The sequence below is a fragment of the Diachasmimorpha longicaudata genome, chromosome 9 (assembly GCF_034640455.1).
Source record: "Diachasmimorpha longicaudata isolate KC_UGA_2023 chromosome 9, iyDiaLong2, whole genome shotgun sequence".
NCBI lineage: Eukaryota > Metazoa > Arthropoda > Insecta > Hymenoptera > Braconidae > Diachasmimorpha > Diachasmimorpha longicaudata.
The window spans coordinates 2,764,350-3,850,396 of record NC_087233.1 but is presented as its reverse complement, the minus strand read 5'-3'; the positions used below and the strand labels follow the sequence as shown (position 1 = coordinate 3,850,396).

The 1,086,047-nt window shown below is 36.4% G+C and overlaps 111 protein-coding genes, 12 long non-coding RNA genes and 1 pseudogene across 297 annotated transcripts; 63 read left to right on the top strand and 61 right to left on the bottom strand.

Annotated features, from left to right (window-relative positions):
- Positions 1-1,767: 1,767 nt before the first annotated feature.
- LOC135165989 (polycomb protein EED-like) lies at positions 1,768-3,138 on the top strand. The gene has a single exon (XM_064127857.1). The coding sequence runs from the start codon at positions 1,768-1,770 to the stop codon at positions 3,043-3,045; it is 1,278 nt and encodes a 425-aa protein (XP_063983927.1). The 3' UTR covers positions 3,046-3,138.
- A 152-nt stretch (positions 3,139-3,290) lies between these two features.
- On the top strand, positions 3,291-6,793 carry LOC135165987 (vacuolar fusion protein CCZ1 homolog). 3 transcript variants are annotated; one of them, XR_010299611.1, is made up of 10 exons: positions 3,291-3,887; positions 3,980-4,077; positions 4,161-4,254; positions 4,685-5,076; positions 5,137-5,280; positions 5,493-5,638; positions 5,711-6,103; positions 6,207-6,304; positions 6,527-6,584; positions 6,657-6,793. XR_010299611.1 is itself a non-coding variant. In XM_064127848.1 (9 exons), exons 1-8 carry the CDS (start codon positions 3,813-3,815, stop codon positions 6,257-6,259), a joined length of 1,395 nt encoding a protein of 464 aa, XP_063983918.1. In that variant the 5' UTR covers positions 3,291-3,812; the 3' UTR covers positions 6,260-6,304; positions 6,527-6,660. The 3 variants fall into 3 exon arrangements, 1 of the variants encoding a protein (XP_063983918.1); XR_010299612.1 differs by lacking the exon at positions 3,980-4,077; XM_064127848.1 differs by having other exon boundaries at positions 6,527-6,660.
- LOC135165983 (probable 28S rRNA (cytosine(4447)-C(5))-methyltransferase) lies at positions 6,464-9,003 on the bottom strand. Its single transcript, XM_064127845.1, has 4 exons — positions 8,804-9,003; positions 8,571-8,719; positions 7,547-8,255; positions 6,464-7,376 (listed from the first exon to the last, which is right to left on the bottom strand). Exons 1-4 carry the CDS (start codon positions 8,901-8,903, stop codon positions 6,640-6,642), a joined length of 1,695 nt encoding a protein of 564 aa, XP_063983915.1. The 5' UTR covers positions 8,904-9,003; the 3' UTR covers positions 6,464-6,639.
- Positions 9,004-9,056: 53 nt separating this feature from the next.
- Positions 9,057-13,541, top strand: Ebo (ellipsoid body open). Of its 2 annotated transcripts, XM_064127835.1 has the most exons (6): positions 9,057-9,227; positions 9,452-10,004; positions 10,278-10,698; positions 10,762-12,277; positions 12,354-12,869; positions 13,281-13,541. In XM_064127835.1, the coding sequence occupies exons 1-6, from the start codon at positions 9,225-9,227 to the stop codon at positions 13,356-13,358; spliced, it is 3,087 nt and encodes a 1,028-aa protein (XP_063983905.1). In that variant the 5' UTR covers positions 9,057-9,224; the 3' UTR covers positions 13,359-13,541. The 2 variants fall into 2 exon arrangements, with proteins under 2 accessions (XP_063983905.1, XP_063983904.1); XM_064127834.1 differs by lacking the exon at positions 9,057-9,227 and having other exon boundaries at positions 9,443-10,004.
- A 20-nt stretch (positions 13,542-13,561) lies between these two features.
- Positions 13,562-16,146, top strand: LOC135165984 (putative aldehyde dehydrogenase family 7 member A1 homolog). Its single transcript, XM_064127846.1, has 7 exons — positions 13,562-13,852; positions 13,994-14,398; positions 14,465-14,664; positions 14,746-14,861; positions 15,120-15,358; positions 15,476-15,736; positions 15,833-16,146. Exons 1-7 carry the CDS (start codon positions 13,700-13,702, stop codon positions 16,043-16,045), a joined length of 1,587 nt encoding a protein of 528 aa, XP_063983916.1. The 5' UTR covers positions 13,562-13,699; the 3' UTR covers positions 16,046-16,146.
- A 38-nt stretch (positions 16,147-16,184) lies between these two features.
- LOC135165991 (rRNA N6-adenosine-methyltransferase METTL5) lies at positions 16,185-16,877 on the bottom strand. The gene is made up of 2 exons (XM_064127859.1): positions 16,538-16,877; positions 16,185-16,480 (listed from the first exon to the last, which is right to left on the bottom strand). The coding sequence occupies exons 1-2, from the start codon at positions 16,875-16,877 to the stop codon at positions 16,185-16,187; spliced, it is 636 nt and encodes a 211-aa protein (XP_063983929.1).
- A 77-nt stretch (positions 16,878-16,954) lies between these two features.
- LOC135165993 (uncharacterized protein) lies at positions 16,955-17,868 on the bottom strand. The gene is made up of 3 exons (XM_064127863.1): positions 17,720-17,868; positions 17,531-17,655; positions 16,955-17,107 (listed from the first exon to the last, which is right to left on the bottom strand). Exons 1-3 carry the CDS (start codon positions 17,760-17,762, stop codon positions 16,955-16,957), a joined length of 321 nt encoding a protein of 106 aa, XP_063983933.1. The 5' UTR covers positions 17,763-17,868.
- Positions 17,869-18,025: 157 nt separating this feature from the next.
- LOC135165981 (sorting nexin-29) lies at positions 18,026-22,474 on the bottom strand. Its single transcript, XM_064127838.1, has 5 exons — positions 22,074-22,474; positions 21,645-21,898; positions 19,128-20,736; positions 18,524-18,804; positions 18,026-18,245 (listed from the first exon to the last, which is right to left on the bottom strand). The coding sequence occupies exons 1-5, from the start codon at positions 22,074-22,076 to the stop codon at positions 18,164-18,166; spliced, it is 2,229 nt and encodes a 742-aa protein (XP_063983908.1). The 5' UTR covers positions 22,077-22,474; the 3' UTR covers positions 18,026-18,163.
- Positions 22,475-24,575: 2,101 nt separating this feature from the next.
- Positions 24,576-27,636, top strand: LOC135166297 (kinetochore protein Nuf2-like). Its single transcript, XM_064128423.1, has 3 exons — positions 24,576-24,863; positions 25,844-26,167; positions 26,515-27,636. The coding sequence occupies exons 1-3, from the start codon at positions 24,702-24,704 to the stop codon at positions 27,322-27,324; spliced, it is 1,296 nt and encodes a 431-aa protein (XP_063984493.1). The 5' UTR covers positions 24,576-24,701; the 3' UTR covers positions 27,325-27,636.
- Positions 27,637-28,365: 729 nt separating this feature from the next.
- On the bottom strand, positions 28,366-33,475 carry LOC135166296 (hyccin). Of its 3 annotated transcripts, none has more exons than XM_064128421.1 (8): positions 33,288-33,472; positions 33,008-33,197; positions 32,787-32,921; positions 32,357-32,482; positions 31,431-31,648; positions 31,096-31,370; positions 30,867-30,983; positions 28,366-29,363 (listed from the first exon to the last, which is right to left on the bottom strand). In XM_064128421.1, exons 2-8 carry the CDS (start codon positions 33,155-33,157, stop codon positions 28,885-28,887), a joined length of 1,500 nt encoding a protein of 499 aa, XP_063984491.1. In that variant the 5' UTR covers positions 33,158-33,197; positions 33,288-33,472; the 3' UTR covers positions 28,366-28,884. The 3 variants fall into 3 exon arrangements, with proteins under 3 accessions (XP_063984491.1, XP_063984490.1, XP_063984492.1); XM_064128422.1 differs by adding an exon at positions 29,806-30,208 and having other exon boundaries at positions 29,230-29,363; positions 33,008-33,475; XM_064128420.1 differs by having other exon boundaries at positions 33,008-33,473.
- Positions 33,476-34,357: 882 nt separating this feature from the next.
- LOC135166062 (MIF4G domain-containing protein) lies at positions 34,358-40,452 on the top strand. 10 transcript variants are annotated; one of them, XM_064128015.1, is made up of 11 exons: positions 34,358-34,469; positions 34,570-35,691; positions 35,953-36,009; positions 36,581-36,662; positions 36,736-36,817; positions 37,279-37,459; positions 37,797-38,046; positions 38,536-38,654; positions 38,987-39,130; positions 39,360-39,488; positions 39,876-40,452. In XM_064128015.1, the coding sequence occupies exons 4-11, from the start codon at positions 36,581-36,583 to the stop codon at positions 40,104-40,106; spliced, it is 1,218 nt and encodes a 405-aa protein (XP_063984085.1). In that variant the 5' UTR covers positions 34,358-34,469; positions 34,570-35,691; positions 35,953-36,009; the 3' UTR covers positions 40,107-40,452. The 10 variants fall into 10 exon arrangements, with proteins under 10 accessions (XP_063984085.1, XP_063984086.1, XP_063984084.1 ...); XM_064128012.1 differs by having other exon boundaries at positions 34,359-34,469; positions 36,724-36,817; XM_064128010.1 differs by lacking the exon at positions 35,953-36,009 and having other exon boundaries at positions 34,455-34,469; positions 34,570-34,897; positions 35,041-35,691; positions 36,724-36,817.
- Positions 40,453-41,316: 864 nt separating this feature from the next.
- Duox (Dual oxidase) lies at positions 41,317-51,743 on the top strand. The gene is made up of 13 exons (XM_064127986.1): positions 41,317-41,838; positions 42,271-42,351; positions 42,954-43,115; positions 43,195-43,590; positions 44,064-45,115; positions 45,920-46,717; positions 47,207-47,410; positions 47,485-47,797; positions 48,204-48,578; positions 48,982-49,199; positions 49,790-50,251; positions 51,173-51,328; positions 51,408-51,743. The coding sequence occupies exons 1-13, from the start codon at positions 41,763-41,765 to the stop codon at positions 51,663-51,665; spliced, it is 4,551 nt and encodes a 1,516-aa protein (XP_063984056.1). The 5' UTR covers positions 41,317-41,762; the 3' UTR covers positions 51,666-51,743.
- Positions 51,744-52,816: 1,073 nt separating this feature from the next.
- On the bottom strand, positions 52,817-57,342 carry Mol (moladietz). The gene is made up of 7 exons (XM_064128018.1): positions 55,359-57,342; positions 55,109-55,285; positions 54,968-55,025; positions 54,737-54,871; positions 54,450-54,675; positions 53,144-53,557; positions 52,817-53,065 (listed from the first exon to the last, which is right to left on the bottom strand). The coding sequence occupies exons 2-7, from the start codon at positions 55,271-55,273 to the stop codon at positions 52,909-52,911; spliced, it is 1,155 nt and encodes a 384-aa protein (XP_063984088.1). The 5' UTR covers positions 55,274-55,285; positions 55,359-57,342; the 3' UTR covers positions 52,817-52,908.
- A 33-nt stretch (positions 57,343-57,375) lies between these two features.
- Positions 57,376-63,289, top strand: LOC135166057 (uncharacterized). Of its 2 annotated transcripts, XM_064127987.1 has the most exons (4): positions 57,427-57,683; positions 58,395-58,437; positions 59,642-59,764; positions 59,848-63,289. In XM_064127987.1, the coding sequence occupies exons 1-4, from the start codon at positions 57,507-57,509 to the stop codon at positions 63,096-63,098; spliced, it is 3,594 nt and encodes a 1,197-aa protein (XP_063984057.1). In that variant the 5' UTR covers positions 57,427-57,506; the 3' UTR covers positions 63,099-63,289. The 2 variants fall into 2 exon arrangements, with proteins under 2 accessions (XP_063984058.1, XP_063984057.1); XM_064127988.1 differs by lacking the exon at positions 58,395-58,437 and having other exon boundaries at positions 57,376-57,683.
- Positions 63,290-63,548: 259 nt separating this feature from the next.
- On the top strand, positions 63,549-64,587 carry LOC135166090 (smoothelin-like protein 1). The gene is made up of 4 exons (XM_064128063.1): positions 63,549-63,610; positions 63,676-63,811; positions 64,180-64,331; positions 64,464-64,587. Exons 1-4 carry the CDS (start codon positions 63,549-63,551, stop codon positions 64,585-64,587), a joined length of 474 nt encoding a protein of 157 aa, XP_063984133.1.
- On the bottom strand, positions 64,333-66,055 carry LOC135166063 (geminin). Its single transcript, XM_064128017.1, has 4 exons — positions 65,858-66,055; positions 65,659-65,774; positions 65,097-65,397; positions 64,333-65,018 (listed from the first exon to the last, which is right to left on the bottom strand). Exons 1-4 carry the CDS (start codon positions 65,909-65,911, stop codon positions 64,959-64,961), a joined length of 531 nt encoding a protein of 176 aa, XP_063984087.1. The 5' UTR covers positions 65,912-66,055; the 3' UTR covers positions 64,333-64,958.
- A 172-nt stretch (positions 66,056-66,227) lies between these two features.
- Positions 66,228-73,974, top strand: Myo31df (Myosin 31DF). 3 transcript variants are annotated; one of them, XM_064127991.1, is made up of 11 exons: positions 66,228-66,399; positions 66,497-66,677; positions 67,917-68,023; positions 68,106-68,301; positions 68,381-68,600; positions 68,974-69,381; positions 70,221-70,595; positions 71,427-72,428; positions 72,527-72,717; positions 72,791-73,039; positions 73,104-73,974. In XM_064127991.1, exons 2-11 carry the CDS (start codon positions 66,589-66,591, stop codon positions 73,306-73,308), a joined length of 3,042 nt encoding a protein of 1,013 aa, XP_063984061.1. In that variant the 5' UTR covers positions 66,228-66,399; positions 66,497-66,588; the 3' UTR covers positions 73,309-73,974. The 3 variants fall into 3 exon arrangements, with proteins under 3 accessions (XP_063984061.1, XP_063984059.1, XP_063984060.1); XM_064127989.1 differs by having other exon boundaries at positions 66,228-66,406; XM_064127990.1 differs by lacking the exon at positions 66,228-66,399 and having other exon boundaries at positions 66,413-66,677.
- On the bottom strand, positions 73,731-76,469 carry LOC135166060 (uncharacterized). Of its 2 annotated transcripts, none has more exons than XM_064128004.1 (2): positions 75,809-76,469; positions 73,731-75,388 (listed from the first exon to the last, which is right to left on the bottom strand). In XM_064128004.1, exons 1-2 carry the CDS (start codon positions 76,146-76,148, stop codon positions 74,085-74,087), a joined length of 1,644 nt encoding a protein of 547 aa, XP_063984074.1. In that variant the 5' UTR covers positions 76,149-76,469; the 3' UTR covers positions 73,731-74,084. The 2 variants fall into 2 exon arrangements, with proteins under 2 accessions (XP_063984074.1, XP_063984075.1); XM_064128005.1 differs by having other exon boundaries at positions 73,731-75,385.
- On the bottom strand, positions 76,324-87,933 carry LOC135166059 (uncharacterized protein). Of its 10 annotated transcripts, none has more exons than XM_064128003.1 (14): positions 87,915-87,933; positions 85,565-85,878; positions 83,568-83,665; positions 82,695-82,868; positions 81,329-81,451; positions 80,568-80,807; positions 79,924-80,052; positions 79,723-79,852; positions 78,835-78,957; positions 78,659-78,748; positions 77,966-78,089; positions 77,667-77,885; positions 77,235-77,326; positions 76,324-76,616 (listed from the first exon to the last, which is right to left on the bottom strand). In XM_064128003.1, exons 2-14 carry the CDS (start codon positions 85,826-85,828, stop codon positions 76,476-76,478), a joined length of 1,947 nt encoding a protein of 648 aa, XP_063984073.1. In that variant the 5' UTR covers positions 85,829-85,878; positions 87,915-87,933; the 3' UTR covers positions 76,324-76,475. The 10 variants fall into 10 exon arrangements, with proteins under 10 accessions (XP_063984073.1, XP_063984067.1, XP_063984068.1 ...); XM_064127997.1 differs by lacking the exon at positions 87,915-87,933 and adding an exon at positions 87,721-87,908 and having other exon boundaries at positions 85,565-85,976; XM_064127998.1 differs by lacking the exon at positions 87,915-87,933 and adding an exon at positions 87,721-87,908 and having other exon boundaries at positions 85,565-85,934.
- A 338-nt stretch (positions 87,934-88,271) lies between these two features.
- On the bottom strand, positions 88,272-99,189 carry LOC135166294 (sodium- and chloride-dependent GABA transporter ine). Its single transcript, XM_064128418.1, has 11 exons — positions 97,805-99,189; positions 96,014-96,201; positions 93,552-93,686; positions 93,042-93,261; positions 92,011-92,278; positions 91,665-91,893; positions 90,814-90,926; positions 90,608-90,748; positions 89,955-90,155; positions 89,251-89,427; positions 88,272-88,487 (listed from the first exon to the last, which is right to left on the bottom strand). Exons 1-11 carry the CDS (start codon positions 98,542-98,544, stop codon positions 88,311-88,313), a joined length of 2,589 nt encoding a protein of 862 aa, XP_063984488.1. The 5' UTR covers positions 98,545-99,189; the 3' UTR covers positions 88,272-88,310.
- A 3,373-nt stretch (positions 99,190-102,562) lies between these two features.
- LOC135166295 (pupal cuticle protein-like) lies at positions 102,563-104,071 on the top strand. Its single transcript, XM_064128419.1, has 2 exons — positions 102,563-102,832; positions 103,541-104,071. Exons 1-2 carry the CDS (start codon positions 102,578-102,580, stop codon positions 104,015-104,017), a joined length of 732 nt encoding a protein of 243 aa, XP_063984489.1. The 5' UTR covers positions 102,563-102,577; the 3' UTR covers positions 104,018-104,071.
- A 5,880-nt stretch (positions 104,072-109,951) lies between these two features.
- On the top strand, positions 109,952-112,374 carry LOC135166283 (cuticle protein CP14.6-like). The gene is made up of 2 exons (XM_064128398.1): positions 109,952-110,062; positions 111,065-112,374. Exons 1-2 carry the CDS (start codon positions 110,048-110,050, stop codon positions 111,470-111,472), a joined length of 423 nt encoding a protein of 140 aa, XP_063984468.1. The 5' UTR covers positions 109,952-110,047; the 3' UTR covers positions 111,473-112,374.
- Positions 112,375-113,964: 1,590 nt separating this feature from the next.
- LOC135165896 (endocuticle structural glycoprotein SgAbd-8-like) lies at positions 113,965-116,070 on the top strand. 2 transcript variants are annotated; one of them, XM_064127689.1, is made up of 3 exons: positions 113,965-114,108; positions 115,047-115,440; positions 115,836-116,070. In XM_064127689.1, the coding sequence occupies exons 1-2, from the start codon at positions 114,094-114,096 to the stop codon at positions 115,410-115,412; spliced, it is 381 nt and encodes a 126-aa protein (XP_063983759.1). In that variant the 5' UTR covers positions 113,965-114,093; the 3' UTR covers positions 115,413-115,440; positions 115,836-116,070. The 2 variants fall into 2 exon arrangements, with proteins under 2 accessions (XP_063983759.1, XP_063983758.1); XM_064127688.1 differs by having other exon boundaries at positions 115,829-116,070.
- Positions 116,071-117,803: 1,733 nt separating this feature from the next.
- Positions 117,804-119,511, bottom strand: LOC135165819 (endocuticle structural glycoprotein SgAbd-3-like). The gene is made up of 4 exons (XM_064127518.1): positions 119,359-119,511; positions 119,000-119,142; positions 118,288-118,568; positions 117,804-118,197 (listed from the first exon to the last, which is right to left on the bottom strand). Exons 1-4 carry the CDS (start codon positions 119,371-119,373, stop codon positions 118,193-118,195), a joined length of 444 nt encoding a protein of 147 aa, XP_063983588.1. The 5' UTR covers positions 119,374-119,511; the 3' UTR covers positions 117,804-118,192.
- A 6,842-nt stretch (positions 119,512-126,353) lies between these two features.
- On the bottom strand, positions 126,354-131,076 carry Slim (scruin like at the midline). Of its 3 annotated transcripts, none has more exons than XM_064128302.1 (4): positions 130,438-131,076; positions 129,478-130,137; positions 128,153-128,488; positions 126,354-127,135 (listed from the first exon to the last, which is right to left on the bottom strand). In XM_064128302.1, the coding sequence occupies exons 2-4, from the start codon at positions 130,048-130,050 to the stop codon at positions 126,971-126,973; spliced, it is 1,074 nt and encodes a 357-aa protein (XP_063984372.1). In that variant the 5' UTR covers positions 130,051-130,137; positions 130,438-131,076; the 3' UTR covers positions 126,354-126,970. The 3 variants fall into 3 exon arrangements, with proteins under 3 accessions (XP_063984372.1, XP_063984373.1, XP_063984371.1); XM_064128303.1 differs by having other exon boundaries at positions 130,886-131,076; XM_064128301.1 differs by having other exon boundaries at positions 129,478-131,076.
- A 541-nt stretch (positions 131,077-131,617) lies between these two features.
- On the bottom strand, positions 131,618-141,975 carry LOC135166223 (BUB3-interacting and GLEBS motif-containing protein ZNF207). The gene is made up of 6 exons (XM_064128300.1): positions 141,750-141,975; positions 140,850-140,976; positions 140,035-140,396; positions 139,186-139,483; positions 138,596-139,013; positions 131,618-135,522 (listed from the first exon to the last, which is right to left on the bottom strand). Exons 1-6 carry the CDS (start codon positions 141,788-141,790, stop codon positions 135,413-135,415), a joined length of 1,356 nt encoding a protein of 451 aa, XP_063984370.1. The 5' UTR covers positions 141,791-141,975; the 3' UTR covers positions 131,618-135,412.
- Positions 141,976-143,722: 1,747 nt separating this feature from the next.
- Positions 143,723-158,059, top strand: LOC135166222 (uncharacterized). 4 transcript variants are annotated; one of them, XM_064128295.1, is made up of 11 exons: positions 146,961-147,544; positions 147,760-147,859; positions 149,772-149,892; positions 150,384-150,594; positions 150,890-151,297; positions 151,823-152,170; positions 152,493-152,720; positions 152,890-153,105; positions 153,560-154,377; positions 155,523-155,767; positions 156,929-158,059. In XM_064128295.1, exons 1-9 carry the CDS (start codon positions 147,436-147,438, stop codon positions 153,709-153,711), a joined length of 1,893 nt encoding a protein of 630 aa, XP_063984365.1. In that variant the 5' UTR covers positions 146,961-147,435; the 3' UTR covers positions 153,712-154,377; positions 155,523-155,767; positions 156,929-158,059. The 4 variants fall into 4 exon arrangements, with proteins under 4 accessions (XP_063984368.1, XP_063984365.1, XP_063984367.1 ...); XM_064128297.1 differs by lacking the exon at positions 156,929-158,059 and having other exon boundaries at positions 153,560-154,205; positions 154,282-154,377; positions 155,523-155,664; XM_064128298.1 differs by lacking the exons at positions 146,961-147,544; positions 156,929-158,059 and adding an exon at positions 143,723-143,920 and having other exon boundaries at positions 155,523-155,664.
- A 402-nt stretch (positions 158,060-158,461) lies between these two features.
- Positions 158,462-165,238, top strand: LOC135166221 (sodium- and chloride-dependent GABA transporter 2-like). The gene is made up of 10 exons (XM_064128294.1): positions 158,462-158,600; positions 160,200-160,650; positions 161,010-161,138; positions 161,417-161,525; positions 162,183-162,554; positions 162,989-163,205; positions 163,748-163,900; positions 163,977-164,180; positions 164,309-164,479; positions 164,556-165,238. The coding sequence occupies exons 2-10, from the start codon at positions 160,209-160,211 to the stop codon at positions 164,691-164,693; spliced, it is 1,935 nt and encodes a 644-aa protein (XP_063984364.1). The 5' UTR covers positions 158,462-158,600; positions 160,200-160,208; the 3' UTR covers positions 164,694-165,238.
- Positions 165,239-167,004: 1,766 nt separating this feature from the next.
- On the top strand, positions 167,005-184,208 carry LOC135165688 (insulin-like growth factor-binding protein complex acid labile subunit). 3 transcript variants are annotated; one of them, XM_064127213.1, is made up of 8 exons: positions 167,005-167,227; positions 176,699-177,198; positions 177,689-177,911; positions 177,984-178,123; positions 179,032-179,184; positions 179,303-179,483; positions 179,552-179,691; positions 180,378-184,208. In XM_064127213.1, the coding sequence occupies exons 2-8, from the start codon at positions 176,844-176,846 to the stop codon at positions 180,650-180,652; spliced, it is 1,467 nt and encodes a 488-aa protein (XP_063983283.1). In that variant the 5' UTR covers positions 167,005-167,227; positions 176,699-176,843; the 3' UTR covers positions 180,653-184,208. The 3 variants fall into 3 exon arrangements, with proteins under 3 accessions (XP_063983283.1, XP_063983285.1, XP_063983284.1); XM_064127215.1 differs by lacking the exon at positions 167,005-167,227 and adding an exon at positions 175,138-175,157; XM_064127214.1 differs by lacking the exon at positions 167,005-167,227 and adding an exon at positions 175,172-175,470.
- Positions 184,209-185,232: 1,024 nt separating this feature from the next.
- Positions 185,233-189,093, top strand: LOC135165719 (uncharacterized). Its single transcript, XM_064127290.1, has 3 exons — positions 185,233-185,594; positions 185,689-185,990; positions 187,183-189,093. The coding sequence occupies exons 1-3, from the start codon at positions 185,591-185,593 to the stop codon at positions 188,845-188,847; spliced, it is 1,971 nt and encodes a 656-aa protein (XP_063983360.1). The 5' UTR covers positions 185,233-185,590; the 3' UTR covers positions 188,848-189,093.
- A 2,426-nt stretch (positions 189,094-191,519) lies between these two features.
- LOC135165763 (troponin C, isoallergen Bla g 6.0201-like) lies at positions 191,520-194,074 on the top strand. Of its 2 annotated transcripts, none has more exons than XM_064127364.1 (5): positions 191,520-191,668; positions 191,749-191,782; positions 192,541-192,687; positions 193,608-193,862; positions 193,935-194,074. In XM_064127364.1, the coding sequence occupies exons 1-5, from the start codon at positions 191,666-191,668 to the stop codon at positions 193,958-193,960; spliced, it is 465 nt and encodes a 154-aa protein (XP_063983434.1). In that variant the 5' UTR covers positions 191,520-191,665; the 3' UTR covers positions 193,961-194,074. The 2 variants fall into 2 exon arrangements, with proteins under 2 accessions (XP_063983434.1, XP_063983435.1); XM_064127365.1 differs by having other exon boundaries at positions 191,567-191,668; positions 191,749-191,786.
- Positions 194,075-195,461: 1,387 nt separating this feature from the next.
- On the top strand, positions 195,462-197,761 carry LOC135165764 (troponin C, isoallergen Bla g 6.0101-like). The gene is made up of 5 exons (XM_064127366.1): positions 195,462-195,609; positions 195,707-195,734; positions 195,946-196,089; positions 196,626-196,877; positions 197,498-197,761. Exons 1-5 carry the CDS (start codon positions 195,607-195,609, stop codon positions 197,530-197,532), a joined length of 462 nt encoding a protein of 153 aa, XP_063983436.1. The 5' UTR covers positions 195,462-195,606; the 3' UTR covers positions 197,533-197,761.
- A 33,036-nt stretch (positions 197,762-230,797) lies between these two features.
- LOC135166247 (uncharacterized) lies at positions 230,798-254,744 on the top strand. Its single transcript, XM_064128332.1, has 9 exons — positions 230,798-231,313; positions 249,690-250,062; positions 250,186-250,470; positions 250,712-250,985; positions 251,102-251,491; positions 251,739-251,934; positions 252,369-252,581; positions 253,354-253,584; positions 253,674-254,744. The coding sequence occupies exons 1-9, from the start codon at positions 231,220-231,222 to the stop codon at positions 253,844-253,846; spliced, it is 2,229 nt and encodes a 742-aa protein (XP_063984402.1). The 5' UTR covers positions 230,798-231,219; the 3' UTR covers positions 253,847-254,744.
- On the bottom strand, positions 241,873-244,968 carry LOC135165821 (uncharacterized). 2 transcript variants are annotated; one of them, XR_010299584.1, is made up of 5 exons: positions 244,675-244,968; positions 244,385-244,553; positions 243,606-243,868; positions 243,297-243,421; positions 241,875-243,050 (listed from the first exon to the last, which is right to left on the bottom strand). XR_010299584.1 is itself a non-coding variant. In XM_064127521.1 (4 exons), the coding sequence occupies exons 1-4, from the start codon at positions 244,743-244,745 to the stop codon at positions 243,044-243,046; spliced, it is 510 nt and encodes a 169-aa protein (XP_063983591.1). In that variant the 5' UTR covers positions 244,746-244,968; the 3' UTR covers positions 241,873-243,043. The 2 variants fall into 2 exon arrangements, 1 of the variants encoding a protein (XP_063983591.1); XM_064127521.1 differs by lacking the exon at positions 243,297-243,421 and having other exon boundaries at positions 241,873-243,050.
- Positions 254,745-254,858: 114 nt separating the features above from the next.
- LOC135166250 (chymotrypsin-2-like) lies at positions 254,859-257,376 on the top strand. Its single transcript, XM_064128337.1, has 5 exons — positions 254,859-255,016; positions 255,083-255,233; positions 256,156-256,405; positions 256,488-256,625; positions 257,120-257,376. Exons 1-5 carry the CDS (start codon positions 254,962-254,964, stop codon positions 257,270-257,272), a joined length of 747 nt encoding a protein of 248 aa, XP_063984407.1. The 5' UTR covers positions 254,859-254,961; the 3' UTR covers positions 257,273-257,376.
- Positions 257,273-259,829, bottom strand: LOC135166249 (uncharacterized). Its single transcript, XM_064128336.1, has 4 exons — positions 259,688-259,829; positions 259,108-259,578; positions 258,216-258,317; positions 257,273-257,776 (listed from the first exon to the last, which is right to left on the bottom strand). The coding sequence occupies exons 1-4, from the start codon at positions 259,727-259,729 to the stop codon at positions 257,552-257,554; spliced, it is 840 nt and encodes a 279-aa protein (XP_063984406.1). The 5' UTR covers positions 259,730-259,829; the 3' UTR covers positions 257,273-257,551.
- A 323-nt stretch (positions 259,830-260,152) lies between these two features.
- Positions 260,153-261,327, top strand: LOC135166251 (coenzyme Q-binding protein COQ10 homolog B, mitochondrial). The gene is made up of 2 exons (XM_064128338.1): positions 260,153-260,301; positions 260,824-261,327. The coding sequence occupies exons 1-2, from the start codon at positions 260,153-260,155 to the stop codon at positions 261,266-261,268; spliced, it is 594 nt and encodes a 197-aa protein (XP_063984408.1). The 3' UTR covers positions 261,269-261,327.
- On the bottom strand, positions 260,157-266,290 carry LOC135166248 (D-glucuronyl C5-epimerase B). 2 transcript variants are annotated; one of them, XM_064128334.1, is made up of 4 exons: positions 266,035-266,290; positions 265,797-265,932; positions 265,254-265,385; positions 260,157-265,170 (listed from the first exon to the last, which is right to left on the bottom strand). In XM_064128334.1, the coding sequence occupies exons 1-4, from the start codon at positions 266,061-266,063 to the stop codon at positions 263,731-263,733; spliced, it is 1,737 nt and encodes a 578-aa protein (XP_063984404.1). In that variant the 5' UTR covers positions 266,064-266,290; the 3' UTR covers positions 260,157-263,730. The 2 variants fall into 2 exon arrangements, with proteins under 2 accessions (XP_063984404.1, XP_063984403.1); XM_064128333.1 differs by having other exon boundaries at positions 265,254-265,388; positions 266,035-266,289.
- A 498-nt stretch (positions 266,291-266,788) lies between these two features.
- Positions 266,789-268,587, top strand: LOC135166293 (lys-63-specific deubiquitinase BRCC36-like). The gene is made up of 6 exons (XM_064128417.1): positions 266,789-267,029; positions 267,115-267,242; positions 267,317-267,521; positions 267,581-267,669; positions 267,755-267,859; positions 268,286-268,587. Exons 2-6 carry the CDS (start codon positions 267,126-267,128, stop codon positions 268,532-268,534), a joined length of 765 nt encoding a protein of 254 aa, XP_063984487.1. The 5' UTR covers positions 266,789-267,029; positions 267,115-267,125; the 3' UTR covers positions 268,535-268,587.
- Positions 268,588-268,729: 142 nt separating this feature from the next.
- LOC135166292 (kinase suppressor of Ras 2) lies at positions 268,730-274,233 on the bottom strand. The gene is made up of 5 exons (XM_064128415.1): positions 271,537-274,233; positions 270,692-270,825; positions 270,477-270,614; positions 270,139-270,268; positions 268,730-270,052 (listed from the first exon to the last, which is right to left on the bottom strand). The coding sequence occupies exons 1-5, from the start codon at positions 273,784-273,786 to the stop codon at positions 269,900-269,902; spliced, it is 2,805 nt and encodes a 934-aa protein (XP_063984485.1). The 5' UTR covers positions 273,787-274,233; the 3' UTR covers positions 268,730-269,899.
- A 2,016-nt stretch (positions 274,234-276,249) lies between these two features.
- On the top strand, positions 276,250-281,197 carry LOC135166266 (ankyrin repeat domain-containing protein 13D). 3 transcript variants are annotated; one of them, XM_064128373.1, is made up of 10 exons: positions 276,250-276,634; positions 276,990-277,125; positions 277,233-277,395; positions 277,790-277,933; positions 278,060-278,131; positions 278,259-278,439; positions 278,741-279,246; positions 279,458-279,720; positions 280,243-280,331; positions 280,819-281,197. In XM_064128373.1, the coding sequence occupies exons 2-10, from the start codon at positions 277,114-277,116 to the stop codon at positions 281,048-281,050; spliced, it is 1,662 nt and encodes a 553-aa protein (XP_063984443.1). In that variant the 5' UTR covers positions 276,250-276,634; positions 276,990-277,113; the 3' UTR covers positions 281,051-281,197. The 3 variants fall into 3 exon arrangements, with proteins under 3 accessions (XP_063984443.1, XP_063984440.1, XP_063984442.1); XM_064128370.1 differs by having other exon boundaries at positions 277,225-277,395; XM_064128372.1 differs by lacking the exon at positions 278,060-278,131 and having other exon boundaries at positions 276,251-276,634; positions 277,225-277,395.
- On the bottom strand, positions 281,149-283,988 carry LOC135166269 (protein lin-37 homolog). Its single transcript, XM_064128381.1, has 6 exons — positions 283,758-283,988; positions 283,550-283,682; positions 282,654-282,857; positions 281,877-282,060; positions 281,658-281,806; positions 281,149-281,448 (listed from the first exon to the last, which is right to left on the bottom strand). The coding sequence occupies exons 1-6, from the start codon at positions 283,825-283,827 to the stop codon at positions 281,427-281,429; spliced, it is 762 nt and encodes a 253-aa protein (XP_063984451.1). The 5' UTR covers positions 283,828-283,988; the 3' UTR covers positions 281,149-281,426.
- A 617-nt stretch (positions 283,989-284,605) lies between these two features.
- Positions 284,606-296,660, top strand: LOC135166267 (uncharacterized). 7 transcript variants are annotated; one of them, XM_064128379.1, is made up of 5 exons: positions 284,606-284,932; positions 285,675-286,088; positions 287,891-287,987; positions 288,362-288,535; positions 289,648-296,659. In XM_064128379.1, exons 2-5 carry the CDS (start codon positions 286,077-286,079, stop codon positions 290,931-290,933), a joined length of 1,569 nt encoding a protein of 522 aa, XP_063984449.1. In that variant the 5' UTR covers positions 284,606-284,932; positions 285,675-286,076; the 3' UTR covers positions 290,934-296,659. The 7 variants fall into 7 exon arrangements, with proteins under 7 accessions (XP_063984449.1, XP_063984448.1, XP_063984446.1 ...); XM_064128378.1 differs by having other exon boundaries at positions 284,606-285,170; XM_064128376.1 differs by having other exon boundaries at positions 284,606-285,244.
- A 1,976-nt stretch (positions 296,661-298,636) lies between these two features.
- Positions 298,637-354,491, top strand: Mmd (mind-meld). 20 transcript variants are annotated; one of them, XM_064127429.1, is made up of 26 exons: positions 298,637-299,068; positions 299,187-299,421; positions 329,773-329,823; positions 334,456-334,604; positions 335,114-335,170; positions 335,470-335,549; positions 335,810-335,879; positions 336,358-336,504; positions 337,074-337,280; positions 337,562-337,636; positions 337,748-337,920; positions 338,283-338,452; positions 339,212-339,375; positions 339,468-339,632; positions 339,715-340,019; positions 340,087-340,206; positions 340,288-340,369; positions 340,456-340,551; positions 340,675-340,843; positions 344,108-344,246; positions 347,743-347,895; positions 348,783-348,851; positions 349,854-350,002; positions 350,220-350,664; positions 352,510-352,713; positions 353,708-354,491. In XM_064127429.1, exons 2-26 carry the CDS (start codon positions 299,337-299,339, stop codon positions 354,186-354,188), a joined length of 4,005 nt encoding a protein of 1,334 aa, XP_063983499.1. In that variant the 5' UTR covers positions 298,637-299,068; positions 299,187-299,336; the 3' UTR covers positions 354,189-354,491. The 20 variants fall into 20 exon arrangements, with proteins under 20 accessions (XP_063983499.1, XP_063983513.1, XP_063983512.1 ...); XM_064127443.1 differs by having other exon boundaries at positions 298,637-299,421; positions 349,854-349,903; positions 350,220-350,327; positions 350,412-350,664; XM_064127442.1 differs by having other exon boundaries at positions 298,637-299,421; positions 349,854-349,903; positions 350,220-350,327; positions 350,397-350,664.
- A 1,407-nt stretch (positions 354,492-355,898) lies between these two features.
- Positions 355,899-362,575, top strand: LOC135165807 (GTP-binding protein 128up). Of its 3 annotated transcripts, none has more exons than XR_010299578.1 (8): positions 355,899-356,084; positions 356,203-356,499; positions 357,013-357,252; positions 357,517-357,685; positions 357,762-357,891; positions 358,103-358,225; positions 358,594-361,772; positions 362,220-362,575. XR_010299578.1 is itself a non-coding variant. In XM_064127495.1 (7 exons), exons 1-7 carry the CDS (start codon positions 356,043-356,045, stop codon positions 358,694-358,696), a joined length of 1,104 nt encoding a protein of 367 aa, XP_063983565.1. In that variant the 5' UTR covers positions 355,899-356,042; the 3' UTR covers positions 358,697-362,575. The 3 variants fall into 3 exon arrangements, 1 of the variants encoding a protein (XP_063983565.1); XR_010299577.1 differs by having other exon boundaries at positions 362,183-362,575; XM_064127495.1 differs by having other exon boundaries at positions 358,594-362,575.
- Positions 358,709-362,109, bottom strand: LOC135165802 (centrosomal protein of 131 kDa-like). 2 transcript variants are annotated; one of them, XM_064127485.1, is made up of 8 exons: positions 361,705-362,109; positions 361,374-361,555; positions 360,854-361,295; positions 359,972-360,349; positions 359,651-359,907; positions 359,414-359,585; positions 359,180-359,343; positions 358,709-359,117 (listed from the first exon to the last, which is right to left on the bottom strand). In XM_064127485.1, the coding sequence occupies exons 1-8, from the start codon at positions 362,107-362,109 to the stop codon at positions 358,979-358,981; spliced, it is 2,139 nt and encodes a 712-aa protein (XP_063983555.1). In that variant the 3' UTR covers positions 358,709-358,978. The 2 variants fall into 2 exon arrangements, with proteins under 2 accessions (XP_063983555.1, XP_063983556.1); XM_064127486.1 differs by having other exon boundaries at positions 360,854-361,289.
- On the top strand, positions 362,434-363,663 carry LOC135165815 (B-cell CLL/lymphoma 7 protein family member B). 2 transcript variants are annotated; one of them, XM_064127516.1, is made up of 4 exons: positions 362,434-362,571; positions 362,655-362,730; positions 362,831-362,933; positions 363,149-363,663. In XM_064127516.1, the coding sequence occupies exons 1-4, from the start codon at positions 362,480-362,482 to the stop codon at positions 363,265-363,267; spliced, it is 390 nt and encodes a 129-aa protein (XP_063983586.1). In that variant the 5' UTR covers positions 362,434-362,479; the 3' UTR covers positions 363,268-363,663. The 2 variants fall into 2 exon arrangements, with proteins under 2 accessions (XP_063983586.1, XP_063983585.1); XM_064127515.1 differs by having other exon boundaries at positions 363,075-363,663.
- A 222-nt stretch (positions 363,664-363,885) lies between these two features.
- Positions 363,886-366,515, bottom strand: LOC135165809 (C-signal). Its single transcript, XM_064127501.1, has 4 exons — positions 366,381-366,515; positions 365,406-365,648; positions 365,004-365,147; positions 363,886-364,881 (listed from the first exon to the last, which is right to left on the bottom strand). The coding sequence occupies exons 1-4, from the start codon at positions 366,504-366,506 to the stop codon at positions 364,657-364,659; spliced, it is 738 nt and encodes a 245-aa protein (XP_063983571.1). The 5' UTR covers positions 366,507-366,515; the 3' UTR covers positions 363,886-364,656.
- On the top strand, positions 365,977-369,883 carry LOC135165803 (thioredoxin reductase 1, mitochondrial). 2 transcript variants are annotated; one of them, XM_064127490.1, is made up of 6 exons: positions 365,977-366,239; positions 367,128-367,712; positions 368,538-368,752; positions 368,854-369,036; positions 369,191-369,549; positions 369,633-369,883. In XM_064127490.1, the coding sequence occupies exons 1-6, from the start codon at positions 366,227-366,229 to the stop codon at positions 369,760-369,762; spliced, it is 1,485 nt and encodes a 494-aa protein (XP_063983560.1). In that variant the 5' UTR covers positions 365,977-366,226; the 3' UTR covers positions 369,763-369,883. The 2 variants fall into 2 exon arrangements, with proteins under 2 accessions (XP_063983560.1, XP_063983559.1); XM_064127489.1 differs by lacking the exon at positions 365,977-366,239 and adding an exon at positions 366,732-366,879.
- Positions 369,884-369,924: 41 nt separating this feature from the next.
- LOC135165792 (uncharacterized) lies at positions 369,925-376,995 on the bottom strand. 2 transcript variants are annotated; one of them, XM_064127426.1, is made up of 3 exons: positions 376,804-376,995; positions 371,339-376,439; positions 371,123-371,258 (listed from the first exon to the last, which is right to left on the bottom strand). In XM_064127426.1, coding segments are annotated over exons 2-3 (5,070 nt in total). In that variant the 5' UTR covers positions 376,408-376,439; positions 376,804-376,995; the 3' UTR covers positions 371,123-371,257. The 2 variants fall into 2 exon arrangements, with proteins under 2 accessions (XP_063983495.1, XP_063983496.1); XM_064127425.1 differs by having other exon boundaries at positions 369,925-376,439.
- A 291-nt stretch (positions 376,996-377,286) lies between these two features.
- Positions 377,287-382,445, top strand: LOC135165800 (CCR4-NOT transcription complex subunit 3). Of its 4 annotated transcripts, none has more exons than XM_064127483.1 (9): positions 377,287-377,332; positions 378,362-378,642; positions 378,754-378,909; positions 379,051-379,230; positions 379,329-379,616; positions 379,698-379,974; positions 380,668-381,560; positions 381,918-382,127; positions 382,209-382,445. In XM_064127483.1, exons 3-9 carry the CDS (start codon positions 378,757-378,759, stop codon positions 382,305-382,307), a joined length of 2,100 nt encoding a protein of 699 aa, XP_063983553.1. In that variant the 5' UTR covers positions 377,287-377,332; positions 378,362-378,642; positions 378,754-378,756; the 3' UTR covers positions 382,308-382,445. The 4 variants fall into 4 exon arrangements, with proteins under 4 accessions (XP_063983553.1, XP_063983550.1, XP_063983551.1 ...); XM_064127480.1 differs by having other exon boundaries at positions 377,321-377,997; positions 378,410-378,642; XM_064127481.1 differs by having other exon boundaries at positions 377,322-377,997; positions 378,410-378,642; positions 379,713-379,974.
- A 687-nt stretch (positions 382,446-383,132) lies between these two features.
- Positions 383,133-385,949, bottom strand: LOC135165804 (ATP-dependent RNA helicase DDX47). Its single transcript, XM_064127491.1, has 7 exons — positions 385,581-385,949; positions 385,400-385,493; positions 385,171-385,335; positions 384,679-385,082; positions 384,075-384,298; positions 383,736-383,997; positions 383,133-383,652 (listed from the first exon to the last, which is right to left on the bottom strand). Exons 1-7 carry the CDS (start codon positions 385,656-385,658, stop codon positions 383,515-383,517), a joined length of 1,365 nt encoding a protein of 454 aa, XP_063983561.1. The 5' UTR covers positions 385,659-385,949; the 3' UTR covers positions 383,133-383,514.
- Positions 385,950-385,993: 44 nt separating this feature from the next.
- LOC135165801 (uncharacterized) lies at positions 385,994-389,709 on the top strand. Its single transcript, XM_064127484.1, has 3 exons — positions 385,994-386,048; positions 386,326-386,461; positions 387,326-389,709. Exons 2-3 carry the CDS (start codon positions 386,335-386,337, stop codon positions 389,419-389,421), a joined length of 2,223 nt encoding a protein of 740 aa, XP_063983554.1. The 5' UTR covers positions 385,994-386,048; positions 386,326-386,334; the 3' UTR covers positions 389,422-389,709.
- Positions 389,710-390,085: 376 nt separating this feature from the next.
- LOC135165796 (FACT complex subunit spt16) lies at positions 390,086-395,827 on the top strand. Of its 2 annotated transcripts, XM_064127461.1 has the most exons (6): positions 390,086-390,407; positions 390,620-391,042; positions 391,417-394,079; positions 394,711-394,776; positions 394,850-394,960; positions 395,486-395,827. In XM_064127461.1, the coding sequence occupies exons 1-6, from the start codon at positions 390,339-390,341 to the stop codon at positions 395,490-395,492; spliced, it is 3,339 nt and encodes a 1,112-aa protein (XP_063983531.1). In that variant the 5' UTR covers positions 390,086-390,338; the 3' UTR covers positions 395,493-395,827. The 2 variants fall into 2 exon arrangements, with proteins under 2 accessions (XP_063983531.1, XP_063983532.1); XM_064127462.1 differs by lacking the exon at positions 394,711-394,776.
- Positions 395,828-396,424: 597 nt separating this feature from the next.
- On the bottom strand, positions 396,425-397,327 carry LOC135165816 (uncharacterized). The gene is made up of 2 exons (XM_064127517.1): positions 397,188-397,327; positions 396,425-396,835 (listed from the first exon to the last, which is right to left on the bottom strand). The coding sequence occupies exon 2, from the start codon at positions 396,833-396,835 to the stop codon at positions 396,542-396,544; it is 294 nt and encodes a 97-aa protein (XP_063983587.1). The 5' UTR covers positions 397,188-397,327; the 3' UTR covers positions 396,425-396,541.
- Positions 397,328-397,504: 177 nt separating this feature from the next.
- Positions 397,505-406,013, bottom strand: Ptpmeg (Protein tyrosine phosphatase Meg). 7 transcript variants are annotated; one of them, XM_064127475.1, is made up of 11 exons: positions 405,357-406,013; positions 405,056-405,251; positions 402,996-403,333; positions 402,858-402,906; positions 402,004-402,292; positions 401,832-401,913; positions 401,030-401,583; positions 400,268-400,445; positions 399,967-400,134; positions 398,897-399,901; positions 397,505-398,630 (listed from the first exon to the last, which is right to left on the bottom strand). In XM_064127475.1, the coding sequence occupies exons 2-11, from the start codon at positions 405,096-405,098 to the stop codon at positions 398,547-398,549; spliced, it is 2,790 nt and encodes a 929-aa protein (XP_063983545.1). In that variant the 5' UTR covers positions 405,099-405,251; positions 405,357-406,013; the 3' UTR covers positions 397,505-398,546. The 7 variants fall into 7 exon arrangements, with proteins under 7 accessions (XP_063983545.1, XP_063983542.1, XP_063983546.1 ...); XM_064127472.1 differs by having other exon boundaries at positions 397,506-398,630; positions 401,826-401,913; XM_064127476.1 differs by having other exon boundaries at positions 397,506-398,630; positions 400,268-400,421; positions 401,826-401,913.
- A 136-nt stretch (positions 406,014-406,149) lies between these two features.
- Positions 406,150-412,131, top strand: LOC135165812 (protein RER1). Of its 5 annotated transcripts, XM_064127508.1 has the most exons (9): positions 406,150-406,294; positions 406,679-407,004; positions 407,736-407,841; positions 408,054-408,083; positions 409,274-409,356; positions 409,991-410,095; positions 410,163-410,259; positions 411,291-411,523; positions 411,858-412,131. In XM_064127508.1, the coding sequence occupies exons 5-9, from the start codon at positions 409,282-409,284 to the stop codon at positions 411,951-411,953; spliced, it is 606 nt and encodes a 201-aa protein (XP_063983578.1). In that variant the 5' UTR covers positions 406,150-406,294; positions 406,679-407,004; positions 407,736-407,841; positions 408,054-408,083; positions 409,274-409,281; the 3' UTR covers positions 411,954-412,131. The 5 variants fall into 5 exon arrangements, with proteins under 5 accessions (XP_063983578.1, XP_063983579.1, XP_063983577.1 ...); XM_064127509.1 differs by lacking the exon at positions 406,679-407,004 and having other exon boundaries at positions 406,152-406,294; XM_064127507.1 differs by lacking the exons at positions 406,150-406,294; positions 406,679-407,004; positions 407,736-407,841; positions 408,054-408,083 and adding an exon at positions 408,675-408,996.
- On the bottom strand, positions 411,817-421,302 carry LOC135165805 (diuretic hormone receptor). 2 transcript variants are annotated; one of them, XM_064127493.1, is made up of 10 exons: positions 421,179-421,302; positions 419,884-420,313; positions 415,662-415,848; positions 415,380-415,473; positions 415,207-415,300; positions 414,245-414,325; positions 414,079-414,152; positions 413,697-414,002; positions 413,356-413,507; positions 411,817-413,277 (listed from the first exon to the last, which is right to left on the bottom strand). In XM_064127493.1, exons 2-10 carry the CDS (start codon positions 420,155-420,157, stop codon positions 413,211-413,213), a joined length of 1,329 nt encoding a protein of 442 aa, XP_063983563.1. In that variant the 5' UTR covers positions 420,158-420,313; positions 421,179-421,302; the 3' UTR covers positions 411,817-413,210. The 2 variants fall into 2 exon arrangements, with proteins under 2 accessions (XP_063983563.1, XP_063983562.1); XM_064127492.1 differs by having other exon boundaries at positions 411,817-413,257.
- Positions 421,303-421,442: 140 nt separating this feature from the next.
- Positions 421,443-440,754, bottom strand: LOC135165795 (protein retinal degeneration B). 17 transcript variants are annotated; one of them, XR_010299571.1, is made up of 14 exons: positions 434,358-434,902; positions 433,229-433,341; positions 432,664-433,140; positions 430,509-431,029; positions 430,241-430,416; positions 430,055-430,087; positions 429,054-429,909; positions 428,702-428,985; positions 428,409-428,561; positions 428,063-428,325; positions 427,121-427,992; positions 426,605-426,760; positions 425,002-425,184; positions 422,972-423,108 (listed from the first exon to the last, which is right to left on the bottom strand). XR_010299571.1 is itself a non-coding variant. In XM_064127449.1 (13 exons), the coding sequence occupies exons 3-13, from the start codon at positions 433,304-433,306 to the stop codon at positions 422,961-422,963; spliced, it is 3,861 nt and encodes a 1,286-aa protein (XP_063983519.1). In that variant the 5' UTR covers positions 433,307-433,341; positions 434,358-434,915; positions 440,613-440,754; the 3' UTR covers positions 421,443-422,960. The 17 variants fall into 17 exon arrangements, 10 of the variants coding, with proteins under 10 accessions (XP_063983519.1, XP_063983525.1, XP_063983521.1 ...); XR_010299573.1 differs by having other exon boundaries at positions 426,605-426,732; XR_010299572.1 differs by having other exon boundaries at positions 426,605-426,721.
- Positions 440,755-442,755: 2,001 nt separating this feature from the next.
- On the top strand, positions 442,756-449,765 carry LOC135165808 (cell adhesion molecule DSCAML1). 4 transcript variants are annotated; one of them, XM_064127500.1, is made up of 6 exons: positions 442,759-443,046; positions 443,415-443,705; positions 444,520-444,710; positions 444,786-444,915; positions 445,413-445,535; positions 446,363-446,528. In XM_064127500.1, exons 1-6 carry the CDS (start codon positions 443,004-443,006, stop codon positions 446,383-446,385), a joined length of 801 nt encoding a protein of 266 aa, XP_063983570.1. In that variant the 5' UTR covers positions 442,759-443,003; the 3' UTR covers positions 446,386-446,528. The 4 variants fall into 4 exon arrangements, with proteins under 4 accessions (XP_063983569.1, XP_063983570.1, XP_063983567.1 ...); XM_064127497.1 differs by having other exon boundaries at positions 442,760-443,046; positions 445,413-445,553; positions 446,358-449,765; XM_064127498.1 differs by having other exon boundaries at positions 442,766-443,046; positions 445,413-445,553.
- A 1,338-nt stretch (positions 449,766-451,103) lies between these two features.
- LOC135165811 (sugar transporter SWEET1) lies at positions 451,104-455,458 on the bottom strand. The gene is made up of 6 exons (XM_064127506.1): positions 455,127-455,458; positions 454,594-454,671; positions 452,608-452,731; positions 452,112-452,267; positions 451,518-451,637; positions 451,104-451,418 (listed from the first exon to the last, which is right to left on the bottom strand). The coding sequence occupies exons 1-6, from the start codon at positions 455,201-455,203 to the stop codon at positions 451,314-451,316; spliced, it is 660 nt and encodes a 219-aa protein (XP_063983576.1). The 5' UTR covers positions 455,204-455,458; the 3' UTR covers positions 451,104-451,313.
- Positions 455,459-456,167: 709 nt separating this feature from the next.
- Positions 456,168-467,456, top strand: LOC135165798 (serine/arginine repetitive matrix protein 2). 7 transcript variants are annotated; one of them, XM_064127464.1, is made up of 9 exons: positions 456,168-456,757; positions 456,879-456,983; positions 459,752-460,036; positions 461,870-461,995; positions 462,134-462,206; positions 463,084-463,136; positions 463,225-464,829; positions 465,300-465,470; positions 467,300-467,456. In XM_064127464.1, the coding sequence occupies exons 1-9, from the start codon at positions 456,531-456,533 to the stop codon at positions 467,448-467,450; spliced, it is 2,796 nt and encodes a 931-aa protein (XP_063983534.1). In that variant the 5' UTR covers positions 456,168-456,530; the 3' UTR covers positions 467,451-467,456. The 7 variants fall into 7 exon arrangements, with proteins under 7 accessions (XP_063983534.1, XP_063983536.1, XP_063983539.1 ...); XM_064127466.1 differs by lacking the exon at positions 467,300-467,456 and adding an exon at positions 465,607-466,062 and having other exon boundaries at positions 456,169-456,757; XM_064127469.1 differs by lacking the exon at positions 456,168-456,757 and adding an exon at positions 461,340-461,364.
- A 558-nt stretch (positions 467,457-468,014) lies between these two features.
- On the bottom strand, positions 468,015-469,512 carry LOC135165813 (PXMP2/4 family protein 3). The gene is made up of 5 exons (XM_064127512.1): positions 469,199-469,512; positions 468,832-468,927; positions 468,618-468,765; positions 468,300-468,419; positions 468,015-468,234 (listed from the first exon to the last, which is right to left on the bottom strand). Exons 1-5 carry the CDS (start codon positions 469,294-469,296, stop codon positions 468,142-468,144), a joined length of 555 nt encoding a protein of 184 aa, XP_063983582.1. The 5' UTR covers positions 469,297-469,512; the 3' UTR covers positions 468,015-468,141.
- Positions 469,513-469,769: 257 nt separating this feature from the next.
- Positions 469,770-470,996, top strand: LOC135165814 (PRKR-interacting protein 1 homolog). The gene is made up of 4 exons (XM_064127513.1): positions 469,770-469,919; positions 469,994-470,134; positions 470,222-470,401; positions 470,529-470,996. The coding sequence occupies exons 2-4, from the start codon at positions 470,021-470,023 to the stop codon at positions 470,778-470,780; spliced, it is 546 nt and encodes a 181-aa protein (XP_063983583.1). The 5' UTR covers positions 469,770-469,919; positions 469,994-470,020; the 3' UTR covers positions 470,781-470,996.
- A 34-nt stretch (positions 470,997-471,030) lies between these two features.
- LOC135165797 (HEAT repeat-containing protein 6) lies at positions 471,031-476,011 on the bottom strand. The gene is made up of 4 exons (XM_064127463.1): positions 475,277-476,011; positions 472,826-474,772; positions 471,843-472,442; positions 471,031-471,546 (listed from the first exon to the last, which is right to left on the bottom strand). The coding sequence occupies exons 1-4, from the start codon at positions 475,484-475,486 to the stop codon at positions 471,106-471,108; spliced, it is 3,198 nt and encodes a 1,065-aa protein (XP_063983533.1). The 5' UTR covers positions 475,487-476,011; the 3' UTR covers positions 471,031-471,105.
- Positions 475,985-480,064, top strand: LOC135165810 (ubiquitin-conjugating enzyme E2 J2). Of its 3 annotated transcripts, none has more exons than XM_064127504.1 (5): positions 475,985-476,129; positions 476,544-476,689; positions 476,760-476,994; positions 478,674-478,802; positions 478,886-480,064. In XM_064127504.1, the coding sequence occupies exons 2-5, from the start codon at positions 476,574-476,576 to the stop codon at positions 479,096-479,098; spliced, it is 693 nt and encodes a 230-aa protein (XP_063983574.1). In that variant the 5' UTR covers positions 475,985-476,129; positions 476,544-476,573; the 3' UTR covers positions 479,099-480,064. The 3 variants fall into 3 exon arrangements, with proteins under 3 accessions (XP_063983574.1, XP_063983573.1, XP_063983572.1); XM_064127503.1 differs by having other exon boundaries at positions 476,082-476,353; XM_064127502.1 differs by having other exon boundaries at positions 476,082-476,689.
- A 1,493-nt stretch (positions 480,065-481,557) lies between these two features.
- LOC135165806 (protein dimmed-like) lies at positions 481,558-486,821 on the bottom strand. Its single transcript, XM_064127494.1, has 2 exons — positions 485,560-486,821; positions 481,558-484,872 (listed from the first exon to the last, which is right to left on the bottom strand). The coding sequence occupies exons 1-2, from the start codon at positions 486,581-486,583 to the stop codon at positions 484,763-484,765; spliced, it is 1,134 nt and encodes a 377-aa protein (XP_063983564.1). The 5' UTR covers positions 486,584-486,821; the 3' UTR covers positions 481,558-484,762.
- Positions 486,038-490,340, top strand: LOC135165818 (uncharacterized). Of its 2 annotated transcripts, XR_010299583.1 has the most exons (4): positions 486,038-486,178; positions 486,289-486,593; positions 486,768-489,465; positions 490,212-490,340. It is a non-coding gene; the product is annotated as an uncharacterized LOC135165818 (long non-coding RNA). The 2 variants fall into 2 exon arrangements; XR_010299582.1 differs by lacking the exon at positions 490,212-490,340 and having other exon boundaries at positions 486,768-489,988.
- On the bottom strand, positions 487,326-495,404 carry LOC135165817 (uncharacterized). Of its 3 annotated transcripts, XR_010299581.1 has the most exons (6): positions 495,016-495,404; positions 494,874-494,902; positions 493,255-493,384; positions 490,336-490,509; positions 487,850-487,999; positions 487,326-487,792 (listed from the first exon to the last, which is right to left on the bottom strand). It is a non-coding gene; the product is annotated as an uncharacterized LOC135165817 (long non-coding RNA). The 3 variants fall into 3 exon arrangements; XR_010299580.1 differs by having other exon boundaries at positions 487,326-487,999; positions 490,310-490,509; XR_010299579.1 differs by having other exon boundaries at positions 487,326-487,999.
- A 5,818-nt stretch (positions 495,405-501,222) lies between these two features.
- Positions 501,223-506,773, bottom strand: LOC135166010 (protein brambleberry-like). Of its 2 annotated transcripts, XM_064127914.1 has the most exons (10): positions 506,582-506,773; positions 505,596-505,995; positions 505,054-505,239; positions 504,763-504,985; positions 503,962-504,258; positions 503,675-503,887; positions 502,870-503,100; positions 501,868-502,156; positions 501,611-501,763; positions 501,223-501,501 (listed from the first exon to the last, which is right to left on the bottom strand). In XM_064127914.1, exons 2-9 carry the CDS (start codon positions 505,953-505,955, stop codon positions 501,622-501,624), a joined length of 1,941 nt encoding a protein of 646 aa, XP_063983984.1. In that variant the 5' UTR covers positions 505,956-505,995; positions 506,582-506,773; the 3' UTR covers positions 501,223-501,501; positions 501,611-501,621. The 2 variants fall into 2 exon arrangements, with proteins under 2 accessions (XP_063983984.1, XP_063983985.1); XM_064127915.1 differs by lacking the exons at positions 505,596-505,995; positions 506,582-506,773 and adding an exon at positions 505,367-505,481 and having other exon boundaries at positions 501,223-501,763.
- Positions 506,774-506,912: 139 nt separating this feature from the next.
- Positions 506,913-510,868, bottom strand: LOC135166008 (nonsense-mediated mRNA decay factor SMG8). Its single transcript, XM_064127910.1, has 6 exons — positions 509,137-510,868; positions 508,952-509,064; positions 508,575-508,679; positions 507,975-508,497; positions 507,499-507,890; positions 506,913-507,180 (listed from the first exon to the last, which is right to left on the bottom strand). Exons 1-5 carry the CDS (start codon positions 510,717-510,719, stop codon positions 507,587-507,589), a joined length of 2,628 nt encoding a protein of 875 aa, XP_063983980.1. The 5' UTR covers positions 510,720-510,868; the 3' UTR covers positions 506,913-507,180; positions 507,499-507,586.
- Positions 510,869-511,546: 678 nt separating this feature from the next.
- On the top strand, positions 511,547-516,394 carry LOC135166011 (transmembrane protein 209). The gene is made up of 8 exons (XM_064127916.1): positions 511,547-511,743; positions 511,849-511,974; positions 513,225-513,517; positions 513,728-514,054; positions 514,226-514,359; positions 514,446-514,766; positions 515,501-515,722; positions 516,137-516,394. The coding sequence occupies exons 1-8, from the start codon at positions 511,697-511,699 to the stop codon at positions 516,263-516,265; spliced, it is 1,599 nt and encodes a 532-aa protein (XP_063983986.1). The 5' UTR covers positions 511,547-511,696; the 3' UTR covers positions 516,266-516,394.
- Positions 516,395-516,902: 508 nt separating this feature from the next.
- LOC135166018 (odorant receptor 22a-like) lies at positions 516,903-522,273 on the bottom strand. Its single transcript, XM_064127929.1, has 9 exons — positions 522,143-522,273; positions 521,807-521,932; positions 521,634-521,751; positions 520,225-520,486; positions 520,011-520,133; positions 518,718-518,808; positions 518,195-518,331; positions 517,677-517,917; positions 516,903-517,231 (listed from the first exon to the last, which is right to left on the bottom strand). The coding sequence occupies exons 2-9, from the start codon at positions 521,885-521,887 to the stop codon at positions 517,181-517,183; spliced, it is 1,104 nt and encodes a 367-aa protein (XP_063983999.1). The 5' UTR covers positions 521,888-521,932; positions 522,143-522,273; the 3' UTR covers positions 516,903-517,180.
- LOC135166016 (actin-related protein 6) lies at positions 522,236-536,045 on the bottom strand. Of its 6 annotated transcripts, none has more exons than XM_064127924.1 (4): positions 535,819-536,045; positions 533,644-534,601; positions 530,732-531,841; positions 522,236-522,364 (listed from the first exon to the last, which is right to left on the bottom strand). In XM_064127924.1, the coding sequence occupies exons 2-3, from the start codon at positions 533,706-533,708 to the stop codon at positions 530,734-530,736; spliced, it is 1,173 nt and encodes a 390-aa protein (XP_063983994.1). In that variant the 5' UTR covers positions 533,709-534,601; positions 535,819-536,045; the 3' UTR covers positions 522,236-522,364; positions 530,732-530,733. The 6 variants fall into 6 exon arrangements, with proteins under 6 accessions (XP_063983994.1, XP_063983996.1, XP_063983993.1 ...); XM_064127926.1 differs by having other exon boundaries at positions 533,644-533,733; XM_064127923.1 differs by lacking the exon at positions 535,819-536,045 and having other exon boundaries at positions 533,644-534,404; positions 534,475-535,287.
- Positions 524,910-530,666, bottom strand: LOC135166017 (odorant receptor 46a-like). Its single transcript, XM_064127928.1, has 5 exons — positions 529,652-530,666; positions 528,275-528,661; positions 528,001-528,205; positions 526,624-526,779; positions 524,910-525,350 (listed from the first exon to the last, which is right to left on the bottom strand). The coding sequence occupies exons 1-5, from the start codon at positions 530,011-530,013 to the stop codon at positions 525,303-525,305; spliced, it is 1,158 nt and encodes a 385-aa protein (XP_063983998.1). The 5' UTR covers positions 530,014-530,666; the 3' UTR covers positions 524,910-525,302.
- LOC135166021 (uncharacterized) lies at positions 527,017-529,311 on the top strand. Its single transcript, XR_010299615.1, has 3 exons — positions 527,017-527,218; positions 528,316-528,507; positions 528,624-529,311. It is a non-coding gene; the product is annotated as an uncharacterized LOC135166021 (long non-coding RNA).
- Positions 536,046-536,170: 125 nt separating the features above from the next.
- Positions 536,171-546,496, top strand: LOC135166013 (lissencephaly-1 homolog). 2 transcript variants are annotated; one of them, XM_064127919.1, is made up of 7 exons: positions 536,184-536,323; positions 536,990-537,103; positions 538,660-538,826; positions 541,816-542,176; positions 543,333-543,743; positions 544,024-544,372; positions 544,889-546,496. In XM_064127919.1, exons 3-7 carry the CDS (start codon positions 538,789-538,791, stop codon positions 544,960-544,962), a joined length of 1,233 nt encoding a protein of 410 aa, XP_063983989.1. In that variant the 5' UTR covers positions 536,184-536,323; positions 536,990-537,103; positions 538,660-538,788; the 3' UTR covers positions 544,963-546,496. The 2 variants fall into 2 exon arrangements, with proteins under 2 accessions (XP_063983988.1, XP_063983989.1); XM_064127918.1 differs by lacking the exon at positions 536,990-537,103 and having other exon boundaries at positions 536,171-536,323.
- Positions 546,497-546,846: 350 nt separating this feature from the next.
- LOC135166006 (splicing factor 3B subunit 1) lies at positions 546,847-553,461 on the bottom strand. Of its 3 annotated transcripts, XM_064127907.1 has the most exons (7): positions 553,212-553,461; positions 552,794-552,972; positions 552,626-552,712; positions 552,261-552,387; positions 551,027-551,106; positions 550,770-550,937; positions 546,847-550,254 (listed from the first exon to the last, which is right to left on the bottom strand). In XM_064127907.1, the coding sequence occupies exons 1-7, from the start codon at positions 553,237-553,239 to the stop codon at positions 546,976-546,978; spliced, it is 3,948 nt and encodes a 1,315-aa protein (XP_063983977.1). In that variant the 5' UTR covers positions 553,240-553,461; the 3' UTR covers positions 546,847-546,975. The 3 variants fall into 3 exon arrangements, with proteins under 3 accessions (XP_063983977.1, XP_063983979.1, XP_063983978.1); XM_064127909.1 differs by lacking the exons at positions 552,626-552,712; positions 552,794-552,972; positions 553,212-553,461 and adding an exon at positions 551,633-551,714 and having other exon boundaries at positions 552,261-552,303; XM_064127908.1 differs by lacking the exons at positions 552,261-552,387; positions 552,626-552,712; positions 552,794-552,972; positions 553,212-553,461 and adding exons at positions 551,633-551,714; positions 551,965-552,233.
- A 670-nt stretch (positions 553,462-554,131) lies between these two features.
- LOC135166019 (uncharacterized) lies at positions 554,132-557,458 on the bottom strand. Its single transcript, XM_064127930.1, has 2 exons — positions 557,124-557,458; positions 554,132-554,700 (listed from the first exon to the last, which is right to left on the bottom strand). Exons 1-2 carry the CDS (start codon positions 557,317-557,319, stop codon positions 554,354-554,356), a joined length of 543 nt encoding a protein of 180 aa, XP_063984000.1. The 5' UTR covers positions 557,320-557,458; the 3' UTR covers positions 554,132-554,353.
- Positions 557,459-557,502: 44 nt separating this feature from the next.
- Positions 557,503-563,366, top strand: LOC135166009 (serine/threonine-protein kinase unc-51). 2 transcript variants are annotated; one of them, XM_064127913.1, is made up of 8 exons: positions 557,503-557,628; positions 557,734-558,001; positions 558,146-558,238; positions 558,308-558,358; positions 558,483-558,552; positions 558,621-560,365; positions 562,553-562,688; positions 563,019-563,366. In XM_064127913.1, exons 2-8 carry the CDS (start codon positions 557,912-557,914, stop codon positions 563,090-563,092), a joined length of 2,259 nt encoding a protein of 752 aa, XP_063983983.1. In that variant the 5' UTR covers positions 557,503-557,628; positions 557,734-557,911; the 3' UTR covers positions 563,093-563,366. The 2 variants fall into 2 exon arrangements, with proteins under 2 accessions (XP_063983983.1, XP_063983981.1); XM_064127911.1 differs by having other exon boundaries at positions 557,516-557,675.
- LOC135166020 (translocator protein) lies at positions 563,303-564,363 on the bottom strand. Its single transcript, XM_064127931.1, has 3 exons — positions 564,222-564,363; positions 563,792-564,004; positions 563,303-563,682 (listed from the first exon to the last, which is right to left on the bottom strand). Exons 1-3 carry the CDS (start codon positions 564,327-564,329, stop codon positions 563,494-563,496), a joined length of 510 nt encoding a protein of 169 aa, XP_063984001.1. The 5' UTR covers positions 564,330-564,363; the 3' UTR covers positions 563,303-563,493.
- A 265-nt stretch (positions 564,364-564,628) lies between these two features.
- On the top strand, positions 564,629-569,153 carry LOC135166014 (GATOR1 complex protein NPRL2). The gene is made up of 6 exons (XM_064127920.1): positions 564,629-564,839; positions 564,894-564,985; positions 566,204-566,360; positions 566,438-566,924; positions 568,169-568,338; positions 568,652-569,153. Exons 1-6 carry the CDS (start codon positions 564,705-564,707, stop codon positions 568,838-568,840), a joined length of 1,230 nt encoding a protein of 409 aa, XP_063983990.1. The 5' UTR covers positions 564,629-564,704; the 3' UTR covers positions 568,841-569,153.
- LOC135166012 (cilia- and flagella-associated protein 45-like) lies at positions 569,028-572,806 on the bottom strand. Its single transcript, XM_064127917.1, has 3 exons — positions 572,334-572,806; positions 571,128-571,912; positions 569,028-569,790 (listed from the first exon to the last, which is right to left on the bottom strand). Exons 1-3 carry the CDS (start codon positions 572,481-572,483, stop codon positions 569,166-569,168), a joined length of 1,560 nt encoding a protein of 519 aa, XP_063983987.1. The 5' UTR covers positions 572,484-572,806; the 3' UTR covers positions 569,028-569,165.
- Positions 572,807-578,120: 5,314 nt separating this feature from the next.
- Positions 578,121-580,647, bottom strand: LOC135165898 (uncharacterized). The gene is made up of 3 exons (XR_010299592.1): positions 579,991-580,647; positions 578,476-579,344; positions 578,121-578,207 (listed from the first exon to the last, which is right to left on the bottom strand). It is a non-coding gene; the product is annotated as an uncharacterized LOC135165898 (long non-coding RNA).
- Positions 580,648-580,804: 157 nt separating this feature from the next.
- On the top strand, positions 580,805-592,132 carry LOC135166067 (uncharacterized). The gene is made up of 4 exons (XM_064128022.1): positions 580,805-580,953; positions 585,697-585,793; positions 587,207-589,497; positions 589,755-592,132. The coding sequence occupies exons 2-4, from the start codon at positions 585,763-585,765 to the stop codon at positions 590,625-590,627; spliced, it is 3,195 nt and encodes a 1,064-aa protein (XP_063984092.1). The 5' UTR covers positions 580,805-580,953; positions 585,697-585,762; the 3' UTR covers positions 590,628-592,132.
- LOC135166069 (uncharacterized) lies at positions 592,132-594,803 on the bottom strand. The gene is made up of 3 exons (XM_064128026.1): positions 594,343-594,803; positions 593,665-593,820; positions 592,132-593,597 (listed from the first exon to the last, which is right to left on the bottom strand). Exons 1-3 carry the CDS (start codon positions 594,412-594,414, stop codon positions 592,170-592,172), a joined length of 1,656 nt encoding a protein of 551 aa, XP_063984096.1. The 5' UTR covers positions 594,415-594,803; the 3' UTR covers positions 592,132-592,169.
- Positions 594,804-595,626: 823 nt separating this feature from the next.
- LOC135166071 (large ribosomal subunit protein mL50) lies at positions 595,627-598,841 on the bottom strand. The gene is made up of 4 exons (XM_064128030.1): positions 598,684-598,841; positions 598,420-598,526; positions 597,191-597,393; positions 595,627-595,926 (listed from the first exon to the last, which is right to left on the bottom strand). Exons 1-4 carry the CDS (start codon positions 598,753-598,755, stop codon positions 595,679-595,681), a joined length of 630 nt encoding a protein of 209 aa, XP_063984100.1. The 5' UTR covers positions 598,756-598,841; the 3' UTR covers positions 595,627-595,678.
- Positions 598,827-618,623, top strand: LOC135166066 (mediator of RNA polymerase II transcription subunit 13). 3 transcript variants are annotated; one of them, XM_064128020.1, is made up of 11 exons: positions 598,827-599,563; positions 603,368-603,683; positions 606,865-607,033; positions 607,121-607,263; positions 607,546-607,984; positions 608,493-608,645; positions 609,141-609,729; positions 610,590-614,063; positions 615,011-615,295; positions 615,392-615,663; positions 616,864-618,623. In XM_064128020.1, exons 1-11 carry the CDS (start codon positions 599,495-599,497, stop codon positions 616,994-616,996), a joined length of 6,042 nt encoding a protein of 2,013 aa, XP_063984090.1. In that variant the 5' UTR covers positions 598,827-599,494; the 3' UTR covers positions 616,997-618,623. The 3 variants fall into 3 exon arrangements, with proteins under 3 accessions (XP_063984090.1, XP_063984089.1, XP_063984091.1); XM_064128019.1 differs by having other exon boundaries at positions 607,118-607,263; XM_064128021.1 differs by lacking the exon at positions 608,493-608,645 and having other exon boundaries at positions 607,118-607,263.
- On the bottom strand, positions 617,364-626,734 carry LOC135166070 (glycoprotein-N-acetylgalactosamine 3-beta-galactosyltransferase 1). 3 transcript variants are annotated; one of them, XM_064128028.1, is made up of 6 exons: positions 626,492-626,734; positions 624,106-624,277; positions 623,296-623,471; positions 621,246-621,453; positions 620,990-621,128; positions 617,364-619,740 (listed from the first exon to the last, which is right to left on the bottom strand). In XM_064128028.1, the coding sequence occupies exons 2-6, from the start codon at positions 624,134-624,136 to the stop codon at positions 619,200-619,202; spliced, it is 1,095 nt and encodes a 364-aa protein (XP_063984098.1). In that variant the 5' UTR covers positions 624,137-624,277; positions 626,492-626,734; the 3' UTR covers positions 617,364-619,199. The 3 variants fall into 3 exon arrangements, with proteins under 3 accessions (XP_063984098.1, XP_063984097.1, XP_063984099.1); XM_064128027.1 differs by having other exon boundaries at positions 624,106-624,262; XM_064128029.1 differs by lacking the exon at positions 626,492-626,734 and adding an exon at positions 624,380-624,536 and having other exon boundaries at positions 624,106-624,262.
- A 1,012-nt stretch (positions 626,735-627,746) lies between these two features.
- Positions 627,747-633,262, bottom strand: Dnalig1 (DNA ligase 1). 2 transcript variants are annotated; one of them, XM_064128025.1, is made up of 5 exons: positions 633,220-633,262; positions 633,105-633,155; positions 632,870-632,962; positions 632,049-632,280; positions 627,747-630,377 (listed from the first exon to the last, which is right to left on the bottom strand). In XM_064128025.1, exons 1-5 carry the CDS (start codon positions 633,237-633,239, stop codon positions 628,053-628,055), a joined length of 2,721 nt encoding a protein of 906 aa, XP_063984095.1. In that variant the 5' UTR covers positions 633,240-633,262; the 3' UTR covers positions 627,747-628,052. The 2 variants fall into 2 exon arrangements, with proteins under 2 accessions (XP_063984095.1, XP_063984094.1); XM_064128024.1 differs by lacking the exons at positions 633,105-633,155; positions 633,220-633,262 and having other exon boundaries at positions 632,870-633,096.
- A 140-nt stretch (positions 633,263-633,402) lies between these two features.
- Positions 633,403-639,442, bottom strand: LOC135166076 (ubiquitin-like modifier-activating enzyme 1). Its single transcript, XM_064128037.1, has 2 exons — positions 637,301-639,442; positions 633,403-635,509 (listed from the first exon to the last, which is right to left on the bottom strand). Exons 1-2 carry the CDS (start codon positions 639,104-639,106, stop codon positions 634,169-634,171), a joined length of 3,147 nt encoding a protein of 1,048 aa, XP_063984107.1. The 5' UTR covers positions 639,107-639,442; the 3' UTR covers positions 633,403-634,168.
- A 135-nt stretch (positions 639,443-639,577) lies between these two features.
- On the top strand, positions 639,578-642,969 carry LOC135166081 (uncharacterized). Its single transcript, XR_010299625.1, has 3 exons — positions 639,578-640,185; positions 640,265-642,221; positions 642,780-642,969. It is a non-coding gene; the product is annotated as an uncharacterized LOC135166081 (long non-coding RNA).
- Positions 641,407-662,101, bottom strand: LOC135166078 (kinesin-like protein KIF12). 7 transcript variants are annotated; one of them, XM_064128044.1, is made up of 14 exons: positions 661,963-662,101; positions 660,196-660,279; positions 657,976-658,181; positions 654,956-655,157; positions 653,902-654,086; positions 648,404-648,785; positions 646,321-646,600; positions 645,631-645,725; positions 645,409-645,550; positions 644,477-644,595; positions 642,963-643,420; positions 642,754-642,892; positions 641,972-642,183; positions 641,407-641,861 (listed from the first exon to the last, which is right to left on the bottom strand). In XM_064128044.1, exons 3-14 carry the CDS (start codon positions 658,017-658,019, stop codon positions 641,534-641,536), a joined length of 2,586 nt encoding a protein of 861 aa, XP_063984114.1. In that variant the 5' UTR covers positions 658,020-658,181; positions 660,196-660,279; positions 661,963-662,101; the 3' UTR covers positions 641,407-641,533. The 7 variants fall into 7 exon arrangements, with proteins under 7 accessions (XP_063984114.1, XP_063984113.1, XP_063984115.1 ...); XM_064128043.1 differs by having other exon boundaries at positions 660,200-660,279; XM_064128045.1 differs by having other exon boundaries at positions 641,407-641,855; positions 660,200-660,279.
- Positions 660,306-676,206, bottom strand: LOC135166080 (uncharacterized). 5 transcript variants are annotated; one of them, XM_064128053.1, is made up of 3 exons: positions 676,065-676,206; positions 675,544-675,717; positions 660,306-660,447 (listed from the first exon to the last, which is right to left on the bottom strand). In XM_064128053.1, exons 1-2 carry the CDS (start codon positions 676,162-676,164, stop codon positions 675,545-675,547), a joined length of 273 nt encoding a protein of 90 aa, XP_063984123.1. In that variant the 5' UTR covers positions 676,165-676,206; the 3' UTR covers positions 660,306-660,447; position 675,544. The 5 variants fall into 5 exon arrangements, with proteins under 5 accessions (XP_063984123.1, XP_063984122.1, XP_063984121.1 ...); XM_064128052.1 differs by lacking the exon at positions 660,306-660,447 and adding an exon at positions 664,257-664,398; XM_064128051.1 differs by lacking the exon at positions 660,306-660,447 and adding an exon at positions 667,110-667,246.
- LOC135166077 (unconventional myosin IC) lies at positions 662,032-680,385 on the top strand. 5 transcript variants are annotated; one of them, XM_064128042.1, is made up of 17 exons: positions 662,032-662,170; positions 662,457-662,771; positions 664,119-664,371; positions 665,528-665,917; positions 667,509-667,768; positions 667,837-668,161; positions 669,329-669,611; positions 669,695-669,926; positions 671,152-671,542; positions 672,876-673,121; positions 673,188-673,403; positions 673,990-674,090; positions 675,079-675,181; positions 675,268-675,829; positions 676,020-676,801; positions 679,925-679,971; positions 680,056-680,385. In XM_064128042.1, the coding sequence occupies exons 1-14, from the start codon at positions 662,166-662,168 to the stop codon at positions 675,280-675,282; spliced, it is 3,135 nt and encodes a 1,044-aa protein (XP_063984112.1). In that variant the 5' UTR covers positions 662,032-662,165; the 3' UTR covers positions 675,283-675,829; positions 676,020-676,801; positions 679,925-679,971; positions 680,056-680,385. The 5 variants fall into 5 exon arrangements, with proteins under 5 accessions (XP_063984112.1, XP_063984110.1, XP_063984109.1 ...); XM_064128040.1 differs by having other exon boundaries at positions 675,079-675,829; positions 676,020-676,378; positions 676,598-676,801; XM_064128039.1 differs by having other exon boundaries at positions 675,079-675,829; positions 676,020-676,438; positions 676,598-676,801.
- Positions 680,386-682,290: 1,905 nt separating this feature from the next.
- LOC135166041 (F-box/LRR-repeat protein 20) lies at positions 682,291-706,988 on the top strand. 4 transcript variants are annotated; one of them, XR_010299616.1, is made up of 9 exons: positions 682,291-682,532; positions 694,178-694,375; positions 694,533-694,600; positions 696,520-696,649; positions 698,025-698,486; positions 699,860-700,051; positions 701,067-701,168; positions 702,681-702,979; positions 703,825-706,988. XR_010299616.1 is itself a non-coding variant. In XM_064127955.1 (9 exons), exons 1-9 carry the CDS (start codon positions 682,503-682,505, stop codon positions 703,930-703,932), a joined length of 1,506 nt encoding a protein of 501 aa, XP_063984025.1. In that variant the 5' UTR covers positions 682,294-682,502; the 3' UTR covers positions 703,933-706,988. The 4 variants fall into 4 exon arrangements, 3 of the variants coding, with proteins under 3 accessions (XP_063984025.1, XP_063984028.1, XP_063984027.1); XM_064127955.1 differs by having other exon boundaries at positions 682,294-682,532; positions 702,681-702,896; XM_064127957.1 differs by lacking the exon at positions 682,291-682,532 and adding an exon at positions 693,791-693,811 and having other exon boundaries at positions 702,681-702,896.
- Positions 688,355-699,534, bottom strand: LOC135166044 (uncharacterized). The gene is made up of 3 exons (XR_010299621.1): positions 699,393-699,534; positions 692,008-692,352; positions 688,355-691,895 (listed from the first exon to the last, which is right to left on the bottom strand). It is a non-coding gene; the product is annotated as an uncharacterized LOC135166044 (long non-coding RNA).
- Positions 706,989-707,185: 197 nt separating the features above from the next.
- On the bottom strand, positions 707,186-716,777 carry LOC135166040 (zinc finger protein 184-like). Of its 2 annotated transcripts, XM_064127954.1 has the most exons (4): positions 716,172-716,777; positions 713,629-713,693; positions 711,164-711,784; positions 707,186-711,061 (listed from the first exon to the last, which is right to left on the bottom strand). In XM_064127954.1, the coding sequence occupies exons 1-4, from the start codon at positions 716,221-716,223 to the stop codon at positions 709,352-709,354; spliced, it is 2,448 nt and encodes an 815-aa protein (XP_063984024.1). In that variant the 5' UTR covers positions 716,224-716,777; the 3' UTR covers positions 707,186-709,351. The 2 variants fall into 2 exon arrangements, with proteins under 2 accessions (XP_063984024.1, XP_063984023.1); XM_064127953.1 differs by having other exon boundaries at positions 707,186-711,784; positions 716,172-716,774.
- On the top strand, positions 715,028-718,934 carry LOC135166043 (uncharacterized). Of its 4 annotated transcripts, XR_010299619.1 has the most exons (3): positions 715,408-715,589; positions 717,323-717,377; positions 718,482-718,934. It is a non-coding gene; the product is annotated as an uncharacterized LOC135166043 (long non-coding RNA). The 4 variants fall into 4 exon arrangements; XR_010299618.1 differs by lacking the exons at positions 715,408-715,589; positions 717,323-717,377 and adding an exon at positions 715,028-715,392; XR_010299620.1 differs by lacking the exon at positions 717,323-717,377.
- Positions 718,935-722,662: 3,728 nt separating this feature from the next.
- LOC135166042 (neuroguidin) lies at positions 722,663-730,087 on the bottom strand. 2 transcript variants are annotated; one of them, XM_064127959.1, is made up of 4 exons: positions 729,913-730,087; positions 728,601-729,132; positions 727,106-727,450; positions 722,663-726,368 (listed from the first exon to the last, which is right to left on the bottom strand). In XM_064127959.1, exons 1-4 carry the CDS (start codon positions 729,919-729,921, stop codon positions 726,343-726,345), a joined length of 912 nt encoding a protein of 303 aa, XP_063984029.1. In that variant the 5' UTR covers positions 729,922-730,087; the 3' UTR covers positions 722,663-726,342. The 2 variants fall into 2 exon arrangements, with proteins under 2 accessions (XP_063984029.1, XP_063984030.1); XM_064127960.1 differs by lacking the exon at positions 729,913-730,087 and adding an exon at positions 729,406-729,886.
- Positions 730,088-732,186: 2,099 nt separating this feature from the next.
- LOC135166089 (pleiotropic regulator 1-like) lies at positions 732,187-733,791 on the top strand (the record flags this gene model as incomplete). Its single annotated transcript, XM_064128062.1, has 2 exons — positions 732,187-732,576; positions 732,701-733,791. Coding segments are annotated over 2 exons (1,128 nt in total), but the record flags the coding sequence as incomplete, so codon positions are not given.
- A 2,641-nt stretch (positions 733,792-736,432) lies between these two features.
- LOC135165937 (pleiotropic regulator 1-like) lies at positions 736,433-738,138 on the top strand. Its single transcript, XM_064127753.1, has one exon. The coding sequence runs from the start codon at positions 736,883-736,885 to the stop codon at positions 737,873-737,875; it is 993 nt and encodes a 330-aa protein (XP_063983823.1). The 5' UTR covers positions 736,433-736,882; the 3' UTR covers positions 737,876-738,138.
- A 51-nt stretch (positions 738,139-738,189) lies between these two features.
- Positions 738,190-751,464, top strand: LOC135165938 (uncharacterized). Of its 5 annotated transcripts, none has more exons than XM_064127757.1 (5): positions 746,961-747,121; positions 748,357-748,456; positions 749,148-749,429; positions 749,758-749,928; positions 750,718-751,432. In XM_064127757.1, the coding sequence occupies exons 2-5, from the start codon at positions 748,454-748,456 to the stop codon at positions 750,988-750,990; spliced, it is 729 nt and encodes a 242-aa protein (XP_063983827.1). In that variant the 5' UTR covers positions 746,961-747,121; positions 748,357-748,453; the 3' UTR covers positions 750,991-751,432. The 5 variants fall into 5 exon arrangements, with proteins under 5 accessions (XP_063983824.1, XP_063983828.1, XP_063983827.1 ...); XM_064127756.1 differs by having other exon boundaries at positions 748,298-748,456; XM_064127754.1 differs by lacking the exons at positions 746,961-747,121; positions 748,357-748,456 and adding an exon at positions 738,190-738,612 and having other exon boundaries at positions 750,718-751,464.
- On the bottom strand, positions 739,141-815,580 carry LOC135165929 (filamin-A). 6 transcript variants are annotated; one of them, XM_064127736.1, is made up of 29 exons: positions 815,228-815,560; positions 814,974-815,137; positions 800,902-801,282; positions 794,888-795,012; positions 794,663-794,793; positions 792,838-793,051; positions 792,446-792,751; positions 790,915-791,070; positions 789,235-789,731; positions 786,913-788,252; positions 786,290-786,505; positions 785,044-785,211; positions 772,013-772,159; positions 771,698-771,925; positions 768,660-768,974; positions 765,524-765,742; positions 764,723-765,043; positions 763,649-763,870; positions 761,543-761,730; positions 759,605-759,809; positions 759,384-759,521; positions 757,837-758,391; positions 755,905-756,822; positions 753,193-753,336; positions 752,614-752,772; positions 744,480-745,043; positions 741,851-742,473; positions 739,745-740,047; positions 739,141-739,330 (listed from the first exon to the last, which is right to left on the bottom strand). In XM_064127736.1, exons 3-29 carry the CDS (start codon positions 801,269-801,271, stop codon positions 739,262-739,264), a joined length of 8,841 nt encoding a protein of 2,946 aa, XP_063983806.1. In that variant the 5' UTR covers positions 801,272-801,282; positions 814,974-815,137; positions 815,228-815,560; the 3' UTR covers positions 739,141-739,261. The 6 variants fall into 6 exon arrangements, 5 of the variants coding, with proteins under 5 accessions (XP_063983806.1, XP_063983805.1, XP_063983808.1 ...); XM_064127735.1 differs by lacking the exon at positions 814,974-815,137; XM_064127738.1 differs by lacking the exons at positions 785,044-785,211; positions 786,290-786,505; positions 786,913-788,252; ... (7 more) ...; positions 814,974-815,137; positions 815,228-815,560 and adding exons at positions 772,446-772,512; positions 772,608-772,835.
- On the top strand, positions 802,183-814,560 carry LOC135165943 (uncharacterized). Of its 5 annotated transcripts, XR_010299606.1 has the most exons (7): positions 802,188-802,579; positions 803,954-804,196; positions 804,267-804,363; positions 807,522-807,715; positions 807,830-807,937; positions 808,173-809,534; positions 809,602-814,559. It is a non-coding gene; the product is annotated as an uncharacterized LOC135165943 (long non-coding RNA). The 5 variants fall into 5 exon arrangements; XR_010299607.1 differs by having other exon boundaries at positions 802,183-802,579; positions 807,824-809,534; positions 809,602-814,560; XR_010299604.1 differs by having other exon boundaries at positions 802,187-802,579; positions 807,522-807,937.
- Positions 815,581-820,406: 4,826 nt separating the features above from the next.
- Positions 820,407-834,110, top strand: LOC135165931 (gamma-tubulin complex component 5). Its single transcript, XM_064127744.1, has 6 exons — positions 820,407-820,627; positions 822,778-825,187; positions 826,449-826,649; positions 827,353-827,435; positions 828,565-828,724; positions 833,033-834,110. The coding sequence occupies exons 1-6, from the start codon at positions 820,541-820,543 to the stop codon at positions 833,059-833,061; spliced, it is 2,970 nt and encodes a 989-aa protein (XP_063983814.1). The 5' UTR covers positions 820,407-820,540; the 3' UTR covers positions 833,062-834,110.
- Positions 833,882-840,963, bottom strand: LOC135165933 (ras-related GTP-binding protein C). Of its 4 annotated transcripts, none has more exons than XM_064127746.1 (3): positions 840,823-840,963; positions 839,230-839,378; positions 833,882-837,198 (listed from the first exon to the last, which is right to left on the bottom strand). In XM_064127746.1, exons 1-3 carry the CDS (start codon positions 840,823-840,825, stop codon positions 836,175-836,177), a joined length of 1,176 nt encoding a protein of 391 aa, XP_063983816.1. In that variant the 5' UTR covers positions 840,826-840,963; the 3' UTR covers positions 833,882-836,174. The 4 variants fall into 4 exon arrangements, with proteins under 4 accessions (XP_063983816.1, XP_063983815.1, XP_063983817.1 ...); XM_064127745.1 differs by lacking the exon at positions 840,823-840,963 and adding an exon at positions 840,661-840,768; XM_064127747.1 differs by lacking the exon at positions 840,823-840,963 and having other exon boundaries at positions 839,174-839,314.
- A 4,790-nt stretch (positions 840,964-845,753) lies between these two features.
- Positions 845,754-847,057, top strand: LOC135165935 (pleiotropic regulator 1-like). The gene has a single exon (XM_064127751.1). It carries the CDS (start codon positions 845,806-845,808, stop codon positions 846,883-846,885), a length of 1,080 nt encoding a protein of 359 aa, XP_063983821.1. The 5' UTR covers positions 845,754-845,805; the 3' UTR covers positions 846,886-847,057.
- Positions 847,058-849,053: 1,996 nt separating this feature from the next.
- LOC135165940 (protein BUD31 homolog) lies at positions 849,054-872,552 on the bottom strand. Its single transcript, XM_064127759.1, has 4 exons — positions 872,429-872,552; positions 850,159-850,362; positions 849,572-849,694; positions 849,054-849,401 (listed from the first exon to the last, which is right to left on the bottom strand). Exons 2-4 carry the CDS (start codon positions 850,250-850,252, stop codon positions 849,184-849,186), a joined length of 435 nt encoding a protein of 144 aa, XP_063983829.1. The 5' UTR covers positions 850,253-850,362; positions 872,429-872,552; the 3' UTR covers positions 849,054-849,183.
- LOC135165936 (pleiotropic regulator 1-like) lies at positions 853,731-856,038 on the bottom strand. The gene has a single exon (XM_064127752.1). The coding sequence runs from the start codon at positions 855,067-855,069 to the stop codon at positions 854,077-854,079; it is 993 nt and encodes a 330-aa protein (XP_063983822.1). The 5' UTR covers positions 855,070-856,038; the 3' UTR covers positions 853,731-854,076.
- LOC135166088 (pleiotropic regulator 1-like) lies at positions 858,379-859,860 on the top strand (the record flags this gene model as incomplete). The annotated part of the gene is made up of 2 exons (XM_064128061.1): positions 858,379-858,415; positions 858,556-859,860. Coding segments are annotated over 2 exons (1,116 nt in total), but the record flags the coding sequence as incomplete, so codon positions are not given.
- Positions 863,715-864,230, bottom strand: LOC135166087 (pleiotropic regulator 1-like). Its single transcript, XM_064128060.1, has one exon. It carries the CDS (start codon positions 864,228-864,230, stop codon positions 863,715-863,717), a length of 516 nt encoding a protein of 171 aa, XP_063984130.1.
- LOC135165941 (protein BUD31 homolog) lies at positions 867,293-868,879 on the top strand. Its single transcript, XM_064127760.1, has 3 exons — positions 867,293-867,589; positions 868,057-868,179; positions 868,351-868,879. Exons 1-3 carry the CDS (start codon positions 867,496-867,498, stop codon positions 868,566-868,568), a joined length of 435 nt encoding a protein of 144 aa, XP_063983830.1. The 5' UTR covers positions 867,293-867,495; the 3' UTR covers positions 868,569-868,879.
- Positions 870,348-872,512, bottom strand: LOC135166086 (pleiotropic regulator 1-like; the record flags this gene model as incomplete). The annotated part of the gene is made up of 3 exons (XM_064128058.1): positions 870,348-871,597; positions 871,738-871,855; positions 872,429-872,512. Coding segments are annotated over 3 exons (1,281 nt in total), but the record flags the coding sequence as incomplete, so codon positions are not given.
- On the bottom strand, positions 872,376-883,826 carry LOC135165930 (uncharacterized). The gene is made up of 3 exons (XM_064127743.1): positions 883,586-883,826; positions 876,833-878,556; positions 872,376-876,772 (listed from the first exon to the last, which is right to left on the bottom strand). Exons 2-3 carry the CDS (start codon positions 878,415-878,417, stop codon positions 872,664-872,666), a joined length of 5,694 nt encoding a protein of 1,897 aa, XP_063983813.1. The 5' UTR covers positions 878,418-878,556; positions 883,586-883,826; the 3' UTR covers positions 872,376-872,663.
- On the top strand, positions 880,188-882,428 carry LOC135165942 (uncharacterized). 4 transcript variants are annotated; one of them, XR_010299602.1, is made up of 4 exons: positions 881,279-881,293; positions 881,411-881,451; positions 881,523-882,082; positions 882,162-882,428. It is a non-coding gene; the product is annotated as an uncharacterized LOC135165942 (long non-coding RNA). The 4 variants fall into 4 exon arrangements; XR_010299600.1 differs by having other exon boundaries at positions 881,411-882,082; XR_010299601.1 differs by lacking the exon at positions 881,279-881,293 and having other exon boundaries at positions 881,377-881,451.
- Positions 883,827-886,023: 2,197 nt separating the features above from the next.
- Positions 886,024-889,380, bottom strand: LOC135165934 (pleiotropic regulator 1-like). The gene is made up of 2 exons (XM_064127750.1): positions 889,340-889,380; positions 886,024-887,472 (listed from the first exon to the last, which is right to left on the bottom strand). Exons 1-2 carry the CDS (start codon positions 889,365-889,367, stop codon positions 886,385-886,387), a joined length of 1,116 nt encoding a protein of 371 aa, XP_063983820.1. The 5' UTR covers positions 889,368-889,380; the 3' UTR covers positions 886,024-886,384.
- A 246-nt stretch (positions 889,381-889,626) lies between these two features.
- LOC135165932 (ribosome biogenesis protein BMS1 homolog) lies at positions 889,627-892,328 on the bottom strand (annotated as a pseudogene).
- A 2,192-nt stretch (positions 892,329-894,520) lies between these two features.
- LOC135165897 (uncharacterized) lies at positions 894,521-897,182 on the top strand. Its single transcript, XM_064127690.1, has 2 exons — positions 894,521-894,711; positions 895,130-897,182. Exon 2 carries the CDS (start codon positions 895,131-895,133, stop codon positions 896,586-896,588), a length of 1,458 nt encoding a protein of 485 aa, XP_063983760.1. The 5' UTR covers positions 894,521-894,711; position 895,130; the 3' UTR covers positions 896,589-897,182.
- A 26,296-nt stretch (positions 897,183-923,478) lies between these two features.
- LOC135165718 (uncharacterized) lies at positions 923,479-925,928 on the top strand. Its single transcript, XR_010299559.1, has 3 exons — positions 923,479-924,052; positions 924,163-924,270; positions 924,527-925,928. It is a non-coding gene; the product is annotated as an uncharacterized LOC135165718 (long non-coding RNA).
- A 6,708-nt stretch (positions 925,929-932,636) lies between these two features.
- LOC135165903 (uncharacterized) lies at positions 932,637-935,611 on the top strand. Its single transcript, XR_010299593.1, has 3 exons — positions 932,637-933,080; positions 933,156-933,282; positions 933,489-935,611. It is a non-coding gene; the product is annotated as an uncharacterized LOC135165903 (long non-coding RNA).
- A 4,065-nt stretch (positions 935,612-939,676) lies between these two features.
- On the top strand, positions 939,677-949,835 carry LOC135165902 (hairy/enhancer-of-split related with YRPW motif protein-like). The gene is made up of 3 exons (XM_064127695.1): positions 939,677-940,930; positions 942,552-942,766; positions 948,521-949,835. The coding sequence occupies exons 1-3, from the start codon at positions 940,395-940,397 to the stop codon at positions 948,904-948,906; spliced, it is 1,137 nt and encodes a 378-aa protein (XP_063983765.1). The 5' UTR covers positions 939,677-940,394; the 3' UTR covers positions 948,907-949,835.
- A 7,551-nt stretch (positions 949,836-957,386) lies between these two features.
- On the bottom strand, positions 957,387-958,988 carry LOC135166285 (uncharacterized). The gene is made up of 3 exons (XR_010299648.1): positions 958,691-958,988; positions 958,456-958,584; positions 957,387-957,526 (listed from the first exon to the last, which is right to left on the bottom strand). It is a non-coding gene; the product is annotated as an uncharacterized LOC135166285 (long non-coding RNA).
- Positions 958,989-984,884: 25,896 nt separating this feature from the next.
- Positions 984,885-1,084,340, top strand: LOC135166286 (metabotropic glutamate receptor). Of its 3 annotated transcripts, XM_064128407.1 has the most exons (8): positions 984,885-987,092; positions 1,001,588-1,002,420; positions 1,023,279-1,023,494; positions 1,031,085-1,031,748; positions 1,047,448-1,047,560; positions 1,051,662-1,052,215; positions 1,066,224-1,066,801; positions 1,078,139-1,084,340. In XM_064128407.1, exons 2-8 carry the CDS (start codon positions 1,001,950-1,001,952, stop codon positions 1,078,291-1,078,293), a joined length of 2,751 nt encoding a protein of 916 aa, XP_063984477.1. In that variant the 5' UTR covers positions 984,885-987,092; positions 1,001,588-1,001,949; the 3' UTR covers positions 1,078,294-1,084,340. The 3 variants fall into 3 exon arrangements, with proteins under 3 accessions (XP_063984477.1, XP_063984479.1, XP_063984478.1); XM_064128408.1 differs by lacking the exons at positions 984,885-987,092; positions 1,001,588-1,002,420 and adding an exon at positions 1,008,339-1,008,494; XM_064128409.1 differs by lacking the exons at positions 1,066,224-1,066,801; positions 1,078,139-1,084,340 and having other exon boundaries at positions 1,051,666-1,051,854.
- The last annotated feature ends 1,707 nt before the right edge of the window (positions 1,084,341-1,086,047 follow it).

The following is a 1,086,047-nucleotide window of genomic DNA, read 5'->3' as shown; positions in this document are numbered from 1 at the left end:
AAAAAGAAATCCAGTTATCCCTTCATACTGCCCGCCCTCCCTAGATTGTCGCTCTCTGGGCCTCATGAGTGTCCGCCCAAATTTGAAACGATGGCGGGAGTCCTGAGAAGTTGCAGCGGTGTTCGTCTGAGCGACTCAACAATTTCTTTCCTCGTAAGACAAATTATCAATTAAAATCCTCATTAACTCCTGAAAACACAGGTCCAAATCTGTCGCTTCATTTGTGTCGTTTTGTCTGATCTCCAGGTCGTTGCCAGCAGTGATCTCTGCGAAAAAATATCCGAGTCCCTTCACTTCGTCGCTAATGATCGAAAATGTCGGCTTGTGGTGCACCAGTGTGAGTCGGTTTCGCAGGTAGTGAAGCCCAGAACGAATTTGGCTGTCGATTTCATTGTTTTTGCGATTGATGGACAAGTGACGCATTCCATATCAGAGGTTAGTTGTACATTAATTCCATTGAAACATATTGTTGGTGATTTTCTCGATTCTGGAGCTACCCCTGGGGGATTGTCAACAAGTGCCTGGGGCTGTCAACAAAAACATAACCTTTAGAGGCTCTTGGAGAATGTATTAAATGAGTTTTTTTATCTATTTCTCAGGTAGAGTCCAACATCAATTGCATTGATGAAAATTACGTGGTGACTGGGGCTGTCTGTCTTGTGTATTGCCACAACAGCTCTGGGACCTTTGGTATGACCTACCACAAAGCCAAGGAACTCTCCAGTAAATACTGCCTTCGTAAATTTTTGAATGCTGACATTCAGGTGAGTGGAATTTCCGAGAGATAAAACGAAATAAAGATATTTCAATCTTAATTATCTGAGGACCCAACGATGCGATTTGGACGGGTCTGATCTCATTTTGAAGATTGAAAAAATATCTTGAAAACAACGTTAAATATCTTGAATTTGACTCTACCGGTTCCGAGATATTGCCGATTAAAACCGGCTCATTCTGCCTAGCTCTGCCACCTATTAACCAAATTTCCTAGAGTTTTTCGCAAATATCTCTAAACCCGTGACAGTTGGCGCAATTCTTGCCTGGATCATTATTGTAGAGAATTTGAACCCCCATAAAAAACGTCATGGGAGTAATCTCGCCATCTCACTCGGATTCAGAGAAATTGCTCAAAAACCACTTGACACCTGCCATTCACTGCATAATCGTTTGTTTCAGGACCCTGAAAATTGTCTGCTACTTGCTGAGCGTCTCCTGACCCTCTCCGAAGAAGGTCTAGGTCTGAAAACAGGTTTTCCCCTCTGCAACGTGTGAACACCCCCAGAAAGCTATCAAACTACCAGAAGTAAGTGCTTGAAGCGGACTATTCATTCCATATCTCCGAAAATCCTCCACATGAACTCCACTGATTCCTCCCTCAATCTTCCAGGACTAGAGTCCCTCAAAAGCTCTATCACGAAGTCCGTGAGAATGTCCTCGTAAGTACCCCGAGTAAATTAGAGAAAAAAAAATTATCAAAACTCTTTGATCCCCCATTTCATCTCTAAATATTCTTTATCAACAATATTATCCCCAAAAAAATCTTACGAATCGAAATGTTATCAGCTAATTTCGTTCATCATCCTGAGGACTTCCTGATCATTTGATTTGTGTTTTTAAAAATAATATCTTCAGTTATTATTTTCCTCAATTTAATTCCTTCAATTTTTGTTTTCATTTTGGTGTTAAAATTACATTAAAGTAATCATTTAAACAATTTACCCAGGTAACCTCCGATTGTATCATCATCATCGTGCCCACCCCTTTGTCATGAAGAAGTCAACACCAAAAACATATGCCTCCTCCCACGAGGATTCCGACAACTCCAGTGACGAGACAGAATGCAGCATCGGTAGTAACTCAACAGCAGGTACCCACCGTTCAGACACCCCAACCCGATCCGCTCGTTATCGGAAGAAAGGCCGTCGACGTAGTAAAACAGCAAAATCAAAGCCATGCAATGATAAGCCCTTGTACAAGTACTGTTGCAGCATCAAAGAGGATCACGGTCAACCCCTGTTTGGTGTCCAATTCAATCATCACCTGAAAGAGGGTGAACCCATGATTTTTGCGTCAGTGGGTAGCAACCGCGTGAGCATCTACGAGTGCCCGGAGGGTGCCAACATTCGTCTTCGTCAGTGTTACGCAGATCCAGATCCAGAGGAGAATTTCTACACATGTGCCTGGACATACGACGAGTCTGGAAAGCCACTGTTGGCAGTTGCTGGCTCCAGAGGTGTCATCAGAGTCATCAGTCCAGTGACAATGACGTGTGTCAAGCACTACATCGGTCATGGGCATGCCATCAACGAGCTGAAGATCCATCCCAAGGATCCCAACATCCTGTTGTCAGCCTCCAAGGATCATGCACTGAGACTTTGGAATATCAAATCAGACGTGTGCATCGCCATTTTTGGGGGTGTTGAGGGACACAGGGATGAGGTCCTCAGTGCTGATTTTGATATGAAGGGACAGAGAATTATATCCTGTGGAATGGATCATGCCCTGAAGCTCTGGAATCTCGATAAACCAGACATGCACGAGGCCATCAAACAGAGCTACTTCTGCAATCCAACGAGAAATGGACGCCCCTTTGACTCTGTTCTCCAGCATTTTCCTGATTTTACCACCCGAGATGTTCACAGAAATTACGTTGACTGTGTCAAGTGGTATGGGGATTTCATTCTCAGCAAGAGCTGTGAGAACTGCATCGTCTGCTGGAAGCCAGGAAGACTCGAGGATCTTCAGCTGAGGAACAATGAGACCAGTGCCACGGTTCTGCACCGATTTGAGTTCAAGGAGTGTGACATCTGGTTTATCAGGTTCTCCATGGATTTCTGGCAGAAGACCATTGCCCTGGGAAACCAGGTGGGCAGGACCTATGTCTGGGATCTTGAGGTGGATGAGCCAGGATTGGCGAGGTGCTTCTCACTTCAGCATCCGAGGTGCACAGCACCCATCAGGCAAACCAGCCTCAGCAGGGATGGCAGTGTGCTCCTGTGTGTCTGTGATGATGCCACTATCTGGAGGTGGAATCGGGATCACTAGATCTTCTGTGGGTTTATGGGGATGTTGAAATTTTCTGGGAATTTTTTTATTTTAGGATTTTTTAGGAATAAAGACGATAAGACGATAACAAAACCCTTTTTGGGAGTTTTTACTCTTTGGTGTGAGGGCGTTTATTTCGATCTATTGTTTGATATTGGTTTTTAAAATATGGCTTTTGTCTTCAAGTCATTAATTAATAGTTCTTTTGTTAATGTAGTTTAATTTAAAAATCTATATGGTAGGAGTCATGGTTTTTTTGCAGCTTATGCATTAGAGGGTTGGGATGTAAAAGTGAGGTTAGAATGCACCATCCTCATAAAAAAAATACCAATCAATATTTTTCGATATTTGATTTAGATAGGTATTGTTTTCGAATTTTAGTTATGCAATTAATTGGCAAGTGAACAGATTCAAATGCCTCGGACTCGGTTAGTAGAATACCGACCTGGGGAAGAGCTAACAGAGCATACCATTGACAGATAAATAAGACTCTAATTTCTTCCTAATTTTGATTATTTTACAAAAGCTAATCTCTCAGACTATTGATACCAAAATCATAAATTACGTAAAATTTTCTTCGCAAAAAAGTTTTAAAATCAAATAGTCAAATATCCTTCTGCTAGATAGCGTAACGAGATGTTTCCCAATCCTAACCCCTCCACCCCCCGGAAAAGCATCGCCACAAGGAGTTTGAGTACTCGAGGTTAGCTGTCAAAATGGAATTAAATTCTCAACGTGATGACAGAAGTTAAATAATAAACTCAACCATGACGTCTAAGCCTGACATAACCTTGGACCATTTTTACATATTCAATGGTACCTACGCGAAGAAGGAAGGAGAGGTAAACCGAAATCAATCGCTCACCAGGTGTACAAAGCAGTTGAATAATCCCCCAATGACAGTTACTCGATGTGATTATTTGTTTCCCCCCAGGAACACAAAAAAATTCTGTATTATTACCCTGAGAAAACCGATGTGGACACGAAGATCAAGAACATCGGTCTCAGCGAGGCCATCATCAAGTTCACAGAGTATTCATCACGATGTTTTAATTGCTGAACCAAGAATGGACGGTTAATCAATTCGATTGAATTAATCATGCATTTATTTTCAGGTCTTTCAACCCAGGCCAGACATGTGATTACTGCCACACTCATAAAACCAGACAGATTTATTATCAGCCAGAGCCAGATTTCTGGATGGTGATGGTAATTACTTCGAGTTGCCAGGGGCTAGCTGAATGACGATGATGAATCGAGTATTAGTGACAATTTTTTCAACTGTTAGAATTCTTGAAAAATCATTCGGAAAAATTTCTTGATCTTAACCTCATTTTTTTTCGAGAGAAGTTGAACGATGAATTTAGGTCAAAACACTTTTTCCTGGGATCAGTTGTCCTGGTGGGACGATTGCTTATGGCTTCAGACGATTCTCCAATCAATCAGACAATTGTTCGATCCATAACCCCAGCCCCAGACTCGTTTGAGCTCAATTAGAACCAAAAATGAGGTTAACTTTTCAGTTCGGGTCAACTAGTCCCTCCTGCTCGTCAATGCGAAACCATCTTCAGGGTGGTCTTCCCCATAAAAACCCCAGAATCATACTCATTGTTCCCTTCAAGCCCCAAACGAATTCCAGATCGTCGGTGTTCCTTACTTGGTGAAAACAAAAGATGGCAACGACTACACAGAGTATCAGCACGACGAGGTTTCGAGTCCAGTGTGCTTGGCGATAATGAAGCAGGCCTACACGAGATTCCGACTGTTCATGGGTTCGTTCGAGACTATTCTGAAGGATCCAGGCTGTGGTTCGGTGACCCTCCTCCAACACAAACTGGATTACTTCTTTTCCGAGCACTTGTTGACGTTGAAACTCAATCACCGAGACATTCTGGACATATTCCAAGGCCTCCAGTTCCTCCCCCTGGACAAGGGGACCTTCCTGAGGGTTCAGTGTTTCATGAATCTGATTGAAGCCACATTCCCACACGTCAAATACACAGCATTCCTGTACAACGATCAACTCGTCTGGTAATTTATCCACAAATTTTCTGATTGTGACATCTTTGAATGATTTTCGTGGACTTTTAGGAGCGGGTTGGAACCTGAGGACATGCAGGTGGTCTATAATTACCTTGTTAGCACGTTATTACCAGCTCACATGGAGAAGGAGCTGCATGGGGGGTCGATGCCAAGGAATTCAGTATCTCCATTCACGAGTTCTCATTATGGAAAGTATGGAAATTAATTTTTCTGGAAATAATTATTAAAAAGAATCAAAATTGTCATTTTTGGGAGTGAGACCTACTAGTGAACGATATAGAGTCCTAAATAGTTATTTAGAACTTCTCCTGGTCCACCAGGTGTTCAAAGTACTCCAAAAACTGTATGTTCCCCAAGAAAAATGTCGTCAATTGACGAAAAATATTTTTTCAATTAAAAATCAGATTTGTCACTGGCGCCTCGAGCATCAACGAGTCGATTGGAATAGCAAAGTCTCCAATAGTCTTCATAAACTACTCGACAACCCCTACGTCCTTGTACCTGGTGGTGTACAGTGCCTTGAGTGCAACAATCTGTTTGTTCATCGACAGTGAGTGATCTGCCTTTTTGTCCCCATTGAAGGAATCAATTGATATTCAGAATGATTTTCTTCTCTCTGGAGGCTCCACAGGTCTGCTGATCGACTACCTGAAGAGTCTCGACGCCTTTCTGGGCCCCCAGCTCACGACGTTAGTCAGCTCAGTAGCTGATCAGTGCTCGAAGCACGTCCCAGACATGGGAGAGTCAACCCCCAAATACTTATACTTCAACAGACTGAATTTAGCATACAAGAGCACCATTCACCTTGACAACAGACGTGTCTCCAACATCCTCACGACACCAGAAGTCCTCAGGATAATCACTGATATTCACAGTGATACTAACAAGCTCAAGGAGGCGGGGGAGGTCGTCATCAAGACCATGAGTGATTATTGGGTGGTGGGGAAACTTTCAAATCTGCGAGAGTTCTTCGTTGTCATTCAACAGAAGAATGCCAACATCATTGAGATTGATGGTGAGAACTAACATAAGAAATTTTATGAGCAGGTTTCCACCTGTAGATTTTATTTTTGAATCAATGATGTTTCTCTCTCTCCTGAAATTGCAATTATTTTTAGATGAAGTGAAACGTCTTTGTGAGAAGCAGCTGAAGAGCATCTTCTTCCACTGAATTCCCAGAACAAACCTTTATGTACAGCACGCCGATGTAAAAAATGTAATAAATTCACTGACTCAGTAATGTACTCAGTATTCCCTTCATTAATTGATTCTCTTGGCCAATCATCGAGTTTCCAACTGATTGATTTTATTTTTCAGAAAAATAGATTCACAAAATTCCTCATTTTTAGGTTAGAACTGAAAAAAATAAACAATATCCACCACAAAATTTTATTACAAAACAACTGGATCATTATCATAAAATCAAAATTATTTCTAGACAAGATGAAACGTCTCTGCGAGAAGCAGCTGGAGGTGATCTTCCCCTGATTCCCCAGGTAAAATTCTTATGTACAGCAAGACGACGTAAAAAAATGCAATTAATCCAATAAATCATTCATTTTCCTCAGTAACCTCTCCCTCCTTCTCTCCCCTGTCCCTCTTGGGGATGATATTGGAGAATTTCTTTAGTTTGGCGACGAAGAAGCCGTCCATATTGTGCACATGAGGATAGAATCTCCTGGTGAGCTTCAGTGATGGATGAAACCTGTGTTGTCTGTAATTTGTGAATCCTTCTTCCCCAAATTCAAGTCCAGTCGATATTACCTTGACGTCCCTCTTCTTCAATGCATAATCAACGATCCACTCGTTCTCCTCAGGGAGTATCGAGCAAGTTGAGTAAACAATGATACCACCAGACTCAGATTTGGCATTGACAGAGTCAATGGCAGCCAGTAACAATTCTCTCTGAAGTGTACAGCACCTCTGGACATCCACCTCGTCCTTATTCGTCTTGACACTTGGATCTTTGGCGACAACCCCTGTGCCAGTGCAGGGGGCGTCCAGGAGTACCCTGTCGAAGCCCTTGATGATCCCTGGTATCTTTCGACCATCGTGACTACAGATAACTGAGTTGACGATTCCCAGCCTGTGGAAATTACCAATGACAGCCTTCACTCGATCCTGATTGACGTCGTTTGAGAATAGGACACCTGTGTTTTTCATCAGGGCTGCGATGTGAGAAGACTTGCCACCTGGAGCTGCACACATGTCCAAGATCCTCTCGTTTTCCTTGGGATCCAGAGACATCACTGGCAGGAAACTCGATGCACCCTGGAGGATGTAGTGACCTGGTTTTTGAAATTGTTTAGAATCATTAGTAATTGTTTTTGAGGTTATGTTCATTATTCAATGTTTTTGGAGTTTTTATCGGTGATAATGTCATGTTTTTCAACCATTAAGAAATAAACTGCTTCAAGATGATGAAGACAATAGATATAATTAATTTACCGACTTTTACCTGCGAGATATTCTGGAGTTGCCCCCATGGGCACTTGTGATGAGTAAACAACGAGTCCAACTTTCGTCCACTTCCCAATGGGGTCCAGGTTGACCCCGCGATTTATCAGGGCCTGTGCAAGGTCCCTCCTGCGGGTTCTGAGGGTGTTTGTTCTGAGGGTCATGGGTCGCTGGACCTCCGAGGCCTCGAGGAACTCCACGAGTTCAGACAGCGGGAAAATTTGCATTAGTTTTTCCATCAAGAAGGTGTTGTAGCTGTAGTAGGCGCAGAGATCGGATTTCAGGAGAGCCAGGTACTCTGATCGGGGTCTGCTAGGATCACGGAAGCGTTTGAAATCATTCAGGACCATGATCACGTCCTTTATTCGAGCCTGAATGTCCTTTATGCTCGTGACCTCCTGCAATTCGGATTCAGTGGGAAATTCAAAGACAAATTGGGAGGCCATTTCCTCGGTCTCGGCTGCATCCAGGGCTGCGTCGATCTTCGTCTGACGTTTGAGCTTCTTGGCTTGACGCTCGATGGGAAGCAGATCGTCATCGTCATCCTGATTGTCGTCATCGTCGTCAGAGGTTTCTTGGTTTTGGGATTTTTCCTCTTCCTCGTCCTCTGATGATGATTCAGAGTCTGATCCCCTGGGTTTACGCAGGACGAAGGAACCTGGCTTTGTGGTTTCTTCAGCTACTCCAGAGTCGTCGTCATCTTCACTCAACTAGCAACAGAAGGTTCAATCATTAATAGAAGTCGTTGATTAATTGGACAAGTCACTGGAGGATTCTAAATCATATTTCTTAACCCATCGATATTTCGTGAACCCACGATGCGATTTCAATTTATCAAACGTCATTTTAAAGCACGAAAAAAGATCTTTAAAATGAAAAAAAAATCAACAAATTTCACTCTGCGAATCTCTAGCTGTTAACAATGAAAGCCGATTAATTTGACGCAATGTTCCTGACCCAAATTTCGTTCTAAGGTTTCAAGTCCTGGTCCAATCCCTGGAGATGATTTAAAAAATTAGCCTTACCTCCTCAGACTCATTCTCAACAATCTCCTCGACCTTCCTCGGCTTCTTTGCCCTAGGTTCACTCTTCTTCCGCTCCTTCTCAACTTTTTTCGCTTCTCTTTTGCGTGCTCTCTGCCTCTGCTTATGACTGAGTTGCTTTTCCTCGTTTTCTACAAAATAAAATCTCAAAATAGTCTTTCCTCCTCATACAGGCGGTACGTCTAACCTCTCTACTAACATTAAAATTCACTCACCGATTAATTCCTTCGGAAAAGTCGGATCTTTTTGTTTTTTCGACTTTCTCCCAGGACCACTGGGGACTACACCTCCATCAAACTTCGCTTTTCGTCCCATATTTTCAACAAATAACAAAAATCACTTGATCTCAGATGAATTTTATTGACACGAAACCCACATGGTCTGGGCCTCGACTACAAAGGAATCCACGTTACCCACCGAGCGATGGCCGTAGCTTCCTAACCTCAAAAATTGCGAATGTGCTCGTACGGTAAAAAAGAAATTCTGCATTTTGACATCTGCCAAGACTCATCAGATGTAACCGTCCCTCGACTGGCCACAGTATTTCAACTATCTTAAGGGTGTTTTAAATAGTATTAATGATTTTACCAGTGCATTTATTATAAATACATTCAGTAGCTGTGGTTCTCAGCTAAAATGGTAAGTTAACAAGTCTCCACGACTCCCTTGATTCAGACATTGTCTTTCCCATCGAATCTCAGTGAAAATGTAGGCCTGTGGATGTTTTCGTACACAATTTCCACAACAACCCTCAGGAAGTGCATCACAAATCCCCCAAGAACATTCCAAAATCATCCCCCTAAGTTTTAACCATAACCTCACCACAAAGAAAAATAAAAAAAAGATTAAATGGAATGCTCCAGGACGATGCAGTTGCCCTGCAGAGGCTCGAGCACCTGATGACTGAATTTTTCTCATCGAATACGACAAACGAACGAATACGTACGATCGAGCAGAGCCTCCACGAGTTCACAGCCCAGATAAACTCGTGGAGGCCCTGTCTGCACTTCCTCTCATCCACAAGCAATCACTTTGTCAGTATGTTTGCACTGACAACCCTGGAGACGACAATTGGAAGACGATGGCCAATTCTACCGTGGGAGGATAGAGCTTTGATAAGATCGACCCTGTATACGCTGTCACTGGAGCACGGGGTGGCTCCATATGTCAGGAATAAAATTGTAAAGCTGGTGGTGGACATCGCCAAGCATGACTGGCCACACTTCTATCCTGATTTTTACTCGAATATTCTCCAGCTGTTGGGGCACAAGCAGACGAGACTCTTGGGACTTATTTACCTCAGGACTGCTTCCGAGGAGCTAGCGACACCCAGGGAGGATCTACCTATTCAGAGGAAGACTGAATTGATCAGGCTGTTGAGTGCTCAGGTAGCCACCACCCTGGACACACTCACAGGTGAGTGAGTAGATGTAATATTAATTCTGGTGATGTTTTTGGGCCTCAGAAGGTCTTGTTTTCGTGGTGGAAACGTCAGGAATGACTTGAAATCATGTGACAACTTGAATCTAGGTTCGTGTATTAAATTGTTTTTTTTTTCGAAATTCAGCGGCACGTATTAATTAAAAGAATTCTCGTGTGCAGAGTCTGTGTGTCTTAAATTTAGGTCACGTATCAAATTCATGTTTCCACCTTAAACCCCCCAAAAATTAAATTTTCATTATGTTACAGCCCTCCTGACTGAAACAATTAAATCCCAGGCTCGTTCAGGCACAGTGACACCTCCACCCTCTCCAACCGGTGGCCAGGGCGTTCCTCCAGCCCGCTCAGTCCTTGACGTTGATGGTCTAGCAATAGGCAGCAACGACATATGCATCGCTACCCTGGAAGTCCTCGCACATCTATTCAGCTGGATTATCCCCACTGACCATATATCCTCGAATCTCCTAGACGCCGTTTTCTCGTGTGCCAGGTACTACGAATCCATGAATGGACGCCAGGTGGAGATGGTGGTGCAAGCCATGACCACAATTAATGAGCTTCTCTATCGTCCGTGTTCTCCAAGCACGAGCGAGACACTTCTCCTCCAGATTTTCGATAATGGAGTTACGTTGTTCCAGGTGATGGAGCGATTGGACAGCATCGACGAGAGGTAAGGCCCAAGTTTCAGGTGAATGTCTTAATGTAATACCTGAAATGAATGGATACTTTTTAGTTATCTGGAGAAGACAACGGAGTTCCTCCAGCTGTTTGTGACAAATCACCTGAAGAGGGTAGAGTCCTGTCCGAAATTCCCGGTACCGACGTTCCTGGAGGTCCTCTATCATCACACCTTTCAACAGAATACATCAATCTCCGGGTACCTTCGGTGTCTGGAGGTTTGGAGTATTCTCCTGGAGTCCACGCAGTCCAGGTACTCCACAGTGGCCCTGGCCTTTGCTGAGAGAGTCCTCAATCGTATGTCCTTCAAGGTGGAGGGGAGAAATCTCAAGGATTTGGATACCGAGACACTAGATGACAATGAGGAGACTGAGTGGCAGCACTTTCTCAGGTGCAACATCGAGTGCTTGGCGAGGGTCGCTGATATTTCACCCCTGCCAGTTTTTAATCTACTGTACAGGTCCTGGAGGGCTGACCTGACAATCTACGGAGAACTCGGTTCAGCCCTGTCCCGAGGTCAAGTGACAATACTCTCCGAGTCAGACGCAACGACAGTTCATTCACACCTCCGGGACTTGGCATCAACGACGCAAGCCCTAGCTCGCCTCTACTCCCTATTCGCTGATCCCCAGGACAATACCTCGAACTCCCCTGTGGAGGATCTGGTGAATCAGACCCTCGATGCCTGCACATTCGCCCAGAACAATCACCTCTTCCATCCACCTCTGCAACCTCCAGCGATTGTTGTGGATCTTGTCGAGGTTCACTCGCAGTTCCTGGCGTCCTTGCAGGCATGGTGTCACTGGATGGCAAAGCAACCGGACAAATTCCGGGATAACTTCACACAGAGATCCATCCAAGTCTCCATCTGGGCATTGTCTCAACCCAGACCTTCAGAACCATTAATTCCGGTTAATCTCGTTCATTCCGCTGCACATCTTCTCCAGAGTGTCACCGCCATTTTACGGCCCAATCTCTGGGACCACCAAGACTTCAGGGACCTCGTCACCACGCATAACTACCCCTCGATGAGGCCGGATACAGTCAAAGTTCTGAGGCGAGCTCTTGTCAACGGAATTATCCTGGTGCCTGGTGATGCTGCTGTTAGGCAACGATTACTCTCATCAATGATATCAACGTTATCGTCGTCATTGGGGGCTCTTGGCCACCAGATTCCCTCGGAGACAAGTGTCAATACATCCACGACACATCTGAAACAACTCGTCGAGGACTGTTGCTCGTCGTCCACGAGCATCAAGAAAATGCTTCATGAGTGTATTCAGGAAACCATCAACAGGATTTTGGAGCTACTTCCTCATCTAGTCAGGTCACAAGCTTGTGAGGGTCTCATGAATTTTTTACACGCTGTCTTTCATGTTCTCCAACAGCAATTGGGAGCTGATTTTATTCAGAGAGCTGTCCAGGGGATGCTGCAGATTTACAGCGCTGAGAATATAAACTCTGGAGCTGCTCTAGATCAACTACTGGAGATTATGATTCTCGTTGTCTCAGCACCTAGTGCTGCTTTCAAAGCTTTTGTTCCTGCTATAACTGGACTTTGTCTTAGGCAGGTGAGTCTTCAGGTGATCCTGGTGATAATGGAGATCGTGGAGATGGTCTCAGTTGAAATTGCTTTTTGTCTGACAGGTGTGGCCAGCTGTTGGTGGAGATCTCAGTGCTCATCCAGACACTACTCTTGTTCTTTTGCGACTTTTTCATGGTATTTTGATGCATAGGTGGCAGTATTTTTACGGATCTGGGGTACTCAGGAACTTTGGGGGACCGTTGGAGGAGCATGTCGAGCACAAGGACGAACTCGTTGCCATTCTCGAGGCTTTTGGACAAGCACTGCTGCAGCCTGATGTCAACATATTCAGGCAGAGCCTCCAGAGCCTTGAGGTCCTCAACTCCAGATGGAGATTGTACCAGAAGGAGGTGTTCAAGAGCCATCTCCTCGAGAGGTTTCTCATGGCGCTGTTTACAGTTTTAATTCACAGGTCGCATAATCTTCTTGCGGATGATATTGCTGTGGCTATTCATAATTTAGCTGGGGTTGACATCAACTGGTTCTTCAGTCACTTTCTACCGACATTCTTGGCCGGCTGCGAGGGCCTCGATGATGTGCAGAGGGCGACGTTGTTGGAGAACTTCGATAAATCAACCGTGAGTTTTTTAAAGATTATTTTGAGAGTTAATTCATAATTCTAAGGGTTTTGGGACTTAATTTATAATTTTATTGGTCTCGGGACTTGATTCGTGATATTACGATTCTGGATTTTAAGATCACTTTCCGGCCCAACCCTGGGTCCCTCTGTCAGTCTTAATCGTCGGGTCATGGAGACCCTAATTTAAGACAATTCAAGCCTTGATTGGAACAAGAAAATTCAGATTGTTTTTTGTAAATATCTCAGAATCTATCAAAGATAGCAAAATTTTTTTCATTAACTTTTTTATAGATAATTTCAAGGGCTACAGAAAAGGTCTAGATGAAAATGACTCTATCTCTCGTCGAATTGACGGTATTCCCAAAAACCTGAATTACAGAAAGACTTCAATAAAAAATATTATTTCTAGGATCAACCAACTCTGACGAGATCAGTGCTTCGTATCGTCTCGGACCTCCGTTGTTATCAGATGTGCAGACCCGTGTAAATACCAATCTTCATTAGATAAAATGAAATGCCCAAGTCCCCCTGGGATTCAATCGAGAATTTTGACTTTTTAAAAAAATCATGTAATTAACCGAAGACGAAAATTAATCATTCGTCATTCGTCACTGCCGATTAATTATGTATAATGAATTGTGAATAATGAATTCCCACTTTTAATAATAAAAGATTTTTTAAATATCCAGTGGCTTTTGTTACTGAGAGGGAACGGTGAGTGGGAGAGTGATAACGGTACCCTAAGGAGATAAAGAGTGAACTTGATAACCCAAGTATTTTCCAGTTCTTCGTTGAAGAGATGAACAGAGCTTACTGTTGAGCCTTACGATGTCGCGACAATTGCTCAGTACAGTTCACAGATTCTCCAGGAACATGGAGAGGAATTTAGTCACGGACTCGAGGTATGGATTCCTGAGGCAGTTGGGGCTGACACAGGAGAATTCTGGATTATTTGATGGCAGATGGGGTGGTTCGGGTCAGGTATTTATGAAAACAAAATCCTAGAATCGTTTCCTGACATTGAGTAGTTTGATCTGGTCCACGGGTCTGATTGTGAACGGCTAAACATGAGTGGGAAGACACCAGGAAGTCAAGAGCTCAATGATTTAATTTCATCTTTAGTTGATCGACTCGATATGCCCCTCGTCTGGAAGGACAATCGCCAAAATCCGTGAGTCCACTCCCCAGGAGGCCAGCAATGCGGTGACAGAGGCCAGGAAGGCCTGGCCCCAGTGGGCATCCCTACCACCCCCAGCACGAGGTGAAATTGTCCGTCAGATTGGAGACGAACTTCGGAAAAATCTTCGACCACTGGGGCAATTGGTCTCCCTCGAAATGGGAAAGATCCTCGCTGAGGGCATTGGTGAGGTCCAGGAGTACATCGACATCTGTGATTATGCTGTCGGCCTCTCCAGAATGCTCCCAGGGAGCATATTTCCTTCTGAGAGGAAGGATCACGCTCTTCTCGAGAAGTGGAATCCTCTTGGGGTCATTGGAGTCATATCAGCATTTAATTTCCCCATTGCTGTGAGTCCAGGATAGTGAGGTATTCTCAGGATATCAGTCAGGGAGTTTCACTGATTTTTTCAACAGGTTTATGGGTGGAACAGTGCCATTGCTATGGTTTGTGGTGATGCTGTTGTGTGGAAAGGCTCTCCAACGACTCCACTAGTCTCTATAGCAACAACAAAAATTATCGCCAGTGTTCTTGAACGAAATGGTGTACCAGGGTCTGTTGCTGCACTGGTGACTGGTGGAGCTGATGTTGGAGAAGTTCTGGTGAATGATAAACGGTAAAGTCGATTTCATTTTTTATACAAAAATGGCGACTCTTACTTGACATGTGAAAAGACATTTTTGGATGTTTTTTGTAGTCTACCTTTGGTCAGCTTCACCGGAAGCACTAAAGTGGGACGAGAGGTCGCCCTCAAGGTCCAAGAACGCTTTGGAAAGGCTCTTCTTGAACTCGGAGGCAACAATGCACTTATTGGTGAGTAATTATGCTTTTTTTGAAAATTTTGAGGTTATGGAGTGATAGAAAATGTTAAAGACATTCTCCAATTTCATGCGCGGTCATTTAAATTTATAATTAATTAATATAACTTGTGTAGTGTTGATTACTATTGACTAATGATTCATTCATGAATGATTTGAATGATTGATCAACAATTAATTCTCAAGGAAATGTCTCGAATGCCAAACGCAAACGAAAGAGGAAATTATTGTTAAACTTTTGAATGATCTTCAGTTTCTCATGACGCCGACCTGGAAATGGCTGTACGTGCAGCTGTCTTCTCCTGCGTTGGAACAGCTGGACAACGCTGTACCACCACCAGGAGACTGATACTGCACTCAAATATCAAAGATGATTTCGTTGGGAGATTGAAAATAGCCTTCAAAAGTATTTTGGCCAGAGTTGGGGATCCACTGGAGGACAGTACGTTGTACGGACCCCTCCACAGTCAGCATGCCGTCGACAACTATAAAGTAAGTGAAGAAGGTCATTTAAAGAATTGATGATTCAGACCAAAACTCAGGAGAACTGATCTCCAGCCTTCCAATAAAAGAAATTTAAGATCAACAGAATAAAAAGTATATTCCCAGGCAACAGTAGCTGAAGCTGTGGCTGCTGGTGGTACAATTGAGTTTGGTGGCAAGCAGATGGATCGTCCAGGCTTCTACGTGGAGCCAACGATAATATCCGGCCTTCCAAACGACGCCGAGGTCGTTCAATCTGAGACATTTGCTCCTATTGTCTACATTCTTGAGGCCAATTCCATCGAGGACGCCATTGCTCAGAATAATAACGCTGAACAGGGACTCAGTAGCTCACTCTTCACCAAGAACCTCTCCAACGTCTTCCAGGTACATAAACGTTGATGAAATTGAGTCCAAGAGTGCAACGATTAAATTTTTTTTATTCAATATGAAAAATGTTTTTTACAAATTTTGTATTTACAGTGGATTGGTCCACACGGTTCAGACTGTGGAATAGTTAATGTGAACATAGGAACGAGTGGAGCTGAAATTGGAGGAGCGTTTGGAGGTGAGAAGGCAACTGGTGGCGGTCGAGAGAGTGGAAGTGATGCTTGGAAGCAGTACATGAGACGATCAACAGTCACTATCAATTATGGGAGTGAATTGCCACTGTCACAGGGCATTAAATTCGAGTGATAATTCATTAACTGATCATTTCCATCATCATCATCGTCACATCCTGCCCCTTGTGATGCCTCGTATTATAAAAATAATGATAATAAAAGAAACGAAGAGTCTGAAGTGATTTGTGAATGCAACGAAATGCCTCACGAAGTTATTTATCGATGGAGAACCTGATGAAGTCCACCTGAATGTCAACAGACGATTTTTTGTGGAATTTGTACACTTGAGGTAGATCATAACGAAGTTCAGCGATAACAGTGCCTTTAACCCCCAGCTTTTGTCCCATTTTCATAACATGATTTCGCGTTGATGTTTTGTGGAGTGAGTAGACAGTGGTTTTGGCTAATTTTGTGGCTATCTCCAGGAATTTCATGTCAATTCCAGCATTTTTCTTTGTTCCAAAGGGGGGATTCATGATGACAGTGTCAAAAGCCTTTTCAAATCTCCCTGGAAAACGGAAAAATCGTCATCTTCGGCTCATTTTCTCATGAATTCTTTCCTAACCTGGCAAACACTGGAGAATATCACACTGAACAGCCTCCACACTCAGTTCAATGTCCTCACAGTTCCTGGTGAGTATCTCCAGGGCGTCGGGGTCGATCTCAAAGCCCACGACGTAACTCGCCCCTAGCATTCTAGCTCCCAGGGACAGCACCCCACATCCAGCCCCTAAATCGGCAATTCCCTTTCCCTCGATGTCGTCGAATTGTGTTTGAGCTGTGTACAACAGGTGGGCACCGATGTGGGCGCTGGTGGGGTACTGTTCCAGGAGGACTTTTGGATTATCGAAGACGTCCAACTGCTGGAGGTACTGTTCCAGCTCTTTCATTCGTAGGGAAGCCATTTGTGGAGGGAATTTTGGAACGAGAGGCTAGGGATTTTAGGTTAGGGGACAGAATGATTGGTGTGAGGGGTCAATCCTTACTTGGGATCGAATCGAGGGAGCACTGGGAGTATCAGATTCCCGAAGGATGAGTCCTGGGTGACGAAGTAGCCGAATGAAGCTGCGTGAGCACTGTTTAGGGCATTTCGTTGAACTGCTGTCATCGATCCCTCACTGGAGGCTGATGTGGACTGGAGAAAATTGAGAATTTTTTTTTTTATATTTTGAAGAAGACCCTGAGGTCGTTGCTGAGGTGAGAATGAATTGTCATGTCAATGAAATTACGACCAAAAGGGGATTATCCACTTGCTTCTTTGTGTCTATCACATGTTCTGAGAATTTTCCTCTAAAAAAAAGTCTAGATTTATCTTTAATTCACTCAGTAGCTCATTAACTACTGACTTCGGTAGAAAATTTCAAAAAGTTGTTGTCATTTAAGTTTACTCTTCACAAAAAAAGATCTGAAGTTTTTGGCTCCATCCAGCAATCAACGACATGGTTCAACAATTCAATCGTGATGTGACACAAAGCAGTGGACATCCCTTAGTTGACTCTGCAATTATTCAATTCCTCGTTCATTCCCCCTCATAATTAATTCCAAATCTATTTCTTACTGGATTAGCTGCAGATGATGTAGACGGTAGATTGAGGGAACTCGACAGTGTGGGAGCGACTCCCTGTTTGAGGAGCATCTGCTTCTTCAGCTGCAGTTCCTCCAAAATCTTCTTATTTTGCAGATCTAAAAAAAAGTTAAGAATAAACATCTCCAATGACAAAAATAACAATTAATTTCTTTAATTTACCTCTGGAATTTTGTTGTGAAAAAGCCATTAAATTCCTCCGCATCAAAATAGAGGTTATATTTTTGTCAGCTGGAGAATCCTCACATCCGTGGATCCCTATCAGAAGTATTCATGGCATGTTACCGACCGAGTAAGCCCTGATTTGTTCATAAAATTCTCTCGTTTAGGCTTTCGAAAATCTCCAAGAAACTCAATTTTAATATCAAATTCTTTACAAAATAAAATAGCGAATTTCATGGGATTATTATTATCAATAATAATAATAATAGCATAATGGAATGTGTGAATAATTGATGCATGAGTAAATATATATTATCTCTCTTTTATCGTAAACGTCGTAAACTGAACTCCCAATGGGAATAATAATGAGTATGTACATAATACATTAAATTGTAACTAATCTATTTACAATGCCAACAATTTTTATCTAAAATTCCATTAGAGTTATAATCCCATGTACTGAGGTGACGATGAAAAGTTATTCCTCACGGAGTTGCTTTTCTTGGAGTCCTCGTTGGGATGATCACTGGAAGATGAACAAAAATTTCAGAAAAAGTTTCATTTGTCCAATTAAATTAAAGTTTTTTTTTTACAGATCTAAGAAATAATTCTGGGGGAGAAGGACAACAAATTGAACCAGAGGAAGATGATAGCAGCTGGACAATGGTACATCACCTCTGGGGGTCAATACAGAAATTTAAAAGCTAAAAAAAAATCTGATGGCATTAAAAAAAAATTTTAACACAGAAAGAGCCATTTTTTGAGGTTAAGTTTTCTTGTCAGTGATGATTATTGAACCCTCACCCGAAGAAGGGCATCAGCGAGATGAGGGTCTGCTTGCTGGGACGCATGATAAATGCTGGTGAGCACTGAGCTAGCCTGCCAACGACTCGTCTCAGCCACTGCTGCAGCTTCTGCCTCCTGTTCTCAACGAATTTGGCGTCTTTATTGCCGATTGTTTTCTTAGGTGGAAATTCAAATGTCGTTACTATTGCATCGTGCTTCTTCAGGTCGCGATGGAGGGTGTGGAATTGAGCGTAACGACGATAGATGTTCCACTCGATGTCTCGGATTCTCACATATATCTGAGGAAATTGAAAAAAAAATTTTTAATGATGTTGATGACTCCCCAGGTCAGAGGTGAGAAGATAACTTCAATGCAAAGGTCAATTTTATTTAATTACTTAGTAAAAAGTCAATTAGATAATTAATTAGTGAAAACCGAATGAACTGATTGCGAATGAAAAAGATTGAGGCCAAGAACCCCTCAAATGATTAAATAAACAATTCCAACCTCATCTGTTCTGATCACCACTAAAAATGAATTAACCCTTCCCCAGAAGACCCTTCGAAAAAGTTTCAGGGCAATAGTAACCCCATAAATCGCCATTTCCCCCACAAATCAAACCTGATAAACATGATGAACATCAGAACTTTGTCCTGTCAGGAACGCGCTGGGGATCCAGATGTGAATGAGACACCCTTCACCCTCTCCCTCTTCGTAACTGTCATTGAGAGGACCCCTGAGGCACTCCAGTTCAGCCTGAAGCCTCTTCACCAGGTTCTCCCTGTGTCCCAGCTGCATAGTCAATCGATTATTGAACTCCATGAGCTCAGCATGCATCTCCGCAACCTGGACAAGCTTCTCCTGATACTGTTGCGCCTCAAAATGATAATCCAGCCCCCTCTCGCCATCCTCCTCACTCCCCTCCTGCACAGAATCCGAATCACGTCTGAGCATTTGAACAGCAGTCACGTACTTCCTCAACTGTTGCCTCAGGAGTTCATTTTCCCTGTTTAACGCCTGCACCTGGAGCTCGTGCCTCTCAAGATAGTTCTGATGCTGCCTCTGAAGTCTTGCAAGCTGAACTCGACTGGTGATAGCGTCCTCTCGACAATTTTCGAGGACCTCACCCATTGCTAGGAGCCTCGTCCTGAGGGACTCGACGTCCAATTCCCCAGGATCAAGATGAGGATCAAGCCCGAGGGGTTCAGTTGCCTCGATTGCAGGCTCTGGATCTAGAAGATCGGACTTGAGGGACTCCTGGAGGGATTCAAGATAATTCGATGAGACAAAATCGTCGAGAGTTTGGTCCAGGGGAGACACTGGGAGAAGACCTCCCAGGCTACCCACATCTGTGAGGGGAGTAAGTACTCTATCATCTTGAGGATCTCCAGGTGGACCAGGAGATGAAACACCTTCGGATTCCCCAATTTCTCTGATTTTCCCTGGAGATGGGGTCGATGAACTCGATATTTTCGAGGTGTCTAGGGGCACTGAGGCACCTGAGGATGTCGTCTGATCCTGGTGGTGCTCTCCACCTGTGCCACTGGATGGAGACACCATGGAGGTACTCAAATTTCCTGGAGATGACGTTTTTTGGTGTTGAACACGGTCAGCTGCGTCTCCAGGTGCGACAACACCTACAGGATCACTTCCTGAGAATTGATTATCTGGTCCTGGGGAATTTAGACACGTGGGGGGAGCACTCAGGGACACACAGCCAGTAATACTGTCGTTATCAGACTCAATTTCGTCGTCAAATGAGATAATATGCGTCGGAATTCGTCTTTTGCTGCGTCCAGAGCCCTCGGGATTGTTGATTACCGAGGAGGAGATTATGGGCTCGCTCTGGGACGTACCATTGCGCCGGTCTGAACTCCAGGACCTGTCGTCCAGGTCCTCGTTGTCGATTCTGATGGCGAAGACGATTGTACCCAGACCAGCTGCTACGTTTGGTAATACCTGGCTTCGCTCCTGGTCAAGGAGGAAGGACCACTCCTCGTAGAAGGGGCTCAGGGTGTCTGAGTTTATTATCGAGTGGAGATGACGCTCCAGGGAACGCTCGTTTAGGGCTGCCCGCAGCCAGGCCCTTCCCCTTCCAAAGTCTGTGTGCACTTTTTTCAAAATGCTGAAGCGCTCCTGCTCGTGCCATGTCAACTGCTCCTTGATGCATGGCCAGAATGCTGGGTCTGGGGAAGTCTTTGATGTGCCTGACACCAGGTCTGACACGTGACTAAAATGACAGAATTTTGTAAATTATTTTTATTGTCATTTTCAGTTATTTAAATTTGTTAAACGACAGGAATCTCTTCTGATTGTTGACCGTTTTTGATGAATATCTCGGAATCGAGGGGTGGTACCAAAATTTTTGTTGGTACCTTTTTTGTAGAGCGAAATGAGCGCTACAATTAATGTTTCTACTAAAATTACGATATTTCGCTTAGATTCGGCGATATCACTGAAAAACGACTCTTTTCTTCATTTCGCATTGGAATTTTGAGGTTATGTCAACATAACAATCGTTCAGGTTGTAATCATGAAACTTAAGTTATTACATAGCTTCAATACATGGTGATGTATTCCAGCTACGTACTACTTGCAAAAGCAATAAAGCAATAAAGTTGAAATGCTGATGTCCTGGTCTCGAAAGTGACTCTTATCTTAAAAATACTTTTACTCTTATCGTTTTGCTAAAATTGTTCTAATCACATTCTTCTTCAATCATTCGCTAATGAGTTAATGGATTAAATTGTCTTCTGTTTCAGGTCCAGATATGGGTGCAAAAAATCTCTCGTTGTGAATTAAATTAGAGAAATGGATCATTTTTCTCCATATTTTTTTAAAGGATTAATTGGCCAGGTAATACTCCAAAAAAAGTCTCAAAATCATGGAATGAGTTCCGAAAATGGCGTCATACCTTCAGCTATTTGATTACATACAAACAAAGAGGAAAATAATGACGATAGAGCCCTTCACAAAGAGTTATGTACCTCGTAAACTTAATTGTTTTCTAAAAAAAAATCATAACCTTCAGAATTGAAAAAAATGTGGAAGAACAATTGTTCACTCTCTCCCTTGAAAAATCGATCTCCAATTGATTGATTCAATTGAGAACAATTTATGTAAGTTCAATAATTGTACCGGAGTGCCAGGTTGAGCTTGTCAATTCCCTTGGTCTTCAATCCATGACGGAATATCGCCTCGAATGAGTGACACAACCTGGAGACACACTGATCTGACTCAGTCGCCAATTCCATACGACCACCGAACCTCACATGACAGCATTTCGCTGCTGCGAGAAGCTCCTCCTGGAGTTTTTCACGATCACCCGGGTGATTCACCTCCGGTGGAAGGTCCGAAGGACTGGGGACAATCGCAGACATCATCCGGAGCGCCTGGAGAAATCAACGTTGGAGATTAGATTTTTTTTACAAAATTTGCAGAGGGAAATCGAACTCCAGGTAAACAATCAAAATTAATCGATTTTTCAGTTGATTTCAATGCACCCGACATGAAAAAGCAAAATCTCTCGCATTTTGTCAGCACAAAAATCAGAAATATTTTTTTTACCATTTGTGGCAATCGAATGTCGATAGCAATTGTCCTTGTGATGCCAGAGTCTGACTTCTAATCAAAGGCCATGTGCTCCCACATCCGTTCTCCGTCCCGTTTTCCCCCAGATTATCCAATAAATACGCAACTGATTTTTACACTCAGTGATCCAGGGGGAAACTATTTTCCACGAATTACTTGTATCGAGATCAATAGGACATGAACAATTATCGTTTTTCCCGATTATTTTCACTTTCTCTTCACTCGTTCCTCAGTTCAAGGTTCTGAGACCGTCCGGACAATCGGTTAATCAGCGATTTTCACGGGATTATCGAGACACTGACTATTTTCCATTGACAAATCACAACTATTGACAATGAGGAATGATTTTCCTCTGACGTTTGACAAAAATATACACAATGAAAATCGTGATAAATTTTTTTGCCACCGGAGGAGACACTGATGACTAGTTTTCAATGCTGACACAAGATGGCGGTTATTTATGTTATTGTTCATTTACTTTTATTGTGTTAAATAATTTTTTTCAAGTACACTTCGATTTTTGTCATTGAAACCATTTTATTTGTTTAAAACTATTTTTTTATCATTTTTCAGTTTTATTTTATTTAAATTGTTAATAATATTTTATTAACTTATTATTATTTTTTAGTACTAACAATCGCAAAGAACGAGTACAAGTATTTTTAAATTTTTTATAAACATTATTACAATTTTGTTCTGGTTATCCACTACTTAATAATGCTTTTTTTAATTAAAAACAATTTTTTATCAAATTCTAAACAATTGTTTATTTAAATAAATTATTCTCTTGTTTCAGGAGTCGTCATAAGGAAGAGATTTTTTTTTAATTAGTTGTATCGTTTATTGAATCAGTAAAAAAATATTTCAAAATTTTGCTGATTTATTTATTTATTTATTTATTTATTATTTATTTATTTATTTATTTATTTATTATTTAAAGTTAAAAAATGTATTTACATTGTTATTAACAATTCAGCGACTCTATCTAATAATTTCTACAATCATCAATAACTTATTGTGAATATTTAACAACATTTTACAATAAATAAATAAATTTATGTTCAATTGTACCGATTATTTATTTTATTCCCCTCAAAACAATTAATTTTCATAAATTATTTAATGTAGTCAACGTAATTAGCAATGACCAGTAATAGCCGGTGGTCCAACATTAGTGAATTCAGTCCTCAGGACGTCCCTCAGGCATTTGAAGTCATCAAAATGCCACTTTGATGTTCGAAAACTCACGAATTGTATCCGGAGAGCATGATCAGTGAGTAGGTGGCACGGATAGTCTGGGATACCTCCTCGGCTATTCTATTCTCCTGATCGAAATGGCAGTTCCGAGTCAGAAATAAGGCGTTCCGGCGCGTTTCGATCGCTCACTTTGGATTAAAAGTTACCACCCACTTCTCTATGGCTCCATGTGCGCGGTAACACTTAGTTATCAGGAGCATATGATAAGTACGCAAGTGGCACTGCGCAGAGGGGATACCTCCTTTACCATTCTATTCTCCTAATCCAATCATACAATTTCTAGCCCGAAATAAGGCGTTCCGGCGCGTTTTATTGGCGCTTTCGGGGTTAAATGTCACCACCCATTTTTCTATGTACTCATGTGCGCAACAACACCCAGGTATCAGGATACTATAACCCATGAGCAAGCGGCACGGCGCAACGCGTGCCACCTCTTTTATCATTCTATTCTCCTGATCCAAATGGACAATTTCGAACTCGAAATAAGGCGTTCCGGCGTGTTTGCATCCATTTTCCCATGTACTCAGGCGCGCGACGACATCGATGTATCCGGGGAGCATACCCACTGTGAAAGTGGCACGCTACATTATATGCCACCTCCTCGGCTATCCTATTGTCCTGATACAATCGGGCGGTTTCTAGCCCGAAATATGGCGTTCCAACGTGTTTTATTCGCGCATTCGGGGTTAAATGCCATTGGCCATACCCCAAGCTTCGAGCATCTCCGGGGGTTGTCGGATTTCGAGCCCTCCCATTGGTGAAAATCCATCAAAAATACCACCCACAAAGCGGAATGCATGTTAGCGCGGGAATACCAACTCTCATGGATCAGGAGCACATGTCTCGCGCGCAAGTGGCATAGCGCATGGGCTGTGACCCCCTCCTCATCTACCGTCTACCATTGGGTCAGCCATTTTGTATCCGACAATATGGCCGCTCCGACTCCTTCATAAATGGCGCCTACACTACCATTCCGCCATGTTTTCATGCGCGCGAAAACTCGGGGGTATCAGGAGAGCATGCCCATTGCGCAAGTGGCACGGCGCAGTCGGGGATAGCTCTTCGGCTGTTCTATTCTCCTGATGCAATCGGGGGGTATCTAGCCCGAAATATGGCGTTCCGGCGCGTTTTCTGGCGCATTCGGGGTTAATTTTCATTGGCTGAGACCTCAACCTCGGGGATTCTCGGGAATTTTCGGTTTTTGGGGCATGTAGTGGTTAAAATTCGTTTGAAAATTACAACGGAAAATAGGAGAGTCAATGGTGGCGTGAGGAAGACAACTGGAGAAGTGTTTTTTGGTCCTGGTGAAGTGTTTTTGTGTTTTTGGAGATCTTTTTGGTGGACATCATGGACAATACTGATAGCATTGAGGCCATGCACACCCTTCTGGAGCATGTGGACCTCCCTGCCACTTTGGAACAGATAAAATGCCCCACTGAGGACTTCATGGTGAACCTCATCTCAGCTTTTTTTGAACATTGTCACATTGATGTTGCTACGATTAAGCAGGTAAGGGTTATCGATCAGTCGTAACTAATTAATCGACTATTTATAATTGGATTTTCATGAACTGGAGGTCATCTGGGAGCTGAGAATTGCTACAAAGTGGCAGTAGTCATGAGCACAATTAATTAATTAGTGACTTCCTGACTAATACTCAAATTGTGACTGAGTGACATTAACTAATATATTAATGAAGAAAATTAACTAATTAAGGTACCATAATTGTTATTCAATTATTTATTAAATATTTGTTAAAATGTCAGAGGTCTAATTTGTATTAATAATAAACAATTTTTTTGTCAAATCAAAATGATCAAAAGAAAATTTACGATTATTTTTACTGAAATAATTGATCTGATTGGGAATTCATCTTCTTGTTTGCAATTTCATATTTTTTCTGATTAATTAATTCTGTTTGCAATTAGATAAATTCATAGATTTCCAAATCATTTTTTTAATTCCATTTCACGTTTTTTTTTACTTATCAACAATTGATGAAAAATCTATCTCTCATGTCTCCACTAATTGACGAAATAAATTAATCAATAGAGCTATCGAAATTGTTATTGAATCATTTTTACGTTGTTTTAAAGGTTTTTAATATCGATTACTTGCAATTAATTAACTTTCTCCCACTGACCATTAATTTTGTTAGTTACAATTGCTCATTTGTTCCAACAGATTGATTTGTTTATGATTAATCAATTTTTTACTTATCAACAATTGATAAAAAATCGGTCTTTTTTGTCTGAATTGATTAACGAAGTAATTAATACATTACCATAATGAGTAATTTACTAATAATGTATTAATAAATTATCAATTAATACTTATCAATAGTCGATTAAAAAATTCACCTCTCCTATCTCAAATGTTACTTACTAAATCCCCAACCTGTTTTCGTTGGGCCCTTCACTTACCTTCGGAGATGTCCCTCAAGACTCTCTCCACCAGCCATCCCTGACCACGTCCGAATGATTTTAAAGCTGACGCCGAGCCAGCTGAACGCCCTGGAACTGACGAATCCTGAGAACGCCTCGATCGCCCCTATCGTGAACCTCCGGGAGGCGATGGCAACAGTAGGAAATGAGATATTCCTGAAGGACTTCCAGATAACGGACATTACATCCCCACGACACATCAGGGCAAAAAAGCAGCTCAGGGTAATGGGAAATTTCCTACTCTACGCTAACAACAAGAACTATCATATGAGGGAGAGGATTGACATGGTTTTCTCCAGAGGAGAGAAAATTCAGACGCTTCGGACCCAGAAGCAGGAGATCATGGAGAAGATGAACAAGCAAGCGATGGTGGGTATTATCGTTTAATTAAATTTATAGAAGAATAAATTACTTAAGGATCTGTTTAGTTGATTAATATATTTTGCTTGAACTTATCAATGGGATTTTAGATGATATGTCAGGAAAACGTGGCACGTTATTTAATTAATTAATAATGTGCCTCCAAATCATTCGATTGAGTTTAACAATATAATCCTAGATGATAGCTCAGGAAAAGTTGTCACATTATTCGTTTAATTAATAACGTGTCCAAATTATTCCCTCTCTTAACGAAATAGTTAGACAACTCATCAACTGTCACCTCATTAAATTAATCAATCACCTCTCCGAATAATCACTTAACAAAATAATTTCAGGTGACAGCTCAGAAGAAAGTGGAACTCAAGAAGATTCAGCAGGAAATCCTCGATTACGAAGCGAAAATTTCCCAGAATAAAATCAAAATCGCAAAAGACGACAAAATCCTAAAAGAAAAGGAGGAGTTAAAAGCCCAGAAGATGGCGAGGAACCAAGCCAAGAGGGCAGATCTCCAGAAGCGTCAGGAGGTCCTGGACGAGTTGAACGCAAGAATCGTAAGGTCCCCTGAAAAATTAAAAACCAAACTCAGGGATCTCACTGAAGCCAGGAAAAATCAGGAAGAGAAACGGGAGAACATCCAGAAAACTATCCTCCATAAGAAAACTCTTCTCCAGAATTTCGAGGCTGCCCTGACGCTCATCCAGAAGGAGCACACCAAATTGAAAGACGTTATCGAGGATCAGAAGAAGCTCATAGCTGCCAAAAAGGAGTGCGACAGACTCAGGGGCGATGTCGAGGAAGCACAGAGGACTATCAGTCTCGCTGAGAATCTGGACAATCAGGAAGAGCATCAGGTGATCGCTGGAGCTATTCAGGAGTGCGAGAAACAGTGCCAGGAGAGGATTCTTAAGGCTAAGAAGAGCTTCATGGAGATGGACGCCGAGAAAAAATCCTTAGAGAGAAAGAGGGAGAATCTGGAGATCAGGTGCACTGAGTTGGCCTCGGAGAATTTAAAAGTCCGGAGAATGGTGGAGGATGTGGAAATGGATATTGAGAGATTTTTTAAGGATATCCAGATGTTACATTCCTCGGAGATCGCCAAGGTGGAAAGGTTACACTCGGCTGTTATCCCTAGGGTAGAGAATTAGTTAATTATGATTTATTACATGTGTGATTCTCAGTAGTTCATACATTTTTAATATTCGAAATAAATTGATATTTTTACAGTTATTTTAATATTTAATTTTCACCCTTTTCTGATGAGTTGAACGTTTTAATTTGTTTTTAAAATACTTCTGAAATTTGGAATTTATGGAGTGAGAAAATTTTTAAAAAGTCAAGATATTCATCTTTTTTTTGTTAAATACGTTCTTTGATGTCTCAATAAATACCTAATTAATCTCTGATAATGAGGGATTGATAACTATTAAATTATCGACCGGCGACAATATAGGAAAATTTTAAGAAATTATTCTCATTGCCATTCAGTAGTGGAGTAATGCAAGTTCAGTCACATTTGACTTACATTCAGATTTTAATTAATATCTCGAAATCCAGGGGAGATAGAAAAATTTTCGATAGGACCTTTTTCATAGAGCGAGTTGAGATTTACAATAAATAATCTGACAAAAAAATCGCTATCTCCCTTAGATTCGGCGGTATTACTGATAAAAATGAATGCAAGTATATTTTAAACGGAATTTTTTCGAAACTTCAAAAAGATTATTTATGAAAAATTATTAATTATTTGACTTTCTTAATTTTTCATTGACCACTCCATAAACAATATTTCGTTGAAGAGCCAAAAAAACGTTCTGCGTAATTATTAAATAATAACAATCTGTCACTGACGATTTAAGTACTATTTTGGCTCCTGTCAACTTCAAAAAATTGAAAATTTGTTATATACACGTTTGAGATGTCACATTAATTCTATAACACTGAAAAGGCCAACTTTTTGTAGTTAACATTAGGTGGAGACGATTTGATTCTGAAGAGTAAATAGTACATGAATAAACTCGACGTATTTACATAATATGAACAGACTCAACGGTTCGTTAAAGGCGCATCTAACTAGTGACTAATTCCCCTCAATGTCCTAACAAACTATTATTTGAACAAAATTTACAACGTGCAACAAGTTAAATCTGAATATATACATCGATAACTAGAGTCAGGCGAACGCTTCCAACAATTCCCTAAATTTTCCTACAAATTCCGAGACAATTATCGAAAAAAAAAGGTGGAAAAAAAATTGTCAAACGTAGAAAATTCGATAAAAAACAGATTCGAAAGTCAATAGTAAAGTGATAAATGAGATAAGGTGACTTATCTCTGAGTTTCTGAGCAATATCTCCGGGTCTGAATGACAGCAGTTTTTGTCATGACATTAATTGCAGCTCTCAAACCTGCTCCACAAAAAGATCATAACAAAAATCTCCCTATCGCTCATAGATTCTGAGCTATCCCTGAAAAACTGATCGACAGTGAAAAGTGACACACTCATTTTACCACTGCGCTATTGAACTGATATCATCACTTTAAAAAATATCCAATCATCTCATCTACGTCTAATTAACGTTGAGGTGGCAGTGATATCATAGACAGTTAAAAAATCCAGATAAATTCAACGAATCGACGTCAATTGATCCCTAGGACTCGATAAACAAAACTCGAGTGAAATTTAATAACTGAAAAAAAAAAATTTCTCAAACAGAACTGACTTGCACTGACGACTGAATATTTTCAGGCTCGTGCCTGTGGCCAATCGCTGGCTCGAGTTCAACAGACTCAGACATATCAGCTGACAGATGTTTCTCATGTTCAACAGTTGAGTTGTTATCGTTATCATTTTTCTTTTTACTATTGACAGCTCCATTGGCGTCCACATCGTCGCTGTTGAGCATAGCTCGACTGCCCCTCACACTCTCCCTCGAGGACATCTGCCCAGAGGACTTTCTCTCCTTCTCAGACCCCTGGACATAGCCATTTTTCGCTGACTTCCCCTCCTTGTCCTTCGGTTTCTTCGATAAACTGAAATTCGAGATTTTCGATCCACTCTTTCCTGTCGATTGACGAATGGATCCCGTCCTGGAGGGATCCCCGCCCTCTCCCTCCTCAGTTATCGACACCAGGTTTGCCTTCGCGTCCCCGCTGCCCTCCTCCTTCGCTATTATCGGAATGTCATCTGGAAAAAAAGAAAAATCACGATTAAATCACGATTTAACAATTTTTTCTCCTTGAAGACGTTTCTCGTCCCTCAATCAACCTCAAATAAATCCTAAAAAATAATCTCACTTGTACACGTCCCTGTACGACACTCTTTTCATCCTCTGCAAGTAGTGAAAGCGATAAAGCGTTTTTAAGGTGCATTTTTTTAAATTTTTCTAATGATAAAAATCGTCTCAAATTCATCGACACGTCTCATCTGCCTCTTCAGACCGGTGACTGCCGCCTCCTGGGGGCCTTATCAGCGAAGCCAAAACACCGAGTGCACGAAATTAAATGAAAAAAGAGTGCAGTGACCATTGAAGTCAATCAATGGTTTTTAATAAATTTTTACACTTTTTTTTTTGTTGCATTTTTGGCATTTTTGCACAATCACTTGATTATTTTTTGATTCTACATACAAAGTGTCGATTGACGCTATTATTTTCTCTCCCAGTGCTTGTTCCTCGAGGACCCTGTACAGTCTAGCACCAGCACTCAGACGACTCTCACTACCTGGTGATGAATTTTTGTCTTTACGACGTCGATGGACTTCCTCGTCAATTTTTTTCTCCTTTGATTTTTGCTTTGGAGAGGTTCGATTTGGAGAACTGTGACTGCTGGCTAAGCTCTCACGTCGAGAGGTATCCACTGACGAGCCACCACTACGGGGTGGATTAACCTCGTCATCATCGAGGGAGTGCTGGGGGTGTTTTCGTAGCCAGGCACGACGTTTTGTTGATAGAACTGGTGGGGCTGAGGACGAGTGATTGGACTCCAACGGTTTTGGCTCGATTGGCTCGAATAAATTGGCGTCGAGATCGTCTAATCGAAATTCCAGGTTCATACGGGAGATATTTAAAGATTCTCAGGGTCAAGACCACAGAAATATTTCTGAGTTAGCCGAAAGGTGATTATTTTGTACAGAAAGGAGATGATCGACTTTTATGTATTTTTTTAGTGAGTTGTCGAGTGTTGTTGTGGTTTCTTTCACTTTTTTTGTTTTAATTAATGTAATTTAATTATGAAATTGAAAAATTAATTAATAAATTCATCATTGCCATTGCTTATTTAATTAATTGTTCAATTATCCGATTATTAAATTTTCCTGACGTGAATTTTTGATGCATTTTGTTGCAAAAATCAGAAATATCCCTCTCTTATGTTAAAAAATATGTATCAAGTTCATGGAGGGTTTTGAACTCTAAATATTATAAAACAATAATATTGAGGTAAAAAGTATTACAACAAAATATTATATGATATAATACAGGGTAATCATTTTTATACAAAAACGATTTGTTGATAAAAACGAAAGCACGATGATTGTATTTTTTTAAATAAACGATAAAGTCGAAAATATTATTACTAATATTTTCTCTGAGCAAAAAAACGTCGTAATATAACAATTATTCAATATTTTAAGCCGTAATCCTTTTTACCGTCATATTTACATAGTAAATGTCATAATGTAAAACTCTACCTGGTAATTTCTTCGTTCTGAAAGAAGCATTCGTGATCATCGACTTAGATATCGTTGGCGTTGCTGTTGCTGGGGATAGGGCGACACCTGTGCCCATGGCGCTGTCTCCAGGTTGTCCTGAAGTTAATTAAATTCATAGTAAATAATTTAATCAATTTATCAATGTAAAACATATTAATAAAGTACTCGAAGCTATCCAAGAATGAAAAACATGAAAAAAAGCCCTCACCAGAAGGCCCAGAGCTGCTGGAATTTCTGATAGCGTTTGTCACCAGCATGACATCAGGGTATGTGTCATAACACGCCCTATTGTGCACATCTTCCACTGCCTGGCATCCTACGTACCAGCAATCATTGTACATTGCAAAATAAATTCCATGAAGGAACTCCAACAAAAATTGATTGGACACTGGAATACGTGGGAGGAGACGAGGAACAAAACTCGATTCACTGTAAGACGAGCGCTGATGATGACCTGGTTTCATGAAGCCCTGGGTGACGAGTCTAAAAGGACAATGAGATTGTTAATATGTCGGGAAATGCCGAGGGTCTTGAGGCACTCACTTTGTCGCCACTTTGCACAATTGCTCCAGCGCTGATTTATTTATGTAACTCAGCTGCTGATTATAAATAAACAGGAGTGCTGTCATGACCTTCAGACGATTCTGGGCGTTGAGGGTCTCCACTTGCTGGAGTGGACCCCAGCTCACTAATTTTGAGTTGCACTCCTCGAAACGACGAACTGCACTTTCTGTCAGGGATGCTGGGGCCAAGCTTGAGGGCTGAATGTTAATTAAAAATAAAATTGTTATTATTAATTCAGTGGTGACGGGATAAAACGAGATAAGTTGACTTTTTTATGCGTCGATTTTTTGAGCTGTATCTTCGAATCTGAGGGAGATAGCGGAATTTTTGTCATGACATTTGTTGGAGAGTTCAATTCGCTCCACAAAAAACGTTTTGATAAAAATTTTGTCATCTTTCCTAGACTTCTCGATATTCATTAAAAACGGCTTGATAAGCCAAAGGAACTTATCTGGCTTTATCAGTTCGTTATTGAATTATATCTGGGATCAAAAAAAATTTTTTTGTGACTGATTTGAGGGTCTTGAAGGGGTGTGGCAGAAGATAATTTATGATAAAGAGTCAAAATGCACCAATATTGATAAACAATTGCTTAAAAAAAAATTTGTTTACGGAATTGAATCACAGAAACAAATTAATGTCTTGAAAAATTTGAAATGGTAAACGAAAATGTAATAAATATAGTATAAGGAAAAAAATGAACTATGTAATAGAATATACATATGATAATACATATGATGTTTATTGAACATAAAACTTAGGAACGACACTTCCTTAGAAAAATTGAAAGAAACCCATTTTTTTCCTTTCGACAAAAAAATGTCCGACAAAAATATTCCAGACAATTGACTCACGAAAAAAATACAAAAAACCTTTTCTTGATTAATAATTGGTATTCTACTCACCTCATGATAAATAGACAGCATAGCCAGCGATGGGAGTCTGAAAGATACGGACTTGGGCTCGCCATTCTTGTCCACCACTTCCAAATTGTAAAGGCCAATGAGCAGTGTCTCGACAGATCGGCAATTCTGCAATAAAAATCGAATAAATCCTCCATCACCTCTTTCTATAAACTCTCCGGTGTCATTCTGACGTCTCTAATCATCAAGATGACACGAGCAAATCGAGGCCTTACATAACGAGGGCTGATCTCACCGAATGATTGACGTTTTTTGTTTCTTCGGCGCAAAAAATTTCATAATTCTCATCAATATTCCCTCCGAAGTGAAACAAAAACAGATGATCTCAAGGGGAATCCTGCTTTTTTTCTCAATTGTCCCCAGGAGATCGTTCCAAAATAATAAATAACTGTCTGTGCATTCCCTCCCTCACCTTGATATCACCATGTGCCACCGAGTTTAGGTAAATGAAGATGAGCGTTGGAACAAACTGGAGTGTGAACCTCTGGAGTTCGATCTCCCGTGATCGATAGAAATCGAACAGCTGATTGCAGACAGTGTCCACCAGCTGAAGTAAAAAATGAACATTATTCAGGATCTGTTGATGTGCCTGATGCACCTGGAGACGTCCAGGTTGATCTAGTGGACATTTACCTCGTTGTATTTGCTCCTCTCCTCCAAGAGAACGTAGAGAGCCCGAACAATTTCACTGTCCTGGGCTAAAGTACTTGCAAAGCTCTTCAATTCACTGGCTGAATAATCAGCACAGTCGATCAACCACTCATTGATCAGACTCTCAGTCATGATGGAGTCGATATATCCTCCCAAAAATTGATCTGAAGAACTGTGGCAATTGCCATGTGCAAAATCAATCACGAGCTATTGATGTTTCCCCAGCTGATTGGTAATATTTTTTTTATCACTAATGACTCACGAGTTGTTTATCTGGATTTCCGGAATTGACGAGGGGTTTTCGTCGGACACCACATGGTACCACCCACTGGGTATCGACAAACAATCACCAAATTGGTGGCTACAATTTTTTTATTGACGAGAAGTCGATTGACTGGACAATAAATGTGTGCGTCATGAGGTGCGGAACGATAATGAGAGGCGACAGGCGTTAATTTTCACGTATATTAACTGCACGAATCTGCTTTACCGACGAATGGATGGAGCGTTGCGCAGAAGCGTGACAATTGCCTGAATTTGAAACAAAATGGGACTGAAATTCGGTCGATGTTTATTTATTTTTGTTAATAAAATATTCTTGATTGATGTTTATCGGGAATTGACTAGATTTTTTTTGAGGTTAGAATGGCATTAGTGAAATAGATGTTGTGACAATATTTATACGAATTGTTTACTTGGGTTTTCGGATTTAAAACGAAGGGTTTTTGTCTGACACATGGTATCATCCATTGGGTATCAAAAAAACAATAAAAATTGATGGCTACAATTTTTTTATTGGCGAGAGTTTATTTACAGAGGTGACCCACGTTAATTTTCATATATACCAGCCCCAGGAATCTGCTTTACCGACGGATCGGTGGAGCGTTACAGAGAAGCGGGTGAATGACTTGAATTTGAATGGAGTCTTCTGCAATTGTGTCGATTTTATTTATTTTGATAAAACGAATATTTTTTATGTTTGTTAGAAAAAGACTGAATTTTAATTTTTTTGAGGTTAGAATACCATCAGTGAAGTAGATATTATCAAAATACTAATGGCAATTGATTGATTTTTAAATGCTTGACAAAAGTCGAGTCGACAACAGAAATGATGTCCAAAGAATTGTTTGAAATTAAGTGAACGATGTGATTGAAAATTGAGAAATTGTGAGGCTTCCACTGGAAACAAAAAACTAAAGACTCGACAGATCCAGTTAGAGAGAGGTTCAGAGGATTCAAAATTGGGTTACACGATCTCCATTTGTCATTCTTCGAGTCATCAGACCTCCTAAGGTGAGGGTCTCAATTTAATTGACTTCAGGCTCAGGTCAGAGAACATCAGCATAAAATCATGAAACTTGTTGTCCAATGGATGATGAATTGGTGAGTCGCGCGCAGAAGCGTGTGGAATTATTCGAATGGAGGAAGTTATGGAGGATTTGCGGTGGGCTACAATCCCTTCAATATTTATTTATTTTGGTTAATGGAATATTCTTGATGTTTGTCAGGATTTGATTGAATTTTAATTTTTTTTTTGAGGTTAGGATGCCATCAGGGAAATGGATGTTGTCAGAATACTAATGGCGATTAATTGTTTTTTAAATGCTTCGAAGAATTCGAATAAAAAATCGAAATGACGTCCAAACAAACGTTTAAAATGAAATGAAAAGAATAATTGAGAAGATATAGAGCTTTCCATCGAAGTCAACAAAAACACGACTGGAGACATTCAGCTAGCAGAGGTACGTCTGTGGATAGTAATCTAAGACATCCGGAAACTGGGTCCCAGGATCACCACTCGTTATTTTTCGAGTCTCCACACCTCCTAAGGGTCAGGAGGGCCTGAATTCAGTAACGAAGTGGTAAAACGAGGTAAAATCACTCTTTTCAGACCAGTTTTTGATCGATATCTCTGAATCTAACAGAGATATCAGAATTTTTGTTGGGACATTAATTGTCGCCCTCAATTAGCTCCATAAAAAATGTCATAACAAAAATTTCCCTATCTCCCCTAGACTTCGAGATATCCATTAAAAACTGATCAGTAGTCCAAAATGACATCTCAATTTACCACTTCGTCACCGGACTTAATTGACTCCTGGCTTTGGCCAGAGCAGAGCATCAGCATAAAACCATAAAAATTCTTGCCCAACTGACAGTGAAAGACCAGGAGTACGTCAACTGCATCCGTAGGTGTGAGGAAACGACGAATTTGGAGATGCATATTTCAACATATTTATTCAATGTTATATTCCCTCAGCTTTCTAGACTCATCGCCCACAGCAGCAGTTTGCTTGAATATATTTTTTCATGTACAGTGCACACAGTGTTAGTGGCAAAGAGCTCGCTATTATTAGTTCCTAGTCATCGGACGTCCCTCCTTGTTCCCCCCAATGTGGATTGAAATAAGCGCTGAAAACTTGTACGAATATACTCTGGGTGAGAAGAGCAACCAAATACTTCAATAAGAAGTTCAAAAAATTATTTATATTTTTTTACAATTATCTTTTTAATCGTTGGAATGAAGTGTTGTCTCGGTAATCAGTTTCTACCTCTTTCCTCGTTGTTCTGAATGTTTTTACATCAGCATTTTGCCAGTCAAATTGTGCGTGAAGTACGTAATATTGTATTGATGTGAGCATGAGTCTTGTCGCGCAGTTGTCATTGTAAGTATGCGAAGGCATGTTCCCTTTGTATTTTTTTTCATTAAATTTAATGTTTTTTTATGGAGCTTCATTTGATTTTTTATTCGAATTTTATTCTGTGTGGAATGGGTTTCGATGCTGATCGCTAGGATAATTATTTTCTAACAATTAGAGGGTCTTTGGAATTATCTTGGCACTTGTAACCGGCGCGATGACTCGATTCAATTAACTTTTTTGTTAATTAATTAAAATAATGTGTCAAAATTTTGGGAAAATTTGCAGGAATTTGTACAAGTGTGAGGGTTGGTAGACGTGAACGGAGGACTTCGACCCCACTTGGTATTTTTAAACAATTGTTTAAATTATTTATTGTATTCAGATTATCCTGAACGTGCTTCATCAGCTTTTTGTAAAGTGAACAATTTTTTTGAACTATTTAAAAAACTTTTCTGTTCAGTTTTGACTGAGAATTTCCGCCGCAATTTTTTCCCTCACATTTTCCCAGTTTTTAAATTATCTTTCATAGTTCTGAGAGTTACAAAAATTACGGAGAGGAAATTAATGGCAATTAACCAATAACAATTAATAAATTAATGCTTAATCAACTCTGGAGAATGGAATAATTTTGACGAGTTTTAAAAAATACGAGAGAGTTGGAAGATGTGGATGCATGCGACAGCGACCCAACTGTTAAATACTTTTAAACAATTATAAAAATTATTTATCATCTTCAGATTATCCTTAACCTGCCTCCCCCGCTTTCTATGAATTGAAAAATTTTTAAAAACCGTTTTTTTATTTTTTGCACGAAATTGTCGCTCAAATTTCTCTTTTAAAAAATTTTTGACGTCTCTTAGAATTCTAGAATTGTGAACAATAGAATTAATTTTATAATTACGATCTTTGGCAGATGAGGGATGCAGTTGTCCAAAAACGTAGTAATAGTGTAGCTCAACGTGGAAAACCCAGCATCGAAATTTACAGACCACCAGGTAATGATTTATAATAATTACTCAATTGCGTTAATGAATTTTCATGGTACTATATCCCCAGGCGGAAGATCAGACGGCACCACGGCGAACCCACAGCTGAACGTTCACGCCAAGGAATTCACATTAAAGCAGATCGAAATGCACAATAATTCAAAGTGAGACTAGACTGTACAAGAAAATTATTTTTTTTATTGATCATTTTTTGATGAATATCTCGAAATTTAGGGGAAATAGGCAAATTTTTATAATGACCTTTTTTGTAGAGCAAATCGAGTTCTTCAAAAAATGTGATGACAAAAATTTCGCTATCTCTCTTAGATACGGAGATACAGCTCAAAAAATCGACTTAGAAGTCAGGAGAAGTCAAATTACCTCGTTTTATAATTTCGTAATTGAATTCTGCAATTTTCCTTTTTAAAATAATTCGTTCAAGCTTTAGAATTTCCCGCTCTCTTTAAATCGCCGGAATTTCAACATCTCTTCATCAGAGAATGCCTCAATAAAAATAATTACTTCATTAAACTTCAGAATGAAACATGATTCACTGAAATTGCACGACCGCATCGCTAATTAATTCGCGGAAAATGAAAAAGTGAGTGTTGATTTTTTTCCGCAGACACAATCACAATGAGAATCGATCGAGTTACTACAATCTCCAGCAGAGTAAGTCCAGTGGGAACGTCCACAGGTACATGTACCAACAGCATCAGGGCCAGCAGATGAATTATCATCATGGGCCTGTCTTGAAACAAGCGCACACGTTGAACACTTCTGCCTCGAGTGGAAATATTCTGCATGTAATTAAATCCCGTGAAAGTATTCTTATTTCTAGATGATCGATAAGATCCGTAAGAGAAATATAGGAAAATTTAGTCGAGATTCTCTGGAAAAATTAATTTAAAAAACCGCAAGAAAGATAAAAATTTAAAAAACAAATTTGCAGAAAGTAATTTTAAAATTTTTAAATTCAAAAGTCTAAATAATTTTTAAAATTGATCACTCAATTGAATTTCTATTTATGTGTATCCATTATTCAATCAATTATCAATCAATTGAAAAATAATCAAGACGTCATCGATTAATGAAAGTTTAAGATCAAAATTCAATTTTCGTAAACAGAATGTTTTTTTTTAGTCTGGAGGCCAGAACAGTCGAGTTCACTTCAATGTCGTGAATGCAAGCGACCCAAAGCCCACCGGAAATTCAATGAAACCGGGAAAATTAACAAAATCTTTGTCGTTCGTATCGTCTTACGGCCTGAAACGTTCAAAGAGCTTCAATAATTCTGATGCTCTTGCCTACAAAGCCAACAATATCCTCGACGCAGCCGAGCTGGGGAGGTTTCCGGTTCCGGTTCAGGATGTTTTAATCAAGGCCATAGAAGGTACCTCAACATTCTCCAATGACGTAATTTGGATTAATTAAGGGGAGACTATGAGTCAAAGATTTATCCAGAAACGAATAATTGGAGCAAAAAATTGTATGCGGCATTTGCCTATAAAAACCATCAAAATCTGTAAAATCTCTAAATGTTATGAACACCAGGTCAGATCTCCTAATGACCAAATTAACCCAAATTAATTGATTGATTCTTTTTTTCCAATTTATTAAGGGATTTTTTCATTCAAAAAAGAAATCTTGTAATTGTTATTCTACACATTTTTTCATAAATTTGGAGAAAAACAATTTTGTTGGTTTGTTTATGGGCAAATAAACAATCCTTTTTTTTTAACATTTAATTATTGTTTTATTTGATGTTTATCTTATGGAAACAATTTTTTTCTCCAAATTATTCATTTTAAAACGCAATTTTGACAAATCACAGCCGCATTTCAATGAATTGATTTAAATTAATTCCGTTTGAGTGTTACAGATCCAAATACTCTGAACTCTAGAGCATTAATGGATCTGGTCAGGCACATTCTTGGAAGAATCGTCGAAAACAAACGTTATGCCGAGCCTGCGGCTAAAGTCTGCATAAAAATTATCGAGGTATAAATACAATAACGTTGAAACGATGATGAATATTCACGAGTTGTTTTGAAGATTCAGAGATACTTTAATCAATAAAAAACATCGCCTAAAATTCCTCAAATTACCAATGAATTCACAATGATTATTATTATTGAATAAACAATAACAAAAATTCCGGAACAACTTTTAAAAATTCCATCATCTCAAATAAATATGAGGCGACATTTTCCATCCGGAAAATTACGGAAAACCTTCGCGATTGCAATCGAATATTTTTTATGTGAATTAATTCTTTAATTACCCTAGACTATATTTTTTTTTTTATTAATTATTCCTTTTGGGTATGACAGAAAGAAGTGAAAGAGACTTTCCTGGAATCCCTCCTGAACATGTGCCAGCAGTGGTACCAGGACCAGAGGCGATCAATTGACGACACCTCATCGGGCCACAAATTTGCGGCATTCATGACATTCCTCAATGAGATGTACTGTCAGGTATTGATCTTCATTAATTAATTAACTCCCCCACACACCAGCATTCGATCGCCCGTAAAAAAACGCAGCAATTGATCGACGATTTTTTGAATAGATATCAAATATATCTCGTATATATTTTTTATTTACTTTTAAAATATACATAACATTATTATTTCAATTATTTCTATTTCTATTATTATTTCAAATAATTAATTTTTAAATATCTGTTTTCATTGTGATTGCGCAGCTGAAAAGACGTCAATTACAACTGAAAACGCAGCAGGAGGGAGTTCCCCCGGGTCGAGTCCTCCTGACGCTCCTCTGGAAGTGCTGTCAGGACTGCCTCCAGCCGTCATTCATTAACGCCCTCCCAGAGGTAATACAACAGCATTTTTTCAGGCCCAACGTCTGCTTGATCCGTCGCCCAATGGCCACCACGCAGTGCTCCTCATTTTGATTTTTTTTCCCGCCAACTCGTTGTGCAAAAAATTCAAAAAAAATTGACGTTGTTGTTGAACATCTCCTCTAAATCACTGCATTTTTTAAATCACCATTTTCCGTCAAAATGACGGAGATATACGCATAATACTGCGGAACGGAAAATTCTGCGTTATACGAACGCGTCTGGCGTGCGCAGTTGCCAAAATTCGCTCGACGCGTCGAGGCCGCGACGAGTGAATTCGGCAACGTCGCGTCCGGCGTTCCGCGCGACTGTTCCGCATGAAGGCATCACGGATGTATTAACAGCTCTTTTATTTCCTAGACGAACTCCCTATTTTTTATTCTGACGTGCATCGGCAAGGATTTGGACAACGAACTGCCAGTTCAACTGGAGCAGCTGTTGGCCTGCGTTCGCGACGCATTTCTCGCGGAAAATTCTACTCTCCCGGCGGTGAGAAAGGTTCTCCTGCAGATAATTGAACTGCACGCGGCTCATTGGCAACTACCGGCACCAGCGCTCGTTTATTATTACCCTGGATCCACCAAGTCCTAGCGGCGATGATTACTTAATGATTACGAAAAAATAACTAAGACTACGAGAATTCAGTCCATCGTGACGGGATTCACCAGACTTCTAGGCGTCGACATCCGGTAGCCTTGAGGCCACTGCACATGAAATTTGAAATCAATAGTTTTTTATGAAATTATCGGCTGACGAGAAAATCAATTACTGATGTCTTAACAAAGTTGAACGTAGGAAAATTGAATTTCCATATTTAATTTCCTCTGCACTGATGACGAGCGCTACCGGTGTTTGGTTTTAATACCTCTTTGTTTAATTATTAAAAATAAAGATGAAAAAAAAAATGAAATAAACGTGAGATGATTTACAATGTCAAGAGTGACCTTGCTTGAAGAGGTAATTAAGATCACCCTTGATCTCGTTTTTTTTCCAGGTCGTTGTGATGAAAATAAAATAATGAAATTTAAATTTTTGCATTATTTTCCCTATCCGAAAATCTCCCTGATTTATCACTCATTTTTTCATGAATTTAGTAATTGTTTTTTAATTTATTTAATGGGGGTTTCCCGTCCTTGGGGGGATTCATTTATTTTAATTATTTAATTTTAATTTATGGCGCTCTACTTTCGTCTTTTATATTGAATTAAATTAGATTATGATTGATAAATAGAAATGATCTAGATTGAATGACGAAATGAGTCTGTCATAAAAAAATCAATTAAACAATTAACCTTTTGCTTCTTCATCATCGACGATGAGCAAAAATCCTTTTCAATATTTTCACTTCTTTTCGCCAGTTTCATCAGAAAAAATCAGAATCACTGACAAAACGTTTTTTAAATACTTTACTAACACAACTGAATTGGTAAATCAATTATCAAATTACTTATAATGATGATTACTGTTATTACGATTGAATTGGAAGATCGATCGACCCCAAAAATGAAGGACAACTTAATTTCAGTTTTTAGTAAAAGAAATTTATTTTCTAACTCCTGCAAAAAATTATGAAATTATAATTTTTTTAGTACTGCAAAATCCCCACTGACTCTTTATTTATTGTTGTTTTTTGATAACATGTAACGAAAAACCCAGCGATTAAAAAAACCTATCAAATAAATATAGTTTAGTAATGCAATGATGACGAAAAATTAGAGACGAATTGAAAATTCACCTGAAGAGGGGACAACACTGAATTACGCACGTAGAGGTGAGCCCAGGAGAGTTCTCTCGAGTAACCAGGCAAAAGTTTGAAGAAGGAGATATCATTAAAATCCCTCCAACGTGTGTGAGAGAGACAGAGCAAAATAGGCCGACGACTTTCACCTCACAGGTTGGCGGAATCGTTGTGCTCTTGGCCCACCAACCCGCAACTATACGGTTTTGTTACCGCCTCACGGACCTCACTGACGTTCCTCTTGGAAGTGGGGTACATCCAAAGGCAACTTTATTCACATTTAACACACGAGGAGTAGTCGGTCTCTGGTGAACGTGTCAAAACGATTTTTTCTTTCATCACTCTCCCTGTGAGAGAGGTCTCCCTGGCTGGGGGGATTATTTATTTAATTTTATTAATTAATGATGAGGATTCTGGAGTTTGTCTGGAGCTGTGGGAGACGAGTGAAGGATTGAGTCAGAAAATTTTGGGAATTTTTTTTAAATTTTTTTCCACCGGAATTTAATAAAATGTGGGAGATTATCTGGAGGTGGATTTCCAGTGCTGCAATGGGATTTTTAATTGTCCTCGTGTTCTCCAGCTCTGGTGAGTGTTTAATTGATAAATAGGTATTCCAGTGATTTGTATGGGGCATTTGGGGTCTGAGGGCCCCGATTTTCACGTTTGCTTGCCGCTCACGTGAGAGTGAAAGCTACGCGTGTCACATACGAGTTTCCTCCAGAAGTTTGGAGAGAAAAATTTCATAAATTCTTCGGTGAAAAAAAAATATTTTCCATTTCTTTGTCAGTGGTAATGATTATTGGGTAATGAGCAAGGGATTACGTTACTCACGTGAGTGAAATTGCAAGGACATGGGACTGGATGATTTAAACATGACAGCTCGATAATTATCTCGGCACTTTAAAATCAATGCTCCGGTGAATCACTGACACTTGAATCAAGATTACAGTGCGATGGGGATTATTAATATTTATGGGGTGAATTTTGTGGGTGTGTAATTGTATTTTAATATTGCAGATGCCAATGGGAGATACAGTGACAAGCAGAGGTACGACGGATGGTACAATAATCTCGCGCATCCGGATTGGGGATCTGTTGGTACTTAAAAAAAATAATCAGATTGGAGGAAATTCCCGAATTTTTTTGGGGAAATGTCTATTGATTTTTGGATAGGGAGTACGATGATTCGAGTGGGGGAATTCAGAGGAGGCGGTCCACTGGCAGATTAACTTATAGACGATTTTATGAGGATATTGGATGATATTTTGATGACAGGATTTCAATTATTATTGAAGAATTAAATTCGAAAATAATCGGAGAGGAACGATATGCGAAATTAAAAAAATTGCAAATTGACGAAGAACAAAATATTTAAAATCATTTCCCTTGAACATTTTTTAGAATTATTTTTTCATATCTGTATCGATCGAAGTTTTAGAATCACATTTTTTTACCCAATTCCACTTCGAATTCCACATTTTAATGAAAAACAGAAAAAAAATTGGAGACAAAAAATTTTATCCCCTCAACAAAATCCAATAAACAATAATTCCTGATGGAATTAATTTTATAATTATGTTCTGGCATTCTTCAATAACATCCCCGAGACTAAAAATCAATAGAATCCTCCCTCCCAAAGAAGTAAATGATTTTTTTTCTAAATTATTATTAAATTTTTCACGCCGTTTAATTTTGTATAGAAAGCCGGTTGATAAGAAAAGCTCCAGCGGCTTATTCAGACGGTGTCTACATGATGGCGGGTCAGGACAGAGCATCACCGAGAAAATTAAGTGATTTGTTCATGCGAGGAGCCGACGGAATAGCCTCTGTCAAGAACAAAACCGCATTGTTCGCATTTTTCGGTAATAAATCCCAAAAATCCCCGATCACCGCATCGATCCACCCCAGGAACCCCGGAAATAATTTTTTAAAAAATTCCAGGACAACTCGTAACCGCGGAAATAGTAATGGCGAGCGAGAGCGGATGTCCCCTGGAGTTCCATCGAATAGACGTGGAGAAATGTGACAGGATGTTCGACAAAGATTGCCAGGGGAACAAGTACATTCCGTTCCTGCGGGCGGACTACGACAGGAAGACTGGACACAGTCCTAATAGTCCTCGGGAGCAGGTGAATAAGGTGACCAGTTGGATAGACGGGAGTTTCGTGTACTCCAGCAGTGAGGCCTGGGCGAACACCATGAGATCCTTCGTCGATGGGAGTTTTCTCATAGAACCAATCAGACAATTTCCAGTCAGGAACACGATGAGGGCACCGCTGTTCAATCACGCTGTGCCCAGTGTTATGAGGACAATGCTGAGTCCTGAAAGACTTTTTCGTGCGTTGAAAAATTAATTGAATTAATTAACTAGATATTTTTATTCAGTAAAGTAATTAAATTATTGAATTAATGGATTAGTTTCTGTAATTCAGGGAATTGATTTGAGGAATTCAGACGATTAGATCGAGTGAAGAATTCATTTAAGTTGTCGATTAGTTAAATAATTTTGTTCACTAAATTAATTGAATAACTTATTTAATTGTAATAATTTAGGTGATGAAATTGATAAATTCAGAGGACAATTAGCATCAAACGAAGAATCAATTCAATTAATCAATCGACCAAATAACTTCAAACCCAAATTCAATTAAATAATCCAGTTAATTAATGTTCATACAACTCAGAGAACAATTTCTATCAAACGAAGAATGAATTAATGGTCTAGATAATTTAATTCCCTAATTTCCTCAATTAAATTAATGGATTAATTTCAATAATTTGATGGTTTAATTTAATGAAATAATTTCCAGTTCTCGGTGATCCCCGATCGAATCAGCACCCAGCTCTCCTGGCATTTGGAATAATTTTCTACCGCTGGCACAATGTCATGGCATCCAGGGTCAAGGCCCAGAATCCCGAGATGACCGATGAGGAGGTCTTCCAAAGGTCGAGAAGAATCGTCGTCGGAACAATTCAGAACATAATAATGTACGAGTATCTTCCGGAACTCCTGGGGGAACAGCTGCCAGTCTACACTGGCTACAAGCCCGACCTTCATCCAGGAATTTCCCACATGTTCCAGAGTGCGGCCTTTCGATTTGGCCACACGATGATCCCCCCGGGGATCTACCGGAGGGACGAGAGCTGCAATTTTCGGGAGACCAGGAGCAACAAACGTGCCATCAGGCTCTGCACCACCTGGTGGAACTCCAATCAAATTCTGGCGAACTCGACGGTCGAGGAGCTGATGATGGGAATGACGTCACAGTTGGCGGAGAGGGAGGATAATTTACTGAGCAACGACATCAGGAATAATTTGTTTGGGCCCCTGGAGTTCTCCCGGAGGGACCTGGGGGCCCTCAACATCATGAGGGGACGGGACAATGGACTACCGGACTATAACACCGCGAGGGTCCACTTCAAACTGCCCAGGAGGACCTCCTGGAACGATATAAATCCTGAACTCTTCAATAAAAATCCAGAGCTGCTGAGGAATCTGATGGAGATTCACTCGAATAACCTGGACAACATCGATGTTTATGTCGGGGGAATGCTCGAGTCCACGGATGGACCTGGTGAATTGTTCTCAGCTGTCATCAGGGAACAATTCCTGAGGCTCAGGGACTCCGATAGATTCTGGTTTGAAAATATCGATAATGGAATTTTCACGAAGAACGAGATCGAGGAGATCAAGAGGGTCACACTGTGGGATGTCATCATGAACTCAACGACAATCAGCGATAAGGGAATTCAGAGGAATGTTTTTGTCTGGAAGGATGGAGATCCTTGTCCACAGCCGGAACAACTCACTGGGGAAATGCTCGATCCTTGCGTTCCTCTCAGGAGATACGATTATTTTGAGGTATATATTAGGGGACATTAGGGAGACATTTCTAATATTTTTTTACTAATCCACTGAATGTTTTTTATTATGAGTTCTCTGGACACGGACCATAGGCAAATATTTAGATTTAAAAAAAACTAAAAGCTTTGAAAATTGTTTACTAACTTGCAAATTTGCGTTTCACTCCTGAAATCTGAAATTTCATAATTTTTCAACTTCTAAATCGCGTTCTAAAAATTTATAATTTACTGTTCATAAATTTAATTTTCTCAAGTTATCACTCAGATAATTCTGTTCCACAATTTCCTCTTCAAAAAGATGAACCCACGAAAATTTCACATTTAATATCATCTGTTCATCCAATTTAATTCCCAAAAGTCTGAAATCTCATGACTTCTCACCCTCTAAATTCGCATTCAGCACCACCGCCCTAAAACCCTCACCCAACCCCCCATAAAATTCAATTTCCCCCTTAAATATTAAATATTCCCCCTTAAATCCATATGTTCATCCCCCTCAACTTCTAAAATCCCGAAATTTCCTCACATTTCACCCCCCAAATCATCTCCAGCGCCACCTCCCTGATCATCCTCCCTCACCTGTCCCTGACATTGATTTTTCAATCAATTTTTTTTCCAACAATAGAACAACTCCATTCCACAATTCCCCCTCCCCCCCCCACTAAAATACCCCACAAAACCCTCCACAAATGTTCAATGAAAAAAAAAAAAAAAATTCCGCACGTTTAAGGACATCCGATCATTGCTCATGCGTTCATAAAAATGGTAATAAATGCACCGTAATATTTTTTTATAATTTCAGGGAAGCGAATTGGCTTACATTTACGCCTGCGTCTGTCTCGGTTTTATACCGATATTATGCGCCGGAGCCGGATACGGCCTTGTCAAACTTCAGAATCGTCGAAGACGTCGTTTGAGAATCGTTCAGGAGGCGATTAAAAAGCGAAGTGGTGCTGGTCATGTTGCGTCAGCCACTGGACACGGAAGAATATCCGTTGACAAGATGATAGTCAGGGAGTGGCTTCACGCCAATCACAAGCGACTGGTCAAGGTCAAATTTGGGCCGGAGGCAGCGCTCTACATTGTCGACAGAAAGGGCGACAACCTGAGGACATTTGATTTTGGGGGTGTCAATGTCGTTGGGGTTGAGGAGTCCCAGGGGGGTGACAGTGGTAAAGCAATGATTCTTCTCAGAATTCCTCGTGATTATGATCTCGTCCTTGAGCTGGATTCCCTGAGCTCTCGTGCCAAGTTTATCGCCAAATTGGAAACATTTCTCACGTCTCATAAAAAACACCTGTCGATTGTTCAGACGAATCGGGATATTATGATTGCTAAGGCGGAGACGAAGGAGAGGAGGCAGAAAAAATTGGAGCAGTTCTTCCGGGAGGCGTATGCACTCACATTTGGACTGCGACCTGGGGAGAGGAGACGGAGGAGATCGGAGGATAGCGACGGGGGAGAAGTCGTCACTGTCATGAGGACTTCGCTGTCGAAGAGCGAATTTGCGAGTGCTTTGGGCATGAGGCCCGATGCGGTGTTCGTTAAGAAGATGTTTAATATTGTTGACAAGGATGGCGATGGGAGGATATCCTTTCAGGTGGGTCTTGGAGGTCCTCCGAGGGCCGAAGTGGAAAAATGCGATGAGATGAGATTTTTTTGGTCGAGTTTTCGGGCGATATCTCCGAATCTATGGGAGATAGCGGAACTCTTGTCATTACGTTTTCTATAGTACTCAATTTGCTCGACAAAAAAGGTTATGATAACAATTTTGATATCTCCCGTAGATTCGCAGATATTTCTAAAATTAATATTTTTTTCCATTTTTTTTCATTAATTATTTAGAAATCGTTGAATAATTGGATTCAAACGATTTTTGTCGATTTCTTTTGATTAAATTGGGAATTATATACTCAATTGATGAAGAATATGATCAAGTTTAATCAAATCAACAAAATAATGAACTACTAATGACAGAAAAAAATAACCAAATTGGAAAAATTTTGAAAGTTCGAAAACCCAACGAGAAAAAAAATCTAAAAAAATCGGAACAAAAATGACGAAATGTTCACTGTGGCTCGTTTTTCAGGAATTTTTGGACACCGTATTACTCTTCTCCCGCGGAAAAACCGAGGACAAATTACGAATTATCTTCGACATGTGTGATAAAGACAGTAACGGAGTTATCGACAAAGAGGAGCTCTCGGAAATGCTGCGTTCACTAGTGGAAATAGCCAGGACAACTTCGTTGTCAGACGATCACGTAACCGAGTTAATAGACGGAATGTTTCAGGTAATGACGCCCTCCCATTCACAGAGTCAATAAATTCGATTATTCACGGTGAGACTGACGAATGATTATTCTAGGACGCAGGACTCGAGCGCAAGGATTACCTCACGTACAATGATTTCAAGCTAATGATGAATGAGTACAAAGGGGACTTTGTGGCAATAGGATTGGATTGCAAGGGAGCAAAGCAAAATTTTCTTGACACATCTACTAATGTCGCGAGGATGACGACTTTTCATATTGACCAATTGCCACCAGAGACGACAAAGAACTGGGCGAGAAAGCAGTGGGACGGGATCTCCACATTTTTGGAGGAAAATAGACAAAATATTTTTTATTTGTTTATATTTTATGTGATTACCATTGCCCTCTTCGTGGAGCGATTCATTCGTAAGATTTTTCTAAAAATATTCACAATAATTATATTATTATTTATTATTAATTAACTACTTGATTACTAGGATGACTAGTTACTATACATTATCGTAAACCACATGTAATCCTTAATAATCAATCATTAGGGCTTAATTAATTAATTACGAAGGTATGAATTCAGCAGCGAATCAAGTTGATTACAACTACCGCTCAGTTTTTTATAAATATCTCAGAATCTAAGGGAAATATTGAAAAAGTTGTCGGAATCTTTCTTATAGATATAATCAACACCCACAAGAATGATCTGATGAAAATTTTTCGTATCTCCCTCAGATATCGAGATATTGATGAAAAATCGATTGAAAGCCAGAATCAACGCGAGTTGGGCAATTTGTTAATTTATGGATTTATTTATTTATAGATTACTCCTTCATGACAGAGCACGTAGACCTCCGTCACATAATGGGAGTGGGAATCGCCATCACTCGGGGGTCAGCGGCTGCCCTGTCTTTCTGCTACAGTCTGTTACTACTTACGATGTCCCGAAATTTACTCACAAAATTGAAGGAATTCTCTATACAACAGTACATTCCCCTCGATTCGCACATACAATTTCATAAGATAGCTGCGTGTACAGCCCTGTTCTTCTCCATTCTGCATACACTGGGTCACCTGGTGAACTTTTACCACGTGTCCACCCAACCAGTGTCACACCTGAGGTGCCTCACCAGTGAAATGAGCTTTCCCAGTGATGCCAGGCTCACTATTTCGTTTTGGCTGTTTCAAACTGTCACAGGTTGGTATATGGAACATTGTTTTAAGTAAAAATTATTTAATTGTTGAATGAAAAAATTTAATTTCATCAATCGTAGGGGGATCATGAAATTCTAGGGATTTTTCAATTACTTAAATGATATGAAATTTCAGAGGAAATGAAATTGCTACCGATTCGTATACGTGAAAGGGTTTGAAGGAGAGATTTTTACATTGTTATAAACAAAAAAGTTATGGAAATTACTGCATTTGGTTGATAGCTTTCAACACGAAAATCGTTCAAAAAATATTAATATATAATAATATATTATGTTAAGATTTTATATTGATTTAAATTATATAAAGTAATGATATGTTAATTAATGTACGACCAGGGCCAACAAGGCCCTTGTTATTAATTTTTCATTGGTTTTAATGTGTTCCAGGAGTCACCGGAATACTTCTCGTTATTGTGATGACGATTATCTTCGTATTCGCGCATCCCACCATCAGGCAAAAAGCCTACAAATTTTTCTGGTCAACTCACAGTCTTTATATCGCACTTTACGCACTGTGTCTTATTCACGGACTCGCTAGGCTCACTGGAGAACCGCGCTTCTGGATATTTTTCATTGGACCTGCCATTGTATATTCCCTCGATAAAGTGAGCACAGGTTTAAAACAAATTTATTAACGTTGTCTAATTTAATTATGGAAGTTGAAGAAAAGTTGTGGTGCACCGAAAATTCTATTTGACTTAAATACAAATTTTATTTCAAACTTTAGTTAAAATTTTCCAGAATTTTTACTAGAAATTCGGAGAAATTCTACTTTAACAACAAAAATGGATTTACAAATTTTTTAATTACGAAAATATTTAATTAAGTTCAAATTTCATCAATCCTATCCTTCAAAACACTTTCGAAATTCAGAAATTGTTAATTTTTATAGTATTCACATTGGAATTCAATAACGACGATAAACCGCGATAAGTTCCCCACTCTTCCAGTTGACTTTTTGAGCGATATCTCCAAAACTAAACAGATAGCGAAATTTTTGTCATAACAGTTTTTGAAGAACACAATTCGCTCCACAAAAAAGGTTATAACAAAATTTTCTCCATCTCCCTTAGATTCCGAGATATCTCAAGAAACAAACCAACAATCAAAATGGACTTATTAAGGTTCCCTTCTTCGCTACCAAATTTTCTCTCCAAAATATCTCATCCAACAATAAATTTATTTATTTTTTCAGGTCGTTAGTCTCAGAACGAAATATATGTCACTGGACATAATAGAAACGGAACTGCTCCCTTCAGATGTGATAAAAATAAAGTTCTACCGCCCACCGAATCTGAAGTATCTCTCGGGCCAGTGGATTCGGCTGGCGTGCACAGCTTTCAAATCGAATGAGTTTCACTCGTTCACGTTAACGTCAGCACCGCACGAGAATTTTTTATCGTGTCATATTAAGGCTCAAGGGCCCTGGACCTGGAAATTGCGAAATTACTTCGATCCTTGTAATTACGGTACTGAGCATGAGCACCCGAAAATTAGGATCGAGGGGCCCTTTGGTGGGGGAAATCAGGACTGGTATAAGTTCGAAGTGGCTGTTATGGTGGGAGGGGGTATCGGGGTCACCCCCTATGCCTCCATGCTCAATGATCTTGTCTTTGGAACTTCTACGAATAGATATTCAGGGGTTGCCTGCAAGAAGGTACTGAAAGGGCGAGAGGGAGAGCTCTTAAGGGAAAATGGAACTTGCTTGTCTGCCTGAATTCAATTTAAATTGACATTAAATAATATCAATATCATTAATTTTAATTAATACTCGATTCATGAATTCATTTGTTTTCTCAATTTCAATATTTAAACATTTTTTGTCCAGCGGAAGTTTAACAAAAATTTAAAATGATTGATTGGGTGAAATGATCATTTGGATACTCGCCACATAATTAGAATAATTTTTCTTCGATTCGATTTAATTAAGTAGGGATAATAATGACGAGGATGAGTCAATTAATTTTTAATGGCCAAATTTGGAATTCAGATGAACAATCATTAAAAAAATTAATTATGCTTGACAGAAGGAAAAGATGTGTTAAAATTGATTTATTAGCAAAAATAATGAGCTTTATCAACTCCATCATTTCATTGTTAACTTAACGAAATATCATGAATAAACAATAATGATTGCAGGAAAAATCGCGATTCTAGACGTTTAGACAGATGCAGGAGTTCCGTTTCCTCTTGAGAGGTCTTGGGAGTGACCAATAAATTCTACAATTTTTCAAGAATTCTGATCCACAAATTCTGAGCAAAAAAATCAAAGAAAAAATCCTAAAAATTGATTAATTTCACATAAAGACGTTGAAATTAGTTTACAATAATCTGAAGTGAATAAATAATTTTTTTTATTCATTTTTTTTACCATTCAATGTTTTAAGATGATTTAAAAAAATGTTTTCAATGATAAAAAGATTTTTTTAGTGATAAAAATGTTTTTTTTCATAATTTTTTATACTAAAAAAATTGTTTATCGTCACTTGAGACTGCTCACCCCTGCCCTTAACCTATAACAATGTTGTTCTTCCCAAAGAAAAAAAACAAACAATAATACTCAATTTTTCCTCTTCAGGTTTATTTCCTGTGGATTTGTCCCTCTCACAAGCACTTCGAGTGGTTCATAGACGTTCTGAGAGACGTTGAACGAAAAGATGTGACGGACGTCCTCGAAATTCACATATTCATCACTCAATTCTTCCACAAATTTGATCTCCGAACTACGATGCTTGTGAGTTAATCCCCGAGATTAATAATCTTTAGAGTCTGAATAAAAATGCAAAAACACTAATTTTGATTTTCTTCTGCAGTATATCTGTGAGAATCACTTTCAAAGGCTATCGAAAAAGAGTATATTCACAGGACTCAAAGCGATTAATCACTTTGGACGTCCAGACATGACGTCATTCCTGAAATTCGTACAGAAAAAACACAGTTATGTCAGCAAAATAGGTGTCTTCAGTTGTGGACCGAGACCTCTGACTAAGAGCGTTATGTCCGCCTGTGATCAGGTCAACAAAGGCCGCAGGCTGCCATATTTCATCCATCATTTCGAGAATTTTGGATGATACGAGCTTCTCAACTCGATATTTAATTGAAAATTTGTATATAAAATTTTGTTAAATAGATTTTTTATGATATTTGGTACAAAATTGACTTCTTTATTGACTCCCCTGATCGAACCCATTCACAAACTACGAGAAGAAACTCTGAGGAACATTTTTTCACGTCTGAGTTCAGGAAAAAGCATTTTCCTACTTCATCATAAAAAAAATGTTCTTAGATGTCAAATGGAGATTATTCAGTCGATTTGATTCACAATCTTTTGCCTTTTTCTGGTGAAGTCATTATGGCATCACTGCAGACCTTCTGCGGTTTCCGATCAAAAAACTGCGATAAGTAATTATCACAGGCGTTTCTTGAGGTTCGTTTCACACCATTAACAGAGCTCTTCAGGGACGGAAAGGAGGGATATCTGATGGTGCGAGAGCAGGACTGTAAAGCGAAGGGATTAAAAATTCCCAGCGAAATTCTCTCAATTTTTGACGAGTAGTCAAAGACGTGTGAGGTCTGACATTGTCGTGAGTGAAGACGACACCTTTTCTATTGATCAATTCTGGTCGCTCCTTCTCGATTGTTTGGCGTAATCGTTCCATCTGCTGACAGAAGAGGTGATAATTAATCGACTGACCGGGTGGTGGTAGTTCACAGTGAATAATTCCTCTCCAATCCCACCAACCACAGCATCACTTTTTTTCCATCAATTTTGCCTTCGCCAGGGCTCGTGGAGCTTCACCAGCTTTGCCGATCATTTTCGTTCATCATTCCAGTACATGATCCACTTTCCATCAGCCGTTACGAGTCCTTTGAAAAATGGTTCGATTTCGCTTCGGTTCAACAGCGATCCACAGGTGGACATTCGATCCATCAACTTTTCCAGTGTCAAATCCAGTGGTGCCCAAACGTGAAGTACATTCTTGCAACCAGTCCTCTTCAAATGGTTTAAAACAGTTTTGGGGTGAATGTCTAGGTCTTCAGCAGCACCATGACTGCCAGTTCGCTGATCTTCCTCGATTTTCTGCAAGACTTCATCCACTTATCCACTTATTGTCCGACCAATGCGCGATGTATCATTGACTCCGAAATTTCCAGACCGAAAACGTTGGGATGAAATTTGTCTCAAGTTCGCGAAAAATACGAAATAAACTTTCTCCCCAACTCAGAAAATTTTAAATAAAATTTATTCAACAGATCCTTCAATTATATTTGGTATGCAATAAATTTATTTAATTTAATAACCACATCTACACATCAGTCGTTGATCCTGCGAGACACTGGGGGGAAAGGATAGGCCCAATTTTTTCCTGCTGCTGTGTCGCTCTCATTTCGATTATAATCCGGCGGATCGTATCCTTGATTAACGATCCCTCGACTACTCGACTGATCGCTCCCCATCTTCGATAATTTGCTGAAAGTCAAACGTCATTCATCAGCAATTGTTCACCATCTCCATAAAAAAAATCATAAAACCGCGATATTCAATTACCTCATGATGATCCTTCCCTCAAGGTCGTCGTCCACGATCTTGGGTAATTTATTTCCAACATTTCTCGTGTCGAAACTCTCCTCGATTATTACGTGCCTGTCGTACGGCGTATCGTAATCAACTTCGAGAATCGTTGAGAATTGATGGGGGAATATCAGATCAATTACGGCTATCACTGTTCCACCGAGGACACAGACGACACCGGCTGCGAGTAGCAGCCAGTAGTTCCAGCCGAAATTGAATATTAAAATTGAACCGTCAATGTGGGCCACCAATGGCTCCGAAGGCAATAGAGACCAGTACGTGAGGTTCGTTAGGAGCATTAAAGTCCCCGTGAATATCATACCGTAGGCACCGTATCGTGGCACCACTACTAGGAGGAGATTCGTTATCATCCAGGCGGCAAAGGAGGTCCTTTGATCATAAAAAAAATTATGATAAAGATTTCAGCAGGAAAGTGGTAAACGGAGATAAGTCGGTTTCGAGAACTCATCAGTTTTCCGTGAATATCCCGATAACTAGGGGAGATAGGGGATTTTTTGTCAGGACCTTTTTTATGGAGCGAATTGAGTACTACAATTAATGTCATGACAAAGATTTCGCTAACTCTCTTAGATTCGGAGATATCACGCAAAAACTCGATTAGAAAAAGTCAAGTTATTTGATTCTACCACTTCGCGCCTGATTTTTTATTTTATTAATCATTATTTATTATTTATATTACTGTTATTTACTATTTATATTAGTATTATTAATTTTTTCAATTGTTCAATATATGCCAGTCCTAGTGAGAGAGATTTTGTTGTCTTACTTGGGGATTTTCAATCAAAGAAGTTACAAAAAAAATATAAACATTAGAATTCAACATAAAACAGAGTTATGCGATATTATGACTCGCATAAGTAATATCAATAAAAAATGGTGTTGCGATTCTCTCCAATTACATCTTTCCCATAATCTCTTCGCCTCCATAATTTCTACCAGAATAATCACACGGTAATGCCCATTTAATAGCCTCAATTGAGCAACACATACGTCAAAATCCTTCAAAATCATCATAAAAAATGTAATATTTACCCACCAGAAACATTTTTCAACAATTACACTCGCGATTCCATCTAATCATCGGATTCCCATAATTTCTCTCTGACCAACATAAGTCTTCTCTAACTAATAACCAGATAAGGCCCCAATTGCGCAACACTTTGCTTAATTCTCATGGGCATTCGCCTTTCCCGATCCCAATCAACAATAACTTTTCCGCTTTCCCCAATGAATCTATTAATTATCCACTTATTTTTATTACCAGAGGATGATGGACGCCCAGTGCCCAGCCTCTCTGTACCTCGTCCCCCAGGAAAAGCCCTCCTGATGAAGGCTGAAATACTCAGCCAATGAAATAATGGGAAAGGGCGTACCCCTCTGTAGTGAACTCTTGAAGGCATCACTCATCTCCGTGGGACTTCTCCACCAGAATCTCTCGTTGAATTCAATATCACCCCCGTCCTGACTCTCCTCTCTATTTCCTACCACTGATGGCATCCAAATGATAGTAAATAAATAAATTACATGAGTCATATTATTTATACTGACATTTGTATGTGATGTTGATGTGCATGAGACCGATGTAGCCACCGATTTCTGCATGAGTTCTGTGCCTGGAGAAGACACTGTAAGTGCTGACTATTTGGGACGAGGTCGTGTGCCAAGTCGAGCCGTATTGGGCAACTGTAAGCACGATAATTTCATTAATTACTCTCCCCCAACATAATTAACTCATTAATTCGGTGATTTATGAGGAATGTCGGGGCCTGTTCCACTGACCTTGAATGCTGGCCCCCACGAAGAGGCTCAGGGTCACCGTAAAAAATGTCGTTACTCTCTAAAAAAAAAAAAAAAAGACAATAATAATAATAATTGGGCCCAATTGACAATGATGAGGGGACGTAGTGAGTGTTTACTTGCCTCTTTGCGAATTCCTGGGAATATTATCAGAAAAGCAGCGAAAATTGTGCAAAAAATAATGAAAATCGTTATGAGATGAACGTCACCAGTGACAGGTGTCCGATTACTGTAGCTGTACAGTGTTGGGCCCCCATCATTTCTAAATGCATCGAACCACCCTTTCATTGTCGTTGAATTCTGATAAAATAATATTGAACGTGAACTTTCTAAATTCACATTTTAGACAATCACTTTTAATCATTTGAATCACCTCGTCACCACGTGATTGAGTCAATGCCACAGATTAACGATTCAGATGACTTTGTTGTTCCTCTTTGTACCCGGATACGAGGTTTTTTGTCCCCTGGACATCGTCATCGCGGGGGATACGTTCGCCGATCGCCAAATTTGGGGGATAGAAATGTTTTTTATCTTTTGTTGAATGAGGACTTGGGGGGGATAAATGGGGAAAATTGAGAATCGATGATCCTTTGGCTAAAGTAGCTCAAAGACTGATTCAAGTGGGTTAACAGGTAGTACAGAGAGGGGAAAGTGGCCTCTACCGATGCCAGCCGATGACACCCGACTTGGAACTCGCCTCGGAAGAGATCTACGTGAGAAGTTCCCCGTCTGTATTCAATACCAATTCTTGATGATGTATTTTTTGACACTTGTCACGCATTTTCGGGGGTTATTGGTGGGGGAGGGTAGGGGGTAGGTCTTGTCATACCGAGGATTGGATCCTGGTTGAAATAGTTCAGAATAATTTGATCCTGGGCAGAACTCGGTAGCGAAATGAACGAAAGACAATAGCTAATGCATCTGTCAGTCGAGTTTTTGTGGAATATCTCTGAATCTAAAGGAGATGGACATTTTTTTGTGATAACACTTTTTGTAGCACTCAATTCGCTGCATAAAAAAGGTTATTATAAAAAAATTTCTATCTGTCTTGAGTTCAGAGATATCTATTAAAAACTGGTGATATAAAATTTCAGTAGTGAAATGGCAAAACGAGATGAGTTGACTATTTTCTAATTAAGTTTTTGAGCGAGATCTCCAAATGTAAGGGAGATAGAGAATTTTTGTCGGGACGTTTTTTGGAGATTACACTTCACTCGACAAAAAAGGTCATGATAAAAATTATGCCATCTCCCCTAGATTCCGAGATATGCCCCATAAATTTATTAACTGTCAAAGGGACTTAGCCGTTTATCACTTCGGTACTGAATTCGCCTGATTTCTTCCTACCACTGTCTCCCAGAATCAACAATGGTCATCTAGATGGAGAGACGTCTATTAAATCAAATGAATTTATTGCATATCAAATATAATTAACTTATTCAATAAATTTTATTTAGAAATCTACAATTATTTATAGTGAAGTGCTAAAACTGGCGAAACTCACTCATCTCCAGTCCATCTTTTTCATAAATATTTCTAAATCTACAAGCGATGGAAAAATTTCCATCAAAACTTTTTTGTAGCATTTAACTTTCTCTCCAAAAAGGCTCTCACAAGATTCCCAGCATTTCCCATAATTTTTTACATATTCCTCCAAAAACCGAAGATAGATCCGTTAATTTTTGTTCCAGGAAAAAACTCTCGGGATTTCAATCTCATCAACTCAAAAAATCACTAAAAAACCCCCTAAATCAGAGCTAAAAAAAATAAACAGTAGTTTCCACAGATGACCTCACCATGTGTCAAAAAAAAATTGTAATGTCAATGAAAATAAATAAGAAGCGTCATCAGAAACATCTTTTGACTTAGAAATTTTCCCAATCAGAATTAAATTGTTCATTATTTTTTTTCTACTCCATTAAATAAGTTGTCACCTGTCCAGGAGCCCCTCGATACATTCGATAACTTTTTTCAACCATCCGAAGGCGTCTGCCAATCAGACTGAGAAAAAAGGAACAGCGCTAATTGAATGGAAAATTGATTTTCCGGTCCATTACACTGGACCACATCTCCAAAAATAAACCCACAGATTCAATAACAAAGATTGCGGCTTTTTAGGTCACAAGACTGAGCATCTGGAGTTGTTTGTCTATTAAAAATCTCTCCCACTTCCGGATTGTACGATTTCTTCTCTAATTGCGCGCAAAAAAAAAACTCGGACAGACGAAGGCAAATGGCCTGAATTTTCCAGCTCCTGGACATGACTCCCCCTCAGCCTCCCCCCTTTCCCCAGCATCAAAACGCAAAAAGTTTCCCCGGAGGCATTTCCACCGGGATATCCCCTGACGATCGACCTCTCCCCGGTGATTTTTTATTTTTTTTTTCTTCTCCGATAAATTTGAGAAAAAATCCGTGAATTTTAACGTTGCAATAACTAAGTAACTCGTACGTCTATTTTGAGTGTATCTAATTTTGTCCCGGGTGATGGCATACGATCGCACACAAATAAAGAATTTTCATGTGTGCGTGTATACGTGTGATACAAGAGAACTCCGATGGAAAAAGCATTTTAACATCCTCAGGTCGCGCGCAGTCGCTTATACACATCGGCACAGCCCAAATACTATCGTTAAATTCAACATTCGTCAACTGCCACTGGCTTCCCACATCTCCTCATCCTCCAATAAACCAGCAGGTAAGCCCGAAAAAAAAATAGGCCCAGAGAAAAAAAAAATTGATTAAAAGATAAAAATAATAAAAACACAAACACGTGATATTTTTTTGAATTTTTCGCTGGAATTTTTCGCCGGGAAAAGAATAATTCTCGTGACGCGATGATACGAAATGGTCTGGCTGCTTGCATTGATAAATAATTGATTTAGTTGAATAATTAATTCAATTAATTAATTTTTTGTCTCCTTGAATTTTTAATGCAATGACAATTTGTTTTATCGCTCGTTGATGGCTTCAAAAGAATTGTAAGTTTATACTGGTTTGAGTTTGATGATTTTGGCTCGTCAAGAAAACGCTTCTTCCCACCACCCCGAGAGTCCGTGACTTGTGTTATTCGTCGGACCGTAAAAGGCGACGTTCGACAAATACTCTATATATTTGAGTTCATGCCATTTGATTTTTTGTTAATTAAATTGAGGTAAATTTTTTTTTAAACTAAAAAATTTACCGCTTATTTCCCACGTCGCTTGTAAATCTGCATCACTTCACGCTTTGCTGAGTCAATAGTTCATTGTTAGAGTGTTTCGCTAATTTTTGAAATTATTTTGTGCGCAATATTAACGCTGAATCACTTGTTTCATGTGGACATGAGAGTTACTCACGTACTTTGTTGATATTTTCGGTGTCATTGAGTGGTAAAATTGTATTTCTTATTTTTCATGAAATACTGCAGCCGGTTCATCGTGTTTTTCGCTTCATCATGTCGGAAACTCAAGGTCAGTTTTGTCCGCCACCTCCTCACGTCCTCCATTGGGTCGGGGAAAAAGTTTTTTTTCGTATTTCGGCGATAAAAAGAAACTTTTTAGCGGTAAAATTACGAGCATTGAATCGAAGATATTTCCGGTTTGTCCATCACGTTGATGATTTATCAGGTGAAGTCATTATGGCTTCAGTGCAGACCTTCTAGGGTTTTCTGATCGAAAAACTGCGATAAGTAATTTTCACAATCGTCTCTTGAAGTTCCTTTCACACCATTAAGAGAGCTCTATAGGGATGGAAATAAGGGATATCTGATGGTGCGAGAGCAGGACTATAAAGCGAAAGGGTTAAAAATTCCCAGCGAAATTCTCTCAATTTTTGACGAGTAGTCAAAGACGTGTGAGGTCTGGCATTGTCGTGATTGAAGACGACACCTTTTCTATTGATCAATTCTGGTCGCTCCTTCTCGATTGTTTGGCGTAATCGTTCCATCTGCTGACAGAAGAGGTGATAATTAATCGACTGACCGGGTGGTGGTAGTTCACAGTGAATAATTCCTCTCCAATCCCACCAACCACAGCATCACTTTTTTTCCATCAATTTTGCCTTCGCCAGGGCTCGTGGAGCTTCACCAGCTTTGCCGATCATTTTCGTTCATCATTCCAGTACATGATCCACTTTCCATCAGCCGTTACGAGTCCTTTGAAAAATGGTTCGATTTCCCTTCGGTTCAACATCGATCCACAGGTGGACATTCGATCCATCAGCTTTTCCAGTGTCAAATCCAGTGGTGCCCAAACGTGAAGTACCTTCTTGCAACCAGTCCTCTTCAGATGGTTTAAAACACTTTTGGGGTGAATGTCTAGGTCCTCAGCAGCACCATGTCTGCCAGTTCGCTGATCCTCCTCGATTTTCTGCAAGACTTCATCCACTTATTCACTTATTATCCGACCAGTGCAAGATGCATCACTGACTTCAAAGTTTCCAGACTAAAAACACTTGAACTAAACTCTCCTTCAGTTCCATTCTCCCCCTTTTCTTATTGAATCTCCGAAAGACATCGAAATTCCTCCTCATTTGTCACCTCCACTCATCGCGATTAAATACGAAACGAACTTTTTCCCCAATCCATCACAATCCTAACTCCGTGATGCCGGAATTATTGACACAAAAAACTCCCAAATCACCCCCTGAAAAATCATAATTTCATTTGCCTTTCAGGCTCGCCAGTAAGTGACCCGACAAATGAGGATAAAAATGAACTAGCCCCGCCTGAACCTGAATCAAAAACCGAGAAGGATGCGACAAAGGCCAAAGAGGAACAAAAAATCGAATCACCAGAAGGTACCCCTCCCCCCCCCCATCCTCCATAAACCCAAAAGTTCCTCCTAAATAATTAATGAACCAACAAATTTCTCAATTTTCAGAAACGATGCTTGAAAATATCACCGATAAATTAACGGATTCGCGGACCGAGGGTAGTGACAAAACCCTCCCGAAATCCCCATCGAGCTCCGAACCAAGAAGACAACCCGGTGAGTGCAGATTATTGCCCGTATTAGTAGATTTGCGCTCAAGCCTCGAGACGAATACCAATTCATGTACAACGATGTCGCGACAGAGCGCTGATTTATCACCAATAACCGAGGGCTCAGTTGAGCCAAAACTAGACATAAATTATTTCCAAGATTTATGTACATCTGATTTGAAGACAGCCCTATCACGTCTTGAGGATACCCTGAAGAGAGTGGACATAAATGCACTGACAAAGTACTCACTGACCCTCGAGCCATCCGACAAATACCACCTTCTGCAGTTGATTTCGACCCTCGTATCGAACCTGAAGAAAGCGAAGATAGACGAAGAGGCTGAATTAGGACTGTCGCCATCGCCTCCCCCGGTGCCGCCGTTGACGCGTCGCCCCCGAAAACGGGGGAACAGACACACAATTGGGGTGAGCAGTGAGGAACTGGCCAGTGCCAGAAGATGGCTTGAGCAGGAGAGAGGACCTGCTGCTGTAAAAATCATCGTCAAACCTCTGCCACCAGTCAAATCAGCAGAATCAGCTCCTGTTTCGGTCAGCCAGGTGGACTCCAGGGTGTCAGATTGCTGGGGTTCACCAGACGTCAATCTTCCGCGAACATGTGACAAACACATCAAGGACGCCATCAACCAGAAACAGTCCCTCCAGCACAAGATCAAGGACAATGATTCGGGTATAAATATACCATCTGTGGTATCACCACCTGGTGACTCTGGGGAAGAATCCTGGGAGGGTCTGGAGGCCCTCAGTCCCGATGACGACAGATTGTCGTACAAATTCAATTATATGCAGGGGAATTCTCACGATCACGTATTGTTCAATGGAAATTCCAAGTCAAATAAATATTCAGTCAAAAAAACGAAGATCAAACGCGCCAATACCATCGATATTCCCAATTACCTGAAGATGCAGGCGGAAAAGCATAAGATGCAGTCAGGTAATGGCCTGAGACGACCCATCGACATAAGTGATAAAGTCGCTTGGAATCAGTTTTGCGGGCCCCAATCGATGAATCCCCCCCCGGCAATTCCCTCCTTCCAACCCAAGACTGAAAATGACAAGAAGTTCCTGGCGCTCATCAACAGGAACACCGACAGCCACAGGAGTTCCTGGAAGGACATTCCCCCGTCGAGTGCTCCCTTCAAGAGCTTCAACTACCGTCAGAGTAATTCAATCGCCGATAAGAACTGGAAGAGCAGGTTCTCGAACATCAAAACAACATTCGACAAGCCCCAGTCCAACTCCTCGTCCGTTTCGTCTTCCCCAGCGTCCTCAGTGTTTTCTGGGGCTTTTCCATCCCGAAGGAATTCCCGGGAGCTTCACGGCTTCCTCAAGCATCACGAGGACGAACCGCCGAAATTCGAGCTTAGAAATTTCCCGAAGCACTTGGAGGAAAATGGAGATCGAGTTGCGATGGCATCGCGCAGGTTTTCAGCTGCTACGAGCATTGAAAATATTCCAGAGACGAGATTTCCACAGCCACCACCGAGGAATCCAGTCTTCAGTCACGCAGCTACGTCTCCCTTCAAGAAATTCCCCTCGTCGTTAAAAAGTGATGGCAGAGGAGAAAGAGCTTCGATGGGATCCAGTGATGATAGACCAGTGCCCTCGAGTTATTTGCCTGCGTGCGCTACTGGAGGTCTTCTCAAAGCCAAAGTCAAGATGTTCGATCAGGTGCAGTCGCAGGTGCCAATAAATTCCCAGAGCAATTCGTTCGGTCATCAGAAGTCCCAGAGCAATTCTTTTGGTCATCAGAAGCCCCAGAACAATTGTTTTGGTCATCAGAAGCCCTTGAATGCCCTCAATCGAGGTCGTCCGTTCAATCAGGAGGAGCACCTGGATAAATCCAGAGCTATCCAGAAGATCGAGCATCTCTACTCAAACAACGACAACCGGACGAACGGTCCTGGCAAGTGGACGAACGGCCAGAACGTTCACGAGAAGGAAGTTCAAGTTGATGTTCATCGGAATGATCATCTCAACAATAATTACCAGAGTGTGGCTGTTCAGACGAGTGCAAGGTCGACCCCCAAGCCGATAACTCCTGAAACCGAGGTATTTCCCGTTCAGGATTTCTACAAGCCATTTTATTCTGCATCAGAGAATCCAATTTACGTGCCCCCAGCGTTGAAGGACGTGAATTACCTACAGGAGAGAAAATACGAGGATTACAAGTCTGATCAGTTGCCTCAGCTACCACTGGTGCCTCCAGATCTTCCAAACGAAGAGATCGTTGAGAATCAGGACATCACACCTGATAAAATTGTCACGAGGTACACGGCCGCGATAGCGACAGTCGCGAGATCCCCGTCTCCAGAGCCCCAGAGGCACCAGACAGTCCCGAGTAAGGCCCCAGCTCCCTTGATCCTCCAGGACGATATGCATCACATACTAAATTCAGTCCCCCTGAAGCCAGGGCAGCCGATTGTCCTTCAAGACGACATTCAGAGGCACAACATGCTCCAGCTGAGTCTCATCAAGAGGATTCAGGGAAACGAGGAGCCACCAGAGCCGATCATAGAGATCAACAACACTCAGGACAAGATCAATATCTTCGAGGAGAAGTCCCATCCAGTACCAAAGATCAACGTCACCAGTCCCACCAAATCTTCGAACCCCCTGTCCTTCCCAGGAAATCAAAAATCCACTACAATTCCCATTGACTCCAGTGATGAATATCTGGTGTCCTGTTCTAATCGTCCTAATAGATCAATTGTCCTGTCTAAATCGGAGTCCTGGCATCAACTTGCTCTGACAGGTGCTAACAAACCTCTGCAGCATCTCCAGGTGCCGACAACACACTCACATAAACCACCAAAGTCCAGCTCTCCAATGTCTCAGAGACACTCCAGGAATCTTGAAACATCGGGGAGTAATCCTAACGTTGCACTAAAAAAAATGGAGGAAAAGGTGCAGAGATATTTCAACAACTCTCGTGGATCCAGCGGTAGTTTGGATTGTCATCAACAATCATCGAATATTAAACGCGAGTCCAGGAGATCTTTTTCACCGAAAAAAATGCCCAATAATCTTGCGAGGAGTCACACAATGCCACATCTGTTCGATGATACCTACGATGTTGATAAGGCTTTTGATAACCTCTTCGAAGAGACAACGAGGGACAATCGATACTAAATTTATCAACAATCAGAGCTATGAATTTGTAATTTTGTATAATTTTTTTTTTTTCCAAACGAAGAGGAAATCGAGATTTGTTTGTAACGTCTGTGAAGACAATTTGATATTTTATATGATTTGTGATTGAAGGAATGTATAAACTGAGAAAAATTACTTTGAGAGATTTAATAAAATAATTTGATGTAAAATTTTTATTGTTAGAAATGGCTTTTGGGCATTTTCATTGCGTCAAAATGGGTCTCGAGTAAGTCTTTGGTACAATAAAATTATTTTTATTATACTTACCCCATAGAGGAGATCAATACAATTTGCCTTTAGTCGTAACGTCCAGATAAACGTAATGCCCGATAGATTATGCATGAAATTAATTTTTTTTTTCAATTAATAATTGACACTTTTCGTTTTGTCTATTATAAAACGTTTGTATTTGCAGCAGTGAAAAAGCCCATGTCACCGTTTGCCAAGTTCAGGCAGCTAGATCGTCAAAACAGTCTACCTAGTTCGCCAAGGTAATTATTTATTTTGATCGTCAGTGATATTGGAGATTTATACGATAAGAAAACTTTCGATTTAGCTCGCCGAGGACACCCGGAACTCCAGGAAGCAAAGCATTTTCATTCAAGTTTACTGATCCTAAGGTCCAGCATAATGTCGTGCAGATTAAGGAACGAATGCTTGCATGGTGTCGAGCAAAAACTAAGGAGTACGAGGTGAGCGTCACCATCACTCTTAATTTAATTAGAATGCGCATAATCATGATTTTCAATAATCGTGAGATTAAACACCTCATTTTTAAGGGATAGATGAGTTTAGAAGAAAAAATGAAATAAATTGAACGACTAAAATGTTAATGGAGCAATTAAATGTCGTTTAAAATACGAAAATTTGCTCGAAAATTACAATTAAATTTGGATACTAAGCATTTTCAATTGTTCTAACATTAGAACGCTAATTATAACCAATTAGATTAGATCTAATTAGAATTTCTTGGAGATGAAAAATTTCAGAAAAAAATAATGGAGCGACTAAAATGTTAATATAATCATTGAATTACGTTTAAAAGTTAATTTCTCCCCAGAATGTCCAAATCGAAAATTTCTCAACGAGTTGGAACAACGGATTGGCCTTTTGCGCCCTTCTACATCACTTTCGGCCAGAGGCCTTCGACTACAACGCCTTGAACCCCAGGAATAGAAGAGCCAACTTCGAATTGGCATTTACCAAAGCTGAGTAAGAGCTCATATCAATATTTATTCGTTCATCTGTGTATTATTGTCACCCACAAACGTCTCATCAATATAAAAAATCACTTAATAATTATGAAATGCCTCTATTAAGATTAATTCATTAATTTTCTTTTAGAGAAATCGCTGACATCACGCCATTGCTCGACGTTGATGACATGGTAATGATGCAGCGACCAGACTGGAAATGTGTCTTCACATACGTTCAATCGATATATCGTCGTTTCAAAGACGAAGATTAGATCGTTCGATAATTACCAATGATCGTTATGTATTTCAGTACTGAGAAAAATTTTTCATAACCTCAAAAAAAATTTTTACATCAAACTGTTACCACATAAATTGGAAACAACTTTTTCTTTCATATTGTGATAGTGAACGTTGCAATTTTTTTTTTAATTTGTGCATTTAACACCGGTGATAATCGATATATCTCTAAGCTTGAGTCGTTGAGCTCTATAAACTTATCAAAAAGTCAAAGTATTTCTCTTACAATAATTATTTTCTCACTCTTTTTTTTTATGAAAAAGTTTACGTCAGTCTGTTGGTATCTCTAAGTATTAAGAAATTAATAAAAAATATTGTACTTAAGTATTGACTAACTAGATGTCTATCAGAGTACACTATCGTCCAGGGAGTTGTTGATGTCAGGACGATCCTCTCCAATCATCTCCTATCAGCGAAAAAAAAAAATCGTTTGAGTATTTGTAAAATATGAATAAATGTCGATTTGTGAAAAATTCTAGTTTACCTGGAGCACCTCGACGAGGGCTCTTGTCTCGTCCAGCATCTCCTTGTAGGTTTTATTCTCCTCCTCAAGTGTCTCGACACGTCTGGAGAGCTCTTTGTTCTCCTCCAGGGCATCATCGAGAGCTATTCTCCGTCTCTCAGCAAGTACCTGCCAGTAGTTCTCACTAGGGCCAGCATCAGATGTCAAATCCTCAACCTCTATCTTAATTTTATCACCTCTGGCAGTTTGGCATGCCTTGTCTTTGTGAGTTATCTTTTTAATCTTCTTGCCAGTGTCTGGTTTTGGTTTTGCTGACATCTCACTGTTCATAACATTTTTAAATAATTATTATCACCTCTGTGACTCGACAAATAACAAAATTGAATAAAGAAAAATGACGAGAGACATGGAAGACATCTTGTTTTTATTTTGTCATTAAAAATGTCTCTACTAGGCCATAACCCCAAATAAAAGTAATAATTCATCTCTTTCCATCAGCCCTCGACGCAAAACCATCGTTAAAATTTTTTTTTGCTCGTCAAGGGCTGTTTGGATATCCCAAGAGTATCAACATGTAACTTACTCCTTGGGTGTGACTTTGCCAGTCACACCAGACCTCAGGACCCTCCCTGCACCGACTAAATTCTCCTTATCAGTGGCAGCTGGTTGAAGATTGTGCAAAGTCTTTCTAGATTTATCCTGAAAGCGAAAAACCCGACGATTATCATCGAAAATAGCAAACGACTAATGGCGTTGATAACCGTAACATTCGAAATCCTAACCTCGTGTTGTGTAGATTGGGGAATGGCAACTTGTGTGGCACCTCCCGGTTTCATGTTAAATCCTTTCAACGTCTGAAGCCTTCAAAAATCCTCCAAACCACTTTAAAAACTCGATTTCCTCTTGAATTATTGTTCCGGCGTCTTCTGATCGACTAAACAGTCTGTAATTCCGTAAATAAATCGTGGTCCAACCGCCAGAAACAACGGAATTGGCGCGAATCCGGTGGATGTGTGAGGGAGGGAAGCGGTCGCAAGATGGCGGCTTTACTTACTGCGCGTGCGCACAAGGTGCACGACGTTTGTGATCCTCGTGGATTGTTTAGGAAATGTTTGTTAAGAATCTTGTGACCCTCGTGGGCCAGCTTAAAACCACCGGCCAGTCGTGGGGAAGCCGATGAGCGCCGAAGAATCAGTCGGTCGTTGGCTGCCAGTTGTTGAATAAAATTCTGTGCATGTGTGATCGGGGACGTGTGCGTGTACAACGATAAACACAGCGAAATCACCGGAGTACAGACACTCTGGTTACTGGTTACCGTTGAGACGTGAGTGGTGAGTCAGCCAGGTGGCACACATGCATTGAAAGTCAAATGCAACCGTTAAGTCTTCGTTGTCGATAATAAGTTTTTTTTATTTTACAAGTCTGTGGTAGTTTGAGTGTCAACAAGTGTTCCACATTTATTTGTCCGAGTTAACGAGGGATTTAACGGAGTCCAAGGGCTTCACTGGTGACCATGGCAGCCCACCCTGAAGTTGGAATCGGAGATTTCGTTCTACTCGATGAAATCAGCATTGAAAATGTCGTGAAAAACCTCAAAACAAGGTCAGAATTTGCTCTTCAAAGCGACATTTTTTTACTACAAGTTTATGACATTCACATGACAGGATTTATGAACCACTACCAGTCATTGTTTATCGTAAAAGTAGAGAGAAATTGCAGTTAGTTTAATGACAGGTAATTTTGATAACTGGACTGGCTCAGTTATCGGTGCAAAAAAAATTCTTAAATCCTCTGTTTCAATACGTTTATTGGAATTGGAGATTCCCTCGGAAACAAGGGGTTGTTGAAAATTAGTTGACTCTCAGGGGGAAAAAACATTCAAATTTTTTTCTAACGCCGGATTAATCACTCCATAGGCGAAGTAATTGTCCAATGGGACTTGACAGAGCTGGTAATCAACATTGGCGGGCGTGGCTAAGACTCCGGGGGAAGATTTTGTTTTTTAAATAAATTTTCAATCCACTTGCATTGATGTTCTACTTTTACTTCTGTTCTTGAGAGTCAAGTGGGATGAACATAGGGAAATGAGTCATTCAGGGACACTTGCAGACTTCTTATTTACTCATCCTTTATGTTATGATTTTTTTTTAGATAGAATTGAAGCGCTATATCGATCCGTGACATCATATTTATGTCATTGATTTGATTTCAACGTTTCTAGGCTATCAATTTTTAGCGACATTTTCTTTCGTCTTTTTTCCTGGCACAAATAACCTTTGGTGATAAGGTTTATCAAATCGACGAGTCACAAGTACCGGTGATAAGTCACTGATAAAAGACCGGAATTTTTATTTTATCGGCGGAATGATTTTTAATTAGAGAATTTAATGAGTGGGGGATTTTTCGCGGTTTTGGAGTTGACTGGGAAATTTTGGACATTTTTGGGGGAAATTTGGGTGGAGAAATTGGGGATTTTTTAGGGCGTGTGGAAATGAATTGAGTGAGTCAAAGGAAGACATAAATCTTGGTAATTGAACTGTAATGACTCATTGCGGGGAGAGAAGTATCTGTACTCCGGATAAAATTATGATGTCACGTCTTGAAAAATTTCTTTGAAATTCATTTAAAATTCATAAATTGATTCTGAAAATGATGAAATGCCACCAATACTTTCCCAAACATTTTTATCTTCCTGAAAAAACCAGTAAGAATTCATAAAAAATCGTCGACTATTTTCAAATTCACCAAAAATTCCCCCAAAAAAATCCTTAAAATCCTAAAAAAGAAAATTAATTGGCTTTCGAAACAAATTCAGATCTTTCTGCCCCAATTTTTCAACAGATTTTCCGGTGGAAAATTTTACACGTACATCGGTGAAGTATGCGTGAGTGTAAATCCCTACAGGACAACCCACAACTACGAGACAGATCAAATAAACAAGTACAAAGGTAACGGAGTCCACCACCATCGAATATTGATTAAATAAAAATAATCTTAAACACCACCTTTTTCTCTATAAATCAATTGCAGGGAGGGAACTCTTTGAGAATCCACCTCACATATTCGCGATTGCCGATGCTGTCCATCGCGAAATGAAGCAACAAGGACGTGACACATGCATTGTCATAAGTGGCGAGTCTGGTTCGGGTAAAACCGAGGCCAGTAAAATAATTATGAAGTACATTGCTGCCATCACTAATCTATCTGGTCAACAGGAGATTGAAAGGTTTAAATTGCTTACTAATATCGATTAATTGCTTGTCAGTTGTTGAATGTGTAAGGATAACGGAGCCTGAAATTTTTAGGGTGAAGAACGTACTTATTCAGTCGAATTCCATTTTGGAGGCATTTGGTAATGCCAAGACCAATAGAAATGACAATTCCTCGCGGTTTGGGAAATACATGGATATTAATTTTGACTTCAAGGGAGATCCTGTTGGCGGACATGTGACAAATTATCTTCTTGAAAAGTCCAGAGTTGTTTATCAGCAAAAAGGAGAGAGAAATTTTCATTGTTTTTATCAGGTACATAAAACATTTTATCGTTAGAAAATTCCATTCTTTGCTTAGAAACAATTTGTTTATTTTTAAGGCAGACATTCTGTTTTAATCAGCTGTCCTGTGATGGGGTAAAACGGATTTTATAATCTTTTAATGATAGTTAAGCAATAAAATTTTTTCTCATTTCAAAGCTCGAAAATAGAACTTTAAAATTAAAGGAAAATTATTGAATTTCAATCAATCAATCCCAAGTTATCGACGATGGAAAACGTTTCCTTTTGCTCCACTATAAATAAGACGTGACTCATTAACATCGCAATCGTTCTTAATTAAATCATTCCGTTTTACCCCACCTCTTTCGCCGATCCCTCCAATTCATTCTGAATGGTTTTTGCAGCTATTGAACGGCTGTAGTGAAACAGAACTGAACACACGCGGTCTTATATCAGACCCGAGTGTCTATTACTACATAAGTCATGGAAAAAACGTAACAACTGATAGGAGTGAATTCAAAGCAGTTAATTCTGCACTGGGTACCCTCAGATTCACGTCCAACGATATTAACACAATTTGGAATGTTATCGCGGGTATACTTCACTTGGGTAACGTGAGATTTACACTCGAGGATGAAAAATTGGTGATTGAAAATAAAAAAGCACTGAACGATGCAGCGAAACTCTTTGGAATTCATTCTAATGAGTTGGGGAAGGCTCTGTCGGAACGGGTTATTGCAGCTGGGGGAGAAATTATGCAGAAGAGCCACGGGCTCATGGAGGCTGAGTATGGACGCGATGCCCTTGCAAAAGTATATATATATATTTTTTTCTATTTATTCATATAATTTAGGGACAAATTTAATTGGAGAATTGGAGATATCGAAAACTCTTTAATTTATCGAATTAGTTAAATTAATTAGTTGTCTCCTTTGTTTCCTGGTAACTTGATTGAAGATATATTTTGTTGGAGGAGTCAGCGATGTTATTATTCTTTATTGCTGAATTGGAATGATTTTTATTCGTCGAATTGCATGAGATTTCGTAATTACAGGAGTTGTGGTAACCTATTGGCAATAATTTGTATTGTTGCCGTTGTTCAAGTTGCAAAAGGTCGATGTTTAGCAACTATTCTTGCCGCACAATTTTTACATCCGAATGGTAGCGTTTTAATTGTGTAAATTGAAGGTCTATCCACGGATATAAATTAAAATTCATCTTCACATTAATTATTCGGGGATTAATTATTCTATTAATTATATAAAATTATTAAATGATTTCACCTTAGTTTTTAGTCCATTCATTAATTTTTTCAAATTATGATTGAAAATAGATCTTATTAATGAGCTCCGTCCGATGATAATTAACTGAAAAACAAAAGTTTCAAACGACTGGTATTTGCAGTTCATTCACTTACAAATAAATTATTTTTTTCATTAAATTAGAAATTAATTAATTAATTAATCAATTTGAAAATTTTCAATTAAATACAAAAAAATCATTCCAATTTTTAAAATAATATTTTGACATTTTTCTCTTATTTAATAACAATTTTCTATTCTTCTGAAATTTTTTTCAACTTTCTGAGGTTAAAAATGAATTTCCATTTATTATCATTTATCGAGTTCTAAATATATATTTATTTATTCAGGCAATATACGATAGACTATTTTCCTGGATAGTATCACGTATCAACGCTTGTATAAACGTCAACGATGACGACGGTTTCTACAAACGTTACCGAGGGACTGTCATTGGTGTACTCGACATCTACGGCTTTGAGATATTCGAGGCAAATAGCTTTGAGCAATTTTGCATCAACTATTGCAATGAGAAGCTGCAACAGTTGTTTATAGAATTAGTACTCAAACGTGAACAGGAGGAGTATCAGAGAGAGGGGATTGCCTGGCAGGCGATTGAGTACTTCAATAATCAAATTATATGCGATCTTGTTGAACAGAACCACAAGGGCATATTGGCAATAATGGACGAAGCCTGTTTGAACGTTGGCAAGATCACGGACGAGGTGAATTTTCAGGGTTATTATTTTTTCCGGTAGCTGCAGAGTTCCTTCTTTGGTTTATCTGCCCTAGTTATTCTTCCTTTTCTATTAACTGTACATCATATTTACTCAGTGGAAAATTCATTAATTGAATTAACAAATTACGACTGATTTGTTTAATTTTGAGAATTTTTCGTTGAGTTATGAATGTTTTTAGATGGAAAACATGAAGTTTCGATTGAGTGGATTTTTTACGCCTCCATGGGACCTAGAGTAAGATTTTTCGACATCATTTTGAAAAGAATTGAAAGTTCTTTGAAACAGTATATGAATAGTGAGGCTTTATGTACTTGTTACATTTTTTTTAGATTTTTTATCGAAAAAATCGAAATGCACATCATTTATTTCTCTCATAAATTAGTGAAAAAATAGATAAAAAGCTTACGTAACCTGATTCTTAATAATACATGAGCAATAACTATATATGATAATTAGTCAGGAAAACATACTAGAACAGGAAGGAAATATAAAAGAAATTGAAAATATTGAAGGGAAATTTACAACTTCTAAACACGAGATAAGTCTCTTTTGACTATTGACCAATTTTGCATGAATATCTCGAAATCTAAGAGAGATAGCAAAATTGTTTTCAGAACTGTTTTGTAGGACGAATCAATTGCTACAACCAATGTTATAACAAAAATTGCATTATCTCCCTTATATTTCGAGGTATCGTTAAAAAAACTCGAGTCAAAATGAGTCAACTACTATCGTTTTACCACATCGTCACAGAAATACTGATTACATAAAAAAAATTAATTTAAAAAATCAATTACTGACGAACTGATCCTCCAGATGCTGCTTGAAGCTATGGACAAGAAGCTATCCAATCACAAGCACTACACCTCCCGCCAGCTGAGCCCAATGGACAAGCAACTGGAGCACAGAAAACAATTCCGAATAAAGCACTACGCGGGCGATGTTGTGTACAACATCAACGGTTTTCTGGATAAAAACAAAGATACATTGTTCCAAGATTTCAAGCGGTTAATGTACAACAGTAACAGTAAAATAGTAAGTGAAATGTGGCCAGAAGGTTCAGATGCAATAACGAAAACAACGAAGAGGCCGTTAACCGCTGGCACATTATTTCGGAATTCAATGGTTGCTCTTGTGAAGAATTTAACGAGTAAAGAGCCATTTTACGTACGTTGTATAAAACCCAACGAGGTCAAGTCACCCGTGATATTCGACGACGAGAGGGTTGAGCACCAGGTACGATACCTCGGATTGCTGGAGAATATTCTCGTGAGGAGGGCGGGTTTTGTTTATCGACAGCGATATGATAAATTCCTGAAACGTTATAAAATGATCTCCCAGTACACGTGGCCCAATTTCCGAGGTGGTAGTGACAAGGATGGGGTCAGGACACTCCTCGAGGAGAAGGGCTTCGCTCATGATGTCAAATATGGACATACCAAGGTCTTCATTCGATCCCCCAAGACTCTGTTTGCACTGGAGAAAGCGAGAAGTGATTTAATTCCCGGAATCGTTGTTCTTCTGCAAAAGCAGTGGCGAGGGTACCTGTGCAGGATGATGTACAAGAAGATGAAGGCTGCGATGGTCATGATGGAGTGCTACAGGAGGATGAAGAGACGTCGTTATATCTGTGAACTGGAGAGAACCTTTAGGGATGCGAAAAATCTGCATAATTATGGGAAGAACCTGCAGTGGCCCCAGGAAAATTATTATGTGAAACACGTTGTGCCTTCCCTGAGGATGATGTTTGCTAGGTGGTATGCCTGGATGATCTTGAGGAAGATCCCCAGGGAGGAGTGGCCACAGCTGAGGCTCAAGGTAATTTTTTTTTACTGAAAGTCAATTTGTTTAATTGATTCAATGATTTTTTGGAGAAATAGATATTTTACGTGTTGACGTTTTTTTTTGGCTTTCAGATGACCGCGGGGGCTGTCCTCAGGCCCAAAAGACAGTACTGGGGGCAGGAGAGACGCTGGGAGGGCAATTATCTCTCCAGGCCAGAGGAAAATCCTCATTATGATGCCTTCAACGCTTCCATAAACAATTTAAAAAATTCGGATCACTTTAAAACAGTTTTATTCAGTGGATTTATCAGGAAAACAAATCGGTAAATATTTGATATATTACAGATACATTATAATATACACACATACATTCAATCAACATTCTTATTTCGATAGATTCGATAAACAGGCGGATCGTGTGCTCGTTATTACAGAGCACGCAATTTACAAATTGGAGAGTTCGAAATTTAAGACTATGAAAAAAGGAATTCCGATAACTGAAATCACTGGTATCAGTGTATCACCAGGAGTTGATCAGTTGGTCACCATTCATTCCAACAGAGGAAATGATTTTATTTTCTCCATCACTGCCAAGGATAATAGGGTGGGGGAGGTCGTTGGGGTGTTGTGTACGAGATACTATCAGTACGTAATTATTTAGATTTTTTTTTTTTGTTGATCATCTGTTGATTTTTGATTTTTTATTCAGACTCAGGGGAAGTGATCTTCATGTGACTGTTGATACGCGATTCAAGTGCATGGTTGGAAACAAAAGTCGATTGTTGAGGGTCGAGGTGAGATCAGACGTGTCTACTCCGTCGTTTTTCAAAGATGGAGATCAAATTGTTCATGCATTACCACCGTCTGTTAGTATTATTGATGCTGGCGTCAACGGTAGGCAGAGTATCCGGTGAATAAAATAAATCTATTGATATGGTAATATTATAAATAATTGGGAGTACAAAAAATTGTGTACTTAAAATTTGTTGTTACAATTGGATTACAAAAATGTGGCCTGAGTAACGTAATTAGTGATAAAAATACAATTTGTACTACTGATTGATCAAAAATCCGCTGGGCGATTTGTTTATTCTCTCAATTTATTTTATAATATATAATATATGGATGTTGTATACTTCTTTCGTCTTGAAAGTGTATTTTTATACAATTTTTATCACGTTTAATGAGTAATATTACATGAACGAAAAATATTTTTTTGTGCCATGCCAGAGTAGCAAATGATTTCTTTATTTTACGAAGATATAAATTTGATACTCTGTGCAATAGACTTGTGAATAATGAGAGATAAAATCGGTAAAATTAAATTAAACAAATGTTGAGTCTTCACTTATTTATCAATGTCTTTCGATACGCTGGACTGCGTATAAACAATTAATATTCTTGGCAATAGACTCGTGAACAATTAAGAAATTCAATAAAATGGCTTTCAACAGGTTTCAAGACTCCATTTGTTTATCAAAATTAATTTAATACATAAACCTGTATAAAAAAAATTGATATCTTTGGTAACAGACTTGTCAAAGATGAGAGAAAAATTGAATAAAATTAATTTAAACAGATCTTGACTCTCCACTTGTTTTTATTTTTTTTTATGCAGCCGGCTGTATAAAAAAATTCAGGACTCGACAAAAAATTAATGAAAAACGTGAGACAACACAATACAACAGAATTAAACAGAAGTCGAATCTTCGCTGTCTGATTCACAATCAATACCATAAAGTCTACAAAGTTCAGTTTCCGATATATTAGAGCTAACAGCGACTTCGTACTTATTTTCCCCAAGATTCCTGGACGATTTTACTCGAATCGTGGTGTCTTTGCCCTGAGGAGTATCCCTCACTTCCTTCTCCTCCTTTCCCTCTCTCTTCTTCACCTTTCCCGGGGAAGCAGCGCCAGGCGATGTTTTCTTTCCTGGTGAAGTTTTATTTTTCTGATTGATCCTCATCGTCTCCTCCATCTTCTTGTCCCCCTCCAGGCACTTCTTCATCCACTTTGGTGGCTCGCTGGAGTAGACGTGTGTCTTCTTCATGTACTTGGGACTGCTCAGGATCATTGGTATCTCAGTTTCGATAACCGTCGTGATGATTTGCTCGTTCTCGTCGAAGTTGCTCTCGAGGTACTTCTTCCTCGGTTTTCCAGCCATCAACTTCCCAATCACTCGTTTGGCCTCTTCTTTGGTGTCGTATGTGTAGGAATAATGTTTCTGAATGTGTTTAGGCATGAGTTTGACTTCGGAATCGTCTCCCTCGGTGACCGGTGGCTCGACGATGACGTTCTTGGTCTTCTCCTTCGTCTCTGATTTTTCCTCGGATATTTCGGTGATTGTCACACCCTCTGGTGCATCGAGACCCTCTGGACACTTTTCAATGCTCATCAGACTCTGACGAAATGTCGAAATGCTGTGCCTCTGGCGACTTGGTGGATCCAGAAGTCTTCTAAGACTGGAGTTCCTTATCTCAGGAACTGACATTCGTTCACGTGACACCACTGGCGTTGGTGGAGGTGCTGTCACAGGTTTCGAGTGGAATATGGGGACCAGGAATTGCCTCTCTGATGATGGCAGCAGAGGTGTTGCCGAGGCGATGATGACACCCTCTAGACCATCGCTTGGGGCAATCGTTCTGTCGTCCTTCGTCTGGTGTTCGGATATTGGAGAGGGTAAGAGACGTCGGGCTCGTGTTCCGTCGGGATTTAACTGGCTGTCAAGGCTGAACCTCTGCTTCGGCGTTCCTGCGATCAACTTCAACTCGTTCTGACTCTCCAGCTCTGGGATCGAAAAACGGTCCCGGATTTTTGTGTCCTTTGGTTTGTACTTGGAACCGAAGTCCAGGGCGGAGAGACGATCTCGTTGGCTCACCTTTATCTTCGATGGACCCAAACGCTTTTGCTTTATGGGAGAGTGAAGCGTCGTTGGGCGCTCGTTCCAGGTGTGAAGACAGGGGTAGGACAACCGCTGATGGTGAATTCGACCTGCTGGAGGGCAGCGAGAGTCATTACATTAGGAAAATTGGTTTTGGAAACGTTGGGAGGTCGAGAAATTTTGGAGAGAAATTAAGGGACAAACATTATCTGGAAATGGTGGAATTAGATAAGTCCTTTTGGACGATCGACCAGTTTTTGGGAAATATCTTGGAATCTAGGGGAGATAGGAAAATTTTTGTTATGACCTTTTTTGTAGAGTAAATTGAGTATTGTAAATAATGTAATAACTAAAACTTCGCTATCTCCCTTAGTTTCGTAGATACAGCTCAAAAACTCCGCTCAAATAAGTCAGTTCATTTAATTTCCCCACTTCAATGCTGAAATCATATTTTTGGAATCTACCCCCCGACCAATGGCCTTCGATAACTCCAATAATTGAACAATCTCCCAAACCTCAATGCACTCACTGACCTGGATAATAATCCCCAGTGACCAAGGTCGGTTGAGACAGTCTATCCCTCTTCGCCGTTGGCCCAAAAAGTAGCCTGGAGGGTGAGACATGTTGGCCACTCAATTTTCTTCCAAAATTGCCTGCCTCCAGGTACGAGTGAACATTCGGCGTCGACAGTCTGTCCTCCTTGATCTGATAACTCATGGAGACATCCCCTGATGTGCGTAGACTATTGTATGAAAATTTGGACCCCACAAAATTAAATCCAGAGAAACTAGAGTTGAGAGTTGGCTGGGACATTCTGTATCTCCTGTCCGGGGATGCACTTGACCTCGAGTTATCGCTGTTATAGGGGATCATGAGAGTGGGGAGGTTTGGCTGGGAGTATCGAGACCTCTGGCTCGCTGGTGAGTAGCTGGGAGGTAATGGAGTGGTTGATCGAGTGTTCTCGGTGATGTTTGAGTCCTGCGAGTCTATTGACGATTGAGATTGAGGGGCTGGTGGTTTGACCGGATTAATGTGGAGATTGGGCTGGGACAGCCGAGTCTTCTTCGGATGTCCAGGTGTCAGGCCCGGTCGCTTCAGGTGATCTATCAGGTTCGGCTGGGACAGGCGGATGCATGGGTTTGGACGTAGTGGCCCCTGTCGGTTTAGGTACCAGAGATCCCGACGGGAGTAGGGCTCACATCAGAGTGACTCCTCCTCCCGCAGACGACGCATGAAGACCGGGCGAACGTCTTCGAAGAACGTGGGAAGATCCAGCTCCGTCGCTCGGGCTATACCACCGTCCTTGCATTCTAGCCAGTAGGTGTCCATCAGGCCCTTACCCTGGAAGACAATCCATATTGATTGTTTTGATGCAAATTGTCCTTTTTTGGAAAATTTTTAATTTGTTATTTTATTGTGGATCTGTTTGGGGGAACATCGTTAGCGAAGTAGGAAAACTAGATTAAACACGTTTGACGGCTGACCAGTTTTTGGGGAATAACTCGGAATCTAGAGGAGATAGCAGAATTTTTATTATTACCTTTTTTGTAGAGAGAATGGAGTACTACAAAAAGTGTAGTTACAAAAATATCACTATCTCTCTTAGATTTCGAGATATTACTCAAAAACTCGAGGAGGAAAAACTCAAATTATCACGCTTTAGCGCTTCGCTACAAAAATTGTGTTCCTAGTTTTTGATGATTATCTCGAAATTTAGGGGAGATACCTGAATTTTCATTATGATCTTTTTTGTAGAGCTAATTGGAAACTACAAAAAATGTTATGACAAAAATTTCGACATCTCCCTTAGATTCGGAAATACAGTTCAAAAATTCGACTCAAAGTCAAGTCAACTCATCTCGTTTTATCACTTCGCTACAGAAGAATAAAAAATCGAGAAAATTCATGTCGTAAAATTTTGAAAAAATCTATTAATTAAAAGAAATGATTTATTATTACCTTGACATCTACGAGCCCTCGATGCACTATCTTGAACCCCCCGACAGCCTCTAGGGCCTTTTTCATCTCCAGGCTTATGTGAATACGCAGAGCTGTAATACAATTTCCAAAGGCTAGACCCAACAGAGTGATTTATTCAGCCAAAAAAATCGTCTACTCGTGAAATTGGAAAGTTCACACTTCATTTATCGTTTTTTCAAATCCACAAGGACAAACCTCGAGGATAAAAATTTCCCATCGTAAAAAAATTGATGAAAGATCGATTAAAGTGACGAAAGTAGTGAGAACAGTTTGATAAATATCATTAGTAACTATAAACCTTGGAAAGTGAAATTTATGTGCCCAAAATTTTGTGAAAAATTTCCAACAGAAAAAATGAAGAAATAGAAATAAAATCGACAAAAATTCCAGCGCATTTCACAATTTGTTTACCTTCTCCTGTCGACTCCATTCTACTCGCTGTGTTCACTGTGTCCCCGAAGAGACAATACCGGGGCATTTTGGTCCCAACAATGCCAGCAACAACTGGCCCAGTGTGTGCTCCACTGCGAATTTGCAGGCGTTCACCAGGTCGCTTTGGTACTTGAAACACCGATGACGCAGCCAACAGGTCCAGGGCCATTGTCGCTATCTCAGACACGTGTTTATCGCCTGAAAAATAGACATCTCGTGTCTGACATATTTACGATTATTACATATTTTATGGGAATGGGAAAACCGTGGATTTTTACCGTTTCGAACAGGCAATCCGGACGCAACCATGTAGGAATCCCCGATAGTTTCCACTTTGTAAACATCGTAGCACTCGATTCTCGCGTCGAACAGTTTGTAAATTGAGTTCAAGAACGTCACCACCTGGAAAGAATAAAAAAAATAAATAAATCGTAATATTTGAAAAAAATTTGTGGAATTTTTTTCACTCGATAAAATAAAGAAGGAATTCTCTGCGAAAAGAATCGGAATTTAATATTTGTTAATATAATTCATCGCAACAATGGATGGCAAGTTTACAGAAATTGTAAGAAATATTTTTTTGTATCTTACGAAGCAAAAAATTAAATTTGAAATTCCACTGAGAGAAAAATAATTACGCGATATTTTTTATTTCCGCGGAAATAATTGCCAGACAATTTTAAACTTTATTAGGGAATAAATTGAGAATTCCCTACAAATTTCAATTTTTTTCCCTTTCGTTTAATAAAAACAAAAAGAAAAATTAAAATGTTATAGAGAAAAAAAATGAATTTAAAATTCCAGAGAGAGACAAATATTTATGCGACCATTTCATATTTTATTCGGTGATTCGGTGATGAATCTGAAAATTTCCTGAAGAGTTCTATTTTTTTCGTCCATTCAAAAAAAACATAAAAAAAGAGATTTTTCTGTACTTTTTACTTAATTCCTTTCTCGATGGAATAAATTACCTCGAGTGGTGTATTTTCTGCGGCTATTTCCACAAAGCCAACGATGTCACTGAAATACACAGTGACAGCCTCGTAATATTCCGCGGGCACCTTAAAATCGAAAAAATAAATATTTCATCAGAAATTGGATATGAAACGTTCGAGATTAAGTGTTTAGCATGCATACGCATTTCAACCTGCTGCGTCTGCTTGAGTTGTTGGGCAACGGATGGTGGAAGCATTTGAAATAATAGAGTGTCACTTTTCCTCTTCTCACGTTTCAGTTCCCTTGCCTTTTGGGCGAGATTCGCTGCGTATACCTGTTGAGGCGTAAAGTCAATGAAAATTTTCCTGAAAAATTTCAGAATTTTCGCTGAAAAAAAATATAATGCAGCTGAAAAATCCTAGCGCTGCTATAATAAAATTATACCGGACATGTGATCAAATTTCTGTGAATTAGACAATATTTGTAAAATTTTTTTACAGAATTTTCCAGAGAAAAAAAACTATTCAGTAGCGAAGTCGTTAAAGAAGGTGAGTAAACTTATTTCTTAGTCGAGTTTTTGAAGAATATTTTCAAATCTAAGGGAGATAGCGAAATTTTTGTCAGGACATTTATTGGAGTACTCAAGTCCCTTTACAAAAAAGGTCATAATGAAAATTCGGCTACCTCCGCTAGATTTCGAGATATTTATCAAAGCATCTGGTAAAATAAAACTTCAATAGCGAAATGATGAAATGAGATTGAATTTTTTCTAGTCGAGTTTTTGACTAATATCTTCGAATCTAAGTGAAATATCGAAATTTTCGTTATAACATTTTCTGTAGCACTCAATTCGCTTGATAAAAAAGTTCATAATAAAAATCTCGTTATCTCGATTACCTTTCGAGATATTCATAAAACACTGGCCAGTAGTCAAAACTAGCTCATCTCGTTTTACTACTTCGCTACTAAATTTGCATTTGCGAATAAAATTTTCAGTGCCAGTGGTAGAATTGAAAAAATAACATTTTTGCGTGCAGAAGTTGATGGAATACATTCCCCGGAAATTAACTCGGATTTTAGATAAATTCCCTGCGATTACCTGAATCGTTGCGACGGCATTTCGCACAAGAACAATAATAATCGGCGAAATGACGAGAACAAGTGCGACAATGGCTATTCCGGCGACTTGCTTGTTGCTTGCCTTCTGAAGCGTTGAATTGACGTATTCTCTGTCGATAATACCAAGCATCAGTGATCAAAGGATCGTCGAGCTGGTGAACGTGAAAGATAATTTAATTACCGTATCATGTGACGCAATGCTGTTTGTATTTTTCTCAATTCATCGACATAAACTGCCATGGAGTCGAAATAATCAATGGCGTCCTCGACACTCGGTTGCCGGTCGTTGTTGCGTAAAATCTCATCTCGCCTGAGGGAAAAAACATACAGATTAATCATTAATTCGGTAAGGAAGTGGTAAAACAAGATAAATTGCCTTATCTCTGAGGCGACTTTTTGAGCGATATCTCCGAATCTAAGCCAGATACCGAAATTTTTGTTATAACATTTCTTGTAGCATTCGATTCGCTTGACAAAAAAGGTCATGATCAAAATTTTCCTATCTCCCCTAGATTCCGAGATATTTCTCAAAAGCCGATAGCATAAAATTTCAGTAGCAAAGTGAGAACAGGAGATACGACTCATCTTTCAGTTCAGTTTTTGAATAATATCTCTTAATCTAAGCAAGATAACGAAATTTGTGTTAAGACATTTTTTGTAGTACTCAATCTGCTTCATAAAAATGGTCATAATAAAAATTTCGGTATCTCCCCTAGATTTTGAGATATTCATCAAAAACTCAATACTCAAGAGTGAGTTATTTAGTTCTACCATCTCGCTAGTACTTTTTTCTTAATATTTTTTATCACCGGATGCTGTATTTACCTTGACTTTATTTTACCGTACTCCGGCATTGTTCGAGTGAGATCGGCGTACAGTGCCTTGAGGTCCGGTACATACGACAGAGATCCATTGAGAAGATCTTTTCCGAGTGCCTCGTGACGGATATAACTAACGTAGTTCTCTCGGAGGAGAACTCCCCGTCCGAAATAATTGATCCCGTATACCGAGGCTATCCCTATACTCTCAATGCTCCGTAATAGATTCTTAAAGGCGATTAAATATCTGCAATCAATATTTCATCAATCGAGGGAGTGGAGCGATGAAGAGGGATTTTTTTCCCAGAGGAAAAAATTTATATTTTAAAAAATTCTACAAAACTTCTGAAGTTTCATCTGAATTGTTTAATATAGTAATATTCCATAGAAATATATATCTGATATATTCATTAAAAAGTTTATTTAATTATCTTTAAAATGTCACCCAATTTGTAAATTCTAATTATTTTTTATTTACTTCTGATACTGTTAAACGAAAAGACAATTTTTTCACAGATGATCCCAATGAATTAATTGATTCAATTGGTTTTTCGATTTTTATTTTGATTCATAAATCGATATCTATCGATCTAACATCGTCTAAGGACCATCATCAGTATATAAAAAATATATAGCATACTTATCTATATAAATAAAATTCTTTTTCATGTATTTCTCATATTTTTAAGAAATTACGAATATAAATAGAATTTTCCGGAATTAAATGTTAAAAAATTTTTTTTTTACGGGGATTTTTCCCCGAGTTACCTCCAGACTCCGCTGTTATCAGTCTCCTTGATCTGATTGGTCAGTATATTCAGCATTTCTGCATTAACATTCTCGTACCAAGCCATAACTTCCGATATACTGCTCTCTTCGTTGATTTTCTGCCTGAGAATTAACGATAATATTAATATATAATATAAAATATTTAATATTCAATATATAATATACACATAATACATACAATATATTATATATAATATATATACTCTGGTATGCGTCCAAAAACACTGACAAAAAACCTTGTATGCGTTTTTTTTTAATGGATCGATTTTTCCCTTCAGCCCTCACGACAATAAAATTACTTTGACAATGTAAAATTGATTGAATTGATCAGGACTCCATTTACTCCTGCATATGTAACATTTAGGTACTCCAAATGATCGGTGGTGCGGTCATCCGTATGACGTGCGCGCGCGCTACCCTAGATGCTCTGCTTTGAGCGAATTTATTACGCCGACCTGAATGCCTATATTGGTCATTGAGTGATTGTTGGGTTGAAATAAAAAAAAATCTTTGTACGTCGATACTTCATTCATACGATCAATACATGTGCCATGTGGCAGGCTCCGAAAATTAAATACGCGAGGGACTTCCGGTGATTGTTTTATTTATTTTAAGATTTTTTAGGCGTTTGATTTTTCCGCATCAGCTGTTCCCGAGAAGGGAATCATTCGAATTTAAAATTTATTTGAGGGGATGGAATTTACGTAAAGTATTAGGTAATTATTTGAATTGAAAAAATTAATTATCCGATTGTAAAAATCGATTTCTATTTTTGGAGGGAAAGACTAGCGATACATTCGATTTCTAGTCTTTTTTTTAATGGAATAAATTAATATAAATATTAATGAAAGTGAATAATCTTATAAATAATGTTTTCACTTTTTAGATGAGTTGAGTATTTAAGAAATAAAAAACAAATTGTTTTTCTCAATTTCTATCCATTTGAACCGCATTTTATCGTTGTTATCTCAGGACTTGGAATTAATTACTGGAACGACTACTTAATTAATTGATATGACTGAATTAATTATTTATTTGTAATCAATTCCTTTCTTTGAATAATCAAAAATCCTCCAGACACTGACAGAAATTGAAAATTGTCAAGTAATTAACGTTCAAAAAAATTGCATTAATTGATGAATAAAAATCTATTTTTTGCAGTATAAAACTACGTAATTATTATTATTTATTATTCGCAAATGAAATCGTTGAACGATTCATAATTAGTATTATTATAATAAGACTCTAATAAATTTTTTCCCATCATTTTTAACTAAAAACTTTTGTGTTGTCGCTCACCAGCGGTTTTTCCTAAGTAAATTAATGTTTAAACAAATGGACTAACCTGAAGTCATCCAATCGAGCTTGAAATGCCTCTCTATTGACAACATCGTAGGTCTGAGTTTTAGCTTCGTCGGTTGGAACAGTCACCAATGGCCAAGTTGTCAAATTTCTCAAGGTCTCATCAGTCATCGCATATCTCTGGGTCAAGTTGAATTTTGGATAGTCGTACTGGCCACTATCACCACCCCAAGTGCATAATATTAATTCTTAATGAGGTCCTCAGGGTGAGGAAATAGTCAGACGTAACTCACTCCCCTTATTTCTCTTTTACATTGATACCAAATCAGCTGTTATCGATTATTGTCCCTTTAAATTGTTCACCCACTTGAGTTCAGTGAATTGCGTCTTCTGGTTTGTTTACATTCATCGGTATCTTGGTAGGATTTTTCGCTCGAAGGAAATGGGGTGTCGGCCATGTCCTAGATAAACTTGGGGAACTGGCGATTGTATACGCATCGCGATATCAATGACAAGGTGATGGGAAAAATTGACAACAGCTGATTGATTTTTTTTTTTATGAAAAAAAATTGTTAATTATTTTTGGAGCAATCTAATGCAGCTGAACATTGATAGAGTCACAAGTGATAATAACTCTTGGGTCGAGTTCGATATTTTTTAATTCATTTTGAAATTTTTAATTCATTTTTTTTTTGTTTTTTTTTGGTGAAATGAAAAATCCACAACAGCTGATTTATCTTTTTTTACTAAAAAAAATAGTCAATTATTTTTGGAGATACATAATGTAGCTGGATATTGATAGAATCACAGGTGACAAGAATTTTCGGATCAGGATCGATATTTTTTGATTCATTTTGAATTAAAAAAATTAATTTTCCTGAATTTTTTGGAGGCGCACGATTTTATTTAAACATACCTCAATCTGCTGCCATTGGTGTATATAAAAAATGCCACTTCAGATCTCTCGAGCTGCAGACGTGTCACAACGACCCCCAGATCCGTAGCTATAGTCACCTAATTATTTAATTTTAATTTAAATAATTGGATTTTATGAATTTTTCTGAATTTAGTAGCGAGATCAGTCATCCTTATCTCCTGCCCAGTTTTTGATGAATATCTCGAAATCAACGCGAGGCAGCAAAATTTCCATTAGAACCTTTTTTCTGGAGAAAATTGAGGGCTAAAATAAATGTTATAACAAAAACTGCGCTATCTCCCTTAGATTCGGAGATATCGTTCAAGAACTACCCTAAGAGATAAGTCAACTTTTCCTCCTTCACCACTTCGCTTCTGAATGACTAAAAACCGTAAGTTCCCTATAAAAATCACGTTCAATTTTCCATAAAATTATTTATAATATTTCGGAGAATCCTTTCAAAACGTACTGCTACCCAAAGGCATTTTTTTTATTTCTAAAGGGGGCAATCTTTTGTGCTGCACGAGTGCATTGAAACCATGTAAATGACTGGTGCTGTGTGCATTTGGTTTTATTCTCCTGCAGGAAAGAGTGGTATAATAAAAAGGTACATGGGTGCGTTTAATACATATTTGTACGACACTCATTCCACTACTCGACGGCATATAACTCATCCCATCGATCGTACATAAAAAAATAAAAGGGAGAGAAGGTACACATCTGCGACGGTTTTATGAAAGTATAACGACATCATCGTCTTGAGAAAAAGGGGTTGATACTGTGACACTATTTTTTTTTCAATGGGTCAATTAATATCGTAGTTGTAGTTGACGCAATGGCACTTTGATGGAGGGTTTCCTCGGTAAATTATTATTTCTGTGGTGACGACGAGGGGAGATGAGGTAATTATACCATTTCAAGGAACTCAAGTTATTTTTTTCTTGAAAAAAATGTGTAGGTGATTCTTATTACGATGGAATTTTCTATTTTTGGATTTTTCATGTTCTTTTCGCGTACCTAAAACCCCTCCTTAGCATTTATTTCAATGGAAAAAAAGTTGAAGAGAAAAAATGTGAGATAACATTTTTTTCTCGTCCTAGTGAGAAAATGTAGTTTTATCACTCGTTTTTAATTTTTTTTTCGGCTGAAAAGGACTGGCCTTAGGTCTCGTATTACTATTGTGCAACTTGATAAATAACTATCTTTCATGATGGGGGAGGGATAAAAAATTTTATTGGACTGTACGAAAAAGTAACTTTTTAGGCGCGAGTCAGGTGATAGCGCGCGATGAAAAATCGTTTGATACTCGCGGGGAGTGTGTTATATAAATCACTCGCGAGTCCAAAAACTTTTTTGCATTCGTAATAAAATGTACTATTTTGCGTCAAAATTCTCTTAATATCACTGCTAACTTTTTCTGTTTATTGTGAAAAAAAAAAACGGAAAAATCGTGGGAATAATAATTAACCTTTTTCTTAGTGCTGACAAATGAGCAAAAAGACCCAAAAATTTATAGAAATACAAAATAAATAAATGACTAAAAATACCACAAAAAACACGAGAAAACAATCGCTTCCGGGCGGATGCAAAAAGTGATAAATTTAATACGACAATTAAAGACCCTCTTATCCTATACATATCAACAAATGGAAACAAATAAAAACAATATGAAACAATATGAATTGGGAAACAAATGAAAAATAAACACAATACCAAAATTGTTTGAAATAAATATAGAAAAATAGTTTTTTCAAATCGGAAAATTTTCTCTCAAATTGGCTTTCACTTGACAGCAGAAATTGTCAAGGGAGCCTCTTCCAAAATCTCCTAAAAATCCTGTTGTCGAAAAACACTAAAAATTTTTCCGCGCGAAAAATTTTCTATTTCAAATTTGCTTCCACTTGAAAGCAAAAATTGTTAAAATAGTCAAGGAGGATCTTCCAAAATCTAAAAATCCTGTTCTCCTCAAACAATAAATACATAATTCGATTATTTACCTGGCTCTCAATGTCGGACACTTCTTGACGATAAATGAGAATATCGTGTAGTGTATTTGCCGTCTGTACAATTAGGGCAAGTATCGGTATAAATGGTAATACAAGCATCTGCAGCAATTGGATACGTCTACCACGACGATGAGCTGGATCTGTAGCGCGCGCCCAACATGATTTGCTCCTGGATTTTGTTGCTGACACATCGTCCGATGATAAACTACGTACTGAACTCGATTCTGCCATGCAAGAGCCGTTATGGGGTGACATTTTACACTTTTTTACGTCCCTTCCAAGGAGATTAAATCCTTTTACTGTTACTGAATCAACAAAATAATATTTCATCGCCGGTTCTTCGACTCCGGGCACCGCAATTCTGGATTATTTGATTTAGTCAGCCAATAGCCACCAAATAAAACTGTACCCCAAACTTTATCAGTAACCAGTACCAAATAAATCGTACAATCGAACGATCCCGCTCTCATTCCAAACAAAGAACTAATAAATGCGTCGATCTGTCGGTAACTTACCAAAAAAAAAATAAATAACATTCCAAAAGTCATCCAAACGTTTTTCGTTATATCCGTCAGTTTTATTTGACATTTAAATTTTATTCGACGTTGTTAAAAGACGGAGGACGCGTGAATGAAATTCTTTTTAACTTCTACACAATAACATCCCCCTCCCCCTCGACCCCGTCGCAGCCAATCAAAACGGGCCTCTATTACGATTCATTTAATCGTTGTTAAGCGCTTTCTTGACGTGCCTTCATCGCGTCTCTGCGTCAACGATCCACTCTACTGCTATGACACGTTTAATATGACAAAGAGTGAAAAAAATATCTCAACGTGATGTTGATTTTTTTATCTCTCTCTCTCTCTTTCTTGCAGCTTCATTTTCCACGAACGTATATGTATACCCGACGGTTTTATTATTGAACATGTCTCGATCGTCCCTGACCCTACACCCTCCCCGCAATTTTCCCTCGACTGCATTCTTGCTATGGGAAATCCATGCAACCCTGGAGTGCACCTCTTTATCGGGAAAAATTCATCAGACGAAATAAGGAATATTTAGTTTAGAAAATATGTTTTTGGCGAGTTTCGGGGAACTAAGGGCCTTCGGGGAGTATAACGTTAATTTTTTGAAATTTTTTGTAGTGAGTTGAGGGTTTTTTCGCTGGAAATTTCAGGGAAATTGGTGACGTTGTTGACATTGAAAATTTTAAGTTTCGGAGAAAACGAAAAAAAAAGGAAAATCTGTTTTATTTTTTGTTAAGAATGAATAGATGAGCGAGATTTTTAATTTGATTGGATTGGATTTTTAATATTTTGACTCTTAGGTTTTTCAATTTTTAGATTAGATTTGATTTTGGATTTGAAATATTAAAAATTCACGTAACTTTGTCGGATTATCGAGTGTTTTATGATAATAATCGATTATTAAAATATTTTTATAAATTAGATAATTTATAGATCGTTACTTATGATGTTATACTAAACTTTTTAATTATCATTTATGTATGAAAAAAATTACGGCCAATTTACTAATCATGAAATGATGTATTTAATTTTATATTTTGTTCCTTTTTTATGCGAAATTTCAATGAAATCTTAGTGCAACAATCCGTACGAACAAATTGATTTTAAAAAAATTAATAAAATATATATCTGACATATATACCTACATATTTATCCACTTCATATATTTTTCGTCATTTAAATAAATACCGACTCAGAATATCCCCATTTTTTCATCAATTCTATCCCGAAATAACATTTATTTTTTCTCTTTAAATCCCCTAATTTATTTATCCCCCCAAATTATTCACCTACATTCCCCCCATCTCTCTCCCCACTGATAAACACTAACCCCCATAATCCCCAATTCCGCCTCTCCCCCACCGACCTCACCCTCCCGATAACTACAAATTCCCGTCTGTCCCACACGCTCCGCAACTACTTGCTCTCCCGTAAAAGCGCGAATCATCGCGCAACAAATTCAAGTATTTCCCAGTATTCAACAGATTGTTTCCGCACGTGTCAACGCAACAAGTGCTCGTGCTCGTCTCTCACTCCCTCATTTAATCCTCACGACTACAAAAACCTAAAAAAAAAATTCCAACTCCGAGAATTCGCTACCGATTACAACAATTCTCTTACACAGGTGGGAAAAAACATCCGAGGACAGCGGAAAAAAAAAAATTTAATTATCACAGTTTGTTGTCTCGATCGATCCAGTGACGAGCTTTTTATCGTCTGATGTATTTTGTTCCCCTCTCGACTGAATAAATTTTTTTTAGGCAGCTGATTGTGCCACTGGCACGCACGATCGTCTACTGAACGTTGGTACCCACCTCTCTCAGTACTGAAGCTCCCAATACACCAGAGAAAGCTCCTCTCCTCTCCCTCTGTACTGGCGCGCAACCCCTATTGTGGCCCTCTACATCATCCTCCCCCCCCTGGCCCCCTCACCACAACTCCGCGCGTGCCCACCCCCCCATCACGAATTTTCATCGTTCTCTGTCCACGTCATGGCAAAACTACCCCTCCAGCATGAACAGGTAAGTGAGTTAGCATTTACTCATCCCCTGGCCCATTGAAACAAGAGCTCCAGTGGCTTTTATCGAAGCATTCGATTACATTGCAACGAGTCAATGATTTTTTTGACGGATTTTTTGAAAATTCAAGAGAGAAATCGGTGGAAACGAGGATTAAGGGATGAAATTTTTTTATTCAAAATTATCGGGGAACTACAGCTGGGGCTTTACGGGGATGAAATTTACTTGATTCGGGTGAATCAGACTGTTTAGCTCGTGGAGGGGCTCTTTTAACACCTCGTCATCGGTACTGTGGAGTGGATCCGTACAGTATTCCTCACCGCAGAGCTTGCAAGCCTCGAAGTGAGGCCTAACTGCATTACGAAGTTTCTGAAAAATTTAATGAACAGTGCGGTGAGCTTTGTTGGAAGTTGATGGCATTGTAAGGGATTTATTTTGTGGGAAAGGGTGAAGGGGGATGGGGGGAGGGGAGGTATTGAATTATTTTGACGTATTTTTAGTAGAATTTTTGAATTTTTTTTTCTGAGATCTTTTGCTGTTTGAAAAACATTGAAGAACTTGGAAATTAATCGAGCTTTATTTAAATTTGATTCAATTGTAAAGGATTTATTTTGTATGTGTATGGGGGGGAGGGGGCTATTGAATTATGTTGAGTTATTTTTAATAGAATTTTTGAAAATTTTTTTGGGATCTTTTGCTGCTTGAAAAAAATTGAGGAATTTTGAAATTATTCGAGCTTTGTTTAAACTTGATTCCATTGCAAGTGATTTATTTTGTATGTGTATAGGGGGGGGGGGGGTATTTAATTATTTTGAGATATTTTTAATAGAATTTTGAAATTTTTTTTTCGGGGGTTTTTTGGAGCTTTTTCTGGTAGAAAAATCAAGAAAATTGTCGGATAGTCCAGCTTTATCGAAATTTATCTCAATTGTAAGGGATTTATTTTGCGGGGGCGGGGGGGTTATTGAATTATTTGAGAAAGTTTTAATAAAATTGTAGAATTTTTTCTTTCTAGAGCTTTACCACTTACAAAATGACGAATGTAAAGATAAGTCGACACCTGTTTCATTATCGTCACTTGAAGGAAAAATAATTTCTTTAGGATAATTTGTTGTATGTATTTGTTAAATACCTCGGTAAAATTAATTCCATCCGATCGTATAAGAACGTAGACAGCGAATGCTGGAATGCAAATTAGAGATAGCGATGCTATACCCCAACCAAGTGCTTCTGCCCACAGGGGATACATATACGCTCCATTTCCGTACGTAGGTGGCTCGTAATCGATCAGACTGAACACCCACACTGCCTAAACAATCCAAATTAATAACAAATAATAACTAACAAGTGGATTATTTCTACTGTTTCCATATGCTATGGTGTTTCCTCCTGATAAATCGATAATTGGGTTCGAAATGTTCATTCTGTATTTTGCATTTTATTTTTGGAACGAAATTACGGATTTAGTTTAGTTTATTTTTCCATATTTACCCTTTAGGGTTGTTATATTTTGTTTCCATCCCTAACCCCTATAATAACGTCTTTATTTTTAGTGATTTATTTATTATTTAAATTCTTTTAATGTGATATAGGCTTCACCATGATGTTATTGATATAGTTATCCTTTATGTATTATTTATAACATATAATATTTGTCTATTATATATTATTCTTATTATATATATTATATTATTGTACATTGTATATTATGTATTATAATATGTATAGAATATAAGAGTGTATGGCATAATAAAAGTAATAAAAAAATAATAATTAGAAATAATAAGATCCCAGAATTAATTAATTTCCTCTCGTCCTGAGATTGATTATCCTTACCATTATGAGTAGAGGAGCTGCGATGAGCCAGCAGAATCTGAAATACAGGGACGGCATTCGTCCAGTCATTTCTTTGACGTTATTTGATAGCCTTCGAACACCGTAAAACCAGGATATGGCTATTACTTCGAAAAACGCCAGGAACATTATCGAGATTGATGCCGCGTAGTGATCTATCAGTTGGAAAAAAAATATTCCTCCCTGAAAATATTTCATTTTTTATTTATGATCAAGTTCATTTTTACGATTTTCAACATGAGACAGTTATTCCAAACTTTGTGGTACGCAATTAAAATTTTTATTGGAGCCCAGGGACGAGGCAACTGTTTATAATAATGAAGGTTTAATAATTGTCATTGAAAAAATTTATTACAGAAATATATGTGTTTTTTCGAGAACCATCGGACAGTTTATTCAATACACTTGTAAAATATTATTTATTCGTTGGATTTTTTATTGTAAATTCAATTGGTTTTTAATTTTCTTTTAATTGTTGACGAAATAAACGAAATTTTTATCAAATTGCACCAAAATTATTACTAGAAAGTAGATGGCAATTATGTAATAAGATAATTTAATTATTATATTGTTATATTGTTATATTGTTATATTATTATATTATTATATTATTATATTAATTATTTAATAAATACCTGCGATACGTTTGGAAGACCAAACAAAAATGACACTGTGCATATAATGAGAACAAGCATTTCGTGACAGAGAAGATTACTCTTCACCCAGTTTGGAAAGCCATCCTGAATGGACGTTACCACAACCTCGACAATAGCAAACTGTAAATAATAATTTAATCGTAAGCTTGGTACATTTATTGTGGTTATTTTAATGATTTACGTACTTGGCTGTTCAACGAGAGGCAAACGAGCATGAAGAAGAATAACACAGCCCACAATTGTGACGCGGGCATTTTCGCCATTGCCTGGGGATACACGACGAATACGAGACCGGGACCTGGACAAAGTGTCTCATTAAATCCACTTTGTTTAAAAAAATTAGGAAAGAGCGCACGTGTGTAGGTGGAAAGGAGCCGTGAGCAATTGTTCAATTTGATGAAGTAATTTTTTTATGTTAATTATCGTGAACAAAATCGAGGAAAATATATTATATATAATGCATATATGAGGATTATGTATATGATCGTATATATTTACCTGTACATAGCGCTAGGATATGGAGAGATAATTAAATTGAATAATTAATTCAATTTTAATTTAGATCAAAGTGAAGAAGGAAAACGAGAGGAGTTGACTTTTCTATCAGTCGAGTTTTTAAACGATATCTCGAAATCTAAGAGAGATAGAGAAATTTTTGTTATAACATTTATTGTAGTACTCTATTTCCCCTACAAAAAAGGTATCAATAAAAATTTTGCCATCTCCCTTAGAATCCGAGATATTCATAAAAAAACTGGGCAATAGTCAAAGGTGACTTATTTCGTTTTACGACTCCCCTCCTGAGGTAACAAAAAAAATATTACGATCAGAAAAATGTAGTATTATATATACTATTGATATATATAATATGCATTATATGCTATATTATATATTTACCTACACATATTGATAAAATAATATTAAGAAATGCTTGAAGTGAAGAATAAATTCAATTTTCCCTGTCCTAATGTGATTTCAAGTTGGAACATCATTTGTTTAACTTAAGGAGAAGCAATTAAGGCAGTTAATTAATCACCATCCGTCAGGACAGCCTCCACAGACATATTCTGTTCCTGCGCGATATTTCCAATCGTTGCGAATGCAAATATTCCGACTAAAAGGCTTGTGAATGCGTTTATCAGGGACACAGCTACTGTATCAACGAGGATATTGTTATGAAATTTGTTGTAACTAGCGAAACATATCATCGAACCAAACGCTATTCCCACTGAGTTAAATATTTGCGCAGCTGCGTTGACCCAAACCTGCGGATAAAAAAAATTTCCTAATTAAATTATAATTTTTTATGGTCAACAATTGCTACTGTCCCATTATTGGACGAGGTGGGCCTTTGAATTGGTGTGAGAGGGGGTCTACTGTACCTTGGCGTCGGCGAGGAGGTGCCACCTGGGGCGAAAGAAAAACTGCAAACCCTTTTCGGCGCCCTCGAGGGTCAGGGAGCGCGTCAGGAAGACGAAGATCAGGAGGAAGGGCAACGTCGCCGTCAGGTACCTCACTTGGGCTGATGATTTTATCGATTTCCAGATGGAAAAGTACACCAACACCCACGCAGCTACCAGACATGCCACTATCTCCCATCGGAGGATTCCTGGCTCCTCTATTCCGGAGCTTATCTGCAGGACTTTGTTGCTGTGTATTTTAAATAAAATATTATTTGCAGGAAAAATTGTAGTTCATGATATTATTGAAATTCATAATTATATTAGAACGGGTCACGTAACATTGTAATTTTGAAAATTATTAAAATTATTAATTACATTAATGCGACAGAATTTTTTAACTCCAATTGACATATTTTGTCTTTTTGTAGAGCATTTCATCAAAATAAAATAATATTTGAAGATTAATGTCAAATATGTTGCGAATATCATTTTATAAAAATTACATAATCAATATTTACTGTACTCTAAACATGACTTTACAGAATTTTTTCACTGCATTTTACCAAAATTTACTAATAAAGATCGATTTCCAATTTTAGGGAGCACTAAATCAATTAAAAATTTCCTTTTGTTTTTCTTTCAATTGTCATAATCCTTTTCTCATCATTACTATCATTATCCCCTCATTATATTAACCAAGACAAAAGCACTGAAAGCGCATTAACGAATGAAAATTAAAAAACTAATTAAAGTAATTGGAATTTTTGAAATTATCGATTGAGCACTGAGATAATCCAAATTAATAAATACACAAATCTATATGAAGGATATAATTCCATCTAATATGGATAAAAGCACAGGACCATAAATGCAAATAATTGAAATTAGATTAATCACCCTTCCCCCTCCCTAATTAGTAATTATCATTAGACATTAAAATTGTTATTTTTATATTTTTGAATAGCACTAACGAAATTCATTTTAGTGATAGTTTTATTATCCAAGTTTACTCGAAAAATTCCTCGGACGGTGTTCTCGATGTGTTCAACCTCGTTCGATCGTGCGTTGAGTCGAGGGTCCAGCAGGCGGGTGTGTTCCAGGAGTTATTGCAACCTGACCAAGGTGGATCGGCCTTGAATGCCGTGAAAAAATAATATATAGCATAGGCTATTATCACATTGTGGTATGTTGACATCAGGAATGATATCACCACCGAGGACAAGCCCGCACCTGATTGCAACAATTTCCTTTAAATTTCAGTTGTTAATCGCCAACAAAATTGAGAGAAAAAAAATGTTCCGCTATCCGCGTTATTTTTATTATCAAATAGACTGAAAAATTGTGGAAAGTGCGATTCTCCGATATTTCCAGGCGAGTTCACGAGATTTATTAAATTAAATTTATTCGAGCGAGGAGTAACAGAAAAACGAAATGTGAAGAATGAAAAAATTTTTTTTTGGTCGCTATTTTTTGTCTCTCATTTTTTGAACAGTTTTATTTGTTTATTTCTGTGCAAATACCTTTGAACAGCGGACATATTTGTCCGAGAGCACCGATTGGACCTCGTCGGGTGAATTGTCCAATTGCTAGCTCCATGTACAGCAGTGGGACTCCGCAGACTATGAGGATCAAAAAATATGGGACCAAAAATACTCCTAAAAGAAAATTAAACGAAATTAGGTTCTTTCAATTCAAAAAGGCGCACCAATATCTCATAAATAAACTGCTTAAACTATCTCATGAACAGATGACCCATTACAATTGTTAATTAACTTCAGGAATCAATATTTCTAAACCTTAAAATCAATTTAAAAATGAGGAAAAAATATTATCGCCTGAAAAACAATTGTTTAATAAGGAAAATCTTGAAATATTTAAAACAAAAATAATTATTCATTTTTATCTCGACGAGCTGTTTATGGACGAGTGGTTGGAGCAGTTAAAACGGAAAAAATCCTGGAAAAAAATATTCTCTCATCAAAAATTTAAAAAACTCAGGTTTAATAATATTCTTGAATAATTAAAAATATTTTTGAAGCGCGGAAAATATTTTAAACTATATTAAAAAATAGTTTTAAACCTCGGGGCTCTCGACTAACGGTTTAAGCTTGAAATAAATAAAATCCATTTGGTAAAACGGATATAACGAGAGCCGTAGGAAATGGGTCAATCATATTTAATTAACTACCCAGTTACAAAAGTACCTCCACGAAGGATTCATTTACTCAAATATTCGCCTCTAGTTCCGTACGAACGCTGGTCTTGTCGCGTGCATTGCGTCACACGAGCACCTGATCACCGTCAATTGTTAAACAAACAATGCCTCCCCGGTTATTATGTCCATTTTTGTAGTTTTAACAAATGCGGAAGAACTCGTGATCGTTCATTCAATTTCTCGCTAAAAAAAAATATGAAGCGCCACAGGGGATTTATTAATCTCATCTAGTCCTCGCGGAAAGTTAATATCCCTCAGTTTACCCGGTAAATTGATTTGTGCATGGACAAGAGCACCGAGACCCTCGCGTAATCTTCATAATGGCTCCGGTAATTTTCTTTCCGAAGGATAATTACGAAGTTAATTGGCAAACTGGAATAACTGCATTTTTTACCTCTCCCTTATCGGTGGATATCTCGAGAACGGCGTGAGATAGCGAAATTTTCATAGAAACCTTTTTTGTAGAGCGATATGCGAGCTACAAAAAAGGTCTTGACAAAAATTTTGATATCTCGCTTCGTTCAGGAGATATTTATCGATGATTGCGGACAAATAGAATGGGATTATTCTGACTCAACTATTCACTTCGGAATTTTCTTTTTCTTCTTTAGTTCGGTCATTTTTTCGGAGATTTTTTTGGGAGAACTTTTCCCTCTGTCAGAGGACCCTAACAGTTCATGATCCTTCAACCCCTAAATCGCCCTTGCCGTCCCCACAGCCCTTGACATTTAATTTATTTTCTTTAGAAGTTTCTTTCGCTCGTTCGGAAATTTCCGAGTGCAGTCGTGTTAACGCATGTTCTAACGAATGTCGCGCAATAGTTGGCCTCATCTAACGCCGGCAACTTGATACATGACCCTGAATCCAAAGAATATCCCTTCACAGCCCGGGATACACGAGATGCAACGATCTATCAAGTTACTCTCAATAATTATTTCACCGCAAGTCCCTACAGCGCTCGCTGTGAATAAATGAAGGTACATTAATGTGACCTTGAATTGTTTAAATGACGAGCCTAACACTATTATGCTGCAATTGGACAGATGCGTTGATTAGGACGAATGAGAAAAGAGGTGACTTCCTCAGTTTGATTTTGGCCGAAAGGACCTCGTACACTTGATTTATCGTTTTTACGGAAAGAAAATATTCTGTAGAAATTATGTTTAGTCGCTGGAATTTCGAAGATGAATGAGGTTTAGGTGAAATGATGTGCGTAGTTTATTTATATATTTTTTTCTTATTTTTTAAAATTTAGATTTCAGGAGTGAAGTGGTAAAACGAGATGAGTTGAGATTTCCCTGGGTTTTTGGGCTATATCTCGGGATCTGAAGGAGCTAGAGGAATTTTTGTTATTACATTTGTTGTAGTACTGAATTCCCTCGATAAAAAAGGTTATTACAAAAATTTTTCCATCTCCCCTAGATCCCGAGATATTTATGAAAAACTACCAACAAAATTTCAGTAGCGAAGCAATAAACCGAGATAAATTCACATTTTGTAATCCAGTTTTTTGCAAATATCTTTGAATCCAAGCAAGATACCAACATTTTTGTCATAACATTTATTGCAGTACTCAATCCCCCCCACAAAAAAGGTTATAATGACAATTTTGCTATCTCCCATACATTCCGAGATATTCAACAAAAAGTGGGGAACAGCCAAAAGTGACGTCTGGTTTTACCACTTCGCCATTCAATTTTTAAAATTTTCATTGTTGCAGAAGAGGAAAAAAAATTGTCTTCGTTCAGGTGAAATAATTTTACTCACCTCCTCCACTCTTGTAACACAGATACGGAAATCTCCAGACATTTCCGAGGCCCACAGAGTAGCCGATGCAAGCGAGGACGAATTGAACTTTATTCGCCCAGTGGGGCCTCTTCGGTTGTCGATAATCTCGCGAATCCTCCTCGATACCATCGTCGTAACTGTCACACGTTGACATGTCATCGACTGGCCTGAAGACACGGAAATACATGAAAACTGTCGGCGCTTTTCTCAGGGCTTTGGAAACACCAGTGCAGTATCGACTGATATCCATTCCACAAATGTTGAATTCAAAACAAGTTGTTTGGGGCGCATCTGTATTTGCATGCTAAAATACATATTTGAAATGACGCGAGGATTCTAACGGATCCCATGGTCAGTGGTAAATTTAGTTCTTCAAATGCGCCGAGAGAAATTTTCAATTAAAATTATTCCACTATTATTACGGAGGCGGAAAAGCGCGCGGAGAATTTTTTTTTAAGTCCAGTTTGAGTGGAAATTTCACTGGACGATTTCTTAGAATTTTTTTCTGACGATCGTTGGGATTTTGGGGGGTGGTAATTTTTTACAGAATGTCCTGGGGTTGATTAGCGAGAATAAATGGAATTGGTGGAGGTAATTAATCTTGTGTGGCGGAGAAACATTGACGGATGTTCTTTTGACGAAAAGCAGAGAATTTTTCTGTGTCGGAATTTCCGTCTGATTTCCCGGGGAAAATTACGATATCGTCAGTTGAATTTTGTTAAATATGTGTGTGAGTGAAGGATTTTACTACTGAGTTGGTGGAATAATTATTCATTCATTTTTTATTTATTGAATTGGAAATTTTCTGATAAGATGAAGTTGAAATATTCCCAAGTTCAGCACAAAGTCGATTTCCATTAACATGAGAGGAAAATCGAATTTGTATGAATTCATTAATTGATTAAAGTTTAATTTTAATCGGTTGAAATAATTGTCTGTTTCATCTCATTTAAATTTAGTGGAATCTATGTAGATTTGGAGTTGGATTTTTAATGATTTAACCTGATTTCCAATCCATTGAGATATAAATCTAATTTAATTTAATTTTAAATTTGAATCGGTGTTTTGATTTTTGTAAATTTCATTTCATTCGAACTTCGTTTTTTTAAATTTATCTAGAATATTAATCTGTCCAATATAAATGATTGAAATTGGGATCAAGTATCGATTGGACTGTAAGGACTTCTGACTGTCAATTATTTCACCAAAATCTTTCAAATTAATTACCTCTTTCTATACAAATTCATCAATTTTTAAAAAATTCATCTAAAAATTACGAAACGCTCCGAAAAAATTCTGTAAAATTTCCTAGACTCCATTTCCCATCCCTAGACTCAAAAATCCCATCAAACACCCCCACTTCCTCAAACACGTCTCTCCCTCTACCGATTCCGTAAATGAATAACAAAATTAAATTATCAATATTCCAATTTTCCCCACCGAATTCACTAAAAATTCCCGAAAAAAAAATTCTGTAAATTTCCTGAACCCCATTTTCGCTCAAAAATCCCCTTAAAAGCCCTAATCACCCCAACTATCTCCCCCCTCTACCAATTCCGCGCCGACGAAAAAGTAATCATCGATTAATCCTACAATTTTCCCCACAAAATTAAATAAAAAAACCCCAGACCACAAAATAAACCCCCTAAAAATATCCCACCCCCCCCCTCCCAAACCCCATAAAAAAAACCCATAATTACAATTAAAAATCTCTCTCCGCATCGCCCCCAAAAACCTCCCCCTCGCCCCTAAAAAATTCATAAAACTCACGTCGGTGGATGAACCATATTCAGTAACTCCGAGGGGGAAGTGGGTACCCTCCGAATGGTAAGTTTCCGACCGTCGGAGGACCCCATACCAATCGACGCAAGTGATCGAATGGACACAGAATCCGGAAATCCGTTGGTGTTTCGTGTGTGTCCCGTTGCATCCGGAAACACAATAGACGCCCATCCCCCACCAGGTGGTTGATAAACACTCTGCAGATGAAGATGATGTTCATCGCCACCAGCGCTTGACTTGAGGGATCTCATGCTGGAGTACTTGTACCTACCACCGGACAATTCCATTCCCCGGCTCAATCGTCCCCCGTTATTACCGTAATCCCGATAAAATTTTGGGGTTGAATCATGACAATCTGCGTTACCACCACATCCAGCCGACGACGATGGTTTAACCGATTTCTCCCGAACGCTCTCGCTGCTGCAACTGGATCTCTTCAATCCTCCGTTGCTTCCCGATGATGCCACAATTTTCCGACTTCCGGAGCTCAATAATCTCCCCCTCTCCCTACTCCCCCCCTCGTCTCTCTCGCTGGCGGTGTCATCGGGGTCCGAGAGGGTCGAATTACTCATCCGATCCTCCATTTCCACGTCCTCCGAGCCCTCCTCCGTCATTGTACTCATTTTACGAACATTTTTTGATTTTATCATACCACCACGAGAATTCGTAACGATCGATTGCACTGGCACATTCACACGATTCGATTCAATGACACACGCACCCTCCATTATCACTAGTGTTTGTCTTACCGATTTACACGAGTATGTCACCTTTTGATCGGTTAATTTATAATTGAGTAGCTACAATGTAGGTCAATTAACTCAGTGTACAGACGCGCACATGAGAGATCGGCTGTGTTGATGACACTCACGGATTTGAATTTTTCACGCATACCGATTTCTCCCGACCATCGATTCGCGCATTTTCCCAGCAATTTCGACGATTCCGACGATTTTTCCGATCAATTATTCGCTTTCCTCGATCGATCTATCCTCACCCCTGTCGTCCATCTCCATTTTTCAAGGCCACACGATCGAACGAACAATTTTACTGGCCATTTTGGAAAATCGGGAGCGATAAAACACGTGCAATCGCCAACACTTTTCGCGTCTTTCGATGGGAGAAAAAAAAATACGGCGAACAGGTGATCGCAGGGGGCACCGGCGCGATCGTCGCGATCTACACATTCGACAGATCGATGTGTTGGTGGTGTCGTTGAGTCACTCGATTCGATTTTAATTTTTTTTAGTGGATTATTGACGGGGGTGAGGGGGTTTTGGGGGATCGATCGATTGGGATTATCGATTTGGGGGGGTTTTTTAGGGTATAATCGGTTCCGGGAGATTATGGGGGAGACCGTGCGGGTTTCACAGGGGAAATGGAACTTGTGAGCCGAGACAAGCCGAACAACACCGAGAGACAGTGATTACTGACGTGTGTTGGCGGCCCACCTCTGTATCATGTTCGCGCTCTTTCAGAGATATCATGTGTTATGTACAATAGGAACGGGCGTACAGGGCATGTAGATCATTGAGAATATGACTGAGGCGCTTGTTATTGGTGGGTCGAAGTCAGTTTTAATTCGTTGGCCTCTCGAACTCGAAATATGAAACTATCGAGATGGGGAAGTTGGCGGTTTTTCTTGGGAGGAGACGCACGCGGATTATTCTGTTTAATTATATTTAATTATATTAATAATATTTACGGGGGATGGAATTTATGTTGTGATATCATAGGATGTGGTATCGCTGGATTAATGGGAGCATTATTTTTTGTGGGATTAAGTGATGAACGAGAGTTTGATTAGATTGAATTAGGAAATTGAGTGGATGGTCGTTTTTGACTGCTGATCCCACTTTTGGGCGAATATGTCGGAATCTAGGGGAGATGGAAATTATTTTGTAGAACCTTTTTTGTCGGGGGAATCGAGTACTACAATAAGTGTTATGACAAAAATATCGATATCGGTCGCGGATTCAGAGATATCGCTGGGAAAGTCGACTAAGTTAACATCGAATTATCAGTTTGCTACTGAAATTTTTTTTAGTGGGTTTTTATTAATATCTCGGAATGTAGGGGAGATGGCAAATTTTTTGTTATTACGTTTTTTATGGAGAAAGTTGAGTTCTACAATTAATGTTCTTATGAAAATTTCGATATCTGGCTTAGATTCGCGAAAATGATCGAAAAACTAAGGTGAAGGAATAGTCAACTTCGCTGATGAATTGATTCAGTATTTTTTTTCAATCAACATTCAATTGTTAATTAAGTTATTCTCTGAATTGTTCTTATCTTTCATTCGAGTTTTAGGATCCTTCTTCAATTTTGTAATCCACCTTTAGAGCGCTCCTTATTTTCTATAAAATACTCCTCCCGATTCACTAGAGTTTGATTTTGCTCAACTAAAAAAATCGCAGAAACTTATCCAATAATCACTTAATTAATTATTTAAAATCCCTAATACCTAATATACCCATTGGTAACCTAATCTAATCACCAATGTTTCGAATAATTAAGATCAATAATCTCTTTACTTTAACAAATTGCTAATTGAGAAAAAAAATCATGAAATTATTTCATTTTTTTCCTCATTAAATTCTCGATTTTTATTTGTTATTAATTTTAAAAAATTAGTTGCTGTGTTTTCCCTTGATATTTGATACCAGCCGATAGTGATGATCACACACGACGGTTTAACCTTTTCCCCATAGATGGCCTAAACAACCGCGTTCTTGAGCGATTGATTTATTGGATCTTCAGCGGGTGGGGGAGGGAAAAGAAGGGGAATACTTTTGGGTTTGTCTCGGTTCTTCCCGTGAATCACTTTCAAATGTTGCACAATCGGGGTAATTTATGCACATTAATTCGAAGTACGTCGGATGAAGTTTTCGGCGACGGGAGGAGTCGCTCAAGGATTTTTTAAAATGTTTTTTTTTTTCTTTGAAATTCTAACGCAACGGACGCTTTTGCAATCGAGACGAGTAATTGCGGAGAATTGTCGGTGATCAATGGCAATGGAACACTGAAATTCATTGATAAATTCATTTTATAATAAATAATATATTGAGTGTGATAATTCGTTGAGTCGTTGGGACAACAAATGAATGAATCCACTTTTAAAAATTGTTTAATAATTTTTTTAAATGTCTCTTGCGCTTGTCACGTGATATGATGTAATGAGTAATGAGTCTCTACTTTACCGACCATGTCATCCCTCAAGATGTTTACATGCGGGTGTTGGAGAAGGAGAGGGAATGGGAGGAGGGGTTTGAGAAGCTGAGGGTGGGTTATTTAATATAAAGTTTCCGAGAAAAAATTAATTGCAGTAATTAATTAGTCCCATTAATTATTGGATTACTGGGGTAATGGGTTGATGATAATTTAAAAAGTAATTTACTCCCGTAATTCAATTAATTACCTTTTGAATTCACTTTCTAATTCTTCTTCGCGCCCTTTGAATTTCAATACAATTTCAATAATTAAATAATAATAACTTTAAATGATAATTTTTATAAATTTGTGTTTATTACTTTTTTGTAAGTGGCAGGAAGGGTAATAAATTTTAAAATCCAAAAAGGCTCATGCTGTACTGATAAAAATACAAAAACATATCTATTTTATTAACATAATTTTGATTATCATTCCAATTTTTGGAAAATATTGCTAATATCATCTTAGTAACGACGCTATAAAACATCCTTATCTACTTTATCTACTGCAACTTGTGCCACCAACCATTTGAATATTTGTTCATAAATAACTATCCGTCGATGGAAATCCCGAACTTCTGGTGATCAATTACCCAAAAAACATTAAAATTAAAATAAAATATTACTATTTCATATTATTTTGGAAACAAAGGGAAACAATAGGAGTTAAAAACACAAAAAATCAAAACGGGAAAAGCGTCGGAGAAAACGCAGCCGAGTCTCCCCCTAAAATATTATCAAGAAAAAAAGAAAAATAAACGAAATTAAAAAGATTTATTCATCAAATAAAAATAATAAAAATAAAAAAATATCCTTCTAAATAAATTATTTCAATCCTAAAATCAGATCTGAATCCCCCTTCCCTCCAGCTTACGGTTTCCCCTAAAATATCCTCGAGAATAGAATAATAAAAATAAAATTAAAAAAATATGGGTTCATCCAATTAAAATACTTCTCTCAACTCATTAAAAAAAAAAAAAAAAAAAAATGTTTCTGCTGCAATCCAGTATAAGAAGAGTATATTATATTATATCATATTATATTATATATTAGAGCATTAATAGAAATGTAAAAAGCCTAATCTGCTATATTTTTCAACTTTAAATAAATAATTCCCTCAATTCAGAACTCAGTCCTCAGCTCTGAATTATTTTCACCCCAGAATAAATTCAATTGTGCATTACGGTGAAGAGGTACAGGTCTTATCTCCAGGTACTGTCTCAATACACCGGGGATCATGGGCCAAGGCTCTTGCATTTCCATCAGAGTCGTACATTTCCCACGGAGTTAATAGGAGTGTGCAGATAATACACGTTCGACATTTGTCGAGGAATATATCGATTGCGAATCACTGTGCAATTTTCAATGGTTAATCTCATTAACATATTACCCATGTACACGAAAAAATTATTCCATTAATTTACCGATCACCGATTCCTGGGAATTGTCCGGGTGGCTGAGGGGGGACATGAAGGGTGTCTAGGTGATGATGATGATGACGCGCGACGACTGGGGTTGCGTTGTATATTCTATATAAAGCCGAAATAGATAGATGTACTTTCCCGGGTTATGTAAAAGCCTAGAGTCTGGAGCGGTTGGCGCAGGTATAAAGGTCGGCTGTACCCTCGACGGCCTAAGAGTTGCTCGCGAACTTCACTCCGACAACCATCGCAGTGATATTTTATATGGGCCAGCTGTGTTGCACTTTCTCGAGGCATTAACATTAAAAAAATATATATTTATCGTGTATCAGTGGAACAAGCGGCCACCAGTTGCAGCTCAATTCGGCATCACGATGAGGACAATAGTAAGTAGAGGAGATGAGTCAGGTCTGATTGTGAATCTGTTTTTTATGAATAGCTGGGAATCTTGGGGAGATGGGAGAATATTTGTTACGACCTTTTTTGTGGAGGGGATTGAGTACTACAATAAAGGGTATGATAAACATTTTTTTATCTCCGTTAGATTCGGAGATATGATTCAACAACAAATGGGAGATGAGCCAACTAATCTCGTTTTACCACTTCGCTACTGAAATTTTGTACTGACAGTTCTTTTAGGAATATCTCGGAATCTAGGGGAGATGGAAGGATTCTTGTTATGACCTTTTTTGTAGAGCGAATCGAGTACTACAATAAAGGTTATATCGAACATTTCGCCATCTCCTTTAGATTCGGAGATATCCCCGAAAAACTTGACTCAGGCATGAGTCAACTTACCTTGTTTTATCACTTCGCTGCTGAAATTTTATATCACCAGTTTTTTATGAATATCTCGTTATCTAGGGCAGATAGCAGAATTGTTATTATAACCTTTTTTGTGCAGCAAATCAAAGGCTACAACAAACATTTCAACAAAAATTTTGCAATCTCCCTTAGATTCCGAGATATTACTCAAAAACTAGTCTATAAAAAAGTCATCCTACCTCGCTCTACCTCTTCCCCCTGAATTGATATCCAAGGTCTGCCGGTAAACAAGGTCTCCTTGCTGATAAAGCTAATCATTACCATTACAGATTATTGCGGTGGCTGTCGTGGGGATCGTCAGTGGCCAGGATCTTTATTTTCGCGAACCCGAAAAATTGAAAAGCGAGTCGAAGAATTTCGGCGACACACTCGGTACTTATGCAGTCGCTTATGAGACCGAGGGTGGAATTTTGCAGCAGGAAATTGGATCGCGAAAATACGCTGGCACCCCTGATGAGGCACAACTGATCCAGGGATCAGTTCAGTACAATGCCCCCGATGGAACCCCAATTTCCCTAAGTTGGACCGCTGACGAATATGGAACGCAAGTGTCCGGTTCCCATTTGCCAACTTCACCCCCTATTCCACCGGCGATTCAGAGAGCACTCGATTGGATTAGCAAACAGCCAACCACTGAGGAACCTGATTATGATAATGGAGAAGGACGTCCAGCTCAGGTCAAAGCGAGTGCACCCAAAGCGATAGCTTCCAAGGATCCCAAGTTCAGAAGTCAAAAGAAGTTCTAATTTATTTTTCCATTTTTTATATTTTTGTAATTTAATAAATGTGCGCTGGAGTTATGTATTGGACTTTATTTTATTTCTCATTCCTTCCTGCGGATTAGACTATAATTATTTCATTGATTATCATTTTTTAAACATTTTTTTAATTGATGAAAACACTGTAAAAGACAAAAAAGTCGTTGAGAGGAACAAAGAGTAATAAATTAATTAGATTAATTGATTACTAAATCAATTTTAATTAGTCGTTTGGGATATTTTGTGTCATTTCCGGTCGTGTTTTTATAATTAGATTAATATCGCTCAATTAATTCCTATTGTTAATATTTTTATTTTCAGTTAAAGAAAGAAAAATGGAAAATACAAAAGAGGGGAAGAGAAAAAAATTGTTTTCTAAGGTAATTAAGTCAAAATAAAATAATTATTCAATGTCTTCAGACAGTTCTGTCATTAATCCATTTATTTAAATAATAAAAAACTCCCTGGGGTCATTTTTATCGTAATAAATAATTGTTATTATCATCCTCATTCTCTCCCAGTCAATCGACAGAACTCTTTGCAAAATATCTAGACTCCGCATTGAAATTCCCATTAATAATACTTTATAGCATTTTATCCTCCGCCTTTTGCGCAAGACTGCGATACGCACAATGCGCAAAATAATAATGGATGCCAAAATAAAAAAAAATTGCGCAAACAATGCGTGAGCCTCCGAGATCTATGAATATGCAGAGTGCAATCGCCCACGATAATTTTTGATGAATGATAAATTTTTAGGCGTCAACTATTGTCATTCACCCACAGTGTCATCATCGAAATGAATAAAAAAATTAATTAATACGACCTGACATCGATACACTGCTACTAATGACAAGTATTTTCCGTGATGAATTGCCCAGTGACGGGAATCATTGCGAATAATATTTTCTCCTCTGCAAATGATTACAAGCTTTTAAATCAGGTTGGGGTCGTCGTTATTACTAAATTTTTCCGAGTCTCGTTCTCCTTGAAAAATTATTTGCGCATCTTCAGTGACAAGTCTGTCATTTCATGTGCCTTCGGTATCAAGCGAAAATATATGTTAGACGTCATGTGGATGGGTATTGGGCAGTTTAAATGGTGTTGTAATATCCTTGAGAGGTTGGATGTATCCTTGGGGATATCTCTGAAATGACGGAACTCAAAATCGATTACTCGGGGAATTTTTATTTCGTTTTTATTAATTCATCATTTGCATTGAGAGGAGAAAATAATATTTTTTAAACCGAAGAGAATTAATCTATGAATTTTGCATTTATTTTGTTTGCATTTGTTTATTTATTACAATTTATTTATCAATTGTGTACGACAACATTCAAACTCTTGAACTTTTAGAGTAAATTCGACTTCAATTCATGTTTCATTATTTATTTATTTTAAATAATCTACTTATTCATATGAATCCTCTCAGCATTTGGCCCATGGAATGAATGATTTGTTTATTACATAAATTTATTATGTATTTTCATTTGCATTTGAACTTTAATTTAATTCAAATGGAATGAGTTTGAATTCATAGTAATTAAGTCTTCATTTTAATGCAATTTTCCATTAAATGCCTCTTTCAATTTATATTCCTTTATTTTGTATAATTTTTAGACCTCATTTGCGAAACTAATGAGTTATTGATTGGATGCATTTATTGATTATTTCTTTATTTATTTAATGGAATTTTATGTTCATTTACGTAATTTTTTATTAGTTGTTCATTTTTAATTAGTTACATTCATTTAAATACAAGCTTTCATTCCATTCAAACAACTCTTTAATTATTAAAATTTGGCCAATGAACTTTACCACAGGTTTTATTCGATTAAATTTTACAATTAAATTCCCCGTGAAATTCATTATTCTTTGATTTCTACTGAATTTCCCGAACTCATCAGCACGATTCCTAAATTATTTATACCAAATTTTGTTATTTATTTTTTAAACTCATTTCAAGCTACCAAACAAACCCTATTAGACGTTTTCCACATTTATTATTTATTTAATTAATTAGATTCATTTAAATGCATCTGTTAGCTCAAATCAATCAACGTCGATCGACTAAAATTGATTAATAAATTTAATTTAAACCAAGTGAACAAAATGAGGTAATCAATTAATTGAATTCATTAATTCGTTTTAGTTCAGGTTTTATTTCAGTAAGTTTTATGGTTAAATTCCTCTTTAAATTTGTTATTCCTTTATTTATGTAATTTCTACACCTCGTATGTGGAATCAATGAAATATTATCTTCCACGGAAGAAAGTATAATAACAATGACGAGACAATGTTACGTAACACAATCAGCATTCGGTATGTCGTGGCCAATCGTGTCGGCATGACTGCCAGGTATGGCCAGGATGAGCCTCAAGCATCATCTTTTTATAACGACCGTTAAAGCTTGTAATCACCAAGAAACTGGTCAGTCAGGGTCACCGTATCAAATTAATGATTATTCACCGGGGATATAAATTTTCGATAACTATTCAAACGCATGTGATCCACAGTATTTGCATTACTCAATGAGATAATCACTGTAATGAGAATGAATGATGTCTCTGATGTGCAATATATTTTCGGCAAAGTTAATTCAATTATCTGTCTACATTATTTTATTTATTTATATTTTTTAATTTTTTAGTTGTCGGAGACGGAGGTCATACTCACTGACTATAACCCAAATACTAAGAATCAAGATTTTTACTTTCACGCGGCAGATACTCTTCGGGCAAATAATATACAATAATATCGGCTCGTCTTGCGTTTGCGTTGACGCGAAATGACTTTGAGGAATTTTCACGAGGATCTGGGGATACCTGGGACACCCGGGGGTGGAGGCGGGTGATTTTTGGCTCCCGGCGATGGTTCCGCAAGAGAGTCTTGGAAAATTACTCGAATTACTCCTGATTTCGTGGGAAAAATGTCGATGTTTTGGAGGAGAATCATTTGAGTTTTCGAAATATTTTCGAATTTTTTTTAACCGGGGAATTTGTGGGGGGGGGGGGTGGTATTGAGAACCCCTCTTGTGACTGAATATATTTTTTTTTTATTTCTAATTTGTTTCAATGATTTAAATTCTTTGAAAGATTTATGAAAATTTTTTTGTATTTTTTTTTTCTCAACTTTAATGTCGAATCGTAATTTTTTTTATTTTCGGGGACGTCATTATTTTTGAAAAAGAAGATTTTCCCCTCAGATACAGGAAGACAAAAAAATTTGTTTAATGCAATTTTCTTTACGAAAATATTTAGTTTTGATTCATTGAGTAAAACGAGATAAGTTGATTTTTTTTATTAGAGTTTTTGTGTAATACCTCTGAATCCAAGAGAGATAGCGAAATTTTTCTCATGACATTTTTCGTAGTATTCAATCCCCTCCACACAAAAGGTCATAACAAAAATTGTTCTCCTTCCTCTAGACTCCGAGATATTCCCCAAAAACCGTTAACGTAAAATTTCCATCATGAATTAGTGAAACGAGATCAATTGATTTTTTCCTAACCGCGTTGTTGAGGCATATCTCCGAATCTAAGAGAGATAGCGACATGTTCATCATAACATATTTTATACTCCTCTCTCCCCTCCACAAAAAAGGTCATAACAAAAATTATCCCATCTCCCCTCGATTCCGAGATATTCCCCAAAAACTGCCGTCATTGAAAAGTCCCTCATCCCAATTTACGTCAAATCTTTCCTGATGTCCAAAAACTCCTCTTGAAAATTCAAACGCACCTGTTCCGACTTCTCAAAAAAACATCCAACACCTGAGACTCACTCTCCGACCTCCCTGACTGCTGTCATAACGCTCCTTCGATTCATCGTTACTAAATCAAATCTCATTCCATTTTACAACTCATTAATCGACTACAGTTCCACGTGTTTTTCATATGTCAGTGTGAAAATTTATTCACTATTTCGTGACAGTAGTATGAGTCCGTTGGAGCGTACAGTTTGCTTCGTTGACCTTTGCTACCTGCTTACACATAACATGTGTAGTCATCAAAATAATGAGCTAACGAAACAAATTTTTTGATAATCCCATGATTAGTCTCTTCAGCGAGCTTCTTCAATCGTTCTCTCCTTGCAGCAATTCTCTCGTCCTTGATGCCATCAGCCTCTGTCAAATTGACTAGCATTAACTGTTTTAATGGCTCCCACCCGAGACCCGACAAGACAACGAATTTATCGAGGTGTTACCAAAGAAAAGAGGATGTAATTAGAAAGTTATTGAATTATTGCGAGATTATTCATTTGTGGAAAATCAGTTGCATGAGAAATGTCAAAATTCATTTCATCATTGAGCATTTATTTCTCACATAATGAGAAAAATTACCACGATATTGTAATAATCGTAAATTTTCACCGTGAAATTAACGCCCTTTTCTTTTTATTATCAAAATTTATAGTTCATTCATCCGCACGTTATTAACTATAATTCATTCACCGAGAATTACTGAATTATAATGATGATTCATATCCTAGGAAGTGTCTCATCGCTCCCAGGATCTCCACCATTTAATTGGTCGTATCAGTGAATTTATATTGAGGGACACGTGATCCGATTGAATGAAAAAATATTAATTCACCGATGAATAGACACGTCTGTTCGCTGATAAATATGCTAAATGTATTTGTAATCCACCAGACGAGAGGAAACCTGTTTACCATAATATAAATTCGTGACGAAATTTCATACGAATTGTCAATAGACGAAATCGAGTGTGAGGATTGAGTTAAAAAAAGATTTTGTCTATCTGATTGGAAACTCCACGACTCTCTTCGCGATTTCAAAAGCGAAACGAAGCAGATGACTCATCGGTTTTTAAATAAAATTTCTAAAGTCTTTATTTATAAGATTTATGTGATTTAAAAATCAGAATTACAAAGATCTATTAACAGTATGTTATCCGTTTTATTGTGGTGGGATTTTTTATGATTTTTTCACGTTGTTTTATCGTTTTTTAGATTTTTTTCGAACTTGAAATTTTTTCGCGCGTAAAAAAACGGTTTTTAGGACGCAGTGCGGAAAAGTGGCTTTTCAGACATTACTAGAGTGAAAGTGATCATTTCAGCCCTTGTGAGAAAAAGGTGGGCAAGGCCAGGGGAAAGTATCACTCGGCTTCTGCTCGCGCCGTAAAGTGCGAACGAAAAATATATTTTCCGCACTCGTAAAAAAATGTACCATAGTCTTACTATTTTTTTTCGACTAGTCAGGGCTGACCTAAAGGCTCCTGTGACTACTATTCAGCTGAATAAACAACTATAATTTTTATTATATTACATTTTCATCCAGAAAGACGCAAAACGATCTTTTTATCACGCAGTACAGAAAAGTAATTTTTTACACCCGTCGGAAAATTCTGGTAAAAAAAAATTATTTAATACTAAGGAAAGTCCTGTCATCCCCTAGAATCATATCACTCGTTCTCGCCTCGTGCTGTCAACCCCCGCGACCGAAAAAAAATTATTTCCGCACTCGTCAAAAAAAACCCTATTTTGCGGTGTACCAAAGCATAAAAAATCTCTCAGAACTCAAGAAGAATTTTAAATTCCCAAAAATTTCAAAGAGCAATGCAGACGAATTTAACAAAATCCCCCGTCATTTTTACCCAAATCCAAAAATCCCTGACCGTAATTTCCGTAATTTTTCTCGGCCATTTCCGCCCGAAAAATCTGAAGATTCACCGAATCGAATCCACGGTACAAGTGAAAAAAAAAATGCCGAATTGAGGCCCCCCACCTGCGGTCATAGGTTAACACCCACACAAACACGAGGATTGACGAAATCATTGGGCCCCTCTGGCGTGTACATACGTCTAATCGAAAAGAGGGAGCTGAGTCGATGTGTACGGATGCTGCGTGTACACTCGACACCTCCGCCATGTATAACTTTTGGCGATGGGTATAAAAGCCCGGTGGTACCACCGAAAATTCAGTTCCACAATAAGCGTTCCCATAAAAACATTAAAAAATCTCACCGTTATTTTTTTTTTATCATTATTAACCCACCATGATCTTCGCAGCGGTAAGTATGGTAATCGAGAGGTGAATATTATCGACGAGTCAATCTCGCGTATTCACTAAATTATTATCAAATGTTTCCGTGATTGAGCGTCGGAACCTGTTTGTCAGTTTAAAAATTCAACTCGTTGAGGATTAAATTTCGTATTTCGCGTGTGAATGGCTATTGCGCGGAGTGAGGTAATTTTTTTATTTAATTCGCTGCGTCGAACTCTACAGAATTGATGTTCAATCCGGTATTTACGGTACATACAAAGTAATTATTGGAAAGGGAAGAGGGTGAGAGGAAAAGTTTCATGAAAATTACGAGTTCTTCGGGGACTTTTCGTTTCAGTTTTGTCTAGATTAAAAATCGATGGATCGAGATGTTAAAAATAGGGCGATTAATGTAATAAATTGATCCGTTGATCATCAAATAACGGTCATAAATAATTACTAGTGATTAATATTTATAATGAATTTAATATTATTTTACTTCGATATAAAAACGTAATTATGCATAAGAAAAATTAAATAAAAATTGTGATATTCTGTTAGTTTGAGAAATTGTTATAAAAAATATACGAAACACCCGTTCACCTGGTTATTAACAATTTACTCGCGATTATAAATATTCGATAAGGATTTAATTTTAATAGTAAATTAGAAATTTAAAATGAGGAATTAAAAATTTCTAAAAATATTTTTTTCAATTGAAAATGATTATCAATAATTAACAATATGTCTCATACATTTATTATTCATATTTTATTTCACTTTGTTGGATAAACTATTTCAAAAATATTTTGAAAAATAAAATTCACTAATTATTAATCATTTACTCGCAATTATAAATATTAAATCAACATTTAATTCGAATATTAAACAAGAATATTCGAATGTAGAATAAAAAGTGCCTAAATTAATCAATTAAACAAATTAAAAATAATTTAAATTCTCTCAAAAATTTTACCCAACGTTTTTCACTGTTTACGACGTCATAATTAATTATCTTTTCATTAATCAGAAATTCGTAGCGATTGCGGCTCTCGTGGCCCTCGTATCATCTGCCCCGGCGGGCAACGAGCCGAATGCCCCGGAAGTTACCATCGTGAAGCAGAGTCAGGACGGCCCTAATCCAGACGGCTCATACGCATACAGCTACGAGGCCTCCAACGGCATCAACGTCGAGGAACAGGGCTCCCTCCAGCCGGCCACCAATCCCGACGCTGAAAATAAAGAAGCCATGAGTGTTCAGGGCAGTTATTCCTACCCCGATGACAATGGCAACATCATCCACGTGAACTACAAGGCCGACGAAAATGGCTTCCAACCAGAGGGTGCACACCTCCCAGTCGCAGCCCCAATACCAGAAGCCATTCTCAGGGCCCTCGAGTGGATCGCTGCACACCCTGAGGAGGATAAAGCCCAGTAAATCGATCTGAATCGATTGACTCGATTGACTCGACTGTCAGTCAATCTCAATTGCTCAAGCTGCGTCTAGTGTTTTTTTTTGTTTTTATTTTTATACGAAGCAAGCGCGAGGCTGAATGGACAGTTCGGGGGTTTATCAGGCGAATGGAGAGAAAAATTCAAAGAATTAATTACCAGGAAAAATTATCGAATTTGGGAAAATTAAGGAAAATTTTGTGAAATCAATTTTAATTACATTTGGAGTTGGAAATTAAATTGGAAGACTTGCTACGAATTTTTATGATTTTTTTTTTCATCATGACACTGGGAAAATTAATTATTAATTAGTAGTCGATGATAATTAATTATTAAATGATTAATAATTCCGTCAATTGATTTTTTTTATGAGAATTTACAGAGTTTTTCCGATAGGAAATTTCAAGCACTCGGTTGATCGCAATTGATATTATTAATTAATAACGAATGATGATTATTAATGGATAATTGATATTTATTGATAATTTGTTATTGATTAATTAATAATTCGGCGAGTCAATTTTTTCACAAGAAATTCAAGCGATTTTTCGAATGGAAATTGCAGATTTTCGATGGCAAAAACGAATACGATTGACGAAATTATTATTCTTGTCTCGATGCAACAATCACTTTCTTAACTGTATTATTCCATTAAAAAATTAATAATTTCTCGGAATTGTTAACTCACATGAAAAAATTGTGAAAGTTTTCAAACTCTCATTAAATCACTCGAATTACTCCGTAATTATTACCGAATATTTCTCTCCATCTTAAAAAATCATTTCGAATCTCCATTTTGCCCCACGTGCCCCCACCTCTAGCACATGTAATTAAGCCGTCGAATACATATCTTTCGATAATAAAGACACGAATTTATGAACCTAAAAATCCTCTCTTTTTTCCTCTCAATATTTTTTATTACATATATTTAAGTACATAATACATAATATTATGTTTGTAACAAAACAATATTAAGTAAGCAACATAAATTGCTTAATTAAGTTTATACAAATTGATATTGATTTTTTTTTTCATTTATTTTTGAATTGCATCACTGTAATTGAGGATTTCATTCATTTTCCATAAAAAATTCATTTCAAAAATGTTTTTAATTTCATAAATTATTGTAGCATTAAATTATTTGCAAATTTATCTACTTAATCACTGATGATCGGTGACCATGAATAAAATACCCAATAAATTTTCATACACTCACATGTTGCCATCGAAATGCAGTGGATGCATTATTGCATCGAGAGGGGGAAAAAATAGCGCAACATTAAGAGAAGATGCTTAAGGCAGAGGATACGACCTTGACATATAAGTCAACCGTATGAATCGTGGAGGGCTAGTTTATTGATGATCATTGCAAGTGGTATTACGGTAAAAGCATTAATTGATAACTTGAATGAAAGAATGTGATGACAATTTTTATATCAGAAGGCCATCACCTTGGAAATGACACAAAGGAGTAATTGTCAACTTTCAGTTGGATATTCCAAGGGAGAAAATTAATTTATTTATGATAATAACGATTTTTACGACACACTTTCTCACTAATAACGTGAAATATTATTTCCGTCTTCACATGAATTACAACTATAATTAATTATAATTAGTATTATGTCAAGGAAATTTTAAAAAATCATTAAGGGATGTTCGATTAAAAAAATCATTAGCATACCTTTAATTGTATTTAATAAACAATTTATTTTTAAGTTTCTCCAGCAAGTTTGTCAATTAATAAATATATTTTTCAAAAGAGAGAACATTAATTAATTAAAATTTTATCCTCAAACTTTCCTAAATAATTTTTTTGAATGGGAAAAGTGGAAAATGTAGACGGAAAATTCTAACAAAATTAATCTACAACAATAAACACTCGTGATTGGAATAATTGCATTAATCAATGAATATTTTTAATCACATAATTGTTATCTTCTGCTGGATACTATTATCCACAAAAATAGGTGAATAATTACATAAGTAAATAAAGAAACATATGAATAAATAATTTTGTCGCACCTTTGAAGGCAAATGAAGTGGTTGTTTCTCATCTGAAAAAATGATAAAAAAATTATCAGAATTGTTAAGAGCGTGAAAGCGGTTAAAGGAAATTATGACAATTGAGTAAGCGTCCTTAAACGTCGTCGACTCCTTGGTTGGTGCTTCTGCACGGGGACCCGATGACATTTAACGTTTTATACACATCGTAGAGCTGCCGCCACCGCGGCGACACGGTGATCCCGCACTCTCTTGTTTAAAAAAAAAAATAAACGATGAATAAAGAATAAAAAAAAGGATGGCATCTCAAGCCCCCGTACCTACAGCCATACCCATGATGTACAGATTTCGTATTATATTTTAACTTGTATTGGAGAATCCTCTCGTCTATCCAACAACGTGTACACATATATTAGTATTCTAATGTATGTGACGTATGTCTTGTTTAAACATTGGCCTGCAGAACCGTTTGTCGCAGGGGAAAACGAGTAATGGGTATTGGCTTTTTGTGTATTGGTGGTAGAACATCCAGGGGGGTATATATGCCACACGGTACAGGGAGACGATAAACACTCCAACATTTGGAATTACAGACGATACAACATGAGAACGTCGGTGGTAAGAGTTTAATTGGGGCTTTGCATGACATTTTTTTTCGTGTTTATTATTAAATTTTAGTGAAAATTATTTGGTAGAGGGAGATCAATTTTTTATGTAACCCCCGTTGGGGCGTTTGGTGGTTCTGGGGGAGGATATAGAGGACATTCAGGGTGGGAAATCCTTAAGTGAAACTGAATTTTTTGGTGTTGGGGAAAAATTGGAGAAATTTCACGAAATTTATGACATTTTTTTCGAGATCGTCGGAAAACTCAAAATCATTTTGTGATTTTTATTGAAATTCTCTGTCCGTGTATTTTTTGTTAATTGTTTCAATAGTTAATACTGATGGTCTCTTGATTACTGATTTTCCGGGGGGAAACAAAAATCGGTTCTAATTTTTTACATCAAATTTTCAATTTCCAATTCAGTAGAGAAGTGAAACGAGACGAGCTGACTTATGTTTTCGTTCAGTTTTTGAGCGATATCTCAGAATGTAAGAGGCTTACAGAAATTTTGGTTATAACATTAATTGTAGGGCTTGATTTGCTCTACAAAAAATGTTCTAATCAAAATTTTGCCATCTCCCCTAGATTTCGAGATATCAATCAAAAACTGGTCAACACTCAAAAGTGACTAATCTCCTTTTCGCTACCGAATGATTTTCGCAACTGGTCCCTCGGGAGTTCTCCTATTTTTCCATTAAACACCCCTCACACCTTTCAAACCCCAAAGAAAACATCCCCCAATTCAAAAATCAAAAACCCCATTAATTACATTGAACCCCAAAAAAAATCCGCGATTTTAAATTCCAGAAAAGTGGCCGTTAAAAAAGTGCGATTGAATATTAAAAAAAAACACAAAAAACAATAAATAAATACCAGAAATGACCCGGATTACATAACAACCCCATATTAAATAATTAAGTGCCGTTAAAAAAATTCTCTCGTGTTGTGCAGATTATTGTGTTCGGCCTGGTAGTGGCGGTATGTGCAGCAGCGGATGAGCCGATAGCCATTGTCAGTCAGACTCAGGACGGTCCGAATCCCGACGGATCCTACAAATTCGCATTCGAAACGGCCAACGGAATAAAAGGGGAGGAATCGGGCTCGGTGACAGGTGAGGGTGAGAATGCCGCGCTCCAGGTACAGGGATCATCATCCTACAAATCATCGGATGGACAGGACATATCGTTGACCTATACCGCTAACGAGGAGGGATTCAAGCCAGAGGGGGCGCATTTACCCACCCCCCCACCGATACCGGACCTCATCAAAAAGGCACTCGAGTGGATCGAGGCACATCCCTCCAAAGAGAATCAGTAATTGGAGAAAATTACTCGCATGGAAAATGGTATATCCGTAAAATATAAACACCACTTGAAACGATTATAATGATATTATCACCCCCTGATAAAATAATATAATTATATCGATTCAATAATAATTAATTTTAATTATTATTTGATACTGAATGGAATTGATAGATTTTTTTTAACAATGGAAATCGATGAAATTGAATAAATAGGTCAAATATAATTATATTATGTAATTATATGATATATTATATAATTATATGGTATATTATATGATTATATATTGTATAATTATATATTTGATGATTATAATATAATTAATTTACCACCTCCGGACAAAATAATATAATTATATTATATATTCTGGAAAAATTCAGTATATCAGATATAATCATATATTATATATTATATATCTTTGTTTGTGAGGACACAGCATCAAGATGACTGTTGGGTACACCTTCTGGAGGCGATACGCAAGGGCTATTTCTCTGGTGTGATTTTCTTCAATTTTTTTGGACTCTCACGTCTCGTTGATTATTGATTTTGTTGTTACCTGTCCCACCTATATATTTATTGTTATTGTTGTGTTGTTGACGTCGTGATTAAGGCGTCGAGCATGAAAAATGTTGTATTTTAAAAAATGAAAAAAATATACAAATGTGCAATTATTCGCCTGATCGATTTTTATTTCATTTGTCTGGGGAAAATTGTTTATCCAGTCGTGAGGACTGGAAATTTACTGAAATTTACTGATTTGCTGATTTACTGTGCTGGAAAATTTAGGGAAATTAGTGAATAGGTTACTTGCAGTAAATTAAGTGAATTTATCAGTTTAAATTATTTTTTCACACCGAAAGTGAAAAAATTGTGGGAATTTGTTGTAGGAAATTCAGGATTTGGTCGTCAGAGCGGATTCACTGGAAAATTACTATTATTTCTGGTTATGTTTATCTGTTCTTTTTAATGAAATTCCGTTTGCGTATTTGCGTTGCAAATTTTTTATAAGAGAAGACCGGAGGTTTTAAATATATTTCCTTGAGATTCTGAGAAGATAATCAGGAAATATTCTGAGTGTATTCGTATAACTACTCACATCTGCTGTACAGGAGAATTGAAGAATTAAAAATTAATAATGTTTATTAAAAATATTAATATCGGTCATTATGTTAATATGGATCAATGATAGATGGGGAGGGGGAGGGAGGGAGCACAGTTTCCTCGGAGAAATTGCGATTGATTTATTAAATTAATGTCTTTCAGGAAATATCAATTTCATTCCTTCTAAATTAGTTTTGAAATTTCAACTACGCAATTCCGAAATTTATGACGATCAATTTACATGGGATTTCCATTAATTCGTTGATTTACCATTGATTTGTTATGTCGATTCATCAATAGCACATAAATCAAGCGATTTGTTGGAAAATTTAGTGGAATTTAATTTTTCACTTTTAGTGAAAATAAAAATGACTGAAAATCGTGAAAATTCAGGAATTTCTCCTTTAGATTTTTCAATTTTGTGATGGAAAATCCAATTAATCATTGAAAATTCCCGAAACTGAATTGAATGCCCAACCATTCAAAATTCAACCGCACCTGTTTGTTAAATGACTAAACATTTTTGGAAATTACACAAAAATTCTAAATAATCTGAACGCTAGTCCTATTTATTCGTTTGAATGCCCTCTCAAATGTAGCAGCATATTTTCCCGATGAATTGGCGTATTCCACCTCTCGAACCAGGATGACGTGTACCAGTAATGATCATCGGCATTCCCGCGCGTGGCAGCCTTGCCAGGGTCGCCTCAGAAATATTCATCTTAAGAGTAAATACATCGGAATAACAAGAAAGGTCGCTGGGAATCGCACCTGAGGGCAAACGAGATTGTAATTCCCTGGAAGTTGGACTGGCAAAACCCTCACTCACTATCACTCAATTACTCCTGTCAATAATTAAAAAAAAAATTCAAACCAATCCATTTTATCTCAGATAAAAAAACAATGATATTAAAATCGTATAAATAATTACAAAATAAAAGATTTCTCATTCTCATTTTTTATTTACTCAAAAGTATGTGTGGAATTTACAAAAAAAATTCCAAACGTCTCAAAAGAATTTTTAAATGCCGATAAAACGCGAAAAATTTGTTTTTCTTTAAGATAAAAAATCTTATTAAAATTGATTAAATAATCAGAGAATCCAGATCTTCACACTACGATAATTTATTAACACAAAAATATGTGTACAAATGTGTTACATAAAAATGTGTAATTCATTCCCAAAAAAATTCCAAACGTCTCAAAAAAAATGTTTAAAATGTAAAAACCGAGAATAATTTGTTTTTTTGTCAGATAAAAAAAATCTCATTAGAATGGACTAAATAATTATAAAATCAAAGTCTTCACATTCAGATTCTTTATTTACACAAAAATATGTTATGTATGTATATCAGGTAATATATTAAAATATGAGAAATCACAAAGCGACATATTGTGCAATTACCGCTGATTTCCACGAGGAGAAGTTTTCCCTCTCCTCGCTGAAACCGGCTCGTCATCGGCCAAATCAACTGGCCTTTGACAAATCTCTAAGATTCACCTTTTTCATATAAAAAAAAAATCTGTCGCTTGATTGCGATATTTATCCTTTTCTTTTTTTTATTCGTTTAACAAAATCGTTGGATTTTCACGTGCGGGTCAGGTCGATTTTATCCGTATAACACAGGCCGGCTTGTTCTTTTGGTTAACGCGATCGATTGGTATTCAATGTCTGGATGTCACTGGAGCTGATTAACCTGGTGACAAGGGAAATTCTCATTAGCATCCCCGTCCCAACCATCACCCCCATTATCCACAATTTTCGTCATTAATCGAGAGATATCAACCTCTTCCGGGTGGTCTGTTGGGCTGATCGCCACCGTCTTCCTCGGGGTGAGCTGCGTTGTACTCGAGGGCCTGCTGGATCGCCGCTGGAATTGGTGGTGGTGTTGGCAGGTGGGAACCCTGCGCTTGGAAGCCATTCTCATCTGCTGTCCACGTCAAACTGATCTGCTGACCATCTGGAGCCACCCAAGCCTCTGCACCCTGAGATACTACGGCTGTCTCACCCTCAATCTGCTTCGGGGCACCCGACTCCTGGTGGCTGATGCCGTTGCTCGTCTCAAAGCTTTTTGTGAGATAAACATATTTTTTAAAATTAATTTTTCCATTTTTTTCCTCAGTTAAAACAAATTTTTTAAAATTATTTTTCTGTGTGACATTTACTCTTTTGCGTTCCTCCACAAATTTTCGCTAAAACTCATGCGCTCACCTAAATGCCCTCAAATTGCAGAAATAAAATATCCAACAAAAAATGTTTTTTTCCAATTGTTCTAACGAGAACAGAAATTCAATTAATTAATTTTTATTTTGAATCAATTGAACAAATGAAAAACATTTTCAGTCAATTTTAATTTCAAGATTTTTTTTTATTTATGAAAAATCCAAAATTTTTTTTTTTTCGTAGCTCATTTGAAATGTCTGCCTGAGTTGCACCGTACGATCGACTATTCTACTCATAAACCCCCTCATCAAATTTTGTAATCACTTTTTACTCACTTGTTTACGTAATTTCCGTCGAAATTAACTTCGAGCTGCTGCGACGTTATTACTGCATCTTTATCTGCACCACCACCACCACCACTACTCCTCTGCGGGGCTCCCCATGTCGTGGTTGCGCATATTGCGACCAGTAATAGTGTCTGGGTATTGCAGCAATGGGTGTAAAAATTTATGAATAAATAATGTCGCATCACAGAGCAGAACAATGTGGCCCTCAGAGGCGGTAAAAAATTTGAAAAAAAATTTGATGAATCTGGGACTATTGGTGATGTCCATGGGCAGGAGGTGACTTCCAGGTGTTCGAGACCCTTTGGCGGAAGACCTTATGACGATTATTGTAATAATCATCGACTTACCTTAAACGTATACATAATATGTCACACTTGATAGGTGTACTCCACCAAAGAGATTGAGACGAAGATGAGATGGGTACTTGTGTCTCTTGGTCATGAGGCGAGGCTCTTTATATACACCGGTGCCTCCAGTGTGTCAGCAACGCGGCTACAGTGAAAGGGGTCATCCCTGCTATTGCTTGCTGATGCATCTGCGTGCATCTCATTTTTTTTCACATTTTTCATATTCTTAATTTCAAATTACTCGTTTATTTTCATTTCATGTCAAATCCACGATTCATCATGCATCGCTTTACCTACAGCAATTCAACTTATTGAATGATTCTGGTGGCTGATTTCACTGGGGATGAATTACCTGAAACACAAGATATCTTTCAGTTTTTGTGATTTTGGGTGAAAAGAGGGGAAGAGTTGTTTTCAAATTATTTGAAAAAATGTTATTTTTTAATTAGTGATTGATTGAATGATTGATTTATTTATTTGTTTATTTATTTATTTGTTTTATCCAGAAGTTTTACTGTGACAAGAATAGAATTTGTGACAGTCAGAGGATCATTTTGATTTTTATGATTGTGATATTTTTTGTGGACTTTTAAGGTTTTATTTTCATAGATTATTATTTTATTTTGATGTTTATTTCATTGATTGATTGATTCAATTTGATTTTTGGAGAGAATTGGCTTTCGTAGGTGGGAGAAATTTTTATCTGGATTAAAGAGTCAGAGTCAATTTCAGAATAAAAATTCTACTGGTCGTCGCCGGTGGCTGCAGGCGATTAAGAAAACTTCGGGGAAATTGAAACGCGATAAAATTTCTGGGATTTAATAAGGAAAATCGATGGAAATTGTTCAATAGTTGAGTTAGTGCTTTTGTGTTACAGTTTCAGTGTCAGCAGACTCCAGCTGAATGTGGTGTATGCACTGAAAGGGAGAGGGCAACATAAAGTAAAGATCTGAAAGGGAAATAAGGGAAAATAAATTATATTGCAAAAGGGGAGAATTAACAATTTGTGTCTGGATTTTTCGTCTTGAATTAGGGTCATTTTTGTCGTGTAGCAATTTCTCTGACAGTTCAGGACAGCTTGCCACTGGAAAATTAATAATTTTGCGAGTCCTTGAGTCGCGTTCAGCCCCGTCCTGAAAATTCTAGGGCATCAGTTCCTCAATTTCCAGTTTTCCAATGATTAAATCTTTATTAATAGTTAATAATAAATTTACGATTTCAAACGATTATCTCTCGAAACTGTAATTTCTCACTTTTCATCCCTGAATCGGGCTCATCCCCATTCCTGGATTTTATCCTGCTTCCGTCCCTGGAATAATCAGTATTTCAACGATTTAGTCTCCATAAATGTCCAACAAAACAGTACCATTTTTAATAATTATCCCTGGAACCTAAAATTTCCTGCTTTAAACCCCTGAATTTCGTTCAGTCATAACCCTGAAACTTCTCCTGCCCCCATCCCTGACACAATCAGTAGTTCCACAATTTACTCTGCATAAATCCAATTAAAATCCACCAAAAAATTAAAATTTCAAATGATCATCTCTCGCACCTGAAAGTACTCGCTTTCAAGGCCTGAACCGCGTTCAGCCCCAGTTTTAAAACTTCTCCTGCAACCCATCCCTGAATCAATCTTTTACCTACCGATTTAGACTTTATGAACACCCAACAAAATTTTAATTTCAAATAATTATTCCTGAAACCTAAAATCTCCTGCTTTTACCCCCTGAATCCCTTTCATCCCGTCCTGAATCATCCCTTACGTCCGTCCCATTACCAACCACGTTTCTAACTATTTACTCTCCATAAATACTCAAAGAAAAATTATACTTTCAATCAATTATCCCTGAAACCTATAATTTCCCGCTTTAAACTCCTGAACCGCATTCAACCCCAGTCCTGAACCTTCTCCTGCACCCATCCCTAAACTAATCAATTACCTAACAACTCGGTCCTCATAACCCCTCCCCCCAGAAAATCATAATTTCACATAATCATCCCTGAATCCTACAATTTCACGATTTTCACCTCTGAATCCCGTTAACCCCGCCCTGAAAATCCCCCCCCAACGTCCCTGAATTTTATTTTTTTCCATAAATCCACCACTGGACGTATGACGTACCTATCCGTTATATCAAAGGACATCAACGAACATCAGTGAACTTACCAACGTACACTGAAACAACTAATACGTAATCTTACCATCGATGCACAGAGTATTCAACATGGAAAACAGCAATGTCTAGGTCACGTTACCGAGCATTGCTATTATCCATCGGAGGAGGCCGATCGCCACAGTTGTTATTCATCCGGATATGCCTGATTAATCACCGATCAGGTACGTTGTAATGCGGCGTCTCTGTTCCTTCCTCGTTTCTCATCTTGAAAATAAAAAAATATATTCGAGGAATTGTCTGGAGGCGAAAATATTTGAACAGTTCATCGCTATTAGAAAGGCCACATGACAAGTGAATTGACGATCCATCACTCTCGACGACAATTTCTAATTGCATTAATGAAGATATTAACATATTGTTATGGGTGGGGACATGGCTGAGTGCATTGCATTGTGATTTTAATGGCCAAAGGTGGACCTGATGAGCTGATCTGAGTCTTGGGGAGCTCTTGGGGTATGGTAAATAAACTTGGGTTTATGTGTCATAGTAATCTACGTTTCTTCAGCATTTTTCGTGATTGCATAATCGCATATTTAATAACTTACCACTGGGACATGGCTCGGGGCCTCTCGTGGCTTTATTACGACTCCCTCAGATTATGGGGCATTATCATGGTGTTTTTTTTTCACCTTCGGAGCCACTTTGGAGGAATTAAGGCAGCTAGGGCATCACTTTGGGATTTTACTGATCGGATGAGAGGCTTTTTTGGATTTTTAGGGGAGACTTTTTCGAGTAATTGCAGAAGGAAAATTCGAAAAAAATTCGTACGGCGTCAGGATTGTCTTAATTACGTTACGGAAAGTGGTGATATTTTTTTTAACATTTTCTTCTTATAAATAAATGATAGAACTTGTTTCACAAGCGGTGGAGTATCTTTTAGAAAGTGTCAACAAATTCCTGGATTTCTTTTACGGTTTATGAGTAAAAATTTAGGTTTTAATCCTTGACTACAACGGAGATGATGATTTCCAATAAGACGTTGTCTTAAGTTCTGGTTTTTAAGTTTTTTTTTGAGCAGAAACGATAATTTAATTGAGGAAAAAATTAAGATTCTAAATATGATTGAATTTTTTAATGATTTTATGCAGTTCTTGATCATCTTTGAATCCTGTTGCAAACAGGAGAAACATCGAGACTATCGATATCTCGAAAGTCAGTCACCCTTATTCCTCATTGGTTCAGTCGTGTGAGCCGGTTAATTTGAATTAAAAGCTTATTTAATTGGAAAATTATTAATTATGATTTTTATCGTTCCAGCGTGCCTTTAGTCTCGTTTCCTGAAAGGAGCTACTTTAAGGTACATTAGGTCGGTATGTTACCGACCGGATACCCAGTTTTTGAATATTTTCAGGGTCTAAATTTTCCGAGTAATTGCGGGAAGAAAATTCGAAAAAATTCGTACGGTGTCAGCATTATCTTAATTGAATTTCGAAAAGTGCTGATATTTTTTTAAACATTTCCTTCTTATAAACAACTATGAGAACTGGTTTCTCAGACGATGGATTATTTTTTACGAACTGTCAAACAATTTCACTCCAACAAAAATGTTTCAGGTTTTTATTTTTTTAAACAAAAATTGTAGTCCAAGTGTGATATTATTTTTCAATAATTTATTGTAAAAGGCCAGAACGATTTAAAATCCAATTGTTTAACAAATTGTATCGGAAAATCATTAGAAGTTTGAGATAACGTCGGCTAGTGGTATTTCAAACGACATTTATTTGAAAATTTACGGTTTACTGGAGGGAAAACTGGTTATCTGACTCGTCATTAATTTAATATCAACATTTCTTTCACTCGATGACCACCGATGAGAGAAAAAAAAATTCCGCTCGGATGACACAGTTGGAAAATTGTAGTTTACGACCCTCTGATAGATTAGTGGCCAGGGATTGCCCGGTGATAATCACTTGACTTCATTTATTCCCCACCCCACCCCCACCCCCCACGTTCCAATTGCCGACCCATTCACCCTGTCCGTGGCCTTGTCTATGCGCTCACGTACACCTTTTCGAGGTGTAATTTTCATCTACGTACTGTCATTTTCCATTGAGCGAAAAACATCCGGGATTTATGACCTTGTTAATTTTTCACTATTGGTCATCCATCAAATCCAACTGACTCCTCGGTACAACTTGTTATTATCCTTTGCCTCATCGTTTAATTAGAAATCACCATTTAAGGGTGTTTTTTTTTCTATTGAGCGTTAAAATTTTTTCTTCGAGTGTTTAAAATTTTTTATAACTTTAAAAAATCATGAGAAATCCCTTGCAAAATACTAGAATGTGCCAATCGGAGAACATAATTAATTATTATAAATTTTTAAATACTGCAATTTTTTTTTAACGTTCAAACAATTTGTTTAGGACGCAAAATTTTTTTTTAACGTCTAAACAAATTTTTTTAGAGCACCTATTGATTTTTAATGTTAAATAAATTATTTGAAGGTTTTGAATTGTTTTTATGACCTTATGAAATTTTTTCTAAGGCTCTAAATTATTCTTTAAACGTTAAAAAAAATTTTGAAGACGTTAAATTTTTGTAAAACCTTTCAACAAATTTATTTAAGGCCCCAAATTATTTTTAAAAAATTTTATTAAATTTTTTTGGACATTGATTTTTTTTTAAACTTCCAATAAATTGGATTAACCCTTCGAATTGACTTGAAAATATATTGTTTTTGGAAATTACTCTCATTATTTAAAGAAAAAATAGCAAAAAAAATAGTCGTGGCACATTGCAGATGAGACAACCTTTCGGTTCGTGGTTATGTAAACCTTGGGACTCTAATTGACCTTTAGGTTGGTTCACGGTATGCGGCATTTACGTACCTACCAACGATTACCCCCCTATAGATAGTTTAAACCCATTGGTGAAGTAGTCGATGTACGTATTTACCATGTGGTTGTCCCTCTCTTATTGAAGAATTGCAGATTATTGTTGTTGCCAGTTGCTTTGACTGTGACGGCGTGCCTTTCCCTTTGCATTTCCTTTTCAAACCCATCCTTTTGTTTATTGGCGTTGTGTTTGTCCCTTTACATTAAAGTTCATTCAATTATCCCTCTCCCATTGATGGAATTTCTTGAGGTATTTTCATTTACCCAATCGACACTGAATGTCGTCGAGGGGAACTGCCATTATTTGAATTGTCGAACGGAGTCAATCGGTTCACCAAACCCCTCACCTTTTAAATTGTTTTTAATGAGAGAATAAGTTTATTGGCGAGGGGAGAATATTTCGGAGGGACAGAAATATTTGGTAGAAAATTATTGAAGATTTTACGTTATTTTGCAGGAAAAAGTCTTCTTTGACGGGTAATTTGCAATTTATTACGCCGCGAAAATATAAAATTATTGATATTCCAATCATTTCTAAATTTGGAGGTGTTAAAAGGACAATTTAAGACAATCAATAAATGGAGAGAAGGTTTTAGATTTATTTTTTTTTTAATCCTGAAAAATTTTATCTGACGAGTAGATTTGTTTGGCTATAAAAATAGTCTTATATTTTTATTTCAAACGGGAGAAATTTTTAAGGGACAGTGACAGAATATTTACGTAATTTTGGCAGAAAAATTTAAATTTTACGGATAATTCCGGATTTATTGTGCAGTGAAAATATAAAATTATTTAACGTTCAGTAATTTTTAATTAAATAAAATTAAGACAATATTTAGAACAATTTTTGAAATAAATCAAGGAAGAGAAGGTTTCAAATTTAATTTTTGCTAAAAACCCCCAGAAATTTTATTTTAACAGGAGTCCATTCGTTTTGCGATAAGAAGTACTTTGAAAATTATTATTTACGACGGTAGAAATATTCATATCGCGAATTAATTCATATCGCGAAAAGAAATCACCTTTTGGCTATCAATATGTGAATATTTTTGTCGCCGTCAGCCGCCACGATCGACAGTGGCTCCTTCTAAGGCCGGGGTCATAACTACCATTGGCCTGAGCTCCACCTAATGCTATTTCCCTTTCCCAAAATAGTAAACAAGTACCTCAGGACGCCGTACGCGGCGCTGTGTACCTGGTCAAACTGACCGCTGCGCTACCTCGTACCGTCTGAGAGAACGTCTCCCATCGCATGTGCTCCTGTTACTCTCCACGATTTTTCGTGACTAAATACCAGGCCCCAGACGATCGAAGTACCTAAGCACTCGCAGGAGGTAACCTCTTCGTCTCGCCTGCTCTCCCAATACATTCCATAAGTTTTAGAACTGAATTGAAGCTTTAATAAATAGATCCAACGACAATTTTCGAACCAGAATATCGTCATGTGTACCAGGAGTCCAGGAGGTATCAGGAGGCAAACGGCGCCAACAGTCGGTGACCTCCTCGTGTCTCCTGTTCTCCTGATACTTTCTATGCGTCTCAGACTCGAAGTCAAGTCTCAACAAGCGGCCGGAGTCGTTGGCGCTCAGGGAAATCGGCGTTTATGGAATTATTATCAGACGGAAAAATGTCTGGGACCGTATCCTAAGGTCACGATCCACCTCAAGGGGAAATTCTTGGGTTAGGGGGTGAGTTTATTTATTGAATTAGGGGTAGTTCATTTGGTGATTTCAACAAAATAAACAGGATAATGTGTTTGAAAATGAGCCGGACTACATTTTGCAAAGGTTAGTGCAATTATTCAATCTTCAAAAAGATTAGAATTCAATCCAAAAAGTGGATTTAAACAATAAATTTAGAAACTTTATTGATTCTAATTTGTTTTTAAGTTTAAAAATAAGAACTTAACGCATTGTCGTACGTGAAAATCAATATTTCGATTTGCAAATATTAATACTAAATAAATGAAGTTGGATGGAACTTATATTTAATAATTTTTTTATTAAAAAAATAATGTACATATGCCATAATCATGAAAAGCACAACTGTAACATGATTTTAAAAATTGTTTCGAGTGCTTGCATCGAGCAAAATTCAGGAATTAATACTAATTAATATTATTTATGTTCATCCCTCGGGGAGTAACAATAACTGTAATCACTCAATTACTTTTTTTTCTATTATCGCTAGACTATCTCTGTATATTAAATAGTTAGATACAAGACTTAAGTTAATTTCTCAGTTCAAAATTGTTTAAAACAGCAGTAAACACGTCCCCTCATATTTTGTCAATTTACAATAATTTAAAAAACAAAAGTAAACGCTCTCTCATTTTTTTATTGACAGAGAGATGGAGAAAACGAATACTCAACGCTAAGGGCTTCATTAATAAATCGATACATTCACAAATTAATTAACGAATGATCTCAATGATGAATTATGAATGTAACAGTAATGGTAACAACCTCAGACAATATCGTCGTATTGCAATTTGAACACAAAAAATTAAAAATAAATTAATCATGCAAACGATGAGTTAATGAAATAATTACTATGATCTTATTTTGCTCTAGATTTTTTTTATTGCGGTGACTGTTATTAATCTACTAATCTCTTTATGTACTTAATGGGTATTCCCATGTCGAAGAGTTCGTCCTTGCTTTTAGTTCTGAGTTCGTAGTAGTGGTTCACAGCCTCCCAACATATTTCAGAGAGACTGGGGATCATCAGCCAAGCGGAGTGAACGTCACTGGTCCTTATCGTCTATTAACAATGGTAAAAATCATTAATTGAATGATTAATTGCGGAGGAATTTTTCATTAAAAAATAATCAAATGCAATCAAGATGCACGAAAGGCCACGATTCAATTATCATTAGAGGGAATGTGAAGAAATCAGTTCCTGAAAAAATTTGGAAATGAAAATTGTTTACGCCAATCGATTTTTCAGAGAAAGTCATACTCGTAAATCATAAAAACGGTATTTTTTTATCACATTCATCTAATTCAGTTCTCAGGAATTCACCAAAAACATTGACAATGAGATCTCTTCGGGAATGACTTCTTAAAGAGATCCTCTCAATAGAAAAAAATAATTTTATCAAAAGAGTTTCATTTGGAGAAACTATCGTTCATTTGAAAAATTTTCAACTGAAGTGATTCGACAATGAATATCAGTTATCTTTTTTCTTAAATTGATTTGACTGAAAGAAGTAGAACTTCTCTAGAATTGAAGTTCCTTTCATTCATCGGCGTAACAAGAGTATTCGATTTTTTATCAACCACAAGTTTAATTTTTTCCGGTAATTCTTTGATGCACTTGAGAACCAAAATTATCTTTACAATTGAATAGTTGATTATAGTAATCAATACATTTTTACGTTTTTATCAACTTAACTATAATCGAATCGAGAAATTCATATGGTGAATCAGAGAGGCTATTGTTACGTGGAAAAAAACCTTCGAGATTGTGATGAGATATCGTCAACTTTATATTTCTTTTTTTCTTTCTGTATAATTGCGGTAATCACCGATAATGGCAATTATACATAAATTTGAATACAACAAAATTCGTTCAATGTAATATATGAGAAGATCAGTTCAATGATTAACAATCAATTTACTCATCGAATTATTTATATCGTGAGTACAAACTTTTTATCAATTCAGGTGAGTGATAAATTTCTCATATCGAGATCTCATTAAATTGAAAAAATCAGCTTTTTTATTCCTGTGGTGAATACATATGACCTGAGAAAAATAATTAAACTTAATAGCTCACCATTGCATTTCGCTTGTCGACTACTCCCCCAAACGTGTACATTTTTCCAGCCGGCGTTATCGCGACAGAGTGGAAGTGAAGTGGTGTAGGCAACCAGCACTTGACGATCCTGGTCCATTGGAGACTCATGAGATTGAGCCTCCAGACGTCCTTATATGCGAAATTCCCGCAGACGCCCCCTGATATGATCACATTAATACTCTCAGACTCGGCGTCGAGATACTGAACAGCCCCATGACACCTCCTGGGGTCTGGGTACCGAGGCTGATACTCCCCGTCTCCGTGAGTGTGGACAATACTCCACCTGTTTGTCTCCACATCGTACACCGAAATGTCCTGCAATCAGAGGAATTTTATCAGCAAATTCCGGAGATTCTCAAGTTCCTGATGATTGGGAGGAGTTAAATTGCAATCGTCACGTTGGCAGGATTTTTTGTGAGGGGTTTCAGGGTCATGTGGAATAGAGGTAATTAAGAGGATCAAAATCCCTTAAGGGATTACTCTCATGTGATCACTTCGAAAAATCGATTTTTTTTTATTTTAATATTTTGACAGTAAAACCTATTGAAAACATGCTGTGAAAAATTCAGACCGAAATTCGTAGTATTTGATAAGTTACAGCTCATAGTCGCTGACGTGTCGTAAGCGACTGTCTACCAGGCTTTAAACTTTAAACGCATTTTTCTCGAATCATCATTTTCTGAAACTGTCATGGTCCGAGAAAAAAAAGTATTCAACCGATTGTTTTAAAATTTACATATGTTCTTCTACTCATATATAGTTATCGTCCCTACCAGAATTGTTTATTTTCGAAAATATTTTCATATTTTTTTAAAACGATTTTTAACGAAAAGCAACAAGATTTTCGTGATTTTTTGTTGAAGTTCGATATTTTTTTTTTATGAAATTGTTTATATTTGGTAGGGACGATAGCCGCAGATCTACTGAATAATAATCCATTCGATTTTGTTATCTCAGACAACATGAACAGCCGCTATCACCATGACCAGTGAACTACCTTTTTTTGTTGGGGACTACTTTGACTTAAAAAAAATATATGTTAAAAATGTAAAAAACGAAAAAAAAAATTGTTTTTGTACATTTCAAAATACAAATAAAAATATATTAAAAAATTTAAATGATTGAATTTTGTTGTCGCATAAAAAAAATTTCCTAAAAAGTGGTAAAATGTATCCGTTCACATGAGACTAACCCCTTAAATAATTCGCCACCCTGGCCTCTGCGACTCGCCACTTCCCCAACTCATCCCCAAACCCCCCTGAACACCCCCAAATATTAACAAATTCCATTTTTTCATTACTAACCGAGAATCCAAAGCTGTCTGTACTGGTGCCTCCCCCGAGGACAAATATCCTTCGTCCATCAAAGGCCAGTTCATGCCTGTACCTCCCAGGAGGTTCCATAGGATCTCCCCCAGAGCAGATGTACATACTCTCCCACAAACCCGTCCTGAGATCATATCGATGAACATCACATGTGTAGTCATATCCCGTTGTACCCCCCACTGTATAAATATAATTATTTGTCGTAACCAGTGCTTGTCCGTACTGTGGATCCGGCAGATTACCCAATGCTGGCAGCTCCTGGACACTGTCATTGTCAAGGTCACAGGCGTATAATTTGTTGCTACAGCTTTCGCCGAAGGGTACGGCGGTGCCCCCATAGACAATTAATTTTTGCTGAAATAAAAGAACAGCAGTTGATGCCAGCTCTATGGGGAGATTTTTCTGGCCCCGATAGCGCTCCCATGTTTTCGTTGCCAGGTTGAATCGCCAGAGCTCCTTGAACAGTGGCTTACTCTCTCTCCAGACCTCGTCTTTTGACATTTCGGGGTCATCAGCGGGAACAGAGGGGTTGAAACCCCCTATTGAGTACATGTACTTCTCGTTGCAGACGATTCGGTGGCCACTGCGGTCACGCGGTCGTCGGTTCGTCGAAGGATTCAGAAGTTCGAAGGTAAAAGGCTTGAATTTGTACATTTTTTTTTGTTAGATTGTCAGCGGTTTTGAGGTTATGATTGAAATTATTTGAGGACTTTGGAGGTTATTGGAGATTAATATTTTTGAGATTAGTCGTGAGTTTCGAAAGTTTCGTTCGCCTGCGAGAGATAATTTGAGATTATTGTAGTCCTTTGTTCTTTCTTTCAAGCTTTTTAAGACGAATTAACTGATTTTTTAGGTTAACTTGAACTCGAGGAAGGATTTATGAGGGTTGTCAGGGGCTTGAAGGAGTTGGAGATGTCGTTTAGGATTTAAAGGTATTACTTGAATAATTTTAAGGTTAATAGAAAGTCACCACGTTTTGTACAATTTTTTTGAGACGCAACTGAAGGCGATTTGGTCTTGATGTTGACGAATGAGATGAGACTGAGGAGGTTATGAGGGGATTTTAATGTTTTCTTCAGGTTCCCCAGAAAATTCGAGGAGTTTTTCGAACGATTTGGAATCAATATTAAGGGAAGGAGAAGTTCAGGAGGTTATGAACGAATATTATGCCTTTTTTGGTTTGATTTGGGAATTAGAAACTTCGAGAAGTTGAAGGTATGAGATTCTACAAGTTTATTAGCTAAAACTTTAATTAGTCCATTTTTTGGACCATCGGAGATCCATTTCACAGGGAAGACAAATTTTGCAGAGGATGTGGATATCTCAACACTTTTTTCATGTAATTGTCCTTCCTTTTTCGTCAGTTCTGATGATATTTAACACTCACAACTCTTTTATAAAAGATCACACACTTTTTTTTTACTTCTGGAGGCACTCAGGGAGAATTTAAGACACATTTTTTTCAATAACTGAGGGTGGAAACACTTTTTCTTGCATATTGTAACAGTTTTTGCAATTATCGTTGGACAATTGGCATAAGTTGTCTTGTTTTGATGGAACCTGAACGTTGAAGGGAGTGGAGGGACCTCTGGTGGCATTAACTTGAAGCTAATTTCAATGAGTAATTTTTTAATTTATTTGCAGAGCTTCTGTTATTTATTAGTCATCATAATTCACTGAATGAGTAACGAAGAAGCTTTTTTTGTACTCTTCGACATCATAATCCAGTAACGAAGTGACAAAACGCAAGAAGTTGGGTCTCTTAGTCAAGTTTTTCGTTGATATCTCCCAAGTTAAGCCAGATAGCGAATTTTTTGTCAGAAACTTTATTGTAGCTCTTAATTAGCTCCACAAAAAAGGGTTCAATGAAAATTTTGCTATCTTTCTTAGATTCCGAGATATTGATCAAGAACTGGCCAATGAGCATTCATTACATGTACGTTTTTAGGTGTTCAATAAATAAAAAAGATCGTTTTGCTGGTAACTTTGTCAATTATTTATTCATTGTTCAATATGGAAATTGTCAATTAATTTGATGAAATCTGTCTTCTTCTCCTACAGCTGAAACAAATAAAATAATTGGGATTTCGTTGCGACGAATAAATGAAAGAAAACACCATTTCCAGTTTAAAATTCCTATTTTATTGAAATTCAATTGAAATATTTGCATAAAATGTGAGATAATCATATTGTATTACACACAGAGCCAGCTAAGCATTCACCAAACGAATTTAATAAGCTGAGTACCATCACCCACTCATGCCCGGCGTCAAGGACAGTGTGAAGATGATTGTCTCATCTTTCTTGTAAATGAGAAAAAAAAAATATGAAGAAAGGGAAAAACAAATCGTGAGATCTCAATCGGTTAATTACGAATTTCGAATTATTAACCGATATCATTGTATTATTTTTATTGTTTCTCGGTCCAGCCACACGTCCACTCATGTCGAGGGTGAGCTCGAGCCCCGGGGAATTGCCGAAATGTTTTATTGCAGCATAACATTTTTTTTCATTTAATTAATAGTTAATTTGAAATATTTTCTCTGGGGTTTTCACCAGCTTCACTCGACATTGTGATGACGGTAGGTCCAAACAATCGCCTGCCTGTGGGGCAAGGGACCGAGGTGGTCCAACAGCACTTCTCAGCTGTGATTGGTTGAAACAATAATTGGCTGTCCAGAAATTTTGGGAATTTTTCACGAGGAAAAGACTTCTCTGAATAAAAAAAAAAACTTTCAAGTCCATTTAATTGCTCTGAATTTATCCCAAAATTTTGGACTATCGCCTGATATTTATTTCATACTGTTTTGCAGAATATTTCCACAGAACTCCTTTATTGCAGGATCAAGAAAAAAAAATGAAAAAAAAAATATATATTTTGATAATTATGACACTCAATGAAATAGTAACAGAACTTTCTACATGTTCAGATTCTGCATGAGATTGTCCCGCCGAATAATTATTTTTACAGTGATTATTAGGTAAATAAACGGAGAACATTTGAAATAATTTAATTCGACAATGATACATTCATCGATTGTTGATAAATAATTGACGATTATTTACGCAAATGCTGAGTGAAAAATCTTAAAAATACATTCAGAAAGACAATCTCGGGAAAATTAAATAATTAACAATGCGTAGATTTTGATACGTACACGTGTTCACAGCACGATTATTGATGTTTATCAATCTTTTTTCGCACTTAATCTCTTTAAATTTCATCAACATTTCCTCCATACTCATCGCATTAACTTCACTGATTATTCACTTGAAAATGAAAATTAATGAAAATGAAGAGTAGAGACGAAGAAATAAGCAAAGCCGAGGATTTAGTGCTCATTACTATTGTTTATAAATTTATAATTTTCTTTAATTGATTGATAAATCTGATCGTAGTGAGGATCAATAGATTCCAAAGATAATTGTATCATTGTTTATGACTAAACGTCGATGAGTCAAAGAGGACATTTTTCATTGCGAGATTATCTCGTTAATCAATCACGTCATATCTAACCCACCGACGTTTTCCCAGTAATTCAATCAATTATCTTAGAAATAAACAAAGAAAATTCTTGAATTTTAAAAATAAATCTGGTGTTTTTGTCATTCGATCACTAAAATTCCCCCACGATCGCTGAATTGATATAGAAATGCTCAACGAATCAAGAGATGACAAAATAATGTGGAAAATAATTGAATACAGATCGAACGGATGATCACTAGTACACGAATAAATTCATCATTAATCACTAAATCACCTCATATTTTTCACATCGCTCTTTAAAATTTGTGAGTACCCTCAGTACTTACCACTCACTCATGCGTAGCCATAACGTTCCTTGCAAGGAAATCATCCCAATTAATTCGCAGAGCTGATGCCATCAATTTCTCATCAAAGAATTTAAAAAGCCCGCCCTCAGATCCATAATTTACCGATCGATCGCGTTGCTTTTGACTATTTTCATTGGCCAAATTTTGCAACTAATTGCACGATAAAAAATTGAAAAAGAAATCATGTGCAGTCAGTATTTCCTTTCGATAAACAAATAATTTTCCTTGAATTTCCTTGATTTTTTTCGCGTCTAATGTTCAAAAATGTAGATGTTTATTTTTTACTACAACGAAAATGTTGATTCTCCCATAAGACACTGTATGAAGTCCTAGTTTTTCACATTTTTTCCAAAAACGAATGATAATGAAATCGAAGAAAAATTACGACTTCAAATACGATCGAATTGTCTGATTTTCTTTGATAGTTTTTCAAAATCTAGGAATTTACAAAAAGGGTAGATTTGCTTCAACAAATTGCAGGGCAATATGGACCATTTAGTTTTCAACTCTTAGATTCTTTCCGATCCATGAAGTGAGGTCACAATGGATCCCTTTAACGGTCATCATCTGTGCGAATCAATTCAGCAGTACTTGTACAAAATAAAAATTACGACTGACTAACCTGAGGCAGCCAATCTCCACGCTGCTGCTAATTTCCTAAACCCCCTCTCCAAAAGACTTCTGAAGGAGTTACTGCCAATATCGTCTTATTTTCCAAATTTTTTGTAAATTTATGAGATCTAGATTGGATCTAGGAATAGATCATTTCTGTGAAAAATGTTCACAGTGGTTGATCTGATTTTATAAATTTTTGATAAAGTTTTGTGAATTATTGCAATTGTTTTGTGACAAGGTATGCTAAGTATCCATTAAATAATAATAGGCCTTAGAAGCTGTATTTTTTTCATGTCTATTGATCAGTTTTTAATGAGTATCTCGAAATCTAGGAGAGATAGCGAAATTTTTATCGGAATCTTTTTTGCGGGGCGAATCAAGTTCTACAAAAATTGTCATAACAAAAATTCCGCTATCTCTCTTCGATTCGGAGATTTCGCCCACAAACTGGGTGAGAAGAAATCGACTCATCTCTTTTCAGCCCTTCCACACTAAATTTTATCAATCATTCCTCAAACATTCGTAAAATACTCGAAAAATGATATGATATCGGCAATAACCCCTCGACAATTACCCACGATGCACCTCAAACCGCTCATTTAACATTTCATCAACGACAATTTTTTATAAATCAGCACGAAAGGCCCAGAGCAATCAATTAACTCATGACATACCTCTCACATTTTCACGATCAAACGTGTGAAATAATAAAATTATCGCTGAAAAAAAAAGTAATAAACGAGCGCCTCAATCGTACATCATCGTTAATTATCCTGTTTCATTAAAAATATATTAATAATTTATTATTGATCAGTAGCAGCGTAAAGTTGCCACCTGTCTGCGCGCATTGTGTGTCTCACCACGATAACATCCCAGTGGATTATCGACAGCCTAGAAAGAATTTCATTCGTGTCATTAACCACGGAGGGGGAAATGATTTCCAGGCTTAATCTATCACTTACGCTAAACTGATTAATCAATTAATCGTTAACATCAATTTTTCTACTTTCCACATCATCAAGTCACGTCTAGTCGTTTCATTGTCGTTGTGGGACGACTGACGATCCCACTCATCCGAACAAAAACTTCCCATTTCGTCCCATCATTTTAGAAATTCCATCAAAAAGAGAAAAGAAATCGCAATTTAATTTTTCTTTCGGTGTTTAACAACTAATGGGGCAAAATGGATTGTCTGTCGATAGGGGCCGCAAGCCACCCTTGTGCCTCCATTCTAATTAAATGTTAATTGATTAATTAATCAATCAATTAAAATTATTAATAAAAAAACGAATATTTTTTTTGCTAACTTTTGAGTGAATCGTTTAAATCCTCTTGAGACATTTTGTTTTTAATTATCTTGTGTTTTTTTTTTTGTTTAATGGAGGGTGGGGGGTGGTGGGTGGGGCTAAGGCCGGGCCCAGAGCACGAAGTGCAGCGGTGGATTGGACCCGTCCATCGGAGGCGATCATCTGAAGCGTGGATGCATCATGGGTGCTAGCATTGGTGCACCTGGAAAACCCATTGGGGCAGCAAATGCTGGATGCATTGCACCCGGTGGCAATGCACCTATCATTCCTGTAAATTTTAAAAAAAGAAAATTGTAAATTCTTATTTTTGGCATTTTATTCTAACACACTTTTACTTCAATAATTGTGTGATATTTTAATTTATTTTTATTCGATGAATGTGGCATGAGTTATTAGGACTCTGGGGCACGTGGAGTCCCCAGGAGCATCCCGAATATTTATAAAAATTAAAAATAATTTTTTAGTCCTATTTTTAATTTTTTAAAGGTTTTTTTTCAATTTCCGACGATTTCAAGAATTTTTTTTTGGGACTTACGGCGTTTTGTACTTACGGCTCTTCGGGGGTAGGGGACAGGTGGTCCGAGGGAGGGGGACAGTCATTCGTATTTTTTGGATTTTTTTTTTCATTCATTCGTATCGTTCATTCGGGTAATTTTTACTGTTGATTTTTGTGAATTTTTTTTTTAATTTTCATGATAAGGGTCGCGAGACCCGGGGTGACAGCCATGATCTAATGTTTTTTATCTGATCTTTGACAGTATTCGGTCGGTGGAGGATGATATTTTGGGATCAACAATGACGTAAAGTTAATTGTTGATTTATTTAAAAATTAATTCATTGGATTGTACTGATAGTAAGCTAGTAATGACGCATGAGACGGTACCAACATGCAAAACATGTGCTGGCATAAACATTGACAATTCCACAGCAAACCGATCAAGTGCTACCACACCAATAAACAATAATTAAATTAATAATTGAATAATTGATAAATAAATTATAATTCTAGAGTTATCGCCTTCTAATTGGCTATTTTGTGTTTGGGGGATCACTCGGCTGTCACCCGAGTTTACTGAATCGTCTCATTAGCATTGGTTTTAATTGGTGAAAGTAAAAAATAAATAATTAAGAATAATTACCCATCACATATTACTTGAATTCCGTGGAGATATGGTGGTACGTGATCAGCGCATTTGTGATTCATTTTGATTATAGAAATTTCAAGTTGATGAGTGAGTTCAGGAGAAAATGCAAGAATGTTAATGATTGAATTGAATTATCAGTTGAAAATTTGCTGACACCTTTCCCTGGACTCAATACATAATGCAAAATAATATCATAATTGATTAAGAACATAAATTAATTTTTATGAACTGTGAAACCCCAGTTAATCCCTCTTTAATTTGTCAATTATCTTCGGAACCGTTAACTTCACGAAAAAATATCATGAGACTTTTTTGTAGCTGACAAAAATTCCCACAAAAAATCCCTGAAACATTTTTCTCTAAAACTCACTCGTTGTCTCGAAAATTCCTCCCCAAAAAGGAACATTAAAAAATCTGTCACTCACCACTTCACCACAGAATTAAAATCAAATATTAATTAATGAATAAACTGTTAAAATGAATTTACTTACTGTAAACACGATTAGCCTCAACTTATCTAAATAAATTCTTTGTGTAACACATAACATAACTAGAGCTATCAAGTGTGAAAAAATACGTTCAAATAATAATTTTTCATCTATTCTCAATGAATCTCTCTCATTTAATAAACTTAATTATTTTTCATTCCTTGCAAAACGTACCGTCCACATCCCTTCTCAATTGTTAATTAAACTCATTAGTCTGTTTATCCGGTGCTTATAACTGTACGAATGCGCCTGGGAAGTTGACTGATTGTTAATAAATGAAAAGAAATAATAAAAAATTAATAAAATCAGTAACGAAATGGTAAAACGAGATGAGTTGACTTTTTGTCGTTGAGGTTTTTAGCGATATCTTTGAATCTAAGAGAGATAGCAAAATTTTTGTTATGACATTTGTTGCAGAACTGAATTCGGTCTACAAAAAACGTCATGACAAAAATTTTCCTATCTCCGCGAGATTCCGAGATATTCATAAAAAACTGACACTTCGTTACTGAAACAAAAAAAACATAATCTAAGGACTAGACGTTGATTTTGTGACCCACTGACTCGATTATTTCCGTTAAACCAATAGTTTGATGAGGAATTAAGCATGAAGGAACCACTAGAGACTCTCAATACCAGAAAATTCATACTAATTATCAGAATAAATTGTTCATAACATTTTACAATGAGCGATATGAGTGCATCATCCTTCAAACGATGAAAAACAAATTTTTTAATGATTATAATTATGATTATGTGACTCGATAATTAATCAATAGAAATAATCAGACTAATATCGCAATTAAGCAATGATTAATTGATCAATGAATTAGAAAACCTGTTCCCAACAATAAAATCATCAATAATTTAAATTAAAGTAAGTGATTTATGTGATAATAATATAAAATAGGCCAAGTCACCGCATGCTAATTGCTAAGGACCAACCTTGTTTCATTATAATCTGTAATTTTCTCATTAAAACACGTTTTTCAATTAACCAGACTGGGGAGTTGCCCTGTAAACGCACCGTTAAAACGTCAACAATGACTTCAACAATTAATTAGCAATTTCTTGCTGAATTCCAATGAGATAAAAATAAATTGAGCTTCAGGATAGCTGAATGAAAGGCATCAGGAGGCCATCGTCTAGATCGAAAAATGAGCTAAATTAAAAAAAGACAGCCCATTTTACTCCATTAATTATCGATGTAATTGGAATTAACGATATTGAGACAATTTCGTTTTAGATATAATTCGAGAAGTACTGGTGCAAAATGAATAGTTTTTTTTTTTGAGAGTAATTTTTCGGATCCAAATAATGTGATTGAAGATATCAAGGATTCAGTAGAGGGTCATTCATGAAAAAAATGATTCAACATTTTTTTGTGGGGAAAGGGAAGAGGATTCATTGAAAGGAAATATTTTCCAAAGGAGAAAAAAATCATGAAGATCTTGACAAAAAAATTCTTCTCTCCCGATTTTTTTCAATTTTCTTTGGAACACCGAAAGAAAAATCTATAAAAAAATTTTCAACAAAATTATCACATTTTTAAATCACCGAAGAATGATTTGTAAATGATCTCCATAATTTTTCGACTGAGGAAAGTGAAAGTATGAATATAGAGTGAGAGAAGTCATTCTAAATAATAAAAATTTGATTAAAAAAAAACGAAAAATTAATTCGATTATTTGAGGATGAGAACACTTACCTGGTGGCAGGCCCATGGGGGGCGGTCTCATCATGTTACCTCCGTGAATGAGTGCAGGAGCAGCTAATGTCATGGTGGGTCTCATGAGAGGTGCCATGAGAGCAACTGATGAAACCGGAATAGCTGCTGATGCAGGTACCATCATCTGAGGTGGCCTCTGGAATCTCTGAGGTTGTTGTTGTTGTTGTTGCTGTTGGAGAGCACTGAGGGCAGCATGTTGACGCTGCTGTTGATCCTGGAAGGCAGCTTGAGCACTAGCCACTGCAGCTGCTTGCTGTTGCTGCTGAGCCTGTTGTTGTTGATGATTTTGTTGGGCCTGTTGATGGACAGACTGATGATTCTGACCATCGTGGGACCGTCTGCCAGAATCGTCTGGCTGTTTCCTCTGGTATTTGGGTAATCTCGCTCTTATTTCCTCCTGGAAAAGCATCATAATAATTACTTATTAAAATTAATGATCGTTACTGTGTGGTCCCAGTCTTGTAGAATGAATTAATTAATGAATTCATAGTCGTCCTCATTGTGGTTAATTAATTAAGGCCCCTCTCGTGATAATTGTCCCTAATTCCAATGAAAATTATCATACTCACGAGACTGAGATCCTCCTGTGGATGAATAATTTTACTAGTAGCACCAGTCGTTGCTATGAGATTAACTTTATGATCACTAGTAGAATTACTGTTGGCAGTGGCATTACTGTCACCACCATAAGCCGGAAATGTTGGCTTAATGGGACCTATTGAACTTCCAGCTATCGATGTTACAGTTGTACCCATTGACGTTACATTACCAGCTGATGACATTGCTGTCGAGACAGCTGGAAATAGTGGTCTTGGGGGCATTGAGGCACCTGAAACTGGGGGCATTCCTGGCATTCCCTGCATCATCCTGAAAATTCCAAAATCATTGAGCAAATTAAAGGAAGAATGATAATGACGATTTCTGTCGTTGTGTCCACTTCATTTCTTCAAAAATTCACAGTAAAACTACACATTCTCTCCCATTATTGTAAAGTTATGAAACAAATAGGGAAGAACTTCTCTTTGGTGAACACTATGAGTTAACAATCCTTTTTCATAATTTTTTCATTATATCAATGAGCTTTTAGCATTTCAAATGATTGTTGGCTTCTGAAAGGAACCGTTAGAATTCCAGATTGAAAAGAAAATTTAAGGTTTTTAATTTGAATTAATTAAGGAAGAATTCTTCAATTATTCTCGAGAAGTAATGAATATTTTCGAGATCATTTCCGACCAATTTTTGAGATCTTGGTTTCATGAGTTAAAATTTCAGATTTTTTGCAACAAAATATATTGTCTCCATACTGAAACTTCCAAAAATTAATCTTCAAAATGTCGGTATTTAGAATAGAATGGAGTAGAATTCGGTTTCTTATAAACTTGTAGATATATTTATGGTGTCATTGTGATTATTTTTACCCTGGTCCCATGAACGGAGGCCCAACGTGTCCTAAATGAGGCATCATGTGCATTCCAGGTGGAAACTGATGTCCCATAGGCATACCAGGATGTCCCTGCATTCCAGGTATTACTCCTGGTATTATTCCTGATGGTGTGGGTACAGCACCAGGAGCTGAGCCCAAAAGACCTTCGGGCTTCAACTTCTTCTGAGCTGGCTCGTCCTCACCTGAGGATGGTGAGCCTGGTCTACCTCCGTTCCTCTGCTTTTCATGCTCCTTGGCGTCGTTAGGGGGAATTCCCTCCATTCCGTATATTTCGATTTCTATATTGCTACGATTTGGCAACGAGTTTGGTACTTTGTCTATCGCCTCCTTATGAACCTGAAAAGAAAACAATTTTTTTATTTTAAAAAATATTGTGAATTCTACTCTCAGGTCGATATTATTGAAATTAAATTTTGGAACAACAAATGATTTTTTTGAAGTTTCTCGATTTTTGTTATATCTAACGATAAAAAATTAATATTCTAATCTTTGATTGAGTTAAGTAGTGATTTTTTAACTTTTTTTGAAAAACAAATGATAATAAATTTGAAGAAAACACTGCGAATTCAAATGTGATGGAGTTTTCGAAAAACTTTGTGTAGCTAATCTTTGAGTTCACTAAAAGGGGAGGTACTTTAATCAGAATAATTTGTTGAGGTTATGTTCAGTGTCCTCTAGAGGTTTTGGGGTTCAGTGAGGCTTACGGGGCTGGGGAAAATCACCTCGGGGCACTGATCTGTTATTGAATTACCTCGACGATTAGGTGAAGTGGTAAATAAATTCAATTACCTGCATACAATGTATACTAAGTCCAGGCCCTGTATACAACTTCTTATGGCAAATGTGACATTTGAAGTGTTTCGCCTTCTGATGCTGAATAAGAATTTTTTCGTCATCGAATTCTCTGTTGCAGTACCTTCACACGATTATTTCGTTAAGGAAAAAATTATTCCAACGCCTAAGAACATCTAGAAGCTCTGACAAATGAATTAATTTCACGGTCACAGACCCTTGCAGTCTCGTATCACGTGAAAAATAATTGTTGATTTACCAATCAGTAGTGAAATGGTAAAAGGAAATAAGTTCACTCATCTGATCTGACGATTTGACCCATATCTTCGAATCTAAGACATATAGCGAAATTTTTGACATGACATTTTTTTGAGATCTCAATTTCCTCCACAAAAAAGCTCATAATAAAAATTTTCCTAACCCCCTTAGATTCCAAGATATTCATCAAAAACTAGTCACCAGTGAAAAGTGACCTTTTTCTTTTTACCATTTCCCTACTGAAATATCTTCAGGACTGATTTCCGAGCAACGTGACTCCAATTTTTTTTTGGCTGACGAAAAACTCCACGAAAAGTATCACCTGACACCTCCCAAACCTACCCCTCACCCGAATAAATCGACATGAAACCAGATGACGAACAAATTCCAATTATCTCTCTCAATCTTTCACAATCTCTTGCTCAACTTCATTATTCTTGACCATTAGTCATGGAATTTTTCACAATCAACGTAAACAACCCCCTGTACATTGACAATAAAACTCTCGATGCAACAACCCTGTACTCCCGTCAGCCAAAAAAACCACAACAATAAATTTCTGAAAAAAAAAATTCCCTTATCGTTACGTAAATGGCTTGATGTGGTCTAAAACAAATACATGTTGTGTGAAAAGGATACCAGCACCAGGGCCTCGACTGCTTCTTCTTCTTACGTCCCATTGTTATTAATTAACGTATAAAAATACTAATGGGCGTGTGAACTGATGGATCTCGATATGAACACGAACTGGCACTTCAATTGCCGATGATTATTCCAATGATTAACCTTTTTTATTGAAAATTACTGAGTGTTGACGGAATCACTGAAAGGTGGAACGCACATTACTGCACTAATACACATGCACTGAGCCATGATGCAAAATGGCGGAGGTGTGAGGTATGCGGAAGTGGTGTGGGACGCCATCTTGACTGAGCGACTTCCGGTTTTTATTCAAATATGAATTTCATTGATTCTTTTCAGTGATTAATTAGCGCTGCAGCACTCAAAGTAGATCTTGTTATACAATAAAAATGTCATAGAAAAATAGAGTTATGATATTAGTTCTAAGAATCACACCTTTAACCCTAATAAAACCCATAAAGCTGTACATAGACTGAAATTAATAATGAGAAAGAAGAAATGTATAATGTAATACTGATAATAAAATAATGATAAATGTAAATGAACAGGCAAATAAATAATAATAAAATTGTAATAAATATAAATGTAAGGGTAAATAAAACAATTAATAATAATGAAATAATAATAATAGTAATGTACAATATAATATAATAATAATTGCTATATTGTTATAATTTTTATGATTATGAAATTTGTTTTTATAATTCTACATTTCTATAATTCTTTAAGTCAAGTTCATAGTTTCTTAGGTTTATAACTTTATAACTAACTTACCAGATATAAATTATACCAGGGGAAACAGGGAAGGGATCAAAATGGAAAATCCCGAAAGGGTATATATATTAAATAAAATATATATATTGGATTATGAACAGGAATTAACTAAATAATATTAAAACAATTCGACTATGAAATTTAATCCTTTATTTATCACAAGTGGAACGTATATCTTTCTCCTATGATGTCTCCAGAGGAACTAACTCTTTTCTGTTTCTCCTCAGGTTCTGTTTATTAAAACTATTCTAAACAGTTCGGTAGTGGTCGAAGAAAAACTATAACACAATTACATGGACTGAACAGAGCTACAGACGATTAATATTTGTCCACACGTACCGAGCACTTTCAATCTGTATGATACTATCATTGTTATGTAATTATTTGTAATGTGGGGAAGGAGAATGCACTTGAACTTCACCTGATGGTGCACCACTAATTTTGAGTAACTTATGTGGGAAATATTTGGACGTTGGGCTTTTTATGACCTAAACAATCCAACACGTGGGCAACCCAATAGACAAAAGGGTCTTGTCTTTGCGTCAGACCTTTCAGCCTGGGCGATCCGAGGGGCAGGACACTCTCCAACGAGTCCAACGGTCTCTCGAGTACACCACATGGGATATTCAACGCAGGTAATTTTACATCGAGTCTTTCCCTAAAATCGCATATGTTCAAAATCGAAATTAAGATCGTGTCATATAATTAAATAGTGGAAGATATTAATTTCTTACATTTAACTTACTCGAAGACTTTAAATTCACATCAGCATATTTTGTTGCCTTACCTGAAGATCGTAAAGTAAGAGTAGTCAAACATTTCTCTTTGAATGATTAAGAAGTCATTTTAAAGGATCGTTCATCATCGCACCTTCTCATCATTCCCCACGATTATCAGAATTTACTGTTGACTTGTATGAAGGCCTCATCTTTTTGAAATCAGAGCTGCTGTTCACTTTAAAATGATGATTCTTGAATTTTCTATTTGTCCATCAGTTCACCGAATTTGTTAATATCTTATAACAATCCAGGATAATGTCAGTCCCTTCGAGAAGGGAATAAATGAGGATTAATGTCGCTCTATCTTCTCTCTATTTACTTTCATCTTTTTTTTGCTCCTCGGATATTTCATGTTTTTTTTTGCTCAAATCAAACGGGAATCCACTCTCTCTTCCTGGCAATGAACTTGCTGGAGAATAACTAGTATCGCCGCGACTACCACACCGGTTACTTCTTCGCGTTCTGTGACTTGTCATTAATCCAAAAGAGATTTGGCCTTTTGTCTTTTTGATAGTGAAATATCTCGTGTTATCGTTACAATGTTTTTCAGAATCGCTATTTTCATTGGTCTCGGGTCAGTTGTTGCCACAATAATTTATTTGACACCGATACCAGGTGATTTTAACAATCGAGAATATTCATTAATTATTATAACAAATATATAATGGGTTCAATATCATTAATTTCTCTCGTCCGGATGTTGCGATATTTTTTCAGTTTGATCTTTCGACTTTTAGCGAAATCCATATTATTTATTTCGTCGTGTCACTGATTATTTAAAATAAAATAAAATTACATGGAATAAAATGAACAAATAATAATATTTATTAATATATTTTTATTTATTTTTAATAAAATTTTATTAGAGATAAAAATAGAGTTCGTATGTGCGAAATAAAAATTAGATATTAAATGGAAATAACTTTGAAAAATAATGATTTTATTAATTAAAAATTACAGTTCGTATGTTCGAAATAAAAATAAGAGTTCGTATGTGAATTTTGTTGTTACCGATACCGTTAGCGTCTCTCCATCGCCGACGCTGGATTTTTTTTTCAATTTTCCGGCTTAATTTTCCCGGATATTGAGAAATTTTTAATTCGAAATTTTCCAACAATTTTTATTTGTTATTTAAATTCATCCGCAAGTCATTGGGCATTAGGTGAAAGTTGGGGTTGAGATACTGCTCGGTAATGGCTGTTACTCACACATTCATTGCGCCGATATGAGTGCGGAAATGTGCATGTACAGACGTATCACCGGTTCGTTGATCTTTGTATACGAACTTCTGCAGATGCACATGAATATTTACTATTATTGGGACTCATGTATCCGGGGGACTCGCAACGTACGGTCCTGCATTGAGGGAAAAGTCATTTTTGTTTTTAATTCTGAACAAAATTTTCGGAAATTGAGTCATTGGAATTTGATCTGATTAAAGCCATCGAATTTATTAGGGTCATTATATATATTAGATTATATAATAATAATGAGCGTGAATTTTTTTATTGAGTAGAAAAGGTCGCGCGCGTCTGGCTCGCTCTTGTGGCGTCAGTCGAAGGCATAATTAAAAGTCGAAATTGATGAGAATAGGTCAATCCAATAATCGATCGTTCTCTCTAATAGTTGATTTTCTCTTTCATAAAAAAATCCCTTTTTTTTATTAAGAAGATAATAAAAATAAATGTTTCTCATTTTCATGTGTTTTATATGAGTATATAATGTATGAATAATAGTTTATGTATGATATATGTAATATATAATTATGTTAAGTATAATAGACATAAATATTAAAATGAAAATTATAAAATAGTCAATAAAGTCATATACTTAACATAATTATAATATTTAACATTTTATTTTATAATTATGTTAAGTATAACAGACATACATTATACTTAACATGATATATAATTATATGTTGTATATGTTATATATTATATGTGTTATATATGTTAGATATTTAATTTCTGTAACACTTATCCTCTAATAAAAAAATAATGAAACGAAATCGATCGTTGACAGGGGGATGAATGTCATAGAAGTTGAACATCTAATTTTTATATTTTTAATTAATCAATTAATTCGGTATATTGATTACAGAGAGATATATTTCGTAAATTTTTTCTTTTGAATGAAAATATTTTTATCGTGATTTATTTCGATTTACTAATTTTCTTTGCAAATCCTTAGATATTTGAACTATTTTCCAAAAATCATTTATAGATTTTTCGTTTGTGTGTGGGTATGTGTGTGCAGGCTTGTGGTTATTTATCCAGAACTGTCCTCATTACTCGAAAACGGTGGTCGCAACGACGCGGAAATTTTGCCTGTCAATTAGTGCTTGCATTGGTGAAATTTTGAGAGGGAATTGAAATTCATTCGTTGAGTGGTTCCGGAGATATAGCGATTTCTCGAAAATCGTTTTTCTCCGATATCTCTTTAATCGTTTGACCGATTCCATTAGTTTTTTAAGTACTCGTCGCGACGGCGTCTGTACAACTGAATCGAGAGAAGACCATTTCACCTGCGGTAATTCAGTTTTATCCTCGTTTTTTCAGTTTTTTTAAAATGGCTCGTGGGCGCCATAACTTGAAAAATGAGCGGAATAAAAATTTGAAATCCCTATGTATCAAATCTTAGGTCAATAATTTCGCTATTTTATCCATCAGTAATTACTTTATTATTCTTATAGTTCACGAAAAGGTGAATTTCGTCGGATCCATTCGGAAGCTCATCGCCAATATGACCAAAAGAAATTAAAATACAAACAAATATATAAATACAGATATCTCTCAATTCAAGATATTCTTTCATAAATTTCTGAAAATACCAAATCCCAATCTTCCCCCAAATTTGCCCCTCCCTCATCCCTAACAATCCCCTCTCCAGAAAATGTCTAAAAAACCATTTTCGTTTTTTAAGACAAGAAATTTAAAAAACCAAATTTTTTTCTTACATAAATCTCTGAATCTACAAAATCCAAACCCCCAATTTTTCCCCTCCCCCACACCCCACAACCCCCCTCTCAAAAATTTCTAAAAAACATTTTCGTCATGAAAAACAACTAATTTAAAAACCCAAATTTTTTTCTTTTATAAATCTCTGAACCTACAAAATCCAAACCCCCATTTTTCCCCTCCCCCACACCCCACAACCCCCTCTCTCAAAAATTTCTAAAAAAACATTTTCTCCACTTAAAACCACAACTCTAAAACCCAAATTTTTTTCTCCCCAAAATCACGTCCCCTCTCACCACAAAAAAACTCTGAATAGTACCTGCTTTCTATCCTTCCAATTACGCGACGAATAAACCCGGAGTTGTGAGCGAAAGCAAAATTATTTCAAGTTCAAAAACGTAATTCGAGAGGTAATAAGGAAAGTCCGGCGAATGAAAGTTTACCAATGGCTAAGAAAGAGAAGCAGTGAGAGCAACGAATATATATTTTTTTTCTTCCTGAGAGGCCATCGAGGTCCGGGACTGCCAGACAACTTTCACCATTTTCATTTCATTTTACATCCAGCCTTTCTTAAAATCATCTTCCTTCTCCTTTCATCGCGGATAAAAAAAAATCCAATGGAACAGAACATTTAATGGGGACTAGTCAAAAATACGAGTGTCTAAGGGGCCGTCATTCGGGGGACTATTCACCTTTACTTTCATTTGTAGTCGTCGGTTCGATATTACGGCAACTGCTACAGCTAAGGCCCCTGTCATCAGTTATATAGTTATAGTTAGTACTCCGTGAGATTGTGTTTCCGCAAGTCGAATCGCACGTGTGTGGTAAAGCGAAACTTAATCAGAGACTGAATTGAATATTTTAATAAAAATCAGTTTTCCAATTTTACGCGCCCGGCGGCGAGTGAACAAATCATTTCCCGCGCAAAATAAATAATTATGATAAAATTATAATTAGCAGTTGAGAAAGTGATGGACTGAGGTGATGTTGATGATGCGAGGGCGATTTGATCGATCGAGGAAGAAGAAATAATCGATATTCGGTCGATTAAACAATAAATCGCGGACTTGAGGTCGATCGAGTGTTGACAAGTGATTTCGGTGATTGTTCGACTGATTCGACTGCGATAAAAAATTAAATAACATAAATTTTGGATTTTGGAGGGTTAATATGACCGACCGCCAGATGATTTCGAAAAAATTCCTCCAACGAATCGCGGTTGTAGTCGTCGTGAGTTTATTGGCAGCGAGTTTTTTACATTTTTGCAATTACAGGCCTAGTAAGTGTTGATTGTTCCTAGTTCCTTGTGAGAGGGAAATAAACATTGCCAGCACATTGTTTACGGGGACCCACAAGAAGTGGAGAAATTTTCCGGATGTCGGAAGAGTTTTTTTTATTCTGAAATCATTATTTTAACGTCCTGCGAGTCGAGAGAATTAATGTTTTCAGGTGGAAATCGGAGAGTTTCGTAGTTATTATTTTTTTTATTTACAGAACAAACATTCTTGTCATGTGATCGGCCCTGTCATCACCTGGACTGGCCGATGATCTGTCGGGTGAAGTTGACATTAGAACCCTTTCATTCTCTCAGCAAGTACGATTCTATTTTATTACTCATGTGCATACCCTCTCGGGTTTTTTCATTTCCTTTTCCTTTTCTCTAGTCCCTTTTAGTACATGTCTCGTTACATATAATTACAATTGTTTGCACACGTCAAATCTCATTACTACAGAGTACTCTTAATGGTAATTTGGCGGTGGAATGTTGGAATTTTTTTAGTATCATAGAGAACAGATGAATAGAAAAAAAAATAAACGAAAATTAAACAAACGAACACAACCAAAACAAACAAATATTTTTAAACTTAATTTTGAGAGTAGGGGGTAATTCAAGTCTACATTTAAATGGCCCAGTTCATGACCTTTTTTCGATATGATTTTTTTGGGAATTATTAGATTATGGATAAGGATTTTTTTAGAAGGGCATGGGCATATGACATTTTTAGTTCTTTATTATAAATATTCACTAAAAAAAAAATATTTTATACGATAACGTCCTTAAGGGTAGGGTAAATAACCCGAGGCTATGGGTCAGAGTACTTGAAAACGATGAAAAAACCTTAAGGTTGTTCTCGCGTGACAGTCTTTGTCAAAAATTTATGCGGCGCGAAAACGTTCAGATTAAAACATAGCCTTTTGATAGTATGTAGTTTCATTTTATTGATTAGGTATGACAGCTCATATATAACTATATTTATCCTATTGTAACTATAATTAATTATGTGAATTTATGAATTTTCTGAAATTATTTCTCGGAAACACAACGATCAATCGATTTAATTTTTCTTCGCTGTATTCAATGATGTGGCTTCTACTTAAAAAAAAATAGTTAAATAAGTATCAAACTGTTGATTTAAAAAAAATTATAATCCGTGATGCGCCATTTTAACCCGTGCAAAGGTACCAAAATTTCTGAAATTTTTGTCTCAATTTCAGAACAAACAATCGATTCAATTTTTTAAATCTGTATTCAATGTTATGACTTTTACATAAAAAACAATTTACTTGAAAAATTATCGACTCGTTAATTTTATAAAAATTATAATTCGTGACGCTTTATTTTATTCCCTGAAAAAATATTCCAAATTTCAAAAATTTCTGTCTCAAGTTCCAAACGGATAATTTTGAAAAGAAAGTGACCATTTTGCAGCTTTTTCTTTAAACTATTCATAATAACAAATTCAACAATAACTGTATAGTAAATATTTCGCGCACCGCAAGAAATTTTAGGTAAAAATTGGGCCTTTTCTGGGGACGAAACGAGGAACGAAGATTAGTTTTATCTAAAAAAATGGACCTCCCAACTCTAATTTTTCCACAAAATTTGGACCTAAAAAGTGGTTGATTGTCACTTCTCCCTCTACAGATGTATTTGTTATCCAAAATTTCTGTCTGTGCACGACAACAGCCTTAACAAAATAAACACCCGAGAAAGATTCAAAATTTCATTCGGATCTCGAGAATACGACAAAATATATATTGCATCATTATTACCGTAATAGTATGTGAAGGTAGTGCAAGCAATAAGTATATTTATAGATATACATATGAGAATGTGCACTTGGAACATGTGTTAGTTCACCAATTGCATCATTGATCGTTACGTAACGAAACTGGAGATAGTTCAGGTATAAAACATAATCATTTCTCAGCAGGCGGTGTGAATTTATGTGAATTTCAATTTTCAAATGCTTTATTTTCCGGATTAATGACCTGCGTTCACTGCCAATGGGAATCGTCCCCCCTCCCCTCATTCCTAAATCAAATTTCCCTGCGGATATTGTTAATAAATCCAGAGAGTACAGAACTGAAACAAATAAAAATGCAAAATGCATCATAAAAATTCAAATCCATGTGATTATTTAAATGAATAATTCTTACAACCAATTTTCCATTGAATCTTTCATTCTGCAAATAAATAATTATTATAAAAATTAATATTTTAGGGCTTGTGGTAATTGTTTGGTGAATGAAACCTCGTGTTTATCGAAACATTGCGTTTCTGTCGATGGACATCGGCGAGGAATACTGACAGCCAATCGGCAATTACCAGGGCCCAGTATTCAGGTACAGTCAGTGCTAAAATTATCAATCAATTATTTACAAAATATTTTTTTTCCACATATTTCAAAATATAATTTTTTTTAATATAAATTTTTCTCAGATCTCAGGAAATGACTTTTTCTTTTGTGTTAAATATTATTAATCACTAATTAGTTAAATCACTATTAATTACTGACAGCCGTTCTTATTGATTACAGCTACAGTCAGTCCTAAAATTATCAATCAATTATTTTCAAAATATGTTTTTTCCACATCTTTCAAAATATAATTTTTTTAATATAAATTTTTCTCAGATTTCAGAAAATGACATTTTCTTTTGTGACATATAATAATTTTTAATATTCATCTCAGTTAAATATTATTAATTACTAATTAGTTAAGTCACTATTAATAACTACTGACTACCGTTCTTATTGATTACAATTGATTAATTTAGATATTATTATAATAAATTATGTAATTATAGTCAATGTTCTACTGTAAATTTTTTTCAGGTCTGTGAGAATGACATTTTGGTTGTTGACATTGTCAATCGATTGCCCGGAAGAGCGGCGGCTATGCATTGGCGGGGCCAAAATCAAATCGAAACTCCTTCAATGGACGGAGTTCCTCTGGTCACCCAGTGTCCAATACCAAGTTATACAACTTTTCAATATAAATTCCGAGCCTCCGTACCAGGAACCCATCTCTGGCACTCTCATTCAGGTACTAATTGCCCTTCCTCCAGGGACAGAAAAATTCAGTAGAAATTACTGAATTTACCCCATGAGATTCTATTAATAAAATTAACATTTTCTATCAGCGTACAGTAATTTTCCCGAGAAAAATAGAATGCTGTCCAATAAGTCTCATAAATAATACAATAATAATCATAATGACGATATTTTGCTTGACGATAATTATTTGTAACACAGGAAATACTATTTAAATCCCACCAACACTTCTTCACTTCAAATATGTACTCCACGAACACATTTAAATTTGAGAAATAATTTTCCAGCGTCTGACATCGCCAACGGAATTTTTGGTTCCTTAATCGTCAGACAAGCGGACGTAAGGGAGCCCCATCGTAACTTATACGACATAGACGATCCTAGTCATGTAATACTCATCTCCCAATGGCACCATTCAGTTCAATCTGATGACGTCACCACTGACCACGGGGTATCCAAAAAATCGGCGTTACTACTCATCAACGGAAAGGGCCGACAGCCGCACGATTCGAAAATGCCCTTATCAGTCTTTACCGTTATACCCGGCAAAAGGCATCGATTCAGGATAGCTCATGCCGGTGGAGCTGGCATATGCCCAGTTACATTTTTAATTCATCGACACTCGATCCTCCTCATCGCCCTGGATGGTCATCCCGTTAAACCACTACCAGTCCAGGAGATAACACTTGCCAATGGTACGTTAAGAAGTCGAGATGACGAGTAAACGTGTTAAGGTAGTCGGCGCACGACAGTCACTGCAAAAAGTTTTTTACCGGTGCGATACCACGTGGGAGACCAGGGTTCGATTCCCGGGTGGGTTAAAGCGGAATTTTTTTCTCTCTAATTCTCCTCGAATTTTTTTTTGTTGTCAAGTTTTTGCAGGGACTGTCGCACGACAACAACCTTATTGGAAATGGGATAATGGTTCAATAATCAAACGTGTGAATTCAGTTTTATCGCTTTTATTTTATACGCTGGAAAGGCACAACCGCTCTGCTTCGTTTCCTGAAACGAACTAACTACCCTAACAGGAGATGTGAATGGCCGACAGTGGGCCGACATTCGGCCAATGCTGGCCGACAGTCGGCCGACTATCGGCCATTCCTCATCTGCTGTTAGGGTAAACCTTAATCCCCAAATCGTGTTCTACGGGAGTGGACTTGACGGTATTCTACCGCTGTATACGATTTTATTTTCACCGTGACAACGGACTTTTGCAGGTGAAAGAGCCGATTTCATTTTGGAAACGAGAGGGAGAAATAACGATCAGTACAATATTACGGTGAAAACCATAAAATCGTGCAGAACGGGTTCAACCAGTGGCTCGGCCATATTGAAATATGAAACGCCAAATTATTTGAACGAAATTGATGAATCGACGATGACGAAATCAGCGAGTAAAAGAAAGATGACGACGAATCCCGCGGAGAAGTGTCAGACAACTGAAAATGTTTGTGTTACAGAAGTCAAGGCACTGAAAGCATTGCCATTGGCACTCAGCGAACCCAAAACCCAAATCACAATTTATCTGCCAATTAATCAGCAAACACTGGTGTCCAATATTGCAGGTATGTAAAGAAATAGTATATTTTAGGACGAGTGTCATAGGTATTTTTTAAGCCACATTTTCGGTTCACCTGTGGAAGGTGGGGTAATACCACCCCTTTCGGCACTTGTCAACCAGAATGTAAGACAATGCCGCACTTTCGGCTCGCTTTTGGCTCGCCAAGAAGCCCCGAAGTGCGACAAAATCCAGATCTGCCAACAATCTGAAGCCTTTCCCTTGTCCAGGAATCGGCATTGGCCCTTCCTCGACCTTGAAAAAGGGCGAATCACTACGGAAAATCATTGATTTGTCCAGATTTTGATTTTTCCGTTACCGTTTTTTAGGGGAAGATATGAAGCGGCTGAGTATGAATAACGCAAGCTTCATATACCCTTCGTCACCCCTGCTAACTCAGGGCGCTGATGTCCCAGAGGATATCCTGTGCTCTGGCAGCGATCCTAATCTGTCGAATCACTGCAAAAAACAGGAAAGCGGAGGGACTGAGTGCGAATGTGTCCATTTGAAGCGCATTCCATTGGGCGCAACTGTGGAAATTATTCTCTTAGATCAAGGTATTTATCTCACTATTTAGGAAATTCTAATGATTTGGAAAATCGATGAATTATTTTGTGAATAAACAAATAGTGTGACACAGGTGGGACGGTGGTCGTATGATAGTTATGGTAGTCTTTATATTTTTGGATACAAAGGATTTTTTATGAATTATAAATAATATTTCAGCTGGCCGAGACGATCTTATCTATCACCTTCACGGCTATCACTTTTACATCGTTGGTGCCAGGTATTTTGGTAAAAGCGAAAGCCTCGACCACATCAAAGAAATGGATAAAAATGATGCTCTATTTACTCGTAATTTGGCTTGCCCACCACTGAAGGACACGGTGATAGTTCCAAAGTTCGGAGCAGTGGCGATTCGATTCAAAGCTGATAATCCAGGTGAATAATAAATTTTAATTAAAGTTGTTGCTGTAAAAACTTCCTGCGATGGGAAATCGCACAGATTGAAGCACAATCATTTAACAGTATACAATAGTTTCACTGGATTAATCGCATTGTATATAGACAGATAAAATATAATTATATTTTTTCCATAGTAATTATTCTTAATTATGTGAATTTATGAATTGTCGGTAATTTTTTTATCTAAAACAAAACGGTTAATCGTTTAATTTTTTTCGACTTTATTCAATGATACGGTTTCTACCCTCCATAATTTTTATTTTAAAAACTGTGGAGCCGTTGATTTGTTAAACAATTTTAATCCCTTGAACTTTTTTAAACTATTCATCATAAAAATTTAAACCAAAACTGCCGAGTAAATATTTTACACGACAACAGCCTCAATCCCTCCCCAATTTCGTTGATTGTAATTAATAATAATCCTTTGAAGGCTATTGGATGCTTCGTGATGAGCACGCACCCGAGTGGACCCGAGGGTTGGACGTGATTCTTCAGGTGGGGGATGCAACTGACATGGTACCAGCCCCCCAGGACTTTCCAAAATGCGGATCGTTCGTTGGGCCCGACTATTTCCTCATTTAACTACTCCCTACGACGGAAAAATTTATGAAAAATATATAAACCCCATGACACCCACATTTTCCATATTTTTCAAACTCCAAATTTTTCCGTGTCTTCACTATCAAAAAGAAAATCCTGTATATAATGTTTTTGTACATATTATTAAGAATAATTCGAAAAAACAAAAAGTATTTTTTTATTTCATTCCATTTTTTTTTCATTTCATTTCAATTTTGTGTTTCACTTTTTTTACGGTGGAATGTGCTTGACAGGAAGGGTTAGGCCTTATCATGTCTTATTTCCTAGATGTGATAGGGGCATTATTAATCCCCCGTGAAGTATTTATCCTCCAGCACCGAGTCCTCCGGGAATACGGAAAAACGGCTGTTGGGCCTGATTTTGTCCACACTTTCCCGTCATTTCTGGTCCTGGCCGCCCTCGTCGTCGTCGTCAGGAGAAAATTCAACGTTAAATACCTCAACATCACTCACAAGTCGTTGGAAAAAATACTTCAAGTAAAATAATCGACTTAAGGGCTCAGTTATCTAAAATCTCAATGTCAATAACACAATTTTTCGCTGATAAATCAAGATTTTCGTCAAGTGGATTGTCATCAGCTCTGGCCTTTGGTACTGGCTGATCTTTCAGAGAATACTCTACTGCAGCATATGGTCGTACTGGAAGCACGTTAGTAACGATCAGCATCAGCTCATGTTTTATTCATTACGAATATATTTTTTGTTCAATTCAGTTTATTTCCTTTGATGCTACAAATGTTTTTTCTGGCTCCCCGACCCGAAAGTGCGGTCTTCCCGGCGCGATTTCGCTCCGGGAACAAGGCCTTTTGTGGCCTGCGTTACCCATATGTTTTTTCTGGCTCCCCGACCCGAAAGTGCGGTCTTCCCGAGGACTGTTGCGAGGACTGTACACAAATGTGACAGGTTCTCTGTTAGAATATAGCCTCAGTTTTCTGAGAATTAATTTTATGATTTAGTTTTACTAACATGCATCACGAACCTGAAAATATTTGATATTAATTCAGTAATTATTTGATGGATTAACGTCATTGTTTCGTTCGACTCTACTTGAATTCCAATGAATTTAAGTTCTAAACGAGAACATTTGGTTAAGTACATGATGCACCTCATGAAGTACATGATATTCCCATTGTTTGAAGAATGTAAAATGAAATTGAAATTATGTACGCGCATTAATTTAACCAATATCTGCAAGAGAATTTTCAGTCCCTGAACGACGTATAAGATTGTAACAAAGACATATCATAAAGAAAAATGAGAAAAAAAAATATTAGTAAAATTGCCTGACAATTTTACTAATATTTTTTTAGTATTTCTCGATGTGATTGTGATAAGGAGAATAATTAGCAAAATAAATGAAAAAATCATATATATTTATAAATAGTCATTTTCTGGATTTCACTTTTTCTGCAGCAATTATAGGAAATTTTTTGAATGCAATTCTCACTTTTCGCCCGCCCCGACCAGCAAAACCTCGGCTTCGCCTCGGTTTTGCAAAAGTCGGGCGGGCTCCCATTGATTGTGTTACCACTTATTAAATATTAAGATATTTATGGTCTACCGCACTTTCGGGTGGGGAGCAAGAAAAATAGTATACGACACACGGCCAGGAAGTCGGATTCACTGGCGTACGTGCTATGCGGGCCTCGGCTTCGCCTCGGCCCTCTATCACGCACGCCAGGAAATCCAACTTTCTGGCCTTGTGTCGTAATATACTATTCTTTGTTTTACGTCAACTTCTGTCAGTTCTTTGTGTTAAATATATTTTTCATTTTTTTAAATATTTGTTTTTAGGAAATTGAACTCCAATATTCTCACGTCCTGTGGTGGCAACGGGTCTGGCAGTCGCTTTACCCACCACCAGCATCACCACCTCCCATTTCTGCCAGTTTTGTCAGTTGGATTCTGTCAATGATCATCAGTGGAGGGATTTTTTACTGCTCCCTGCACCTTCAGAGTCTGACAAAAAAATTCCAGAAGGCGATTTTCCTACTGATAGCGCATGTTAAATTAGAGATAAAAAATATGCAGAGGGGCAGGTACCGTAGAACGTAAAAATTGTTATTCATGAAGTGGAAAAAATTGCTGTTTCTAAATATTAATTTACTTTGGAGAAGTAGTTAATTTTTTAATAATGGATTTCTGTGGTCGATTACTAGATAGTTCTGATTACGTTTGAATTTTTGTTGATTGTTTTGTAATACAAAATTGTAATGTCGGTTATAGTCTTGGGTGAAGTCTTCCCATAATTATTAAAAATCATTAATTGATTTTCTTTAAAATTCCATCCAACGTAGTGAATCTTAAGGATAATAAGATTGTCCTCGTTGAAGCTTAATTAGGCTCCTCTGCGGTGATGGATAAAATTGATTTTATCAAGAAAATTTCATTTCATTAACTATCATTGGGTTAACGATTTTTAAATGAAGTTTATTCTAGAATGAATTGACTGAAAGGAATAGAATTTCTATAGAATTGAAATTTCTTTCATTTATCGGAATAACAAGAGCATTCGATTTCTTGTCAATCACAAGTTTTATTTTTTTCATCAATTCTTTGGTGCCATTGAGAACCAAAATTATTATTATAATTAAATACGTCGTTATAGTAATCAACAAGTTTTTACGTTTTTCATCAAGTTAATTATAACTGAACAGAAAAATTCATATTGTGAATCAGAGAGGATATTGTTATTGTCAAGTTGGGAGAAATTTATATTTCTTCCCCAGAACAACAACATATTCATTTACAATAGCGTAATCACAAATTTGCATATTAAAAAATTCGTTTAATTTGATGTTTGAGAAATTCAATTCAATGATTGTCATAATTTCAAGAAATAACAATCAAATTACTCATCGAAGTATTTATTTCATGAGAACAAACTTTTTATCAATTCAGGAGAGTGAAAATTTCTCACCTGGAGATCACTTTGAGTTTTAAAAAATTATATTTATTGATTTGCTCGTAAGGTCTTATCTTCTTCACATCAATTCCAGTAATTGATATTTGTTTCAAGAAAAAAAATTCCAATAGAAATATTTTTTTCTGGTAGTGTGGGGCTCAATTAAAAGAATATAATCCTACGAACAGAATTACTTCTCTCGAGTAAATGAATATTTGGTAAAAAAAATGTTTTTCCTCAGTTTTTTTATTCATTCATCACTGAAATGAACTGCAACAATTATTTTTATTGACAGACCCCGGGAAATTCATTTCTCATCACACGAAGACAGGGAATTAATTCCAGAAGCTCCTGACAAAAGTGAAATCAGCTCTTTTTGCGACGAATGCCACTCGAATATTTCAGCTGAAGGTCTAGAACAAAATGAAATGTCTCAGAGACCATTCGCAATTAGTAGTAGAGGTCAATCAGCGTTCCACACCGATTCTCACAAAATAATGAAGACTAATTCTAATTATGTTGCTGATGAATCGACGCATCATCGCAGGAGTTTATTCACCATAATTTCCAATAACTCGAATGAAAAGTTTTGATAATTTTTGAAATATCCAGGATTGTATGTAATTTACGTAATTTGATAATAATTTCTATTAATAGACTCGAAAAAATTATTTCATTCCCCCATGAGGACAGCACCTAATTGCACTATTCGACCAACAATAATCTCGCAACTCGTTAATAATAATATCGAGTGAAATTTCTAGATAATTTCCGACGATCCCCGGCAAATGCTCACGACATTTTGCGCATCAACCCCTAACCAACCCCTTCAGTTATGAAACCAAAGAAAAAATTAGAAAAAAATGTTTTCGAATGCCCATATTTAGGATGAACTCTCAAAAATTTATAAATAAATTTGAAAAATTGTCACAGTCACTCAGATATCAGTTCAACCCCCGTAAATTTATTTACAACCCGATTGCATCAACGAAACCCCGAGGCAATTAATTTACTCCCCCATGAGGACAGCACTTAATCGCACTATTTTATCACTAACAATCTCACGGTTCGGTAACAATGATATCGAGTGAAATTTCTAGATAATTTCAGACAACCCCTAATAAATAATGACGACATTTTGCACATCAACCACTAACCAACCCCTTCAGTTATAAAAACAAAGAAAAAATTGGAAAAAAATCTTTTCGAATGCCCATATTTAGGATGAACTCTCAAAAAGTTATAAATAAATTTTAAAAATTGTCACAGTCACTCAGATATCAGTTCAACCCCCGTAAATTTATTTACAACCCGATTTCATCAACGAAACCCCGAGGAAATTAATTTACTCCCCCACGAGGACAGCACTTAATCGCACTATTTTATCAACAACAATCTCACGATTCGTTGACAATAATATCGAGTGAAACTTCTAGATAATTCCAGACAATCCCCGATAACTACCGACGACATTTTGCGCATCAACCCCTGACCAACCCTTCACTTCCAAAACCACTGAAAAAAATCGGAAAAAAATCTTTTCTATCGCCCACATTTGAAATAAACTCTAAAAATTCACAAATAAATTTTTAAAAATGTCGCATTAACCCCTAAATGAGTTCAACCCTTGTAAATTTATTTACAACACGATTTTATCGAAGAAAAAAAAATCTCAGTACTGTATATACAATTAAGACCCTCAACTCCCCGTTGCGCATGCGTTACCCCGCAGGGGTTGCAACCAACTTCCCTCAAATATTCTCCCTGCGATTGTATTCAATACCGACAACTCTTGTGGGGTAGGTCGCAGGAGTGTGCACTTCCAAAATGAATACGCAGTATTACCAAATATTCGAAAGAATTATCAAAGTTTAAACTTAAATTCGAAAATATCGCAAATTTTGCCCCTCACCCGCCCCTAAATTAATTGTTCTCATCCTACTAATTAGACCAGCGATACATGAACGGTAAAAAAATAAATATTTGAAAGATCAGTGAGTGATTGCGTTATCTGTGAGATTATTTCCATTTTCAAGTGAAAATTAAAATTGTTCATTAGTCGCGTTTTGGACAATCGAGTGGATTAATTTAATGGGAAGAGCGTTAGGCGCCAGCTGCTGATTTCTCGAAGCGATTATTTAATTAATTTCGCGTCTTTATCGCGTCTATTGGATGTTGAGAGATTATATTGTGATGGGGAATCAATGGTATCAATGGTATCAATCGTATCAATGGAATCAGTGGCGTCTGGGGAATAAATAGGGAATGGGGTAATGTCAGTGGTCGGAATTTTGCGGTTTTAATCGGTGGAATACCACGTGAGTTGGGTAATATTGTTTGGTATAAAGCGAAACGTGACTATTGATTTTACAGTTTCAGCATCCCTGTAGGACACACACGAGCTCCTGACATCTCATACACACGCTCTCGGCGCTCAACTACTCATTTAACTGTTGGTTTTTGAATATCTTGCGCAATATGTGTCCAGAGCCTGTGGGAAATATTTTTTTTATGTGGAAAAAAATAGGTTGAACTGAGTTGGTGATCGTGGAGGAGGAGGGAGAGGAGTTTTTGATTTTTTAATTTTTTTTGGGGGTTGGAAAAGCGGTTTTGGTCCAATTGGTCTTATTTATTTACTACGTTTTTGGGGGGATATTTATTTTATTTAGAATATTTGGAAAATATTTGCTGGATAGTTTTGGAAGCTTGGGATATTTTTCGTGGGTTTAAATGAAATGTCAGGGATTTAAATTTTTGGAAAACCAATGGTTGGATTTTTTTTTTTTCAAATAAACATTGTTAGGGATAGAAACCGCTTCGCTGAAAACTGATGAAAAAATTGAATCGATTGACCGTTTTGAGATTGAAATGAAAATTTTTGAAATCTGGGGAATTTTTCACCTGTCGGAGATTAGAATTTTTCAAAAATCGACGTCTCGATATTTCTTCAAACAAAAATTGTTTTAGGGCGAAACCGCATCATTGAATACAATCAAAAAAAAAAAAAATTAAATCGAATGGCCGTTTTGAAATTGAAAGAGAAATTTTTGAAACTTCAATAACTTCTCACGTGTTAGAGATTAGAATTTTAAAAAAATCGACGTCTCGATATTTCTTCAAACAAAAATTGTTTTAGGTAGAAACCGCATCCTTGAATACAGTCAGAAAAAATTGAATCGAATGACAATTTTGAAATTGAGATAGAAATTTTTGAAACTTCCATAACTGTTCACATGTTATAGATTAAAATTTTTGAAAAATCGACGACTCGATATTTCTTCAAATAAAAATTATTGGAGGGAAAAACCACATCATTGAATACAGTAAACTAAAATTAACTCGATTTCCCCTTTATCATTTACGACGCATAATTACCAAACTTCCTTTTTCCAACCCTGTACCACGAGAACAACCTTAAACCCCTCCAGAAAACGATAATTGCCTGTCCAACAAAACTAAAAAAAAGACATGACGATGAAATTTAAACTTATTAAATGGAAAAAATCCCCGATGACATTGTCACTCCCCAAATTAAACTCAGCAACACTAATTCCTCTGTCATTTAGAGAAAAATCATGACGGAGAAAATGTATTATTGGGGTGAGGAGCGTGATCCGGTCGATCCCGACCAGGCATTCATAGAGTTCAAGGCAAAGGTAATATCGGCAACTGGGGGTGAATCGTCGCGTGCAACGTCGAGAAAAAATCCAACATCGGCAACAATTCAACAACGTGAAAATACTGAAATTGAGGCTCGTCGAGATGACGACGAGCGCGGGGGGTGGGATAACAAGTTAGATTTTCTCTTCTCATGCATAAGTGTATCAGTGGGTTTGGGTAATGTCTGGAGATTTCCGTACTTGTGCTATAAAAATGGAGGAGGTGCATTTCTGGTAACCTATGGAATTGCCATGATATTTTGTGGTATTCCAATATTTTTCCAAGAAGTTGCCATTGGACAGTATCTGGGAGCTGGGGGTATGACATTGGTCGGCCAACTGTGCCCTCTCTTGCAAGGTAACACCCCTGAAAATTATAAAAATATTATTAACAAATACCTCGACACGAAAAGAATCATTTTTGGAAAATAATATTTCTTGAAAAAAAAATTTTTTCAATTGTTATTATTATTCGTTGTAATTACGTTCGTTTTTGTTGCATTCGTTTAGATATTTCATCTATATATTTACATTATTATATTACTATATGATTATAGTTATATACCTCATTATACCATCATTATATAATATATAATGATGTAATGATATAATGGGGATTATATATTTTATAATGATATAATTATAATGATGTAGTTACATCATTATAAAATTTTGTGAATTATTTTAATATTGAAGATGTTTTTTTCATGTGACCAGGCGTTGGATATGCAACAATGACAATTGTTTTTTACCTGGACGTCTACTACTGTATCATAATAGCGTGGACTCTATTCTACCTCATAAGTACATTTACGAAATTGCCTGGTTTACCCTGGAGTGATTGCGGTAATGTCAAGCCCACATGGCTAATTTTTTATTTTTTAAGATAAAAAAAAATACTGGTAAAAAATTCGAGAGAGAAAAAAAATTAAAAATCACATTTTTTTAAGGAAAAAAATATATAATATGTCCTTACGTGATTTAATATATTAAATATTATGTGAACAGCTTAACTATAAAATCAAAACAGCTGATAAAAAAACGCCACGTGCTTTTTTTAAGGATATAAAAATAATGGGGGTGTGAAATATCATATTCATTCGAATTAATTTTATTTTTTACAGGAAATTCGTGGAACACTGAGAGTTGTCACGGAGCTAGCATGAATAAATCCAATCGCAGCGAGTATGTTAATTCCAGCCACTCCACATCCCCTGTTGAAGAATATTGGGAGTAAGTTTTTGATGGCTAGGGGGAGGGTGGGGTAGAATCAGTACATTTGATTGAAAAAAAATTGTGTCTATTGTTTGATGAGAGGGGTCATTCATTTGGATAATTTTGTGCAATTGTTTATGTGATTATCAGTTTATGTGATTATCAGTTTTAATTCTAATTATTGAAAATTTGTTTTATTTATTCAACTGAGATACAAATTCTATAAATTAATTAAATATTTTTATAATTCCTCTTTTTATCTCTCCCTTCAATCTTCAGATATTTTACGCATTAAACACTGACCAACCCCTTCAGCTTTTAAACCAAAGAAAAAATTGGAAAAAAATTGGTTGGAATCCCCCTATTTGGGACAAACCCTCAAAAATTCATAAATAAATTTAAAAAATTGTCCCATTCACCCCGATATCAATTCATCAATATTTTTATAATTTTTATTCTTATCTCTCCCCTCAACCCTCAGGTAAAACGTTAATAAAAATATTTTATTTACCAATTAATGCATAAAAAATTGACACGAGCCACAAAATGGCCGCGATATGGCTGATGATCGTCGGAACAAACTCGTCGCAGAATTTTTGAATGAACGGTCCCTCGATGCAAATGAACTTTTCCACTCACTCGATCAATTTTTCTTCTACCGAATATTTTATTCAGGCGTCGAGTCCTCGGTATAACATCTGGAATTGATCATCTCGGGGGAATCCAATGGGAGTTATTGGGCTGCTTGATCCTCGGCTGGCTCCTAATATATTTCATAATAAGACGTGGCCTCCATCAGAGTGGTAAGATCATATGGTTCTCAGCGCTATTTCCCTACGTCGTTCTTTTCATTCTTTTGGCAAGGGCTGTCACCCTGGAGGGTGCCAGTGAAGGGCTGCTTTATTACGTTACACCGAGATGGGAGAAATTATTATCACCTGCGCCATGGATTGACGGGGCAACTCAAATATTCTTCGCTTACAGCATTGGCACTGGAGCACTGCCTGCATTGGGATCGTACAATAAATTTCATCACAATTGTTACAAGTAAATGAAAAAAAAAATCTTTTCTTTGAAAAAATCCAGAGAAAAAAATTGAAAAAAATTATATTTCAAATAATATTATAAAGTAATGCTTTCGAACATTTTAAGTTGGCCGAATTTATATTTTTAAAAAATATAGAATGTTTTTTTAATAAATTCTTTGAGGGCCGTTTGAATGACACTTTCTATCGATGTTTTTTTTTTAATTCTTTTCTTCGAGAAAATCCAGAGAAAAAAATTGAGAAAAATTTATATGTCAAATAATATTATTAAGTAATACTTTGAAACATTTTAAGTCGATCGAATTTATGTTTAAAAAAAAATATCGAATGTTTTTTTATAAATTTAGAATCAATTATGTCATTGGCCCGATTTAGATATTTTTTAATGAATTCTTCGAGGGCCGTTTGAATGTCACTCTCTATTGATTTTCTTAGGGATGCACTGATAACCTGTGTCGTCAACACATTGACCTGCTTGATTGCCGGTTGTGTGACATTTTCCATTTTGGGACATATTGCGTTGGAACAAAATACTAAAGTCTCGGAAGTAGTGAAGAGCGGGCCTGGTCTTGTCTTCTTAACTTATCCTGAAGTTGTACTCAAATTACCTGGTGCACCATTGTGGGCTGGTATATTCTTCGTTATGCTCATTGTGAGTTAATTTTCTTTTCTTAATTATAGAATGCATTTAAAAAATGTTTTTTTTTTCTTTTTTCTTCTTTTTATTTATTTATTTATTTATTTATTTTATTTTTTTTCCTCCCTTGTTTGCTTGGGTCTAACGCTTAAACACGTTGGCCTCAGAAACAAAGCGTTTCAGAAGCGAGCGTTCAAATCCCGATGATGGACAATTTTTTTTTGTATTAAAATGAAATCATAGCCTGTGAAGTGAGTTATAAATTAACCAGAGGAAATTAGGCTGAGGTACCGCGCAGGTACTGGGACGGACTAGTAAAAGGCCGTAAGGTCATACCATCTGGCACCACCCAATTGAATTTTTTAAAATCATCGTTTTACTGTGTCGTTTTTAAAATTAAAGTAGATAGTATTCTTTTCATAATTACTGGGAACAAAAAATTATAGCACATGCGAAAATTCCTAGACCTGATTTTCCATCGCTTGATGACGTCATAATTCCCATAAACCCTAAATAATTAGTCCAGTTTATTAAAAAATAAAAAAATGTCTCTTTAGATTCTGGGAATTGACAGTGAATTTTGCATTGTCGAATCTTTCATAACTGGAGTTGTTGATAACTGGTCTGACTCACTGAGACCGCATAGAAATAAATTTACAATAGCCATTTGTACCTTGATGTTCTTCCTGGGAATTCCAATGGTCTCTCACGTGAGTGGTTTTCACAATAAAAATTTCACTGCGATATTGATTCTAAACGATAAATGGTGATTGAATTCAATTGCAGGGCGGTGTTTATATTTTTCAACTGATGGATTTTTATTCTGCAAGTGGTATGTCAATACTCTGGGTTTGTTTCTTCCAAACTATCGCAATATCCTGGATTTTTGGTGCTCAAAAATTTTGTGACTGCATACACCAAATGATGGGAATTAAACTTCATCGATTTTGGTACATTTGTTGGGTATTTTTCGCTCCCATTATTATGGCAGTAAGTAATCATCTATTAATTAAAATTTTTCTGCATTATCTATTCAATATATATATAATATATTATGTATTATTTATCTAATTTTTATTGCAAGAAAAAATGATAAAACCACATTTGACTGATTTCAGTTCATTTTTGTCTTCCAATGTGTTCAATATAAACCACTGAAATACGGAAGTCAATATGAATATCCCACATGGGCAGAAATTATTGGTTTCTGTCTGAGTTTTTCATCGATGATTTGGATACCAGCTTATGCAATTTACTATCTCATTGCAACACCCGGATCGATAAAGGAGGTAATTTAGCAAATCACTATCTTAAATTAATTCCTGGATTTATTGAATAATATCGATTACTTTTTTTTCCCCCCAGAATTTCCTCAAGGGACTAAAGCCAAATGTCAAGTCACGAACTAAAATACCATCTGGTGAAAAAACAGCTGTTATACCATTGTCCGAGAGTAGTGCCGGATTAATTACTAAAAATAATAGTTTTCTCAGTCAAACATGATTCGAGTATAGTTTCATCATTATAAAATTTAAATAAATCGAGTATAAAAAATATATCTACTATCAGAGTACACATGAGATGTTGTGTAATTAGATGAATTATATTTTCTACGAGACAGCTTTTTTCTTGTTTTGTAATTCTCCATTTGTTGGTTTATTCTTCCGTTGAAAATGAAAATTAAAACGAATTTTTTAAATAACAGACAGATTAAATCGTGAGGGCCTACGTTCTGTAAAGCTGGAGGAATGATTGATTGTAAATGTTGAAAGGAGGTGATTATCGTAATTTAGTAGCAGTTGTTGAATCGATTAGACGAAGAAACGAACCTCCATTCATTGCGCATTTATTTATTGTTAATTAACAACTGTACGTTAGTCGGGAAAACGCCGCGAGAGAGAAAATAAAAATGATAAAATGAGTGGAGAGTAACGATTTTATTTCCAATGCACATTTAATTATTTGAGTGGATTTAATAATGTTTGTATAAAATTAGGGAAATCAATACGCAAAGCTAATTATATTTGAATAAAGAGAGGTAAAATATACTTTAGTAGAGTTTTTTCTATTTCCAATATTTCGTGAAGGTGAATTCCTCTAGAATTAATTTTATGCAAATGTGGTAGTGACGAAATAAAAATCTCATTGTTGTTCATTCGAGAACGTGTGAGTGACGATTCAGTTTTATTATGTACCTCCCCATTCGGTGTATTTTTAATGAATATTGTCAAGGGTTAATTGTATGCATTTTTAAAAATGATTGTTTATCTCCTGCGCTGAGATTTTGTAATTGAAATTTATTTTTTTGTAAAACAGTTTATTTATTTAGTGCGGGGGGATCTGGGATTTATTCACTGGGATAATTAAATAAAAGAGGTGTCTTCTTATATTAATGGAATAAATTATTTTTATCTAGAGAATTTCATTTGGAGTAACTATCATTAGGTTGATTAGGGTTTTCAAATTAAGTGATTATCGAGTTAACGTCTGCTATCTCTTCACTGAGATTGATTTGATTGAAAGGAATAGAAATTCTCTAGAATTGAAGTGCCTGTCATTTACCGGAATAACAAGAGCATTTGATTTGTTGTCAATCACAAGTTTTATTTTTTTCAGTAATTCTTTTGTGCACGAGAGAACCAAAATTATTTTTATAATTAAATAGGTCGTTATAGTAATGAACACGTTTTTACGTTTTTTATCAAGTTAATTATAATTGAACAGAATTGTGAATCAGAGAGGATATTGTTATTATCAAGTTGGGAGAAATTTATATTTCTTCCCCAGAACAACAACATATTCATTTACAATAACGTAATCACAAATTTGAATATTACAAAATTCGTTTAATGTGATGTTTGAGAAATTCAATTCAATGATTCTCATCATTTCAAAAAACAACAATCAATTTACTCATCGAAGCATTTATTTCATGAGCATAAACTTTATATCAACTCCGAAGAGTCAAAGTTTGTCATCTGGAGATCACATTACGTTTAAAAAGACCTCATTCATTCGATTCAATTAACTGTAACTCCCAAAAAAATCCTCAAGATCTCACGTATCAAATTAACTCCACTAATTGATTATTCTCCCCCCACCTAAATATCTCAATAAAAACCAAACAATGACCAGCAACAAAAAATTCAAACCATCAATCAACATAATCCCAAAATCTTCAAAATTCTTTTCCAAAAAAAAATATTTTTCTTCCCCCCCCCCCTCAATCCTTTACCCCATTGTACCCCTAACACTCAAATAACTGGTATTGAATTTCATCTGGACTAGAATAATAAAAATAAAGGGCGTAACGTTCTCAGGCAGATGTCAATTGGCAAGGACAACACCAAGGGAACGAAGGAAAGTAAGTACCGGTAAAAAAAAAACTCAGTATTGACCCAGTTTACGGCGCCTACGCCGATGGCTAGACACCCTCTTCCCCGCCCTGGCCAAGACCCCAGCAATATTCCCACCTAATATCCTCCGGCATGAGCATTCACAAATTTTCTCCAAAATTCATCCAAACGCAACTACCTCCAGTCTATTTACCGAGACTACCCGGTGAAATTACATGGCACAGGGGGATGAAAATGACAATATTGAACCTGGGGATGATTACACCCGTTAATATTTATCATCTTATTCATCTGTACGTTCTCTTTGGGATTTTCTTTCTTCATAATGCATCACTCAAGAACGCGAATGGGGCGATTTTTTCCTTCTCTTTCACCCCGAGAGCGCATGTCCAGGGGGTGAAATGCGCCGGCGCCGGTTAATCGCGCGCTCCATCCCTACTATTTCACCCTCAGCGGTTCGCTGACTACTTCGATGCTCGATGTACAACTAGTGCACGAGTGTAGAACCTGGGAAATAGAGTAGAATATAATTGTGGGTGACAACAGGACGAGGGATAAAACAGGGGGAGGTCCTTTGTGATTTTTGTGTTTCGGCAGTAATTTTTTTTTCATTTATTTTTTTTTTATAATCGACGGGAGGAACTGCCGGAGCGAAATTATTTTGGAAAAGCGGCGACAAAGGTCAGTTGAATATCAATAATTTCCGATAATTTCAGGCGGAATTTTGTCTGTAAAAAAAGACTTTCACTGGATGACGTGTTAAATATTAATATACGAGAGTTCGATTTTTTCCGGCTTTTTTTAACGATCCAGTTCGGGGAAATGTCTGATTGGATTTTTTTTTTTGCTGTGGATTTTTTTACTTTCGTTAGGTTTTTTGGATTCACATGGTTCGACGCATATCGCACTTCATCCGATTAATTTACAGTCGATTGGTTGATTTTTCAGGCCTCGAGGATTAAAACAAATTTTTTTTTTCATTTCCTTTGCGGAGAATATTTCGAGGAATCGATCAATATTAACTGTGAATTGGTAATTACTGGTAAAATGTCTGGGGTAGAGGACATATATGCGTAACAAGTGGTCTCTACCGTGAATATGTAAATAAGTCTCGACATTTTAATTGGTCTGCGTTGAATTTTTACGCGAAAATTATCGTGAAACGAAAGCACCAAATTATCGTTCGTCGAAGGAATAAATTTCCTGACTTTGTTCCATCGATTATTGACACTTCTGGAGGTGATGGGGACTCTAACTCGTGGGGAAAATTACGTTTAAAAAATCTACAAAATATACGAGGCATAAATATATTTTATATATTTTTTATGAATTCCTAGATCACAAATATAAAAAATATATAAAACAATAAAATTAAACTAAATAAGTAAAGAAATAAAAGAAGAAATTACTTAATTAAATCAAATGAAATTTTATAATAGAAATTAACATTTCAAGTAAATTTTTTCATTGAAATCAAGTGAATCAGGATTACAGTACATTCTTCAACATAAATATGAAAAATCTATAAAACAATTAAATTCACATGAATAAATAAAGAAATCAATAAGAAAATTCGTCAATTAAATTAAACGAAATCTCATAACGAAAATTTATATTTTAGATAATTTTTTTCAGAGAAATCGGGTTAATCCCAACTAAATTTTTATTTAAATATTTGATTTTTTGGTACCTCCCAATGTACTGAATGTAATACAATACGAGACTTTCATAAAGACATTAAATGCTTCAGCCGCTCGATGGATTACCTATTTCCCAATGTTTACTTATCCTTTACCAGGTGTTAACTTCATAATGCTTAGACCACAATGTGCAATTTTTCAATTCACTTTTATCACTCCATATAATTATTTAAACTGTTCATTTAATATCTTAGAAAGTGCTACTGTGCCATTGTTTTTTCGGCCGGATAGTTTCTCCAAATTAAATTTATCAAGATAATTGACGTCAGAAGAAAAATAAAAAAGAGTCGACGAGTTTGGATGTCACGAGAGAAGAAATCAACTTCTAAAGGCTACCTGTAGATTCTTCGTCAAAAGCGTCGCGTTTTTCTTTGTTTTCCAATATTTTTCCTCGCCAACAATTAATGTTCAACAAATTCCCTTCAAAATTCAAATTTTTGTTGCCATCCGACGAAGATAATTGATTATAACAACGAATATTTCGCTTATTCATTCACCTGTTCATTTGTTTATTTAATTTCATATTTATTTATTTATTTAGTAATGTATTTATTTATTCATTAGTTCATTAGTTTAGATCCATCGACATCACATTAATTAGCGACTATTTACAGCAAAAAAAAAAATCAATCAATTAATAAACTTCCGAAGAGCGATTGAAAGGGTATAAAAAATTCATAATAAATCATTAAATGAATAAATAAAAAATTTGGTTAATTTTTAAGTTTGTGGCCAGATTTTATTGCGGGAATATTCGATTTTAGGGGAGCACTCGTTAATATGGGATTATTATAAACTCATTCATAATAAATAAAGGAGTGGAGAGAACTGTTAATAATGTTGTTCTGACAGTTGATGAGATTTCGACGATTATTCACTGAAATTTTGATCCGATGTGGATTCAAGCTTTTACGCATGTAACTATGGGGACAAAAATCGATGAAATGCCCAGCCGAGCTGACGAAAGTGCTAACGCTACGGAAATCTTAGGGGAAAAAAATACGTTTCCAAGTTTATAATGTGGGAAAAGTTTGTTTTTCATTCTTTCATTTATTAATTTTCTATTCAACTCGGTATTTCAGAATAAGTAGATTCATTACATGCGTTGTGTGATTGTGTCTGCAGACGAAAGTTTTTTTTTTGTTTTTGAATAACGAGAAGGATTGTGATGGTTTTTTTAATTGTTATGAACAAATGGGGAATAGTTTGGGAGGTCAATTTGATAAATTTGGAGGTCGAAGGGATGAGGGGATGATGTCGATAAAATGTTGACACGTGTTGGGTCGAATGTCATTGATAGGAGGAACGATGGGCGTGGGATATGTTGAGAGAGAAAATGATAAGTAAATAAATAATGCGGAAAATGAGATATAACGTTTGGGGGAAAGAAATGGTTTTAGGGGGATTTTCGAAAATTAGTGATGGGGATTTTTTTTGGTTTTGATACAGGTGATGGAGTGGTAATTAAGGGTGTTGTTCGGTTAAATATATGCTGGACTGTTTTTGTTTAAATTTATGGGGTGAAGAGTTCAAAAAAGTCTCTGCGAAATTATCAATTTTTGGTGGAGATCGTCTGTTTTGAAATTGAGATGACAATTTTTGAAATTTGGGAAATTTTTGAGGTGTTCATTTTCAGAGCTTTAGGGCTGAGAATTTTTTTTTTAATCAATGGCTTGGTAGTTTTTTCAATAAAAATTATTTGGAGTAGAAACCGTATCCTTGAATATAGACAAAAAAAATTGAATTGATTGTTTATTTTAAAATTTTGATAAAAAATTCACGGATCTAAATAGAGCGTTAGAAATAGGAATTTTTTGAAAATCAACAAATCTATAGTTGTTGAAATAAGAGTTATCTAAAGTGGATGCCATATCATTGCATACAGACAAAAAAAATTGAATTGATTGTTTATTTTAAAATTGAGATAAAAATTCTGACAATTTGGACAAATTTTCACGTGTTCAAATAGAGCTTTACAGATAGGAATTTTTTGAAAATCAACAGATCTGTAGTTGTTGAAATAAAAATTATTTAAAGTAGACGCCATATCATTGAATACAGAAAAAAAAATTAAATCGATTGTCTGTTTTGATGTTCAGATAAAAATTCTGGAAATTTGAGTAGCTTTTCACGTGTTTAAATCGAGTATCATAAATGACCTTAAAAGCAACGGCTCGAATTAGTTTTTCAAGCAAAATTATTTGCGGTAGAAACCGTATCATTCAATACAGTCAAAAAAATTTTATTCTATCAACCGTTTTGAAATTGAGATAGAAATGTTTGAAATTCGAACAACTTGTCATGTGTTTAAATAGAACGCAACAAATGAGAATTTTTTTCTAATCAACGGCTCCATAAATTTTCAAATAAAAATTATTTGAGATAGGAGCTGCATCATTTAATACAGCAAAAATGATTAAATCAATTGATGATGTTAGTTTCGACAAATAATTCCAGAAAGTTCATAAATTTACATAATTAGGAATAGTTTCAATGAAACATAGAACAATTATATTTTTCATTTTCATATTTGCAATGCAATCGATCAAGTAATCGAACCGTTTTGGAATGCATAAACTTTTTGCAGAAATGTTCGCACGAACATTAAAAAAATTTCTGAACCCCCCAAAAAGCAATTAACAATGCCTGGGTACCTGTATTCAATTAAATTCAGTAGGAATATGTAGACTGTCCAATGCTACGGAATTTATTATAGAATTTATCTTTGAAAATAGAATGCAGCTCCAACTCGGAACGAATATCTCTTTAATAAGTTGTGAAACATACTGTACGTGATAACGTGCTCATTCACGCTCTAGGACTCCGTATTGTTGTCTAGAACGGGTCCAGGGCCGCGAATATCACTGATAAGAACACAGTAATTGAATAACATGACATAACAACAGTATTTGATTGAAACTGCAAACTTTGGAACTCATTTGCAAAATTTAAAATTATTTCTAAATTTAATTAAAAGTCATAAAAATCATTCCCTGAAAAGTAAGGTAAATTTGCAAATTTTGACTGACTGGAAATTAAGAATTCTTTGATTCTTTCAAATTTATAATAAAATATAAATATTTTAGGTAAGATGTACTGACATTTCCATGAAAACTCAGAAATTTATTATTATTTTCTGCCTCAATCGTATTTGGGTCACTGTCCTCGTAATTTTTCATGGGGTTTTCCCTCCGTGAAAATGTTTACCAGAAATTTCAATTCTTCTGTTCATTTCCAGAGAAAACTGGAGAGGAAATTTACATTTAAATTTAACTTTAATTTGATTTTTCCACAAACTTCTGAATTTTTAATGCAGCAAAAATTTCCGAGATTCACCGCAAAAACTGAGGAAACAAAGTTTTTAACAGCTTTGATATCACGAATTGTATCGCATAAAATCTTCAAAATGACAAGAGAATGCAATCAATACAATGGGCAACAGGGTCGAAATATGTGGACAATTGAGAGGCGGAATGAAACTCGAAAATTGCTGGTGAAACTGGAGTGAATCGTGTAAAATTTCCATCGAGCGAATCTTTTTTTATGGTTTCATGTATACGTGTCTTTTTTCCACTTTCCGTTGTTCTCGAGGCAAAAAAAAAACAACGTAATGGGTGGGTATGTATCGAGGAAGAGCAGCAACCCGCTGAAAATCAATGGGAAATGTTTGGAGTTGTCGGATACGACTGACAAGCTCTCATGAAAAAATTTATAAAAAAAATAGGGGTAACTATTTCATGAAAAAAAAGTTATTTTGTTTATGATAGCTATTACAACTACCAAAGATTTCGTAATGATTTTCGTCCCACAATTTTAATTGATGATGATAATGATGATGATTTTATATAAATTTCCTCTTTATTCCCATACGATAATTAATTGACTGAATATTTATTTCAAAGTTAATATTCCTTTTTCGTGTATGATAAAGTGAACACGAGTCTGAATATTATTATAAAAAAACCTTCACGAGATAACTATTTATTTATTATGGCTATAAATTAGTTCAAAGATATTTATGAATTGTTTTTTGGGTTTAAAAAAATGAAATAACGAGGAGTAGAATTCTTATTTCGTGGAGTTCACGTCAAAATGTCAAATTAAAGGAAAATGTTAAAAAAAAATTAATTAATGTGGGGGTGTATCGAAGAAGACTAGTAACCGACTGAAAATCAATGAGGAATATTTGGAATTGTTAGATACGACTGACGAAATAGTGATTTTCATCATGACAGGTATTAAAAGTACCGAAAGCATAGTAATGATTTCTGCCACAAACTTTAATTGATGATGATGACTTTATATAAATTTCCTCTTTATTCCCATACGATAATTAACTGACTGAATATTTATTTCAAAATTGATATTCTCTTTTCGTGCACGATAAAGTGAGCACAATTCCGAATATTATTATAAAATAACATCCACGAGATAATTATTTATTTTCTCCATTTTTGTCTGCATAAATTAGTTCACAGATATTTACGAAATTGTTTTTTTTGTATAAAAAAAAGAAATAATGCAGAGCAGAATTATTATTTCGTGGAGTTGGAGTCCAAATGTAAAATGAAAGGTAAATGTGTGGAAAAAAATTAATTTATCGTAACTAAAAATATTCAGAGTATAAATAACCTAGAGCTATTGGTCACAGCACTTCCAAATTCACGAAAAAATAACAGAAAACATTTTACTCACTAGAGAGAGAGAGAGATAACACGCGAAAAATGCTGATGAAAATAAAATAAAAAGAGAGTAAAATTTTCATCGAGGGAATCTTTTTTTTATGGCTCCACCTATATATCTCTATTTATTCGTATCTTTTTATTACATTACATCAAAGACCGAGCATAGTGGGCGTATCTATACATATATGAAAATCAATGAAAACTATTTGGAAATGTCGAGTGACGTATAAAATTGACCTGTTAATAAATTCCCAGTGTAAAATAAATTTTACTTCTGCTACGAAATGAGACTAAACGATTGTTTAATAATGGAGATAATTATTGTTGCTAAGGTTTATCGCGCACGGTGGGAGGGACTCGGTACTATCAGGATATAAAATTCACGGAAAAAAACTCTGCATATTTTGTATAAAATAAATCTTTGATACTGGAGTTCATTTAAATGAAAATAGTTGGAGATTTTTAACATCATTCGTGACACGTATATCCGCTCTACTTCAGCCCCTTTTTATAGAGTCACGTTTCACGCGATCCCACCTTTTCATTTTCACCCTTCTTCGTGTATCTTACCATTTCTTGGAACTTACTTTTAGCTAATATTAACGTTAAATATTAGGAGTTCTGTAATTTTCTGTGAGTCAATACGAAGATGTCGGATCAGTTCATTAAGTCTGTCGTGTGAAATATTCACTAGACGGTTTTTTTATACTTTTATAATAAATAGTCTATGAAAGTAGAAGCAAAGTGATTACTTTGTGTTTGAAATTGTCAGTTTCGAAATTGAGAGGGAAATTTTTGAAATTTGGGGACCTTTTTTGTGTTTAAATGGAACGTTGCGGATTAGAATTTTATAATAATTAAGGGCTGGGTAGTTTTTCAAATAATAATCGTCTGGGGTTGAAGTCATATCATTTAATACAGCCAAAAAAATTTAATCGATTGACAGTTTGGAAATTGAGATAGAAATGTTAGAAATTTTTTCAAATAAGAATTTTTTTAAAAATAACAACTCAATATTTTTTAAAATAAAGACTATTTAGGATAGAAGTCATATGATTGGGTGCTACCAAATAAAATGAAACCGATTGACTTTTTTAAAATTGAGATAGATTTTTTTGAAATTGGAATAATTTTTCATGAATTTAAATCGACGGTTGGAGATTAGAATATTTAAAAAATCAATAGCTGGACAGTTTTTTCAATTAAAAACTGTTTGCGGTACAAGTCACATCATTCGATACAGCTTAAAAAATTAAATCAATTAATCTTTTTGAAATTGAGACAGAAATTTTCAAAATTTCGATAACTTTTCACGGGTTTATATGGAGTATCACGGATTCGATTATTTTTTAAATAAAAAGCCGGAACGTTTTTTAAATAGAAATTAGTTGGGGTAGAAGCCACATCATTGAATTCTGTAAAAAAAAAATCAATTCACCGTTTGGCAATTTAATTACTTTTGAAAACTATTGAAATTTGGGTAATTTTTCATGTCTTTAAATGAAGCGTCCGGAGGTAGAATTGTTCAAAAATCAATAGCTTGATGGTTTTTTAAAGACAAATTGATGACAGTAGAACTCACATCATTGAATACTGGAAAAAAAATTAAATCGATTGACCGTTTTACTTTTGAGAAATAATTCCAGAAAGTTCATAAATTTACATAATCGAGAATAGTCACAATATAAAATATACAATCATATTAGAGCCATTAATCAATGCAATTAATCAACTGATCCCATATCCTGTCATCAGATTACGCCTTACTCTCAGCCATCGATCAGCCCACAAACTTTTTACCGAGACTGTCCCGCAACAACGACCTTAAATGAACCCACGAAGACAAACGTTTATTTCATATTTTCCATTCTCAATAAAAATATTAATTACGAACCAAAATAATCCATTCCCGGACATCTACTCTCATACATTTCCCCACTCATTAACATTTTAAATTATAATTGTTTTTCATGAACCTATTTACTAAAAAAATTAAATATTCTGTTTCCATTGTATCTCCTCTAAATTTAAAAAATTTTCTCGAACAAGAAAAGAAATGAGAAAAGTTTTGGATAAGTCTATTTATTCGATAACTCGATGTTCAACTCCCATCATTCCCCAAAACCGGAAGCTGCCCATTAGGGTGCCCACAAGAGAATGGATGATGCGAACCAAGACTTGAGCTGCACAACACGGACCACCGGGTTAAAGCGCATAAAGCTAACAGTACAAATTCAATTCCCTAAATAAAATAAATAGTTTAATTTAAATAATTAATTACCGCCGTAATATCAAAGGATTTATTTTACGCGAAAATTGGCATTGCCCAATGATCAAACAATTCGTTAATTGTGCTTTATCAGTGTGTGGTGTATCGTGCTGATATATTGAACTGGTGAAATTGAAAAATATTGAGGAAGTGGATGGGGATTAATTGAACGCGTGGGATGGATTCTCCGTCAAAATTTGAAAATTATGAATTCGAATGATGGACATTTGAATTATCTCATTGTCACAGCTCTTCTGACAAATACTATGAGTATATATATATATATATATATACTACGAGTGCATATTTGCGTTTAATTTGAATATCATATCCATTAACGTCAAACTGACGTCCCATTCGTCAATCATGTGAAAACATATTGATCATCAGTTGCGCATTTATTTTCTCCTCTCAATTATAATTTTTCATTCTTGATTTACGCATCAGGATAAATTGAAATTCAATTCAGTTATTAACGTTTTATATTGTTTACGAATGGAGGGATTCCTATTGTAATGTATTTCCATATGCTAATTTTGGATGGAAATGCTTAAACATGTGAGCTCATTTCCAAAAATCATGGTTTTAAAAATAGTCTGTATGTGTGTGCAGACTTGTGGTCATTTGTCCAGAACTGTCCTCATTACTCGAAAACGATGGTCGCAACGACGCGGAAATTTCGCCTGGCAATTAGTGCCTTCATTAGTGAAATTTTGAGATTAAATTCAGATTCATTCGCTGAGCGGTTCCGGAAATAAAGCGATTTCTCAAAAATCGTTTTTCGCCGATGTCTCCTTAATCGTTTGACCGATTCCATTATTTTTTTTAATACTCGTCGCGACGATGGCTATACAACTGAGTAGAGAGAAGACCATTTCACCTGCCGTAATTCAGTTTCATTCTCGTTTTTAAATTTTTTTCTTAAAATTGTTTGTGTGTGCCATAACTTAAAAAATAATCGAGCTGAAAATTTGAAATTTCGTACGCTTTTAGGTCTCATCTTAACAAACTTTTATTGAAGATAAACGAAATCGATTCCACTTATTTTTTTTAATGTTGATTTTAATTTTTTAATGTTCATCTTACTGTCGTCTATGTAGACCCAATCAAATATGAACATCCTCCCCCCCCCCTCTATTGAAAAATTCAGAGATATCCCCATTTTCCTATTTTTTAGTTAAAATTTACTTTTCGATATTTTAACACGTGGCTAAACTTCGGAGCGAACATCTAAACCAACGAACAGCAGTTTAAATTCTCAACTTATACTCATTCATTAAATACTAGACCAATACCTCTAGTATTTTATTTATCTATAATTTGTTTATTAATGTCATAATTTAAGAGAACATGAATTTGATCGAATCCCTTCCAAAACTTCCTACCAATTCAATTAAAAATTTTTTTTTATATTTATCCATGAAAATGATTCATCTAATGATCACTTTAATCAATTAATCAAAATAATTAACCAATTTGTCTTCGTTCGTTGTTACAGAGAAGTGAGCAATATGGACATAATCAAGACTAACCACAAGTAGTTCATTGTACACCGGAAAAAAAATTGAAACAAAAAGAACAAATAAATCAATCCCTCGGAAGTTAACGACGTCTGACACTCGTAATAAAAGCTGACGGAAACAATGAAAACAAATATGAGAATATGCAGTCATCTCTGGCTTTTGTGGACAGTGATGGGTGTTGTCAAAGCCCAAACGGCCCAGCATTGTCCACCACCAGCGTCAATAAAACCCTGTTGGTGTTCAGTTAAAAAACTCGGTCTCGATATAATATGCGAATACACCGATCACACGCACATAAGTACAGCCATGACAGCTCTGAAAAGCCAGCAAAATACGATAATATTTTACTTGAAGCTGCGACACAATAATTTACCGAAACTTCAGGGATTTATTTTTCTGGGACTAATTGTTCAACATCTTACGATACACAACAGCACATTGGCGACGGTTGAAGAAACTTCTCTAAGTTCTATCGGTAAATTTTGCAATTTTCCATTAAAACATTTCTTTAAAAAAAAATATGATGTGGAAATTTTTCCCCATTTTACTACATTTATAACGATAATTTATTTCCTTGCACATATACTTTAATATAATATATCTTACTTATGAATATCCGTACACATATGTATTTGTTTATTTAAAAATGCATTTTCTATATATTTTTTCATCAATTTTCAATTTTTTTTTCACTTAGAAATTTTTTATATATTCTCTATCGTATGTGATAAATTTATAACGATATTTCATTTCCTTCCATACATAATTTGCTTAATTGTTGAAGTATAAAATATATATATATATGTAATTATATATATATTATATACATATTTAAAAATACATTTTCTACATTTTTAAAATTCAATTTTCAATTTTTTTCTTCACTTACAATTTTTTTTCGAATATATTAATACATTCAGATAAATAAAAAATGTGTATAACCGATTATTTAAACAAATTTACAGGTAAACGACTAACACAGCTGGACCTCTCGCAAAATTCACTGGTGGCTGTACCATCAGCAGCTTTAGCCAATCTCCATTCACTGATGATTCTCAATTTAAATAGAAATAAAATAAAAGATCTTCGCAGTAGATCATTTGCTGGATTAGATACATTGGAAATGTTGAATCTGTACGAAAACAAAATCAGCAACATTGAGCAGGACGCATTCACTGGCCTTGACGAGTAAAGGGATTTCATAATATTTTATGTGCAGTCGATGATCAATAAATTAAATTCTGAATTCTTTTTTTCTAGCCGTAAGCTAAAACGCTTGAACTTGGGTGGAAATCTATTGACAGCTGTTCCAACCGTAGCTTTAGCTTCACTCGATGTTTTGAAGAAGTTGGAAATGCAGGAGAATAAAATTACGTCGATTACAGAAGGAAATTTCGCTGGTATGAACAAAAATTAATTATTTAATTATGTTGTCAGTTACAATATGATGAATTTTTTTGTTAATTTCAAATTAAATATGAAGAAAATTAAATGTGTGAGGAGTTGTGATGATTGGGAACAAAATTTAGTTTCTCATTTGGAGGATTAAATTTAATAAGAAAAATACTTAAGGTCGGTGTGGTGGGACAGTCACTGTAGAAAGTTTATGCGGGGTTAAATGGGCCAGATTGGAGCACAATCGTGTGACAGTCTGTAGTCTCACTTAATTGATTACTGTGTGCAAGGGCATCTAAAGTATTAATTAAATTAGTAATGAGTTGATTTATTGTGAGCATTTTTAATTATTTAAATTTATTAATTTTCTATAATTATTTCTCGCAAAATAAAACGGGCCATCGATTCAATTTTTTTTATCTGGATTCAATAATATGTCTTCAACCTCAAATAATTTTTACTTGAAAAACTATCGAGTGATTGATTTTTAAATAAATAAAATATAATTCGTGAAATGAAATGAATTATAAGTCATGACACTCCATTTAAAGACTTGAAAAGTTACTCGAATTTAAAAAATTACAAACTCAAATTCAAAACTGTCGATCGATTCAATTTTTTTTTACTGTATTCAATGATATGTTGTCAACCCCAAATAATTTTTACTCGAAAAACTATTGAACCGTTAGTTTTAAAAAAATTCTAATCCGTGACGCTTCATTTAAATACATGAAAAGTTACCTAAATTTAAAAAATTGGTATCTCAAATTCAAAACAGACAACGTCACCCAAAAAGTGATAATTTTGCAGCTACTTCTTTGAACTATTCATCATAAAAATTTGACCAAAAACTATCCAATACATATTGTACACCCTAATCACCTTAAATACTAACCACACGTCGATTTTACAGGTCTGAAGGGATTGGATTCATTGGTATTAGCGCACAACCAAATACGTGAGGTACCTGCGCGTGTATTTTCACACCTGACACAATTAAACTCTCTGGAACTAGATGGAAATCTTATCACTCACGTTGATCCTGACGCATTCATCGGTTTAGAGGGTGAGAAATCGTTTCCCTCGTCCGCTAGATCACTCGCTCGCCCCTTTCAGTCCCAAACTGCCTTTAACGTCCAATAAAATCTCAAAAAATGCCTAAACTGGGTAAAATTTTTTTGCAGAAAATCTTCAATACCTGCGACTCGGAGAAAATAATTTACACGCTGTACCCAGTGACGCGTTGCGGAGACTCCATCGTCTACGACACTTAGACCTGAGATCGAATAACATCACAGTTTTGCCTGAAGATGCGTTCACCGGTTACGGCGACTCAATAACTTTCCTGAATCTCCAGAGAAATTTGTAAGCGACTCTATAAATTTTTATAAACTAAAAACACTCCAATTTTAACCCAACATTTTTTGTTCCAGAATTAAACATTTGCCTCCTATGATTTTTGAAAATTTAAATTCCCTTCAAACACTAAATCTGCAAAATAATAAATTGACCCACATACCGGAAGAAATTACGGAGACAGTCATCGATACGTTGATAATGCTCGACATAACTGGTAAGTTGATAGATTGTTAAAAATAAATAAACAAGAATGATAATAAGTTCATCAGAAACCCAATACGATGGGCTAGAAATTGTCTACTTTCTTCTTCATCCCAGTTATCAATTCCTGGATGATGAAAAATAAATATTATCGTACACTATTATTATTATTGTTCTCTCAAAAATACGATTATTATTAAAAATAATAGGCAACATACTAATTAATAAGCCCCTGTTTAAATTGCAAATACTGTTCTGCCTTTTTTCCTCGTGTTAAGCAAAACAATTTTTAAAAATTAAAAATTGCAAAAAAAAAATATATAATAGATATTATATAATATATTATATATAATATATAATATATAATATATATTATATATAATAAATTAATATATTATATATAATATATTATATCTAATATATGACAATGATATGCGAAACCAGTGTATCTTTCTAGTGAATTTGATAAACGGGTAAATTAGGTCCCTGTACTATCGACCGACCCTACGGTCAGGGTTTTCCATGGTTTCCGTCAGTCCCCGTGCAAATGTCGTATAGTTGAGGGAAAGTCAGTTCCCTGGGGCCCCAGGGGAGGGAAATGACGTGTGAAAAAATCCCGACGAATAATAATATTAAAAACTGATTTTTAAATTCAGAAAATTTTCGATTTAATCCAAAATCATTTCAATGAAATTCTAGATAATCCGCTGATTTGCACGTGCGATCTGCAATGGTTCTCGGGGTGGTTGAAGAATCTGAAGGACAAGGATGACGACATAATGTCTAAAAAAAGGACTGTGTGTACAATGGTCCAGGACAATCGGGAGTATGCGGTGCAAAATATTCCACTGGCAAAAATGGGCTGCGTTGGTAAAAATGCTGGGCGAGTCTCGTCGTCCGGATTTGTGTCCTTCCACCCTTATTTGGAGGTCATTCAAGTGTTTATGACCGTTGGAATTTTAATTCTCTTGTAATTTTTGATTCCCCCATTGACGAATTATTTTTAGTTCTCTTGTTTTTGATTTTGTTAATTTTGTTTCATTTCTCTATCGATATCGCATGACTCGTCTGTTTTTCATTGAAACTTTGACAATCGAAAGCCACATAAGTTATCGAATTTTTTGATAAATTTTGTTGATGGATTTTTTTATTGGTAAACAACAGTGGCTATGTGATAAAAATAATGAAAGATGCGTCGATGGTTGACTCATCCCGAGAGCGACGGGACATGGGCAATCATTGAGATTGGATGAGAGAAAAAGGAAAAAGGAAAAAGGTTTTTCCCATTTATTCAAAAACGATACATATCATGATCGTTGGTAATACGTATTTATGGATATGATTATACATTTTTCCCCCTTTCGATCTTCCACTGGTATTATATTTAGATATATTTACACCGGTTTATTGGTCACCGGGGGATAAGTACGAATTTCAGAGACATATCACAAAAGCGCGTTCCAACTTCCTCGTTTATCAGTCAAATTGAAAGAAAAAACGAGTTAATTGTCAAGCTTTCAAGTTGAATTGAAGTATTTTCCATAATGATGCCTCAAAGATAACAATAAATTTTATATATTTTTAAAAATATACAAAAATGACGGTAGATAAGTTTGCAAATAATTTTTTTTTAATTTAAAATATAAAATTTTTTTTTGTTTGCGGTGTGGAGACCACTTTATGGGCTATTGATAGTGCCAGTGTATTAAAGTGATTAATTTTCTGTGAGTCTAAGTGTGACATGCATGGAGGAATGAAACTGGAGAGTACCTTAAGGTTCTTGTCGCGCTACAGTCTCGGTAGAAAATAATTTTCTGTAATTATTTCTCGAAAACAAAGTGGTCAATCAATTTAATTTTTTCCACTGTATTCAATGATGCGACTTCCACTAAACAATTTTTATTTAAAAATTTACCCCATCGTTAATTTTTAAACAATTCTAATTCGTCAAATTCCATTTAAACACCTGAACATTTTCTTAAACTTCAAAAAATTCAATTTCAATTTCAAAATGAACAATGTCAACCTGAAATGATAATTCCACGACTACTTTTTGCAACAATTCACCCTAAAAATTAAACCAAAAATTATCCAACAAACATTTTTCCAAATAACAACTTTAACCGTAAATTACGTTCATCGAACTGTAATTTACGTTCACGTTTTTCCGTACAGCGATAAATATTAAAATTTGTAGGGCCGCGTTGCCTTCGCCTTGGATCGCGTTTCCTTTACTTATAATACCGAATGGAAATTACATAATGACACAGCTTGATGAAACGTAATACACTGAACCGGAAGTGAACACTTTGTGCAAAGCAACAATTCAAAGACTCCAATTTTATTCTTTCCTGCTGTCCCCTGACTCCCCAAAAGTTTTTGCATTCCCCACAATAAAAATTCCACCCCATTTCCCCTCAATTTCCTCCCAACCCACAACTTAAACATTAATTTTACGGCACTGTGGAAAATATTTCATCACCACGTCAACAATAAACAATCCCGAGGAAGTTGAAAATGTGATGAAAATCACCGAAGAGTCTATTGACCCAAAAAAAAATATATAAACGCACTCGTTTCAACTACATATCATATTAGTCTTAAATAATCCATTTTACCAAAGCTATGTGTTTACTAAATTTAATTAATTAATTAGTGTAAATTTACTTTCAAAAGCAATTGTAGTGCGAAAAATTTCTACCAAAAACCACCAACAACAACATGAAATTAATCTATGAAAGTAAAAAATATATTTATGATATATTCGATATATATCATACTTTATTATATTATTATTGATGTAAAATTTTAAGGTGAATTTAGGATCTCGTGGCCATAAAAATCATATACATATCTCGTGAATTCCCAAACTTTTTTTTTTGGGAAATCAATAGTGATCGAATCAGAATATTATACATAAATAAAAAATACAACTTTAAGATTTTTTGAAAGTACCCTATTCGTTGAAAAAAAATGAACTATTGACGTCATGTTTATATTAGAAGAAAAAAATTATTGTTGAGGATGGAATAGGCGCCATTGTAATAGACTAGACTATCACGCATGTCCATATATTATTATTATTCCTATTATTTTAATAATTATTTATGGATAAGGGAAAGGGGTTCGCCGATTAGTTAACGATCGACATAAAAATTCACTCGAGTCAGGAGAAATTTTCTTCGTAATTTTCAGTGGAGGAAAAATAATCGACTTTCCCTTTGCGATGATATACTAAATACCATTCTATAATGGCCCTATATATTAATATAGAATACGTAAAAAGTATATCATCGCTTTCCCCTCCAGTCAGTTCAAAAATATTTTTTTAATCATTTAAGCGACGATAGAATTTTTTTTAGTTAAAAAAACGTGTCTCTCCCATCGAGGGGTTGTCAACAATTTTAAAAGTTATTTAACGCATACTTTACGACAATTGGGGTAACTATTCATCGGCTATGAATTAAGGATCGAATTAAATTTGTAAAATCACAGCACACGACACACGACACAATCGAATTGATAATTAATTTCGAGAAAGACTTTGGACAAAAAATTTCTGTCATTAACGAGACTAGAGTAATAGTACGTTAACATCCCCCTGAGTTTTTTTTATTTCAAGTTAATCACGTTGAGACATATCGACTTGCTGGTGACGTCGTAGCTGGACGTGCGCCTGTTATCTAATCAATAAAAGACTAATTAAATTAGTGAACGTGTATTTTTGTACAGGTGGCTAACAGCTATCAACGAAAAAAAATGATACGAATGGATAACCTCCCCTGACCTACACTGATAAATATTTAGATATTCTGGAGGCGATTTACAAAAACTCGTCGGTATTTTTAATGTTGATAATCCTCACCCCTCACCTCCTCACCTGTCCCATAAATAAAACGAAAAAACTAGCGAAAAAAAAAAATATTAATCTCGAGTTTTCCATTCTTCCATTATCCCACTGTCGAGGGAGACGAGAAAATATATACATAATATATATAAATATATATGTACGTTTTTTTAGATGGTAAATGAAAAAATAGTTCAGCAGATATCACGCGAATATCGCAATCGCACGATTCACGCGTTTGTAACGACAATTGGACGTAGAAATAAATTTTCATTATTTTTACGAATTTATTGTGAAGCGATAAATTGTATCGAATATTTAAAACTATTGTGTAAACAATATTATACATTCAGAGGGTGAAAAATCGTGCATTTGTGGTTCATACCTATTATATGTCTATAAACAATATATTATATGAAGTTATAACAACATTTTTCTCGTAATTTGACGAAATTACATCGTAGAAACGTTAGAGAATGAAAAAAATATCAATTACTCCAATTTTTCAGATCGAAGATATTTATAATTAGTTGGAAACACTAGTTCCTCGAAGAGAATCTATATGTATTCATGATTATTTATAAATTTTCGAAATTTATGGGATTATAACAGTTGTAACTATGATTATTGTTATGGTGAATACTTACTTCCAGGAGACGTGATTAATAAATATTAGAAACGATTGTTTTGTTGTTTAAAATAATTTTTTTATCCCTTTTCTACTGATCAATTTTGTTTTTTTATTATCAGGCGATGGAGTATGAGCTTTTTAAATGTTTTTGGGAATCAAAACGTTCCTTTTTCTAACTCATACTATGTTCCGAGTATTGATTGGAAAGTAATATTAATTATTTTCCAATTAATACTCGAAAAAAAATTATTTTCGAGTTTTTTAAGGGGAAAAAAATGAGGATTTTATTCAATAAAATTACATTTTTTTTGTTATTAAAATGGAATGAATACATAATATAAATTTAAAAATATCGAGGATATTTTGTAACTGATATATGGTATATCGCCACTGATCGCCTCATAAATCTCAATAACTATCAAAAAAGGTGAATTTTGGAGCCGGAGTGACCATAAAAATGGAAATATTCTACGATAATTCGATCGTAATTCAATGAAATTGGATTTATCATCCATCATTTTGAAAAACTATTAACACAATTCAAAATGGTCTAGAAATATATCGACAGAGTTTACGAAAAGGTTCGGAAAATCAGACGAAAGTGACTGATTCAAATGAAACTTGAAAATTGGTTTTTAGTTTCAAACTCTCATGAGTCAATTAAAAATCATCAGAATGACACGCCCTAGGTGTCATTTTGAAGCTTATTTAATGAGCTTTCCAATCACTACATCATGTGAATTTTTTATGCCATGAAAAGATGGATTTGACCCGAAAAATAAAAAAAAAACTTCGTTAAGAACACGAATCGTTAGATAGTGGAACCTCAGAATTGATTTTTCGTTTAAAAGTCTCATAAGTCAATGAAAAATGATCGGAATTAGACGCCCTAGGCGCCATTTTGAAGCTTATTCAATGACCTTTCGAATCACTGTATCATTTGAATTTTTTCACAACATGGGAAGATAGATTTGTTCCTAAAAATAAAAAAAAACTTCATTAAGGACGCGAACAGTTATTTTTTTTTTGTGTAAAACTCTCATAAGTCAATGAAAAATCATTAGAATTACATGTGTTGGGCACCATTTTGAAGCTTATTTAATCGCCTTTCTAATCACTGTATCATTTAAATTTTTTCATACCATAGAAGGATGGATTTAAACCTAGAAACCAATGGAAAACCTTCGGGTTCTAGACGCGAATCGTTATGCAATGGATTATTCATCAATTCTTATCGTAAATTAAAAAAAAATAATTAATCCCTTGCGTATTCAAAAAGACAAGATAACACTCATCGAAACATGTGGCACACCCTGACCACGATTATACATATACCAAATGCAGTAGTTTCTGCACTTCGTGCTGATATGAAATCCCGTGAATGTAAAATGCACGAGTTTTAATAACAAAACTGTTGCCAAATGCATATGTAGAATGAGTAAGTCCCACTATTGATTACAATTGTTCAGTTGGCCTTAACATTCTTTCCGAAACGTAATAACAATAATTATTTTCCATTTACATTCTATTAGGCAAGAAAATGAAATTGCCAGTAACAGCAGTGGTTGCAGTCATGGGAATTATCGAGGGTTTTGTCAGTCGCGTTTCCACAAATTTCAGTGAAATAAATTTTCAAAAATCTGACAATTTCAGCGACGAATGGGAACAGATGAACGAGTCAATCCCGGAATTTTATGGCTCCCTGAATTCGGAGTTTGGGAATTTGTCGGATTATTGTGACGTTCGGGAATGCAGAGGGATCACTTGCCGGGATATTCCCGAAGGGAGAGACGTCGGAGTAATCGTATCCGGATTTATATCCTCCACTTTTCACGTAAATAATAATTTTGAATGTCCCATAAACATTTTTGTATGGCTATATTTTTTTTTTATTTTAGGTCCTATGAATTTAATTGATAGGGAGCTTCCGAATGGGAGATTCGATCAAATTCATGTTCTCTTAAACTATGACATTAATAAACAAATTATAGATAAATAAAATACTAGGGGTATTGGTCTAGTATTTAATGAATGAGTATAAGTTGAGAATTTAAACTGCTGTTCGTTGGTTTAGATGTTCGCCCCGACGTTTAGCCACGTGTTAAAATATCGAAAAGTAAATTTTAACTGAAAAATAGGAAAATGAGGATATCTCTGAATTTTTCAATAGAGGGGGGGGGGAGGATGTTCATATTTGATTGGGTCTACATAGACGACAGTAAGATGAACATTAAAAAATTAAAATTAACATTAAAAAAAATAAGTGGAATCGATTTCGTTTATCTTCAATAAAAGTTTGTTAAGATGAGACCTAAAAGCGTACGAAATTTCAAATTTTCAGCTCCATTATTTTTTAAGTTATGGCACACACAAACAATTTTAAGAAAAAAATTTAAAAACGAGAATGAAACTGACTTACGGCAGGTGAAATAGTCTTCTCTCTACTCAGTTGTGTAGGCGTCGTCGCGACGAGTATTAAAAAAAATAATGGAATCGGTCAAACGATTAAAGAGACATCGGCGAAAAACGATTTTTGAGAAATCGCTTTATTTCCGGAACCGCTCAGCGAATGAATCTGAATTTAATCTCAAAATTTCACTAATGAAGGCACTAATTGCCAGGCGAAATTTCCGCGTCGTTGCGACCATCGTTTTCGAGTAATGAGGACAGTTCTAGACAAATGACCACAAGTCTGCACACACATACAGACTATTTTTAAAACCATGATTTTTCGAAAGTAGTTCACACGTTCAAACATTTCCACTAAAAATTAGCAAATCAAAATAAATCATCATTAATATTCTTCCATTCGAAAGCAAAAACATAAAATCGTATATTTCAGGACGAGGGTCCTAGGGATTTAATCACGTGACGTTGGACAACGCCTCGCGACTAAATTCCCTAGATCACTAGTCATGAATGCAATTTCCCCTAGTGATTTTCTCTTCTTCAAGTTCGAGGAAAGGCCGTTGCCAATTCTTGAACGAGAAAGACCAAAAATTACTCCCAAAATCAATTTTTTACAGGTGCAGTGCCCACACGAGACTCAAATTTCCTCTCTGAGGCTGAAAAATTGCAGTTTTTCCGGTGGAAAATTGAACTCCCATTGGCTCACAACACAATATTCCGTCATTGACTTGACTTTTGAAGACTGTGGCTTCACTAATATCGAGAGTAACGCATTTTCATCAGCATTTGAAGCCACTAAACGTCTCGCGATGATAAATACAGGTGTCAAGAAATTACGGAAACACATGTTTCAAGGCTTTGGCAGTTTGGCAAGCTTGACGATTCGCAACTGCCCAGTGGACGAGGCGGACTACAATTTACTCGAAAACGTCGCTGACGTATTGGAAAATATCGAGTTGAACGAATCGATAAATGACGTCGGAGTCCTAAAAAACATAACGAGTGGACGTAAATTATCGAACGTTCAATTGATATCGATGCGGGGAAACACTATATCGAAATTGTCGTCCGAAATTCTCAGCGGATTTCCGAACGTCAGGTCGATTTATTTAGACTCATCGAAGATTAAAAGTATCGATGCCGACGCGTTTCAATCGTTTAATTCACTTGAACAAATTTATCTGAACAATAATTCTCTCTCGACTCTCCCAGCGAACACCTTCGACACGATCATATCGATTAATCGAAATCTGAGGGTTATAATGAGCGATAATCCCTGGAACTGCAGTTGTTCGTTCGTGTGGATCCAGATGATGATCCGAAATCGACCGAATTTGTTCGAAAATATTCCGAAGTGCACGACACCCGAGAGAAATTCTGGATTAAATTTTTTGGACGCCGATTTTTGTGGAGAAATCGAATCGACAAGTGTTACCAACCCTCCGGAATCATCGATAAAAAAAATCGATTGTCCTGCGATAATCGATAATCGAAACTCATCTTCGATATATCGAAACTATCGATTGTCAGCGAAAATCGGAGGATTTTACGTCGAGTATTGCAATAATGGAAGTGTCCTCGTTCACGTCGAGCCCTCCAACAACCCCCAATCACTCATTTGGTTCAGGAACTCCCGCAGAAATAATTCGATTATTATCGATTGTTTGATTGTCAATAATTCGATAATTTTGGGCAACGTCCAGAGGCATTTGGCGTACACCGTGTGCCTCCTGGAGGAGACGAGGGGTCTGTCACCCCTGAATTGTCTGGCTATGACACCGGGACTCGCTGTCAAGAGGGGGTGGCTCGGGGTTGATGACAAGCCAGCTGCGATCGTCATCGTTTTGGCGATCACCAGCTTGGCATTTGTCATTGGGGGTGTCTTCTCATTTTTAATTGTTCTCAAGAATCCTCACCTGATCAGGGGAAGTCACAGGGTGATTATGGTCAAGCGTGGACGGGTGGACGCCATGATCCTGCCCAAGGGGGTGTTATGGCATGAGGTAGACAAAGAAAAGGGCTCAAGCGACGGCGGGAAATTTGAAAATAATCTTCGATCTGAATATTTGACGCCGATAAGTCGATCGAGAAGTCTAATATTTCAGGGGAATTATTATGATACGATTAAAAAATCGTTCTCTCGAGAACGTAGGGGTGGAATTCAACCGCAGGCGCCAGTCGAGAGGGGGTGGAAGGCCCAAAATTCGGAAAGTTACGATGTTCCGCCGCCATTGCCGCCCTATCCCAGGCGGGAGAGAGAATTTTCCACGAATTTTCCGTAATTATTATTTAATTAAATTTATTTTATCTTCTTCTTTCTCGATTTTCATTGACATTTACATTAATTTCATTCATTATTGAATTAATTGTAGATTTTTTATGATCAATTGTTATTTTGCTTTTATGATTGTAATTGTAAATGGAAAATAAACAAAGGATCAAAGGGAATCCTTGTACATATATTTGATAATTGGTCGACGATTGGATTTTTTCCTTAAAAATAAAATTTATTCGATACAAAGCAATTGAAAAAAATCAAAAATTCGGTTGGGAAGAGCGACATTATTGATATATAATAATAATAATAATAATACAATATGTATTTGGTAATTTCGTAATGAGAGAAGATAACACTTAATGACAGATGTGTTTGGATTTTTTTTTATTAAAAATCCTTTTTTTTGAGACGTCCAGAAGGTGTTCGATGTTAAATAACCCAGTCCTTGATCCGGACCCCTTCAAAAATTAATGGCGATTTTTTTAGTGAAAAACGTATATGAAATCTTATCTCCAAAATTTTTTCAGATTTTTTAACTAATCCACTACAGAGATATGATTTTTTAAAAGTATTTTTGGTTTTTCTAGCATAACTACTGTACTATTCAACCGATTTTAATAAATAAAAAAAGAAAATCTTCGTCTCTTCGTAGCCCATTGATATATATTTTTTAAACATTTTGAAATTTGCTACCTGACACATAAAACATCGAAATTCTAAAAAAAAAGATGGAAAAATTGAAATATTTCTAAACAAGACTGAATCAGTTTTTATTTAGATTTATTTCAGTTTTAATTTTTTAATGGTTCAATTTGTGATGACATTGACTGCTTTAAAAGCTCAAGATGCCATAAAATACTTTCAACATTAGTAGAAAATTAACTGAAATCCTCATCAAAAACTTCTCAAGTAGATTTTTCACTTAATTTCATTTTTTCTTTCGCTATTTTTCGTTCGTTTTCTTATCATTAATGGATTCTGACTCGATATTCCCCCTCCCCCCTTTTTTTTGAGTTCTTCTTCTGTGTTGAAGATGATGGAGACTGCGATTTACTCAAATTGGAGAACCTTCTGGTTGAAAAATGAAAGAAAAATCGAAATTTATAACGAATTTAGTCGTCGAACAGAGAAAATCTTTTCAGATAAAAATAAACTGACTATTGGCTATGGCCAGTCAATAAAATCCGTTTGCCCATCATCACGTGAACTGAGATAATTAGAGATAAATATCGCCAGATAATGATCACTAAGTGCATACCTAGAAGGTATAAAATCATCTTCTCTGACTGATGATTATTTTTAGTTGGCTAGAGGAGATATCCAAGAGCAAGAGCAGCTGCTGACAAGTCTCTACTTGGTGGAAGTGGAGTTGAGTTGAGGCAGATGTTTATCATGTTAGACGTGTGTATCGATATTTCATCTCATTGGGCAAACGTTTAAAAGTGTGTTTTTAGGTCTCGTGCGGGGTGACTACCAGGGGCCAATTACAACATTGGCAGAGGATTTAAAATGGAAGGAAGGGGGCATGTGTCATTTTGGCAATGAGCTAGATTAGTCGAATGGTATATTCACTAATCCTAAAATACTGTAATGTTAAATGAGTACACGAATTTAGTTAAGGATCCACGATTGGAAGTATTCGGTAAAAATGACTGAGAAATTGACGAAAATTTTTGCACGTGGGGAGAGAAAAAAATGGGAAACTTTCGAGGAATTTTCCGCTTCATTTATTTATAGTTGAGGAAATGACAAATGATTTATGGGATGAAATTTCACTAAATGGAAAATATGGAATATTGTTGTATTGTAAGTTCATTAATTGTTATATTGAAAATTCATAATGGATTCATGAAAAATTCATAACAAATTCATTATTATTAAATTCATTGATATCTTCATTAGAGGTTCTTAATCAATTTATTAAATAGAAATTATATGATGGAAATACGCGAGGAAAAAAAAGTTCGGGGAATTTTTCGCGTCATTTATTTATAATTGAGGGAATGACAAATGATTTTTGGAATGAAATTTCATTAAATGGAAAATATAAAATATTGTTGTATTGTAAGTTCATTAATTGTTGTATTGAAAATTCATAATGGATTCAATAAAAATGAATTCCTTCATTAAATAAAACATATGGAATATTTTTGTATTGAAAAGTTATCGATGGGTTCGTTAAAAAATCATAACAAATTATTATAAAATTCATTGATATCTTCATTAGAAGTTTTTAATCAATTCATTAAATAAAAATTATATAATTTAAATACGCGAGAAAAAAAAAGTTCAGGGAATTTTTCGCGTCATTTATTTATAATTAAGGGAATGACAAATGATTTTTGTGGTGAGAAAATTCATTAGTTGTTTCGTTGGAAATTAATAATCAATTCATTACAAACTAATTACTTCATTAAATGATGAGTTATGTGAGGGAATATGATACAGAAAATAATGCATTTTAGGATTTATAACAAATCGATTAATGACAATAGACGCAGTGGACCCACCCCAAATAACAATAAATATTGCGTCAATCAACCTAGACCTTTTTGTCAATCGATCTCAAATCAATCTTGGAACGACGTACACTGTATCGGCGTTTATTTAAATAGAAACAATGCAATCTGTTGCCAAGACTGAGACCAGTGATTGGTGTAATGATTAGTAATTAATTTAACATTCACATTCGATCAAAAAATCGTCGAGTCTTAGTCTAGTGGCGCATCGTTCATCGTCAAACGCTGATCGAACTGCCTCCTGAAGACAAATTGTTTGTGGTGTTTTTAATTAATTTGTTATTAATTCAGTGATTATCAAAAATGGTAAGATATTGTGAGATCAAGTGCTTGAGTGGCGAAGCCAATACTTGGGGGAATTATCTAATTATTTGTAACTTTTTTAGGAGCCCGGACAGTTGAGTAAAGATCAACGAAAACGTGCGTGAGGATTTTTTAAAATTGTTTTAAACTTGTCGTCTTGTAAAATATTTACTGGACAGTTTTTTTTCCAATTTTTATTGTGAATAGTTTAAAAAAAGTGGTTTACAATGATCAATTTCTGGTTGAGATTGTCCGTGTTGCACTTGAGACATTTGACAACTTTTGAAATTTGGGGAAATTATCATGAGTTTAAATGGAGCTTTAAGGGTTTTATTTTTTTTTTAATCAACGGCTAGGTTGTTTTTCATATAAAAATCTTTTGGAATAGTATCCGCATTATTGAGTACAACCAAAAAAAATTAAATCGATTGATTGTTTTGAAATTACGATAAAAGACAAAATTGATTAATTGCTTTGAAGTTACGATAGAATTTTTTTTTCATTCGGGAGAATTTTCTGAGTTTACGTCGATCTTCACAGATTGAATGTTTATTTAATCAACGCTTAAATAGTTTTTTAAATAAAAATTGTTTGGATTAGTATTCGGATCATTGGATACAGCAAAAAAAATTTAATCGATTAACCCCTTTTGTTTGGGAAAATAAATATTGAAAATTCATAAATTAACATAATGGAGAATAATTATAATCGAAATTATGTAATTATTTTTGAGCTGTCCACACCCTATGCAATCAACCAATTAAGGTGATAGACTGTCGTAAACATAAACTTTTGAAAGCAACTGTCGCGCGACAACAAACTTAACGCACCGAACGATCGATTATCAACACTAATTCATCAATTTTCGTTATTAGAACTGAAAATGGCCTTTGATACCTTCGACAAAGAGAAGAAGGGAGTTATTAAAACGTCCGAAGTCCAGACTATCTTGGACATGCTGGGAGTTGAAGCAGATGCAATGGCCGAATTGGATGATGCGATTAACGAAGTCGACACTTTCGGTGAATTTAATTATTTATTCAACAACCCTTATTCATTTATCCACAAATTTCTCATGTGCTCCATTATCCCAAGCCTTCACATGCTGTCCTAATAAAGGAATGTAATTTTATCAATTATATTCTTCTCGAATTTGCTTACAAATCTCTGTTCAAAAATTCCTTTGAATTCTCCTGCCAGAAGAATATTTCATGGACAAAATTAAATACTTTTTTTTGCGTGTTAGGAATATCATCCAATACAATTTGTCACACATAGTCTGCTAGAAATTTCTGAGGAAATGGGACAGTAATCGCAGGAAGTGACATTGAATTAATTTTTTTCACGGACAGAATTATTATTCGAAAAATCCGTGTCATTCTGATTCCCTAAGCTGACACTTTCAGCTCTCCAAACCGCCCATTTTTCTACTATACATATGACATACATGACATATGATATATACATATCATATAAATACATAATCACAACAATAATATTTTTTTTTAATTTTTTTTTCATGGAAATAATAATTATTTGTTATATATAGGAAATATCATTTAACCCCATTTTTTTTACTGTATATTTTTGCTATATACTATTACTACAGATATTTACTATATATATATACTTATATTTTAGTATATACTATTGACTATTTTTAGTGCGAAAGTTACCTCCAATGAGAGAGAATCGAGCTGAGCACAAAATTTTAAATCTAAAAACAAAATTGAAAATTAAAAAATCTGGCAAATTAAAAAAAAAAATTCCAGAGCTGATATGACTGTCATATAATTTAATAAATCATCCCCAATAACATCCATGATTTGATATCCCCTCGTCTCAAAGAAAACCCCCAAGGAAGGAAAAGATCCTGCGCACATTCGCCTACTCTCACGACATCATCAAATATTTACGATTAATCTCGAGTTTCGTTCCGAAGGAAGTGGAGAGCTCAAGTACGAGGACTTTTGCACAGTAGCAGCTAAATTTATGGAGGAAGACGTTGACGTTGAAGCACTTAAATCGGAATTGAAGGAGGCATTCAGGCTGTATGACAGAGAGGGCAATGGATACATAACAACAGACACATTTCGCGAGATTTTATGTGAAATTGATGAAAATTTGACTGACGAGCAATTGGACATGATCATCGAGGAGATTGATGCTGATGGTTCTGGGACATTGGATTTTGAAGGTTTTTCCCTTCCAATTGCAGTTTTTTTTCCGCATCGCCCTTTCATTTTAATTGTATTAATTTTATTTTCAGAATTTGTGGAAGCTATGACGCATTAATGTGTTCTGTTCACTGCCAAAACCAAATGGAAAAGTGGAGAGTCGAAAAGTGAAAAGAGGAATGAAAAAAAAAAATGTACTTTTAATAAATGAATTAACTATGAATTTCTCACATTTGTTGGAGTAATATTCGTTTTTAATATTCTATCTACCATATAATATATAATATATCACTCTACACAAAAAGTGAATGAAAAATCCTTTTCCACTAATGTCCCATTTTACCCACCTGTCCTGTTTCACCCGGGTCCTCCCATATTGACGATATTATACTCGAAAAATAGAACTCTTTCCGCACGATTGAACCCACTGGAAAATCGTAAAAACTCTGGAGTGATGAAATATAAAGATCCATCAAGGAGAAATAAATATTAAGGTCAGTGAGATATCTCTGATTAAGATTCCATTAGTCCAATTGACTATAACACAATGACATAAGACAGCAGCCTTTATCGAAAGGGGATATCAAAAGATAAAGCCTTCCCTAAGGCATTTTCATATGAATAAAAAAATGTTGTGCAATCAATTCGTCCATTCTCGCACTAACGTTGCGTCATAACGTTAACAAGTGACCCGCTCCCCCCCCCCTCCGCGCCGCAGTGCATTTTTTGTGCGTTTGAAAAAATAAAAAAAACTGATTTTATTGTGGTCGTGGCGGTGGAGCGATCCATCTGAAGATTGGAAGGGGAGAAATTTGACATTTTAGTTAAGAGATAAATATTTCATGTTTTATTATTTTTTCGAAATAAATAATTAGGAACAATCGCGCGTATATTTTATGGCATCTGGTGAAAGAAAGAAAGGAGAGAAAAAGATAATCATAAAATATATATTTTGTATATTAAATTAAGCAAAAAACTTTAATAAAATTTATTTCAATTCCAAGAATTTAGTTATAAAATTAAATTGAATTAAAAATGTTCTAATTTATTTTAGAAATGTCTAAATTTTTAATTATAATGCAAATAAATTTTATTGAATGATCAGTTTAACGTATATTTTATATCTTCATATACATATATTATGTATAGTAGACATATATATAATAGAGTGCATACATAATACGTCATATGTGTATAGATTTAATTCAATTAAATTTGATAAAACATTTAATGTATATTGATAATATTATATATAATTTTACGCAATATTATCTCATATATAATATTTATACATAAATATTTAATTTCTTTGAAAAAGGTATTTTATATTATGCCATACCTAAAAAAAATAAAAAATTTCGTTTTGTAATAGAAAAAAATACGTTCTGCTTGAAAAATTATTATTTAAATTATTTTATACATAAAATTATATATTATATATTATATATAACCCAGCGACTCCCGGATACTATTTAATAGAGGATTACAAGAACTACCTAACCGAGGATTAAAGCGTATAATATGTGCCCTCGTATGAATCTGTAAACTACTAGAACGAAATTGAATCGAAACGGAATTCTTGCATTCGATTTGTAGGCATTTGCCAGAATAACATTTTAAACCACGGAAAACGTTTAAAAACGATGCATCTCGCCAGTTAACTCCGCATATTGCCAACTCCCATCGGCAACTGTCTCCGCAGTTGATAATTACTCTCATCCGGGTTTTTACCGTCGGGGTATTTAATTAAAATTCACACTCAATATGGTAAACGATTAATACGATTATTACGATTAATAATGTCTGAGTGATTGAAATAATTGTTCAATAATTTTTTGGATTACATCGTATCTCTGTTTTTCAGGATGAATTGACGAAGGATCAGATAGCGTGTGAGTTATGAAAATCTATGTTTATTAAATAAAAATTTAATGATGCAATAGTGATATCATAATAGGTAGAAGAAAATGTAATATTATGAACATAGAAAATATGTATTTATATAATTTTTTCTCGATGAGTTACCACAATTGAAGATTTTCAAACGTATTTTTGAAGATTTAAAGTTTTTCTTCTGCTTTAAAAATTATTTACCCTTTTTAGTGCTTAAAAAGGCTTTCGATGCTTTCGATCAGGCTAAAAAAGGGTGCATCGGTACTGATATGGTTGGAACCATTTTGGCTATGCTTGGATATGAATTGAGCGAAGAAACATTGGCTGAAATTATCGCTGAGGTCGACGAAGATGGTACGTTAATTTAATTTAATTATTTCACCACTTTAATTGTTATAATTCAATAAATGCGAAAATGGTACATCATTTTTATTGACTACTTTTTCTGCTTTAGTAATAATAATTCTGTAAACACCAAAATAGCTCATCAATTTACTTTAATTATTTTTTCTACTTTAACAATAATAATTCTGTAAACTTGAAAGTGATACGTTAATTTAATTTCATTATTTTTCCACTTCAATTCTGATAATTTTATAAATAATTCTATAGATTCATAGGTAGTCTATCAATGAGATTCAACTCTTCTTTTTACTTTGATAATAATAATGCTGTCAATTCTAAGGTGATACATTAATTTAATTTAATTAATTTTGCACTTGAATTATGATAATTCTATAAAAAATTCTATAAATGCAAAAATGGTCCATCAATGAGATTGAATTGTGTTTTTTATTTTCATAAGAATAATTTTCTGAACTCGAAGGTGATACATTAATTTCATTGATATTTTTAATAATGATAATTCTCTAATGTTTATTTATTGACAGGCTCTGGAGAGCTTGAATTTGAAGAATTTTGCACCCTCGCTGCCCGATTTTTGGTTGAAGAAGACACCGAGGCAATGCAGCAAGAATTACGCGAGGCCTTTCGTCTTTACGACAAAGAAGGCAATGGTTACATAACAACCGATGTATTCCGCGATATTTTACACGAACTCGACGATAAATTAACTAATGAAGAGTTAGATCTCATGATCGAGGAAATCGACGCCGATGGCTCTGGAACCCTTGATTTTGATGGTAATAATTACAATAAAAATTTTGATAAAAATCCATTTTTACACAGAGGGGGATACCATTAAATAGAAATTACCGTACCATTTGGTAATCGTCTTGTGTTTTGACCCTTCGGAAAAAATTATCGTACTGATTATTAATATTTATCGAGGCCATGGGAAAAATTACTTGACCATTTGAGAAAAATTACCTGACAGTTCGTTAATTTTTTGCGAAGGGCTCCATAATTATTACTGAACAGTTGACAAATTTTATCAAATAAATTACCGATGCGGTAATTTTCCAAAACGAACGAAACCCAACGCAATTACCAAATGGTCCGGTAATTTTTGACGAATTTTTCTCTTCGTTTAGATTTTTGATTTTAGAATTTTTTTTTACTTTGTAAAAAATATTAGTGTACGTTAAAAAAGGGAGAAAAATGTGGTCGGGGAGAGAAACAACTTGCGTCCGTTACTACTGATTTGCTTTGAAAATCAGTAGTAACAGACGGGAGTAGAAAAGGGTCAGACCAAAAGTGGTGAGACCTGTGTCATTATTCTACCGAAATTTCGTCAAATTTTATTCTGGAGCGGATGGAACACAATTTTCCCAAAACTTTCTAATGAATTATGTCATTTCAGAATTCATGGAAGTTATGACAGGCGGCGATGACTGAATATTACAATTATTCTAGTTCACAACCAGGAAGCATAAAAATTTGCACGAAACCGATGGAAACTTGGAAAGTTTATATGACGTTTTCCATTGCATTGGATCGTTACTTCAGATTTTATTCTAAATTATCATAATTTCATCGATATTCCACTCACACACATGCACACACATACATATAAACGTCGACACAGGGCAGAAACAAGTGGAAATAAAATGTAATTTTCAAGTGAGTTCTTGTATTTTTTATCCCTCGGTCCCCGCTCTGACGGTATTTCATGTGATTACAGTGATTGTTGGTGTCGTAAACATTGAGATAAATAATATAACCTGATGTAAACAATTTGGGACCTGCAATATTGATTTTTATATATAAAAAAATAAAATATAAAATTTTTATTGAGAAAATTGTTATTATTTCATGATGAAATCAATTGCAATTTGAATAAATTGTAATTTGAAGGACAAAATTTATATTTATGAAAAATGGAACAATCCAGTGACCGACATTAAAGTCGCTCCCTCAGATCGGTATTTTACCGACCGCGTGCGCTAATTTTGATTATTTTCAATTGGTAAATTTTCTAATTAATTGCAAAGTACCCAAATTAACTTCCGGAACGTGTTGATATTTTTTTAAACAACTCCTTCTTATAAACAAATAATAGAACTTGTTTGTTAAACGGTGGATTATTTTTTACGAAGTCTCCAAAAATTTGTTGATTTTTTTCACGTCTAATAATCAAAAAATGAGATTTTTTGTATGTTAAGCTCTGATTTTTTAACTTTTTAAAAAATAGAATACGAAATATGATCGAATTTTCAAAAAAAGGTTTGTGTAATTTTTGATAACCCTATAAATTTCCAAAAGACCAGAGATACCTAAAAACCGGCCGCATTCGCCCATAAAAAAGAAAACAAACATCTTTCCGTTTTATTCTCGAAATTTTATTTCTAATTACGAGGAAACACTTGTCACGTTTGACGGCTACAACGTGCGTGAGTATCCGCGGACGTCTACACGAGGAAGTGAAAGTCAAGTGTCACCTCTTTTTTCCTCTTTTTTTTTTTCTTCATTCGTTTCTTTTTACCCGTTTTTCCCTCAGTCAAATTAGCGAAACGATTGGATTTGTACGAAAATTCTCATTATTTACATCCCACACGGAGAATAATAGTCAATAAAAATTACGGAGCTCCCACTTCACTTGGCGATTGTGAAATTTAATGGGAAAATTTAATTCAAATTACAGTACAGTAATTTTTTTACTGACGATTGGGGGAGAAATTACTGAACCGTTGGAAAAGTTTCGTCGAATAAAATTCAATTGTTACAATTTTTCAAATTAAAAATTACAACTCGTTTATAATATATAATATTTAATGTATAATATATAATATATGATATATATAATATACAATACAATATAATATATATAATATAACATATAATATCTGGGGCACAAAAATTTTGATAAAAAAAAGTCATAACTTTTTCTTTTCCTGGAACTGAAAAATAATTAATTTAAGGAATTTTTTGTTTATTATGTGATCGTTTCTATAATCACATATCGCGCCAGAATTACGACGATAAATAATTTTTACGGAAATATTTCTTTCCGTGCAACTAGTCATAAATTAACTTCCTCAATTCCTTCCGTTAAATACTAAAATTGTTAACTATTTGAATTTTTTTTCTCCCGTTCAATTGTCAAGATTATGTACACTTCCTTCTCTTGTACATGCATGTATCCCCGCCCAGTGTGATTATTCACACAGTACATGCATCATAAGGATAATTCCTGTCTTCAGTAAAGACAGATCAACGTCAACATGTCACGCGTCTTCCATCAAATCAACGGCTCGCGAAAACGCGAGCCCTCCTCCTGTTATTCACCTCCTCCAGACACTGACTAACTTAAATCCACATTATATTTACTTATTGAGTTATTATCATTATCTCATGAATATTTACGATTTTAAATGGCCTTTTAAAAAGTAATAAAAAGGGGGGAAATTAACAGTAATTGCAATGGTGAAGTCATGAAGTCCATCAATCTATCAAAAATAAATCAGAGAATATTAAACTTGATTATAAACGCTCCAATTGATGGGAAAAGTGACTGCAATTATCTTGCAAAATTAAAATTGTAATTGCTCACTGTTATTTTTCGTTTTAATTTACATTGGATAGAAGTGAAATTTCATTTTTATTAATAATTTATTTACTAATTTCATATATAAATAGTTTTGTTTCATAGGAATTATATTAAATATGAAATTAAAATAACTTCAGGACCTTTCGATGGTCGACTGAAATTATATTCATTAATTAATAGATGCATCCTAATGGTGTAATTATAATTAAAATAATAATTTTAAGATATTCTTTGAATGAAAGTGGTATCGAAAAACTGGAAAAAAAAATTTTATATGTCTACAGCACATAAAACATAAAATAATTAAAATATTCTTATATTCCATTACAATATTTTTCATTACGTTTTATTCTTTTATATTCAATATGAAATATTCTTAAAAGTAATATATAAATTATATAAATAATATTTACATATATATTCAATTATAATTCAATTATTAATTAGATTCTAATGAAAGTCTAACTCTCTCAATACCGAAATATTGAATATTTAATATTTTTAGTCCATTTTATTTTGCACACATATGAATTTAAACAAAACAACACCTATAACCCGCCATTAAGTTGAATAATGATGATTTACAGGTGATATATTCAGGCGAACGAGTGATTTCATTGCATAAATCTCAAACTGCTTCTAACACTCAACGTAATTCTACAAAAATGTAAATATTATATAATTGAAATACCTGAAGAATGTTCACTGCAATCTCAGCAGTGAAATCGGAAGTAACTTGTACGTCATTTATTTATTTATGTAATAACCTGTAAATAATATATGTAATGACGAGTAAGTAGTTGCAAAATTTTGAATCAACCTGTGAATTATATTTACCCTCGAGCCTCACAATGCACCCCATTGAGATTTGCGAATCCCCACATTACTAGACACAACCAACAGTTGAGTCCCAATTTTCTCGACTGGTTTAATTATATATATCTTACATTCGTGGATACTTTCTCCATCAATTAACCACCTGAGCTTCGTTAAATGATCAACTACTATGTGATTTCATTGAGACGAGAATAAATTGTAACGAGATTCATTGATTTACTTGAATTATTAATTGACTCGTTATTGTTGTACATGTCTGCATGTGGAAAAATTATTTAATCTTTGGAATGGTGATGAAAAAGGAGATAATTATTACTCAGTGTTATATTAGCTAATCTTATTTGTCAATCAATGAGAGAACCCATTATGCGGAAATTTCTGTGCAATTAAGAAAGACTTGGAAAAAAAAATTTTCCAGATGAAAATATTTCACAATTCATTAGTAATTCCTGGTATTGGCACTTTCCTATCGATATATAATTTGATAAATTATTAAAACTCAAGTCAGTGTTTCATTGAAGAACAATATACTTTTTGATGTTTATTTTCTTTTCAAATAAAATCGTCTGGTATTCAATTTTATATATTACATAAATGGATCGATGACAAAAAAAAGTTGAATTTTTTTTTAGTGGGTAGATTAATCATCGTTATCATACTAATTTATTAGAAAAAAAAATTCCATAATCCTTCTATGCGTCCCTGTTATGTTAGATTCAACGTAGAAATTTTAGTGCAAAAAAAACTCCACGGATTTCTTTCATGTTTAATTAAAATCGGATAAACTCCGTAAAGGTAAAAAGCAATGTTACTGACCACAAAGAGAAAAGAACGCTGAGAGGGACAAATGAATTTCAACGGTTGATTGAATAATTTCAACACGCGCGCAACTTCATTGTATTTCGGTGTTTATAACAGTCTACTTGAGAAACCAACCTCGACAAATCAACAGCTATCCATATAGAGATATTATATTTCTGTAACCCTTTTATATACACATTTTTTCACTGTCTAAAAATTCCCTGGAATTTAGAATACGATATCACTCATAGATCACCGATATCATTTTTTATTTTCTCTATTAATCGATCTAAAACAGGAGATTTAATTTCTCCAAAAAAATGAAAGTGAAAATTATTAAAAATAATGTTCCAAATTCCATGCGATGACTTAATTAAAAAAATATCGAGCTCTTGAATGATAAATAAGTAGTAACAAACCGATAGCAAAACAAGTCAGACCAAACTTTTCACATAAATAATTGAATGAATGAATAACAAAACGAATGAATCAAGAAATAACTAAACAAATAATTCTGTCCAAATAGAAAAATTTTATTTTATTTCATTTTAATTTCGATTGTTCCTTTCTGTTAATTTATATTTTTCATTTTATTTATTATCCACGCTTAGCTAATAACCACCTCCACTGCGTTGCAATTCGAGTCAATCGACAGAACCCTTCACCTACTCTCCACTTATAAAGAACATTTTAACATGTATTTATGGAAATCTCCCAACATTTTGTGTCACCGTATAAACAATCCTCAAAACAAGTGTAAATTTCTCGATTATTTCTCCACCTCCGACAGTTGTCGCATATAAACGAGTAAATACTCCTGAAAATCGCCATTTATAACTGATTAATTGACGTGAAATATAATAATCCTAACGTTGTTTATTTTTTTTTAACGCTAGCATTATTCCAAGGGAGGGAAGTTAACTTTGCTATTACAGAATATTAGAGCGTGATGTGTTTGTTAACAAGAGAATATTATATGGATAAAGGGAGAAGAGAGAAATAGTACATACCGCGCAAACGATTACGCACCATAAAACATCTGTGGGAACGTGTAACGCTTGGAATTTCAATCGATTGCCACTCTGGCGTGCCACTTGAGTTATACACATTTTTTTTCAACTTATTCTTTCCCTCCCTCTCCCTCACCCCTCACCCACCATCCCACCATCTCCCCCTGTGAGCTGAAAACATTGAGAAATTATGTATCAATTTTTTTATCCAGAAGAAACTATGATAATACAACTATTTCACATACATATTTTCAGCGATATATGTATATAAAATATAATATATATAAAAAAATATAAAAATGAAACAAAAATATTCTACATTACATAATATTCCATTTTTTATGTTATAAATTAGTGTAATGTCACTTGGTACGAAAATTATATAATATAAAAATTAATAATAAAATGTTAATAGAATGTACGAGATAATTTGAATTAATGTTGTGATATTAAATGAGATTAAGATTATAAAATTAATTATTAATGTTATTATTAATATTGGTGTTTATATGGTATGTTAGTGTAATATAAGAATCATGTGAGATGTTCACATTATTAACTGATCACGATGTCAATTAATTTTAATTAATATGGATGGGAATGATAGGAAATTGATTCAGTTGAGGGACAATTAAACAGAATAAATGTAAAGAGTAATGAAATAAAATCAACTCGATTATTGTGTAGCAATGACGTAATACATTTTACTCTAGTTTCAGATATCTTAGAAAGGAAAACGTCCAATTGATTGATATTCAAGTGGGACCTGTGACTGCCATAAAGACCTCATCGAAAATTGTTGGGAAAAAAAAATAAGAGCGTTTAAAATATTATCTAAAATGAGTGAAAAACATGAGTGGTAAATAATCGAGAGCGAAACTTATTCGCCAATTGAGAAAATCAATAGATTATATATAATATATAAGATATATTAATAATGTTACTTGTTATGAAAATTATTTAATATAAAAATTAATAAGTAAATGTTAATAGAATATACAATATAATTCAAGTTAATCCTATGATATTAATTAACGTCAGGACTATAATATTAATTTATATATTATATACTATATTCTATATATTATATATTATATATTATATATTATATATTATATATTATATATTATATATTATATATTATATATTATATATTATATTATAAGCTCAGAATTCACTCAATTGTAAAACTATTTCACTTTGATCCGGTGATGGTTTAGGAATTTGAAATTCAATGTGGCGTGTGGTTTTTATTGAAAAAAATACGTCATCAATACGCAGCCAGTGAAAGGAGAGCGAATTGTATCGTGATGACGAGTCTTAGATCATTTGTAACATCACAATCTCATTCTTTTTTTTTTTTTTTCCTGTCAAAGACCTTCGAATTTTACTGCTCGAATTGAAGTCCAATTTTTTCTTTAACAAATCGAACGAAAAAAAATTACTGGTAATTTTGTTTTGTCAAAAACCAGCTCTTTGCATTCCTCTAAAAAATTCCAAATCTGTTCTACTTATTTATAGTCTATTGGCAATTTTTTTTCAACTCCAGGTGGAAGGTAAAATAATTTTTTACTCCCAACATGTCTTTTAATTTAGTTCTCCGCTGATTGTACACCGGGCATTGCCCATAGAATGTGGTCTTGTGATTCTGTGGCCCATAAACAACTGGGGTCATTGTATTATCGATTGCGTGTGTCTTTAAGTCTCGACGACAACGAAAAAAAATCGATAGCTTAATTCAATTAGATAAAAGGTGAGTGAAAAAATTCAATGAAAAGTAAATAAACAGTTGAATTAACAAACTACGTAGAACGTAAATAAAAAAACTGAACAAAATGTTAATAAAGAAATGGAATAAAAGGTAAATGAAAAAAATAAGTAAAACGTAAGTGAGGGAATTAAATGAAAGGTAAATAAAGAAATTAATGAAAAAGTAAATTAAAATATTAAATTAAGTATGAATACTCAGCCCCGGACCTCTCTATAAACGAGACGAAGGGGAGGGTTTGAGTCACCCACTGAGCGCGTCTCCAGGTGGCGGATAGGAGGGGACCGAAGTATGAGTGGCACCTTGGGACCGGAGACAGGAGGCTGGAAAGAGCACCTGAATCTGGATTTCCGGGGTACACTTCGGATATCGGTCTGCGATGGCCATAACGTCGACCTACGGGAGTAAAGACCCGTCAGGAAGACCAAAAGCATCGCCGCGGACCAGACTCCCCAAGCCAAGGTGGAAGTAATCGTGCCGAGGGCTGAATGGCACTGGGGTACAGTGTCTCTAACGATACCCTTGGGGAACCAGGCAGCACCCCATTGTATGCATGCCTTACCTCCGCATCCAGGCTCTGCGGGGGTGGACCGTTTTTCCTGGACACTCGTGGGAATCACATGGACCCAACATTTAATAAAAATTTTAACGCCGATGACGGTGCCCTCACTGAGGGAACGGCAAAGGCTTCCAGGGCAAAGGAGGTGACGATCTGCGCTAGGGCTCCGGAAGGGGAACAAGCGCAGATTCGAATGGAAGTGGAGGAGGAGTCAGCCTCAGAGGGGCCTACCAGTGGTGGGCCCGCTGTCGCTGACCCTACCCAGGGGAAGAGGAGAAAGGGTAGGACGGGTGCGGAGAAGCGCCGGGCCCGCCAGGCTAGGCTGAAAGCCGAGGCCTCGCGGGATCAGCAATCTCCGCAGGCAGAGACCGCGTCGGGGGATAAGGAGGAACAGGGGACAGGGCCCAAGAGGCCCAGGTCCTCCGGATCCACTCCCCCCGATGTGGCCATGCCCAAGAAAAAGGCAAGGGCTATGGAAGGGCTAGGGGCAACCTCCTTCAAAGAGGCGGCGAAGGGTGGCGGCAGGGTGGCCATAGTGCCAACTGGCCATCCTGAGCTGTCCCTGACGAGGGAGCAGGCCTACCTGGTTCAGGAGGCGCTAGTGGCGGCAATGTTTGGGACTGACCTAGACGGTCAGCTCCCGAGTTTTGATGGCCACTGGTTTGACGATGGCGTGCTATGGGTGGCATGCACGGACAGTCAGTCGAGAGAATGGCTGAAAACCGTGGTGCCCACCTTGGTACCCTGGGAGGGGGCCTCCCTTATCCTGGTGGATAAGGAAGCGCTCCAAAAGCTGATCAGGGTTACGGCCTTTCTCCCGGGAAAACCCGTGGGGGCGGCTGTGGCCCTCGAGAGGCTGAGAAGGCAGAACAGGGCCCTCACCACAGGTAAGTGGAGGGTCTGGGACTGCCGGAGCGGGGAGGAGGGGCTCAACCTGGTGTTGGGTGTGGACCCCCAGTCCCTAGAGGTTCTGAAAGGTCTGGGGATGGCCCCTTTCTACTGCCTCGGCCGGGCTCGTTTTTATGAGACCCAGCGGAGAGCGGCGGGAGGAAAGGCGCCCCGGGCGCAGACAGGCCCAGTGGACGCGGTCGCTGACCAAGGGGGGTCGGGGATCGCCGAGGATGGGGGAGGGCGGGAGGGAGCACCAAAGGGCCCAAGTGGCCTGGAGAGTGCCCCAGTAACTGCCGGGGAAGGCGCCCGCGAGGGTGAGGAAAAGGAGAGCGAGGAAGGCTCCCTCTTACAGAGGGACCCCCTTGCCCCTGCAAAGCCTCCGCTGAGCGGACGGAGTAAAGGCCGGAGAGGAAGGCCGCCTCTGGTGAGAGGGGGCGCGGCGGGAACTGGGCGAGGGTCTCAAGGGACCCTCAACTGGGCCCTGCCGGGCTCATCACACTCGGGGCAGGGTAGGGCACCACCAGGCGGCCCTGCCTAACGGCCCACCAATGGCCAGGGGGACAAGGGGAGAAGGAGCAGAGGGCAATATGCGGGGAGACGGCTTAGGCTCTCTGCTAGTCCACTGCTCCCAGATTAACTTGCAGCACTGCAAGGCTGCGACTGCCCTGCTGAGTCGCAGCCTAGCAGTAGAGCATACAGACATATGCCTTATACAAGAGCCCTGGCAACACGGAGGCTCGGTAAAAGGCCTATCTGGAGGCGAAGTGGAGCTATTCTATGCTCGGGGCGACCTGGGCCCCAGGGCCTGCATTGCTGTCAAAAGAGCGTGCGGAGCCAGGGGAATGGCCAACTTCTGCCACAGAGACTTGGTGGCGATTGTCGTGAGACTTCGGGGGGAGACCGGTGCGGAGGACATAGTTTTCTGCTCGGCTTACTTCCCACATGACTCGCCGACACCACCACCTACCAATGAGCTGCGTGATCTGGTGAATCACTGCAGAGCTAGAAAGTTGCCACTCATCATAGGTTGTGACGCAAACGCGCAGAACGTGGTGTGGGGTAGCGAAAGATGTAATGACAGGGGCACTGCTCTCCTGGAATTTATGGCAGACGTGGACCTGGAGATCCTAAACAGGGGCTCGAGGCCCACGTTCGTCACTTCTCGCTGTCAATGTATCATTGACGTAACCATGTGCACCCGCCGGCTGGCGAGGCGATGCAGGGACTGGAGGGTGGACCGAGAGGACACACTCTCTGACCATCGACGCATCAGATTTAGCATAGAGGGCTGTGCCCAACCGCAGCAGGACCGCCTGCGCAGAAACCCAAGGGCCACCGACTGGGACTCCTTCGAGAGGAACCTGGAGGAAAGGCTCGGGGTTGGACGCGTTAGGCCCTGCAGGGAGGACCGGTTAGAGGACGAGGTGGAAAGAATCCACGTTGCCCTAACTGAGTCTTTTGAGACGGCATGCCCGGCTAGACGTTGCAGGAAGGGTAACAAAGTGCCTTGGTGGAGCCGTGAGTTGGACAGGCTGAGAAGCCAGTCCAGGAGGCTCGGAAACCGAGCGCACAAATCGAAGAGGGCCGAAGACTGGACTCTGTACAGAAATGTGCAGAGAGAGTACAAGAGGCTCATAAAACGATCAAAGGAGCTCACCTGGAGGACATACTGTGAGGAACTGGAGGCGCTTTCAGGCATCTCCAGGCTTCGCAGGGTCTTCTCGGGGGGCCCTTCACAACGGCTGGGTGGAATCACGCTGGAAAGCGGAGAGACCATCACAGAACCGCGAGAGGTCCTTGAGCATCTGGTTCGCGCGCACTTCCCGGACTCTATTATAGAGCTTCCAGGAGAGTGCCTGGAAGTGGACTGGAAGCGAACAGGAAGCGGCGATCCCGACTGGGAGCTAGCCGCACGAATAGTAACGCTGGACAGGCTGCAATGGGCGGTGGACTCCTTCGAAATGTACAAGAGTCCAGGTCCGGATGGGATACATCCGGCCCTCTTGCGAAGAGGGGGGCCATTGCTCCTGCGCAGACTGATACCGGCATTCAGGGCCTGCCTAGCATTGGGCTATGTGCCAGGCAGGTGGCGGGAAGTCAGGGTTGTCTTTATCCCCAAACCGGGTAAATGCAGCTACGACAACGCGAAAGCCTACAGACCGATCAGCCTGAGCTCCTTCTTACTGAAGACGCTGGAAAGGCTGGTCGATAGGCACATTAAGGAGGGGGCACTGAGGATTAATCAGATATGCCCCTCACAACATGCTTACCAAGCTGGCAGATCGACTGAGACTGCGCTGCACCACTTGGTAGGCACAATAGAAAATGCGAAGGAAAGGGGGGAGGACACCCTTGGCGTCTTTATCGACATCGAAGGGGCCTTCGACAATACCGCCTTTGATACAATGGAGAAAGCTGCGGCAGCGTTTGGGATCGAGAATTCGATCATCAAATGGATAGCCGCCATGCTCCGAACAAGAGTTGTCCACTCCACCCTTGGGGACAGTGAGGTAAGGGCTGCGGTAGGGAGGGGCTGCCCGCAGGGGGGGGTTATCTCTCCTCTGCTATGGCTCCTCGTAGTTGACGGCCTCCTCACTGGACTCGAGGAACTGGGGGTAAGGACAGTCGCATATGCGGATGATGTGGCACTGCTGGTAACTAGCAGGAACACGAGCATGCTGCACAGCAAGATGCAAAAGGCGCTGGACTATGTTCAGCAGTGGTGCACATCGAAGGGCCTAAGGGTAAACCCAGGCAAAACGGAGATGGTGCACTTCACACGTAGAAGGAGGGGTGCTGTTAAGGCTCCCTCCATTTACAACACAATGCTGAAATTCTCGAGTGAGGTCAAATACTTAGGTATTTGGCTCGACGAGAAGCTCAGCTGGAAAAAGCACATCGCCATGCAGACTAGCAAGGTCACCATGACTTACTGGGCATGTAGGCGAATGTTTGGAAGCACATGGGGTCTAAGGCCGAAGATGGTCAAATGGATCTACACGGCCATTATGACCCCACAGCTAACATACGCAGCCGCAGTGTGGTGGACAGCCTTGAACAAGGCCTGCCACAGGAAAGCGGTGGACAAAATAGGCAGGCTTGCGATGCTGGGCATAACAGGGGCCCTCAGAACGACCCCCAGCTCAGCGTTGGAGGCTCTGCTCTTTATGCAACCTCCACACCTAATTATAAGGGAAGAGGCAACAAGAGCGGCCGCAAGACTGCGGCTACAGGGAACATGGAAGGGAGCTAGGAATGGGCATGCTAGTGTCCTCTGCGCGGACAGAGAGCTGGAAGGGCTACTGTCGCGCGGTGCTGACGCCTGCAGACCCCGATGGCACTTTCGCAGAAAGTTCTCGGTCAATCTTGGATGGGGGGAAACCCCGTCAGGAAAGGATGCGGACTGGGTGCCGCCCCGTGGACTAGTCTGGTATACGGACGGATCACGGGTGAGCGGACGGGCAGGTGCGGGGGTCTGGTCAGAGGGGCCCGCAATAGCGAGGACCATTGGGCTGGACTCACACGCAACCGTGCTCCAGACCGAGCTAGCTGCCCTAAGGGCCTGCGCCAGGATGATCCTGGAGAGGGGGGACAAGGGCAAAAAGATCTTCATCTACTCAGATAGCAAGCGCGCGCTGAGAGCAATACTCAGGTATGAGTGTTGTTCTAAGCTGGTGAGTGAATGCGTCGAGCTGATGGAGGAAATTGCCGTAAATAATTGGCTCGAGGTGGCCTGGATTCCGGGACACGCTGGCATCAAAGGCAACGAAAAAGCCGATGAGCTAGCAAAGAACGGTAGTTGCAGGGGCTTTCAGGGAGAGGTGGAGCACGTAGGCGTGCACACCGATTTTGTGAAGGACCTGGTCAAGGAACGTGCGGATAGGAGGATCGTGGAGAGATGGGACTCGGAGACGGGTGCCAAGCACACGAAATCCCTCCTAGGAGAACCCACTAGGAAGTTGGCAGAGACCCTGTTGGGCCTAAACAGGGTTAAGCTCCGTACTATGGTGGGGCTTATCACTGGACACTGGCCCCTGGCTCTGTACTTATCAAGGATAGGCAAGGGGACTGACCCCCTATGCAAAAGATGCGGGCTGACAGAGGAGGATCCTCTTCACCTATGCACAAGATGCAGCGGACTCGATGAAGCCAGATGGAATGTCTTCGGGTCTACTTGCATAGATATACATGTCGACAGGGACGGGATCAAGGGGCTCTATGAGTTAGCTCGTAGGGCACAAATACTCGATACCAGCGACTAGACGGCTGCCTGAGGGCAGGGTGTAAAATGGCCGAGAGGCTGGTTGCACCTCTGGACAGGACCGTCTAAATATGATAAGTGATAAGTGAAGTATGAATAAATAATTTTGCAAGAGTTACAGATATTTCGCCAGTGATTTACATTCCGTCAAAAACATTATTTATCGTATTTTCAATTTTCCTCTCACTCTCACTGATCCGGAAATGAGAGCGAGATGGGGAGATTTGTTAATTAGCAATCATATCCATATCTCGTCATTAGGGAAAGTAGGTGAAACCCATGTGTGGCCGGACCCAACAGCTAGGCTGACTGCAGAGAGAGGTAGAGACGCCGATGTTTAACATATTGCCAGGATTATGGAAATAAAAAAAAAAATTTAATTATGAAAAAAAGGTGCACCTAATGATCGTCGTCGATGAATAAATCTTCCGTCGGTGCAAACAACTAATGGCAAAAACCAATTGTACGGATTATACCGCATTGCGGATTGTATATAAACACGATTATGTGTTAGTCAGTTGTACATGAGACTCAACTGACAGTTTCACGCACGTTATTTCTTACTATAAAACATTTGGGACAACATTCCAGGAAATCTCTCCATTGATTAAATGGAAATACGGTGGAAAAAAATGACTCATTGATTTACAGACATCATTAGTTGTTTTAATTGTTTTCGTTTATTTGGTATGTGCATGGGGATTACTCCGGGACTGAAATAAGATTAAAACCAATGACGATAATTTCTCGTCAATGAGAACCGTAAATGTAAAAATATTCAACGTAAACGGAACGAGTGAGGTTCACCTATCGTAAGTACACGTCAGACATCGAATAAACTTTCTCTATGGTTAAAAAATACATTGATATAACTCATGCAATGATAATATATATGTATATGCTGTTGTACGTAGGTACTCGTAACTGAGTTGAGCGTAACGTATTGTAATAGTATTCGGTCGTTAAATTGGCATAGGCTCGTATCTCGATGGTCCTTTCGATTGTGATTATTATTTTAGAGGCGATGCAGAATGCGTGCAGTAAACGCTGCTAAAATAGATTTTTCACTTTCAGCACTTTCGAATGGAAGGCCAGGTATAGCGTGCACTCAGGGATTTTTTTTTGATATTTCACATTTTTTTCGATAGAAAAAAATTGACTGAATTTCAAAATTGTTATTTTTTAGGTGAAATTTTAAGGTTCAGCAACGAAGGGGATGCATTGTTTTTCCTTTGATTGTTTATTATTGAACTATAACATCATTTTTACATTTTTGTGAAATTCTGTTTTCAAACAAAAAAACATTTCACTAAATTTTAATATTTTTATTTTTTAGATGAAATTTTAAGGTTCAGTTATGAATGGGATTTATTGATTTTTATTTAATTGTTTATTTAGAACTGTAATATCATTTTTACTTGTTTAAAACAATTTTTGGGTCAATTAAAAACTATACATGATTTTTGTTAATTTTCAGATTTTTTTCGAGAGTTGAAATGATGAGATAAATTTATGAATTCAGTTTAATATTTTTTATTCAATTATTTATTATTAAAATGCAAGATAAATTCCACATTTTTATAAAATCCATATCTCCATTCCCTAACATTTCACAATTAATTTCTCCATCTGATTTACTGTTTTTGTCTCATTATCAATTATTAAAACTCAGTATAATTTCCATTAACGAGCGAAATTGTCTACCAAAAATTGAAAAAAACAAAACAAAATAATTTCGGCCCCTAATAATAAAATATTCCTCACCGGTAATAACTTCGGCTCGTTGTCAATCTAAGTGAGGGTGACTAATGCCTCACTTAGAGAAGACAAATTAATGACAAGACAAGATGAAACTACTAACTTGGAGATGCCGGTGCAATGATCCTCACTGAGAGTAGAGGCTGTTACATCATGAATGAGTCTGGTTGAGAATGGGTAGGAGGTATACGATTGCCATGGCCGTGGATGATGCAAGTCGTTGGTTATACGAAGCCCAGACCATCCATGAACTTGAAAAAAAAAATGATCTGAGAAGGTCAGCCTCATCTCGTTGCGTTTACGAGTTTCTTAACCACATTTTTTTCTCCATCTGCGACTTGATTTCCAGGGGGTGAAAAATATTCAACAAAAATTAGGGAATTTCAACATTATATTAACTTATTATTTAAAAAAAAAACTCAGAATTATTACCACTGTTAAAAAAAACTATTATTATTATTAATTATTATTCAAACATTTCGTCCATAAAAATTATTTGACATTAAGGTTGCGCTGGTGGGACAGTCCGTGTAAAAAGTTTGTGCGGTGTTTACCGGACTAGGTTAAAACGTAATTTGTTAATAGTGTATAGTCTTATTTGATTAATTGTATTATGTATAGATAATAAAACATAAATTTATATTTTCTGTTTGGAAATATTCTTAATTTTGTAGTTTATGAATTTTCTGAAATTATTACTGGAGAACGAATCAGTCGATTGACTCAATTTTTTTTAACGTATTCAAGGACATGGCTCTTACCCCGTCCAATTTTTATATTAAAAAATATCGAGCCGTTTATGTTTAAAAAAATTGAAGGCTTCAATTAAATACGTGAAACGTTCTCCGAATTTCAGAAATTTCTGTCTGAAGTTTGAAACGGACGATTTCCACCTAAAAGTGATGATTTTGCAGCTACTTTCTTCAGCTATTTAACATAACATTTTAAACAAAAATTGTTTGGTGAATATGAGACACGACAGCAACCTTAAACAATTTTTTCATCTCCGAAATAAATGAGAAATTTTCTGTAAAATTTCCCGATAATTTTTCCGGTATTTTAACTGAATGTTTCTCACCTCGTGACATTCCACTCGAGAATGTCACACCTATTCCCATAGTTTAAACAATTCTCCAATTCCCCTGTCGTTAATGCAAAATCTTGACCTTCAGGATTTTAATGAAAGAATTCAGTGTTTCGACAGTTACCCGCTGATTACAGGTTATTGATATTATGCACTATTGCGAGTGTAAAAATCATTGTATCTATTATGCACACTCGGCATGTGCCACACCCACTTTATAAGCAAACTGTTACTGGGGGGTGTGTGCTACACCGATGACGTATACATTTTCAAAAGTAAAAGTGAACGAGAAAAATATTCAATAAAAATTAGGTTTTTTCTGTAATTTTGTAGCAAAATTTCGTTGCGAGAAATTTTTCGAAATACTTCGCTTTTTTATGTAAATTACGTGAAAAAAAATTACGACATTATCGGGTAATTCAATCAAAATTAGATATTTTTATTGGGATATTGGTAACAGTAGATAAATAAATGTAGCAACACAATCAATTACTTCAACTTGAACTCGTCATTATTGGCACGAGGAAGGCACAACTGACCTGGGGGACCGGTGTCCAGAGACTGAAATTCTTATTATTTGAAAAACCTTTACTAAGGGAAAAGACAGGAGAACGTTTATGACTCCAGAGGACAGAGTTTCCTTTGAATACCACATGTGGTAAGGATTGCAACGCTCTCAAGTTCGGAGCACAACAGATCATAAATTAGTCCTTTTCTGGAGACTCTTTCAAACACGTCATAAACCTTGTCGAGTGATTTTTGAAGATAAACAGAAGAACTGTGTTCTAATTTTCCAACATTTTTTTTTTTGCATTTCGGTAGTAAAGTATCGTCACAGGAAATTTTCCTGAACTATCACAGCAAATTTTTGGAACGTACCGCTCTTTTTATCTGAATTATCTAAAAAATAATTACGATATTATGTCGTAATTTAATAACTATTTCCTATTTTTTCTATAATTGAATGGTGAAGTGCCGTCGCAGGAAATTTTCCTGAACTGTTATAGAAATTTTTTTTAATATTTTTAATATTTTTATCTGAATTATCTGAAAAATAATTACGTTATTATGTCGTAATTAAAAAAAAATTAGATATTTTTTCGGTATTCCACTAGCCAAGTGCCATCACAGGAAATTTTTCTGAACTGTCCCAGAAATTTCCTGAAACATTCCGTAATTTTGATTTAAATTATCTGAAGAAAATTACGATATTGTCTTCGTAGGCGGGTACTTTCCTTCCTTCATCCAAGTTCTTCCGGAGAATTAGGAAAATACAGAAAATGTGAATTGAAATATTGGGGTATACGACATCCCAGGCAATGAATTACCGGGGAATCAGGAAATCACAGCAGAACTGTTCCTCGTTTTTTAGTTTTTTCTTTTTAGAGATTTCAGAAAGTAGATTTCACATACGTGAACCTTACAACTGAGGTCCTTCGTATTATTGAGTGCAACGTATATTATTTAACGAATTTTTTTTTTGTCTGCAAAAGGTGTAAAACCATACAGTTGAAATAAAACAACAACAACTCGTTTGTGAGTGTTTTACACAGAAAGAAATTTTCGATAAAAATTAGACCTCCATCAGGCGAATCGTGGGACGAACTAAAATTTCACCACTTGTTACCTTAAGGCTCCATTAAGGAGGATCACGTGATCATAAATCGTGAACATGAATAAATATTTTCATTTTATTCAAATAAAACATAATTACCAGCCAACGAAAATGATAAACGAAGCACGATAATTGGGTTTGGTAATTATCAAATAATTATTTTAGTTGCAAACGGTAATAGCAGTTTGAGATTATCCATCGATTTTCGAATAACTCCACCCGGACCTCAAATTTCTTCAGAAAAATTAAACTCAAGAGTCTAATTGTACCACAAAATTAACATTCGCCCTCTGAAGATATAATTTTTTATCGAAAGTCTCTTTCCGTGTATCGATTCCACCGTCCGTTCGGCTCCAATTATTATTGATTATTGTATTTCTCTGAATAATTGAAATAACGATGACGATTCCACTTATCAAAGACACATTAATCGATCGAGAAGTTGGAAAAACCGAAAAATACGAGAAACAGCTTTCGCAATATTAATCCGATTGCTGTCGTTATTTGGAAAATTAATGGCCAGTAATAGTGGTAACAGTTCAAATATGTATGTTATATCATGCAGTTTATACGTGCCTTGTTATATAGGTGGAAACACGCAGGTATATATCGTACAGTGATATCGTAATACTCGCAAACCGGTCGGTCCGAATATACATATTTGCATTAGACATTTATTTTTCCTCCGCGTTCGTATCAGTTTCACGAGCCTACGAGATTTAAATGGATCAGTGCATTAATTAGTGCATGCAAGTGCTCGTGTTAGAGCTTTCAACAATTTTTTTTATTCTAGTAGTGTGACCTATTGAAGACATTCAAGTGCTGTTGATATTCCATTTTAACTAAATTTATTAAGTAATTTATTTATTGATTTATTGAGATTTTATTGTACACTTAAGGTTGTTATTGGGTAAATTATTTACTTGACAATCGTATTCGGTTGCTGTCTATAACCTTTCATTATTAAAAAAATCTGTTATTGATATATTAGTTTATTCTGAAGGTTGTTAACATGTTAAATATTTAGTTGATGATTTTTGTTTAAATTTTAATGGGGAATAGTCTTGAAAAAAAGCTGCAAAATGATCATTTTTGGTTGAGATTGTCTGTTTTGAAAATGAGATAGAATTTTTTGAAATTTCGGGGACTTTTCAGGGATTTAAATGGAGCGTCTGGGATTACATTTTTTTTCAAATCAACGGCTTCGGAATTTTTTGTATAAAAATTAGTTGGGATAGAAGCCACATCACGGAATATACAAAAAAAAAATTAAATCGATTGACCGTTTGGTTTTCGAGAAATAATTACAGAAAATTCTGCTGGAATCCGATCCCTTCAACACCGGATAAACTTTCTGCAGAGACTGTAGCGCGACGACCTTAAATTCCATTTTAATCCCGACCCCGAATAGTGGAAAACATTTCCATAACTCAAAGAGTAATTTACCAATTAAAAATGGCCTATTTGCAAAAATTACAACAATAGCCACTAAATAATTTGAAATTAATAAATTTCTCCCATAAAAATTGTTTGTTCCGCATCCTAAAAAAATTATTTACATTCATAACATTAATAACAACGCCCAATCATCCCCACTTATTACCCAATTACCCGCGCCCCCTCTCCCCCTGCCTCTGAATGAATAATTAATTAAAAAATAATCCTCCATTTTCAAATTAATTCGTGAAGAACAAACAACAATGTAAGTTAACAATTTACTATTAGATCACCAGTGTAGATAAATCTTGTACACAAATTTCAACACTTAAATAATAAAAAAACAAAGCGATCCCCAACAGAGAACAAATCAATCCGAAACACTAACGACAACTCAATTATTCCCAGCTCGGTAATCACGTGAATTTTACCTTTTCACTTATTATTATTGCGTCGAGTAGAAGAAAGTTTGTAGCATAAAAAGAGCCACATGTTGTTGTTAAAAAATCAACAAGTATGATTTCAGGGATTGTTATGGGCAAAAATCAGTGGTGCGACTGTAATAGCGGAGCAAGATTTTTGCGTGTGATACAATACCGTTTGCAATTAGAACTTTTGATTTAATTATGATGGCGCATCCGTGCATTATCACTTTTATTACCAAGTTTTTTTCACATAGACCTTGGATTATTTTACTACATCATGAAAACATTATTTACACACACACAGTCACTTCATTGTTATTTCAATAACACAAATGACGGTGAAATTTTCTTTAATTATTCGTTCCTTTAGAAAAAAAAAAAGTCACATTTTTTTTGGCGCAAATATACAATATATTACCTATTATATGCAATATATTATGTACATGTAGTATATATATAATGTATTATATATTACATATTATATATAATATTAAACGTTGCAGAATAAATGATTTTTGTGGACCCAATTAATTGATTTAAAATAATGAATTATTATTATTATCATTATTATATTATATTATTATATTATATATTATATATTATATATTATATATTAGAGTGCACCTCATACGGTAATCAACAAAAAAAAAATTCTCAAGATATTCTCACTTCCGATAAAAACCCCTTTCCCCCCGGCCCTGAGTTTCCGGATACATTTGATTAATCGATAGTACGACCGATTGCGATATTTATAAATAATTTGCCCCGCACAAGGGCGTTACTCACAGCTGTATAACAAACAAGGTCTTTTGGTCATCAAAAAGTGAGAGTGACATAATAAATTATCTATTAGACAGAACCATTATGTATTTTTTACTCTCATACATTAATCGCCGTTTGGATATGAATGAGAAAAAATGACAACCTAAAATGTCCGATAGAAAAAAAAAAATGACTCGGTATTTCTTTTCAATTTAGAAGAAGTCCATTGAGCAACCTTTACTGAAAACAGCTCGTAAAGAACAATTGGCAAACATTATTATTGCCCTGATTGAGTCATGCCACTTGTTATTTCTGTTCTAAATTCATAAAATTGTGGCTGTTGAGACTAAAATGAGGTTTTTTTTTATTACTCGGGATTAAAAATAAGGGCCCGTCTGGTGGGGCCTCATCGATTATAATGAATATTTACAATTGAATTAAATTATCCAACTCCCCGAGCTATTGAATTTTTTTTCAATTCAAAGTCAATGGAGGGAGTGTGCATGCAACGGTTATTCAACGAGTCACTTGATTCGAAGTTGAAATTGTAATTCGTGAGTTATGAATCATAATTTTTTTTTTCGCAGCGGAGATACAGAACTCGTATTGACGGAGACCTGTTGTGACCGGAGGCTCGTCATCTCCTTTACTCCACTTTCGTGACTTAAGTTTTACTGTGTAATTAGGAAATTTTCCGCTGACCGGAGCTATTACAATGTCAGCTGTTTAATGTAATATTGACAAATTTCATAATACTTGAAAAAAAAAAACAATGTGACGGAATCGATATTTTTTAGGATCAGTTCCAGTTCCCGAACGCACGACGTCGTTTGTCTCCTATATTTTTTATTTCATTAAGAGACTTTTTTTAATGCAAAAAAATGTTGGTTTGAATTTTTTTTTCATATTTTGAATGTTTACTTTTACTTTTCAAAAACGCAGTGAGCACTATAATTTTTTTTTGTCACATTAATAACCTTAGGGCAGTTGCTATTAAAATGAAAGGTATAAGGAAACTTAATTCAATCAATTTTCTCATATTTTAAATTTTTATTTTACAAAAATGTAATAAAATGCTCTAAAAATATTACAAAAATGTCATAAATGGTCCAATTTTTTTATTTATCATAATAACAATAACATTTACGCCGTTACTATCAAAGCGAAACTAATTGAGAAAATAATAATCGAGCAACAATTATTACATTCTTAATTTTTACATCATAAAATTGTCATAACATCTCATAAAAATTTGAAAACATTCTGAACGATCTATTTTTTATTCATAATAATAATAATAATAATATTTATGCCGTTACTATTAAAGTAAAACAAAACGACAAAATATGAATCGAAACATTTTTTTTATATTTCAAATTTTTACATCACAAAAATGTTATAAACATATGAAAATGTCGTGAACGATCTAATTTTACGTTTCTCATAATAATCATAATACTCAGGCAGTCACTAATAAAATGAAAGGAATTGGGAAAATAATCAGGGACACATTGCAAAATTATTCCCCTCTAGAATTTTTCATTCACAACACCTGCCCCCCCCCCTCCCCCCTAGATATTCATCCGTACATATCAAATACCTCTACATATGTATATCCGATCGCGTGCAATTGCCATTGCACACGTATTGAGACACGTAATCATAAAATATCAGTAAATTTTTCATCTCAAATTAAATCAAACCCATTTAATTCATTTATCAACAAACTTAAATAAAAAATATTCCCAGAATAATGTACATATAATCCCATACCATTGCATATTATTACATCATTATGTACATGCTATGACTAATTATAAACTTGAAAAAAAAAAGAATTAATTAAAAAAAAAATCAAATAACTTACTTATGAGTACTCATTGAAAATGTAATGCACACGCGCGTAAATACAACCGTGAAAATTGTATGAAATAAAATTAAGTGAGTCATTATGCAAGGCACGACAGGAACTAATCAACTATCGATAAAAATACCAATGTGTGGACTATTCACTTTCTACATTCGTATCGAGTTTTACAAGTCTGGATGATTTAAAAAATAAAATTTGGTCATCAAGAGCTGGTGTTGTTGCATCAGTGGATTTTTATTCGCTCGTTGATACTGCGTCCCACGATATTAAATCGAATATTATTTTAAATAATAATAATAATTATTATTTATTGACAAAATAATGACATTTTAAGGGAATTTTTAAAATTTTTTTTGCCTAAAAAAATGATATTACGTTTTATTAAATTTTCCGACTCTACTACCCATAATATTTATATATAAATGTTCATATGTCATATACAATATATAGATTATATATTATATATTTAAGGTTGATGCATAAATAATAAAAGTGGAGTAGAGAATTTAAATAAATTTAAATAGAAGATGAAGAAATTTTTTGTGAAAAAAAAAATCAGTGACTTTCACATAAAAAAGACGTGAAATTTCCGGAAATTTTTCGCAGCTCCATTTTACCCCTCAATGATAAAACCAAATCTGCCATTTAATATTAAATACATGTTTATTTACATGCAAATTGCTTGCAACTTTGGAGATATGTATTTCAGAATGTCATGCAAAAATGTTATTCTCACTTTATGCAATTCAAATTGGTAACATTCTAAATTGACCAATAACTGACGTGGACTAGTTTCTTTACGCAATTTACGTCAGGGGTAAAAAAAATAATTTATAATAACGGATAAAACCTGAATTTATAGGATTATGAATATCATTAAGCGGCGCTAGTGGACTTGTAAAATTTCTGTTTATCGTGGAAATTATGCGGGAGTTGGTATGGAGAATGAAAAATTAATGGGGAGGGAATTCACTTGATGGAGAGAATATAAATAGTGTGTGTGTATGTGTGTGTGTGTGAAACTGGTGTATTGTTCTTATTCTTCGTTTGAAATTAAAACTTTCACCGTCTCGAGTATTCGCAGTGTCACTGGGAGACAAGAGTCTTGATGATCTGATGGCCAGAGCAATTGTCCGTCAATGGCACTCAATCATACCAATCAAGGTCGAGCTTCAATGGGTTATGGGGAATGGGGTAAATATATGAGTGACTCATTTCACGGTCATGAGGTGGAAAAATGACTGTGGGGAAGAAAAAAATTAATTTTATGGAGGGAAATTTGTTTGGAGGAACTACTATTGGGTTGAACATTTTTTAAAGAATTTTAGAATTGTAATATATATATATAATAATATTATAATATAGATTATAATTATAAAATTATTAAATTGCAGTTTTGGAATTAATATGAGTTATAACAAGAGCATTTGATTTGTTGTCAATCACAAGTTTTATTTTTTTGGTTATTCTTTTGTGCTGGAGAGAATCAAAATTATTGTTTATGTATGTATGTATAAGTTTATGTAGTTAATTATGATTGAAGGAAGAAATTCATATGATGAATTAGAAAGGATATTTTTGCATGGAAAAACAACTTTGAGAGTAATGTAATTAATGTAATTTACAATAACGTAATCACAGATTACGACAATTATTTTTAGATTCGAACAACAATCAATTTACTCATCGAAGTATTGATTTCATGAGCATAAACTTTTTATTATTCAGGAAAGTGAAAAATTTCTCAGCTGGAGCTCACCTTAACTTTTGAAAAATCAACTTTTTCAGTCTTGTGGAGACTACATACGACTTGACTCCAGGATGATTCAACTAAATATAACTCGCAGAGAAATTACTAATATTCCCCATAAGACCTAACGTACCTCAAATTAATTTACCAGTGTGGAAATTTCCACTGAAAAATCCGAGAGAAAATGACAAAAATTAAATTATCAAAATGAAGGAAATTATTTCTCTGTTCATTCCCTAAAATTCAAATTTACATCTACCCCTACAACAAAAATATTAATTTCCCCATAAAGACACTATTTTACGTTCTCCTTCTTCAACTAATTTATTTTAAAATCAACGACAATTAATTTCCCCAAAAAATCAATTCCACTTGTCTGGACTTTTCTAATGATTTATCTCTAGTTTCTCATGATCTTTAAATTTCCTAAAACACTAGAGTTACTAGAAATTATATTTTCCTTCGGAATATAATTTTAACACTTTATTTTCCCCTTCTTATTCAATCATCCCCCCCCCCTCCTCCCTCATAAATAATATACATCGTCTCCAGGAAAAGACGAAAGTCTCCGCCGAAAAAGTGCAATTTACCGCCCTGAATGTCCGTCTCATTACTCCCCCCCCCCTCCCCCATTTTATTCCTCCTCAACGTATTTAGAATTATTTCCTTTGTGAAATTTCTTCCAATCGTCACGCATCAGGAATGCGCTCCGGTTGCCAGCATGCGAATCACTACCTTTTCTATTCAGCCTCTGCCTTGAAAAAAAAAACCAAGCAATTTACAGTACATTCACTTTTATATGTCCTTCGATAGAAAATCATTAAAATTCAAAATATAATAGCCCTAATAAATTTGTAAATTTCCAATAATTTTATGAACAACTTGTACGTTACGTTGAACATAAAAATTCAACTGATTGGCAAAAAAATATCTTCATCGCGATAAATACAACCGTGAAAAATGGCAATTTCTCTCCGACAATTACAAAATTTTCATCTCAAATATTTCTGTACAATCGTTTCGCACTAACTTTCCCAACTCCTTTCCTGACCTCTCTGTGTGGTTTGATAATTACCTTACACAATTGTAATACTTAGAAAGGGATTAAAAATGCACACGGTGAACGGACTAATTTTTTTTTTATTTATGTCAATTTACAATCACGATATTTCACTATTATATAATCAATATTTGCGAATATGATATATTTAAAACTATGAAAAATTCTATAAAATACATTATAACCAATAATAATAATAATATATAATATATAATATATAGAATTTAATATAGAAAATAATCAAACATAATATAATAATAATAATATAATATTCCAATCACCTAATTGTTACTTCCATTTATGTAACAATTTTCATTGTGCATTCAGTAAAAAAAAGTCCATTAAATGTTGTAAATTCACTGCATTATAATTATAAACTTTGTTAGTGTGCAGAAAATAAAATTTCATCGTGTTGAATTAATTATTCGCAGGAAGAATGAAAAGAAATGAGGAATTTAGAACATTTTTTTTTACTTCGATTGTTTGGAATTCAGGGTTTCCCCATTGGCCTGTCGAATGTGGGAGGTAATTCTAGCGTATGATTTGCGAATAAAAACGAAGGGGGATATTGCATGGACTGGGAAATTAAGCACTCGTGGCTCATATTGGGTTCAATCGTGCGCAAAGACTGGTCGTTTTTGTCATGACAACAAAACATTTGCTCATTTACATTTACCGATAGAAAGTTAATCAGGAGCTGAATCGCAGGTATAAATCAAATGAAAAATATGGGGCTCGGGGCAATGGACCAGAAAAATTATATCATTTTTTATGGTCGAGTCTGGTATGAGAGAGAATTTTCGGAAGAATTTGGGGGAAAAAAATTTGTTTGAACGTCCGAGGATTTTTTGGAGAATGGTTAAGGTGGTTGCGCGACAGTCTGTGCAAAAAGTTTGAGTTCTGTGAAGGGACTAGAGTAAAGCAGAATATTGTCTATGAACAGCTGATTATAATTTATAATTTTATATTTTTCATTGTAACTGTTGTTGATTATTGACATTTTTGAAGTTTCTGTAATTATTTCTCGGAAATGAAACAGTCAATCGACTTAATTTTTTTTGGATGGATTTAGTGATGCGGTTTTTACTCCAAAGAATTTTTATTTGAAAAAATATTGAGTCGTTCATTAAAAAAAAAAATTAATCCGTGATACCTGATTAAAATACTTAAAATATAACCCAAATTTCAAAAATTTGTGTGTCAGGTTCAAGACGGAGAATTTCAACCAAAAAGTGATAATTTGTCACCTGCTTTTCCCAACAACTGACTACAAAAATTTGAAGAGAAACTGTCCAGGGAATATTTGATACGACAACCTTAAGGACAATCTCTGTAGAAAGTTTATGTCCTCTAAAACGGTCCAGATTAAAGTACAATTTTTTAACAGTACCTAGTCTTATTCGATTAATCCCATTGTCGGTGATTAGCTAAAATATAATTATATTTTCCATTATAACTATTCCCAATTCCATAAATTAATAAACTTTCTTTAATTATTCCTCTAAAACAAAACGATCGATCAACCAAATTTTTATTGACTCTATCAACTGATGCGGATTCCACCCCAAACGATTTATATAAAAAAAAACTATCTAGTGATTAATTAAAAAAAAATCTAATCACCAAAGGGTCATTAAAACCCCTCAAAAATTTCCCAAATTTCAAAAATTTCCATCTCCACTTTAAAACGGATAATCTCAACCAAAAAGTGATCATTTCTCAACCACTTTTTCTAAAAATTTATTACGAAAATTCACCCAAAACCGCTAAATAAATATTTTACCCCCCAACAACCTTCACCAACCATCAGCAATCAATTTTAATCCAATTATTGTCCACGTAATCGGCACCTTGTCGACAAATTTTCTGCCATTGTTGCTGTAATAGAACAAAGAGTGCTAAAATAAGAGAATATTAAGATTGCTGGCTGGTGCCGATGCTGTTTCCGAGTTGAGTGAAATGGACGTGGCACGCGACGCATTCTAATGCCCCAGTTTTATCTTATGTAGCCAGTCTTGGGCCTGTCTTTTCACCCAGATTGGGCCCGAGTTCGCTCCCACGCGGGCATTATGTACGTTTCGAGTGGACGAGGCATTTTACCTCGAATGATATTGAAATAGTCGTTGGTATCATGTATTCCTCGTTCGACGATTTTTTAAACTTTTAATTTTTTCCCTCACTCCAGCTCTGTCTGTCTCGATTAAAGACATCGCGATAGAAAAAGAGAATGGGGTACTTTGAAATCGAGAGGAGAATCCATTAGAGCAGTGAGCGAAAGCAATGCAAATTGAGATACAGTTGAGCCGGGATTGGAGTCGATGTCGTTTCAACTCTAATGTAATCCATTGAAACTGAAAATTTTTATCGGAAATCGATAGTTTATGGGCGGAAATTTTTTAAAACATAAATGAAAAAAAATCTAGAGGAAGTGGAAACCTGATGAGATAAGTTATTTATTATCTCGGGCAAATGTACACATTTTTATCTACTAAATATATAATATTTGTAAATTAATTAATTTATTGACCCTTTTGTTTTTTTACATTTTGTCTCCCCTTCCCTTTAATCCTTATTAGTACAGTCTCGTTTTGTCTCATTCTCATATATTATTTATAAAGCTAATTTTACATTGGCTCGTGTTTGAGTTCGTGGAGATATACAGGTATAGACAGATATAATTTTTGTATATATAATATTATTAATTAAATTCCTTCATTTATTTTTTTTATATTCGTATTTTTTAATATTTTTAAATATTCGTTTCTGGATTTTCTTGGTAAATATGGAAGATATTTACGAAAAATTTTTGTTGTCTATATTTATTTGATATATATGCATGTATTAAATGTATACATGTATAAATGTATATGGAAATGCACTTGATGTATATATATAGATATATTTGATTGAAGGAAATTATCCTGTTAATTATTTTTAATATATATTCACTTAAGAACCGGCAATTCGGTGAGTGCTCATTCGATCTAATGCACTAATTGACTCCCCGCACTTTCTATTTTACAATAAAAATGTGGAGTACGTTGAAACAATAGTTATAACGATTCCTGATATGTTAATCGAACGTCTGAATACAGATTGAAGATTAATTTTCATAATTGCGTGCACAGCAATCACTGACGGTTTCTTATCTCAGTTATTCGTTCATTTATTATTTACAGAAAATTGCACATTTGTTGGTTATTCATCGGACTTGAACCCCAATTTTTAATTTTTCCAAAATGATAAATAAAAATGAATTTAAAAAAATAAAAATACATTTCTTAAACATTAAAAAATCATTGTTTAATAGTAAATAAGATTAATTGCAATAAATATTGCATCAAAATTTTAATAACAATTTCTTTAAACTTCATTCAACGAAATTCCAAAGAAAGTCATCTTCGAAAAAAAACTCTTTCTCTCATCATCGGAATCGAGTGTAATAAATCTTTAATGAGTGAAATCGTATAATTACTATTAATAGTTGATAATGACATTCAATATCTTCAACTTTCGTTCATCCAGACTCACCTTCATATAAAAAAAATCACCAAAAAACGGTAAAAAATCGGCATAAAAAATATTTCACCAAATTTTCCGCAATTTTTTTCCAACTTTTTATTTTCATTCCAATGAAAAACGGGTGCCAAAGCCCCGACGACGAAAAAATCCCTTATTTTTCGACTTTGTCAATTACAAAATCGCATCTGCAGGTGGTCAATAAAAACAATTAATTCCATCCATCATTTCATCGATTTTTCATGCTGAAATTGACTTTTGCACGGTAGATTTACATCGGTCAACCGATTCCAACAGCACTTTAACGTTCCTTCAATGAGTTACAGACTCTGCAGCAGTATCGATAGCTATATGCTATCCTAACTCAAGCGAAACCATATGCACACGCTAACGAAATAAAAAAAAAATATAATAATAATAAAACTCCGAGTGAGAGTGCGTTGAAAAAGCCACAGATTGGACTCTTAGTTTAGTTCCGTTCACTCAAGTTTCTAGTCTTATTTTTCCTATACATAAATCCTACGTGGTTACATTGTGGCCTTCATCTTTATTCTATATACACATAGATACATACATATATATATACACAATACATATGTGCATGTAGTCCGCACCAGCCATTTCTAATTAATGGATAAAAAAATTGATGAAACAACATTATTGTTTATTGCGTACAGATGATTATCATCGACTGCTGAGATCGTTTGTTGTTAATAAAATCAGTCTAAAGTGTTTCGATCTTGTTTGTAATGTTGTCTGACAAACGGTCTGTCTATTGCGGTTTTTTTCCACTATTTATCCCTTCAAAATCCCTTCACTCGAGCCCGTTCTTATATAAAACGACATTGAGGGAAAAATCTGATGAGTAAATAGAGTAAGTCGTGGGGCTCGTGAGGTTTTTATTCTTCAGTCGTTGAAAATGCACATGAGAGAGATGATAATGGCCAGATAGCAATCACTGAAAGGAAAAGAGAGAAAAAAATGCAGGTGAAGTCTGGAAGGAAAGTTCGAGATGTTTATCGGGACATTTTGACGTTTTTATCCGGTGACAGAGAGAAAAATGTAGGTTTTCGGGGTGAGAGGGGGAGGGGGAGGGAAATAGCGTGATTTTTCGAAAATCAATGCGACGATTTCACCTCGACAAATGCGATTTTTTTTTTTGTTGTTGGTAATTGTTGAGATTTTAAAGACTTCACAGTCATTATCGTCTTTGAGACGTGTAAAAGTCGTCGTCAATTGGGAGAGATGAGCTTGAAAAATAGTCAAGGTGAAAAGTGAAAGCTTATGTTATTCTGTGAATGATAGGAGTCTTGATAGATAGACAATAGCCAATACAATTTTGTTTGTAGTTTAGGGTTGTGGTGGGGGGAATATTTGGGGGAATTTTTATGGGGAAGTGATTGAAAAAGTTGTGGTAAAGTGATCACTTTCAAATTTTTTAAGTTGGGAAACTTTTGACGTTTTTGAGGAATTTTTTTTTCAATTGATGGGTTTATTTGTTTATTAACTGGATGGATTTATTAATTAATTATTTTGTTAATCAATGGTTTTTTGAAAGAAAAGTGGATGGGGTAGGAACCGTGGTGCTGAATATAGAGGAGGAAATTGGGAATTGGGGCGATTCAGAGAGGGTAAACTTTTTGCATAGACTGTCGCACAATGACCTTAAGGTGGTTTTAGAGCGCATAAACTCTTTGCAGAGACTGTCTCTGTCGCGCAGAGACTGACGACCTTAAGGTTCTAATCGTGTAAAATATTTTCTCGAGAGTTTATTTAAATTTTTATAGTAAATCCTGTTATAAAGAGGACAAATATCGAGACTATCGATATATCGAAAGTCAGTCACGTTTAGTCCTCTTAATCCTAACGACCAATTGAATTATATTTTACTAAGATGTGTTCACACTTTGGGAGCAGTCGCCGAACCAACAGACGATCTCGAAGTCTCAAAAACCAAATCATCGGCATCATGGTTCCTTTCTTTCCATAAACAGAGATTTATGTATGTTATTTATTAAACATTCATTAGAGTTTTTGTCGTAAGACCACACAGACGGCCTCTCCATAAATAACGACCTCATAGGATAATAAATACAAACTTATATAGGTCTGTAATATGATCGTATTGTTTTTGCTCTTTTCAATAATCGGTGCTATCGATATCTCGAAACTCTATCACGTTTAGTCCTCATTGGTTCTGTCATATGATGCGGCTAACTTTAATTCAAAACCCATTTAATTTTGGAATATTCAATCATCCGTTTTGAACTTGACATAGAATTTTTTAAAATATTGCGTTACTTTACACATTTTCTAATGAAGTTTCAGAGATTAAAATTTTTGAAAAATCGACGACTCCATAATTTATCAAATAAAAATTATTTACAGTACAAAACGTGCAGTTGAATACAGTTAAGTAAAAATAAAATCAATTCGCAGTTGAGTTCTCCAGCAATAATTACAGAAAGTTCATAAATTTTCATAATTAAGACTATTTGCAAGGAAAAATATATAGTTTATATTTTAGCTGTCCACACACAATGCAATCAATCAACTGAGACTGTAAACTATTAAAAATCTGTTCTCCAATCTGAGCCGTTTTACGCTGCACAAACTTTTTGCAGAGACTGTCCGGCGACAGGAACCTTAATGTCGATAAATAACGAGAAGCAACACGAGAAATTTCCCAATAATTAATCTTCTAATAAGACGACATTGCATAAACCGTCAGTTGAAATTTAACTGTTTGTAAAAACCACATGTGAGATAAAATGCCGTTTAAATCTATCGCAGAGAATGCAGTGAGTTTTATGTCCATGGCGAGACTAATGACCGGGTTATTTTCTTGCTCGGTAATGCTCAGCTCATTCTGTGATCCATGTATTCAACTATTCTTGTGGATAATTCCACCAGAGTTAATGCTTTGAAAAGTGAAATAATATATGAATACGAAAATACCGTGTGTGCTATCAACTCAAAATTTCATTTCAATACAATGTAAATAATAATTGCATGTTGGTGATGGGAGAAAGGTTCTGAACTAAATGATTCGTGAAAATAATCATTTCTTAAACCACAGTCGAGCAATTTGTAGTAATGTGGAGGATATGCTGTGGTGCATAAGTGAGAGACATCTCAGTGCTGGGGTAATTCCTTTTAGAAAAAAATTACGAGCAGGAGGAGATGAAGATAATTAAATTGGAGATAATTTCTAATAAATATGGAGTTTTTTTTAATGAGAGAAACAGTTTATACGAAATGTGAACTGATAGAGATCATGATTTTTAGGGCTTGTTGAGACAAGTATCAAATATTAGAATTAATTTGAATAATTTTTCTGCGAGTTGGATTTATTTGAATTGAATAAAAGAGGTATTCACCAGAAGAATAAAAAGTTGATTGTTTTTTAAACTGATGTGATGTTTAGGTGAGGGATTTTTCACGTACCTGAATTGATAAAAAAGTTTGGACTCATGAAATCGACTCTTCGATGAGTAAATTAATTAATTGTCATTTTAAAAAATAAGAGGAAGAATCAGAACGTAAGACAGTGTCTTATGGAGAAATTAATATTTTGGTATTTCGGGAGAAGATTAATAGGTGAATTTTAGGGAATGAAAAGAACAATAAATTCCTTCATTTTTAAACATTAATTTTTGTCAATGTTTCGTGGATAATTCACTGGAAATTTCCAGACTGATGGATAAAGTGATTTTTATTGAGATATTTTTTTTTTAATAAAAATAAACGAGAGGGTTAGTTTCGAGGTACTTGAGAATGAAAAAGTTGATTTTTTTTAACATAATCTGATCTCCAGCTGAGATATTTCACTCTCCGGAATTTATAAAAAGTTTGTACTCATTAAATAAATACTTTGATGAGTAAATTAACTGTTTTTTCTTAGAATGATGAAAATCATTCAGTTGAACTTCTCACAGATGACAGTGAACACATTTTGTAATGTCCAAATTTGTGTATAAGTGCCCTAATCTGTGATTACATTATTATAAATGTTGTTGTCCTGAGGAAGAAATATAAACTTCGCCCAACCTGACGATATTTCATTACAATTTCAAAGTTCTTTTTTGACGTAACAATATCCTCTCATAAGAATAATTTTAGTTCAAGGTCAATTAAAAATAAATCTACACTTTCATTAAGATCTAATGAAAAATCAAATGCTTTTGTTACTCCGCTAAATAAAAGGAACGTCAATTCCAAAGAAGTTCGATTTCATTAAATCAAATCAATCTCAGAGAAGAAATAATTGCTTTTCATTCTAGACTCACTTTCATTTGAAAATTTTCACCCCAACGATAGTTGATGCAAATAAAATTCTCGTGATAGAATCAATTTTTTCAATCAGTGGCACGTAATACACATTCACTGCTCGAGCAAAAAAATCCGGAAACCGGAAGGAATGCAAACTGACAGTTTAACAAATGCACTTCAGCAATAATTCGTCTGATTAAAAGTCCCTTCACCACTTTTTCGGTGAGAACATCACTATTCAATGACTATTGTCGATCTTTCTACCCGCAGGATATATTCACACCTTCGAACAAGACCTTATCACCTTAAATATCTGGGAACAACTCCCTCGCTATTTGCGATTAAATTGGAGCATTGTTAATAACTCCGATGGCATCGGAGGAGAAAAGAATTTTCCCAATAGAGTAACAGCAATTATGTGATTAAAAAAAATCTGAACTTTCATTAAGATCTAATAAATAGATAAAATTTGAATGAAATATCTTAAAACATAATTGATTACCTTATTTTAAGTATAAAATAATTTAAATAATAATTTTTTAGACACCAGAGATAGTTATTTTATTATTTTATATTTTAAGTTTTATTTATACTCAGAAAAAAATCTATTTCACTTCTAACATGACATTGAAACAGAGGAAGACTGATTTTGTTATTTCATATGGATTATGATTTATATTAAACAATTTTTTCATCAAATCGAAGATCCCAGTAAATAAAACTATAAAAACTCTGATTGTAGAAAATTATTTCCAACGAAATTCGGTCGATTATGCAATTACAAATTATGAAATATTTATATCATATTCATCTAATCGAATGATCGAATGTTGATTTTGTTACTTTCAAAATACGATAAGAAAATTAATTAAAATTAACTCCATTAAAAAATAATTATTCAAATGATTTTATATACAAAACGAAATACAAATAAATAAAATAACATAAACACCAGCTCTAAAAAATTAATTTCAATGAAATTCCACCGATTATGTAATTACAAATTCACATGAAATATTCATGTCCTATTCATCCAATCAAATCACCAGACGTTGATTTTGTTAGTTTTAAAATACAATATTGAAATAATTATTCAAATACTTCTATACAAAACAAGATCGAAGATTCCAGTAAATAAAATAACAAAAATTTCACTTAAAAAAATTATTCCCAATGAAATTCCCCAATTACGCAACAACAAATTATCAACTATTAATTAGTACGATTAAATTCCCCTAATGGCACCGTCACCTCCTCGAAACGCACCACATCCCCCCCTCAAATTTCCAAATATCATATTCATCTAATCGAATAATCGAACGTCGGTGAATGGTACCATAGCTCTCGTACGATTGGTACCCACCTGAAATTGGGGCAGAAATCAATGGTATTGGTAGAGCGAGCTGGACCGATAACTATTAAATAGGTGTGCAATACAATCACAAATACTGAGTTCAATCATAACTCTGCCTGCACCTTCCTCCTCAGGTGCCAGAATAATTTATAATTAAAAATTAATAATAATGAGTCGATGAGATTCTTTTTTGATTTTGACAACTGGAAAATTCGTTGATTCTCGGCTCCACGAAGGTGAGGATTTTTTTAGTGATTGAGTGCTAAATACTGAGGATTATAAGGGCACGCGTAAGGCCCCTAATAAGAAGCAAGTTTTATCCACAACGGACGTAGGAGAAAAGTGACAGTACCTGATGGTGTGGCTTGAGGAAGCCTAAGTCAGTCGCTGCTGAGACGGTGACTGAGAAGCACAGCACCAAGTACCATTCGATTTATCAGGAAATATAATAAAAAAATTTTTAATATTTTTAACGTTGTTGGAAAATTTTTGTTAATGTAAAATGAGATTTACGATCGTTACGTTGTGCCTCGTCCTCGGGGTGGTGAACCTGTGCAGTGGTACACGAGTTCAGTCCAGCACTAAAAGAAAGAAGGGTGAGTTGAGAATTTTTTTTAGATCTCTCTCTTTTGATTTTTTTCCGCTTCTTTCGGCTTTCCCGTTTCACCTCCGCGCATCCGGTTTTATCGGTTATGAGTGCAGTCAACGATCGCTAGGGCTATTAGTGTCCTGTTACAAGTTTTATTGTACTTAAATGGCCGAGAGAAATTTAACGGAAAATATGTGATTTCGAGGATTTTTTTGGAGATTTTTTTGGGGGGAAAATTGGGGGAGAAGAATTGTGGGGGACGGTGGTTTATGGTTTTTATGGGGTGTTTTTGAGGGGGTGGATACAGTAAATAAATTTTAGGGTATTTTTAATAAATGTGATGGGGTGATTCAATTTTTTTTAATTAATAGACGAATTGTTCGAGAAAAAAATTGAAGAGACGTCAGTTTTTGATATTTTTATATATTATTTTTGTATGAAGTGGATTCATTCGATAAATCTTTCGATATATTATAAAAAATATAGAATTTTTCGAGGGATTTCATATTGTTTTTAAATTATAGAAAAATTCTAAATATCTCTTGTTGTATTTTTTTAAAAATATCCAATTTTTAGGACAATTCCTTATATTGTTAAATTATGCCAACAAATTTATGCAAAATACGTCTCATTTTTTAAAAATATCTTCATATATTATTTTTATATGAACTAAATTTAATCGGAATAATTATTAATATATTTACATAATATATAGTTTTTCTCTTATGAACGAAGCCTTTGACTTCTCCTGCGTTTCCCATCCCATTCTCGGTAATTTCCCCGACTCGCGAAATTCCTAGTGAGAAAATACATGATGGAGACAAATGTGTCATTTTATGAGAACAATTTCTCTTTCTCCAATACACTTCTTTACTCCCTCGGTGATTTTTTTTTCTCCTCGAACGAACAAGAATCAGACACCGTGAAGTTTGTGCTTTCCTTCCAATTTTATTGCCATTTATTGTGTTACTCAACAAATTTTATTAACTCAGCAGTGAAATGAGGGATGTGAGGTTGAGGGGAGTTACAGAAATTTTCTGAGATGAGGTATCATTCTGGTACTATTTTGGAAATAACTATTTTGCGAGGAAACAGTCGGATAAGTTGAGTGACCTGAATTGAATGGGTCCTGAATGACAAGCACTATTCCATCGAGTAATAAAAAAAAACCAGTTTCCTTCGTTTTAACGGTTTTTTTAACTCTCCAAAAGGTGAGAGAAAAAATAAATAAAATATTTGCGATTTTTGTAAGTTAAATTAGGTTTAGGACAAGATGTGCTATTTTAGTAAAAAAAAAATCTTTAATAAATCAAAACTGTCGTGATTTGGATGGAAAAAATTTTAAACATTTGGGATTTTTGTAAGTTGAATTATATTAAGAGGAAAATATTCTTAACTGCGATTTTTCTATTTAAAAAAACCTTTAAAAAAATGAAAACGTTCGTGATTTTTTAACTCTGCGAAGTTGACACTAAAAAATAAATAAATCTCTTGCGATTTTTATAAATTAAATTATGTCGAAGATAAAATATTCTGGACTTCGATTTTTATTAAATAAAAACCTCAAAAAAATCCAAATATTTATGACGTTGAAAAAATTAAATCAAATTTTTTTCAACTTTGCAAAGTTGAGAGAAAAAAATCAATAAAAATTTTTGTAATTTTTATAAATTAAATTATATTTAAGACAACACATTCTTGATTGCAATCTTTCTATAAAAAAAAATTTTCTAATGAAAACTTTCGTGATTTGAATTAAATAAAAAATTAAACGTAGAAAAGCCAGTGATGACTGCAATTATTCTTCTTCATTGAATCGACTTTTTATTATCGACAGGGAAAATAGTGATTTCTCTCGGATGTGTGTTCGGTTATTTGTTATAGTAGTCCAGGAATAGTAGCAATAAAATAGATTTAGCCTCAACGATAATTGTCAGAAAATTATTTGATTTGTTGCAGTAAAATGCTAACCTCCATATCGTACCATTTGCTTTCACATTACGATAGTCTCTGCCACTGATTTTCATCTCTCAATTTTTTATCCACAACTTCGGGAGCCAAAAACGACACTCAATCGATCACTTTCAAATTATTTTTCACCCACTCCTGCACTATTAGATATTAAAGTGTGAAAGTGTATCAAACGACTTACATCGAACTGTGAAAGAAAAATTATCTGGAACACGTGAATAAATTCCAGAAGCTCAACAATTTTCTTCGGCGCATTATTCAATCACAAATAATTTTAAACTAAAATCCTCTACCCAAAAATAATTTCATAGAATATTTATAAATAATTATGTCTATCTTAACTAAATTTATCATACAATTAAATGTTCGGAAAAATCGATCTGATGATTTTCTGATCAAATAAAAATCGACTTTTACGCATCGAAAAATGTTCCTCTCAATTTAATTTATAATGAAATTGAATTTTCTGAACAATTGATCTAATGCTTCGCTCGAAATTTTCTCCGATCTTTCTCCCGTCGAAAAATGTCTCATATAAATTTATAATCAAATGAAATTTTCTGAAAAATTAACCTAATGACGCGCCGAAGCTGTTTCCGATTTAAGAACATCGACTTTCACATATCGAAAAATGTCTCTCCCAACTAAATTTATTATAAAATTAAATTTCCCAAAAAAAACCACTTTCCAACGTCAAAAAATGTTTCAAAGAAATTTGTAATAAAATAAAACATTTTTAATAATTGATCTCGCTCGAATTTTTATCCGATTAAAAAAGATCGGTTTGACATGACGAAAAATGTCTCAAATAACTTTATACTCAAACGGCATGTTCTGAAAAATTGATCAATCGCTCGCTCTAATTTTTCTCCGCTATAAAAAATCGACTTTCACATATCGAAAAATGTCTCAAATAACTTCATAATCAAATGACATTTTCTGAAAAATTGATCTATCCCCCGCTCTCATTTTTCCGGTCTCAAAAATCGATTTTCCCACATCGAAAAATATCTATCTCTCTAAATTTATACCAAAATTAAATGTTCGACAAAATTGATCTAATACCTCTCTCGAACTGTTCTCCAACAAAAAAAAAATCGACTTTCCCACGTCAAAAAATCTCTCTCCCCCGCGGCCCATAACCACAGCCCCCCAAAAGCGATAATAACAAAATAAAAATAAAACCCAAAAAATGAGTATTTTTTCCTTATTCAGCGCCCGCCATATTAGGAAGTTAATACGTAACACACCCACTGCGGGTCACACAAAAGACCACTCACCTTGAGTTCTCTTTAAAAAACCCGCTTGAGCTTCCATAGACACTCATTAAAGTCTCCTAAGAAAGCGAAAGTGTATTTCGGATAATGCATTGAAGCCGGGTAGGAGAGACAAAAAAAAAATCACAAAAAATATGTATGTCAATTTGTGATGTGCAAGGGAGAGGAAAAAAAAAATTGTAGTTGGAAATTTTTTTTTTACACCGCAGTATTAATTATATTCCGACTGACTCTGTCGAGTTGTGTGGGAATAGAGTCCTCGTAGAGTCATACTAGACATTTCGCCAAGTGTATCTTGCCACACTTCCGGCATTTAATGGGCCACAAGTTGTCCCTCTTTCCTGTTGTCCTTTCGTTGCGATGATTATGGTACAATTGCAGAATATTCCATCATTAATTTGCGTCCCAGCGGTGAGTTCACTAGATCAAATGATTTTGTGAGTACAAAAATGCAAAAAAAAATTACCTGCCATCTCAAACCTCTCGCATATTAAACACTGTAATGATGAAATATAAAACGGAAAGAAAAAAAAGAAAAAAAAAATTGTAATCGTGACACAGTCGAGGTCGGGAAAGTGTAGACCCGTTATTCCATATTGGCATCTATTCACAACATTCTAGTTGGTCCACACCCTTTTTTGTCCCCATTTGATTTTTATTTGTTATTCAGTGAATTTAGCGGCTGACTTATTGATTAAAAAATAGTCATTTGCCGTTTTCGGGGTGAAAATTTCATCAATTATTTATAATAAAGATGACACAAGCATAGACTTTCCCACCGTCAGGTGTGACGTAAGGTGATGGCAAAGGGGGAAACTGAGATATTTATTTTCACGCGTTTGGATTAATTAATTTTTAAATTTAGTGAGACATTTATAACCGCATTGTACAACAAAAAATATTCGTTGATTCGTGAGAAATTTATCAATTTTTTGCGCCTCGGCGGTGATTCAGTAGCGAAAGGGTAATAACAGATGAGGGAACTTATCTCTGAGTTGAGTTTTAGAAATATCTCGGAATCGGAGAGAGATAGCGTGATTTTTGTTATGACATTTGTTGTAGTACTTGATTAGATCTACAAAAAAGGTTATCATCAAAGTTTTGCCTTCTTTCTTAGATTTCGAGATATTTATCAAAAACTGGTGATAGAAAATTTCAGTAGTGAAGTAGTAAAACGAGACAAGTTGACTTTTCTTAATCGAATTTTTGAGTGTTATCTTCGAATCTAAGCCATCTAACACGATTTTTGTTATGACATGTATTGTAGTACTTGATTAGATCTACAAAAAAGGTTATCATCAAAGTTTGGCCCTCTTTATTAGATTTCGAGATATTTATCATAAACTGGTGATATAACATTTCAGTGGCCAAGTTTTTGAGCGATATCTCCGAATTTAAGGGAGACAGCGCAATTTTTATCATAACATTTATTGTAGTACGTAATTACCTCCACAAAAAAGGTTATTACAACAATTCTCCCATCTCCCCTAGATTCCAAGATTTTCATCAAAAACTGGTTGATAGTCAAAAGTGACTTATCTCGTTTTACCACTTCGCTACTGAATTTATCTAACACCAGGATATATTTCTCCTCTTTTTATCTGAATAGTACAAATGCACGTGCACACGATGATACACTGCCTGTGCCAAATGGCAAGTAATTTTCATTCGAGAAAAGTCAAGAGAGAAAACGCATATTTTCACCTGCTTTTACGTTCCCATTTGTCTCCGCGATTAGAAAAAGGACTAAATTATCTTTTTTTCTCCTCAAAATCCTCGAAGAAAATTAATGAATTTAGAACGTCAGCTGACAGTACAAATTTTGCAAAAAGAAATGGCAAAATTCCAGGGGAAATGAATAAACAAAACTGGGGAAATTACGTTATCGTTGTACATACGCAAGTGCTCCTTGAGTCGTCTCGTCTATTTCCTTTTTCACTTTTTTTTTTATCGCAACACACGTACGAACTAAACCACCAGGTCAGCTTTCTTCTTCCGATGCTCATGAAAACATTAAAACTTTGTACGGTTTCTTGGCAGCAGTGGAAGAAAAAAATACTCGCGGTTATGTGGATATGGCGATTTGCATTTAATCGCATAATCAAGCCTCGTAGATCAATCGATGCGATTAAAAAATATAATTAAAGGGGAAGAATTAATTCAATTTGAAATTGAAAAATGAAACAAATGAGATATTATACACTATTAATAATATTAACATTCGACTGCACTACTTGGCGTGCTACACTGGTACCATTTCCCCTGCGTGAGGCGCACGCAATTGGCCGACGGTGGACACCATTTAAATGGTTATTTCATTGCTGATTTTATTTTATATTTAAACTAATTACTTTACGGAAAATTGGGGTTTAAATCACTGACGGAAAATGGATTTTCGGTTAAAATTCAAATGAAATTGATTTCAAGTCAATTTCATTTGAAAAATTAAATGAAACGAAATTGAACTGATTTGTTTTTTCAATTTTAATAATAATATCCTTTGTAAAATAATCAATTAACGAGATTCAAATGAAATAGAAATTGATTTCAATCGACCTTCAATTGAATTCCAAATGAAAAATAAAATGAAACAAAATTGAACCGTTTTGTTTTTTCATTTTCGAAAATATCCCTTAAATTTCCTTCAAGAAAAAGTTATTGCAGACATTTGAAAATATTCAATTAATAAGAGAAATTTTATGAGTAATTAGACAAGTATTAAACACGTCTCTAAAATGATTAATAAATTGAATAATAAAAAATATTTATTTCTGACTATCATCATAGAATTGACATTTTGACAATCATTACCCCATAAAAAACTGAAAATATTTCACTCTCAATAATTTATTACACAAGAATTAGAAAACATTTCTCATCTAATCAACAAATTACCCCTCAATCATTTATTTTTGATTTAATTATTGACTGATTCACTTCCACGTTTACAGTCAACAATTCCTCATCGATTCGACACTAACCGACTGTGGCCACCTCGATAATAATTGACAACATAATTAAAAATCCTGAAACATTATTAGTCATTAATTAAATTAATTAATTAAAAAAAGAATTCGAGGCACTCTCGTAAATAATTTATTCTCGGTTGTCAATCAGCTGAGCCGACTCGGTTGATGTCCACTTATCATTGACGTAATACAATAATAATATATGCGTCGGATGAAACGGACCTCGAACTTGGCCTCGTGAACACCTGACGCCGCCAAAAGTCTCCAGGGGAATGACCATCGTGTGTATACCCTTGATACTATAAAATCAGCGGGTAAAACGAGTTTCAAACTAGGTACATCGAACCGAGGTCGACTTGTATTTCATCGTGCATTCCAAAATACCTCACTAACCCACATATTCCCCGGTCTGTCATCCATTTTTTTCCTCCATTAAAAAAAAAAAATAGGGTAACTTTTTTTGTCACCGATCCATTTCTACTAAATATACCTACAATACGTATACAGTATAGTACCTGAAAAGGGTCGGTATATATGTATAATAGAATATTTGATATGTAATGTATGATGTCATGAGCGAAGTGGCAAAACGAGATGAGTGACTTTTGCCTATTGATTAGTTTTTGCATAATATCTCGGAAACTAGTGGAGATAGCAAAATTATTACCATTACCTGTTTTGTAGAGTTAATTAATTGCTATAATAAAGGTTCAGGCAGTAATTCTGCTATCTCCCTTAGATTCGAAGATATCGGACTGTTTCGTCTCCAACGAATCTATTTTTATTTATGGTCTGATTGTGTTTAATTATAATTTATTATCCACGAGAACAGGAAAATTTTATAAATTGTCGCACGTTTTGGAGAGTGAGAGAAGAAAGAGGACGCGAATAAGTTCAATTTTAATCCTCTTTTTCATCCGTCGAATCCGGCAATTCCAGAGAAAATCACGACCTAGTAGTTTGGACAAATGTGCTGGTCACCTGCGAAAAATCTTGTTCCCCAAAACTCATCAGCTTTTCAGCAATTCACTATTTTGTCAACCCTAGAACCGCGCGCGAAGACCAACAACCTCCGAACGCATCATTTATGATGGGAAACTCCCCAACGTTACTAGCACCCACACGCTGAACGCACTGTCAGAAGGATCTGCCCCCCCCCCCTTATGAAATTCAGAAATTTTTGAAGACCTTAGATCAAAAAATGACACTACTAATTGATTCCTTTTTCATCTCATGTAAAATGGCTATTTAAAAGACTATAAAACCTATTTAATGTTGTACTAATATCCTAGTTTATAATTACCGAGTTTGTAAATGAAAAAATTGTTTTCTGTAGCAGAATAAACCGTACGGTTTGAATGCATTAAATAAAAAAAAATGAAGGATCTGGGCAGGAATTTATGGCTTCGAAAATGTCAAATTTCTGTCGTTCTTCAAATCACACTCTCTCTACTCCCACCATCAATAGATCACACCAATGATTTTCGAAGGTTCTTGGACCACCAATCAAAGAAACGATAAATAATTGTTGTATAGCAAATTTCCTCCTCTTTCTTCGGACACTCTCACGAAGAAAAAAAAAGATCAAGTGAGTTCGTTTTTGGAAGTGAAGTTGGAGTGAAATCTTAAGTTTTTGTATTTATTGTATGCAAAAGTCGTGATCAATAAAAAATAGCAAATAGAGATTTGGGCAACCCAGGGTCAGTGTAATGTGATTATTAGTTTCCCTAATCAACTAACTTTCCTCTCACGCAGTTCTTGTTAATCGAGTGATAAACCACCCGGAGAGAAAAAATGTGAAAAGTGATTTTTTCAGTGAAAAAAATCACATCTCGAGTGATATTAATTTGGTAGTTTGAGTGTATCAAGTCTGATTTGATCCACAGACTTTGAGCAATCTTGTCAGACGCATGACTCTCAATAATACAGCGAGATTCTTCAGAACCAGAGAACAAAGTGTTGCTCAAGAAATATTAGAAAACCTTCACGCCCAAGAGAACAAAGGAGGGTTTGGGCTGAAGCCCAGGTCACTCCAGAGGAAGCAGCTATCAAGCCGGAATCAGCCAATGAATCCAGAAACTTGTTTAGAGAGACAATGGAAAACAAGTACAGAATGGCAAGGGATATTGCTGATCACTTGGAGGATCCAGTGGGAAGAGCAGCAATGGGAGCCAGATTGGCTGGACACAGAGGACAGCGAGAGCAGGACCTTGAGGAGTTAGTCCCCATCGAGGAGAGGCTTTCTCATGCCCCATCTTCAGCTCACATGAGAAGAAGAGGAGAATATGGAAATAAACTGAATTAACTGGTGACCCGGATCGGTTTTGAATAATTAGGATCTCTTCTATTTTGGATGATTCGTATTATCCTGTCTTTGTGATCCTTTCTGCACTAATTAATTTGACTGTAATCTTTTTTATAGAGTGAATCAAGTGCTACAATAAATGGTATTACAACATTTCCGCTATCTCCTTTAGATTTGGAGTTATTGTGCAAAAACTAGTCTCAGAGATAAATCAAATTAGTACGTTTTACAACTTCACTACTAATAAATACTAAATAAATAAATAAATAAATAAATAAATAAATAAATAAATAAATAAATAAATACTAAATAAATGGACAGACATACAAAGACTTTTAAGTCCTCATGATGAGATTGATGATGAGAAAAAAAAATAAAAATCCAAAAAACTGGACTGGATGCTCCGATAATTCTAACACGAGAGAATATGAAATTAATTACTGGGTAAACTTGAGCAGTTTAAAAATGAAGGACGGCACACTATCCACTTCCGACCTAAACAGTGTGAACAACAACTTGACTAGTCAGTGAATGCTTTGCAGATACTCATGAATCCGTGTCACGCTTTCTGCATCGTTTGGCGCTCACGGCTGTAGATGCATCTACAACCCTCTCAGACATGAGGAAACCAGTTGATAAAATGTTAATAAATTAAACGTGAATGGAGCGCAATTTCCCCGAGGAAAATATTTATATTTTTTTTTCGTCTAAAAAATAGTTTACACTGACCCAATTGGCCTTAAGGTTGATCTCGTGGGAAGTACTCACTCAACACTTTTTGTTTAAATTTCTATGATGAATAGCTCAGAAAGTAGTTGCAAAATTATCACTTTGTGGTCGTAATTGTCAGCTTTGAACTTGGGAATTTTTAAATTTTGCCCAATTTTTGACGTCTTAAAATAGAGTGACAGGAATTAAAATTTTTTCTTAATGGACAAGTCTATAAATTTTCAAATAAACAATAATTTAGGGCAGAAGGCTAATCATTAAATGCAGAAAACAGAAATTAAATCGACTGATTGTTTTGTTTTCCAGGAATAATTACAGGAATTTCATAAATTTACATAAGAATAATTACATAATACAATACATAATCAATCAAGTGACTAAATACTGTCAAAAGATTGTCCTTCAATCTGGGCCATTTAACGCCACATAAATTTTTGACAGAGACTGTCACGCACCAACAACCTTAAACGTCAACGGAGTTCACAGAATTCTCCAGAGAGAAATATTTATATTTTATAAAATAAATAAATAGTTGATACTGATCAAATTTGTCTCAAAAAATTTCGAAACTTTATTTCGTACTTTAAAGACTTGAATCTCAAAATAAATCCAAATTTTTATTGACTTTCTACCCAATAACAAAGTCAAAATAAAAACTAATGTTAATATCACGTTTATAAATTTTTATTATTATCCCTAATATATCCATGTTATATTATATACTTATATATTATATTATATACGCATATGAAATATCTGGCACAAATAAATTCTAAAAATTTCCACAAAGCATTTTTCATAATACAAATAATTATTAATTAATCAATTAATTTTAATCATTCAAAAATCTCGTTTTTTTTTCAATTAAAAAAAGTTTGCATAATATCGTATTACCTTATCGTTCAATCAGGGCAATCATAATATTTCATTTTCCTCATACTTTCTCACCCGTCGGCCTTTGGGCAGTTATCACAAGTCTCCCCAGAGGAATAGGTCATCGGATTATAAAATACACACATTGTCTTATTCGTCGTATACATGTTTAAGACATGTAAACGTTTGAAGTCGTCACAGTAGCTGAAATAATTGATATTACCCGTGGACTTGCCATACCCGTAATACGATGATGACTACCCACCTGGTGATAAATTACAAAAGCAAAGCAGTCATGACTGCCCAACACTTATGTATTCGCATTTATAAATTGATGGAATGGGGAGTTTTCTTGGGATGACGACCCTTCAATTTTATTCATACAAATACATTTGGGGGTAGAATGGTAGGATAACGCATTTTTAATATTACGAGATCGTCCGCGCGTGCTACGCACGCGCCATCTTTTCCAAATCATAAGAATTGAAAACTCTAGAAAATGAATGCTCTTATTCTATCTTCGAAGTTAAAATTAAAACTCATGGAAAAAGACAATTGGGAAAATCTTAATATATTTCGATTGCTCTAAGATTGCATATACTATACAGTGCGAGGCAGCATACGGTATACAGAATCGAGAACATTTCCGCAAATTCGAGATTTAGCTATAATAGCGACAGCAATCAGTCAAGTCAGGAAGAGGGCGTTCTTAGTCTCATAATAATCTAATCTAATAATTAAAGATTTTCTAATTATTTGTGAACATCAAATTATGCGATTGAGATTATTTATTCCCTTCACATAACCAAGAACATCGCTGCTTGCGAATTTTTTTTCGTGAGTAGTAGTGCAGGAGACATTGTTGCCGCACTAAGGTGTATACCTGCGACTTACAACCGTAGGGAAGGTTCAAACTGAATGTCTGCAAAAAAATCGCGTTTTAAATTTTTATTAATGAAACCATTAACTCCAAACCTATGCCACTTGCGTTCAATAAACATTTACAGGAGTGGGACGGATTTTGAAATGAAAACAAAAATAATGTTCCAACAATTATAATTGACATTACAACATATGTTAAGAACTATGAACAAACATTAACATGAATACATCCTTTGTATCACTTATCTGTGATTCCGGAGAGCTTTATCTACTTTAATCATAAAATTAATTAGTCTTCAGTTTTCTCTGTTATATATAAAAAATACAAATGTTTAGTAATACTTTTTCTTCAAAAACAGGGCCATATATTGAAATAAATTCTGAATAAATACTAATGTTCATGAATAGATTATTATAATTCCATCTGTTTTGGTTGTTAAAGCTAAATGAGTATTAACGTTACTGCTATGAAGTTGGCAGTCTTTAAAAGTAAAAAATCAGATTCTTAAAGAGCTCAAGCTTGTCAATGTTTCATTTTTGTGTAAAAAAATAACAGTATTAAACTTGTTATAGAATTCAATTTTTGCGTAAAAAAATAACAGTGTTAAACTTGTTATAGAACTCAATTTTTGTGTGAAAAAATAACAGTTTAGAACTTGTTATAGAAAAAATTTTCAATTTTGCAATTGAACTTCCAGAGTAAATAGCCCGTCATTAAAGCTATTCAGCTTTCAGTTTCTGAAACAAAAAAGATTATCTGTTCTTAATAACTGTTTAATGAATGATTCAATGCATTTTCATTTATATTTCCATAGAAAATTTTTTTTATTAATGTTCTAATGAAAATATTATACTGAATTCTGCTTGAAACTAAGCCAACATTAGATGAAAATATTGCAATATTCTCTTGCATTGAAGGGAGAATAGTGAAAAATTAAAAGTAATTAAATTTGGATAACCATAACCATTAATAAAAAAAAGTACCTTATTCGCGACGTCCATCGCCTCTCCAGATGCAGATTCAGCTGCCCCTCGTTTGAGAATGAGAGGAGGTGCTTCGACAGCATCATCCAACTCATCTTCATTGAGGGCTACATCCTCAGTCAGGACTGCAATGTCATCCATGCTGTTAATATTCAGAACAAAACCATCCCCACGACAATCAACTCGACCTTTAATGGTCATTTTGATTCCCTCGATCAAATCTTCTCTCGGGATGTATGTTACCACATGAATGGTCATGCGATGAACCCTTGTACAAAACATGCCAGATCCATAACTCGAACCACTTACCGTGGTAATGCTTCTGAATGGCTCTTTGAGCCATCCAGTGATCTGGACTGGCCCGCGAGCAGCACAAACGTTCTCCATCTCAATTTTTTATATGAGATGACCTTCGACCTTCCATTGTCAGCTCCATTCGTAATGTTAAATGTGCCAAAGATGTCGAAAGTGCTCCTACGTGCAAATTGAAATTCTTTGTCGCTCACAGTGTCCGTTGATCGCCGATACTGTGGATTGGCCGCTTTAATAATCCCTCCAGTGATTTTTATTATCTAAAAAGTAAAATTTCAAATTTTTCATATATTCTCATAGATATTCATACAGATATTCGCATAGATATTCATATAGATATTCATTTTGTTTCCAAAACAGAAAACTGACCTAGAAAACTGAACTGGGCATTTATGTTATTTATTCGTTGATATTTTTTTTCCCTCAAGGTTCCCTACAAATAAATAACGTACGTTCTTACGTTCATTTGTTTGCAACGAACCTATCGGGAAATATTCGATAATTTCGGAGCTCTTGTGGTATTATATGCGATAATTTTTTCATAATTCTGCGGGTAGGCTATATATAAAAAAAACAAACGATAACTTAACCAAATAAACCTCCCTTCATTTCATGGCACAATTCTCTTTGCCGAAATTTGGATAGGAAAAATAATCTCCTGAATACCACTCGAGCTTCAACATTATCGAGTATTTCCCTCTAGGTTCCCTACCACTCTTGTGGTATTATATGTGACAATTTCACTTTTTTTCTTTTTGAATGGAAATCACCTGTACCTGATACATCTTGATCTCATCCTTGTATTTGAGAGCATCATCCCCCGAGCAAAGTATGCGAACCCTTCTGCCATCATTGTTATTTAAAATGCACTTGTAAATCCACTTAGATGGAGACTTTGGCAACTCTCTCAGGCCTTCAATGCAGTCGACGTAGCCGATGATTTTCCTAAGAAAAAAAAAATGAAATTACTCTCCGAACACGTGTCAATGATAGGTTATGATGATTGAATGCATAATAAATTTTTGAAATATGTTCATTTTTTAAAAATAATAATAGGAATACTTACATGAGTGTAGCTGCAACATTGAAATGATCAATGGCTCTGTTGGTCGTATATTTAATAGGTGGAGATGTCATGATGTTTCACGATTATAAATTATCTCCTTTTTATAATAGGATAAAAACACTCAAACACTTTGCCAAATGTGATGGTTTTTACCGGTTCATTTGTTCCAGCCCAATGTGCGACTAATATAATCGACAGATGTCGCTTCGGTTTCTGTCTTACGCTTACGCATTTTCGAGATATTTCTTCGAGAAATATCGATATCGATCTGTACACGGGTCTCCTTTTTATAATAGGATGCATTACATTGTTTCAGTACTGTTTTCGATTTTGAACACTTTGGAGTCGTAAAGTCTAGAGTTCTGACCTACACTGAACAGTATTTACAATTCCTCCCACACGTCGAATTTTTTTTTGTTTAGCTAGTTGTTGTGACGAGAGGAATTCGTTGAATGAAGGAACAAAAAGTCTAATTTGTTATTAAAGTTGATGTGCAATTTGAGGAAATTGATAATTGATGAAATATTTTTTGTATTTTTGTTGACTTGGTCGTACAATTTTTAAAAGATATTCGTGATTTCTGCGATAATATGTTGCATAATAATAGAGAAGAGGGGGGGGGGAGGGGAAAATTGTTGCGAGGGAAATTTGAGAAGGAGAAAATATATAGAAATAAAAAATCGAGAAAATAAGAGGTGGAAAATTAATAGAAAAATGCATAGGCACATTGACCTTTCAGATCCATCTCAGTCCCATCACTGACTGTCTGGTGAAAGATATATTCATGCACGAGTAATAATCCTAATCCTTGTGGCAAGTTCAAGGTCTATGATTACAATTTACAGTGATACGTCGACAGAAAAAAAAAATTTGATCAAGAGAATTTAATTTGGAGGAACTAGCGATAGTTTGAAAATTTTGAAACTGCAGTAATTAGTGAATTAAATTAATTCTATAAATTGATACTAAAAAATGTCTCAATGAAAACGATTTTTTTATCAGTGATAGAGGAAGAGGATGAGCATGAGGATGAGGATGAGTGGAGCCGATTGAATTTTTCCATTAGATTATTTTATTCATATTTTCATTGCGAAGATGACTGGAGGCTGAGGCCAAGTTCGTCCTGGATTAGTAATGCCAGTGTAAAATATTCCAGTTGTATTTGTGCTGTGCATAACTGAACTGATGGTTATGCAACGACCAGCATAACAACTGGTACTCATCTAAATCAAGCCATTTTGTTGTTTTATATTTTTTTCTCCTTTCCCGGACGTATTTACGAGCTTCCAGTTGTTGAGTGGACTTTCCTCGGTGGTTTAGACTGATTTTTTTACCCTCCATTTGAGAGAAATATATACAGGGACACTTTCAACTTCTCCCATGATCACTTCAACTCTCCCCTGACCTTTTGTCTAACCAAAGGCCTTCTCCTGACTTCTGGGAAGAATCAGGGAGCCTCATCGTTCGATGTTAAAGATCATGAATTGCAAAAAAGGTCACTCTGATTCACGAACAAGATTTCAGGTATTTTCATCTAAATTCCGTTTCACATTGGGATAGGAATTTATAAATAAACTGTTTTTAATTATGTGAACATGAATGAATGAAAGTGTTTATTGTTTTGAGATTGATATTTTCATATTTTTGTCTGTGAGTGGAAGTATTGTTGTCGTGATTTATTTCAAGCTGCTAATTTTTTCTGGAGGGGCTTAGGCAAGTGGACTACTTTCCAAAAATCAGGTTTCGAAAGGCTCCGTGTGTGGGTGCACACTTGTGGTCATTTGTTTAGAACTGTCATTATTAGTCGAGAACGGTGGGTGCAACGACGCGGAAATTTTGCCTGTCCATTAGTGAAATTTTGAAACTAAATTCAGATTCATTGGCTGAGCGGTTCCGACGATACAGCGATTTCTCAAAAATCATTTTTGTCTCCTTAACCGTTAAACCGATTCCATTGATTTTTTTAAACACTCGTCGCGACAACATTTACTCAACTGAGTCGAGAGAAGAACATTTCACCTGCCGTAATTCTTTTTTATTCTGTTTTTTTCATTTTTTCCTTAAAATTGATTGTGTGTACCATAACTCAAAAAATTATGAAGATAAAAATTTGAAATTTCGCAGGTTTTTACGTCTCACGATAAAAAAGTTTGGTATTGAAGATGAACGAAATCGAATCATTAGTTTCTAAAATATTCCACTTTATATGTAAAACTTTGTTCTTCTTTATCTCAAAAATTACCGGTCCGATCTCTCTTTTTAATGTTCGTCTTAATGTCGCCTATGTAAATCCAATCAAATATGAACACCCCCCCCCCTTTCCATTGAAAAGTTCAGAGAAATCCTCATTTTTGTATTTTTTATTTAATTTTACTTGTGGAACGAACACTAATGCGAGTCGTCAATTTATATTTTTACATTAAATACCCGGCCATTTTCTTTCCTATTTTGTTTGTGTTATTTGTTTATTAGTATCACAGTTCATGAGAATATGCATTGGGTCAAATCCACGCATAAGAACCTGCCAATGTAATTCATATAAATTAAAATATAAAAAAAATATATATACAAAGGCTGTCATATCAATTCAATTCAATTAGATTCAATCTCTATTCGATTACGCAGACGGGAAAATCTAACAAAATTACATTTAAACCTAAACTATAAAATATCCATTCACTTTCCCCCCTCCCGCCCCTCTGACTTCAACAAAATCCGGCTAAAAAATTCGAGATAAAATTTTCCATGAAATTAACTTGAAAAAAATTGAGAGAACTCGAAAAATTACATTCAAATATGTAATATGAAATGCCCATTCCATGTTTCTCCTCTCACTTCAACAAAATGCATTTCAAAAGCCGACTAAAAAACCCGACATAAAAATTCTCACCAGGTTAATATAGTCTAATAAAATAACAACAATAATTCCACTGGAAATATAAATAATATAGCGTAAAAAAATCCAACGAGTCGGTTAGATTTTCCACCGATATCAATTGGCAAATGACATATCTCGTGTTCACAATCACAATCACCCATTATTACGCCACATATTCACGTTTATTTTATAACACCCGGACCTACGTGTCACAGAAACCTTACGAACACTTTCATTCAGCACCCACTTATGCATCATAGTCATTTTCTTTTCCGCTCCGCTGAACACACTCCTTTATCACATACCTAAACACACACTCAGGGTAAAAAATACTTCTCCCAAATATCCATTTACTACGGGAAATATTTATGCTGTCAATCCTTTACATCTGAAATCGAGTCCCCTGACAACTCCAATTAGGATTGAATAGCGTGAATTACATTGTTCTAGAACATGATCATGTTAATTACAATCTCAAGTAAATTGCAGTAATTATGAGCATTAAATAATTCATCGAAATTTTTCCCTCACGAAAATCATAAATTTAAAAGAACCAAATAATTGTTAATGGAGCTCACTCAAATTGACAGATAAAATCCTCACCTCTAAAGTAATATCATTATGATAATTTAACCATGACTCGATCCTCCTTGGACGTAATTATCCCAAAGAAATACAATTTTGACATTTGACAATAAATAATTTTTTTCCTTCGTATAATACAACAAACCCCCCGGTGTATTTCATTTTATTTCCACATATTTGCCCTTTCGGCCCTTTAGTTCCCTTCCCCCCGGTGCCATGGAACCGACATTTTCCCCAACTGCACCGCACCTGCCCATGGGCTAACGGAAACTATCGAATACCCCAACCACATTTAACCGACGTCCGTAGCCGAAGTGGCCAGGCGTTGGCCTATGGTGCGGAAAGTTGAGTTCAAATCCCAACGGATGCAAATTATTCACAACCCGAGGCTCCAACGAGCAGAAGCCTATCGGTAAGGCAGTCGCCTGTACCGGTATGAATTTTTCCTGTGGTTTCCCATGCCAACTCCCTGTTCTATAAGAGTGAATACGGTGCAGTGTAGAATCCCCAGCCGCATGCAAACTATTGGAAACGGGTTATAAGAAATAAGAACAATTCAATAAGTGATTTAAACTATTTTATTCTTTATATTTCAAGTCGAATAATTATGCTCGGAAGACACGTCACTCTACACCGATTTCTTAGACGAACTGACCAGGTCTACAAAGGGAAACAACACCCTGGACCTTCCAACCACATGTTCTCAAAGAGTCCTATTCATCCCACTTTGTCTTCATACTTACTAGCGACCCGCCCCGGCTTCACACGGGTGCAATCCTGATAGAAAAACTGTGAACGTTGTATATAAAAACACAGCGGCTCGCTCCGGCAAAAAAAAGTTATTGTGGGTTATCCATAGGAGATAGACATATACCATCACGGACTTTTCTGTAGACCTTTTCAATGTGTACAATACTTAGTACATTATTTTGATAAAACTCGTTGGGTTCAGCCTGCGTTTGCAATGTAAGCGGAAAAAATGTAATTATTTACGACATCACATTAGAAACCTCAAAAATAACAGTACTTCTCCACTATTTAGTGGATGTTATTATACATATAAACCTTCCTCTTGAATCACTCTATCTATTTAAAAAAACCGCATCAAAATCCGTTGCGTAGTTTCAAAGATTAAAGCGTACAAAGGGACAAAGGGACAGAAAAAGCGACTTTGCTTTATACTATGTAGTGATAAACAAGCCTAAACGTCATACCTCACACTTCTCAGAATTCGAACCCATAAACATGTCTCTCAACACTCAGAAGAGAATAAGATTGACTTTTGTTCTCTATTTATTTTATGAAAATCCAACACAAACGCCCATTAGCCGAAAGACAACGAAAAGGCCGGAATCGGCCGGTCGCGCGGGGTCTTAGCGTAGGCTCCCGTCCCACTGACTAGAAGAACTCACTGAGTCTCTCGCGCCCATGTCCACAACTCAACAATTTTCTGAGCGAACGGTGTTCCCAAGCGGTCACCCATCCAAGTACTAACCCAACGAAACATTCCGTAACTCCACTCATTACTGACTGGTCAATGTAAAATGTCCAGATGCATCTCCAGCGACAGATCAAACAGCTGCCTCGTCCTTCTGGAGTCCAGCGATAAAAACCGGAAATGTCTTCAGTCAGGACGACACCTCGAATTTCTTTTCGTCTGCGCACAGTCTTGTACAGACACATCCGTCATCCAGTGGAACATTTCAAAGTGGTTTCGGTGGTATTGACAATCTTGGCAGTTTAGGAATTACTGTCAGGCCACCGAGAACACGACCACTCGATTACAGTGAACGTGCGACAGCTGAACTCCGAAGGAATTCGGCGTTATCGGCGCCTGATGAGTGCGCCAGGGCCTGCAGAGAGGGTGAACCACCCCGAATATGTTACTATCATTTCACCCTTGAATATTACACGGTTCTGGGAGCGTAAGTTAACAGTGATAATTTTCTCTAATAATATTACATTCAATTAAAAAAAATAACACTGTGATTCAACAAACTGTTGAATCGGAATAATTTCACCCCTCAATACGAATGAAATTACTTCAGGGCCTGTCAGGTCTGCACACCGAACACAACAAACACTGTCTGGAGTCACTGTCAGTGTGTCCTTGCGGACGGTGTCGAGCGGGGTATATTAACTGCCAATCGGATGATCCCTGGACCGAGTATTCAAGTCTGTGAGGGTGATAAAGTCGTCATTGATGTTGAAAATCACATGGAGGGGATGGAAGCCACTCTCCATTGGCACGGTATTTGGCAGAGAGGATCGCAATACTATGATGGGGTGCCTTACGTTACGCAATGCCCTATTCAAGAGGGTAATACATTTAGGTAAAGTTATTCTTAGTAATTATGTTAATAATTAATTAATTCTCTGACTAATAAATTAATTAATGTCAGCATAAATTTTCCTGTACTGACCGATTGATGGATTGATTTGTTTACTTGTTTATCTCTTCATTTATTCATTTATTTGTCTATTCTCTTATTGATTCATTTATTTGTTTGTACTGACATTCGTCCTGTGAACGTATTAATTAATAATTAATTTTTTTAATTCAATGCTCATCAGATATCAATGGACAGCGTCAAATGCTGGGACTCACTTTTGGCACGCCCATACGGGACTTCAAAAAATGGATGGACTTTACGGAAGTATTGTCATACGTCAACCCCCGAATAAAGATCCGAATAGTAATCTATACGATTACGATCTTACCACTCATGTCGTCCTTATCAGCGATTGGATGCACGAGGATGCAGCCGAACGCTATCCGGGAAGACTCGCTGTAAATACCGGACAAGATCCTGAGACAGTCCTGATCAATGGAAAGGGTCAATTCCGGGTAAGTCGGGTCACTCCATCAAATCGTCTTTCATCGAAAATTTGACGCTTTCCCCTTGAACCCCCGAAGATTCGTTACTGAACTCATTAATTAACGATACAACGTGATTTCCTCAGGATCCCAATACCGGTTTTATGACCAACACCCCCCTGGAAGTATTTACGATAACTCCGGGCCGTCGTTACCGCTTCCGATTGATCAACTCCTTTGGATCAGTGTGTCCCGCTCAGATAACGTTCCAAGGTCACGCGTTAAACCTGATTGCGACCGATGGTGAGCCCGTGCAACCAGTGTCGGTGGATACGATCATATCCTTCTCCGGGGAGCGGTACGATTTCGTTATAAATGCTGACCAGCCAGTGGGTGCTTATTGGATTCAGCTTCGCGGTCTCGGTGAGTGCGGTATCAAAAGGGCCCAACAACTGGCGATTCTCAGGTATGCCCGGGGCCCTTATCAACCTGCGTCGCAACCACCGACGTACGATCTTGGTTTACCGCAAGGTGTTGTAAGTATTTTTGAATTAATTAAAAATTGAGGGAAATTGATGAATGAATTGATGAATTGATAAATTAATTGACCAATTCATGAATGAATTGATGAGTTTATAAATGAATTGATGAGTGAATTAATGAATTGATGTATGAATCAATGAATTTATCAATGGATTGATGCATTGATTAATTAAATTGAATTGATTGGATTGATTGAAGTGATTCCCGCACTCGTAATTTACCACTTGTCTTACCACTCAGGTACTCAACCCCCTCGACGCCATCTGTAATATGCCGAGAGACGATGCTGTCTGTATAAATCAATTGAAAAATGCCCGTCACATTGATGAGGGAATACTTCAGGCACGACCTGATGTTAAAATTTTCCTGCCCTTCAGGTTCCTCTTTTATCGACCTGAAGAGGTTTTCCAGCCCAATACGTACAACCGATTCTTGGGTATGTCATGAGAATTTTAATAATCTTTATCAGCTCGTGTAGAAAAATTTATGTCGATCGAAGATCTTTCAGAAATCTTCGGAAAAATCGCCCGGAAATCTTGGGAAGATCTACCTGGTAACCCAGAAGATTCTCTCACAGATCTTTGGAAGGGGATTTTAATTAGAGATTTTTTTTCGAAGAGATATTTTGGAGAATTTTTTCCAAATTAAGTTCGGAACATTTTCCGATGGGAGCAGTTCCTTTCGAAAATATTGGAAAGAATTTTTCACAGGCGCCGGGAAGATTTTTCGATGATCTTTCGGTGATTCTCCTGATGAATTCTGGAAGATCTTCCGCAGATAATAATTTTTTTATGCGGGAAACATTTTTTTTCTGTGCTAATGATTTTCTCTCGTTTGTTTGGGCCTTAAAAATGTGAATAAATAATGCAGTTGCACCAACGGGCGATCATGTAATATCCCTCGTTGATGAGATTTCATTCACATTCCCACCGGCTCCACCTCTCTCGCAAATTGATGATATACCACCCGAGCAGTTTTGTAATGGGGATAATAGACCGGCAGATTGTGGGGCTAATTGCATGTGTACCCATAAGGTTGATATTCCGCACAATGCTATTGTCGAAGTGGTACTCGTTGACGAAGGTATTTCAATTTTTTTTTTCTTCTTGATGTGGATACGTCTATGGCTTCAATGAGAGGTCAGTCGGCGAAAAAAACCTCATGCAGCCGCGCCATCTACTGGAATTCTGGATAATTGTAGACACTTCGAGGAAATTCCAGAGGTTTTCTTAAGGTTTTTGTCATGTGGAATATTCACTTGATAGTTTATCAAATTTTTGGGATAAATAAATGAAAGAGTTGGAAAATTATCAATTTCTGTTGGAAATTGTCTGTTTTGAAATTGAGAAGAAAATTTTTGAAATTCGAGGAGCTTTGAAATGTTTAAATAGAGCGTCACGAATTATAATATTTTAAAAATTTTAATCTAATATAATTATGTATAATAGAATTATTAAAAACAGCGCGATAAATTTTCAAATAATAATTGCTTCGGATAGAAAACGTGCCAATGAATGCAGCCACAAAAAATTAAATCAATTTACCGTTTTGTTTTCGTGAAATCATTACAGAAATTTCATAAATTTATACAATTAAAAATAGTTATAATAAAAAACTGCATAAACTTTTTAGAGAGACTGTCGCGCGACAACAACCTTAAGGTTCCAAACAACTCCAACGTTTCAAAACGTCTTAAAAAATTCCAAACAATTGAAAATAAAATCATAAAAAATACCAGAACCTTCTGAAAAAATCGACGAACAAGCAATTGACGTATCCACCCATTAAAAACAAATTCTCCACAACTACTTCACGAATAAATATTTATTCCCCACTAATGACCTTTAAATAACAGTACAACAACCGAATTTGTCGCATCCATTCCATCTCCACGGATACGCCTTCAACGTCATTGGAATGGGTCGATCACCTGACAAAAATGTCAAGAAAATAAACCTGAAACACGCGCTGGATCTGGACAGACGAGGTCTACTCCACCGAGAATTCAATTTACCACCGTCTAAGGATACAATAGCAGTGCCTAACAACGGCTACGTTGTTTTCAGATTTAGAGCGGACAATCCCGGTGAGTTGATCGTACTTTATTATCCACAACAAAGAAATACTTTCTCCATACATTTGCTAACAATTTTTTTTTCCCTGGTTATTTCACAGGATATTGGCTATTCCATTGTCACTTCCTCTTCCACATAGTGATTGGTATGAATTTAATTTTACATGTCGGTACGCACGCCGATTTACCGCCAATACCACCAAATTTCCCAACATGTGGTGATCATTTGCCACCAATAACTCCACCACTTCCACTGGAGCATTCATTTCCCTGATAAAAAAAAAAGTATTGAATGTACTGTCGCACAATCACACGATAAATAATCCTAGAACAATTTTTACTTCTCCTGTAACATAAATTAAAAAAATGAGGACAGAGAAACTACTCTTCTCTCGTGTGATTTGTTTTTAAATAATTAACTGAACAAATCACGTAATCCTTATTATCCTAGAGTAACTCTTGACTGACAACCAACAAAGAGCAGCTCAACAATATTTATTGAAAAAGTCTCAAATATTAATTATTAAGTCTCTCTACAATATTCTTTTTTTATTTAGTCGATAATGAGACTTCAACGTTAACTAACAATTATATCATTTTTTTTTTGTAAATAATATTAAATGTAGAGAGATACATTTATTGTACATTTATTATTTGTTATATTGTTTGGGGTGTAGATGGATTCAATAATCAATGGATTGTGGAAAATTTTTAAGACCGAAATATACAATAAACATTAGATAGACACTAACATAATCATGGTGCCTCTGTAAACAATTAGTGTACATGTGTGTGAGTGTGAATTAATTTGTAAGTTTATTTTTTCATTTATTGTGTGAGTGATTTTTTATAGTAAAATATCGAGTGTAAGAGGCTAATGTCAAAAATAAAAATCAAATATTAATAGTTGGAGACGAGGAAAATGTTGTGCGTTAAACAATGGAGATTTTTTTACATTCCAAATTTATCTGTATATTTTTTTTATAACATTCGTGTTCTTGATGGATGGAATCAAGATTTTTTTTGTCAATCAATCATTGCGTTGCGATCTGTGTCTTTTGTTCTCCGTTATTGATCGCTCTCCATCATTTCTCTGCTCTCTGCTATTGCTGAGAAACCATGTATTTTTTCCATATTAATAATAATAATAAAGTTGTTGAAAAAAAAGGGAATGTGCTGTCTAAATGATTGACAATGTGACTTTAATTGAGAAAGAAAGATATTCGTGTTGATGATGCGCAGTGGAGCATGAGATAAAAATAATCAGAACGCATTGTTATCGATAAATCAGTCCGATAAACAATCTAATGATAATCAAGGAACAGTCCAGTTTTATATAAACTCCTGGGGAATCAAAGAGGAGCGGATCGTGCGTTGTTGGGGTTTAAAATGGATATTTGGAGGATTTTTGTGGCCATCGCTGCAGTTGTGGCGCTCAGCTCTGGTATTATAAAATAAATAATTAATTATTGAATTAATTGAATGTTAAGTTACTTGGATTATGTCATAGGAGCGACGATTGAGCGAATAGTGGGGGGCAGGGACGCTCCTGCGGGGAAATATCCTTATCAAGTGTCTCTGCAGAAAAATAATCGTCATTTTTGCGGTGGGAGTATAATTAATAAACGATGGATTCTCACTGCAGCTCACTGTCTTCGAGGGTAAGACATAGTTTAGTTAATTTTATTAGGACAATATAATTTTTATTGCTTATAAATTAGATTAGGGAATGCTTCCGAATGGATTCGAAGTAAATAACATATAAATAAAATACTAAAAATATTGGCCTAGTGTTTGACAAATTGAACTATTTTCCGTTGGTTCAAATGTTCGCCCCGATGTTCAGCCGTATTAAAATATTAAAAAGTAAATTTTAATTGAAAAATAGAAAAATGAGGATATTTGTGAACTTTAAATTGAGGAAGGTTTCGTGTTTGATTTACATAGGCAATATTAAGACGAACATTAAAAAAAGAAATCGAACCGGTAGTTTTCGTCATAATGAAGAACAAAATTTTACATATAAAGTGGAATATTTCAGAAACTAATGAGTCGATTTCGTTCATCTTCAAGACCAAACTTTTTTATCGTGAGACGTAAAAACCTACAAAATTTCAAATTTTTACCTCCATTATTTTTTGAGTTATGGCGCACGCAAGAAATTTTAAGGAAAAAATGGAATAATGAGAATAAATCTTAATGACGGCAGGTGAAATGATTTTCTCTCAACTCAGTTGTATAGGCGTCATCACAACGAAAAATGATTTTAGGGAAATCGTTATAGCTCCGGAACCGCTCAACGAATGAGTCTGAATTTAATCTCAATATTTCCCTAATGGAGGCACTAATTGACCGGCAAATTATCCACATAGTTGCGCCCACACACATACAAGCAACCTTTAACAACGTGATTTTTAATTAAACGGCTTTACATGTCTAAGTATTTTCAATGAAAGTTAACAAATCGAAAAAATGACGATGACAACGCTCTCAATTCAGAATAAAAAATAAACTAATATAAATTGGATTAATCTACATGAATTTATAAGGAACAGAAAAAAATATGCAATCGTTTGTGTCCAGGCAATCTCCTTCGGCTATAAGAGTACTCGTTGGCACCAATTCACTGTCAAATGGAACCCAATATTATCAATGTGGATTTTTAAAATGGCATGAAAAATTCACTCCTATCCTCATTCATAACGACATTGCTGTACTTCAAGTTACGCAAGATATTGAGTTCAATGTGAATGTTCAAGCCGTTAAATTACCAAAGAAGAATTTTAATGAAATTGACACTCCTGCCACACTGACGGGCTGGGGCACAACTGTGGTAAATATTAAATAAATAATGCTGCGTGAATGGAGTGCTCTCCTTTCAATCTAGTTTAATAGTCTCTCGCACTGTTTCGAAGCTCAACGGACGTGTTCCCGATAAGCTTCAATGGCTCCAAGTTAAGGTCATATCACAGTTGAAATGTAAGTTGAGACATTGGCTCCTAACGAGCTCTCAGATTTGTACATTGACCAAACGCGGCGAGGGCGCCTGTCACGTAAGTCATCCAACAAATAAAAAAAATATCTTGATCTGAGATTTTTTTTCACCAAAAGTTCGTTTACTGGACTGAATTTCGATTAATTGCCCTTAATTGATAATTCATTAATAACTTGAATTGATTCAATTAACCTATTTGACGACTTTAATTACTAATTAATAGCATTAATCAGAAAAAAACATTTTCATTAATAAATATTTGGAAATAAAAATTGTGTATCAATTGAGGGATCAATTGATCGATTGTATGTACGAAATTAATTCTAGGGAGAATTTTTTTCACTAAATGTTTATTTACTCGAGAGAATTTCGATCAATTTCCTATTAATTAATTAATTGAATTGATTAAAGTAACTTATTTAATCAATTTAATGCATGATCAGTGGAATTAATCGAAAAACACTTTTTTTTGTGTAATAAATATTTGGGGAAAAGAATTCTGAGTCAACTGAGGAATTAATTGATCGTTTATATCCACGAAATTAATTCTAGGGAGATTCTGGTGGGCCTCTGGTGTCAAAGGGCTACCAAATAGGGATTGTATCTTATGGTCTTCCATGCGCCCTAGGGAGTCCCGATGTATTCACGAGGGTTTACAGTTTTGTCGACTGGATAAACTCAACTATCAAAGAAAATACCCTGTAATCGAGATAAATCAGATTTTATTCATCCACTGATCAATAAATATTACATTATTCTACGTTGACGGCGCAGGGCCACAAGTGAAATAAAAAAAATAATTTCAATAATTATGTAATTTTACTTGAAGACAAAGTGGATGAAAAACTACGAAATATTCACCCCAACTAGCCTCCGTTCAATGCTCTTTACATTATTATTAAATTATTGTTACTCATATCACTGAGAAAGTGAAAATTCCGTCAAAAATTGTAGATCGTCTACATAACTTTATTACGTTGCGACTCAGTTGTGCAGCGCTGTGGTATTGAGACCCGGTTTGTCCTTCTGAATGACGTTGCCAAGTAATTTCTTAATCTCTGCTATTGCTTTACCAGGATTGAGGCCTTTCGGGCATGTTCTAGTGCAATTCATAATAGTGTGGCATCGATACACTGAGAATGGATCACGTAATTTGTCCAATCGCTCCTTAGTCTGAGTGTCCCGAGAGTCAATGATCCACCTGTATGCCTGGGAGAGTAAATAAAATCCGAGTGAATACGTGAAACTATCGAAAATTTGCATTTCTCATAACTTAAGGCAACTCTGCCCTCAGGTCGGTTTACCGACCACATAAACTGCTTTTGAAAATTTTCTGTTGTTCAATACTTCAACTAATTGCTGAGTAAAATTCTAACAAAATCATTCATAGTCAGTATTAACTAAATTAAATTTTTGAGATGATTGATATTTTTAAAAATATTTCCTCATAAGCAAATAATAGAACTTGTTTGTCAAACCGTGGATTATCTTTTACGAAGTGTCAAACAATTCCACAATTTTTTTTACGTATATTGATCAGAAATTCAGATTTCAATCTTTGACTACAACGAAAAGATTGATTTTTTCATAAGACAGTGGTCTGGTTTTTTAACTTTAAATAAATTGTGATTTAATTATGTTGAATCACCTGCATGAGCACAGCTGGTCCAAGATATTTATCTCCATTCCACCAGTAGCTGGGGCACGAGGTACTGCAGCAAGCGCACAGAATGCACTCGTAGAGACCATCCTAGAATAAATTACACTGATTATTACCTAAATTATATTATATTGATTTATTTAAAATTTTTTTGAGGATGAATTGGATTACATCGAGTGGATTTTACTCTCGTCACAAAAATAGAAATAATGGGAATGATTTTAGTATTTTTTAGGGTGAAATTTTGAGATTAATAATAATTATTTTGTTTTGTTTTTCTTAATTTAAAAAAAGATTTAAAGAAATTGTTTCAAAAATACGAACAACGATGAGGAGAATCTTTCAGAAAAGTCACGTGACTAAATTGATATTTTTAATTACAGCCGACGTATTTTTAAAATTTTAATGATAATCCACTACATTTCGGAATTAGGGATTTACCATAATTAAAAAATCATATCATAGGCGATTAGAGGAGTCAATATAATCACGTGAGCCTTCAGAAAGGCGACCCTCAATACTGTCACTGCCATCTTGGAACTTGACTAAGAGGACATTCAGACAATTTTTCACAGCATTTTAAACATTTTTTCAGTTATGGTGGAACCAATTCTCTGAAAAAAGGTATTAGTGAATCACATTTTTGTTTACGCCAACCAATACGGCACCATCAAACTTACATTTGCAAGAAAAAAGATTTGATCTCATTCATTTTTGACCGGACAATTCAAGAAAAACGTTGAAAAAACTTTGAAAAATTGTATTTTTGGAGTTTTTGAGTTTCAAAATATCCAAAATTTCGTTGTGAACGCTTATAATCCTTCCCTTCAGCAGCAAAAATGTAGATGAAAAATAACTTAAGAATAAACCAACAACAAACCAATTTTTTCCGATCATCAACACTCTGCAGATACTGTTGTGTCCCAACTTTCTTTCCATCACTACGTTGAAGCCATGGCTGAATGCTTTTGTACTGATTGTAGAAGTTGTTCATATCAGGAACAAGATCCTTAACGATGTACATATGCGGTAGAGGATAAATTTTGCTCGTGTTCTTGACATCGCTGTCGATTTTGCTGATGCAAGCCAACGTATTGGTTCCCCCAATGTTCATGGCACAAGACCCACAAATGCCCTCTCTGCACGATCTTCTGAATGTCAGAGACGGATCAATTTCATTCTTAATTTTAATCAGAGCATCCAGAACCATTGGACCACAGGTAGTGAGATCAACACTGTAATCCTGCATGTACGGTTTCTCATCAGGTTTATCAGGATTCCACCGATATATTGAGAAGGTCTTGAGTCTGGCCTCAGCATTTTGAGCCGACGAGAGGTGAAAACACCTCACCTGCAAATTTTTATTACATGATTTTGTGCAATTTACCGGAGGCACCTGTCAGTGACGATTCTCAATGACAAATTGTCAAGTTCAACGATCAATTTTAATTGTCACTTACTTGTTTTAAACAATGCCTCCAAGCTGGTCTCAGATTTGCCATCTTGAGAGTAATAACAAGAACAAAAAATACACCTTTCACTTTTTTTCCTTCTCAATGCGGTATCAATTTCTTTGAATTCCCCCTCAGCTGAGCAACTTGGTTATGTAATGGCTATATACAATGCCAAATGGGGAGCATTTCTATGAAAAAAAAACGCTATTTTCCCGGCACTCCGAGATTGCAAAAGGAAATTAATATTTCACCTTAAAATTTATGTTTAAAAAATCTCACAAATTCACTCGACAATCGGCTTTTTTTGTCTACAAATTACAGTCGTTTTCTCCCAAGAGTTTATTCTACCAGTTGCCGGTACACAACTGAATAAAAAACACGCATGACTGCACATGCGCAGGATACAGTAATGGCGAGAACATTTTTTTGCCACTTCTCAGACATTATGAAGTGTTTTTTAAACAATTGTTCATGATGCTGTATTACAGGAGTGTTTATTCAAGAGAAAAATATATTTTACAAAAATGGGGATGTCTGTGGGAACAGTGGAGGCGACTGTTTACGACTCCACAAGAGAAACGTAACAGAACGAGAGAATATGAGGGTCGAAAATTAATCGGGTAAAAATTCTTATGCTCACAATGACATGTCGTTTATAAATTATTTAATAATTAATTAACCGAGGGTAACAGGACCAGTGAACAGTATGTACCAGTGAATAAACAAAAGAAGTCTGATCTTCCATTTTGGAAATATTACCGACTGGACCAGAGTAATTTTGTACTTTAAATTAATGAAAAAAAAAAAATTGAAAACATTACAAAACATTTTGGTCAAGAAGAACCTTTTTCAAGTAAAAAAAAAGAAAAATATGATTCTAACCTCAAAAAGTGACTATTTAACTTACAAAACATTTGTCTAGTAATAAAAAAAAAATTACATGTAATATTTAGGTTTTAAACAGGTCTTCAGATATGTTGAATTGCTCTTGTAATATCAATTCTCTCATTGACAAATCATTTGTTAATTCATTGGTATCGTCACCCCATCGTGACGAGGGTAATGTTCATCAACATATCGACAATATTTTTGACGAGAAAAAAATTATCGAAAAGAAAAGAAAATAATATTATTGTTTCTAGGTTTTCAATGGAGCAAATTTACACAGTCGTAGCTGATATCGAGAATTACAAAAAATTCGTGCCATTTTGTAAAAAATCAGACATATTATGGCGTGGTGATGATGCTGTCAATGCTAGTCTATCAATTGGATTTCCACCCCTCAACGAGAGTTACACATCACACGTTACAATGCACAAACCCTACTTTGTCAAGGCTGTATGTACAGATGGTAAATTATTCAATCACTTGAATACTCTCTGGATATTCAGTCCAGGATTGAAAAATAATGTCAACACATGTGTCATTGATTTTTCCCTGTCATTTGAATTTAAATCAGTGCTGCATTCTCAACTGTCAAATTTATTCTTCAACGAGATAGTGAGACAGATGGAGAATGCATTTCTCGACGAGGCTCACAACAGATATGGTAGGCCATGTATCAAGACAGTCAGACTGGAAAGATAGTCAATAGAGTATTGTTGATTTTAAATAAATTCTCATCACATTCAGTGGATAAATTTCAATCACTTTTTTTTCGTATATTTTCTCGTCTCATTTTCCTAGAAAACTAATAACACTTGATTGTAATTTTCATATCAACACACTTATCGTATGATTCATACCTCACATACTGTTATCAAACTACGTTAAATTACATATTTTCATTTATCATTCTAAATTACGAGTGAAAATAAATGTCGAATTACATGATTATTAAGTATGAATTCATAAGTTATATTCTAATTGGCATTTTAATCACAAAGCTTGGTTTTCCAAAAGCATATTGTATTATACAAGGCGCCGATACCAAGCATTTACAACCTGTAAATGAAACTGATTTTTCCATTGAAAATGAAAAATTAACAAAAAATGTTGATCTCGCAATATCGTACTAATTACGTTACTTTTGAGCTTTCAACTGTCTAGTGAAGATTCAGCTCGTCTTCTACAGGACTTCATATGTATATGTATAGTAAAAAAGTAGATATACTCTAATTGACGAACAGAAAAATGGCGACATATTTATTTATGAATTTTTCCATGTCACAATTTTTTTTTTCGTCTCACAAAAATACGAAAATCAATACGAAATATTATTTTACCATAAAGCACCGACATTATCAATTCTAATAAGCAGATGAACCTTGCACAGCAAAGTCTTTACAAAGAGTGATATGAATTTTGTATTGAATTTTTTTTTCATTATTTTTGTTCACAGTATTGTCGTACGTCATAAAAGGGAGGTATTATCTCTATTGTTGTAGACAAAAGTCAATTTAAATTTAATTGAATTTTCTAACGCTCCTGAGATCCTCTTTGTCACTCTAAATGATGAATTGTCGAAGTCACTGGAGTTTAAAATGGTTATTTTCACATTAAGTAACCGATAAATGTGATTTTTTTTTTGTACAAAAACTAATGGAATGTTCAACTCGATTTATGCGTTCGATATGTAAATGTATTAAAACAATTCTCTTCCATAAAATATTTTAAATAAAGAATATTTATGTATGCAGAGGTGGATTGAAGACACTGGTACGAGCTACGCTTCTACCCTGTACATTATTATGAATTAACCCTCGCTTCCCACTCATTCATTAATTAATTCTATTATCTACAATTGCCAGTGTTGCTGCACAAAATAGGATAGACTGTTTTTCCCCGAGATGTGACGAATAAATAGTGGCACATGATCACAATGCCTTACAAAAAATTTACTCCTATCAATGGGAGTCTCATTTATCATTGAAATTGACACAATTATTAATCTGAATGTTTGGAGGTAGGACTAAGTAACATTTTGAATGATTTACTTCCGAATGGAGATGTTCTGATTGTTCAAACTTAGCTGCCTAAATTTTTATGATATTTCCAGTTGTTTTTTCAGGACAAACTGAACAAATTAAATCACATGAGGATAACCGATGCAATTATTAGTCGACATGGAATGTAAATACGATAATAATTGTAGAAAAAAACCTATAATCCATTCGGAATTAATTCAGCGGGGAAACGGTTTCAGTCGATTTTTTTAGAAATTAATTTCTTTCATGTTAATAGACTGTTGAACACATAATGTATTTGTTGCATAAACAATGTGAGTCTTGCAACAAGTACAGTGACTTTTTTTGGACTAAATAAGGCGAGTTGAGTCGTGATTTTGCACTGAATGAATTTTCAAAGAGCTGTGTCGACATAGCCCGACAAAAAGTGATTCAAAAAAACAGATAAGTCGACTTATTCACTCTTATAACGCATATTTTATTGAATTGGGGAGTTTCTATAGAAGAATTGAATTTTTAAGCTCGATTTCACGTGATCGAAAGTCTACACAAAGTTTAGGGATTTATTAAATCAACTTCCCTACATTAACAAGGACAGTTGGGCCTTTTATAAAAAACTACCCACTAATGAGCGACCTCTAGCTGACTCAGACATTTTTTCGTCTGACGATGATTCCATGAACGCAGACTCCGCTGATAAATATCAAAATTTAATCGGTTATCGTTCATGTCTCGAAAGGAATCTCCTCGCTTTAGTCAAACAATTTGTTTATTCTTATTTTATCCCTGTGATTCCCCCTAGAATTGCCCCTACCTAAAAATATCACTATATCGATTGTCCACAGTAAAAGAAATTTTATAAAAATTCCCCACCAATCAATTTTTTAGTTACAAAACGTTTTTCGTCGACAAGTGCTTCAAATCGACAATAATTCCATTAAACTTGAAGAGCACAAGAGCTCAGTCGACTTGATCATTTGATTCTGCCCAAATTCTCGAGCTAAATTAATAAAATAAAATGAATCATCATCCAGAATAGGTGAAACTGTCATTTAAATTACGATTGACTCTCAACTTTTCCGACTTAAACCGTTCCCCTTCGCTCCTGAATTACCAACACCCAGTGCACCCACACAAAAAATATTAATTATGAGCAGCTCTTTTTCCATTCATATACCCAATCCATCTCTCTGCAGTGACCCCAAACAACTGATCACTGTCAATGGTACTGAGCAAAAGCAGCTGATTAATATGAGTAGAATGATAATCCCACCTGGCGAGATTAGGTGCTGTTTTCAAGGTAAAATGTCGTAGATCATAAGTAGTTCCATACCCAGTGTCATAGAGTGTCAGCATATTTTTAAGTGACATCATGCCTTTGTCAAACAGTTCAGCAGCCTCCTCAGCATCCTTACCAGTAGCGATTGACTTCAAATCGTACAATCCAATGAGTGAGTAGATAAAACCATTCAGAATAAACGAAGAAGGGCTCGTTGGATACTCCTCGTACCAGACAAATTTATCAAAAAAACTGGCAGCAACACCTCCTTTATTAGAAGCCACCCGAAAGGGCCTGAGTGCCCTGACAGCAGCCTGAAGATACTTATCATCCTGCGAGTGATAATAAGCCCTCGACAGAACCGAAATTCCATGTCCCTGTCCCATTGCTGAGTACCAACCGGGCTCCAGTGTTCCCATACCACTGGCAACTTTTCTCCTGACTGGATTGGCCCAACCACCAGACGTCACATTCTGATTATTGACAAACCACTTGGCAGAGTCGTAAAACTGCTCCATATGTTCACTCGTTGACAGTGTGACATTGTCAATTTTTCCGGAGCCATTCAGGATGATCCTCAGAACTTTTAATTTAGATCTGGAGAGTTTTTTATACTTTCCTTTCTCATTGAAGGTCAAACCCTTCTGCAAATCAACCACCAAATCCCTCGTGAGTCTTCTCCATTGATTATTTGTACTTCCAATTCCGTAATAAATATGATTGTTGATTGAATCGAGGACGATACTCGTGGTCACGTAATGTAAATAGTAAGAGTCCTTTCTATCTCGATGCTGCATGACAACGGTGATGCTGCCATTGTCCTTTATACTGAGATCCAATTTCAGTACAAACGAGAGGACATGATCTAAATTGAGGAAAATTCCACTGGACGTGCTGGTCTCAGGGGAGGCATATTTCAATACGTAACTGTTTGTTTTAATGTCGTAGGGACGTGACATGACAGATCCCTGTGGTACAATCCAATTTTGTTTATTTCTCTCACCATCTTCAATGATTTTTTTGTGAGGCTCTGGCTCCGTCAGATTTTTGCTGTAATGGGACAGACCAAATTGGGCGATTTGTGTTGGATAATAGTAGCCCTGACTCTCCCACTGAGTTGACATTGGCACACCGTCCAGGCCAGTGACACATTTAACTCTGTCACGTACTTCGACGTTATAATTTTCAAATGTCATGAAAACACCTCGGGAATCGTATTTACCCTTGGGACTGACTATTTTCGAGTAACTGTGGAGCCAGTCGAATCTCTCGAGACCATCGTATGTCACCAGTTTGCCATAAACCTGAATAAAAATATTTTTAATAGCGAGTCGTTGGTGGTGATCGAATTATTGATATTTATTTCATGATGTTGATTTATTGTTACCTCAAAGTACTTGTGAATGAAGGAGAAGGGAATGTAGACTTCAACTCCTTCACGTCGACAACTTATTAAGTATCCGCCGTTGATATTGCAGTCAATTTCTTGATAGTCTGGTTCCACATTCGCAAGACGATCCTTCTTGAAGAATATTTTTATTGTTAAGATCATGTTGGGGGAGGGGGTGACTTCAGCACAAATTCTTCTCATAATTTTTTCGAAGAAGGAACACAGGGTTCTTTCGTTGGGTGACGGTTTTTTGTCTTTGGGAGTAGCTTTCAGAGATCATATAAATTAATTCTAGTAATTAATACTTATTTGAAGAAAAAAATATCTCGATAAAAATCGTGTTTTCCATCAGTGTAGAGCACAGACGTTTCTTTCATGTGTCTTTTTAAACAATAAAACAGTCCAAATGGTGTTAATTTATAAATTAAAAAACACTAATTCAGAAAGGCTGTTATAATTGTTTTCATCGAAAGAAATCAATCGAGAAGAAATTGTGGAGTTACAACACTAAAAAAATTCTTAAATTCTAGTAATCCATACCCTGTGTTGAAAATGGCCATTTCTCAAAAAATAACCCGTCCCACAGCCATTCCATGATGTCAATATTGAGCTCAAAACTGCGACAATCAATACAATCAGGATCGTCTTGAAGTTAATCCTCATCATCATGTAGAACCTACATTGTAAAAAATCAATTCCACGTTAATAAATGAATAACCGTCTGTGTGTACTCAAAATTTACTACTGAAAATCAAGACACTGTAAATATGTTTCTCACATGGCAATTGATTCCTGTCTCTCGCCCATCAATTCCTGTTGCTATCCATCGTCACTTCACTTTTGTGCACGTCTCGCCTCACATTTTGCTCACTCGAGATTAACTCAGTATTATTTAGTATTATTAATTAATTTAGGATATCAGGGTATTTTTTAAAAACACAGGAATGTTCTTGCGACGCTCTGACACTTTTCTCCCCCTTTCGTTTATCAACTCAACGTCAACACAGCTGACTCGGCAGAGTCAACGAACGGAAGGTGCATGGAACCGACGTCACATCAAATCGAACGCCATTAAATTATTTACATTGAGTTGGATGTTGAGATGTTGCCGACATAAAAACAGGAGACAAGTACCCCGGAACGCCGGGCGCGGCGCTGTACACAGTATTCTCCCATGCGCGCGTCGCCCGCCATTGAGCAATTTAGGCGCCAAGCGTTCAAATCCCGCTGGAGTAGATTAATTTTATTTTCAATTTTTCTGATAAAAAAATGTGTAATTGACAGAAAAAAGTATTTATCGATTTTTGCTTCGCATAAAGGCCAATAATTCGCAGAAATGAGCGATTGTAGCAGAAGATCGCAGCGGAGGGGAAAGTAAATAAAACAAGAATTAAGAATAATTTTTGCTTTTGTTCATTTCCTTTATTTTCTCATTTTTTTTAGTACATTTGACATTTTTTCTCAATTTACTGATCATTTCTATTATTTTTCCCTCAAATTTTATATTCACAGGGCGATAGTGGCGCCGCAGACGAGACAAAACTTCACGATAAAAACGAAATGATAAAATCAAACGATAAAACCAACAGATTCAATGAAAAACATTGAAAAGTCGTGAGTTTTTCCTCGAAGTTCACTACAATGTAACAATTTCTTTTAACAAAACCAAATATTTTTCAATTGCAACAACATTTATTGCAATTCACATTCCAAAGTCACCATAACCAAACTTAAAATAGTGTTTTCAATTCATCTGTTGTTGTCTGTCAAAAGGTAAACATCGAAGTCTCTTGTTGACGTGTAGAGTTACGTGTTTAACCTCAAAATATCAGAGCTGATGTCACGATTATTTTTCCAGCATAAAAATACATGAAGATGAACAGTTCCCTGAAGAGGGTTGAGTTACAAGCGGACGTGTATATGACGTGTTTGCAACATGCATTGTCCACTGAGAATTACGAGGTCATGGGATTGCTGATTGGAACCGTAAGTGCATTCATCCAGTGAATGAACGATGGCATTTGGTGGTAGGAAAATGTGATTTCCAATGGGGTTTTCAGATGATCGAAGATGTTGCGCAGATTTCTGCTGTAATAATTCTTCGACGACTCGATAAGAAGAAAGACAGAGTTGAAATATCACCTGAGCAGCTGATGAAAGCCACTGCTGAAGCTGAGAGGTTTGCTAGTGAGTCTGGACTTCCCATCAGGGTCATTGGATGGTATCACAGCCATCCACATATTACAGTTTGTCCTTCTCACGTTGGTAAGTTTAATATTTCGGGGAGATGGGGGTAAAATGGGTGATGACTGGGTTATTTGCAGACGTGGGAACACAGGCAACATATCAAATGATGGATTCAGGATTCGTTGGACTCATTTTTTCGGTTTTCTCAGAGGTTAAGGACACAAAGGTCAGTTAAACCGTTGGTATTTTTCATTTGTCATTGATTGATGGAGTTTTGTTATGAAAAAACATTGACAATGATTCTGGTGCAGGAGCAAGAGGTCTTCTTGGCGTGTTTTCAATCGCAGAATAATGAAGCTGTTGAAATTCCTCTGCAAATTGTTTACACCAGTGAAATATCCGATCGATGTCTCAAAGTGAGTAATATGCGGGTTATTATATGCAAACAGTTGTTGACGCTGACATTGTCAATAATTAACAGCGATTTTTTTCGTGATGAATCAGAAAGGAAGAGCAAAAATCTGAAATATATATCGCAATAGGTCAGGAAGAGACGAACATTTTCTTTTTTTATTTATTAATCTCGGTTCAGTAGTGCGATAGTTAAGTTAGAAAAATAAAAAAAAAAATAGTTAAAAATCATATCTCTGTAGTGGATCATTAGAAGAATCTTTAAAAAATTAAGGGGGGGAGGTTTTCATGTACCTCTGTCACTGAAAAATAATCGCCGTTAATTTTCGAAGAGGCCAGGGCCAACAACTGGCCGATTCCCCACGGAATACCTCATATCCTTCAATTTTTAGTGGATACCGAGGATATTAATCATCAATAATTCCTTCCAGACTATGATTCAACTTCCAAGAATCCTCGACCAAGAAGAGGAGAACGCAGCAGACTCGTGTGTAAATAATACAGATCCACTAGCAACAATTTACAACGATGCTGTAAAAACTCGTCAATTTGCTCACATAACCGACATCATCACTCGACCCCTGATACTATCCCTGGAATCGAGAATCGAGATGAATCGAATTCGTGTCAATCAACTTCGAAAAGAACTCGCCGTACTGCAAAACATTCAGATTCATTGATCAATCGTACTCCTATCGATCTTCACGTTGAATAAATTATCTGCTGAAATTTTCGTAATGATTTTATCACAACTATTTATTCAATCATTTCCATCAAGTTAAGTTTCCTCCATCTGTTCTTTTATTAACATCGATACAAGAAAAATCGAATAATGCTTTGAGAGTGGTACATCGATGAACAACAATTGTACATTATTTTTTTATTTGATTTATCTCTTTGCTGATTTTTTTTTTCAATTTCTTTTTCAATTTGCACTTCAACTTCAAAACGTCTTTTTGATATTTGCAAAATCAACGTTGTTGTTGTTTCTTTTCACGATTTTTCACTCGATAAGTGAAATACTTTCTTTCCCAGAATTTACAATTCTATTTTATAGTTACAGTTTATCGTTTACATTGCTTATTTATTTAAGTTCAATGAGATCTTTTTCTTTACAGTAATAATTGAAGAAAATTTTCAATTCACTCACTTTCACGATTCAATAATCAACATTCATTCACAGCATACAGATTTATAGATTAAAAAAAAACAAAATTGACTAGTATTATTCAATTAAAATTTGAAACCTTGAATTATTAATATTATTTTTTAGAAAAATTTAATTTTAATACTCGAGGTGAATACTTTTTAATATTTTTTGTTTTTTTTTTGTAGTGTGTTCTCTGTACAAATAAAATATCCAATTAACCTTTATCTGTTAATTTGTAAATTTCCAGTGATTTTTGCATTCCCTCTGACGTCGATATAATACAACAGAGAGATTCAACTACACATACGTGAAGAGAACAAAAGTACATACATAAATACTTAGAGGTAATGAAAATTTCAATGTAATATTATCAATATCTACAGTTTTACATGAAGATTGTTGTCGTGTAAAATATTAAATTGAATATTTATTTAAATTTTTATGGTGAACAGTTGAAAAAAGTATCTGTCATAAGATTACCGGGCATTTGAGATTTTTCATTTTGAACTTCAGACGTAAATTTGGAAAATTTGGGTAAATTGTCATGTGTTTTAACGGAGCATCATGAATTAAAATTTTTAACAAATTAACGACTCACCAGTTTTTCAAATAAAAATTATTTGGGCTGAAAAACACGTCATTGAATGAAGAAAAAAAAATTGAATCGATCGACCGTTTTGTTTTCGAGAAACAATTCCAGAAAGTTCCTCAATTTACATAAATTGAGAATAATTACAGCGGAAAAAATATATTTATATTTTAGTTGTTCATAAACTGTGTGAACAATCATCTGAGCTGTTTTACAGTCAATAAAATTGCTCATAAACCTGACAACAACCTTAATGATCAGATTTGTGCCAATGAAAATGTTATCAATTCGATAACTCGATAAAATTTAAAAGACAGATTCTGCTGAACGTGACAAGTGAATTGGATGCGATGGACTCCGGGCTAGTCTTTTGCGAGGTAATTTCTCCAGTGTTGTCAATAATTTTGAAAAATCCGGCCGACTGGCGGAGTGATATGACCAACAGAGCATGAGAATATCCTGTAATTAATAAATTACCTGTTAATTATGCCAATCAGGGGAAGGAATGATGATAATAAGCGAATAATTGAATACGGAATAAATACTTTGACTTCACGAGACGCTTGAAGATTCGCCAATGTCTGTTTCATCCCCTTGCCAACTTGCCAGATTATAGCCTCAGGTGGTTGTCCCTTGAAGGGCCATTCGCCGCACAGCAATTCATACCACACGGTACTGATAAAAATCCAAAAATATACATCAACTTCTTGTCAAATTATCAGGTCATCAAGCATATTTTTTGTTATTTGTTTATTTAAATTTTATTTATCGCATTTTGTGTTTTCGTAAAAATTTTTAGACTGTCTTACTGACCCTGGGATTAGAGTTTTTTTTTTCATTTTAGTTTTAATTTGAATTCATCATTTTTAGAAATTATTCTCACCCAAATGCGTAGACATCTGATGCCTCAGTGAAGGGCAATTCCTCTTGATCTCTGGTCTGTTGTGGTCGCAATCGGGCAACAATTTCGGGCGCCAAATAACAGAGCCAACCGGGTGGTATACTCAACCCATTGCTCTTTCTGTTTCATTAAAAATTGATGTAAAATCGGGGGGAGAGTATTTTTTTGAGAATTATTCAGTGGAGAGATTAATTTACCTGTTTCCATAACAAAGTTTTGTTACACTGAACAGACCAAAATCAGTGATAACGACTTTTCCATTTTCGAGAAATATATTTTTGCTTTTGAGATCCTTGTGGATGATGCCACGCGCGTGGAGATATCCCATTCCCTGAAACATTGGAGACACATTAATGAGCATAATTTTGAGAATAAATTGGATGAGAAAAATATATTAAAAATGAGGAGTGGGACAGAGGATTGTGACGATGGTCATATCACGGTTATCCTTTGCATATATTTTTATCTATTTTTTTCCTGTTTTAATTCCTATGGATTGGCAAATTCATATTATATTTATATAATGAAATATCTCGGAAACTAATGATTCGATTTCGTTCATCTTCAATAGCAAACTTTGTTTATCGTGAGACGTAAAAACCTACGAAATTAAAAATTTTTATCTCGATTATTTTTTGAGTTATGGTGCACACAATGAATTTCAAGTAAAAAATGAGAAAAAGAAAATAAAACTGAATTACGGCAGGTGAAATGTTGTTCTCTCGACTCAGTTGTATAAACGTCGTCGCGACGAGTATTTAAACAAAAATAATAAAATCGGTGAAACAGTTAAGGAGTCATCGGCCAAAAACGGTATTTGCAAAATTTCACCAATGACAGGAGAAAATTTCGCATCGTTGTGACCACCGTTCTCGAGTAATAAGCACAGTTCTGGACAAATGACCACAAATCTGAACACACATACAGACAATCTTTGAAAGTATGATTTTTGGTACGTAGTTGACACGTCTAAACATTTCCAGCGAAAATTATCACGATAACAACACTTCCATTAAGAACAAAAAATACCAAGATATATCACCTGTGAAATTTGCTGAGCTATGATTGTTGTTTTATTCATATTAAATTTATCCTTTCGCAAATGAATATGCGTATAAAGTGTCATTCCCTTGCTCAAGCTGGTGACAATAGCCAGATGAGGTTGTTTCATACAAGCTCCCATAAACAGCACCAAATTTTCATGTCTAGTTTTTCGAAATGTAGCAACTTCCAATTTAAAAGCTTCAAGTGTCTTGTCATCATCCGAATAATAATCCATATTGAGTACTTTAATAGCAACATCACCATGCCAATTGCCTCTGTAAACAGTACCAAATCGTCCAGTACCAATGGGATCACCAATTTTGAGTTCATCATAGGGTATTTCCCACTCTCTCATCGACAGACTATTCTGCCTCGGCCAACGACTGTCTCCAGGCTCACCATCAGACACCTGAGAGTCCTGCGAATCAACTCTGACAGGTGTTCTCTCTGAATCAGTGCTAACAGATCCAGATCCAGACACAGAAATTGTCCTGTCGCTGTCAGTCGATATGTTAGTGCTGTCCAACCTCAAACTGTGATCCATGGACAAGACACTTTTGTCATTGAGTGTAACATCAGGAAAATGAAATTGTTGTTTACTCGCAGTTGTCACAATAGTCGTGATCATCGTCGTGGTGATGGCTGACGTTGTGGACGTGACTGTTGCTGTTGTTGTCAAGGCCAAAACATGTGGCTGACTAGCACCTGGCAGAAGAGCTGGACTCGATGGTGTTGAGCTGTTGCAGCTGGAGGTGTTAGAGCTGGAATCAGCTCCCTGAAAGGGAATATTCATCGATGTATGTGGATGTGAGTGTTTACGATATCGTCTGTCCAATGAACTCAGTAAATTCGAGCTGTGATGATTTGGTGAGGTTATGCTGCTCGGTTTGCCCAACACTGGTGATGCATTAACCATTCCATCAGCCTGAAGTGTCCTCTTGAATTCGTTAAATAACTCCTGTGGTAAACCACATGATGGTGGTACCTTTGATTCACAATCTCTGTGACACTTGTATTTGCACTCTTTACATTTTAATCCAGTACCAATGAACATTTGTTTATCACAGTAATCACATGTTGTCATCATCTTGAATGTTTTGGTGAAACGATGAGCTATTATGTGACCCATACCACGTGTTACTGTTGGTGTTCTTGGTGATTTTGGCACTTGAAGATTTGCTTGAACTTTTCCACTGTTGTCATCACTCTCAGCACTTGAATAGGGTGGTGATTTAATTGGACTATTTGTCGTAATCATTGAATTACCATCATACTGACCACTACCAGCTGATGTATCAGGATTAACACATGATAAAACAGCTTCAGATGGTTGTCGTGATCGTCTTGATGACGAATCATTGACAGTTGATGAATTTGTCGATCCATTACCATCGCCATTTTCAATTCTACTAGCTAATTGGGATTCGTGAGACTTTGATTTTGTCAGTGGATATATGTCAGGCTGTGGAGATAGTGCTGCGTTATGACGTTTACTTGGTGGTGGTGTTGTTGGATATTTAACAGCTGCCTGACGTAACAATACTGGTGTCGATGGTGGACTCGTTGCTAGACTCATTATCGACGAGGCCTCCTCCAGTGTTTCACTGGCAAAATTATTATTATCGTTATTATTATTATTGTTGTTGTAGGGAATACTGTCATCAGAGGGTATGGATCTTCTCGTTGTTCGTGATCTTGCTGGCCTGGGGGATGTACCACTTCGGAGGTGATGCCTGTCCCAGGAGTCCCAGTAGAGATTCATCATCTCACCAGTCTCATCACCACCATCACGTTGAAGAAGTACATCAATGTAACGACGTAAATTGTGAAGTGCTCGACACAATCTTCTTAACTCCTCCTCGTGTCGCGTTGTATTTTCACCAAGCATTGTCCCAAGTTCGTGCTCTGATTTCTCTTTTAGGGCCTCAAGGGTCTGGGCCTTCGTGCAAACATTTCTTATTGATTCAGGTGTCAAACCAACAACTCGAAGCCACTGGTGGAGCGATGGATACTGACGCATTTCAGGTGGTAGTGAGTCAACTGGAAGCTTTGATTTTTCCACCAGCTGTTCTGAGTATAATTTTATCAATTTTCCCTCGAGTGTGCGTATCTCTTGTTGGGTTAGTTCAGCACTCGTTGAGCATTTTGTTCGGAGGCCCTCGAGACGATCAGCTGAAATGTCAATCATCGATTGTACGACGTAAAGGGCACGTCGGGAATCCTGTTCAGGCTCTTCTGTCTCTGCCATTTTTGGTGAGGTGAGGTTTTGGGTGATTTTTTTATGCTCCTGGAGGTTATGGTGTGTCGATTTTTGAAGGACTCCCTTTCGTGTCACGCTCTCGTTGTCATTTATGGAATTTATTTTCACTCCTGTTTGCTCATCTCTCTGATTATCATACTCACCCCATTCATCATCCCCCACCCGCCCTTAATTTGTTTAAACTTGGGAAACACTGGGATTTTAATGATTTTTGGGGCTTTTTGATGACTTTTATAGGAATTGACTGGCGTTTATTCTGAATCAATTGAGGACTTTTTTTACCCCTCAACACTAGTAACCAAACCACTTATCAACATCGACAACCATCTTGGCGGCCTAATCAGTGACGTCAAGCGCAATCAGTAAATCAGTGTGTTAGGGAAGGACGTGAGGGGTGACTGTGTGTGTAGGTGAGTGTAGAACTAGGGAAAATCCTGCGGGCGAATTTCTATGAGTGTGACCGCCATTTTGGGGGGGACAGGAATAGATTTTTGGGTGAATCTATGGCCTTTATCATGCCTGGAAAAATTGTGAAAGGCGATGACTGTCGGCCATTTTGTTGTTGCTCGGTAATTATTTAAGGATGGTGTCTTGAATATAATGGCATCTAGAAATTTTTCATGCATAGGAACCTTTATTAGGATAGCTAGTGCATCCGACGTTGTGAGGCCATTGACAATTAAATTTTCTGCAATTTTTTTAATCAGGTTGACGCCTCTTTCGTATTTTCAATTTATTTAGTTAATTGTTGCACAAGTCCTCTCGCATATTTTGATTAATTAAAATGGCTATTGTACTGGGAGTTGAGTTTTTTTTGATGAAAAACAATTCCCTGTCCTCATTTTAATTAATTAAAATTATTGTTATTATTTTAGTCAGAATTATCTTATTTTCACTCGAAAAATCTTCTCTCCCCCATTTTGAATTGTTAACATGATTTTTATATTGAAAAAGGACTTTTTTAAGGTCAAAAGTGCCGCCATTTTTCTTCTGTGGCGATTGAAAATCAATAAAATGTTAATAAAACTGAAAGTTGATTTTTTCAATTTCAAAACTCCCGCCATTTTTCCGCTGCCGCCATTAAAATTCAATAAAATGTTTATAAAACTGAAAATTGATTTTTTTTATTTCAAAATTCCCGCCGTTTTTCCGCTGCCGCCATTAAAATTCAATAAAATGTTTATAAAACTGAAAATTGATTTTTTTTATTTCAAAACTCCCGCCAGTTTTCCCATGATCCCATGTACACAGGTCTTTTTAAAATTCACGACCACTATTTGAATTGAATTTTATCCCGCGTTATAATTTAATACAAATTCTCACCACCAGGTGGAAACCGCCCCAAGGTATCTGGTGTTCGCATACCTCCGCGCAACTCATGTGATCCCGTTACATCATGCGATTTTTCGAAACTAAATACCAGACCCACAAGACGAATATCTCTATGTATTAGCTCTCCGTGTCTCCTACTCTCCTGATACCCCCCGGACGTTCCAGAACCGAATTCAAGCCGCAATAAATGCATTTACCGACCATTTCCGAGCGAAAATATTTTCAAGAGTATCAGGAGTATAGAAATGGGGAGGAGGTAGCCACGTCCAGTAGAGACCGCCTCCTTGGGCGTGATGCTCTCCTGATCCGCCCTCACCGTCCCAGGACTGAATTCACGCCCCAATAAATGAATTTACTGACAATTTTCGAGTGAAAATATTTTGAGGAATACTAGGAGTCAAGAAAGTGGGAGGAGGCATACGCTCTCAGTTGGAAATACCTCTTCACATGTGATATTCTCCGGATACATATCCGACATTTCAAACTCGCATTCAGGCTTTGATAGATAGACCCCGTGACAATTTTCGAGCCAGAATATTTTCAAGTGTATCAGGAGTCCAGAATGTACGAGCAGGTCTACCTCCCCGTTGCTGACACTCCTGGGGTATCATGTTCTCCTGATACTTCGAAGTCACCGCGGGACCGAAATCAAGCCTCAATAAATGGATTTACCGACAATTTTCGAGCGAAATAATTTTCGGAGGTATTAGGAGCCCAGAAACTATGAGTAGGTACACCTCTTCCAGTTGATGTTACCTCTTGCTATGTAATGTTCGCCTGATACCTCCTAGTCACTGCAGGACCGAAATCAAGCCCCAATAAATGGATTTACCGGCAATTTCCGAGCCAAGAAATTTTCAAGGGTATCAGGAGTGCAGAAGGTAACAGCAAGCAGCCCTCGGCGGTCGATAACACCTCTTCAAACATGATATTCTCCTGATACCTACCATACGTTTCAAGCCCGAAATCAAGTCTCAATAAGCGGCCGTCGAGTCGATGCTCCACCCTTTCACAATCGATTAACCCCAATATCGATAATCGAAATCGAATTTTCAAAAATCGATTATTATCATGAAATCCGCCATGTTCGATTAGTGACCCGTGTCGGTTTTTTTTACGTAGGTAGACACGGAAGAGAGAAAAATAAATTAGTCAGTAATATGATAAACCACTAACCGCAGTGGTAAATCCCAGTTACTTACAGACACAGTAACACCGATGAAAACTGTTCAGTTCCTGATGTCATGTATTCGTATGATAAGGATCTTGTAAATTCAAAAAAACTACGCAACAATCAATTCATTTGCAACATTTATCGATAACATATGAGGTGATTTGAAGTAATAAATTTATTATTTATTGGCCAAAACATTCGAGTGTCGAATAAACAGTGAAATTTGTGACAATGGTGAATATTGATAGAATTAAAGAGCTTTATCCTCTGCACTGGCTGGTGTGGAACAACGATCATGTTGAGTTGAATAGCCTGTTATCAACAAATCAGGTAAAATTATTAATTATCATTAATTGTCATCACAATTTGTCGTTTTTACAAATGACAGGGGAGTTCGCATTGGGCGACATTTTCATCTGAAGTTTCTGAATGATTACCAAATAATTGACTGGCTGTTGTTTACTGATAAATAATTTATAAAAATGGGGGGTTAATTAGGGTAATTCAATAACATAATGAGGGGCATGGATGACCCTTTGACGAGGGCAAAAGGAAGCCCTAGGAGTTGGTACGAAGCCCTAGGACTGCGACCCAAGCTCTTGCCTCACGTTTCGTTGACACTAATTTATTATGTTAATTTAAATTGCGTGAGTGAATTTTAATTAACGTCGATTTTAATTTTCAGCATAACAAAGAACAACACGACAATCGAGGAAGAACACCTCTGATGTTGGCTGTGACCCTTGGGTACAAGGAATCCATTCAAGTACTCCTCGACAACGACGTGAACGTTTACACGGAAAATAAAGATGGATGGAGTGGTAAAGATATTAATTACTCTTTAATGGGCTAATTGTTGATAGTGGTATCCTGGAGTTGTTGGGGAAGTTGATGAAGTTTTTAAAATTAATTTATTAAAGTCGTCCAGGAGGCAACTGGCACTGGAAATCCAGAAATCCTGCAAATTGTGTTGGCAAGACGAGACTACCAGAGGCACTGCAACCGCGTCGATGGAATTCCTGAGCTTCTCCAGAAGCTCAAGCAGGCGCCTGATTTCTACGTCGAGATGAAATGGGAATTCACAAGTTGGGGTGATGATTATTTTCGTAATTAAGCCCTAATTGGCTGCAATAATATGTGATTATGAAGCGAAGTGGTAGAAGGCGTGAGGCACTTTTAAGTATCGACCAAGTGTTGGTGAATATCTCCGGATCTGGGGGAGATAGGAAAATTTTCATTAGAACCTTTTTTGTTAAGCAAATTGTGTACTACAATAAATGTCTAGTCGAAAATTTCGCCATCTCCCTCAGATTCCGAGATATTCGTCAAAAACTCGACTAGAAAAGACTGAACTCATCTTGTTTTACCACATTAAACATAACCTTAAAGTCTCCAAATTTACATTTCAAAACGGCGTTTTTTTTAATAATAAAATTAAAATTAAGAAGCAAAAACTTATCTACTATAAATAAAATTGTTTTGCAGTCCCACTGGCTTCCAGGATGTGTCCCAGTGACACATACAAAGTGTACAAACAGGGCAGCAACGTACGAATAGACACAACTCTTCTAGGTTTTGACCACACAAATTGGCAGCGTGGAAATTTGAGTTACGTTTTCAAAGGACAAAGTGCGTAAAACAATTTCATTTCTCGTTCTCTAATTAACTGCATGTGCGATCCTTTCTATTCACTCTCGTCTCTTTGTTTTCTCTCCTCTGTCTTGCAAAATTATTTTTTTTAATAAATATGGGAAGATGTGCCAAGCACACCAGTGCCAATAAGATGTCAGAGAAGTTATGTGTTCAGCATGGTGGGAGAAAGACCAGGTGATATAATAAATTGGCTAGAAAAGAGATAATGCATGTGTTACTAGTCCATGGCTTAAATATTTTGAAACACAGACTAATGTCAAAAAACATTGAAAAAAGAGAATGAAAAAAATATTCATTGCAGATGACGGTGCAACGATGATGGAGGTCGATCACGAGACACGAAGAGTTTACGTGGAGCATATGAAGTTAATTGACGACGAAAACGTGCAATTAATGGCACCATCTGAGGAGGGAATCCTGGCACGATTGACGAATCCAATAGTTACGACTTACGTTGATACAGATAAAATTAGTTTTGAACGGTAATTATTGTTATTGAATTTTTTCAATTGCGAGGAATCATTTTTTCAACTTGTTTCTCCAACTTTTGACTGTTGACCAGTTTTTGATGAATATCTCGGAATCTAATGGAGATAAAAAAAATGTTATTAGGACCTTTTTTGTAGAGTGAATTGAGTTTTCCAATAGATGTCAAAACAAAAATTCCATTATCTCTCTTAGATTCTGAGATATCACTCAAAAACAGAACGCAGAAAATCTATTCATCTCCTTTCACTCCTTCCTTACTGAATAAGTTAATCAATTAATTAATTAATTACCTAGAAATAAAGCTGGACTGTGGGGCTGGCGTTCGGACAAGAGTGAAGTGATAAACGGCCACGAGTGTAAAGTATTTAGTGCGAGTAATGTCGAATTGATAACGAAAACTCGTTTAGAACATTTGTCAGATGCTGATAAAAATATTGCTAGAAGTGCTCGTACACCGTTGCAATCGTTTCTGGGTATTGCTGAACAACAGCAGGAGGAAAATAGTGGTGCAACGAGTAGTGAAGAATTTTCCCACATCGGTAATCCCTCTAATATAACGCCTGAAGAGTATTTTGATCCCGATTTTGAGTTGAATGGACGAGACATCGGAAGACCAAAGGAAGTCACCACAAAAATTCAAAAATTTCGAGCTACTCTCTGGCTCTCTGAGGATTATCCTCTGAGTCTCCAGGAGCAAATAATGCCGATTGTCGATCTCATGGCCATCTCTAGTACTCACTTCGCCAAACTCAAGGATTTCATCCAAATGCAACTGCCATCTGGATTTCCAGTTAAAATAGGTGACGATTTATCTCTTTTAATCATTAACTTGTGTTAATATTTAATGTATCAAATGAATTATTTATTAATTTGAATTATTAATTAATGTATTGAAGACAGTACATTAATACGCAAATTAATAATTTCACGAAAAATTAATGAATCGAAGAGTTTATGTACTAGGTTCAATGATTTATGATAATATTGTTAATATTAATTTTCCCCTTGCAGAAATCCCTCTCTTCCATGTACTAAATGCGAGAATAACTTTTGGAAATATTTTTGGTATGGATCAGGAAGTGGAACACGTTAAAAAAATTCAAGACGGAACGAGAACTGTCTGTGTCGTTGATGATATTTGTTTTGATGCACCAGTTGGTTATGCCAAGCTGGGAGCTCTAGATCGAACACAATTCAGTATTGAGGAGGAGGACGACCTTTTGCAATTTGCCATTCAACAGAGTTTGCTCGAGGCCGGTAGCGAAAAAGACGAGGTTTGATTTTTTAATAATTATTCTTTTAAAAATTCACTAGCGATATGATAAATCGAGATGACTCACGTTTAGCTATTGACCGGTTTTTGACGATTATCTCGGAATCTAGGGGGAATAGAAAATTTTTTATTATGAGCTTTTTTGTGGAGCAAATTGAGACCTCCAAAAAATGTCCTAATGAAAATTTCGCTGTCTGCCTTAGATTTAGAGATATTCCTCAAACTCAAACCCGACTGAAAAATGAAACAACTCATGCCATTTTTTCACGTCGGTTTAAAATTTTATGTTCCCAGTTTTTGATAAATATCTCGAAATTTCAGAGAGGTAGATAAAATTTTATTATGACCTTTTCGTGGAACGGATTGAGGTTTCGAAAAATCTCATGATAAAAATTTCGCTTTTATATTTGAAGATATTGCTCAAAAGCTCGACTGCAAGATAAATCCACTCAGTTTGTTTACAACTTTGCTACTAAATTGTCCACTGAATTTTTTTTAAACTCTCGTCGAATAAAATTCATAGGTAGATATTTGGGAAGCCCTGAGAGCGCAAAAACCATCCAGGCCAACGACCCCCAATATGGCGACTGATGAAGAGAGGCAACTGCAGAGGTATAAAAATTATTTCTATTTTTTTTTTCTAGTTAATGCATGGTCAAGTTTATAACTGTTTCTCTCGTAATTTTTTTTTCTCGCATGTTTTATATGTTTCACTCGTTTGCGCTCAGTCAGGTGCGTTGAATCACTCACAAATGTGTCGTTTAATAATTTTTTTCTTTTGGTAGCGTACAATATCACTAGCAAAATATTAAAGCGAGATAAATCACTTCAAACTATCGACCAGTGTTTTATGAATATCTCGAAATCTCGAGGCCATAGCAAAATTTGGGTTATAACCTTTTTTGTGGAGCGAATTGAGTTCTCCAAAAAATCTACTAACAAAAATTTCGCTATTCCCCTTAGATTCAGAGATATTGCTGCAAAAGTGGCCTGGAAAAAAGTTAATTTATGTCGTTTTACTACTTCGTTACTGATATTATTGGTAGAATTGAATTTAAAAATTATTTCGATAATGTAAATCTACGTTTTTGATATAAAGGGCCATTCAAGAGAGCTTGGAGCTTTACCAAGCGAGAGTGGAGTTTCGGGACGATGGGGATAGCCACAGAACTACTAATAATCAGGACGAAAGTTCCATTGAAGATACAGCTGAACAGCTCAGAATTGCACTGCGATTGTCTGAACAGCAGCAGATTGAAGACGAACAGCGTAGATTACTCGAAGAAGAAACATTCCGACAGGTTCTTGAGCTATCACTAACAGATAAATGAAATTAATATTGAAGTGTTAAAAGGATTATAATGAAATGCAAAATTAACGTGAAATCTTGCTTCAATGGAATCGCAGGATATAAACTCAGTTGCAGTGCTTTTCGTGAACTGTTTTATATTTGAAATAAATTAATTAAAAAAAAGAAACACCTGAATTTGAAGAAATCAATGATATAACTTATTCATTCACTTGTTTTCTATTAACATGTGAATGAGTGGTGAAAAAAAATAACGTTTGAATTGTTGAAAAAAAGTCATCTGTGGTCCGGATTTCCTTCCAAAAATCATCATTATTCATCTGAGGATTCGTCAATCATTTCATTGTGATTATATCATTTTACTTGGCGTTTTCATTAATCAATGCTGCGGTGAATATTTATTCGAATTCAGACTGTGCCCTGAAAAATTAAAAAAGAAAAAATTATCAATTTGTTTACGATAAAATTAATAATATTGAAATAATAATTAAAATTAATTTTAATTATTTAATAATAAATATTTTTTAATATTAATGTAATTAAATTTGTTAATTATCATCAATACTATCGGTATTTATGAAATTAGATGATTATTGATAATTAATTACAATTAATATTAATAGTACTACCTCTTAAATATAGTGCTCAATATGTAAGCACTCTTGGCAAATCGCTGTTCATTTTTGTGAGTCTGCTGATGCCATTTCCTTCTGACCTGTCCCCAGTGCATCCTGTGTTCCTTCATGAGGACCTCACGCGATTTTAAGGTCTGTCCATCCTGGAAGAATCAAAACTTTAGCGTTGGAAATTCCTTTTCTCTTCTGTTCTATTTAAATTCATTGACCTACATAATCCAGATTGAGTTTCTCTTTCGGCAGAGGAATAGGCGATGGTATTCGATTCTTGGGGAAGATTTCCTGGCGCTGCTGGGGGGCGGGTAAGTTGTAGACATCACGGAGTTCACCATTTTCATCGAGCAGAAGATTATCCGAGTGCACTTCATTCACTATTTCCGGACTGGGACTGCGAATTCTGACAGCAAAAAAAGTCAAATACAAAAATATTTTCGTTGAAAAAATTTGAAAACTTATTGAGATTAGGATATTCATTGGTTTATCTAAATTAAATTATATAATTATCTGTAAATTTGGATATACAGTGAACTATATATTGAAATTTAACTATCCACAATCAGAATAATTCAGAAAATGATTCTGATGACAGACAGTTAAATAAAAATGATGAAAAATCAATAATATATCATTTGAACTGATACGAGTGATTAATGATAATTAACAAAGAGATATAGAAGTGTATAATTTGGATTCGTGTTTTTGAATTTTTAGTCGAAGCTTTGCAAATTTTGAAAAATGAAATGACGAAATTGTTGTGCCAACATAATTCTGATGTAACAATCCGGAAATTTTACTTTTTTTTGCAATTTTTCTATGAGAGAAAAGTTTTACTGAATCAAGTCATCATAAATTGTCTTGAAAGTATTTTAACATTTCTTCGGAAGTTAAGTTCGGATCGGAAATGAATAAAATGAAGGTCATGGTGCATTTGAAGAAAATGGAAATGGTGAAAGGGGAAAAAACTAAATTATACAGTTGTTTGACACTTACTTTGGCACAAGATTGGGATTTCTGGGTTGATTAGCCATCCACGCACGACAAATTGGATACAGCGGTGTATCTTCCCGAAATTGTGCTAAATCAACACTCCTATCGAAAAGTTTCATGACATACGTGTGATGGAACAATTGTTCATTGGGCAGGGGTCGACGACGTCGGATTTTTGGCTTTGGAGACGAATAGTTCGGTTTCTGACTAAAATTAAATGAATTAACAGACAATATAATTAACTTCGTGAGTAACAATTGACAATGGCACAGTAAGAACAAATTTTTCAATTTAATTTACCTTTTGTCGATATTTTTTAAGTATTAAAAAACGTCAGAAAAAGTAGATGCGAAGGAATAAACCGAGATGAGTCATTTTTCATTATTGACCAGCTTTGGTCAATATCTCGGAATCTAGGGAAGATGGCTAAATCTTTATTATGACCTTTTTTGTAGAGAAAATTGAGAACTACAATAAACGTCATAACAAAAATTCCACTACCTCGCTTAGAGTCACAGATATCGCTATAAAACTCGACGAGAAAAAAGTCAACTCATCTCGTTTTACCACATTCCGACTGAGATTTCATATTATTAGTTCTTGGTGAATATCTCGAAATTTAAAGGAGATACGAAAATTCTTATCATAACCTTTTTTGTAGAGCGAGCCAAGGTCTTCAAAAGATGTTATAACAAAAACTCCGCTACCTCCCTTAGATTTCGAGATATCGCACAAAAACTCGATTGGAACCTATCTTGTTGTAGTACTTCGTCACTGCAATGACAATCAATTAATTAATTAATCATCCTGCTCAGCGCTAATGAAATTGTCCTAGCTATCAAACATCCACAAAAGGTATCTCCACACATTCGTTCCATCATCCCTCGTTCTCAACTTACACTCTTTTACCCGCTTTGTAGTCCGGGGGTGGGCTTTCATCACTCGATTCTGACGAAGCCGATTCGCTGTGATGTTTGAGCTCTCGAAGGGCACCTTTGAAACGATGTCGAGCCACATCGACTTCATTGTCAGCTACGATTAACAATTAACAAAGTTAAATCGACAATCTGGCCAGTCATTAATACATTTGCTACAATTTTTACTCACGAGCTTCGTCTTTAACCTCAATCTTCACTTTATTCTGCGTCGACGACTGCAAACTTCGTCTTTTCCCCATCTGGATTGAGTTATCAATTATTATACACAACTCTGAGACCCCGAAATCGATTGTTTATGCCTAATTATCCCTGTAGATTGATATTTACAGCGGCAATAAAATTGTCTACGTCTTTGTTCACTGTTTACTAATTGTTGTGGAGCAAAAATTTCTGCACCGACTGCAAGTGGCGCCCTCTGCAGTAGCGCGCGAACTTCTTCTCATTCAAAACTGTAACAACAATTTAACACTCCAATTATACCATAAATAATAAATAAAATTAATAAATATTATTAGCAGTAAAATAAAACAACGTTTGAAAAAAATTATTACTCGTGAATTTCACTACTGAATAATCATAAAAAACATTTTTTTAATGGAAAAATTAAATTGTTTAATTCCTCTTTTGTTGAATAAAATTAATTGTCATTCGGATCCCCTTCACATCGGTGAAATGAACTGTTTAAATTAATTAAATAAAATAAAATTGTCGTACAATCGTCAATTGTCCACGTGCTAACAATGAAAAAATGTAAATAAATAATTGTAACCGGAATAAACAAAAAAATAATTTAAACAATAATTTTGGGAAGAATAATCACAAGTGTTCGATGAAAAAAATTATTTACACAATTTTATTCAAGTCCTCCTGATCCAGTCTGACAAAATCCTCCATTTCCTACCCCAAGAAACATCCCCCTGTCTTCACCTCCTACATTCATGTGCGGTAACGGTTCGTGCGCCCCCGGTGAGATCGATCTGTAGAAATTTCCCGGATTCGTCGCAGTAAGTACCACCGGCACAGTTACCTCAGTTTTACACCACAGAATCGTGTGATAAAATCCGATAAATTAACGATAAATAAATTTTCCCAGTCACCCCATTGTTGCATTAAAAATAACGGGAAATGATAACCCGAGACGTGATAGCAAATTAATAATTAGATGGAGTGAAACGACAAAAATGAAGAAGCACCAGTTAAAATCAGGGAATGAAAGTCGAAAAAAATTGGCAAAACATTAGTGTCAACATTGGCAAACGGTCGGTTGGGGATCGATGAAAAATTCACCAACAGAAGTTGACAATTCTGATGATAAATCATTAGACATGTCTGCGACATCCCCAAGTATGTGAAATTCTCCCCCCGTCAGTGGAATTCCTCGAGTGAGCGGAGGCTGAGCTTTTTTTTTCTGAAAAAAGCTCGTACACGAGATAAAAATATTTCGAATATAAATAAAAAATAAATAAATAAGGAAAAAGTGGAGAGAAAACGAGTGAAAAAGCTGAAGGGGGCGCTGATATCAAGACTCAGTCGTTGCTTTCACTCGTTATCACACACGACGCACGAACGTCGTCGACGGAGGGTTCGTCGGTTGAGTTGTGGTGGAGGGGTGCGGTGGTGGTGGCATCGAAAAAATTCCCGAATAACGTCCCAAAAGTGAAGATAAAATTTTCCTGAAAAAAAAAATTTATATTTCAATTTTTAGTTTACAATTCAGGGGGTGAGGGAGGCTGGAGTGCCGCCCTGTGGGTGAAGGGAAGGGGGAGGAGGAGATTTCGACAGAAGAGAGAAAGAAAAAAAAAGGAAAAACGACAGCAGCTTCTCTCACCTCTGCTGCTATTGCCGGGGGTGGACGGTGGTGGCGGTAGTGGATAGAGGGGTTGCTGGGCAAAATCTTTCAATTTCTCCTCAGAAAAATCCCCCCTCCGTCCCCCAAATATCACCCAAAATTACGTCGCAGTGTCGTACAATCCCCCATTTCACCCTCCACCCCCTCACTGTCAACTTTAATTCAGTACATGTGCGTCTGTCTGTCTGTGTGTGAGTGACTGAGCATTAAATTTAATTTGTCGAATTTATTTTCCAGGTTTCCCCTTCCAACCCCCAAGTATCATCCCCATTATTCAATGATTTTCGACAGACTGTTCTCTAGAAATAGACCTGTGATTAGTTAACTATGTGTGCAGTGGCATTGCGGGTGGCGTTGTCGTCGGTATTTCATTAAAAAAAAAAGAAGGGGTAGTGAGACTCCCTCTTTTTGGTCTATAATCACCCCCGAGTATTGTTAATTCACCCAACTTAACCGTCAAGTGATAAATATTGAAAAATCATCACAACCCCCACCGAATAATGATAATCCGGGGGATGAAAAATCATCGAAAAAAACCTAACTAACAAATAATGACATCACCGGGGTTAAATAACATTTTTCATAACTAATAACGTGCCAAAGTGGGACGGTCCCTTGGCCCTCCTGGGATATGACGTAATGGCAAGAGAGGTAATAAATTAAATGAATTATTTATTTTATTATTATTTTTTAAAAAGTATTATTCGCCGATTGAGGAAATTTTCAGTGTCATTTTACCAGTCAATTGGGGTAATTCATCGAAGGGGTGGGAATCATATACACCGGATATACACCCTGTTCCAAATATTCAACGTGACCCAGTTTTACTCGCCTGGTAGATGACCCCGTGACACGGCGGCTGTTCGAGTTCCCTGATTGAACGGAAGGGGATGGAGAGGGGATAAATGAGGGTGTGGGTGGCCTAGGATATCGGGGACAGCAACCTCCTTCGGTCTGTGGCCCTTGTCTCTCTTCTTCTGCTACTGCAATATCTATATACATAATCATATATACATACATGATACATATGTACTCACACATGCACATATATATCATACCTATGCATATATACACACATCCATATGCATATATGTTACATTTATGTATGTCCATGTGTACCTATGTATCCATATATGTACATATGTGCATATGTACATAAGTGTGTATATACATATATGTGCGCACCCCTCCATTTTTTGCGAGAACAAAAAAATTCACATCCGTAAAAAAAAATTTTTTTTTTTCATAATTTCCCACCCCCACCCTCACACCACCCCTTCCACGTATTTCTTGAGATGCATAATGAACGGAGATAATTAAAACGGTCACTTGCTATGGGACATTTTTATCAGTGGCATCTTACAATTTACCGGGGCTTGCTGTTCCTTTCAAGAATGATTGAATTAGGTCAGTGTTTTCGACCATAAGTTGCGGCTACGCATGCGCACAAGGTACCTTACCGCCGCCCTGTTAAAAAACGTGGACCGAGCCAAACATAATTCCCATCCCCAACGGGTGTATTTATTCATTTAACTCCCGAGTCCAGTGATTTTTAGCTGATATTTACTGATTACGCGGCGAAGGGGGAGGGAGGAGGAGTGAAGTTCAGATGATAATTCGGTGTATCGACGACGATGGAGTGGTAAAATTCAGTTGTTGATGACGGAATTAATTGAATCAAGTGCATAACTTGATGATTAGTCAGTGAAAATTGGGATTATCATCAAGGGGTTGGGGAGGGTTTTTTTATTGAATTTTTATCGGAATTGTGATGGGTTAAAGAGAGTGAAAAAGTGGTTAAGGTCGTGGTGCAAGGAGAGGGTGTCAACCTATTGTCAGACAAGTGGCTTCGCGCCGTTGGGAGGGTCAACAAGTTCACACAATTATCCAATCATTAAGGCGGAATATAAATAAAAAATGAAAACGTGGAGAATTATTTGTGGTCCACAATGTTCCGACAAATCCTGCCAATAATTATTGATCTTTAATTACTGTCAACATTCAATTTTTTAAATTTTCAATTCTTTACTCGAATAATTATTCAAGTAAAGTGATTGCGCTGTCCCAAGTAATTTCCCTATTCGAGTAATTATCCGAAACGTATAATTATGCGGAGAAATTTTATTCATAAATATTATTGCCGAGACGTTGAATGAAAAACATAATTAACATTTTTTTATCTGCAATGTTTTTTGCAAGCGCATATGACCGCATAATTGTGAAAGTGCACAGGCAATATCGACTAGTACGCGTTGAGGATTCAGGGTAAATTAACTTTCCGTTGACCTGCTATCAACACTCCATTTAACACATCGGCCGATTATCTGATACCGCTGGTCTCGTGCTCGTTGTTATTCTCAGACCAAGGACATTTTTTTAATATTATTATTATCAATTGTCTTTTTAGTTTATTACGTTCAATATTAGATTATACTGATGTCATTATTTTTAAGGAGTTACGGAACAAAAGACCTTTCAAGATATGGGACAGCTGGCGTAATGTGAGGAAGGGTCTCGTTGTTGGCAATTTCGAGGAACTTGTACACAGAGGTAAAATTTAAGGGTTTCTTTTTTACATTAAAAGATATTTTTCAAAAAAATTTTATTCAAATTTTTCGATAGATAATTGTTGTGAATTTTTTTAAATTACGAATTGTCTGGTTTCACTGAAATTTAATGTCTAGATTATGTGGGCTGGGGTATTACATATTATATATTATATATTATATATTATATATTGTATATTATATATTATATGTGGCTTGTTTGATATCGAAGATTTCGATGATTTAAATTGTACACAAACCAATTGTTTATAACTAAAAATGAAGGGACACCCGAAGGTTGTTGGTACATTTCGTAAATTCTAGTTTTAAATAAGAAAATCTAGGGGAAAAAATGATATATATAGTGACTGTTGACAGGTAAGGAGAAATTGGGCGTGCCGCAGAATGAGAACGTGAGCCTGGTATTGGAGTCTGATGGAACGCAGGTCGAGGACGGTGAATACTTCAAGACCCTAGCTAATAATACAATACTATTGCTCCTGAGGCACGGCGAGAGATGGTGTCCAACTGGGGTGGACATTATTCGCGCAGGTACACGATTTTATTTGTTTAAAAAATATCGTAACGAAATAAACGAGAGGTGCGGAGGGATATTGATACGTTAAGGTGTCAGGGTTCATTGAGTAGTTTGATTTCGGGTCGGTGGGGTCTGTTGAGGGTAAATTAATTTCAAGAAGGTATGCAAATGGTAGTGGGATACCATTGAGGTAGCTCTGGTCTTTTTGTAAATTCGGAGATTATCGATTATTATAAAAAATCGTTGGAATCGTAGGTTTTTTTAAATAAAATCAACATTTGCGTTGTAGTCGAATATTAAAATCGGAATGTTCAGTCGTTGGAAGTAAAAACAACGAGGATTTTTTTGACATTTGTAGAAAATTATCCATAGGTTGGAAAACAAATTCTATTTTTGTTTATAAGAAGTTTAATTGAGATAATTTTCACTGTGTATGAATTTTTTCGAATTTTACTTAACAATCAGTTGTCAAATTTGATAGTTAAAAATTTTTAAAACCATCATATCCGGTCGGTAAACTACTCACCTGAGGGTAGACCTACTTTAATTGTTCAAGAGTAAAATTAAATGAGAGAAAAAGCGCAATAATTAATTAATAACTCACGCAATTTTATTTTCCCTAAATTTCAAACTTTTTCAATGCTGATCAATTGCATCATTTATTTAGTAAACATCCAATCCCTAAAATCATTTTTTAAGTAGCTCTACCCTTTTAGAAAATTCAAAGATTGTCGAAAACTCCCCAGAATTTCTAAAAAATTCGATCGTGCCTGGAATCGTAATTATCTCCTCAATTTAATTATCGTTTCTATTTATCAAACAAAAATTAAAGAATCACAACTCAACACAGTGCCTTTTGACAGAACCACCAATTTCCTCATTCAAACTGAAAAATTCAAATTTTGGATCCTCAGAATTATGAAAATCACAGAATTTTTCAAAAATTCGTAAAATACAATCAACGGTTCGGCAAACAATTTCTATTATTTCTCAACAAGAAATAAATGTGTTAAAAAATCACTAATTCTCTAAATAAAATAAACCCAAAGGTCAAAATAACCCAGAGGTAGACCAACTTGACCCATCCTAAAAAAAACCAATGACAATGATTTCCTCTAAATTTCAGCCATATCGGCAATACCGAAAATAGTCTGTGAAACAATTCATGCATTAGAATTGCACGATGAGACACCCTCGTGGAAGATCATGGACAACAAGGGACGTATTACCGTGGTACTCCATTGGGACCAGCGTTCCACAAATGCAAGCCATCATACCCAATCCCAGCCCCAACAGGCAACAGTACAACAGCAAAAAGGTGATCCAGTAAGTTCAAAATATTCACCAACAAAAAAAAACGATTTAAGTAATCAACGTCCATCACTGGTGATACAGACAAGTCTGGATAAATTGAGTTACGATAAATCAAGCCACGGTGAGCTACTAGCACCACGTTACAGTAGTCCCCAAATAACTGTGATAAATCATGACGACATAGTGCCAAAGAGATTCACTAGTCAGAGTAATAGTTCCTACGGATCAATAACAACACAATTACCATCATCACAGCAACAGCAACAGCAGCAACAACCGCAACAACAACAACATCATGGAATGACAAGGGGTCTTGTCAAACAGGGAACTAATTCATTCGAAAGTACCACCATTCATATCCACACACCAGAATGCTCAAATCGTATCCATCAACCAATACGAAATGGTAGTCCAGTTAATGGTGCTGATGATGGTCCAAGTGAATGTGATTTTCACTGCTGTGCACTCCACGAAGAAGGACGTAGAATTGCGGTACACAAATCCGTAGCAACATCACCAATTCAGGATCAACATGCTGCCCAGCGTGATCAACATCAGCAACAAACCCAGACACAAACACCATCACCACAGCCACCATCATCATTATCAGATGGCACCAGACGTCCGGGTATGGTGAAGGGACACGTTAGATTTCGTGATACAACTGATGAAGAATCATCACCACGTAATTCAACATTTCACATGCAGCATCACAATCATTATCAGGAGCATGATAGTTCGGAATCTGAAACTGAGAATACAATTATGGAGGATGAATTTGAGACATCGGAAAAATTTTTATTACTCATTGATCAGTTAAATGTTAATCAAAAACATCACTTAAGTATCAAAGACATTGGAATTATATTGGAGAGATTGAGCTCCAAAATACTTGATGTTGAGAGACTCGATCGTGAAAGTGAGAGCGAGGAATGTTACAATTGGACCATCAAAGCTATTATACGAGGTGATGTGCTGACCGAAGTCGGAATTAGTTACAATGATAGTTATTACGTTATGAGTGAGCATCCGGGATATAAAGAAGAGTCTGACGAAAATAATGAGGATAACGAGGAGGAGGAAGAGAATAGACTTTAATAATTATCGTTTTTAAAGAGTAAAAAAATAAATAAACAATAAAACAAATTAGCTAGCATTGTAACATTGTTTCATCTTGCCTCCAACTTTCTACTCGATCATTAAAAATTGAAAGAAAACACTGATTAATGTTTGTGATGATTTTTAATCGAAGTTGGAGCAGAGCAAATGAGCATAAATAATTCTCTGTTGTTGTTTTGATTTATCATTTGCATTTTTTTAAAGGGAAAACGTAGAATGATATTGCAACCTCTGTTACTAGGAATTTTTCACGAGTCAGGAGTTGATAACAATTCATCATAATAAAGTAAATACGATAAACATGAGATGATGAGGAAAAAACATTATAAACATTAGATCTAAAGACGGTTGTTGAATATGTACTTATTGAATAGTATGTATACTTGTAGGAAACATTTTTTGGGATACGGATGCTCTCCGTAACCGTCCACGACACTGCCCTATCTTAAAAGAGAGATTAAAAAAATAATAAATAGCTAACAATTAATGGAAAATTGTGAAACAAAAAATTAGACAACGGATTGTGAGGATAAATAATGAAGCGTTAGAAGAGAGAAGTGAGATGATGATAGTGGATTCAATCATCATTTGATTTGTCATCGGGGTTGGAACGAGTATCGAATCAATTACGTATATCATAGAGATCACATTGAATCACAATTCATTGGAAAATCACCTCCTCACGAACATGTGATTGTTTTTGAATTTATGATTTCACTGCGTTGACGTACACCGATGGAGAAAATTAATTTTATTGAGAGAATTTTACTTGAGTTGACTATTGTGGCGTTGAAAGTTTTTAATGAGTCATCAATGAACAGTAGTTATGGCTTATCTCAAATTGATTTGATTAAAAGAAATTGAAGTTCTTCAGAATTGAAATTTTATCGCTTTTATTTATTGGGATGACGAGAGCATTTGATTTGTTAACAAGATTTATTTTTTCTGGTAATTCCTTGGTGCACTTTTTTCTTATTGTTTAAAGTGCTCAAATCTACATGATTTATTTACACTGTGAATTTACTTATACGAGATGTTTAATTACATTGAATGGGACTATATATTGCCCTGTCTTTATAACTAATTTGTGTCAGGTTCTGAGTACTTTTGAGTTTGTTAATTTTAACAGAGTGGACTGTTATTTGGTATTTTGAGTTTCCATAATTCTGTCAAGAGTATTGACCTCTCATTGTTCAATTTGGGGCAGAATCAGAGGATGTGCTCACTGTCTTGTGTTTGTTAATTTACAGTTAATTTACTCATTGATGTATTTATTTCATGAGTATAAACTTTTTATTAATTTAAAAGAGTAAAAAATTGTTTAGGCCGACATCACATTACGTTAAAAAAAATCAACTTTTTTATTTTCTTGATGAATACATATGACTCGTCTCCAAGAGCTGTTTTATCTGATTCAAGTCATTATAAGTCATAGACAAATTATTGATATCCCCGATAATAACTTATATTTTTCAATTTAATTTTAGTAATTGATGCAACTTCTCAAAAAAAATATCTCAATAATTATTGACCTTCTCCATAGGATCCCATAAATTTCAAAATAATTTTAGTAATTGATAATTGCTCTCAAGAAACGATATCTCAATAAAAATAATTATTTCTGTCAATGTACGTCAATCGAAACTCATAATGGGTAAAGCAGAGAATTATCGTAAATGTAATTGGGCCCGGAATGTGCGATAACTTGTTGAAATGGAGGCGAGCATTTCATAATAGTTGATTAAAAAAATTTTTAATAATGTTTTTTCACATGCGTTTTGGAAAAAAAAATGATTGCATACGATTTCAACTCAATGTTAACGCAACGCGTCGCATCACATTTTGTTGTTGGATGTGAACGAATGAGATATTTATATATGAACTATGTCACATAAATAGATTTAATCCCCTGTAACGAGATAAATGAACTATCGCGAGTCAACGACTCGTCAGACATTTGTCTCCGAAGATATTGTTTCTGTTTAAAACTTTATGGGATAAATTTTATTGTTTGTTAATTTTTAGAGAGGAGAGAGTGTACGAAGGAATTATTTTTCCAGTCTTATGGGACCCTTCGTTATTTTGTTAAATTCATTCTAATTAAATTCCTCTCTGGGGCGACAAGGGCGTGATAAAATGAGGAAAAATCGATGATAATTTATGAACTCGATTGATTGGTAATGTCGGTGACGAAATCGAAGAGCCTTCGCGGCCCTCTGAAACTAATGAACAATTGCTGATGGGAAATATGACCGAAGAACGAAATATAATATTACCAGTGGCAAGTATGAAAAGTTTGCAATTTTAATAAATTTCTATTTCTAAATATTGTACGCGTATTATCCTAGTAGCAATTCACTGTCAGTTGATGGGTCTGAGGGGTAAAAGAGGACGATGAGGGAGATAATGACGGGATAAATGACATCAACGGTTTAAAATGTATTTAAAATTGAAATATGAGTGCCAAGAAATCAAGTGATAGAAACTCAAGACGTAGAGAATCATTATGTGCCAACAATGCATTTTAAAGTCTTCGAGAGATTCCGGTAAAAATTACCGATAATTTTTTTTAAACGAGTGGAACAAGTCAACGCGATGGGAGACGCGAGAAATTTCATTTAATTTTCTTTAGTGAACTGAAAAAAAATCTCTGTTCATTCGAAAATAATCTGAGATGTGGAGAATCATTATGTGTCAATAATACATTTCCAAGTCTTTGAAAATTGATGTTAATTTTTTTGAAACGAGTGGAACAAGTCAACGTCACGGGAGACGCAATAAATTTTCTTTAATTTTTTTTAATGAATTGAAAAAAAATTCTATTCATTCAAAAATAATCTCAGATATGGAGAACCATTATGTGTCAATAATACATTTCCACGTCTTTGAAAATTGGCGTTGGTTTTTTTTTAAAGTGAAACAAGTCAACGTTACGCGAGACACGAGTTAATTTTTTCAATTACTGATCTGAAAAAAAATTCTTCGTTCATTCGAAAATAATCTGAGACTTGAAAAATCGTTATGTGTCAAATATGCATTTGCAAGTCTTCGAAAATGGTCGATGTTTAAAAAAAAAAAGTGGAATAAGTCAACGCGTCGGGCGACACGAGTTATTTTCCTCAGTTACAGAACTGAAACGACATTCTCGGTTCATTTGAAAATAATCTGAGTCTTTTCTAACATCGTCCCTTCCTCAATCGTGCACATTGTTGCATCAGCACTGAGAGAAACTAAAAAATCCAGGGACGCACTGAATTTTCAAAAGAAAAAAATTCAATGTCCGCATTTATTTTCTGTTGTACATCTGCGTAAGAACAAATCACGTTCGAAGAATGAATACATAGGAGAGTGAAGCCAGTACATAGATAAAATATTGCCAATTCTGTACATCAAAGACAAAAAAAGGTATAAGTGGGGCGAGGAGCGTTGAAAAACGAGTGAATGCATGTCATGGAATTTTTTAAATTAAGGTTGTTGTCTTGTAAAAAATTCACTCGACAGTTTTTGTTGAAATTTTTACAGTGAATATTTTTCAAAATAGCCGGAAGTGTATAAAATCACTCTCCGTTTGAAATGGTCTGTCTTGAACTTGAGACAGAATTTTTTTTTTTATTTGAGGCCCTTTTCAAATATTTAAATGGAGCCTCACGAATTAGAATTTTTTAAAAATCAACGGCTCGATAGTTTTAAAAATTTTTTGTTTAGGGTAGAACCCATATCATCGAAGACAGAAAAATAAATTGACCGTTGGTCAATTGACCGTTTTGTTCCTCCGAAATAATTACAGAAATTTCATAAATTAACATAATTGAAAATAGTTACAATGGAAAATATACATTCCACCCAATCAATTAATTACTAGACACAATCAATCACCTAATGAACACAATCAACTATAAAAACATTATGCATTAAGCCCCTCAACATCGCATAAACTTTCTACAGAGACTGTCGCATGACAACAACCTTAAAACCTCAAGCTCTAATTACCGATGATAATCATCTGGGTGTGATGCTCAACAATTATTAACGACGAAAATTACCATTTTAATTTCCATCAATTATCCATTCTATTGTTGCATCCCTCACTGATATACTCATTAACATCAGACACGTAATAAGCTAGTGTGAGGCGTTCAGAAATGGAATAAAAAAAAAAATGAACAAGTAACGCACACCTAAAGGCGCGAGAACACAGACGTTGTCATCGCGCACTTTGTTAGTAGGTAGTACTGAATAATAATAATAATTAACGGAAAATAAATAATGAATAGGTGATAATGAAAGACAGCTGATAAGGGAATAAAAAAATCTGGAAAATAACAACAAATTAAAATGCGTATTTATATCGAGAGCACGTGCATCTGCGGCGATATTAAGGGAGTTGTAAGAACTAGGTGCAATTCGAGGCGGATTTTTCAATCATTTAGCCGATTAAGAGTTTATAAGAACTAAATAAAACGTAATAATAAACAGGATGAATAAAAAAAAAATGGATAGATGTTAGCCAAGAAATTATACATTAATCGATCCCTAGATAAGACTAGCCTTGAACAATTAATAATCGATCATCGAAACAAGCTCGATGATCGTTCTTAAATTAATTTGAAAAAAAAAAACGTAAAGCGTTGATCCTAACGAATAAAAAAAAATATTTTTCCATTATTTCCCTTGATTGAGAGTGAATTTTTCAATTAGATTTTCTCAGTGGACTTTCAGTAAACGATTATTCCATTAATATTTTATTGAGATGGATCGTTCCTTTCAGCAAACCCGTGTACATAAATTTTCACATTTTCTTTTTCTACTAACAAAAGAAAAATGGTACATTAAAAAAAAAAAAAATCTTCAATAACGATGCGAAGATGGAGGCAGAGGTAATTTGGGTGAAGAGGAATAGTTGTAAGATTTTTCGAACGTTGCTCACACGTCACACACTTGATATATATCTATTTATATGCTAGCCACATTAACTCGATCGGATCTCACCCTTGAAGGAAAAAAAAATGAAATGAATTTGCGAGCGTGAGTGACTGACGTATGTATGAGTGTGTCAGCGAGTGTTATGGAAAAGTTTATGTAAGTTGAAAGAAAGAGAAAGGAAAACAAAATAAATACAATAAATTAAAATAAAAAATTGGTAAAGGGTAAATTTTATCGGGGGACGACGACTCGGTGAGTAAAATAAATATAGTTGATATGGATAAATAGAGTTGATATGAAGAAAGATATTCCATAGGGGTATTTTGAAAAATATAAATAAAGGAATTCGTTCGGGAAAATTTATATTAAAAAATATAGTTTGATTGGCACGTCGACTCCTCTATCACTCGAGTTTTTCGATAATATCTCCGGATCTAAGGCAGATAGCGAAATTTTTGTAATAACATTTTTTGTAGTACTAAAGTTTGTCTACAAAAAAGGTTCTATCAAAACTTTTCGCATCTTGCTTGGATTCCGAGATATTTATTAAAAACTGATCGATGGTCGAAACTGACTCATCTCGGGTTACCCCTTCGCCACTAATATTTGTTAAATAAATTTATTCGTTGGGGAAAACACTCAATTTTCTCTTGAATTTTCAATATGTTGAACATTCGATGATGGTTCCTCCTGAAAAATTATTTAATTGATTAATTAGCTTCATTGAGTTCCCAAGATGAATCGAAAATTCAATTGGCCCAATTTCCATTCCCAAAAATAAATAATATATATATAATATTCATTTATATTTTCTATATATTTTTCATAAACTTAAAAGCAATTTAGTTCAAAACTTAATTAAAATTCTGAGCATTGAAAGTCTCATTACATCAGTTAAATAAAAAAAAATCCCATCAAAACAATCGGACTCAAATAACTCCACTTCCGATCCCCTATTTTCACTGAATTTTCAACAAATAAATTTCCCCTTCTCATCCCCCGAATGTTTATCAATATTTTCCCCACATGCTCAATTAATTATTATTATTCCCACAATTCTGGATTTTTCCCGACGAAGATCCCCCGGAGGTACGTAAAATTCTCCTCCCGTAATTTACCAAACGAAAAATAAATAAAAAATCTGCGAGTGAATAAATTAACAAACAAATAAACCCCCCGGGGTTCCAGAAACGCCAGTCTAACAGTCCTGACCACTCCTGGAGGTCCGACAAATTCCCTAGACAACCAGAAATTCCCCAGGACGTAAACTCCCAGTTCTCCCCCGACGATCCGCCAAGGGGTGCAACCCAAGAACATCAATTTCTTTTTTTATCCCCCCGGTGGTACACGATTACGCAAGTTGTGCTACGAGTGACGAGAGACGACGGGGAGAAGCGACGGGAAGACGTCATTGGAGAGGAAATCCCCAGCATCAGACGAAGTGAATTCAGTCAATTCCACTGTCGACTACCTTCAGAGGGCGGTTTTATTGATTCCCCGAGTTGGTTGTGTTGGCAATAGCCGGGTGAGGCTTGGCTGACATAAGAGAGATAGATGAAAATCGAGTACATACATGTACACATAGACCAGGCTGGGGCAAAATGGACCACCCAAGAAAATTAATATTTTCCCAATTTTTTTCATATTTCATATTTCGTATTTGAATTTTCCCGACTTCTCCATAACTGAGGGGCGAAGGGGGTAAAGGGGTGGCGATTGGGGGATGAACAACATCCGCAGCAGCTGCCCAGGAACATAATTTCCAATTTTTTCCATGAATTCACACCATCACACAATTTTTTCGATTTCTAAACAAAAACCAAAATAATTAAATTTCAAATTCCCCTATAAAAATCTGTAAATTTCCTCATTTAAACGATTAAAAAACTAACTAACAAATACATCTAATTAATTTGCTCCTTCCCAAAGCAAAACATGAATATTCATCTCAAAATTATTCAGAATTTTGAATTAATACTCAAATGGAATAAAAATTTAATTGAATTTTTCTTCTGTCTAATCATTTCACCATAAAAATTCACCTTCTCCTCCGTTCTCCCTCACCCTCCCCCTCACCCCATCCTCTCAATCACCGAATAAATTCGAAAGAGAAAAAGCTAATAATAATTTTTCCATTTTTTTTTTTAATGATCCATTCTGCCCCCCGGTCAATCCCCCCCTAACCCCTCCTCCTCTTCCTCCGCCCCCTCCTCCTCCTCCTCTTCCTCCTTCTCCTCCTCCTCATCCTCTCCTCCTCCTCCTCCTCATCCTCTCCTCCTCCTCCTCCTCTTCTTCCTTCTCGCCGCCACCGCTCGCTCCGCAGCGGCAAAATGGCGGAGAAATCGATAAGGGTGGTGAACGGTGGGTGGTGGCCTGTGTGTTAAAGTGTCAGTCGGTACGTGTGGCTCGGTCTCGCGCTTGCGGCCACGGTAACACAGGAGATGAGGGGCTGGAGCGTAAGAGGGATGAAAATCGGCGCCGCGAGAAGGCCAGGAACTAGGGTGGGTGGTGGGGGTGGTGAGGGGTTGGGATGGAAGAGGGGTAAATTCAGCACAACAGCAATGTACCACGAGCCTGGATCCTAGGCTCAACTCTCGTCTCCCCCCTCCCCCGCGGCAGCTGCTTGTCCTCACAAACTCACCCCCCCCCCCATCCCCTTGGCCGCCCCTTGTCTGTCCCACCCCCCACCCGACGCGATTGTCCACGGGGGTAGGGATATATCCCGCAAATATTTTCATACTTTAGACATCCACCGGAGGAAGAAGATGGCAGCCGTGGCGTGAATAATTATTTCGCGAAATTTTTTTTTTTATTGATAAATCTTATTTGATAACGATAAGATACATCGAAATTGCATTCGTAACGAAGTTATCGTATCCGTTTACAGCTGCTACTTCTTCTTCATGCGACGTTGATAACTCGTGAATAACCAATAACAGTTTGTTAAACGCGATAAACTAATAATTTTTTTTTTCATTCCCTGCGGTAAAGGAACTGATTTTTCAGTAAATTTTTGTCAGTCGAAAATTTAAAAAATGGGACATTCCGGGCTCGTGCCGGCGATGGGCCGTTCGAGGAAGTTTGTAAAAATTTGAAAAACATATTGACGTGGTTAAAGGACATTTGAATCGATAAATTGAATGATAAAATATCGGATAAATAATTTTGTCGTCTGTTTTCATCGTTAAATGGTAAAATGAAAAATTGAGAATAAAATGGAATAATAAAGAAGGACCAAAAGTTTTTTATTATGCGGTTCACGGTATTCGTGGAAGATCATCATCATCATTGTCATTGTCATTGTCACAGATGGCATCGTGCTCATACTAATTCAAAGTTGACAGGAGATATTTATAATAAATTAATCGATACTGTCCAACTGGACAATAAATGTTGTAACGTCAGTGATTAACGCTCGTTATGTAATATGGAATTGAACAATGTTGTTAAGACATAAACATGTTTTGGGTACATTGTGGACTTTTTGTTCTCGTGATTGCCGTACCTGGATTTATTAGCACCACTGACAGTACGTCCAAGCGAGGTAATTATTAATTTAACAATTTTCAATATATTTGTGTCGTTAGAGTTAAGGATTCAGGTCGTGGCTCTCAATGAGGAAAATATTGTGGGGCCCGAGGGGAGACGGGGCCTTTTTTGGTGCCCAGGGGACTTGGTTCGCCGCTCGAGGAGGTGAAATATATTTTCAGGGGCCTTCGGAGGTTTTTTTTTTCAAGAAAATAATGGAAATTTTGAGGCGACAGGAGACGGAGTGAGCTCGAGGAAAAGAAGGGATATATTCGATAATCGCGCAGCCCCGGGACGCCCGGCTGTTCAGGGAAACGATTGCATATGTATCAGACTGACCAAGATGAAAATCAACGTGATATTTGACATTTCTCATCGCTCGCGAAAATGAATATTCAATAAAAACTATAAATCACTAATTTTTTAGGATTTGTTCACCGGCAAATCTTTTTTTCAGTCCGTTATTTGTTTTTTTTTGTATTAATTTTGGCAAAATAAATATTTTCATAAATTTGTTTTATTATTTACTTTCAATTTTCATGTTAGAGAATTTTTTTATTATTATGGATTCATGGGACTTTAACTGAAATTAAGTCTTTGGTGAAACATATTGGTCCGGAGTTCAATATTTAGTGAAAATACCGTAGCATCAATTTTTTTATTGTTACTAATTTATTTGCTAAAATTATGTCGTTTTCACTTGACGACGAAATTTTCGCTGGATATTTTTCGCTATTTGGGAGGACAATTATACGAAAAATCGTCTGAATGACGCACTTTCTACGCAATTTCAACTCTTGAGAATATAACTATTAGAAGAAAAAAAATTTAGGGCACTTTTTAAAAATATTTCTTAATGGTAAATTAATTACGTTTATTTTCCAACGTTCCAAGGAGATTAAGCCTTTGGGGAACCATATTGCTTAAGGACTCTCCAATATTTAATGAAAATCCCGCATCACTAATGTACTATTATTACTAATATTTTATTTCTTAAAATTTCGTCATTTTCACCTGACGACGACATTCTCCCCGCATATTTTTCGCTCTTCGCGTTGATAATTACAGGAGAAATCGTCTGACTAATGGACTTATCATACAACTTTAATTCTTGAGAATATAAATATTAAAAGACAAAATGTTCGAACATTTGTTTTCAATTTTTTTTAATGTTTATTTAATTTCATGTACTTTCCAAAATTTAATGGAGATCAAATCTTTGGTGAATGATATTGCTCACAGACTCCAATATTTAATAAAATTCCCGTATTATCAATATGTTATTAGTACCAATAATTTATTAAACTCCTAAATTTCCGTAATTTTTACTTAATCACGAGATTTTCCTGGCATTTTTTTTGCTGTTCGCATCGATAATTACAGGAAAAATCGTCTAAATGACGCTCTTTATATAGAACTTTAATTGTTGGGAATATAAATATTAGATGAAAAAAATGTGGAATATTTAAAAAAAAGTTTTTTATTTATTTTCCAAGATTGAATGGAGATGGAACTGCTGTTGAAACACATTGCACTCGAATTGAATGCCTTATTTTCCACATCCTCCTTCGACTTTACCTGTGCTCATCCTCAGTTGGCATCCGGTAATCCTCGTGTCGTAAAAATGCATCTCTCTCGAGGGCCGAAAACCCCCTCGGAGGTATCGTAGGGCTGAAGCTTGGAAAGGTATTCAATCCCGATGGGGTAGAGACGAGAAGAAAAGGGTGGCTACCAGTGAGAAAGAGAAACAGAATAGATATATGGGTTACTCGGCGAACCGCATGAGAGCTTTTGGCCGAAACCAATCCCTGTACGTGTGTTATAACCCTTACTGAGGATTACTGCGAGTGGATTTTTTTTTTTTCGAGGGGTATTGTTTTTTTAGAGCATTTGAAATATCGGAGAAATGGGGGAGTTTTCGGGTATTTTCGTCTAACGGTTGACTGATGAATTAATTGCCCTGGTGGTAATTTTTTTTACCGAAAGTGAAAAATGTATTTTGACTTTATCTATGTGTAGGTTAAAATAAGAATTATTATTAAATTTATATTGAAATGATAACACGGATGGAAATTTTCTTAAATCTTTGTTAGGAAAATTCTGGAGAATCAATTAGTGAAAATTTAGTAGTTAATTTCGTTTGGTAAAATATTTTAATTCATTAACGAACACTTTTTTGATTAATTTTTGACAATGTAGAAATTTAATTTGTTAACTGAAAAATTTTATCTGATTAACTAACGATTTTTTGATTAATTTTTGACAATTTAGAACTTGAACTGTTTAACTAAAACATTTTATTTTATTAAGTAACGTTTTTTCGATTAATTACTAAAAAAATTGAAATTTGAAATCTTTGAATGAATGATTTTAGTTTATTAAATTTATTAATTTTTCAAGTTAATTACTATCGACTTGGAATCTGTATTTTCTCAATGAAAAATTTTAATTTATTAAGGAACATTTGTTCGGTCAATTATAAAAAATTGAAAATCATTTCAATTGAAATTTCCCGGATAATTCTGACCATCTCTGGCTATTCCATTTGCAACGGTGAATTGAGATCTCGACATCTTCCCCAGAATTCACCAGATTGAAATGGCAGAGCGCCAGTTCTTCCTTCTAACGAATGTAATCCCTCGTTTTTTTCAACCAAAAAATACAAAAAACTTCACTGGTTGCAATGAAATTTCGACGTAACGAATATACAAATATTGAGGGAGAACTTGACCAGTGGGGGATCGACACAATATTCTCACTGCAACACTACTACACTACTACATTCATCGAAAAAAATATTACCAAGAGAATTTCATTTAGACCATCTGTCATTAGTTTCTTAATTTTCTGACTAAAGTGATTCTGCAATGAACACCAGTTATCACTTTCCTGAGATTGATTTCATCGAAAGAAATAGAACTTCTTCAGAATTGAAGTTCCTATCATTCATCGGAATAACAAGAATATTTAATTTCTTCTCGACTTCAAATTTGGTACCATTGACCACCAAAATTATTCTTACGATTAAATACGCGGTTATAGTAATCAACGTGTGATCACGTTTTTTATCAAGTTGATTATAATTGAACGGAGAACTTCCTGTATCGAATCAGAGAGGATATTGTTACGTGGGAAGGAAACTGTGAAATTAATGTAATAAGATATCGTCAAGTTGAGAGATTTTTATATTTTTTTCTCCAGATCAACAACATATTTATTTACAATAACGTAATCACAAATTTGGATGTTACAAAATGCGTTCAATGTGATGTATGAGAAGTTCAATTCAATAATTTTCATCATTCTAATAAAAAACAGTTAATTTACTCGTCGAAGTATTTATTTAATGAGTACAAACTTTTTATCAATTCAAAAGAGTAAAAAATTTCTCAACTGGAGATCAGATTATGTTAAAACAAATCAACTTTTCTGAGCTGTTTTGTTTAATTCAATTCAATATAATTCACCCAGAAATTATTGATATTCCAGTAATTAATATTTAAAAAAAAATCTCATTAAAAATCATATTTTCTGTCAGTCTAATTGAAGCGGTAATATTTTTTCCATTTTTCAAATGCTAATAAACGGCTTAATTGGTCTTAAATTATTGCAAGCGCACGCATATCTCGACCCCAGCGCAACCTCCGGAAATGTATAAAACACGAGCGTATCATTAATCACCGGCTCTTATGGAATTTTTCCTAATGCCAAATGATTCGTCGTTTCGTACGAGTGCTAGTAAAAAAAATGTACAACTTGTATTCATTTTTATTTTCATCCCTCCAATTTTCGGTGGCCACAAAATATTCAAGAGTTCAAATGAGAGTCAATTTTTCATACCGATGTTACAACTGAGGGGAGGATGAAAAAGGGGGATGAGAAAGACCACAGTGAAACTGTCCGGAGAGAGTAGCAAAAAAAAATCGATGGATACCATCCGTCACTATTGTACACCCCCGGGGAAAAAATAAAAAAATCATTGCCTAGCTATTCACAAACGCCTCACAAATCAGTCAAGCAATTCATTCGGATTTTCGGAAAAGGGAGAACGAGATATAAGAAAAAAATATTGAAAGGTCGGTTAAATATTTTCAATTTACCGGAATATAAAAATTGACATTTTTACGATATCCGATGAATAAATGAAGCGATTCAACAATTTTTTTTAATCGATGATCGGTTATTAAAATTAGAACTGATTAATTTATCAAAATGATGGTATCAGTGGGTCGTTGGTGAAAGTGGTGAGAAGCGTTTTCTTTTTACGACTATTCGGTGAAAAATTAGCCAGTAAATTTGCATAAGTATTTCCACGAGACTCGCTAATGCCAAGTGAATTTTCTTGGCAGAAGAATTTTTTTTTCGTCGGGTGGTATTTAATTTGATTACGATTAACGCGTCTGAAATTTTGAATTAAAAAAAGAGAATTCGTCGAAGGGGTGACCCCCTTTTATTTATTAATTTTTATTTCAATCAGATATGTCGGTAAATTTCTAAATCCACATTTGTATTACCAGTCGAAAAGATGCGATTATTATTATCGAAATATCGACTTTCGATTTTCGAAAATCGATTGTTTTTCAATCGATTTATGAGAATAATCGATGTTGATCGAATCGAGGATGATGTTCATATCCGATCTCAGTTCGAGAGCGCTTGACGAGAGAGGTCACCTCATTATATTAGTTTATATTACGAAAAGAGAAATTACGGTATCATCGAATTTCGAAAATCCGTTGATTCTATATCGATTTATGAAAATAATCGATATTCATCACGTCACATCCGGTCTAACCTATCCACATTACTAAAGGAGACGATACCGTATTCTCGAATTATCGAATTCCGATATTCGAGAATCGATTATTTTTTGATCGATTCATGAAAATAATCGATAGTTATCACGTCACATCCGGTCTAGCCTTCAATTGCGTAGCGTGCAACGCGAGCCTTCAACCCCCACTAAATACCGACATTCGAGATTCGACAATCGATTACCTCTCCAATCGATTGATATTAATTTTCAATAAACAAGAAAATGAAAGACCAATTCAAGTGAGAAGCCCCTTCGTTATCACACCCCTGGAGCGTCGGTATAGTCGGTAAAACAGACTCATATTTTCCATTAAAGTCGGAAAATCCGCGTCTCGATTGCAGCATCCGATTGTGTAAAAATCCCCGAGTTTAACGTTTCCATCTGACCAAACAAATGGCGAACATGAACAAACAATGGCAAATGACTGAACAACCGAAAAATCCTCAAATTACCCCAGCCCCGGACACACACCCCCAGTAATGTTTATTTCTTCTTTCATTGACTCGTTACTCTGAAAGCGAGTGCCAACGAGGCCAGTGGAAAAAAAAATGTTAAAGAAAATATAACATCACTCTATATGTACAGTTAAAAGCCGATCCATTGTCGGCATCAGCCAGTGTTTCGAATTGCAACGCAGGTATATGATGGAAAAGCACCTGATGGCATGACAGATACACATATACACACACACACACACACACCCATATGATTGCGACATTTTAACCGTTGCACATTGACGATTGTAACGTCCGATTCCCATGGAAATTCAATGAATGATTAAAGGCATAATTACAATAGCCATGCAAACCCCCAACACTGATGTTCTATTTTTCTTTCTCCGTTAAATTATTTTTTTATCAGACGAGAGTATAATGGGTTGAGAAATAAAAAATATAAACGTTAAACAATTTTTTTAAAGCAAAAATGATCAGAAAAAAATTCTAAAAATTTTAATATATCATATATCATATATTATATATCATAATAATAATCATATATATAATATATATTATATATTATAATATATGATATACAATATATGATATATAATATATAATATTTGATATATAATATATGATATATAATATATAATATATGATATATGGACTCAAGATGGCAACGAATTCATCTCCTGTCGACAACGATTCGTTTTTCATTCTTCATCATAATTTTTTTCTTACTTTCTCTCTCTTTTCCTCTCACCCAGTAACTTTCCACCGCTTCTCACCCTCGACTCTCAACTTTTCTCGGTAGAGTATAAAAAGAGTGGAGGGCGTTAATAGCACGGTGAAGCAAGTATGGGAGGAAAAAAAAGTCTTTGACTTCCGGAGGGTAAATTTCATAACGAGAGGTGATGATAAGGCGAAGAAGCCACGACTTAACGTCCTTGCCGGTCACCAAAGTGTATCGCGACAAAACTTTTGCTAAAGTTATCGCTCCACCGGATGTGTAATTTCCACAGCCAATGCCAATAGTATTTTTTTATTGGGGAGCATTGGCTCGACACATTACGGACTCTTTTTCCTTGAATCAGAGTCAGGGGATTTTAAAGGAGAATTCCATCATTCTTGGGGGATTTTGGGGGGTTGTTGGTCTCAATAATTTTTCTGCATCTTTTAGTTTTTTTAAATGGAAAATTCAGGATCAAATCCGTGCGGGGGGGCCAACGAATTGATTCTGCAAATGTGATGGGAAAAATGATCTGGTTTGTTGGAAAAATCAGAGAAGTGAACGAAGAGAAAATTTTTTACAAAAAATTCAGATAAACATTACTGGAAATTCTGTCCTGTCGCACGAAGCTACAATTGTTCACCAAAAATTGAGATATAAATTACTGAACACTCCACAATTACGAAAAGTAATGCCATAATAAAATAATTCCGTAAAAAAATTTTATTGAACTTTTCTCTACGTGCAATTTTCCTTGAAACTTTGTCTGATCATTATCGGATTTTTCCCCTCAAAAATTATCATTCCCTCCGATTTTCTGCAAATCTAATAGTAAAAATTCTCTCATGTTAAAAAGAAATGGAGAATTGCACGACGAGATAATTATTCCCAAAAAATTACAAAACACCCCAGAATTACGTAAATTAATTCCATAATTAAATAATTCCGTAAAAATTATTTATTGAACTTTTCTCTGCGTGCAATTCGCCTTTAAACTCCCTCCCACCCTCGTCGGACTTTCCCCCCAAAAAATTCCCATTCCCCCCGATTTTTCCCCCCTGAATTTCGCGACGGGGAGAACTAAACCGGTTGGGACGACTAAAATTACATTTCCGTACAGTTAACCCCGGGTCAAAACACAGTTATTCAGGGATCTGATAAAAGTACATGTAAAATTATGAAGAGACGGAGGAGAAAAAAAAATGGCAAAGACTAGTGAAATCGTGGAGAGGGTGGCCTCCATCGTGAAGAAATCGAGCATGCAGTTCACCCCCTACCACTTCCTCATTGCCGCGTAGGATTCAGTGCAGTGAAGTGAGCAAAGTGTGCCAGGATCGAGAGGGAGGGGGGGAATGCTCATTCTCCAACCCCCTCAGAAAAAAATTTTTTTTTTTTCTCATCGCTATACAGAAAGTGCGAAGAGCGAATTACAGGGGATGACAGGTCATTTTTATTGTCGCGTGTCCTCCTAAATCGTGCAGGCTGGATGAAAAATTATCTCGCCTGCTGTACACCATTCAAGCACTTTCACCACGAGGGCGAATGTATTTAGAGTTTTGCCCACACGAAATAACGTGCTAATGATCGAGAGTTGTGAGCCTCGATAAATCGCGGTACAGAGGCGTTGTATTTGTTTTAGAATTCCTACGCTTTACCTGGTGATTTTTAAAATGGCAAAGCGTTTGAAATCTGAACCGAATGCGCGCAAATATTCAACGTTTTGCTGCATAATTTATAATCAACGATTGATGAGTGGGGGTGTGGCCCTGTTGGCAGTAAAATCCCTTCAGAAAAATCGCCAAATTGCGAGTGGAATTTATACAGATGATAATTAGAATTTTATGAAAAAATTTGTCTCTATTTGTCCTGTCGTTTATTTCAAGTCGAACCAATTATTCGGTACTTTATCGGTTATTTACATCAATATATCGATTTTAAAACTATTCAGGAAGGGTGGAAAATTAATTTTTGTATGCGAATTTTTTTTTTTCATTCACTTTTATGGATTTTCGAGATTTTTTTTTCGGTGAAATATTTTGATGAAAGGAATTGTTGAATTCAAAACGATAATTGGATGTTGTAACATGTGAGTTGAGAGAATAGAAACAAATATCGGGGACAATAAAATTAATTAAATTATGAAAACAGATATAAATTGAAGATAACAATGTTATAAATTAGTCGAACTTCAAGTGTTTTGGATTCCGAAGTTTTTGAGTAATATCTCCGGATCTACGGTAGATAGCGAAATTTTTGTTATAACCTTTCTTGTAGTACTCAATTCTCTCCTCAAAAAAGCTCATAATAAAAATTTTTCCATCTCCCTTAGATTTCGAGATATTTATCAAAAACGGTATCATAAAATTTCACTAGCAAAGTAGTGAAACCAGATAAGTATCCTAGTTTTCCCGTTCAGTTTCCGGCCAATATCTTCGAATCTAAAGCAGATAGCAAAATATTTATGATAACATTTTTTGTAGTCCTCAATTCACTCCACAAAAAAGGTCCCAATAAAAATTTTCCCATCTCCCCTAGATTCCAAGAAATCCATCAAAATCCGTCAATAGTCATAAGTGACTCATCTCATTTTACCACTTCGCATCCGAATAAAAAATCGCTGTATTTTACACTGGAAAAATTCCAAATCTCGCAGGTTCAGTCCCCTCCTCGATTCACCCCTCTACCATCGCCATTACTATAAAAAAAAAATACTCGAGCCTTCTAAACACCGCTGTTATTTACGTATTCACCAACCGCACACGCATGACGAATTACAAATTGATCCCCGATGGGGAGAAATTTATACGAAATCAATTCAACATCGGATTGGTTTATTCTCACGAGAGAGTCAATACATCATGTATCCTTATTAAGGTGAAAAGAAAGCCTATTATAGAGACAATGAAAATTTCCTTACTCTACCTTTGCCCGGCGGCGACAACGAGGGAGAAAAAAAAATGATTGAGTGGAAGAGGAGCTATGCAATTGAGAGAGAAGGATCCAGAATGAAGGGAAAAAAACAGGCCACAGATTTTGTGGGGCAAGGCTCGAATCGAGGGGGTTGGTTGGCGGATGCGGTTCCGTGATTAAAAAAAAAAAAGAAGAAGGGAGTTTGTGATGGTTGGGAGCTGCTGGGTTAGACGGATCGCTGGGTAAGAGAGGACAGAGATGGTGAACAATGAGTACGTGCGGCGGGGGGACAAAGAAATATCGACCTATAAGGTCCTCATGGCTACCGGACTCAATTAGACTCATACATAGGCCCCGCTATTCACAGGGACTTCTGCTCTTGTGTTAGTTCACCACTGCTACACTCCTCAGAAACTGGGAGAAGAGAAGAATTACCTCTCTTCGGTTTATCCGGGAAAAATCAGTTTTTTTTTTTTAATTAAAGTAGCTCGACCCGAAGAGGTCGGTATTTTACCGACCGGATACGCTGCTTCTGAATATTTTGAGGTGAATTTAGCAAGTGGCTCCCAGGTAGGAATCGCCAAGCTTCACGCCCGGGTCAACCGTAGGTTAGGCCCGGCTGACGAAGCTTTCGTAGTTCTAGACTCGAACAGGTTTGGTATCTTAGTCACATCAGAGACAGCCCAGGCTTGGATCCTTCCCGGGTATCAAAGCTGGGTACCATGCTTGTGCCAAGCCTGGGAAATATCTGATTCATTGAGCCTTGCTTCATAACCTCTCGACCAGTCCTGGGCCCAGACTGACGAACTGCCTGAAATTTATTTCTTTTTAACTAGGCGATGTGCTGATTTTACTTACACGTGAAGCCAAAGGCTGGCAATGTCCTATGGTATTGTTATATCCAGTGAAGAATAAAGACGACACAGGTTGGTAAATGTTTGGGGCGGTTTATTAATTACAAGAAGTATTACGATGTGTCATGTAAGAGCTCCGAAGAGAGACCCACCAAGACTAATGTTATCCAAAAGACAGTCGTCCTTTTTACCAAGTTCAGATCATAGACAAATGAATGAGTATTCGAAGGGGGACACGTAACAGTATTATGCCTAATTGTTAACCCCATATTGTTACATAAGGGTAAAGTAAGTTTTCGAATGGCACAGGGTATCTGGTTCATTTGTAATTTATCTGGATATGTTCAGTACTATAAACTGTTTGAATAAAGCCTAGGGATTTTTTAATATATGAGCCTGGGACGGCGCTGGTTCGAAGGCCTGGAGCAGCCTTAATAAGTTGGCTTGGGCCAGCCCTCGTTACCAGGCCTGACCCCACGTTACATTCCAAAGCTCATCCACTAGTTTTCTGGGAATTTTGGGGAGATCTTGAGCATGTTTAAATTTAATGAAAGGGCAGAGGTACTTTAAGGCGAGGCCACAGGACAAAAATAACGAGCGCAGGAGCAAAAGCAATTGCGCGAAAAAAAATTGTCGATTAGAATTGTAGGAAACAAATGTTAACTTTTTCGTTATGCAAAAATCTAACGAAGTGGAGGTAAAATTTCGTGAATTTTAGCGTGTGAAATTTCTGGGGATTTTTAGACAATGTTGCGTTTAAAGTTGTTATCGTGCAAAATATATATTCGACTGTTTTTTATATAATTTTAGTGGTAAATAGTTTGAAAATGCAATTGCAAAATTATCAGTATTTGATTCAGATGGCCCGTTCTGAAGATGAGACAAGAATCTTTGAACTTTGGGACATTTTTTTCAAGTGTTGAGACGGTTTGTTATGGATAACAATTTTGAAAAAACCAACAGCTTCGGTGTTTTTGAAAAAAAATTGTTTGGGGTAGAAGTCGCATCATTGAATACAGTAAAAAATTGAATCGATTGACGGTTAGATTTTCCAGAAATAATTACATAAAGTACATATACATTCATATAATTAAAGACAGTCTCATTTGAAAATGGCACTTTCCTCCATTCGTACCAAATAATTAAATAATATATAAACATAATAACTCCCCCGATAAATCGCAAAGTTAAAAATATATTATCTAAAAATATATTCAATCTAATCTATTTACTGCTCCAGACACGAGACTAATTAATACTCCAATAGCTATTACACTAATTGGCTAATTAAATCGATAAATTACAACTTTTCCGATAAAAAAAATCTCCATAAAATAAAAAAAACTCCATCGCTGGCTCTGGTAATATTACTAGTAAAAAAATATGAATTTCCCCCCCATTTCCCTGAAACTATCCCAGAAATTTCAAAATTGAATCGTAAGAATTGAGGTGCAATGAAATGTTCCATAAAAATTCTGAAATTTCCCATGAAATTTTGCAATAATCATTCGCCAGTTGTCGACTCACCGGTGATGGATTTAGCCAGTCAGGTGAGCAATAAAAATACGTGAATGATTCATCGTCCAGCCGACGGCGGCTCGTCAAAGTGAATATCCATTATGGATATTTATCAGTTCACTTGGAAAGAGGTTAAATCGAATTTCAACCAATTACTCGTGTTAATTATGATCGATGTGAAAGGCTAGCATTGCCATACAATAAATCACGTCCTTCACCCCCTCCCCCCGGCCCCCAACCCGCCCCTGAACACGAATCTTGCCCCTTCCACTCTATTACCCACCCCGAAAACGAAGCTGTCGTGGCTGTCACTGTAAGTAATTAATGGTGTCTAAACGTGGCTGTTGGAGGCAAATAGAAAAAAAAAATCATCAGCGAACACCAAATTCAAAGCCTACACCTGCCATTATTTTTTTTCATCCAGTGGAGTGATTTTTTTAAGGTTCTTGGCATGCGACAGTCTCTGCAAAAAGTTTATGAGGTGTAACAGGGGCGAGATTAGAGAACAATTTTTTGACAGTTGGCAGTCTCAATTGATGGACTACATTGGGTATGGGAAGGCAAAATTTAACTTTATATTTTTGATTGTAATTATTTTTAATTATGGAAATGTGCGAATTTTCGGGAATTATTACGCGGAAATAAAAGGGTCGATTGATGCAATTTTTTTGACTGAATTCGATGGCACGACTTCTAGGTGAAATAGCTTTTGTTTGAAAAACTATCGAGTTGTTGATTTTTCGAAAATTGAACCCGTGACGCTCCATTGAAACACGAGAAAATTGATCCAGATTTGAAAAATTTCTATCTCAAGTTCAAAACGACCAATTTTCGACAGAGGATGATCATTTTGGAGTTATTTTGTTGGAGTATTCATCATGAAAATTTAAACGAAAAATGAAGAGTAAATATTTTGTACGAGAAACAACGGTAAGCAGTTAATATAAATAATAAATATTTTTTCAATAGAAAAATGATTTTTAAAAATTCTCCCCAAAGTGACCGATGATTTTTCAAGAAATCGATAAAATATATCGAATTGTTTGACATATTTCAAGAGGGATTTTTTATAAATTTGGGAAAAATAAAAAATCAGCTGAAATTCTTTAAATATTTTACTGTACACTTTTGCCATTACTTTTATTCATTTTTCAGTAGTGATACCCCAAGACCTTCAAAAATATCCGATTAATTTTGAAGGTCGAGGGCTATTTGGCCGGAGTATTTCTTTCATTCCAATTTCAAGCAATTAAATGTATGGTATTTCCTGACATATGGTATTATTTTTCACTCATAGTTGTGGCTTCCAACGTATATTTTCTGTCTCCACAAAACGCAGAAAATTGTTTCCAAATTATGGCTTTTGTCTTCACCGTATTATTAAGAACATTTTTTTTTTAATTTCCCATCAATAATGTCCAAGGATTCTCCTCCAAATCAGCTCATGTCGAGGTAAAGTCCTTGAACTTGATTTTTTCTAATGACAGTTCTGGGGTTTGAAACACATAAAAATTGTTTATCGAACATTTTCATTGATCAGCAACAAACAGAGAAATCTCCGAAAAATATCCGAAGTAAAACCGTTTCACTTGTACCACATGAGGGTAAATGCCACCATTTGATTGGTTGAAATTGGGATAAAAAAAATAATCCGTAATAATTCTATTTATTCTATTCTATTCTATTCTCTTTTTATTTTATTCTACTTTTTTTTTATTTTTCACATTTTATACACCAAAAATTTTATTAACATTATTTGACCTTATAATTGACCTTCCGCTTCAGAAACTCCGTAGAATAACTATAAAATGCAATAAATAAACCGAGAAACGTACGAACGGAAAAAGGGAGAAGAAATCACATGAAATATTGAGTGAAGGCCTATTTATGAAGGCGTTTTTCGGAGGATGTGGAGGATATAACCAGCAGTTGGAACTCCATTTCCACCTGGGGGGCCCTGGGTAAACGGATTTGGCCCGCGTGAGAGCCACAAACACCGGACTAGTCGTGCCCGCAACCATTCTATCCCGGAACCTTCGTAAATTCTTCGATTCGACTTCGGCCAAACTACTGAGTGTACTTTCCAATATTCTACCTCCCCTCCCCCATCCACCATTTACCTCCATGTACTTCTCAGAATATCTCAATTTAACTCTCAAAGAAACTCATTTCAAATTCAATTTAATTCTGCTTATAAGGACGATGAAAATGGCTATAATTATCGGCGGCAAACTATCGAGCTGGTGGATGATAATTGGAAAATTTCATGGGAAATTTCTGGCTTGAGGGAGGAATATTGAAACTAATTTGTGATTTAATGTGGAAATTTAACGGCATTTTAATTAGCATTTAAGACTGTTGTCGTATAAAATATTTAGTGTAGTTTTTTGTTTACATTTTTATGGGGAATAGTTTAAAAATGGAGTGGTAGAGTGGTTACTTTCTGTTTGATATTCTCTGTTTTGAAAATGACAGAGAAATTTTTTTGACATTTGGGTAACTTTTGGGGGGTTTAATTGAAGCGTTATGGATTGTATTTTTTTTTAATCAAGGGCTTAAGGGTTTTTGAGTAAAAAAATAAAATAAATAAATAAAATAAAAATAGAGTAAAAATTGTTTGGGGGAGAAGCCCAAAAAATTGCGATGGATAATATGTTGTTATATTTGAGCTGTTCGTAAACAATGTAAATAATCAAGTGATAATGTGTACTGACAAACTATGTACATATATATATATATATCCATATGTCTTCCAATTTCAATGGCAAAACAAGATCGAATGGTAAAAATGGCCAAATTGTATAATTTTTCAGAGCCTCCGGCCAAAATTTCCGTCATTTTCTAACTTTGACTATTTTTTATAAATTTTCTTACGTTTATCTATTGAAAAAATGTTTTCAAAATCCATAACAATTAGATAATATTTTTAACAACGACTTTTCAATCATTATTTCAACTACAAATTATTCCCAGCAGCTTTAAAAAAATAGCAAATTACCCAAAAATTAAATTCAATAAGAAAAAATTTTTTAATTAAAAAAAAAATGAATGAAATTGATTTTTTCAATATTTATCTGGTACAAATGGAAACATTTGGCGCACGAACTTGTACTTCTTAATGTACGTTCATTCATTTGACTTGGATTGGATTCGACGACAGTCCGACTAAACCTGTACCTTCATCACTCGTATAAATTGAAAAAATTGTCTCGAACGCCTCGTCCATCTTCCTTTGACAAAGGGAGACAATTTTATGATCGTCCGAAGTATCTGGGGGATACGAAATGGCGTAAAGCTTGCGGAGAACCCACTCGAAGGGAGAACTACCCCGAGGAGAGCTAATTTCGTGGATTTCACCTAGATGAAAGAAGCACGATATTCCCCTTCGGCATTCCACCTTAACCCTATTTCCGGGATTTTCCCCTTGTTTATCCAACTGCTGCCGAGAGTGAGATAAAACAGAGGGGGTGAATAATAATGCGATTCAATAATTACGTGAAGGCTAAATCCATTTGATTTTGCTCAAGGGGATGAGAGGGATGAACTTGGGAAATCGAAAAGCCCATAAAATCCGAGATTTTATATAAATAATTACCTTTACCTTTTTTGTAATCAATGATTAAAACCCCCCAATCATCACATTTCAAGTAGTACAAACATAATTTAGACCCGACGATTAGAGCTTCCCAATTCCTAATTAAAAAAGCCTCTCTCGTTGACAAAAAAAATTATTTCAAATATGCGGTTATCACTTGATATTTTTAAAATGTATTTTTCGGAAACTTGTTGAACTAATTGATTTTCATTCGATGCCCTCACCGCATGAATCAATAGAATGCTGCGGTGAGAATTATTTTGTCCCCAGAAATCTACAGGCGAATGTGCCCTTTGATTTTCCCCCGGTGCGAGTGGAAAACTCATTATTCCTGCGGCATGTGGTCATACGTGCTTCACACATGGAGCAGCATTCACTCGTATTATAGGTCACCATTCACAACCCGTCTAAATCAACAATACTGCAGTCATTGGAAAATTGAAGCGAAGAGAATAATTGAAATTTTTTTTAATCGCAACTGGACTCGTAGAAAAAGACTTAATATTACAATTTTTGAAAAATTGATATTTTCCATAATTAATTATTAGGATGATATTTTTATGCATTTGATTATTAAAAAAAATTCCATTCGGCTGCAAAATTATTTTCATTCCGGTGTATTCGAAGCGACTTCAAATTTTCCCGGTCGACATGACAAGTATTAATAATAAATCTAAAAGAAATTGAAACCAAAAATCTTTAATTTATTTTTTTTTATCGCGAATGAGTTCACTGAACAACTTTCTAACTTATTAATATTTGCATATTTTTAGTTTATTCTATTCATTGTTATTGCAAAGCCCCCCCCCTCCCCTCCACCACGAGAGGGGCCCAGCGGAGGAAAAATGAAACCCCATAATGTGTTAAAACAAAATTGATGGGCAAAGTACCTGGGGAGAAGGGAGTGATCGAGGCCAATGGGGGGGCTGTGCCCCTATGTACGAGAAAAATTGACAGGCAGTTTACTGGAAGGGGAAGTGAACGTGGGGCACAACCCCGCCCCGAGGGTCGTTGACAAGTCGAGCGAGTAGGGGCACATCCTACTCGCAAGAGGACGAGCGAGCGAGGGGCCAAGCCCCCTGCAGCATTTAACGAGCACAACGAATAGAGGGCGCCTTCCTCTATGTGTGAAAAAAATAATGGACGGATTGCAAGAGAGGCTGGGAGGATGAGCAAGGGAGGGGCAAAGCCCCCTTCGGCGGCTGGTCACTGAATTGAATAGGGGGCGCACCCCCCTATGTGTCAAAATTCATGACGGATGGACGGCAAGAGGGGCGGGAGGGGGGGGGACAAGTAAGCCAGCCCTGGCAGGAGATGAGTAATTGCCGACAGTGGGCCGACATTTGGCCAATGCTGGCCGACAGTCGGCCGACTGTCGGCATTCCTCATCTCCTGTTAGGGCAGGGGGCGTGTGTTCCTCTGTATGTGAAAAAAATACGGATGACAGGTAAGAGGGGAGAGGGACAAGCGAGCGAGGGCGAAGCCCTCTCCGGTGGTTGACAGGTGAAAATAAATGACAGACGGATGGCAAGAGGGGGCACAGCGGGGTGGGGAGGGGGCAAGCCTTCCCAGGGAATTCAAAAGCGCTGTAATTAGGGGAGGGGGGCATAACCCCTAGTAGGGGGGGGGGCAAGTCCACTAATTGCCCCCCTCACTCCCCCCGCCCCTCCGGGAAATTGAAAAGCTCTGCAATTAGGGAGAGGGGCATAGCCCCCTAGTGGGGGGGGGGGCTATTAGTGGACTTGCCTACCCCCCCCGGAATTCAAAAGTGCTACAATCAGGGGGGGGGGCATAGCCCCCTAGTTATATAATAATTAAAATCACAAGTAAAAAATGATCCTCAGTTGTAAATTCATAAATAAAAAACCGTTGAAAATTCTTAACCGCGTAATTGCAGAAGTCATAAGCATTAACTCTCATTACCCCCCAACCCTCGGTTTTGGAAACCAAAGGTAATAGAGCGTGCACTTGTTGTAGCGAGAAACCCGGTTTATTATGGACGGAGAGGTGGAGTGACGGCTGTGTGAATGACTTGCACACGCTCGGGTGTATAACGACTGGATATTCCTGGAAATCTCGATACGCTAAACCTCTCTACCCCCCTCCCCCCCCCCAACCCCCTGCCTTGTCGCCCTCCCTCCACCACCGCCCATCAGCCTCAATCAATCAATATACAAAATCCCTGGGCTTCTGGCTATGTATTATAGCCACGACAAAGTGTATTTGCGATAAACATTGATTAAACTCCAAACTATACGACAAGGGGCGTTTCAGTATTATAATGTAACTCGGTAACAGCTAGAATTAATCAGCAAATTTGCCGTCCTATTGACGTAAAATAGCGCATGTACAAGTCAACTACAGGTCTCTTGATTGAGTTATTATTATTTTTTGTTTATTTATTTAAGATTCCGCTGTTGGTGGTGATTGTAAGGTCCAACGAAAATGTATATATTTGCAGAAAAAATTTTAGAGGAATTTTTATTTTGTTTTACGAGTTTGAATCTATCGGTTCACTCCGAAAATTATAATGATTATTATTATGGGGATTTTTCGTGGTGAATAAACTTTCGAAATGTAATTTTTCATGTTTTTACGGAATTATTTTTTATGGAATTTTTTTCCTCCACACGATGACATTAATTCAGTAAAAATGAGGGAGTCATTGGCAATGCGAATTAATTGGCAGATAATTGTTTATGAAATTCCCTACTTTTTTACGAATAAATAAATTCCCGACGAATATTTCCGACTGGTTGCGAAGTTAAAATTAAAGATTTTTTCTTCAACTGGAATTTTCGGTTTTTTGCACATCATTTTGATTGAATTATAAATTACATATAGAGATGAAAAAAGGTGACTAATATTTCTCGAACATCATAAAGTTGAATAGATCAAGAATAATAATTTTCCAATTCCGGTGGAATATTTCCAATTCATTCCAACTTTAAAATTCAGATTTTCGCTGAAACTATAATTTGTTCCTTTTTCAAAATAATTTTCCATAACTCAAAATTCAGAAAAAGACTTGAGATGTCGACCAACATTCCTCAAAAATCATTTGAAAAAATGATTAACTTACTGAGACTACCTGACGATTCCAAAAACGTTATTTCATCAGAAAGAAAAATGAATGAGTAGAAAATCCCCGCTGTGTCAGACAGGTGAAATTCTCTATGATTAATATTTCTCCAATACCATAAAAACTTGAATAAACAAATAACAACAACATTTAAATTCCCATAGAATATTTCCAACCCACTCCAACTTCAAAATCCAATATTTCACTCGAACAATACTTTTTTCCTTTTAAACCAATTTTCCATCACTGAAAAACCACAAAAACCTTAAAATATCCATAAATATTCCTCAACAATCATCTTACAAAATGATTAACTTAACAAGACTACCTAGCAGTTCCCAAAATATTATTTTATCCAAAGGCGAAATGAATGAGTAGAAAATGCCCGGTGTGTCAGACCGGTGGAGTTCTCTCTGGGAATCCCCGGGGCATGTACCTCCGCCTACAACCACCATCGACTCACCGAATCGGTCACGTGATACATCTCGACGATCTCCTACAATTCTCGGGAGTCATCCCCATATATTTTTTTTTTCTCCACCTCTTCATCATTTTCCGTCTTTTCCCCTCTGCTTCTCATTTCTCTGGGAGAAATGAATCTGCGAGTTGAAAATCTGTGTCAGTGGAAAATCGACGCTGATAAAGTATCCGGAATTCATCAATAACATCGACGACGAAAATAATACGAAAAATAAGAAAAAATAATAATAACAATAATAATAATAATAATAAAACGATTATCGACGGTAGATCATTTGTTCTCTCCTTTATATGTCAAAATGGTACAGCGCATAATCCTTGGCGTGCGTTTGACGTCACTCTTACCTCATTTTCCCCCACTCGAATGAAAAGGAAAATAAGATTTCCGAGTATCGGGTAGTCGTACCAGGAAGCCGATAATAACTCCCTCATCTCAGGGCTGCTTACATTTTTGTACGTCATAAGTTCATATTATTCAACGGATTAAATTTTATTCGATTCCAGATAACTACATAATAATTAATTTTATCCTTAAGGTCGTTGTCCTGAAGAATATTTGGTGAAGAGATTTTGTTAAATTTTTTATGGGCCTTAGTTTAAAAAATCAGTTGGAGAATTATGATTTTTTGGATGAGATTGTGCGTTTTGAAGTTGATAGAAATTTGCTAAATGTTGGGAAAGGGGTCGTGGGTTCACAGGAGGTCCGCCCTGAGGTCGGTACATTACCGACGGAATGTGATACTTTTGAATGTCGTGTGTTCAAGTTCTGGAGTAAAATTAGGTTTATTTGGCGAAGGGTGGATTGTAGTTTGGAAGGGGGAGAAAGGAGTGGGATTTTTTTATGTATGATGATCGGACTTTGAGATTTTGGGGATTGACTACAACGGAAATAACTTTTTCCACTGACTGTCGTGCGATAACAAAGTTAATGGGTAACGGAACCCGTTTGCGGTCTCTACGATTGTTGATTTTTATCTGTGAAATGACATTATCGACTTGTCAATTGTAGGACTGAGTCGACAAATAGTTTTATAAATGGAAAATAATAATTGAATTAGTAAACATGACTGTAAGACTATATATATTCGCATAAATCCATTAAAAAATTATCTTTAATGATTTTTCGATTTTTAAATTTGAAAAGAATTATAATGAGATTTTTTAGCTCAAGTTAGATTTGTCAGGGACTTAATTTGATATTCCAAAGTTTCTGATTGAAGCTTTTGGACAGTCTAACCCCAGGAATTTTTACAATATATCTAAACAATCGATGAAACTTTGAAAATCAATAATTAATTTCTATCAGACCTCTCATTCGTATTAGAAATTAATTATAATCCCAATATTATAAACATCACGATTATTGTTCTTCACGAAATCAATCGAAAATTTTAGTAAAAACCTTCAAGTCCCAAATCGAGACTTCCGAAAGTCCTAATTCAATTGTAAGACCCAATTTAAATCTCAATTACAAATCTCAATTTTTTTTTTATTCACTAAATGTCAAGTTAAAATAAGATTTTTTGACTGTTCACGATTTCATTCTAAATCAAAACCACTAATTAACTCTTCTCAAACATGTCATCATTATTAGAAATTAATAACAATCACAATATTATAACTATCACAATTATTTTTCTTCACTAAATCATAATTTTTTCTTTCAAAAATTTTAATTAAGACATCCAAATCCCACTTCGAAAATCCCGAAACTCCTAATGTACTTTTAAGACCCAATTTAAGATCAAATATTATGTTTTGTTTATTTAATAAATTTCGAGGTGAAAGATTATTTTTTTGAGTGTTCAGGGTTGCGTTTTAAATCGAATTGTAATTTTTTTTCTGGAAAAATTGATTGAATTTTTCCCAGTCATACAGAGAATCATTTAGGTATCTGGAGATCACCCCCAGTCATTGCTTTGACCAGCGGTAGTTCCTTGTGGCCGACAAACAAGATAAATTCGGAAATCCCAAACAGCCTTACAAGAGCCTCCCCTTGCAGTGAATTATCCTAATACAAGGGCGCTCTATGTACAACTGAAATAGCTTCCTGAGGGTGGTGAACCATTTCAGGGAGATCCCAGTACAGAAGACCCTGTGTTCTCAGTTAGAACATTGGAACCACTTGAACCCGTTGCTTTAACGAGTTACGTCGTCGCCTTGGGCTGCGTAATCGACTCCTCCCTTTGCTCCTCAAAGGGCATCAGTCAGTGAACGATATACAATAAAAATATTCAATCAAAGAGAAACGTATTAATTAGGGTGGGCAATTTAATCTGTGAATGAAGAAAATTAAATTTGAATATAACTGAAAGGTCTATTCGTTCCGCAATTTTTTTAAAAGCAAAGAAATGAAAATAAACAATTGTTGAACGATGAGAAATTTTTTGTTCTAAAAACAAATTGCAAAGTCTGCAATTTGGTCTGTGATAAATTGTTGGAAATTGGGAAATTTGGCGGAACGAAGGGGAAAAATAATTAACAAATGAAAGTGTTGTTGATGGAGGGGAATTTTTGGTTTTAAAAGAAGGATAAATGGGAAATTGTCCTTCGGAAAAATAAGATCGCAGTTTTTGTATCTCAGGAGCCGGGAAATACCGGAAAATGATTCGTCATTGCAGGATAAAAATTGGGGGAAGAAAGACATGAGCTACACGGTGAGAGATTGTTTATGAAAATGGTAGTATGAGTACTCAAGAAAATTGGAATTGAAATAAAATATCTCAGGATTTTCGGTCAAGTTTTTGGGGATTTTTCCACGATTTTCCCATCAATTCAGAAAAAATCTGGGTTTGAACTAATAAAGTTTCCAATTCCGGCACCAGAATTTTCCCCGGAAATTCCTGTCTACAATATGTTCCAGTGCCAGCACCAGAATTTTTTTCAAAAATTTCTATCCATGTAAATGTTCAGTGCCGGTACCAGAATTTCTTTCAAAAATTTTTGTCCTTCTATTCCAGTGCCAACACCAGAATTTTTCCAAAAGATTTATCTCCTCGTAACTTTGCAGCTACGGCACCAGAATTTTTCATCGATATCTCTCTTCATGTAAATTTCCAGTGTCAGCACCAGAATTTTTTTCAAAAAATCATTTCCATGTCCATCTCCAGTGTTGACACCAGAATTTTTCTCGAAAAATTATCTCCATGTCCATCTCCAGTGTTGGCACCAGAATTTTTCTCAAAAAAATATCTCCATGTCCATCTTTAGTGTTGACACGAGATTTTTTATCAAAAAATTATCTTCATGTCAATCCCCAATGTGACACCAGAATTTTCCTCAAAAAATTATCTCCATGTCAATCTCCAGTATTGGCACCAGAATTTTTCTCAAAAAATTATCTCCATGTCCATCTCCAGTGCTGACACCAGAATTTTTCATAGAAATCTCTCTTCATGTAAATTTCCAGTGTCAGCACCAGAATTTTTCCTCAAAAATTTATCTCCATGTCCATCCCCAATGCTAACACCAGAATTTTTTTCAAAAAATTATCTCCATGTCCATCTCCACTCTTCACACCAGAATTTTTCTCAAAAAATTATCTCCATGTCAATCTCCAGTGCTGGCACCAGAATATTTCCCCCAAATATCTCTCCTCGTAAATTTCCCCTTCCACCACCAGAATTTCTCCGAAATCTCTGCCCATATAAACTTCCCCTACCAGCACCAGAATTTTCCCCAAAAATTTCTGTCCCCACATTGCGATACCATCGTAAACAAAACTAAAAATCACCTGATGAGGGAAAATTCGCGGGTTCATTAGGGCTACGAACGTGAAGGTACCGAGGGTTGTCATCGAAACGATCTCCCTCGGACCGAGACCTCCAGCCGTGCCACCCCATACGTCTCAACGTTTGACATCGTTCGGTAGTGTCCGACAAATTTGTTTCCGCCACGGGGTGAAAACTACCCCACCCCCCCTTTCCCACCTCGACAGCATCACAACAGGGGAAAGGGATGTTGAGATGGAGGAAAAGCAATCAATCTTTGAGAGGCAGATGAGTACGAAGTTGAAATATAGGGCAACACAAATTTAGTCTGGCCGCGTCCACGTCTCCACGTGTTGAGACGTGAACGCGCAACCGCCCCGGTTGTAATCGATATTGCCCGACAAGGTACCACGCCCTGCACCTGCGAGATGTGCGGGATGCAACGCCGATGGCTCTACCACCCTCTACACCTCACAACTCTTGTCTTTCTCTCCCCTTGTTCCGATCTTTCTCCAATTTTTAATGCGATACCTGTTGCCATTTAGGGAATTCAATTGATATGTTATTCAATTCGAGGCGCTTTACAGCTGCTCAATCCTTTTACTAAAATCTGCGAGCTTTTACCCCGCAGTTTTATTTGCAATGTGCAAGAAATATTTAATAAAATGGCGAAAACAAACAAACGATTTTCGGAAATTTTTGAAGAAACCACGAGAAAATGGGGAGATTTTTTTTTTTATTTCAAATCCTTTGGGTGCGGAAAAATTTACTGCTGTTGAGCTAAAATTTCTCAGAATTTGGGAAAATGTTCACTGAAGTTCGGGGAAAATTTAGGGGTAAGCCGATAAATTTACCGAAATTTTCTTTAGAAATTTCTACGCAGAAAATTCTCGTTTTTTTGTGCTTAAAAACTGAAAAATTCATCAACGTTCTCCAATTATTTTAAAGCTCATAAAATTTCTCAATCGCCGGGAAAAGTTACTGCATAATTCGTAGAATTAATCATTTTATTTCCAACTAAATAAATTATAAATTTAGTGCATAAATAAAATCGTTGATTCCACGAATAATTATAATTGTAGTCAATCGCAAATCGCCTTAAAAATCATTTTTCCTCAAATTTTCCTTGAACTTCTCTCTCCCCGTAAATTTTCCCGACAAATCCAGCGAGAAATTCCCGGGCTTTTGCGCCAAAAAATCGACTGAACAAACAAACCAAAAAAAATCTCCCCCTACCCGAGCTGGGATTTAAAAAAAAATATCCCCCCCCCCTAATGTGACTTTTTCCAGGATAAAAAAAAAACGAGAACTGGCTGGGACTGGATGACGTCTGGTCATGGACACGAGTTCATGATAGAACCAACGGGCAATCCCGGGGTTGGTTACACAAGGTCGATTCATTGATTAATCCGGGAAATGAGAGTTAGAGCAGGGAAAATCCGGACAACAGTCTTCCATTGTCCATGAGCTATTCCCAATGCTGTCCTTATCGTGATAATGATAATTCACTGATCGCTCTCGTTCCCCCCAACAAAATCCCATTCCAACGTGAGTAAGATGTTACTGATGTATTTGATGGTATAATTATCTCAGCGATGAGTAAAAGCCAGAGCACTGCATTTCCCCCAAATGAATGGGAATTTTCCTTGAAATAATGTTACGAAATATTTTTTTTTTTCATGAAAATTTCCCATTGCAGACTCATCGTGTTAACAAAATGCCAATATTTTGTCTTCATTTCGTAAGTCATTTCAGTTGTGATAAATATTTATAGCGTATAGATACTCTTGATTAATCCACCCCCCATCCCCCCTGCCCCTCTGGTTCCCCTCGATCCCACCCTCGGTCCCTCCCACCCCTTGAGCAATCAGGCGAAGCCATGAATAGCGAATCAATTGCGTGACTGGCAGTTTTCTTTATCTCTTCGCTCACTTCACCCGTACAACAACGAAGAAATATTGTATAGGAAGAAATGAACCTTGGTGATTATATACCATCATCTTCTTAATGGTATTATTCTCTCCCTCGTACGCAAGCAAAAGATAATTTTTTATTAATTAATTATTTGCTTTACAGTGGAATATTTGTGATCGAGGGCTGATTTAAACTGGCAATTTAGTGCTGATTTTTGTGGGTTGAAAAATGTTGATATTTTTTGGTGTTTATTTGGGGGTGATTTTGGGCGCGGTTGGCGACCCATTTATTTGAATATTCCAGGATTTTTGAGGCCCGGATTTACCGCGGAAATTATTCAGGTGGGAATTAGGGGAAAATGAAAATCGAAAAATTGGGAAAATTTTTTTAATTCATTTTTAATCGACCGAAAATTTTAGGGAATTTATGGGGTCGTGTTTGGGGTGGGGATGATCAGATTGTTAGGGAAGATTTAATTGTTGAGCGAATTTTCAGTCAGTAAAAATTTAATTTTATGGATTTTTGGACAGGGGTGAGTTCATGTGGAAATTTTTGAGGAAAAATATTGATATTTTGAGACTAATAATTTATGGAACTTTTCCATCGGTTTTGGTAATTACTTTATTTGAATATTCTATGAATTTTTAACGCCCCGAGTTATCGGGGAAATTATTCAACTTCAAGTGAAAATAAAAACGTCAAAATTCAGGCGATTTTTCAGTTTTTAATCTTTTGAAAAATTAAAAAAATTATCGCATGTAATACCACAAGAGCTCCGAAATTATCGGATATTTCCCGATAGGTTCGTTGCAAACAAATGAACGTGTCAAGTTTTCCAGTTTAAAAATCACGAGCGCGAAGCGCGAGTGATTTTTCTGGAAAACTTGACGAGCTTATTTGTTTGCAGGGAACCTTGAGGGAAATATCAGATAATTTCGAAGTTCGAGTGGTATTCGGGGGATTATTTTTTGCATCCAAATCTTGGCCGATAGAATTGCACCATGAGACATAATTTTCAACGAGTTGCCATTTAATCTGTCAGATACAATTGAGGGTTACTTCAACATTTGTTTTTTTTTATATATATCAACATGCAAAATTTCCAGTGAAATTTTCAAGAATATCCGCTGAAATACCGTGTTGACTATACAAAATAACGTCGAATGGTGCAATCCTATTGGCCAAGATTTGGATGGGAAAAATAATCAGATGTAAACGTTCATTTAAAAAAAATTCGAATTTTCAAAAATTTCGTATAAGAAATCTTGAAATTATCAACGAACAAAAAAATTGCGCAAATCTCCATTCACTGTATTGTTTAAAAACCGCTCAATTGTTCTAAATCATCAAAAAAATTACTCCCTCCAATTAAAATAGAAAAAAAATTATTGAAAAACTTAAAAATTTTCCCATTTCCTTTTTCTAAATTTTCACTCTCTCGAAATAGTGAAATAAACATAAAAACAATGGATAATTAATCCGGAAGGGCATCGTTAATTACTCAGGAACATCATTTAGAGCCATTTAGAAAAAATCCAATCATCCGCTTGTTTTTATTCTGCGTCGTATTGGGGTCAAAGAAATGAGGCGAAATTACGTACACCCTGAGCCAGGACATATAGACAAAGAGGAGAATAAAAATTCAGCCCTCGTGCGTCTTGTCGACTGACTCCCCAGCATTTCCAAACATTGTTTGAAGAGCCCCATGGTATAAAACGGACAACTGGGCCCTTGGGAGATGGCGTGCCACAGGGCTATACACTTGAAAAAGCCACTCAGTCTGCATTTTTGTACATCAACCCCACTCAACATTAGGGCTATAACATTTTGGTGGCACTTTTACCCGTTTTTCTCAGCGAGAGGGTGTGTCCATTTTGTTTTTATGTTACCAGGGGGTAAAGGGAAGGGGGTAATGAGATGATAGTTTCGTTGCTCCCAGTGAAGCTGATATTTAAAGGAAGATTTTTCAACATCTCCGGGAGGTGAATCTTTGAAAATAATTGTATCGCTGAAACAAAAAATTCTTGATGTTGTTAATTAACAATTTTCAAGGGGGAATTTGTTGTGAACGTCGAGGGGGTTTTGGGGAAATTGTCGACGAGAGTTTCGAGAAATTTCATCTGGAAAAATTTGATAAATTTCCCGGTCTGGACTATCCATTTTTTCAGTAATTTTTCTTGCAAAAATTATATGGAGAATTATCCTGTTCCTCTTCCTACCTCATCCAAATCCTCTCCAACGACTCCTTTGACGTCACAACAAAGATGTGGAACGCTATATAAACTTCCCTCCTATGATGTCAAATCATAGGAGGTTTATCAAATTTTTCCAGGGACTTCCAGGGATTTTCCTAAAAATCTTTTTAGGATTTTCCTAGAAATCTTTTTAGGAAAATGCCCAGAAAATCGAAAATTTATCAAATTATTCCAGGGAAATTCAGGGGAATTTACTCGTAATTTTCGATTTTCTGGGAATTTTTCTAAAAAGATTTTTGGAACTGTAATTTTTTCAACTTTTGATAAACCCTGCGGTTCTATTCATATTTATGTGCTTAAATTTCTCGATTTTCCCTGAAAATATTTATGGGAAATTGATGACAAAATGTCAACAAAAAATTTTGAGAAATTTCATCTCCAAAAATTTATAATTTTGTTCCCGGACATTATTCCAGAAAAATTCATGGAAATCTCCCCTTAACTTCTCGATTTCCCTGAATTTTTTCTGAAACAAAACTCTGAAACAAAAAATTTTTCCAAGTGTTGAAAAAAAAACCATTTTCTTCATATTTATGCACTAGAATTTCCCAATTTCCCCAACATTCCTCAGAAACTTCAAACCAGTAAAAATCTCTCCTTCAGAATTTCACCAAATTTCATCTCCAAAAAATTTAAATTCCATTCCAGCAAATAACCCCCCAAAAATCACTAAAAAATGAGAAAACTTCCTGAGACTTTCCATTCCAACTCTCTATTTCCCCTCACCTCCCCCAAAAATCCCAGCATCCACACACTCTTTCATCCATTTAAAAAAAAAAACCCCACTCTTCTCATATTACGCCCCATAATTTTCCGGATTGTCCCCAAAAATATTTCTCCCCCATAAAGAAATAAGAATGTATCTCTCCATCCCCTCAAACTCCCACTAACTGAAAAGATTTCTATCCAAAAATATAGCTCACCGGTAGAAAGAATATTACGACTCAGCTCATCTCTTGGATTGTTGCTACGTTGCGTGATAAAAAACCATCTAAAAATTCCGCAAAATAAATAAATAAATAAATGATACTGTTGTGCGAGGAAAAACAATAATAATCGACGAACGCTACCAACATTCAATCTTTATCTCTCGATCTTTGAGGAGAATGAAACGTGACCCGATAAGCCTCAACACACCGGCGAAAGGGGTTGAACGTCTGAGGGTGGAGCGGGCGACGAGGAGGGCGGGGAGGGGGGGGGGTAGGAGGGCGGTGGCTATTATTCACAGACGAAATGAACAAAGGGTGTCGAGCCGAGCAATTAATCAAGCCACTTTCATCCTCTCCCCTTGGGGATGAATCTTAGATCTGTGTCATTTTTTTTTTTTTCTCGCGTGCATTAGTTTTATTTATCCTCTCCCCCCCCCCCCCAGGGGATGATGCTCAGTGTGTTCTTTATCTCCATATTCAGATGGATTGAGCCGCTAGTTTCACCCCGAGATAACAGAACTCTTTATTTTTGTTGAATGAAGACACAACCCCCGGCATTACCATGCGTTAGTGCGCCATTAGAAGAAAAAAAAAAACGATTTTTCAGGGTGAAAAGCCCGGAACATTAGCTACATCTGTTCGCCCTTCATTAATCCACCATCAAAGTCAACAGGAGAGGTTGAAAGAAAATGTGGGGGGGAGGGAAAAAATCAGATAATTAGATGACAATGTCCATCACGCAATCGCGGCATCATTACGCTTGCTCTCTCGCTCAGCGTAATTAATCCGGTATCGATCCCCCTCCGTGTCTTCTCGTCAACACCCGGGTATTGACGAGCTTTTGCCAAAATTTGATCAAATGTCGGGGGGAGGGGGGAGGTGGGTATGGCTCGTCCATTTTCACAGCGGAGCCCGTAAAATCATGTTTCATAAATCACGGAGACGATCTCTAGATGAAAAACTTTCGTTACTCGAGTACAGAGATGGAGAGAAAAAAAAGGGGTGGAAAAAGCGATTCTCCCCGTCGCACTAATGAAACTTTCCCGTCAACTTTTCCTCACACATAAGAGAGAGAGAGGGAGAGTGTGTATCGATTTGTTTTGTTATTTTTTTCAGTTCCAATTTCATTATCGGGAGAATTACTTGAATAGTTGTGGATATGTAGCGGAAGATATAGGGGTTGAAATTTTCGAAATTTGAGGAGTTGGATGACGAGACGTGCAAATGAGTTTTTTTTCGTTTTTTTAAGAAAAGTTTTGTAGGTTGAGTTTCTTTGGGGTAATTATTGAGAGGTGGATGTGGTAAGATAGAGGAGAGTTAGAAATTTGATGAATTAAATGACCTGTTCGGGGTTTTTTTATTTTAGTGTCAATAATAGTGTCTGAATTTGGGGGGCTTTGAAGTGATTGCTGAGTGGTGAATGGGGTGAACACAATTATTGAAATGTTATACATTTGATAGATTAGATAACTCGTCTCTAAATAAAAAGAATGTGAGCTTTTTTTTCTCTTTTATAAAAAATACTTTCTCAGTTTCGGGGGATTTGAGGTGAGTGCTCAGAGGTGAATGAGTTACAATAATTGAAATACTATAAATTTGATAGATTAGATAACTCGTTTCTAAATAAAAAAATGTCTGAACTTTTTTTTCTCTCTTATAAAAAATACTTTCTCAGGTTCATGTGATTTGAGGTGATTGCTAAGAGGTTAATGAGTTACAACAATTGAAATGTTGTATGTTTCATAGATTAGATAACTCGTCCCTGAATAAAAAAAAATCTGAGCTTTTTTTGTTCTCTCTTATAAAAAATACTTTCTCAATTTTGAATGATTTGAGGTAATTGCTGAGAGATGAATGAGATAAAACAACTATTGAAATGTTATAAATTAGATAAATTAGATAACTCATCTCTAAATAAAAAAATGTCTGAGCTTTTTTTGTTTTCTCTTATAAAAAATACGTTCCCAATTTCGAATGATTTGATTTAATTGCTGAGAGATGAATAAGATAAAACAACAATCGAAATGTTATAAATTAAATAAATTAGATAACTCCTCCCTAAATAAACAAATGTCTAATCTTTCTTGTTTCCCATTCCAAAAAACATTTTTAGTTTCCCTTGTTTTCATTTACACGAAAAGTCAAAAAGATCCAGCAATTGAATTTTTATGAATTTGATGCACTACGCCCTTTCCACCCGCCATTTTTTGAGAAACCCTTTCCGATGAGCTTTTCCACATGAGAGGTTAGACTGCAGAAAAGAATCATAAAATAAAGTTGTGGTATTGGTGAGCAGTTGGCCAGGGTGTGAGAAGTATGAGTGAGAAATTCCCATCACGTGCCAGAACGTTCGAGGTGAGAAAAAAGCCGACGTGAAGAGAAAAAAAAAGAGTGGCCGGGGGGCGGGGATGATTATTCAGAAGAGGGTCTGCATGCCAAGTGTACCAGCCGGCGTTTCATCAGTTGCGAGTTGTCGAGGTGTGAGATTCACCCTTTTCCGACTAAACTGTCGAAATTTGGTAGCAAATTTATGGGGTTAAATTTTCCCAAAATGTAAATTGAAGTTACCAATGGCGCCGTATGGGGAGAAAAATTCTACCCCTTTCGTAATCTTCCGTTCAAAACTAGTGTTCAGTAAAAATTACGGAAAAGTTACGGAATTTTTTGACTGACCCTTCCATTCAGGAAAATAAATTTTGGATAAAAATTGACACTCAACAATTTTTCCGGACAAGTTTTACAGTAGAAATGAGAATTAAAAAGCTAATTTTTGTGATAAAACTAACCTTCGTCCCTTCTTTCACCCCCTAGAGCTTTAATTTCTCCCTAAAATTTATTCCCGTGTCCTTTCCCTGAAACTTTCTCCTGAAAATCCCTAAATATTCCTCATTTTCACCGAATATTATTCTGACTGTCAGATTACGAAACCCGCACGTAATTTAAAAAACTCCCTCACGAGTACAATGAAGGGAGTGAAAAATTAATCTTCAAAAATGACAATAGCCGAGCTCGAAAAATGTTATTGATAACAGCGAGACCCCCACGAACCTATAAAAGGACCGTTCGATCAATAATCTCTCAACTTTTTTCTCATTTCTCTTCTTTTTCTTTACGTCTTTATTTTTCTGTTACAGAGGCCGACTATACCTTGGACGATTCCTTTTGGAATGAAGAGACTCCCGCCGGTGAGTAAAAGAAAAATAAAGGGATAAGGTAAAAAAAAAAAAAAATGTTCAAGGAAAATAAAAAAAAATATATAAAAAAAAAAAGTAGTAGAAGTAGCTGAAAGAAGACGCGAAAGGAGTAAAAAAGAGAACTCGAGACTCGTAACTAGTCTTCGTCTGCTTTTACATGCGCATAACCCGCACCCCATATTGCCTTCTGGCTACATTCCCTCCCTTCCGCCCCCCCCCCCCCCCTCCTCATCCTCCTCACCCAACCCAACCGTCCCCGCGCCCTTTTTCTCCGCACCTAGCGGGCACCACATATTCTCCACTCTGCGCAACACATTATGTACAGGGTACATGTATGGGAAAAATACAGAAACACTGGAGGAGCTATTTGCACCGAGAAGATGTGGGTCGTCACGATTCTCCGCTTTGAAGATTTGTAACAACCCGTTTTTCCTTCATTTCACTTCTACCATTCGTGTTTTCTTCGCACGCTGGTTGAACCCATCCTGGCATTTTGAATTATTGTTCTTGAGGGACTTCAGAATTTATCGATGTCTTGTTCAGTGGCAGCAGGGGTGGCTGGGAGGGCTGGCAGCGAATGAGAAGTCCAAAAATTGTCGGAAGATCCAGGGAACGTCGACGGAAGTTCTGGAAATTTCAAGGAAGTTTGGGGATTTTTGCAGGAGTTGAGGAAAGGGTTTTGGGTTTGAAAAAAATTTGGTTGATCGTGAATTGAAGTGGTTGGTTAGAGAAGTTCTGTGATGGGAGGTATGCAGGGAGAGATATAGGTGTTTTTGAAAATTGTGTAGTTTCTCGAAAAGTTCGGAAATTTTGGGGGAAGTTTTGAGAAATTTCTGGGAAGTTTGTGGAAGGGCTAGGAATTTCGTAGATTTTTTTTTAATTATTAAACACTTTTAGTTTTGAAAAATGTTTGATATTAAATTAAATTATTTGATTGAAGAATTTCTTTAATATGAACTATAAAGATGAAAGCATTTTGGAAAATTTGGAAATTTACTGAAAACTTTTGGAAATTCTAGGGAGACTTTGAGAAAATTCCCCGAACTTCCTTGAAAGTTCTCGAAATTTCTTCCTTTTTTTAACAAATTAAATAAATACTTTATTTGATCACAATGTTTGACATCAAATTAAATTTTTTTAATTAACTAATTTTTTTCTCATAAATTAAAAAGATGAAAATATTTTTAAAAATCCTGCAATTCCTCCCAAAAAACTAAAAAACGTGTGAAAATTCTCAGACAATCTCGAGACTTTCCGCGAATGTTCTACAAATTCCTCAAATTTTGTCAAAATTAAAAAAAAGTTTACTACACTAAAAAAATTTTCTGTTCCTTAAAAAAAAATGAAAAAAACATAAAACCATTTAGTACATTCACACTAAACAAAACTAAACAATTCCCACCAACAATAATTAAATTAATTTTTTCTAAATCCAAAAAAATTTCAAAAAATCTACAATTTCCAAAAAAAATCCTGCCAACTCTCTAGAAGTTTTCCCCCTTTAAATTTATTTCATCTCCATTTTAATAAACCCCTCCATTATTCTCCTCAATATCGAAAAACATCTCGAGTTATCGAACTCCAAAATGATCCGCCATCCGATCGGATTGAAAGCTGATTTAAAAAAAAAACCTGACTCATCCCATCAATTTCACTCATCTATTGATTCGTCTGTTCCCCCTCTCAACGGTAAAATTCAAAGTTGTTTTATGCTGTCGGGTAGTCGTGTTTCTCCCCGAGCCCTCAATTTCGAGAGCAAACACTCGATGAGATTATCGTTCTCTTCTCTCACTCTGTTTCTTCCCCCTATGGTTTTGAGATCAATCGTCCCCTCTCCATAAAGTGCCGTATGATCGTGGCAAAATCTGTCCGGATGTCGAGTACATAGGAATGCCAGAGACTGCAATGGCCCTCGGGCCTTTCAAAGGTGGACCCCACAAGATATATTGTCCCTCTTATCGACTAGATAAAAAAAAAAGGCCAAAAGAAGGTAAACGGCAGGGAGTGATTAATGTCGACGACACTCGACACTGCGACCCCTACACCAATTCCCCGACACTATATTTTTAGTGTACAGGACCGATCGGGTGAGTCAATCGACTTGGAAAGGGTCTTTACAAAATCCACTCTCAGGGTCATGCAATTTCATGTCAATGGGTCACCACTGATAGATAAATATCTTCATTTGATTTGGCTTCCTCCAAAGAGAGTCCACTTCCCAATTTTTATTTAACTATCAAAACGCAATTTTTGTTTATTTTTGTTTATTTTTTTAATTATTTTAATTGCATTAGCGAAGTGGTGAGAGGAAATAAGACACTTTAACCGGTTTTTAGCGAATATCTCGAAATCTACGGGAGCTGGCAAAATTTTTACTCTGACTTTTTTTATGCAGCGAGAAGAGTTCTATAACAAATGTCATGACAAAAATGTCGCTATCTGTCTTAGATGCAGAGATAGTCATGAAAATGTTGACTGCGACGCGAGGCAAATGATGTCAGGTTCCCATTTCAGTACTGAAATTTTGTGTTATCGGTTTTTGATAAATATTTCGAAATCTAAGGGAGATAGGTGAAATTTTATCATGACTTCTTTTATTGAGTGAATTGAGGTCTACAACAAATGTTATTACAAAAATTTTGCTATCTCGATTAGATTAAGCGATATTGCTCAAAAACTGGATTCACGGATGAGTCACTTTCGTTTTACCACTTCGTTAGTGAATTCGTTTCCTATTTTCGAAATTTTCGTTTTATTATTCTTGTTTTTTTTTATTGTGCCATTTTGTAAATCGTTATGAGAATTGCCTCATATTTGTATGTCTTAGGGCGCAAGGACAACATTTTTCCCCCATAATTAATTATGCGGAAAATTTGAGAAAGTTATTTCGAAGAATTTACACAAAATTCTAATGTTTTTTATGCAAAAAAATTTGTTTTTAATCCACACACCTACATACATAGAGAGACCATTTGAACATATCTTATGATATCTTTTGAGACCCGGTAAAATTTTATTTCAATTTAAATAAGAGATGTCCTTGAATTTTCACGACTTCCAGAAATTTTGAATCTCCTAAAAATGAAATTTCTTTAAACACAAAATCACCAAAAATTTCCATTAAATTATCCGTCGGTGGGGAACTATCGGAACGCCTCATTTCAAATTTTAAGAGCCATTTTCTGACGGTAAACCCCGCCCCACAAATTTCATAAGTTTAATTTCGAGCGATTGTAAATTTACCGTTTACGATAAAAAAAAAAAACAATTTACCAGAAGTATCCCACGCACGTAAAAAATTTCCCAGCACTGGGGATTCGATATCTCGCGGCCCGATCAAAGGCAACACTACCGATCGATCGATGATCCCCTCCCGCCACTCATCGCAATAATGATAAAAGAAAACTGATAGAGGGTGAGAGGGATTTGAGGGTGAAAATTTTTCCTTTGGGGAGTGAAAGACCCTCCGAAGGTCCGCCAGAATGTGCCAACTTTCATCCCCGGCTGTTCATTTTGCAAATAAAAAAGAAGGAGGGTTAAAATGGGGCCAAGTCACTAACGAATCGTTTGAGTTTGATGCCTCTGCGGTATCATCCCGAGAATGAGAAAAGAACATTACGTACCTCAGGGACTCGCTGAGCGTGAAAAATTATTCACGAAATATTCTACTTAAGGTTGTTGTCGCGCGTCAGTCTCTCTAAAAAGTTAATGCGCCGTAAAACGTCCGAGTCTCACTTAATAGGACTACATATTTTCCATTGCCACTAATCTTAATTATGTAAATTTACAATTTTTTTCTAATTATTCCTCGACGACAAAACAGCCAATTGATTTAATTACTTTTGGCTACATTCAACGATATGACTTCTAGACCCAAATAATTTTTATGTGAAAAACTATCGCGACATTAACTTTAAAAAAATTCTAATCCACGAGGCTCTTTTTGAAACTGAAAAGTTGACCGAATTTCAAAAATTTCTGTCTCAATTTTAAAACGAACAATTCCAAACAAAAAGTGATACTTTTATAGTTATTCTTCGGTACTGTTTACCGTTAAAATTAAAACAAAAACTGTCGAGTAAATATATTACACGTCACCCTTAAGGACAGTCTCTGTAAAAAATTAATTCGCTGTAAAATCGCCGAGATTGAACTACTATTTTTTGACAGTATAAAGTCACATTTGATAGATAGCATTGTTTACCAACAGCTAAACTATAACTATCTATTTTCTATTGTAAATATTCTCAATTAAATTTATGAATCTTCAGTAATTATTCCATGAAAACAAAACAGTCAATTGATTTAATTATTTTTGGCTATATTCAACGATGCAACTTCTACCTCCAACAATTTTAACGAGAAAACCTATCGAATGATTAACTTTTAATAAATTCTAATCCACAAGGCTCTCATTAAACCTAAAAAATCACCAAAATTTTAAAAATTTCTGTCTCAATTTTCAAAGGGACAATTTCAAACAGAAAATGATACTCTGGCAACTACTTTTCGAAACTATTTGACAGAAATTTGACCGAAAACTCGATTAAATATTTTACACGACAACAACCTTAATAATTTAGTCTCTCATTTTCATTATTATTATGAAATAATAATTTCTAGGCGAGGTTGAACGACTGTTGCGAGAGTATCGTCAGAATCAGGAGTTAGTACGCGATATTGGTGCTCACAATTACCAGATTATTTATCCGGTGCAGTTGCGGCACCACGAGAAAATGGGGATATCCACGAGAGAGGCAGGCTTTCCGAAGGTGAGAGCACTTGTGCGAAAACGACAAGAATAAATATGGCGAGAACCGCGTCATTTTCAATCGTCAATAATTTCAGAAAAAAGACTGAAAAATTCGCTATTTTTTCTGTTGACACAAATCAAAAAGTTCAAGGAAATTTACCAGAAAAAAAATGACAAACAATTAATAAAATCAAAATTAATTAGTTTTGATTAAAAAATCTGGAAAAATAAAAACATGGAAACTCTAACAATCATTTAAAAATTATAACAATTGTCGTACGTCTAAAAATTTAATTTTCACAGGTTTTTTCAAATTTCATTTTCTTCTTGATTTGGAATATTTATCTTCAGGATTTTTTAAAACGAGACAACTTCAGAAGTTATTTAATTTGATGAGAAAATATTGACGATTGAAGAAGTACTAAATATTAAATATTAAAATATTCAAAATTTTCTTGAAGAAATATTCTATAAACAGTATTTATATTAGTAAATATATTTGAAGTATATGTTTGTTTAAATAAACAGTATCCACAGAGAAGTGGCTACTCGGACAGCTATCAAAATGCGAGAGGAAGATCGAGAGTGAGTATTTCTTCCAAAAATAATCCCCAACCTGTCAATTCGTTAAAAATTCCATCAAAAATAATATTTAATGTCTACAGTCATTATCAAACTTCAACCCGTCATTAAAAATTTATTCCCCAATTTATTATCATAATAAAACAATTTTTTTAAACATGCGCAATCAATTCAAAAATTAAATTAAACTGCCCAAATCCGAGAATCCAACTGCACCTGTCCTTTCACAATAAAAAAATTATTCCCACCCCCCACCCCCTGATTTATTATAATTACTCAATTGTCCCTCTTTCCATTCACAGGCCGGGAAACACTTTCACCGTACATCCCTCTTGATCAAAGCCTTCAACCACAAATTCCGCCTAGACTTAGAATTAAATACGTAAGTACAACTGTCATTAAAAAAAAATTAATTTCCGAACAAGAAATTTAAAAACTCTTGAAACGCGTCATTGACCCCTGAAAAAAATGGCCCCAATTCATTCTCCACACATTAATTCAACATTATTTTATCTCCCACCAAAAAATCTGAAACAGATACATCACCATTTATCCGATACTATCCATCACTCACTGGAAAACTTCTCGAAAGATAATGATCCATTGTTGGAAATCTCTTCACCATCTTTTCTCATATTTCAGACAACTTTTAGCACCGAATCTCATGCAAAAGGACTTTTTGAGTCACGATGCTGAGCAGGTATCCAAGCAGGTAATAAATTAGTCCCTCATTCACCCAGAAAATTAATTATTTTTATCGAAATATTGACTATCGAGAATTATTTGTTTTCATAATCATATTTACTCAATTTATCCATTGCCAATATTCCCTAATTAATTGTGAATAATTAAATAATTATTTATTATTAATAACTAATGAATTAGAGCTCGGACTTTTTAATTAATTAAATTAAAAAATGATTCATTGAAATAATTCAATTAATTTAATAAAATGAGAGAAAAATCAATTTGTCAGAAATTACTCATTTTTTGGAGAGAAAAAGTTCCATAAAGTTCTAAATATTCATAATTGTTTAAATAAATATAATACACGTCTGATAATTTATCAACTGAAGAAATAAAGAATTCTTGGAAGCAAACATTTGGGGAAAAAAACATTTTCTCTCAGTGAATTATTTTCTTTTTGAATTTCCCGTGAAAGCTCTCTTTACAAATTTTCTCCCCTTCAGGAAATTGAACATTGCTATTATCACGGCACTGTGAGAGATTACCCAGGTGCTAGTGCGGCATTTCACACGTGCAACGGCGTAAGCGGTGTCATTCATCTTGGCAACGAGACCTTCGTCATTCAGCCGTTCTACGGTGGTGACTTGTCGGTCAGTTAAAACTGTTCAAAAATATCACTCATCCCTGAACCCAATGCGAAACTGAAAAAAATTTTCTATAAAAAGTGTAGTAAAATTATTGGAAAAATTCACAAGCCCTTCGTTACAAAAAAAAAATTGTCAAAGTAAAATTTATCGAGATTTCTGATTAAATTAAATCTTAATGCCAGGAAAAATTCTGAGCAGCTCAGCCAGTAAAGGGCTTAAAGTGGATTTTTCCTTTTCTAATTTTTTCTCATTTTTTTTCTCATTTTTCTAATTTTCTAATTTTTTTTTCTTCCCCAAAAATTATGTTAATTTTCGTCAACTCAGATGGATTTTTTTTCTGGTCACCATTGGTCCCGGGCCGGAGTCATAATTTTTCTTAAAACTGATTCCCTGTGCAGAGAAAAAAATAATAAATAATTTTAACAAATTCTATTCTCTGAAAATAAAATGTGGTTTCGCGTTTGATGTCTTCCGACGAGAAAAATGAAGGACAAAAAAGCACATCGAGGCTGTGAAACAGCAAATGAAGGAGGTTATCGTAAATCAATCTATATGCATACCCTCTCCTTTAGCAGAGACATCCTCACGTTATATTTGAGGCTCGAACAAAAGCGAACAAAGGCTGCGGCATCGCCAGTAATATTGAACGTCGTCTTACGAAGAACCGACGACAGAAGCATGTACTCGGCCTATCTGAGACAATTGGTGATCGATACAAGCGAGACGTACGTGAGGCAACAAAATACATCGAAACTGCCATGGTCATCGACAAAGCTATGGTAATTTCACATTCATTAATCACCTAAAAATAAATCCGACATAATTTTTCGTCTTCGATTTTTGTTAACAATTTTTTCCAACCGATTATTCTTCTCCAATAATTTTTCAAATCCTATAAAAACTACCAACAATCGGAAATCAAGTGAAAATGTTGATTATTTTGTTTGTCTCGGTCCCAAAAAAAATATTCTATGAAAAATAAAATTATTAATCGATGGAATTAAATTGCTGTAGCCCTCATCGTCCCATAATTAACTCGATTTTCATCCTGATCTAACAGTTTGATAAGAGAAATGGTAGTAGCAGAGCAGAAGTAGTCCACGATGCCATCCAAGTCGCCAATATAGCAGATTTGGTGAGACGTTATTTAATTTATCAAAAAAAAAAAATTAGGAAATATTTCTCGAAAGCTGACAATTTTCCTAATTTTTCTCATATTTAATTCGATAATTTTCCTGTCCACTAGTACTTCCGTACGTTAAACACAAGGGTATCAGTAGTATACATCGAGACATGGTCAGGCGGCAATCAGGCGCAAATAGAATCAGGAATGGAGATAAATCGTGCAATACAAAATTTCAACGATTACATCGTTCGAAAAATGTATAAATCCACCCAGGACACGATTCAAATGCTGACGTACGTATTTATTTAATTCACCAAACTATTATTTTTCATGGAAATCAATTTGCCATCGGAAAGGGAAACGAAAAGGGAAACGCTAAAGGACAAATAGAAAAATAAAATGAAGACAAATATGAGAGGAAGAAGATCAGAAATGTCTAGAGTTGTTGTGGGGAGACTAGAAGCAGCTGTCGAGTTGTTTCCCCTCTTTAACTCGAGCGAGAGGAAATGGCGTCCCCTTGACAAATATCACCTCCTATTTTTATTTTCACCAAGTGTTACTATTTTTATTCACCTATTAACAGGCGTTATTTTTTTCCTTTACTTTTCCCCATGTTGGGGTGGAAAATAATGTGACATTTTTTTTTTTTCGTCAGGGGTGAGACATTTCAGGGTGGTGAGTCTGGTGTTGCTGCTCATGCCACTGTTTGCAGTCCAAAATCAGTGGGTATTAGTGTAGATTTGAATACTTATGAGCCACATTTACTTGCTGGTACAATGGCTCACATGATCGGCCACAATATTGGAATGCAGCACGACGACGGAAGTGAGTGAATTTAGAGTATTTTCATTTTTCACATTCGAATGGATATTTTGATGATTCGCTTCAATTTTTTTTAATAAATTAAATTGGGTGATGAGAGACGGTATGACCTCACGGTTTTAATTCTTTGTGCCCTCATGTGAGATGAAAAACGGGCCCAGTGGCGGCAGTAGAGGCCCAACACTCGGCCAACCATGGGTTAACACTAGCTCAGTCCGACAACAAAAAATATTTCCACGACCGGTTTTTGTTTACGACATTAACGCTTTTTTAAGGAAATGGAGCCATTATAATTTCTAAAATTTTCCCAAAATGAATTATCACTTCCTATTTAATTGAAGAGAAGACAAACAAATCCATTAAAAAAACGGTTGAATAAAAAAAATAAATAAAAATATTGCGATGAAAACCGTCAATTGATTCAGAAATGAAAAACTCAGTTGAAAAATATATTCAATTGAATATCGTTGTACAATTTTTTAAATTTTCTCGAAATGAATATTCGCTCCCTATTTAATTGAAGAGAAGACAAACAAATCCATTAACAAAACGGTTGAATAAAAAATAAAATAAAAATATTGCGATGAAAATGGTCAATTGATTCAGAAATGAAAAACTCAGTTGAAAAATACATTCAATTGAACATCGTTGAATAATAAATAAAATATTACGTAAAACAAACATTCGAAAGTATATGAAAATTTAATGACATGCGATTCGCTAAACATCTTCCATTTATTATGATCTGTTCACTAAAAATAGGAGAAAATTGCTACTGTCGTGATTGGCACGGGTGTATCATGGCCCAGTCGATAGTAGGTGCTGACAATGTTCAGCCCTACAAATTCTCGGAGTGCAGCAAAGCCGATTATGAGGAGGCTTTGAAAGCAGCACACGGTATTTGTCTGTTTAACAAGCCAAACGAGGTGAGAATATACTTGTTGATTTATCACTGTCAAGTCCTTATTTGTACCCAGAGAATGTCCCGAGGATTCACTTAAAATTACTGAATTTCCAGTTGGAGACTAGATTATGCGGTAACAGGGTCATTGATGCCGATGAAGAATGTGATTGTGGTACACTCGATGATTGTCCCGATATCGATCCCTGTTGTGATCCAATAACTTGCAAGCTCAAGGCCGAAGCCGAGTGTGCATCAGGTCCGTGCTGCAACGAGTGCAAAGTAAGAATTTAATGTTCCATTTAATTTATAATGAATAATTAACGAAGGCACTTCATACCGGATGTTTTTCACCACCAAACAGTTGCTCCCGAGGGGCTCGATTTGCCGTGAATCATCAAACGAATGTGATTTGCCTGAAGTTTGCACTGGTGAGAGTGGTCAATGTCCGGTTGATCTCTACAAGAAGAATGGAAAGCCCTGCGCCAACAACGAGAGCTTCTGCTTCAGCGGTTTTTGTCCTGATCTCAATGTCCAATGTACCCAAGTCTGGGGGGATCAGGGAAAGGCCGGGGATATGCAGTGCTTCGAGCAATTTAACTCCAAGGGCTCGATAAATGGACACTGCGGTACAGATTCAGCTGGTCATTTCGTTAAATGCGAGTCTGGGTGGGTATCACACGTCCAGCACTTTTTCCTTGAAAAGCGTCTGATTCATTTTTTTTTCTTGTTGAAGAAATGTACGATGTGGTTCTCTTCAATGTCAAGACGGAAGTGAACAGCCGGTGATCGATGGTATGGACCCATCTTGGTCCAGAACCATCATATCAATCAGGGGAAAGGAGTACGAGTGCAAGTCAGTTTATCTTCTAATTTTTTTCCCATCAGTCTGTTATCCTTTCAATATTGACATTACTCATATTTTTCTCCCTTGCAGAGCTACCAGTGGTAAAGTGGAAGGTAAAGATCTTCCAGGAATGGGATTAGTTCACGATGGTACATCTTGCGGTGATAATTTGGTACTTAAATATTTTCATGTTTAAAAATATCTCGAAAAAATTACGAAGAACAATTTCTCTGATAAATTTATATTCTTTCACTGCAGATATGCGTCAATCAAACATGCACCAATGTATTTCCATACATAGACCAAGGAAAATGTCCAAGTAATCAGCACGACTTGGAATGCTCAGGAAACGGGGTAAGATAATAATCTGATGCATTATCATGTCATTCCGTCCGTCAGCCTCGAAATCCATTCAAACATAAGACAAATGTATTTGCAATTGTAAATTTAACTTGAAAAACCACGTGATGGTACCAGGTGTGCACAAATGTGAACAAATGTCACTGCGAGCCCGGTTGGAGTGGTCCTGACTGTTCAATACAGAGTTACATACCAACACCAAAACCAACAACAACAAGCACTGAAGCACCAGCTGGTAAACCAACTGAATCAGCAAATAAACACCAGAAGAAAGAGACCCCCTACGGTAAGTGTCAACTTTTTCCCTTAATTTACCCCTAGACAATTGAATATCTAGTGAAATTAACGAAATACAGAATGATTCTTCTAGCTGGCCAAGTGCTAACATCATCAACACCCCTGATGATCATTTATTATTTAAAAAAACTACCACATTAGGTATAAAATGGAGAAAGTAATGTGAGGGAGGAGCGAAGTGTCGAGTCTATAGTGAATGAATCGATAAAAAAATTGTGATAACAATTCGTAAAAATATTTGTGGAGAGTCTGGAGGGTGTTGGTGGTATTCTACTACTCTAGGACTCTCTAGTTCTCTCTCCCCCTTAAAAGCTTCCCCAGGAAATCAATTCCTTCGTTTATCCAAATTGACACAGCGTCGCAATCAAGATATACTACCGAGATATCCGGTATATCGTTTCGTTATTTCAAATAAATTTCGTAGAGAATTGAATTTTTTTTTTATTCATAAACACACTCATTACTCCGATGGATCTTTACTGTTTACCATTACGAAATTGATTCTCCTCGTGAATCAGGCGTCAGGATTATGGATTTAATTATTGAATTCGTAATTTTGGGGAAAAACCTGGCACTTCTCCCTCAGCTCCAGGCACTTCTCCGATGATAAACGTCTGTTTAATGAAATTAATATATGATTAATCCTGTTATTGTTGAACAACGGGCGCTTGAGTATTCTTAGGGCCATACTATCAGCTGTGCACATAGATTAATGTTAAATATAATAAATAAACATGATTTTTTTACGCGTATAACGTAAGCCAGGTGGTGTAGCAGTGGCTGGTGATTGTTCCAACGACATATTAATCAATAATAAATATATAAATTATTATTAATAAATACAAGTTGTCCAGCCGAGGAGTGGACATCCGTTGGGGATTAACTGATGAGAATAAACACAACTTAGAAATCAATTTCGGTAAAAAAAACTAGGATTGATATGTTTTCAGAGGAGAACAGCCCGCAGAGTCTTAGTCGAATGGCAATGGTATTAATCCTGCTGAGTGTCGTGAAAGGGGTCTTCATTTGTTTTGCACTAATGGCTCTTTGCTACAGGTACAGTAGCAAATAATAAGAAAGAGAAAAGTAATTATGACTGGAAAAATTACGTACGATCTTCACTCGATCTCCACCCAATCACTCAAAATTATTTTCAATGTTTCGGTTAATGAATTATTATTTTTTAAATAATACAATCGAGGGAAACGTGCGTAGTTTTTTCTTTTGTAATTAAGTGAAAGCAACGCCTGTCGTCGTCGTCGTCGTCGTCAAGTAATATCGTGCCTAGCTGGATGATGAAGGAGGCATCGCACGCGGCCAACACGTTTTTTTTACATATACAATTGCCCTCGTTTATTCAATTTAATTAACAATTTGCAACTCCATGGAAAAATTTATCTAGAAATATGTGAGTTGGGTCGATTTACTTTCTTTTAATTCGTGAAAAATGTATAAACTAATATCGGAGGGATATATTTTATATATTTTTTGCCATGTGAGGTGGGCCAGTTGAATATGCTTTTTAGGGAAAGTAAGGGAAAATGAAAAATATTTTTTTTGCCCTTTACAAAGTACCGGAAAATCTATTCATTGAAAATTACGTGAATTGTCCCGTAATTATTTCCGCTGTAGAAATTTAATTTCATTTATTCGGTTCTATGAGGAAAATTAACAGGTGAAAAATAGTGAGGTCTATGTCGTGTCCTCTTATGAATTATAATATAATTAATATATATATTATATTATAATATAGTATAAATTTTTCCCTGTGAGTATATAACATAAAAGTGATTTATTGTTCTCCACGACTACCAAAAAAACAGCAAATTATTAATTGAATTATACGTATTGTCGTATATTTAATTAGCGTATTTGATGTTTATTTCTGATCTACCGAATCCCATTCTCTTCTCTCAATTATGGTCTATCGTTGTACTATTGTTTATTCTACAGAAAAATATTTTTTTACTACTAAAACATTTGAAAGAGTAAAAAATAGAAAATCACTCGGTACATCTTCGTATCGAGGATTTTTTTGGGGGATGAAAATAAATCATAAACCGCTTTAACTCGGTGAATCGTGAAAGAGGATCGACTATTGACAGTGTAAACATCTGCAAAAATATTTTTTACTCTACTCTATTTGCATTTTCTTTGTCGATTTTTGTGTACGATAGGGCCTGGACAAATCTGTATACAGTACCGGGGAATTTGTCATCGACTTTGAATATCACAAGATCGAAAATTGACGGAAAAAAGTGAAATAAAAAGTCATTTTGAATAGTAGAGATACGACTTGAAATCACGTCAGTAGAAAATTAACCGATCGATCTCACCTGGCCCATGTCACCATTCTTCAACTATCCTTCTTCATTTCTGTGACCCTTTCCACCCACATTTTTCACGTCTTTTCACATCCAGGGAGATCGATCGGTGGAGAAATATTTTTTTTCTAACAAAGTTGAACGAAAAAAAAATTCCAATGGAATCTCACTCTTTCCATTAAATCAGTATTTAATTTTAATGGATCTTTTAATTTATCATTCATACGTTTATTTGTCTATATGGAACCTAACATGGTGGTCACGCGAATGTGCCAGCTGCTTGTATGCCCTTAATCATAAATCTCACTGACAGAATTTGACACCCAAAATGTACCATAAACGAAAAAAAAAATGGGAAAAAAACTTGTCATCAAATTTTTGATCTGTCATTCTCTTGAATGTTTCCCTCTCATCAATTCGTCGACTTCAATCCCCATTAATGAAGCGCCATTCACCCCCGATGATTAACCTCAGTGGCGAATTAATAACTAATCACTGAATAACGGCCCATTAGTCACTCAAATTTCCGAAAAATGGAATTTCCGAGAGTTCAAAATTGATTAAAAAATTCCTCCAATTGCCAAAGAATACTCCAGATGCCGAAGGCTATTATCTAGACATAAGGATTCCCCCCTTAACTCCCTCAACCCCTTCAATTTAAAATTAAAAAAATTGTGACAATATGAGATTATAAAAAAATCTTGATGGTCGTGTATAAATGTGCTGATATTGGCTTCTCTGTTTTCTGTCTGTTTCTGTCTGTCACTGCCATCTCTGTCTGTCTGCATGCTGTGGGACGCTCGGATGAAAAAACTAATAATATACATACGTACTAAAACCACCCCCTCAACCCCGATGGACAATAAAATTTGAAACGGTGAAAAAAAAATTTCTAAAAATATTGCACTCAACATTATTTATTAAATCAGAGAACTACCACGGCTCTAACACAGTATTTTTAGTTGGTATGCTCATGTCGGTGGTAGGGGGTGTTTTCGTAGTATTTGCTCTGATGGCTCTCTGCTACAGGTCAGTCGTAGTACATAAAAACTTCTCCCTCTGTCTCAGGTTAGTGTGCAGATACATACACGTAGAACTTTCTTTCTATATCCTCATGTATAATTTCAAATATCATTTTATTTACCATTAATTTCTTCCTATTATTTGTCCCAACTATAATATATATTTCTTTTCAATTTAAGTGTATATGTATATATATTTATATACGAACTGTACGTTACATGTCATCTCATCAATATATTAATTTGCTCGAATGACAATTATCAATGATTTTAGTCAGGTTCAAAGCGTCATTTACGGGTCCATAAAATATTACATGTGGTACATATTTATTGGGTTTTTTTTCTCCCCGTTAATCGTGATTGTGATTATTCGCAAATAACATTGTGCCTGCACTCTGACAGAATTTTAAAAAATTTAATAAATCACTTGAAACACGTGATAGCACATATATGCGTATACTCTAATCGCTCACTATTCGCTTGCGCTTTTATCCTCATTTATAAATAATTTATTATTTCAATGCCACTTGCTCAAGTATCGCGATAAATTATCATCGATTGTTTAACAATTGTTTGAGTAATTGAGAATTTAATCCCGAATTTGGAGGTTTTTTTACATTTTTTTTGCTCAGTAAACGATCAAAACTACAAAAAACAATTTAAAATTGAATTTAAGCAATTGATAATTAAATTATGAGGATTGTTAAACAATGAAGACTCAAATTATAATTGACATTGCTAAATTATTGCTAATTGAGTATTCCTCAACCCCTGAATATTTTTTGAACGAGTTTAGAATTTTTTTTTGTAGAAAAATCCGTAAAAAATTTAATCGCCAATTTGGAAAAATCCGTTAATTAAATGTTTAAAAAAATCAAGATTGTAGGGGTTGAATGAGTATCTTGTTATCGATGTAAATCGAAAGTAATGAAATTCAGTGGCCAAATAGCCACTGTTTGAGGCTTTATTTCAAGTGTTAACAATTTTGCGGTTGTATTAACGAATTATTAATTTTCATGTTTACCGAGGGCGCCATTTTGCGGCCTCATTTGCTATCCACACTGGCCGTGATACGTGTAAATTAATTGACACTTGAATTATCAAATTTTGAATTACAATTTCACCGAATAACAGCCAATTGTCACCGAGTGATGATCCCCATACGTTTGTACATTGCTCATTATTCAAAATATAGCGCATACTTTCACCGTAAATATGAATAATCCAAGATGTTTTCATGGCTCTCCGCATAGCAATCATTCTCATGCTTTTGCAAAAAAAAAAAACCAAACCAAAACAAAACTATCGTTATTCCCCTGGAATGGAATCGTCTTTTGATAATGAGGTGAATATGATTTTTCCTCTCGTTTATTTTTCATGTTTTTGTTTAATTATCTCGCTGGTGAGTGGAGAAGACAAAAAAAAAATTGTGAGAGGCACTCTATCTGGACCAAGAGAGCGCAAGCGCATATCGGAGCCATGAGAAGCCGCAAAAATAAGAGCAGCATGACGCAAAACGGGGTAAAATCGATGCAGCCGTGACGGAATTTTTGCACGGTTCTCCTGCAAAAAAAAAAAAAAGTATAATTTTTTGAGAGAATGAAAAAAATTACTTGAAAAAAAATTCAACGCATTCGAAGTAATTAAATCTCTCACGAGAATTTTCTTTCATGAATTAAAACATCCCCTCCTCAGTACTCCCTCTATTTCCATTAATTTTTTTCCATATCCTTTGTGAATCACAGGGTGTAAGTCACGAAGGTTACTGAAAACTTTTTTGACAAGCTTCAACAAGCTTCCGACTTAAAAAATTATCCCATCAATCTACACGCCAACTTAACGACTTTTATCCGGTCTCACTTCCCTTTTGCCACTCGTCAAGTTGTAAAATGCTCAGGAGGTCTTGGTTGTAACCCCACCTCCACCAGACTCATCCAAAAGTTACTGCACTATTCATTCTCTCTCGAAGAACATCCCCATCCCCCTCACCCCTAGCCCGTTCCACCAACCGTCCAATAATCTCGTCACGGCTAACGATGTCAGCAGTCAAAAGTCACATAATTAGAAAGGCAAACAGTGATTTTCCGACTGGCGATATGATAAAATTATTTTACCCAAGAAAAATACTGAATCCTCAACTTTAACTGATTATCTGGTAGTAAAAAATATTTCTTAACGCAAGGGGAATTAGTAAATCAATTGATTATTCAGCAATGATTAACGTACACTGACGAGAAAAAATTAACACTTTAGTATTCCCTCAAAAAAAAAAAAAAAAAAACTCAAGGGATTTTTATGGGATATTTCACTCGCGTCAGTTGTGATGTTCTAGATAATGACTATTTTAACCTCCACTAGTAATTAACATTTGAATAAATTACAAGAAAGTTGAAAAAAAAATTGGGAAAAATTTTTTTTTCCCAAAAAATTGGGAAAATTTGTTTTCTTCATAAAAAATAAATAATTGTTAGTGGAATTCACGTGAGATCATCTGCAGTCGTCGAAATTGGAGACTAATCAATTAATTAATAAACGAAACTCCTCTACAAAATTTCTTTAAAAAAATAACCGAATAATATCTAATTAATTCCCGTAATTTATATACAATTAATCGTACATGAGATACCACAAACAATTCAAGACAAATAAATTCCAAACTCGAGATCCAGAAAAATTTTTTTCTCTACCAGATTACCAGTGTCATTCTCACGCCACAATTTCCAATAATAAAAAAAATTTTCTCGCCAGCAATTAATTCCACCAAGACCGAAAACCACAGACTGTACCATCAACTACTCAAATATTTCTCTGTTTAATTTATTCCTATTCGATTTGGTTGACGGGTGCTGCGGGGAGAACCGAAGGGAGAAAGTCCAAAAGTGATTGCGTTAAAAGCGAAAATGCAGTGAAAAGGAAAAAAAAAACCGCAAATCACAAACGAGTGACTAAAAAAAAATCGAGGCCAGCTGCGGGTGTACCATTTGACTGGTTGAATGTTTATGCCAGGAGAGAAATAAAATTACATTAAAAAAAAAAAGAGAGAGCGAGAGAGAGAGAGAGAGAAAATTCGCATGCAACAAGCCGTGATTAGATGGTAGCCCCGATAGCTAAAGTGCCATGAATCCGACCGTGCATAGAAAATCTCAGCATTTTATTTATAAATTTTTTTTTTTCTCAATTTCATTGATTCGACGTATCTGAGAATCGTCGAGTCTGCCATCCAATTTGTCCGCCTCGAGTTAAAAAAAAAAAAAATGACCCGAGTAACGACTGTAGTTGAATTGATTTCCAATGCTTTCACGTAGACTCGAGACGCGACAATATAAAGCCCCCAATGCACTCTGATAAATATTATAAATTAATTTATTTATCCATTAATTTACATAACAGTTGTTATCCTTAGCGTGCATGCGCTTCGTTGTCCCATGCGTTTTTTACATATTTTTTTTAACTGCATTATGATACCAAAAGTAATACTAAGACTATTATCGATAATAACGAATGGTTTAATTTTAATGATTACTCAATGAAATATCCCGCAGACGAAAGAGTACAACAATCCAGAAATGCGATCCACCGTACCAGAGAAATCCAAAACCAAAAACATATACAACAATACCGGCAAATCATCCACCTGAGAGTGCTGCACTGGATGGCAACAAGATATTGGCATTTGACAGTATGGCTCCGTATAGGTGAGAATATATTTTTTTTTCAATCATTATCGTAGGAAAATAATGAGGATAAATTGACAATTTGACCAATTGATTGATGGAGGATTTGAGAATAAAGAGCCCTCTCCATTTTTGTAAATTGTATACAATTTTTCCTTTCTCCATTTGTTGGATCTTGAAGTCTCTAGAAAATTTTGGAAGTCAAATTCAATTTTTTTTTTTCAGTACAATGTTTTTGCTTCATATTTTTTTTCAAATAAAATTTGATGATTCTTTCCATTTTTATAAGTTGAATAAAATTTTTTCTGTCATGTTCAATTCTCTAAAAAATTGTAGACTTCAAATTCAATTATTATGTCTGTCGATAGTACTTTTCTTTGTGTGAATTGATTTACAATAAAAATAAATATCCCTCTACAGTTTTATAAATTGTACACAATTTTTCTTCTCGTCTGAACATCTAGAAAATTCTGTAATACAAATTGAAACATTTTCCTGTCTATCATTTTTTTATCTCAATTTTTTCATAAATATGAAGATCCCTCTCTATTTTTATAAATTATCTCAATTTTCCTTCTCTCTATTTCTTTCGTCTTGACTTTTCCGTAAAATCCAGAAATTCAACTTTCAATATTTTTCCTCCACGATTTATCATTCGAATTTTTCTATTCATTTAAAATCCTTCGGACTCTTTCCTGCTGATTCTTGAATTTTTGAGAACATGAATAAAATCCTTTCCAAGCAAAACTAGAGAAAAGAAAAATATGAGAATCCCAAAGCTTTCATTCGCAACTCTCTGAACAAAAATAAATAACCGTAACAATAATTAATTTATCCTCATCGTTTTTACGTGCACTTTATCGTCAAAACGAGGGGGAAAAAACTCATAATGTTTTAATGCTGCCTAGTTCTGATGCCCAACGCGTGCTGTTTCAATCCCAGAATAACGTCGGAACTCCGGATGGGCCACGTCTGAAGTAAGTCACGTTTATAGAGTCTTCCAAAGATAAATACAAGTAGAAAGGAAATTTACCAATTTCTTTCATTCCCCGTTTTTCCAAAGAGACAAACCAACGGTTAAAAAAAAAAATGTTAAAAACAAGTGGGAGCCACTGCGTTTAATTATTCATCGTTCCGCCCCAGGAAAAACCAACAAGAGCTCTGTACACTTTCTTTAAACTTCTCAGCGCTAAAAAAGAGAATTTCTAAAAAAATATTTAGGCTAAAGTACACCGAACAAAAATTTCTAAGGAACATTCTGGTACTAGGACGCGAAAAGAGGCGCAAAATATTGGCCAAAAAAAAAATTTCAATGCAAGCACTGGAATTATTAATAACTCAAATATAATTTTTTCCTGAAATTCGACGAAAATTTTATCCATAAAATTTTGAGTTTCGAGAATCGATGGTTTTTTAATCGATTTATGAAAAAAGGCATCGACACTATCAATATCTAAAAAGTTTGTCACGCTTAATCATTGGCTCAGCCGTCTGAGGCAGTTAATTTCAATTTAAAACTCACTTAATTACGAAAAATTCAATGATAATTTTTATAATAACAGCGCGCGTTCGGTGCCGCATTAAAAATTTAATTCAAGAAGTTCTCTAGGATTTTATTACAAAATCCTGTAAAAACTTTGATAGACTTTTTATAGAAAATCTTTTCTCATATATAACAACGAAATTGAGGGCTAGAATGTACCACATAAATATCATAATCTAACCCCAATCTCCCTTGATCTCTAAAAATTCGGCATAAAAACGTATGTCCAACCGTAAAATCCCATTAATTCGTCATCTGAAAAGTAGAGCAATTTTCCACACTAAAATTAACGAAGCCCTCCCCCCCAGGCTAATTGGCCATTTATTTATTACCGTACCTCACACTGACAACTACCCCCAAGAAAAAATTCTCCCTCCCCCACCTCCTCTCTCTAATCAAAATGAAATTTCCCACCTTTCACACGATAATTTTTCAGGGATCACAAATCACAACCGAAGAGGCTGGGTATGGAGGACGAGGATGGAGGTACGGGAGCCGAGGATGTTGTCTCTTTCATTGATCTCCCACCGAACAGTCTGACAAAGTTGCCTGAGAAGGGAATTTTAAAGAAACATGGTGGTTACGGTATTGTAATACCAGAATAGTCTGTAGTTGAAAAGAAAAATCAAGCGATCGAACCAACAATTTTCCTCTCTCTTGACTTTAAAAAAAAAATCCCAAAAAAAAAAAACGATTTAAGAATTTTCCAAAAGATTCATTCATCACGGATCTGCCTAAGGAGCAGTAAACTGCAAATAAATAAATAAATTAATCTGTAATAAATTTTTTCAATGAACAACAGCAGGTCTCGAGGACGGACGAATGGTGGAGATGCAGCGAACCCTGAACAGTCTGAATGGTTATCACGGTGAACTGATGCAAGCACTGAGAACAGCAGCAAGACATCACGGTATGTCACGTGTACCATCGGGTTCTGGTAATATTATGGATGACGAAACACTGACAAAATCATTGGCAGAGTGTAAATATCCAGATTCATACCGTAAAGTATCGATTGACAATGGACAAGACAACATTGATAATCAAGATGACGATGACGAGGATGATGTACCACCAACATGTGGCCCAATACGTATACGTACACTTGAGGATATAATACGTCAACTTGAGGTACATTCAGCACGTCACAATAGTCCCAGTGGATCCGAGGACATGAGGATATCGGAGGGTGAGGGTGAACGACACTACAGAATGGATTCTTCAGTATGCAGTGAATCCTCACAGGGGTAAGTTCAATTTATCATACAAATATAACAATTTAAATTTCAACGATGTTGAAATTATCAACAATTTGAATTTTTAAGAACGTATATTTTATAAATATCTATATATATCTATATTATCTTGGCAGTTTTGGCCGCCTGGCTTTGGCCCTTGTATGAAACGGCTTATGTATGACGATTAAAAAAACAAATTTTATTATTAGTTGTCAACGCTTTGATGCTATTACTACTATATTATTCACTATTACTCATTATATATTTTATTGTTGAGTGGAATAATTTCGAACCACTCGGTTATGTCGAATTTCATTGAGGTACAATATATAAACGCTTTTTAGACAATTTTTAGTTTATTTACGTGAGATATGCGTTAATTGTTAACACTCGGGTCCCCCCACCCTACCGGTTTTAGCAACGTGTGCGCTTAATCCATTGACGGCCATTAACGCAAAAAAAAATTGAATCGTCCGGGTCTTTGATGTACCTGTAGTTGGACGTGGATACGAAGTTTTTTTTTCTCCTGGAAGTCTTTGTGCGCCTGGAAATTGTCAAGAAAATCATCGACATTCTCAGAAATTTTTTAAAAATTTTTGGAAATCAGTGGAATTTGTTTACAAATTTCTAGAATTTTTTGCGAAATTTTTAGATAGTTCTAAGAATTTTATAGAATTTCTATGAATTTTCTCTGACATTCTAGAGAGTTTCTAAATTTTCTGGAACTTCCTAGAGAATTCTTGGGTTTTTCATGAATTTAGGAGGAATCTCCTGTCTTGTGAAATATCTAGGAATTTCTCAGGTCGGTATGGATTTTCTAGACAGTCCCTAAATTCCCCTGAAACTTCTAGGAATCCTCTGAGCTCTTCCGAAATTCCAGAGAACTGGAGTTTCGATAAGATTTTGAATAAATCCTAGATTTTCCCCCAAACTTCTAGTCCCCGAAGTTCTCCAAACCTTCTAGAAAATTCCCTCAACTCTTTCAACGTTTCTGGGAACTTCAGGATCCCCGCAAGATTCCTAGGAAATCCTAAAATTCCATAAAAATAACTAGAAAGTTTCTGAACTTCTCCAAAAACTTTTGGAAGTTCCTCTAACTCTCTCAGAACGACTGCTAACTCATAGAATTCCGCCAAATTTCCTAGGAAATCTTGAAATTTCCCATAACTTCTAGAAATTCCCTGAGCTTTCTCAACATTTGTTGGGAAATTTGTTCAGGGACTTCCCATAATTCTCTCAAGATTCCTAAGAAATTCTGGAATTTTCTAAAAATGGCTGGAAAGTCCCTAAATTTCCCATAAACTCCAAAAAAATTCCCTGCCCTCTGTCCACCCATCTGAAAAATTCTGGAACTCCCTCAAAATCCCCCAAAATCTCCCAAAAAATCCCAAAACTTCCCCAAAAATTCTGAAAAATCCTTGAATCCCCTTAACCCCTCCCCAACCTTCTGCAAATCCCTGAATTTCCCCCCAGCTCCTAAAATCCCCTCTGACTTCCCCGAAAATTCCCAAATGCTCCAGTCCCCCTGAACCTCCACAAAATATTTTCGAACGTCCACCCTACACACGTATCCACGTCAAAATTGACAGCGCTCAATCGAACCCTCCCCTCACCCGAAATAACTCAATCCCCCATTGAACTTATTTCACCTCCAAATAATCAATCACCTCTACATTATCCCCTACACTAAAAACCTAAAAATGACAAAATTGGAAAATCGAACCAGTACAAATCTTCCAAAAATCAAAATCTATAAAAACCAAAAATTCCTAATGCCATGTACGTCAATGGGTTAATGGAGATTGATGCTGACAAAAGGGAAAACGAAATTATGAATATAATCCTCCTGCGTAGAAGCAGAAGGTGCAGCCGCGTTCGCGACGATGATCCTAGACTTGTCTATGGTAGATATCGTCAGCCTGCATCGCGAAGCCCGTACGGCACACATCAGCATACCCATCAGCATTCACATCAAATGCACGAGGAGGAGGGAATCTATGAAACTGCCGATCCTGACAGAGGCTCAAACACTAGGGGTGAAACACCCGATAGCGAAAGGTATCGGTCGTCAATTATCAATCCAAAAAGCACACGATGAAAAAATGACATCATAAACAGAAGCAGATTTTTTACGAAAAAAAAAAAAACAAATTTTTAAATCAAATCTTCTGCTGTTAAATAAAATCTCCCCCGCCCTTCCCCCAAGTCAACATAAATAAAATAATAATAATAATTCAAGCCACTGGGAAGCAATGGCCAGTGATCCCAGAGGCTTGGAGATATCATAGCGGAGGCTTTAGAAAATTTATAATAATTTTGCTGTTGAAGGTAAAGCGAAAGATTTTCAAAGTTTTCTATAACCCGACTAACAAACGTCGGACCTTGCATACCACATGTCCTCGAAAATAATTGAAAGCTCTTTAAAAAAATGGAATGAACAATTTTAGTTCAGTGATGTCAGTTTTGTATTTTCCTTTTGCATTCAATTATTCACGAGTAACATGTCTAGCCGATGATAAATAAATATTGGAACGAAAAAACAAGATTGTTTTGAATGGAAAAAAAATATTGAAGGCGATTGTATTTTTAATACATCTGCCACTGTACGTGGATACGTCCAAGGTCGTTTATTGTTTCAAATATTCTAGAAACGTTTGGAATTCCCTCGAATTGTCTAAACATTTGTATAATTCCAAAAGATGGCGGAGCTGCATAAGCATTTATTATTTACCGAGGGAAACCACAGACATATCCACGTGACAAAGAATAAAAACTTGTGAAGAAAAAATCACATCGGAAAATATTTCAATAAAAATTACCAATATTTTCTCATTATGAAAATTTCAACGGAACTGAAATGAAATTTATCCGGAATATTCTGTAACTTTTATCTCTTCAAATTGATTTTGCAATTGATAATTACCATAATTTTCATTGAATATTTTCTCAGTGAGAAAAAATGTCTCTGGGCATGCTTGCAATTTTTTTTTAGACGTCCGTGTTAAAAATAAAAATCCATCGGGGGCTTGGTCATAGTCTTGTTATTTTCTAGTGATGCATTTATTCAAGCTCAACAACCATTAGCCCGGTGGACGAGTGAGGAGAGGATAGAGCGTCGACCACCCCAGCAGCCACCACCAATATCTTCATCAATGGCATTACCATCAACAGCAGTAACAACTGATAAAAATCAAGAATTAATAAATCATCAACAACTGCCGGATGATAAACTGCCATTAAACAAATGTGGCTACTATCCATTTTCATTTACCACTGACAATGGTCATGATAATGATACTAAGATCATCAAAAATGCTCAATCCCAACAACAATTAAAATTAATATGCCCCGAATTACGTGGTATCGATGTGAATCACACGCCTAATAATAAAAAATGCCCACTAGACGATAACAATAGTCTAGATTGTAACATAAATAATGGTAATCCAAATGAATTAAATACAAACAACACTAGTGATAATGAAAATACTGCCCTACTAACCCCTACGCATTTTCCTGAGTACAAGCATTGATAATTATTAAATCGATGACAGATAGTGTCCACATGACGAATGGATTCAAAAATCATTATTACTAACTCGATTCAACAAGAGCATCATGAGAAATAAAAAAAACATGATTAAGGATGAAAAACAATACTAACATAGTGGTGTGATTTAATCTCGAACTCGCATTTTATACTGAATAGTGTAAATAACGATTTGAAAGAAAAATAATGAAAAAAAGACCTACAATTGCGACAGCAGGTATTTAAAATTATAATGAACTAAAAATAATCTATATGAAATGTTTATTAATAAACATTAGGAAAATTATTGACTCCGTGGATTTTTTATTGCACCCCCATCCCCAATACGATAACAATTTTATGGTAAATTATTTTTTAATGAAAAATGTGGGAGTTATTGAATTTTTTAGCTCAATTACTCATTTGGAGTTGTTCATTTGTCACTTTTATTATTTTCATGGAAGACTCGAATGAGAAATAATTCATTTAATTGATTATTGATTTCATTGGTAATTAATTTGTTTGAATGGGTCGTTTGACAGCTTATTAACTTTTTACAGAAACTGTCGCGTGACAACCTTAAGGGAGCTCTACCCTCAGGTCGGCATATTACCGACCAGACAGGAGACTGTTAAATATTTAGTTACCAAGTTTTTCAACTAATTTCATGATGAAAATTCGAAAAAATTCGTCCACAGTCAGTATTATCTAAATTAAATTTAAGAAAGTATTGGTTTTTTTTAAACACTTCCTTTTTATGAATAAATAATAGAACTTGGTTCCTGAATGGCGGATTATCTTTTGCCACATGTCCGAAAATTCCATAATTTTTTTACGTTCAATGAACGAAAAATTCATCTTTTAATGTTCGACTACAATTGAAATATTGATTTTCCCATAAGACACTGTGTTAAGTCCCAATTTTTCAACTTTTTAAAAAAAGAAACGATCATTAAATTGTAAAAAAAATTACGATTCCAAATGTGATCGAGATTTTTTAAAATTTAGTGTAGTTTTTTACAATTTTGGAATTTCCTCAAAGGGTCCAACTACCTTAAGGAGAGTCTGCCGAAAGCATCATGTGATCAAGTACATTTTTCTAATTACAAACAAAATAATTATTTAATTCCCATGAAAGCCCCATTCCAACATGCAATAACGATACCCACAAATCGAAAATTGAGTTTCATGAAAATAACAAAATTATCTTATCCGTAATTACAAAATTCGATCACGTGATCCCTCTTTCCCTTGCAATTTTCTGAAATAAAAGAAAAATCGTCATGAAAATTGACGAGACCACCCAATCGCCAATAAAGCATCGATATGTCCTAAAATTCTCCAACAAACCTTTAAAACATCCGAAATAATGCAACAAACAATTCAGATAAACTTTATAATCAATGTTTACCGGTCTCCCGAGACAAAAACAAACCGGCATTAACGTTCCAAACATGGCGTCCCTCTTATTCCGATCTCATTGTCTTTCTCGATCCATTGTTCCAACTGATTAATTCCCCCTCCTCCTCATCTCTTATAAATCACAGATTTGCCGACAAATCCGATATATTCGACTTACCCCCAAATTCCGGGGCTGCAAAACATCCAAATCTTCCGAGATCCACCTCCAGATCCCAACGGCTGTGTCAGGTCGGTCCATTCGCCATTGACCGCTACGTTCACTCGACTATGCGCTACGCAGCCAACTTCAGACTAGTGTGCTGTGGTCGTTCTGCACGTGTCATAACTCAAACTCTCCATATTTTTGGATTATGCTTATTCCCTGAGTGAATTAAAATAAAAATCAGTCATTTCAACAGATTAATTTCCCCGGATTGTTCACCAGACATCAGGAAAAATGAGTACGATACTGGAAAAAATCGCCGCCATCGAGCAGGAGGTAACCTCTCAAACACTTTTACAAATCAAAATTCAGACTTCGATTGGAATAAAACTAAAAGTGATGGAATCAGTAACTCCAGAGGATGATGTACTAATGGAATATTTATTGGATACAGATGGGCCGGACCCAGAAGAACAAAGCAACTTCTGGCCACTTAGCTATGCTTAAAGCAAAACTAGCTAAACTTCGACGTGAATTAATTACCCCAAAAGGAGGTGGTGGTGGTGGTGAGCAGGGTTTTGAAGTGGCTAAAACAGGTGATGCTAGAATAGGTTTTGTCGGCTTTCCATCTGTGGGGAAGTCAACTTTACTCAGTACTTTGGCTGGAGTTTATTCCGAAGTTGCTGCTTATGAATTTACAACGCTAACGACAGTTCCTGGATGTATTAAGTATAAGGGGGCTAAAATTCAGGTGAGAATTAGTAATTAGGTGGTAATTGAGGAACGTCTTTCAAAGGGATCACACGACAAAACGATTTTTTTATACTTAAAGTCGAAATCAAGTAATTATTTTGTTTTTAATTAGGATAGATAATATGTTCATATGACCTTCCTGGGAGTCTCCCCTTAAAGTAGCTCTACCCTTTGAGGAAAATTCAAAAATTACCAAAAACTACACAAAATTTTTAGAAAATTCGATCGCATCTGGAATCGTATTTTTTTCCCTAATTTACGTAGCATTTCTGTTGCCAACAAAATGAGAAATTAGAATTTGCCAGAGTAATGTAGATGATACGGGTTATGTATGAATTTTCGTTGAGTTTTGTTCATGCAATTAGTTGGAAAATTTGGTAATTGAAAGTCTTCAAAAACAGCGTATCAAGTTGGTAAAATATGGCTCTGGGGATAGAGCTACTTTAATTGAGATACAAATCAGCAAATCCAAATCGATTTAGGAGAAATAAAAAAAATCATTGTCCGTTAGTTACTCGATCTTCCTGGAATTATCGAAGGTGCTAAGGATGGAAAGGGTCGAGGACGACAAGTTATCGCTGTTGCAAGAACTTGCAGTCTGATATTCATTGTCCTCGATGTATTGAAGCCTCTGGGACATAAACGACTTATAGAGCACGAGTTGGAGGGCTTTGGACTTCGGTTGAACAAGCAGCCACCCAACATTAATTTTCGGAAGAAAGACAAGGGTGGAATCAACCTCCAGACGATGGTGAGTCCTTTCAAGTGCTTAACATCCTTTGAATCTTCCTGAAGGATGAAAAAAGTATATTTTGCTGAAAATCGTTATTATGTCAATCATTTTCTATCTCATTCTATTGTCTACTTATGTCATATTTCATTAATTAGAGAAAAAAAGTGTTTCCAGAGACTAAAAAATTTTTTTCTTCATTTCAATAGTGAAAATAGATGAACTCAATTGTTACGTTAATTAATTTATTATCATATTTTGTGAATACCCCGTTATTTTCATCAGTGTGCCCAATCAGAATTGGATTTAGAGACAGTCAAGACTGTTCTAGCCGAGTACAGAATTCACAATGCGGATATAACGTTGAGATACGACGCAACAGCGGACGATCTCATAGACGTCATCGAGGGAAATCGTGTCTACGTTCCCTGCATTTATTTACTCAATAAAATCGGTAACTATTTTTCCCGCATCATCCAGAGTTTCTGGAGACATTTAACGTACAATTTATCTTTGATCTTCAATTGCAGATCAGATAAGCATCGAGGAACTGGACATTATTTACAAGATCCCCCACTGTGTCCCAATTTCCGCCCATCATAAGTGGAACTTTGACGATTTACTGGAGAAAATGTGGGATTATCTTCAGTTAGTTAGAATGTAAGTGGTGCATTAATTTTAATTTTCAATATTTTTGAATGAATAAATGATCATGAAGATGAAAGGAAATTGAAATAACATTAGAGCCCGGTTGGATTAAATTAAAATAAAATTAGGGTCTGGGGGGATTAGATTAAACTATCATTTACATCAAAGGAAACTAAAATTAAAACCTTATTAAAATTAATTATGATCGTCGATTTATTTTCAGCTACACAAAACCAAAGGGTCAATTGCCAGATTATAATTCGCCTGTGGTACTCAATACAGATCGAAGAACAGTAGAAGATTTTTGCAACAAGCTCCATCGATCGATCGCTAAGGAATTCAAATAGTAAGACCCCTCCATATTTAAATTGCATGGAATAGATCGCAAATCTATGATTTTTGTTTTGTGCCAAAAATTTGGGAAACAAAGATCAGAAAAATTTTCCGATGACACATTAATTTTTTTATAAAATCAGAAAACTTGATTTTATTATTAGAATCTCTCATGGGGCTATGAAAAAGACCAATAGTTGGATTATTCAGGGATCAAATCCCGGGTAATTTAATCAATTACCATTTCAAACAGAATAATTCAGCAAAATTAAAATAGAAATTTCGAAATTTTTATGTTTAACAGTAAAAATGTGAAATTTTCAAAGCGTCTTATGGTAAATTCACAATTAAAGTTCTCAAAACACTTTTCATTATTTCCAGCGCTCTCGTATGGGGATCGTCCGTGAAACATCAGCCCCAGAAAGTCGGAAAGGATCACGTCCTGTCCGATGAAGATGTCGTGCAAATAGTGAAGAAAGTTTGATTAAACACTGTGTTTATCTTTTGGATTTTAATAACCAAGACAGAGAGGTTGAATTATGATATTCGATGAATAAAAGGTACAGTGGATTCTTTTATACGAACTTCATAAAAAAAAGAACTGCATTCGGACTTATCGACGAACTGAGGTTTCGAGTAGTTCGCAAATTTCATTGTAATATACTTATGAGAATAAAGTGGATAATTGAACGCGTTCATCGAGTGTAAAAAAGTCAGCACTACGACTATTATTAATCTTTCAAATCCTTGAATTATTTATTCGAGTTCACAAGGACTTGAGAACGTAGTCCTTTCTCTGTTGATCCAACAATTTCTCCAGGTGATTGCACCTGTTTTTGGATTCATCAGCTTCTTTGCATATTTTGGTGATCACCAAGTCCTTCTGCGTCATTATTAACTTGACCCTATGAAAAAAAAAATTGGTAAAATTGATTGAATTATGGGTAAGAATATAAAAAAAATTCACCTGCTGTACACCTGAGCCATGTGGGACTCTTGGTTGCTGTTTATCTCTGATATTTCTCGGTATAAAGAGGATATTCTCTCCTCCAGCTCTCGTTTCTCGTACTCAATCTCCTGTCTAGCTAAATTCCTTGCGTGATCCTTCTCTCTAGTCAATTTTTCCACCATCTGGGGACGAATAAACAATTATTGAATCAACCTCTCAATGTTAGGAATCGAAATATTAAAGGATAATTACGCGATTGGATTCATTCAAATCAGCCAAGGATTTTCCCAGTTTAGTTTCTATTTTTTCGATGTCAATTTGAAGATTTTCAAGTTTCTCCTCGGTTTTCATCAATTTTTCTCTCGTCAGTTTCTCGTTTTCCTGCCAAATCTCTAAATCAGCTTCGTATTTTTCCTTCATACATCTAGAATGAAAAACATCTTCATAAATAGTAAATAATGAATAATAAATAATAAATAATGACCAAACCTTAATTTATTATCAGCACATTTTTGCATATTAGTCTTCATTTCTCTCGTTTCCCTCTCCAATCTCTCGATAACGAGTTCAATCTGTCTGTCCCTCTCTCGATCGCACTCATCACGAATCCTAGCCTCTGACATCTCAAATTTCACCAGCTGTTGCCTCTTGAAATTCTCCATCAACGTGTCTCGCTCAGCGCTGACTGTCTCCTTTAAATTCTGTTTTTCAATCTCATTCTGCTTCATCAATTTGGCAATTTTCTCCTGCGGAAAAAAACCATTAGGCTCCCTCCAGTCATCTCCAGTTGCATCAATAGAATCATCAAACCTGAGATTCATCAGAGATGCAGCGGACAGCAGCTTCGTGATCTTTAGTTTTTCTCGCAAGTTCCTCAGAAAATTCCTCTTTCTCTTTCTGGAGTTGCTCGAAGTACTTTCTCTGCTGGATCTGCATGAGCCTCTCCTGCTCGTCAAACTTCTCCTGGAACCTCGCCCTGAGGGCCTCCCTCTCCTGAGCAGCGAGCTTGTCGTGACTCTCTGTTAATTCTAATCGCAGTTGCTCCAGTTGTTGATTTGATCTGCGAATAGTTCTCAGCTCCACGTCCTGGAGTTCCTTCATGTGAGCACTTCTGATGTCCTGGATTTCCTGCTGGTGCTGGTCCACCATTGAACGCAACTCTGGCTCCAGACCTTTGACAGTCATCTCCTGTCAACAGAATTAAGTAACCGCGTTGTCAATTGGGTAGCAAAGTGGTAAAACGAGATATGTCAGTTTTGACTATTGAAGATGTTTTGATGAATATCTTGGAATCTAGAGGAGATAGGAAAATTTGTGTCATGACCTTTTTTGCAGAGCGAAGTGAGTACTACAAAAAATGTAATAACGAAAATGTCGCTAATTCACTTAGATTAGGAGATATCGTTCCAAAACTCAACGAGGAAAAAATCGATTGATCTCGTTTACCATTTTGCAACTGAAATTTTATGTTAATAGTTTTTGGTAAATATCTAGAAATCTAGGGGCGAGCGCATTGAGAACTATAAACAATTTTTGTAGAGCCCATTGTGAACTATAAACAATTTCGCTATCTCTCTTAAATTTGAAAATATCACTGAACAACTTGACTCAGAAATAAGTCAACTGATCTCGTCTCGCCACTTCGCTCCTGACTTTTTCTTTTTGTTATTGTTTTTTATAAAAATAATTCACTTTGATTTTGGATGTCTTGGATTCCAGCCACCGTTCCCTACGAATTTTCTCCGAGGCCATGCACATTTCCCTGGCCCTCTGCACCTCCACGCCGTGTCTCTCCCCGACGATCTTCAAATCCTTCTGGAATTTCGTCTCCATATCTTTGATTTTATGCGCCAAAACGTTGCACTTCTCCGTCAGCTCTCTCTTCTCTCGGATCAACTGTTCGATGAACTTTTGGTGTCGCTTTATGACATTCTGATATTTATTTTTCTGCGTCTGCATCTCTTCCCGATGGCTTTTGCTGTCATCATTCAGTTTATCACATGCAATTTTCCTCTCGTTCCTCAGCTCCTCTTTCAAAACCTTTATCGTCGCCTCTCGATCTTCAAGTTTTAAACGTATTGTCGCTAATTCCTCTCTCACCACTTCCGAAGGCATTTTAGAATCATCTCTGTTCCTAGGAGCATTGAGTCATTAAATTCTCTGGGTACAAAGTTGATCATTAAAATAGAAAAATCCATTCGTTAATGAGTACCTCAAAATTGTTCGCTCGCAGATGATTTGGCTCTCATTAAATAACTCCTGAATGTCTCCATCGTTTAGAGAATGATCAGGAATAATGCAATCGGTTTCCAAGGTTCCCAAAAATGTCATGATGTCGTCGTACGTTGAACGAGAGAATGGTCTCGTTTGCGAGTCATCTCTTTCTGGTAAAACCTTTCGAATAAATAATTAGTTATTCCATGATGTTCATCATTCCCTCATTAAAAAAATACATCGATACATTCTTATTTCATCAATTTCATCATTAAAAATAAAATATATCAATTAAAAAAATCCAGAGACAGTCAGAGACTGAATATCACCTGATCTGGAACATTAACACGAGCAGAAACCGAGGCCTCTTCAACGGGGATGAACGCTGTCTGGACAGGTAAGACTTCACATTCCTGTCCTAAATTCATCTCCAAATCATCGATCATACTGCAGAGCTGTTCGAAAGAACAGGCATCCGTTTCGATCACATTTTGATTACAATCAGAGGAACAATCGATTCCCCGTTTGGTGTCCCCCGAGTCAATGAACTGGGACTTCAAATCATCCTGAGAGCAATCCAGGCATTTATCTCTCTCATTTTTTCGATTATTTTCCTTGACCACCTTGGACGCATCCCTCGATGTGCTCCTGCCCTTCCTGGATGTCTTCTTAACCCCGAATAATTTATTTATCGGTGGCTTTCCACTAACTTTCGGATGTTCGATGTTAATCATCGCACAGTCACTCGTTTTTTTCTGTTATTTCTAGTCTAATGACTTTTTTATTTGTTTCTTGATGAGAAAATAGAATCGATGGATGATTAATCGCGTCTAAATGTTGCCAGGGGCGACCGCGGTAAGTTCAAATGCTTCTGACAACGCGGGGCGTGTTTACATTGCAAAATAGTCAGCGACACGAAACGAATATCGTTGCCATGATGGATTTGGGAAGCGCTCCAATGGCTCCAATGCCTTCAGTTCGTTTGCTTCTGTCACTTTTGTTGCCCTATCCTAACCTATGAGCTTCGAGGGAGTTTGAAAAAATAGTTAATACTAGGGGCAACACATTTTAAATAATTAAAAATTTAGTGGAAAGATATTTATCATGATGTCGCGATCGGTGAGAGCTGAGACTCGGAGTCGTGCCAAAGATGACATTAAACGTGTTATGCAGGTCGTCGACAAGGTTCGACATTGGTAAGCAACAATTACATTATTATTCAACAAAGTTGTGAATTAAATTGTTAAATTTATTTGGTGAAAAACACTCGATTTCGCAGGGAAAAAAAATGGGTCACGATAGGAGAGACGACAATGAAAATTTACAAATGGGTTCCTATATCTACACTAGAACAGGTACCAATTTTCGTGGTTTATTTGCTTAACTAATTGTGAGATTATCACAGTGACGAGGTTGTTTTAATCATTTGTTTGGACTTTGTTGGGTTTTTTGTAGAAAAAAAAATCGAAATCACTCGCTGAAAAAGAAAATGGCATTCCCAGAAAAGGCATCGACTCGTCAAACTCCAATTTTGGTCTCACGGAAGATTCGAACACTTGTGAGTTATCATTTCAGTATAAAAAATTATATTTAATGAGTGGGTGGGGTAAAACGGTCCTGTCAAATATTTTTTTCATTCAAAAAATTGTTTGGGCGGAAAATCTGTTCCATATGAATTAATTCAATGATTTGTGGACAGTGAAACGAAATAAGAGGATCTGTTTCGCCCCACTGACAGTGACAATAGTTCTGAGATTTTGTTTTGGGTCCCAGGTTTTTCTACAGTTAGTGACTCCCAAGGAATCACCGATTTCTCAACACATTTGAATTTCTCTGAAGACTCGAATTCCCAAAACAGTGAACCAACGCCAAAAGTACTCAAGACTGACTGAACAGATGTTTGTATAAATACCGGGATTTATATATTAAATCGAATAAAACTGCAATTTCCAATAAATAATTTTATTCATGACGAAGTACCAGTAAAATGCATAACATTTTAGAGGTTAAATCAACTGAATCATCGAAGGGCAAATGAAGGGAGTCGAATTCAATGTTTTTCCAATTCGATATCTCAATTCGTGCTCTGTTTATAAATAACTGGATTTAATTGTGAACTTATGTGCTAGCAGTGACGTGAACTTTCAATATGTTAGACCTGTCGTTATGTAAGGAAAAATAATTATATTATAGGATATTTTTTTCTATTTCCAAAATGAAAGACGCTCTCCTCATTTCATATACTTAATTAATAAAATTGTAAAAATAAATACACAATTTTCTTTAAACATTGACTGATTTGCACAAATCTCTTTCCTTTTCTCATTTATTTATTTAAATTGAAGCTCGAGGTATTACAATTAATTTCTAGGTAATTATGTTTCATTTCAAATTACATATTCATTTATTTCGGGAATTTTAAGCGGTGAAACAATTGATTTGTGTCCATCAATCGTGCAATGTTGTAAGCTATCGAAAAAGATACTCGATAAAATAAAACACTAGGTAAATACCATGATTTATATATTTTATTCGGTAAAAAACACAATCCCCTGAATATAAGACTTTGCTCCCTGTTCCAAAATAAAAAAATGTTTATACTTTGTGTTATGTTACGTTTAATACTCTTTCCCATTCCCAAAAGTGATAACTGATTTCCTAGTGGCCGCTCTAAATATCCAGTAAAAAATATCCAGTCCGGAAGATTCAAGTCTGAATGATCCATTTGCCAAAAAATCAAAAATAAAATGTCTGTGAACATGAAGGCCAGCCCCAAAATATCCAAAGACATTCATTCATTCAATTTTGTTAGTATTTAATCTTCTATTATATTCAACACTGCCAATATCCTTTTTTAGTCATTGATGTGTTGATTTAAGTGTCATGTGATATGTTTGTTCCTCCTCGTACAATACAAATTGTACAATTATTTTGTTAATATTTTTCTTTTTTTTGAGTTTTTGGGCATTTCAGCAACAAAGTGGTAGTTGACTAATCTCTGAATCTAGTTTTTGAACAATAACTTCAAATCTAAAAAAAGATAATGACAAAAAATTACGTTACCTTTTCTAGATTTTCAGATAATCATCAGAAACTAATCAGTAGTCAAAACACAGCTCGTCTTGTCACTTCGTTCGCTATTGTTTTTAGTTCTCGATTTTTTCTAGTTAGACATTTTAGAAGTTTTACCGTGGGATATTTTGATTGAATACTAGTCCTTAATTTACGGAATCAACGAAATGATTTTTTCCTGAAAAAATCGTTCTCCAGTTTTTCAAAGTCTACCACGGCAGGAATTTTCCATCGTGCTGTAGGAACTTTCCGTTGTGGGACTCGTTGAGGCCCTGAATAGTCCTGACCATGTCTGAAACAGAAGTCTCGACGTCCATCGGTGCATTTGCGCCCCCCATGTCAGTCCTGACCCATCCAGGATGCATGCAAGCAACGAGAATCCCATCGTCGAGTAAATCAATGCTCATGGATTTCGTTGCTGCATTCAGAGCGGTCTAAAACAATTTTTTAAAATTACTTTTGAATATAAAAAAATATAAAATACTATGGTATTTAATAATAACTGATTTTTTATATTTAATATAAATATTTGATATTTTAAGAGAGAAGTAGAGACCTTGCTGCATCGATAAGGATAGAATCCTCCCATCGTGTTGTCCTCAATGCTCCCTATGATCGAGGTCATGTTGATGACAGCAGCTCGCTGGACTCCCATCCCCTGCTTCTTACTGGCAGCTTTCTTCAGTAAAGGTAGGAATGCCTAGTGTTGAAATCAGTAGTTAATAATGTGATGTCAAAATGACGATCACAATTGTCTTTAATATTTGTTATTCCGGATCAAATCCATGGATTTACTTGGACGACAGTTAGCTTTTGTGTACATTTATAATACTTCTAATGAAAATGAGCAAATAGGAAAAAGTCCCAAATAAGATACTTCAATTGTTAAGCAAACACACAATAATAATTCAGACTATCCCTTTAAGGCTCTCCAATATCTCCTAAACATTGTCTTCACCTTTGTAAGCATAATCGGCACGACAGTGTTGACAAAATAAACGTCAGTCAGCTGTTCCTCTTTGACCATTCCAATTCTCGTGTATTTAGCAGCAATCCCAGCGTTGTTGAACAGTACGTTAAGACCAGCATCTCCAACGTTCTTCCCAACCGTATCGACAATTTCCGCATACCTGTGAGTGTCCTTCAGGTCGACCTCGATGATGTGAACGTTCTTGGACTCATCAGCAATTTTTCGGAGCTCCTGAAAAGAACAAAACATTTGTTAGCCCCACTGGTCTCCTATTATTCATTAAACTAACAATCAACAATTTTAGGTGACTTTGCAAACAATATCTGAACAATGTCCAACAACTTGTCCTTCATCAGCTTTGACTTCTCATCAGTAACATCCACTTAAAATCGGTATCACATATTTATCAACGAGATAAAACGATAATCATCACAATCATATCGATCATTCCATCAATTGTCACCCAGTCGATCGATGACTTATCTCTGAAAATTAAAAAATTCTTCATCCTCATTCAGTGAACGTCCATGCAGAGGGCAGCACCTACAAGGTCTCCTTCACACACATCAACCTACACCACCTCCCCATCGTCGACAATTTCCTACCGAACTCCGTTCAAAAAGACTCATACAATCCAACTCGAAGTCAACATAGTCCAGACCTACCACCTCCAGTTGGAAACCATTAAATCCTCATCGGCCTTAAAACGTCAATTTCCTCTCATCAGCCCGAATTTCTCATTCGGGAGTCGTTGTGAACTGAATCCACCCCATCTCTAGAAGCCGGTGAATTCTCGAAGCTTATCCAACATGGCACCAATCGGTGAGTAACCAGTGCACCAAATACCTCAAGATTAATATGTGCACAACATTACGCAAATCGATCCATTTTAATATAATCGAGAGTTAATTATCGTACACCCCCACTTCGCACCCAAAAGCCGACCATTCCCCAGTGATTTACCTGTGCCTTGGTGATGTCACGACAAGTGGCGAATATTTTTTCCGGTGGATTTGGCAGTTGCGTCAGATGTTGAACAAGCCCCAAACCCAATCCGCGATTGCATCCAGTGATCAAAATCGAGTTCATGATTTCCAATGGTCAAAAATTTATCGATTAATCCCTATCTCTCGATAACCATAACTTCACAACGTCGTTGAGCACTTTTACAGTGTTGTAGAGTGTCGTATTGCTCGGTAAACGTGATATTGCAGCTGGAGAAAAAATAATCCCATTCTGCAGCGTCATACAAACTGTCTATCCTCATCGTGGTGACGTCATCACGCCATTCAACACTGAGAGATCAACACAACGATGGCGACTAGAACATTTTGTTTCCGTGTTTCGTCATTTCGAACGTGCGTTCGTCATTTTTCAACGGGATTGTTTAGTAACTCGAGAATAAATAAACAAGGAAAAATCGTGGGAATGACTAATAGAACTCTTGTGGCATGTCTCTGCAGTGAGTTCCTATCGTTATTCAATGACAAATCAGTAAATCATCAGTTGTTCGTTCGATAATCCATGAGACTAAAGCAATTAAATCCCTCGTTTCGTTGATTGATAGAAATTCCTAACCTCAAAACATCAATATTTCTCTCATGAATCCAAATCCTGGAATATTTTCACTCGTTTCATTAGCTCTGATCAGTTATATATTTAAGGGCAAACTGATGAACCTGTCGTTGATGTTTTTCCCCTCGATTTCAGCTAAATCTCAGTACGACTATCACCTGGTGGTGATTGGCGGTGGTTCTGGTGGTCTTGCAGCGGCCAAAGAAGCTGTGGAACTCGGTGCCACTGCTGCTGTCTTTGATTATGTTACACCATCACCTCAGGGTACCAAATGGGGACTTGGTGGCACTTGTGTCAATGTCGGATGCATTCCGAAGAAGTTGATGCATCAGGCTGCACTTTTGGGTGAAGCTGTTCATGAGGCAACGGCTTTTGGCTGGCAAATACCTGAGCCCAAGGCCATTGGTAATGACTGGGAGGCACTTACCACTGCTGTACAGAATCATGTCAAATCCGTTAACTGGGTCACCAGGGTTGAATTGAGGAACAAAAAAGTGGAGTATATCAATGCCAATGGATACTTCAAGGACGCACATACTGTTGTTGGGGTCGATAAATCTGGAAAGGAGAAGGTCGTCACGGCTGATAAAATTTTAATCGCTGTTGGGGGCAGACCGAGGTACCCGGATATTCCTGGGGCACTGGAGTATGGAATTACTAGTGATGATATCTTCAGCTTGAAGAGGGCACCGGGGAAAACGCTGGTCGTTGGAGCTGGATGTAAGTATGGACAGACTATTTTTTTTTTAGAGCTTCCAGGGGAAGACCTGTGATCGTTCACAACTGAATGTAAATTCTCTTTGAGGCTTATTCTTGGAACAAATTGAATTTTCAGTGGCTCATAACATTTTCTTTATTTTTACTTTTTTGCTTCACAATGGAAGAATTCTAGTCGTGATTTTTGGCGATTTGGGGGCAATTAGTGTGCCCATTATTGAAAATTTTAGATTCAATTCAGTTTCATTCATTAAGCGGTTCCGGAGATACAGCGATTACTCAATAATCGATTATCCCACATGCCGCCATTCTGTTTTATTCTCGTTTTTTCATTTTCTTCTTAAAAATGCTGGTGAGCGCCATAACTCAAAAAATTATCGTCATGAAAATTTAAAATTTCGTGCGCTCTTAGGTCTCACGATAATAAAAATTGACATTGAAGATGAACAAAATCGGATTATTAATATCTAAGATATTCCACGTTATATGTAAAACTTTGGTCTTAATGTCGTCTTGTAGATTCAATCGAACATGATTTGATTTGATTTTTATTTTCTTGCAATCATCAAATTTGTAATGATTTCCTTTAAATATGATGTCTGGACCACATGACCATTTAACAGACATTATAATTAACACTAACGACTCCAACGTTTTTCAACAGTCGTACATAACAGATTTACATAACAATCCTCTCAAAAATTTAAAAAACCAAGTGAATTTAAAATTCTCAATGTCAATTGAATTTTATTCTTCGCGCTGAATCACGCAATTAGCCATCACTAATCATCACCGAGTTCTTAACATCTTGTTGATCATATTAATTAGATATCGGCCTTGAATGCGCTGGATTTCTCAATGGTCTGGGTTACGATGCAACGATAATGGTGCGATCGATAGTCCTTCGTGGTTTCGACCAACAAATGGCGACTCTCGTGGCCGAGGAAATGGAACAACGTGGAGTTCATTTTATTTACCAAGCAAAGCCCAAAGCTGTTGAGAAACAAGCGGACGGTAGATTATTAGTCCACTGGGTCGACAAGGTGAGTGATAATGAATAAAAAAAGTCATCAAAATTGCCCTAATTATTAAGCCATTTTTTACCCATTTTTAATCACTTTTTTATTTGTTTTTTAATTAATAGAATGGAGAGGTGCATCAGGACGTCTACGATACGGTATTATTTGCCATTGGAAGACAGGCCTTGACGGAGCAGTTAAAACTAGACAATGCTGGAGTGAAAGTTGTCCCCGAGACCCTGAAGATCGACGCTCTGAACGAACAAACCAATGTGGAGAATATTTATGCCGTTGGCGACGTTCTCCATGTGAGTTTATGAATCTAAAGTTGATAAATTAACTCGAGCACTTGAAAATGTTTAAAAATTACAGCTAGCAAAATTATTAGTAAAATTGTAATTATACCCAAAAGTAAAATTATCAAAATTCTCATCGGAATAAATGAAATTTCAATTGTTTCAGAAACGACCGGAGCTCACCCCAGTGGCAATTCACGCTGGTAAATTGTTAGCAAGACGTCTCTTCGGTAATTCACAGGAGAAAATGGACTACCACAACGTAGCAACAACTGTTTTCAGCCCTCTGGAGTACGGATGCGTGGGATTGGGCGAGGAGGAGGCACTTGCTCTCTACGGGGAGGATAATATCGAGATCTATCATGCCTTTTACAAGCCCACTGAATTTTTCATTCCACAAAAAAATATGTCCCATTGTTACGTCAAAGTTGTTGCACTTAAAGGCGATGATCAGAGAATTTTGGGGATGCATTTTATTGGGCCACATGCTGGAGAAGTTATCCAAGGATTCTCTGCAGCAATGAAGTAAGTGAAATAATTTGTTTCATCCGTTAAAAACGAATGACTAATTGATTTTATAAAATTTAATTTTTTTTTCGCCTTTCAAGATGCAACATTACATTCCCACAACTGAAATCAACAGTCGGAATTCATCCAACGAGTGCTGAAGAGTTCACACGTGTTTTTATAACAAAAAGCTCGGGATTGGATCCAACGCCCCAGAGCTGCTGTAGCTAGGAAATTAACAGATGGATAATGAGTTTTAATAAATTAATATTTCTCATTAAAACCGTCACAAAAAAAGTATTGAAAGGAAATTCTTTATTCTGTAAAATTAAAGATTTTTTTTTCTCCTTCACTTTGTTTCTTCTCTTTTGCTGAATTTTGACAGAATTTCAATTATATATTTTTATATGCATTGTGTCTTTAGAACTGTACAATAGTTTTAGATAATTAGAACTGGAGAGTACGATGAAGAAGTTGTTGTTGGGTTTATGAGAAAAATTTTCTGATACATCAGGTTTACTATTCTCTCGTCTGAGAAATATTATCATTCGTCTATGTTTGCTATCTTACACCTTTATTACAAATTCGAGAATAATAAAAACCTAATGTCATTATAAATTTTAATTTATTTCAATGGTTAAAATTTAAATAGGTACTAGGATTCCGTCAATCATTAGTTACCGACAAATACAATGAAATTCGTCTATGTACATGTATATTTGTACATGCAATGAATTATATTTCACATATTGATGAACGTAAAAGCAGTAGTAATTGAATAAAATGTGAAATTTGTGCTAAATATTATAATTATAAAACAGTAAATGGCGAACCAATGAAAATTGATAGGGAGGAAATAATAACACTGCCAGCAGTGTAGACAATACGTACTTAAAGAGCCAAATGAGAACAAAAATTAAATACACTTTCCTTACAATGTTTTAAAAAAGCAACTTCAAATTCCATCGAGGATCAACTAAAATTTCGATGAAAATAATAAGAACGAGAAGTAAATACGAAAAAAAAACTGTTTTTGTCGATTTCTTTTCATTTTGTTTTAGTCATATTTTGTTTTCTTTTTACATGAAAATAAAACTAAAAAATCATCTCAAATCTTGGCATAGTAAATTCTACAATCAATCGTTAATATTTACACATATATACAAACACTTTTTTTTATGATTTGAGAGATATACATATCTATATGTACTCGATAAAAAAATGGAATTGGTTCAAATGAATTTGTTCTTCAACTAAAAAAAGGGCGAGAGGATGCTAGGAAGAGGTGAAATAAAATATTATGTACTGAATATGTTCGGTATAACTACCAACGAAAAAAAAAAGCAATTTTGTTAAATTTTAGATGATACTGGGAAAACATCAGTCAATGAAATCGTCATTTTTAAGTGTAGGATCTTCCTTACGACAATCCGGACAGTACCATTTGCCCTTTGGTGGTACCATAATACCAACACACTCAAAATGAAACCACTCAATCTTACAGTGATCTCCATCACAGGCAATCATCTCCGAAACTTCGTCATATGGGCACTGACAATAGCAATAAAGATGTTTTTTATCACCACCAACAGCTGGTCCTGGTATTGTAACATTATTCTCCTGTCTCTTGTGTGGTTGACAATCAACTGATGGTTGTTCTGCAACTGGTTGCTCAACATCAGATCCACTGGACTCGCTACTCGTATCATCCACACCCTCTTCAGTATCTGTGACAGATGCACCAAGTGTACTGGGTGCTGTTTCATTATTATAAACCACAAAATTTGCCTGCGGTTCGGCATTATACCATTTTGATTGAAGTGATGGGCCAAAATTTTGCTTGATCGTTATGGTTGGCACATACTGATGTCCCTGTTGTCCAGCCTGACCTCCAACAATACCAGAATTATTTTCAATTCTCCTCCACTTTGGATACTGATTAGGTTGTTCATCATCACTCGAGTCACCATAAAATTTCTTTGGAATACGTTTTCTCTTGGATGCCCTCTTGCTCTCACTGCCGGGTGTTTCGGTACCAGAAGCACCAGATGCCCCTGAATAGCCCCCGGACATCTGACTTCCCTGAACAAATGTTGAATTATTCATCGAATACTCGGCAGACTGACATGTTGAATTAGCTGGTGGTACCATCGATGAAAAACGTATTTTCGAATGTTTTTGACGATCATATTTTTGCTTTGGAATGTTTATCTTGATCGGTGGCTCGTCATGATCAGCAGCTACCACCTGAGCACCTGGATACTTGGATCGTCTTCCTCTGGTGCCACGAGCCCCTCTAGCTGCTCTTGCCCCTCTTCTGCTGTCGCTTGTTTTCTTCCTCTTTTTTACTTTAATTTTTTTTCTACTACTCGTCTGACTCTGAATCTCCATATTATCAACTACTCCATTTTTCACTGATGTTTCTGATGGTACAGAAACATTTGCAAGATGTAACAATTGATTTCTCTTCTCCACCAGCAATTTATTGGCCAGCTCCTGAGGATGTTCATCATAAAAATCTTCATCGGTTTCCGTTTCATCAGTTTCAAGATCAGATTCTCGCATTACATTGCGTCTCTCAACATGTGGTACATCTGGTGTTGGTAAATTATACTGCTCTTGAACATCGATAACACTGGGCTCATCAATTGTGTGAACATTAATAAGTTCTTCCTCAGGATTAATTTCATTAATCGCATTGTTAACAGTCTCCTCATTCTCAAAATTGTCCTCCTTCAAGCGTTTATGCTGACTATTTTTAACCCTTTTGCGTTCTCTCTTTCGGCCTTCCAACTGTTTCTTAGGTGATGATTCAGATCCTGAGCTATCTGAATCAGATGAACTGCTTGACGATGACGACGAATCAGACGATGAACTGCTACAGCTGCAGTTTGTACCACAGGAGCAACTGCTGGAGTCTGAATCACTGGAGGAATCACTCGAGGATGAGTTGCTGTTTACCTTCTTCTTCGGCGATTTTTCTTTCTTCTTCTCAACGTCACTCTCAACAGTGGGAATTGAAACCTCGTTCACCTCGTTGATGGTAACTTCAGTGAGAAAAGCTTGATCAGTTTCATTCACAGTATCAGTTATGTTGACTCCATTCTCCCCTAGATCAGCAGTTTTTGGTGAATTTTGTGTCTCCTCTGGCTCCTCCTCCATCTTGGAATCACCATAAACAACACAATAATCGTGATCCGCTGTTATTATACTAACAAGCTCCTTTTGCTTGGCCTCAATGATCTTTTCCTCACTCTTAGCCAACTCCTCGAGATTAGTTTCAGTCGTCGTAGCATATGACTTGAAATTATCCCATATTCCATTCATAATATCAACCTGTTGCTCCTGATGTTCGTCAATCTGTTCTGATTCACTGGCACCAGCAACGGAGGGATTTACAGTATCATCACCAGCTCTACTCTCCTCCCCCTCTTTCATCTCCACCTCATTATCATCCTTTTTCTCATCATTTCTGCTCACTCCCTCTGCCTCATCATTCTCATCATCAGAATCACTGTCTGAAAGATTCAAAGGCGGTAAATCATAGACATCTACAACCTTCCTCACTGGCTCCACAGACATTTTCTGGGATTCAGACAGTCCCTCAGGTATTCCTAAAGCACCACTAGGACTACCTCCAGAAACCTGACTCTGTGCTGCACTTGCTGGACGTGATGAAGCCCCAGTTGTCGGTCCCTCGTTCCCCAATCCCTCGCCTCCACATTTCTGATGATTACCATCACCACCCTCATCCTGCTGTCCATCAGCATCACCATTATCCCCACAATGATCATCAGCCAGTGCTGGTATCTCTGGTACTTCTGGTGGTGGCCTGTGTATCTCCACTTCATGTCTCATCAACAATTTTTTCGATATAAATCTCATTTTACAATCAGCACAAGCATATGGCTCCTCCTTGGTATGAATTCTCTTGTGAACCTTTAGGGCAACAGCTCTTGAAAAACTCACATTACACTCGTCACAGATAAAAGCAGTTGGCGGTATGCAAAAGTGATAAATATGCGGCCATTTTTTTTGCAAACATTTTTTACAAAGTACACTCTCAGTTCCATGTTTCCAAAATAAATGTTTCGTTATATCCGGTTTATTTCTGTATGCAATACCACATCTGTAACACAAATGCTGAAGTTTATGCTTCCAAACGTGATTTGACAGCCTCTGCTGATTACCATTAAGCTCAAGACAAACGTCACATGCATGATGACGTTTTCTAAGATGTACCATAAGTCTGAATGCCGATGGTAATGGATCAATTGTACATATACAACAACGATATTTAATACTTGGATTTAATATCGATGATGTCAATGACTGCGTTGACATGTCTGTTTCCATTGATAAATAAATACCAGGACAAAGATGACAGAGTAATTCACTGTAACTGTAGAATGTTGATTTACACATAACACATATTAATATCGTCTTCTGATGCATCTTACGATTGTGTAAGTAAAGATCTTTGTGTACATGAGAGACAACACGACAATTGAAGCACTCGTACATGCGAATCGTTGGTACATTGTAAGTACCAATGTCACTGTCATAACTGTCAGCATTGAAGTAATGGCCATCCAGCTGATCAATGAATTTTTTAACTCTATTGATGAATTGTTCGGGTTGAATTATAATAGCAGGATGTTGTGGTTGAAATCTGTGCTCAGTGAGCATGTGGAGGGCCAGTTGTTTGCCATTTACAGCGATGTGTCTTGCGTGATTACAGTACACACAGGTGGGACTGGCAGCCTCGATGCAGCCCTTTAAGAGATCAACTATCTGGAGATTCTCGAGGAGATCGTTGACATTGAGATCGATACTGGGTGCATCATCACCAGCAAGCTGAATGCCATCCTCAGTGGTAGGTTTTTCTGATGCTTCTTTAACCTCAAAATTATCAGCATTAGATTTAGATTCTTCATTTTCCTGGGGGATCTTGTCGGTCTCCTCGAGGGACTTTTCAACGTTATCAACATCTCCTGGTGTCCCTTGATCGTCATCCCCCACGAATTCGTTGTAACTCGAGGGTTCTGCATCGTCTTGAATTCTGTTGCTCTCGTCATTCAGGGCAACTGTCAACCTGTCGTTATCGGAGTCACTGTCGTTATTGTTATCCTCTGATTCGTCAACACCGTTCATATTTGGAGTGCTGACAGAGTAATGAGAATTTTTATTTGTACAAATTTTAATCACCAGACTACCTTTGGTCCTATTAACTCTACTGACTGACATTGGTGTCGATTCTAATTTTTTCAGGCTCTCTTCATCGTCGTCGGGATCATCAGAAGACGAGTCATCCCTCTTGTCGACGTCCTCAGGTGTCTCTGATTGATGTACCTCATCCACCATCATCTCCTGGTCATTATGTTCTAGTCTATTTTCTTCACAATCACTGCTGATTTTTTCGGTCTCTGATTGTTCAGAATTTTCAAAACGTGATACCCTCATTATGGTCTCCGTCACACTGTCCCAATTATTTCTATCCACTTCCTCACGATTTTCCACATCCTCAGGTGATTTCAACTGTTTATCATCAGTATCTTCAGCTTCTGGTGATGGAGGCATTGGAGATATCTCTTTGGGATCGTCAGACAGCTTGGAGACCTGCAGAATAGTCTCAGCGACAGTATCCCGGGACAAATTCGAGGATTCTGGCCTCTCCGAGATCTGGGGAATTTCGAGATTAACACAAACATCACTGACAACAACAGGTTCACTTGGTGCAGAGTCCAAAGACGCTCTCTCTGTCTTCAGTGTCATTTTTCTTTCATAAAGTTGTGTCAATTTTTTCTGATAAGACGACAGCATGTGTTTCTCACTTTTCTTCACTCGATGATTTTTTGATCTGGGGAGGAGCCCTTTAGACCCAATTTTCACTCCACTTTTACCCGAACTATTTCCCTCCACTTGACGTTGGCACGTAGCAGCATGTGATCCAACTTGCCGACATACAGAGCAAATATCCTCCTCCTGCTCAGGTGATTTATCATCACTGAGGGATGTGGGACAGAAGTGATTGTAAAAATTATCAGTCTCGGAGAAGGTTTTTTCACACGAACAGCATATTAAATAACAAGAGCCCTTAAAAGCATTGTAAAAATCCTCAACTGTACTGAATGGCGTCTCAGCAACACTGTGTTTTTTCTCAAGATGATGAGATAACCTCTCAGCCTGTCCAAACATTCCCAAACAAAATAGACAAATGTGTCGTTTATGTATCTCCCTCATGTGAAGAAATAGATTCCAATTTTCAAAATATGTACCACAAGCAGCGCACAGATAAACTTTTCTCGTTATCCTGAAGTTATTTGTTAATTTCGAAGTACTAGGATGATTATCACTGAAAACTGATGATGATGACGATGATGATGATGTTTCTGGTGTTGTAACAGCCACTTGTGATTGACACAAACACTCATCCCTTCCCTGATTACGATGACTATTCGTGACATTGCACTTTGAGCATTTATTGTACTTTGCTGCTGGCTGGAGACCCAAATACTGAGCGTACTCAGTTATTTTACCTCTTCTGGAGGTTAGGCTTCTTTTCTCATCACTGGCCGCTTCTCCAGTCTCCTCTACTGCTTTATCGGATATCACACGCTTCTTGAATCCCTTGAATACAGGATGTGACACTGGATTTGGCAGACGTGTTGGAAAATTCTCTGGATATATTTCCTCCTCCTCCTCCTCCTCCTCATCGTCGTCATCGCCACCACCAACATCATTCTTCTCCGTTTCTTTCTCATCGTCCGACAAATCCGATGATTCGGTCGTTGAATTGTGATGAATTTTTAATGATTCACTGTCTGTTAGCACTTGTGATTCTGTATTTGAACCCTCACCGTCGTCATCTTCCATAATAAACGTCGATCCAATAACTTTATGAGAATCTGGTCACAAACAAACAAATTTCATTGATTAGAATCTTCGTGAGGTAGAGGGAAAAAAAAAATTTGAAACAAAGGAAGGATTGAGTATCGGTGATTTTTTGTCATCCACACGTTTTACTCAAGTCTTTTTTTACCATTCAGAAATATTCGAGAGCAATTGCGAACGAGGAATATCTAATATTGTATTCGACCACACGTTAGGAGAGGTGGGCGATGCTTGGAGACTCCACGTTTTCACGTTTTTTTTTCTTTCGTTCGTACAACGCGATTGTAGTATATAAAAATGCCCGGGTAAGCCACTGGAGGCTTTTCGTTCGTCTTCTGGTGTAAAACACTGCTTTGATTCAGTGGCGTCATTACTCACCCTCAATGTGGCGATCAATTCACCAAAAATAATGATGAAATAATTTGTTGACGATGTTAATAAATTTGATGAGATATTTCGTTGATGGTGACTACAGTGCACGTTTGAAGAGCGATTAGTACTCGTCCCGGATTAACCCTGGCGACTGCTTCGTCGCTCTCCGCGCCGAAAAGGTTAGTAAAATGGCGTCGTATCGTCGCCTGTTTGAGGCTAGAACTTGGCAACGCCATGAAGATGGCAGAGTGGGGGGGAGAAAATATTTTTATGGGGGAGGGGGGATACCAATCCCTGTAACTGACTAATTTACCGACTGATTTTTTCGCCAATGAAAAATGACAAAATTTTTAGAAATTATGTTTATTGTAATTATTGTTGAATGAAAAGTCAATTGTTCAGGATAATTGAACATTTTTAATTCCTAAAAAACAACATTTTTGCCTTAAAAACTGACGAAATTCTGACCCAGTGCAGGAGAGTCTTTCTCATCATCTGCTTTCCGGAACTTCGCACACATGTGAACAATGTCTGTGTGAGTGCTTCATGAGTGTAGCGTCGATAGAGAAAAGCATTAAAAAAAATTCATCGACAATTCGATAAAAATTTGCAGATCAGCTAATTAAATTCTCCCCTAAAGTGGTCATAGTTATTGCTGGCAAAATAAATACCACTAGCCTCCGTGATATTGAATCAATAATCTGTATTTTATTCACTAAATACAAAAATAGTCCATCGAGTACAACAATCAGTTGCAAGTGAGGTTAAAGTGTGACTAACGAGTGGGAAAGAATAGTATTAGAATTAGATTTTAAAGTAATAATCCGGTAACTTTAGCCTGAATAACAGTGTGAAGATTATTCAGGATAAATAATAAAAGATAATACATAATATTTCATAAAAAAAATTAGGGGGAAACCAGTTAATGGTCTGTGCTGCTGCCTATACAGTTCGTTGTCATTTGAAAACGGAAGCCATCTTGTGGCTGAGTCTCCCATATTATAGTCTCATAGGGGTGAACCAAAGAGAATATCATCAAACTTGATTCCTGATAAATAATCACAAATACTGATTAAAATTAATTTAAATAAATAAACCTGAAAAGCACTCTGTCGATACAATAATTGTTTAATTCGGACTATGAATAAATCATTTGGCCATATGTTTACATAGCCATGGCTGCGACGAGAAAGTTGCAAGGTAAAATTTATTTTATCAATCTACAGCGTGTTTACATTTTTGCCTAAAATTCATAAACCACTCCACATCATTATCGTATTTAATCGTTATTAACTGGGATGGGGCCATTGTTATTGTTCCCCTATATTGTCCTGAATTATCATCCAGTAATGATAAATGTTTGTGTTAGAATTGTAGTATTAATTTTTGTTGAGGGGGTTAAACTGTGTTGTTCAGTGATAACTGATGAAAAAATTTTTTTTACATAATTATTATTGATATACAATGGATAAATCAACGAAGGAGTGGAGATTAATCATGATAATATCCACAAATGACATCTTTATAACGTGATACATTATCAAATGGATTTGAATATTTACAGCCAGTGAATTAGTTAAGTTAACCAATAAATTTTTGGCTAATCTCGTAGGTGAAATAGACCGGTGCCTTAAAAAAGTGACCGAGGGTGTTGATACATTTGAGGATATTTGGCAAAAGGTTCACAATGCGACAAACAGCAATCAGAAAGAAAAATACGAGGCCGATCTCAAGAAGGAGATCAAAAAATTACAGAGGTTACGTGATCAGATCAAAAGTTGGATTGCCTCCGGGGAAATTAAGGACAAAAGCACGTTACTCGACTACAGAAAGTTGATTGAAACGGTTCGTTAATATTGACAAAAAAAAAAACAAAAAAACAAAACACACACACATATTGTTTAATTAATGATTTATGTTTACCCGACTGACGATGAATTTTTGGATAACAAACAGCAAATGGAGAGATTCAAAGTTGTCGAGAGGGAAACTAAGACAAAGGCGTACTCCAAGGAGGGCCTTGGAGCAGCGCAGAAACTCGATCCAGCGCAGAAGGAGCGCGAGGAAGTTAGCAATTGGCTTGCTAATTCTATTGACTCTTTAAATCTTCAGGTAAAATTTAAATTTGAGACGAGGACAGTCAGCGGGTAATATCAACCATTGATAAATGGTTTATCCTACCTCACTTTTATCTATTCATGTTCTCCCAAAAAAACGAGAGAGGTCTGAATTTGGCTTTAAATGTATTTTCAGCTGGACACATTTGAATCCGAAATAGAGTCCCTCCTTGCTGGTAAGAAAAAACGATTGGACAAGGATAAACAGGATAGAATGGATGAGTTGAAGGGTAAATTGGAGAAACATCGTTATCACATTCGTAAATTAGAAACACTCCTCAGAATGCTGGATAATATGTCGGTGGAAGTTAATACAGTACGTGATAAATTCATTATTATTTATCTCTGTATCCAGTGATAGCAGTGAAAAGTCTAATGATGAGCATAAAAAAATATAATCTAATCGTTATTTAGATAAAGAGGATAAAGGACGACGTTGAGTATTACATTGAGTCATCACAGGAGCCTGATTTTGAAGAAAATGAATACATTTACGACGATATTATTGGTCTCGACGAAGTGGAATTGTCGGGTGTTGGTATTCCATCATCAGCAACAACTGATAGTAATAATAGTAATGAAACTGGTGGTACACCAACATCAACAAATTCAGGAACATCACCAATACCATCACCACCATTGAGTTCAACGATGCACAATCATTCGAGTGATAGTTCAACTGACACGGATAAAAAGACAAAAGTATGAAATAAAATACCTTGATCAGTAGTATTAATCGTAAAGTGAGAAACAAAAAAAAAACTTGATCTTAATTCATCAAAGGATGAATTGTTACAGCCGGTGAAACCAACAGCAGTACGACCCCTTATGAATACGTCACAGACGAGCATTCCAGCAGCAGGCACCACTGCCATCCAGAAATCACCAATGTTAACAAGCAGTACACCAAGTAAAATCATTCCCATGACATCGAGCCACAGTTCACCGATATCAACATCAACGAATCACGTAACGACAAGTAACGCCGGTAATTTTGCAACGGTTGCTGCATCGCACACCAATTCTCAAGCAATTCACTCTACCTCCACTAAAATTTCATGTGCGTACCATACTCATCGTAACCCCTCCTCTCATTACCATTTAACAACATCATGATTATTCACTAGATATTAGGATTTTGGTAGTGGGAATAATTAATCTCATGGGCAGTTCATTTCGACAATTTATCGTACAATTTTTCGTCGAATAAGTTGCTAAAATTAAAATTGATTTATATGCTGTAGGATCTTCGGCCAAATAATTCGGAAAATTAATATTCAGTGGCGAAGTGGTAAAACCAGATATCTTGACTTATCTCTGAGTCGAGTTTTTGAACAATATCTCCAAATCTAATATAGATAGCGGAATTTCTGCAATAATGTTTGTTGTAGCACACTAATTACTCTCAACAAACAGTTATTATGAACATTTCTCTATCTGCTCTAGATTTTGAGATATTCATCAAAAACTGGTCACTTGTCTAAAGTGACTTATCTAGTTTAACCATTTCACAACTGAATTGATCGATTTTTGTTAATTATTCATATTGAGTTCTTCAAGTACTAAATAATCGAAGATTTCCATTCAAATAATTCTTAAAATTAAAATCGATTGATTGAGTTATTTAAATACTGAATTGTTTGTACGATGACTTCTCCAAACGAAATGAATTCCCCACGAGATTGACAGTTACAAACACTTCAGTATACAATATCCAATCAATGATAATCCACGAAGAATTTTTTGACTTTAGCCCACAGTAGTGAAAATGGCTTGTCGTGTTTAATGACAACGAGCACACCAACATCATCGCAGAACATCTCCCAAGTGCAGTCGCAGATTCAATTACAGACGAGTCAACAGCAGATTCAGGCAGAGGAGTTTCGACGAGTTCAGCAGCAAATTACACCAATTCAGCCACCAGTACAGTCACCCCCGCAGTCCCAGACACCAATTCAACCACAGGCAATTCAGCCAGTCCAGCATGTTCAGCATCAGTCCTCGACGCCACAGCCTATGCCCCAAATTCTTCAAAATTCATCCCAAATCGCACAGCAACAGCAGCAACAACAGCAACAGGTTCCAGTATCTCAAAATCCATCTCACCAGATGTCTAATTCCTCGATACCAGTCTCCACAACGACAATGCCAACGGGTCTTATCCTGGTTCACAATCAGAGTCAAAATCACAACAGCACCACCAGCGATGATATGACAACACCAGTTCATCCATCAGCATCACCTCAGTCATCAATGAGCAGCAGATCATCACCAATACCGGCCAATTCGTGTTCACCAGCGCCATCTACTGCCAATGGATTAATAACAAAACTTCCTGATGGCATGACATCGTTGAAAATTATTGCCCAAAATGCCATTGATCGTGCTGGACTTGAAATACCACCAGGTGATACCAGTAGAAATATATTTGACAGTTCGAAGACTAATACAGCAACATCAGAGGCACATATTCCACCTCTACTTGGTGTTGCACCATTGGGACCTGTTCCATTGCAGAAGGAGCATCAAATGCAGTTCCAGATGATGGAGGCAGCGTATTATCATATGCCTCATCCGTCGGATTCTGAGAGACTCAGGTCGTATTTACCGAGGAATTTATGCCAGACACCACCGTATTATCAGCAGGTGATTATCTTATTTTTCATTAATTTTTTTCTGAGTGGATGAATTGGAATTGATTTTTTTTATTTTATAATTTTCATTGAAAATGTTTAGATGTTTTGACTTTTGATATTCAATTAGTGCTAACATTAATTAATTTTTTAATTAATTAATTAATTAATTTTTTAGACCAAATTCAGATTCATTCATTGAGCCGTTCCGCAGATCTAGAGATTTCTCGAAAATTGTTTAACTGTCACTGTCACAAGCCTCTCCGCCCTGATTTTTTAAAATTAAGGAATTTATTTTTATAAATTTTAAAAATTAATTGAATGCATTGAGTTTGTTACTTAGTAATTAAATGAATTTTTTCTTCCTCAGGTTCCTCTGCCGCACTCAGATACCGTCGAATTTTTCCAACGACTATCAACGGAAACTCTATTCTTCATATTTTATTATATGGAAGGGTCGAAGGGACAGTACTTGGCAGCCAAAGCTTTGAAAAAACAATCGTGGAGGTTTCATACTAAGTATATGATGTGGTTCCAGAGGCATGAGGAGCCAAAAGTTATTAATGAAGAATACGAGCAGGTGAGTAGTTCCTTCTACTGTTCGTTCATTAAATAAAAATATTCAATTAAATAATTGTAATATTTTTTTCGTTGTTAATAGGGTACATACATCTACTTTGACTACGAAAAGTGGGGTCAGCGTAAGAAGGAGGGCTTCACATTTGAGTACAAGTACTTAGAAGACAGAGATCTTAACTGAATGAGAAAAATTAATTGCCAAGAAAATTTCCAACGTATAAAAAACACTGCACTAATTCTGTATCGGTATTAAACAATGAGAACACGTGAACTCTCAAAGTCGTTAGAGAAAGTCAAAGAGGGGAAAAAAAAACAAAAATCACAATGGACAGGAGAAAATTGTTGTTTTCAAGAATTTCACATAATTTTCATCGTACAATTAATTAATTCGTATAACAGTTACAATTTATTCCGATACAAATATCCTCGTGTATGTAAAATACTGATTTCTTCAGTGCTTTGGTCTTTTTCTCCGGTTATCGTGAACAGAATATTATTTATAATTTTAATGTCCATGAGATTTGAAATGATAAATAATACCAGGGTAGAGGCGATTATTGGAATGGAGACAGACGGAATTAAGACGACGACGATGACGATATTGAGACGAAGAAAGTGCGTACTTGGCGCAATAAAATGAAGATAATGGAGGGAAAAAAAATTTGAACACCGTGAAACGACAGTTTAGAGATCAATGGATAATACGGTGTGTGATAAAAATGAAATAAAAAACTGAGATGAATGAAGAACATGAAATAACAATGATGAATAAAAGGTATATACTCGCTGGCGACTGACTCTGTAATACCAGTACAAAATACATATGAGGTGCGATCGAACCCACCAGTTATTGTTTTTTTTTGCATTTTTTTTCTTCGCTAAAATGGAAGAAAAAGGAGAGAAAATCACAATTGCAGGGGAGAAAGAATTTGGAAAAAATAAGGGTGGTGGGAACTCAACTCATTGCTATGTGGTTATGTCTTTAAAAAAGTGAATAGATAATAAGTAGCCTTTTTGTATAAAGTTTAATTAAATCCTTTCAATTGATGAAAAAACAATGAAATTTACTGTACAGAATGTGTAGAAATAGTTGATAATATTATTATGGAATATACACATCATTTTATTTCTCAGAAAAAAAGCAAAAAAACATTTATTTTCCACCTGAACAAATTGAAAAAAAAAAAACAAATGTAAAGTAAAATTCTTAGAATTTAAATATTTCATGAGCAGTTATTTTTGACTTATTTTCTTACTGTCATTCTCGTGTACATAAAAATACTTAAGAGCCCTCGACCGGCGTTTATTTAAAATGTAAACGTAATTTTCATGTTTTATTATTTTTTTCTAACTTCATTTTGTGATATTTTTATTTTTTTTTAATATTATTATTTACGTTTACCCTTAAATTTAGATTTTACACGTTTACGTACACCAGATGATTGTTCTGTGTCATCCTCGTCGTCGACATTCTGTCCTTTCTTACGTTTTCCTGTTTTTTTTGCATCTTCCATATCCTTCATCTCCTAGAAATGATAGAAAACTTTTAAAATAATATTTGACGTAGTTGATAAGAAGAAAATAAATGAATTTTCAACATAACAAGTACCATTTTAACTATCCTTTGAGCCTCTGAAACCCTCTCCTGAAGTACCATCACCTCTTCCTCCTCAGTGTTGTAACGCGGGAGAGTTTTCGATATTAATTGTTCAATTCTCTGATACAATTCAACATCGTATTGAGTTACGAATGTTATGGAACGCCCAGAACGTCCGGCACGTGCAGTTCTTCCAACTCTGTGAATGTAGTCCTTACTGTGTGTCGGAATATCAAAATTTATCACCACGTCTACGTGGGGGATATCCAGACCTCTGAAAAATACACCAGTAATTAATTTATAGAAAAATTAAGCGAGAAACGGGGGAGAAAAATTTATGATGATATTTACCTGCTGGCAACGTCAGTGGAAATGAGGATGGATCTGTTTTTCGCCTTGAATTTTGTCAGTGCAGCCAGTCTTTTGTTCTGGGTCATCTGGCCGTGCAGAGGAACAGCCATGAAGCCCAGATTACGAAGCAGTAGTGCTGTACGCATTGTATTATTACAGGTACCACAGAAAATCATGAAACTGTTGCCTGCGAGCTCGTTGAGGATGTGGACCAGATATACGTCCTGGAAAAATGACAATTTTTTCATATTGTAACAATCAATACACTTAATGAAATGAATTAAATAAATGAATGAATTAATGAAATTAATGAAATAAATGAAATTAATCGGGAGCAAAGTGGTAAAACGCGATAAGTTGACTCTTCTCTGAATTGTTTTTGGGGAATCTCTCCGAATCTAAGAGAGATAGCGAAATTATTGTTATAACATTTATTTACTATAGTTAATTCGCTCTGCAAAAAAGGTAATAATGAAAATTTTTTCATCTCCACTAGATTTCGAGATATTTATTAAAAACTAGTCAACAGTCAAACGTGACTTATCTTATTTCTCCACCTGAAATAAATAAAATAAGATGAATAAAATAAATAAAATAAATTTACTTTGAATTTCGTGGGGATGAAAATGTAGTATTGCTGAAGTTTCTCCACAGTTTGATATTTCGTTGACACTTCGACCTTCACAGGATTCTTCAGCGATGCCCTCTGCAATTTCTGGACCTTCTTCGTCATCGTCGCTGAGAAGAGGAGTGTCCTACGTTCACGAGGTATCACACGCAATATTTTATCAACTTCAACCTCAAAATCCATGTTGAGAATTCTGTCTGCCTCGTCCATGACAAGAAATTTAAGGGAACGCAGGTTGAAGCCCTTTGTATTCTCCAGGTGATCCACCAATCGTCCTGGGGTGGCTATGAGAATGTGGGGCTTTTTCGCGAGGATCAGGGCTTGGGACATCATGTCCATTCCACCCACGATAACCGCACATTTCACTCCAATCGTGGATCCTGAGAGGATGAATAAAGGATCAATTGGTTAGTGGTGTCGATAGTTGGTGTGTTTTAGGGTTAATTGACCTGAGGGAATGATAATTACCCAGTGCTTCGAACTGCTCTGATATCTGGAAGGCCAATTCTCTGGTTGGTGTCAGGATCAGGGCGAAGTACCTCTGGGGATTCTCCAGAAGGGCCTGAAGAATTGGCAGGGCGAAGGCTGCAGTCTTACCAGAACCTGTTTCAGCTAATCCAATCACATCTTTACCTGTTGGACATTAATGTTTGGAATTAATTCCTGGAGTTTGGTTTGGGGTGGGCGAGGAACTTACCTTGGAGAGTTAGGGGGATGGCTTCTCTCTGGATTTTAGTAGGAGATTTCCACTTGAGATCCTCACATGCTTGACATAACGAGTCGACGATTCCCTGGGAATTGTTTCAAGTTCAGTTGATGAGGACAATGTAAAAATAATTTAAAAGCAATTAAATTTAAAATTATTCGAGGGGTATTACCAGGTCCTTCCACGTTACTTCCTTGTCCTCGTCGACTTCAACTGTCTCTGGAATTTCTGAATCACTTTGATCAGTCATTTTTGACTGGACAACACGTGTAGTGGAGATTCAGTCCACAAAAACAACTGCCTTAACCTCAAATTTTGGGGATGGTCAGGGCTGTGGTGCTCGGTCAATAGGGTAGGTTTCTGCAATACCCTCGGTGCTGATGGACGTTTATCGATATTGCCTTTCGCAAAATGAACTAATTCTATCGTTCGTATTAGATTTGTACCCGTTTGTACTGGGCTCAACTATTTCTTTACTAGTTTCTTAATTGTTAAATAAGTAATTAAATATCCAATATGGCTTCCGTCTCTGGCACACAGAGGTCACTTAGCTCACCAATGTTAGTAAGGATCCTGACTGTGGGCGGCGCCATCGTCGGTTAGCCAGCTGCGAACTTCAAAAACCATCTTCGTTTATGAGGTAAATTTTTACTCCAAATACTGACACTTTTATCGTAAATATTTACAAAGCCTTGAGCATCCAATGACAAGGTCACAAAATTGGTGTATTCAATAATTATCGTGCGATTGATTAATTTCGTGGACTGAATATTTACGGTGTCTTCACTTCAACTTAAATATTAATTGATGGAAATGCTGAATTTTTATGGAATAGTATCGAGCACGTACTGCATCCAATTTACTTTATAATTTTGGAGTTCGCTCTTCCAGAATAGTGACAATTTTAACAGCAACAGTGTATTTCCATGAGCAACTCGGCCGATGCAGACGTGAGGGACAAACCACTTATCATTCCGACAACTACACTCAAGGAGTATTACACAAAATATTTTCCAATTGATGCTTTTTGGGATTGGCTGCATCCTAAAAATGGTACGTTCATAAACTGATTAAAAAATTCAATCAAATTATTTATGCGTATTTATATATTATTCAATGGTTAATATGTCCATATGTCTGTGCACTGATAGAAAAATAATTTTTAATGAGATATTTTTTTGGTGAGACAAATATCAATCACTAGAACTAATTTGAAGTACATAACATCTTGCGAGGAGTATCAATGATTTCTCTGCCAGTTATATTTACTTGAATTAAGTAAAACAGCTCTTGGAGTCAAATCATATGTAGTGAACACAAGAATCGAGAAGTTGATTGTTTTAACCCAATATGATCTCCAGGTGAGAAATTTTTCAGTATTTTGGATTGATGAAGAGTTTGTACTGGTGGAATGAATGCTTCGCTGAATAAATTAGATGTTCTTTCTTGGAATGATAACAATTATTGAATTTTGTAATATCCAAATTAGTGTGTAATTGCCGTAATCTATGATTACATTTTTCTAAATGAAAATATTGTGATTCTGGGGAGGAAATATAAACTTCTCCAAATTTGACGATATCTTATTACAATCTCAAAGTTTCGTCCACGTAACAATATCCTCTCTGATTCATCACATGAATTTCTTCGTTCAATTATAATTTAATTTTTAAGAAACGTAGAAACGTGTTAATTAGTGTATTAATCGCAGAATTATTACTTCTGCGATTAATTTGTGATTAATCGCAGAGAAGAAGTAACTGATTTTCATTATAGAATCACTTCCATTTACAAATTTCCAAATGATAATGATTGACTCAAATGTAATTTTCTTTATAAAATTAATAATCAAATAATAGTTATTGTCTATCACTCTAGTGAAAAAAAATCTTAAAATATTGAGTTTTTGATTTTCAGAAGACAATCGCTGGCCACGAGAGTTCAGCTTCACATGCTTAGATCGATGGTATCGATTTGAGTTTTTCGAAGACAAACATCAATTTCGCAATGCCCTGATTACGAGGTGTCCCCAGAGAATCGACGTGGGTGCGACGTACAGACTCACCCACCGACCAGATACATCAAAAGTGATTGAAAAAAATTTTCCCATAGACCACGAATTAATCCTCGATATCGACGCCAGTGATTTTGACGATGTGAGAACATGTTGCGAAGGCCCAAATATCTGCGAAAAATGCTGGAAGTTGATGGCAATTGCCTGTGAAATACTCGATGAAAGCCTGCGAACAGATTTCAATTTCGAATACATTCTCTGGACATTCTCAGGAAGACGAGGAATCCACGCATGGGTTTGCGATGAAAACGCCCGGAGTTGTACCAGCAAAAACAGGAAATTTGTTGCCAAAATCGTCGATACACGAACATGCGGTTCCATGAAGTTGGGCTTTCCTCCGCGACTACAGAGGGCCATCAACATCATCAAGCCTCACTTTGAAGAGATCCTCGTGGAGCAGATGATTCTGGATACTCCAGAAGGCACCAACAATTTGCTGAAGCCACTGCCACCGAACGTTCGTGATGACATCAACCGCATTTTCGTGTCGTGCACCAATTCCCCAGAGAAACTGGCAGCCCTCCAGAGTTTTATCGATCAAATAAAAATAAAAGAACAGTGTTACTTCCTCGAAGAGATTATGATTGGCTGCTGTTATCCCAGGATAGATGTCCAAGTAACCGCCCAGATCAGTCATCTACTGAAAGCACCTTTTTCAGTTCATCCTGGCACTGGGAGAATTTCCATTCCTTTTCGTCCTGACAATGTTTGGGAGTTTAAAATTCCAGATGTTCCTGTAGTCAGTGCTGTTGTAGGAGAGTCTTGTGAGTCTATCGAAAACAAGGAGATCATGATGAAGAACTTCAACGAGGCCAGGTTGCACTTTGAAAACTTTGTTAAGGGAATTATGTCGATGGAGAAGAGCATGGAGAGGGTTGGAACGGGTTGGAAACTGAGGACTAAACCTGATAGAATGAGACTTTCTCACTGGCTTGCCAAATTGCCTGGACCCAATGGCCTCCAGAAGACCTTTACAAGTCGATCAATTGAATCTTTTGAGAAATCAGAGGATATAAACGATTTCAGAACTTTGGAGAGTCATGATGACAACAATTTAAATGCCCAAAAATGCAATGTTCAGGTTATGCCGGTTGATAACCGTCAGGTTTTCATGAACTTGGAAGAATGGCAAGGGAACATGGTTCCAAGTAGTGAGTCTGGAGCAGAGGATCGAGCGAGAAAAAATGGTCAATCCAATTCGAAGTCTGGATGGACACATCACGTCATGGACAAGGTTTCAAGAGAACAAGAGATTCCAGAAGTTTATGACGTTATAGATATCTGCGAATCGTCTCCAGAAACATCAAGAGTCTCAGAGGATCGAGAGAGCCAGGACATCAGAGAGTCTGCAATGGGTTGGGAGGAAAGGACTGATGCCGGCGAGTTGGCTTTAGACAAGTGCAACGCTGATGGACAAAGTTCTGAAGATCAAAGATCAATTTTGGAGGATGATAGAACATCACCGATGGCAGCTGGAACTGCTGGGTCTTCTGAGGTAGCCTTAGCAGCAGGGGATGAAGTGATTAGGTCTGAAGACACTGCTGACAATTCAAGTGAACAGTCTTTCACGTCTGGAACTTCAGTTGAAGAAATTGATGACGTTCCATCGGAGCAACAGACTCAACAACCCTTTGAAGTCATGAACGTCTTCACATCATCTGATGATAGCCTCGTTGAGCAGATTACGTTTTCTGCCAGTTTGGAAGTCGATAGCCCACCGGTTAAAAATGAATTTGAGTCTTTTACTGCAGGTCCAGGAAGAATTAATCGATGTCCTAGCAAGAGATCAGTTTCTCCTCTGACTTGTACGAGATATTCACCCAAGAGAAGACTGTTAGATTCCCCGGAGAGTCATGAAGTTGCCGGGAGTGATCGATCTTGTCGATCAACTTTAGAAGAAACGTCCAATTTCCAATGGGGGGTAAATCCCTTATTATGAGACGTGGAGGAATAAAATGAGATTTTGTAAATAGCACATGGCAAGACAAAAATTGTGAAGACATGAGAAATTTATCATGAAAATCGTCTGCGAATTTTAATTCATCAAATGGAGAAATATAGCCTGATCATATACACCTTTATTTATATACAAATAACTAGAAATAAGTTCATATTCAAGTTTGTAATAAAATTGTTAATCAAATATCCCTTTTATTTTGCTCATAATTTTCTAATTAAAAAATCCTAATAGTTTGCACAATTATCATTGTCTTCAGGAAGAAATAGGTTATGAGCGATGTTGATTAATTAATAATTCAATATTTACATACACGAAATTTCATTCTCATAATTATTGTATTATTCAAGGAAAGTGTCCCAAGCTTCTTTCGTGACAACATTGACTCCTCTCATTAGACCTTAAAAATATTTTTTTGATTTCCATGACACCACAATTACGAAATGCAGTTATGATGCCCACATGTCGTAACCTGGGCCAACTGGGGTTAATAAAATTTAAGAAAATTATGTTTGTTGCTTGGAAGAGTGAATTTCATCGCGTGACCGGTCTACAAGACATCACCATCTCTGACCATTTGAATTTTGTAGACGAACCTAACCTCTCTCTTTCCACACTCCCGTTTCCCTCTCGTCCCCCTGGCGGAGTAATTGTTCGCGCCATCTCACCTCAGTAAACGGCTTTTTCGTCCACTTTTTTTCTCAATCACGTACAGCAAGCGTCCTGAGATTATTCCAATTATTCCATAAGAATAACTATTAAGAAAATGTAAACGAGTGATTATCACGTGAACATTCAACAGTTTTACGCGTTAGGAGATATTAAATAGAGTGAATATAGATTTTTTATTTTTACATTTTGTATCGGCGTATCAATAGTGGACTAACCTCCAAACAACTATGGCGAACGTTGTTCTGGACAAGGAGACCTTCTTTCGGCGAATGAAACGTCTTTACACAGCATGGAAGGTATAATTACAATTTATAAGTTAATATCTAGAGAACTGGAGAGTCAATTATTAGAGTCTGTGATTTATTTTTTACGATTAATTATCGAACATGGAAATGAGGATTGAATGATGATCGACTCACTAGTTCGGGAAATATTGAATATTAGAAAAAGTTCAGTTAGTTTTTGTCGATTGTCGATGGATTCTCATGGTTTGGGCCATTGTTAACAGGAAGGCGATGTGGGGACAGACGACAGCTTCAGCAAGATGGACTGTCTGGTATCAGCAGTGGGTACCGACGAGGACATTGTCTACAGCAAATCCATGGCTCTTCAGACTTGGCTGTTTAGTTATGAACTAACAGACACGATCATGATTCTCGCTGATGATTCGATTAATTTTCTCGCCAGCAAGAAGAAGATCGAATTTCTTAGGAAGGTGGAGAGTGGCAAGACAGAGGAGACCGGGGTGCCTCCAGTGAAGCTCTTTGTCAGGGACAAGAGCGACGAGGATAAAGCGAATTTTGCCAAGTTGATTGATGTTATCAAGGGCAGCAAGAAGGGAAAGACCCTGGGGGTTTTCTCGAAGGAGAATTATCCTGGAGCATTCATGGATGCCTGGAGGACTGCCATAAAACCAGAGAGTTTTGATACTGTAAGAATGAAAAATACTCATGATATTTCTACAAATGGGAGAAAATGTTGAAAATTATGACGATTATTTTTTCGATTTTTCTTTCTGCAACAAATTAAATAGCACTGCAGGTCAATCTTATTATGAAATAGAAATGTTACAGAAATATTATGTTATTATTGTGGCTCTATTTACGTTTGTGCGACTTTATGATGTACACAAATCCCAATATTATCTGAGAATCGATGAGTGAATCTCAATACAAATGAAATCCGAAACAAATGACGACTCCTTTGCGATTTTAATAATGAAAAATATAAAAAATCTATACATAGATTCACATTAGTTGAAATATCACGAATAGGAGTTTTTGATTTGTTCCTTCTGATTTTCAGGTGGATGTGAGTGCATCCTGTGCCTACGTCATGTGCCCAAAGGAGGAAATTGAAATTCTAACAGTGAAGAAAGCGTGCCTCGTATCAGTAGACGTATTCACAAAATACCTGAAAGACCAAATAATGGAGATCATTGATTCAGATAAAAAAGTGAAGCACTCAAAATTAGCAGATGGTGTTGATCAAGCCCTGACCAATAAGAAGTACGTGACTGGTGTGGATGTTTCCCAAGTGGATAATTGTTACCCAGCGATCATTCAATCTGGAGGGAATTACACTCTGAAATTCTCAGTGGTATCGGACAAAAATAATCTTCACTTTGGTGTTATAATCTGTTCGTTGGGAGCTCGTTACAAATCTTACTGCTCTAATATCGTGAGAACTCTTCTAGTTAATCCTACGAAATCCATTGAAGACAATTACAACTTCCTCCTGAATCTCGAAGAGGAAATTCTGAAGAAACTCACAGCAGGTGTTAAAATAAGTTCTGTCTATGACACTGGAATTAAATACGTGAAGAGTGAAAAACCGGAGATGATAGATCACTTGACGAAGAACTTTGGTTTTGCCATGGGAATTGAATTTCGAGAATCGTCACTCCTGATCGGTCCCAAAACTCATGCAGTCGCCAAGAAGGGAATGGTATTCAATGTCAACGTTGGTTTATCAAATTTATCAAATTCTGAAGCAACCGATAAGGAAGGCAAGAACTACGCCCTCTTCATAGGTGATACCGTTGTTGTCAACGAGTCAAGTCCAGCTACTGTTCTGACGACATCGAAAAAAAAGATGAAGAATATTGGGATTTACGTGAAGGACGACGAGGAAGAGGAGGAAGAGGAATCGGGAAAGGAGAATGAGCCAAAGCCTGAGATCTTAGGACGGGGTAAACGCAGTGCTGTTATTGAATCCAAACTCAGGACTGAACACAGCTCTGAGGAGAAGAGGAAACAGCATCAGAAGGAACTTGCACAGCAGTTGAATGAAATAGCGAAAGCAAGATTAGCTCAACAGTCGGGTGGTAAAGAGCAGGAAAAAATTAGAAAATCAACTGTGTCTTACAAGAGTCTCAATCACATGCCCAGAGAGACTGAAGTGAAGGAATTGAAGCTCTACGTTGATAAGAAATATGAAACCGTGATACTGCCGATTTTTGGTACACCAGTGCCCTTTCATATTTCTACAATTAAAAATATTTCTCAATCTGTTGAGGGAGATTACACTTACCTGAGGATAAATTTTTTCCATCCTGGAGCAACAATGGGAAGAAATGAGGGAGGCAGCTATCCCCAGCCTGACGCTACATTTGTCAAAGAAGTCACTTACAGATCTACCAATACTAAGGAACCTGGTGAGATATCAGCACCATCCTCCAATCTCAATACCGCATTTAGATTGATCAAAGAGGTCCAGAAGAAATTCAAGAATAGAGAGGCTGAGGAGAGGGAGAAAGAGGATCTTGTTAAACAAGACACACTCGTTCTTTCCCAGAATAAGGGAAATCCCAAACTCAAGGATCTCTACATCAGACCGAATATTGTCACCAAGAGAATGACTGGTGGACTTGAGGCTCATACCAATGGATTCAGATACACTTCTGTTAGAGGGGACAAAGTCGACATTCTTTACAACAATATTAAGAATGCATTCTTTCAACCTGGTGATGGTGAGATGATCATACTTCTGCATTTCCACCTGAAACATGCCATTATGTTTGGAAAGAAGAAACACGTTGATGTACAATTTTATACCGAAGTTGGAGAAATAACTACTGATCTGGGAAAGCATCAGCACATGCATGATAGAGATGATTTAGCTGCTGAACAGTCTGAGAGAGAGCTCAGGCATAAATTGAAAACAGCTTTTAAGTCGTTTTGTGAGAAGGTGGAATCAATGACAAAGCAGGAAATTGAGTTTGATACACCTTTCAGGGATCTTGGATTTCCAGGTGCACCTTTCAGAAGTACTGTACTCCTTCAACCGACATCTGGATGTCTCGTCAATCTGACGGAATGGCCACCATTTGTTATTACTCTTGAGGATGTTGAACTTGTGCACTTCGAGAGAGTTCAGTTTCATCTCAAGAATTTCGATATGATATTTGTTTTTAAGGATTATCAAAAGAGAGTAGCTATGGTCAATGCCATTCCCATGCACATGCTGGATCATGTGAAGGAGTGGCTCAACTCATGTGACATTCGTTACTCGGAGGGTGTTCAGAGCTTGAACTGGGCTAAGATCATGAAGACAATCACTGAGGATCCTGAGGGATTCTTTGAGAGTGGTGGCTGGACATTTTTGGATCCTGAGAGTGATGCTGAGAATGAGGAAGTCGATGATGAGGAGGAGGAGGAGGATGATGCTTATGAGCCAACGGATATTGAGAGCGAAGAGGAGAGCGACGATGACTCGGAGTATTCGGAGGCGTCTGAAGACTCGGAGAGTGATGAGGAGGAGTTGGGTAGCTCCGAGGAGTCTGGTAAGGATTGGAGTGACTTGGAGAGGGAGGCTGCTGAAGAGGATAAGGAGAGGGGAGATGGGAGCTTTGGAAGAAATGAATTTCCCAAAAAGAAGTCTGAACCCTCGAGATCGAAGGATAAACACAGACACTCGGGGAGCTCCAAGGGAAAGGGATCTTCATCTTCGTCGAGGGATAAACACAGGTAATTTATGATTTTTTAATTAGTATTTGTATAAATTAATGAGGAAAATTTGTTTCGTGGAAGAAAAGGTATTTAAAGTTGCTCTAACCGGTTAGAATATTCAAAAATTATGGAAAACTACAGGAAATTATGAGGAAATTCGACCACTTTTGACATTGTCTTTGTTTTATGAAATTAATTATTCTTTCTGTTCGAGAAAATAAAATAAACAGGCAAAGCTTGAGGTAGAGTCTTATGGAAAATTAATATTTCTATTACTTTCAAAGATTAAAAGTTGAATTTTTAATCATTGAGATGTAAAAAAAGTCAAGGAATTTTTCTGCGCTTCGTAGATGATTTCCAATATGGGGAACAAGTTCTATTATTTCTTTATAAGAAGGAAATGTTTTTTATGAATATCAATACTTTCGAAAATTTAATTTAGATAATGCTGACTATGAAGAAACTTTTTAGAATTTTATACCCTCAATTAGTTGGAAAATTTGGCAACAAAAAGTATTCAAAACCGGCGTATGCGGTCGGTAAGACACCGACGTGAGGGTAGAGCTACTTTAAATCAACGAATATGTTGTTTTTGTGATTAAAATAGTTGATAGTTAATGTGGATGGGGAATTTTGTTAATCGTTAAAGAACGGATCGAACGAGGAGTGGGGGTTCACATAGAAAAGTGTCTCCTTCCAAGTCATCCAAACACAGGTGATTAACCAGTTTTGTTAAATACTCATAACTGATGTGTTATTAATTTTTTCTATAAATATTTTCGCAACAGCCCGAAGAAGAGTGACAGACACGACAAACATCGATCGTCACATTCATCATCTTCCAGTAAGAAACGATCCAGGGAGGACAGCGGAGAACGCAGAAGCCCCAAAAAATCCAGGTAAATAAATATTTAGAAAATTTGAAAATTTTATAAGTTTCGAGGAAATTAATTGATTTTGGGTTCAAAGTTTGTTTTTATATTTTATTTTTATTTTTTACAAGAATATGTCAAGTCAATCTAAATATTCAAACCAACAAGTTTATGAATCAAACTTGAGTTTATAATTCAGTGGCAAAACGGATTAACTGGGAAAAGACAAATTTTAAAGGAGATTTGAAAAAATGGTTGTGGTTTTTCTGTTCTGAGTTTATTCAATGTCAATTGCAAATTTCACTACGTGATAAATCACGTTAAATTTTGATGTTAAACTAAGTCCAAAACTCAAATGGTTTCTGCAGTAAAGGAATTCCGTCTTCATGAGTCGATTAACATAAAAAAACAATTTCAGTAACAATCGACTAAAACCGTTGGACCATTTCACTATTGAATTGCTAATTTCTTATGTTTTTATCATTTAAATAATGAGGATAATTCACTGGTTTAGCCGATTATTCCATTATCATTTTTACAATCTTGTTTCAGGAAATAATGCGGCATGGAGACTTTCTCAGTTCGAGCGCCATCAGGATCATTGCAACAGTCTCCAGTCAAAGAGTTGATCAGGAGCCCAATAAGCTGTACACATTCATTCAAATCGAAAACAATTAATATCCCAAAAAAGTTGATTAATCGAGTAGCAAGTCAATCAGTTGGATAATTTATTGCTCTCAGTTTAATGTACAAAATAATATTTCGCTATCATTTTTTTTACAATCACTTACGACGAAGTAATTATTGTAAGCTGAGTTAAATGGATAATTCATTCTCATGAAATTTTGGTCTTAATTGTATTATCAATAAATTTAATAAGTTTTTCAAACCAAATGGGAATTTTATTTCTACGCTGTCATTGCCTGTGGACGACTAAACGTACGAAATTTCATTGACACTATTTGCCCTTTAAATATTATTTATGGACCATAAATTAATTTTGAAATTATATGATTATTTAAACATCGAATATTCCTTATTATCTAATATTGGGAACCTTTCGAAAATGTGACAACCGAAAATTTGCTTAATTTTTAAGAAATATCGTCAGATTAATGAAAAATAGATTTTGACTCTAGATACTCAGTAATTTTTCAAGATTACCGCATTTTTGTAATTTTTTAGCTATAAAATTTTTAGCAAAATTTTTAGTTGCCGAATTTCACAATTTCAATGGTCTCGAAATTTTCATTAAAAAAAAACTCATTCTTCATGAATTACGTATTCGCAAAGTAGGAAGTGAAAGTTCCGTTCGTTCAACTTTCTCCGCCTCATCGTGCCCCAGGCGGCATAATATGTTTTATAAACCCCTCAGGTGCAAAAATAAACCTGAAGTTTTCACCCATCATTCACGTTTTAACACTCTCGCGTCCCCCTTTTTTACGGGTGAAAGTGTGACTCACTGAGGCCCCAAATGAACAACAATATTCATAAAAAAAAACTTTTTATTAGAAATATATGTAAAACATCTGGGAAGTAAAAAAATTCAAAATCTAGATGAATCGCTTCATCGTCGTCACTAATTAATTAAATTTCCTTTTCCATAAGTTAATGACGCCCAATTAGGTCGACCTGTTGCTGAAGATTGTTGATGACCTCTGGGGGCACCTGACCCTTCAAAATCTCGAAGAGATTGATCTTGTGATCGCCCGGGATCGACTCGTAAGCTCCCACTTCAATTCCTTCTTGGACTTTATGAATTATCGCATCTGGGGGAAGGAGATAACTATTCTGTGCCTGTTTTATGGCTTCAGAACTGAAAAGGTCACCGTCTTTTTGCCGGGGGAAGGCTGTTACTACTCCCAGGAGTAGCAGTGCAACTGCTAACGTGCACACTTTCATCTAAAACAGGAAAATACAGTCTTCATCGATTAAATAAAATAATCGCATACTCTTTAAAAAAAAAAACACACATTGAAATACACAAAATTGTTAAAACATTTTCGAAATCTTCTAAAATCACTTTGTATTATCCAGGGAAAACCACTTTCCAACGCTCAAAAAATAATTTTCCAGTAAAAAAGTTTTTTCAACTGAAAACTTCCCAAATAACTCATTAGATCAGTGACAAAAAAATAATTAGAGCATTCAATGACTCGTAATTAATTAAAAATGTAACGAAAAAAACATTAAGTGTTGAAATAGCAATTAGGAACCGCGAAACCAATTAACAAAAAATAATTAAATTGCTTACGATTGTGGTGATGTTTATAGCGTTGCACAAACAAGACTAAATAATCCAAAGTTGTCTGATGTCTTTTATACCGAAAGAGAGGTAGAAGCTGACAGATGGACACGTGTAGTGAATCCTCTTACTCTCATGTTCCCCCCAATTTTCCGTCAAGCATCCACTGGTAGGGGAAGGGACGACCCCAATAATTACTATTCCTAATGCAATGTATTACAGAAAACAAAAATAAGACGAAAAATGTTTCATCAGAAAGACGAAAAATTCATAAACAAAGTGATAATCTATTGTGCAAGGCTTTAAATTTATAGTAATAACACATAAACTCATCATTTTTATTATAAAATGATTTATTTATTCTTTCATGATAGTCAAAATACAAATTAAACTCGACTAGACAGCTATTAATACGTCCATATTGATTTCCTTAATCTCTAATTTTTCACTTGAAAAATATCAAACTGGGATGAATTTTGAATAATTTATATTGTTAAAAAAATAAAATTGACACGAATTAATTATGACTATCGTTAAGTATAAAAAATTTGAGGTTTTACGTTTAATTGTAGCTCTGGACGATTTATCAGTTGTTAGCTACCGATGAATTTGTGGCACAGATTTATATAATTGGTAAAAATACTATTCTACGTATATCTACGATATTTACATAAATTAATTATAAAAATTCTCCGCATCGCATAAATAATTTCCAATCACTTGAGTTTTGGAAGGACAACATGCAAAAATTACTGTAAATTACTATTAGATTGGAATTTTTCGTTCCTCTCCATCCATTTATTAATGAAAAATACTTGATTAATTGAAAACTCCTCGATATCAAATTTATCACACGCCCAGGTAGCATATACCTGGATAAGTTAATTAACTTTATGTTTGAGGACAAAACAGTGTCTTCAGGTTTTTTTACAACTGCTATTAAATGTCTATATAATAATTAGGGAGGTTTCATCATAACGCGGGTTATTGTCACTTATGTAAAAATTATCTATAATCGTTTCGCAAACATTAAAAAAATACTAATCCAGTGGAAAAATGGTAAAACGTATTAGTTTCATCAGACGTAAATGACAGTTTTTATGACAAACATTGCCCTGACGTAAAACTACTGATTTCCATGATATTTATCTCCAAATAAAATTATAAATTAATATAATATAATTATAATTATGTTTTTGAGGCTCAACGTTTTTACATCTTGTCAATTATTGTGTAATTATCTGACTAACAAGAGGATTTGAGAAATAACGTTGCAAAGTATATTTTCTCGATAAATCTATTCGTTCTCGAGATAATTCTAATTAACATAAATTTAAATTCCAAATTTGAAGATTTCACCACTTGATCTTATCTGGAAAATTCCAATAATGGTTTTGCTATGCCCTCCGTGTAGGCTTTGTGAACAGCGTCACAGACGAATTTGTACTGACTCTGCAACAACATAAAAATATTGTTTGTCATTATTACTTAAGAACAAGTCATTTTACACTTAAAATTTTGAAGGCTTTTCGAACGACTTTTCCTTAATTAAAAAATTCACGTCACATTCGGTATCACCTTATTAATTTGCTATGTAATATGTTATTTATGCACTATATATGTATAATATATAAGCACTAGATATGCAACTTATCGTTCAATGAATTTACTTTAATTATAATTAAAATACTACTATATTGATAAAAAAAATAACTCACAGCATTTTGAATCATCATAGCCCTCTGATCCCTCATAGCCCTGACAATATCCAGAGGATAAACAGGTTGATTAGCCTCGATAAGGCACAGAGCAGTCTCCATAAGCACTAATACCCCTGTCCTTCCAATTCCCGCACTACAATGAACAACAGCAGGTTCCACCATACCAGTCCTAGCAGCCCTGACCTTCTCAGTGAATACCGTAAATTGTCTCCAATCCCCAGGTACCTCATGATCAGGCCATCCGCAGTACTGCATATGGGTGATATCCCTCTCCTCTCCAGTATTCGTATCCCTTACCACAAATTCTCGAAAGACAAAAAAGTCCTCAGTCTTCTCTGACATCGAGGTAAGTGTCAGATTTCTAAGAGTGAGAGTCTCATCGACATTTGGCCAGTACTGATGACACTTGGTTCTGCCTTTCTCCACGAGTGTCGTCAGCATGACAACGAGAGTACTTCCAGCTTCCAAAACCATCTGCCAGAAATCAGCAACTGTTGATGCCAGTGGACCTTGTGTTGCAATATACCTGTTGATGATTCCAGACCCTGGGATCTCCATATTCACGTAGTTGGCATTGATGTAGTCACCATTGTTGGAACCCATGAGGATGACTCGAGTCACGTCATAAGGAGAAATATCCCTGTACCTATTTTTGTTTTGATTCTCTGTTTTTTTCGACTCAGAGGACGTTAGCTCGGGATTTTTCCTGTAGAGTTGCTCATACTGGGCGATAAGGGCCCCACTGGCGAGACCATCGGCCAGTAGAAGCATTGACTGAGCTAAAGCGTCTGATCCCACAGTGACATGGGGTACGTCTGGCACATATCTGTATGGGGTTTCCTCTTCTGTCGTATCTTCTGTGCCAGCTAGGGCATTGTAAAGAACGTTAGGACGAACTGTCAGGCCCAATTCACCATTTCCAGTGTCTCGAGACTGACGAATTAGGTTTACAACGTGCTCGTGAAGCATACCAGATACGTCAATTCCGTTTATATAGACGACCTGATAAAATTGACAAATTTATTTGTGATATTTACAGGAAAAATCTTGAATATTTCATCATTTACCTGATCTCCTTCATTCAATTTTGGATAACAACGATCAGCTGGTGTATTGGGAGCCACTCTAGACACCAAAATTGGCATATCAAGGTCCAGACCTCCTTTCACGTTGAAACCAAAACGTCCTTGGTCGTCGGGAGTGAGAGCAATCGTTACCAGACCCTCATCTGGTACCTAAAATCAAGTTTTTTTAAATGATTAACAAATAATTCAAATAATTTGGAGTAATTGAATCCTCAACGCATAATTTAATTCGTCAACTGTTTTCGTTAATAGAAATAATGAAATAAGGCGCTTCTTTAAATACCGGTGGAGCTGGCGAACTGGTGGGTTCACTATAATCAGGTATGTCATAAATATTCCTCTCAACAGCCGTATCATCGTCCACATAACTGAGAATTTTTGACCCTAAAACCGGTGAGAAAGCTCCTCCCTGGGGATGTAGTCCATTGATCTCTTCTCTGAGGGACAAAAAACCACCCTCACTGTGTGAAACCAGAAAAGAACATGCAACATAGAGAGCAAAGAATATATGAAAATGTTTTTCAAAATCATGGTGCCATTTTCCATTGGAATGGGTTTTTTTAGTTAAAAAAATGACTTTTGGCATCGAAAACTTGTGAGTTGATTATTATTTTTATACTAATAAATATTTTATTGGAGTTGTGTACTATACGAAAGTCCACGGTAAATATCTGCCACAAAAAAAAATTCTTTAATGTCTATCAAAATATCTCTTTGTCAAAAAAATCTCCATTGAAAACCAACACAAACGAAAAACGATTTTTTTATCAATTAAAACGATTTCTCCATTAAACTATTGAATTCCGTTACCAATCAAAAAAGGCTCCTATTAGAACAATTATTTCAATAGACGCAAAATATTAATGTTTTTGGTGGCTGATTTTTCGAGAAAAAGTTATCACAAAAATTAAAATTTAAAAAATTGTGGAAAACTCGTTTTTTTTTGTATAAAAGTTATTAATAAAAAAGGTCTAGTATTTAAGGAATGAGGTTTTTTTGACGTGCTTTCCCACATAAAACCGAAAATTTATCGTGCGTTACTCACTCATCACTTGGATTTCCTTCTCCCCAGGCCTGTCGTGGTTCCCTGGATCCCAGGGACTGAACTTTATTGTCATAAGGTCTTGGAGGTCGTGCAGGTGCTACAGCAACTTTTCCCTTCTCCTCGACAACTGGTGCCTGTACACCGTGCACCACACGTTTACTCGGCGATCTAATGAATGTTCTCTCAACCCTCGCTCTGTATTTTCCATCCTCAACAGTCTGATACTCAGTTCTGCCTGAGTATGTGAATCTGCTGCTGAGGGTAAGGGGAAATCTCCTAGGCCTCATTTTTGGACTGTGAAGTCTGAAGAAAGTGTGATGCTCGACACACGCTTTCCAGAGGTTCTTCGAACTTCTGTATGTTTGCATGTTGAATCCAAGGAGGGTGTCATAGCTCTCAGACTGTTCTCTTCTCAATTGAATGAAAAATTGTTTTCTCTTGAAGGATATTTTCACAATTTTGGACCAGGAGAATACATTTATCCTTATGCTGTTTTGAAACACAACCAGACCTATTGACGTTACTCCTAACTGGATCTCCTTGTTTGTTGAATCCTGAGAGAGAAAATTTTTTTATTAAAAAATCCAGAGCAAAATTCATTTGAAAGCTTTTAAAATTTGAATTGTCCGACAGAAAAATTGTGAAACGAGCTCCATTATTTTTTGAATTATTGGGTCATTCTTAGAATGAAGCTGAGAAGGAAAATTAAAAATTGAAATCAAGAGAAGAAAAAATAAAAGTTGGTCCCCAATTTTGTTTTTCATTCTCAAACGCGAACAACAATTAATGTGCATACCCTTGCCTTGTGTAACTCTACGCCATACATGTCCAAGCGTTTCGCATGATCCAGGAAATTAAATTCAGCATCAGCAGGTAGTTGTCCTCTGGCACGTAAAAATGACAAAATTCATAATCAGAATGAATTTCCTCAAAAGAACATAATTTATCATAAAGGAAAATAAATAAATAACTACTTGTGGAGCTTGTGCAGTTCACAAATCTTTTTCTCCATTTCTTCAGTCTGTCCAGGAATGAGTTGCAGTCTGGACAGATAGCCTGGCCCATGCTCCTCAGGATGATAATCTCCCAGTTCTGATTGAACTGTGTAACTGGCAATCAGACAGGCAGTGCTCACAGGCAGTTGTAGCTTTCCCTGCATAATATCCTTTCTTATTTGGAGATAAAATTGATACCTGGTGTACTCCTCCTGGAGTTTACTGGGATCTGATACGTAGAACTTAACACGGAAGAAGAATTGTCCGCCTGGAAAATCCAAACCATTTTTTAAAATAAATTTTTTCGAGGCAATCCAGTAGTGAAGTAAAAACAGGAAAAAAATTGTCTTCAGTTTTCATGTGAATATCTGTCAATCTCGTGGATATTCGACGAGTGTTGTGAATACCTTTCTTTTAGCTCTTAAAATTGTTTATAATATAGGTTATACATAAAATTGTCGTACACCAACTGGATTGCGAGAGATTCAACAAAATGTGATTAAAAAATTCAGTGGCGAAGTGGTGAAATGGGATAAGTTGACTTATCTCGAAATCGAGTTTTTGATCGATATCTCTGAATCTGATGGGGATAACGAAATTTCGATCCTGACATTTGTTGTAGCTGTGGATTTTCTCCACAAAAAAGTGATAATCAAAATTTTGCTCTCTTCCAGATTTTGAGATATTCATTAAAAACTGGTCAATAATCAGAAGTGATACATCTCGTTTTACCACTTCCTTACTGACTTGATTACAATGAAGATTAATTCTTCTTGTTTTCTAATTTCGCTAATGAATTTAATTATCCGGTGTTAATGAAGCCTGATCTTTACCCTTACTTCTTATCTGCTTTTTCACGGGCTTAGCAGGATCCAACCACCGCTGAAATGAATAATAAATTCTCATATAAACTCATAAATAAACAAATAATCCAAATGAAGTTGTCATTTGTCAATAATTTTCATACTCACCATAACATCAGAACTATTCGCCGAATTACTTCCGTTCTCAGCGTACTGCAGTCCAAAGTAGTCTTTCTCAATGAGCTCCAGATGATGGAAGACAAGGTCAAGGAGTGCTTGACCCTTGGCCCGTTTGTCCAGTTGGAATATGTGCTGGGTATCATCGAGGAAGACAACAGTGGCTGATAGAGATTTTAATCTTCTGTCGCGCGCCAGCTCGGCTCCTCGAACGTGGTAGCTCCCACTGGAGCCACTCAGCGCTCGTCTAGATACACTCTCGATCATATCAACGAAATGATGGTGAGTCAACCACCCTCGTGGCACCGTAGGACATCCCCATCGATAGCCTTCACAGAATTACAAATTCATTTATCAAAGACATTCTATGACAGGTACAATCACGTATTCTATGGTATGTGGCGAAAGAAAAATGAATATATACAATTGTTTTTACTTAATAATGTTAATTCAATTTAATTATTACTTAGATAATTAATTGAATTCTCTTTTCATTTCATTTTGAATTAAGAATTTGTTGTTCAATGAAATTACGAAAGTTAATGAAAAGAGTGGATGTTTCGGCTTTAAACAAACATATTCTGTAGTTTGGAAATTATCTATTGAATTTGCAAATATCATGCAATGGTTATATTATAAAAACCAAATTTCATAATAACAATTATGGGAAAGTCTGTTGAAAGCAACGGAAACAGCAATTCAAATAATGTCATTTGAAATATGATTATTGTCAAAAAGCATTGAAAGTTACAATTTGAATTGATATTTTAATTATCTGGGACCTTCAATCCATATTTTCTGTGAAGTTAACAAAGGAGAAAGAGATAAATAAATCGTAAAGTACATATTTTACATATGTTATATCTACATATAGTATAGAACGAATATATGATATACAGATTTAATCCAATTTAATTCAATTAAATTGAATGACACATTTAATGTATATTGATATTATACATATACGTATATACATATTATATCACAATATTTAATTTTTTTGAAAAAAGTATTATATTGTATGCTTTGACAAAATAGCACGATAACACAAAACATTACGTTTTTTAATTGAGGAATTTAAAAATTAGGTTTCCACGAGTGATAATTAGAAGTGAAATTAAAAATTACATCTCATTTCAACTTTTGGATAACGAAATGGGAAATTTTGGGTGACAGTTGACTGAGGGCACTAGAAAAAACAAATCATGCTCGAGATATATTTAAGCATTTGGAAATGAGCACTGGGTAATTTGCGTATATTATTCAGGATTTGGGAGAATTTAGTTGATTCCAAATAAAAATTGTAATGTAATTATTTTTATTACATTCCATTTCCGTTGTTTCACTTGTCAAAGGAAACTTCATCAACACTTGAATATCACGATACCCAGAATTAATCGCACAGAACGTGTGCTTAATTATTTAATTGAATATTCTCATTGACACTATTACGTGACAATCATTTTTATTCAAAGAAGGGGAACTTTCGGTTTATATTAAAAACAATAGAGTAAACTGAATTAATTAAAAATTCTCATTCTACTGAAATTAGACTCTCGAATCGCATCAATTATTGGACTCATGAACAAGAAAAATGTTAAAACTCTTGAAAACACTTGGGGAATGTTCTCTCGTGAATGAAAAATAAAGACTGCTGATTTCAACAGTAATGAGAATTAGACACTTGACTGAACATTGCAATGTCACTGACAATTTCGTAATTTTGAAATTACCAGGTTCATAATTAAATCAATTTATTATGCCCTCACGATTTATCGTAATCGAAAATTGAAAATATTGCACGAAAACTCAACTTTCCTCGGAATTATATAATTGTTAATGCCCCAGGTATTTGGCATTAGAGCCAGAATAATGTGGAATGGGGGATTCTCAAAATAGTTACAACCCCCCTCCTCTTCAATCCTCCCAAATTCACATGTTTATCTCAAACAAATGGATCAGAACGAGATTTTAGAAAATGAAAATGGAAAAAATTGTCGAGAGGGCGAGGTGAAAGGGATCTTCTCCGTAAATCATCATTATCTTCAGACCTGATGATGCGATATGAATAAGTGACGTCTCATTGTAAAACATAAAGAGAAATCTTCAATCTGCCATAAAAACAAAATTCTTTCACTCTGCCGATTTCGAGATATCAATGATTAAAAAGTCCTCAATTCCAAACTGTTTTGCAAACGAGATTTTTTTGACTAAAGCCATTGTTACTCTCCAAAGCTTGAAAAATACCTTAAAAATAAAAAATAAAAATTTGTCAATTGGATTGATTCGGTCGCGAGATATTGAAAGAGAGACGTACAATTTTTTGGCATTTTAGAAAAATCATTTACTCACATTCATAACCCGTTTCACAGAAATTCCAAAGTACCGTGCCACTTCAAAATTTCCACCACCTCCAGAATCCCCAGTGGTATCACTTCCCCTGAGATCCACAAAAAAAAATATCGCACAACTTCACCAAATCGACCTCAATTGTGTCAATTAACTTTGAGTGCCTCGGGGCGTTGAAAAATTAATTCTACAATTTTTTTTTCTCCTCCGGCGTCAAAAAACACTCCACGTTAGCCCCAATGCAATCCCCAATGAATTTTCATCCCTGAAAAACCTCGACAATTGGGTGCTCGGCAGTCAAATGACCTTTTTGTCAGGTGAAAGTTATTACTGATGACGATTTAACACACTGAAATAACAGTAGGAACTACTAAATTAATTCCGCGAGACTCCAATAAGCAATAACCATTCCAAAACGTTTTGTTTCATTGCTATCCCCACTCCAAAGCACTTCAACCACTTGCGGATCTATTGGACTATTGAAAAAAAAAACACAATTCGTCACAAGGAGTTTGGACTTATCCCCAGCATCACCACTACTCAATGAATAACTCAAGTAGCAATTAAATTACTAATTCATTTCTCGATTAATTCTCTCCAAATGAAATAAAAAAACAGGAGAATGAAATTGTTGAGCCGGACCAAACGATTGTTTTGTGAGATCACCGTCAGAGGGCAGGAGTGCCTCGATTCATGCGCAGATTGATGCGCTGTAGACGAGCGCCGCCATGTTGCAAGGTGTCATGCGCCCGTCGGCAATGATCGCCAGTGTCTGGTGTATTCGTTCGAATGGTGATAAGGCATCAGCGGCGAGTTCGAACTTCTTCTGGTGGACGAGAACTTTATGATTTTTCTCGTTGATTTGGGAGATTACGAGTGATTTTTGAGAGGATTTCTGATGGAGGAATCGCCATTTTGTCACACTCAGCTACTGAGGGCAGGTTGGTACGAAATTGTGGCAACAGGACTTCATTTTAATACTAACAAAGACGAAAATAACATCGAAGAGCTTTTACAAAAAGTTGGGTCATTTTCTTTGAATAAACGGACATTGTCTAACGATATCCAAACGAAAATCTTAACTTTGTTGTCTAAATCACCGTTTTGTTGGATAAAGCGCCATTTTTCTTGGGTAAGCTGGTATTCTGTTGTTAATTAAGTGGCAGTTAAGTGTCGAGAATTGAGACAAGGGCATTGAAAAGTAAAAATAAATAGTGTATGGCTAGCCTAGTCGTGAAAAAACATGAACTTTTCCAAAAATGGATCTCAGAGGAGAGTAATGTGTTTTTGACGACGCAAATTCAACAAAAGTTTTTCATCCGCAGGTCTTGGAAGACGTAGTTTTTTGGACGCGAGAAACTATCGGTGAGAACAACTTAGGACGTGCTAATCTTGTTGTTGGTAAACTGACTCCCTGAAGAAATAGCCTACGAAAAAACAGATCCACAGAAAATAATCGAAAAACAGACCCACAGAGTTCTATGATCTTTAGGCTATTGTGCTCGGACATATTATGTTATGGGGCATTTCTTCTGCCTCGTCGTGTTAATCTCGTAATTAATACACTAGTCGGTTAATCGTGGTACTTCTTAAGGATGCTGGGACACCTGATGTGTGGCATGAGTGTACGAGCGTTTGGGAAGTGTTACAGGTAATGCAAAAAACAAAATTGTTCTTTTTATTCAACAGTTAGAGAATAATTCGGTGGTGAAGTGTTCGCCTCTGTATTAGCAAATCATTTTTTCCTCTTTTCTTTTTCTTTTCTTCTTTTTGTAAGAAATAAATATCTCTCACTATTTAATTACACAACACGATCTTTGTTCAGTTTTTAACATATGCGTTTGAATGAAAGACTCGATATAATTGTTGCTGGGATGATAATCCGATGTGGTTTACTCAAGAGACCGTTCGAGAGTGTCCCTAGGCCTCAGTTAGTGCAGGGTGAGAGGTCTGACCCAAAGACCCTTTTCTCTATGGGGTTGTCTACGTATTGGGTTGTTTAGGGCATAAACGGTCGAAGTATTTGCAGTAGTTCCCGATGACGTTTACGATGGGCCACTTGTTGCTAATGTCAAAATATTCCCCCGATTTTCAAAGAAGTTAGTGCCGATATCTTGTCATTTTTCATGATTGCATTTATGGAAAATCATGGATTAGATGGAGAGGAAAAAAAAATAGGTTTTTGTTTTGTTTACATTGTGGCGGTGCGCGGTGTAAATACGAGCGGTTTTGTTGACGTTTTGGCAGGCCCGGTCTGTGTGTGTGTGTGCGTGTGTGTATATGTAAGGCCTTCGGCGCAGATGTGTGTTTAAATGTGATGAAAACTTCTTTGTCGGGTTTAAGCCAAATTAATGTGCGTGTTTTTAACTCACTTTGTTTTAGAGTTTTCTTGGTGATGGTTGGAGAGGACTGGGTGATATAAATCTAGGCGGAGAGGTGGCTTTGCTGATGGATACGCTGGTTAAGTGAAGGGGTGCTCTATTCAACGGTAAATATCTTGGAATTTTAGCGAAATTTACGGCAGATTTTCCCGGAATTTAAGGTAATTTATGGTGTGGATATAAGGCAGCGCCACATTAACACCAAAAATTAACTTAAATTGACACTACGAAGTATTCTATTAACAATTATTTATCTACACTTTTCCTTTTACAGAGAATAATTGACACAAAAAAATTTTTGTTTTGTTTTTGATTACAGGTTCTTCGGAGGGGAGCGCCTCCAGCACTGGTGAGTTTGAAAATAAATCTCACTGCATGGTATTTTTCGAAATGACTAAATCAATCTAATTTCTCGATCTTTTAAACAATTGTCCAATAATTGTTCACGCGGATATTTGCGGAGACCTTTACATTTTTCGATCGATAAAAATAAAAGGCAATAAAAAATTCTTCTGATCAAAATTGATTGAGAGATCAATTATTTGCTGTAAGTTTTGTTCCTCGATATTTTCAACAATTAGTCAATAATTGTTCACGCGGATAATTGCGGTGACCTTTAAATTTTTCGATCGACCAAAATGAACTGAAATAAAAAAATTTCTTATCAAAATTGATTGAGAAATCAATTATTCGTTTTAGATTCAATTCCTCGTTATTTTCGACAATTATTCAATAATCGTTCACTCAGATGATTATGATGACTTTTATATAGTTCGATCGATCAAAATGAAATAGAATGAAATTTGTTTTCTTATCAAAATGGATTGACAATATCCACCGGGCAATTCTTTGATATTTTTGAATATCCACCGACGGAAATAGTGTCGTGTTCGTTGAAAATGCTGCCTCAAGAGTTATTCACCTATCTTTATCATCCAAGTAAGTACCCACGGTCACACACCAAATTTTTTTCATCAATTTCCTCCAATCGTATTCGTTTACGAACGGAAATGACCCAATGATAACCAGCCAACGTTAGCAGACATGAACTGATGACAACTTGAAATATCTCAGAGCCTTCATTCTAATTTACCTTCGATAAGTCCCAAGGACACACCAAGTTGGAGCTCAAGTATATAGTGTACATGTGTGCCTGGAGTGTCATTAATGTTGTGACGTGTATATATAATTTCATGATTTAACGGTTTTAATTGGGCGTTTGCAGTAGATATTAGTAGCCAGTTTTGTCCAGGGGGTAACAGGTAATTGTCTGGCCCTTTTTTTTCATTCTGAAGTCATTTTTGGTAGACAATTGGGAAAGAGAAAAGACAGGTTAACTCGAGGCTCCATTATATTACTCTCTACCTGAAGGTATTTTATCTCTTACGGAACTGATAAGATGTCGTTTATACATGAGCATTCAGGTTGATGTACATAACCTCAAAGTCAACCTGATTTTTTGGAAACTTTCCATGGAATTTCTGGGAAAGACGGGGATAGTTTGTGGTTGAGATAATTAGGTGATTGTGAATGTTTTAGGTGAAAAAATGATGCAAGATGAAGATCTGGGAGGTCCTGCTAGGAAAAATGTATTTTTCCAGGGTGCGACGAGACTGTCACAGGTGGGAATTTTAGCTTCAGATATAGCTGAGGACTTATTTCCGATATTTCCTCATTTTTCATGTTTCTTGTAAATATTTGGGTGACCCCGGATGAGATTGACATAAAAAAATATATATTTTTAGGTTTTATCATTATTTATTTTCAGTCTCGTGTTTATTATTATAAATTTTGGAGAAGTTTCGTGAATTTTTTCAAAATTTTAATGGAACCGTAGGAACATTCTTTCGCGTTGGTGAAACGTCATGAGACATTGAATAATAATAAAACTTACAAATGGTATATTTTTTTACGTAAATCTTATTAACAATTTCTCAGAAATTGGTAAAAATACTTGAAAAATGAGAAAACATTGGAGATGTTGATGGTGTTCAAGTACTTTGACATTTTTTTTTTTAATGAAATGAAATGTCTAAAGAAAGTCAGTATTTATTTATTTTCCATTAACAGAAAACATTTAATTGCGAATGTTAACAATCTTCACCTGTCAAAAAGTGGGGGAAGATTCATTATTTGTAAAATGTTTGAGGAGTGATACAATTTCAGTTTTAATTGTTTTACTGTCAGAATTACTTGAACATTTTTAATGACGAATGTTTAGTATAGAATATTTAATTATGAGTTCATTTGTTGTAGATATACCAGAGTTACCTAGATCTATGGACACCTCATGTTGTGTCGAGATGGATATTCTCAGCTGCACTTTTAGTCACATTTGTATTACGTATCTTCATTTCACAGGTGAAATGAATAATTAAGTGATATTTTAATAATATCAATATGTTTGCTAATTGATTGTATGTTCTAGGGTTGGTACATTATTATGTATGGACTGGGAATATACCATCTGAATCTGTTCATAGCATTCCTTACACCGAGGAGCGATCCAGCGATGGATTTTGATGGTAAAATCGTGGGTTAAAACAGTCGTGAATGAGTCATTATTTCAATGTCAGTGAATTTTGATTTAGTTTGACGACATGAGACATTGGAGAAAAAATATGTGGCCGTCTGCGTAAAAAGGGCTTACTTTGTCGATCTTTAGTTTACGAAATATTCAGGTTGTCTGGGGTCTAACTAGAACTTGAATAATAACGCACGTGCTCGGGAGTAATTAGCGCGGTAGCGCTGCAAGTCAATCTCCTCACGAAATAAAAATATCAGAACAATTATTCTTATTGCTGTTTGAATGTATCAGAGAAGAACAGAATTATGATATTCACGTGTGTTCTAAAATATTGAGGTGTGTGGTGAAATGACGGGCAAATAGAAATTTCTAAAATTAACGTTTTAGTGTAAGACATGCCGATTCGTTCATGATGGTCACGTGATCATCATATAATAATGGTGATCATTCTGTGATAGATCATGTGCTCCTCTTTTCCCAATCAGAGATGACATTTTTATTAGATGAACGAGGCTTGACTTTTTCAATTAATTTAGAAGAGCCTTTTAATTGTTTATGGGAATTTAATTCTAATTTTAATGGAACCATTCGTTTTTTTCTTATGTTGAAGAAGGATTATTTCCAGTCATTAACTTTCTTGGGGGTTTTATTTTAATGACTCATATGATTCAAATCGTAATATGATTATTTTCGGTGCAGAAAGTAATGAAACTTCAGTTCTCCTTTTTGCAAAATTCTGTTTTTCGAATCATTCACTTTAAATTTCGATAACTCCTCGATTATTAAACTTCGACTGTCCCAATCGGCCTTCAAATATCGCCGATATGACACATGCAGACGGCCACATATAAAAACGTATAGTTTATTAAGTTTATTTCTTAACAAAAAAATTATGGTGCGATTCTACCGTAAATCTAATTGTTCGTGGGGTAAATTTGAATTCAATAACATAGAAAATGACTCATTTCACTTCTCCCCGTCGATGTTTATGTGGTGAAATCAACTCTTGCATACGAAGGTAAAATGTAGTTTCATATTTTTTAGATGGAGACGGCCCGGAACTTCCGACAAGATCAAACGAAGAATTCCGACCGTTCATCAGACGACTACCGGAATTTAAATTCTGGTATTCTCTATCAAAATCCACAGTTATTGCTCTCGTGTGCACCATGTTCAATTGCCTCAATATTCCCGTGTTTTGGCCGATTCTCGTTATGTATTTCATTACACTCTTCTGCATTACGATGAAACGCCAGATTAAGGTAAAAATAATTAATAAAAATATTTGATAAACGTTTTTTATCGTCTTGGACCACAGCAATACCATCGATTTTTTAGGATAAAAGACAATCATTAATTTTTTTTTAATCAGGAAAAGAGTATTTTTCAAGGGAAATGCAATATTTCCGTCAAAATTAAAATTTTGAATTGTTATAAATTTTTTATTGTCATAAAATTTTTTATCGTCTTTGAAAAGTATTGAAATTATTTCAATGATGATGGTATTGATGTAAAATTAGGATCACAAGTTCTGCAGGGAAAAAAAATTCAATAATTCTCGTTGTCAACGAATAATGCATTTTATTTTATTTTCAGCATATGATTAAGTACAGATATTTACCATTCACCCACGGCAAACCCAGGTACCAAAACCACGACGATGTGTCGAGATTAACGTCAGCAAATCATTAACTATATTTATACGTGATTGAAGGGGGTGCAACGTGGAAGAATAAGAAGAAAAAATCAAGTTTGTATGTTCGTTTGATTGAAAATGTGTAAATGTGTAGATTTGATTGATTATTTAACATGTAAACAATTGAAACATTCTTTTTTTTTGTCATTGAAATACAGATGAATGAGTTATGGACGTAATTGTTTGATTAATTAAAAACTATAATTTTTACGTTTGTTTTTCTTGAACGTAATTTTTACTTTTTTTCTATCGAATTAGCGCGTTCCAATCGTATGATTTTTCTGCTGTTAAAAATTATATAGAGCGACAGGAAATTTGAAAATACAAAAAGAAATACCGCTTTGGAGTGAGGAATTCTCCAAAAATTGACTATTTTATTGCCGGAGGCCACTGAGAACTCACCCTTAATTTATTAGCAACAAAAAATATTTATATCCGAGATTTTGAATTTGTCTTCCCCGAGAAATATTTTTTCTGCAAATTTTCCTCTTTCCTTATCTTGTCTATTTATTCCGCCAACATTTGCACGTCAGGTGCAATGATAAAGTGGCGCTATACATGTCACATTGATTACAGCACCTATTTATTTAATTACACTTTTATATGAATAATATCATAGTTAATTACTCAACCACTTCGACATTAAAATCTTAAAAACCATGATATTTAATTAAATTGAATGATAATATTTTAGTGGTCACATTCTCTATTAAAAGATAAAAACAGAAATTTTTTAATTGACTGTTTTAATTGACGGTCTACCCGCTAGAAATTCATTCATTTATTTATGACATCATATCGATAATTTATCATCCAAGCAATTAATTTATTAATTAATTGGTGAAGCAGTTGGTTGGCCATTCGATTAATGCATATACTCATGTGAACTATTTTATTAATTAAATAGTTTATTAATGGCTTTATTAGTAGCCTGATAAATTAATGGATTAAGTAATTGCCTCTAAGCAAGATGAAGATTCTAGCAAAAAAATTATTAACCATAAATACATTAAAAATAACAATTTTCAAATATTGAGTAAAATTGATGAAAAGGACATGAGAAAATTCAATTTTTGTCCTGTAAATATTCCACGAGGCCCGAATTACTCATTAAAAAAATTTCCCTGTTTAATTGAATCGTCCTCAGAAGTTCATTTATTCATTAATTCATTAAGTCTTGGAAATAAGCCTCGTTCTATCTCAAATAGCTGGTGTTGGTTTGACACCTAGTAGAGTCGCTGTCGTTGTTGCACTCACAGTGGATTCCCTTTTGCCATGTGGGTTTGTTTGTTGTGAGAGCCTGGAAATTTGGCCGATAAACTGGTCATTGGCAACAGTGACAATATTCATTTGGCAAAATCTTAAATCGCGGGAATTAATGATTTGGAACTATTTTACCTTAAACTCTCGGTTCGAGAACGAGGCGACCAGTTTTTATATTTTCGATTTGTACCAATACTCCGGGCGGTTTTCCAACGGGACAAATGATGGCTGACGGTATTTTGGACTTCTGAGTTTAGGAAACAGTAGAATAGTGCTACTGAGAGGCCCTGAAGATGATAGTTTGATCGATTTAGCTCGAGAATGTGTACATCATGAAAGGGTCAAGTCGATTTAGCTCTTATGTTGGCAAAAATGGGGCTCAAAGAGAAGTCAACTTATTTCGTTTGACCTCTTCGCTACTGAAATAACTCAAAATCTATATTTTTCATTATTGCAAAATAATCGTTTGTACATACTTGGGAAGACAGGAGTGCTGCTCGGACATAGGCAAATAAATCCGCCATTGGTCCCTCAGTGGGTCCAGTCAGAACTAGCACGTAGGTTATCCCCAATAATGGTATCAGAACAAGAAGTGCTTTGGTTGCCTTGCGATACTGCTGTGTCTCTGCTGATGTTGTTGATCTCAATTTGGTGATCAATACCCACATAATCATGAAGAGAAAACCAACGTTGATGACTAAGACAGTGATAGCAGGCACCTGGTACAGTAAATCGTAGGCATTGTTCACCATCCAGGGACAGTGTTTGTACAGAGCGACGTTCTGGAACATAAAAATTGTTCTCTCGAGAATTTTGGTAAACAAAATAATTGGAGGACGGGGTGGAGGGGTTTATCACCTGAAAACTTTGATCCACAGTAGTTGTCAATGATTTAGCTATTCCCCATACTATAACCACCAATGATGGAGCCCCTATTGACGGAAAAGCGTGTCCTGAGTCGGTGCTATTGATCGACTGATTGATTTCATCAAATTTTTAGGCTTTGGACAAATTTATAACTCACCCCATCCTATGAAAAGGCACATTCTCAGCTTTATGTTGTCACCACTGAAGGTCTTCACGACCAACAGGTACAGATAAAGTCCTGTATCGGGATCAAGGTATTGAGTTAATTGGAGATTGGTAATTTATTCATTGAATTGGGCTCTGAGTTTTGGTCGATAACAGAGATGTTCAAGGACTTCATAAGGGGAAAACACTTCTGCGCGTTACTTTCATCGATAATTTGAGAGGTTGTGTGGCTGAATGTCACACGTAGGGTTGTCATCCAGAATTATCAACTGCATCAGTTGGTAGATCACCGAAGATAATTCTGGATGGCCTCGTTGTCATCAAGTGAAAAGAAACGGAATTGGATTGAGATAATCGAAAACTACACAAAATGCTTCGATAACTCGATTACGTTGGAATCGTAATTTTATTGGTAATTTAATTATCGTTTTTCCAGTGGAAAAGTTGACAAAATGAGAAGCTGACGCAGTGAGTTATGGGGAGATCGACATTTTGATTTGGGTTAACGATTAAAATCTGAATTTTTTGATCATTCCTTCATTAAAAAAACTCACGCAACGCTTTGCGTCACTGTTTTATTTTGCTAAGGTATCATATAGTAAATGTATATATGTATTTATATAAATTAAATATGCAATAAAGGTATCATTCAATTTAATAGAATTGCATTGAGTAAAATCTATATATCATATATTATTTATATACTGTATATGTAATTTATAGTATAATCATTGCAGTCCTTCAATTATCTCTGTTTTGAAAACTCCCATTGTAATAATTAATTGAGCGATTAGTTAATTAAATATTAAGAATGTCTTTTTTTTTGGGAAATCGTCTGCTGGAGGACATTCTTCCTGGAGAGAGATTTTTTGGAGAACAAATCTGCGAAAAGCGCACTAACTCTGTTACATATTTTTCCTAGAATTTAATCAATAGATTGAAATAATTAATTACCCTCTAAAAACATCCAGAAGAAACTTGTTAAATGAAAATAATGAAGTAGCGCGAATAATACAACACAGGTGGACATGTCCGTTTGCATCGAGGCCTGATGGAGAAACAATAAGTTATCATTTTAAGATTTAATGGGACAGTTGACCATTGATTGATTGATTTTCGGTTTTCACCTGCATACCAGTCGCCAATATCCACATGAGATCAGTGAGCATGTACGTAAACATGAGATTCGTATGAATGTTATTCCTTAAACATTTCAGCTCTCTGAAAGCGAAAGGGTAAAAGGAATTTAATAAAATATTTACAAGGTAAGGGTTGCAACTGGGGTTAATCTGGTTGAATGCTCTCGGGTTCTGAGAGAATTTTTATTAATTCGAATCTTCGAATATCAATAATTCTGAAATTGTTGTTAGCGACAATTTTAATGATTCGACAATTTTCTGGGGACCTACTTGAAGTATAAAAATATTGCCACAGCTACAATGAGGGTTGACAGTGACAGTGTGTAACCAACAAAGTACAGGGTTGTTGTTATCTCGACCCCAGACTCGATTATGTTGATTTTTAACTCCTGACATTGCGAGTAGTTTGTGTACTCGTCCCAAGTTCCATTTAGCCAACACCATCTGCTTGCATTCTCTAGGGAAAATAATCAGAAAAACGTTTTAATGGATTTTCTCTGCTGTTAGAATATTGTGAAATTGACATTATAAAAATTGAAAATTGAATTAGAAAATTTTTTCTCGTCAAATTCTGCAATAATTCTCCTTCATCACGTGGAAAGATGAATTTTATGGATGAAAGACGTGCTTATATTTCTCTGAATATTATAAAACTATGTTAAGAATTTTTTCATACAAAAAAACAGAGACAGTATTATAATAAAAAAATAAATAGAGACAGAGTTACTGGGAGAAAGCAAAATTTAAATTATTCAGTAACAAAGTGAGTCTAGTTTTTCAGCAATAACTCTAACTCTAAGAGAGATAGCGGAATTTTTGTAATAACATTTATTGTAGCCCTCACTTCACTCCACAAAAAAGTTCATACTGAAAAATTTTCTATCTTCCCGGGATTTCGAGATATTTATTAAAAACTAATAAATAGTCTAAAGTGACTTATCTCGTCTAATCGATTCCATTTTTTTAAATATTCGTCCGTATGACGTCCAACTCACTTTTACTTCCTTATTTCATTTTTTTCTTAAAATTGTTTGTATGCGGTATAACTCAAAAAATAATCGAGATGAAAATTTGAAATTTCCTACCTTTTTAGCTCTCACTAAAATAAAGTTTAGTATTGATGACAAACAAAAGCGGATCATTAGTTTCCTTTGATATTCCACTTTATATGTTAAACTTTCTGTTCATCATCTCAGAAACTACTGATCCGATTTCGATTCTTTAGTGTTTGTCTTAATGTCCAATCAAACATCAATACCCCCCTCCCCCCCTCCCCCTGAAAAATTCAGGAATATCCTCACTTTTCTATTTGTCATTTAAAATTTACTTTTTAATATTTTAATACGACTAAAAGTCGGGACAAATATCTAAACTAACGCATAATAGTTCGAGTTGTCAAGTTATATTGATATATTAAATACTAGCCCAATATTTGTAATGTTTTAATTGAGTATAATTTGTTTATTAATGTAATAGTTTATGAGATGATGAATTTGGCCGAATCTATTGGGAACACATGTACACTATCAACGTAATTGGTAAAAATTAGAATAGAAAAAATAGATCTGTGTATTGTATACATACATACATGTACATATATACAAAGGGTAACTGTTATATGGTACCGTGACAAGGCTCTATTCCACTGATATTTTTTAATTCATGACAGACAATTTGCCAAGCTCGATCGCTCTCCATCCACCGGTACCTCATCGCAAAAGATAATCTTGTCATTTCAATATTGATTAATCAGCCGCCAGGATATTAACTAAATTTCTAATCAACTAATTTTCCAGTTTAATTTAATCTTGTCGCCGTCATATTCGTTCAAAATTTATTTACGTGGCCCTCGTCGCACAAAGAAAATAATATTGAAATTCCGGTGAAACGGTAATTGAATGTTTGAGCGACAGTTTCGTGATTGAATTTCTCTCGCTTTTATATTTATTGGCAATTTTTTTCCCGTAGTCACTGAAGGAAAATGGAGACTGTGTCGTAGGGAACAATTCCAGAAGATGAATTGCCAAAAAAGAGAAATTTTTCTCTTTCGAAAAATTCCGATATTATTGTTTGTTTATTTTTGCTTCATTTTATGAACTTGAAATTTTTTTTTATTGAAAATTTTTAATTAATATCACTTGCTCTAGGGTTAAGTGATGATCTCCAACAATATTTTTGTATCGTTTACAATTTTACGCTGTGTTATGGATGACAATTTTTTCAATTATTTTTTTTGTTGTCTAGTTGTCATTAAAGTTAAGGTTGTTGTCGCAGAACAGTCTCTATAAAAAGTTTGTGTGCGATGATTTATTGCATTGCATATAACAGTTAAAATATAATTATATAATCTCTATTATTACTATTTTTAATAACATAAATTCATGAACTTTCTGTAATTATTCTTTGAAGACAAAACGATCAATCGATTTATTCTTTCGGAACATATTCAATGATACGGCTTCTGCCTCACACAATTGTTATTCCAAAAATTATCGAACCGTTGATCTAAAAAGAAAATCTAATTCGTAACGCTCCTTATGAAGAAGAGATAAATTACCGAAATTTCAAAAATTTATATCTCTAGTTCAAAACAGACAATTTTCTAAAATTTTTCATTATAAAAATTTCACGAAAAACTCAATTTTACACAATTAACAATATTAACCACAGTGAGTGCAGTTATTTACTAAACTTTCTATATATTTTATAATATAGATATGTATTATATATTATCTATGATATATAATATATGATATATTATATATTATCTAGTATACAGTATATATATGAACTTTTTTATGGAAAAAAGTAAAATCTAGTCTTTCTTATTTGAAATTGCGTAGATTAATGTAAAATTGTAAAGACAAAAACAATCAGTGATAAATCCTTTAATGAGTGTATCCTTCGTGTCTCCTAACACCTTGCAGGAGGGTATTGTGGCACTTACAACCCCATGAAAGGTCTATTTTTAACGCGACAGACCCTCTGTGGAATCGTAAATTTCCACCAACGTTTATTCGATATTACCTCGTATAATGGGTGATAATTAATGCCACTAATTAATGGAACCATTTGAAATCAATATTTATCATTGAACCTACACCCGATCAATAAATTCATTTCGAGAACGAATAACATAGAATATATCCATGTTAAATACTTTTTCAAGATCGCGATTGTTCAATTTTCACGTTTTCGTATTAGTAATGACATTCACAATGACAAGAGTTTCATTGTATTTTTTTGTTTAAGGGAATATGCGACATTTTTTCAATCGGTTTTCTTGTTTTTTGTTTGATAAGTCGCAAAAGATCAGGAGAAAATTGTGTTGAAGGGGGTAGGACATTCTTGAAGGAATTTTTCATTCATAAAAACAATATCTTTGCCCCATAAATGAATGAGGAATCCCTAAAATGTATTTTACATTCCTTTTGTTGTAATTTCAAATTGTGGATATTGTTCAAATGGAGGGTAATTATCGCATGTAATACCACAAGAGCTCCGAAATTATCGGATATTTCCCGATAGGTTCGTTGCAAACAAATGAACGTGTCAAGTTTTCCAGTTTAAAAATCACGAGCGCGAAGCGCGAGTGATTTTTCTGGAAAACTTGACGAGCTTATTTGTTTGTAGGGAACCTTGAGGGAAATATCAGATAATTTCGAAGTTCGAGTGGTATTCGGGGGATTATTTTTTGCATCCAAATCTTGGCCGATAGAATTGCACCATGAGACATAATTTTCAACGAATTGCCATTAATCTGTCAGATACAATTGAGGGTTACTTCAACATTTGTTTTTTTTATATATATCAACATGCAAAATTTCCAGTGAAATTTCCAAGAATATCCGCTGAAATACCGTGTTGACTATACAAAATAACGTCGAATGGTGCAATCCTATTGGCCAAGATTTGGATGGGAAAAATAATCCAGTTAAATCACCAGTAGATGGGGAGAAATTTGTTCTTTAAATTACGTGTCTATTCTGTCATTTACCAGTCAAAACAAGATTCAGTGAAAATTAGGGAACTGTTACGCAATTTTTGAGTGACAGTTTGAGTTTCAGTAAAAAGTATGGAACTTTTAAGAGAAAGTATGGGAAAAATTCAGTGAAAAAATTCGTAATTTTTACTGAAGCCTATTTTGATTAGCAGATTGCGGAACAGCGACGTAATTTTTGAAAAATTTTTCTCCCCGTCTACTGATTTTTAACTGGATAATTAGCCTCCATTTGAATAATGTCCACAATTTGAAATTATGACAAGGGGAATGTGAACAAGTCTGAACATTGACAATGAAAATTAACAAATTTTAGAGAAGCAAAAATCAGCAAAAACTACGTAATTTAGGAAAAATTATTAATTTAAAAAAATACGTAATTTAGGAAAAGTTACTAATTAAAAAAAATACGTAATTTAGGAAAAATTATTAATTTTAAAAAAATACTCAATTTAGAAAAAATTAATCATTAAAAAAAGTCCAGCAACTTACGTGAGCTGTCATACGGAACTCCGTGCAATTCCTCAAAACACGATTGTTTCACCAGAGTCCCTGGGGGTGAGGCAGGCCAGCAAAGCAAAGAGTCCCAATCAACTTCGCATACGCTCTCACTCACCCCTCTATCAAGCTGATAAGAATTTTTAGTTTCAAAACACTCCAAGGCTTTTATCAGGAGTGAGTTGTTAAGATCTTCAATGTGATTCAATGTATTGAAAATGTAGTTGTCGGCGAAGTCATTAATTTCATTCGATAAATTTCCAACCATCACTTGTCCGATTTCGTTGATAAAAATATCAACAGGACACTTGGAGGGTTCCAGTTGAGACGAGTGCGGACCAACGACTGCTGGCCCGACTGCCGGAGCTTTTATTTTTGCTGTCGGTGTCTTTGCGCCGTCTCAATATATCCAGTCAATCACTTCCTATTAATGAGCAATTTCTTCTTATTTTGTTTTTCCCTGTTCATTGAATCTCATTTTGCCCATCAGTTGATATTAATTACAATAATTATTCAAAGTAAATTTTTAGGGAAAAATAAATTGGACGTTCAATTGCTGGACAATTAGGGATCATTAGGATTATTTCTCAATTGATTTCTGATTTTTTCTTTGTCGTTTGAATCTCATTTTACCCCCAGTTAGCGTTAATTAAAATAATGTTTTAGAACAGTAAATTTGGCCGGCAATCGATGAACAATTAGCGGTCATTAAGTGAATTTATACGTTAACTTTTGCTTTCCTCTCTGTGGTTTGAGTCTCATTTAACCCCCGGTTACCAGTAATTAATGTAATTATTCAACGTAATTTTTTAGAAATAAGTAAATTCGACCTTCAACTGATGGCCTATTGCTGATGATTACAATAATTTCTAAATTGATTTTTGCTTTCTCCTTTGTGGTTTAAATGTCATTTTACCCTTTAGTTAACACTTAGTAAAATAATCATTCAAATTTTTTTTCAGAAACGTAAATTCGATCTTCAATAAGGGCTCATTAGAGTGAGCAAATTAGTGAACAAATTTGAGTCATATTTTTTCGCTAATGAGGAAAATAATGGCTCTCACGTTATCCGAGAAATTTCTCTCCATTTTGACATTTTTTGTCCTTTCACACTCACTTATAACATTTCAAAAGAATGAAAAATCAACTCTACATACATTTTAATGTGCCCTAAAATTTAATATCGCCCAATTAATATAATTGTAATTAAGAAATGTTTTAAAATATCTTCATCCATTTAATTGCCTGAATTAAATAAATAGTCCATTTTCTTCAAAATTTTCACTTACCCTCAATTCACTACACGATAATTAAACTTAAAAATAATCAAAAATTTTTCCTAATGAACCGAAAAAATATGTCTACTATCCGTACGATATCGAAGACACTGCAGAGTTGAAAACAAGATTTCACAATTGTACTACCGTTGGATGTTAATGTCAATGCTAATAGAACTTATCTACATTAAATATTTGTCTTCTTAACGTTGCTATCTTCATAACAAATCGGTTATTAAGGACAAGAGAATAAAAATGAATAACTCAGTAAGAAAATTAACATCAATGATTCATTTATTTTTATATATTTTCGCTTGTTATCTTCACACATTTTTTTTGCACTTTTTATTCACTTTTATGTCGAAAGAATAAAATTTGACATTCAGGGATTAATCACACGCTAGATAAATCAACATGAGTCAACGATTTGTCCCCAAAAAATCGTGAATTAAATTTTAATTTGATAATTTTTACGGATAAAATTATTTCAATTCATGAATTTTTGGAGATTTATGATTTAGATAATTATCAATTACATGCGTATATTTACATATACACAACAAATTTCAACGTCGATCCATAGTATCAATGAATTCATCTCTCAATGATTGACTAACAAAAATATGACTTATTTTTAAAATAAATATATATCTATATTTCATATCTCTTATTACATAAAATATTTAACGACGTAAAATAGTTTGTTATTTATTTATACGTTGATCACTTCCATTTACAATTATCATACATATTACAACAATACAAACGGTCAATATGTATTCATTAATTTATATATTACTTGATAACATCATTCCAATCAATTATGAAGTTATTTGTCCGCGTGCGATGACTCAATTCAATTGTAAAATAGTATTCAAAAAGCATTAAAAAATGAATGTTCAATGAAAATAATTATTAATCTCATTTTTCTATTATTTTAAAAAATAAATCGTCCAGTATATTCAACATTAAAAATCATACAATACCCATTTGTTATTCCCATGCAGTTGTTTTCCTCAACATTCAGTAACAGCCTTGAACAATTAGTTTCCTGGTAACAATTAATTAATATTTTTAAGTGTTTTGTTAAATAATCAAGAGAGACGTTGACTCAAGTATGATTTCGATAAAATATATTATCGAGACCGGTAACTCGATGGAATGTCAAATAAATGAACTTAGTAATTTGGGGCATAATGAATCAACCATAAATTGCACTGAATGATTTTCCTATCAGTTGAGTATTTTTACATTTTTCTGACCCGAAATTTATTGCCGGTATAATTTCCAAAATGAGAAGAAGTTATTTCTAATCACATGATATATCCTGTAGCCCTAAAAACCTAATTTAAAAAGGCAATTGAAAGACATTTTTTGTCTTTAAATTTTGTTCGTTTTTTATACCAATGTGTGTTAAAGTGTTGATTAGAAATAACAGCCACCCCCTACTCCCATCCCCTCCCCCCAAATTTGTTTTTCCTTATTAACACACCAGAAATACTCGACAAGTTCGTATTTCCCTTCCTGATGAGTGAGAGAAAGGTATTTTCCACTCTAGAGTGGAAAATCTTTACGTTTTTCTTATTCATTTGGAAGTTAAATACAAACTTTCTTTTACTGACGAGTTAAAAAAATTCTTAACAATCGCAGACTTGTCACTGGAAAAAAAAGTCACTTCTTTTTGGAGCAATTGTTAATGTGCACTCAACTTTTTCTATAAATTTATGTTGTAACATGTTGTTAATGATTTTCCGGCTGCCGTGATTCGAAAAATGAACGGCAGCGAGCAAAACGTCATAATTTATCCGGTGCTGTTGATTTTGTTGGTGGTGCTGATCTCGGTGCACCATGTGGCCCAACACTCGTACTCCTCTCGAGGACCTCTGGTTTACCACCAAATGCCATCGGTTGCGAAATAGCGCGTTTTGTCGTTCTATAAGAACTGTAATTCAATTGATACTTTGATCGATTAATGAAAATTGGTGGAGATAATTAATTTTTATGGGAAATAAAAATGAAGAATGAGGGTTAACTCTAGACATGGAACTGTTGATTTATTGTTTTTTTTATGAAAATGAGAAAATTCAAGGAGATTTTCATCCGTTGAATTTGTTGAGTAATGTGAGGCATTGACAAAAGCAGCTGTGCATCATTGTTTATCGCTGTTGGGCTGTCAAATACTCTCAACACTCTCCCATAAATAACAACAAATAAAGCGTGGGTGGCATTGATGCTATTGAAGGGGAGATCGGAGCTTCAGAGGGTACCCGGGGCACGATGAGGTCCCCCAAAGTTATTCAAGATTTTGTAAAACCGTTTTTTCATTAATTATACCGGCGCAGTACCCGAAAAAAATACCTTCGCATTTATTTAAATATTTGTAACGCTGAGGAGCTCAAAAATAAAGAAATGAAAAATGAAAAAAATTGGATAGAACGAAAAAAATTTTTTAATTGGATAATATTAATTACATCAGTAGCGAAGTGGTAAACTATAATAAATTGGATTGAATTTTTCTTTAATTGAGCATTTATCTCCGAAACGCGAGATGTCATAAGAAAATGTCAAGAACCTTTTTCGTAGGAAATTTCATCAGCTGCAAAAAAGATCTGTTGACATTTTCTCCTTAATACACTCGTTTATGAGATAAATTCATAATTGTCGAAAATTTCGGGGTTCATTTATTATTGTTCAGCCCTTAGCTACTACAATAAATTCTGAATAAATTATCGTTAAATCTCGCAAATCATTGAAAACAATTTAGACATAAAAAAACATTCTAAGTGTATAAATAAATATACATGAGCAAAGAACACAAAATATTTTTTTTCATGGGTTCTGGGACCCCATTGGGCCTTAGATTGAATTATCAATACATTCGAATCTCTGTATTGATTGAAAACTCGTTTTTTTTATCATATTTCGAACAATTAAAACTCAAAAACGGGAAAAAATTGAATTGAGTCGAACAAAAGAGAGTTGGACATTATGGATAAACTTTAGGTAGCCCGTTATGCCCCGGCCTCCCCTACTGAAGTGTCACTGGAAGGCTGCAAATATTGTTTTGTTAATGAAAAAAATTCAATTCAATGAAGCAACGTTTAGATCCTGCAAATGCGTGAAATAACAAAATTCAAATTTTTTAATGAAAAATAAATATTCAATCTCCATTGGGAATTTCAGAATTTCCTGATTGTTATTCCACACAATTAGCGAGTCATTAAAGCAGAAAAATGTCAAAAGCACAAGCTGAAATGGCACAATGTCATCGTATCGAAGGTATTAATTATTTTAAGTGTTGAAACTGGGTGAACAATTGCATTTTTTGTTGCTCTGAGGGGAAATTCACAGCAACATTGTATCCATTGAGTGGGAAATTATCATTTTAAAGGGGCTATTTTTGTCAATTATCTCATTCACATCTATGTGCTGGTCGTGCATTGAAGACAATAGGACATTTTTGGAAGAAACGTTTAATATTAATTTCATTATCGTGCATAGCTTGCAGCACAGCAGAATTTTCTTCTTCATTCCTGCTTATTTCAAGGCTTTTTATTAATTTTTTTTTTTCATTTTTCGGGATTTGAGCTCTCATTTACATTCCCCTAGACACTGAAAGGAACAATCAATACATCTAGAAACCTAAATAATTTTAAGAAGATCCAAATTAGTGGTTAAAATAGCATTAGTTATTTGTGCAGAAAGGAATATTCATAGACAGTTCGTGAATATTGAATAATTTTTAAGACTGAGCAAGACATTTTTTTAATGGATCTCCTTAATGAAAAAAATAATTTCCACATTTCTTTCCATTTGTTGCAACGCGATAATTTACCTGCAAATCGATATTAATCCACGTTTTTTTTTTCGATATATTTTTTTTTATCTCAAAATTGTGATAAGACGAGGTTCATCAGGAAGCGAATGATTGATAATACTAAACAGTCTCGCCAACAGCCATTTACGATTATTATTTAAATCGATACACTAGACTCCGACATATCCTCATAGCAGGTACCTGTAATTAAATAATGTTTTTTTTTTCTATGTACATGACAAGCTATTCAACATACCTTCAACTAATTCAGGAGTTAGACTAGAATTATCGGAATGCTCTCAGTTCCGGTGGATTTTTTATTATTTGGAAAGGGGGTGGGGGGGTGAGGGGTTGCTACCACGTTCTCTTCTATTTATTATCTAGGAATAATGGTCCAGGTTTGTGTTGTGATAATGGGAGGCAAATCATTTGAGGGCCATTAGTATCTTGAATTTCATTTGTTTATATTCATTAGCAATCAAGTGACTGAAAATTTAGGGAAAGTTGAAACGCGCAATCTGGGGAAGATGGAGGAGAATATATGGTATTTTTGCAGAAAAACAATCCCTTAGCAATAAAAATTGGTCCCTTTTAAATGAACATTTATAGCATATTTAATACTTCCTATGGTCGATTAATTTTTTTAAATCAGTAGTTCATTTTTTAACACCTGGGGCATGCGTTGAAACATTAGTTATTCTACTGTTAATAATAAATGGAAAACAAATCATTTGCGAGAAAAAAGTACTTGTCATATTTTACTCAATGTCCTCGGTGCATTTTGTATGCAGTCATAAACAATTAAATTATCTTGATCTTGATACATTTTTCGTGAAATTGCTTGTGATTGTTCGAAAATAATAATAGTGTAGTCTTTATGTTCGATTGGTTCACTTCATCCTCAACCAAAATCCCTTTGAGAACAATTTTTTTAAACGAGAAGAACGTTATCTCAAAAAAATATGGAAACTCTTTTGATTCGTTAACAAAATGGTGTGAAGAGATATAAATATAAATGAATTTAGAAACGTTCTGTTCAATTAGAAAAAAATATATTATAAACTATTTAATCCGTAGTTTTGCACCGACTACGAAAATCATACGATTCATTAATAGTTATTTGCAAAGATATTCATTAATATTTGTGTGCCACATCGTTTTCCTTTTTTTTTGTTCACTTCGACTGAAGAACGTTCCCAATGGATGTTATTATTTTCGTAGAAGATGTGTTTCTTAATTTTTCACAAATTAATAAAGTTTCATGATACCTGGCTACATTTTCGCACTCCGTCTTGTGCAATCTTTTCATTTTTGCCCTAAGAACGCGCATTAAAATGACAATTTTCAATAATTTATTGTATTTAATATATCTAAGAATGTCCAAAAGCATTTTTTTTTAATTCCACTCCATTTTTATATCTCACCTAAACATTTTTAAAATGTGAATCTGGTTGTTTCAACTCCCATAAATTCAACAATGATTGATCGATAATTATGAACAAATACAAAATTCCAGAATCTAATGCTCATTCATATTTGAGTGCGTAAAAAAATTAAAATTATTCAAGTCTCTATATCAGGGAACAACAGAGAACGATAGAGACAGGTGATAGATAATTACCAATGTGAGTGATTTAATTGTAGGTAGATAATAGACGTGTGTTAGATGTGGGTAAGGTAGACTTTCCGCTTTAGATACACACTGTTGCGAGCTGGTGAGTTGACAGCTGTCTCGTTACTGGAACAGAGCTGATGCTCGTATTTTTCGCGTATTTTACTGAAAATTAATAGAGAAAAAAAAACCAAGGGATGCTACCCTAGTGACAAACAATTCTATCTCCGAATGAAAAATCATAGAGATGATGTACGATATTTCATGGACAATCAATGACACACGTAATCACAATGATCATCATGATAACTAGTAATCAGTATGTCAACTACGATTATTTAAAGTAAACGTCTAGAGAATCTACAACAGAAAATGAGAGATAGACGATATTTTTCTGGACGAATGAATGATCACTGTGAGGGAAAGAAAACATGGAAATAATTTCTTGATTAAATGAAACGAAAAATGAGAAAAAGCACTTTCAAGATAGCACGATGAAACATTGAAAACACTGAAGACAACTACCTTCTGCGTCTTAGGGATGAGTTGAGTCCAGGCAGACCAAATTGTCCTCTTGGTATCACCATTCGAGCATTTCCTTGAGCTGGCCTTGAGCCACCGTGTGATTGTAGCTGACTCAGATGAGCTGCATAACCCTCAACAAGAACAGTGCACAATGCCTGTTGTTTTTTCGATACTTTGCCAACAATAATAATCTGCTTTGGCTTCAAATTAATGGCCGTATACACAGTTATGTCTTTAGAGCTTCCATAAGCCTGATGAATAACAACACCATGATTCTCAACGAGATTATTGAGATAAGCTGCTTTGTGGCCAAGGGGATCAGTGGACAATCCATCGGCAAATGATACGAGACCATGTGGAAAATTGTGCTGTGATAACCAGGACACGACCTTTTGTTGCTGCATATCAGGACGTGCTGTTATGTAGATTATCAAGTACCCCAGTTCCTGCCAATGTCTAACTACATCAACAGCTCCTGCTCTCACTTTAGGATCTCTCCCAGTGACTGACATACTTGCTGTGAAGGAACCATCAATGCTGAACACAACGCATTCTGTGTTGGGAGGTATCACTGCCATGAAGAAATCAACAGACGTGTGATCACCTCGAACAACCATTTTAATGGGGTACAGTCCGAAGGAGAGGGCTTTATCATCGGGAATTCTGTACGTTATTCTTCCAGTCTTGTCTGTTATCTCGGTTGACAAGTATGTCCATTCACCAGCTGGTGCATTCTTCATCACGTGAATGTCGACCTTTTCTCCGGTGAGGGCTATCACATCAATGGGACTGTACATGAATCTGGCGATTAAAACCTGTGGTGTACCTTCTTTCACTATTACGTCATTTGCTCGATGATTGGCTGCAACATTCTACAATTACAATGGTTATTATTATTATTTAATTAAATAATGGGAAATGGTGATCATCTTGAACACGTACTTTGAGCTTAACTGATGTTCGTTTTCTATTCCATTTCTCTCTGGGCTGACCTGGACGGAAACAAGTGAGTTCTTTCTCCTCACCACCCAACATTGGCAGATCAAATCTGCCAATTTGCCTGAGAATAAAGGCAATGACATCGGAAGACTCCCAGTAACTGGCGTGAAATAAATGTGGTAGTGCATTTGTTGGAAAATTTGCAAGACCCTCGGGACAGTACAGGGCGTAATCAATTCTTTTGTTACCCCACCATTTCTGTGTCACTGAAAGAGATAATAATAGTTGTGAATAACAGTTGTCCCTGTGGTAATGCTTGTCACATTTTACATTATCATTGAATACTCACGTGATGAAACAGCCTGAAGAGGTACATTATCAATCAGGCCAGACATTGTACTCTGAATCGATATATCGGATAATCGACGGAGATGTTGAAGAGGCGTCGTCGGGGCATTCAATCCCTCCGCGAAGAGCTGGGGATTCGTTTGAATGGCTTCCACTAATCAAAGAAGATATTAATAATTGTTAGAGAGGTCGGAGATTGAACAAAAATCGTTGCTTCTATTTTTGAAAATTAGAGCGAGGACAGAAAATCATTGAGATTTTTTATAAAATTATTATGATAAAACTCGTTCTTACGTAAGTGATAAGGTTGTCCATTCCCTAGTGGATATTTCTGGTACCTGGCGACATTGACTGGAGGTAAAAGTGAACAACGTGCTGAGATAAGGGGCTCCAATCGTGCAGCAACAGGATCAGTTGGATGGAAGAGATTGTAGACTTGATTGACCATTGGCCTCTGTATATGACTTTTTTCACCAGTTGACGAGATCTTTCTGTAAGCGAGAACTAGGGCCAGGGGACTACCGAACATGAAGAATTCACTTATCTCAAATTCCAGTTTGCAGTGGCTGGAGTTGTCACTGGATAAAATCAAATGACGAAATTAATACGTAAACGCTCTCATAATCTTGAAAATATTCATAATTACCTTGTGGATGATGATCTTCTTCTTGGTGTTGGGGCAGACAAATGTCGGCCATCCTCAACACATCCATTCTCCCCTGTCTGATTGTCATTATCGAGAATACTGTTCTCACTTCCATGTCTCGATTGATACTGCCCTGTTCGACAGAGTGCGTCATACGCGAGAATTGAACCAACAGAATCACCAACGAAGGACACCTGTCCCGCAAATCCTTTTCCCTCGTCACTCCTGATGAACTCTTGATACACCTGATTAGCTCCGATCACCACCTTGGACACAGCCTCCTGATACTCAGGAGATGAACTAGCTAGCAATGGTATAGCTCCTATGGGAATTGTATCGTGAGTGACTTGGGGTGTGTCAGTGCAGCTTGGTGACACGTCAAATGAGTAAGGACTTAAGCTGGAGAGAATTCCTAGACCATCAGTGCATATTGACGGACAGGAGACAAATCTCACAGCAATGTGACCCACCATGCTTGGATAATGCTGTCTCATGACTGATTCAAATGCACCTCTGAATGTCGTTATGTCCGATTTTTTCGCTGTCAAGTCGACATTTGCATCTAAAACACTCCCAGCATGCATGACAATCAATAGAACTGTCATACGACATGGCTGATGTGTTGGTGAGTGACTTGGAGATGGTGGACAGGAGATGTCTATACTCGCTGACGTTTTCACTGGATGCAGTCTTTTGGGGTTACCCTCGCTTGTTACTCGTTGCAAATACGAATGAGAAAAAATACTGTCTTGGTATTTGTCTGAAGCAGGTGCTGTTGGTGACGTTGAGTCGTCCTTCTCAGCCAGAAGATCCATCGAACTCCATTTTGCTAGCGATGGATTGTCCCCAAAATCCTCTACAAAAACATCATTCAATTGTCAATAAACCGAAACCCAAGAATTTCCAGTGTAATGGCTTTGTCAAAGAGGTTCAATGTTAAATTACTGGATTAAGCTTTCTCCTTGAGCTATATGACTATGATTATCCTTTCTCTATCCTACCTCTTCGAATGATGGGTATGAGCATCCCAGCAGCTTTGAGTGTGCACAAAAACAATCATTCTAATAACAATGAAATGAAAATAAAATTTCAAATGAAAGAATATCACTCGATGCATGAAATTAAATTGCTTATTCATTCGAGAGTCTAATAATGTCGTGCAGTTTATTTAAAAAATTTTATTGTACCTTGACAATCGAAGAACTCATCCTCACTTCCTGATTCAGATTCACGAACAATACTCTCCATTCTCCAATTAGCTATTTGTATATCGAAGGATTTTGCTGAACTTGGGGATTGGATTGTTTGTGTTGTACGTTTCCAAGGTTTCTTGGCTTCTGATTTGTCTTCTGGTGCTTTCGAACTGTTGAAAAAATCGCTTGATATTGGCATGTGTCATAAGTCAATGGACAATACCCACGAGTCCAGAGAAAGTGATAATTACGAGATCATTACCTTGATTGTTGATGCTGAGTTGGTGAATCATCGGGTGTGGCATCACCCTCAGAACTCACATTAGTATTAATAATAGGAATGTCAGATGGTTTTCTGATGGACGGTGGACTCTGAGGATCTTCATTCTTTTCAATACTACCGAGTGCAGCAGCTAATGTCTTGGCAACATCGGTCTCCTGTGGTGTTGCAACAGAATTGCTCTTACTGTCATCATCGTAGTTTTCATCCTCGTAGGTCTCCACTGATTCACCTCTTTCAGCAGCTTCAAGGGCTGCCATTTTTTTCTTGAGTGCTTCTTGCGTTTGTCTCTCGATTTCTCGAATGTCCTCCATCGTCAGACCTATCCACTCGTCCTGCCAGGCCCATGCCTGTATGTGGGCCCTTACCATCGTTTTCCGGAGAGCTACATCGTGAATGAACTTTTCGAGCTTTGTTTGCATACCCCAATAACGAAACTCAACTCTGCATAATTTATAGGCACACATTAGTGCTTTCCCTGATGGCGTTGGTTGGCTCTTGCCCTTGAACAATGAAAGTTAAAGATAATTAGTGGTTGAAATACCTGGATGTTGATTTCATTATTTTCAGAATGGCTTCAAGAGAATATAATTAGTAGAGAGATCATTTTCATCGTCTTAAAAGGAGAGGAAATTGATCTTTTATTGGTAATAGGGTAGATTAGCACTTGGTGTGATTTCTTGGTTGTTGAAGGTAAATAATAGATTTTTTGAGTTAATCTCGAAGAAATTAATTCCTTATGTGTGGGAACATCGTTGCTTTTTAATTAACACAGCTCCTGTGAGATATAAAAATTATTTCCATGAATTTCCCTTTTAAATTTATGAAGCTACGTAATTTTGTTCTCCTTGTTGATCAATTTATTAAATCAATCTTGTTATGGAACAAAAATATCATGGAAAAATGAAGTTAATATATTGTTATTGTTATGTGATCGTAATTTGTAATGTGGGGGAGAAGATTGCACTTGTGTTGCACCTGATGGTGCACTACTGATTTTGAGTAAAATTAACTCACTCGGTGATCTTGTACTAAATCAAGATTTTAAATTTACATCAGTTTATCTTGTTGACTTACCTGAAGATTCGAAATCTAAGAGCAGTCAACTATTTCTCTTTACATGATTAAGGGGCTATTTTGAAGAATTTTTCATTATCGCACCTTCTCATCATTTCAAATTCATTATTAGAATTTAATGCTAATTTGTATAAAAGGTTCATCCTCTTGAAATCAGAACTGTTGTTCCTCTGGTTTGAATCACTTTTCACTATTTCCATTAAATTAGGAGTAGCTGTTAATTGCTTAATGGCATTTAATTCTAATTTGAGTAGAGGTAGATTTATATGAAGATTTTCATTCCTTCGTATTTAAAATGAAGCCCCAAAGAAAGTAAAGAATTCTGGAAAGAATTCTTCTTTAATATCGAGAAAAAACGAATGTCTTTGTATAAATTAGAATTTAATTCCCGTAAACAATTAAAAGGTTCTTCTAAGTTAATCAACACAGTCAATCCTCATTCATATAACAAAAACATCATCTCTGCCTGCAGAAAGAGTACATGATCCATCATATAATCATCATCATCATTATATGATGATTAAGTGACCATCTTGAACGAACCCTAATTTCTCATCCACTAAAATTTAAATTTTTGAAATTTCTATTTGCCCATCATTTCATACAATCTGTCAATATTTGATAACAAATGTGGATGATATCATAATTTCATTTGTCTGCAGTACTTTCACACTCTAGTTAAAATAATTTCCCTGTTATTTTTATTCCGTAACAATCTTAACTACTTTTCCCTACGTTTTATCATCAATTATCAAAGGTATTCAAGGTATCGTGAAGCACCTCATTTAAAAGGCATCGAGCCTCATCAACCCTTGGCATTACCCAGGGTCTGCGACGGGGAGGCAGTTGGTAGGAACCTCACAAAGGTCATACCACCGCGAACCCCCCTTCAATTCATTTCACCTAATTGAGCCCGACTCAATTCTACTATTTATTCCAATTAGAACTGACGATGAACAACGAAATAGGGCAGTTGCAACCGAAAAATTTCGTGGAGTTACTGTAAGTGCTCGTTACCGATAGAAATTAATTAGTAAATTTGTTATTGACAATTGATTACCTTGACATCTGACCAGTAATCCTCGAGCCATGTCTCGCCCAGGGGACCTCGACCACTTTTATCCGAAACATATAACTTTGGATCCTCTTCTTTTACGTAATCAGCACCAACCAACTGATCCTTGACAATATCAATGATATCAACAATTCTATTACGTAAGTCACTTCCAGTGAGTTTGAAGACATTTTCTTGGTGTCCCTTGTCGGGATAATAGTAGGTTTCAATCTCAACAGAGAATTTTTCAACGAATGGACACGTGTAACGTGTTTTGGTGTAGGGATAAGCATTCCAGGCTTCTTCTTTGGTGGTTAGGGCTGATTTTGGTAACAGGCTTTTGAACCAACCGGGTAGATGAGAACCGACGTGATAAATTTTGTGAGTGTACTGCCCATTACCACCAGGACCATCTGTATAGGGCTTGTTCTCGATTATCTCAACACCACTACCCACTCCTTTGCTTTCTTCTCGAGATTTTTTCTGAATATAAAATCGATTTTTAGTGATTTTGATGGGCTTGATGGGTAGAGATCCAAGAAGTTGATGATTTATCTTTTGTTATATTTACCGCTATCATGTACAACTGAGCTATTCTGTATTCCTCCACCGTCAGTGGCAGTGGTATCCTGTACTCCTTGATCAGCATCTTGGCTGTCGATCAGATCTGCAGTAGAATCATCTCTGCAATTTCAGTTATAAAAATCAATTTCAGGTACTTTAAGTCGTAATCAACTGGACATTGATTAATAAAATTGATTTTGTCGAGAGAAATTTCATTTGGGTGAATTGTTATGAGGTTGGAGGTGATTATTTTGTGGTTGGAAATTTTTAAACAAAAGTGATTCTATAGTGAACATCAGTTATTTCTTCTCTGCGATTGATTTGTTTGAAAGATATTGAACTTCTGTAGAATTGAAGTTTCTTTCAGTTATCGGAATAACAAGAATAGCCGATTTTTTGTCAATTACAAGTTTTATTTTTCTGGTAATTTTCTGGTGCACTTGAGAAATAATAATTATTTTTATGGGTCAATGCGTGATATACTAATTAACAGGTTTCTACGTTGTAAAAAAATTAAATTATAATTGAATGGAGAAATTCATATGGTGAATCAGAGAGGATATTACGTAGAAAAAAAGACTGCGAGGTATCGTCAAATTAGGAGAAGTTTATATTTCTTCCCCAAAACAACAAAATATTCATTTACAATAACGAAATCACAGATAACGATAATTATACTCAAATTTAGATATTACAAAATTCGTTTAATGTAATGTATGAGAAGCTCAATTCAATGATTATCATCATTCCAAGAAACAACAATTAAATTACTCATCGAAGTATTTATTTCATTACCACAAACGTTTAATCAATTCACGAAAGTAAAAAAATTCTCCCCTGGACATCATATTAAGTTAAAACAATTAACTTTGTCATTCTTGTGTTCACAACATATGACTTGACTTCAAGACCTGTTTTATTTCATTCAAATAAATATAACTCCATAAGACCTCCTCCTCACGTATTTCCAATTAATTAAATAATTGATACTCATCTCACCAAAAAAACATCTCAATAAAATAATTTTTTCGACCACTCTGCACCATATGAAATGAAAGTCACTTCTATTCATTAAAATTTCTATTTAATTTAAAAAAGAAGACCTACAACTTCTGTCCCAGAAAAAAATATCTCACCTTGTCCCTAAACCGTTGAATTACCCCCGCCCTCTGGATAAATCCCAGTTATCAGTGGTTACTTTATAAAATTTCAAACAACTGTCAACACTGAAATTACAATTTTTCTTGATTAATCACAGGGCTCATTAGATCACAGACATTTATCTTCACTTGGATAATCCCACATTGTCGGACTTCACGTCAGCGAAGTACTGAAAGTGCCATCACCACCATCACTATTTTTCTAATATTTTTTTCTTTTAAAACAAAAAAACCTTACGCCTGCGCTGATGAAATCCCCACTGCGTTTTTTTTTTTCAATTTAATGACTGGATGACAAACTACGTAGTTGGAATTGTTGAATGGCTCATTAGCCCAGTGTTTTCTTCAGGAAAAAATGAGGGTCGTGGAGTTGCTGAGACAGTGGAGGAGGTTTAATGCCCACCGGCAGTTGGGTACACAGTGGGTTACTATCATCCCCGATGATACTTCTAGGCTCAAACTATTCCGAATATTGATCGTTGTACGTGGAGACGAGGCGCGCAGATGCACGTTATATCAAGGTGTCGCCAGGTACTGCACTCAACAAATGGTAAACAAATGATGAATAAATACTTTGGATAATATTATTAATGTCCCGACAGACTGGGACATCATTGATTGACAAGGACATTATTTTGGTCCAGCTCTTCAGAGATGAAAGCTCACGGGAATTGTTCAGGCGTCAACAGGGAACGAAGGGACCAGAGATTGACAGTCTAATATTTATTCGCAGTGGAGTACATGATTTATTGGTGATGGGATTTTTTTTTTTTAATTTGAGTCGAAGGGATCCGGGACCTCGTAGCCATCGGGAGGAATTGGGTTGCGCTCGGGATTGTGGAATAATCCGTGGTTACCATCGCCCCAGGGAAAACGCTTTATTCGGATAATTAATTATTTTATTTGGGTGATTTATATGGGGGTGGGGGTGTGACGTTTGTCTTTAAATTTTTTCGTGAGGGGAAATCAATATGACGTCTTCCATCGTTGTCATTTTGAGTCTTTTCTTCCGTATTTTTGATATTTTTTTTTTTGTATTTTTGGTTTTTCATTATTTAGAGTTCGCTGTTTGCGGTATTTGATGAATGTGATGTTAATGATGAGGATAAAGTGTTATAAGAGAGTACAGAATGTTGATGGGAAGGAGACATTGGAGGAGAAGGTAAAATTGTAAAAGTGGGGTCCATTAAATAAATTTTATTCTATTTTTATAATTTTCTCAAATTGTTTTTTAACATTGAAGGAAATAATTTGAAAGTAAAGGAAATCAAAGGAAGGAATGGACCAATTGTCAGTAAAGATTTCAAAATAATAATCCCAAAAGAATTTAGTAGTAAAGTGGGAAATCGAGACAAGAGAACTCATATCTGAGTTGAGTTTTTGAGTGATATCTCCGGATCTAAGAGAGATAACGCAATTTTTGTTATCACATTTATTAAAGGATTCAGTTTGCTCCACAAAAAAGGTCCTGAAGAAAATTTTTCTATCTCTACTAGATTCCGAGATATTCACCGATAACTGAACGATAGTCGAAAGTGATTTATCTCGTTTTACCACTTCGCTACTCAATTGGAGGTGGAGAACAATTACCGGTGATAATGAAAAAATAGAGCTGCGGGAAAAGTTTCAGTAAAAATTCCGAAACTCAGAGTTCACTCTCACCGATTACGGAATCGACTGGGTAATTTTACGTGACCGTATCATAATTTTTCACGCCTTTTCACGTAAAAATGACGGAACGTCCACGAAAAATTACGTTAAATTTCCTACAAAATTACTTTCTTCTGGAATTTCGGAAATTTTTACTGATTATTTTCGGTTTTGGGGGATTACGGAATCAACTGGAAAACTTTACGTGATGGCATCATAATTATTCAAATAAAAATGACGGAAAGTTCAGGCAAAGTCCGTGAAAATTCCGTCAAATTTCGTACAGTCGACATTTTCCTCCAGAAAACATCCGTAATTTTTATTAAATATTAGGTTTTGGAAGAAGTGCACTTAGTGATTACAATTTACATAATTAATGTTGTAGCCATTGAGCAACTGCAGGCTCTCTCACATTGACTATAATCCCAGAGAATTAATTATTCAATTCCATATTAATTCAAAGGAATACCTTAGTCCTCTTGTACATGTACTCCATAGGTTTGTATGGAGGTCTTGGTCGTTGGTGCTCCTTTTCAAGATTAATCATGGTTATCGTTATCATAATCAGAATGCCAGGAAGAGCTCCAAACAGAGTAGCAAATTTCCAGAATTTTACTTTAGCGTCGAGTGCTAATTGAAGTTGGTTGATTGAACGTAATTAATTGCAATACCGAAGATCGATTTTTGGGTGAATAATTTGATGGGATTTTGGATGGGAAAGTACCGTCAGTGGTCGGACAAATTGGTGAGGGTGGTGGTGGCCGGGGACAGGTTGGCTCCTTTGGGGGACAAGGACACGGCGGTGGGCATTGTGTCTCGCAGGAATTTTTATCTCTAAATCCTCTGGTTTGAAAATTCTTAAAATATTTCGACGACGACCACAGTTTCATTCTCATCATAATTCCGATAATCCGTTAATTGTTAAGTACCTGTAACTGCTATTTAATTCGATGCAGTGGGTGATGATGAGATTTTACATTTTTCCAAATTTAAGGAGAAATACTTCATCTGTTTATTTATTTTCATTTTGTTATTTTACTGAAGTGAAGTCAGGGATATTGCGAGACCTTCGAAGTGTCGGGTTCGACAGATACAGAGGGAATGGCGATAGGGAAAATAGTAGCAGGAAGCCTGCTAAATGTTTGTTTATTTCTATTTGTGGAATTTTATGCCAGTCACTACAGGCCAATGTTCTATTTTTAATGTAATATTTAGGAAAATATAAATAAACACGTAAAGTCCTTTTTTAGTTTTTTAAAAATGTATATCCATTGGTATTATGTATTAAAAATGTAAATAATTGGCTCGAGGTGTTCGGGCAATGATCAGTCACAAGTCCTCGCAAGAGCTTGCAACAAATTTCGTTAACAATATAAAAAGTAATATTTAATAAAACATCATCTCGTTGGGGCCAAGAATTTAAAAAACACGATTCATTATTTTGTTGATAGCTAGATGAATCGACAAGTAATCATCTAATTTTTTCTATTTATAACGAAATTTGTTGCAATCTCTCGCACGAATTTGGAACAAATTTTTCGTTAAAAATATAAAAATGGGTAGTTAATAAAATACTGTTTTTCTGGAGCCAAAAACTTAAAAAACACGAGTGATTACATTGTTTATAACTCGATGAATCGACAACAAATCATCCAATTTTTTTCTATTTATAACGAAATTTGTTGCAATCTCTCGCACGAGTTTGCAACAAATTTTTCGTTAAAAATATAAAACTGGATATTTAATAAAATTCTCTCCGTTTCGGTGAAGAAGCTAAAAAGACAACCGATTATGTTATTTATAGCTATTGAGGAAAATGTCAGGTCTCCATATTTTTTCCAAAAGATATCATAAATGTCAGAATTTTGATCCACCAAAGGGTACAATTGACTTTGCCTTGCGCGTCAACCTTTGACATTTCATCGAGTGGATCGAAGCGAGGAGTGATAGCAGCTCCCTATTTAATCGTCTCCTAATCAAACGTTCCTCAATCCTAAAATCAGACGACTGGGCCTATCTCCCTTCAGCATGTCATAAAAGGAGAATAATTTTAAAAAATTGTTATTATAGTCTGGAGGGAGTTGCATAAAGGTCGTGCAAGTTCTCTCGGGGCTTTTAGCTAGATCGATTTCCCCTGGAACTTGGTTCTTCTCTACTCTCGCCTTTCCGTAGGGTAGAAAGACTGACGCAATTCATGACGTCATTACGAAGGAAAGAGGCAGAGAGACAGTGTTTCGTGACGTAAACTCCTCGCAAAATTTTTTTTCTCCATTTTGCGGAGGACAAAATCGTTGGATAGTGGAAAGATAAAAGGACATGACAACTTTCTTGTATCGTATCAGAAAAATGTTAGAATGATGATAGAAGAGTTTTTTTTATAAAAAAAAAAACATTTGATGGAGGAGAACTATTTTTAAAAACGTCAGGCTGTTCTGATGTTAAAAAACGGGTTATCTAGAATTTATTACTAGTGAGGGATAGACAACAAATAAATAAATCGCTCAGTTTATAATCTGTGGGATTATAATGTTGATGATTTGGCGGTGAGAATACCAACGGAATTTTAAAGTAAATTTTCATCCCGACGTAAAGAAAAAACAAACAGTTCAGACACTATCTCGTGTCTTATCAGTCATATCTGTCCTGCATTACGCTGATAGAAAAAATCATTTTTATTGAGAAATTTTTTCTTAAGTATCAATTACTAGAACTAATTTGAAATACATAAGACTTTAAGGGGAATCTAAATAATTCCTCTGCGAGTTATAGTTATTTGAATCAAGTAAAACAGGTCTTTGAGTCAAGTCATATGTATTCACCACGAGAATGAAAAAGTTGATGTTTTTTAACTTAATATTATCTCCAGCTGACAAGTTTTTCACTTGAGTGAATTGATAAAAAGTTTGTACTCATGAAATAAATACTTCGATGAGTAAATTAATTGTTGGTTCTTGGAATGATGACAATCATTGAATTGAGCTTCTCATGCATTACATTGAACGAATTTTGTAATATCCAAATTTGTGGATAATTGTCGTTATCAGTGATTCTGTTATTGCAAATGAATGTTGTTGTTCTGCAGGAGAAATATAAACTTCTCCCAACACGACGATATCTCATCACAATTAAAGTTTTTTTGGCACGTTAAAATATCCTCTCTGATTCACCATATGAAATTCCCCTCTCAATTATTATTTAATTGACAAAAACGTATAAATGAGTTAATCACTATAATCACGTATTGAATGATAATAATAATTTTGGTTCGCACGTGCACCAAAGAATTACCGGAAAAACTAAAACTTGAGATCGACAAGAAACAAAATATTCTTGGAAAGTTTAATAGATAATTGTAATTAATTTTATAATCACTTTCCTTCGAAAATTTTTAACCCAACGCGGCCCCATCGGGCGTTTTGCCCGCGTATTTTATGGTACGTGTCGAAAGAACAAGGAGCATGAAATTGTTGTTAGACAAACAATTAAGAATTAGTTGTTCACGAAATTACACAGCCGAAAAAAAATTACATGTCTTGATTTTAAAAAACATATTCTACAGTTTTCAATTTTTCTACTGAATTTAAAAATATTATGCAATCATTACATTATACAAATCAAATTTCATAATAATAATAATTATATACCAGCGTGTTGCAAGTAGTGGACACAACAATTTGAGTATAATGTTATTTGAAATATGATTATTGCCAAAAAGCATTGAAAATTAAAATTTGAATTGATATTTTAATTATCTGGGGCCTTCAATCCATATTTTCTGTGACGTTAACAAAAGAGAAAAAGATAAATAAATCATAAAATGTATATATAGTATATAAATAATATATGATACATAAATTTAATTCAATTAAATTGAATTACACATTCAATCTACATTTATATTATATATATATACATACATATATATCTATTATATCTTGACATTTAATTTTTTTTGGAAAAGGTAATACATTATATACTTTAACAAAATAAAACGGTGCCACAAAATCTCACGTCAGTTTTGCAATAAAAAAAAATCGTTGGTCCAACGATTATTTCTCAATTCCCTCGATAAAATCAATTCTTTCTATCACTGTAAATATCAAATCCAAGAATTTCTACTATTTAATAGAGTAACTCACCAAGTGAAGCTACACCGATTGTGTACATCTAAATATACGAAGAGTTTACAGAAGCATGAAACATGAACATTGTAAACACGTGGATTACGTTTTAAATTTAGTACACCGCTTCTCCACCTTTAAATCCGAATGTACTTGGCTGAGTGTCAAGGACGTGTTGAGAAATGAAAAAAACGTGACAGAAGCCGGTCTAATTACTATAAAATACCGCTCATACCATCCCCTATCGATAATCTTCAACCGGTAATTTCTGGTATCATTTCCGCAGTGAGAATCGATGTGAAATATTTTAGAAGAAAAAAAAAAATTCTTGAACTGTGTAAAGTCCATTTGGACCTTTCCATTAAGTCAGACCGTCATTTATCGAGCGTTGTACATGATAATAGGAGAGATTCAATGTAGTTATGCTCAAATCACAAATTCAAAACACCGGAATACGCACCAATTGCTGATGATTTCATTGGACACTTCCTCTTGATTGTTTTTAATGACAAACACAGTGTTATTATCACATTGCTATGACTGCACGTTCATCCAAACAACGTTAGCCTCCAGTGGTATGTGAGTATTTCAGTGCAGACGAGACATTGGGAAATGTAATATATATCTATATATATATATGTACATATATACATACACACATGTATCCATATCTACATATATATATGTATTCGTACGCCTCCGCATATCGTACCTCGTGTGAGTAGTAAATGTTGGTAAAGTAGATTACCATTTATTAATTATCCCTTGACCATTACGATATTTATTTATCATTAATTAACGTAATTAACAAGTTTGCTGATCTCCATTAAACATTATCAAGTGTAAAAAATGATGAAATTTAGAAAAAAAGTTTTACGAAATTATTGAGAATTTTTTTTTTTATTATTCGTATAAAAACTGCATTACTTTTTTCATTTACATTAATTATTTATAGCTATGGAATTTATATATATACACATATATACATATATATATGTACATATGTCCGGAAGTGAAAGAAGGGGGATTATTTATATATTTTTACCGCTTGTGCAGACGTTGAATTGATAGTGACATCAAAGAAAAAAAAATCTAATCTGTTTAATTACATTAATTTCAACGGGGGGAGGGGGAGGTCTTGAATGACCTTTAACATGTTCCATTGATTGTTTGGGGAATGAAAAAAAAATTTTCAAACTCTCGTTTCCGCGCGTTGTTCAAGTTTTGTTTCTCGAATTTAAATATTCAATTGTTAATAATAAAAAAGTGAGGTGCATAGGCGGAGTATTTATTATCTCCTGAAGAGGTCACCACCCACCAACACCTGTACGTATTATCAGGTGCTAACTTTGATGTCGCCGATATCAAACAGGGGACAAGTACCCCTGAACTCCCCCCGCGGCGCTGGGCATCGCCTCCCCTCGCTGGCCATTCGTCCCCACCATTCAGCAGTTTCACGCGCCAAACGCTCAAATCCCCAGTGGAGTACATTATTTTTTTTTAATCCCTCTGAATAAAATAGGCGTAATTGACAAAAAAACGAAACGTTCAATAGTTTGAAGTCCATTCAACATACAAAATCAATTCAATCATTACTATTAACTAAACACTCATTTAATGCTCATTATTATTGAAGTAGTTCACTCAAGGTTATCACCAACATGAACATGTTCTATCACCATTCAACTACCATAATTCAAAATTAATGAGTAGTTCTACTGCAATGACTGTCTTGGAGAAATACAATTTAAGAAAAATAAATACTTCTCTGAAGAGATATTGGAGCATATCATCCAGTCCAAGACACTGAGGAAAAGGCTAAAGGTGAAGAATGAAGACTGGTGGAATAAATGTTGGAGGGGCAGTAGCAGAAGTCATCGAAGGGGGAGATGAAGGTTCTGCTAAGGGTACCACCAGACAGGAAAATGTGTGACAGGCTGGGGAGAATGGAGAAGGTCCTCAAGCAGCTAAAATAGAAAAAAAAAGAAGAAAGTAAAGGACAGGCAAAGGTGGCAGGTGCACATAAATTAATTAATAAATAAATAATAATAATAATAACAATAATAGTAATAAAAGGGAAAAGAGGGGAAAGAATAGAGGAACAAAGGGTACTAGTAAACATACTAAGAAAAGATTAAGAGGAAGGACAGAAGGGACATATAGGTCTAAACAAATGTATCAATAGAATAAACATATGATAATAAATATACCAAATGTAACTGGATAGACTGTAAAGATGAATAGAAGAAACAGAGGGATGGGCAGGAGTCGATGTTAAACAAAGAAAACATCTGTAACATCAAAGGAATAAAATGAATTAAATAAACACTTATCTCAAGTAAATGAATGTTTAGCAAAAACAATTTTGTCTGTCACTGCTGGTACGTTTAGCCCGTGTCGAAAAGTAACATCATTAACAAGAATGGGTGTGATTGGCAGCCCTCGAGCCGCCATCTTCACAATCGTTATCACCCCATCGCACTTGTATCGAAATATATTATTTTCTTGGCGAAGTGGCGGTTAGAAGTTGAGGGGAAGGTCGAGACGACCGCGGCGCCACCTCGCGGCACATCTGAGAACTTGTCCCCTGTTTCTGGCTTCATATTACCTCCCTATATCATACCTTACCCTTACGCGTGAGACTATCGGGGCGGGGGCAGGCGAATCCCCCCAAAAAGTGACGTGACTCAGTGCTCCAATACACAATGTGTGTTTGACAGCCGGAGATTCTCATGTTAAATGAATAATTGAGGCATCACTTGGCAAGTCAAGCATGCCCAATGGTGTAGAAAAATAATAAAAATCGAAAGAGTAATTAAGATTAAGTGATAATTAAAATTAATATGGGAGAATGGTTATACACGGGATTATTTATCTACTCCTCGTACTGCCAGGTAAGTTAAACATGGAATCAAGGATTCTCCACTTGTCTTTGGCGATCGATCCTTCATATCTGATCTGCTTCAATATATTTTTCCCTCTTATTCAGAATTTTTTACCTGAAATTTTGAATCATCCTGTGCCCTCCGTTGAGCTTAGTTTGTTTAATAAAATAATCTTTTTGGAGTCATATTTTTTTAGTGAGATTTTTTAGTCCGGATGTTATGTCATGATTGGGGAACAATTTCAGTTCTTTCAGGCGATAGTCATGCAGGCTCGTTCTTGATAAGCCAGTGATTGTTATTTTGTTGTTCATTGTTGTTAATGATTGGCGAGTTCGGGTGTGTTGTTACCCAACGTGAAATGTTTATTTATGATACAGGATGGCAGGTGGCACTGGGGCTGGAAGAAATTAGGACTGTTGAAGTTGACATTGGACAGAATTTAACTGTTGCCTGTGCTAATGACGATGTGTCACAGCATCCTGGCAATAATACCAACGTCATGTGGGTCAGAGAGGGAAGGGAGGACAAACAGTTTCAGAGAATGAAAATCGGGTCTAATAAGGCCTTGCAACTGGTCAATGTCAGCGCTGAGGATACTGGAAATTATTTTTGCACACTGGATAATGACAGTGGAGCGAAGAAGATGAGGATCAGTTTACAAGTTAAAAGTAATTATCGATTTTAGATATTTAATTGATAGTTTTATTTTTTTAACAGAGAACTACTAAAAAAAGGTGTAAAAATCATCACTTCCTGGTTGAGACTGATCCTTCTGAACTTGAGATATATTTTTCAGAAATTTTGGGAAATTATCATGCGGTAAAATGGGGCGTTTAGGAGTAGAATTTCTTGATAAATTAACGGTTTGATAATTTTTTTTATATAAAAATTGATTCAGATGTACTACTAATTTCATGAGTAAAATTCGAGGAAATTCCTACATTGTGTTATCTCCATTAACTTTCAGAAAGCATTGATAGTTTTTAAACGTCTTTTTCTTATCAAAATAATGGAAATCATTTCTCTGATGGTGGATTATCTTCTTCACAAAGTGCCGAAAAATTTCTTGATTTTTTTACGTCTAATTCACATTTCCATCTTTGATTACAAGGGAAATGTTGATTTGTGCATAACATATTATGTCAAGTTCTGATTATTAAACTTTAAAAAAACAGAAATTATAATTAAATTGAGGAAAAAAATGACGAATTTCCGGAAAATAATGCATAGTTTTCATTATTCTCAAAATTTCCTGAGAACTTAAACCTACTTTAAGGATCAGCACAAGGCCCTTAAGTACCCAATTATATTGTTGGTTTTTCATATTATTTTTACCAATCGACGTAGTTAAAAAAATTAATAATTATAAAAATTGCAGGATATTATTACACACATTAAATTTTTTTAAATGTGGAGATTTATTTCGTTTTGAATAGTGTCAATATGACCATTGATAATTGACAATTTTCCCTTATTTTTTAGCCCCACCACCAGCCCTCCACAACGTATGGGTCAAGCCATCCACAATATTGGCCAATATTCTCTGGGAGGTGAACGGAACTGGTGGTTACCCAATTATTGACTTCACTGCCGAATACCGTTTAAAGCCACCCCCGGGGAGAGAGCCTGAGAATTGGAAACCTATTATTCCAACGCACATACCACCGAACTCTGTATGCACCAGCAGAATAAAATACTGGCCCTTCAAGAGAATTCGTTGATTAAATTTTGGCCTGTTTTATTTTCAGAGACAAATCGATGTTTACCATTTGGAGCCAAATACAACGTATTTATTTCGCGTTTGGGCGACCAACCGGCTTGGTCGTGGTAAAATTGTCGAGGTCGAGGGACACACACATTATTCAGACGAGGATAAAGGTAAGTGATTCAATTATCTAATTATTTTATTCTGCACCTTGGAGACATTTAGAGAAAACTGAGCCCTCAGAACAATATTTTTATTTGTAAAAACACATTTGAAACTACAACTATCAATAAATTGCTGTAAATATGTGGATAATTGTTTTTTTTATCTGTACATTGACGACCAACTGATTTACCGGAGAGGATTTTCCAGTAATTGAAATAATTATTGAAAAATACCTCATGTTTTGAATGCTTTATTAATATTAGTTATCCTTCTACAGTTTGTCCCTAACTCACCCAATTAATTTTCACCAAAATGAATGAATTTTTGAAATGATCTTTCAAACGTTTTACACGTCCTTTTGATTGAAAATTAATTTTGCATTAATTTTTCAAATATATCGTTTAATTTAATCTATTATTTCCCTCGAAAAATCTGACTGGTTCACATCGGAAGTATAAATATAAATAAAACTAGTGGAGAATGAGGTGAATATGAATGATTCCAGAGCTTGCCAAGCATCTTTTGGCAGGAGTTGAAAATTTCGACACTCGAATATGGGTAGCAGCTGTAGCTATTGTTATGGGAACACTAATGGTCCTCGGTTTAGGTACCTGTTATCTCCTATATCGTGAGTGGAAAATACCCTGTAAGCATTCTCTTATTAACTGTTGAATTAAGGGCTTTTTGCTTCTACTCTGTCTCTTTTGATGCCCTTACTTGAATTTTAAATTCGTGTAAATTTGCTAGCTGCATGGAAGACTCTAGTGGGATATTGAGGGGATGATAATTGCATTGGTGGACTGATTAATGAAGAATATATTGTGATAAATGCAGTACAATTTAAGCAGGGGCATTTTCCTAGTCATTTCTAGTGCCTTATCTATGGCCCTAATCTCTAGCTTCACTCCTCGACTTTATTAACAAATGGATATACATTTTCATCACTTTATACTATTTCCCAGCTGCAAGCTAATCAAGGTAGATTACTAATTACTAATAATAAATTATTTCATTGATTAAAATTATTAATTTTATGTCACCACTTTTTATTCTCTCGCACTTGACATTATTTTTACGATATATTTTAAGTAAATTTATCAAACTAGGTATCAATTTGTGAAATAAAGCACCAGTTTATCTGCAAAATATTATTCATTTAATTAGTGTAAATTTAATAATTCATTGATTTATTGTTCTGGTATGAGAATGGGTCTAGTGTATAGAGAGATCTTGTGGAAATTATAGAGTTGAAATTATAATGAATTAGAGCATTGAGGCCTTAGATAAAGGATTGATAGAGAATTTTTTAATTGTTGTATTATTCAAAATTTCATTGGATTATCGAATAATTATGGTAAATTAGTTGTCGGGGAGAGAGGGTAGAAGCCGATGTAATATGGCTCATCGCCCGGGCTAATGAAAATTAATTCGCTCCGGTGGACATTTTCAGCGCAGCTGGAGGAACAGGAAGTCATTGAACTCGTACCAAATATCATATTAAATCCGGGATTTTTTGACGAAAGAAGTGAGCGCATACCACAGGATGAAAATTATAACACCCACACAACAACTCGATTGAATAATAATACTGTTATTCTCCCGAGACGTCTCTAGCGATCATTTGTTCGAACGAAATAGCTCGTTGTTGCGATTTAACTGAACGAATAATTTTCAGTTAATAACAATTGAGTAATAATGTTTTTAATTCATGGGCCCTCGACGATGGGGAGAACGAAGGAGGGCAATTTTTTAATGAATTGCTGATTGTTTTAACAATCAAAGTGTTCAAAAAATTTGGGAAAAACAAGACTTTTTGCTAATTGACGTCGATTTTTTTATTTTGATAAAAAAAGATAACACAAATGTTGATCAACGGTCGCTTACGGCGGGGGGAGAATCGACCAGTTTGTTGATTGTCGACTGCATTTTTTAATTGATATAAATATGTTTATGGTTATTGTGAAAATTGTGTGGAAGAGGAGGGTGGGATTTTTCGGGGGAAAATTCATTGAGAAAGACTGCAAGTGTTTAAGGATTTTGGAGATCATCTGAGGATAAAATTAATCGGATATTTATCGAGTATACTCAATTTTTCCATGACATTAACTCAATGTTTTTTTTATTGAATCAAATAAATTCAAAATGCTGGATATGGGGTTAATCGAGTATGCGCTTTTGCTCTCGTCATTGGACAGGAATTAATATTGGAGGGAAATAATGTCTGAGGACATTTAATGAAATCCATTTAGACACAAAATGATGGCTGATTTTCCAATAATTTTGAGTGTTTATTCATCAATTAGTTTATAAAATTATTCAAATTTCCCTGTGATGGAAGGAGCATCAATATTTTTGTTACCTCAATTTTTTCTATCGTCAAGATATTTCTGTAGATGCTGTCACAAAATTTTAATCACGAATCACTCACAAGAAAATATTTTCAACGTGAAAAGGGGAAACAAAAATTAAATTCATAATTTTTCATTGATTTTCCTTGAATGAAGAGTTAATTATAAAAATCTATTCGACAAGAATCGATTAATTAGTTTGAGTATTAACGAATTAATAAAGAAATAAAATGCTTCAAAACCGAGTAGAATAATTCTACACACTTCCATGCTTGTTATCAGTTTAAAAAATAAGAAAGATTGCCATTAAAATGCTTTTAACGCAGCCTTAAGGAAGCACTAAGAGCTAATAAACGAATGCCTGCACAATTTCATGTTATTAACGAGTTGATATTCAATAATAATAATAATATCTAAGGAAACTGCATTTTGCTTGATAAATGTGAAGAGTAATCACAGTATTCAGACCATTTATGGGAAACGAAGGTATTTTTGATGGAATTTGATTCTGGGTGGGGCATATCAAAATGGCTCAGTTCGAAAACATTTCAATCACAATAAAAAAAAAGTAAGAGAACATTTCTAAATAAATATTAACGTGAGTGACGTCTGGAGGTGTGCAGAGTTCGAAGACATGTTAAACACGAGAACAAATTTTTTTTTTGTATTTGTTAGCCCTCACAAGACATTCCTAGGATTTTGTTATATTTTTCTACGTTTTTTTTTTGTTGAAATTTTATTTGATAGACTCCAAAGACTAGTTTAATTTCGGTATCTAATAGCTTTATAAGTAAATAAACCGATGAATCAATTTTTACATGGTTGTAACGAAAAATTGGTTGTTTTAGAAGCTTAAGAAAATAGTTGAGGCAATTAATGAGAGGGAATTTAAGCTTCGTACTGTGCACTCTGTGTTGTGAATGGTATTTAGCACTTGGCTAATTCGTTAAAAATAAGAATTTGAGGTGCATTGAATGAGTAATAAATCATTGATGATAATAACAACATAAATTAATCTATATTTATATAGTCGAAGGAATATCGTAATATTTTAGTGATAAGAAAAAAAATGGACAATTTTTTATATACGAAATTGATGGAAATAACAAATTATATATAACACTGGTGCAATATTTATCTACATTTATTATGAAATTTCGAGTGTATCAGGTGTATTTGGAGAGAAATATTTGTGCTTGGTAGTCATTGCTTTGAAAGGCCCGTTATTATCACTGTTCACTGTGGAGGATGTTATCGATCGTTTTATCGAGTCTTCAGTATTTCTATTGTTATTCTTTTTGATGGTGGGAATTCAGGAAAATCTCAATAACAAAGAGAATTGACAAATTATTCTGGACTCGGAGAAAAGAAAAATATGAATAATGCGTAGAATTTTTTTTTCCGTGACTCAGCATAAACTTTAAAATTGATCCAATGGGTTGAGCTAATTGACCAAATTCAATAGCGAAGTGGTAAAATTAGATAAGTCTACTTCTTACTAGCGAAATGGTAAAACGAGATAAGTTGACTCATCTCTGACTTGGGTTTCTTAACGATATCTTCGAATCTTACAGAGATAGCGGAATTGTTGTCAGACCATTTGTCGTAAATCGCAATTCGCTCTATAAAAAAGGTACTATATAACATTTGGCTATCTCTCCCAGATTCTGAGATATTCATCAGAAACCGGTCAGTAGTCAGGAGTGACTTATCTCGTTTTACCACTTTGCTCATGTTGGTTCTGAGTTTTTGAACAATATCTTCGAATCTAACAGAAATAGCGAAATTTTTGTCACTACATTTCTTATAGTACTCAATTCGCTCCACAAAAAAGGTTCCAATAAACATTTCGCTATCTCCCTTAGATTCTGAGATATTCATGAAAAACTGGTCAATAGTCAAAAGTGACTTATCTCGTTTTATCACTTCGCTACTGAATTTATTCGGTTATTTCTTTGGCATAGCGTTCGAATTATATTGGGCTTATATTCTTGTATTACATTTGACATTCCCAAATTTTATTAGTGAGACCGTAATATCCAAGTTCGTACCTGGAGTTCTACCGATTGATTTCCTTAGATAATCATTTAGTTAACTATTAATCCATTTTTTTATGATTGAGGTGATATTTTGCGACATTATTCCAGATTTTAGTGGCTACGATTTACTATTTGCTTGATTTATCCTGTGAATAAATTGTAGGCACATATCAGAAATTGCTAAAAAACATGATAAATTAAAAAACAGGAAACAAACAATGTCATGTGTGTCGTAAGAAGAATAGCCTCAGCGCGATAGCCCGGTTGTGACGTTGCAACGCAGATTAATGAGGAAAAATCACTGAGTAATTGAGGAGTTGTTTAATGGCAATATTAGTTGAATCCCTGAGTTGTGAGTAGTCGATAATGTAAGTGTGATTAATTGTTAAGTCTACTATTTACACTGTATTAATGTAGCATTGTATACAGCCAGTGTATTTTTAATGATATTAAAGAAATGGTAATACTCGATATAGTGAATAAGCTGTTTTATGATTTACAAAACAAATTTAAAAAATACTGACATTGATAAGTGAGAGAGTGAAATTCAAAGTTCGTGATGTATTAATTTTAGAGTGATTTTTTCAGCCATCACAATTAATTCTAAGGTTGTTGTATAAAATATTTGGTGAACACTTTTTGGTCAAATTTTTATGGTGAATAGTTTTAAAAAGACACTGCAAAATAATCACTTTCTGCTTGTGATTGTCAATTGTGAGTGAAGCTTTCTAAATACTCCAATGATTTTTCGTAGTTTGTTGGAATTGAATTTCGAAATAAATCTGAAGTTGACATTCCCGTTCAAATTGGAAAATCAACCCTTACATAATTTAATTCATTTATTGGATAATTTTAATTGGAAAATCCTGAAGAGTTATCGGTTGAATTTTTCAATTAAAATTGATTTGAATAATCGCAGAAAATTATTCAAAACTTCTAAACACATTTTACATTGAGAGAAAAATTTAGTAAATGGATGGAGTATTTTTTATTTAAACACTCGTTGTTTTTCAATGCGGCCAGTGGAATAAGCCTTTGACAATACGAAATATCTGATCACTTTTAATGGATTTTTGGACTCCCTGAACGTTTCATCGCATTTAAATAGTGATGTGAATGTACCGCATTCTGGCTTTGTAAAGATTTATTTGCAATAAGATATTTTCCATGGAATAATTACTCATTATTTACGTTCTATAGGAAACCCACTAGCAAAACTAGAATTTAAAATGTTGAAAGAATGGAATTCTATTTTCATATGCAATAACATACATTCAACAAATATATTCCCTAGAATCTACGATTTTTTCTCTCAGTGTAGCGATCAGCAGTTTTGCAAATACCACATCTCCAATTCGTACGTCTGGCAGATGACGTTTGCTTGCACCTTTGAATCCTAGATAGGAAAAGGAGGGGGAGTTACTCAGATGCACCAATATCTGCTTTAAATAATCTCCGGTTTTTTTGGTCAAGTAAAAAAATCCACGATCTAACGATCAGAGTTCGTATCTGAGGGTTTTTTTGGCCCTTACGGTAAAATCTATCTGCCTACGCTCACTGAGAGGAAAATATCGTAGATTCTATCAAATATATATTGTTGAATACATATTCTTTAATATCAATAGAGAATTCCATTGTTTCAATATTTTAAATGTAATTTTGTGGTTTTATTGAAAAATTCAGGTATCATATGTTAATTTATCGATTCCATCATTCATCATTGCGCCCCCCTATCCCTGGACATTGATTGAAGACGACCTATCGATAGATCCCGATACGTCACACCTAATAATAATTTAAAACCAAACGTTCATTTGTCGACAGTCAAATTTATTTTGTTAAAATTGCATTTACAAAAAGTCTATTTACATTGCTCAATTTCTACTCAATTATAAAAATATTTTTGTCCAAGTTGTCTAGAGAAGAATATTCTTTTAAAAAAACAATCAATAAATGATCGATTGGAATGCATAATAACATTCTGGAATGGAACGTTAAAGTCTTTTTAATTGACAAATTTCATTGAATTTTCTTCTCCGGTTTGTCAGATGCAGGTTTCGATGGATATATTACGAAAAGGGAGAGCTGGATGATGTAGAGCCCAATTCCCACGACATTTTGTAGCTAAAATTGAAATGAAAAATTTTAATTGACATTAAAATTGTTGGAATGATTGTCTTATTGATTTTGATTGTCTTGATGATTAGTCTTATCGATACTTACGATGATGAATGAATTGTCGATAATTACTCCGTACAACAGCCATAAAGCAGACACCAAAGTGCCCATTGCTATCATAGGGAATGGAAGGACCTCTGTACTTTTCGTTCTTATCACTTGTCCCTGAAAAAATAAATGTCAAAAAAATGTATTGAGGGTTCGCAATAACTTCACCCTTTTAGTCAATTAAAAAAATTATAAATAACTGCACAACATTTTTCGAAATCTCGATCACATTTGAAATCGTATTTTTTTTCTCAATTGAATTATCGTTTCAATTAAAAACAAATTGAAAAATCAAAACAAATCAATATGTCTGGTGTAGTCAAAGACTAACTTTTGAATTTCTGATCATTAGACGTAAAAAAATGAAAGAATTCGTTGGTACTTTCTAAAATACAATCCACCATTTGAGGGACAAGTTCTATTATTTATTTATAACAAGAAACTGTTGAAAAAAATATTAATCCAATTGAAAATTTGCAATTGAAATTTGCAATTGAAAATAGTCAAGAGCAACATATCCACTCAGTAAAGTACCGACTTGAAGTATTATTATCGATTAAAATAATAACTTTAATGATTTTTTTAACTTACGAGATTAGCCAGTGGTGCAGCTATCAGCATAAAAAGTGCAAGAGTCGTTAGAATCCCCCATCTGAACTCGAGAACTACTGGATTCTCCATTTTTGCATATATCATAAGTGTTCCGACTACGCTGAGCATTTTTACTATCGTCGTGGAAATTTCATTCTAAAGACATCACAAAGTCGTACATATGATGAACACCAACGATAATAATGTCATTAGGTTCAGAGTGAGTGACAATTTAAGACATTTAAAGTTGTTGTCGTCACAAAATATTTACTATGCAGTTTTTAATTGAATTCTTCTGCTGAATAATTAAAAAGGTAGCTGCATAATGATCACTTTCCGAAATCGTCCATTTAGAACACGAAACAGAATTTTTAGAAATTTAGATAAATTTTGACGTGTTAAGTGATTTTACAGCCTATTAACTTTCTACAGAGACTGCTCGACAACAACCTTGACAATTCATAAATCAATTATCACAAATGAATAGATAACCCACCTTCTTTGATGAATAAATATAAAATACCACGACATAAATTATACTAGTCGCCAAACCAAAGATATTGACGCTCAGCATAGCTGGATCCTTGAGAATGAAGGAATACTGGAGCATGAGGAATCCCCTGAAAGATAAATTGTACTCTAAAGGTATAACAACAGTGAATGCGACTGAAAATGCTAAAATCCTCATCAGTAACACGTCATTAAACTCTAGAAACGTTTCGTATATGTCATTCTCAAATGTAATTGCAGTTTTATTACGCAACAAGTGCGGTAAAGGTTTTGTCCGAGTGTCAAAAAAAACGAAAAATTGTCTTGTCCGAGTGTGAAAAAATTGTCACACGTGTCACGAAATTTATACCGCACGTATTTAGTAGGGGAGATTCTGGGGAAATGGGACATTCAGGCAAAATGGGACACTGGGGAAAGAGCATTTTTTTTTTAAGTAGCTGCGTCCTCGGGTCGGTGGGGTAATAACCGACAACTCACCGGAAATTCAATGAAATCGGGTTTATCATACATGATTTTGAAGAACTATTAACAGGCTCCAAAATTGTTTATACAGATTGCTGCAGAGTTCACATATGACTTGGAAAATTAATATATATTTGGATGTGGGTAAAAGGAGATAAATAAATGCAGCGATACAATCAATTACTTGAACTCATTATCATAGAACTCTCATCATTGTAGAACTCTATTGCTGGTATGAGGAAGGCACGACTGACCTAGAGGACCGGTGTCCAGAGACGAACTTCTTACTATATGATAAACATTTACTAAGGGAAAAAGAAGAGAAGGTTTATGAGTCTAGAGGACAGAGTTTCCTTTGAATACGACTTCTGGTAAGGATTATAATCCTCTCAAGTTCGGAGCACAACAGATCGTAAATTAGTCCTTTGGAGACTCTTTCAAACACGTCATAAACGTTGTCGAGTGATTATTGAAGGTAAACCGAAGAACTAATTCTAATTTTCCAATAATATCAAAGTGACTGTTTCAACCGAAACCTTAAAATTAATTTTTCGCTTAAAACTTTCATAAATCGGTGAAAAATTATCAGAATTGCGTACGATGGGGGTCATATTGGAGCTTATTCATTGAGCTTTTCAACGAGTATGTCGCGTAGCATAGGAAGATGGATTTGAGTCTACACAGAGAGAAAAATGTAGTAAAAGGAACAAATTATTTTTTGATTCAAATACTCAATATTTTTGAAAAGTGTTGATAGAATCCGTCCTTGACGATACCAAATATTTGGAAACATTTAATCGATTGTGTGATTATAGCGTATACTTGAATCGTTGATTCTGAGGGCTCTCAACAGAAATCTCATGATTCGATCATATAGGGTTGAAATCTATTGAATATTCCTGTGGTTTCCCTGAATATTTCGTCGCAACTCGCATGCAATAAGATATTTTCAGTGGAATAATTACTCATGTTAAACGAATATATTATTATCTACCCTCTATAGGGAACTCACTGATAAAATGAAGATTTTAAATGTTGAAACAGTGGAATTCTCTTTTCATATGAAAAAACATTCATCCAATAAAATATCTTCCATAGAATCTACAATATATTTTTCTGTGTAGAAAGCGAAGAAAAACCCTTCGTTACCCAGACGGATCATTATTTAATGAAAAACATTAAAATATATTGAGGAATTAAACTCTTGTCCTCAGTCAATTGTAATAAAATTCTGGAAACACAAAAATGTCGACAGACTCCCTCCTCTTCCATTGAATTTCCTGATTGATTTTATCCATTTTATCCGCCTCCCATTTTGCCAAACGTCCTATTATGCCCGGATCTCTCCTAAATTTTACCCATTTGCCATGTCATTACATACAACGTGCCTATTAATTCATCATTTACTAAACAGAATAACGTAAAAAATAAAAACGAAAATTCTAACTGAATTACATCAGCGAAATCCTGGACTTCCTAATGAAATTCACCGACCCCTTATGATACTTACATTGCAATTCCCCCGATAAACGGCATTGGATCGGATCCATCGGAGGTGCCCTTGAGGTAAATATTCCAACAAACTAATCTGAAAAAAATTAATCGTTAAATTACGATTAATCCGTAAACTCACATAATGACAATATCCTGACGATAGCGTGAGATAAGTAAAGAGAGTTGTTCAACGATAATAATCAGTAGAATTTATGTGGAATTTTAGGTAATTAGCAAGGGAAACAACTCCGTAAAATCAATCAACTGTTCGTTCAGGAACGAATATTTTCTGCCAAACCTTCGACCACAAGGACAATAAGATAAGATTTTCGAATCGTGAGAAATCGGTAATTCTAAGAGATAATTCAATAACTTAAGTTTCCAATGTCAAGTGACTTTCAAGATTTGATTACGAACATTGGAATGAGAGATCGATTTAGAGGAAAATATGAAGAAAATAATATAAATATTATTTAAGCCCATCCACGTGAGAAAATTTTCAAATAATCAAATCACTTTCGGTCATTTAATTATTATTCTAGGACTTACGTTCCAGATAGCATGTGAGCCATCGTACATATTGCAGCTGAATTCCCCACGAGTTGCTTATAATCTTGCAAACCCATCGTAAATTCCCAAAAAAAAATCAATCAAATTAATGAAAAATTGCAAGTGTTCAATATTTTTGGCGCACTACGTTGAAGTGAACGTTCCTGTTTTTTTCTGTTATTTTTTTTGGAGCTCCAGTTTCATTGGCTGCGTGACTGTTCAACTCTCAAGTTCAACTAACCGGTAAATCGCTCCTGACAATTGAATGCGTGACGTAACATTGCTAGATGCCAACGCATATCAATCAGTTGAAAAAAGGTAATGGAAATAACGACAAATAATTGGTTGGATTGCTGGTCTGTCGTATCAAGGGGATTGACTACTACCAAAGATAATAGACTAAAGTAGAGGTTCAGATCCTGGGGGTCAGGCGACCCCCTGGGCAACGGTAGTAATGACCCCGATGATGAGAGACGCCACTGTCGAGTCTGAAGAGGCGTCCGAAAGTTCGCCTGCTCATTAAATAAATTATATCTCTCTTCCTAATGAATATTAAGGGATGAAACCAACGCTATTGAAAAGAGAATTAAATTCTCTTCGACGAGGCCAAGTTTCGTCCCTTAATCTCGGTAATTAAAAATTAAAATCCCCGAGGAAAGTCGAAGTGCGGTGGCAACCCCATTGGAATCTTGACAAAGAGACTGCCCTTCGACCTTCCTCGTCGTTTTTAATTTTTATTTCTCGAGATTAAGGGATGAAACCTGGCCCGATCGAGGAGAATGTAAATCTCCTCCGAACAGCGTAGCTTTCATTCCTTAATATTCATTAGAAGCCAAGATACAATTTTTTTAATGAACATGGCGCCCCATCCGGCCGCCAGAATCTCACGGTGACGCTTCCCCCCGGACGGAGTCATAATTATTTTGGTGCATTCGGTTGCTAGAGGGAGGATTTTAGCTCTTCGCCGTCAGATATCGCCACACTGGCATTCCTACTCACATATACATAGAGTTACATATATTATGACTGAATAGCCTGGTTAGCTTCTTCCATTCCGGTCGGCGGGAGGGGGAACAGTTGAAGACCTTTACCGGGATATTTACCCTCTACTCTCGTTGTAAAGTGCGTAAAACACTTGAGAATTGCCTCGTAAACTATTCTAATCATACATATAGTCAAACAAATTGCAAAAAAAATTGTCATCGAAGAAGGAATATCAGTACAAGGAAGTAGTTCTTGCATTCCTGGCGGGTCAGACCGGATCGATACGTGTGTTTGGGCGCTCATAACCTCAAATTCGTTGATCAATTCAATTCATTAAACATTTTCAATTGATAATCAGGTATGATTTAAAGTTGATCTAGCTTTGCGTATTTTGTTTTGTTTTGTTGAAACTTCTGGAAGATGTACAATGGAATTGGACTCCAGACCCCCAGGGGGTCAGGTACCAATGGCCATGTACAACGTAATTGGGCGATTGTTCGGAAGACTAAAGACAGAGTTGACTATAAAAGTGAAGAAAAGGGAGATCAGTTGAATAAACAACCGAATCAAGAAATTCTTGATCACGTTAGGAAGAGAAAGGTTGAGGTTAAGTGTGCAGAGTTGATGGACATCTTGGAAGAACAAGGGTATGTAGTCAATATTCTCATTAACGTTGAGTTATCTATTTGATTAAGTGAAAACTTTAATTGACTGACCTAGTTTTGAGGTGTTTTTTTTTATGTTGACTTTTTTCTGGTTTTCCGACAGATTAACAACTGAAGAGATTAAATCCAAGGTTTCCACGTACAGAGAAATGTTGATGGGGAGTGATGCCAGGCCTCAAATGCCTACTGATGAATTTGGTCGTGTAAAGTAAGTGAAAATAATTAATTAAAGTCCCTTTTTTAGTGGGCCCACTAGTGTTTCTTGAAAAAAAGGGAAAATTGAGAATTTTATTTGAGTAATTGTTATTTTATTTGAGTAATTCAGAGGGGGCGGAATAAAAATTAATGATTTTTCCATTTGAAGATAATTTGACATATCTTATCACGAAATTTAATTAATAGAAATAGTGTTTTTGAAGGAAAAGCCATTAAAAGTTCAAGAAAATCCATTTTCTCATTCAGCTTTCCACGATTTTTGAAAAAGTTTAGCTGCAAATTTTCATTTCTCAATTATTAACAAAGAAATTCAAGTAAGTACTTCCATGCTACATTGAGCTGATATTCCACTCGACAAAAAATTTCTGCAAATTAATTTTTTAAAAAAGGGCATTTTTTCGATCCATCAACCTCTGCAAGAATAAAAAAAATTCCCAGAATCATTTTTTCCAACGGAAAAAAAACTGTCTGCAATATTTTCCGCATTTAAATTATACCACAACCCTTCCAGGAATCTCCCTGAAGCCCCAGAGATTCCATCCAACCGTAAATCCGTGTACTCGGCCCCGATATTGACTTCCTCTCGAGCGCCGGCGCCTCGGAAGTCCCCTTTGAAAATGATGAAAACATCCACTCGCGCATTTAGTGGGTGGAGTTACCTCAAAATTCATCCCCGATGAAATTTCTTCAGCATCCAGAGGCTCTCACGGAAATTCTTAGTATTGCAATGGACCGGCGTCCAAACGCATCTGGGAGTCCAGATATTGGGGATTTGAGATAAATAAAATCGTAAAAATGTAGTCTAGGGGTTGTGCAAGAGTTTTCATACTCGTAAAATCACATAAGTCTTCCATTAGATCTAATAATTACTATTAAAACCATAAATTAATGATAATTAATATGAAACACTATCTCATAAATTTATAACGAGTTAATTTTAATATTAAACTAAAATAATAAATTGCTGTTAGTGTGCCTCATCCAACGTCTTCCAAGCATACTAATTAAATAAAATCTATATTATTAATTATTAAAAGTACACAATTACCAATTTAAACGCGGAATAATACAAAATTTTGTGGAGGAATAATTAGCAAATCATCAGCGCAATTGAGCTTTTCCATAATTGTGAGAGGATTTGAGACATCAGCGAATCGAAATATTTATTTCATGTGCTACGAGTGCCTCCAAGTGTTCGGAAATTATACACTCGATCCCAGAAACTCTCTTAATTAATCGATTATAATGATGTTGAATTAATTGAATTATATGATTTAATTTTAAACACAAATGACGATGTCGGCGTTTATACCGAAAACAGCGCGTGGTCGGGGCCCACCTGACGGCCGAGCCTTTTTTGAGCGCCTCTGGAGGGGCAATTTTTTTCTCGATAGACAGAAAGTCATGAAGAGATCCAGAAAACGTAAATTAAATACCGCTAATAGTAAAAAAAAAATGATGATTAAACATTGCTGCTGCTGTCAGAGAATTCAACTGCATTTGCTAGCGGGGAAGAGAACTAGTATTAAATCAGTTGTGAGGTAATTCGAGATGTTACCCCTAAAATAATTTTTTAAAAATTATCATGAAAGGGAAAAATAAAAAAAATTATTTTCCATTTTTATTCCTCGTGATTAATATTGTTGCACGTTATTTAACATTTAAAAAATCATGTGATCATTCGAAATCGAAATTTGTTTCGTATTTTCGTCATTATAACTAGACAATTTGATAATTCGATTGAACTAATTTGAAATTGGGTCAAAAAATGCTTCTCACATTTCCAAAATTATTAAAAAACCTAATATCTAGGTAACAACTAATACATTTTTTTTAAATTGACATTGAATTTGAGCAACAAAAGACTTTTACAGTAATTGGAAATTTCGTACGACGATTTTGAAATAATATTCAGGTTTTTTTCATAATTCTCATATAAAATTCTGTTTTGTAGCATGTGGTACTTTATTTATTCCAGTTTTATTGAACTTAATCGTATTAGAGATTTCTCGAGGGGTGGAAGTATGAGGGAACGATATAAAAAGACAACGGTAAGGGGGGGAATTGGTATTGATCGAACAGCTAGGGCGGAACGAAATAAGAGGGGGAGGGTTGGAACGATATGCCCCGGCTTCAGTCATTCCTGGGGTGGCTTATATGACAACTGTGTCGCAAGAGCTCGTGTTATGTCATTATTCTCCTCAGTTTTCATAGTAATATCTCCATAAAAAATTCATTAAACTGTAAATTCATCAATTTCCTGTGAACGATGACAGTTAAACTAACAAATCGGTTCGTTATTTTATTTGTTTTTAATAAATATATCAGCATAATAATAGATATGCGTGAGGTCTATAAGTTCCCTAAACGCTTATCTATTATCAAGTTGGTGATAAATATATTTTTTCTAATTTGTATCTTGACATTTCAGTAGCGAAGCGGTAAAACGAGATAAGTCATTTTCGACAGGGGACCAATTTTTAATGAATATCTCGAAATCGAAGGGAGATAGCAAAATTTTGATCGAAACCTTTTTTGTGGAGATAATTGAGGGCTACAATAAATGTTCTAACAAAAATTTTGCTATCTCTCTTAGATACGGAGATATCAGTCGAAAACTCGACTCAGAAATAAATCAATTCATCTTTTATTGCCCCTTCACTGCTGATTTATCGTTAATTATTTATTTGTGTGTAATTGATTGTTAATTATTTAGCTATATGTAATTTATCGTTAATTTGGTTATTTCATTGATTAAAGCGTTCGAGAAACACACCAAGTGGCTGAGGCACAACAAGAGAAAAATGCTAAGCTGAGACAAGCTTTTGGTATATCTGAATATTTCGTTGAAGGCAGTAGTCTGGATCCTGAAAGACATGCCAGAGAAGCTGAAGCCAGGGCTGCTGCTAGTAAAGTTTATGAGCTTGTGCACAGTCCCAGTCCACCGCCCATTGAAGAAACACCAGCACCTGAGAAGAAAAACAAAAGAAAGAGATCGGCCAGCAGTACCAAAAAGAAAAAGGGGAAGAAACATAAGAGGGACAGGTATACCACTGTGTGAATGATCAGGTGTCTCTGGAGGCTCGAGTCGTTGAGGTTGCTCTATCATTGATATTTTCATAAAATCTCATTTTTTTAAACTGTGGTTTCCATGCGAGGCTTTCAATGTGAAGGTATTCAATGATTTTTTATGATTTTCTAGCCAAATGTGAATGTCCTCAGCTGAAAGAGATTTGTTTCCCCTGAAAATTCAAGTCGCTACGATAAAGTCTTAATATGTTCGTTAAAAAATTGATAAAATGCGGGGAATTAAATGCTAAATTATGTTCAAATATAATTTTAACAGTGGAATGTGTTTGGGCCTTAGGTGAAAGCGATACATCTGCCTCAAGAATTCAAATCTCTACCATAGAAAGTCTGAGAATATCCAGAAGAAATAGATAAAATGAGGGGAATTAAATGCTAAATTCTCTTCGAAATACATTTTCATTGAAAACATAACAATTCCACAAAAGCTGTAAACCTTTACAATAACCTACGCCAGTTAGAATCATAAAAATCAACCTGTCACATCATATTTCTCACATGTCCACAGTTTTTTTCTGGTCAGAAAAAAATAAACTGGGTTAAACCGCAACATCAATACGTAATTCGATAATCATAGCAACCAATGAATCGTCTCGAGGCTCCAAGACCCCCCGTGAATGCTGAAAAAAATCTCCCCTCAGTAGTGTTGAATAAAAAGTTCTCCTCTCATCGATCGATCTTTATTCACTGTTACTTTTTCCATGTTTTGCCAAGAGTTCCACATACTCATACGCTTTCCACACATCAACGAATATTAAAAAAACAATACAATTGTATTCCTCAATTAATTACATTGGGTTTTCATTTGATTTTTTACAAAAAAAAAAATGGACAAATTATCCATGAAGAAAATCCACTGTCTCATGCCCCGTACACCTTTCTCTGTTTCAAACAGAACTAAGGAGGACTGAGTGCCTATTCAATAGGCTCAGTAGGTAAGTGTGGCCGTCGTCGGGATTTTATTTTTGCGAGAAATGAAAACAGTCACTTTATTGTCAATGATTATTTTCATATTATTTCATTATTATTCATTGATAATTTTAATTTTATATACGAAATGAGGGTCTGCGAGGTCTTTTTCATCGTAAATGTTTGCTTAGAGTTGCTAAAATTCATTATTATTTTATAATTTTCTAATCAACCTTTGCTTAACGTCTAGATTTTTTATTATTGTGTGAGAAAAAAAAAAGTAAATACTCAATTTGTTGTTGTAACGATGAAGCCTGTTGTTAATGTCATCTCTCTATTTTTTTCTGACAAGTCCGTCCCTATCGATGGTTATCAAGGTAATGCTAATCCCATATTATATCAATAATCCTCACAATTTAACGTGTATTGTCTTCTCTCGTTTTGTTCTTCCATCTTTACGTTGCATTCGATATTTATTTAGTTATTAATAATTCAATAATTTTGTGAATCGTCATTAATTCACCAAATTATCGAAGAAATTATTTACTTTTGTCGTTGAATTTACGAATTTTTAGTCCATTATCTAGAGTATTTAATCCCCCGAGTGTTGAATTATTACTTAAATAATTCAATTGTATGTGTTACCTAATGAGATAAAAAGGAAAAAAAATGAATTTCTTTTATTATCAGCACAAGATGATATGCACTTGATGGCAGGAAGACGTCCACTGCAACAATTAGATATTCAATATAAATAATGCAATATCATTTTTTCATCCGTAATTTCATCTGATGATAAAAAAATTTTTCAATATTATTGTTCATTGTTTTACTCCTATTAATTTTTTTATATTTTGTTTTTTTTGGGAACAATTGCTGTAGGTCCGAATCACCGAAAAGTAGTAAGAAGAGAGATAAAGCCAAGAAAAAGAAGAAGGAGAAGAAACACAAGAAGGAAGTTACAACTAGTGACAGTGAATCGTCGAATGAGGATTCTGATAATAGCAGGTGAATGTCACTAGTAAATTAAATAAATAAATATCGTATCATTTTTTTAAACAAATTTGTTCTCCTGCAAAATGAATATTTATATTCGCACGAATATAATTGGTTATTAATTAATTATAAACTTTATTCAATTTTTAGTTCCTCTGAGGCTGAAGTTAAGAAAAAGAAACGAAAGAAGAAGAAGAAGTCAAAAGTTGAGAGCAAACACGAGGTAAAATATGCATTGAAAAATTGTACAATATTTTTGAATAATCATTATATATTTATGGCACGAAATGACTGGCATGTGACACTGCTATTTATTTCATTGAAATTATCATAGTTATATTTATACTTTCACATATCTCATCTACATCAGTCCATCATCTATCAATTGTTTGAAATTTTTATACAAATATTCAACATACTCATGCATGCAATTCTGCCTGTTGCTGTTTATAAAAACAATGATGAAACAATTGTCTGAGCATCGAAAATAGGCCTTTCGATTATCAAAAATTATTAATCGTTGAGGGGTTTTAGATATATTTTTGATGATTCAAATAGTCTGAGAAGCTCAGATACATTCACTTTTATTTTACAATAGTCTGTACAATCACCTCAGAACTAAATTTTTAAAACAATTCATTATTTCAAAGTGTAAATCTCAGTATTGTTTGTAATTATCAGCGCCATTTGACAGGATACATTCCCTGAGTGAGTACCCGACATGCCGCTACTCAATGTAATAAATAATTTTCGTTAATTAATTATTATCATAAACGAGTTTGCGACTGTTGTATGGATCACTTGTTGTGTTTGTGGATAAAGCACTATTCAACACGTTTTTTGCTATTAAATATGTTCAAATAACGAAAATTTTGCGATTAATTTGAAGATGAAAAAGTTATATTGACTCATTCAGAGAAATAAATGGGTTTTTAATTTTTTAATGAAAATTAAAAACTCTTCTGAGTGGAAAAGTTTAATTGTGGATACAAATTAATCCCCTGAAAAATTTATGCATGACGAAGTTAATGTTGTATTAATTAAAATCCTTCCTTTAATATTTTTTATGATTAACGTGTGACATTACATAATTATTTTAGAAAAAAAAGTTGACCAAGAGGAAGCGTCAAAGTTCATCGAGTTCCTCTGCCTCGTGAGTATTAAAAAAAATAATGATTCAATTTTTTCTGCCTCCGTCGGAAGAAAAATGAATATTAAAAATATTCTAATAATCATTTCAGCTCTCCAGAGCGCCCTAAGAAGCATCCAAAGACTCCCGAAAGACCTTCAGCCCCTAGTCTTCGTGTTGAGAAAAATCGAGTTACGAGTCCTCTCCAGAAAGCCCGAGAGACCGATCGAGAAAGAAAAAAATCAAAAACTCCTCAGAAGAACTACTCAACATCCTCTCACATCTCTCGACGCAATCGTTCTCCCTCACGAACCCATGGAGATCGCAGCAGAAGCTCAAGATCACCAAGGAGAGTCTCAAGGCAGTCAAGATCGAGAAGAGTTTCCCCATCTCCCAGGAGACGAAGGGGTGTGTCTAGATCCCCAAGGCGACCCTCTCGCTATTCTCGTTCTCGCAGCAGGAGTCACTCCAGGTACTCCAGGTACGCCAAACGTTACACCCCACCCTCAACAAGCTATCGACGTCATAATTCACGATCAAGAAGACATGCATCAAGGTCGCCGATAAGAAGAAATAGACGGGAAAGTTCCAGAGAGAGAAGGAAAAGTAGATCCAGATCTAGATCACAGTTGAAAAGATCTATGAGCCGATCCAGAAGATCGAGGAGCCATTCGAGACGCTCGAGTCTTTCTTATTCCCCAATCAGAAGACATCCTGATCGTTATCGAGATGTTTTGGATGATAGAAAACGACGTAAGACGTCAGAAAAACCAAAGGCTAAATCCAGATCTCCATCGAAGCAAAATAAACCGAGAATCATCACCCCTAGGGTGTCGCTGAGATCCTCCAGTGAAGATGATGCTGATCCTGGTGATGATGAGCCAAGGCTTGAGGATGAGGAGAGAATCAAAGAGCTCAATACTTTGAAGCAGTTGCAAAGTGGTTTAGCAGCTAAAGCACGTGAATCACTTGGTAAGAAAATAATTTCTCCAATAAAAATCAAGACGGAGAGGGAAGAAGAGGATGAAGAGGAACAGGAGCAAATCCTGAATATTGCTCTGCCCACGGAGCCTCCAAGGGTTCAAAATATTCTGAATGAGATGAGCAAATCACCGAATTGCGATGCAAAGATGGAGGAGAAAAGTAAAAAAGAGTTGGGGAAAGTTTCTGGGAGATCTGTCGAATCGAGCAGATCTCCATCTCCTGCACTACCTCTTACGAGAGAGGAAGCACAGGGGGTAGAAAGTGGATTTGGTAAGATGGACATGGCGATTCAATTGAGATCACCATCGGAGTCACCACCCCCGGTATCCAGATCTCCTGCGAAAAAATCATACTCGAGATCAAGATCAAGGTCTTCTTCAAGATCGTTATCGAGGGATAAGGTGTCCAGGTCAAGGGATAAATCTGTTTCCCCTTCAAAAAGATCGACAAGTGGATCTAGGGGAGCTAAAACTGGATCTGTTGTATCTCCAACGAGATCCAAGACCTCCAGGAGATCTAGAAGTTCATCAGGTTCGAAGAGATCTGTCTCGAGATCACGATCTGTGTCGTTGAAGAAAATAAGAAGCCGCAGCAGGTCCAGTCGAAGTGAGGGGAAAAAATCGAGGAGTCGATCAGTTACCAAGTCTAGGAGCAGGTCCAGATCGGTCTCTAGGGGCAGTAGGGACAAGGGAAAGAGGAGTCGAAGTAGGAGTAGCTCAGCATCTTCGAGGAGGTGAGGGCTTTTTTTTCGTTGAGAATTAAATGGGTTATTAGTCACGGCTTGACTTCAATTCAATAATTAGCGAAAACTTCATAAAATTTTTAGAAAAGTCCATCACATTTGGAATCGTAATTTTCTTCTCAATTTCATCATTGTTTTTCTTTCTAAAAAAAAATTTTAAATCAAAACTTGAGACAGTGACTTATAAATCAACATTTTGAATGTAGTTGAAGATTCAATTCTGAATTTTTGATTATTAAACGTAAATCAAGAAATTTTTTGACACTTCGTTGAAGGGAATCTACTGTTTGGGGAACAAGTGGTATTATTTCTTTATAAGAAGAGACGGTTACAAAAATATTAGTACTAATACCTTCCGAAATGTAATTAAAATAGTACAGACTATTTATTTGAAAAAGTGAAGATTATAATGATTCCATTAGAAAGCGAAAGGAACAAATTGATAATGTTTTTTGATTTAGTTCTAGACACAGCAGAAGGAGTTTCTCATCATCATCTCGCTCTTCAAGTAGTGGCTCAAGTCGTTCCTCCAGGTCGTCATCAAGCTCATCAGGCTCATCAAGGTCTAGATCTCCATCAATTCCACGTCGTCATGGCTCTCCGAGTTTCCTTGATAGACGACGTATCACCAGGTAAAAAAATTTCGCAATTACCCCTAGAATTTTCTGCACTCGATATCTTTATTTACCTTTTATAGCTAAATATTATTAGAAATTTATGTTCAGTTGATTTTACGTTTTTATCTCCTCTTGTTTTTGTATGGAGCAGAGACAGATCAAAGGGCAGAGCTAGAAGATGAATCCTCGACATCAATTACCATGAATTTTTTTTGCCAATTTCTTCAGACACAAGAACAAATTAGTGATTTTATTTTTTTTGCGATCATTATTTCAGTTTCGTAACGAGTGATTGTTTTTTTGTTTTTTTTTTTTTACGAGTGAAAAATTATTTTCACTGGTGCTTTTGTGACGAATAGACATCACGGTATTTTCACAATTTATGCATTAATTATAGCATGAGTGGTCTAATGTAGTTGATGTGGATATGGAGTGATGACGATAATAATCAGATATTATTATTCAGTAGAAATAAATAAACTAGTTTTCCTGAAATAGAAATCACTTAAAATTGATAAAAATCATGTCCGACTCATCTCCATCATCCACTGAATCAGAAACCTGTAAGTTATTACTGTAATAAAGTATTGATGTACATCCTGCAAGACTTCACCACTTTTTATGATTTATTATACACATTTTGTACTCGTGAAAAGCCCATAAAAATGACAAGAGCAACAAATTTTTATGGTAAGTATTGATTTATTAATTTTGCATGACTGATCGTAAGACCTGCTTGCTCATCGAATGAAGTATATTTAATGCCTGATAACAAGATTGAATTCTAGATTAGATGATGTCACTAATTTTAAAGTTAAGAGGCTGCCATGGGAGAGAAAAATCCGCAAACTAGTGCAGAAAGGAATTGCTTTTTTTAACTGATAGAAAAAATTAATTTTATCAAGAGAATTATCATTTGGATCCACTGTCACTGTCATTGAAAATTTTCAAACGAAAGAGATTCGATAATGAACTTTAGTTATCTCCTCTCTGAAATTGATGCTCAAGTGCAACCAATTCTTAGGTGCACTTGAGAACCAAAAATTATTCCTATGATTAAAGACGTGATTATAGTAATCAACACGTTTCTACGTTTTTTATCGAGTAAATTATAATTGAATGGAGAAATTCATATGGTGAATCAGAGAGGATATTGTTACCTGAAAAAAAATATTGAGATTGTAATGAGTTATCGTCGAGTTGGAAGAAGTTTATGTTTCTTCCCCAAAACATCGACATATTCATTTACAATAACGTAATCACAGTTTACGACGATTACACACTAATTCGGATGTTACAAAATTCGTTCAATGTGATGTATGAGAAGATCAATTCAATGATTGTCATCATTCCAACAAGCAACAATCAATTTATTCATCGAAGTATTTATTTAATGAGTGCAAACTTATCATCAATTGAGAAAAGTAAAAAATTTCTCTCAAAGAAAATCAACATTTTCATTATTGTGGTGAGTACAAATGAACTGACTCCAAGATCTATTTCATTTGACTCCAGTAAATATAACTTCCAGAGAACTAACTGACATTCTCCATAAAATTTTTCAATTTTTTTCTATCAGCGTCCGACAAATGATAAATCGTTTTAACGAATGTGAAGTGACCATTTACTTGTGGACTCCCTCCTGGTATGTTCACACACTTTCCATCATTTATTAAAATTATTTATCCGCTTTCCACAAAAAAAAAACAATTCTTATAAATTATTTTGCAATTATTTCCCTCCCCATCGGACTGTGAATTTACAGTCCAAAGGTTCCTCAGCAGCCTCGTAACTAGTGTTGGTGAATGGATGGGGTGTTTTTTGACTAATACAATTAATTATAGCGCTAGAAAACGGCCGATACCGTATCATCGACCAACACCATCACCCCCATCGTCTCCCAGCACGAGTGTGTCCTCGAGAAATTCCGATTGGTCGAGTCCAAGTAGAAGATCCAGTCATTCACCAACTCGAAGCCCATCTTATACACGTTGATGTGTACGTAATGCAATTATTCTTCGTTTTCTTTTATTAACAAATTATTGAATGAAATTATCCACATTTTTTTCTAGATAAAAAAAAATCATAATTATCTCTCTAATGTCTTCTTGTTCATGAGAAATGTCTCTTCATTATTTTCTCGCTTATTTGAGAGAATTCTAGTCAAATTAGAATGACGTTGAAAAATGATCTGATGACCAAAATTGAGGTGAATTTATTGTGATCTTAACGATATTTATTAGTGCAATGTTGAATTACCATCTGTTTTTTCCATTTGTAAATATAGATTATTTGTACTAATTATTGATCAATATTTTACGAGTTTTATTAATCAACAATCGATAAATTGATTAATTAAGTAAGAATTATCTAGTCATTAATTTATTTAACACGAATTTTGAAAAGAAAAAGGAACGAAAGTATTCGTAGGCAATTATTTATTTTAATTGCACGTAATTAAATTAATTCGTGATGTATTAATGAAACAGAAATGTTAATAATCTCTGATTTAACTGTAAGATACTCTGTATTGTTGTTGTGTGATTAAAAAAACCAAGCTTAACGATAATAAAGAAAATCCATTGAAAATTTATTATTCTCTGATTTCATAACAATTGTAAATACAAAAAAGTCTGGAATGTAATGCTCATTTTTTTGATCACTTGTTTATAGAATCGATCATTGACTAATCTCTCCGTTTGTTTGAGGCCTTAGAACGAGCACTCGTTAGGTAAATTGCCCATAGAAATCCAATCAAATTCACCACCAGAACTCGCAACTGGAAGGGACAACAAGTTAATTAATGATAAAAAATATTTTTTTTAAGTAGAACTAGCTAATTACCATTGGTGGGACGAAGCGAATGTTGATGAATTGCAGAAGAGTCAGATATTTGTAATTTGCGAGTAAAATTGGCAGATAAAGCTTCTGCATATTCTTGTAGGAGTCTTCGTGAGATTTTCCCTGTGGAGGATCCGGAATTATGGATCAAAAACTTTGTACCAATAGAGTAAAGTTCATATATTTGTTTTTTTTTTTAATTCTAAAGGATTTTTAGTTTCCCAAAAAAATGTGTTGTCAAAGTTTTAATGCTAATTGGTCTCGAAAAAATTGCATAATTAGACAAATTGAAGAAAGAAAATTATAAATTAATCCTGTTACCTCGAGTCTAGCGAGCATATATAGGGCGAATCCTTGAAAAAGTGGGGCATAGATCAATCTCTCAACGAGTAAAATTCTCAGAGGATGCCTCGTTACAAAAGGAATATATTGATAGAAATAATGGGGCACTGGTCCTCCAAACAATAATCTAAAACGATAAAAAATGATGAATTTTTCAAAAAAAAATTCCAATGTCCTTAATCTCCATAATTACCCGAATAATCCGAAGGCGAGGATGCTATCATGATTGATCTCCTTAACTCCTGCAATTCTCTGAGATATATAATTTCCAGTTACAGCCAATAAACAACTTTAAACAAAAATAAAATACAACTTAATTCATAACTTCGTGTTTGTTGCTTTCATTGATTGGTGACTTTAATTTATCATAATTTCTTCTTATTATTACTAATCAAAATAGAATAATAATGTAATAATGTTCTTCGTTACAATGATGAGACAATAATCAACTAATTGTCGTAATTAAAAGAAAATTGGTTTTCCAACGTAATAGAATTTTATTGATGTTTTCCTTTGACATTGAGAAATCATTAGTTTTTTTTCAAATAATCCATAATTACCTAGTAACGGCCTTTGTCCTGATGGGATTTGTGTACAAATTACTTAAATAAGTGCCCACGAAGTCCAGGAGGATCTGGGATGGCTTTGACAGTGACATTGCAGATGTATTTCTGTTAAAATATATTTACACCAGTGGATGTACTTAACTTTCCAGGAAATAAACGATTGGATTATTGATAATGTTATCGTTGGGGCATAGCAGTCTCTTCTATCTTGATAAACTGTAGGATTTTATCAAGTCACTGTCAAATCCCTGTCAAAACACTACGGGGCGCTGCTGGTGGGCTTCGGGGATGCGCTATCTGTTGTTAATGATAGATAAGTGGCGTGTTGTTAGATTCGTATTCGCAAAATTAACAAAATTGCATCGTTTGTGATAGGTTTGTCCCCGTTTGTGCTGAGGTTGAAATGTTTCGTTCGTGTCTCATTTATTTTCAAATGAACAATGAGAAATTGAAGATGAGTTTGGCCGAACAGTTCAGTGACAATTGATATTTTTCAATAGTTTCACTCCTTCATATCGATAGAGAAATCGCAACTAGAGGCATAGGGGCTCCGACTGTGGCTCAAAAAGGTCGCTTACCCTCAAGGTCGACCTTAGAAAAAATGATCTAGGAGGGCAAAATCATGTGTCTGGTTAACCTGTATTGTTGTACCCACCATCGGTCAAACAGACGCTAGCGATTGCCACAAAGAGGTCATTACAGCTAGACCAAAGAGGTTAGGTTATTCTCGTTGGATTAAAAAAATAAATAAAAGATTTTCATTTAAAAAATTCGCTTTACAATCGTCAGTGAATTAATTTCCACGACTCGATAGAAATGTCGAAGGCTAAAAAAGAAGAAAAGGATGACAAGGAAGTGGAGAAACCTGTGGTTGCTAAGACAATTGTTGATGTGCAGAGGTTAAAGCTGATGAAGCTTATGAAAAATCCGGTGAGTTGGCTCCTAAAATTGTTCATTGATTTTTAAAATAATATTTTTGAATTTTTTTGTACTGATCAATCGGTTAATGCGATTCAGGATAAGCCAGTGTTGCTTCCGGAACGACCAAAGTCCAAGACGACTCCCGCAGTTCCTGAATTTGTGAGGAATGTTATGGGCAGCAGTGCTGGTGCAGGAAGTGGCGAGTTTCATGTCTACAGGCATCTCAGGAGAAAGGAATATGCTAGACAAAAGTTCATACAGGAAAAGAGTAAAAAGGTGATAATTTTTTTCGTTTCCCAAACAAGAATTGGAGATGTAGAAGTCAATTTTGAAGATATTCACTGAATAATTTGTTCGTAATGCATCAAATACCTCAGTATCATTTTAACGCATTGTTTTTTAGGAACTCCTTGATGAAGAATACCACCAAAAACTTGAGGACAACAAAAAGAAAGCTGATGAATTGACAGCAAAAAAGAGAGCAAAACGATTAAAGAAAAAACAGAAGCAGCAAAAGAGACAGAAAATTACAAAAACCAAGGATGAAAATGATGGAAGTGAGATTGTCAATGATGAAGAAGATGATAGTGACGATGAGAAAGAATCTGGAGATGCCGAAAGTTCACAAAAAAATCAAGAGTGTGAAAATAGTTAAAATGCTTTACAAAAAATTGAAAATTCAGGGAAATCCACAAATCGTCACTAAATCATGAAATTTCCACACACAAATCATAGAAAAGTCCTGGAGAAAACGATTCAAATGATGCAGAACCATCAAATTAACATTTCCCCAGACTTATTTATATATTGTAAATAAACCGTATCAATAATTTTATACTAATTAAATTAAAATAATCATATTATTCGTCAATTTGCATTGAAAAAATTCTTCAATAGTATAAATATTCAATTTTATCTTTACAATTTTTTATTAAGGCATTAATTTAATGCAATGTGATTATTTCCTACTTCATTCTCGATTATAAACCGATTTCCCGACAGTCTTCATAAAAATTGCTGCACTTGAACATGTTCCCCAGAACTTCAGCGATATATCTCTCATTAGAATCCAATGACATCGTCTGTGAGTAATTTTTCAGGACAGTTTTGGCTGTAATGAAGTCATCAGTCTTCTCAGGCAATGCCCTCTCCCGAAAGTTTCTCATGTAGCCCTCGATCTCGTTCACGTGGTCCTTGATATCTGGCCAAAGAATCTGCAGATCACTCGGCGCAGTACTGGCCGCAACGTGGCCCAGAGTGAGACACAATTGTTGCAGTAAACTCTCCCGGTGATTGTATTCCACAAAATTTGGCACATGTTGAGAATTCTCCAAAGCTAGAACAATACTTTTCCACAGAAATGGCACGTATTTGCCATAGGATTTGCAGGAGCCGAGGGCCCAGGCCGCGTTCGTTCTCACCTGAATGAAGAAGAGCAAAAAGTTGGTCAGTAAAATGATCAATTGAATGTTAATCAGAAAAAGAAAAATGTATGAACTTTAGTCATTTATTTATATGATGTCAACTTGTCAATACTAATGCAAATCATTTGTTCTACTTTTTTGCAATAATTCAAGAACCAAAAAGGGAAAATTATGAACGGGAAATTATGATTTTTTTTCGCAATTCGTAACAAATTTAGAAATTAATTAATTTATGAAAATTTTTGCCAATGCAGAATTCATATAGATTACTAAATAATAGTTAATTAATGAACCTTAAAATTGGGGCTATAGCAAATGAGGTCGCACAATGCAGGAATGACTTCATCTCTCCAGTTCTGGGGGAATATGTCATCAGGATGATGATGTATGGCGAATCCCAGAGCTCTACAGGCATTCCACCGAACCTTCATGTCATTTCCAGAAGTGGCGCAGGAGATGAAAATATCCAGGGCGAGTTGAACATCCCCCAGAATATTTTTTCCCTGAGATAGTTGAAGAACATTTCCAACTGCTCTCAGTGCATTGCACTTGACCTTATTGTTGTCCTGGGCTGCTTTGACGCTGGTCTTGTAGAGATTAGGGAGCATCAAGTCTAGGGGAAAAGGCTCGACATTGTCATTGAGAACTTGCTTGATGAGACAATCTGTCAAGTTGGCTAAGGCCCAGGCGGATTTTACTCTGACCCCTAAATTCTCATCATTCAGTGACGTGCAAACCATTTCGGTGAGATCCCCCAGGAAGCCCGTGTCCTCCTCGAGGGACGGAAGGGTTATCAGCATTCCCAGGGCACGAAGACCTGCGGCTCGTATTGCGGACTCGGGGTCCCTGCAGGCCCCGAACAGGGTAGTCTTGATTATTATCGATTTGTCAAGCTGAAAGTTCAAATTTATTTTTATTTTTTATCTGAATTATTAAATTAGTTATTTAACTTATCTCAATTTCCATTCAGTTTGTTCGCTCTATATCTTATGGGGTTTATATGGAAGTTCTTTTTTTAATTGATTCTATTTTTTGTTGTCTCAACAAATTATGGGGTAAAATTGGTTTGTTTTCATTTACATTACAAGTGATTTCAGTAGCAAAATAGTAAAACAGATTAAAGTCCGGTTAGATCTTCTGAACTATCTAGAATAAATAGTCTTTTTGTTTTTCTATTGCATCTCAAAAGTATCTATTACAGATAATTCAGTGGATCCAACTGGGCCTTAACTAGAAAAAGTAACCGACGAACATGATTTAAATAATTTCTACTCACAGACAATTGTGTGAACACGTCATTGTTGATAGTTGCGAAGCAATCGCATGCGACTTCCCTCAGTCCGGTTTCACTACTCTGAGAAATGTTGAGAATAGTAGCAAAAATATTATTCCAAAAAATTGCAAGTCCATTTTCTCTGACAGGATCTCTCCTACTCAGTTTTGAACTGATAGTTTCCAGGATTCTACAAGCGTGAAGTACAACCTGAACATCACCTTCGTTAGTGGCCTCAATAAGATGTCTAGCGATGACTTCAACATCCAAAATGTCCTCGAAAATCCTCTCCCGGCTGTTGATAACAGCACCGAGGAGTTTGAACGATTGCAATCTCACAGGTATATGAACTATTTTATCTGAAATATTGTTCAGACATATTTGAACGATAAATGGTGAATCTCCATCGAAGCTTTGAAGTACAGTTGAAGTACAGTCTTGCTCACTAGGTACAGTTGCAGGATCATTCAAAGATATTTCGAGATCAGAACAATCGATCTCTTCGTCAATTTCCAGATTATTTTGAGCCTGTGATGGGGATATTTGGAGACTTTGGAGGTGTTTTGAGAGATTTGTATCGGCAGATTTCCTGAAGAGAACTTCCAGGATCTCTGGGGTCATATTGTCAACATTAGCAAAAGCCTCGAAGACGGAGAGGGCGACAACTCGGACAGTTGGGTCCTTGTGGAGTAGAAAGTATCTGCAATGTCTCCCTAGCTTTCCAGCAAGTCCTCTCTTCATCCTGCCATAAGGTGTCACCTGAACAACAGCAGTTGAACACTTCAACGCCTGTGTAAGGACTGCCAAATTACCCTCACTACTGAGTATGAGTCCCAATCCCATATGTATCTCCCTGAGCATGCCCCCCACAGTCCCAAAAATAGTGCCAAAGCTGGAGCCCTCAGTGTCGTCAGCATGTGCCAGAAACATTCTCGCATCGATTATAGCATCAGCTAATATTCCCAAAGCACTTGCCCTGATCCTGGACAACGGGTCCTTCATGACAACTCTCAACAATCCCCTGCTCTCCCCAGACTTCTCACTCTTCGCCACAATTTGCGACCAAAAGCCAAAAATCTCCTTGTTCGTCATAATTCTCATGACTTTTTGAAGTACCTGAAGTGCCTGATACCGAATACGACCTTGAATCTTCTCCTGAGAGTGCTTTTCTCCATCAGATGTCTCAGAATCACTAGATCTTCCAATTTTTCTGTCCAATTCCACCGATACTCTCTCTTTTTCATTCTTCTTGCTGAGTTTTCTGCTCTTGTTCTGTTTTGATTTTGTTAGCGGTCTGGCATTTCGACCCCTGGGGGGCAGGTGGACTCTCTCAGGGAGATTCATGACGGCGGGATGAAGCTCCTCAGGTCTAATGAGAGGCACCTCAGGAACACCCAGGAATAAATAGACCTGAGTAATGCCCAGAACTTCTCCTGGAACTTCTGGACATTTTGAGGTTAGTTCAGGGGAAAGTAAATTCGTGAGGAGGTTCAAGGAAGTCAGAATGATTTTCAAGTGGTGAATGGAAAGCTCTTGACATCTGGGTATCGACGAGAGACTTGAGATGACGGAATTTTTAATGGTTTTTAGGTGATGTAGGGGGAAAACTGAATTTGTTTCCCTGATTTTAAGCAAAAGCGTATTCAGGAGGATCAGAGTGAGATTCTGAGTTTCTAGAGGTTTCGAAGGAGTAAGCAACTTGGGGATGAGACCCTCAGGGGAGAAGAGCACATCCAAGTCTTGGGGGGTGGACTCCCAGGAGGGAGTCATTGAAATCAGTTTTTCCAGGGCGACGAGAGCTGGGATTGAAGCTGCATCGGATGAAAACTCCAAGATCTGGTGGAGCCACTTCTTGAGGGTCGAAAGGGTCCTACCGGTGAGGGGGGCAACGTGAGGGAGCAGACCACTGAGGAACATGCAGTAGCTGCAGACTAGGTTGATCTCCTGTGCCTGAGAAGAGGAAAAACGTCGTTAATTACGTCATTTGGATATAAAGATGGTGATTGATGGTGGTATGGTCGATCATGTACTTCTCTTTTCGTGGTCAAAGATGATGTTATTATATGAACTAAATTTCACCATTTCAACTAATTTGGAAGAACCTTTTAATTGTTTATGGGGATTCGATTCTAATTTACACAAAGACATTCGTTTTTCCCTACGTTGAAGATGAATTTTGTCCAGAATCATTTACTTTCTTGGGGATGCATTGAAAAACATTGGAATAGAAATGAAAATAAATGTCCAACCTCTTGCTCTTTTAATAATAATAAATTTTACAGAGTAAAAATAATAAATACTTATGGAATTTATTTGACTAGTTTTTAAGTTATTAATAATTGAAAATGGAACACTAAATTTTTAACTTCTCTATTTCGAGATCACGAGATCGTTTGTGTTATGATTTTTTAAGTTTAATTAATTCCAGACATTAATTTTCAGTTGAGGATTTACCTGAATGTTCAAGCACAATCTGTTGATAAGTAATTTGACAGCGGTGTCATCCTGAATGACGAACCTCTCATAATTCAGGATATTCAATTCACTCAGGCAAAGATCAAGGGTTCTCCTGTCGGTTACCCTGTTTTGGGTTAACGTCAGTAGTTTCTTTGTTATTGCCACGAACTTTTTTTTTAAAACATCCATTGGTGGATGGAGTTCCATTGTTAACAAGTGTTTAACAAATATTCAACTGATCTGACTAGAATATTAAGTTGTTTAACGCTCGCCCTCGCCCTGTAGGCGACTACTAAATATTTTCATGCCGCCAAATTATGGCAGACCCCAAAGCCACATGAGCACTGTCAAATTTGTACGATCGGTAACAACGATGGGGTCTTGATGGTGCCATCGTCGGCTAAACAGAAATCTTAGTTACATGAGATTCCATCACAGGGACCTCACACAGCTGCCACAATCGACGGTGGTGCCTTCCACCGCTGGGGTCGTAACTAAATTGACGTAGTCGCCTCATCCTCGGAACCTGAGTCTCTATTTAGTCTTTTCCCTTTGAGCAATTATTATCATTAAAAATACAAGTAGTTACATATTATGGCCGCCATGACTCTCACTTTGTTTTTCGCATTCTCTCGATCCTCTCGACATCAAGAAGTTGTTCATAATTAACATAGATGGCAGCAGAGAGGAACTCAACTGAGAGAGGAACAAAGATGACAATACACGTTGTTCTTGTCGCATCCATTGAAAAATCGTCTAATCCACCTGGTCCCATTTAGTTGCTGAATTGGTCAGAAAAACTGGCTAATTATTTATTGCGATTTACTTACTTTTTTGTGTCATTCACTTGGTACGATGATATATCAAATCTCACCTATAAAATATAAATTTAACACCACAATTTTTTATGGCAATGCTATGGTTGACTGAAAAGTAATAATTATCTTATAAAAGAAAAACAATTACAAAATATCGCTGGGTGAAATTGTTTTCTCGTCTGTGGCAGTCTGACATCTGACGTTACACTTAACCTCCCAACGATAGCACTTGGAAAGTAGTCATACCTAGTGTGTAGTGAGTACCAAACGTTCATGAACAGTATCAAATCAAAGTTATATTAAAACCTTGATTTTCGATCTTTGAGTTCAGTATGCAATAGCTTCCGCTCACTGTCAGTTGCAAATTAATAGATTCGTACATTGTTGAGGTTATGAGTGATTTATTGACAATTTTCATTTGAATTATTTGTAAATTGTTTATTGAGACCTGCATTCGTGTGACAAAACTGACGAAAATGGCTAGAAAAACAAACAGTGCTGTTCAGAGACTAAAGCAGGATTATATGAGACTGAAAAGAGATCCAGTGCCGTATGTTATTGCTGAACCGAATCCATCGAATATTCTCGAATGGTGCGTTGTACAATATTCAGGAGGCTTCTTAAATATTGCATATGGCTTTCAATGATTATTTATTTTTCAGGCATTATTGTGTTAAGGGACCAGAGAATACTCCATATGAAGGTGGTTTTTATCATGGTAAATTGATATTTCCTCGCGAATTTCCTTTTCTACCACCGAGTATCTACATGACAACGCCTAATGGTAGATTCAAAGTCAATACTAGATTATGCTTATCCATCTCTGATTTTCATCCTGACACGTGGAATCCAGCGTGGAGTGTTGCAACAATTTTAACTGGTTTACTAAGTTTTATGGTAAGAAATTACACACTGATAGAAAAACATTATTTCCCAGAATATATTTACTTACCACGAGTTAATCCACATCAATATTCATTCCCATAAGATATATTAATGCGGAGTAAATTTTCTTGTAGCTAATAAATATTCTTGGCACAAGATATTTTGTTTCTCAGTGCATTAACGCTGTTCAGGCGATGACGAAATGTAGGAGGTGAAGCGGAGGGGAGTCTATGGTATTTTTGCAGAAAACTAATTCCTGAATGAGCGATCAGAATTCGCCCATTTCGAATGAATGTCTGGCGCATATTTAATACTTTCTATGGTGAAATAATCTTTCTTTATTACTAGTCAATTTTTTAGAAATGAGACGCATTAAATTATTCTTCATTTCACTGTTAATAATTAATAGAAAATAATTCATTTGGAAGAAAAATTGGCAACGCCAGGTCGGTGCCATATTTTCATTTGCAGATTTCCGCAGCTTGTCATATTTTACTCAACGTACTCGGTCTATCTCTCATGCAATTGTAAACAGTTGAATTATTTTGACCTCGACACATTCTTAGTGAAATTGCTGGTGATTGTTGGAAAATAATAAACGATACGTAGAAGGGAATGACAGCCCTGCGGGGCCAGCACACAACAATAATTGGCCGACTCAGCTTTGCAAAACAAACTCGTGCTGATCATGTGATTATTAGGAGGACGGGTGGCCGCGCGGAAAACACTTCTGGTAAAAAATTTTGATTTTTCAAAAAAAAGTGGGACTGGGAGTTGGAAAATTTGGGACTGGAAAACCAAGAGAATAATCCATTGAAGCCGGAAAGTTTAGCAGGAATGAAACATTAGGGAGACGACAAGGGAATGAATGTTGAACTCTGCGCATGCAAAATATGGGGTAATATCGAGGGTAGTTTTATGCTCGATTGGTTCCACTTCACCTCAATCCAAAAACCCGATGAGAACTATATTCTTTTGAAATGGGTAGCGCGTTATCCCAAAGAGATATGAAAAATGATGTGAAGAGACGTAAATATAAATGAATTTAGAAATGTTCTGCTCGTCGTTTTGCATCGATTATGAATACCTTACAATTTTTATTAATGGCTATTTGCGAACATATTCATTAATATTTATTTGCCTCACAGTTTTCAGATATTAAAATCCACGATATCGTTTAGAGAATTTTTGAATATACCGTGGATTGTCCCTACTCAACAGTTAAGTGCAATGCTGTCGCGATTTGGCGCTGTGCGAGTAGAAAATTAACTTTGTTATGGTTTTGTGTTAACTATGATTGGAAAACGTTCTCAATGGATGTTGATACTTTCGTAAAATAATTTCTAATGAATTAATGAAGTTTCATTATATTGGCAGCATTTTTACACTCGGTCTGTGCATTTTTTCACTTTGGCCGGGAGAACGTGGGTTAAAACGGCTGTTTACAATAATCTATTGTAGTCGAACTGCCTCAAGAACTCTTCAGGGATCTGAAACTCCGCACAAAGCGTCAGGATATACCTAAGAATGTCCAAAAAGGTTTTTTTTTACTTTGACTGCATTTTTATAAATCGCCTGAACATCGTTAAGAAGAAAACCAAAAATTCCAGATATCACTTACATTATATACATTATTATCACCTATATAAGACTATGTTTTATTGACGTTATGTACATTATTATATTCTTAGATTGAGAAGAGCCCCACTCTCGGCAGTATCAACACAACCGATTGGGAAAAACGACAATATGCAAGCCAGAGTTTAGAATTTAATTTAAGAGATAAAATATTTTGTGAACTATTTCCAGATACAGTAGTAGTGAGTAATGAATTTGTATTTATTAAAATTGAGTGACTGTAGAAATCAAATCAAATATTGAACGATAATTATTGGTGTTTCAGGAAATTAATGTAGAATTAGAACGAAGGAAAAAATTGGATCAACAAAGTAGACAGCAATCAACAACATCTGACATGTCATCGTTGGTCCTAGAACAATCCCAGAGAGATCAGAGTCCTTTGAATGGCGCTATGACAAATTTAGCAATAATTGTTGGTTTTGCAGCATTTGCCTATACTGTTAAATATGTCCTCCGAAATATTGCATGGGAATAAATACAATTCTACTAACATAATTTAGCAATAGTAATAGAATCTGCGCCAAGTATTGAATTTGCAAAAGGTGTTTCACTCTACTAATTACTATAGAGCGCTCCTCTGGTTATTTATCCCCAGTTGAGGTTTTAATTCTTCATATTAATTTCAACGATTTTTCAATTCAATTGATATTCCATGTTATAAGATCGTTTTGTCAAATATTCGGTTTAATTTAAATTTAATTGATCTGAGCCTTTCAGAGAATCACGGAACCAGATCAACTTTTGCAATTACAGTCAATTTTGTCACGTGAACCAGCGGAAGACGGCTCTCTAAGGATTATTGCTGATATGTTCTCATTTTTCAAGTTTATTTGATTTGCAAAAGTTTAGCAAAACTTTAGAAAAATTGACAGACGCCCATGAAAATTTGAGAGTCATTGAATCATGACAAAACATAAAAAATGTTTTTTTATGTTGATGGGATCCGTGCGGTTGCCCAGAAATAAAAAAAACACGAAATATGAGAAGGTATTGGCTGTAACTCCTTAAGGTAATCAATAATCTAATTGCATACGAAGTGAATAATTCATCATTTGGTAACCAGAGTATAAGAAAAATTCTTTCCAAATTTTAATGGGAAATAAATCAAGAATATTAGGTATTGTCGTGTCACTGGGTATTAACTGCAAATTGTATAGTAAGCTCTTCCACACGAACCGGTTTACCAAAGATAAGAGCCTCGCGTATTTCTTGAAGCTTATACCGATTATTTCATTCATGTTTTTTTTCATTTTTTGTTTTCTTCCTTCAATGAGAAGAATTACTTGTGGAGATAGCATATTATAAGTATTTCATCTACGTTAACTAAGATTTGTTCTGTAAAAATCAAGCCAATATTATGTTTTTTAATAATGTTATTTCATCGAATGTCAACATATTAATGAAAAAAATATATTTTAATTAATGAATTCAATTTACATAATTGTTTTGGTACCAGTCTTGATTATTAAAATTTGCATGAGATCATAGGAACCTAATTAACCCCTTATTATCAAATGAACAAGAGTTTTGACATTTCGTTCGATTTTCATGTCGATAATCGTCTCGCAAACGTAAGTAAACGTAAGTACAGACACTAACACTCGCGGTTACGAACAATTAGTGCTACGGCGCTGAAAATTAGTGTTGTTATGGAATAATAATGTCATAGAAAAACGGAGTTATGGTATTATCATTGTTATGTGATTGTTCTTTGTAATGTGGGGAAGAAGAATACACTTGAGTTGCACCTGATGGTGCACTACTGATTTTGAGTAAAATTAACTCATGCGGTGGTCTTGTTGCAAATGAAGACTTTAAATTAACATCAGTATATTTTGTTGATTTACCTGAAAATAATAAATGTAAGAGCAGTCAAACATTTATTTTTGAACGATTGAGAGACTATTTTGAAGGATTGTTCATCATCGCACCTTCTCAGCACTTAAAATCCATTACTAGAATTTAATGAGTTGTTTCAAGGGCTCATATTGTTGAAATCGGAGCTGTTGTTCTCTTTTTTGAATCGCTTTCCACTTTTTCCATTAAATGAGAAGTAGCTTTTAATTAGTGATTAAAATTTAATTATAATTTTGGTTGAGATAGATTTATATAAAGATATTCAGTCCTTCGTAATTAAAATGAATTCCTCAAGAAAGTAAATAATTCCAGAAAGAATTTCTCTTCAATTTCAAGAACAAACGAATCTCTTCATATAAATTAGAATTGAATTCCCATAAACAATTAACAAGTACTTCCCAGTTCATCGAAACACCATCATCATACGACGATCATGTAGCCATTCGGAATGAATCGTAATTTATGTCCCCCTAAAATATTAACTTTTAAAATTTCTATTTGTCCATTATCTCATACAACATGTCAATATTTTATAACAAACGTGGATAATGTCGTAATTCCATATTTCCGTGATACTTTCAAACAGTAATAAAAATAATTTTTCTCTAATATTTTTATTCCCTAACAACATTAACTCCCAGCGCTAATTGATCGTAAACGCACGCGTTATTCTCTACTTTCTAATTATTTACAGGATAAAACATTTCAACTACGTATTTCCCCGCAAAAACACATCAACAGATTAAATTTGACAATGAATAAAGCGTTGTATGTGTGCATTCAGTGTGAAAGATGCCTCTGCTCGGATTCAATTATATACACGGATAGAGGATGATCCAATTCCATTCGATTTCTATGCATTCGTCACACGTACTCCTATTTATAAAAAATCATCCTGACATTTTTTTTATTAATCTCACGACATCACCAATGCAGAGACAGCGAAGCAAGATACTATAATTCATGAAAAAATAATAGTTATGAAAATGCTCATAATTTGGAAAAATATACTGAACGAGGAAACTGTAATTTATTCAACCGCTGAATAACCAGAAAGTTTCCCCTGAATTCAGAAGACACTTGAACCGGTCACACACTAGAAGGCCATCCCCTTCCACATCCTCAACACGCCTACCGATGTATAAATCACCGAGATGCAGGCGCCAGAAGACAACTATGGGTCTGCTGAAGCCGCCCTGTCCAAATAAGATACACGTGTGTACCGAAAAGGGAGCCTACGACTTGGATTCCTTTTTTTTTATTAAACACTCCGTAATTTTAAACTGATTGAATCTCCATTTTTTCTTTTACATATATAAATAAATATGTTTGTATATGTCGTCAAATTAATTTTTCATTGTCTTGGTATTTTGCAAGTGAAACGTACATTAACATTAACCTAAAAAAAAACACTGAAAATAAAAATTTTATGCCAAATATTTAATTACTTGAAAGAAGTATTTATTTGTCCAAAATTATATTTCTTGGGTTGCGTCAGCCTCAGAGGAGCCTAATTAGCTTCTAAGAACGACAATCTTATTGATCTTGAGAATGACTATGTTGCAGGGAAGTTGAAATGAAATCCGTTTAATTTTTCATTTTTCTAAATTTGATTTTCTGGAGGGAAGAATTTCTAGAAATTTGTTATGCTCATAATTATTTAAGGAGTTCGTTCAAGGCTATTGCTAACATAATCATGTTCTAAAATAATACAATAAGCATAATTCAAATCTAATGAGTGCTGCTGTTGTAATAATTTTACTGAAGAAATATAATATTAAAAAAATAAATACTTCTCTGAAGCAAATGAATATTCGGCAAAAAGAATTTTTTCTTAGTGTATTTCTGGTCGTGAGGAGAAGAAAAAATGGCGATGGGTGAGTACGTCCGGTATGAATAAATGCTTCGGAAATTTTATTCTGGCACACATATAGGGGAAAAATATAACATTTTCCACAGAATGTGAAAAATCTATTATATATTTTGCAATTTAAAATGTCTCCCCACAAATGTTATTAATTAATTATCCACTATGAATAATTATCTTCTCTTTGGAGGTCACCTCGTTGCAACAATTAATGCACTTCCGTGTGAAAAATATATCAAATGATGTTATACAACGAGCTGAAAATATATCTCGTATAAATTAAAAAAGAACAATGAAAGCACCGGTTTGTGTTCACCACGTTTACGTTAAATTGTTTCCCTTAAATTTTCGAAAGAACAATGTAAAACTCTCCAGTAGACATTGTTATACAATCGATTACTATTTATAGTTGAATTTGGATAGTATTTTTGGCGCAATGGAGAATTAGCAAGGATTATTCCGACAGATTACTCGGGAAGTTTGATTTGACTGAACCTTTCACATCAATCAAAACAAAACTTTACCACAGATTCATCAAAGCAATATGGCTGATACATAAATTATTTGTAAATGCTTGTATATTATGCTGTGTAGTAATTTTAACAAACATAATACAAAATTGAATAATACATTTCAGTTGATATATACACATTTTTCCGATTTATTGTAAATTTGATAATGTATCAAAAATACTGTACAATTTCTTTCGTCATTTTTTCTTATAAAATCCTGTTCACGATCTTCAAAAGGAATGGCAAAGAATATTCTTAATATTATATAAACGTAAACTACATGCTACTTTTTTTACAAATATCTACATATATCTATATACAAGATGGTATTTTTTTTAAATTTTCATTTGGATAATTGTTCATTACTCCAAATAAGTTATTGCCACATCCAATATTCTTGCTGTGGAGAATTGGAATATTTTCTTACACGCGAATTGTTATTATGTGCCCCATCAGAATTTGATGTTTAGGTCTAATTGAGAAACAGATAATTATTAGTTGGAAAAATATTTGACATCTTTGGTAAATTAACTGCATGATTCAAGGCATTATTAGGCACTTGAGATGTTTAAGCTAACACAAAAATGACTTTATAATAAATAATAAACTCCTTCATAAGATCAGTTAGAAAATATTTTCTATCACGCGTGTGTTTCATACAAAAATCAGCAGCGAAATGGTAAAAGATAACTGAATTTTGATTCTGATTTTTCACTGTTTTTGATGATTCTCTCAAAATCTAGGACAGATAGCAAATTTTTCATTATCACCTTTTTTATCGCGCGAGTTGAGTGCTACAACAAATGTCATTATCAAAATTTCGGTAGCTCTGTTAAATTCAGAGATATTGTTGAAAAACTCAGCTCACTGACACGTCAATTTATCTCGTTCTGCTACTTCGTCATTGAAATGCTTTCTCTATCTATCGAATAGAACGTCTTAAAATATGATAATTATTTTCGAAAAGTACAGCTCAAGCAATGTCCTCTATTATTTAAACATTGTTGTCAAATTTATGGCACGATCAACAGAATTTATCATTTTGACAATGTTTTTTTAAAAATACATGTGTCAGTCATTTAACATTTTCGCCATATTCATGAAATAACATACGAATGTTTATAATAAAGTTTCTGAACTATTCTCTGAAAATGTCTGAATCATAAAAATAAATTAAAATTGGAAATATTCACACGATTCTCTGGCCCTCAGGTCTTGAAGATTGACGCGAGTGTGAATGAAAGAAGAGACAAGAGAATAACAAGAAAAAAAAAATTTGAATACCAAAACCTCACTATGCGTAACGGAGAGGGCAAAAGGCAGACGGCCGTCTATGCTCACAGGCAGTCATCTTGAGAAAAAATAATATTTTGCTCACACGATATATACCCGTCGAAAGCATCTCTCGGTTCTGTTGAAATTTTTCGTTTTTTTTTTCCTTCCATTTTCTCTCTATTGGTAAATTCTTACGGTAATACAAAGTAAAACGTGAATACCCTATTTCTCATAAAAATGCTCTTCCCCCGACACCATTGGCTTCCTCTTTTTTTGGGTAATTCTCAGTCTCTAGTTTTTTGTTCTTGATTTACAATGAGGGTGCCAGAAGGCTCTTCACAAAAGCCCAAGAATAATCGCGTCTATTATTACAGAGTACCCTAAGTTTGTCAGTATCGGCAAATTTCTCCACTTGATTAGGATCCCAAGATGCGCCACGAGTTTGCCACTTGACTCAACAACGAAAATATTTCATTTTCAAGCACAATTATGATACTTTCGGTCCAGCGAAAATAAAAAATTGCGCGAAATATATTTATTTGTGATTCTTCTTGAATTAATTAATTTTACCTCGAAGATTGTTCTTTCGTTCGACGTATAATTAACTTTTAGTTTAAAAAATACTTATTTAGAGATTCGCGTTCCATTCACTTTCCACTCGCCACATGCTGAAGGCGTGCGAAAGCCGTTCGTGGATAACGTAACTGCATGCTGTCGAGCCTCCTCCGATCGTTTGACCTATCAACAAGAAAAATCTGAAATTAAATAACAATTTAACACAGTTCCGCTCTATAAGTATGAAACAAATAAAAATGGAATAATCGTGGACTATTCAATTATTTTTAATTTTTGCATATTTTCCATTTCTTCTGTGCTCCAAAAATATTTCTAGTTTTGTTCTTTGAACATGAAGAGAAATCTTTATTAAAAAATGCGGAATCGACAGTTCATTCAACGATTACGAAGTCGACTAGGAAATTTTACAATTGACAATTTGGATAAAATATTGGAGGGAATATGGAGCAATTTTTATTAAATATTTCTCTCCGCGAAGGCAAAAGAAGAAATTATGAAGAAAATGGAATGGAGTTGCCACAGATGCTTGCAATGCCAAACCGTCTGATCGATTTGCCACAAAAAATAAACAAAGAATAACCACAAAAAGTAAAGAAGAATAAGTAGATGAATAATGCGGTTTCCACAGGGAACTGGGATCATTTGACCGTTCAATAAAAATCTTTGATGTGCAAATACTATTTTCAGCGAAAGATTCAGGCTCATTCCATCAACCGTCTGCACATAATCTCTTGCTCTTCAAAATGAGTGTGAAAAACGGGAATAAAGGTCCACCTCACAGATCGAATTGTCATTTAACCCACCAAAATTAACATGAATAAACGAATATTATTAAAATATGATTCTTACTGTTTTCTTCAACACTACCACGATGATTTTCAAGGGCTTCGATGGGACAGCGTGCGATGAGCTGATTGAGAAAATCAATATATCGTGTTGCAAGTCTCAAAGTTTGTATTTTACTTAATTTGTCACTAGGCAAAGTGGGTATGATTTTTCTTAAATTTGTAAAAGCTTCATTCAAACTCTGTGTCCTCTGTCTCTCCCTGACATTGGCCATAACTCTCTGTGTCTGAAGATCCTCGAAGCTTCCCGTATTTTTCCGTCGTATTTTAACCTTCGATGCTGTCGACGATTCGATACTCTCACATTCCGAATCATTACCAGTATCACAACTAATTTTTCTCTTTCTTTTTCCATTAGTCTTTTGCAATTTAATACCGTTATAATTTCTCATTGTCACCGATGTTTCTCCTCCATTGGATAACACAGAATCCTGTACAAGTTCTTTGTGAATAGCCCTGGATGAGCTCATGTGAAATTCACTGTGGATTGTCGGTTTATACTCAATCGAAGATTCACTCGTTTGTTCAAATATCGTGAGTCTCGGTGACTGACTCGAGGATATCTTGTTGCCCCTGGAGCCTGGTGATTGATAAATACCGGGGGTTGGTGATGAAGCAGCGAGGTAAATATTGTGTTCATTCTCACGACTGTGCTCGGATAAAAAACTCGGTGAATTTCTGTCGTAATCAAACGTCGACATATTTTTTTCGTACGGATTGTACTTCTGTTCAGGCTGTTGTACATCATGAAATCTCTTCTCCTCATCGTAATTCTCGTAGAACTGATAATTATTTGCCAGTGGCTGATATGCTTGGAGTGTATGCTGAGATCGTGTGAACTCGGGTAAGCCACGATGATCCGACGGACTGCTGAGATCCATAAGATTGTTTGGTGAATAACGTTCGTAATGATTCGGTGAATTGCTTGCTGAGCTGCCAGCACTATGAGGAATTCCAGAGCTATCAGCAAGAACGTAGAGATTCTGAACGGCTAGTTGGCCAGAGCTTACTTGCTGTGCTTGCATCATGCCGATGATGGTGAGATATTTATCACTTATTTGCACTTTTACAGATAAATACACCGATCAATTCACTTGTTTTATTTTGTTTTTGCTAGTTTGCACTCCTGATTGAGGGGGTTTTGCTACCTGTGTGGTACTCTGTGTCTGTTCACGGTCCAGCATCCGACTCATCTGATCGTTTTGGTTATAGGGACATCCATCGACTTGACAGAGTGATGCTCCATCCAGCCGAACCCGCCTCTTTGCCACGATGTCTTAGGCCCCACCCCGGCATTTTCTTTTCTTTCCGTTTACTGTCAGCGCGTCTCCACCCACGCACGCCAGTGTGGAGCCTCAGGGCGAGATGAAACGGCCAACAAGATGCTTCCATCAACAACGGGAGAAGGGGAGATAGCATTGGATTGTGTTATGGAATCGAGGTTTTTTTGCTATCAATTTTTTGGCGAATTTTTCAACAAGTACGAAACACCCTTTTCTTTTATGAAAATCTCTCACGAGGGAATAAAAAATGGGGATTATTGGATAATTTAGGGGTTCAGTTAAGGGTAATCCAATATATTTTCATATCAGACTGAACGATTCACTAAAATTGAACGGAAATGGGAATTTTCGTGTTTAAGAGGAGAAAAGAAAAATTGTCAACTGTGACGTGATAAAACTCACACATTGTTGCTTATAATATTGATCTTAATCGATGGATCTAAGGTGGTCTAAGATGTCAATTTGAAGATCTCGATGGGATCTTGAATCTGATATATGGTATATTCCCACTGGTTGAATCTACAATCTCAATAATTGGCAAAAACTATCATTTTTCAATTGTGATATAACGTAACAAATGGAAATAACGTACAATAACTCGACGGAAATCCAATGAAAGTGGATTTATCGTACACCATTTTGCAGAACTATTAACACACTTCAAAATGGTCTATAGATAGATTTCCCCCACGTATGGGTTTTACATCTTATACAACAGCGGTTTGAGTCCTAGTTTGCTAATACATACTTTATACATCTGTCACACTATTTTTAAAAAAAACTATCCACTGATGCATAATTTTTCGAGAACGTATTGTATAGAAGACGAACAGTAAGCGATTGCAATAGAGATAAATCCTTTCAATATTCCATTTCTCGATCACTAGGGAACCATCTCCGTAAGGTTTTCCGTCCTCGACTGAGATTTAGTTCTATCGTATCTCGTAACTTATCCTGTAACATGACTTGATCACAATTTCAGATGTTTTCAGAGGCCTCTGGCTGCCATACCTGCCCTCCCCCGCTGCTTATCATGTTTGGTGAACCCTCTGATATAGTTGTGCATTGCCACCTCGGGTGGCCAAATGGTCTGCAGATATATTTGCAGAGATTAAGTAGAACTTCGAAGAATTATGTCAAAGTGACTGTGTCCAGCGAAACCTGAAAATTAATTTTTTGCTTAAGACTCTCATCTCTCTTATATTTATTATATTATAATATTTAATTTTTTGAAAAAGGTATATTATGTGGATATTATATGGTACACGAAGAGAAAAATTCTTTGAAAATTGCGTACCTCATCGGTAATTTGCCAGCAAAAATAATATTCGGTAAAAATTACGGAGTAGTTAGACATTTTTTCAATGAACTTTCAGAAAAAGTTCAGTTCAAGTTCATTCAGGGAAAAAATGTGTATCTGTTCCGTAATTTTGATTGAATACTATTTTGTCTGACAGAGTAGGAAACAAATACATAATTTTGAACGAATTTTTCTGTCCGTGAACCAAAGCAAAATATCACGATGACACAAAACGTTAGATGAGTTTTTTAATGAAGGATTGGAATTCATCAATTTTTATAATTTTTCATTTCAATGGAAAATTAATCATAATATCAGTGGCTGTGAATAATGTCTATAAATAATGAATAATAAAGTTTGCATTGAGTCGGGTAATGAAATTAATCGGGATATTCGGTATAATGAGAATTTTCACTTTGATCAGTCCAATAATAATGATTGTTATTTATGATCTATGGTAGAACCAGATTGAGAACTTGATATTGGAGTTCAGCCAACTCCCTTTTACCCGTCATCATCCTATCAACTCGTCTGGGAATCAACAACTTCAACTTTCTTTATTTATAGAAATATTTTTCTCGTCAAGTCAATAATAAAATATTTGGGGAAAAATTTTTGTTCTCTTCGAAATTCAGGTATATTTCGGCAAGATGGTCCCCAGTGAGGATGAATGAACCACCAGCAAGGCAATTATTACCTGGGCGGGAAGTGGATGTAATAAAAGGCCGGCATTGTCGTTGTCAATACTCTCAAAACCGTGGGGGAATTCCCAGAAATTCAATGGCACCAAACGCAGTGGATTAGTGGATAAATCCAAAGACATTTAATTAATAAATAAGAAAAAAGCTAAATCGCAGAAAAAAATGGAGCTTTTTGCAATGAGAACAGACAGGTTTGGCATAGGTTCCAAGATCCTCAGCCAATTTTGCATTGGATTCGCAGGCAAATCTAATGAAATTCAATCGATCAACGAAAACGGAAGAAATTCCCAGACAAAAAAAACGCCGCTCTTTGCAATGAGAACTGCAAGGTTTGGCAAGATCTCCAAAATCCTGAGAAAATTTTCACCATGTGTTGAACACACGGTAGCCAGGGGGTCCTCCATAGGTACAGCAAGATTGTTATGTCCTCGGCCAATCCGCATCGTCTTCAACTGCGTCTGCCACTTGTGAGGCAGGACATTATTTGCCACTTTCCAACATGTGTCGCTCACCAGCAACTTTTATGTGTTTACAGCACCCACCCAAAATTTTCATTTACAACCGTTTCAACTTTAGCACATGTGTTCGGAAAAAATATTTTCAGTCCAACATTTTGCTTCAGAAAGGTAAAAAAAAGTTTAAATAACATATACTCAAAAACGATAAATTTTCGAATTAAATTGCTGATTTCTTCGATTGGTTCGCCTAAGGGCTGATGATTAATTGTTTCATAAAATTTTATACATATTTTGTATTAAAAAATAATGATTTTCAGGCGTCAAGGGATAAGTGAGAAGAGTAACCTATGGTTTTCAATGCCAATATTTTTCCAAGTCATCTATTCTTTTCCTCCCTCAGCGATTATCACATTTGACTTTTGGTGCGAACCGGATTAACAACTGGATTTTCCAAAATTTTCTAAGCTGCTACCGTTGGTTCACGTGGAGCAGTTGACAACTCATATATTTGAGTTGAGGATAAGCTGGGATTGACAAAGTCTCTCCGTGGGTTTATTTTTTCTTTTGTTTTTCGTCCGAGAGTGTTGATCAGCATATGCTCCAAGCAAAATGTCTTTTTTCCCAGAAAAAAAAAGTTTTTTCTGTTTTCCCTTTAAAAAAAGCATGTAACGTTTTCTGTCAGCTCTCTTGGGGGCGTAGCTAAGCTATCTACATGACAATATATATTAAACATTCTACATTACACTAAAAATCTCATTTAACTTTCCAATTTAAACAATTAAGTTTCTATTCTCTTCTCTCTTGGATTTTCTATTGGTAATTTCTTCATACTCTAGTCATTAGAACACAACACATTGACACTGGAAATCATAGAAAGTAAGAGCAATGTTAATCTAATTTTTTCTACTTTTTAGTTGTATTGATATTGGAAAAACAAAGACAAGAACTCCTGTGTTGAAGAAGAAACGAAAAAAGAGGAGCATTCAACAATAAAGGACTGGACACGTGCTACCTGTATTTGCGTGAAGGGCTGCATACCTCTCCTGTCGACCAGATTTTGCCAGAACTGGTCACCATATGTGCGCCATACTTCGCGAGGAATTTGACAAACACGTGATGGAGACCAAATGGTACGGAGTGCAGGTTTAATGGGATTCTGGTCACGTCAAGTAATCTTCAGTGAACGACGATATGTTTCCCTCGTCTATTATTCTAGTGAAAAAATGTTTGTTAAGATTAAATAGAATCACTGTGTCTATATTTTCGTATTTCTAGGACTGTTGTTTTGTTTGTAATTATTATTTTGTTGAGTTACCCCAGGATACAGCGCACGTAAAGTGATGAGGTGAAAGCGATTGTTCAATTTGAATTTAATTTAAGTTAACATCTTGTTTGGTATGAAGTAAACTAAATAGTAAATGGGAACATCTTCAAACCGTTTCTATGTTCGAATTAATTTTTTTTCAATTAATAGATATATCGTAGTGATTAATAAATTATTTGGATAAAAATTTGATCGAAAAACTGGAAAGAATTTCTTTCTATGCTTATAAAAGCTTAGAAGATAAAATAATAATCAACAATATACTTGGATAGTTGTTATGTGTATATAAAATAATTTAAATAATAATGTTTGCATACATATTTAATTTTAAATCATTTTTTGATTATTTTATAATGAATGTCCAAGTCTATGTATGCTGGGCGAAATAGATCGCTAACGCGAAATGTGACAGTGCTTTTTTTGATTGGAACAAACTACTTAATTAAATGACGATAAAATAATTACGTAGATTAAGAAGTCCTGACACCGTTTTAACCAAAATTCAAGTTTTAAAATTTTTTTCTGGACAATTATCAGACGGATGCAAAAATGTAACGTTGTTTAGCCCTTTGTCATTATTTAATGTCTCGCGAAGTTTCGTGGTGGTGCGATCAGTTTCACGCGTTTTTTTCCTGGATTTGCGATTGTTTTTAAAAGTTTAGGAAAAATTCACGAAAATATTCGCACCCCCATGAAACTGGAATCGTTGGAGAAAGATGTAAAGAAATACAAAAATGTTTTTTTCACGTCAATCCCATCGTAAATTTGCCAGAACAATTTGTAAAAAAACGTAAATTTTGGGGGAAAAGGGTTTAGATCATTTTTTAAATGAATAACTGTTCAAAAAAATTCTGGTCAATTGTCCAAAATGTACAAAAGTATTGCATGTCCCCTCCACAGGGTACAATGAAGCAAATACGAATATAATGAAGTGTTATGGTGTTATCGTATTAATTGAGATAATTGTTTTATCATTGAGATAATTTTCAAAAAAACTGTTCTCACAATCAATCGAGAAAAATGTTGAACTTGATTTGTTTATTACCGCGATGCCTAAGTGGGGAAAATTCGTTGAAAGAAATAAGGGGAAAGGGAGGGAATATTATTCGACAAATCGTGCTGGTACTTGGCCGCACGTGTTAGCGTAGGTAATGTCGTATACCTGCCACTTGCCGTAAAATTTGAGGACCACTTGGATGGATTATAGACTTTATTGGCCGGGTAATCCACAGGAGAGCGGCTGGGACCAGTCGACGTTTTTCCCCACCGTCCTCTCTTTACATTTGTATTATTTTAACCACCCCCAGGCCCAACGGTACAAACTAAATAGCCCTTTCAACTGAACCCACAGTTGCAAATGTTGTTCTTTTGATTTTTTCAATGACGCATATTTTTCAAATTAAAAAACAACCCAAATGAACGGGTTGTTTTTAATTAAAATTCTTATTATAAAAACAGCAAGGGATATTAGGTTTGTTTTGATATTTATTTTGACGATTTTCCCTCAAACATAATAACAACGATCGCGCTTACGAACAATTAGTGCTGTAGCAGTTGAAAATCAATCCTGTTGTGGAACAAAAAAACATTAAAAAACGGAGGGATAATATTATCCCCGTTATGCGATCGTTATTTGTAAAGTGGGGATGACGAATGCACTTGAGTTGCAACTTAAGGTGAACCACTGATTGTGAGAAAACTTAATTTACTTGGTGGTCGTCTATTAACTGAAGACTTTAAATGCACATTAGTATATTTTGTTGACTTACCTGACGACACTAATTGTAAGAGCAGTCAAACATTTCTCTTGGAGTGATTAAGAGACCCTTTTTTATAGGATTGTTCATTATCACACCTTCTCATCATTTCAAATCCATTATTAGAATTTAATCCTGATTTGTGTAAAGGACTTATCTTTTTGAAATCAGTGGTGTTGTTCTCCTTGGTTGAATAGCTTTCCACTTTTTCCATTAAATTAGGAGTAGTTTTTAATTACTTATTGGAATTCAATTATAATTTTGGTTGAGATCGATTTATGTAGAGATTTTCAGTCCTTCGTAATTAAAAGGAATTCCTCAAGAAAGTGAATGATTCCAGGAAAACTCTTCTTTAATTTAGGGAACAAACGAATGTCTTCATGTAAATTAGAATTGAATTCTCATAAACAATTAAGGGTCCTTCTAAGTTCTAATTCATGTAACAAAAACATCATCTGACCTGTGAAAAGAGGAGTATATGATCTATCATATAATGATCACCATCGTTATATGATGATCATGATACCATCTTGAACGAATCGTAATTTCTTATCCACTAAAATGGAAATTTTTTAAATTTCCATTCACCCATCATTTTATACAATCTGTGAATATTTTATAACAAATGTGGATAATATCATAATCCCATTCTCCTGTGCGTCAAACAGTGATAAAAATAATTTAGCTGCGATAATTTTATTCCATTATAATGTTGACTTGCACCGCCAATTAGTCATCAAAGCGCGCAAGGCACGTGTTATTATTCTATCATAAATTTAAGAGAGAAAATGAATTACGATGGCAATAGAACAAGTTGCCGGTACAATAAGAAATACATGGGGAACTCCCCGACTGAACAGGTAAGCGGGTACTTACCTACAATTGTCCGAGGTCCAGCTCTCCAGACCTATAGTTCTCTTGCTGGTGGCTGCACCTCAAAACACCGCAGGTTGTTATTGACAGAATGATTTCGAAAGTGGTTTCCCCTGGTGTTCGTGTCTCACTCCTAGAATTCAACGCACGTCGATAAAGTAATAAAGTAATAAATAAGCAAATTCGTCAATTAAAATCAGTACTTAATATAAATTATGCAAAATTCAATTTTAATTCTAAAATCAAAACAATAGACTTATCATAGTGAATAATAAATTAGTTGGATATAAATGCTATTGAAAAACTGGACAGAACTTCTCCATATATTATATCATGTATATATATCTATACATATATATACAGAAATTATACATATATGCATTAAAATATTAAATAATAATGTTGGCATGTATATTCAATTGAAATTAATTTTTTTAATGAAGTCAGGCAACGCAAAATCAGTTCATTCAGTACATTTGAAACTTCTGCGCAATGAGATTTGAGAAATTAATTATTAATATCTCCAATAACGATTACAAAACCACATTTGTCTGTATTTATACCCTCAATCAAGTCCATTCGACAAATAGTTTGCTAAATTTTGCGCTACCAGCCCAACACGTAGGAATCAGCCTCTATTTTACTAATTCATAACTAAAAATGAATTGCTAATTTTATTATTATTATTATAGTTTTCTTTGTTGTATTATAATATAAATATCCATCTCAGCTGTTAAGACAGGTAATTAATCTTACTTGAGTTAACGTTTGTACTGGATTTTCTTAATTAATTTTTTTATTATATTCTAATGAATATCTTAGTCTATCATAAACGCCAGATTGCTGACCCAAAATGTTATATTGTTTTGTTGTATAAAAATTTGTTTATTATTGTCGTTGTATTAACTGGTGTTTATTATTATATTTAAATACGTCGGCACGTTGAAAAAATATTAGCCAGGGTGGTCTCCAAACTCCTTTGGCACCCCCAAAAGGTTTTTTCCTCTAAAAAGGGATGAAAGGCGTAAAAAAGGAAATGATAGAATCAAATAAACATTTAACGAAAAGCTTTCACCACATTTCCGCCGTTGTCGTGCTACTTGTATATTGTTTCAATTCACTGGGGTATTATCCAATCGTTTTACACAAGGAAATTGTCTAAATGTCTTGTCATCGAAGTTTTTTTTATGATCTCTGCGGCAACATGTGCACACCAGATTATAACTCTCATAGCGAATTGTGATTTCAGTGTAAACTCGACTGTCATAAAAGCACTGAGACTAAGTTGACATCGTGCCGCTAGTTTTGTCCATTGATTAATTTAGTGAAATCAAGTGAGTTTAATTTGTGTTATATAGGTACGTTGGGGATATTTATACTGCGTTCTGATGTAGGATCTCGTAGACATATGACATTGGTCAAGAATGAGGTTCAATTTGTTTCAGGAGAATTTTGTTGTTAGTGGGCTCAGTCAGTCCTCGATTGGGTGGATTTTAGTGCGTTTGAGGGATCTGTGAAATCAATAGTTAATTGCAGATCCAAGAAGCTGGATTGGAGTCTTAAGTAAAAATTTGTCTAACTGCCACGAAGATCTCATTAAACAAACTAGAAAAAAAACTTACTGAATTTTGAAATCACTGTTCAATTGTAGCTGCAAGAAGGTGGATGAAGTCTTCAGTAAAAATTAGTTCCACTTCCACGACAATCCGATTGAATAAACTAGGTTATAAATACACGTTAATTATGATATTATTGATAACTCACATGAAACTTCAAAGAACAAGAGTTTTCGGTGACAAACGATCTCCTGCAAAGTGAATAATTTACAACATACATATGTATTATAAATATTGTAATCCATTTCTACTCTGAGACGTTTGGTAATTTGACTGTAGTATTCGTAAGTGGGATTTTTCCACACTCTGAACCTGCAGGGTAATATAGTATTCATTTTCTTTGTTCTGTTATTGGGCTCGACAAGACGTTCACATCCGGGAGACAGAAAACAACGAAAGAGTCTTTTCATTTTATTTGCAAGAAGACGAACAAAGAAGTAAAAAAAGCAATTTCCATATGATCTGTAGTTCTCCACGAATTCGTGTAGCATTTCACTTCTGTATCGACATATGCTTGAGATGATTTTTTTAATTATCCAGAGAAATATCGATAATTATGGGATCTTTAATTTTCAGTGAAAATATGCCAAACAGTTAATAAATGAGAAGGAAATGAATTATCGGAGGACAAGACCAAATGCTCTTAATGACACCCGTTTGCGTAAAGAAACCCCCCGCTGAGTTTGACGGGGCCTCAACCGACGACGACGAGCTGTGTGAGGCCCGTTTTTTTCTCTCGAAAGTGAACCCTCATGCGTATAATCCCCTCCTGTCCCCGTTCAAGGCTTTTTGGACATAAATTCTAGGAACACTCACTGAGAGAAAAGAGCAATATGGAGCCCTGTGATTTTTCAGGGACCTCCACGATATCCGTGGTGGGTCCAGTGACGAAAGATTCATGAGTAATTGGGAAAATTTAATGTCATCAGTAAGTTATGCACAAAATTTTTTATCGTAATGTGTGGAAAACACGTATGAAAAACCTAAATTAAGGCCCTTGAAACGTGATATAATATTGATAATAAAATCATAGTTAAGAATGATTTCTCATTTGACGAGCGAAGTAATTCATATTAATCATTAGATCATTAATTTATATTAATTTATAATTTGTTCTCTGTTTTGTTATCCCTTCCAGCCATTTTTTGTCAGAAGATGTTGGGAGCGAATGAGCTGCTGTGAGGCATCATTTAACGCTGGATTGGTCCAGCGTCTGAACAGGTACTGAACTGGTGAAAAAGGTGACTACGCCTCCTCCTGCATCTGCTTCTGTTCCATCCACGTGACGAAACCCGAGTTTTTTGGTGAGCACGAGTAATAAAAAAATTCAATACACCGACTTGTAAATAATAATTAAAACGAAGATGACTGATTTTTTGTTGATTTTGTAAACCAGGAAATCTTCTGAGGGTTTTTATGTTCTACTCTGGAATGAGTTTTGAAACTCCGGAGTGCGGCTTCCTTGATCCTAACGAGCCAACGATCTCATGTGACACTTCCGGTTATTCCTTCGAAAGACAAATTAAAATTTTTCATTCTTCTTTTTCAAATTTTCGAAAACACTCGTATTGTAACACTATTGCCTTCGTTTTCATTTCTGCCACTTATCATAGTTGAAGCAGTTGAGTACATTAATAAAAAAAATTGTTTTTACCGAATGTTCATTTGCTTGAAAGAAGTATTTATATTTTTAGTATTATATGTCTCCAGTGAAGTCAGTACAATAGTTACGTTAATTAGATTGTTCTGAAATCTGATGATGTTTCCTGACCTTGAGTGCACTACTTCAATAATTATGATCATTAAAAAATTCCTTGAAATTCTTCCCTCTAGAAAATCGGAAAAATAAAAAATCATTAACAGATTCCACTTAAAGTTCCCTGCAACATGGTTTTACTCAATAACAATAATATTGTCATTATTGAAAGCTAATTAAGCTCCTCTGGGAATGAGTCAATCCAAGTAATATAATTTTTAAAAAGTAAATACTTCCCTCAATTAAATAACTATTTGACAAGAATATTTTTTTTTTTCAGTGTATATACACATATAAATAATTCACATAATAATATTCGTATACAGATTCCATATTAATTAAATTTTTCATTATATCCTTCTGTAATTTCAAATCTATCCTAGAAAATAGCAAAACGTTCAACTGCTTTTCCTAACAGAGGATTATGAATAATTGTATTCAGTGAACAACAACTATGAAGAGTTCCAATATTATTATAGAATGATCATCTTACCCTAGATTTATAAACAATTGTGATCTTAAGTATATTATTATCACAATTATTGCAATTCACAAAGAATTTCAAAAGCAATTATTGTCTGTCATAATTCAGTGATTCGTTGATTTCGATTATTCAAAAATTGATCGCCACTTCAACAAAATGTAACGCAGTAAAAGTAAAATAATAATAATATTAGTAATAGTAATTTTTTTAACAATAATAATGGCATATCTATGGCGTTTTCCGTTTCTCATAAATCTTTCTCTCTATTTTTTGGGCGCGACTGTTTTCTAAAATGCGCACGCGTTATTACCTACCACGCTACAGGAATAGGTTTTTTTTCTCAAATTTTTTGTTACATATAAGTATATATATGCACTTGGCAGTCCTGGCGAGAATCATTGAGTGGCGGGTGAGAGTTTTTTATCGACAATAATTCATATTCGCATGTGTTGAATGCTCGTATTTACGTTGAGTAAAGGAATTTACAATTTCTCAAAACAATTTTATGACGAGAAAGACATTTACGTAGAATTTTTGGAATTTTGTATCCAGGGTGAATATTTTATTGTTATAAAGAGAAAAATTACAAAAAACAAAAATAATTACATTTAGTAAACATTACGGAATTTATTTAGTTTCATGGATCACGGAAGAGTAATTTATCGCTGAAATAGAGTAAGTTAAATTGCTTAAAATTCTTAAATTAAAAAAATCATTGATAATTCAGATAATAATTACGTTTAAGTTTTTTAGCAAAAATGACGCGATAGTTTCGGAAAATTTCCTACAGCTGCATTTCGTTTCAGAATTACAGAAAATGTACGGAGGGAAAAAAATATTCCTGTCAAATATTTATTTATTTGAGAAAAGTATTTATTTCTCAAAAATTATATTTCTTGGGTTGAGTCATTCCCGGAGGACTTTAATTAGCGTTCAATAATGATAATCTTATTGCTCTTGAGCATGACCATGTTGCACAGAAATTTAAAGAAAATCCGTTAATGGTTTTTAATTTATCTAAATTTCTGATTTTCTGGAGGGAAGAATTTCAAGGATTTTTTAAGGCTCATAATTATTGAAGTCGTTCATTCAAGATTATTGCTAACACGATGATGCTCTGGAACAATCTAATTAACATAATTCAAACCTAATGAGTATTGCTATTGTAAGGACTTCACTGGAGACTTATAATATTGAAAATTAAATACTTTTCTCAAATAAATACTATTTTTTACCACGAGGAAGTTCGTAATTGTAATTTTTTGACTTCGAAAAGGGGGAAAGTCTTCCCTAAATCAAAACCAAAAAAATATTAATTGGTAGTCGAGCACTTTGACACGCAGCATGTTTTTTACTCATGTGTGAATAGAAATATGGACTCTAGCCACTTCATGCACATCTTTGTTTGGTTTCAAAGTATTTTACCGAATCCATTTTATCAGTTTAGGATCTTCATCTATATTTGAAAATGATATAAATAAATCCGAGAAAACTATAATGCGTTTTGGAAACGGAAATTGGTGAGTGACAAGGGGGTCAAATTTTTAATTACCAAACCAGCGGAAGTACGAATCATTTCCTCAAACTTCCGTTCACAATCTCAATGCCGAAACCCGACGTCGAAGTCTCAACATTTGATATATAAATTTTTTTAGTAAACATAAATACCCCATACGTTAATGGAATAACACTAGCTATAAACTATATATCGATATTCATTATTAGAATTAATCGTTACAATCGTTACAATGAATTAACTCTAAATATAAATTTTTCTTTTGCAAGTTGTTAGGGCCAGCGAGATTAAAGCACTAGCAACAAGTCTAGATGTATATATGTACATGAGTGTATACACATATATATGTATACATAACATGCCGCAGCTGCCAGTTAAATCCGGTTCACATGACGTCTCGGGTCACTTCCTCCTCTTGTCATACTCTTCGCGCCATTCCTCTTTTCTTCCTTTTGTCACGTTCATTACCTTTTTTTCCTCTTCAGTATATATTTTTTACTGTCCCGGCTGAATTAAGTTTGAACTCAGTCTCATCTTATGTAAAAGAGAAAATAAAATCAATCAAATCTGGTCATTTCAATGCTCCATGGACCTCGGGTCCTGGGATATTTCCCACCAGATGAAGTACATATATTTTGGAAATCTGTCAAAAAAAGAATCCACCTGCTGAGTAATTTGATTAATTAATCTAATTTTAAAGTCTAAATCTGGAATAAATTTCTGTATGCTCGAAAAACAAATGAATTTTTGTCAAAAGTACAGTAAGAAAAAATTTTGTGTAAGAATTTTGTGTAAAAAAAATTAGAAATAAATAAAATTCAACTATTTTGTTCATCATGGAGAACTTTTATTTGACGTTTTTTTATGTTGTTTATTTTGTTTATTTTTTTTAATTCAGGGCAACTCACTACACAAAACGTTTTGTTGGTGAATTTTTTAAAAAAATTTATTCTGATTTTTGTGAGCAAAAAAAAAAGTTTTTATTCAATTCAATTAAATAAAATTGATTTCCCATTCGACTTTTTTGAATGTTTGCAACACATGCAAATCCACTGGTATTACTTCAATCTCGCACGAACATTTGGGCCTCCCATTCAGGTGGGTCAGTGCTGCCAACGCCAGGAATTGATCTTGACAATTTGACAACGTGAAATCGTGAGAATGTGAATATGGAACCGTTGCTATGCCCATATTTCCTTACCCATCGACCCAAAAAATATGAAAGATGTGCCATTGAAAAGCACATAGACGATTTATATAGTGTAACTAAGAACAATATTCTAATTCATCGTCTCCCCCTCGAGATAATTATTAAAAATCATTTAGACCTAGTGGAGCGGATAGTGGTGTTGTCTACGGGTACCCGGTAGCACTCACTCTGAGTCGGTCATGAGGAATCGACCGGGGATCTCTACATAACTATCCACTACTATTGTTAATCAACACTATAAACTTTTTGTTTGTCACTATTCTCTTACTATAACTTTTTATGTCGTACATTGTTGCATAAACCCGTCGGTTTGGATAATCTTAAATAAAAAAACATATCTGGTCATTTACAAGAAAGAGGTGGAGAAAAATAAAGCATTAACCGGACACATAGTTAAAATGAAAAACACTGCTTTCATTCATCACTCTACTCGACCTGACCCATATTCGCAGAATCGACTAGTCTGACCTGGTATTCGATACAATTTTTTATTTCTTTCCCACGCATTCCCTAAACATAACACAGGACTCCTCTTTTTATTTTTCAACTCACCGACAAAGACCAATAGCCATTTTTTACCAAAAATTTTCCATAATTTTTTTCTCGTTTTTCCTTTTTTCAAAATAAAGCTCGCAAACGGTTGACTAACTTTCCAACTCCAAAAATAGTGTTAGATTGTAGAGTATTGGAGGGGAAACTGAAGAAGTAGCGCGACGACAAACCAACACTTTCTTTATTTTTTTATGTCCTCCCCCTTTGTCCTCTCCCTCGTATCTTTGTATGCACCCGAACAGCGAGCAGCGTATCCCTTGACAGGGCTTTCATGCCCTGACGTTTGTCGGCAGTTTATCTGTGCTCTTTAGACTTTGTATTATATTTTATATTCAAAACCATAAGCTGGAGCTGCCACTTTACATATTGTCCCATTAATTTTGGACCAAAATTTTTCAAGAATTTTAAATACTTCTTAATGAATTAATGAACATCTCGAAATGATTTCATTCTCACGAATGAGCGATTGAGGGAACGACTCAAAATATTCGAATCGGAATTTCATTTATTTAATTCAGTAGCGAAGTGGTAAAACAATATAAGTGAACTTCTGTCTGATTCAAGTTTTTGAGTAATATCTCCGAATCTAAGAGAGATAGCGTAATTTTCGTTATATCATTTGTTGGAGCTCTTAATTATCTCCACAAAAAAGGTTCTATTAACAATTTTGATATCTTGCCCAGGTCCCGAGATATTCACCAAAACCTGTCAATAGTCAAAACTTTGTCATGTTTTGCCATTTCACGCAATTAATTGCCCTTGTTCTATCAAATAATTAATTAAATGACGACAATTGAAGATTTTTCGAGAAAAGGATAAAAGACAGTATAGCAGGAATGAGTGAGAACGTCATTAACTCATTTATTTTTGTATAAATCACGTTTTTTTCCACAGACATTTGCAAAAATACAATGCAACAAATTATTATACATTAATTATAAAGTAATTATATAGCGATAAAATGTATTGTTCTAATAAATAAATACATAGTAGCAAATGAAATGAAATTGGAATGTTTATAATATACTACAATTTATGATGCTCGCAGACGTAGAGCAACAGAATGATTTTGGATAATTTTTGTTTAATAAATTAGTGAGAATGATTCAATTTATTCTGGAAGTATTAGTTATTCATCATTTTATTTTTCTATGGTCTGGTTTTTACGTCACTTTGGCCCAGCCATAAGAGTAAAGAATTATGAAAAATAAAAAAAAATCCTTACGTGAGGGCGGTTTAATCATCCAAGATGGATGAGCCATCACTGTGGCGGCCGCAAAAATATCGGCCTGGTTGTGCACGAGAACGACACTTGGCACCCGTCTTTGTCAAAGCACAGCACAGCGTCCGTGAGGAAGCCGCAGAATTAGGCGTAACACTTAAATAGAAAACATAAATAATTTCCATTAGTACGTTGTCTTTTTTAACACCATTCGAACGAATAATCCGAAAATATTTGTCCTTCATCGTAGTATTAAATACCTTCTGGATGGACTAGCACTGTAATTACGCGGTGATTTGTAGAGCATACGGTATCTCAATTGATTCGCATCCTGTAACTCATCCGTGTGACCGGTATCATTGGCATATGAATGCGAATAATCATTCATATCGTCAGATAAAATACTCGAATGTTGTCCCCTGTTGTAGCCCATTGCTAGATCCTCTCGGGGAAGTTGAGCGGGCAGGTATGAGCATGAAAGTTCTTCAACTGGCGATGTATTGGTACAACACCAGGAGGATGCAGACTGAAGGATAAGGCCGATTTTTTCTGTTAAAAAAGAAAATCAGAGAGTGAAGAAAAAAGAAGTAAAATATGGAGCATTTTATGTGAATTCAGGCAGCTGATTTTTTTTGTATTCCAAAAGTCGTCATTGATATGTTCAGTATCAAGTCTTATAGTCATAAAGAATTTTCGTTAATTTTAAGAAATTTTTGGAAATAGGTCAATTAAAAAAAATTATCTGGCGAACGAGCGGAATTCAAACGAAGTTATTGATTTGTAATAAGAAAATGTTATAAAAAATATCAATGCGTTTCGAAATTTGATTTAGATAACACTGACTACGAATGATTTTTTTTCGAATTTTACTCATCCAATTAGTTGGAAAATTTGATGACTGAAAATATTAAAAAACGTTGGATCCCATCAGTAAAATACGGACCTGAGCGTAAAGTTATTTTATGTTATTTCCGAACGAACAAACTGCTGTACCCTCGGAGGTTTTAATTAACAAATTTTTCAAATTTTCAAATTAATTTTTTGCCTCGGGGTCCTGTGGAAATTTATGAATGGGTTCATTTTCTGATCATGAATCAGACTACAGATTTTCCACGCAATTGAAAAATGGAATATTGTAATTTGATTACCGTTTTAACAATAAATATTCCATAAATGAAATGGTTTGTACCTCACTGAACGATTTGATTAATTTAATTTTTCAGTTACTATTGTATTTTGTTTTTCTATAATCATAAGATTACCTTTCAAATGCACGAACGACTGTATAAGAATATCATAGACTCCATTGATATTTTTCATCAATCGAACTGTATAATTTATCTTTGAAATTACTCCAGGCACAGGTGTTGATGTACGTTGTGGGTTGTAGCTGGTGGTTGACGAGTGCTTTTTCGAGTTAATATCGGCAGTGGCCTGTATGCCTTTAGTATCACTCACAAATAGCTGCTGAATTCCAAGCATAACATAGTGCACTAAAAATATAGAAATTTTCAAACGCTTTTTCTTATTACTGTTTTTACCAAATATTCATTTACTTCAGAGAAGTATTTTTTTTCAATTTTATATTTCTCCAGTGAAGTCATTACAATAGCAATCCTCATTACGTCTGAATTATATTAATTAATCTGATCTAGAATAGTTTAAATGCTCATAATTATTAAAGTAGTTATGAGCATTGAAAGTTTCGGAAAATCCGAAATTTCCAAAAATGAAAAGTCATTAACGGATTCTATTTGAAGTTCGATGGAACACAATCATACTCAAGAGCAATAATGTTGTCGTAATTGAAAGCTAATTAAACACCTCTGGGATGACTCAATCCGAGAAATATAATTTTTGAAAAATAAATACTTTTTTTAAGTAAATGAATATTTGAAAGAAATATTTTTTTCTCAATTTTCTCGTTTTTATAATAAGATGCAAATGGCCGAAAGGTTGATTGCACTTCTGGACTAATGAGGACCGTCTAGAGGCAATAAAAGTCAAAAGTCAACATAAATTGCAAATGATGAATGTGGAGAAAAATATGAGATTGCAAAAACTTACTCGCTGTAATGAAGAAAATTAAAATAGTAATCGATGTGAAGTCAAGACAAGCGTTCATTCCGTGTTTTAAATAAGTAATTAAATTCAGTGGAATGAATCCCATGATTGTAGCCCTAGTCAAAAATGGAGCATTGAGAAAGGCAGCGACTATCATTGCTCCTACCAAATAAATCACGTGCAATGAGATACGGTACATCCTTTGCAAGTGTTCACCTGTGAAATACGATTTTTTGATTTAAGTAATTTCCGGTACGAAATATAAAATGTATTGAATGAATAAAATTTACCTGTATTGCCAATATGTTCAGTAATCCATCCCAATTTCCCATCAATTTCTTGGCGCATTGATTCTGTTATATTCGATATGAAATGGATAGTATTGTTTATTTTCTCCAATTTTTCAAACGTCTGTTCGTACTGTGCTACAGCATCAGCATTTTTTTCTACTATTCGTTTCGTACTCTCTTCAATTTTTTTCCAAATTAATTCCGACTTTTCCTGAATATCCATCAAGTCCTTCAGGATTTCCTGATGATTCTTTTGACGGTCTGACGCTTGAGCCTCAAGATCTTCATTGGTTTTTTCTAAAAAAAAAAATTTTATTGTACATTTTGCAATTTGATAAAAATGAGACTTCATTTGGAGATAAAAATAGATAAGTGAGTTATCGGTCTAGTTAAGTTTTTTGGTAGTTTTCAAACATTTTTCTTCAGTTATCGTAGACCAACTAATTTTCAGAAACTGTTGAAAAAAATAATAAGTAAAACGAATTTGCGTTGACGCATATAAAGAGAACTCCATAAAAACTGCAAAAAAAAAGATTTAATTCCCGTTATTTTTGGCCGAAGAATTCAATAAAAACTGTTGACATTTTTTTATTTATACATTGACTGACAAATGTAGTAAAGTTGACAGATCAATCTGTCAGTGTACATACACACACACTCCCTCGTACAGGAACGTCTTAAAAATTGTATTTTGTAACTTTTGGGATCACATTAAGTTGATATAACGAAGAAAATTCAAAACTTCATTTTAGGTGATTATAATGCTTCCATTCGGAAGCAAAAATAAAAAAACCATCTTACCCAGACGCTTTCGAATGTCTTCCGTCATGGAGGCCAGGAGAGTGTGTCCACTACGAATCAAATACTTTTCGTTTGTCAATTGTCGAAGGTTATTTACCACTAATCTGTGAGATTGTGACTGGGAATCCTCCAGGTGCTTTTGCTGTTCCATAAGGACCTCATTGCCCTTTGACAATGATGACAATGCATCAATAGTACGCATTTCCAGTCGCTCGTGACTTTCCTGAAGGAAAATAAAAAAAAATGGTTTAAGGATGAAAATAACAAAAAAATGAAATATGAGACACTTACCTGTAAGGAGCCCAGTGCTTCAATTTGCGAACGAGCACTATGCATAAGTTTATTAACTGTCAATTCCGTGAGTGCTCTGAACTGAATATTCCGAACTGCATAGCAAACAGCTCGTGCTCTGTTGCTCATCAAGTGATAAGCATTCCACATATCTGCATCCATCTCAGTTGTACATTGTTTAAGAGACTGAAAGAAGCAAAAATAACAAAAATAATTAGTTAATCTAAACTGAAAACTTTAGAAATTACGAGAAAACTGAATTAAAGCATCTGAATTTGAGAAATTTTCAATAAAAAAAATACTAAAAATCTACTTTAACATTCAGACGCTTGATTGCAGAAGCTTATTAAAGTGATGGACAATGAGTGAACTGAAAAAAACTGAAGGGTGAACTGGTAATAATTCTCAGAGGAGGTCGACTTTCAGTCACCCAGTGGGGGACAAATATGTGCAAGTTCAGACAGGCACGAAACACCCCTCCATGCAAAAACTTCAAACTTCGCTTGAATGACATTGCCAACGGTTAAAATTTTAAATCATACCATTTGTTCAGTGCAGGGAAATATTTTCCTCCCCTCTACAGCCGACTGACAATTCAACAAGTTGACACCAAGTTTTGCGAGCTCTTCTTCACTCAGCTGACTGCAAGAACTTTGTATTTTCATGATGATTTTGTGCTGACAAAGTTGGAGAGGTGATGACACCTGAATGTCGGTAAATTTTGCTGCTTCCTGAAGAAACTTCTCATCATCTGTCATTGATTCATATGGAATGGCTATCAGTGGCACGCCATTGGTGACTAGAACGTCAGGTTCCTCAGGGGATTTACCCCACATCCAATTTAGAATTGACGAAGCCTCGACGCAAGTCAACGCCAAAATAATGAATAATGGAATCTCCATTTTTTTAGTTATTGTCAATCGAATATTCCTTTCCTTGTAACTGCGCAGAAATTATTGAAAAACAAATAAAAATAAAAACATCATATACACTGAGAATAAAAATTATTTTTGTCAAATATTCATTGACTTGAGATAAGTATTTATTTGTTAAAATTATATTTCTTGGATTGTCATTCCCAGAGAAGCTTAATTAACTTTCAAAGATGACAATCTTATGGTTCTTAAGTATGACTATGTTGCACAGAAGTTTAAATGAAATTCCTTAATGATTTTTAATGGTTCTAAACTGTTAATTGTCTGGAGGAACAAATTTCGAGGAATTTTTTAATGCTCATAATTATTGAAGCAGTTCACTCAAGTTATTACTAACATCATCATGTTCTAGACCAATCTAATTAACATAATCAACACCTAATGAATATTGCTATTGTAATGATTTTACTGGAGAACTCTAATATTGAAAAAATAAATACTTCTCTGAAGCAAATGAATATTTGCCAAAAACAATTTTTTTCTCAGTGTGGTCAGCATTTTTTCTTTTAAATCTTCCATCAGATCAGCCAATACTCGATAATTATACTAATAAGACATTAATTATTCACTAGGATACATGACAGATGACCAACCTTTTCAATAGCAAATATCAAAATTCCCCCTAATGTCATTATTTTCGAGGTTCACATATACATTTTTCAGATGTCTTTCAGTTTTTCTTGACTCCAACACACTTTTCAATTTTCTTATTATTCTTTTTAAACAAAATTCATTAACTTTCGTTCTGCGAAACAAGTCAGAACATGTTCAAACTTGCTGACAAACGTATATTCTCCATCTCTCTTACACTTCACAAGGTTCATCCAGTAAAAAAACGGTTATTCGCGCGGTAGCTTCACTGCATGTGCTGCCACTTATTCAAACTCACTCCACTCAATATTTATACGATTAATAAACACTCAATCATATTGATCATTAATGTTTTATTGTGGACATATTTATATATGTACATTTTTTTTTCTCCACCTTTAACTTCAAATTATAAAACAAATCAGGAATGAGAATAAAAACGGTGAGGAAATTGCGAACTAATTAGGGCAGTACAGCTGCCAAACAGGATAGAGTAAATAGTGGCTCAGATCCCGGCGATCAGACGACTCCACGCCAATGTTAGTGGTGACCCCGGCCGTGAGCTGCGCCAGCGTCGATTCAGGCGGCTGGATGAGGCGCCCTGATTATGAAAAAATTATACTGTCCTTAATTAATCTAAAAGAATGAAACCAACGATGTTCGAAGGAGAATTAAATTCTCCTCGATCGAGCCAAGTTTCATCCCTTAATTTCAGTAAATAAAAATTACAAACACCGAATTCTTCAGGGTTGAGTTTTGGCGTCGAAGTGCTCACGCAAAAGGTGATAACTGAGATTAATTAATTAATAACACAATAGCAACATAAAAAAAGTAAAAAAAAAAACATAAATTCATTATTCTTTTCTTTATAAAGAAAATAAATATAATGAGAATGAGGAGATTGTACCCTGAGACTTACCCTCACTCCACTCAATCCCCCCTACAATTCTTGTCTCCCATCTCTGAGACCCAGAGGGTACAGTCTCCTCAGCTCCGTACATCAAGATTTATTTTTTTTCAGGCACAACTGCACTGATTCCGTACATCCCAGCAAGCAATCGACCATGTGATATCGGCATGGGTCGTTTTGGTGCTAAATAGGGGCCTTTTTCGTCCACGTAAACATAAGGCAGTCTCAACACCCAATAAGCACTTTGTGATAATCTGATGGGTTCTTCTTCACACCCAGGAATGAAAATTGGTGTTGGTGGAGGACCAGGTTGAACTCTTGGATTCAATGTCACATGAACAGGTGCCTTTGGTGTGACAACGTGAATTCTCATTAGTTGGGCAATCAAAGGAGATATTGCTCTATCAAAAAGAAAAAAAAATGAATGTCATCGTTTTTGTTTTCACATACATTTTGCTGATAGGTTTAAAAGATGAAATAATTACCTGCACGAGCAGGGAAAATAAAGTGGCATATCGGCTGTACTGGATGTTACTTTGTTTCCACTGTCCTTGACAATTCCACTTCCCGTTGCTTTCAAAATTTTATCAGGTGCTGCAGCCATGAATCGATGACCCCTTGGACACTCGTACTCAACTCCAACAAAAATTTTAACAACAAATTCCTTTCCACCTTTAAATTTTCTACACTTCAAAGCATTTGAATTTTGAAAACTCTTTCCACGAGAGCCAAGTCCATGAGTCGATTGATCACCAACAATTGGCCAAAATGTTCCTCGATCTTTTTGCTGTTCAAGCCGTACAGTCACGTCCCAGGGTAAAAGAAAAGCAGAATTTGGTAAAATACCAGTTTGATGTTGTAATCCTAAATTATGAGAATAAAGACTGCTTGGACCCAGACAAACTAATGACCAACTGGAGAACTGTGGCAAAAGTCCAGATGGTGATCCAGTGTGCAACATGCCTGGTAAATACTCGGTTGTTGATGGCTGTCGTACCAATGATTTTTCTACAATAAATAATTAATAATGTTAAAAGGCAATAACCATTATACTAAGATTAAAAATCATTTAATATGTTGTTTACCCTTCAAGTTGTCAGAATTATCGTCAGAGACCTGTATAACAACTTTCTGATGATCATCTCCACTGGGCTCGTTAGCCGATTGAGATTGTCCACCACTTCCATAACCTTTAACATTATGACTATGATTATTGGGAGAGAAAATGAGAAAATATCTGATTTTTTTTTAATTAAAAAATTATGAGATTAGCTTAGTGGGGAACCACAGACAGCCATTTTCAAAAAAATTTATATTTTTTACATTTCAGACCCCTTTACGTTGTTTTCATGAAAAATGAGACCTTTGCTTTTGGGTCGGGATTGGACAATTACAAGGGTTCCATTTGGAAGCAACAAATAATAAATAATCGACAAACAAAAGGTTATTAATTATCAATTACCATGTAGAGTTCCATCAGCTAAGCTGCACGCCTGTGTTTGTCCCTGTGGAGTTGACAAATCGACTCGACCAAAGGAATCTTTTCTCTTTGTTCCGGGAAAAAGTTGGGCTGCCCTAAAAAATTGATGAATAAAAAATCAATTGATGCCAAGATATCTCAATTAATTTTTTTTCGTAGTCACATACCTGTAATTATGGGTGCTGGGTTGGAAAACAGGAAATTGAACAGTTTCCAACTGAGAGCAGCCACATTGCTTCGCCATAACTTGAAACCAGTCATAATTAGCATTTTTAACATTGAAAGGATCATCTCTAGGCCCTTGCCAACGTCCACAATTGCATGAACAATTATATCTAACACCAGAGCAGTGTTCCATAGGAGGTAGATCATTATCTTCTTTCCTTTCATCAGTATGTTCTCCACCACCAGCTCCTTCACTGCCTCCACTGTGCAGAGGATTTGTACAAGGATTTCCAGTTAGAGACAATACCTCACACATTTGTCGTCCAGTTTTCCAGTGATTATCACACTCACTTTGTAATTTTTCTGCAAATTCATCGAACAAAGGTCCACGTGCATGTGCCTTGAATACCGACATCGCATGACGGAGTTTATTTTCATGATAATTCCGTTCATAATGCTGAGGTAAATTGTCTTGATACGTCTGAAGGGCTCGTGGCAAGGCCTTATTGCATATAATTTTACTGAATTTAACATCAATATCTAACAATCCATGAAGATTTGTCAACTCTTTATCTCGTGAATTGATAAAAAAATCATAAATAGCATTGACGGTTTGACTGAATGCAGCAACCGTGGGAATTTCGAAGTGAGCTGGGGTCGAATGACGACCTACATTATCATCAAAACCTTTGGCAAATGCTAGTTTGATGTGCTGCTGGAGAAAAGCAGTGAAAGACCTTTCACTCTTCGAATAAACATTATCAGTAAAATTTTTGTTATTTACTGGATTGACTTTACAGCTATTCATTAATTTTTCAAACATATAGCCAAGCATATCACTTGACTCAGTTGATCCAGTATTAACATAAACGAATTCTTGATTTGCTGGAATGGCAAATAATGAATTGGCACTGACATTGGTGACGATGCGATGCTTTCGTAACAAGTGATAAATTTGATCTTCCAGAGAGTGTTCCAATTTCTTGATGTTTTTTATTGTTCCAGGACAGGTCTCGAAGTAGAATAAAATCCTGGGGGAGCAGGGACGACTATTGGTGTACCAACTCTTCGGTAGTCCTGTGATTGATGTCAATAAAGTGGAAATTTGCCCCAATGTTTTTTGCCTGATTACGTCCAAAGCTCTGAATAAGTGAACGTAGCTGTAGTCAAATGTGTGCGTTGGATGACTGAGGATAATGATGTGAGAGATGTGAAATAATACAAGTAAAGCCCTGGCATATCGTTCACGCATATGGGCCCAGGCACTGAGAAAGTCATTGCACTTGAATTTCTTCATGAAATTATCGTATTCATTGACCAATGTGTCGGTGTCAAAGAGCCCTCGTAAATGAAGATAAATTGTTTTCTCTTGATGACTGTAATATCCCTCAATTTCACTGATAGAATCAGGATCAACTGAGGGATGATTAATCAAATCAACGAGCAGATGTGGCCCAACCATCTCCGTCTTGCTGCCTTTTGCGCGGTATTGGGATTTTCCAATTACCGAGACGATTACCACTTTTTTTTCTGTGTGTGTGAAACTTTCGGGGCTGCATGGTAATGAGAATTTCTTCACTTGCATAAGACTAATTTGTGAGGATTACTACAACTTTTTTTCCCTTTTTACGAGTTTTATGAACTAGATAAACAAAGAAAATGCACACAAAATAGGTTATGTTGTTCGAGACTAGGGGATTTCATTGTCTTCAAGTTCCAAATAAGTTTTGCTTGTAATTTATGATTTAGCACGTTGCACAATCTACCGCCTGAAGTTTGGCGGAGGTGACATTATTATGCCTGAGATGATAGAGCAATGACTGAAGTAGAGGCTTAGTTCTGGGGGTTTGAGTGACCCCAGCGGCATCGTGGTGCACACCCCAGAAGAGGTAGGTCGCCACACACAAGGCTGGGATGTCTATTCGTCAGCCAACTCAACCATTCCTCAGTAGCAGTCCCATCCACTGTCAGAGGGACTAATTAAAAATGGAGGTTTAGTCCTCTGCGTCACCGAAATGCTTTTGTTCCATTGAAGTAGACAAGATTAGGATGAGCAGAAAAGAGGATATGAGGATGCTTCAGTTAAAATTAAGGAGATTGGCAAAGCGTCATTCCAAACAGAGATCATGATCTCTATTCCAAACCCTACTATCGGGTTGGGTTCTACCATTATTTTTTCAACTTTTTGACTGAATAATCGACTGATTTCTTGATTTGGGATTACAAAGAAACTTTGAAAATGCGAATTCTCTGTAGTTAGATAGGAATTAATAATTACTTGCAATTAAAAACAGGCAGGAACCCCAGCATTGCGTGTGGCGCCCTGTTTCTTCTGGGGTGAGGTACTACGATTCCACTGGGGTCACTAAAACCCCCAGAACTGAGCCTCTACTTCAATCAATCCTCTTTGGTCTCGACTGTCCATAATAGATTAGTTTATTCTCTTTGACAACAACTATTAACGATATTAGTAGCATGAATTCTTCGTGTCATAAATAAAACAAGAAGCAAGGATTAAATCAAAAAATTGAATCGGTTGAACTCGAGTCACAATTCATTGCAATGGGCGACTTCAACTCACCCCTGCGATATATTTCACCAAACTCCAGGTAATTGTTCAAATCGAAATCGTGGTTCATCCCGGTTTCCCTCCATTTCTCATTGAGAATATTGACTGTAATATGTATTTATTATCGAATATTTACGAATTCCAGAATTTTGACATCAAGACCACAGGTTCAGCAAACTCTCAACCTGCGTCAAACCCAAATAAAAGCCAAATCAAGCATCACATGGTTTTTCATCAACGGATTATTGCTTGGAGTTCTCGTATTTGACATGTGAGTGAAACTTTATTACTCAATGGTCTTGTAAAATATGAGAAAAAGATTTTTGATTGAAGATTTATTGGCAAATTAGTCTAGGAAAATAACATGGCCTTGAATTTAACTGTAGAAGTGATACACAAATGGACCAACAACTCAAGAGTTCTATATTAAATTATATTTATTATGTTATATTTAAGTCGAGTAAATATAAATGGAAAATCGTCAAGAGAAAATAGAGGTACCTTGCACATCCCAACAGGTGTCGGCTAAAGCTTCAACAACAACAAGTCTATATTATATTTATTATATTATATTTACATTTAATGTAATTCGTTATAAGATGTAACTGTCGATTGCCCCAAGTCCTTTGCCAATGAATAACATGCAATTGTTTATATTATACATTTTCTGCTTGCTATATATACATAGGACGTGTTTTTTGTTTAGTTTTAATCGTTGAGATTTTACATGATATTTGGTGTGATGGAAGTGAGACGCAATTAAAAATAAATCGCTGGATTCGAGGTACAGCGAAGAACCGGTTACTCTCGACCATATGATAATTCTCCCCAGGAGTTGGCCCAGTTCTGTTTGATTTGTCTCAACTCATCCAAGAGAGCATGTCGGGGACATTTATACTGGGTTCTGATGTTAGGATCACGTATATGACATTGGTCGAGAATATAGTCCACTTTGTTTACGCAGAATTTTGTTGTTAATGTCTTGAGTCAGTCCGCGATTGGTTAGATTTTAGTGTGTGCATATATGACTGTGTTTGATGGATTGTGGGCTGTCTGGGTGTCTTACCTTGGTCATTTTCCTCAGGGTGGATCTTCCAGTTGTGTTGATATTTTTTTGGGTACCGAGTTTTGCGAATAGGAGGAGTAGATGGTCGTAGTGTAGAATTGGACCACAAATGATTTTATATATTTTGCTGATATGATGGATCTTCAGAGCTCGTTTATATTTATTACCAGATTAGCACGTGCTTTAAAGTTTTAATTATAATCCATTTCTACTCCGAGATACCTGGCACTGCACACAGGAAGATGGGGAGTTATATATTTTCGCGAAAAGTGCATTCATTGAATTAAGATTCGATTTGATGTGTTGTCCTGGAGTTGCCTATAACTGCTGATTATCTGCTGGGTCCAACATCAACGATATTGTTCTTTACAGGCTTACAAACAATTTACAAATGCGTTAGTAATGATGCCAGTCAAACTATTAGAGAAACTACTATAGACTTTTTTTGATTTCAGTGTTTATGGAGGAGCAGGATACAAACCATTTTTGTGGTTTGAGTGGATTCTAACTGTGATTTTCGGATTGAATGCTCTGTATCATATCATCTCCTACTGTTACGCAACATTGAATCTCCAGCCAATTGTTCTGAGTCCGCGTCAGAAGACGCTGCTGGGTATAAACAAGGGTGATCCGTTGTTTCAGACTGGGAGTGCTACTCCAAAAACACCTGAACCAGATTCTCCTAACAGTTTACCATCTCTGAACCTCAGTCGACGATCGTTGGGCTCGCCAGGGCTCAACGAGAGCAGTAAGTAGATTTCCAAAATGATAACATGAAAAGTGTCGAGTTGAAACATTTGATCATCACAACATTTTTGATGCTACGAAGGAACAAGTTGTCAAGTCATCGCATATTTTACCCTGTCATCTTTAACGTAGAAGCACAGGATAAATTGATCCAACGTATTTCATACATAATCACCACTTTTATGCGGAATTTATTTCATTTTTCTTTCAGAAACTTACGCAGCTAGTCCTTTTTCCAAGTATAAGGGCCCATCGTCCCCAAGAACGTTGAATACTAGTTCCAATACGTCATTTAATAAATCTTTGAATGCTTCCATCAATGGTAGTTTTACTGGCGAAGGTATGATTCAAGATGAAACAGATTTGGAAAATTATTTAAAAGATATCTCTGAGCGAGAGAGGAAAACCACTCTCTCTACTAATGTGGATCAGCCTTCGAACCTTTTGAGCAGTTTCTGGTCACATCCTGCAACAAGAAATCCTGGGGAAGTGTCACCAATGCTGAGGAGATGTGCTTATCAATTAGCTCCAACAGTTGGTAAATTTTCTTTTATAAACTCCATTTGATATCTGCATAGACTTGATATAGTTGAGGAAAATAGCTGCCAAAGTTGTCATGCTGTTAAAACTTTGGCGATCATAAAATGTTTTGTTGTTTATTGGCTTCTGCACTGAAAAAAAAATTATTGTATTTGTTGGACATTTCTAGATAAAACAACATCTACGAGTCCTGGTGCTGAAGAGGGTATATCACCACGAGGATTTTTCGGTACCCCTGACATCTGGAGAAAGTACAGAATTGATCCTAACAGGGTTAATCAATGGACTGCGAATCTAAGAATGGTAATATTATCGGAATTAATGAAAAATAAGGAGAACATGCATGAGCTGATGAACATATTTCAAAATTTATCAATTTTCCATTGCAGTGGATCAGCAAAACTGTTGTTGAACGCATATCAATGGAAATTGACAACGTGTGTTCAGCGCTCGTTCGTCATGGCTTGACAGACTCTCAACCTGGTTACGTAGGCCTTGACAGACTTAGAAAGCTCGCTCAATCTCAATCCTTCGCAATTCCCACTCTTCCAACACTGGTTCAATTTCTAGAATTATCTAATAATCAAGATTATTTGGTGAAGAGAATAAAACTGTTGGCGAAGGGTGGATCCATGAGTGAATTTAAATGGAATAGTGGAGGATCGCATAATGGGAAACCGTGGGATCCTAGCTTACCGACAGATGCAGCCGTAAGTGTAAAAATTTGTTATAAAATTTTCAATTAAATGTTGAAGGATGTGGTGTCACCACCAAAGTAACACTCACTCACATGCACATCACTTTGTTCTATCTTTTTTTATTAATTTGTATTAATCAACGTTGATTTATTAGCAGTCGGTAGCCTTTAAAGGGTAGTGATGTGGATAATGCAATTTTTGTTTACTTAGACCGAGTACTTTCGATATTGTCGAGTCGAGAATAAATGTTATTCCAGAATCGTCTAGTCCAGAGAGTTTAGATTTTCTCTAGGAATTGGGCACACAGAAGATGAAAAATATACCAATCGATAGATTGGTGTTCCATTAGGAACAATTTCAAACGTGAATGCTAATTTTTATTCGCAAAATTTATAATAAATTATCAACAATCGAAGTTTTGATTGTTGATAATTTATGACAATGGTGACTCGGACTCAGATCTTTCCCATCTGCAACATCTAATCGTGAAAGAGAAAAAATTGTATTTTGTAGCTTGTAAATTTTTCTATCATATGAAGTCGAGATGTTGTAGCAAAAAATGGGCAATTAATTGATAATAAATTTAACAAGTGATTTTGGCGTAACCTATATCAAAGCATTCGCTGATCCTTCCACCGATTTGGGAATGAAATGGCCCTGAGTCACGTTATCTCGCTGCATTCATTGTGCATTACAGGCATAAAACAAATTAATTTCCATTTGAATTTATAATTGCTTTTTAACAGATTGTGATGCATCTAGTGTCGTCGTATATGGACACGCAATTAGAGGCGCCCTTGGATCAACCGGACGCTCGCCCCTTCACATCCAGATACACGGGAAAAAGTGGGATAGAGTTGCCAAGAAGTAAAGGCCCAATCATTGTTTGTCAATCAACAGATCCGCCACGTTATTGTCTGGCTCTCAGTGGCATCTCTTCACCTGTTGAATATGAAGAAATTCCAAGGGTAATTTACAATAATAGATAATCATAAACGTACATCCAAATATTTTTTAACGACCCCAGATCGAAACCCACGATCTATGAAGCTTTAAACTTTTGAGTAAAGTCAATCCATCATTGAAAAAAAATCAATTTGCAAAATTCAAGTTTTTCCACTTTTTGTTCTGGATAGATCCTTTTTTGAAGTCTTAGAAATTGAAAAAAAAAATGCTAAAAATCTATTTTAGGGGTGGAAAGTAACTTTGCTTTCCTAATAATGAGAGTTGGGTAAATAGTAGTCGACTTATAGAACAAAATGAAAAAACCATACCCCAAACGAGCAAAAAAAATTAAACGAATTTTTGAAGAACTTCTGAAGACCGTCAATTCAATTCAGGTAATTCCAATCAGGCCTTAACGTGATTGTATTTTTCCTCAGGGACGAAACAACCTGTTCCACACTCTCTTGCTATTCCTATACAACATAAAAAATCGAGAGTATGGAATGCTTGGACGAGTCAACCTAGGAAAATCAGGAGTAAATGTTCTCTGGGTCATCGACAGCTAAGAATCACTACCTTTCATACATGCTTCATCCACATTACCTGTGTTATATACATCAATTCACAAATTTATAATTATTTTTGTATCAAAACTAATTGTTTCCATAAAGAGCTGGATTGAATTTTCTCCCATAGCGAAAATATTCTTCTTGTTAACCCTGAATCGATGTTCCTTCGCAATCCTCCACCATTGACTGGCAATCGAGGAGCCATCCACTGCCTGTCGACTAGCACTCAACCATCGATTGACTGATCATCATCTAGTCTAGTAAAACCATTGTAATTTCCTTGTTTATCACTCCTTCCAATTCATGTAGACCTTCATACCCTTGATATATGTATAATTGGAGAGCATCAAGACAAGCGAAACAGCAAACTTTACTTTGAGTTGTCCATCAATTGTTTTCCCGGACACAACTTCATTTCTTCCAAAATCGAGGATGTTGGCAGTAAATGGAACACGAAAGAGCATCATATGATAATTTCATAATGAGATAAAGAGGGAACCATGATTACGATAGACAAAAATGATTATACGCGATAATTGCAAAAAAAATCCACTCTCTTAGTTCCACTCTTTCTGTCAATTGTCCCTTCCAGGTGGTATTTAACATTCAATGCAGCCGTATTATTCACCCTCGATAATATAATTGAAATTTAATACTATCATTTCAGGAGTTTCATTACAAATTTCATTTAGAAAATGAGATCATGTGTCGTGTGCTGTCAAATGCGTTACGGTAGCTAATCCAACTGACTGACATTTTGCTGACAATACTACATCGAATGGGGCAAGACGCAGCCATCGAAGGGTGAACTTTGCAACCTGACAGCAACAATTTTGATGAATATTATGCACGATACATTCAAGATATTATGTAGATTAATTCTTCCATAGCATCGTAGATATCGTAATTCCATTATTTCATTGATTGGAAAAGGGTAAAGTACGATATGGCGGCTCTCATGGCCTGGAAAAAATAACCAATATGAGAACAAGATGATTGATAACATTTTAATGAAACTCTAGGTAAATTATTTGACTGCAAGAAATCGAAACTGAAATTAAATTCAAAAATCGTCTGATATTCCTGACAGATCGTTCATTAGCAGGATGGAGCTGTGCATCCAGTTAAGTATTAGTCGATCTCTGATTAATTGACTCAATCGATCGATTCAATTGATCTTCGACCAATGGAGCAGAGAATTGATCCACTTGATATCAACCAGCACTTAACCATCAATTGATTGATCATCCCCTAGTCATCGATTAAGGATCAACCAGCTATTGAACAAGTGCTCAAGTCGATCTCCAATCGACCCACTATCAGTTGTCGTTAAATGATCCCCCGGGGTAACGTCACAATACCGTTGACAAAACGATACATTCACCTACGTCTCACAAACGACCCTGACCTTCAATTCAATCGGAGAACAAAGGTTTGGACAGTGTAACAGACGATTTGTTGAACGTAATTCAAGGTTTAATTTTTCTGTGATTCCTGCAGACATCGTTGGCCTCACCATTCCAAAAGTTGTCAGGGTCATAGGAAACAAGTGAGCAGCCGTTAATTCGCAGGGTTTTATACTCTTTGCCATGACTGGTAATAGCATTCGTTGGACTCGGCAAGGTAACTTGTACCAGTCATTTTGATAACTGTAACGAAAATCGTCTTTCTGAGTATAATTAACACGATAATTATCTTAATGTCGCTTTTTAGGGATTAGAATTCAGTGTTCGAAGCCTCATTTTATTTACTGTCAATCAAGATTGAATAGGGAATTTTCTGTTATAATGTGTAAAAGGTTTAGAAATTATTTTCTAAGCCCTTTTCATGAAGGTTGGGGACGAGCGTATCACGTGTCGTAGGAAATTCCTAATGTTCAGCTTGAAATAAAGGTCGGCAGTTTGTCCGGCTGCCTGTGATACTTACGCTGCTATGAAAATACTTTCACCTTGTTTTAAAATTAAATGTCCTTGCCAACAGTTATAAAAAAAGTGAATAATAGCTCCATAATTGAAGAGAAATAATCTTATAACTCCCCAAAAGTCCGGATGATTCAATATACCCTAGCAAAAAAGTTTATATTTACCTCCTATAATAATCCATCATCTTGATATTTGGTAAATCAGAGAATATTATATTTCGATACAAGTACGACGGGGTGGGGACGAGTGGGAAGTTGGCGACCCGAGGTGAAGCCGAGGTAAAGCCCCCGTTGCACCTGTATGCGAACTATACTTTTTGTGAGAGATGGTACGTTCAGCGAATGGTGAACTGTACGATTTTTCGTTTATTAGTAAACGAAACGGCTTTTCGTTTGCAAGTTTTGACCTTTCGCTTGCAACTTTTGACTTTTCGTCTGCTAGTAAAGAAAAAGGGACTTTTCGACACAGGCTGAACGTGGTAACAATGACAAAAAAAGGGGAAAAAGAGGAAAAAATGAATTACTCACTCCAACTCCACAAGCTGTTATAATCAAGGTATTCCCTGCTCCAACCATGAGCATTATCATTTGATCCCAAATTTCCACGACATCCAGAAACCTTTCGTGATACCAACAAAAAATGTTATTCTTGTAATAAAAATTATTGGGTAATGTATCCACTTTAAATCCAATACTTCGAGAGATAATCGCCCTCGGAACGATTTCCTTCTTATAGTAAACCCTTTTGCCAACACACGATAGAATTTGGAATTTTATCCTGCGCTGAGAAAAAAAATTTTTTTCGATACTGAGGCCCGATAGGCCGCACTTACTGGACCTTTATTGCGAGGAGAGTAAATGGTATTTAAGATTGCACTTCTGTAATCGGTGCTGCAAGAACAGTAAGGTGAATCTCACTTACTCATCTGAGTTCTGAGGAACGATAAGCGGAAGTCACAATGAACCCTGAGTGCCCTGAGACCAAAGAGGATTCACTGAAGTAGAGGCTCAGTTCTGGGGGTTTGAGTGACCCCAGTGGCATCGTAGTACCTCACCCCAGAAGAAACACGGCGCCACACGCAATACTGGATTGTCTACCCGTTTTTAATTGCAAATAATTCTTAATCCCTATCTTACTACACAGAATTCTCATTGTCAGAGTTTCTTTGTAACCCCGAATCAAGAAACCATTCGATTGCTCTGCCAAAAAATTGGTAGAACCGATCCCGGTAGTTGGGTTTCCAATGACGCCTTTGCAATCTCCTTAATTTTAAATGAAGCATCCTCATATCCTCCTTTGTGCTCATCCTAATGTTATCTAATTTCAATGGAACAAAAGCATTTCGGTGACGCAGAGGACTACGCCTCCATTTTTAACTAGTCCCTGTGCCAGGGACTGCTACTGAAGAATTGTTGAGTTGGCTGACGAACAGACATCCCAGCCTTGCGTGTGGCGACCTGCCTCTTCTGGAGTGAGGTACTATGACGCCCCTGGGGTCACTCAAACCCCCAGAACTGAGCCTCCACTTCAGTCAATCTTCTATCCGACACATCACGCTTGTTTATGGGATAGCTCAGGTGATTCTGGCACACAAAACCGTCTTTGTTTCGACTCTAAGAAAATGCCTGTCATGACAATCCGGAAAAATTTCCCCCACACATTTTACTTCCATAATGTTATAAGTCAAAACTTAAATAGAGTCTCGCAGAGCACACGAGCTCATCAAATTTGTTGTTCTAACACTTCGGAGCAGCTGCACTACTTCTACTCCTTTGGGAGGTGAAATTCAGGATTTAACAATAATCAAAACTGTTATTTACTCGAAAATTCGATTATGCGTCTGAAGACAATAGACTATTTCTTGAATAGCTCTCTCCTCTGCTGTCGTTACGTTCTTTCCATCATTGGTCAGCAAAGTGTTATGCAGATTCTGTAAATGTAGTCTGAAAATAAAATAGTGTGACGTACTAATAATGTATTTGATAAAATATATATGTAGAGTATCGTGGCATAGGACATCATCATTGTACGTACTTCAATATTTCGAACATTCCACAGGCATGATGAATGAACATGGCGCACATTTGGTCAAATGAAACGAGACATGTGACAGACACCGATATCGCTAGATACGCATGCAATTGGATAGGATAATAATACTCATTCTGATCTACGAAGTACTCCGTGTGATACAGATACAGATGCGGTCGAGATTCATTCAAGGGAAGTATAATATTCAAGACGATTGGAACAAAAGGTGTAACAAAATAAACTGCAGTCGTTCCATATATTCCAACTACATAATTATAAATATTGTTGATTGTAACGTATATAAGACTAAGGCTTAATTACATGTGCCAGGCTCTTGTGCACATTTAATTAAGGTGAATTAAGGTGAGGTGAAAAAAATTGGATTTTACTGAAAAGTAGTGCTCACAGGTGTGGAGGCTGTTTATAATCTGGTGGAAAAATTTTATGGTCTAGGGACAGTCGAGGCGTAATGCGGCACCGAAGATCATAAAGTGCTTGAGTCAGAATCATCTTTTTGGATGGAAAGATGGAACAATGATGGGATGTCTGGTCTGGTCTGGTGAAGATGGGAGAAAGAGGTGAATGAAAGGAAATGTATTTGGTGGTTTGGAAATTAAAGATATTTTCTTCATTTCTAAATTAATAAAACATTAGGTTCATTGAAATAAAGGAAGAGTTGATTGTTTGAAAATATTAACAGTTATGATGTTATTTCATGTCATTCAATCTTCTAAAACTAGTGGGAAGAAATGATATTAAAAATTGCTGAATACAGTACCCTGTTGTAATGTTATGCTAGACAATGTACATGATCTCAGACCTTCTTTCATTTTTTTTTGTTTATCCTAAACTTGTTAAAGGTTTCCTGAAACCTAAAGGTTTATAAGGCTACAAACATGTATTAACAGAAGTAATTTGGAATTGGCGAATTTAGTTTTTTGTTATCATATGTTCAGGAGTTGAGTGGATTGAGACATCCCCAAACGGCAGAATGTATCAATCCTTGACGTTTGAGGGAGGAGGCCAGATGGTCATGTTACCTCCTGTCATTGATGCCATCGATAAATTTCTCAAAGATTGTACCTCAAAATCTAAGCAACCGATACAGTCCCGACATTAATTCTATATATTTGCAATTTATAGGTGATAAACTTTGTAAATAAGTTTCAAATGCTTAACATAAAAAAATTGTGTTGTCTGTCAGGCCTCCAATACTCCTCTAATGCCAGGCCAAGTCTCATGTAAGGCTGATTGCATCGTCCGTCAGTTTCGTTTCTAACTGGGACAGATTTTTTCAGTTCCACATAATTTTACCTGAACCATCATGCCCCGGCTCTCCCCACCATAAAACCAATTTTTTTTTTTGCAAACTGTGCATGATAAGGTTAGCATCTAAAAGGGTCAATCCATACTTGCATAAGCGGTGAATAAACTTCTATCAGGATGACAGAACTTGTCCAATACGCTTGAATCAGATTCGTTCTTTAAATTATTCCAGTCGTATTGCATGTGATTCAGTAACTGCACCACCTGCGATATAATTCCGTGAATGAAATGGGTACTGCTTGAATGATTCCATATTTACCTTTCTTCGGTGATAGCTCCAATTCAGAAATTTGGATATTCCTGCAAAATGTAGTCCCAGCATTGGTAAGCAATCCATCATGTTGTATATATTGTCTCGTAATTCGCAAAATTTGATTACCTATTTGTGTGAAATTCATGATCATCACTATTGGAAAATACTAACTATCATGAATCATCATCTATGATAGAACTGTTGGAAAATACTATCATGAATGATGATTCATGATGATGAATGATGATGAATGATGATTCATGATAGTTAGTATTTTCCAACAGTTTAGGAGTAAATAATTGTGATTATTTTTCTAACTACCGACGGTATGAATATACTAATCATAAGTGATATCGCCACGAATCTTCGAATATAGTCCGTCATCTTGGACTGACCCGGCCATTGACCCAGCCATTTTATGAGCTGTATGTCAGAGTAAAAATCCGATCGTTTGAAAATGTCATCCATATTTGATCCTCAGCTGCTCCGCCGTTTGGGCCTCAAACCAAGTTCTTATCGCTCGTTCCCACTCACTTGTTTGAGCAATTTCATCCGGTGTCAATCCTAGAAGATCAGAAGAAATATTAGGAACATGTAACAGATCAGTTGCGTCTTAATAGGGTACAATGAATATCAAATTATCCTAAGTAATTATTGAGTTACTCGAACATTATTCCGAGTCACCCGAGGGTCTGCATAAACATAAACAATATTTTCCAAGGAAGACAGAACAGAGCCTTTCAGAGGACTTTCTTTATGTGATGAAATTCAAAAACATTTCCAACTCCCAGTTCACATTAATTTTATATTACAATCATTGAAATTATCGGCTATCAAAGCTAGTGATGAAATTCTAAAAAACTGCAAGTTAGAAATTCAATAATCAAAGTATAAAAAATGTAAAAAATCATGTGACCAATTTTGTAATTATCTCAACGTAATAAACACTAAACCGATTTCGACACTTTTAATTAAAAAACAATAAATTATATGCCAAATTCTTTTTTGCTCTTTTTAATTAGCTTTCAGTCTCTTGTAGAGACCTGTTCAGTACAGACATTTCTTCTTCGTGACATCTAACAATAAATCAGAGAAATTAAGTTTAATCCACTGTATTTAGTATTCATTTACATATTCCATTTCCAGTAGATAGAATTTTCGATTAAGTACGAAGGGACCCAGGATTAATTTCAATGTATTTTTTTTTTTTTTTTTTATTTTATTTTCACATGTATACCCTCTCGGGTCTTTACATTTTGCTCCCTTCCCCTGCGGTGCCATGGGACCGGCTTTTTCCCCAACTGTACTGCATTTGCACAAGAGTAGAGGGAAACCATGGAAAACCTCTACCGTACAGTCGGCCGATAGTGCAGGGTCCCAGTGTACCCTTCCGTCACACTGAGTCTCCACACCCGTACCTTCCGTGCAGTAATTTTTGAGCGAGCAAACGGTGTTCCTAAGCGGTCACCCATCCAAGTAGTGTCCCAGTGGAACGCTGCTTAGCATCGATGATCGCCGGAGCAACACCGCACTCGCCCAACCATTACAGTCGGTGATTAATTTCCATGTAATTTTACAATAAAATTTTACTGAAATCCCGAAAATTACAAAATTTCCAATCACAACCTCCAGTTCAGTGAGCGAATTGTACTTATGCATTTCATCAGGAATCAATGGAAAAGTTCTGATAGTTATATTAAATCTAAAAGACCTACCGGAGTTCAAACTGCCTCACGTCAAGGGAACGTTGGGTACGACTGCAAGACGCCTCCTCTGTCAAAGGGATCCAATCGATGATGCCTTTCTTTTGATGTATTCTTTTCCGTATAATTTCAGTCTTTTAATTTGCTGCCCCTAATTACAAGACCTGTCCACCTACTGTTTTCATTAACTATTCACTGCTTTGGTTCGAATCAATAGGAAACCGTAACTCAGTTTTTCTGGTTTAACAGACAGATTCTTTCATGATACCATCGAGTACATTATGGCACAGTGAAAATGTCAGACAGTTCGACCAATGTTGTTTTTTATTCCTAATATTGGTGCGAAGAAACGACTAGCAGATTCACGGACTGCGAAAACTTGCAATAAATATGGAGACGTAGGAGCTATTCCTGGAGGGACGACTGGAAAACTCCAACTACTCAATGAATTTGGATTTAAAGTTTGGATAACTTACATGATACATTTGTCTGATAGTGTTGTATAGGTATTATAATTTGAATTTACATTTGAAGAATAATGATATCAGATGCATCTGTCATGTGTCATTAATTATCGTACACTACCATACACCAATTTAATCAAATGTGCTTGGAACAGGAGCGATTATGTAGAAACCAAACCAGATGGATTTGCAAATTCCGTTAATCAAGAAATATGGAAAATAATTGGAAGGCCTTAAAATAGGATTTTCTGGGGACTTCATGAGGAGAAAAATAAGGAAACGTATGAATGCTGATGATGTAGGGGGAGTGGAGTGATGGAGATATAGAAATAAGTTGGAAGAATATAAAGAATAGGAAGAATTTAGACGATTTAGGCGATGAAGAATATAAGGAATATGAAGGGTTTGGAAGTCTATAAAGAATAGGAAGATTTTGAAAGAATACAAAGAATGGAAAGAATTTGGAAGAATATAAAGGATACAAAGAATATGAAGGGTTTGGACAAATATCGAGAATTCGAAAAAATTGTGAAGAATATAAAAAATACGAAGAATTTGGAAGGATTCAAAGAATAGAAACAATTGGGAAGAATATAAAGGATATAAAGAATTTAGATGACTATAAAGAATATAAAGAATACGAAGAGTTTGGAAGAATACAAAGAATATGAAGAATTTAGATGACTATAAAGAATATACAAAATATAAAGACTTTGGAAGACTATAAAGAATACGAAAAATTTGGAAGGATACAAAGAATACGAAGAATTCGGAAGAATACAACCAACAAGAAGAATCCGGAAGAATACGAAGAATTTAGAAGAATACAAAAAATAGAAAGACTTCTTCCCGATCACTCCAATCCATACTTCTACTTTCTATTCTGAATTTCCAACATTTTGGAGACAACATACGACACCGGGATCACGATTCTAAGTTTATGATTCTTGTAATTATCTGCTTCTCCTTTGTGTTGTTAGAACCTATAATAACATTTAGATTAGTTAAATACATCCGTCCAGTGAGCTTTGTGATAAATAATTTTCCAATGACAGATGATCTCGTTCGATGAAAGATTTTTTCTTCCCAACGCATTACTTGGAAACTGCATCCTTTCCCATAATTGGATTGTAAACACATGGAATCGAATAAAACCATCAAGTTTTCTACTTCACAATCAGTTCAAGGTGTAATATTTTCGTCATAAACAAATCGAGGCGCCATTTCAAGTCGCTTCAATATTTGGTGACAATGATGCAAATAATCAGAATGTATTGATGATATGCGCTATATTCATTTCGCTGGAACTGCAAAGATGTCTGTCTCTTTTGTTGTTTAAGTTTGTTGAAGAACATTAAATGCCGTATAGGAGAGTTTCATAATCTATAAAGAAAGAACAACAATCTGATATTAGAGGAGCTCTCCTTTTTTAGAGCTGGGATCAGTGATCGCTAATGAATACAAGTTTATCTGGACAATTTTATTTTTTGTGAGTTTTCATGTTTTTCATTTATTTGACCTTATGATGATTATCATTGAGTGATATAGATGGATTAATTAATGAGTGATATTAAGCTGACCAGGAATCCTTCTCCTGGACAATTTAGAGGTTATAAAAAAAAAAAAAAAAAAAAAGTTGCTTCCTAAGCATCACTAAGTGAACCTTTAGACTGTCCTGTACCTTGTCTATTTTTATCATCAAGACGGGAAGTTTATATAGCGTTCCACATTTCTTGTGACGTCAAAGGAAATCGTTGGATAGGATTTTGGATGAGGTAGGAAGGGGAACAGGATAATTCTCCATATAATTTTTGCAAGAAAAATTACTGAAAAAATGGATTGCATACCAGCATTTGTTTTGTCTCATTCATCGACTGGCTCTTTTTGCTGTTCTAGGTTTGTCCACATAAATACTAGCAATAATTTTGCTGTAATGTTTATTTATCCTCGTATCCTCATGTGAGAACACCCGTGGACCTACATTTTTGAGTGGGCTCCAAACCACTAATTTAGAGGTTACTATTACTGATTTGAGTGTTTATGCTACTAGAAAAAAGCCCGACAGTGTAAAGTTATAGATACATTGACGGAATATGGAATTGAACCATCGAATCGCATTTTAGTCGATCAGCGATGATGTACACTCGTACCTCCCCTACTTCTCCGAGGTCTTCCATGGGTGCGATGTCGGTACTTTGCAAAAGTCTTGTGATCGTAGGTAAAACTCCTTCAGCTTCCTGGCAGATCTGGATCTTTCCAACACCGAAGAGACCCTACACTGGTTTCCTGAACTTTTCTGAAAACTACAACCCGCACCATTCGTCTCACATACGGATTGCGATAAGCGAGTGCAAACAGCACAAGCGAACGCTCGTTTCATCCAAAACTGCACTTTATCGCGAGCTTTCATCGGTGGGATTCGCTTCCGCTCTACAGTACAGACGTCTGTCTTTCCTCAGTACACTAGTCCCAGTGTAGTTTCAAAGGTTTTTCGATCCGTAACGGAAAAATCTCGGTACAACTTTGAGATGATACTCAAGCGTGTCATAAAATGCACTTCAGTGGAAACAGATGAAATGTGCTCATATTGTTAGATGACAATAGTGAATAAAATCAATGATTCGGACTACAATCATGATATATGCTTTTGAAGTACCCCTTTGAATGATTCCACCGAGAGTATGATGATCTTTCCACTCGTAAACACAATTGGATGTGTCGTCCGGTTCATAATCATGATCAGATCTTTCTGGACTGATGTATTTAAATCCGTCCAGGTCATTTGATAAAGCGACTCACCAATACTTGAACTCTGAACAGAAAAAAAATGATTGAATATGTAGTATCCGGGAAATATTGTCGGGGAATCCCCCGTGTAAAAATGGTAGTCTGTCAAATCTGGTAGACAGTTGTATTGAAGTGGTTCGCCGCGGGTCTGTGTTTGGTCTGTTTACCAATCGGAATAGGGACGACCATAGAACATTCTCGAAGGGACTAATTTATTTTCTTTCTCCCTCTCCGGGTGGCTCTCGGCTCTCGAGAGCTTTGTTCCTCGGGTCAGTCTGGCGTAAAACGCTGCATTGAAAAGTCGTGCTAAGTTTTTCTTTTTTGTATCATACGCGTTGACCCACCCGGTCTACGAGTACCACTCACGTAATAATAAAGGGGACATTAATTAATAGTGATAACATGTCCAATATTTATTGACCTTCGTCTAACCGTTGTTCTCCTCTCCTCATTGATCATAGGAGGTAAATCGATGACTTTAACAAGATGTCCACGGTATTCGAGGTCTATATCAAGTATTTTCGTTACTGAGACGCGGAAAGCACTTTCTACCCGACGGCTTTGAGGACGATAGGTTAAATGTTATAAGACGGGACTCCACCGAAATACATTACAGCTCTTAGGAGTATAGGTGCTTACCTACCCTCCGCTAAACGCGATCTACTATGCTTCTAACGGAGACTGTTGAAACTTCGGAGTGACATGACAGTTGGGCGTTATTCATTTTTTAGTATTTCGATTAAGATTCCACCCCTTCGCCCACTCACCATAGGTCGTCGTAACGAAAAATAGATTATGGCATGAGGACGATGAGGTCGGATTGTAAGTCGTGTGAAGCTTGCAGCGTTCGGTGCAAGCGTCACACATATCACATTATAGCTTCATATTATTTCTCTAGATATTCTTCTATTCTATTCTCCAACAACGGTATAATCAAGATCACCCATTACAATTAATATTCACATGGAAATATTCCAAATTACCGAAAAAATACGAGAACGGTTCCAAATTCAATAAATAAATTCTTCCTTATGGTTTATAACTTTTTCGTACTGATCTTCACTTTTCCTCGCCCGGGTATTGGCATCGGCCCTTCCTCGAACTCGAAACCGTGAAAATCCCTAGAGGAAAAATCGTCTGAGACTAGTGCCCTAGGGATTTTTCGTTGCATAGGATTGTCAATCGAGCCTGAGGCGAGGAAAAATCCCTATGGTACTCGTCCTGAAAGGTACATTTGGAATCATACCTCGAGAATCACTTCATTACCGTACCAGCAGAAATAAAATATCTGCGTAGTCATGCACAGTAAGTAAAAAACGGTAAATGGATATTCAGGATTCGTGACTTCCATCTGCGCCACTCTGTAAACACTGATGCACAGAACGTAGCAGCTGATTGCATATTGGATGAATATTATAGTCGAGAACAAATCATTGGCTGTAGTGGCAAATCTATAACAATAGTAGCAATTAATTGTTTATCCGCGCAAGAACAATTGACGAATTTGTATCAAAGGTTACTTGAGAATGGTTTTATGATGGTAAATGATTTCGTTGAGCAGTTGCCTCTGGAGCGTATTGTCGTCCAAGTTCTGCTCTTTCCTGATCTCTTCCAGAACACGAGGCAAATTCTCCTGTCTATGCTTCAATATTTGCAATTGTGCACAAGTGAGGAGCATCATTCCAGCCACAAGAGTATCATTGCCAATGGCAATTGTGGATTGGAACCCATGACCAACAATAACTTGTTGAAGGTAAAGACACCAATATGCCAATTCCGAATTATTATAATACGGTACCCAAACTCTGAACGGTAAGGTACGTTCTGGAATATTTTCAAATATTGATGATACTGTTGATGTCATAACAGCAGTCTCAACGATGCAGAAGAAGAAGAGAAAATTGATCCTAGGTTGATTAAGTGAGTTAATCCCCAAAACAAAGGCATTATGGGATTGTGGTAAAATATTGAAGAGAAAGTAACGGGGTAACAGGGACCGACGACGATGGCCGAAAAATGACACAGTTCGTGTTGGAATATTAAGTACTTTCATTGTCCTACAAAAATCACTCGACACCTCTTTTTGTTTCTCTGGGAGACAGCTCTACTAAGGGACTAATTTACGATCGGTTGTACTCCCCTTTCGAGACGGTTTGAGCCTAAACATATGCTGAATGTTTATTCGAGTCATAAAATTGTTTTTCTTTTCCCTGAGAGCGTTTTCCCTTTGATATAGTTTTCAGCAGCCCTCGGCTTTGCCATGGGCCGCCATCTTCACACTCGTTGCCACCCCGTCGCACTTGTATCGAAATATACTAGTCCCATGCCACGGTTTTCCATGGTTTTCCTCGGTTACCAGGAGAGTCTGTACATGGTGCACAACTCCTGGGGTAAATGCGACACAGTTGGCGAGGATGTCGGCCCATGACACCGGAAAATACAATGTAAAAACTCGAGTGGGGTATACATGGAATAAATAAATAAAAGTGACGGTGTAACAACGTAATTCTACTCATACAAACTAATCTTGAATAATAATGCACTTCATTGAATCGAACAGATTGTTTACCAAAAAAGAGTTCCCCACGACAATAAAATAGTTTCCTTCTCCTTCTTTACCTACCCTGGCGGATCGCTCGATGGCCATTCGATGAGTAGTCGATTGGATATCGACTTGAGCACTCGAATCATATCTGGTTTATCATTATTTAATGACAAAGTGACGACCAATCAGTCTAGGGTTGAGTACTGGTCGATAGACAGTCGATTGCTATTCGATTGCCAGTCGATCCTCAGTCGATCAAATGAGCAGAGATCGACTAGTACTTAATTGGGTCCACAACCCCATCTCGCCATCGAGTGCTCCATCAGGGTGATATATTACCACAACAACTTACTTGACACGTCGACCACATTCAGCTTGAATAAGATCCTCGTGTCCACTTCGGCTTCGACACAAATTATTATCAAGTATCGATAGCAGCTCAATGAGCTGATCTCTCTTTATCAATAAATTGGCGGTCTTACAAGATGTGTTGATAACAGAGACAAGCATAAAAGATGCATTGATGAATTCACTGATTTCATCCAATGATCTAATAGTGTCAGCGAACTCCATCAATCCGTAGGAGTACAGACACGATACAACAAAAATACTATAAAAATCGTAGATGACTTTTTTCCATCCAGTTGACCAGCTCAATGGCCGCCATACACCGCAAAAGGTGAAGAGGCCAAAACTGAAGGGTAATACCTTCATCGTTACTCGAAATTATTCGACGGGGTTGGAGAGTCAACAGAAAATGTCTAGCGAGAATAAAACGAAAGGCGACCGGAGGGACACAGCGTAGGGACACTTTAATATTCAATGAGACAACACACCACTTACGGATCCGTTTATCTAGAGAACATTGCCAGGAAATTATAGACTGTAGTAACAAAAACAGAGAGTCATTATCGAAAATAAGTCGGTAAGAAAATGCTTTCGTGGAAAAAGAAAATTGATAGGACATCCGGAGTTTCGGTAATGGTGCACTGGACGGTAAATGCGAAGAGGAGAAAGACTTCTTTGTTTGAGTTATGTCAGAAGGATTTTCAAGACGTGGAACTTCGAGGTCTCTGACTTTATTCATTTGACTCTAATAATTCTGGTGTTGAAATGCCAAAATGCCGGTATTGACTTGAAAAAATATTTTTGTTTCACGTTTCATGGAATTCTAGACGATTTGCAATCAAAATCAGACAAAAACATTTCCACAATTACAAGTCTTCTAAGCAAAAGTAAAATAAATTTTTCGAAGGGTTGGATCTACCCCCATTTTTGAAAAATGTATTCCTCATAGTTATTTTCATTTATGATTATGCTTCCTGACAAAGAATATTCTGTAAACTACTTAATCAACGAATAATGCTCTTGACTGAAAATTTAAAGAAAAAACTCAGTGCAAACGGTGATCATAAAAAAATTTATTACATACCATTAAATACATCCACTGAATTTTTCACAGCACAAAGCAGGTCCTTCCTCTTCATACTCCTCCCTCGTCGCTAAGAATGTTTTCAACGACGGATCACTCGCAAATAATTTACCGCCCTCCCACGAATAAGTCTCAGGATTGTCAGCCAGGAAGACATTAATTTTGAACTCATCAGGTGACAAACTTCTCAAATCCTTATAAACCCTGTCCTGAAAGCCGTTGAACTTGCAGTTACCCCCTGTGAGCATGATATTAGCTAGGAGATGTGGCCATGTCTCCTCTCCACACGCCTTGACAGAATCCACAATAGCTTCAGGAATTCCCATCTGCCTGATTCCAACGTCCGAGGGGTTGAAAAGGATCTCGGGGATGGCAAATCGTTCATTATTCAATCTCAATGTTTGATGTTCACTCTGTGGCTCCAGTTCTTTGAGGAAACCCCTTCTCAATGATGTATAATCAGGTAGAACGTAGTCCTTAGCAATCATATTGTTCTCTACTTTGTTTTTCGCCCTCTCCATGTCCTTGAAATAATCCTGAGAAACAAAGCACGAGTCCTCCTTCACCTGATTAATTACATAGGTCTCGTCCATGACGTGTAGCTGACGATAAGAAATAATTTCTTTGAGATGATTGGTGAGCAATTTACCCCCAACATCGATCCTCCTTATGCCATCCTTCACTTTGACACCATTGACGTACGGAACGATGTGGGTAAAACTGTAGCCAGAGTCCACGACTAAGCAGGCTTTGCTCTCAGGATGTAGGCTCTTGTAGTGATGATAGGACAGGCTAGTTGCGTTCACCAGGAGCATACTTGGACATTCGTATTCCTCAAAAAATATCTCAACCATAGCCTCCTGAATTGGGGCGAAGTTAAAGAGAGGTTCTGTTATGATCGTTGGACAGTGATTGAGGGAAGCTGAGAGACAGTCCTTCGAGAATATGTAGTCCCAGACGGTCTTCTGGATGTCCCAGTTGACGAGGTAGCCTTTGTGATAGGGCAGCATGTAAAACAGCCCTGATGCATCACGACAGTCCTCTATTTGGTTACCGATGAATGGTCGACGACGCTCGCTTTTCGCTTTCATTATGCAGTTGGGTATGATCCTGCATTGTGAAATTATAGTGGTCACCCAATGTTCCGTACGGAAATTTTTGGTAGTTGGTTTCTTCTAGTTTGGTTAGCAAATATTAAGTGATTAATAATTTTAGTTCATTATTGTCTTTAATTTTGTTTGAATACGAAAGGAGAAATAACATCTCATCAATAGTTGAATTTTAACTTAACAAATCCAACCATAAATCCAACTTGACATTTTTATATTTTACTCATTTTTTTTAGCCATCCAGAATGTAACGGTTGAATAAGACGTGAAAGACCCATAAACCATCCACAATCGCCTCACTGTTCCAAATTTTAACTGCAGTAATTGTTCCCTCAATTGTTTCAGTCGAAAATCTAACAAAATAACTATCCAGAGTCACGTTCACTCCAAACGAAAACACATGACCCTTTTTGTTCCTGTTTTCTCAAATATTGGAACGAAGGGTCTTACCCATTTTTTTGCTTCAAACTCGGACACATCTGACTTAACTCCGACTTCAATTTGATGCACCAATAGGATCCACAATTCATAAGACCAATGCATATACTTAGAGACACTATTCAAAGGGCACTCAAGTTAGTCCACGTGCAATCGTCAAGGAAATAAGTCTTCCACCTCTTAATCAACCGAATCAACAAATGTAGACGAATGTAGACGAAATGTCAACGAATATGTGTGTGAATTTGAATAAAATATTCGGCCCTCTTTAATTAACAAATCGTGAGTGATTTTATGGTGAGTAAACCTTCAAAAAAAATAAAAACTCAATCATTGAGTCACTCAGGTGAATAGGTAGCCTGGGAAGCCACTTGGTGGCAACACCCAAAGCTCTTGCTGATCACAGGACAATTGATAATAGGGAAAAGGTACGAGACAACTTCTCACAGGACAATTGATCACAGGACAATTATATTGTAAAGACAATTTTTCACGTGATATTCTATCAAGAAAGTTTCAGAATTTTGTAAAAATTATAATCAAAGAACCTTGTTTGGACCAAAGCTTTGTCATTTTTAGATTTGTACTCTACTCATCTGCAGATGATACTCTTCGTTGAAACATCACAATGTTTATTAAGGATATAGCATTGGTATACAACATTTATTGCACCCCCGACTGAAAATCAAATGTGAAGAGATGGTATACAGTTACATTCTCACCACGCCACAACTGAACAACTGAAACCGAGAAATGGGTAATAAAAAATAATAATAATAATGAGAGTAATAATTTCAGCGTGTAGAGTAGGATTTCACTTACGATAATATAGTCGTCACCTCTCTCCCTTTATTGAACGTTAAATTTCACGTATTTACCAGTTAATTAACGACACAAAACAGCGATTGAGAAATAGATAATCGAAAATAATAAATCCCTCCCCTCGAATGACAACTTATTAGGTACTACAATAGTAAATGTCAACGTGTGTTATATACTACAATAGGAAGTGTGAAAATGACTTATGATAACAGGTGATGAATTGTCGATGTCATCAAATATCTGATGATTTGTCCAGTGAGCAATTGTGGTGATAACGTTTTCGCATCTTAGGGAAAACCACCCTTAACGTTTTTTGGAGGACATTGTTGATATTTTTTTTGGAAGTTTGCATCAACTAATTTCGTGAGAACATCAACGGAAACTGTTAATACGACTTGAATTAGGGGATGATGGGGCAAAAGTTGTTTATTTTGTAGTATTCTTTGGTGGAATGGGATATTTTAACTGGTGTCACACTTCACCCTACCATCCCCTATATTCATGTTTAGACAGATTCTATTGTGAAATAGGATTAATACTTACAGGGGTGAAGCATTAGAGAAACCAGCTTTGGCGGTATATGCCCCATTATCCAATATAAACGCCATATTGTATTTGTTTACACGTGAATTTCTACATACAATGGTCAAAACAAGATATTTTGTTTATATAAATGAGGCGGGAGAATTTCAGCCCATCAGCCGATGTAAACACTTGTTTCTAACCTCAAAATTTGTATTTTAAGATTATCCTTTCATTGATGATTGACAACAATTAGCGATTTTTGGAGAATCGATGTCGCTATTTGAGTTTGCAATAACAGATTAATTTCGTACGTTACACTACAAAACTTGAACACTTTCAATTCAATTGTCTTTTTTACTAGACCATGGTGCAAGGTTAAAAGCAAAGAGGATTGACTGAAGTAGAGGCTCAGTTCTGGGACTTTGGGTGACGCCAGCGGCATCGTAGTACCTCACCCCAGAAGAGGTACGTCGCCACACGCAATGCTGGGATGTCTGTTCATCAGTCGACTCAACAATTCTTCAGTAGCAGTCCTGCTGTCACAGGGATTACTCAAAAATTGAGATGTAGTCCTCTGCATCACCGAAAGGATTTTTCCCATTGAAATTAGATAACATTAGAATGAACAGAGAGGATAATATGAGGATGCTTCAGTTAAATTTAAGGAGATTGGTAAGGCGTCATTCCAACCCCTACTACCGGCTTCGGTTCTACCATTTTTTTTTAACTTTTTGACAGAACAATCGAATGGTTTCTTGGTTCGCAGTTTCAAAGACACTCTGAAAGGGAAAATTCTGCGTATTAAAATAAGGATTAAGAATTATTTTGCAATTAAAAACGAGCACGCACCCCAACATTGCGTGTGGCGCCTTCCACCTTCTGGGGTGAGGTACTATGATGCCGCTGGCGTCACTCAAACCTCCAGAACTGAGGCTCTACTTGAGTCAATTTTCTTTGTTCATTGGCACGTGGATAGCTAACAGATCGTTTTGTTTAGAAAAATGAACTAGTTCTGTCGTTTGTACTAGGTTTGTACCCGTTTGTACTGATCATAAACTGTTTTGTTAGTCACTCATTTATTTTTAAATAAATATTATAAATGGTGACCTCTGTATGCGGCAGGAGGAACCCGCATACCGACAGGGTGTTTGCAAGTAGCGACACCTTTGTGTGCCACAGGCGGAAGGTGAGATCTACATTTGACCCACAGTGTGTACAGCAGTACAGGTCAACCATGCGCATGAGTGGGCTCTTCTAAATAATTTTTGACGATACGTCGCGACCGCTGTGCGCTGCAGACGGAACCTTAATCGCTACTATTTCTCTATCGATATGGCGTAAAATACTATTGAAAAATATCAAAATATTTACTAATCTGCCGACCAACGAAATTTCATTTTTAATTACCTACTTAAAAATAAATAAGAAATTAACCAAAGATTTCAAGCTCAGCACGAATGGATATCAACCTAGAACATACCATACAATTAGTTGATTGTGTGATAACCAAAATCCTGTCAGCTATCTGCATACAAATTATTTTTTACTCGAAACTAAATGTCATGATATAATAGATATGTAATGTATATATGTATATGTATAGCCATAATAAAAATATTCATTAAATGTATTTAAAGATATTGATTTAATTGAATTGAATTGAATCAAATCTACACATCATAAACATTTATATCATTCATAAACTACATATACAATACATATAAAATATATACTATACATTACACTCATTAATGCTTCAGAAACATTTATTCTAATTGTAATTGGAAATTTATAGATTTATAAAATAAATTAAATATGTATTTAATTCACTTCAATGTCATAATTAAATTTATAATTATAATAAAGTTATCTGAATCTCAAATTCAATACCTGAATACATATTTTATTATATTTTTTTCGCTTTTGTTAACTTCACAGAAAATATGGGTTGAAAGCTTCAGATAACTAAACTATCAATTCACCTGAATACACCCAAAAATTGTAATTTTCAGTGCTTTTTCGCAATAATCATATCTTAAATAAAATTATCCTCGAATTGCTATTTCCATTGCTTTCAACAGACTTGTCTACAATTGTCATTATTAAATTTACATGACATTTGTAAGTTTAAACAATATAAAAATTGAAAACTATAGAACATGTTTTTTAATCCGAAAAAGCTCTCTTGTTTACCTGTCGAATTTTATCGAACGACAAACTCTCAATTATTTGTCTAAAAACAATTCCACTCCTTTTTCTTTCACCACACACCATAAACTACGCTCGCGACTGTATCAACTGAGCTAAAAAAAGGGAAAGGGATAACAAAAGGTCATCCTCCGGTCGCGGCCCCGGTGACTAGTGGAATATAAACTGAATATATGTTTTCAATAAAATATTCTCTTCTCTTCTCCAAACAATTCAGACATTTGGAATTCTCGTTTGACTCTCGATTAGTCCGATCCACCGAACCTGATAAAACCTCGATAGTCGTACCATGAATCGTCGATACTCCGCTTCATATCGACTATTCCTACGCTGTCGTTCACTCGTCGTCAGTCCGATCGCAGTAGTGATCCCATAAAGTCACAGTTTCTCGTTATCCGTATTTTTTTTCGGTGAAGAAAAAAAACCCATCCCCGGGGGGGGTTCCATTGATTTCGGTGGACACCACATTACACGTTGACGAGGCATAAACGTAAGTCATTGAATTACAGTAGAAATATGAGATATTGAAATTTTGTGCAAGAGTCAGACGTGACGGCTCAGGAGCAAAATGGCCGTGCGAGTTTTACAACAAAAACCGTTTTGAGGTGCATCCTCGTTTCAGGGATAACGAGTCGAGCTGATGATGTTGGGGTCCAGGGGATTCTGGGGGGTTTTCCAGAGGGAATTTATCTGGACAGAGGGTTTTGAGGGAATTCGGGGGATTGAGGAGGACATTGATTTTTTTTGACAGCCTCTGGAGAAGGGAAGACTCGGTTTAGTCTTCAAGGGTTCCATCGGGATATTTTTCACGTAGATATATATTTTTTTTTTATCATTTTTGTTTGGTTTTTGCAGAGTGGAGAGCAAGAGGCTTGTCACAGGAGCAAGTTCGAGTTGAGAAATTGAAAACTACAATTTTTTTGGTAGTTTGTGGTAGATAAATTCGATTTACAAGTCTGAATCTGAATTTAAGTTTCGGCTTGAATTTTGAGACATTTGTTTTTTATTTGGAGAAATGCACGGTTGAGTGACATTTGGATTTTGGAAAATTGATGGGGCAATGGACTCGATTTTGGTTGAATGATGCAGAAGTCACCGCAATTAATTGCGGAGATTTTAACGTGTTTCACTTTTTGGAGTGATTTTTGGATTTTAGGAGGTGGTGACGATTTTCTTAGGAAGTTTAAGGGTTTCTTGAGGGCCAGGGCGGATCAGGGTCAGCTGTTCGGTTGTCAGTGTGTTCTGTGAATGGTCGACGTCAGAGATTGGAGTGAGTTCATTATAGTTTGGTAGTTGTCATTTTCAAGGGTTAAACACATAAAAATGGAGAATGTCAGTGAGATGGTTTATTCCTACGATTTGAGCTCAAGAAATTGAGTGAATATCTGGGGAAAATTTGTGAACATGCTTGACAGACGTTAATTTCTGTCCAGGAAACGTCTGGCGACAGTCGTTCGCCAATGTATTTGTTAAAAACCTCATTGAGTCATCCATTTTACATTAAAAAAATTTTTTTCAATTTCTTTCTTTCCTATTTTCAATTTTATAATTATTCTAAACTCCAGGAAATCTGGGGGGAAACTGTCACTAGAATTTCAAGTGATAATTAAATTTCCCCCATAAAATCCCTTCGGATGATTCCATAAATCAACTCATTAACTAAATATTAAATCCATTCACGCGACATTCGAAATAAATTTCCACTTGGGAATGAGAATTTCTCTAAAGTAAATTACATTTTTTAGAAAACTTTAATTTCCTGCAAAAAACCGGTCGATGTCTTCTCGAAATGGAAACTCCTTGAGAAGATAATTAAATCGTTCGCTCGTTAACGTATGAAGTGGTGGTTAAAGAATTTTTCACCTGTCTTCGAGCAGATTAGCATACCCTCACGTTCAGAGACTGAGATCAATGCCTAGAACTGAGGGATTAATTGCTCTTCCAGCTCCTGCCTATTATTTTGTTGTGGGAGATCCCAAGTTGTTACCGACGTTCCCATGTGTTGATAATTCTCAGGATGTGTTAAGGATCATTTAAGTCGTCATTAGAGCTCCACGAGTGTTTTAGCATTTTCTAAACCTAGTGCAAAACCTTTTTGCCTCTAAGAAACGTGTTTTGAACGTCATTAAGATGCAAAAAACAATAAATCAGTAGCAAAGTGGTCAAACGAGACAAATTCGCTCATTTCTGAATCGAGTTTTTGAGCGATATCTCGGAAATTAAGAGAGATAGGGTAATTTTTGTCATAACATTTATTGTAGCACTTAATTCGCTCCATAAAAAAGGTGGTAATGAAAATCTTCCTCCCTCCCCTAGATTTCGAGATATTCATCAAAAACTGATTAACAGTCAAAAGTGAGTGATCTCGTTTTACTACTTCGCCATTAAAATACACCCTAAGGACCTCGTAGACAGCTCAGTTTTTAATTCAGAGGATTTTTGCAGTCGCAAGTAAAGTTATTTTGTCAAAAAAAATTATTCAATGGGGAAAAAATTCTGAAATTGTTAAAATTTATTTTTGAAGTGCAGTGGAATGTATTTCATTGTGCGATTTCTCGTAATAAATATTTCAATGGATTCAAAGCCGGTGAATACGTACATAGACGGCCGGCCGGTCGGTCTTGAGGGGGTGAGTGAGGAATCACCCAAGGATATCGATTTCACACTGGGGTTGCATGCACGCATCGTCACAAAAACTGTCTGCTCTCCCCCCATGTGCTCTAAAATGTCTTCTAGTCGATTGTCAAGGTCTCTTCCTGGACAAGAGAGTCCTGCTCATCTATTAATAAACAATTTTCTAATTTTGTCAATTTGTTTTTATTGCAGGGGCTCCTGATGGCGACGAACTGAACATTCTTGTCTCGACCTCGAGGGAATCATCAAATTTTTTCGATATTTTTTTTAATCTGAAAGAGAAATAAAACAGGGAAAAATAGTTGTGCCACGTTGAGGATCATGAAAATGGTGTTGTCACAACGGCAGCGGGAGGAGTTGTGAGTTCATAATTATTTTAAATATTTTGTTTTTTTTTTGGTTGGATTGTGGTCCATTTTCCAAATTTTTGTTACAATTTTGGGGTTTACGCCTTTTCTGAAGATTTTATGACAGAAACTATTTTTGTTATGATGTGAAAAAATCATGAGAAGACAGTTTTTGAGGTCTCAAAGATGGCAGAAAAGATTTTTGTGGGTCTAAACAATTTTTTTTCCGTTAAATTTGCGGGAAATAATTTTTTTGAGCTCTCGAATTGTTGAAAAAAATTTTCAACTCATTGTCGTGAATTCTGGGGGAACAATAATGTCATAACTAGCGTAAAATAAATAATAAGTTGAGAGAAAGTTCTGGGGGGAGGTCGTCATGTTTGAAAGGTGCATCATTTTGTCGTGATACAGAAGCCAGGAAAATTATAATAGACCACGTTGTCGCGAGAATGAAAGAATATTCTACGTTGCAGATAATTTAGTTGGGATTTTTTAGCTCTAGTCATGCAATGGGGTTGCGGAGGTCTCTGCGCCGGTCAGAGTTAGGGGTGGTTTTTCGAGCAAGCGCGAATGCTACAATCGATAGACCAACGGAATTACGTATGATGAGAGAGATCAATGGAGCCCCTGCTAGCCGTTTCCGAGCTTATTTCGTCTTCACGTGGGTTTCCACTCGTTGAGGGACAGTTTTTAATGAGAGAGAATGTCGTCAACGATTGAATTATGGATGATGCCAATTAGAATTTGATATTTTTTCATGAGAATTTCAATTTAATTTGGCTTAAACTGAGAAAATAGCAGTTTTTAATTTTTTAGTTTTTGTTAGAGAGTTTCTTTCGGAGAATTTACTGAAAAAGAAAGAAATTTGATGTTTTCTGATGAGCATTGTAATAAAATTTCGATTGAATCTGAGAAAATATGACTTTTTGATTTTTAATTTTTTGTTAAATATTGGGATATGGATAAAAGGTATAAATAAATGTAGTGATTTAATTAATCATAAAACTCTTTATTCAACTTGCACGAGGAAGGCACGACCGATCTAGAGGACTGGTGTCCAGAGACTAACCTACTTCTTATAATATGAAAAATCTATACTAGGACAAAAACAATAGAACCTTTATGTTTCTTCAGGACAGAGTCTCCTTTGAATACCACTTGTGGTAAGGATCACTGTGCTCTCAAGTCCAGAGCACAACAGATCATAAATCAGTCCCTTTTCTGTAAACTATAGTTAAACATATACTAAACCTAGTCGAGTGATTTTTGAAGAACAGAAGAGCTGTGTTCTAATTTTCCAACATTAAACAATTGTTTTTGGGCAATTTACTAAGAAAGAAAGAAATTTGATATTTTTTACTGAAAATTTCCGTGAAATCTCCATTGAAGCCGAGAAAATAGCACATCTTGATGTTCTAATGTCTGTGAGAGTTTTTTTCCGCCAATTTACTGAAAAAGAAAGAAATTTGATCTTTTCTGATGAACATTAGAGTAAAATTTTCCTTGAAACCGAAATAATAGGATTTTTTTTATTTTATATTTTTTGTTAATCAACATATTATTCTTTCGGCAAAACATGATACCTCTTGCATGAATAATGCAATTCAGTCCAGAAAACGCGTATAAATTCGTCTCATGCCATTGGCAACTCTATCCAAATGACTCAGTTGATTTTCAGCTTTCATAAATCTTAAAAACCTTAATTGATCCATAAATATTTCATCGTGCGCCTATCCAAACGACCTAAAGAACGTGACCCATGGTGTAGGTGCCTTTCACCCCGAGATCTCGTCCGACTTTCCGTCTTGCTCCCACTTTCTCGAAAAGTCAATTTTTCCCCTGAAATCCTTCAGGAAAAAGGACGAAAAAAAAACGTTCTATTCTCTCGACAGCCCCAGGGGGTCTAATAATTCAAAATAATAGGAAGCAAATTCACAGAGCGAGGGGGGAGAGTATTACTCCACCTATTCACCACCTGCAGAACATTCTCACGATTACAGAAACGCCTTCTCCTTGTTGTGACGGTGATAGGGCTATTTGCGAAAAGAATAGACAATGAATTGTATTTTTAATGCCGTTAGAAAGGGCTTGACCCTTTGAAGTTGTAATTATAACTGAAGAAGTTTTGTTTACGGGATTTTTAATGGAGAGAACACGAGAGTCCCACGAGCTATCGATCATCAGAGATAATGAGATGAACCTCTTGTTGATGAGATAATCGAGTTCTGATTGTCTTCGGAAATTCAGGGAAGAACCAGAATCTCCAAGAAAATGTATTTTTCTTGAATAAAATCTCCCAAAACATCAAATGAAAGTAGAGCGACTCGGAAATTTTCATATTAAATAAAAACAATTCGCTCCAGTCAATTTTGAAATATTCCAGGTAATCATTTTACAGTAAAAATTGAATATCTCTGAGACTAATCGTTCAATTAAGTTTATTTTCAATTCGTTGTGGTGATGGCAGGAAGATCTTGTTCGATTTTTAAGTTAATAACTCGATTTTGGCGGGGGGGGGGGGGGGAGGGCGAACAAATTTTTTTTCAAAAATAAAAGTGACAATGACTTTGATTTCTTCCAGGATTCACTTTCCAATTTTCGATTAATTCCGGTAGATCCAGTCATGACGAAGAAGATGAAAAGAAAATAAAGTGGAGAGATTACTCAGTTTTGGAGATATTCTAAAAAAATGGTTTATAAACAAATAACGATTCTTCAAGAAAGACTTGACCGATGGAACTAAATCCGGGTCCAGAGTTAGCCTCGAGCCTTATTTACAATCTGACGAGATTTCAGATTTTTTGCAATTTATTTACCGAACATTTTTGTGTATTTACATTTCGGACAATTCTACATCGTTTCCCAGCAAAATTAGATTTTTTGGGGATTTTTTGTCGGCTTTGGACGATTGCTTCGATTCGGAAGCAGAAATAATGGATTGATATCGTAGAAAAAAGTAATTCACGCGACGAAAGAGCTAAAAAAAATTTTTTGTCATCAGAAATAAGGCGATTGCGGATTACCTCAGTACTAATGGATACCAGGATGCCCTGGAAGCATTTAAGAAGGAAGCGGACATGCCTGGTGAGGTCGAGCGTAAGTACGGCGGTCTTCTCGAGAAGAAATGGACATCTGTCATTCGACTCCAGAAGAAAGTTATGGAATTGGAGTCAAAGTTGTCAGAGGCGGAGAAAGAATTTATCGAGGGTGCGCCAACGAGGGGCAAACGCTCGTCATCAGAGTGGATACCAAGGCCACCAGAGAAACACTGTCTCACTGGTCACAGGGCTCCAATAAACAGAGTCATCTTTCATCCAGTGTTCAGTCTAATTGTTTCTGCTAGTGAAGATGCAACAATTAAGGTGAATTTACCGGGAATGTTGATTATTTATTAACCAGCGAACAATAGTGAAGTATCAGAGAAGAACGGAATTATGATATTATCAGCGTTTGTTAAAAAATATTGACGTGTTGGATGAAATGACAGGCAAATACAAATTTCAAAATTCGACATTTTTGTCAGTAAGAAATTTTGATTCGTTGAAAAGGGTCACATGATCATCATGTAATAATGGTCATCATTATGTGATGGATCATGTACCCCTCGTTTCGCCGCCACAGATGTTTTTATTATATAAATTAGGTTTCACTGTTTCAATTAACTTGGAAGAATTTTTTAATTGCTTATGGGAATTCAATTCTAATTTATATGAAGACATTCGTTTTTTTCCTATATTGGAAAAGGATTATGTCCAGAATCATTTACTTTCTTGGGAGCTTCACGTTAATTACGAATAAATGAAAATCTTCCTAAATTAGAATGAAATTCCAATAAGCAATTAAAAGCTACTCCTAATTTAATGGAAAAAGTGGAAAGCGATTGATACAAAGAGAACAACAGTTCTGATTTAAAAAATATGAGTCTTGTACAAGTCAGCATTAAATTCTGATAATTTATTTGCAATAATGAGAAGGTGCGATAATGGACAGTTCTTTAAAATAGTCTCTTAATCATTCAAAAATCAATGTTTGACTGCTTTTACATTTATTATCTTCAGGTAAATCAACAAAATATACTGATGTGAATTTAAAGTCTTCATTTGCCGCAAAACTACCGAATGAGTTAATTTTACTCGAAATCAGTGGTGCACCATCAAGTGCAACTCAAGTACATTCTTGTTCCCCACATTACGAACAACGGTCACATAACAAGGATAATATCATAACTCCGTTTTTTATAACAGTTTGATTCCATAACAAGATTGATTTTGATGATTTTAAAGACTGATTGACGCGAGCGTTATTGTGCGTCTATTAACGTTTGATGGAAATCATCGAAAATAAAATTGAAAGAAATCCCAAACCTCTCGTTCGTTGTATTATCATGTAATTAATTAATTAATGAACGCATAAATCCATAAATTATTTATTAAATTCAGTACCATACTGATTGATTAATTAATAAATATCTCGATTCCTAGATAATTGTACACGTCAATATTTCAATTAAAATTAAAGGTCTGGGATTTCGAGTCTGGCGAATTCGAAAGGACTCTTAAGGGCCACACAGACAGTGTCCAGGACGTGGCATTCGACACAACAGGCAAACTCCTCGTCTCATGCAGCGCTGACATGTCGATAAAACTATGGGACTTTCATCAATCCTTCGCATGTGTCAAAACAATGCATGGACACGATCACAATGTCAACTCTGTGTCATTCGTACCAGGAGGTGACTTAGTGGTCAGTGCATCCAGAGACAAAACCATCAAGATTTGGGAAGTTGCGACTGGTTATTGCGTAAAAACATTGACAGGACACAGAGAGTGGGTAAGGATGGCTAGGGTCAGCCCATGTGGAGAACTAATTGCCAGTTGCTCTAATGATCAGACTGTTCGTGTGTGGCATATGGTGTCGAAGGAAACCAAAGTGAGTAGTTCTAGCATTTTAATTAGATATTGAATTTGTTTTAAAAATACGTAAATTTTTAATTATTAATAAAACACAGGTTATTGAATGATACATTTAATGTATATTTATATTATATATAGATATACATATATGTATATCTGTATATTGTATATGATGTTTAATTTTTTCGAAAAAGGTATTACATTATGTGATATTTTAGCAATAGAGAACGATGACACAAAACGATACGTGAGTTTTTTAATTAAGAATAATTTAATGATTTTTTTCTAATCGACAGGTTGAATTGAGAGACCACGAACATGTAGTTGAATGCATTGCTTGGGCACCAGACAGTGCAAGAGCTACAATAAATGCAGCTGCTGGAGCTGACAATAAGGGAGCACACGAGGGCCCCTTTTTGGCGTCAGGTTCACGTGATAAAACAATTCGCGTTTGGGATGTTGGAGCTGGTGTGTGTTTATTCACACTTCATGGCCATGACAACTGGGTGCGGGGTATTGTCTTCCATCCCGGTGGTAAATTTATCGTCAGTGTGTCCGATGATAAAACATTACGAGTATGGGACACTCGCAATAAGAGAGCTATGAAGACACTCGAGGCGCATGTACATTTTTGCACCTCAGTTGGTGAGTTTTATTGAAAATATCGTTCTTAAAAATTTTTGAATATTGAATTTTTGAAACTTTACTATTTTAGTGAATTTAAAAATTATGGAAAACTCGACAAAATCTTTAGAAAACTCGATCACAGTTGAAATCGTAATTTTTTCGCGATGTAATGATCATTTGTTTTAAATATAAAAAGCAAAAAAATCATGTCTTAACCCAATTGCTTATAGAAAAATTAAAATTTCTGTTGTAGGCAAAAATTAAAATTTGAATTTTGAACATTAGCCGTAAAAAAATCACGGAATTTTTCGATACTTCGTAAAAGATAATCCCACTCACAGGAAAGTGTAATTGTTTGTTTATGAGAAGGAAATGTTAAAAAAAAAATATCAATACCTGACCCGAGGTTAGAGTTACTTTGAATAATTTGAAGGATAAATCATTGATGAAACATAAATCTACCATTTGAACATATTATGAAAGTAAAAACCGCAACTCACCATTTAAATAAATAAATATAATTTTATTTTCCAGATTTTCACAAGAGTCACCCCTACGTTGTAACAGGTAGCGTCGACCAGACAGTGAAGATTTGGGAATGTCGCTAGTCACCGAGCTTTCAAATTTACATAACATTCTTCACAAATTAATATTTCTCTCGCCATTATTTTTGTCCTCATGGAAAATCTCACACCACCGAGAAAATAACTGAAAAATAAACTTCAAACCAAATTATAATTTCAAAATTACTCTAGACGACGGAATGTGAATGAAAAAAATCCTCCACTAGTTGAATAAAATCCATACGAGAGATAGAAAGAGAGAGAGAGAGAGAAAGAGAAACAGAAGTAAATGGACCGAATTGTAATCTGCAAATGAACGGAAAAACATTTAAAAAAATATAAAAAAAGCTATCGTAAATGCTACTACTTATAACTATAAACAAAAAAAAATGATAAAAGGATTTTAAAAAATCACATAAACACGTAATCATAAGCTCTTTAATTAATTTATAATAAAGAATAGTAATTATTATCAGTAAATATCGTTTCACGGTAATCAGCTACATCACCTTAAGATTTAAAAAATGAAACAAAAACCAGAAAACAGAATTGAGAGATGTTAATGGGGCACGATGAGAGGAGGACGTGAAAAAATTATGAAAATTTTTTCAAGCTTTCTTGACGGCGCACTGGACACTCGACCTTTCAGATCCTGTAAATATCTTGAAAAAAAAAATCATAATCAAGAGATAATAATAAATCATCGAGTGTGGGCCACACGATGAATTCCATTCTTCCTGATCCTCATATTTTATTTTCTATTTTTTTAATTAAATAAAAAATAACGAATGAATGATGAAACCTTGAGTTAGTCCTCCTCGTGCTCCTAACTCAGATTGAAATAACATTATTGAATAATTAATAATGACAAAGTAGTTATTTTAATGAATTCGATATGTACTTTTCCCTCAATTGTTTAATTATTGCATGAAACGAGAAACTTTTTACTGTATCCAAATGAGTAATTTACGAATAAACTGGATCTCACAAATTTTTGCGCAATTCTTTTGGTGAAATTAATAATTTATGATAATTATTGTTTTGTGGTGAAGAGATGCATAACGAATTCGTTAAAATTTATTAAAAACATTAGGATGGAGTCGAACGAGTGAAGATTTTATTGATCACTCTCAAGTAATCGTAAAGTACTTGTATTTGTGGGGAAAACAATTGAAGAATGAAATTAGTACAATGTAGCCACTTGATTTTGAGATGGTATTCGATTGAATGATTGATGGCAATTTTTAGGTACTACAGTAATTAAAGTTGAATTATTTTAGTCAAGTAGAGCCACATTTAACCGTAGACTGGCGGCAGTTTAACACTGAAAATATCAAGGGATTAAGGTAATCAAGAGAGTGACTTAATTTCAAATTAATCCGAGGAACAAATTATATGATATAGAATCGATTTTTGTTGATATTTATTCACATTTGTATTTTATGATTAACGATTTATCAAGGAGATGAACCTGCCGTTGGCTCTCGGAAATACGAGTTAAACGTATGTCATTTTTTTTTTATTTATCGATGTGGTTCTTTCATTTTTGCTGAACATAATAAAATTATGATGTCACTGAGGGGTTGAGTTTTTTTATTTGGTGATTCGGAGAAAAAATTTAACTCATTAAAAAAACCCTCATTTTATTCAACTAAATCCGCATCCACCAATTTGTTTGTTTGACTTCAGTGAAATTACGTTTTTCATTTTTTAGTGACAAATTAGAGCTTCATCTGCCATCATTTAACAACAAGATGGACAAATTTACTTTAAAAAATTATAATAACTGGATTTAAAAAAATAACGGATTGAAACATTTCACAGAGAAAATTTTTCCAAATACTAAAATACCCAAAAAATATTCGCAAACTCGTCAGAGATCCTGAAAAAATCCGGATGAAAGGTGAAATAAAAAATCCGAAAGCAGTGTTACATATAGATCAATTATATTAAACATAAAATCCACAAGAACATTTCTAAATATATTGTTTAAAGAATAAGAAACTATTATTCGTGATTACTCTCCTCAGACGTCAGCTTTGAGAAAGAAATCCCCAATTACAGCACATAATCGAGTTCATACCGAATATACTGGTTCTTGGGATCATTGAGAATCCTGGGGTACCCAGCGACGAGTGCATCCTGTCCACCGATATAAAGTGAATTATATATTTTCCAGTAAACATCGCGAACTTTCCTAGCGGGATGAAACAGTCCCTGCAGCGTGTACTGAAGTATTTTAATCGGTCCCAGAGCGACCCTGAGCCCATCAACAGCGTCCATAAAGGCCTGAACGAGATGTGGTGATGTCTCAAAGACATTCGGCCACACATGATTCAGAAGATGAATAAGAGCGTCCTCACATCCAAATCCATACACCCCAAGTGCCATATGTTTAATGGCAGCACAAGCTGTCTGACGATGTACCAAATCCCTGTCCATAAGAGCGTCCTCCAGGAGTGGACTAACAGCATAAATATAATCCTTCCCCATCTCTCCAATATATTCAAACAAAAAGCTCAGTGACTTGAGCACACCATTCTGAACATTGAGTTCAGGAACTCTGTATTCATTCATCAGAGCTGGGAGAACGGTAAAAGGGCTGCAGGTCTCAGCAACAATGGCAATGGCAACAGTCGTACAGACCCTGTTCTGTCTCTCCTGAACCTTAAGATTATTCAGAAGTGTAGCAAGAACATCATGAGGACCGATGGCTTTGGCGATGTATCCAAAAGTGTTGACCGTAGCTCTCCTGATGGCCTTTTTATGAGCCTTCAAAAGCTCCAACAATTCAAAGCAGATCCTCATCCACTCCCTTGCAGAGACGTACTCAGGTCCCCTATCGGCAATTCTTCCCACGAGGTCGATACAATTCTCCTGAACTTTCTCATGACGATTTTTAAGAATTGGCGTGAGCCTGGGGAGTAGATCCTTGATTGGTGGTGTCATCTTGGTCATTCCAATGACGTTGACAATGGCCTTTAACGCTCCTAAGATGCTACCAAGTACCTCTGGATACTCTTCCCCAAGGTATTCGTACAATACAACACCCAAATGCCCCATGAGTTTCTCCTCCTGACAGGTCTTCATGACAACAGCAATTCTGGATATCAAGTCAGCCGCCTGTTGTCTGACCTTTGCCGATTTATTATTCAATCTCCAAAGGATTGTACCGCAGATTTGTGGAAGATATGCCTTCACCCTCTTTCCAAGTGTATTAACAATAGTTCCAAATCCATTCAACATGACCACATCCTCAGTTGTCTGTTCCTGAAAAGCGTAAAGAATTCCATCGATGAGCTGTTCCTCGAGTCTCGAATCAACATCAGCAGCTCCTAAATTTCCCATTATCTTCTCAATCGTCTCCATCACCATTTTTCTGTACTGTTCATTTTCATCCTTGAGATCATCCACAACTCGATTGATAATTTCCGAAGCCCCGACCTTATTAGCAATCTCCACAGTTGTATCCACCAACTGTCGATAATTTCTTCTGTCAAGAGCCATCCGATGATTCCAAAAGTGCTTGAAAAAGTGCGGAAGAATCTCATCCTTGATGTACTGTGCTTCAACACCATCAGTACCACAGCACTGTTTCACCACCTTCAGGACAATTTTCTTCATCTCCTCATCGGGAGATTGAAATTCTCTGATGAGAATCAGCATGACTTCTCTGGTATAATAATTAGCGTATTCTGCATCCATAAGGGGTATGAGATATCCAATGGCCTTGAGAAAAGCAGCAAGACCCTTGCCCCGATGGGTCCTGATACCCTTCCACAGTGGCTTGAGAACAGAATCAAAGCTCTCAATACCATAAGGTGTTGCTGCCTCAGCAAGTGCAGCAATAGCCAAAGCTGTTATTGTCCTAACTTTTTGCTGTTCATCAACCAATCCATGTTCGATGATCTCCACAAGACTCTTCAGATGTGGAAGAATAGCACAGCCCATGAGAATAGCTATTTGCTGGACAATTTTAATACCCGTATGTCTCGCTTGCCAGGATTTTTTACTCCTGCAGACGGCTTTCAGGAAGGGAAGTAATGAGGGAATTCCCAGGGCTGATGCAACAACAGCAAAAGCTCTGGCCGTTGTATTTCTAACGTACTCATCGATATTATCAATGTCCGGTCGCATCGTGGATATCATAGTGGCGAGACCCGCTGCTTTAGCAAGATTCGAGATGATTTCACGGCCCTCAACTCTAGCATAATAATCTTCGTCGATCAGCAAGGGTTCAATGACAACGAGAATTTTGTGTACATAGGGTCGCACAAGATCGTCCAACTTGTAGAGAATTCTGTCTATCACCTTGACAAGAAGATGACGCTCCTGGTCCTCCAATGTTGGTGACATCAGCAGAGGCAGTATCTGATTGAACAGAGGACCTGCACCGAATTCTCTGGCTTTATCAGTTATTTGTCTCAGGGCTGCTTTTCTCATCGGTGGGGTTCCATTTTTTATTTTTAGGAGAAGTTTCATGATCTTCCGTTCCTTCTGCTCCTCAGGGCTCAGTGACTCCTCGTCAACGTCCACCAGGAGTTTGTCGAAGTACTGAGCGTCCTCGGGTTTCATAAAAGGAAGATTTCCCTTCGGTTGATTGTCCACAAACTTAGCAGATTTATCCTCAGTCTGGATGAAGAAACCCTGAGGAGTGCCAGCGATGGGGGTGGGGGTTGCTGTGAGTTTTCTAGCTGGTGTTCTTATTGGTATGTAGCCAGCTGGTGGCTGGAGGACCTTGTAACCAGGTGGAAATAGGGCGTCAAGTTCGTCGTCAGAGAGGGGACGATTTCTCTCATCGATTTCACGCTCCCAACGATACGCCTGCAGTTGTTCAGGTGTCATTGACATCAAGTGACCAGGGGTTGGGGTTGCTAAGCCCATGGCCTTCGGTCCTGTTGGGGTGACAGCACTGGGTGTCATCATTGTTTGATGGGGAGTTGTTAGAGGTGTTGCTGGTGTCTGAGGTGTCATTGATCCTGGGGTTTGATTCGATGGTGTTTCATCCCATCTTGAACGACGTTTTGATGCTGATGGGGTTGGAGTCTCTTGAATTAGATCACCTGCTACTCGATCAGTTCGTGGTGTCTCTGCCCAACCGCTGTTGTGACCCGGAGTTTCACGCTCGGTTTTCGGTGTTTCATCCCAACGATTTCTTCGGCTTGTTATAACTTTATCGTGAGAAGGGGTTTCACGGCCTGGGGTTACTGCTCCGGGGGTTGCGTGACCGGGAGTCGAGTCCCACATGCGCGTGGAAACACCTGGAGTTGCTCCTGGTGTCTCACCACCCTTTCCGTGACCAGGAGTCTCGTCCCATCGAACTGCTGCTGGGGTTACCTGGAAAATTTTATTTGGTCAGTGGATTCCGTGGTCAGGATTGTTATCATGATGGATAACTACTTGGATATTTCTTTGATTCAATTTGAGAGATTTCTTGGCATGGAAAAACGAGACTGAGGATATTAAAAATAGCACTCGTATTTGGTGGACACGGGGTGATAACTGTTTTTCATAATTTTGTCTTTAGATCGTTTAATTTTTATCAATGGAATTAGTAATTGGCTTCTGGACAGATTCATCAGAGTTTCAATTGAAAAGGGAATTAATTGTTGTCGAGTTTCATTTATCTAGTTAGAATAACTCAATTGTTATCGAGAAATAATTAATATTTTCGAGATTATTTGGGATATTTCTCATGCATTTGAACCTTAAAAAAATCGTCAGTCTAGCGATTTGAAAACATCAGTTTTTCGCGTTCCATAACATTTTACTCGACTTGTAATTGAAATGAGAGAATCGAAAAGTCAGTCAAATCAGAGGCTGTCATTCAGAAGCAAAAAATGTTATCTTACATCTGCATTATCCCAAGAAGTTGGTGTGGCAACTGTTCCGGCGGGTTTCTTCGCAGCTGGTGCATCCTCCGTCTGATCCCATCTACCTCGTTTTTTAGGGGCGGGTTTTGGCTCACCATTTGCCTTGAGAGTGCCATCTTTAGCTTTCTCTGCGATTTTTTTTCTCAACTGCAAAAAAACCAAGACTTGTTTTCAAATTTCCATCATTGCTTCGATTATAAATTAAAAAAAAAAAAAATTTGAACTATCGAATTCACCTCGGTTTCTTCTCCTTTGAGCAACTGCTCTCGCATAATCTCGGTGTAAGTCCTAGACCCAATGTCCGGTGTTTTTCCACCTGTAACCACCAATCAAAAGTCACGCAAAGCGCAACAATTAATTATGATTTCCCTAATAATAATTAAAAGTCTCTTGATTGTATAGAAAAATAAAATTGAGTCCCTAGTCATTCGATTTTAATAATTCAAATGCCCATTAATTCGTCTTCTTGATGCTTGAGGCAGATTACTGAATTAGCCCCCTATCTCTCTCAAGTCATGATAAATTTAATTTAAAAATATCAAACGATAATTCAGTAACGAAATGATAAAAGAAGATGAGTCATTTCTGACTGTTGAGCAGTTTTTGATGAATATCTCGAAACATAGGAAAGATAGAAATATTTTCTTCACAACCATTTTTGTGAAGCGCATCGAGAGCTACAATAAATATCGGATTCGGAGATATCACTGAAAAACTTAACTCAGAGATAGATCAACTCATCTCGTCGTACCACTTCGCTACTGAATTTACTTAATTTTAAGACTTGAGTGATGGATAAAGAGCGTTAACAGTATCCAGTAGGGCACATTATAAATACGTACGTGATGGGGTTTCTTATTGGTCGCACAGCGATCACATTATGTCCTGCTCACATCTCTTCCACGTATTTTATTCAAATGCCATCTAAAAATCAACTCATTTCTCGTTAATATTAATTTGTCTTTCATTTCATTCATAAACCACTCATACTAGTAAATCTGTATTAAATATTTAAATAAACAAATAAATGATATCTATGCAAACTATTGACACGAAACTCCGACATTTCCATAATCTCAACAATGAGAGAAAAAAATAATAAAAATTACTGGTAAATGTCTTGTCTCAGTTTTAATCAAAAATTTGCATCGCGTGAATCTTCATTTTTTTTAACCTTGGACATAGGTAGCCTGGGTAAGCGGATGATTCCAAATGTGCAGACCCTCACTAAGATTGGAAAACAAATTTCATACATTAGTACAAACTTTGATAACTAAATATTTCGTCTCACACACACGTCCATTCACTCAGGCATTCATTCAAAAAGAAAAATGCAAGAATTTATTATGATTAATTTGACAACTTTTAGCTAAGTACATTCTTGCATTGGTAATGATTGATCTTGTCTAATAGACTCACTTAATACTAATTTAATGGATAAATTAAGTTAGTTGGGGATTAATAACAAACCTTCGGCAAATGGATCAACTCGCTCGGGCGATATGATCATACGTCGACGTTTCTGACGATACTCGTCTTCTCTGTCTGCTATCGTTGGTCTACGTCTGTCTGCAAACGGATCGTATTCTTTTTCACTCTGAAATTGTTTAAAAATATTGAATTACAAGACATAATGGGAGGTTACGTAACTTTGGGAATTTCTGATCATGAGTAGTTTCCGATCACTAAGTTAATTATTAACAACTATGATTTGAGCTGATTGATTGATCGAACTGATCAGAAACTGCAGCAGTTACCTCAAGACGTCTGAAGAATTTGTTTTTGTCTTCAGAAATAAAATTACTCAACATTATATCGTAAAAATATATTCTCACCTGTGCAACATCGTTGAGAAGTGCTGCAGGGGCTGTATATCCAGACCTCTGTTTCGTTGAGAACGCTGTGGGTTCATAGTCCTCGTCCTGGAATTATCCCAATTCATGAATTAGCCATCATCTCATAAAATAAACATCGATAAACAACAAATACCAGAGAATAATCACCTCAATTTCATCGTTGGCAGCAATAGACGTGACATATCCATCATATTTGTTGTTAGTGCCATCATAAATATCCTGATCATAAAAGCCAGTCTTCCCAAGGCCCACCTGCTCCTTCTCAGTCGTCACACTCTGTATCTCTTTCTTCTTCGATTGTATCTCCCGAATCTGTGCTTCAATGTCTTGAAAATAAAAGAAAGAAAAATCATCAATTATCATTGCCAATAAATCGTGGAAGGCACCCAAGCGCTGCAACGCTGCGCCGACATAACCTCAAATAGTCAAACATCCCAGAAACTTCGCCGCCGATCGTCTCCGGCAATTCTCTCTCATAAATTATCTCCCCCCAGGAATTATCGAAAATTTTCGATGTTCTAAGTATCTTGAAACGTGGATTGAAGGGGGTAATATGGCTAATTACCTTCATGTGTTCGTGGAATGGAGTCCATGATGCCTCTAATCTAGCTTCAAAAGCCCTAACACTTCCTGATTGACCCTCAGTTCGTATTAAATCACTAGCCCATGAACTCTTACCAATCCTACTCCTATTCTCTCAACCCACTGATCACTTATTCCTTTAGCCCACTTCTGATTAATCAATTAATTACGTCTACTCCGAAAAAAACCTTCAGAATGATCAGATCAGTTCAGCTAACGACTCGAGTGAATTCAGCAACCAAGCTCTACGTGACGCCATCCAGCGGGAAAATTCGAATTGGATATCATTGTTGACTGGTATTCTTGTAAACAAACTAAGGCCACAATAGCACTATTGAGAAATTGTTTAGAAATAAAGTATGTTTATTTACAGTTTTATGATATTGTATACAATTATTTTTTGCTTTCTTGGATTATTCGAAGGACTGGCAACACCTGAATAAACCTGTTACCTCTGTTGCATTGTATTTATTAAGAAAAAAATAATGAGAAAGGACAATATACCATACATGTCATGTTCACAATTTTTAATCAAATTGAATTATAATTCAGTAGTTACAGGGTAAAATGAGATAAGTGTAATTATCCTCGAGCCGAGTTTTTCAGCGATATCTCCAAATCTAAGAGAGATAGCCAAATTGTTGTTATGACATTAGTTGTAGCTCTCGATTCGCTCCCCAAAAAAGGTTCTAATGAAAATTTGTCTATCTCTCCTAGACTTCAAGATAATCATCAAAAACTAATCAATAGTCAGAAGTGACTCATCTTGTTTTACCACTTTGCTACTGAATTTCATTGTATACAAATTTTTTATCGAAATTTATGACTTTCGATATATCTTTCTAACGAATTAAATGATTGATTGGAAATGTGCGAAGGGAAGAAGGAAAAATCCACCGAATATTCCACTTATTCCACTGCTTTATTTAAAATTCACATCAGCTCAATTACCTAATGAATCCTCGTCACAATAAATAAAAAAAATGACCCCACATAATCATGAATAACTGAATAATACTGAAGACTTAATATATAGAATACGCGACAGATAATGAAAATAATAATGTACCATAGGTATCTCTTAATCCTAAACCGTTGAAGTTGTTCGATAAGGGTTTATGTGTGTTATAGGGAAGATTTGGGTGGATCTACTGGTTCACTTTTCACCTCAGGCTCTTCTAGAATGATTTCGAGGCAGTCGTGATGGTCTGGGTAATCGTCAGAGCTCTTCGGTTTCCGAAATGACAGCTCCGGATGCCTCTTCATGAAGCCGGTGTACCAGTCCAATCCTGCCATTCCATCTTCAGCGTTGAATTTGTGCTGCACATTACATTTTTCGGCCAGTTGGTAGGCAAGTTTTCTCAGGTCTTTTGTTGTGAATTTTTCGGTGTTGTTTTTTTGGACCTGTTGGATATATTCCACGAGGCATTTCTCTTGTGGTTCAGTAAATATTGCTTTAAATTTTCCCAGACCTGAAATTTTTCAGTGCAATTTAAGAACATTAAATGGTGAATAATAACAATTCAATACATTTGATACACTTAATTTAATTTATGAATAATTGAATTGAGGCTAAGGTGAGGAAAAATATTTAGAAACTTCAGTCTACAGATCTGGAGTTGTAACAAGTTGGGTCTACACTGATGGACAGAATGTTTTTTATTGATTTTTATTTATTTCTTGAGATAAGTTTTAATTACTAGAACTAATTGGATAGATAAGATCTTACGAATTATGTTTGCTTGGGTCAAACAAAAGAGCTGTTGGGGTCAAGTCATATCTGTTCATCACAAGAATCATAAAGTTTGTTTTTTTTTTAACGTAATATGATCTCCAGCTCAGCAATTCTTCCCTTTCGTTAATTGACGAAAAACTTGTTCTCATGAATGATGCACTTAAGTACACCAAAGTAAAACGAGATAAGTTGACAAGTCTCTGAGTCACATTTTTGAGCGATATCTCCGAATCTAGGGGAGATAGTGAAATTTTCGTCATGACCTTTGTTGTAGCTCCCATTTCCTTCCACAAAAAGGGTCGAATAAACATTTTTCTATCTTTCCTAGATCTCGAGATATTCATCAACAACTGGTCGACAGTCCAAAGTGACTCATCCCGTTCTACCACTTCGCTACAGAAATACTCTTGCTCTTCCCATAAATGAAAGTCCTTCGATTCCAGAGAAATTCTATTGCTTTGAACCAAATCAACCCCAGAGAAGAGATATCTGGTGTTCATTGTGGAATAGGGTGGCCCATGAAAAGTGTAGTTTAAATATCTGCATTTACAGTGTTCTATTCTGATAGGGTAGCTTATAAAACATTTATGTGAATTTTTTCAAAATTTTTTAAATGTTTTTAACCACCGCAAACGCTATTCAAAGTTTGAAGAAAATGTTTGACCTACTGGCAGTTTGCAGTCACTAAGTTTGATGACAAGTCAAATTACTTTATGGCGGTTCTCGCTAGGTATGTCATAAAAGTGTTCAGTCGGTGCACGGGACATCTTCCAGGTACCCCAAAAAAACCTTTGCCTATCCATTCCACTGAATTTTCGACAAACATAAGGTAAAGCTATGTAAAACGAGCCCTGTGGAATTTTTTCTTGAACGTTAGTGACGGATTCACTTAATAATGAATTGAAATAACAATTTTTTCCAAATGGAAAATACATTCGTCTTTTTTTGACTCAATTTTTTTAATAGTATTTTTTTATGAATTATTTCATATTAAAGGCTGGCAACCGATTGACAAATACGAAAAAATATCAATATTGTATTTCAGAGGAAGTTTCATTGCAATTTGCATAACGATTTTGGTTTTTTATGTCTTTCACCTAGAACATTGGGCTCAACTGATCAGAAACTCTCATTTACCGTATATCATGAAATATTTCCCCGATAGAGTGACAAAACTTTGTAATTATCGATATTTATTGAAATTTCATAAGGATTGAAATATAGTAAGCTTACTTCAAATGAAGCTATTCCTACGAATCAAATTTCATTAGATTCGTCATGATATGAAGCATTCCACTATGTAAATTTTTAATCGAAATCATTGAAAAATTAAAAATTCACTCATGGGCAATGAAGGGTACACTTTTATTTATTGGCTGTAGTAAAAGATTTTGTCCCGTGCCAGTGAAGGGTCAGACGGTTACCTGACCCTCTCCATTTCATTTTACAGCTCTCATTAGGAGCACCAGATAATCCGAGCACCTGCCGTTTCCAGAAATTTTAAAATTTTCCAATGCAGTTTTCCTTGATTCACAATGTAGAAAAATATTAGTTTTCTAGTTGAGATGATAGTACAATAGTTGGATAACCATGCAGGCGAATCGGAAAGGAAATCGGATAATTTGGAACGCTTTTACAAGCCATCCAAAACCTTGATTTTCAGCTAATTTCGTACTTTTTTATGCCATGAAAAATAAGTATAAAAATTGCAAAAAATAATACTAATATTCTTAGGCTTCTCGTGATGCATGCTGGAGAAGAGAATTGCGAAATTCGTATAATTTCCAGGTATAATAATAAATATGAACTTTTTTCGTTTCTCTACGTATCTATATTATGTGAAATTCCGAGAACCCTTTGCCGCCTCAAAAAACAATTTCAAAATCCTGAAAAAATTCACACTAATATTTCATCAGCTATCCCATCAGAAGACAAAACTTTAAATGTAAATTTCAAAGTTTTCCTTTTTTGGGCCACCCTATTGTGGAATCACTGCAACGAGAAAACTTTCAACTTAATGACGAGTCCAAATTAACTTGTTCCATCACTGTCCAGGATATTTCTTAACTCGCAAATATTTCAACCCCAAATGAGCACTTTCAGACAAAAAAAATCCTGACAAATGACATCAACCTGATCAATCACCTCTCACCCTTTTACCTTTCTTAGCAGCTTCCTCCAACGAGCATCCACTCTGATACTTTTTAACCCGATTCTGCAATGTAGTACTTGGCACATTGAATAACTGTGCTGCTTTATTAATTCCCAATTTTTTTTCAACAACCATAGCAATAGCTTGTGCCATATCCGTTGAACTCCAGCTCTGTCTGTCGGTTTTTCTCTTGTAGTTCCTCATCTCAATCCCAAAACTCCACTGAACAATTTCCCTCCTCCGAAGCAACAAATACAAAACGATTTTTAACCTAAAAAACAGACAGTTCGGTCTACTTTTTCATTAAAAAAAATCATCACTACGTTCTACTTCAAACACAGCTGACTGCGCATGCACACGTTATTTCTCCCCTCTCTCTAACCACAAAATTCATGCGCCTGACATTTTGCGACTCGACTCCGTAACGGAGTTCTCCATCAGTCGTTTGGCCCCGTTGTGCGTTTCAGTATTTTTCATTACCATTTTACAAAGAACAGTTGAATAATCAAGATGGTAACGATGAGTGAACGAGTGACTCTCCAATCGCAGTCCAACAAAATGTAGTCCACTAAGTACCTCAATTGTTGTTTATTTTTTTCATTATTTTATTTTCTTCAGTCCACTATAATGGAGACGAAAATTCAACCCACGGTGTTTTATCCTTCGTATTGATCCCACGATGATGCTCTCGGTGGTGGCAGCGTGTTTGTAAACTTTTGACCTCTTGATAGTCCTCAAAGGTGGAGTATTTTTGGTTGTTTTTCTTCATCAATTCTCTGTGAGTGTAATGTGAATCATGGAGAGTGTTGGAGATTACGAGTACAATACTAAGGATCTCATCGGACATGGAGCATTTGCCGTTGTCTTCAAAGGCAGACATCGAAAAGTTTGTACCAATTGTTTATTTTTTTATCTATTTATTCTCACAGATTTAACAGTACGAGATTACAATATATATATTATGTACGATAAACGATAAATTCATGAATATTATCGGTTTGCTAATTTATATCTTCATTTATCGTTTTAGAAATCTAATTTCATCGTTGCCATCAAGAGCATAACGAAGAAGAGTCTCGCGAAATCCCAGAATTTACTTGGAAAAGAAATAAAAATTCTGAAGGTACTGTTTAAACAATTGAATAATTATTCACACCCCTGATGTTTTATCATTGTCGAATTATTTATTCAGGAATTAACAGAGCTGCATCACGAAAATGTCGTTGCACTGCTGGACTGCAAGGTGAGTCACTGAAATAATGAAACAATTCTCATCATTCATGATGTTCTATTAACTGCACATAACCTATATTTATGTTAAATAAACTCGAATAAAATGGTGTAACGATAATTATTCATTGCGCTAGGAATCAAATCATAATGTCTTCCTGGTCATGGAGTACTGCAATGGAGGTGATCTGGCCGATTATCTTGGTGGTAAGTGACCTCTCCAAACTTGTCAGAATATTAGAGTAAAGATGTAACAAATATTTCATAACTTCCAGCTAAAGGTACCCTCTCAGAAGATACAATTCGTGTATTTCTGAAGCAATTGGCAGGAGCCATGAGAGCTCTTAACGACAAAGGAGTTGTTCACAGAGATCTGAAGCCCCAGAATATTCTGTTGAGTCACAATTGTGGAAAGGCATGTCCCCAGCCCCATCAAATAACCCTAAAAATAGCGGACTTTGGCTTCGCAAGATTCCTCCAAGACGGTGTAATGGCAGCAACACTCTGTGGTTCTCCAATGTACATGGCACCCGAGGTCATAATGTCAATCCAATACGACGCAAAAGCAGATCTCTGGTCCCTAGGAACAATAGTATTCCAGTGTCTAACAGGAAAAGCACCGTTTCAAGCTCACACACCACAAGCCCTGAAATTATTCTACGAGAAGAACGCCAATTTGAGTCCCAAAATCCCACCAGGTACATCACCAGAATTGTCGCATCTGTTGATGGGTCTCCTGAGGAGGAATGCAAGGGACAGAATGTCATTCGAGGATTTCTTCAATGATCCCTTTCTCCAAGGACCCCGAGAGAGCCCAAGCCTGGTGCCAGTAGAATTGCCAGCATCTCCAGAAACCATTGATTCCCAGATTCCAGGAGCTGTTAATCTATCAGATCCTGAAGCACATAGTCCCTGCTCCAGTCCCGAAGACGATTTTGTTCTCGTTCCAAGTGATTTAAGCAGTGATACAGATAATAATCCCAATCCCAGTTCCAATCCTCCGGTTAAATACATAAAGCAAACGAGTAGAGAAGCTGTCTCACCACCTAGGCCATGTTTCCTACCAATTTCTGAACCTATACCAGTGCCAAGCCAACGGACAAGCGTTCAAACATCATCACCAGGACGTGGAGCAAGCTCAGTTGTACCCAGATCTCAACCTATCAGTATGAAGAGAAGTGTGGATTCACACAGAAATCCATCAGTTGATATTGGGTCACTGAGTCCTCCAAGTGTACAATTTGTCATTGGTACACCACCTGGAAGACGTCTGAGTGAAACACCACCACCACCAAATACCTGGCAAGTAAGTCCTGTTGCAAGGCATTCCCAGTTGTCCTCAGGTGCTTCACCACTGAGAAGATCATCAGTTAATAATAGTGCCAGTTCCCCATTACTCACTGGTCCACTTGCTGTCCTTGGATCACCAACTGCAAGGGCTCTACAAGATAATAATAATTCCTTGAGGCACTCACCGATCATTCCATTTGGAACAAGAGCTATAACACTTCCGGAGATATCGGAAGCTGGAAGTTTTCAAAGTTTCTTTCCTGAGCTCAATGCTGGCTCCTCAGACGATCGTCCACTGACATTTATAGCACCAGAACTCCCAGAAGAGACTCTCCTGGAGCGTGAGCACAACGAAATTCTTGCCAAGTTGAACTTTGTCGTGGCCCTTTGTGATTGTGTCTCGGAAGTGGCGAGAACTCGTGCTGGTCCTCTTGGAGCTCCACTTGGTGGTCTCGAGCAGGCGAGCAATGCAGCCACTAAGAGGCGAGCGGAACAGGTTATTCTGCTGGTTAGAGCACTCCAGTGGTTGAGCTCGGGGCTCAGTCTAGCTACTCAGCATCTCAAAGGTGGTAGATTACAGCCAACAGCTAGTGTCAAGGAGGTCGTTAGCACTATGAATGATAAATTTAGATCGTGTCTAGCCGAGTGCAAACAACTCAACAGCGCTGGATTGCTGAGACAAACTGGTGCCACTGCTGATAAAATACTCTACAATCACGCCATACAAATGGTAATTATGATTATGATATAAGAAAAAGTGTGGCAGAGGATGACGAGGGTAGTAGTTACATGATAGTAGGCCTTTGTATATATATATTTTTTCTGTTAAGGCCTAGTTAGATTGAACTATCTGGAATGGATGGTTTTTGTTTTTATATTTTATCTGAACCTTTGGTGCGGCCCTGCACCAACGGAAATGCACAGAAAAACTCAAAATATCCTGGAAAAAAGTAAAAATATACAATCTGACATTTTTAATTTATATGTTAGGGTAAATGCAATAAATGCAGAGGGGCTAATGCCTGATTTGGGGGAGGAGGAGAGAGGGAGACGGGAGGGCCACGAAAGTAAACCATTTCCTGAGGGAGTCATGGAGTATTATTTTTAAATATTGTTTTCTAAAAATAATAAGAAATAGTTTTAGAAATTTTTTTAATTGCTCTAGTCTTACTGTAAATTACGTAGAACCCTGGGCATTAGAAAAATTTAATTGGGGGACGATCAACGGTCACGGCAATACACCAGATAGCAACGTGAATTTACCCACCCCTCCCCTTATCTCGCAACGCAATAATAATTAAAAAATTTCTACGAATATTTTAAAAATTTTCAGAGAACATTATTTGTCATTTCGTCTCCACGCGTTTCTTACAGAATGATTTACATTGTAAATATTTCTCCTCCACCCTTCCCCCTCCATGATCAGCTAAAGTGATAGCTAATCACCACCTCAAGAAACATTTTTGAATTTCAAACGTTCTACGTATTATGGAATAAGACTATTGATATTAAAACTGCTAAAAAATAATTAATAATTTTTCAGAGAACGATATTTTAAAATAATCCTCCTTGAACCCGTCAGGACATCATTTACATTTATATCCCTCCCCCCCCCCCTCTCCACACCCAAATCAGTCATTATCGGCTTTGCATTTATTGCAATTATCCTAACATATAACTTAAAAAGGTCGGGTCATGTATTTAAAATTCTTTTAAACATTTTTTCTCAGCAGATTTTCATTTTTTGTGCATCTCTGCTTGATGCTGGACTGCATCCAAGTTGCAGAAAAAACCATAAAAACAAACACGATCTATTCCAGACAGTTCCGTGTATCCAACTGGGCCTTAATTACTATCGATTACATTAGGAGTGTACTTCCGAATGGATTCACGTAAATTCATGTTTTCGTAGACTACGATATTAATAAACAAATCAGATGTGAAGATAATAACAAAGATATTGGATTAGTGTTTAATGTACAAGTATAACTTGACAATTCGAATTACTGTGGGTTGGTTTAGATGTTCGCCCCGACGTTTAGCCGGATTAAAGTATCCAAAAATAAATTTTAATTGAAAAATAGAAAAATGAGGACATCTCTGTACTTTTCGGTGGAGGGTATTCACATTTGATTGGATCTCCAGCGGCGACATCAAGGCGAACAAAGAAAAAGAAATAGGATCGGTAGTTTTTGAGATAACGAATAACAAAGTTTGATGTCTAAAGTGGAATATTTCAGAAGCTAATGATTCGATTTCGTTCATCTCCAATATTAAATTGTGTTATCGTGAGACGTGAAAGCGTACGAAATTTCACATTTTTATCTCGAGTATTTTTTGAGTTATAGCGCACACTGGCAATTTTAAGGAACAAATGAAAAAAACGAGAATAAAAGTGAATTATGGCAGGTGGAATGGTCTTCCCTCGACTCAGTTGTATAAGCGCCGTCGCGACGAAAAAAAAATGGAATCGGTCAAACGGTTAAGGAGATATCGGCGAACAACGATTTTCGAGCAATCGCTGTCTCTTGGGAACCGCTCAACGAATGAAGCTAAATTTAGTCGCAAAGTTTCACTAATGGACGCGCTAATTGACAGGCAAAATTTTAACGTCGTTGCGGGCAACGTTCTCGAGTCATGAGGACGGTTCTGGACAAATGACCATAAGTGTATCCGCAAATACACCCATACAGACATTCTTTAAAAATATTTTTGGATTTTTGGAGAGTAATTCACATGTCGAAGTATTTCCAACGAAAATTAGCGAATCGAGGAAAAAATCATGATTATTATGCTTCCATTCGGAAGCAAAAACCTCTCTTTATGGAAAGACCAACAATTCTGAGCAAATCAATCCCTCACTGAATAAATCAATGAATGATAAAACAGTTACTAATTTCGTCGGTCATTTTTTCAGTGTCAATCAGCAGCCCTGGACGAACTCTTCGGCAATCCAGCTGAGTGTTTCCAGCGTTATCACACCGCCCAAATTCTCCTGCACTCATTATCGCAGCACGTGAGCCACACTCAAGACAGGGCTTTGCTCATAAAATGTAAAAAATCGTCCAACATTAACATTATTTCCGTAGCGAACTGATAAAACAAGAAAAGTTGGCTCATCCCTGAGCGAAGTTTTTGCCCGATATCTCGAAATCTGAGAAAGATGGCGAAATTTTTGTTATGACATTTGTTGTAGCTCTCAAATCGTTCCACAAAAAAGGTTCTGATGAACATTTGGCCATCTCTCTTAGATTTCGAGATAATCATGAAAAGCTGGTGAATAATCAAAAGTGCCAATCTCGTTTTATCATTTCGCTGCTGATTTATTTTTATCTAGAAATGGCTCGATCGTCACTTGATAATTATTCATGATTTTCCAATAGATAAATCAGCAGTGGAAAAACGACTGTACGTTCTCCAACAGCAGGGATACATATACGCAACAGATCCCACGTAACGCTTGTAAAAATGAGAATGATTTTGTCGGATCAAGTAATGGATCCACTGTTTAACTGTATCCAAACCATAACTAAGTTAATGGGCGATGCAATATGAAGGATCAACGAGCAGACAAGCAAAAAAATATATCAGGAGAGAGTGACAAGTGATGGTTATCCTTCGATTTATTTACATGAAAAAATAAAATAAATGATCTATATAAATAATGTAATGTAATCGTGATTTATCAATCTTTATTTCATATAAAGTAATAAACATGTGTATACTACGAATATTGGCTGTTAAAATTGTGCTGAAAATATGTCTAACAGATATTCTCAATCATCATGATCGTTATAAAATTGGAATGTGTGAAGTGAAACAAAGTTGAGAAGCATTTTTAAGGCGCTTGAATTATTTTTAATTTTTTTTATCTTCAATTGCTGGTGTCTCTTTGTTATCACGATAGATCACGTAGTTTAATGCTGTTGCCAAGCTGTTCCAGGCGATATAAGGGAGAACGAGGTAACCGGCGACTGGATTCACGTGGTAAAATGCCACTGCCAGAGCCACTGTCGATCCCCAAAGAACCGCAATCTCGTAGAGGGCCTGAAGAAAGCAAAAATTGATGCGAAATTTTTGTGAGGGATTTTATAGAGCAAAACAAGAGCTCATTAAATATAATGATCAATTTTTTGGCGAAAAATTCATTACTCACAATTTTGATGTTGTGACAACCGAAGAAAATCGGTGTCCAGGCCCAATTGAGAGCAAGATTAGCCCCATAAATCGACAATGGAAGGGATGCACCCTCGAAACCACCACCGTCACGGTAAACCATGTACGAGGCATATCCTACAGAGCAGTAGATCGAAGTCCAGGCGGGTCCAAAGGCCCATTTTGGAGGTGTCCACGATGGCTTCTTCAGGGACTGATCGAATAACATATAATGAACCTCATCGATATCTCAATGAAAACCATAATAAAATACTGATCTTCAAGATTGGGGGAAATTAAATTCCACTGTGACTTTTCATTGGTTTTTATTTATTTTATTGTGTGTTTTATTTTCAATTTGTGCCATTTTGTGAAGTAGGTTATCCTCCGGGAATTATTTTTTTCCAATAAATGTACTTTTGACTTCTCACCTCATACCAAGGATTGAGGTTTCTCCTCGTGATGACAGCTCCAGCCCATCCCCCAATATTCGGGTGAATGATCCCGGCAAGTGCTGGCCAGTGAACACTAATCGTCATTGTCCCTTATCAATCTCTGGAGCTTTTCAATTAGAATGCACTTCACCAGCTACTCCAGAATAAAATCAGCCTTATCATAGCCAGTGAAGTGATGATGTAACGAGTTAACTGTATTGTCATAAAGGCACTGTTGCATGGATTTTCCCAGTCTGTTGTGTACTGACCTTGTTAACTAGCCCAGAGCAGAGAGGGAGAAACCAAAATAAATGAAATTCGTCATCATAATCACCCAACAACATTTGTTTACATTGTTCAGGGCCTAGGGGAGGGGTTCAAGGTCATTCTGGTTTTGTTTGGGTGCCGAAAACAGAGTTTGGGAGTGGGGGAATATTAGAGGTTAGTTTGGAAGGCTCAGAGGGCTGACAGGTCGAGCTAATGACACATGGAGACCACGAGGAGATGCTGGCCAGCAGGAGTGACTCCGAGGACTCCAGGGAGGACAAAAGTGCCATCAGGTGCATCTTCTTCTCGGAGTTTCATCACATAGCTGGACCCAAAATTACCTGTCAGGTTTGTTTGTTTTATGGAGAGCCAATGGATTTTTTAGTATTTTTACTTCAACAGGTACCTGATAACTACGTGTCCAAAGACATCTTTGACAATGTCTCGGTGTATATAATTCCGAAAGCACAACTGCAGAGGAGTACAATCACAGTGTGAGTGAATTTAAACATTTTGAACGAATATTCATGTCTTTCTTGGCTTTTGTGGATAAAATTCTGAAGGATTTTTCGTTAAAATGCAAAGTTTTTTCTTGAATCCCTTAAATCAGGTTTGTTTTGTTTGTTTTGACTACAAAAAGGGATTTATTTAGTACAATGAACATTGACAATTTTAATAATTTCGCTGTAGTCAATTGGGTAATTTTGTTAATTCAGTAACGAAGTAGTTAAATGAGACAAGTGACGAAACTGTTGACTGGTTTTTATCGGGTTTCTCAAAATCTTAGGGAGATAGCAAAATTTTCATTATCACCTTTTTTGTGGAGCGAATTGAGAGCTACAACAAATGTAATGATAAGAATCCTGTTATCTCTCATAGATTCGGAGATATTCCTCAAAAACTGGCGTCAGAGACAACTTAAGGGGGGAGCCTGCTTTAGAGGCTTCAAAAAATCTATATTTTCAAGGATTTTTTTGGAAAGGAAAGAAATGTCTGATTGAAATGAAACTTTTATGATGTATTCTTATATATTTGAAGAGTCTTCTCAAATTTTTTTATTATTATACATTAGATATTCTTCATGTTTGATGAAGTTTACGGAGGCGCCTCGAGTGTGCAATTTCTGTGTGGCGGGCAAGATGTAGGTCGCAATTTTCATGTGAAACAAAAAAACAAAAGAAATTTTCAATTTTCAATAGTGTAATTCCTAGGTGAACCACGAAAATTCAACAAAAAGTGAAAAATTCAACAATTTTTCGCAGATTGAAAAAAAAATGCATTTAAAAAAAAAATTTACTTTAAATCGTTTAAAAACCGGATTAATGTTAACTTTCTTAAGATGTGCTAGGTTCACCTAGAAGAGAATTTAATTCCAAATACAACGCATTTTGATTCGTTTCGATAGGACGTTTACTTTTTTTCCTATCTTGCCCGTCAATTTGAAAAAATCATAAAAATGGAAATCCGAGAATTCACGTCAAAGTTTTCGTGATGCTCGTATACCTGCTTGACGCTTGCTCTCTCGTCTGTATCTCCGGAAATAATCCGAATTTTGTTCTGAAATTTTGCAGACATATTCTTGGATAGTTTAGGAAGTGATTTACGCAAAAAAAAAAAAAATCGATTTTTTGAAGCCTCTAAAACAGCCTCCCCCCTTAACTTGTCATTTTAGCACTTGGCTACTGTACTAAAAAATGATTTTTTTCACGCAGGACTCTGAGAGATTGTAAAATCCTGGGCTTTCCCGTGAAAATAGACCACAAAAAATACGCGAGGAATGCATTTTACTTCAACCTCTGTTTCGTATGTGACGCAGAAGCAAGAACTGTTCACTACGAACCGGTAGTGAAAAAAATGTCTGATTTTCTGGTAAATAAATATCCCCAACCCTCCCCAGCCACCCACACCCCACTAATTAATCCACTCCACGTCTCTATTTCTATCAGATGGCCCTAGAAGTGGAGAATTGTTTTCTGTCGTCGGTCTCAGAGGATAAATGCCGCCTTTCCGAGATGCTTCGACAAGTGATGAACGACCTGAACACTCACAAAATGTGTATATTAACCGAAGGAACGATGACAACACACCTGAAAGTCGTACGATTGGCAGCCGAGCCAAAGCCAGTGCTGGATCACCAAGTGCCAATATTTATGGAAGGCAAGGAGGCATATTGCAGTGATCAGTGGGATTTGACGACTCAGCAGGTGCTTCCCTACATCGATGGCTTCAATCATGTCGCAAGAATCGCCGCCGAAGCAGACGTTGAGAATAATCTAGTCAAGAGTTGTGTTCAAAATTTAGTGTACTACGGTGTTGTCACTCTTATTCCCATTTTTCAATACAGCAATGTTTATGCTACAACTCCTAAGTTGAAGAAACTGGCTGATGACTATGATCTGCAGCAGAGATGTATCAATTATGCCTCGAAATCACGTGAGTTCATGACATTTTGTATTGAATTTAATTGAAATGGATTAAACGTTTAATTGATACTTCTTTATATGAATTCGTTTTCAAATTATCAAATTATTTTATTTAATTGGAATAATTAATAGTAAGAAGTTGTGATTCTAGGATAATATTAAGGAGAATTATGATATTATCTACATTTGTTATAAAATATTGACGTATTTCGTGAAATGATGGATAAATGAAAATTCCAAAAATGATCATCTTAGGGGGTTAAAAATTCTGATTCGTTTAAGATGGTCAGATGATAATCAATAATATTGATCATTATATTATGGATCAGGTATTCCGCTTTTCGTAACTACCAATGATGTTTTTATTATATGAATGAGGTTTCACAGTTTCGATTAACTTGGAAGAACCTATTAATTGTTTATGGGAATTCAATTGTAATTCATATGAAGACATTCGTTTTGTCCCGGTATTAAAGAAGAATTCGTTCCAGAATCATTTACTTTCTTTGGAGCTGCATTTTAATTACGAAGGAATGAAAATCTTTATATAAATCGATCTCTACCTAAATTAGAATTAAATTTCAATAAGCAATTGAAAGCGACTCCTAATTTAATGGAAAAAGTGGAAAGTGATTCATATAAGGAGAACAACATCTCTGTTTTCAAAAATATCAGCCCTTTATACAAATCAGCATTAAATTCTAGTAATGGATTTGAAATTATGAGAAGGTGCGATGATGAACAAACCTTTAAAACAGTCTCTTAATCATTCAAAGAGAAATGTTTGACTGCTCTTACATTTATTATGTTCAGGTCAGTCAACAAAATATGCTGATGTGAATTTACAGTTTTCATTTGGTAGAAGACCACCGAGTGAGTTAATTCTAGTCAAAATCAGTGGTGCACCATCAGGTGCAACTAAAGTGCATTCGTCTTCCCCCATATTACAAATAACGATCCCATAACAAGGATAATATCATAACTCCATTTTCCAAAATTTTCAGCACTGGAGCCCTAATTGTTCGTTAAACACGAGCTTTATTATGTCTCAATTCATATTTGATACAAAATAATTAAAAAAAATAGTAATAAAAATGAGAATATCTCAAAATAATTTATACTGTCATTTCATGAAAGCCAATATTATTTACCAATACTATTGTTATTAATGATATTTGTGGCGAATAATATTGTTCGGTAATATTATGTCACATGAATACTTTCACGTCCATTGATTGATTACATAATTTTCAGCACGACAATTAGCTTATTTGAGAGATATCTATCGAATGTATGCCAGTATGACACATGGAACAAGCATGAGAGACTTGTGTCAGCGTCTCAATCCCCAGAATTTAAGAATCAACGAGCGGAGACTAGTTCAATTCGGACTGATCGAGGCCCTCATTCGTCGTGTGTATAGAGTAATCAAAATTATTAAAAATAAATAAAACCAGTGGAGAAGTGGCTAATCGAGATAAGTCACTTTTGACTAGTCAAGAATTTTTTGTTGATATCTCGATATCTAAGGATGATAGCAAAATTTTTATAATAACATTTTTCGTGGAGCGAATTAAGCACTACAACAAATGTCGTAACAAAAATTTCGCTATCTCTCTTAGATTTGGAGATATTACTCAAAAACATGGCTCAGAGAAGAGTCAACTTATCTTGTTTTAGCACTTTGGTAATGGAATAAGCTCAATATTATGTAAATAAATAAACAAACAATTGCAGTACCCGATATACATAAAAGGAAATTGCGGAGAAATGGAAGAGGATGAAGACTGTCGATCAGATTCAATCTACAAGTACTTTACTGGTTCCTACAGCCTCGATGAAATTTGCTGCACAACTGGTCAGTCAGCAGCTCAAATCGAGGAGACTGTGGAGAAGGACTCAAACATCGTAATATTGTGGAAATAATTAATTTCCAATTAAACTATAAATATAAAGTACAAATTCAGTAGCGAAATGGTAAAACGAGATAAGTTGACTTATCTCTGAGCCGAGTTTTCGAAGAATATCTCCGAATCTAAGAGAGATAAAAAAATTTTTGATATGATATTTGTTGTAGCTCTCAAATGGCCCCACAAAAAAGGTTCAAACAAAAATTTTGTTATCTCTCCTAGATCTTGAGATATTCATCAAGAACTGGTCAACACTCAGAAGTGACCGATCTCGGTTTACCACTCCCCCACTAATTTTATTCTCATGAAATAAAATTTATACAAAATCAGGACATTCCGAATTATTTAACTTTATCGATCATCGCCTTGACCTCACTGATGTAGACCTCCGGAACATTATTAGCCCTCATTTCCTTGCACTTCTTCTCCATAGCCTCTCTCAGTCTCTTCTTTCTCATCTCCATCTCCGCCCTGATAGTCATTCCCTCCTCGAACATCTTCCTCCTCAATTCGATTTTCCTTCCCTCCTTCTCGTTAACCTGTTGAAGAATAATTTTCCGATGATGATGTGCCTCCTTTTGGCGCTCCTCCCTCTCTCTCTGCTCCTTGCTGATCGCCTCCTTCTGGTACTGAAGAATCTTCTGGAATTCTCGCCTCTCTCTCTCGATCTCCATCGCCTGGAGCATTTTTCTGTACTTGATCTGGTCCTCTCGTGCCATTGCCAAGACTTTTCGTGTCTCCAATCTCTTCAGGGCTGCCTCCTTCTCCTTTCGTCGCCACTCGCGCTCCACCTCCTCCTGGACTCTCGCTGCGTTCAACTCGTCTATTTGCGATTGTAATTCGGTGGCTTGTTGTGTCTGGGCTGCCATTCGAGATCTCTCGCGGTCCTTTCGCACTTTTGCCAACCGCTGTTCTTCAGCCTGAGCAGCTTCGCGTTCTGCTTTCTTCTTTTGGTATTCACGAATTCTGAATAATTGCAAATTTATCAGTTAGAGAGAGAGAATTGATGGGTAATAAATTTCATCGATCAAGGGATTGAAAAATTCTGTAGGATTTGAGGGAAAAATCGTTAACATTTAGAACTGGAATTTATTCTAAGGGGATGAAAACATTTTCTAGTGATCTACCCTTCCTTGACTATCCTCTGACTCATTGGTAATTACTGGTGACAAGTTTTTGTTCATTAACTCTCTGTTTTTTGGTAGGGGAAGAGATACATAGGGACCGATTTTTCGATTCTCTAATTTCAATTGCACATTTTCAGGACGAAGTTCAATGTTTTTTTTTTAAAATACTCGTCTTAGTGGGCCCTATCTAGATCGATCAAAAAAATCTAGATTTGTTCACATGAAATTTCGTGAGAAACTTAGTAAACACGATAAATTAACAAAAAATAGAGATAGCGAGTTAAAATTTCGTACACTTGTAGCTCTCATAATATAGAAGGTTCGTGTGGTGGGTGGACACAATCGGCCAGGCGGTTCCAGAGATATTGAACCTTTTGCATGAATGTATTTCTTTGAATATCTCAGGAACCACTCAACGGATTTCAATTTTCTTTCCTTCAAAATACTCGTCTCAGGGGGTATCATATTGAGCGATGAAAATATGTATAACCATCCATATAAAAACCACGAGATATTGCAGTTTTTCTTTTTTTATATAAATATTTTGTCTTGCATACTCAATATTTTGTTGAAAAATTGGAATGCTGAGTTGAAATTTGATGTGATCATAGTTTTTACGATATTAAAGGATCATACGTCGGATGGACACAATCGGTCCGGGGGTAGTTGGAAAATTGATTTTTTTGTTAAAATTAATGTTACTAATACGTTGAACATATCTTTCTAAACTCCGTAGCGAATGTCAGGACTTATTTGCAAGAACAAAATACAAAGTGATCACACGATATCTGTCCAATGAATGACGATTGTTTTTCTAAGCTTCAAATGGATGAAAAATATCTCAAATCATCTCGAAAATATTTATTATTTCAAAGTAAAAACCGAATTATTTTCTTTCTCTCGAAGACTCTTTCGAAATCTTAATTTTCTTTTCAACTAGAATTATGACAGCTCCATTCAAAAGCAAATTACTAAGTCCCTTCATGAAAATTAAACGATCTAAAGATAAATTATTTTAAAAAACATCAACTCATGGTGTCCACCGAATAGCAGTTCTACCCATATTGTTCACTCCCAGTTGATATCTCATAAGAAAATCCAAATAATTTCAACAAAACGTTCCACAAACCCACTCTAAAAATCCTGAATCGTTAATTAAAATCATTAGGTCATCACCTGAGATCGAGTATCCTTTGTTCTTCTTTCTCCATCTGCTTGTACCTCATCAGCTTTTCATTTTCTATGATCAATTCTTGTCGAACTCTCAAGGCTTCTTCCTCCTTCCTCTTGGCCTTGGCAACCTCCTCGTCCTGCCACGCAATGTTACTCAAGTTGATGAGCTTTCCCTCCTCCCTTTTCCTCTCGAACTCGATGATCTTCTGCTCCTCATTCTCCAAAATCTGATTACGAAGTAATCTCGCATATTTTCTCCTCCTCGCCATTTCCACCTCCTCCTTCTTGGCCTCTTCCTCCATTTTTTGTTTTCGTTCATTCTCTATCATCTGATTGAGTCGCTTCTCCTCGTCGTTCATCTCCTTCTCGATTATCCTCTTCTCGGACACCTGGAGATCTCTGATTGCTCGACACTTTGTCTCGAGGATGAGCCTGTTGCACATCTGAATCTCCTCTTCCTGCTCTAGTTTTAAGTCGTAAGCTCGCTCCAGGAGGTGCATTGTCTTTCGTCTGGCCTCGGCCTCGAGGTCGTCGAGCTTCAGAGCTTTGTCCCGACGCTTCGCCAGGTCTATCTGCTTTATCTCCTCTTTTCTGGCCATTGATTCAGCCAGTAAACGTGCCTTCTCGTTCTCCAACTCCAGAAGTGCTGACTCTTTATCTTCTTTCGTTCGTAAACCATCGAGTGCACGACTACGAAAGTACTCGTATTCTGATTTTGTTATCACTTTTGCAGATTTTGGTAGCTTCCTGGGTATTTTGTCACATGGAATGCAAAGGTGTTGATTGTTCTGGAATAATTTAATCATTTGGGATAGTGAGTTTGGATCGGTGAACTTTAGGTAACATATTTTGATAGAAAAAATGATTTTTATGGTTTTGTGTTTTTTGAGTGAAGTATCAATTACTAGAATTAATTTGAATAAATTAAATTATAAAATTCAATGAATGAATGATGAATGAACTTTTTTAATTAATCTACTTTGAAATTCTTTCAATAAATTGAATTTAAATAAATTGATTTTGATGCAAAATGAATTTAAATGAATTGAATTACAAAAGTTAATGACTGAATGAATGAATTTAATGAATGAATGATTTTTAAAAAAATAAATCTATTTTAAAACTTTTTTAATAAATTGAATTTAAATAAATTAAGTTTGAATCCAAATGAATTTAAATGAAAATTTTTAAAAATAGGAAATCACTTACATCTTTAGTATTAAAGAGACTCTTCTTAGAAGGGGCAGAATTAACCCTATCGGCACTTCCCCTCCCGCTACTGTAAATTCTCGACCCGCTGTTGACCCTCGTGACCCTTCCTCCATTTTTCTCAACAGTCATCACTGAATTTTTCGTCATAAGAAAAAAAAATGGCAAAATCCGAGAGCTGAGGGTGAATGACAGCCAGAATTTGCACTCGTGTTCAGACTGTTTGTTCAATACGAATTGAGCAACGAAATATCTGGCGGATAACGAACTGGAATTGTAAATCGATTGCTGTACACTTTGGCGCAGATCGGAGAGGGGTCACGACACTCTTGGTGACCCCACAGGTCGGCTATTACCTGTCACAGCTCTCATAATACCCCGTAATCGTTAATAATAATATGTCGAGAAGGACGATAATAGAACATTTGAATATTTAATTCAGCGGATTCAGTTCTTGTAGTCAAGTATTGAGTTAAGTGGTAGTTCAGTCTTAAATAAGACAATGTTTGAATTTTATTATTTTAGTATTTCTATTATTTTAGTATTATTTTAGTATTAATTCTAAAGGCTGGGGAGGATGTAAAGCGAAGAAAGACATTTGTAACATCAAGGAAATAAATAATAATAAATAAAAAAATAAATAAATAAATAATAGTATTAATTTTAGAATTTTTTGCACCTATTCTAAAAAATCGAGAACCTCTACAGGTCAAAAGTTGTTAAATGACATTGAAATATTTCACAACCATTGTTTTTTATACTAGTTTTCAAGGTTGTAAATATTGTAAATATTGACTGTTTTTTTTTAAAATAAAACTGAGAATAAAACTTGGTAATAAAAAATCAGTTAAGTAATAGTGACAGTAATAGTTGTTGATTGTAAAAGAATTTCATGATGTGGGAAACCGTTTTTTTGTTGACATCTCTTCCGCATTCGCTTAGGAAAAATATACTCGACGAGTTATTTTCAGCAGGAAAATTCATTTAAAGTGGATGTAGTCTTTGAGATGCACAAAATGTTGAAAATTACATGAAGTTTTTAGAAAATTTGATAGCATTTGGAATCGTAACTATTTATAATTGTCAATAATGGCTTCGGTTATTGAAAAAAGTTGGAAAATCAGAACTTGATACGAAAAAATGTAATTTTTTTATCATTAGACATGAAAAAATTGAGGATTTTTTTGACATTTCGTAAAAGACAATTCATTGGGTAGAAAAGGAGCTTAATTATTTGTTTATAAGATGGATGTTTCAAAAAATATCAATACTTTCAGAAATTTAATTTAGAGAATGCTGACTATGAATTAATGTTTCGGTATTTTCCTCTGGAATTAGTTGAAAAATTTGGAATTTGAAAATATTCAAAAGCAGTATATGGGTCGGTAAAATACCGACCTGAGGGTAGATCTACTCTAACGCCAGTCTTCGATTTAGAGATGATATTAATCCTCTTTTTGAGAGCTGTCTTTAAAATGAAATATTTTATTAGAACAAATAAATTAATTAAAATCGATTGAATTGATTTTAAGAGGCACAATCAGGTGCGAAAAATTATTGTTAATTGGTGAAAACAACAATTAAATTAAACAGTTTAAACAGTTAAACAGTTAAACAGTTAAATTTTTTGTTGTTTTCACCAATTATTGTTAATTGGTGAAAATTTAACTTCAAGGGAGGTACTTCTGAGGCTCAAAGGAGACACTTTTCCGTTCGGATAACCCTTATTTTTTAGAGGCATTTTGACCGCTGAGTGACTGACGGGAGACGAGAGGTATTCGAACGCAGCTGCAAAGGATTGCGCTGTAAAGTGCGAGAGAAACCGTCAAAATTGCTTTATTGTCGCCACTTCAAGGGATTAAGTTGTAAACAACTGTAATATTTGAGACATTCGTGTGGGAATTTGACGTGAAAGATACACTTCATGAAGAGATAATTGTGTAGAGACGTTATATAAAAAAAGGGAGACCGGGACCTTAAACGTTTTTTGCATTTAGTTTGGGAAGATCCTAGAGACAAATGGAACGGGTATTTCCCATTCCCGGGGAGAAACATTTTGGTTATAATTTTTCGTAACCACGACATACCCGAGACTTCCCAAGATTAATAAATATCTTCCTTTTGTTCTCAAATTTGGAGATGAAACGTCTATCAAACTTATCATTCAATAAAATTTATTTTACTCATAAGCCGAAAGGGGTCGAAAGGAGAAGAAATTATTAGTGTTTTTTTTTTGTTTTGATTTATATAAATACTGCTAGTTGTTTTTATAAATCTGGCTAGTAAATTATAAGAGATTTTAAGAGAGGCTGGGGAGCATGTGAAACAAAGAAGAAAACTTTTGTAACATCAAGGAAATAAATAATAATAATAATAATAATAATAATAATAGTAATGTATATAATAATCCATTATTTTACTCATAATTCAAAATATATACATTTATAAAATAAATTAAATATACATTTAAGGCAATTCAATCTCACCCTTAAATTTTCATAATCGTAATAAATTGTATTGAATGCATAAAATATATATTGTACAAGACATCCCTTATTTTTTAAATTAATCTTTAATTTAATTGAACAAAAAATGTTTTATATTCTCATCTCAAAAGAAATAACTCCATTCGCCTTATCCTTCCACCTCATTCCCTAAAATCCACGTAATTATCTCAACAAATCCAAAAAATCCCCATTCAATCGTCAAAAATTAATCCCACCCCCAGTGAATAAATTGTAAACAGAGAAAGCGCCTTTCCAACAACAAACACGAAAACCACAAGGGAAATAAAATGTCAGATCCGTTGAATAGAACTTGTCTATTTCCCCGCACCCACACATTCAGTAAAATACTAACACTACGATAGCTCGTGAAAAACTTTTCCCGACTCTAAGCAGAATTTTCCCTCCGCAAACTCCTTCCGCGTTCGTCTAGAAAAAAATACCCCACAATTCATCGAAAAAAAAATATTTCAAATACCAGTCATCATGTGAATTTTAAATGACAGCGATTTAATAAAGAACAAATGGAGGGGAATAGAGTGACTGATATCGATGCTTTCCTCTTCATAAAAAATTTATAAATTCCCTAGACCAGTCCAAGGGCTGATATCGAGGTGGTGAGGGTGGGTTTGTCTCCCACAAACTTTTTCACCCCTCCCCCTCCTCCTCCAATTTTTTTTGCTCACTCTGATAAATCCGTAAAACAGTGGACGGGGGTGAAGGTGTAAGGCGGAGGGGGAGGAAGGCAACAGGGGGATGAAAAAAAAAATTACACGAAAAGACAACGATACAGACGATATCGAGGTGAATAACGAACATATGGTTTCCCTGGGGGTTGTAATTTGCATAAACTAGGGGTTGGGACCACAAGGATGAATTAACAGCCCTCACCACAATTTAGCAACATTATAATTTGTTAAGATAAATTGCTCACAATTATGACGATCGATTGGTTATTTTTATTGTAAGTTTATTTTTCATCGTTACCTCCGGGCATGTGACGTTGACTAAAAGTGACAATCGGCTTTATGACTATTTCTTATCAATCGGTTATTGTAGAAATTAGTGTCTTGACAGTAAACTGGTAAGATTACAACACACATTTGTCATTTAGATACAAAAATGCGGGACACACGTAACACATTTTTTCTCTCCTAAATGTAGTAAATATTTTAGAAGTTTGTGGGAGTTTTGAAATAACTTCATTCAAATAATTCTTTATTGAGAATTATTTTCGTATGTCGTAGAGTTGATTAACAAAACATTAGTGAAGATCAATGCAAACAGAATTCGATTTTTTTATATCTTTTAGTTATTGAAGGTACGCAGATCTACATGATTTATTTACACTATCGGTTGTTATCTTGGTCTAGTGTATTTGCATTGTATACATGGTTCGATTTTTCCCCTTTTGAAGTATTAATTTTATATCTTTCTGAGTCAAAGGAAATTCTATATTTTTTTATATTTTATATTTTTGTAAGAAGTGATGGAGGGAGAATTCTGGAATTTGCAGATATTGGAAAGAGCAAAAACAATTTGAACATATAAATTAAATTTATTACACTATGAGGTCATTTTTCTTGGCGAGACCCTCTATGTATAAGAAAAATTCCAGATGAATGTTTACGAAATAATATAAACAAATGACTAAGCCTGGAAAGAAATAACGCATGATGTCGATCCTATGGTCTTTCTAACTCTGACGCTGACGTCTCTTGTTCAGTCTAGCGAATGCTCTTGACGTGAGAACACATCATAACAAAATATAGTTCAATTGCTTTTACATGAAAGAGTCATTGATTTATTAATTAAAAGCTGCTATTGGTTTTCAATAAAACCAATAGCAGCTTTTAAAATGGGGAAAACCAAGTTTGGAAATTAAACTTTTATTTTTTCAAGATTTCTCCTCAGATTTTCTTGGTTACATTAGGGACAGAACCCTATCACATGGTCTATGGCTCGAAACTCAACCACAGGAGCAAACAAAATTGTATTTTTTGATTTTTTCATTCGCCATTTGAAACTTATTTACAAAGTTTATCAGCTATAAATTGAAAACAAATAGAATTAATGTCTGGACTGTATTGATTTCTTAGATTCTGAGTTCACAATCTTTGAAAAATTTATCAATGACATCAATGACTGATGGTCTGAGGTCATGTAGACTAAGCAAAAAAAAATTAGTGAGCCAACAAAATATTTTTTGGATAATGGCAAAGAAATCTTTTTCAAAAAGAAATTAATTATTTTTCATTTTTATGCTATTTGTAGTATTTTAAGACAATAAATGTTTCGAAATGGCTAACAATTAATTGCAGCAAACGAATTTTCATTGACTCAAAACAATATTATTTTGACACTATCGAAAGAAATATTTCTTTGATTTTCATTCGTTAGTTCTCTCAGTGTACAATATCCAACATTTTACGGAGTAGTGTACAATATTCAGCGATTTTTAATAACATTCTTTCCTGACCGTCTTCAAATTGTGGACATTACCATACGATCTGATCGATATCTTCTTCTCCATAACCGCATTCACATGAAGAACCGTTTAAGATCCCAATCCTGGAGACTGACGATGTTGGATTGTAATGGTCAGCCCTGATACTCTTGATCCCTCCAACCGGTGGAAATATTTTTGGCATCAATATCTCAAGAAATAACGAAAACACTCGACCTCTTTGTAACCTAGACAGCCCAACACGTGGACCAACTCCATAGACAAAAGGGCCTTGTCTCTGTGGCAGACCTGTCATCCTGGACGAACGAAGGCTGAAGAACACTCTCGAACAGTCACTCGAGGGAACCACATCGGATTAACAACCCAGCTAGTATTACATCAACTCCTTGACTAGAATATAAATGTTAAGAACTGAATAAAGATTTCACATTTCCCACACAAACTATCAAAATCATTTCTATCGAGACTGCTTGATATGTCTGAGCAAAAATTAATGGTCTGTCCATCTCAATAATTTATAGTTCTTCCCAGAACAGCACCGAAATTTTCATGATAGTTTTAATAAACAAAACCAGAGAAAAAACAGATAGGAATGACTGAACAAAGACCTTTTGTCAAATGGCTCCAGAGTGTCAAAACTTTGGTCCTCAGAGTTAGTTGATCTGGAGACATCAAAAGATTAAAGTTCATAGTCGACTCGTTCTGATATTATTTAGACAATCCCTGTCCACAATCCAATAATCTTTAAACAAAGGAATACTCCAGTACCACAGACCTGATTCTCAAGATTTTGACCACATCCTGTGGCCCGAATTTCCAAATCCAAAGAAACAAATTGTTAACTAAACTAAGGAGATCTCCCTGCACTTCTCCTTACACAACAAAATTTGCAAATGGAAGACTCTAAGTATATAAAAATAATTTATCAATATTTTAAGGAATGTAAGTTAAGAAATTAATAATAGATCAATAGTGTAAATAAATCTTGTGTGCAGATTTCAACACTTTAAATAATAATAATAATACTAATAATGATAATAATAATATTAATAATTATAATAATAGCTCAATAAAGATATGAAGAGAAGAATATCGTTGTGTATCGATGTATTCTGATTTTTAAACCGAATTGTATTGATTTTACTACATAATCGGTGGAAGACACTGGTACCCTCGTGTACGTTGCTAGGCGAACTGAAGTTGGTCACCACTTCCTGGTGATCTCCAACCCCGCATTCGTCATTTGTTTATATCCCAGGCAACGTCGCCCTAGTCTCAAGTATTTTCTCCGGATATTTATGCTGTGGTGTCGGTCCCCGTACACATCGTCTTTGTTTCAGGTTCACAAAATGTCTTCTAACGCTTCGATAAATTCTCTAAAAAAATTTTACTTGTAATAACTTGTTGGGATGTGGACTACAAGACTGGGAAGCCATAAACAAAATTCGTTTCAGAGCGATCAACTTATTTATTTGAAGTCTCTCCTCTTCGAGAGCAGTCGACGAACTGACTAAACAGTTCAATAGCTAAATGAGGGATTCGTATATGAGCTACGAAGGACATGAAGGGAACAGAACCTCTTTCCGTCGACTGCGTCATCGGTTTTCATGATACCAAATAAACAATCAAATTCGGAGAGTCGTTGAGACCTCCCAAGCATTCAGTCGTTCACATACTTAACACGTCACTTGTGATAAGAAATATTGAGTATCGAATTTAAAATGATTATGTTTGAATATTTCAACGTAATTCATAAATAAATGGGACTAACAGAGCCATCAGGATGAATGAAATAGCCAATGAAATGGGGAAAATAAGGAAAGTCTTGGGAATACAATTGAAAATGAATATTTTATTGACGGATGACATGTTCATCACCAAATGCTGCATTCATCGGAATGTCCGTTGACTTCACGCGATCGTAAAAAGTTTACGCCCTTTTTTATGAGAATGTCGAGAGAGCTTTGACCACCACGTGTCCATTGGAAACTCGTAAACAACGAATGAACCTTTGAATAAATTTTCTCTTCTCCGGTAGTTCTGTTGGCAGACGGGTTAATAAATAAATGACACTTTCATATGAGAACAATTGAATTGGATTTCATTAATTGTGTTTAATTATTGATTAATTTGATGGCTTCACATTTTTCATTTCTTTTAGATAATAATTACGTAAGGCCCGTAATTCTTGAGTGGAAATAAGTTCCGATAAAAATTGCGAATGGTCTGATAGAACTGCATGCTGCATGCAGTACTGCATGCTATTTACGTAATTTCCTTCCGTAATTTTTGCTGAATTGTGAAGTTTCTACGTAATTATTACTGAATTGCGGGACTTTCACGTAATTTTAACTGAATTAGGGAACTTCAAAATAATTTTTACTGAATTACAGAACTTCATCGTAATTTTTTTTAGTGAATTACGGAACTTCAAAGTAATTTTCAATGAATTACAGAACTTCATCGTCATTTTTTTTAGTGAATTACGGAACTTCAAAGTAATTTTCAATTAATTACAGAACTTCATCGTAATTTTTTTTAGTGAATTACGGAACTTCAAGGTAATGTCCACTGAATTACAGAACTTCAGTGTAATTTTTCTGGAATTACAGAACTTCAGCGTAATTTTTCTCGAATTACGGAACTTTTATGTAATTTTTTATTGAATTACGGAACTTCTGCATACCTTTCACTCATTTCGGGAACTTCAAGATAATTTTCACTGAATTACGCAACTTCTCTGCAATTTCCAGCGAATTAGGGCATTTCTGCGTAATTTTCACTGAACGAGGGAACGTCAACTTAATTTTTTACTGAATTACGGAACTTCTACCTGATTTTTATCCAACTACAGACTTTTCACATAATTTCCACTGAATGACCGACCTACTACGTAATTTTCACCGAATATTCCACTCCGTCTATCATCTCCCCGAAATGCGCAAAAAATGAAAACCAATAAAATATCGCCGACCTAAATAAACCCCCTCGAAATCACAATGCCCATAGTTTCTTTCCCTCACTCTTACTCATCCACTTATATTATTTAACAAAAATGTGTCTGGAGTTTCCTCCTAAGGCCCCGCAGACCATCCCCTCGGTAGAGTGACCCCATAGTACAATAAATCCAACTTATGCAGGTCTGTAATAATATCGAATTGCTTTTCCTCTTTTCCATATTCCCATTCGGGAAAGTGTAAATCAATAGCACCTCCGTCCTCCGGAGGATGATAATGAAAACTGTCTACCCCCCCTCCCCACACCGCCGGGGGGTAGGGGGTGGAGACCCCCAGGAGTGTCTATCGTAAGTACCTTACGATGCCATAGTCATGGGGTACCTGGTATTGGTTGTGACTGCCAACGGCTTTACATTGACATCGATATAATACCTAATTCCCCCCGCCCCCTAGCACCCCCCACCCCCACCCCACCTCACTACCTCCTCGTGACAGGCTATAGAACCCGGCGCGTGGAGCCGGTGCTCGTGCATTTCCCGGCGATCCCATCGGTCAGTCGTCGCTAGACAGTCACAACGTTCGGTTCATTTATTATCTCGGACAAACTAAAAACGTCATTTGGTGTTATTTTATTATTCATCGACAGTTAAACTTTGGAATAAAAAACGAGTCGTGTGTTATGTGCTCCATCGGTAAGTACGATATCCATTGAGAGGACTTACCTCCACTGATTTAGGTATTTTATCGATAATTGACTAGTCAATTATCAGGTGGATAATCGTCGGCGTTTGCTCGGGTAAAAAATGAAATTGTCGTCGTGGAAAATCGAAAGTGTCGTTGGAAAAATGGATATTGGCAAATCGAGGGCGATATTGGCAAATGGTCGGCGTAATGTTGGATTTAGGTGGTACTGGAAGATATTGTGGTATGGAAACGATTGACAATCGTGAAATGCAGTCGATAGTGTTGAGTTGTATCGTTTTATTTTGAGGAATTATTTCATGAGATTATGTGGCGAAAATGGAATGAATGTAGAGAGTGACAGTGAGTTAATGTAAACATAAACAGTGGGCCCGTGTCGGGAGAGAACTGAGGTTTCTTTGTCGATAGGTGACGATATTCATTTGGTGTTTTTTTTTATTGGTGGAAAGTGATGTAGCTCGGATAATGGGTTATTTACGTTGTCATTAATGTTACACTGGGTATTTTACATTTTCTCCCGCATGGCCTAATTCGATTTGTATTTGTGAAGTAGATTTTCAAATATTTAGAAAGAAATTTCAGTTTTTTACAAATATTCACAAGTAATTTTAGTACTTGTTTACAAATATCTACAAATAAATTTAGTGTTTCCTTGCAAATATTTGGTAATCAATTTGGTAATTTTATTTTTACTTTATAGACTGGCGTGTATAGCCTACTTGGCTTTTTACATTCTTCAGTTAAATTAGGAATAAGAACTGATGACAATGTTGTTGAGTAAACATCGGTCCTTCGGATCGAGTAGATAAATCTTTGTATAATATTTAACATCCCTCCTAAGGGATCGAGTCTATATAAACCAAACACGAGAGAGAGGAGCCTGAGGTCCTTTGGGAAAGTACCTTTTTTCCACTCGGTGAGCCTGTTTAGTTTGCCTGTATCCCTAGCCCCCTGGTGATATCATTTGTTTGTTTACAAATAAATTTAGTATTTTTTAAAGAAATATTTACAAATCAATTTAGTATTTTGTAAAGAAATATTTACAAATAAATTTTCTATATTTGTTGTCAGTTGCATCTGCTAATTTTCAAGTCGTAAAAGCTCGTGTACAGTTCAGTTCATTCGGTCTTTGTGACCACTTTTCAGTCTTCTACAGCACTTCCTAAAGATCAGACCTTTTTTCCTCTTCTCACTTCGAACAAAAATCTGAAAAAAAATTAAATCACTGCATTTTAAAATTAATTCTACTTCCCAATTACCATTACATGATGTCGTAAATTAAATTTCGTAGAGCCAGGGTGAAACCCCTATTTTTTCATGGCTGAATTCCCGCGAGAAGTGTTTTTGTCATTTAACAAAATCATTTTGCAGGGGAAAAAATAAAATCGTAAACAGAAGAGTTCATGAGGGAATTCTTTGTGCCTCTGGAGGACTTGAGGTGACGAGTGGGGAAATTTCTCAGTACTAAACGGACTCGGGTTGCTATCGTCATCTAGGTGTTCGTGAGATAAACCAGGAATTCGTAATGATCCGTTGTTTTTTTTTTATTATTTTTTTTTACTTCGTCTGCTCCAATCGGAGATTTTCTCCAGTTGATATTCCTCCCCGAAGTCCACGCTCGCGTTTATGAGCGAAAAAAAATTGTTTTTCTTTCCTTTTGCATAAAATATTTCGTCAAATATTTATTCGCTAATTGTGGCAGGAGCCGATGTAAAACAAAGAAAAACATTTGTAACATCAAAGGACATAATTAAATACAAAATATTTATTCGCAAATTGCGGCAGGAGCCGATATAAACAATGAAAAGTATTTGTGTCATCAAAAGAAGTAAAATGAATATTGAAATTTGTTCACAAATTGTGGCAAGAGCCGATGTAAACAAAGAAAAACCTTTGTAATATGAGAGAAAATAAACTGTATGCAGAAATTTATTTGCAAATTGCAGATCTATTCGCTTTGATAAAAAAATTGGTTCGCAAAATTCGACAGGAGCCGATGGAAAACAAAAAAAAACATTTGTAACATCAAAAGAAACAAAAATCCAAAAATTTATTCACAAATTGTGGACATATGTTTTTCGATGAAAAAATTGATTTGCAAAGTTGTGGCAGGAGCCGATGTAAACAAAAAAAAAACCTTTGTAGTATCAGAGAAAATAAACTGAATGCAAAAATTTATTTGCAAATTGCGGATCTATTCCCTTTGATAAAGAAATTAATTCGCAAATTTCGACAGGAGCCGATGGAAAACAAAAAAAAACATTTGTAACATCAAAAGAACAAAAATCCAAAAATTTATTCACAAATTGTGGACATATTTTTTTCGATGAAAAAATTGATTTGCAAAGTTGTGGCAGGAGCCGATGTAAACAAAGAAAAACCTTTGTAATATCAGCGAAAATAAACTGAATACAAAAATTTATTCGCAAATTGCAGACATATTTTTCCAATGAAGAGGAAGAAAAAAAAAACCGGATGGATCGATGGGAAAAACCATAAACGCGTTGGTTATTTTTTTGTGAGAGGGTGAAAACAGGAGTAATAGAGATAGAGGATGATAGCAGGGGTGGGATATAACGACGCTGGGGTGGCTCGTGACTTATTCACGCGATTCGGTGGTTTCTAGATATAGTCAAAGCTCTTGTAATACCAATCGTATGGAAAAAGGTGGGAACACCTCGTACAATGGACACATGTTAGCCAATGGTGAAAACCTGGGAGTCTTTTATTGTGTGAATTATAAATTGTCTATCTTTTGCAGGAATATTTACCTCCACCTGTTTCACCCCCCGTCCTTTGCCCTGTGGATGCGGTAGTTCATCCTCGGTTTTTGCTGACAATAGAAATGAGAGACAGAATATTTTTCGTCTCAGGGTTGTAGACGGAATCTTCTTTTTATTTCATGACGTTCGACGGATGTGCATATCGATCATTCTCATGTCACGAACACTGTGTAGAGAATATTCTGGCATTCGTTAGAGAAGGGCCGACGATTTTTCACATTATAGAGACCACACGACCTGCACCAAAGCCCCAATGCTTGACTTCGACGGCTCAACGAGCTGGACAGAGTTTTAGCCATTTGGAGTTTTAGGGGAGAATTTTAATGAAAGTCAGACTTAATCGCCTCTTTTTCGGGACTTAAATTCATTTATTGTTTGTCATATGATTGTTTATTCGGAAGTAATAATTAATTCGATTTTTTAGAAACTAATTTGTTGATTTGAGACTTGAAATGAGTTTACTGAGTTTTTTTGAAGATTAATAGAACGGATTTAGTCACAGTTTCCCAGTTAATTAATTGATTTTTTTTAAAGTGGTAAATTAAGGTGACGATTTGGAACTTTATGGCAGAAATTTTTGTTAAGTGAGACTGAATGGAGCCTTTTTGGATGTTAAATTCATTTATTGTTTGTCATATGATTATTTATTCGGAAGCAATAATCAATTTGATTCTTTTAGAAACTAATTTTTTGATTTGAGACTTGAAATGGCTTTAGTGAGTTTTTTGGAAATTAATAGAACGGATTCAGTCGTAGTTTTACGTAAATGAATTTATTTTAAAAAAGAACTACATCGACATCGCCATTTGGTTTTTTTTTTAAGTGACACGATAAATGGTGCCTTTTCGAGGATCTAAATTAATTCATTGTTTATCCTGCAATTGTTTGTTAACTTTATTATTGGAACAGGTACATGTGTTGATAGAATCGACATAGCGGTTTTCAATACCGAAGTGGTAAAAAGTGTAATTCCAATTTTGTAGAAATGTATTTGTTTTATTTGAGTCTTGGAACGAGTCTAGTGTTTTTTTTTGGAATCAATACAGCGGACTAAGTCGCAATTTCCCATTTAATAAATTTCCAAAGAGCTGTATTGACACAACTCGAAAAAGATTTATTCAAAAAAAGAGTTGAGTCGAGTTATTAGCTCTTATAGGGTCGGTTACCTAATATCTACCGCATATTTCATTAAATGGGGGGATTTCAATAGAAGAATTGATCCTTTAAGATCAATTTTAAGTCATCGAAATGGTACATAAAGTTTAAGGGTAGTCGAAGGGAGAAGTACTGACTTTGGATATATCTGACATTCTATTATTTCCTCATAACTTTTCTGCCTCATTTACCAAATCCAATTAATGCGGACAACACCAAAAATTTATTAAATCAGTTTCCCTAGATTGACGAGGACAGTTGGGCTTTTTACCAAAATCTGTCCACCAATGGGGCTCCTCTAATTGACCCAGACATTTTTTCGTCTGATGATAATTCCATGAACGCAGATTCCGCTGATAAAAATCACAATTCAATCGTTTATAATTCATGTCTCGAAATTAATCTCTTCGCATTAGTCAAACAATTTGTTTATTCTTATTTTATTACTAGGATTCCCCCTAGTTTCTGTCCTCATGTAAAAATATCACTATATCGATTATTCATAATGAAAGAAATTTTATAGAAATTCTCCACCAATTGATTTTTGATTTACAATTAGTGTTCTATTGACAAGTAGTTTAAGTCGACATAACTCCATTAAACTTAAAGAGCTTGACCCTTGGCTTAAGGGTCAATATGAACTGATCCTTCGATTGTGTCCACATTTTCACTAAAAAATTCAATGTTCTGTCGTCAACTTTTGAAAATTGTTTTTACTCTCTTAGTTTATAATTACATCTCCCCCAGTGAATTAATTAATAAAAATCAGTCTTTAATAATATTCGATCTTCCTAGACCACGAGGAAGAGGATGAGTGGAAAGAAGACGACTCAGAAAATTCGTGGATGATCATCATGTGCCATGGAATTGAAAAAAAATATTGAGGACCAAGGTAGGACCCTAGAACAACAATTCTCATTACTTTGCTGAATAAAGAAAAGTAATAAATACTGAAAGAAAAATGTAGGAAAGTGAAGCTGTAAAATGCTGAGACAATAGAATTCTATTTCCATATGACAGAACATTCAGCCAACAAAATATATGTCGTAGAATTTACGATATTTTTATTTCACTGTAGCTTTCTAAATACTCAAATAATTTCTCGTAGTTTCTTTGAATTGAATTTCTCAAGAAATGTGGAATTAAAGTTCCCATTCAACTTGAAAAATCAACGCGTACATAATTTAATTCATTCATTCAATAATTTCAATTTGAAAATTCTCGAGACTTGTCGTTTCAATTGATCAATTAAATATATTGATATATTTATAAATTGATATATTTTAATTATTGATTATTGATTTATTTATAAATTGATATATTTTAATTGATTTGAATATTCGCCAAAAATTTTCCAAAACTTTCATGGACACTGAGAGAAAAATGTAGTAAAATGGATGGATTATTTTTTTATTTAAACACTCAGTATTTTTCACTAGTGCCAATGGAATAAGCCTTTGACAATAGGAAATATCTGAGCACTTTTAATGGATTTCGTGATTAAACCGTATGCTTCAATCGTTGATGATGATGTCTCCAAACAGAAACCTCGTAATTCGATGACATGGAGGTTCAAATCTATCGTAGATTCGTCTGGATTCCCTGAACATTTCATTACATTTAAATGATATTTAAATGCATCGCATTCCGTCGGTCTGAAAGCTTATTGTAGGCGATATCAACAGAATTTCGGAATGCAATAAGACATTTTCAATGGAATAATGACTCATTTTCAAAGTAATATGCCATTATCTACGCTCCATATGGAATCCACTGGTAAAATGAGGATTAAAAAGGTTTAAACAATGGAATTTTATTTTTGTATGAAAGAACCTGTCTCCAACAAATTATATTCCGTAGAATCTATGATATTTTTGATTAAATGTAATTGTCATCGTTAACTATTTCGAGTGGTTTTTACATAAATTTGTCGTGAAATGTTTCGATTTTTATCGCCTGACATTTCAAAAGTCATTTTTCATGTTACACTGACACGAAATTAACAACGAAAAATTGACTCCAATTCCAGCAGTTTATTAATTACAAAAAAATATCGTAAAACATTCTACTTATAGTCATCTCCAAACAGATTCTTCTGGCTGTTAAATGCTGAAATGAGGATGTAAGATATTAAAACAATGGAATTCTATTTTCATATAAAAGAACATTTATCCAACAAAATATTTTCCATAAAATCTACCACATTTTCTCCCGGTATATCCTTAAAAATCCGATTTGCTGGAAAAAAAAATCCAAAACCATCACTATCTGCCCTGAAATAAAAAAAAACTCCCCCCTGTTCCAGGCTCTCATTCAAGAAATGGACAGACTTCACGTTTCACAATGATAGACTCCAACAATCAGACGAGCTCCAGTGGTCTGGCAACGGCCCTTCGGGACCGTTCAAGCTGCACAATTCCAAATCAACCGAACCGATCACTGCCAGTTCGTCCAGCTCCCCACATCCCCTGCAGAACTATTCTCCCCCAGCGGACCCTCTCATCTTCCTCCACCACTGCCACCGAAAACCCTGAACCCGAATCAGTTACGACTTCATCAGACCGATCGTCCCATGATCCAACAGTGGGTCTCATCAGAATCCAAGTACCCCATTGGCACAAGGACATCCGCCAGCCCTACATTAACATTGTGAACCTGTCGACCCTGCACACCACATCGGAGACCCGAGGGCTGAAGAGAAAGCCACCAGAATCAGAAGACAACGTGAGCACTTCAAACTGCAATTTGATTGACATTTCCCACAGTCCAGATCGCTCTGACAATGGAAAATTGCACTCACCATCATCAGCGACAGGAGATGATTCACCGCAGAGACTTCACCTGGAGGAGGACACATCGACGATGAAGAAGAAACGTAAACGAAAGGCAAAGAAAGACGAGGAGAAGATGGAGATTAATGTTGAGGTCCAGCCATCGAAGATAGTTCCACCACTGAGACTGAAGAAGATTCAGAGCCTGCAGGAGGACATAACGAGTTGTCCAACCTGGATAAATCCCAAGAAACCTGATGATCAGCCACATGAAGTGATTCCGGGCTTCAGGTTTTACCAGCCTAGACCACCAGATCCTGAAATAACAAAAGACGCCTCGAATTATCGTATCGTTACTGGAACAACTCCACCTTATGATGAGTACGTTGACTCCAGCACTGTCAAGGCTCTTCATAAAGTGTCAAGAGATGTTGAACAGAATCACAAGGACGAGGATGTCAGTTTCAGGCAAAATAAATTGAAACTCAAACTTAAGGATTTGAAGAAAAAAACTGTCGAACTGGGGAGAGAGATGTTGAGAACAGCAATGACGTCACCTGATAATTCAGCTCAGGAGGCACCTGTTGAGGAGCAAATCAAGAAATTAACGAGTTTATTGAAGAAACTGCCAGAAGCTGCTGCAAGAGCTGATGCTGATTGTCAGCTGGACGACATTCCAGGGCCTATCGTCACATCAACAATCTCTGGAATTCGCCAATCATCACCGATGAGCTCATCATCGTCCCCAGAACCTCCAAAGCTCTCCCCCAAGGCCCCGATTGAGTTGGTGAGTTCGTTGAATGTTCACCAGGTCAGAGACACTCCTCCAGTACTCGCCAAAGCAACTGCCATTCATGGGGAGGACACGGAGGACACCTGGCAGGAGTTCGAGGGCTTGAGAGGTCTCTTGAAGATTTCTAAAAAGGGAAAGGACAGGAAGACAGATAAATCTGTCGTCGCTTCGTCTGTTATCACGACGACGAGTGATAATTCAGATTATGAAGAAATTGATCTTGATAAGAAACCGCAGATGGTGGGGCTGGAGATCAATGACAGTACAAAATCGGAGATTAATCAGGTGAAATTGAGTAATCAGGTGAGGGCTGTCAAGATTAAAACTCTCATGGGGAGCCCTGACATTCCAGAAGTCATTAAAATCGACCTGAGGAAGACCCCGAGTCCTGGTGCGATGATGATCGATACTACGAGTGTACGTCAAGAGTTCGAGAAGAGGTCTAATTCGTCTCATGTCATGGCAGGAGACTCCGTCAACCTTGAGGCTGCCCTGAGTATGCAGGTGCCCGAGGGGAACATCCGGGGGATTAGAACCCCGGCCCCAATTATTTCGTCACTGGCAGAGGCTCCAAAACAACCAACTTCCTTGGAGGATTGTTTGAACATGAATAATCCAAAGGATTTGATGATTGCTGATCAGTTTCCCAGTCTGGGCAATTGGCTCGCCAGAATGTCAGCTAAAATTCCCAGTGAGACCAAAAATCTCCCGAAGAAGGTGTCCAATGAACAAGTTGTCATTGAGGGGAGAAATCCTGGTTATCAACCGAGTGTTCAGGTGTACAATCAGGGAAACGGAAAGACTGGAAGTTTGGAATTGAATTCGAGTGGTGGGACAGGTCGGGAGAATGGGAGACAGTGGAGGGAGGGATGGGAGGGGCAGGATGGAAGAGGACAAGTTGGTCAGGAGTATGGAAATGGTGGAGTGGGAATGGGTAATCAGATGCAGACGATCCAGCAGAATCAGCAGATGACACAAGAGTTTTGTTCACCTGCGTTGCCTCTGGGAAGATATTATCCCAGGAATTATTCCGTGAGCGTTTTTTTCTTAATTTTTTTAAAATGTTCAATTGATGTTCACAATTGAGAACTTTCCAGCACATACACACCATCTAGAACCATAATTTTTTCACGTTACAATTGAAATCAGATAACTTACTATTGAAATTAGAGATTCGAAAAACTGGTCAAATACAAGACTTCAATTCGAAATAAAAATCATTAATTTTCGTTCGCTTCTGGACCAATTACTACCTTCACAACAATTTAAAAAAGTGATTAATCTTCCAGGTGGATCCATACACAATTCCATACGGCTACAATCATCCATCGCTGGCAGCAGCATCACTCTGGAACGGAGCTCTCCTCCAATATCCCTTCATGCGCCCTCGAGGTATTCTCCAGGGCTACCAGCCCCGTTTCCCCGGCAACGTAATGCAGTACAATATGTCCCCAGGATCAATGCCCCAGCAGAGGGCCCCACCCCCTCCCTATCCCCTTCCTGTTGACCCGCAAGTACCTCAAGATCCAAAAAGAGGGACAGAGGTCCCCAGAAATGGTCTAGGTAATTACGATTCAAATGTCCTGGCCAAGAGAACCGACTACCCCCAAGTGTCGATGCCCCAGGGGCCCAGCTACCCTGGCCAAAGGGTCCAACAGTCCCAGATCGCCAGGGACCAATATGCCAAGACTTACGTAGAGACAAATTCCAGGATAACAACCTCTGATACCTCAAGGGAACAGATGAACTACAGACAGGCCTGGAGGGGACCTATGTTACCTCCAGGATCCATCGGTATGAGAAATTACCCCATCAACACCAACTGGACATCGGATCCTTGCTCACTCCTGGCTGCTCTCGCTCCAGCGACACTTCAAAACTTCACCACACCCATGCCCATGGTCCAGAGAATGAGAAATCCAAAGGAACAAGTGAATCAAACCAGAAACTGTGAAACTCCTCATTTAGGAAAAGTTAATTATTCTCCGAATACAGCTAGAACTCTTGAGTGTTCAAATTGTGCCTTACCAGGACCTCTGTTCAAGTGTCTTGGATGTGAAGTTGCTTTTTATTGTGATGAAACATGCCAGGCTAGACACTGGAGTCGACACGTCGTCAGTTGTCCCAAAAAAATGCCCAAGCTCAAAAAAGTCGTGCCTTAAGTATTTTTTATTCTGTGGAGTCATTGGTTTTTTTTAAATACTGTTGATGAAAGTGAAACTGGCGGATATTTTCTGAGGGGAAAAGCTGTCTGGGGAACTTGCAATATTATTAGGATAACAATTAGTAAACAATTTTGCTGGATTTTTGTTTTTTTTTCATGGAATTTCTAGGGAATTATATTTTACACTTAAATTTTGGAGATAATTTTCGATTTTCCATGACTAAATACTTCGCTAGTTTCAGTTTCATGTGGGGTAAGAGATAAGTGTTAATTAGTATGAATTGTTTTTATATTTTAGCAGAGGTGATGAGAAAACGAAACATAAATTTTGAAATTTGTATTGACGATCGAAACAGTGAAAGCAAAATTCTCAGGATGAAAATGAATTTATTTCATCTGATATTGAATTCTCAATTGACGTTTGGGAGAGGAAATATGTACTCGTTTCGTTCCATCTCTTTTAGATTTTTTTAAGATAATCACATACACTGATGTGTATGAAAAAGTGAAAATAAGTGCCATTGTCATTGTTAAATGTGGCACCAAGTGTTCAGTCAATATTTTTCGAATGATTGAGAAAATGATGCCAAAGGTGTTAGAAGAGTGTTTAAGTGTATTAATGTATGAAGTATAAAAGAATTTCCATCTGTTTTTTCTCTATTAATTTTTAATCGTTTTCAAATGCTTTTTTATTACATCAGTGGAAAGTAATACGCTTAATGGTATTTTCTAGTGTTAATTGGTCGTGAGTGAAAGCATGTTCATAGAGGTTTGATAATTCCTCGTAATGATTATTCGTGATGAATAACATGTACAAAATGATGAGTTATGTAAAATAGTTCTACCCTTGGATCGGTAGTTTACCGACCGCTTACGTTGCCTTCAAATATTTTCAATAGTTCAATTGTTAATCTAATTGAATGAGTAAAGTTCGAAAAAAAACCCTCATAGTCAGTATTATTTAAATTCAATTTCGAAAAGTATTGATATTTTTTCAAAATATTCTCTTCTTATAAATAAATAATAAAACTTGTGTCTTAGACGGTGGATTATTTTTCACGAAATGTAAATCAATTTCTGGAGATTTTAAAGTCTAATGATAAAAAATTCAGAGTTTTTTGTGGCAAGTTCAGTTGGTTTTTCTTTTTTTGGAAAACCTTAAACAATAATTAAATTCACGAAAAAATCAATTGCAAATACGATCGAGCTTTCTCAAATTTCTGTACAGTTTTCGACAATTTTTGAATTTACTAAAAGGGTAGAGCTACTTAACTAAAAACAAACTTTATTCAAAAAGTACAAAGAGAAAAATTAAACCGTTAAAATTCTGTGATCGATTGACAACGAGCAAAAATAGAATCTTATTAGAAAATACAGAAAAAAAAATTGGACGTTTTTTCGATATTACATTGCACAATGTCAATTAAACCAGAGTAAATCATCCAAAGACTTGAATATTTTTCTATGTTGTATTGATCGACATTAAAGAAATTTTAAATACAATATCTGTCTGACTGAAAAACATTCTCAACTACTTGACTCACTGATCGCGAATGTCCCTGAGTAGTCTAGCCAGCATGGGATCAACATCGATATGTTTGAGCCTCCTCTCGAGTGCTTCGAAGTCAGCCCGTTCAATCCAGGCAGGTGGATCAACATCTCTGGGTGGTAGAGGTGTGAGAAGTCTCTCACAGACAGCGCAGACCCCACACCATGTCCTAAAATCCAACGGTTCTCTGATTATCCCCAGGTACTCCCCAAATTTCTCCATCTGTTCTCCAGTAAACGGCTTTCCCATCACCTCCTCGAGTGCCTCCATCACTTCATTCGGCTGAATGTACCTGAGTCCATCCATAGTGTCTTCATAAAATTTATTAAACGTCCTCCCAAAAATTAATTTCCTCCCGGGAGTTAAAAATACAAATTTCCCGAGATAATCCAGTGGCTTCATGGACCTCAAACTCCCCGAATCCAACAATTCAAACCTCGCTGATTGTCTGGAAAATACTCTGGGAGCATTTTGACAGACAGGAGCAGCAGTTGCTGTCCTATTCGTCTTCAAATTTGGTTGTGTCTCTCCCTTGACCCTCAGCGCCTCCTCCAGAGCAATTTTCCTCTTCAGATTGAACTCCTCCTCCACCGTCTCCCTGTCCAGCTCTCTCCCCAGGTGTCTGATGATGTCAGGAGTGAGAAAACTGGAGAGTTGATGATCTTGAACAGGAGTCACTGCCCTCTCCATTTTCACCTCCACCTCCGTCGCTACCTGATGCTGTCCCGAGTTCCTTCTGGATCCATCATCGACCTGGGAGACTTGTGTTTCGAGGGGCTCCAAGGGCCCCCTGACTTCATTCTGTTGTCCATAAGCCGATCCCCTTCGACACTTTCTCTTCTTCAATTTTTTTCCTCTTCGTCTCATTGGCGAGCCCGACTCTGACTCAGAATCTTCTTCTTGATCCTCATTTCTCGATGATTCGTGATCTGAGAATGTTCCTGATGTGACTTGGACTGGGGAAGGTGGAGGTGGCAGAGCTGGACGATTTTGATGTCCTTGATTTTGCTGTAAAATGCTGGAGCGTTTGGAGAGCTCAGTCGGCCTTTTAGGACTCGGTGGTGGTTCCAGGGTCAACGCATGCCAGCTCAGGGTCTCCGTTTCCTGCTCCTGCGATGCTGTCCTCAGGTCCAGAATCAGGGTAGTACGTTCACGGGGATTGCAAGGGGCTGGACCTTCATCGTGAGTACTTCTGTGAGCTGTCAGGGGACCACTCGCCAGGGTGGGTGTGGGTGTCAATGGACGCGAGTCTGTCTCGGTGTATTTTCGAAATAATTCTTCTGGCACTGTGGTTGTGGCTGTGGTGTCCTGGCCGGGGGGCTCCTGAGGGGTTGAGGTGTCCAGGACACCACCGGCGAGGAGCGTTGCTCGGATCAACTCCATTTCCGTTGGGAGGAGGAGGGTTTTGCCCTCGGTTGCCTGAAATTCGGAAATTTGGGGGGTTGAGGAAATATGGGCTGGGCCTTAGGCTTGCAATGGGCCTTACCCATGATTCCTTGGCTCTTTTGACGAACTCCTTCGCTTCGCAATCCGCTGGGTGGTTGCAGAGGACTGAACAGCCGTAGGGGAAGGGGTTGAAGAGACCGGCGAATGGACGAAGGGTAAATGGGGCTGGTCGCGATGTTCCGGATAGTTCAATTTTCTGAGATCAATTAAAGTTTGGTCTAATGAATTAGTCTAGTGATTTCAAAGTATTTTAAACGAGTGTAGTGACTAACGATTTTTTTGCAAATTATTTCGAATATTGCAATCAATTTTCGCTTCTACATCCAAAATAAGTTGTCATTATTGATAAATTTCATGTCTTGATTTAAAATAAATTTTAGTTTTTCTAGAGATTTTGATTTTTGAATCGAAATAAAATTTATATTTTTTAAAAATTCTGATTTTTCATTGAAAATAAGTTGTGATTTTTAAACAATTGTAATTCTTGATTCACAATAAATTTTGATCTTTCGTTAGATTTTGATCTTTGATTGAAATGAATTTAGAGTTTTAAAAAATCTTGATTTCACGTTGAAAAATAATTTGAATTTTCAAAAAATTGGGATTTTTAATCGAAATTAAATTTTCTTTTTCTTTAAATTTAGTTATTTTTCAAGTTCTTATTTTGGATTCACCCTAAATTATTTATAATATATTAAAGGTTTAACTAATGGATTACCTTGGGCTTAGGTTTAGAAATCGGTTGCACACGTGCAGCAATGAGTCCAGTGCTGCTGGATACTCCGGGCATTCTGTCATCACGACTCCAGTGACACTGGCACTTGGTATTACCCTGTCCGGTATAACTATTCCTAACATTGCAACACGAAACCGTTCAATCTGCCACACCGTTGGAACGTGCTTTTCTAACTTTGCCAGTGTGTTCGTTAGTGGCCTGATGGATTTTTGGAGACAGCCGCATGGGGGGTTGCTACGGCCCGATGGGTCGATCAGCCCAGTTTAACGCGTTCCAGCACGGAATATCCCTCGTTATTCACACCAAAAAGCAATGGACATGGGAAAAAAGTGATACCACCATCGTCTGGAGATTTTATAAATATTGATTTATCCCTTCACTGGACAATTTATTTGACCAGACGACTCAGCAAGACAGGAATAGCTTTCCAAATCCTCAAATGATTTTTCGTAGTTTGTTTGAATTGAATTTCGAAAAAAATCGGACGTGAAAATTCCCATTCACTTTGAAAAAGAAATTCTTGAATAATTGAATTCATTCATTCAATGATTGTAATTTGAAAATTCTGAAGAGTTGTTGTTTCAATTGTTTAATTCACATTTAGTTGAATATTGACAGAAAATTATTCTAAACTTCCATGTACACTGAAAGAAAAATTTGAAAATTAAAAATGAATTGATTATTTTTTTATTCAAACACTCATTGTTTTTCAATGCGGCCAATGAAATAAGCCCTTGACAATAGGAAATATCTGAGCACTTTTAATGAATTTCGTGATTAAACTGTGAGTTTCAATCGTTGATTCTGATGTCTCCAAACAGAAACCTCATGATTTGATCACATGGGGGTTCAAATCGATCGGACATTCCTTGGGATTCCCTGAACATTTCATCGCATTTAAATCGTTATTTGAATGTATCGCATTCCGTCGATCTGAAAACTTATTGCAGGTGACATTAACGGAATCGCATGCACTACGACATTTTCAATGGAATACGCCATTATCTACGCTTCATAGGGAATCCACTGGTAAAATGAGGATTTAAAATGTTTAAACAATGGAATTTTATTTTTGTATGAAAGAACATGTCTCCAACAAATTATATTTCGTAGAATCTATGATATTTTTGATTAAATGTAATTGTCATCGTTAACTATTTCGAGTGGTTTTTACATAAATTTGTCGTGAAATGTTTCGATTTTTATCGCCTGACATTTCAAAAGTCATTTTTCATGTTACACTGACAAGAAATTAACAACGAAAAATTGACTCCAATTCCAGCAGTTTATTAATTACAAAAAAATATCGTAAAACATTCTACTTATAGTCATCTCCAAACGGATTCTTCTGGCTATGGCCCTTGTACTTCTTCTTGTATTTCAAGCCAGTGACAATTGTTGAACTGCACGGAAAAGCAGTTTTTCCTTCAAATTTGGTATCCGTAGCTGGATGAAACCTGTTGTACTCGTATTGAATGTGAAGATTCTTTGGTAATTCGGTTTTCCTGACCTGATCGAAGGGAAGGGACGTGTCAATCGGTGTCATGTAGAAATTTCTTACATCACCTGTAAACAAAGATCATTGATTAGGTCTCCAGAGGGATCACGTGCCCAAATTGACATTTCTAATGAGACAAAATTAGTAGTGAAGGGGTAAACCGATTGAGGTAGAGAAAGGCAAATGTTGAAGGGCGAAAGATTGATTGTGACTGCCCTGTTCTGAATTTATTCAAATTCATTGGCGATTTTAACTAGTTGATCAATGATTCCACTCCAAAATCCTGTGCACCTTCTGCCGACTATTATTTATTTCATTTGATCGATTTATATCGAAAATGTGGACACAATCGAAGGGTCAAGTCGACTTAGCTCTCATGCCCCTCAACTTCAATAGATTTATGTCGACTTAAATCAACTGTCAATAGGAAACTAATTGTAATTCAAAAATTAATTGGTGGAGAATTTTTATAAAATTTTTTTCATTAACAACAATCGATACGTGGATATTTTTACATGAGGACAGAAACTACGGGGAACCCCAGTGATAAAATAAGAATAAATAAGTTGTTTGATTAACGTGAGGAGATTCGTTTCGAGAGATGAAAGATAAACGATTGAATTTTAATCGTTATCAGCGGAATCTGCGTTCATGGAATTATCATCAGACGAAAAAATGTCTGGGTCAATTAGAGGAGCCCCATTGGTGGACAGATTTCGGTTAAAAAGTCCAACTGTCCTCGTCAATCTAGGCAAACTGATTTAATAAATTCTTTTTGTTGTCCACATTCATTAGATTTGGTAAATGAGGCAGAAAAGTTGTGAGGAAACAATCGAGTATCACATACACCAAAATCAGTACTTCCCCCTTCGACTACCACTAAACTTTATGTAAACTTTCGATGACTTAAAATTGACTTTAAAGGATCAATTCTTCGATTAAAACTCCCAGTTCAGTAAAATATGCTGCGGATTTTACTTGACCATCAAACAAGATCTATGTCGACTTAGTTCATTTTTTAAATCATTTTTTTCGAATCATGCGACATAGCCCTTTGAGGCTTTATTTACTCCAAAATTGTGACTTGACACATTTTAGTTATTTCAAAAAAGTCACTAAACTTATTCCAAGACTCAAATCATGCAGATGCGTTTTCAAATCGTGCAGATGCATAATTTTGTTGTTTCATTCAAAATAAATTGTGATTTGTCAGTGAAACCCAAACCCTGGAAAATCAATTTGGTCACTTGACCCTTCTGGAAAAGTTTCTTAATTCAAATCATCATGGAGCACCCGATTAGGTTCACCAGTCAGTCATAATTTGTTGTTTACCAATAGTTTCGATAGTGTGGAGTCTAGAATTTGGAATGGAATAGCTAAACTCCTTCTCGCATGCCACGAGCAAATCGTATTTGTGGAGGAGCCCGTCAATCCTGGCAGAGTCATCAGCTGGCATTCCCTGATTCTGGCAGAGGTTGTCCAGCCTTGGAGATACATCTGGAGCCGGTTTGTAGGGCTTTAAGGACCTCAGGAACCTAAAAAAAAGGGAGAAACCTTTGTTCATAGTCATTTGAATTGTCAAGAGACCGGGGATTCCAGTGGAGACATCAGAATGCCCAACGATTCGAAGCATCAGAATGCTTTCCTCAGAATCAATACCCCCTGGCGTTTGTTTTTTCATGTTCTGAAGGAATAAGCTCTCTCTGTGTATGCGGCACGCGGGAAACTTTTCGCATTTATATGGAGAGAAAAAAAATGATGAATTTTTAGGGAGAAGTGGGGGACGAATATATTTGAGAGATCGATGTCATGAACCACGCGGTGCTGCCCTCGTACAACAATTCTCAACAGTTCTAGGGTTTTGTTATCAGTAACGTGACAACTCTTATCACGACAATGTAAACAAAGCAAAGGTTACTTACAATATTTCATTTGCAAAAAAGGTACATTATTATTTGTCAATTTGAATAATTTTCAAATATTCTCTCAAACAAGTTAAACAACAATTGTTCAAGAAAGTTAACAATTATCCCTCAAATTTCGGTTAAATTTTCACTCAAAAAATCATTCTTTCTTTCTTTAAAATCTAAAACAAGAGACAGAACATAATTTATTGATTAGAAGAAAAAAAACAAGCGAATGGAGATAGAAAATTAAGAGAAATGTAGAAATCTAAAGATGATGGAATAATTCTCTCAATTTTTGTCTCAACAAAAAGAGTGACAAGTGAAATTTCCTGTTATACAGAAGTCATGATGCCGGTCATTTCTCCCAAGTGAACGAGAAAAAAAAAGCTGTGAAGGTGAAAAAAAAAATCACTGTAAAAACAGCCCATGAAACCGTAGTGACGTCCCTGATCTGTCAAAGCCCTTGCGTACGACGTCCAACATGTTTACGGGTTAAGCCCCCAAGTGGCAAAAAGAGGGGGGGAGGGAGGTTAACTCCAATATGGCCGTAGTCCCTAAGCACCCGTAGGGTGTTGGAAGACCGCGCAAATTACTCCCGAGGACCTCCCCAGCCTTATCTGAAAGTCCCAGAAGTAAAAGAAAAAAAAATCTCACCCACGTGAAGCCAGTGATTCCTCATCCCACTCGAGCTTCCACTTGATGGTGCTTCTTGGTGGAAGTGGTGGTTCACGTCTTTTGTACCTCACACCATCGACTTGTACCTTCAATCACCAAAATAACGGTTAAAAAATCACAAGTGCATGGGTGGCCAGTGAAGAATAATCAAAAGTGAATCCAGTGAAAATTGTTGAACCCATGAAAAAACAATATATCATATCTTCCCTGTGAATTGTTAAGTCATGAAGATTATAAACTCACAGTGACAACACGTAGTAACGAAGATATTCCACGATTACATGCCTTAGTGGCGTGTCCTATGAGCGCAGCCATCTTGACTTCGTAATAAAATTCAACAACCGTTTCACCATAAAAAAATCCCGAGTACAGTCCCCAGCAGCATTAACTGTACACAAATGGTGAATAGTTGGACAACGTACCGTTGTCGTCGCCACTGAAGCCCCTACAACAATTTTCCCCCATTCCACCCCCTCTATTATCCCTCCCCCCCCGTTTACACGGCCACAAAATTCGTCTGTGTGTCCGCATATACAGAAAATATTCACATGTATTGATGGAAGAGGGGTCGAAGGAGGGGTAGGTGCTTCAACGTTGAGGCTTGTTGTGTTCCCAGTGAGCGCGTCCGCCATTTTACAGTCGCCATTGAAAGGTGAAAATCCTCCTAAATGTTTCACGAATTGTTAACAAATTAAAATCAGTAAATATTTATAAATAATAATCAATATAAAATCATAATCTCCCAGTTGTCTCAATCGTGTTGATGTGGTTGATAATAAAATCACTGGATTAATGTGTAATATACGTGAAATATCTTTGGTGTTATAATGTGATAAATACGTGGGGAAATAATGTGAAGTTTCAACTATGAAATAATTACTGTGACAATTTTAATAATTTACTTCTTGGTTTTTTATTACTCCCCTTTATTTTATACACAACAGTGACAACAATAGTATTGTGGTTAATATTTAGTCGATTTATTGACTAGTGATTGTTGCGGTACACTTGTTGGTGGGATAAATTAACATCGTTCTGGTACGATGGAGAAGCCATGACGCACCCGTCGCATCAGACTAACGGCGCCAGCTTGGAGGACTGCCACACGAATTTCTTCGCACTGGTGAGATGACAAAATTATCAAATGTCTGATTAACAAGATCGGTAAATATACCTGGTGGGGGTTGATACACGGCCGACCTTTATTCATCATCGCCGCGAGTCCCTCGACCAGACTCGAGCCATCCGTGATTGCTCTCTCGCTTTTTTCGTCATCAAACAATTTTTTTCCCCCGATTTTCGATGATGGTCTCATGATTTCGCATTGTCCTGGTGATTACGAGGAGCTGGCGTGGTTTATTGTCCTGCAGATGAGGGGTGAAGTCATGGGATTTTCATTTATCGAACATCGTGCACGTTCTCGGGGCCATCGTTTCGGGGATTTTGAGCTGTCAACCGAGATTTTCAAATATTCCAGACATTCTCGGGGATGGTAAGGGCTTTCTTGGGGTCTTCGGGGTCCACCAGTGTCCGGAATACTCGACTATCGCGCCTCCAAACGTGAGTGCAACATCGAAACGTTGAGAATGATAAGGGGATCCTCTTTTCTTCATATTTTCCACTGAAATATATTTTTTCAATGTGTTGGTGTGGGTTTCCACGCTCTACTCGTAACATTCCTTTCGCCCTGTGATCGCAATGGGGGAAACTGTGTCAAGCGGTGACTTCACGAGTAACGTCAAAACTGGCCTTAAAAAGTTACGAAAAAAAGACATAAAAATACCCCATTTTGTGGTGAAATGGACATTAATTTTTGACAATTGTTGCAGAATTATCCAACGCTCGAAAGAGGCTGTTGTTCGGTGTGGTTTTTTATTTTGGGGAATTTATTGAGGCGAAACAATCGGAAACTGGCGCCGCGTATGCGACAACATTCCCCTCCTTGGGATCTCCATTCCCCCCAAGGGTAGGAGAGACGAGAGGGGCCCCAAAGAGCCTTGTCTCTTTCTGTTTCTCTCTGTTATAAACTCATCGCTGTGTGTGTGTGTATGTGTTCTGGGGACTAGGCTTTACATCGACGTTGCACCTCTCCTCCTATGCCCACTGATCTCCCACGGTGAAACTGGCGAAACCTCTCGAGTGAAATATGTACCAATAGATTAAACGTAAATATTCACTTCTAAAAATTATAAAATACAAATATTTCACTCTGCTCCACTCTACTATCCGTTATCAGTGATAACTTCAACGATCGAGTGAAATTTTCATCGATTCACCTCTTACCCTCTTACCCTCCAGACATTTTTTGGGCCTCAAAATTTTCTCTTTGACTTCTGACTCTCTGAAATTCACTCCACAGATTCTGCTGGCCCCAGAGGTGTGAAGAATTCCCAGAAATGAAATTTGTTAAATTCTCTGTTGATTGTCTCGAGGATTTTTTTGCGAGAATTTTCTTTTTTTATTTTCATCGAGTGAACGCCTCCGGAAAATAGAGCACAGAACTAGAGTCAGAGGGGCGGAAGGTGACTCGGTGAAAGCCCTGGTAAGACGAGACAACGGAGAGAGAGAAAAAAAAAATGTAGAAAGGAATTCCCAGTGAAATAATTAGTCTGTGAATCCGTTAAAGTGGCGAGCAATGAAGAAAAAAAAAAATGCACAGGGCATTTAAAAGGACTGAAGGACAACTTCCGGGGGTTAACGATGTGTGCAAAAACCCACTGCTTTATTACGCATTTCGCTGTCGTTAAGGCATTTAACAACCGGTCATTGACTTAACGATTTCACACTATCAAAGTGTCATTGATAGAGAAATATTTCAGTCGTCTCATTCATTATTTTTCCAGTGTATAGTCGATTTGTTGTGGTTGAATCGGTCTGTCATTAGGGAAAATCAGTAGTGGTGGTATTTTCCGATTATTTATTCATTAGTCGGTGGATTTGACCGGGAAATTTCATTGCAGATCGATTTTTCCGGGAATTCCCGCGTAAATCAAATCGCCGAGGGCTTGGGGGGGTGCGAAAAGTGGAGGAAGGGGGAAAATAAGGGATAATAAAAATAGCGGGGTGGGGGGGGTGAGGGGGGAGGGATGGAGAGTGAGAGAGAGAGAGGTGTGGAGCCACGCGGGCGGCCTTGCACGTAGTTTTCCCCCTCGCTCGTATTGATCAGACGTTGGGAGGCTTGACAGTACCTAACTGTGCGGTGTGCGCCTTCGGTTTCAACCCAACCTCTTGTTACCATTGCGATACGCGTGCCGGTATCCCTTGTTTCCTGAGGGATTTTAATTTTACGGAATTGGGGGTTTTAGGATGCTTGAGGGGAAAATATTAGACTGAAGATTTTTTTTTGTAGTGGAAAATTATATTTAGATTGTTAGAGATTTTCTGTTGGAATTTTGAGGTAAAACGTTGACAATTTTGGAAGATTTTTTACATTCCAGAAATTATATCCTGATTGTAGAGACATTTTATTGAACTTTTGGTGGAAAAGTTGATAATTTTGGGGGATGATCATGAGATTTGAATGAAAAAAATTTTTATACCTCGAAAAATGATATTTAAATTGTTAGAATTTTTGTCCGGAAATTTTAACTAAAAAGTTGATAATTTCGGGCGACAATTGGAGGAACAATAATTTTTTTGTTTTGAAAAATTATGTTTAAATTGTTAGGATCTTTCTCCTGACATTTTTAGGAAAAAGGTTAATAATTTTAGGGGATGATCAAGAAAATTGACCGAAAACATTTTTCCCATCTCGAAAAATTATATTTCAATTGTTAGAAACTTTCTCTTGTCCTTTTAAATAAAACTGTTGATAATTTTATGCAACAATGAAAAAATTGAACGAAAACAGTTTTTTACACTTCTTAAAATTATATTTAAACTGTCGGAATCTTTTTTTTCAAATTTCAAACGAAAAAATTGACAATTGTGTGCAACAAAAAAATTATTAGCAATTCTTGCAGATTTTTTTATACATTAAATTCATCAATTGCTTGAAAAATCATAAAGTGCAGATAACTTCTTCATATTTTCAATAAAAAAATGATTGAATTCTTAAATTGTATGTAATGTTCGTTGTTCATATCTCTTGAACCTGACTCCAAACTTTCTCATTGACAAATTTAAATCTCATTGCCACAGAAATTCAAGAAATTTTAAACAGTAAATAATGACTTTTTGGCATTACTGTCAACGACTAAATCTCATGTTATCACCCATTAAATAATAATTAACCGAGTAACCCAGTCGACATCACCCTTCGCGTGACGAATTTTCTCGAGACGAGTTTATGACGTGCATGCAAAGTTTATTACGATTATTTGTCGAATGAGCGTGCGCAATGAGTCTCTAAAAAGCCAAGTTCTTAGGTGATGACAGAGAGTTGGATGCATGTGACGGAGGTAAAATAGAGGGAACAACAATGGTTTGTATGGCTAGGGGCACGGGGATGGAGGAGAGAGAAAAGTCGGGGGAATTAAAACGAGAGCGTGATGTAGGAGTCGCGAGATTGCCCTCTCCTACCCCTTGTTAGGTGGGAGGTCGAGTGGAAGGAGGCGACTGCGCGTGTAACAGGTGCCATCGTCGTCTTTTAAACCCGGCAACTCTTACCCCACTGGTTTTACAAGCCAGGGGGATGATAGAGTCGAGAAATCGTCGGATAGTAAACATTAATCGATTTATTTTCGTGTGGAAGAGGACAAGATCTGACGGTTATAAAACTTAATTTATTTTATTTGTGATATTTGTCTATTTGTTTTCTTCTAATCGTCATTTTTTTAGAGAATTTAATGAAATTAATTTTTTTTTAGCAACAACTTAATGTCAATCTGCTCGATACTACCCCTGAACTTAATCATAATGTCATCTCGTATCTTATAATGAAAATTATTGCACAGAATAATTAATGATGGTAATTAACATTTTTCAGACCGACCTCTGTGGGATAAAATGGCGAAAGCTCGTGTGGGGCGAGATGACAGGTGGCTTTGGGGGTACCCCCCTTGAGGATCCAGTCTTATCAAGTTTCTCAAGATGTCTAGCAGGTGATATACTTTGTGTATGGCGACGTGTAGCAGCAACACCACCATCGACATCCGGTGGTGGTGGTATATTTGATCTTGGAATAGCACCATCACCAGCTCCACCACCCCTATCACTAACTGCTGCCAAGGAGCTCTGGATATTCTGGTACGGTGAAGAGCCGGATTTGTCTGGTCTTGTGTCACAAGAACTCATTGCCTGCGGTAAGTAAACAAAACTCCAACAGCAAGAAAACAGGTTTTCCCATCGTGAGCGAATTCCACGGATTTTTTTTCCATCGAGTGAAGTGCATTCTCTTTGTCATTGAGAAGAGTGAAAAAATATTCTGGGTTTGAATTTTTCAGTTGAATTCTTTCGGTCAAATTTCGGGGGGGTTTTAGAGCATTTTTTCATTCAGAATATGTTTACAACATATTTAGGACATTAAACAAAATTATAATATATTTCGTTTATCATTTATTCTCATATTATCCCATCATCTTGCGTACATCTAGACAACTGTTCCTCAGGATTAACGTCAGACGTCTTGTTTTCCCATCTTAAGCGAATTCCGTATTGTTTTCCCATCGAGTGAAGTGCATTTTCCTCGTCATTGAGACGATTCAAAAAATATTCTGCGTTAGAATTTTTCAATGGAATTCCTTCGGTCAAATTTTAGGGCCTTTTTCGAGCATTTTTTCATTCAGAATATGGTCACCACATAGTAGAACATTAACAAAGATATATACAACATTTCATTCCTCATATACAACACCCATATTACCCCATCATCTTCCAAATAACTGACCAATTGTTCTTCAAAATGAATGTCCAAGATTTCGTAAGGAACGTCTGAACGTCTGGTCTTCCTATGTCGAGCAAATTCCCTAGATTTGTTGTTCATCGACTGAAGTGCATTCTCTTCATCATTAATAGGACTCAAAAAAATTCTGCGTTAGAATTTTTGAGTTGAATCCTTTCAGTCAAAATTTAGAGGAGTTTTACACCATTTTTCAATTGAGAATGTTTACCACATATTTAGGACATTAAAAAAAATTTATACAACTTTTCATCCATCGCATACTATACCCATATTACCCCATCGGCTTCCAAGCACCTGGACACCTGTTCCTTTCCATAAACTTCAAATACTTCGCAATGAACCTTTGCATGAAATTAAAAAAAAAAGATTCTCCTTCTCCCTCGGCCACCTATTGTTTCAAAATCCCAAGTAGTGTACCACAGGTACCACTGGTGATATCTGAAAGAAACGAAAGTACTTGAATGTGGAAATCAGGCACACGACGTGGCTCTATGAGGGAGAAGGAATCGTCGGCTCGAGGCGCGCGTTTGTAACAAACAGTTGGGGTCGCTGAACCGCCTGTCCGTTGCCCATGTACTCCATGTATATAATCCATTTCGTCTTTCTCACTCGTTTTGGCCTCTCTACCCCCCCCCCCCCCCCCCGTAAATCCACTATTACGGAATTCATGTGCCTAGAGTACATCACCGTTATGTCATTACCTTATCAATTTTATATTTATATTTTTTTAGTGACATCCGCACGTCGTCCGGGGGTTGTTAAATGGTATAACGAGTTTATAGTGCATCCGAGAGATCGTATAACCCAGGGAATGATGGATAAAACATTAACCGGTTCACTAGGGGAAGGGGAAGAGGATTTAATCCCCAGGAAAATTTGGAATTCCAAAGGGAGAGATCAACAAGTGAATTCTCTCAGGATTTTTTTGGTCTCTTTGATTACACTTTTATCGATCTCTATCCATTGATTTGAATCATCAACACTGACCCAATTGTTCTGAACAACAATTGGACTCTGGCATCACAAAGACATTTTTTTTTTCTCTCAGTTTTATTTATTTTTTTGTATTTCGAAAACGTTTCGCATGAATGACTTCTTCACCAGCGATTCTCTGGCTTTTGAAATCATTTTTTGTTACGACAGTTGGTCAGGTGTTGTCGACTTTTATCGATGAAATTGTTTATGAATTTTTCAGTCGAAAAATATTGAAATGATTTTTGGATGAATCAGGGGGAGTTGCGCTTGCGTTCGCAGGGGTATAGCCGATGTTCCTCGATCGAAGCGTCGCGCCCCCATTTTTAAGGGGATGGGTGGATGGGGTTTGGTGTTGGTGCAAGGCTCGGGGTGGTGATGGCCCTCACCCCTCATCCTCGTCCCCTTGTAGCACTGTTGGATGGAGGTAAAGAGGGGTAGAATTGCAGGGGCAAGAGAGAGATGAAAATACGGATGTCGATGGGACGCGACGATGCACTTTTACCCCCCACTTGGTTGGCTTATCGATCGGACAGAACACGTGTCGCTGTAGCCGGCCAGTGGCTCTTGTTCGAGGTCTCTTGGTCTTCACCAGTGTCTATTACATATTTCAATAGCGGGCGGTGAATTTTTGTTATCGACAGAGGAGTCAATGTTTGGAAACTAATTGAGAGTAATTCAGTCCAATTCAGCCGACTGTTATAGGGCTAATTTATTTTTTGAAAATGCGAGGCATATGGACGTTTTTAGTTTTTTTCAGACTGATTGTTGCTAATTGAATTGTTGTCACTGATGTGATTTTTTTTACAGTAAACAGAATTAAGTAGCGTAGTGATAAAACGAGATAAGTTGATTTATGTCTGAGGCGATTGTTTGAGTTATATCTTCGAATCTAGGGGAGATAGCGAAATTTTTATCACCACATTTTTTGTAGTGCTCAATTCGGCCAACAAAAAAGGTCATGACAAAAATCTTGCTATCTCCCATAGATTCCAAGATATTTATGAAAGACTAGTAATACAAAACTGCAGTACCAAACGGATAAAATAAGATAAATTGTCTTTTTCCTTGTCAAGATTTTGAAGAATATCTCCCAATTTAAGAGAGATAGTGAAATTTTTGTTATGACATTGTTTGTAGTACTCGATTCGCTGAACAAAAAAGGTAATGGCGAAAATCTTGTCATCTCCCATAGATTCCAAGATATTTATAAAAGACAAGTAATACAAAACTGCGGTACCAAAGGGATAAAATAATATAAATTGTCTTTTTCATTGTCGAGATTTTGAGTGATATCTCCGGATCTAATCGAGATAGTGAAATTTTTGTTATGACATTGTCTGTAGTACTCGATTCGCTGAACAAAAAAGGTCATGACAAAAATCTTGCTATCTTCCCTAGATTTCGAGATGCTCATCGAAGTCTGGTCATCAGTCAAACGTGACTAATCTCCTTGTACCACTTCGCTGCTGAATTGTTTCCATCAGGATGAAACCAAAATTGAACCCAATCACTCAAAATACTTGCGAATTATATATATATTTCCCATGTTTTCTCATCCTCTTCTACAACAAATACACATCAAATTAATCTCAAAATATCAATTTCAGAGAGCGAACAAGGATCTTGGGAGAGTGGTCTGTCATACGAGTGTCGTTCTCTTCTGTTCAAAGCACTTCATAATTTGATCGAACGATGCCTCCTGTCTCGTGATTTTGTTCGTCTCGGTAAATGGTTTGTCCAGCCATACGACGGTTTCGAGAAGCACCGGTGCAACAGGTAAAGACAGCTCTAATTTATTCATTCAGATAAATCGTAAGTGACAATTGATGAGACATTCGGAGGGAAAATTGATATTTTCAGCAGCCACCTGTCGTTCTCTTTCGCATTCTTCGTACACGGAGAGAGTACAGTGTGCGCTAGTGTTGATGTTAGACAGCATCCAGCCGTTAGACATCTTACACGAACATGCTTGCAACGTACTCAAACATCTCAGAATGGTGTCAAGGGTGAGAATTCAATATTTCATTCTGCTCGTTATCTCATTGAGTCTGAATTAACTTGTTGATGTTGTTGAAATTATTCAGTGAAACAAAACAATTTTGTTTCACTGATTATTGTGACATTGTCATCGAGTTCTTATTCCACAATATTTTATTCAGACGAGATATATTTTTTTAAATGGCAAAATAATTTTGCAGAGTCTTGTCTCACTGGAGACTTTAATTCTCAAATTTTAATTGATATTTCTTTAAATTTCATTCATAAATTTGTAAATTGATATTTTCTAGTTATTCTCGCACCCTATGGTCTCGCTGGAACATTGACAGGACAGGGTGGTCGTGTTGACAGTCAATTACTCGAAGAATGGAGGAATTTTTATCCAATGAATGGTTATAACATCGAGTCAGGTCTTCCTCCACTGGTTGAAGTACTCGTGGGTGGTGTTAGAATGCGTTATCCATCTTGTTACGTTCTCGTTACTGATATGGATGATATACCGAGTGAATTACCATTGTCACCACCTTATAGTCCAGCAACAGCAACATATGAACATCCAAATTCAATTCAACGGGATTCAAAAGCTTCCACTGAATTGCCTGAACGTGTTTGGGCCGAGTGTACACTCGGTTCACCATTATCTTCCAAATGTAATGATGGAACTTCCCCGGAATTAGGTACCTGGACATTCATTGATGCAACACAAAAGTCTTCCTGCACCTGCGCCAAGTGAGTGATATAAATATTATTTTTCAATTAATAATTTATCACATGATTTTTTTTAGTTACTTGTGAATGTCTTTAGTTTAGTTCGAGGCATGTGAAATTAAATATTTCAAATTTTTTGGCTCGGAAAATATTTGAAAAATTTAGACTTTAGTTTTACGTTTTAAATGACAATACTTTGTTCGCCTTTTAATGACAAATGAGACAGTGAAACAGTGATAACTCGACAGGAAATTGTTCGTGCATGTTAGGATGTAGACGAGCCGTATTGGGAGTGATGAGAGAAATTTTTTTTCTTTTTTCCAATGAAAATTTAAATAAATGAAAATGTAGATTTCAGTGGCTGTCGCAGTGTGTGCATGTGAGATCTATTTATCCACAGATAAATCAACAGAATAAATTGAAGGAATTTTTAAAGAAAGAGAAAGAGGATGATAAGGCTATGAGATGAAAATTAATGATATAAATATGGACATCGTCATTTTGAAAAATAAAAACTACGCGATTGCAGGTGCACGACCCCCGGGGGTTGGAAGGGCATCGCCTCCACTCAGGTTCAGAGGGAAAGAGTTGATAAAGGTGGAAGGAGGGTCGTGCCGTTTCATCGACGCCCTACCACCCAGTGGGATGCTTCTTGCCCCTCTGTCCCTGCAAATGCCCCCAGGTGGGTATCTGCCCCCCGAAAAAAAAAGATAATATCAAATGAAAATCAGTGAATCAAGATTAATCGATTAATGGAATAAAATTTAAATGATCATTTATCGTCACTCATTGAACTAAAGAAACTTAATCATTCATTTATGATGATTTTTTAAAAATGCCTCTAATCTCATGTTCGCTTAAGGTAAAAGCTCAGGCGCTTAATCACAATTCAATTATTATTCAGGCTTAATTATTTTATTTAATCACTAGGTAGATGCATGCTAATTAGCTATAATTATTAATTAAATAATTCAGGTGATAGTTTGTGTAGCAGCTTTTGCTTGTCATTTTATTTATTGGAACTATCATTGGTGCTATAATTTTTTTTACTTAACAAATCGTCTCATCATCGCCTAATTCATTTCTAAAATCTCATCTGGACTGGGTTTGTCGGATATTCCCATGGACTAATCATCAAATTTTTCACGATTAATTTTTTATTGTCATAATTATTCAGGTCAACATTGAATCGAAGTACCGAGGCACCAAGTACACCACCAGGTGGTCCACCATCATATTCACGTGGTCCACCAACAGGTGGTGATTGTCCACCCGTACCATCTGTTGGTTCTCCAAGTTCACCAGCTCCATCACCCCTTCCAACGCCTCATTCAGAGCCAGCATCAGTACCACCATCGACTGATCCAACAATGCCAACACTTAGTCCACAACCACCACCAAGTCATTCAAATACAGCTCCACCATTGACACCATCACAGGGCCCTAAATCAACATCATCGGCATGCTGTAATAATAATCAAATGCCAAGTCCAGCGCCAGGACCAACGCTTAAACGACCAATACTTGCATCTAGGGAATATGAGGGTGCACTACTGGACGATGAACAACCATTATCATGGTTGTATGATTATACAACACAGGAAGCATGGCTCAATCATCCTGTTAAACGTTTCAAGGAGGATGGATACAATCCATCTGTTGGTCCATGTAATCAACGATCCAGTAGTCTCTATCCACCTCTGAATAATTCAATTAATCCCCAAGCACCTAAACTTGAGATCAAACAGGAGCCAGGATTGAATGCTGTGAGTTTATTCATTTATTTATTAATTATTGGGGCCACGAGGGTCTGATGATTTATGATAATGGGTATGAACGCGTGTTTTGGGCGGGTATTTTATGGTATCTGGTGAAAGAGAAATGAGTATAGAATTGTTGTAAGCGAACAACTAAGAAGTTGTTGCTCAGCGAAATTAGACGGCCAATAAAAAAGCTATAGTTTTCAAGTTTTCTATTAAATTTATAAATATGCAATTGCTCTATTATAAACACCAAATTCTATAATAATCATTGGAGATAAGCGTTTTGAAAGTCACGGGAATAGCTGTTCGAGTATAATTTTATTTGAAATATGATTATCATCAAAAAGCTCTGAAAATTTTTCCATATATTGAGGTGAATTGATATTGTAGTTATCTGGGGCCTTCAGCCCCATATTTTCTGCGAAATTAGGAAAAGAAATAAATTAAATAAATGAATCATAAGATATATATTTCATGCATTAAACTGTGCATTCGATAAAATTTATTATAATTGTAAAAATTAAATTATGATATTCAACTGAATCGAATAGATATATTTAATTCATTTTATAAACATATAAATTCTTGATTATAATTATAATAAAGGTGATTGAATGATAAAGTTAATGTATAGTATATATTTCATATACATTATATATATGCATATACATATATATAGACATATACATATGTATTATCTATATCGTGATATTTAATTTTTTTTGAAAAAGGTATTATATGATACCTTACTAAAATAAAACTATAGTACAAAATATCACAAGAGTTTTCTAATTAAGAAATAAATTGTAAAAAAATCGTCAAATGAATTTTTAATTAATTACATGTCAAATTAATGATTTCAGGGTGATTGCACTGGCAGAACCGACCCTTACGATTTTGATCCCTCAGGAGATGAAAATGGTGGATCAGATGCTCTACGCCGTCAACGAGAGGAACCAAAACCCGGCTCCCTATTCACATCCGAGGGCCTCCAGGCATCCTACAAAGATCTCGATCAAATATTCGATAATTCTGATCCAGACACATCAAGTGACGAGACAAATTTGAATCAACTTCAAGTACAGACACCCCCAGGCTCCAATAAATCCGGTGGTATCCACGAAGAGACACGACTCGATGGCACAACAAAGCACAATAATCGTGGAGTTGGTGTTCTACGCCCAGAGGAGCTCTCCAAGATGTTTCCAACACCTCCATCACTCGAGCACAATCCAGTGGCATCACCATGCCAACTGAGCGATGCCCCAATGGACCAGACAGATCTCTCCCTCAGTCAACGTCCACTTCGTCAAGTACCGGACATTTATCCAAACATGGGATCACCACCAGAGGAACCAATTGACGATTGGTCCTACGTTTTCAAGCCCTCACTCATAAATAAACTCGTTGGATCATCGAAATACGCACCACTGACAAATTTACCGAGTCAATCTCTACCACCTGTGACACTGCCATCCCATTGTTTTTACAGGCCCTCCTGGCAATGCAATCAAGCACCAAATAATCAGGAAAAATCCACGAATAGATCCCAGACTCAGTCAAATAGATCCCAAACACCACAGTCAACACCTCAACCCCCACAGCCACAAGTACCAACACCCCAACAAATATGTCCACCATCACCAGCACCAGCAGTGGCACCATATCGTTCAGGACGACCACCACCACCTCCCTATGATCAACCAAGTCCAGCAACTTCAACATCATCGTATTTGAATAAAAATCTTAATTCAATGGAGGCTGATACACCTGGACCAACACGAGCACCAGAATCAAATTCTCTGATTGTTAATATACTTCTGGGTGATACTGCCCTCAATATATTCAGAGATCATAATTTTGACAGTTGCAGTTTATGCGTTTGCAATGCTGGACCAAAAGTTGTGGGTAATATCAAAGGTGCTGATGCTGGTGTTTATCTAACTGGCTCATGGGCAGGTGGAAATGGTTTATTTCACGATGATGATCAGATACGTTGCAGTTGTGGCTTCAGTGCTGTTGTTAATCGACGACTTGCTCACCAAGCTGGATTATTCTACGAGGATGAAATGGAGATAACGGGAATAGCTGATGATCCAGCTGATAAAAAGAAAGGTTCACTTATGGCCATTGCCAATGGTGGTAAATCCGAGGGTCTTGATGTCATACCTTCTGGTGTATTGGAATTACTTCGTGAACAGTGTGCTATTGTTCAGAGCTCAGTGAGCAGTCTTTACAGAGCAGCAAAGGTATACGCAGGAACCAGAAGTACCAGTGGAATGGGCCAGCCAAGTTTAAATACATTAGAATTCAATGATGGTAATGAAGTGTCACTTGCTGCATTGGAACAGGGAAAATTGGTGGATGGTAGTCAGTTGGAGAGAAATAACAGAGTCAGTGGTGTACACAGATGGGCTTTTATCAGAGCTCGGGGCCCTCAATGCACTGGTGATATTGTTAGAATGATGAGGGGTTTACAACCATTACTTCAGGAAGCTGTACAGAAAAAATGTACAACGAGAATGTGGGAAGCACCTTATACTGTTGCTGGTCCACTGACCTGGAGGCAATTTCATCGATTAGCTGGAAGGGGAACTGACGATCGATGTGAACCCCAACCAATACCAGCTCTAGTCGTTGGTTATGATAGAGACTGGTTATCACTGTCTCCATATGCATTGAATTATTGGGAAAAACTTTTGTTGGAGCCTTACGCAGGTCCAAGAGACGTTGCTTATGTGGTTTTAACACCTGATAATGAATCAGTCATCAATAAAGTCAAGTATTTCTTCAGAGAATTGTCGACAACGTATGAAATTTGCAGGTTAGGTAAACATACAGCAATAACAAAAGCGTCGAGAGATGGTATTATCAAAGTGGGAAAGAACTCCTGTCAGAAATTTGTCAAACAGCCCATCGACGATTGGTTTAAACTACTCGGTGAGAATCAACTTGGTGAACAGCTAAGATTTTACGCTCAAGTTTGCTCCCATCGTCTTGGTCCTTATCTCACTCAAGTTATTCAAGACAGGAGTCTTCTGGATCCAGCTGATTCACCAAGTAAACATCAGAATCAATCACAACCATCATCAGTGCCACCAGCTGAGTCAATGCCACCAACTCCAGACGGTGCTGTATCAATTAAACAAGAATCTGATAACGAAGTTACTAGAAGTGAAACCCCATCAAATAATCCAACTTCAAATGTTAATTCAGTGGGAAATACAACTCCAACTAATTCACAGACATCACCAGGCAACAATGGAAGTAATTCACAGGTATCGGGAAATAATACAACAGCAACGACAACCATTGGGCCCGATGAGGATGAAATTGAACCACCAGCTGTTGTTGTTTACATTGTTGAACCTTTTTCATTGGGAGGACCGGAAAATCTTGACAGAAGGCGATTGACAGTGTTGGCTTTGCTCAGGGCTTACTCAACCGCCATCAGTTCAATGCCCGAAAATATAAGATCAAATATTAATGTACAACTGATATCTCTGGAGAGTATTATGGAGCTGGGGAGAGCTAGGGAGAGGAGAAAAATTCAGGATGAAATGCGTGCACTTGCACTGAATGTCTTCCTTCAAGGCAGAAGACTATTGAATCATAATTCAACAGTTAAAAGTTTAACTGGTTTTGGTACAGCAGCTGCTGCTGACCTATTTCTCAAGAGCAAGGATGACAGAAATAGGGCACCTTATAGACTCTATGCACCAGCTTATGTACTTGCTCCATTGAGACCGAAGAGTGAAGCACCAGAATCATTTGGTATTGCTGGACCCGAAGAATGTTCTGTACTTTATTTGAGTTATTGTCTGTCTGAGGATCAATCGAGATTATTGGCAGTTGCCACTGATGACAGAGGGGAAATTTTTGAGACTGCTGCCATCAATATTGATATTCCAAATAGAAAAAGAAGAAAACGTGCATCAGCGAGAAGAATTGGATTACAAAAACTCATGGATTTTATTCTTGGAGTTATGTCACAGGGAGTACAACCTTGGAGATTGGTTGTTGGTAGGGTAGGGAGAATTGGTCATGGTGAACTCAAGGGATGGAGTTGGTTATTGTCGAGAAAATCACTTCTCAAGGCATCGAAACATCTCAAGGAAATATGTGGACAGTGCAGCCTTCTTTATCCATCTGTTGCACCATGTGTTCTCAGCGCTTGTCTTGTTTCCCTTGAACCAGATTCCACGTTGAGACTGATGGCTGATCAATTTACTCCGGATGACAGGTTTAGTCAACCTGCTGTCAATTGCCAATTGTCAACTCCACAGGATGTCACGTGCACTCATATACTTGTATTTCCAACTTCTGCGACTACGACAGTGAGTAGAATTTTATATTTCATTATTTAAATAATTTTAGTAATGTATTGGGGTACTTTAAAGATGGAAAGTTCGGGTTTGGTGGATGTATATATTTTTTTCGATTTTAATTTCTAGCCATTATATTGGTGAATGACTCCGAACGGATTCGACGAAATTCATATTCTGATAAACTATGATATTAATAAATAATTTGGAGAGAGATAAAGTAGTAGAGATATTGCCCGAGTATTTGATGCACAAGAAGAACTTGATATCTCGAACTAATGTCTGTTATAGTTAATCCGACGTTTGGTTGGTTTGAAATATTCAAAAGTAAATTTTGAGTAAAGAAATGAGTAATGAAAAAAAGAGAATAAAACTTAATTACGGCATGTGGAATGGTGTTCTTTCGATTCACTTTTATAGGCACCGTCAGGACGAGTATTTAAAAACAAAACAATAGAATCGATCCAATGGTTAAGGAGATATCGGCAGAAACAGTTTTTAAGAAATGGCTAGATTCTGGAACAGCTCAACAAATGAAGTTGAATTTAGTCTCAAAATTTCACTAATTGACCGGCAAAATTTCAATGTCGTTGCCCTTATCAATCTCGAGTCATAAGGATAGTTCGGGGCAAATGATCACAAGTGTGCACACATTTACAAACAATTTTTGTCAAGTTCTTCACAATCGCAAACTCGTAAGAGGAGGTTTTTCTGCCCTAGAACATTTCTAGAACTGGAAAACAAAATAAACTTGCTGAAAAAATGAAATCTCAGAAATTATTCATAGAATCATAGACAATTCATAGGATTTATGAAAAAATTTAATATTTAAGAAATTTTTCTATGAAAAATTTATTCAACAAAAGAACAACTTTCACTAAAACATTTGTAGATTGTAATCGAATAGATTTAACAAACATGAAAATTAATTAATTAATGCTTGATTTGTTCTTCACTAGTCGTCACAGACAGCCTTCCAGGAGCAGCACATAAATGGTCCTGAATTGGGTGATGATGAATTATTCTCAGCCCTGAATGACGATATGCCCGAGGGCATGGAGGGAATGGGTGATTTCAACGATATATTCAACGTCTGGCCAGAAGCAACTGGCGGTGGTGGACAAAGTCCTGGTGGTAGTCCCCACAGGCCCGAGGGTTCCCCAATGGGTGGTGATGGTGGTGGCTCCGGTATGGGAAATCATGATGGTCCGGGCAGTCCTTTTCCCTGCAGCAATACACCGAGGGTAATTACCGCTAATTATTAATCATTTCTTGAATCTTCAACAAATAACTTTGTCAAACATTTCATGATTTGTTATTCGTTTGGGGGATGATGGCAGGCCACTGTTGCTGATCAAGCTGAAGAAGTGGGTACGTTACTACAACAGCCATTGGCTCTTGGTTATCTCGTATCAACGGCACCAACAGGACGTATGCCACCCTGGTTCTGGGCTGCTTGTCCTCATCTGGAGGGCGTTTGTCCTGCATTTCTGAAAAATGCACTTCATCTTCACAGTCCAGCTATACAACAGAATAGCGATGATTTGTTGCAACAACAGAGTGCATTGACTGCACATCCTCTGGATTCACAATATACAACTGATGTGTTGAGGTAATTTATGATGTTCACTATTTACTTATCTATTTTCATCAGAATTTAAATAATATATATAATAATATTATGGAATCTTTTTTTTACTGTTTGAAAGTATTACAGAAAAACGGAATTATGATATTATCCTTTTCTTATAAAATATTGACGTATTGAATGATATGATGGACAAATAGAAATGTCAAAAATCAACATTTTACTCGATAAAAACTTACGTTTCGTTCAAAATGGTCACATGATCATGGCTCATGTACTCTTCTTGCCACAATCAGAGATGATGTTTCTATTATATGACTGAGGTTTCACAGTTTCGATTAACTTGGAAGAACTTATTAATTGTTTATGGGAATTCAATTGTAATTTATATGAAGACATTCGTTTTGTCCCGGTATTAAAGAAGAATTCTTTCCAGAATCATTTATTTTCTTTGGTGCTGCATTTTAATTACGAAGGAATGAAAATCTTTATATAAATCTATCTCTACCTGAATTAGAATTAAATTTCAATAAGCAATTGAAAGCGACTCCTAATTTAATGGAAAAAGTGGAAAGCGATTCATATAAGGAGAACAACATCTCTGTTTTCAAAAATATCAGTCCTTTATACAAATCAGCATTAAATTCTAGTAATGGATTTGAAATTATGAGAAGGTGCGATGATGAACAAACCTTTAAAACAGTCTCTTAATCATTCAAAGAGAAATGTCTGACTGCTCTTACATTTATTATGTTCACGTCAGTCAACAAAATATGCTGATGTGAATTTACAGTTTTCATTTGATAGAAGACCACCGAGTGGGTTAATTCTAGTCAAAATCAGTAATGCACCATCAGATGCAACTCAAGTGCATTCTTCTTCCCCACATTACAATTAACGATCAAATAACACGGATAATGTCATAACTCCATGTTTCTGTGCTATTATCATTTCATAACAAGATTGATGTTCAGCACTGCCACGTTAATGGTTCGTAAACGCGAGCGTTATTGTAGCTCTATTTATGTGTACGACAAAATCCTCGAAATGAATATCGAAACATGTTGCGCCCCTTGCTCTTTTAATAATAATAATAATAATAATAATAATAAACTTTCTTCTTTTTTTCAATATTTCCCTCAACATGAAAATAAAAGGGAAAGGATTGAAATGAATAGAAAGTCTGTTAAAAAAATGATCTCAACAATAACATAAATATTTCAGATATGTCCTAGAAGGGTACAATGCATTGTCATGGCTAGCAGTTGATTCAAACACGAAGGATCGTCTTTCATGTTTACCAGTTCATGTACAAGCGCTCATGCAGCTATACCACGCATCAGCAGCCCTCGTCTGACCCAGACCATCAAAATTATTAGCGCATAATTACCAACCCCTCAATCTCTCTCACGCAATTATTATTATTATGTTTAATATTAATAACACGTGGGGCTTAAACGAGTGCATAAACGAGTCATTTTCATACGCCCTCATGACAATATTCACTCAGTTACATCGAGAGTCATGCAATTATAAATTCAAACTAGCGATTTTTATTTAATTAGAAATATCATGGAGAGGCAGCTAATAGACAGCTAAAGTAATCGATAAAATTACTCAACTTCTTTCATTTTTTTTTTCTTCTTTTATTTACGCAATATTTTGTTTTTAATAATTTTAATTTGGCTCAAGAGAGAATGGATAATAAAATGAATAATGAATGATTAAAATTACGTCATATTTAGCATAAAATAGGGCATAATATTTTTTTTGCATAAAATCCATTGCCTCTTCGAATTTTTTAGATTGTTGAATTTTTAAACAAACAAAAGATATGAACAATGAAATAATCAGAATCTCTAGTAAGAAAATAATAATAATGGTTGCGTAATATCAAAAGAAAAAAAAAAGAAACAAAATAGTAGAGGAAAAAATGGGAAAAAAAATGTTTTTAATTGTAAATGGACTTTTTGTACAAAGCTTTTAATTATTACTAGCGACAAAGTAATATAACGAATATTACGTTGTTTTTTAATTTTATATAGATGAATATAAATGAACAAAAAGAAAATAATTGACAAAAAAAAATACCATAAAAATTATGGAACAACAGCGAGAGTACCGGTGAGGACGTGTGGGGCTTTAAATATTAGCTGAATTACCAATTATTGTAATCAATTTCCTCCTTCCCCCTCCCGACATTGATTTTTTTTTATTGATGATTTGATATTCGTTAGATAGCCCTTCCCACGCTCTCTCTTTCTCCCAATCTCCCCTTTCCTCCCCATAATTTTGCCTCGTACAAGCCCCAAGTGGATGCATTGATATTAAAAGTAATTCAGTTGACGACGCGACTCGATTAAAATAAAAATCATGAAATGACGATATTCTCTCAATGGGACCACCCTGTTATCACGTTTTTTAGTGTCACATTGAGAGTTTTAATGGCGTGATACTTGTATATTAATTTTGACAATTAAAATTCCTTTCTTAAAAGAGAATAAACAAAAATGAAGAACAAAAAACGTTTTATTCATGATAATGAGATGATTAATAGGTGACATTCTATTATAAATAACAGTTGTAATGTAAAATATTGTTTAAAATGAGAATAAGTAATTTATCATTGAATTTAATTGTCGATCGAAGAAAAATAAAAATATTAGGCGAATTAACGAGGACTATTGAACGATAGAAGAAAATAAGGGAAAAATAATGTGAGGTAAAAAGTACCAGTTGTGTCTAAATTATTTCGTTTATTCCATGAAACAATTTGATTGTTTATTTTCTTTTATCATCAGAAAAATCTAATCGATTACCTTGTGCAAATACAATTTTCTTCCCTAATTAACGGGAAGGATTATTGCGACAAAATTTTTGATGATTAAAAGAAAATTAAATTTACATAATGGGGCGCGTCTGAGGCGGGGCCACTGCGTCAGTCGCATAGTACAAATTATAAATTGTACATAGGATTTAGAGAATGATAACCCTATTCCCCTGATGATGAAAAAAACAAAATGAAAAAAAATGTCGATGAAGAAGATTATGAAGATTCATTGGTTTATTTACTCACACAGAATCCTCAGACTCACTTCTGTATTTATAGTATTTATTACTTGGGTAGTAACGACATTATTGGGATTATTATATTATTACCATTAACATTATGAAATACAGTTTTATGTGTATATATATATATATAACTATATATCCTCATTCTGCATTAAAAAACATCCACTTTACGTATTCCCTTTATTCATTAATTTAATTTATTTAAAAATTTGTGCTTTTTCATGCTGAACTATTCGTTTGATTAATCTTGCATTGGTGCACTATTTTCGTCAGATACGACGTGAAAAAATTATCAAAAAACACAATTAAATTTTATTTATCGATTATGAATTATCGAGGTCTCGATAAATTCGGTTACTCGTTACTTCGGTTGGAAAAATATGAGTCGTTGGTGTCTAATGACTAGCATTCGAATCTTTTACTGTACAGTTGACATGGCCGTTAAATAATAATAATAACAAACGATATTTATAATTTTCATTGGACTAGTATTCGGTGATAGCTGATGGCTTAACGGATAACTCTTCGATATTGTGAGTTACACCGTAGGGTCTCAAATGATAAATTAAATACTCAAGTACATACATCATATTTGGCGATACATAGTGGAATGATACAGCACTGTCTGAGCAACAATTGAGACCATCTTTGGTCTCGTAATAAATGTATTTCCAGTACCAGAAATCTTTGTCAACGTGATTAGGTATGAGATGATGTTCAGGTACGAATGGAAAAAATCTTCCTCTTCCGAAGGGATCTCTTGTGTCCATAGCTTTGACACCGACGCCCTCGAGGCATTTGCCCATCTCCACGTCTTCAGATCCAGCATTATCACTGCGACATTTTTTAGTATCTGGTAATCCGTCTTCTATGAATTTACGTAGGGCCTCTTTGCTAAGTACGTAACCAGCACCACCGCTCATGTAACCCTGTTTCACGAAGGGCTTGAAACGACAGCCGAAGTATAGAGGGGAGGAGGGGTTGTACGATGATAACATGTAGCGTAGATTTTCCACGATTACGTATCTGAAAAAATCGGTTGGCTTGAGATTAAAAGATTGGTAGGAATTTTGGGAGAGACGAGAGGAAATGATTCTTTTTTTAGTATTTTTGGGTGTCTAAGGGAAGTTTTGTATTTGGATGATTTTTGAAGTCTGGGATTTTTATTGGAAGTGGTTGGAAATGTTATGAAACGTGAAAAAAATGTTTTTAGATCATGTCTGGATGACTGTGTTGAAAAACTCGAAATTATGAAGATTAATTTTTGCAAAATTGAACGTAAATGCGGGTGAATTCGACAAAAATATGAAATTTTGAGTCATGATAGCTATGATTGAGTTTCACTTTGACGCGTCGTTTGAGCTCGATCGGTCCAGTAGTTCTTGAGGTAGTGACTTCTTTAATCTTCGTTTCTCCTCAACATTTCAAAAACTAGTGGGTAGATTCAAATTTTTCTTTCAAAACTACTCGCCTCAGTGGACCCTATCCATATCGATCAAAATATCCGCATTGGTTCAGCGTTTTTCGTTTTTTTGTCCAAAATCGTGTGAACAGGATAAATAAAAAAAGAGATAGCGAGGTGCAATTTCGTACACGTGTAGCTCTTATAAGATAGAAGTTTCGTATTGTGGATGGGCGCAATCAGCCAGGCGGTTCCAGAGATATTCGACCTTTTGCATGAATGTATTTCTTCGAATATCTTATGAACCACTCAACGGATTTCAATTTTGCTCGCTTCAAAATACTCGCCACAGCGGGCACCATATGGGGCAACAAAAATATATAAACCTACTTGTACAAAAATCGCGGTGTATTGCCATTTTTTAAATATTTTCAGTCTTGTATGCACAATAATTTCATGACAAATTCGTGCGATCATGGCTCTTATCATATTAAAAGATCGGACGTCGGATAGACACAATCGGTCGGGTGGTAGTTAGAGAATTAATTTATTTGTTAAACTTCATGTTACTAATATTTCAAATAATCTCGAAAATATTAATTAATTCTCGGTAACAATTAAATTATTCTCACTAGATAAATGATAATCGACAACTGAATTTTCTCTTCAATCAAAATTCTTACGAATCCGTTCAGAATCGAATTAACAATTTCATTGCGTCCAAATAAATGATCTAATGAAAAAATTAAGAAAAAGCATTATCAACCCAAACGACCAAATACGATCTCTACGCCGCTCGTTTGAATCCCTACAAAACCTCGAAAAAATCTATTCGTTGTTAATTAATTTGGTAATAAAAAATTAAAGCCTTACGTATCATCATCAGCTTTCATGAACCAATCGACTTCATCCTTGTACTTGTCATAAGCATATTTGAACGCCTCTTTGGTCTTGGCCCATAAATTATCCCTCCCTTCCTTCACTGGCAATACGACAGTGGGTAAACTCGGATCTGAAATTTAACAATATAATCATACTCAGCATTTTTGCAATTCATTTTTACGGTTCATCGTGTTGCAAGGAATACGAGACTCCGGAAAAATATGGTATGTTGACGTTGCTCAAATACCTTCAGCCGAGCTCATAAATAAAAGAATATTGCAGCGTTTGCCCCAAGTGGCTTTCACGTGTCTCGCCTTGGTCTGATGATTCTTGGGACCTGTCATGACCCAGCAGAGGACACGTACTTTTTTAGCCATTTCCTGAGCTACTTTGTCTTCGCCCTTGTGAAATTCTTCATCAGCTTCGTGAAACTTCACTTCTGTGTCTGGACCTATCTGTAATTTTCAATGAAATTAGTCATTTTATTTCATGATTTTTATTCATTTGTTGTTGGAAACGCAATTTTATGTACCAGTAGCGAATCGTTAAAACGATTTGAGTTGATTTTTTTTTAATTGATTGTCTTAATTAAATTTCTTGGCGTTAGTAGACTTCTGAACACGTGATGCATCTGTTGCAGAAACGATTCGAGTCCTGCAGTGAGTTTGGACGGAGACTTTGTTTGTTAACAAAGCTCGAAAATAGAAATTAAAAAGAAGTTAAGTCGACAGAGCAATTTGACAGTTTATTAATGATTTTTTTTAGTTGAAAGAGACACTAGGACTGGCACCTTATTGTGCTTTAAATTCATTCATTGTTTATCATACAGGTATTTGTTCAGTATTTTATAAATCGGTAGAGCTATCGTATAATCGATATCACAGATTGTGGCAGCAAAGGGGTAAAGGATTTAATTCGATTTTATCAGAAATTGATTTTCTCATGTTAACACACTCTAAAACACTTGATGCATTTGTTGAAGAAATGATTTGCGTCTTGGAAGAAGTGGAGTGATATTTTTTTGCAATAAATAAAATCTATTAAGTCGCAATTTTGTATTAATTAGAGTTTCAAAGAGCTCGGTCGACACAGCTCGAGAAAACAGTAATAAAAAAAAGAGTTAAGTCAACGTAGACCTTATTTAATTGGTCAAGTGATATGCAAAGTATATTTCATTAAATGGAGGAGTTTCAATAGAAGAACTCAATTTTCAAGCTCGATTTTAAGGGATCGAAAGTGTACACAAGGTTTAGGGGTAGTCGAAGAGGGAAGCACTGACTTTGGGTGTGTGTGTGACACTCTATTGTTTTTTTATAACTTTTCTGCGTCATCCACTAAATTCAATTAATGCAGACAAGAAGGATTTATTAAATCTACTTATTCACATTAACGAGAACAGTTGGGTTTTTTACGAAAATCTGTCCACTAATGGGAGTCTTCTGGCTGACCCAGATATTTTTTCGTCTGATGGTGATCCCTAAACGTGGATCCCGATGATAAAGACCAAAATTCAATTGTTTATCATTCATGTCTCTAAACTAATCTCCTCACCTTGCTCAAACCACTTGTTTGTCCTTATTTTATCACTGTGCCCCCCCCCTAGTTTCTGACCTTATCTAAAAATGTCACTATATTAATTGTTCATAATGAAAGAAATTTTATAAAAATGCCCCACCAATCGATTTTATATTGACAGGTGGTTTAAGTCGATACAATTTCATGGAAGTTGAACAACATGAGAACTAAGTCGATTTGACGCTTCAATCGTGTCGAAGTTTTTGAGCTAAGTCGATAAAAATAAATAAACAATCATTGATAGAAGGTGACACTGATTTAGACGTAAAATTATTTAAAATGCAGTCAATAATCCCCATTGACTTTCAATAAATTCAGAACAGGGCAGCCAGAACCACTTCTGTATAACTTTCTTATAAAATTCTTATCAATTGTCCTACAACATTTATCTTTTCAACTCAAACCGTTTAGCTATTTCACTACTGAAATTTTTCTTTCTCAAAATTTTAACGATTTATTTCGTTTCAACCATTCGAAATCCAAATTCCCACATAATAAAATCGTAACCTTCAAGGTATTTACCAACTATTTACTGGCAAATGACCTCAGAAATCGTCAACAAATCAGTCTGTTATTTTTTGATAATGGAATCTACCAAATGTTCAGCCACTTTCTCTCCAGATAAACTTTCCCAACTCAATAGACACCTCAACAATCGCATCTTGAGGTGCTCATCGCCTTCAATCACTCGAATCAATCGATCAAGTGCTCACAAGTCTCACCTCTGAATCCAGCTCAGAGTAGTGATGAGGATCTCGATATCCTCCAGGCCCTCCTGGCAGCCATCTCAGTATCCTGCTGGAGTCCCTCGTGGCTGTAATCAGCAGACATGCCGATAAGAACCCGAAGACCATTCCACTTGCCAACGTCAACACAAATTTCCGGCCGCCACGTCCTCCTGAACATAAAAAAATGATGTGACCGATCATCGTCTTGAATTTTTCAACATTTAAACAGACTGAGTTATTCAGTCGTAAAAAATCGAGCAAACATTAAAACATCATAAGCATGGATAAAAATGACTTAATAATTACATAAAAATGACAAATTAATTGTCAATTAAAAAACGAACAAGTGATAAATTAGAAGGAGCTAAATGATGTCAGATTTTTCTACTCTTTCTGACCGGTTTGTGATCATCATTATTTATTTGTAAAGTCGCGATTTCATTTGACTGACTTTTTCATTTAAATAACTTATTCATATGTTTAATATTCGATGTTTAAATAACTAACACTTAATATTCAATATTTTAGATCTGTACATTTTTTAAGGTCAACTTAATATAATTTCCCAGACAACTAATAGTTCCCTGACAATTAATAATATTAAGATTAATATTAAGACAAGTCTTCGGTAATTGTTGTTTGGAAATAGAATGAGGTTTGATTATTGAGGTTGATTTTTATCGTGTGCTTAGAATCTTATGAAATATTTAAAATCTAATGACTATTCAGACATTTTTGAGGGAATAGATAAGGAAAAGCATTAATGAAAAATACGTTTTAACTTGAAAATAGAAAATAACTCACCATCAAATACAGATAGTCTCTGTTGACCCATGTTCTATAATTCTCCAATAGTTTGATAAAACAGTCTCTCTATAAACTTCATTTATCATTGCTTAGCCTCATTTCACAATGTATGAATTCCAATAGCTGTTGGTTTGTATCTTCCTTTCATCCTCAGCTACAAAAGCCATTACTTCATGAACAGTGGAAAAATATCTCAATTCTCTTTGATAAATAATCAATGTGATGAAACACGAAACAATGATTTGCAGGAAAGCAAATAAATGTAAATTACCGGTACAAAAATTGTATTGTATGGGGCCTTGATGGGTGCGTGACGATATCGAAGTGATAGATAATGATTTGGATTGCTCTAGCGGAACAAGATAATAGAATGATTATGTTTTTTTTGTCTTTGATAAGAACGAGAGATAAGTCTGAACTGCAGTAATTTGTGCTCGTCTCGGATGCTAATTACCCCTTGTTTATTTTCTGAATTTGGTGGATTGTGTGGGAAGTTTTTTGGTGAATGGGGTCTGTGAAGACGAACAAGTAATTTTGAAAATTTAGTCTTCGGTTTTGTAAATTATCGTGAAGGTTAATTAACGCAGACGAGGATAGAATTTAATGTGAGTCTAGGGGCAACAATAGGAGAATTGTAATTGCCAAAAATTGCTGTCTTATTTTTTTATGAGAACTTTTTTCATAACAATTTTTTTCTTTTGATAAGAACGAAAGGTAAAACTGGGTTGAAATAATTTGTGATATTCTCGGATGGTAATTACCGATTGTTTATTTTTATGGCAATTTGATCAATTATGAGGGAACATTTTCGGAGAATGGGATCTGTGAAAATGAACAAATAACTTCGATAATTTAGTCTTCGGTTTTATAAATTATCGTGAAGGTTGATCAGCGCGGACGAGGATAGGATTCTATATCAGTGGAGGAGGAACAATAGGAGAATTATAATCGTAAAAAGTGTTTTTTTAATTTTTTTATAAGAACAGGAGATGCAATGATGAATTTTTTGTGTTTGATAGGAATGAAAGATAACACCGGATTTCAATAATTTATGTTCTAGGATGGTAATTACTAGGTGTTTATTTTTCTAGAAATTTGATCAATTATGCGGTCTGTGAAGCTAAACAAATAACTTTAAAAATCTGCTCAGCGGTTCTGTAAATTGTCGTTAAGGTTAATTAATGCAGACGAGGATAGGATTTTATATGAATTGAGGAGCAACAATAGGAGAATCGTAATCGCAAAAAGGTCATTTCTCAGGTTTTTATAGGTTTGATAGGAACGAAAGATAACACCGGATTTAAATAATTTATGTTACTCTCGAATGGTAATTACCACGTGTTTATTTTTCTGGAAATTCGATCAACTATGCGGTCTGTCAAGATCAACAAATAATTTTAATAATCTACTCTTGGGTTTCATAAATTATCGTGAAGGTTGAATAATCCAAACGAGGATAGAATTTTACATAAGTTGAACAGCAACAATACGAGTATTGTAATAGTAAAAAATTATTGTCGTATTTTTTTATTAGAATTTTTCGCTTTTTGACGAGAAAGAAAGAAAGATAAGACTGGGTTGACATAATTTATACTATTCTCGGAAGGTAATCACTACGTATTCATTTTTTTACGGAAATTTTTCGGAGAATGAGTTTTGTACTCTTGAATTTTATAATTATCGTGACGCTTAAGTAATGCAGACCACTCATAGAATTTTATCTGAATTGAGTCACTTTCTCATTTATTTTATAAAAGCAGGAGATAATTCTTCGCAAGAGAAATAATTCTAGTCGCCCTGAGCCAGCAATTGGCACACATTTGCTTGTTGAGGAATGTTATCAGCTCTATACAAACACTTCGACAAAAATACCTCCACTGAATAAATATTCAAAAGCTACCCTCCACCACTAAATTGGCGCTCCTTTCGACACTATCACAACTGCAAAAACAGAAACCAGATAACAATTGTAATCAATGCCACCTAAATTTTAGAGAATATTAAGAATTTGTGGACACATTCTAGATTAATATTTCGGTCGAGGAAGTGACAGTATCAAATGCATAACAATTTAATCATATTTAGCTGTGATAAGACCTCGAAATGACTCTCCTCACCACAAATGCATTAATTTAGCTTGACGAAGAATGTAATTAACATTCGTTGGGTTGTCAATATTTTTTGTCATTTCACTCTCACATTCCCCTCAAAATATTTCTCGCAAAAATAAACATAAAAAATCCTGCAGTCGACGAAATAAATCGACTCTGGCCTCGAATTGTCGTCCCATCCAAATCCAGACGAGTGACAAATGCACTGCACTTTCATTCTCTTATCACTTTGATTGAGGAAATGGCAATAAAATGATGGAGAGCTTTCTCACCGGTTTTCCAAGAGCTATGGGCTTCCAACCCCTGCTTGTCATCCCCCCGGAACGTTTAATAAACTGCTGAGTAATTTGTTTCAATGATGAATGGGTAACTACCCCTCATGTCTTCATTATTTATACAGTTTTATTGATCTCATTGTTCAACTAATTATCGTAATGATGTAAATATCTTCTGAACAATTAGAAAACACCCGCAACAACCAACTTCCACAAGCAGAGATGACAAACTAAAGACGCCTTTCATTTTTTTCGTCATAAATTGGATTTTAGAAGTGGTATATCTCTACTTTACCGATTGATGGTATTTGAGAATCAGGGGATAGCGTAATAGATAAAGGGATCTATTCTCCGTACAAAATTTATTTTTATTGAAAAAAGGACAACGATAATAATAAGAATATCAATAGTAATAATCAAAAAATAGAAAAAAAATTGTTGTAAAAAAAAGTTTGTGACTGAAGTAAAATTGACGATGACATAAAGATGATTTTGGATTTGTATTTTATTGTTAAATAATTCAACTAATAAGCATTTTTTAAAAATTGGAAATTAGTTGAAATAAAATTACTTACGTGAGTTATTCAATTAAGACTTGTTTTTTCTTTGTTTCAATTTTAGTTTTGGAGAATTAAGTGATGATTGAACTACTGGAAGACACTGGGAACACTCCAGGTGCAGATGACTTTAAATATATTGTGTTGATGTCAAAGAGTCACCTGGGAAGACCGGGGCTAGAAGAATATGGGTAGCAGTAGTCAGGCTTTTGTATTTTCAAGACTAAAGCCTCTAGTCGGTCACCTGTGGTATACATTTCATGGAAATGATTTGGATTATCGATGAATGTTGAAGGAGACAACACAAGTGTTCATTGTTGTGGTTTATATGAAATACGAAGGTCTTCAAATTTGACTTTATTCCTATTACATAAATGGAGTTATGAATGTGCTTGCTGAGTGACAGAGATAGAGGAGAATGGAGTGAGGTGTAAAATCTCTCCAGTAGTTTTTGAGATATTGAGGAAAGACGAAAACGAAATTTTTAGGAAGTCACTATGTCAGGAATTACTGAACCGATCAACCAGAAGCGGTGCATTGAAGTAAAGCTTAATCATATCTATCATTAATTACAATTTAATATTTTTAGGGCCAAATTTCTTCGCATTTACGTTCCCAGAAAACTTGCAAATGAAACCAGAGAACTAAAAAATCCATCGAATCCAAGTCTTCCATCCGAAAGCAAAAAAGTGCAATCAATTTTTCTCGAAAAAAGCCTGTATTCCATTTTCACAAAAATATTCAAAATATGACAATGACATCCACGAACAATAAAAAAAATATTCCTTCATTCATATCATCAACTCCTCACACCTCTCAGTCACAATAAAAAAAAACGATCCCCTAAATCATTCACAGACCCCACGATGGGCCCCTCGAGACTATTCAATGACGACTTCGCTACAAATAATCCCCGCGTTCAATTCCCCACGAACAATTAAAAGAATATTCCTTCGTCCACACGACCAATGTCTCACGTCATCAACAATTGTCCCAAAAAATTAATAAAAATCCTCGTCATTGACGGAAGTCGTGCCCTGCTGATTGACAATTTGCTCCTGATTTTTGTACATATCAGCGACCTGTTGCGCCGACGTGGAGTCCTCCACAGTTTTGTCCTCCCTGATCCTGATGAACCTCGGAAACCTCAGAGAAATTCCCTTCGCAGGATCGACGATCCCCGCTGCGGCTCGATGAATCGGTGAAAGTGACAAATCCGCGCACTTGATCTCCCAGACCTGAACCGGTTCAAACCAGTGATCAGGTTGAAGACTGCTGTCATATCGATAATATCCCTTAGCCTGAGGTACGACGTGCTCTTTCAAAAAGCTCGTATGCTTAGCAAGATCATCCTCACTGAATCCAGTCCCAATTTTACAGAGACTCTGATACTCCTCATTCTCCGGATCATAACAAGCCAGTAAAAATCCCCCATAGGTCCCAGTCCTCTTCCCCTTCCCCAGGTACCCCCCAATGACAACGACATCCAGAGTATCCCCAACTCCTTCAAGATAATCCTTCTTCAATTTCAACCAATTCCTCGATCTCTTAGCAATCTCATAAGTCGCATCTTGCTCTAATGTCTTCACCATGAGACCCTCGCAGTTTCCCTTGACCGACTCCTCCAGGAATTCCTGAACCTCCTCCATTTTCGTTGTATCCAAACTCGTGGCAAATCGCCACGCCCCCTCGAGCTCGTTGAAATGCTCTTTCAGAAGTTCTCGTCTCCTGCTAAACGGCTCAGTAACGAGTGCCTCCCCATTCAAATACAAAAGATCAAACATGAAGACACACACCTGGACCTTGATATCGGATTCATTGGCGTCCTTGCGCTTCCTGGTGCTCAGTATCTGAAACGGAAGTATCTGCTTCTTCTCCCTGTCCCATGCGACAGCCTCACAATCTAAAATACAACTCTTGACAGTATCCTTCACAGCTGCTTTCAATCTACCAATGATGTCAGGATATTTGCTGGTGTTGTTCTCCTGATTCCTGGAGTATATCGACACAGCTCCACCATCATTCACGTGAATTTGTGCTCGTTCTCCATCGTATTTCCACTCGCAGGTGAATTTGTGGCCCTCAAATCTGGTGAGAACTTCCTGAACACCTTTGGTTGGATGAGCGAGCATTGGCTTCAGGGGAATTCCCGGACGGAGTTTGCATTTTTCCGGCAATACCTTCACACCATCCTCGAGAATAACCGGAATAATCAGATTGTAATTAGGGCACTCGCAGTAGGTTGTCTTAATGATCAACGCGATCTCCTCGTATTTTTGTTTGAATGCATCAGTTGACATTTTTTTACTGGCGTTGATGACCTCCGGTGGGTACTCCTGATCTGGAGGAGTGAGGGCACAGGCTAAAGCAAGTGCCTGGAGAACTGATTGTTCAGCAAGTCCGATCCTCAGTTTACCAGCGAGAGATCTTATGAGGTACCTGGCTTCAGTGAAACGACAGGCAACGAACAGCGACTGGATCCTGTCAATTTTCTTCCCAACTGAGGATGCCCCAGTCATTTCAGCGATTTCCCTCAGCTTCGAGAAGACATGGGAGACCATCAACGGGGCGGGTTGGAACATAATTCTTTGGTTGGAACGACTGCCCTCTGCGACAATTCCCAGGTCCCCAGCCTCCTGAACATCGGCTTTAATTTGTGCCATCGTTCTTCCTGTGCACTGAGCGATGGCCTTCATGAGAGTTGTATCAGCAATTCCTAGTTCTACACCTTCGTATGCTGGGGCTAGTTGATTCAGGCACAGGTATACACTCGCTAGGAGGTCGTTTGGAGTGAGAACGATGACAGATCTGAAGAAATTCGCGAGAATCTCCACCATCTTCAGTCTTGCACTAGTTTTCTCGATGAGCTCGAGGGTTCTTGTGAGGGCTATGTAGGGAACTTTGTCACCTCTCTTCCAGCAGGCTGAGTCGATCGGGTGGTAGTTATTAGTACTGGGGTCGTAGGTGTGAGTGTTGGATCCTTTTTTATCATTTTCCTGATCCTTTTTCTGAGATTTGCTGGTGAAAAAACTGTGAGTGGAATTGGAGGGGGATTTCTCCGGGGATTTTTTGGGCTTTGGAGGATCTGTGGCGTCGGATTCAGGAGCAGAACGTTTTTGTTGGCTTGGAGATGTCTTCTGCGGCTTGTTAAAAATACTGGCCAGGTTTTTCTGGGGTTTTTTAGGCTCGGGGGATGTGCTGGGGGGCGGAGAAGACGTTGCTTCGTCTGGGTCTGCTTCAGATCCTGAAGATATGACTTTCGAGGAGTTTTTTGGGTCCTGGGGGCTGCTGGGTGGCTCTTCCGACTTCACTGGACTGTCTGGTAACTGTAAAATAAATGGTGTATGGATATGTATGTGTATATGTACATATATAGTTATCATTCGTGTGTATATATTTTTGCCTGTTTTTATTTCTCGGAATTATAGTGATAGTATGGATGGATAAATTGGATAGAAAGAACATAGTTCAGATATTGGCCCAGTATGTGATGTAAAAGTATAACTTGACAACTCAAACAAATGTTTGTTGGTTCAGATGTTTGGCCGACCGTTAGCCGTTTTAAAATATCCAAAATCCATTTTTTACTGAATCATGGGAAAATGAGAATATCTTTGAACTTTTTTATGAGGAGTATTCATGTTTAATTGGATCTACATGGGCGACATCAAGGCGGACAAAAAAAAGAAATGGGACCTGTAGTTTTTCAGATAATGAAGAACAACGTTTTACGTGTAAAGTTAAATATCTCGGAAACTAATGATCGATTTCGTTGATATTCACCAAACTTTGCGATCGTGAGACGTAAAAGCGTACGAAATTTTCAATAAATTAAGACACGCGAGTAAAACTGAATTACAGCAGGTGAAATGATCCTCTCGACGCTGTTGTATAGGCGCCATCAGGAGCAGTATTAAAAAAAAAATGCAATCGATGAAACGTTTAATGAGATATCGGCGATAAACGATTTTGGAGAAATCGCTGTATAGTACAATCTCAATTATCCAAGGTAATGTGGGAAAGGGGTACCTCGGATAGCCGAAAACTCGTATAACACAGATAAAATTGAAAATTCTAAATTTTCAATTATTTTTCATTAATTTTGAATGATGAAAGTATGAGAAAGCTAAAGTGTATTGACACAACTTAATATTCGGTCTACAAAACAGTGCTAAATGAAATGTCGTCTGTCACTAATGGGGCTTCAAGAAGTTGAATGAACCATAGGAATAAGGCTTTGCCAATTTTACCATATTCTACGGATTTAATTGATTTACGACTTGACCCCGCATCGCCGGATTTTATCGAGAATTGTTCCAAATTAGATTGATCTCGCCGCCAATCCCCTACGGTCGTTTCTCCAACACCATAATCGGACGCGACATTTCTAATAATTTCTCCTGCAGCAAATTTCGTTATTGCTTCTAATTTCTTTTCAACACTGACTAGGATTTTTTCCTTTTTTGTGACATGACGATGACCTTCCATTGATTGTCAAAGGAGAACTGTTGTATTTTCTCTCAAAACAAAAGAGAAGGACACAAAACATATTGAAACAAGTATATTCGGCGGCTCTATCCGTTTTATCCGAGGTTTTCCCTATTATCCGAGCCAGGCCGGCGCTTAGGATAATGCGAATGCTCGGGTAATCGAGATTGTACTGTATCTCCAGAACCGCTGAGCGACTAAAGCTGAATTTAGTCTCTAAATGTCACTAATGAAAGTACTAATTGACAGGAAAAATTTTAGCGTCAATACGTCCATCATTCTCGAGTAATAAAAACATTTCTTAACAAATGATCATAAGTGTGCGCACATACAAACAATCTTTAAAAACACGATTTTTGGAAAGTAAGTTCACAAATTTATAAAAATTTCTAATGAAAGTTAGCAAATCGAAGGTTGAAGATCACAGTGTCAATGCTGCTAATGGGAAACAAAAAGCAGTTCAGTGAGTATTTTTTCCTTTTTCTGAAATTTAGTAAGGGGATGCTTACTGGAAGATGTGGCTCGTCATCACTCGAGTCCTCCCGAATTATCCTGGACCTCTTTTTTCCCGGTTTCTTGATATTGAGACCACTGCTGCTTGCAGTTGTTTTCTCTTCAGACACCTCCTTCGGGGGTAGTTTCGAAAAGGTCAGCTTACCCTGATTACTCTTGGATTTCTCAACCTGAGACTTCGTTTTTTTAGTCTGTCCCAGGACCGAGGGCTTCTTCGATGGCGGCGACCTTCAAATAAATTATTCATCACTTCAATTCATTAAAAAAAGTACTGGAGTTTACATTTTGAATGAACTGAATGGAATGAATAGAATGGAATGAATGGAATGGAATGGAATGGATCTTTGTATGATTGGTATTTCCTTTATTCTAGTGTTTCCACTTGGGAGTAGAAAACATTTTTATGAGAAATAATTCTAGGAAGTTTGGGGGTGATGTGTATGCTCTGTTTTCTGAATGTATACAGAGGTGCATGAGTGGGACCATTGTTGATGAGAGAGTCAGCAGGTCCAGGGTGTTGTATCCCTTTAGTCTATTAGTCAACTCGTTTAAGGAAACGAAGGAGAGCGTATAAAATAAAAGAGATTAAACGGAATTCACACGTTTGATTATTGAACCATTATCCCATTTTCAATAAAAAGTTTATTCAAAACAATGTTAAAGCAATGAATCCATAAAGGCAAATGTTAAAAGAATAAAATTTATCTTTAAAAAAATTCTACTTCAGCATAAACTCTAAAGTATTAAATTCCAATTAGGTTAATTGAAATGATGACTAAATTATATTTTATAAATGTTAGATAAAATAAAGACTCACTCAGCTGCACTACTGCTGCTACTGCCATTGACTCGCTTCCTCTTTCCATCAGATTTGTCCTTTCCATTTTTATTCTTCGTGTTATCAACGACGCTGAGATGGAGGCAATGACAAACATGAGTAACTCGTGATTTATTTGTTAAATTTAATAATGTTGCTTGTCTCCACAGAGTGGCTGAACGTAACAGTACTAAGGGCAGACCAATCATAACGAATAATCATCAATTCCACGTACCTGGGGGCCTCTTTCTGCTCCTCTGACGTCGCTGATTTCTTGAAGAATGACCTTCAACAATAATTTTCATCAGAATATTCCCAATTAACTTATTTAACTAAGAAAAAGTACTCACGTTATTGAACGCTGCGCCATTTCTCATGACATAACCTCAAAAATTTGTTGTTTTCAATTATTTACGCGGGAAAACATTTTTCCCCCACCAACAGGCCCACACCATATGCGGGTAATTCAAAAATATATTAAAAAACTCATTTTGGAAGTAATTACAACAATAAAATTGAGAAGAAAAATATGATTTTGCTGTATTTCTTTTTATTAATTCACTCGCAATCCAAAAACATCTATTTTTTAAAATCCGAAGTACAATAAATATTCCCTGTCTCTATGATAAATAAAATATGTTTCATCCTAAATGTTCGTTTCCCCTTCCCCCACGAGATTTAATCGCCTCTTTGTAAATTTCAAATGCAAGTTATATCATTAACAATCAAACGACTTAGCCAATGATTAATTATTTATTGATTATTGAAAAAAAAACATTTTACGCCTTTCAAATCATCTCTCGCTTCAGTTACATCAATTAATTGAAATCGTTACTGTTCACATCCCTTAATTTTCATATTACAAATAAAATATGAATCGATATGCTGTCCAAATTCATCATCAACAACGTAAATAATCTCGCATACAATTGTAAAAAAAAAATCCAAGTTTAGGCAAGAGAATGAACTTATCAATTGCATCTACACATTACTATTATATTTATCCTAAATTTACACATTTCCCATCGTTGAATCAATAGAGCAAACGATGGCATCCACTGGAATAAATAATTTCCAATAGTTCACGAAAACAGAAACTAAAAAAAAAAAACAAAAAAATCGACCTCTCATTCCGAGACTTCTTAGCCAACAATTTTCTAGTCGATTAAATCGCATTAATGATAAAATAGAAATTTGTAGAAATGACTATGGGCTATATTTTGTATTCCAAACACTTAATAATTCATCATTAAGTATTAATTCTTCACACATTTCGCAAGTAAAGGGATGAATTCAGAGTCAAGGCAGGGTATAACGAACATAAGGGACTTCCACATCGTTTCCATCGGTGTCATTGCAGCATAATTCGAAGACAAGGGCCCGGACATGTGCTTCGAGCTTCTTCTTGGAGACTTTCTTAACCACTTCAGACATGGGAAGTCCCATTCTCTCCTGACACTTGGCTTTTGCCATGAAGAACGAATATAGCATGCAAACACCTTGTGAAAGCATCGTCACCTCTAATTCGTGTTTGTCCTTGAAGTAATCGAGGAATTCCTTGAGAGTGAGTTCCCCAGTTACCTCAAACCTGTCCCACAATGTCCACTCAATATCATAATACTTGAGTTTTGGTGCTGAAATGGGCTCAGAGAATCCAAAGAAAGGCAGTGCTAGATTGACAAAGCCATTTTTAAATCGTTCCAAGTTCCTGCAGCCCCATGCCAACTTGATCAGCTCCAAGCAAACAAGACCAGCGACCACAGACGTAGTTGTAGCAATAGCTGGTATAATTTTTCCAGCGATAAGTTTGCTCTTGTGTCTATCAGCCGCTGGAATTTTGTAGTTAGCAGCACGAAGATTAGACGCTGCAACGATAAAATCAATGTGAAAATTGGTGTCATCGTCTTTCTCAAAGTCCTGAGGATTGATTTTCAGCCCATGAAGATCCGAGGACTTGGGTAATTCCTCCTGGAGTTGCTGGAGACGCTCGTGATCAACATTACCAGAGCCATTGGACACCTGAACCTGTGAGTCTGTTTCAGCAATTTTTACTCCACTTCTTGGTACAAATTCAGGGACAATAACTGCCTCTAGCATCTTGAGGATTTCTGATCTATTTCGATTCCTGGGGAGGCCGTAGACAGCTGCTTTGAGATTGGCTGCTGCTACGATATAATCCACATGAAGTGGATCCTTAGGATCAAAGGTGAGGGGAAGGGGACAGCGTTTTGGGCCTGACCAGAAGGGCTGGCCACTGGCAGTGACCTGATCTGGTGGGAAATTGAAGAGCAGTTGACGTATTTGATTGTTGTACTGATCTTGCCAGTGACAACGAGCCCATGCAACACAGTCGGAGAACTCCTTTGGACGTTCATCAATGAGAGCTGTTTTCACTGATTCGAGGACCTCGAGGGGCTGCACACCTGGTAGCTTGAGAGTTCTCTCGACAAATTGTGGATCAGCAATGTATTGAGCTGCATTTTCCGCTGCCTGACGGAACAGACCTTCGAAGTTATCACGAGCCCATTGAAGTGTGTGCTCAATGGCGTTGGGAAAGTTCTTCAAGGTGCAGATTGGAATTGATTTCTCCGGAGGATCCTGGGAGGAGCTGTATGACTCAGTCAGGAAGGGAACTACAATCTGAAATGAGCAAAAAGTAATTAATTTTTTTGAATATTTAATGATTTAAAAAAATATTATTCGTTTAAAATAATATGTAATATTAATTAAGTCAGTGACAAAAAGTCTAAACAGTTTAAGTCGAGAATGAGATTTAAAAACTGATTGGCTGATTTCATGATGAGTTTGACCTTCTGTCGAGGATTATTTGATTGATTTCATCTATTTGGATGAAAAACGTGTGCACAATCGAAGGGTCAAGTCGACTTAACTCTCATGGTCTTCGACTTTAATGGAGTTATGTCGACTTAAACCATTTGTCCATAAAAAATGAATTGTAATTCATTTGATTTATTGTAATTATGAATTTATTGGGATTATTGTGATTATGATTATGTTGATCGGTGGAAAATTTTTATAACAGTTCGTTCGTTATGAACAATCGATACTGTGATATTTTAAGATGAGGATAAAGACTAGGGGAATCACGATGATATAATAAGGATAAAGAAGTTGTTTGATTAATGCAAAGAGATTGGTTTCAAGACATGAATGATAAACGATTAAATCTTGATGAATGGCACAGGTAGTTTTTGAGATAATGAAGTACAAAGTTTTACGTATAAAGTGGAATATCTCAGAACTAATATTTTGTTTATTTTCAATACCAAACTTTGTTATCGTTAGACCCAGAAGCGTGCGAAACTGTAAATTTTTATCTCGATTGTTTATTGAGCTATAATGCACACAAGCAATTTCAAGGAATAAATGACAAAACGAGAATCAAACTGAATTATGGCAGGCGGAACCGTCTTCTCTCGACTCAGTTCCATAAGCACCACCACGAGGAGTTCAGAAAAAAAATAATTGTATTGTATTGTTCATTTCTATGATGTTACAAACGTTTCGCTTAGAAAAAAAATAATGGAATCGGTTAAACGGTTAAAGAGATACCGATGATAAACGATTTTTGAGAAATTACTTCATCTCCGAAACCGCTCAGCGAAGGAATCTGAATTGAGTCTCTCAATTTCACTAATCGAAGCACTAATTAACAGGCAAATACACATATACATCCATTTTTTAAAAATATCGTTTTTGGTAAATAGTTCATATCTTTGACTATTTCCAATGAAAATTAGCAAATCGAAATAAATCGACATTACAATGCTCCCATTCGAACGCAAAAAAGTCCTAAACTTGTTGCAAGACTCGAATAGTTTGCGCAACAGCTGCATTACGTGTCAACGGTCTACTAACAAACTGAAAAAAAAATATTTCTGTCAATCATTCATTTATCTGAGCGAAGTATTTATTTTTTAAGAATAATATCTCTTGGATTCGGTCACTTCCAGAGGAGCTTAATAACTGTCTTTCAATGAGGACAATCTTATTGCTCTTGATAATGACTATGTAGCATCGAATTTTAAACGAAATTCGTTAATCAGTTTTCATTTAACTAAATTTCTGTTTTTCTGGAGAAGAGAATTCCGAGGAATTTTTTAATGCTCGTAATTATTGAAGTCGTTCACTCAAGGATATGGCTCACATGATCATGTTCAAGGACAACTAATTAACATATTGCCAACGTAATGAGTATTGCTATTGTAATGATTTTTTGTATTGCTTTTGTGATGATTTTGACTGGAGAAATATAATATTGAAAAAGTAAGTACTTTTCTACAGTAAATGAATATTTAGTAAAAATAATTTTTGTCTCAGTGCATGAAAAAAGGAATTAAAAAAAAAATCGACTTAAACCGTTTCACTACTGAATTAATAAATTAATGCATAAATTTCCGATTAAATTACCTGAGTGTTTCCTTTAGTTCCAAGTGTCCCCGACTCCAGGAGAGGTTTCCTGTAATAAACACACCTCCTATCCATGTATATTCTAGCATCGACATTATCCAAAGCATTAGCAACCCCATCAAGAACCTCAAAGAACTCGTCATTGTAAACCTTCTCAGTCTCCGGGCCAACTCTGTTCTCATGAGCAATAACATTGATCTTGGGATTCATGCCCTTGACAACTCTGGCAGCAGTAGAAGCCTTGGATTTTTGCACATCCGAGGGTCTGAACAGAAATTGTCTATTCAAATTGGACTTCTCGATGAGATCCATATCAGTAACAGTGACACATCCTCCACCAGCTCCAACGCCTAACATCGCAAAATTCTTCAGTAGCTCACAACCAATAGCCCCAGCTCCAACGACGAAGTACTTCAATTTTCCCATGACATCCTGGAATTTCCTCCCAAACACTGCGACCTGGGCATCGTATCTGTCTCCAACAGGAACACAGTCATCCTCCTGAATCCTTTCAATATCCTCTGGGAGACATTCAATAGCATCAAAGTACAGCCACTGGAAAATCGGTGAGAATTTCCCTGAGCAGGCCTTCATGACTTCCTGAGCGACAACTCCACCGATAGTCGCATTCATGGGGTTCAGTTCTCCAGCAGAGACTTTAGCAAAAGTCTCGAGAAGTTCTTTGTTCACTTCGGTCTCCACTCCCCACTTCTCCTTGACAGAATTAGCAAGTTTCACCAGTTCTTGAGCATCTTCATTATTCCAGGGACGGGGAAGCCTGCCATTGACTTTCTGAAACTCGTGGAGTCCGAGGAATGCCAGATGTAGCTGCTCAGGATGATCGAATTTTCCAAAATCAGTGATAATGAATTCTGGAGCCTTAATTGATTCCTCAAGACTCTTGAAGGAAATTGTCTTTGGCATCTTGACCTGTGTGACAATTCCACCTCTCTGATACTCGGAGTATTCTGATGTGTCACCGATGGCGAAGGTGTAGGGACCTAGTACCTTGATTTTCACTGGTTCACATCCATTGAGCTGTGTCATTCCCTGGATCTCTGAGAAAGTAACAAAGTCACCATCTTCCATTCCATGACGAGTGTCATCCAAACACGTTACAACTCCCTCGCTGTCCCTGGAGATACTGGCAATCATGGCTGATATCGGTGGCTCCCCATTGGTGTCGACAACATGAAACTCATCTCCAAAGTCACAAAACACCTGTGAGAACAGTCCCCTTGTGTCAGCAATAATGAGAGCAATGTTATTCTCCCTCGTAATTCTGGAGATTCTCAACTGCTCGTCGATACTCGATTCTGTCAGCACAACGACTTTGAATTTCTTGAGAAACTCCTCATCGAGCTTGCCCTCGTGATGGCTAGTTCGTACATAATTATTCAGTTCTGATAAACGTTCGTAACAAGCTTTTGCTCGATTTTTTCCCACATCATCTTCAGTGAGATAAAATTGCGACGAGAAATCCGTTATCTTTGTCACTTTTTCATCATGAAGTGTCACCGATTTAACACCCCCCAGGACAACGTTCTTGGCTATCTCAACACCTAGACCACCAAGACCTGATATCAATACGTCTGACGATGCCATACGATGCATCGCCTCATGACCAAGAACGTACAATTGTCTTGAGTACAGACCCTCATCTATTTCATGATGATTATCAGCCTTTGATGATGACCCGTTCTTCGCCATAGTTTTTTCTGTTTCGTCTGAGCCTCCCGTCGTTGCAATGCGTCGCTTCTTTGCTGGGGGGTCAACGAAACTATCCACCACCTCAGCACTAGACATCGGACCTCAGGAGTGCCGTTTTTCAAACTCTTCGAGCCTTAATTTATTTCTTAAATAACAATTTTGGTGGATTTTTGGTTGCGTGGTCTTGAACGTTTGTGGTTGGGATTGGGAGAGGGGGGGAGAGAGAACTCCGGGGCACACGGACGCCACTCACCACTTGCCCGGGTTTTATATTTTATTGGGATTTGTTGATAATTTTTCAGGTATCAGGTGAAGCCTCACCTCGATGGAACACTTTTTTTTACGATTGTGCACTGAATTTTTTCAACGCGGTTATGGGGATTCTCTTTGTTTCAACACGGCTCGCAAAGTGAACCCGATGACGAAGGGAATTAGTGCACGGTGGGGGAGGCGTTTGGATATGATGACGGCGGCGCTCGGTTGGTAACAGCGAGGATGATGTCACGGAGGACTTTGAATTTTGTTAATTTTGCGATAGCCCAAGGGGGAGGGGGGTGTCTTTGATGATGGTGACGAGGTAGGTCAGGGGTATCTGTGAAAACAAACACTTGGGGATGATTCAGAGGAGTCTAGAGGGTTCACGTGACCAACTGACCAATTTTGTTATTACAGAGAAAATAATTTTTTGGATTTTTATGAAGGGCTGTTGTTGATATGTGGGCGTCACAACTGCTTGTGTGAGGTTCGGTTTCGTAAAAGGCAAATAATTATTTTTTATCTAATTAGGACAGTTCATTTCGTCTCGTGAGTCTTCTGGAAGGTTCTACCGAATTGAGACATGAAAATGGGGGAGATTTTGAGATGTGTCAATGGGTCATGTGGTGGTTTAATTTCAGGGGATGACAATACATTTTGGAGATTGGGGAATATGGAAAAAATTAACTTCAGTGAATTTCAAGATCAACTATGGTTTGAGAGTTGGTTGATTAGGCACTTTGTTAATTAATTTTCTGTTACTGGACTACTACAATTTCAGAAGTCGGTGAATTTTGAGGTTGACATTCGAGTTGGTTAAGCCCTTAGTTCAACTGATTTTTTTTAATCGCATCACAAACAGATGATTATCGATTTGGCAAATGGTCGGACAGACTCCACAACTATTCAGTAGCGAAAGGGTAAAACGGTCTAAGTCTATTTTTTAAATTGGTTTTTTCATCTTAATAAACTCTTAAACTTGAAATGCATTTGTTGCAGAAACGATTTGAGTCTTGGGAAAAGTTGAGTGACTTTTTTTGGAATAAAGGACATGGATTAGGTCGCAATTTTGGATGAAATGAATTTCCAAAGAGTTATGTCGACAGAGCCCGAAAAAAGTGATTAAAGAAAGAGTTAACTTGACATAGATTTTATTTGATTGGTCACGTAATATCCAAAGCAATTTTTTTAATTGGGGAGTTTCAATAGAAGAATTGAATTTAAGCTCCATTTTAAGGGATCGAAAGTGTGCACTAGATTTAGAGGTAGTCGAAGGGAGAAGTACTGACTTTGGATGTGTGTGTGATACTCTATTGTTTCTTTATAACTTTTCTGCGTTATCCACCAAATTTAATTAATACAGAAAAGAAGAAAGATTTATTAAATCTACTTATCTACATTAACGAGAACAGTTGGGCTTTTCGCCAGAATTTGCCCACTGATGAGGGTCTCTAGCTGACCCAGAATTTTTTCCTCGAATGATGATTCCATGAACACAGATTCCGCTGATAAACATCAAAATTTAATTGTTTATCATTCATGTCTCGAAATGAATCTCCTCGCCGTAGTCAAACAACTTGTTTATTCTTATTTTATCACTGTGATTCCCCTTAGTGTCTGTCCTTATGTAAAAATATCACTATATACATTGTCCATAATGAAAGAAATTTTAGAAAAATTCTCCACAAATTAATTTTTGAACTCCAATTAGTTTTCTATTGTCAGATGATTTAAGTCGACATAACTCCATTCAAGTTGAAGAGCCTGAGAGCTACTTGACCCTTCTATTGTGTTCACATTTTTCATCCAAGTCAATCAAATCAAATAAATAATCCTCCACAGAAGATGAAACTAATTATGAAGTAAAATCATTCCCCAGGTGGTCAAACTCACTACTGACATTGACTACATTCCAAACAGAACAGCCACAATCAATTCTTCATCGCTCCAAAATTTATTTCTCCATTTCAACAATTTCCTCCTTCGGTTACTGAATCATTAATTAATTACCCAAGATACCTCGATATCGCCCATTTTTTTTGTCGAATTCGATTGAACAAAACGAAAATCATCTGCTCCGTTAAGGATTCTTTCTCAACAAATAATTTGTTCACGACAAAAGTAAAAATCTGACAAAATAATTTCATAAAAACTCAATAGTTTAAACTTTATTGGAAAAACGGAATTATATTCACACATTTCTGACAAGATGATTGAAAATGGACTAGTTCTAGCCTAACGTAGGCCATAGCACAGATCAGCTCATGCCTATTCAAAAGCTGCATCAGCCCTGTTCATCATGACAGGACTACCAAAGGCTCTGTGAATTTTTTCATCCCTTTTCCCCGATTTTCTGCGCCTCTCCAATGGGGATGATGGTTGAGAGACCGATGGAAAGGGGGTGGTGGGGTCTACAGACTCCCCAGTGGTTGGAGCGGACATCTGGCCCTCCAGAAAAGGCCCTGACAGCATCGAATCAGGTGTTCCATCAATGGAATACGGAACTGGAGCCACCCTAGGGCCCAGCAGACCAGCAGATCTTGAATGATTCTCTTCAGGAACTGTCGATGTCCTCCTGAAGGGAGTTCTCCTGGAACTCATTGAAGAAGAAATCATCTCGATTAATTTAAATTGAAAGTGACAGCCGAAGCACGAGCACATGTCCATTTGAGGGGCACCAGTGGGGACGACGTGTCCTTTACTTACTGATTACTGTCTACTGGAGAGGAAGTTTGGTCTGGACTGTCTGTGAATACATTTCCATTGTCCCAGGAGTTGTGCCTGCGGTGGTGGCTCTTGTCTCTGTACGTCTCTGCTATATTTGAAAAACTCCCGACAATTCGCTTGTCCAGCTCCTTCAGGACTTTCTCCGGCATTCCGGTCTCCAGGGTCGATAGAATATTAGTCGCAAGACCATTCTGGAATTTTAAACGTTGGAATGAGCTTCTGAATGAAGGTAAAGCAGCTCTAGACCGTTAGTAAATTCAAAGATTATCGAAAACTACACAAATTTTCTAGAAAACTCCATCACATTAGGAATTGCACCTTTTTCCTCAATTTAATTATCATTTTATCAAAGAAAAAAAAGTTTAAAAATCAGAACTGAAGTATCTTATTGGTAAATCAATATTTCCGTGATAGTCAAATATTAAAATCTGAATTTTTTATCATTAGACGTAAAAAATTAAGAAATTTTGTTTTGATATTTCGTAAAAAATAATTCATCGTTTGGGAAAGTTTTATGATTTATTTATAAGGAGGAAATGTTCAAGAAAATATCAACACTTCTCAAAATATAATTTAGATACAATTGATTCTGTAGAATTTTTCCAAATTTTAGTCGTCTAATTAGAGACTGTCTGATCCGATTATTTATAAAATTTGATAACTATGAAAATATTCAAAAGGAGCTCATCCCATCGATAAGATATCGACCTGACAATAAAACACCCTAAATGTAGTCTTCAACATCTGAAATACTCAATTACTTTAGAAAATTCCGTCTCTTCATTAGGATTAGTCCACACGTTAGTCGCCCCAGTAAGTTGTTCACTGCTCCCCGAACTGTTAAGAATCTCCGCAGAATAAGTGGGTCGTGCAGGAATGATAGGAGATCTGCAACAAACCCTTGAATCACCAGAACGTGAATTAAAACATTGAATCAAATGATTCATCAATTATATCATCTCCAACTCACGTGTTCACATCTTCCAATTTCTTCAAGAGTCTCTCATTCTCCCTGCAGACGAGCTCTTGATCTCTGACGACCTGATCCCTGGTGGCATACAGTTCAGCGTTCTCCCTTCTGAGTGCTTCGTTCTCAGTGATGTAGGCACGAACAAGTTGGCTGAGCTCTGGGGACTCCATCTCGGCCAGTCTGTCAATGTCCACCTGAGGGGAGTGAATGGGTGGCCTCCTTTCCAGGGATTCAGTGGTGATGGCTGTCAGGGGATCGTTGCCCAGGTGAAGAGCAGCCCTGAGGTGATCGTTCTCAGTCTGCAGAGCTCCGACTTCTCTTTTCAAGCTTAAAATCAGGGCTTCCCGTGGATCCATCACGACGATTGGTTTTGTGCGAATTTTCTTGGCTCTTGCGGCGTATCTGAGGGTGTTGAGGGTCTCAGAGGCGTTGGAACGAGCGGGAGAGACGCAGGCGATCTTAAAAAGTAGGAGATCATCAAGATTATTTTCACTGAATTTCAATCGGATGGTTGCGTGTCAATAGATTTATTATTTAGTATTTTTTTTGTTCCTTTTTTGAGGACAATCTCAATTTCTGTCTCGAGCAAATTCTCCAATAAATTCATAAAAAAACTTCAAAAATCTCAGGCGCCTCCTTTACTGGATAATAAAACTATAGAATTCTTTTGAATGTTTTCGGAATATTGCTCAATTTATCTATCAGTATATTTTCTCTTTAAGAATTCACATCGTTGTATTAAAATAATTCTCAATTTCCTGCACCTATAAGGAACCATTCCATTTCCTTACTCATTACAAGACTGTTCTAATCCCTTTATTGAAGGTAAACTCTGCGTGTGGAATTACTTTATAGATTTTTTCCTCAATTATTATATTGTCGAGTGCAATAATCATTTTTCGGCTTAGTACAAATTTTTTATCAGCAGGATTATTGCTTGTTTCGACCCTGAGACATTTCAAAATTCATTTTCCACACCAGTTGGGGAATCACAAAATATTTAATACTCTCAACAGGGACCAAAGCTCTTCCTTCCCATGTGCCCATCAAATTTTCCAACAATCAGAATGCAGTCTCTCTCATCCAACGATTTTCCTCCAAATTGTTAGAAATACAAAACGTCTATTTTCCACTTTCATTATTTTTTATCAAACCAGTATTATCGTGACCATCATAGGAATGGCAACATCTCAATGGAGATCTTTCCATTCCCCACGATATCTGCGCATTGCAGTTCACCTTTGTTTATAAAATATATTTCAAGTTTTTATTAAAGGTGTTGTGTATCATTTAAGTGACTTCCCATTCCCCTGAAAAGAGCATTCAACTAACTAGACAAGGGAAACCTCGACGTGTAGTGCATATTCGCAATATCATTCTGTGGAGGACAGATTTCTAGAATTTACAACTCTAGGATATTCAAAATTGAATGTGGGATTCCCACGAATATAAAACAGGGATTATTAATGTTTTTCTGTGTTTTAGTCAGGAATTTTAAAGATTTTCTTCATTACCATGAGTGTAACGCCATTTCCAGCGAGACTATCAGCGAGGAGTTTTGTTAATTTGCTGTCTCGGTAAGGAATGTGTCCAGTTTTTCTCTTCCCATCGCTCAACGAAGAGATACAATAGCCTGAAAAATAATTTTCATGGTGAGAATGAAACAAAAAAGAAACGTAGGAGGTCTATTTGGTGGACACCATGGACTGATGACACATATTACCAATTTTTTGTTTAGATCAGTTATTTATATCGATGGAATTGTTATTTAGCTTACGAATGGATTCGTTATTCTTCTGAGATATTTAAAGAAATATGTTCACGCAAAAGGTTGAATATCGATGGAACCACCTGGTCGATTGTGTCCACCCGCAATACGAACCTTCTGTGTTATGAGAGCTAAAAGTCTACGAAATTTCAACTCGCTATTTCTATTTTTTGTTAATTTATCGCGTTCACAAGGTTTTTGATGATCAAACCGAAAAACAGTGATAATACGAAATCTCATCTGGACAAATGTAGATATTTTGATTGATCTAGAAAGGTCTCACGAAGACGAGTATTGTGAAAAACAAAATTGAAATCCGTCCAGTAGTTTTGGAAATATTGAGGAAAAACGAAATTTAAAAAAGTTGCTATATCTCTGGAATTACCAGACCGATCGAGCTGAACCGGCTCGTTAAAGTAAAGATTAATTATAGTTATTATGAGGTAAATTTTTAGATTTTTAACGACAAATTTTACGGTATTCATGTTAAATTTTCGAAAAATGAATCGTTCAATTCTCGAATTTTCCCTCACATGCACTCAAACATAATTTAAAAACATCACTTTTTACGTTTCATAACATTCTAAATACGAGAATCGAAAGATCAATCAAATGCACGACTTACATTCGCAAGAATAAAACATAAAAATTGTTTATCGAATATTTCTGAAGATTTACCCAGAACCATGAGACTTTTATTGATGTTGTTGGCCTCCTCCAGAGTCTTCCCTTCGCTCTGCGTCTTTTTGGTCATTTCACTGCCAGCAAGATCGACAAAATTGATTTTTCCCTGTTTAGAAATGAAAACCCCATTCTCCATCTAATAAAAAATTAACGACACCAATTAGACTTGAACTGAATGCTCGTGACTTTGATTAGATTCTGTACGTGAACTGTTACCTGCTGTTCTGACGTTATGTGGACGGTGAGGATGGTGTGACTGCGGCTCGAGTGGTCGTTCATGTTGTGAGAGCCAACGGATCGATTTCTCATGCCTGAGAATAATTTAATTGGCACGATAAATTTTTCAAAACAATTCAGTAATTAATCCAACTAGTAGAAAACAACACAATTTTTTTTTAGAAAACTCGATCTCATTTCAAATTGTAATTTTTTCCTCAATTTAATTATCGATTGTTTTTAATTTATTGCTCGTCGGTTATAGTTAGCTATCGTTTGTTTATCAAAGAACCAGTTAAAAAAATCAGAACTCAGTGTTTTATGGAAAAATCCATATTTTTGTTGTAGTCAAAGATTGAAATTTGAAATTTTCATCATTAGACGACAAAAACTCACAGATTTTTTTGACACTTCGTAAAAGATAATCAATGGTTTGAAAAAAAAGTTCTGTTATTTGTTTATAAGAAGGAAATGTTTAAAAAAATCTCCATACATTCCGGAATTTAATTTGGAAAGTCCTGAAGATGTAGGAATTTGTTTTTACTTTTATTTATGTAATTAGTTGGAAAATTTGGCGTCTTAAAATATTTTTAAAAAAATATTCGGTCGGCAAAATAACGACCTGAGGGTAGAGCTACTTTAGAGTCTTTGAAGACCTGGAGACCGTCAATAGGGACTGGTGTTTCGTACCTTCTTCCAGCACCGCCAACAGATCATCCAATTCCTCGCAGTCAACAGTGAACAAATTCTCCACGAAGAAACCCCGACTTTTCTTGCTCCAGCGAACAGCCAGTGACTTCCTGGAGTTTCCTGGATTTAAAAGATCGATCACTTTCTCGTTGTATATCTCGAGGAATGAGGCCCTCAGCACGAAATTACATTCTTTCCGTTCTTGGAGCATTTTGAAAAGGTAGACGAAGGACCTGAACACGAGCCCATGGTCTTCTGAGTAGGGATTCATGTTGGAGAACTAGAAGACGAGAACAATTCGTTAACTAAATGATAAAAAAGAATTGAAAAATTGATTGTGGCGGTTCTGTTATGAATTTATTCAACGTCAATGACGATTTTGATTAGCTGTTGAATGATTTTACTCCACAATGAGCTTCACCTTCTGCTGATGATTATTTATTTGATTGAAACGATTAAATAGAAAATGTGTACACAATCAAAGGGGAAGTCGACTTAGGTCTCATGTTCTTGAACTTCAATGGGGTTATGACGACCTAAACCATGTGTCATTAGAAAATTAATTGTAATTCAAAAATTAATTGGTGGAGAATTTTTATAAAATTTCTTTCATTATGAATAATTGATATAGTGATATTTTTACGTGAGGACAGAAACTAGGGGGAACCACAGTGATAAAATAAGAATAAACAAGTTGTTTGACGAACGCAAGGAGATTCGTTTCGAGAAATGAATGATAAACAATTAAATTTTGATATTTATCAGCGGAATCTGTGTTTATGGAATCATCATCAAACGAACAAACGTCTGGATCAGCTAAAGGGGCCTCATCAGTGGGCAGATTTTGGTAAAAATGCCCAACTGTCCTCGTCAATGGTGGCAATTATATTTAATGAATCCTCTTTATTGTCTGCATTAATTAGATTTGACGACTGAGGTAGAAAAATTGGGAGGAAACAATAAAGGGTCACATATCCAAAGTCAGGACTTCTCCCTTCGACTTTATGTCCACATTCGATCGCTTGAAATCCAGCTTAACAATTCAATTCTTCTATTGAAACTCTTCAATTTAATAAAATATGCTTTGGATATTAGTTGAGCAGTCAAGATCTATATCAACATTCCTCTTTGGACATTTATGTAATACAAAATTACGACTTAATACGTTTTATTTATTTCAAACAAAGGCCCTAAACTTGTTGCCAGACTCAAATCCTTTCTACAACAAATACATGGAGTGTTCAAGAGTCTATTAACATAAAAAAATCAATTTTAAAGACATTTGTCTGAAGGTCCAGCCCTAACCGCACGTTATTTAGATTGTTTATTCTTTAATTTTTTAATCTCCTCGAATTTTTTAATTAAAAATTGTTTTTTATGAATGCTAGACTATGAAAAATTATAAATACATATTTTAAAAAGCACTAGAAAAATTGGGAACCTTTTCAAAACGTCTCTTCCATAAATATTAAAAACTGAGTAAACAGAGGAAGAAATTCTTTTCAAATCTTTGTTAATAACCTTCTTTGATCATTGATCACTCGTCCTCGTGACGGTCTCTTTCTAATTACTCTCTCTAGTTACTAATTTATCAAAATCAATGAAAAAGGCTCTTTGAAAATGTTCACAATTTTTTCTAGTCTTTTAAAAATGTATATCAATATTTTTCGTCCTCTGTGATAACGATGTAACACATGTCATTGTCAAATTAGCATTAAGATTAGTCCATAAGGACACGAATAATATTATTTGCACAAGTACCTGCACTACTAGGGGTTAAAGGAGAGAGGAACAACATGTAAAAACCTCAGAGGGTATCCATACGGTAAATACGGTAAATAAATAATAATATTAATGGTTTTCGATAATCTCACATTTTAACAAAATTAAAATTAACAAAAAAAATTTCCTACTCTCACGAGTTTGGAGATATAAAATCAAAACACAAATAAACTTGAAAACCTTCGGTGAGGGCTAAACCCAGGCCTTAAAGCGTTCTACCAAATTAATTAATCAATATATCAAGGCTCCAGTTGCTCATAATTATTATTGTGATAATAAATAATTAATGATCATCAATTACCAGACCAGGTGGACCAGTCAACGTGTGAGTCTTTCCACTTCCAGTCTGTCCATAACAAAAAACAGTACAGCTAAATCCCTCGACAGCCATTTCAATGAGTTTCTTCATTCCAGAATACTGAAGGACATCCTCCTGACTGGCAGCAGGTTCGAACACAACATTGTAAGAGAACAATCTCGGCTTCCTGTCGATTCCCACGAACACCTCGCACTGTATCTGTCCATCACCAGGAAGATGAACAGCCGATTGATCACCAGCTTTCTTCTCTTTTTCCCCCAGAGGTCTCACCCGAATGACGACGTTGATGTTGTCCTCCGGAAGAAGATGCTTGGAAGCTATGACCCTCTTGTCGCCCTCGGTCAAGCGTTCAATGCTTCCATTCCTTTTGGAAAAAAATATCATTCGTTAGTTTTAAAAAATACGAAGACGAGTGAGACAGTTTTTTGACATTAGACCTGACTCTCGAGGCCAGGAATGTAGCTGGCGATGTCCTTGAAATACTAAATTGAGGGGAAAATGTTGTTAACATATCAGACAGGAGATTTTACCAGGAAATTTGTACATTTTACATGATTCAGCGGAACCTCAGGTATAAAAAAAATTCGCTGTAATCGATAAACTGAACGTCCTTGTGTGATTCCTCAACCCAACGCCCCAGAAAATACCGGAGGAAACCCCCGGCTTCGAGAGCTCTTCAAGAACTTGGGGAAAAGAAAAATAAAAAAATTTCTATTTACGTTTCATAGGGAACTATTTCCGATTCACATCGCGAAAAATATCTCGGGGGACGTTGAACCTGGTGATATAGTCGAGAAATATTTTATTGAAATTTGGTTTAAGTAGCAAATATTGGTGTGTTTATTGTGTATTGTGTATTCATGTTTAAATCATTTACTGAATATCGAAATATTTAAGGTGAAAAAGAAGTAGAGGCTTGTGATGGTGGTCATATGACAGTCACTCTTTGTACATATGTAGTTTTGCTTCCGAATGGAAGTTTTATAATCGTCCGCTTTTCGCGAGAATTTAGTATTTAGTATAAAAATTAATACTAAATAAAATATTTGACACTTAGTTCGCACTAAATACCAAATATACTTTTGAACACCAGAAGAGATTTTTAAGAGAGGCTGGGGAGGATGTAAAACAAAAAGAATTTGTAACATCAAAAGAAATAAATAAATAATAATAATCATAATACTTTTGAACACTCAGTAGCCAAATTTTTTAACTAATTGCACAAGTAAAATTTAAAAAAAATCATAGACAGCCAGGACTATCTAAATTAACTATCGAGAAGTATTAATTTTTTTAAACCATTTTCTTCTTTTAAACAACTAATAAATCTTGTTTTGCAAGCGATGGATTCTCCTATGTGAAGTGTCAAAGAATTCTTTGATTTTTTTACGTCTAATGAACAAAAAATCCAGATGTCAATCTTCAACTGCAAATGAAGTGTTCATTTGTCCATAAGACACTGTCGTAAATTCTGATTTGTTAACGTTTTTTTAACAGAAACAATGAGTAAATCGAGAAAAAAATTACGATTTCAATTTCGATCGAATTTCCCAATAATTTTGTGTAATTTTTCATAATCTTTGAATTTACTAAAAAGGTAGAACTACTTTAAACAACAAAATATTTATTATTACGACTGATTGTAAATACAAAATACTCAAATAGTCAATTAATTACAAGTAAACAATACAATATATCCAACACTACGGTGCTTAGTATCTAGAAAATATCAAGAACAAAACTATTTAAATATTTATTATGTGTAAAATAATGTTTTACCCAATACTAAAATTCTCTGATTAAACATTTTGCGTAGTTAAAGGATTTCCAATCTCTCCTGCTAGTTATTCCGACAAGTTAATGAAGCGAAATGGTCTCGTGAATAATCACCAGAATGTGAAAATTTCTCCAGTTACTCGGGAAACAAGAGCCATTAATTTTCTATTTACCTGGGATAATAGCCTCTTCCCCTCATTAAAAAATAATTCCCCTTTCCGACGGGCTGTTTAAACGCCTGAGGCCATTGATTTACGTCAATCCAGAGTCAATAAGTATCTCCTCCAATATTTATTTGAAGCTAGACAATGGCGTGTTCAACCCGTTATCCCTCAACTTCCTCCCTCGACCTTCATTAAAAATTTATCAGTATTTTAGGGGCTGGGATTTTACACCAATTAAATTAACTCGATTTTATTTATTTTAGAATTTACATTCAAATATTTTCGGGGTCAATTATCGAGACGAGTGGGTCACGCACATCACCAGGTGTCCAAATACCTCAGTAAAATACAGACTATTTATTTATTTTTATGATCATTTTTCCCCAGGGTTACAGATCGATATCTCGCTACGACCATTAGAGAATTAGATGTCTCGTAATCGTCATGAAACTATTTGTCACGGAAAATGAATGTTATTACGATGTTACATTGAGAAAAATGACGTTATTTCTGTTTCAAAGGTCACATGACGATACCTGACTTTTTTTTTTCAATAGGGGTGAGTTGTCAGGCACTGACGGGGGTGATTAAAATGTCAGAGGACAGTTTAAAGCAATCGTTCGAGTGATTGAAATGGTTTTAATTTCAACAGTTGCTGATTAAGGACTTTATTGACTGGAAGGAACAGATTTTGGGGGAAATGAGATATTTTTTATTATTTAAAAACATATATCATTCTATTTATATTTTTTATCCAGCAATATATATTCTATTATGGCGTGTGATAAAAGAAAAAAGAGTGTGGAATTGTTGGTAGACAAACAATTGAGAATTTGTTGTTCAATGAAATTACAGAGGCAGAAAAAATAGGGAATGTTTCAGCTTAAAAAAATATATTCTGTAGTTTTTAATTTTTCTATTGAATTTATAAATATTCTGCAATTGTTGTTATAAAACCCAATTTCGTGATAACAATGATGGGCAAGTTTGTTGAAAGCAATAGAAATATTAGTTTGAGTATAATATTATTCGAAATATGATTATTGCAAATGAGCATTGAAAATTACAATTTTCCTAGATATTTAGAAGAATTAATATTTTAGTTACCTGAGGTCTTTAACTCACATTTTTTATGAAATTAAGAGGAGAAAAAAAATTGTAAAGTATATATATCATGCAATAAATTGAGCATTCAACAAAATTTATTATTTTTATAAAAAATCAATTATGAAATTTAATGGAATGTAATATTTCATTTGTTTTATAATTCTATATATTTCTAATTATAATCAAAATAAATGTCATTGAATGATACATTTAATGTATATTTATATTATATAAATACATATATACATATCTAATACATCAGGATATTTAATTGTTTTAACAAAGGTATTGTACTGTTTGATCCCTTAGAAAAATAAAACGGTGACGCAAAATGTTACTTGAGTCTTTTAATTAACGATATTTCTATATATAATGTATCCTTTTCTTTAACTGAGTGAAAAACTTAAATTTATTAAGAGAATTTCATTTGGGTGAAGTCTCATTAATTCGAAAAATTTTCAAACTAAAGTTATGTTACAATGAACCTCAGTTAGTCCTTCTCTGCGATTGATTTGAAAGTAATTGAAAGTAATTGAATTAAAAGTGATTGATTTGAAATTAATTGAACTCCTCTAGAATTATAGTTCCTTTCATCCACTGGAATAACCAGAATATTTAATATCTTGTCAACGACAGTTTTATTTTTTGCAGAAATTCTTTGGTGTACTTGAGAACGAAAATTATTCTTATGATTAAATATATGATTACAGTAATCAACACGTTTTTTAAAAGTAAATTATAATTGAACGAGAGGATATTGTTGCGTGGAAAGAAACTTTGAGATGGTAACGAGATATCGTCGAGTCGGAAGAAATTCATATTTCTGCCCCAAAACAACAACATATTCATAAAAAATAACGTAATCCCAGATTACAACAATTATATACAAATTTGGATGTTACAAAATTCGTTCAATGTGATGCATGAGAAGGTCAATTCAGTGATTGTCATCATTCCATGAAATAACAATCAATTTACTCATTGAAATATTTATTTCATGAGTAAAGACTTTTTATCAAATCAGGAAAGTGAAAAATATCTCAAGTGGAGATCTCATTGGCTTTAAAAAAATTAATTTTTTCATTTTCGTGGCGAATACCTATGACGTGAGCCCAAAACTTCTTTAATTTAATTCATCTAAGAATAACTCACAAATCAATTATTCATAATCCCCATAAAATTTGTATTTCAAATTAGCCCCAGACATTGATACTCATTAATTATAAAAATTGATTAATAAAAATGATTTCATCTATCACTGTATGTCAGTGATGAAGAGTTATTATGCGATGAAGAACTCTCGACCCTCAATTTAATTACTCCCCTGATTAAAATCATCTAAAATACTCTTTCCTGAATGAAATTGTGCCTTCCCCAGGTGAGCTTCACCTGAACAAAAATATTTCTTCGCGCCCCTGGATGACAAAAGCTCGATCGTTTCCTCCGATAGGTAGTGAGGCGACTGGACATTAGAATATCGATTTCCGGTGGCATACACCACACACGGGCAAGGTCTTAACGATCGATAATACGTGTATTCTTCGTGTATTAACGCGATGTCTCATCACGTTTCCCATGACAACACATCACAATATTTTCCCTTCATTATATTTTTCTTTTTATTATCTATTTTCACCGCGATAGTGCACACAGATGGTGCTGAAGAAAATTTCGATTGACAAATACAGGTGATCGATTAACAAACAGAGGTGATAATTTTTTCAATTACGTTGCGACTTTTTTGAACAACTCATCGCCCTAGATCTAAACAGTCACGTGTGCGGTGAGGAAAATTCGATAAAAATTACGGGAAATAAATGGTTTCTCGAAATTTCGTCATAATTTATTCCTTATTTATTTTATTTACTTGCATTTTTTTGAAAAATTTTTTTTTTAATTATAGAAAATAAATAGGCTCTCAAAATTTGTTCATTAAACCTATTTATTCTTTATTTATTTTGTTTATTGATTTATTGATTGCATTTTCTTGGAAGAAATTTTTTTAAAATAGGGAAAGTAAATGATTTCTCAAAATTCGACGCTTAAACGAATTTATTCCTTATTTATGTAACTAACTGATTGATTTATCTAATTTTTTAGAGAAAAAAAAATCAGAGAAATAAATCATTTCTCGAAATTTGTTTATTCAACGAACTTATTTGCTTTATTTATCAATATATTTGATTTACTCCAAAATATTGACAAGAAAATCGTGGGAAATGAATCGTTTTTTGAAATTCGTTCATTAAAAAAATTTCTTTTTCATTTATTTTGTTTATTTATTTATTTATTCTTTTCAATTTTTCCTTAATGATCATTAAATAGTTCTCATCGTGTCTTTAATTTCTATTTAATGTCGTTCTATGTTTTTTCCTCTGACAATTCAATCGATAGAGGACCGTTTGAATGACATCTGTCAAAATGTGTACTCACTCGCTTCTGGAAGCACGAATTGTTGGTTTACGGACTGATGAGGCTCCGGGTTTTGATGGACTGTTGCCCCGGGACTTAACATCGCTGGGACTGTTGCCTCGCGATCTCCGGGGATTCGTCTGGTTTTTACGACCCGGTGGAGGACTCTTCAGCAGCACCATCCTCTGACTTCTCGTTCGATGGACCTGATACATTAATTATTCACAAGTAATATCATTTGACAGTTTTTTCGAAATTTTTCGCGTTATTGTCGATATCTTCTTATTTTTAGTTTTTTCAAAATCTCGGAAAAAAAATATTCCGTTTTTAAGTTTTGTTATTATTGAATAGCTCTCGAAGTTTCATAACTGTGTTTCATAATATTTTTCAAAAATCCATTAAAGTGTATAGAAAATTTGTAATAATGGGGGAACGACTATAAGAATTTTTGAGACATCTAAATTAACTAAATAAATAAATAAACTGTAGATCGTGGTTCACAGAAAATTCATAAAATGCATGAAAAATGAAAAGATGAAATTAAGTAGACGAGTTCCCCCCTAAATTATACTAATTTATTTCTTATTCATAACTTTTGCTTTTTCAATTTTTTATTTTTCTCATCATTTAGTCCCTCAACTAACGTGAGTGAACGTGACAAATGAAAAAATAATGGAAACAAGCACCAACACAGGCATTAAATAATTCCCAAGAGTAAACAAAGAGTTTCAATTATTTGTTTACAGATATTATCGACGCTATTATGTTTACGATGAATTTGAGTCCTTTCACAATCGTAAAAATATCGGTCACACCGCGTGCAAAAAGCACATAATTTTTAGCAAAAAAAAATCCCTTAAAAACGTTTATTAGAAATTTATTTTGACAGCTTTCGACTGTGATTCATCAAACGTCATTGGATTTTCCCCTGAGCAACCGTGAAAAATCACTAGGGGATGGTCTGCAATTTAAAAAAAATTGTAAAACGTAAAATACTCAAAAATAGTTATTTTCGTTGAACGAGGGGTGAATGATAAGGTACAATAAATAAAACACTGAGGACTGTTAAACTCACGTTGATATTACAGATGGAATCATTCCAGGGGTTGGCGCGTGACAGTGGCAAGTAGTTGACACGTTGAACGCGCGCGATAGACTGACCAGGGGGTAGTTGGCTGGACTTGACCCTCCAGACAACCCCCTCACTCTCTCGATTCGATTGATTTTTTATAAAGTTGGTTAATGCGGAAACAACATCTGAATTATTCCAGCCACCCCTAGTTGCATTAAAAAATCAGGGAGTTGAAATCACTCGTGCGAATCGTGTACCTAGGGTCATTATCTTTTTTGGAAAAAATGTCAGAGGTGGGTGATGTCTATAGCTCGTATAAGGGTAGGTTACACAATTTTTAAAGATTTTTTTGCTGGCGAGTGGAAGCCTTGAATTTGAAGAATTTTTTTCTCTAATTTTTGTTTGAAGTTGTCTAGGATGTGGTGACACGTGAAAAAATGATGGTGTAGATGTCTGTGTGCTGGAAAATCTGGAATTTTGAAGATCAATTTTTTTTAAACTTAAAATAAATAAGGGAAAATTGGTCAATAAAAATATGAAATGTTAAGAGTACTGGGAATTTTGTCCATTATATGAAATCGTTCAAATACTAAATTTCAATTCGTTATTTAAGTATTGGAATTATTGATAAGTGTAATTATCCAAATATGAAATTTTAAGGTTGCTGTCCATTTTGAAATTACTAAACGGATTTCAATTTTTTTTCTTGAAATTACTCGTCTCAGTGGGCCCTATCTAGATCGATCAAAATATCTACATTTGTCCGGATGAAATTTTGTGATATCGTCATTTTTCGGGTTTATCATCAAAAACCTTGTGAACGCGATAAATTAACAAACAATAGAGATAGCAAGTTGAAATTTTGCACACTTGTAGCTCTCATAACATAGAAGGTTTGTGTAGTGGATGGACACAATCGACCAGACGATTCCAGAGATATTCAACCTTTTGCATGAAAGTATTTATTTGAATATCTCAGGAACCACTCAACGGATTCCAATTTTTTTTCCTTCAAAATACTCGTCTCTGTGGGTACCATAAAGATCAATCAAAATATGTAAACCCGTTCATTCGAAAATCGCGAAATATTGCCATTTTTCCGTTTTTTAAATAGCTTCAGTCTTTTATACTCAATAATTTAACGAAAAATTGGAATGGTAGGTTAAAATTTGGTATAATTTTAGCTTTTATGATATCAAAGTATTATATCATAGAAAATTAATTTTTTTGTTAAACTTCATCTTACTAATTGATTAAATATATCTTCTTAAACCCCCTGGCGAATGCCAGCACCTGTTGCAGGGACAAAATGCGAAGTCACGTGGCGATATCTCTAGAATAAATAATTTTTTTTTAAGTTTCAAATGGATAGAAAATATCTCAAATAATCTCGAAAATATTAATTATTTTCAAGCAAATCAAAATTGATGACTCTTAATTTTCGTTTCAATTGAAATTCTGGCAGATCCATTTCCAAACCAATTACTAATTACATCAATATAAATTAATTGATCTAAAGAAAAATTAATAAAAAACAGTATCAACTTATTGCTCCCATCACATAGCACCTCTACCATTTCAATTAATCTCTTCAATAAATTCATCTTAATTAAATATTTAAGACACTTTCCTCTTCCTCATCTCACCAATTAATATTCAATTCAATATTTACAATGAACAATCTTCAAAATTACACTCCCCCCCTCTCACCCGTTGACCCCAAAATAAATTTTTTTAAATCCCACCCAAAGACTGACACCTTTTCCCAAATATTTTCCTCCTCCAATTCCATTCCCTTTAAACTTATTATTTTTTCGAGGGACAAATGCACTCGAGGGTTTTCACGCTACCTCCACTACAATAGTCACCGGTGGTATGGGTATATCGAGGTGGCGATCCTCCTTCTCCTTCCCACAAATTCGTCCTCGTGGGACGGTTGAAGAGAGAGAGTGGGGCCTACTCCATGGTCGACTCCGTTACTCTCCCGTGTTAGTCACGTCGTGGCATGGTTCAAGCGTACAACTAGTGATGTTTGAAAAAAATATTTTCAAAAGACCATTTTCTCTGACCCTTTGACTACAGTTCGCAAACACCCGTTCCCCGGGTACCATCAACATACCACCCCCCTACCCCTGGGGGCCAAATGGCTTGTCAGTGATTTAAAGTTTAGCATTGGATATTTAGTGACTTGTGGGTGAGTACCAACAGCGTGAAAGTCTTTATCACTTTTATTTAAGGATTTGCAGTGTTCAATTGATATATTCGAGTGCATCTGGAGCGTGAGTCACGGTTGCTTGACTTAGTTACGAGATTTTCATCTCACTTTTGATTTTTATAACGAAAATATTCGGTTTTTTTTAATTCGAAAAAACAACATTTTAAAGCGAAATGAAATTCAAATGGATTTTACAGTGTGAACTTACTTTTTTATTTTTAAGTTGACATTAAATTGTAAAAGACAATTATAAAATTATGTTGATTTTTATGTTGGATCCAGAACATTGAAAGAATATTGAATATTTAAATGCTTCGTTTCAATAGTTTAGTCGGGATTAATTGCTATTTTGGGGATAAAAACTGGCGATTAATCATTGGAGATGTTGGAGACTCCGGTGATGATCTTGATAAGCGATGTTCCCGGGGAAAATTCGAGGTTTAGACGCTTTTGAAATACTCTACCGCAGCGAAAACACTTGTCTCACCTCCAGTTCTTCCAACATTAGCAATTCCTGATAATACTTATCAAATTTCTATCGTTACAAATGACAAAAGTGTCGAGGGAAGACTGGTGAGTCACGAGTGCTGATATTTCCTTCCAACAGCGAGGAAAAAAAATATTCCCATGAAATTTATGAATATTTTTCGTGTTACCCGTGGGTTTAACGCTCCCCCTCGCAATCTCAACAAAGTACTCTTGTGGTTTAGCTATTGTTGAGGTTGAATGTACGGAAAAAAAGAGAAAATGGCAAATCATTGGGTCGTAAAATTTAGCGCTCAGACCATTTCAACAATAACGTTAATACCCTGTCTTGATTTTTTGCACGAAAATTCCCTGAAGGGTTTTCATTCTTCATCGTTGGAATGATCTTCTCGGAAGACGATGAAAAAATCATCATTTTCCCGTTGGATTTCACACTGAGAGTTGTTTCTTGCGCCAAAAAAAATGTCGATCGATCCTGACCATCAATCATCTTCCGCGAATTGTCCAGTCCCCGATGACCCGTCACACCTGAATAAAAAAAAAAAAAAAGACCGATGAAACCAAACAAAGAGGAGAAATTAGACGTAGCGTGTTGGAAAAAAATAACCGGTTGAGAATAGTCTTGGATTTTCTCCTCGAATATTTCGGTGGCCTTGAGCCCCATCAAAAAACTCATGGGCGTCTTTGAATGATTCAAGTTCAGGGCCTTCGACAGTTCATTGAATATTCCATTCTCGTTTTTTGAATTTTCAATGACATTTCAAATGTACAATTAATCGTGCACGTGCAGTGCATATTAAATTATACAGTTAAGTCTCGAATTTTTTTTCATTTAGTAAGAAAAATAAAATTTGCAGATGTGCACCTTTTGAGGCCTTTACATTTTGTTCCCCTCCCTTTACAATAATTAGAAAATTATATTGATCTACTGAGCAAAAAAAAAAGAGTGAATCGGAATATATTTTTTTGGATAGTGGCAAAAGAAATATTTTTTAAAAAGAAATGAATTATTTTGCATTATTTTTTTGATAGTATTTGAGGTATTTTGAGACAATAAGTTTTTGAAAATAGTTGATAGTAGATCGAAGCAAACTAATTTGAATTAATTCAGGAAAATATTGATTTGGTATTATTGGAAATATTTTTTTGATTTTCACTCATTATTTCTCTCAGTGTAGGATCGTAATGCGAAGTAAGCGACTCGTGGGTTTGATTTAAAGATTGTTTAATATGAAGGGCATTAAATATGAAATTAAAGGCTTTGTCTCCTTTTTTATGGTGAAGAGGGAATTTTTTTTTAAGATTAGAAAAACTTGACTTATCTTTAATTAGAGGAATTCACGTAACGTTTTATGGCATCATTTTATTTTGTTAGGGTATCATATAATATACCCCCGTCTGCAAAATGACTAAATATCATGATATAATAAATATATACATATGCATATCCCATACATATACATTGAATGTGTCGTTCAATTGGATTGAATTAAATTGAACTGAGTCTATACATCATATATTATTTACATACTATACATATATTATATTTAAAATATATATGATACATTAAACTTATCATTCAACAACATTTAATGTAGTTGTAATTGAAATTGATATATTTACAAAATGAATGAAATATATATATTTCATTCAATTTAATTTCATAATTGAATTTTTATAATTATAATGAATTTTACTGAATGCTCAATTTAATGCATAAAACATATATTTTATGATTTATTTATTTGTTTCTCTTTTGTTCACTTCACAGAAAATATGGGTCTGAAGGCCCCAGATAACTAAAATATCAATTCACCTCAATACATAGGAAAATTATAATTTTCAATGTTTTTTGGCAATAATCATATTTCAAATGACATTATACCCGGGTCGCTATTTCCGTTACTATCAACAACCTTGTCCATAATTGTTATCATAAAATTTAGCTTTTAAGCTGAAAAATGCTCTAGTTTTTTTGGCTGTGTAATTTCATTGAATAACAAATCCTTAATTGTCTGTCAGTCTAAAAACAATTTCATACTCTGTTCTCTTTCACAACACACCATAAAATATGCGCGTTAAGCGCACGATTATACCTAGAAAGATAAAAAACATAATGAACATTTTAAAAAATTAAAGCTGCCAAGTACAGCCGATTAATCTTTTTACATTTCTATTATTGTTAAGAATATCTCGCTTCTAACGAATTAAAAATACTTATTTTATCATAACAGCACTGTATACATATACTTTATACATAATATATAATATATAATATTTAATATGTAATATATATTATATATTATATATTATATATATTTTTAAAAAATATTTTTTAAATGTTAAATGTCGCGAGAGAACAGGTGTCAGACCGAAACAAAGAGTTACCCCCCCCCCCATCCCACCCCCCGAAAACAGCGAGAAAGTACAATCATGAAAATAACATGAGGATTTCTCAGGCCAGTACAGTGGCTTTCCTTCTCTCCATCAATTCCTTCTCTTTTATTTTTTTTTTATTTGAAAAAAAGCGGAAGTAACTCACGTACAATGAACAATGCGCAGTCTTCCCCATGGCTGTGTGCCTTCCGTTATCTTCCTCCCCTTCTGCCCGCCGACAAATTTCCCCCTTTAACACCAAATATTGAATTCACTTGGATCAACAATCTAACAATTGTTTAATGCGGATTTGTTTGGTGAGGAGTAATATATCTTATCGATTCGTAGATTTTCAGTCTTCACGGAATCAATCGAGATTATCCAGGTGTAGAGTTAAGGTCGTTGTGGGTGAGAGTCGCTGTGAAAAGTTTATGCGATGTTAAATGGAATAGATTGAGGTGAATGTCTTAATATTATTTTGTTTAATTGGTTGGGTTGAGTGGGGAGGGCTGAAATGTAATTATATATTTTCTATTGTGATTATTCGGTGCATTGATTAATTGATTTAATTTTTATGGGTTTAGAGGGTCAATTGGTTTAATTGTTTGTGTCTGTCTTCAATGATACGTTTTGTGTGTTAAGCAAATTTTATTTGAAAAATTATTGAGCGGTTGATTTTTTGAAATTTGAACCCCTGATGCTCCATTTAATATTGTCACGTGACAGTCTATGTAAAAAGTTTATGTTCTTTCTTTATATTTAGTTTATATACTATCGACAGATAGTATATAATGTCACTTGATTGATTGCGTTGAGTAGGGAGAGCTAAAATATAATTAAGTATTTTCCATTGCAAATACTCTCAATTATGTAAATTTATGAACTTTCTGGAATTATTTGTCAAAACCAAATCGATCAATTGATGTAATTTTTTTTATCTGTATTCAATGATGCGGTTTCTACTTCAAACAATTTTTATTTGAAAGAATATCGAGCCGTTGATTAAAAAATCCTAATCTCTGACGTTTTCTGCAAAAAGCTGGTGCGATATTCAGCGGTTTAGATTAAAGTGCAATCTTTTGAAAGTATATGGTCTCACTTGATTGACTGCATTGAGCATGGAGAGCTACGATATAATTATATATTTTCCATTGTACTATTCTTAATTATGTAAATTTATGAACTTTCTGTCGTTATTTCTCGAAACCAAATCGATCAATTGATGTGATTTTTTTTGTCTTTATTCAATGACGCGGCTCCTACTCTGAATAATTTTTATTTTGGAAAACTATCGAGTCGTTGATTTAAAAAAAAATAAATCTCTGAAACTCTATTCAAAAACATAAAAAATCCCCCAATATTTAAAAAATTTCTATCTCACCATCGAAATACCCCATCTCCCTCAGAAACTAATCATGTTCCCACCACTTTTCCCCCAAAAAATCCCCCAAAATATGTCCCCTAAACATTTTTCCTCTACAAAAACCTTAAAAAACTGCTGAATCAATTAATTCACTTTCCCCAAACCCGAGCTTTCATTCATTCAATCGATGAATATCGACTCACAACTTAATTTTCATTTGATTAAAATCCCTTTACAAACTTCTGAAAAAGAAAATTCGTTAAAAAATCATAAAAACCCAATCAACAAATACAGCTCCAATTATCTTCCAATGTCGCCTTAATGACATTGAATTAAATATTTTAAGCAATGATGATATTTCCCTGAGGCATAATTAACAGAAAAAAAATGAAAAGCCTTCAATTTAGACTGAAAACCCGAACTCAATGGCTCAAAATCAATGGAAATATATTTTTTGGTTTCTCAACACCACTTCCTTTCGCCAGAACCCGAGGGGTGACAGACACCGAGTCACGAAAATAGATTCAGTTGAGAGGAAAAATGAGAAAGTGAAGAATTAAAAAAGAATACCCTAAAACAATAAGATCAAAGATAATTTAATCTTATCTAAGCTCGTGGATCGAGAAGTCATTTGACACACAAATAACAAAGCCAGAGTGGAAAGAAGAGTCGTCCAGTGATTATCGGTGATCAATAGCTCCGGCAACAAGACTATTAATTTCTCCATTCGACACTAATCAGTACAGAGTGATTGGGTCAATAAAAATCGAGCGATGGGGTGAGTTCTAACAGCTGGAGCACCACCACATTCAAGGGATTCAAAGGGCTTTATCCCTGGAATCCTCGTCCCACGACGATTTCTAATCTAATCTAACGTTTATCGTCTTCGTGACGTCATCAATCCACTGGAGTAGTAATTTTTCCATCCGAATAATTCCTGAAAAATAAATTTGTGGAATAAATGTCATTCAGAGTGAATACGATAAAAATATTTTAAAGTTAATGTGTCGAAGTGTAGAAAGTGCTCTGACTCGTTTGATATCATGTGATATTTCATTTCTCAGAGACCAGAAATTACCGGAAAAAACGGATTTACCAACGACTGGAATCATGGAGCAGGATTTACACGAGCGTAACAGAGTTGGTGTACAGGATTTTGTATTACTCGAGGATTTCAACAGTGAAACAGCATTTATCGATAACCTGAGAAAACGATTCAAGGAGAGTCTTATCTACACATACATTGGTCAAGTACTGGTGTCAGTAAATCCATACAAGAGTTTACCCATTTACAATGAGTCAACGATACATTATTACGAGGGGAGAAATTTTTTTGAAGCACCACCACACATTTTTGCACTCGCAGATACGGCGTATCGGTGAGAATTTTTATTATTTTTTATTACAGCCGTAGGAAGGGGAGCAAGAAAATTATTGATAATGGATCGGGAGATGTAGTTGGGGGGTAAAATGGGAGAAAAAAAATTAGGGGAACTTTTGAAATATTTGGGTTTTGGAAAGTTGAAGGGGGTTTTGTATTTTTAATTTTTGTGGTCTTGAGAATAGTCGGAATGTGATGGAGAAATTTTATGAAATGAAGAATTTTTTAAAATTAGTGGTGATATTGTTATGTTTAATTTTTACCGAGAATTAAGGTTGTTGGCGCGATAGTCTCTGTAGAAAGTTTATGGGATGTAAAATGTCATTAAAGCACAATCTTTGGAGATTATATTGATATTACTAGATATTTTATATTTTAATTATTCTAGATTATGTGAATTTATGAACTTTCTGGTCGTATTCTTCAAAAACAAAATGGTCGATTGATTGAATTTCTTTCGTTGTATTTACTGATGCAGCTGTTTTTCTAAACAATTTTTACTTGATGGAAGTGACGAGCCGTTAGTTTATGAAAACTTCTAATTCGGATATGCTACTTTTAAATATTTTCATAAGTCCAAATCGATAAAATTCAGATGTTGTCAGTGTTATATAAATTAAATTACGGAAAGTATTGTATTTTTTAAAAACATTAATGTCTCCTCCGTATTCTTCCTTATTAATGATTTCCTCCTTATAAACAACTGATAGATCTTGTTCTCCAAACCGTGGATTATTTTTGACGATGTGTCAAGAAATTCCTTGATTTTTGAACGTCTAATGCAAAAGAAAATGTTAATTTTTCAACAAGACACTGTGCAAAGTTCTTATTTTTAACTATTTATTTGAAAAAAAGAAAAGATACTTAAATCGAGGAGAGAATGACGATTTCAAATGCCATCGAGTTTGCTAAAAATTTTTTGTAGTTTTCGATAATCTTTAAATTTACCAACCAGGAAAATTATTCCAAATTCAAAAAATTCCTATCTCAATTTCAAAATGGATAACTCCAACCGTAAATGTTTTAATTATAATTTTTTATCTATAATTTTTCGCAGCTACTTTTTCAAACTATTTGCTATAAAAATTCATTCAAAAACTATCGAGTAATTATTTTACACGACAATAACCTTAATGAGACCCATGGAGTCTTCCCCATGTCTTTAGTCCGTTTTTCCTTCCGCAAGCAAACTGCAAAAAAGCAATTAAATAACAAATTGTACCACTATTCTAATTCCTGACTGGAGTTCGTTGGTTGCCAATTAAACAAAATTTTAATTGAAAGAATTATTTAAATTAGAAAATCTTTTAAAATCGGCAATTAACATATGAATTTCGAACTGAAGGTCTTTAGCAAAAGAGAATCGTGATCAGTGCATCCTGATATCCGGTGAATCGGGGTCTGGGAAGACAGAGGCGTCAAAGAAAGTCCTCCAGTTCATCGCAGCGGCGACTGGGCACAAGAAGAAGGTCGACGCCGTGAGTGGAAAGCTCATAGGTTCCAACCCAGTGCTGGAGGCCTTCGGTAATGCCAAGACCAACAGAAATGACAACTCCTCGAGGTTCGGAAAGTACATGGACATTCAGTTCGATTTCTACGTGAGTACATCCCTCTCCACTGAAAAGCTATTGAAATCATTATTAGTACGGCAAAGGAGAAGGCAAAAAGTCATTAATTTATAGAAGACAAAAAGTCATTAATCTCTCATTAATTTAATAATGAATTAGCAAAACGAAATAAGTCACTTCTGACTGGTGACCAATTTTTGATAAATATCTTGAAAACTAAGGGAAATAGAAAATTTTTCATCGAAACCTTTTTTATGGAGCTAATTAAGGGCTACAAGAAATGTTCTTATGAAAGGGTCGCTATCTCTCTTAGATTTGGAGATATTCTTCAAAAACTCGACGCAGAGATGAGTCAATTTATCTGGTTTGGTAGCACTTGGAAATATTACTGGACAAAATATTACTGGACCAGATATTATTAGACAAGATTGAGATGTGTGGTATCTATACACGACACAACTACCTCCTGTACTAGCTCTAAATGATTTTTACTAATTATCTCGAGACGGGGGCAATGAACTAGAGTATTGTCTTTAGTTACACCATATAAATTGTTTATGCTTTTTTAAATGGCACATCTTTTATATTTTTTGGATCGATAATTAAGAAAATAACACGCATAGCAACGGTCCCATATTCACATTGTAAAATTGTCAGAATCAATTGGTGACGTTGACAACACTGACCCACTCGAATGAGAGCCTCAAATGCAGGTACGACCTTGAAATACTATCAACAGTGGATTTGAATGAGTTACGAAAATTCAAAGTAAAATAGAAAATCAACTTTATTCAATTGAATTTTAAATTTATTTTTTTATAAAAAAAAAATTTACTAATGTTCTCAAAATAAAAAAACTTTTTTTTCATTTTAAAAAAATCTGTGAAATTTGCCGAAAAAAAAAATGAATTTTTGTATAAAAGGCACCAAGAAAAAGTTTTGTGTAGTGGTTTGCCCTGAGACTTTTTGAAAAATAAATATAAATAAAAAAGAGCGTCAAACAAGAGCTCTTTATGATTAAAAAAAATATTTGAAGGAAAACCAAGGTCCTTGACATGTATTTTTCCACCTCACTGTCACTGTCAAAATTCATAACATTAATTTAATTGTCTTCAAAAAGCACTAGTACCGTAACTATATATTTCCCATATTCCTATAGACCCTAAACCTAAGTTATCGTTTCCAGGGGAATCCCGTGGGTGGCAACATCCTCAACTATCTCCTGGAGAAGTCTCGCGTTGTGCATCAATCCTCGGGCGAGCGAAATTTCCACATTTTTTATCAGCTCCTGGCTGGGGCTGACGACGAAACCCTGAGGAAGCTCTTCCTCAAGCGCAATTTGGATACTTATTTCTACATCAGCAACGGAACAAAAGGGACTGTTGACACTATTGATGACGTGGGTCAGTACAGACAAGTGCTGGACGCTATGAAGACAGTGGAGTTGGAGCAGGGCGAACAGGACGATTTATTTGCAATTGTCGCTTCTGTTCTTCACATGGGAAATGTGGGCTTCACTGAGGAAGAGGGAGTCGCCCAGATTCTCAAGCCAGGATCTGTGGAAGCTGTTGCTTCGGTAAAGTATCGAATAACAATTATCGTATGATTTTTTGTAAATCGACATTCAGTAGCGGATCGGTGAAACGGTTTAAATTGATTTTTTGGGGACTTGACACACCTAATGGATCTCTTGTGACAATAATTTGAGTCTTGCAACAAGTTGGGTGATTTTTTTTGGCATAAATGAGGTGTCTGGAGTCGCAATTTTGGATTAATTAAATTTGTGAGGAGCATTGTCGACGGAGTTTTGAAAAAAAGTGATTCAAAAAAAGAGCTAAGTCATTTATTTTATTTGATTGGTCAAGAAATATCCAAAGCTGATTTTATTAATTTGGAAAGTTTCCAATTTTTCTAGTGTTTTTTTAAATATATTTATAATTTTCCATAGTCTAGTGATCGCAAAACACAATTTTTAATTTATAAATCAACGAAAAAATCATCTAAATAACGTTCGATTAGGACGGGATCTTGAGACAAATTTCTTTGAAAGTATTTTTTGATATTAATAGACTCTTGAACACCTCATGCATTTACTACAGAAAGAATGTGAGTCTTGTAACAAGTTTAGTGACTTTTATTGGAATAAATAAAACGTATCAGGTCATGCTTTTATATGAAATAAATTTTCAAAGAGCAATGACGACATATCCTAAAATAAAAGTGCTTCAAAAAAAGAGCGAAGTCGACACAGATCTTATGTGATTGGTCAAGAAATATCCAAAGTATAGTTCATTAAATTGGGGGGTTCCAACAGAAAAATTGATTTCTCAAGATCGATTTCGAGTGATCGCAAGTGTACAGAAAGCTTAGGGGTAGTCAAGGGGGGAAGTACTGACTTTGGGTGCTTGTGACACTCTCGTGTATCCCGACAACTTTCCTGCGTCAATCGCCAAATCTAATTAATGCAGAAGAATTTATTCAATCTACTTCCCTACATTGACGAGGACAGGTGGACTTTTTATCAAAATCTGTCTACTGATGGGGGCCCTCTAGCTGATCAAGACCAAAATTCAATCGTTTATCATTCATGTCTCGAAACGAACCTCCTCGTCTCAGTCAAACCACTTGTTTATTCTTATTTTATCACTGTAATTCCCCTTAGTTTCTGTTCTTACGTAAAAATATCACTAAATACATTCTTCATAATGAACAAAATTTTATAAAAAATCCCCACCAATTAATTTTTGAATTCCAATTAGTTCTCTCTTGACAGGTGATTTAAGTCTATACACCTCCATCGAAGTTGAAGAGCACGAGGACTAAATCGACCCTAATCTGACCCTTCCATTGTGTCCACATTTTCCATCTAAATCGATCCAATCAAATAAATAATCATCAGCAGAATCTGAAACTAATCCCGAATTAGAATCATTCAACATCTAATAAAAATCGTCATTGACTTTGAATAAATTCAGAACTGAAAAATCCACAAGCAATTTCCTGTCTCTCCCTTCCCCTTTCTCTTTTTCCCCTAAACCGTTTTACCCCTCCCCTACTGAAATATCTAATTTTACTATATTTTAAAAAGAATTCCAAAAATTTTAATATATTCCCTCATCTTCACTGATTTTCATCCATCGTTCAAGCTTTTGGTTTTTTATTTCCAGCTGTTGGGTTGTGACGTGAAAAAATTAGCAAAAGCCTTTACCCACAGGACAATAGACGCCCATGGAGACGTGGTAATCTCTCCCCTCAACCGGGAATTGGCTATTTACGCGAGGGATGCACTGGCCAAAGCTGTTTACGATCGTTTGTTCACGTGGTTAGTCGCCAGACTAAATAAATCCCTTCAGCCAGAGCATAACCGAGACAACGGTGTAATCGGAATTCTCGATATTTATGGCTTCGAGATATTCCAGAAGAACAGGTGAGTAAACGTCAAGGTCACGAGGGCCCCCCTCTCATCCTCAAAAATAATTTATTTTCCTCTTCAAGTTTTGAACAATTCTGCATCAACTACTGCAACGAGAAACTCCAACAGCTCTTCATTCAGCTGACCTTGAAGTCCGAGCAAGAGGAGTACCAGAGGGAGGGCATCACCTGGGAACATGTGGAGTTTTTCAATAACAAAGTTATCTGTGATCTCATCGAGGAGAAGTACAAGGGAATAATTTCACTTATGGATGAGGAGTGTCTGCGTCCTGGGGATCCAACTGATCTCAGTTTCTTGGAAAAGTTGAACTCCAATCTTGGATGCCATCCTCACTACATCAGCCACATGAAGGCAGACATTCAGACACAGAAGATCATGGGGAGAGATGTAAGAATGAAGGGATGAGTTCAGTGGCGAAGGGGGAAAATAGATTAAGTTAATTCTTAGAAATCGAGATGTCCGGATGGACATAGGCAAGGACACTCTTGAACACGTGATGGATCGATTGCAGAACCGATTCGACTTTCGAAATGAATTTAGTGAAGTGGGTTAAGTAACAATTTTGCACTAATACGATATTGGCCACGGAGACGAGGAAAATTTGGGTTCAAAGGGACGTCGTGGAAAGCATGAGAGCTACACTAACGAAAATAATTAATTTGGTTAAGTGAATTTCATTTAGATGAACTATAATTAGTTTAAAAATTTGAAAGTTAAAGGGATTCTCCAATGAACATCAGTTCTGTTCTCTGGGATTCGTTGGATTGAAAGAAATAGAACTCCTCTAGAATTAAAGTTCCTTTTATTTATCGGAATAACAAGAGTACTTGATCTCTTGTTAAAGGTTTTCCTTTCTCCGGAAATTCATTGGTGCATTTGAGAACCAAAATTATTCTTATGATTAAACACGTTTTTACGTTTTTTTTGCGTAAATTATAATTGAGTGAGAAGATATTGTTGTGTGGAAAAAAACTTTGAGATGGTAATGAGAAGAAATTTATATTTCTTCCCCAAAACAGCAACATATTCATTTAAAATAACGTAATTACGTAATGTAGGAGAAGCTGAATTCAATGATTGTCATCATTCCAAGAAATAACAATCAATTTACTCATCGAAGTATTTATTTCATGAGTACAAACGTTTTATCAATTCAGGAAAGTGAAAAATATCTCAGCTGAAGATCACATTCGGTTAAAAAAATCAACTCTTTCATTCTCGTGGTAACTCAAAACCTCTTCAATTAGCTCCAATTAAAGATAATTCACAAATCAAAATTATTCATAATTCCCATAAAATCTTATGTATTTCAAACACTTCCCAGCCATCGTTACTTATTTAAATTACTCATTATTATTTATATATAAAAATTATATTATTCACCAGTGTAAGTCCCTTTGACCCTTTGAAACTCACACCAGGGTAGTGACAATCAGTTTTTGTCTTTTGTAAAATTTATGTTATTCCCCTGCACCGCTTTACCCCTTCGCCAATGACTTGAAATCACGAAAATTAATTAGTTGAATGAACAAATTATTCACACCTTCTCCTCAGGAATTTCGACTGGTTCATTACGCCGGTGATGTCACCTACAGTGTTCGCGGTTTCCTAGAAAAAAATAACGATCTTCTCTTCAGAGATCTCCGAGAAGTTATGTCTCACACATCGAACTCAATAACTCACGCTATTTTCGATGTCAAGGACCTGACGAGTAAAAAACGTCCAGATACAGCTGTAACTCAATTTAAAAATAGTCTCAACAACCTCGTGGATATTCTCATGGGGAAAGAGCCGTCTTACATTCGATGCATCAAGCCAAATGATTTTAAAATTTCAGGTGAATCATCGGTGATGGATTTTATTTTATTCAAGTCCTTGAAACCATTCACATTAATTAAATCTGTGTTGTTTGGCTTTTAGGGCAATTTAACGATAAAATTGTTCTTCATCAAGTCAAGTATCTGGGACTGATGGAGAATCTGAGGGTCAGGCGAGCTGGTTTCGCTTACAGAAGGCCTTATGAACAATTTTTGCAGAGATACAAGTCCCTGTGCCCCAAAACCTGGCCGTTCTATCGTGGAAGCGCTAAGGAAGGAGTTCAACTTCTTGTTTCACACCTCAAGTATTCGGATAATGAGTACCAAATGGGAAAGTGAGTGGAGGATTTTAAAAGAGATATTATTAAATTTTATAAGACTTTTTTTGCTGTCGAGTGGAAGAATTGTAATTGGTCAATTTTCACATTGCTCAATTCTCATTAGAAACGAGGAGAATGGGCTCAAATGCAAAAATACGAAGTTTGGGAGCACCTCCCCCCTGTCCCAAATTTTGGAAATTTATTTTGAGAAAATCAAACAATAAATTGACTACAAAAATTAAAAAAAAAACTTGAAAATTTCCCAAATTAGAGATTTTAAAGAGAACCACCTCTGGGAACAAGATCAGTTTGATCGGTTGAATATTTTTGGAGAAAAAGTGATTGATTTTTAAATCGTTTTTTGCAAATATTTCCAAAATTAATGGACCGATTTAATTTATTTCTTTTCACAGGTTCATATTCCTTTAGTCTCATTGAAAATGATATAGAATCATCTTAAATGTAAAAATGTGGCATTTGAGCCCTCCCCCCCCTGACAAATTTCCGAAATCAAATTTTAGAAAATTAGACAATAAATTAATTTTAAAAAATCAAAAAAATGTGAGCATTTCACAATTCGGAGATCTTAAGGAGGACCACCTCTATGCACAATATCAGTTCGATCGATCCAACATTTTTTTAGAAAAAGCTATTTGTCGTCAAATCGTTTTTTGCAAGTTCTTCCAAAACTAATGGGCAGATTTAATTTTTTTTCCTTTTAAAGTGTTCGCCTCAATGTCCCCTATATAGATCAATGGAAAGTTATCATCCGTTCCTGCAAATTTCCCGGAATATTTGCGATTTTCCATTTTTTTAGAAAAAAAATTATTGTGTACTCTCTAGCATTCGCAAAAATTGATATATAAAATTCAAATTTGGACAGAACATGTCTCTTATGACGACAACAGTCCGTACCAAAGATGATCTACATCGGAATCGCGGTTTCCAAGATATTCATTTTGTTCTGAAAATGTTTTTTTTTCGCGAATCTCTCCAAAACTAGTGGACTGATTTCACTTTTTTAGTTCTTTAAATGTTCCCCTTGAGGCCCAATATCTAGAGCAATCAAAAGCTATATATACCCCTTCAAGTTTTTCAATATAAAACGTGAAAACATTGAAAACTTCAATTTTGATCAAAAAAAAAAATTAAAAACTTAATTTTTGCTACCAAAAAACCCATTAATTCCCTAATTTTGTTTTTGTCATTCGATTTAATGTCTAAATAAAATCTTTTTTAGCACAAAATTATTCATCCGCTTTCCAAAGACCCTGTTCTCAACTGAGGACGCATTCCAACGAAAGAAAAACGACATTGCTGCGATAATCCAGAGCAAATGGAAGGGCCGAGTGCAGAGACAAAAATACTTGAGGCTTAAGTACTCAACTATAATTCTCCAGAAGTACACACGACGTTGGAAGGCCAGGAGGGAGGCAGAGAAAAGGAGGAAAGCGGTGGCGACGATCCGAAGATTCATCGAGGGTTTTATAACGAGAAATGGTCCACCCACGGATATCAATGCCGCATTCATCGAATTGGCAAAGTCTCAGTGGCTCCTGAGGCTCTCTAGGACACTGCCCAAAGGAGTCCTCAATGACTCTTGGCCTCCTTGTCCTTATGCTTGTCGAGAGGTACTCAAACTATTAGAATTTCGTGGTTACGGATTTTAATTATTTCTTCGAGGGAATTTAACGCGAAGAATTGGAACGAATGAAGTGATTAATCTTCTAAAGTCAGAGCTGACGAATTTTTGTTTCCGCTTCCGCATGAAAGCTTTTAATTGCAAGTTGTCTAAGATGTTATGAAACGCGAGAAAATGTTTTTCGATTATATTTGGGTAATTATACTGGAAAATTTGAAATTTTCAAGATTAATTTTGAGAAAATTCAATATAAATACGGGAAAATTTGTCGATGAAAATATGAAATTTCAAGTCCTGATAAGTATAATTAAGTTTTACTTTGACGCGCCATTTTTGCTCGATCGGCCCAGTTGTTCCTGAGATATATCAGCTTTTTTAAATTTCGTTTTTCCTCAATATTTCAAAAACTACGAGACGGATTTCCATTTTTTTTTCTTCAAATTATTTGTCTCAGTGGGACCTATCTACATCAATCAAAATATCTACATTTGTTTCGATGAAATTGCGTAATATCGCCGTTCTTAGGTTTTATCATCAAAAACCTTGTAAACGCGATAAATTAACAAACAATAGAGATAGCGAGTTGGAATTCCGTACACTTGTAGCTCTCATAACATAGAAGGTTCGTGGGGTGGGTGGGCACAATCGGCCAGGCGGTTCCAGAGATATTCGACCTTTTGCATGAATGTATTTCTTTGGATATCTCAGGAACCACTCAACGGATTCCATTTTTTTTCCTTCAAAATACTCGTCTCAGTGGGTACCATACAGATCAATCAAAATATGTAAACCCGTTCATTCAAAAATCGCGAGATATTGCCATTTTTCCGGTTTTTAAATAGCTTCAGTCTTGTATACTCAAATAATTTGATGAAAAATTGGAATGGCAAGTTGAAATTTGGTATGATCATAGCTTTTATGATATGATATTATATTAATAATATTAAATTATTTTGTCCCGAATAACGCAATCGGTGGAGACAAAACACGAAGTCATGTGGCGATATCTCTCCAATTAATGATGAATTTTTTTTCTAAGTTTCAAATGGACAAAAAATATCTCAAATAATCTCAAAAATATTCAGTATTTCGTGGTGACAATTGAATCATCTTCACTAGACAAATAAAAATTGACAACTCTTAATTTTCTCCTCAATTGAAATTATGATGGATCCATTCCGATGCCAAGTGCCAATCACACTGGTAAAAATTAAATGACCTAAAGAAAAATTAGAGAAAAAGATTATCAATCCATTCTATCCACCAAAGACCAGCTAACGATGAACGATTAACTTAATTAATGATTAAATAATTTCCTCAAGGCATCAGAACACCTGAAACAAATACATAAGAGGTACAGAGCCCACGTCTACCGATCATCCCTGTCTGCAGACGACAAACAGCAACTCGATCTGAAGGTTCTCGCGGAGAAACTCTTCAAGAACAAGAAAAAGTCTTATTCCAAGAGTTTGGGCCCCAGGTTCATCGACGACAGACTCGGCAATGAATTCTCTACACTTAAGCAGAACTTCATTGCCACTATTTTACCCACCGGCGAGACCATCAAGGTACCCAACAGATAAATATTATAATAACTCGAATAGATACTATTATTAGAAATTGCCCTATTGCAGTACTCTACACCTGTCATCAAGTACGATCGTCATGGGTATAAGCCACGAGAGAGGATATTGATTCTAACGGAAATGGCTGTTTACATTCTCGATACTGGAAAATCGTTGAAGCTCAAGCATCGATTGCCTTATGAAAGTATTCAAGAGCTTGTGGTCACTGGGGAGTCTGATAATCTGTTAATTGTGAGGATTCCTCCAGAGCTTAAAAAAGATAAGGTATTTTCTTCATTTTTACTGAAGAATAAAAGCTTTGTAAGCGTCCGATTTTTGGATTTTTTAATTTTGTTTGAAAATTATGTAGAATCATCTGAAACGTAAAAATGGAAAATTTGAGGAACATGTTTGGATGACTGCTTGTCAACTTGGCCCACTCTGTTAAAAAATTACAGGAGCAAACGATTAAAGTTATTCCGAAAAAGGTCTATTTTCATGACATCACAGGTTTTACTAAGGGCTACGTACGTACGTAGGGCACGAAAAATAAACTCGATTAGTCCAGTCGTTTTTCATAAATTTCCAGTTCGATCTGAACCGATTTTTGGAAATATCTTGAAAACTATCGAATCGATTTCAATTTTTCATCTCTCAAAATATTTATCTTAATGTACTCTATCTCAATTAATCCAAATACGTATACTCGTTTTTTAAAGTTTTCGAGATATCGCAAATTTTCTGTTTTGTTAAAAAAAGGTTGTTAGCTCGGTAACGTTGGGAAAAATTCACTCATCAATTTGTTTTTTCCTTTTAGCGAAGTGTATGTGGACTTTGGAATGATTTTCATGTATTATTGATCGTTTTGCAGGGAGATCTCATTCTGGAGGTCGAACACATCATCGAGGCCCTCACTAAGGCCATTGATATCACCAACAATCCGAGGATCTTAAATATCGTCAACAAGGAATCGTAATGAGCTTTTTAAAATTATTTAGATATTTGAAATGAGAAAATTTTGCTTTATAAATTTTTTTGGGGGGGAGGGGGGGCTACTTTCTACGAATTATATCTTCAAAGATTGTCTGCATGAGCACACACTGGGGTCATTTGTTCATAACTCTGATTATTACTCCAGAACGGTGGGAGCAACAATACGGAAATTTCACTTGTCAATTAGAGCTTTCATTAGTGAAATTTTGAGACTAATTTCAGATTCGTTTGTTAAGCGGTTCCGAAGATATAGTGATTTCTCAAAAATTCTTAATCGATTGATCAATTCCATTATTTTTTTAAATACTCGTCGCGACGACGTCGATACAACTGAGTCGAGAGATCATTTCACCGGCCGTAATTAATTTTTATTCTAATTTTTTCATCTACTCCCTGAAGTTGTTTGAGTACGTCATAACTCAAAAAATAATCGTGAAAAAAATTGAAATTTCGTACGCTTTTAGATCTTTCGATAACAAAGTTTTCATTAGTTTCGAAGATATTCCACTTTACACGTAAAACTTTCTTTATTATCTCAAAAACGACAGGTGCCAGTTCTTTTTTTATTCGTCTTGATGTCCCCCATGTCGATCAACTCACACATAAAAACCTCTCTTGAAAAGTTCAGAGATATCCTCAGTTTTCTATTTGTCAGTTAAAATTTATTTTTGGATATTTTAATACGGCTCAACGTGGGGGTCAACATCTGAACCACTGGGCATTAGTTCGAGTTGTCAAGTCAATATCTCAACTATTTTCTTTCTGTCCAATTCATTTATTAATATCACAGTATATGAGAAGACAGATTTAGTCGAATCCATTGAAAAACATTCCACCAATGTAACTAAAAATTAAAATAGAACAAAATATCTACATAAACAAAAAATACCTATCACTCGGGTAAAATTGATTTTCCTTTTTAAAAGAAATTGACAACTTGATAATTTCATAATTTCGTCAATTCCAGGGTTTCACACAAACTAGTCAGTGGAAAAGAAGGTACAATCGAGTTCACAAAAGGAACAACGCCAGCAATAACGAAAAATCGACAAAGTGGTCATCTTCTAGTGGTAATTAATTCTCTCTGAACTTTCTAATTATCCCTCAGCACTCTCAACTGATCATTCACCCACTATTTAAATATCTATTTCCACAGGTGGCGTCTCCATAAATTCGTGGTGCTTCTCCCTTGTAAAAATGTGATTTTAGAGGAGGAATACTAAAGAGATGATAAATAATATATTGAGATGCATGGAATCCAGCTGATTGTGTGCCATGAGAACAGGAGCAAATGTTCCTCATTGTTTAGCAACATTATTATCAGAGATGTATAAATATTACCGAAATGTAACAAAATGAAAAATTTTGAGGTTAAACGTTTAAAATTACTTGTGTATTTTTTTGAAGGACTAGGTAATTATTGGGAGCTTACATCAGGACTTTTGGGACGTCGGGGGTTTACTCTCCTTCTTAGTCAGTGATTTTTTTCCCTCCAGAGCTTTATCACGAAGTTCATTCTCCATTGCCCTATTCACTGTTTTTGTTATCATCTGTTTGAGCTTGTGAGCCTCCTCGAACTTTGATTTTTTTGGTTTTATGGGAGCATCTGCAAGTAAAAACACCAAATCATGCAAAATAAAACTGACACGATGAGAATAATTGAACTGTTATCAACATTTCCGGATAAAACGACTCATCAGACGGTTAGAACGACTAAGGTATCATTTTTGAAGCCAATTAAATTATTGAAGAATAATTGAGAATATTGAGAATAATTATTGTTATCAACAACTCCTGATAAAACGACTCATCAGACGGTTAGAACGACTAAGGTATCTTTTTTAAAGCCAATTATGTTATTGTTATTTTTCTCGGTTTGTTTATACTTGGAAACATCTGGTGTTGCAGAATGTCTCATTGGAATTGTTTTGATAGTCTCGAAAATGGACTTACTGTTTCGTCTCTGCACTTGAAGGCCCTTTTTACCCCCTTTGGCCTGGGTCTTCTTTCCTCCCGGTGTCGAGGTCTTTACCTTCAGCTTTCCCTGTGCCATTTCCCCACTGAAATTGTTTTTTAGTCAACTCAGAGACGATTCGTTCCCACAAACTGACTGTACACGTGAGTTTGTGTATAATATCGCGATTTTTTAGGTTATGTAGGGCTCTGCTCTCTTCAGGCACTCACACGAACTAATAAATTTCGCAGGAAAAAATATTTTACTGCGCAAAAGTAGTAATACAAGCAGCCGCCGTTTTCAAGTACATAATGTATATAATTTTTATGTACATATAACTTTCAACGGTTTTTTTCATAATTAAAGTGACAAAGTCCGTTTCTCATTCAACAATATTTCGTATTTTATGATAAATGTTCCTCTCTCCCTTTTTGATTCCCATGTACAGACGATTTTTAATAAATTTATGTTTTTTTTCTAACGCATTTAAATTAAATTGACTGTACTCACAGTAATTTTTCTTTTTTTTTAGATTTTCGTCGGAATACCTAATGAAAGTTAGCAATATTTCATTAACAATACATTCCAGAATTGAATATTCTGGTGAATAGAGCTTCGAACAGACATGTCAGTTGAAGAACTGCGTTTCATTTTTTATGCTGAGTGTGAAGGTCCTGCCGATATTACGAAGAGAACCAACTCCTTTTGAGGATTCCATCGAAGTTGACTCGTTCAGGTGCAGGATAATTGAGTTTTGGGTGGAATCGAAATGAATCCAATACACAAGTGCTTAAGAGCAGAGACCATAGGGGAGATCAGCAGGGCCAGTCCTGGGAGATCAACCACGAAATGTCCTAGCGGTAGTGCTGGAACTAATTTTGCAGCCGGATTTGTTGGTAAGGTACCGAACATTACGGCTGCAAAGTCGGAGCAGAGGGAAAAGTCGGTAACGGAGATAGCGTGGGGTGGGGGAATGCAAGTAAAGAGGGGAAATTAAACGGCTGGGCAGGCGTTCTGGATATCCGAACGGCGTTGAGGGAAGCTTTTCCCTCATTAGAGGGGGGGGGGTTAATTTTGAAAAATGCAGCTTGACGCGCATCAGTTCTCAGCGGCGGCAAGCGAGAATACCCAATAACCCCCCACGATTCAAAAATTCATTTCCTCCTCTGTAATTGTGTGCGGGGTAGTTACTGTGATGATAAACTCAAAGAAAAAATAGAGTCTTCCAGCTTGATCCTTCCCTACGGTTGTAAGTCGCAGGTATACACCTTGGTGCGGCAACACTGTCTCCTGCACTGCTACTCACGAAAAGTAATTCGCAAGTAGCGATGTTCTTGTTTATGTGAAGGGAATAATTAATCTCAATCACATAAATTGATGTTCACAAATAATTAAAAAATCTTTAATTATTGGATTAGATTATTTATTCCCTTCACATAAACAAGAACATCGCTGCTTGCGAATTACTTTTCGTGAGTAGCAGTGCAGGAGACAGTGTTGCCGCACCAAGTTGTATACCTGCGAGTTACAACCGTAGGGAAGGATCAAATTGGAAGACTATTTTTCCTTTCATCATCACGGTAACTACCCGCACACAATTAGAGAGGGAGAAATTAATTTTTGAATCGTGGGGGGTTATTGGGTATTCTCGCTTGCCGCCGCTGAGAACTGATGCGCGTCAAGCTGCATTTTTCAAAATTAATCGCTCCCCCCCTAATTCGGCTTAAGAAACGAAACCATCGTCATTCATCCGAGATTTCATGAGCAATCAAATGACGTTGGTTTCATCACTTGATCTCAATTAGACCGGGCAATATCCATTTTTTTAATTTAAACAATAGATCCATTGTTTTAATTTAAAAATTAGAGCGGGCAATATCCATTTTTAAAAATTTAAAAATTGATATTGTCCGCTGTCATTGAGATCAAGGGATGAAACCAACGTCATTCGATTGCTCATTAAATTCTTCATTAATGATGGTGGTTTCGATCCTTATTCGAATGAGGAGGGGAGGGATCAATTTTGAAAAATGCAGCTTGACGCACATCAGTTCTCGACGGCGTCAAGCGAGAATACCCAATAAACCCCCCACGATTCAAAAATTAATTTCTCCCTCTCTAATTGTGTGCGGGTAGTTACCGTGATGATGAAAGGAAAAATAGTCTTCCAATTTGATCCTTCCCTACGGTTGTAACTCGCAGGTATACAACTTGGTGCGGCAACACTGTCTCCTGCACTGCTACTCACGAAAAGTAATTCGCAAGCAGCGATGTTTTTGTTTATGTGAAGGGAATAAATAATCTAATCTAATAATTAATGATTTTCTAACTATTTGTGAACATCAATTTATGTGATTGAGATTAATTATTCCCTTCACATAAACAAGAACATTGCTGCTTGCGAATTACTTTTCGTGAGTAGTAGTGCAGGAGACAGTGTTGCCGCACCAAGGTGTATACCTGCGACTTACAACCGTAGGGAAGGATCAAGCTGGAAGGCTCTATTTTTTCTTTGAGTTTATCATCACGGTAACTACCCCGCACACAATTACAGAGGGGGAAATGAAATTTGAACCGTGGGGGGTTATTGGGTATTCTCGCTTGACGCCGCCGAGAAGTGATGTGCGTCAAGCTACCTTTTCAAAATTATTCCCTCCCTTCTTAACTCGGATTAAGAAACAAAACTACCGTCATTAATGAACAAGTTAATGAGCAATTGAATGACGTTAGTTTCATTTCTTCATCTCCAGTAGAAGGGCAGAAATTACTTTTTGAATCGTGGGGGGTTATTGGGCATTCTCGCTTGCCGTCGCCGAGAACTGATGCGCGTCAAGCTGCATTTTTGACAATTAATCCCCCCCCCCCCTCTAATGAGGGAAAAGCTTCCCTCAACGCCGTTCGGATATCCAGAACGCCTGCCCAGCCGTTTAATTTCCCCTCTTTACTTGCATTCCCCCACCCCACGCTATCTCCGTTACCGACTTTTCTCTCTGCTCCGACTTTGCAGCCGTAATGTTCGGTACCTTACCAACAAATCCGGCTGCAAAATTAGTTCCAGCGCTACCGCTAGGACATTTCGTGGTTGATCTCCCAGGACTGGCCCTGCTGATCTCCCCCATGGTCTCTGTTAAGAGGCCACACTCACACTTTTTATTTGGTGTAAACTTTACTCCAAAGGTGGAAGTACGAGTGAACTCTAGCACATCAAGAAAAAAAAATTTTGTCATTTTTGTTACATTCATTCAGTCATTATTTAAAACAACATTCAAGTTAAAATTTCGATTTTTAGAGACATTTGAGTAACCATTTTGTGGTAAAAAAAAATTACTTTTTTCTTTAAATGTTTGTTAATTTCACAAAAATTAATATTTTAAAAATACCCTACGTATTTGTGTAGATATTCTAATGCAGATTGAGAAAATATTTTTTTTTGTTCCACATTAATTTTTACGCCTTGGGCAATGCTTGTAGTGAAACCATGTTTTTCAAAATCGGATGACAAGAGTTGCCATTACGCCGCCATTTTGCTTTTTTTTTTAATAAAAAAATTTGTTTTTTACATTTCAATAGATGCATAACAATATCCTCCCAAAGAATTATTCTTATACTTTTCTTTCTAGCAAAAAAAAATCTCAAAAAACCCTATTTTTTGCCTCTCTGCAGTGGTGTAACCCCTTAACTAACTAATACGCCACCCAGATTGGGTTTGAATTATGTTAATTATATTGTTCTAGACCACGATGGTGTTAGTTATCACCTTCAGTGAACTCCTTCAATAATTATGAGAATTAAAAAATTCATCGAAATTCTTCTTTCTAGAAATTCAGAAATTAAAAATCATTAACGGATTTCATTTAAGGTTGTGTGCAACATGGTCATCCTCAAGAGCAATAAGATGGAGGACAGGTCAGTCTCAAAAATATAATTTTGGAAAAATAAACACTTTTTTCAAGTAAATGAATATTTTGTAAAAATATTTTTTTGACTCAGTGCAAACTACCTGAAGAGAGAAGCTGAAGACTTTATGGTGGGACTTGACTGAAACTTGATTCAGCTTCAAGGGTTGGGTCGAGCTACCCCCACCACCACGAAAATTGTGCACGGAAACCTGCACCTGGTCCAGGGAAAAGGGAATAAGGGAAACTTGAGAGGTGAAAATGAACAAAAAGGAAGGAGCCTGTGACGTCAGAAGTTTTCCTCTCTGAGGGTTTTATGCCTCTTTGTCCTCTAGTACAATGACTAAAGGCGAATCTACATCTGCTCATCATAGGAACCAGAAGAAATTTTTGGGATAAATCATGTTGAGATTTTATGATTTGGGTACGTGACTGTTGAATTTACTTTTATCTCTGAATTTTAATTTTTCAACGAACAGCCTCTGTGCAATGAATTTTGGAGAGTAATAAATTTGGATTAGGATTTAGGTCCTTGAAATTTACATTTTCCGGCAACTTCATTTTTCACACCAGTGAACTTATTTATGTTCTTTGTTCATTATCCCTTATTTCAAGAATTTTCTGTTATTCCAACCCGATCTATCCGATGAAAAAAAAGACCTCATTGATTATCTAAACTCAGTAAGTGATTATCTAAATTCAGGAAGTGATTATCTAAAGTCAGTAAGTGATTATTTAAATTCAGTAAGTGATTATTTAAATTCAGGAAGTGATTATCTAAAATCAGTATGTGATTATCTAAATTCAGTAAGTGATTATCTAAATTCAGGAAGTGATTATCTAAATTCAGTAAGGGATTATCGAAATTTAGTAAGTGATTATCTAAAGTCAGTAAGTGGTTATCTAAATTCAGTAAGTGATTATCTAAATTCAGGAAGTGATTATCTAAATTCAGTAAGTGATTATCTAAATTTAGTAAGTGATTATCTAAATTCAGTAAGTGATTATCTAAATTCAATAAGTGATTATTTAAATTCAGTAAGTGATTATCTAAATTCAGTAAGTGATTATCTAAATTCAGTAAGTGATTATCTAAATTCAGGAAGTGATTATCTAAATTCAGTAAGGGATTATCGAAATTTAGTAAGTGATTATCTAAAGTCAGTAAGTGGTTATCTAAATTCAGTAAGTGATTATCTAAATTCAGGAAGTGATTATCTAAATTCAGTAAGTGATTATCTAAATTTAGTAAGTGATTATCTAAATTCAGTAAGTGATTATCTAAATTCAATAAGTGATTATTTAAATTCAGTAAGTGATTATCTAAATTCAGTAAGTGATTATCTAAATTCAGTAAGTGATTATCTAAATTCAGGAAGTGATTATCTAAATTCAGTAAGGGATTATCGAAATTTAGTAAGTGATTATCTAAAATCAGTATGTGATTATCTAAATTCAGGAAGTGATTATCTAAAGTCAGTAAGTGGTTATCTAAATTCAGTAAGTGATTATCTAAATTCAGGAAGTGATTATCTAAATTCAGTAAGTGATTATCTAAATTTAGTAAGTGATTATCTAAATTCAGTAAGTGATTATCTCAATTCAGTAAGCGATTATCTAAATTCAATAAGTGATTATTTAAATTCAGTAAGTGATTATCTAAATTCAGTAAGTGATTATCTAAAATCAGTAAGTGATTATCTAAATTCACTAAGTTTTTTCAATTGGATCTTCGGGAAGTGATACAAATTTACTCAAAACTCCAATCCACCTTTTTGGATCTACAGAGAAGACATCATCTCAAAATTATCTAAAAAAAACCCCATTCAAATTCTTCATAAATAATTCAAATATCGCGCATCAAAATGTCCATCTAATCATGCCACCTACAAACTAAACGATGAGCCACCACAAGCAAACAATTAAATTAAATTTGTTTTCCTCCCTCGGTAACTGTTCCCTATTACATCCCCACTGCACCCGCCACCCTCCCATCAATTACCAACAATTCCGCAAATCAACCCATAAATCAGCATCAACCCCCAAACGACACTTCTCCAGGTCCAACTCCCCTCAAAATTTCCCCCTCAATTTTTCAAAAGCCCGTCGATAAGGCAGTTCTCGCGGTATTCTCATCTCCACCAATCGCCTAGTTGTAAACATACTCATCTCGCAACCCCATTGGTCGTCCTGTCACCAAGTCGACGACTTCCGACCAATGGCACCGCCATTTTTCCCCCAGTACACCAATAATTCCCCGAAGTCATAGACCTTGTCCCCTCCACCCCCGCAAAACCAGCGCCGTAAGCTGTCCACCAGGCGGGTTTAGTACAACTCGGCCATTTGCCTCGCAAGTGGTAAATTTGTGAATTCAACAGACATTTTGGGGGGGGGGGGGATTATCAGTTCGATCAACAACAAATGGTAAACACTGAAAAACCTGAATAGTTAATATTTTTTTTTTTTTCAATTTTGTGTTTCCCTGACATCTGTGCGGGCACCAGACCCGTTAACAAATACAAAATAACGCGACGCAAAAGGATGATACACTCGGGGCGTACGAGACTCGAGGTAGGAAATAAACAATAAATTAATAACAACAATTAAATTAATAGAATAATGAAAAAATATTGAGTGTCAGTGAAATATATCGACAATTATTGTTTGTAAACATAAAACATACGTCACTTTCCATTCTGTTTGGTCCAATGTTGCCATTCTTCGAACAGCTGATTCCCTCCTGTAGTGTATGTCATTCGTGACGCGATATCTCTTATTTTTCCTACTTCACTCCGCTTATATTTTCATTTAAAATTATTTAGCTATTGATAAAACTAATAGTCTGGTGTTCATTTGTGCATTTAGATGGTGTCATCTGCTCTTCCCTGACGCCCATTCATTATTTATTAATAATAATCAGTGTATGTTTTTTTCTTTAAATGTTTTACTCGTGACCTGGGCCACTTCCATTTTGCCCACCATCGACCGATCAAGTTAGGTCCATCCTTTGTTCTCGCGTGTCCTCCACTACTTGGTTTGGTTCTTACTGCTTGAGTTTTTGTTGTTTATCTTGTGTTTACGCTCACCGAGTGTTTATATAGTTTTTTCCTGTTCTTTATTTGCCATTTTTTTATTTCTCACATTTTTTATGTCGAGGGGGGTGAATAAATTGGCGAGTTATTTTTAGGGGATTTGAGTGATGGGGGGAGTCATATGATCGGCCAAGTTTCTCAGGATTGAGGGTTTTTTCTGTCGAGTGAAGAGAGCGAGAGCGTTCATTCACCCTTCGTGAGCGTTCAATACCTCATCCCATCGACATTTCTATTTTTCGCCAGGAGATTTGACAATATTATGATATAAGAAATCTCATGTTGCTGAAAAAATAACACAAAAACTGTTTTTGCGAATAAAAAATGGAAAAAAAAATTTTTTGTCTAGTTGTTTTCGAGAACGAAAGTCTTCGATTTTTTACCATTATTCCCGCACTAATTTTGAATGCAATCATATGTCTGAAGAAGATTGTATGTGATTGTCATATCGTATCGAAATTCCAAAATGATGCGATTAATCGATATTTTCTATCGATTCATGAAAATAATTCATGTTCTGGACATGATGAGCGCTTTAATTACTAAAAAAGCACGTGTTAAATTATCTCATCGTATCGAAATCGCAAAATGGTACGATAAATCGATACTTTTCTATCGTCTCATCAAAGTAATCGATGTTCATGCAAATCATATTTGATCTAATTTTTGACGAAGCACGTGTCATATTATTATGTCGTATCGATATCGCAAAGTATTGCGATAAGTCGATTTCTTCTATCGATTCATGAAAATAATTCATGTTCTGGACATGATGAGCGCTTTAATTACTAAAGAAGCACGTGGGAAATTATCGTATCGTATCGAAATCGCCAAGTATTGCGATAAATCGATTTCTTCTATCGATTCACGAAACCAATCGATATTGATGCATATGATATTCGGTCTAATTACTGAAGAAGTACGTGTGAAATTATCGTATCGTATCGAAATCGCAAAGTATTGCGATAAATCGATTTTTTCTATCGATTCATGAAAACAATCAATGTTTATGCACATGATACTCGGTCTAATTGAGTGAAGCAGCACGTGGGAAATTATCGTATCGTATCGAAATCGCAAAGTGCTGCGATAAATCGATATTTTTCTATCGTTTCATGAAAGTAATCGATATTTATAGATATTATATTTGGCCTAATTACTGGCACATTGCGAAGCACATGTCGAATTATCGTATCGTAGCCAAATCTCGAAGTCGTGAGACAAATTGATTTTTTTATCGATTGATGAAAATAAGCGATGCATATGCATGATCATGTTCTAAAACAATTTCATTAACATAATTAAAACCTGGTGAGTTTTGCCACTGTAACGATTCTACTGGTGAATTATAATATTGGAAAAATAAATACTTCTCTGAAGTAAATGAATAATTGGCAAAAACAATTGTTTTTCTCAGTGTATATGTTATGTTTATTTCCCAAAAATTTTGATTAACAGAAAGCAAATTTTATTTTTTGATTTGGAGATATTGTTCTACTGACCGGAAATAAGGTCTAAATGATGTTGAATTTGACGTTTCTGGATGAGGAATTTTCAGTAGTAATACCCCAAGACCTTCAAAATTATCGGATATTTCCCGAGAGTTTCGTTGCGAATCTTATCCCGATGGATGTTACGCAGGGAAACTGGAGGGAAATATCCGATTAATTTTGAAGGTCGAGGGCTATACTAAAGTCAGCATAAGTTTTAACATCGGGTATAACCCGAAGTCTACCCCCTCCCTTCTTCGCGCATGCGCAATTTCAGGATATTACCGCGTTACCCTCATGAAGGGCGAAGGGAGGGGAGACTTCGGGTTATACCCGATGTTAAAACTTATGCTGACTTTAGAATATTTGGCTGGATTATGTTTTTCATTCCAATTGCAAACAATTAAATGTGTGGCATTTCACGTCATATAGTATGGTTTTTCACTCGTAGTTGTGGCTTCTCCAGCGTATATTTTCTGTCTGCACAAAATGCAGAGAATTGTTTCCAAATTGTGGCTTTCGTCTTCACTGTATTATTAGGAACATTATTTTTAATTTTTTGATCAATAATCTCCAAGGATTCTCCTCCAAATCTGCTCATGTCGAGGTAAAGTCTTTGAACTTGACTTTTTGTAATGACAGTTTTGGGGTTTGAAACGCGTATAAATTGTTTATCGGATATTTTCATTGCTTAGCAACAAACAGGGAAATATCCGAAAAATATCCGAAGTAAAACTCTCTTACTTGTACCACGTGACGGGAAATGCCACCATTTGATTGGTTGAAATTGGGATGAAAAAAATAATCTAATTTATCCCCCGATCAACCTACCCCGATCGACCTACGTTACCCGGTTGGCGGAAACAAAAGTTATTCCGTCGTAACGATCTCGAGGGGCTACAGCTGTAGTCGACCAACTCTTGACTGATAATTTATCATTATAGTTTGATAGGGTCATCGTACACGTCATTGGTTTGTCCAATAACTATCATAATCTTTTGATCTCTGGAGTGATATTTTTAGACGAGACGAAATTTTGGATAAAAATTAGACCTCTAGAGGGCGAATCGAGGGACGAAATAACAATCGACCACCTTCAGGTCAAGTTTTGGTGGAAAAATGAGACTTAGGAGGGTAATTTTTTTGGTAAAACTGAACTTCGTCTCTCGTTTCGTCCCCGGAGACTAATTTTTAAATAAAATTTATTTTCTTGTGGTGGATGTACATGTGGACCTAACGCACCACAATAATATCATGAGATGATCGTAATCGGTCTTAAATTCAACAGATAATAATAAGTATGTGAACATCTATGAATGGATTGTAAGAAAGCACAAGCACATAAATTAAATTAGCCACATAGGCCATCGGCTAATTTCATGCGTAAAACTTTTTCCGCATTGGTCAATGTCTTCGAGGCGGGACATTCGAATAGGGCGCGAATTGAGTCTCGTATTTGAATACCAGAACTGTATTTTCTGGATTACGAACAGTTAAGGAGCGTCATTGAATTGGAACAGTGTAAATATCATCGATGTGTGGTCTTCGTAAGGACTTCATTGCGGTTCTAAATAGTCCGTGGGTAGTGTATGCGGTGAATCTTGTCTGTTGAGAGTATGTGGGGTGAGGTAGTTTGGATCGAGATCGGTTGGGCCGAGAAAAAGTCTTGACTCTGAATGTCCATCCTTAGGGTAGCCGACTCATGTTGAGTGCTACCGGGTATCTACAGGGTGTCGAGCAGGTAGGGGCGAACTCTAAACAGGCATGTTTTGGGGGTGATTCTGAGCAGAAAAGTCCTTTTCTACTTTTCGATCGGACTCACCCCTGCAGAGATATGGGGGTGAAAAGAACGGCCAATGGGGCGCGAGCATTGCGCGGCTCTCCGTCCGTGTGCCGCGGGTAAGCAGTGTGCGTGCTTCCCCTTCTCCTCGGGCGGACGTTCCATTCCGCTAGTGAGTAAGAGAGAGACAGGGGGAAAGATATTTCATGACAATCCTTTCAGGGGGGGGGGGGCGCTAGGATGATTAAAAACCGATTATTATTTACCTTAGTATTATTTATTAAAAGACAACATTCTGAAAACCGCGGGCATCCCCCTTGGCGTTCCAAAGCTAATTATTTAAATGTTAATTATCTCATTATGCAATAGCCTTACGGTGTTTTGTCAAGAGATCTTTTTTATTGTAAATTTAATTTACAACAAGAAAGGTCTCTTGACAAAATGCTGTAAGGCTATTGCATAATGAGATAATTAACATTTAAATAATTAGCTTTGGAACGCCAAGGGGGATGCCCACGATTTTCCGAATTTTTCCAACAAAAAACCCGTTTTGCCAATTATCTTGTAAACAAATGGGTTTACAACATTTTGTCAAGACGGCTTTTTTGCCAGAAATGCAATTTTAAACATTAATGATCTTATCGAAAAATCGCGTAGATGTCTTAATTTGATAATTAATCGCGGATTATTGTTTAAAATTCAAATCCAATTATTCAATAAACAAATGGATTTACGGGATTCCACCAGGAGACATTTATTGTAGATAATTTTATTCTCTGCAAAAAATGTCTTGTGACAAAAGGCCGTAAATCCATTTGTTTACGTGATAATCAAGATAACGCGGTTATTGCTCCAGATTCCGCGAAAATCGCGAGCTATCCCCTCTGAAATTTCCCCGCGATTGTTTATCATTAATTATCTCGATAATAGGCTCTTTTACAGCATTTTGTCAAGAGACCTTTCTTGTTGTAAATTAAATTTACAATAAAAAAGATCTCTTGACAAAACACTGTAAGGCTATTGCATAATGAGATAATTAACATTTAAATAATTAGCTTTGGAACGCCAAGGGGGATGCCCACGATTTTCCGAATTTTTCCAACAAAAAACCCGTTTTGCCAATTATCTTGTAAACAAATGGGTTTACAACATTTTGTCAAGACGGCTTTTTTGCCAGAAATGCAATTTTAAACATTAATGATCTTATCGAAAAATCGCGTAGATGTCTTAATTTGATAATTAATCGCGGATTATTGTTTAAAATTCAAATCCAATTATTCAATAAACAAATGGATTTACGGGATTCCACCACGAGACATTTATTGTAGATAATTTTATTCTCTGCAAAAAATGTTTTGTGACAAAAGGCCGTAAATCCATTTGTTTACGTGATAATCAAGATAACGCGGTTATTGCTCCAGATTCCGCGAAAATCGCGAGCTATCCCCTCTGAAATTTCCCCGCGATTGTTTATCATTAATTATCTCGATAATAGGCTCTTTTACAGCATTTTGTCAAGAGACCTTTCTTGTTGTAAATTAAATTTACAATAAAAAAGATCTCTTGACAAAACACTGTAAGGCTATTGCATAATGAGATAATTAACATTTAAATAATTAGCTTTGGAACGCCAAGGGGGATGCCCGCGGTTTTCAGAATGTTGTCTTTTAATAAATAATACTAAGGTAAATAATAATCGGTTTTTAATCATCCTAGCGCCCCCCCCCCCCCTGAAAGGATTGTCATGAAATATCTTTCCCCCTGTCTCTCTCTTACTCACTAGCGGAATGGAACGTCCGCCCGAGGAGAAGGGGAAGCACGCACACTGCTTACCCGCGGCACACGGACGGAGAGCCGCGCAATGCTCGCGCCCCATTGGCCGTTCTTTTCACCCCCATATCTCTGCAGGGGTGAGTCCGATCGAAAAGTAGAAAAGGACTTTTCTGCTCAGAATCACCCCCAAAACATGCCTGTTTAGAGTTCGCCCCTACCTGCTCGACACCCTGTATACACGACATAACTACCCCCTCCACCACCTCTAAATATTTTTTAATAATTATCTCGAGTGGAAGACAATGAATCAGAATATTGCCCTTAGTTACACTACATTCGGGTTTATAGTTTAAACAAATGCGCGGATAGCAACGGTCCCATAATGACATTGTCACGATATCACATTATAAAATTGTCAGAATCAATTGGTGGCGTTGACAGCACTGACCCACCCGAAAGGGAGTCAGTGGATTTTAATGTGTTGCCAACATTCACAAAAGCAAAATGAAAAACCACCATTAACAAAACAAAGTCCAGGAAACAAAAGCTTTTTTATTTAAAAAAAATCTATGACATCTGCTGAAAAAAACAAAAATAATTTTTTGTAAAAAAGGCACCGAGAGGAAGTTTTGTGTAGTGATTTGCCCTGAAAATGTTTGATAAATAAATAGAAATAAAAAGGAACCTCAAACCACACCTCGAAATTTCTTTTAATAAAAGGTGATAAAGATGTTTTGGATGATAAAAAAAAGGTGTTTTTGATGATAAAAAAAAAAGATGTTTTGGATGATAAAAAAAAATAGTTGAACGAAATCCAAAGTTCTTGGTGCAGATTTTTTTGCTCCCTATGCTCAGCAGATTACATGACAATTATTACGAAAGAAAGTCAATCGATCCAGTACTTGCGGAGATAACTCAACTTTTTTGTTTCAGCTCTTGAACAACAATAAGAAATACTAAGGAAAAAAATTATTTGTGCCCAATATTCATTTCCGTCAGCGAAGTATTTATTTTTTCAATATTATATGGTTCCAGTAAAGTGATTACAATGGCTATATTCATCAGGTTTGAATTACGGCAATTAGATTGTTCTAGAACATGATCATGTTATTAATAACCTTGAGTAAATTACTTCAATAATTATCGCCATTAAAAAATTCCTCGAAATTCTTTCCTCAGTAAATCAGAAATTTAGAAAAACGAAAAATCATTAACGGAATTGATTCGAAGTTCTGTGCAACATGGTCATACTCGAGAGTAATAAGATTGTCATCAGTGAAAGCTAATTAAGCTCCTCTGGGAACGACTCAATCCGTAAAACATAATTTTTGGGAAAATAAATATTTCTCTTGAGTAAATGAATAGTTGAAAAAATGCACCTCTGTAGAATCATATGACCTAGAATCACACCAAAATTTAGGTTCTTATCTTCAGTTTTCAGGGAGTTATCATCACCACAACCTTCTTCAACAAAAAAAATTTCCATTATTATCAAATTGACCGTAATTACGTAGCAATACAATGAATTGTCTCAGAAGATATTATCGTACGGAATAGATTGTCATCCAAAAATGTTAATAAAATCGCTTTATTTTTGAGTTATTGAAGAAAAGAGAATTTTTAAAAAAGACTCGTGATAGTTATGCAAAGAAACGTTTTTGGTAAAAATGACCTTTGTCTTTGGTAAAAATGTATTTTTTGAATTGTTTTTATGTGTCAACATCTCATTTTATTTTTCACTCAAGAAATATCGTCTTGATGATAATAAATAATATCTCGTTGACGCCAAATTTTACGTTTTTGTTTCTGCAATTTTTATTTCGATTTCAGGAAAAATTCTATTTTTGGTTAACGGATTTTGCGTTAACGTTAGTTACTTCTACCAACCATTGGTTCTGTAATCCCCATCCAATCGGTGTGATGCAAATTTCTCCTGTTCTGGAAAAGTAAAATTTACTAACCAACCCCAGAATTGTTTTCTACGATTTAAGTGATAATTTTTTTCATCCCAATTTCAACCAATCAAATGGTGGCATTTCCCGTCACGTGGTACAAGTAAGAGAGTTTTACTTCGGATATTTTTCGGATATTTCCCTGTTTGTTGCTAAGCAATGAAAATATCCGATAAACAATTTGTACGCGTTTCAAACCCCAAAACTGTCATTACAAAAAATCAAGTTCAAAGACTTTACCTCGACATGAGCAGATTTGGAGGAGAATCCTTGGAGATTATTGATCAGAAAATTGAAAATAATGTTCCTAATAATACAGTGAAGACCAAAGCCACAATTTGGAAACAATTCTCTGCATTTTGTGCAGACAGAGAATATACGCTGGAGAAGCCACAACTACGAGTGAAAAACCATACTATATGACGTGAAATGCCACACATTTAATTGTTTGAAATTGGAATGAAAAAAATAATCCAGCCAAATACCCCTCGACCTTCAAAATTAATCGGATATTTCCCTCCAGTTTCCCTGCGTAGCACCGATCGGGATAAGATTCGCAGAAAAACCCTCGCGCTTCGCGCTCGAGTTTTTTAACCTGCGAACCTTATCCCTCTCGTTGCTACGCAACGAAACTCTCGGGAAATATCCGATAATTTTGAAGGTCTTGGGGTATTACTACTGAGTATGTGGCTCCGTCGGTACGATCGGTGTCCCTGGAAGTAGACGGAGTAGCCACATCATCGCACCATCCACACGTTTTTAATCCCATAGACTGCTAAAAATCGGTTTATCGTGTGGCGTTCTATTGGAATATGGGTGTAAATGATCAACTTATTTGAGACACAGTGAATCACTTTCTCGAATATTCTTCATTAGCACGAGGAAGGCACGTCTCAACTAGAGGACCGTTGTCCAGAGATTGAAAACTATATCAAAGGGAAAACGCTCTCAGGGAAAAGAAAAGCAGTTTTATGACTCGAATAAACATTCAGCATATGTTTAGGATCAAACCGTCTCGAAAGCGGAGTACAACTGATCGTAAATTAGTCCCTTAGTAGAGCTGTCTCCCAGAGAAACAAAAAGAGGTGTCCAGTGATTTTTGTAGGGCAATGAAAGTACTGTACTCAAATATTCCAACACGTTCCAATCTGGTCCTCGGGTGTTCCAGGTGGTGGGTCCATTCTTCGTGGAGTGCTAAACCATTCTGCTTCACAAGTGCAGGAATTTTGACATGAAATAAATAAACACAAACATCAATTTTATCATAGTCCTGTTTGTCGTTTATAAATCACTGCGAAATTAATATGCTAGTTACAATAAAATTTTGGGAAACGTCTAGAAGTGTTCCCGAACAAGTCGTGTCGACGTATGTAATGGGCCTAACGTTAGTCTCATTCTAGAAATTATTCTAAGTGTTGAAGATGGCGGGGTTCATCCCACATGAGGGAGTAGGGGCCCAATCGTGGCCCTGAACTTAGTGATGGGGTTGGTCTTACATCCCCGTGATAGCTGACCCAAACTGACCCAAATCCCACTCTCGATGCGACGTGACTTGAACAAAGGGGCCTCACATATGACTTTTAGAGAGTGATAGAAAATACTTTAGTTCCTCTTGAGGAACATTAAACTGTCTCTGGGAAACATTTTATGATCCAAACGGTGTAATGTAAGACTCAAATAGCACCTGAAAACTCTTCTGGAAAGACTTTACAAAGAACTTTTTGTTTTGGATGACAAGGACTGCGTTGAACGGTTTCAAGATTTATTGGTCGTTTCCTGTTTCCAAATTCCTCAAACCCACTTTCTAAGACTTCATACGTCATCTTTGTAAAATCGTGGGAATGTTTCTACTGTGAGGACCAAAACCAAATATTTAAATGCATTAAAAATAAATGATAAAATAATTCCATCCAGATAATACAATCTAGTGATAAATGTGGCGGCCATAGGGGCCCTACTTACTCACTAGCGGTCTACACGACAATTGGTCCAAGTTGTATGTTCATAACCATCATTTTTGTGCTCTTTCTGCCAGTGTAGTCTTCGTCCATACGATTGCTTGTTATCGATTGACTAATCGTTCCGTGCATAATTATGAAAACAACTTTTTAAGATTATCGTTTTCAAAATTGACGCCCCGCGAACCCTCCAAAATCCACTCCAGCGTCTCCCTCGACCCCGGGCGGTCCTTAGCTGGGAATATTTTTGGAACTAATTCTTGTTTATGCCACCAATCAGGACGAGGTTGGAGATTGCTGGGTCTCTACCTTATGACGTCCATCTTCGACAGCGGGGTTTACTTGGTCCCTTTCATAAACCGACGTCAATATAAGCTTTGACAATTACCCCCACCACTTGATCTTTACATACAAACGTACGTTCCCCACTCTTTTACTCAAGAGAAAAAATTATTTTGGCTTCAGTTTGCCCCCATTCGTCTACCTGGGGTTGGCATCGAAGTTGGAAAATTGTTTTTTGTCGGTTTGAATTGTATTTATTAAGTACTTGAATGTACCCTATGCACTTTCCCTTGTACCCCTTTACTTTAGACCTAGAACTGTATAGAGTACATCCAAGTACTCAATGAATACAATCCAAACCCTTTTAGATTTTAATTGAAAGCCAGGTTAATAAATGAATAGACGTTTAAGTAAGACCAATTGAATTACATTTTACTAAGATGTGTTCACACTTCGAGAGCAGTCGCCGAACTAACAAACGATCTCGAAGTCTCAAAAACCAAAGCATCGCCATCATGGTTTCGTTCTTTGCATAAACAGAGATTTATTTATCTTATTTAATAAACATTCATTAGACTTTCATTGTAAGACCACACAGACGACCTATCCAAGAAATCACAACCTCATAGTATAATTAATATAAACTTATATAGGCCTGTAATATGATCGCATTGTTTTTGCTCTTTTCAATAAACCCTCAAAAAAAATCCATTTTTCAAACTTCGATGCCAACTTCATGTGGTTCTCTCGCTCTTCGTCGAAGTCGCCATTTCCAATGGCCGAGTAAAGAGTTACTCACGTCAGCCAGATGCACTCTACAAAATCCCGGGAACGCGGTGAATGACTCCCCAGATGACACAGGAACCTCCAAATCCCCAGATGACACAGGAATCTCTAGATGATACTTCGAGCCACTAAAGATTCCGGATTATTTCCGCAGAACGGAATTGGGAGGGCCGAGTTCGAGTACCGGTGAACCTCAAACGGAAATTGTTTCTCTCTAATTCTAATTCTCTTCGAATTATTTGATGCCTAAAACAGGTTGGGCGGTGGTTCTCTTGAATTTGAGAGTGAATTCCTGTCGTATCCGGTAGCTTAGTCGGTAAGAGTGCCCGACGCGATACTGGGAGACTCGGGTTCGATTCCTGGCTGAGTTAAACCGGAATTTTTTCCTCTCTAATCCTAATTCTCTTCGATCCATTCCCACGATGCGGAAATAATCCGTTGCACTCCATGAAGATGTGTTGGACTGTGTCTTCCGCTTGGCGGCAGTTGCAGACCCTTGAGTCAGCAAGTCGCCGGTCTCGAAGATAGAGCCGCAAGGTTCCGTTCCCCGTGAGGATCTGCGAAATCCAGTGGTCGCAGACGACCCGCTTTGTGTCCAACCGGGCGACGGTACCGGGGAAGAATGACAAAACTTTTCTGCCGGTTCAAGCGGTCTCCAACCTTCGCTTCCAGAGATTTCGGATTTCTGTCTTTATATCTTCGACGGCGTCGATCGCGTGACCGACCGAGTCTACATGAGGGTGCGCTAGACCTATCTCTAGACGGAAGGAAATTGTGAATACAAACTAGTCCTGCAGAGGGCGAAACGTGGGAAGCATTGACATTCAACCAATTTTTAGGTCACGTTTCGTCGAAAAAATTAGACTTTGGAGACTAATTTTTACGATAAAATTGACGTTTGTCCCTCGTTTCGTACTGTGGAGGTCTAATTTTCAGTCAAAATTTCTTTCGGTCTATGTTCTCTATTCTAACCGAACTGCCTTTCATTGTCGATTGCATAATCAGAATGTTGGGATTACCAATTGACGATTTAGGATGATACTTAGGCGAATCATTTCCAAAAAATTATGGGAATTAATGATTATTGCCGATCTCTGATTCTTTAGAAAAAAGTAAGTCGAGTGGGAGTGGGTGGAGGGGTCCAGGTGGGTCAAGGGATGGAGGAATCAACGACTGGTGGTCAATGGTGGAGGCAACAGTATCCTCCCTATCATCATTATCATCACCATCATCAAGGCAGTTACTATCCGTCCCAATCTCTAGCACACATTCCTGTCAGTAGCATGAAGCAATCCTATATGCAGGTAATTTCACTCATTTTAACATTTTACATAATCATTCATTTTCCCCAATTCCCGTCACTATCAAATGCATAAAAAATTTTAATTGTTTTCTTATTAACGGTGGGATCTGTTGGGGCAACGGGTTTCCATTTGCTGCCAAACAATTTTATAATTCCAGTTGACGTGGGTCTTTCACGACGATGAGGCGCAAATCAACAAAAAACTGCCAAAGGAATTGTTGCTCAGGTAACTAAAACACTTTTATGCCTCAGTTTCAAATAGTGAAATTTTCTGGGAAATATGTCATCTGCCGGTTTTGTTCATGTGGTTCTTCAGAATCAGAAGGTCAGACGATAACGCGCAGGAGGATGGACCGATTTCTATGGCTGTGATTGAAAAATTATGTTGTACTAGGCAGACACGAGTAGTTCCGTGGCACGTAATAAATTACAAATTCGAGATTTTTATGTTCTGGAAAAATTGGTGAAACAAAGATTAGTATAAGACTTTCAGATTAGGATGCGATACATGAACTTTTCAATAAAATCGCGAAACTTCATTTTCTTATTAAAATCTTTCGTAAGGTAATGAAGAATGTGATTATTGGATAATTACGGGGTTTAATTAAGGCTTATCATTATATATGAAGAAGTTCATTCATTATACTGAAAATGGAAACGCGGTATTATCGAATTATCGAATAGCGAGATTCGAGAATCGATTGTGTTTTAGTCAATTTATGAGAATACTCGATATTTATGAACGTCATATCCGGCCGAACGTTTAGACTTTTTAGCGCGCGACGCATGCCTTCTTGTGCGTCCTTATATACAAAGAAGAACGACCAAGAATATCGAATAAGAATCGATTATCCAGAAGTCGAATGAGGATAAGCTTCGATTGGATCAACGACAGATGTAGCTATGGGAATGGCCGTTAATTTGAGATGATATTCCTCATTGAAGCGAATATATAATATACAGGGTGTTCTCGAAGTGGAGGCCGATTGTGAACCGGCATGTTCTGGGGTGATTCAGACCAGAAAAGTCCTTTTCCACTTTTCGATTGGATACACCCCTGCTGGGATACGGGGGTGAAAAGAACGGCCAATGGGGCCCGAGCGTTGCGCGGTTCTACGCCCGTGTGCCTCGGGTAAGCAGTATGCGTGTTTCCCCTTCTCCACGAGTGGACGCTCCATTCCGCTAGTGAGTGAGAGAGAGAGAGGGAAAGATATTTCTCTCTCGCTCATTGGCAATTTCAAGACAATCCTTTCAGGGGGGGTTAATAAAAACCTATTATTATTAAGATTAGGATTATTTATTGGAATACAAGAATAATCTGATCAGATTAAAAATTTAAACAATAATCCTCGATTATTAAATAGACAAATTAATTTACGCGATTTCCTCATCAGACGTTTAATGTTTAAAATTGAATTCCCCACAAAAGAAGGTGCTTGACAAACTGTTGTAAAGCCATTTGTTTACAAGATATTTGTCAAAAAGTATATTTTAGTAGAAAAATTCCGAAAATCTCGGGCATCCCCCTTGGCATTTCGGAGCGAATTGTTTAAATGTTAATTATCTCATGATGCAACAAGCCTACAGTATTTTGTCAAACGATCTTTTTTATTGTAAATTTACAATAAAATGTCTGATGAGGAAAATGCGTAAATTAATTAGTTTATGCAATAATCGAGGATTATTGTTTAAATTTTTGATCTGATCAGATTATTTTTGTATTCCAATAAATAATCCTAATCTTAATAATAATAGGTTTTTATTAACCCCCCCTGAGAGGATTGTCTTGAAATTGTCAATGAGCGAGAGAGAAATATCTTTCCCTCTCTCTCTCACTCACTAGCGGAATGAAATACGATTGAAATACATTCGATGAGGAAAAAAAGGGAAACGGAAACCAAAGGGGCACCAACGTTACGGCCCTGGTGGCATTAGTTTTAACTATTTCCACTGAAAATAGGAATTTGCCTCCTCGGCCTAAGCTCCTGCAAGTTTCGGTGCGCACTCCTGAAACGAGATTATAATTTTAAGGCCCAAAGCCACTCACATTTGGACCCCGGCCATCCATCGTCAGTTGCTACCTGAATTGGGTTAAAACTTACCTACACCATGACCTTAATTATTGAAATTTTCTCATGATTTTAGGATTTTGTCATATTTGGACGTCGTGTCACTATGCCGTTGTGCCCAGGTGAGCAAAGCGTGGAATGTATTGGCTCTCGATGGATCAAATTGGCAGAGGATCGATTTGTTCGATTTCCAAAGAGACGTAGAGGTAAATCCAACAGCAATACGACATTCATATAACATTGAATTTAAAAACCATGAAACCTCAAATACGTCCAAATATATTGGGATCAATACATCGATTAGGCCGTGATAACAGTCGTAACACGTAATAAGAGCACTACGAACAAAGATCTGCCCGACGAAATCCCCAGGAAAAACTGACGATGAAAAGTTCACTTATTCCAATATTTTCGAGTAATCAATCTACTGTCATAATGTCGTCAACCAAAATGTTTGATAAACGATCATTTTCGCGGAATTCTTTTTATTTAATTTGGGTCACTTCGTACCTATTGAAGGGCACATGTGTTCCCGTCCGAACGAGGATTTATTTCTCTTTAGGTCAAAATCAATCCAACGATTATTCAATTCCCAAATTTCCATAATGAAACCCCCAATGTAAATGTGGAATTTGGATGTCAATTGATCTTTTAATCGATTAGTTTTTTGATTGATCAGCTGATTAATGAAAAACCTGATTGACTGACTCCTCTCCCCTCCATAATTGTCGAGTTTACACAAGAGCCATCGAAGCTCAGAATAAGAGTTCACATGTCGATTGATCAGCTGATCAGTCCAACCTGATTGGCTGAAACTCCCTCCCCTCTCTCCCATCACTAGTGAGGGTATATGAGAGACTAACTGTAGACATTGGAGCTCAGAATCAGAGAGCTTATCTTTCAATTGATCATCTGATCAATCAACAACCTGATTGGCTGAACAACCCTCCCACCACCATCACTAGTGAGGGTATAGGGTATATGAAGACTAGCCACAGTCATCGGAACTGGGAAGCAGAGCTCATCTTTTGATTGATCAGCTGATCAATCAAAGATTTAACTGACTGAACCCCTTTCATCATCACTGGTTAGGGCCCAGAAGGACTATCCACAGAAATCAAAGCTCAAAGTAAGGGCTTATCATGTAATTGATCAGTTAATCAACTAAAAATGTAAGTAGCTACCCCCCTCCCCCGAATCGTCGTTGGTGAAGGTTAACAAGGACTAGCCACAGACATCGGAGCTCAGAATCAGCCCTTATAGTCCTGAAGATGCAGGCTACAAGGCTTGCGAAACGTTGGCGGAACGATGCCATAAAACGCAGTATTCATGCGGAAACAAATAATATAACATTATCAGTTTGTTAATTATGAATATTAAATTATCGATATATCGGCCATTTAGGATAGAAAAAATAGAGTATCCCCTGCAAACCTGAATATCCTTGAAATAAATCCCCAGCCATTTGACTGATCTAGTGATAAATTTTCCTGCGATATTTCTGCAAATGATATTTCCCCAAATAATTGAATCACCTTTAACATCTAGATATACACTTAATTATTGCTCTGTCTGATTCAGGGACCAGTAATAGAAAATATATCGAGACGATGTGGTGGTTTTCTTCGTCAATTATCCCTCCGCGGTTGTCAGAGTATCGGCAACAATTCAATGCGCACCCTCGCTCAATCATGTTCAAATATTGAAGAACTGAACCTCAGCCAGTGCAAGAAAATCTCCGATATAACGTGTGCATCGCTGAGCAGTCACTGTCCAAAACTTCAGCGATTGAATTTAGACTCGTGTCCAGAGATAACGGATTTAGCAATCAAAGATCTTTCGGATGGTTGTCCACTACTGACACACATCAATTTATCGTGGTGTGAATTATTGACTGACAATGGGGTTGAGGCGTTGGCACGTGGTTGTCCAGAGCTCAGGAGTTTTCTCAGTAAAGGATGTCGACAACTCACGGACAGGGCTATCAAGTGCTTGGCACGATACTGTCCCAATTTGGAGGCCATCAATCTTCATGAGTGCAGGGTATTTACGACACTTACATTTTTTAAGAACTTCCCTTAAATTTTCATGATTTGACAATGTTTCAATACTTTTAAAGACTTATGTCGTCACCAAATGAATACGTTTGAGAAAAAGACTCATTTTTCGAGTAAAAAAATAATAATAATCATAATTTTCAGGGTCGGTTTGATTATCTACTGAACGTTATCGAAATAGATTATTCTGTTCGATTTTAATCTTAAAAAAATCAACTCGATAGCCATTTTGGTGAAGAGGTTCATGACTACTCAATGATTAGTCGATTGAACATCGACTTGAGCACGTGGTCAATGGCTGGTTGATGGTTAATCGATTACTAGGTTATGATCGATCAATCGATCGTCGAGTGTGGGTTGATAGGCCGTCGATTGCTACTCAATTGCCAGTCGATCACCAGTTAATGGTCGTTTGCTAGTCGATTACTAGTCGATCGAACTCGAAGAAGTGAAAATCACTGGGGAAAAGTATCGTTCTTGACTGGTGCCCTAGGGACTTTCAGTTTAATTTTTAGTCCTCGCCTTCAGCTTGAATGACAACGTCACACAATTGAAAATCCCTAGGGCCCTCGTCTTGAAATATAACTCGTCGATTATAGAAGGGCTCCGCGTGCGGAAAACGTTCCTTTTCTTCACATTATCATGAAACCATCGTTCAATAACCATCGGTGAGTGTCCGACGCAACTGAGAGACCCAGATTCGATTCTTAACTGGGTCGAAGTCGAAATAATTTTTTCCCAATTCTCATTATCTAATCCTCTATTTTTTGCATTTTCCAAAGCCAGAAATATCAATACACCTGATCCATCGATTGTCTAATGACAATCAGCCAGATATAGTGATGGAGCATTTTCATCGGGAGAAAATTATTTTCTTTTTAATTCTAATTACCTTAAAAAATTTATTACTTTTATTTTAGTCGATTAGATGTTAATTGGAACCCAGGTTAACGAATAATAGACGTTCAAGTAAGAGCAATTGAATTATATTTTACTAAGATGTGTTCACACTTCGAGAGCAGTCGTCGAACTGACAAACGATCTTGAAATTTCAAAAACCAAAGCATCGTCATCGTGGTTTCTTTCTTTCCATGAACAAAGATATCTTTACATTATTTAATAAACATAAAGTGAAGTTTTCGTCGTAAGACCACACAGATATTATACTATGATGTCATTGTTTCTTGGCGAGGCCATAATAAGTATAATAAATATAAACTTATATAGATCTGTAATTCGATCATATTTTTTTTTGCTCTTTTCAATGTAGTCTTTTTAAAAGTAGGTTTTAGCCCCTGAGAAAAACTACTTTTCTGCACTCGTACTAAAATATAATATTACGTTACGTTCTCCTTTCAGAATATCACGGACGACGCGATACGTGAAGTGAGCGAGAGGTGTCCTCGACTGCATTACGTTTGTATGTCCAACTGTCCAAATTTGACTGATGCATCGCTGGTGACAATTGCTCAACACTGTCCTCTGCTCAGTGTTTTAGAATGTGTTGCCTGTACTCATTTCACAGACGCCGGATTTCAGGCCCTGGCAAGAGTAAGTTGTCAACAAAACTAATGAAAGTTTGATAAGTTGTTTGTTCACGGATCTGAACAATTGTGAAGGGATAGAAAGAGGGTGGTTTAGACAGGTGAATTGGTGCATCACCAAGGAAGAGTCGGGAATCAGCTGTGTCGTGAGTAAAGCAGTATCACTGTGGGATAGACGAAGAGAAAAATTTATCAAAAGTTACCTCAATGTTTGATCATGATATTATTATTTAATCATAATGATTATTAATTGTAATCATTATTTAATCAGACTCATTTATTGTAATCTCTTGTAATTAGTCGAGTGTTTAGTAAAAACTATCTACTCATTCGAAGAAAAATTACCTGAATTTTGGACTATTTTCCTCAAAGGGACAGGTAAACTTTACCCAGTAGTTGATCAATTTTACTGAGCGGTTTGGTAATTTTTCTGATTTTCAGGGGAATTTCTGATGAATTTTTATCTCGGTGTAAATATAATGTCAAGGCTGTAAATTAATTTTCGATGTTCTTTTAACATTTTTGGGCTTAATCTATGCCAAGAGATGAATATCGTCTAATCGAAAAAACGATCAGGCAATTGTTGGATTGCGACTCTTAAAAAATATCAGATCGATATTATACTGAAATTGTGGATTTTGTTATGGAGCATTGGGAGGTCAATATACGATAAACTGAGAAAAAAAATATTCTTGTTAAGTATTTGTTTATTTGAGAGCAGTATTTATTTTTGAAAAATTATATTTCTTGGATTGACTCATTCCCAGAGGAACTTGATTAACTTTCAGTGATGATAATCGCAGAACTTTAAATGAAATCCTTTAATGATTTTTCATCTTTCGAAATTTCTGACTTTCTGAAGGGAAAATGAGTTATTTGATGAATTATTTAATGCTCATAATTATTGAAGAAGTGCACTTATGGTAATAACAAACATGATTATGTTCTAGAACAATCGAATTAACATAATTCAAAATTAATGAGTATGAATTTCACATTCTCAGCCTGACTGATTTTTACAGAATTGCAGATTATTGGAAAAGATGGATTTGGAGGAATGTGCTCTCATTACTGATGCCACACTTATTCATTTGGCGATGGGCTGTCCACGTCTTGAAAAATTGGTAACTAAAATATTTATTTATCTTCTCTTATAGCAAATGTATCCGAAATGGAAACCGTATGGATAGATTTTAACGTACTTTGATGTAAACATGTCACATTTCGATAAATTGTCTCTTAGAAAGTGTCTGGACAAATGTCATATTGTCCGAGTCTGCAAGAATATATATGTGAATACGTTATTTCTAATCTATAGTTGATAGTGAGTGGGGGTGGTTTGAACCAAGGGAGTCATGTAACGTCATAAGTCCGAAAAGGAAGGCGTCATAATTTGATGTCTTTTCTTCCCTTCTCTCTTTTCTGACATTCTATGACACTTTCTGTCATAATATGCCAGGATCATAGGTTTTGTCAGTTCAACGGTGAAGTGATAAAAAAAGATAAGCCACTTTTAACTATTTTTTAATGAATATCTCAAAATCTGGGAAAAATAACTATTGGGATGTGGGTAAAAGTAGAGAAATGACTGTTGCAACAGAATTAATTACTTTAATTTGAACTCTTTATTATTGACATGAGGAAGGCACGACTGACCTGGAGGACCGTTGTCCAGAGACTAAATTCTGAATATTTAAAAAACCTTTACTAAGGGAAAAACAAGAGAAAGTTTATGACATCCAGAGAACAGAGTTTCCTTTGAATTTATTGGATTATGGACAGGGATTGTCTCGATAATATAAAAACGATTTAACTATTAACTTTAATTGTTTATTATCGCACGCAGAAGGTATATCTTTCTGATATGATGTCTCCAGATCAACGGATCATAAATTAGTCCTTTTCTGGAGACTTTTCAAAACACGTCATAAACCTTGTCGAGTGATTTTTTAAGATAAACAGAAGAGCTGTGTTCTAATTTTCCAACAATCACAAAATGTTTATTATCACTATTTTGCCCTTGAAAACTCCACTCATGTAGAATTAACACATACTTTCATTACACCTTGCAACATAATTTTCAACAAAAGGATACGTTTTCATGTATGCAAGTAAATTTACTAGCAATTCGAGAGTTTCTATAAACTCCAGACAAATGAAAAAAAAATATTATGGTACGAAATACCGCGAAGCTTGATATGTGCAAGAAACCTGAAATGAAGAAGTGGCTAACAGCCGAATAGCTCAGTTGGTAGAGCACCCGATACATAATCGGAAGGTCCCGGGTTCGAATCCCGGTCAGGGACTATCCATATTTTCAGTAAAATTTCTTGTAAAATATATTAAGGATAATCCGGGCTCCCTCTCTGCCTAATCCAAAATCCTATCCAAGAATTTGTTGTGATATCACACGATGCGGAACGCTCTCTATAAATTTCCCGTCTTCCATTCGATAATTTTCCTTGTGTTGTTGAAAATTGTGTTGAAAACTATTGAATGTGTGAGTTAAATTTGTTTCTGTTGAGTTTGTGTGTTTAACTTGAGTGGTTACTCGACGTGTGGCATTGACACGTGTAATCATTCTTCGTCCTCGTCTGCTTCTTCACATCGAGACTTCTTTATGTTCTTTGTTGCAGAGTTTATCACACTGTGAGCTAATAACTGATGAGGGGATTCGACAGCTGGCTCTGTCCCCCTGTGCCGCTGAGAACCTCGCTGTTCTTGAACTCGACAACTGCCCATTAATAACAGACGCCAGTCTAGATCATCTACTTCAGGCCTGCCATAATCTCGAGCGTATCGAGTTATACGATTGTCAACTCATCACAAGATCTGGGATACGTAGACTTAGAGTAATGATCTCCATTAATTCCTGTCCCCATTGAAAGTTTTCAACTTTACAGAATTTCCTGAAATATTATACAACGGAGTTTCCGTAAGTTTCCACCTGTGCAAGTATTCCGAACAAAGAGGAATCCTCTTTGTTTCAGGATCCTTCCACAAGAGGGGAATCATTCCTCCACCATTTCATTTCTCCTTCGCTTACTTTCTCCTCAAACATCATCATCATTCTCTGCGAGTGGCGAAAAAATATCCCCCCGGTCACGGATGTCATCCCGCACGAGTTAAAACACCCGTCGCACGTGTATGCAAACTATCCTTTTTGTTGGTAATGTTACGTTCAGCGAGTGGTGGATTCTGTCATTTCTCGTTTACAAGTACCAGCTTTTCGACACGGTCTGAACATAGCAATACTGACGAAATAGTATATTTTGTAACGAGTGATAAAAAGGGTTTTTTGGCGCGTGGGAGCTTTACGAGTCGAAGGCAAGTGATATAATCTCACGAGAAAAAAAACATTTTCATTACTGAGGCCAGATAAATGTGACTGGTTTTTTGAACGATGGGTTAATAGTATATTATGGCATGAGGACGATAGGTGGAGGATTGTGAGGAGCGTGAAGTTTGCAGCATGAGGCGTGACAAGTCGAAGTTGAGTTTCGCCGGAGGCGAGCCTCGACTCAGTATGTTATAGTTACGAAAATTTCGTTAAAAAAAGTTCAAAATTCGATTTAGAACGTAATGAAAACGAAAAATAAAAAAATACGAAGCCTTATACTTTTCCGAGGTAAATCGATGGAGGGATTTGCAAAAAAAAACAAACCGCGAGGGTCGAAACCTCGTGTATTAATATGGAATACCAATGTAGTTGATAATTAACAAGTCCTTCAGTGACTCAGGGAATGGAATTCAATGAATTTCCTCTTTTTCTTTTTACAGACTCACCTACCAAACATTAAAGTCCATGCCTACTTTGCACCAATGACACCGCCACCAAGTGCCGGTGCATCACGACAACGATATTGTCGTTGCTGCGTCATCCTGTGATTCCGAAACCAGAGAACAATCGTTATTTTTTCATTGTGTCAAGTGAAATAATCAAGCAGAGGATGATTCCTGTGAGTCATAAAAAGCAGAAACTATTAATGCTTGACTCAAAGACTTAGATAAAATGGGTGATTCATTAATCGAGGACTAATAATCACCAGATGCGAAGACCCATTAGTTTCATTTCATATATATTTTTTTTAATCAATGAAAAATTACAATTTTTTCATCACTCGACTGCACATTTGATTAGTAGTCTTCATTGTCCTTGGTTTAAAATGATCGGAATTTTCTTTTTTAAATCTTAAAAAGAATTCACAATGGTTCTTTCGGCGACAGATATGAACCAGGAGAGTACAGACTGAAAAAAAAATTTAACGAAACAAAAAAAAACTAATAGCATTCTAATATCTAACTAAATTGCTGAGATTGGGGGAATGAAATTGCGAAGTGGTGAACGTGATTGATTGGGCATTCGACTCGATGGACAGTGAGTTGAACAATTCCCTCCGAAAATTAATTATTATCGGAATTTTTTTTTAGTAATTAAATCCACAACACAATTCTACAAAATTTCGGAGTTTTTTGGTGCAGAGACGAGACTATCGTAGAACATTTTTGCCTGCTGAAGTCAAATTCTCAAGTCAATTCTTATGAAATGATTAATTTGCTATAAAAAAATTTTATCCCTGAAAAAAAAAAACAAAATTGTTTTTCAGAAAAATTTCTCCATTGGAAAAGTTTTTTTTCTCACTTCTTTCATAGTATGAGAATCGAACTAAAGTTGATTCTTTTATGTTATTCAACGCTCTTTCCCAATTTTGAAACTTAAAAAATCTTTTTTTTCATTTTAAGTTCATAATAGAGAACTTCAAAAAATTGAAACCAAATTTTTTTCTTTTGTATGTGATCCCCAAAACCAATATTCGGTTAAAAAAATACGTAAAACGTTGTTTAATACTTATTCATTCGCTTACAAAATCGATTTTCAAAAGTGATAAAAACGTCTGTGACGTCAATTCATCGGAGTCCGAAATTCTCGTGGTGACCATACGATTTGGTCGCATGGCCTCCACTAAATGAATGTAAATGAATATTTTTGCAAAAACGATTAAACTAAGTAAATGAATATCTGATAAAAAAATTTTTTTTTAGTCGAAAAACGATGACATTTTATGTGATTTGGCCAGTGGATTCGGCATCAACATGCGAAAATCTGTTCAGAGGTCACAGTCTCATTCCCCTAGTTAAAACCCAATGAAATTTTGCAACTCCCTGCAATCGGATTTCATATGGTTTTACCACTTCGCTGCTGATTCGTTGTTTTCAGCCAAAAAATTATAACTTCATCGTGAAAAAAACAATGAATTCAAAATAAATTTAGATAATCGAAAACCTTCAATTTTCTTGTGCAATACGATAGGGTTGAGCAATTTACCGAAAGAACTTTTGGCGAATGCCTCATTCTACAAATTTGAGAATGAATTGAATTATAAATTTTTGCAATCTTACACGGAGAGAAATATTTAATAAAATTTGCGTAATTTACGTAATCTATAATCAATTTTGATTTCTACTAATTTTTTGTAGAAAAGAAAAAGAATAATTCTGAATGTAAAATTTCGGGAGAAGTCTAGAGAATTTTCACGTATGTTCTTCGAAAAAAAAATCACGTTTAAGTCAATAAAATTTTAGTTTTAATTCAATTTTAATTTTCTTTTAATCTTTGAGTGTCAGCACCAGAATCTTTTTCTCGTCATCATGTCGCTCCTTTTTTCATGTGCTAACACCAGAAATTTTCGTAGAACGAGCTCTTCGTGCGTTACATTATCGCGCCGATAAATGCAATTTTAGACACTCAATTGTAGACTTTGATCAAGAAGTTTAAATTATTTTACGATATCTGTGGAAAAAATATCGAAAAGTGGGAATGTAATGTTTACCTGAGTGTCTAAAATTAAATTGCAGACGTTGAATTGTAAACTTTCCTGAAAAATCTTCAAATATTTTACGATATTTATAACAAAAATATGGAAAAATTTAAACGCAACGTTCACCAAAATAACAATAATTCTTATATTATTTTTCTCTCTGTGTTCTTCGTGGTTGATCGGGTTCAGCGAACAGTTTACGTGAAGAAACGTAAAATTTCAGTTCTCTCCTCATAATTTTCATTGAATTAGACTTTTCATCATTTGGAAATGTAATTTAATCGCTCTTTTCTGGTACTTTTTAATAAATATTTTTCTCCGTGTTTGCCCGAACGATTATTAATATTCGCTAGCGTAAGAAACGTATCTCGTTCTATCTGATTAATAGATTAAATAATGAGAAGAGAGTGAGGCGATAGATATAAAGAAATATAAGATAGATAGATATGTTTTATACGCTAAATATCGTCACTAGAATGAAAACGTACCTTAATCGTCGTCTATTATAACTTGTAACACCTAATGCGTACGTCGAGATTGAATTCCGTTAATCTAGAACTTCGTTATAATTGTTACTCATAAATTCCATGATAATTCAAATGTTTGAATTGTTCAGGAAAATGGTGCATCAAACGTCAGACGTTAATATTGACGCACACGTCATACGATTCGTGAGAACAGAAAAGACCGCATTTTTATCCTTTTCGAAAAATTTTTAATTGACGGAATCAATTTTCTGATATCAATCAGACTAGCCGAAGAGTATTCAACTCATCGTGACAGCAAAAACATAATAATTTGAGAAAATTTTTTTTCTATTTTGATCTCATACGCTGATCCCTGTCAGGATTTTTACATTAGAATTACTCATAACAATTCGTTGGCGTATTTCCACATGAAAAATAACAATATCTGCTGAAAATTATTGCTACCCCCTGGACTACGTGTTAAAAAAAATTGATTCCCCGAAATTGTATAATTTTGGGAATTTTCATTAAACTATTAATGGCTCGTGACATTTTATTGAATAAAACATTTGGTTTGTCCAATAACGACTTTACTAATTTGTCATTGATTATTATTTTCATCTATGTATTGAGAATAAATTTGGATGATACACGAAAATAGTTTTTGTAAATAAATTTCGAAAGATTCCTGTGCTGTACTACAGAATTGAGGTGTAAAGTGTCAACATCTGAAGATTTTCGTGGCTTTGACGTCCCTGGGGAGTCCTTCTGGAACAGGCGACTCATGACGAATCCTGGAAGATATATCTCCAAGACAAATCTTAATTTTTCATTTTTTAATTTATTTCAGACATATTTTCATTTCAAATGAAAATTTCCGAAAAAAAAGAATTTATTTTTATTAAATTATTCACCACATTCACAGTTTTTAAAAATATAAATTAATAATTTTGGTGTTATTTGGGGGGAGGGGCTTCTATTTCTTCGAAGGATATTTTTTCCGCCACCCCTGGAGTCCCAGCAAACGATGCAAATTAAATATTAGTTCAGCTTATTATTGGAATATTAAAAAATACATTCAACTCGGTTTCAAAATTAATAATTCGAGTGTAATCTGAATTTTATTACTATAAAGGGTACAATCCTTATAGCTCGTCTCCGACTCATCCATTCAATGTCATGACCTATGTCAGCATAAAATTTAAATGACGGTCATATGACAATAAATTACAAACATTTTCACACCTCCAGCGCTGTATCAGTCAATTGCGCTTACAATTCAAGTTTTATTTTTACTAAATATTTTCTGTAAGTTCTGAACGTATCACAGTTGCTTCAGTCTTATGATAAGGTGCAGTTCTGGTAACTCTGGAATCCGCATCCAAATATTTTTCATAATATATTCAAAATTATATGAAATTTCTCTGAATCACATGGTCTCACAGGATCCTCCGTATTATTTGCTCGAAGACTTCAAAATCTACTTTGCGTAGATGTTTCTCATCTACTGAAAGAGCTGCGTAATAATCTCTTCAGGAACGATTATCTGACATACTTCCTGAGGGTACATATTCATCATTCATTCTGATGAAGAAATCCTTCCTGATAGATGTCCTCTTTTTGAAGAGCTGGTCCGTGAAGAGCAAGGGAATTTCTTTTCGACGAAGAAATGTCCTCCAGGGAGAAGAGTATTTTACGACTCCTTCTGCCTGAGCTACGCAGTTCTCGCAGGACGAGAGTGAAATTCCGTCAGTACAAATTTCTTGTGGGGCAATAAGAGAGCATCACGATTTATAGAAAAATATGTTGTTCGAGCGGCTTCGAAGCTAACGGCCAGACATGTTTACGTCAATAGTTTTTCGAAAACGAACGTTTCCATGTCCTTCCAAATTTGTAGCCATCAATTTGTAGTTGAAGCTCATCACCGACGACCGACGAATTAGCACATCAATGGGGTTCGCCACCTGCAGATTTTATCGAAGAAGTAAATAAACTATTTCATTGTGTCAATCCACAAACTCACGATGATTCACATCTACATTGACGTGGCTTAACAACACGCTCAGTAAATTAAAAGTTGATACATTTTTTAAAAAATGTTCTTATCATGTCAATAAACATTTGACTAACAAATTGATGAATCACTCGAAACTATTTCCCTACATTCACGTTATCTAATATTGAAGTGGTTCGTCGCAGGTCTGCGGTCAATCTAGTCATCAATCAGAGGCGAGACACTCATGGAACGCTCTAGAAACGAATTTGATTTTCTCCTCTCCCCCTCCGGGTGGCTCTCGATTCTCGAGAGCGTTGTTCCTCAGGCTAGTCTGGTCTAGAACGTCGTGGTGTAGAGTCCAGCTGTTTTTTCGATTTTTGCAATACCCGTTAACCCCCCAAATATACGACTCGCACTCTATTAATAATAAAGTGACATTATAAGTATTAATAACGTGTTCACTGATTATTGACCTTCGTCTCACAGAGTTTTCCTTCTCCTCATTGGTCAAACTGCATCGAAAATCCACGAGATCAATTGAATACATTAACGTCTAATAAAAAAATGTTCCCTCCTGATCATCAGTATGACGATTATGACACCTTAGATTCTACTGTACCTCGTAATTGTCTAGGAACATTTGTTCGTGTCATTTATTCTCTTGCTCTTTTAACTATTCTTGATGCGAAACATGAGTTTATTTTAAATTACTTCCTCAGGAGAGTATACGAGCAGATCTACATTTTAAATTGACTTTCCAATCACAGAATTCGCTTTCTCTAACAAAAAAGAAAGAGTAGCCTCCTCAGCATCTTGATTATGACACTTTAGAGTACGTTATACCTCGCAATTGCCTACCAGCATTTGTTCATCTCATTCATTGTCTTGCTCTTTTCAATTTAATTTGTTTTCCCTTATAAAAATTATTATTGCGGACTTTAAGTCCATGTCAACTCAGTTCTTCAGGACAGTAGACAATCAGACCTCCAGTTTCAAGCGCCTTTCCCACCCTGGAATCTTTTCCTCTAATATCCATCGACATTAACCCCAGTGTCCAATATATAATACATTATATTCTGAGCCTCCTCGTCAAGGACATACGCATTATTGAGCACCATCTCCGCCAGCTGAAGATCAGTATTATTGATGTGCAATTGCGGCACCTCCTCAATCTTGCTATCCTCCTCCGTCGGCAACTGAACTCCCGGTTCCTCCCACTCCCGTATTTGAACACTCGGTAGAACCTCCTGATCGCATCCTCCAGCATTCCCCTTCTCCTTCTGATCCTCACCTTCATCAATTTTCTCTTCTAACCCCTTAACAAAACCAGGTCTCTTCCACTCATCACTCAGATCCTTATGCTGTTTCTGAAAGTGTCTCCGCATGCTGTGTTGGTACCTAACAGTCATCTGGCAATAGGGACATCGATAGACAATTCCACTGTGACTCGTCTGGATGTGACGATTCAACTGATACTGTCTATGAAAATTCTTCTGACATAATCCACAGGAGTACTCTGCTGGTTTCGAATGACTCGCCACATGTTTAGTGTAGCTTGCTTTGCTGGTGAACTGAAGAGGACAATGTGGACACTTGTGGATTACCTTGTCTCCATGCATTTGCTTGAAGTGCTTCAGGTAATTGCACCGCTGGAAGAAGCTTTTTTCACACTTTTCGCAGTGGAATTTCTTGTTGCCGTGCAGGAGAACATGAACATCAAGTGCTTTCTTCGATTTGAGCTTTTTCCCACAAACGTGACAAGGTATCTGGGCATGTTCATGAATGAATCGATGTTGTTTCAAAACACCGAGTCTGTGAAATCTTCTCTGGCAGATGTCACATTCAAATTGTCGTTCACCATGAGATCGAAGGTGTTGCTTCAGGATGGAAGGAGTCTTGAAAGCATCTCCACATTTCTCACATATGAAGGGCTTCTCATCGATCCCTTTTTTCTTGTCTTTAATGTTCTTAGCCACTTGCTTCAGACCGTTATGGATTTTTCCATGACGAAGAAGATGAGCTCGATGTGAAAATCGCTTTCCACAATCTGGACAAACGTGTCGAGGCGCTGGACATTGGTGACTGTCCAACTCCAACTGGCATAGAAATGTCTTACGACACCACTTGCAGTAGATCTTGCCCGAGTGTTGTATCATGTGTCGCTTGAAATATTTCTTAACTGCGAACTGTTTTTGACAGTAGGGACATTCAAAACCATCACGTTTCGTCGAAGATGAACAAACGTGGGATAGCAGATTCTCTTTTCTGGCGAAAACAGCTAGACAACCTGGACAAATAAACTCTCCGGTGTGTTTCCGAAGATGACGATAAAGGTACTCAGCTTTATCGAATTTCTTTCCGCAAATATCACAATCCAGGTTATTGATTTGGTGGGATAAACGGTCACTATGATTTGTCATACTTAACAACTCTGATGTCAGGTCGTCGACGTTGAATTTGGGGGGGTCAGAGGATGATAAGTTATCGGCTAGAATTGAATCTGTCAAGGGATTCAGAGTAATACTTAGACATCCTTGATTCTCCAGAATGGACTTTAATGGCGAAGTCTCGATCAAATTATTGCTCTGAAGCAGATCATTGACGGTCAGGGAGTTGGTGTCCAACATATGAAGATTGGTGGATGATATTTGTTCATTTTCTTGTCGAGGATCGTCTGATGTTGAAATACCGAAAGATTCGGTCACCGACTCCGGATGTTTTCTCGCTCGGTGTCTCTGGAAAACAGAATACCTGCTGAATTTTTGATTGCAGAGGGTGCAGAAGGCTCCCAACAGGGATTTATAATGTTCCATTAGATGTTTTGCGTAAGAGGGTACCGAATGCACAACAACCGCACAAATCTTGCAATTCCAGGTCGTTTTATCGTCCTTAGCTCCTAATTCTTGGGCGGGGAGACGCTCAGCGAGTTTCAGAGCCATCTCTTTGTTCAGTGTCTCGACGTGATTAGTTGTGCCATCGGAGGAGAACTTCTGCAGGTCTTGTGCAGGAACTGGAAATCCCGAGGAGATGATGTCGACGTTGTAGAGGGGCATTTGCATTTTAGTAGCGTAGAATGGGGCATACCACACCCGCAGCTCCTCTCCAGGAATTATTTCACGTATCGCTGTGTAGAATATATTGGACTTGAGCTGATAGCATATGAGATTCTGCTCTGTGGCACTGCTAGCTGGAGCAATGAAGCACATCCAGTTGCTGGTATCCTCGCTGGAGTAGTCCAGGTGATAGGTCTCTGATGGAGAGGAGCCAAATATGCGAATGGGAAAGTATGTCATGGGATTCATCATCCAGTTGCGTTTCGCCTCGAATGGACCGAAGGTTGTGCCTCGAGGCAAGACGCGTCTTGTGATGATGCTCGTCGTGCCATCGGCCATTTTTGTTATCTCAAGATCTGGAGGGACAGTTTGACGAGCTTTAGATAACATCGGAGTGTTGGGAACCTGAAATTTTACGAGAAATACTTGTGGTCAAGATGTGGATCTGTTATCATTAGAACGTGATAGAACGATTTTTCTCGGGAATTTTGAATTTAATGTTTGTCATTCGCAACCCTGAACAATTGTAAATTTGGTTCGAAAAAACAGTTGAACATTTTTAAAGAGCTTTTCTATAAATATGAAAGAATTATTTTCTTAGAAGATATGCGAGTGATGTGGAATAAGGGGAGGAAATGGCCGTCTACCCACCATATGATGTCAGGGCGTTCCTCAGGAGACTCAATATTGAAATAACTAAGGATATGAATTTATTCTTTAAAAAATTAAGATTAATGTATGACACACTCACCCATGTTAATTAGGTATAGAGCAGATAAGTGTATATAACAAATTGTAATTTGGAATTTTATAGTCGAGTAAACCAATTGATTTAAAAATGCGTGAATAAAAAAAAAGGTGCGATAAAAAGAGATATCCTTTGGCACATCATGAGGTATTGGGATCTACCAATACGCCGTTTTTGATCAATGTCTGAGGATAGAAGAGGGGAATGGCGGATGATGGAATCGAGGAATTCGATCCCCCTTTCCTGTCATCCAGACATTGGTCAGCAGTCCCAGGGTGTCTTGTAGACACCGTGGGAGGCAGTCCCCAATGTTTGGACATTGATCAGCAGACCAGCGGCGTCATTTGGATAATGGTGTTGGACGATCCAACTGATGTCTGGGCCATGGTCGGCACTCCCATGGCGTCGATTAAATATCATATTAAGTGGTTTCATGGGTTTCAGGACGTTCAGTCCAAGACAATGAACTGTTTGACTGGGTAAGTCTTGTATCAATGATCATGCAAGACAATAGTAGTGCAGCAAATCGTGAGAGTGGTTACCTTAGGGAATTTGGACTTGGAGAGCTTGGAGAGTTTTTGTAGACTTTAAGAGAGTCAGAGGACGATCGGGAGGAGATCAGAGCGGACCTCTGAGTCTCCCCTTCGCGAGTCCAAGACCCAATTTGAGATCGATGTTAATAACGCGTTATACTGAGCCACTCGTGCGAGACGTCTATCTTTAAAGAGTCATTGTAATTATACATTTTTATAACCATCTGCGAAGGTTCATTTGACTATCCTTTCCCACTCATCACGAGACACTTCTCCAACTTGAGTGAACCCTAATGAGCTCAAATAGTCCGAAACTATTCACGTTTTCCTTGGATTGTCCATCAGTCATCAGTTCCATGGTGCCATCTGGAAAATGGTGTTAGACGATCCAACGGATGTGGTTTGACAGTTTTATCAGTGAAAAATGATCGCTTATTAGTAATATATTTTTACATTCGATATAGTAGAACAAGGGCTCATCAAAATGTTTAGCAAAAATCATAAAAAAAGTTTGATAATTCTTAAGGAACAGTTTTTTTTCGATGATCTAATTGCGATGTACCCTAAGATTTCCTGTTCCATCTGATCTTTATCCATGACCGATTCATCAGCCGCCATTTTAGATGGTAATACACTACTAATAATATTATTATAATCACATTATCTATTTTTCAAACAATAAAAGCACATATTCAACAAATATTCTTCCAAAACACAACTAAAAATACTCTTTCATGGTTTTTAAGACTTTTTTTCGAACCAAATTTGTAAATCTCATCGATTCTCGAGTGACAGGTGATTGGGTTAAAAATTTTATATACAAATTGAAGGAGATAATATATTTAGAGGACGTTCTGAAGTTGATGCATCCGGCCTTTGAATGATCAAAAATAAAATAGCCAATCAAAATGTGCAACGACATTGTTTGTGTTCTTGAATGAATTCTGAAGTTACTATTGTTTACTTACATGTTGACAGCCCTGTAGGTAAAAACAATCCTGAGTTTCGTGGGACCCTCCGCAAATATTGCAACCTGGAAAAGAAGACAGTTAGAAAATCTGGAAGTAATCTGGAAGGTACGATCCAATTGACCCTCTCGTTAAATTCTAAAACATTGAGGGGGACAATATGGATATCCCAGGGTAAGATGGACACCTCAAAAATTTGACAGGAGGTGGGGTAAAATAGACAACATGAAACATTCTACATTTTGGAATATGAAATGTTGAAAAGTGTAGATTAAAGAAAAATGTGGCTAGAACAGGTAGCTGTGTGAATATTGGCATCGAAGTTTCTAAAATCAACTTTTTTTGGCTCGTTTGAGTCGTATTTATTGAGACTGCATGGTGTGTGTGGACAAACATTACTCGTCTGTCCATAGCTGTGTTTAGTCAATGTGAATATGTTAGAGTTTTTCTCAGAACAATGTCAGAATGTTTAGAATAGTTTTAATAAACAGAAACAAAGAAGAAAAAGAAAGAAAGGAATGAACAAGGGCTTTTTGTTGAATGGGTCCAGAGTGTAAAAACTTTGGTCACTAAGGGTTAGTTCCTCTGGAGACATGACAGGACAACGATATACCTTCTGCGTGTGATCATAAAGATTTAAAGTTGACAGCGAAATTATTTGATATTATTTAGTAAATCCCTGTCCATAATCCAATAGTATTCATTGAGTACTTGACTGTACTTCATGCACTTTTTTGTACCCCCTTACTTTAGACCTGAAGCAAAGGGGCAAAATCGCACAGTGTCAGAGTTAAAAAAAGAAATGTGACAATCGGTTATGTCTTAATAGTACTGGTGTGTACAACTTTTTTTTCATTGTTTGAAAATTTAAAAAACCCGAAAAAAAAATCACATAAATGAATGTGAAATCGCTAGTACGTGTTTGTGTTATGCTCATTTTACTTATTCATTAGCTTCATGATGAACTATTCCCTTCTATAATTTCCCCCTTATTTTTTAAATCCCATGCAAAATAATGAACATTTTTCAATTAGCAAATTGCTAGTATATGTTTGTACAATCATACTACTCCCTACTCATTATTCTATTTACACTTAAGCCCTCTATTTTTTCCTGATTAGTACAATCAAACATACGGCTGTACATGTCTGTAGACTCGAGGTCGCGAAAGTACTAAGGTCGAGGTGTAATTCAACGCGATCGATGTAATTCGAAGCGTCGATCCTCGAGGATCCTCACGAGGAGCCAGGATCGAGAACAAAGAAAAGTGGAGGAAGAAGGTGGCAGCCAAGGAAACGAGTTGGGCCCCCAGGTAATTGGGGCAAAGAAGGTCATACCTCTGGGGAGCGTCCTAGCTAAAGGAGCTGCTCGCATCCCAGAGAGTCCTGAGAATCAGGAGGGCAGGATGGGAAGGCAACCGAAAAGGAACCCGTTCACAGCAACGGGAGAGACGGGGGAAGAGAACCAAGACATTGCTGACGAGTTGGCGATCGATCGGAGGCAGGAGAAAGAGGCCTTCAAACCCTCAAGGCTACTCTCTCATTCCCCCATTTGCCACACATACCGTGGAAGCCCACGTGGTGCGGCCGAGGAGGTTCACCACTTCTCCAAATTGGTCAGATCTCAATGTCCACAGGTTGGGCGGACGACCAGGCACCACAGAGCGAAGCCCTAAAAAGCGAGCAGGACTCTCCTCCCCCCCCAACCCAAGGAGAGCCGAGCCCCACCTCCGATGACAATCCTGAACTGGCAGAATAGTTGAAGGTAAGGAGGCTCAGGAAAAACCACATAGTGGTTAGAGGCTGGAAGAGTCTTGACCACCAGGGCGAGCTCAATTTCGCGGAATACGAACTATGTGACATAATCGAACAGGCAACAAAAGTCCCACCACCAATGTTAAAATCTTAAATCGAGTATAAAAATACGAGATGTGATATTCAATTGACGAGGTTTTCGAATAGGTAAAATACGTTTTTGAAAACGTCAACTACTATTTCTGTAGCGAAGTGGTAAACTAGGATAAGTGCATTTTTTTTAAAATGGGTTTTTTGTTTAAATATTGTGAAAATATTTAATATTTTTATTACCTGCCCTGCGGTGCCCAAAAAAGTCCTTAAGTAGATTAGCATTTTTAATGTATTTGTGTATTTCATATTTTCATTTGATAAAACCTAATCAGTTTACATAGCAGTGGGGCCCCATTTTTTAATTCACCCCAGGGCTCTTGGTTACCTAGCTACGCCACTGCTTATCGCACAAAATAATAATTAATTTATGGATCATTTGGTTATTTAATTTTCCGACTCAAAATGACAATCAGAGAACGAAAATTGGAGTATCCATACTACTCCATCTTTCCTCTTTCCTCAGCAACGCTGACACTTTCTCATGTGAAGTTTACATCACATGTGCTTTCTCATATGTATAACCTCAAAATTATCCTGTGTCATTTTTTTTTACTATCTTCAATGTTATTTAATCTTGGTGTCCATATTACCCTCGGCCTCCCCCACACATATTCCCAAAAACAGCTGTTGTCCCACCTGATAAGCTCTCCTCGTGGTTCATCGTCACAACTCCACTTTTATTCACCATCACTCCCTTCTTCCACGGAGAAATTGCACCATTCGTCCTACCTCAACAGTAATTATGTTGACCAACAATTCTTCAACTTGAACAAATACGTTCAGACCGTAATGATTGTTGAGGTTAGGAGTGCACCAAATAAATTGAGGGAAAGGCGATGAAATTACATGACAATTATTCACACACGAAGAAAACGATAAACATGAATGAAAGATTCACAGACTACATTCTTGTCCGATTGCCATTAGTCTTTCCCTAGGTCTGTTTTCTTGCTTTTATTGCATTAGTAGACGAGGGTCATCGCGTTAATGTCTAGTCCTAGTCCTCAATTTCCGTCAATTTTGCATTTTTCAGAGCCAATAGCTCGTAATTATTGTCATTGAACATAGGGAATTTTTCACTGAACACTGAATAAGTATTAATTATCACTGCAATCAAATTTGGCCAAATTCTTCCACTAGATCCCAAAGTAGTTCAGCTCTTTTGTTTGGTTTATTCTCCATTTAGATTAGAACAACTGAAAACTTTAATAAGGCCCGGTTGGAGAGAATCCCGTGATCATAAACTGCGACCATAAATATTGAAATATTTATGGTTTTATTAGAATCAAATGTAATTGATAGCCTATGATAACAACAAACAAAGGGTGGTAATTGAGTTTGATAGCTAGCAAATAAATATTTTGAATGTGATCTGTAATCGCATTTCAAGGTTATCTATCGATTTTCCAATAATTTTTACCGGGGATCAACTGACAACACGACGAGATTCGTAATAGGATTTTATTATCGATTTATTGTGGTATATTTATTTATTATCGATTCATTTATTTAGTATCGATTTATTTATTGTGGTATATTTTCATGGTAATTAAAAATCATTTAATCCAGGGATGTGTATGTGAATTGTAAAATATTCCATCCCCAGCTGAACTGGGTACATTAAACATTTACCAAATGTTCTCTCTTCTTTCCTTGAAAAATGAATTCACTACTAATTCACGGAACTCCCCTCCTCCTGTCCGGATGTTCATCATCATTAATTAATAAACAGCAACGGTGTAGAATGGGTATGTTTATTAATTACTTTTTATTAATTTTTTATTCAGTGAAGTAAATATAGCTGCTCTCTCCTCGGCGTTGTCGAGGGCGCCCAGCAGCTCTGTAAGAATATTCTTTTATTAATTTATCCCACATCAACAATTATTGATATCCCTACACCAATTCTCAATAATTATAATATGCTCCAAACACTTGGAAAGACAAACTTAAAAAATGTACGTCATTATAACGCCCTTCAGCCAACAATAAAGTAGTTTTCTTTTACTGTCGCACTGAGGTAATCGAAAACATTTGTTAAAACAATCTCATCACCATAAAGTTCCTACAAATAATTTAATCATATGACAAACAAAATTATATCTTCACAAAAAAAAGTCTGTCGATAAATATATAATAGTTACAGTCGAGAGTCAATTTATTCGATCAAAGTTTATCATGAAAAACGATATTTTTCACTCAAATTTGTTAGGCAACTTTAGAATATAACTAACAAAGTTATTTTTAAAAAGTTATTTAGAGTTCATTATCTATACCCTAAGAAAGAAATAAAAGGAGTTGTAAAATACAGGATGTAATACCAAAGAAAAATAAATTATTATTATTATTATTAATAATATTAGGTCGGTTTGAATAAAAACATTGTTGAAAAAAAAAAATTATCGAATGAACTTTTAGAGATGTGAAATCGATTCTGATTTGGATATCTGAAATTTTTTCGAAAAATCATCCCTTTGAACTCACAAAAATTAAAATTTCGGAGGAGGGAGTAATAATGAACCGGAGCTCTTTACATTGAAAACATTTTATTCATTCAGTAAGAAGCTTTTTCTACATATCGTTATCAATCAATTAATTAAAAACGACATTTTGCATACTTAGCCATACTTCAATTGAGTAATTTAAAAATAATTTTTCAATAAGCTTTTTATAATAGCATTTCGGAAAAATTATACAACTTTGCGATATTGTGAAAACACCGGTAATTCATTAAGGCCGAAACAATAAAAAGGCATTAATTATTATGAAGGATGGATTCATTCAATAAAGGACTGATAAATTTACATATCTCAATTCTCGTTACTTTTCTTGTCTCAAACTTCTACCTTTGTAATATTTTTTATGATCATTAATATTACGTTCGTCTCGAAGATGTTGAGGAGTTTGGCAACATTAATCAATAATTTTTCTTTTTGTTTAATCGTCTAGCCCGGGGTGGACAACAGCGGATCCGGCATCACTCAGTGGTTCATATCGCAATGGAGCTCTTTGATATGGAGATGCCCGGTAGGGCATCGGCCAAGAAGCAGTTCTGACTCTGAATGTTCATCCCTATGTAACGTGGCCGACTCAGGCCGAACGCTACCGAGTATCTATATACAACACAACTACCCCTTTCACTATCTCTGAATAATTTTTAATATTTATCTCGAGCAGGGGAGAACGAATTAGAATATTCTCCTTAATTACATTACGTAAATTCACATGATAAAATTATCAGAATCAATTGATGGTGTTGGCAGCACTGACCCACCGAATGGGAGTCCCAAATGTACGTATGACATTGAAGTATTACCAACAGTGGATTTGAAAGTGGTGCAAACATTCAAAGAAGTAAAATGGAAAATTAACTCTATTCAATTGAGTTTTCAATTCAATTATTAGGTGTGTGAATAAGTCTTTCCCGTTTCTTGTAAGAGATGCCGCCACCAATACTGTGCGAGTATTCAATGGTTACATATGTCATAATCAAAGCTTATTCATCTGTCAACAATTCTACACTAACACATTAGTTGAAATTTTTTCGCATCATAAATTTTTGATATCGTGAAAATGTCGAAATTTGAGCCGAGTCGACGTCATTTGCGGGAAGTTTCACTTTATTGGTTCAATTTGAAGAAATCTGCTGCCGAGGCGCATCGATTGCTTCAGGAAGCTTATGGAGAAGGTTGTGTCGATGATTCAAGTGTTCGCGGATGGTTTCGACGCTTCAAAAGTGGTGATTTCAACGTGGAAGACAAGGAGCGTTCCGGGCGGCCGCAAATCTTTGAAGATCAAGAATTGGCGACTTTGCTTGATGACGATGGCCAATACTTTCAATAATTCATTTGTAACCATTTTTTCACAATAAAGGCTCACAATTTGAAAAAAACGGGAAAGACTTATTCACACTCCTAATATAAAAAACAAAATGCATGAAACATAATTTTGTTTTATTTCGAAAGAATCTGTGAATTCTGCTGAAAAAACCAAAAATAAATTTTTGTAAAAATTCGCTCAGAAGAAGTTTTGTGTAGGAGTTTACCCTGAAAATTTTTGAAAAATAAATTGCAATAAAGAGCTCTAAATAAAAGGTCTGAAGAAAAAAATATTTGGAAGAAAACCAAGGTTCGTGGCGTAGATTACGAAATACAGAATTAAATTGACGATATAGAGTTTGACGGAAATAGTGACATAAATAATTATTCGCGGCTCAAATATTTTTTAAGAATAAGCGTCACATACGTGAGAAGTAGAAATTTTTATAACCAACGGTGGTCACGTTAAGAGACCAAGGCAGGGTATTCCTCATTGATTCAGTCGATCAACCAATAATTTCTCATTTCTTTCTTTTCTCTTAATCAATACCAAATGTCCATGTTTTTACTCTAATTTCAGCGAATAGTTCTGTTTCAAATGAAAATATATTAAATAACCCTTAATTTAACTTCTGAATTATCTAATTATCACCATTTTTCGTTACGTCATCAGGCATTTTAATAAGAAATTGAAGTTTCGTAATTTTATTGATTATTAATTGCAAACGTACACCACTGAACCTGACTCGATAGAAAGCCAATCACCTATTGATAAGCAATTTCTTCAACAACAAGGAAAAGTGGTATTCGACTAATTAAATAATATTAATCAAACGTTATTTAAATAAACACATTAATTAAATCAATAATTTTTCTGCTTCTCACATCGCAAAACCCCACAAATGTGAATATGATCATTGACGGCCTTACAGGCCATTAAGTTCAATAATATTGTTTATTAAGAGTACATTAGTGCAATGATCTTTTCCTAACACTGTTTTTACCTGCAAACAGTTGCAAATAATATATATAAATTATTTCAATAAAACAAACATTAAGACAAAAAGTTAGGGGACCCATGTGATTGGGGCAGTTCGTGATTTATGGAGTAGCGATTGGAACCTATCCGAAGTTGCCCACCCCTGTTTTATTAATTATTTAATCGATTAATTGCTAACTTAGTTCATTTTTGCACTGTCAATCTCTTGTACCTGTCTTCAAAGCCGTTTTTTCACGCTATTAAAGATATCCAAGTATACACACATCGCACTGAAAGAAAAATACAATTTTGCCAATCAGATTTATTTTGGTCAAACGAACGCCCGAAATTTCCATTGGAAAATCGGCTTTAAATTCTTGTCAGAAGAATATTTAATTGGCAAAATTATGTTTTTGTCTCAGTGCGACAGTCGAATTGAACTGTGAAACTTTTTTTTTTATCTGAAAAATAATTGAAAGCTTATATTTAAGCAAAAATTAAATAAACGAATAAATTACGAAATAAATGAATTTAATAAAAAATGTTGATTTTGGAAACAATAAGTACTTTCTATAACTAATTTATGAGCAATAAATCATTTTTATTTAATTTATTGATATTCAATCTACATATTAATAAGAACTGATGAAAAAATTATGCTGCGTAAAAAGTAATTAATAAGTTTGAATAATCATCATTATCATTGGAGAAATTGTTGAAAAAATCCCTGGATATCTTTAAAAGAATCATTAACTCCTTGAAATCATCTGAATGAGCCGCAGTGGAATGAAAATTCCATACAAAAAGAAAAATTGCATAACATCTTGTGAAAACATCAGAGATTATCAATTTAACGAGAACTCTCATGACTTTTTGAGAACATCCTTTAGAAAATAATGTGGTAATTTGTGTTAATTTTTTTTCCTCCACCGGTTTCTTCCGAGAATGATTTATTCATATTAAATTATTTAGCAGTGCTCCGTGGAAGTGCATACCATTAACATATCTGTTAATTCATCTTGCACAATCTTGTTTTGATAATAACAGCCGTAAGAGACGGTTTCATTATCCAATGAACGCTATCTAAATTAATTTTCATACTCAATGTTTATTTCAAAATTGTAACTCACTATCAAAAAAATCAAAAGTCCCCGAACATTCTTAATTCAGACTAAAAAAAAGTGCAAAAACATTTGAACATTTTGAAAGAGCATTTTTTCAAATTTTATGAATGAAACTTTTATTGCACAATCATTTTGTTGAGGTGCCACTTACGCCGGTGTTTCTTGTAATGAACTGATTCCTTGATTTTGCTCATTCTGAAAGGATGTCCAAGTAGTTACATCAAAAGACCTTCTTTTTGTGCTTAACGACTTCAACAAATCGTACATTCATCATTATTCAATAATGCTGATTTTTTTTATAATGAATAAAAAAAGTGTCACAAAATTTTGATTAATTTTATTACTTGACTCTCATTGTTGTATCCTATGATGAATAGACGGCAACGCTGTTTGTTATTTAATTATTCATTTAATGTTTTTTCAGAGATATGTCAATGGATTGGAAAATGGACAAAGCGTTCGACAAAAACTGGATCGCAGAAAGCTTTCCCGAAAGTGCCATTCACGTTACTTTTTTAATAAAAAAACGATTTCATCCAAATTTCTATAGAAAATTAAATCCAATTTTTTCCCCTAATCCAAAACTATTATTCCATATTAGTAGTGCTTAACTCATTAGCCGGGAATTAACTGGAAATTAATTATTCCACTTGTTTTCAATTTTAACAACAACCAACCTCACCGATCAATTACACTGCTAATGAATTTTCACCGTCCGGCTAATGTTAAATTAGTTATTTTTATTCGGGTATGTTTCAATTCATAAAACTGTTGATGTTCATAAATCAAATAAATTGTTTAAATTGTGAATTCAAATATTTTTGTTTTTACATTAATATTTTATCTCTGAAGTTTACATTTTTTTCAAGTATTGTTTTTTACACTTATTGCCTAATTAATTATAGCACTACTTGTGTAGGAGACTTTGAATGGATTTGACGGAGTCCTTTCCGGATTCCCCGCTAATCCATCCACTGCCTCGTTTAATTGTCGTCAATACGATTTCAATTTCAAGCTTTTTTTCTTTATTTCATAATCACTCGAATATCAGTGACAAAAGCTCTTCCAAAATATTCAAAATCCGACTTCAATTCTGAGGAAAAAAATCAAATGAAAAACAATCTAGATAACATTCGACGAATAGTGAAACCGCACCTCGAGAGAAGATAATATTAAGATTTTCAATAAAAAAGTCATTCAACGAGGATAAAAACTATTTTCATCTGCATTTTTATTTCCTTTTTTGTTTTCGTCTTTGAGTTGGCTCATATGAGGTAGTATTCAATTAATATTGTAACTATTTCATTTGTTTATTATTCCATTTGATACCAATTTAAACAGCGGATATGTTCGGAAGGTCATTCTTTAATTCATTCTCATCATCTTATTTCGGATGTTTCTCACCCACTTACGATTCAATATTCGTACAACTCATTACCATATTTTTAGTTGACTTTCTTGTAGCATTTTTCTCATACATTTCTATTGAAAAAAATACAATTCTATTAACCACTCTCTGTGGTTTACCTATAACATTTTCATTTTACTTTTATTCATTTTTCATTAATTTTTCAATTGCATTAAACCCTGTTGTGGAAGAATAAGTAACTTGGACTCGTGTATTGGCATTATTTGTTTATCAAGATCTTCGTTACACTTCACTTATTTTTATTTTGATATAAAATTGCCGGTAACTGCCGATTTCGTGGAAGAGAGTCACCGGCATTTAAAACACCTTCGACTGATTTTCCACTTATTTTTTTTGCGTGGAGATATTTCACGTGCACTCAGCGTGATCAAAACTCTATCGCCGATCATATTGTCAATCTTTCCAGTGTTGAATATAAACGAGAAACGAATTTGCCATCTCGAACCCATTGGCCAGTGAGGAAAAAGTCTTATGGATGAAGTTAACCGATGGCTTATGTGGCTAAATTAATTTATGTGCTTGTCCTTTCATAAATAGGATAAACGATAACTCCAACATCTCCGTTGGTTTTTTGAAATGATCATATCAATTACTGTTAGAGTATAATTTTAATTCCATTATTCCCTAGGATGAAGTCATTATTTTTCGAAAAATGATTTTTTATGCCCTCAACGATGATATTACACAGAGCCTGACAATTTGTATTTTCCAAAATAATAATTTCACTCTACAAAATAATCCAACTGAAATTTTTAGTCCGATGGTAGGTGCCATGGCGACTTGAATGGACTAGATATTTTAGGATATGTGGTCAAAGGATCGAGGAATTGTTTTTAGATAAAAAAATTCCAATTGGAGGAAGAAATTTATCGAAATAGTAAATCAGAAAACATTTGAACTCTGGAAAAACATTACTTTTACAACCACAGGAAAGATCGGTAATAAGATGGACTGCACAAGAGATTTGATCAAGTTGAATTCATATCGAACCCCCTATTATTATTTTTTCCATTTTCCTAGTTACTCTTTCAATTATCATTTTCTTTTATCACATTGTAATCGTCTTCACAGATTAACAAAGGTGATCTGGCGTGTGGCATTTGGACGGCTCAATTTTCGATGAACACTTTGTAAAAAATATAATTATCTGTGACCAATTGAGCCATTTTTTGAGCCAAACATGACTTCTGCCTTTCCGATATTTCAATCTTGATTTTATATTATTATTTCATTGCAAAAGTTACTGTTTGTTTCTCAATGTCACACGTCACAACACCCAGAGGACACAAAATATTTTGAAACCAATGCAGAATTATACATAGAATATACTCGAAATTTTGACTTTTCCCTTTTATTTTGGCTAATTTTGAATTTTGACACGTCCACGTTTATCTTTTCCATTTTTATCATTTCGTTACTTGTTAATACGATAAATACACCTGGAAATTACCTCGTAATGCTAAAACAACGATAAAAGACCAAAAACTTAAATTAGTAAAAACGAAAAATTGAAACTTAAAAATTCACGATTCATTTAATCGTATCCTTGACCAACGACACCGAAAATGTAGCCCCAAACATGTTTGTGTATTTTATTTATTTCACCAGAAGAGAAATTTTCAAACGTAAAGTACGAAAAATCGTTAAACTATCAACTACGTTATTATTTCTCTTATCCCTAAACTCTAGAACAGCGATAAAATCCTAAGACATGCGTTATTAATTATCATTTTTAGCCCTTCAAGTGATTATCCAAACGGTCTTTCCATGTCTGTAAATAAATCACAAATTTGTGTGCGTTTCAGTTTATGGGAATGTTCACTTTTTCAGAATATCCTGAACATATTATTCCCACTGAGATCGATTTAAAAATGCAAAACAAATATTATTTTATCTGGCATGGATTTGTAGTTTCTTTGATGACATAAAAATTGGAATGTACCGTGAGAAACCGAGTAATTAGACGGATCCTCTTTCCGGACGCAGAGCACTCTCAACACTATTTAATATATCAATATAAAACAATATATAAATCAGAATATGAAATGAATTTTCATTGATTTCTAGTAGTTGTCTAGCGGTTGTAGATGATACGCTCAATGAAAATACAATGAAAATTATATTTTTTTCCATCAAAACTGTTGAATTGTGTTTTATAAAAAATGTCGGAATTATTGTGATATTTTTCAATAGAATAACCACAAGTAATTCTCTGCCCAGTTCCCTTACAATCACAAAAATATGTGTTCCGTTTCTACTTCTGTAGTTGACAATAAAAATAAATGAAAAAATTGAAGCAAAAACATTTTAGTATTTCAGCTGAAAAATCAGAAAATCGAAAGTGGAATAAATCAAAGGTAATTTATCTGCTGTGCCGAGTACCGTGTTACAATCTCTGTATTTGATATCAGCTGATAAGAGTTTACATAATAATAGTAATAATAATAATAATATAAATAAATAAATGTTGGGATCTTTTCCACGATTGATAAGGACAAGGAATTGTCAAGAGAAAGTTACGGAATGCTGTCGACTGCATATACAACAAATTATTAAATGATCAGGGAATCCTATGTTTTGATCAATAATTTACTGTCTTCTTTACATCAATAGTGAAATGCTGAATTGCCAATTTATTGTATGAAATAAGTCTCACCGAAAATGTAATTCTTCGCAGATTTAATGGTCCATCATTCTTTTTTTAGTTTTGCACGTTGAACTTTTCCTCGTTCCACTGTTGCTTATTCGACTATTTTCCATGTATTAATTGCCCGTTTGACGGTTCTTCAGTCGACGAACGATTCCCTTAATTTTCCTACATTAGTCCCCTCTAACTCATAAATTAAGTAGCGAAATGGTGAAACGAGAGAAGTGACTTTTGACTATTGATTGGTTTTGATGAATATCTCAAAATCCAGGGATCATAACAAAACTTTCGTTATGAACGTTTTTGTGGAGCAAATTGAATATAACAATAAATGTTATTACAAAAAGTCTGCTATCTCTCTTAGATTCGGAGTTATTGCTCAAGAACTAGAGTCAGAGGTGAATCAATTTATTTTGTTTTACCACTTGGCTACTGAATTACCGATAAATTCCGTAACATTCGAATGAAAATTAAATGTCGTTCTATCGAAAAATCATTGTGGATGGTCTGTGAATCATTGAACGTCATATTTGGTGGAAAAAAAGGAATTCATGTTTTATTGGTGTGGATAAACCAAAAACGCCCTTAAACTGGGTTTCTCACGGTACACGTTCGGTTTCCCTGTTTCTTTTCATTTTTTGAACTCGATCTATTTTTTACATCTAAATATATTCCGTTAATTACTCTAATTTAGTAGTTTCGTGAGTATTTACCAGAAGTCTCGCGCACGAGTTTCACCAAAGTTTTTTAAAAATGATTTTGCGTTTTTTTGATTTACCTTGAAACGATTGACGAGTGTCGTTATAAAAAAAATTAATAATGTCGTTTCTTCTTGAAACCTGTGAAAAAAAAAACAAAAAAGACGATTAATTTTACTTAAATAGCACAATCTGACTAGATTATCATTTTGCTTTGCTTAAATATAAATTTGACTAACCACGACAGAGTGATTCTGTCGAGGGTTTTTTGTTATTACTCAAATGATTAATTGATTTTGATTTTTGCAAAACTGTTTCTGAGGCTCTCGTTGCTGAGAAAAAAATATTAGGGCTTGGATGGAGGTTTCAACAATCACTTCCAACAATATGTCACCCGATGTTTAATCTTAATATATTTAATTGAATTTATTGAATTGTAATTTTATTTTAAAAAGTATTATATTATGTAATATCTGAGCAAAATAGGGCGATGACCCAAAACGTTACTTGAGTTTTAATTAAAGACTAGTCACCGAAAGCCCTTTTCGCCGATCTGAATGTAACAGGAGTGGCAAAAAATAATTTTTAAATTCCATGATTTTGTACGTAGACAAAAAAACAAATGACAATCGATAAAAATAACAAAATGTTGTGAAGCTGTGCCACCACATGCGAATTTTAAATTTTGTCGAAAGATAATTGACTTCAATGATTATTCTTCGAATTGATTTCGGCAAATTCCCAAATATTTGTAGAATATTCGTAGAATATTGCAGAAATATTACATTCGATTCGTCAAAATATTCCATTTCTGAAATATTCGTAGGATAATTCAGGTGAAAAACGAAAAAGTAAAAATATTCTTGAAAAATACCCACTCTTTTTTCCTTTCCCCTTGGCGGCTTTTCGTTTCTTCATGGGACCCGATGATGATCCTCCAAAGCTCGTGATCTCGTCACCAAGCTGTCCAAGTGTAGAAATTTGGCGACTGCGGTGTTTCTCCTGTTTCGTCACTGGCAAACGCGTCATGTAGTTCTCTTCAAACTCAATTTTGCGTTTATTTTCTCGTCCTAAACTAATCTGCTTTTCACCACCCTGGATATCCTCCATAGGTGCATCCAAGTACTCTTCCTTCAGTTCACGAAGTACAGCACCTGATATTGCACGTCTTCGTGCACGCTCACCAGCTTTACGTAATTTTTCCATCATTGTTTCATCTCCATCTGAAAAGGATTCAGGAAAATTAAAAATTTTGTTTTCTTAGAAATAGTTTAGTTTGAATTGATCAACATTTCGATTTTCATATGATATGAAGTAGAATCAAAATTGAATCCTCTGAAAAATTCGAGAAAATGTACGGTTCTACCGAAAAATTCCAGGAAATTATCGAGCATTTAAAATTTTCCAACTTCCTAAAAAGTTCAAAGAAGTACGAAAATCTCCAGAAAAACGCGAGAACATTTAAACAGATTATGGAAATTTCCAGGAAAACGTTAAAGAGGTTCAAGAAATTTTTGTAAAATTAAAACGTTTTCGCATCATTGTAAATTGACTGATATTTTGATATTGACATGATTTTGATTTGAAGTCACTTATTATTAAAGTAAAATGGGAATTGAATCTTCTGAAAAATTCGCAAAACTGACGGATTTTACCGAAAAGTTCCACGAAATTGTTGGGTATTTTTAATTCCCGAAGTTCCGAAAACTTTTGAAAAAGTACAAAAATTTCCAATAAAATGTAAGAAAATATAAACGGATCATTACAATTTCCAGGAAAATCACGATGAGGCTCAATAAATTTCTGTAAAATTATAAAATTTTGCATGATTGCTTTATTCTATTTGAAATGAATTCAGAGAAAGGTAAAATTGCAATTTGTTGAGAAAAAGTGAATGGTAAACTGACTGATATTCTGATATTGTCATCATCATGATTGTAAGTCACTTTTTATTGAAGTAAAATAAAAATCGAATCCTCTGCGAAATTCGCGAAAGTTTTCGGTTTTATCCAAAAATTCCATGAAATTGTCGAGTTTCTAAAATTTCCAAAGTTCCTAAAACGTTCATAGAACAAAAATCTCCTAAAGAGAACAAGAATTTTCAAGAAACTGAAAGGAAATTAGGACTTTTTATAAAAATTTCAAGACATACTTCGAAGAAATTCAGGAACTTCCCAAAAAATTATTAAATGTTCCATAATTTTTTCATTTCACTGAAAAATAATTCACGATAACATAAAATTCCAACTGTTAAATTACATTTCATCGTAATAAATCGAAATTACTGCAGAGTTCAAAGTGGAAATATCTTCAAGATGAAAAATCTTTCAAGAATTCATTCAGTTGTTTAACGAAAAAATAAAAAAATCGTACCATAATGAACAGCAGTAATTTTAGGAGGCACATAAAGTCCAGTCTTCCTGGCTTTACTGCTCTTCCCTTCGTCCTCTTCGCTGTCAGTCTTATCCTCCTGATCACTGCCCTCGATCTTGGTTACCAGGGCTTCTGGATTAGCCCTGAAATAACTGGGATCTGAACGGCTGGTGCTTCCTGTGACAGCGGTCTTCACCAACTTATCAATCTGATACTTCAGCTTATGATCAATCGGTCTGATTTTCTCCAGCACTGTCCTGATCTCCACCAGACGATCAATGGATGGATCACCCTCAATTTTTTCCCCGGAACATTTTCTCAATACAACGTACGTAAGATTAATCAGATAAGAAAGTAACATGTGATACTTTATCTCCAGGAAGCTCAAGCCCTTGTCAGTTGATACTTCTCCATTTTTCACTCGTACTAACATATTATCCACGAGTTGATTAACACGTAGAACATTTGCATTCATCTCACCCAGAAGACGAAGGGCCTGAGGCAGGTCCCTTTGCTCAATTTCGTCGATTGCCTAAACAAAAAGACCAACAAATTAAATAGAACTTCATCTTAAAAATATGAATTTTATAAATTTTCTATCGCATTTCAACAATCAAATGTGAAACATGGGTTCCTGAGAGGGCCCATTTTTCCCAAGATTTTTTCATTTCTCTCCTCTCCTGATTAAAAATCTGTAACTTTTCCAAATGCTCTCAAAATCTACTGAAAATGTGTGCACTTATTCTCTTAACATTGTTTATTGTATCTAATTCTTATTTATTGAGTAAACATTCCCAAACTTTACCTTCATCTTGAAAATTACAGTCAAAACATGAGTCACTGCACTATGGATCTCTTCCACACCCTCAAAAAAAATGTTACAAAAAAGTTTCTGGACTCTACAAGCCCGGATTTTTCATGATTTCGTTCCCAAAACTTCCCTAAAACCTCAAAAAACCCTAAAATATGGATTTAAAACTGGCAACCATAGGCTGTCATGGTTATTTAACCTAAAAATTCTATGAAAATAATAGAGGAATTCATTATCAACTAGAAATAAATTTTAACTCTTCTAAAAAAAATGTCTGCCGATTCTTTTCCACAGTGGGAAAAGCGCAATAATCCGCTGCCATCTTTCCTATTTACTAATGGATGGTAGGCGCCCTACCCTACCCCGAAAAAAAGCGTCCAGGAAAAAAGAGTAAAAAAAACAAAGAAAAATGTCCAATATTTGTCGTTGAAAATAACTCATATTTGACTGCGTAATTTCGTTATTTTTTCATTTATTCACATATCAAAAGACAAAACTTACCGGAACCATTGCAACAATATAAAAATTAACTCAACGAACACATATTTAAATAACGTAAACTCTTAATTAAACGGTGCCCCCACGTGGGATGATATTTTCCTTTAGAAGGGATGACGATGTTTTTTTTGTCTCTGTCGGAAAAGCCTAGTCAAATGAGACACTTTTCGATGCACTGCAATGTTACTATTTTCAATTAAAAATATTCCTGATAAGAATATTTAATGCTGACATTATCGTTGTAGATTAAGAGGAGGTTTTTTATTAACAAAACATATTTTTTATGAGACTGACTCGAGTGGTGAAGAACTAACACTTCCGGTTGATGGGAAGATGGCGCCACTGTCGATTTTGGCTGCTGGGTGAGGTACCCTATTCATAAAAAAAATTATCTCTCTGTTCCTAATAAATATTAAGAAACAAAATCGACGCTGTTCGGACGAAACTTAAAAATTCCTCGATGACCCCAAATTTCATCCCTTCATTTTATGGCGCCTTACACTGCCGGCGACATAACTGTTCTCTTTGGCCGAACTGTTATGTCCTCCCAGATGTCAGTAGGAAACAGCGCCTACATTCAAATTGGTAAAAGGAGGCAGGAACCTTTCCCAGCTGAAGCCCAGATGGGCAATCCAACGAAGTCCAATCCGAATGACAATTGACAAATCATTAATGTCAATGTTAATTAGGATGAGGGTTTATTTAATCTTTGATGAAGAAAACAGTGAGTGCTTCGAGAGAGCACGTAAACTATTTATTCCCTTAATAATATTACAAACTCTGTAACTCTGAACTCTATGATTTTAGCTAGATCTGATCTCTAAAAAGGGACTCGTCGAAAACAAATCTTGCAATCCCAGGTTGTTTTATCGTCCTTAGCTCCCAATTCTCGGGCGGGGAGACGCTCAGCGAGTTCCAGAGCCATATCTTTGTTCAGTGTCTCGACGTGAGTAGTTCTGCCATCGGAGGAGAACTTCTGCAGGTCTTGTGCAGGAACTGGAGATGCCGAGGAGATGATGGCGACGTTGTAGAGGGGCATTTGCATTTTAGTAGCGTAGAATGGGGCATACCACATCCGCAGCTCCACGCCAGGAATTATTTCACGTATCGCAGTGTAGAATATATTGGACTTGAGCTGATAGCATATGAGATTCTGCTCTGTGGCACTGCTAGCTGGAGCAATGAAGCACATCCAGTTGCTGGTATCCTCGCTGGAGTAGTCCAGGTGATAGGTCTCTGATGGAGAGGAGCCAAATATGCGAATGGGAAAGTATGTCATGGGATTCATCATCCAGTTGCGTTTCGCCTCGAATGGACCGAAGGTTGTGCCTCGAGGCAAGACGCGTCTTGTGATGATGCTCGTCGTACCATCGGCCATTTTTGTTATCTCAAGATCTGGAGGGACAGTTTGACGAGCTTTACATAACATCGGAGTGTTGGGAACCTGAAATTTTACGAGAAATACTTCTGGTCAAGATGTGAATCTGTTATCATTAGAACGTGATAGAACGATTTTTATCGAGAATTTTGAATTAATTGGTTGTCATTCGAAACCCTGAATAATTGTAAATTTGGTTCGAAAAAACAGTATATTCACACTATTTGATGAGTGATTGCGTGAGATTTTGAATTTCAAATAAGTTTTTTTAAATTGAAAAGTCGAATTAACTTTGTAATTTTCCTCTGAAAAAATTTAGAAATTTGTTATTAATGATTTTAGGGAATATTCTGGGGGAAATAAATTTTGAAAAATAGAGATATTGGGTAAACTTCATATTTTGAGGGGGTGAGAAATTTTTTAGGAATATGGAGAATTTAAAAATGAATTTTTCTTGTTGGAAAATAGTCAGATAAATTTTATAATGAATTTAAAAACGTTTTGAAGTTTAGAAATTTTCAAGTTTTTGAATTCCTGAAAAATTTTTGGCAAAGGAAATTTGTAAAATTAGAAACAATTGGGACTTCTATAATTTTTCAAGTAATTTCGTGTTTAAGGACTTCATGAATTAATTATAAACTTCGTGGAAATCGATTTTAGCTTCAACAACTTTGTAAATTTCATGATTTAATAATTATTACACTTACATTACACTACATTACACTACATTATTACACTTTACATTATTATTTCTATTTCCCATTAATGTATTGCTTGGGGCATTCCCCAACTACGTCTGGCCCAACTCTTAATCCCATCATTAACTGGCCCAACTCTCAATCCCATCATCCCCTCCATTTCCTCCATCCCCTCCATGTTCTCCTTGTGTCCTCAGGTAAGGCTCTGAGTACTCTAACAGCATTCTTGTTAATCAGTTAGATCCCGAACTTCGCAGTGTTCTGCAGTGTTCAGCAGTCGTTCCAGCCAATCCATCCACGAACGCAGTGACTCTACACATCAACAAGTCTCCCACAATGGCCCAACCGAAATGTCACGCTCCCTGGAAGTTGTACCGAGTCATCAGTGGACATAAGGGATGGGTTCGCTGTTGTGCGGTGGAACCTGGCAATGAGTGGTTTGCCACAGGGTCTGGGGATGGAGTCATAAAAATCTGGGATCTTGCTAGTGGAACTCTAAAAGTCTCCCTCACTGGGCACACCAGTAGTGTCAGAAGTTTAGCAGTGTCTCATAGGCATCCGTATTTATTTTCATGTGGCGAAGACAGACAGGTAAGATTTTGATATTGTTTTATTGAAGAATTTTTCCTCTTAACTTATGTAATACATAAATTTAAGATAATGTTTCTTATATTTAATTTTTTTTTAATAATTTCATTTAATGCGTTCACAACAGGTGAAATGCTGGGATTTAGAATACAACAAAGTAATTCGCCATTATCATGGACATCTATCAGCCGTCTACTCCATGGCACTTCACCCAACAATCGACGTCCTGGTGACAGCTGGTCGAGACTCCACAGGACGAGTCTGGGACATGCGAACCAAAGCAAATGTTCACACTCTAGTGGGACACACAAATACCGTCGCGAGTGTTATCTGTCAAGCATCCGAGCCCCAGATAATCACTGGAAGTCACGACTGCACCATCAGATTGTGGGATTTGGCTGCTGGTAGGACCAGGGTGACCCTAACGAATCACAAAAAGAGTGTGCGATCAGTGTGCTTTCATCCTACGCAAAATATGTTCGCTTCGGCTTCCCCCGACAACATTAGACAGTGGAAATGTCCTGATGGAACGTACCTTCAGAATTTATCTGGACACAATGCTATCGTCAATTGTCTGGCTGTTAATGAGGATGGAGTATTGGTCTCGGGGGCTGACAATGGCACGATGCACCTCTGGGACTGGAGGACTGGCTATAACTTCCAGAGACTGCAGGCCCCTGTACAGCCTGGCTCCATGGACAGTGAGGGTGGCATCTTCAGCGTCACGTTTGATATGTCTGGAACTAGGATGATCACCACTCAGGCGGATAAGACAATCAAGCTTTATAAGGAGGACAATACTGCCAACGAGGAGACACATCCGGTCAGTTGGAGACCACATGTCATTAAGCGAAGAAAATATTAATTCATAAGACATTTCTTTAGAGTATTTGTAATGTATAATTGTAAATAATTTTATAAATATAAGGGATTTTTATAAAGTATGGAATGACCATCAAAAACAAAATCTTGAGGCGTTCAAATTTATTTATAATGAGTTATTCGCTGTGCAGTTTGTATAAAAAATGAAAATAAATGAATATTATAATTGACGAGGACATTTCATTGGATTTATAATTCCTCGTCGAGATGATAATTCTCTTCTGGGAAATGACCTGCTCTGACGGAGGCCGGCTTCACGAAGCCACCACATTTGGAGTTATTTGATTTTATGGAGATGTTTATAGCATTTTTTTCCAAGGATTACTTTTTATACTTTAATTTATTTATTAATTCTATCCGTTATTTTTTTATCATATTATTTGCTGGATATTCATTGAGATAATGAAATATTGATTTATATTATTATAATTCAATTGAATTATTATTCCAGTGCGATTATTTGAAAATAATTTTAATGAGGAAATGATTCATTAATTGATTAATATTTACTGAGAGAAGAAAATATTTCACACCAAGAGAATAATTTATTAATTTCAATTAATTCAATAACGAAGTGGTAAGAGGTTGTAAGTGACTCATCTCATTTTATCACTTCGTTACTAACGGAGATAAATTTTGTTTATTCAGATAAATTTTATAATGAATTTAAAAACGCTTTGAAGTTGAGAAATTTTCAAGTTTTTGAATTCCTGAAAATTTTTTTCCCAAGGAAATTTGTAAAATTAGAAACAATTGGAAATTCTATAATTTTTTAAGTAATTTCGTGTTTAAGGACTTTATGAAATAATTATAAACTTCGTGGAAATCGATTTTAGCTTCAACAACTTTGTAAATTTCATAATTTAATCATTATGAACAACCAATTACTAAAATTTACGAACAACTTGTTAACGAAATTAAATACTAATCACATAATTAGGGGATTATGAAAAGCAATTCGTTTATTGTATTTCCGTAACAATTTTGTTGAACCTAACAACTAGTCCCGGAAATTCATTATTTCGTTGGGATAATTAGTTTTTTCAACAACTAATTTTCATAATTCACTGAGCAATTTTCTCCCCAAACTTTGGTATTGCCCTCTTGCCTCCAGAACTCCCCAGGGTAGTTTACAGAGAATCCAGATGAAATCGCCCAATGAAAATTACTTTTCGCTCAATGAAATAAATAAAATCTTTTTTTTTCATAATTTTCCAGGAGTTTTATCATTTTATTTTCTATATTTATTTTTTTCAATTAAAAGAGCGGCGGGGGGGGGGGGAGGGATAACTTGGTAGGTCAAATGTCAAGCTTCCCTGACCTGAGCCACTCGATCCAGAAACTGTTGCGTATGGCTTTCAAACTATTTGATCGATATCTCAATTAGGGAATCAGAAGTGAAATTTTCACAATCTGTCCCTCATTTTTTATCGAGGTATTTTACTCATCCATTCGCTGATGGATTGGACAGATAACGGATAAGGGAATTTTAACAGTGATAAGCAGTTTTAGGCACCCCCTATTCCTCGATTAAAAATGCCGATAAAAATTTGAAAAATGGAAAAAATACGGAACCTTTCAACAACTCAAAATTGTTTTTTAATTAAAAAAAATATATTCCTCAATGCACCGTTCGATTTTTCTTTTCTTATATGATAAACAATATCATTTCATTGATTTTCCGAAATTTTCACGAGTTTTGACCCTCAAAAAGAATTAATTTGGAAATATTTTGATTGCAAAGAGATTTTGATCGCGAAAAAATTCGATGATTAAATATTTGTACGGAAAAGTTGCGTGGAGTGAATGTTGTTCAATTAATCATTTAACTAGGCGTTTACAATAGTCTGTAGAGGTCATAAACCTTGTACTTACACCTAGCCACGTCAAGCCGAGCAATAATATAAAAAAATGGGCAAACAGTAGAAAACGATTATTCGTCTAATTGAAAATTGCGATTATCTCGAAAACGCGCACTCTGATGTAATAAAATGACACGACCTTTTTTGTAGCCGAGGAAATTCTCTACAAATGAGGTAATATGAAATTTTTTCTTAAAGTGATTCATTAGTGAGATAAATTTGAAAGTAGTCGAGGGGAAAATCAAACGAATCCACGTCTCAAGGAAATTTTCCTGTTTACGTATTTAAAAATCGAGAATTATCTGGGCACTCAGAGGTTTTATCAAAAACTTGCTCTCAGCATTTATTGTAGCCAAGGAAATTCTCTGTAAAAAATGTAGAGTGACATTTTCCATACAAACCACTCATTATTGAGAAAAATATCAATTAACAATTTCCTCTTCCAACAGAAAATTCATCAGTCTCCAATCTGCAATTTTTTCGCACGTCATCAAAGTGCAATAATCTCATTAAAGATTCACCCTATCAAAAAAAGTCATAAAACCTTCTTCGCAGCCGACGTAATTCTCCACAAAAAATATTCTCAAAGGTTTCCTCGTAAACCCACTCCATCTCGACTTAATGCCCAAAAAGTCCGGTTCCGGATTGTGATTCGCACATTTTTAGATCAGAACTTCATTCCTCTTTAATATTAACCCATTTTCACTAATTAACAATAAAAGTTACCAATCAACTATTCAAATAAATCATCTATTGATACCCAAATAAGCAGCATTAAAATACGAATAATCAATGAATAATTGATTGAAAACGTGGGAGCCAATTTTAAATTTCCCCCGCGCGCTTGACCGCCTAGCGTAATCGGATTACGAATCTACACTCCAGCTGAGACGTTCCAACCGCATCAGAACCAGAAGAAGTACTACTCCCTTATAAAAATAACAATTGATACTCCGTCTTATTTAGACTTTAGAATTCAGACCTTTTAATGTATTTTGAATCCCAATGATGAATCGTAGTATAATTATTTTCTTACTTATTTTCTCTATTGAAATAATTTTAATTAGAGCTGATAAAAAAAAATGAAACAACCACATAACGAGAAATTCAAATTTAGATTAAGTTATAACGGATTTTTAATATTTTTATATATATATATATACCGACCAATTAATTTTTATGATTGTAAATGATATTTCCAATCTTAAATGAGGAGCTGGTGTATACCCCAACTACGTCTGGCCCAACTCTTAATCCCATCATTAACCCTGGCGCCACTACGAATTTTCTGCATTTCCTCCATCCCCTCCATTTCGTCCATCCCCTCCATGTTCTCCTTGTGTCCTCAGGTAAGGCTCTGAGTACTCTAACATCATTCTTGTTAATCAGTTAGATCCCGAACTTCACCGAGAGCACTGAGTCCATTCTAAGATCAGAAATCTCTGTAGTAAGAATATTTAAAAGTTGAGTGAATTTGCCACCATCGCAGTGTTCAGCAGTCGTTCCAGCCAACGAACCAGCCATCAACAACCGCAGTGACTCTACTCATCAAAAAGTCTTCCACAATGGCCGCACCGAAATGTCACGCTCAGTGGAAGTTGTACCGAGTCATCAGTGGACATCAGGGATGGGTTCGCTGTTGTGCGGTGGAACCTGGCAATGAGTGGTTTGCCACAGGATCTGGGGATAGAGTGATAAAAATCTGGGATCTCGCTAGTGGCGTTCTGAAAGTCTCCCTGACTGGACACATCAGTAGTGTCAGAGGTTTAGCAGTGTCTCGTAGGCATCCGTACTTATTTTCATGTGGCGAAGATGGACAAGTGAAATGCTGGGATTTGGAATACAATAAAGTAATTCGTCATTATCATGGACATCTGTCAGCCGTCTACTCCATGGCACTTCACCCAACAATCGACGTCCTGGTGACAGCTGGTCGAGACTCCACAGGACGAGTCTGGGACATTCGAACAAAGGCGAATATTCACACTCTGGTGGGACACACAAATACCGTCGCAAGTGTTATCTGTCAGGCATCCGAGCCCCAGATAATCACAGGAAGTCATGACTGCACCATCAGATTGTGGGATCTGGCTGCTGGTAGGAGCAGGGTGACCCTGACTAATCATAAAAAGAGTGTGCGATCAGTGTGCTTTCATCCCACACAAAATATGTTCGCTTCTGCTTCCCCGGACAACATCAAACAGTGGAAATGTCCTGATGGAACATACACTCAGACTTTATCTGGACACAATGCCATTGTCAATTGTCTTGCTGTTAATGAGGATGGCGTACTGGTCTCGGGAGCCGATAATGGCACGATGCACCTCTGGGACTGGAGGACTGGCTATAACTTCCAGAGACTGCAGGCCCCTGTACAGCCTGGGTCCATGGACAGTGAGGGTGGCATCTTCAGCGTCACGTTTGATATGTCTGGAACTAGGATGATCACCACTCAGGCGGATAAGACAATCAAGCTTTATAAGGAGGACAATACTGCCAACGAGGAGACACATCCGGTCAGTTGGAGACCACATGTCATTAAGCGAAGAAAATATTAATTCATAAGACATTTCTTTAGAGTATTTCGGGTGTGATTGGACATATATAATTGTAAATAATTTTATAAATATATTGCCTGCTGATAAAATATAAAATATATTATGCCTGCTGACGAGGCAGGAAGAACTGAAGAAACAGGTGTTTAGAACTTTGAGCAAGATGGAGATCAAGGCAAAGAGGATGCACGCCGGGAGGCGCTAGTCATTGTATATTGTGTAAAATATATGTTGTTAAACTTTGTTAAATATATTGTTAATATTTATCTTTGGTCTCTTTTTCTTTTATTACCTGATAACAAATTTATGGCGTTTAGAACTCCTTGGGAGACATTTTTTGTAGTGGAAGAGCACAGGGGATAGAAAGCCATGGGTTAGGCAATTTTTACAAATTTTTTAGAGCGAATTGTGGGTCTTTCTTAAGGAATATAAAATCTACAAGTTTTGGGTCATTGTGAGTAATCTGAGGTCGAGGAGAGCAGCAAACTCAAGAGGTAGAGAGAACTCAAGAAACAGGTGTTCAGAATTTTGATTACGAAGGAAACGAAGTTGCAGAGTGGAAGATAGTAATGACTCCACATTTTTCTGAATGTATGTTGTTAAACATTTATCGTTGGTGGCTTTTTCGTTTATCGTCTGATGTTGGGAGAACGATCAACAGATTTATCATCTTTAGAACTTGCTGGGTGACATTTTTTCTACTACGAAGAGGTGCTGTAGACATTTTTGTGGAGTTGATGGTAAATATCAGCCAAAGTCGTATGAACACGTCCTGAGAGAATAGACAATTTTTACCTGTCAGGTAATTCATAGTCATCTGGGTTCAATCTTAAGGAACATTTTTCTTCGATTTTGATTCTAGAATCTTATGAAACTCCCAGAAAATATACAGAGCTCTCGTAAATTCTAGATGATTTTTGTACTAATATTCGCGAAAACTCTGGAATGTTTTAGAAACCTCGAGTGAATTCACGATGATTTCAGTGGCTGAGCTTTCAAAAAATACCGGACTGTTTTCCTTGTCTCGAAAAAAATCTTTTATACTTCATATTTTATATTTCTGTGCATTTCGTATGATTTTATTTTGATCGCACTGTAAAAATTGTTGACAACTCGATTCATTCAAGACCATAACCTACAAACCCTTTCATCATCAACGAGGCTTTCACTCTTCAGATGATCTGACAATACTTTCTTGACTTCTCCAACATTCGTCCCCTGAAGGACGGTTTCAATTTCAAAAATAGGACGGCACCTAAACGCATTAGTTATTTTAATCATTGACTTTTATTGAAAACATAATATACGAGTTATAATGAGATATATTATAATATTTTCCATTAGTTTGTGAGAAGAAAAACATTGATAACAGGGGTTAACATGGGGATGTTAAAGAATTGCTTGAGATCCCCGCCAGGAAGTTAATGTATGATGGCCCGTGGAATAAGTATCAGCAGTCTGCAACAGAAAAAAATTGAAAGTGAAAATTCCTCCGTTCCTCCGTAAAAAGGTGATTATAAAAATTTTGTCAGATGCTGTAGATTCTGAGATATTCATACAAAACAGGTCAATAGTCAGCAGTGAGTCACCTCGTTTCCCACTTTGCTATTAAAGCGGTGGGAGGAGGACAAAATTTGGAATTATTTAATCGTTTGGTAAAATAATTCCATTCGAAAACGAGTTTTGATGTTCCTAGAGGCAATCAAATTCTCTTTCAAAGAATAATGGAAGCGGTTGCAAAATTATGATTTTCAAATCATCTTTCTTCCATTATATCTAATAGAAATGGCTAAATTGTTATTCGACGGTCATCTGCTCCCATTTAATTCTTGTCAAGGTAACTTAACAATTGGAGGTTGTATTTATCATCACCTGAGTAAGTATCAATAGTTCATCCTGCGTATCGACAATTCTAACTGGAAACGGTGAGCCTGGAACAAGGATTCCAGCCCAACGAACTTCAACTCTGTAGTCCCCGGGCTCCGTTGGATCGTAACGACAGAGAATTATTCTGTCCTTCTGGGTTTCCCTCTGCATTTCCACTCGGAAGGCACCTTTCGGTCCCCTCACTCGTACGGTTAATTGACCTGCACCTGCACCTCTTGTATCGCAAATAAATCTCGATTGAAATGTGGCCAAGACTCCGTGCTCGATTCCAGGTCCATAAACCCTCACCTAAAAGCAACAACAATTATTCAGGTAACACCCCGCCTTCTCATATTGAACTCGTTTTTTGTTCTCAACTGGAAAGCTCCCAATTGTTGTTCTGTTTGAGAACTTTCCAAATTAATTTACTTATTAATGTTATGTTAAATCCGACATCCAGAAAATAAATTGCACCTATTGAATAATTCTTGACACGAACTCGTTCACGAAATTTGTTTACGCAATACTTCGTTCTAAAAAATCAGAAAAATTAACAATTTGTTAATGGAGACGAGCATTAACCGAACTCTAATCGCTAGTGTTTCCGAAAACGCAAGTCAGTCTCCCCCTGGTTTCGAGAGAGAACGTTCGAAGGGAAAAACTCGTGCTTTCCTAGTAACTGATTCCTGGATCAGTTAGAATCACCCTGGCCAGGGTTTATTGGAGAATTTAGAGTCTTCTGGAACAATCAGAGATCAATCCCGTGATCTATAAGGGAATTAACTTCTCGCGGATGCGGTAACCGACATGTATTCGATTATGGATAGCGATTGTCTCAATAATATAAAAACTATTTAACTATCAACTTTGCCTCGAGAGAATGGAGAATGTCGTGAATGGTGAGGATTTTTTTCGAAAATCAGTGTATAGAGAGCCGGGGTCTCCATATCTCCAGAAAAATCAATTTCTTGAATCGAATCGAATCAAATAAATGGATGCAAGTTCGCTCCGGAAATTACAAAAAAAATAAAAATCTACGCTGATAAGGCCCTCAGCAGATCGACTAGAAAAAATCGAGTTCATCAATAAACCGACTTAATAGCATCGTATCCAAAAATCGAGAATGGGTATTATTGAATCGATATAAAAAAAATCGATCCTAGATCGAGATGCCCGATAGGGCATGAGCCAAAAATGTTTGGACTCTGAATGTCCCACCCCCGACATAATTCACTCAGGCCGAGTGCTACTGGGTATTTATACATATACGAAATGACAACCCTCTGTACTGGCTCTAAATGATTTCGCCCTTAGTTACACTATATAAATCTCTATATAATACTCTTTTCAATGGTACGTCTTTCATATTTTTCGGATCCATAGTTAAGATTAAGATTAAGAGAATATACGTATAGCAGCGGTCCCATATTGGCACTCACACGATTTCACATGATAAAATTGTCAGAATCAATTGGTAGCGTTGGCAGCACAGACCCATCCGAATGGAAAGTCTCAAACGCTGTCACGATATTGAAGTATTACCAACAGTGGATTTGAATGTGTTACGAACATTCAAAGAAGTAAAATGGAAAATCAACTTTATTCAATTGAATTCTAAATTTAATTAAAAGAAATAAAGTCCATGAAATATAAAAACTTTTGGTTTCCATTTTGAAAAGCCTCTGAAGTCTGCCCTCGGCTTCGACTCGGGCTGTCAACCAGACGAGTTAAAACACCCCGTTGCACGTGTTACGTTCAGGGGGTGGCAAACTGTGCCATTTTTCCTTTACTAATAATCGAAAAGTCGTTTCGTTGACAAGTTTAGACATCTTGTTGGCAAATAAACGAAAATGCATTTTTCGACACAGGCTGAATGCAGCAGCAGTGACAAAAATGGAGCATTTAAAGTGATGCTCCATTTTTACAAAAAAAAAAAAAAATGCAAGATGCAAAGAAAAAAAAATTCTCAGAGAATTATAATCAGAGAGAAAAAAAATACCATCCAGTTTGCCAGACAGTGACGTAAACAAATCCGCTTCAAGAATCTTCGTTTCACTGAAAAAAAAATATTTAAAAACAAATAAAACTAGGTAAAGCAAACTCAGCACATACTTTAGATGCATCTGGAGCTCCTGAAACCCGAAGAGTGAACGGTGAACCAGGCACGTGCTCGCCAGCATACTTGATCGTTAAGGCGTGTCTGCCCGCCTCCTGGGGTTTAACATTCAGAGTAAAAGTCGCATCACCATGATCATAAAGCTCACAATAAGCAACTTTGTGTGGACCAACGCAGTGAGCAGTGAGCTCCCCCGGTCCAGCTCTCCTCGTGTCAATAAAACTCCTAATTTCCTGACCAACAATACCATTTTTCAGTCCATCACCCGAACAAATAACTCTAGAAGCATCAGCAGCACTGGTGATGTTGATCTGGAGTGGACAACCTTTCAATTGTCTTCCATTCCACGAGACAGTCATTAAAAGGGATTCCGAAGTGAGTGGAATATAACTGGCACGATAAACACTGTCACCGAGATGCTGCAGCAACACATTAACTTCATTCGTTGGTGAGAAAAGTTGTACTTTTGGTATTCCACTTCCTGCTTGGGAGCCGTCAATGGTGAAGCTAACTTCCTCCCCAACTTTGGCTGACGTTAGTCCTCTTCCTCGGAGCATTACTCTACTGGTGTCCTGCACGGGGGGCTCAAGCTCCTGGACTACTGCTAATTTAGGGGCACCTGCCAAAAGAGATCGAGGAAAAATCTTACTAAAGATCAATAAAAATTTACTGCTCGATGATTTAATCATTGCCACTGAACTGTGTAATCCAAACGTCAGGGGTTTTTTGAGTCGAAAAATTCCAATAAAAGGTTTTTCGGTTTCTATTGCTTAAATTAATGTTAACGAAACGAAAGATGAAAAATCCTCCTCCTTAAACAATTGGAATTCACGATTTTACCGTTTTTATTCCATATATATTGATAAATATTAAAAATAGAAAAAAAAATATCAATACAAAGTTATTCCTTATAAAATTATGAACAAAAAAGGTCTGAACATTTTGTTTGTAACAATTGAATTGGAGATACTGGCGCGTGAAGACGCATTAATTTTTTTATTTATTTGTTTTTTCTCACCTATAAAGTCAATTTATTGTTCTACATTTTTGCATCCTCATATCAGTGTCATTATTATTATGGTTATGGCTATGATTATGATTATTATTATTAATGTTATTAAGGTAGATCCGGTGCCCCTTCCCTCCCTTGCTATCCAAAAATGTGCACCAGGGAAACGTAGGTAGATAACCACGAAGTTGAGGGTGAACCTTTGCGTGTTTGTATTTTCGAAACTATGTTGCAAATGAATAAAAATGTAGAAACATTTTTTATGTGGAATTTTACGAGGAATAATTTTGTATTTATTTGTTATTTTGCTGCGAACGATATTTATGGAGATATTCCGGAAAAACGCTACAACCGCAACTGTAATTTGTTTGAATAATGTATCCGGGGTAAATTTCCGGGGGAATGATTACATTTTTGTTAGCACTAAAAATAGCGATAGAAATAGTAGAAAGTTTGGTAGGAATTATTTGATCAATATTGAAGTTTTCCGCCTCTAACGCCTGGCTGATGTATGATAAATTAAAAATAAGAGCGACAATAAAACTCGTGGTTGTGAACAATTAGCGTTGCAGCGCTGAAAGTCGATGGTGTTAGGGAATAAAAATATCATAAAAAACGGAGTTATGATATTATCCTTGTTATAGGATCGTTATTTGTAATATGGGGAGGAGGAATGCACTTGAGTTGGACCTGATGGTGCACCACTGAATTTTAAGTAAACTTAACTCACTCGGTGGTCTTCTATCAAATGAAAACTGTAAATTCACATCAGTATATTTTGTTGACTGATCTGAACATAATAAATTTAAGAGCAGTCAAACATTCCTCTTCGAATGATTAATAGACTGTTTTAAAGGATTGTTTATCATCGCATCTCCTCATCATTGCAAATTCATTATTAGAATTTAACGCTGACTTGTATGAAGGACTGATATTTTTGAAAACCGAGCTGTTGTTTTCCTTGTATGAATCTCTTTCCACTTCTTCCATTAAATTAGGAGTAGCTTTTAATAGCTAATTGGAATTTAATTCTAATTTAGGTGGAGATAGATCTGTATAACGATTTGCATTCCTTCGTAATTAAAATGAAGCCCCCAAGAAAAATAATAATTCTGGAAAGAATCTTTCTTCAATATAGGAAAAAAATGAATGTCCTCAGATAAATTACAATTCGATTCCCATAAGCAATCAAGAGGTTCCCATAAGTTGATCGAAACAGTGAAATCTAATTGACACAACAAAAACATCATTTCTGACTGCGAAAAGAGGAGTTCATCATCCATCATATAATCATCACCATCACCATATGATGATCATGTGACCATCTTTAACAAATAGGAATTTCTCACTCATGACTATGTTGATATCTGAAATTTCTATTTGTTCATCATTTCACACAATATATCAATATTTTCTAACAAACGCGGATAACATCATACTTCCCTTTTTCTGAGATGTTTTCACTCAACAATAAAAATATTATTTCACTCATATTTTTATTCCCCTAATTACTCCTACACGCCCCCCCCCCTCCCCCAAATCACCCGTTATTGTTCTATTATCAATAATTCAAACAGTGGAAAAAGAAAACTAAACTAAACCAATAGAAATCTTACCTGGAAATGGAACTCCATTGAATAAAAGCTCCATATGATGCTCCCCACCATTCAACTGAGGAACAATTAACTTCAGTCTGTTGTTAGAGGTCATCTCAAAGGTAATGAGATGATCGTCTATGGTTCCAGTCAGCTCCCCAGGACCTGCCTCAGCCGTATCGAAGCTTATCTTGCTATTTGATGACAATTTCAAACGACCAACGTCATCACAGATCGCCGCCCAGCCTCCAATGACCCGGAGATTCCTCGTGTCGATGATCTTCGGATGCCAGGGGGAACCTGGCAGCTGTTGTCCAGCACACACCACTCGAACATCAAACACCCCGACTTCTGTTGGGCTGTATGAGATGTTCCAGGTCCCTGGATTAGCACCGGCCTCAATTGATGGCTTTGATACACTGTCGGGACCGTCAACCTGCACCGCTGGTGGACTTCGAGTTCCTGTCACGACAAAATGAGCCGGTTTGCCCACGTGTCCACTCAACAAGCCTTCACCCTTTGCACGCGCCTGACCCGCCGATTCGACTGTACACACCAGTGGACTGCCCGGGATCGCTGTGCCTCCTGTTGGTGTAAATGAGCTTTTTATATTTTTGGTGAAGGGAAATGTCACAGGTGGAGTTTCGTCACTCTGTGGATATTCCGGAAAATTTGGTTCGAGGCGAGCGGTTTCACTTATTTATTGGATTTGTAAATTTATTATGTGGATTTTTTAACATTTAGAGGATTGGAATTGGGATCTGAACAAATCAGCTTGTGATTGAATTTTGGATTTGGAAAATAAAGAGAGGGGGGATAAGGGATGATTACCTGCGAATAAGGAAAATATTCATTTGTAGTTTCTGCAAAATGGTGGAGAATGAGAGGGGAGGGAGAATATTTACTGGAGAATAAGAATGGATATGGATATGGATAACGACTGAAACCTTTATTTTTCAATAGATGTGGAGAGGTTGTGAGCATATGACATCTGGCACGTGATAAGGAGAATGTCATTGATGATTTTTGGGTTAGAATGGAAGCATTGCAATCAGCCATTTTTAATAATCCATAATCTTCGTTGGAAATGATGTTGGATGGTTTGAAACGGAAAAATAGAAGTTTGACGGTCAGGATTGTATGTTCTTCTAATCGACTTTCAGAAAATTGGTCAATAAATTGACTGAAATGATTGAAAAAATGTCAAATTTCTGCAGATCGTAATAAGTCTTAATAAATACTAATCTTGTATATAACGACTGCTTCATCGAGCGAATATTCTTCGAGCAGAAGCGATTTTTTATGTATCTCCAAAAAGATAATGAACTGATTTTATTTATGTTCATTTCAAAATGTTCATTTCGAGGCTCTCAATGTACATCGATCAAAAGCTATGTATCTGCCCTCACAAAATTACCGAGATATTTGTCCTATTCGGTTTTTCGATAAAATCGTTGTTCGCTTTCGAACATTCGTAAAATTTGCGAACAACAATTTTTTTGAAAGAAACGAAAAATCGGGAAGATCTCGGAAATTTTGTAAGAACAGATACAGAGATTTTGATCGATTTACGTGGGACGCATCGAGACAAACATTGGAAACGAAAAAACAAAATTAAATTGGTTCACTAGTTTTGGAGATATTTACAAAAAACTATTGAAAAACAAATCGCTTTTTCTCGAAAACTATTCGACCGATAAAGCTGTCTTTGTCCACAACATTAGTGTTCATTAAGGTCTACTACGACCTGTGGAGATTGAAAACTTTTATGATTTTTTTAGTCAAATCTATTGTTCAATTTTCTCAAAGGTAATTTCGAAAAAATGCTAGGAGGGGAGGGGGAGTACATACAGATATGACCCTCCAACTTAGTATTTTTTCGTACAATTACTAATAGAAATTACACCGAGAAAAATTTCTTAAAAATGCCCTGCCTATTTCGTAATCTGTCAGTCAAAACAGTGTTCAATAAAAATTACAGAACAGATTCGCATTTTTTTACTGAACGTTCGATACTTTTTCTTGAACGTTCTAGACTTTTTCCTGAAAGTTCATTGAGAAAGTGCGTAACTGGTACGCAATTTTTACCGAACATTATTTTGACTGTCAGATTTTCTCTCCGTCTAAGAAATATGACAAATGACAGATTACAATGCTTTCATTTGGAAGTAAAAACCCACAAAATGCGTCCTCACATGATACTAAGTCCATTACCAGATTAAATAAGACGATTGTAAAAATGAATAATTACAACGATTTCATTAGGAAGCAAAACGAATAAAATTTTTCAAAAGATTCTCTAGGTTTCTCTATCATTTTTTTCATCCATTATCCGGTAAACCGGTTCAGTAAACCATACGTACTATTTTATAATATTAAAAAATTGTATAACAACCGGAACTCTCGATGGGATTATAATCGAAGGTTGATGATACCTGACAAAACTTCTTCGCTCACTCTGCAGTACTATCTTAATTATTTTATTGCTTAAAACTGTCAAAGCTTCCGCTAGTGATAATCACTACCAAGGTCGAGTGTTCAGGAAAAGAGGAAGAAGAATATCTATATAATAATGCCCGAAAATCGTCGTCAACATCATTTTCACGAGCAAAATGACGTTTCACACAGTTCTCGTTGTTGTTGCAGCTGTTTTAGTCAGTCAAGTAAGTGAAAGTCTCTTATTTTACTATGAAATGGAAACGGTGTAATTCTTTTCTAAAAAGTGTAATGCAACTTTTTTGAAGCCTTTTCTGGGCTATTCTAGTAATTTAATGAACATATGATTTTTTAAATATTAAAGTACTAGTATATTACGGCCTGATAATACATTATTTTATTATTATTATTATTATTTATTAAGATGGTAATTGTATGCCTTACATCGAGATGTCCGGTAGGTCATGAGGCAAGAAAAAGTTTTGAATCTGAATGTCCATCCTCAAGGGGTTATTCTCATGTGAACGCCTATATTTTACCACTTTTTCGGAATTTTTTTTTTATGCGACAACAAACTTCAATCATGTTGATTTTTCAACATATTTTTATTTGTATTTTGAAATATCCGAAAAAAATTTTTTTTTTCGTTTTTTACATTTTTAACATATATTTTTTTAAAGTCAAAGTAGTCCCCAACAAAAAAAGGTAGTTCACTGGTCAAGGTGATAGCGGCTGTTCATGTTGTCTGAGATAAAAAAATCGAATGGATTATTATTCAGTAGATCTGTGGCTATCGTCCCTACCAAATATAATCAATTTCATTAAAAACAAAAAAAAATATCGAACTTCAAAAAAAAAATCACGAAAATCTCCTTCTTTTTCGTTACAAATCGTTTAAAAAAAATATGAAGATATTGTCGAAAATAAACAATTGTGGTAGGGACGATAACTATAAATGAGTAGAAGAACATATGTAAATTTTAAAGCAATCGGTTGAATACTTTTTCTTGTAGGACCTTGACCGTTTCAGAAAATGATGATTCGAGAAAAACGCGTTTAAAGTTGAAAGCCTGGTAGACAATCGCTTACGACACGTCGGCGACTATGAGCTATAACTTATGAAATACTATGAATTTCGGTCTGAATTTTTCACAGCATGTTTTCAATAGGTTTTACTGTCAAAATATCGAAAAAAAAAAAAATCGATTTTTTGAAGTGCTCACATGAGAATAACCCCTTAAGGGAGCTGATTCAGATTGTACTACCTGTACGAGTTCCAAATGATTTTTAATAATTATCTCCTGCAGGGGACAATGAATTAGAATACCCTTAGATACACTATATAAATTGTTTATGCTCTTTTCCATGGTACATCTTTCATATTTTTCGGATCGATAATTAAGAAAATACGTGAATAGCGATGATCCCATATTCACATTCTCACAATTGGTGACGTTGACAGCACTGACCCACCCAAATGAGAGTCTCAAATATACGTACGACATTGAAGTATTACCTGCAGTGGATTTGAATGTGTTACAAACATTGAAAGAAGTAAAATGGTAAACCAACTCTATTCAATTGAAATAAACAAAGGCCATAAAATATAAAAACTGTTTTTATACTTGAATAATTATGAAATTTAGAGCAGAACTAAAGGTTTTACGTAGCGGTTTTCTCTGAAATTTGTTGAATAATAAATAGAAATTAAAATAATGCCAAATAAAAGGTCTGTATAGTGACAAAAATAGTTAAGTAAAGGAAAGGAATAGTAATAGTAAAGGAAAATTAAGGTTCTGCTCGTCGATTAAAAAATGAGCAATTAAATTGATAATATCGAGTGTGACAGAGACAGTCAGGTGAAAAAATTTGCAACAAGAGCCTCGATTTCCCTCTAAATTTTGTGTTTCAAGGTTGAGTCAGGGTCTCATGACCCCTGATAGCGTCGTCGAGGTCTACCTGGATAGAGTTGTATATCGAATTCAGCTGATTATTTAATGCAGTTTATCCATTAGTCGGTATTTGTTGACATTAAAAAAGTCATAAATTCCTCCACAATTTGAAGAAATCTGACTCCCCCTCCTCCTCTACTTTTTTAATTGATCAAATTTTCAATTATATCGACCAATCACCTTCTGACTCCACTTAAAATCCACCAATGCTCATCGAATTAATTAATAATTTTCTCATGATTGTTTCGTAAAGCCTTGTAAGGCATCCTCTAATGTTTTCATTAATTTATTGAAATTTCAGGGCAAAGCAACATGGATTAAACATGACAGCTCAAAAATTGAAGAGTCTCTGAGGAATCTCAAAGTCCAGTGGAACAATACCATTGCCACTCTCATCCAGGATATCGAATCAAAGATAGCAGGGCCATTTATAACGAATAAACAGGACATATCAAAAATGCAAGATTCCCTCAATAATGTCAAAGTTCAGTTGGAAAATGCCCATACCATTTTCATCAAGGATATCGAAACGAAAAAGGCAGAGGCATCTGCAATCACCAAATCTACTAATGCAGAACTCACAGTGAGTTTAACTAAATACGTAATTATGATAAGAAAAATGGAATATGAGCCGTTTTTTTTATTGAGCATTTTTAAACCTCAGAGGTTTAATTTGCATAAATTTATTAAGCATTTTCAAATTGCAGCGATTTAATTTACATCAATATATATATATTAAGCTTTTCTGACGTTAGAGATCTAATTTATATAACTATATTCAGCAGTTAACTATTTTAAACCTCGGAGAGGTTTAATTTTGCATAAATATATATATTAAGGATTGTTAAAAATTAGAGATACAATTTGTATAAATATAAGTAATTATTGTCGAATTTTTGTGCAATTTGAAGGCCGCTTTCGCAGAAGCTTGGAATCGGGGAAATATATGTACATGCACCCAACCATTAAACTTGGCAATTGACACCGACCTGAAGGAATGTAATGCGAAGATAGATGCGTGCACCAACAAGTATATGCCCAATTTTGTTGAAATGAAAAGCAAGATCGACAAAATCATAAAGGTGAGTCAATTTAACGAACGCCAGATGAGAGCCAATAGTTTTATACTGAGAGAAATCAAACTTCCAGTTAAATTTGGTCTTTTAGAAATGCACATGAAACACTTCACGACTAATTCGACAAGTTTGAACCTTTATCCTATTGGAAATTGACCACGATTGATTAATTTTGTCTACCATTGAGAAGCTTAACAACCTGTTTCTCGTTTTGAAAAAAAATTCTGTGACAGCCCAGTTTGACAGGATGATTTTTTTATTTTACTTTAAATTTGTCGAGTTCTATCGATCTGATTTTAATTGAATATGTATCAAAGATTTTTTAGTTTTTTGCACATTTGAGGTGATAGTGAAGAGTGTTCAATGTTTTTTCGTTTATATAATTGTATTCCTAATTTTCTTTTTTAAGTAACACACAGTTTGTTATATTGAGATATTTTTCAGCTGAATTTTTCAACATAAATTTTCGAACTGTTTGCGTCATTACTTTTTTCTTGATTCCATAGCAATAATAAACTCAAAAAAATCAAGACGGTTGAGTGGGGGATTTCTATAAAAAAAAATCAGTGATTTGAACAAAAAAAAATGAGATTCTTTTCATTTGTGAAAAGAAAATATCCCATTAAATCTTTCTATTGAGAGAAAGCATGTAGAACAATATCCGGTTCTTCAAACATTTGTTCAAAAACTAGAAAATAATTCAATGAAAATCTCCTTGAGTGCTTCACCAAATTCCTCAAATTTTTGCATAAAATTTTGTTGTATATGTTAATGACATTTGTTTGGCATCCGCAGGAAGGGGAGGAGCTTCGAAGGCAACTTGAAGATATTTCGCAAAGATATAACAAGGACTTTTTTAACACGTTTGTATGGATGAAATCCACTCCAGGGAAGGTTTCCTGGGCTGAGTGGCAAGCGCGTGCAAGGGCCGAGAGCAAACCTAAGGGCGAAACATTCGCATCAGCCCGGAACAATATTTCGCAATGTGTCAGTCCATTGTTAGTTGAATTGATGGTAAAAGTGAAAACTGCCACCCACGTTGCGAGCCAGTGCATTCTGACCCTATAAATTTATCATCACTTTAGTTGCAGTGAATATTATACTTTGTTCCAACCAACCATTTGTTTAAAGCAAGTCTTCAATTTTATTTATAACTCTGTTCCCCTGCTCGTCCCCCTCTGATTCTTGATTTTTTATTAAATTTTTTTGGGAAATTCGTCACTAATCAACGACCCAATGAAATTCGTAGTAAAATTAGAAAATCAAAAAAGCGGAAGATTAAGCTTCCGGGCGGAAGTAAGAACGGGTCAAGTTGCATATTCTAGTTTTATTTATTTATTCTATGTCGACTTGACTCAAAAATGTGAATTTGAAAGCAGAATTAGGTAGATTCAACATCTAATTTGCGAAGTTGAACTTTTTTTTTTCAATATTTTTTGTGTTTGTGAACTCTGTGAGTAGATAAATCTCATTTGCAGCACTTCGTGCAGTAAACGTCGAATTACACACACTGATGCATCCACAATAAACGCTTTAACTCTACCAAAAGGTGTTTTTTTTTAATTATTACTTTTCGCTACTCCACTACTGAGTTGATCACCAGGCGAGTCAAGAAGGCATTTAAAATATATTCCCCAATCTCTTCTTTTCCAACTACAAATGCCTGTGATGTATTCAATCCTGTCATCTTGCTCCTTAAATCGTTCCGGTCAACAATAAATTTGTTTTTTATAAATAACAAAAAACTAGAGCAACTTGGATTTACTCGTTTTTTTCAAACCTGCATTTATTGTCGACTTTTATCTCTTTCACTGTGGAACATATTTTGTTTTAAACCATAAAAGGTCGAGAAAAAATCGTTTGTAAATAAACTAAACTCTTGGGACTAGGAATTAACGTAAAAAGAAACAAATGCCCTCAATCAGTTGAAGAAGCTCTACTCTCAGGTCCGTACTTTACCGAGAAGATACGTTACTTTTGAATATTTTCAGTTGTCAAATTTCCAACTAATTGCATGAATAAAATTCGGATAAATTCATACAGAACCAGTATTATCTAAATTAAATGTCGCCAAATATTGATATTTTTTTACACATTTCCGTCTTATAAACAAATAGTAGAACCTGTTTCCTAAGCAATGGGTTATCTGTTACGAAATGTCAAGAAGTTTCTCAATCATTTTAGTCTAATCATCAAAAATTCAGATTTTAATCTTTCACTACAACGGAAATGTGGATATTCCCTAAGACATTGTCTTAAACTCTGATTGTTAGCTTCTGTAAACAGCAACGATTTTGAAATTGACAAAAGAAAATACGATTCCAAATGTGAACGAGTTATCTACCAAATTTTTCGTACTTTTCGATACTCTTTGAATCGTATTGTAGAAGCACGAGACAAACATCAGTACTATCGATATCTCGAAAGTCTCTAACGTTGATTTCTCGTCGATATACACCTATCTAAGCCGGCTAATTGGAATACTCGTTTAATTTTGAAATGTTAAATCATTATTTTTCTAATTACAGCGCGCGTTTGGTCTTATTGACTAAAAAAGTAGAGCCACGTTAATTAAAATTTCAAATACAACCGTGAGAATGAGTTTCCTTCAGAATTGTTTCATCAATTTAACCCATTTGCCCCCTTCGCTACTAAAATATAAAATAAGTAAAAATAAAAGCAGTAACTCACCATAAGTTACATTAATCATATAGGATCCCGGAACACTCGGTGAAAATTCAATCATCTCAGCTCCGTCGTTCAATGGAGTCACCTGAAGCGGAAGTTCTTGTCCCAAAGGGCTAGTAGCAGTCACATCCAAATCCGCAACTCCAGCATCATTTTTAATCACTAAAAAATTCCCACGTAAAATTCAATTACCATTTATTGTCATTAGTATACCATCCATCTCTTCAATACCAGAACGCTCTATCACTTGTGAATTGTTACACTGGAAGCACCGGCTCACATTGTCCGACTGTTCCCCTGAACACTCCCTGCAAGGCTATTCGAAAGTAGAGTGTGCACTGTATTTGACTCCGGTATCGCGTTAATACATCAAAAACTAGGCAATTAGTTTTTCCCTGAACAACCTTGAAACATCTCTCAAGCTCGAACACACACATACACATACACACATATCTTGCCCCACTGCACTTTCACGTTCTTACCAAACATTGTTAGAGTCTCCTGCTATTGAATCATTGGTTAACACGGTTTTTATTCCGTCATGCATTCTTCACTCTAGTGAATATTAGAACTATTACTTACACTTGAAGGCAATACGGTCGTGCACGGATACGGTGGTGGGTCCCAATTCCTGTGTTTTCACCTTATTTGGATCGAATGCTTGACAGAAGAATGGAGAACCCAAGATTGGTTTCGCACCATGAAGAACATCAATGTTGTAGGTGCCTGAAAAAAATGTGAAGAATGAAAAGTAGGCAGCAGGCAAGTCAATTTAGCAAGTCAAGGCAAGTCAATTTCTATTGGAAATTGGTTATGAGAAATAATAATAATTCAATAAGATATTTAAACTATTTTATTCTTTATCTTTCAACTCAAATAATTATGCTCGGAAGACACGTCCACTCTATACCGATTCCTTAGAGGAACTAACTAGATCTACAAAGGGAAACAATACCCTCGACCTTCTAGTCACATGCTCGCAAAGAGTCCTGTTCATTCCACTTTGTCTACATACTTAAAATCAATATCACACCTGACACTTCTCAGAATTCTACCAATACGCCATTTTTGATCAATGTCTGAGGATAGAAGGGGGGAATGGTGGATGATGGAATCGAGGAACTCGATCCTCCTTTCCTGTCATCCAGACATTGGTCAGCAGTCCCAGGGTGTCTTGTAGACACCGTGGTAGGCAGTCCCCAATGTTTGGACATTGATCAGCAGACCGGCAGCGTCATTTGGATAATGGTGTTGGACGATCTAACTGATGTCTGGGCCATGGTCGGCACTCTCATGGCGTCAATTAAATATCATATTAAGTGGTTTCATGGGTTTCAGGACGTTCAGTCCAAGACAATGAACTGTTTGACTGGGTAAGTCTTGTATCAATGATCATGCAAGACAATAGTAGTGCAGCAAATCGTGAGAGTGGTTACCTTAGGGAATTTGGACTTGGAGAGCTTGGAGAGTTTTTGTAGACTGTAAGAGAGTCAGAGGACGATCGGGAGGAAATCAGAGCGGACCTCTGAGTCTCCTCTTCGCGAGTCCAAGACCCAATTTGAGATAGATTTTAATAATGCGTTATACTGAGCCACTCGTGCGAGGAGTCTATCTTTAAAGAGTCATTGTAATTATACATTTTTACAATCATCTGCGAAGGTTCAGTTGACTATCCTTTCCCACTCATCACGAGACACTCTTCCAACTTGAGTGAACCCTAATGGGCTCATCAACCTGACTAGCCGGACGGGGTACGACGGCCAAAAAAGAATAAAAGATTTGCGTCTTTGGGAATCGTCTTAGACTATTGACATTATCGTTCGATCAGGCAGGATTAGACCTGTGGATGATCTAACCCATAAGGTCACAGCCAGTATTATCTAAATAAAATTTCGGAAACTATTGATATTTTTCTAAACAATTTCTTCTCATAAACAACTCATCGAACATAATTCCTGAACTGTGGATCCTCTTTTGCGAAATGCCGAAAAATTCAACCATTTTTTTTGTCTAATGACCAATAATTCAGATATTAATCTTCGACTAGATTGACAATCTTGACTTTCCCATACGATATTGCGTTAATTTATGATTTTTATACTTTATTTGGGAAAAGAGAAACGATAATTAAATTGAAAAAAAAAGACGATTCCAAATGTGATCGAGTTATCGGAAAATTGACCGCAGTGATTGATAATTTTTGAATTTCCTAAATAGGTAGCGTTACCTCAATATATAACTTACTGTAAAGTACAACATGTCTGCGGTTATGGCTATAATTGAATTCTTTAATTGCAGTTGTGTTGTGTTATAACTTTCCATCTTTATTTTGAAATTTTCCTGTTATCAAGATTATTCGTGGTCGAATATGGACTTTTAGTATTTATTACAACACTAGCTGCGTGTCGTGATTTCGATTTCTAAGAATTTCGGTAATCCAGTAACTAAAAAAAAAAACCCCATAATTTTCTTTTTTTTAGAAAATCAGATATTTTTTTCCATTTTATTGGGAAATGTTCACATTTTCTTGAGTTTCAAGGGTAGAAAATATTGAGATGTTTTTCTAACTCGTGCGAAAACTCGCTGAATTCCCTCAAAACTTCCAGAACGCAGTTAAAGTCTCACAAAATTTATAGAACTTTCCTCAATTCTTCTGAATTCTTCAGCTAATCCTTACATTTTTACAAAATTTCTCCAAATTCTTTCAATTTATTTAGAAGCTGCCTTTCGAAATTTACAATTATTTCGTCGATTCTCCGGAAAATTTCTGGGAACAATCGGAATTCCTTCAGAATTCCAGATCCTCTTTGAGTTCTTCGAACTTCCAAATGGAATTCAGAAATTCCTTGAAACCCTTTGGCAACAATAAAAAAAATAATGATTTCCTCAAAAGTTCTTGAAAGCTCTTGAAAAATCCTCAAAAATTCTCAAAAGTTTCTGAAGTCTCCTGAAACTCCTTGAATTCGTGAAAAATTTCCAACAAGTTTCCGAAGCCTCGCCAAACTTTTCGTATTTTCTTGAACTTTACAGACACAAACGCACGCACACAAAATACGATAAATGTAACCACAAGCAATATCTATCCAACCGTGAATGACAGGACAATGTACTTAGAGTTGGTCCTAATATAATAGCCCTAATCCAATAGGCATTTCAGTTTGCTCACCAGGAGAAAACACTCAAGTGATCCAATAAAATTTACCAGGCATTCCCTGAGGTTCCTCAAAATTCCCCCAAATCCCCAAACTCAAGACCTCAAATACCAACTAAAACAATCTATCTTCTAAAACTCACCAACAGAATTCGTAGTGAACTCGGCCAGTAGATTTCCATCTCGATGCTGATAGCACCTGACAGGGACAGCATTGCCCTGAGGTCCGCTGATAACCACATCGAATTCCTTGCCAGGTCTCCCCAACGTTTCGATCGTGAAAGACGTAATTTTCCCAACACAAGACTGATACAATCCAAGTCCGATAGCAGTGACCTCCCTTCCCCCTGTTGGTCCCCTGACAGCTACCTCCAGAGGACTCCCCTGAACGTGGACATCATTGTACTTGACATGAACTCTGTGAGGTGCTGCCTTGGTTGGATGAAAGATCACCTCATAGACTCCACTCTCACTCTCCCTCACAACATGATCCACATCAACTCCCCCAGCCCTAACAGAAGCTGTGATGACTCCTGGTCCTGCATCCTTGGAGGCAATGACGACAATGGTTCCAGGTCGATGACAAATGGCATCAGAAATTTCCTTGATGGTTACTTTAGTTGGATCGAATGCTTGGAGGGACTGGGAGTTGATGATCTTGTGTCCATCACTGAAGACAACGTTGTAAGTCCCGACTTGTCTCGTTCTAACTTCCACTCTGTACAAAGTCGATGATAATTTGGTCAAGGTACAGGGAATGATGATGCCATCGGGTCCAGTGACTTCAGCAGACACTGGACCCTCCAGCCTCGGCATATCTAGGTCCATGTAGGCGGTGCTACCCACTCTGATAACCGACGGTCCGTCTAACCCGCCTCCTACCACTGGACATTTGAAGGGACTGCCAGGAACATTGTCATCGTTGAAGCTGATATTGACGTAGTGAGTACTTGCCGTTTGAGGAACAAATGTCACGTCGTAGAGACCTCTAGCACACGCCACCACTTCTGCCTTAACTGTGTTGTTGTTCGTGCTGACGACGAGCTCGAGTGTACCTTCACCTGGAAATCACCGGTTTCAATACAATTTTCAGCAAAATAAGAAGAATTTTTTATGTGTGTAGGTCAATAGCAATTGGAGAGTATCGGTGAAGTAGAAAGGGAAAACGATAGTCATCGTAAAAAGGGCAGTGGAGCTTTATATATAGAAGAAATCTGAAATGAAGAAGTGGGTAGGAATGGAATAGTTAATTTGGAAGAGCACTCGGTGCATAATCAGAAGATCCAGGATTCAAATCTCGATTTGAATAATCCTATAAGGACGATCTATAAATATTAGAGCATATCCTTGAAGATGGTGACTGCTATGTTGGCGAAACGTCGGCAGAACGCTCAAACGAAGCGTGATAGCCATCCGGAAACCAATAATATCAATAACCATGCCCGCAAAAACCTAAAAACTTGGAATTAAAAAAAAATTTCACCGCTACCTCAGATCGCACTCAGATCCTCTGGCTATGTATGCGTGAACTTTACTGACTCTAATTTAATAAACAATATAATCTAATGTGAATATTCGCTATTAAATAGCATTAAATTCCAAATGGAATCGGGAATTTTATAATTTTTTTATCTTCAAAAAATCGCAGTTAGTGTCAGTGTTCCCTAAATTCACCGTCTTAAGCGAAATTTTCTGGTTTCCTGCTAATTTTCAGGAACAAATGGAACAGAAATTGAAATTTCTACTTGATGGTTTTCTATATGCTTAATATTCTGAACTTTCAAGGCATTTGACACGTCAAAAATTTCCGAACTTTACCACCAAAAATTCAGATAACCATTTTTAAATGTGTGGGACTAAAACCGATGCCTAATGGAATGGTTCTGAGTCCGAATCCTGGTCTGGACTATCGATAATTCAGTGAAATTTTGATGTAAAATTATATCGAGAATAGTCCTAGTTCCCTTTCGACCAAATCCAAAAATCCTATCCAAGAATCTCCTGTGACATCACAAGATGAGGAACGTTCTATATAAATTTTCCGTTTCACATGTGAAAAATGTATCCTTGCTCACCTGCCTCAGCAGCATCCACTGTGAATGTCGTAGCCTGTCCCAGTCTCGCTTCTGTCAACCCAGAAACGTGAACATTCGTGACATCGTAAATGTTGCAGGGGAAGGGAGAATTTTTAATGGGTTCCCCATCCACAAAGACACTGATATTGTGTCGACCGACTTCTGTTGGGGTGAAGCTGATATTGTACCGTCCTTCAACGGGTTCAATGGTAATCGGTAGAGCTATTCCCGATGGAGGAGTCGCAATAACGTCGCAATTGAGGGATGAAGCTTGTGGATCTACGGTGAAGGATATCTGCTGCTTCACTGCTCCCATCTTCAGATTACTGCCCGTCAGTACTGCCTGGCCTGCTCCAACGACTTTACAATTGAATGGTGAACCTGGCACTGGCTCTCCATTGAAGCGAACACTCAAACTGTGGACAGCTGCCTCCTGGGGCTTGAAGTTCACCCGGAACTTTGCATTACCCTCGCTTTGGACGTAATTTGGAACGTTTTTGCCATTTACGGCAACGATTATCTCGAGATTTCCTGCTCCCGCTTGACTGGCGTTAACTGGAAGAAAAAAAGAGTGATGGAGGGGATATTTTAGAATGATTTTACGACCAATGCAGTGGTGGAGTTCGAAAATAAGATCCGTCGATTCAACTTTCAAATTTGTTAGTTTTTTATACTAAAATTCCCGAGAATTAGGGAAAATGTGCAGTAGCGAATCAACATAAAATTGGTAAATAGGATTCTTTTTCATATTCGTGAAGGAGAAGATGCACATTCTGAAATTATTCAATTTCAAGATTCGAAAATCGATTGTTTTTTATCGATTTATCGATAATCCATAATCGGTATTTATGACCATCATATCTTCTTGAACTTGCAGAAGGTTTGGATCGCGACACGCGTCATATTATGCTAATTTCCATAGAATCGATGATTTTTCATCGATTGAAGAAGATAATCGGTGTTTATGAACGTCATATCCTGTCGAATTCATGGAATACCTGGCGCACAACACGTGCCTTATTATGCTCCATTCCCGGCGACGATGTATTAAGAAGAACAAAAACAATACGATTACATTACAGACCTATATAAGTTTATATTACTGGTATGAGGTCATTGTTTCCTGGAGAAGCCGTCTGTGTGGTCTTACAACGAAAACTCCAATTTATGTTTATTAAATAATATAAAGAAATCTTTGTTCATGGAAAGAAAGAAACCATGATGGCGATGCTTTGGTTTTTGAGATTTCAAGATCGTTTGTCAGTTCGACGACTGCTCTCGAAGTGGGAACACATAATCATAAAATAAAATTGCTCTTATTTAAATCATCTATTTTTCATTAACCTGGCTTCCAATTAACATCTAATACGGTGGTCGAAATTTATAGCGCTCTAATTTCACTGCCAAATGGTAATGTCGTCAAAGAGACGACTGTACCAGGGCAGGCTTCACCCTCGTCCTTCGATAAATGGGGTCCAGGGAGTTGGGGATGCGATGGGAACAAATCGTAAAGACCCGAAAGGGTGTAAAAATAGAAAAATACTTACTACTGAAGAATACTGGCTTTCCAACAACTCCACTATTGATATCCGTAACTTTAACTTTATCCGCATTATACGCCTTGACGAGGAACGGGCTCCCCTCAATGTGTGCTCCATTCAACTTAACTTCAACACTGTGATCACCTGAAAACACCGAAAATGAGTTCTAACGTAATGATGGAGTTACGTCAACGTTAGTATCACCCCACACTCGTGACGATACTCACCAACATCCTTCGGCGTAAATCCTGCTGTGTACGAACCGTGAATGCCCTGTTTTATCTGCACCGATATACTTTCTCGAGTGGGCGAGAGTACCTCCACTGTTGGACTACCCAGAGACGCGTCTGCCTCAATGTTGAACGTCGCCAAACGATTTACCGAGACCTTCTCCAGACCCTCGGTGATCAACAACTTGGCTGTGTCACTCACCTAGTTTTGCATGTTAAAAAAAGTGATGTCATGAGTGCTAGGTATTACGAAGGGTAACACGAATCTACTTGAGGTGTTTTTTTCATTCGAAACAGATTGTAACACCGACCTCGATGGCCGAAGCATTTAGATACGAGTTTACATTTCGAATGTTTATCAAAAATTAATTTACAGATGGAATTAATAGGTCTTTGTACGATTAGTATTTCTTTTATTCTGGTGTTTCCACTTGAGATTGGAAAATATTTTTATGAGAGAAAATTCTAGGAAGTTTGGGGGTTAGGTGTATGCTCTGTTTTGTTGAATGTATAGAGAGGTGCATGAGTGGGACAATTAATGATGAGAGAGTCATCAGGTCCAGGGTGTTGTATCCCTTTAGTCTATTAGGTAGTTCGTTTAAGGGAACGAAGCAGAGCGGTTGTGCCTTTCCAGCGTATAAAATAAAAGATGTAAAACAGAATTTACACGTTTGATTATTGAACCATTATCCCATTTCCAATAAATCCCAACGACTGTGAATTTTTCATGACTTGAGGCTCCGACGAGTAGGAGACTGTCGATAAGACAGAGGTGGTTCAGAATCCACTCAAAAATTTAGGTCGACTCGTGTTCTCACATGAGGATGAGAGGATAAATAAACACTGTAGCCACAATAATAGTAGTTACGTGGAAGAGTAATTTAGCCAAGAAGAGTAAGCCGATGAATGAGACAAAATAAATGCCCGGGTACAAAATTGACTCTTGCTAAGTTTTATTTTCTCATTTAAGTAAGGGTAGTTCATAGCCACATACTCCAGGATTTTCCTTGGTTGTAAAATCAAGGGAAATGTCCACAATTCTTCCGTAGTTTTTATAGCATTTGGATATTTCCCAAATATGTGAGGGAATTTTTCAAAACAATAATACGTTGGACCAACTAACAGGACATAGTATAGGACAAGGGGATCCTTGTGTGTACTCCACTCGAAACCCCGGATTTTCATCTGGAAAACATTAGGACGCTGGCGACGTTGGCTGTTTTCCAGTCATAAACAACAGGGGTCTACGTGGGCCTGAGGTACCTAGAACTACGAAAAGTGGAGGACAGTTCGCTCCACGACTTAACCGAGAGCACATAGCCAAACTTATTTCTTTTTACATCTATTGTTCCATTTAATCCGGAATTTATCGGAGTTGCTGTATTGAATCGTTTATTTACTATAATCGACTAATGTAATACTTCTTAAAATAAGAAGCATCGATTTTAGTTTATTTCAAACTCCTGACACTCAGGGAATATTTCCCTACAAATATATCTGCTGACCAGAAGGGATCATTAAACGGAAAAAAGAAATATTTCAGGGGATGGAAATTATATTACTCTTTCCGGGGCAACTGAGTCTAACTTGTGATACGTCTTTAGTGTCTTGTAGATATTAATTTTGCCTTCTGTCTGTCAAGTCTTAAAGATATTCAGGATTAAAATCATTTCTGAAAGGTAACAAATGGGTTTGCTTAGTTAATACCATCATCTAATAATCCTTTTTCACCAGAACTTGAACCTACGCTCCTCAGACACTTTGGTCATAGAGCCAGCCTGCTGACGAGGAGCCCACAAACGCCCTTCCCAGGGATTGTAATATTTTCTAGACCATTTTAGAATTGTCAGGGGAAATTTCTCTGTGTGTACGAAGTTCCCAAAATTATGCACTCATTGCATTGATATTCTATAGGAAAAAATGCGTTTCAATTACTTGACAGCTGAATGGACTTCCAGGTACATCTTCAGCATTAAATCTGAGATCCACAGTGTGAACTACTGGCTCCCTGGGTGTGAAAGAGATGGCGTATGTATGAGGACCCTGTGCCTGGGCTGATGTAGGCACTCGTCCTCCGTTGACAGTCACCTCGAGGTTCCCTGGTCCTGCCTGACTCGTCTCAACTATAACAATTCGAAACAGTCATGTTCATAAATCTGAATTCATTAGCGAAGTGATAAGCTGAGCTGCGTCAGTTTTCAAATGACTGTCTTAGAGAGAAAGGAATATAGTACACTAGCGACCCGCCCCGGCTTCGCACGGGTGCAATCCTGATAGAAAAACTGTGAACGTTGTATATAAAAACACAGCTGCTCGCTCCGGCAAAAAAAAGTTATTGTGGGTTATCCATAAGAGATAGACATATACCATCACGGACTTTTCTGTAGACCTTTTCAATGTGTACAATACTTAGTACATTATTTTGATAAAACTCGTTGGGTTCAGCCTGCGTTTGCAATGTAAGCGGAAAAAATGTAATTATTTACGACATCACATTAGAAACCTCAAAAATAACAGTACTTCTCCACTATTTAGTGGATGTTATTATACATATAAACCTTCCTCTTGAATCACTCTATCTATTAAAAAAAACCGCATCAAAATCCGTTGCGTAGTTTCAAAGATTAAAGCGTACAAAGGGACAAAGGGACAGAAAAAGCGACTTTGCTTTATACTATGTAGTGATGAAGAGAAAAATTCCTTACAAATTGTCTATTTGTTTGTTGTTTATTCAAGGACAATTACCAATAGTACCATTTCGTAAAATTTGACATTCGTAATCTGCAAAAATCCGGGACGTTATACTTATCTGGCAAATGGGGGAACGCATTTGCAAATGTTAGATTTTTCATGAAATAAATAAAAAAAAAAATCAATCTTATTCTCTTCTGAGTGTTTATATTAGGTGTGTGAATAAGTCTTTCCCGTTTTTTGTAAGAGATGCTGCCACCAATACTGTGCGAGTATTCAATGGTTACATATGTCATAATCAAAGCTTATTCATTTGTCAACAATTCCACACTAACACATTAGTTGAAATTTTTTCGCATCATAAATTTTTGATATCGTGAAAATGTCGAAATTTGAGCCGAGTCGACGTCATTTGCGGGAAGTTTCACTTTATTGGTTCAATTTGAAAAAATCTGCTGCCGAGGCGCATCGATTGCTTCAGGAAGCTTATGGAGAAGGTTGTGTCGATGATTCAAGTGTTCGCGGATGGTTTCGACGCTTCAAAAGTGGTGATTTCGACGTGGAAGACAAGGAGCGTTCCGGGCGGCCGCAAATCTTTGACATTGACCCTTCCCACCCGTCACAAGACACCCCTCCTTGGCGAGGGAACCCTTACATGGAACGAAATTTTGAATAAAAATCTGACCTCTAAAGGGCAGAAAGTTGGATGGAATGGTAATCAGTCACTTGTTAGGTCAAAGTTTGTTGGAAAAAATAGACTTGTGAAGCTAATTTTGGTGATAAAACTACCCTTCGTCCCTCGTTTCCCCCCCTGGAGATCTAATTTTTACCTAAAATTTCTATTCGTGTATAAGTTCACCGTCATCAACAAGAAGTCTTCTTCATATATTTGTTTGTAAATAGTCCAGGACTATTGACTCATCCTCCCCTCACAGACACAAATCAAATTAGAGTAAAATAATGATAAGTTAGGCTAAGTTAGGGTAAGTTAGATTAAGAAATGTACGAAGGTAGATAATAAGCAGAAGTACATGTAGCCCTAAAGGGAACCAATAAAGAAAAATTATTATTAACAATTGGTCAGATCATCGAGTGATCTAACCCCACACGTCACAAAGTTTAAAATTCTATGTCTTTGAAAACAAATAATCAACTGAAAAGGAATAAAGATAAATATCAATCAATACAAGTCGTAAATATTGTCACCATAAAAAAATTCTCGATAGTCATAGTCTCTTTAAATGATTGACCTCCAAGATAAATCCTCAGTCATCAGACTAATCGTAATCTCACGGAACAAGAAGTTCCCTTTCAATTGATGTTTACGAAAATACAATGAAAAACTCTCACCTAAGAACGTAACTGGTACTCCAACAACACCCCGCTGTGCATCTTTAACTTTGATAGCCGTAACATCATAAACTTTACAGCTGAATGGACTTCCAACAACCGGTACATTACGATGGCTCACTGATATTCTGTGTTCACCCACCACTCTTGGTGTAAATGCAACACTGCAAGTTGTGTCTTTGTTGTCAGTGACCTGTGCTGGTACAGCCTGTCCATTGGGTCCTATCAAGTTCTTGCTTGTTAGTCGTTTTATACAAATTGTTTATGTAATTTCAGCCAAGGTAAGGGGTTGTTCATTACTGGAATGTATTATGATCTGACAACAAACTAATGACCCTTCCACCAGAGATGGATTTTCAACACCAAATCTACACTAAAAAAGCTCGACTATGTTACATAAAATAACGCACTTGTTAATTTTTCATTAATCACTAGCTTAATTGATCATCCCTTCATCTGTCTTATCCAATGAATTTAACATGCTTGGCACAATATTTCAATTACTGAATAATCGAATGAAGAATGGAATTATACAACTTAGGAAATAGCACCTGATCAACAATAACTTCCTTACGTAATTAGTCAGGATGAGTGTGAGGTAATTATATATTAAGAAGCCAAGAGGTGTCAGAGAGACAGAAGTACCCACCACCGATTTCGTTAGAATCCACAGAATAGCCATTAGGTTTTTATTTATTTCAATATGAGTGTTTAATTTTTTTTTCGATATTTGAAGTAGTCTAGTAATGTCGTAGTCTGAAAGCTGGCCGACCTGGAACAGATAGGGATGTTTTGTTTTTTCTCGTTCGTGATTTCTCATTGTTCATGGAAATTAGTTCAGTCCAATTTGTTTGCACTCTTGAATGAATGAGACACTCAATTAATAATAGATTAGACAATTGTGGTAGACACATATTTATCCCCAAATAAATTAGAAAGTTTTGTGCTTCGAATAATAAAACAGATAATCGTGATAAATGACGAATAATTCTGTGCTAAATAATTTGGTGCTAAACAAAAATTCAATCGTTAAAATAGCAACATTTTTATTTTTTGTACTGTGATAGTTCTTACCTTCAACGTTAACCTCTAAATCTTCCAAGCTACCGGAAACATTACTGATGGTCAAGTGACTCTGACGACCTAGTGCTGCACTGCTCAGTGCCTGTCCACTGACAGTTACATGACTGTCACCACCCACTCGGGTTATTATGGGACATCCAGGAACGGTTCGTTTATTGAAAGCTATGTTTATAACATGCTCGCAAGCCTCGAAGGGCACGAAACTTACGGAAAAACGAGCGTTACCCTGGGGTGTTACCTGGGTGGGAATATTTTGACCACGGGCTGATATCGTTATTTCGAGGTTTCCTTCACCTGCTTGACTGGCATCCACTATCAAAACAAAACAAGACAACATTGACCACCAATATAAACCGATTATTTTGTTCAATTATCATCTAAAGACCATCCCTCCATCACCTATCACTCAGAAATACTCAACAACTATAAATTTAGTTGAAAAAAAAAATTAAAGAATGTTGGAAGAGCTAGAATGTGCTCTCCAATGACAGGATGAGACAAGAAATGTTTTACCACATGACTAGTTAGACACTGATGGGGCTCTATCAAAAATGTTAAAATAATGACATGTGGGCAGTAAATTTTTCAAATCAGGATATTGAACAAGTGCTCCCCTAGAGCTCGTAAAAATGTAAGCAAAAGTATGGTGACAATATTTTAAAAATTTTCAGAGATCCTTCTTCCTGACAATCGTCTAGCTACGATGTGACAAAGGATTTCCTGTTCCATCCCATTCCTATTCCTGCTGACAACTCGCATGCTGTTCGACTTTATAACTGTTATTTAACTCACCAGTGAAATGAGTTGGTTGACCAACGTTACCCCTTGCAACTGGTCCAATCAACACTTTATCAGCATTGAACGCCTTCGCTAGGAATGGCGTACCATTAACGGGGTGTCCATTGTACTCAACACTTACTGAATGTACTCCAACGTCACGAGGAGTAAATTCAGCTGTAAATCCACTGTGAATATTTCCTGTGACTTTTACAGGTAATTCTATCGTAGGTCCTGAAAATAATCCAGAGAAATTTTGATCAAATTACGCTTCCAAGGGTTTAAAAAGCTCATATCAAAAATATAAATATGGCTCGTAAAGATGTGTCTATGCAACACATCCTTGTGTTTTATTAAGAATCAGAACGATCAGATGAATATAGAGATGAGTTACAAGAGGGAGATTAATGATAAAGAGCAATCAAGGGTTACAAGGGCTGAAATAAGGTATCACGAAGGTAATAATGAGAGCTTGAAGGGGAAGCAAGAGCTTCATGAGGGTCAGGATGGTTAAGCTTAGACGACAAGAGTCAAATTGAAGACTCCATTAAGTCACATTAGAAGGCACAAAGGTCACTAAGGGTCATAAAGTTAAAATAGAATTCATGAAGGTTAAAGTGAAGGTCAGAATGTGAAACAAGAACCTCATGAGGATCATGAATGTCAGAAAAAAAGGATAAAAACAACGTAAGGGCTCCACTAAGTGAAGCGACAGTCACATTACGAGGCACAAGGGTCAGAATGGTCAGTTAAAAATCGAAATAAGGCACCAGGATTAAATTAATTATAACAATTAAGAGGCACAAAGATTGAAAGAGACTTCAAGAAGATTATAATGATGGATAAAATGAGGAACACGATCTTCATGATGGTCACGAGCGTCAGATGAAGATGACCAGATTCCAATTGAGGGGTTATTCTCATGTGAGCACTTCAAAAAATCGATTTTTTTTTTGATATTTTCACAGTAAAACCTATTGAAAACATGCTGTGAAAAATTCAGACCGAAATTCATAGTATTTGATAAGTTACAGCTCATAGTCGCCGACGTGTCGTAAGGGATTGTCTACCAGGCTTTCAACTTTAAACGCGTTTTTCTCGAATCATCATTTTCTGAAACGGTCAAGGTCCTACAAGAAAAAGTATTCAACCGATTGCTTTAAAATTTACATATGTTCTTCTACTCATTTATAGTTATCGTCCCTACCACAATTGTTTATTTTCGACAATATCTTCATATTTTTTTTAAACGATTTGTAACGAAAAAGGAGATTTTCGTGATTTTTTTTTTGAAGTTCGATATTTTTTTTTGTTTTTAATGAAATTGATTATATTTGGTAGGGACGATAGCCACAGATCTACTGAATAATAATCCATTCGATTTTTTTATCTCAGACAACATGAACAGCCGCTATCACCTTGACCAGTGAACTATCTTTTTTTGTTGGGGACTACTTTGACTTAAAAAAAATATATGTTAAAAATGTAAAAAACGGAAAAAAAAAATTTTTCGTATATTTCAAAATACAAATAAAAATATATTGAAAAATCAACATGATTGAAGTTTGTTGTCGCATAAAAAAAAAATTCCGAAAAAGTGGTAAAATATAGGCGTTCACATGAGAATAACCCCTTAAAACACTACTAGGGAAACGAAGGTCGCATTAGATAACACAAGAGTCACTAGATTGAGGGTTGGAATGATCCGGTATAAATAGAAACGAGGTACAAGGGTTACATTAATAACAAGCAATCAAGGGTCACAAGGATTTAAATAAAGTTCACGAAGGTTACAATGATGGCCAGAATGAGAAATAAGAACGTGATAAGGCTCACAAAAGTCAGATTAAAATTAAAGGAGCCAAACTAAAGGCTCCACTAAGGGATGTGACGATCGTATTACAAGGCACAAGGGTCAGTAGGTTAAGGACCAGAATGGTCAGATGAAAGTAGATATGAGGGACAAGGATTAGCTTAATGATAACAGACAATCGAAGGTCACAGGAGTCCAGTTAGAAGAAACAACAAATTGAGAAATAAAAACTTCATGAATGTCACGGGAGTCTGATTAAAGGTCATAAGTATTGAAATAAGGGCCAGAATGATGATCATTATGGGATTATATGAGAGTCGAGGAGTTCATACGGAAATCATATGTGGGTCACATGGCATTTGATATTATCATAAGAGGAAGGGCATGAATAATGTGTCTAAGAAGAATACGAAAATCAAAAACTCATGACAACACTATAAATAACGTTATTTATAGCTATTGGATTATGGAGGTCGAAATAAATAAACACTTGGAGTGTTTTTAAGACTGAGAACTACTATTAAAAATTATAAGACTCTAGATAATCAGGAGGTACTTTACTGAACGAAGACTTACAATGAACTAACTAAACATTACTGGTGAGGCCCACGTTAAACTCATCTCCAGAGGGCAATATAATTTCTCTTTCCACTCTTAACCCTTAGACTTTTCTTTCTTGACCCTCTCTGGTCAGTTCCAGTTCCAGGGGAGCCCCTCTGGGACTTTCCCTTTTTTTCTTATTGTATAAAAGAAAGGTCCCACAGCAACAAAGAGGCAAATATTTCCTAAATCCAGAAATATCAAAACTCTAGAAGAGTTAATTTTAAACGCAGGAAAACCCCGAAATTCCATATTGAGAGTGCTTGATATGTGTGGACAAAAATGAATCGTCTGTCGAGCTGTTTTTCAGTCCATCTCAGTATGTTATGGTTTTATAGTTTTTCTCCGAACAGTACCGAAATGTTTAGAATGTTTTTAATAAATAGAACCAGAGAAGAAACAGAAAGGAATGAATGAACAAGGGCCTTTTGTCAAATGGCTCTAGAGTGTGGAATCTTTGGTCAGTAAGAGTCAGTTGATCTGTTTGGAGACATCATACCAGAAAGATATATCTTCTGCGTGCGATAATAAATAATTAAAATTGATAGTTAAATCGTTTTTATTTTATTGAGACAATTCCTATCCATAATCCAATATCCCATCATAGCGCTAATTATTAATGAATGTTAATAATATGTTACAATTGTTAAACTCAGGGAACAACTTCTGGGTCATTGGTTCGACTAACCTAAATTTCACGATTATTATTCAATAATTTTCTTACAATAGAAAACTTACCTCTGACAGAGACTGCTAATTCTGCACTCCCACTGCCATCAACGGCCATGTGAAAACTAGCGGGTTGATCAACAGGAATGAGTTCCAAATGATTTAAACTCAGAATTACTCTGCTTGTGTCTGATACATTGCAAACGAAGGGGCACCCAGGAACTGCCTCACCGTTGAACTTGATGTCAATCAGGTGGGACTTGGCGATGTCAGGCGTGAATGAAACCAGGCAACGGCCTCCACCAACGACCTGCACGTGATTTGGCACCTCACCCTCATTTATCGATATCTCTAACTGGCCCTCGCCCGCGGCACTTGCGTCAACTTCAATTTTCAAGGAATTCATCAAAATTAGGTTTATTCATTTATTTGATATTTTATAGGGGATCTGGGGCCACATGAACTAACATGATCTATGATAAGGAGATCATTTTAGTTCATCTGTCAGGGTGAAATTAATTTTTTTTTCATTCATATTTGGAGGATAAATCAAAATTTCTTGAATTTTGAGAACTGTCTGTTGAAAATGTCTTGAAAAAAGGTTTTTCAAGTCATAGAGAGAATGAAATATTCTGATGGGCCAATTTGGGACACCCCCGGGACCTAAGGGGTTGGGATTTGGAACAGTGGGATACCCCATGGATGATTCAGATCTGTTTCTGATCCAATGATCTAGAGATATTGAATGCAAAGCATTGATTTTTTGCAAAAATATTTTTTTCTCGCTCTGAAACGATGAAAATGTGCCGCAGATCTAAACTTTTTGGGATAATTTTTATTTATTTATTCTTTACGGAATTCGTGGCAAGTTCCTTTCAGAATTTGCAACTGGTCATCGAGGGCTTTTAATGAAATGGATATATTTAGGGAAGAAATAGGAATAGGGGCCCTAAAGTCCCAACATTATTGGCCGCATCGATTGGGGGGAAGAAAGAAATATGAATTGCTTTTTTTGCAGTCTTACGATAATGGGGCGAGAGTTTGGATCGGGATCCATCACATTGAATATGTGTTAAAAATACATTTCTGTAATTTTATTATGGATCACATGGTCCTATTGAAATTGTGCGTTCAAATGTTAAAGTTTTTGAAGATTAAACATCGAAGGGTGGCAGAAAAAAACTAGATTTTAGTGCTCAATTTTTAAGGCCACCTTCAGGGTCTTTTTTGTGTTGTGGAAGGGCCTTAGAGGATTACTTTTGAGGGGATACGGTTTGCAAAAATGAGGGATTTTAAGAAAATCGTGGGATGGGGGGTTTTTGGAAATGGAAGATGTTTCCAGGGAGATGAAGCTTTGGAAAATTATCTTAGGGGAGATAAATGAGGGTCGAATTTTAATTGCTTTATTGCTTTAGTCAGGAAATTTTTGAGGTATTTATTCAGAATGCGGGATTGATTTGGGAGTTTAGAATGTTTTGTCTTGAGAGAGAAATCAAATGGAGATAATTCGGTTTGAAAATGTAAAATTAGAATACATATCCAATAATATTCCCATATGTGACTTGGTTTGGAACGAATTTTCCAAAAACTCTTTACTCAAAATAAAAAAATATCGGAACAATCAAGCGCGTTTATGATTAATTAGCGCTGTAGCTCTGCAACTAAATCTTGTTATGAACTAACAATATCACAGAAAAATTATGATGATTACAGTTTGAAAGTATTATAAGCAAATAGAATTAAGATATTATCCGCGTTTGTTATAAAATATTGACGTATTGTATGAAATGATGGACAAATAGAAATTTCAAATATCAACATTGTCATGAGTGAGAAATTCCGATTCGTTAAAGATGGTCCCAAGATCATCATATGGTGATGGTGATGATTATATGATGGATAATGAACCCCTTTTCGCAGTCAGAGATGCTGTTTTTATTATATCAATTAGATTTCACTGTTTCGATCAACTTAGAAGAATCTTTTAATTGCTTATGGGAATTAAATTGTAATTTATATGAAGACATTCATTTTTTCTCTATATTAAAGAAGAATTCGTTCCAGAATCATTTACTTTCTTTGGAGCTGTATTTTAAATACGAAGGAATGCAAATCTTTATGTAAATCTGCCTCTACCTAAATTAGAATTAAATTGCAATGAGCAATTAAAAGCTACTCCTAATTTAATGGAAAAAGTGGAAAGTGATTCATACAAGGAAAACAACAGTTCGGTTTTCAAAAATATGAGTCCTTGATGAATGAATTTGCAATGATGAGGAGATGCGATGATAAACAATCCTTTAAAATAGCCTATTAATCATTCAAAGAGAAATGTTTGACTGCTCTTAGATTTAGTATCTTCAGGTAAGTCAACAAAATATACTGACGTGAATTTAGTCTTCATTTAGCAGAAGACCACCAGTGAGTTAATTTTACTCAAAATCAGTGGTGCACCATCAGATGCACCTCAAATGCATTCTTCTACCCCATATTTCAAATAACGATCATATAACAAGGATAATATCATCACTCCATTTTTCTATGGTATTTTTATTTCATAAGAAGACTAATTTTCAGCGCTGGAGCTCTAATTGTTCGTAAACACGAGCGTTATCGTGTCTCTATTGATGGTTGTTCGACTTTTCATGAACTAAATAAATAGGAAGCAAAAAACAATCTCATTCTCTTCTGAGTGTTTATACTTTAAATTGAAAAAACATTTTTATGGACTGGAATTCTGATAAGTGTGAGGTATGGTGTTTAGGTTTGATTTTAAGTAATGAGACAAACTGGAATGAATAGGACTCTTTGAGAGCATGTGACTAAAAGGTCCAGGGTGTTGTTTCCCTTTGTAAATCTAGTTAGTTCCTCTGAGGAATCGATACTGAGCGGATGTGTCTTCCAACCACAATTATTTGAGTTACGTAATTAAGCAGATAAAATAGTCTCAATTAAAAACAGAATTATTATTTCAAATAACTCATTTCCAATAATGGTTAAGACAAAATAATCGAAACGAAAATGTTATCAAATGCCAAACCTCTTGCTCTTATCACACTAATGATTGCAATTTTTCCCAAATAATTGATGAACTGACTGTCACTTACCTCTAAACTGACAGGCATGACCAACAACGGCACTCGGAACGTCAGTGACTTGAATGAGACTGCTGTTATAAACTTTGGCGATGAGTGGTCCAGCCGGTAGCTTTTGTCCCGCGATCCTCACCTCGACGAGATGACTACCAACTTCACTCGGTGTAAACTCAACCCGGAACTCACCAGGACGCCCCGGCTCCTCGTCAATACGTGCAGGTATGTGTCGTTTAGAAGGGGCTAATGCACATCGTAATTTTCCATTATCAACATTAATTATAAATTTGTCAAGGGAGCAGAGAATTCATTGATGAACAATTCACTCACTTATTATCTGCACGTCAATCTCCTTGCTCGTGAAGCCGAGGGCGGAGAGTTCGAACAACGCGGGACTGCCAGCGGGTACCAGCCTGACCGAGTCCCCGAGGACTGACATCTTCGGACTAGGCATGATCCCCACTCGCCAAGGTGAGCCTGAGAACATTCAGAAATTTTCACTCATCAAATTCCCTTGACATTTACACTCAACAAAATTCTTTTTTTTTCGTCAAATATTTTTCGAGAAATCTCAACTCAACGTAATTTTTTAAAGTTTAAATCACTATTTGGTATTTAGTTTATTTTCTTTGATGTTACAGATGTTTTTCGGTGTTTTACATCGGCTCCTGCCAATCAAAGTTTAAATCTTCAAATACTCAAGTCCATTACTGTAGTTCAGTATTTAAAAATTTTATTTAATCCTCAAATGCATTATTTATACCTCGATAACGGCTATTGAAATTCTTCCCTGAAAGTGAATAATCTAAACCGCGAAATGTCGACGGAATCTGACAAAAGAAAAAATCGTGTAAAAAATATCTGGGGACTTTACTCGACGCGATTTCAACGACTGAATGATTAAAACGATCGATGCATCGCTCACAAATTCCAATAGCGTGCAGGGTGCGACCTGCAGGATTCACTAATCACCGTCGATCAATTTTCTCGATCTACCGATACGATCAATGGACCACAAAAACATTTTTCACAATTTTATGATATTTTAACGAAATAAATTTAACAGATTAGAATTAATATGTTGAATAATCGATATGCAAATTATTTTTTTAACTAGTGAAACACAACTGAGTGGTACGTCAGCACAAACGATTCACCGACATCGAACGGACTCGACCGAGGAACAAGACAAGTGTGGCTGCCTCGAGTCCGCTACTCCAGCACACCGTATTTTCAGGGACGTAGTTATTTCAGGGGATTGGGATTGGGCTGAAGGAGGAATTTTAGGTGAAATGGAATGTAAAGAACAGTAAGGAAGGAACCGGTATATTGTCTGGCAGTAAGGGGGTCCCCGAGGTCTCAGGTCAACGAGATTTTTTTTTTTTTTCATTTAATCGATGTTTGTAATTAATTGAAAAAATTAGAAAATATTGTCGATATCTTGTAATTTTTATATTTTTTTTTTGAAATTTTTAGAAAACTAGGAGTCAGGTGAACGTGAAAGCTACACTGTGTTATCAGTACTAGGTATTATCACGCGCGTATTTTATGGTGTGGTGGAAGAAAAGGGAATCTAGAATTGTCTTTAGATTAATGATTTGAAATTCTTTGTTCAATGAAATTACGGAGCCGAAAAAGGAGTGTAAATTTTATGAAATACGTATTTTATGTGATAGAAAGAGTGTTCAGTAGAATTGATTAGAATTGTAGAAATTAGATTATGAAATTCGAGCCAATTAAAGAGGAGGATTCAATTTATTTGATAAATCTATCAATTTTTAATTATAAGTAAGATAAGTTTTGTTGAATGGTAAGTTTAGTATATAATGTATCAGTTATATAATATGTATAATGAATTTTATTGAATCATAAGGTTATTTTATATATTAAACTTATCATTGAATAAAATTTATTTTACCCATATGTAAATAAAAATTGATATATTTATAAAATGAATTAAATCTCCATATTGAATTTACTTGACTTACTTTATTCAATTTCTACAATCATAATGAAGTTTATTGAATGCTCGATTTATGTAGCTTTAATCCAATTTCATACTATTACATTTAATGATGCATTGAAGGTATTATATCGTAATATTTTATTTCCTTGAAACATTATTATGATAGATTAGTAAAATACAATTATGACACCAAATATGACGTGTCATTGAATTAAGAAATTTCATGAATCAAAAATTTTCATGAAGTGCGTCTGTTTTTCTAATTTTTTAATTTTATTGACGATATGTATACCCTTTCGGGTTTTTACATTTTGTTTCCCCGTCCTTTTAATCCCTATTAGTACCTTAAATATTATTGTTAAAGATAATTTTACATTGGCTCGTGTTTGAGCTGGTGGAGAAATATAGACATAAGAAGAGATTTAATTAAATCTAATTTGGTATTATGAACACATTGTTTTTCTAAATTTTTGGTAAAGGGTTGTGAGTTTTTGTAAACATTTACTGAAAATGTAGGAACATTTTTCACGACCATAAACTTTCGTGGGTTGTTGAATAATAATAAACCTTGAGAATGGTATATTTTTCACGTCAATTTTATCACCTGCTTCTCAAAAATGTGTAAAATTTTAAAAAATTGCAGGTGATTGTTCGACGGTTCTGTTTTGCTCTGTAAAAAAATTCAAAAGATAATTTCTTCATCTCCTCGAGCTCCGGAAATATTTATGAGAAACCCACCCTCAAGTCCAATTCAGTAGTGAAGGGTCTATCGGTTTAAATCGAAAAAAACAAGTTTTCCCCGCGAGTCAAAAAACCGATTCGCGGAAACCTTCAAAATTTAAATCGATTAGATAAGAAAATTTGGGCTGATTGCTAGTAGTAAAAGTATAGTTTATTGCAAAGGCCATTGTCTTCATTTTCAGTGACTCAACTCGCAACGTGTGCGACAATTAAAGAGATAAATCGACTTATCGTGTCGATTGCGAGCGACATTTCGAGGTACGTCGAAACATTAAACCAGTTGAAAAAAAAAAAATGTGTGTGAAAAAGGAAACGAGTAAATACAAACACGGAAGGGGAAATTCTTTAAAAATGACGAGGCCGTTCCGTAATCTGCCAATCAAAATAATGTTCGGTAAAAATTATGGAACATTATGAATTGGTGTAAGGTTCTGAGTACTTTTGAGTTTGTTCACTGAGAGAAAAATATTATTTTGCCCATCATATTTGTTGTGGACAAACAAATGCCCGAAATTTCCATTGGAAAATTCACTCTAAATTTTTGTCAAAAAAATATTTAATTGGCAAAATTATATTTTTCTCTCAGTGAACAAACTCAAAAGTACTCAGAACCTTACACCAATTCATTGTAAAGACATATTAGATTATGGATAGGGATTGTCTCAACAATATAAGAACGATTTAAATATCAACTTTAATTATTTATTATCGCACGCAGAAGGTATATCTTTCTGGTATGATGTCTCTATCCAGATCAACTGACTCTTAGTGACCAAAGATTTGACACTCTAGACCCATTTGACAAAAGACCCTTGTTCATTAATTCCTTTTTGTTTCTTCTCTGATTTTATTTATTAAAACTATTCCAAACATTGCGCTACTGTTCGGAGAAAAACTATAAAAACTATAACATACTGAGATGGACTGAAACCAGCTATAGACAGATGATTTATTTTTCTCCACACATATCAAGCACTCTCAATAAGACGGGTCAAAATATCTAATAACCTGTGCAATTAAACACTATTAAATACCTAGAATAACCTAATTCACAGTGTAAACAAAATCACGTAGATTTGAGCACTTTGACAAAAAAAAAAAATAGTTCCTCACTTCTCTCGATTAGAAACCGCAATGTTAGGTTATGTCATTGCGGCCATAAATTAACATTGTCGTTTCTCATTACAAGAAGAGCCAAAAAAGTAGTTATGAGTAATTATGGGTGTTATCATCCTCGTGTTTGGTTCAGACAATAAAGCTGCATTCCTCAGAATCACATTTTCCGGCCTAGGCGTGAAACAGATATATACGTTTATATTCAAAGTGAATTAGAATTTGAGAGAAAAAATTTCCACCTTAACTCAGCCGGGAATTGAACCCGGCCCTCTCAGTATCGCACCGGGCACTGTTACCAACTGAGCAAAACATGCTATTTCACGCCTAGGACGGAAATAGTAGATTATGACGTGAGGACGATGGGGTCGGATTGCGAGGAGTGTGAAGTTTGCAGTGCTCGTGTATATATTATTAATATATAACATATAATATATTATATATTATTTTTTATTCATAACTAGAGATTGAGCTAATTAGTCAAAAGAGGGCAGAAAAAGTCGGAATATATTCATACATATCTATCATAAATAAATAAATAAATAAATAATAAATGTAGAATATTTTCAAATTTTTCATGCATTCGCGAAATAGATCGCTGAAAAAAAAATTTCAGTGATCAGCTCTTCTTTAGAACATTTTTAACATAATTTCTAATTAAATGGAAGGGCCCTCTCGCCACCTGTCTCCACACCTGACGTTCTCCATCCATCTTTCTTTTCTTACCCCCTCCTGCCTTCTCAAGGCACTCGATTCACGCACACCTCGCAAGATGTAATACAAATACAAGTACTCCACTGCAAAACCGCATTCTAGTGACGAAAAAGGAGATAAAATAATTTTCTTACAAAAACACAAACAGTATGGGAGTCACCTGTTTGATCTCGTAAATGATAAGCTGACGTCATATTAAGACACTGAATAGGATTCCATTGATGAAGGAACTTTAAAGTGAAAGAATAAAAATTGTTGAGGTCGACAATTTTCCCTAGCTGTCTCGATTCAGGGCCCTGAAGGCAAATAATTCCTGCAAAATTTTTTAATGAAAGGAAAACGACGCAAATTCTACTGCGACTCTCCTTGACACTGACCTTGAATCTGGGTCGTCGCGCAATGGAACAAATTCCGTCAGTGGTTAGTCCCACGGTACATTTTATCGTGAATTTCGGGTACTTTCTGGGGCGGATACAAGAAGAGAGATTTTGTAAAAAGATTTTGGTACGAAAACTGGAAAAAATCAATCGTTTGGTCCATAAATTCCAGGAAAAAATCATATTCAACCGAAGAAAGTTCTTAGTGGCAGTGCCAGCATTGAATTTTTTTCCTGGCCATCCCTTTAAACTCCTTTTCCTGCGTTTGCACGACAAATTTTCGGAAAAAATTTTAACGTACGCGAGAATTTACCGGAAATGTTTAGTCAAATTTATCGTAGATATACGGAATATTTTAGTGATTTTTAGAGCCTTTAAGAAAGTAGTTCATCAAAAAATAAATCCCCAAAAAATATTTGAAAAAAAAGGACCACGAAAAAATAACTTATGAAAAATATTGAGAGTGCTTGATATGTGTGGACAACAATAAATCGTCTGTCTATACCTGTGTTCAGTCCATCTCAGTATGTTATAGTTTTTCTCCAAACAGTACCGAAATGTTTAGAATGGTTTCAATAAGTAGAACCCGAGAAGAAACAGAAAGGAATGTGAAAATTAGAACACAGCTCTTCTGTTCTTCAAAAATCACTCGACTAGGTTTAGTATATGTTTAACTATAGTTTCCAGAAAAGGGACTGATTTATGATCTGTTGTGCTCTGGACTTGAGAGCATTGTGATCCTTACCACAAGTGGTATTCAAAGGAGACTCTGTCCTCAGGAAACATAAGGGTTCTATTGTTTTTCTCCTAGTATAGATTTTTCATATTATGAGAAGTAGGTTAGTCTCTGGACACCAGTCCTCTAGATCGGTCGTGCCTTCCTCGTGCAAGTTAAATAAAGAGTTTTATGATTAATTAAATCACTACATTTATTTATACCTTTTATCCATATCCCAATAGAATGAATGAACAAGGGCCTTTTGTCAAATGGTCTAGAGTGTGAAATCTTTGGTCACTAAGAGCCAGTTGATCTGTCTGGAGCCATCATACCAGAAAGATATACCTTCTGCGTGCGATAATAAATAATTAAAGTTTATAGTCTAATCGTTTGATATTATTTAGTAAATCTGTCCTTAATTTAATAATTCTTAGTGTCTAGACTTCCGTTCGACAGTTTCCGAAAGACTAAAAATTCCCATGACCTAATCCGGACTCGAGCCCGCACCTCACCGGTCCCAGAAAATCGGTGCCCACTTGCTCTAATTTGGAATTATAGGAGAGAAAAAAATATTTTCTCATACAGAAGCGCACTAAAAGCTAAAGAGAATTGGAATTTTTTTAACAGTTTATAAACGGAAGAAAATCTAACCGAAATTTTCCTTTTGTGGATTTCTTCGCAGTGTGGACTAGAGGGAAATGGGGCAGCAGACAAGCTGGCAGAAGAAGCGACTGATAATCTCGCAGATGAGTTCAGAGTCCCTTTCACGGATTCCCGAAGTCAATTCAAAAGTGAACACCACAGGGAAACGTCCACTAGAATTATAGAGCCAGCAACCAGTGTCTATTGGATTATGGATAGGGATTGTCTCAATAATATAAAACCTATTCATACATTAAAATACTCAATGAATACTATTGGATTATGGACAGGGATTTACTACATAATAACAAACGATTTAACTATCAACTTTAATTATTTATTATCACACGCAGAAGGTATATCTTTCTGGTATGATGTCTCCAGACTGATCAACTGGCTCTTAGTGACCAAAGATTTCACACTCTAGACCAGGGGTGGCCAACCTTTTCGGCAGCTGGGCCGAAATTCGGAAATAGAACTTCGCACCGGGCCGCACTACTAATTTAATGTAATAGCTACAATGCACAAAAATAAAACAAATTTCTTAGTATTATAAAATTTATTAAAAAAATTAAATTAATGAGATATCTGACTTTGCTTAGCTGAACTAAGCTCATCAATGTTAACCTCGACTGAAGTCGTTGCTACACGCAAACAGTTTTCTAGATGAACGTCAGTCATCCGTGTTCTCATTTGGGATTTCAATTACTTACTTTAAATTATGGAAATTATTTTAATAAAATCTTGAAAATGAATTATTTTATGAATTTTAAAAGTAACCGAGATATTAGTCGTTTTTTGAAAAATACATTTTTTGATAAATATTATTTAATTTTACCTTTGGTAATTAATTTTTTATAGTTTTTAATATCTTTTTACTCGGATCTGCGGGCCACAAGTTGACACTCGGCGGGCCGCGGGTTGGCCACCCTTGCTCTAGACCATTTGACAAAAGGCCCTTGTTCATTCATTCCTTTCTGTTTCTTCTCTGGTTCTATTTATTAAAAACATTCTAAACATTTCGGTACTATTCGGAGAAAAACTATAAAAACTATAACATACTGAGATGGACTGAAAACAGCTGTGGACAGACGATTCATTTTTCTCCACACATATCAAGCACTCTCAATAGTGTCAAGAATAAAAAAGGGTCAGGAGTATTTCAGCTCTACTACAGGGACACTGCTAAGACTGGGTTTAAGAAGTGAAAATTTTGGAGAAAAACAATAGTTTCTATCAGTCGGATTAGATAATCACCACAGCCTCGCTGAGTCTTTAGCTCGGATCAACATAGTAGACTCTCCAAAGTGCAAATGTGGTCACACTGTAGAAGATTTGAACCACATCTTCTGGCAATGTCCCTTCTATAGCCCAGAAAGAAAGACGATAGTTTCTTCCCTATGCAACTATAATTGTTTCCGATCATATCATCTAAGATATTTCCTATGCTCAACGGATCTCTTACTTGTGTGAGGGAATTTCCCAAAGCAATAATACGTTGGACCAACTAATAGGACGTAGTAGAGGACAAGGGGGTCCCTGTCCTTACTCCACTCGACACCCCGGGATTTTTCATCTGGAAGGCATTAGGACGCTGGCGACGTTGGCTGTTTTCCCCAGTCATAAAACAAGAGGAGTTCTATGTGGGCCTGAGGTCCCTAGAACTACGAAAAGTGGAGGACAGTTCGCTCCACGCCTTAACCGAGAGCACATCCCCAAACTTATTCTGTTTACTTATATTACACCATATAATCCGGAATTTATCGGAGTTTCTGTATCCAAACGTTTAATTAATATAATCAACTAATGAAATATTTCTCAAAATAAGAAGCATTGGTTTTAGTGATTTCAAACTCCTGACACTCAGGGACTATTTCCCTACACTTGTGAAAATTGTTAATAGATTTGTCCATAAATGCCAAATCTGGATTTAAAATAGATTATAAAATAGCTCATTGTAACCCACTATACCACCAGTTTCATATATTTTGTATATCTGTGCATTTGTTGTAGCATGATAAACCCATCGGTTTCAAAATGTTTAAATAAAAAATTTTTTTTAAAATCGTATTAGAGTCAACCATTAGCACTTAGCAGCCTCCGTGGAAAGATTTGGAATAATTAATGATTCCAGCAAGGTAAAGGGCATTTAATCATGTCCTTTGGCATTGTCCTAAATATGTAGACCAAAGATAGAAGTTAGTTGACAATTTAAGTAAATGGAACTGTACGCGACATTTACGACTAAAAAATTAGCAGATGCAACTGATGAAAAATAGGTCAAATTTATTTGTAAATATTTGAAAGACTGTAATTTATATTCATAAATATAAATCAAATTAGGCCATAATGGAAAAATGTAAAATAGCTAGTGTAACAATAATGACAACGTAAATAACCCATTATCCGAGTTACATCACTTCAAAATGTTTATAAAAAGAAAAATTATCCCACTGATTTCAATTTTTCATCTCTCAAAATATTCCTCTCATTTCTATGTTGATCAATCAAAATATGTATTTCTGTCTATACAATGTTTTCGAGACCCTTCAGTTTTTCTCAATTTTTCTAAAATTCTAGCGTTTTGAAAAATCGATGCATCAATTTAAAATTTGGCACGAAGTTTTCTTTTGCTTATTGAATATTTTTCTTCGCTCAGTAAAGGCGGTACCCTGCGTAGGGCTTTCGAATATTTAATAGGAAAAATCGTGGGCGCGCATTAGACACGTAACCAAATACGTCGTGGCACCTTAGCATTGAACAGTGGCCACACCTCGACCCGTGGATTGACGCGTCTTTCGTCAATACTTGGGTATTTAGTAAAGTATGAAAGGAAAAAGTTCTTATGAGAAGGAGAAAAGGCGACTCGTGTTGAGGTCTCAGTGTGATCCGGGTCAGTGGGACGATGTGCGTGCGAAAAATTAATGCGTCAATGACCTCTACAGCACCTGACTCTCGGTCAACGTCAAAATCACAGACGTAAGGAAGGATCGCTTCCAAAATTACAGAAACAAAAAATAAATAAATAAATAAAATATCACAAATCCCAACGCTTCTACTTAAATTGCAAAAATTATTCGAGTTATTCTCGTGATGAAATTTATAAAACAAAATTCCGATGGAAAATAATTTTGCTAAAGGACTTCCTTGTGGTGGGTGTCAGGTACATTGTCAAATCCTATCTGTACATTACAGAACACAAAAACAATTTTATGAAATTAGAAAAAAAAATGGTGATCGATATTCTTTGACAGAAGTGATGTGACCGTTCTTTACGCGTAATTACTAATTTTTCTTTTATTTCTACCAATTTCATTGGTCGTATGCTACGGTCATATGGATTTGTAATATTGGATTGAACAAATGACACATTAGATATTCATAATATTGGAGTTTACATTTCGAATGTTTATCAAAAATTAATTTACAGATGGAATGAATAGGTCTTTGTACGATTAGTATTTCTTTTATTCTGGTGTTTCCACTTGAGATTGGAAAATATTTTTATGAGAGAAAATTCTGGGAAGTTTGGGGGTGAGGTGTATGCTCTGTTTTGTTGAATGTATAGAGAGGTGCATGAGTGGGACCATTGTTGATGAGAGACACCAGGTCCAGGGTGTTATATCCCTTTAGTCTTTTAGTTAGTTCCTTTAAGGGAACGAAGGAGAGCGGTTGTGCCTTTCCAGCGTATAAAATAAAAGAATAAAACGGGATTCACACGTCTAATCATTTACAATTATCCCATTTCCAATACATAATGTGATTGACAAATTTGTCCAATGTTGTGAATGGAAAGCTTCCATTAAAAAAAAAAATTGTTTAAAATTCTTTCAATATGTGAGTTTGAATCTCTAAAAGGAGATATATAATATTTTGATGAGATGGATTCACACTAAAAATTGAAAAATCTTAAAAATTTGCAAGGATGAGTACAATTTTGAATGGATTTAGATAGGGGAGCTCAAGTCAAACATTTGGAAAAAAAGGGTAAAAGTCTAGAATATCCCTCTAACCCCCAGAAATTATAACACTGAAATTATACCAATCCCATGTTTACATGAAATCGGTTCACTGGTTTTAGAGATATCTGCAAAAACCATTTTCAGAAGAAAAATTTAATATCTCCAGAAGTATTGGTCGTCAAGGGTATGTTCCCTTCAAATTTCAAGTTGATATCTCAATTTTGCGAATACAAGAGTCCTGGTAGGATATGAGAAGTGACCGACAGTCGGCCGGGGATGGATTAACATTGGCCAATCCTGAGCCAGTATCGACCGATCGTCAGCCAGGTCTCAACTCCTACGAGGGTGAGCGAACCATTTATAAAAAAAACGGAAAATTGCAAATATCTCGAAAACTTTGTGACATTTTGAAGAATAAATAAATAAGTGATGCGTTAATTGTCAAGATATTTGCGAAAAACTATTTAAAAACCAGTGAAATCTCACAAAATTTTTTCGACCAATCGAGCTATCCCTGTGCATAGAGTTATTCTTCATTAAAATCTGTGATTTGCAGAAATGTCTAAAAAATTAAATTCTAGAATTTTTAAAAATTCTTTTACTCAATTTATTATTTGATTTTTTAAAAATTCATTTCGGAATAGTGGTCGTGGAGGGGAGTGGTGAGGGGGGATAAGCAGAAATGGCCCTCAAACTTTGTAGTTTTACGTGTCAGATTATTCTACATAATTTCCAATGAAAATTCGGAAACGTGAAAAATGGTCGACTACAATGCGTCTGTTGGGAGACGAAAAATTCCTGAAATCGAAATCTCAATTTTATGGAACCCGTCGCACCGCGGTATTGAGGGCAGTGAGGCAGTAGACGGGCTGGCAGGGAATGCGGAAAACACTCAACTGAATCCATTACAAGACTCATACACTGACTTCCAAGCACAATTCAAAGCAGGTGAATATTAATCCACACCTAGTACAATAATAGATCAGAGAGTAAATGTAAAATGAGGGAGCAGAAATGGTACAAAATTTGTAAGCACTCGGTCCAAAATCTAAAAATGAGAAATCAAAACTATTGAACCGACTCACAAAATCAAAATGTTTTATCCACTCTCCCATAACAAAAATTCAAAGATGCAAACGATTTTGAATACGTCGAAGAAATTTCTGATTAACTCAAAAATGAAAAACTTTAGACGTAGAGCAGTTTAATTAATAATATGGGCCGTTGTCTATTTTTACATTTTTGGATTTTTTTATTACACTACATGCAGAAATGTTTTTTTTTTTTTTTGCCAAATATAGAAGGACTTCAGAGAAAAAATTTCCTTTTTCAAAAATGTATTTCTTCGGTCTAATCACTCCCAATGGGAATCGACTTAGGTTTAAATTATGATAATCATATTACTCTAGAGGATGACTATTTTCTACGTGACCTCGAATGAACTCCGTTAATAATTATGTAGCTTTCCAAAATTTCTGACGTTCTCGAGTGAACAATTTCGATGAATTATTTAATGCTCATAATTATTGCAAGAGTTCACTCAAAATTATAATTAACATAATCATGTTCTAGAATAATATAATTGACGCAATTCAAACCTAATCATAATTGTCAGGGCATTGCTCTATTTAAGAAATAAAGGATTGAAAAAATAAATACGTCGTTGACGTAAGTGGATATTTGGCTGATGAAATTTTCCACTTCAGTGGAACGTAAAAAATAAACAAATGAGCCATTTTTTCTAGTACCTAAAAAAATATGTTTATGTACATAACCATATACATATGTTTATGTACATGGTTATGTATATGGTTATGTAAGACGGGAAATTTTTGTAGCGTTTCCCATTTCGTGACGTCACAGAAAATTTTTGGATACGATTTTGGATGACCCAGGATTATTCCCGTCATAATTTCACAAGGAAATGGGAAATTGTAAATGGAAATAGAAAATTGAAAAAAAAAAGAAATGTACTGCAAATATAGTAAATAATTAGTTGTAAAAAAATGTTTTAAAAAATCCTCAATGTTTACATGAGCTTTTAGCGTATTTTCTTCTGCATTCGATGTTGCACCTCGATGATTCGCGGGAAAGATCATTATTGTAATTATTATATATATGTATACTTAATGTACCTATACATATTGATGAAATAAATTGAAAAATTATCAATTTCAAAAGTTAAAACTGTACACTGATTTTTTACATTGAGGATATTTCAACCACAATATTTTTGCAATAACATTATAGCTCGAGTTCTCTACATCGATAAGTTGACATTTCTCCCGCTATCATTCCTTTCATTCCATTTTCATTTTCTACTTTTTTCTCTTAGGACAGGAAATCTCAACATAAACACCGGATAACACGGTGATTATAAATAAATTAAAAACATTCCAGTTTTTTCCGTGATAAAATTCCCAAGGACGATTTTTACGATCCTTTGACGGATAACAGGAGGAAATGAGGTAATCTTTCTCAGAATAGGAAAATATATAACTGAGAACATTCAGATTTCTATACCCTCGATTCTAGCAACTAATGAGAGGCAACTCTTCATTCAACAATTTCTTTCCTGGAAAAAGAAATCATCGTGTCACTGACCCTGAAAATGCCACGTTGAATGTCACGTAATGGAAGGAATAATGAATTATTTGATTAACGGAAAAATACAAAATATATTTAAATTGTTTAATTATAAACGACTAAACTACCGGAAAAGGCACCATTTTTCCGCCCCGAGTGCGGAAAAATACTATTTCATCTGGAGTTGTGGATTAATCAACCATCCCCTGGCAATCGACTGCATATCGACCAGCACTTGATCATCGATTGATCAATCATGACTTGGTCATCGATTAAAGATCCATCAACGATTGACCAAGTGCTCTAGTCGATGCTCAATCGACTATTTATCAGCCATCAAGGTGTCGCCAGGTCCAAAAACTCCAAAAATTCATTTTTGGATTTTTTGGATAATGATGGGTTGATGTAATTTAAAAAAGCGGAATTAAAATCTAATTGACGTCAAGGCTTCTATTCAGAAACAAAAAATATTCCCCATTTACCAGCAGATTTCACCATCATCCTATTTTTTTTTTTGTGAAAAAATTATGTTGCAAACTCACCGGGGACAGTTTCGCCATTGAAAGTCATCTCCACGAGATGAGTTACAGCCTCATGTGGCACAAACGATGCCAGAAATCTCTGACTGCCGAGTGCACGTACAAAACTCGTCACGTGACCACCATTTACAAGTATTTCTAAGTTTCCGGAGCCAGCTCGTGAGCCATCGACTGCAAAAAAACGAAAACAATTCATTATACGTCTGTATTTCATAAGTAATTATAGCACATGTAAAAGTATATAGAAGAAAAATATAGAGAAACGTGAAGCAAAATGGAGCACCTATGGGGCATTTGCAGTTAAGATCCGGGTGGAGTATTTTTCAAATGTGATCTACACACATTATATTGTTCATTTTTTATCTTCAACTCCATTTTCAACTCCATTACCCTTCACTCAAAAGCAAAAAATATGAAGGAAATTGGACATTTGGAAGGAGCATTGTTTTTAAATATAAAAATGTTTTTATTACGTACAGAACAATTTCCTATAAAAATTCTAATACGAGTACTGGAAAACATCACAATTTCTCAGGCGTGAAGAAATGTAATATTGTTAAGGTAAAAGTTCTGGGGTTTTCTGGTGAATTTTAACAGAAGTTCGGAACAAATCCACGTTTAAGCCAATCAAAATTCCTGTGTCGGCAGTGGAATTCTTTCCTGTTCCTGTTCCTCAGTTGCTGTGCTAACACCCTAATTATTCTTAAATATTTCTTTCTGTGTAAAGCTGAGAAGAATAATGCAATAACTGTAGCAAATGGAGGCGTGAAAGTCATCATCGTGGGCAGGACTCAACATGAAGTGTTTCGGCCTATCGCCACTAGACCATTGTTGGACAAAAAAGGTCTTGGAAATTTTTAAACATTTTTGCGGACTGAGGTCGATAAAATCAACTATTTCCGGGTCCCTTCAGGAGGACAAACTGATTTTTTCCAGACCACTCAGAAAATTGAGTAGAATTGGGGAAAGAGTCTCTACTCAGCGAAATTCGTGTTATCGTTTTCAGATTCTATCTCTAACCGACGACAGTTGCCGAATGGGTTGAACCGCTCGATCGGACGACGGGACACATGAGGCGCGGGTTCGAGGCCGGTCCAGGGCACACCCGGCCCTCCCCTTAAATTGTACCTGAGTTATCAAGGAATACTTCCAAATTAAAGATTCGGGAATATTCGTTAAAAATTCAGCGCAGAATACACTTAATTAATATTTTACCACTTCACTAAAGAAAAAATGATAACAAAATTACTTTCAAATTCGACCGGTTGGTTCACCACTCCATCAGGAATATTGTCCACCTGAATAGCTTTTGCATCATACGCTTGGGACCTGAATGGAGAGCCCTTTATGTGCTGTCCATTCACCATAATTTGAATGATATGTTCTCCAACTTCATCAGCTGTTACTGTGTACGTGTGACTTCTTAACGTTGATTTTTGGTATGGAACTTGTTTTCCATTGGGACCTAAATTAAACAGAAGAAAAATAAGATTAAAAACTGTCTTTTGTGTGTATTGATTGTATTATTGGTATTTAAATTAAATGAAATTGATTGTAACTGAACTGTCGGATTTACAACGATTAATTTTCATTATCTATTTTCGTTTAATTCTCTGATTTGTGTTGTATTTCATTTACAATCCTATTTGTGTACGACTGTATCGCTTCAGAATCAAATAAATGAATATCTTAAATTGAAAAAATGTATTAAACGAATTTAGAAAGGACATCCAATAATATTCGTGCGCCAGAGGACTAAGAATTAAGATAAACGAATGACCATCAGAATAAATATTTTCTCCTGAATCACTTGTCACAAAAAACCACAGAACATCTTCACGTACGAACGATAAATATCTTCCTTTAACTGACCTGTAATAGTCACAGTAGTTTTCCCAGCATCTACACTAGGATCCACCGTGAAATTCGTTGGTTTATGGACTGGCAATACCTCCAAAGCAGCTCCAGTAACCAAAGTGCTCTCCTTCCTCCTCTCCTGATTAATTACAAAACTCGCACCATTACTGAACCTCTCATTAACCTCATCAATCTCATCAGCACTCTTCTCCGTAGTCTTATAATAATTATTATTCTTATTCTTCAGAATTCCATGAGTGTACCCCCGGCTACTGGGAGTATCGTCATTGAACTTCATTGAGCTGCCGTAATCAGTGCTGGTAAATCGTTGAGTGGAGTAGTTGGTAGAATTTTCGGTGTGACTGACGTGATTGTTGGTATAATTATTGTACTCACTCCTTTCATTCCGATAATTACCGTTAATCTTCGTGACATTATCGACAGACGATGAATTGGCAAGATTAGCCAATGACTCGAGACTTCCATAACTCAGCATGGCTCGAGTCTTGGCAATGGCGTCCCAGGAGTCTCTCCGGGGGCCTCCACTGGACGACACCCTCACGTTGCTGCTGGTGTCGATAACTCCATTATCAGCTGATCCCCTCCTCTTCTGAAAGTCCTTCTCATTGTTGGCTCTAGGGCTGAAACTTGTGTTAAGAGGGTTTCCATTGGAGGATCTGAATCCCAATGGAGTTGTGACAGGTGATCGGGAGCGATGCAGTGAGGAGGATTGATAGATATCCTTCGACTCCTTGATGATCGTCGAGCTTTGGGTATCTCTGGCGTTGCTGGCCACTGCATTTGGAGATCGAGATCTATTCAACGCACTAGACGCGTAAACATCTTTGGATTCTTTTATCAAACTTGGACTCTGAATGTTGGGCGACCTGGAGCGATTGAAGGACGTGGAGTAGATCTCTCGAGATTCTTTGATCAGTGATGGGCTTAACGTGTTGGCTGGGGGTAATGGAGATCGTGAGTTGTTCAGGGGAATTGGTACGTGATACGCCGATGAGTTGTCGACAGAGTAGTTGGTGTTGGAGGATTTGTACGAGTGCTGATGAGAGTAGTCTCGGTAATTGTGGGGTGGACTCTGGGGAGTTCGCTGAGACTGAGAGCCACTTTTGTATCCTGGGGATTGGCTCTTTTGGGATGGAGAGTCGGTGACATTCAGACCGTTCATACGTTTTTCCATTGAGGATTTAGACGTTTCGAGCTTTGAAGTTTCTCGGGATCGTCTGCTCCTGTGTGTGCCTACGCGAATGGAGATCGGTGATCCTCGAACATCCGAGCCGTTGAAATAGAGGTAGACTCGGTATTTGCCGGCCTCTCGGGGGTGCAGAGAAACTCTGTATCTAGAAGTCACAGGGAGATTGTTCAGGTTTGAAAGGTAAATTGTGATTTTGCATGGGGTTTAATCTCAGGAGGGAGAGGTACAACCAAATATGTGTTTTCTCCAGGATTTTCCCGGTTAATGATTGATATTATTACAAAATTAAAAATTGGTATTTTAGATAACAAATAATATCAATATAATACAAAGTTGCGTTAATCAGAAGTAGATTCAACAGTCAAAAAGAATCGATTGGGACGAGGAAAAAAAATGTTTTCCAGATTCGGGGAAAAATAGTACTTTTGTAGGTAGTTTAGAGGTAAGAAAAAGATCTGCTCTTCCCTTTTGAAAAATAATTCCTTATCTAGAAAAGACTGTCTTCATGGTGCATGAGAGATATTTTCCAACTCAAGCTAACGTTTTCAATGTTCTTCGTGATTTGGCCACCTTTTTGCGTAAATTATTGTCCTGACAATTAAAACTATTGAATTTCTTTCTCAAACCATGAAATAATAATTGAAATTTTTTTATGGACATTTAGTCATTATCACAGTGAATCCAAAATTGTTAACTCCGAGAAAACATATTTTTTTTCCATTTTTTAACAACGTAATATGTGAAAAATCGTTCATCACTGAGAATCGAACCTACGCTACAGGGACGCTTTGGTCGTAGGGTCAGCAACGCTGATCACAAGCCCAAAGCCGTCCTCCTCAAATAATCATATAATATAATAATCATAAGCCACTGCAACTGTCGTGTGATCAAAATACCTCATGATAAAAGGATGCGACGACTAATTGTTATTCTAAAATATTTTATGATCATTTGTCCATGCGATAAAATTTGTGATCATTTATCCTGTGATTATCCTTATCCTTGAAAACTAGAAGTGATACAACAAAAACCACCACCTGCCATCAAGGGCTCAGTGGACCTCCCCAAATAGTTAAATTCCAATGATCATCCCCGACTAAGTATCCTGATAATCATCCCCTTAATACCTCATATGTCCAATGTCATCCATCCTGAATGGAACAGATTGTTTATCATGAACAATATCGATGTTCACATCTCCAAGGCCTCCAGTGCCCGACGCATCGACGATGAACGAGAAGGATTGACCCGGCATTGCTCCCTCGGTGTCCAACAGTTTAATTCCATTTGGATCAAAGACAAAACAGGTAAAGGGACCTCCTTGTATATGCGTACCCTTGTGGGTTATTGCAATACTCCATTCACCAGTTTCGTCAGGCTGAAATGTTGCAGTGTGAACGCCACTGTTTTCCTTGACGGGGCAGGGTAAAGAGCGACCTGTTGGAGACCAGGCAGTAACGTCAATGCCATCATGACTAGTTCCGTAACTGTTGACTAGAACCTCGACGATAGAACCAATAGCGCATGGGTCCATCCCCGGGGATTTTATTTTCGTTAACGGAGGTAACACTCTGAAGTAGTACGGACAACCGTTGACGAGTTCACCGTCGTTGTACACCATCAGCTGGAATGCAAGGAGATGATTATAGTTGTTGGGTGTCATATTGCAGACGCATCATTTTTCGGTATTTCCTATCATTTTCAATCAAATTAATATTTTCTATCAAATTAACTGTCCCAGAAACTATTTTATTCAAAGAGAACGTATTTCCCCGCTTTCATAAATTCATAAAAACGAAATTATGTTCAATCCTCAGTGCAGCTGCCCACTCAATCGTTTTATTGTGGTGCTTATATTTTCTCAAAATCTAGAAATAATTACATTCCTCGTAAACAACTGTGAAGGACCCTTCGTCCACATATTTCATTGTGTTTCTAGATTTTGTTACTCATTCATTCAAATATTTCTGCGTTTTTGGGCCGTTTATATTGGATTCCAGGCCACGCTGGCATCATAGGCAACGAAAAAGTCGATGAGCTAGCTAACGACGGGTGCAAGAGGGCCTCTCAGGGGCAAGTGGAGCATGCAGGCGTGTACATTGACTTTGTAAAGGACCTAGTTAAGGAACGTGGGGACAGCAGGATTGTGGTTAGATAAGGCTCGGAAATGGGCGCCAGACACACAAAATCTCTGCTGAAAAGGCCCACAAGGAAGATGGCAAAAGCTCTGTTGGGTCTAAACAGAGCTAAGCTCCGAGCTGTAGTGGGACTTATCACTGGGCACCGGCCCCTGGCTCTGTACCTATCGAGAATAAGCAAAGGGACGGACCCCCTATGCAGTAGATGCAGGTTGACAGAGGAGGACCCTCTTCGCCTATGCACAAGATGCAACGGACTTGATGAAGTCAGATGGGAGGTTTTTGGGTCTGCATGAACAGATATACATGTCGGCAGGGACGGTATCAAGGGACTCTCCGAATTTGCGCGTAAGGCACAGATACTCGAGACCGAAAGGCTGATTACGCTTCTGGACTATTGAGGACCGTCTAGCGGCAACAAAAGACTCTCAGTGCAAGTGATTCCTTAGGATCTTTATGTGATTTCAAAGGATGTCAACAGATTTTAATTTTTTGATTTCACTAATTAGCTCCATCGCTCGAAAACAAGTAAGCAGAAATAAACCAAATGATGAAATTCAATTTTGTATGAGCACCTTGCATGAAAGCGCATAAGATTTATTCGCTAATGAATCAATGAATAACTCATCGATTGATAAAACTTGATTGGTTGAAAACGAGATAACGAACCTTGTGCATACCGACTTCGGTTGGGACGAAAGTACCCTTCCCGTGGATGCCATTCCAGGTGAGACGACACTCCACTTTTCCAGAGGGACTTATTATCTCCCCACGGACCTCGCGGGAATTCGCTTCTTTGGAGAGCATTTCCAATCTAAAAATTGCCTGTAATAAAATTAGATTCGAGTTTAATGACATTCACGTATCATTAGATGACGGGTCTCACAAATTAATAGTTTGATAAATTAGATCCAATAAAACTTTTACTGATTACGCCATAATTAACAACGATCCAAAAATTTCATTATCGAATGTCACGTGATAAATATTACTGGACAAAAACTCTCGAAACGAACGATGCAAAATCACAAAAAAGGACAGCTAAAAAAGAAACAAAAAATAAATCATGTAATATTTAATGCTGAAAAAAAACAAAAATAAATTTTTGTAAAATGTGCGCTAAGATAAAGTTTTGTATAGTGGTTTACTCTGAGAATTTTCGAAAAATAAATAGAGAAAAACGAACGCCAAACTAAAGCTGATGAAAAAAAATGTTGAAGGAAAGCCAAAGTTATTGGCGCGGATTTTTTTCCCTCACTGTCTTTGTCAAACTTTTTGAAATTAATTTATTTCTCGATTTCCCAACCCGCGCGAAAAACCTTGAGTTTCCTTCAACTATTTTTTTTCACCATACAGAACTTTTGTTTGGACCTCTTTTTTATTTCTATTTATTTTTCAAAAATTTTCAGGACAACCTCCTACACAATACTTTTTCTTGGTACATGTTTTATAAAAATTTATTTATGTTTTTTACCGACATATTCCATAGATTTTTCAAAATAAAAAATAAGTTTTTATATTTCATGGACTTTGTTTTTTTAAATTGAATTTCGAATGTAGAATTTATTACATTCTATTTGAATTCAATACATCAAATAGAATATTCTATTCTACTTCAATTCGACTTTGAAATTTAGAATTCAATTTAATAGAGTTGATTTTTCATTTTACTTCTTTGAATGTTGGCATCACATTGAAGCCCACTCTTGGTAATCCTTCAATGTAGTAGGTACGTTTGAGGGTCCCATTCGAGTGGGTCAGTGCTGCCAATGCCCCAATTGATTATCACAATTTTATAATATGAAATCATTAGAATGTCAATGTGGGACCATTGCTATGCCCATATTTTCTTAACTATCCATCCGAAAAACATGAACACTGTACCAACGAAAAGAACATAAACAATTTATATAATGTAACTAAGGGCAATATTCTAATTCATTGTCCCCTGCTCGAGGTAATTATTAAAAATCATTTAGATCCAGTACAGGGGTGGATATGTTATCTACAGATACCTGGTAGCACTCAACCTGAATCGTCCACCTTAAGGATGGACATTCAGCGTCAAAACTTTCGCACGCCTGATGCCCTACCGAACATCTACAAATACGTCGAGCAGTCGTAAAACAATTTTCCCCTCAACAATACTCAATAATCATTAAACTCTAATTTTCCATGGACAATGAACTCATGGACTAACCGGTTGTTGAACCCTGGCCGATGTGCTTTCAATGTTGACAGCAATTTGCTCGCTGGCTTGAGGGCGAGGCTTAACCCACTGAAAATGTGCAGCATATGCCATAACACCCAGATGTTCAACATTCTGATCAGCCATATCTTTAGCCTTCAGAATAGGCTCAACACCGAGTTTCTTAGCTCCATCGATTCCCTGTTGGATATTAGACTCCCAACTGGCAGGATCTGGATTTATTTTGTCATACATCGGTGCTGGTCCCCCCAGATTCCTCACGATACTGCAGAGTGCTCGGCCATCATTCCAATCAGTCTGAAACCCATTAATTTAAGGACAAATTACATATCTTCCGTCGAGGGTAATTTATCAATGATTTGTAATCAATTGAGTCTGCTTACCGTGAAATTCCGTACTGGCGCATGAGTGAGTTGGGAGTTGACCCATCGGAGAGTTGCATGGAAACCTGGTGAGCTCTCCTTCATGAAGTAGGAGAGGTATGTCATGCCAGAGAGCTCGTCCAGATACGGCGATGCCAGGTACTCGGGTTCGAGAACCACTGGGATGTCAAACTCACGTTTCGCTATTTCCATTGCTTTACGACAGTTGTAAACACTGAAACAATTGAGATCTTCATAAATGTGCTCTTGGGAATGATAATTTACGCGAGACAGGAGTGGATGGAGAATCCTTAGATCAACTCTACCCTGTTTGAAAGTTTAAAGACTCGACTCGATCACATTTGGAATAGGAATTTTTCCTTCAATTTAATTTTCGATTTTGTATTTAAAAAAAGAAATAAAATCGGAACTTGACACAGAGTCTTATGGGAGAATTAATGTGTTTGTTGTAGTCAAAGAGTGGAATCTGAATTTTTTTATGATGAGATGTAAAAAATGAAGGAATGTTTTGGCAGTTCGCAGAAGATAGACCATAATTTGGGAAACGAGTTCTATTATTTGTTTATAAAGAGGAAATGATAACGTTTTAAACCAGTGGGTTTTCTATAGAGAGTAGATAATGGCATATTTGTTTAAAAGTGATCTACAATAAGTTTTCAGATTGACAGAATGCGATACATTCAAATAATTATTTAAATATGATGGAATATCCAGGAAATGTACGATAAATTTCAACCCCATGTGATCGAACCATAATGTTTCTATTTGAAATCCTCAAATCAACGATTGAATCACACAATTTAATCACGAGATCGATTAATAGTCCCCAGATATTTCGAATCATCAAGGGCTTATTCCATTGATTCTACTGAAAAATACTGAGTGTTTGAATTAATAAATAATCTGTTCCTTTTATTACATTTTTGTCTCAGTGTACATCGAAGTTTTGAATAATTTTCCACGAATATTCAAACAAGTTTTAATTGAAAAATGCAAAAGACAACTCTCGAGAATGTTCCGATTAAAATTATTGACTAAATGAATTGAATTATGTAAGAGTTGACTTTTGAAGACAAATGAGAATTTAACTCAAGATTTCTTTCGAAATTTAATTAAAACAAACCATGAAAAATCATTTGAGTATTGGAAAGCTATACTAAACGAAACATATTGTAGATTGTACGGAATATATTATGTTGAATGCATAGTGTTTCATATGAAAATAGAATTCCATTGTTCAGTATTTTAAATCTTCATTTTACCAGTGAGTTCACTATAGAGCGTAAATAATGACGTATTAGTTCAAAAATGAGTTATTATTCCATTGAAAATATCTTATTGCATGCGATTCCGTTGATGTCGTCTATAATAAGTTTTCAGATTGACGGAATGCGATAGATTCAACTAATTATTTAAATATGATGGAATATCCAGGAAATGTACGATAAATTTGAACCCTCATGTGATCGAATCATGAGGTTTCTATTTGGAGCCCTCAAAATCGACGATTGAATCACACAATTTAATCACGAAATCCATTAAAAGTGCTCAGATATTTCGTATTGTCAAAGGCTTATAACATGACCCCATTGAAAAACACTGAAGGTTTCAATAAAAAAAATAATCCGTCCAGATAAACGTTAATTTTAATTACAAACTTTAAACGACTTTCAATTTTCTCACTTTTCAACTTCTTTAACTCTTTCTGTACAAAGGATAAAAATAAACTCATAATTTTTAAATAATTCCAATCAATCGCTTTCATGTTAAAGAATGACTCGTCCTTAGTTATGGCTCCAGGCATTTTCAAAATAATTGACCTCACCTGTCGGTGCGATCCAACTGTCTCCAGTGTGGAAACAATCCTGGATTACAATAGTCCAATAATGCGCTGAGGTAAACTCCTGAATTCCAGTCGGTCGTGAAATTATTGACTCTGCATTCAGGAAGAACGGCCTGAGAAATCAAATATCGCATTAATACTCGTATTAATTTCATAGAAATGAATCACTGTAACTCAAATACGATAATTCATCGTTAGTGGACTGACCTTGAGCCAAGCGAGCATGAGCTTTCTCGGTGGAAACTTGGATTTACCGATTTGGTATCTGACAATGAGGGACCATATGAGACCAAGAATTAACTTCAAGTTACCATTGACAATGTCAACGTTACCTGGAACATAAAAAAAGATAAATTTAGGCCAAGGCAGACTCATAATTTATTCGTTTAAAATTACTCGGATTTTTTTGTTATTTTGGTGGTGAATTGCAGCTGCGTGAAGTTGGCATCAAAGTGGAAAATAATTATATTTTTAATGTGATATAAGATTATACTTTTTTGTCACTGCTGCTAGGTTCAGCTCATGTCGGAAAGGGCCTTTTCGTTTACTTGTAAACGAAAATATTGAAAAGAGCAAAAACAATATGATCCCATTACAGACCTATATGTTTATATTAACCCTAGAACGTTGCACTTACTTTTCTTACCCTAGAACGTTGCACTGGGGTACAAACGTACCCCACGCGTTAGACCGCAATTTTCGCAGGTAAAAATTAAAATTGGAAAATGTTGTTACATCATTTTCTTCGTTTTTTAATAACGAATACGGCTGTGTAAGTGGAATTGCGGAATTTATTTTAAAAATCATACAAATTTTAACTTGAACAAAAAAAAACTATGAGGTCATTGTTTCCTGAAGAGGCCGTCTGTGGTCTTACGATGAAAACTCCAGTTTATGTTTATTAAATAATATAAAGAAATCTTTGTTCATGGAAAAAAAACATGATGGCGATGCTTTGGTTTTTGAGATTTCAAGATCGTTTGTCAGTTCGACGACTGCTCTCGAAATGTGAACATATAATCACAAAATAAAACTGCCCTTACTTATATCGTCTATTTTTCATTAACCTGGCTTCCAATTATTAAAATCTAAAAAAACTCAAAAATTGTAATCAAAAGGATTTTTAGCTTATTAGTAAACGAAAAATGCTGCTGTTTGCCCTCACCGAACGTACTATCACATCGACAACTTCACAGCTGTTCCCACCCCGTCGTATCGAATGCCGAAATGAATTCTAATTCTGGATCCAGATTCAGCTCAATCGGTCAAGCGGTTTTTGAGAAATCGTGATTTGTATAGCATTCGTTTTTGGAGAGTATCTCGAAAACAGAGTAAGTTATTCAGTTTTTTCATTTTTTATGTCATGATCGGATCTATTGGAATCAATCAAAAATGACAAGTCAACCCTAGAAGAAATCAGTTTTTTTGACACTTCTTTTTTTGAAAAAACAAATTATTATTCGTCCTCTCACTCGCGCAAAAATCGAGTTATTAATGTAAAATTCGGAGGAGAAATTCCCTTCATCTCTACAACCGATTGTATTCGAAATGAGCTTCATTGAATCATTAGTTTCAAAGATATTTAATTCTTAGTGTTAAATGATTGTGTAGAATATCTCAAAATTAATTTTTTCATCCCAATTTCAACCAATCAAATGGTGGCATTTCCCGTCACGTGGTACAAGTAAGAGAGTTTTACTTCGGATATTTCCCTGTTTGTTGCTAAGCAATGAAAATATCCGATAAACAATTTGTACGCGTTTCAAACCCCAAAACTGTCATTACAAAAAATCAAGTTCAAAGACTTTACCTCGACATGAGCAGATTTGGACGGGAATCCTTGGAGATTATTGATCAAAAAATTTAAAAAAATGTTCCTAATAATACAGTGAAGACAAAAGCCACAATTTGGAAATAATCCTCTGCATTTTGTGCAGACAAACAATACACGCTGGAGAAGCCACGACTACGAGTGAACAACCGTACTATATGACGTGAAATGCCACACATTTAGTTGTTTGCAATTGGAATGAAAAAAATAATCACATATAATACCACAAGTGGTTCAAAATTATCGAATATTTCCCGATAGATTCGTTGCAAACAAATGAAGGAGTCAAGTTTTTCAGGCTAAAAAATCACGAGTGCGAAGCACGAGTGATTTTTCCTGAAAAACTTGACGACTTCATTTGTATGCAGGGAACCTAGAGGGAAATATTCTATAATTTTGAAGCTCGAGTGGTATTCAGGGGATTATTTTTCCTATCCAAATTTCGGCCAAGAGAATTGTGCCATGACATGAAAAAAGGTTTATTTGTTAAGTGTCGTTTGTTTACCAAAATATTCAAAAAATTATCGCTGATATTCGAGGTAGGCTATACAAAATATCAACAAATGGTGCAATTCTATTGGCTGAAATTTGGGTGGGAAAAATAATCCAGCCAAATACCCCTCGACCTTCAAAATTAATCGGATATTTCCGATAATTTTGAAGGTCTTGGGATATTACTACTGAAAATTTTTGTTATGATGTTACTCTATTACAATCGACTGAAACACATATACTTGCCCATACAAAGTTTTTAGAATATTTAATTTTTTTCATTTTTTACACAATAGAAATTGTGCCTAATTAAACGACTAGCTCTGGAGATATTCAAATTTTAGTTCAAAAAGATTATGTGAAATATCTTACAATTGATTGGATCGAATGAGATTTTTGAAAACTAAAAATTTTAGTCTTTCTGTCTTAGAGAGAGTCCAGTCGTTAATCTTAGGTGAAACTCGCTACTCTCAAAAAAATTAATGAAGCTATAAAATACCGACGAGTCCCCAAGAAGTTTACAACATGTTCTCCGAAGAAACTGAATTTTGTTTAAAAAATATCCCACGTAATTGCGTATTTTTCTCAACGAATTTTTCCTATGAGATTTCCCCCAATAGAAATTCATTTAAATATTGAATTGCTCAAATGTTCTTCCAATGTTCATTAAATGGTACCTATTGTATTGATTGTAATTGAATTGATATAATTTACTGATTGTTGCGACATTTGAGGTGTTAAACATTCTTGAATATATCTTTCAATAAAAAAACCATATCCATGGATATGATCTTAAATGATGGAAACAATCGCACATCACCAAAAGTATTCTCCAGCTTATCTGTAATCCTAAGACCTCACGAGTTGACATAGAATCCCCCAAAAATACCCATCAGTGACATCACTCTAAATAAATAAAAAAAATATAGTACATTCAGGAGATGACGCAATGAAACGTCTGAAACATTTAATGTCTTATCCTCTAATATTGTTCCCTCATTTTTTATCATTCAACATCAAACGTGGAGGAGTGCTGTGAACCCAAGTGGGCGATGTTCTAAACGAGAAAGGCAACAACCTCGGGGTCTCCCCCATTGCTCACTCTGTGATGCAAGATGCCTGACTTTTAATCATTTTTTTTAACACCGAAAACGGAATTCCTACTCTAATTAAAGTCCAATCTCCCTAGAGTAATTTATACCAAACAGTACGTGACAAATGTTAGTCGTAATCATAATGTTTTCTCTAATTCACGAATTCCTGGAAGTCATCGTTATCGTGGTCGTTATCTGGGTAATGAGGATGTCCATGAGAAGGATGATGATGCAGTCAAGGAACTGGGTCACCGATGCACCGAGTGAGGAAGGCATCGTGAGAAAAAATTTATTCCATTGAAAATTTTGTCTCCTCCTCGTAGTAATTTCAAGGACTTGACTCGATGAAAGTCCACCGATTTGTCGTCACGCCTATATTTGGGATGTAGACGTGGGTGTCCAATACACCAAACCAATCCACTCATGAGGAAAAGAATGCCACTAGGAATTTCATAATTATTCAATGAGGAGTTGGCAGTGCAAAATTTTTATCAAAGACAATTGATGAAGCTCTCCCTTTTAATTATTGCAGATTTACTCTCTTGGAGTCGTCTGGAATCATTGATCACATTAAATACATCCCGTTGATCACATGAATATTGATCACATGAATATATCCCGTTATTATTTAATTTTTATAAATTTACATTCAAAATCGTTTTATTTTTAAAGCCAAGAATGGAGTAACGGTGGAGGAAAATCAGTAATAAAATGGTGAAACAAGAAATTGATTTTCAAAAACTTCTCAGTTTTTGATGAATAACTCGAAATCTAGGGAAAGATACAAAATTTTAATGATAACTTTGTTTAAAATGGAGCTAAACTCGGGCGGTTTTTCATCGGATATTACGGTAATGATTGTGACCCATCGGTCAATGGTCACGAGCCAAAAATCTTCACGTCATAGAATTGAACCTCCCCCCTCCTCCCTCTTATTATTTAATTGGCTTTGGAGATTCAAAGTAAGACCACTTAGCCTTTTAAGCAATCAGCTCTCAACTCAATTTTACGTTATGAAATTCGCTATTTTCTGAAGTCTTTACAGATAAAGATTATCGTGTTAATTGACTCGTTTCTCACTTCATGTAAATTAGATATTTATGGATATTGAAGACTACCGAATGTTGAAGAAATAAAAAGGCAATTTATGTATATTTTTGTTTTGAAAAAAATCATTGTTTTACGTAGCAAAGTCAATCAATAGGTTTGACTGCATTTAAAAAAATCACCAATAAAATCAACAATTTTGTCTCAACACCTTCTTCAACGTTAAATTATCTTGAAATCACTGGACAAATCGCATTGGGATTGACCACCTGTTCTATTTAAAAAATTAATATTTGTTGTGCGTGATAACTTCCGTGTGTTTGACTTCGAAATTCACCTCATATTCCCTGAACTATCTCGATTCACCCTATCGCACAAGATCCCTTAACCAACAGACATTTTTGTGGAGCCAATTGAGTACTACAAAAATTTCGCTATCTCTTTTAGATTTTTTTTTTGGAGATATTTCTAAAAAAACGAGGTGCAGAGTTAAGCCCACTTACTTCGTTCTCCTACTTCTCTACGGAAATGCGTGGGCGGGGTAAAGTCACTCGATAGTGAATTTGGATTCTCTAATTTCGAATAAAAGTTTACGAAGATCTATGGGGGGGGAATCTTAATCGAAATGCTAAAAAATGAATAATGCTTTAAATAATGAATAACGCTCAACTGTCATGTCACTCCGAAGTTACGACAGTCTCCGTTAGAGGCATAGTAGAGAGCAGGTAAGCACCTATACTCCTAGGAGCTGTAATGTATCTCGGTGGAGTCCGGTCTTATAATATTTAACCTATCGTCCTCAAACCAGTCGGGTAGGAAGCACTTTCCGCGCCTCAGTATCAAAAAATTAAGATTTTCGTTTCGCTTGCTCGGCATTGCAAGTCGAAGTCGAGGCTCGCCTCCGGCGCCTCGTGCTGCAAACTTCACACTCCTCAGAATCCTCCACCTATCGTCCTCATGCCATAATGGACTACTTAAAAAAAGGAAAAATCTAATGTGGTAAACAATGCACATGCGATAGACTTGGAAAATAACCGATAGTGCAAATAAATAACGTAGATTGGCGCATTTTAAGTAAATTTTAAGAAACTGAAACTGACATCAACTAGTGTATATCGACCAGATGATAATGAAGAATACGGCCGCAAGACTAAAAAGTCAGTGCCAAAAAAATCGAAGAAGAAGAAGATAATGAAGAATGAGAAGATCTTGATGAAGTCATTAAAGGAAAAAGAAAATTGAGAGCTGTGCAGGGAATGACATAAGACGATATTTATTCAAGTCTCGTCTTTCACTCTAAAGGAAAAAAATTAAAATCGATAGTCTCGATATCGTCTCAATCTCGTTAGAATTAATATCGTCCCGTCTTGTAACGAATAAACATAGGATCGTCTTGTGTCGGTCTTGAAGAGAAATGGAAACGCCAGTTTTGTTTCAATCTCGTTCCCATCTCCCCCTGATGAGATGAATCTAACTAAAATTGAAAATTCTAACGCAAAATAGTAGTTCTGCATAGCAAGTCGGGAGAAAAAAATTCAAGGTAATATAGACTGAACAATGGTCTTAATTCATCATTAATAGTATTAATTAATTCATAATTAATATATTAATAGTATTAAATTTTTCAAGTTCGATTGAGAATTTAGCCAATTGTCAGCCCTTAATTAAGTCACGAATCAACTGGAAGGAATTATAAAGTGTAAATTATAAATATAAAGAAATAATTAATTGTAATGGTATAAATTATAAATAATTACCGATGTTAACAAGCTTAACGCCATCAGCCTCAATAGCCTGGAGTGCTGTGGAGACATTCTCCAAGTGATGATGCTGGTTAGCAGGTCGTGGGTTCCACCTGGGGAGTCTCCGTTTGGTGAGCACTTCCACCAGGGCACACAGTCGTGTGCCATCTCGAAAATCCTCGGCGAGGTCAATCACCGGACCACCGCCAGCATCACCCGCATGCTTCAAATGTTCATTCACCCAGTTTCTGAAAGTGTTCGCCTGAATTTCAACCCAGAGATCCTCATTTCCTTTTATCGACATTCCTTTGGCTGCTGTACCCTCCGCTGATCGGGCCACCAGGCCCACCAGCTCCTCTGGTCGGAGTTGCTCCACCGATTGCATTTTTCAGGGTTCTTTATAAATACAATCAAATTAAATTTTACACTTGAATTAATTAGTTGAAGAGATTTCTTGTGAAACGTGTTTGTATGTGTTGTATACCCCTGTATTTTACTTCATATTATACATTAATATTTCTACTTCCCATTCACCTTTCCTAGAACATCCCCCCCCCCCCAATCATTGCTCAGGGTTTTCCCCAATCGCAAACTTCATTTCCAATACATTTCCAAACTTCCGAAATAATCATAATTCCGTTTTTCATTTCGTTCGTCAAACACGACCCTTGGGTTACTTGGGACCCTTGGATCAATAATGTCCAAGGATTCTTCTCCAAATCTGCTGCTCATGTCGAGATAAAGTCTTTGAAGTTGATTTTTTCTAATGACAGTTTGGGCATTTGAAATGCGTACAAATTGTTTATCGGATATTTGCAGTGTTTCGCACCAAACAGGGAAATATTCGAAGAAAATATCTGAAGTAAAAACATTTTACTTGTACCACGTGACGGGGAACGGCATCATTTGACTGATTGAAATTGGGATGAAAAAAATAATCAATACTATTTTGAGCACATGTTAAGCCTATTCCAAAAATGACATTTCTTGCATTGAGCCATTCCCAGAGAAGCTTAATTAGCTTTCCATAATGACAATCTTATTGCTCCTGAGCATGATTACGCTGCACAGAACTTTAAACGAAATCCGTTAATGATATTTCATTTTTCGAAATTTCTGACGATCTGGAGGGAAGAATTTCGAGGAATTTTTTAATGCTCATAATTGTTGAAGTGGTTCCCTCAAGGTTATTGCTAACATAATCATATTCTAGAACAATCTAATTAACATAAACCGAACCTAATGAGTATTGTTCTTGTAATGACTTTCCTGGAGACATATAATATTGAAAAAATGAGTACTTCTCTGAAGTAAATGAATATTTGATAAAAACAATTTTAGTTCTGAGAGTGGGCATCAAAAAACTCAGTGGAAGCTCTCGGAATTTGCTAGACTAAATTACCTTACACCAAACAATTTCTTGGGTCAGGAATTCCCAGAAAACCGTTTCGTGCGTTGAACGTTATTTTCCTTCCTTAGTTACAGTCAAGAAACGGACGACACGGGATTTTAAACATCGTCCGCAAAAATACTGTCAATAAATTACAGAATAATAATGGAGAAAACATTAAAAATTGAAGGCATTGACTGTCATTTGCGTACCAGAGCGCGACCCATAAGGTGGCCAGAGACCTGGTGTTTTCGCACGGGTGAAAGTAACGTGATTGCTTATCTGGATACCAACAATGTGCAGGTATGTAACGTGCTTTCATAAAAATTTCCATCGTTCCCATACGATGAAAAACCGAATGTAAAGGAAAAAAACAGTTAACAATAGGTTCTATTCAATACGTCAATACCGATATTCCCATTAGATTCGGTTCACCATTCAAAATTAGGATCAAATGTTTATAACAAGAAGGAATTTCATGACTCCTATTAGCTAAAGTAGAACAATAACGTGTGCCTTCCGCGCTTTTGCCATTAATTAGGACGGCAGGTCAATGTTGTCATGGAATAAAAATATCACAGAAAAATGTAATTATGATATTATTCCTGTTTATTATAAAATTGAAATGATGAACAAATATAAATTTCAAATATCAACATTCTAATGAGTGAGAAATTTCGATTTGTTAATGATGGTCACATGATCATCATGTGGTGATGGTGATGATTCTATGATGGATCATGAACCTCCTCCTCCTCCTCTTTTCACAATCAGAGATGATGTTTTTATTATATGAATTAGGTTTCACTGTTTCTATTAACTTGGAAGAACCTGTTAATTGTTTATGCGAATTCAATTCTAATTAACATGAAGACATTCATTTTTTCCCTCTATTGAAGAAGGATTATCTTCAGAATCATTTACTTTCTTGGGGGCTTCACGTTAATTACGAATGAATGAAAATCTTCATATAAATCTATCTCTACCTAAATTAGAATGAAATTCCAATTAGCAATCAAAAGCTACTCCTAATTTAATGGAAAAAGTGGAAAGTGATGCATACAAAAAAAAACAACAGCTCGGTTTTCAAAAATATGAGTCCTTTATACAAATCAGCATTAAATTCTGATAATGAATTTGAAATGATGACAAGTTGTGATGATACATCATTACTTAATCATCCAAAGAGAAAAGTTTGATTGCTCTTAGATTTAGTATCTTCAGGTCAGTCAACAAAATGTTCTGATGTGAATTTAAAGTTTTCATTTGATACAAAACCACCGATTGAGTTAAGTTTACTCACAATCAGTGGTTCACCATCAGGTGCAACTCAAGTGCATTCTTCCTCCCCTCATTACAAATAACGATCACATAACAAGGATTAGTCACTCTGTTTTTCTATCATATTTTTATTCGATAACAACACTAATTTTCAGCGCTGAAGTGCTAATTGTTCGTAAACACGAGCGTTATTGTGGCTTCATTTATGTAAGGAAAATCATCGAAATGAAAATCGAAACCAATGTAAAATCTCTTGTTCTTCTGATCATAAGCAGAAACGATTAGTACGACCTCAATATTATCTCGGACTCGATTAAGACAAATCCTGATATAAAGTAAAATTGGAACAAACCCCTAATTAGAATATTCTGAGTAATTGATTAAATTAATTTTAAGAAATACGGAAACTGCGGTGAGTCCTTCTGAAGGTCTCCATTGAATCCCGAAGTTTGCATACTCCTATCTCCACCGTATGCACGAGGAAAAAGCTCCCGGACTCAAGATTGAACTAACAACAGGACTACGACTCAGAAGACGAGGATGATCCAGTGATAATATCCCCAGATATCAGCACAGGTCGAATCGAAATCATCGAACTGGACCACTGGCATTCACAGGTTCAATCACACGAGGACCTGGGTAAGCTAGCACCTCCAGAGAGGTCACAGGCAAGTGAAATTCTGTTCGATAATGTACCTCTACTCCCCAGCCGCTGAACAAACATCCAACCTTTACTCCCAACGAGAGAGGCGGCCAAGAAACCTCTCAGGCTCGGAAGAGGAATCACCTCGAAGTGGAGAACCCAGGTAGGAATTGCCAAGATTCACGCCCGGACCAACGGTGGGTTAGGCCCGGCTGACCAAGCTTTGGTAATCCTAGACTCCACCAGGCTTTCTATCTTAGTCACATCAGAGAAAGCCCAGGCTTGAATCCTTCCCTGATATCAAACCTGGGTATCAAGCTTGCGCCAAGTCTGGGAAGAGTCTGATTCATTCCACCTTAGTTCATAGCGTCTCGACCAGTCCTGGGCCCAGACTGACCAACTGGCTCAAGTTTATTTCTTTTTAACTAGGCAACATCCTGATTTTACTTACACGTCAAACCAAAGGGTGGCAATGTCTATGGTATTATCCCTAATTCTGTCATAAAGTGGTAAACTAGGATAAGTGCATTTTTTTTTGAAAATGGGTTTTTTGTTTAAATTGAAGCATAACATTGTTCCGGAGGTCCTCACAAAAGGATTTAGCTGAAAATTAATTTTTGGTGCCAGTATCGAACAAAAATGAGGAGGATAAGTGACATTATGACAGCGCAAATGAAAATAAGTTGACATATCCTCGGAGGTTGAGTTGCTGGGAAAGGATAAGTTGACTTATCTTAGTATTTTTACACGACTTGCTGCATTGTCTGAAATCAACTTAAAGCGATCCTTGGCGTAGTTCGTTGCGTGCTTGCCTCTGAAAACAAGCCGCTCGAAATAGACCTGGTTCAAATCCAGCACTTGACAATTTATTCACACAAATCAACAATAATTCATTGGGGATTCCGGGACAGTAGTTAGAAATCACATATTGAGTTTCCCGGCTTATGAGTCGCACTATTCTCGCAGCAGAACCTCCAAGAAATTTCTACCTTTTCCCTTGAGCCGGACTCAGATGTTTAAACTGTATGAGGAAGCATATCCTGATCAAGCCCTTTCGAGATGGTCATATCAACAAGAGATCAAGGCGCTTGGCTTTTCATTCAAGAAACCGAAAACTGACACGTGCAGAACCTGCGATCAATTGCAGATTCAACTGAAATCAGCTATACTAAAGTCAGTATAAGTTTTAACATCGGGTATAACCCGAAGTCTCCCCTCCTCTTCTCCCTTCATGTGGGCAACGCGGTAATATCCTTAAATTACGCATGCGCGAAGAAGGGAGGGGGTAGATTTCGGGTTATACCCGATGTTAAAACTTATACTGACTTTAGTATACTACCGAGTTAGAGAAGACTTATGCCAAGGAACAACTGAAATCTCATTTAAATATGGCCAATGCACCATACAACATGAAAGCCACTGACAAGCAAATCGCCAGAAGCAGTGACGGTAGAATAATTGTCACGACGTTTGACCTGGAGCAGTGTTTTGACAGGGATCTTATTGATTAAACAGGGGTAGATATGATCAGTGTAATACAATTGAAAATGCAGTGTAATAAATACAAAAATAAAATTTTTCGTACACAATTCGACAGAATTTAGTAATTGATTATTGCCCTGACAACAACTAGAGGATAAGTCAACATATCTCTTTCCATTTTTATTGCCGAGGAAGATAAGTTGACTTAACTTTTGTTGGCAATCATGACAGTGAGGATAAGTGCGTGAATTAGGCGTCAAATCTAGTACAAAGTCTTGGTGCCATCGTTATTAACAAATAATGGAGCAATAAATAAATATCCATCATTGGATGCGTGAAAATCCTACTTATAATGCTGCAAAACGTTTTTCAGCTCTCCTGAAAAATTCGGATTTCTGCACTTATCCTAGTTTACCACTTCACGACAGAATTCTTAACCCCATATTGTTACACAAGTGTAAAGTAAGTTTTTGAATGCCACACGGTATCTAGTTCATTTGTAATTTATCTGGATAGGTTCAGTACTATAAACTTTGAATAAAGCCTAGGCATTTTTTAATATATGAGCCTGGAAGGGCGCTAGTTCGAAGGCCTGGACCAGCCTTGACAAGTTAGCTTGGACCAGGCCTTGCCCCACGTTACATTCCAATGCTCATCCAGTATTGATCCAGGCTTGGATGCCAAGCCTGATCCAAGCTTACCTAGTCTTGGGAATAGCTTAGGTGAAGCCTCGGCCATTGGTGATTTCCTAACTGGGAAGCAGCTGATACACTGAGTGTTTCATCTCCAACAACTATATTTTTGTTTCTCCTCTAATTGTGTTTTAATTATAATTTACTATTCTCCAGAATGGAAAATATTCTAAATTGCCATGCAGTTTGGAGAGTGAAAGAAGAAAGAGGACGCGAATAAACACTTCGCAAAATTGATTAAAAAATTTATCAAAATAGATTAGTTACTGGACTGATTAATTACCGGTCTCTATTAATTATGCTAAATTTTCATTACAAAAGCGTGCATACTAGCCTTCACGGAAGCTAGCAGGAACGCGTTTAAAAAAATATATATAAAAGCTCAAAATTTTTTTTCATCATTCAAAATTGATTCTTAATTTGCTCCTAAAGATGAAACAAAAAATTTTTAGCTCCGCTCATTTTTTTTGAGACGTTTTTTCTGCCGTTTTGAGATTTTTAATAAAATTTTTTTAAAAACACAGGAAGAGGTGATACTCGTACCACCTTGAAAATTTGCGATTTAATAAATAATGACAATATGCACGGAGAGTTCATATTGTGCTCCCTGTTGAAGAGGAGAAAAACGTCCACCAGGAGCTCAACCATTTCACCAACTAAAAAAGATATAGGCGAATAAAAAAATTCCAAAAAATTTAAAAGTTCGTCAGATAGTAGATAAGAGTTGAGGCTATAACTCTGTGCCCAGATTCAGCTCGATCGAGATTTAATTCTCCTGATTCAATTCTACTTTTTTTCAGGAATATCTCCAAAACTAAGCCAGATATTCAGTTTTTTTATTTTTTCATCTTTTTGGTCATATACGGATCTATTAGAATCAATCAAAAATTGAAAAGTGAACCCTACAAGAAATCATAGTTATCACCCCTTTTCGGATTTCAACTTAAGCTCACTTAAACGATTAGTTTCATCGATAATCAATTTTTAATGTAACATGATTATGTGGAACATTTCAAAATTGACTGGATCGAATGCGTTTCTTAATCTGAAAATTTGTCTCCATGTCCTCCATCATAATCAATTGAACCTTATGTACTCGCCCATAAAAACGTTTTAAAATTTCGGTTTTTGCTCTTTCATTTTTCAGTTCAAATCCTTCACGTGTGTAAACATCGAGCCGTCATCTTCAAATGTAGAAAATATTTTCTTTTCATGATTACAATAGACGGCACCGAAGATGAGATAAATCCAAAAAAGATCTTGGAAATCGTTCGGAAGCTCACCATCAATTTATTGATCCCAAAGACAATATATCCCACCCATTTAAGGGGTTATTCTCATGTGAGCACTTCAAAAAATCGATTTTTTTTTTTTTTGATATTTTGACAGTAAAACCTATTGAAAACATGCTGTGAAAAATTCAGACCGAAATCCATAGTATTTGATAAGCTACAGCTCATAGTCGCCGACGTGTCGTAAGCGATTGTCTACCAGGCTTTCAACTTTAAACGCGTTTTTCTCGAATCATCATTTTCTGAAACGGTCAAGGTCCTACAAGAAAAAGTATTCAACCGATTGCTTTAAAATTTACATATGTTCTTCTACTCATTTATAGTTATCGTCCCTACCACAATTGTTTATTTTTGACAATATCTTCATATTTTTTTTAAACGATTTGTAACGAAAAAGAACGAGATTTTCGTGATTTTTTTTTGTTTTTAATGAAATTGATTATATTTGGTAGGGACGATAGCCACAGATCTACTGAATAATAATCCATTCGATTTTTTTATGTCAGACAACATGAACAGCCGCTATCACCTTGACCAGTGAACTACCTTTTTTTGTTGGGGACTACTTTGACTTAAAAAAAATATATATTAAAAATGTAAAAACCGAAAAAAAAAATTTTTTTCGTATATTTCAAAATACAAATAAAAATATATTGAAAAATCAACATGATTGAAGTTTGTTGTCGCATAAAAAAAAATTCCGAAAAAGTGGTAAAATATAGGCGTTCACATGAGAATAACCCCTTAACGTCTGCTGACGTCTACTTCTGTAAAATGCCTTATCCCACCAAAGTTATATGAGAATTATTGTTTATTGGAGTATTTACCTATATTCTTACAATTATTTTTACTAAGAATAACTATTACCGAAATGAGTTGATGTGGAGCCTCCAGGAAGTCCTGACTCAGTTTACGTAAATATAAACAATGGCTCGATAGAAAGAAAGAACAGAGTTATTTCATTAGGCGAAGAATAAACTTTTGGTCTTTGTGACCAGTCTTAAGTCTCCAAGAGAGTTTTTTCCTCGTGTCAATTATAAAATAAAGAAATTATAATAGTAAATCCACTGCATTTTATATTTAGCATAAGAATCACCAATTCATCATCATTCAGAAGTATTATCACCATGAATCCACTTTAAAATTAATTTATCGAATAAATATTTATTGAGAGTGCTTGATATGTGTGGACAAAAGTGAATCATCTGTCTATAGCTGTTTTCAGTCCATCTCAGTATGTTATAGTTTTTATAATTTTTCTCCAAACAGCACCGAAATGTGTAGAATTGTTTCAATAAATAGAACCAGAGAAGAAGCAGAAACGAATTAATGAACAAGGGCCTTTTGTCAAATGGGTCTAGAGTGTCAAATGTTTGGTCACTAAGAGTCAGTTGATCTGTCTGGAGACATCATACCAGAAAGATATACCTTCTGCGTGCGATAATAATAAATAATTAAAGTTAATAGTTAAATCATTTTTATATTATTGAGACAATCCCTATGGATAATCCAATAATATTAGTTTTCTATCTAATAAAATTCTGGTACGGTTGTTGGAATATTTGAGTACAGTACTTTCGTTGTTCCACTAAAATCACTCGACACCTCCTTTTGTTTCTCTGGGAAACAGCTCTCCTAAGGGACTAATTTGTGATCGGTTGTACTCCGCTTTCGAGACGGCTTAATCCAAAACATATGCTGAATGGTTATTTGAGTCGTAAAAACTGTTTTCCTTTTTATATATCTTTCAGTCTCTGGACAGCGGTCCTCTGGTTAAGACGTGCCTTCCTCGTGCAAATAAAATAATATTCAAAAGTATTTCACTGTGCCTAAATAATTTAATCATTTACACCCATATTCCAATAACGGTAATTTATTTGCTGAAAATCCACCCAATTATTCATTATTTGTTAATCACAATTTCCATTCTGCAAGGCAATCTCGTGGATACATCCGGACGACAATTGAACGACAGAACCAGAAAAGCATTAAACATGTTTTTCCTCTCCGCAGGGAGGTGACGTTAACTACGCGCTGGTTATAGTCATGCACTTAATTAAAAAAATAAAAATAACGATCAAGGATTGTGACTCGAGTTTGCGTGAGGATTACCTTAACCGAAGTGACATCACCACTTGACCATCGCTGACAGCGTCATGTCGTGCTCTGGGGATCCAAAGGACAATCCTCAAATGACATGAGAAGTGGTATAAACAAGTCACGTTAACTTGGAGTCGAATTGCCATTCAAAACAAACCGGTGATCGACATTATGCGACAGAAGTGATGTGACCGATACTTTAGGCGTTATTATTTTTTCCTTCATTTCTACCAATTCGATTGATATTATGCTTCTGAATGGAGCCTCAGCCATTCGATTTCAAAAATGAAAAGGTAGATTCGCGATGTGAGGTAGTTCTGGTACTGGCATTCGCCAGAGGATTTAGAAAGATATATCCAATCTATTAGTAACATGAACTTCAACAAAACAATAAATTTTGTAACAACCAGCCGACGAACTGCGTCCATCCGACGTCTGTTTTTTCATATGATATTTTCATATCGTAAAAGCTATGATCATAACAAATTTTGAACTGCTATTCCAATTTTTCACCAAATTATTGAATGGAGAACACTGAAAATATAAAAAAACGTAAAAATGGGAATATCTCACGATTTTTGTATGAGAGCAAATGCATATTTTCATAACTTTGTATGATGCCCACTGAGACCAGTAATTTGAAAATAAAAATTGAAATCTGTTGAGTAGTTCATGAAATATTCAAGGGATTACATCCATGCAAAAGGAAGCGCCTGGATGATTGAGCCCATCCAAAATAACAGCATTTTATGTTTTGAAATTGTGGTACTGGCATTCACGAGGGATTTAGAATGATATATTTAATCTATTAGTAACATGAACTTCAGCAAAACAATAAATTTTGTAACAACCAGCCAACGGATTGCGTCCATCCGAGGTCTGATTTTTTCATATCATTTTTTCATATCGTAACAGCTATGATCATAACAAATTTTGAACTGCTATTCCAATTTTTCACCAAATTATTGAGTACAGAATACTAAAATTATTTAAAAAACGAACATTTCGATTTGTAGCGACGGGTATACATGTTCTTATAGCTTTGTAGGTCGCCCACTGAGACGAGTATTTTGATAAAAAATTGAAAACAGTTGAGTGGTTCATGGAACATTCAAGGAAATATATTCACACAAAAGGTATAATATCTCTGGAAGCATCTAGCCGATTGCGTCCATCCAAACTAGCAGCCTCCTCTGTTTTCAGAGCTACAAGTGTACAAAATTTGTACTATCTCTATTTTTTGTTAGTTTATGATGTTTACATCGTTATGAAGATAAAAACTAAAAATGGCGTTGTCGCTAAAATTTACCCGAAAAAATATTGATATTTTGGTCGGTATAGATAGGGCCCACTGAGATGAGCATTTTGACGAAAGAATTGAAATCCTGGCAGTATTTTTTGAAATATTGAGGAACAATTAAATTGACAAAAGTTAATATATCTCAGGAACTACTGGACCAATCGAGCTGAAACGCCCCATCAAAATAGCGATTAATAATGGCTATAAGCTGAAAATTCAGATTTTTAGTTACAAATTAGACCGTATTTTGTCCCAATTTTCTCAAAATTAATCTTCAAAATGGTATATATTTATACCATTTATACCAGACTTGGTATAAAAATATTGTTTTTTCGTGTTGTATAACATTCTCGATAATTTGAAATTCTTGGGCCGTATCAAGTAACAAAACGTAAAATTTCCTTTCTTCATGGAAATTCGAATTTTTCAGTGTTTCGTAATAACTGGTTGTCTCACGGTAATTAAAAATGAGTATTAAACAAATAGAATGATTGTTTAAAATAATTGCTTTAAGATTTTATAGTCCGGGTTTGAAGATAAAAGTGATAATTTCAACCGTAGGGTCCATTAAAAAAAATCCCCTTCTAAAATCTTCCCCGACCTTTCACTCTACCAATTTTTTCCCTGACATTTCTTCCCGGTGCCATTTCTTCCCTGTTCCGTTCCCCTGGCCCAGACATTTATTCCCTGACATATAACCTTGAAACGGCTTTAAACGTAAATGAAGAAAAACTGCAGTCCATAATTATGTTTAATTAAATCAGTCAGACCAAACCACAATTTAAATTACGAATTTCACGTGGAAGACGAGTAATTGATATGGTGTTCTACGTATTGTGACGTCACAGAAAATTATTGAAGAGGATTTAGAATTAGGTAGAAAGGGAACCAGAATTAATCTGGATATAATTTTGCAAGAAAATTCTACTGAAAAAACCGCTTGTCAAGGCAGGAAAAAGTGTCAGGGGAACCAATTATCTCGCGGAAAATTTGGGAAGGGAAAAATGTCGGGGAAAATAAGACGTGTTATGGAAATATTGCAATAATAAATCGAAAATCAGTGAAAAATTTGAAGTTGACAGGTTCATTTCTCCTAAAATAACAGCGCGTACAAGATTTTTTTGTCAAAAACCAAAAAATTGGAGTATCTCGAAAACATTGTATGGAGACATTTTGTGATTGATTGAGATAGACGACATGGAGACAAACTCTCCAGAAAAATTTGAATCGGCTGGATAGTTTCGGATATATTTTCGAAAAAGAATTCAGAAATAAACGTCGGGCCACGAGTGGAAATCATGTCAGGCGAACCTGAGGTTAGATCAGAACTTGATCTGGTGGTGCCCAGGTTCAACTGATCAGGCGAGACTTGATGAAGAACTGATTAGTTTTTGATTTACTCCATCTGATGGGAATTACTCTGACCAGGTTCTGATACGGCGAGCTTGATCTGAACCCGAGGTCCGTTCACCTGTAATCACCTTGATCTAGTTCGGATGTGATGGGCCTGATCTTATACTGAAGTCCGTCTGCTTGCGATTATTCAGATCAGATTCTGATCAGTTCAACTTGGGCGGAAATCGAGCATTGTGGTTACAATTGTCATCTGCTAGGCAGAGTACCGAGGATAAATGTCTATGTACAAAAAAAAACGGGGAGAAACGCCTAGCGCGTGAACGGCGAGTGGTGCATACGGGTTGACCGCTTGCTCGGGCCACACCGACTTATCCGAGGAAAAGAGAAAAAATGGGGAATTTCTCTACTCAATAAATTCAGTTTCAGAAAAAACTCTCTTTGTCAAAATTCCCCCGAAGATGCCCATCTCATCTGTGCCTAGCTAAAGGTGTCAATAATGAAAAAATGGTTAAAAGATGGCATGCACATTACTATGAACATGTTGCGACGCAACACCCACCGTGCAGTATAGTCCGAGCGTTCATTCGATCAAATCCGTATCTGTTTGACGGGATTAACTTCTGATCAAGTTCCGATTATCTAGCCTCATCAAATTCTGATCAGTTGGGCCTGATTAAATTCACGTTTGGTCATATTTATCAAGTTCGGATCAGATCCGATTGATCAAGTCCGTAACGAATGAAGTCGTTATATGCCTGATCAAGTTCTGATCCAGTCCTCGGATCAGTAACTGATTATACATGAGGTCTGACTTGATCCGAACTTGATGCAGACCTGAGTTAAATTTCCACTCGGAACATTCCGTGATTCTGTCTCAACCTAAACAACGATATATCAACACTTTCAGGAGTATTACAACGACTCTAGATTCTGGTTAATAATTCAATTTTTTCTTGTTGAATTCAAGAAATTCAAAAGTAGAGCCACACGCAAATTCATTGGAAACACAGGGTAAAATATTTAGGATCTCTCGGACAATATGATCAGCATTTCGAGTAAGTTAGATCATAGTGTCAATAAATCACGTAAATTTAAACACTTTAAACATTAAAAAATAAAATTACAATAAACGTTGATTTTCCAAAAACAAAATGGAATCCACAGAAAGACCAAGCAGAGTCATATTGTTCATTTACTAGCAGAAGCAACTATACAGTATTTAAATAATAAAATTAAGGGGAGTCGTTCAGAGCAGTGCCCTAACCAAATTAACTTCCCTAATTACAGATTAAATAATTTCTCGATTTCGATTCAATCAATGTTTCCGCCTGTTTGTACATGTTATCATGCTCACATGTCGGAAATTACGTTTCATGGAAATTTAAAAAAAATGTGTTGGCTGTAATTATAACAAGGAGGCGACAACAGTTATGCGGCTGTAGAAGAATTATTGGAATGTATGAGTATATTTTCTTTGCTATCAGTGAATTGATGGCGAACTTCAGAATGGTTTTTACAATATGTTTCTTCCTTCTAATTTATATCTATTGAGAATGTATAAAAATGTAAATAGCAAAATGAACAAAAACATCTCATTCTTTGATTGACAAATCTTAATTTGTTTATTTTATTATTTGTCCTATTTTATTCAATCGATTATGATGAAGTTTCAATTAATTATGATAGAAGACATCAAGACTAAAATTTTCAGATAAAAAAACGAATTCGTTCAGGTCAATTGTGAGATATTCCACATATTCGTCACTCGAAAAATTGAATATCGATGAAACTAATCGTTCCATTAAGTTCATTTGCATTTCGTTGTGGTGATGAAAGGAAGATTTCGTCCGAATTTTACGTTAATAACTCGATTTTTCCGGGGGTAGAAGGGCGAAATGCATTTTTTTTTTAAACCGAAAAATGACAATAACTATGAGTTCTTCCGGGGTTCACTTTCTATTTTTTGACAAATTCCAGTAGATTCCATCATGACGATGAAGATGAAAAAAGAAAAAACTGAATATCTTGCTTAGTTTTGTAGATATTTCCGAAAAACGAATTACAAACAAATCCCAATTTTTCATAAACGGTTTCACCGATCGAGCTCAATCTGGGCCCAAAGTTAGCCTCAACTCTTACCCATTTTCTAACAGAATTTCAAATTATTTGGAAATTTTTTACCTACCTATATATTTTTTTAACTGAAAAAACCCTTGTCTAGAGGGACCACGCAGTCATTTCGAAAAAACTTTGCATTTTTACACTTCAGACCCCTCAACATCGTCTCCAAGCAAAATCATAATTTTTTTGACGTCCGAAGTGGACGATTGCAATTATTTCATTCGAAAGCAAAATTCAATCGACCACATGATCCCCCTGAACGACGGCCCTTAATCCACTTATTTTTATTGATCCTGAATTGTCTTTATTGTGTACCGAGGTTTCATGTGTTGATTCGATTCCACAAACCGTTGAAAATTCTCTCAAATTCCATCAGCGAATTTCATTCTTCTACTATTTATATGTCTTAAATGGACATGTAGTCACCCACCTGCACTGTTTTTTTTTCAAGTCATAAACATTCATGAAGATAATCATAGAGATAGGGGTTTGACAGCCCCTCGACAAATTCCCTCCTCACAAATACGAAAATGATTTCTCTTGGCTTATCCGATGGTCCCAACTGCCTCTCAAACGTTTCCCAGGAGCCTAATACTAAGACGTAAATAACGTTCACAAGAAATTTCTCCACTAGAATTCATTATTACCCATCAATTCACAGTACAACACCCAGAGATCACTCACCAAACACTTAATTCCGCTGTTCACAGGCCTCGAAATCATAAATAAAAGCGAATAACCCGCGTTAATTTTCCCCTGTTCCTCTTCGCTCGAGAAAAATCGTTGAAATTTCTTCTCCTGATCGATTAGAGAAGTTCATAAATATCGATACACTCACGGTAATGTCGAACGTACCATCTGCACACCCGTGAATCGAGTTGTTGTGATAACGTGGTAAAAACAAAGGAAAGACAGAGAAAATGGGGACTGAACTCTGCGACAGCCAGTGAGGAACAACTCGGTGGGTTTATTATCATTGAAACGCCATTTTTGGTGTTTCTCGTGGGTTATTTTGACGGCTGAGTCGCGGGCACGACGTGCGTGAATTCACTGACGATTCTTGGGCCCCACCAGTTATGCGAACCAGTCCCCTCCCCCCCCATCAGTCCCCACCATCGACCAAGTTTCGCTTGGGTTTTATGTTTCGCGCTCTGTGAACTCTGGTGGCAGTGGATAATGTGACGAAATATCAAGTGAGGAATAAATGTACAGTCAGGTGTGGGACAACCTGTTGGGTCATCTGGTGCTCGAAGATGGGGGACATGACATGGCTGAACAAGGCCCCTAACCTCAACCCACATTCTACATGAAAGCTTCGTTCTTGAAGACTTGGAATTTAGGAGTTCACAATTAATTAAAGGGAAAAGTTGTGATGTATTTTAATAATTTATTGGTGTTGCCTAGAGTTGATTTTTTTTTAATTTGCACTCGAATAGTTGCAATTGGAAATTAATTTAACGGAGTAAAACACTAGTGTTACTCATTTTATATGAGTTTCAAGAATAAACTAAGTGAGATTATTGAGACCCAATTGGAAGTATTTTAAAATTGATACATAACCTCAAACTACCATTACAGATTGCAACCAAAATAATTCTTGGACAGCCATCAAACGCAATTACTGTGCTTCGTTCATGGTTTCCGTAGGCTTGTAATTAGGTTTGACTCTAATAAAATCATTATTTCAACAGTTTATTTATGATCGTGATTTGTGATCCCGTCTTCCTATCCAACTGGGCCTTACGGGAAGTCGTCCAGAGGGTTCAGGGGATCCAATTGATTTTTCTATTGACAAACAAAATAATTTTTTAATTTCGATGAAAAGTAGATACCCACATGTAATTGTGACGCCCACAGGTCAAAAATGGCCCTGATTAATTAACATTACAAACTTAGGTTGGCTGTAATTAGACAAGTTAATATAGCCATGTGATCCCTCTAGAAGCCGGCCCTTAAGGATGTTTAGGCATCAGGGCGAAAATGTAAAGAATCTCTAGAAAATGGTTTCATTCAATAACTGATTATATAAAAAAAATTAACCAAAGTTCCGGGGCATTCATTGACTTTGTTGCTACAATACTTAATAAGCAATTTAATACACGTTGTTATGAGGCAATGGTCCAAAATTGTGAAAAACTGCGATATTTTACGTAAAAATGTTGAAAAAAATCTGTAATTTTTAACTTGAAGAACTTTTAACTGTTCAACCCCTGCTAAGATTCCCCTGATTAGTTGACTTGATGACTAATTATTAACGATTTTTCCTTAAAATTAAAAATAATGTCATATGGGCACCACGATATGGCGACGGTGCAATGACGTAACCCCTCAGCCTCTGAATGATTTTAGTTTGAAACTCATAAAAAGTTAAAAAATGAATAAACATCATATTCACAGAATCATAAAATGATATCAGATTCTGGGTAATATTTTTATTTACTGATCGTGAACGGGTGATATAAATTATATTTTTTCTTCAATATTGTATTTTAAACACTTCAATTTCCAGGGGAAAATCTCAAAATTCACGATTGTTGACAATCGAGGGTTTATCTTTTTACTTTCTGCTGAGTTGTCAATTGCCTCGTCAGATCTATTAATAGGCAGTGTCTATTCACACGCACCCTGTAGTTTTTCGCTTAAATTCACATATCAATTTTTAGGTGAATTTAAAGCAATTTCACTAAAGCCTTTTTTTATCCTGGATTTGAGGTAATGCCTGGTGTGCATATAAGTCCGTGCTTTGGGCCCGTTTTTACGATAGATATACGTGAGATTCCAGCGATGCAATCTGCAACTTGCAATCCCATTCGTCCTGCAAGGAAGTCCTCATGTGTGCTGAGTAGAAAAGTTATCAAAATCCCATTTTTTTGATCCACAGTGGCAGTAATGATGGATATAAATTATATTGGGATATGGGTAAAAGTATATAAATAAATGTAGCAATACAATCAATTACTTCTACTAGAACTCTTTATTTCTGGCAGGAGGAAGGCAGGACTGACCTACAGGACTGGTGTCCAGAGACTAACTCCTTACTATTCGCAAAAACTTTACTAAGGAAAAAAGCAGAGAACATTTATGACTCCAGAGGACAGAGTTTCCTTTGAATACCACATGTGTTAAGGATTACAATGCTCTCAAATTCGGAGCACAACAGATCATAAATTAATCCTTTCCTGGAGACTCTTTCAAACACATTATAAACCTTGTCGAGTGATTTTTGTTGAAAAAAAAGAAGAGCTTCGTTCTAATTTTCCAACAAATTATATATGAACTGAGCAATAATGAATAAGTTGTTGAATTTTTTTTAGAATGAACAGTATTTCAACGATCAGTGATTTGGATTCCACCCCGGACGCTATTGAAATTTACACCAACGGCAGTAAGAGGTCAGATGGCATATCTGTTGGTTGTGCGTGCTTTTTCTCTCGGTTTAACCTCTCTCGTAGCTTTTCCATCCATCCAGAATCATCAGTATTTACAGCAGAATGTATTGCAATAAACGAACCCATTAAAATGGCATTGTCATCTCTCGCCAATAACTATTTGATTGTCATCGACTCTCTCAGTGCTCTCGACTCTCTCTTTCGATCATCAGATCACATTAAAGTGACCCTATCTCCAAACTCCAATAGTTTGGATATGGTAGAGGATTGGAAATATAAGAAAAAGGAATTGAAGGAAGAACAAGATGCAGTTCAACAGGAGATGACACTTGACAATCTTCTAACTGCCGAGAAGATCAAACTAGAGTTTCTCAGTACACGTTAAACTACTTTGTGACACGTTAAACGTACTTTATGACCAGAAACTCATTCCTGCGTAAAACTGTAATGAGAAACTCTGAAAGAGCAAATTCTTTGAAACTTTAATTTTAAGAAGTTATTTAGTAATGTGTTACTAAAAAAATTATTGATAATTAATAAATACCCATGGGATGGTGGAGGATAGCTGCAGGGCGTGTAAGAGGGAAAAGGAGGAAATAGGGCATGTTTTCGGATTCGAGGAGTTAAGGGGTTACATGGGTTTCAGGGTTTCAAAAAATCGATTTTTTTTTTGTCTTATTAAATTCTATAACATCTCTAGAATATTGTCCTAAATTTTCAAGTTGATCCGAGTAATAGTTTCGGAGATACAGCCCTGAAAAGACGGACGCTTGAGGTCAGGTAATTCAAAGTGTCTAGAGCCGTTTAAAGTGTCTAGAGCCCAGATAAGCCAGGGTTCGTCATCGACAGGAGCAAAAGGATGCCCTGGACATTGCAGCTGCAGCAGGTTCTCTACTTTATGGCCCAGGAATCGACGATTCAATGTAAGTTGAAAAAAAAAATTTTTTTCCCCACTTTTATTGTCTCCAAAACTTTAAACGCGTTTTTCTCAAAACTATGTTTTCAAAGTCGGTTGTCAAGATTTCTCGCGAACTACTCAACCGATCTTAATGAAATTTTACACAAGTCTTCGAGATATCATTTACAAGGTCTTAAAGGAAGGATTTTTTTTTTTTAATTACAACTATTTAAAAATAAAAAATTTTCGAGAAATTTTCATCAAAATTTGCATTTTTTTATAAAAATGTCTGCCAAAAATCGAATTTTCATTTTTTTTTTCCTTCGTCCAATACCTAGTTTATTGTCTTTACTAAAACACGAATTTTTTCCTTTCATTTCAGATAATCCTGAAAGAAGTTCGGCTGACAACGCGGAGGCACCTTTTTTCCGAGGGACTGCCGGAAATGGCGTCGTAATGGCCGCCATCTTGATATTTTTTTTTGAAAATTTCACAAAATGTTTATTAAATATGTATCTTTTAAATAATAAAAAGTTTCATGTAAATATTTCATTTTTTATATGCAAAAAAAATTATTGAAAAAAGGCCGTTTTTTGCCCAAGGAAACCCATGTAACCCCTTAATGAACAGGCTGGGGGAAGAGGACGAGAGGTGGTGGAAAAGATGGTGCAAAAGAAGTAGTCGGAGATACTGGAAGGAGAGGATGGTGGATTCTGGGAGCGCCTCCGGAGAAGAGAATTTGCGAGAGGCTGAGGAGGGTAGAGGAAGCGTTGATGAAGGTACCAGGGGATAAAAGATGAAGATGAAGAGGGAGGAGAAGTGGGGCCCAAAGAGAAGAAAGAAAAGGAGACGGACAGTTAGAACTAAGGAGAAGAGTTCAAAAGGAAGAGCAGGGGTCGAAAGAAGAATAAATTATTAGTGTTTTTCTGTTTTTGTTTATATAAATGCTGCTTGTTGTTTTTATAAATGTTGCTAGTAAATTATAAGAGATTGCAAGAGAGGCTGGGGAGGATGTGAAACGAAGAAGAAAACTTTTGTAACATCAAGGAAATATATAGTAGATAAATAAATAATAAATACCCATGAGTAAGCTGATTTTTTAAAAACATTTTTCAACTTCGTGCAATCAACTTGAATTCGTTATGTCTTTATACACGTCAAAATATTAATTAAGCTCCCAGGTTCGATTATATGAGCAAAATATTCATGTTTTCATCAACAATTAATCGGAACACTACTGGAGCAAAAATCGAAGAATACAAATAACACATTTTTGCATTTCTTTTCCTTTATTCACGAATAAAAAAGGCTCCTATTGGCTTTAAACACTTGCGTTTAACTTTTATTTACGGAGATTGAAGAATCAAACTCAGCCCAATCGACGACACTTTAATTTTCTTTTGAAGAGCGTTGGTTTCATTCCTCAATATTCATTGAGGATGGAGAGACAATTTTTCAATGAACAATGCACCTCACATTCTTCCTCCGCCAGAATCGACGCCGGCGCCTCCTACCGCTGGGGTCATAACTAGCGTTGACGAGGGGTCACCCTACCCCAGGGTTCTGAGCTTCTACTTTAGTGTATCCTCTCTGTCAAAAAATATTAACTACTACTGCACAAAAAAAATCATTTGAATCGAAGATGGTGAAGAATGTTGTGATTCCATTAAAATTACCTTTTAATCGGCTGGAAAATGGAATGAAATTTGCATGAATACATTAAAAATGGGTTCGAAGATTCTGAATGACATTCAAAATGATCTCAAACTGTTAATAACCTCCTTAACCGGCTTCGAGGTGAGTAGAAGAGGTTATGTTTACCAGTCAATCGTACATTTTGCAATATAAAACTAGAACTGAACTACATTCCAATTTCGTGACATATATGGCTCGAGATTATGACCTATGTTCTCCTTTTTTACTAATATATTATGTTACTAATGCCAGGAAGTGAACATTAATAATAACTAATTCATTAAGGGCCATATAGCTCTTGAAATTTATGGGAAAAGTATTTCTCAGCTGTGTAACCCGGCATCAGCTGGACAAAATAACTGAAAAATTAATAACGTTTTTTTTTAGAAATGTTGCCTTTGAGAAAATATTATTGTTATGCTTTCTACTTTTCCACACGGAGAGAAAAATTCTTTAAAAATGACGAGCCTGTTTTGTAATCTGTCAGTCAAAACAGTATTCAGTAAAAATTACGAAACAGATACGGATTTCTTCACTGAACAGTTCTGACTTTTTCTGAAACATTTTGGACTTTTTCCTGAAGGTTCACTGAAGCAGTGCAAAACGGTTCCGTAATTTTTATTGAATATTGTTTTAACTGACAGATTACAGGACTGACACGTAATTTTTAAAGAATTTTTCTTAATTTTAAAATTTCCTTAATTTTCTTAATTTTTGTTAATTTAGTTAATTGCAATGACACATTTTCTAGAATGGTATGAAATGCGGAAAAACTAGGTTTTTTATATCATGTCCGTGTGTATGTGCTGCAAAATTCGCAATTTTAAAGATTAATTATGGAAAAGCTGTGAAAAAATACAGTCAAATTTGTAACTGAAACTCTGAATTTTCAACTTATAATAGCTATAATTTACCTGTCCTTTGATGCGTCGTTTCAGCTCTATCCGTCCAGTAGTTTTTCAGATATAACAACTTTCGTAAATTTGATTTTTTCTCAATATCTCAAAACCTATTGTTGACATTTTGTACACTTGTAGCTCTCATAACATAAAAGGCTGTTATTTTGGATGGGCTCAATCATCCAGGCGCTTCCTTTTGCATGAATAGACTCCTTTGAATATTTCATGAACTACTCAACAGATTTCAATTTTTATTTTCAAATTACTGGTCTCAGTGGGCATCATACAAAGTTATGAAAATATGCATTTGCTCTCATACAAAAATCGTGAGATATTCCCATGTTTACGTTTTTTTATATTTTCAGTGTTCTCCATTCAATAATTTGGTGAAAAATTGGAATAGCAGTTCAAAATTTGTTATGATCATAGCTTTTACGATATGAAAATATCATATGAAAAAACAGACGTCGGATGGACGCAGTTCGTCGGCTGGTTATTACAAAATTTATTGTTTTATTGAAGTTCATGTTACTAATAGATTAGATATATCTTTCTAAATCCTCTGGCGAATGCCAGTACCAGAACTACCTCACATCGCGAATCTACCTTTTCATTTTTGAAATCGAATGGCTGAGGCTCCATTCAGAAGCATAATATCAGTTGAATTGGTAGAAATCAAGGAAAAATAATAATAACGCGTAAAGTATCGGTCACATCACTTGTGTCGAATAGCGTCGGTCGCCTGCTCGCTTTTAATTGTTCAATTAATTAATTAAATTGATGCTATGGAGTTTCACAGATATAGTGAGATAAAAAATCAGCGCCAAGAACCTTAGTTTTCCTTCAACTATATCTTTTCATCATACAGAACTGTTGTTCAGTTTTCTTTCTTATTTCTATTATTTTTTTTTAATTTTTAGGTCAAACCAATACGCAAAACCTTTTCTTGGCACAGTTTTTACAAAAATTTACTTTTATTTCTGTTGGATTTTTCATGAGCACTTTGAGAGCTAAAAGGTCCAGGGTGTTGTTTCCCTTTATAAAATCTAGTTAGTTCCTCTGAAGAATCAGTACAGCGTGGATGTGTTTTTCGAGCACAATTATTTGAGTTAAATAATAAAGTAGAGAAATAGTTACAACTAAAAACAGAATTATTATTCCAAATAACCCACTTCCAATAATTGCTTTCAGTATATTATTTTCAAAAATGTATTTCTCTTGGTACCATCCAAGATCCTAGCGACCTTCTGCTAGAATTCCCTTGAAAAAATCATTCTGTTATCGGACTGATTCTAATTGCCATCGCCATGTGTTACCCCCGGCAGCTCACTGAACGAATTAATTTCTTTCCAGGAGCCAGATGAGGGTTATCACCTGTGTGAGCGTTACGTTTTTTCCAACATGAAGCACCACCGTTTCCTATCAATCAACAGTCACGAGGTGAAACGCACAATCGCCGAAGTTGAGGAAAAATTTCGAATTTACGGAAAATACGCTGTTGCAAGAGACTTTAAAAATCTCGTGGAGAACTTCCTCACAAGTTTTGATTTCGATCATCATCCACAGTACGATCTCCAATGGTCTCTCCTCTGCCTGCTTCTGAATCTCTCAAGAGACACCGAAAAATCCGAAATCGATTGTCTCCACACGACAAAGATTGACAAGACATTAGCAGCCTCCGAGGAAGTCGACGAGATCGATTGGGGCGAGCATCTTAAAGAGGGCGAGGCTGACTTTTTCAACAAGTATGCAAGTAGCTCCGAATCCGAGTGGAGTGACGATGATGATGAGAAACCATTGATAACTCATGAAAAATCCCAAAAGCTTCATAACGAGCCATGCCCCCTTTCCCTAGAACCTGCACATCCTCTTCCCGATCAGAAGCCCTCTTCAATTTTCCAATCAGCCATCGAGTCCCGCAATTGGCTGGACTCAAACGTCGAAAACACCTGGTGGAACGTCATAAACACGAGTGACACCAGACCTAAACTCAATTTTTCTCCTGTCGATCTCTGTAGAATTTATGACAGAGAAATTCTCAACAATTCTAAACCTGTGATGATCATTACCGAGTACCAAGCATGCAGGGAACTGCTGTGGATGTTTCATGTGCCCATGGAGATGACGATCTTCAAGAAAACATCGCTCAATTCATTTCATGTCAAAGACAACATATCAATTACGAGTTTAACTCCGAAATCATTCCACTCAGCATTCTCCACCTATTGCAGATACCTGGAGATGGTCAATCGAATTAATTTATTTAGAAGGAGTATCCATGACATTTATGAGGGGGGAGAGCTTCCTCCTTTGACACTTGAGGCCTACCATTCGTCCATCAGAGATTACTATTGTGATGTCAACAGAAAAATTATTGAAATCGAACAACGAGTGATGAAACAGAACGACATAAACACAATTTTAACTCTGTCGAGGGAATTGGAAGTGCACTTGAACACTCTGGAGACTCTGGATGAGATTCACAGGTCTGTGGTAATTCCAGAAAACGATGAGAGTCATTGGACGAAGTCTTATAAATTGCTTTCATCGATATACAAGGAAATGGAGAACTCCAGCAGTCGAAAACGTACCAATCTCTGTGCCTCGTTATATCTGTCATCACTGAAGGTCTACCTGAACATCATCGACACTTGGCTGAGTGAAGGACGTCTGGAGGACTTCAGAAATGAATTTCTCATCTCCAAAGTCAAAGGAGAGAACTCGGACACGCAGGATAAAGACAGAAGCGAGAATTCTTTGTTTTCGTCTAGGATTACATTCGTTGTTATGGAAAATGACGGACCTGATACGGCTGATCCGATCATGAAAAAATTGTTTAGGAAAGTCAGGGATATGGGAAGGAGTGTTGAGCTGCTTGTGACCTTGAACAGGATATCTGACATGTGGAGAGCTCATTCGGAAGAGTTTGAAAAGAGAATTCCTCTTTGCGAAGAATTTATCAGACGAATTATGGAGGGATTGGAAAGGTTCGGGGAGAGAGATGAGACTGATGATGCTGATGATGTCAATGACACCATGGAGAGTGACTCTGATGGTCAATCTGATCAGCGATTTACTGAGTTGGAGGAGAATATCAGACAGCAGGTGCTCAGGATTAATAATCCATTCCTGATGAAGGTTTTTCAGAAATATTTGCCTCCCATCAATGTTGATGTTGTTGATTGCAAAGAACAGGAGACACCGGAACGATCTGGAAAATCCCTCTGGGGAATTCAAATCTTCAAAAGATTAGAAGCCATTTCTCCGTATGTTTTACCTTTCAGAAAGGTCCTCGAGGAAGTTCTTGATAAAATCCTCGATAAAAGATACTCCTGTGCTGCCAAATTAGTGAAGGACATTTTGATTAATGAGTACAAACTGGAAAAACATCTGAGGCTGATGAGATCTGTTTTCATGATGGAACGGGGACATGTTATGACGAGGTTTTATCAAATGATGTTCGCAGATGTCGAGAGGAATGTGTCGGTCAGTAATCCGGAGAGTCTGACGCATCTGTTGGAGGAGGTACTGTCAGATGAGTGGAGAGATTCGAGTTCTCATAATCGCTGGTCTATTTCCTTGAAAGATGTCTGCACGCGGCAAGTCTTGCAGGCTGTTGATCACATCGTGTTGAATTATGATGTTGATTGGCCGATTAATATGGTGCTGACGAACGAGGCATTGCAGAAGTACAATGGTATCTTCAGATTTGGATTGAAGTTGAAATGGGCGCTGTGGGCACTCAATAATTTAAGATTTAGTGGTGAGTTATCAGCTCTCAAACACTGAGAAAAAATCATTATTTATCCGAACATTAAATCGTTTGGAAATCATTTAATCTTAGAGCATAGGGTCCCACAAAATTTCGATCTTGCCTTCCTCGGGAATGAGGGGCATTGGTGAATTTATTGACGTGGAGTAATCCTGAGAGTCTCTCTATGTACTTATTAATCTCGACATCACCTGTACATCTTACACTTATGTAATATTATAGTTCATTTCATTACAAATATTCATTATAGTATTATTGATCACACGAGTTAATTATTACAGTATCATTCATCATATCAGCAATTAATCAGAGCATTATTTTTTATATGAAGAATTCACTGTGAGGTCAATAAATTCTAGTTAGTCGAACATTCAATCCCAAGATGTGGAACACTATACAAATTTTCCACTTTATGTGGTGAATTGTCCAATAATATATTGAAATGATGAATTGTGCTGTAATACGTAGAGGTGGAACCAGAGACCTCAACTCTCCTTCTGCTTCCGGATGGAAGCATTGCAATCCATTATTTTTCACATTCTTTAATTTTCATTGGAAATTATGTAGAATGGTCGAAAGAGATAATTATGAAGTGTGAGAGCTATGTCATTATATTCCCTTCCTCGCTGCCATTTTGCTGTAATCAACATCTACAAAATTGAACAAGAAATCGACTAAGAAAATTTTAAAAAATCAGAAACTTTCACACATTATTGACCTTAAGGAGAATTAACTTTAGGCAGAAGAGTGGCTCAATCGTCGAATAGTTTTCGAAAAAAGCGATTTGTTTTTCAATGGTTTTTCGTTAATATCTCCGAAATTAATGAATTGTTTTGATTTTAGTTGTTTTCAAAATATTCGTCTCGATACTCCCTATGTAAATCGATTAAAAGCTATATACGTGTTGTCAGAAAGTTATGAGATATTTGGGGTTTTCTTTTTTTTGAAAAAATAGTTTTTCGCTCTTTGGCGTTGGTAAAAATTGAAAAATCAAGTTGAAAGGTGGAGAAAACATGTTTTTCATGACGAAAACGGTTCGTATATCAGATGAGCTCAATCGAATTTGGACTTATGAACAGTCTTATGAAAAGATCCTTGAAAAATTATGTGAAATAATTTTCTGAAAAGTATATCGTATGCAGATAATTCCAGTGCAAGAATGTTTGTTACCAACTTTTATACGAAACAATCGTAAATCCTTAAACTAATTCTGAATTCGTTAATTTTAAGATATTACTTATATTATTTACAGATCTTGAAGGAAAGGATTCTGTACATATGAATGATATGCTTCACCACTTTCACATGAGAAGACTGGAGAGCTTGAGATTCTGGTTATTACATGCTATTGGCTCCATTCACTCTTATTTATGTGGGCAAGTATTGCAGAGTCTTGGATTGATCTTGGAAGAACAGTTGGCAACGGCTGATAGCTTAGATGCTATTATTCAAGGTACCAACTGCACAGTCCGGCTTTGCCTGGTTAGAATAAGAGAAAATTGAGTAACAAGATTCTTGACAATTACTGTAATTATCAAGAAACTGTTTGAGAATTGCGCAAACCGTAATTATCAAACTTTTCATTTTTCTAAAACACTCGACAAATTATTCAATTTTTTTAATTCTCAATTTTTCTGGAATTTTCAGGGGTTCTAACAAATGAAAAACTTTTCGATAGTTTTTCTATTTTACAAACATTTTCCTCTAAATTTCTCTTCATAGACACGAAACGGTCGTGAGTTCCTTCGAAAGTTCCACAAACTCTACAAATTGTCCCAAAATGTCACGAACAGTTTTCGAAATTTACAAATTTCAAAAAAATTTCGAACTGAGTTTATCCGACTTCCCTATGAATTCAGAAGTTTTTCAAATTTTCTCACATTTTAGAGAAATTTCTTCAACTTTTTACAAATTTCTTGGGTTCCCGGAAAATCCCTATGAATTTATCGTATCTTCTCAAAATATTTAGAAGCTTCTTGATTATTTCTGATTTCCTGGAAATTCTGAATTGTTTCGAAAGTTCTGGAAATCCCTTCGATATTTTTACGGCGATTTTTCCTCGGGAGAAGTTTTTTACGGAGTGATAATTCCTACGATCCGTTATTCCCACTTAAAAAGATAAAAATTTCCTGTAAATTAATTTTGTTTGATTCCAGCTCACAACGATTACTTGGAAAAAGTGCACGAGCATTGTCTCCAAACTCCTCAATATTCTGATATCATGGTGACAATTAATAACGTAAGCCAGTCATTTTTGATCGAATCAAAAAAAATGTCAAAGAGGAATCAAAATTATTCTTAATTTCTCAGTGGTAATACCCCAAGACCTTCAAAATTATCGGATATTTCCCGAGAGTTTCGTTGCGTAGCAACGAGAGGGGTAAGGTTCGCAGGTTAAAAAACCCGAGCGCGAAGCGCGAGGGTTTTTCTGCGAATCTTATCCCGATCGGTGCTACGCAGGGAAACTGGAGGGAAATATCCGATTAATTTTGAAGGTCGAGGGGTATTTGGCTGGATTATTTTTTTCATTCCAATTTCAAACAATTAAATGTGTGGCATTTCACGTCATATAGTATGGTTGTTCACTCGTAGTCGTGGCTTCTCCAGCGTATATTTTTTGTCTGCACAAAATGCAGAGAATTATTTCCAAATTGTGGCTTTTGTCTTCACTGTATTATTAGGAACATTTTAAAAAATTTTTTGATCAATAATCTCCAAGGATTCCCGTCCAAATCTGCTCATGTCGAGGTAAAGTCTTTGAACTTGATTTTTTGTAATGACAGTTTTGGGGTTTGAAACGCGTACAAATTGTTTATCGGATATTTTCATTGCTTAGCAACAAACAGGGAAATATCCGAAAAATATCCGAAGTAAAACTCTCTTACTTGTACCACGTGACGGGAAATGCCACCATTTGATTGGTTGAAATTGGGATGAAAAAAATAATCACATATAATACCACAAGTGGTTCAAAATTATCGAATATTTCCCGATAGATTCGTTGCAAACAAATGAAGGAGTCAAGTTTTTCAGGCTAAAAAATCACGAGTGCGAAGCGCGAGTGATTTTTCCTGAAAAACTTGACTCCTTCATTTGTACGCAGGGAACCTAGAGGGAAATATTCTATAATTTTGAAGCTCGAGTGGTATTCAGGGGATTATTTTTCCTATCCAAATTTCGGCCAAGAGAATTGTGCCATGACATGAAAAGAGGTTTATTTGGTTAGGTGTCGTTTGTTTATCAAAATATTCAAAAAATTATCGCTGATATTCGAGGTAGGCTATACAAAATATCAACAAATGGTGCAATTCTATTGGCTGAAATTTGGGTGGGAAAAATAATCAATAATAATTTTATATCACGACTAGCTCCTTGGTATGTGTGTCCACGTGAGAGAGCGTTGGGATCGTGGAGCAAAGCAACTGATCGCCGCCGAGTTGGACCTGATGGAGTCCAGTTTTACGAAATATCACACTTATCTAGCCTTAGCGCTGCACAACGCAGTACAGCACAAGGAGGCTGATTATTGTAAGTCTGAGACCTCCGTTAACAATTTGAGGGACTTATTTCAATTCAACATTCCTCACTTCCATAGCTACACTCATATCTCCTAAAATATTTAAAGCCCCTGGAGCAAGCAATTATTAACTTCCGACCAGTACTAATTAAAACACTCGCTCCTAACTTATTACTAATCCAAACTACATTTTCACCGCGCTTCGCAAAAAAGTAATTTTGGTGATTGATTGGTACACTCGCACCAAGGATTCCTCCGGTTCTGAGCAGATCAATCAGGATATAATCACAGAACGATTTATAAAGGCATAAATTATTATAAATTGCCTTTGACTTTTTTAGTGACAATTATGAGACACTGCGAGCGAAAATCCGTCTCGAGGCTTTCCAGGGTAACTGTGCAATCTTCGCGAGTGCGATACCTTCCGTTACTTATGATTTAAGGCGGTATTCTGGTTTAGAAGCCTAAATCTTAAGCATTTTTCAAACTAAGATTTAAAAAAAATGAAAAACATTTTTACAATCCATTTTTTATATGTTATTTATTGGTATTTCAACAATATAAAAAACAATCCAAAATTCGCCAATTTACAGGCCGGTAAAGTGGAGGCCTTAAAAAAAACGGTGCACCCTGGTTGACATGATTCCACTCCTTTCAGTGATTTGAAACAAAGAATTTTGAGAAATTGTTAATCAGTTAATATGTCGCTACCGAGTAGACCTTAGCCAAAAAAAAAATTCACAAAATGGCGTGGACTTGAAAAAAAAAAAATTTTTTACCCTCTTTTTTTGACCTTTTCGAATTTTTTAAAAATATTCAAAATTGAAATTTTCCAAAATCCAGGGCTCACTCAATAGAGAGGTATATAAAGAAGATTTACACCAAATTACAAACAAATCGGTCGGGTAGAACTTGAGATATCATGACAACCACTTCGAAAAAAGTAGTTTCGAGAAAAACGCGTTTGAAGTTTGAGAAACAATTCCAGTAGAATAGATGACGCGTCACAAAATCTTCTGTATCTCCGAAAATAATTCGAATTTTGAAAAATCCTTTTAAGGGCATATTCTTAAAGGTCTAAACTTTGAAAATATGCAAAAAAAATCGATTTTTTCGTGTTCCAAAAATATATAGATGTGGAACGAAACGGTATCTAGAATTGAGATTTTTCCTTTCAACTGGAAGCTTTGCAATCGTTCAATTTTGACATTTGTAAGTCGGAGCTCTTGACAATCCTTCAGTGATCTCACTCACGAGAATAAAATAATTTCGGTGTTCTAAAGTCAGATTCCGTCTTCGATAATATCATTCCATTCAATTCCATTTCAATGTATTTCTTCGATGTTACAAATGTTCTCTTTGTTCTACATGGAACCCCTCTATTAACAATCTATCCCCGGGTACATTTGGTATATCTTTTATTACATGTTTATCGTTTCGATTATCGGTGGGGTGGCCCTGACACGGGTTAGACGCAAAAAAGAGAGCTCCGTAATTAGAGTGAATGAAAAGTGTGTGCGGAAGACATACCAGAGGAAAATATAAGGAGTAAGAAGAGTCAGAAGAGGAGTCCGGAAGGAAATGAAAAGTCAGGCGGAATACGAGAAGAGAGACGAGAGGGAGAGAAAAGCATTTATTGGGGGTAAAACAGGTGCTAAAAGTAGAATGGAAAGTAAAATAGTGGGAATTCCCGCTTCTTTCCACATCGTCCGCCAGTCCACTAACCTGTACAACCCAAGCCGCTTTTCCTTTCTCTTCCTCTCCTCGTTTTCTTTGTATTCCACCTGACTTTTCATTTCTTTCAAGGTTCCTCTTCTCATGATTCTCATTCCTTATCTTTTCATCTGGTATTTCTTCCGGACACATTTTTAATTCATTCCAATTGAGAAATAGGTAATGCAAAGTCATAAATCTCTCTCCTTAAATGTCACTGTATTATCGAGATCCGCGGTAGCGTATCGGCCAAGGCAATTTTCGATACTTTCCAAATGTCCGAAAATCAGGCGGAGAGCTACTGCGTATATATTAGGATGGCCCATTTTTTCGGATCCCCTAATGTTTGAGAGCCTATCCCGGAAAATGATTCTTCCATTAATAGACTACCCAAGAAAATTTTCCAAAAAAAATTTAAACAAATTGTAGTGGTTGCGCGAAGCGTTTTAAGTTCAAGTAAAATGTCTGACCTACTGGCAGTTAAGGGTTATAAAAATTAGGTAGAAGTTAAATACCCTCAATGACGGTCCCGTGTCAGGTAGTAGGAATGACCGCGGTGGTGCTTCGGGTATCGTCCAGGTAGTACCTAAGGGGCTTTCTTCCGACATTTACAAAACATCAAAAATCAATTTAGAATTAACCTATTTTTACGATTCAAATTTTGTTGAAATTTCTGTAAATTGATTAAATTAACAATGTCTATTTTGTAATAAAAATATAAATAATTGAGAGATCTTCATATTCGAAATGAAATTATATGCTATAACCAGCTTAACGCACTAAGGGTTCAGTTCCTTTTCAGGAAAGGTCAGTCCGGCAGGCCAAATTTTTTTGCCTGGGTTCCATTTCACTGTATACGACCGCCATAAAAGCACCGGATGAGTCGGACACCTGTCTCTACACGAAAATTTGACAATTTTCTTTCCTGTTTTTCACCACATTGCATTTGCAAAAAAAAAATTTCTTTTCTCTAAATGATAGTCAGATAGTTCAATGATCATCTAACCGAATCGAGAAGAATATCGAAAACTCCCGAAGCGTCGTAGACACCACCGAAAATCCCTAAATTGAACAGAAATTACGATTTTCATTTTAATAACAAATCGTTTTTTTGTTGGGAGAAAAATCTTATCTTACTCTTAGCCTTTCTGCCGGAAAGTGTACGAGAGTTCATAACGAAAGGTCGAGTCATTGTATTTAAAAAAAATTATTATTGCATTTGGTCTGTCCGTCACGTGTAAAAGTCCATAAGAAATGAAACCAGTTGGCGCAACCTCTAAAAATGTTTTTAAAAATCCGAAAAAATTCACATATGATCCTGATATTTTTAGCTATGTGTACCACGAATAGGCAGGGTGAAATTCGATTTCCTTCACTTATGGGCCATCCTAGTATATATACATGACACAACTACCCCCTCCACTACTCCCGAATAATAGTAATGCAACAAAATACAAATGCGCAGGATTACGAGAGAATGAACCTTACTTTCATAATATAAATCGCGTATAATCTACCCATTTCCGGCCGTATTTCTTGTTTCTGATTAATATTTTAAGAGATACGTTCATTAACATTGTGTAACATTTTCTATTTCCGTGATTGAGGTTATTTCTGTCATTGGCTATGATCGATCCGTAATCAAGTTAACTTGTGATAAAAGGTTTTGTGTAGAATGGCAGATGTGATTCAATATTTTGTGATCAACTGTACCCGTGATAAATAGTAATATCGAATTGTTAGGGGGCGCGACTCACCGCGACGTTCACGCCGTTGGTCCCAGGTAACGGAAGTGAGCCGTGATGATAGGATATTTAGACTGTTCCGTTAATCTTAGTAACAATAGATGGGTATAAAATATCAAATAATGGATAGCTGGTGCGAGTCTATTGAGAAATTACTGTAACTTCCTTTTATGTTTCCACTCATTGTCATGAAGCAATCTTTCAATGCTTGTGTGAAAAGTAGTTTTTGGGAAAAATGGTCCATCAAAATCGATTCATGTGACGTCGATTTATCGGGATATCGATATGACAAAATCCATCTGGAAATATTTATTGAAAAATTGTTGTTTTTTCATTCACCAAAGTGTTTGTTCGCTTTGCGAAAATTCCTGAAAAAATGTCAATAAAAAGTATAAATTGAATATCGATAGTGGGAGCGAAAGATCGATACTTGCAATATAACGGTGTAGAAAGATCGAGTACCAACGATTATTGAACTGCTAATAATGTTCGATATTGAAAAAATCAAGTGAATCGATAAAGATCGATTCATGTAAAGTCGATTTGTCGAGATATCGATAGGGAACGATTTATTAAAATTTTTTTTTTCATTCGGCGAAGTATTCTGTATTCTGTCTGCATTTGAAAGTTTTTGGAAAATTGTGGATAAACAAGTATCAATCGATTAACCACGATTATCGAACTGCGATATATCGATATTTTGAACTATCGACATAATATCGAAGATTGCAAATTTTTCCCCGGGGAATATCACTCGGTTTCAGCCCAAGCTATTACTCTGCCACGACCCAAAAACTACTTTTCGGTACTCGTATCGAAATATACTATTTCATTTTCTTTATTTTCATGTGTTTTTTCCAGTGGCTGGCTTGACATCTGCTTTTAACTGACAGTGCTATGCAGTTGTCCCCACAAATTACACACAGAACTCACACATGCTAATCGATTGAATTAATTCCATTCAATGTAGCATCATAATGAATAGCAAAGTCATTGTACATTACCGTTATCCTACAAAATACAGTCATTAATTTCCTGTAAAATTATTAATTTCACTCGATGTGTTTGATGAGAATTGTTATCGAGGTGTCGACAAATATTGTGAATAAATTGATTTTTTTTTGTAATTTTGTGAATTCTATTACCCCTGACCACTCAACAAAATTAGATTTCATTACGTGAAGAATGAAGTCGAAATTGTTTCACGATTTTCCTTCCTCATTTCTTCCAATTGTAATTTCTACAAATTTTTTGGAGATCCAGCATTTTGTCTCGTCTAAATTAACGCTTAAGCAAATAATCTCCATGCAGAATAAAGTAAAAAAAACTCAAATCCGCATCTTTCTACACTGAAAAACAAATTAACATTTAGCAAATCTGTATTCATATCAATTTTGATTTCAAACGACGCTTCGGACTTGATACACATTTTAAAATCAAACTAATGTCGTCTTATTGAATGTTCATATTACAAATATATAATTAGGAAGAAAATACATTAAAAAATATTTTAAGCTTATCGTAACTTAAAAAAATAGTTTACAAGATATAGACCGACTGTAATGGTTGGGCGAGTGCGGTGTTGCTCCGGCGATCATCGATGCTAAGCAGCGTTTCGTTGGGACACTACTTGGATGGGTGACCGTTTGGGAACACCGTTCGCTCGCTCAAAAATTACTGCACGGAAGGCACGGGTGTGGAGACCCAGTGTACCCTTCTAGTCAGTGTGACGGAAGGGTGCACTGGGACCCTGTACTATCGGCCGACTGTACGGTAGAGGTTTTCCATGGTTTTCCTCTACTCCTGTGCAAATGCAGTACAGTTGGGGAAAAAAGTCGGTCCCATGGCACCGCAGGGGAAGGGAATAAAATGTAAAAACCCGAGGGGGTGTATACATGTGAAAATAAAATAAATAGTTTACAAGATATTTTAAAATTTTTGTTATTTTTTCAAACAAATTATTCATTTTCAAAAAATTTATCCATATATTATGTATCCATATATTTCTATTCAGATATACAAATATAAAATAACAATTTACTTTTCAAGGTTAAATAAATTTGAGGAATTACTAAATCTATCGCATCATCCACAAAATACATTAGAAACAAAAGTTGTTAATTTTTTTTTTAATGTAGGATCAGAAACATATTATTCATTACAGAAATATAATTGTTTTAATGGGAGAGGTCATCACGAGGTTTATTAATAATTGATCCTAAATCTATTGAAAACAAATAATAAATTCTTCTTCTCCCTGATTTCCAGACAAATTAACTCCCAAAATTCCCCTTATTGGCGAGTACCTAGCTGAAGTGGCCCACCAGACTCTCCCTCCATCAGGGATTCCCCTTCTAATCAGACCGTTAATAAAAAACGTCAATCAAATCTGGAGTGAATTGAATCCAGTCAAAGAAATTCCAAATGAAATCTCTCTCCGTGAATACGACGAGACATTCTTCCACCTCTGGTATCAATCTATCAAAAATTTCTTCGATTTATCTCGTTACAACTTCAGCGACTGCCTGATGAACTTGAAAAGTAAATTATTCTGATAATCCTAATGTCACTCTATTTGTATCAAATAGTACAACGTTGATTAACCAATCGATCAGTTAATTAAGCGCTTCTCAATTTACAGTCCATAATATTCAATTATGGGACTCTTTTATTAATTAAATCATCAATTATATTTACATTGGGGACCCGCCTTCATTATCTTTAAAGCGTTATCTAAACCATTATTTTGTTCAATTTTTATCTCAAATTTTTAACTTGATTGGTAGTCATTCGGGATTTCATAATTAACTGTTGATAATTATGAATTTTGGTAGGAAGAGAGCTTAAAAGATTGAATTGAGAAGATATAAATAAATACAGCTCGTCAAGTTAAAATCTCCAGATAACAATTTAATAAAATAACCGATTGAGAGAACGTTTTGCCTACAATTAAGCGGGGCTTTAATTTTTTAATTCTTATGGTAAATGCATCGTACAAATATACAGATTTCAATGTTCATTAATTAATCACATGATTATGTAGCGAAAGACTGAAGACAGATGAGCCCAAAAATTTAATAGCAAAAACATTTGGGGAACATCTCGGTAATGAGATGTACGGAAAAATGGCCAATGACATTGGTCCTTGGACTTCTCCTTTGCAAGGGTAGTTGACATGATTACTTCCGAATTTTTGGACTTATCAACTTCATCAGTATCGTATATGAGGAATTCATTGCCAAGTGGGACATTCCAATTGTTTAAACCCTGAAAATTGTAAAAAATAGAGTATTGCGTGACGTGGTAAATAATCTACTGAGTTTTTTCAGATCTTTTTTTTTCGTTTTTTAGTTTGACGACTTTTACAAGCGCAGCTTGACAAATTGAAATCAGAGATAAAATACTCCGGATGGAAATTGTCTGTTGAAAGGAACTCGTGGGCATGACTTCGTTATTTTACATTCCGAGATTAATGATACACTATTTCCAAAGTTTCATTTTTTAATACGAGAATATTGCATGCATTGAATACAATTATTTCAGATTTTTGTAAAATGTCAAGCAAATGAACAAAAAAGACCATTTAATGAAGCTTTTAACATATTTTCCTTTGGTCGGTGAATATTACTACTCAAAAATTTCAGAAATATTTTTATTTCATGCAAAAACATTTATCTATTTCATTAAACAAAAAAATTGCAAAAACGGGAAAAAAAATTTCCTCTCCGGTTACCATTTGTCAAGCTGTCCCAGTGACATTATACATTAAATATAAACATTGCTCAGACACTAGTTTATAAAATAATAAAACATTCTAAAGAAATTTTCAAAACTTTTCCCACGTCAGGCATTACAGTGTAATTTTACCAGAATTTTGTGCAGAAATCAGCGAATTTGACTGGCCCATTCAGCAAGGAAATCTTCACACAGCTGTTCTTAAAAGTATCTTGACACTTTCTCAACGTTATCACCCTTTACTATCTCTTTAATTTCGATTTATTCATTAACTCTGTGTGAGTACGACAGCAGTGCCATTCTGTGCATTCTCAGACTGTCCCCCGGGAGCACTGTTCCCCTCATTGCCACTAGTCGGGCTCGACGAATGATTATTAGCACTAGCTGTCTTATTCCTGAGCTCGAACACCTGCTGGATGGCCTTCCTGAAGCACAGGAAGTTGTAATCGATAACCCCCTGTCTGTCAAAATTATCCTCCCTAAGGATGCAGACAAGGGCCAGAAACTTGTTGACTTCTCTCAAGTAGAGAATCGTTCCATTATTGAGTTTTATCAAACTCGAGCTCTGATTGTCGAAGGCAGCAGCCTCAAGGTCTTCCCTCATTCCATAGATGCAGGACACGTCGATAACAACATCAATCATGTCACAACAAAGTTCATAACTCTGCATGTCCACTGGGGAACTGTCAGTGGCGATATAAATTTTCGATACCACATCAAACAAAAAAGCCTTTTCAATTGCTGAATTTGATATTAAAATGTTTAATAAATTCTCCAATGTCGGTAACTGTGGAATTAACTTCTGCACTACTTTGCTGAAGGCCTCGAAGATGCTGTGATCGTATATAGATGTTAGGTGGAAGCTTAAATGGATCTGATCGAAGCTTGAATCTGCCAGATCATCGTTTGCCCTAGTGTGAATGTCCCTTTGCGTCTCCATCTTATAATCGTCTGATAGACCATCAACTTTGTGAATGAAAACCTCGAATTTTATGGCTTGATTGACCTTGTACGCTTTCGTCACTGTTAAGTGAAGTTTATTCAGGGCCTCCATGTAGTCGTCCTGAGCATCGATAACGAATACCAGAGCTCCACAACCACCGAAGATCATGTCACTGTCGAATGTTGGATCGAAAAAGTCAATCTGCCCTGGAAAATCCCAGATCTGGAACTGCACGAAACTTGAGTTACTGATATCGTCTTTTATGATCTTGTTGGTGCTCTCGAGGAAGAGCGTCTCGTTCGGGGACATCTTATGGAAGACCACCTTCTGGATCGATGATTTTCCGCTCCTAATGAATTTTAGATGTATTAATTCGATGTTTTGTGGAGTACGAGCAGGAATTGATTTAAATATTTTCTGTAATGTTACCGTGAGGGCGGTATAATCGAACAGTACCCACTTTCCGGACGCAGAGAATTTAGTGGTAATAACACTGAGTCATTACCTGTTTTTTGCATTTCAGGACTTAATTATTATGGTATAAATTATCATGTTTGTTGGTATGAATAAGTTGTAAATAAAATAACATAACTTGTGTGAGAGTGTGTGGGAAGACGGTCTAGTGAGTTATTTATGGTTCGCAAATAGGGATCGCCAAAAAAGTAAAATTTCCATAACGAGCTTTGATTAATTTTAGGATAAGTAATTGACCCCATGCAAAATTGACCGATGAATCACTCGATAAGTGAATTTGAAAGAATCTTTAGGACTTTCAATTAATAAAAAAAAGAAGAACAAAAGGACTGAATTTGTATAATCAGAGAGCAGGTGACATATAAGATAATTAGAAACGTTTCACTAATGCATTGAATGACGAAAGGTTTTGCCAATCCTTTTCTGTGATCAGTTATCATTGGAAGGGGCAGTTTTGATTTATTCTTTTGCCATAATTTCTTATTATTAATACGTTGTTTATGTGGACGGGTTGTGAGTGCTACTTTAAAGTATCTCTACTCTCGGATCGGTATTTTACCGATCGGAAACGCTGCTTTCAAGTATTTTCAGGTGTCAAATTTTCTGACTACTTGCATAAGTAAAATTCGAGAAAATTTATACACAGATTGTATTACCCCAATTAAATTTCGGAAAGAATTGATTTTTTTAAACATTTCCTCCTTATAAACAAATACTAGAACTTGTTTCTGACACGATGAATCATCTTCTACGAAGTGTCAAAAAATTCCGTGATTTTTTGACGTCTAATAATCAAAAATTCAAATTTTAATCTTTAACTATAACGGAAATATTGATTTTCCCTTAAGACGTTGTGGTAAATTCCAATTTTTCAACTTTTTTTGTTTCAAACTGTAAGATCTATTTTGAGTATAAAGTCCGATTCCAAATGTGATCGATTTCCCTGAAACTTTTGTGTAGGTTTCGATGGTTTTTGAATTTATTAAAAGGGTAGAACCATTTTAAACCAACTTTGTAATTTGATAAATTCTGGTTTTTGCAGACGAGGGATAATTTCCTAAATAACGAAGATTGTAAGATTCGTTGGCAATATTTTTTTGAAGATTTTGTTATAATAAAGTAGAACGTTTTCTAGCTTCGCGACGTCGTCAAAGTAATTTCGATTATTATCCCCATCATTATCTTGGAAATTTACTTTTTTTACTACGTTAAATGGGCAGAATTGATCATTTTAAGAATTTACAATTTTATATTGCTTCTGATAATTACTAATACTTCAATAATTTTAAGATTAATTTTATGTTACAAAGCCCAAACTTAGATATCCAGTCATAATAGTGAAATTAAAACAAATATTGCTTTTAGTTCAATAATTAAAAAAAAAAAAAAAAAAAAAGAGTTGCCTCCTAAGCACCATTAATATGATACCTTAGACAATGTCATACCTCGCAATTGCACACCAGCATTTGTTCCTGATTATTCATCGGCTTGCTTTTCTTGGCTAAATTAGTTTTCCACGTAACTACTATTATTGTGGCTAAAGTGTTTATTTATCCTTGCATCATCAGCTGAGAACACGAGTGGACCAGCATTTTTGAGTGGGTTCCGAACCACTGGACTACCAGTTCAATAATAATTGTAGGTGGGACCGAATTCCAGGTGGAAGTTACCGAACTGATTTTGTCAACAGAATAATCTCAAGCCATATAATATCACCCAGTGTTGATACATCTTTAATTTTTTATATCAGGTAACTTCGGTCGTGAGCGTGAGTTGCGTCCGGACAGTGGGTATCGCTCGGTTACTCGGTCCCTCCCAGTACTCGAAAATAATTGCAAAATGATCCGCACACAATTTTCGATATCATCTTGTTAGTTTCACGAGATTTTGGAGTGTTGTTTGTCACCTTCTGAGGCCCATGAGAAGGATACGTGGCTTCTGTTCCCCTGGAAGCAGACCCGTGGAGCCATCACCCTCGGTATCGAAGGGGGTGTACCCGAAGTCCTGGGGGAATGAGCCCACGTCGTAGCCAGTCTGGTACTGGTCATCATCGTCCTGAATTAATTAGTTTTTTTTAAATTAGAAGTAGTTGTAGGAGATACAAAATTCTTCAAATTAATAAGTGAGGCAAAAATCATCGGGTCTATCCGATTAATTTAATTGGAAATCTGTCAGATAAATCGATGCAACAGTTTATGATATGTTATATATAACAATGTCATTGGATTTTTTGAACTTTTCAGTTGTGCAAATTCTCCGGTAAAATGGTACGATAATTTTAAAAAATGTGGCAAAGAAACAAATTGATTGCTTAAAAAAATTGTCTTAATATTTTATTAATCGAGTTTGCAGGTGAAAGTGATAACTTCAAGCGTTACTCCTCTTTTTTATAGACATTTGGGTCATTTTTCCTTCTTCGAAAATAACAATTATGTGAAAATCTTCGTTTATTTGTAGTTCCAATCGATTTAATTGTACCATCAAATGTTCGTTTCAATTCAATTGTGATTGAGTAAAAAGATGGTCACGAAAATTATAAGTTTTGCCTTGATTTTTGATGACATTTTTCAGATTTCGTTGATTTTTTAAATGAATTTTTATGAATTGGATGGATTAATTGAGCACTAGCCTATCCCTGCAGAATTGATTGACTAGCAATCGCAATGTGATCGCTCATTGATTGGTGATCAACCAACGATAGCCTGCAATCGACTGCCTGTCGACCACCACTCAACATCGATTGATTAATCATCACCTAGTCAGCGATTGGATGATGGCCGATCGGTTAACGTATGTGTGTATTCATTCTACCCGCGTGTATGCATTGATTGTTATTAAATGTTTTTTGCAGATTATTCGCTAACTCCTTAACGGATTTAAACTTTTTTTTTTAGACTTTTAATAGGAAACACTTGAATACCGAGAAGCAATTTTGCATTAAATTTCAAGGTAAGGTGTCGATTTCTTATCAAAAATATTTTGAAAAAAATATAATCAATTGGGTTCCTACTGAAATAGTCTCGAAAACTGATTTACGAACAAATTGCGAATTTTTCCAAAATGATTTGATTGACTGAGCTGAACTTGTGGTCGAAGATAGACCAGATTCAATCCCATGGTCTCCGAAAACTGGGATTTAATGTAATTGATGTAGCCCTTTATTCACTTACAAATACAAACAATCCAATTTTGGATTCCCAAATAAAATTGGAGAATCAAAAAATTGAATGATTTCAAGGTTCCCTTAGAAAGTAAAATATGGTTAGAAAATGTCACGAAATAAAAATTTCTGTTCTCAATCAAGATATTATCTAGAGAATTGTTGATTGTTCATAACCTTATCAAGACCTGAACTTCCGAACATGGAGGTGACCCTCAAATAACATCCCCCTCTGATAAAAATAAGACTTCTGCCCTGTTATTCAGGGATTCTGACAAAGACCACTGATAAACGCAAGTATTATCATCCAATAAAAATGTAAGATTAACCCTGACTCACCATTTTCAGGGACTAGCTGTGCACCCACCGGTGGCCAGAACTTGAGAATAACTCCGAGAAGAGTATTATCTTTAATAAACTTGGGGTGAATGAAATATAACTGGAAAACCTGGATTTGTTTATATTTGCCTGATGCGTATGCCAATTTTCCCAATCGAGACAACCTAGTAGGTGTGTGTGTCTACGTGACGAAGGTGGAATTTCTATTTCCACGGAGGGTCGGCTATAGGAGGACGGTGGCGCCATTGAACTTATTTGGCACGAATTTTTGAAGGTGGATTCGGTAACCGATAAATTCCTGATGAGGGTTCCCCGGAGTGCCCATCTTTCCTGAATGTTCAATCGTTAGAATCAAGGAAACCAGAAAAGGAGATTATTTTATTAGCAAATTTCAGTTTAATTATTCTGCAGCAGACATCGAATGGACAAAATGATAGATAATTAATTATAACTTATACTTTGATTATTTACAATAATAAACAAGATTGATAACTGATTATTTAAATGGGTCCTTGCACCAACTCTGGAGACATCATACCAGAAAGATATACTTTCTCCGTGCGATAATAAATAATTAAAGTTGATAGTTAAATAGTTTTTATTCTATTGAGACAATCCCTATCCATAATCCAATACATGTCGATTACCGCATCCGCGAGAAGTTGATTCCCTTATAAATCACAGGATTGATCTCTGATAGTTCCAGAAGACTCTAAATTCTTCAATAAACGCTGGCCAGGGTGATTCTAACTGATCCAGGAATCAGTTGCTAGGAAAGCACGAGTTTTTCCCTTCGAACGTTCTCTCTCGAAACCAGGGGGAGACTGACTTGCGGTTTCGGAAACACTAGCGATTAGAGTTCGGTTAATGCTCGTGTCCATTAACAAATTGTTAATTTTTCTGATTTTTTAGAAGGAAGTATTGCGTAAACAAATTTCGTGAACGAGTTCGTGTCAAGAATTATTCAATAGGTGCAATTTATTTTCTGGATGTCGGATTTAACATAAAATTAATAAGTAAATTAATTTGGAAAGTTCTCAAACAGAACAACAATTGGGAGCTTTCTAGTTGAGAACAAAAAACGAGTTCAATATGAGAAGGCGGGGTGTTACCTGAATAACATTGTTGTTGCTTTTAGGTGAGGGTTTATGGACCTGGAATCGAGCACGGAGTCTTGGCCACATTTCAATCGAGATTTATTTGCGATACAAGAGGTGCAGGTGCAGGTCAATTAACCGTACGAGTGAGGGGACCCAAAGGTGCCTTCCGAGTGGAAATGCAGAGGGAAACCCAGAAGGACAGAATAATTCTCTGTCGTTACGATCCAACGGAGCCCGGGGACTACAGAGTTGAAGTTCGTTGGGCTGGAATCCTGGTTCCAGGCTCACCGTTTCCAGTTAGAATTGTCGATACGCAGGATGAACTATTGATACTTACTCAGGTGATGATAAATACAACCTCCAATTGTTAAGTTACCTTGACAAGAATTAAATGGGAGCAGATGACCGTCGAATAACAATTTAGCCATTTCTATTAGATATAATCGAAAAATGTGGAGTCATTACTATCTTCCATTCTGCAACTTCGTTTCCTTCGTCTCCTTCGTAATCAAAATTCTGAACACCTGTTTCTTGAGTTCTCTCTACCTCTTGAGTTTGCTGCTCTCCTCGACCTCAGATTACTCACAATGACCCAAAACTTGTAGATTTTATATTCCCTAAGAAAGACCCACAATTCGCTCTAAAAAATTTGTAAGAATTGCCTAACCCATGGCTTTCTATCCCCTGTGCTCTTCCACTACAAAAAATGTCTCCCAAGGAGTTCTAAAGACCATAAATTTGTTCCTCATCCTCGAAATATCAGGTGATAAAAGAAAAAGACACCAAAGATAAATTTTAACAACATATTTAACAAAATATATTTTCCACAATATACAATGATTACCGCCTCCCGGCCTGCATCCTCTTTTCCTTGATCTCCATCTTGCTCAAAGTTCTAAAGACCTGTTTCTTGAGTTCTTTCTGCCTCTTCAGCTTCCTAGTCTCCTCGACCTCGACCCTCTTCTGATAAGCGGTCATCCTCGCCTTGGTCGCCTCCTTTAGCTTTTCCTGTTTATTCGCATAATTAGTCCTAATGGACTTCATCAATTTGGCAACCTTCTCCTCCCTGACGTCCCTGACAACCGCCACTCTCTTGTCCTTGAACGTTTTCACTCGATTCTTCGGGAGAGGTGCCAACTTGGGTCTATCTCTGTAAGGCAGTTCCTTCTGGAGATTCTTCGGAATAATCAGTGGCTTGAAGACTCGCGGCTGCCTCTCAATCTCCGTATAGAGCGAATCCTTGTTGGGCAGGGCCTTGACATTGCCCTCTCGCTTGAGTTGTCCAGTGCTCTTCATCCCCTTCCACTGGTTCTTCTGGTCCGCCGGTAGCAGCAGCGAATTCACAGGATTATAAAACCTGGGAACATCAATTTTATACCAAGTTCTGCAGAAGACGATGTCACTCAGTTGAATTTTATCTTCAAAAGTTGCTCTGAAACAGCCCTCGGGTTTGCTAAGAGCTTTTTTAATCATTCCCCTGATCCCGGACACCGTCTTGATCCTGGCTCCCTCGAACTTGGCGACTTCCAGGGTAGAATTGAACATGTCCTTGATGAAAGCGGTTTGTTTGTACACCTTCAGGGGAACCCCCGTCAGCTTGAGCTTCTTCACAGTTCTCGTACTCTTGTCCAACTCCAGAATTGTTCCAGTAGCTGCCATTCTGAAGCCCGGAATTCTCGTTGAAACGGCCTGGACAGCGAGAAAGCCAGTCCCTTGAATGTTCGTCGAAAATGAACAAACGTGGGATATCAGGTTCTCTTTTCTGGCGAAAACAGCTAGACAACCTGGACGAATAAACTCCCCCGTGTGTTTTCGAAGATGACGATAAAGGTACTCAGCTTTATCGAATCTCTTTCCGCAAATATCACAATTCAGGTTATTGATTTGGTGGGATAAACGGTCACTATGATTTGTCATACTTAACAACTCTGATGTCAGGTCGTCGACGTTGAATTTGGCGGGGTCAGAGGATGATAAGTTATCGGCTAAAATTGAATCTGTCAAGGGATTCAGAGTAATACTTAGACATCCTTGATTCTCCAGAATGGACTTTAATGGCGAAGTGTCGATCAAATTATTGCTCTGAAGCACATCATCGACGGTCAGGGAGTTGGTGTCCAACATATGAAGATTGGTGGATGATATTTGTTCATTTTCTTGTCGAGGATCGTCTGATGTTGAAATACCGAAACATTCGGTCACCGACTCCGGATACTTTTTCGCTCGGTGTTTCTGGAAAACAGAATTGGTGCAGAATTTTCGATTGCAGAGGGTGCAGAAGGCTCCCAACAGGGATTTAGAATGTTCCATTAGATGTTTTGCGTAAGAGGGTGACAAATGCACAGCAACCGAACAAATCTTGCAATCCCAGGTCGTTTTATCGTCCTTAGCTCCAGAGCCATCTCTTTGTTCAGTGTCTCGACGTGATTAGTTGTGCCATCGGAGGAGAACTTCTGCAGGTCTTGTGCAGGAACTGGAAATCCCGAGGAGATGATGTCGACGTTGTAGAGGGGCATTTGCATTTTAGTAGCGTAGAATGGGGCATACCACACCCGCAGCTCCTCTCCAGGAATTATTTCACGTATCGCTGTGTAGCATATATTGGACTTGAATTGATAACAAATGAGATTCTGCTCTGTGGCACTGCTAGCTGGAGCAATGAAGCACATCCAGTTGCTGGTGTCCTCGCTGGAGTAGTCCAGGTGATAGGTCTCTGATGGAGAGGAGCCAAATATGCGAATGGGAAAGTCTGTCATGGGATTCATCATCCAGTTGCGTTCCGCCTCGAATGGACCGAAGGTTGTGCCCGAGGGACGACGCGTCTTGTGATGATGCTCGTGGTACCATCGGCCATTTTTGTTATCTCGAGATCTGGAGGGACAGTTTGACGAGCTTTAGATAACATCGGAGTCTTGGGAACCTGCAATTTTACGAGAAATACTTGTGGTCAAGATGTGGATCTGTTATCATTAGAACGTGATAGAACGATTTTTATCGGGAATTTTGAATTTAATGTTTGTCATTCGCAGCCCTGAACAATTGTAAATTTGGTTCGAAAAAACAGTATATTCACACTATTTGATGAATGATTGCGTGAGATTTTGAATTTCAAATAATTTTTTTTAAATTGAAAAGTCGAATTAACTTTGTGATTTTCCTCTGAAAAAATGTAGAGATTTGTTATTAATGATTTTAGGGAATATTCTGCGAGAAATAAATTTTGAAAAATAGAGATATTGGGTAAACTTCATATTTTGAGGGAGTGAGAAATTTTTTAGGAATATGGAGAATTTAAAAATGAATTTTTCTTGTTGGAAAATAGTCAGATAAATTTTATAATGAATTTAAAAACGTTTTGAAGTTTAGAAATTTTCAAGTTTTTGAATTCCTGAAAAATTTTTGGCAAAGGAAATTTGTAAAATTAGAAACAATTGGGAATTCTATAATTTTTCAAGTAATTTCGTGTTTAAGGACTTTATGAATTAATTATAAACTTTGTGGAAATCGATTTTAGCTTCAACAACTTTGTAAATTTCATAATTTAATAATTATCACACTTACATTACACTACACTACACTATTACACTTTACATTATTATTTCTATTTCCCATTAATTTATTGCTTGGGGCATACCCCATCTACGTCTGGCCCAACCCTTAATCCCATCATTAACTGGCCCAACTCTCAATCCCATCATCCCCTCCATTTCCTCCATCCCCTCCATGTTCTCCTTGTGTCCTCAGGTAAGGCTCTGAGTACTCTAACACCATTCTTGTTAATCAGTTAGATCCCGAACTTCACCGAGAGCACTGAGTCCATTCTAACATCAGAAATCTCTGTAGTAAGAATATTTAAAAGTTGAGTGAATTTGCCACCATCACAATGTTCTGCAGTGTTCAGCAGTCGTTCCAGCCAACGAACCAGCCATCAACGAACGCAGTGACTCTACCCATCAAAAAGTCTTCCACAATGGCCGCACCGAAATGTCACGCTCCCTGGAAGTTGTACCGAGTCATCAGTGGACATCAGGGATGGGTTCGCTGTTGTGCGGTGGAACCTGGCAATGAGTGGTTTGCCACAGGATCTGGGGATAGAGTGATAAAAATCTGGGATCTCGCTAGTGGCATTCTGAAAGTCTCCCTGACTGGACACATCAGTAGTGTCAGAGGTTTAGCAGTGTCTCGTAGGCATCCGTACTTATTTTCATGTGGCGAAGATGGACAAGTGAAATGCTGGGATTTAGAATACAACAAAGTAATTCGTCATTATCATGGACACCTGTCAGCCGTCTACTCCATGGCACTTCACCCAACAATCGACGTCCTGGTGACAGCTGGTCGAGACTCCACAGGACGAGTCTGGGACATACGAACGAAGACAAATATTCACACTCTGGTGGGACACACAAATACCGTCGCAAGTGTTATCTGTCAGGCATCCGAGCCCCAGATAATCACAGGAAGTCATGACTGCACCATCAGATTGTGGGATCTGGCTGCTGGTAGGACCAGGGTGACCCTGACTAATCATAAAAAGAGTGTGCGATCAGTGTGCTTTCATCCTACGCAAAATATGTTCGCTTCGGCTTCCCCCGACAACATTAGACAGTGGAAATGTCCTGATGGAACGTACCTTCAGAATTTATCTGGACACAATGCTATCGTCAATTGTCTGGCTGTTAATGAGGATGGAGTATTGGTCTCGGGGGCTGACAATGGCACGATGCACCTCTGGGACTGGAGGACTGGCTATAACTTCCAGAGACTGCAGGCCCCTGTACAGCCTGGCTCCATGGACAGTGAGGGTGGCATCTTCAGCGTCACGTTTGATATGTCTGGAACTAGGATGATCACCACTGAGGCGGATAAGACGATCAAGCTTTATAAGGAGGACGATACTGCCAACGAGGAGACACATCCGGTCAATTGGAGACCACATAACATTAAGCGAAGAAAATATTAATTCATAAGACATTTCTTTAGAGTATTTGTAATGTATAATTGTAAATAATTTTATAAATATAAGGGATTTTTATAAAGTATGGAATGACCATCAAAAACAAAATCTTGAGGCGTTCAAATTTATTTATAATGAGTTATTCGCTGTGCAGTTTGTATAAAAAATGAAAATAAATGAATATTATAATTGACGAGGACATTTCATTGGGTTTATAATTCCTCGTCGAGATGATAATTCTCTTCTGGGAAATGACCTGCTCTGACGGAGGCCGGCTTCACGAAGCCACCACATTTGGAGTTATTTGATTTTATGGAGATGTTTATAGCATTTTTTTCCAAGGATTACTTTTTATACTTTAATTTATTTATTAATTCTATCCGTTATTTTTTTATCATATTATTTGCTGGATATTCATTGAGATAATAAAATATTGATTTATATTATTATAATTCAATTGAATTATTATTCCAGTGCGATTATTTGAAAATAATTTTAATGAGGAAATGTTTCATTAATTGATTAATCGGTTTTACGAACTCAGGTTCAGGGACTCCTCTACTTTATTTTTTGAATTCTGTTCATTTGTTCATGTTATTCGCTATTTGTTTGCCAGTAAAATTGATTAATATTTACTGGGAGAAGAAAATATTTCACACCAACAGAATAATTTATTAATTTCAATTAATTCAATAACGAAGTGGTAAGAGGTTGTAAGTGACTCATCTCATTTTATCACTTCGTTACTAAATTATTTACAATTGATATTAATGATTGACAACTTAACGGAGATAAATATTGTTTATTCAATAAAAATTCCCTGACAGTTGCGTCAAATTTGTTAAAAATTGCACTTCGCTCCAAAATTCGATATGTTATATTGATTAAATATTCATCTCCGTGTTCCGTAACGTTAATTAAATTTAATAATTATCACAGATAATTGAATATCCGATGTCTTATTGGCTTTAAGAATAATTCCTTGGATTGCCACTTCAAAGAATTCACACAATGTTTGAATTTCAAGTAAAGAAAATGTCTCTTCAATTGGAGCTAATCGCCTCCATTCCACACCCCCATAAAACGCAAATTTCCTCAATTTCCTTTCTTCACAATTTTCACCCACCTCTAGTGCAATCCAGTCAACTCTAAGGTACGATATCTGAACTGGAGCTCGTAGAAGAAATCCATAGACAAATATTGAAGAGCAAAAAGTCGATTTCTACAATTGGAAGCATGAAAAATGAAGAGGACTCTGTCAGCCATGTGGATCACTATGAATTGCTAAGTGCAGACAGACAAATTGGAGGGTACATGAACCATTATTTATTCGAGAATTCAGTTGAACGGTGATTGAAGTGGAATGAAATTGAAGTGAATAAATTCACTCTTAATAATAAAATTGCATTTCATGCATCTCATAAATTCTTGGATTCTACAGCATTTTTTCAAAAAATGTATTTTTAGTAGAAACCATAGCTCCGAATGTAGTGATATTAGCAATAATAATAGCATTCCACTTCTCACAGAATAGCCACAGTGCCTTTCCTGGACGAGCTCCTCTACCTAAACTTCAAGGCGCCATCAAGAACACAACAAGTCAATGAACTACTCCACAGATTCTATAACATGGGAACGATCTTGCGACTAGGTCCAGTTCAGAAAACCGATGTAAATAAATTGACATATAATTGAGTTGACAAATAATCGGCAAATAATTGAGTTCAAGGTAATGAGAGAATGAGTAGATTTCAGAGCATTCGGTTAATCCCTTCGTCATTAGTTTTTACAAGTTCCAGCTCAAGCCCTAGGTGATGAGCTAGGGGAATTGCCTTATTATCAGAACTTGGAGGGAAAAGTGATTCTTTCAAGCGAAGGGGATCCCTGATGATTACTGCACTGGGCAAAATTTTCATGGATGGAGAGGAGAAACGTCCATTCTGGTGCCGGAATCATATTTACTATTATGAGAAGGGATAAAGAAACTTTACAAGTTAATATCGAATGTTCGGATGAGGCAGTCACTTATTATTGGAACGCTGAAACTCCACTCTCTTTCGGTGCCAGATTTTTACAATCGAAAAGGTGGAATGTAATGGTTAAATAAATTTTTAATGATTGAATAAATGTTAAGCGATTTTTCAAGTACAGAATTTATGTACCAAACAAAATGGTTTGTATTACTATAATAATGTGTCATTTATTCGTCAATTCTTATTCTTACTATTTACAAGAGTAATTGATTTATATACAACTGATAATTCCCAAGTCTTAAGATAACTATTAACTATAAATTCATTAAAATTAACCAGAACATCCCCGGCATCCACAGTGGATGCATTCAACCATTCTCCCTTCTTCAAGTTTGCCCTTTGGCACACGGCATATACAATTGGTCCCAAAGTTTGTATCTCTGGTTTGAATACAGGTGAGGCAGCACAAGTTTTCGTATCCCACTTTCTTCCATTTTGCAATGAGATTCTTGTCTGCTATTTTCTCGTTCAGACAGTAATCATATAACTCTGCAAATAATTTATGAATAACTGAATTAGATGTCGACAAGTGGATAACCATAAATAAACTTTTTTCAACGATAGAATGAAACGACTAACTTCGCAGGCACACGAAAATTCTTTATTGCCAATTTAATTGCCATACTTTACACGAAAATTTGATCAAAATATTCTCTTACCTCTGCTAATAGCCTTCCTTCTGTAGAATAGATCGTAAATATATCTGGATTTCTGGTGATGAATTTTGAATATGGGCCACAGAGATTCTTGTTTTCGTTTGCCTTCGTGTGGTTCGGTTTCGGCTGAAATCAAAGGTAAACATAATTCATAGTGATTTAAAAAAAAACATCAGCATTTTGCTTCATCATCAACATTTCGTAGTAGATCGTTGAAAATTAACTAAAAAATTCTATAGATATTTTAGGAACCTTCTTATTAGTTTTTTATCCAACTTGGACAAAAAAGAAATGAATATTAAAATGAGAACTGAGAAGACAGGAATCCATTTGGAGAAAAACCATTCACTCCTTTATCAGTAATAAGTCTACTTATTTATGAAAAATTCAATTATCCTCTGGATCCTGAACGTCTACTAGCTAGTTACTCACCTAATGTTTTGTGTTAAACAGTTGTTATTAGAAAGTTCGGACAAAAAAAAGTAAGTCAGTCGAGTTCTTCAATACCATCAACGAAAAAGTAATATATCTGTTAATAAAACCAGCAGAGATTCAACAGAATTGTATTCTCTCATCTTCTCAAAACATACCTTCTCTCATCTTCTGCTTCAATTCCTCCAGGGTCGGTTCAATCAGTTCCCAACCTTCTGGAGGTGATTTCTTACTGCTTCTCACGTTTGACATCTTCAAATACTATTTTTATATCACCAATCAATGTTTAACTGTCAACTGTATTCCAAGAGATTTCTGATATTGGAATGGACCCAGTGCACTCGGTGAAGTTCGGGATCTAACTGATTAACAAGAATGATGTTAGAGTACTCAGAGCCTTACCTGAGGACACAAGGAGAACATGGAGGGGATGGAGGAAATGTAGAAAATTCGTAGTGGCGCCAGGGTTAATGATGGGATTAAGAGTTGAGTCAAACGTAGTTGGGGTATACACCAGCTCCTCATTTAAGATTGGAAATATCATTTACAATCATAAAAATTAATTGGTCGGTATATATACAGGGTGTCCCAGAATTGCACGTCCAAACTTTAAACTTAAGTTGGGGGTGAAATTCTGGATGGAAAAGTCCTGAGCGACTTTTTGATCAGATGCACCCTCTTCAAGTTATTGAGGGTTGAAGTTGGACGAATCAGGGGCGTGGAATACACAGTCGCACGTCGGTGAGAAAAACATGCGAGTGTAGTGGTGTCCCCACCATACCGTACTACTCCCCTGCGGCGGCAGAAAGAGATGACTGGAGGCGGAGGGTAAGAGGAAGGGGAGGGAAATAAAAAAAATGAACACCCGCCCGCTACATAATAGTAGATTATGACATGAGGACGATAGGTGGAGGATTGTGAGAAGTGTGAAGTTTGCAGCACGAGGCGTGACAAGTCACAGTCGAGGCGAGCCGGAGGCTTCGCCCCCCCCCCCCCAGCGAAAAACAGAAATAGACTTGATTAAAAAAAAATTATTCTTTAGAAAAATACATAAACAATATCAACTAAAGAAAACGAATCTTAACGTTTTGCTTAGGTTCTATTGTCCATGGTTGTGTTCATCGAAAGAAGAAATCATACGATTGCAAAATTTATTCACATATAATACCACAAGTGGTTCAAAATTATCGAATATTTCCCGATAGATTCGTTGCAAACAAATGAAGGAGTCAAGTTTTTCAGGCTAAAAAATCACGAGTGCGAAGCACGAGTGATTTTTCCTGAAAAACTTGACGACTTCATTTGTATGCAGGGAACCTAGAGGGAAATATTCTATAATTTTGAAGCTCGAGTGGTATTCAGGGGATTATTTTTCCTATCCAAATTTCGGCCAAGAGAATTGTGCCATGACATGAAAAGAGGTTTATTTGGTTAAGTGTCGTTTGTTTACCAAAATATTCAAAAAATTATCGCATGTAATACCACAAGAGCTCCGAAATTATCGGATATTTCCCGATAGGTTCGTTGCAAACAAATGAACGTGTCAAGTTTTCCAGTTTAAAAATCACGAGCGCGAAGCGCGAGTGATTTTTCTGGAAAACTTGACGAGCTTATTTGTTTGCAGGGAACCTTGAGGGAAATATCAGATAATTTCGAAGTTCGAGTGGTATTCGGGGGATTATTTTTCCCATCCAAATCTTGGCCGATAGAATTGCACCATGAGACATAATTTTCAACGAATTGCCATTTAATCTGTCAGATACAATTGAGGGTTACTTCAACATTTGTTTTTTTTTTATATATATCAACATGCAAAATTTCCAGTGAAATTTCCAAGAATATCCGCTGAAATACCGTGTTGACTATACAAAATAACGTCGAATGGTGCAATCCTATTGGCCAAGATTTGGATGGGAAAAATAATCGCTGATATTCGAGGTAGGCTATACAAAATATCAACAAATGGTGCAATTCTATTGGCTGAAATTTGGGTGGGAAAAATAATCGCATATAATACCACAAGAGCTCCGAAATTATCGGATATTTCCCGATAGGTTCGTTGCAAACAAATGAACGTGTCAAGTTTTCCAGTTTAAAAATCACGAGCGCGAAGCGCGAGTGATTTTTCTGGAAAACTTGACGAGCTTATTTGTTTGCAGGGAACCTTGAGGGAAATATCAGATAATTTCGAAGTTCGAGTGGTATTCGGGGGATTATTTTTTGCATCCAAATCTTGGCCGATAGAATTGCACCATGAGACATAATTTTCAACGAATTGCCATTAATCTGTCAGATACAATTGAGGGTTACTTCAACATTTGTTTTTTTTTATATATATCAACATGCAAAATTTCCAGTGTAATTTTCAAGAATATCCGCTGAAATACCGTGTTGACTATACAAAATAACGTCGAATGGTGCAATCCTATTGGCCAAGATTTGGATGGGAAAAATAATCAAATTAATTATTTTTGAGGGTCAAAACTCGTGAAAATTTCGGAAAATCACTGAAATGATATTGTTTATCATATAAGAAAAGAAAAATCGAACGGTGCATTGAGGAATATATTTTTTTTAATTAAAAAACAATTTTGGGTTGTTGAAAGGTTCCGTATTTTTTCCATTTTTCAAATTTTTATCGACATTTTTAATCGAGGAATAGGGGGTGCCTAAAACTGCTTATCACTGTTAAAATTCCCTTATCCGTTATCTGTCCAATCCATCAGCGAATGGATGAGTAATATACCTCGATAAAAAATGAGGGACAGATTGTGAAAATTTCACTTCTGATTCCCTAATTGAGATATCGATCAAATAGTTTGAAAGCCATACGCAACAGTTTCTGGATCGAGTGGCTCAGGTCAGGGAAGCTTGACATTTGACCTACCAAGTTATCCCTCCCCCCCCCGCCGCTCTTTTAATTGAAAAAAATAAATATAGAAAATAAAATGATAAAACTCCTGGAAAATTATGAAAAAAAAAGATTTTATTTATTTCATTGAGCGAAAAGTAATTTTCATTGGGCGATTTCATCTGGATTCTCTGTAAACTACCCTGGGGAGTTCTGGAGGCAAGAGGGCAATACCAAAGTTTGGGGAGAAAATTGCTCAGTGAATTATGAAAATTAGTTGTTGAAAAAACTAATTATCCCAACGAAATAATGAATTTCCGGGACTAGTTGTTAGGTTCAACAAAATTGTTACGGAAATACAATAAACGAATTGCTTTTCATAATCCCCTAATTATGTGATTAGTATTTAATTTCGTTAACAAGTTGTTCGTAAATTTTAGTAATTGGTTGTTCATAATGATTAAATTATGAAATTTACAAAGTTGTTGAAGCTAAAATCGATTTCCACGAAGTTTATAATTATTTCATAAAGTCCTTAAACACGAAATTACTTAAAAAATTATAGAATTTCCAATTGTTTCTAATTTTACAAATTTCCTTGGCAAAAAAATTTTCAGGAATTCAAAAACTTGAAAATTTCTCGACTTCAAAACGTTTTTAAATTCATTATAAAATTTATCTGAATAAACAATATTTATCTCCGTTAGTAACGAAGTGATAAAATGAGATGAGTCACTTACAACCTCTTACCACTTAGTTATTGAATTAATTGAAATTAATAAATTATTCTGTTGGTGTGAAATATTTTCTTCTCCCAGTAAATATTAATCAATTTTACTGATAAACAAATAGCGAATAACATGAACAAATGAACAGAATTTAAAAAATAAAGTAGAGGAGTCCCTGAACCTGAGTTTGTAAAATCAAATAACTCCAAATATGGTGGCTTTGTGAAGCCGGCCTCCGTCAGAGCAGGTCATTTCCCAGAAGAAAATTATCATCTCGACGAGGAATTATAAATCCAATGAAATGTCCTCGTCAATTATAATATTCATTTATTTTCATTTTTTATACAAACTGCACAGCGAATAACTCATTATAAATAAATTTGAACGCCTCAAGATTTTGTTTTTGATGGTCATTCCATACTTTATAAAAATCCCTTATATTTATAAAATTATTTACAATTATACATTACAAATACTCTAAAGAAATGTCTTATGAATTAATATTTTCTTCGCTTAATGACATGTGGTCTCCAATTGACCGGATGTGTCTCCTCGTTGGCAGTATTGTCCTCCTTATAAAGCTTGATCGTCTTATCCGCCTCAGTGGTGATCATCCTAGTTCCAGACATATCAAACGTGACGCTGAAGATGCCACCCTCACTATCCATGGATCCAGGCTGTACAGGGGCCTGCAGTCTCTGGAAGTTATAGCCAGTCCTCCAGTCCCAGAGGTGCATCGTGCCATTGTCAGCCCCCGAGACCAATACTCCATCCTCATTAACAGCCAGACAATTGACGATAGCATTGTGTCCAGATAAATTCTGAAGGTACGTTCCATCAGGACATTTCCACTGTCTAATGTTGTCGGGGGAAGCCGAAGCGAACATATTTTGCGTAGGATGAAAGCACACTGATCGCACACTCTTTTTATGATTAGTCAGGGTCACCCTGCTCCTACCAGCAGCCAGATCCCACAATCTGATGGTGCAGTCATGACTTCCAGTGATTATCTGGGGCTCGGATGCTTGACAGATAACACTCGCGACGGTATTTGTGTGTCCCACTAGAGTGTGAACATTTGCTTTGGTTCGCATGTCCCAGACTCGTCCTGTGGAGTCTCGACCAGCTGTCACCAGGACGTCGATTGTTGGGTGAAGTGCCATGGAGTAGACGGCTGACAGATGTCCATGATAATGACGAATTACTTTATTGTATTCCAAATCCCAGCATTTCACTTGTCCATCTTCGCCACATGAAAATAAGTACGGATGCCTACGAGACACTGCTAAACCTCTGACACTACTGATGTGTCCAGTCAGGGAGACTTTCAGAACGCCACTAGCGAGATCCCAGATTTTTATCACTCTATCCCCAGATCCTGTGGCAAACCACTCATTGCCAGGTTCCACCGCACAACAGCGAACCCATCCCTGATGTCCACTGATGACTCGGTACAACTTCCACTGAGCGTGACATTTCGGTGCGGCCATTGTGGAAGACTTTTTGATGAGTAGAGTCACTGCGGTTGTTGATGGCTGGTTCGTTGGCTGGAACGACTGCTGAACACTGCGATGGTGGCAAATTCACTCAACTTTTAAATATTCTTACTACAGAGATTTCTGATCTTAGAATGGACTCAGTGCTCTCGGTGAAGTTCGGGATCTAACTGATTAACAAGAATGATGTTAGAGTACTCAGAGCCTTACCTGAGGACACAAGGAGAACATGGAGGGGATGGACGAAATGGAGGGGATGGAGGAAATGCAGAAAATTCGTAGTGGCGCCAGGGTTAATGATGGGATTAAGAGTTGGGCCAGACGTAGTTGGGGTATACACCAGCTCCTCATTTAAGATTGGAAATATCATTTACAATCATAAAAATTAATTGGTCGGTATATATATATATAAATATTAAAAATCCGTTATAACTTAATCTAAATTTCAATATCTCGTTATGTGGTTGTTTCATTTTTTTTTATCAGCTCTAATTAAAATTATTTCAATAGAGAAAATAAGTAAGAAAATAATTATACTACGATTCATCATTGGGATTCAAAATACATTAAAAGGTCTGAATTCTAAATTTTTAATTCTAAAGTCTAAATAACACGGAGTATCAATTGTTATTTTTATAAGGGAGTAGTACTTCTTCTGGTTCTGATGCGGTTGGAACGTCTCAGCTGGAGTGTAAGTTCGTAATCCGATTACGCTAGACGGTCAAGCGCGCGGGGGAAATTTAAAATTGGCTCCCACGTTTTCAATCAATTATTCATTGATTATTCGTATTTTAATGCTGCTTATTTGGGTATCAATAGATGATTTATTTGAATAGTTGATTGGTAACTTTTATTGTTAATTAGTGAAAATGGGTTAATATTGAAGAGGAATGAAGTTCTGATCTAAAAATGTGCGAATCACAATCCGGAACCGGACTTTTTGGGTATTAAGTCGAGATGGAGAGGGTTTACGAGGAAACCTTTGAGAATATTTTTTGTGGAGAATTGCGTCAGCTGCGAAGAAGGTTTTATGACTTTTTTTGATAGGATGAATCTTTAATGAGATTATTGCACTTTGATGACGTGCGAAAAAATTGCAGATTGGAGACTGATGAATTTTCTGTTGGAAGAGGAAATTGTTAATTGATATTTTTCTCAATAATGAGTGGTTTTTATGAAAAATGTCACTCTACATTTTTTACAGAGAATTTCCTTGGCTACAATAAATGCTGAGAGCAATTTTTTGATAAAACCTCTGAGTGCCCAGATAATTCTCGATTTTTAAATACGTAAACAGGAAAATTTCCTTGAGACGTGGATTCGTTTGATTTTCCCCTCGACTACTTTCAAATTTATCTCACTAATGAATCACTTTAAGAAAAAATTTCATATTACTTCATTTGTAGAGAATTTCCTCGGCTACAAAAAAGGTCGTGTCATTTTATTACATCAGAGTGCGCGTTTTCGAGATAATCGCAATTTTCAATTAGACGAATAATCGTTTTCTACTGTTTGCCCATTTTTTTATATTATTGCTCGGCTTGACGTGGCTAGGTGTAAGTACAAGGTTTATGACCTCTACAGACTATTGTAAACGCCTAGTTAAATGATTAATTGAACAACATTCACTCCACGCAACTTTTCCGTACAAATATTTAATCATCGAATTTTTTCGCGATCAAAATCTCTTTGCAATCAAAATATTCTCAGTAGTAATACCCCAAGACCTTCAAAATTATCGGATATTTCCCGAGAGTTTCGTTGCGTAGCAACGAGAGGGATAAGGTTCGCAGGTTAAAAAACCCGAGCGCGAAGCGCGAGGGTTTTTCTGCGAATCTTATCCCGATCGGTGCTACGCAGGGAAACTGGAGGGAAATATCCGATTAATTTTGAAGGTCGAGGGGTATTTGGCTGGATTATTTTTTTCATTCCAATTGCAAACAATTAAATGTGTGGCATTTCACGTCATATAGTATGGTTTTTCACTCGTAGTTGTGGCTTCTCCAGCGTATATTCTCTGTCTGCACAAAATGCAGAGAATTGTTTCCAAATTGTGGCTTTTGTCTTCACTGTATTATTGGGAACATTATTTTTGATTTTTTGACCAATAATCTCCAAGGATTCTCCTCCAAATCTGCTCATGTGGAGGTAAAGTCTTTGAACTTGATTTTTTGTAATGACAATTTTGGGGTTTGAAACGCGTACAAATTGTTTATCGGATATTTTCATTGCTTAGCAACAAACAGGGAAATATCCGAAAAATATCCGAAGTAAAACTCTCTTACTTGTACCACGTGACGGGAAATGCCACCATTTGATTGGTTGAAATTGGGATGAAAAAAATAATCACATATAATACCACAGTTGGTTCAAAATTATCGAATATTTCCCGATAGATTCGTTGCAAACAAATGAACGTGTCAAGTTTTCCAGTTTAAAAATCACGAGCGCGAAGCGCGAGTGATTTTTCTGGAAAACTTAACAAGCTTATTTGTTTGCAGGGAACCTTGAGGGAAATATCAGATAATTTCGAAGTTCGAGTGGTATTCGGGGGATTTATTTTTGCATCCAAATGTTGGCCGATAAAATTGCACCATGAGACATAATTGTCAACGAATTGCCATTTAATCTGTCAGATACAATTGAGGGTTACTTCAACATTTGTTTTTTTTTATATATATCAACATGCAAAATTTCCAGTGAAATTTCCAAGAATTTCCGCTGAAATACCGTGTTGGCTATACAAAATAACGTCGAATGGTGCAATCCTATTGGCCGAGATTTGGGTGGGAAAAATAATCGCTGATATTCGAGGTAGGCTATACAAAATATCAACAAATGGTGCAATTCTATTGGCTGAAATTTGGGTGGGAAAAATAATCAGATAAATTTTATAATGAATTTAAATACGTTTTGAAGTTTAGAAATTTTCAAGTTTTTCAATTCCTGAAAAATTTTTGGCAAAGGAAATTTGTAAAATTAGAAACAATTGGGAATTCTATAATTTTTCAAGTAATTTCGTGTTTAAGGACTTTATGAATTAATTATAAACTTCGTGGAAATCGATTTTAGCTTCAACAACTTTGTAAATTTCATAATTTAATAATTATCACACTTACATTACACTACATTACACTACACTACACTATTACACTTTACATTATTATTTCTATTTCCCATTAATTTATTGCATGGGGCATACCCCAACTACGTCTGGCCCAACTCTTAATCCCATCATTAACTGGCCCAACTCTTAATCCCATCATTAACTGGCTCAACTCTTAATCCCATCATCCCCTCCATTTCCTCCATCCCCTCCATGTTCTCCTTGTGTCCTCAGGTAAGGCTCTGAGTACTCTGACATCATTCTTGTTAATCAGTTAGATCCCGAACTTCACCGAGAGCACTGAGTCCATTCTAAGATCAGAAATCTCTGTAGTAAGAATATTTAAAGGTTTAGTGAATTTGCCACCATCGCAGTGTTCCGCAGTGTTCAGCAGTCGTTCCAGCCAACGAACCAGCCATCAACGAACGCAGTGACTCTACCCATCAAAAAGTCTTCCACAATGGCCGCACCGAAATGTCACGCTCCCTGGAAGTTGTACCGAGTCATCAGTGGACATCAGGGATGGGTTCGCTGTTGTGCGGTGGAACCTGGCAATGAGTGGTTTGCCACAGGATCTGGGGATAGAGTGATAAAAATCTGGGATCTCGCTAGTGGCATTCTGAAAGTCTCCCTGACTGGACACATCAGTAGTGTCAGAGGTTTAGCAGTCTCTCGTAGGCATCCGTACTTATTTTCATGTGGCGAAGATGGACAAGTGAAATGCTGGGATTTAGAATACAACAAAGTAATTCGTCATTATCATGGACACCTGTCAGCCGTCTACTCCATGGCACTTCACCCAACAATCGACGTCCTGGTGACAGCTGGTCGAGACTCCACAGGACGAGTCTGGGACATTCGAACAAAGGCGAATATTCACACTCTGGTGGGACACACAAATACCGTCGCAAGTGTTATCTGTCAGGCATCCGAGCCCCAGATAATCACAGGAAGTCATGACTGCACCATCAGATTGTGGGATCTGGCTGCTGGTAGGAGCAGGGTGACCCTGACTAATCATAAAAAGAGTGTGCGATCAGTGTGCTTTCATCCCACACAAAATATGTTCGCTTCTGCTTCCCCGGACAACATCAAACAGTGGAAATGTCCTGATGGCACATACACTCAGACTTTATCCGGACACAATGCCATTGTCAATTGTCTTGCTGTTAATGAGGATGGAGTATTGGTCTCGGGGGCTGACAATGGCACGATGCACCTCTGGGACTGGAGGACGGGCTATAACTTCCAGAGACTGCAGGCCCCTGTACAGCCTGGCTCCATGGACAGTGAGGGTGGCATCTTCAGCGTCACGTTTGATATGTCTGGAACTAGGATGATCACCACTGAGGCGGATAAGACGATCAAGCTTTATAAGGAGGACAATACTGCCAACGAAGCGACACATTCGGTCAGTTGGAGACCACATGTCATTAAGCGAAGAAAATATTAATTCATAAGACATTTCTTTAGAGTATTTGTAATGTATAATTGTAAATAATTCTATAAATATAAGGGATTTTTATAAAGTATGGAATGACCATCAAAAACAAAATCTTGAGGCGTTCAAATTTATTTATAATGAGTTATTCGCTGTGCAGTTTGTATAAAAAATGAAAATAAATGAATATTATAATTGACGAGGACATTTCATTGGATTTATAATTCCTCGTCGAGATGATAATTCTCTTCTGGGAAATGACCTGCTCTGACGGAGACCGGCTTCACGAAGCCACCACATTTGGAGTTATTTGATTTTGTGGAGATGTTTATAGCATTTTTTTCCAAGGATTACTTTTTATACTTTAATTTATTTATTAATTCTATCCGTTATTTTTTTATCATATTATTTGCTGGATATTCATTGAGATAATAAAATATTCATTTATATTATTATAATTCAATTGAATTATTATTCCAGTGCGATTATTTGAAAATAATTTTAATGAGGAAATGATTCATTAATTGATTAATCGAGATACGCGGGAGCGTATCGGCAAAGTATATATTTCGAAACCTCGAATAAATAGGCCGAGTGCTCGCAAGTATCTATACACGACATATCTATACACGACACAACTACCCCTTCCACTACCTCCAAAACTAATTTCCGTAACTGAGTGAAAACGCGGCAATTTGCAGCAAAAATACACTTAGTTACATTACCTAAACCGCCTATGCTATATTCATTTATGTCAAGTTTTTCCGAATTAAACGCCTGATTAAAAAGATCCGCGCATAGCAACGGATTTTTTTACATATTTTCCACGGTCCGATTATCTCAGAATGAAACGGTCAGATTTTTGTTCAACAGTTGACAGCATTTGTTTCCTACGGGCGCTGTGTGGTCGGTTCGCAATCAGCGACGCGCGCGAGAAATGAGAGGTTGGCAAAAGTGTCGTGGACCTAGAGATCGTCGAAAATGAACTCTTCAAAATAATTCAAATTTATCAGTCGACGACTTAAGGGGTTATTCTCATGTGAACGCCTATATTTTACCACTTTTTCGGAATTTTTTTTTTATGCGACAACAAACTTCAATCATGTTGATTTTTCAATATATTTTTATTTGTATTTTGAAATATACGAAAAAAATTTTTTTTTACGTTTTTTACATTTTTAACATATATTTTTTTAAAGTCAAAGTAGTCCCCAACAAAAAAAGGTAGTTCACTGGTCAAGGTGATAGCGGCTGTTCATGTTGTCTGACATAAAAAAATCGAATGGATTATTATTCAGTAGATCTGTGGCTATCGTCCCTACCAAATATAATCAATTTCATTAAAAACAAAAAAAAATATCGAACTTCAAAAAAAAAATCACGAAAATCTCCTTCTTTTTCGTTACAAATCGTTTAAAAAAAATATGAAGATATTGTCGAAAATAAACAATTGTGGTAGGGACGATAACTATAAATGAGTAGAAGAACATATGTAAATTTTAAAGCAATCGGTTGAATACTTTTTCTTGTAGGACCTTGACCGTTTCAGAAAATGATGATTCGAGAAAAACGCGTTTAAAGTTGAAAGCCTGGTAGACAATCGCTTACGACACGTCGGCGACTATGAGCTGTAACTTATCAAATACTATGAATTTTGGTCTGAATTTTTCACAGCATGTTTTCAATAGGTTTTACTGTCAAAATATAAAAAAAAAAAAATCGATTTTTTGAAGTGCTCACATGAGAATAACCCCTTAATTGTTACCCTCAAATTATGCAAATTATCAATAACTTGTATTTTTTTCTTCTGGTAATTCAGTACAAGAAGTAACGATTTTAGTTTCCATATAACGTGAGCATGAAAACAAGAACGAAAGGAAGAGAGAGTGAGAGATGCGACCAATCGAATTCTGTCCAGGTTTATTTTTGTACGATAACAGTTATTAGGATTAAATAAGACTTGCTTATATTTGTATTTAAATGTGCTTGAGCAATTTCTTTAGCTTGATGATATAATCAATTTTTTTCACGTTAAGACGAGCTAGGACACGAATTTATTATTATTCTTCCACAATTTTTCAACTTGATTTTTCTAATTTTAAATTAATTGGCGAACATAACATATAGGCATTTACTAAATTCATCCAGTGATCAGCAGAAGCTATCACACTGGATGAATCCTGAAACGCGAGCAGTTGAGACAACCGTTTAATTTTAGATTAGAGAGAATCAGATCTGGTTTGGTTAATGGAACTATTGGAGTTGTAACAGCAGTTACTAAATCCGTTAATAAGGCAGCAGAATATATAAATTCTATAACCGTTCGCCTAGAATCGGGGAAAGAATACGAAATTGAACGTATCGACGTAAAATTCGAAATCATGAGTGGAGCTTACATATCGAGACGACAGTTTCTCATCTGTTTGAGCTATGGATTTACAATTCATAAGAGTCAAGGCTTGAGTTTACACCTTGCTGTTATGGATGTGGGACAAACCATATTTTCTTCTGGCCAAACGTACGTCGCTCTTACACGAGTAACTACATTGGGAGGCGGCCATTTGATCAATTTCGATCCATCTTCGGCAAAAGCTTCCATTACGGCCATTGAAGAATACAATAGACTTGGGGCAAAATACAGACCTGATATGAAACAAATACCTCTGCCTGATAAATATTGACCGAAGGTATGGGACACCCAGTGGGCTTTTGAAATTGGTTCAAATGATGAGACGAATGTAGAAAATAAACAAGTCGATATAAGTTCGTCTATCTGTGGGCTATGCAATTCTGCCGGTGGTGCCAGTTATGCTAATGCAGTAATTCAATGCATATTTCGGTCCCTCGTAATACGCCAAGTACTGTTGCTCACCCCCGAAGATGAGCACTCAGTAATAAATGAATTATTGAAAAAATACATAGAAGGCTCTGAAGTTTTGAATGCAAGTGCACTCATACAATTCGTCGATGATAAATTTTCTCTTGATAACGAGCAGGATCCCGTAATCTTTCTGGAGCGTTTATGTGACCAAGTGCGTGATTTACAACAAAATTTAAAACATGAATTTACTCATCTTGATCAATGTAAAGTATGTAATTATATGAAAACTTCAAAAGAGAATAATATTGTTTTGAGTTTATCATTTAATAACATCAAAGAACCAGTGTCCTTAGATGATTTGATCAAAAGATCACTGTCATGTTGGTACGACGTTTCACAACATTGTGATAATTGTGGACATGTCACTGATGCTTCACGAAAAACATGCTTAAGTAGTAGCTGCGGGGTACTTATTGTAAAATTGAACATTTTTTCGTTCAATAAAAAGGATGTTAAACAAAAAATCAGCAGTTGGAAACTTAAAGCAGTTCCAACAACTATAGTTAAAATCTGTGGTGATCCATATTCCGTCCATAGTGCCGTGTTACATGGCAAAATCGGAAAAAACCACCACTATATTAGTCTGCTTAGGGATAAGAAAACCGAATGGATAAAAACAGACGATACAAACATTGCCAAAATGCGATGGTCGAAAAATTCTAAGGATGTCTATCTTTTATTTTTAGAACGGAGCAAATTTAAGTAATAGTAAGACTCTCATTCGATAGTAGCTTGGGTAGTGGAGGTATGAAATCTCTTGCCCATTTTGAAAAAATGCTTGAAATCCGCCAAAAAACAAAAACAAAACATGTTTTTGTAAAAAAATGCGCCAAGCATATATTTCGATGTTGTTCATTTGAAAAACAAAATTGAAAAAAAACTTAAAACAACAATTACTTAAAAAGTGAAGCCACAATTATGGAAATTTGAAAAAACTACAGAAATAACAAAAGACGCCAAGCTGATTGATTGAATTTACCAGTGGAGAAAGCTGGTGATAATAGGAGTCCTTAAACCCTTTTTGAGTTCTCTATGAATATTTTGGCTAAGACGAGTACCATAATATCCTACAAAGGACATCGCAGTCAATTCAAATACTCGACTCAAATCGAAAGGGGTAAAAAGTCCTTTGTGAATCAAAAAATTATGTCCTGATGGAACGTACCTTCAGAATTTATCTGGACACAATGCTATCGTCAATTGTCTGGCTGTTAATGAGGATGGAGTATTTGACTTCCTGTGATTATCTGGGGCTCGGATGCCTGACAGATAACACTTGCGACGGTATTTGTGTGTCCCACCAGAGTGTGAATATTTGCCTTTGTTCGTATGTCCCAGACTCGTCCTGTGGAGTCTCGACCAGCTGTCACCAGGACGTCGATTGTTGGGTGAAGTGCCATGGAGTAGACGGCTGATAGATGTCCATGATAATGACGAATTACTTTGTTGTATTCCAAATCCCAGCATTTCACTTGTCCATCTTCGCCACATGAAAATAAGTACGGATGCCTATGAGAGACTGCTAAACCTCTGACACTACTGATGTGTCCAGTCAGGGAGACTTTCAGAATGCCACTAGCAAGATCCCAGATTTTTATGACTCCATCCCCAGACCCTGTGGCAAACCACTCATTGCCAGGTTCCACCGCACAACAGCCAACCCATCCCTGATGTCCACTGATGACTCGGTACAACTTCCAGGGAGCGTGACATTTCGGTTCGGCCATTGTGGGAGACTTTTTGATGGGTAAAGTCAGCAGTATCCTATTAGCCGCAAAAAAACGATTTTTGCACAAAAAAAACTTATAGAATCGTTTGTACTTCGTTAGCAGGTGATTGTACCTTCGTTTTTAACGTGTAAGAGTTGATTATTCTTTTTTAATTCATTAATCAAAATAATGCGTGAAGTTAGCCGTAGCAGTAATAGGATACTGCTACCCGGCCACGCGTTGCTGTGGCTAAGGTTTTTGTTATATTACATTGTACTGAAATGTTTAGGAGGAACGGTAGGAGAACATCAGTCAGGGTGATCACCATGCTTTTTTACCTAGATGCCATTTGTAAAAAAATATGGCGACCTCCATGACAGATTTTCTACTACCGTAGCCCCTTAGTACAATGAAATTAATATATACGAACGAAGACATTAAAGCTGGTATAAAAATCCACTGGATTGGGATTTGAAAGGGAAGGGCTTTCAAGACGATTAATTAAAATTTTCGTGCAGCTGATATTAAGCCGAAATCAATACAAAAGAATTAATTTTAAAATTTATTATTATTTTTATTTAATTTTGTAACAAATGAGTATATTACAAAGTTGTTAGTAAATAACATGTAACACTTAAACTTATGAATGAGGTAGGCAGAGCAGGGAGTCTTAAATCCTTAACAATAATATTTATTATTTTGAATTATAAATACTTTTAATTTAATTTAGCACTAACCGGTGCACAATATTTTTGGTTAACCTGTCTTTAGCTAACCCAAATAGATTCGACGGTTTTCCTACACGTGAACATGCAACATATAGTTGCCCATGGGAAAAACATGGATTTTCCAAATTTAAACCACAAATGGACATTGTTTTGCCTTGAGACTTATTTATAGACATGGCAAAAGCTAAACGAATTGGAAACTGTAGCCTTCTGAACGGTATGGTAGAATCTGACCACTCCCTCGCGGCCTTTTCAATCGGCTATATTTTTTTTTCATCATTTTTTTTTAAGTGAAAACTTCTTATGGCGCGTTGGGCACTTTTGCGGGTGAGCATTTTCTCGTGAACTCGCGACAGATGAGATTTTTTAATTAGTATACGCATAGGTATATATGAGCTGTTTCTTTCTTCCGCTGGGGAAACAACTTCCTGTTTTAGCAACAGTTACATTAAAAGAATACAAGTTTGGCGCTAGCGTTTAAAAAGGCGCTGCATTTAAAGTTTGAAGTTGATAAATTTCTACAAAATTACATGAAATCTCGAAATTTTGGGGAATTAGGAAAATTATCAGTATGCTCATTTCAGCTAAGAATTAAAAATTATCGGAAAGCCGGAAAAGTAGGAAAACCTGAAAAATCGAAAATATACTCGTTTTATTAGAGAATTTTACTAGGGACGTGAATCGACGATCGGAAATTCGGATGGTCGGAAAAAATATATATGCTACGATTATAGCTTTAAAAAAATCTACATTTTTATTTTTGATTATAGATTTGTCTTGAAAATGGATGCGGTTTTATATGAAGAATTTGATTTAACGATGTCCAATGATTGCAATCTTAGCACAAAAAAATACTAAACTACTAGTGATGCAGTATTCAAAAGAAATATAAATAAATTTAAATCAAAATTGGTCATTTCACACTTTAGTTGCCATAGACCTATTGTTTCAGTTTTAGAATTTGATGAAAATGCTGATAATGATGATGTAAGAGTTGTTGAAATTACGGATGAGAATTGATAAATTTCGTATTTACTATTGACTAATATTTACTCATTTAAATAAAACCACTTCCTTCGAATATAGTTTCTATATTATTATACTTCATGTCCATTCAAAAAGTGCCCACATTGCTTTGATAAACTTGATTTTTTATGTACAATTTCTCATGTCGCGAGCGCACCTAAAAATGCTCACCCAAAAAAGTGCCCAACGCGCCATAAGTTCAAGTTTTCACTTCTGCCTGCACTCCCGGAGTGCAACGAGTTTTTTTCATTCCCAATTTGACACGTGGTATGTTATATTCTGACGTGTCCTCAAGGCTCCTGCGTAGCCGCAGATACGACAATTTGAAGGTGAAAATTGAATTGAGAGATCAATCATCATTTTATACTTGAAAATATGTCAGTCGAGGTGGTCAGTACATGATCGTAAATCAACCGGTTCGGATGCGTCATCCAAATCTAAGGAAAATTCAACTGGAATTCCATCTGGAAACTCAACACTAATTTAATTGGGAACATCAACCGGCAATTCAACATACAGTCCATTAAATAATTAAATATCGAAGAATTTTACCATCGGAGTGCACACCAGTGTATATATTGATAAATAAAAGAGGAATCTCAATGAAACCAAGTGTGGAAAATTATCTACCTTCCCGAACTTCCCCACTCACCATCCCATCCAGCCCAACCATCAAACGGAACATCATAATTTAAACACCCCCCCCTGGGGATAAATGAAATTACTGAGTAAAAATTTGAAATAAGTCGGATTAATTTCAAGATCCCCAACAAAAAAGATTTTTAACAAGGCTTAAAAAATATATTACTAAAGTTTATAACACGAGATAAAATTTATCGCATAAGTCTTTTCAACCGACAATTTTTTTCATAATTTTTTAATTTAGTTATTTTGACACATGTCACGCTACATTCTAACGTGTCAAGGATTCTCAGTGTCGGTAAATACTCCCGGTAGAGGAAAAAAAAGACAAATATCTACACCATACAATGACGCCCTTCAAAATTACTTTCCCGCTGAGAAACGAAATTATGGGGCAATAGTTGGCGGCAACTTTTAATGAGCTGAAGGAATTTGCGGGTCAAATATCACAGGTCAACTGCAGTGGGTGAAACTAAAAAATCGCCTCAGGGAAAAAAAACTTTTAACGAGAATGAGAAAAAAAAAACAACGAAATTTTATCACATAAGTTAATTGTCCACGGAATTGATGGTCGGGGTTTTCTCCACCGTCTTCGCTGCCTCTCACGTCAACTACTGTCGCCAACTGAGAGTGGGGAACTGGCGGTTGGGGTGGGGGGTGTGCGCCCGGCGGAAGGGGGAAGTGTAAAGACAGTGACGCACCAGTAGTACGACGCGGTGGACGTGAAACAGTAGTAGATACGCACGTACAACGAGTGTGAGAAAAATCTAATCTTAGTTTGGACGCACAACCTCAAATTCGCAGCCTCTGAACGCATTTTTATTTACTTACGTGTGTTTTTGTAGACAGTTAAACATTGATTAGTGATATAAAAGTAGTATTTGAAGATGCCAAAAGTGAGAAGGAGTAAGAAATCACCTCCAGAGGGTTGGGAACTGATTGAACCGACTCTGGAGGAATTGGAGCAGAAGATGAGAGAAGGTATGTTTTGAGAAGATGAGAGAATACAATTCTGTTGAATCTCTGCTGGTTTTAGTAACAGATATATTACTTTTTCGTTGATTGTATTGAAGAACTCGACTGACTTACTTTTTTTTGTCTGACCTTTCCAATAAAAACTGTTTAACCCAAAATATTATTTGAGTAACTAGCTAGTAGACGTTCAGGATCCAGAGGATGATTGAATTTTTCATAAATAAGTAGACTTATTACTGATAAAGGAGTGAATGGTTTTTCTCCAAATGGATTCCTGTCTTCTCAGTTCTCATTTTAATATTCATTTCTTTTTTGTCCAAGTTGGATAAAAAACTAATAAGAAGGCTCCTAAAATATCTATAGAATTTATTAGTTAGTTTTCAACGATCTACTACGAAATGTTGACGATGAAGCAAAATGCTCATGTTTTTTTTTAAATCACGAGGAATTCCAATGTTTACATTTGGTTTCAGCCGAAACAGAACCACACGAAGGCAAAAGAAAACAAGAATCTCTGTGGGCGATATTCAAAATTCATCACCACAAATCGAGATATATTTACGATTTATTCTACAAAAGGAAGGCTATTAGCACAGGTAAGAGAATATATTGATCAAATTTTCGTAAAGTATGACTTCAATTATATTGGCAATAAAGAATTTTCGTGTGCCTGCGAAGTTAGTCGTTTCATTCTATCGTTGAAAAAAGTTTATTTACGGTTATCCACTTGCCGACATCTAATGCAGTTATTCATAAATTATTTGCAGAGTTATATGATTACTGTCTGAACGAGAAAATTGCAGACAAGAATCTCATTGTAAAATGGAAAAAAGTGGGATACGAGAACTTGTGCTGCCTCCGCTGCATTCAAACCAGAGATACAAACTTTGGGACGAATTGTATATGTCGTGTACCAAAGGGCAAACTTGAAGAAGGGAGAATCGTTGAATGCATCCACTGTGGATGCCGAGGATGTTCTGGTTAATTTTAAGGAATTTATAGTTATCCTAAGACGTGGGAATTATCAGTTGTATCTAAATCAATTACTCTTGTAAATAAATGACACATTATTATAGTAATACAAACCATTTTGTTTGGTACATAAATTCTGTACTTGAAAAATCGCTTAACATTTATTCAATCATTAAAAATTTATTTAACCATTACATTCCACCTTTTCGACTGTAAAAATCTGGCACCGCAAGAGAATGGAGGTTCAGCGTTCCAATAATAAATGACTGCCTCATCCGAACATTCGATATTAACTTGTAAAGTTTCTTTATCCCTCCTCATAATAGTAAATATGATTCCGGCACCAGAATGGACGTTTCTCCTCTCCATCCATGAAAATTTTCCCCAGTGCAGTAATCATCAGGGATCCCCTTCGCTTGAAAGAATCACATTTCCCTCCAAGTTCTGATAATAAGGCAATTCCCCTAGCTCATCACCTAGGGCTTGAGCTGGAACTTGTAAAAACTAATGACGAAGGGATTAACCGAATGCTCTGAAATCTACTCATTCTCTCATTACCTTGAGCTCAATTATTTGATTGGCGTCTATGGGGGCATCACGGGAAAATACCGCACTGGCGTGATCGTTAATTTTCTCTGAGACTGTACCATTATTCGTGGTCATGTAATCCTCATTGTCGAAGGACCAACAAAAGGAAATACAGTCAAATGATTGAATTGCTGGCGATAAAAGCACTTGTGATGAATTTTCCAATATTTTTCAAAGTATTTAACGGGTTTGTTTTTTCTTGTAAAAACCATTTCAACCAAAAAATTGTTCAATTATTTATTTCAGATAATTTTTTTACTAATTAACAAAGCTTCCCCAGAAATGAATTATTCAAATTGAATAAATTGATTATTAAATTCCCATGTCATCTAGCATAGTTGGCCACTGATGTTTTGGTGATTCTCATTCAACTCCAAGCTGGCTCCATCGATTGAATTCCAACTCTGAGAGTAATCGGACGATTAATCTCGACATTCTTAACAAAGTAAGACTCCTCACTCCCCTCGTAGATTGTCGCTAATTCATTGGAGGTGGGATCAAGGACCAAGGCTCTCCAAATGCTCTTTGCAGAACGTAAATGTGATCCTCAAAAGCATATTCAGAATCAGCGGTGCCCCACTTGACAAATACTGAGCCCGGTTTTTCTTCTACATCGGTTTTCTGAACTGGACCTAGTCGCAAGATCGTTCCCATGTTATAGAATCTGTGGAGTAGTTCATTGACTTGTGTTCTTGATGGCGGCTTGAACCATTAATATGAATTGTAAATAATTTAGTAACGAAGTGATAAAATGAGATAAGTCACTTACAACCTTTTACCACTTCGTTATTGAATTAATTGAAATTAATAAATTATTCTCTTGGTGTGAAATATTTTCTTCTCTCAGTAAATATTAATCAATTAATGAATCATTTCCTCATTAAAATTATTTTCAAATAATCGCACTGGAATAATAATTCAATTGAATTATAATAATATAAATCAATATTTCATTATCTCAATGAATATCCAGCAAATAATATGATAAAAAAAATAACGGATACAATTAATAAATAAATTAAAGTATAAAAATTAATCCTTGGAAAAAAAATGCTATAAACATCTCCATAAAATCAAATAACTCCAAATATGATGGCTTCGTGAAGCCGGCCTCCGTCAGAGCAGGTCATTTCCCAGAAGAGAATTATGATCTCGACGAGGAATTATAAATCCAATGAAATGTCCTCGTCAATTATAATATTCATTTATTTTCATTTTTTATACAAACCGCACTGCGAATAACTAATTATAAATAAATTTGAACGCTTCAAGATTTTGTTTTTGATGGTCATTCCATACTTTATAAAAATCCCTTATATTTATAAAATTATTTACAATTATACATTACAAATACTCTAAAGAAATGTCTTATGAATTAATATTTTCTTCGCTTAATGACATGTGGTCTCCAATTGACCGGATGTGTCTCCTCGTTGGCAGTATCGTCCTCCTTATAAAGCTTGATTGTCTTATCCGCCTCAGTGGTGATCATCCTAGTTCCAGACATATCAAACGTGACGCTGAAGATGCCACCCTCACTGTCCATGGACCCAGGCTGTACAGGGGCCTGCAGTCTCTGGAAGTTATACCCAGTCCTCCAGTCCCAGAGGTGCATCGTGCCATTGTCAGCCCCCGAGGCCAATACTCCATCCTCATTAACAGCCAGACAATTGACGATAGCCTTGTGTCCAGATAAATTCTGAATGTACGTTCCATCAGGACATTTCCACTGTTTGATGTTGTCGGGGGAAGCCGAAGCGAACATATTTTGCGTAGGATGAAAGCACACTGATCGCACACTCTTTTTGTGATTCGTTAGGGTCACCCTGGTCCTACCAGCAGCCAAATCCCACAATCTGATGGTGCAGTCGTGACTTCCAGTGATTATCTGGGGCTCGGATGCTTGACAGATAACACTCGCGACGGTATTTGTGTGTCCCACTAGAGTGTGAACATTTGCTTTGGTTCGCATGTCCCAGACTCGTCCTGTGGAGTCTCGACCAGCTGTTACCAGGACGTCGATTGTTGGGTGAAGTGCCATGGAGTAGACGGCTGACAGATGTCCATGATAATGACGAATTACTTTGTTGTATTCTAAATCCCAGCATTTCACTTGTCCATCTTCGCCACATGAAAATAAGTACGGATGCCTACGAGAGACTGCTAAACCTCTGACACTACTGATGTGTCCAGTCAGGGAGACTTTCAGAATGCCACTAGCGAGATCCCAGATTTTTATCACGCTATCCCCAGATCCTGTGGCAAACCACTCATTGCCAGGTTCCACCGCACAACAGCGAACCCATCCCTGATGTCCACTGATGACTCGGTACAACTTCCAGGGAGCGTGACATTTCGGTGCGGCCATTGTGGAAGACTTTTTGATGGGTAGAGTCACTGCGTTCGTTGATGGCTGGTTCGTTGGCTGGAACGACTGCTGAACACTGCGGAACACTGCAATGGTGGCAAATTCACTCAACTTTTAAATATTGTTACTACAGAGATTTCTGATCTTAGAATGGACTCAGTGCTCTCGGTGAAGTTCGGGATCTAACTGATTAACAAGAATGATGTTAGAGTACTCAGAGCCTTACCTGAGGACACAAGGAGAACATGGAGGGGATGGAGGAAATGTAGAAAATTCGTAGTGGCGCCAGGGTTAATGATGGGATTAAGAGTTGGGCCAGACGTAGTTGGGGTATACACCAGCTCCTCATTTAAGATTGGAAATATCATTTACAATCATAAAAATTAATTGGTCGGTATATATATATATATATATATATAAATATTAAAAATCCGTTATAACTTAATCTAAATTTCAATATCTCGTTATGTGGTTGTTTCATTTTTTTTTATCAGCTCTAATTAAAATTATTTCAATAGAGAAAATAAGTAAGAAAATAATTATACTACGATTCATCATTGGGATTCAAAATACATTAAAAGGTCTGAATTCTAAATTTTTAATTCTAAAGTCTAAATAACACGGAGTATCAATTGTTATTTTTATAAGGGAGTAGTACTTCTTCTGGTTCTGATGCGGTTGGAACGTCTCAGCTGGAGTGTAAGTTCGTAATCCGATTACGCTAGACGGTCAAGCGCGCGGGGGAAATTTAAAATTGGCTCCCACGTTTTCAATCAATTATTCATTGTGTTTGGAATTTGATTAATTATCCGATGGACGTGGTTGGGGGCGGGATTTTTTATGGGGAGAATAATTATAGATATGTTTTGGGGTTTTGGTTTTTATTAAAAAAATAATAAATAAACGATGGTAATTACCGGTGAACTACAAACGAAACACCGTTGGTTCAATTGTCCGACCGATGGTTGGATATAATAAATGATGGAATTAACCGTACAAAAAAAACACTAAAGATTTGGTAGTATGGATCTTTCCACTGGCAATAGAAGACGAAGACTGAGGCTGATGTGACGAATGGGTCAGCCAGTCTCGTCGGTGACCCGAGGTCAACCGAATTTGGCCGACGAGGCTGATTGCCCCCCGTCTTCAGATTTAAATCTGAACATTCCGCCCGCCTTCGTCATCTTCAGAATGACGAATTGAGTCCGCTGGAGGTTGGTCTGGATGTCCGTTGTCGATGGGTAGGAGACAGAGCTTGTGGATAGGCCTCTGGAGTTCTGATGTGGCCGTTTTTAAATCCACGACTCTGATGAGTCCGTCATCGCCAGGATGAACCGCCTGGACCCGTGCAAGTGGCCACTTACACGGTGGAAATCTCTCATCCGAGATGAGAACGACCGATCCGATGGTGATGTTGGCTCTTGGATATTTCCATTTGGGATTGGAATGGAAACGGTGGATGCATGCTTGCGACCATCGTCGCCAGAAGTCTTGCACCCTGTTGGTGATGAATTGCCACCTGTCGAGGCGTGGAGTATTTTCCTCGAGCAGTGATGGCTCCGGAACCGTGGTAATGGGTCCGCCGATGAGGAAGTGCCCTGGGGTGAGCACTGAAGTGTCCGCTGGATCGTCCGATGTAGGTGCAATGGGCCGAGAATTGAGAACTGCCTCGATCTGCACCAGAAGAGTTGTAAGTTCTTCTAGGGACAGAGTTGAGGTCCCAATTGTCCTTTGGAGATGGTGTTTGACGGATTTAACAGCCGCTTCCCATTTTCCGCCGAAATGTGGAGCGCCTGCTGGATGACAATGCCATGTTGTTCCGTCTGCTGCTAGAGCAGCCCGAATCTGATCCGATTCGGCTGAGGCCTGAGCAAATAGTTCGTTCAGGATTCGATTGGCGCCGATGAAATTCAGCCCTCTGTCACTGGTGATTGAGGCTGGGATTCCTCGTCTGCCCGAGAACCGTTTGTAGGCTGCGATAAATGCCTGGGAGGTGTATTCCGTGACCGCTTCGAGATGGATGGCTGAGGTGGAAAAGCAGACGAAGACCGAGATGTAGCCGTTCTGGGCCCGATGACCCGATCCCTTCCACCGAAGTATATTTAGTGGGCCGGCAAAGTCGACTCCAGTGTGGGTGAATGGCCTGGATGGTTGAATACGTGGTGGTGGCAAATGACCCATCAGTTGTTGAGCGAGCTCTCCTCTGTTCCGAACACAGACAACACATTGATGGATGTGTGTTCTCACAGGAGCTCTACCGCCGATGATCCAATACCTTTGCCTGGTGAAGGCCAGGGTGAGCTGGGTTCCGCCGTGATGCGACCGTCGGTGTGCATCTCCGATGACCAGATCCGTGAATCTGGAATGTCGTGGGAGTACCGCTGGATGGATCTCCTCAAAGTCCAGGTGAGCATTGTGGAGCCGGCCGCCGATCCGTAAGATTTGTTGGTGGTCTAGGTAAGGAGTTAGCCTAGACATTGGAGATGTATTTGGTAATTTTCTGCCACTTACCAGGATCCGGATCTTCTCGTGGAAGTGATGGTGCTGTATCCTTTTTATCCAGAAAAGTCTAGCTTCTTCGACTTCTGCTGGAGTGGCAAACCGTTGAGCTGGAACTTCTATCCGCCGTAGCCGCCGTACGAGCCGATTGACGAGTGCCGTTACTCTTAGGATTTTGTTGAGGTCGTTGTGCAGCTCTAGGAGTTCATTGCCCTCCTGAGGGCCGATGACAACTGGATGTGCTGAGGATGGCTTTTCTTCAAGCGCCGCCGCCGCCGTGGATCCGACCGATGAGACTGGCCAATGATGTGGAGGTAAAATGAGCCATGGTGGCCCATTCCACCATAGTGGATGGTGATGGAGTTGTTCCGGTGATAGCCCCCGTGAGGCACAGTCTGCTGGGTTGTCCGTTCCGCTGATGTGAAGCCATTCTCCGTTAGGTATGGCCTCTTGGATTTTTAGAACACGGTTTTGCACGTATTCTTTCCAGCGAGATGGATGAGACTTAATCCATGCTAGAGCCACCGAGGAGTCCGTCCAGAGGAAGATGGTTGGTTGGGTTAGCTCCAGCTGTTTAATGGCGTAGGAGGTGAGCTCCGTCAACAGCCCTGCTGCTGTCAGCTCGAGTCTGGGGATAGTCACTCTCTTAAGTGGGGCAACACGTGTCTTAGCGCATACCAGAGAGATCACTGGAGCCGTACCTGGTTTTTCCGTCCGAAGATAAACTACCGCTCCGATGGCGAGGTTGGAGGCATCCGCAAAGCCGTGGACTTGGAGGTTGGAGACCGTGGAGTCAAGTTGGAGCCACCGAGGAACTGCGATGAGGTTGACGTGGCTTAGTTCTTCCCTGAACTGATTCCAGCGTCTGATGGTGGACATGGGAAGTGGATCATCCCAACCGACCTTGATGAGCCACAGTTCCTGCATAATAATTTTGGCTTTGATGGTTACCGGAGAGATGAAGCCCAATGGATCAAAAATATGGGCGATTTCCGATAAGATGAGCCGCTTGGTTACTGGTTTGGTGGAGAAGGTCTGTGGTTTAAATTGGAAGTTGTCTTGGTGTGAGTTCCAGCACAAGCCAAGCACCTTGATGACCTGCTCCTTTTTCTGAAGCTCCGATGGAGATGATGGGGATGATGGAGGTAACAGCCCAAGTTGGCTGAGGACCTCCGGACAATTGCTGGCCCATTTCTGAAGGGGGAAGCCGCCCGCCTTGCAGAGCCCGATGAGCTGAATGATTATTTCTCTCAGCTCCCCTGGTGAATCCGCTCCGCCGTAGATATCGTCTACGTATCTGCCTTTGGAGAGTGAGGGTACCGCCTTTGAATACCGATGTCCGTCGTCCACCGTGAGCTGCTGGAGAACTCGAAGAGCTAACCATGGAGCACAGGTTTGGCCGTAGGTGACCGTGGTGAGTTGGAACGTGATGAGTTGGTTCTCATCACGCCAGAGGATACGCTGGAGGTTCCAGTCGTCCGAGTGGATCCTTATTTGCCGGAACATTTTGACAATGTCCGTGCCGAAGACGTACCTGTGTCTTCTCACCCAGAGAAGCACGTCTGGAGCGTCTACTTGGAGTTTCCCGCCGGCGTGGAGGATGTCGTTAAGTGACGTACCGGTTGAGGTGGGACTGGAGCCGTTGAATACAACCCGAAGCTTGGTTGTTGTGCTATCTGGCCGTAGCACTCCGTGATGTGGCAGATAGTATGCTGGAGATGGTTCCGTGGTGTCCACTACTCGCTGCATGTGTCCAAGAGCTTCATATTCTTGGATGAAGTCTCGGTACAGCTTCCCGTAGATGGAGTCTCTTTGGAGTTTGCCGCTGAGCTGGTGAAGTTGCCGCAAAGCCTTGGGTTTTGAGACCCCAAGGGAATTGGCCGATGATTTAAAGGGTAGTCTGACGACATACCTTCCCGTTGGATCCCGAGTGTGGGTGGATTGGAAGTGTTGCTCGCATTCGAGCTCCTCCTGGGTGAGGAGGGTAGTGCTCTGAGCTGGTAATTTCTCCTGGGTCCAGAACTTCTTCAGGAGTGCCAGCAGTTGCTCGTTCGGAGTCTCTCGTACTGCAGTTAGAGAGACCTTGGTCGAACAGCCTGTGCAACAAACTGGTCCCGAAATGATCCAGCCGAAGGTGGTGTTCTGGCCGACGAGTTGATTATCCGTGGATTTAATCACTTGGTCTCCGATGATTTGGCCGTAGAAATCTGCACCGATGATGACGTCTATGGGACCAGATTTCCCAAAACTTGGATCCGCCAGTTGGAGGTGTTGGAGTTCTCCGATGGATGGTGACTCACAGGAAATAGAGGGTAATTTCGCTGTGAGTTTGCCGAGGATGTGGGCCCGTATTTTGACAAACTGACTGTCAAAGTTGGAGTGGAGTGTGACAGACACCAAGCCTCTAGTACGACCTGAGTCCGTGGAGCCGATGCCGATTAAATTGATGACCGCCGCCTTCCGTTGGAGTTGGAGTAATTTGACCAGGCTTTCAGAGATAAATGATAACTCTGAGCCCTGATCGATGAGAATTCTCGCTGGTTGCGAGAAACCGCCTGGAGTAGATGCTCTGGCCCGTGCCGTTGCCAAGAGCACCAGCTGTGGTTTGGAGTCCGATGGAGATTGGATTGAGTGCGCTGGTTTGACCGCCTTGGATGAATGGTGAGCCGCCGTTGATGGTCTCACAACTGTGAAGTTCTCGATAGACGACCGAATCAATTCCGCCGTGGTACTACGTGCCGTTGGTGATGGTTTGGATGAGTCTATCAAGAAGATCCAGGTGAGAAGGTGTAATAAAAATTAATAATGGAATTTTTATTCACCCGATCCGCTGGTGCTAGCCGTGTCTGGTGGTGGCCTTGGTGCCGTTGGTCGTTGACTGGCCGCTTTTTCCAGCCGACGTTGGACTGAGCTCGTTGATTGGGTGGTGGCTGAACGAGCTGCGTTTGGAGCTCCGGGTGATCCTTCATGGATCATGGTGTGGTGTTTGCCCTGGCAAACCTTGCACCGTTGAGTTTCTGGGCAACTCTCCGCTCTGTGGCTTCTAAAGCAGTTGAAGCACCGTGGACTGCTCATGACGTACGACCTCCTGTCCAATGGCTTCATTTGAACGAAGGTGGGACACTTGATGAGTGTATGGCCGACCGATGGACCGCAGGGACAATGACTTTCCCTGGTGCTGGTGACACTTGTCTTGGCCGATGATCCGCTGGATGGATGACCGCTGGGTGCCTGAAGAGTGTCCGCCGACACCTGATGAACCCGAGCCGTGGTGGTGGAAGTGGAAGTGACCGATGACTTGTTGGATGGCGTCTTTGTTTCGCCCTCGAGGTTTTCCAACCCTCGAGCGATGGAAGAGAGGAAGTTAAGAAATTCCTCCAGAGTTGGGATTTCTCTGGAATCGCCGAGTTTAAGCTCCCACTTTTCCCGTGTATCCGGATCTAGCAGTCTCCTGATCAAGTGACTGATGATGATGTCCCAATGTTCCGTTGGAGCTCCGAGGGTTTTCAGAGCGTGCATGGCTTCCTTGGTTGTATAGATGACCGTTTGGATGGCCTTGGCTGTCTTGACCTTGACTGGAGTCAAGGCCAGGATCCTGTTGAGGTGGGAGGCTACGAGAACCCGTTTGTTCTCATAGCGATTCCTCAGGGCCTCCCAGGCCGTTGCAAAATTGTCATTCGAAATGGCAATGTTGGAAATGAGGCTGGCTGCTTCACCCCGAAGAGCTGCCTTCAGCCGAGTGAGTTTCTCCGCATTGCTGATCCTTGGTGGGTTGATGACCAGATTGGTGAACAAGTCATCAAATGCTCTCCAGTCGTGGTATTTTCCGTCAAATGTTGGAATAGTAATTCGGGTGAGCGAATTAAATTCTGTGGATCCGGTGGCACCTTGGGATTGGGTTCCCTGCCTCCGCCTGGCAAGAATGGTCCGAAGTTGTCCGATGATGATGCCGATATTGAAATTGGTAGAGGATACCTGGCTGTAGATGTCCTCCGTGTGGTACTGGTGATCAAAAATCTCCGGTGGGGCTTCGCTGAGAAGGAGCTCGTGGTAATCTGAGAACTCCTTCCATGAAGCGTTGGCTTGCGATTGATACGCATCGAGGAGTGCCTCCGATGCCTTGTCCTCCGACAATTGGGTTAATCTCTCGCAAATCCCATTAAGCATCAATTGGCACCGTATTTGCAGGCCGATTTGCGCCGCACTCCTCATGAGGGTAACACTTTTTGTTGATGATGACCGGTGGGCCGTTCCGTGAGGTTCCGATTTGGGTGGATTGGTAAATACCGTTAAATCCGATTCCCGTTGCTTCTCCACTATTGTTTCCGTTGACGCAGTGGAGCCTCCGGCTATTGGGTTATCCTCCGTGGCGCAGAAATCAATGTCTTCCACTTGGTTATCCTCCATGGTAACTAGGGTTGGCCGATGGGTTACCGACTGTGCGCTGGGATCGAAGTACTGTGCGCCGCCGCTGTCCGTTGGGTCCGTAGTGCGGATGGATGTAGTGGGTACCTCGTGGGCCGAATGTTTTCACGATGGCACTCAACTACGATACAACCGATGTTTTTGGGTTGGGTTGTGTGAGGTGTTGGTTTACAGATGTAAACAAACTCAAGGATAAGCACCAGAGACCATGGGGGAGATCAGCAGGGCCAGTCCGGGGAGATCAACCACGAAATGTCCTAGCGGTAGCGCCGGAACTAATTTTGCAGGCACGTTTGTTGGTAAGGTACCGAACGTTACGCCTGCAAAACCGGAGCAGAGGGAAAAGTCGGTAACCCGGATAGTGTGGGGTGGGGGAATACAAGGAAATAGGGGAAATTAAACGGCTGGGCAGACGTTCTGAATATCCGAACGGCGTTGAGCGAAGCTTTATCCTCATTAGGGGGGGGGGGGGGGGGAGGGATTAATTTTCAGAAATGCAGCTTAACGCGCATCAGTTCTCGGCGACGGCAAGCGAGGATTCCCAATAGACCCGCACGTTTCAAAAATTCATTTCTCCCTTTCTACTTGAGATGAAGAAATGAAACCAACGTCATTCAATTGGTCATTAAATTGTTCATTAATGACGGTAGTTTTGTTTCTTAATCCGAGTTAAGAAGGGAGGGAATATTTTTGAAAAAGGTAGCTTGACGCACATCAGTTTTCGGCGGCGTCAAGCGAGAATATCAAATAACTCCCCACGATACAAAAATTAATTTCTCCCCCCCTAGTTGTGTGCGGGGTAGTAACCGTAATGATCAACTCAAAGGAAAAATAGAGTCTTTCAGTTTGATCCTTCCCTACGGTTGTAAGTCGCAGGTATACACCTTGGTGCGGCAACACTGTCTCCTGCACTACTACTCACCAAAAGTAATTCCCAAGCAGCGATGTTGTTGGTTATGTAAAGGGAAGAAATAATCTCAATCACATAATTTGATGTTCACAAATAATTAGAAAATCTTTAATTATTAGATTAGATTATTTATTCCCTTCACATAAACAAGAACATCGCTGCTGGCGAATTACTTTTGGTGAGTAGTAGTGCAGGAGACAGTGTTGCCGCACCAAGGTGTATACCTGCGACTTATAACCGTAGGGAAGGATCAAACTGGAAGACTCTATTTTTCCTTTGAATTGATCATTACGGTTGCTACCCCGCACACAACTAGAGGGGGAGAAATTAATTTTTGATTCGTGGGGGGTTATTGCGTATTCTCGCTTGCCGCCGCCGAGAACTAACTAATGCGCGTCAAGCTGCATTTTTCAAAATTAATCCCTCCCCTCCTCATTCGGATTAAGAATCGAACCCCTCATCATTAATGAACAATTTAATGAGCAATCGAATGACGTTGGTTTCATCCGTTGATGTCAATTAGAGCGGACAATATCAATTTGTAAATTTTTAAAAATGGATTGCCCGCTCTAATTTTTTAATTTTTAAAAATGAATATTGCCCGCTCTAAGTGAGATCAAGCGATGAAACCAATGGCATTTGATTGCTCATGAAATCTCTGATGACTGACGATGGTTTCGTTTCTTAATCCGAATTACGAGGGGGAGGGATTAATTTTGAAAAATGCAGCTTGACGCGCATTAGTTAGTTCTCGGCGGCGGCAAGCGAGAATACGCAATAACCCCCCACGATTCAAAAATTAATTTCTCCCCCTCTAGTTGTGTGCAGGGTAGCAACCGTAATGATCAATTCAAAGGAAAAATAGAGTCTTGCAGTTTGATCCTTCCCTACGGTTATAAGTCGCAGGTATACACCTTGGTGCGGCAACACTGTCTCCTGCACTACTACTCACTAAAAGTAATTCGCCAGCAGCGATGTTCTTGTTTATGTGAAGGGAATAAATAATCTAATCTAATAATTAAAGATTTTCTAATTATTTGTGAACATCAAATTATGTGATTGAGATTATTTCTTCCCTTTACATAACCAACAACATCGCTGCTTGGGAATTACTTTTGGGGAGTAGTAGTGCAGGAGACAGTGTTGCCGCACCAAGGTGTATACCTGCGACTTACAACCATAGGGAAGGATCAAAGTGGAAGACTCTATTTTTCCTTTGAGGTGATCATTACGGTTACTACCCCGCACACAACTAGGGGGGGGTGAAATTAATTTTTGTATCGTGGGAAGTTATTTGATATTCTCGCTTGACGCCGCCTAGAACTGATGCGCGTCAAGCTGCATTTTTGAAAATTAATCCCCTCCCCGTAATTCGGATTAAGAAACGAAACCACCATCATTAATGAAGAATTTAATGAGCAATTGAATGACGTTGGTTTCATTTCTTCATCTCAAGTAGAAGGGGAGAAATGAATTTTTCAATCGTGGGAGTCTATTGGGAATTCTCGCTTGCCGTCGCCGGGAACTGATGCGCGTTAAGTTGCATTTCTAAAAATTAATAATAATTAATCCCTGATAATGAATCCCCCCCCTAATGAGGGAAAAGCTTCGCTCAACGCCGTTCGGATATTCAGAACGCCTGCCCAGCCGTTTAATTTCCCCTATTTCCTTGTATTCCCCCACCCCACACTATCCGGGTTACCGACTTTTCCCTCTGCTCCGGTTTTGCAGGCGTAACGTTCGGTACCTTACCAACAAACGTGCCTGCAAAATTAGTTCCGGCGCTACCGCTAGGACATTTCGTGGTTGATCTCCTAGGACTGGCCCTGCTGATCTCCCCTATGGTCTCTGATAAGCACTGTCCGAAAACTGAGCTCCGAGAAGTTATCAACTTATTATTCTAATCAATTATCCCGCTCATGCCCAATCGTTTGAAGGTCCTTTGCAGGTCTATGATAGATAAGAATTATTGTTTGATCGATCATCGTTTTTTTAAAATTAATTTTTCAAAAAAATGAAATATTTCTACGGAAGTTATCATCTTTTTTTTTTAATTTGGCCCTAGAATGTTGAATGACCGCTCAAACGATCGAGAATCGTTTGCAGGTGATTGATAGATGATCATCAATCCCCTACAGAACACTAATTATGAATTATTGATTAAAAATCATTTTGAGGTTACTGAGCTCAGCGGCGGCGGAGTAGGGAGATCGCCATATTGTATTCAACAGCTGACGGTTTGCATTTTGAGGCATGGCGAAAAACTACTCCGAAACAACTTCTTTCCAATCAAACTCACGATCTCATCTACAGGAGCAGGGCGCAAATATTGTTATCTCTTTGTGACACTGACGTATGTTATTCTACTGAGAAAATGTGGAATGACATTCCAATATTAGAAATCGAAGTATGTGGTACACCAGCCGATGTTTGGAGGAATTGTCTTTTTAATGAACCGAGCCAATGGAAAAAGTATGATTTTATTTGTGGGAGCTATATCCAACCCATTTCGATCTTGGAGCCGAATATTCCTAAACCATTGATCACATCAAACAAGTTACTTTTACCTCTGGAGTTTCATAAAGTTTTAAAAAAGGTGCAATGTCGCCGACCTCTTTCTAGCAGCAGATGCAATGTAGAGACAACCCAATTTTCATCTATTCATTCATTTGAAGCAATCAACTAAGTGTTTGCTGGAGAATGTATTTAAAATGATTGAAATGGGCGATCAGTATCAGTGAGTATTACTTTACATCAATTACATTCAAATATTATTCCTTTGGTTTCTAATGTACAATTATTCAAAATTGTTGCAGAATTGCTGGGGTCATCAGTGCATTTCATGACCGATACGTGGCCTTTTGTTTAGTGAATGGAAAGTGGTGGTTGTACGACAACCAGCAGCCAAACATCCGAATGACATCAGATGTAGAATTCGTTGAACTGGTTGGATTAGTTTATATTTTAAAAAGTACAACGAGTTGCTAAGCATCTTAAAAAAAATATCACTTACCAAAGTTATTCTATCAAAGATGAATATTTATTTGTTTTCCAATAAAAAAATATAATGATTAGAAAATTTATTCAAGTCTTATCTTTTAAATAAAGAAAAATTCTCATCTAGTTTACTACTGGGAAAGATCTTCAGCAAAATTCATCAACTATGAATCCTCTCGAGCTCCCCAGATGCAAAATGCTCAAAAGACTTGACATATAATCTGTAAGAAATAGGCAGCATGTGAAAATAATTATTTATTCGTCGATCAGCCACTTCACAGCTTTCTGATATCAAGCAATATTGCAATTTTATACTACAAATGAAAATCAAAGTCTAAAAATGACGGAAAAATTAGAACGTCAATGAAAAATAATTGGTAATGAACAAGTATACAGGCTTATCGTTGATCCATTTTTAGTGGCTTTTCGAATAATCCATTTCATTCAATCGGTTGCCATGCAAACTGGTTATGAATTAAATAAACATAATAGAAAATTAGAAGCATAGATATGTGAATAACATTCTCCTACGCATAAAAATGGCAGCAGCAATCAGCTGTTGGATGCAATATGGCGACCTCCCTACCCTGCCGCCGCTGAGCTCAGTAACCTCAAAATGATTTTTAATCAATAATTCATAATTAGTGTTCTGTAGGGGATTGATGATCATCTATCAATCACCTGCAAACGATTCTCGATCGTTTGAGCCGTCATTCAACATTCTAGGGCCAAATTAAAAAAAAAAAAGATGATAACTTCCGTAGAAATATTTCATTTTTTTGAAAAATTCATTTTAAAAAAACGATGATCGATCAAACAATAATTCTTATCTATCATAGACCTGCAAAGGACCTTCGAACGATTGGGCATGAGCGGGATAATTGATTAGAATAATAAGTTGATAACTTCTCGGAGCTCGAAAACTGTCCGAAAACAATAAACCCGCACAGCACTTAGAAAATTCCCGAATGTTCGGAGTCCGTGGGAATGGTCAAGCGAACCCCTAATGCACGTTTTAATTAGCACGAGGCGAATTTTCCGATGGATTTTTACCGGTTTTTTTTTTTTAACAAACACTCCCGTTCCGGCCCCCGATCCGGCTCGAAGGACCAATTTTTGGAATTTGATTAATTATCCGATGGACGTGGTTGGGGGCGGGATTTTTTATGGGGAGAATAATTATAGATATGTTTTGGGGTTTTGGTTTTTATTAAAAAAATAATAAATAAACGATGGTAATTACCGGTGAACTACAAACGAAACACCGTTGGTTCAATTGTCCGACCGATGGTTGGATATAATAAATGATGGAATTAACCGTACAAAAAAAACACTAAAGATTTGGTAGTATGGATCTTTCCACTGGCAATAGAAGACGAAGACTGAGGCTGATGTGACGAATGGGTCAGCCAGTCTCGTCGGTGACCCGAGGTCAACCGAATTTGGCCGACGAGGCTGATTGCCCCCCGTCTTCAGATTTAAATCTGAACACATTGATTATTCGTATTTTAATGCTGCTTATTTGGGTATCAATAGATGATTTATTTGAATAGTTGATTGGTAACTTTTATTGTTAATTAGTGAAAATGGGTTAATATTGAAGAGGAATGAAGTTCTGATCTAAAAATGTGCGAATCACAATCCGGAACCGGACTTTTTGGGTATTAAGTCGAGATGGAGTGGGTTTACGAGGAAACCTTTGAGAATATTTTTTGTGGAGAATTACGTCGGCTGCGAAGAAGGTTTTATGACTTTTTTTGATAGGATGAATCTTTAATGAGATTATTGCACTTTGATGACGTGCGAAAAAATTGCAGATTGGAGACTGATGAATTTTCTGTTGGAAGAGGAAATTGTTAATTGATATTTTTCTCAATAATGAGTGGTTTTTATGAAAAATGTCACTCTACATTTTTTACAGAGAATTTCCTTGGCTACAATAAATGCTGAGAGCAATTTTTTGATAAAACCTCTGAGTGCCCAGATAATTCTCGATTTTTAAATACGTAAACAGGAAAATTTCCTTGAGACGTGGATTCGTTTGATTTTCCCCTCGACTACTTTCAAATTTATCTCACTAATGAATCACTTTAAGAAAAAATTTCATATTACTTCATTTGTAGAGAATTTCCTCGGCTACAAAAAAGGTCGTGTCATTTTATTACATCAGAGTGCGCGTTTTCGAGATAATCGCAATTTTCAATTAGACGAATAATCGTTTTCTACTGTTTGCCCATTTTTTTATATTATTGCTCGGCTTGACGTGGCTAGGTGTAAGTACAAGGTTTATGACCTCTACAGACTATTGTAAACGCCTAGTTAAATGATTAATTGAACAACATTCACTCCACGCAACTTTTCCGTACAAATATTTAATCATCGAATTTTTTCGCGATCAAAATCTCTTTGCAATCAAAATATTTCCAAATTAATTCTTTTTGAGGGTCAAAACTCGTGAAAATTTCGGAAAATCAATGAAATGATATTGTTTATCATATAAGAAAAGAAAAATCGAACGGTGCATTGAGGAATATATTTTTTTTAATTAAAAAACAATTTTGAGTTGTTGAAAGGTTCCGTATTTTTTCCATTTTTCAAATTTTTATCGACATTTTTAATCGAGGAATAGGGGGTGCCTAAAACTGCTTATCACTGTTAAAATTCCCTTATCCGTTATCTGTCCAATCCATCAGCGAATGGATGAGTAAAATACCTCGATAAAAAATGAGGGACAGATTGTGATAATTTCACTTCTGATTCCCTAATTGAGATATCGATCAAATAGTTTGAAAGCCATACGCAACAGTTTCTGGATCGAGTGGCTCAGGTCAGGGAAGCTTGACATTTGAGCTACCAAGTTATCCCTTCCCCCCCGCCCCTCTTTTAATTGAAAAAAATAAATATAGAAAATAAAATGATAAAACTCCTGGAAAATTATGAAAAAAAAAGATTTTATTTATTTCATTGAGCGAAAAGTAATTTTCATTGGGCGATTTCATCTGGATTCTCTGTAAACTACCCTGGGGAGTTCTGGAGGCAAGAGGGCAATACCAAAGTTTGGGGAGAAAATTGCTCAGTGAATTATGAAAATTAGTTGTTGAAAAAACTAATTATCCCAACGAAATAATGAATTTCCGGGACTAGTTGTTAGGTTCAACAAAATTGTTACGGAAATACAATAAACGAATTGCTTTTCATAATCCCCTAATTATGTGATTAGTATTTAATTTCGTTAACAAGTTGTTCGTAAATTTTAGTAATTGGTTGTTCATAATGATTAAATTATGAAATTTACAAAGTTGTTGAAGCTAAAATCGATTTCCACGAAGTTTATAATTATTTCATAAAGTCCTTAAACACGAAATTACTTAAAAAATTATAGAATTTCCAATTGTTTCTAATTTTACAAATTTCCTTGGCAAAAAAATTTTCAGGAATTCAAAAACTTGAAAATTTCTCGACTTCAAAACGTTTTTAAATTCATTATAAAATTTATCTGAATAAACAATATTTATCTCCGTTAGTAACGAAGTGATAAAATGAGATGAGTCACTTACAACCTCTTACCACTTAGTTATTGAATTAATTGAAATTAATAAATTATTCTGTTGGTGTGAAATATTTTCTTCTCCCAGTAAATATTAATCAATTTTACTGATAAACAAATAGCGAATAACATGAACAAATGAACAGAATTTAAAAAATAAAGTAGAGGAGTCCCTGAACCTGAGTTTGTAAAATCAAATAACTCCAAATATGGTGGCTTTGTGAAGCCGGCCTCCGTCAGAGCAGGTCATTTCCCAGAAGAAAATTATCATCTCGACGAGGAATTATAAATCCAATGAAATGTCCTCGTCAATTATAATATTCATTTATTTTCATTTTTTATACAAACTGCACAGCGAATAACTCATTATAAATAAATTTGAACGCCTCAAGATTTTGTTTTTGATGGTCATTCCATACTTTATAAAAATCCCTTATATTTATAAAATTATTTACAATTATACATTACAAATACTCTAAAGAAATGTCTTATGAATTAATATTTTCTTCGCTTAATGACATGTGGTCTCCAATTGACCGGATGTGTCTCCTCGTTGGCAGTATTGTCCTCCTTATAAAGCTTGATCGTCTTATCCGCCTCAGTGGTGATCATCCTAGTTCCAGACATATCAAACGTGACGCTGAAGATGCCACCCTCACTATCCATGGATCCAGGCTGTACAGGGGCCTGCAGTCTCTGGAAGTTATAGCCAGTCCTCCAGTCCCAGAGGTGCATCGTGCCATTGTCAGCCCCCGAGACCAATACTCCATCCTCATTAACAGCCAGACAATTGACGATAGCATTGTGTCCAGATAAATTCTGAAGGTACGTTCCATCAGGACATTTCCACTGTCTAATGTTGTCGGGGGAAGCCGAAGCGAACATATTTTGCGTAGGATGAAAGCACACTGATCGCACACTCTTTTTATGATTAGTCAGGGTCACCCTGCTCCTACCAGCAGCCAGATCCCACAATCTGATGGTGCAGTCATGACTTCCAGTGATTATCTGGGGCTCGGATGCTTGACAGATAACACTCGCGACGGTATTTGTGTGTCCCACTAGAGTGTGAACATTTGCTTTGGTTCGCATGTCCCAGACTCGTCCTGTGGAGTCTCGACCAGCTGTCACCAGGACGTCGATTGTTGGGTGAAGTGCCATGGAGTAGACGGCTGACAGATGTCCATGATAATGACGAATTACTTTATTGTATTCCAAATCCCAGCATTTCACTTGTCCATCTTCGCCACATGAAAATAAGTACGGATGCCTACGAGACACTGCTAAACCTCTGACACTACTGATGTGTCCAGTCAGGGAGACTTTCAGAACGCCACTAGCGAGATCCCAGATTTTTATCACTCTATCCCCAGATCCTGTGGCAAACCACTCATTGCCAGGTTCCACCGCACAACAGCGAACCCATCCCTGATGTCCACTGATGACTCGGTACAACTTCCAGGGAGCGTGACATTTCGGTTGGGCCATTGTGGGAGACTTGTTGATGTGTAGAGTCACTGCGTTCGTGGATGGATTGGCTGGAACGACTGCTGAACACTGCAGAACACTGCGAAGTTCGGGATCTAACTGATTAACAAGAATGCTGTTAGAGTACTCAGAGCCTTACCTGAGGACACAAGGAGAACATGGAGGGGATGGACGAAATGGAGGGGATGGAGGAAATGTAGAAAATTCGTAGTGGCGTCAGGGTTAATGATGGGATTAAGGGTTGGGCCAGACGTAGATGGGGTATGCCCGAAGCAATAAATTAATGGGAAATAGAAATAATAATGTAAAGTGTAATAGTGTAGTGTAGTGTAATGTAAGTGTGATAATTATTAAATTATGAAATTTACAAAGTTGTTGAAGCTAAAATCGATTTCCACAAAGTTTATAATTAATTCATAAAGTCCTTAAACACGAAATTACTTAAAAAATTATAGAATTTTCAATTGTTTCTAATTTTACAAATTTCCGTGGCAAAAAAATTTCCAGGAATTCAAAAACTTGAAAATTTCTAAACTTCAAAACGTTTTTAAATTCATTATAAAATTTATCTGACTATTTTCGACTTTTCAATTTTAAAAAAATTATTTGAAATTCAAAATCTCAGGCAATCATTCATCAAATAGTGTGAATATACTGTTTTTTCGAACCAAATTTACAATTGTTCAGGGTTGCGAATGACAAACATTAAATTCAAAATTCCCGATAAAAATCGTTCTATCACGTTCTAATGATAACAGATCCACATCTTGACCACAAGTATTTCTCGTAAAATTGCAGGTTCCCAAGACTCCGATGTTATCTAAAGCTCGTCAAACTGTCCCTCCAGATCTCGAGATAACAAAAATGGCCGATGGTACCACGAGCATCATCACAAGACGCGTCGTCCCTCGGGCACAACCTTCGGTCCATTCGAGGCGAAACGCAACTGGATGATGAATCCCATGACAGACTTTCCCATTCGCATATTTGGCTCCTCTCCATCAGAGACCTATCACCTGGACTACTCCAGCGAGGACACCAGCAACTGGATGTGCTTCATTGCTCCAGCTAGCAGTGCCACAGAGCAGAATCTCATTTGTTATCAATTCAAGTCCAATATATGCTACACAGCGATACGTGAAATAATTCCTGGAGAGGAGCTGCGGGTGTGGTATGCCCCATTCTACGCTACTAAAATACAAATGCCCCTCTACAACGTCGACATCATCTCCTCGGGATTTCCAGTTCCTGCACAAGACCTGCAGAAGTTCTCCTCCGAAGGCAGAACTAATCACGTCGAGACACTGAACAAAGAGATGGCTCTGGAGCTAAGGACGATAAAACGACCTGGGATTGCAAGATTTGTTCGGTTGCTGTGCATTTGGTACCCTCTTACGCAAAACATCTAATGGAACATTATAAATCCCTGTTGGGAGCCTTCTGCACCCTCTGCAATCGAAAATTCTGCAGCTATTCTGTTTTCCAGAAACACCGAGCGAAAAAACATCCAGAGTCGGTGACCGAATCTTTCGGTATTTCAACATCAGCCGATCCTCGACAAGAAAATGAACAAATATCATCCACCAATCTTCATCTGTTGGACACCAACTCCCTGACAACCTGATATCCCACGTTTGTTCATTTTCGACGAACATTTTGGAGTTTTCGTGAATATTAATAAAAGAATCATCTAAAATTTACGAGAGCTCTGTATATTTTCTGGGAGTTTCATAAGATTTTAGAATCAAAATCGAAGAAAAATGTTCCTTAAAATTGAACCCAGATGACTATGAATTACCTGAAAGGTGAAAAATTTTCTATTCACAAAAGTGTCTACAGCGCCTCTTCGTAGTAGAAAAAATGTCACCGAGAAAGTGATCAAGATCATAAATTTGTCGATCGTTCTCCCAACATCAGATGATAAACGAATAAGCCACCAACGATAAATGTTTAACAACATACCTTCAGAAAAATATGGAGTTATTACCATCTTCCGCTCTGCATCTTCATTACCTTCGTTTCCTTCCTAATCAAAGTTCTGAACACCTGTTTCTTGCAGCTCTCCTCGACCTCGGATTAGTCAGAATGACCCGAAACTTGTAGATTTTATATTCCCTAGGAAAGTCACTAAACGACGTTTGCACTTGAATTTTCAGATTTTTCGTAATTTCCGTCAAACAAAATAAAAAAAAATTATTCCAAAAATAAGATGGAGATTTGCTATTCTCTCAGGGCATTTTTCTAAGACCTGTTGGTTGATATTTTCGCTCTAAAAATTTGTAAAAATTGTCTAACCCGTGGCTTTCTTTCCCCTGTGCTCTTCCACTACAAAAAATGTCTCCCAAGGAGTTCTAAACGCCATAAATTTGTTATCAGGTGATAAAAAAAAAGACACCAAAGATAAATTTTAACAACATATTTAACAAAATATATTTTACACAATATACAATGATTACCGCCTCCCGGCCTGCATCCTCTTTTCCTTGATCTCCATCTTGCTCAAAGTTCTAAACACCTGTTTCTTCAGTTCTTTCTGCCTCTTCAGCTTCCTAGTCTCCTCGGCCTCGACCCTCTTCTGATAATCCTCGCTCATCCTCGCCTTGGTCGCCTCCTTCAGCTTTTCCTGTTTATTCGCATAATTAGTCCTAATGGACTTCATCAACTTGGCAACCTTCTCCTCCCTGACGTCCCTGACAACCGCCACTCTCTTGTCCTTGAACGTTTTCACTCGATTTCTCGGGAGAGGTGCCAACTTGGGTCTATCTCTGTAAGGCAGTTCCTTCTGGAGATTCTTCGGAATAATCAGTGGCTTGAAGACTCGCGGCTGCCTCTCAATCTCCATATAGAGCGAGCACAGGATTATAAAACCTGGGAACATCAATTTTATACAAAGTTCTGCAGAAGACGATGTCACTCAGTTAAATTTTGTCTTCAAAAGTTGCTCTGAAACAGCCCTCAGGTTTGCTAACAGCTTTTTTTAATCATTCCTCTGATCCCGGACACCGTCTTGATCCTGGCTCCCTCGAACTTGGCGACTTCCAGGGTAGAATTGAACATATCCTTGATAAAAGCGGTTTTTTTGTACACCTTCAGGGGAACCCCGTCAGCTTGAGCTTCTTCACAGTTCTCCTACTCTTGTCCAACTCCAGAATTGTTCCAGTAGCTGCGATTCTGAAGCCCGGAATTCTCGTTGAAACGTCCTGGACAGCGAGAAAGCCAGTCCCTTGAGGAGTAATTGGTCCCCAGAAGTGGGACATGCAGGCGACGTGTTCAGGCGTGTACTTGATCATCCTATTCCTCAAGTTGTCCTCCAGTTTCTAGTAAATCGGAATCGTCTGGAATCTTCTCCATCCAACAGAGAGAATCAGTGGATCTCTAGTCTTGAGGATCTTGGAGTACCACCTGTGCTTCTTCAATCTCCCTTGGACGTATCCAATGTTCTCCTCTGCATGGAGAAGACCCCCGACAATCAGGGGATACGTTGGATCCAGGTTTCTTATGAACTCGCAAGGAACTGATTCCCCTTCAACTCTGAGGTACATTCCAGGCCTGAAGCCTTCGAGTTGAATCCTGAGCTCATCATCCAGCCCTTCAAACTCAGATTTATTCAACTGCGCCTGCTTCTCCACCTCCTGCTTGAGGTCACCGTAGTAGCTCTTGGTCTCGGTGTTGTCGTATTCAGAATCGAATTGTTGCTTGAGCCTTCTCTTTTTCTCGAGCAGCTTCTTCCTCTCATCAGCCTCATCGGTGGGCAACTCTTCAGGGGGTTGGGCTGGATCTCCCTGCACCTTTTCCCCAGTCTCCAGGTCTTCAAAATCCCCAAACACTTGTTCGTCGCCCTCTTCCAAGTCGTCAAGTTCGAGAAGCTTCTCAGCATCTTCGGAGTCCTTCCATTTGCCTGTCACGAAACGATTTATCAAACAGAGTTTGTTGTCCTCTGTTGTCCAGTCCCTGTGGTGATCCCCTGAATGATAGACTGATTCTTCCCTATTCTTGAGCTCTCTTTCTTCGAGCTTTTGCTTTTGTTTTTCTGAAAGGACTTGGAAAATTCCCCCGACATTTTCATCCTCATTGTCATCATCATCCTGACTTTCATCGGTTTTCAGTGAAGCCGAAAACCCGTAGACGAGCTTCATGAGATTCACATTAGACTGTTGACAATTGAAGAAAGATTCTCGCGCATTTTTCGCCAAGTCTGTCTTCCATTGGAAACCTTCATCCTCTAAATCTTCACCATCTTCTTCGTCGTTGTCTGATAGTTCATCGAAGCTCTCCTCATCGTCTGACACACTCGCAGAGTCTCTTCTCGATTTGATTTGTTGGGAAATGGATGAAAATTTAGTGAGGCCCTCCGCTATTTTATCCTTAATTTCACAAGTTGGATTTTTGGACAAGGGTTGATGGACTACTGGTGCCTCAGAGAATGATTTTAAATCTTCTGTTGCAGCTTGAGCTCTCAATGAAGTCAACTCCACCTCCAAATCGTCTGGCTCACCTTCGATCTTCGGTCTTTTAGACAATTTATCGACTGTGTGGGAAGGCATTTTTCTTTTGCCAAGAGATTTGTCACCTCCGGCGACTTGTTCAGAATTTTCAAGCTGTCCATCTTCATCATCTTCTCCATCTCCAGAATCCCCAAAAACAACTTTCCTTCTGATCCTCCCACCATCCACAACATTCACCTGTCCATATCCACAATTCATCTCTTCCTGAACTTCCCCAGATTTTATATAACTAGCTCCACTGAAGAACTGCATCTCACTCTTCTCCAATTTTTCGTCCAAAGTCCCTTGAGTTTCCATCAACGACGAAATCATCCCAGTGTTCTCCTCCTGATGAGAATGCCTTCCTCCTAACTCAGGATGAACAGCATCTTTATCATAAGGTGAACGACCATAACGAGGTGAAGAATTCAAGTAGATTTATTTGTAATGAAGTTCAGGCCTTTGGTCTGGTGAACAACTCATCCGTATCTGTTAGCAGATAGAGTTGAAGATGTAACCTCACCTGAGACCTACCCCATTTCATAAATGGCCGACGGGGTAAAAAAAATTGTCTCGGCAGGGGCTAGAAAAGGGGGGTAGACAAATGGGGTTGATTTTTATAGGTACAGATCGACTCAGAATCACCCCCTGAGTCGATTTACCCACCCCTGTAGAGACATTTTTTTTTTACCCCGTCGGCCATCTTGGTAAAGGGGTAGTGAGGGTGGAAAAATGGGGTTGAAATTTATAGGTACCGATCGACTCAGAAGAAAACCATTCTCGCCATTAGTGGATCCAAGTGGTGATTTTGAAAGGGATAATGGGTTAACAGGTCGTAACTGAATCTGTCCCTAGATGGCTTTAGTCCATTTTGGGTGCGATTACGAGCAACAGGATGCCGTTCTTTTTTTTTAAATAAATTTTCACACATATTAATTCGCTTTGATTTATTCAGAGTTCGAAAATATCCGGTTAATAATTTGTTAATAAATAAAAAAATAAATAAATAAACACGCTTTCAAGATGAGAGTTTCATAGTCTGCTCTCTCACAAGCGGTCGTAGAGTTACCCGATCAGTATATTAAAGAAGAAAAATGTATTTATCTTTGAATGGGGTTCAGGTGGATTTTTAAAGGGTCACGAGGGTCCTTATTGGTTAAGCTAGGCCTCCTAGCAGCTTACCGTAAAAGCTAATTGAGAGGAAAAGAACCCCGAGATTTTGCACCCATTAATAGTCAAACATTTTGTTTTTTTTTACAGGGTAAGAGGGATATTAATTATTGTCACCTTAAAAATCCAACTATCATTTTAATTTATTGATTCAGCGATCCTTGTTTCCTACATAATTTCGATATCTCTTGCAGTGTCTTTTTTTAAAGAAATGGTGAATCATCATTCGAATTACCATTTGATATGATTCTCTTGAGGTATTTCGATTAATGATTAACCATTTATAGAAAAAATTGATATAATATAAATAAAAAAGAAAAAAAAAACGATGGAGGCTGGGATCGAACTCGAGTCTCTTGATACATGCTTAACTAATTGGCCAAGTGAAAATATTTCTCTCCTGACCGGGAAAAATAGATCTTTTAAATTAATTTTTGTAAACCTAAAAACGACATATTATGGCTGAAAAATCATAAACAAACATTTCAAAGGCGCAGATACCTATATCTCCACTCTGGACTTCTCCCCGTCGCACTCCCAGACGGGGGCAAAAATCCCACGCGTGGGAGTTTCATGCGCAACTGCCTCGCGCACCTACTGCTACGGGGTATGCCAAATCCCACGCGTGGGAGTTTCATGCGCAACTGCCTCGCGCACCTACTGCTACTGGGCATGCGCGCGACCACAGGCTCAAAGGTGGCGGATTTAATCATTTCCAATTTCTATTCTCTTTCAAACTATTATAATTATCATCTACTCATTAAACTCAGGTTCTCTCGAAGATTCTGTAAAACATGAAAAAGCATACAATTAATTTCTTTTTTCAGAACCAAACGGCCCTTTTCAGGGCCCCCAAATAATAAACGTGGAAAACTCAATAAAGTTTTGTTAATGATGTCCTGATCTTTTCTAAAAATGATTGCGTAATATTAATTCCATTTTATGTTTCTGACGAAAAAAAATTATATAATCCCACAATTGACCCTCTTGGACCGTGACCCACCCCCTTGTGACCCTCGAGACGCTTGATCCACCCCCAAGTGACCCTTGTGTGCCTTGACTCTTCCATAAAATTCTCTCCTAACATTTCATGCATCCCCCCTTACCCTCATAACCCATCAAACTTTACTTGATCGAATTCAACCGTTTAAACGTGGCGCCAAGCAACCTGCGCCCTAGCTAGAGCGCAGTGGTACGCGGAGTGGGGCAGTGGGAGACGTGTGGGACCCGCATCTGACACTGGGGTATCTGCATATCGGCCAAGCCGGTAACGCGGCGTTACCGGGTTGGCTTGGTTACCGGCAGTAGGACTCGTGGCGCCCCGTCTCCTCGGGGGTGAAATCACGTCGGTAACGTGGAGAAACTGGCGTCACTCAAACCCCGAGAACTGAGCCTCTACTTTGGTCTATCCTCTTTGGATGACTGTTTCAAAATTTAAATATTAAAATGGGCATTCATTTGTTTCATTGGAAATGATTGACTTCTTAAATCAATAAAAAAAACAAGACACATTCGGACCGTCGTCAATCCTGAAAATTAGCTGTTCCGTTTTTGGCGTTAAATTTACCGATGCTTAAAAAATATTGAAATTCTATTATTATTTTCTATTCGTTGATCAAATTACATAGAACTTAAAATTCTTAAAATTGACATTGAACAAAATTTCAACCCACAAAAAAAGTAAGTGAAATATTCTCTTGGATTTCTTCTAAATTTCTCCTTAGTTTTTGGTCTATTCGATTAGATGATTCAATAGAAAACTTTCTATAACAAGAAGTCAAGGAATTTCATTTTCTATACAACTTATTCTAGTAATATTTTTTTTAATCAATTTACGTTTTTTTTGGTTAATTTTTTTAATATATAAAAAATGGGGAAAAAATATTTCACGAGAATGAGTTGTAAAGAAAAACCGAACCCTATTGAATGTTTTAAAATTTTTTTCTTTATGTTTTGTTACATTGAAATGGAACAAAAAATTCTAAAATTTCTATATAATTATCCAAAAGCTAATCCAATGTTCTATAGAAGTCCAACAGATTTCTAACACAATTGCTAGATTTTTCCATTAAACTCTCCGTTTCTAATAATTCATTAGGATGGATACAAAGAACGAAAGTGTTATGAGCCTGACAATGCATGACGAATTAGCAACAATTCAGGGCATCAACCGTGGTCTAGATAATTTGCAATGGGTGTCATCAACTGGTGAAAAAAACAGTCTCCAACAACTCCTAGAAATTCCTGAGATGAACGATTTTGAAGATCTGAACGAAGAGACTATTAGCTACATAGAGTCATTTGTCACCGACCCCGGAGAGCAAGCGATAGTTTCCGCAAATGATGATCTTGTGAAAGAAATGGAAAATACCACAGAGGTACCGAGCTCTGAAAATGTCATCACACAAGATGAACTTTCCGAAGTGCAAATTAACGGAGAAATATCGGGATCTTCTTCATCCCGATATTTCTCCTTCGCGAATATCTTTGGTGCCAAACGTGACTCCAATCAATCGACTTCCTCATCAGCAGCGTCAAAAAAATCCTACTTCTCTCGATTATTCAGTCCTCGCAGATCAGAAACCACTAGCCCAGTTTCAAATTTCTCAATACCATCCTGCAATTCTGAAAATGATAAACCAGAGGTTGATTCTGATCAGCTCGCAGTCGCGGAGGAGTTTATCCGAGAAACAGAAGCTCAATGTCCAGCAGGTACTCCCCATTTAAGTTCACTAGCTCGAACAGTTAATCGACCAATCTTGGCATTTTCCTCGTCAATGTCTCTCCGTCATCGAGCTGGAAGTGGCTTAGAAGGTTCCCCTATTATGATACAATTTCACTCACCAAGACCAGGAATGAGCACAGGACACTGGACACTCCTAGGGAATACCGATCCCGAGGGGCTCCCAGAAGAAATGAGTCTTAACAATTGCCTCTTCAACGTAGTCTGCGCTCTCACCGGCCACAAACCTTCGGTATTGCGTAAAGAGACAATCAGGGAGATGCGAAAGCATATAAATAGTCTGGCAAAAAGGATTCAAGTAATGCGAAGACTGGAGGAGTGCGATGTTATTGTGATATTGTTAGGGGGGGCTAGCTATCAAGGAACATCCAGCAGAAGTGCTCAACGGGTTATTGATGATTCTCAGCAGGGTAGATGTCACCCGAATAATCTTCAGGGACATCCAAGAGGTCACGCATCATACCCTGAGGCCCGTGGACCCACTGAGAGCGCGGAAAATTATTCACGGGGAGGTTGGAAAACTGGATTTCTGTCACGGAACGATCAGGATGTTGTTGGACATATGGCGCTCCAAACTTCAGCTGCTCAAAATGCAATGGCAGCTCTCAATAGAGGTACTCAAAGTGAAGCGGTGACACTCAATGCCTCTGAATTGCCTGGATCTTTACCGGCAGCGGCAGAGTTTACTAATGGAAATATACAAAGGCCTAGACCTATTAAGCAACTTGTTTTGGTGCTCAGACACCACGCGGGACAAGCTAATAATCCTAGCTACCCTGTCTTTGTCCATACCTTTTACCCCAAGGTGACATAATTCCAACACATAAATTTTTTTAATTGAAACTTATGAAAGTTTTAATATAATAAACTTGTCATCAATTCTTCAGATATACAGAAAAAATTTCAAGGACGTTTTCATTTTTTACCAGTTCAGATCCTCTGAAATGGGTCTAAAATTCTAATTAATTATTCCAAAATATTGAAAAATGTTTTCGGCACAAAAAAAAAATAGGATCCAAGGACATTCTCGGATTTTATAGAGAGTTGAGAAAATTTGGAATTTAAAGAAAAAAGGAAAGGGTTTTACTTACATATATACGTAAAAATGTCAATTCGTGTATATCAATATTTTTATTTACAATGGTTTTTCACCAGTCACTAATTCAAACAGTCACTATTTTACCTGACTTCTCCAAGTAATAACAATATTTCTGAGGTGCCATTTGGCCGAATTAACTGTACTACCATCGTCCTGTATTAGCTCATTTTTCCTGATAAACTCACATTCATGGTGCAGAATATCGGTATAATCGTGCACATGATTGATTACATTCTTCGAACCTTCGATGAATTGTTGAACTTGATCCTTATTAAATGTCTCGTATAATAAATTATTTTGTAAAATGTGGCTAAGTAAGATGTCACTTTTATATTTTTTGGTAATTTTGGAATTAGAGTTTTCAGAAGATCTAGCAGCATAAACTGCATGTGACTGTCCTTATCATTGGAATTCATTAGTATATTAAGCAAATTCTCACATATAATACCACAAGTGCTTCAAAATTATCGAATATTTCCCGATAGATTCGTTGCAAACAAATGAAGGAGTCAAGTTTTTCAGGCTAAAAAATCACGAGTGCGAAGCACGAGTGATTTTTCTTGAAAAACTTGACGACTTCATTTGTATGCAGGGAACCTAGAGGGAAATATTCTATAATTTTGAAGCTCGAGTGGTATTCAGGGGATTATTTTTCCTATCCAAATTTCGGCCAAGAGAATTCGGTCGTGAAGTGGTAAACTAGGATAAGTGCATTTTTTTTGAAAATGGGTTTTTTGTTTAAATTGAAGCATAACATTGTTCCGGAGGTCCTCACAAAAGGATTTAGCTGAAAATCAATTTTTGGTGCCAGTATCGAACAAAAATGAGGAGGATAAGTGACATTATGACAGCGCAAATGAAGATAAGTTGACATATCCTCCGAGGCTGAGTTGCTGGGAAAGGATAAGTTGACTTATCTTACTATTTCTACACGACTTGCTGCATTGTTTGAACCAGGTCTGTTTCGAGCGGCTTGAATAAATTATTTATTCAAACAAATCAACAATAATTCGTTGGGGATTCCGGGACAGTAGTTCAATCGGTTTATCTCCCACTCAATGAGATCTACCAATCTGGTTGATGGTAATAAAAAATTATCATCAACCACGAATTCTAACCCGCCATAAAAAACGGGCAATGTTTACAAAATAAATAGAGTCAGCGCCAAAAAAGCAGGAGAGAGAATATCAGCTCTATCGAGTTTTTTCTCTTCTCTACTACCAATATTACTTGGGGATAAAACAACCGACACTCAATAATTTACGTGAAAAATTGCAAATCCCCTATAACTATAACAAAATTCTACTATCCCTGTCCATTGCGTACACGACCACCCACAGCCAAGGACCAATAAAATTATGTGTTACGAATGATTTCATTGCTATATAATATCCCTCCTTACGGGGGGAGGTCAGTTAGATGTGAATTGTCCGAGTGCAAACGTCGTTACGGTGAAAATGTACAAGAAAATGAAGACTAACGGATCCAGACATTATCTCATCAAGTGAAGACAATGATTAAAAAGGGGTAGATATGATCAGTGTAATACAATTGAAAATGCAGTCTAATAAATACATAAATAAAATGTTTCGTACACAATGCGACGGAATTTAGTAATTGATTATGATCCCGACAACAACTAGAGGATAAGTCAACATATCTCTTTCCATTTTTATTGCCGAGGAAGATAAGTTGACTTATCTTTTGTTGCCAATCATGACAGTGAGGATAAGTGCGTGAATTAGGCATCAAATCTAGTACAAAGTCTTGGTGCCATCGTTATTAACAAATACTGGAGCAATAAATAAATATCCATCATTAGATGCGTGAAAATCCTCCTTACAATGCTGCAAATCGTTTGTCAGCTCTCCTGAAAAATTCAGATTTCTGCACTTATCCTAGTTTACCACTTCACGACCGAATTGTGCCATGACATGAAAAGAGGTTTATTTGGTTAAGTGTCGTTTGTTTACCAAAATATTCAAAAAATTATCGCATGTAATACCACAAGAGCTCCGAAATTATCGGATATTTCCCGATAGGTTCGTTGCAAACAAATGAACGTGTCAAGTTTTCCAGTTTAAAAATCACGAGCGCGAAGCGCGAGTGATTTTTCTGGAAAACTTGACGAGCTTATTTGTTTGCAGGGAACCTTGAGGGAAATATCAGATAATTTCGAAGTTCGAGTGGTATTCGGGGGATTATTTTTTGCATCCAAATCTTGGCCGATAGAATTGCACCATGAGACATAATTTTAAACGAATTGCCATTTAATCTGTCAGATACAATTGAGGGTTACTTCAACATTTGTTTTTTTTTATATATATCAACATGCAAAATTTCCAGTGAAATTTCCAAGAATATCCGCTGAAATACCGTGTTGACTATACAAAATAACGTCGAATGGTGCAATCCTATTGGCCAAGATTTGGATGGGAAAAATAATCGCTGATATTCGAGGTAGGCTATACAAAATATCATCAAATGGTGCAATTCTATTGGCTGAAATTTGGGTGGGAAAAATAATCAGTAGTAATACCCCAAGCCCTTCAAAATTATCGGATATTTCCCGAGAGTTTCGTTGCGTACCAACGAGAGGGATAAGGTTCGCAGGTTAAAAAACCCGAGCGCGAAGCGCGAGGGTTTTTCTGCGAATCTTATCCCGATCGGTGCTACGCAGGGAAACGCAGTGCTATCGCAGTGCTATCAGTCCCGACGTGCTTCCGAAGCTCGGATTTTCCAGCGGCAATCTGTTTATTACAAGCACAACAAAACACACGATTTGGACAGTTATCAACACTTTTCACCCACCCAGAAAACTCAGGTTCACTTTTCCAAGATTCTTAAAATACTGTTCTTTTTTTCCATACTGGAGTACCGGAAACTGGCCTTAGTGTCACCTTCGTCGGTCCACTCCCATCTCCATCGCCAATTCGCGTTCAAAAACTATCCGAAACACTCGAAAATAACAGAAAAACACGGAATCGCACGTTGATGTTCGCTCGCTGTTTGTTTTAGACTGAGTGAGCCTCTTCAGCTCGAATTTTGTTTTGGAAATCATTGTTTTGATATATACGAGTGTGTATGTGTGAATGTCAGCACATGTCAAAAGTTTGCTTCCGAACAATGGAGTTCGACACAGTCCATAGTGTCCATTCGTAGAAGCAAAATACAAAAAAAAAAGGACGGTGAAAAGGGTATCGAAAAGCGGAAGAATGCAAGCATGTATATATATATATGTATCTATACCTATGTTCCCCTCGTAAGTCTCAAAAAAGACAAAAATTAAATACGGACGTATTGTATTTATTTTTATTAAAATAAATTGATTTCGTACTTAAAATAGATTAGATTCTTGCTGTATTCTACTTATAGAAATTATTAGAAATATAGAATAGAAATTATTAAATCCGCCCCCCTTTGAGCCTGTGGTCGCAAGCATGCCCAGTAGCAGTAGTTGCGCGAGGGAGCTGCGGATTTTTGCCCCCGTCTGTAATCACTAGTTCGACTTCAGATGCCGAAATGTTAAGTTAAGTCTACAACTTATGAATAAAAGTTTCAATAATATAATCTCACTAAATTGGTGTCTGTGTTTAATCATTTAATTTAAAATTCCTGCACTTGTGACTACGCCTAGTTTCTTTTCTCGACAGTTGAATCCCTGCAAAGGGGTGCTCTCACCATCTGAAAATTCGGTGTACAGTCGACCATTTGTACAGTTGAACAAGTACGAACGGAGCCCCCCAAACCCTCAGAACTGAGCCTCTACTGCAGTCAATCCTTTCCGAGTTGCGCTATCTAGCTGATATATAGAGATCAGTGGATTGTATTCGTGATGAACAGAATTAACTGGACATTGGTTCAACGAGGATTAGTCGGCCCTATTTGCATTGGATGGCACAAAGATTGAACAACTGAATATTTTGTTAGGCTAATTTTAACCGAATATTGCATCAGTAAATGAGAGAAGTGGAATTCGTCGGAAGTTCAGATCTTCAGGTGGGGAAAATGGTTGAGTTTTTAGACAGAGGCATTGACCTGCCTATTCCATATTGTTTTTATGATTTGTTTCTGTAGTTTTTTGCAATGGAGACGTCGGAAACAGAGGAAGTGACGCCTCCTTCGTATCAAGTGGTCATGCTTGAACTGGCCCTTACGGAAAATTCTATACTTTACTTGCCAACTGGGGCCGGCAAAACGTACATCGCTGTTATGTTGATCAAGGCCATGAGTGCATCCATCAGGAAACCATTTTCGGAGGGTGGTAAAGTAACGATTTTTGCAGTCAATACTGTACCCCTCGTGCTTCAACAATCTATGTACATTAAGAGACATACTGGTCTCACTTGTCAGGGATACAGTGGTGTTTTGGAGGTTGACTTCTGTAAAGAATCCAAGTGGCAGAAGGTTTGGAGGAAGGTGGTTTGGAGGTTGACTTCTGGAAAGAATCCAAGTGGCAGAAGGTTTGGAGGAAAGTGGTTTGGAGGTTTCCAGAAGGCAACCTCCAAATCACCACTGTATCCCTGACAAGTGAGACCAGTATGTCTCTTAATGTACATAGATTGTTGAAGCACGAGGGGTACAGTATTGACTGCAAAAATCGTTCTTTTACCACCCTCCGAAAATGGTTTCCTGATGGATGCACTCATGGCCTTGATCAACATAACAGCGATGTACGTTTTGCCGGCCCCAGTTGGCAAGTAAAGTATAGAATTTTCCGTAAGGGCCAGTTCAAGCATGTCCACTTGATACGAATGAGGCGTCACTTCCTCTGTTTCCGACGTCTCCATTGCAACAAACTACAGAAACAAATCATAAAAACAATATGGAATAGGCAGGTCAATGCCTCTGTCTAAAAATTCAACAATTTTCCCCACCTGAAGACCTGAACTTCCGACGAATTCCACTTCTCTCATTTACTGATGCAATATTAGGTTAAAATTAACCTAACAAAATATTCAGTTGTTCAATCTTTGTGCCATCCAATGCAAATAGGGCTGACTAATCCTCTTTGAACCAATGTCCAGTTAATTCAGTTCATCACGAATACAATCCACTGATCTCTGTACATCAGCTAGATAGCGCAACTCAGGAAGGATTGACTGGAGTAGAGGCTCAAAAAAAAAAAAAAAAAAAAAAAGAGAGTTGCCTCCTAAGCATCACTACGTGAAGCTTTCGACTATGCTGTACCTCGCAATTGCATACCAGCATTTGTTTAGTCTCATTCATCGGCTTGCTCTTTTCGCTATTTAAGTTTTCCACATTCTTACTATCGATTTGGCTGTGGTGTTTATTTATCCTCGCATCCTCATGCGAGAACACGAGTGGGGAGTAGAGGCTCAGTTCTGAGGGTTTGGGGGGGCTCCGTTCGTACTTGTTCAACTGTACAAATGGTCGACTGTACACAGAATTTTCAGACGGTGAGAGCACCACTGTGCAGGGATTCAGCTGTCGAGAAAAGAAACTAGGCGTAGTCACAAGTGCAGGAATTTTAAATTAAATGATTAAACACAGACACCAATTTAGTGAGATTATCTTATTGAAGCTTTTATTCATAAGTTGTAGACTTAACTTAACATTTCGGCATCTGAAGTCGAACTAGTGATTACAGACGGGGGCAAAAATCCGCAGCTCCCTCGCGCAACTACTGCTCCTGGGCATGCTCGCGACCGCAGGCTCAAAGGTGGCGGATTTAATAATTTCTATTCTATATTTCTAATAATTTCTATAAGTAGAATACAGCAAGAATCTAATCTATTTTAAGTACGAAATCAATTTATTTTAATAAAAATAAATACAATACGTCCGTATTTGATTTTTGTCTTTATTGACACTTACGAGGGGAACATAGGTATAGATACATATATATATACATGCTTGCATTCTTCCGCTTTTCGATGCCCTTTTCACCGTCCGTTTTTCTTTGTATTTTGCTTCTAGGAATGGACACTATGGACTGTGTCGAACTCCATTGTTCGGAAGCAAACTTTTGACATGTGCTGACATTCACACATACACACTCGCATATATCAAGACAATGACTTCTAAAACAAACAGCGAGCGAACATCAACGTGCGATTTCGTGTTTTTCTGTTATTTTCGAGTGTTTCGGATAGTTTTTGAACGCGAATTGGCGATGGAGATGGGAGTGGACCGACGAAGGTGACAGGAAGGCCAGTTTCCGGTACTCGAGTATGGAAAAAAAGAAAAGTATTTTAAGAATCTTGGAAAAGTGGAACTGAGTTTGCTGGGTGGGTGAAAAGTGTTGATAACTGTCCAAATCGTGTGTTTTGTTGTGCTTGTAATAAACAGATTGCCGCCGGAAAATCCGAGCTTCGGAAGCATGTCGGGACTGATAGACATAGGGAGAATGTTTTGAAGTCCAATTTCATCCCCGGGGCTCCAAAATTAATTGATGAAGGGAATGCTCTTGAGGAAGATTCCAGTAGCGTTGGGTTGGCCCATAAAAAAGCAGTTAAAACTGCGGAAATCCTATTGTCTAATTACACTGCAGCGCATAATGTCCCTATCAGCTTCGTCGGTCACTTTCTTCCTGTGATTAAACGATCATTTCCGGATAGTATAATCGCGCAAGGTTGTTCTCTGAATATGTACAAAGTGTACCAGCATCATTGAGAATATTTTGGGGAAAGTCGCGAACGATAATCTCGTGAAAATTTTAAGGGTAAATAAGTTTTCGATTCTTGCAGACGAAACAACAGATATTTCAAAAAAGAAAGCTCTTTGTGTTCTCGCGCGATATGTTTCTCCTGACAACGGTACTATTCACACGGAATTATTAGATCTCGAACTGGATCCAACGGATGGTTCAGCAGAAAAAATTTATAATTCGTTTCAATTATCGTTACGCGAAAAGCAAATTCCGTTGCAGAATATCGTGTTGTCTAATGAGCCGGAAGAATTAATTAGAGGTGCATCGATGTATCTCTCGAATAGTCCGAAACGATGCGAAAATTATTATTTTTTTCATCCCAATTTCATCCAATGAAATGGAGGGATTTCCCGTCACGTGATACAAGTAAAACGATTTTACTTTGGGTATTTTTCGAAGATTTTCCTGTTTGTTGCTAAGCAATGAAAATATCCAATAAACAATTTGTACGCGTTTCAAACCCCAAAACTGTTATTACAAAAAATCAAGTTCAAAGACTTTACCTCGACATGAGCAGTGTTTTATGTGTGGAGAGCACAATTAAATGACCTCACACTATTTTCGTTTTGTATTATTTTATTTATTTAAAGTTTGGAACAATGTCGTCTGTTAACATTTAAAAATGCCCGTTGCAGTAATTCTGCGTTGGGCTGCAATGATGTTTTTATGAATATGCCCAAGCAGTGAATCTGCTTGGATTAAGACTTATTTGAAGTGGAACGGTCACTTCGTCTTTTTAATTTCAATTGACCCTGTCTGAAGCGGAGCGGTCGCTTCGGGGTTGCAGTGCGAACTGACTTTCTTTTTGACTTTTCTATCTTGGGTAAAATTTTGTAAAGTGGAGGGGGCGTGTGTGTGTGCAACGTTTGGTGACAACAAAAAAGGTCTGTTTCCTATATTTTACATCTATCTTCTCTCTCTAAACTGTAAGTGGATAGATGACCATGCCATCGAGTCTTAAAGCAATAAAATTTCTCCAAAGGTTAGCTACGCTAGAGTCAAGTTGCAGTTTTACGACTAGTCCCTTATTGTAATGTTTATAAATTCCTACGGATACATTTGTGGGTCTATGGACCACGTGTGACCAAATAAACTTGAATACAGTGGGTCCTTATTTTCTAGACGATACTGGAGAATAATACGCTAATTCTTTTATTCAAATAATTCTACCGAACAAGCAGATTTGGAGGAGAATCCTTGCAGATTATTGATCAAAAAATTAGAAATAATGTTCCTAATAATACAGTGAAGACAAAAGCCACAATTTGGAAACAATTCTCTGCATTTTGTTCAAACAGAAAATAGACGCTGGAGAAGCCACAACTACGAGTGAAAAACCATACTATATGACGTGAAATGCCACACATTTAATTGTTTGAAATTGGAATGAAAAAAATAATCAGTAGTAATACCCCTTGACCTTCAAAATTAATCGGATATTTCCCGAGAGTTTCGTTGCGTAGCAACGAGAGGGATAAGGTTCGCAGGTTAAAAAACCCGAGCGCGAAGCGCGAGGGTTTTTCTGCGAATCTTATCCCGATCGGTGCTACGCAGGGAAACTGGAGGGAAATATCCGATTAATTTTGAAGGTCAAGGGGTATTTGGCTGGATTATTTTTTTCATTCCAATTTCAAACAATTAAATGTGTGGCATTTCACGTCATATAGTATGGTTTTTCACTCGTAGTTGTGGCTTCTCCAGCGTATATTTTTTGTCTGCACAAAATGCAGAGAATTATTTCCAAATTGTGGCTTTTGTCTTCACTGTATTATTAGGAACATTATTTCTAATTTTTTGATCAATAATCTCCAAGGATTCCCGTCCCAATCTGCTCATGTCGAGGTAAAGTCTTTGAACTTGATTTTTTGTAATGACAGTTTTGGGGTTTGAAACGCGTACAAATTGTTTATCGGATATTTTCATTGCTTAGCAACAAACAGGGAAATATCCGAAAAATATCCGAAGTAAAACTCTCTTACTTGTACCACGTGACGGGAAATGCCACCATTTGATTGGTTGAAATTGGGATGAAAAAAATAATCCAGCCAAATACCCCTCGACCTTCAAAATTAATCGGATATTTCCCTCCAGTTTTCCTGCGTAGCACCGATCGGGATAAGATTCGCAGAAAAACCCTCGCGCTTCGCACCTTATCCCTCTCGTTGTTACGCAACGAAACTCTCGGGAAATATCCGATAATTTTGAAGGTCTTGGGGTATTACTACTGATTATTTTGCCCACCCAAATTTCAGCCAATAGAATTGCACCATTTGTTGATATTTTGTATAGCCTACCTCGAATTTCAGCGATTATTTTTCCCACCCAAATCTCGGCCAATAGGATTGCACCATTCGACGTTATTTTGTATAGCCATCACGGTATTTCAGCGGAAATTCTTGGAAATTTCACTGGAAATTTTGCATGTTGATATATATAAAAAAAAACAAATGTTGAAGTAACCCTCAATTGTATCTGACAGATTAAATGGCAATTCGTTGACAATTATGTCTCATGGTGCAATTCTATCGGCCAAGATTTGGATGCAAAAAATAATCCCCCGAATACCACTCGAACTTCGAAATTATCTGATATTTCCCTCAAGGTTCCCTGCAAACAAATAAGCTTGTTCAGTTTTCCAGAAAAATCACTCGCGCTTCGCGCTCGTGATTTTTAAACTGGAAAACTTGACACGTTCATTTGTTTGCAACGAACCTATCGGGAAATATCCGATAATTTCGGAGCTCTTGTGGTATTATATGCGATAATTTTTTGATAATTTTGATAAACAAACGAACCAAACCAAATAAACCTCTTTTCATGTCATGGTACAATTCTCTTGGCCGAAATTTGGATAGGACAAATAATCCCCTGAATACCACTCGAGCTTCAAAATTATAGAATATTTCCCTTTAGGTTCCCTGCATACAAATGAAGTCGTCAAGTTTTTCAGGAAAAATCACTCGTGCTTCGCACTCGTGAAGGAGTCAAGTTTTTCAGCCTGAAAAACTTGACTCCTTCATTTGTTTGCAACGAATCTATCGGGAAATATTCGATAATTTTGAAGCACTTGTGGTATTATATGTGATTATTTTTCCCACCCAAATTTCAGCCAATAGAATTGCACCATTTGTTGATATTTTGTATAGCCTACCTCGAATATCAGCGATAATTTTTTGAATATTTTGGTAAACAAACGACACTTAACCAAATAAACCTCTTTTCATGTCATGGCACAATTCTCTTGGCCGAAATTTGGATAGGAAAAATAATCCCCTGAATACCACTCGAGCTTCAAAATTATAGAATATTTCCCTCTAGGTTCCCTGCATACAAATGAAGTCGTCAAGTTTTTCAGGAAAAATCACTCGTGCTTCGCACTCGTGATTTTTTAGCCTGAAAAACTTGACTCCTTCATTTGTTTGCAACGAATCTATCGGGAAATATTCGATAATTTTGAACCACTTGTGGTATTATATGTGATAATTTTCGGAAATTTGTATTGAACAGAAAACAAGGAAATTGCTGTCAATGCATTTTTCAATTCGGGGAACAGTGACACCGATGCTCATTTAGGACGAAAACTCTGGAAATTTAGGATTTCATTGGAAAATCAAGGAAATTGATCTCCAATATTCATATTAGATTATATATTTGAATAAATTACGAAATTTTCATTTTCGTACCGCTTAAAATTCGGGAATTTTACTGAAGGATAAGTTCGACCGGAGATTTCATGATTTTCAAATGTGTAAAAAGCATGTGATGCCACTGGATTGGTAATTCCCAGTGAACTATCCCGATATTAATAAAAAGGTTTTATTAGTATTGTTCATCCTATTAACAAAATGAGTCATTTTCTTACTCCGAATCTATCGCGTTTTCGTTTCTCTCCCATGTCTCTTTCCGTCCGACTGCCCCACCACGCGCGCCATCCCTTTTCCTTTTTCGCTTTTTCGTTACATACGATATTGGATTTACAGCCCAACGAGCGCAAAGAAGTTTCACTTCAAAAGTGGACACCCAGTAGAATCGCAGATGCTTGTTCCATAGCCAATTCTCTCATTGTGTGACACATACTGCGATCTCTTAGTCCCAACGGAAAACTTTAGCTGATATCGATTGCAGTCAACATGGAATTAATCTCTACCTTGACCACGCTGGTTAACCCACCCTGCGCCGCAGTACAGATGTGACTATGCCTAGTGTTTTTTTCTCGACAGTTGAATCCCTGCACAGTGTTGCTCTCACCATCCTGATAATTCCGTGTACAGTTGACCATTTATACAGTTGTACAAGTTCGAACGGGGCCCCCCACCCTATTGTCCTCATGCCATAATCTCTTCTTTGTTACGAAGGCCTTGTTATGGCGGGTGGCCGAAGGGAGGGGATCCAATTAAAAAACATTTATTCTTTGGAAAAATACATAACCATCAACAATATAAACTAAGGAAAACGAATCTTAATCAAAATACTAAAAAATGAATGATGCTTTAAATAATGAATAACGCTCAACTGTCATGCCACTCCGAAGTTGCGACAGTCTCCGTTAGAGGCATAGTAGACCGCGTTTAGCGGAGGGTAGGTAAACATATACTATTTTGGGTAGGTACTCCTGAACGAATAGGCAATTTGTACGATTTTGACGAATGGAGTGGGAGGCAAAGGCAAGAATTCGGAAGGAAGAGGGTGAATTTTTAGGGTTGACGTGACTTTTATTGACCCTAGACGGTCCTGATTAGTCCAGAAGTGTAATCAGCCTTTCGGCCACTTTACACTCTGCCTTAGGCAGCCATCTAGTCGATGGTCGCTAGTATCTGTGCCCTACGCGCAAATTCGTAGAGTTCCTTGATACCGTCCTTGTCGATATGTATATCTGTGCATGCGGACCCAAAAACCTCCCATCTGACTTCATCGAGTCCATTCCATCTTGTGCATAGGTGATGAAGGTCCTCCTCTGTCAACCCGCATCTGTTGCACAGGGGGTCAGTCCCTTTACCTATCCTTGATAGGTACAGAGCTAAGGGCCAGTGCCCAGTGATAAGCCCCACTAGAGCACGGAGGTTAGCCCTGTTTAGGCCCAACTGTGCTTCTGCCACCTTCCTTATGGGTTCTTTCAGGAGAGATTTGGTGTGTCTAGATTTTTAGGGTTATACTTGAGTCGGGTGACAATAATTGATGGCCATAAAGTCATAAACAACCACATAAAGATATAGAGGCGAGGTGAATAAATGAAAACTATTCAAATATTAGCAGGAACATTTTCTTAATCCTCGGGAATTCACGATAATAACGGTCGAAGAAATAAATTGAATGGACTTTCGAATTTTAGGATAATAAATGTTACGACAAGATTTGAATTTTGACAAGATGTCCAGACGATGGGGAACTACGCATACGTATTGGAAATGGGTTATTTGAAATAAGAATTCTGGAAGTGATTGAAACTATTCTTCGACTTTTTTAGGTAACTCAAATAATTGTGCTTGGAAGACACATCCGCTCTGTACCGATTCCTCAGAGGAACTAGCTAGATTTTCCAAAGGGTAACAACATCTTGGACCTTTTAGTCACACGCTCTCCAAGAGTCCTACTCATTCCACTTTGTCTACATACTTAAAATCAAACCTAAACACCATACCTCACACTTCTCAGAATTCCAGTCCATAATGATGTTTTTTCCAATTTAAAGTATGAACACTCAAAAGAGAATGAGATTGATTTTTACTTTCTATTTATTTATTTCATGACAAATTCAACAATACGACTCAAATGAAAATAAGTCTAGCCATTGGGGAACTAAATGAAGGTCCAATTATGGAATTGGAAATGAGAAACATTTGAAATTGTCAATAATGGACATCTGGGATAATTTCAAAATGCTAAATGCAGAGAATACTAGGAAACAATTATTTAACATTACAAAAAATTATTTAACATTTCCGAGAGCCTAAAATTCAACGATGTGCACCGATGTCTCCCCACCTCGTCTCTCATCCTATCGCGATTCCAAACAGAATCCATCGATATTTTGTCCAGTTACCGAGGAACGGTACAGCAAAGTTCAAGTGAATGGAAAAATTGGCTTTTCAAAGTTTTTTTTATTAAACATTTGGGATTTTCTCCTGGGAAGGATTGTAGTCTCAAATGTCTGAAAGCCTCAATGTCTGAAAAAACTGAGAATCAACATGACAATGTCTAACAAATTGCTATGATGAGATGTCTTCATTTCGTATCCCTCGCCAATATCCGACAGGGTTTGATTGGAATGTGATCAATCAAAATCTACCCCACTCGTACAGTTCTCGTGAAAGACAAATACAATGGTCGACAAAAGTTTTCGTAATACGCGATGCTCTAAAATTCAACGTCATGATCGATGGCGTCAACGTCAATTGGTGGACTCATCACTCATAGTACAGCAGCCAGTGATCGAAATTGTAAGATGCACTAATTTTCCGGAGGAGGAAATATTACAATAATTTTACCAACAGTCCTGTTTGCAAACTAGTAAATATTTTAAAAGTTTCTGGGAGTATTAAAGCAACTTCATTCAAGCAATCCTTTCAAATATGAATGATTTTCCTGTATTGTACAGTTGATTAATAAAATATTTGTTCTGGCGCAGAAGAATTTCTTTTGTTGTGCATTTTCTTTCCCCGGAAACTAAAGATGTTATAAATCATAAAAGCTCCTGCTTAATATTTCTAAAATTCTAAATCCATCGAGCAAATCGTTTTATTATGCCCGCTGAGTAAAATACTCAGTTTCGTGAAGGGGTTACTCTCATGTGAACGCCTATATTTTACCACTTTTTAGGAAATTTTTTTTTATGCGACAACAAACCTCAATCATGTTGATTTTTCAACATATTTTTATTTGTATTTTGAAATATCCGAAAAAATTTTTTTTTTCGTTTTTTACATTTTTAACATATATTTTTTTAAAGTCAAAGTAGTCCCCAACAAAAAAAGGTAGTTCATTGGTCAAGGTGATAGCGGCTGTTCATGTTGTCTGAGATAAAAAAATCGAATGGATTATTATTCAGTAGATCTGCGGCTATCGTCCCTACCAAATATAATCAATTTCATTAAAGAAAAAATATCGAACTTCAAAAAAAAATCACGAAAATCTTGTTCTTTTTCGTTAAAACTCGTTAAAAAAAAATATGAAAATATTTTCGAAAATAAACAATTCTGTTAGGGACGATAACTATAAATGAGTAGAAGAACATATATAAATGTTAAAGCAATCGGTTGAATACTTTTTCTTGTAAGACCATGACCGTTTCAGAAAATGATGATTCGAGAAAAACGCGTTTAAAGTTTAAAGCCTGGTAGACAGTCGCTTACGACACGTCGGCGACTATGAGCTGTAACTTATCAAGTACTATGAATTTCGGTCTGAATTTTTCACAGCATGTTTTCAATAGGTTTTACTGTCAAAATATAAAAAAAAATCGATTTTTCGAAGTGATCACACGAGAGTAACCCCTTAATGACCTTTTCCCCACGATTTATAAATTTCCAACACTTTAATTTTATATGTGGGTTTCGGGAATATGATGATAATAATTCCTGGTCCCTCACCAACGACGACCGAATCTTTCCCGGACATTTTCCATCGTCTTAAAGGCATTTTATTACGGTCAATATTTACCCGCGCGCCTCTCCTCGAGGTCCGTGCTTTGAGACAACATTCCAACACTCCGTTACAACATTAGTAGTTTTTCTAAGTTATGAATTACACCTTATCGGTTACATTCAATAGTCAAAATATTAGACAGACCCTCTCGGTATTTTACATAAACATTATTTGATATCCGTTTTTAAATTACTTTATACTAAACATAAATAATAAATAAATAATTGAAATATTGATAAACAAAATAGCATTTCACAAACACCTCTTCAATATCAATTCAGTGAAGGAGTGTACAATACTAGTAGTAAAGATGAACACAAACAGATTTATATTGATTTTAACATTGTAAATAATTATCTCCTTCTATTTAATATCGTGTGTAGATCTTTATTCGATTTTAACATTTTCTTTCTAGTCAAGGACTCGAAATACTTCTAGCTAGGTGAATAATCCGATGGGGTTCGCTCGAGAGTGTCCCTCGTCCTTGGTTCGTCCAGGCTGGGAAGTCTGCCCCAAAGACAAGGCCCTTTTGTCTATGGGGTTGGTCCACGGGTTGGGCTCTTGGGCGATCGTCCAATTTGGTGTTAAAAATATTTCCTACACTAATAAAGAATGGTTGAAAGACGTTTTACCTTGACAACTCCCCCCCACCACATTAATTTTACATACAAACCCGGGCTCCCCACTCTTTCTCTCGAAAGAAAAACATTGTTCTGTCGCAGAAGAGATTTTTTCTTTTTAAAATTCAATAGTCTCGTCAAATTATTATAATTTGTATTTTTATTTCTCGACTGTGATTTCCCCCAAGAGTTGTTTGATTGAAGGTTAAATTTTCGAATTATTTCAGTGGGAATAAAATTTCTTTATTACTCCATCATTATAGTCGGGTATTTCCCAGGTCCTGATCATTCGAATGATTTTATTGTGGAACAATTTTTATGATTCTTAGTCCTTCGAATGATTTTATTGCTACTCTCTATCATGAGGAAATTGAAATTTCAGGATCTCTCCATGGTCCGTGCGTTCACGTAAGGATTTTTGTCTCATTTAATTGTAAATTGGTTTCGTAGTTTAACCCAAGGCAATATTTTATAATTCATGAATTACCAGTTGATCAGAGTAAGTTCCTACACTTATTCTATCAGCTGTATCTGTTTATGAGTGACACCGCTTCTGGTTACACTCTCCTGTCTATATAATTAAATTCATTTTCCAGTTTTTAATAATAGTTTCGGTTTAAAAAAAAATTGTTTGAGATCCATTAAATATAATTGTGATTTGCATCAAGTGTAAATCAGTGCAACGAATAAAACCCAATAGCAAAAAACTCTCACAAACACCTCCTCAGTGTCCAGACGAAATGACTCTAGTCTCCACTTTTTGGTGAAGATGTCCAACTCAGCATTCGTCAGTTGTTTATATAAAACAATGCCAGGCAACGTCGGTCTAGTCCCAGTATGTTTATGCTATGGTGTTGATGCTATGGTCCCCGCACCAACCGTCTCTGTTCCGAGTTGGAAAGCGATCTTAAACCTTTCGAAAAATTCATTCACACATGTGTGCTTATTTCCTTGATATTATAATACTGGCTGAACAATTAATTATATTTGAATTAATGTAACTGATAAACCTTCGACAATTCATCTACGATGTGCTCTCCCCAGCGATGCAGGGGGAACTGCCTGACCAACACTCCCCAATGCTGATCTTCACTGCCGACCGAGTTATTTGTTTGGACTGAAACCCGACCTGCGTCGTCAAAGTCTCGAATACCTCTTCCTGGTGTTTACAACGCTATTCGGTGATTTTCCATATAAGGGCTCCTTTGTCCTCGCCACACAGCAAGTGACCTGATGACGTTTTTCCTTTATTTTTATGATTAATTTTTTGTTGCATTCATTAGATACAAACTTGTCATGTGAATAATTCTCATCCACATTTCTCTCTTTTTCTGCACTGAATAACAAACTCTGAATGAAAATGACGAATATACGATGGCAGTTTGAGTAGAAGTGTCAGTACGAAGATGGAGTTTTTTAAAAACTTCTATTTCGTCCCACTATTCCATTTTCCCCTGGCAGCCCATTTCGCCCCGCCCTCCCTTACACTAATCTTAGTCATTATATTAATGATTATGCTGATTATATCAATCCTACATCAATCTCCAACTATCCCCTCAATGCCCCATTCAGGTGACTCTATCCAGAATATTTTAAAAATTTATGTAACAAAAATTATTTCGTTATTTAAAAACAAAATACTTTTCTATTCAGCAAAAACAAAGAACAGTTCAAGTGTCCTTATATTTCAAATTTAAATTAAACTAGAGGGTTTAACCTCGAGATTGTAAACTAACAAAACTAAAAAATTACATAGTAATTTTCAATTTTTTTTTATTGTTAACAACACAGGGTGAAGTGTTTATATTTATATTTTTTGGTTGGTTTCAATCTTCATTAAATTACAGTTCTCAACATTGAATGTTCTTTTCCACATGAATCACATAAAATATTTGAACAAGTCTTTTAGAACTCGACTCACTTCACGTTGTTTTCAATCTGAGAATACGATTTTTCAAATGCAGTTTTATCGCTCGAGTCGAAGCTGCGGATTACAAAACGCATGCGCAAAATTAATGATATGATACTTCATTATATTTGTTTAGAATTAATAGAACAGGTGCGTTAAAATTACTCGATAGCCTCGTTGACTAAAAGCACGTGCGTCAGACTTTTGACAACTGAAAATCCTGAGGGCGCCATAGGAGGGTTCTAGAAGGTTCATTAAAATTCAATTTGCATTTGTTTCAAGAAGCGAGTATGCAAAAACCATATTTCAGAGTCGAAAATTTAAAATTAATGAATTCTGAATACAGTTGACCATTCTTTCCCCACTCGTTCCACACCGTCAACGCCCCCGTGACATCTGTCAGTCATTAACATCACGCCTGGCTCATTGCAAACAGAACTTCAGAAGTTTAGGAAAAAATATAGAAATATTCATATTGAGTTTCAGCCCCGCGGTTTAGATTTGACAAGTCCTTGTAGTGTTGTCATTTGCTTTACAATTCAATCCTCAGCGTGACGAATTGCACTGATTGTCGTCGACAGTCAGAATGGAAAGATGATGAAGGGGGATGAGGAACGTTTTAAATTGTGGGGACTTTACAGCACTTGCGGTAATTCCCATCAAACACACCAAAGTCAACTTTTTTTTGTATTTCTCTTTCTGCCAACTGTATATACGCTTTTGTTGAAAAATTGGTTGAAAAGGGGATCACGATTCACTGGAAGTTTTGTGGAAAAATATGAGATTTTTTTTTATGGGAATCGCAACAGAAAAAATATTAATAGATACGGGAGGAGAGCCTTATTTATATTGTATTACTCAATGCTGATGAGAATAAAAATATTTTTTTATAAAAAATGCACCAAGAAAAAGTTTAGTGTAGTGGTTTTACCTTAAAAACTTTTGAAAAATAAATAGAAATAAAAAGGAGCGCTAAATAAAGGCGGTGTGTGATGAAAAAAAAAAGTTGAAGGAAAATCAAAGGTTCTTTTTATTATTTAGGGTGATTGCACCTATAATTACATTGTTTTTCTGTATACATTACTTTTTCCTACAATACATAATTTCGTAAAGTTGATATTGGATTATGGACAGGGATTATTTAAATAAAAAAAACATAAAGAGCCTCTTACACAGTACTATGATATTAACTCACCACTAATTGCACGACTAATAAACGAATTTTTAATACGTCGAAGAAATATGTCAATACTTGGAAAAAATACAAATTCGAGATTTTCAGGAAAAATATAAAACTTGGAAAAAGTGAATTTTATACCCGGGGAAATGGGTCCAGAGTGTGAAAAGTTTGGTCACTAAGAGTCAGTTACGCTGGAGATATCATAGGAGAAAGATATACCTTCTGCGTGCGATAATGAAAAATTAAAGTTTATAAGCTAATCGTTTTGATATTATTTAGAAAATCCTTGTCCATAATCACATATAATACCACAAGTGGTTCAAAATTATCGAATATTTCCCGATAGATTCGTTGCAAACAAATGAAGGAGTCAAGTTTTTCAGGCTAAAAAATCACGAGTGCGAAGCACGAGTGATTTTTCCTGAAAAACTTGACGACTTCATTTGTATGCAGGGAACCTAGAGGGAAATATTCTATAATTTTGAACCTCGAGTGGTATTCAGGGGATTATTTTTCCTATCCAAATTTCGGCCAAGAGAATTGTGCCATGACATGAAAAGAGGTTTATTTGGTTAAGTGTCGTTTGTTTACCAAAATTATCAAAAAATTATCGCATATAATACCATAAGAGCTCCGAAATTATCGGATATTTCCCGATAGGTTCGTTGCAAACAAATGAACGTGTCAAGCTTTCCAGTTTAAAAATCACGAGCGCGAAGCGCGAGTGATTTTTCTGGAAAACTTGACGAGCTTATTTGTTTGTAGGGAACCTTGAGGGAAATATCAGATAATTTCGAAGTTCGATTGGTTTTCGGGGGATTATTTTTTGCATCCAAATCTTGGCCGATAGAATTGCACCATGAGACATAATTTTCAACGAATTGCCATCCAATCTGTCAGATACAATTGAGGGTTACTTCAACATTTGTTTTTTTTTTATATATATCAACATGCAAAATTTCCAGTGAAATTTCCAAGAATTTCCGCTGAAATACCGTGTTGACTATATAAAATAACGTCGAATGGTGCAATCCTATTGGCCAAGATTTGGATGGGAAAAATAATCGCTGATATTCGAGGTAGGCTATACAAAATATCAACAAATGGTGCAATTCTATTGGCTGAAATTTGGGTGGGAAAAATAATGCAATAAAAACGTACAATTGAAAAACGCATAGACGATTTACATAGTGTAACTAAGGGCAGTATTCTAATTCATTGTCTCCTGCTCGAGATAATTAATCAAAATCATTTGGAGGTACCAGAGGGAGCAGTTGTGTCTGGATTTATTCCAATTGCGTGGGTGTTGTAATTTACGATTAATTCGATTATCCCAGTAATTTAATGGAGTGACAACCATGACAAAGGGCAATAGGAAGTCGCATGACCAGATGGCCCGCAGAATAGGCGGTACAGTGGTTTCAACCACTTCGAATGATACGACAATTTTACTAGTTTTCTTACCCGAAAAAAAATGAAAAATCATCATCATAAGAATTTTTCAGAATCGCTAGCACCCCACAGATTCGACAGGATGAGGAATTACGTAAGGGAGAATGGGATAAAATTGACTGGTGGGGTAAAGGAGTTGATGCGTCGCTATCACTTATCCAAACAAACAAAAAATATATATTTCGCACCCTTCCCTATAAGAACTAATAAATGTTTTGTAACTCGTGAATCATCTGTAGATCGCTGGTATTGATTTAATTGTCAAACCACCGATTGTTCATCGTCCACATCATCGTCAGTTAATCGCTATTCACGAGAATGATGACGCGCCCGATTTGAATTTCCCGCCTCAAGCACATTGGCCAATGAGGAAAAAGTCTTACACATGAATTTAGCGGATGGCCTATATGGTAAACTTAATTTATGTGCTTGTGATTTCTTCATATTGAGATTGTGTTCAGTCCATGTCAGGATTTTATAGTTTATTTTCCAACAGTACTGAAATGTTTAGAATAGTTTCAATAAACAAAATCAGAGAAGGAACAAAAAGGAATGAATAAACAAGGGTGTTCCGTCGCGGAATCGTTCATCGTGTTGGGGTAATTTAAATTTAAACAAAAAGGGGAAAACCCAACAATTCTCCCTAAGATAGAATTTGTTTTATTGCCAAATTTGTCTTTTACTATATATATCTTAAAATTTTTATTTTCATCTTCCTTCAAAATATTTCAATCATAAACGCCACATTTCGGGTAATCCCAGGTAGGAAAAAACGAATGGGCCAACCTTGGTACAAGCACGGCCGCCGAGCTGCCGTAGCTCGGCACCCGGGCTCCAGCCAAACTCGCGCCGAACTTGGCTAGACCCTGGGATGATAACACGGGGCCAGGCCTGGGACCGAACTTTGGCCAGACTTCGGTCGCCGTACTTTGGCCGCACTCTGGGCTTACCATTCGGCCCGAAATTGGCCCAGGCCTGTTGCCGAACTTTGGCCGCACTCTGGGCTTACCATTCGGCCCGAAATTGGCCCAGACCTATTGCCGAACTTTGGCCGCATTCTGGGCTGACCATTCGGCCCGAAATTGGCCCAGATTTACGACCAGAGCTGTGGCCAGGCTCCAACCGTTGCCTGTATTGGGTTCAGAATCACCAATAAATATATGAACGGTATATCTGATAAGCAGACATGTATTTATTACCTTCAACATTATACAGAAAACAGTTTTATTATGTGACAAAACTTATATTTAAATTTATTAAATCTATTGACAAAAAAACTCAGCCAATCAAAAACTTTTTTCCTCCTATCGACATAGTACATGTTTTCATCCGATTTTGGTTGAACAGTTAAAGATATGCAGTGTTTGTATCTCCAATTTTCATGAAAGATAATCACAACTATGAGATTTTTCCGCGAACAGAATATGAAAACTCAAAAAAATGATTGCAGGTATAAATTGTAGAAAAATCTTTTGTGGATTATTTTCATCCGCTTTTAAAATAAATAATCTACGTAGATCATTTGAATCCGAAATTTAATACGACATACCATATTAAGTCTTAATAAACTCTCTCTTACAATCTAATAATATTAGCAGTCAGTCTTCAGAATTCGAAGATTGTATTAACAAAATATCCAACAAAATAACGCACCAATGTTATTTTTTAAATTAGTAGTTTAGAATTGATAAATTATCGTGCTTCAATTCAAGCATGAAAACAGTCATTATAATAGCAATATTATGGATAATTTATTCCGCTATGGATGATAAGAATTAATTCTTATATCCATAGACAATTGCTGATACGAATTATCCTGATAAGAATTATTTTTTCATCTCGGAAAGACGTCCTTGAAATTATTTTTCTGAGTCCCGAGGCGATTCCCAAATAAATGAATTCACCTGGAATCTCATGAACTCCTCTCATGGTTGTTAGGTGTCTGCAATGGGGAGTTTGCAAAAGCTGCCGTGTAGTCTTGGGTATTGATGTGTAACCTTCACTTCTTAAAATGGCTAACAATTCATCGATTGCTTCTGCTGTTGTAGCTCTTCTGAATTTCACTGCCCATTGATTAATTTTTTGCTCCATTCCCCGCGGTTCCAATTTGTCCAGAGTTTGTGTATTCTTGTCTCCAATGCTGTCAGTGAATACTTTGTTGAAATCATTGTCAATGTCATCTGAATCACCATCACAACCTGAGCCCCCAAGAATTGGTTCATCCCTGTCTCCAACGCTGCTATTGGATTCACTGATGCAATCATTAAGATGCTTATACGAGCCACAATCACCATCACCACCCGACCAACTATCACCACAAGCACTAGCATTATCATCGAGATGTCGAACATCGACATCTCCACTAATTTGATCCACAATAGATCCACTACGGATAGTTATTTCATTGGCTGTTGGCAAACTAACCTCTTCCTCATCGGCATTATTGCGTTCACTGTAATCCGGAGTTTTTTCTTTAGCGCCTTCTACGTTTACAGATTCTTTTTTCTTCAGTTGATGAAAATGTCTGTATTTTTTAACCCGTGAATATGAACTCTGAGACATATTACAATAGTAAAAGAGTAATATTAAAATAATAAATTGCCGCACACGACACTCATGTCTACTGCCACAATCAGACTACTCAACACGCCATCTTACGGGCTGTTGTCATAGAATGTGTGGTATACGGTGATATCCACGCATATTTTCCCCTGAAATAGTATGTTCAGAAGAAATAATGGTACCTTCGGAAGAAGGAGAATCAAAGGACGAAAAATTTAGTGAAGGAACATTCCCCATGAGAATTCAATTTTTGGAATGCTGTTCCATATGGGACCCAAGCCTGGCAAACCATGCCCCTTGTCTGCCTGGCCATGTCTCGGGGCAAGCTTGGTGACCCAAGCCTGGCAAGCCATGCTCTTTACCAGTCTGGCCATACCTCGGGTCAAGCGTGGTTGCCCAAGCCCGGCAAACCGTGCTCTTTGCCAGTCTGGCCATACCACGGGCCAAGCTTAGTGACCCAAGCCTGGCAAGCCATGCTCTTTGCCGGTCTGGCCATGCCTCGGGCCAAGCTTGGTGGCCCAGATCTGGCAAGCCAGTCTCGTGCCAGACCTGGCCCGTTTCGTGGACATTGGCATTTCCTACCTGGGTATCACCTTGACCAGTGAACTACCTTTTTTTGTTGGGGACTACTTTGACTTTAAAAAAATATATGTTAAAAATGTAAAAAACGTAAAAAAAAATTTTTTTCGTATATTTCAAAATACAAATAAAAATATATTGAAAAATCAACATGATTGAAGTTTGTTGTCGCATAAAAAAAAAATTCCGAAAAAGTGGTAAAATATAGGCGTTCACATGAGAATAATCCCTTAAGATTTAATGAGTATTTTTTATTGAAAATTTTCCGGTGATTACATTCTTAAAAGTCTATAAAATAATAATAACCATTCTATCGTGTCTGTGACTCGGTACAAAGTTATTATATGGGGTCAAACCCCCGGGCATTGGCCGCACTTTGCGCAATTTACGACGAACAACACTCGATATGTTATAAGAAACATATGAAAAAATTAATGGTCACAGTGACCACGGTGATAAATTCATATTTTCCATTGTGACTGGGCATATATCTAAGGGCGGAGGGAATCAAACAAATCGTAAAGTGCCCAAGTGTCGAACGTGCCTACAACAGAATTGGAATGACCAGCGGAGGATGGACAATGGCCAGTCCAATTATTGACGATTGTCCTCTACCAACTGTCGAATCCCTCGATGACATCGCAGTCCAAAGAGTCAAACGGATTTCGATGGTCGATGGGGGGTGGACTGACCCATTCCGCCAATCAACAGTCTCACCCTCTCAATGTTTTTGTAAGAAACATGAGACATTTCCACTTTCGAGTTGCTCTTGGGGTTGGGGAATCGCCAGCACTAATGTTATGCATATTTTCTTTATATTTGTAGTTCAATTCTACATATGTGTAACCAATGTGGTATCGTGAAGTGTTATATGCAATCGGACCGTTGTGTTTATCCAATTTCATTTCATTCTTTGAAATAATTCGTCTTATCGCTGGTTGTTAGGATGATTCCTTAATTGAATAATAAAGTCTTGCGCAGGCGTCAGGGGGTTTTTGAATAAAAAAAATCCTGTGAAGATTTTCTCTGTTTCTGTTATAAGAAAGAACAATCGCATAAATCAAGTTAATTACGTAAGACATACGCCAACTTCATGAATAACACTTTTTCCTCATTGGTCAGTGTGTTCGTGGCGGGTATTCAAACGACCGCGCGGGGGGGGGGGCATTTGGTTTTGTATTAATGTTAAAAAAGAGAAAGCCGAGAAATTTTCCGCCAAATTTATCCAGGAAATACTGTTTGAACAAGTGGAATCAACGATTTCGTGATTTTTGTTTTGTATCTCGATAAGTTTCGACAATAGAGAAAACAAGGAAATGTTGTACTGAATTTCAAGCTAATCCGACGATTTTTAAAAACTGTAACCTGTTAAGAAATTTTTTTTGGGAAAAAACAAAAAAACTGGAATATCTCGAAATGCTAGTGGTGGAAAATTAGAAGACAGCTCTTCGGTTTATCTTCAAAGATCATTCGACAAGGTTTATGACGTGTTTAAAAGAGTCTCCAAAGGACGAATTTATGATCTGTTATGCTCCGAACTTGAGAGCATTGTAGTCCTTACCACATGTGGTATTCAAAGGAAACTCGTCCTCTGGAGTCATAAACGTTCTCTTGTTTTGTCCTTAAGTACAGGTTTTTCATATAGTAAGAAGTTTGTCTCTGGACACTGGTCCTCTAGGTCCGTCGTGCCTTCCTCGTGCCAGTAATAAAAAGTTCTAGTTAAAGTAATTGATTGTGTTGCTACATTTATTTATATACTTTTACCCATATCCCAATAGTTTGAACTTGTATCCATAGGTTAATTGATGGAGATAGACTGTTCTGAGGCGTGAAAAATTGTAATCGGTGGGATAGTTTTCCAGATATTTGCGAAAATCGGTTCACATCGAAATGAAACTATATAAAAAACCTCTGGACCAATCCAGCTGAATGTTGGCACAGGCCTAATCTGTATTAACAATATCTGTGAATTGACGAAATTTGATCTTTCTCGGAATAACTTAAACCGTTTGTTCCTTCAATTATCTAAAAGGGAGGCCCAACTTGACTATAATGTGCACATACACAGATGGTCCTTAAATTTTGAATTTTTACAATTCAGACCCTTCTACATCGTTTGCAACCAAAATTAGCCAATCCTACCAGTGCAAAGCTTCCATTCGGAACCAAAGACAAGAATATAACATTATTTCTTATCAAATTGCAAATAGAAAAGGTCTGAATATTTTTTTTAATTTAACAATCACATCGGCAATGCTGGCAATACTCTTCAACATGAATGTTGGCTAGTATAAACAAACCGCTCATTGATTTCGGACTCCATCATGTAAAAATCATCTGTAAAAATTATTTGTAAAATTCTATCTACATATTCCCATACCTTATTATTTAATCTTTGACGTCCCCACGTTCTTCTCACTGCAAATCAATTCAATTCTAAGAACTACTATTATATTATGTAATGTTTTTAAAAAATTATATATTTTCACCACAATTTTTATCGTACAATATATTCCTGGCGCCATAATAATAATTACAACAACAACAACAACAATAATAATAATAATCATAATAACAATACGTATTATTATTATTGTTGTTATTATTATTATTATTATTATTATTATTATTATTATTATTATTATTATTATTGTTATTATTATTCTTATTATTATTATTAACACCCTCCTCCTCACCTCCCTTGCCAACCAAAAAACGGAAACCACAAATAGAAAACATAAAAAGTTGAGCGTGAGCCGTTACGTTCCTCCATTTTCAAAACCAACATCAAAATGAAAAAAATAAATGTAAAACCCTTTTTTGTGTAGAATTTTATAAGAAATAAGTTTGTATTAATTGTTTTTTTTGTTGCAGACGATATTTATGGAGATATTCAGGGAAAATGCTAGAACTCTAATTTGTTTAAACTATATATCGGCGGCATATTTGAAGGGGAATTTTTCACATTTCTGTTAGTCACCCTTTGATGAATCTCGGTTTTTAGCTGCACTTTGTGCGCCATTTTTCTCTCTGTGTAAGGGTCTAGGGGCCGATGTGAGTTTAAGTAAATTGAAAAAAAAAACTATTCAAATTTTTTCGCAATTACGGACAAAAAGCGAGGGGTGCACTGATGCAAGAAGCTGGTTTTGTATACAAGTAGCTTTCCCGTATTGATTCACGTACTGAGGTTTATTCTATATCCTTCACCCCCTGCCCATCACCGGGCCCTTTCCGGACACTATACAGTGGTAAGGTGTACGGTGCAAAGGTTCCGCTCCGTCTGAGTTTTAGAGGTGAACCAGGCTAGCCATGAAAGACCAGGTGTTTTCAGAAGATATTTGCATTCTCATTACGGATGTAGTTATGTATGCAGATTATGAACTGTGGGGTACCACCACCCGGGTCGGATAATTTTATCGCATTTTGTTTTTAGTGCACGAAGGGAAATATTCACTTATCATACCCCGAGTGTTTGAAAATTATCGAGGATTTCCCGAAAGGTACGTTGCTTAGCAATATTTGTGGGTAATTTATCACTACTGAGAACATAAATTTTTTGTGCGAAGAATATTCACTCACAACACTGAGAGAAAAATAATTTTGCCAATGAAATGTTCTCCTGACAAAAACTGAAAGCGAGTTTTTGAAAAGAGCAAAAACAATGCGATCAAATCACAGACCTATATAAGTTTATATTTATCCGTCTGGGTGGTCTTACGACGAAAACTCTAATGAATGTTTATTAAATAATATAACCAAATCTCTTGTTGGAATATGAGAAACAAAAATGATGGAAAACACACAGTTAATATTTCAACACTAAACTTTAATAAATTATTCCGAATCTACTTGTCAAGAGGACACTGTACACTATGAAATCTTAGAAGAGACTGAAAACTAAATTACTAGTCAGGCCCCGATTCATCTCTACTTAGAGAGAGCAATAAACTTTACACCCCTTGAGACTTCACTGATTTGAGAAATTCCATCTTGACCATGTCTGATCACCACATGGTTTTTGGGGGAAGCCCTTTGGAAAAGTGCAGTAATAAAAATTCCCAAGGAAAAAGCTCTGACGACAATTAACCAATAAGACATTTTCTCTAGTATTAAATATAAAAACTCTGGAACGAGTGAATTTTGTATTTCGGAAAAAACCCAAAATTCAACATCTCTGTTCATGGAAAGAGAGAAACCATGATGCCGATGCTTTGGTTTTGGAGACTTGGAGATCGTTTGTTAGTTCGGCGACTGCTCTCGAAGTGTGAACACATCTTAGTAAAATATAATTCAATTGCTCTTACTTGACCGTCTATTCATTTATTAACCTGGCTTCCAATTAAACTCTAATACAGAGCAACAACAAAACACAGAAACAAGTGACAAAATCCATGCCCTCTTGACAGAAAGTGCGGACCATGACGAAAGTCGCAGTTTTGATCTGCATGAAGACGGGCTGTTGCATGGGAATTCTCCAAGACCCTGAAGAAAATGGAACCTTAAAATTTTAAACGGAGTAAAACGAATCACCGCGGCTGTATGGGGTTAAGGGGTTATTCTCATGTGAGCATTTCAAAAAATCGATTTTTTTTTTAATATTTTGACAGTAAAACCTATTGAAAACATGCTGTGAAAAATTCAGACCGAAATTCATAGTATTTGATAAGTTACAGCTCATAGTCGCCGACGTGTCGTAAGCGATTGTCTACCAGGCTTTCAACTTTAAACGCGTTTTTCTCGAATCATCATTTTCTGAAACGGTCAAAGTCCTACAAGAAAAAGTATTCAACCGATTGCTTTAAAATTTACATATGTTCTTCTACTCATTTATAGTTATCGTCCCTACCACAATTGTTTATTTTCGACAATATCTTCATATTTTTTTTAAACGATTTGTAACGAAAAAGAAGGAGATTTTCGTGATTTTTTTTTTGAAGTTCGATATTTTCTTTTGTTTTTAATGAAATTGATTTTATTTGGTAGGGACGATAGCCACAGATCTACTGAATAATAATCCATTCGATTTTTTTATGTCAGACAACATGAACAGCCGCTATCACCTTGACCAGTGAACTACCTTTTTTTGTTGGGGACTACTTTGACTTAAAAAAAATATATGTTAAAAATGTAAAAAAACGAAAAAAAAATTTTTTTTCGTATATTTCAAAATACAAATAAAAATATATTGAAAAATCAACATGATTGAAGTTTGTTGTCGCATAAAAAAAAAATTCCGAAAAAGTGGTAAAATATAGGCGTTCACATGAGAATAACCCCTTAAGGTAAGGTTTGACCGATATTAATAAGACTCGAACATTTGGGGAATTTCAAAGAGTGTATGCAATAAATTGTTTAGCGAATAGGCAGATGTTTCCTAGAAATTAAGTTTGAGGTTTTTTTTCAATATTACCGATTTTATGTTCCTCGAGATTGAGAATAATTTTCAGACGAATAAAAAAACCCCATTCGTGACGGAACAAAGAATAATCTCTCATCTTTGTGAATGATCCGGGGCTTTTCACAATCGGTTAGATCATCGAACTGGCTGATTTAATCCTAAACGTTCCAGCGTTATCGATGAAATTTAGAGGAACCATATCATCATATGATAAATAATATTGCATATTAAATCACGTGTGGAAACTCGATCATAAGATTATATAATCCTATAGGGGATGCTAATTCCGTGTTATGTGTTCACTAGGAAAATTATTTTCATTTATGTTGAGTTCTTTAAATCTATGCTCTAGAGTTTTTAGCTCTGTAAAATGTTTGGAGCCCTCATCTAGCCACAAATATTCCCTGTTGACCCGAGAGAAATCCTTGATATTAATGTGAGGGATATGTCTGGGGTACTTTGGAACCCTATCTTCGAAGTTACTGATTATATTGCTTCTTTTATGATGACGAATATGAATCAGAACTGGATTGATCATTTCATGCTGAAGCAGACCAACTTTATTATAATAAACGAAATACTGGCGCTAATATTGCTGGACCTCGTTCTACATTTTGCCAATTATTTAATAGTTTTATTATTCGTTTTTAATTTTAATTCTAGTAATTTCGTGCTGATCTGAGCATCAAATTGTCGATACCGGGACTTCCTGCCCGATTATATAACATTTTATGACTAACTTGACGATAAAAGTTACTGTGAGCTGATCGATATAAAGATAGGCATGATCTCAAGTAATGTTTTTCGAAAATCCTCAAACATTCAGACTGATGTGCCCCTAAATTCTATATAATTTCTGATGGATAAGTTAACACAGGACGAATCAATAAGGGGTAACAGAGAACACATGTTTTTTGCTTCTGAATTGTATTTAACCGATTTTTTGAGTCTCTAATTTCAATTGCAAATTATCTCGAATGTTATGAAACGCGAAAAAAAGTTATTTATATCACGTTTGTGTGTATGTACTCGAAAATTCGCAATTTTAAAGATTAATTTTGATAAAATTGTAAAAAATTACGATAAAATTTGTAGCTAAAAATCTTTAAAAAATATATTTTAATAGATATATAGTATAATATAACTGGACTTTTTTTACTTTTATTGCCGCTAGACGGTCCTCATTAGTCCAGAAGTGTAATCAGCCTTGCCGCCATTTTACACTCTGTTTTAGGCAGCCGTCTAGTCGATGGTCTCGAGTATCTGTGCACTACGCGCAAATTTGTAGAGTCCCTTGATACCGTCCCTGTCAAATATAATTTAACATAATATAATATAATAGTGTACAATGACCAAAAGGCTGATTACACTCCTAAACTAATCAGGACCGTCTAACGTCAATAAAAAGTCAATATAATATAATATAATATAATATAATATAATATAATATAATATAATATTATATAATATTGAAATATATATAAGCTTTCGCATTTTAGTAAAGTAGCGTTCCTCACAGATGTGCGGAAATACAGTGAGCCACTCGGCCATTTTGCACTGCCATTACCAGCCGCCTAGACCATAGGTGTCAGTGGGTAACGTCCTAAGTGGCTGACAACATGCAAGTACAGTAGGTCAATAGGCCATGTGAGTTTTCCGAAAACCATAATCTCCTAAAGTTGCTTTCCCAATAACGCATTGAGTCCATAGGTGCCAGTATGCTGGCTCCCCGAGCAAACTCGTAGATCCCTACTATACCGTCCCTATTAACATATATGTCCTTGATGCAAGTGGTTCTGAAGGTATTCGATCGGATATCGTCCAGAGCATTGCATCTAGTGCTTAGGTGGTGCGGATCCTTTACTGTGAGTCCCGATCTCGGGCATGTGGGGTCGTTCCTGCTGCCTATTTTCGCCAGATAAGAGGCCCGGGGCCAGTAGCCAGTCATGAGTCCCACTAGCGAGCGGAGCTTTTTCGTAGACTCCATAATATATGTAATATATACATGTATTATATTATAGATTAGAGAGTATATGTGTCCGGCGGCGCCAGCGCACGGTAATAAGGGGACGACTCAGCTAGGGAAAGCTAAGTAGCGCTAAGCGTGGTTACTAGAAGGATGGGTGACCGCGTGCTAACCCTCGTGCAGAAAAATTCGATTTTTCGAAAAAAATGTGTTGGATTTTTCATGAAATAAATAGAAAACAAAAGTCAATCTTATTTTTTTCTGAGTGTTTATACTCTGAATTGAAAAAACATTTTTATGGACTGGAATTCTGAGAAGTGTGAGGTATGGTGTTTAGGTTTGATTTTAAATATGTAGACTAAGTGGAATGAGTAGGACTCGTTGAGAGCATGTGACTAAAGGTCCAGAGTCTTGTTTCCCTTGGTAAATCTAGCCAGTTCCTCTAAGGAATCGGTACAGAGCGGATGTGTCCTCCGAGCACAATTATTTGAATTAAATAATAAAGTAAAGAAATAGTTACAATTATTTCCAGTATATTATTATTTCTAATAACCCATTTACAATAAAGTTGGATGATTTGCGACTGGATAAACAAGGGAAATGATCCGTTGAAACCGAAAGGTTACCGGTAATGGAACAAGAATAATAAAATAATAAAATAAAATATTATAATATATTATACCAAAATTCGAAGACAATTAGAATTAGAGAGAAAAAACATTTCCACTTTGATCACGCCGGGAATCGATTATATATAATATATTATATATTAGATATTATATGCATATGATGTATACTTTGATATGAATAACTTAGCTTTGTGCCCAAAAAAGTTGACAGAAACCGTTGCACAGTTTTTGAGAAAGGCATCAGTGCAAAAAAATACGTCTCCGCACGAAATATTATATATGCCACGAGTATATGTACGCATAATACAAAAAAAAAATATGTGGATGAAATTCATGCACGGCAGAAGTGAAACTTCTTAGCCATAGACTGTTAAAAAATTTGGCCTGAATTTTTTGTGATAATTTTCGGAAATTTTTATTGAGCCACACAGGAAGATTCCAGAACATTTTGTCATTGAAACTTCGGGATCTCGTGGAGAAACCAAATAGAATAGTCAATTTCTGTTCCATGTTTCCCTGAAAATGAACAGAAAACAAGGAAATTGCTGTCAATGCATTTTTTAATTCGGGGAACAGTGACACCGAAGCTCATTTAGGACAAAAACTCAGGAAATTTAGGATTTCATTGGAAAATCAAGGAAATTGATCTCCAATATTCATATTAGAGTATATATTTAAATAAATTACGAAGTTCTCATTTTCGTGCCGCTTAAAATTCGGGAATTTTACTGAAGGATAAGTTAGACCGGAGATTTCATGATTTTCAAATGTGTAAAAAGCATTTGATGCCACTGGATTGGTAATTCCCAGTGAACTATCCCGATATTAATAAAAAGGTTTTATTAGTATTGTTCACCATATTAACAAAATGAGCCCTGTTCCTACTCCGAATCTATCGCGTTTTCGTTTCTCTCCCATGTCTCTTTCCGTCCGACTGCCCCACCACGCGCGCCATCCCCTCCCTTTTCCTGTCGCTTTTTCGTTACATACGATATTGGAATTACAGCCCAACGAGCGCAAAGAAGTTTCACTTCAAAACCATAAAATCCTGACATGGACTAAACAGAGCTATGGACAGACAATTAATTTTTGTCCACACATACCATGCACTCTCACTGCATATGATTTAGATACATGTAAAATATATTTCCACATGTATTTTCCTTCCTCGTGGATTGACTGTACAATTTTTATCAATTTTACAACATGTTATTAACCTGAAATTTACAGAAATCTGCAAGTATACATCTGCGCAGTTTCTCTCTCCGCCTCTCATAATTGAAAAGGAAACAACCCTCCTCTAGCGAAATAAGGGGCGACACTGGAGGATGGGAAGGGGAGAGTAAATCTGTGGGAACGTGTCGAATGAAAAGAAAAAGAGAGCCAAAGTAGACTAAAGGGAAACATTCAAATACTGGGAAAGATGGTATTGCCATTTGTTAAGGAACCCCAGGAGTAATAAAATCTTGCATAATAGCGGCTGCGTACTCGATGGATGAAATTTTATCTTCAATTTTAGGGGAAGGTAATCGGGGGCATTAAAAGTGTGTGAAAAAAAAATTTTTCAATGTTGAGAGAGAGAGGGGATGACACGCACGTGATATCATCCAGTCGTGTGCTGGACGTGTGCATTATTTTTATCATGATTTTGTGACTCGACAGGTGAACCATTTGTAGTCGTGGGAATTTTTATCTAATTGATTTCGGTTAGTGTTGTCATTCGCTTTCAATGATTGACAGAATATCGTAATAATTTAACTCAAAATGTTTATGTTAGTGTCTTCCATGTGGAGTACTTAAAATATAAATAAACAAACGATTTAAATAAAAATCGGAAATTGCAGCTACTGATTGATAATATGATCTAACATTTGTGTATGAAATTTTTTGTTAATCAATTCAGTATATGCTGTAACAGAACCATTTTTCCAGAGGAAAATTTCCAAAATTTTGAATTACGTAAATTAAGCATTCAATAAAATGTATGGTAATTATATACATTTAACAATCAAATTGAGTTTTATTGAATTGAATATATATATATTTTTATTATTGCTGAAATCAATGCCATTGAATAATGAGTTTAATGTATATATTATATATGTATATATTGTATCAATAGTATATAAATAGTATGGTATACAGAGATTTAATTGAATTTAATTTAATCAAGCTGAATAATTCATTGAATGTACATTTATATGATATATGTACTGATATTATTGAGAGTGCTTGATATGTGTGGACAAAAATTAATCATCTGTCTATAGCTGTTTTCAGTCCGTCTTAGTATGTTATGGTTTTTATAGTTTTTCTCCAAACAGTACCGACATGTTTAGAATGGTTTCAATAAATAGAACCCGAGAAGAAACAGAAAGGAATGAATAAACAAAGGCATTTTGTCAAATGGGTCTAGAGTGTGAAGTCTTTGGTCACTAAGAGTCAGTTGATCTGGAGACATCATACGAGAAAGATATACCTTCTGCGTGCAATAATAAAGAATTAAAGTTGATAGTTAAATAGTTTTTATATTATTGTGACAATCCCTATCCATAATACAAGAGATCTACATATCTATTCTTATCTTAGGTGTGTGAATAAGTCTTTCCCGTTTTTTGTAAGAGATGCCGCCACCAATACTGTGCGAGTATTCAATGGTTACATATGCCATAATCAAAGCTTATTCATCTGTCAACAATTCCACACTAACACTAACTTAGTTGAAATTTTTTCGCATCATAAATTTTTGATATCGTGAAAATGTCGAAATTTGAGCCGAGTCGACGTCATTTGCGGGAAGTTTCACTTTATTGGTTCAATTTGAAGAAATCTGCTGCCGAGGCGCATCGATTGCTTCAGGAAGCTTATGGAGAAGGTTGTGTCGATGATTCAAGTGTTCGCGGATGGTTTCGACGCTTCAAAAGTGGTGATTTCGACGTGGAAGACAAGGAGCGTTCCGGGCGGCCGCAAATCTTTGAAGATCAAGAATTGGCGATTTTGCTTGATGAAGATTCGCGTCAAACGCAAGAAAACGATGGCCAATACTATCAATAATTCATTTGTAACCATTTTTTCACAATAAAGGCTCAAAATTTGAAAAAAACGGGAAAGACTTATTCACACTCCTAATATTTTATCATAATATTTAATTATTTCAAAAACGTAAATTACGATTCTGAAAATTGACATCTTAATTACGTTAAATCCTTGATTGATGGAATCGAGAATGCAATCGAAAGAAACCTTTTTCGCCAATGTGAAATCTTAACGTTTCAGATGATTCTGAATCATCTCAGCTCAACCTTCAAAGTCATTTTTTCAAAAATTTTGCAAGGCATTTTTGAAAATGGTGCAAAAACGCTTATTAAACACATACAAAATGCTAGTTTCGAGTTACTCTAGGTCTTTGCACTTGCAAAACTCTAATAGAAAATTGTAATCATAATTGACGTTTTTCGAAATCGTACTTGACGTTTTCAAAATTTTAATTTACCCATTTCCCCAAGTACAAAATTTACACTTTCTTCTCTGGAAATATGTTCTAGAGTTTTATTGCGGTAGGTCCCCGAATATATAAAAAGGAGGAAAAGTTTTATTACCCGCTTTTCTGAGCAACATTTGACGCCCAGAAGTGATCAAGGGATTAGAAATGAAAACGTTTTTGGGGATGGAAATGTTCTGGTCCAAAAGGCCCAAAATGAGGCTCTACTATCTTTGAGTTTAGTCTCTCTTGAGAATCCGTAGAGTAACATACCTCCTGACGAAACTAGAGTCACGAATAGAGAATAAATGACTAGTGAATAAAATACAAACTGAAGTGTTGTTTATTTCAATCCCATAATCCAATTATTATTTTTTTTTCTGTGTGTATTGTACTATGTGATACAGTCGCAGAATAAACCTTCAACACAAAGGATTACGTGATTTTTTAAATTAACGATCATTTACAGTCTGACATATCATCTCTGTTGAATTTTGGGGGTTTCCCCGAAGACAAAATTCACTTGTTCCAGAGTTTTTATATTTAAGATTAGAAAAAATGTTTTACAAGTTAATTGTCGTCGGGGCCTTTTCCTTGGGACTTTTATTACTGAACTTTTCCAAAGGGGTTTCCCCAAAACCCATGTGGTGACTAGACATGGTCAAGATAGAATTTCTCAGTGAAGTTCCAGAGGGTGTGGAATTTATTGCCCTTTCTAAGTAGAGCTGAATCGGGGCCTCACTGGCAATTTGGTTTTCAGTCTTTCCTAAGATTTCATAGCGTGTACAGTGCCCTCTTGACTAGTAGAGTTTGAATCCTATTTATTAAAGGAGAAGCACATAAATTAAGTTAGCTACGTAAGACATTGGCTAACTTCATGCGTAAGACTTTTTCCTTATTGGTCGTTCGGGTTCATAGTGGACGAGATCGCCAGGGCGCCGAATTTGAATTTATTCCGAAGTAGAACATGTAATATTTTCGATGGTGACTTAAACAATCAATTAGTAGAATTTATGGAATTGTTCATGTTGCCCGAAAATGAGGTAGTTTCCTTTCATCGCTATGATAAGTCACCATCGAAAATATTACATGTTCTACTTCGTAATAAATTCAAATTCGGCGCGCGAAGCGCGCTGGCGGTCTCGTAATATATTAAAGTTTAGTGTTGTGATTATTAACAGTGTGTTCTCAATTATTTTGTTCCTCATATTCCAACAATCTCTGTGTTTAGCCGCGATCACAAATCGAGGAGTAAACCGGTCTCGCAAAGTGATGGTGAAGCGGCTTCTGTCCAATAGCCACCAGGGGTGGCTATTAACAAGAGGTTTGAATTTCAATAACGAAACGCAATTACATTTGTTATCAGTCAAAACTTTCCCCCTGTAATGGTGAAAAGTTAACCGATTAGTCAGCATATACTTTCCCATGGTCCGATAATCGTGTGAGCGTGTGCTACAACCAATTCCTGTGTGAATTTCATTCCCTTTATTCCCCATCCCCACCCCCATTGCCACTCGTTGAGTCGAGCCCTCCCTTTGTCCGCACTTGTTCATGTGTACCCAAGCCACCACCGATCGCTTCAATTGGGATTGTCCGTGTAGGAGTGATTTCACGGTGGCGCCCTTATCTACTACACCATACACCCAGTCTCCAGTCTCATCGAAGCTCGCGCACACCTCTCAAGAACTCGGCACAATCTTATCTAATCCACTTGTGATTCGGTCACGTGCCGGTTTATTATTTTATATTGAATATTTGGTGAGGCAGTAATTCATTGGGACCTCGCAGGAATAATTTAGGGAATACGGATTGATGTTGAGAACCGGTGGTCAGATCGTATATATAAAAAAAAAAAAAAAAAAGAGAGAGTTGCCTGCTAAGCATGACTACGTGAAGCTTTCGACTATGCTGTACCTCGCAATTGCATACCAGCATTGGTTTCGTCTCATTCATCGGCTTGCTCTTTTTGCTGTTTTAAGTTTTCCACATTCTTACTATCAATTTGGCTGTGGTGTTTATTTATCCTCGCATCCTCATGTGAGAACACGAGTGGACCTACATTTTTAAGTGGGATCTGAACCACTGGTCAGATCGTATATTATCACTATTGGAATATGGTAAGTGTATATAAATAAATGTAGCAACACAATCAATTACTTTAACTAGAACTCTTTATTACTGGCACGAGGAAGGCACGAGTGACCTAGAGGACTGGTATCCACAGACTGACTTCTTACTATTCGCAAAACCTTTACTAAGGGAACAAACAAGGAAACGTTTATGACTCCAGAGGACAGTTTCCTTTGAATAGCACATGAGGTAAGAATTACAATGCTCTCAAGTAGGGAACACAATAGATCATAAATCAGTTGCTTTCTGGAGACTCTGTCAAACACCTCATATACCTTGTCGAGTGATTTTGTTAAAAACAGAAAAGCTGTGCTCTAATTTTCCAACAATCACATCTAAACTATATTAATTTTCAGGCTTTCGCCACCATCAAATATATATTTTTTGACTTCTAGATGGATGTCGCGTCTGATTGGTTGAACCCCTTCCCTTTCCTCCACCACTACAAGGGAAGGTATATAAGGGCTACCTCCAGACACAGGAGCTCATAATATTATAAATAATTATCTCCTTCTATTGGACATGGCCAGTGACTATCTAAATAATATCAAAACCATTTGGTTATGAATTTTAATTCTTTACTATCGCACGCAGAAGTTATATCTTTCTCCTATGATATCTCCCGAGCAACTGATTCTTAGTGACCAAAGTTTTTACACTCTAGACCCATTTCACAAAAGGCCCTTGTTGATTCACTCCTTCTTGTTCCTTTTCTGGTTCTATTCATTAAATTCATTAAATTTATTCTAAACATTTCGGTACTCTTCGACGATAAACTATAGAATACTGACATGGATTGAACACTGCTATGGCTAGACCATTAATTTTTGTCCACAGATACCAAGCACTCTCAATACCTTTAATTTAGTTTCATGTCTACATTTTGATTCAGTTTTTAAAATTTTCTTTCTAGTTAAGGACTCGATATAATTCTAGCCAGGTTGATATCCGATATAGTTTGCTCAAGAGACCGTTCGAGGGTGTCACTTGTTATTGGTTCGTCCTGGGTGAGACGTCCCCCCAAAGATAAGGCCCTTTTGTCTGTGGGGTTGTCTACGTATTGGACTCTCTAGGTCATGAACAACCAGAGTATTTTCCATTATTCACCGAGAGGTTTGCAGTGGGTCGATCGTTCGCGAAGGTGTCGAAAATATTTTCGACGATAGCCTTGAAGATGCTGACTGCAAGGTGAGGGAAACGTCGGCGCAACGCTGAACCAAACGGGAACCATCCCAAAGCCAATAAGATTGAAAACGTCTCATTAACTCGAACAACCGACCGGTTGTAAACATATGAGAGAATAATGAAAACACTTCAGCTGTTTATGATCTAAATAACTCAACACGTGGACCAACCCAATAGACAAAAGGCCTCCGTCTTTGGGGTAGAACTCTCACCCTGGACGAAGCGGGGGCTAAACTCAATCTTGAAAGGTCATTCTAGGAAACCACATGGCAATAATACCCTAGTTAGTAATCATATCCAATCTTTACCTGGAATAAAATAATTTGATAATTTTATTGGACGGCAGGTTAAGAAATAAATGAGACTAGCATATACGAGCAACTGAATTATATTTTATTAGGATGTGTTCTCGCTTTCAGAGGACATCCGAACGAGAGACGTCAAGGTCACAAAGACCATAACATCGACACTATGTGTTGAATTTTTGGGGTTTTCCCCGAAGACGAAATTCACTCGTTCCAGAGTTTTTATATTTAAGATTAAAGAAAATGTTTTACAACTTAATTGTCGTCGAGGCTTTTTCCTTGGGACTTTTATTACTGAACTTTTCCAAAGGGGTTTTTTCAAAACCCATGTGGTGACTAGACATGGTCAAGATAGAAGTTCTCAGTGAAGTTTCAGGGGGTGTGGAAGTTATTGTCTTCTCTAAGTAGAAATGAATCAGGGCCTCACTAGCAATTTGGTTCCACGTCTAAATATCCAGTCGAAAATATCCAAACAAAAATCTCCAATGAAAAATGTCCAAAACAATAATATCCAAAACACAAATATCCAAATGCTATTAAATCCAATACAAAAATTAGACAAATTTAATTTGAACTCCAATCCACCTTCTTGGATCTACAAACAGATCCAATGTTCGCGGATATATTTGCTATTGGGTTTTTTACAATCGGATATTTTTGAATTGGATACTATCGAACGGATATTTAGACGTGCTCCCAGCAATTTGGTTTTTAGTCTCTCCTAAGATTTCATAGTCCGTATAGTGTCCTCTTGACTAGTAGAGTCTGAATAATATATTAAAGTTTAGTGTTGTAATTATTAACAGTGTGTTCTCAATTATTTTGTTCCTCATATACCAAAATTATGATTTCGTTCTTTCCATGTTCAGTCATTTGCTTATATTATTTTGTAAACATTCATCTGGAGTTTTTGTTATATAACCACAGAGACGGTCTCTCCAAAAAAATGACATTATAGTATAATACATTTTAGTTTATATGGGTCGGAGATAATATAAAATGGTTTTTGCTCTTTTATATAAAGAATGACATATCAAATCAATGAAATAGTTCTCTCAATTAAATGAATATTTAGTAGTAAAAATTTTTTATTCTCAGAGTAAATTCGTCATTCTGTGGATTTTGGTCCATCCCCCCTCTCCATTCCCCCATGCACAAAGAATAACTGTCATATGACTACCATTACAGGTTTCTGTTGCACTGATTGTTTATTAGGATTCCAAATTTTCTCGATTTGGCTGTGTTTGTGGCACGTCTAGTCGTTCGCACAAATCCATATATTGATTTTTCCCACTGCCCTTCAGGAATCCTCATCTGAGAATTGATGTTGGATGCTTTCCACATTCGACAACGTGAAAATCATTACAGCATACTATGTTATAATAGTAGAGGCGGAGCGCACCCCACCGAACGATTCTTAAACTGCCTAAGGGCCGAATGACAAATACTTTTTTTGTCACGGATGTGTCACAAGCGAGATTACCCGGAAGAAGGGTGGGCGGAGGGGGAGGAATAGAAGCGAAGCACTCCCCGGATGAGAAAAATACCGTTCGTAAAGGTAATAAAATTAAAAAAAATATAACGCAAATATAACAATAAAGGAATAAAAAAAATACTTTCCAAGGGAAAAAAATGGGTAAATCACTATCGTGATGTTCGGGATAAGGTATTGAAATACCGATAATGAACCGCGTAGAAAAATAAAAAGAGAGGCCAAAGTTTAGGCTAGATCAAACAGTTTATTATTGATTAAAAAATAACTCGATTAAGCGAAGACCCAGGGGAAAGTCCGTCGGAGGGAAAACAGGAAGACAAGAAAGACAGACATATAGGAATTATTGTAATTAAGACACAGTGATGGGGAAAAAATGCTCAACGGGTAAACTGATGCTCTCGTTCTGATTGATGTGAGGCTGGTTCTGCTAGACTGTTGGTTGCAGTAGCGCGGATGAAAATCAGCGCGATGTCTTGGTGATCCTGATTCCCACGCGAGGATCGTGATGATTCCGAAAATGCGTTGAAGATCTTTGGAGGTTCCGCGAGGGGTTTCAGATGATTTTACGGCTCGATACAAAGGAAAGGTCATATTGACTGGGAGGGATAATGAGGTGTCGTTTGTAGCCACAAGTATATTAGGACTACTCCTTCTAGTGATGATTGTTGAACTGGTCTTTACGGTGATTATGGCCGAACTACTCTTTCCGGTGCTTTTTGTTGAACTGATTTTCCCAGGATATGAGCCTCCTTTTATAATGAGAAAACCGCGCCAATTGATGAGGTGGTGTGTAGGATCTTACCCTTTCTTCCTTTTGGGCTGGTTTAGGGAAAATTTTCTTATAATGAGATCCCGAGTGGAAATTACGTCAGGCGCGCCTGAGGTTTGATCAGAACTTGATCTGGTGGTGGCGACGTTCAACTGATCAGGCGAGACTTGATCAAGAACTGATCACTTTTTGATTTGTTGCATCTGATCAGAATTACTCTGATCAGGTTCTGATATGATGAGCTTGATCTGAACCTGAGGTCCGTTCAGCTGCAATGGCCTTGATCAAGTTCGGATGAGATGGGCCTGATTTTATACTGAGGTCCGTCCTCCTGCAATAATTCGGATCAGATTTTGGTCAGGTCAGCCTATATTCATGTCCGATTTGACGATGGTGGGGGATGAATAGTTTCAGCCCTTTCATTGGGGCCAGTCAAGGTGGTTGGATTAGTCTGTGCTTTTTCTGATGTCAATCTAAGCAATACGTGTCCCATAAATTGTCTGATATCCCAATCATGTATCACTCTCCGCAATCACGGAAATTAATAGACGCAAGGTTTTTCGGGTGGTTTTTAATTAAGGGAAAGCTGTGTTCCAACTGGAGCCATACGGTTTGGACTCTCGGAGTCACTTGAGAAGTTTAGGACACCAACGAATTCATTTGACGTTTTTACAAACTTCTGTTAATTATTTAGATAAATACGTACGGGGTATGTAACACGGGTTTTTAATTCACCAGCTCATAAATTACACACTTGATTCGCTGAACTTCCAACGCAAGATAGGGAATGTAGGGACTATCCACAGAGATGGGAGCTCTTAGCCCTGAAGATGCAGACTGCAATACTGGCGAAATGTCGGCAGAACACTGTAACAAAACGCGGCATTCATCCAGAAGGTAATGATATCATAGAGTCCGCATAAGTGTTTACACCCCTAAATAACCCTTATCCACATGATTAGCGTTTGTAACTGCCCCCCCCCCTAAAATTTGAAGACAAAGTTATGCTGACTTCAGTATATGAGGTATTCTTCTGACTCATTTTTGGTGTGTTATGAAATGACAATTGCACGAGCATTTTCAATTAATTCTCCACGTTTTCATGGAATCGGTACAATTGTAAATTTGAAATAAATTGAAATCGTTGGAAATCGCGAAATGACCGAAAAATTTCAATGAAATCTATTGAGAGTGCATGGTATGTGTGGACAGAAATTAATCGTCTGCCCACAGCTCTGTTTAGAATTATTGGAATATGGGTAACAGACGGTTAGTAGATAGACCACACCCCGACAAATGCTGTTTCACCCGCCGTGAATTAATGTCTTTGCGATGAGTTTTTCCAAATGACTTCATTTGCGGATGAATTTTTTATACTGACTTTCTCTAGATGCGTCATTTCCAAATTTTTATACCCATTTCCATGATTTTTTATTAGCGACCTTATTGGGATATGGGTAAATTATAAAAATAAATCTAGCAACACAATCAATTACTTCAACTTTATTACTTTATTACTGGCACGAGGAAGGCACGGCTGATCTAGACGACCGTTGTCCAGAGACTAAAGTCTTGCTATTTGCAAAACCTTTACTAAGGAAAAAAACAAGAGGACGTCTATGACTCCAGAGGACAGAGTTTCCTTGGAATACCACATGAGGTAAGGATCGCAACGCTCTCAAGTTCGGAGTACAACACATCATAAACTAGTCCTTTTCTGGAGACTCTTTCAAACACGTCATAAACCCCGTCGAGTGATTTTTGAAGATAAACAGATGAGCTGTGTTCTAATTTTCCAACAAGAATAGTTTTAGTAAACAGAAACAGAGAAGAAAAAGAAGGAAATGAGTGAACAAGGGCGTTTTATTGAATGGGTCCAGAGTGTGAAAGCTTCAGTCACTAAGGGTTATTCCTCTGGAGACATCGTAGGAGAAAGATATACCTTCTGCGTGCGATAATGAAGAATTAACAGTTTAGCGCCAAATATTATCGTTTAATATTATTTAGTCAATCCCTGTCTATAATCTATTAGGTGTGTGAATAAGTCTTTCCCGTTTTTTGTAAGAGATGCCGCCACCAATACTGTGCGAGTATTCAATGGTTACATATGTCATAATCAAAGCTTATTCATCTGTCAATAATTCCACACTAACACATTAGTTGAAATTTTTTCGCATCATAAATTTTTGATATCGTGAAAATGTCGAAATTTGAGCCGAGTCGACGTCATTTGCGGGAAGTTTCACTTTATTGGTTCAATTTGAAGAAATCTGCTGCCGAGGCGCATCGATTGCTTCAGGAAGCTTATGGAGAAGGTTGTGTCGATGATTCAAGTGTTCGCGGATGGTTTCGACGCTTCAAAAGTGGTGATTTCGACGTGGAAGATAAGGAGCGTTCCGGGCGGCCGCAAATCTTTGAAGATCAAGAATTGGCGACTTTGCTTGATGAAGATTCGTGTCAAACGCAAGAAGACGATGGCCAATACTTTCCATAATTCATTTGTAACCATTTTTTCACAATAAAGGCTCAAAATTTGAAAAAAACGGGAAAGACTTATTCACACTCCTAATAATACCATCTCATGAATTTACGATTTCCTGAAATAATCGAAATTCCTTCGACATCGACAATCGTTCGTATCATCCAATTTTCAAACAATTTTCCCTCGAACCCAATTGTCCTATCTAGGAAAGCATAAGTACATAATTGAAGTAAGCTACTCAATACATTTGTCAATTTCATACGTAAAACTTTTTCCTCAGTGGTCAATATTTTCGAGGCGGGAAATTTAAATAGGGCCCGCGTGCATTCGGTTCCATATAAGTCAATGTCAGCCAATTATTTCAATGAAATCAAATAAAAATCTACTATTCCGAAGAAACCGATGAAAGAAAGTAATGGGGGGTAAAAAGTGGCCGCTTGTTGACCGAGTGCACGAGATTCATCCCCTCAACAATGATCGTTCGCTCGGCGACACGCGTTCCCACGAACTCGTGTGTCCACCCCTCCCCATTACTCCACTCTCCCCACTCAGCAATTTATACCCCCTCCAGCCACCGATGAAGAAAGAGTTTCACATATCGAAGGTACCCCGTACCCAATCCCCACTCCCAGAACTGGAACCCGGGGGCCACCACGTGGCGAGCGTACGGCATTTCTCCTTCCTATGGCCCTTCCACATACGGGATAGGTCGTGTGTCCTGCTCGTCCTCCCGCACACGACATACGTTCGCCGCCACGCGACCCGTCCGCACGCATCGGAAACTGTACTAGTCTTTGTTTCATTTTTCATTTTTTCATTAACTTGAGTTCCACAAAGTGTGTAAATAATTCCGACGGAGTTCACCAAAAAATTCGTTGTTATTAATTTTTTATTTTTCAATAAAAAATACAAATTTTCGGGAGAAAGTGACACGATTGTTCCAAATTCCTAGCGAACAATTTTCGAAAAAAAAAAACAATTTGATTTCGTGATGGTATAATAAATCGGTAATTGTTGTGTGAATTTAAGTGCGTTAAAGTGAACTGATAATTATTGCAAATCAATATGTGGCGTGTTGTGGTTGCGAGATCCGATGAAAACAGTACGTTACTGTCATCTGAGATAACGACACCAGTGGGTCCAGGACATTTATCGAGCATTCCCGGCCCACCGACGGGCCACCACTACTACCCTGGATACCCACCACCCCCTCATCATGCGCCTTATCAGCCGCAACATCCGGACGTGCGACATCATGAAATGCGAAGTGATTTGAGACCCGAGTTGAGGCATCAGGATATGCATAATCGTCAAGAGCTGAGACACCAGGAGATGCACAGAGCCGAGATGAGAAATGAGGGAGGGATGAGAACGGAGATGAGGCATGATATGGGTCAGCATCAGGATATGAATGGCATGAGACAGACTCATGAATTAACGGAGTTGAGGCCGAGTCACGAATTGCCAGAATTGAAAATTGATGGGCCTGAATTGAGGCCGAGGGATTCGCAGAATCAGGCACATCAGAGGAGTCTCAAGAGGACTATCGGAAGTGATTCTGATTGTGATGATGTTTTCTCGGAGGAGAGTGGGAAAGAACCGTAAGGGATTCTATTAAATTTATTATTTAGAGAGTTGGAGATCATTCTTTTGGGAAGTTAAATACCAGATTTATTTAGCATATACAGAAAAATATATGAGTTGAGAAAGTTATGTATTGAAAAACATAATTTGAGGAAATTATGTAATGAAAAATACATAATTTTTGCTCCTAATCCAGGAAAATTGATAAAATGCATTTCAATACGATAGAAAGATTTTTCTTGACAATCAGATTATGATCTCGTTACTGTAGAATGCCCTATTTATTTGTGGGAAGGGATTTAACATTTTTTTTGTTACTTTTGCTTTTTGAGAATATAATTTGAATCGGGAAAAGTCGGGTCTTGTTGACATCTCTCTGTATTTCAGTAGCAAAGTGGCAAAACGACATAAGTAACTTTTGAATATCGATTGCTTTTTGACGAATATCTCGCAATCTAGGAAAGATAGGAAAATTTTCATTATGACCTTTCTTGTGAAGCGAATCGAGTTCTACAAAAAATGTAATAACAAAAATTCCGCTATTTGTGTAAGATTTAGAGTTATTACCCAAAAACTAGGCTGAGAGATAAGTCAACTCTTTTGAGTGTAGAATAATAAGTTTGTGGTTTAAAAAATAAATTCTATCTCATTAGTTTGATCTTTCTTCGGAATTTTATAATCGACAAAAAAGAATTTGACCGAATAAAATGGTCGAAGCTCATCAATCAAACGACTTCTATCTGAGACAATATTTTTGTTTTGATGACAATGAGTTTTTGTCTGATGCACACACTCGATTCGATGTTTTGAATCTTATTTTTTCGTGCGCATTTGAAAATTCGTTGCAATTTTTCAATGGACTTTTCGAAAATTCTTACTTCATTATAGCACCACCAGAATGTCAATAAATTTTGGTATCAGGGTGATCAGGATCTGATTGAATTCCTCTGATTTGACATACCTAACATACAGCTTGAAATAACTCCGATATGAGACACAATCAAGTCCTGATCAGGCAGACATAATCTAACTCTGAGATTAGGTTCCCTAAAGCCAATTTGATGCCATTCGAATTTGATCCAATTGATTGTAATTTGAAGGGACCAATTGATCAAAAAAACGATAAATCACGATTCTAATGTACGTTATTTCCTCCTTTACAAATTATTTTTTATTAACAATATCGGTCCAAAAATTGTACAGCCACTTACAAAATATTCTTCATCTCATTTTATTAAAGAAACTTTTGAATTTTTCTGGTTACAAATGCACTAATTGTGTACTAGTTCATAACTAGTTGTACAAAAGTCAATAATTGGGGTAAAATTTCGTATTTTATGGGGCTTTCATTAGCCCCCTCCGACCCCCTGAATAAAGTAATTTTTTCATTATTTATTGTTATATTTTTATATTGTCTGAAACAGACCAGCCATTTACGTCAGATAATTAATTCACGAGAGAAACACCAAAAAGTCAGTCATGAATATTCAAAATCTTTCATGATCTTAACTCATTCCATACTATTCTTCAATCAACTGACCATTGTAATGGTCTCCAACAATTGAAGACCAACAATGAAGTCTAGACTGATATTTAATCCGCGTGAAACAATGACAGGATAATTTCAATTGATTTCAGATGCAATTCACCTGGTGGTGATTCGTGCCAACATGCATCACGAAAAAGGCGAAGGGGGATGATTGAAAAAAAAAGGAGAGACAGAATTAATGCGTCTTTGGGGGAGCTGAGGAGGCTGGTACCAGCAGCAGCGAGAGATCCACACTCTGGGAAACTTGAGAAGGCGGAAATTCTGCAGTTAACTGTTGAACATCTCCGCACCCTCAGGAACAAAGGTAGACATTTTTAAATTTATCTCGGGTTATGTAACGGATTTAAACCGTTAAACAGGATGTTCGGTGTATAGACCAAATTGCGGGGGTTTTTTTTTTCATTTTTAATTTTCAATGGCCACATATTCAAGAAAATATTTCCGGAAGTTTCACGCTTTTCACACTAGCGCTGGATATTTTGGGGGCCACCGGAAGACACCTGTTGACTACAGCGTTGAGCTACTGAGGGATCAGGGGGTAACCGTATTAATCCCGTAACCGTATTAACATCTGGTGTTTTTTCGGAAATTAAATCACGATTGGAAGATAACGTTCGGAGAGGTCAGTCCACTTTTGCGAGAATTATTACATTAATTGTTTATTCAGTAGCGAAGTGGTAAAACGAGATAAGTGACTTGGAACTATCGATTAGTTTTTTATGAATATCTCGAAATCTGGGGAAGATAGCAAAATTTATGTAATAAGCTTTTTCATTAAGTGAATTGAGTTCTACAAAAAAGGTTTCTACAAAAATTTCGCTATCTCTCTTAGATTTGGAGTTATTGATCAAAAACTAGGCGTAGAGATGTCAGCTTATCTCGTTTTACCACTTCGCTACTGAATTAGATTGCAGATTAGAATGTTCGTGCAGAAATTTTCGGTGTCAATTCTTAATTTGTTATCAAGTTATTCAGTCAATTCGATTAGAAGACGACAATTGAAAATGAGCTGGTGGAGAAAAGAAAAAAATAGTAATATCACAGAAAGTAATGTTTTACGTTATTTTTGTTTTTTTTTTTTTAAATTGTTTATAGCTCTCAGTTGTAAATGCAATTATTAATACCATCGCTTACTACAAAAATATTTGGTGTAAACTCTGATGTATCTCAGTATAACAGTTTGTGCTTCAGCACATTTGACAGTACTCCAGTTTTCGGTATTTGCCACAAAACAACTTTTTTTTTCCATTCTGCAATTTCAGAACACATTCTTCGTATTTATAGTCTGCTCCTCCCTTCGTAATTTTTCTCGGTCTCATTATAAATTGAGAGTGATAATCTAATTTGAAGAAGAATAAATGAAAATGATGATTAATCTAATTATAGTAGTAATTAACTCAGATTTATTTGTTGTAAGGACGATGGGGGGTCACAGCAGTGTATATATACATACACTAATAATGATAATAAACATCACAATAATAATATATTGCTTAATAATAATTGTGAGAATAATAATTCAATAGCGAAGTGATAAAACGAAATAAGTCACTTTTGACTATTGATTAGTTTTTAAAGAATATCTCGGAATCAAGGGAAGATATCAAAATTTTTCGATATAGAAACTACTGGTTATCAACTAATTTTTTTTATGACATTAAAAAGGGAAAAAATATAAAATCTGTTGCAGAAATAAAAAAAAAAATTTGAAAGCAAATATCGAATATTCAATTCAACATTTCAGCTCACCAGTGTATCAAGTATTTGTAATATATGTATAGGAAATACTAGTTATCCACTAATTTTGTTTATGAAAAAAAAATGAAAAAAGTATAAAATGTCTTGAAATTATTTTCGAAGAAAAATCGTGAAATGGAATATTTTATAACATAAAATATAAAATATTCAAGTCACAACATTTGAGCTGATGGACTCGGTTCTGTATTTTCTCTCTCATGTTCCGTTTTCAATATCCTCCCCATCATCACTTGGAAGTACTGTAAAAAGGGACTTAGTAGGGCAGGTGCTTGGCGCACAGCTACCTCGAGATCCTGTGGGAAGCGCGGAGGAAGTCAACAACTCTTCCGAGTGGTGTTCCCACGATTGACGTTGAGCCCCTACCACTGTGCCACTGCAGCATGGTGGGAATAGAGGGGTTGGGAGGGGGGCGGGGGGGGAGAGAGACTCCCCTGTTATACTCACAAACACCCCACTAAACCATCTGAAAAATGTACTAGGTGCCCATTGGGTGGCATAGGGCAGATGTAGAATACTGTGGGAAAGACTGATCTTGTAGTTTCCTCATTTGAGTAGTCGATATCATCATTTCCTTCGTTTGATAGATGGCAAAACTACCCCAACTAGAATAACCCAATCGGAGGGCTTCATAGTTATCTATAAATCAAGGCAATTTGCAGAATCATGGAATTTTTATTGTTATAAACAATTAGGAGAAAATTTATGGAAATTTGGAGAGGAAATGAGAGGGTAACAAGAAGTGTAGAATGTTATTTGATTTTATGAAAACCAGTTTTTGCGGTACTTGGGATTTTATTGCTATTTATTTCTACGACTTTTGGTGGGGATGAGCTTGTCAGTAGAGGCAACTCTCATTACCAAAATGATGACTCGATTGGTTAATATTACCGATACATTCAGTCATTTTCATTTTTGCAAATCCAGTTTATTAAGAGATATTTCAGAATATGAAACATGAACAGTTTATATTTGACTATTTATACTGTTTATTCGTAAAGAGAACGAATTCGATTTACTCAATTTTAACATATTAATAGAAACTAATAATGAAATTTACCGCATTTTTGAGATCATTACACAACACCAATTAAAAAAGAAAACAGAAAAGCGACAATAACAATCACTTTTTCCAGGATTTATATTATTATTACGAAAAAATATGAAAAAACAAAGAAACTGAATTCATTGCTTAGTTTTGGAGATATTTCCGAAAAACTAATTATAAACAAATCAGGATTTCAGAAAAACGGCTTGACCGATCGAGCTGAAACTGGTTCAAGTGTTCCCCTTAACGCTTACCTACTTGCTGACATAATTTCAAATTTTTAAAATTATTTCTACCCACCTGAATTTTTCTTAACTGAAAAAAGGCTCCTGGTCAGACAGAGCCACATGCGCAGACGTTTAAAAAAAATTCTATTTTCATATCTTAGAACATTTGACATCGGTTCTAAGAGTCAGGAATCATTCCCCTTCAAACACCACCTCAACTACATAGAACACATATGTAATCATCTCAAAAGTACCATGTACAAGTATCACATGACAGATCAAAAGCACTAAAAAATAATAAGACTGACGTATCAAAAGAATATAAATTTAAAATTATAACACACATACGAATGAGTAATTGTCTTACGGCCAACAGAAATGCAACAAACGATACCGTAAATAATTCAAATTAGAGTTGAGCATTGTAAACAATAAATAAAAAAAAATAATGTGCCCAGCGTGGGGGGAGGGGATATTTAGTATTATTCTGGTTCTGGGTTTAAAGGGATAAATTCTACCAATAATTTATCGGTATATAAATTATATTATTTATTGCTCGGTTACAATAACTTTGTTATCTAACTGATTACAAAGAGTTTACGACTTTTGTATGTATCGGAGTCCCATTCAGGTCTGATCCATGCGGACTTGACGGTCCCTTAAATAACACATTTATATTTTATATTTATATTCATTTATTTATTTATATTTATAGTTTATGTTCGCATATTTAATAATAATGCAATTACCCAAATCTGTGGCATAACAAGAAGGATGAGGCTATATTCCAACAATAATTAGTGGATTATGGATAGGGATTTTTTAAATAATATCAACCGATTTGGTTATAAACTGTATTTCTTTATTATCGCATGCAGAAGATATATATTTGTCCTGTGATGTCTCCAGAGGAACTGACTCTTAGTGACCAAAGCTTTCACACTCTGGACCCATTCAACAAAAGGCTCTTGTTCACTCATTTCTTTCATTTCCTTCTCTGTTTCTGTTTATTAAAACTATTCGAAACATTCAGCTAGTGTTTTGAGAAAAATTATAAAATACTGACATGGACTAACCAGAGCTATTGACAGACAATTAATTTTTGTCCACCCACACCATGCACTCTCAATAATAATATTTCCTGCTGTAGAATTTTTTTGTCCTATTTCAATCCGATGATTTATTTTCGAATTGTCAAACTGTTCACATGAAAAAAAGGATTTGCTACTCGTCAATTCATTGTCTGCCAGTCGAGGACAGGTAGCGTGGGAACCATTTAGCCCCCTCCCCCTTCCAAAATCCATTAGTGTGTCTGTGTATATTTATAGGGACGGTCCGCACAATACTCTACAAACACCCTACGAATAACAAATCTGCCAGTATTCTAGAATATTATACGATTCTCTTTTGTGTATGTGGATCTGCGTATGCGCATTGACTCTAGGGAATTGGGGAGATCAGTGTCGTGGTCTGGCAAACGCCAAATCTAATTTCATTACGAGAATTGGATTTGATATATTTTTTATATTACCCTAAATTTCTTTCCTGCGAGGGCACCCCTTTTCCTGATGCCAAATCGTGAATTTATCATTCCGAATTCGGGTCTCTGGAGAGACATGTGTGATCAGAGTAAACGCAAACGCTCGTTTTTTGACTGTGAGGCTGTGAGGGTTATAAAATTGTTTTTAGGTCTGTTGGAAAATTAGAACACAGGTCTTCTGTTTATCTTCAAAAATCACTCGATAATGTTTATGACGTGTTTGAAAGAGTCGCCAGAAAAGGACTAATTTATGATGTGTTGTGCTCCGAACTTGAGAGCATTAATTGTAATCCTTACCAGATGTGGTATTCAAAGGAAGTCCTCTGTCCTCAGGAGTCATAAATGTTCTCTTGTTTTTTTCCTTAGTAAAGGGAAAGGGTTAGGTTTTTCAAATAGTAAGAATTCAGTCTCTGGATAACGGTCATCTAGGTCAGTCGTGTCAATAATAAAGTGATAAAATTGAAGTAATTGATTGTGTTGCTACATTTATTTATCTACTTTACCCATACTCCAATAAGGTCTCTATTGGAAATGGGTTATAAGAAATAATAATTATTATGCTCAATAATAATTATTCGGAGGACACATCCGCTCGATACCGATTCCTTAGAGGAACTAACTAGATCTACAAAGGGAAACAACACCCTGGACTTTCTGGTCACATACTCTCAAAGAGTCCTTCATTCCACTTTGTCTACATACTTAAAATCAAACCTAAACATCATACCTTACACTTCTCAGAATTTGAACCCATAAAAATGTCTTTCAATTTAAATATAAAAACTCAGAAGAGAATAAGATTGACCATTGTTCTTTATTTATTCCATGAAAAACCCAACAGTCTCTAATAAAAAATAATGGAAATGGGTACAAAAATTTGGAAATGACGGATCTAGAGAAAGTCAGTATAGAAAATTCATCCGCAAATGAAGTCATTTGGAAAAACTCATGGCAAAGATATTAATTCAGGGCGGTTGAAACAGCATTTGTCGGGGTGTGGTCTGAGGAAATGGTTTTTGACCCCTTCTCCCTCTTCCTGCAGGAATGAACATAAATGAGGACCTTCATTTGTTAGATTGTAAAAGTTGCTGTAATCGACTGTAGCCCATTATCTCCATTATGGGAATATCGAGTGGCGAAACTGTTCAGTCTGTTCTGTATCTTAAAATCCAAAGGCTGCGTTGGTTAGTGCAGGTAGATTTAGGGATCGCCAAAAGCAGCTGAATAAAGCGATAAAATTCTAGAACGAGTCCTCTGACCTAATTATACTGTCTTAGAAATGCAAATACATCCTTAAGAGAACAGATAAAATGATCGTATTGAGCAGTTGTTTGTAGGAATTCATCCCTATCATCAATAAGCTTTTGCTTATCCAAATCGAGCTCGTGGATTTGGATCACTCGTCTTTGGTTTATGTTATAGACCCTCTATAAGCTATCGTTTACCTTCTGAACATTCATTAAATGAATTTCAACGCTAATGTTTCAGGTCCAGAGGGCTACGATAGCACAAAGTTAGCGATGGACTATCATGCAGTGGGCTGGGGTGAATGTGCCGCCGAAGTAGGCCGTTATCTGGTGACAATGGAGGGACTTGATGAACGAGATCCACTCAGATTGAGATTGCTGTCACACTTGCAGAGTTTTCACCGAGAACATCCACCGAGCAATGCTCCGGGTGCATCCCAGACTTCATCACTAACGTCAACGTCAACAGCCACAAGTTATGATCCATCAGGTATGCCAGCAAGTGGAGGGAGTGTGGGGCCCATTCTTGGCGGTGGTGCTCTGGGCTGGGGGCAGTATCCAGCGCAGTACCCTCAACAGCAACATGGCAAGCCTTACCGTCCTTGGGGTGCAGAACTAGCTTATTGAACGAGTAAATAAATAATTTTAATTCAACAAAAGGAAATTCAAGGAATTGAAGAAGACACTATGGGAATTCTGAAATGTAGATAATTTATTGGATAGAGTTATTTGCAGAGCGAATCGATTTACATGAAAATGAAAATTTATTCTTTTAAGAAGACAAATTTTCTACAAAGACGATAATGTTTTACAAGTCCGGCTGAGTACAAAGTGGAAGTCATTTGAAAATTTGTGAGTCTTTCAGTGATAGGCCGTAATGGATAAGTCTTACCCACGAAAATTCTTTGAATTATTCCTCCAAACATTGCTTCCTACGACACTGAGAGAAAAATATAATTTTGCCAAAGAAATGTTCCCCTGACAACAATTTAAATCGAATTTTTCAATGGAAATTTCGGGCATTTAATTGTGCAAAACAAAGATGATTGGCAAAATTATATTTTTCTAGCAGTACAAGCTGAGTCAATAATTAGTAGTACAATTTTTGTAAAATTCTGAATAGACTAAAATCAGATTTCCCGGGATAAAATCCCGACGAGTTGGGTTACGGCAGGAGAACAAAGAAATGAAAGTAAAGAAAAAACTCAGGAATAAACAAAAAAAATCTAATAGAGTGAGAAACAATATAGTCATAAATAAGAATCTTCAAGTGAAGGTGAAATAAAATTGAAAAAATTATTTATTTGGTGTAGTAGAAAGGGCAGTTGACTCTGTGTGTACAGTGTAAATTGAAAAAATTGTAAATAATATTGCGGAATCGATTGCTCCCTTCGAACCCTTTCTTTATCTACTCTTAATGTATATTTATATTTATTGAAGGATATGAGATAAGACTTGTAAGTTTCATTGAAGTGCCATTTGACATATCTAGATCCATGTGTGAAAGAATATTTTTGCAATACGAATTTTTAATAAAAATATTGCGTTCATGTATATTGAAAATCTATTGTCTTTCATTTAACTTTTCCCGAAAATCCTGTTTTTATGATTAAATTACACTGTCATTTGATATATCGAGATTCGTGTGTAAATAGTATATTTCGTCGCAGAGGCCGGAAAGTGTTCTGTATTTAGTCCCAGGACAGGGATTTTACGGTAGAACACCGGTTAACTCGCAGTTTTCGGGCCCAATCACATAAAATAATGTGTCATACAGTCATAATAGTATATTTCGATGTGAGTGCGACGAGATGGCAACGAGTGCTGCTAATTAGGTAAATTAAAACACTCCATCGCACGTATATCCGAAATATACTGCCTGTCAGTACCGTTATGTTCAGCTCGTGTCGAAAAGTGCCTTTTTGTTTACTTGTAAACGAAAAGTAAAAATTTGTAAACGAAAAATGACAGTTCGCCACCCCTTCAACGTAACATGACCAACAAAAACTATAGTTCGGATACCCGTGCGACGGGCAATTTTAACTCGTGTGATGGGCAGCCCTCGGTATCGCCTGGGGCCGCCAACTTCACACTCGTTACCACCCCGCCGCACTTGTATCGAAATATACTACTTCGACACGGGCTGAACCTAGCATGTTTCGTCACCAAAAACTCTATTTTTATTTATCCTCTAATTGTGTTTAATTATAATTTATTATCCTCCAGAAAAGGAAAATATTCTAAATTACCGTGAATTTTGGAGGGCGAAAGAAGAAAGAGGACGCGAATAAGTGCAATTTTAATCCGCTTTTTCGTGCGTCTAATCCGGCAATTCCAAAGAAAAGCACGATCTAGTAGTTTGGACAAAGCTGCTGGTCACCTGCAATAAATCTTGTTCCCCGAAACTCATCAGCTTTTCAGCAAATTCACTTTTTTCGTCAACCCTAAAATCGCGCGCGAAGACCAACAACCTCCGAACCCGTCATTTATGATGGGAAACTCCCCAACTTTACTAGCACCCATACGCTGAACACACTTTTAGACGGATCTGGCCAGGAATTTATCACTTGGAAAATGTTAAATTTCTGCTGTTCTTCAAATCACACCCTCTCTACTCCCACCATCAATAGATCACACCAATGAGTTTGAAGGTTCTTGGCCCACCAATCAGAGAAACGACAAATAATTGTTGTATAGTAAATTCCCTCCTCTTTCTTCGGACACTCTCACGAGGAAAACAAAAAGATCGACTCAGTTCGTTTTTGAAAGTGAAGTTGGAGTGAACTCTTCAGCTTTTGTATCCATTGTACGCAATGGCCGTGTTCAATCCAAAATAGCAACTAGAGATTTGAGCAACCCAGTGTCAGTGTAATGTGATTACTAGTTTCCCTAATCAATTAACTTTCCTCTCACGCAGTTCTTGTTAATCGAGTGACAAACCAACACCCGGAGAGACTTCAGAGGAAAAAATCACATCTCGGGTGATAGTAATTTGGTAGCTCGAGTGTATCAACCCTGAGTTGATACATAGCAGCAGTGAGAAAATAGTATGTTTCACGCCTAGCCCGGAAAATTCTCATTCCGACCAGGATTTTAATTCGAAAAGAATTACAATTAGAGAGATCAAATTTCCACTTCAACCCCGCCGGGAATCGAACCCGTGTCTCTCAGTATCGCACCGGGCACTCTTACCCAGGTGAGGATGTCCAAGCTTGGACAATAAGCTCAAGCTTGGCCCAACCTCGGTTACCACGCCTCGGGACTCCTAGTTTTGACCAGGGTTGAACCTGTGGTAATTCTTAGGTAAAACAAGTTTGTCGATTCCCTGTGAATTAAAGCTTGGCTACCAAGGCAATTCCTATCTTGATCCAAGCTTGAGTCTCCGAGCTTGAATTGATAAGTTTGAACCAAGCTCGGGCCAATATATTGTCACGATGACATACGTGGATTTTTCAAACCATCATGCAGATTCGTTAGATATTTATTTTTATCTATTTGTTTGTTTATTTTATTTTCCGATGTACACCTTTTTCGGTCTTTATATCCCCCCCCCCGCCCTTTGCAAAAAGTACTGCCATGAAGTTTATACAGAAAAAAAACAGGAAAAGAAATATACGGTTTTCTCAACCAAAAAAAACAATACTCTATAATTAATTAATTACAGTTACAGTCGCTAGCGGATGAACGGTCGTAACGATCCAAGTTTTTGTCACACGCGGTAGACATGAAACATCTATTCTACGTGTGAGATTGGGAATTCTGTCAAATTCATCATTCGTCATAAATCAATCGAGGGAAGTGAAAATTATCAATAACTAATAGATAAAAAATTTAACATTTACGTAAGTCATTAAATTAACAAAGAAATTCCACGATATTTTTTTCAATTTTGGTGTTGAGAAAAGGAAAAATTTGGTATTTCGAACAATATTTGAAAAATATTGTTTAAAATGTTTAATAAAATTTCAATAATAAAAATTATACGATTTTCCCTCAATCTTAAAAATGTTATCACTTATCATATTTAGACGGTCCTGTCCGGAGGTGCAATCAGCCTCTCGGCCATTTTACACCCTGCCCTCAGGCAGCCGTCTAGTCGCTGGTATCGAGTATCTGTGCCCTACGAGCTAACTCATAGAGCCCCTTGATCCCGTCCCTGTCGACACGTATATCTATGCAAGTAGACCCGAAGACATTCCATCTGGCTTCATCGAGTCCGCTGCATCTTGTGCATAGGTGAAGAGGATCCTCCTCTGTCAACCCGCATCTTTTGCATAGGGGGTCAGTCCCCTTGCCTATCCTTGATAAGTACAGAGCCAGGGGCCGGTGTCCAGTGATAAGCCCCACTATCTTAAAAATGTTAGTTTTTAGAAATTTGTCATTTTTGACAGATGTTTTCAATTTTCGAAATGTTGTAATCTTAGGTCATTTTATTTAATTAAATAAAAAGTGTATTCAGAGGGAACCGTCGGCTGACAACAACAAAGTCTCTATCTTTCTACGCCGTGAATGTCGGGTGGGGGAATGGGGATGGCGCCCCCTGAACTTTCGGCGTCGCGTCCTATTTTTTTAACACAAGGCGCCAGTAGATACCCATCTAAAAATTGTGTAAACCTCATAGGAAAAGTATTTATCTACTCGTGGGATTATATCATTGCGGTTCAGCTAATGCTCTAAATCTCACACATGACAGTAACTTTTTTTGTATTTGAAATATAATAAAATAGGCTCAATTAGCCGAAAAAGAGGGCAGAAACACCCGAACAAACATTTTTTTCTGCCAAACACCTATTGGCTTCGCAGAAGTATTTATTATTTCAATATTAAATTGTTGCAGTTAAGTCACTACCAGACGATCCTCATTGGGTTTGAATTATGTTAATTACATTCTTCTAGAACATAATCATGATTGTTATTATTTTGAGTGAACTCCTTCAATAATCATGAGCATTAAATAATTCATTAAAATTCTTCCCTCCAGAAAATCAGAAATTTTGAAAAATAAAAAATCATTAATGGATTTAACTTAAAGTTCTCTGTAACATAGTCAGACCCGAGAGCAATAAGATTGTCATCATTGAAATCTAATTACGCTCATCTGGCAATAACTTAATTTCAAAAATATAATTTTGGAAAAATAAATACTTCCCTCTCAAGTAAATGAATATTTGGCAAAAATATTTTTTCTTTTCCGTGAATAGTCGTAAAAAATTATATAAAATACCATAAAAAAGAATAATACGGTACCGCAATATTCTTTTTTATAATATCAATTTTTCATTACAATATAACGTTCAGGTAAGTTGGACATTTATTATTTTTTAGTTTGTTCCTACCTAAAAGATCCTTTTATATGGTAATAATCCGCCTCACCTTTTTCTTGCTTTATGGAACCCTTTTCACTTTCTATTCATGAGACTAAAAGTCCACTTTTTCAGCTCCTCTTTGCCAATTTCATCAGTTTTGTATGGAAGAATCGGTTTACAAAAATTGGAAAGAATTATTCTCGCACATGGGAGAAAGAAAACCGGTTCTAATTATCCAAGTTTACTGTTCTACCCCTCGAGAACCAATTTGCAATAGATTTACGGCTGCACGTGACCATTGTTCCTTTTTATTTAAAATAAAAATGTTTGCTAGAAGGCGATCGATACTCCGGGTACCTTCGGGCTCTATTGGGTGGAGATGTCCAAACTTCAGAGCTATTCAAGTCATTGAGGATAGTCGATGATTCATACAAAACAAAATGCTTTCCATCATTCACTTATCCCTTTGTCTACTTCCTATTATTTCTACGAGATTTTTGGAATTAAAAAATTCTCCCTTTTTGGATTATACAATAAACGTATTGGTAGCTGTGCCTAATGGCTGATTTTTCAATTTCCCCATCTATTGGGGCATTAGTTTAATTACTATAAAAATTTGTTGGAAAATTAAAACACAACTCTTCTGTTTTTCATCAAAAATCACTCGACAAGGTTTATGGTGTGTTTGAAAGTCTCCAGAAAAAGACTAATTTATGATCTGTTGTGCTCCGAACTTGAGAGCGTTGTGATCCTTACCACATATGGTATTCAAAGGAAACTCTGTCCTTTGGAGTCATAAACGGTCTCTTGTTTTGTCCCTTAGTAAAGGTTTTTCATATAGTAAGAAGTTAGTCTCTGGATACCACTCCTCTAGGTCAGTAGTGCCTTCCTCGTGCCAGCAACAAAGAGTTCTAGTAAAAGTAATTGATTGTATTGCTACATTTATTTATATATTAGGTGTGTGAATAAGTCTTTCCCGTTTTTTGTAAGAGATGCCGCCACCAATACTGTGCGAGTATTCAATGGTTACATATGTCATAATCAAAGCTTATTCATCTGTCAACAATTCCACACTAACACATTAGTTGAAATTTTTTCGCATCATAAATTTTTGATATCGTGAAAATGTCGAAATTTGAGCCGAGTCGACGTCATTTGCGGGAAGTTTCACTTTATTGGTTCAATTTGAAGAAATCTGCTGCCGAGGCGCATCGATTGCTTCAGGAAGCTTATGGAGAAGGTTGTGTCGATGATTCAAGTGTTCGCGGATGGTTTCGACGCTTCAAAAGTGGTGATTTCGACGTGGAAGACAAGGAGCGTTCCGGGCGGCCGCAAATCTTTGACGATCAAGAATTGGCGACTTTGCTTGATGAAGATTCGTGTCAAACGCAAGAAGACGATGGCCAATACTTTCAATAATTCATTTGTAACCATTTTTTCACAATAAAGGCTCAAAATTTGAAAAAAACGGGAAAGACTTATTCACACTCCTAATACTTTTACCGATATCCCAATAAAATTAATCAGTTATTTTCGAAATTCGAGTGGACGATGAAATGAAGATTAGATCAAGTTTCGTTGAGAATTGACCAAAGTGGATCGAGCCTAGATTCTCAACGTTGAACCAAGCTTGGATGAAGCTCAATACTCACCAAGTGCCCAGCCTGGAGTTGGAAGCCTCGACCGAGGTTTGACCGACCATCCTCGATCAACCCTTCCAATCACCCGGTAATTCTTCAATAATTAATTATTCGGTACGTTGAGGCGTGCAACTTTAAAGCCTAAAAATTATATGGGCCGAATGGAATATTTACGTCCGAGTTTGAATCAGTCCTGAATTCGACAATGAAATCAAGCTTCATTCTATCCTGGACCCTGCACGCTGGAAGAACGAGACTGTTTCAAGGCTGGATTGAGATTCGAAGAAGCATGTACGACTCAAGTTCGATGAATATAGGAGTCAGCGATGGAATCAAGATTCGTTTCACACTGGGTGTCTCAGGCTTGATCTCCACTCCTGGATCCACCAGTGTCCATCGTCAGGATGACCATTTATCACGTGGCTGTGGATGTTTCGATCAAAGAGAAACAAACAAAATTACTAAAACTACATTGAGAAAAAAAATTATTTTTATCAAATGTTTATTTACTTTGGAGAAGTATTGATTTTTTAAAAATGGTATTTCTCCGGTCTAATCGCTCTTAAGGGGGACCGACTCACGTTTAAATTATGATAGTCACATTACTCTGGAGGATGAGTATTTATTGCGTGGCCTTGAATGAACTCCATTAATAATCATTCGGTTTTTCGAAATTTGTAATTTACTCGAGGGAAGAGTTTCAATGAATTATTTAATGCTCATGGTCATGGCAGGAGTTTATTCAAGATTCTAATTAACATGATGACGTTCCATTTTAGAAATAAGAAATGGAAAAAATAAATCTTTCCCTAAATTAAATTGATATTTACCAATATTGGAGTTTACACTTCGAATGTTTGTCAAAAATTAACTTTCACGTGGAATGAATAGGTCTTTGTACGATTAGTATTTCTTTTATTCTCGTGTTTCCACTTGAGAGTAGAAAACATTTTTATGAGAGAAAATTCTAGGAAGTTTGGGGGTACTGTGTATGCTCTGTTTTGTTGAATGTATAGAGAGGTGCATGAGTGGGACAATTGTTGATGAGAGCCACCAGGTCCAGGGTGTTGTATCCCTTTAGTCTATTAGTTATTTCCTTTAAGGAAACGAAGCAGAGCAGTTGTGCCTTTCTAGCGTATAAAATAAAAGAATTAAAACGAGATTCACACGTCTGATCATTTAACCATTATCCCATTTCCAATAACCAAAAATAATTTTTCCTCAATGTACAGTTAACTATGCGAGGACCATTGCAGTATCGAATACCATCAACTCTCGAATGGCTCCTCGAACGGAAATTCAGGTTTGGCCCGCTGAGGTGCTGATCAGGATATAATAGTAATCCTTCATCCAGTACCATAGTGCCTCCATCTTGAATCTTCCACTAAGTTAATTCAAGAAGATTTGAATATTTCTCTGCCTGACAGAATTATAACTCACAGAATAAATATAAAATTTTGTGGAATAATTACTAAACTAAGCAACAATTTTTTCGAAGATCGATTTATTAATAATGATAGTGCATTATATTACAATAGAAATCTCCTTAAAGGTATGGAATGTTCATATTTACAATATTATTTCTCCAGGATTAAATATCATTTTTTCATCATACCTATTCCCCAAATTATCGAGTGCTTGACAACGGAAAAGGCAAATGAATTGAGCAATAATTCCCAATTGCAATAAAAACCACTGCATGACATCAGAGCTTTTCATTCGTTAGACAATAGGCCAATAATTACTATTGATTAAACCCACTCTAATTTACAATTTTTACCTATTGACTGAGCATCTTGAGATACAGAATACTTATACTTATATTACAAATAAATAAATATTTTTATAAATTCAAAAAGTGACGGTGTTTCGGGACTCCACTGAGTCATAAATAAATGCGTTTATTTATAATAATCAGCTATCACTTAATCAATCACTGATGATCGCTCCCAATGGATTGAATCATCAATTAGAGTTTTTGGATTTGAAGAAACGTTAAATTATCATTTCATTTTCAATGTTCTCGTTTCTACGATTCTCGTATTCGGTACAGTAACTGCATATCGAAGTACATTCTGACAATCCTTCTGTCACATAAGTCACGTAAGTATCGATGCTCTTGGCGTCCAGTGAATGCAGGGACCACGACATGTACTCACAATCAGGTTCTAAATATGTTGCAGACCATCCAGGCACAACTGCCGGAGATACTTCGTACATTATCTCATTGTAGTGCGATTTTTTTTGCTCCAGCTGGGATTTCCTCACTGCTCTGCTTCGAGTTGACAGTTTTTTTATTGCCTGGAATAAAAAAAATATTAAACATAATAATTCGCATAATAAAGAATAACAAAAAAATAATAAAGAATAAAGAAGAATAAAGATGAACAATTTTTTTATGTGAAACATTTTTAACAGACGTGTCGAATCGTAAGCGTCTCCTACTTAATTAAAATTGGGATTAAATTCTCTAGACAACAAACAAATAAATAAAGCTTTGCGTGATTTTTAATGTTTATGAGGGGGTCAACAATTGTAGAATATAGGACAAGTATTTGCTTATTCCCTGCAAATAAATTTTATACGGGCCACACGGTTCCATAATGCAATGAAGAAAGTGTTGAGTCAAGCTGAGGTTCACTTGACTCTCGTTAATTTTTCGGGTGATTCAAGTCGTGGGGATTGGACTGAACCAGTTCAAAATGCCGACTTCTGATTCTAGACGATTTTTTGGGTTGATTCAACTCGATTGTTTGATTTGATTCAAATGAAAATTGCTATGAAACAAGGAAAATTTGGTTTGAGTCATGTTGATTTACGGTTAGCTTCAAGTCAAGTCTTCAGTTTGACTAAAATAGATGTGACTCGAACCAAAAAAATAGAGTGAATTGCTTAAAAAAATCGATTTGATTTCAAATGATTTTCTGTTTGATTCACATTTATTGACTTATCATCTGGAGGAAAACTCATTTCTTTCGAACGGAAAAATCGCAGTTAATTATACCGAAAAATCTACTCAATTTGAGTCAATCTTGAATTTGATTCAAATCAGGTATTAGACTTCACTGGAATCCATTTCGCTCAGACTGCAAAATCGATTTGATTCAATTCAAAGATCGACTTGAATCACGTTGAAAAATCAAACTGAAATAAGTCTAAAATCGATTGAATGAAATTATTGTTACTCGAGTTGGGAAAATGGATTTAATTGAACTAATTTAACTACTTACATCTCTCAGACTTAAACTTGATTCATGCAAACGATATAAACACGAACTGTCTCGCTTCCTGACCTGATCCAGCTCGACTTGATTCAAACTTATTGTGTGACCCAATTTAAAACGATTTTTCAACTAAAACTAATCAAAAGTTAAATTCTACCAAACCAATTACCCACAAAATATTACTTCATCAACAGAAATGAGGGAGATACAAAAGAAAAGCAATGAATTATCACACCCTCACCTTCAAAATTCGCTTCCCCGATTCAGTGAGCGCTTTCTTGAACATTCTCCTAGTTTATCGATCCTCGGAATCCTAACGTGATACTCCTGCCCTTTGCACTCAAGTTCACCTCTATTTTCAAAAAATATATCTCCTTTGACAAGTTAATATTCGACTTGTACTCTAGACTGTTTCCCCGATTAAATCGAACAAGTGGTACTGAATTGACGACTGACGGGGCTGATGAGACGAGTCGACTTTCAGTCAGGGGTTAGTTGCGTACAAATTCGACGTACACCCGACTATGGCTCGCGTCGTAGTGCTGGTTGATGGTGGAAGACTACTCGTATTTATGAACTTGTTGAGGGTGGGATGGAGGGGTAGAATTTCCCCTCGCTTATCAGAATAGCGAGCCTTCCCCCCACCATTTCACGTGTGCATATACGTTATTTAACGTCCCGCTTTCCCCTGATCGTCGCGACTTGTCATTGGGGTGGGGTGGGGTGGGGGCTACAAGGGGGTCAGTGGGGAGAGAAGTTGACGTTCACGAGAGTAGGTGCCCTGGATATATGCCCTTTACTGAATCACACGACAAACTAAGTGAATGCAATCTCTTTTGAAATCGCATTATATTTTTTGTCATTAAATAACGATTTGATGGATTCGATTGATGTGAAGGTGATTGTTTATGGAATTTCTAATATTACAGACTAGCTGACTTGACGTACGCTGTCCTGTGCAGATTTTTATGATTTGGTTTTCTAATTGTTTGACGATTTTGGAAAAAGTCTCTCGAAATGTATGAGCAGAATAGAAAAGGTATTTTTGACGGATTTTATGGCGGTTTATTTACAAATTTAACTCGCAATTACAACAAAATTGAATCAATTAGTTGAGTTGATTGCGAATTGATTTATTGAATTGATAATTTTGGTACAAATATTTCAGCTACTGACCCAAAAATAATTTCTATTTGTTGGAAAATTAGAACAGAGGACTTCTGTTTATCTTCAAAAATCACTCGACAAGGTTTTGATGTGTTTGAAAGAGTCTCCAGAAAAGGACTAATTTAGGATCTGTTGTAATCCTTACCTCATGTGGTATTCAAAGGAAACTCTGTCCTCTGGAGTCATAAACGTTCTCTTGTTTTGTCCCTTAGTAAAGGTTTTTCATATAGTAAGAAGTTAGTCCCTGGACACCGGTCCTCTAGGTCAGTTGTGCCTTCCTCGTGCCAGTAATAAAGAGTTCTGTTTAAAGAAATTGATTGTGTTGCTACGATTAGTTTTATACTTTTACCCATTTCCCAATACTATTTAATAAAATTTTCATGGAACACGGGCTCTTATGGTGCCGACCATTTGTGGAATAAGGAAATTCTGGACAAAGGATCAGAGTTGGACACGCACCCACACATCGACATTTTTTTAAAACATCGCTCTTGATTTCATATGGCAGTGGCATATGTGCAAGTACAATAAAATGCTCCCGAGTTGTTCTGGAGTAACCTGTAACCAGCATCAAATCAATATTTGACCTATATTGGACCAATTTCGGACCGACACTGGGCCAATGCTGGATCGACATTGCACCGACATTGAATCAACATTGGATCAATGTTGCGTCAACTTTGGGCCGTTGTGGCGCCAACTTTGAGCCAACATTGAGCCGACATTAATCAAATTATACGGCAAGAAATTTTCAAAAAATGATTAGCATATTTTTTCTCTCTTTTGAAATCGATCAATAGACCGTCGGGACGAATTATCCGGCCTTGAATAAATTAAATTGAACAATCGTTTTTTGAGGTTTCCATGAAAATCATATTGTTTACCTGCATACATTCATATATACATGCATATATACATGCATATATACATATATACATATCAATGAACACTGTTTGAAAACATCGTATTCAGTCTCAGGCGATCAAACTGAGTTTTTACAAAACTAAAAATTTCACAAAACTAAAAATTAGAAACTCAATTTTTAAGGAACACAAAGTTTCAATTCAGTAACAAAAAACGACAACAGAAATTTGTCTATGTTTTAACATTATTCAAAGAAAAATCAATAAAAAAAAATTATAATTTTATTTTATGATTATATGAACAAAAGTATTGATTAAAAATTACAAAAAAAAATTATGGAGCCTGAAATGGGGAATTATTTTATTTCATTTTTACTGCGATTTCTTTTCCATTTATAATTTTTTTCCAGCCACCATGGAATGACTCTAACTAGTTATTGGACTTCCAAATCTGTATCAAGAGAATCATTTCTTTTCTGTTCAATTTCGTTTCTGTTTGTTTCGGCGTCATTACTTTTTATTTATTGCAATTTTTATTCGATGCGTTTTTTTTTCTAATTTTGAATTATTGATAAGTATGATTTTTATTACTGAAAAGTATAATTGACTATTCATTGGAAGTACGGGGGGTTCAATCATATTGGGGTGATGGTTTTGAAACGTAGAAAGCGTAACCAATCGCATTGGGTGTCCCAGTGGGACTAGTGACATCGAGCCCGAGTGCGAAATAACGAAAATTAAATTGGATGAAATTGGATTAACTTTTGGAGAGATTGATTGGCTGGTCCTACTGTACATTTACCAGGATATAAATTGATGGGTATTTTTTTTACATGAATACTCATGTGTCCTGGTGTCTTTGTGGCTAGAATGATTTACATTTGTGTATCGTCAAGTGTATCGTCTGGTTATTTCGATGAGATATTATGCATTGATGAGGTTTTCACAGATCATTGGACATGGATTGAGTACCGTGAGTCTAATTGGAATTTCTGATTGAAATACTATGTACATGTGCGTTTGCCAAATTATCGCATCTGCCTGGAGACTTATAGTAACTTATTGTTTTTTTTTTCCCCATTAAAAAAAGTAATGTAACGAATTTTGCCTTCTGATCTCTTTCACTTAGCTTAGATGAAGCCTTAAATTTATATCTGTAGGATCAATGTCAAATAAAAGGAATATGATTAGTTTATTTTACGAAGGTAACAGGTATATTAAGGGGTTATTCTCATGTGAGCACTTCAAAAAATCGATTTTTTTTTTTGATATTTTGACAGTAAAACCTATTGAAAACATACTGTGAAAAATTCAGACCGAAATTCATAGTATTTGATAAGTTACAGCTCATAGTCGCTGACGCGTCGTAAGCGATTGTCTACCAGGCTTTCAACTTTAAACGCGTTTTTCTCGAATCATCATTTTCTGAAACGGTCAAGGTCCTACAAGAAAAAGTATTCAACCGATTGCTTTAAAATTTACATATGTTCTTCTACTCATTTATAGTTATCGTCCCTACCACAATTGTTTATTTTCGACAATATCTGCACATTTTTTTTAAACGATTTGTAACGAAAAAGAAGGAGATTTTCGTGATTTTTTTTTTGAAGTTCGATATTTTTTTTTGTTTTTAATGAAATTGATTATATTTGGTAGGGACGATAGCCACAGATCTACTGAATAATAATCCATTCGATTTTTTTATGTCAGACAACATGAACAGCCGCTATCACCTTGACCAGTGAACTACCTTTTTTTGTTGGGGACTACTTTGACTTTAAAAAAATATATGTTAAAAATGTAAAAAGCGGAAAAAAAAATTTTTTTCGTATATTTCAAAATACAAATAAAAATATATTGAAAAATCAACATGATTGAAGTTTGTTGTCGCATAAAAAAAAAATTCCGAAAAAGTGGTAAAATATAGGCGTTCACATGAGAATAACCCCTTAATGTAGCACACAAGCAAAATTATATTAGGAGGATGAGAAGAGTATCCTCATGCGTAACCGGTCAAGTCACAACTAACAACTAAATTCATACCACTATTCGACCCGAAAATGCACTGTCTTCTCTCCTTTTCTTTTATCACTAGTTTTCTCCATGAGTTCTCAACAATGCAAGGTCTGTCCTATGAGTGACCCCATATGGCCGGACAACACCCACCCTTATACCGTACAAAAAATCCTTAAGACGCGAAACACTGTCATAAAATTGTCATGTTCGACACACACGTCTCCTTTTCCTCACATTCCTTATATTAGAACAAAACACATAAATCACATTAAAATCTTAGCGTCTAAATAAACCTTGATGTCCACTAGAGTTAAAACAACAAAGAACTCGCTTATTTACTCGTCATCACATACATACATAAAAAATTGCATTAATTTTTTTTTATTTGTGCTGTAAGGAATTATGAGGGAATCCCTTCACTCCCCGCGGGATCCACTGAAATAGTATCTGTTATTGTTTTGATTGTGAGTATGCAGAGAGAATGACCCAGTCGAGTCAAGGGTGAACAAAATTCGAAGAGGGATTTATTTAATTGTCTTTTGGGGAAATTCGAGTCCAATAGTTATTTTGTCTACGTTGTCGCGTTTTGCGTTTATTAAGGTTAATTAAGGGTTTGAGAACTTAATTGTGTTTAGTGATTTGTGTTTAAGTAAGTTTTGCAGATATCTGACGCGCCTCGCGGTTATTCAATTTTGGTTTAATTAGGCTATTGAGTTCGGGGAAAATTATCGCGTTTTTAGGCCAAAATATTATCGAGCTACCTGATCTATTTTATTTGAAACCCTTGAAATTCAAACCTATGGGTTTATTCCGCTCCAGAAAAATTTTTTTTTTAATAGAAAAATACATAAATTGCCGTCTTACATATGCAACATTTAGTATTGTATTCCGTTGCGGAATCGTTTATCGTGTTGGGGTAATTTAAATTTAAACAAGAAGGGGAAAACCCAACAATTCTCCCCAAGATAAAATTTTTTTATCGTCAAATTCGTGTTTTACTATATATACCTTAAAATTTTTATTTTCATCTTCCTTCAAAATACGTCAATCATAAACGCCACATTTCGGGTAATCCGCCATTTGAAAATACTCTCTTCGTTTTAGACCAAAGGTTTATGGTAGCAAAAAATATAAATTTCAGAACCTTCCACAATTTCAAGAACATTTTTTCGTTTTATATTATCCCTCAAGTCGGGAAAATTATTTGCTCGCTTCAACCCGCAGATCATTTATGACTTTATGACCGTCATTCAGTCACAATCATGTTCCGAACTTGTGACGTCGTTTCCCCTTCTACTTTTGGATCTCCACCTACTACACCCTCACAATAGATGGACAAATGAAAATGTCCGTACATTTTTCTTAACCAATTGAAAGTCACCAAATTTTTCTACACAGGCCACGTGGAATTTGAACCCCCAACTCGGTATTTTTTCTTTACAACATTTGATTTTCAAGCTCCCTTGGCGATAGCAACATCGTAGAGTATCGACTCTCTTTTTGTATAGTTTTTACATAGATGGCGCATTTATTCCTAACTCCCGCTACTTTAACTCCGTTCACAGTTCAATTAATAATTTTTTTTATCTTTTACTGTCAAAAAAAGAAAAGAATCCAAGTCAAAACAAAAAGGGACAATATATTCAATTTTTAAGGTGAAGTGATTTGGTGATATTTTTTATTGCCCTTTTACCTCTAGACTTTCTTACACTTTGTGTAAAATTAATTATCTAAGGTGACCAAACTAGAGAGTCTGAATATCCTTAAATATCTAATTTACAGGAGGTTAGAAAGAAAGAAATTAATAAAATAATCTTTGTCTTTAAATTTTTCTAAAAATAACGAATTTCGTAATGTGGAAAATAGCTGTTGGATATAGAAAATTTAAGGATATTTAATATTTAAATATCCTTTCTATTTTCGTAGCTGCGCAATACAATTTTTAATTTTATTTTAGCATAGATCGGTACCCTTAAAGTGCTGGGCACATCGGTTCCATTGAAGGAATGGAGGATTAACATTAAAATAGATTCTCACACTACTGAACACCCTTAAATTTATTTTTAATAATATAATTATATGTTTAGCAATATTAGTTGCATATGTAACCTCCAGTAAAGACGCATGAAGTTAACTTTGACATTTATACTGAATTTTCGTGAAATAGGAGTGAGATAAAATGAAATAACCTGACATTACCGATTAACTTGATCTGGGTTACTCACTTCTAAAGTTGATCGGTACACTCCGTTCTAATTTTTCCACTGGTCTTTGTCTTCTCACTTGTATTTACTTCTTACTGTGAGTCCTCTCTCTCTCTCTCTGTCCTGATCTCACACTGTGACCGTAACGTGTAATTTGGCGACCCGTCGGACGGTACCGTGCAAGATGTGATTTGAAAACTAACCGCAGGAACAGTCACTACGAAGATGTGCGTATTTGCAGGATCAGATATCCAGGTTCACGAGGAGTTCGCCCCTTGGTGTGATCGTTTTCGATGCTAGGACAAGACTGAACTTTTAATTTGGACGAATGTCTAAGGGCGATGGCGCTCAATGTCCGCGTATAGGTGGGCCGATGTTGACACCGCCGTGCTCATCATATTCCTTGGATGAGGCCGATGTCCGGTGTTAAGAAGTCGAGGCATTTTATTTGTGCGATTTCCCTGGTGATTTTTCAACTATTTAATATATAAAAATAAATATTATCAGACACAACATATCCTTCATTTTGCAATCCATTAATAAGTTTTTGACGATCTATTCATAGACTGGACAGTAGCAGAGCACATGATCTAAATCTTCCGATGATTTACCACATCTGCGGGCAGTGGAGTCAACATGGTCAATCTTTTTTAATAAACTGGCCAAACCGTCATGAACCGCCGTGGCCCTGTCTACCGAAGTGACAGTTTTTTTATAAGTTTAGGATATCGACAGTACCAAAGTTTTTAATTTTTATTTGTAATAATGTTCAAGCAATTGATTCCATATCATATACTCAATACTCATTTAGAAACATTTTTCATCAGTAGTAGTTGTATCAACTCAGGCTTGATACACACGAGCTACCAAATTAATATCACTCGAGATGTGATTTTTTCTCTGAAGTCTCTCCGGGTGTTGGTTTGTTACTCAATTAACAAGAACTGCGTGAGAGGAAATTTATTTGATTAGGAAAACTAGTCATCACATTCCACTCTATTTGCTATTTTTTATTAAACACGGCCTTTGCGTACAATGGATACAAAAAATTTACATTTTACTTCAACTTCAGTTCCAAAAACGAACTGACTCGATCTTTTTGTTTTCCTCGTGAGAGTGTCCGAAGAAAGAGGAGGGAATTTGCTATACAACAATTATTTGTCGTTTCTCTGATTGGTGGGCCAAGAACCTTCGAACTCATTGGTGTGATCTATTGATGGTGGGAGTAGAGAGGGTGTGATTTGAAGAACGGCAGAAATTTAACATTTTCCAAGTGATAAATTCCTGGCCAGATCCGTCTAAAAGTGGGTTCAGCGTATGGGTGCTAGTAAAGTTGCGGAGTTTCCCATCATAAATGACGGGTTCGGTGGTTGTTGGTCTTCGCGCGTGATTTTAGGGTTGACAAAAAAAAGTGAATTGTTGAAAAGCTGATGAGTTTCGGGGAACAAGATTTATCGCAGGTGACCAGCAGCTTTGTCCAAACTATTAGGTCGTGCTTTTTTTGGAATTGCTGGATTAGATGGACGAAAAAGTGGATTAAAATTGCACTTATCCGCATCCTCTTTCTTCTTTCGCTCTCCAAAATGCATGGCAATTTAGAATATTTTCCTTTTCTGGAGGACAATAAATTATAATTAAACACAAATAGAGGATAAATACAAATAGAGTTGTTAGAGACAAAAGACCAGTGCAGGATTCTCGCGTAAATTCTTCACTGAAATCTGTCCGAGGAAGCAACATTCGATCATTGAGCGGATGAAATGTTGCATTCCCTGCAAGATGGTCCGCTTCTTCATTGCCGTCTACTCCCATGTAGAATGAAACCCATGTGAATTCAACATTGAGTATTCCTTAGCTCAGATGTTTCTTACCGATTCCGATAGGCTCACACAAATGGTTATTCAAGTTTATTGAGAGTGCCGGGAGAGTGTGTGGACGAAAATTACCCGTCTGTCTATGTATAACTGTGTTCAGCCCATGTCAGTATTTTACAGTTTTTCTCAGAGCAGTCACGGAATGCTTAGAATAATTTTAATAATAAGAAGCAGAGAAGGAAAAGAAAGAAATGAGAGAACAAGGGCCTTTTGTTCAATGGGTCCAGTGTGTGAAAACTTTGGTCACTAAGAGCTAATTCCTTTGGAGACATCATAAGAGAAAGATATACCTTCTGCATGCGATAATATTAGGTGTGTGAATAAGTCTTTCCCGTTTTTTGTAAGAGATGCCGCCACCAATACTGTGCGAGTATTCAATGGTTACATATGTCATAATCAAAGCTTATTCATCTGTCAACAATTCCACACTAACACATTAGTTGAAATTTTTTCGCATCATAAATTTTTGATATCGTGAAAATGTCGAAATTTGAGCCGAGTCGACGTCATTTGCGGGAAGTTTCACTTTATTGGTTCAATGTGAAGAAATCTGCTGCCGAGGCGCATCGATTGCTTCAGGAAGCTTATGGAGAAGGTTGTGTCGATGATTCAAGTGTTCGCGGATGGTTTCGACGCTTCAAAAGTGGTGATTTCAACGTGGAAGACAAGGAGCGTTCCGGGCGGCCGCAAATCTTTGAAGATCAAGAATTGGCGACTTTGCTTGATGAAGATTCGTGTCAAACGCAAGAAGACGATGGCCAATACTTTCAATAATTCATTTGTAACCATTTTTTCACAATAAAGGCTCAAAATTTGAAAAAAACGGGAAAGACTTATTCACACTCCTAAGAAAAAATGAAAGTTGATAGCCAAATCGTTTGATATTATTTAGTAAGTCCCTATCCATTGTGGGTAATATTTTTGACATTAGAATTCGATCGAGCGATCTATTGTAAACGTCTTCGGGAAATGCGGAAACACTTCGGCCGTTTGTAACCGAAACAGCCCAACACGTGGACGACCCAAAGGACAAAAGGGCCTTGTCTTTGCGTAGGACCTCTCACCCTGGACGAGCCGAGGGCGAGAGCACTCTCAAACGGTCCCTCGAGGAAAGCACACGGGATTTCAAGGCAGTAATCTTCAAACGTGACTTTTCCTAAAAATTGCATATGACTAAATCGGAATAAAGATTGTAACATTTAATTAAATACTGAAAATTACTAATTTCCTACACCATAATCCAATAAGGTTCACTGGAAGTAATTTTAATTAAGGAATGTATCTTCAGGGTAATTCAATTGGAGAATCTTGAGGAGAATTAAACTAAAGTGAAACTGTGAATTAAAATATTGGATTATAAAACATGATAATTGACCTTATCAATTTCTCTGCAAAGTATAGTAATTATTTTTCACGTGCTTCGTTTGGTCCTCCTAAGACAGGTGGAGCTTCAAGTCGCACAAGTCGCTCTCAAGCACAAATTGTCAACCAACGTACACTATACATCTTGCACGCGACGAACACGCGACCTTACACGCGCCCAATGCGCGTGTCTCCAAGAAGTCTTGGAATTTATAGCATTGAGATTGACGGATAAGAATGATCTAACAGGTGTTTTCATATCAGGTGTACTTCCCTCTCAAATCTCCCTTCATTTAATTGTTACATCCATTTAAATCACATTTGTTGTAAACCTTCATTGGAAATAACTTGACGCAGCATTCATTGACAAATATGACACGTCTTAAAACAATTAACAGAGGCCCATATGTCTTCAACTAAACGGTGAAGAAAAAGAAATTCTAATTCGATTATCTTTCCCTTTATTATTATTGTTTTAGACTTAATGATATAATAATTAACGAGGCCGAATGCGTGCGCCCTGTTTGAATTTCCCGCCTCGAACACACTGACTTATGAAGAAAAAAAATCTTACACATGGCCTATGTGGCTAATTTAATTTACGCGCTTGTGCTTTGTTATAATAAACATTAATTTAATTACATTGTCTATTGGGGTTTACATTTCGAATGTTTATCAAAAATTAATTTACAGATGGAGTGAATAGGTCTTTGGACGATTAGTATTTCTTTTATTCTGGTGTTTCCACTTGAGATTGGAAAATATTTTTATGAAAGAAAATTCTAGGAAATTTGGGGGAATGGGGGGGGGGGATTTGGGGGTTTTTTGAGTTTTGGGGTGATCATTTATGCTCTGTTTTGTTGAATGTATAGAGAGGTGCATGAGTGGGACAATTGTTGATGAGAGAGTCATCAGGTCCAGGGTGTTGTATCCCTTTAGTCTATTAGTTAGTTCGTTTAAGAAAACGAAGGAGAGCGGTTGTGCCCTTCCAGCGTATAAAATAAAAGATATAAAACGGAATTCACATGTTTGATTATTGAACTATTATCCCATTTCAAATATTGTTTTATTGAAAGTTAGTAAACCTGATTTCAGTCTTTTAAGAATCTGCATATTTTCCTTTGCTGAATTTTTTAATGCGCATTATATTATTTTTCGAGGTTGATTCATCCGCTGAACAAAGCAATATCAAGCTCGAGGTTAAATTCAAAAATCGTTGATGACGTGTGCTCGGTCGTGTGTTGTACGCGTGTGAGCGACGCCGTTCTCACGCGTCGACACGCGTCATCCCCTTCTCCCTCGCCCCTTGTGCCACATCTCACTCTCATGAAACACCGCTTCGCACGTGTCGATTCATATAGTGAAGAAAAAACTTATAATTGTCATAACATCGCCCTCCGCTTCTACTTCCTTTGTGTTTTCTCGTATCCTTGACCACCATCTATTATGTGGACATTTTTCATATTCTCTACTGAGTGAAAAATTCAGTAGAAATTACCGTAATGTTTGGTGATCATACGCGTGAAGAAATAGTCCAATAAAAATTGTGTGACAGTTTCGTAATTCTCGAGTGAAAATATACGTCCGGTAAAAATGACGAAGGACCTCGACGAAGGACCTCGTAAAGAGTACGAAAAGGGCCATAAAGACATGGAGAGGAATAGAGAAGAAAAAGCACTAGAAAAGAAACGTAAAAATGACGGCTCCAGATGTAATCGACGAGAGAAATCAAATTAATGAAAATTATGAGACGGAACTGAAATTTTACGTTTTCGAATGAGTCAATTTTACGTAGAGTACCGTAAAAATGACTCATTCGTCCGATAACTTAGAGCGGGGGAAATAACCGATGATTTTTGTTATTCGAAGAGCATGAATAAGTGGACTAAAAGTATTATAAATGTGGGATCTATATTTTAATTTGAACTTAGAGACTGTTAGTGGGGAAAACCCCTATTGATGGAATATTTTGTGTAAGCTGACGATTGTTAGATTGTAAAATAAAATAGCGAGGTTTAGGCCAGAGTGAGGAAGACGAGGACAGTGGAGGGCACTTTTAGTATTTAAGAACGACCAAATGATTAAGTTAGTTAGTCGTTAGCCGGAGTTCGTAGTGTCGGGTTTACAATTGTATTTGTAACTTTCTATTTCTAATAATAAATCATATCTGATAAATGAAATTACTGAATTGAATCCTAGATATTTGTTAAAAAATATAAGTATATTTAAGAATCCATTCTTATTTTAATAACTATTATAATTTTTTATCACACGATACATAACATCATTTCCCTTCAGCAAAGCCAACCACCAGTTCTCCCTCTCCATGTAGACGCGTCGAAGAGTCATGAGGAAGGGATAGCCCGTCGGTTCATGAAAATTTTCGTATTGAGGAACGTAAAAATTACGGGTCGATTCTGTAGAGTACTGAGCGTCCAAGAATTTTTAAAGTTGGCATCGCAACAATTTTGTAACTTTCAGTTAAATTCTACTGCTACCAGAAGAATTACGTGGCTTATTCATTTTTTTTCTGGGGTATACCAAAAAAGTAACTCACAGAGTCAGAATTATTCTCTCCCATTCCAGCAAAAACTACTGTGGTATCGGAAAAAATTATGGGAAAATCCCCAGTGTAAGAATGATAATCTGTCGAATATCATAGACAGATGTCCTCCATATTTTATTAAGATAGTACTAGGGCTATAAGATTATATTGTAGTCGTATCGTAGGTGTTATTTGTGGGGAAACTCCGCAAATAGATATGGATTGGTAGAGGGATGCAAGCCTGTACTGTAGAAGCACTTAGAGGGTCATACTTTGTGGGTTCATGAGGCCCACAGACGTGACAGGTGGAGATCGTTGCAGCCAGTGCGGTAGTGGGATGCTAGGACCAAGTAACGCGATTAAGGCCCAGTCGAGGGTTGAGAAGAGAGACAGGGTCAGAGTTGGTTTGGAGGAACGATAGACGATAGACGCGTGGTTAGACGATTAGGACTTAGATGTTTTGTTTTTGTGTGCTTAAGAGTGTCTGAAGAGTGTATTAAGTGTATATTAAATAGTGAAGACATAGTGCATAGTGTTAACATTAGTTGTACCCTTTTTCATAGAAAATAAACTCCTTATCTTTTTAAAAAGTAACCCTACACTACCAACAAACAACTGACATGTGCACAGTTACGTATATTTTACTAATCATTTCTTTCCGTGTCGTACACAGCGAGTTACGTCATTTTTACGGATAGTTCAGTATTTTTTATAAGACCCTTTGTAATTTTTATAAGACCTGTGTTTTCACTCGAAAATTTCGCAATTTCTACGTAATTTTTGCAGAATAGTTCTGTCTCTGTAGTGAATTTCGGTCGTTTGAGGAAAAATATTTCATCGCTTTAAATTTTTTTTTATCAATTTCAAGTGATGTAGCCCATATAATGGGTTATTTACACTGTCAGTAACGTTACACTAGCTATTTCACATTTTTCCCTTATGACCTAATTTGATTTAGTCTGGTAAGTTCCAGTCTTTCAAATATTTAACAATAAATTTTGTTTATTTCTTATCACTTGCATCTGCAAATTTTTTAGTCGTAAAAGGACCCACACGGTCCGATTTACTTAGATTGTCAAGTAACTTCTGTCTTTGATCTACATATTTAGGACAATGCCTAAGGACATGATTAAATGCCCGTTAGCTCACTGCTTCGCAGGAGCACCTGGAATCATTCGTTATTTCAACTCTTTCTACGGAAACTGCTTGTTGAAAAATTTGAACACAGCTCTTCGGTTTATCTTAAAAAATCATTCGACAAGGTTTATGACGTGTTTGAATGAGTTTCCAGGAAAGGACTAATTTATGATCTGTTGTGCTCCGAATTTGCGGGCATTGCAATCCTTACCACATGCGGAATTCAAAGGAAACTCTGTCCTCTGGAGTCATAAACTTTCTCTTGTTTTTCCCTTAGTAACGGTTTTTCAAATATTCAGAATTTAGTCTCTGGACAGCGGTCCTCTAGATCAGTCGTGCCTTCCTCGTGCCAATAATAAAGTGATAAAGTTAAAGTAATTGATTGTGTTGCTACATTTATTTATATACTTTTACCCCCCAGGTAGGAATTGACGAAGGGGACAGGGTATTCCAAGGCTTTGGCGAAGGTTAAACAAGCCTGAACTCAGGCTGAATTTGACAATGAGTTCAGCCTTGGGAGAGCCTTCAATCGTAACAGGGAGGAGAGCCTCGAATCCCAGGCCTTACTGGAGCCTCACATGCCAGGCTTTGCCAAATTCTCCATAACCAGGGCCTAGTGAAGCCCCAAATGATAGCAATCTCTTGAATTGTCTTGAAGCTCCGTCACCACTTTCAAATTCATATTTGTTATGTTTTCGATACCCCAGTTTTTCGATTTGGTTCTAAAGGAAAGACTGATATTGTCTTCAGACTGCCGAGTTCCCACACATTCCGAAAATCCCTCAGAACTCTGGGTCTCGTCGTCTTCTCGAGCATTATTGTCATAGTCAAAATCGCAATTCCCCGCTGTGTTTTGCTGTGAAGAATCATCTTGATCAGTCAATTCAAAATATTTCGGTTTGCTATACCTCAATGTATCATCATTTGTTGTAAAATCATCGTTTCCACTTTCGTTCCTAACCCCATTTTCCACCAAAGTATCATCACATCCACCGGCCGTTTCATCTCTGTAATTTCTCTGGTCCCGCTGTAAATCACGAAACTTTTTAGTTCTATAAGCTGATGATTTCGTCTCCATTTGAGAAGATCGATAACAATTAACACAAGAAAATTTGTGAGTATTCGCAATATGAAAGTTGATTGACGACTCGACGTTCACGCAACACTGAAAACCGTGTCACACAGACAGCACGGATCTTGTGCAGTAGTCTGGCTCAATGGGTGGACCTTCGCCAAAGCCTTGAATACCCTGTCCCCATCGTCAATTCCTACCATACAAGTTCGAGTCTTGAACTGAGCGGCCTGAAAAAAGTCAAGATCTACTAAGGGTATTCCAACGGCTCCAAGTTTAGTCTAAATTAATCAAGCCTCGAGGAAGGCTGAGTATAAGCCTGGTGTGTTGAGACTCACTAAGCTTCGGCTCACCTGAGCCTGCATTAAACCTGATATATCTGAGCCTCAACAAACGAACGCTCGTTCAGGCCTCTATCGATCCTCATATTGCCGAGCCTCGGGGGAAGAGAGTTCCCCAAGCTTGGCCCCATCGTCGAGCCTTTGAATTTTTACCGGGGCCATATCCCAATACTGCTAAGTAGTAATGGTTGGCTCTAATATAATTGATGGTAACTATTGTTTCTCTCGGAAAGTTTCACTTTTTATACCAAGTCTTATAACAGTGCCCTGCAGTAGAGCTGAAATAATTCTGACCCTTTTTATTTTGGACACTGGTTGCTCGGTCTATAATTCTAGTGGACGTTTCCCTGTGGGTTTCACTTTCGAAATGAGTTCGGGAATCCGTGAAAGGGACTCTGATCTCATCTGCGAGATTATCAGTCGCTTATCCTGCCAGCTTGTCTGCTGCCTCATTTCTTTTTGAATCACAATGCGAGGGAATCCATAAAAGGGAAATTTCGGTTAGGGGACTATTCCTTTGCATTTTGCTGATTTATTCTTCAATTTCGATGATGTATGGGGTTGACGTAATAGTCGGTTTACCGGGAAGACCCTGAGGGAGTCTGTCAGAATTACGTATTTACCACCACCATTTCCATTGACAATTGTCATCCCAATGTGAAGTGCGATGCATTTAGCAGTCTAGCTAGGGAAACAATTGTCGAGAATCGTGGAGAAATGAATGTCCATCTTAGGACAGGTGTTGTACGCCCCATTATTTTAATTATATTTAATTATGCTTTTCCTATATAATTTGCTAGGGCTTTCCGCAAGTAATCCCATGGGCTTCACTCAAACCATTGAATTATTATTTTTCGACACTTGGGACAATTTACCCAATCATAAATGAACCTTTGGGTCCTTCAGTTGTTGCAAAATATCCACATCCTTTTTTCCTCTCCCATCACGTCCATCCAATTTGATCTTTAGAGCTAATTCCCGCCATTAAGAGAAATTCCTCGATTTGCCAAAACCGTAATAAACCCTCGGGAAATCCCTAGGAATTTCTCCATGATATCAAAACACAACCTTCATGCTTCCTCCAGCCCCTTCACTTTTCCTTGCACCCTCCAGTAAATAAAACGGAGGATATGCAAAATTTAGTCAGTTAAAAATAGATAATAGATAGATAGAGTGAGTCAGTAGAACACTCACTTTTTTTCGAAAATCTCTAAGTGTTACGGTATTTATAAGATCAACACGATTTTTAATAATAAATATCAGTTTTTTCGATATTAAACTGTGTGTATAAATTTGTTATTCGGAATCCAACACAGGAACTCGCAGCACTGACCCTAAGAAGGACAGCGGAGCTCGATATATTCGAGATAAGTGAAATCATGAAATATCTAGGACCCGAAGCGATGTTGGCTTAAATCGGATTTTTAAATAAATTTTGAACACAGATTTATTCTTAAAATAAACTGATATTTTAATCGAGAAACACTAGTTATTCAACAACCAAGCCGACAGAGAAGTTTGAAGCTCGGAGTGACTAACTTGCTAGGTGACAAATTAGAACGAACTTGAAATTAAAGGAGCCCTCAGTTTTTTGTGCCTGATGATCTGCGAAAAAAATGGAGGGGAAGGTTTTGAGACATGTGTCGTAGGGCCTAAAATGTTTGGGAATTCCCCAGTGGATTAGGCTTTATTGGAGACAACTTCATTTAAGGTATGTTCGCTAGGGGTTATTCAATTGGGGAATTTTCAGGAGGATTAGGAAAATACAGTAAATGTGAATTGAAATATTGGGGTATACAACATAGATAAGTTGGGAGAGCACCCGGTACATAATCGGAAAGTCTCTGGGTCAAAACCCGGTTTGGACTATCCATTTATTGCGTGATTTTTATTCTAAAATTATATGATTTATTATTGTTATTATTATTATTATTATTATTATTATTATTATTATTATTATTATTATTATTATTATATGGAGAATCATTCTACTCCCCTCCCGACTTAATCCAAATCCTATTCAACGACTCCTTTGACGTCACAAGACGTGGGAGACTATATAACTTGCCGTTTTTCTCGACCATAAGGGCAGTTTCTCTCCAGATTTCTGCTACCGTTCGTGTAAAGGGGGCAATACCCTTAATATGCTTCCTCAAGGTTTCTCTTCACAAAGTTGGTCGAATCTGTATCATCCTGTGGCAATCTCTTGAAATTGTCATTTGACTCGATTGGAATGGTTTTTCTTTTCCTTTTATTAAAGCAGATTTTTCTAGTCAATTTTAGTTAATTTTAGTTTATAAATAGGATCATTCAAATCACTTTTTCGGGTTGTTCTGAGCTGATTTTTTTCGCTTCAATACAGGTGATTTGCAGGTAGAATCAACTCAACTTTTTGAAGGGAGTTTAGTGGATGTGACTGCAGACGACTTAGTGAATTGAATCAAGTCGAAAATTTTAGTCGTATTATGCCATACAAGTGACTTAAATCAAACACAAAATTATTTTGAATGCAGTAGACAATCGACTTTGAGTAAACCCGATTTTTTCGTGCATGTGCGTGAATGACAATATTTTTTATATAATCCATTTTTGTTCTCAAATCAAACATGAAGTTTGGGTTGGTTCAGGGCGATGGACTCGCCTTAAAGTAATATTTTAATCTTGACACGACGAAATTCATGTCAAAAGCAAAGACACCTAGTCATCCTCAAAACTCATCCTTAATAAACATTTTTATGGCGTTGTAATTTCAGTAAAATATTGTTACGTATTCCCCTCGAATTTTCCCTTCCAAACTGTCCTTGATGGAAGATCCTGTGAGGCCCTTGGTTATACTGACGTCACCATAAGTTTTGCCTTGACAACCTACCCTTATCACATCAGTTTTACATATAAACTCGTGATCTCCACTCTTTTTCGCAAAAGAAAAACTTATTATGTTGACTTTCGTCTACGACAGTCACCTTTTCAATAACAAGAGTTTTCCTGGGGCTAGAAGGGGGAGATCTATGAATCGTCATCGTCCTGTAATCCCATCTCATAATGAATAAACCGCCCTAACAATTGATTTATTGCGTCCTGTCCCTATCCGCGAGGAAAACTCAACAACACAATGCGAAATATGTCCGCATGTTATGTGCTATCAGTTGAGGTCCGTTTTGACCTGAAGATACTTTGAAGTGGCCCAGCCTAATTCGTGATAAACAATACAATTGCGTTTAATTGTTTGCAGTTGAAGTATTCAACGGGTCTTCAATTATTTAGGCTACAAATGTCGAATTGTAATACTAAAATCTTCGTAAAATTATTCGAAAGGGCTCCTTAATGTGTAATAATATTGGAGAGTTTTAGAACGCCATCGATTTCCTGGAAACAAGGAACCTCGTCACAGGCAGATATACGATACACTATCCCCAAGACCAATTCTTCACGAGGGTAACAATTGCCAATGGCGACGAGGTAACGATAGACGCGTGCCGATCACGTGTCTGCAAATGCGGCTCTAGCGTATCCTAAAAAATTGTATGCCAAAGTGAAAAGCACACAGTTACATTCAAACAAAGTAAGTCCTGCCTAATTACAATGGCTCCATTAGAGATTATACATCAAAGAAAAGGTCTCATACCCCCCCCCCCCTCCTCTTGCTCTCTCTCAGTCTCCATTTGAATCTCAATTTCAGCCCCAGTCTTAGTCTCAGTCTCAATCTGAATCTCAGGTTCAGTCTCAGTGCTAGTCTTAGCCTCAGTCTCAGTCATAGTCTCAGCCCCAGTCCCAGTCCCAGTCTTAGTCTCAGTCTTAATCTGAATCTCAGTCTCAGTCACAGTCTCAGTCCCAGTCTTAGTCTCAGTCTCAGTCTCAATCTCAGTCACAGTCTCAGTCTCAGTCCCAGTCTTAGTCTCAGTCTTAATCTGAATCTCAGTCTTAGTCACAGTCTCAGTCCCAGTCTTAGTCTCAGTCTTAATCTGAATCTCAGTCTCAGTCACAGTCTCAGTCCCAGTCTTAGTCTCAGTCTCAATCTCAGTCACAGTCTCAGTCTCAGTCCCAGTTTTAGTGTCAGTCTTAATCTGAAACTCAGTCTCAGTCCCAGTCTTAGTCTCAGTCTCAATCTGAATCTCAGTTTCAGTCTCAGTCTTAGTCTTAGTCCCAGTCTCAGTCTCAATCTGAATCTCAGTTTCAGTCTCAGTCTTAGTCTCAGTCTCAGTCTCAGTCCCAGTCTTAGTTTCAGTCTTAATCTGAATCTCACTCTCAGTCCCAGTCTTAGTCTCAGTCTCAGTCCCAATCTTACTCTCAGTCTCAATCTGAATCTCAGTTTCAGTCTCAGTCTTAGTGGCAGTCTCAGTCTCAGTCTCAGTCCCAGTCGTAATCTGAATCTCAGTTTCAGTCCCAGTCCTAGTCTCTGCTTCTCTCTTTGTATTAATTTAAATTTCTTCAATTAAATCTATAAATTATAGAAATAATCCGCAGGTATATTAAATAATTATAAATTATTACTATAAATACGTTTCCGTCTTCATGATGAAAAAACGTACCTATTGGGAGAGGTAGGGGCAGAATGACCTAATCACAAAAAAATCTTTGCTTTTGCCTTTATTCTTGTTGATATTTGTAAGAGGAAAATTAACGAGGGCCAGCAGGTATGGTAAAACGATTTGGTAAATTGTTGGTGGATAGGGACTCACACACCTTTGGCCTGCAATGGGGGTGACTCGTAATCCTTTGGTAGGTCAGACGCGTGGGAATTATTTGTGGCGGCGTATCACACATTGTCCCCCTCGAATTCGAATGTAAAGGGCAAATGAATACAATAATGGGTGAAGAAGAATTGAATTTTTTTTCTTGGTATATCGATCAATTGAGTGGGAACCAAGTGGCAAATTGATTTTGTACTGCTTATAGCATACTAATTTTAACTTATTAATTAGTCATGTTTTTGCATGAAGGCTTTGTAATCAGTCATTTTAAGATTAGAGTGGGGCCTAACGAGGCATCCGTAACATCTGAGGTCCGTCAACTCCAAATGAAAGAGTCCAAATTGATATTAGATTAATGTTTAAGAATAAAAACTCTAATTATTGTTAACAAACTTGTTTGATATGTATTTCACTCTAGGGATCTCCTCTCCCTATTATGTTCACACATGATGCAACCGCGAGTTATATAAATCTACGGATCAAAAAATAGTTGTTCGATAAGTAGAGCTGAGTAAAACAACTTATTTAATGTTTTCTAAAGCCTTGAAGTACAATTTCATTAAGGATCACTTTAGGTTTTTTAATAACTTGAATTTAAGATTTGAAATAATATGTGAATAAAAATTGAATGCTCCTTCAAAAATTATGAACATTGAAAAATTTACCAAAATTGTTTTTCTTGATAATCAGAATTTTAGAAAAACGAAAAATTATCAGCTGACTTCATTTAAGCTTCTGCGTAACATCGTCATCTCCAAGAGCGATAGGATTGTCATCATTGAAATCTAATTAAAATTCTTCGAGAATGACTCAATTCCAAAAATATAATTTTGGAAAAAAAAACTTCTTTCAAGTAAATGAATACTTGGAAAATTTTTTTAGTGTTTTAAACATAAAATTTCGCCAACTTTCTAACTAGTAAATTTTTTTTTTTTTTTTAATTGTTCATTTCTTTGATGTTACAAACGTTTTACTTTGTTTTACATCCTCTCCAGCCTCTCTTAAACTTTCCTCTCCAGGCTCTCTTCTTCTTTCCCCCCCGCCCCCTGTACCGCATTTGCCGAAAAGGAGGGAAAAACCTCACTCGAGGGAAAACCTGCCCTGGTACAGTCGTCCTTTTTGACAGGACTACCGCTCGACAGTGAAACCGTGAGATCAAAGCGCTATAAATTTTTTTAAAATTTTGACCGCCGGTGCCCGGCATCGAACCCGGCTCGTTGGCTTGCGAGTCTAGCACTCCAACCGCACGGCCACTGCCGTCGGTCCTTTTTAACTAGTAATTTTTCACAAAATATTGTCAATTCTACAGTATATGTTTTGTTGGAAGTATGTTCTTACGTATGAAAAAATAATTTCATTGTTTCAATATTTTAAATCTTCATTTTATCACTGAGTTTCCTATAAAGCGCAGATAATGACATATTCGTTTGAAAATGAGTCACTATTCCATTGAAAATATCTTATTACATGCGATTCTATTGATCTCGTCTACAATGGATTTTCAGATTGAGGGAATGCGATACATTTAAATAACTATTTAAAGGTGATGAAATATTGAGGCAATCCAAAGAAATATACCATGAATTTGAACCCCCATGTGCTCGAATCATGAGGTTTCTGTTCAGAGCCCTCAGGATCGACGATTGAAGAACACACTTTAATCACGACATCCATTAAAAGACCCCCAATATTTTGTGTTGTCCAGAGCTTATTCCGTTGGCCCATTGAAAAACATTGAGCGTTTAAATAAAAAAATAATCCGTTCCATTTTACAACATTTTTCTCTGAGTGCACATGGAAGTTTTGGACAATTTTCCGCATATATTCACATCAATTTAATTAAACAATTCAAATGACAACTCTGGAGAATTATCCAATAAAAACTATTGAATCAATGAATTAAGTTATCTAAAGTTTGATTTTTTAAGATGAATGAAAATCTGAACTCCAGATTTCTTCTGAAATTCAATTAAAACGAACTACAAAAATTCATTTCAGTATTTAGAAAGTTATATGTTAAAAAAATTGCCATTTTGAAAATTAATTTACGAAAAATTGTAAAAAAATACCGATAAATTTGCAGGTAAAAATCTAAATTTTCGACCTATGATAGCTATCATTAATCTTTTTACTTTGATGCGTTGTGTCAACTGGATCGGGCCAGTAGCTCTTGAGATTAGCAAATTTTGTGAATTTTATTGTTCCTTAATATCTCAAAAACGACTCCCAGAGGTTCAATTTTTCTGTTTAAAATACTCGTCTCAGTGAGCACTATAAAAAACTATGAAAATATGTATTCTCGGTGGTACAAAAACAACGAGATGTTGTCATTTATCCGTTCTTTTTTATATTTCTAGACTCAACTATTTTAGACCCAATAATTTGATAAACGGTTAAGATAGCAACTTAACATTTGATATGATAATAGCTTTTAGGATATGAAAGCGTCAGACATCGGATAGGCACAGCCCGTCGGGTGGTTCACGTGAGAAGATAAATACATATGGACATATATTTTGCATATATCTGAATTATATGACATATAAAACGGTCAAAAAAGCGGTATGCGAAATATATGTAGAATATATATGAGAAAATAGAAATCAGGCAGATATACATCGCATGTTTTTTAATCATAAAATTACATATTTGAAGCATATATGCGATTTATTTTTGGAAATATATGTAAATCGACCAAAAATGCAGTTTACATATACACTACATATATGTAATATGTCTAACGTACATATCGCATTATTTTCACATATAATACCACAAGTGGTTCAAAATTATCGAATATTTCCCGATAGATTCGTTGCAAACAAATGAAGGAGTCAAGTTTTTCAGGCTAAAAAATCATGAGTGCGAAGCACGAGTGATTTTTCCTGAAAAACTTGACGACTTCATTTGTATGCAGGGAACCTAGAGGGAAATATTCTATAATTTTGAAGCTCGAGTGGTATTCAGGGGATTATTTTTCCTATCCAAATTTCGGCCAAGAGAATTGTGCCATGACATGAAAAGAGGTTTATTTGGTTAGGTGTCGTTTGTTTATCAAAATTATTAAAAAATTATCGCATGTAATACCACAAGAGCTCCGAAATTATCGGATATTTCCCGATAGGTTCGTTGCAAACAAATGAACGTGTCAAGTTTTCCAGTATAAAAATCACGAGCGCGAAGCGCGAGTGATTTTTCTGGAAAACTTGACGAGCTTATTTGTTTGCAGGAAACCTTGAGGGAAATATCAGATAATTTCGAAGTTCGAGTGGTATTCGGGGGATTATTTTTTGCATCCAAATCTTGGCCGATAGAATTGCACCATGAGATATAATTTTCAACGAATTGCCATTTAATCTGTCAGATACAATTGAGGGTTACTTCAACATTTGTTTTTTTTTTATATATATCAACATGCAAAATTTCCAGTGAAATTTCCAAGAATATCCGCTGAAATACCATGTTGACTATACAAAATAACGTCGAATGGTGCAATCCTATTGGCCAAGATTTGGATGGGAAAAATAATCGCTGATATTCGAGGGAGGCTATACAAAATATCAACAAATGGTGCAATTCTATTGGCTGAAATTTGGGTGGGAAAAATAATCGCTAATATACGTACATATATAATCATGTTTGATGTTTTGTTGAAGTTCATTTCACTAATAGGTTGAATATATATATTTCTAAGTCCTCTGGTGCATGTCAGTACAACAACGAACTCATATCGCGAATATGTACTTTTTTGTGACTGGTGTTACCTTCAGTTCGTGTTAAAAATAAAAATAAAAAAAAAAAAAAAAAAAAAGAGTCGCCTCGTAAGCATCAGTAGGTGAAGTTTTCGACTATGCTGTACCTCGCAATTGTATGCCAGCATTTGTTTTGTCTCATTCATCGGCTTGCTCTTTTTTCTGTTTTAAGTTTTTCCACATACATACTGTCAATAGTTTGGCTGTGGTGTTTATTTATCCTCGTGTCCTCATATGAGAACACGAGTGGACCTACATTTTTAAGTGGGTTCCGAACTACTGGGATCCGTGTTGAAAAGTGCCTTTTCGTTTACTAGTAAAAGAAAAATGACACAGTTCGCCACTCCCTGAACGTAACATCACCAACAAAAACTAGAGTTCGGATACACGTGCGACGGGGTCTTTTAACTCGTGTGATTGGCAGACCTCGGCTTCACCTCGGGCCGCCAACTTCACACGCGTTGCCACCCCACCGCACTTGTATCGAAATATACTATTTCAGTATTGAAGTCGAATTGGTAGAAATGAAGAAGAAATTAAGAACATGTAAATTATCGGCTTCATTACTCTTGTCGAATACCATCGGTCGCCTGTTTATTTTTCATTCCTTTAACCAGGTTTTACATTCCCGAAAAACAATAAATATTTCCAATATTTGTAAACCTTAAAAACTATTATAGAAATCAATGGTCTGATAATATTTTCATTTTGAAGCGGGGAATAACCTTTGACGGGTCTAGTGCGGGGAAATCCCCGCAATACCCAAGTTGTGCGGGACTAAAAGGAAGCACATGGGGCCACTAGGCCGGACAGAGGGCCTTCTTGGTTTTTCACAGGCCCAAGGGGGTTGTCACCTGCGATCGGAGGAGTCATTCAGTCATGAAGCATCGAAGCATCCGGAGTTATACATTTACGAGCCAGAGTGTCAACTAGCATTGCACCACTTGCGTAGCTTAACCTTTATTGTAAAAGTATTTTAAAATAGTTTTATATAGCGCAATGATAAATAGTGAGTGTTTACTATAAATGAAAGAAGAATAGACCAGAGAAAATATATTAGTACAATTTTATTTTCCAACTTCATATTGGAAATGGGATTATTGTAACTGATTAGACGTGTGAATCCTGTTTCATTCTTTTATTTTATAGGCAGGAATGGCACAACCGCTCTGCTTCGTTTCCTTAAGGGGGGATCCTACTTTAGAGGCTTCAAAAAATCTACATTTTCAAGGATTTTTTTGAAAAGGAAAGAAATGTCTGATTGAAATGAAACTTTTAGGATTTATTCTTATATATTTGAAGAGTCTTCTCAAATTTTTTTATTATTACACATTAGATATTTTTCATGTTTGAAGAAATTTACGGAGGCGCCTCAAGTGTGCAATTTCTGTGTGGCGGGCAAGATGCAGGGCGCAATTTTCATGTGAAACAAAAAAGCAAAAGAAATTTTTAATTTTCAATAGTGTAATTCCTAGGTGAACCACGAAAATTCAACAATTTTTCGCAGGTTAAAAAAAAAATGCATTTTTAGAAAAAAAAATTTACTTTAAATTGTTTAAAAACCGGATTAATGTTAACTTTCTTAAGATATGTTAGGTTCACCTAGAAGAGAATGTAATTCCAAATACAAGGCATTTTGATTTGTTTCGATAGGACGTTCACTTTTTTTCCTATCTTGCCCGCCAATTTGAAAAAATCATAAAAATGGAAATCCGAGAAATGGCGTGTCAAAGTTTTGTGATGCTCGTATGCCTGCTCGACGCTTGCTCACTATTTCGTCTGCATCTCCGGAAATAATGCAAATTTTGTTCTGAAATTTTGGAGACATATTCTTGGATAGTTTAGGAAGTGATTTACGCAAAAAAAAATCGATTTTTTGAAGCCTCTAAAGTAGGATCCCCCCTTAAAGGAACTAACTAAAAGACTAAAGGGATACAACACCCTGGATCTGATGTCTCTCATCAACAATTGTCCCACTCATGCACCTCTCTATACATTCAACAAAACAGAGCATACACCTCACCCCCAAACTTCCTACAATTTTCTCTCATAAAAATATTTTCCAATCTCAAGTGGAAACACCAGAATAAAAGAAATACTAATCGTCCACAGACCTATTCATTCCATCTGTAAATTAATTTTTGATAAACATTCGAAATGTTAACTCCAGTACTTCACTTAAAATGCCGTCTACTTGAAGAGAAGTGTCACCGATGTTGAATTTTTGGAGATTTCCCCAAATACAAAATTTACTCTTTCTCCTCTGAAAAATATGTTCTAGAGCTTTATGGTGGTAGGGCCCCGAATGTATAAAAAAGGGGAAAGGTTTTATTACCCGCTTGCTTATCAACATTTGGCGACCAGAAGTGGCCATGGGGCTATAAAATAAAAACGGTTTCGGGGATGGAAATGTTCTGGTCCTTAAGGCCCACAATACTATCTTCGAGTTTAGTCTGTCGTGAGAATGGCTAGAAGAACATACCTCCTGACATAAGTAGAGCCAAGTGTAACAATTAAATATAAATTGTATAAAATAGAACAAAACTGTTGTTTATTTGGATCTCATATTCCAATAACCGATGTATCAGTTCCCCTCAACGAACAATAAAAATTTCTCCTCTGGCCATCACTGAAGGGCAGTTCCCGGAGTATCACCCCCATCGCTCCCCATTTTAAAACAGTTTTCTCCCTTTCCAACAGTCATTAACCCACCTCTTCCCTCCAGCACAATAAGACCCCTACCATACCAACCGTTTCTAGCGCCCACAGATCTCTCTATTACCCCCCAAAACAAGGTCGTATTCATCCCCTCCACGATCGAAGCCCCACCCAAGTGTTGCCACATCCCTTCAAAAAATCACCCCGTCATCAAACCTCCCTCGAATCTAAAAATACCTCGTACGTACCGATGAACTCAAAAAAATTCAAGCTCACTCTCCGATCCCTCTCCAAATCACCCCCAAAAACCAATCCCTCAAGAGTAAAATGAAACCCAATATAACGTTTCTTCCACTTCATTGATTATCTTCCGTCGATACATCCCTCCCTCTCCCCCCACCCTTCTCTTCCATAAATATCATCAATTTACCCTGAAAATCTCACCGAAAAATCTAACATCCGCACCGCGAACATAATAGAACAAAACAGAAGAAAAAAAACCCGCCAAGGAAAGCCATTATTTTCGTTGTTTTCCCCTCGTTTATATTTTTTTTCTCCTCCGCTGTTCCGTTTTTCCTCTCTTCGCGCACGTCGTTTAACTCCTGCCGCGAAGAGGGGCGAAGGGATGGACACAAGGAGGGATGAAAAACCCCTGAAAGGGGTCTAAGAGTGTCCGCGTCTCTCTCCAACCACTGGAGGAAAAGAGGGTGTCCCAGTGATAGGTGGGAGGGCTTTTTCTCTCCAACCGAGGGAATCGAGATATGGGTACGGACCGTTAGTCGCCGGCCAGTCGTTGGCAAAAGCTCTCAACATCATGTGCTACTATTTCCCCAAAAATTGATAAAGAAGAGGGAGAGTGAAAAACATCTTGTGTTGGCAAACAACCCTTCCGCTGTCTCCACAGTCCACAGTGAAAATTATACCCCAGGAACAACCCCACCAGTCCTCCCCCAGATGGACATTGAAATTCGCTATAAATATGACAGTGACATTTTGCTGAGCGGCAGGAAAAACTAGACGACATTTTCACTCGGGTGTTCCATTGATGATGAACGCGTACCTGTCAGCTAATTGGACCTGGACACAATTATCCAGTCTCTGGAGATGAGAGTTACGGTGGAACAAAAATCCTGGGGGAATACAAAGTGATTTGGGGTGAATACAGTGAAATTACAAAATTGTATTTAAAAGGGTAAATTAAGGTGAGGGAGATTCCGAGGGAAATTAATTCGGTTTCGATTACGATTATTTTGACTGTGACGAGAGTGTCTTGAGAAAATAAGAAAATGGAACGAAGGTGGAGGGGAAATTAATGGGGGAGTAAATGTAATCTGGTGAGACTCGCAATTTTCCTAAGTGATGCACCAATCTCGTTAATTTCTGGAAAATATTTTTACATTACAGTGTGCGGTTTTCTGTCTGACAATTTGGAAATTCGGTTCAGTGAAATTGAAGGGAAAAATACTTGATGGTGCGTGTGTCTGTGTGTATTGTAAATTTTATTATTTTATTATTTCAAGTCTCCGGAAATGAAATTGAGACAGGGAAAAGTGGAGGGATAGACCGTACGGTGGAGTGAGTTATAGTGAATCCTGTTGCCACTGATCCCTCGTTCTCTCGAACCCATCGTGGGTGAATCCTAGCAGGACATGAGGAATAAATCGTGAGAGTGACGCAGCTGCAATTGACGTGTCCAAGATCTCCAAGAAGTGATCATAAATTTTCATGAAAAAATCGGAAAATTCGAGGATAAAAAAAGCGCTAAATTACTAGGATCAAGAGGCTATTAATACTACCCTTATTTGATGTGGAAGAGAGCGAAAGAGAGCGAGAGAGGAGAGCAAATGAGAGAAATATTTCGAAGAGACTTGGGCCAATCAGCGAGGTGGAATTACAGTGGTAAAGGGAATATCTCTCTTAGTTACTGTTAACGTGACTTTAATCAGTTGACGGTGATGCCCTCCTCATCCCCTTAACCTCTCCCGGGCAAATGAACACCCCGAAATGAGAATAAATGAGAAATAAACACCTGGAGGAAGCGACCAAATGGTTTATGGAAGTGAATTAAAAGTCACTAAACCAACGAAAAAGGCGAATAATTTTTTTCCCATTTTCATCAACCGTTGACATTGGGAAAAACACTATAAGGGACTGGTAGCATTGATGATGGCATGTAAAGAGTATTTTTATTTTACAGAAGAGTACGGAATTTTTCACTCTCTCGATGTTAAAATGAAGAGAATGCCTGTTGCGTGACACAATGTCACAAACAACAACAGAAACAAGAAAGACGGACAGGGAAGCCGTTACAACTTGTCTTTTTGACTTGTCACATAAATGATGTCAATGAGATGAATGAGAGAAAAGAAAAGTGAGTGATACCAGTGGAAAAATGAGGGAAACATTATTATAATAAAAATGTTGGAAAGAGGATGATTTTGTTTTTTTAATGGTTAAATATGTTGTTTCCCCTGAATCGTGTGACCATCGATTTCTCGATAGTATCCGGCCGGTGATTGCCGGAAGGCTGGAGAAGAGAGGTGAATAATCGAGTGGTGGTGGAGGGGGGCAAGAGGGGGCTTGAAGAGACGGCAGAAATCGAAAAGTAACCGGATGGCTCTGATTTAACTCATCCATTATCCATCAGTTGAGGATTTCGAATAAAATTGAATAAAGGAAAAGTCAAAAGAACAAGAGCATAATTATGAGGAAATTAGCTCGAGTATTGTGTAGAAAGTGCTGATCCATTCCATCGGTGAGAAGTAATTCTGAAGAAAGGAATGAGGAAATGTTGGAAAGGAGAGAGGAAATTCGAGAAGGAAAATCATCCGAGGGCCAAGCGATTTCTATCCCAGGGCTAATGGCACGTCTGAGAGGTGCGCCGTCACTTTGAAAAATCTCCAGAAACCAGCAGTGGCCCCTTTTAGCCCCCCTCTGGGTGCTTTACCGAGGGCGAAGAAGGTAACAGAGTGCTTTTTTTTTCAGTAACAATTCTGCTTTTTCTTCTTGAGTTCTTGTTTTTTTTTTTTTTTTCCTACATTTTTCGCGTTTCTTCGGAGGTTTTTTTTCGCCTCCTTCAGGTCACCTCGGCCAGAAATAAAGTTCACTCATCGCCGCCTTGATGAATTTCAATCGATATGAGTGAGGTTGAAAGAGTCACGGTAACTAACAGTATTGGTCGAGGATTATCAGATGAGTGGACCCTTGCCTCAAGGAAACAATACACACGAGAAAACTACCGGTGAAACACGAAAAGTATAATGTCATTCACCAGATTTTTAAACTCACTAATTATGATTTCGAAAACGTAAATTGTGTCGCGGAAAAAATCAATTACGAGTTTGAGAACGTTAAATATGATTTTCAAAACGAAATTTATTATTTTTAAAACTCAAATTGAGACTTTGAATTCGTACATTGCGAGGTCCTATTTTATAAATTACTATTAGAAATGGGTTATAGGAAATAATAATTCGACAAGTAATTTAAACTATTTTATTCTTTATTGTTGAACTCAAATAATTATGCTCGGAAGACACATCCGCTCTGTACCGATTCGTTAGGGGAACTAAGTAGATCTGCAAAGGGAAACAACACCTTGGACCTTCTAGTCACAGGCTCTCAAAGAGTCCTATTCATTCCACTTTGTTTACATACTTCGAATCAAGCCTAAACATCATACCTCACACTTCTCAGAATTCGAACCCATAAAAATGTCTTTCAATTTAAATATAAACACTCAGAAGAGAATAAGATTGATTTTTGTTCTTTATTTATTCCATGAAAAATTCGACATTTACGATTTAAAAAAAAACTAAATTACGATTTTACAAATGTCAATTGCGACTTTGAAAAACGTAAATTTAGTGATTTTAGCTTTTTACTCCGTCATTTACTCAATCACGTAAAAGATGAAATATGTCAATATGAAATCTCTACATTTCACATGATTCCGAGTATCTGGGCCCAACTTTCGTCAAATTGCTCAAATTGTCCATTAGCGTTCTGCAACTGCAAAAATTCCGAGTAATTGGACACTTGCAGATTTGTTGTTGGTTTAATAAGCATCTTTCGCAAAATTTTCGAAATTTCCTTGAAAATTTATTGAGAAAATGTCTAGGAAAGTTGGGCCCAGATGATTTAGTATCCCTTATCTTTACGTATATGATCTATGTATATAAAACGTAAAGATTTAATATTGACAAAAAAAAATTGTCTTTTCGATTCCATTTACGATTTCATCAATCAAGGATTTTACATTATTCAGATTTCGTAAATGAAGAGGAAAGAAGTGGAAATCACGCGGTTGGACCTCGTATTTTACATCTCAAAAAAATCTAATTTACGGTGTGAAAATCGTAATTTACGTGTTTGCTAATGACTGAAATAACATTTTAAATCTCGTATCTCACGGATAATTTTTTCTGTGTGTACACGAGGGAAATATTCACTAAAAATGAAACGTTTCCTTTCCATAATTCAGGAGTCCATTATTTTCTGGGGTGAAATTTTTATCTTTCGAAAAACTACTTCTTACGCTCTCAATAATGACCTCACAGAGCCTAACAATTTGTCTTTCCCAAAATAATGATTTCACTGATTGAAATTTATACTCTGATGATACGCTACAAGGTGATTTTGGATTCCCGCAATAAATTAAAAACACAGAAGTTATATTTAAATAAAAACTGATATTTATTAGGAAATTCACACAACATGTAAATATTGTGACAACAGATTTATGTGTTCAAAGAGAGTTCTGATCTTAGAGTGGACTCAGTGCTCTCGGTGAAATTCGGAATCTAACTGATTAACAAAAATAATGTCAGAGTCCTCAGTTCCTTACCTGATGACGCAAGAAGAAAATGGAGGGGTGGAGAGAAGCATGACTATGTTTTGGGCATGCAGATGATAGCCTTTAGTAAATGGGAAATGCGGAAAATTCGTAGTGGCGCCAGGGGTTACGGAGCAATAATTGGGAATCTGCTAGGAAAGGTGAATGGGAAGCAGAAATATTAATGTAAAATATAAAGTGAAATATAGGGGTATACAACAGTGACTTAAGATTTTTCATCCTTGTGTCTCTTTGTTAAGAGAGTGGTACAATAACATTTCGAAAGGCCCATACACTCTTTAGGAATTTTGCTAAAAAAGTAGGAGAGGGCAGGGTAAAATGAACCGATGGGACAGACTAGAATTAAGCTCCTCAAAGTCCCATCCTATTAATTACACTTCTACTGAAACTAACATTGTACAATCACTATATTCCTTCAAAATTTGTTATTCAGTGCAGAAAGAGGAACGAATAAGAGAGAAATATAAATGAGAATTATTTTCACGGAAAGTTCGTATCCATAAAATATTTGGTCAAGTAAAAGTAATATTTCCCCGGCGGATCGCTCGATGGCTAATCGATCGGGCATCGCCCCCCGCACTTGGTCAAGGGCTGGTTAATCATTAATCGATCTATGATCGAGTGTTACTCGATTGTCACTCGATGGTCGATCATTACTCGATTGCCAGTCAATCCTCAGTCGATCAATTGAACAGACATCGAGTGATTCGTCAGTGTTAAAATGTTAAATGTCAAAAATGACATAAAATCATGCAAATAACAGAAATAGAAAAAAAACCGTGTGATGATTTATCGGAAGAATTCCCCATTGCCTACACAGATTCCCGAAATCCTTTTAAACGGAAGAATTCTCTATTAAAACAAACATAATCCTAGCACAAGCAACGAACCATAAGAAAAAATGTGGCGATTACTTTGAATTATATTTTAGACAATTTCCGCACCTCTGGTACAAGCAATATCAATGACCGAGAGAATCTATTGTTAGTGTCGATTGTCTTCGAGCAAACTCCTGCCACCTAGGAGTATCACTACAGCGGGTTGGGGTTATAAATGACCCCGGCTGCCCACGGGGAGTAGAATTTTAAGATTTTGACCACATCCTGTGGTACTGGTCAAATTTTGAAATCCAAAGAAACCAATTGTTAATTAAACTCAGGAGGTCTGCCTGCACTTCTCTTTATACAACAAAATTTGCAAGTGGAACAGACTTTAAGTATATAAAAATAATTTATCAATATTTAAAGAAATTTAAGCTAAGAAGTTGGGATCAGTTTTATTGGATTATGAGGTAGAAAAGAATAAACACTGTTTAAAGGTTAGTTATATCAGATTATTATTTAAAATATCGCCATCCACCCAAGAGGCAGTACACACTGTGAATGTTCACTATGAACTATACTAGCTAACTAAATCTCGTGAGGCCCAGAGTTCACACTCAACCTCAGAAGGCAATAGAGCTCCCTCCACTTGCACCCATCCTAGTCCTCTCTGGTCACCAGACGTAATTGGGGAAAGCTATATCGGATAATCCTCATGGGGATTCCCCTTTAATTATTCTATGGAGGAGGGCCTCATAGAAATAGACTAATAAATATTTTCTATATATTGAATTATTTTATAGCAGGGTGAATTTTGTAGTACGGAAAACCCGGAAATCCAACAAGTTTGAGAGTTCAAGTCAATTTTATGTATAGATTCAATATTGTAAATAATGTTTCGCCGCGAGTAACAATCTATTCGATTCTACTCGAGTTGTAAATTCGATTAGTTGACTATACAAAATTAAACGTGGGGAACGTGATACGCCGAATAAATCTTTGTACCTTATATGAAGTTGATCGAAAGGGGGACATGAAGAAAAAAATGTAACACTCGAATTAAGAGAATAAAAAATGTTGGACACACAACACTTATTCAACAATTAAATATTACGATTTATTCACTAGAAATGGGATACACTTAATAGTGGTGAAAACTGATGAGACACTTCGGAGGTTGAATAATAACTAACTTAGAGACTAAAAATCTGAAAAAGTATAAATCGGACGAGGAGAAAGAGAAGAGGGAGTACATTTCGAGGATGAAAGATGAAAGCGAAAATGTCATTGGTTAAATGAAAGAAAGAGGAGGGTACGATCGAAAAAGAGGGAAAGAGATTCGTTCAATTGGGTTTGCTATCAAAAATGGTAAAAACTGGAGAGTGGGGGGGAGGAACGCAGGGCCACTGGTGGGTCAGGTGAGGGACTGAGGGGAGGTTTGGGCCTGTCTAAGCGGGTGGTAAAAATTGAAATGGATTCAAAAGGTTGGCGGATAAGGGCGATTTTATATAAGTGAATTTTATGAAGAAATGGGAAATTGCAAGTAATAATCAGAGAGAATGGATGGTAAAATGATGAAGGACTTGTGAGTAAGTCAAGAGGACGAAATTTTTTGTTAGCATAGCCAAATTGTCTGGGTTTAAGAATATAGCTGGGGTATTTTTGTTAATGAGTTTGAGGAAAAATAGAAACGTTTTTCCGCATGCTGTGTAAAATAATAAAAGAGAGAGATCGGGACGGTGTTATAGGCAAGATAGTGTGAATATAATAATAAAAAGAGGATTCCCCACTGTCTAAAATGTCTACTCGATTTGCGACAAAAAATACATTGCGTGTTGGCACGCAACAAATAATAATGTAGGGTTACTTTGAAAAGATAAAAACAGTTTATTTCTAGTAAAAAGGTGTACAATAGATTTTAATACTATATTCACTATTTTTTAACGTCCTTCACAATTCACAATCTTCAAGCACTTTTAATCACACTCTTAAATACACAACACAAAAACGTCTAAGTGTACGTCTATCATCTAAAAGGCGTCTATCGTCGAACGCTGCTCACTCACGACTGACCCTGTCCCTCTTCTCAACCCGGGACTGGGCCCTAATCGCGTCATCTCCTAGCATCCCTGGACCACGCTGGCTGTAACCAGCTGCGCCTGTCACCTCTGTGTGCCTCATAAACCCCCAAAACATGACCCTCTAAGTACTTCTATGGTACAGGCTTGCATTCCTGTACCAATGCTACGCTAAAACTACTATATAAACTTATAGCTCTAGACTATCTTAATAAAATACGAAGAGCATTTATCTATAATATTTGCTAGATTATTATTTCTACACTGGGGATTTCCCCATAATTATTCCCGATGCTACAATAATAAAAAAAAAACATAGAAGAGAAATGGTGATGACAAGTTCATCAAGTTATATCAACTCTGAGAATAGACAACTATTTGTTGCCGCCATGATCATAATAGTCGCACTGATTATTTTGTTAGTTTTAGGGCGTACGCTGCACCAAGTTAGGTCACAATCGAAATGTAAAATGGAAAATTTATTAACAGACAATAGTGCAGACTAAATTCACGAGGCTCGAGGATTTTGATGATTATTTTTTATCCTTTCAATCTATTTTGATCCACCGGTCCAGTTCGCTCTGCTCTCACCTACATATGTCTAAATAATTGGGGACATTCCGTGACCAATGTTTAAAGAATATTAGTTGATTGACGTTTATTATGATTGTTACAATTGAAATATTCGTGATTGGATAAGTTGGAGGAATCATCTCATTAAAACGTCGTAGTACCAACGCAGGCACTGACAGTAACAATTACCACATGAATCATTGGCCATCAAATGAGTCAATCACGGATACTTACCCATTTGAAAATTGATTATTCTTTTTCTACCATTAAGGGGGAGGGGAGGGGGGTCTTAAAAGTCAGTTCTAACATATGTTTTTTTCATTTTACACGTTTTCTCAATTGCTTGGCGTCCGCACGAAGAGAAAAATCTGAGAATTTTTGTAGTGTGATTACGATAAAAATTACTGTGTTGCGTTACCATATCACCGCAAATTGCAGGTCTGAGAAAAATTACTATGCCGCATAGTAAAATTTCTATATCGGCCTCGTAAAAATTCAAAGTCTGATGCAACATTTTTCATGATGAAATCCAACGTCGGCAATAATCGGTTATATTCGGCGCTCACCATTAACCAATCACAATGAGTTACCGGAAAATTTCTGTGTGGCATAGTAAAAAATGAAGGAAAACCTAATGAAATAAATTGATCATGATAGGAATTTTCAAGAGATTTTTATCAATTTTTTATTTAACCTTAACTAAAAATTGGTAGATCTTTAATATTCATAGGGCTGTTTATTAAATTTTACGAAATCACATATCATTAATTATAAAAATTATTACAAAATTGATGGTATTGATAGAAATTTCGATGTGTGAGTAAAAGACATTCCAGTATTCTAGCATGTTCCACCCCCATTCTAGTGCCCATCACAGTAATTTTTCACAGACTTTTCTCTCCGTATATCTATTTGATTTACAGCCAATTAACGCCAAAGTTTTTCATGTCTTACGAACGTCAAGTATATTTTTTATAGCTCTCTGAATTTTTAGACGTCGATAATAATGAATTTGCGAAAAGAGTAGAAGTACATGACATGTTCAGAAATGTCGAGATTGAGTTTAACGATTTTTCAATAATTTTTATTGGCTAAACACGTATTTTGTATTGCCATAAAAAAAGAATGCTCCTGAATCTATTGTATTTTCTATTTTCAAAATTCTGAAACAATTGATGGAAATACCTTCAGATGGCCTTTCACTTGCATTGAATGTCAAAATAATAAGCTAAAAGATATGTCTGTATATTAAATATTTTTAAGAAATATAAATATTTCGACTAATTCTATATCACAGTTTTTTCAAGAATTTTTGCAGAATTCCGAAAATGAGAAAATTTTAAATGATTTTGCGATAAGACCACTCCCACGTTCTGAGATCACTTGAAATGTGTTTTGATTGAATGAATCACTAGAAGCATATTGTTAAAATCAATCGTTACATAATTTGCAAAATTCCATTTTTTTCTTTTTTTGAAAATGCATTATTATATGCGTCTAACGATAGAAATAAAACAAATGGGCCAAGTTACGATATGCAGGCACACAAAATTTTCAAATTTTGAATTTTGTCATTTCAAACCATTCTTCATCATTTCAAATTGAAAATTGAAGAATCCAAAAATTAAACGATTTCAAAGTTTCCAGAGAAATCCAGAAGCAAAAATTCTAAAAAGAATTGTTGAGGATATAAAAAATTAAAATCTGGCACTTATCGATTCAAAATTAGATGGATAGCACTCAAATTATTGAAAAAAAAAGTTGAAGATTTAGATTTTCAGCTGGAAATTTGACCATATTTCTTCAGAATATTCTTGAAATTAATCATTAAAATGGTGAATTATTCAGCACAGATATATCTTAGAATTGAGTAGCCAAAAAAAGTGGGAAACGTTCATAAATTTTCAAGCACGTGAGGGTTTGGGGTTGATTTATTGAACGGAGCGTATCCATACCCTCCAAATAAAATCAAGTGGATTAAATCTTACACTCCATATGAATTATTTGTTCTTCGAATAAATTTTTTTCGATCAAATAAAAAAGTTCTTGGAATGAAGTCACATGGTTCTAGGAGTAAACTCCTTCAGAATGAATTTTCCGGAGAAAAAAACGTAAAAATTCCGTTTTGGGAAATGCCTCTCTGGAGAAAAATCCGCTCAGGAAAAATCCCTCCGGTAAAAATCTCTCACGTACTCCCTTCCCTCATAAAAAAGCTCTCAGAAAAAATCTACCTGGAAAAAACACGGACAAGACTTCGTAGATGGGGAAAGAAAGTTTATCAAGAAATGCATAAGATCAGTGAAGAGGGCAGGGAAAGAAAGTTCTTCAAGAACTGCATAACATCAGCGAAAATCTCCTCCATTATAAATAATTAAGATATAATCTGAGTGTAGGATCATAGTGGTCGTCAGTAAATAAATGCAAAAGTAATTATTTAAAACTTTGATAATATATAAAAGATAACAATTTGGTACATTAAAATTAAATGAAAGATAAAATTACACTGTGATCGGGATATCTTTCTTTTCTCCGAAAACTCAAAACGAACTGACTGATTCACTCTTCCAAATTATTGGAATATGGGTGTAAATGATCGAATTATTTGAAACACAGTGAAATACTTTTTCGAATATTCTTTATTAGCACGAGGAAGGCCCGTCTTAAGGGGTTATTCTCATGTGAGCACTTCAAAAAATCGATTTTTTTTTTATATTTTGACAGTAAAACCTATTGAAAACATACTGTGAAAAATTCAGACCGAAATTCATAGTATTTGATAAATTACAGCTCATAGTCGCCGACATGTCGTAAGCGATTGTCTACCAGGCTTTCAACTTTAAACGCGTTTTTCTCGAATCATCATTTTCTGAAACGGTCAAAGTCCTACAAGAAAAAGTATTCAACCGATTGCTTTAAAATTTACATATGTTCTTCTACTCATTTATAGTTATCGTCCCTACCACAATTGTTTATTTTCGACAATATCTTCATATTTTTTTTAAACGATTTGTAACGAAAAAGAAGGAGATTTTCGTGATTTTTTTTTTGAAGTTCGATATTTTTTTTTGTTTTTAATGAAATTGATTATATTTGGTAGGGACGATAGCCACAGATCTACTGAATAATAATCCATTCGATTTTTTATGTCAGACAACATGAACAGCCGCTATCACCTTAACCAGTGAACTACATTTTTTTGTTGGGGACTACTTTGACTTAAAAAAAATATATTGAAAAATCAACATGATTGAAGTTTGTTGTCGCATAAAAAAAAATTCCGAAAAAGTGGTAAAATATAGGCGTTCACATGAGAATAACCCCTTAACTAGAGGACCGTTGTCCAGAACCTGAAAACTATATCAAAGGGAAAACGCTCTCAGGGAAAAGAAAAACAGTTTTATGACTCGAAGAAACATTCAGTATATGTTTAGGATTAAGCCGTCTCGAAAGCGGAGTACAACCGATCGTAAATTAGTCCCTCAGGAGAGCTGTTTCCGAGAGAAGTAAAAGAGGTGTCGAGTGATTTTTGCAGGACAATGAAAGTATTCTACTCAAATATTCCAACACAAATTTTTCTTATTTTCATTTCTACTTTCCCCTTCTTAACTGTATTAGAATAAACCATCTATTGTTCATCTGTCTGCACACTCTGTCTCATTGTCTCTGTGCCACTGGGCCTCACGCAAAAGTCCCAACAGGGCACGTATGCCATAAAACTGTCACTCAATCCCGATAAATACTTTACGCTAAATTATTAACAATAGGAAAAACTATAAAAGAAACAAAGTAAACATATAATCTAAACTTTACGTTCCACAGTGGACTTTTTAAACTGACAGAAAGACTTTGTTCTAAATTCTAAAAGTCTTTTATTAATATTAAAAGTTAGTTCCCTATTCATCTAAAAAATCTTAAAACCCACATGAGAATACACCACATAAACCAAAAAAATGAGGCTACAATAATGAAGGAACATAGAACTCATTATGATTATGGAACCATGACTTTTTCAATTGATTAAAAAATATTTTTACAGGGGAAATTTCTTGGAAAGAGATTTTTCTGCAGGATTTATACGACGAGGGGATTTTTCCACTGATATTTTCTCTAGGTGATTTTTTCTGGGGGTCAATGTCTCGAGGGAACGCTTCCGATTATCTTCCACTTCCATGAGTCAATGGAAAACTCTTATCGACACGGAGAGAAAAATCAGACAATTTTTATAGTGTGATTCCGATAAAAATTACTGTACTGTCTAATAAAATTTTGTTATCGGCTTACGAAAACTTCTATATCCGTCTCGTAAAAATTCAAAGTCAATTTTTCATTCAACCGCAAATGAAAAATGATGGACCTTCAAATTTTACAGTGCTGTTTATTAAATTTTACAAAATCACATATCAGTAATTAGAAAATTCATGACAAAAGTGAGGGCTCTTGATAGGAATTTTTATGTGTGAGCGAAACAGATTCCGGGATTTTAAGATTTTGCGGCTCGATTCTAGTCCCCGCTACAGTAATTTTTCACAGGCTATTCTCTCGGGAGAGGTAATTATTACATTGAATCGAAAGTGAATTGTGTTTATTGTGATTTTATGTTATGCAAAAAAAATGCTGAACGTTGTGGATTAATTCCACAACGGAATGTCATTTAAATAATAACATAAAGGAGTTAAAGAAAAAAATTAATAATTGAAAGAAATAAACATAATAACAAAAAGGAAAAATAATAATAATGAAAAGGAAAAATAATAAAAAAAACCGCAACGGAATATACTTTAAATAATATAAAGGAATTTAACGGAAAAGTTCAATAATTTAAAGGAAAATTAGGTGGTAGATACGCTCAATTTTTTATAAACAAATTTCGCTTCAAGGTAACGGGCGAAATACATAATGTTTATTGAATTTTTCTCTTACTGGAAATGAAACCGTACCTTAATCTCAATCCGAATTTCTATAGAATGGGTTGCCTTCTCTACAAATGCTTTGCATTTAACAAAAAAAATGGAAAGCAACATATTTTCTACATTTTCGAATTTACAATTTATCACCTGTATATAAGTAAATTAAAAAAAAATTGGTTTAGAGAATAAATCCATGAAATTTATCCATCAAGAAAGGCTCCACGACTACATAATTTTACGAAAATAGATTTGCAAAAATAAGTTGGGAGAATAGTTTTCAACAAAAGTAAATTGAAAAATAACATTTTTCTAGGCTGTTCTTCTCCTCATACGGCGTTAGCAACCGAATCGAATGCGAGGACTACGCGGCTATAGGGAAAGGAAAATACTTGAAAAATTGTGGAGCTTTTACATAATTATGAGGCGACCGTACGTTTCGAGTACCATTACTGAAAGTTCGGTAAAATTGTCCTAACAGGTTGGCCGAAGTTCCTGATTGCTGGGGCAATTTTTACGCAAGTTTCCTTCCTTGTACGAGAAACGTCCTAGCGACCAGCAATTTTGACAAACATTTTGGGACAATTTTTCCGGTACCATCAGTACTTCTCCCAAGCTAATGTCATCCCACAACTAGGTAAAAGTTTCGTAACTTTTCAAGTCTATTTCTGTCGCTGAACACTAATAAGCAATCCAGAATTTTTCTATTATAATGTAGGGTTACTTTTTAAAAAGATAAAAACAGTTTATTTCTTATGAAAAGGGGTACAATTGATTTAAGGGGGGATCCTGCTTTAGAGGCTTCAAAAAATCTATATTTTCAAGGATTTTTTTGGAAAGGAAAGAAATGTCTGATTGAAATGAAACTTTTAGGATTTATTCTTATATATTTGAAGAGTCTTCTCAATTTTTTTTATTATTATACATTAGATATTCTTCATGTTTGAAGAAATTTACGGAGGCGCCTCGAGTGTGCAATTTCTGTGTGGCGGTCCAAGATGCAGGTCGCAATTTTCATGTGAAACAAAAAAACAAAAGAAATTTTCAATTTTCAATAGTGTAATTCCTCGGTGAACCACGAAAATTCAACAAAAAGTGAAAAATTCAACAAATTTTGGCAGATTGAAAAAAAAATGCATATAAAAAAAAATTTACTTTAAATCGTTTAAAACCCGGGTTAATCTTAACTTTCTTAAGATATGTTAGGTTCACCTAGAAGAGAATTTAATTCCAAATACAACGCATTTTGATTCGTTTCGATAGAACGTTTACTTTTTTTCCTATCTTGCCCGTCAATTTGAAAAAATCATAAAAATGGAAATCCGAGAAATGGCGTGTCAAAGTTTTCGTGATGCTTGTATACCTGCTCGACGCTTGCTCACTATTTCGTCTGTATCTCCGGAAATAATCCGAATTTGGTTCTGAAATTTTGGAGACATATTCTTGAATAGTTTAGGAAGTGGCTCCCCCCTCAAACAGTCTTCACTATTCTTAACACACTTAATACACTCAGGACACTTAAGCACGCTCGTAACCACACAAAGCAAAAACGTCTGAGTCTACGTCTATCGTCTAAACACGCGTCTAACGTCTATCGTTACTCACTATCGACTCTGACCCTGTCTCTCTTCTCAACCCTGGACTGGGCCCTAATGGCGTCACGTGGTCCTAGCATCCCGCTACCGCACTGGCTGCAACGATCTCCGCCTGTCACGTCTGTGGGCCTCATGAATCCACAAAGTATGACCCTCTAAGTGCTTCTACAGTACAGGCTTGCATCCCTATACCAATCCATGTCTATTTCCGGGGTTTCCCCACAAATAACACCTACGATACGACTACAATATAATCTTACAGCCCTAGACTATCTTAATAAAATACGGAGAACATCTGTCTATGATATTTGACAGATTATCATTCTTAAACTGGGGATTTCCCCATAATTATTCCCGATAATACAATAATTTTTTAATTTCCGTGTTTGCAAAGTTTGTAATACTAATTCTGTGTCTATGAATCGGAAGAGACAACAGAAAAAACATAATTGTAATGGGAATAACTTCGATCACAAAATTTTCATGTGAAATTGTTTTGGAAAAAATATCTGCGGATAATTCAATTGACAGTAAAATTGAATGATCAAATCGACTCAAAGGGATCAATATATCAAGATAAAGTATAGCGCCGAGGGTCCTACCTCAGAGGAGAATAAACAGGGAGGAAAGTGACAAATGAGCTGCTCAATTGTCGCTGCGAAATCATAAGCTACGAGAATTTAGAGTGCGCAAAATACGAATATCCTGAGTAAAATTTTCCTCGGGTTAATTTGACTAACATCGGGACCGGATCGAGTTTTGCTCCTGCAACCCTTAAAAGAGAGAACATCATCAGGCCACCCCGTTTAATGTAAAAACTATCGTGTCAAGAGAGACAAGTGGGGAAATGATCAGAGGGCAAAATCAGGGATTTCCCTTGTGAGGAGACAAAAAAAAATAATTTTAAGGTTTTTTTTCTATGATTCATCTATGATTTCAATCATTCCTATTGTCTCTGATGAAAATTAATTGCATTACGTGAAAATTGCGAATGCATTCACAATTATCGATGAGTGCATATTAAATAATATGATTTATCGATAAAAATATGAACAATTTATGAAGCCTAATATATTACATTATGGAAATAGTGAAAATTTTAGTGATAAATGTAATCACATGAATTTTTCAGTAACAAGTAGATTGTCGCACGATTCCTCTTGCGGGAAGACACTGATTTCGCCCTCTCCAACAGGGCGTACCCCACCGATCATTCAATTAATAGTTTATGACCATTATGAATACTCATGGAGGTATCAATTAGTGATGAACTCTTCGAGTTTTCATAATTGTGTGAGTTGTGGTGAGTATTTAATTATGAAAACTCTGAGTTTTAATAATTTGGTAATCATTTGGTTTCATAATTTCGTTTTGTAGACTTTTCATAATTAAACACTCACCACAAAACTCAAAAAATTCAAATTTAATCAATTGATGAATACTTTCAACAAGTTAATGGATCGTTAATTCGGAACTAAACCACTTGAACTAAATAATTCTAAGGAATAATGGAGAACAATATGCACTTTTGGTGATATGAGTTAAAAATATTCAGTAGTAATATCCCAAGACCTTCAAAATTGTTGGATAGTTGCCGAGAGTTTTGTTGTGTAGCAACGAGAGGGATAAGTTTTGCAGATTAAAAATTTTGAGCGCGAAGCGCGAGGGTTTTTCTACGAAACCGAAATATCCGATTAATTTTCAAGGTCGAGGGCTATTTGCCTGGATAATTTTTTTCATCCCAATTTCAAGCAATTAAATGTGTGGCATTTCACATCATATGGTATGCTTTTTACTGGTCGTGGTGGCTTCCAAAATTGTTTCCAAATTGTGGCTTTCGTCTTCACTGTATTGATAGGAATATTTTTTTTTAATTTTTTGATCAATAATATCCAAGCATTCTCCTCCAAATCTGCTGCTCATGTCGAGGTAAAGTCTTCGAACTTGATTTTTTCTAATGACAGTTTTGGGCTCTGAAACGTGTACAAATTGTTTATCGGACGCTTTCATTGCTTAGCAACAAACAGGAAAATATTCGAAAAATATCCGAAGTAAAACCATTTTACTTGTACCACGTGACGGGAAATGCCACCATTTGATTGGTTGAAATTGGGATGAAAAAATAATCGTAAATATCCGAGTGGAAAAGTGTAAGGTTCGCATTCGGCGGACCCGACTTCAAGTCTCGTTGAGAGCATTTGTCTTCATTTCGTATTCTGCTTTCCGACGGAATATTTAATCTGCTACTTTCCCAAAAGCCTTCTATTTCCTTTATTCACCGCTCTAAACTGGATTCCAGTAGAATTGAACAATTTTGAAAAATAAATAAGACTTTATCGGGTGTCGATCAGAAAAATTCGGTAGATGTCCCTATCAGAAAACTCCGTGTTGTGGAGATCGGGCCGTTGTCGACTTTACCCGATGATAGCCCGATGATCAGGCCGAGTAATCCCGATGACCCCATTTTAACCCGATGAACAGTCTACTCGGGTATAACATGTTGAAAAATCGTTGAAATTCCAGAGGAAACTTCCTATTTGGACCAATTAGACGAAAAGAGGGTAGAAAAGGCCTGAATATACATTATAATAAAAAAAAACACATTCTAATCAACATGATTCACTTTTCAGGTTCCTCCCATTGAAAGGCGCAAAGAAAAAGGAGTAGAAGGATGTTTGGGTATCGAGCAGTGAGCGCAACGACCTTGGTCATCACATCGCAAGTGTGATTCAGTGGAATTGGGGGTCACGGCAGTGATCCTCGACCACGTTTCCGACTCAGAGGGCAATAAAGGATCAATGATGTGAATTTTCTACGTTACCGACGTATGGGAATCTTCATGTGACACTAGACTCACCCACGTACTCATTAATTATCGATTACGGTTTACAATGATTGTTGATTGAGTGGAGCAATATCGAACACTGGAAAAAGTGTAGATAGTCTCGATCCTCTACGAAGAGATAAAATAATCATTATCAAATAATCAAAGATGGTTGAACGTTGGACACTTATTTTACCCCTGCTGAATGTATTCGTATGTCTTCAGAGTGGAAGGGTAACGTCGAAAACAACGTCAGAGAGAGAGGCCATTCTCATACCTGGTGATATAGTTCTTGGTGGACTTTTTCCGGTTCATGATAAGGGAGAATTTACGTGTGGACCAAAAGTCTATAACAGGGGTGTTCAGAGACTGGAGGCGATGCTCTTTGCTGTTGATCAGATTAACGAGGAAAATAATATACTCCCTGGTATTTCACTGGGTGTTCATATACTTGATACGTGTAGCAGAGACACTTATGCACTGAATCAGAGTCTGCACTTTGTCAGAGCCTCGTTATCGAATCTAGATATTAGTATACTCGAGTGCTCTGATGGCTCGACACCGAGGGTCAGGAAAACAGCCAGTGCTGGTCCTATTTTTGGGGTCATCGGGGGATCCTACAGTTCTGTGTCACTCCAGGTAAAGTTATGTTAACATTATTTTGTGGAAGATAAAGGAGAACGGGGGGGGGGATCCATCGGATATTTATAGAAATTAATTTTATTTTGAATTTTATTTTCATTGGAAATTATGGAGAGTGGTGGGAAACTCAAAAATTTGACATTTGAAGGTCATGTCTGTGTGTACCTCCCCTTGTCTGTCGCTTTTCCGAATTAAATTTTTAGAAAATTAAACACTAAATTGACTAAAACAATTTTTAAAAATCTCCGATCGTCAGAGACTTTAGGTTTTTTGAGAAAAGTTCTCTCTTTCTCAATGGTTATTTCGTGAATATTTGCAAAACTAAGGAAGCGATGAACATCGGATTGAAATGTGGATGCGATACACGGAGAGAAAATTTTTTGAAAAATAACGTGCCTCTTCCGTAATTTGTCAGTCGAAACAGTATTCACTCAAAATTACGGAACAGTTACGCATTTTTTTACTGAACGTTCCATACTTTTCTGAAATGTTTTGCACTTTTTCCTGAAAGTTGACTGAAAAAGTGCGTAGCTGTTCCGTAAGTTTACCGAATATTGTTTTGACTAGCAGATTATAGAACAGACACGTAATTTTTCAAGAATTTTGCTCTCCATGTATCATATACAGGAATTCTTCCCTTGATTTGACAAATTATTGATTATGACTGTGCAAAAATCAATTATATCCATGAATCTGCTATGTTCGATCTATGCGCAATGTCATTGTTAATACTTACGGATAATATTCCATATTGTTGATATTGTTTTTCAAAAGAATCGAAAATTTTTAAAATCATCTGTAATCCTAAAAATATTTGATTGTTAACAATCGACCTTTCTTATCCAATAATTGCAGCAAATAACAATGCGATTTTGCGTGATTTTTTAGTTGCACGAAGAGGAAATATTTAGTAACAATACAATAAACGCCACCAAATTATCGGAAATTTTTCAATAGCGTCGTTGCGTAATAAGTATTGTATCCAAATTGGCAGGAAAATCGGTTGTGCTGTGCAGTCGGAATTTTTGACCAGCAAGATTTGACAAATGGCCCAGGCTTCACCGAAGCTATTCCCAAGACTAGGTAAGCTTGGATCAGGCTTGGCCTCCAAGCCTTGGAATGTAACGAGGGTTGACCCAAGCTAACTTATTAAGGCTGGTCCAGGCCTTCGAACCAGCGCCCTTCCAGGCTCATATATTAAAAAATCTCGAGGGTTTATTTAAACAGTTTATAGTACTGAACATATCCAGATAAATGACAAATGAACCAGATACCCTGTGACATTCGAAAACTTACTTTACACTTATGTAACAATATGGGGTTAACAATTAGGCATAATTGGCCATAGGACATTGCCACCCTTTGGTTTCACGTGTAAGTGAAATCATCATGCCGCTTAGTTAAGGGGTTATTCTCATGTGAACGCCTATATTTTACCACTTTTTTGGAATTTTTTTTTTATGCGACAACAAACTTCAATCATGTTGATTCTTCAATATATTTTTATTTGTATTTTGAAATATACGAAAAAAATTTTTTTTTCGTTTTTTACGTTTTTAACATATATTTTTTTAAAGTCAAAGTAGTCCCCAACAAAAAAAGGTAGTTCACTGGTCAAGGTGATAGCGGCTGTTCAAGTTGTCTGACATAAAAAAATCGAATGGATTATTATTCAGTAGATCTATGGCTATCGTCCCTACCAAATATAATCAATTTCATTAAAAACAAAAAAAAATATCGAACTTCAAAAAAAAAATCACGAAAATCTCGTTCTTTTTCGTTACAAATCGTTTAAAAAAATATGAAGATATTGTCGAAAATAAACAATTGTGGTAGGGACGATAACTATAAATGAGTAGAAAAACATATGTAAATTTTAAAGCAATCGGTTGAATACTTTTTCTTGTAGGACCTTGACCGTTTCAGAAAATGATGATTCGAGAAAAACGCGTTTAAAGTTGAAAGCCTGGTAGACAATCGCTTATGACACGTCGGCGACTATGAGCTGTAACTTATCAAATACTATGAATTTCGGTCTGAATTTTTCACAGCATGTTTTCAATAGGTTTTACTGTCAAAATATATAAAAAAAAAATCGATTTTTTGAAGTGCTCACATGAGAATAACCCCTTAAAAAGAAATAAATTTCAGTCAGTTCGTCAGTCTGGGCCCAGGACTAGTCGAGACGCTATGAACCAAGGCTGAATGAACTAGACTTTTCCCAGGCTTGGCACAAGCTTGGTACCCAGGTTTGATATCAGGGAAGGATCCAAGCCTGGGCTCTGTCTGGTGCGACTAAGATATCAAGCCTGGTGGAGTCTAGGATTACCAGAGCTTGGTCAGCCTGACCTAACCCACGGTTGACCCGGGTGTGAAGGTTGGCGATTCCTACCGGGGGTGAAGCTTGAACTTGAAAAATTCTTAAAACATTACGTGCCTGTTCCATAATCTGCCAGTCAATATAGTATTCGGTAAAAATGACGGAACCGTTTTGCACTTCTTCAGTGAACCTTCAAGAAAATGTCCAAAATCTTTCAGAAAAAGTATGAAATGAACAGTGAAGGAATCCGTATCTTTTCCGTAATTTTAACTGAATACAGTCTCGACTGACAGATTCTGGAAAAGGCACGTCATTTTTCAAGAATTTTTCTCTCCGTGTATGAATTTTGAAATACGAGTGGTACCTGACAAATTATTTTTCCACTGACATTTTAGTCAGGGCACAAGAGTTAGTATCAAAATAAATCTAGAAATTCGAAGAGAAAAAAAACTGAAAGAGTTATTTGAGATTGATAAAGCAAAATCCTCCAAACGAATTTCTTCATTTTTATAGTGTTGCGTCGCATATTTACCACTGATGGATTCGTCAATATTGTCTAGAGCAATTCCGCCAAATCGATTCATTTTCAAAGTATGTATCAGATAATCTACATTATTTATCTATCTGGCACACGAAATGTTCAATGTGACATGGATTGAAATGTGAAAAACACACGACGGAATTTCCGTCGGAAATTCATATAGAACGTCATGTTTGCAAAATTTCCGATGAAATTCTGCTTGACAACCTCAAATACTGGGCTCTCATTGGCTGCAAACTGACTCAGGAAAATAATCAATAAACGTTACATAGTTTTTCACGCTTTTCAGTATTTTTGCTTCTGAATGGAAGCTTTATATTTGGCCGGTTTTTTATTCTCTAATTTCAACTACAAATTATGTGGAATGTCACAAAACGCGGAAAAACGATGTTTTTTATATCATGTCCGTATGTATGTGCTGAAAAATTCGCAATTTTGAGAAGGTTATAAAACATATGATTAATTTTATAATTAAAAAAACTGAATTTTGAACTTACAATAGTTATCACTAAATGTTACTTTGACGAGTTGTTGCAGCTCGATCGGTCAGGTAGTTCCAGAGATATTGCAACTTTTGTTAATTTGGTTTTTCCCCAATATCTCAAAAAACACTGCAAGAATTTCAATTCTTTTCTCAAAATACCGGTCCCAGTGGATGAATCGAAATTTTCACATTTTTTCGGGTAAAATTTCGAAATATTGTCTTTCCGATTTTCTCATCATAAATTAACAAAAAATAGAGATAGCGACTTGAAATTTTGTACACTAGTACATGTCTTGTTCCAGACATATTATACCTTTTACCTGAATGTATATCCTGGATTATTTTTCCCACCCAAATTTCAGCCAATAGAATTGCACCATTTGTTGATATTTTGTATAGCCTACCTCGAATATCAGCGATAATTTTTTGAATATTTTGGTAAACAAACGACACTTAACCAAATAAACCCCTTTTCATGTCATGGCACAATTCTCTTGGCCGAAATTTGGATAGGAAAAATAATCCCCTGAATACCACTCGAGCTTCAAAATTATAGAATATTTCCCTCTAGGTTCCCTGCATACAAATGAAGTCGTCAAGTTTTTCAGGAAAAATCACTCGTGCTTCGCACTCGTGATTTTTTAGCCTGAAAAACTTGACTCCTTCATTTGTTTGCAACGAATCTATCGGGAAATATTCGATAATTTTGAACCACTTGTGGTATTATATGTGATTATTTTTTTCATCCCAATTTCAACCAATCAAATGGTGGCATTTCCCGTCACGTGGTACAAGTAAGAGAGTTTTACTTCGGGTATTTTTCGGATATTTCCCTGTTTGTTGCTAAGCAATGAAAATATCCGATAAACAATTTGTACGCGTTTCAAACCCCAAAACTGTCATTAGAAAAAATCAAGTTCAAAGACTTTACCTGGACATGAGCAGATTTGGAGGAGAATCCTTGGAGATTATTGATCAAAAAATTAAAAAAAAATTTCCTAATAATATGACGAAGACAAAACCAACAATTTGGAAACCATTCTGGAAGCCACAACTACCAGTGGAAAACCATACCATATGATGTGAAATGCCACACAGTTAATTGCTTAAAATTGGAATAAAGAAAATAATCAAGCCAAATACCCGAAGACCTTCAAAATCGGATATTTCCCTTCAGTTTCTCTGCGTAGCACCGATCGGGATAAGTTTCGCAGAAAAACCCTCGCGTTTCGCGCGGGATTTTTAACCTGTAAAACTTCTCCCTCTCGTTGCTACGCAACGAAACTCTCGAGAAATATCCCATAATTTCGGAGCTCTTGTGGTATTATATGCGATTATTTTTTGATAATTTTGCGGGTAGGCTATATATAAAGAAACAAACGACAACTTAACCAAATAAACCTCTTTTCATGTCATGGCACAATTCTCTTGGCCGAAATTTGGATAGGAAAAATAATCCCCTGAATACCACTCGAGCTTCAAAATTATAGAATATTTCCCTCTAGGTTCCCTGCATACAAATGAAGTCGTCAAGTTTTTCAGGAAAATTCACTTGTGCTTCGCACTCGTGATTTTTTAGCCTGAAAAACTTGACTCCTTCATTTGTTTGCAACGAATCTATCGGGAAATATTCGATAATTTTGAACCACTTGTGGTATTATATGTGATTATTTTTCCCACCCAAATTTCAGCCAATAGAATTGCACCATTTGTTGATATTTTGTATAGCCTACCTCGAATATCAGCGATAATTTTTTGAATATTTTGGTAAACAAACGACACTTAACCAAATAAACCTCTTTTCATGTCATGGCACAATTCTCTTGGCCGAAATTTGGATAGGAAAAATAATCCCCTGAATACCACTCGAGCTTCAAAATTATAGAATATTTCCCTCTAGGTTCCCTGCATACAAATGAAGTCGTCAAGTTTTTCAGGAAAAATCACTCGTGCTTCGCACTCGTGATTTTTTAGCCTGAAAAACTTGACTCCTTCATTTGTTTGCAACGAATCTATCGGGAAATATTCGATAATTTTGAACCACTTGTGGTATTATATGTGAATATCCCAGGAAACACTCAACCATTCTCATTTTTTTTTAAATCATCGTCTCAGTGGGTACCATACCAAGCTATCAAAATATGTTTACCCGTTGCTACAAATCGAAAGTATTCCTTTTTTTAAATATTTTTAGTATTCTCTACTCAATAGTTTGTTGACGAATTGTTATGGCTAGTAAAAATTTGTTATGATCATAACTTTTATGATATAAAAGCATCAGACGTCGGATGGGTGCACTTCGCCAACTGGTTGTTACAAAATTTATTGTTTTGTTGAAGCTCATACGTTGAATATATCTTAACAAACCCTCTGACAAATGTCAGTACCTCAACTAACTCACATCGCGAATCTCTTTACCTTTTCGTTTTTGAAATAAAATTGGTGCGGATTCATTGGGAAGGAAACTACCAATTTAATTGGTAGACATGAAAAAATATAATAATAACGGGTAAAACAACAGTCACATCGCTTCCCTGATTGTTATTATCGAAATTTTCTATTCAAAAATACGATACCACCATTTAAATTTACCCGTCACTAGAATTGAGTTCCGGAATTTTTACGGAATCTTTCTCCCCGTGTTTAATTATTTGTGTATGTGTATTATTTCTTCAGAAGTGGGTTTTTCACAGTTATGTGTAAATGGACCCATTTTACCCTCCTCGGTACGTGTTACCCCCATATCCCCTGTTTAGAAGCGTATAGGCATATGACACGAAACCTTTACACATTCGTTGAAATCGTGTATATGCTGCGCACACGACATTAGACGGATGCGCATTAAAATAATAACGGGAATGTTGCATTTGTGAGATATAAAGTTTATTGTACCAAGTTCGTATTGTGGACAATAGATTAGAAGAGACTACTTCTTCCTTTGAATGTGCCAATGTAACTAACTCAAAACTAATTTTACAAATCCATTCAGGGTCTCGCCTACTTCTTCTGACAAGAGGGACCCATATTAAGTTTAAATTTTCTTATTACTTGGTTGTATAAACCAATGCAAACTAAAGTAGTTAATGGTCAGGTTACGGTATTACCTAACTCTTGGTTTTAAATGGGACTTTATAGCATGCCCTAAGTGAAGGACGCATGCAGTCAACATTTATCTTACAATATGTTCCACGAGATGAGCTTTGGAATTTTATACAATTTAATAACTATTGCTTCAAATGCCACGATACTGAATATATAAACTAATCGCGTGCACACATAAAGGGTCGTAACATCCCCTCTTCGAAATACATGTGTCTGCAAATACATGATTTTTCGTCTAAACAATGTCCTTCTTGGCACTTACAGGACGGTTTTCCCACCCGGAGAATTATATACGTCAGGAATATGTGTTAAAATTTGAAAGGGGTTCAGAAATTTTAGATACGGTATATGTGTACGTATAAGCGTTATATATTCACCATAAAACCTATACTTATTTTTAGTACAAGATTTTTGCCCGGATCTATGAATAAGTCGAGATCGATTATAGAACGAAAATTCTACTTGAGAAATAATTTGTCAATATGGAAATTACATGTCACATATAATTGACCATGAACGTGATGTACATGTTATATGTATATATATGCCCGCTTCAGTTTTCGTTATGATATAATCTTATACATTATGTCCAGTCGCACACTGTCCAGATATTGCGGAGGTGATTGAGAAATGTCTATTAGTTGTAGGATCAGGGTACAGGGGACAGCAATAATTTTAATTAAACTTAAAATATTTAATGATAGTAAAAATTAAATCGGGTATAATAAAGGTCCGTGATCTTAACTGGTCAACCCTCATCCTCAGACTGAATCATACATCGTCCTCTCGCACCATCCATACTCATTTGTTTATAATACTTTTCTTTCTCACTCTGTCACACTATTTTTCTCTTAAACTCAATCCACGCATAGGACAGACATAAATACACAAAGCCATACCACACGTCGTACTCATTCCCAAAAATCATTTCCCTCTTCCGCTTAATCTCACAATGACTCTTTCTTCTATCACGCAACGGGCATTCGATACTTTCATATAAACATTCAAATCTTGTCAATCGTCTAAATATTACAGTCTAGGTTTACTCATTCTGGCGACATACTTCCATCTCACTCATACCTACTTCTGTCTTTGTTTTATTCCACATAAAAAGATCAGTCATCCTACATAATTATTAAATGGTTTAATTAATTATCAACCCGTTATTTGATATATTATACACTTCTTGAAATGTTGAAATTTAAAAAGGATGGCAAACAATAAGAAAAAATGGATCACCAATGTAACCGAAAGACGGGTAATTTTGAATCGATAAAAAAAAACAAAATTCTTTACGCGAGGCACGGACGCACTGAGACACTGATGCGCTTAGGCACTGACACACTAAGAGACTGCGCAAACAAAGCAACAAAGTGAAAAATGTTGAAGTTCAATAAGAGAAATAAATAATTATAATGGTTCGGATTGGTATAGCAGTCTATGTGTTACAATTTATGGAGCAACTCAAATGGGACAACTCCTTTGATTGTCGGCGTTAAAATTTGGAAAAAGTCCGATCGTAATAAGATATTTGGAGAGAAAAATATTTTAACGGTAATAAAATGTCATTTGAGAAAAGCTTTTCAATGGGAAAAATTCTTTCGTTAATAAAAAGTACAAGAAATTACTGCAATTCAGCCAAATCCGTAATAAAACGATTTCTTCATGAAAACAAAATTCTGGGAAAATTGGTAAATATTAGCATCTGGGAATCGTGAATTTAGTATATTTTTCAAATAAAATAAATTTTGTGAGAGAGACTAATTCTGCGATAGAACACATTATGAATAATTTATCTTTAATATCCCAGAAAATATATTTTATACACGGAATCAGTGATTTGTATATCCGGGAAATATATAATCATATATATTTTCTTTGTTTCCAATAAACATATATTAATATATAAAAAGAATAATCAATTTCGATCTCGGAAATATATCGAGATATATTCTCATTATATATTCACATAGAAAGGGATATATACAACATATGTGGCCGAACTATATGTGGCAGGATCTTTACATATGTGACATATAAGTCGTTATATATTTATGTCCGTTTTTGACGATAGACACATTATGTGGTTAATGTAGTTAACAACATTTTCCATCAAAAATTTCAATTTTATAATTTTATCGAAGGGAGAAGAAAGTATAGGTTGTCAATGTAATCCCTATGAAAAATAGGGGAGAATAGCAGTGGATGTAATTCACTTCGTTTCAATTTAATTCTCCCTTTGGCCTAATGCATTATCGCCTGACCAGGCACGGACGTTTTCACTGATTGCCTTCTGAGAGGTCAGTGGTAGCGGTGTTCGTGAAAGCCTCTCACTCCTCTACTCAGGTGTATGAAAAACTCCCTTGTTTCGCCTATACAAATACCTTGCTCGCACGTATCGTGAATAGGCTTTCAAAACATTCAACCCCACAGAAAAATATATATGAGCAACACAAAGTCATATATGACCCATTTACTTTAGTCTCGGGTCATGCATGATTTTTGCCCTCATGGATTCTTTTCCATCTGGCAAAAAAAAAACAAAAGTGAGAGATCATTCAGCTTGATACATACGTCTATTATATTCGGAATAGATATAAATTTAATTTTAAATTAGGAGAACTGAAGGGGGGGGGGATACTGTTCACAAAATAGTTTTTTCTTGGGATGAGATTCTTAATTTTTAGGGTGTTGAAAGCTGGAAGGGTGATGTGGAACTAGGGAGAGTTCCTTTACAGAACATGAGTCTTAAAAAATGGTGGAATAAAGGAAATTGAGGAGTGGAAATTTTGAAGGCGCCACATATGTGGAGTCCGTCTGGTTATTAGAGAGTGAGGAAAATGCGGACTTATTTCCTTAGGATGGGCAATCTATTTGAGGATTGTCGTAACTGAGAAATGAGGAGATTGTTACGTATCTAAATAACACACTTCAAAATATTGCTGCTAATTATTACACCTCGAAATATTATAATTTCGAAATATTATACCTATATCGTTTGAAAGATACTTCCGAACGCCGTGGTAAACCTTGTTCGGATATTAAAATGGATTGATTAAGGGGTTATTATTCTCATGTGAACGCCTATATTTTACCACTTTTTCGGAATTTTTTTTTTATGCGACAACAACCTTCAATCATGTTGATTTTTTAATATATTTTTATTTGTATTTTGAAATATACGAAAAAATTTTTTTTTGGCGTTTTTTACGTTTTTAACATATATTTTTTTAAAGTCAAAGTAGTCCCCAACCAAAAAAGGTAGTTCACTGGTCAAGGTGATAACGGCTGTTCATGTTGTCTGAGATAAAAAAATCGAATGGATTATTATTCAGTAGATCTGTGGCTATCGTCCTTACCAAATATAATCAATTTCATTAAAAACAAAAAAAAATATCGAACTTCAAAAAAAAAATCACGAAAATCTCGTTCTTTTTCGTTACAAATCGTTTAAAAAAGATATGAAGATATTGTCGAAAATAAACAATTGTGGTAGGGACGATAACTATAAATGAGTAGAAGAACATATGTAAATTTTAAAGCAATCGGTTGAATACTTTTTCTTGTAGGACCTTGACCGTTTCAGAAAATGATGATTCGAGAAAAACGCGTTTAAAGTATGAAGCCTGGTAGACAATCGCTTACGACGCGTCGGCGACTATGAGCTGTAACTTATCAAATACTATGAATTTCGGTCTGAATTTTTCACAGCATGTTTTCAATAGGTTTTACTGTCAAAATATAAAAAAAAAAATCGATTTTTTGAAATGCTCACATGAGAATAACCCCTTAAAAGACTCCGAAACACAACACTTTTTGATGATAATAACGAATGTATGTGGTTTATTATGAATTGTACAATGTCACAGTGGACTGTATTGAAAGGTTGAATGGTTGATTGTAACTGACTAGAAATGAGCAAGTCGCAGCCTTTATATCTAGCAAGAAACGTTGTGATTGGCTCGGTATTGTAAAATTGGGGAATTTCCGGATTAACTGAACATTAGAAATATAACACTATAACTATTGGGACTCATAAAGTTCAGGTAGGGTCAAGATCCCCTGGGACGCTGATGATGGTCATGGGGACTAGGGATATAGTGACGTGGGAATGGGAATTTTAATGTAGTGGAGATGATTTTATGAGAATACATTCAAATAGGAAAAATATGGCGTTTAGCGCAAATGACAGAAAATAAGTGGGGAAATTGAGGGACAGATGTTCCAATAATGAATTTTATAACCCTAATAAGACAAAAAATTGAGAAAGACTTGATATCACGACTCAACAATACCTCAAATTATTACCAGAGAAAAATAATACACCTGAAAATATTATAATTATAATAACAAAATATTACAACTCAAAATCTTATATTCGCAATTCTTGTATTAAACATATTGGTAACAAGATATTTTAAATAACGAAACTGAAACAATTAGCCTGAAATAATGAATTTATTAAACGCTCGGAAGACACATCCGCTGATAAGCAATCGCTTAGAGGAACTGACATAAGTAACAAACAGGTGCAACACCCTGAACCTTAAGGGGTTATTCTCATGTGAGCACTTCAAAAAATCGATTTTTTTTTTTTTTAATATTTTGACAGTAAAACCTATTGAAAACATGCTGTGAAAAATTCAGACCGAAATTCATAGTATTTGATAAGTTACAGCTCATAGTCGCCGACGTGTCGTAAGCGATTGTCTACCAGGCTTTAAACTTTAAACGCGTTTTTCTCGAATCATCATTTTCTGAAACGGTCAAGGTCCTACAAGAAAAAGTATTCAACCGATTGCTTTAAAATTTACATATGTTCTTCTACTCATTTATAGTTATCGTCCCTACCACAATTGTTTATTTTCGACAATATCTTCATATTTTTTTTAAACGATTTGTAACGAAAAAGAAGGAGATTTTCGTGATTTTTTTTTTGAAGTTCGATATTTTTTTTTGTTTTTAATGAAATTGATTATATTTGGTAGGGACGATAGCCACAGATCTACTGAATAATAATCCATTCCATTTTTTTATGTCAGACAACATGAACAGCCGCTATCACCTTGACCAGTGAACTACCTTTTTTTGTTGGGGACTACTTTGACTTTAAAAAAATATATGTTAAAAATGTAAAAAACGGAAAAAAAAAATTTTTTCGTATATTTCAAAATACAAATAAAAATATATTGAAAAATCAACATGATTGAAGTTTGTTGTCGCATAAAAAAAAAATTCCGAAAAAGTGGTAAAATATAGGCGTTCACATGAGAATAACCCCTTAAGGAACGTCGCCATAACAGATCTTATTCATTCGAGGCTGTTGAGGCTCAAATCTCCGTTAATATTCAGTATAAACAAAGTATAAATAGTATAAACGAAAAATATAAAATTAAATTTTTGCCTCCTGTTATTTTAAGCACAAGTTCAACACAAGCCAACGTCATAACACATAACCGGATTTCTCACGTAAAACTTCATACCCATAGCCACGAGAAACTAATAATTTCCTCCGTTTTTGACTGAGGAACAATTTCAATCTCATACTGAAATGTGAATGTGCCAAACGACGAATGCAGAATGACAAATGAAATGTTTAGAATTGCTTATAATTGCATATAAAATATATTCATTTAATAGAATCGGTATAGGAAACGCACAGCTCTCTACACTGAATGACAGCAATGGACAAGATTATTGGTATATGGGTAAAAGTATATAAATAAATGTAACAACATAATCAATTACTTTAACTAGAACTCTTTATTACTGGCGCGATGAAGGCACGACAGACCTAGAGGACCGATGTTCAGAGACTAACTTCGTATTATATGAAAAACCTTTACTAAGGGAAACAACAAGAGAACGTTTATGACTCCAGAGGACAGAGTTTCCATTGAATACCACATCCCAGGTAGGAATCGCCAAGCTTCACGCCCGGGCCAACCGTGGGTCAGGCACGGCTGAGCAAGCTTTGGTAGTCCTAAACTCCACCAGGCTTGGGATCTTGGTCACATCAGAGAAAGCCCAGGCTTGGATCCTTCCCTGATATCAAACCTGGGTACCAAGCTTGTGGTTCATAGCCTCTCGACCAGTCCTGGGCCCAGACTGACGAACTGACTGAAATTTATTTCTTTCCAACTAGGCGGCATACTGATTTTACTTACACGTGAAATGAAAGGGTGGCAATGTCCTATGGTATTATGCCTAATTGTTAACCCCACATTAATTCACTTCTCAATAATTATAATATCGCCATCCAGGTAGCGCTTCCATAACCGACACCACAAATGTTAACGTGTTTAGGTTAAGTTCAATTCAGTGAGTTGCTCTCCATCATGAGTTCAACAGGATTTTCAAATTCACGAAAACGAGTGAAAAAATATAGTTTTTTAAAAAAATTTGGTGACTCTAATTGTGGTAATAGGTCTGACAGTTCTCATGGGAATATTTGTGCTGAATCAAGAGACGCTTCTGACGTGAAATTCGAGTAATCACAGAAAACTACATCCTAACCTTGGCTCAGCCTAGGCGTTTATTAAGGGGTTACTCTCATGTGAACGCCTATATTTTACCACTTTTTAGGAAATTTTTTTTTATGCGACAACAAACTTCAGTCATGTTGATTTGTTAATATATTTTTATTTGTATTTTGAAATGTACGAAAAAAATTTTTTTTTTTCGTCTTTTACATTTTTAACATATATTTTTTAAAAGTCAAAGCAGTCCCCAACAAAAAAAGGTAGTTCACTGGTCAAGGTGATAGCGGCTGTTCATGTTGTCTGAGATAAAAAAATCGAATGGATTATTATTCAGTAGATCTGCGGCTATCGTCCCGACCAAATATAATCAATTTCATTGAAAAAAAAAAAATATCGAACTTCAAAAAAAAAATGACGAAAATCTTGTTCTTTTTCGTTAAAAATCGTTTTAAAAAAATATGAAAATATTTTCGAAAATAAACAATTCTGGTAGGGACGATAACTATAAAGGAGTAGAAGAACATATGTAAATTTTAAAGCAATCGGTTGAATACTTTTTCTTGTAGGACGTTGACCGTTTCAGAAAATGATGATTCGGGAAAAACGCGTTTAAAGTTTAAAGCCTGGTAGACAATCGCTTACGACACGTCGGCGACTATGAGCTGTAACTTATCAAATACTATGAATTTCGGTCTGAATTTTTCACAGTATGTTTTCAATAGGTTTTACTGTCAAAATATATAAAAAAATCGATTTTTCGAAGTGATCACATGAGAGTAACCCCTTAATATATGAGCCTGGAACGGCGCTGGTTCAAAGACCTGGACCAGCCTTAATAAGTTAGATTGGGCCAGCCCTCGTTACCAGGCCTGGCCCCACGTTACATTCCAATGCTCATCCACTATTGATCCAGGCGTAAATACCAAGCATCATCCAAGCTGATCTAGTCTTGGGAATGGCTTGGGTGAAGCCTGGGCCAGTGATGATTTCCTACCTGGGATCTGGTAAGGATTACAATGCTCTCAAGTTTGGAGCACAACAGATCATAAATTAGTCCTTTTCTGGAGACTCCTTCAAACACATCCTGAACCTTGTCGAGTGATTTTTGAAGATAAACAGAAGAGCTGTGTTCTAATTTTAATTGTGGCCAAAATGATTCGGGAAGGGGGTTTTGAGTTCAACTGTAGAAAACAACAATACACACAGGCACTTACATACCACTACTGATAGAAACCAAATAATTATATTTTTTGGCAGTAATATCGTTAAATTCCAATCTTTTAATTTGTTATATTCCTAGAAAGAATATTTTGACTAAATAATATATTTGCGGAGTAATATTTTGACTCGTTATATTTTTTAATAATATTTTGAAGGGTCATATTATTATTAATTAATGTTCAGAAGTGTTACCGAGGAGCTTACAAGGGTAGTATACAAGAAGTCAATCATCAAATTCTGATTAATTTAGTGAAACGTCATTGGAGTGAAAGCACGACGGGGTTTCTGCGGCACGATTGAGCACCTCGGTAACGGTTTACAATTTTGCGAATTTCAAAACGCCGTTCCGAATATAGTGCTTACAGTGACCCAATTTTGAGCTTTCGAGATATTCGTAGCAATGGAAAGCTCGAACAAAACGATGAAAAATCTGAAAAATGCGGAATTTCTTCTTTTATATTGAAAGAACTTTCATTGGTAATATAAAGTACTAGGGAATTATCAAAGAAATTTTATTTACTGTAACAAACTTCCGTCAGATGAAACTCAGGGAAACTTAATATCATTGCTCTTGTTGTAGAGTCATTCCTTAAGAGAAAATATACTACAGAAAATATAATTACTTCATCTCCTAGTCAATACTGGCGTTGATGAGGATCTAGAGTAGTTCTACCTATTTAGTAAATCCAACAATTGTCGAAAACTACAGAAAATTATTGAAAAATTCAATCGAATTTGTACTTGCAATTTTTTCCTCAATTTAATGATTATTACTGTAAAAAAAACAAGTTAAAATACCAGAACTTGATACAGTATCGTATGGAAAAATCAACATTTTCATTGTCGTCAACGATCAAACCACCAATTTTTTGTAAAAGATTATTCACCGTTGAGGAAACCAGTTCTATTATTTATTTATGAAAAAAAAGATGTGTAACACCATATCAATAAGTTCAGAAATTTGATTTAGACAATACTGACAATCGAGGAATTTTCCCGAATTTTATCCGTGCAATTAGATTATTTTTTTCATCCCAATTTCAACCAATCAATTGGTGGCATTTTCCTTCACGTGGCACAAGTAAAACGATTTTATTTTGATTATTTTTCCCATCCAAATCTTGGCCAATAGGATTGCACCATTCGACGTTATTTTGTATAGTCAACACGGTATTTCAGCGGATATTCTTGGAAATTTCACTGGAAATTTTGCATGTTGATATATATAAAAAAAAACAAATGTTGAAGTAACCCTCAATTGTATCTGACAGATTAAATGGCAATTCGTTGAAAATTATGTCTCATGGTGCAATTCTATCGGCCAAGATTTGGATGCAAAAAATAATCCCCCGAATACCACTCGAACTTCGAAATTATCTGATATTTCCCTCAAGGTTCCCTGCAAACAAATAAGCTCGTCAAGTTTTCCAGAAAAATCACTCGCGCTTCGCGCTCGTGATTTTTAAACTGGAAAACTTGACACGTTCATTTGTTTGCAACGAACCTATCGGGAAATATCCGATAATTTCGGAGCTCTTGTGGTATTACATGCGATTATTTTTCCCACCCAAATTTCAGCCAATAGAATTGCACCATTTGTTGATATTTTGTATAGCCTACCTCGAATATCAGTGATTATTTTTCCCACCCAAATTTCAGCCAATAGAATTGCACCATTTGTTGATATTTTGTATAGCCTACCTCGAATATCAGCGATTATTTTTCCCATCCAAATCTTGGCCAATAGGATTGCACCATTCGACGTTATTTTATATAGTCAACACGGTATTTCAGCGGAAATTCTTGAAAATTTCACTGGAAATTTTGCATGTTGATATATATAAAAAAAAACAAATGTTGAAGTAACCCTCAATTGTATCTGACAGATTAAATGGCAATTCGTTGAAAATTATGTCTCATGGTGCAATTCTATCGGCCAAGATTTGGATGCAAAAAATAATCCCCCGAATACCACTCGAACTTCGAAATTATCTGATATTTCCCTCAAGGTTCCCTACAAACAAATAAGCTTGTCAAGTTTTCCAGAAAAATCACTCGCGCTTCGCGCTCGTGATGTTTAGACTGGAAAACTTGACACGTTCATTTGTTTGCAACGAACCTATCGGGAAATATCCGATAATTTCGGAGCTCTTGTGGTATTATATGCGAAAATTCGACAACTGAAAATATTCCAAAAGTAGCGTATCCACTCGGTAAAATACTAACCTAAGGGTAGAACTATTTTAAGTGACATCAGGGGTTCGAAGACACTGAAAACATCGTGATATTAGTTCTTTATCGTTATTCTGCCAGACTCATCGGTTGCCTCACTCATCCCAGTGAAGATTGACACTTTTGTGTTAATTTCAGATTTCATAATAATGGCAAGCTCTGGGCAACTCCCTACAATGCCAACAGGCTTTGTCTTTCTTCTTTGTTTACTGGCACCTGTCGATATACGAGTTTAATTTTCTACTTGATGATCAATAATCACGTTGGGATTCCTTTCCACAGACGCAACCATATTGCCCATGTGACCATATGACTCATGGGGCGAAAACCAACGATCTAGTTTGCAGTAGCATCTCTTAGATATGTTATAATGGTTATTGGTACGTAGGCTAAACAGAAGAAGGTTTTACCCCATGTTTGGTAATGACTTTCTTGTCATTTTCGCCGAAAACGCGTTTCTAATCGCAGTCCATAATCATGAAAATAACCATTTTCGGTTATCGTTTTCGGAATTCACTCTCTGGGAACACTCCAACCTCCATTGGGGCGCCTCCCGTGACAAAAAAAAAATTGACCGAAGAAAATGAAACAACTGGGCTTTAACACGTTGCCTGCCGCGCAAATTTTACATGACTTGGCCGAGGCGCCACCATGTATTTTTATTATGCGATGCATATTATGTTGAAATTTTATATACAATGGATAAAGTAAGTTGTACTAACATGTTTTATGCACTTTTCGTGGTGGGGGTCACCGGTGAAACAATGGTATTATTTAGAAATTTGTAAGTATCAATGTTAACCCCAATTACGTATTTTAACTATTGGGCGCGCCGCCGGTCACCGGTGGCCCCCACGGCCCTGTAGTCAAGTCGAGTGTCGGTCACCGGTGGCCCCCACGGCAGCCAACGTGTTAATAGAAAAAAAAATAAAGAGTTGCCTCCTAAGCATCATTAGTATGATACCTTAGACAATACTGTACCTCGCAATTGCATACCAGCATTCATTTTGTCTCATTCATCGGTTTGCCCTTTTTTGCTGGTTTAGGTTTCTCCATATAGTTACTATTAACCTCCACATAGTTACTATTCTAGGGACACGAAAGCTGTCCCATTACTTTTAAGATGTAAAATAAACCATTTAGAGCTTAAGAAATATTTCAAGGGAAATACGGACAATAAAATGATTTTCCCGTCTAGAACTTATTTGGGTGACCTTAGGTAAGGTATGATTTAGGGAGGTATTCTAAAGTGAAAAACAGGGGACAAGGTCCCGCAAGCGCCACGAGGGCGTGCGGCGGTCACTTTTACCTTCCCCTCAACTCCTGGTCATCCCCACTCTTCTAAGCTGTTCGGCGCAGAGATTATTTCTTAAAATGCAAAATGATTTTAGAAAGTACGGAAAAATGTTAAAAATTTTTTTTACAAAGAAGAAAATAAAGGGAAAACACAAAAATAGTAAGAATGATTGTTATTTTTTGTTTAATTAACTATCTCTTTCCCCATGATTTTCCCACTCATTCCCGCGAATTAGTGAACTATTTCATAACGAAATATAGAATAATGTATTTTTTTGATTGATTACGAATAATGGGATACTAGTAATATTCAAAATAATGTACGTAAATTCATTGATTCACCTGTAAACAAAAATGGTTTTTCGCGAAGGGGCGTTGGAGTGAGAGGAGATTTCTTTACGATTCGCGATCGCCCACTTTAAATAAAACGCGTCGATGACTCTACCTCTTGGGTGACGTGGAAAGAGTCTCCCTGTAAATATTTTATTTGTGCGAAAATGGAAAATCGTGAGCGAGAATGTATCAATGAATGAATAGATTCTTTAAAAAATCACCATTTATCCTATCTTTACCCCCGTTTTTCATCCTAATTTTCTGATTTCCATGCCAACCTTTTGTTGGGAGAAATTGTAAAAAAAAAAATTGAGTGCCTTCGCCGAGATTCGAACGCTCCACCGGGGAAATTGCCGAGTGGTGGGGACGAAACGCGCATGAGGGGAAGACGGTGTACAGCGCCGCGCACGGCTTCCGGAGGTACTTGTCCCCTGTTTTCTTGTCGGCGACATCAAAGCTTGAGAATACCTCCCTAAATCATACCTTAACCTTAGGGAGCGGGCCTGGCGCCCACGTGTGGAGAAATCCCCAAATTCATCTTCGCGGGGCTAGATTTGTAACCTTGAGGGGTTCGGTGTAAAAGCCTTCCCAAAAGGTTCATATTTTGGAGTGGGAGTACGCGTGGGGCCCGGATGTCCGAGAGGCATCAGGGGTTAGTTAGTTAGTAATCGGCCGTAGTAGCGACGAGGAGGGTTCGACTTTGATTCCTCATGTAATTCCAATCTCTAAAATAATCAAATATCTCTTGTAACCTTTTTATGAGTTCATTTTATTTATTTATAAATTCCAGCTGCATACTAAAATTATTGTATTCCTACACTATTAATTTGGCTGTGATGTTTATTTATCCTCGCATCCTCATGTGAGAACACGAGTGGACCTATATTTTTAGAGTGAGCTCCGAACCACTGAACTGGGCTTTAATAGTCCTTGCTATGTATTAAAAATATTTATTGGTCTCACAATAATTATGAAGTAACCCCACCCCTCGATCCCCGGTACCACCACACAAGGGAATGTTTTGAAGCTAATTCTCATTCATATCAGGGACCAGAGCAGGATTACCAGGAGAAGATGACCCTTCAACTAATATCTCAATATATTCCCTGTCATTTACCCCCCTCATGAGATATTTAGGTGGATTGTTTCAAATGGGATACTCTGTGTGTAGTATATATGTGGCATATATCACAATATATGTATACCTTATATATCCCCTAAGTATAGCATGGTATACTCAAAAAACGTTTGAAATATATTTGCCTGATTTATATTTTGTCACATACCATTTCGTGTTCCACATTTCTGCTCGTTCTTTATATCATATGATGCAGATATATGCAAAATACATTTTGATAGGTAGTTTTCCTCCGCGCGTATACCGATGAAATTGGCGGTATCGAAGCGGCGATCTGGGTGAAAGGGGGGAGTGGCGGTTTCGTCCCAGAGTAGGTGTTACCATTGTAGAAGGTCAAGCTATTAATACTTCTAGGAATTTCGCACGCACTGAGGAAATAATATTATGCACTTGATCATACATTCTTCACATTTTCTCCTTCGAAATCGCGCAGATTCTGATATTTTCACATTCTTAAAGCAAAAAATTGAAAGAATCATGAATGGTTTTGGGATTACGGGAGTCTATCTAAAAAATTGAATCCTAAAACACAAGTTGAGAAAAAAAAAACAGGAATTGATTGTTCGGATCTTTACTCGTGAGTTACTCCAACGCCACTAACTTGACTAAATTACCCCGAATACTGAGCTCGGATCTCTTTGTCATAGGATGAATAATATCTGTCTATGGACAATTGTGTTTTGAAGGAAAATGTGTGTGTGTGGGTGTGTGTATGTTTGCATGTTTGTGTGTGGAGAGAGTCTGAAATCGTTACATTGTTAAAAAAAAAATGGAATTTCCTGGACATTAATTAATTCATTGTCAATGCAGTAGCACCCAATAGGGTGTTGGGATTAAAAAATTGTGCAATTTCAACTTTTACTAAGAATTCAGAGAAATTCCAGAATTGCAAGTGACAAGAAGATGACGATTCCTTGATTAAGTTAAATTTACAATCTAATATTCTAATCTATAATCTAAATTTACAATCTAATATATCTAATATTTTCAGTGTCAAATTACGGCGAATTTTTACTAAAATCCGAAAATTCATGATTTTTTCTTCCTTAAATCGCACTCACTGTTGCGATCCTCGGAATTCACAAATGTTTTTACCAGAACTTTCTGTTTTTCTGTTAATTTTCTGAAGACAATGAAACCGAAAATCATTGTTCTATTTGATTGTTCTATGAAATTTAGGAATTTTCAATGCCGAGATCTCCGGAAATTTGAGTGTAATTGCGGAACGATAAAAATTTTCCGAAACTCGTCACGGAAAATTCAGACAAAATTTTTAAGTTTTTGTATCTGAGGGTGTAGAAAATAAAGGCCCAAAAGCGTTAAAGCCTCTTCGCAGGGGGTCCCGTGATCATAAATTACGAACATTAATAAACTATTGAAATAATGACTTTATTATTGGAATCAAAGATAATTACCAGCCTACACTACCAATAAACGAAAGGTGGTAATTGGGATTGGTAACTATCAAATAATTATTTTGGTTGCAATGTGAGGTGGCAATTTGAGGTTATGTATTGTTCTCTAAATAATTCCAACCGAGTCTTAAGAACTGACATATACTTACTTATACTGTACAATTAATGATCTTACCTCCTATACAACAATAGACAGTACCAAAATATTTGACATTTTATTGGCATCGAAATATCATGAACATGTCAAAAATCAAATTGCAATTTTACTATATAAAATTATTTTTCCATTAGGTTGCCAATCTCCTGCGGCTATTTCACATTCCGCAAATATCACCGGCATCAACAGCGAAAGCACTGAGTGATAAAACAAGATTTGACTACTTCGCCCGTACGGTACCACCAGACACTTTTCAGTCAATAGCACTTGTGGATGTCGTTAAGAGTGCTAACTGGTCTTACGTATCGACGGTTTACTCCGAGGGATCCTATGGTGAATATGGTATCGAGGTAAACTTTTATAAATCTCGATAAATCCCTTTGATGTACTCAGTAACTTCGTATAGACGAAAATAGAATATTGGTTCAATGTTGAATGAAGCTTGGACCAAGACTAGTTTCGTTTGGAAGACTAGAAGCTTGATGTCCGAGCTTGGGCCAACCTTAGATTATCCTGAGTTTGTAACACTTGGCAATTTCGGATGCCAAATTCTGGTCAAGATTCACACCATCTTGAACTTCATACTCTGTACAAATATGCCTGTGATTGCATCTAGACCATTCCCACCTATATTATCTGGATATTGGTATATCCAAGGGTAGTCGTAGCTTGAATGAAGACTAGTTTTATTTGGTAGAAGCTTGATGTCCAAGCTTGGACCAACCGTGAATTATCCTGAGTTTGTGACATTTGGCCACATCGAATGCCAAACTCTGACTGACTTTCACACAGCCTTGGACGCCATACTCCATGAGCATATGCCTGTCATTGCATCCAGATCATTCCAAGTTATATTATCTCGTTATTCGTACATAGTAAGTAAACAATGATTGAAGCTTGGATTAAGCATCATCGTTTATGATCAGCTGCCACGCAATTGCAGCAATAATAAGGTTAAAACAGATTCATCAATTTTTCGTTCATGTCCTTCAAAATGAGTAATTGTTCTTTCCTTGAATTATCAATTGCTGATGTAATTATTGATTAAAAGGCTGAATCTCTTTTCGCTAATCACTCCCCCGATGTCGAAACTCGGTGCTTTAACGTTGTAGAGATTCCTGGGCTACATCAACTCGGAAAACACACGAGCAATATAAGGTGGTCTCAGTAGTGTTGTATACCCCGAAATTCCAACATGAGAAACACATTTTTCCCTTCTTAAAAGTTAATTGCCGTTAAAAGCAATATTCATTACAACATCCCAATGTTCAAACTCTTACAACCCCCTATTAAACCCTGAATATCCCCAATCCGTCATACTCTCGAAATATCCTAATCCAACATGTGACACCCGTTTCCCCAATAAACAACTCTCATTTAGAAGATTTTTCTGCAAACAGGCCCAATGAAGACCCTTCCTGATCCTCAGACCCAAATGTTCACTCTCTACCCCTACTCCGATCCTCTAATAGTCACGTGATCATCCCTCAATATCTCCCAGATATATTTTGTAGACTGACTTTCGAATTAGCATTGGACACGACTGGATATCTCAATAAACTGTACTTCCAGACAAGGAAACAAAGTTCTTTTATTTTGTGAAACATTAAGAACCAGTACGTTTACTCTGGTATCCAACAGTAGCTGAGTTGGGTAAATCCAACTTTTACTGATCCCAATTATTCTGCACTGTGAGGGTTCGAAACCCAATTGTTCCACCCTTTTTCCATAAGATTGCACGATGCCAGCCGTCTCCGAACCTCATACAGGTCCACGAGGACCGAATAACGAATTTCCTACGGTGCTCCTGCACTACAGAACCAGTGAACTCCTAGAACCTAACCAAACCTACGCCCTAACCTCCCGACTACTGCTCCCTTAGGTTGATGACTTAGATTGGATCCCTCAGAATCAACGCTTGGAGCCTAGAGTTCATTCACGCACTTCATTAAAAGTACTTAGATATTTAGTGTCTTTACGGACTCAACAACTCCGTGGGCACTTATGAAAATCATAATCTTCGAATCAAAAAATGATCCGTCCGTCTCACTATATTTTTCTCTCAACCTACGAAGACGAGCTTTGTTTGCTCTTGGATGAAGAATCAAACGGTTGGATTATGCTGTTGTTAAATAAGCACAAGTCGTATTTGTTATGTGATAATTTATTTATAAAAAACCAAAACAAAAACACTTTCACAATTTTATAGATTTACAATGATGGTTAACTTAAATGCGCGGAATTTGAATTTAATTCAATAAGCGGACTATTTACAGTGCTTCGATTAAGACTGAAATAACGACCGATTCGTTCCGCGTTGTTGTAACGTTGGAGACTCAAATTGAACTAACTATTAAATGTGCATTTGCACGTCAAATCGTGAATGGAGTGGGAGAAGTATGGCCATAAAATGAGGGTGGTCGGGCCTTATTTGGGCCGTAGGGTCTGTGCTACATGAGTGACCCTCCTAAATACATAAACGACCCAAGTAAATGGCGGGAAGTTGAGCAAATAAATGCTAAAAGTGTTTAATAAATTTGGGGAATTCCCCCTCTTACGGTTAATAAACTAAACATTTCAGAATTAGCGATAATATGGGTGATTATCGCTACATCTGGACATTATTACAGTATTTATATAATATTGGGAAAAATAAAGAATAAAGAATAAAGTTTGAGAAAAATATTCCGCCACGGAACAAGCTTGATACTGGCATAGAAACATATTGGGATATGGATAAACTCTTTATTTAACTTGCACGAGGAAGGCACGACTGATCTAGAGGACTGGTGTCCAGAGACTAACTTACTTCTTATAATATGAAATATCTTAACCAGGAGAAAAAACAATAGAACCTTTATGTTTCCAGAGGACAGAGTCTCCTTTGAATACCACTTGTGGTAAGGATCACAATGCTCTCAAGTCCAGAGCACAACAGATCATAAATCAGTCCCTTTTCTGGAAACTATTTTAAACATATGATAAACTTTGTCGAGTGATTTTTGAAGCAGAACAGAAGAGCTGTGTTCTAATTTTCCAACAAAACAGAATACACTTTCCATTGGTCTAGTTCATTACTAGCCCACGTTTGGTTAAACGGCTTAGATTCAACGTTGTATTACTAATTCTGGATCATGATTGCGACAACCTCAGTAGTCAAGGTCAAATTTGTGGAGAATCAGTAACCTTGAATTAAATTAGCTATCACCTTTGATCCAATGTCGGTTGAAATGTCGGAATTCAACTGGTCAACATCAAACTTGGAGAATGATTGGACATATCTCGATATCCAAGGCTTAATTCATAGACTACGGCCAATCTGGGTTTTGGCTAAGGTTGACCTCATGTTCGAGCTTTGGGCGAACTATAACTTCGCAGACTCGACGGCATTGCTGGAAATATTCTTAAAGAAGGGGATTCTCCGTCTAGAATTCGTGGCGTGACAATTCGTCTCATTCATTTCCCTTCAATCTTGAGTTCAACTGAGCAGACAGGCTCAATCCGTTAAGACCATCACACACATACACAATTCCGTAAGCTCGTAAGGCGCAAGCGTAAACCGTAAGCTGTAAAGTCTGTTCCACACACGTAGCATAAAACTTAAGCTTCGACCAATCCTGAACGAGGAACCCCCCTCCAGTCTTTGTTTGTCCATCTTGATCTGGAACCTGGGAGTGTAAAATCGATTTTGTTAACAATTTTTATGTGTGAAGAAAAGAAGTTGACAGTAAGGAAATTTAATAATTTTATTGACATGGTTTTTATTTAGAATGAGAGTTATTAAAATATTTTAGGGTTACCCTAATGGCGGGGGGGGGATACCCATTCCTGATTGGCCTATTCGCTAACGCTTGCGTCTTACTAACTTACGGAATTGTATGTGTGAATGCCTTTATGGTGAAATGAACTTTTCAAGGTTATAATGTAATAAATTGGGTGGTGCCAGATTGTATGACGGTTGTGGTCTTTTACCTAGACGTCCTAGAACCTACCTGATACCCCAGCCTCATTTCCTACCCGCACTTGCCTTTAAGCTAACTTACATCACACTCCACAAATTTCTAATTAACTCCGCATGCACTGGGTTCGCTTTCCGGTAATGAAACGAAAATTGGAGATCCAGTAACAAAGATAGGGAAGACCAACGCAGGTGCAAATGGACGACGGAATGAAGATTGGATTAAGCTCGATTGAGAATTGACGAACGTGGATGGAGTCTAGATTCTCGAGGTTGAGTTGGGTTTGGGTGAAGTTCGAAAATTGACCAAGTGTCCGGACTGGGTTTTTCAGCCGCCATCGAGACTTCAAGGACGATCCTCGATCAGCCCTTCAAATTTTCCGATAATTCTCCAATAATTAATTATCATTAATAACTACTTGATGTATTTTAGTGATATATAATTGGGTACATTAGCTACACAATTTATCAGTCTAATAATTACATGGGCTAAGGAAAACATTTATGGCTGAGTTTGAATCAGTCTTGGAGTGTACAATGAAGTCAAGCTTTAACCTTGACCTGCGCCCTCTAGTCTGGAAGAACAAGACTATTTCACCATTGGATTGAGATTCGAAGGACCATATACGTATATAAAATTGTGTTGTGTACCCTCGTAATTTTCTCATTTCCCATTTTCCTTTTTAATCCTCTAACACTTTCCCCATTCTTAATCCTCTAACGTATTCCTCATCCTAAACAGATAACCACCTCAAGATATTTAGTGCCTCCTAAACTCCCACTCCTCCATCTTCCTCTGATCCGCCATTTTCTGAACTCATGTTTCATAGAGGAGCTCTCCCTTAGCCTCAGTTCAAAGTCACCCTCCTGTACTTCAACACCTCTAAAAAATTAAGTCTCGTTCAGAAAATAAATGAGTCTGTGAACGGTATTCCACGTCTTCAGTTTTTGTAATTATAAAATACCATTATATTTCTGCGGAATATAATAATTGTTGTACTGTGGCAAGTTATATTGTGTGAATTCAGTTTCACGCACGATATGCCAACTGACGCTTACTGGTAATTATTGATTGATGGATTATTATCTTCATGGGTATCACCGGCATAATCCCGTTATGTGTTAAGTATTTTTCCAGTGTTTATCTTTGAAAAACTCTCGATCATTAACGTTCATCTCTTCTCTTTATATTTCCCTTTCGTGATTTGGGTGCCGGTCTGGATTATTCATTTCTCCCGTAAAATTTTCTTGTAAAATTATATGGAGAATGATCTTGGTTCCCTTCCTACCTAACCCAAAATTCTATCCAACTATCCTGTGACGTCATAAGATGTGGGACGCTGTATAAATACCTGTCTTTATCTCAGAAGTGGAGGTCCACGGATGAAGATCTCTATAACAAAGTAAAAAGGCTCGTTGTTAAAATAAAAGGAGAAATGTAATAGTCAGCTCAGTGGAAAAGGCCCTGGACTATAGATCAGGAATATCATTTATTGAATCCTGGGATGGTCGTTTTGTAATTATTTCTTGTCCAAACATCCGATAACGGGATTCACTGTTGGTTAGTAATTGTATTGGGATATGGGTAAAAATATTAGGTGTGTGAATAAGTCTTTCCCGTTTTTTGTAAGAGATGCCGCCACCAATACTGTGCGAGTATTCAATGGTTACATATGCCATAATCAAAGCTTATTCATCTGTCAACAATTCCACACTAACACATTAGTTGAAATTTTTTCGCATCATAAATTTTTGATATCGTGAAAATGTCGAAATTTGAGCCGAGTCGACGTCATTTGCGGGAAGTTTCACTTTATTGGTTCAATTTGAAGAAATCTGCTGCCGAGGCGCATCGATTGCTTCAGGAAGCTTATGGAGAAGGTTGTGTCGATGATTCAAGTGTTCGCGGATGGTTTCGACGCTTCAAAAGTGGTGATTTCGACGTGGAAGACAAGGAGCGTTCCGGGCGGCCGCAAATCTTTGAAGATCAAGAATTGGCTTGATGAAGATTCGTGTCAAACGCAAGAAGACGATGGCCAATACTTTCAATAATTCATTTGTAACCATTTTTTCACAATAAAGGCTCAAAATTTGAAAAAAACGGGAAAGACTTATTCACACTCCTAATATATAAATAAATGTAGCAACACAATTGTTTACTTTAACTAAAACTCTGTATTACTGGCACGAGTGACCTAGAGGACCGGTGTCTAGAGACTAACTTCTTACTATATGAAAGACCTTTACTAAGGGAAAAAACAAGAGAACGTTTATGACTCCAGAGGACAGAGTTTCCTTTGAATACCACATGTGGTAAGGATTACAATGCTCTCAAGCTCGGAGCACAACAGATCATAAGTTCGTCCTTTTCTGGAGACTCTTTCAAATACATCATAAACCTTGTCGAGTGATTTTTAACGATAAACAGAAAAACTGTGTTCTAATTTTCCAACAAATTGTTGCAAAATACTTTTAAACACAACTGATGAGACAGTTTATTAAAGGAAAATTATTTTTTGTATCCAAAACTTCATGTGTCCTCTTTCCCACAACTTGTGTCAATCTTTGCAAACGAGCCTGTGACGAGGTTATCCTTTCGGGGCCCGAGGAGGTTTGACCCAAGCTTGCATCATAAACCTCCCGCAATATTTCTGGACCGGGATTCAGGGTTTGAGAAAGAAAAGTCAACAGTATAATTCGGAAGGAGAATAATGATCAGAAATAAAGTAAAAGTCATGGGTATACGGCCGGTTAGCGTTGAGTATTTACATGAGTATAATATCTGATCGTCAGTGGTGTATCGACCATCCCAGGTAGGAAATCACCAATGTCCCCGACTTCACCCAAGCTATTCCCAAGATTAGGTAAGCTGGGATGAGACTTGGCACGCAAGCCTGGATCAATAGTGGATGAGCATTGGAATGTAACGAGGGCTGGCCCAAGCTAACTTATTAAGGCTCGTCCAGGCCTTCGAACCAGCGCCCTTCCAGGCTCATATATTAAAAAATGCCTAGGCTTTATTCAAACAATTTATAGTACTGAACATATCCAGATAAATGACAAATGAACCAGATACCCTGTGACATTCGAAAACTTACTTTACACTTATGTAACAATATGGGCTTAACAATTAGGCAGAATACCATAGGACATTGTCACCCTTTGGTTTCATGGGTAAGTAGAATCAGCATGCCGCCTAGTTATAAAGAAATAAATTTCAGCCAGTTGGTCAGTCTGGGCCCAGGGCTGGTCGAGAGGCTATGAACCAAGGCTGAATGAACCAGGCTTGGCACAAGCTTGCTACCCAGATTTGATATCCAAGAAGGATCCAAGCCTGGGCTTTCTATGGTGTGACGAAGATACCCAGCCTGATGGAGTCTAGGATCACCAAAGCTTGGTCAGCGGGGCCTAACCCGAGGATGAGCCTGGAACGGCACTGGTTCGAAGGCCTGGACCAGCCTTAATAAGTTAGCTTGGGCCAGCCCTCGTTACCAGACCTGACCCCACGTTGCTCCCAATGCCCCAATGCTTATCCACTATTTATCCAGGCTTGCGTGCCAAGCCTCGTCCAAGCTTACCTAGTCTTGGGAATAGTTTGGAAGAAGCCTGGGACATTGGTGATTTCCTACCTGAGATGTTCCATCAAAGACAGGTTGAAAGGGAGAAATTCAAAGGTCGTCACATATTTCCGGAAGGAAATTAATTATTAAAAAAATGTGTGATGTAGCTGCATTTTTTATTCAAAGGGTTCTTCCTCAAGAGCAATTCTTTAAAATGTGAAGTTCCTTGAATATTAATCCAATCTTAATTGAATTGAGATTACTTACTGATTGGTATGTCCTTTGACGTGCCAAATATTCTTGAATACAATTTTGAATATCAACCAAATGTTATTGTGTACATGTGTACCTTTAGTAATGATGATTGATTGTTGTACTGCAACAAATTATTATTCTAACCGACTAATTTAACTGACCCTCAGGTATTCACACGTGAAGCGACCGAGAGAAACGTCTGCATAGCCGCGGCGGAGAAAGTGCCGAGTTCGGCAGATGACAAAATATTTGATGCAATTATTCAGAAGCTCTCGAAAAAACCAAATGCAAGAGCTGTTGTCCTCTTCACACGAGCCGAGGACGCCAGAAGAATTTTAGAAGCAGCGAGAAGATCCAATTTGAGTCAACCTTTCCAATGGATAGCTTCAGACGGTTGGGGCCGTCAAAATAAATTAGTTGAAGGAATTGAAGACGAAGCGGAGGGAGCAATTACCGTAGAACTTCAATCGAAAAACATTCCCGGTTTCGACGAATACATGGCTGAGTTGACCCCAGAGAACAATCGCCGGAATCCTTGGTTCGAAGAATACTGGGAAGAGGTATTCAGTTGTGTACTCAGAAAAAATGTACCACTGGACACCAAGAAAAGTATCAATATTTGCTCATCAAAATTAAGCCTGACACCTGCTAATGGCTATGAACAGGAGTCAAAAGTACAATTTGTTGTTGATGCGGTTTATGCTTTTGCCATTGCCCTGCACAATCTGCAACGAGATCTGTGCGGAAAGAGTAAAGCTCTTTGCCAGGCCATGATCGATTATGACAAGGGTTTATTCTACAAGAAGTACCTACTCAACGTGTCGTTTGCAGGTGAGTAAAGTTTTCTTCTAGGGGTAAGGATCTGGGGGCACGATTCCGATTGCTTTGGCGCCAATATTTTGCCTCAGTAATTCGTGAAAAATACTTTAAAAAATTCTATTTGAATGATTTTTTAGAATTTCCGATCTTTAACTGTGTAAATTTTACATTTTTTGAATTTACATTCTACAATCGTGGTACTTTGACGATCAGTGTGGTGGGGGAGGGAGTTATTTTATTCATGTAAATGGACAAAAAATGGAAAAATGAACCAAATTTTCAGAGGAAATTTTAATTTTTTATTTTGATTCAAGTTTGGGGAAAAAAATTTTTTGTTCTAATTTTGTACATTTTTTTTTTTCATTGGTGACAATCAACTATGTAGTTTGTTATTTTTTCCTTAAATTATTTATCACACTTGAATTTTTTTTCTTGTATCATATTATTAATTATTTCTTGTATCAAATTATTAACGACATTTTTTTTGTTGCTTCCACATATTTAAGTTCTGAGTTTTTTGTGTTGGTGTAACTAAATGTAGCCCAAAAAGTCTGAATATGCGATTTTCAAATTATATCTCTATGTATGTATGTATGTATGTATGTATGGTTTATGTATGTATGTCCGTATCGGTATGTGTTTTCTGTTTTTGTTTCTTTTTGTTCACCAGGGATTGATGGAATACCAGGATTTTTTAAAATGAAGATGGCCCTTTGGAAACTCTATCTATTGACACTGATGATTTTTTAAATTTCCATGACAATTCAGAAGAATCCGTAATTTTTCAGTGAAATGATGTATTTTCTTTTTTTTGAAATTTCATGAGCGATTAATAGAACCTCGTGACTTTTCCTGTGAGTATAGACTTCCATTCACTCCATACATTGAAACCAATTGACATTGAAATCGGCAGAAAAATTCGAAAATATTCATATTCTTTCAAAAATTGATTTTCAACGACAACTCAAGTAATTATTATTACATAGAAATGAATGATCGTTTAAAAAGTTGATATTAATAAGCTCTTGACCGTTACCAGAATATGAAGAGAATCGCCTCATTTGTTGTTAAGTTATAGCATATTGCATAGGAAATTTTTTTCATGTTCTTCGTGATCAACTGAAAATATTATGAGTAATATCAATTAAATAACTCCTCAATTTTTTTCCTTAAAGCATTCTTGTTCAAGTCAAAAGTTGATGGAACTACCCCTATTATTTTCCAAGTTTCAGAACAGTAAAATCGGCTTTGATATCACATAACGCTATCGTCCCTTTATTTCATAAAGAACGATAGGATAACACAAATAACACGTCAGCAAATAATAGTTGAAATAATATTGTACGTGTCACGTGACCTTTATTCAACTCTCTTATAAAACCCACACGGCAAATATCCATAACTAGGGGGTTCCGCCCCCTGTTCCCTTCGCTCGCCAGCCCTGGTGGGGCTCCGCCCCCTGCTCACTTCGCTCGCCAGCTCCCAAGGGGGGGGGGGGGCTCGCTCCCTGCTCGCTTCGCTCGCCAGGCTCGGGCGGATTCGACCCCGCTCGTTTCACTCACCCTCCCGTCCTCAAGCTGTTGGAGATTAAGAAAATCAATTAAGATTAAGAAAGTAAGGCCCCTACATTTTTTTTGTTTAACAACAATAACAACAATTTAAAATTTTATCATTGCTTCATGAAATATATATAAGTATATGCGGCTTTATTAGAATATGGCTTCATATTAAATTATAGAAGTAAATTCATTAAGGCAAACCTGTTAAGAACAACTCAAATGGTAGTTATGAGAGGAAACTACGATTTTAGTTATCTGTGGTCTTTAATTCTATACCCTCTTCTAAAAACCCAAATGGAAAATAGAAAAAAGAGTGGTTATTGACTCATGATAAAAACCTACAAGTGAAAATGGTCTCCACAGGGACAGACTGCGTGCAGTAGGACAGAACACAGTAGAATAGACTCAACTACGGAATTTGTATCCAGTTGAACACGAATTAGTGAAAATGGCGATTGATAACTCTGGGAGTTGTACACATTCTTTCTAATCGATTGAGGCATACCATCGATCGCTGAAAGAGGCCAAAACCTCGGCGTTGTAACCGCCATTTTCACCATATCCATCTTGTGTTCAACTTGCACATCTCTAGGCAAGTTAATTCTACTGCGTTGTGCCCTACTGCACCCACCTCAGTCGGGTTTTGTCTCAGGAAGAGGGCTTCACATTAGCTTCTGAAAGAGACAATTAATAAGTGTAGCAGAATCAAGGTCCATTAGAAGAGATTTGGAAAAAGAAGAGTACAATTAATAAAACCAGAAAGATATTATTGATATAGAGTCCATATTATCCTGTGAATTAGTTCCATATTGGGTCCAAGTTATCCACGCATTTCTTTTCCTTTTTACTGAAAATTATAATCAGAAAAGTTATAAGCAAAATTAAATACTCTATTGAATTTAATTGAGTGTTAAGACAATTTAGATACATTTCCATGTTGAATTAAATTATGGTAATACTGTGTGTATCAATCCAGGCTTGATACACTCGAGCCACCAAACCCATATCACTCGAGATGTGCTGTTTTCGCTGAAGTCTCTCCAGGTGTTCGAACTGCGTGAAAATAAATTTAATTGTTGAGGAAAACTATTAACCACTTGACACTGACACTGGGTGCTTAACACACTATTTACTATTTTTTATTAGATACGGCTTTACGTACAATGTTTACAAAAAAACTTATGACTTCACTCTAACTGAACTCTCAAAAAATGAACCGAACTCTCCTTCAGTTTCTCCCGTGCGAAAGACCCAAGCCAGAGTAGGGAAATTGCAACACAACAATTATTTTTTGTTTATCTGATTGATGAGCCAAGAACCTTCTAACTCACTGGTGTGATCTATTGATGGTGGGAGTAGAGAGGGTGTGATTTGAAGAACGGCAGAAATTTGACATTTTTAAAGTGATTATTTCCTGGCCAGATTCTTCTAGAAGTGTGTTCAGCATATGGATGCTAGTAAAAATTGGGGAGCTCCCACCATAGATGAAGGGTTCGCAGGTTCTTGGTCTTCGCGCGATTTTAGGGTGGAGAGAAAAAAAAGGTGAATAGCTGGTGGAGACGGAACACTGTGTTCATTTTTGAACACTCTGGAGTTGTAAGTTCTAGAGTTTTGACCTATACAGAACAGTATTTACAATTTTTGCTACACGCTGAATTAATGTTTATGTCGCTGGTTGGATATTTGGGGTGGGATGTGTTGAGGAAAGAAGATGTTAGGGCGAGGAGATTGGAAATAAACACTCATGATTCAAAAAGAAACACTTGTTTATTGTAACACAAAATAGTGATGATTTGAGGACCTCCGATGAGGTGTTTCCTACACGCGGGTTGTTTCGAAACTGTCTCTACAATTAGAGGCATTTCGCGTTGGATATGAGATTGGAAGGGAGGAATATTCAGGGCGAGATCAGTAGGGACAAAAATTATTGGGCCCATTCCCCAATAAAAGAAAATCTAGAGGGGAAATTCGTGAGGGATTTTGGATGGGTATCCTAATAAAAGGGGAAACAGTGATGGCAGAGTATGCAGAGGGTATGTCATAAAAGAAGGTTGGGCCGCGAGGGATAATTTGGGAATTAGGACGGGGTTGGTAATGTTTGAGAGGGTCTGAGGAATATCCATTACAAATAATGCGAAAATTAATATTAGTACTGATGGCTAGGACTGAAGCTAAAATATTTTAGAATTTACCCTTAATGATATTTTTTGGGGTTTATATAATTTGATGCGCAACACATGTATTCGAATAAATATTATAGTGAGGAAAAAAAGTGGAAACAATAAAATCTGGAGAACAAAAATCCATTCGAAAGCTAACAACAACTATACGCAGGTTCTTATAATGGCATTTTCCACTTGTTTTTGGATTGCGCGAGGGGGGGGGCTCGTCCACCCTTCCGGGGTTCCACTCCGGCCTCCTCCAGGGGCGCTGCGCCCCTGGGTACCTTCGCTGTTACTCTGTCACAAAACCCTTCTTCGATTGTGCACAAAAAAATGGAAGGGGCGTGAGAGAAAATAAGAGATTAATTTCTCCCTTTTTCCCTTGAAATCTTAAAATATATTTGAGGGGGAATTTATTCAATATTTTTCCCGGACTCGCGAGAAAAAATACTTCCGGAAACGACCGTCAGATCGCGGCGCCAAAGGAAGCGGAATCGTGCAGATCTGGGAGAAGACCCAGGTAGGAATTGAAATTTGAATACAGCTTAATGCAAGATTCCCTGCGCGAGTCAAACTTGGAGCTAGGTAGCAAGGATAGAATGCATACAGGTGTGTTACGTCTCAATGCGATCCTCAGGTGTTCGAGATAGGGAGTTAGGGATGTCCCTTGCTGATGAAGTGCTGAACCACTCTACTTCACAATGGCGGGAATTTTCGGATGTGATAAACAAACACAAACACCAATTTTCTAATTAATGTAATTAGATTTTTATAATTCAATAAGAATTCAAAATACAGGTCACTATTACAACTTCTAATTTTAGGGGACGTATTGTTTCCGAACTAGTTGTATCCACATGTAGAATGGATTTATTTTAGTGGTATCTTAAAAATTAGTCTAGGTTTCTAAGATATGAGGTTCATTTCACTTCAAGGGGGCGGTGATCAATCAATCGTGGTCTTGAACTTACTGGTGGGGTTGGTCTTTCACCACTGTGATAAACTCAGACCGACCCAACCCCACTCTTCATGCTACGTGATTTGAACAAAGGGGGCCTCACATGTGGCTGTTAGAAAAAGATAGAAAGCACTTGAGATTCTCTTCAAGAAAAGAAAACTGTCTCTGGCAAAGGTCTTACGACTCAAACGGTTTAATGTAAGTCTTCAATTGCACTTAAAAAATCAATAAGACAAATTCTACAAAGGACTTTTGTTTTGGATAACCAGAGCTATATTGAGAGATTTGAAGATTTACGGCTGGTTTCCTATCCTATTCTAAAAAGGAGAGCCACATATCGTATCGAAAATCTCCAATCGAATCGAAATCTCGCAAAGATGTAGCCAGTATCCTATTGGTCGTTTAAATTTTAGGCGCTAATTTTAAAACATAATGTAAAGATCGTTATGATTCAACGTGAGAGAGAGATTCAAGTGTTGATCACAATTGTTGATGTCAAATGCTTTCGGACGAATCAAAGGTGAATCAAATTGATTTATATGACTAAAACAAAACTCATCCTTCATTTTCCGCGCGCTGCAGCGCACGTTCGGTCTCGTTTTACATAAGCTCAACATGACACTCAGTTATTCTGAATCTTTTTGGTTTGGGAATGCCATTTTGCCAAAACAGTGGAGCCCTCGGATTCAAACCATCAAAAAAGGCCAGTCTACTTACTTATTACGCACTCTACGTACTTATTTGTCTAAGAATTTGTTTGTCAATATTTTGAAAAATTCTTGAAAACATAACGAACACACTTACATACGGTCATACATATCAACAACCGGTCTAACATTACCAAAAATGAGATTGAACATGCGAGGGCGCTACTCTTATAGGAATTGTTTGTAATAATTTATTTTTTGTCACTGCTGCTACATTCAGCCCATGTCGAAGTAGTATATTTCGATGCAAGTGCGATGAGGTGGTAACGAGTGTGAAGTTGTTGCTCCGAAGCGGAACCGAGTAAACGAAAAGGCACTTTTCGACATGAGCTGAACGTAGTAGCAGTGACAAAAATGACCTTTTCGTTACTGAGGCGCGGAAAGCGCTTCCTACCCGACTGGTTTGAGGACGATCCTATTCTAAAAAGGAGAGCCACATATCATATCGAAAATCTCGAATCGAATCGAAATCTCGCAAAGATGTAGCCAGTATCCTATTGGTCGGTTAAATTTTAGGCGCTAATTTTAAAATATAATGTAAAGATCGTTATGATTCACCGTGAGAGAGAGATTCAAGTGTTGATCACTCACTCACTATGATTCAAGTGTTGATGTCAAATGCTTTCGGACGAATCAGAGATGAATCAAATTGATTTATATGACAGAAACAAAACTCATCCTTCAATTTCCGCGCGCGTTCGGTCTCGTAGGTTAAATATTATAAGACCGGACTTCACCGAGATACATTACAGCTCCTAGGAGTAAAGGTGCTCACCTACCCTCCACTAAACGCCATCTACTATGCCTCTAACGGAGAATGTCGAAACTTCGGAGTGACATGACAATTGAGCGTTATTCATTTTATAGTATTTCGATTAAGATTCCTCCCCCCCCCTTCGTACACCCACCGTAGGTCTTCGTAATGAAAAACAGATTATGGCATGAGGACGATGGGGTCGGGTTATGAGTCGTGTGAAGTTTGCAGCGCTCGGCGTGACAAGTCTACGTCTCGACTCGCCTCTGGCGAGCCACGACTCCAACTTGCCACGCCTCGTACTGCAAACTTCACACTCTTCACGATCCTCCACCTATGGTCCTCATGCCATAACCTAGTATTTCCTTTACTAGTAAACGAAGAATGACACAGTTCGCCACCCCTTGAACGTAACATCACTAACAAAAACTATAGTTCGGATAGACATGCCGCGGAGTGTTTTAACTCGTAAGATTGGCAGACCTCGGCTTCACCTCAAGCCGCCAACTTCACACTCATTGCCACCCCGTCGTACTTATATTGAAACATACTATTTCGCAGTTTGTTTTTCTAAATAAAACCTCTAGAAACTTAGGTTTAAATTGCGCTTAAAATAAACGATTGACCCTCCTCCATAAGTATTGAAAGGGATTCTGCTAAACAAAAATGTTTTGTAATACTTAAATATCGTTAATGTTATAAAATTGCAATCGCTCCTTCGTGATGAAATATTGTGGTTGAGGCATCAAAATCGATGCTGTTTTCCTTGGTTTCAAAGCGATTACATTTTTCACATCACTTCGTGCAGGAAACGACTAACTACGCACGCTAGGCGTGCATTATTGACCTTTTACGTACGCCATAATATAACATTCTGTACAAAGGACGTGAGCATGAAAGAAATCTTGAATCAAAAAACATGGAGGAAAATCATATTGAGTTTTCCATTCCCACCAATCCGGACAAAAATTAGAAAACAGCTACTCAAGCTGCGAAAATTGATGTAAACTCAGGAATTGACCCTAGTGACCTTGTAAGTCAAAAACCTACAGTCCAGTCCAATTGTTATTATGGTATTTCCCCAAAACAAAAAAATTCAACACATCACGTCAACATACGGTATTTCAACACAGTCATTTCAACATGTGGTGCTTTCACACGATCCATTTTAACACATTTACCTCGGTTGGGAGAGCACCGGATGCATAGTCAAAAGGTTCCGGGTTCAAACCCCGACCTGGACTATCCATTTTTCCATAAAAATTTTCTTGTAAAATTATATGGAAATTATATTAATACTGGGTCCCTTCCTGGCTAATCCAAAAATCCTACCCAACAATTTTCTGTGACGTCACAAGAGGTGCAGGGCTATACAGGGACAAAACCCAACGTTCAAAGTAAATCTGGAAATTAGTGGGATAATTCTGAGTCGAAAAGTCCTCGGGAACTTTTGGATCGGAAACTGCATTTTCAAGCTATTCAAAGTTGAAGTTGCACCAATTAGAATGGTGGGATGACCGGGCGCCTATCGATGAGGCCAGAGTGGTGGTGGTATCCCCACCATATGACTCAGTTTCTCTCAGGGGGGGGGCATAATAAACGATTGCATTTTTAGTTTGAAATGTTTGATCAGGCGAGAGAACGAGGAGACGGAGAAATGTGATTTTTTTCGATAATTTGTTTCCTTTCATTCGTGAACGCCCTTTTCGAACGAAAAACGGTCGCTTGTTTCACCCGCCTGAGAGGACTAGAGCCGGTGGGTGGGGAGAACACCAATACCCTTGCATTCCAAACACGGATAAACGTCCGTCCATCCCGTGCTCCTGATTGGGGCAATTTCAAAATTGAATAAGTTGAAAAGAATACGTCTGATCCAAAAGTTCCACAAGACTTTTCGATTTTAAATTATTCTCTTGACTTTTATTTTCAGTTGGGACGTAGGTCTATTAGACGCAATATAAATAGCCAGTATTTCATGTGAGCTACATCTTCATGTTGACGTTGCCTATGTTGAGATTGTTTTGTATTGAACAGAGATGTCTCGAGTTGATATGGTGATGTGTTGTATAAATATCAAAATTTTCTAGTGTTGAAAGGACATCTAACCCTTATTATCTACCTCTGAAAAATATCAACATCTTCGGGGTGAATTTAGAATTATGTAAATCCTGAACTCAAACTCTTTTTAAAATTTCGAGTTAAAATTCTCGAAAGAGCGGATTCAAGTCCTGGGTATACTTCCCTACTTGAAAACACGGTTTTTAAGATATTTATATTCGATATGCATATGTAGTATCGGGGAAAACTTATCGGGAAATCCCCCGTGTAAAAATGGTAGACAGATGTCCATCGTATTTTATTAAAGTAGGATTTGGATAAGATGTAAGGCTAAAATTTTGGATGTACTTTTATCACTTTATTGGAGTGAAACCCCAAGCACCCTCACCAACAACGCTTGGACCATTAGCTGACCCCCTCCACCGCGGTGGGGAATTTCCCAGAAACGGAAAATGGCGAGCTGGGCCCGATAACAGCGGTGGGAGGAAAGGCTAAGTGGGAGGAATCGGGGGTGCCAAGGGATAAGTTTTAAATATAGGAGAGGAGTTGATATTGACAGACCCCAAATTTCCTCAATCTCTAGAATGAGATCTAACCATTTCAACCTCAACGACAGCCTCTTTCGCAAAAAAATAGTCAACTCCCCACTCTGTGAATGTCACCTCTGCAAAACCCTATCACATATTTTCTGGTTCTGCCTCATTTATTGGAATGTACGCACCCCCTTTGGGAAAGCTTTGAAAAAATTAAAAATTTCCTCATTCAATATCCTAAAGCTAATCCCCGATCCAAGCGCCAAACTTGCCTACCTCATCCACAACTACGTAAAATCTATCCACAAATCAGTCTAACCACTATTTGAAATCTTTCCCGCCCTCTCTCTACACTACCTCATTTCCTACGTTACCACCTCCCACCCATTCGCATGTAACCTTCCTAGTTTGGAATAACGGCCGCAAGACTTGTAGTCAGAGCCAACCAATAAAATAAGAAGAAGAAGACGAAGAATTTGAGGAGCGAAAGAAGACAGAGACGTAGTTAAACGACTAGGATTGTTAGGACTTAAACGTGTCGTTTCGTGTGAACAGAGTCGGAAGGACTCCAGTGTGTATTAAGTATTGTGCAAAATCTACTGTAGACGTAGTGTTTATCATCGATTATACATATTTCATAGAAAATAGACTGTTTTTATCTTTTTAAAAAGTAACCCTACACTTCTGATCGACTTCTAAATAATCACTCTATGTAATGGAAGACGAGACAGTAGTAACGGGAATAGCCAAACCTTTACATGAACCGATCAATTTCTTTTATGACAAACCTTTTTCTGAGGGTAAAACCAATGTTATTTGGATCATCATTTTCTCTCAGGTTATTCTCGTGACGGTTTTTATGATTTTTTTTTACCTTTTTTTAAAACCGGATTTGTCTCTGAGGTGTAAACTAACTCTCGGGTGGAAATAATGTTTCTCTCTTTCTTGAATATTGGAGGTTGATCCGACGATTGGAGGTCACTTCCAATCTGCCAAAAATAAATCTCAGTGACACAGTTTCGAGGGTTTGCTTTGAAGGGAATAAAGAGGAAGAGAGGCTCTATGGTAAAAAAACGTTTGGAATTACATGGTTGGAGGTCAACGGGATGCCCATTTTGTAGATCGTTAATCACGCTTCGTTAAGTGTACATTTTGTTGAGATATGGGGAACAAAATAAATGAGAACACACTGTGAATAATTAAGATACTGAACTTTAATATAACACTTGGACTCTACTTGTTAAGAAGGCACTGTACTCTACGAAATCCCGCAGGGGGTGTAATGGTGGGTAAAAACGCCATTGCACACCGGGTGTGACGACCTCGCGGACCCTGCGTCGAACTGGGAACCTCCTGCCACGCTGGAACGCATTTGAAATACGATTGAACTTCATGTGCGCCTCACTAGGGACCAAAACCGCAAGATGGTTCAACCGCTACTAGCTGAATCCCATCTGAGGTTGTACAGAAGTACTTGAAATTTAATAATGCCAAGTGCGTGGTTTGTGTTCCTGGTAGTGCATGGTGGCCAAACCATTCAAAATGGCACTCTACCCAAAAAGCTCAAACTCCGCAAATATCCTTTGTGTGTGTTTCATTATATAGAGCATTGGGACTCGAAAATATGAACCAAAAATAAAAATGGAAACTAAACCATGGAAGTTGGTACCTCGCTGAGTTCTAAATTCTATCAGATATTCTTTTGATTGTAACGGCACCTTTTGTGAATTGAGAAGATGGACCATCGAGGGGCACTAATGCTTGAGGTCCTACATACCTGAGCATATGCCAGGGACTACCTCCCCGAGGTTCCTCGTGGGTGCAATGCCGGTACTTTGAAAAAAGCGGTGGTATTGTAGCGAAAGTCCGCCAGCTTGCTGGCAGATCTGGGTTTTTCCAAGACCGAGGAGACCCTGCCACGGTTTCGCACTTTCCGAAAACTGTAACCTGTTAAGGTTGTTTTCATCAAAGACATCGACTGTACTCTACGAAATCTTACAAGAGACTAATAGCCAAGCTAGTAGTGAGGCCCAGGGTTGGGCATGTAGAATACGTCACGTAAAATACATAGTATTTTACACGTATTATACCATGTATTTTACGTCACCTTTTTCAAACGTATAAAACGTAATATACACTTAGTACAACAACGTAAAATATGTATTATACGTCACGCCGTGTCGCATGGAATTTACATGTTTTTGCACTGATGAGAGTTAAAATATTCGACGAAAAATCAATTTCATATTTTTCGCGACATTTCGCTAGGTATTTCATTTCCCCGTTCCGCACACTGTCAAGCGCCAACCCTGAACCTAGTAACCCGGCGAGACATCATAACCCCCAATTGCTCAGTATCGACATTTAAATGTATCGATAGATTATGTATCTATGTATGAAATATCGATATTATTCAAACTGAAACAAAGCTTTTCACATTTGCTTCAATGCTTCCGTTTTTAACACAAATTTCATGAAAAATTGGTTAACCATCCGGCAATTAACGAGGGTAACAAGGAGAATTCAAATTTCATGAAGGTCACAAGGGTAAGAAGTACTATCGTAAAGTAACGTTGTTGTGATCCTTTTAATGCTCGCCTCTAGTAACATTTAATAACTCCCTAGTGAATCTCATGAAATTCAGCCATTTACTTAGCACCCTTATGACATTCGACCTCCACAACCATTTAGATATTTTTTACATTTTATACTTTTTTAACGTATTTTACGTAAAATACGTGCATTCAAAATCCGGTCGAATGTAATAAACCGTAAAATACATTTTATACATTTTTTACATAATTTACGTGTATTATACGTATAAAGTAAAAAACCCTAGATCCCACCGATTTACCCAACTCTGATGAGCCCCTGGTTCACCTGTACTCACAGAGGGTAATAAATTTCGCACCCCCTGAAACTGTACAGAGAAATTTTGTTTTGACTATGTCTGGTCACCCGAAATGTTTTGGAGAAAACCCTTTGGAAAGGCTCAGTAATAAAAAGTCCCGAAAGAAAGGCCCCCACGGCAATTTAGTTGTTGTACCTTTTTCTTAATCTGAAAATATAAAAACTTTGGAAGAGTGAATTTTTTCTTTGGGGACAACCCAAAACTCAAAACATTTATTTTACAAAATGGTCTCTAATTCGGAATTCATTATTCTACTGTCTACGGGATGAAAAGAAGCGAATGTAGTACGTGCAGAGAAAAGTCGCGGAAAAGTTACTGTACCCGGCACTAGACTTGCGGTGCAAAATGCTAGACTACTGAAATATCTTTTATTCACACATAAAAATCCTATCACTACCATCAATTTAGTATCACATTTTGTAATCAATGACACGGGGCTTCGTAAAATTGGCGAAACAGCAATAAAATCGTTTAAGAATTCCTATCTAGATCAGTTAATTAGAGGCTGTGGCACCCTGAACAAAATGGCTGACCATATTTTCATTTATGAATGAATTAATCATTCAACCATTAATTGCTTCGTATGAAAGAAACAAATGTTATGTACAATAAATCAAATTGGGACGAAAACGCTTTTTCGGTACTAACCTCCACTTGTTCTAGTCCGGGAATTGGCATTGGCTTTTCATCGAACTCGAAAAAGTAAAAGTCACTATAAAAAAATATTCTTCATGACTACGGCCCTGGGGATTTTTAATTGCGAGGCGTTGTCGGTCTCCGCCTTCAGCCCGAACAACAATGACAAGCGGAAAACCAGATCCGCCATTTGGACATCTGGTTCGAATATTGGTCCTAGGGTTTTTTAGTTGCCTGACATTGTCGTTCGAACCGAAGGCGAACGACATATCGCCTTCGGTGCCACGTCGGTGTTCGCCTCCGGCTCGGACGACAATGCCACGCAACTAAAAATCCTTATGGGGCTCGCCCTGCAACATATTATTTGTTTTCATCGCTGCCAGATTCAGCTCGCGTCGAAAAGTACCTTTTTGTTTACTTGTAAACGAAAAGTCAAAACTTGTAAACGACAAATGGTACAGGTGATGCCTGGTATGGAAACAACCTGCACATCTTATAGTTTCCGGATCATGCGAAACCGCTGCAGGGTCTCCTCAGTCTTGGAAAAATCCAGATCTGCCAGCAAGCTAGAGGACCTTCGCTATAATGCCAGCACTTTTGACAAAGTACCGACAATGTACGCACGGGGAACCTCGGGGCGGTAGTCCCTGGTAGTTCCTGGATATCTGGGCTTACCCAGATATGTAGGACCTCAAGCACTACTGCCCCTTAATGGTCCATCTTTTAAATTCACAAAAGAGACCGTTACAATCAAAAGAAAATCTGATGATTTACATGGTTTAGTTTCCATATTTATTTTTGGTCATGTGGGGGTGAGCAAGTGGAAGGTAACACCAGGTCGATTGTATTAACGAGAGTTTATTGATTAATTCTACAAGTGTGAACGTTGAATGTGTCCAAGTGCTGGCTGGTGAGTAACTGTTGAGTGTGGAAAAATGTGCGGAAAGTGTGGGCGTGCGAATGTTTGGGAAACAGGAGAGGGGATACTCGGGATCTCGACTGTGATTGGCTCAGCATCGTATTCTCGACACGTGACGTCGTGATGCCGGCTAAGTGCACAGGAAGGTTGGGTTCTTTGCTGGGACAGTTCTGGGGTGTTCCCCGGATTTATATGGTAGGGATGGCGTCGGTCGGGTAGGTAATTAGGCTAAGTGTTTTTTTGGAATTTTTGTCTAGGAGGACTAGACAGGATTGGGGAATGCCAGGGTGTAGTGGCGACATAGTCACCACAGTCATATTATCGAGTCCCAATGCGGTATATAATGAGACACACACAACGGATATTTGTGGACAAAGAGGATAGACCAAAGTAGAGGCTCAGTTCTGGGGGTTTGACTGACGCCAGTTTCTCCACGTTACCGACACGATTTCACCCCCGAGGAGACGGGGCGCCACGAGTCCTACTGGGGTATCTGCATATCGGCCAAGCGGGGGGGCTCCGTTCGTACTTGTTCAACTGTACAAATGATCAACTGTACACAAAATTTTCAGACGGTGAGAGCACTACTGTGAAGGGATTCAACTGTCGAGAGAAAAAGCTAGGCTGTACATGTGGACCCAGCGCCACATGTACAGCCTAGCTTTTTAGCATTTTAGAATTTTCAAACGGTGAAAGCACCGTTTGAAAATTCTGTGTACAGTTGATCATTTGTACAGTTGAACAAGTACGAATGGAGCCCCCCCGCTTGGCCGATATGCAGATACCCCAGTAGGACTCGTGGCGCCCCGTCTCCTCGGGGGTGAAATCGTGTCGGTAACGTGGAGAAACTGGCGTCAGTCAAACCCCCAGAACTGAGCCTCTACTTTGGTCTATCCTCTTTGTTTGTGGAGTTTGAGCTTTTGGGAAAAGTGCCATTTTTAATGGTTTGGTCACCGTGCGCTACCAGGAACACAGACCGCACAGTTGGCATTATCCTTATTACAAGTACCCCTGTACAATCTCAGATGGGGTCCAGCTAGTAAAGGTTGAACCACCTTAGGTTTTGGTCCCCAGTGAGGCGCACACGAAGTACAATCGTATTTCAAATGCGTTCGAGCGCGTCAGGTGGTTCCCGGTTCGACTCGGGGTCCACGGGGTCATCACCCCCCGTGTGCAAGGGCGGTTTTACCTACATTCGGGGCTCGTTACACCCCTTGCGAAACGAAAAATAGTACAGTTCGCCTGTCGCCGAATGTAACATCACTAACAAAAATTGTAGTTTGAAGTGGTTCGTCGCGGGTCTGTCGTCAATCTAGTCGCCAATCGGAGGCGAGACACTCATGGGACGCTCTGGAGTCGAATTAGATTTTCTCCTCTCTCTCTCCGAGTAGCTCTCGATTTTCGAGAGTGTTGTTCCTCAAGCTAGTCTGGCGTAGAACGCCGTGGTATAGAGTCAAGCTGTTTTTTTGATTTTTGCAATACCCGTTAACCCACCAAATATACGAGTCGCACTCTATTAATAATAAAGTGACATTATAAGCATTAATAACGTGTTCACTGATTATTGACCGTCGTCTCACAAAGTTTTTCTTCTCCTCACTGGTCAAACTGTATCGAAAATCCATGAGGTCAATTGAATACATTAACATATAGTTTGGATACACGTGTGACGAGGTGTTTTAACTCGTTGCCACTCCCTCGCACTTGTAGCGAAATAGACTATTTTGTCACTGCTGCTACGTTCACCCCGTGTCGAAAAGTGCCTTTTCATTTACAAGTAAACGGAAAGACAAAACTTGTAAACGAAAAGACTTTTCGTTCCTCGTACTAGTAAACAAATACTGGCTGAACGTGCTATCACGAACACTAAGTATAATTCGGATACTTGGCTTCCCCTTGGCCCCCCAACTTCAGACTCGTTACTACCCCATCGCACTTGTATCGAAAAATACTATTCTTGCTTTGCAACTCGACTGTAGAATTTTATGATATCATTATGGTTATATGATAAACATTGTATTTAGAAAAAATAGTGCTCCATGTCCGGAAAAATAGCATCATGTGAGCCACGACCCGAAAATAGTACATTTGACTAGTAAACGAACAGGTACTTTTCAACACGAGTTGAATGAGGCGACAGTGACAAAAATGGTGTTTAAAAGACGGGGTGTTAGCTGCGCGAGTCGACGGTGAACCTCGCATCGTTCCTTAAACCGATACTTTTCTTGTCTCAGCGCACAATATAGTATTTGAGGATCACAAAGGTGAAAGTTGATTCGAAAAAATATACTCTTGACGAGGGAACTCAACTGGATTATGTGATAGTCGCCACGAAATTGAAAAAAAAACTAATGAAATTATTGTTTTTCACTTCATTCTTATTATTTCCTCTTGGGCTTTTGTAAAGTTTGAGCTCTGAAGAGAAGATAGTTCTCCACCCTGTCCCAGGCATACCACATTAAACCCTCCAAGTGTCGGGGGATAATTAATTGAATTCTCCAATAATTTTCGTAGATTCTGCTGGAAGCGAGGTAAAGTTTGACGAGCATGGTGACGGTCTTGCCAGGTACGAGATTCTCAACTTTAGAAAGGCCAATCAGAGTGGAACAAATGGATATTATTACCGGGTGAGTGGGAACAATTGAGTTTTCAGATAATCTGGCAGCGAAAAAATGCTGTGACTAACGGTCTATGTGTCATCGAGATGCATTTAGAATGTTGGTAAAAGAGATTGTAATGGATTTCAGAGGCGAAGCTTTTATTTAGAAACAAAACTGGCTACGCGATGAATTAAAACGATTACTCCAATGTGAAAAATTGAGGGATTTACAGTTTTTTTCTGTTTCAAATTTAATACACCTGGGGATTGTTAAACTGGATAAGCTAATTCACTGAGTCATGAATGCCCTAATTTTTCTTTATTGACTTGACAAAAAATCATTATTCACCAATTTCTACAGTCTTTAGTGTTAATTCAGTAATAAACAAACAAAGGTCTAAAGGAATTTATAGAAATTTTTGTGAGGGAAAAAGTAGATTAACGTCAGGTAAAACTTTCTGAACTTATACTTAAAAACAAATGTTTTTTAATTTCTGATCAAAGGTAGAATTGATTTAAACCGTAAAGGCTTAATTTTTAAAAAAGTATTATCAAGAATGCATAAAAATTTTTTAAATTGTTAAAGCACATTTCGCAAAGAAAGGTGCTGATGTTGTGCAGAGAGAATTTACCAAAAAAATAATCTCTATTAGTTCCTGTAAAATATTTTGGAATTAAGAGTGTTGAGACTATGTTGAGACCTTAAGTTTGTTGACTCACAATATCTTTAAATTTATACCTGGAAATTTGATTGAAAAACTTATATCGTGATTGTAGAATTATATTGACATTAAGTCTGGCTCTTTCCTATCTAATCCAAAATCCTATCCAACAATTTCGTGTCACGTTACAAGCTGTGGAACGCTCTATAAATTTCTTGTGTTACATGTGACATGTAAAAAACATTTATGTATTTTTTTATTTTCATTCTTTTTATGAATTTGAAGTTGAAACACGTGAAATAATTATAGGACGACTTCAATGAAAATAGATTGAATTCAAGTAGAAATGATAAGTTCATAAATTTTATATATTTTTCAAATAAAAATACTACGGAACCATTCGGAAGCATATTCCCAATGAAATTGGTAGAAATGACGGCAAAGAAAGGATCTTGCGGATAAAATAACCGTCATATGACTTTACCAGTCACGTGTTTATTGTAATTTTCAAAACATTTTCGAAAAATGATCCCACCTTGTGGGATGGGGTATGTATATGTATACACATATTTTCTAAAAATTGTCTTCACGTTCCATGATATTCTCATATGTAAGAACACTCTTATCCCATAATTGACTCGTTTCCAAACTCTCCCTCTCTCTCCTCCCTTCTACACACCCTTTATGACACACAATACTCCCTCACATTTCGTTATCCAAACAACACGCACTCCCCAAAGTCAACATAACCACTTTTATTGTTCAAAATTATGACTTGATTTAACACTTTACATTCACACTTTAATCAGAAAACTTATTTTCAAACTTATCAGCTCTTTTAAGCGTGTTAGATATTTTAAATTAATTTTTGTCTCAATACTTATCTACAGTGGGCACTATTTTCATTGTTAAATGAGCAAGTGACTAATGCTATTTGATAAACGTAACGTGACTAATACTCGACGCGTTATTAATTTTTCTACTTTATGTTGTGCTCTTAATCACAAATTGATCTCGGACACTTTCGAGCTAAAAAAATTAATTTCACTCGAAAGAATATAAAACTAAATTCACTTTCCTTTTTTTTACAATTCACAATTAATGCAATCGTCTACAAATTCTCACTGATGGGTTTAATCACTGTACACACAATATATAGAACTCACTGTTATTTTTATTACTTTCTAAAGGGTGATTGTCTTGTTTACAGGAAAAATTGGGTTTTGTTTTTCACAAGTATAAGTCACTCAAGAACTTAGAGATTGCCACTAATGTTGTCAGGAGGATGCTGAAGTTCTAACTGACGCTCTTTTGTCGAGCTGGACGTCTCCATAGTAGAAGAAAGTCAGCTGGAACGGATTATGTCGTAAAATGACTAGAGGGAAATTGAAGAGAAATATTTTGTTACTAACTGAATTTATCGCAATAGCTTTTATGATTGGTTTGGGACGAGAAGGTTGTTTGGTCATTGTAAATTTAAACTGGAAATTATACAAGAAGACAGCACTTAAAATTTTGGGAAAACTCTATACATCTGGTTTTGGGGACTGCCCCATGGCACCAGGTTGGGAAATGCTCGGGAAATCTTTTTTATTCGCTATTGAAATTGAAGAGGAGGAGGGGGAGTTAGCTATGCTCTTTCTAAGTTCTTAAATATGGAATGACGTCAACATAAAAATAATTGTTTTTTTTAATGATTCCGTTTCTTCTGTCGAGGAGAGGAATGAAACACTTGATTTCTACCAATTCGATTGGTAGGATGCTTCCGAATGGATATGTATCAATTCGATTTCAAAAATTTAGAGGGAGATATTTGCGACGTGGTGGTACTGAAGTTCGCCAGGGAGTTTAGAAAGATATATTTAATCTATTAGTAACATGAACTTCAACAAAACAATAAATTTTGTAACGAACACCCGACATCTGATGCTTTCATATCATAAAAGCTATGACCCTTTCAAATTTTAAGGACCCATTAAGATGAGTACTTCGAAAAAATATTTGAAATCCTTGCAGTAGTTTTCGACATATTGAAGAAAAATGAAATTTACAAAAGTGGCGATATATCGGGAACTACTGAATCGATAGAGCTAAAACAACGCATCGAAGTAAAGCTAACGATCCAAAGTAAAGCTAACGATCGATATCATAAGTTCCAAATCTCATATTTTTAGCTTCAAATTTTATGGTTTTTTAAGAATTTTCTCAAAATTAACATTTTCGTGTTTCATAACTGTTCACTCGCACAGGGTAGGAACACTGAGGAGGTAATTGTGAGATTTGTTTTTATTGATTATATTCGATGAAGTCACGATTATGTTTAATGGATCTCAAACAATTTTATTTTTAGCAAAATTATTATTAAACACCGAATTGAATTTAATTAAATAGAAGGAGGAGTGTTACCGGTGTAACTCATAAACAGACAGCTGATAGAATAAGTGTAAGAACTTAATCTGATCAGCTGGTGATTCAATAATTATAATGTCTTACTTGAGTAGAACTACGGAACTAACTTGAAATTAAGTAAAACGACAATTCTTAGGGGATCCCACGGACCATGGAGAGATTCTACAATTTCAATTTCTTTATGATAGAGAGTGGTAATAAAGCCCTTCGAAGGATTAAGAATCATAAATTGGTTCACAATAAAATCATTCGGAGGAGTAAAACCATAGCAATTGGTCCACCATAAAATCCTGGGAAATGCCCGACAATAATGAAGGAATAAGAGATGAATTTTATTCCCACTAAAATATTAAAAGATTTAACCTTCAATCAAACAATTATCGGGGGAAATCCCAGTCGAATAATAAAAATACAAATTATTATAATGTAACCGAACTATTAAAATTTAAACAGAAAAAAACCTTCTGCGACTGAACAATAACATTCTAGATAATTAGCAAATGTAATTCGAAAATTGAAAAATTGGCTAAATACAAAATTTCCATTGGGAAGCAAAAGGCAACATATACTGATCCTATGGCTTCTAAAAAATTTAGGGGTTAAGAGGTACATTTTCCAATTAAGGGATTCAACAAAAATTTTCTTTCACCCCCAATTTTTCACTAAAAACTCACAGACAATTTTTAGTCGTCAAATCGCAAGGTATGTTTCGAAGATTAATCTCTAATTTGACGATTAATTAGAACCAATTTGCTACTAAACCTCAGGAAAAAGTTTCTGGGTTTCAGGAACCTGAAAATCGACAATCCCAGATCTTGAAAAATTAGAAACGTTTCTTTTTCAACTACTACTCTCTGTCTTTATTAAAGTAAAAATTATTTCTTAAAGTTTTTGAAGTTTTCTCCAACATCTACCAGTTTTGGACTGTTTTATGAAGATTTCTCGAAATTTGTCTGAAATATTTTGTGTCCCTGAAAGTGTGTACCCTCACAACAAACGGTAAAAACTACAGATAAACTTGAAAATCATGAAAATTAATTTGTTTTCTAATTTATCAGGTAGTCGGTAAATGGTACAACCGATTGGACTTTCACACCGACGAACTAGTCTGGGCGAAAGGAACGGAGACTATGCCCATATCCGCCTGCTCGTTACCCTGCGAATCCGGTATGATTCGTAAGCAACAGGGAGACACTTGTTGCTGGGTGTGCGATCAGTGCGAGGAGTACGAGTACGTGTACAACGAGACAACCTGCAAAGACTGTGGTTATGGCTACTGGCCTCATCCAGACAAACGTGCTTGTTACTCATTACCAATTAAACACATCAACTGGACATCGGCCTTCGCAATAGCTCCAGCTGTTATATCGTGTCTGGGAATAGTCGCTACACTGGCTGTTGCTGGGCTCATGTTCAGTCATCGAGATACACCTGTTGTCAGAGCATCTGGAAGGGAGCTCACCATTATTTTACTCGCCGGAGTCCTAGTCTGTTATCTCAATACATTTCTTCTCCTCGCACAACCGACGACTGTTTCATGCATTTTGCAGAGGTTTGGCGTTGGTGTAAGCTTTAGTGCAGTTTATGGAGCTCTGTTGACCAAAACAAATAGGTAGAGAGAAATTACATTTTTATGGAATGCAAATACCTGTCACCTTTAATGCACACCTTCTTGCCCAGTAAATCGTAGTTGTATTTTCGACTGTTTGGTTTATTTGTTTAAAGTGCTGCAACCCCAAAATGGGGATATTTACACTATCCTCATTTTAAATTTTATGCACAGTATTTTAGTTGAAATTATTTAGTATGTTTAATTCTTTAATTAGAAGCTTTTAGATATTTACATGTAGAATAACGATCATGTAGAGATAAGATTTATTTAGTTTAAAAGGATAACAAATTTGTAGTTTTTTGATGGGGTTGCAAAATGGGAAGAAGATACCTTTAATTATAGAGTATAATGTTGGGTTATTGTAACAATTAGTCAATTACATAACAGCCAATAGACATCCCATGAGGCATACAGTTGACGGTAAGATAATTGAAGGTTAAGTAACGAGCAGAGAGGGTCCCCCCTGACGTATGGTCTTGTAGTGCAATGTTCGATACCAATTTTTGCAGTAGTAACCTTTAATAAAGTAATGAAAATTCCTTTCCTTGTGGTATCTTGAACGATACCATTGTTGGATTCTCAATAAATAAATTTTGAACACAGATTTATTCTTAAAATAAACTGATATTTCAATCGAGAAACCATAGTTATTCAACAACCGAGTCGACAGAGAATTTTGGAGCTCGGAGTGACTACAGTGCGAGGTGACAAATGAGAACTAACTTAAAATTAAAGGAGTCCTCAGTTTTATGTGCCTGAAGATCTGCGAAAAAAATGGAGGGGAAGGTTTTGAGACATGTGTCGTAGGGCCTTAAATGTTTGGGAATTCCCCAGTGGATTAGGCTTTATTGAAGGCAATTTCATTTAAGGTATGTCCGCTAAGGGTTATTCAATTGGGCAATTTTCAGGCGGATTAGGAAAATACAGAAAATGTGAATTGAAATATTGGGGTATACAACACCATAACAAGTGATTCATATCTTTCGTTTCTGCGTCACACGTACAACTAGAATCGCTAATTATTCCAACCCGTGTCACGGCGATTCCGACTGTTTGGAAATTCTCGGTACGAATAGTTTATAGGAAGATTAATATTTTTATAGACATATAAAAACTTTATCTATTTCTTCAGCGCACGAAAGGATCCATTAGATTGGATTAAAGCAGCCAATTATAGTTTCATGATTTGGCGCATTCGTCTTACGACCTTTATTGACTCTTCTCGTAACTAACACAATATTATCTCTTCGTAGACTCTTCCGGGTCTTTACGATTTGTCCTCATCCTACCCTCCGACCCTCTGCTCCGAATATATACTTTCCGAAGATCTAGGGAAAACTTTACATTGAGGGAAAAATTTCCTCAGGTACAGTCGTTCTTTCGACGAGACTATGAATTGGCCAGGAAATAATGAGATGAGAGCATCATAAATTTCGACCGCCGTCGCCGGGAATCGAACCCGGTGTTGGATACCCAGGTGGGAATTCACCATTGGTCCAAGCTTGGACCGAGACTAGGCTAGCTTGGTTCGATCATGGTTTCCAAGCTTGGAACAATCTTGGCTAACCCTTGGTTTGTAACGCCCGTCCGAGCTTGGATCCCAAGTTTGATCCAAGCTTGAATCACGTTCGGCGTCCAGACTTGGACCAACCTTGATCCAAGCGTAACCCAATTTGAGATCAAGCTTCAGCCTAATTTGGTCATCAGCCTTCACCCAAGCTCGACTTCCAAGTTTGACTTGAAAAAAAATATGTTCAGCTCGCTCCCCCCAACCCAAGCATTAGTATAGCCGAACAAAACTGTCAAAAGTTGATAATTCTTCCAATTTAAATTCTGACTTAGTTTTTTTTTCTTTGACCATCACGATCAACTTTATTTTTTTTCCACGAATTTTGTTAACAGTTTTCCGGTTCTGGCTCAAAGCCCTCCGACGATAACCAGTTAGAAATTCTCGAACTTGCAAAAAATTAAAGAAAATAAAATAAATAAATAATATATTTATTTATAAAAAATATGGATTCATATCTTTATGTAATATAAACTATTGAATTTTTTCTACAATATATTGGCCCGAGCTTGGTTCAAACTTATCAATTCAAGCTCGGAGACTCAAGCTTGGATCACGATAGGAATTGCCTTGGTAGCCAAGCTTTAATTCACAGGGAATCGCCAAACTTGGTTTTACCTAAGAATTACCACAGGTTCAACCCTGGTCAAAACTAGGAATCCCGAGGCTTGGTAACCGAGGTTGGGCCAAGCTTGAGCCTATTGTCCAAGCTTGGACATCCTCACCTGGGTACCAGAGTAAACGTAATCGTTCTTAATGTTCCACAAAATAAAAGAACTTTATTTCCTTGTCTGGAAGTACAGTTTATTGAGACATCCAGTCGTGTTCAATGCTAATTCGAAAGTGAGCCTCCAAAATATATCTGGGAGATATTGGGGGATGATCACGTGACTATTAGAGGATCGGAGTAAGGGTAGAGAGTGAAGTTTTGGGTCTGAGTGGGACTGTTTGCAGGAAAATCTTCTAAATAAGAGTTGTTTAGCGGGGAAAAAGTTGTAACGATATTGGATTAGGATATTTCGAGAGTATTACCGATTGGGGATATTCAGGGTGTCACAGAGGCTTGTTAGAGTTTAAATATTGGGATGTTTTAATGGATATTGTTTTTAACGGCAATTAGGTTTTAAGAAAGGAAAATGTGTTTCCAATGTTGTAATTTCAGAGTATACAACACCGGATTAGGTACATAATAGCCTAACACTTCTGTTAAAATTCATATTTATTAGGCCAAAATTATTTTTCCATTATTATTTATTATTTTCTTTTCTACATTGTTTTTGTAAATTATCATGAACGGGAGAAAACATTAAAAATGTACTTATCATATTTTAGATTATCATTAAGGACATCTACGGATTTGTGCCGTTTCGTATGTTTCCAATGTTTATTAAAGAATTAGCAATTATTTTATGAATGTTTGTTGCGTTACTATTCTGTGAACCGTTGGCATGTATTGATTGACCGGAGAAGCCAGAAACTGGCTAGTAAATTTAGTTATTTGTTGGCATTTTTTATTGCTTCATTTTTTTGTAGTCTAACCACATACCCACAACCGTCGGTTTATTCTAATGACTATAATTACAATCAAGTCGTTATAATTTCTGGCAATTTTTAGTGTAATTTAGGACTGCCAAGTTGGAAATTTCGTTTAGATGTCGATACGCCAAAATTTCCGGGTCAGAATGTTCAATCTCATGTAAGACTAGTTCAGATTTTTCCTGTCATTTTTCTTTTCAACATTTACTTCATGATGGTATTGCTCGTGCTGATTTGCATAACTGAAAAATTCATGCCGATAAAATAACAGGTATGGGATATTTACATCTCTTTTTTGAAATTATATACTCGGTTCGGGAAAATCGTTATTCAGTGTTTGGTAACAAACAATGTGAATTTTATGAAATTGATTACGGGTTGCATGTTTGTTTTATACTCGATCAAATACCACATTCAATTTTGAATTTCCTAGAGTTGTAAATTCTAGGAATCTGTCCTCCACAGAATATTTCGAATATATACTACACGCCGAAGTTTTCCTTGTGCAGTTGTTTTAAAGTTCGTTTGAGGAATACGGGAATTTATTTGATTGATACACAACACTTTTAATTTGCAATTTCACATATATTTTACAAAAAGAAGGGTAAACTATATCGAACTATGTAACTATACTATAGAACTATATAACACTGATATCGATAGAAGAGAAAGATCTTCGTCGAGATGTTCTTACAATGATGGCCGCGACAATACTGATGAAAAATTATAGAAGTTGAAAAATGAACTTGAAATGTTGTAGGGTCGAGAAAAAGCAATAATCCTGCGAATAAACAATTTTATAGTAAACCGAAAAATGATTATTGCCGTGTACAATATAATATTTGGGGAAAAGAATCTATAAAGTAATTCCACGCGCAGAGTTTACCGTCAATAAAGGGATTAGAATGGTTCCTTCTAGGTGCGGGAAATTGAGAGTTATTTTAACAAAACGATGAAAATTTCTTAAAGAAAAAAGTACTGAAAGATAAAATGAGCAATATTTCGAAAACAGTCGAGAGAATTCTATAGTTTTATTAGACTCTAAGAAATGCGCCTGAAATTTTCAAGTTTTTTATGAATTTGTTGAGGAATTTGCTCAAGATAGAAATTTCAATTGTATTAAAGAAAACGGGAATGGAAAATACCAAATAAAAGATCCATTTCGCGTGTTTGGCACGCAACAATGTTTAAACTTGAAAATAAATTGTGTACAATGGATACAGATCGCCGTTCCTGTGTGAATGAACTATAGAATTTTATGTTTTTTGTGTTTCATTATTACGAGGAAAAATGCCGTCGAAATATCGATACGCTCGATGTTTGTCCTTTTTATAATAGAACGAGACCGGATGTGTGCTGCAATTACAAAAATAATTGAACATTACAAAATTAAAGAGTTTTGACTCCAGAATAGTCGCTTTATACTGTTGTCAACCAATGGGGAATCAGTGTGACGAACGTTTAAGATATTAATAGAATCGATATTTCTCCTGTTTACAGTAGGATGATAAGAACAGTTCCATTCAAGACGACACAAGCACATTAATTATATTATCCATATCGGCCATCGGTTAATTTCGTGTGTCAAACTTTTCCCTCATTCGTCCATGCAATCGTCATACAATTATGTTCGAAAGGGGCAATTCGAATGCGACACGTGGATCGCGTAATCAGTGTTGGACAATATTATAAACACGAGACCGAATGCGCGCTTCACGCGCCCTATTTTGATTTCCCGCCTCAAACACATTGACCAATTAGGAGAAAGTCTTACACATGAAGTTAGTCGATGACTTTTGTGGTTAATTTAATTTAATTTATGTGCTTGTGGTTTCATAGACTGATGAAGGGCGATCACACCGTAAAAGAACGAATGTGAAAGTCGTTGGTTATAAATATGATAAGAGAGGTAACTCGATCCACAATGGATGATTTTAGGAACACGAACGTTTTCGCCTTTTCGACTAACGCGAAACTTCATTCATTTAATCGGCCAATGGGAAGATGGGATGGGAGATGGTTTTATCAACAAGACGGGAAGTTTATATAGCGTTCCACATTTCTTGTGACGTTAAAGGAAATCGTTGGATAGGATTGTGGATGAGGTAGGAAGGGGAACAGGATAATTCTCCATATAATTTTTGCAAGAAAATTACTGAAAAAATGGATAGTCCAGACCGGGATTTGAACCCGGGACCTTCCGATTATGCATCGGGTGCTCTCCCGACACCCGAGAATCCGGCCGCAACAATCGGGGGTCCCGGCCGGGCCGCGGCCGGCGGGGGGGGGGGGGGGGTAGCGTTCCACATTTTTATCAACAAGACGCAAGCAAGACCTTACGCGATTTCGACTCGGACGAACTTCATTTATGTGCTTCTGCTTTCATAAATAGGGTTATAGTCTTTACCACACTTTTAGCCTGTCATCGCATTGTGTATATCGACGACTTTTGATAGTGCGAATTCCCCAGCCGATCGCTCTTCTCTGAGGGATCATTTGAAAGCGCAGTAGAGTTGAGTTAGAGTAGCGAGTCAACTACTAGACAAGTCCGAGTCGATTGTTGTTCAATTCATCGACTGGGGATCGACGGGGAATGAAGAAACGATCGACCATTGAGGAGTAGTCAACTAAGCGTTGACTAGCAATTGAGTCGTAATTGGTTATCTATCGATCAGCTCTCGACCATCGATTGATTGATCATCACCTAGTCATGGATTAACGATCAACCAGCCATTGATCAATTTACTTACACTATCGTCAATAATCAAGCCGAAGGAACGCCGGAGGCATCCGTTTTCTCATCCGGTCATATATCGCTAGTCTATGTCTACGTCGACATAGTCCACTAGGAAAATATTTGACTGCCGAATGGTATTCTGCGCAAGAGGTTTGAGACCTCTTCAGAAGAATCACTGAAAGATCTTCAAGAGATCTTCCTGGTGACGACGAAAGAGTCTTTGGAAGACAATTATAGATTAGATATGTTTGACCGAAGACTTGTAAAGAAGTCTCCAAAATAAAACTCGGAAAATGCGCTGAAGAAAAACATTATGTTCCCAAAATCATACGAAGGGTCTTTTTGAGGTCCCAGAGAGATCTGAAAATCTTTCGATGATTCCTTTGAAGACTTCTAAAAGATTTTCAACAACCATCTCGTCTTCGAGAACAAGCATTGGTTGGTCCCATTCATACTCTCATGTGAAGAGCACTGACTGAAGTAGAGGCTCAGTTCTGGGGGTTTGAGTGACGCTAGCGTAGTACCTCACCCTAGAAGTGTCTACCCATCAGCCGACTCAACAATTTCTCAGTAGCAATCCGGCTGTTAGAGGGACTAGCTAAAAATGGAGATCTAGTCCTTTGCGGCACCAAAATGTTTTTTTTTTCATTGAAATTAGGTAGCACTAGGATGAGCAGAAAGGAGAACATCAGGATGGTTCATTTAAAATTAAGGAGCTTGGGAAGACGTCATTCCAAACTCAACTACCGTTTTTTTAGCTTTCTGACAGAACAATCGAATGATTTCTTGATTCGCGGTTTCAAAGGAACTCTGAAAATGAGAATTCTGTGTAGTAAGATAAAGATTAAGAATTATTTGCAATTAAAAACGGGCAAGCACCCCAGCATTGTGTGAGGCGCCCTGCCTCTTCTGGGGTGAGGTACTACCATGACACTGGCGTCACTCAAATCCCCAGAACTGAGCCTCTACTTCAGTCAATCCTCTTTGCTCCCGTCCGTCATCGTAGATGGCAGTTCCGACATCTTCCTAAATAGTTGTACAACTTAGTTGTATAGTTGTTCACTTTAGCTACCTGCACTCACTACAAAATCCCGTGAACGCGGTAAGTGACTCCCCAGACAACACGAGAGCTTGTGCACCTGGGCCCCGTAAAGACTTCCTATTACCACTCCCTGCAACGGCTTGGCGTCAAGCCGAGTCTCACGGACTCTCTCGCGGTCCCACGGTGCGTCACCACACCTGTTTGCTCTTTACGATTTCGTTCTTCAGGTCCCCCACGGCCGAACAGGTTCGACCGCGGTGGGCCTTACTTTCGCCCTCCTACTTCCTCCATCATCAACTCCTGGTCCTGCAGCAGATCCCTCAAATTCATTACAGCCAGTTTCCGAGGCGACTCCGACGTTTACCCTAAAGAGGTACTGTATGCGGCATTAAAAATTATTAACCAGGAAATAACAATCTACCTCCGCAGAGCCTAGATGCAGGGGTCAGGCACATATACAATGGGCTGCGATAACTGACGTCTCATCTCGGGGATTTCGCTGAAAGTGGTCCTCCCTGACGGATGACTACTCGATGGTTAGTGGATTCGGCGTCGACTTGAGCACCTGCTCAATGGCTAATTGGACATTAATCGATACCTAGGTGATGATCAATCAATCGATGGTCGAGTGCTGGCTGACAGATAATCGAATGCGATTTATTTGTCAGTCGACTGTCCCCCCATGGCAATGGGTAATGGCATCAGTATTTCATATCATGTATGTAGAGTAGATTAATAGGCCATACGAGGTTTCCGATAACCATAACCTGGCAAGGTTGTTTTCATAATAACACATTGAGCGTCAGTCGACGGTCATTCAATCGCCAGTCAATTGTCGATTGCTATTCGATGGCCAGTCAATTCTCAGTCGATCAATTAAGCAGAGATCGACTGTTACTTGACTAGTACTTCACCAGCGGCGCAAGTCCATCTCGCTATCGAGCGATCGGTCAGGGTTTGAAGCACCCAGTCAGGTCACTACGTCTATTGGTAGCTCTTATATCTCCGTGGGTCAGTTTCTATAGACGGCCATCGGGATTTAGTCTCGGGAACTTCGCACCCCCTGATTTTGCTCCAGCCCCCCCCCCTAATATCACTCCTTTCCTTGCCTCCGCCGATCTGCCATGTCGGGATGTGCTCGACTAGCGTTCAACCCTCCCTCTCGTCTCGTTTATGGAGCACGTCGTAGGCCGAGTAGCAAAAGTCTATTAGTGCCCTTCAGGGTTCGCGGTTTTCCCCATAACCACTATGCCTTTGGTCTTTCACGGGTCTGCGGTTCATTTGATTGCGTCCGGGCTTTCTTCGACCGCCTCTATCCCTCTTTAATAGTTTTAAGAGTACAACATCTATTCAAGGGGATTTCAACCCGTAACGAGTATCTCGTTGCATATTTTTCTCCTCAAGGGAGCTTGTGCCCCAAGATTTACACGTTTCAAATTGAATTCTTCAGAAATAACGAATCGTCACCTTTTAACTTGTCAGTTGGGGGTCCTCCGAAGGTTCTCTACAGATCATTGTGCCGATTATGATAGTGTTTTTGGTATTACAACTCATGATGTGCTTCTTGGTCCACCACGGAAAGGGTCCATTGAACGGATCTATTTAAGACCAGTAAACAACATTTTACAATACTCATCAGCGCAGGTCCACGAATTGGGACTAGTTCGGCCACCTTATATTTCCCCTTCCTTCAGGGCATCTCTAAAGGGTTGTACGTTTATGCCTGCCGATCATTAGCTTCGATGAATGCATCCCTAAAGGTTTATCTCAGGGTGTCGTGAAGAAGCTTTCTATCTCCCCCTCCCCCCTCTTGATTGCTTATTTCGAGTCCAGGGAGTCTTTTGTAAGTTCAAAGGACTTATTCGATCTTTGCCTCCATAACAGAAAAGGACGTAGGGTTACTTTTTGAAAAGATAAGGATAGTTTATTTTCTACGAAAAAGGGTCCAATTGATGTTAACCCTGTGTTCACTATTTTTAATAAACTTAATACACTCTTCAGATACTCTTAAGCATACAAAGACAAAACGTCTAAGTCCTAACTGTCTAACCATGCGTCTATCGTCTATCGTCGCTCAAAACCAACTCTGACCCTGTCTCTCTTCTCAACCCTGGACTGGGCCTTAATCGCGTCACGTGGTCCTAGCATCCCTGGACTTCGCTGGCTGCAACGTCTTCCGCTTGTCACATCTGTGAGTCTCATAAACCCACAAAATATGACTCTCTAAGTGCTTCTATCGTACAGGCTTGTATCCCCGTACCAATCCATGTCTATTTCCGGGGTTTCTCCACAAATAGTACCTACGCTACGACTACAATATAATCTTATAGCCCTAGTACTATCTTAATAAAATACGGAGGAGATCTGTCTGGACATCATACTCAACAGATTATCATTTTTACACTGCGGATTTCCCCATAATTTTTCCCGATACTACAAGAATGTCCTGAGAGCTTGCGGTTCCTTTTGAACCCTACTATTATGAGAGGGGATTCTTCCTGCTCTTGGTTTCTCTCCGAGTAGGTAGCGTCTCCTTTCTTGAATCAGCTGCAAGTTTGAAGGTCCTTAGAATATTTGAGAGGTATACTGAAAACCACTATCAAAGCCCGAGATCATCTAGTGAGCACTGCCAAACTACAATGTACTTAACTATGATTAGCAATTGTGGAATTATTTTTCGTCACCAAGAAGCCATTGGGTTTTGCCGGAATTCTCGAAAGTTATTGCCGTTTTCATTGCTCATTTCGAAGATTGAAAAATGACATGGGCGTGAATCAACGGAGAATTTAAATTTCTATTCCAAATCTGTCTTACGAAAGAAGGAACATGGACTCGTGGGATAAGGAGCACGAGTGCAAGTGAGAAGATGTAGCTAGAGTTGACGTATGAAATGAAGTTCCTTGTCTTGTAAGCAGTACTGTACCAGTGTAGGTTTCTTTTTGGATATTGACTAATCGCTGAATGACGTACCTGAAAGTCATGAAGGAAACATTGACGTCCAGGAAGACACAGGTTCCCTCCTGAAGTAATTCCTCTAATGAAGGGGATGCTATTTGCCAAGTAACCAGCGCAGAAAACTTGTCAGCTAATATATTAGGAGTGTGAATAAGTCTTTCCCGTTTTTTTCAAATTCTGAGCCTTTATTGTGAAAAAATGATTACAAATGAATTATTGAAAGTATTGGCCATCGTCTTCTTGCGTTTGACACGAATCTTCATCAAGCAAAGTCGCCAATTCTTGATCTTCAAAGATTTGCGGCCGCCCGGAACGCTCCTTGTCTTCCACGTCGAAATCACCACTTTTGAAGCGTCGAAACCATCCGCGAACACTTGAATCATCGACACAACCTTCTCCATAAGCTTCCTGAAGCAATCGATGCGCCTCTGCAGCAGATTTCTTCAAATTGAACCAATAAAGTGAAACTTCCCGCAAATGACGTCGACTCGGCTCAAATTTCGACATTTTCACGATATCAAAAATTTATGATGCGAAAAAATTTCAACTAATGTGTTAGTGTGGAATTGTTGACAGATGAATAAGCTTTGATTATGACATATGTAACCATTGAATACTCGCACAGTATTGGTGGCAGCATCTCTTACAAAAAACGGGAAAGACTTATTCACACACCTAATATAATGAGACTCAATACGCGCTCAGCGCCCCCGGTTTGTATTTTCTGCCTCGAATATGAACATATGGCGATTATATTCACCAATGAGGAAAAAGTCTCACGCATGAAGTCAGCAAAAGTCTCACGTAGCTAATTTAATTTATATGTTTATGTTTTCATTGATAGGACGAGACCGAATACGCGCTCCATCCACTGTATTTGACTTTCCCGCCTCGAACACATTGACCAATGAGGAAAAAGTCTTAAGCATGAAGTTAGCCAATGACTCATGTGGCTAACTTACTTTATGTGCTTGTACTTTCTCTGCGCAGGAGGAAGAGAACTACGTAACGTCACGTGGTCTTGGCGTACAGTCTGTTCAAGAAGTTGCGTCTAACGTCCAGTGCAATAGAATTAGCGTTTAAAAATATGGGTAGGAGAGTGTTGCATTAGTTATATGAGAGAAGTACGTTCTTTCACATTCGATTGTATATTGCTGTATGTTGATAATTTGTCATTCGGAAAAAAATATCAATAGATTTTGTTTGTAAATTCATGAGGACATGAAAACTTATTTTCCAAATTCAGTAGTTCATGAGTGAATGTCTAATATATTGGTATAGTTTTTTTATTGAAAAGCAGAAAATAGCAGTAGCAATAAATCATCAAAATTCTTAATTTCAAAAATTCAAGGTACAGAATGAAAACCTCACAACTGTATTATTGATACGTCACTAGATACCTGTGACAGATGTCTAATTCAAAATTTTGGCCCCTGGGGTTTCCACGTATATTCAATTTTTCCTTGTATGTGTGATAAAAAAGAGAACAGAACTGAAAAAAATACATCATGACAATATTACAAAAATATGAGATATGAGTATATTATACATACACAGGATGGACATTTTTCAAACGCTCTCGAATCTTTGGAATTTATAAATAACCATCCCACCTCATACAGAGATGATCAATTGAAGCTGTTGAAAATTGACAGTAATAAATCATCTAGAGATAATTCATTTTTCAGTATAAATCTGAATAATCAAAGCAGAAGCCCACAAAGTGTTTTCGAAACACTTATGCATTATGTGGTAAATGGCTAACCCATGCGAGGGAAAACGGAGCTTTTGTGTCAGTGATCCATCACGTGGTTTAGCTCCTACAGCGCAACCGCAATTAGATAAAAGAGAACAGGCAGCCCCGCCTGAAAGTGTCTCTTCTCTTTTGATAAAGGCTTGTTTTGCGAAATGATTATTGTCTCATTGTCAATAAAAAGAGACGTTGGTTTTGGGGAAAACGTAGTAAAAAGTTGTAGTTCATGATTTTTGCCAATAGTTTCTCGTGCGGTGCTCATGCGATCAGCTCGGGGTCTCCCAAACCCAGAGAGCTGAGCCTCTACACTAGTCAATCCTTTCCAGCTTCTCCAGCTGGTTCCGGTTCTCTACAGACGCCTCTAGCTATTGTTCCTTAGCTCTCTCGAATAATTTCAACCGTACACTTATTTAAACAAATTTCAAACTGTCACGAGACAAATAAACGTTGTAATTTACACAGGAAAAACTAGTGATAAAATACGAGACTGGAAACATAAAAAAAAATTTTGAACTCGTAAATGACGATTTCGAAAAACGTAAAATAGGAGGTCCGACCTGGCCTTTCCCCGTCATTTACGAAATCTTAATCACGTAAAATCCTTGAATGATGAAATCGTAAATACAATCCAAAAAAAATTGTCTTTGCCAATGTGAAGTCTGTACCTTTCAGAGGATTTTGAACCATCTGAAAGGTGGGCTTTCAGATACATTTTTTCAACTGTTGAATTTTGGGGTTTTCCCCGAAGACAAAATTCTCTCGTTCCAGAGTTTTTATATTTAAGATTAAAGACAATGTTTTACGACTTCATTGTCGTCGGTGCTTTTTCGTTGAGACTTTTATTACTGAACTTTTCCAAAGGGGTTGTCCCGAAAACCATGTGGTGACCAGATATGGTCTACATAGAATTTCTCAGTAAAGTTTCAGGGGGTGCGGAATTTATTGCCCTCTCTAAGTAGAGGTGAATCGGGGCCTCACTAGCAATTTGGTTTTTAGTCTTTTGCAAGATTTCATAATGTGTACAGTGTCCTCTGAACAAGCAGAGTCCGAATAATATATAAAGTTCAGTGTTGTAATTATTAACAATGGGTTCTCAATTATTTTGTTCCTCATATACCAACATCAACAATCTGGGTGATTGAGAATCATCTGATATGTAAAGATTCCATAATTATATAGATTATTTTTCCCATCCAAATCTTGGCCAATAGGATTGCACCATTCGACGTTATTTTGTATAGTCAACACGGTATTTCAGCGGATATTCTTGGAAATTTCACTGGAAATTTTGCATGTTGATATATATAAAAAAAAACAAATGTTGAAGTAACCCTCAATTGTATCTGACAGATTAATGGCAATTCGTTGAAAATTATGTCTCATGGTGCAATTCTATCGGCCAAGATTTGGATGGAAAAAATAATCCCCCGAATACCACTCGAACTTCGAAATTATCTGATATTTCCCTCAAGGTTCCCTACAAACAAATAAGCTCGTCAAGTTTTCCAGAAAAATCACTCGCGCTTCGCGCTCGTGATTTTCAAACTGGAAAACTTGACACGTTCATTTGTTTGCAACGAACCTATCGGGAAATATCCGATAATTTCGGAGCTCTTGTGGTATTATATGCGAAAATTTGATTTTTTTCTATTGCATTTTCGATTCCATCAATCGTGGAGTTTACGTTATTGACGTTTCCAAAATCACCAATTATATTTTGGAAATCGTAATTGGCGTATCCTTTTAGAATCATTTACGTTGCCAAAGTTGCAATTTACGTGTTAAAAAATCACGTAAATAACGTTTTAAATTTCGTATGTAGGATCAGGGTACAGGGGACAGCCATAATTTTAATTTAACTTAAAATATTTATTGGTAATGAAAAAATACATAGGGTATAAGATCCACCATCTTAGGTGTTCGACTTTCATCCTCGGACTGACCCATACCTCGTCCTCTCGCACCATCCATACACAATTGTTTATTATATATCTTTTTCTGGCTCTGTCATACTGTTTCTCTCTCACACTCATTCCACTCATACGACATACATAAATACACAAAGACATACCACACACGTCGCACTCATTCCCAAAAATCATTTCCCTTGTTCCGTTCAATCTAACAATGGTTCCTTCTTCCATCACGCAACAGGCATTCGACACATTCATATAAACATTCAAATCTTTGTAAAGCGTTGAAATATTAGAGTCTATGTTTATACATTCTGGCGACATACTTTCATCTCACTCATACCCACATTTGTCTTTCTCGCATTTCACACAAAAAATCAGTCATCCTACACGTATGTTACCATTATTTTTTTCTGCGTGTGCTCCTTCGACTTTGAGTTGTAGCCAAAATATCCAGAATTATCTAAAATAATGTTATAAATTCAAATGACTGTTGTTATTTCAGAATCGCAAGAATCTTCGATTCAGCCTCAAGATCAGCGGTTCGACCACGCTACATAAGTCCCACATCACAAGTCTGCATAGCAGCAGCACTGATTGCCTTTCAAGTGGTTCTAACTCTCGTCTGGATGATAGTGCAACCACCAGGGACTCGTCATTTCTATCCAGATCGTCGTCAAGTAATCCTAAAGTGCAACATTCAGGACATGAGTTTTTTATTTTCTCAATTATACAATGCTTTTCTCATCGTTGTGTCGACCATTTATGCAGTAAAAACCCGGAAAATTCCGGAGAACTTCAACGAGAGCAAATTCATCGGCTTCACAATGTACACAACGTGCATAATATGGCTAGCATTCGTTCCAATTTATTTTGGAACTGGTAATGCACACGAAATACAGATCACGACGCTGTGCGTTGCGATAAGTCTAAGTGCATCAGTGACACTTGTGTGTTTATATTCACCAAAGGTTTATATTATTGTCTTTCAACCTGAGAAAAATATCAGAGGAAAAGTCACCATGAGTGGCAGTACCTTTAAAAAGCAGGACAGCAGTGGTGGAGCTTCATCGGTTGCAAAGTGTAAGTTCACCACATCCCTCTCTTTAATAATGACATTTACCTAATAACGTGGTTTCCACCGTAGAGGAACGTATAATGGACGGATAATTTAATTGATATTGACGTTGATAGCATGCAAGAATATCACGTTAACCGTTTGCGTGATCCCTTGACACTTCCATATCGATTTGATATCACCAAGTTCATCAAAATATTCGACAAAAATATGTTAAAGTTAGGAAGACAAGACAGAGTTTAAGTTGTATAGGATAAAATCTTATGCTTATCATCTTTCCAACTTTTTTTCTATTGGTTTTATTGGAATATGGGTGTAAATGATCAAATTATTTAAGAGACACAGTGAAAATACTTAATAGGATATCCTTTATTAGCACGAGGAAGGCACGTCTTAACTAGAGGACAGTTGTTCAGAGACTGAAAACTATATCAAAGGGAAAACGCTCTCAGGGAAAAGAAAAACAGTTTTATGACTCGAAGAAACATTCAGCATATGTTTAGGATTAAACCGTCTCGAAAGCGGAGTACAACCGATCATAAATTAGTCCTTTAGTAGAGCTGTTTCCCAGAAAGTAAATGAGATGTCGAGTGATTTTTTGTAGGACAATGAAAGAACTGTACTCAAATATTCCAACACGTTTAAAGTGCTGGAACCCCAGAGTTGGCTTATTCACAATATCTTTATTTTACATTTTGTGTATATTATTTGAGTTTAAAATATCAAGTTATGTTATTCATTTAGATGTACAATATAGTTGTAGTCTTTAGCCTCCACGATTTTGTGAGGGTGTAAGGAGGGCAACAGTTCTTAGCTCTCTCTCAGTTGACTGGATGATTCTATTCTCTGTTGATCGACTGTGATGGGGTGAGTTAAGCCACTGGGATGCTGCCCTGGCTAGCATGGAGACTAAGCACGATTCAGTGGGTTAGTGCATAGCAACATCTCACGTTCAATTAAAAAATTATTGCGTTGAAGGCAGGACTGTGGAGACCCAGTGAATCCTTTTAGTATCATTTTCAAATGTAGAGTTCGGCAAACTTTGGAGGCTTGTGTCTTGGTGAAAAAAAAATCGCCTGGTCCTAGTTTCATCCGTTAAATCAAGTACTTCTGGACACCAATGCAGAATTTTATTTCTTTTCAGGCCATAGTTTGTGCGGTATGGCCGGGACAAGTTCTAAAAACCTCGGTTTTCCCCCTGTGTTAGATTAGCAATTTTTCCTGCAAAATTATCCTGATTTTTTATATCATAGTTCAATTATTTAAGTATGGAAAGGTTAAACACACATTTCATTTTTTTAATAATTATTCTTTCTTTAAATAAAACATCTCTATCTCCAATAGAAAATCATCAATTGGAATGGGATAAATTGCAATTTATTTACAATACACTATTTAATACTTTTTTAGAAGCATTCATGGAAATGAAGTTTCTATAAAATTACAAATAACTGTTGAAACTTGTTGGCAAAAATATTAGTCCTTTAACTGCAATGTTTTAGAATATTATGGCAGTAGTCCGTCGTGGGTCCGGAAAAAAATTGATTACCAAAATTCAGTAAGATTTTTCAATTGGATCTTCGGGAAGTTAGACAAATTTAGTTAAGACTCCGATCCACCTTCTTGGCCTTCCTCATGTCCACCTTTCCACATGTGTCATCTGCTAGTTTCTTCAAAAGTATTGTCTGGAATAGAATGATTTTGTTCAATATTGAAAAGCTATTAATATTCCTTTGCTGCTTTGCTTTGAATTATTTATAACCCATTGATTTTTCTAATTGATTCGACTAAAATATTTTATTTGTGGAAAATATATTTTAATAGTCGCCGATAGGCCATCTGTCCTCCCAAGAGGTAGAGAAGTACACATATACTTCTGGTGAACCCATAATGACGCGTGGTCAGCAAAACATGGAAATTTTAAGGTTTTTAATGAAATATTCCCTCTCTATTTGTGAAGAATCCCTCTTAATGAAAAATAATCAAAATCCCTTCAGTTTTCAATCATCTATTCAAATAAATTTTCGTCATTTCAATGGGTCGTTCCTTAGCAAAAATAGCCGTATGAGATATTTTTAATTAAAAAACAATAATTATTGAACAAATGAGTTATCCGTCCAATCATTTTATACTTGAATAAGTGAGCAATCATATAAAAAATTGGGATAATTTGTCAGGAAAAATTGAGACTCTAACACCTGGTCAAATTTTAACAATTTTTGCTATACATGAAAAACCGGGGTTCTTTAACTTTTTGAAATAAAATATCGTATTTACCTAGAGTAGTAGGTGATCTCACGAGGGAACGTGGTATTATAGTCATACCTTTTTCCCACTAAGGTACAAGACTCCAAAGTTTGTGGACTCTACATGTATCAACTCAGGGTTGATCCGCTCGAACTACCAAATTAATATCACTCGAGATATCATTTTTTCTCTGACGTCTCTCCGGGTATTGGTTTGTCACTCGATTAACAAGAACTGTGTGAGAAGGAAGTTAATTGATTAGGGAAACTAATAATCACATTACACTGCCACTGGGTTGCTCTAATCTCTATTTGCTATTTTTTATTGAACACGGCCATTGCGTACAATGGATACAAAAGCTGAAGAGTTCACTCCAACTTCACTTCCAAAAGCGAACTGAGTCGATCTTTTCGTTTTCCTCGTGGGACTGTCCGAAGAAAGAGGAGAGAATTTGCTATACAACAATTATTTGTCGTTTCTCTGATTGGTGGGCCAAGAACCTTCGAACTCATTGGTGGGATCTATTGATGGTGGGAGTAGAAAGGGTGTCATTCGAAGAATGGCAGAAATTTGACATTTTCGAAGTCATGAATTCCTAGCCAGATCCGTCTGAAAGTGTGTTCAGCGTATGGATGCTAGTAAAGTTAGGGAGTTTCCCGTCATAAATGACGAGTTCAGAGGATGTTAATCTTCGCGTCCGATTTTAGGGTTGACGAAAAAAGTGAATTGCTGAAAAGCTGATGAGTTTTGGGGAACAAGATTTTTCGCAGATGACCAGCAGCTTTGTCCAAACTATTAGGTCAAGCTTTTCTTTGGAATTGCCGGATTTGACGGACGAAAAAGCGGATTAAAATTGCACTTACTCGCGTCCTCTTTCTTCTTTCGCTCTCCTAAATGCATGGCAATTTAAAATATCTTCCTTTTTTGGAAGATAATAATAATAAATTATAATTAAACACATTTTGATGATAAATAAAAATAGAGTTGTTGGAGATGAAACACTACATTTGAAAAGGATAGTAGTCAGTAGGGGTTTTCCATGATTTCCCTCTACGCCTGTACAAGTGCAGTACAGTTGGGGAAAAAGTTGGTGCCATGGCACCGCTAAGGAAGGGAACAAAATGTACAGACCCGAGAGGGTATACATCTAGAACGGAAATAGGGAATTTTTCTCCGCTGATGATACTGTAGACAGTTGACAGTTGACGTAATTGTGCTTCCTCTACAAAGTCTCCAATTTTTACACTATGGGCTTGACGGCAATTGTAGTACGAGTTAAAATACTCAACGCCATGTTTGTAAAGTAGTTTCATTCCTCGTTCCAGAACGTTCCTCCTTTTTAACCGAAATTCTATAGTCAGTGTGAGACACACGATATTCATTTATGTACTCGTCTGCTGCATCACCAGTCACTGTATCAGCCCTCTCATTGCCCTCAATGGCTCTGTGGGATGTCTTCCCAACTTCATATGAATTTTCTCTGACGAAATGTGGGCACCTCATATTTTTTACTTCGAATTAACTATTGATCTCAGGCAATAGGCATGTTCCAGGAGATGTCTGGATTGGCGGAAATAATAGGCGAATGGGTAAATTCTAAGCGGATTATCGAGAGTGAATGAGCAGTCGTGTTTCACAATACCACAGCTTAGTTTTTACAACTGTGGGATATGTGGGTCGAAGGAAGTTTGAGGCAAAGACAAACGTTCAACAGGTATATATTTATTGACACCACTACACATTATTAAATACCTCTAAATACTACGTTTAAGTTATTATTATTAATACACATCATGACCTTAGTTCACACCATAAGCCACTCTTACAAAACCCTTAGGGTGGCACTCTTTCGACACTTCGTCTGTACTCTAACTCTCTGATCTAAACTCTGACTGCTTTGCCTGAACTCTGACTACTTTCTACTCTGGAGTAGGCCCTAGCAGCGTCACGTAACCCAAACGTCTCTCGACGACGCTGACTGGAAACGATTTCTCCCTGTCACGTCTGTGGCCCTCTCATATACCCCCAACATATGACGGTCTAGAGACTTCTATTGTACAAACTTGTGGGATCCCCCCACAAATAGCACCTATTGCTACGCCTACAATATGATATTATAGCTACACTTGGGAGAACTTCAGCCCACGATTCTTAATTCTACTCTAAAATAATACCATTAAGCTCTAGGAATATATTTCCCCAAAACTGCTAGCTATATAAAAATTCCCGATACTACACAACAAACTTACTTGGAGTTCACGAAACATGAACAATCGAGTGTTAATCAGGACTCAGATCAGAATAATGGAATTGAGTCAATAAAATTTTTTGAGCGGACTCATGAGGACACGTGTTGCATGTATGATCTTTGCAAAATCCTCTTCTTTAATTGTTATGGCACTGGTTAAAGTATCTTGCGGTTGTTTTCCTAAAGTGGCTGTTCAATTTCCGAGTGGTAGATCATTCTTTTTACGAGAAGGTAAACTGATTGGCTTTCAGGCAGGGCATCTCCAACAAATTATTTTTTCTGCCCACCGGCCAGATGTGGCAACTTCCCGATTGCTAGGCGGCCGAGAATTTACGATTTGTTGGCTCGTCAAGCAGAAACATCCTATACACACCTCGGCCAGTCAAACAAACACCTCCGATCACATGTTTCTCATCCTCAACTTCGCCTCGGCTCACAATTTCAAGTGATCGGAGACACTTCCTTTTTCCGGGTAGAAATGTAATATGCTATTGATTCGTCAGAAAAATTGGCGAGAGGTGGACTCGAACCTAATGCGTTTCGAGTGACTGTATTTGAAGACAGGTGTGCTACCAACTACGCCACGGATCGCTGATGTCTTCGCAAAATACATGAGGCTGAGTGATGCCTCACGAGGTGACGCGAAAATTTCAAGTGGTCATATGGATATTGGCCATTGAGAAAGTCCTCACGTGATCTCGAAGACATCTCCTCGGATGTTGTCTAGACCGCTGCATCTTGTTTTTCGATGGTGAAGATGTTTTGGTACCATTCTTCGTTGGTTCACGGAACAGGTTCTAACGCTCTTTCCAGAACTCCGGCTCTTCACAACCCCCTCTATGGGATATATGGGTTAAAGGAAGTTTGCCGTAAAGAGACAAACATTACGTATATATATATATATTGATTTTTATTTACTAATATACATCACTAAATACTACAACTTATGATTATTACACTGCTTTATTCTAAGTTAAATAATGCCCGACTTTTCTAAAATTCTTAGGATGGCATTCTCCACACCTCGTCTACACTCCAATTCTCTGGTCCAAACTCTAAACCTCTCGTCCGAACTCTCTGGCGTAAGCCCTCGCAGCGTCACGTGACCCTTAAGTCTCTAGACCTCGCTAGCTGGAAACGATTTTCACCTGTCACATCTGTGGCCCTCTCATAAACCCTCAAAATATAACCCTCTAGGTACTTTTATTGTACAGACTTGCATCCCTGAACCATTCATGTTTATGTGCGGGGTCTCCCCACAAATAGCACCTATTGCTACGTCTGCAATATAATCCCATAGCTACACTTGGGAGAACTTTATCTCATAATTCTTAATCGTACTCTGAAATAGCACCATTAAGTTCTAAGAATCTATTTCTCCAAAACTAATAGGTACATACAAAATCCCGATGCTGCACCTCTTCCGCATTAGGTCCTTCATATAATCTATGCACACACTGATTTGGTCTTTGTCTCTCGGTGCGACACCACGACATCTACTTTTAATCAGCTCATCGGCTTTTTCGTTGTCGCGGACGTTAGCGAGATCTGGGATCCGCACCACTTCTAGCTGATTATGGTCAGCCGTCCTCTCGATCAAATCGATGCAGTAGTTCATGAGTCCAGAGCAGCTCTCTTACTTCACTGGTTGTCTCCCCACACGCTCACTATCAACGTAAATGTCTATTTTCTGGCCTTCGTCCTTACTGTCCAGGATTTCTTGGCACAGGCCCTTGAGGCAGCAAGTTCATCTCGGAAATGAAACGTCGAGTCCCGTAGAGCCTCGATGCCGGGGCTCGGCAGGACTACAATGAGGTGCTGTCTGGTACCCCAAAGGTTTCGTTTGAAATATTGATCTCCATCACTGCCATTTAATCATCGGCATGATCACTTTTGCACCTTAGGCTGGGGACTTAGTCTGCGAGGAAGTGCTAGAGCAGCCGAGGCAGGTAGTTAGGCCGGTTGGCAGTCTCGATGACTACCATTGAAGAGGCATTAAAGGGGAGGTCAGCGGGATCTCGCTCAAGGGTCCTCGCGGCTTTCTGATTTCGCTCCCTCATCATCCCTTTTCACCCTGGCTGTTCTCCTATCCGCCACCCGGAAACGTACCCGATTGGCGGATAGGGGAACCACCTTTCCTCTCGTCCAGCTTCCAAAGCACGTCGCTGGATCGGAGCGATTCATATAATTATCGAATGAGATCTTCTTGAGGGTAGCAGTTTTAAATCTCTTGGTGTTGTTCTTCATTTTAACGTCATCCAAGATCCTAATGAGGTTGTCTTTGGTCGTAATCTTACAAACTCAGCCATACTTTTGCCATTCCGCCCATTTGCTATGGCTAACTCAACATTGCTTACCAGTGGCCTTTTCGTATGGGCAGCCCCTTGGACGTGTATTCGAACTATATTTTATGTTAGTGATGCTACGTTCAGCGAGTGGCCAACTGATCGATTTTTCGTTTATTGGTAGCTGAAAAGTCTATTCGTTTACAACCTCCGACTTTTCCTTTACTCGTAACCGAAAGGCCCTTTTTGTCGCGGCCAGAACGTAACAAGAGTGACACAATTGTATTTTTCACGCGTAGGCCAGAAAACGTGACTCAGAATCACTGTTTTGACCAGAACTATGATGTTATTTTATGTCATAGTGGCCGAAAGTGCGTTTCTAGTCAAGCGAAGTGAGGTTAGCAACGCTTTTTACCGGCGGCCATGGCATGAAAGAATTTTTCCCCTGCTGCTACGTTCAATCCATGTCGAAAAGTGCCTTTTCATTTACTTGTAATCGAAAAGTAAAAACTTGTAAACGAAAAAACTTCTCGTTTCCTAATCAACGAAAGATGTCATAGTTCGTCACTCCCTGAATGTAACATCACTAACAAAAAATGCAGTTCGGCCACACGTGCGACGGGGTCTTTTAACTCATGTGATTGGTAACCGTCGGCTTCGCCTCGGGCCGGCAACTTCACACTCGTTACCACCCCGTCGCACTTATATCGAAATATACTCTTTTATCGCACGAACTTTGGAAATCAATGATTCATTTTTATGAGTATTTTCATTGTTAGTATGAATTATCACTACTATATTTCACGTTAGGGGGCTCCGCCCCGTGCTTGCTTTCTTCGTTAGACGCCCGGGGGCTTGCCCTTCCCCGCCCCCACTTTGACAGATTACTCGATGACTATTCAATTGTTAGTCAATTGGTCATGGACTGAAGCACATGGTCAATGGCTCGTTGATCATCACTCCATAACTACGTAATGATCAATTAATCGATGGTCGATTGCTACTCAATGGCCAGTCAATGGTCGATCGCTATCTGAGTGTTAATCGATCCTCAATTGATCAATTGAACAGATATCGACTATCATTGGACAATTTCAGTATCCCAGTACTTCTGCGGTACACAATTCCATACTGCCATCAAGTGGTCTGTCAACGCCGGTTTTTATGGGACTGAACGGATCAGGTTAGATAGGTTTGAAGGTTTTCTGTTTGGAGAGGATACTGATTTTAGGGTGGATTGGGGAGGAGTGGAATGATGGGTAGTTTTGAACTGAATTAATTATAACACTGGGTAAATTATTTTGCCGATTTATTACTGCTGTGGACAACCACTTGGGTCAATTAAAGTAAAAACACCACGTTGGGTTGAGTTTCGTAATCGCGAATAAATTCCCTGTGATTGTCTGTTAATTTTAACTATGCAAGGTGATGGTGATGTAGCTAATTGTCTGGAATAGGCATCCACACTGACGGTGGTGTAGCTGGAAACACTCAGTAGTGGATCGGTGATTGTAGAACGAACTCTTAATTAAACGAAAACGAAACGTTATAATCCGAATACAATGCTGAACTAACTGGCCGTTGGGTTTCCGAGTTTGCGGTAGGGCCTGACCGTTGACCCGACGATGCCCGAAATCTGACGGGTTTGATCGATTTGATCGACCGTCCTCATGGAGATTAGGCTTAGTTTCAAACATTTTCAACAAACAAATTTCGATGAAGGGTCAGAAGGATCTTATTTCTCTATCTTATTTAAGTGTCTCTGTTAATAAGACACGAGATCGAATGTGCGCTTCGCGCGCCCTATTTTGATTTCCCGCCTCAAACACATTGACCAATTAGAAGAAAGTCTTACAGATGAAGTTAGTCGATGACTTCTGTGGTTAATTTAATTTAATTTATGTGCTTGTGCTTTCATAGACTGATGAAGGGCGATCACACCGTAAAAGAACGAATGTGAAAGTCGTTGGTTATAAATATGATGAGAGAGGTGACTCGATTCACAATGGATGCTTTTAGGAACACAAACGTTTTCGCCTTTTCGACTAACGCGAAACTGCATTCATTTAATCGGCCAATGAGAAAGATCTTACGCCATTTCGACTCGGACGAACTTCATTTATGTGCTTCTGCTTTTATAAATAGGACTGTCACTCATACGATTGCTAATCTCCCTTATTTTTTTTTATAAACACAGGGTACGAAGGCTGCATCCAAGCTTGTCCAGTGAAATACAAACCATATCAATAAATAAATAAATTTATTTATTTGTTGCTAGAAAATTATAATACCGTTTTTGGCACATTCAATTTAGAAAAATATTTTCTGTGTTGAAAAACGCTACAATTTTAGTCATTGAATTGCGGTAGGATCGTGGACCAGGGTCGCATAATATCGACCACAGCTGCATTATATAGACCAGGACCGCAGTAATCTGGACCTTCAAAGTATTATAGGAGTAGAATCGCATTAATAATGACGAGGACTCATCCCCTACTCAAGTCCCGAATCTGTTGACCCTTCTCAACCTTCAAAATTGCTGGTGTTACCTAAAACCCATTTTTTATTATGTAGAGAGATATCTTTTGATTTTTCTGGGTTAAATATATCTGACCCACGTCTTGAATCGAAGAACACGACAGAAAGTCACGCAAAGTTTTGCATTACCACTAGTTTGGACATGAGTTGAAAAGCACTTGACCAAGTAGCAAAAATCAATACAGCCTCGAAGGAATTCATCTCAATGAACATACGTAATAAAGACACCATTTTTTAATTTCTTTGTTATTATTTAGCTCTGGAAAACATTAACATTTTCATATTAAAAAACGGTTTTATTTATACTGAGACAAAAAAATTAATTTTACCAATCACATGTGCTCCGGACAAATAAGTTCTCCAAATCCTCATCAATTCAATCCCTTGTCAGAAGAATCTTTGATTGGCACAATTATATCGTTACGATATTGAACGCGCACTTTGCGCGCCCTATTTTGATTTCCCGTCTCAAACACATTGACCAATTAGGAGAAAGTTTTACAGACGAAGTTAGTCGATGACTTCTGTGATTAATTTAATTTAATTTATGTGCTTCTGTTACGCAGTTGTCACGCTCTTTACATCCTATTTGCCCAGGGTTTTGAGGTAATTAACAAATCAAATATGACATATGAACAAGACAGCGCGAATCACCCAGGCTGTCATTCGAGCTGTCTTGTTCAATGATGAGGTTGTGTTGATCAGTGCATCTGCCTCGGCAATATGCACTGGAATAATTTTATTTATGTGCTTGTGCTTTCGTAGAGTGAGATACAGAGAACGATTTATTTATTTCTTAAAGAGAAGCGCGATGAAGCATAATTACACTGTTACCGCGTCCGAAATATGAATTTACTTATTCCGCCCACTTTCGAAAAAAATCTGACGTCCTCAAGTTATTGCTTAGGTATGAGATGGTTAATCGATTCTATTTTTTTTCTTCTATAAACTGGATAACACTAGTTGCACGATATCCATTTTTTTCATCAAAATTCGTCGCGCTGTTAATTAAACAAAAAATAAAAATTGTTAAATTGGCTTAAACGATGTGTCAAATATATACATAAAATATACATATATATATTTGTTTATTTTATAATGAGATTCCGGGATGATTTGGGCCGGATGGGATGGTGGGTGAGGAAGTTCCGGTGATGTAGAATAATTTGGCACTGGGTGTGATGAATGCCCGATTTATTTCCCTTTAAATAATTATACACAGTGTGCACTCCGAGGTGTTAAAAACTATTCTTTAATTGATAGTGGACTGTATTTCCGCCGTGATGAATTTGCCGATCTAACCCCGTTGGTTATCCGTTGGTAGCCAATAATTCCCCGGTGGAATTTCCCGTAAGACACACCGTATGTCTTGTCCGAATGATGATGGCGTACTGACCATCGTAACGATCCCGAATTCGATCGTGACCTCTCGTTACGATGGTCAAGGGTGATTGGCCGAGGTCGTCCGGTTGGTCATCCTGAATTGACCGCGGGATTTTGAACAATATTGTTATATCCAGCGAAGAATAAAGACGACACAGGTTGGTAAATGTTTGGGGCGGTTTATTAATTACAAGAAGTATTACGATCTGACATGTAAGAGCTCCGAAGAGAGACACACCAAGGCTAACGTAATCCAAAAGACAGTCGTTCTTCTAACCAAGTTCAGGTCATAGACAAATGAATGATATTCGAAGGGAGACACGTAACAATATGTATATATTGTTGCGAGCAATTAAGACCCCGAAATTCTAATCAAATCATCTCATCAATTCAATTCCTTGTCAGAAGAATATATATACACAATATTTTAAAATTTATATAAAATTTTAAAATATTTAAATTTAATCTTGTTTTAAAATTTTCATCGAAATTCATCGAAAATATAAGCGGCGATACACCAACCTTAAGTTGGAAGGTTCAAAAGTTTTTAGCTAATAATTTCAAAAGTTGTAATTTCACATGATAAGATAACAGTCTCAGGTTGTAATTAGGTTTTTTGTGTCCATTTGCTATATTTTCAGATGGTGGTCGTGAGATGAGCAGCGAGCATGTACCATTGAGTCGAGCTCTCAGAGCTGTTGTACAAACGTCTGCTGGTGTCACCGAAATTTCAATAGCATCAAACACATCAAATCAGACGAATGACGAGATGAATGACGATGTTGCGGCTGTCTAGAGCAATTCGAGGGAGGAAATTAATCATCTCAACGACAAGACGTAACCGTATTTCCTAGTGGATTTATAAGTGATACACGGCGGCACAAGCTCTCAAACCAAAGAGCGTTAAAAGATGAAAAATATCTAGTTAAGATAGTAAATGAAGAACTAGAAAATGTGATTCAACAATTTTGGAATATTGACAGAAAACGAGTGGGAAAAAAACAGCATAAAAATTCTAAAAAAGTGGATTGTCGATGTGCTAGAAAAATAAGATAATTTTCATGAAGGGTGGTATTATTAGAGACTGTAAAAAACGGCTTGTACCCAACTCCTCCCTCCCTCTCTCCCTCCCCTTCCCTGATGTGTCTATAGACTTCGTTCATCACGTTTTTGCCCATTCACGATCCACTCATTCGTCATTGTTGTCGTTGCTTGATTGTTACCGTTGATCATTGTAACACGTCGTCATTCTAAGTAATGAAAAAAAAGAAATAACACATTTGATGATAAACAGAAATATACATATACAAATGGAAAATACATAGACTGCACTCGCACACGATTTAAAACGTTTTAAAATTTCTCACGTGACTGTTCGTAATGTCGATGAAAATTTATGATAAAATTGGAGAAATTATGATCATAATCACAATGGAGTTGATCGATTCGTATGGGCCTATTTGTATAGTTTTCATTATTTTTATTTCCCGGGGGAAGAACAAATTTTTAAGAAATATTTTCAAAAAAAAAATGCTCGGATTTTTGTGAAGATGTATCGACTATGATTTGGCTGTGAAATTCAGGTCTGCAGCAGCGTACGCTGATTATTATCAAAGGCTTGTAAATTAATTATTAAAACAACTGGGAATCATTGGTGTGATAAACAGCTTCGATTGTGGAAGGATTATGGCTGGAATATTGGCAAGAAAAAATATTTTACCTAAAGAGACAACAAAAAACTGGGTTTGTAAAGTGATGGGCGATTGGTTGGCAAATGGAAATGATGGGTGATACCCCTCACTATATTTTTATGATTTTTAATGATAACTTTTTTCATTCCGTTTTCAACCAATCAAATGGTGGCATTTCCCGTCACGTGGTACAAGTAAAAGGGTTTTACTTCGGATATTTCCGTTTGTTGCTAAGCAATGAAAATATCCGATAAACAATTTGTACGCGTTTCAAACTCCAAAACTCATTAGAAAAAATCAACTTCAAGGACTGTACTTCGACATGAGCAGAAGATTTGGAGGAGAATCTTTGGACATTATCCCAGGTGAGGGTTTCCAAGCTTGGACGATAGGCTCAAACTTGGTCCAACCTCGGTTACCAAGCCGCGGGATTCCTAGTTTTGACCACGGTTGAACCTGTGGTAATTCCTAGGTAAAACCAAGTTTGGCGATTCCCTGTGAATTAAAGCTTGGCTACCAAGGCAATTCCTATCTTGATCCAAGCTTGAGTCTCCGAGCTTGAATTGATAAGTTTGAACAAAGCTCGGGCCAATATACTGTAGAAAAAATTAAATAGTTTATATTATATAAAGATATAAATCCTTATTTTTTATAAATAACTATATTATTTATTTATTTTATTTTCTTTAATTTTTTGCATGTTCGAGAATTTCTAACTGGTTATCGTCGGAGGGCTTTGAGCCAAAACTGGAAAACTGTTAACAAAATTCGTGGAAAAAAAATTAAGTTGATCGTGATGGTCAAAGAAAAAAAATTAAGTCAGAATTTAAATTGGAAGAATTATCAACTTTTGACAGTTTTGTTTGGCTATACTAATGCTTGGGTTGGGGAGAGCGAGCTGAACATATTTTTTTTCAACTCAAACTTGGAAGTCGAGCTTGGGTGAAGGCTGATGACCAAATTAGGCTGAAGCTTGATCTCAAATTGGGTGACGCTTGGATCAAGGTTGGTCCAAGTCTGGACGCCTAACTTGATTCAAGCTTGGACCAAACTTGGGATCCAAGCTCGGACGGGCGTTACAAACCAAGGGCTAACCAAGATTGAACCAACCTAGCCTAGTCTCGGTCCAAGCTTGGACCAATGGTGAATTCCCACCTGGGATTGATCAAAAAATTTTAAAAAATCCTAATAATACGGTGAAGACAAAAGCCATAATTTGAGAACAATTCTCTGCATTTTGTGCAGACAGAAAATATGTATACGCTGGAAGGCACAACTACCCGTGAAAAACCATACCACATGACGTGAATGCCACACATTTAATTGCTTGAAATTGGAATAAAAAAAGTAATCCAGCCAAATAGCCCTCGACCTTCAAAATTAATCGGATATTTCCCTCCAGTTTCCCTCCATAGTACTCATCGGCATAAGTTTCGCAGAAAAACCTTGGCGCTTTGCGCTCGAGATTTTTACCCTGCGAAACTTATCCCTTTCGTTGCTATGCAACGCAACTCTCGGGAAATATCTGATAATTTTGAAGGTCTTGGGGTATTACTACTGAGTATATTGATATATTTTGTCAATATCAAAGTCCTAATTTGTTACAAATTATTCAAAAATGCTAGGAAACACCGAAAATTTTTTTTTTTCAATGCCATATCAGGTGATTTATGTTAGATTTCATCGAAACTCCCTCCTCTCTTGTCTTCTATCGGATTCTCCCTCTTCATCTGGCCCGTTCAGCTCATTTGGCTCACTCAGTGAGAAATGGCTGATGGAGCCTATCAGCCGCAATTTCGCATCTCTCTTCATGATCACCAATCGGTTTTTCCGGGTACTTGTTGATGAATAGTGAAACTGCAAAATATAACGATATGTCGATTGAAAGATTTTTTTTCTCTCTCTTCTGGGCTGAAACACAAACTAAACGCCAATAGCACGTCAGATATTTCATCCGAAAGCAGAATACGAAATTTAAAAAATACAGCGAATAGACGTTTAAACATTTCCCTCGGACCACTGGGCCATTGTTAAAAAAGATATTATTTTTAAAACACGAGTTATTGTTCTACAACGTTGTTCAGAATTATTCGGCATCATTATTCCCCAGGTGGAAATTCACCATTGGTCCAAGCTTGGACCAAGCTAGGTTGGTAGGCTAGGTTGGTTCGATCTTGGTTTCCAAGCTTGGAACAATCTTGGCTAACCCTTGGTTTGTAACGCCCGTCCAAGCTTGGATCCCAAGTTTGATCCAAGCTTGAATCAAGTTCGGCGTCCAGACTTGGACCAACCTTGATCCAAGCGTCACCCAATTTGAGATCAAGCTTCAGCCTAATTTGGTCATCAGCCTTCACCCAAGCTCGACTTCCAGGTTTGACTTGAAAAAAAATATGTTCAGCTCGCTCCCCCCAACCCAAGCATTAGTATAGCCGAACAAAACCAATTTAAATTCTTACTTAGTTTTTTTTCTTTGACCATCACGATCAACTTTATTTTTTTTCCACGAATTTTGTTAACAGTTTTCCGGTTCTGGCTCAAAGCCCTCCGACGATAACCAGTTAGAAATTCTCGAACTTGCAAAAAATTAAAGAAAATGAAATAAATAAATAATATATTTATTTATAAAAAATATGGATTCATATCTTTATATAATATAAACTATTGAATTTTTTCTACAATATATTGGCCCGAGCTTGGTTCAAACTTATCAATTCAAGCTCGGAGACTCAAGCTTGGATCAAGATAGGAATTGCCTTGGTAGCCAAGCTTTAAGGGGTTATTCTCATGTGAACGCCTATATTTTACCACTTTTTCGGAATTTTTTTTTTATGCGACAACAAACTTCAATCATGTTGATTTTTCAATATATTTTTATTTGTATTTTGAAATATACGAAAAAAATTTTTTTTTCCGTTTTTTACATTTTTAACATATATTTTTTTTAAGTCAAAGTAGTCCCCAACAAAAAAAGGTATTTCACTGGTCAAGGTGATAGCGGCTGTTCATGTTGTCTGACATAAAAAAATCGAATGGATTATTATTCAGTAGATCTGTGGCTATCGTCCCTACCAAATATAATCAATTTCATTAAAAACAAAAAAAAATATCGAACTTCAAAAAAAAAATCACGAAAATCTCCTTCTTTTTCGTTACAAATCGTTTAAAAAAAATATGAAGATATTGTCGAAAATAAACAATTGTGGTAGGGACGATAACTATAAATGAGTAGAAGAACATATGTAAATTTTAAAGCAATCGGTTGAATACTTTTTCTAGTAGGATCTTGACCGTTTCAGAAAATGATGATTCGAGAAAAACGCGTTTAAAGTTTAAAGCCTGGTACACAATCGCTTACGACACGTCGGCGACTATGAGCTGTAACTTATCAAATACTATGAATTTCGGTCTGAATTTTTCACAGCATGTTTTCAATAGGTTTTACTGTCAAAATATCAAAAAATAAAAAAATCGATTTTTTGAAGTGCTCACATGAGAATAACCCCTTAATTCACAGGGAATCGCCAAACTTGGTTTTACCTAAGAATTGCCACAGGTTCAACCCTGGTCAAAACTAGGATTCCCGAGGCTTGGTAACCGAGGTTGGGCCAAGCTTGAGCCTATTGTCCAAGCTTGGACATCCTCACCTGGGTCACATTTACCATCATTAAAAACGGTTCATTAACCTGTTGAATGAATTCATCAATTAATGAAATTTTAATTAATGAAATAGTAGATTTTTTGATTCTCTTTTCATTTGAGTGACTCTCATTTTTTTGGATTTCATTTTAATTTTCATAATTGATACTTCCATGAGTCTCCATGATGGTCGTCAACTATTAATTAATTCATTAAGTACCGTAATTGATTGGACAAATGTGCATCTATTGACTACTAAATTTATTTTTCTCCCCAATGATGATCCCTCTGATCTCCCTATTATTTCCCAATGAGGTACGCTCTGTCAATCCGAGCAGGTTTCGCATTCAACGCACCCGACCATCGCCCGATTGTGCCCTCATCGGGGTTCCCCCTCTGGAGAGACCCTGATTTCGCTATCATCATTTCCCGACCCAATAGTTTTTGTGTCAAATGGGGTTGATCTGATGATCTGCCGGGCGAGTCCTCATCGGGTTCTCCCCCATGAGTTAGGGCCCGACCTGGGCCGGGATAACCCGACGGAAATTCTATTCGAGATAAGGGTCAAAGTTGAAAGGGGGTGGAATGATTATGCCGAGTAGAATTGCCTGATGGGAACCCGATGAAGACCTGACCGGGAGATCATTATGATTTTTAAATTTCCAGGATATACAGTTTGTAATAGTAATTCTGAGTCTATGAGTCAGGAGAAACAATAGAGAAAAAATAAAATTGTAACGTGAAGAACTTCGACTACAAAATTTTCAAACGAAATCGTTTTGGAATAAATATCTGCGGGTAATTCAATTGACAGTAAAATTGAATCAAATTAGGTCAAACAAATATCGAGATGAAATGTAGCCCGGTGGGTTCTGCCTAAGAAGGAGAAGAAATAACAAGAAGAAAAGTGAAAAATGTGCTCCTCAATTGTCACTACGAAATTATAATGCACAGAAAAAATAATTGTAAAATACAAGATTTAATACATAATTTAGGCGATTTTTGAATAGGTTAATTGCGTATCAAAAAATCGTAAATTGGAAGTTTGAAAACGTGAATTACGACTGCGACAAGGTAAATTACGATTTGAAACTCGCAAATTACCATTTCCAAAAACGTCAATTACGAAATCTGACGTTGTAAATGACGTGGTTTTGGAACCGAAAATATACGGTCCAACCTCTTGATTTACGCTCCTTTCCTCATCATTTACAACATCTGAATAACGTAAAATCCTTGATTGATGAAATCGTAAACGTAATCGAAAAGAAAATAACTTTATTTGCCAATATGAAATCTGTACGTTTCAAATGATTGTCAATCATCTGCGTTTCAATTTTTGCAGACATTTTTTCAAAAAATTATCGCTGATATTCGAGGTAGGCTATACAAAATATCAACAAATGGTGCAATTCTATTGGCTGAAATTTGGGTGGGAAAAATAATCCCCCGAATACCACTCGAACTTCGAAATTATCTGATATTTCCCTCAAGGTTCCCTACAAACAAATAAGCTCGTCAAGTTTTCCAGAAAAATCACTCGCGCTTCGCGCTCGTGATTTTTAGACTGGAAAACTTGACACGTTCATTTGTTTGCAACGAACCTATCGGGAAATATCCGATAATTTCGGAGCTCTTGTGGTATTATATGCGATTATTTTTCCCATCCAAATCTTGGCCAATAGGATTGCACCATTCGACGTTATTTTGTATAGTCAACACGGTATTTCAGCGGATATTCTTGGAAATTTCACTGGAAATTTTGCATGTTGATATATATATAAAAAAAACAAATGTTGAAGTAACCCTCAATTGTATCTGACAGATTAATGGCAATTCGTTGAAAATTATGTCTCATGGTGCAATTCTATCGGCCAAGATTTGGATGCAAAAAATAATCCCCCGAATACCACTCGAACTTCGAAATTATCTGATATTTCCCTCAAGGTTCCCTGCAAACAAATAAGCTCGTCAAGTTTTCCAGAAAAATCACTCGCGCTTCGCGCTCGTGATTTTTAAACTGGAAAACTTGACACGTTCATTTGTTTGCAACGAACCTATCGGGAAATATCCGATAATTTCGGAGCTCTTGTGGTATTATATGCGATAATTTTTTGAATATTTTGGTAAACAAACGACACTTAACCAAATAAACCTCTTTTCATGTCATGGCACAATTCTCTTGGCCGAAATTTGGATAGGAAAAATAATCCCCTGAATACCACTCGAGCTTCAAAATTATAGAATATTTCCCTCTAGGTTCCCTGCATACAAATGAAGTCGTCAAGTTTTTCAGGCTAAAAAATCACGAGTGCGAAGCACGAGTGATTTTTCCTGAAAAACTTGACTCCTTCATTTGTTTGCAACGAATCTATCGGGAAATATTCGATAATTTTGAACCACTTGTGGTATTATATGTGATTATTTTTTGCATCCAAATCTTGGCCGATAGAATTGCACCATGAGACATAATTTTCAACGAATTGCCATTTAATCTGTCAGATACAATTGAGGGTTACTTCAACATTTGTTTTTTTTTTTTATATATATCAACATGCAAAATTTCCAGTGAAATTTCCAAGAATTTCCGCTGAAATACCGTGTTGACTATATAAAATAACGTCGAATGGTGCAATCCTATTGGCCAAGATTTGGATGGGAAAAATAATCAATGCAACTTTGAAAATATAGCAAAAAAAGCGTATGAGACGAATAAAAAATCCGCAAGTGTCAAATTACGCTGAATCTTCACAGTTGTAGAACATTAATGAAAAATTTGACCATTCGAAAATTTTTCTTTTATTTCGTTTACGATTGCATCGATCAAAGAACTTACATGATTGACATCTCTTAAGTGACGAGGGAAGAAGTGTGAATCACGAAGTCGGATCTTGTTATTTGCATTTTTCGAAATCGTAATTTACGTTTTTTAAATCATAAATTACGTTTCAGAAACCGTAATTTACAGTTTTTTAAGACGTAATTTATGTTTTGAAAATTGTAACTTACGAGATGAAAAATCTCGTAAAATACATTTCAAGTCTCGTATTTTATCACTGGTTTTTCCTGCGTTTATTTATTTGAGGCCGGGGCATGATGGGCTACCTAAGAGGAGCACAACCATTTCCGGTCATCCCTAATGTCCAAATATTTTCTTTTCGAATCATTTTTTAATTCTAAAATGATTAATTTACATGTTCAATTTACTGGGGTTGGGGGCACA

Excerpts from the sequence above, each read along its gene's own strand:
- LOC135166009 (XM_064127913.1), top strand. The coding sequence starts at position 557,912 with ATGGAGAGTGTTGGAGATTACGAGTACAATACTAAGGATCTCATCGGA. Across the intron at positions 558,239-558,307 it reads AAGAAATAAAAATTCTGAAG|GAATTAACAGAGCTGCATCA; the intron begins GTACTGTTTAAA and ends TTATTTATTCAG. Across the intron at positions 560,366-562,552 it reads ACAATCACGCCATACAAATG|TGTCAATCAGCAGCCCTGGA; the intron begins GTAATTATGATT and ends TCATTTTTTCAG.
- LOC135166077 (XM_064128041.1), top strand. Across the intron at positions 664,372-665,527 it reads ACATTCAGTTCGATTTCTAC|GGGAATCCCGTGGGTGGCAA; the intron begins GTGAGTACATCC and ends TATCGTTTCCAG. Across the intron at positions 671,543-672,875 it reads GTCCTTATGCTTGTCGAGAG|GCATCAGAACACCTGAAACA; the intron begins GTACTCAAACTA and ends AATTTCCTCAAG.
- LOC135166059 (XM_064127992.1), bottom strand. Across the intron at positions 83,666-85,564 it reads TGTCCGACATTGAGAGCCAG|GTGACTATAGCTACGGATCT; the intron begins GTAAATAATCGA and ends TTAAATAATTAG. Across the intron at positions 82,869-83,567 it reads ACCAATGGCAGCAGATTGAG|TGGCCAGTACGACTATCCAA; the intron begins GTATGTTTAAAT and ends GGGTGGTGATAG.
- LOC135165934 (XM_064127750.1), bottom strand. The coding sequence starts at position 889,367 with ATGGTAATAACTCCATATTTTTCTGAAG. Across the intron at positions 887,473-889,339 it reads AACTCCATATTTTTCTGAAG|ATCCCGAACTTCGCAGTGTT; the intron begins GTATGTTGTTAA and ends TTAATCAGTTAG.
- LOC135166041 (XM_064127955.1), top strand. The coding sequence starts at position 682,503 with ATGATACACTCGGGGCGTACGAGACTCGAG. Across the intron at positions 696,650-698,024 it reads ATTTCCAAAGAGACGTAGAG|GGACCAGTAATAGAAAATAT; the intron begins GTAAATCCAACA and ends TGTCTGATTCAG. Across the intron at positions 702,897-703,824 it reads CTGGGATACGTAGACTTAGA|ACTCACCTACCAAACATTAA; the intron begins GTAATGATCTCC and ends TTCTTTTTACAG.
- Duox (XM_064127986.1), top strand. The coding sequence starts at position 41,763 with ATGTGGGAGATTATCTGGAGGTGGATTTCCAGTGCTGCAATGGGATTT. Across the intron at positions 46,718-47,206 it reads ATGGGAGGATATCCTTTCAG|GAATTTTTGGACACCGTATT; the intron begins GTGGGTCTTGGA and ends CTCGTTTTTCAG. Across the intron at positions 48,579-48,981 it reads GCTGTTTCAAACTGTCACAG|GAGTCACCGGAATACTTCTC; the intron begins GTTGGTATATGG and ends AATGTGTTCCAG.
- LOC135166297 (XM_064128423.1), top strand. The coding sequence starts at position 24,702 with ATGGACAATACTGATAGCATTGAGGCCATGCACACCCTTCTGGAGCAT. Across the intron at positions 24,864-25,843 it reads ATGTTGCTACGATTAAGCAG|CTGACGCCGAGCCAGCTGAA; the intron begins GTAAGGGTTATC and ends ATGATTTTAAAG. Across the intron at positions 26,168-26,514 it reads AGATGAACAAGCAAGCGATG|GTGACAGCTCAGAAGAAAGT; the intron begins GTGGGTATTATC and ends AAATAATTTCAG.
- LOC135166012 (XM_064127917.1), bottom strand. The coding sequence starts at position 572,483 with ATGACGAAAAATTCAGTGATGACTGTTGAGAAAAATGGAGGAAGGGTC. Across the intron at positions 571,913-572,333 it reads GTCTCTTTAATACTAAAGAT|AACAATCAACACCTTTGCAT; the intron begins GTAAGTGATTTC and ends AAATTATTCCAG. Across the intron at positions 569,791-571,127 it reads CAAAGGATACTCGATCTCAG|AATTCGTGAATACCAAAAGA; the intron begins GTGATGACCTAA and ends GCAATTATTCAG.
- LOC135166011 (XM_064127916.1), top strand. The coding sequence starts at position 511,697 with ATGGGCGACTTCAACTCACCCCTGCGATATATTTCACCAAACTCCAG. Across the intron at positions 513,518-513,727 it reads GCCAGGGCTCAACGAGAGCA|AAACTTACGCAGCTAGTCCT; the intron begins GTAAGTAGATTT and ends TTTTTCTTTCAG. Across the intron at positions 514,360-514,445 it reads GGACTGCGAATCTAAGAATG|TGGATCAGCAAAACTGTTGT; the intron begins GTAATATTATCG and ends TTTCCATTGCAG.
- LOC135165808 (XM_064127497.1), top strand. The coding sequence starts at position 443,004 with ATGGTTATACACGGGATTATTTATCTACTCCTCGTACTGCCAG. Across the intron at positions 444,711-444,785 it reads CGCACATACCACCGAACTCT|AGACAAATCGATGTTTACCA; the intron begins GTATGCACCAGC and ends TTTTATTTTCAG. Across the intron at positions 444,916-445,412 it reads TTATTCAGACGAGGATAAAG|AGCTTGCCAAGCATCTTTTG; the intron begins GTAAGTGATTCA and ends GAATGATTCCAG.
- Dnalig1 (XM_064128024.1), bottom strand. The coding sequence starts at position 633,078 with ATGATTGGTCTGCCCTTAGTACTGTTACGTTCAGCCACTCTGTGGAGA. Across the intron at positions 632,281-632,869 it reads AGCAGCAGTAGTGCAGCTGA|GTCGCCGCCATCGAAGAAGC; the intron begins GTGAGTCTTTAT and ends ATTTATTTGAAG. Across the intron at positions 630,378-632,048 it reads ATGACGAGCCACATCTTCCA|TTACCAGACAGTCCAGTGAA; the intron begins GTAAGCATCCCC and ends TTTATTTTACAG.
- LOC135165937 (XM_064127753.1), top strand. The coding sequence starts at position 736,883 with ATGGCCGCACCGAAATGTCACGCTCAGTGGAAGTTGTACCGAGTCATC.
- LOC135166222 (XM_064128295.1), top strand. The coding sequence starts at position 147,436 with ATGACCGACCGCCAGATGATTTCGAAAAAATTCCTCCAACGAATCGCG. Across the intron at positions 149,893-150,383 it reads TACCAGGGCCCAGTATTCAG|GTCTGTGAGAATGACATTTT; the intron begins GTACAGTCAGTG and ends AATTTTTTTCAG. Across the intron at positions 150,595-150,889 it reads TCTCTGGCACTCTCATTCAG|CGTCTGACATCGCCAACGGA; the intron begins GTACTAATTGCC and ends ATAATTTTCCAG.
- LOC135166266 (XM_064128370.1), top strand. The coding sequence starts at position 276,536 with ATGGTGAATATTGATAGAATTAAAGAGCTTTATCCTCTGCACTGGCTG. Across the intron at positions 277,396-277,789 it reads ATGGGAATTCACAAGTTGGG|TCCCACTGGCTTCCAGGATG; the intron begins GTGATGATTATT and ends ATTGTTTTGCAG. Across the intron at positions 277,934-278,059 it reads TTACGTTTTCAAAGGACAAA|ATGTGCCAAGCACACCAGTG; the intron begins GTGCGTAAAACA and ends AAATATGGGAAG.
- LOC135165806 (XM_064127494.1), bottom strand. The coding sequence starts at position 486,583 with ATGATGCAAGCACAGCAAGTAAGCTCTGGCCAACTAGCCGTTCAGAAT. Across the intron at positions 484,873-485,559 it reads TGGTAGTGTTGAAGAAAACA|GTCAAACGATCGGAGGAGGC; the intron begins GTAAGAATCATA and ends TCTTGTTGATAG.
- LOC135165805 (XM_064127492.1), bottom strand. The coding sequence starts at position 420,157 with ATGGTTGGAAATTTATCGAATGAAATTAATGACTTCGCCGACAACTAC. Across the intron at positions 415,301-415,379 it reads TATTGGCGACTGGTATGCAG|GCCTCGATGCAAACGGACAT; the intron begins GTGAAAACCGAA and ends TTTCTCCATCAG. Across the intron at positions 413,508-413,696 it reads CAGCACTCCTGTCTTCCCAA|GGCCTCTCAGTAGCACTATT; the intron begins GTATGTACAAAC and ends TATCATCTTCAG.
- LOC135165929 (XM_064127736.1), bottom strand. The coding sequence starts at position 801,271 with ATGCAATCGGTGGAGCAACTCCGACCAGAGGAGCTGGTGGGCCTGGTG. Across the intron at positions 795,013-800,901 it reads CGTTAAGCTTGTTAACATCG|GTAACGTTGACATTGTCAAT; the intron begins GTAATTATTTAT and ends TTTATGTTCCAG. Across the intron at positions 793,052-794,662 it reads CAGTTGGATCGCACCGACAG|TGTTTACAACTGTCGTAAAG; the intron begins GTGAGGTCAATT and ends CAATTGTTTCAG.
- LOC135166057 (XM_064127987.1), top strand. The coding sequence starts at position 57,507 with ATGTGTGCGTGTATACGTGTGATACAAGAGAACTCCGATGGAAAAAGC. Across the intron at positions 57,684-58,394 it reads ATCCTCCAATAAACCAGCAG|CCGGTTCATCGTGTTTTTCG; the intron begins GTAAGCCCGAAA and ends GAAATACTGCAG. Across the intron at positions 59,765-59,847 it reads AAAAATCGAATCACCAGAAG|AAACGATGCTTGAAAATATC; the intron begins GTACCCCTCCCC and ends CTCAATTTTCAG.
- Ebo (XM_064127834.1), top strand. The coding sequence starts at position 9,443 with ATGCTCCAGGACGATGCAGTTGCCCTGCAGAGGCTCGAGCACCTGATG. Across the intron at positions 10,005-10,277 it reads CACCCTGGACACACTCACAG|CCCTCCTGACTGAAACAATT; the intron begins GTGAGTGAGTAG and ends ATTATGTTACAG. Across the intron at positions 12,870-13,280 it reads AGAACTTCGATAAATCAACC|GATCAACCAACTCTGACGAG; the intron begins GTGAGTTTTTTA and ends TATTATTTCTAG.
- LOC135165935 (XM_064127751.1), top strand. The coding sequence starts at position 845,806 with ATGTTCTGCAGTGTTCAGCAGTCGTTCCAGCCAACGAACCAGCCATCA.
- LOC135165807 (XM_064127495.1), top strand. The coding sequence starts at position 356,043 with ATGAGTACGATACTGGAAAAAATCGCCGCCATCGAGCAGGAG. Across the intron at positions 356,085-356,202 it reads TCGCCGCCATCGAGCAGGAG|ATGGGCCGGACCCAGAAGAA; the intron begins GTAACCTCTCAA and ends TATTGGATACAG. Across the intron at positions 358,226-358,593 it reads ATCGCTAAGGAATTCAAATA|CGCTCTCGTATGGGGATCGT; the intron begins GTAAGACCCCTC and ends CATTATTTCCAG.
- LOC135166042 (XM_064127959.1), bottom strand. Across the intron at positions 727,451-728,600 it reads AATTACTGCTGTTCATTATG|ATGGAGATGAAACAATGATG; the intron begins GTACGATTTTTT and ends AATCCTTTTCAG. Across the intron at positions 726,369-727,105 it reads CAAGGGGAAAGGAAAAAAGA|GTTTCAAGAAGAAACGACAT; the intron begins GTGGGTATTTTT and ends TTTTTTTCACAG.
- LOC135166269 (XM_064128381.1), bottom strand. The coding sequence starts at position 283,827 with ATGGGGAAAAGACGAAGTTTGCAGTCGTCGACGCAGAATAAAGTGAAG. Across the intron at positions 282,061-282,653 it reads AATCCCAATCTTGTGCCAAA|AATTCGCAGTCCCAGTCCGG; the intron begins GTAAGTGTCAAA and ends TTTTGCTGTCAG. Across the intron at positions 281,807-281,876 it reads AGAAACTCAATCTGGATTAT|GATGGACAGACCTTAAAATC; the intron begins GTAGGTCAATGA and ends TGATTCTTCCAG.
- LOC135166063 (XM_064128017.1), bottom strand. The coding sequence starts at position 65,911 with ATGAAACCGGGAGGTGCCACACAAGTTGCCATTCCCCAATCTACACAA. Across the intron at positions 65,398-65,658 it reads GGCAAAGTCACACCCAAGGA|TGAGATGTCAGCAAAACCAA; the intron begins GTAAGTTACATG and ends TGTTATGAACAG. Across the intron at positions 65,019-65,096 it reads CCCTCGTCGAGGTGCTCCAG|GAGATGATTGGAGAGGATCG; the intron begins GTAAACTAGAAT and ends TTTCGCTGATAG.
- LOC135165984 (XM_064127846.1), top strand. The coding sequence starts at position 13,700 with ATGTCGCGACAATTGCTCAGTACAGTTCACAGATTCTCCAGGAACATG. Across the intron at positions 13,853-13,993 it reads GATGGGGTGGTTCGGGTCAG|TTGATCGACTCGATATGCCC; the intron begins GTATTTATGAAA and ends TTTCATCTTTAG. Across the intron at positions 14,399-14,464 it reads CATTTAATTTCCCCATTGCT|GTTTATGGGTGGAACAGTGC; the intron begins GTGAGTCCAGGA and ends TTTTTTCAACAG.
- LOC135166060 (XM_064128004.1), bottom strand. The coding sequence starts at position 76,148 with ATGATCCCCTATAACAGCGATAACTCGAGGTCAAGTGCATCCCCGGAC. Across the intron at positions 75,389-75,808 it reads CACTGGGGATTATTATCCAG|CAGGTCGAATTCACCATCAG; the intron begins GTCAGTGAGTGC and ends GCTGCCCTCCAG.
- LOC135165809 (XM_064127501.1), bottom strand. The coding sequence starts at position 366,506 with ATGAACTCGATTTTGATCACTGGATGCAATCGCGGATTGGGTTTGGGG. Across the intron at positions 365,148-365,405 it reads TGCCGATTATGCTTACAAAG|GCATTCCTACCTTTACTGAA; the intron begins GTGAAGACAATG and ends TTTCAACACTAG. Across the intron at positions 364,882-365,003 it reads ATCCTTATCGATGCAGCAAG|ACCGCTCTGAATGCAGCAAC; the intron begins GTCTCTACTTCT and ends AAATTGTTTTAG.
- LOC135166013 (XM_064127918.1), top strand. The coding sequence starts at position 538,789 with ATGAAAATGGTGTTGTCACAACGGCAGCGGGAGGAGTT. Across the intron at positions 538,827-541,815 it reads CAACGGCAGCGGGAGGAGTT|AAATAAGGCGATTGCGGATT; the intron begins GTGAGTTCATAA and ends TTTTGTCATCAG. Across the intron at positions 544,373-544,888 it reads ACATTTTTGCACCTCAGTTG|ATTTTCACAAGAGTCACCCC; the intron begins GTGAGTTTTATT and ends TTTATTTTCCAG.
- LOC135166017 (XM_064127928.1), bottom strand. The coding sequence starts at position 530,013 with ATGAAGGTATTACCCTTCAGTTTTGGCCTCTTCACCTTTTGCGGTGTA. Across the intron at positions 526,780-528,000 it reads GTAATGAAGTGATTCTCGAG|AGTTCAAGTATTGGTGAGTC; the intron begins GTATGATTCCAA and ends TTTTCTGTTCAG. Across the intron at positions 525,351-526,623 it reads CGGTGGAATCATTCAAAGGG|ATTATGAAACTCTCCTATAC; the intron begins GTACTTCAAAAG and ends CTTTCTTTATAG.
- Slim (XM_064128301.1), bottom strand. The coding sequence starts at position 130,152 with ATGTACAAATTCAAGCCTTTTACCTTCGAACTTCTGAATCCTTCGACG. Across the intron at positions 128,489-129,477 it reads CAGACAGCTTTGGATTCTCG|GACATTTCGGTGTACGATGT; the intron begins GTTAGTAATGAA and ends CTCTGATTGCAG. Across the intron at positions 127,136-128,152 it reads TCGACAAGCGAAATGCAATG|ACGATAAGGACCAGTGACGT; the intron begins GTGAGCTATTAA and ends CATTGTTAATAG.
- LOC135166062 (XM_064128006.1), top strand. Across the intron at positions 38,655-38,986 it reads TCTGCATAAAAATTATCGAG|AAAGAAGTGAAAGAGACTTT; the intron begins GTATAAATACAA and ends TGGGTATGACAG. Across the intron at positions 39,489-39,875 it reads TCATTAACGCCCTCCCAGAG|ACGAACTCCCTATTTTTTAT; the intron begins GTAATACAACAG and ends TTTATTTCCTAG.
- LOC135166223 (XM_064128300.1), bottom strand. The coding sequence starts at position 141,790 with ATGGGACGTAAGAAGAAGAAGCAGTCGAGGCCCTGGTGCTG. Across the intron at positions 140,397-140,849 it reads TTAGTATACATTGTATGCAG|GTTCATAAGGAGGCGATAGA; the intron begins GTAATTGAATTT and ends TTTTCTTTTCAG. Across the intron at positions 139,484-140,034 it reads CCTCCGTTCATGGGACCAGG|GATGATGCAGGGAATGCCAG; the intron begins GTAAAAATAATC and ends TGGAATTTTCAG.
- Myo31df (XM_064127991.1), top strand. The coding sequence starts at position 66,589 with ATGGCAGCCCACCCTGAAGTTGGAATCGGAGATTTCGTTCTACTCGAT. Across the intron at positions 68,601-68,973 it reads ATTTTCATTGTTTTTATCAG|CTATTGAACGGCTGTAGTGA; the intron begins GTACATAAAACA and ends TGGTTTTTGCAG. Across the intron at positions 72,718-72,790 it reads TTTATCAGGAAAACAAATCG|ATTCGATAAACAGGCGGATC; the intron begins GTAAATATTTGA and ends TTATTTCGATAG.
- LOC135165804 (XM_064127491.1), bottom strand. The coding sequence starts at position 385,658 with ATGACTGATCAAAGTGATTCAGAAATTCCAGAGACAGTTGAAGTCGAC. Across the intron at positions 385,083-385,170 it reads AGAGCAGTTCGAAGCACTGG|GATCCACGATTGGAGTGAAA; the intron begins GTAATTATCATT and ends TCATCCTCTCAG. Across the intron at positions 383,653-383,735 it reads CTCAAAGGATAGTTAAAATG|GAGATGAAGGATATGGAAGA; the intron begins GTACTTGTTATG and ends TATCATTTCTAG.
- LOC135165931 (XM_064127744.1), top strand. The coding sequence starts at position 820,541 with ATGAATACATTAAAAATGGGTTCGAAGATTCTGAATGACATTCAAAAT. Across the intron at positions 826,650-827,352 it reads CTTAGATGCTATTATTCAAG|CTCACAACGATTACTTGGAA; the intron begins GTACCAACTGCA and ends GTTTGATTCCAG. Across the intron at positions 828,725-833,032 it reads GCACAAGGAGGCTGATTATT|TGGCTGGCTTGACATCTGCT; the intron begins GTAAGTCTGAGA and ends TGTTTTTTCCAG.
- LOC135165719 (XM_064127290.1), top strand. Across the intron at positions 185,991-187,182 it reads TTATATCCTCCACTTTTCAC|GTGCAGTGCCCACACGAGAC; the intron begins GTAAATAATAAT and ends AATTTTTTACAG.
- LOC135165981 (XM_064127838.1), bottom strand. Across the intron at positions 20,737-21,644 it reads AAGCTCAACCTGGCACTCCG|TCACGTGTCAGACCTGGTGT; the intron begins GTACAATTATTG and ends CTGTCATTTTAG. Across the intron at positions 18,805-19,127 it reads ATGTTCATCATGTTTATCAG|ATATATGTGAGAATCCGAGA; the intron begins GTTTGATTTGTG and ends CAATTTCCTCAG.
- LOC135166014 (XM_064127920.1), top strand. The coding sequence starts at position 564,705 with ATGACACATGGAGACCACGAGGAGATGCTGGCCAGCAGGAGTGACTCC. Across the intron at positions 564,986-566,203 it reads CAGAGGAGTACAATCACAGT|GACTCTGAGAGATTGTAAAA; the intron begins GTGAGTGAATTT and ends TTTTTCACGCAG. Across the intron at positions 568,339-568,651 it reads TCATTCGTCGTGTGTATAGA|TACCCGATATACATAAAAGG; the intron begins GTAATCAAAATT and ends AAACAATTGCAG.
- LOC135166067 (XM_064128022.1), top strand. The coding sequence starts at position 585,763 with ATGGAATTGAAAAAAAATATTGAGGACCAAG. Across the intron at positions 585,794-587,206 it reads AAAAAATATTGAGGACCAAG|GCTCTCATTCAAGAAATGGA; the intron begins GTAGGACCCTAG and ends CCCCTGTTCCAG. Across the intron at positions 589,498-589,754 it reads ATTATCCCAGGAATTATTCC|GTGGATCCATACACAATTCC; the intron begins GTGAGCGTTTTT and ends TTAATCTTCCAG.
- LOC135165941 (XM_064127760.1), top strand. The coding sequence starts at position 867,496 with ATGCCAAAAGTGAGAAGGAGTAAGAAATCACCTCCAGAGGGTTGGGAA. Across the intron at positions 867,590-868,056 it reads GGAGCAGAAGATGAGAGAAG|CCGAAACAGAACCACACGAA; the intron begins GTATGTTTTGAG and ends ATTTGGTTTCAG. Across the intron at positions 868,180-868,350 it reads AAGGAAGGCTATTAGCACAG|AGTTATATGATTACTGTCTG; the intron begins GTAAGAGAATAT and ends AATTATTTGCAG.
- LOC135166040 (XM_064127953.1), bottom strand. The coding sequence starts at position 716,223 with ATGGTGAATAAAAGTGGAGTTGTGACGATGAACCACGAGGAGAGCTTA. Across the intron at positions 713,694-716,171 it reads CCACGAGGAGAGCTTATCAG|GTTGCAATATTTGCGGAGGG; the intron begins GTGGGACAACAG and ends CTTCTTTTCCAG. Across the intron at positions 711,785-713,628 it reads ACCTACAGGGCTGTCAACAT|GTTCCCAACACTCCGATGTT; the intron begins GTAAGTAAACAA and ends GTAAAATTTCAG.
- LOC135165987 (XM_064127848.1), top strand. The coding sequence starts at position 3,813 with ATGACGTCTAAGCCTGACATAACCTTGGACCATTTTTACATATTCAAT. Across the intron at positions 3,888-3,979 it reads ACGCGAAGAAGGAAGGAGAG|GAACACAAAAAAATTCTGTA; the intron begins GTAAACCGAAAT and ends GTTTCCCCCCAG. Across the intron at positions 5,281-5,492 it reads ACGAGTTCTCATTATGGAAA|ATTTGTCACTGGCGCCTCGA; the intron begins GTATGGAAATTA and ends ATTAAAAATCAG.
- LOC135165993 (XM_064127863.1), bottom strand. The coding sequence starts at position 17,762 with ATGCGGAGGAATTTAATGGCTTTTTCACAACAAAATTCCAGAG. Across the intron at positions 17,656-17,719 it reads TTCACAACAAAATTCCAGAG|ATCTGCAAAATAAGAAGATT; the intron begins GTAAATTAAAGA and ends ACTTTTTTTTAG. Across the intron at positions 17,108-17,530 it reads CATCATCTGCAGCTAATCCA|TCCACATCAGCCTCCAGTGA; the intron begins GTAAGAAATAGA and ends AATTTTCTCCAG.
- LOC135165936 (XM_064127752.1), bottom strand. The coding sequence starts at position 855,069 with ATGGCCGCACCGAAATGTCACGCTCAGTGGAAGTTGTACCGAGTCATC.
- LOC135166293 (XM_064128417.1), top strand. The coding sequence starts at position 267,126 with ATGAAGATGAACAGTTCCCTGAAGAGGGTTGAGTTACAAGCGGACGTG. Across the intron at positions 267,522-267,580 it reads AGTTTGTCCTTCTCACGTTG|ACGTGGGAACACAGGCAACA; the intron begins GTAAGTTTAATA and ends GGTTATTTGCAG. Across the intron at positions 267,670-267,754 it reads CAGAGGTTAAGGACACAAAG|GAGCAAGAGGTCTTCTTGGC; the intron begins GTCAGTTAAACC and ends ATTCTGGTGCAG.
- LOC135165813 (XM_064127512.1), bottom strand. The coding sequence starts at position 469,296 with ATGTCACTGTCAAAGCCATCCCAGATCCTCCTGGACTTCGTGGGCACT. Across the intron at positions 468,420-468,617 it reads ATATGCTCGCTAGACTCGAG|GGAAAATCTCACGAAGACTC; the intron begins GTAACAGGATTA and ends GATCCTCCACAG. Across the intron at positions 468,235-468,299 it reads TTCGCTTCGTCCCACCAATG|TTGCGAGTTCTGGTGGTGAA; the intron begins GTAATTAGCTAG and ends TGTCCCTTCCAG.
- LOC135166010 (XM_064127914.1), bottom strand. The coding sequence starts at position 505,955 with ATGGAGATTCCATTATTCATTATTTTGGCGTTGACTTGCGTCGAGGCT. Across the intron at positions 502,157-502,869 it reads GTCGTTCGTGCATTTGAAAG|AAAAAATCGGCCTTATCCTT; the intron begins GTAATCTTATGA and ends CTTTTTTAACAG. Across the intron at positions 501,764-501,867 it reads AGTGCTAGTCCATCCAGAAG|TGTTACGCCTAATTCTGCGG; the intron begins GTATTTAATACT and ends TTTCTATTTAAG.
- LOC135165933 (XM_064127745.1), bottom strand. The coding sequence starts at position 840,687 with ATGTTCGGAAGTTCAGGTCTTGATAAG. Across the intron at positions 839,379-840,660 it reads GAAGTTCAGGTCTTGATAAG|GACGATGATGACCAGTACCA; the intron begins GTTATGAACAAT and ends TAATTAATTCAG. Across the intron at positions 837,199-839,229 it reads CTTCTCATGGGCCTCAGAAG|GAGCGGAAAATCATCGATCC; the intron begins GTGACAAACAAC and ends AAAATTCATTAG.
- LOC135166019 (XM_064127930.1), bottom strand. The coding sequence starts at position 557,319 with ATGAGGAACTACAAGAGAAAAACCGACAGACAGAGCTGGAGTTCAACG. Across the intron at positions 554,701-557,123 it reads GGAGGAAGCTGCTAAGAAAG|GTCTGGGAAAATTTAAAGCA; the intron begins GTAAAAGGGTGA and ends GAAAAATTTCAG.
- LOC135165897 (XM_064127690.1), top strand. The coding sequence starts at position 895,131 with ATGGATACAAAGAACGAAAGTGTTATGAGCCTGACAATGCATGACGAA.
- LOC135165792 (XM_064127425.1), bottom strand. The coding sequence starts at position 376,407 with ATGGAAGATGACGACGGTGAGGGTTCAAATACAGAATCACAAGTGCTA.
- LOC135166250 (XM_064128337.1), top strand. The coding sequence starts at position 254,962 with ATGGATATTTGGAGGATTTTTGTGGCCATCGCTGCAGTTGTGGCGCTC. Across the intron at positions 255,017-255,082 it reads AGTTGTGGCGCTCAGCTCTG|GAGCGACGATTGAGCGAATA; the intron begins GTATTATAAAAT and ends ATTATGTCATAG. Across the intron at positions 256,406-256,487 it reads CGGGCTGGGGCACAACTGTG|CTCAACGGACGTGTTCCCGA; the intron begins GTAAATATTAAA and ends ACTGTTTCGAAG.
- LOC135166295 (XM_064128419.1), top strand. The coding sequence starts at position 102,578 with ATGTACTTTCCCGGGTTATGTAAAAGCCTAGAGTCTGGAGCGGTTGGC. Across the intron at positions 102,833-103,540 it reads GCATCACGATGAGGACAATA|ATTATTGCGGTGGCTGTCGT; the intron begins GTAAGTAGAGGA and ends TTACCATTACAG.
- LOC135165796 (XM_064127461.1), top strand. The coding sequence starts at position 390,339 with ATGGCGAACGTTGTTCTGGACAAGGAGACCTTCTTTCGGCGAATGAAA. Across the intron at positions 391,043-391,416 it reads AACCAGAGAGTTTTGATACT|GTGGATGTGAGTGCATCCTG; the intron begins GTAAGAATGAAA and ends TCTGATTTTCAG. Across the intron at positions 394,777-394,849 it reads TCCAAGTCATCCAAACACAG|CCCGAAGAAGAGTGACAGAC; the intron begins GTGATTAACCAG and ends TTTTCGCAACAG.
- LOC135166221 (XM_064128294.1), top strand. The coding sequence starts at position 160,209 with ATGACGGAGAAAATGTATTATTGGGGTGAGGAGCGTGATCCGGTCGAT. Across the intron at positions 160,651-161,009 it reads ACTGTGCCCTCTCTTGCAAG|GCGTTGGATATGCAACAATG; the intron begins GTAACACCCCTG and ends TCATGTGACCAG. Across the intron at positions 163,901-163,976 it reads GAATTCCAATGGTCTCTCAC|GGCGGTGTTTATATTTTTCA; the intron begins GTGAGTGGTTTT and ends ATTCAATTGCAG.
- LOC135166069 (XM_064128026.1), bottom strand. The coding sequence starts at position 594,414 with ATGCCCGGAGTATCCAGCAGCACTGGACTCATTGCTGCACGTGTGCAA. Across the intron at positions 593,821-594,342 it reads TTTCTAAACCTAAGCCCAAG|AAAATTGAACTATCCGGAAC; the intron begins GTAATCCATTAG and ends AATTGATCTCAG. Across the intron at positions 593,598-593,664 it reads AAAGAGCCAAGGAATCATGG|GCAACCGAGGGCAAAACCCT; the intron begins GTAAGGCCCATT and ends TCCGAATTTCAG.
- LOC135166071 (XM_064128030.1), bottom strand. The coding sequence starts at position 598,755 with ATGGCTGCGCTCATAGGACACGCCACTAAGGCATGTAATCGTGGAATA. Across the intron at positions 598,527-598,683 it reads CGTTACTACGTGTTGTCACT|GTACAAGTCGATGGTGTGAG; the intron begins GTGAGTTTATAA and ends TGGTGATTGAAG. Across the intron at positions 597,394-598,419 it reads GAATCACTGGCTTCACGTGG|GTTCCTGAGGTCCTTAAAGC; the intron begins GTGAGATTTTTT and ends CCTTTTTTTTAG.
- LOC135165795 (XM_064127449.1), bottom strand. The coding sequence starts at position 433,306 with ATGCTGATCAAGGAGTACAGGATACCACTGCCACTGACGGTGGAGGAA. Across the intron at positions 427,993-428,062 it reads GAACATCAGTTAAGCTCAAA|AATGTTGCAGCCAATCATCG; the intron begins GTACGTGTTCAA and ends TTGTAATTGTAG. Across the intron at positions 423,109-427,120 it reads TCATCCCTAAGACGCAGAAG|TTCTTATAGAACGACAAAAC; the intron begins GTAGTTGTCTTC and ends ATTGAATTACAG.
- Mol (XM_064128018.1), bottom strand. The coding sequence starts at position 55,273 with ATGAAAGGGTGGTTCGATGCATTTAGAAATGATGGGGGCCCAACACTG. Across the intron at positions 54,676-54,736 it reads CATCAACATCACATACAAAT|TGGTAGGAAATAGAGAGGAG; the intron begins GTCAGTATAAAT and ends GGATGCCATCAG. Across the intron at positions 53,066-53,143 it reads GAGGGAAGGATCATCATGAG|CAAATTATCGAAGATGGGGA; the intron begins GTAATTGAATAT and ends TTTGACTTTCAG.
- LOC135165800 (XM_064127480.1), top strand. The coding sequence starts at position 377,973 with ATGGCTGCGACGAGAAAGTTGCAAG. Across the intron at positions 378,910-379,050 it reads TTGACTCTTTAAATCTTCAG|CTGGACACATTTGAATCCGA; the intron begins GTAAAATTTAAA and ends ATGTATTTTCAG. Across the intron at positions 381,561-381,917 it reads CACCACCGTATTATCAGCAG|GTTCCTCTGCCGCACTCAGA; the intron begins GTGATTATCTTA and ends TTTCTTCCTCAG.
- LOC135165938 (XM_064127754.1), top strand. The coding sequence starts at position 738,442 with ATGACTCCACATTTTTCTGAATGTATGTTGTTAAACATTTATCGTTGG. Across the intron at positions 738,613-749,147 it reads ACATTTTTGTGGAGTTGATG|GGCAAAGCAACATGGATTAA; the intron begins GTAAATATCAGC and ends TTGAAATTTCAG. Across the intron at positions 749,929-750,717 it reads AGATCGACAAAATCATAAAG|GAAGGGGAGGAGCTTCGAAG; the intron begins GTGAGTCAATTT and ends TGGCATCCGCAG.
- LOC135165815 (XM_064127515.1), top strand. The coding sequence starts at position 362,480 with ATGATGTCGCGATCGGTGAGAGCTGAGACTCGGAGTCGTGCCAAAGAT. Across the intron at positions 362,572-362,654 it reads GTCGACAAGGTTCGACATTG|GGAAAAAAAATGGGTCACGA; the intron begins GTAAGCAACAAT and ends TCGATTTCGCAG. Across the intron at positions 362,934-363,074 it reads CACGGAAGATTCGAACACTT|TGAAACGAAATAAGAGGATC; the intron begins GTGAGTTATCAT and ends ATTTGTGGACAG.
- LOC135166008 (XM_064127910.1), bottom strand. The coding sequence starts at position 510,719 with ATGCAAGTGAAGAAATTCTCATTACCATGCAGCCCCGAAAGTTTCACA. Across the intron at positions 509,065-509,136 it reads CCCAGCACCCATAATTACAG|GGCAGCCCAACTTTTTCCCG; the intron begins GTATGTGACTAC and ends TCAATTTTTTAG. Across the intron at positions 507,891-507,974 it reads TATTTTCCCTGCTCGTGCAG|AGCAATATCTCCTTTGATTG; the intron begins GTAATTATTTCA and ends TCTTTTTGATAG.
- LOC135166296 (XM_064128420.1), bottom strand. The coding sequence starts at position 33,157 with ATGACTGAGAGTCTGATCAATGAGTGGTTGATCGACTGTGCTGATTAT. Across the intron at positions 32,922-33,007 it reads AGAGGAGCAAATACAACGAG|CTGGTGGACACTGTCTGCAA; the intron begins GTAAATGTCCAC and ends TTTTTACTTCAG. Across the intron at positions 31,649-32,356 it reads TGCTGTCTATTTATCATGAG|CCCTCAAGCTTGGCCCCAGC; the intron begins GTGAGTAGAATA and ends ATTAACATTCAG.
- LOC135166292 (XM_064128415.1), bottom strand. The coding sequence starts at position 273,786 with ATGGCAGAGACAGAAGAGCCTGAACAGGATTCCCGACGTGCCCTTTAC. Across the intron at positions 270,826-271,536 it reads TAGCTCAGCAAATTTCACAG|GGAATGGGATATCTCCACGC; the intron begins GTGATATATCTT and ends CCAATGTTTCAG. Across the intron at positions 270,053-270,138 it reads AAGCGTCTCGTGAAGTCAAA|GATATTCTCATGCTCTGTTG; the intron begins GTATTTATTCCG and ends TATTAATTACAG.
- LOC135166267 (XM_064128374.1), top strand. The coding sequence starts at position 287,047 with ATGATAATTCGGTGTATCGACGACGATGGAGTG. Across the intron at positions 287,080-287,890 it reads GTATCGACGACGATGGAGTG|GAGTTACGGAACAAAAGACC; the intron begins GTAAAATTCAGT and ends ATTATTTTTAAG. Across the intron at positions 287,988-288,361 it reads CGAGGAACTTGTACACAGAG|GTAAGGAGAAATTGGGCGTG; the intron begins GTAAAATTTAAG and ends GACTGTTGACAG.
- LOC135166294 (XM_064128418.1), bottom strand. The coding sequence starts at position 98,544 with ATGGAGGGTGCGTGTGTCATTGAATCGAATCGTGTGAATGTGCCAGTG. Across the intron at positions 96,202-97,804 it reads AATATGGTTCATCCACCGAC|GCCAGTCGATGACATGTCAA; the intron begins GTGAGTTTTATG and ends CCGTGTCTTCAG. Across the intron at positions 92,279-93,041 it reads CCGTCCGAGGAATTTTTCGA|CAACAAAGTCCTGCAGATAA; the intron begins GTAAACTTGGAT and ends TAAAATACACAG.
- LOC135165763 (XM_064127364.1), top strand. Across the intron at positions 191,783-192,540 it reads GAGTAAAGATCAACGAAAAC|AACTGAAAATGGCCTTTGAT; the intron begins GTGCGTGAGGAT and ends TTTCGTTATTAG. Across the intron at positions 193,863-193,934 it reads TGGGACATTGGATTTTGAAG|AATTTGTGGAAGCTATGACG; the intron begins GTTTTTCCCTTC and ends TTTTATTTTCAG.
- LOC135166076 (XM_064128037.1), bottom strand. The coding sequence starts at position 639,106 with ATGTCTAGTGCTGAGGTGGTGGATAGTTTCGTTGACCCCCCAGCAAAG. Across the intron at positions 635,510-637,300 it reads GAACTAAAGGAAACACTCAG|ATTGTAGTTCCCTTCCTGAC; the intron begins GTAATTTAATCG and ends TGCTCATTTCAG.
- LOC135166286 (XM_064128407.1), top strand. The coding sequence starts at position 1,001,950 with ATGGTTGAACGTTGGACACTTATTTTACCCCTGCTGAATGTATTCGTA. Across the intron at positions 1,023,495-1,031,084 it reads ATGGTGAATATGGTATCGAG|GTATTCACACGTGAAGCGAC; the intron begins GTAAACTTTTAT and ends ACTGACCCTCAG. Across the intron at positions 1,066,802-1,078,138 it reads AGCTTCATCGGTTGCAAAGT|ATGGTGGTCGTGAGATGAGC; the intron begins GTAAGTTCACCA and ends CTATATTTTCAG.
- LOC135166247 (XM_064128332.1), top strand. The coding sequence starts at position 231,220 with ATGAGATTTACGATCGTTACGTTGTGCCTCGTCCTCGGGGTGGTGAAC. Across the intron at positions 250,063-250,185 it reads TATTACACGGTTCTGGGAGC|GGCCTGTCAGGTCTGCACAC; the intron begins GTAAGTTAACAG and ends AAATTACTTCAG. Across the intron at positions 251,492-251,738 it reads TTGGTTTACCGCAAGGTGTT|GTACTCAACCCCCTCGACGC; the intron begins GTAAGTATTTTT and ends CTTACCACTCAG.
- LOC135166080 (XM_064128053.1), bottom strand. The coding sequence starts at position 676,164 with ATGGCACAGGGAAAGCTGAAGGTAAAGACCTCGACACCGGGAGGAAAG. Across the intron at positions 675,718-676,064 it reads TCAAGTGCAGAGACGAAACA|ATGCTCCCATAAAACCAAAA; the intron begins GTAAGTCCATTT and ends TTTTACTTGCAG.
- LOC135165989 (XM_064127857.1), top strand. The coding sequence starts at position 1,768 with ATGAAGAAGTCAACACCAAAAACATATGCCTCCTCCCACGAGGATTCC.
- LOC135166016 (XM_064127924.1), bottom strand. The coding sequence starts at position 533,708 with ATGGCGTTTATATTGGATAATGGGGCATATACCGCCAAAGCTGGTTTC. Across the intron at positions 531,842-533,643 it reads TTCTCTAATGCTTCACCCCT|GATCATACCCAACTGCATAA; the intron begins GTAAGTATTAAT and ends TTCACAATGCAG.
- LOC135166070 (XM_064128028.1), bottom strand. The coding sequence starts at position 624,136 with ATGGGTCAACAGAGACTATCTGTATTTGATG. Across the intron at positions 621,129-621,245 it reads ATTTATGAGCTCGGCTGAAG|ATCCGAGTTTACCCACTGTC; the intron begins GTATTTGAGCAA and ends GTTAAATTTCAG. Across the intron at positions 619,741-620,989 it reads ATGAAAGCTGATGATGATAC|ATACGTAATCGTGGAAAATC; the intron begins GTAAGGCTTTAA and ends CGATTTTTTCAG.
- LOC135165991 (XM_064127859.1), bottom strand. The coding sequence starts at position 16,877 with ATGGCTTCCCTACGAATGAAAGAGCTGGAACAGTACCTCCAGCAGTTG. Across the intron at positions 16,481-16,537 it reads TATTCTCCAGTGTTTGCCAG|GGAGATTTGAAAAGGCTTTT; the intron begins GTTAGGAAAGAA and ends TCCGTTTTCCAG.
- LOC135165764 (XM_064127366.1), top strand. Across the intron at positions 195,735-195,945 it reads GACGAAGGATCAGATAGCGT|TGCTTAAAAAGGCTTTCGAT; the intron begins GTGAGTTATGAA and ends TACCCTTTTTAG. Across the intron at positions 196,878-197,497 it reads TGGAACCCTTGATTTTGATG|AATTCATGGAAGTTATGACA; the intron begins GTAATAATTACA and ends ATGTCATTTCAG.
- Mmd (XM_064127429.1), top strand. The coding sequence starts at position 299,337 with ATGTTTTGGGTACATTGTGGACTTTTTGTTCTCGTGATTGCCGTACCT. Across the intron at positions 299,422-329,772 it reads TGACAGTACGTCCAAGCGAG|AGGCCGACTATACCTTGGAC; the intron begins GTAATTATTAAT and ends TTTCTGTTACAG. Across the intron at positions 348,852-349,853 it reads CCGGATGGGCCACGTCTGAA|GGATCACAAATCACAACCGA; the intron begins GTAAGTCACGTT and ends ATAATTTTTCAG.
- LOC135166018 (XM_064127929.1), bottom strand. The coding sequence starts at position 521,887 with ATGATGGATTGCTTACCAATGCTGGGACTACATTTTGCAGGAATATCC. Across the intron at positions 521,752-521,806 it reads GGAGCTATCACCGAAGAAAG|GTGGTGCAGTTACTGAATCA; the intron begins GTAAATATGGAA and ends ATTATATCGCAG. Across the intron at positions 520,134-520,224 it reads GGAATGTTCGAAATATTGAA|ACTACATTTACAGAATCTGC; the intron begins GTACGTACAATG and ends TTTTATTTTCAG.
- LOC135165802 (XM_064127485.1), bottom strand. The coding sequence starts at position 362,109 with ATGATTAACATCGAACATCCGAAAGTTAGTGGAAAGCCACCGATAAAT. Across the intron at positions 361,296-361,373 it reads TGCGAGCGAACAATTTTGAG|GAACAGAGATGATTCTAAAA; the intron begins GTACTCATTAAC and ends CAATGCTCCTAG. Across the intron at positions 359,908-359,971 it reads GCATCTCTGATGAATCTCAG|GAGAAAATTGCCAAATTGAT; the intron begins GTTTGATGATTC and ends TTTTTTCCGCAG.
- LOC135165688 (XM_064127213.1), top strand. The coding sequence starts at position 176,844 with ATGAAAACAAATATGAGAATATGCAGTCATCTCTGGCTTTTGTGGACA. Across the intron at positions 179,484-179,551 it reads CTGAATCTCCAGAGAAATTT|AATTAAACATTTGCCTCCTA; the intron begins GTAAGCGACTCT and ends TTTTTGTTCCAG. Across the intron at positions 179,692-180,377 it reads GATAATGCTCGACATAACTG|ATAATCCGCTGATTTGCACG; the intron begins GTAAGTTGATAG and ends ATGAAATTCTAG.
- LOC135165983 (XM_064127845.1), bottom strand. The coding sequence starts at position 8,903 with ATGGGACGAAAAGCGAAGTTTGATGGAGGTGTAGTCCCCAGTGGTCCT. Across the intron at positions 8,720-8,803 it reads TTTTCCGAAGGAATTAATCG|AAAACGAGGAAAAGCAACTC; the intron begins GTGAGTGAATTT and ends TTTATTTTGTAG. Across the intron at positions 7,377-7,546 it reads AACTCCAGAATATCTCGCAG|GTCACTACATCCTCCAGGGT; the intron begins GTAAAAGTCGGT and ends TTCAAAAACCAG.
- LOC135166006 (XM_064127907.1), bottom strand. The coding sequence starts at position 553,239 with ATGGACTCCATTCCACGAACACATGAAG. Across the intron at positions 552,388-552,625 it reads TTCTCAACGATGTTGCACAG|AGTGAAAAAGAATACGATCC; the intron begins GTGAGAATATAT and ends AAACAATTTCAG. Across the intron at positions 550,255-550,769 it reads CTTCTTGGGATAATGCAGAT|GTAACCCCAGCAGCAGTTCG; the intron begins GTAAGATAACAT and ends AAAATTTTCCAG.
- LOC135165803 (XM_064127489.1), top strand. The coding sequence starts at position 366,732 with ATGGCGACTAGAACATTTTGTTTCCGTGTTTCGTCATTTCGAACGTGC. Across the intron at positions 369,037-369,190 it reads CCGTTGGCGACGTTCTCCAT|AAACGACCGGAGCTCACCCC; the intron begins GTGAGTTTATGA and ends CAATTGTTTCAG. Across the intron at positions 369,550-369,632 it reads GGATTCTCTGCAGCAATGAA|ATGCAACATTACATTCCCAC; the intron begins GTAAGTGAAATA and ends TCGCCTTTCAAG.
- LOC135166251 (XM_064128338.1), top strand. The coding sequence starts at position 260,153 with ATGATGCTGTATTACAGGAGTGTTTATTCAAGAGAAAAATATATTTTA. Across the intron at positions 260,302-260,823 it reads GAGGGTCGAAAATTAATCGG|GTTTTCAATGGAGCAAATTT; the intron begins GTAAAAATTCTT and ends TATTGTTTCTAG.
- LOC135165902 (XM_064127695.1), top strand. The coding sequence starts at position 940,395 with ATGTGGCGTGTTGTGGTTGCGAGATCCGATGAAAACAGTACGTTACTG. Across the intron at positions 940,931-942,551 it reads GAGGAGAGTGGGAAAGAACC|ATGCAATTCACCTGGTGGTG; the intron begins GTAAGGGATTCT and ends AATTGATTTCAG. Across the intron at positions 942,767-948,520 it reads CCGCACCCTCAGGAACAAAG|GTCCAGAGGGCTACGATAGC; the intron begins GTAGACATTTTT and ends CTAATGTTTCAG.
- LOC135166087 (XM_064128060.1), bottom strand. The coding sequence starts at position 864,230 with ATGGCCGAACCGAAATGTCACGCTCCCTGGAAGTTGTACCGAGTCATC.
- LOC135165810 (XM_064127504.1), top strand. The coding sequence starts at position 476,574 with ATGGCTAGAAAAACAAACAGTGCTGTTCAGAGACTAAAGCAGGATTAT. Across the intron at positions 476,995-478,673 it reads CTGGTTTACTAAGTTTTATG|ATTGAGAAGAGCCCCACTCT; the intron begins GTAAGAAATTAC and ends TTATATTCTTAG. Across the intron at positions 478,803-478,885 it reads TATTTCCAGATACAGTAGTA|GAAATTAATGTAGAATTAGA; the intron begins GTGAGTAATGAA and ends TTGGTGTTTCAG.
- LOC135165811 (XM_064127506.1), bottom strand. The coding sequence starts at position 455,203 with ATGGGTTTGCAAGATTATAAGCAACTCGTGGGGAATTCAGCTGCAATA. Across the intron at positions 452,268-452,607 it reads ATATTTATTCATCAAAGAAG|AATGAAATTTCCACGACGAT; the intron begins GTGGGTTATCTA and ends TGATGTCTTTAG. Across the intron at positions 451,419-451,517 it reads TCGACAATTCATTCATCATC|CTACAAAATGTCGTGGGAAT; the intron begins GTAAGTATCGAT and ends TTTCAATTTTAG.
- LOC135166248 (XM_064128333.1), bottom strand. The coding sequence starts at position 266,063 with ATGGGCGAGAGACAGGAATCAATTGCCAT. Across the intron at positions 265,933-266,034 it reads AGACAGGAATCAATTGCCAT|GTTCTACATGATGATGAGGA; the intron begins GTGAGAAACATA and ends TTTACAATGTAG. Across the intron at positions 265,171-265,253 it reads TCATTCACAAGTACTTTGAG|GTTTATGGCAAACTGGTGAC; the intron begins GTAACAATAAAT and ends ATTTTTATTCAG.
- LOC135165821 (XM_064127521.1), bottom strand. The coding sequence starts at position 244,745 with ATGACATCTCCACCTATTAAATATACGACCAACAGAGCCATTGATCAT. Across the intron at positions 244,554-244,674 it reads AATGTTGCAGCTACACTCAT|GAAAATCATCGGCTACGTCG; the intron begins GTAAGTATTCCT and ends TTTTTTTCTTAG. Across the intron at positions 243,869-244,384 it reads ATGAGATCAAGATGTATCAG|ATAATAAAAATCACTGGAGG; the intron begins GTACAGGTGATT and ends TTTACTTTTTAG.
- Ptpmeg (XM_064127472.1), bottom strand. The coding sequence starts at position 405,098 with ATGTTTTACAATGAGACGTCACTTATTCATATCGCATCATCAG. Across the intron at positions 402,907-402,995 it reads CGAATAGTTCTGATGTTATG|CGGTGGTTGGATCCTGCTAA; the intron begins GTGAGTATGAAA and ends TATTCATTTCAG. Across the intron at positions 399,902-399,966 it reads AATTGAATGAAGGAGATCAG|GTCGTCTATATAAACGGAAT; the intron begins GTAAATGATGAA and ends CAATTTTATCAG.
- LOC135166090 (XM_064128063.1), top strand. The coding sequence starts at position 63,549 with ATGTCACCGTTTGCCAAGTTCAGGCAGCTAGATCGTCAAAACAGTCTA. Across the intron at positions 63,812-64,179 it reads CAAAAACTAAGGAGTACGAG|AATGTCCAAATCGAAAATTT; the intron begins GTGAGCGTCACC and ends ATTTCTCCCCAG. Across the intron at positions 64,332-64,463 it reads TTGGCATTTACCAAAGCTGA|AGAAATCGCTGACATCACGC; the intron begins GTAAGAGCTCAT and ends ATTTTCTTTTAG.
- LOC135165816 (XM_064127517.1), bottom strand. The coding sequence starts at position 396,835 with ATGAAAGTGTGCACGTTAGCAGTTGCACTGCTACTCCTGGGAGTAGTA.
- LOC135166066 (XM_064128019.1), top strand. The coding sequence starts at position 599,495 with ATGACGCACCCGTCGCATCAGACTAACGGCGCCAGCTTGGAGGACTGC. Across the intron at positions 607,264-607,545 it reads ATCTCAGAATGGTGTCAAGG|TTATTCTCGCACCCTATGGT; the intron begins GTGAGAATTCAA and ends GATATTTTCTAG. Across the intron at positions 608,646-609,140 it reads GTCCCTGCAAATGCCCCCAG|GTCAACATTGAATCGAAGTA; the intron begins GTGGGTATCTGC and ends ATAATTATTCAG.
- LOC135166020 (XM_064127931.1), bottom strand. The coding sequence starts at position 564,329 with ATGACGATTAGTGTTCACTGGCCAGCACTTGCCGGGATCATTCACCCG. Across the intron at positions 564,005-564,221 it reads ACCTCAATCCTTGGTATGAG|TCCCTGAAGAAGCCATCGTG; the intron begins GTGAGAAGTCAA and ends TTATTCGATCAG. Across the intron at positions 563,683-563,791 it reads GTTGTCACAACATCAAAATT|GCCCTCTACGAGATTGCGGT; the intron begins GTGAGTAATGAA and ends TGCTTTCTTCAG.
- LOC135165801 (XM_064127484.1), top strand. The coding sequence starts at position 386,335 with ATGAGCAACTCGGCCGATGCAGACGTGAGGGACAAACCACTTATCATT. Across the intron at positions 386,462-387,325 it reads TTGGCTGCATCCTAAAAATG|AAGACAATCGCTGGCCACGA; the intron begins GTACGTTCATAA and ends TTTGATTTTCAG.
- LOC135166249 (XM_064128336.1), bottom strand. The coding sequence starts at position 259,729 with ATGGCAAATCTGAGACCAGCTTGGAGGCATTGTTTAAAACAA. Across the intron at positions 259,579-259,687 it reads GGAGGCATTGTTTAAAACAA|GTGAGGTGTTTTCACCTCTC; the intron begins GTAAGTGACAAT and ends AAAAATTTGCAG. Across the intron at positions 257,777-258,215 it reads GACCAGCTGTGCTCATGCAG|GCATACAGGTGGATCATTGA; the intron begins GTGATTCAACAT and ends TTACTCTCCCAG.
- LOC135165797 (XM_064127463.1), bottom strand. The coding sequence starts at position 475,486 with ATGGAACTCCATCCACCAATGGATGTTTTAAAAAAAAAGTTCGTGGCA. Across the intron at positions 474,773-475,276 it reads GATTGTGCTTGAACATTCAG|GCACAGGAGATCAACCTAGT; the intron begins GTAAATCCTCAA and ends TCCTCTTCTCAG. Across the intron at positions 471,547-471,842 it reads GCTATAGCCCCAATTTTAAG|GTGAGAACGAACGCGGCCTG; the intron begins GTTCATTAATTA and ends TTCTTCATTCAG.
- LOC135165819 (XM_064127518.1), bottom strand. Across the intron at positions 118,569-118,999 it reads GACGGAAATTACGTAAACAA|CTTTGAGACGAGCAACGGCA; the intron begins GTGAGTAAAAAG and ends TCTCACAAAAAG.
- LOC135165814 (XM_064127513.1), top strand. The coding sequence starts at position 470,021 with ATGTCGAAGGCTAAAAAAGAAGAAAAGGATGACAAGGAAGTGGAGAAA. Across the intron at positions 470,135-470,221 it reads TGAAGCTTATGAAAAATCCG|GATAAGCCAGTGTTGCTTCC; the intron begins GTGAGTTGGCTC and ends AATGCGATTCAG. Across the intron at positions 470,402-470,528 it reads TACAGGAAAAGAGTAAAAAG|GAACTCCTTGATGAAGAATA; the intron begins GTGATAATTTTT and ends ATTGTTTTTTAG.
- LOC135166078 (XM_064128044.1), bottom strand. The coding sequence starts at position 658,019 with ATGAAAACCCTTCAGGGAATTTTCGTGCAAAAAATCAAGACAGG. Across the intron at positions 655,158-657,975 it reads GTGCAAAAAATCAAGACAGG|GGGTGGCTGGAATAATTCAG; the intron begins GTATTAACGTTA and ends TAATGCAACTAG. Across the intron at positions 646,601-648,403 it reads TGACTGGTCCACCTGGTCTG|TTCTCCAACATGAATCCCTA; the intron begins GTAATTGATGAT and ends CTCGTCTTCTAG.
- LOC135165798 (XM_064127464.1), top strand. The coding sequence starts at position 456,531 with ATGTACAATGGAATTGGACTCCAGACCCCCAGGGGGTCAGGTACCAAT. Across the intron at positions 460,037-461,869 it reads AAGAAACATAAGAGGGACAG|GTCCGAATCACCGAAAAGTA; the intron begins GTATACCACTGT and ends CAATTGCTGTAG. Across the intron at positions 464,830-465,299 it reads AGCTCAGCATCTTCGAGGAG|TTCTAGACACAGCAGAAGGA; the intron begins GTGAGGGCTTTT and ends TTTTTGATTTAG.
- LOC135165940 (XM_064127759.1), bottom strand. The coding sequence starts at position 850,252 with ATGTCAAACGTGAGAAGCAGTAAGAAATCACCTCCAGAAGGTTGGGAA. Across the intron at positions 849,695-850,158 it reads GAAGCAGAAGATGAGAGAAG|CCGAAACCGAACCACACGAA; the intron begins GTATGTTTTGAG and ends CTTTGATTTCAG. Across the intron at positions 849,402-849,571 it reads AAGGAAGGCTATTAGCAGAG|AGTTATATGATTACTGTCTG; the intron begins GTAAGAGAATAT and ends AATTATTTGCAG.
- LOC135165812 (XM_064127508.1), top strand. The coding sequence starts at position 409,282 with ATGATGCAAGATGAAGATCTGGGAGGTCCTGCTAGGAAAAATGTATTT. Across the intron at positions 409,357-409,990 it reads GTGCGACGAGACTGTCACAG|ATATACCAGAGTTACCTAGA; the intron begins GTGGGAATTTTA and ends CATTTGTTGTAG. Across the intron at positions 410,096-410,162 it reads TACGTATCTTCATTTCACAG|GGTTGGTACATTATTATGTA; the intron begins GTGAAATGAATA and ends TGTATGTTCTAG.
- LOC135165930 (XM_064127743.1), bottom strand. The coding sequence starts at position 878,417 with ATGGAGGATAACCAAGTGGAAGACATTGATTTCTGCGCCACGGAGGAT. Across the intron at positions 876,773-876,832 it reads GGCTAGCACCAGCGGATCGG|ACTCATCCAAACCATCACCA; the intron begins GTGAATAAAAAT and ends TCTTCTTGATAG.